The 839,632-nt window shown below is 42.1% G+C and overlaps 1 protein-coding gene, 5 long non-coding RNA genes and 1 pseudogene across 28 annotated transcripts; 3 read left to right on the top strand and 4 right to left on the bottom strand.

The window, feature by feature from the left end:
• The first annotated feature begins 134,453 nt into the window (after positions 1 to 134,453).
• Positions 134,454 to 158,922, top strand: LOC139364255 (uncharacterized). Its single transcript, XR_011625764.1, has 3 exons — positions 134,454 to 141,293; positions 141,561 to 141,914; positions 157,524 to 158,922. It is a non-coding gene; the product is annotated as an uncharacterized lncRNA (long non-coding RNA).
• Positions 158,923 to 180,787: 21,865 nt separating this feature from the next.
• On the top strand, positions 180,788 to 807,602 carry LOC105494330 (regulator of G protein signaling 6). Of its 22 annotated transcripts, none has more exons than XM_071099923.1 (19): positions 180,792 to 181,606; positions 214,879 to 214,982; positions 598,374 to 598,473; positions 695,283 to 695,333; positions 699,046 to 699,152; positions 700,399 to 700,450; positions 706,828 to 706,892; positions 711,060 to 711,136; positions 713,930 to 714,011; positions 715,412 to 715,486; positions 717,555 to 717,653; positions 719,082 to 719,143; positions 735,876 to 735,986; positions 750,745 to 750,870; positions 759,157 to 759,343; positions 776,921 to 777,010; positions 780,784 to 780,837; positions 794,465 to 794,531; positions 803,538 to 807,602. In XM_071099923.1, exons 2-19 carry the CDS (start codon positions 214,899 to 214,901, stop codon positions 803,708 to 803,710), a joined length of 1,662 nt encoding a protein of 553 aa, XP_070956024.1. In that variant the 5' UTR covers positions 180,792 to 181,606; positions 214,879 to 214,898; the 3' UTR covers positions 803,711 to 807,602. The 22 variants fall into 22 exon arrangements, 20 of the variants coding, with proteins under 20 accessions (XP_070956019.1, XP_070956024.1, XP_070956035.1 ...); XM_071099919.1 differs by lacking the exon at positions 180,792 to 181,606 and adding an exon at positions 181,770 to 182,300; XR_011625759.1 differs by lacking the exon at positions 180,792 to 181,606 and adding an exon at positions 181,775 to 182,300 and having other exon boundaries at positions 780,788 to 780,837; positions 803,538 to 803,581.
• LOC112428962 (uncharacterized) lies at positions 195,843 to 201,967 on the bottom strand. The gene is made up of 3 exons (XR_003021044.2): positions 201,834 to 201,967; positions 196,429 to 196,657; positions 195,843 to 195,976 (listed from the first exon to the last, which is right to left on the bottom strand). It is a non-coding gene; the product is annotated as an uncharacterized lncRNA (long non-coding RNA).
• Positions 349,139 to 366,543, top strand: LOC112428961 (uncharacterized). The gene is made up of 2 exons (XR_011625761.1): positions 349,139 to 349,997; positions 365,449 to 366,543. It is a non-coding gene; the product is annotated as an uncharacterized lncRNA (long non-coding RNA).
• On the bottom strand, positions 456,539 to 457,218 carry LOC105494304 (peptidyl-prolyl cis-trans isomerase A pseudogene; annotated as a pseudogene).
• Positions 523,361 to 531,802, bottom strand: LOC139364254 (uncharacterized). 2 transcript variants are annotated; one of them, XR_011625763.1, is made up of 3 exons: positions 531,769 to 531,802; positions 529,670 to 529,776; positions 523,361 to 523,451 (listed from the first exon to the last, which is right to left on the bottom strand). It is a non-coding gene; the product is annotated as an uncharacterized lncRNA (long non-coding RNA). The 2 variants fall into 2 exon arrangements; XR_011625762.1 differs by lacking the exon at positions 531,769 to 531,802 and adding an exon at positions 531,399 to 531,440.
• Positions 658,616 to 661,794, bottom strand: LOC139364253 (uncharacterized). Its single transcript, XR_011625757.1, has 4 exons — positions 661,655 to 661,794; positions 661,137 to 661,210; positions 659,724 to 659,937; positions 658,616 to 658,752 (listed from the first exon to the last, which is right to left on the bottom strand). It is a non-coding gene; the product is annotated as an uncharacterized lncRNA (long non-coding RNA).
• Positions 807,603 to 839,632: the final 32,030 nt, after the last annotated feature.

Raw genomic sequence — 839,632 nt, 5'->3', positions numbered from 1 at the left:
GGAGTAACCATTCGCTGGCCAAGTGGTGCCCCCCACCCCTGGGGAGGAGGAGCACAATTTCTTTCAAGGACTTTTCTGGGTACACGGGGTGGGGAGTACCCAGAAAGAGGCAGTCTCTGGAAGCAAAAGGGATCTTGAGAGGCTTGGGCAAATGACACTGGCTTTGCTTGAACCTGGAAGGCCAGGCGGAGGAAAAAGAACTTCTGTTGCTGGGCACGGTGCCTCACGCCTGTAATCCCAGCACTTTGGGAGGCTGAGGCAGGTGACTCACTTGAGGTCAGGAGTTCAAGACCAGCCTGGCCAACATGGCGACACTCCCTCTCTACTAAAACACAAAAATTAGCCTGGCGTGGTGGTGGGCGTCTGTAATCCTAGCTACTCGGGAAGTTGAGGCAGGAGAATCGTTTGAACCCAGAAGGCAGAGGTTGCAGTGAGCAGAGATTGCGCCACCGCACTCCAGCCTGGACTACAAAGTGAGACTCCATCTCAAAAAAAAAAAAAAAAAAAAAATTCTGTTGATGGTTCGCATTGTTTTCTGACCAGAATCCCCATTGTCCTCTCCTCAGACTGATGGCAAAACTTCTCCCACCCAGATGACCTCTCTCCACCAACACCTGAGAGGCCCTCAGGCGATCTGATGCAGGCCACTAGGGCCTCTGGCAGGGACAGTCCCCAGAAGCAGGAAGGCAGGTTGCAGAAGCAGCAGTGCTGTCCGGTAGGGAAGGCCCCGAGGTCCACACTTCCCCAGTCCAAGGGCTCCCCTCGCTTCCAGTGGTGGAGGAGAGAAGAGCTGGAGAAGTGTGTCAAGACTCAACCAAATTTACTTCCGTGGTGGATTCTGATTTTATTCAGCAAAATGAGGTGAGAAATGTCACATTTCTTTTCTTTCTTCCTGCTTCAAGTCAAGTGTAATCTGGCGAGGCTGGAATACAATTCTTTTCATGACAGAGGCTCTCTGCTCCGTCCCTCTCGGGGTCCTACCGCACCCGGGGTGCGGGTGCGGGCAGGAGAGGCCTCTGGTCTTCTGGTTGCCATTGGCAGGTTTACAGACCCCTCGTCCTCACACCCCTGGTCCTCGATGCCCTCCTGCTGAGCCAGGGCGCAGAGGTCACTGCACAGGCTGGGCCCGTCTCCCCTGCTGAGTTCAATCGGATGTTCCCCTGATCCCTGCCACATCTCTGGGACTGCTCAGAACCTGGAGACACCGGTCCCCTTTCTGAGTGTGGGAAGCTCTCACATTGCATTCTAGTCTTCCTGCCTCCGAGCCCAGCCCTAGGCAGGCTCATCCCAGAGAAATGGGCCCTCACAGTGCCATCCTTAAACCTGGGCAAAAGGGGCACCGTGTCCCTCTTATGGGGCCCACATATCCCCAGGTCGCACAATGTGTGAAAGAACGCCTAGCGCTTCTGTCACTCAGATGTGGCTACCCCAGGGTCACCTGTAACCCTGAACAGATGTTTTCCTCAGGAACACTGTTCAGGCCTCAGAGAAATTGCCTCCACCCCCCCCACCCCACCCCTTTTTTGAGAGAAAGGGTCTTACTCTGTTACCCAGGCTGGAGTGCAGTGGCATAATCACGACTCACTGCAGCCCTGACTTCCTGGGCTCAATCGATCCTCCTGCCTCAGCCCCACAAGTAGCTGAGACTACAGGCGCATACCACCACACCTGGCTAATTCTTGTATTTTTAGTAGAAATGGGGGTTTCATCATGTTAGCCAAGCTGGTCTTGAACTCCTGGTCTTAAGAGATCCAACCACCTTGGCCTCCCAAAGTGCTGGGACTACAGGCATGGGCCACAAAGCCTGGCCTGAAATTGCCTTTCTTATCTTTCACCCTGTGTCTTCCAAACAAAAGGAGGCTGTGACAGAGCAGCTTGAAAGTTTACAGGTTGTGCTGCTCAGAAACGTGGAAAGGATTTAAGTATTAGAAGTGCCTAGGGCGGAGGGAAGACAGATTAATTCACTTGTCAGATACTTTCTTCCAGCATCAAAGCACAACAAAGTGTTGCTTCTCAATAGTGCTGAGTCCTTTCTCTTGCTTCTCTTTGTGTTCTAATTCATGGTTTCCGTTCTTTGATATTCACAACAGGTATGCATGGTGGCTGAGGGGTGCTTTGTAATGTTAAACAATACATATTCCTCTTAAATGTGTGTATGTAAAGGCTAGAGGTAACATGTTTGAAGTGAAATGTTGATCCTTTATATTGTCAACTCTATAGAAAATGACCACTAGAATTTAAATAGTGCTATTTTTATAAAAATGTTTAAGATTTTATCTAAATTTGAAATATTAAAAATTTCAGCTTTTAAAAAAGCTTGATTTACTTTGTTATTTAAATTTTGTCTTTTATTTTCATTAAAAAAATCTTTTTAATTTTCTTTAATTTTAAATAGTAGAGGCAGAGTCTCACCATGTTGTCCAGGCTGGTCTTGAACTCCTGGACTCAAGTGATCCTCCCACCTCAGCTTTCCAAAGTGCTGGGAGTACAGATGTGAGCCACCTTGCCAGGTCTGTCTTTTAATTTAAAATGTGTGGCTGGGCACAGTGACTCACGCCTATAATCCCAGCACTTTGGGAGGCCAAGGTGGGAGGATAATTTGAGATCATGAGTTCAAGACCAGCCTGGCCCATATGGTGAAACCTCATCTCTACTAAAACTACAAAAATTAGCTGGGTATGGTGGCACATGCCTGTAATCTCAGCTCCTTTGAAGACTGAGTTCAAAGTCTTCTGCCTCCTAAAGAGGGAGAATCGCTTTAACCCGGGAGGTAGAGGTTGCAGTGAGCCAAGATCACACCACTGCACTCGCACTCCAGCCTGGGTGACAGAGCAAGACGCCATCTAAAATAAATAAATAAATAAATGAAATAAAATGTGTGACTACTCTAGAGAAAAAATTTTTTTGAAAACATAATTTTAATATTTTAATTTTTACATTCATGGCAATTCATGTTTTTGATTGGTACATTTTAAAGTTGTATGCATTCAGAATACAGTTGCATTGATTTTTTTTAGGTCCTGGATAATATGTGAATAAGTCAAAATAATAGAAAATATGGCAGCAGAGCTCTGAAAAGAAAAAAGATTGAAAAGAGAAAAGAAAGAGAAAATCTTCAGAAAAATGGACTGCATACTTTTTTTTTTTTTTTTTTTTTTTTTTGAGACGGAGTCTTGCTTTGTTGCCCAGGCTGGAGTGCGGTGGCATGATCTCAGCTCACTGCAACCTGCACTTCCCGGGTTCAAGCGATTCTCCTGCCTCAGCCTCCCGAGTAGCTGGGATTACAGGTGCCCGCCATCATGCCCAGCTATTTTTTTTTTTTTTTTTTGTATTTTTACTAGAGACCAGGTTTCACCATGTTGGCCAGGATAATCTTGAACTCCTTACCTTGTGATCTGTACACCTCAGCCTCCTAAAGTGCTGGGATTACAAGCATGAGCCACTGCGCCCAGCCGACTGCATACATATTTAACAAGGGGAAACACTAATAAAAGTGAGCAGGCTTGCATATCAAAAAAGCACTCACGCCATTACTACACTGACAAAGGAAGACTTGATAAACAGCCAAGGTCAAAGGTTTCAACAAAGACAAGGAAATAGGTGTGAAGGCCTGAAATAATATTATGTGTTCAGTGTTTAGCTAAGTAAGTGATGTTTTTGATGATAACCACAGATTATTTACACAATATTTACAGAAAGCAAGGAATAATCTTAAAACTTACTAGAAATAATTTTGAAATTTAATGCCAAAATGGCTGAAACTGGTCATCTGGATTACAGTTAAAGAAATAGTCCCTTTCCAGAATGGAGAATTCAAAATGAGATTGTTAGTTATGAGTAATAAAGTGGGAAAAGAAATCGTGCATATAATATATCCAAATCAACTAGATCGTTCTAGAGACAAAAGACACATTGAATCACTAACATGTATTATATATACATCACTGAACTACTGTTATGCCCAGACCGTTTATTCCCCGAAGAAGACCACCAGAGTCCAGAGTCAAAGCTAAGCAGCAAGGATCTTTATTACAGGTTCGAACCTGGAACTCTCCCTCGCTCGTGAAACGAGACGGGCAGGAGAGCTCCCCCACTCAGCTCCGAACAATGTTATATAGTCTAAGAAAAGTGGGCATAGAGTTATTATACAAATCAGATATATGATTGGCTAGTGTTTGAACAAGGCGATTTGGCTAACTATGATTGGTTCCTGCCATTTCTGATATTTTGGTTCAAACTTTGAGGCGGGAGAGCAGGTTTATGGCAGCAAGAGTTTATCTTACTTAAACACGTCTTGTGACCTTGCCTCAGAACTTACAAAATCTCTGGTATGTGCAAAACAAAATCTCTGGTACGTGCAGAAAACCAGGTACTCACAGAACTTACGAAATCTCTGGTATGTGCAAAGATTAGAGAGCAGAACAAGGGTGTAGCGGGTGGGGGGCGGGTACACATCTATCTTTGTGTCCTTTCACTACCAGAAGAAAACAAGGGCATTGAAAATAGTGAATATATTTAATTGGTTTTACAAATACTGTAAAAAATATTTTTGTTTTAAGTGAAGAACTAAAAAACATCTCAACTTTGGGCGTTGATTTAAAGCAGAGGTGTTTATGTAAAGGGCTAAATAGTAAGCATTTTGGTCTTCGCAAGCTGGAGTGAGCCTTCAGTCTTTCTGGCTATTTCAGGCATAAAGAAGAGGTCCCAGGATAATACCAGGGTCAGCCTGTTCCAGACAGAAAACTTCAGGAAATGCTGAAAAGATCACAGGATCCTTAGCCTGGGATGCTGGCAGGGTTCCTGTTTACAACAGTGCCATGCTAACGGACTTCTGTCAACTTAGAGACCCAGTCTCAATTTCTCAACATCCTGTTTACTGCCTGCCACTAAAAGAACAAATTAGACATGCCTGTGGCACATGACATTTTATAATCTGTTATTGGTGTTGCATATTTTCTTTGTGAATATTGTAATGTTTTTATGATTTAATTGAATTTCCATACCTTTTAAAAGATCCAGGCTATCTGACCAACCAAGCCGATGCTTTACATTGCAAATTTAGTATAGAATAATTTTTGGTTCTTTAATTATTTTTTAGGTTTCTTTCTGTGGTCCAACCCACCACCCTCATATTTCCAGAAGAAGAAACATGAAATGAAAAAGGAAAAAAGCCCTTACAACATCATAGGAGTTTCTCTACGAGCACATCATGCTGGCATCCTAAAGAAGCCAGACAGCAGAGTTAACGGGTACAAGTTTAAAAGTTGTCATCATATTTTATTCTGTGTTCAAAACCACTTTTGTGATTTCCCTAATAACACTTGCAAAGTCTCCTTTGAAGTTATGGAATGGGGAGTGGTGTGTGTGTTCTCTATTTTTCTTTTTCTAAATGTACCGATAGGCTGGCCTGGGCTGGGATTGGATAGAGAAGTTCAGAGAGAAAAGGCAGAAACCACCCATCTCTTGAAGTTTGCCTGCTGGTCTCCTAGCAACTGGTTTCTTGTTTGAGGCATATTTGAGCCATGTAGGGAAGACTCAGAACGCTGTAAAGGGGCACAGAATTGCTCTCCCACTGGATAATGAAGTTGTTTTTAATTACTTTAACATAAACACTACATTTAAGCAGCAGTGAAGGAAAGCAGGAAGTTTGCAGAATGAGCTTTTCCGGGTTACTGTATCTGCTGTTGTGACAAGAGGAGCAGGCATGTGCCAGGGGCCACCATTGACTTCTGGCTTGCAGGAGCCTGATTGCTCACTCAGCCTTGTCGGTGCCTGCAGGGACCAGGCAGGCTGCAGGCACAAGGCAGTTAAACAGGAGAGACACCGGAGAGCAGAGCTGGGCCTCAAGGGAGGTCGCTGCGTGAACTTGTAGGAGGCATTCGCTCCTGGAGGTGCAAAAGCCCATGATGTGCTTGCATGGCTCTGAGAGCAAGACCACGGGCATTTAGCACCTGGGTCCCCCACTTGCCTTGCCCCAGGCCCCGCCGGAGAGGGCATGTCCCACTGAGAGTGGCATTTGCAGCTGAATGCTGCCATATGAAACAGACCAGTTATTGGACCACTTGGTTTCTAAAGAAACCACAGAAATCTAGATTTTTTTTTCTGGGGGAGAGGTGAACTGAAATCTCCCATTAAAAAAATATTTCAGGCTGGGTGCAGTGGTTCACACCTGTCATTCCAGCACTTTGGGAGGCCGAGGCAGGTGAATCACCTGAGCTCAGAAGTTCGAGACCAGCCTGAGCAACGTGGTGAAACCTCGTCTCTACCAAAAATACAAAACATTATCCGGGTATGGTGGTGCATACCTGTAATCCCAGCTACTTGGGAGGCTGAGGTGGGAGGACTGCTTGAGCTTGGGAGGTGGAGGTTACAGTGAGCTAAGATCATGCTACTGTACTCCAGCCTTGGTGACAAAGTGAGACCCTATCTCAAAAAAAAGAAATATATATATATATATTTCACTCAAACCTTCTCATTCACTTGAGACACAAGGGCCAAAATTTGAACCACGAGTCTTTGCTTAAATCTTTTTTGTTGTTTGCTTTTTTGAGACAGGCTCTTGCTCCATCATCCAGGCTAGATAACAGTGGTGCAATCATGGCTTGCTTCAGCTTCAACCTTCCAGGCTCAAGCCTCCTGTATAGCTGGGATCATAGGTATGCACCACCACGCCTGGCTAGCTAATTTTTTTGTAGGGATATTGTCTCCTTATGTTACCCAGGCTTGTCTCCAACTCCTGGGCTCAAGTGATCCTCTTGCTTTGGCCTCCCAAAATGTTGGGATTGCAGGCATGAGCCACCATGCCTGGCCAACTCTTTACTTAAATCTTTTCCTAAACAGGCTGGCTAAAACCAAAACACTTTTCCTATTCCAGGTCTACAGTCACCCCCTTCAGGCAGGTGGGTGCACTTGGCATGTTCAGGGTGACAGAGGCTTTCCAGTCCTGCAGCGCAGGCAGTGAACCCTGTCCCACCAGACACAGGGGATCCAGCTCTTGAATGCCTGTCCCCCACTGAAGCACAGATTCCCCTGGGTGAGGGGACTGGCACAAACTGGATGATCAGGGAATACCATCAATGTTTAGATAAGTGAAGAATCCAGTGAGGGAAAATGTAGCAAAGTGGGGGAATAGACAGTGTGTATGCATTTTGGGGGTGGGCAGTGGTTTAGCCATGGGCATAGCCAAACCTGTGAATCCAGATGCTTTTGGATAGGTCATGGAAGGCCAACTCTTCCATTGAGAAAAAAATTAAAAAGCTGATACATTACAAAGCTCATATTTTTAATGGTACCAGAGAGTTACAGAAGCTATAATACAAGGATAAATGGACTAAATTTTCAGAAAGGGAAGAACTGTCTGGAGGCGAGTGGACAATTGCCTACCTGTCATTTCCCTCTAGGGCATTTTCTGATTCTGAGCTTGACTCCAGCAGAGGCCACCTGCTTGGGTGGGTATGGGGTATACAGTAAAATCAGCAAAAGTCTGAGTGGTCCTATGGGGTTGGGCTGACCACAGCAGGGATTTTCAGAGCCTCAAATACATGGCTAGGTTCCCCCATGAAACATTTTCTAAATTCTGAGGCTGTCTGGGGGATTAAAGAGTCAGGTAGCATTTTTTTTTTTGAGACAAAATCTCGCTCTGTCTCCCAGGCTGGAGTGCAGTGGCGTGATCTTGGCTCACTGCAGCCTCCGCCTCCTGGGCTCAAGTGATTCTCCTACCTCAACCTCCTGAATAGCTGAGATTACAGGAGCATGCCACCATGCCCACCTAATTTTTGTATTTTCAGTAGAGATAGGGTTTCACCATGATGGCCAGGCTGGTCTCGAACTCCTGACCTCAGGTGATCTGCCCACCTCAGCCTCCCAAAGGGCTGGTATTACAGGCGTGAGCCATGGCGCCCCACCATAAACAGTCACATAGCAAGTTTTATTTTATTTTATGTATTTTTTTTTTTTTTGAGACAGAGGCTCACTCTGTTGCCCAGGCTGGAGTGCAGTGGTGTGATCTCGGCTCACTGCAAGCTCCGCCTCCTGGGTTCATGCCATTCTCCTGCCTCAGCCTCCCGAGTAGCTGGGACTACAGGCCTCCACCACCATGCCCGGCTAATTTTTTTGTATTTTTAGTAGAGATGGGGTTTCACTGTGTTAGCCAGGATGGTCTCGATCTCCTGACCTCGTGATCCGCCCGCCTCGGCCTCCCAAAGTGCTGGGATTACAGGCATGAGCCACTGCGCCCGGCGTATTTTATTTTTTTGAGACAGAGTGTCGCTCTGTTGCCCAGGCTAGAGTGCAGTGACACAATCTTGGCTCACTGCAGCCTCCACCTCCCAGGTTCAAACAATTCTCCTGCCTTAGCCTCCCGAGTAGCTGGGATTACAGGCGTCTGACACCACGCCCAGCTAATTTTTTGTATTTTTTAGTAGAGATGGGTTTTCACCATGTTGGCCAAGTTGGTCTTGAATTCCTGACCTCAAGTGATTCACTCTCCTCAGCCTCCCAAAGTGCTGGGATTACAGGCACGAGTCACTGCACCCGGCCTTGAGCCACTGCACCCAGCCTGCACGTTTTAAAATTTAGAGTGAAATAGCCTATGATATGGAGGTGTTTAAGAAATGAAAATGACCAGGTGGAGTTGAACAGAAAACAAAAAGGCAACAGATGAAAACTACAGGATGCTTGGTATGTTGACACAGATTCTACCAGCTCTTTTACATGGGAGCTACTTCTGGGAGCTGCTACAGCATAAGAATCCAGGCTTGCCCCTAACCCTGCTGCTGGAAGGCAGCAAGATTCTAATATTTAGGAGAGACTAGGGTGATACCATTGAAGACTAGACAGGCCTCAAACAGCTCCCTCTAAAGAAATGTGCCAAAACTGGAATCTGTGGGAGGCTAAAAACCTAAGCTTTAAAACCCCTGAGCTGGGTGCAGCGGCTCACGCCTGTAATCCCAGCACTTTGGGAGGCTGAGGCCAAGGCAGGTGGATCACCTGAAGTCGGGAGTTCGAGACTGGCCTGACCAATATGGAGAAACCCCATCTCTACTAAAAATACAAAATTAGCTGAGCGTGGTGGCGCATGCCTGTAATCCCAGCTACTCCGGAGGCTGAGGCAGGAGAATCGCTTGAACCCAGGAAGCCGAGGTTGTGGTGAGCTGAGATTGTGCCATTGTACTCCAGCCTGGTCAACAAGAGCGAAACTCCATCTCTAAATAAATAAATAAATAAATAATAAAATAAAACCCCTGAAAGGCAGAACAGAATCTTTTGTAGTCTTTTAGGGCTAAGGACACAAGCACTTTCCAGATTCTCAATTGATAACCCAGGAAGATCACATCCTGGGAACAGGGGTAAATGAGGTAGGCTGAGTCTTACCAAAACTCTTACTAAATTGTATCAAAGCCCCAGTTCAGCTTTGTGTCTCATCAGATGTGCCGAACAGAGGAAAGGAGGAAGGTAGCACCATCTGGAGCCTTTATAGGTCTTTAAACAAAATGGCTGGCATAAAATAAGAAATTCCTAAACATGTAAAGAGCCAGATAATGTCATAGGTAACTAAGTTAAAAAAAAAAAATAGACAATAGAAATAGACTCACGGATGGTACAGATATTGTTGTTAACAGATAAGAGCTTCTAAATAACTATGATTAATATATTCAAGAAAATAGAAAAAAGATGCACAAAACAGATGACAGAATAGATAATTTCACCAGATATTTAGAATGGACTCTATAAAAATAAGAATCAAATGGATATTCTTTTTATTTTCCAATTCATTTTTTTTTCTTTGGGTAGTCTCTTGAGTCAGAGTAGGCTCAGAGACTCCCCAAATAGACCTTCTAGAAAAGTATAGTATCTAAAAGGCTCAGAGACTCCCCAAATGGACCTTCTAAAAGTATAACTAAAAATAAGCATTCAGTAAATTTGTTTAATGACAGATTGTGCATGTAGTTTTACTAAGTAACTAAAAGCTTATTAGAAAATATTCAAAACCAATGTAGAGACAAAATGGAAAGTAAACAATAACAGTGTAAGAGACATGGGATAACTAGAGTCTAGAGTCTTAGAGAGAGCAGGAAGGGGGAATGGATAGAAGTAATATTTAAGGAGATTATAACTGAAAGACATTAACCCACAGATTCGAAAGCCTTAGTGATCCCCAAATAAGAAAAAACTCGTGGAGTACAAACTCGTGGAGTAGAGCCCTTCTATGCTGTTTTTAGATCTAGACTTGGAGGAATAGAAATATATTTATTTAGGGGTATCAACCATCTTTAGTTAGAAATTCTTGATAAATGTCAAGAGACTCTATTCTCACCTTTTTCCCAAGGCACTTTGTACAGTGAAACCTTCCTATTTTGCCTTGCCTTTCCCTTTATATGGAATGATTCCTCTCATCTACCTGTTGAATCTCTTTTTATCCTTCAAGACCTATTGGCATGGGATGCTTATCACTGCTTCTTCTGTGTGGGTAGAGGGGAGGCCACTTCTACTATATTCACCAATTGGGAATAGTATTGCAGAAACACTTCTGATCTTTCTCTCGGCTTCATCCCCTTACGGAAAGAGGTATGACTTCTTTCACTGGAGAGCTGGAGAAGTCTGACACCCCCTCCCACATTTGTGCATCTCTATCAGGTGGGGCCAACATGCTCACATGTCTCCCATAAATGGTCTCCCCCTCTTTCCTGTTCTTGGGCTCTATCTGTCCACACTCCTGCCTGCCACTGACTGGGTAAAAGTCTGCCCTGCACAGCCGGTTTCCTCATGGCCTTCATATGTGTGTAGTTCCTCAGGTCTAGATGACGAGAGAAACGTGAGAAAGACTTCTTTTTTTTTTTTTTTTTTTTTTGCCCCTTGACCCAAGCCTTATCTTTGAATCCAGGTTCACATGCATGCACTGTTTTAATCTGCATTGTATTTCTTTCTTGGTTTCTCCCAAGGCAGTAAGAGTGAGGTTTATGATCACTCTTAAAACCCCCATAACTGAGGTGGGCAGATCACTTGAGGTCAGGAGTTCAAGATCAGCCTGGCCAACATGGTGAAACCTCATCTCTACTAAAAATACAAAATTTGCCGGGTGTGGTGGCACACGCCTGTAGTCCTAGCTACTCGGGAGGCTGAGGCAAGAGAGAATCACTTGAACCTGGGAAGCGAAGGTTGCAGTGAGCTGAGATCACGCCACGGCACTCCAGCCTGGGAGACAGAGTGAGACTCCATCTCAAAACAGACAAACAACAACTGCAAAACCCAATAAGACACATCTCAAAAGTTACATCTTCTAAGAATAATGTGCTTCTTTCTTTGTGGCTCTGGAGTCCTTTATGATGTCACCATAATGTGGGGTAATTATTTCATAATCTAGACATCTCACCCACTAGGCTCAGGCTCTTTGAGAACAGGTACCATGTCTTATTTTTGTTTCCTCACATGACCTAACATAGCACCCAGCACATCCTAGGTATTCAATATTTGTTTGAGCAAGGAATTCTGGAATTGTGCTGAATATCACTATGCGAGAATCACTAATGTTTGCAAATCATTCTGTGCTCTGTAGCTGTTTTCAATATCAGGTTCACCTTTGATAATTCAGAGTAACCAGGAACGGGCTGTTTAAAAGTTTAACTGTTACATAGCACAGTTGTCTTCTCTAAATGCCAATATTTTAAAATATTTTTACCTTTTCGAATGTAAAATTTCAAACATATAGAAGTATATAATGTTATGATGTATATATCTCTGCTCTTTGAAATAGAATATCTTGAGCATAATACAATCTTTCAAAGGACCATGACCCAAGACTGGAATTCGGTTTCTATAGAACAGAAAACCCGCAAATGGCTATTGAGATAGAAGTTGCTTTGCACCTGCATTAAGGGATTGCTGTGATTTTCAAATTCAGGGTTTTCTCTCTTTTCCCTTTCTGTTATCTGATACTCATCACATCTGCCAGGGGCTTACCTCCAACAACCAGTTAGCTACTTCTAGTTTCACATTGGCTAGGAAATCAGGTAGCTAGGACTGGCATAACTATGTGTTAAAAAAGAGTAAAAAAGATTCCGAGTGAGAAACTCAGAATGGCTGAGCTTTGAAGTGTAGATCTCCCAGCAGCCACACTGATTGTCTACTCAGCTGGGTGAGATCCGTGTCTGTCTCCCCCACACGGAGATCCCTCACAGGTGCTGGGGGCTGGGGGAGGCACATGAGAGAAAGAGAAAATCCTGGCTCTGAAGGAGGTGCAATTTTGTAAAGAGGTAACAAGCATGGGGGAGGGGGAGGAGAGAGGGTGAAAAGGCAGCTGTTAAAACCACTTATGGGAGACAAATCTGATTTGTTGTGCCGTATTTATAGATGAGCTCACACTTTGAAGCAACTCTGAGTTAATTTACTTTAAACATCTTAAATACAGTACGACACTATAGTTTAGCACCCTGAACTGAGCAGTCAGCCTTCCTAGATTGAGGCTTTCATGTGTGAGGCTGGCTTCAAAATGAAACTAGAGTCCTCTGGGGAATCTAACACAAAAGGAGCTTGGTTTATTTTTTAAAGCAACACAATTTTTAACGGCGCTTACAAGGGAAATGAATTATTACCTTGGAAATCATTTAGGTTGTTGTGGCCAATATTACATACATACAGATGTTGACTCTGCTCCCAAATGGGATCTGTATAGGCAGTTTCTGTCAACACTGTTATACACAAAGCAGGGAAAGTAAGGGAATAGTGTATGAATCTTTATTTCTCCCTTATATTTACATAGTAAAAGTTTTGTTTTATATAAAATTGACGTAGTTTCCTTTAAACTTTTCTTTGTAATTTACACTTGGTAAGTATAGCTAGGTGTGGTTTTACTGAATTCAGAGAAATTGCTCTGTTTGTCCTATGAAGGGTCACTCGCAAGTCTCAGTAAATATAAAGAAAGTTGGCCTCATTGGTCTAGAATTGAGAATAACAAGATTCTGGAGTGTTTTGGGGGACCTAGAAAACACTGCCTTTTCCCATGGTATGAAATGAATTGATGTACTAGTCTCTGTGATTTCCTCCCTCCCTCCTTCCTCCTCCCCTCCTTCCCTCCTCCCCTCCCTCCCTCCCTCCTTCCCTCTTCCCTCCCTCCTTCCTTCTCTCTTTCCCTCCCTCCCTCCTTTCCTCCCTCCCTCCTTCCCTCCTTCCTTCCTTCCTTCCCTCCCTCCCTTTCTCCTTTCCTCCCTCCCTCCCTTCCTCCTTTCCTTCCTCCCTCCCTCGCGCCCTCCTTTCCTCCCTCCCTCCCTCCCTTCCTCCCTCCTTCCCTCCCTCCCTTCCTTCCTTTTCTTCGATATTATTCACATACTATACAATTCACCCATTTAAAAAGTATTATGAGTCAATGGATGGTAGTATACTCACAGATATGTGCAGCCATCATCACCAGAGTAAGCTCTAAAATATTTTCATCACTTCAAAACAAACCAAGATCCCAAATCCTTTCCCTATTATCTCCTTATCCCTTTCCCCCTAAGCAGCCGCTAATCTATTTCCTCTATAGATTTGCCTATTCTGGATATTTCATGCGAATGGAATCTTATAATATATAGTCATGGGCAACTTAGATGGATGGTTCCGGTTGAGGGGCTCTTATGAAGTTGCAGTCAATATATTTTCTGGGGGGTACAGTTATCTGACAACTTACTTGGAGCTGGAGGGTTTACTTCCAAGATGACTCACTCACATGACTTTTGGCAAGAGACCTCAGTTCCTCACCGTATGGACCACTCTATAAGGCTACTTGAGTGTCCTCACAGTGTGGCAGGACATATTGTCCTGCCATAACTCTGCCCAAAGCAAGAGAATAAGAGGAAATGCATACATTTTATGACCTAGTTCAGAAGTCAGACATCATCACTTTCACCAGCCTATTCTATTTGTTAGACATAAGTCACTGCACCCATACTCAAGGGGAGAGGAATAGCCTCTACTCCTTGAAGGGAGGAGGACCAAAGAATATGTGGACCTTTTTAAAAACCACCACAGCAAGCTTGCTGGACTAAAGATCAATTTTAAAATGCCACTTCTTTATATCAGCAATGATTAACTAGAAAATAGAACAATAATAACACACTATTCACCATAGCATCAAAAAAAAAAAAAAAAGAATCTAAGAATTCACCAAGAATACCAAGTCCTCCATCAAGAATATGAAAAAGATCTGATCAATGGAGAGACACTCTGTGTTCTAGGATGGGACAACATCGTATTATGAACATGTCATTATCTCCTCACTCCAACTATCAAAACATTTAATGGTCTGACAACGGAGATCCAATTTGAACTTTTCGAGGATTTTGTGTTAACCTTTATGTTAACATTTACATGAAAAAAGCTCAGTCTAAAAACAGCTAAGAAAATTTTAATAAGTCAGTGTAAAGAGGGGCACCTGTCCTATCAAATATAAAGTACATCACAGAGCTATAATCAAAACAAAACAAAAACAGTGTGATAATGGTATAAGAATAGTCAAATGGGCTGATGAACAGAAGAAAAAGCTCAGAAAGAAAGATCCAAATATATATTTGAGAAATTACTATAAGATAACTGGGATAATACAAATTAAGGAGGACTCATTAGTTTTCCTGACAAATGGTGCTGGGAAAAATGACCCCACATGGTGAAAAACACAATTAGTTGCTTACCTAACATGACATCCAAATACGGATTCAAAATGGATAAAAGAGCTAAATAGGCCGGGTATGGTGGCTCATGCCTGTAATCCCAGCACTTTGGAAAACTGAGGGGGGTGGATCACCTGAGGTAAGGAGTTTGAGACCAGCCTGGCCAACATGGTGAAACGCTGTCTCTACTAAAAATACAAAAATTAGCTGGGTGTGGTGGTGGGTGCCTGTAATCCCAGCTATTCAGGAGGCTGAGGCAGGAGAATCGCTTGAATCCACGGGGTGGAGGTTGCAGTGAGCCGAGATTGCGCCATTGCACTCCAGCATGGGCAACAAGCGCAAAACTCCGTCTCAAAAAAAAAATTTAGAAAAAAACACTAAGTATAAAATATAAAGAACTAAATATTAAAAATAAATGAACAAAAATAACTATTAAAAAGTTTAATATGAAAGAACTAAATATAAAAGGTTAAACCATGTAGCTAATAGGAAAAATATAGATAATATTGTTTTGAACTAAGCATAAACCTTAAAACAAAAATTATATTTGTTAAAATCATAATTATTCCTTTTTAATAAAATAAAGCATGAGCACCTTTTGATAGAATGAAAGAAGGTGTTTGCAATGTTGAAAACTGAAAAGGAGATTGATATCTATAACAATGGTTCTCAAACTTCAACAGGCATTTGAAGATTTTGTTGTCCTCCTGATCTGATTCAATGGGTCTGGAAGGGAGCCATGGATTCTACATTTCTAAAAAACTCCCAGCTGAGTAGCAAGAATTTAGAATATACAACAAACTTCCCAAATCATTAGGAAACGACAGAAACTCCAATAGAAAAATGGACAAAGGTCATGAGCTCGTGAGTTATAGACAGGACAACTCAGAAGGCTGCCAAACATATGAAAAGATGCTCAAGTTCATTGATTATCAGATACAGAAAAATTAAAACACAACAAAATATTGTTTTACACATATCAGAGTGTCAAAGATGAGAAAGCTTGATAATTACAATTATTGGCATAGATTAGGGGAATACAGAAAACATTCATGAACTGCTTTTGGGAGAGTAGACTGGAATAGCCATTTTGCAGAGCAGTCCAGCACTGTTTGGCAAAAGTAAATATATTCATATCATATGTACAGCCATTCTAGACCTGGTTATATTTTCCAAAAAATTTCTCACCTGAATTCATAGGAGACATAATTATTTATAAAGATGTTTACTAGAGTATAATTTATGGTGCAAGGATTTAGAGGCTCTCTGGAGGTCCAAAGCTGAGAAAAATGGATAGATGTCTACCTTAGAATATGCTGCATGCTTTTGAATCAAAAGATTTAATGTTGTTAAGATAACAATACTCATCTAATTGACCTATGAATTCAACACAATCCCTATCAAAATCCCTTTTAACTACCTTTTCTGTAGAAATTGACAAACTAATCCTAAAATTCATATGGTGATACAAAGGGCTGAAAATAGCCAGTTGTGTTGGACGTGGGACTTTTGGTATAGTGGAGTGAGGAGCTTGGTAAATCTAACAGCTAATATCTTACTCAATGATGAAACACTGAATTTTTTTTTTTTTCCTAAGATGAGGAAGAAAACAAGGATTTTTTCACTTCTGTTCAACATTGTCCTAAAGGTTGTATACAGGGCAATCAGGCATGTAGAAGATGTAAATGACATCCATACTGGAAACGAAGAAATAAACCATCTCTATTTGCAGATGACATGATCTTATATAGAGAAAATCCTCAATAATCCACTTAAAAGTTACTAGAACTAATAAATAAGTTCTGCAAGATTGCAGGATATAAGGTCAACATAAAAAAACAATTGTATTTTTATGCACTTGCATTTACCATTCCCCAAACAAAATTAAGAATACAGTGCCATTTATAATAGCATCAAAAAGAATGAAATACTTCATTCTTTTATGAGAAATAAATTTCACAAAAGGAGTATAAAACTTATACTCTATAAACCACAAACCACTGTGGAAAGAAATTAAGAGACCCAAATAAATGGAAAGCCATTCCATGTTCATGGATGAGCAGATTTAATATTACTAAAATGCCCATACTCTTCAAATTGATCTACAGATTCAATTCAACCCCTATTAAAATTGCAGCTAGTTATTTTGCAGAAATTGACAAGTTGATTCTAAGATTTGTATAAAAAATCAAGAGACCCAAAATACCCAGTCTTGAAAAAGAAGAATGAAGTTGGTAAATTCCTGATTTTAAAACTTACTACAACGCTACAGTAATCAAGACAATGAAGTACTAATCAAGATAGACATGGATGGTGACAATATAATTGAGAGATAAACTGTCAAATTTATAGTCAATTGTTTTTTGATAAGAGTGCCAAGAAGTCAGCAGCCTTTTCAATAAAGCTTAAACTGGATATTCACATGTCCAAGAAATCAGTAGCCTTTTCAATAAAGACTAAACTAGATATTCACATGTAAAATAATAAAGGACCCCTGCCTCATACCATATACAAAACTCCAAATGGAATAAAGACCTGAATGGAAGAGCTAAAACTGTAAAATTCATACAAGAAAACACAGGCATAAATCTTTGTGTCCTAGGATTAGGCAATCATTTTTTAGATATGACACCCAAAACATAAGTAACAAAAGAAAAAACAAATATATTGAACCTCATCAAAATTCTACTTTTTTTTTTTTTTTTTTTTTTTTTTTTGAGGCAGTGTTTCACTCCCTCACCCAGGCTGAAGTGCAGTGGTACAATCTTGGCTCACTGCAACCTCTGCCTCCCAGGTTCAAGAGATTCTCCTGCCTCGGCCTCCTGAGCAGCTGGGATTACAGGTGTGCGCCACCATGCCCGGCTAATTTGTGTATTTTTAGTTATCGAAATAACTTTTGTTTTTGTATTTTGTATTTTTAGTAGAGACAGGGTTTCACCGTATTGGCCAGGCTGGTCTTGAACTCCTGACCTCAAATGATGTGCCTGCCTCAGCCTCCCAAATTGTTGGGATTACAGGCATGAGCCACCACGCCTAGCCTTCCCTATTCTTATTAATAGGTAAGTCCTTTATTCATCAGTATGAGGATTCAACATTATTCTTGGGCAGGTCCCTTACAGTTTTATATATACTGATAACTTCATAGAAGAGTCTGGCTTGTCATCTTAACTTCTTCCCCTGACTTGAGGAAGCTCAGCCAGCTACACTTCTCTCTTGCTGACCCCAGTTCTGGAAGAAAACAAGTTATTTTTAGCTTTCCTCCCTTTCTGAATGCAGTTTGGAAGTTGCTCCTTTTCTTAAACCTCCTCCCGCCTGGAACTGGTTTCTTTCTCAGATGCTTCTCGCCAAGCCTAGACTCTCATAAGTTTTCTTTCCCTTGCGCGCTTTATCTGAGGCCAGATCCACCTTTGGATTAATTCCAAGTACCTTCTGCTTAATAATTAGCCCTTACCATCTCTGACAGACAAGGGGAAGAATCTCACATTGGTCCAACCCTGCCCCAGATGTCTGGCTAGGGTCACATCTCCTGCCCCAGCCCAGAAGGGCCAACCTGTGCTTTCCAACACTGTTTAGTAGCCCATGAATACATTTCTTACCCATTAATAATTTGCAGACTCTCTCTCACCCCTCTTACTGTTTACATGGGTTTGTTCTTACCTGCAACTAGACATACATTTCTACCACCCCAGAACCAGAGGGTTGCTCATCACAGCAGGCTGAAAACCCCAGATCTGTTCTTGGAGCCACCACGCCCGGCCTCTGATTTTGCTTTTACCTTTTGGGGATGATTTGCCTGGGTGACAGGAGAGAGTAGGTTGATATCAATCACTTAGATGCAAAAACCAAACAAACCAACACAAAACCACTACTAACCTGAGGCACTGGAGAACTGTAATGAAAAATCTCTTCAAAGAGAATTATGAAAGGCAGTGATTATCTTGCTAAGTAATCCCTATTTAAATTGTCTTCCACAATAGAGTAAGTTTTCTCTGAATAGGTCAACATCCTTTACATTTCATTTGGATGAAAAAACATCAGAATATATAAGATAAATGAGTAAAAATGGTTCCTCCAATTCATTTATTTATTCGACACTGAGAATAATAGCTTCCAATGAAAATAATACTATGCGATGTCTTGAACCTATGGAGTTAGACATTTGGTTATATGATTATCAATGTTTATTTGCATTCCCCTTTGTGTGTTCAAATCTTAATTTTATAGATTATATTACATTTAGAGATTTATATCATATTATTTTTAATACAAATGTAAAGAAATACAATGTAATTAAACCATGAGGGATTCTTTATGGACCAACAACAATGGATCGTGCTCCAGGATCACAAAGCCCTGAAGACAAATGTTGGGGCTGAGCAGGTTAAGCCCTGTTAAAGACATGAACTCTCAGCTGGGGGGTGGTGGCTTATGCCTGTAATCCCAGCATTTTGGGAGGCTGAGGCAGGCAGATCAATTGAGGTCAGGAGTTCAAGACCAGCCTGGCCAACATGTTGAAACCCTGTCGCTACTAAAAATACAAAAAAATTAGCTGGGCGTGGTGGTGCATGCCTGTAATTCCAACTACTCAGGAGGCTGAGGCAGGAGAATCATTTGAACCCGGTGTTACCGGGGGGTCTTTGCTCCCAGAGCTCCCAAGATGGTGGTGGGCCACTTCCAAAATGGCAGCAGGCCGCTTCCAAGATAGTGGCAAGCCTCGTGTTCTCTGACCTGGGGTTCTTGGCCTCAGGGATTCCGAGGAATGGAATCTTGGGCCATGCGATGAGTGTTATAGCTCTATTAGAAGCCATGGGTCACAGAAGAGAACTGTGGAACTGAGTGACTAGTGTTCAGCTCGATTAGGACCAACCCAGGCACTTAGCTGTGCAGGAACAATGGCAAGCCTTTAGCCTGATAGGGAGCGGCAATGGGCGCCTCGCTGGATCAGGAGCACAGCAGACACCCAGCTGGATCCAGAGGGATGGAAGTCAGCCGCGGGTCTGCTACAGCGGCAAACAGCAACGGCGAGTGAAAGCTCACCTCGAGCCGTAACAAACACGAACCAGAAGAGAGGGCAACTGCAAGATTTAATAGAGTGAAATAGAGTGAAAACAGAGCTCCCATACAAAGGGAAGGGACCCAAAGAGGGTAGCCATTGCCAGCTTGAATGCCTGGGTTTATATCCTGATCCTTGTCCCTCCCGCTGTGCTCTCAGGCAATAGATGATTGGCTATTTCTTTACCTCCTGTTTTTTGCCTAATTAGCATTTTAGTGAGCTCTCTTTACTACCTGATTGGTAGGGTGTGAGCTAAGTTGCAAGCTCTGTGTATAAAGGTGGATGCAGTCCCCTTCCCAGCTAGGCTTAGGGATTCTCAGTTGGCCTAGAAAATCCAGCTAGTCGTGTCTCTCACCGGGAGGTGGAGATTGCAGTGAGCCAAGATTGCACCACCGCAGTCTAGCCTGGGCGACAGAGTGAGCTCCGTCTCAAAAAACAAACAAACAAAAAAAAGACTTGCACTCTTTTTCTACCTAAGGAAACTTTGGGGGCCACGTAGTAGCCTTGCAGCCAAATCAAACAACTTTGGATTTCTTCCTGTTCATGTCCTAAGCCTCCTAATTTTTTCTCAACCCAGGAAGGAAAGGGAAATTAGATGTTCCTCTCAGGAGGAAGCTGGAGTGCGATCTTCAGCCCAAGATAGCCGTGAGAAGGGGTTTCGCGGTGATTAGAAGAAGATAGGGAAGGGCAAGGCAGCCAGGCCAACAGCCCACCCTCAGCCTGGAGGCCACCTCAGGCCTGTGGCTCAGGGAGCTGATGACCGAAGAGAAGAGGTGGAGCGGGCTCCTGAAAGATCCAGACGTGGCTTGGAAACAGCAGCATCTCCTGTGGAGGACGGAAAGACAGCACATGTGGGGCCAGCTTTGAACCCAGCAGCCAGGACCCCAGAGAGCACAATAAAGAAGTGCTTTATTGGGTGCCTCGGAGATGGATGCAGGAAGTGAGGGGGCAGAGCAGATGCGGCTCCCCAGAGGAGGGGCTGGAGCTTTGCAAGCCTGCCGGCAGCAGGGAGGAACATCCTAGTCACAATAAAAAGCAGGTGGAGAGGCCCTTGACAAAAGGGCAGTGGAGCTGTATTTTTGGATTTCCAGAAGCTGCTTTGACATGCAAGGCCAGTGGGGTGTGATTTTGATGTTGACTCGTATGTTAGTTCCCAGGAACCCCTCTTTGTCCTGTCTTTTCTAAGAACATCGGCATCAGTCAGACATTTGTTCTCAGGGGAGAGATTTTGGAATACAGTACAAACGGCAAAATAAAAACACCACCTGTTTCTTGGCTTTTAAATTTCCAAACAGACTTTTACATTTCCAGCTGGGAGGAAAACTGGCTTCCATACCAAAGCCAAAGTCTGCGCCATACACAGCAGGCCTGGGAGGAACCTGGTGCTGTAACTGCCATGACTCCAGCCCTAAGTTTGTTCAGGATTCTCAGGAAGAGGAGAGCTGGGGGAAATGACAGCCCAGGTGCTGGCGTGTGGCCCTGTGTTCTCCTCCGTACCCCACCTCTCTGGGAGCTGAGGCTAGGGGACAGATCCTCTTTAAGTTCAGGGATCCAGGGGGAGAGGAGACATGTACTTCTGGTCCATCTGGTGCTCTGTGAGCCTCACAGATGTGGTGAGAAGGCAGGCCAGGGTGAGAAGGTGGCAGGGTAGGGAGGGCTTAATGCTGTCCAGCCCTGAGTCCCCTTGGCCCACAGAGGCCAGGGCAGGCAGCCAAACCTGCAGGATGCACCTGAGAAGGTACAGATGAGAAGGGAGAAAGGAAGAAACCAGACAGGCGGGCAGTTAGGGTGGGTCCTTGGCTGAGTTACTTCAAACAAAAGAACAGCCTGCAGGCACAGATAAGGGAACTTGCACAGGGGGGCTTGTCTAAGACATGCTCACAGCTGCACAGATAAGAAAGGCTACACTTGGCCAGGCACGGTGGCTCAAGCCTGTAATCCCAGCACTTTGGGAGGCCGAGACGGGTGGATCATGAGGTCAGGAGATCGAGACCATCCTGGCTAACACGGTGAAACCCCGTCTCTACTAAAAAAATACAAAAAACTAGCTGGGTGAGGTGGCGGGCGCCTGTAGTCCCAGCTACTCGGAGGCTGAGGCAGGAGAATGGTGTAAACCCGGGAGGCGGAGCTTTCAGTGAGCTGAGATCCGGCCACTGCACTCCAGCCTGGGCGACAGAGCGAGACTGCGTCTCAAAAAAAAAAAAAAAAAAAAAAAAAAAAGAAAGGCTACACTTGCCCAGACATGCCCGCAGTGAAAAATTCCATCCCCTGAGACATGTGCAGTAAGGGGAACAAAGCAATATGGAGTAACTCAAGCTAAGGGCCTGCACGGACACTAGGAGGATGGGGTGGAGCTACCAGAAATGTGTGCCTTTTGCAAATAAGATGCCCAGCCCTCATCAGTTTCTTATAAAGCCTTTGCATTCAACTGTAAAAACAGCAACCCTCTTCCAGGTCTCCTCTTTGCAGCGGAGAAATTTCTTGTTTTGCTTTGTAAACTTTGCTCCAACCTCACCCTTGGTGTCCATGCTCCTTAACTTTCTTGGTCGTGAGACAAAGAACTGTGGGAACTACCTCAGGCAATGAGAGACTGCTACATTGTGGCGCATTGGCGAGACTGTAACATGGACATGAGCTTCTTGGTGTGGGAGAGAAAGGTGGATTCACAGCTGGCAATAGAAATGGGAATGGTCAGACACCTGAAGTTGTTCATCTGTGCAGGACTCTGAGTGTGGAGGACAAAAGATGAAAACCCTTTGGGATTGATGGTTTTCCACCTGCTCCTCCTGGAATCCAAGTTCCAGATGTTTACTCGTTCACCTGTTTGTTAGTTGGCTTGGTTATTATTTCAATCATTCATTTCTATTGATTTCAGCACCTACTATATTTCTAGAGTTTAAATCTTCTATTTGCTACCAAGCTAGCTCTTTCTAGCTTTAAGAGACACTCCCTTGTCTCATCCTAGTGTGAAGGAAAATAAATCTTGAGGCCCCCACATCACTAAGCTAAAGAGAAAATTCAAGCTGGGAACCTGCCTTCCATTCTATTCAAAGTCACCCCTCTGCTCACTGAGATAAATGCGTATCTGATTGCCTTCTTTGGAGAGGCTAATCAGAAACTCAAAAGAATGCAACCATTTGTCTGTCATCTACCTATGACCTGGAAGCCCCCTTCCTGCTTTGAGTTGTCCCGCCTTTCCAGACTGAACCAATGTTCATCTTTCATACCTTGATTGATGTTTCATGTCTCCCTAAAATGTATAAAACCAAACTATGCTTTGACCACCTTGGGCACACGTCGTTAGGACCTCCTGAGGCTGTGTCACAGGTGCACATCCTCAACCTTGGCAAAATAAACTTTCTAAATTAACTGAGACCTGTCTTGGATATTTGGGGCTCACACTGGAAAGTGGGGATCCGGTCTGAGTGGTCCTGCCCATATGCTTCCCTGTTTTTGGATAACCTGGTCATACGCACTTTCAAATGGAAAGGTGAAGATTTGAGAAATTTCAAACCATGGAAAAAGAACCTTTGTGTGGACATTTTGACGAGAAGGGAAACAGATGGTATCTCTCTTTAGAGGTTTCTACAGCTGTGAAGTTACTTATGAAAAGATGTGAAGGTGCATCCGATTTTCTGAAGTCAAAGACATTTACATTCTTACCTTTCAGACAGATGGACATTGAACTCCTTTATGGACCTCAGGGTCACAAGGGCTCAGAGAAAAGTTCCAACTTCCTTTTAACTACAAGTTCCTTGACTTTATTAAGCTTCTTGATCCTGAGCCTTTTGAAGCAAATAAGGTAATGGCTGTGTCCCAAGCATTTCTAAGAAATAAAGACTTCACACACGGGGACTCAGGAAGAGCCACAGAAATGTAAACAAAGTATAACAGTTCCCTGAGGCTGTTAAGAGCTGCTTTCTTCAAGCTCCTTTTATTCTTAGGCTTCTCCAGGGGAGGGGTGGGCAGTAAACAGATTTGTAGACCATACCTTAGGTGGATAATCAACCTGACATTGTCAGAAAAATCTATTAACATAGCAGTAGACACTGCAGACATTTCTGCCTCTTACATGTAGAATACAATACAAGGTTATCTTCTACACATTCCCAAAGAAGAGTATATAATTTTCAATATTTCGTTTTTCTTTCTTTCTTTTTGTTTGTTTTTGAGACAGAGTCTCGCTGTGTCTCCCAAGTTAGAGTGCAGTGGCGCCATCTCAGCTCTCTGCAAACTCCGCCTCCCGGGTGAAAGCGATTCTTCTGCCTCAGTCTCCTGAGTAGCTGCAATTACTAGCATGTGCCACCATGCCCAACTAATGTTTATATTTTTAGTAGAGACAGGGTTTCACCATTTGGCCAGGCTAGTCTTGAACTCCTGACCTCAAATGATGTGCCCTCCTCGGCCTCCCAAAGTGCTGGGAGCCACCATGCCTGGCCTCAATGTTTATTTTCTTACTGTAAAGAAAAAGAGAAGTGACTGAGATATTTTGCCTGTGAAGTTGCATGGATGTCTGGGCTAGTCACTGTAGTGGTTGGAGCAACAGTAATGAAGCCAAGGGTTTAGTCTGTCCTTAAACCTGTTAGCTTCACTGTCTGGCCACAAATAATCCTCCTAATGTGACTTGCAAATGCCAAACATTGGTCCTGAGAACGGGTGGAGAAGTACAGATGGCTCAGTGTGTATCTGTCACCCCCAGTGGGGAAGTAATACTGAGTGCATGCTGATAGCTCATTCTCGGCATGGACAAATGGCTTCCTTTCTGGTTGTGTTGAAAGTCGAAGGTTTTTCTTATTATAAAAAGATGCTCTTTAAATTAATGTTTGCTTTTGCTCTGATGTGAGAAGAGGAAAAAAAAAGTGTGAATTGCAAAGACCCTTTCTAGCTGAGATGAAACAAGAAGGATAGGCGACAAGCCGAGAGGGCATCTGTGGTTTCTGTTTGGCCACAGATCCTGGGGTTACAGAAAGACACCTTCATTCCGTTACAGCAGTGATGGTGCAGATTCAGAAAGGAAGTGCAAACCTCCAAGGTCGTGGACTTTCTCTGAGAAGAAAAAAGATCTAATGAAGGAAGCCACAAAGAGATGGCAAGGGAACCAAGGCAGGAATGAGTCTGTCGATAGCAATTTCCATTGGCCTTTGTTATGTGCAAGACAAAGAGGCGACATCTAAGGCTGAGTCCTTCAAGGACAATGATAAACCAACAGAGCTTTCCCAAGCATCTGCAGTAGGTTCACAGATTAACTGGGTCAGCATCTCATTTGCAACTCAGCTGGTGAATGATTCTCCTGCCCTTCAGATATGTTTGACAGTTTGTTCTCTGTGCTTTGAGGAATCCATGAAGACAATTGGTAAGTTGAAGAGTGCTAATCAGGGAATAGTCAGTGTCAGCTGAGCGCGAATCTCTTTGGGAAGTGAGGCAGAGCCTGAGCCTCAGTCTGAGCAGGTCCATACATTTGATTTTGGTTTGTGTGTTCAGAGGTGAAGAGGCCCAAAGTGCTGACTCACACTAGTCAAACTGACAAGACACAAATGCAAAAGCCTAAGTAACAATTCACTAATTTGGAGCAAGAAACATAACAGTCAACATACTATATCAGCTAATTAGCACGTTGGCTCTCTGGAGGGATAGAAAACCGAAAATGCCTATGAAACCAGGTAGGTAAAGAAATGAATTGAGCAGGTGTGTGAGGTTAAAGGGAGTTGTTGGGAGTGGGCTGAACAGGGGACTCTATTCCCCTTCTAAAATACGCAGCCAATATAATCTCCGCCTAATTCTTGCTACTCAGGGTTTGATGTGGCCAGACCTTCTGATTTTTCAGATGTTGGAGATTCAGATTTATAGGAACCATTGCCTGATTTATAAATATTAGCAACCAATTTATAAAAGTTTTAAAAATCATTGTGTAAGATAAACCTGCCTGAACATTTCTCATTTGCAACCACAAATTACAAACAAAAGGCTGCTTGGGAGCCAATTTCAGGACAAGGCGGGGTAGTTGGTTGACTTCAGTGGTTACTGTCATCAAACTGACAGCCTGATGCATCTGCTTCCATACTGAAGACACATGAGACAGGAGGGGCGGAAGCCGCCTCTTCAGCAGTCACATTTGTCTCCAACCTCCTAGCTTTCATTAAAACCACCAATCCCTCTGCTAGCACAAGTTCTTTGTTTACATTGTGGAGTTTGCTAACTAAGCCGTGTCCACCTTTCTATACATCTTCTGGGACTGCATTCTCACTCCCGAATTAAGTTTTACAAATCCTTTGCTTTTTCCTAAGGATACTCCTAAAAACCCCGTATTGTGTCAGCACAGAAACACAGTCTTCTCCATTAAGGACTGATTTTTCTTGTTTAATTTCCCAACGGTAACAAGGATAATATTAATCATATATTCAACAAGTGATTATTGAGCAGCCACGTGGGACTATTTCTAATGCTAGATGTGTTAGCAAACAAGCCGGAACTCAAGGAACTTCTTTTTTTTTCTTTTTTTCTTTTTTTAGACAAGGTCTGGCTCTATCACCCAGTCTGAAGTGCAGTGGTATGATCTTGGCTCACTGCAACCTCTGCCTCCTGGGCTCAAGTGATCTTCCCACCTCAGCCTCCTGAATAGCTGGGACTATAGGCACACACTACCACGCCCAGATAATTTTTATATTTTCTTTTGTATAGAAATGGGGTTTCACCATGTTGCCCAGGCTGGTCTCGAACTCGTGAGCTCAAACGATCTGCCTGCCTCAGCCTCCCGAAGTACTGGGATTACAGGCATGAGCCACTGTGCTCGCCTGGAGCTTGCATTGTAATCATTGCTAACATTTATCAAGCTCTTCCAATGTGCCAGAGTCTTTTATGTAATTATCTCATTTAATATTCAGGCCAACTCTACAAAGTCAATATTATAATGATCTTTGTTTTATGGTTAAGAAAACTGTGGTTATTTGGGATGAAATGACCCCACCTCTGCTCTCCCAAGAGGCACCATGGTTCCCTATCTGTCAACCTCAGTATCTAACTAGGTAGTGATGACTCAGCTCCTTCCCACAGTGCTGCCATAGGAGCAGCCTTACTGGATGGTAAGTGACTTTTTTTCTGATGGAAATTCCACATATGTGTTGAAGATCTTTCAAATTTACGAGTTATTAATAATATTGAGATGCCATTTATTGAGTGCTTACTTTGTGCTAAGTTCTTTATATACTCTATCTAATTAGATTAAAGCTATCCTCAAAGCTATCAAGTGAAAGAGATATTACTACCCCTTTTTAGAAGAAACTGGAGCTCAGAGAAGTCAAGCTTGTCCAAGGTTACCCAAAGTGTCATTGCACATGCCTGGGGGGCAGTGACCTTGTGGTTCATGGAGTTAGGAAGTACTCGGTCTATTCAGTGGGTCATACAGTTAAAACATGGTGGCCGTGAGAACTGCCCCAGGGCAAAATCAATGAGATTGGAATACAACTGAAGGGACTGATGGAAGGGAAGAAAACTGCCAAGGAAAGATTTGAGAGAAACCCCCTAAGAAGTGGGAGATGCCATCAGCACATGGGAATAACCTCTCTGACATCATAGTTTTGCCCATGGTCAATACTACCTGCTGGAAGAGCTGCCTCAGCTAATAACCAGCCAAAAAGACAAGCAGCTGGTTGCTTCACCTGCAAGGTCATTAGAATCTTCTTGAACTGTTGGAATTGTTCAACTTCTTTGGTCTGACTGAGTTGAGAACTTTCTTGACCGGTATTTGGACATCGTGTGAACAAGGTGAAATAAATAATTGGTTTTCAGATTCAGAAAGTCTAGGTCAAGATAGGGCTCTTTTCTTGAACAAGATGGGCAAAGAAGAGTCAGAAAGTTATGCACATGAGGTTGCCCCTGTTTATGGTTTGTCCTATTGTCCTAGCTGGGTTTGGGGAAGGAAGCATTTTCTTAAGGCTTAAAAATAAACAAGTAAGTAGGATGCTATCAAAAGCCATAAACTAAAAGATTCCCTGGAGAACAGCCAAACAGGATTCTTATCAAGGTGGGGCAGCCTTCCTGAGCAACCTGTCAAATCAGCAGCATGTCAGAACTGATGGCAAATGGAACAGGCGGCCTGGGAATTCTGAAATGTTAGATCTGGAAGGTGTCTTAGGGACCAGCTAGGCCACTGCCTTTATTTTATAAATGAAGAGAAAACTTCAGGACCATAGAGATAGAGTCACTCAATCCCAGGTCACACAGCTCATGATAACAATTAGGGTGATGGTTTCCAGAAGCTCCTACTCTAAGCCAGAACAACATTATCTGTTATCCTTCAGAGTTATTTGGTACTAATTGGGGTTTTAAAATAAATAGTTGATTTATTAATGTTACAAATTCAGAAGCTTAGTTTTTCTCTAAACTTTTATGTTCAATTTATGTCTTATATTTTTATTTATCAAATAATCCTGTTTAACTCAGTTAATACAATTTTTTTAAATCTTTTAAACATTACTTATAAAGATGATATATCCCTTTTTATTTTAAAAGCTTTTAAAATGTCTAAACAAAGTAGCAATTTTCCCAAGTATTTAAACACTGCTAACAAATCTAATCTAACAGGATTATCAGTGATTATCAATCTCTAAAGTTTCAGTAAAGTTGTAAAATTCTGTCTCTCTCCTTTTTTTTTTTTTTTTTTCCAAGACAGGGTCTCACTCCGTCACTCAAGCTGGAGTGCTGTGGCGTGATCACAGCTCACTACAGCCTCTACCTTATTGCCTTATAAGATTCTGAGGCAACGCCCTGCTGTCCCCAGACAACTTGTCCACAGGTCATATACAACTAAACATGATGTCATTGTTCTTCCATGGAAAATCTTTTTAAAACAATGAGATTTCTGATTTTTTTTTCCTTTTTTGAGAAAGGGTCTTGCTCTGACACCTAGGCTGGAGTGCAGTGACATGATCATAGCTCACTGCAGCCTCCAACTCCTGGGCTCAAGAGATCTCCACGCCTCTGCCTCCCAAACAGCTAGGACTACAGGTGTGCGCTTCCGTGCCTGGCTAATTTTTAAATATTTCTGTAGAGATAGGGTCTCACCGTGTTTCCCAGGCTGATCTCAAACTTCTGGGGTGAAGTGATCCTCTGGCCTCTGCCTCCCTAAGCACTGGGATTACAGGTGTGAACCACTGTGCCTGACCTGATATATGATGTATCTGAACACTTCATACGAATATGAAGTTTGGAGGACATATTTGGATGGCCCAAAATAAAAGTTATGGCCAGGTGTGGTGGCTCACGCCTGTAATCCCAGCACTTGGGAAGGCCAGCCAGGGGAGTGGATCACCTGAGGTCAGGATTTTGAGACCATCCTGGCCAACATGGTGAAACCCCGTCTCTACTAAAAATACAAAAGTTTAGCTAGGTGTGGTGGTGGGCACCTGTAATCCGAGCTACTCAGGAGGCTGAGGCAGGAGAATCGCTTGAACCTGGGAGATGTAGGTTGCAGTGAATGGAGATCACGCTATTGTACTCCAGCCTGGGCAACAGAGCGAGACTCTGTCTCAAAAAAAAAAAAAAAGTTAGGTGATGTGCCTTTATTTAACTCTGGAAGGTCAATTTTACTTTTGAGGTCCTCAAATAGCTTTGCAATCACCCTTCAGAGAAGCAGAAACTCAAATATAACAGGAAGCCCAAGTGACTTCTGGCCAGGAGTAACATGTACTACATGTACTAGGAAGCTGTGAACAAAGAAAATAAGCAATGGGGCTGGATGCAGTGGCTCATACCTGTAATGCCAGCACTCTGGGAGGCCGAGGCAGGCAGATCACCTGACGTCAGGAGTTCGAGACCAGCCTGGCCAACATGGTGAAACTCCCTCTCTACTAAAAATACAAAAATCAGCTGGGCGTGGTGGCAGGTGCCTGTAGTCCCAGCTTCTTGGAAGGCTGAGGTAGGAGAATCGCTTGAACCCAGGAGGCAGAGGTTGCACTGAGCCGAGATAGCACCATTGCACCCACCCTGGGTGACGAGAGTGAAACTGTGTCTCAAAACAAAACAAAAAACAAGAAAGTAAACAATGGTTTCAAATATGAATCCCAAATCAAAACTCACTTTGAATTGCAGTTATTGATTTGTAACTGAGCTGCTTCTCTCATGAGTGTACCCCTGGGTGTGAGGCAGCTGGGGCTGAATGATTGAACCAGGCTTACTGAGTCTCCTGCCCAATATGGGGTTAGCCTGAATTTATTTTATATATACATGATGTCTGTATATATGTGTGTATATGTGGTTATATCTTTCAAATCAAAAGAGAATCAAATGGAAGATCCTTTAGGTACTTTATTCATGCAAATATTTAGCTGAACATGACAAAATTTCTGAGGGTGTATAGTAGATCTCACAAACTTTTACTACTCTGGTAAAATCCAACCTGTAGATCCTGTAGACAGGGTTATTTTAATCCATGAGTATGGGCCTGTAAAGTGTTTTTTAAAAAAGAAGAACCAACATTTAGGAGTGGATGGAAGACGTAAATATACGGATTCTTGGTAATAGAAATACTTGACTACAGAAGCCAATGTTCCCACACAGTAACGATGATATAGGAGCCAGAAAGAAATTATTTGGGCAGTGAGGGTAAAAGAGCCCCCAGCGGAATTTCCCTTTTTAACAAAAAAACCCCCAAATAATTTCCTTTCTGATAAAGAATAGCCTGAAAGATGGAGCTGCAGACATAAATAAGCTAGAGGCTTGTGTGAGTGAATGTCAGCAGCTGTGCCTATAGAAAAGGCCACCTGGGGGTGAGGTATGTTCAACATGGAGGATCTATCTTCCCTTTTGTCACCACGTGTACAGTAAAGAAACAGGCAACATAGCATTGGCCAGGCAGAGAGCCCATCTGCATAATAAAACATTAGGGTGTGGGGTGGCCAGATTTTCACATCCTATGCAAATGGCACACCTAGCCCTAACCAGTTTTTTGTGCCCTATGCAAATGGCACAGCTGGTCCAACCAATCTTTCATGCCCTATGTAAATCAGACACCACCTCCTCAAGCTCATCTATAAAACCCCTTGCATTCCACTGCCTTCTCCAGGACCCCTTTCTGCTGTAGAGTTCTTCTCTTTCTTTCACCTATTAAGCCTCCCTTCTTAATCTCACTCCTGTGTGTCCACGTCCTTGATTTCCTCAGCATGAGGCAGCAAACCTTGGGCATCACCCCAGACAAATGATATCACTTCAACAAGGCTGGTGCTGGGTGGCAGCTGCCCCACTGGATGCACTCTCCTGTCCTTCCTAGTCCTTATTATTCTCTATTTTCTACCTGACATTGTAAATTGCTGTTTATCATCACACTCACCTTGTTATTTTTCTTACAGAAGCATTAAGAGAAAGTAGCATAATCCTATCAAAAATGGAAAAAGACCAAAGGGGCTGCGTATTTCAAGAAGTAAGAGAGAGCATATTTTTATGTGAAAATAAAGGCCATTCCTATGTTTTTAACATTCTGAGCTTTCTTAGACCCAGCCAGCTTCATGCACTGACTTGGCCTCTGGGGTTCCTGTTGGCTTGTGAATATGCCATCCCTGGGTAAACTATGCTTGGGGTTAAAATCTTTCCATTGGCTTCCTGACAATAATGATTGTCAACATGCTATAGCCTATGGCAATACTCATGGCATAGAAGGTGAGTGAACTTTGCAAACTTCAGCAGCCACCCTTTTTAGTTTCTGTTTCTTAAACTCCCTAAGGACTAGAGTCAGCCCTCCTTTGTCACGAAACTTTCAAGCCAGTTACACTAACTCCACTTCACACAAACATAATTGTCTTCTCTGCTAGCTTTTCCTTTTCCAAGCTTCCTTGAAATAATTGGGTTATTGCACTAGAAGTGTTCCTGGTGAAGAGAGACTTAAAAGCTAGTAGAGATATGTAATACAGCAGACTTAGCATTCCCCTAGGAAATTACTGTGGAATATACTTGAAAGGGAAGATATTAAAACTAAGATAATGTTGAATGAGATTGAAAAGGAAACATCGTAATTGGGGAAGGGGAAAAGAAAGTAGCTGGAAGGATTTCTGGATTTTAAAATTCATTCTATTAGAGTGATATTGTCAGTTTAGAGAAGGCCCTATTCTTAGCTTTTGATTAAAAGGTCAGAAGAAGAAATGAATAGCTCAAACTTCAGTATGTGCAGAATAGCATTATGGATCCCTCATTGTAAAGGGGCAAAAAAATTAAATGTTTTATTGCAGTGGTGGAAATAGTGTTGAAAAATAGCACATCTTTCAGACAATGAGTCTGGTCTACCTAAATTCAGAGGTTTGAGAAGAATGAAAACATTATGTGCTAGAGAGTCACTGTGATCATATTCTTTGCTTTTACAGGACTGCTCTCTGGAGTGGGAACCTTATATACCCAACACAGTGAATTTAAAAAAAAAAATGACTTCTCAGGTGTAGCCCAAAGCAACGTATTGGTGGCCCCAATCCCAGCTCCGGGCTCAAATCTGCTCTGGGGAGCTACTTTCCTGACTCTTGGATAAAATCTAGGGCAGGCCTCAAATTTTTTGGTTACTCTCAGATAAGAAAAAAAATTTGGTGATATCAAGTCACAGAATCAGTTGCATCTTAGCAGTTAAGATGAAGTAGTCAAATCTCCAACTATGTTTCGGTAAAGCTTCTCTTCTTCTTTAGCTCAGACCTGTTCCAAGAAAAATGGTTTGTGATAGTTAATTTTATGTATCAGCTTGACTGGGCTAAGGGATGCCCAGCTATCTGGTAAAACATTATTTCTCAGCGTACCTGTGAGGATGTTACTGGAAGAGATTAGCATTTGAATCAGTAGACTGAGTAAAGAACACTGCCCTCACCAAGGCCAATAGGCATCATCCAATCTTTTGAGGGCCTACATAGAACAAAAAAGTAAAGGAATTTTACTCTCTTTGGAGGATGGAAGGGAAGGGTAGGGGAGTGGAGGGGAACTTTGCTTTCTTTTTGAGCTGGGACATCCGTCATACCCTGCTCCTGGACATTGGTGTTCTTGGAACTTTGGACTGGGACCTATACCCTTGGCTTTGCTGGTTCTCAGGCCTTTGGGCTTTGGAACTACACTGCTGGCTTTCTTGGGCCTCCAGCTTGCAGCCTGCAGATTGTGGGACTTCTTGTCCCCCATATCACATGAGCCAAACCCTTATAATCTATATCTGTATCTAGCACGTGTGTGTGTATATTTATAGGACATATAGATGTATACATAGGGTACATATGATATATATTAGATATATAAAGATATATAAAATTATTACATGGTATTGGCTCATGGGATTATAAAGGCTGAGAAGTTTCATTACATGTATATTTTATATATATATATACATCACACACACACACACACAGTCATGTCTCACATTATGATATATTGGTCAGTGACAGTGTGAAGTACAATGGCGGGTCCAAAAGATTATAATATGGTATTTTTACCATACCTTTTCTATGTATAGACATACAAATACTTGCCATTGTGTTCCAATTGCCCACAGTATTTAGTATAGTAATGAGCTGTGCAGGTTTGCAGCCTGGGAGCAATAGGCTGTACCATATAGCCTGGGTGTACAGTAGGCTATGCCATCTAGGTTTCTGTAAGTATACTCTGTGATGTTCGCACAATGATGAAATTGCCTAATGATTCATTTCTCAGAACCAACCTCATCATTAAGTGACACATGGCTGTGTGTGTGTATCTGTCTGTCTGCCTATCTGCCTACCTACCTACCTACGTACCTACCTGTCTACTATTGGTTCTGCTTCTCTGGAGAACTCTAACATAATACAGGAGCTAACAGAATTCTCCAAGATTTCTCAACTTAGCACTTACACCAATGCTTCCTATCCGCCTTCCTCAGTGTGATAACCAAGTTTCTGACCATTTCAGGAAAAGCAGGGAAGAGAGGGGAGAGTGCAGATATCAGGAGAGGTCTTACCTAACAAGTATGGACATGTCTAACATCAGAGCCAGGGTTAGGACATAAAATTTAAGGGGCCCCCAAAATTGTAAACAAAATAAATAACATTCTAATGCAAAATTTTAAAGAACTAAAATTAATGCAAAAATCCATGATGAACAGTATGTCAAAATTTTAAAGACAGAAAAAGTTGAAATTAATTTAAAAATTATTTTGCGTTATTGCTTAGTCAAGAGAAATTGTCAAGCACAACAATACTCTCAATTAAAAATGAGATGAGTGAAGAAGTTGATTTTGAAAATATTGATAAGTTTGTGTTCATTAAGCCTGGTGAATTAAAATGATAACTCTATTTGGGATATAAATAAAATATTTAAATTTAAAGTAGTGTGGTTTCAATAATTGTAATTTTTTCATATTTTTCAACAGGGTTAATGTTCTGGGAAAAAACATTAAAAACGTACATTAAACATATATACAGGCATACCTCATTTTATTGCCCTTTGCCTTATTATGCTTTAAAGATACCGTATTTTTTTTACAAATGGAAGGTTTGTGGCAACCCCGCATCAAGCAAGTGTGTTGGCACCATTTTTCCAACAGCATGTGGTCACTTCATGTTTTTGGGTCACGTTTCGGCAATTCTTGCAATATTTCAAACTTTTAGATGATTATTATATCTGTTATGATGATCTGTGATAAGTGATCCTTGATGTTACTATTGTCATTGTTTTGGGGCTCCATGAACTGTACCCACAGAAGACCAGTGAACTTAATAAATGTGTGTGTTCTGATTGTCCCACTGACTGTTCCCTGAGACAACAGCAATACCGAAATTAGGCCAGTTAATAACTCTACAATGTCTTTCAAGAGTTCCAGAGAAAGGAAGAGTCACACAACTCTCACTCGAAATAATAAGCTAGAAGTTATTAAGCTTAGTGAGAAAGGCAGTTTGAAAGCAGAAATAAGTGGAAAGCCAGGCCTCTTGCATCAGTTAGCCAAGTGGTAATCCATAGGAAAAGTTCTTGAAGGAAATTAAAAGTGCTACTCCAGTGAACACAATAAAACATTCTTATAGCTCATATGGAGGAAGTTTTAGTGGTCCAGATAGAAGATCAAATCAGCCACAACATTCCCTTAAGCCAAAGCCTCATCCAGAGTAAAGCTCTAACTCTCCTCAGTTCTATAAAGCCTGAAAGAGGTGAAGTTTGAAGCTGGTAGAAGTTGGCTATGAGATTTAAGGAAAGAAGCTATCTCTATAACATAGAAGTGCAAGGTGAAGCTGCAAACATTGATGTAGAAGCTGCAGCAAGTTATCCAGAAGATCTAGCTAAGATCATTGATGAAGATGGCCAAGCCTAAACAACAGATTTTCAGTGTAGACGAAACAACCTTCTATTGGAAGAAGATGTCTTCCAGGACTTTCATAGCTAGAGAGGGGAAGTCAATATGTGGCTTCAAATCTTCAAGGGACAGGCTGACCCTTGTTAGGGGCTAATGTAGCTGGTGACTGAAAGTTGAAAACAATGCTCACTTACCATTCCAAAAATTCTAAGGCCCTTAAAAATGATACTAAATCTCCTCTGCCTGTGCTCTAAAAATGGAACAACAAAACCTGGATCTGTTTACAGCAGGACTTACCGAATATTTTAAGCCCACAATGAGAACCTACTGCTCAGAAGAAAAGATTACTTTCAAAATATTACTGCTCATTGACAGCACACCTGGTCACCTGATAGCTCTGATGAAGATGTACAAGAAGTTCAAGGCACGTTGTTTTCACGCCTGCCAACACAATATCCATTCTACAGCCCATGAGTCAAAGAGTAATTTTGATTTCCAAGTCTTATTATTTAAGAAATACATTTTGTAAGGTTAATAGCTTCCAGAGATAGTGATTCCTCTGATGGATCTGGACAAAATAAATTGAAACCCTGCTGGAAAGGATTCGTCATTCTAGATGCCATTAAGAACATTCATGATTCATACAAGGAGGTCAAAATATCAACATTAGCAGGAGTTGGAAAGAAGTTGATTCCACCCCTCATGGGTGACATTGAGAGGTTGAAGACTTCATTGGAGGGAGTCACTGCAAGTGTCGTGAAAATAGTAAGTGAATTAGAATTTGAAGTTGGGCCTGATGATAATGATAGTGAATTTCTGCAATCCCTCTGTCAAACTTGAATGGATAAGGAGTTGCTTCTTATGGATGAGCAAAGAAAGTGGTTTCTTGAGATGGAATCTACTCCTGGTGAAGATGCTGAGAACATTATTGAAATGACAACAAAATATTTAGAATATTACATAAAATTAACTGATAAAGCAGCAGTAGGGTGTGAGAGAACTGACTTTAATTTTGAAAGAAGTTCTGTGAGTAAAATTCTATGAAACCACATATGCTACAGGGAAATCTTTTGTGAAAGGAAAAGTCAATGAATGTGGCAAATTTCACTGTCTTATTTTAAGAAATTGCCACAGCAACCCCACCCTTCGGCAACCACTACACAGATCAGTCAGCAGCCACCAGTGTTGAGGCAAGATCCTCCAACAGCAAAAAGATTATGACTCACTGAAGGCTCAGATGATTTTTAACATTTTTTAGCATAAAGCATTTTTAAAATTAAAGTATGCACATTGCTTTTTAGACATGAAGCTATTGCACACTTAGTAGACTAGTATAGTATATACTTAGAATATACTGAGGCTAGTGTATTACATGTATACATGAATAGCACATTACAGCATACTAGTCTATTAAGTGTAAACATAAATGTAATTTTTATATGCACTGCGAAACCAAAAACTGTATGTGACTTGCTTTATTGCAATATTTGCCCTATTGACGTGGCTGGAACTGAACCTGCAATCGTTTAGAGGTGTGCCTGTGTATAGGACACACATTTTTTTCTTTTGCCTCAGGTTCCATTACGGATTGGTGCAGCACCATTATTGATCCTACCTTTATTTAACATTTTGATATTTTGTTCATCATGGATGTTTTTACCTTAATTTTAATTTTTAAAATATTGTATCAAAATGTTATTTATCTTGATTACTGACTTTTTTCGTGTCCTCTTAAATTTTGTGCCCACCAGAACTGCTTCATCCTCTTGCTCTAATCCCAGCCGTGGCTGGCACCGTGTTTGAAGGTGGACGAGGTAGATGTCTAAAGTTGGCTTTCACCTGGGTAGTTCCCTTCCTGAAGGTGCATATATCCTCTCTCTATGCACTCATGGTTCCTCCCTCAGCCTTTGGATAGCCCATAGAACAATTCTGTCCCTCTATGCAGTCCTCAGGCAGGATCTAAGGCACTCCTAAATGACTCTTATGCACTGACAACCTTCCCAGAAAGCAGGGCCTTGGACCCATTGTTGGTAGAAGTGCAGGTTCATCCTAGCCTAGCTCTCCCTTGCTGCCTCCAGTTTCCTGCTTGTTAGATTTTTCAGGTCTATGCCACTGTACACCTCAGGGATTCATATCAAGCTTCTGAAGTGGTCTCTCACTGACCTTGAAGTGAAGGAAAGGTAGCCCCACCTTATACCCATGGGGGAAATTCTCTCATTTGATCTTCTTTTTTATCTCTAACATTTGTCTTGGTTTCTCCAGATTCTTAGAGACTGCAAGGTGGTTGGTCAGCTAAGACTTGCAAAACTTAAAATTTTATTGCAATGTAATTTGCATACAATATAATTCACCCTTTTAAAGTGTGCAATTCAGTGATTTTTAGGATATTCTTAGCATTGTACAACCGTCACCAAATAAATTTTAGAAGATTTTTAATCAGCTGAAAAACAGATTCCATACCCATTTGGAGAAACGCCTTATTCCCCTCACTAGCATGCCCAGCCCTAGACAAGCATTAGCCTACTTTCTGTCTATGGATTTGCCTATTCTGCATCTTCCATGTAAATGGAATCATACAATATGAAGACTTTATGACTGGCTTCTTATACATGACTTCTCAAGGTTCGTTCATGTAACATGAATCAGTACCTCACTCTTTTTTATTGCCAAATAATATTCCATTGTATGAGGAAATTTCTATTCATATTCTTTGCCCATATTTTATGAGTTTATTTCTCTACTTACAATTGTATTTTTTGAGCTTTTATTTATTATTTATTATTATTTTTTGAGGTGCAGTTTCACTCTTGTTGCCCAGGCTGGAGTACAATGGTGCGATCTCCATTCACTGCAACCTCCGCCTCCTGGGTTCAAGTGATTCTCCTGCCTCAGCCTTCCAAGTAGCTGGGATTACAGACATGTGTCACCACCCCCGGCTAATTTTTTTGTACTTTTAGTAGAGATGGGATTTCTCCATGGTGGTCAGGCTGGTCTCGAACTTCCAACCTCAGATGATCCGTCTGCCTCAGCCTCCCAAAGTGTTGGGATTACAGGTGTGAGCCACCGAGCCTGGCCTATTACTATTTTTTTTTTTTATTTCAATAGGTTTTATTGGGGGAACAGGTAATGTTTGATTACATGAATAAGTTCTTTAGGGGTGATTTCTGAGATTTTGGTGCACCCATCACCCAAGCAGTGTACACTGTACCCAATGTATACTTTTATCCCTCACTCCCCTCCCACCTTTCCCCCGAGTCCCTAAGTTCATTGTATCATTCTTATGTTTTTGCATCCTTATAGCTTAGCTCGCACTTGTAAGTGAGAACATACAATGTTTGATTTTCCATTTCTGACTTACCTCACATAGAATAATACTTTTCTTCACAGTTATTTTTGTTATTACTCAAGTAAAATGTCTTTACTCGCTATATTCTATTTAGATTTTCTATTTATTCTTGAGTCAGTTTTGGTAGTTTGTGTCTTTCTAAATATTTTTCCATTTTATCTATGGTATCTAATTTGTTCGCATATAGTTGATCATAGTGTTCTTTTATTTATTTATTTATTTAGAGACAGAGTTTTGCTCTTGTTGCCCAGGCTGGAGTGCAATGGCACAATCTTGGCTCACTGTAATAATCTCCACCTCCCAGGTTCAAGCGATTCTCCTGCCTCAGCCTCCCGAGTAGCTGGGATTACAGGCATGCACCACCATGCCCAGCTTATTTTTTCTATTTGTAGTAGAGACAGGGTTTCTCCATGTTGGTCAGGCTGGTCTTGAATTACCGACCTCAAGTGATCCACCCACCTCGGCCTCCCAAAGTGCTGGGATTACAGGTGTAAGCCACCACACCCGGCCTCATAGTGTTCTTTAATAATTATTTTTATTTCTGTAGGATTGGTATTAATATTCTCTCTTCATTCCTAGTTTTAGTAATTTGAGTTTTCTCTCTCTTTTTCTCTGCCAGTCAAGTTAAAAGTTTGAAACTTTAAAATCTTTTCAGGTAACTGACTTTTGTGTTAATTGATTTTTCTCTATTGTTTTTCTATTCTCTATTTCATTTATTTCTGCTTTAATCTTTATTATAACCTTCTATTTGTTTTGCATTTAAGTTGCTCTTCTTTTTCCATCATCTTAAGGTAGATTATTGATTTGCAATTAAATTTTTTTCATTTTTAGAATGGTTTTACGTTTTCATATGCTTTCACATCATTTAAAAATCAATAGCCTTTATTTAAATTTTTTTTAAAAATTTTATTGATGCATAATATTTATACATATTTATGGAGTACACGTGATATTTTATTACATGCATAGACTCTGTAATGATCTAGTCAGGGTAATTGAGGTGCCCAAAACCTTGCACTTTTTTTTTTTTTTTTTGGCAAAATACCTCTTGAAAATGAGCCTTGTATGTGGGTGCAGGATGGCTATAAGAAAGGCATACCTATAGGCTATAATATGAATTTTTAAAAAGTAAAGTCATTATATGACAACTTAAAGCAAAAGGAAGGTGAAAGATCTAATGCTGGGGAATTTAATGTCTACAAAAACTGGTTTGATAACTTTAGAAAGAGGTATGGCTTTAAAAAAGTGTCAATATAACAGGAGAAGCAGCTACCACTGACCAAGATGCAGCAGATGAGTTCCCAGATGCCATTAAGAAAATCATTGAGGAGAAAGTATATCTGCTTGAGCAGATTTTTAAATGTAGATGAAAGTGCCCTACTCTGGCTAAAAATGTTGTGAAGGACATTTATTAGTAAGGAAGATAAGTGAACACCAGGATTTAAGGCAGGAAGGAATAGGCTACACAACTGTTTCGTGCAAATGCAGTTGGGTTTATGGTCAGGATTGCCTTTATATATAAAGCTGCCAACCCCCAAGCCTTGAAGGGAAAAGATAAACACCAGTTGGCAGACTTTTGGTTGTGCAAGAAGGACTGGGCAATGAGAACCCTTTTCCTAGCTTGGCTCCATCGATGGTTTGTCACTGAAGTCAGAAGAGACCTTGACAGAAAGGGGCTTCCTTTTTCCCAAACACAACATCTTGAATTCAGCCTCTAAATCAAGGGTTCATAAGGACCCTTAAGGCAGATTAAACATGGTACTCTATAGAAAAGATTGTCAATGCTATGAAATAAACCCCTATAGAGAGAACATCATACATGTTTGGAAAGATTACACCCTTGAAGATGCCATTATTGTTGTAGAAAAAGCTGTGAAAGGCATCAAGCTCAAAACAATAAATGCCTGTGGAGAAAACTGTGTCCAGATGTTGTATGTGACTTCACAGGATTTATGACAGAGTCAATCAAGGAAATCATGTAAGAGATTGTGGATATGGCAAAAACAAGGTGGGGTGGGTGAAGGATTTCAAGATATAGATCCTGGGGAAATTCAGGAGCTGTTTGATATCACACCAGAGGAATTGACAAAAGATGACTTGACAGAGATGAGTGCTTCCAAACCAGTGTCAGATAAAGAGGAAGACATAGAAGAAGCAGTGCCAGAAAACAAGTTGGGCCGGGTGCGGTGGCTCATGCCTGTAATCCTAGCACTTTGGGAGGCCGAGGTGGGAGGATCACCTGAGGTCAGGAGTTCAAGATCAGCCTGGCCAACCTGGTGAAACCCCATCTCTACTAAAAATACAAAAAATTAGCCGGGCGTGGTAGCGTGTGCCTGTAATCCCAGCTACTCAGGAGGCTGAGGCAGGAGAACGGCCTGAACCCGGGAGGCGGGGCTTGCAGTGAGCCCAGATAGCACCACTGCACTCTAGCTTGGGTGACAGAGTGAGACTCTGTCTCAAAAGAAAACAAGAACAAAAACAAAACCAAACAAACAAACAAACAAACAAGGAAAGTCTAAGAAACTGTCACAGTCAAGAGGAGTCTAAGGAGACACGGCAAATATAGTGGGCCCTTGAACAATACCGGGGTTGGGGGCTCTGGCTTCCGCCACCCCCCGTGCAGTCAAAATTCCACATATAACTCTTGACTCCCGGAAAATGTAACTACTAGTAGCCTTCTGTCGATCAGAAGCTGTACCTATAACATAAACAGCCAATTAACACATACTTTGTATGTTATATGTGTTATACACTGTATTCTTACAAGAAAGTAAGCTAGAGGAAAGAAAATATTATTAAGAAAACCGTAAGGAAGAGAAACTGTACTTGCTATTCATTAAGTATAAATGGAGGGTCCTAAAGATCTTCATCCTTGTCGTCTTCACATTGAGTAGGCTGAGGAGGAGGAGGAAGAGGACAGGTTAGTCTTGCTGTCTCAGAGGTGGCAGAGGTGGCAGAGGTGGCAGAGGTGGCAGAGGTGGCAGAGGTGGAGGAGGTACCTGGGGAGGCAGGAGAAGCAGGCACACTCGCTGTAACTTTATGGAACTATATCATAGTTTCTGTCTTTTTGCATTTTCATTGTTCTGAAAACATTTCTATACTATACCAGTCTTTCTTCCACCATTTGCTTTAGTTTTGGTGCCCATCTCATAAAAGAGTCCATGTTGTAAAAGAAGTCAAAAGCAGTCTTGAATAATCAGAATCCTTCATCCAGATTGTGTAAAATCAACTTGTTTTGTTTTCTTCTTCTTCTTCTTCTTCTTTTTTTTTTTTTTTTTTGAGACAAAGTCTCACTCTGTCGCCCAGGCTGGAGTGCAGTGGCACGATCTCGGCTCACTGCAAGCTCCGCCTCCCAGGTTCAAGCAATTCTCCTGCCTCAGCCTCCTGAGTAGCTGGGACTACAGGCGTCCGCCACCACGCCTGGCTAATTTTTGTGTTTTTAGTAGAGACGGGGTTTCACCGTGTTAGCCAGGATGATCTCCATCTCCTGACCTCATGATCCACCAGCCTTGGCCTCCCAAAGTGCTGGGATTACAGGCGTGAGCCACCGTACCCGGCCGACTTTCCTTGTTTTTAATGACCTCAGCAGTTTTGAGGAATACTGATCAGATATATTGTACACGTCCCTCTGTTGAAACTTGCCTGATGTTTTTCTCAGTATTACAATGGGGCTATAGGGTTTTTAGGAGAAAATTCACAGAGGTAAAATGTCATTTTTATCACACCACATTAAGGGTACACATTATCAACACGATTTATGACTATAGATGTTGACCTTGATCATCTGGCTGAGGTAGTATTTGTCAGATTTCTCCACTGTAAAGTTATTCCTTTTTTTTTTCTTTAATCCTCTTTCCATACTGGACATTTTGGGAGGAAGTAATTATGTGCAGTCCACACTTAAGTGGTATGGAGTGATGCCCCCTCCTTTAGGGTGGAGTATCTACATAATTTATTTGTAATTTTTCTAGGCAGGATACGTCATTTATTAATTTATTAAATACTTTATATCAGTAGGACTCATGTATATTTCCTTTATTCTTTCTTCCTTTTAAATGCATTTATGGCTATGAAATTCCCTTTAAACACTGTTTAGCTGCATTCCATAAGTGCAAAACTAGTTTTTTTTGGCTTGTTTGTTTGTTTTTTGAGATGGAGTCTCACTCTGTCGCCCAGACTGGAGTGCAGTGGCGCCATCTCGGCTCAACGCAACCTCCGCCTGCCGGGTTCAAGCAATTCTCCTGCCTCAGCCTCCTGAGTAGCTGGGATTACAGGCGCACACCACCATGCCTGGCTAATTTTTGTATTTTTAGTAGAGATGGGTTTCACCATGTTGGTCAGGCAGGTCTCAAACTTCTGACCTTGTGATCGGCCTACCTCAGCCTCCTGAAGTGCTGGGATTACAGGCATGAGCCACCCCATCCAGTGCAAAACTAGTTTTTAACCAACTCCTGAGCAGGTCCTTTGAAGTGAATACTTGCTTGCCATGTGCTGGGGCTGATCCGCAACTTAGACTGAGTGCCATTGTAACATCCTGGTATCTTTATAACAAGATTCTTTGGCACTTTACCAATCCCACTTTAACGAGATCTGCAATAGATTTGCATTTATCTGAATTTTTTTTTTTTTTTGAGACCAAGTCTCGCTGGGTCAACCAGGCTGGAGTGCAGTGACACGATCTTGGCTCAACGCAACCTCCACCTCCTGGGGTCAAGTGATCCTCCCACCTCAGCCTCCTGAGTAGCTAGGACTACAGGCACATATCACTATGCCTGGCTAATTTTTGTATTTTTTTTTTGGTAGAGATGGGGTTTTGCCATGTTGCCCAGGCTAGTCTCAAACTCCTGGGCTGAAGCAATCCGCCCCCATTCAGCTCTCACAGTGCTGGGATTACAGACGTGAGACACCATGCTCCGTTTATTTGACATTCCTATGATATTAAGCAAAGTCTCAGGGCAAGAAGTATCAAGTGGTTGTGACATAGCCAGAAGTTAGATTTCTAATGTTTGTGATGGTTACTTTTAGTTTAATTTAGGCATATCCTGTGCCACTTGTATAGCCGCAATGTAAATTAAGCAGAGTAAACGTGTATTCCTTCTAGATTATCTGGTTAACTTGGACAAGCACGTGTTCCATGTGTGAGGAAGTGTGGAGAGAGGGGATGGGAAGTGGAGAGATGGAGACTGTAAATATTTGCAATAGCTGAGGGCCTGGCTCATGATCCAGAGAGGAGCCCAGACAGCAGCCCAAGGGCAGAACTCTCAGGAAGGCACATGATGTCAGGAGTATGACAGCTTGAACATTCTTCTTGCTGCAAACCCCACAAAAGTAGGGGTTTGAAGTAGGATGTGTCCTGGCCCACTTCCTGTTTCTTGGCTTTCAAGTAAACTAAAGTGGGGCTTTGGCTCTTGGAGGACTGACTGGCCAGCACTGACTCCTAGGGGAAGCTGGTATCCACTGTGCCTTTGAACCTCCCCAGGGATGTGATACCAGCCATGGATGCTCTACCAACTTGCTGTGTGACCTTGGGCAAGCTCCTTGACCTGTCTGAGCCTCAGCTTCCTTATCTGGAAAACGAGACTGGATGGGACTGAGTAAATGATCTCTAGAGTCTCTTCCAGCTCTAATCTCCTATGTCAGATTTCTTCATTGGTTTGAGCCCATTTTCCATTATAAAATGACCCCAAGAGAAACCTAGGGTGCTGTTTCTGTATAACTGCAATATAAGCTAAGCAGAGTAAATAGATGCATTTACTATTTTTGGTTCGGTATTTTTCTTCTTTCCTTTCCTTCTCTCCCTATCCTTGCCCATGCTATTCTTCCCTGTATTTTTTCAGAGACCAAAACCTCCCTTAATCTTTAAACTGGGATGACATTGAAAAAGACATAAGGCTTCCCATAAATACTTTAATGAAGTAGAATGATTGTTTTACTTAGTGAAGGAAACCTCTGCAAACCAGCATGAGAAACAGTTCCTGAGGGCATGCCTCAATTATGTTTTCATCCAGGGCATTTTCAGTGAACAAAACATAGTTCAATGAAAGAGCAGCAAAGAAAATTTATTTGTACCCATTTGCATTCTCTTCATAGAGTGATGAATAATTCTGGGAGCCATGCTAAAAATTACAACAAAGAATTCTGTCGTGACTCAGTTGGCAAACATCACACTTCAATTCTATTACATATGCAAAAGATTAGGGAAGTGGTCAAATGTTAGATTGCAAGAGTTTTGTTTGTCAAAAGCTCACTGAATTTTTCATCGATGTTCTACCTGCCCCGCCTGAAAACTGCTTCAATGTCTTTCCCGCTTCATATCAGAAAATGCATTAGGGGCGTTTTTTGAACAGGGGGAGAGGAAAAAGGAGAAATAATGTCAGAGATAGTAAATTAGTGCAAAAGTAACCTACCTAATAGGTTTGGCAGAGGCCTAGTGTCTGACATGTCTCAAGAATGGCAGTCTAGGCCAGGTGCAGTGGCTCACACCTGTAATCCCACCACTTTGGGAGGCCAAGGGGGGCAGATCATTCAAGGTCGGGAGTTCGAGACCAGACTGACCAACATGGTGAAACCGCATCTCTACTGAAAATACAAAAAAATTAGCCAGGCATGGTTGTGCATGCCTGTAGTCCCAGCTACTTGGGAGGCTGATGCAGGAGAATCACTTGAACCCGGGAGGTGGAGGTTGCAGTGAGCCGAGATCATACCGCTGCACTCCAGCCTAGGCAACAAGAGTGAGACTCCATCTCAAAAAGGGTGGTCTAGAGTGATAAGAGTACTGGATTTGGAGCCAAAGGCCAGAGGTCTCAATGTGATCCCACCTTCAGAACCTTAGCCCTTCCAACTACAGATCCACAACAGAACTACAAATGAGACTTACTTTATATGATTGTTGTGAATGTCAAAAAATAATTGTAAACATGCTTTGAAAACAGTAACTCATTTTGTCTACTGTCATGAAGAGGTCATGCTTCTTGGAAACAGATATACGTTTCCAACAAACAGGATTGTTGTGAGGGAGGCTGTATCTGGGGACGGTGAGGGCTTCTGTGATTTGTTCCCCCTTCTTTCCACAGGTGTCTCTTCCTGCAGCAACACGCTTGTAACCACTGAGGCAAGGTCCCAGGGAAATTGCCACAGGGGGATTTGCCCCAGGGGAATTGCCACAGGTGTGGAAACCAGCCTTGGGGACCCAGACTGGGGAGTTATTTGAGGACCTTGTGATGCACAAGGGAAGAGCTAACATACCACAGGGGCTCAGAAAATGACCACAGCCTACTTCCAAGTACCATATCATCCCTCCTTCCCAGCCAGAACATGTGTTCATCTTAGATGGATGGTTAAGCCCTTCCCTCTCTGAAAGTTCAAATAAACATCCTAAAGAACTACAGAGTGAGATTCGGAGGTCTAGGAGTCACTTATTTTAGTTAACTAATTTCCTTCTACTGTCTGGGGGTGAACATGGTCTTGTTCTTTAGGCGTCCAGAGTCCTCACTCCTCCCAGCTTTACTCCCTTCCTTCGATTTTCCATCCCCCACCCCACTCCACAGCCTTCCCTCCCTGGGAGTCCTACACCCCTCCTAGAGATCTTCATTCCTTCTTACGGAATAAAGAAATCTTAACCTCATGTTCCTGTTACGTTGCAAACTCTGGCTCCTTGGGTTTCCATAGGATGGTGATGGACAGTTTCCTTTGCTGACTGTAAGTGGTGTGTGGTGGGTGGGGGTGGCAGAGGGGTAAATTGGCTATGGAAGGAAAAGGAAATGTGGCATGTGAAGTGGTTTTCTGATTCAGTTCAGGTTAGGTGCTCTACCAGCCAAAATTGGGGTGAGTTTCCTCCTAAATTAACCGACAAGGAAACATACCTATGTGTCTCTGGGCAAAACAGACATCTGGAAAATTCTGTGTGTGTATGGGGGGGCGGGTAGAGACAGATAAAGAAGAGGAAGAGAAGAGGAGGAGAAGGAGTAAAAGGAGGAAGAAAGGGAACAGAAGGGAAAGGAATGGGAAAAGGGATCTTAATGCCACTCTATTTTTAAGTGGAATAATTTTAAATTCTAATTTAATGCCAGGCGCCATGGCTTACACCTGTAATCCCAGCACTTTGGGAGGCCGAGGCGGGTAGATCATGAGGTCAGGAGATCGACACCATCCTGGCCAACATGGTGAAACCCTGTTTCTACTAAAATATAAAAAATTAGCCGGGTGTGGTGGTGCACACCTGTAGTCCCAGCTACTTGGGAGGCTGAGGCAGGAGAATGGCTTGAACCCAAGAGGTGGAGGTTGCAGTTGCAGTGAGCCGAGATTGTGCCACTGCACTCCAGCCTGGCGATAGCGAGAGACTCCGGAAAAAAAAAAAAATTCTAATTTAAAAAATTTCAACTGAGAGCATAGACAGATGGTTGAAGGCCATTTGAAGTGTAAACTATAATATCCACGTGACGATGAGGGACATTCAGAACAAACTGAAGTACATAATAATTACAGCTGTCTGGGTGTGGTCTTGAGGGTCCATAGTGAATTTCCATAATGAATAGCAAAGATAGCACTATCAAATCTATAACAAGTGGATCACATATCTGATTGAATGTTTCTTATTTTATTTTTATTTTATTTTTATTTTATTTTATTTTATTTTTTTTTGAGGCGGAGTCTCGCTCTGTCGCCCAGGCTGGAGTGCAGTGGCGCGATCTCGGCTCACTGCAAGCTCCGCCTCCCGGGTTCCCGCCATTCTCCTGCCTCAGCCTCCCGAGTAGCTGGGACTACAGGCGCCGCCACCACGCCCGGCTAATTTTTTTGTATTTTTTTAGTGGAGACGGGGTTTCATTGTGTTAGCCAGGATGGTCTCGATCTCCTGACCTCGTGATCCGCCCGCCTCGGCCTCCCAAAGTGCTGGGATTACAGGCTTGAGCCACCGCGCCCGGCCTGAATGTTTCTTTAACTTGACCAAAAGGAGTTGTCAAATCAACACATTTTCACCCACACATCATTTAAAAATAAAGCAAACCAAGCACAGTCAAATGTCAAATTCATTAATGGCCTTTTAGTCCAAACAGAAGATGAAGACGCAGTTGACTTTAGTCTCTCACTCAGAGTTAAGGCATGTCTTTTGAAGTTGTAAAAATGCATCATTTGAGCTTGGCTGTCTCTTCCGGAGTCTAAACACATTCAGTCAGATCCATAGCATAGGGGTCAACCACGTTTTCACCTATTAAGTCTTTCTTAAAGTTTGAAAGAAGTTTCAAGCAATTTTTTTTTGCTTTCCATTGTATTATTTCTAGCCCATACAACTTTCTTGTTAGCCATAAGACTTTCTGAGACTCTCAAAATTTGTATAGTTGATTTTTAAATGTCACTGCAATAATGATTGTTCAATGATCAGTTTTACCATGCAAGAGACATAAATGTTTAGGCTCATTTGTGCTTCCATAACAGTAAAGCCCAGGTTTTAAATAAGCATCTAAGTATATCCTATACTTTTTAAATTGTTCATAGATTTTTACGCTGATTGACCTGTTATGGTTTTGAAGACTCACCTTATTTATTTATTTATTTGTTTGTTTGTTTGTTTGTTTATTTTGAGACAGAGTCTTGCTTTGTTACCCAGGCTGGAGTACAGTGGCGTGATTTCAGCTCACTGCAACCTCTGCCTCCTGGGTTCAAGTGATTCTCCTGCCTTAGCCTCCTGAGTAGCTGGGATTACAGGTGCCTGGCTAATTTTTGTATTTTTAGTAGAGACAAGATTTCACCATATTGACCAGGCTGGTCTCGAACTACTGACCTTGTAATTCATCCACCGTGGGCTCCCAAAGTGCTGGGATTACAGGCGTGAGCCACTGTGCCCGGCTGACTCACCTTATCTTTATATGAATGTACCTAAGAGGTAGTGAGCATGCATTCAGTTGGCATGAGCTGATGCTCATGTACACTAGCAGACAGAGCTCAGGAGAGGCAGCAGGTGCCAAAGCCATGCCATGGCTATATACCTTAGTCACACCCCAATTTATTTAGCTCATTTTGCCTCAAAGGGTCTGAGTCTTGATTTTCTCAGTAAGCATCAGTGTTCTCAGCTGGTCAGTGGTAAAAATAGCATCTAACCTGTGTAAAGAACTGTGGTTTGAATACTCGCCTTTTTAGAGAGAGTTGAAAGCTTGTGCGAGCTCATATCTGTATGTAATCTCAGCTAGGAGAAGGCGCTCATTAAAATTTTCAGGCAAAGGATCAAATGGTTGTTTGTTTTTGTGGAGAAAACTTAAGAGCTTGTGGCAAAAGTAAAGGCATAAATGGGGAATGATTTCATTGTTGACCTTGATCATAAAGAGTGACTCACTAAGTTGCTTTTCACAACAGCATTCTTTTCAAGACTGAATGCTCTCAACACAAAGGTAAAAATAAATATTTTGAAATTGCATTTGATTTTTTTTTTCTCAAGTAAAAAAAAAAAGTTTGAGAGTCAGATAAAGTCAGTCGATTATGGAGACCATGAGTCACTTAAAATTTTTTATCTACATCCAAAATTACATCATTGCTGGGAAAATAAGGAATAATTTGCTAGTCATCTTTTATCATGGAAAAAGCCACTTTACCTATGTTCTCTGAGATAGGAAAAGAGCCCAAAGAGGCTCCTTCAAATCATCATGTGATGTGAGCAACTTGACCTCTTCAGAGACACATTCGTTGAGTTTGCATTGACTGAATGTCAGTAGCCTGAAAACATTGTGTTACATTACCTCTTACATATAATTCTGGCATCTCCCCTGGGTAGTTATTGTGGTATTTGTTAGGCTGTCAAAACAAGAAATTGTAGCCATTATGTTAGTATAATCCATGTTTACAAATATTATGACAGAAGAGAAATTGCCTCTGTGGTGAATGTCTTCTAATACGTCCTCTTCATGCCCCAGCTGGCTTCTGAACCCAGGAGTCCCAGCTCTCTGTCCTGCTGACGCAGCCCACACTTTTCACTGCTCCATTTTCTCTGTCACTTTTCATGTGTTTTTCAGACTTGGATAAGCACGTCACACAGTGATCACCTCCTCCTTGCAGGGGAGTGAAAAGAGCTCTTCTTGACCCAGGAGTTCTTTGCAAAGTGCTCTTTAAAGTCATTTTTGGCCCTTTGACGCTATTCCAAGTTATATGGTAGGTACATGATAAAAGTTCCTGTTGAATGCTCTTCATTGCTTTGTTTTATGGGCTTTTCCATTCTGGGTAGTTGGGCTCTCAATCCAGTTTTTGAAAAGTCTTCTTTCATTGTGGCACTGTCTTTGCCTTTGCTGGTTTTGAGTGTCTGGTATTTTTGGTCTGTGGCACACTTTTTTTCCTGGGTTTTCAGTAGGTGGTCATTTAAATAATTTCTAGGCTTTCTGTGCTTTTCCCCCTCGTTCTCCCCTCTTTTTCTTTTTAAAAATATCTTGTAACTCTTCCTTTACATGTTTTTTGAACTAGTATCAAATTTCCCTTTTCTAAAATTGAATACCTAGGCAGTGGATATCCTTGGTTTTTCCCTCTCCCTGTGGAGAGTGGAGTCAGGGTAGGGATGGGGTTGAATTGTGGTTTGGTTTGTATGTTTGTCTCCTCCACAGCTTATGTTGAAACTTAATCCTCAATGTGGCAGTATTGAAAGGCAGGGCCTTTAAGGCAATTTAAATACTGAGAGCTGATTGAATCATGAGGACTCTGCCCTTATGAATGGAATGGATTAATGGGTTCATAGATTAATGGGTTATCATGGGGGTGGGACAGGTGACTTTAAAAGAAGAAGAGAGTTCAGAGCTAGCACACTCAGCCCCCTCACTGTGTGATCTCTGTGCTGCCTCAGGACTCTGCAGAGAGTCCCCACCAGCAAGAAGGCCCTCACCAGATGCAGCCCCTCAGCCTTGGACTTCTCAGTCTTTTTTTTTTTTTTTTTTTGAGACAGATTCTCGCTTTGTCTCCCAGGCTAGAGTGCAGTGGCATGATCTCGGCTCACTGCAGCCTCTGCCTCCTAGGTTGGGTTCAAGAGATTCTCCTATCTCAGCCTCCCGAGCAGCTGAGATTACTAGCATGCACACCACACCCAGCAACTTTTTGTATTTTTAGTAGAGACAGGGTTTTGCTATGTTGGCCAGGCTAGTCTTGAACTCCTGACCTCAGGTGATCTGCCCACCTCAGCCTACCACAGTGCTGGGATTACAGGCATGAGCCACTGTGCCTGGCCAGACTTTTCAGACTGTTTTTTTTTTTTTTTTGCGACGGAGTCTCACTCTTGTCACCAAAGCTGGAGTGCAGTAGTGTGAACTCAGCTCACTGCAACCTCCGCCTCCTGGGTTCAAGCTATTCTCCTGCCTCAGCCTACCAAGTAGCTGGGATTATAGGCACCCGCCACCATGCCCGGCTAATTTTCAGTCTTAATGATGGTAAGAAATATATTCCATTTCTTTATAAATTACCCAGTTTTAGGTATTCTGTTATAAGCAACAGAAAATGGATTAAGACAAATAGAACTAACATTTGTTATATAGACAATATAGACTTTATATGTGATTTTATTTTGACTCACAAATGCTTATGCCTGAGATTATAGTAATAGTCAGCATTTATTAAGCATTTACCACCTAACTAACGATCAGGTTTTTTGCTAAGTGACTTGTATGCACTATCTCATTTGAGTCTTATGACAATTATAGTAGGTGGACTATATTATTCCCCCATTTAAAATGTAAGGAAGCTGAAGTTCAGACAGGCCAAGTGACTTGCCAAAGTCGCACAGCTGGTAAGCAGCTGAAGTGAGCTTCACACTCAGTTGGAAGCTTTGGCAGCTATGCATGTGATCACACTGTTAAAAAGTGTCCATCAATGGATGAATGGATAAAGAAAAGTTGTAGATAGTATTTTATGGAATACTATTCAACCATAAAAAGAATGAAGTCCTGTTATTTGCAGAAACATAGATGAAACTGGGGATCATTATGTTGAGTGGAAGAAGCCAGACACAGACAAATATTGCATGTTCTGACTTACATGTGGGAGCTAAAAAAGTTCATCTCCTGGAGGTAGGGAGTAGAATGATGGTTACCAGAGGCTAGGGAGAGTGTATGAATGAAAGAGGGGGATAAAGATAGGTTGGTTAATGGGTACAAACATATAGTTAGATAGAAGGAATAAGTTCTAATAATTGATAGCAGAGTAGGGTTGTTATAGTTAACAACTAAGTATTGTGTGTTTCATAATAGTAGAGAGACTTGAAATGCTTCCAACTCATAGAAATGATAAATGCTGCAGGTGATGGGTATCCTAAATACCATGACTTGATCATTACACATTATTGTTACATGTGTAACACATTATTACGCATTAATGTTACATTCCCTACATTCCATGCATGTAACCAAGTATCACCTGTACCTATCAATATGTACAGATACTATGCATCAGTTAAAAAAGGAAGTAAATTCCTATATGTCCAAGATGGCCGAATAGGAACAGCTCCGGTCTGCAGTTCCCAGCGTGATAGATGCAGAGACGGGTGATTGCTGCATTTCCAACTGAGGTACCTGGTTCATCTCACTGGGAGTGGTTGGACAGTGGGTGCAGCCCACGGAGGGTGAGCCAAAGCAGGGCAGGGCATCGCCTCACCCGAGAAGCACAAGGGGTTGCGGGATTTCCCTTTCTTAGCCAAAGGAAGACATGACAAATGATACCTGGAAAATTGGGACACTCCCACCCTAATACTGCACTTTTCCAATGGTCTTAGCAAATGGCACACCAGGAGATTACATCCCGCGCCTGGCTCGGTGGGTCCCACACCCATGGAGCCTTGCTCACTTCTAGTGCAGCAGTCCATGATCCAACTGCAAGGTGTCAGCCTGGGCTGAGGGAGGGGCGTCTGCCATTGCTGAAGCTTGAGTAGGTAAACAAAGTGGCCAGGAAGCTCGAACTGGCTGGAGCCCACCGCAGCTCAAGGAGGCCTGCCTGCCTCTGTAGACTCCACCTCTGGGGACAGGGCATAGCTGAACAAAAGGCAACAGAAACTTCTGCAGACTTAAATGTCCCTGACAGCTCTGAAGAGAGCAGTGGTTCTCCCAGCATGGAGTCTGAGCTCTGAGAACAGACAGACTGCCTCCTCAAGTGGGTCTCTTACTCCCGTGTAGCCTAACTGGGAGACACCTGCCAGTAGGGGCCGACTGACACCTCCTACAGCTGAGTGCCCCTCTGAGATGAGGCTTCCAGAGGAAGGATCAGGCAGAAATATTTGCTGTTCTGTAGCCTCTACTGGTGATACCCAGGAAAACAGGGTCTGGAATGAACCTCCAGCAAACTCCAACAGACCTGCAGCTGAGGGTCCTGACTGTTAGAAGGAAAACTAACAAACAGAAAGGAATAGCATCAGCATCAACAAAAAGGACATCCACACCAAAACCCCATCTGTCGGTGACCATCATCAAAGACCAAAGGTAGATAAAACCACAAAGATGGGGAGAAACCAGAGAAGAAAAGCTGAAAATTCTAAAAACCGACACCTCTTCTCCTCCAAACGATCACAGCTCCTTGCCAGCAATGGAACAAAGCTGGACGAAGAATGACTTTGACAAGTTGACAGAAGTAGGCTTTAGAAGGTTGGTAATAACAAACTTCTGTGAGCTAAAGGAGGATGTTGAAACCCATTGCAAGGAAGCTAAAAACCTTGAAAAAAGATTAGACGAATGGCTAACTAGAATAAACAGCATAGAGAAAACCTTAAATGACCTGATGGAGCTGAAAACCATGGCACAAGAACTACGTGATGCATGCACAAGCTTCAGTAGTGGATTCAATCAAGTGGAAGAAAGGGTATCAGTGATTGAAGATCAAATAAATGAAATGAAGTGAGAAGAGAAGTTTAGAGAAAAAAAAAGTAAAGAGAAACGAACAAAACCTCCAACAAATATGGGATCATGTGAAAAGACCAAATCTATGTACCTGAAAGTGACGGGGAGAATGGAACCAAGCTGGACAACACTTCAGGATGTTATCCAGGAGAACTTCCCCAACCTAGCAAGGCAGGCCAACATTCAAATTCAGGAAATACAGAGAACGCCACAAAGATACTCCTCGAGAAGGGCAACTCCAAGACACATAATTGTCAGATTCACCAAGGTTGAAATGAAGGAAAAAATGTTAAGGGCAGCCAGAGGGAAAGGTCGGGTTACCAACAAAGGGAAGCCCATCAGACTAACAGCGCACCTCTTGGCAGAAACTCTACAAGCCAGAAGAGAGTAGGGGCCAATATTGAACATTCTTAAAGAAAAGAATTTTCAACCCAGAATTTCATATCCAGCCAAACTAAACTTCATAAGTGAAGGAGAAAAAAAAACCTTTACAGACAAGCAAATGCTGACAGATTTTGTCACCAGCAGGCCTGCACTATAAGAGCTCCTGAAGGAAGCACTAAACGGGGAAATGAACAACCAGTACCAGTCACTGCAAAAACATGCCAAATTGTAAAGACCATCGATGCTAGGAAGAAACTGCATCAACTAACAGTCAAAATAACCAGCTAACATCATAATGATGGATCAAATTCACACATAACAATATTAACCTTAAATGTAAATGGGCTAAATGCTCCAATTAAAAGACACAGACTGGCAAATTGGATAAAGAGTCAAGACCTATCAGTGTGCTATATTCAGGAGCCCCATCTCACGTGCAGAGACACACATCGGCTCAAAATAAAGGAATGGAGGAAGATCTACCAAGCAAATGGAGAGCAAAACAAACAAACAAACAAACAAACAAAAAGCAGGGGTTGCAATCCTATTCTCTGATAAAACAGACTTTAAACCAACAAAGATCAAAAGAGACAAAGAAGGCCATTACATAATGGTAAAGGGATCAATTCAACAAGAAGAGCTAACTATCCTAAATATATATGCACCCAAAACAGGAGCACCCAGATTCATAAGGCAAGTCCTTAGAGGCCTACAAAGAGACTTAGACTCCTACACAATAATAATGGGAGACTTTAACACCTCCCTGTCAGTATTAGACAGATCAACGAGACAGAAGGTTAACAAGGATATCCAGGACTTGAACTCAGCTCTGCACCAAGCAGACCTAACACACATCTAGAGAACTCCACATCCCAAATCAACAGAATATACATTCTTCTCAGCACCATATCTCACTTATTCCAAAATTGACCACATAGTTGGAAGGAAAGCACTCCTCAGCAAAAGTAAAAGAACGTAAATCACAACAAACTGTCTCTCAGACCACAGTGCAATCAAATTAGAACTCAGGATTAAGAAACTCACTCAAAACTGCACAACTACATGGAAACTGAACAACCTGCTCCTGAACGACTACTGGGTAAATAATGAAAAGAAGGCAGAAATAAAGATGTTCTTTGAAACCAATGAGAACAAAGATACAACATATCAGAATCTCTGATTTAAAGCAATGTGTAGAGGGAAATTTATAGCATTAAATGCCCACAAGAGAAAGCAGGAAAGATCTAAAACTGACACCCTAACATCACAATTAAAAGAACTAGAGAAGCAAGAGCAAACATATTCAAAAGCTAGCAGAAGGCAAGAAATAACTAACATTAGAGCAGAACTGAAGGAGATAGAGACACAAAAAACCCTTCAAAAAAATCAGTGAATCCAGGAGCTGGTTTTTTGAAAAGATCAACAAAATAGATACACTGCTAGTAAGATTAATAAAGAAGAAAAGAGAGAAGAATCAAATAGACACCACAAAAAATGATAAAGGGGATATTACCACTGATCCCACAGAAATACAAACTACCATCAGAGAATACTATAAACACCTCTATGCAATTAAACTAGATGATCTAGAAGAAATGGATAAATTCCTGGACACATACACGCTCCCAAGACTAACCCAGGAAGAAGTTGAATCCTTGAATAGACCAACAAAAGGCTCTGAAATTGAGGCAGTAATTAACAGCCTACCAACCAAAAAAAGTCCAGGACCAGACGGATTCACAGCTGAATTCTACCAGAGGTACAAAGAGGAGCTGGTACCATACCTTCTGAAACTATTCCAATCAATAGAAAAAGAGGGAAAGAGGGAATCCTCCCTAACTCATTTTATGAGGCCAGCATCATCCTGACACCAAAGCCTGGCAGAGACGCACACACAAAAAAGAGAATTTTAGATGAATATCCCTGATGAACATTGATGCGAAAATCCTCAATAAAATACTGGCATACCAAATCCAGCAGCACATCAAAAAGTGTATCCACTTTGATCAAGTTGGCTACATCCCTGGGATGCAAGGCTGGTTCAACATATGCAAATCAGTAAATGTAATCCATCATATAAACAGAACCAAAGACAAAAACCACATGATTATCTCAATAGGTGCAGAAAAGGCCTTTGACAAAATTCAACAGCTCTTTATGCTAAAAACTCTCAATAAATTAGATATTGATGGGACGTACCTCTAAATAATAAGAGCTATTTATGATAAACTCACAACCAATATCAAACTGATTAGGCAAAAACTGGAAGCATTCCCTTTGAAAACTGGCACAAGACAGGGATGCTCTCTCTCACCACTCCTATTCCACATAGTGTTGGAAGTTCTGGCCAGGGCAATCAGGAAGGAGAAAGAAACAAAGGGTATTCAATTAGGAAATGGGGAAGTCAAATTGTCCCTGTTGGCAGATGGCATGATTGTATATTTAGAAAACCCCATCATTTCAGCCCAAAATCTCCTTAAGCTGATAAGCAACTTCAGCAAAGTCTCAGGATACAAAATCAATGTGCAAAAATCACAAGTATTCCTTTACACCAACAACAGACAAACAGAGAGCCAAATCATGAATGAATTCCAATTCACAATTGCTTCAAAGAGAATAAAATACCTAGGAATCCAGTACAAGGGATGTGAAGGACCTCTTCAAAGAGAACTACAAACCACTGCTCAATGAAATAAAAGAGGACACAAACAAATGGAAGAATATTCCGTGCTCACGGATAGGAAGAATCAGTATCATGAAAATGGCCATACTGCCCAAGGTAATTTATAGATTCAATGCCATCCGCATCAAGCTACCAATGAGTTTCTTCACAGAATTGGAAAAAACTACCTTAAAGTTCATATGGAACCAAAAAACAGCCCACATGGCCAGGACAATCCTAAGCCAAAAGAACAAAGCTGGAGGCATCGTGCTACCTGACTTCAAACTATACTACAAGGCTACAGTAACCAAAACAGCATGGTACTGGTACCAAAACAGACATATAGACCAATGGAACAGAACAGAGGCCTCAGAAATAACACCACACATCTACAACCATCTGATCTTTGACAAACCTGACAAAAACAAGAAACGGTGAAAGGATTTCCTATTTAATAAACGGTGCAAGGAAAATTGGCTAGGTATATGTAGAAAGCTGAAATTGCATCCCTTCCTTACACCTTATACAAAAATTAATTCAAGATGGATTAAAGACTTAAATGTTAGACCTAAAACCATAAAAACCCTAGAAGAAAACCTAGGCAAAACCATTCAGGCCATAGGCACGGGCAAGGACTTTTGACTAAAACACCAAAAGCAATGGCAACAAAAGCCAAAATTGACAAATGGGATCTAATTAAACTAAAGAGCTTCTACACAGAAAAGAAACTACCATTAGAGTGAACAGGCAACCTACAGAATGGGAGAAAATTTTTGCAATCTACCCATCTGACAAAGGGCTAATATCCAGAATCCACAAAGAGCTTAAGTAAATTTACAAGAAAAAATCAAACAACATCATCAACAAGTGGGCAAAGGATATGAACAGACACTTCTCAAAATAAGACATTTATGCTGCCAACAGACACATGAAAAAATGCTCATCATCACTGCTTATCAGAGAAATGCAAACCAAAACCACAGTGAGATACCATCTCACACCAGTTAGAATGGTGATCATTAAAAAGTCAGGAAACCACAGGTGCTGGAGAGGATGTGGAGAAATAGGAATCCTTTTACACTGTTGGTGAGAGTGCAAATAGTTCAACCATTGTAGAAAACAGTGTGGTGATTCCTCAAGGATCTAGAACTAGAAATACCATTTGACCCAGCCATCCCATTACTGGGTATATACCCTAAGGATTATAAATCATGCTGCTATAAAGACACATGCACACGTATGTTTATTGCGGCACCATTCACAATAGCAAAGACTTGGAACCAACCCAAATGTCCATTAACGATAGACTGGATTAAGAAAATGTGGCACATGTACACCATGGAGTACTATGCAGCCATAAAAAAAGGATGAGCTCATGTCCTTTGTAGGGACATGGATGAAGCTGGAAACCATCATTCTGAGCAAACTATCACAAGGACAGAAAAACACCGCATGTTCTCACTCACAGGTGGGAATTGAACAATGAGAACACTTGGACACATGGCAAGGAACATTGCACACTGGGGCTTGCCGTGGGGTGGGAGGATGGGGGAGGGATAGCATTAAGAGAAATACCTAATGTAAATGACGAGTTAATAGGTGCAGCACGCCAACATGGCACATGTATACATAAGTAACAAACCTGCGTGTTGTGCACATGCACCCTAAAACTTAAAGTATTTTTTTTTAAAAAAGAAGCAAATTTAAAACATTTATTTTTTAAATTTAAAATTTAAAACAAATTTAAAACAAAACAAAACTAAAAAAAAAACAAAAACATGTTGTAACCGGGGTTCACAATCAGATTGGCCTGGCTGTGATGTCCGGGCTTCTTCCACTATAGCACCTCTGCCTCCCTCATTATCATATGCTATTACATTCAGCCTTAGGGTGTGTAATTGAATAGTCTTGTGACTAGTGGCCACAATGGAAAGGTAATATCCCTACATTCCCTCTAAAGATGTTTAAGCCATGATGTGGCTGAACAACTGTAGTCAAAAATGGGTATTAAAAAAGTCAAATGATCTAATGTATATTGAAGTTTGTATAACTTGCAACATGTTAAATATATTGAGAGGTTATTTCCATACTCGATGCAAAAGAATCATCAGCCCTGTTTGAGCCTGTTGACAACATTCCCTGTGGGCCAAATTGCCCACATTTTTTAAATAGACAAGTGTGAACTTGTGGAAGTCTTAAATTCATTAATTAATTCCCTCATTCATTAACCCATTTGTTCAATCCATTTTATATTTATTAAGTTCCAACAATGTGTCAGCTACTATTGCAGGTAATGTGGCTACAAAGACAGATGAAGCTGCTGTTTTCTCAGATTGTAGTCTGAGGTTTAAGCAGCGGCTCGTGAACTGGTCTCATGTATGTTTTTAAAAGATCACTCTGGCTGCTAGAAGGAGAATGGGGTAAGAGAGGAGGGAGGTGGACTAGTGGGGAGCATTTTGTTGTATTCTAGGCAAGGAATGATGGTAGCTTGGATCATCAAGGGTGAGAGAGGTGAAAGGGATATGAGGAGGTTGGGTTCAGGATACATTTTGAAGGAAAAGCCATTTGGCTTTTGCCAACAGACAGGTTGTAGGCAGTGAGAGAGAGCTGAAGACCATTCCCAGTTTTTCGGCCCAAGCAGCTGGATGAATGGAAACACCATTGTCCATGTGGGGGAGCCGTGTGGGAACAACAGGCTTGGGAAGGAATGCAGATCGGTGTTTTGGTTGCTTTATGTTTGAGATGTCCACCAGGCGTATTCCTGCGGCCGGGTCCAGGTGTGGAGGCTGGGTGGGTCTGGAGCTCAGAAAAGTTCAGGCACTCCGTGCAATTGACTACCCTGCCCCAGCTCACTCACAGGTAGATCAACTGGGACCAGAGTTAAGGTTTCTGGCCTCTTTCAGCCAGCAGTGGTTGACTATACCTCACGTGGACCTGGAGGAGACACACGTGGTTTCTCTAGTGTGTGCTCTGAGAGGCACCCAATCTCCTAGTGTCCCTCCCACAGAGGAAACCCTCCAGGTAGAGGACATGGCTCCTAGGGCTCCAAGAGGCAGCCCCAGTGGCCAACTAGAAGAGGTTTTGATCATCAGACAACCTATTAGGTTACTTAACTTCCCCACCCCAACTGCCTGCGTCTGTGGTTGATAATAAAAGTAAATACTTAGAACAGCCAGGCACTGTTCTAAGCACTTTAATGTATTATCTTGTTAATCTTCAGTCCCTCCCCTATGGAATGCGCTCTTACTATCCCCATTCGATACTGAGGCAGAGTTGAGTATGGAACACGTGGCCGCCAGGCTGGCCTGGCCTCTGACCTGCTGCTGCCAATGGGCTTCCCTTCCTCATCCCTGTTCCTGCTGCTCCTCTGAGGCCCCTTTCCCTTCCTGGCTAAGCCTGGCACAGTGATGGGGTTTCTACTTAGCCCTCAGGGCCTGCTTATTCTCCTCTGACGCCTGCAGAGCTGAGGGAGCACCAGCCTCGCTCTCTGCTTTGGGGTTTTTATTTTTTTGAGATGGAGTGTTGCTCTGTCACCCAGGCTGGAGTGTAGTGGCACCATCTCAGCTCATTGCAACCTCCACCTCCGAGGTTCAAGCGAATCTCTTGCCTCAACCTCCTGAGTAGCTGGGACTATAGGCACATGCTGCCACGCCCGGCTAATTTTTGTATTTTTAGTAGAGACAGGGTTTTGCATGTTGGCCAGGCTGGTCTTGAACTCCTGACCTCAGGTGATCCACTCACCTCAGCCTCCCAAAGTGCTGGGATTATAGGCATGAGCTACTGTGCCTAGCTAGTATTTTATCTTTTATGTTGCCACTTAAATATAAAAAAATTCTACTGTACCTGCTGACTGTTGGTTGTTTATATATATGAAAACCATAGGTTTTGTATACTTACTTTGCATCCAAGCAGGGTACTGAACTCTTTTATTGTAAACAGTGGATTTTCAGGGATGAAATAGATCTATCATATTGAGAAGTATTCATATACTCCTACTTTACTATGTGTTTTCATGAAGATTGGCTTATTGGTTTTGTCAAATGCTATTTCAGCATCTATGAACATGATTATATGATTTCCTCTTTACAGCTATAAGATAAATTATGTTAGTAGCTTTTCTAATATTGAATAGTCTGATCATTCTAGGAATAAACTCCACTTGGTCATGATGTATTAGTTTTATTTTTTATTTTTAAATTTTATTTATTTTTTGAGACAGAGTTTCTCTCTGTCACCCAGGCTGGAGTGCAGTGGCGCATTCTCGGCTCACTGCAACCTCTGCCTCCTGGGCTCAAGTGATTCTCCTGCGTCAGCCTCCCAAGTAACTAGGACTACAGGTGCACACCTGGCTAATTTTTGTATTTTTAGTAGAGACGGGGTTTCACCGTGTTGGTCAGGCTCGTCTCGAACTCCTGACTTCAAGTGATCCACCTGCCTCAGCCTCCCAAAGTGCTGGGATTACAGGTGTGAGCCGCTGTGTTCAGCCATGTATTAGTTTTAAATGAGTTGTTGAATTTAGAACTAATGCCCTTATATGAGACTGATTTATAGTTGGTTTGTTTTGTATACACTTAGACAGATTTTGTTTTTCATTATTATATTGGCTTTATAGAAAGAATTTGAAAAATTACCTCATTTTTTCATGCTCTGAAACAGTTTGCATTGTTAGAATTCTGTTATTTGAGAGTCTGATAGAATTCCTCTGCTTTCTGATGCTACTTTTTGGGGGGTCAATTCTCACAATTTTCTCTTTTTCCTACAGAATAGACCTGTCTCGATTTTTATCTTCCTTCTGAGTTACTTTTATTGTTATATTTTCCTAGAAAATTGTTCATTTCATTCATATTAATAAGCGTAGTTCTCTTAATTGCCTCTGTATCCATGGCTACTATCCTATAATTGGTTATTCTGTGTATACCTACTTTTGTCCTTTCTTTCCTCACTGGCTAGTTAGTGCTTTGTTGCATGTTGTGTTCCCCAGGGGAAAGGACTCCGAGGGGGAGCTGAGTGTACAAATATTTATCAGGGAATGCTGCTGGAATAAACACCTGTGAAAGGGAGGGGAAGGAAGCAGGAGAGAACAGGAGGTCTTGCTGTGATGCAGTTCCAATAAAACTCTGGTGATGTCCTGGACAGCTCTGGAACTAGAATAGCCCAGCTCTGGAACTAGAATAGCCCTTCCCTGTTGTTTCCCATTAGGCTGGGATGTCCAGGCTTCTGTTCCTGCTTTGAACAGCTAGTGGAGACACACCATTCCAGAAAGGGGTGCAACTTTGAGTGAGGGGCTATCTGCAGCACAGCGTAGGGGAGCGAAAATCAGCTTCCCTCCACCCTTCTTGGTGCCTTGGCTGGGCTATGAATTAAATGAACATAAAACAGATCAACAGGAGGAAATTGTATTTAATTATGTGCGCATGCTGGGGAGTCCCATAAAATATGAGGCTAGAAGGGTCAAGTGATTGAAGCTTAGACAATATCTTGAGCTACAGGATGGAGTGGGAAGCTTATGCAGCATATTAGTCCATCTTGCACTGCTATAAAGAAATACCTGAGACTAGGTATTTATAGAGAAAAGAGGTTTGATTTTATTGCTTTTATTTGTATTTATTTCTTCTGTTTTCTTTTGAGTCAGATACCTAATTCATATGTTCCTTTTTCTTTCATGTTTATTTTTATAAATATTTTTAAGGTTATTTATTTTCCTCTGAATGTGACTTTAGCTGTATTTCATAGGTTCTGACCCATCTTGGTTATTTGTTTCCTAGAAAGTCTGCAGTTTTTGTTTGTATTTTTTTAATCCTTAAACCTCTTAAGTTGTTTAAGAGTTTTTTAAAATTTGCAGATGAAAGGAACTTTTTGTTTTCCGATTGTTATTAATTTCTAATTTTGTTGCCTTTGACTAGAAAATGTTATATGTACTGTTTCTAGTGTAAACCAAAAATAAAATTCGAAGCCCCCTGATAGGGTTTGGATTTGTGTCCCTACTCTACAATAACCCAATCCAGTCAAATCTAGAAATGGCCCAGATCCTTCAGGAATTAAGGTTTGGGTCACCCTACTGTTGGTACCAATTTTCTATATTAGACTCTTCTCGCATTGCTATAAATAAATACCTGAGACTGGGTTATTTACAAAGAAAAGAGTATTAATTGGCTCATGGTTCTGCAGGCTTTACAGGAAGCATGGCACCAGCATCTGCTCAGCTTCTGACGAGGCCTCAGGGAGCTTTTGCTCATGGTGGGAAGCGAAGCAGGAGCAGGCACTTCACATGGCAAAAGCAGGAGCAAGGGGTAGGGGAAGGTGCCACAAGCTTTTAAACAACCAGCTCTCATGAGAACCCCCTCACTCATTGCCAAGGGGATGGGCTAAGCCCTTCATGAAGAATATGCTCCCATCATCCAAACACTTCCACCAGGAGGTGGGAATTACATCCCAACATGAGATTTGGTGGGAGCACAGATCCAAACACCCAACCAACTGAATGGACCCCACCCTCTTGGATAAGGGGATCCCAAAGAAACTTCACAAATTCGTTCAGACCATGATGGGAAAGAGGTTGGCTCTGCCTTGTTATACCCTCCTCCCTTCTGGAGTTTCAGCACAACTGACTAGCATTGATATTAGAGATAGTAAGACTGACAAAACCGACTCTTTGTAGCAATGAGATACCAAACTCCAAGCTGACTCTGGTACAGCATCACATGGCAGATAACAGGCCCTAAAGGAAATCAAAGTATTTACCCCAAAATATATTTCTTTACATATTTTAGAATGGTCCTGAAAAGCCATCTCTTGTGGGAGAAATTTGCATTCTGTAGAGTGTCTCTTTCCCTTACTAGATCTTTTCCAGAGTCTGACACTTTTTAAAGTCTGAAAAGAGACATTTACCATCTATTCTCTCTGAAGCTTGCTATGTGGAGCCTTCATTTACATAAAAAGAACCTTGGCTGCCACAACTGAAGCATTTCCTTCTGCTGACTTCAACTCTTTAGGCATATCTTAACTCTTTCAACTAATTGCCAGTTAGAAAAATCTTTGACTCCACTTGCTTATGATCTGTACGTCCCTGTGCTTCAAGATGTCCCACCTTTCCTGGCTGAATGAATGTATACTTTACATATATTGATTTTATTGATTTATTTCTTTTCCTGTAACTTCGGTCTCCCTAAAATTTATAAAAGTAAGCTGTAACCTGACCACCTTGGGCACATGGTCTCAGAACCTCTTGAGGCTGTGTCCTGGGCCATGATCACTCATATTTGGTTCAGAATTAACCTCTTCAGGCTGGGTGAGGTGGCTCACACCTGTAATCCCAGCACTTTGGGAGGCAGAGGCAGGTGGATCGCTTGAGCTCAGGAGTTCAAGACCAGCCTGGCTAACATGGCAAAACCCCATCTCTACAAAAAAATACAGAAATTAGCTGGGCTTGGTGGCACACTCCTGTAATCCCAGCTACTCAGGAGACTGAGGTGGGAGGACCACTTGAGCCTGGGAGGTTGAGGCTGTAGTGAGCCATGATCATGCCACTGAACTTCAGCCTGGGTGACAGAGTGAGGCCCTGTCTCAAAGAAAAAAAAAAGAATAAACTGCTTCAAATATTTTACAGAATTTGGCTTTTTTGGGTTAACACTAGTATTTGTAATTTTTGAGGTTTCCTTTGTGGACTTAATATATGATCAATTTTTGTGAAAGTACCATAGGCGCTTGGAGAGGCATATTTTTAATTTTTAGGATACACAGTTTCATGTATATTAATTCAAATGTACCTTATCAATTATTTAGGTATTCTATATCTTATTTATTCTTTGGTCCACTTAATGCTTTTTGGCTCTTATTCTAGCTTACTTTGTATTTAAGATGATGACCTCTGCTTTTTTTTTGTTTGTTTGCGTCTGCTTAGTATATCTTAGCACAAACTTCCATTTCCAACCTTGCTACATATATTTTTTCAGGTGTGTATTCTGATTGTTGCATAGAGGTAGATTTTGTTTAGTGATCCAATCTGAACATCTTTTTATTTTAATAAATAAATTAAGCCATTTATATTACTGATGTGACAGATATGTTGGGTTAGTTCTGACATTCTAATTTATGTAATATTTTCTATATTTAGAAAAGTCTTTTTGCTGTATGTTTTTTTTTTCTTTACATCAGTTCTCTGTCTAGTACTTCTGACATTTAGAAAGGTATCTATTTTTGTTTTGTTCATAAAAAATAATTCATAATTATAATTTTATGTAATGCCCTTAGTCCTTTATTTATTTCAAAAATACCTACTAATTCCTTAACATGAGAAGTGATAACATTACCATGCTTCCTTTTATTTCTCCTCCCCTTCCTTTTCCTTTTTTTTTTCCTCTGTTGCCCAGGCTGGAGTATAGTGGCATGACCGTGGCTCACTGCAGCCTCTACCTCCCAGCTCAAGTGATCCTTCCACCTCAGCATCCCAAGTAGCAGTAGCTAGCACCACAAGCATGCACCACCATGCCCGCTAATTTTTAAATTTTTTTTTGTAGAGCTGGGGTCTTGCTATGTCACCCAAGCTTTGGCATCCCAAAGTGCTGGGATTACAGGCATGAGCCACCACTTCTTTATCCCTTGACTTTTGTCGAGGTTCTCTTTCTTAACATTTCTTTTGAACTGTTACATATGCTTATATGTCTATTACTTGTTAAATTTTGAATAATATCTTTGAGTCCCTTTTTTACAGATGAAGCCATCTGTAAACCTAATTGTCCCCTTAACTGCTTTCCCTCTTTCTCATTCTCCATTGTGTAATTTTTACATTGTCAGGAATAATTACATTTAACATTCCATTCAGTAGCATTGTCTCTGACATAAGGTGTGCCATTTCAATACACAAATTTAAGATTCAGAAGTGATCTTCTGAATTTTACCTTTAAATGTTCTTCCATTTCATTCTCTTGGTTTTCTTTCTTTCCTTTTTTTTTTTTTTTGAGACGGAGTTTTTTTTTTTTGTTTTTTTCGCTCTCATTGCCCAGACTGGAGTGCAATGGTGTGATCTCAGCTCACTGCAACCTCCGCCTCCCGGGTTCAAGTGATTCTCCTGCCTCAGTCTCCTGAGTAGCTGGGATTACAGGCATGTGCCACCACGCCCAGCTAATTTTGTATTTTTAGTAGAGACAGGGTTTCTCCATGTTGGTCTCGAACTCCCGACCTCAGGTGATCTGCCCGCCTCAGCCTCCCAAAGTGCTAGGATTACAGGCATGAGCCACCGTGCCCACCCTCTTTCTCCTTTCTTAGTTTTTTATTTTTATTTATCTCATCCTAACTCTCATTTCTTCTTTCAATTAAAAGTATTTTGAATTTCTTCCATATGTTCTCTATGTCTATCATTGTTTTCTCTAATCCTTTTTAGTTATGCCTTTGTTTCCATTTTATCTTATTCTCTTTCAATTTTTATCTTTAGTGTCCTTATTATGATTTTTTAAAACTTTTATTTAGGTTCAGGGGTACATGTGCAGGTTTCTTATGTAGGCAAACTCGTGTCACAGGGGTTTGTTGTACAGATTATTTTATCATGCAGGTACTAAGCCTAGTACCCAAGAGTTTTTTTTTCTGGTCCTCTCCCTCCTTTCACCCTCTACCCCAGTGTCTGTCGTTTCCCTTTCTGTGTCCACATGTTCTCATCATTTAGCTCCCACTTAAACATGAAAACATGTGGTATTTGGTTTTCTGCTCCTGCGTTAGTTTACTAAGGATAATGGCCTCCAGCTCCATCCATGTTCCTGCAAAGGACATAAACTCATTATTTTTATGGCTACATAGTATTCCATGGCATATATGTACCACATTTTCTTTATCCAGTCTACCATTGATGGGCATTTAGGTTGATTCCGTGTCTTTGCTATTCTGAATACTGCTGCAGTGAACATTGCTTGCATGTGTCTTTATGGCAGAACGATTTATATTCCTTTGGGTATATACCCAGTGATAGGATTGCTGAGTCAAATGGTGGTTCTGTTTTTAACTCTTTGAGGAATCACCACACTGCTTTCCACAATGGTTGAACTAATTTACACTCTTACCAGTAGTGCATAAGCATTCCTTTTTCTCTGCAGCTTCGCCAGCATCTGCTACTTTTTGGCTTTTCACTAACAGCCATTCTGACTGGTTTAAGATGGTATCTCATTGTGGTTTGGGTTTACATTTCTCTAATGATCAGTGATTTTGAGCTTGATTTTCATATACTTGTTGGTTGTATGTATGCCTTCTTTTGAAAAGTGTCTCTTCATGTTCTTTGCCCGTTTTTTAATTGGGTTTTTTTTTTTCCTTGTAAATTTGTTTCTTTTAGATGCTGGATATTAGGCCTTTGTGAGATGCTTAGTTTGCAAATATTTTCTCCCATTCTGTAGGTTGTCTGTTTACTCTGTTGATAGTTTCTTTTGCAGTGCAGAAGCTCTTAAGTTTAATTAGATGCCATGTGTCAATTTTTGCTTTTGTCGTGAAGACGCTTTTGGCATCTTCCTCATGAAATCTTTGCCTATATCTATATCCAGAATGGTATTGCCTAGATTTTCTTCTAGGGTTTTCATAGTTTGGGGCTTTACATTTAAGTCTTTAATCCATCTTGACTTGATTTTTGTATGTGGTATAAGGAAGGGGCCCAGTTTTAATCTTCTGCATATGGCTGGTCAGTTATCTCAGCACTATTTATTGAACAGGGAGTCCTTTCCCCTATTATGTTTTTCTCAAATGCCTGTGTTCCCTGTGCTCCTTTCAAATTTTGCTTTTTTCCCTGCTGATATTTTCCCAAGTTTCACTAGCTCAAATTTTACCTGCCCCTGAAGTCTCTTCATCTCTATTTCTTATATTTGTTTTCTTTCTTCCTTCCTTCCTTTCTTCCTTCCTTCCTTCCTTCCTCCCTCCCTCCCTCCCTCCCTCCGTTTTCTTTCCTTTCCTTTCTTCTCCCCTCCTCTCCCCTCCCCTCCCCTCCCCCCCCTCCCCTCCCCTCCTCTCCCCTCCCCTCCCCTTCTCTTCCCTTCCCACAGGGTCTCACTCTGTCACCCAGATTGGAGTGTAGTGGTGTGATCTTGGTTCACTGCAGCCTCGCCATCCTGGGCTCAAGCAATTCTCCCACCTCAGCCTCCTGAGTGGCTGGGATTACAGGTGTGTACCATCACACCCGGCTAATTTTTAATTTTTCATTTTTTGTAGAGATGGGGTTTTGCTATGTTTCTGAGGCCGGTACTGAACTTCTGGACTCAAGTGATCCTCCTACATCAGCCTTCTGTTCTTTTCCGTTGTGGAAGCAGTTACTTCATTAGTTATTTTAATTCTTAACAAAATATTTTCTCATGATTTCCATCTATTTCATTGTAACATTTTCCCATAGTGATTTTACCTGTTGGCAAGTTTTACTGCTCTTTTTCATCTTTTTTTTTTTTTTCTTATGGTATCTTTGTATCAGTATTCTGTTAGTTTCTTTCTTTATTTTTGTTTTACTTTTTTTTGAGACAGAGTCTGGCTGTGTCGCCCAAGCTGCAGGACAATGGAGCAATCTCTGCTCACTACAACCTCCGCCTCCCAGGTTCAAGTGATTCTCCTGCCTCAGCCTCTCAAGTAGCTGGGACTACAGGTGTGTGCCACCACGCTGGCTCATTTTTTGTGTTTTTTGGTAGAGATGGGGTTTCACCATGTTGCTGGTCTCAAACTCCTGACTTCAGGTGATCTCCCTACCTCGGTCTCCCAAAGTGCTGGGATTACAGGTGTGAGCCACTGCACCTGGCTAGTTTCCTTATTATTACTTACCTTTGAATGATATGCATTTTTGTGGAAGCTGTTTGCAGGCGATTCCTCTGGGACAGAACAGCAGGAACTTTCAGGCTTTATAAACCAAAGGCGCTTTGCTATCTGCAAATATGGCTCATCTGGGTGATTCTTTGTGTCATCCATTTCCACTGTTTCTCTGACCAAACCAGACCTGGGAGGTCATCTCTAGCCTTGCTTATCCCAGTTTCTGTACAAAAATTAGCAATTATTGTTGTAAAATTACAATCATTATTGTAAACAAGAGATAGAGTTTTGCACTTTGGGTGAGCCCCTCCCTTGCAAGAAGAGCATTTTATGGCACTTAGATCTGACACCATTGAACTCTCTTGCAAATCTCTGTATTTCTTGTCTTTACTTTCTGCCTGTTGTTAACTGCTTTGTGGCACCTTTTAGCATATGTATATATGTATATATATTCACATATATATGTATATTTATATATACATATATGTATATTTATATATATGTGTAGATTATATATACACACTTTTTTAGCTTTTTTTTTTTTTGAGATGGAGTCTCACTCTGTTGCCCAGGTTGGAGTGCAGTGATGTGATCTTGGCTCACTACAACCTCTGCCTCCCTGGTTAAGGTGATTCTCCTGCCTTAGCCTCCCAAGTAACTGGGATTACAGGCACTTACCACCACACCCGGCTAATTTTTGTATTTTTAGTAGAGACGGGGTTTCACCATGTTGGCCAGGTTGGTCTCAAACTTCTGACCTCAGGTGATCTGCCCACCTCAGCCTACCAAAGTGCTGGGATTACAGGCGTGAGCCACTATACCTGACCCTTTTAGCTTATTTTGAAGCCTGTGAACTGTATTTATCTCCTAGTATAGCTGAAATTTGAGTTTGTGGTTTTTTAAAAAATTCTTTTTATTGCTTCTGTATAATTTTCAGGAGAAGGAAAAAGATGCTGATTTGTATAACAGTGTTTATATCAGACATTCTGAAGAATGACCTTCTTAAAATAAAAACCAGATCATGCCATTCCCAGCTTAAAATCCTTTGGTGACTTCATACTTAATATAGAATAAAATCTAAATTTCTTCCCAATACTAATAAGTCTCATGTGATGGTATAGTCTCTGTTTATCTCTCCAACCTCACCTTAAATCTATCCCATGTACAACATGCTCCAGCCACACTGGCTTTCTTGGGGCCTTTAGAATATTCCAGGGTCCTGCCTACTTTAGGGTCTTTATCCATTAAACATTACTTTTGTCCTGCCTGCTGTGGTCCCAGAATTCTTTACATTATTAGGTCTGTCTCATTCTATAGTACTGAGCTTAAATAACACATTTTCTTTTCTTTTTTTTTTTTTTTTTACAAGCGATACTTTATTTATTTATTTTCACTTTCAGTTGGAGGTCATTTTTTTTTGTTATTATACTTTAAGTTCTAGGGTACATGTGCACAACATGCAGGTTTGTTACATATGTATACATGTGCCATGTTGGTGTGCTGCACCTATTAACTCATCATTTACATTAGGTATATCTCCTAATGCTATCCCTCCCCCACCCCCAACCCCACAACAGGCCCCGGTGTGTCATGTTCCCCTTCCTGTGTCCAAGTGTTCTCATTGTTCAATTCCCACCGTTGAGTGAGAACATGCGGTGTTTGGTTTTCTGTTCTTGCAATAGTTTGCTGAGAATGATGATTTCTAGCTGCATCCATGTCCCTACAAAGGACATTAACTCATCCTTTTTTATGGCTGCATAGTATTCCATGGTGTATATGTGCCACATTTTCTTTATCCAGTCTGCCACTGATGGACATTTGGGTTGGTTCCAAGTCTTTGCTACTGTGAATAGTGCTGCAATAAACATATGTGTGCATGTGTCTTTATAGCAGCATGATTTATAATCCTTTGGGTATATACCCAGTAATGGGATGGCTGAGTCAAATGGTATTTCTAGTTCTAGATCCTTGAGGAATTGCCACACTGTCCTCCACAATGGTTGAACTAGTTTACAGTCCCACCAACAGTGTAAAAGTGTTCCTATTTCTCCACATCCTCTGCAGCACCTGTAAATAACATATTTTCTGAGATGCCTTCCCTGCCTACTCTCTCCTGAACCCTTGCTTGCTTCTTTCACAGCACTTAAAATTTATTTATCTTTCTCTTTCTCTTCTTCCCTCCTTCTCTCCCCCTTTCCTATATTTCCTCTTTTCTTTCCTTGTTACTCCCTCCCTCCCTCCTTCCTTCCCTTCTTTTTTCCTTCCCTCCTTCCCTCCCTCCTTCCTTCCCTTCTTCCTTCATTCCTTTCTTCCTTCCTTCCTCCCTCCTTCTTCTCTTTTCTTTCTTTCTTTTTATGTTTTAGAAGTACAGTGCAGGAACAGTGATTATGTTGTTCTTCCTTTAACTTCAATACCTAACACAATGCCTGTTCATAATAGGTACTAAGAGATGTGTGTTAAAACAATGAGCATATTGTTGAATGAATAAATGAAGATTGTTTTCACACATGGGAGTCATATTTTAACAGGGAACTTGATAGGGTCTGTTGTTTACAGTGGAGAACAAATATAGGTTGGAAAAGAATCTGGAGACCATTTCTTAGAAGGGTTGGATATAGGAACAAGAAATATTTTATTTTGAAAAAGGAAAAGTTTGGGGATGAATAGTAATAGCCTTCAAATGTAGGAAGATTAATCTTGCGGAAAAGCATTTTCACCACAAGAATCATCTAAGGAGCTTGTTTAAAATAGGGAATCCTGGCCAGGCGCCGTGGCTCATGCCTGTAATCGCAGCACTTTGGGAGGCCAAGGTGGGTGGATCACCTGAAGTGGGGAGTTTGAGACCAGGTTGGCCAACATGGTGAAACCCTATCTCTACTAAAAATACAAAAAAAAATTAGGCATGGTGGTGGGCTCTTGTAATCCTAGCTACTTGGGAGGCTGAGGCAGGCGGATCACTTGAACCCTGGAGGCAGAGGTTGCAGTGAGCTGAGATCACACCACTGCACTCCAGCGTGGGTGACAGAGTGAGACTCCATCTCAAAAAAAAAAAAAAAAAAAAAAAAAAAAAGAAGAAGAAGAAGAAGGAAAAGGAATCCCAGGCCTTTCCCTGTATTTGATTTGTTGGGCATGAAGTAGGACTAGAGAATATTTTGTTTGTTCTGTTTTTTAAACAAGCACCCAGGTAGTTCTTTTTAAAGAAAATGGTGAGAAATGCTATTTTGTAAGAGGCAGTGTTGTCACTGTGGGAAAAACTAGGACTCATGGGCTCAAATTATAGGGAGGCAGGCTTGGATTCAACAGGAGAATTTTTTCAAACTAGAAGGGCCGCCAAGTGGATGAGGCTGCCTTCCTGCCTGGATTCCAGGAGAGCCCTTCAACTTTCCAGGAGCTAATCCTATAGTAAGTGAATGAGATTCATGCTTAAATGGCTGAAATCTTGGGTTCAAGGAAGTGCAAAGTCTTTCAAATGCTTGGGGATAGCAGTTATTGCGAGAGTGGGAAAAGGTAGCAAACAACAAGTAAACAAAACACAAAAACCACACACACATAAAAATAGGGGAACCCTGGGGAAAAGGGAAACAAAATAGTGGATGTAATTAAACCCTCATACTTTACTGTGAAGCATGTTAAAAAAATTAAACCCTCGAAGGTCTTGAAGAGCAGAGGAAATCACATTTTTAATATACTTACACCATGGGATAAACAACAAGATTGATGAAGTGAACTGCAGTCTCTGTTATTAACTTGATTAACTTAAAGCGCAAGGGCCTTAGCAATTAGCATGCAGAATCATCTTGCGTTTGCAAGTAAAAAATTATGAGGAAATGGACTGTGAAGCGGAGGTCTCAGGGCTGCAGGAGATGAACTGGCCAGAGCAGATTCATCTGTAGTCAGTAATTCCCCCAGCAGCTTTGAAGGCGGAGGGAAGCTTGTGGCGGCTTCTGACCTCCAGGTGGCAAGTCAGATGCAAATCGTCTAATTTGTTTCTGGATCTCATTGGAGGCTGCTATAGAATTGGAGGCTGATTCTAGAAACTCGCTCTAGACAGGCCTGAGGGGGGTTCAGAAAGATAGGGGTAATCATTATTATTGTTTCTGAATATTTATTAAATCCCTTATATGTTATTTAATTCTCATAAAAATCCTGAAAGAAGGATTTAATCATCCCCCATTGTCTATTGAAGAAACAGAGGCTCTGAGAGATTGTATAACTTGCCACCCAAAACATAGTTATTCCCTTAATAAATGCTCATTGAGTATTTCCTAGGGGCTAACAGGTGAAAGACCTTAGATCTGAATCTTTACCTAACTCTAAAGTGCATGCCTTTTTTTTAACAAAGGATTAACTTTAATATGAACTAATATGCCATTACAAACCTGTAAGAAAAATTCCAGTAATTCAAAAGACATTGGCAAATGGCATGCATAGGGAGTTCACACAAAAAAATTAATATGATGAATGGGGTGTAAAATTTTAAAGACATCACAGTAAAAGGAATGCAAGAAACAAGCAATGGCATATTTGTTGAGGAATATGTAAGCTAGTGTATCCTCTTTGAAACTCATCTTGGCAATATCTATGAGAATTTTAAATGCCCATTCTATTTGGCCCAGAAATTTTATGCTTATGTATATATATACACATATATATATGTGTGTGTGTGTGTGTGTATGCATATATGGAAAAGTATATCTCTGAAGACACTCATTTTAGTGTTGTTTGTTAAGAGCAAAGGACTAGAAGCAACCCAAATGATCTTCAATTGGGGACTTCTTTTAAATAAGTCATAGTAAAACATAAAATGAAAAAAAATATTACAAAGCCCACATTTAATTACTGGATGAGCCCCCCTCTCAAAAATGATGGGGAGAGCCAGTGATAGTCATGGCACCTTATAAAGAGATGTAAAACTTTGTATTTCTTGATCATTTGCAAATATACTATTGATTTGGAGCCTTTCAGCAACTCTGAGAAGCAGGCAGAGCGGGTATTATTCCATCCTGTACATAGACAAGGAGTTGTCCACTATAATGGTGAGAAATGACAGAGGCTTAGAATGCAGCTTTGGGGACTCTGCCCAGTGCTCTTCACAACACCAGTATTGGGAAAATAGGCATCTGTGGAGGGAGTGTCACCTTCCTCTGGAGAAGGGACAAGCTCAAGGAATCATTGTTTAAGTTGATAGGGAGAGGGCCCCTTGGGATAGAGTGGCTTGCTCAGCTAGCAGAATAGTTTCTGTAGCTCCTGGTGAGCCTCCCCTTTCCTCCCACCGTGGGGAGCAGACAGCTCTGGGCAAAAGACACTGAACACTCTCACCACTGTTCCTGGATGACCAAAATAAAGGTAATTCTTCTAGCAGATACCCCCATTGTGGTACTTGTCCCTTTGGATACTCACAGAGGCTCAAACTTGACTTTTCTATCTTAAGACCAAATAGAAAGAGAGCAGGGGAGTAAAACTGAACCAGCCCTGAAGTGAGGAAGTCACGGATATCGTCCTGTGGTTTCAGGCCTCAAAGCGACAGAATCTCATCCTGTTTTCTTCTGTGGTAGGGTTTCAAGTCCTAGTGGCCCACTGGACTCATCTGGAAGAAGTGATATTTTAGAGCTGGTTCATATTATTAGCTCATGAAAACCATTCTGAAATTTTCAGAAATTTTGTGAACCAATGGTTGAACTCACCATTATTAAAAAGTATATACATGTATGATTAAATTATTTTAAAAACAAGTAATAAATACTCAAAACTCATTACTTCCTGATTATTTTAGGCTTATCTATGCTCTTGAGATTATGTACTTATATCTACTGTATGTGTGTGGTAGAAACACTATCTAATGGTATGCAACTGCTCATCTCTTCCCAGTTCCTGTGCTCAGTGATGTCACATCGTTAACTTAAAATTGACCATGGTGGGAGTATTTACACCATGGAAATGGGCAAATACTACAACTAAGGCCAGATTTATCATCTTGTTGATTGTCTGGGCTTAAGAAAGTTATGAAAAAATATAAATAATGCAGATTAAACTAAAAGTATGCCTTGCCTGTAACCATTACCTTGTGAAAAGCACAAAAAGTTGAGAAAATAGTCCTCTAGTATTCAAAATCATTATTTGCTTCAGCAAAGAGTTACTCCTGTTATTAATGATAAAAAATTCTAACATAGTTTTACATGTTTCACTTTCATTTTCCTCATTAACGCAAATGAAAATATCAGCCAACAGTTATGTCTGAACTACACTCACTTATTTGCAGACGTGCTTTATGGGTGTAAGAGTTTAGTAAAAATCAGTGATGGCATTCTGTGAGAATCTTTTGGCTAAATGGCATCTATAATAAAGAGTATTATATATTTTACTTTTTTTTTGAGATGGAGTCTCGCTCTGTCACACAAGCTGGGGTGCAGTGGTACAATTTCAGCTCACTGCAACCTTCGCCTCTGGGTTCAGGTGATTCTCCTTCCTCAGCCTCCCAAGTAGCTGGGACTACAGGTGTGCGCCACCATGCCTGGCTAATTTTTTTTTTTTTTGTATTTTTAGTAGAGACAGGGTTTCACCATGTTGGCCAGGATGGTCTTGATCTCTTGACCTCATGATCCGCCTGCCTTGGCCTCCCGAAATGCTGGGATTACAGATGTGAGCCAACACGCCCGGCCTATTTTACTTTTATAGGCAAATTGTGTGCAACACATCTTTTATATCACAAAAATTTATAATAAACATATATGTATGAGCATACAGATTTTTTTCTTTTGGAGAGCTAGCTATTAAACATTATCACTGCACCACTACTACCTAGGAACTTTACAAATCATTCATATCTGGATCCAACCCCCAAAGTTCCTGATGTAACAATTACATCAGCCTGAGTGATTTTAATGTGCAGCCAAGGCTGAGAACTAGTGCTCCAGGGATTTTTCAAAACTGAAGTCTAGAAATTCTAGGTTAGATAATTGGACTAAGACTGGCTTCACAGGAGATACTGATCTCCTTCCCAGGCACAGGTGGCTATGCGGAAGCTTTATCCTCTGACGTGCAGCCAGCCCAGTTTTGAATAGGGACATGCATACACCCTGCCTTCAAAAGGTTTCCAGCTTTCTGAGGCAAGGAGAGAAGATGGACATAAGTGAAATGTGATGAATAACGTAGAACTTAACAAAACTCAGGTCCAGATTACAGGAAAAGGTGGAAAGCGTGAGGATAGGTTTGTCACAGGCACCAAGTTAAGTACAGGTTGGCAATAGTAGACCATCAAAGATCTCATTGAAGGAGGCCAGAACTAGACCAGTGCCAAACTTAACATGGTTGTACTTCTAACAATTAATAACACACATTGCACTACCTACATACTGAGTCATTTTTTATTTTCCTTTAAAAATTACACACACACATATAACCCCATTCATGGATCCTAGAGGCAGAAGTATCGATCTTTTAGAGGGAATCTCTGCCTAAATAGGTAGTTTAATCTCTCTTATAAACAGTCTCTTATTTTTTTCTCCTGTGTCTTTCAATTATTCTTCTTGTACACTGTATTTCTTCCTATCAATTCCTTTCTCTGATCTTAATGGCCTCTTACTCATTGAAAAAAGAGTAACGGCTATTTCTTCGCAAGTCTCCTCAGAGCCAGCTGAATGCCAAAAATCTGGCCAATTATCCCAGATTGAGGGTCTCAGAAAGGTAGAAAACCAGAGAGAGAGGCTGCAAGGAGATATAAAGGAAAGAGAGTTGTTAAAGAGTCAGTATATGCCATGCTCTTCTAATCAAACTCGGATATAATTGAAAGATATCTACCAATAGATTAAAGCCTATGAGGGATAGTTGAGAGGGTGGTAAAAATTTTCCTATTCTCTGCTTCACAAATCTCATCTGCCTTGAAGTCCATCACAGGATACTGCAGGGAGATCAGTGGAAAATGCAAAGCAGCCTGGATTGTTCTATAATCATTCTCTATCTTCTATAATATATTTAGGTTGATTTCAGTTCTAGATAAACTTTGGGCATTTTAAGGGGTGAGGGTTAGAGCAAGAAATTGGAAAGATCTAAAACCACAAACCCTGTAATCCCAGCACTTCGTGAGGCTGAGGCGGGTGGATCACCTGAGGTCAGGAGTTCGAGACCAGCCTGGCCAACATGGTGAAACCTCATCTCTACTAAAAATACAAAAATTGCCGGGTGTGGTGTCACACACCTGTAGTCCAAGCTGCTCAGGTGGCTGAGGCAGGACAATCGCTTGAGCCGGGGAGAAAAAAAGCCGAGATCGTACCACTGCACTCCAGCCTGGGCAACAGAATGAGACTGTCTCAAAAATAAATAAACAAAAAGCCCCCAGAAACCTGTGACAGAGGCTACTACTTATTCCCCTATTTATTAATCCTCTTCTTCCTTAATGCAGCCAACATTTCTTTGTTTGTTTGTTTGTTTGCTTTTTTTATTATTATTATACTTTAAGTTCTAGGGTACATGTGCATAACATGCAGGTTTGTTACATACTTGTGCCATGTTGGTGTGCTGCACCCATCAACTCATCAGCACCCATCAACTCGTCCTTTACATCAGGTATAACTCCCAATGCAATCCCTCCCCCTCCTCTCCCCCATAATAGGCCCCGGTGTGTGATGTTCCCCTTCCCGAGTCCAAGTGATCTCATTGTTCAGTTCCCACCTATGAGTGAGAACATGCGGTGTTTGGTTTTCTGTTCTTGCGATAGTTTGCTGAGAATGATGGTTTCCAGCTGCATCCAGGTCCCTACAAAGGACACAAACTCATCCTTTTTTATGGCTGCATAGTATTCCATGGTATATATGTGCCACATTTTCTTATTCCAGTCTGTCACTGATGGACATTTGGGTTGATTCCAAGTCTTTACTATTGTAAATAGTGCTGCAGTGAACATACCTGTGCATGTGTCTTTATAGCAGCATGATTTATAATCCTTTGTGTATATACCCAGTAATGGGATGGCTGGGTCATATGGTACTTCTAGTTCTAGATCCTTGAGGAATCGCCATACTGTTTTCCATAATGGTTGAACTAGTTTACAATCCCACCAACAGTGTAAAAGTGTTCCTATTTCTCCACATCCTCTCTAGCACTTGTTGTTTTCTGACTTTTTTCTTTTTTTTTTTTTTTTTTTGAGACGGAGTCTCGCTCTGTCGCCGGGGCTGGAGCGCAGTGGCCGGATCTCAGCTCACTGCAAGCTCTGCCTCCCGGGTTTACGCCATTCTCCTGCCTCAGCCTCCTGTGTAGCTGGGACTACAGGCACCCGCCACCTCGCCCGGCTAGTTTTTTGTATTTTTTTAGTAGAGACGGGGTTTCACCGTGTTCGCCAGGATGGTCTCAATCTCCTGACCTCGTGATCCGCCCATCTCGGCCTCCCAAAGTGCTGGGATTACAGGCTTGAGCCACCGCGCCCGGCCTGTTTTCTGACTTTTTAATGATTGACATTCTAACTGGTGTGAGATGGTATCTCATTGTGGTTTTGATTTGCATTTCTCTGATGGCCAGTGATGACGAGCATTTTTTTGTGTCTGTTGGCTGTATGCATGTCTTCTTTTGAGAAATGTCTGTTCATATCCCTTGCCCACTTTTTGCTGGGGTTGTTTGTTTTTTTCTTGTAAATTTGTTTGAGTTCTTTGTAGATTCTGGATATTAGCCGTTTGTCAGTTGAGTAGATTGCAAAAATTTTCTCCCATTCTGTAGGTTGCCTGTTCACTCTGATGGTAGTTTCTTTTGCTGTGCAGAAGCTCTTTAGTTTAATTAGATCCCATTTGTCAATTTTGGCTTTTGTTGCCGTTGCTTTTGGTGTTTTAGACATGAAGTCCTTGCCCGTGCCTATGTCCTGAATGGTATTACCTAGGTTTTCTTCTAGGGTTTTATGGTATTAGGTCTAACATTTAAGTCTCTAATCCATCTTGAATTAATTTTCGTACAAGGAGTAGGGAAAGGATCCAGTTTCAGCTTTCTACTTATGGCTAGCCAATTTTCCCAGCACCATTTATTAAATAGGGAATCCTTTCCCCATTTCTTGTTTCTCTCAGGTTTGTCAAAGATCAGATGGCTGTAGATGTGTGGTATTATTTCTGAGGACTCTGTTCTGTTCCATTGGTCTATATCTCTGTTTTGGTACCAGTACCATGCTGTTTTGGTTACTGTAGCCTTGTAGTATAGTTTGAAGTCAGGTAGCGTGATGCCTCCAGCTTTGTTCTTTTGACTTAGGATTGTCTTGGCAATGCGGGCTCTTTTTTGGTTCCATATGAACTTTAAGGTAGTTTTTTCCAATTCTGTGAAGAAAGTCTTTGGTAGCTTGATGGGGATGGCATTGAATCTATAAATTACCTTGGGCAGTATGGCCATTTTCACGATATTGATTCTTCCTCTCCATGAGCATGGTATGTTCTTCCATTTGTTTGTGTCCTCTTTTATTTCACTGAGCAGTGGTTTGTAGTTCTCCTTGAAGAGGTCCTTCACATCCCTTGTAAGCTGGATTCCTAGGTATTTTATTCTCTTTGAAGCAATTGTGAATGCAGCCAGCATTTCTTAACTGGGCAAATCACTAGCTGGAATAAAGCTTGCTCTGCAGTTTGTTGAGAGCTTTTGATGAAATTCTGACTGATAAGAAATAAGTGGGAACATTATGTGAGAGTTCTAGGAAGTGTTTTTAAATGGAAAGGATGCTTTCTTTATCCCTTCCTCCTCCTTGTTGGCTGAAATACAGACCTAACTAGAATGTTGAAAATGATTTTGGACCACTGAGAATGGTGAAGAGCAAGTGAAAGCAGCCAGAGTTCCAGTTCTAGGTAAGATGGAGTAGACACATTGTACTTTGTCTCTCCCACTGAATGCTACTTGAAGACTTTCACAGAATAGTTGAAACTGATATGAGGACTCTGAAAAGTGAGTGATAGCAGGCAGATTAGGGAAAAAGACAAGACATTCAAAGCATCACATAATCACTGATGACTTTACACCCCTCTTTTACCTCTCTTATCCCCCAGCCTAGACTACTCAAGGCAGCCCAAACTGTAAGTGGGCAGCCATATGTGAAAACAAGCTTTAGGAGAAGCATTCTAGTATTGGCTTGAAGAGTAAGAATGGGGATTCCTAAAGTATTGAAACTCACCCCCTATTTCTCTTTGTTTTCTCCATTTTGTTGCACCTTGACCCCAAGACAATCCTGCAATGGTAACAGCAGCAATAGGGTAGCAGAGACATGCAAACACCTAAAACTCTGAGGGAGGGGAACTTTCCTTTCAGACTGACGGGGGGTGTGGTCCCAAAAGTGTAAGGTAAACCTCTATTTTGCTTTTTCTCTCCATCTTCCCACAGCTTGATCTCTGTCATAGGATTAGTTGTGGGAAATATTCAGCAGAGTGGAATAAAAAGCCCCAGTTTTCTGGCCAGAAGACCATAAAGGGGAACTCCAGGGAACCAAAAATATCAGAGATACCATGAGAACTCCTGCTTGGGAAAGAAACTGCCTAAAGCCCCTGGGTTCACCCTCAAGTTGTACGTATGTGGACCTGACCCTAAACAGCATACCACAGACTTGAGAAGTGAACCACTGGATAGGCCACTACCCAAGTCTCAGACTGGTCACTGGCACACATGTCAGACAGATATGAACAGTGCAGGAAAGGATTTGAAAATAGAACTGACACTGGAATTACATCCCACAGAAAGATAGTCAGAACTTGAGGCCTAAAGGCAATGAGGTCTATTGACTGGCAAAACAAAAATATAAATTTTTTTCCATGGGATTTAAACAAGACTTGGAGACTGATAACATAATAAGCAAAATGTCCAGAATACAATAAAAATCATTTGGCATACTAACCATCAGGCAATATATAAAAATTAGCTAGGCATGTTGGCTCATGCCTGTGGTCCCAGCTACTCGGGAGGCTGAGGTGGGAGGATCACTGGAGCCCAGGAGGTCGAGGCTGCAATGAACTGTGATGGTGCCACTTCACTCAGCCTGGGGGACAGAGCAAGAGACTGTTTCAAAACAAACAAACAAAACCAATCAGACAAATCTCAATTTCTATCGCAAAAGAATCAACAGACACTAATTCAAAAATGACACAGATGTTGAAATTATCTGACAAGAACTTTAAAGTAGCTATTACTTATTGGATCATATTATATGCTCCAAGAACTCAAGGAAAACATTTTTTTAATAAATGGAAAGATAGAATGTCTCCACAAATAAATAAAAAATATTTTTTTAAATTGATGTTTTAGAACTAAAAAATATTATAAGTAAAATGAAAACTTCACTGGGTAGATTTAACAGTAGACTCAAGATGACAAAAGAAAGAATCAGTGAACTTGCAGATAGAGAAATAGATGTTATCTAATATAAACTATATAGAGAAAAAAATTGACAGAGCGTCATAGTCCTGTGGGACAACACCAAAAAGTCTAACATTTGTGGTGTCAGAGTTCTAGAATATAAGAATGCAGAAAAAAATATTTGAAAAAATAATGTCTGAAAACTTCTTAAATTTGTCCAAAGACATAAACTTCAGATTCAAAAAGCTCAGTTAACCTCAAACAAAATTAACCAAAGAAACCTATGTCTGAATACGTCATAGTCAAACTGCTGAGAACTGAAGACAAGGGATAAAAATCTTAAAAGCGTCAAGAAAAACAGCATATTACTTATAGTGGGAAATAACTCAGATGGCTATGGATTTTTCATTAGAGAGCATAGGCGCAAGGAAGAAGTGGCACAACATTGTTAACGTGCTGAAAGAAAACAAGTGTCAACCCAGAATTGCATTTTTGGGATAAAACCAAACTTGTTTATGTGGTAGCCTTATTTTTCTACTTTTCTGGATTTGATTTTTCTAATATTTTGTTTATTTATTTTTTAAATCTTTGTTCATGAGAGAGATTCCCTTATAATTTTATTTTCTTGTATTTTCCCTGTCTGGTATTGATATTAAGATTACATTAGCCTTATATTACACATAGGGTAGTGTTCTGTTTTTTCTACATTTGGCTATAGCTTGCATAAGATTGTTTTTCTTTTTTCTTTTTTTCTTTTTGAGATGGAGTCTCGCTCTGTCACCCAGGCTGGAATGCAGTGGCACGATCTTGGCTCACTGCAACCACTGCTTCCTGGGTTCAAGCAATTCTCCTGCCTCAGCCTCCCTAGAAGTTGGGATTATAGGTGTGCACCACCATGCCTGACTAATTTTTGTATTTTTAGTAGAGATGGGGTTTTACCATGTTGGCTGGGCTGGTCTCGAACTCCTGACCTAAAATCATCTGCCTGCCTCAGCCTCCCAAAGTGCTGGGATTACAGATGTGAGTCAATGTGCCTGGCCAGTTTTTCAATTTGTATTTAAATTTATTTGGTAGAATAAATAAATATTAAAAGCTAGGAAGCCATATGGAGCTCAAGTTTTCTTTGTGGGATTTAAAAGATGGATTAAATTTCCTTAATTGTTTTAGGATATTCATATTTTTTATTTCTTCCTGAGTCAGTTTTGGTGTTATATTTTTCTAAGTATTTACTCATCTCATCTAAATTTTCAAGTGTATTGGTACAAAGTCGTTCATAATATTCTCTTTATCTTTTAAATGATTGCATCATCTAGATTAATATTTCCCTTTTTATTCCTAATATTGTTTATTTTGCATTTTCTTTTCCTAGGAATCTTTCTAGAGATTTTTCAATTTTATGAGCCATTAAGAAATCAGCTTCTGGTTTTAATTCTATACACAATTTCATCAGTTTCTGGTTTCTCTTTATTTTCTTTGTACTATTGCCTTTGAAATTATTTCAATAATGTGATTATTTGGGATTCTGGCTCCCATAAATATTAGGTGACATGGAGTCAGCTAAAAAATAACTCAGTCATAGACATGCTATGTTTGAGATTTTTAAGAGCTACCTAAGTACGAATGGAGATAAATTTTTGAGCCTTTTCTATATGACAAGGACAATTGCAAATACTTTACAATTGCAAATTGCTAACAGACTTAATGCTTGTAACAGCCCTATGAGGAGGGTACCATCATTGCTGTCTTTTATAGATGAGAAACTGAGGCTCAGAGAGGTTCGCTTACTTGCAGAGCTAATAGAGAAGAGAGGCAGAGTGTGAGCCGAGGCTACATAGCTCAGGATCCCCACTCTGAAACACCACAGCGAAATGATGACGCAGTGACTTCAAGTAAACTGCTGGATTCTGAATCTGAAATGCACATCTGATCACCATGCTTTGTTACTCAAATCTTTGCAATCTTGTCATGGTTCCTAGGTTAAAAGCCAAAATTATTTACCAGTTTTATAAAACCCTGCAAAATTTAGCTCCTGCTCACCTCCTCAGCCTCATGTTGAATTAGTTTCTCTCTTCTTGGTCTATCTTATTTGTACTGTTCATCTCTAAGATTTTCAAATATAACATGGGTTCTCCTTCTCCCTAAGCTTGAAACCCTCTTCTGCTTTCTCTTTGCTTGGTCATCTTTTAAGTCTCAAATATTATCTCCTCCAGGAAGCCTTCTCTGATGCTCCCGCCTGGGTTAGGTACCCACACCTAGATGGTCATGACAATCTCTAACACAACTTGGGACTGCTGTCGTAGGTGTGTCTTCTCGTCCAACTCTAAACTTACTAAGGCCAGGGAGGGTGACAGTCATTCACGGCTGTGTTCCCATCGCCTAACAAAGGGCTTGGCACATAACAGCCCTATGATAAATATATTTAAACTGTTTGTTGGCCAGGTGCCATGGCTCATGTCTGTAATTCCAACACTTTGGAAGGTCAAGGCGAGAGGATAGCTTGAACCTAGGAGTTTGAGACCAGCTTGGGCAACAGGGAGAGAACCCATCTCTAAGAAAACCCCCACAACTTAGCTGGGCTTGGTGGTGTGTACCTGTAGTCCCAGCTACTCGGGAGGCTGAGGTGGGAGGATTGCTTGAGCCTAAGAAGGTTGAGGCTGCAGTGAGCTATGATAGTGCTATTGCACTCTAGCCTGGGCAACACAGCGAGGCCCTGTCCCTACAAAATAATAACAACAATAATAATAACAACAATTAGCCAGGAAGGGTGGCATACACCTGTGGTCCCAGCTACTCAGGAGGCTAAGGTAGGAGGATCACTTGAGCCTGGGAGGTTGAGGCTGCAGTAAGCTATGTTCACACCACTGCATTCCAGTCTGGGCATCAGAGAGAGACCCTGTCTCAAAAAAACAAAAACAAAAACAAAAACAAAAAACAAAAACAAAAACAAAAAACTAAACCAAAAAATGAACAAAAAACAAAAACCAAAAACAAAAAACCAAAAACAAAACAAAAAAACCCTTAAACTGGTTGCTTAAGTCCTAGAAGTAAAATTGGCATCTTTGAACGATATCCCTCTCTCTGGGCCCATGGCCTCTGAGAATTTGGGGTGTCTTAGAAACACTTCGGATACTTTATAGAACTCATATCCAGGACTTAATTCACTGTCTGAAAATTAGGTTAGCATTCTCCTGGGACCAACCCGCAGGAGATGAGATTTTCAGAACTTTTTGCTTTGTAAAAGCTAGAGAGCCATTTCTTCTGGTATTTTGACCTTGTGGATTCCAGTCCCATCTGGAAACTAAAAATGCAAAGTCATGTATATTTATGAGGAAAAAAAAGTAGCCAAAGCTGTTAAATTCTCCTTTTTCAGATGCTGAATAAATTTATTCTAACCAATGGGAAGAGGACACACGGACTATTATTTAAACAAAGATTGATTTAAAGTATGAAGGAGATGCCAGCAAATTCCCTACGCCCCAAAGTACTTCCTTGGTGCTGCCTAAAATTCCACCTATAACATTTATTTTGGATAAAAGCAGTTGTGTCTTTCAAAATGCAAATCTCACCAGAGTTGAAGGGGACAGTGCTAAAAGAGATAACATGATGAGCTGCTTTCAGTGGTCATTTGTGTGTGTGCATGGTTTAAAAATTTCTGTGAATTCATAAATCATATCTTTTTCAAACTGACAGATCAGTTAAGAATGGATTCCATGAAGAAGAAAAGAGAGAAAAAGAGAAGAGAAGAAGTCACTGCCAGGATGATTCACGTTGGGAATAAGAGGCCAAACCCTGACTACCAGGTAAGCAGGAAACAGCATGGAATGCCAGGGAGGGAGGAAGGGGGTCTCCTGTAGGCAGGAAGGAAAGCTTCATAAAGAAATTGCATCTTGTTTACAATACTTCCAGGGACAGGTTTGCCTTTTCTTTCCATGTAGCTATGTTTGATGACCCGCACCTCTGTCCTACCTTAACCTATCCTATTGATTTGAAATAAGAGATTTTTTTGAAAAGACAGCTTTGTTGAAATAGAATGTGCATTTAGCAAACTGCAGATGTTTAAAGTATACAAGTAAATAAGTTAGATACCTGTGAGATGATCACCACCATCAAGATAACGAACATATCTGTCACCTGCAAAAGTTCCTTTGGCCTTTGTGTCAATCCTTTCTTCTGCCCCTTCCCATCCTCTCCCCCTCGGCAACTACTAATTTGGTTGCTGTCACTATAGGTTAATTTGTATTTTCTAAACATTTATATGAATAAAATCATATATTTAGATATATATTTTTTTCACTTGGCAATATTGTTTTGTATTATTATATTAACATGTATTTACAGTTCATTACTTTTTCATTGTTGAGTAGTATTCCACGGTGTGAATATGCCATCATTTGTTTAGTCATTCATCTGTTAATGGACATTTGGATTGTTTCCAGTTTTTGGCTATTACAAATAAAGCTGCTATGCACATTCATGTATGGACATACGTTTTTAGTTCTGTGTGGACTATGTTTTTAGTTCTTTTGGGTAAAAACCAACAACTAGAATGGTTGGGTCATATGGTAGGTGTATTTTAACTTCCTGAGAAATCATTTTTAGAAGTGATTGTACCATTTTACATTCCCAGGAGTGTATGAGAGTTCCAGTTTCTCTACATCTTTGCCAGTGCTTAGTAAGGCCACACTTTTAAACTTTAGCCATTCTAATAAGTATATAGTGGTATCTCCTTGTTGTTTTAACTTGCATTTCTCTAATTACTGATGATGTTGAGCACTTTTTTTCATGTGCTTGTTTGCCTTTGTATACCTTCTTTGGTAAAGTGCCTATTCAAATACTTTGCCCATTTTAAAAAATTGGATAATTGCATTGTTTTCTTATTTTTGAGTTGTGAGAGTTCTTAATTTTTTTCTTGATATATCCTTTATCAAATATATGCTTTGCTAACATTTTTCCTCAGTGTTTCAGTAGGCTTTTTGTTCTCTTAACAATGTCTTTCAAAAAGCAGAAGTTTTAAACTTTGATGAAGTGCAATTTATCGATGTTTTCTTTTATTGACTATGATTTTGATATAACGGTTAAGAAATCTTTGTCTAACTCAAATTTATGAAGATACTCTGCTGTGTTTACCTCTAAAAATTTTATAGTTTTAAGTTGTGTGTGCAAGTGTCTGATCCATTTTGAGTTAATTTTTGCATATGGTGTGAGGATTGGATCTAAGTTTATTATTTTGGCTTATGGAGATCAAATTGTTCCAGCACCATTTTCTGAAAAGACTGTGTTTTTTCCACTGAATTGTCTTTGCAACTATCCAAACATAGTTGTCCACATATGTGTTGGCCTATATCTGGACCCTCTATTCTGTGCCATTAGTCTGTTGGTTTATCTTTATGCCAATACCATATTGTCTTGATTACTGTAGCTTTATGATAAGTCTTGGAATTAGATAGTGTAAGCCTTTCAACTGTGTCTTTTTCAAGTTGTTTTGACTATTCTAGGTCGTTTGCATTTCCATATGAAGTTTAAAATCAGCTTGTGAATTTCTACAAGGGGAAAAAAAACCAAAACCCTGTAGGAATTTGGATAGGAATTGCATTGAATCTATAGAACAATTTGGTGAGACCTGACATCTTAAACATTTTTAGTCTTTCAACTCATAAACAAGTTTTTCAGATGTATTCCTAGATATTCCATATGTTTGGCATTATTATAAATAATCTTTTTTTTAAAATGTGAAATTTTTGGTTTATTGCTAGTAAGTAGAAATAATTTTATTTTTATTTTTTGAGACAGTCTCACTGGGTCACCCAGGCTGGAGTGCAAAGGTGCAATCATGGCTGGAGTGTAGAGGCGCTTCACTGATCCTCCCACCTCAATCTCCCAAGTAGTTGGGACCACAGGCATCTGCCACCATGCCTGGCTAATTTTTGTACTTTTGGTAGAGACCGGGTTTCACCATGTTGCCCAGGCTGGGCTCAAGCAATCTGCCCACCTCAGTCTCCCAAAGTGCTGGGACTATAGGCTTCAGCCACTGCACCTGGCCTGATAATATGTTTAAATATTGATCTTATAGACTGAAATCTTGCTAAATGTATTTACTAATATTAGTAGCTTTTTAATAGATTCCAGCAGATTGCCTACATTGACAATCATACCAAGTGTTGTTTATAAATAAAGACAAGTTTATTTCTTTCCAATCTGGATTCTTTTATTTCTTATCCTTCCCTTTTTGCACTGACTAGACCTTCAAATACAAAATTAATAGAAGTGATGAAAGCAGACATCCTTGTCTTATTCCAGATCTTAGGGAAAGACATTCAGTCTTTCACCATTGAGTATGATGTAAGCTGTAGGTTTTTCTAGGTGACCTTTTTATCTAGCTGAGAAAGTTCCCTTCCTTTCCCAGTTTGTTGAGGGTTTTTATTAGAAATGGATGTTAGATTTTGTCAGTGTATTTTCTGCAGCTATGAAAATGATCACATGGTTTTTACTTTTTAGCAAACTTTTAAAAATGTTTGCTAATAGGGGAATTACATTGGTTGATTTTTCACTGTTTAATCAAACTTTCATTCCTAGGATAAATCCTATTTGGTCATGATGTAGTATACTTTTCATATATTGTTGGATTCATTTTGTTAAAATTTTGTTTAGAATGTTTGCATTTATGTTCATTAGGTAGATTGGTCTGAATTTTTCTTTCTTTATAATATGTCTGGTTTTAGTATCAGGGTAATGATGACCTCATATAATGAGTTGAAACGTATTTCTTCACTTTTCTGAAAGACTTTGTGTACAATGGGTATTATTTTTTCCTTAAATATTTAGTAGAACTCATCAGTGTATCTATTTGGGGCTGAAGTTTCTTTGTGGGAAGGTTTTTAACTACAAAATCAAAGTCTCTGATCTATTTAGTTAACCTACTTCTTCCTAAGTGAGGTTTAGTATTAGTCCATTCAATCTAAATTATCACATTTATTGTCATAAAGTTGTTCATAATATTTCCTTATTATTTTTTTAACATCTGTAGATTGTATAAGGAACTAGCCACTCTCATTCTTATTGCTAATTAACATCCTTTTCTTTCAGACTGAAAAACTTCCTTTAGCATTTCTTGTAAGACAGGTCTGGTGCTGATGAAATTGCTCAGTTTTTGTTTGTTTAGGAAAGTATTTCTCCTTCGTGTTTGAAGGGTATTTTTGCTGGATATACTATTCTAGAATAACCTTTTTTTTTTCCCTTCAAATTTTTTTCCTTCAGTTGTTTCAGTCAGAAATGACTTTCTTAAAGTCATTTTATGACTTTAGATGTACCATGCCACTCTCTCTTGGCCTGTAAGGTGTCCACTGAAAAGTTCGCTGCCAGATGTATTGGAGTTCCATTGTATTTTACTTGTTTTTTTTTTTCTCTTGCTGCTTTTAGGATCCTTTCTTTATCCTTAACCTTTGGGAGTTTGATTATTAAATGTCTCCTTTGGGTTAAATCTACTTAGTGTTCTATAACCTTCTCCTACTTGGATACTGATATTTTTCTCTAGGTTTGGGAAGTTCTGTTATTATCCCTTTGGATAAACTGTCTACCTCTATCTCTTTCTCTACCTCTTCTTTAAGGCCAGTGACTCTTAGATTTTCCCCGTTTTTTTTTTTTTTTTTTTTTTTGAGGCAGAGTCTTGCTCTTGTCGCCTAGGCTGGAGTACAGTGGTGCGATCTCAGCTCACTGCAACCTCTGCCTTCCGCGCTCAAGTGATTCTCCTGCCTCAGCCTCCCAAGCAGCTGGGATTACAGGCGTCTGCCACCGCACCCAGCTAATTTTTGTATTTTTAGTAGAGACGGGGTTTCATCATGTTGGCCAGTCTGGTCTTGAACTCCTGACCTCAACTGATTCAACCACCTCGGACTCCCAAAATGTTGGGATTACAGGCATGAGCCACTGTGCCCAGCCAGATTTGGCCTTTTGAGGCTATTTTCTAGATCCTGCTTTTTATTATTTTTTCTTTTGTCTCCTCTGACTAGTCTTTTCAAGTAGCCTGTCTTTAAGCTTCTTTCTTCTGCTTGATCAATTCTGCTATTAAAGGACTGTGATGCATTCTTCAGTATGTTGATTGCACATTTTTTAGCTCCAGAATTTCTGCTTACTTCTTTTGAATTATTTCAATATCTTTGTCAAATTTGTCTGATAGGATTTTGAATTCCTTCTCTGTATTGCCTTGAATTTCACTGAGTTTCCTCCAAACGGCTATTTTAAATTCTCTGTCTGAGAGGTCACATACTTCTGTCTCTCCAGGATTGGTCACTGGTACCTTATTTAGCTCATTTGGTGAAGTCATGTTTTACTGCATGGTCTTGATGCTTGTGAATGTTTTTCGGTAAATGGGCATTGAAGAGTTAGATATTTATTGTAGTATTTCCAGTATGAATTTATTTGTTCTGATCCTTCTTGGGAAGGCTTTCCAGTATTCAAAGGGACTTGGGTGTTGTGATTTAAGACTTTGGTCACTGCAGTCATAGCTGCCTTAGGGGCCACTCGAAGCCCAGTAATGCTGTGGCTCTTGCAGACTTGCAGAAGTACTACCTTGATGGTCTCGGGTGAGACCTGGGAGAATTAGCTGAATTACCAGGCAGAAACTCCTGTTCTCTTCCCTTACTTCCCCCAAACAAAAAGAGCCTCTCTCTCTTTGTATTGAGCTGCCTGGAGCTGGGGGAACGAAGGACACAAGCACCCCTGTGGTCACCACTGCTAGGACTGTGCTGGGTCAGACACAAGGCCATCATAGCCCTGGGTTTCTCCCAAGCTCCCCAGTAACTACTGCCTGGCTGCCTCAAGGCCCAAGGGCTCTTTAGTCAGTGTGTGGGGAATGCTGCCAGCCTTGAGTCTCTCTCTTCAGGGCAGTGGGCTCCCCTGTGGCCTAGGGTGGGTCTAGAAACACTATCTAGGAACCAAGGCCTGGAACTGAGGACTCTAGAAGCCTACCTGGTATTCTACCCCACTGTGACTGACCTGGTACCCAAGCTGTAGAACAAAGTCCCCTTTATTCTTTCCTCTCTTTTCCTCGAGCAGAAGGATGGGCTGCATCACATCTGAGACTTCAGCATGGCTCTGAGTGTCACCCGTGGCCTGTGGTGAGTACTGCCTGGCTACCACTGCTGGTTATTCAGGGCCCAAGTGCTCTTTAGCCAGCAGGTTATGAATCCTGCTAGGACTGGGCCCTTTCCTTCACGGCAGTGGGTTCTCTTCTGGCCCAGGGTATGTCTAAAAATGTTTTCTGGGAGATACGGTCTGAAATGCGGGCCCTACGACTCTACTTGGTGCCCTATTCTACTGCGGCTGAGCTGTTATCCAAGTTGCAAGACAAAGTCCTTTCTCTATCCCCTTCTCCCCAAGCTTGAGGAAGGAGTTTCTCCCAGTGCTGCGAGCTGAGTTGCCTGGGGGTGGGGAAAGGAGTGGCACAAACACGCCCTTGACTTCCCCAGCTGGTGTCTCACCAGCTGGAGTGGGGAGTCAGGTGAATCAAGACCATCTTTCCTACCTACTTCAGTGCCTCTTTCTTTGACATACTAAAACCAGGTACCATGACTACTCACCTAATTTTATGAAGGTGTTTTTTGTGTGGATAGTGGTTCAGTTGGGTGTTCCTATTTCAGGGATGATTGTTGGAGGCTTCTGTTTGGCCATGTTGCCCCACCTCCTCTTCTCATTCCTGATATTGGCAATTTTTACTTTTTTTTTTTTTTCCTGATCAGTCTGGCTAGATGTCTATAAATTTTATTGATCTTTGCATAAAACTAGCTTTTAGTTTTACTGATTTTCTCTGTTGTTTTTCTATCTCTTCACTGATTTTTCTTTGTTATTATTTCATTTCTTCTGTTTATTTTGGGTTAATATGCTCCTCTTTTTCTAGCTTCTTAAGGCAAAAATTGAGTTCATTGTTATAATACTTTTTTCATTTTCTAATGTAAGCATTTAAAGCTGTAAATTTCCCCCTACATAATGCTTTTGTAGCATCCCCCAAATTTTGATATGTTGTCTTTTAATTTTTGTTCAGTTTAAAATACTTTCTAATTTTCCATTTGATTTCTTCTCTGACTCATGGATTATTTGGAAGTGTGTTACTTAATTTTCAGATAATGAGAAATTTTCCATAGATCTTGCTAATTGAATTCTACTGTGGTCAGAGATCGTATACTTTACATGATTTGAATCCTTTTATTTTATGGCCTAGAACATGGTCTATCATGGTAACTTTTCCTGTGCACTTGAAAAAAAAGGTAAATTCTGCTGTTGTGGGATGGAGTGTCAATTAGGTCAAGGTGGTTATTTGTGGTGTTCAAGTCTTTTCTAATTTTACTGATTTTATCTCCGTTTGTTCTATTAGTTACTGAGAGAGGCTATTAAAATCTCTGATTATAGTTATGGATTTGCCTATCCTTACAGTTCTATCAGTTTTTTTTTTTTTTTTTGGTTTTATTTTGTTTTGAGACAAGGTCTCACTGTTTTGCTTAGGCTGGAGTGCAGTGACATGATCATGGCTCACTGCTGCCTCTATTTGGGTTCAAGTTATCCTTTCACCTCAGCCTCTCAAGTAGCTGGTACTACAGGCATTTGCCACCACACCCAAAGTATTTAAAAATAATTTTTAAAGATTTTTTGTAGAGACAGGATCTTACTATGTTGCCCATGCTGGCCTCAAACTCCTGGGCTCAAGTGATCCTCCTGCCTCAGCCTTCCAAATTGTTGGGATTACAGATGTGAACCATTTGCCCAGTCTATCAGCTTTTATTGCATGTATTTTAAAGCTCTGTTATTAGATGCATAAACCTTTATTATTGTTATGTCCTCTTGATGAATTGATCCCTTCATCATTATGAAATGATTTCCTTTACCACTGGTAATATACTTTGCTGTGAATATTATTGATACTAATCTAGTCACTCCAGTTTCTTTCTCTTTTTTTTTTGAGGGTGGAGTTTTCTCTTGTCGCCCAGGCTGGAGTGCAATGGCGTAATCTCAGCTCACTGCAACCTCTACCTCCTGGGCTCAAGTGATTCTCTTGCCTTAGCCTCTCGGGTAGCTGGGATTAGGGGCGTGCACCACCACACCCAACTAATTTTTGTATTATTAGTAGAGACAGAGTTTTGCTGTGTTGGCCAGGCTGGTCTCGAATTACTGACCTCAGGTGATCCACCTGCCTTGGCCTCCCAAAGTGCAGAGATTATAGGCACGAGCCACTGCTCCCAGCCTCCAGCTTTCTTTTGATTAGTATAGCATGATATATCTTTTCCCATTCTTTTAACCTACTTGTGTCTTTAAAATGAGTATGTATTTCTTATAGATAGCATATAGCCATATCTCACTTTTTGCATTAATCTGACAATCTCTGCCTTTGACTCCAAATTACATGTTTATTAGGATGCTTAAAGTTGTTTTACAGCTTTTAAAAATGTATTATTTTTTCTGTTTCATTTGGTAGTTTCTACTATTATGTCTTTAAAGTTCCCTAATCTTTTCTTCTGAAATATCTAACCTGCCATTAATTCCATCCAATTTTTATTCACCTCAGACACTGCAGTTTTTATATATCCAAGTTTAACGTGGGTCATTCTTATTTCTTTCGTCTGTCTACCTAAGCTTTTGAACGTAAGAAATATAGTTATAATCACTATTTTTAATGCCCTTGTTGGCTAATTATAATATGAATCTTTTCTTGGTTGGTTTTGATTGATTGATTATTCTTCTCATTATGGGTCATATTTTCCTACTTCTTTGGATGCCTGGTAATTTTTGAATGAATGCCAGACATTGTGAATTTTACATTGTTCTTTAGGTATAGGACATTTATGTCTTCTTAACAATATTATTGAGCTTAGTTTTGGGATACAACTAGGTGACTTGAAGCAGTTTGATCCGTTCAAACTCTTTTGAGATTCTTTAGGTAGGACCTTGTCCCAAGACCCTTCTGAGTCATCTATCCAGTGCCCTGTCAATTCTGAGGTTTCCACTTTGCCAAGAATTCTTTCATTTGGTTCCTTCCCTGGCCTTGGGGAGTTTCCTTACGTAAATGTGATGATCAGTACATTCCCCAATTCTCAAGGCAGACCCTCTGCTGACTTCCATGTTCTCTCGTGCAGTTTTTTACTTTCTGGTCCTATGTCTTAACAGTTCTAACTGCCTTGGTCTCCCTCAGACTCTCAGGTCAGTCTCTTTAAATCAGGAGTCTGCTGAGCTCTGCTTAGGTCCCTGCTTCCTGCATCATGCCTTGGAAGCTCTTTCAGAACAATAAGCTGAGGGCAGCTGTGGGCTCACAGTCTCTTTGGGATTACTATGCTTCATTTTCTGATACACAGTGACTTGAATATGATGATTTCATATAATGTCTACTTTTTTGATTGATTTAAGCCAGAGAGTTAAGCCAGTCCCTGTTACTTAGTCTTGTATGAAAGCGGAGTCTACGGAGTTCTTTTTTAAACCGTAAAGTTAGGTAATCATGCTTACATTCTCTCTGAATTTCTAGAGAACAGACTGGTTGCAGTCAAGTTTGATCAAAAGGAGGCTCCTCAAGACTTCAACTGCTTTATTATCAAACCTTGAATTTCCGAATGAGATGAACATTTAGAGCCACAAACAGAATTCTCCACAAGGGCAGGGAAATGGTCTGTTCAAAGGGGATTTTTGACACTAGATGTCAGTGTTATTCTCCAGATTAAGAAGAGGGGTAACTCTTTTTTCCCCATGGAAGCCCCTTCAATGATGATAATCACTATGAGAGTTTCTGAAATATATATCCCAGTTTCTTTTTTCCATAAGATCCCAAAGCTCTTAACAAATAAAGTAATCAATATGCAGATTAGGATCATAATCAAAGAGTTTTGTGTTCCAGACTAATTTCTCACCACTGCTTCTGGGCTTGCTCAGTTGCTCTGGCAGGTTAGTATCTGCCTTATATGTGTTTTTCTCTTTTTCACCATTCCCTGTGTTTCTCTTTCTCTTTCATTATTTCTATCTGTCTTTGAACTTCTCTTTCTCACTATATTGGAACATAAGACATGTGCATTTCACTCCTAGAATTATAACTATTCCATGAAACACTGGCTGAGTCACTTTAGCCTTTGACTTTCAATAAAATAATAGTAAGACTGGGCACAGTGGCTCATACCTATAATCCCAGCACTTTGGGAGGCTGAGGCAGGAGGATTGCTGAAGCCCAGGAATTCAAGACCAGCCTGGGTAACATGGCTAAAACCCATCTCTATAAAAAATAAAAAAATTAGCTAGGTGTGGTGGGTCACACCTGTAGTCCCAGCTACTTGGGAGCCTGATGCTAGAGGATTGATTGAACCCAGGAGGTTGAGGCTGCTGTGAGCTGAGATCACACCACTGCTCAACAGAATGAGATGTGTCTCAAAATAACGATGATAATAATAGTACTACTAATAATAAAGGGTTAAACTAGTTGCCATCCTTCTCCCTATCTTCTGGGAACTGTGGTACTAGAAAATGAAGTAGCATATACGAGAAGTTTTCTCAAGTTTAACAGGTTTCACCTGCTTCGTTCTTCCACATAGGCTGTCTCTTATCAAGTGCCTACAGTGGCTTAAGGCTGAGCAAGGTGCTATACTGGGAGACAGTTTTTGGAGTATGCAGGGTGAAGAAAGAGCTTCCAAGGGAAAGAAGTCCCTAGGTAGTTTATAATCTTATAATTCTCTTAAGTATAGGTCATGCTTTGGACTCTTCAAAGAATGGCTGGGTCCACTGCAATTGGATAGTATTTACTACAGAGAAGGTGCTTTGATGTGTGTGTATGTTCGATTAACCTGGCATCTTTTGATTTAAACTGTAAGAATGTTTTAATTTTTTTGCCTAGTTCCATTGGTAGTAATTTTCACAGAGACAGTGACTCAGTCTGCCTCAAATGGGCCCAGGATAAACAGGTTTTGCTTACCTTTCCATGGGCAACTTTTCAACTGTTAAAGTATGCTAGAGTCAGATTACATGGGCTTGTGAGTCCTTTCAACACGAGTGGGAAAGGAACCTCTAAGCCTCTGTTTCTTTATCTGAAACATGAGAAACATCTTCCCCTGCATAGAGTTAGCAAGGAAATTAAATGAGATACTGCATATAAAGCATTTAGCATAATTCCTGGCATGTAGTAAGGGCTCACTTATTGTCAGTTATTCTCATTATTTATCACTCAGTAACTTACTTATTCAGTCCCTACTATGTGCAGGGTCTTTGACTTGGGTCTGAGATATTCGAATGAAAAAACTGTCTCCCAGCCGAGCACAGTGGCTCACACCTGTAATCCCAGCGCTTTGGGAGGCCGGGGCGGATTACCAGAGGTCAGGAGTTCAAGAGCATCCTGGCCAACATGGTGAAACCCCATCTCTACTAAAAACACAAAAATTAGCTGAGTGGGATGGCAGGCACCTATAATCCCAGCTATTCAGGAGACTAAGGCAGGAAAAAATCACCTGAACCCAGGAGACGGAGGTTGCGACGAGCCAGGATTGCACCACTGCACTCCATCCTGGGCCACAGAGCAAGACGCTGTCTCAAAAAAAAAAAAAAAAGAAAAGAAAAGAAAAAACTGTCTCCCTGCATTACAGTCTAAAGGAAGGGTTGGCAAACTTTTTCCATTAAGAGCCAGATGGTAAATATTTCAGACTTCGTGGGCCATATGGTCTCTCTTGCAACTGCTCAACTCTGATGTTATAGCTCAAAAGCAGTCACATACAAGACATTAACAAATGGGAATGGCTTTGTTCCAGTAGTTTACAAACCCCTGTTCTAGAGGGAAGACAGATATTCAAAGAAACCATTGCAATACAGTGTGGTAAGTGTTACGATAGAGGAAGTGGGGAATGATCTGTCACCACCCAATGTGCAGTCTTTAGAGAAGCTGCACTGGCATCACCAGGGAGCCTGTGAGGAATGCAGATCCTCACACCTCATCCCAGAACTGTGGAATCACAGTCTGCATTGAGCAGACTCTGAATTTTTTTGCCCAGTCCCATTGGTAGCCGTTTTCCATATGATGCAAAAATTCTTGACAAATATAGTAATCAATATGCAAACTAGGATCACAATCAAAGGGCTTAACAAAAGAAGCTCTGATAGAGGGCTATGTTATACAAGGAAGAATATCCCATTTGAAAGCTGAAGAACAAGCAGAAGATTTTGGGGTAATGTATGGGCCAGGGGACGTCTTTTAGGCAGAAAGCACAGCAAGCACAGAGATGTGGAGGTGAGAAAGAATGCAGTTGAAGAACTCAAGAAACTGGGGAACCTCGCTGGCAGTAAGATGGCAACACTACTCTAGGTTAGAAGAAATTTAAGCAACATAACAGTCAAATGCAGTGACCTGATTTTGTTTAGATCCTGTTTTGAAGAAACCAATTATAAAAAGACATTTTTGAAACAATTGAATTTTTTTTTTATTTTTATTTTTTTAGACAGAGTCTTACTCTGTCATCCAGGCTGGAGTGCAATGGCATGATCTTGGCTCACTGCAACCTCTGGCTCCCAGGTTCAAGTGATTTTCCTGCTGTAGCCTCCCAAGTAGCTGGGACTACTAGCTTCCACCACCATGCCCGGCTAATTTTTGTATTTTTAGTAGAGACAGAGTTTCACCATGTTAGCCAGGCTGGTCTCGAACTCCTGACCTCAAGTGATCCACCCGCCTCGGCCTCCCAAAGTGCTGGGATAACAGGCATGAGCCACCATGCCCAGCCAAAAATTTCAATATAGAGAGAGTGTTAATACCACTGATTGTGATAAAGGTTTTGTGTTTATACATAAAAAGTCTATCAGAGATATATGGAAGGACTTTGGGGTGAAATGGCCTGATGACAGGGACCTGCTTGAAGAAATATCCCCCAAAAAAGAAGGCTGACAAAAAGGAAGACATGAAGCAACAAGAGCAAAAAGTGAATAATCGTTGAATCCAAGGATGGGTGTATTGAGTTCTTTATACTATCCTCTCTTCTTTTGTGTACTTCTGAAAACTTTCTTAATAAAAAAGTTATAGAAGAATGTTGGACTGCATCAAGTCTCTTATCTCTGCTTTTATGTGAAATTCAGCTCATGATTAATCCATCCCAAGAGCTGTGTACAAAGCAGTATTTTCCATCTTTGAAGACAATTTAGAAGTCCTTGACAGGAGGTCACTGTGAGCCCAGTGGATCTACGTACATTTCCTTTTATTGGAATGAGCAGAAAAGCAGTGGCATCATGGAAGTTTTACTCCATTTCTTTTTTTCTTTCTTTTCTTTTTTTTTTTTTTTTTTGTTTTGAGACCGAGTCTTGCTCTGTTGCCAGGCTGGAGTGCAGTGGCGCGATCTCGGCTCACTGCAACCTCTGCCTCCCGGGTTCAACCAATTCTCCTGCCTTAGCCTTCCGAGTAGCTGGGGCTACAGGCATGCGCCACCATGCCCAGTTAATTTTTTTTTTTTGTATTTTTAGTAGAGACATGGTATCACCATGTAGGCCAGGATGGTCTCGATCTCTTGACCTCATGATCCGCCAGCCTCAGCCTCCCGAAGTGCTGGGATTACAGGCGTGAGCCATTTCTTAAAGCAGATGTGTCTGAGCTGGGGGATGAGGGCCTCTCATCCCAGCACAGACCCTCACCCAGGGCACCCGCTTCCACCGTGGTAAAGGTGCAGCTATGTCTGCAGCTTGCTGAACAATGTACTGCAATGGACATAAGAGGAGCGCGCATGTTTGTGCTCCTGGGTTGGAATCAAGTATATTCAGTAGTGGCCTTTGATGGTGAGGATTACAGAGTTTTTTCTTGAGGAACACATATTGCATCTCTGAAAGAATCAGTAATAAGGAAATTAGGACAATGAAGAGCAGGTCATTCTGGACCCACTATTTACTAGTTCTGTAGCCTTGAGAAAGTTACGAGGTCTCTTGAGGTCTCATTTCATCATCTGTAAAATTATTTAACCTACTCGATTGGGTTGCTGTGACCATTTAATGAGATAGCATGTATAGTCTTGATCTCATCGCAAGCTGTAAGAAGTGATACATAAATGTCAGTTGCATTTTTCTGAGCTGAACTTCTTAGTATTCTCTCCTATTTCATAGGTGGCTTTTTAAGCTTATCTTTCCTCTGAGCTAGACATTAGTTTGGTGCTGAATTAGAATTTCCATGTGGTTGTCCCTGAATTTTACTGCTCCCCCAGCACCCTGTCTTTGTCTCTCATGCTGAAAGTGGCCTTTTAACATTGCCTTTTAACCTGGATCTTCCTTCTTTTTGCCTGGAATGGTTGTTTTTTTTGTTTGTTTGTTTTTGAGATGGAGTCCCACTGCAACCTCTGCCTCCTGGGTTCAAGTGATTTTCCCTCCTCAGACTCCCAAGTGGCTGGGATTATAGGTGCCCACCACCAGGCCCAGCTAATTTTTGAATTTGTGGTAGAGATAGGATTTTACCATGTTGGCCAGGCTGATCTTGAACTCCTGATCTCAAGTGATCTGCCTACCTTGCTCTCCCAAAGTGCTGAGATTATAGGCGTGAGCCACTACACCCAGCTTTCTGCCTGAGATGTGGATGTGATTCCCAGAAGTGCAGCTGCCATCTTGCCACCATGAGGTAACCTAAGGGTGTCAGAGCGGAAGGATAAAAGGAGCCTCTGTCCTTGATGGCAGTGTGGGACTATACTAGAGCTTGACTACTCACCAAATCTCACATTTAAAGAACACACACTTTAAAATTTAAAACTCCAATTGTCTCTAAAATAAGAAAGAAAGAAAATAGGTTCAGGTGAGGAAGTATGGCAGAATGTTGATAAATGATGAATCTGGGGAATGGACATATTGGTTCACTATAGTTTTCTCTTCAATTCTGTGTGTGTGTGTGTTTGAAAATTTTCATGACAAAAATTTGAAAGCAAATTGACCTTCACCAAATTTCTTATCTTGATTATTATGTGAAGCTCTAGGTTCTAATCAAGCTCTTCGAAGGGCAGAGGACAATGATTTCCTGTTGGTCAACTTTTCTTTGGCTGCATCCCAATACCCCATGCTTGCCTCAATATTCCTGCTGCGCTGCTGCCCCCTGCTGGCCCCTGCCATTTTGTGTGCCTAAGGATAAGCTTCCCACCATGTCAGAGGGCTGTGAGTTCCCTCCACTGAAGAAGGTTTTTTTTGTTTTTGTTTTTGTTTTTGTTTTGAGGCGGAGTCTTCACTCTGTCGCCCAGGCTGGAGTGCAGTGGCACCATCTCGGCTCACTGCAAGCTCCGCCTCCCAGGTTCGCGCCATTCTCCTGCCTCAGCCTCCCGAGTAGCTGGGACTACAGGCGCCCACCACTGCGCCCGGCTAATTTTTTGTATTTTAGTAGAGACGGGGTTTCACCGTGTTAGCCAGGATGGTCTCGATCTCCTGACCTCGTGATCCGCCCGCCTTGGCCTCCCAAAGTGCAGGGATTACAGGCGTGAGCCACCGCGCCTGGCCAGAAGGTTTTTAGACTAGACTCTTGATTTTAGATGATGTTTAATAAATTAATGCCCCTTCTATTCTCAAATTCTTAATGCCTGATTTTTAAAAAGCATGATGGGCATGTGGGGAGATACAAGAGACACAGAAGCCTGTGCCTTTGTGGTTCATTTTGTAGGAATGAGAATTCATAAAATGTACCACCCCTCATTCTGTCTCAACTGATGCCCCATCCCTCCTTCCATTTTCATCCTTCTAATTTCTTCATTCTCTGTTTGATGGACATGTTATGGGAAATATGTTTCAGAAATACTATCTTTTTTGTTTTTATTTAATCTTAGATTTCCTGAGCGTGGTGCTGGTGAAGTATTTGTAAACAAAATAACTACTTCAGATGGACCAGAAGAGAGAAAGGACTGTTGCAGGTTGCTGAAGACAACCTTGACTGTGTTTTTTAAGGTATGCCCACGTCTGCTAACCCCAGGGAACTATTGGACACAACATATTTGACTGGTTTGCTGATTTCCAGAACAGCCAATAGTAGTGTAACTGAGCAGAGAAACAATGCTGTTAGAAGGGGCATGGTGGGAGTGAGACTGGCCCTTCAGTTTGCATGGGACCTGGGTGAAGCCTGTGACTGCTGGCTTTCCCCTGCTTCCCTGACAACCTGCATGACTCAGCAGAGGCAGCCATAATCCTGCTAGGTACACAATTCCATTGACCTTGCAACATCACCCGCATCCCCCAGAGCAGCCACAGCAAGACCTGCTCAAGGAGAGTCTGAGCTCAGACATGCTTAGCCTTGCCCCGACCTGATGGGCCTTTCCTATCCACCCTGGTAGCTGAAGACAAAGGGCATATACTCTTAGGAGTTCTAGGGCCCCACCCACTGCCATTTTCTCTCAGTACTACCACAGCTGATGTTCTCTGGAAAGAGCCACCTTCTGGCTGTAGGTCAACCAGCACAAACATAGAACATTAAGCCACCAAAGCTAAAAACCCTCATAGAGTCCATTTCAACACCCTGCCACCTCCACGGGAACAGGTACTTGTATCCACACTGAGAGACCCATAGATGGTTCACATCACAGGACTATGTGCAGACAATCGCCAGTACCAGCCTGGAGCCGGGTAGACTTGCTAGGTGGCTAGACCCAGAAGAGAGAAAACAATCACTGCAGCTTGGCTCACAGGAAGCCACATCCATAGGAAAAGAGGAAGAGTACTACATCAAGGGAACACCCCATGGGACAAAAGAATCTGAACAACAGCCCTCAGCCCTAAACTTTCCCTCTTACAGAGCCTACACAAATGAGAAGGAACCAGAAAACCAACTCTGGTAATATGACAAAACAAGGCTCTTTAACACCCCCTAAAAATCACTCTTGCTCACCAGCGGTGGACCCAAACCAAGAAGAAATCCCTGATCTACCTGAAAAAGAATTCAAGAGGTTAGTTATCAAGCTAATCAGGGACACACCAGAGAAATGCAAAGCCCAATGCAAGGAAATACAAAAAAAAAGATGCAAGAATTGAAGGGAGAAATATTCAAGGAAATAGATAGCATAAAGAAAAACAATGAAAACTTCAGGAAACATCGGACACACCTATAGAAATGCAAAATGCTCTGGAAAGTCTCAGCAGTAGAATTGATTAAGTAGAAGAAGAAATTCAGAGCTCGAAGAAAAGGTCTTCGAATTAACCCATCCGACAAAGACAAAGAAAAACAATAAGAAAATATGAACAAAGCCTTCAAGAAGTCTGGGATTATGTTAAGGGAACAAACCTAAGAATAATCAGTGTTCCAGAGGAAGAAGAGAAATCTAAAAGTTTTGAAAACATATTTGGAGGAATAATCAAGGAAAACTTCTCTGGCCTTGCTAGAGACCTAGACATGCAAATACAAGAAGCACAAAGAACACCTGTGAAATTCGTCACAAAAAGATCATCATCTAGGCACGTTGTCATCAGGTTATCTAAAGTTAAGACAAAGGAAATAATTTTAAGAGCTGTGAGACAAAAGCACTCAGGTAACCTATAAAGGAAACCTATCAGATTAACAGTAGATTTCTCAGCAGAAACCCTACAAAGCTAGAAGGGATTGGGGCCCTATCTTTAGCCTCCTCAAACAAAACAATTATCAGCCAAGAATTTTGTATCCAGCAAAACTAAGCATCATATATGAAGGAAAGATACAGTCTTTTTCAGACAAACAAATGCTGAGAGAATTCGCCACTACCAAGCCACTACTATAAGAACTGCTAAAAGGAGCTCTAAATATTCAAACAAATCCTAGAAACACATAAAAACAGAAACTCTTTAAAGCATGAATCACACAGGACCTATAAAACAAAAATGCAAGTTAAAAAGCAAAAATAAAAAAACAAACAAACAAAAAAACAAGGTGCACAAGCAACAACTAGCACAATGAATTCAAAGGTACCTCACATCTCAATACTAACATTGAATATAAATGGCCTAAATGTTCCCCTTAAAAGATACAGAACTGCAGAATGGATAAGAACTCACCAACTATCTGCTGCCTACAGGAGACTCACCTAACACATACAGACTCACATAAACTTAAAGGGGTGGAGATGAGGGCGGAGCAAGATGGCCAAATAGGAACAGCTCCAGTCTCCAACTCCCAGTGCGAGCGACACAGAAGACCGGTGATTTCTGCATTTTCAACTGAGGTACTGGGTTCATCTCACTGGGGAGTGCCGGACGATCGGTGCTGGTCAGCTGCTGCAGCCCGACCAGCGAGAGCTGAAGCAGGGCGAGGCATTGCCTCACCTGGGAAGCGCAAGGGGGAAGGGAATCCCTTTTCCTAGCCAGGGGAACTGAGACACACAACACCTGGAAAATCGGGTAACTCCCACCCCAATACTGCACTTTAAGCAAACAGGCACACCAGGAGATCATATCCCACACCTGGCCGGGAGGGTCCCACACCCACGGAGCCTCCCTCATTGCTAGCACAGCAGTCTGTGATCTACTGGCAAGGCAGCAGCGAGGCTGGGGGAGGGACGCTCACCATTGCTGAGGCTTAAGTAGGTAAACAAAGCTGCTGGGAAGCTCGAACTGGGTGGAGCTCACAGCAGCTCAAGGAAACCTGCCTGTCTCTGTAGACTCCACCTCTGGGGACAGGGCAATAACAAACACAGCTGAAACCTCTGCAGACGCAAACGACTCTGTCTGACAGCTTTGAAGAGAGCAGTGGATCTCCCAACACGGAGGTTGAGATCTGAGAAGGGACAGACTCCCTGCTCAAGTGGGTCCCTGACCCCTGAGTAGCCTAACTGGGAGACATCCCCCACTAGGGGCAGTCTGACACCCCACACCTCACAGGGTGGAGTACACCCCTGAGAGGAAGCTTCCAAAGCAAGAATCAGACAGGTACACTCGCTGTTCAGAAATATTCTATCTTCTGCTGCCTCTGCTGCTGATACCCAGGCAAACAGGGTCTGGAGTGGACCTCAAGCAATCTCCAACAGACCTACAGCTGAGGGTCCTGACTGTTAGAAGGAAAACTATCAAACAGGAAGGACACCTACACCAAAACCCCATCAGTACATCACCATCATCAAAGACCAGAGGCAGATAAAACCACAAAGATGGGGAAAAAGCAGGGCAGAAAAGCTGGAAATTCAAAAAATAAGAGCGCATCTCCCCCGGCAAAGGAGCGCAGCTCATCGCCAGCAACGGATCAAAGCTGGACGGAGAATGACTTTGACGAGATGAGAGAAGAAGGCTTCAGTCCATCAAATTTCTCAGAGCTAAAGGAGGAATTACGTACCCAGCGCAAAGAAACTAAAAATCTTGAAAAAAAAGTGGAAGAATTGATGGCTAGAGTAATTAATGCAGAGAAGGTCATAAACGAAATGAAAGAGATGAAAACCATGACACGAGAAATACGTGACAAATGCACAAGCTTCAGTAACCGACTCGATCAACTGGAAGAAAGAGTATCTGCGATTGAGGATCAAATGAATGAAATGAAGCGAGAAGAGAAACCAAAAGAAACAAGAACAAAAAGAAATGAACAAAGCCTGCAAGAAGTATGGGATTATGTAAAAAGACCAAATCTGCGTCTGATTGGGGTGCCTGAAAGTGAGGGGGAAAATGGAACCAAGTTGGAAAACACTCTACAGGATATCATCCAGGAGAACTTCCCCAACCTAGTAGGGCAGGCCAACATTCAAATCCAGGAAATACAGAGAACGCCACAAAGATACTCCTCGAGAAGAGCAACTCCAAGACACATAATTGCCAGATTCACCAAAGTTGAAATGAAGGAAAAAATGTTAAGGGCAGCCAGAGAGAAAGGTCGGGTTACCCACAAAGGGAAGCCCATCAGACTAACAGCAGATCTCTCGGCAGAAACTCTCCAAGCCAGAAGAGAGTGGGGGCCAATATTCAACATTCTTAAAGAAAAGAATTTTCAACCCAGAATTTCATATCCAGCCAAACTAAGTTTCATAAGTGAAGGGGAAATAAAATCCTTTACAGATAAGCAAATGCTTAGAGATTTTGTCACCACTAGGCCTGCCTTACAAGAGACCCTGAAGGAAGCACTAAACATGGAAAGGAACAACCGGTACCAGCCATTTCAAAAACATGCCAAAATGTAAAGACCATCGAGGCTAGGAAGAAACTGCATCAACTAACGAGCAAAATAACCAGTTAATATCACAATGGCAGGATCAAGTTCACACATAACAATCTTAACCTTAAATGTAAATGGACTAAATGCTCCAATTAAAAGACACAGACTGGCAAACTGGATAAAGAGTCAAGACCCATCAGTCTGCTGTATTCAGGAGACCCATCTCACACGCAGAGACATACATAGGCTCAAAATAAAGGGATGGAGGAAGATTTACCAAGCAAATGGAGAACAAAAAAAAGCGGGGGTTGCAATACTAGTCTCTGATAAAACAGACTTTAAACCATCAAAGATCAAAAGAGACAAAGAAGGCCATTACATAATGGTAAAGGGATCAATTCAACAGGAAGAGCTAACTATCCTAAATATATATGCACCCAATACAGGAGCACCCAGATTCATAAAGCAAGTCCTTAGAGACTTACAAAGAGACTTAGACTCCGATACAATAATAATGGGAGACTTCAACACTCCACTGTCAACATTAGACAGATCAACGAGACAGAAAGTTAACAAGGATATCCAGGAATTGAACTCATCTCTGCAGCAAGCAGACCTAATAGACATCTATAGAACTCTCCACCCCAAATCAACAGAATATACATTCTTCTCAGCACCACATCGTACTTACTCCAAAATCGACCACGTAATTGGAAGTAAAGCACTCTTCAGCAAATGTACAAGAACAGAAATTATAACAAACTGTCTCTCAGACCACAGTGCAATCAAACTAGAACTCAGGACTGAGAAACTCAATCAAAACCGCTCAACTACATGGAAACTGAACAACCTGCTCCTGAATGACTACTGGGTACAAAACGAAATGAAGGCAGAAATAAAGATGTTCTTTGAAACCAATGAGAACAAAGATACAACATACCAGAATCTCTGGGACACATTTAAAGCAGTGTGTAGAGGGAAATTTATAGCACTAAATGCCCACAAGAGAAAGCAGGAAAGATCTAAAATTGACACTCTGACATCACAATTAAAAGAACTAGAGAAGCAAGAGCAAACACATTCGAAAGCTAGCAGAAGGCTAGAAATAACTAAGATCAGAGCAGAACTGAAGGAGATAGAGACACAAAAAAACTCTCCAAAAAATCAATGAATCCAGGAGTTGGTTTTTTGAAAAGATCAACAAAATTGACAGACCACTAGCAAGACTAATAAAGAAGAAAAGAGAGAAGAATCAAATCGACGCAATTAAAAATGATAAAGGGGATATCACCACCGACCCCACAGAAATACAAACTACCATCAGAGAATACTATAAACACCTCTACGCAAATAAACTGGAAAATCTAGAAGAAATGGATAATTTCCTGGACACTTACACTCTTCCAAGACTAAACCAGGAAGAAGTTGAATCCCTGAATAGACCAATAGCAGGCTCTGAAATTGAGGCAATAATTAATAGCCTACCAACCAAAAAAAGTCCAGGACCAGATGGATTCACAGCTGAATTCTACCAGAGGTACAAGGAGGAGTTGGTACCATTCCTTCTGAAACTATTCCAATCAATAGAAAAAGAGGGAATCCTCCCTAACTCATTTTATGAGGCCAACATCATCCTGATACCAAAGCCTGGCAGAGATACAACAAAAAAAGAGAATTTTAGACCAATATCCCTGATGAACATCGATGCAAAAATCCTCAATAAAATACTGGCAAACCGGATTCAGCAACACATCAAAAAGCTTATCCACCATGATCAAGTGGGCTTCATCCCTGGGATGCAAGGCTGGTTCAACATTCACAAATCAATAAACATAATCCAGCATATAAACAGAACCAAAGACAAGAACCACATGATTATCTCAATAGATGCAGAAAAGGCTTTTGACAAAATTCAACAGCCCTTCATGCTAAAAACGCTCAATAAATTCGGTATTGATGGAACGTACCTCAAAATAATAACAGCTATTTATGACAAACCCACAGCCAATATCATACTGAATGGGCAAAAACTGGAAAAATTCCCTTTGAAAACTGGCACAAGACAGGGATGCCCTCTCTCATCACTCCTATTCAACATAGTGTTGGAAGTTCTGGCTAGGGCAATTAGGCAAGAGAAAGAAATCAAGGGTATTCAGTTAGGAAAAGAAGAAGTCAAACTGTCCCTGTTTGCAGATGACATGATTGTATATTTAGAAAACCCCATTGTCTCAGCCCAAAATCTCCTTAAGCTGATAAGCAACTTCAGCAAAGTCGCAGGATACAAAATTAATGTGCAAAAATCACAAGCATTCTTATACACCAGTAACAGACAAACAGAGAGCCAAATCAGGAATGAACTTCCATTCACAATTGCTTCAAAGAGAATAAAATACCTAGGAATCCAACTTACAAGGGATGTAAAGGACCTCTTCAAGGAGAACTACAAACCACTGCTCAGTGAAATCAAAGAGGACACAAACAAATGGAAGAACATACCATGCTCATGGATAGGAAGAATCAATATCGTGAAAATGGCCATACTGCCCAAGGTAATTTATAGATTCAATGCCATCCGCATCAAGCTACCAATGAGTTTCTTCACAGAATTGGAAAAAACTGCTTTAAAGTTCATATGGAACCAAAAAAGAGCCCGCATCTCCAAGACAATCCTAAGTCAAAAGAACAAAGCTGGAGGCATCACGCTACCTGACTTCAAACTATACTACAAGGCTACAGTAACCAAAACAGCATGGTACTGGTACCAAAACAGAGATATAGACCAATGGAACAGAACAGAGTCCTCAGAAATAATATCACACATCTACAGCCATCTGATCTTTGACAAACCTGAGAGAAACAAGAAATGGGGAAAGGATTCCCTATTTAATAAATGGTGCTGGGAAAATTGGCTAGCCATAAGTAGAAAGCTGAAACTGGATCCTTTCCTTACTCCTTATACGAAAATTAATTCAAGATGGATTAGAGACTTAAATGTTAGACCTAATACCATAAAAATCCTAGAGGAAAACCTAGGTAGTACCATTCAGGACATAGGCATGGGCAAAGACTTCATGTCTAAAACACCAAAAGCAACGGCAGCAAAAGCCAAAATTGACAAATGGGATCTCATTAAATTAAAGAGCTTCTGCACAGCAAAAGAAACTACCATCAGAGTGAACAGGCAACCTACAGAATGGGAGAAAATTTTTGCAATCTACTCATCTGACAAAGGGCTAATATCCAGAACCTACAAAGAACTCAAACAAATTTACAAGAAAAAAACAAACAACCCCATCAAAAAGTGGGCAAAGGATATGAACAGACATTTCTCAAAAGAAGACATTCATACAGCCAACAGACACATGAAAAAATGCTCATCATCACTGGCCATCAGAGAAATGCAAATCAAAACCACAATGAGATACCATCTCACACCAGTTAGAATGGCGATCATTAAAAAGTCAGGAAACAACAGGTGCTGGAGAGGATGTGGAGAAATAGGAACACTTTTACACTGTTGGTGGGATTGTAAACTAGTTCAACCATTATGGAAAACAGTATGGCGATTCCTCAAGGATCTAGAACTAGATGTACCATATGACCCAGCCATCCCATTACTGGGTATATACCCAAAGGATTATAAATTATGCTGCTATAAAGACACATGCACACGTATGTTTATTGCAGCACTATTCACAATAGCAAAGACTTGGAATCAACCCAAATGTCCATCAGTGACAGATTGGATTAGGAAAATGTGGCACATATACACCATGGAATACTATGCAGCCATCAAAAAGGATGAGTTTGCGTCCTTTGTAGGGACATGGATGCAGCTGGAAACCATCATTCTTAGCAAACTATCACAAGAACAGAAAACCAAACACCGCATGTCTCACTCATAGGTGGGAACTGAACAATGAGATCACTTGGACTCAGGAAGGGGAACATCACACACAGGGGCCTATCATGGGGAGGGGGGAGGGGGGAGGGATTGCATTGGGAGTTATACCTGATGTAAATGATGAGTTGATGGGTGCAGCACACCAACATGGCACAAGTATACATATGTAACAAACCTGCACGTTATGCACATGTACCCTACAACTTAAAGTACAATAATAATAAATTAATTAAAAAAAAAAAAAGGGGGTGGAAAAAGGTATTTCATGCAAATGGACACCAAAAGTGAGCAAGGGAAGCTATTCTTGTATCAGACAAAACAAACTCTAAAGCAACAGCAGTTAAAGGAGACAAAGAGGGACATTATATAATGGTAAATGGCCTTGTCCAGCAGGAAAATATCATAATCCTCAACGTAGGTACACCTAACATTGGAGCTCCCAAATTTATAAAACAATTACTAATAGACCTAAGAAATGAGATAGACAGTAACACAATAATACTGGGGGACTTCAGTACTCCACTGACAGCACTAGACAGCTTATTGAGACAGAAAGTCAACAAAGAAACAATGGATTTAAACTGTACATTGGAACAAATCGACTTAACAGATATAAACAGAACATTTCATCCAACAACTGCAGAATACACATTCTATTCAACAGTGCCTGGAAATTTTTCCGGGATAGACCATATGATAGGCCATAAAATAAGTCTCAATAGATTTAAGAAAGTTGAAATTATATCAAGCACTCTCTCAGACCACAGTGGAATAAAACTGGAAACCAACTCCAAAAGGAACCTTCAAAACCATGCAAATACATGGAAATTAAATAATCTGTTCCTGAATGAGCATTAGGTCAAAACCAAAATCCAGATGGAAATTAAAAAATTATTCAAACTGAATGACAATAATGACACAACCTATCAAAAGCTCCAGGGTACAGCAAAGGTGGTGCTAAGAGGAAAAGTTCATAGCCCTAAATGCCTACATCAAAAAGATTGAAAGAGCACAAACTGATATTCTAAGGTCACACCTAAAGGAACTAGAGAAACAAGAACAAACCAAATCCAAACTCAGCAGAAGAAAGGAAATAACCAAGAGCAGAGCAGAACTAAATCAAATTGAAACAAAAAAATACAAAAGATGCAACAAACAGCAAGTTCTTCGAAAAGTTTAATAAAATTGATAGACCATTAGCAAGATTAACCAAGAAAATAAGAGACAAAATCCAAATAACCTCATTAAGAAACAAAACAGGAGATACTACAACTGACACCAGTGAAATACAAAAGATAATTTAAGGCTACTATGAACACCTTTATGCAGATAAACTAGAAAACCTAGAAGAGATAGATAAATTCCTGGAAAAATACAACCCTCCTAGCTTAAATCAGGAAGAATTAGATACCCTGAACAGACTGATAACAAGCAGCAAGATTGAAATGGTAATTAAAAAATTACCAACAACAAAAAATGTCCAGGACCAGATGGATTCAGAGCAGAATTCTACCAGACATTCCAAGAAGAATTGGTACCAATTCTTTTGACACTATTCTACAAGATAGAGAAAGAGGGAACCCTTTCTAATTCATTCTATGAAGCCAGCATCACCCTAATACCAAAACCAGGAAAAGACATAACCAAAAAGGAAAACTATGGACCGATATCCTTGATGGATAGAGATGCTAAAATTCTTAACAAAATACTAGCTAACCAAATCCAACAGCATATCAAAAAGACAATCCACCATGATCAAGTGGGTTTCATACCAGGGATGCAGGGATGGTTGAACATACACAAGTCAGTAAATGTGATAGACCACATAAACAGAATTAAAAACCAGAATTACATGATCATCTAAATACATGCAGAAAAAGCATTCAACCAAATCCAGCATCCTTTTATGATTAAAACTTTCAGCAAAATCAACATACAAGGGACATACCTCAATGTAATAAAAGCCATCTATGACAAACCCACAGCCAACATCATACCGAATGGGGAAAAGTTGAAAGCATTCCCTCTGAGAACTGGAACAAGACAAAGATGCCCACTCTCACCACTCCTTTTCAGCATAGTACTGGAAGTCCTAGCCAGAGCAATCAGACAAGAGAAAGAAAGAAAGAGCATCAAAATCAACAAAGAGGAAGTCAAACTGTCACTGTTTGCTGACGATAAGATACTTTACCTCGAAAATCCTAAAGATTCCTCCAGAAAGCTTCTAGAACTGATGAAAGATTCAGCAAGCTTTAGGGATGTAAGATTAATGTGCACAAATTAGTAGCTCTTCTATACATTAAGAGTGACCAAGCAGAGACTCAAATCAAGAACTCAACTCCTTTTACAATAGCTGCAAAATAAATAAATAAATAAATAAACAGATAATACTTAGGAATATACCTAACAAAGGAGACGAAAGTCCTCTACAAGGAAAACTACAAAACACTGCTGAAAGAAATCACAGATGACCCATTCCATGCTCATGGATGGGTAGAATCAATATTGTGAAAATGACTATACTGCCAAAAAGCAATCTACATATTAAATGCAATCCCCATCAAAATACCACCATCATTCATCTCAGAAGTAGAAAAAATAATCCTAAATTTCATATGGAACTTAAAAAGAGCCCGCATAGCCAAAGAAAGACTAAGCAAAAGGAACAAATCTGGAGGTATCACGCTACCTGATTTCAAACTGTACTATAAGGTCATAGTCACCAAAACAGCATGGTACTGGTATAAAAATAGGCACATAGAACAATGGAACAGAATTGGGAACCTAGAAATAAACCCAAACACTTACAGCCAACTGATCTTTGACAAAGCAAACAAAAACATAAAAGTCGGGAAAGGACACCTTTTTCAACAAATGGTGCTAGGATAATTGGCTAGCCACGTGTGGGAGAATGAAACTGGATCTTCATCTCTCACCTTATACAAAAATCAACTCAAGATGGACTAAGCACTTAAATCTAAGACCTGAAGCTATAAAAATGCTAGAAGATAACATTGGAAGGAACCTTCTAGACATGGCTTAGGCAAGGATTTTATGATCAAGAACCCAAAAGCAAATGCAATAAACACAAAGATAAATAGTTGGGACTTACTTAAACTAAACAGCTTTTGCACAGCAAAAGGAACAGTCATCAAACAGACAACCCATAGTGGGAGAAAATCTTCACAATCTATACATCTGACAAAGGACTAATATCCAGAATCTATAACAAACTCAAACAAATCAGTAAGAAAAAACCAAACAATCCCATCAAAAAGTGGGCTAAGGACATGAATAGACAGTTCTCAAAAGAAGATATACAAATGGCCAACAAACATATGAAAAAATGCTCAACATCACTAATGACCAGGGAAATGCAAATCCAAACCACAATGTGATACCACCTTACTTCTGCAAGATTGGCTATAATCAAAAAATAAAAAATAGTAGATGTTGGCATGGATGCAGTGATCAGGGAACACTTTTACACTGTTGGTGGGAATGTAAACTAGTACAGCCTATAGAAAACAGTGTGAAGATTCCTTAAAGAACTAAAAGTAAAACTACCATTTTATCCAGCAATCCCACTACTGGGTATCTACCCAGAGGAAAATAAGTTATTATATGAAAAAGATACTTGCACACACATGTTTATAGCAACACAATTCACAACTGCAAAATTGTGGAACCAACTGAAATGCCCATCACTCAATGAGTAGATAAAGAAACTGTGGTATATAGATATGATGGAATACTACTCAGCCATAAAAAAAGAATGAATTAATGGCATTTGCAGTGACCTGGATGAGATTGGAGACTATTATTCTAAGTGAAGTAACTCAGGAACGGAAAACCAAACATCGTATGTTCTCACTGATATGCGGAAGCTAAGCTATGAGGACACAAAGGCATAAGAATGATACAATGAACTTTGGGAACTTGGGGGAAAGTGTGGAAGAGGGGAAGGGATAAAAGACTACAAATTGGGTGCAGTGTATACTGCTTGGGTGATGAGTGCACCAAAATCTCACAAATCACCACTAAAGAACTTACTTGTGTAATCAAATACCATCTATAACCCAATAACCTATGGAAAAATTAAAAAATTTAAAAAATTCCTTATCAGGAAGATAGTCTGACCGGAAGACCCTCTCCAACATGCCAAGATTCTAGAATAAAAAGTGTCTTCTGTGCTCAGAGAGATTTTTAGGGCAGTGGAAATACTCTGTATGATACTATAATGGTAGATACATCTCATACATTTGTCCAAATCCATAGAATGTATGACACCAAGAGTGAACCCTCATGTAAACACTGTGGACTCTGGCTGATAATGATGTGCCAGTGTAGGTTCATCAGTTGTAACAAATGTACCACTCTAGTGAAAAATGTTGATAATGGGGGAGCCTATGCATGTGTAGGGGCAGGGGATATATGAAAAATCTCTGTACCTTCCTCTCAATCTTCCTATGAACTTAACTACTCTAAACAAAACTGTCTTTTGTTTTCAAGTGTCTTCTCTTCCTGGAAACTTTCAGGAAGAACTACAGGTCATGGCTCTGTATTGACTAGGTCTTACCTGAGTTGAGGACAAATGTGGGAGCCTTCAGCCTAACAGATGAGATGGGACTATCCAATGGTTGGGGCTAAAGGCTAGGTTACTATGGGTTTGCAGAGACTGGAGTTAGTATAGGATTACAACACTCTTTTCCCTGACCCACTTCTGTGAGCCTGGAGCTCCTCTTACATTGCCTGTCCACTGCAGAGTTGTGGCTGGCCTTGGTCAGGTTGAGATCAAACTTTCCAGGCTCCAGCCATCCTCCCACCTCAGCCTCCCAAAGTGCTGGAATTACAGGCACAAGCCACTGTGCCTCGCCAGGAATACTATCTTAAAGCTCTTATTCAGCTGGGGTATCAGGGGACTACTAATAGGCACTGTAGGGGTATTAGCTGTTATACTATTTTAAGTTGTTTTTATTTTTGGCCATATATCTTAAAATTTATACCCGGACTGGATTCATGGCAAAAGATGGGACACATGAAGATTCCCACGTTGAAATACAACAAGCTATGAAAAACATCAGAAAGAACATTCTCTAAATTCTCTTCAGGATGACTTCATGAGATCTAGAAGTTGCAGTTACATAATAAAACTTCTTGTATAGCACTTCAAAATATTTCTATGTCAACAACAACAAAAATATCTCTGATACTTCAAGAAGCTAGTGGCTGTTGTATGTAATTGTGTCTCTAGTTTATTTGGTATAAAGACCATTAATACCTGTAGTGTGTTCTTTACTGGAGAGAACTGGGAGAGAGCAGCCTGAAACCCTTTTCTAATTTCATCATTTAGAAACAAACATGAACATTTCAAAAATAAACCACTCAGTTTTTTTTCTTAATGGCAAAGGCAAGCATTCCAACGTTAGGTCATGAAAGCAATTTTAATATATTTTTGCTACTGTAAAATGCAGTCAAAAGTATTCTATATTAAGTGTGTCCAATCTCAAAACACCCACAACACAAGATGTTAATGTTAAATGGATTGGTCAAGAAATAATGCCTTTCCTTACATAATTAATTAAGTTAAATTAAGGAGCATGTGTTGCTTATTAAGTGGAACAAAATATTTATATTTTAATATAATTATTAAATATGGCATTAAAAAGTGAAATGTAATGTAGTCTGAAATAATACTAATCTAAAAATATTTTTAATGCAAAACTATTTCTTTATCATGTACCACATATAAATGACATTTGATTCTTTTACATCCCCAAAGAGTGTCACGAGCTTATGTATTCCCTCTCTGTAAAAGGAGTTCAAGAGTCATATTTAGACCTTTCAGTATGACATACCAGCCTCTCTGAGACTTAGTCCAAATTCTTTCCATTCACCAGTGCACACTACCATCTGGCTAGCCCAAACTATTGGAAGTTCCTCTAAGCATGTCCTTCACAAGTCTGGGTTTTTGCATATGTTTCTTTCTGCCTGGAATGTTCTTCCATCATCTTCACTATTTTTGAACTGAAGCGTTTCTTCTTTAACTCTTGACATCAATTTCTCTCTAAGGATCTCCCTTTCTGAAAGTCAGGGAGAGTTAGATGTTACTTTCTGTGTTCCCAAACCATTCTTTTCACAATTCATTTAATTATCAGAAAGTTTTGTAACTAGTTGACTCATTCTCTGTCTCTCCTGCTAGATTGCAAATTCTCTGTCATGGGGTCTGTGACTTATTCATATTTGATTCCTTTAGCATAGCGCCTGAAACAAAACTTTTATCCCAATAAATGTTTAAAATGATGTTCCATAAGGTGATCTCCATCAACAAAAGGCTTAATTGCATTCAATATATTCCGTTGAAAAGCAAGAAAGTATGAAACAGATTTTGAAAAGATTGCCATCTTATGATCATTAAAAAGTCAGGAAACAACAGGTGCTGAAGAGGATGTGGAGAAATAGGAACACTTTTACACTGTTGGTGAGACTGTAAACTAGTACAACCATTGTGGAAGACAGTGTGCTGATTCCTCAAGGATCTAGAACTAGAAATACCTTTTGATCCAGCCATCCCATTACTGGATATATACCCAAAGGATTATAAATCATGCTGCTATAAAGACACATGCACACATATGTTTATTGCAGCACTATTCACAATAGCAAAGACTTGGAACCAACCCAGATGTCCATCAATGATAGACTGGATAAAGAAAATGTAGCACATATACACCATGGAATACTATGCAGTCATAAAAAAGGATGAGTTCATGTCCTTTGTAGGGACATGGATGAAGCTGGAAATCAACATTCTGAGCAAACTATTGCAAGGACAGGAAACCAAACACTGCATGTTCTCACTCATAGGTGGGAATTAAACAATGAGAACACTTGGACACAGGAAGGGGAACACCACACACCAGGGCCTGTCGTGGGGTGGGGGGAGCAGGGAGGGATAGCATTAGGAGATATACCTAATGTAAATGATGAGTTAATGGGTGTGGCACACCAACATGGCACATGTATACATATGTTACAAACCTGCACGTTGTGTACATGTACCCTAAAACTTAAAGTATAATAAAAAAATTAAAAACAGAGAAAAGATTGCCATCTTATATGAGTAAAATAAAATAAAAATATTGATGCTTAAAAGGTGCCTTCTCAGATCTCCACAACTTTCCTGCAGAACCTAGTCCCTAAGGGAATCTGGATAGATAGGCTGGCTTGGCTTAGAATTGCCCACGTGTTTCCCCTGAGCTCAGCTGCACCTACCTGATGGATAACACTCAGGTTGGTCTTCTTATCCCCACAAAAAGTAGGATTCCCTCATTACCTTTGCAGAGGGCCTGGTTGCTGGAGTTAATGAGATAAAGGCAGAAAAAAACAAAAAGAGCCAGGCAATTTCCCTAAGACATTATTTCAGTGCCTCACAAGGAAAGCGACTCTTGGAGAAATGAATCTGCAGCCATGAGTATGGTGATTAATTTAGCGTCAGAGAAATCCTGAGAAAAGCCAAGGGAAAGGAACAGTTCATTCTCTGTTTCTGGGATGGGAATCAAACGGAATAAAAGCCTCCTTGTTTCTAAGAACTCAAGGCTGGGTAGGTCTTCTGGGCATTCTCTCTTTATATCTGAGGTACGTCAGAAAATCTGATTGTATATTCTGAAGAGATGCTCCAAACTTTTCGGAATCCTATTTGAGCAAAACTTGAGGTCTGAGAAAATGAAAAGATGGGTCTTCAGTGTATACCTTCTCCTTTCTGATTGAAAGGGTAGGAGCACATCTTACAAATTTACCCTAACACTTCTCTAAGAAAAAGATGCAGGTTCAAATTGGGTGCCCTAAATACCTTCCAAGAGAGTTTGATCATTTAATTCAGCTTCAGGTGATGTGACTGAAAGCAATTTGAGCAAAAGCAACTCGGTCAAACATAAGTTGGCCAATGAGTTAATTTTGGTCAAAAATGAATGTCTTTCAGTCATGGATTTTTCATTTGTTAATCATTTTGGCTGATCACAAGGGAGGTTTTGCAATCATTAATGCGTGAGTTTGGCACTTTTTGTCTCCCCTCTCTACCTTTTTCAATGCAGTATTTTCTCTTATTGTTTTGATATTTTAAATTTGGAATTACATTTCAAACAATTATTCCGGCTCTACACTGCGTATAGTAATGAAAAACTGGAAACACCCTAAATGTTTGGCAAAAGAGAAATAGCTGAAATAACCCCATGTCCAACACTTGGTGGATTGCTGAAATAAATTACAGTATATTTCAAAGGAAATCCTCAGTTATCCCCTCAAATTAGCTATTTATCAACACCTAGACCTAAAGGTTACAGATGTGTAATCCTTTTTTTTTTTTTTTTTTTTTTTTTTGAGTTGGAGCCTTGCTTTGTCTCCCAAGCAGGAATGCAGTAGTGCGATCTTGTCTCACTGCAACCTCTGCCTCCTGGGTTCAAGTGATCTTCCTGTCTCAGCCTCCTGAATAGCTGGAACTACAGGTCCCCACCACCATGCCCGGCTAATTTTTGTGCTTTTAATGGAGATGGGGTTTCATTGTATTGGCCAGGCTATTCTCAAACGCCTGACCTCAAGTGATCCACCCACATTAGCCTCCCAAAGTGCTGGGATTGTAGGCATGAGCCACCCACGCCCAGCCATTCTTATAGAAAAGACATATATGCGCAGATAGAAAAATCTGGAAGATACATATCTTGATGATTATTTCTGATGGGTAGGTCTATAGGGGTACTTTATATTAGGCTGTGCAAAAGTAATGGCAAAAACAGGCAAAGCATGGTGGCTCACACCTGTAATCCCAGCACTTTGGGTGGCTGAGGCAGCCAGATTACCTGAGGTCAGGAGTTCGAGATCAGCCTGGCCAATATGATGAAACCTCCTGTCTCCTAAAAATACAAAAATTAGCCAGGCATGGTGGCATGTGCCAATAGTCCCAGCTATTCGGGAGGCTGAGGCAGGAGAATCACTTGGACCTGGGAGGCAGAGGATGCAGTGAGCCAAGATGGCGCCATTGCACCCCAGCCTGGGCAACAGAGTGAGACTCCATCTCAAAACAAAATAAAATAAAATAAAATAAAATAAGTAATGGCAAAAACCACAATTACTTTTGTATGAACCTATAGTTACATTTGCTTATTTTTTTTTCCTTTTAACAAATATTGATTGCTTTTTTAATAGGAATAATAATTTAGGAAACTTCCTTAATTAAATAAACCATAAAAGAGAATGATCTGGGATTTTCGTGCTCAGTGGATGCGGTAGAGACTCACATTTGCCTATGTTACTATCACGTTATTTGAGGCAGCAATGCGCTCAGCCAGAGGGCTGCCTTTCCCAGCCTTCCCGCTAGCTGGATGGGCTTTGGGACCGGGTTCTGACCTTAACAGAGGGGTTATGTGGTCCTTCCAGAACATCTCCTTAAAAGGGGTGGAGTGGGCTTTTCCCAGCTTCAAGTCCTGGTGCCTGCAGCTTGGATATGATGACTAGCACTTCCACAGAATAGGTCAGGGATCATTGGCTGGAAATGAACTAAACAGTAAAGGAACAAGCAGCAAACCTTCCTCACCCAGACATGAAAACGTTAAGAAAAACAGACAAAAGTTCATAGAGGCTGCAAAATCACCCCAAAAGGCACCAGAGTTGATAATACCTTTAAAAAGTTAGTGGCCAGCTACAGTGGTTCACACCTGTAATCCTAGCACTTTGGGGGCCAGAGGTGGGAGGATCACTTGAGGCCAGAAGTTTGAGGTCAGCCTCGGCAATATAGCAAGACCATGTCTTATAAAAACATTTAAACAGTTATCTGGGTGTGGTGGTGTTCACATGTAGTCTTTGCTACTTGAGTGGCTGAGGTGAGAGGATTATTTGAGACCAGGAGTTCGAGGTTGCGGTGAACTGTGATCATGCCACTGCACTCCAGCCTGGGTGACAGAGCAAGACTCTGTCTCTTAAAAAAAATGTGGAGATATTTATGCAACAAGATGAAGATAGGTGCCAAGTAGGAGTTGTTTCAACATTGGTTGGAACTGATAATTAACTTTACTGCTGAAAACAAAACCACTAGTTTCTCTACATCATAAATAAAGAGAATGGCCAGCTGTTGGGATAGCAACATTCCAAGCTCACTTGCTGAGAGGCAACACTTTCAGCAGGTCCCACACTAGCACCAACACCAAATCCCAGTACCCCTTGCATCCCCTCCTAGTCTCCCATCCCATCTTACATTCATATGAGGACTGTGAGGGAGTGAAATGGTTTTTTAAGTAGGAGAACAGTATGAAAAGCAGCTGTGTCTCACCTTTCTCTCCTCATGGAGATGGAGAGTAACTCCAAGACAAGTGGAAGGAGCTGGGCCTGGAGAGAATGATGTGTACAACGTGGGAATGTCTTCGAGACGGGTAGGCTGGTATCTCAACTGCTGATTGGGGCTAGAGAAAGAACTCTTGGAGAGATGATGAAGAGACATGACTAGATAAGGAGGAGGCAAAAACCATCCCTTCATACATCTAATTCCTAGAAGTACAGAGAATAGATTTCATGTATGCTGGCAAATTCCAGGATTATGGGCCTTTTTGGGTTGATGAGGTAGGAGATGTGGGCTCACTGGGGACCATCACCAAGGAACAAGGAGCCAAGGCCTCCCAGGGAGGGCAGCTTAGACTACCCGTAGTGGGGCCATCCTGAAGATGTGATCGCTCCTCTTAAGGGACTCCACATACCTCAGAACCAGTTTGAAAGTGAGTCTTATACCCATGAGGCCTGTTGAGACCATCATCCATCCATATCCAGATGAGAGAAAACAGGAAAGTAGTTACAACCAACCAAGGAAAGGGTCAAATGTCTACCAGCTTGTATGGAGCCAGAGCTATCTTCCTGCTCTCTCCTCCCGCCCCAACATCAGCAGGAAGAGCATAGCAAGTAAGGACAGGTGTGTTAGGGAGAGTTGACTCTGTCCCATAATGCTCCAGTCTAGTCTGGGCTTGGTATGGGTGGGCAGGATGGGGAGCTGTGCATTGAATTTGAAATTGAGAGGTTCCTATAAACAGGAACTGAACTTGATGGCCTAAAATGAGATTATTTTGATAACTGAAAGTGATTGAAGAGCTATGGGCTTAAACTGACATGTCTTTAAGGAATTTCACTCTTCCAGTGAGAAAAAGTATTAGACAGAGACCAGCATAAAGCAGGGACTGGAAAAGCAGAACCATATCATATTTACATACCTATATGGGATTCCTCTTATTAAACCAATTATATTTCTTTTCAAAAAATTGTCCAGTTAACCATACTGTTTTACATTAATAGTATGTTCTTCATGAAGGCTTGACAGGACCTGTAATGAGGTGGTCACATAGTACAGATATGGAAGAAAGTTCTAGAAAGCCAGTTTGTGGTACATTTTTGTGTTAAATGAATGAACCACTCGGTTTCTCTCAGTCTCACCTGTCCTTGGGACCTACGACCACTTGGGCTGCTCCAGTGGACATTTTCTCAAGGACTCCAGTCAAATTCAGAAGAGCAAAATTCCATAACCCCTTGGCCTCTTGTCCTACTGCACTTCTTCCACCCCCTGCCCTTGGGCATTCCTAATGATAGGAAACTACAACTCTACTGTGAGGTATTCTAGGATGCCCAGCATGGCCTCAATGTGTGGGTGTTCACGCCCCATGAGTGAATCTTTGACCAATGAGAGATACCCCCTTTCTTCCAGGGACAGACTGCCTTGGGATGCCATATACAGCACCCCTCTGAAGTTGAACCTTTGAGATTAAGCACTCGGCTGTGCTTGACACCAAGCATCCCCACTTTCCTGCTTCACCCCTCTCTTTGCTCACTCTTATTTCCCTGGGATTGTATTCCTTAATAAGGAGTAACACCTAAGCCTTTGCCTCAAGCTCTGCTTCTGAGGAAGTCAGGCTGGGCTGAGACAGGTGTAAAAACCTGCCTTGCATTTTCAAAATATTGCATTTTAGGTTCTGTGCCAGATTTGCCTTTAAAATTGGCTTAACCTTGTGAGTGTTAGCACTGAAGATGCTAGCAGCTAGAGATGAGCAAGTAGATTTATTATCTGCATTATACCAACAAGTGATCACTTGTCTGCCGGAAGAAAGTGAAATTAGAAAGGCTCTCAGCCCCCAACTCCAATGTGACTACCAGGACTGTGATTCCAGGGGACCTTTCCCAGGTGGAGGGAGACCATCTTTTGCCTTGCAAATGGAATTAAGTTGAAATGACAGTAATTGGGGAAACAAAATTACTCTCTAGACACTGTTGCTATAGTCACTGCTGAGCCTCAAACTGAACTTAACAAGCTTCCCCAACAAAGGAGAATGACTTATCCTTCATTGGGCTAAATTGAAAGTAAAATATCCATTTTGAAAGACAGAAAACCCATTATAGCTATAGAATTCCTGCCAACTAAATTAGACAACTTTTTTTGCTGAACTCTAAAACTTGATGGCATATCAAAACTTGACACAATATAGTTGCTATGGTTTGAATATTTGTCCCCTCAAAGCTTGTGTTGAAATTGAATTGCCGTTGTGACATTATTGAGAGGCATGACCTTCAAGATGCAATTAGGCCATGAGGACCCACCCTCATGAGTGGGATTGGTGCTGTTTTAAAAGGGGGAGTTTGACCCCCTTTTACTCTCTTGCCCTCTCTCGTTCTGCCCTGTGATGACATAGCAAGAAGTCGCTTGCTGGATGCCAACACCTTGATATTGGACTTCTCAGCCTCCAGAACTGTTGGCCAATAAACTTCTATTCATTATAAATTACCCAGTCACGGATATTCTGTTATAGCAGCACAAGATGGACTAAGACAGTAGTTTGCCAAAGGACTAAACTGCGTAACTCCAGGCCAAGGTATTTTGGGCATCACCCAATCAATTTCTTTTGTAATCACACAGTGGTCAATCCTGTATGACCAGAAATCAAAACCATCTCTACTGAGCTTTTGCTTTCTTTTTTCTTTTCTTTTTTTTTTTTTCATTTAATGATTAGCTCCTTTGCAATTTGGCTAAAGAAAACTGAGAATAGCCAGAATAACAATTACATGAGTCTGATTCACCTAGAAAGCAGGAGGAAAATAGAAAGGAAGAGTCTTCAGCCTTAGTTAGGCTAATTTACATTATTGCCTCCTTATGAGATACCCAGTGCTGTTGAAGGTGGGAAGGTGAAGAGGTGCGTGTGTTTTGGGGTGGGCGGGGGGTGATTTTGCATATGGCCCCTGGATGCTATTTAAGGAGTTGTTGCTAAGGAAGTCTGGGGAGTCTGAGAATTCATCCAGAGCTAGGAGAGTTTTAGTGGGCTTGTGCCTGCCTCTGTGAGTGAGGAATGAGGCATTTCCACAGTGATACTGGCTTGGTATCACGGGAAGCACACCAAGGCTGGGAAACGTTCCTGGGGAAATGATTTTCCTGAGGTCTGTGGTGCTCAACTACTGTCACTGTTTGGTTCTGGTGGTCACCCTGGAGGCCTGGCTTAGAACATCTGGAGGGAGGCCATTTGCGCCAGGGATGACAACCTGGTGCCTAGGGGCAGCTGCCAGGGTCTTTTCCCTGCCAGTGTGGGCCTAGGATTCCAGAACTGTCCACTGTGATCACCCAGCTGAGGACTCACTTGAAAAGTGAGCCTGATTAGGAGGCCTTGGGTCTCCCATCCCAGTCATTCTGAAAGGCATACAGAGGCTTGGACCTTTCTGGGGCTGGCAGAGATTGTGTACAAGTTCTCCTGGGAGGAGGAGAAAATTACATTAGTGAGGTGGGAACATGGAAGAAATGAAATCCTCTGACAGTTCAGCCAAAGCTTTCCCCAGCCCAGGGGTTCCAGCTGACTCGTGGCACAGAATGGAACAGCACAGGTAGAGCTTCTGGCACTGAGATCCTGTTCTCATAGACAGAGCTTCTTTGGGTCTGCTCTAGGCTCTACCTGCTATTTGTGGGGTGAGGACTATTTGGTGAGTTCAGGGTAGTTCAAATGGTTGAACAAAGCAATCAAAACAGTCAAAACAATGACTAAGGAAAGGGAATAGAGGGAAAATCCCAAACCAGGGCACTTTCCCCAGAATCTTCCACTCACAAAAAATAGAGGCCAACAGAGACTATAGACATGTGCTTGATAGAAGCCAAACTGCCTCCCAAGGTTACACAAATCTCCTTATCGTTATTCCCCAAATGACTTCCATGTTCTTTCCTCTCATCTCTGAGGACCCTTCCCTCCTCAGGACATGCACTGTGTATTCCCAAGTTTTGGTCTTTAGCTCTTTGATCTGATTTTTCCCCCTCTTTTGAAAGCTAATTCCCAAAAAGCCCACTCCCTAAATATTACCTTGTGGATTCCCCTAAACCAGCCTCCACTCCTGCCTGTAGATTTTTTCCATATGGATGCTCATGTTACCTAGGTGTTACCTGCAAGCCCAGTGCCTTGAGGTCCTCCCTGACCCCTTTGTCTCCACCCACCACATTGGCATGACCATCGAGTTCAGACTACTCCTCCTTCCTTTCCCTTTTTTTGCCGTTCCCATGTCTATCACCCTATCCAAGCTTTGTCATCTCATACCTGAGTTATTGTGTCAAGAAATCTAACCAACAGCATTCTTTTCCTCTCCAGCTCATTCTATATCCCCTACTGTCAAGTGAATTTTCCTTGGGCATCTGTACTGTGTCCTCTCATACACTTACATCTAAACCTCCAATATCAATTTCCGGGAGCACTGAATTTGAGCTCAATGTGTATGGGGGTGGAGGGGTGGTGGAGATGAGAAGGAAGGTGAGGAAGGAGCCAGGTGGGCTTCCCTGCTCCTTGACAACTTTTCAGGGAGCATGCTATGGGCAGCCACCCAGCAGGACTCTGGCCCTGGTTTAGACAGAGGTTGATTCAATTCTAACTACAAGTGAACACAATACCACCCCAACTCCTTAGCCACTAACTCATGTTGGTCTCACTAAGCGAAGCTGAAAAATTAGCAGTTTTCTACACTTCCATCCACAGCATCAGATAAAAGAATTGATTCAGTGACTCAGGGCTTCCTTCTCCTGTTGACAATCCTACCCTCTTGCCCATGGTACACAGTTTCCAGGACTAGGTTTGTCTGATATGTGTGGCACGGCTGGACTCTCTGATCAGGACAGAGAGGGGAGTGATTCATTTTCTTCTCAGCTTAACACAATGCTATCTTTTCTGCCCTTGGAACTTAACCCGGCTTGAGAGGTGCTCCCAAGCTGCTATGGATACTTGGGGTCTCTTGTCATCCCTTTCATGTAGAAACTCCTTAAAGAGAGTGTTAAACCTAATACTCCAATTGCATAGAACTCTAAAAATGGAAGAAGGGATATGTGTAAATAAAGACAGTATATTCCAAAACCAAATATCCATAAGTTTTTATAAAAATCCAGCAGTTTGTTTCATCCTCGCCATCGCTCCCTTTCTTTAGGGGTGCTGATGTAAAATTAGAGTCCCACCAAGCTTTTGCTTGTGTATGTGGTTTTATGTCATTGAGTCAGACACACTGGGCAGATATGTTCATGTTTCTGGATATTGATATCGTTCATTTCACAGTGTATTTTTTTTCTCCCCCCCACAGAGAACCCTTAACTCGGTTCTCAACCATGCAATATGCTGAGCCCGATGTTTACAAAAAGGGAGGAAAAACTCTCCAAGATTAGAAATTCTAAGCTGTAGGACCTCACCAGGAAAAAACTCAATACGATTTATAGGAAAAAATGATTTTCATTTGCCCTCTTTGAAAGCACAAAATGAAAGTGCTTGAAGGTGTAACAGTTAATTCTGAAATTTGCCGTATTTAGAAATGAAAGAAGATTTGGCTAGACATAAGAGTAGCAGTATAGAGGAATGGTTAAGAGCATAGCCTTTAAAGACAGAACTGGCTGTACTGTGTGGCTTAAGAGAGTTGACTTAACCTCTCTGAACAACTATAATATAAGCAAGATGACTACTCATAGTGTTGTGAATATTAAATGACAGGTGCTGATATGGTTTGGTTGTGTCCCCACCCAAATCTCATCTTGAATTGTAGCTCCCATAATTCCTGTGTGTTGTGGGAGGGACCTGGTGGGCGGTAAGTGACTCATGTGGGCAGGCCTTTCCCATGCTTTTCTCGTGGTAGTGAATAAGTCTCACAAGATCTGATGGTTTTATAAGGGGAAACCCCTTTCACTTGGCTCTCATTCTCTCTTGTCTACCGCCATGTAAAATGTACCTTTTGCCTTCCACTATGATTGTGAGGTCTCCCCAGCCATGTGGAACTGTGAGTATATTAAACTTCTTTTTCTTTATAAATTACCCAGTCTTGGGTATGTCTTTATCAGCAGTTTGAGACCCAACTAATACAGTCAATTGGTACTGGTAGAGTGGGGTGCTGCTGTAAAGATACCCGAAAATGTGGAAGCATCTTTGGAACTAGGTAACAGGCAGAGGTAGGAACAGTTTGGAGGACTCAGAAGAAGACAGGAAAATGGCAGAAAGTTTGGAACTTCCTAGAGACTTATTAAACGGCTTTGACCAAAATGCTGATAGTGATATGGACAATAAAGTCCAGGCTGAGGTGGTCTCAGATGGAGATGAGGAACTTACTGGGAATTGGAGCAAAAGTGACTCTTGTTATGTTCTAGCAAAGAGACTGGCGGCATTTTGCCCACCCCCCAGAGATCTGTGGAACTTTGAACTTGAGAGAGATGATTTAGGGTATCTGGCAGAAGAAATTTCTAAGCAGCAAAGCATTCAAGAGGTGACTGGGGAGCTGTTAAAGGCATTCTGTTTTATAAGGGAAGCAGAGCATAAAAGTTTGGAGAATTTGCAGCCTGACAATGCTGTAGAAAAGAAAATCCCATTTCTGAGGAGAAATTCAAACCAGCTGCAGAAATTTGCATTAGTAATGAGGAGCTGAAGATTAATCCCCAAGACAATGGGAAAAATGTCTCCGGGAATGTCAGAAGTCTTCACTGTAGCCCCTCCTATCACAGGCTCAGAGACCTAGGAGGACAAAGTGGTTTTGTGAGCCAGGCCTAGGATCCCTCTGCTGCTGTGCAAGTCTAGGAACTTGGTGTCTCTTGCCTCAACCACTCCAGCTATAGCTAAAAGGGCTCAGGCTGTGACTTCAGAGGATGTAAGCCCCAAGCCTTGGCTGCTTCCATGTGGTGTTGAGCCTGTGAATACACAGAAGTCAAGAATTGAGGTTTGGGAACCTCTGCCTTGATTTCAGAGGATGTATGGAAATGCCTGGATGTCCAGGAACAAGTTTGCTGCAGGGGCGGGGCCCTCATGGAGATCATCTGCTAGGGCTGTGCGGAAGGGAAATGTGGGGTTGGAGCCCCCATACAGAATCCCCACTGGGGTATTGCCTTGTGGAGCTGTGAGAAAAGGTCTACTGTCCTCCAGACCCCAGAATGGTAGATCCACCAACAGTTTGCAGCATGCACCTGGAAAAGCCATAGACACTCAATGCCAGCCTGTAACAGCAGCCAGGAGGGAGGGTGTACCCTGCAAAACCACAGGGGTGAAGCGGCCCAAGACCATGGGAGCCCACCTCTTGCATCAGTGTGACCTTTATGTGAGACATGGAGTCAAACGAGATCATTCTGGAGCTTTAAGATTTGACTGCCCTGCTGGATTTCAGACTTGCATGGGACCTTTGGCCCCTTCATTTTGGCCGATTTCTTCCATTTGGAATGGGTGTATTTACCCAATGCCTGTACCCCCATTGTATCTAGGAAGTAACTAACTTGCTTTTGATTTAATAGGCTCATAGGCAGAAGGAACTTGCCTTGCCTCAGATAAGACTTTGGACTGTGGACTTTTGAGTTAATGCTGAAATGAATTAAGACTTTGGGGGACTGTTGGAAAGGCATGTTTGGTTTTGAAATGTGAGAACATGAGATTTGGGAGGGACCAGGGTGAAATGATATGGTTTGTCTGTGTCCTCACCCAAATCTCATCTTGAATTGTAGCTCCCATAATTACCATATGTTGTGGGAGGGACCTGGTGGGAGATAATTGAATCATGGGGGCAGTTTCCCCCATACTGTTCTCATGGCAGTGAATAAGTCTCATGAGTTCTGATGGTTTTATAAGGGGAAACCCCATTCCCTCAGTTCTCATTCTGTCTTATCTGCCACCACGTGAGATATGCCTTACACCTTCCGCCATGATTGTGAGGCCTTCCTAGCCATTTGGAACTGTGAGTCCGTTAAAACTCTTTTTCTTTATAAATTACCAGTCTCAGGTATGTCTTTATCAGCAGCATGAGATTGGACTAATACAGGTGCTTAGTGTGGAGCCTGACACACAGTAGCAGACAAAAATCACAAATTCCCCAAACTAAAGATGTATCTGACAATTGGACAGTACATCTTTCTCCTTGTCTGTTTGTCTTTCTTCTCTTCCTCCCCCCTCCCTTCCTTTATTTTTATTGGAAGTCTATGCTCTGAAAGTTTTCTGTTATGTGTATGTAAAATATGCATAACATAAAGCTTACCATTTTAACCATTTAAGTGTGCAATTCAGTAGCATTAAGTACATTTACATTGTTCCACAACCATCTCTACCATATATTCCCAGAACTTTTACACCATCCCAGACCGAAATTCTGTACTCCTTAACTCTCCAGTAATTTCTCCTCTCAGCTTCTGGTAACCACTCTTCTACTTTCTGTCTCTATGAATCCACCTATTCTAGCTAACTCATATGTGTGGAATCATGTAATATCTGTCCTTTTGTGTCTGGCTTATTTCACTTAGCACAATGTCCTAAAGTTTTATCCATGCTGTATTGTGTGTCAGAATTTCATTTCTTTTTATGGCTGACTAATATTCCATTGTATGTGTATATGTATATATCACATTTGGTTTATCCATTCATGTGTTGATGCGGGCATTTAGGTTGCTTCCACCTTTTGGCAATCGTGACTAATGCTGCTATGAACGCTGGTATACGCATACCTGTTCAAGGCCCTGCTTTCTGCAAAGCACTTTTAAAATATGTGGTTCATTAAGAAAAATTATGCAGAACTTGGAACTAGGCAAAAGGCATTACTGGATGACCTTACAATGAAGTGCTAGGTGCTATTGAATGGAACACGTCTACCCTGCATGGGAATGATCTGATTTTCTAGGGATGCTTACCTTTGTCTCAGTTGCATTCATGACTGATAGCATTACAATAAATCTTGCCCAATAGCAATGCAAATGGCTTCTGCCCGGGAGAAAAGAAAGCTAATCCAAGGTTACAGTTAATTCCTTTCAGGATATTTAATAGATTTAAAAGAGTGAAAGAAAAATATCTGTTTAATGTTAATTAGGATGATTTTACATCTTGGTTTATATCTTGCTCTGCTTTCCAAAAAACTGCAACATGTGGACATGCTTATCCCTTCATCTACCAGATATTTCCCCTAAATTGCCTTTCCTTAGGCCAGAGCTGGTTCTGGGCCAAACAGCCAAGAAAGCTTTGTTTGGGTACTAATGACATATCCCAAAACTTCCTCCTGTGCCAGGCTTTTACCTGAGCCTTGACTTCCTAGAGAGGCTGAGTTCGAGTCAGTGTTTCCTTTTTCAGGGGCATTTCCATTTTAAGCCTCTTAACTGTGACCTAAGTAAACTCTGATAAAGGAATTTCAGGTTTTTTAAATCAATGTGATAACTCAGAAAATATTTATTAAGCACCTGTAATGTAGTTTTTGGTTTTTCTAAATGCTGTCTTCATCTAGTTTTGGGGCCTGGCTAGAAGTCGACCAGTTCCCCTTTTTGAGCAGTTGATTCAGTTCATACTGCCAGCATCTCTCAGACTCTGGACCTCTGTGCACCCACTGTAATTGCCCTAGAGCCAGGTACGGGACAGTTAGGGACAGCCTCTATGTCCTGGAGTCCACAAAATTATTCAGATTAGCCAAACCACAGAAAGTCCATGAAAGCTAGCTAACCCCACCCTGATTGTTATACTAAGCTGCCACTACAGCCCCAGTTCCAAATTACCTGTCCTTCGACAACCCTCAGTATGGCCCTGCCTTTGTCAGAGGCGTCTGAACCAGAGCGACTCCATCTTGAGTAGGGGCTGTGTAGTATAAGGCTGAGACCTACTGGTCTGCATTCCCAGGAGGTTAGGCGTTCTAAGTCACAGGGTGAGATAGGAGGTTGGCACAACATACAGGTCACAAAGACCTTGCTGATAAAACATGTTGAAGTAAAGAAGCTGGCCAAAACCCACTGAAACAAAGATGGCAACAAAAGTGACCTCTAGTCATCCTCACTGCTCATTACATGCTAATTATAATGCATTAGCATGCTAAAAGACACTCCCACCAGTGCCATGACAGTTTATAGATGCCTTGGCAATGTCAGGAAGTTACCCAATGTGGTCTAAAATGAGGAGGAACCCTCGGTTTTGGGAATTGCCCCCCCGCTTTCCTGGAAAACCCATGAATAATCCACTCCCTGTTTAGCATATCATCAAGAAATAACTATAAGTATCGTTAGTCCAGCAGCCCAAGCTGCTGCTCTGCCTATGGAGTAGCCATTCTTTATTCCTTTTCTTTCTTAATAAATTTGCTTTCACTTTAGTCTGTGGATTTGCCTCAAATTCTTTCTTGTGCGAGATCCAAGAACCCTGTCTTAGAGTCTGGATTGGGACCCCTTTCTAGTAACAGCTTTACCAGGAGTTCTGCCTTTCATCTCTCCTGGTGTCATTGTGTTGTGTTTCCCTGTCTGAAGAGCTTGAGATCTTGTACAACAACACCTCCTATGAGCCAGGGACTCCACGGTGTCATGATAGAATGTGGGCAAAGGAGAGATGGTCTCTGCCCTTGAGGCGCTGACAGTCCAGCCAGAGAAATACAAATCCTTACACGAAGAGGTAAAGAAAAAAGCACAAAGTGTCTTAAGCCTCAAGAGCTTGTCAGTGGAGTGCTGAGGAGGAAGTGAGGTTATCTGGAGTTGGTGGATGTGGAGGTTTTTCTAGCTCCCAACAAAGCTTTTTGGTTAACAACCTTGATTCCTTGATTGGAATCTTCATTTCTTATGAAGAATACTTCTCTCTCTTTAAAAGTTCAGACCTATTTTCCCTACTTCAGTTCATTTTAGAACTTGTTTATTATTTTAATTTGGTGGTGGGCTGGGTGTGGAAAAGGGAGAATAGCATGAGTAAGAGAGAGAAGAGTCAAGGGTGGATTTTTATAACTTGCAACTCTTTTTGCCCAGGGAAAGTGATCCTGTCTCTTCGAAGCCAAGACACACTTTGTTCTTCTTAGCCAGGAAAATGAGGTCTATTCCTTTTTAGTGGTAAATCTGTCAACTCTTCACCAATTCTGTTTTCCACCTTTGCATGCCCATTTGTCATGACTAAGGGAATTGGTGTCTGGATCCGCAGACTTTCTTGAAATCCTAATAGAACTCATTTCCCTGGGGCCAGAGCTAGGCACTAGGATGCAGTGAGAGAGGGCCCTGGGGCATAAAATTTAAGGAGGCCCTTTCTCTCCCTGTGGTATAAGGGCAGGCACCTGAGCACCTCCTTAAATTTTGTGCCTCCTGAAATTTTGTGCCCAGAATGCCTCCCTTGCCTCATGCTAGTCCTGGCCCCCACCATCCCCATTTTGTGGAAACTGACAGCACCGCACATGTAGCAGCTTTCTGTCCAATACTATCACCCTCCCTCAGTACATCCTTCAGCTTGGTTCAGAAGACCTTCACCCGCACTTCCTTTACCCTTGTGAACCCTGTCCATTCTTCCAACCCACCTACAGAAAGATACAAGGGTATTTAAATTATAAACAAATTTTCATTTAATCAGCACTGAAGAAAACAGACAAAACCCAAACATTTCTACTCCATCGACACTAAAGAAAGCAAACAATACTGAAGAAAACAAACAAAACCCAAACATTTCTACTCCATCGACATAGCCAAGTTAAAAACATTTTTTCCTTCCTAAGAATGTCCTTCCTAAAGTTGCCAAGCTAACTCAGGGTGTGAAGACATGTGACATTAATTTCTAGCATGCCTGAGCTGGGCAGCATTACAGCCCTCTCTGGATTTGAAAAATTAAAAGTATTCTTCACTTCAACTCTTAGGAGAGCCAATTCTCAAAGGGCAGCTTGCTTTGTTTGTGGAGCTCAACTGGTGGAGAGAGGTCAGAGCATGAAGGGAATGTCTCCATGGGTCTCCTAGGATGTGATGAGGGTTCACTTGGGAGCTCAGCAATCACATCAGAGAGCCCCAAGAGGATCTGAGGAATAATGATTGAGGCTGTTGGAGAGTCTAAAACATAAACAAGGGCTGCAAAATTAATAATACAGCGTTCAGTGCATTCTTTGGAACATAGGAAAGTTGGAAGGCTATTCTTGTGGATATTAGCAATTCTTTCCAATGCTGTCCACTTTTAGAGAAGATGTGGCCCTTTGGCCTTCTCTTTCACCCATATAGTGTCTCTCTCTCTTTAATACTAGTGGAAAGCTGTTTAATTCTAGTGGGATAAAATGCTTTCCTTCCTTCCTTCCTTCTTTCCTTCTTTCTTCTTTCCCTCCCTCCCACTCTCCTTCTCTCTCTCTCTTTTTTCTCTTTCTTTTTCTCCCTTCCTTCTCTCTCCTTCCCTTCCCCTCCATTCCCTTCTCTTTCCTTCTGTCCCTTGTTTCCCTTCCTTTTATTTTCTTCAGAAATGCATGTAATCCCAAATCCGAAGAAGGGAAATTGATCATATCATCCCTTGCTTATCATTAGAAAACAATTAGTTCTCAGAACTTAGCTTTTTGGACTGAAGTGATTAAGGTTGAAGCCATGTTGATAGGATTACAGTGAATTATGCCTAAATATTGCCTTTTTGGAACACTCCAGGTAAAGTAGCTTCATCCTTATCACACTTATCACTGTCTGAAACTCCTCCTGTTTAAAAGTTGATTGGCTGTCTCTCCCATTAAAAGGTAAGCTCACTGAGAGGAACATCTTTGTTTTATTCCTGGCAGGATCTTCAATTAATGTCATTGTGCACATTGTACAGTAGGCAATCAATTAATATGACTGACTGAATGAATGAATATATGAGTGAGTTGTGTTCTAATCATGAATAATCCAAGTAAGCAGTAATAAAGTATTTGAGTTTTTTCGTTTAGTAGTCTTCTGTCTAAGGTGTATTTGGATACATAGGCCAGGCAGTGTGTTAGGCACTGAGATTAAGGCAGTGGACAAGACCAACATAGCTCCCACCTTTGTAGAGGTTAGAGCCTAGTAGAAAATGAAAGCAATCAACATGTAATTTTGGTGAACTGCATGTTTGCAAGGTATATCTTTAATTTGGTTGGTTTGTTTTAGAGGAAAATAACATGAAGATATAGGTATAACTTGAAGGCTCCTAGGTATATCTTGCAAAGTTTTGAAAGAAATCCAGGGCTTATGGAAGGGCATATCAGTTAGAGACTGCTTTTCCTGCATATATTAGAATCCTGACTATAGAAGCTTAACCACATTGGATTTATTTTTCCTCCTGTAATAGGCAGGCTGGTGAGGGACTCAGGATGGTGCAGTGGTTCCATGCTGTTGTCAATATTCTAGGATCTTTCTATCCTCCTTCTCTGCCATCCCAGGCATCAGACCTTATAAAATATCTGTTCACGCTGGGCCCAGTGGCTCGCGCCTGTAATCCCAGCTCTTTGGGAGGCTGAGGTGGGCGGATCACCTGAGGTCAGGAGTTCGAGACCAGCCTGAGCAACATGGAGAAACCCCATTAGCTGGGTGTGGTGGCACATGCCTAGAATCCCAGCTACTAGGGAGGCTGAGGCAGGAGAATTGCTTGAACTTGAGAGGCGGAGATTGTGGTGAGCTGAGATCGTGCCATTGCACGCCAGCCTGGGCAACAAGAGTGAAACACCGTCTCAAAAAAAGAAAAAAAAAAAAAAAAAAGAAGAAAAGAAAATATATGTATCTGTTCCACTTCAGGCCTCCATATTCACTTTTTCTTTTTCTTTTTTTTTTTTTTTTTTTGAGATGGAGTCTTGCTCTGTCACCCAGGCTGGAGTGCAGTGGCGCGATCTTGGCTCACTGCAACCTCTGCCTTCTGGGTTCAAGCAATTCTCCTGCCTCAGCCTCCCAAGTAGCTGGGATTACAGGCGTCCCCCACCATACCTGGCTATCCACATTCACTTTCCATTCAAGAAGAAGGAAGTGATAAGGTCAAAGGGGAGGTGCCTATAGTAAAAAAATCAAAGTCTTTCTTTAAAATTTTTTTGAGATAGGGTCTCACTCTGTCACCTAGGCTGGAGTGCAATGGTACGATCATAACTCACTGCAGCTTTGAACTCTTGGGCTCAGATGATCCTCTCATCTTAGCCTCCCGAGTAGCTGGCATTGCAGGTGTGCTCCACCACACTCAGCTAATTTATTTTATTTTTTGTAGAGGCTAGGTATTGCTATGTTGCCCAGGCTTGTTTCAAACTCTTGACCTCAAATGATCCTCTGTCCCAGTCTCCAAATCTTTCTTGAACTCACTGTGAGACTTCTTCCAAACTGTGTTGCATGGTCACCCTCAAATGAAGGGAGGCTGGGAATATAGTATTTTTGCCCTGGGCAGTAGATACACTGTGGGGGTGGGATCAATAGCAAATGCTACACCATTACAAAATCAGGTTTCCATTAGCAAGGATAAAGAAGAGAATAAATATTGGGTAAACATCTAGTCACTTGCGGAGACTTCCACTGGGGGCTTATTTCCTCCCCAACTTGTTCAGATAGCCTGAGCTCGCCTGACTGTGGTTGGTGACTGGAAACAAGAACTTCATGAGTTACACGGGAGAACACACCTTCAAAATGCTGGGTTTTCTGCAGGCAGTGACAGAAGACTCTAGCATCAGCAGCCAAAGCAGTGACATTGTTCCTGGACCAAACTGAGGTTCAGGCTGCTTATTTATTCTCATGGCCCAGTAAGGAGATGCAGGCAAACTGGGAAAGAAGACAGTTGATTTCTATAACAGGGTACAGGAAGAAGGCTGGGAAAATATCACCAGATCAACTCAAAATTACAAAGTTTTCCAGTACTTATATAGCTTCTAAGCTATAAGTCTGCGTGTAAGTGTGCATTCATTTAAAGACATAAGTGATTAACTTCTAGTCTGTAAGTAAGGTCTGAGTCCTGAAGACCTTTCTCTGGAGCCTCAGTAAATTTACTTCACCTAGATGGCTCCAGGTGCAGGGATGATTACCCTTATCTTGTCCCCTGCTAAATTATGGAGGTTTGGGGAAGTTTCTTTAGACCCTCAATAAAAGTTGTTTGTGGAGGTCTGGGGAGTTTCTTCAGACCCCCAATAAAGCTTGTAAATGGGTCCCATTAAGAATTCCTTCATTATCTTGTCAAGTTTCAAGGCCCAGGAAAGGCCTAGGCAAGACTCTTGGTGGGCTTTTGTTACCTCCCAGCCTTTGTCTAAGGGCACTGGCTCTTTCAGCCTTTATTATTTAACCTAACCACTCAGTCAGTGCTGAAATGGTTGTCATGGAGGCCTGCCTGTTCAGCTTTTGTGAGACCTGGCCTGCCACAACATGGCCCCACAGAGGACTCTGTCACTTTGGTGACAGCAAGGTTCCAAAGGAACCAGGATTAGGTATGCATTATTTTAAACAGGCAACAGATTATGCTGATGTAATAAAAAAGACATCAAAATGCAGTGGCTTGAACAAGATGGAAATTTATTTCCTTCATATGTAACATTTCAGAGTTGAGCTGTCCAGGGCTGCGTGAGCAGCTCTCAACTTGCGATGTCCATCTCAGGGCAAGGAAGCTGCTCCCATTCTCTCTCTTTCTCTTACCCTAAGGGAAAGAGAAAAGGACCAGAGCTGTACCAATGCTTTTGACAGCAAGAGCTGGAAGTGGCTCACATATCGCTTCTGCTCATACCCTATTTACCAGAATGTAGTTCCGGGGACACCTCAGTACAAGAGATGCTGAGAACTGCCATCTTTAACTAGGCAGCCACGTGCCCCACTAAAACTATATGACTGTGTAAGAAGGGGGAATGGATCCTGGCAGACAACAACAATCTCTCAAACTTGACGTGAAGTCTGCCAGGGTCAAGGGGTTGTCCTGATTCCAGCAGTGATGCAAGAGTGTCCAGGTCTGGCTCTCTGTCCCTTAGGATTTGGAGTCTAAAAGAGGAAGAAGATCCCAGAAGGAAAGGCAGGTTTGCTATAAAAGGGGCAGATAAGAGGTCAAACATTGAACTTAAAGATACTACTGGAAGGCTGTTCTTTGTACTCTGTTCTGTGAAGTGGAACTCTGAGTCTCAATAATAAAATGTGGTGATTAATAAAGGAGAATATTTTAAATAGAGCCTGAGGCAAGGATTGAGGTACTCACCACTTTTTTGGGGGAGGCACAAACTCAAAGCAGGGAGGGGAATAGAAAAAGGGAAGTGAAGCAAGGAGGATGGGAAGCGAGGTAACGTCATGTACACCACCCTAGTCATCGCTTCACAGCAAGCTGCAGAGACAAGGGAACAGCAGGCTCTTCAGTAGGTGTGTTCGTTCAGCATGCAGGACTTCTCCCAGCAGGGACACAAGGAGACACCATACCCTGGAAGAGCTAAGAGGTGAAAAAGAGAAGGGAGCTGGGCACGGTGGCTCACACCTGTAATCCCAGCATTTTGGGAGGCTGAGGCAGGTAGATCACCTGAGGTCAAGAGTTTGAGGCCAGCCTGGCCAACATGGAGAAACCTTGCCTCTACTAAAAATACAAAAATTAGGGCCAGGCACAGTGGCTCATGCCTGTAATCCCAGCACTTTGGGTGGCTGAGGCGGGTGGATCACGAGGTCAGGAGTTCGAGACCAGCCTGGCCAACATGGTGAAACCCCATCTCTACTAAAAATACAAAAATTAGTCAGGCATGGTGGTTGGTGCCTGTAATCCCAGCTACTTGGGAGGCTGAGGCAGGAGAATCACTTGAAACCGGAAGGTGAAGGTTGCAGTGAGCTGAGATTGCACCACTGCACTCCAGCCTGGGCAAAAGAGCAAAACTCCATCTCAAAAATAAAACAAACAAAATACAAAAATTAGCCAGGCGTGGTGGTGGGCACCTGTAATGCCAGCTACTCAGGAGGCTGAGGCAGGAGAATTGCTTGAACCCAGGAGGTAGAGGTTGCAGGAGCCGAGATCACATCATCGCATCCAGCCTGGGCAACAGAGCAAAAACGCTGTCAAAAAAAAAAAAAAAAAAAAAAAAAAAGCGACAGCAGCAAAAGAGAAGGGGGACTTTATCTGCCTTGCTCCCTCCCGCTTCCTGTTGATTGAGGCTCATCCAACAGGAAGCAAACCTCTTTCCCCTTTCAGGTTGTGTCAGCTGGCCTGCTCGGGTTGGTCATATCCCATGCTCTGAGGTTGGGTGTTTTATCTAAGTCCATCAGTGGAGGGGTGACTTGGCATAGGTAGGATTTCATTCAAGAGAGAAAAAAAATAGGTGGTCAAGGGAATTTGAGAAAGTACGCAGGCTTCTGTCCTCATTACAGGCACATATAGACTATGATGGGAGCAGGTAGGTTCAAGAGGACCTATGTTGGTCTAAAGAGTCAGCTGAGCTGGCTCCAAATGTCTTCTCCATTTGGGTTGCTGAGGAGCTAAAAAATATATCCTTAGTGTTATTCTTAAGCATTATCACATTGTTGACAACTGCAATGAAACACTGAAATGTATTGGATCCCTGAAAAGAGCGTGAAGTCAGGAGTTTTTGATGTAGGGTGTCTCTTGACTGTAGCAATATTGTCATCTAACACAAGCTGAGGGTTAGGCATGGCTCACTGGAGATATCAAAGATGTAGGATATTGTCAAGGCCCTCCATTGAGAAAGAAAAATCCAAACAAATGAATAACAACACAGTGTGAGTAAGGGCCAAATGATTGATGGAGAATTCAGAGGTGGGCAGAATCTCTGTGGGGAGAGGAGAACATGCCATGGAGGTGGGCAGATTTGATCTGGGCCTTGAAAGAAAGGTGGACTTTGGTGTGTTTGAAGTAGGAGGAAGGGGGGTTCTGGGTTGGGGACAAGGCACAGACAAGAGATGTGATTGCAGGGAAGTACATGGTGACCAACAGCAACCGAGGAAGAAACGGTGAATATCTGCCTTTGTCTGGAGAAGAAAATAGTGAGAAATGTAGCTATAAGGATCTTAAATTGTGAATATTCTTAAATATTAAGAAATGGAGTCTGGATTTTTTTCTGTAAAGGCAATGGAGAGTCAGTGAAGGGGGATTTTAGGACTCACAGAATGGGAAACTGGAGGGTGGAGAAGGGGAGTTGGAAAAAGTCCTGTTATGGAAACTCTCCCTTAATAAGGACACTTAACTGAGTGGGTCACACCACTTGGTCAGAGGGGATAACCGAGTTGGGCGAGAGCTTGGGGCACTGCACTTGGCGGGGCATAGGGTACAGAAAGGAAAAGCAAGAGGCGGGTGATAACTTTTCTATGTTGTTGTTTTGCCAAGTGATATGGTTTGGATCGGTGTCCCCACAAAATCTCAGGTCGTATTATAATCCCCAGGGTTGGAGGTGGGGCCTGGTGGGAGGTGATTGGATCTTGGGGGCAGGTTTCTCACGAATGGTTTAGCACCATCCCCTTGGTGCTGTTCTAATAATGGTCAGTGAGTTCTCACAAGATCTAGTTGTTTAAAAGTGTGTAGCACCTCCTCTCTCTCTCTTTCTTGCTCCTTCTCCCGCCATGTATTACTTGGATGCCATTAAAAGTAATGGCGAAAACTGTGATTACTTGTACACTAACCTAAGATGGCCTGCTCCTACTTTGCCTTCTGCCATGATTGGAAGCTCGCTGAGACCTCCCCAGAAGCAGACGCCACCATTCTTCCTGTACAGCCTGCAGAACCGTGAGCCAGTTAAAACTCTTTTTTTTACAAATTACTCAGTCTCCAGTATTTCTTTACAGTGATGTGCGAACAGACTAATGCACCAAGTTTCTGCCCTGAGTAGACCAAAGATTTGGTCAGCCTGACTCATTTTGTGTCATTTTAATGCTACATGGAAGGTAAAATCAGTACAGGAGAGGTCCACCCTGAAGAATGACAGCCGGTAGGATGAGTCTTATTTTATAGCTCTCAGATAATTCGCTGTGTGCGTGCGTGCATGTGCATGAGACAGACAGAGACAGACAGAGAGACAGACAGAGAGAGACACACACACACACAGAGAAATCTTGTCTAGAGGCTGAGCTAGCATCTGCTTGTACTTCGGCTCTCCTGACCCCTCATTCTACGGCACCTGTCTTCCTGTTAGGCCAATTGTCAGATGCTTTTGATGAGCGTAGACTTTTGTTCCAACCCACTCTTCCAAAGGTTATTTTCCAGTTTGTTCCATTTCTAACCATGCACCTGCTGCTAATCCTCAGCACAGTTAATTCTAGGGCTGCCTGCAGATTCTGCCATGGATGTTTTATAACTGTTACAACTTATTTTTCAAAATGATTTGGGATGTTTCCCCTGTAGTAACTTACCCTTCTTGAAAGTCTTTAGTTGCTACCCACACATCGCATGAGTCACAACAGAATTTGATTCAGAGCTAGTGAAACCTTTAAGAATAAAACTATTATTAGTGAAAAAGATTTAGCTCAGGAGCAACTAAGAAGGACTCCATTCAGCTTGGGATTAAAAACAGCAAAATGCAGTACTTTTTAAATAAACATTTTCTTTTTACATCTCAAATTGACACTTTTTGATAAAGCATTTTAGTACTCAGTGGGACTTCTGGTAAAATGAAATGTGAGAAAACAGATTCCAGAGTTAAGGGGTAATTTAGTTCAGTTCTATTTGATGTCTGCGGGACAGGGGTATTTCTCTAGATCTGTAAAGAAAAGGCTCCACAGTTGTTAAGACCATTTGCCAGAACCTGCCAACAGTTTCCCAGTCTTATTTTTTTAAAGCTTGCTTAATGCAGTTCATAAAATATTGTAATTTGTAAAATTCTCACCCAGATCTCCTGTAGATCAATGAGTTGGTCCTTGTTCTGGTTAGCATTGATATAACACAATTACCCAAGGGCCAGGAATTGGGGAAGGGCTTGACTGGGTCGTTCTCACTGGGTGCCTCTCCTGTAGTTGCTGTCAGATGTCTGCGGGAGCTAGGTCATCTGAAGGTCCCCCTGGACTGCAAAACAAGGTGGCTCATCCCATAGCTGGCAGTTGATACTGGCTGTTGGCGAGGAGCTCAGCTGGGACTATTGACAAGAGCACCTACACTTGGCCTCTCCAGCAGGGTGGTCTTAGCCACGGTGGTCCAGCAGGTGGTATCCTGATTTTTTACATGGCAACTGGCTTCTCTGAGAACAAACATCCCAACAAAACTAGATGGAAGTGAATAGCTTCAGAAGTCACATGGATGGTGTTGGTTGAAGCAATCACAGGCCCACCCACCCTCAAGGGGAGGAGGGAGATGGGGGGGGAAGCATCAGATGATTTGCAGCTATTACCGCTACAGTCCTATATAGTCAGCCTTAAGATCTCTCTGAGCACTCTCTAGGGATTCTTACAAAGTGCATGTTTAACTCTGTTAGTACCTGGATATCCACTTAGCAGACTCTTCTCCAGCTTCTTCCCAGTGCCTCTTTGTATTTTCCCCCCTTTTCTTTCTATCTGCTTGGACAAATCACGTTAGGTATCTTTTCCACATTTTTAAGCACTTCGTAGCAGATTTAGCTCTAATCAGTTAATAGATTCCTAATGTGCATGTAGAATGTCTGTCATGAAATGTTATTTTTATATTTCTTACAAAGTAGAGATTTTAATATAATACCTCATTCTCTGAAATAGCTTTCACATGACTTCATTACACCTGAATCTCATTATAATACATATCATTTCAGTGAAGAGTCTGTGTTTTTCACCTTCATGGCACCTAATTGCCCTTCTCTTTCTAACAATACAATGAAATTCCTTCACAACAAAACAGTACAGGCAGTTTTTTGGAAGCAACTGTCATGGGTTGGGTCCACCTTAGAAGAGGAAATCTACTGGGAGGTGGTTCACTGCCTGAGAAATTGTATTTTTGTCTAACATTTTCAAGCAATTAGCCACCAGTAGGTAGGCCTCCTAAAAACAGATCCTTGCTTGTTTTAAAAATTGGATAATTGCCAATAATCTTCAGCAAGATGGATACAACCTTCCTACAGACATCTTAGGTTTTCCTTTCCAGGCTTCACAGGTCAGCCTCAACTGGATGCTCATATAAGCTGCTTAATAATGAATGAACTGAGACTGGCAGAATGGATGCCACCACCTCCTTGTACTTGAGTAAGGATGCAAGAGTTGTTTTGTCTCCTATGAGGCAGTTGTGCAGATCAAGAGCACAGGTCACAGTATAACCTTGGTGAGCATTTCACACCAAGCTCTTCCAAGGGTGTGGGCTTTGATTTGCAAACTACTTAAACTGTTATCCTGAGCAAAAGGAAATGGTAAATGTAGAAGGAATAGCATGCCACTGAGACTACAATGGGGTTATTTAATAAATGATGAATCGTTTCTTAAAATTAAATAGTTTATATAGTATAATGGATTATTAGGTAATTACAAATGTAATGTGTTTTCTATAAGTACAATGGCATTTTATGGTTTTTCATGGTGACTTTATATTAATGTTTTATATGTAGTTTTGCCTTACAGGAATAGTATAACAAGATAATCACGTGCTCTATATGTAAATGAAGAGATGACCCAAGCCAGCCTCATGGGACGGCAGTGATCTGCCTAAGGGCATTTAGCTGTTATAGTCTCTGTAATTTACTTTTAAAACGTTCAACTTTACAATATAGACATCGTAAAATCTTTATTAGTTGGTTTTTATCTGTACTTTAGAGGCAGTTAGTTAATATTTGTGTACTCTTGTGTCCAGAATTGGTGGGTTCTTGGTCTCACTGACTTCAAGAATGAAGCTGCAGACCGTCGCAGTGAGTGTTACAGTTCTTAAAGATGGTGTGTCCGGAGTTTGTTCTTTCAGATGTTCAGATGTGTCTGGAGCTTCTTCCTTCTGGTGGGTTCGTGGTCTTGCTGACAGGAGTGAAGCTGCAGATCTTCACCATGAGTGTTACAGCTCATAAAGGCAGCGTGGACCCAAAGAGTGAGCAGCAGCAAGATTTAGTGCAAAGAGCAAAAGAACAAAGCTACCACACTGTGAAAATGGACTTGAGAGGGTTGCCACTGGCTGGCTCCAGCCTGCTTTTATTCCCTTATCTGGCCCCACCCACATCCTGCTGATTGGTCCATTTTACAGTGAGCTGATTAGACCGTTTTGACAGGGTGCTGATTGGTGCGTTTATAATCCCTTAGCTAGACACACAGTGCTAGACATAACAGTTCTCCAAGTCCCCACTAGGCTAGCTAGATAGGGAGTAGCAGTTGGTGTATTTACAAACCTTGAGCTAGACACAGAATGCTGATTGGTGCATTTACAATCCTTTAGCTAGACATAAAGATTCTCCAAGTCCCCACTAGACTCAGAAGCCCAGTTGGCTTTACCTAGTGGATACTGCAGCGGGGCCGCAGGCAGAGCTGCCTGCCAGTCCCGAGTGGTGCCTGCACTCCTCAGCCCCTGGGCAGTTGATGGGACCATGGAGCAGGGGGCAGCGCTTGTCAGGAAAGCTCGGGTCACGTGGGACCCCACCGTCGGGGAGAGGGTTTGGGCAAGGCGGGCTGCAGGTCCCGAGCCCTGCCCCGCAGGGAGGCAGCTGAGGCTGGTGAGAACTCAAGTACAGCCCTGGCGGGACTGCACTGCTGGGGGACCCTGCGCACCAACTGCAGCTGCTGGCCCAGGTGCTAAGCTCCTCACTCCCTGGGCCGGCATGCCGGCCTGCACCCGCCAGAACTCACACTGGACTGTGAACGCCTGGCGCAGCCCTGGTTCCTGCCCGCGCCTCTCCCTCCACACCTCCCTGCAAGTGGAGTGAGCCGGCTCCGGCCTCGGCCGTCCCAGAGAGGGGCTCCCACAGTGCAGTGGCAGGCTGAAGGGCTCCTCAAGTGCCGCCAGAGTGGACGCAGAGGCCGTGGAGGTGCCCAGAGTGAGGGTTGCTAGCCATTGTCACCTCTCACTCTAATCAGGAATTATACACTAAAGGGATGGCTAGGTAGCATTTGAAAGTTCTAAACAAGGTCTGTACTCCAGAGGCAGGTACGACTAGAGGGACTTCAGGATTCCTCATCTCTGACTTACATTAGAGGATTTGATCAATAATTTTGTCACTGATGAAATGAGGGTCTTTAAATGTATGTGGATTTGCTTAAAATATTGTTTGAGTATTCTCACCTTTACATAAATGGGATATAAGGATTCTGCAGGGCCATTAGCTTCTCTAGGATTTTGATCCCAAACTTACCCTGTGCTCGCATGCTGATTGGAGGATATTTGTGACCTTGCTTTGGCTTGGTAGCTGAATCCTAACTCCAGAATACTACCACATTTGCTTTGTCATCAAAAGACCACCAGGCTAAATAGTAGAAAGGAGAGTTTTATTGGTGATACCAGTTTGCAAACTGGGAGGAGATATTATCTGGCATGGGCTGAAGGTACCCTCTTTTCAAGGAGGGAAGGGACAGTTTGGGTTTCATGCCTCACAGAGTTTGTATTACACAGTAGGATTTTGGGGAAAAGCTATACATGTTTATAAGGGGAGACAAGCACGTGTGCATTGGGTAAATACATATGTACCATACATCACATGTTCATTTTGGGGTGGGGTTTTAGCGTTAAAATGAGGGGGATTTGGCCCTTTAAGTCGAAAAGTGAACTATAGGACACAAAGACAATTTGCGCACAGTTGACTGAGATTGGCTTAAGGCATACAGTAGTTTATCAGAAAAGAATGTTTGTAAGGCTGGTTCTCTGTCCAGTCAGAGTTGTGGTCTGAGTAGTAAATCCATTTAGGAGGCGGGGTAGGGTGGGGGCTCTGAAAGCTCCTTTTGCTAGGAAGTTTAATAACAATATGTTTTTTCTTACTGCCATAGGAATTTAGAAATTTTTCATGTCAGCCAGCTCCTGGACCTTTTGAGAGACAAGACTAACTGGATTTCCTAGGCTAAGAATCCCTAAGCCTAGCTGGGAAGGTGACCGCATCCACCTTTAAACACGGGGCTTGCAACTTAGCTCACACCCTACCAATCAAGTAGGAAAGAGAGCTCACTAAAATGCTAATTAGGCATTGCCTGAGAGCACAGTGGGAGGGACAATGATCGGGATATAAACCCAGGCATTCGAGCCATCAATGGCTGCCCCCTTTGGGTCCCCTCCCTTTGTATGGGAGCTCTGTTTTCACTCTATTAATCTTGCAACTGCACTCCCGCTGCTGACTTCCATCCCTCTGGATCCAGCAGGGTGTCTGCTGTGCTTCTGATCCAGTGAGGCGCCCATTGCTGCTCCTGATTGGACTAAAGGCTTGCCATTGTTCCTGCATGGCTAAGTGCCTGGGTTCATCCTAATTGAGCTGAACACTAGTCACTGGGTTCCACGGTTCTCTTCCATGACCCATGGCTTCTAATAGAGCTATTAACACTCACCGCATAGACCAAGATTCCATTCCTTGGCATCTGTGAGGCCAAGAACCCCAGGTCAGAGGACACGAGGCTTGCCACCATCTTGGAAGCAGCTTGCTGCCATTTTGGAAGTGGCCCACCACCATCTTGGGAGCTCTGGGAGCAAGGACCCTCTGGTAACACTTTGACCCATCGGTAATTTTGTTTCTTTAATTTTTGGGTTCATCTTAGTTGACATAGAGGCATCTGTTTTGTCTCTCAGATTGTCAGAGGCGTTCAAACCAGAGTGACTCCATTTTGAGTGAGGGCTAGGAAAATGAGGCTGAGACTTGCTGGACTGTATTCTCAGAAAGTCAGGCTTCCTCACCTGTTGATGTTTATGAATAAGGGAACAAATTAATAATGGTTACTAAACAGACCCAGACTTGGGAGCGTCCAGATATCCCAATATCTGGAGAACAAAGACATTCCTAATTTAGCTTTAAAGATAATAATATCGATTCTTGCAAAATATAGTAATTAAGAAAATTCTTTATCACAAACCCTTGTAGCAGAGCACATCTCCGCATATATACAAGGATTGCACCTAGGGTGGATGCGTGCCTCTTCTTACTTTCGGGAACATCCTACTCTGTCTATGGAGTAACTAACCTTTCACCACTTTACTTTCTTAATAAACTTGCTTTTGCTTTGCACTAAGGACCCGCCCTGAATTCTTTCTTGCATGAGATCCAAGAACCCTCTCTTGGGATCTGCATTGGGACCCCTTTCCTGTGACAAGATCACAGTTTCGAGTGAACTTTTCGGGAAAGATACTATCCCAGTACCTAAAAGGACAGAAAACTGGGACTTCATTGAGTTTACAGAATAGAATATATGACTCTTTTTGTGTCTGTATTGTTAAAGTAACTTCTCAGGCAGATTAATTGCAAGCATATATCAAAGGTGTTTTCCTTTTTTTTTTGAGATGGAGTTTCACTCTTGTTGCCCAGGCTGGAGTGTAATGGTGCGATCTTGGCTGGCATTACAGGCATGAGCCACCACGCCTGGCTAATTTTGTATTTTAAGTAGAGACAGGGTTTCTCTATGTTGGTCAGGCTGGTCTTGAACTCCCGACCTCAGGTGATCTGTCTGCCTAGGCCTTCCAAAGTGCTAGGATTACAAGTGTGAGCCACCGCACCCAGCCCAAAGGTATTTTTCAAATTTGCTGCCAGGGAGGAGGATTATGGGCAAACTAACTTAGATATTTCTTACTTAATATAGATTTTTTAGGGGAAAAAGAGGTAGTTAGATAATCACTATTAGACTGTTTTTTGTTTGTTTGTTTTGAGATGGAGTCTCACTCTGTTGCGCAAGCTGGAGCGCAGTGGCATGATCTCAGTTCACTACAACCTCTGATCCCTAGGTTCAAGCGATTCTCCTGCCTCAGACTCCTGAGTAGCTGGGATTACAGGTGCCCACCACCACACTCAGCTAATTTTTTAATTTTTAGTAGAGATGGGGTTTCACCATGTTGGCCAGGCTGGTCTCGAATTCCTGACCTCAAGTGATCTGCCTGCCTCAGCCTCCCAAAGTGCTGGGATTACAGGCATGAGCCACCACACCCAGCCTAGACTGTATATTTTTTAAGAGAATGTTTAGGTAAAAATCATTAGACATCCTGGGAGACTGGTCAAAGGTTGTTAAGCAACTCCCAGTGTTGATGATCAGCTGCTTGATGTGTTAATCAGGATCCTGGTAGGGAGCAAATGGCTCACTCTTAGTGGACAATGAGAAGACAGTTGAATAAAGGGACTGCTTGTTATGCTGTGTGTAGAGTATGGGGATACTAACAAGGGGTAGTGCAGTCCTTAGGGCTAGCAACAGTGAGAGCCATTAGTATTCCTTGGCCTGAAGGGCAAGAGAAGGGAGCTGGTGCTAGAACCCAAAGAACAGGGCTCCATGGCAGGCACTCTCTGCCAGGAACTGAGTCTTGCAGTAGAGGGCTGTTACCAACCCATGGCATTTCTGCTCAGAGAGAGCCAGGAGATGCATACCCAACCTCACTCTCCTACTCTTTGATTTCCAGGCTCCTGCTGGTGCTTCTCATCTGGCCAAACCCAACATAAGCTGGAAGGCCAGGGAGTCCACGGGCGCAGTGCATGCAGGCCAGCTTCCAGCTCCTAGTGGGGTGGAGAAGGGTGGGGAGTGGAGCTGGAGGGGCAAATAGAAGATCCAGCACAGTAAAATTTTCTAGAAAGTGTTACAGGAAAGGGGTCCAGATCCAGACCCCAAGAAAGGGTTCTTGGACCTCATGCAAGAAATAATTCAGGTCGAGTCCACAGAGTAAAGTGAAAGCAAGTTTATCAGGAAAGTAAAGGAATGAAAGAATGGTTACTCCATAGACAGAGCAGCCCTGAGGGCTGCTGGTTGGCCATTTTTATGGTTATTTCTTGATTATATGCTAAATAAGGGGTGGATGATTTATGCCTCCCCCTTTTTAGACCATAAAGGGTAACTTCTTGACGTTTCCCGGGCATTTATAATCTGTCATGGCGCTGGTGGGAGTGTAGCAGTGAGGATGACCCGAGGTCACTCTTGTCACCATCTTGGTTTTGGTGGGTTTTGGCCGGCTTCTTTATCACAGGCTGTTTTATCAGCAAGGTCTTTATGACTCGTATCTTGTGCCAACCTCTTATTTCATCCCGTGTCTTAGAATGCCTTTGCTGTCTGGGAATGCAGTCCAGTACGTCTCAGCCTCATTTTACCCAGCCCCTATTCAAGATGGAGTTGCTCTGACAAATGCCTCTGACAAAAGGATTCTTGAACTCATTGAAGTCTATCAGAAAGCAGCATATGCAATTCATCAGGAATGCTAATACTGAGAGGTTACTCTCCAAAGGAGCAGCTAATCAAATCAGACCACAAAATTCCACTGATTAGGGATAATTTTCTTTCTCAGTATATATAACAGAAATTGGTCTGACCTTGCTATTATTATGAGTTACCATTGGGTAGGAGGCTTATTACTCCATCTACCTGTAAGTAGTGGCAGCTCTCAGAAATATTATCTTCTTGATTCCTCATACCCGTGTAGGGTTAGATTGACTTAGGTAAGCTTGCTACCATCTTTCTACTCAGCACCTGTTCTTCTCCCTTGTTGCACTTACTGTCATTCATAATTGCATATTTATTAGTTTGTAGGTTGGCTTATTGTCTCCCTGTCACTCTACCTAGTGAGTATAATCCATGAAGTCCAAGAGATATGTCTGTCTACACTGCCTAGTATAGTGCTAGGCACATAGTAGGTGGTGGATAATTATTTATTGAATCAATGAATAAATACTCTGGCTACCTGCCAGCAAGGCAGCATTAGTGAAGTGGAGAGAGTATGGGTTCCAGAATAAGGAAAGATTAGATTTAAATCTTGGCTCTAGCAAAGACATGTGGCCTTAGCAAATTGCTTAATCTCTCAAAGCTTTGATTTCCTGCTCTGTAGTATGGGGATTATACTTACTTCCATACTTATTGAAGTTTAAATCAGATATGCTGTCAAGTGCTATGCAGGGCTAGGAACATGAAGACAGTTGGGAGGTAGAGTGACACCTGCTGCTGGTCTCATGGTCTCATCACCCATTGTTAGATTTTTTTTTTTTTTTTTTTTTGAAATGGAGTCTTGCTCTGTCACCCAGGCTGGAGTGCAGTGACACGACCTCCGTTCACCACAACCTCCACTTCCTGGGTTCCAGCGATTCTCCTGCCTTAGCCTCCTGAGTAGCTGGGATTACAGGCGCCCACCACCACACCCAACTAATTTTTATATTTTTAGTAGAGATGGGGTTTCACCATCATGGCCAAGATGGTCTCGATCTCTTGACCTTGTGATCCACCCACCTAGGCTTCCCAAAGTGCTGGGATTAGGGGCGTGAACCACCGCGCCCGGGCCCATAGATTTTGTAAAAGAATGTTTACAGCGGCCGGGCGCGGTGGCTCACGCCTGTAATCCCAGCACTTTGGGAGGCCGAGGCGGGCGGATCACGAGGTCAGGAGATCGAGACCATCCTGGCTAACACGGTGAAACCCCGTCTCTACTAAAAATGCAAAAAATTAGCCGGGCGAGGCGGCGGGCGCCTGTAGTCCCAGCTACTCGGGAGGCTGAGGCAGGAGAATGGCGTGAACCCGGGAGGCGGAGCTTGCAGTGAGCCGAGATCGCGCCATTGCACTCCAGCCTGGGCGACTAAGCGAGACTCTGTCTCAAAAAAAAAAAAAAAAAAAAAAAAAAAAAGAATGTTTACAGCAAGGGAGGACTCCTTTCAAATGTTCAATGCTCACTTAAACATGCATATTGTTTTTTTCTTGAAGGAACACCTGGGGCTTAGAATACAATATAAAGGCTTTATTCTTTGAGGGTTTATTTTTTAATTTTCATTGAACAAACCTGTTTTTCTTTTTTATTTCCTTTTTTTTTGTTTTTGGTACAAAGTGATTTTTGCTATATGTATATGTGAAAATGATTAAATCAAACTAATTAACATGTCGATCACCTCACATACCTTTTTTTGTGGTGAGAACATTTTAGATCTACTCTCAGCAATTTTCAAGCATACAATATATTGTTATTAACTACTGTCACCATGCTGTACAGTAAATCTCCAGAACTTACTCACTCTGTCTAACTGAAATTTAATACCCTTTGACTAACCTCTCCTTATCCCTGACTTCTCCTCCAACCCTCCCCCTACCCCAACCACTATCTTACTCTTTTTGAGGGTTTACTGAATTACTCTTTAAATTGTTTGTTGGTCCTGGTGCTTAGTGAAATCTGGTAGAAATATATTCAGCCTAGTTGAAGCCTTTAGCATCTGTAGGACAGGATGTCCAATGGAATTGTCATGTGGCTATATGCAATAGAGATGTTCCTAAAATATGTGGGTATACTTTTTAAAAATTTTACTTTAAGTTCTGGGATACATATGCAGAACGTGCAGGTTTCTTACATAGGTATACATGTGCCATAGTGGTTTGCTGCACCCATCAACCCATCATCTAGGTTTTAAGCCCTGCATGCATTAGGTGTTTGGCCTAATGCTCTCCTTCCTGTTTCCTCCCACCCCCTGACAGGCCCTGGTGTGTGATGTTCCCCTCCTTGTGTCCATGTGTTCTCATTGTTCAACTCTCACTTATGAGTGAGAGCATGTGGTGTTTGCTTTTCTGTTCCTGTGTTAGTTTGCTGAGGATGATGGTTTCCAGCTTCATCCATGTCCCTGCAAAGGACATGAACTCATTCTTTTTTATGTCTGCATAGTATTCCATAGTGTATACGTGCCACATTTTCTTTATTGTAGGTACAATTTTATAAGTTAGAATATATTTAAAATGCATTCAAGGCATTAATCCTGTGGTGAACTCTCTTCTAAAGCTAAGAATAACTCCAATATTGTTTTTTAACTCCAGTTTTTTTTGTTTGTTTGTTTGTTTGTTTTTTAAGTGATGCTGTTATGGAAAAACCAATAGGTTGGTGATGTCCTCTGTGCTGGCTTTCCAAGTAGTAATCAATAATGTGCATCTTCCCCTTCCCCTGATTTTTTAAAGTGATGCTTAAAGATATTTTAAAACCACACAGGTTGACTATAGAAAAAATAAGAAATACAGGTAAGCAAAATCAACACCAAAATATAAAATCCACCCATAATTCCACTGTTCAAGAACTAGCTTGTATTTGCCTCTTGCTGTGTAGCCTTTGCCACAAAAATTCTTCATTAGAGCAACTTTCTCTTCCCTGGAGTATCAGCAGGGTTCCACCAATTTCAGCAAATATTTTTGTAAACTGAATTCCTTTTGCAAATTTCCCCCACTTTCCTACTTTAAGAAAAGAAAACATTGTTGAGGACATGTGGTTATCTCCCCAGCATTGACTTTACCTCTGCCACAATGAGTAACAACTATGTTGTTTAGGTACGGTACCCTCAACCCCTCAGTTTTAGGGATAGGTCCTGTGTGGCATAAACAAATCCAGGTAATTTCATTTTGCCTTGCTGAAGTGATTGGTTCAAATAACCCAGGCCTAAACCAATCAATATGTGCTATTCCTTTAGCCACAGGAATTGATACATAGATGATCTAATCAGCTGGTAACTTGAGACATACTAAGAATTCTGGAATACAAGATTTTCTCTTCTGGATGTAGACTGTAGAATCTGGAACTTGTATAGTTATTTAGTGTCCTCATACCAAAATCCAGTCTTTAACTCTCATTGGTCACCTTACAGTTTTGCCCATTCTGCTAATTAGCCTATCTAGAGGTATTTTAAATTTAACAGTTGTATTTATGTCCAAAAATCTGTGACCGATTCTTTTCCTGTTCTTGTTTTACAACCATCTGTTCTTGTTTTAAGGATGCAGTCTCCTCTCTTATATCTCAGAGGACATTAACTCAAATTACTTTTCTGGTTGTTCTATTAACTACTTCTGCAGGCATATGACTCCTCTGTAGCAGAGTTTATGACCTTTCTTTTGAGGTGTTGGCATTCTCCAAATGTTGGTGACTCTTTAAGTACATCTTAACAGTTGATATTCCTTGCTAGATTGCTTACTGCCTTTGTTTACACATTCCATTTGGGAAAAGGAGAGAAGAATCTTTGAAGCTTTTCCATACTCTGCTTTAAGAGAGAGTGAGGTATGGGCAGAATGTGCAGTTCAGTAGGGTACCTCACTGGCTGCTCTTCTAGGCTTCAGTGTTTTCTAGTTTTCTGGCTACCTCAGGCTCCTGGCTGTGACCACTTCTGAATGTGGAGCACACTTTGTATCATTTCTGCTTTTTTATCAATCATATTTGGCCATGAGCTACTTGTACATGTCTTGAGATGCCATTTCCCTGTTCTATCTGACCTACTGACTTTTGGTCTCCCAGATTCCTCACATTTTCAGGTCCGTGAAATCAATTCATCTTGTTTTTGTATGTGGCCACATATTGATTTAAAAATATTCTTCTGTAATTTTACTATTTCAGAGCAGGGAATGACTAGCATTCCCTGTGTACTTATTCTGCTATCTTGAAACTAAAACTATGACTATTCTTGGTATATTTGTCTATGTTAGAAAACTGAAAGTTTAATTTGGGCAAGGACTATATCTTACTAATATTTGGTTTCTTCACTTCCTCCATAACATTGAGAGCACACAGAACTGTGCCTTATTAGATGCTGTGTTAGGTTGTTTTGTGTTGCTATAAAGGAATACCTGAGACTGGGTAATTTAAAGAGAAAAGAGGTTTAGTTGGTTCATGGTTCTGCAGGCTATACAGGAAGCGTGGTGCTGGCATCTGCTTCTGATGAGGGCCTCAGGAAGCTTACAGTCATGGCAGAAGGCAAAGGGGGAGCAGACCTGTCATATGGCATGAGCAGGAGCAAGCAAGAGAGGAAAGGAGAGACCCTAGACTCTTAACAACCAGATCATGTATGAACTAACTGAATGAGAACTCACTTATCACCAAGGGGATGGTGCTAAGCTATTCATGAGAGATTTGCCCCCATGATCCAATCACCTCCCACCAGGCTCCACCTCCAACATTGGGAATCACATTTCAACATGAGACTTGGAAAGGATAAACATCCAAACCATATCAAAGGCATAATGTATCTTTCTCAAAGTGAGTAAAACTGAAGAAACTTATTTGAACTGGTTCTATGGTCCATAGGTTTCTAAACTCACGACTTTCCCAAATAAATTTGCTGAGAACAGCTCAGTCGTGGAGACCCTAACCCAGTGGCGCTAGAGGAATTAAAGACACACACACAGAAATACAGAGTGCAGAGTGGGAATCAGGGGGCTGACAGCCTTCATTGCTGAGAGCCACGAACAGAGTTTTACCCACATATTTATTGACAGCAAGCCAGCAATAAGTATTGTTTCTATAGATTATAGATTAACTAAAATGGGAAACAAAGGGATGGGCTCTGGCTAGTTATCTGCAGCAGGAACTTACCCTTAAGACACAGATCGCTCATGATATTGTTTGTGGTTCAGGAACGCCTTAAGCGGTTTTCCACCCTGGGTGGGCCAGGTGTTCCTTGCCCTAATTCTGGTAAACCAACAACCTTCAGCGCAGGCATTATAGCCATCATGAGCATGTCACAGTGCTGCAGATATTTTGTTTATGGCCAGATTTGGGGCCTGTTTATGGCCAGATTTTGGGGTCTGTTTCCAACATAAATTCAGGGATTAACTATCTATATCAAGAATATGAACTTCAGAGTCAGACTTTCTTAAATTCAAGTCTTGGCTCTGCCACAAACCAGTTGTATGAATATTGACAATTACTTAGTTTCTCTTAGCTTCAGTTTTCATTCTTGTAACATAAGCATTTTCTACAATGCTGGTACGTGGCAGGTATATAATAAATATTTAACACAATTATTCATGTTGTTATTTTCCAAAGTGGCTTATAGTTAATTTGATCAATAACTCCTTGCCCACATGTCAATGGACATGGTTACCTATTGGTCTTTCTTCCTTCCAATTAATATATTGACTAACTAATTAAGCCTTTTTTTTTTTTTTTTTTTTTGAGACAGAGTCTCGCTCTGTCACCCAGGCTGGAGTGCAGTGGCACGATCTTGGCTCACTGCAAGCTCCACTTCCCAGGTTGACGCCATTCTCCTGCCTCAGCCTCCTGAGTAGCTGGGACTACAGGCGCCTGTCATGACTCCCGGCTAATTTTTTGTATTTTTTAGTAGAGACAAGGTTTCACCATATTAGCCAGGATGGTCTTGATCTCCTGACCTCGTGATCGACCCGCCTTGGCCTCCCAAAGTGCTGGAATTACAGGTGTGAGCCACCACGCCCAGCCTTAACTAAGCCCTTTTAGAGACAATATACTCAGTTCAGATGACAAACGAATGGTTCCCCATTGACATCCCAGGCCAGTCATAAGGTGAGAGTTATATAACTCCTTCAAAACTGTTTCCTTTGGTCCATCCCCATTCCCACTCCCATCTCCCTGTTCTTGGGTTGGTCTTGGCCACAGAGGCTGTTTATTCCTAACATGATAACCATGTCTCCTTGCTAATAGAAATGTAATTTTGTATACTTGTTGGTCATGTGGGAGCTTTAGAGGATTGAATCTTGATTAATTTCAATTTCCATGCCAATGATTGGTTTAGAAACAGTTGTGTGATACAATTCTGGCCAGTGAAATGTGGGGAAAACCATTTGCAGGACTTCTGGAAAATAAAACTTCTTTTATCAGGCAAATAAAGATGGAATATTCTGTCTTCTAGCCTTCGAGTGTTGATATGTAAAGATGTGATGCTTGAGGTTGCAGTCATCTTTCTACCATAATGTGCCAAGCCTGAGATTAAGAGTCAACATTCTGAGGAGAAAAAGCCTGGAGAAAGAACCTGGTTTTTTGTTTTGTTTTGTTTTGTTTTGTTTTTGAGATGGAGTTTCACTGTGTCACCCAGGCTGGAGTGCAGTGGCGCGATCTCAGCTCACTGCAAGCTCCACCTCCAGGGTTCACGCCATTCTCCTGCCTCAGCTTCCCAAGTAGCTGGGACTACAGGCGTCCACCACCATGCCCGGCTCATTTTTTTTGTGTGTATTTTTAGTAGAGACAGGGTTTCACCGTGTTAGCCAGGATGGTCTCGATCTCCTGACCTCATGATCCGCCCGCCTCGGCCTCCCAAAGTGCTGGGATTACAGGTGTGAGATAACCTGGTTTTGATGACATTGTTGATCAACTGAAAACCAACCTGCTTCAGAACTCTTACTCTATGGTAGATTAAATCCCTTTTTTGTTTAAGTTATTTAGAGTTGAGTTTTCTGTTACTTGCATTAAAAAAAAAGTGATTCAGCTATGGGACATGATAATCTGGAAAAACATGAGTTGCTCCACTCATTTTGTACACAAAAAAATTAACAAAGATTATTTTGGTAACTCACTATTTTTATAGTCACTTGAATGATGTTAAATCTTATTAGGCTTAAAGAAAAAGCAAAACCTTTTTTTGAGGCTTCGGTACCATGGGTGGCAAGCCTTGTAGAGCCTTGGGTACCTCAAAGAGGCCTTCGAGTGTCTCTTGGGACATTTTATTTCATTGGTACAGGTTTAAAAAGTCTGAATGCTCACATATAATAGTTTTCTTGTAAAGTCTGTTTCTCAGGGAGACGTCCGTTTGGAAACGTAAGATTCATAGAGAAAAAATTTCCTTTCTTAGGGACAGTCAAGAGGAAAACTCCGAGAACTACAACTTTTGGCAAAATTGACATAGTTAGAGAAATAGAAAGAAGAATAGAAGTTGCTTCTGGGCCATGTTATAAAAAATAAATACGTAAACTTATTTGCCTTTTGAAAGTAAAAGATTGTGTGGTATTTATTTAAAGGCATATCAATCCTTCACCCAGACTAAATGAGGAAGAGATGAATTGAAATCTTAATGAAACATAAAATTGGGCATTGGCAATATTGCCTGCAACCATTGTAGATGAACAAATAATGGAGCCAGTCTGTTTACATTACTGGAATGAGCACTGGGCAGGTGACGCATCCGGTTTCTAAACCTGGAATCAAATCTTTACTCTTTAGTTTTTGTTGGGTGGTTTCCTGACTTACTGGATAAACCAGGTGCGTATCCAATTGTCTTTGTTTCTATCTACAGAAGAAATAATGACATTGGCTTAGGTATGGCAGGGTTAAGCCCAACACAGTGTTGAAAAGTACTGCAGGAACCTGGGATTCAGGAAGAGTTGGTCCTGTCTGTGGGGAGTAACAACAGTGCTCCCTTTAAAACTGCAGAGGAGAATGCCTTTTGAAGGAAGCATGTGTAATTCTTATCCTCCTCTCTGTGTGGCAGCCATCTGTCTAGTTATATGAGTTTTTTTCCTAACTGGTTGAGGTCCTTGAGAACAAGGCTCTTCCCTTATGAATCTCTTCTCCCTCTTCCTGGCACAGTACTCTGCACATGGTAAGTGTTTGATAAATCCTACTTGGTTAACTATTGAGGTCAGCCTGTTCTTCAATCCACATTTTGAAAGGGTGGGTTCCTTATTAGTGAGGCTCTGGATAAAGGTCATGAGAATTAACAGATTGTACTGCTAGTGTCTCATATCCAGTTTGCTGGGTTCAGAAAGAAGGTGGATCTCCCACTTGAATGAGGGTGGTTCTTGAGAGGTCCTGGAGTTAGTCAGACAGTCGTACTGTGAGGTAACGAGCCTGGATGGGACTGAGTGGGACGGAGATGGAGTAGAGGGTGGGAGGCCTGGAGCTGGAGGAACAAATTCGAGGAGGAATAAATTCAAAGAGGAATAGAGTTCACACGCATGCTTCTCTTGGGAGCCTTATTACCATTATCATGATGATATGACTTCTAAATATAGTGAAACTGTCATTGCCAGTGCATATATAATATACTAAATCTTAAAATAAAGCTTCCATTTGTCCTTGGAAAAAATAGGTAAGAGAAATAAATATAAATTCTACTGTTGTCTCCATGTACCTTCTTTTGGACATCCCACTTTGGAGACTACCTGTCTACACATGGACAAGCAAGATAAACACAGTCTCTGCCCTCTTGGGGGTTATAATCCACTGGGGAATATGAACAACAAAACAGGACATTTCAATCATATCATATCTATATGTAAATATAGAACTCCATGCTTATTAAAACAAGTGAATACTAACTGATAGAAACATTTTTATATAATTAAATACACAAGAAGAATAATTCTCAGTCATCGCAGCAGACAATTGTGACTTCTGCTATCGAGCATCTGTTTCCTCTTTTTCTGGGAAGGGCATCCTGATTTTTTTCTCAGGATAACATCTCCCTTTCCCCACTGTGCTTTGAATAAATGGAGTTTGGTTTTCCCTTTGCCTCGTCCCTCCCCCAAGATCTAAGAGTGGGAAGAAGATACAGATCTTAGCAAAAGTGTATTTTCATCCCTGACACAGGAATTGTTACAGAAGTGGTCCTGAGACCCAAATTAGTCCAATTAGAGGCAGCCCTGGATTTTTTCTTCTTTTCTTCCCCCTAGAATAATCAGGAAGGAGGAGTTCTCTTTTCTACAGACTTGGAATCAAATAGGAAAAAGTGGAACTTCAGAAAGATACCTTCCCCACAAGGGGAGAGCCTGTGGAAAAAGAACTAATGCAGAGGAAATATAACACTTAAGAAGCAAAGACAGATTGAGTTTAAATTATGTTGTTTGGGTCTCTGAGTTCCATGGAGACCAGCTCTACTGCTACACTTTCCATTTCCATGGGCCAAGAGATTCTTGATAATTTTTGCGTAAGTCAAAGTTGGGTTTTCTCTTACTTTGCAACCAAAATTTGGTGCCTCATTTATTACTTTGTAGTTATTTTCGATAACTGCTAAGCTTACCTTGGTCTTGTCTAATGTTTGCATGGAACTCAATGTTCTGATAACCCGAATATTTCTTGAATTTATACTTTTCCTGATATTTGGCTTTTACCCCTGGGCTTTTAACAACGATAGTGTATTCTGGACTCCATTATCTCTTTTTTTTTCTACTATGGTTTAACTTTCCTAGAGTAGTTTTTCCTCAAGCAACTTTGAAATCACATGAAATGCTCATCGGAAGTGCTGATTCCTGGGCCACATACCACAAGGGTCTGACGGTCTGCATTTTAATAACACTCTTAGGTGGTTCTGTTATGCTCTAAAGTTTGAAAACCAGAGTCCTAGCACTAGACCCTCATCTGGGATTGCTTTCTGCTGTTCCTCAAGAGACCTGAAGTCCCTGTCTGCCCTTGATCAGTTTCTTTTTCCATCTGTGGATAGAAGATGAATGAGAAACAATAAATAGAGCTACATGGACTTCTCATTGGCCACATGACCCTAAACTTTCCTATTCATTCACTTAGCTGGAAAAAATTTCCCAGATGAACGACCTTAAACCTCAGCTTTTTGCCCTTTGAAAATCTGAACTTAAATTTTTCAAGTAAGTGCATTGACATGTAGCTTTCTGTATTTTATGCAACTGTAGTTTTTGAAAGGGACATAGGATTACTAAAAGCCCAAATCAGAAACTGAAAATGTATGCTTAAATAGAACATTGCAAGATATTTAAACATTTCCCTTTTTCTCTCTGTTTCTTTTCTTTTTCTTTCTTTCTTTCTTTCTTTCTTTCTTTCTTTCTTTTTTTTCATATTTATTTTTATTTTTTATTTTTATTTTTTTGAGACAGTGTCTTACTCTGTCACCTAGGCTGGAGTGCAATCATGCAATCTGGGCTCGCTGCAAGCTCCACCTCCTGGGTTCAAGCAATCCTGTGCCTCAGCCTCCTGAGTAGCTGGGATTACAGGCACATGCCACGCTGACTGGATAAGTTTTGTGCTTTTATTAGAGACAGGGTTTCACCATGTTGCCCAGGCTGGTCTCAAACTCCTGAGCTCAGGGAGTCTGCCTGCCAAAGTGCTAGGATACAGGCATGAGCTACTGTACGCGGCCTCTGCTTCTATGAAAGGCAGGAGAGGCTTGAAGCTGCCTGCCCCCTTCTGTAGGGTGAGCCCATTTATCTTGTAGGCTTGTATGGCAGTACCACATCTGGGTCGTTAAACAAAGATATCAAAGGATTTCCTCAAATTTGATAGGCTTGTTGATAACTGTGGTACATGAGACCGAAGGAAAAGTTATGGGATGGGCACAGAAGCCAACTTTGAGCTATAAGACTTTCCCATGACCTGTGCCCCCAAAATAGTAGCTCCCTGCTGGTGACCATCTGAAATCACGATCTGACCCTGCCCCAAAACATTTGGCATGTGGAAGCTGGCCCAGCTGTGTCACAGAACAAGGAGATAAATACGTTTCCCAGTGTTTATAGATCTCTGCGTATCCTTGCAGTAATTACTGTTTTAAAACACCCGATCAAATTCAAGAATGTGCCAATAATAACTCTCTCAACACAGGCTGGGCTGAATTTCCAAAGCACCAGCTGCTGAATGCTGTCCCTGTAGAAAAGGTGGGCAGGATGCTGTCTGCACAGTTGGGGGCTCTGTTCACCTCCTCGCTGCAGATCCACCTTACCCCAAACCAAAGCACTGGTCTGACCTACTTTAGGTCAGGGGAACGGGGGCAGACTGGATAAGGAAGTGTCACAGCTCACCCTCTCTGTTAGCTTTCCTTAACCAACCTTCCTTTGCCTAGGAGGGCCCATTACTGGTCTCACTCTGCCCTTCCTCTTCCTCAGACAGATTCTTAAAGCTTCACATAGAAACCTTTGAGTCTCTTCCCTTGACACCATTCATTCTCCCCTTGCCTTTCCTTTCCTAAATCTCCTCCATGATACAAGAGAGTGCCCAAGACTTCATCTGGACTGGAATGTTAAAATATATGTCATTTAACTTAATGAGGAAGGGTATATACGAGGTGTTCCATTTGAGTCAAGAAATTAGAAGCAATACGGAGTTGATTTAGGCACTCGTGTCTCCAAAGGTCAGGCAGAGGTCAGATCAGTTTATGCCAAAAAGCATAATACTAATGTATTCCCCACATTTCAGGGAGATTCAGGGAAAAACTCTCCCCATTTATTATATACAGGCATTTCCCACCAAAATGGCTAAGGCAAGAACAGTAAGGGATGGGAAACAAGGACATTCTTGGGGCCAAACTGAGGTAGAGAAAATGCTGTACTTAGATGTGGAAATATTTTCCTTTCTGTTGGGAAGGACCTCTGTAAGAAAAGGGAGGCTTGGGTTCCCACCAAACCAGGAGATTAATTCCATTTTCTTCAACAAATATTGAACATCCCATATGTGCCAGACATAGTATTGGATGTGGAGGATATGATGGTGATGAAGCAGATGTGATTCCTGCCCTCATGAGGCTACAGTCCAGAGGGGTAATTCTGTTAATCAATTAATTAAATAAACCTGCAATTGCAGCAGAGGTAAGTGCTGCAAAGGAGAGGCTTCTGGGCTATGAGAGCCAATATGGGAGAGAATTTGACTTTGTCTACAGGGTTAGGATTGCTTTCCTGAAAAAGTGATTACTGGATTGAGATCTGAATGATGAGTAAGAATTAGGTAGATAAAAGAGGGGAAGACAGAACATGAGCTGAGGCCCTATGGGACTGGGGCATAGAAGGAAGAAGGCACTGGTATAAGGACCATGGCTTGGAGTAGGAAGAGCCAAGGGGAGAGGGGCAAGGCTGTAGAAAGTGGAGAGGCAGGGCTGGAGAGGGTCTAGGACACGGGTCAGGGAGGTCCTTGCTTGTAGACCATGTCAAGGATTTTAGTCTTTATCATACAAGAAATGGGGAGCCATTGATCAGTGGTGGTGGGGGATATGTTCAGATTTGTGTGGGGAGGTTGTTTTTAGCTACAGTATGAGGGCTAGGGTGGGAAAGGCAGATTCAAGGTGGGAAGAGCAGGCAGGAGGGTTTTGCAGTGGCCCATGCAAGAAATGATGGCAGCTTGGGACAAGTTGGTGGCAGTGATGGGAAGAGATTTAAGAGGTGAAATCAACAGGGCTTGATGTTTATGTTCGCCTTATCACCTGGAAGCTTCCTCAAGTGTAAATCTGACAGGAGCCTAAAGGTAGCATGCCCATTGGTGCACAAGAGAGCAGATCAAAGCTAACTTACATTTATCTGAACAAACAGCACCAAGGAACATTTCCATCTCTTCTGAATCTTCAGGATGAGCAGGCACTGAAAATGAAGCACAAGGGAAGGAAGCAGGCACCCGGGTTATTTTTAGCAAACTATAGGAAATAGCCAACATTCTAATTTGAATCCTCATTAAAACCCAGAGCCGATCCTCACACAGTTCTTGCTTCTAATGTCTGCAAACTTCTCTTTTTCCAGATAATTGACAATAGGCTCCCATGGAAGTCTTCTCTTCATTTCTGCAAAAATTTAGGAAACATTAGGTTTGACACCATCATCATGTTTCACAAGGCAGCAAAAATCCCAGCCGGCAAAGCTCCAAGTGTGATGAAGTGGAACAGCAAGGACAGCACGGAATGACTGATCATTTCCGAATGTCGGCTAGCGAGAGTTTCCAATGTGGGAGTTTTCCATTGTTTTTGAAGCAGGAGAAATAGGGACTGGCTGCTTTGGAAGAAACATGCTGTGGTGATGTCGGTAAGGTTTCCTCTTCTTTCTTTTCTACCTGTCCTTTCTGCTCTCAAGTGGTTCCTTGAAGATAAAATTATTTTGTAATACTTTCATTTATTACCAACAAAACTTTTTTATATTCAGTAAGTTGAAATTGTATAGAACAATCGATGTCTGATTTATTACTATTACTGATGTTCAGGGCACACTGTGGCCACAGGAGAGGTAGCGCCAATTCTATAGGAGAATCAGGCAAAGCTTCCTAGGTGATGTAACCTTTGAGCTGAGTCTTGACTTATACACAAGGATTAGTTGGATAAATGGGCAGCATAGGAGGGAATGCCCTTCTAGGGAGAATTAACATGTTAGAGGAACCCCTGCCTACCAGGCCTCTGGCTTAATACAACATAACCTGAATGATTCCATCTTGAAGTGAGTAGCGAGACACTCACAAGGTGAATACTTATGGTCTGAAAATAGCCACATTCTAAGCTGACCATCAATTATAATTACAGAATATTTATGGTCATACAGAACATCTCCCACCAAGTCTGCAGAATGTCCTAAGAATACAGCTCACTTTACTTAAGTAAAGTGTTAATGAGTGTTGCTGAGTTAATTACTGTTAATGGGTGGACTTAGGTTGAAGGATTAGTAGTCATCTATGACACCAATAGCCTCTACCTTTAAAGAGCACATCTGCATGTTCCAAGTTTAAATCTAGCCTCTTGTAGTTTCTAGTAAGTAGAGTCACTAACAAAGGATGGCGTGCTCCTCCTCCTGTTTTCTGAAGATGCCCTACTCTGTAATAGAGTAGTTTCCAATAAACACAATTCTTTTACTGTGCTCTGTGACTTGCCTTGAATTCTTTTCTGCATGAGATCCAAGAACCTGCTCTTGGGATCTGTATTGGGACCGTTTCTTCGGGCAACAGAGTTATGAAAGTATCTGCTATGTTCAGAAAACTAGATGCAATTTAGTAGAGGTTTAAATACAGTTTGCTCTATGTGTGTATGTGTGAGAGACAGACAGAAACACATACACCTGCACAGAGAGACAGAGAGACAGAGAAATAAGGACAGAGGGTGTAGGGAGAGAAAAAGAGGGAGAGAGAGAGAGAAATAAGAACAGAGAGAGAGAGGGAAAGAGAGAGAGAGAGGAGAGAAAGGAGGGGGGAAAGAGAGAGAGAGAGAGGAGAGAAAGGAGGGGGGGAAGAGAGAGAGGAGAGAAAGGAGAGGGGGGCGGGGGAAAGAGAGAGATTGAGATTGGACTCCAGTCTCTATTTAAGAAGGAGTTATTGAAGACTTGTAAGCAAAGGAGTGCTGTGTTCAGAGCTGCATTCTGAAAGCTCAGTCAAGCACCGGCTAGAGGATAATTGGGTAGGGAGGGGATCCCAAACTACAGGCAAGGAGACCAGTTAAAACACTTTCATAAGGGTGAAGAAAACCAGAATATGTCACCCCAAAATGTGCCTCTTTGACATAAGTATTTTTGAGCTAAAGGCAATTAAGAAACAGGAAGCAGGCCAGGCGTGGTGGATCACGCCTGTAATGCTACCACTTTGGGAGGCCAAGGTGGGCGGATTGCCTGAGCTCAGGAGTTTGAGACCAGCCTGGGCAACATAATGAAACACTGCCTCTACTAAAATACAAAAATAATTAGCCAGGCATGGTGGCATGTGCCTGTAATCCCAGCTACTTGGGAGGCTGAGGCAGGAGAATTGCTTAAACCCAGGAGGCGGAGTTTGCAGTGAGCTGAGATTGCGCCGCTGCACTCCAGCCTGAGTTACAGAGTGAGACTCTGTCTCAAAAACAACTAAAAAACCCCAAAAAACCAGCAAGTAGAGAAGAGCTCTCTCTGTGCTTCCCCTTTGCTGCCCAAAGACAGAATATAAAATCTTCTTTACTGGAGACAACTCCAGGAAAGAAATCTGCAAAAAAAGCCTTGCTCTGTTAGTTAATTTTCATCTGTTTACCTTCCCATAGTTTCCTACCTTTGAAAGCCTAAGACTGCTTCGCTTTGTCCTGTCATTTCTCTACAGATTTATTGTTTTTTGTTTCAGGTGCTACATAAGCCAGTGTTCCAAGTCACTGCGCTGAGTCACCTTTCATTGAAGTCTCTCTGGCATGCTGTGCGTTACACACATTAATAAACTTGCTTATTTTTTCCCTTGCTAATCTGTTTTTTGTTACAGGGGTCTGCCCCTACTACGAACTTATGAGGGTTGAGGATAAATTATGTTTTTCCCCTAGCAAGTGTTCAAATGAGAAATGGTGAGGACAGCAGCATTGGGTAAAGAGAGAGGGGCAGATTTGAGAGGTATCAAGAAGGAGGTGATGTTGAGGGAGGTGAGAAATGAGAGAGTGTGGGATGTTTCAGAAGATGCCCAAATTTCCAGCTTGGGTGATGGGGTAATGGTGCTATTCTCAGAGTGGAAACTCAAGAGGAAGGATGCAATTTGAAAACTTGAGATCCTTTTGGAACTACATTCCTTGAGGTCTGCGTGGACAGTGACAGGGTATGGATCAGTGACACCTGAATTTTTTTCCCAGCTCTGCTGGTATGACTTTATTTGACTTCCCTCTCTGAGTCTTGTCTTTTTTTCCATAAGATATATTATTGCCTTTCTTGGCTTGATTTCCGATTTCATAGAGAAGAGATCTGTGAAAGTGCTTTGTAAATGTCCTCACAAATGTAAATATTTATGTTTTCAGGGAAGTGAAGGTGTAAAAAGCAGAGTCAACAGTACATTTAACTTATTAATAGGCAGAGTATGTGCTTTATTTGCATGGTGACAGAGCATCAGGTGGAGATCTCACTGCAAAATGGCCGGTATCGCACCCTGTCTTCTGACCACAATGGCTTAATTCCTATGGGTCTAAAGGGTAACAGTTTGCTACTCAACACCTCAATTCAAGAACCATTATACTTCTTTATTTTTTCTAAACCGTATTAAATTACTTCTTCATTCCCATTTGCCGGGATGGGCAAGACATCCATTTTTAGTCAAAATTGGGATTCCCACTGGGTCACACAAGTATTCTGTTTTTCATAGGGGAAATGAGCGGGGTTTGAAATATGGAGAAATATGTTAGAAATATTACACAGTCACCTCACCCTTGCATGAACAAGGTAGACTAATCATCCTATCCTAGGCTTAGGCAAATCCGAACACCAGTGAATACAGATGCAGGCAATTCAGATTAATTGCCTATATAACTGAGGGAAAGGTGAGCCTGGGGTACTGATTAATCTGTGCTAGTGGTTAACATCCACTCAGCAGCATTACCATCCAGATCAAAGACTCTACTTGTCAGCTGAAGAATCATGAGGTTCATAAATTTGGAGTGAAGAGCTTTATTTCTTATAAAGGATTGTAGCCTGCAGGCTGGCCATCCCACAGGCTGGGAAGCATAGCCTCTGGTGGAAACCGAAAGCAGGCACTTGAGGGACAGAAGGGTGAGACAGGAATTAATGCTGAACAGGTTGGCTAAGCAAATATATTCAACAGATTATAGGAGGAGCTATGAATATTCATGAAGGGGGCATGCATGTGTAGAAGGCAACCATGCATGTTGCTTATGTCCCATATTCACTTTGGGGTGGAGACTTAACATCTAAATGCATTAAAACTAGGTTCTATCCATCAAAAGATGAAATGGAAGACACAGAGCGTCCCATAAGCAGCCTCTATAAACCTGCCAGAACCAGTCCATGGCGGTGGTCTCTTATGTTAGTCTCTTATTAGAAAGAAATGTTGGTAGGTGTTATGTCAAAGTGGCAAAGAGAGAAGAAGTCTGATAAGACTTTCAAAAGGGCTGGTTTTTGTGGAACTCTGAGGAAAGCGTCTAATCGTGATTAGCAAGGGCGAAGTATATAATAAGGCATATCCGATGTCCTGTCCTGTCCTGGCAGGGAACTCAATTTTTAAGGTTTCTTAGGGGTCCCCTTGACCAAGAGAAGGCCTGTTCAATTGGTTGGGCTTAGGATTTTATTTTTATTTCTCACACTAAAGGATCTATTTTTGGTGGCCATTGTGTTCACAATTTGCTGTAGAATCTTATTACTTACAAGTGAAGAGTGTTACAGTGTCACCAGTGTGGGGAGAGTCAAGACAGAAGGAAAACCCCAAAACTGAAGGAGGGAGGGAGCTGGGGAGGATGGCTGATGGCTGAGTATATATGATGGAGCTCAGGTCTACTGAAAAGTATTGCTGAAACAACTACAACTGGGAAATTTCCCAAATGACCCAGATAGACCACGTGGTACCAGTCCACCAACACTCCCACCCCTTTCTCAGCCTTGTGGTCTCACCACTCCAATTGGACAGAGGACTGGTCTTCTAAACATTCTTTCCTGATAAATAGCTGCAGATCCCAAGCCCCTTGGGTGAGCTTATAGAGACTGCACACAAACTGTCTTTGGTCCTACAGTTCACTTGTTGTTGTTGTTGTTTGAGATGGAGTCTCACTCTGTCGCCCAGGCTGGCGTGCAGTGATGTGATCTCGGCTCACTGCAACCTCCACCTCCAGGGTTCACGCCATTCTCCTGCCTCTGTCTCCCAAGTAGCTGGGACTACAGGCACCCACCACCACACCTGGCTCATTTTTTGTGTGTTTTTAGTAGAGACGGGGTTTCACCATGTTAGCCAGGATGGTCTCAATCTCTTGACATCGTGATCCGCCCGTCTTGGCCTCCCAAAGTGCTGGGATTACAGGTGTGAGCCACTGCGCCCAGCCTACAGTTCACTTTTTTATATGAAGAGCCAGATTTCACTTCATTTTAATGCTAAAACCCCACCCTGAAGTGAACATTGAATGTATGTTGCATACATGTTTACCCACTACATATGCACCTGACTTCCCTCATGAACATCCATAGTATCCCCCAAACTTGCTCAATATGTGTAAGGCTGGCCCTGCAAGGCATACATACCAGCTTCTCCCTCCCTTCTGCGGAGGCTGTACTTTCCATCTTCCCTGGAAGCTGCACTCCCCAGTCTGCGGATTGTTTCTCCCTCTGAAAATAAAGTTTTCTCCTTTCCTTCCTCCATGGCTCTCATGGTCTTAGGTTAACAGAGGAAAGTGGGCTGGGGATTTGGCTAAGGGAACTGGCTCTCATGTCCAGTAGTCATTCCCTCCCACATCCTCCTGCCTGGCAGAGCCAGCTCCATGAGAGAGGCTGGAAAGGCCATGTACTTGCTTGAAGAGAGGATGGCCATGTAACTTACTTTGTTCTGGCCAATGAGATTTACGAAGGAAGTGAGCTGAGGAACTTGGAAAAATTTTTTATTGCTGAAAGAAGGAGAGACATGCAAGAAGAAACTCCACACCTCTCTTCCTGCTCTTTGGTCATCTGAGGATCACAGATTTGGAGTCTAATGGGATACAGAGCCTAGAAATACTTTCCTCTCTGCTTCTTGTTAAGCAAGACAAATAAATATCCTTATTGCTTAAAAGGCTTTTAGTCATGTATTCTGCAATTTGCAACCAAAAGCTTCCTAACTGGTAATTAAAGTGGATTATCTAATTTACCTGCTAGAACTTAACTGTTAGAACTCATGGTCATCAAAATCCAGTGTAACTCTTAGGAAGCTTTCTGCTGCAAGGAATTCAAGATCCTGACTCCAACTGGCTCAGTATAGGGAAGTTTATTGCCTGATCACCAGACACACAGTGTTAGGGCAGGCTTTGGGCATTACATGTGCCATACACCCTGGCTTTGCTTCTCTGAGACTCTCCTGGTCCTGTCTCCCTGGAGGTGGGTTTTGTCCTTGGGCCAGCTGACTGCTAAGTTCTAGGCATCACACCCTAACAAGACCATGTCCAGTGGAAGAAGAGGCCTTGTGTATTCCTGTGTTTCTTTAGAGAAGTGAGGAAAACTCCTTTTTTGACCATGGTTCATTTCTTGTTCGCTCCTGAAAAATCAATCTCTGGCAGTGGAAATGAGGTTGCATTGGTTGTCCTTGGCTACATTTGGAGTAGAATACATTTGGGGAACCTACACCAGTGACCAACTCCAAGTTTCACTCTTCTCATCTTTCCTTTTCCTGGAGATTTTTCATGGACCCTGGTGAGCTTGTTTTCTACCCAGAATCTCTTTATGAACTAACGGATCTTAATTTTTTCTCCTCTCCAGCTTGGCTTTAAGTCTTAACTCATTCGGGTCCCTCCTTGCTGATGAGTATTTCATTTACCAGTAAATCATGATTTACCAGTTGGTTTCCTGTAAAAGGATCAGGCCCTTTTTGTTTTGGGTACTTACTCAGTCCTCCCCTGACCCCCAATGTACAACTAGTGTTTTTTAAAAAAAGACTGTGGTACCAACTTCTTTTGGGACAAAACGATAGACATGCACACTATTGTTTTTGTACATAAAAATGCTTTACTTCTATTTGTTCTTCTGCTTGAGCTTATTTTTATGCTCATGAAGAAAACAGGCACCACTCCCTTAAGAGAAGATATCTGTAGATTTTTAAATTGTTACAGAGTGACATAAGAAATGAATGCAATGAACGGATGTGATGTTCATCTAGGGAAGACTTCAGGATTCAACTTGGGGTGGTGGCTCACACTTGTAACCCCAGCACTTTGGGAGGCTGGGGCAGACAGATCACTTGAGGTCAGAAGTTTGAGACAAGCCTGGCCAATATGGTGAAACCCTGTGTCTAGTAAACATACAAAAAAAAAAAAAAAAAAATGCCGGGCGTGGTGGTGTGTGCCTACAGTCCCGGCTACTCAGGAGGTTGAGGCTGGAGAATTGCTTGAACCTGGAGGTGGAGGTTGCAGTGAGGCGAGATCGTGCCACTGCACTCTAACCTGGGTGACAGAGTGAGATTCCCTGTCAAAAAAAAAAAAAAAATTCAACTTGGAAGAGAGTAAGTAGAGGACAGAAAGTTGTCTGTCAGGTAAACCTTTCCCCATTTGATGGGAGTCCCACCCTTTCCATTATCCCCCACAGCTCCTTCACCTGTCTTCATGTGTAGCAGACAAATTTTGTGCCTTGTTTCTGGTGCTTGTAGTCAGAGAGATGCCTGTGAGTTCCCTGGGTGGATTTCGAGGCTGCAATAGCGATTCTGGCCATTGTTGTATGACTACCCAACATCTCATTCCTCCCTCCCTCCATCCCAGCAGGACGCACGCAGTAGGACCCAGTGTCCACTTCACCTCATACAGCGTATGTTAGTTATGGGAGACTCTCCTCCCACCCCTAGCTTCAGGGTGGGATTGTGGAAGTCAATCAGCATGTTCATTTGTGCTGAAGTGATTGGTTCAGCGTAGGTTTGTGTTATGGGCTGAATTTTGTGTCCCCCATTCTCCCTGCAAATTCATATATTGAAGCCTCAACCCCTAGTACCTCAGAATGTGACTGTGTTTGGAGAGAGGGCCTTTAAAGAGGGAATTAAGATAGAATGAGGTTGTTAGGATGGGCCTTAATCCACTTTGACTGGTGTCCTTATAAGCAGAGGAAATGTGGACACAGAGAAACACCAGGGATGCTCACACGCAGAGGACAGACCACGGGAGGGCACAGCAAGAAGGTGGCCATCTGCAAGCCAAGGAGAGAGGCGTCAGGAGAAACCAACCTGCCCTTGATCTTGGACTTCCACACTCCAGAACTGTAAGAAATAAGTGTTATTTAAGCCACACAGTCTGTTGTATTTTCTCATGGCAGCCCTAATAGACTAGCCCAGCATGTGACTAAAATGGTCTAATCAGGATTCTTTTAGCTGCTGTAGCAGACAGGTCCCCTCTGTTTTTGTGGTTTGTAGATGTGGAGCTGGGTGCTGCTTATGCCATGGAAGGCAAAATAGATTGAAAACAAAACAAAAAAGTAGATGGAAAGGAGCTGAATCAAACTGGACCTGGACCTGGCTGGACCTTCCAGCTACTTGGGCCAAGAATCTCTTTACTGTTGATTAAGTTTCCATGAGCAGCAATCTAAAGGCCCCCACTGATGGAATGGCTTATGCTTTGTGTTTACAGGCTGAGGAAGAAGCTGCCCCCAAGAAATTTTAGTAAATAGGTCTCTGTGCTTTATAAATCCAGATTCTTCAATGGAAATACTTTTTTTTTTTTTTTTTCCCAAGAAAGGGAGGGAAATGAATCCTCTGTGCTTTGAGGATTGATAAGAAAAGTAGCCTGATTTCAAGCATGAATTTGCAGTGTGGATCTGCAGGCCTGGGAGACTATAATGCTTTAGGAATTCTTCAGACGCTGAGCCAACCCCATTCAGAGATGGCACCACTGAGGCATGAGGTCTCTGAGAGGATCAGGCAACTAGGGCAACCACGCCTGGGATAAACTTGGCAGGGTGGCCCATGAAGGTACCTGCTGGCTTAGTGAGGAGCTGGTCCGTGTCTGGGTCAGCATTGTAGGGCAAAGGGTAAAGGACCAGTGGGGTTTGTTAAAATGCAGATTCCCAGGACACATGCCAAAGTCACTGCATCAGGATCCCTGGATGCATGGCCTGGGATATGCATTTCAAGAAGCTGCCCAGCTGATTCTTAGGTGAGGACCCTATGACAACCTTAGAGTGTACAGAGGGTTAAATTATGGAAATAGAATTCCCTAGCCAGGAAAGAGAATGGCTGAAAATAGGCGGTAAGCAAGCCAGGGTCAGTGCTCCATCAGATTCAGAAACAGGATGCCACAGTTCATCACTCTGGGACTGCACTCATGGGTCAGGCTGCTTTAAGATCCTGGGTCACGGATCTTAAAATAGTCTATAGAATTCATTACCACATGCTTCTGGTATTAGGACCACATTTAGTATTGGCAATGATCTTAGATACTTCTTTTAACTCACCGGACTGTCCTGCCAGCTGTGATGGTATGGAGATGTGGGGTGACGGTATATGGGTCCCCATATCAGAGATCCCCAGACCTATGTTGGGATTGCATGGTACACATGACAGACCTCATCACAGAGGCTGCTTGGTGGAGGTCACACTCCCTTTGCTGCTGCTGCTGTTAAAAGTATACACAAAGCAGTTGGGTAGGGAAAAGATTTTTACCGTAACTATTTACAAATAAAGCCTAAGTAATCAGAGCACAAAGTAATCAGACTTCTCCAATGTCAAGCAACAGGAGGTTTGGGGAGATGGGAAGTATCTGGTTTGTCTAGCTGTGACCTTGGGAGCTCTCTGGGTTGGTAGAAGTCACAGCTTAGGCTGCAGCCCTGCGTGTGGCCCACCTGCTCCTTCTCCTGTCATCATGTCAGTCTTGACTGCTTTTTAGCTAAAAAACAAACAAACAAACAAACAAAACACAAGTCAAACAACAGCAAAAACTTTGGAAAGTGTCATTAGGAAGAACGCAGGGCTGGAACTGGGAGATGTGAGTTCTGTTCCAGGGGTCATCTTTCTGTAGTGTGTCCCTGTGTCCCTGATCTTTTTTTTTTTTTTTTTTTTTTTTTTTTTTTTTTTTTTTTTGAGACGGAGTCTTGCTTTGTGCCCCAGGCTGGAGTGCAGTGGCCTGATCGGCTCACTGCAAGCTCTGCCTCCCGGGTTCACGCCATTCTCCTGCCTCAGTCTCCTGAGTAGCTGACTACAGGCGCCCGCCACCACGCCCGGCTAGTTTTTTTTTTGTATCTTTTAGTAGAGACGGGGTTTCACGGTGTTAGCCACGATGGTCTCAATCTCCTGACCTTGTGATCCGCCCACCTCAGCCTCCCAAAGTGCTGGGATTACAGGCTTGAGCCACCGCGCCCGGCCTGTCCCTGATCATTTAATGATTCTCCTTGGGCCTATTTTCTTATCTGTAAAATAAGTAGCAGAGACTAACTGCAAATGTTACCAGCTAGGACTTCTTAGCGGTGGGCTTTTCCTGTTAATTTAAGCTTCTCAAGTATAAGGTCAACTTGGAGAAACTCTTGAACTGTATGTTTTTAAACTGGTGGTTCTTAGATTTTTCAGCTTGAGTTTATCTCATTTAAAAAACACTTCTCATAGTTAACCGTCATAGTGAAATTAAAGGCTGCATTCACCATTTACAGGCTTGGTTTCACTTGCTACATTAAATCAGTTGCTAAAGCCTGATTCTGTGAAAGGATTAGCCAATGGATTCCTTCTCTTAATTTTGTCTAGTTTTAGAGACCTCTCAAAGAGAATGCAAATGCATAGTTTATTGGGATTGGAACTTGACCGCTGAAATGGTTTACTTCATTAATTGAGAGGAAAGAGATGCAAACAGAGATGTAGTTTACAGCAAAATAACTGTGTGTTTCCATTTGAGTTGATACAGTAGTTTAACGAAGCTCTCCTACTTTCTCAGCATAAATATTTATATGTGTATATTTTCTTAAATCTTGATCTTTTTCCATTACGTGAAATAGTTTTCATCCCTGGTATGCAAGTCTGTTAAACAATCTGAAGTCCTCAAGTTTAACCCCCTAACAATTTCCTTTGGGATTAGTTTTCAATCTTCATTTTAGTCAAGTGTTCTATTTTTTATGGGTAATATTATTTTACTGCCTTCTAAAAAGAAAAGCAAATATATATGGTAAGCAGGGTGTTGAGTTACAATGATAAAGTTTTGTGTGAAACACACCTGATAGTACAAACTCTTCTCTTCTTTCTGGTTAGAGAAAAGTTTTCCTTTTTTTCCAAGGAAGTGATGCTCCCAACAAAACCATATACTATCTACCCCAGTGCTGGGTAAAGAGAAAAGAGACAAGAGCTTACTTCCTTTGTGGTCATGTGCCCACAGGGGCTCCGGAAACTCCAAATAAGGAGTCAATTTTGTCATCCACAGCTCCCAACTTCCCCACGGCTTCTGGTAGGGACTCAGCCTCAGAAGGGGAGAAGAGCAGAGGCTGGTTCTGCCTTTGGCTTGTGCATAGTTTTCCACAGTAAGTGCCCGTGGGGGCGAGGGCAGGTCCCCCTACTCTTATTCTTTACAACAACCTTCCTCTAACTCTAGGGTGTCTCAGGATGACCTTAGTTATCCATAAAGCTAGTTATAGCACTGATATTAAGCTCCCAGTGACAGCATTTCTGACTTAGCAGATCTCCTCTCGGGATGAGAAAGCTGTATTTTAACCTGTATGTCAACAAGATATAGGGTGTGTGTGTGTGTGTGTGTGTGTGTGTGATGTGTATGTTAAGTCTAATGGACAGATAAATAGGAAGCTTATATTTGAAATTTCCTAGCCAGGAATGCCTATTCCAGGAGTAGTCTGAAAGTCCACAGAAACTCCTCTCTGAAGCCTACACATGTGTGTGTTGGGGGTGGGAGAAGGTTAATATATGCAGCTGCAACTATATCTCCAATCAACACCAGAGGATTTGTTAGTTAGCATAATGAATATTAGAAAGAATTTTTTAAGCTGGGCACGGTGGCTCAAGCCTGTAAGCCCAGCACTTTGGGAGGCCGAGGTGGGTGAATCACTTGAGGTCAGGAGTTTGAGACCAGCCTGGCCAACATGGCGAAACTCCATCTCTACTAAACATATAAAAATTAGCCAGGTATAGTCGCACATGCCTGTAATCCCAGCTACTTGGGAGTCTGAGGCAGGAGAATAGCTTGAACCCAGGAGGTGGAGGTTGCAGTGAGCAGAGATCATGCCACTGCACTCCAGCCTGGGCAACAGAGCAAGACTCTGTCTCAATAAAAAAAAAAAAAAAAAAAAAAAAAAAAGAAAGAATTTTTTATTGTTGATATGAGTGGTGTTCAAGATATGTAGGTAGGTTAGAAATATTACACAGGCAGCTCACCCTTGCATGAACAGGGTAAACTAATCATCCTACCCTAGGTTTAGGCAAATCCTAACACCTGTGAATGCAGATGCAGATCTTTGAGATGAATTACCCACAGGACTGAGGAAAAGGTGAGGCTGGGGTACTGATTAATCTGTGCTAGTGGTTAACACACCCAAGGCAGCTCAGCAGCTTTATCATCCAGACCAAAGAGTCTACTAAAGGCTCTACTTTTGGTCATCTTCGTGTTCACAATTTGCTATAGAATAATGACATCACATATAAAGGAGGAGAGTTGTGTTGTCCCCATTGAGGGGAGAGTAAAGATGGAAGGAAAACCCCACTGAACAAGTCAGCGATGGAGCTGGTGAGGAGGGCTGATGGTTGAGTGTATATGATGGAGTCGAGGTCTACTGAAGAGAAAGAGGTAGGAAATAAAGACTTTCTGAAAAAAGAGGTCAAAATGTGGAGAAATAGAAATAAAAAAATTTAGAGTTAATTGAAAAGAACTTAAAACCTTTAATTACTTCTTGCGCGCGCGCGCGCGCACACACACACACACACACACACACACACACACACACAGATCAACTTGGGGCAGTTATCCTAAGAAGAATAAGTATGTCTGGTTGGGGTATTTTAAATACTAACTGCCTGCTCATGTGTATATTAAATCTAATGGAAATACTTTCATCTTACTAGAATGTAGGTTAAAATACATCAGTTTCTGGGCAATGATTTTTTAATTATGACCCCAAAAGCATAGGCAACGAAAGCAAAAATAGACAAATGAGATTGCATCAAAGTAAAAAGCTTCTGCACAGCAAAGGAAACAGTCAACAGAGTAAAGAGACAACCTATGGAATGGGAGAAAATATTTACAATACTTTGCAAATTATCTGTTAAGGGGATAATGTCCACAATATATGAGAAACTCAATAGCAAGAAAATAACCTGATTAAAAAAGGGCAAATGACCTGAGTAGACATTTCTCAAAATAAGACATAAAAATAGCCAACTGGTATATGAAAAAATGCTCAACATCACTAATCATCAGAGAAATGCAAATCAAAACCACAATGAGATATCATCTCATGCCTATTAGAATGGCTATCATTGAAAAGACCAAAAATAAGTGTTAGCAAGGATGTGAAGAAAGGGAATTCTTGCACACTGTTGGTAGTAATGTAAATTAGTAAAGCCATTATGAAAAAAGTATGGGGGTTCCGCCAAAGATTAATAATAGAACTACCTTATCACCCAGCATTCCCACTACTGGATATATAACCAAAGGAAATGGAATTTGTATTTTGAAGAGATAGCTATGCTCCCATGTTTATTGCAACATCATACACAATACCCAAGATATGGAATCAACTTAAGTGTCTAAGTGTTTTATATATATACTCAATATACTTAATATATATATTAAACATAAGTGTTTCATATACAACCTAAGGTGTATATAAAAAAAGAAATATGCAATGGAATATTATCCAGCCCTAACAAAGGAGATCCTGTCATTTGTAACACAATGTGGACAATGTGGATGACCCTGGCAGACATTATACTAAATGAAATAAGGCAGACACAGAAAAATACTGCATGATCTCATGTATATGTGGGATCTAAAAAAGTCAAACTCAGAGAAGCAGAGAGAAGAACGGTGGTTGCCAGAGGGTGGGGAGATGGGAGAAATTGGAAGACATTGGTTAAAGGATACAAAGTTTCAGTTATGCAGATATAAAGGATTGTTTACAGCATCAGTTCCTGATGCCCCAGCTGAATGTCTCATAAGGGGGACTACAAAAGCGATTTTTGATAGGATGGAAGGGCCCGTGGGCTTGTATAAGGATATCTGTGTCTGTGTCCGTGTGTGTAATTTAACACACAGTATATGCTTGGCGGATTCTCCCAAGTTTTTTCACCCTGTTTTGCTCTCTGTAGACACTGTCACTGCCACAGGAATTTTTCTTAGTTCTGTGGCTTTAAATCCCACCTAATTTATATTCCTAGTCCTCATCTTTCCCAAAGCACTGAAATGAATATGCCACCTCCCAACAGATATGTCAGACCTGACAGGGTTCCAGACCAAGTGCTGTTCTCCAGCAAACCTGCTCCACCTCGTTGTTCTTGAGCTTGCTCAACGGCAGTATCATTTTCCCAAGTTATCAGGTTGGAATCATCTTTGACTCCTCTCTTCCTCTCACAATCCTCATTTAATTTATCAACAAGTTTTATCAGCGAAATGTTATTCTGAACTTGACAGTTTCTCATTACTTTCTCCTCTATCACTGCAACCCAAGACCAAACACCATCATCCCTTACCATGCTGGATTACCACAACAGCCACAATCCTTACTCTCCTCTCCCCTATGGTATACTCTAAACACAGCAGCTAGAATGGGAATAATACATATGGTTGTGTTAGTCTCTTGCTTAAACACCCCCAACAGCTTTCCCTTACACCTAAAAGAACATCCAAAGTCTTCATCATGGCCTGTGTTAACATCTTACATAACCATAGTACATTAGCCAAAATCTAAGAAATTGATACAGGTACAATATAGTTAACTAAACTACAGATTTCATTTAGATATTACTAGTTTTTCTATCAGGCCATTTTTCTGTTCCAGATTCAATCCAGGATAGCACATTGCATTTAGTTATCACATCTCCTTAGTCTCCTTCAGTCTGTGTTAATTTCTTAGTCTTTTAAAAAAATTACTATGTTCTTGACAGTTTTGAACAGTACTGGCCAGGTATTTTGTAGACTGTACCATGCTCTTTTTGTTTGTTTGCCACAGAAGCAAATGTGATGGGAAGACAAAAAACAAAAACAAAAACAAACAAACAAAAAAGGAACCTAGATGTTATAGTTCTCAAAATTCCATTTCAGAAAACCCATTGAAAATCTTGCTAGAGTTTAGCTTTTTGGGATTCCTATGTGAATAAGTTCCTGATCCCGGAATCAGGAGATGGCAGGACTAAAGAGAACAGGAGAGCAAGGACTAAAACTCAGAAGCCTTTTTCCAAAAGCCCCCAGCATATTTTTCTATCAATTTTTATGGGTCATAATTCTGTATCATGGCCACAGAAATGGAACGGCCATGATTAGCTTAGCCTAATGAAGATCCACTCTAGTGGAGGTGGGATTAGGTGTTCTCTGAGTCATGGCTTCTAGAAGGAGGATAAACCAGCAAAGGAGTGAGTAGAGAATTGTCCGGGATGGGGATGGGAAAGGGAATGGGTGTGGTAGACAACAAACAGTGGCTACTACAGAGTCTATATATTTTGTGTATAGGCAAAGTATAAATGGAGCATGGCCTCCTAGGCGTAGCACAAATCAGAGGTATGATAGTTATCAAAAGAAGCCAGGCAGGATTAAAAAAAATTGTGATAGAGCTGGCATGGTGCTGTACACCTGTAATCCCAGCTACTTGGGAGGCTGAGGTGAGAGGATTGATTGAGCCCAGGAGTTTGAGTCCAGCCTGGGAAACATAGCAAGACCCCACATCTATTTTTTTTTTTTAAGTTGTGATATATCTGTACAGGGAGCACTACTCAGCAATAAAAATGTATGAACTGCTGATACGTGTGACATCACGAGTGAATTTAAAAAGACATCATGTCAAGTAAAAGAAGCCTGACACAAAATACTGCATACTGTAGGATTCAATTTCCATGACAGTCTAGAAAAAGCAAAACCATAGTGACAGAAAACAGATCAGTAGTCACCAGGGGCCAGGGAGGAGGGAGGTGACTGGATCCAAAGGGGAATGAGGGAACTTTTTGGGGGAGCATTAAAATGTTCTACAGATTAAAGAGAAAACTACCTCTGGGTCTTGGGAGATGGTGGAAGAAGGGACAAAGGACATTGCAGGAAACCTTCATGATCCACACAGGGAATAGTTCTGTTGTCTTGAGAGACAGGGTAACCTGCCCAGGCTTTTGTTTGGAGAAATGGCAGAAATTTCTTCCTATTATTTATTTATTATTCATTCATCCATTCATTTATTTTTTGAGACAGTGCCTTGCTATGTTGCCCAGGCTGGAGTGCAGTGGTGCAATCATGGCTTACTGCAGCCTCGGCCTCCTGGGCTCAAGTGATTCTCCCACCTCAGCCTCCCCAGTAGCTGGGACAACAGGCTTGTGCCACTATGCCCAGCTAATTTTTAAAATTTTTGTAGAGATGGGGTCTTGCCATGTTGCCCAGGCTGGTAGTTTTGTAATTAAATTTTTTTTCTAGGTTTAAGGTGTACAACATGATGTTGTAATATGCATACATAAAGTATCATTACTACAGTCAAGCAAATTAACATTTCCATCACTTACCTAGTTACCTTTTTGGTGTGCTTGGTTAAAGCACCTAAAATCTGCTCTCGTAGCAAATTTCCAGTGCACAAGACAGTAATAGCCCTCATGCTGTACATTAGATTCCTAGATGTACTCATCCTACATAACTGCTATTTTGTCCCTTTTGACCTACATCCTCCCATTTCAATGCCCCCCACCTGCCCTTGGTAACCACTGTTATGCTCTCTGTTTCTATGTATTTGACTTTTTAAAGATTCCACATATAAGTGAGATCATGCAATATTTTCCTTTCTTAGAGTCTAGCTTATTTTACTTAGAATAAAGTCTTTCAGTTTCATTCATATAGTAGCAAATGACAGAATCTCCTTTTTTAAGGCTGAAAAATATTCCATGTATATGGAATGTATATGTCTGTATATCTAAATCTATATAATAACAGTTTCTTTATCCATTCATCCACTGATGGACACTTAAACATTTCCATAACCAGAATATTGTTAACAATGCTTCAATAAACATGGCACTGCAGATACCTCTTCAGCATCATGGATTTTATTTGTTTTCAGTAGATACCAAGTAGTGGGACTGCTGGGTCGTATGGCAGTCCTATTTTTAATTTTTAAGGGAACCTTCACATGTTTTCCATAATGGTTCTACTAGTTTACATTCCTACCAACAGTGTACCCTTTTTTCCACATCCTTGCCAACACTTGTTATGTTGTCTTTTTTTATGATAGCCATTCTAATAGGCAGGGAGTGATACTCATTGTGGTTTTAGTTTGCATTTCTCTGATGATTTAATGATGTTGAATATTCTTTTCATATACTGGTTGGCCATTTTTATGTCTTTTTAAAAAAATGTCTATTCAAGTTCTTTGCTCATTTTCTAATCAGATTGTTTTCTTGCTATTGAATTGTTTGAGTTCCTAATACATTTTGAATATTAACCCCTTATTAGACATAAGGTTTGCAGATGTTTCTTCCCATTCCATAGGTTGCCTGTTCACCCTGCTGATTGTTTCCTTTGCTTTACAGAAGCCTTTTAGTTTGATGTAGTCCCACTTGTTTATTTTTGCCTTTATTGCCTGAGCCTTTGGTATAATATCCAACAAGCTTATTGCTTAGGCCAATGTCAAGGAGCTTTCCCCTATGCTTTCTTCTATGAGTTTTACAGTTTCTGGTCTATGTTTAGGTCTTTAATCCATTTTGAGTTGACTTTCGTCTATGGTGTAAGGTAAGGGTCCAATTTCATTCTTTTCCATGTGGATATCCAGTTTTCCCAGTACCATTTATTTAAGAGGTTCTCCTTTTTCCCAGTGCATTTTCTTGGGGCCTTCGTCAAAAATTAGATGACTTTATATTATATTATATTATTAGGTTTATTTTCTGGGCTTCCTTTTCATTCCATTGGTCTTTGTGTCTGTTTTTATGACAGTATCATACTGTCTTGATTACTATAGCTTACAAAAATCACATAAAAATCAATTGCATTTCAATACACTAATGATGATCTATCAAAAAATAAATTAATGAAACAATCCCACTTATGATAGCATCAAAAAGAATAAAATGCTTACAAATAAATTTAACCAAGGAAGTAAAAGATCTGTACATAGAAAACTATAAAGCATTGATAAAAATAAATTAAAGAAGACACAAATAAATGGAAAGATATCTCGTGTTCATGAACTAGAAACATTAATATTGTCAAAATGTATATGCTACCCAAAGTGATATACAGATTCAGCACGATCACTATCAAAATTCCAATGGTATTTTTCACAGAAATAGAAAAACACAACTTAAAAACTCATACGGAAGCACAAAGATTCTAAATAGTCAAAGCAATCTTGAGGGAAAAAAGCAAAGTTGGAGGCATACTGATTTCAAATTATCTTATAAATTTCATTTCTATGTTCCTTAAAATATCAGTGAAGAGGCTAGGCGCTGTGGCCCCTGCCTGTAATCCTAGCACTTTGGGAGGCTGAGGTGGGTGGATCACCTGAGGTCAGGGGTTCGAGACCAGTCTGGCCAACATGGCGAAACCCTGTCTCTACTAAAAATACAAAAACTACCCAGACGTGGTGGTGCATGCCTGTAGTCTCAGCTACTTGGGAGGCTGAGGCAGGAGAATCGCTTGAACCCAGGAGGCAGAGGTCGCAGTGAGCCGAGATCGCGCCATTGCACTCCAGGCTGAGTGACAGAGTGAGACTCTGTCTCAAAAATGAAAAAGAAGAAAAATGAAAAAGAATATCAATGAAGAGCTGGAAAATATAGGACTTGTAAGAGGGCTGACAATACCATGTGAGTTGAACTCTGGTTCTTAAATACCAGCAAAAGGACTTCAATTAATTAGAATATAGTTCTCCTTAAGAAACAGGCTTTCTCTTGTTTTCCAGGGTATTATGCATTTAATTTTAGTGTCCTTAGCTTTTTGGGTTACCTGTGGTCATATATGACTAGGACTTTTTATAGGGTTTCAATGGACACATATTGACTCTATAAGGGATCCTTCTTATTGAAGTATATCCCCTGCCTATTTACCATGGTCCTAACCAAATACGCCTGTCACTGATTCTAATCAACTGTAGAAATCCCAGCATCTAGCAGGAAGGGGACAGAAGTCGGATATTTTTGGTTAAGGAGACCTGTCCACTTTTCAAGTCATATTACATGTGTACCTGCCTATTCTGTGATAATTCTGACTACAAGCTTCGGGAAGGCAGTGCATGAGAGTGTCTAGGAGATGCCTAGGTAAAGAAGCTCAGTCCAAACAATTGGCGTGAACAGCAGCCCATGGTTATTTTGGGCCTGGTGTAGGTTTTTAAAAACTTGTTATTGTTGATGTAGATTTTATCCTGTGTGTATTGGCTGTACATATACACATCCCTGCACTCTGATTATTAAGCATGGGACTCTGTAAATATGCATTGCACTCTGACATAACATTATTTCCAAGTCTGAAAACATAACTATTCTAGCACTGTGATATAAACACATTCATTCTCAGACACATGGTTTTCAAAACTGTAGATCAAGTGCTAATACTGGAAAGAGAAAAAATCCACTTCACATTGCAAAGAGAAAAAAAATCTACTTCACACTGTAATCAATTTGCTTGCCATCCACTCTTCTTGAGATGGGGATTATGCAATTAGTGGTAACAGAAATGCTGGGCATTCTATGAAGGAAGGACACCACAGGCTGTGATTCACAAATTCTTCAAAAGTAGATGCCCCAGTTCCATCACTAGAAATTGTGACTTATCAGGTCTGAGATGAAGTTCAAGAATCTTTTTGTTTTTAACCTCAGAAATAATTACCATCTATTTAAGAAACAGATCCAATTTGTTTATTTTTAATTTTTTAGAGACAGGGTATCACTGTGTTTCCTAGGCTGGATTCAAACTCCTGGACTCAAGCGATCCTCCCGCCTCAGCTTTCTGAGTTAGCTGGGATTGTAGGTGTGTGCCACTGCACCTGGTTGTTCAATAATCTTTATTGCTAAGTTTTAATAAGTAGCCCAGGTGTTACTAATTCTGTGCCCTTTGAGCCTTGCTCTGAAAGAACCAATTTCTAACATGTCTAATCAGGCATTTATTTTCTTTCAGGATTTAACATGAAGCAAAAGTGACCTGGAATCTTTTCTCCCTTTATTGCCAAAACACAAAGAAAAGAGTCCTTAGCTCTCAGAAGAAGACTACACTTAAGAGTGAAAATAAGAAAATGTGGGAGTTTGAGGAAAAGTATCATCAGCTGTCAAATGTCATGAATGTGCAGTCTTGGTCAATGGGCCATATGACCCAAAACTCATTATCCTCCACAAAGCCACCACTATCAATATATGCACCAAATGCATCAACACAATAGTTTTCTACCTTGGCCTGTCAATGAAGTTATTGAAACTAAATTGCCAACTCATTTCCATTCTTCTGTTCAATTTATCACCTGTTTTGAGAGCTATACCACAATCAATTCTATTACACACTTTCCTGCAACTCCTCACTTGATAATGAAGTAATCAAAATAATCAGGGTTTTACCTATAAATATTATTTCACTTGATACTTTAGATGAATTTCAGGATCCTTGCATGCAGTGTGTCCTTAATAAGTAATTGCTGAATGGATGAACAAAATTTTGGGCCGAATCACATTATTGTATATATTCACAAAGTAATAGATCAATTCATATTTTTAGTACATCCAGTCATGAGTTGATTCTTAAAATAAACCCATGGTGATCATTTTAGAAAAGGGAAGACAATTTTTTCTTTTTTTTTTTTGAGACGGAGTCTCACTCTGTCGCCCAGGCTGGAGTGCAGTGGCGCGATCTCGGCTCACTGCAAGCTCCGCCTCCCGGCCATTCTCCTGCCTCAGCCTCCCGAGTAGCTGGGACTACAGGCGCCCACAACCGCGCCCGGCTAATTTTTTGTATTTTTAGTAGAGACGGGGTTTCACCGTGGTCTCGATCTCCTGACCTTGTGATCCGCCCGCCTCAGCCTCCCAAAGTGCTGGGATTACAGGCGTGAGCCACCGCGCCTGGCCCAGGGAAGACAATTTTTTCAATTTGGTAAAAATAATTATACTTTAATGTATATTTTTAACCTTTCATTTTGAAATAATGTTATAATAAATTATAAAAGCTACAAAAATGATTCAAAGAGCTTCCTTACCATCTTCTGAGGGTAAGTTGCAGATGTGATACCCCTTTACCACTTCATATTTCAGTTTGTCCTTCCTAAAAACAAGAACACTCTACTACATACCTTGAGTACAACATCAGGAAAATAACAATGATCCAATTTAATCCATCGAATCCACAGAATCCACTGATTGTGCCACAAAAGTCATTTATAGGTTTTGGATCCCATTCAAGATCACGTGCTGCATTTAGTTGTCTCATCTCTTTAGCATCCTTCAATCTGGAACAATCTTTACTATCATAGTCTTGACATTTTTAAAGAATACAGGCCAGTTACTTGATTTTTCTTTCAATTTGCATTTGTCTGATGTTTTATCCTTATTTACGCATAAGAAGTGACACTACATTCTCAGCATATCATATCAGGATGCAGCACAAGGCTGATTTGTCCCATCATTGGTTTTCATTTATGTAAAAATTTACCAGCTGATTAAGATGATATCTCCCAAGTATTACAGCTGCATGTTAAGTAATAAGTATGCTGTACTTATTAATAATTAATGATGTATTAATGAACGTTTTTAGAGATATACTTTGAGACTATGTAAATATCCTGTTCCCCATCAAAATTTACCCACCAATTTTAGCATCTATTGATGATTCTGGCCTGAATCAATTATTAAGATGGTGGTTGCCAAATGGTGGTTTTCTGATTCTATCTTTTCTTCTTTTATTAGTTGCATTCTACTATAGAGTTCCCTTCAGTGTTTCTATCAGCATGGACTCATGGACTCTTATTTTACTCAAAGGGTTAAATTTGTCATTAACTATTTTACTCCTTAAATTATCCAAGATTTGGCCAACAGGAATCCCTTCAAGCTGACTTCGGTATTCTTTTGACCTGTCTCCATAATTCTTTAAGTACTTTTTCATTTCCTTGCACAACAAATTATTCTAGTTTCATCTACTATACCAAGGAACCATGGTTCCTTTTAGTGGAGGATGGTATTAAGAAACCAATGTCTGAGTGTTAGGTGTGTTCATTGCTACTGGGGTGCCGTTACTTTTAGGCCTTCTAAGGCGACAAACCTAGGAAATATATCACCATATACAGACACATATACACTTATATTTTTCTGTCTATCTATAATCTTTTGGATTCAAAATCATCTCCAATTTCAAGCCACATAACTAGATCTCTTGCCTTTCTATACTGGTAATTCCCTTCTCCAGCAGTGAGATGACCAGCTCCAATTTTCTTAATGTATCTACTTGTTGGCTCAATTCCCTAGCATGTAAACCAATCTCTTGGCCCTGTCAGCAAAAAAGTGTGTCCTGTCTCTATTACATACACATATATAAAATACCCCCACATATATACACATATATATGAAATGGGATATTTTATGTATAAGAAACCACACTACATAGATATATCAGGAATCCCATATAATACACAAAATGTATCAATATGAAAATACATATTTAACTCCTATAAATATCTGATTTCACATATTTTTTTTTAAAGAGAAGTACACAGTAAGACTTTCTTCTGATGAGCGTGGAGCCTGCTGTTCATACTTCCACAGAGTTATTCCTTTATGCTCTACTCAGCCCTCAAGGAGCTGCTAGCCTCAGAAATGCAGAGCTCCGGCTGGGTGTGGTGGCTCAAGTCTGTAATTCCAGCACTTTGGGTGGCCAAGGCAGGTGGATCACCTGAGGTCAGGAAGTCGAGACCAGCTTGGCCAACATGATGAAACCCCATCTCTATTAAAAACACACAAAAAATTAGCTGGCAGGCACCTGTAATCCCATCTACTTGGGAGGCTGAGGCAGGAGAATCGCTTCAATCTGGGAGGCGGAGGTTGCAGTGAGCCAAGATTGCACCACCACACTCCAGCCTGGGCAACAAGAGCAAAACTACATCTCAAAAAAAAAAAAAAAAAAAAAAAAAAAAAAGGCAGAATTCTTCAAAGCGGAAGTTTCCCTAGTCACTACCTTTCGCTCCATGCACGGCCTATTCTTTAACTGTGGCAAACTGCCACAGCCAGGTCCACAACCGGCTTGAGCCAAGTATTGAGCCTGAGGAAGGAAATGCTTTATATTTCAGCTTTAATAACTAACTGGGACATCTGTTACAATTCTATTTTCCTCACTAGGCTGGGTATGGCATCTCTTGGTTGTAGGTTTCCCCCACACAGTTTCTGTGGCTCTTCTCGTGGACTAAGCCTACCATAACACACATGTCTGCTTGTGTATTATCCCACTCGACACTAAGGCTTCAGGGCACAGGCTGTTTCCTTTATTATCCATTTCTAATGTTAGAAGAGGGTCTAATACAGAGCAGGTGCTATTTGTCTATTGAAGGACAGAATGAATACATCCATTAATCAATGTAGAATGGTGGGAAAAGATACAATTTGGGAAAGAGACTTTACTCTTTAACTTCTGGACCCATGTGAATGAGGAGTCCAGGTCATCTGTCCTTAAAGGCATTTAGGTATTTTATTTCAAGTATTTTCCCCCTTTTCTGGTGACACACTACAATTCAGGACTAAATCTCAAATTTATTCTTGATATTGATAGCATTGATATTGCACACAAATCCCATGGTTACCGTCCAGCACTAATGGTCGTGTCCTATTTCCACCTGCAGCTTCCTGAACCTAACTACACATCGCATTTCAAAACTCCCACGTTAAAAAAGGCAGCAGTTCAAGTTATTTTCTCATTTTCTGTCTTCAACTTTTTTCTTCTTCCCCCAAGAATATTTGAGAGTTAATTTTCTCGAAAGTTCTTTGTAGTGTTCCAGATAGGAATCATCCTATAATACTCCAAATGCAGCGTGTGGTGTGCATGTTGAATAAATAAAAATGACGAGATTAGGAACAATATCGCTGACGATCGCGGTGTCCCGTTTTAATTTAGAGGGCGCCAGCAACACGTCAGTGACGGAGATTCAGAAGCTGCCTCACCCCGGACCGGGAATCCCTCAGAGAATCTTGACGCCGCTGAAGTTTCCGGACGGGGCCAGTTTGGAATTGACTAAAGGAGTCTCCGCCCGGTCGAGCCAGTCTCTCGGTTTTCTCCACGGCTTCTCGAGGATGAGGAATTTCTAGGTTTTCTCCTCCTCCGGCAAATCACGGTCTGCGCCTTCCGCGGCTCTGGGAACAGGTGAGCCGGGCGGCGGCGCCCTCGGGACGCGCTCAGGTGCCGGTCCCCGCCCGCCGGCCCCTCCCTGCAGCACGCGGTCCGGGTCCAGGTGCCGGCGCCCAGGTGCGCGGGGCACTGGGCTGCAGCTCCGCTCGGCATCCGACAGCGGGCGCCGCTGCAGCAGCTCGCGGGCCGCGGAGCTGAACGGCTTCGCGAGTTGGGGCAGCTCCTAGCGCTCGGCCCTGCTCGGCGGCGAGAGCTCCGCCCGGGCGCCGCGTTCCTACAGCCGCCGGAGCCGCCGGGCGCCGAGGGGACGGACCGACCTCCGCACACCCTTGCCGGCCCGGGCGGGCAGAGGCGGGCGAGCGGCGAACGCCCGGGATCGCGGAGAGCCAGGCCAGCCCGGTGCGCGCCGGAGACACCCTGTGCGCCCCGCGTCCTGGCACCATGAGACGCGCCGCGCGTCCTCGCGGGCCCGGGGCTTCGCTTTCCTCTCGCTGAGCCCCTGCGCTCGCCACCACGGAAACTCGGAAAGAGGAGGCGAGGCTGTGGGGAGCGGCGCGGAGACGGACTAGACTTCCCCTCCGCCCCCAAGAGGCTGCCGGTCCCCGGTTTCCTGGGCTTCTCCAGCTTTATCATGAACCTGGCGCAAGGTTGGCTTTAGGAGAAATTCAGGAGCCGGAGGGAGAGTCAAGGCAATTCTTTGGTTGCTAAGGTAATTGTAGTTGTGACAAAAAATGGGCAAGAAACAAATGGGGGAAAACATGGTTTAAAACAGTATCCTCCCTCCCCACCCCATTAATATGTGTTGATTTCATTTCCTGGGTGTGGGTGCTTGTCCATTTCAGATGCGTGACAGGTGCCCGTGTGTGTGTGTCTGCAGTTTGGGACTGTGGAAGCACGAGCTTACATAAGTGGTTAGGCAAGCTGGCGTGTGGACTTGTGTGGGATGGGTGCAGGTCTGCATATAAATCATGTTCCTGGGTTTCTGCGTGTGAAGCGCACACCGACGGGGACGAGAGCGCAGAGGATGGCGCTTTTAGATACTTCCAGTCTTCCGATGTTGTGATCGCAGGTAGGGCAGCTTTGCCTCTAAATCAGGCATTCATTAACTTTTTCTCTGAGCAAGCTCGCCCATTTGTGGTTTGGAAGAAAAGAAAGCGAGTCTCCCCGGTGAGGTGTGGAGGGCAGGGGCGGGTGGGGAGGTTTGTTGTTTGGGAACTGCGCTAGCAAAGGACGCCGTGGCTATTCGCTTGGAGAGGATGACAACTGAACTGGTTGCGTGAGGAGTGAAGAGACTGTGTTTACAGTCACCGGCAGGCTGCGTAAAAAAGTGGCCCAGTGAGACAGGGAAAGTGACCCAGAAAATTTAATTTTGTTCAGAATGAAAGCTGCTGTATTTCTTTATTTTTTTTTTTCTTCTTAATTTGACGGAGTAGTATTTTCCTTCTCTGTCGTTGAGACCAGTGGCATTTCTATGTTACAAACTGAAGATATTTGGGGTCTCGTCGGCTCGGAATTATCAATGCTTGGGAGGTGAGTTCTGATCAATACCTTTAACCAAAGAAAAACTGCAAAAATAATCGAGATTAGGTAAAACCTACCACTGGACCCTTTTCTCTCCAGAGAAAGTGAGAGATGGAAGAACTGGGCTTGTAAGTATCAAAATGGAGTTAGAGAATGAGCTACAAGTTTGTGTGTGTATGGTCTGTCAAAAAGTGTAAGACTGAAAGGGAACTGTTAGGTTTAATGTGTTGACAACACGGCTCTTATAGATCAATTTTCATAGGCAAATAGGTAATTACATGGAGTGGGAACTGGGACGTTGGTGGGAAACTTTCTGTAAGATGAATATTCTTTATTAATTTATTACTTTTTCAATGGGTGGGACTACTCTGTGAAGGAAAGTAGAGGGCTGAGGGACATTTGGTGAGACTCTTGAGAGAGAAATCTTTGTAAGCCAAATCTTGCATGCTAAATTAGAGAAAGCCAAGATGATAGATTCTGAGTTTTTTGATCCTGTACCATTGTTAAGCTAAATTGTCCTGTAAATATGATCTCAGGCACCATAAACTATGTATATGTAGAGAGAATCTATTCCCAATAACTCGGCCTTTTCTGAAAGAGTCTGTGAGTTCTAGAAAAGTCAGCTGTTGGGAGGTATTGTGATGAAGGAGAGAGGTCACCGGTGTTTCCTTTTATATATTTATTCTGGCAGATCTTAACTTTACTTATGATTTTCTTTAAGGAATTTCAGTTAACATTCAGTGAATTTATATTGCTGAGAGTTTCAGTAAAACAAGACTAGATTTTCTTTGAAGCAATAAATTCATCTTATCAAGTGAAACATTACGACAATGCTTTTGTGGCAGAAATGTTTATTTAAATGAGTCCATTTTAATTATTTATTTATTTTGGATTTGCAGAATAAGATCTCCAACATAGATGTTTTTGAAGTGAATAGACCTTTCTTGAGAAAGAAAAATAAATTTAAGGTTATTGTGGACAATGAAATTTGCCAGTAATTTTGGATGTCTCATTGTCTACAGGGACATCATTTTATGTGAAAGTAGGATCATTCCATTTCTTATGTCTCTCATCTTCTCCCATGCATTTTATCCCCAACTCCTAAGACTTTGCCAGGAATTGCTGAACATTCTGTTTTGTGCCAGGGGTTAAATATCAGGGGGACGGGAATAAGGAGCTGTGTGTCACATAAACGTTTTTCAAAAGGATGCTCTCAGAGATCTCAATACTGGGATTAATTTTTCCTTTAGCTTCGCAGTTAGCTTAATTCATAGTGTTCTGAACCTAGGAATGCATTTAACCTCTTCATTTTCAGTACCAGCTGGAAGGAATATATTTACCAAATTTCATCTTCATTGTAACATATGGCATGATATAAATAATTACTATACACACACTATCCTGCTGTATGGAAAGAACTAGAATTACAAAATAAACTTTCATGTTGAGTGATATGGATATAATATTTCAAAAAACAATTTTAACTTTTCCCCTGATTCCAAAAGTAATATTTAGCTATTGAAAACAATTCAGGAAAATACAAAGAAAAAAATAAAGGTTATCCATAATCTGCTATGGAGGGGGAGCCACTATTAACATATCTTTAACTGTATATTCTTCCAAATATTATTCTAGTCATTTATTTCTATCCAGCACCCCTCCCCCACAAATTTTCATAAAATGTAACTTGTAAATATAACTTGGAAATGTATTAAAGGCTTGGGACTGCTTGTTTACAGAATGATTTTGATCAGATGTTAGTTTTTCCTGGTGGTCCTTATTTTCAAAGAGAGTAGGTTCTTTCTTTTTCTGCTCTTCGAAAACCGGTGTTTGCACTTTGGGCTGGTAATGCTTGGGACTTCCTATCAGATTTAGGGATTAAAGCATCAGAAAAGAAGTAGAAAGGTCATTGGCCATTGTGGACGGGAGACCTGAGTTCTGGTTGCAGTTACTCCACCAACTTCTCCTGTGACCTCTGGGCCTCTGTTTCCCTGAAGGGCAAAAGGTACTTTTAGATTTAACTCAATAAGCTAATGACGTATTTGTTGCTTTGACATGAGAATGATACTTGAAGAGAGCTTGTTCAAACACAGAAACACCTGGGGGTCATCCCCAGAGTCTCTGATTCTTTCTGTCTGGAGTGGGGCCCGAGAATGTACATATCTGACAAGTCCCTGGATGATGCTGACTCTGTTGGTTGGTGACAGTGAAAACTAGAGGGTAATGTATTAGGGCTGTCTTAGAGGGACAGAACTAATAGTGTGTGTATATATATGTACATATGTATGACATATATACATATATATACATATATGCTATATATGAGATATAGCTCATATATATGCTATATATGAGATATATATGAGATATATGGCATATATATGTATATATCTCATATATATCTATAAAGGGGAGTTTATTAAGTATTAACTTACATGGTCACAAGGTCCCACAATAGGCTGTCTGTAAACTGAGGAGCAAGGAGAGCCAGTCCAAGTCCCAAAACTGAAGAAATTGGAGTCGGATGTTTGAGGGCAGGAAGCATTCAGCATGGGAGAAAGATGTAGGCTGGGAGGCTAGGCTCGGCCCTCCTTTTTGTGTTTTTCTGCCTGCTTTATATTCGCCAGAAGCTGATTAGATTACGCCCACCAGATTAAGGATGGATCTGCCTTCCGCAGCCCACTGACTCAAATGTTTAATCTCTTTTGGGCAATGCTCACACAGACACACCCAGGATCAATACTCTGTATCCCTCAATGCAATCAAGATAACACTCAGTATTAACCATCAAAAAGCCTACCCCTTGTCAACTTGAACCCATATACATCTCCTGAGATCATACATAATCTTCAAATAAAGACAATAGTGAGGTCATAATTGTGCATAACAAAATACAACTATCCTTCGTACAACCAGAAATGCACCAATCCCCAACACAAATACTATTGCATAAAGTTAACAATACTTAAGGCTGATATGAAGTCAATAAATCTTATGTCACATGATAAAGGAAAAGGAAATAAAATGAAGATATTTTCTTAGCACAAGTGTATACGTACACAAACATGTTTTTAACAAAAGAAGGAGGAAATACTCATGACAATTACAGTCTCTGTTTCTGCAACTGGTCACATGGTCGTAGCTGGTATTGATGACTACCTTCTACCCATTCAGTATTCCTTTTGCCTACAGCAAGCACCTCAGCAGATCGTGATTTTTTTCCCTAGTGGAGTGACCCAAACCTTCATTCCTGAAGGGTCTGGACCATTTGTAGTCCTGCCTGGATTGGGCTGTTGTAGTTTCCCGTTGACCTTAATCACAGGGCATGGTAATGCTGAGAGATGCCGTAATGGGTCTCCTGTGTTCCATATGTAGTCTTCCTTACCTCTGCTGTGGAGTAGTAGACTGATTTCATCTTGATAGTCTGGGTCAATCACCCTAGCCAACACTGTAACTCCCTTCTTAGCCTGTTGACTTAAAGGTAAGAGGATCCCAAACTGTCCAGGTGGCAATCTTAACTTCCAGTTTAATGAAATCATTGTTGTGTTTCCTGGTGACAGCATTCCTCCCTCTGGAACTAAGACCTCTAGGCCAGCAGAATGTAATGTCGAGGGAACAGGAAGCAAAAATTTTGCTAATTCAGTAGGGGTGATGGTGAGTGGTGCCTCTTCCACTTCCGCCCCTTCATTCTTGGACCTGTGAATCCTGGCTATAGAAGAAACAGTACCATATATTGGATGCTGATTCAGAGCATACATGGCCCTCTGGAGAAATTTGCCCCAGTCCTGCAAAGTATTGTCACCTAGCTGGCATTGTAATTGTGACTTCAAAAGGCCATTCCACCATTCTGTCAATCCAACTGCTTCAGGAAGATGGGGAACATGGTAAGACCAGTAAATTCCATGAGCATGAGCCCACTGCCTCACTTCTTTAGCCATGAAGTGAGTGCCTTGGTCAGAGGCAATGCTGCATGGAATACCATGATGGTGAATAAGGCATTCCGTGAGTCCACAGATGGTTGTCTTGGCAGAAGCATTGCATGCAGGATAGGCAAACCCATATCTGGAGTAAATGTCTATTCCAGTGAGGACAAACCTCTGCCCTTTCCATGATGGAAGAGGTCCAATATAATCAACCTGCCACCAGGTAGCTGGCTGATCACCCTGAGGAATAGTGCCATATTGGGGGCTCAGTGCTGGTCTCTGCTGCTGGCAGTTTGGGCCCTCAGCAGTGATAGCCAGGTCAGCCTTGGTGAGTGGAAGTCCATGTTGCTGAGCCCATGCGTAACCTCCATCCCTGCCACCATGGCCACTTTGTTCATGGGACTATTGGGTGATGACAGGGGTGGCTGGGGAAAGACGCTGAGTGAGTCCACAGAACAGATCATCCTATTCATCTGATTATTAAACTCCTCCTCCGCTGAGGTCACCCGTTGGTGAGCACTTACATGGGATACAAATAGCTTCACCGTTTTTGACCACTCAGAAAAGTCCATCCACATACCTCTTTCCGAAATTTCTTTGTCAGCAATTTTCCAATCATGCTTCTTCCAAGTCCCTGACCATCTAGCCAAGCCATTGACTACAGCCCATGAATTGGTATATAATCACATATTGGGCCATTTCTCCTTCCATGCAAAGTGCACAACCAGCTGCACTGCTCGAAGTTCTGCCCACTAGGAAGATTTCCCTTCACCTCTGTCCTTCAGGGATGTCCTAGAAAGGGGCTGTAGTGCTACAGCTGTCCACTTTCTGGTGGTGCCTGCATACCATGCGGAACCATCTGTGAATAGGCCCTAGTCTTCTCCTCCTCTGTCAACTGATCATAGGGAACTCCCCATTAGGCCATGGGTGCAGGCTGGGGGAGAGAAGGCAGGGTGGCAGGAGTGGAGACCATGGGCATTTGAGCCACTTCCTTGTGTAACTTACTTGTGCCTTCAGTACCTGCTTGAGCCAGATCAAGTATATACCACTTCTGTTTCATGATGGAATGCTGCTGTGCACAACCCACCAATGGCTAGATTGGTCAGAAAGCACCCAGTTCATAATAGGAAGTTCAGGTTGCGTGGTGACTTGATGACCCACAGTTAAACGTTCATTTTCCACCAAAGCCCAGTAACAGACCAAGAGCTGTATCTCAAAAGGAGAGTAGTTATCTGCAGAAGATGGCAGGGTCTTGCTACAAAGTCCTAGAGGGCTCCACTGTGATTCACCTATGGGGGCCTGCCAAAGTCTCCAGACAGCATCCCTATCTGCCACTGACATCTCAACCACCACTGGATCTGCTGGGTCATATAGCCCAAGTGGGAGAGCAGCTTGCACGGAAGCCTGGACCTGTTGCAGAGCCTTCTCCTGTTCTGGACCCCACTCAAAACTGGCAGCTTTTCGAGTCACTCAATAAATGGACCAGAGTAACACACCCAAATAAGGAATGTGGTGCCTCCAAAATCCAAATAGGCCCACTAAGCATTGTGCCTCTTTCTTGGTTGTAGGAGGGGCCAAATGCAGCAACTTATCCTTCACCTCAGAAGGAATATCTTAAAGGCCCCACACCACTGGACCCCTAGAAATTTTACTGGGGTAAGAGGTCCCTGAATTTTAGTTGGATTTATTTCTTAACCTCTGGCTTGCACATGTCCCACCAATAAGTCTAGTGTGTTTGCTACTTCTTGTTCTCTGAATCCAATCAGCATTACATCAGTGTAATGGACCAGAGTGATATCTTGCAGAAGTGAAAAGCGATCAAGGTCTCTCTGAATAAGATTATGACACAAAGCCAGAGAGTTGATATACCCCTGAGATAGGACAGTAAAGGTATATTGCTGGCCTTGCCAGCTGAAGGCAAATTGCTTCCAGTGGGCCTTATGGACAGGAATGGAGAAAAAGGCATTTGCCAAGTCCATGGCTATATACCAAGTACCAGGAGATGTGTTAATTTGCTCAAGCAATGAAACCACATCTGGTACAGTAGCTGCAATTGGAGTCACCACTTGGTTAAGCTTACAATAATCCACTGCCATTCTCCAAGATCCATCTGTCTTCTGCACAGGCCAAATGGGAGAGTTAAATGGGAACGTGGTGGGAATCACCATCCCTGCGTCTTTCAAGTCCTTGATGGTGGCACTAATCTCTGCAGTCCCTCTAGGCATGTGATATTGTTTTTGATTTACTGTTTTTCTAGGTAGAGGCATCTCTAATGGCTTCTATTTGGGCTTTTCCCCCATAATAGCCCTCACCCTACTAGTCAGAGAGCCAATGTGGGGGTTCTGCCAGCTGCTAAGTGTGCCTATGCCAATTATGCTTTCTGGCACTGGGTCAATGACCACAGGTTAAGTCCAGGGACCTACTATAAGTTGGACCTGAGCCAAAACTCCATTAATTATCTGACCTCCATAACCCCCTAGCTTAACTGGAGGACCACAATGATGTTTTGGGTTTCCTGGAATCAATGTAAGCTCAGAGCCAGTGTCCAGTAGTCCCTGAAATGTCTGATCATTTTCCTTTCCCCAGTGCACAGTTACCCTGGTAAAAGGCCAGAGGTCTCCTTGGGGAAGGATGAGACAAAGATCCACTTCATAAATTTTCGGTAATGTAGTGGGGTCCTTCCTCAAGGGGACCCAGCCATCCCTTTATCCAAAGGGTTCTGGGTCTATAAACTGGCTCAAGTCTGGAAATTGATTGAGGAGCCATGATTCTCTGTTTTTATAATTCAAATTAGTCTTTTGTCCACTCAACCTAGAAGTTTTCTGTTTGTATAATTGAAGTAGGGATGCAGTAGGCTTCCTATCAATTTCACTTCTAGGAACACCACGATTAGCCAATGCCAGAGCTCTACATGAGTCAGACTATTCTGATTGGCACTTTGCCTCTGCTGTCCATTATGGTAGCTATGCTCACCTTGCCTTTGATGGTTGAGTGCTGCCACTTGGCCCCTGCCACCTGGCCCCTGCCACCTCTGGATCCAATTATTCCAATTATATTTAAATTTTGTAGTTGAGTGACTGTGGTTCCCACCATTAGATCTGACATACAGAGAAGAACAATTACAGGGCTCTTCAAAGATGCAGATGCTGCCCTCCCAAGTCTATTTTGCAAGGCAGTCAAGAGTATGTCTTCTGGACCCTCCCAGCTGGGATGAGTAGGTCTAAAGGGACTAATCCACTCCACCACCCCAATCTCCCTAAGCCTTTGGATTTCTTCCTCTACATTAAGCCAAGGGAGATCAGGCATTTCCAGCTCACTCACAGTGGGCTGCCTTTAAGAGCTTGTGTCTGTTTTTCCAATATTTTGGCTCGTTCTCTACAGGAGATAAGACTCTCACTTAGGGTAATCTTAGCAGATTTGAAGCTCAGTATCTGCTTCTGAAGCCGGAAGACAGAAACCATGAGTTAATCATTTTCTTTAATCACTTTGTCCATTGAACTTAGGAGCAACCAACCAGCTTCATTGTGTTCCTTGGTTCTCCACATATGGTCAAATGTACTATGTAGAGAGTCACTAAACTCCTTGCCTCTCACGAGCAGTGAGTCAGGAGTCTCAAATGCATTTATTTTGCATAACTCTCTAAACAATTTCTGCCAAGGACTATCAGTATTTTCTATATCATTAGAAGTAGAGTCCTTAGCATTTTTGGGTCTAATCATATTAAGCAGCCAACTCCAGAAACCCCAAAACCAACGAAAGAACTCCATTCTTAATATTCTGTTCCTCTAGAACCACTCCTGGTACCAAAATCTGTATTAGGGCTCTCTTAGAGGGATATAACTAATAAGACATATATATCTTAGGGAGTTTATTAAGTATTAACTTACACAATCACAAGGTCCCACAATAGGCTGTCTGTAAGCTGAGGAGCAAGGAGAGCCAGTCCAGGTCCCAAAACTGCAGAACTTGGAGTCAGATGTTTGAGGGCAAGAAGGATCCAGCATGGGAGAAAGATGTAGGCTGGGAGGCTTGTCTCCTCTCTCCTTTTCATGTTTATCTGCCTGCTTTATATTTGCCGGAAGCTAATTAGATTGTGCCCACCAGATTAAGGGTGGATCTGCCTTCCCCAGCCCACTGACTCACATATTTAATCTCTTTTGGGCAACACCCACACAGACACACCCAGGATCAATACTCTGTATCCCTCAATGCAATCAAGTTAACACTCAGTCACACATCACAGTAAGCTCCTTACAGGCCAAAATGCCTGTTTGACTTTTCACAGGCTTTCACAGTAAGCTCCTTACAGGCCAAAAAGACTGTTTGACTTTTCTTTGCATCCATCCATCCAGTGCCCCAAAATATACCTGCCAATAGGTGTTCAGTAAGCATTGGCTGAATCAATATTACTTTTCTCTTATGGGGGAGTATGTTTCTGGAGTAGTCAAGACAAAAGAATAATCGTCCAGAATTTGGAAACATTAAGCCTGTAATAAGAGTTATAATCATTCATGGACCACACTACTTCAAACTGCAAAAAATGCAAAAATGCTTATAAGTAGGCAGTTAAAATGAACATTAAACCTAATGAGTTACATTAAATAACAACTGGGAATACCTGCTTGAGATGTTCCAAACCACAAAGCCTACCAAATACTTCACCGTTGCCTCTCTGAGGCCTGGAAGAGGCCATTTATTTTCTACCACATACACATATTTCAAAAAATGGGAGGTTCACTGTTAATTACCCCAATTACCAAGGCAACAGATAAAGCAAGCAATCTCCCCACTCCTCTCCTCATCCCCCATCCCTCCCACTAAGAAAAAAGGCAGAGCAATGCCCATTAGAGCCCTACCACCACTCTGTAAGATAGGTCTCAATTTCATGAATGAAGAAATTTAAAACTTTAGAGAAATAAATTAACCTGCATAAATCCACAAAGTGAAGTAGCATCAGAAGTAAGATGCAGGCCTCCTGATTCCAAAGGGCGGTGTTCTTCACCACTTCCCTCTGGTGACATTGAATGTGTATATTTGATAGCTAGGAGATTCTAACTGGCTGAAATACCCCAGTTAGAACTTTTGATTATCCTTATGTGGTTACCTTTTTTTATAGAAAATTTGTCTTTTCCTTCTACTTAGGTGTTAGTAACATAGGGTGGTACAAAGAACCACCGTTTTTATGTGTGGTAACTTCAAAAAAAGTATAAATATTTGGATATGAACAAAATAGATCCTTGTTCATTAATAGCTCAGGCTATGCAAATGAATTGTCTTAAAGGCTAGCTGTCTTGGCATTTGACAGTAATTTGATTAGATTATCAAAGAGAAAGCCACCTTTAGATCTGTCCATGGTAGAGTTCACTCATTCACTAGTATCTGCTTGACCCAAGAGCCTATTTTCTTGCACACATGGAAGCATGCATTCTACAAAGCCAGCTGAGGTGAGGTCCCCTGCATGGATGGGAACTGGTTGTGGCACTCTCTTGGAAATACCCCAGGCACCTGTGTTGCTCTCATGAAGACCTGGCTAGCCTGGAGCCCGGACAGAGAACTGCTATTATTTGCTCTTAAAGGAGCACAACAGGCATTTAAAAATCCTGTTAATTGTGTTTCTGAACGTTAGTTTTCTCATCTGTGAAAGAATAATTTAAAAAATACCCTTTGAGTATGTGTGACCACGAGGAGAATGCAGGACCCTGTATGAAGTACGGGGCATAGAAAGCACAGACACTTAAGAAGATGGGACTGTCACAACACAGTTCCTGTTTTCTAATAATTTTTAGAGTGAGTCTGTTGAGAAATCAGTATTTCAGGATAATGGTTCCTTTTTATTTTCTGTTCCTGAGGACTTGCTGTGTTAGTCCAGCATTTGAGGGGCTCCCAAGTCTCTGAGAATTCTGCTCCATAGTTCTCACATTGAGATTTGAGGAGGCTTGTAGAAAGCAAGTGGCCCAGACATCTGAGTGGGAGAAGGCAGCATGGGCAAGATATCTGTGGTAGCCAAAGATGCCTCTGTTTCCTGGAGGGGAAAGGCCATTAATCACCAGCAGGAAGAGAAGTGAAAAAGGAGACTGCTGCTGCATTGATAGGGCTTATGACAGATACATCGAGCAAGCCCATGTTTTATTTTTTTCTCTGCATCCTTGGGGTTTCTCACAGTGCTTGGCACATAGTAGGAGTTTGGTAAATGTTTGCTGAGTTATTGAGTTGCAGAGTGACAGCTGTGGGTAGGGGAGGAAGGATGGGCTAGTATTGGTAGGAATTCATGGACTAATGTGGGTATATGGATTGGTATGAGTGTGGATGCAAGCTACACATGGTTATAGCCCTCATTCTTATTGCTTGCTTGATTTTACCTGGCAAGATCTACTTCATATTCATGATATAGTGAGACTGTCATCCTAGTTTCTAGTTCTACATTAATGTTTGTCCATTCCATTGGGCTTTGGTCTGTTTGGCTTTTTTTTGGTTTTATAATTTATGTTTATAATTTTATCTCCACCTCCAGCACAAGACCAATACACATAGTAAATGCTTGATAAAAAATGGTTGCCTAAACGAAAACTTGCTCAGCCTACAAAATTATGGGTCTGTCGTATGGTTGTGGGCTGATCTTACAAAATAACCATCAGCATTGTTAAGCTTTTTGCAAATCAAAGTCCTTTAAGAGGTGTTAGGTGGTATTATGCTTGTTTTATAGATGGGGAACCGAGTGGAAACGAGGTTCAGTTACTTGCCCTAAGTCATTGAGGAACCAAGATTTAAACTCAGATCTTTTCTGACCCCATAGTCCTTGTGCTCTTTTATATAGCACAAGCTGGGGAATAAACACAGACCCTTACCTTGAGATCATTTCACTTGTATTGGGGAGATGATAGGAATAAATAGAAAATTGGCAATAACAGATGTTAAAAGATAGTTTAGGAAAAAATGCAGGGGATTTTGTAAGTCAGATTTGGTAGCAAACAGATGATGAAGACAGTAAGTACATTATAGTTTAGTTCAGAGACAGCATTTTATCAGATCTAGAAGAGACAGGCTTTGGGAAACAGAAATAAATTTTATAGGTGCAAAAAGGGATAATGGCAAAGTTTTCAAATGAAAGGTCTTGATAATACAGTCATGTTTCACTTAATGACCAGGATACATTCGGAGAGATGTATCATTAGGTGATTTTGTTGTTGTGTGAACACCCTAGAATGTACTTACACAACCTGGATGGTATAGCCTACTATACACCTAGGCCGTATGTTGTAGTGCTCCTAGGCTAAAACCTGTGCAGCATGTTACTGTACTGAATACTGTAGGCAATTGTAGCACAGTGGTATTTTGTACTTAATTATATCTAAACATGGGAAAGATACAGTAACAATATGGTGTTATAATCTCATGGGACCCCCTTCATATATGTGGTCCATCACTGACTCGTGGTGCATGACTGTAACTGGCTATTAAAACAATTGTTTGATTTCAGAGTAAGGGCTAATATGAACTCTTCATAGTTAAAGACATCTCAGACCACCCTAGCTAAAATAATAAACCCTGCCCCTTCTCATTGCTCTTCATTGTCTTAGTTGCCCTATTTTTGATCACAGCTTTATCAGCATGACATTGCATTATATGTATTTATATATTCTATCTCCCTCTGCTAGACTATACATTCCATACAAGCAGGGACTCTCTTATTTCCTGTTGTAGATTCAGCATCTATCACAGATTCTGATTCATACTAATTGTTTAAGAACTATTTGTGAAATGAAGGAAGGAAGAAAATGCATTTTGAAAATGAGTTGCAAACTCAAACACTCAAAAGACCAGTTAGGTAAAGAAAATGAGGGAAACAAGTGAGGTTTCTTCCGCAATAGTAACAAGTTGTAATCTTTGGAAATCAAAAGCATGTTTTGTTTGTACATTACACAAATAGAAAGTTTTTACTCCCAGAAAGAAATACATTTATATCTATTTTTCTTGAAATATGGGGTCCTCTGACTCGTTGTCAAGAGAGACCCGGATGCCAAATAACATTTCCTTTTCTCTAAAAGCAAAACAGCCATCCATGTGTGATGGTGAATGGCACCTGACCCTGGGGGCCTCAGGGTTGGGGTTGCATTAGGGACAGTGGAGACTGTGTTTAAGTGAGAAGTATGTGCTGCTCAGAAAGCCCTGTTGTCGCCAAGTTTTAATTCATTTAAAAATTATTAACTAATTTCAGTTAGAAAAATATTATGTATATCTACACTGCCTAATCCAAGAGAAACACCTTTCGAGCTGGCTGCATTTTGTGGTGTGACCTCTCTAGAAAAAAAGATAACTCTAAATAACATGTCCCATATATTTTCTCCTTAAACTTCTGTGGAAGTACTACAGTGTTTAGATTCCAAACCAAGCAGGAAGATGCCATTATATTATTTTGCTGACCATACATCTTAATACAAAGACTGATTCAGCAGCTGGTCAAAATAGAAAGGACGCATTCACGAAGAATAAATTTATTGATTACATTGTAGACTTTTTTTTTTTTTTTTTTTTTTTTAAAGGGAAGGCACTTTCGTTTTCAGGACAGCAGGTGGTTTAGGGCTTGGCTGTTGGTTTCTGCCGATAGCCAGGGGTATGTGACAGGAGGCAAAGTAGTAGAACTCTCCTGATCTGCATTCTTCCCATTTGCAGAATAGGGCTGAGAAATTGTGATTGCTTTGAGATGGTTACTGAAAGAGAGTGTGTACCTGGAAACAATCTCTGGTTTAGTCTACTATTAATGGGGTCGCGGGGGCGGGATGTTCCATACCTCAGGTCACAGCTGGTGTGGGGTCTCTGCTGCTCCTCCCCGCTCCTTGTCCTGCTGGTCCGTGTCAGACAGTGCATCTGTCTTCCTACCAAGGACCCGTTTCCAGATAATGATTAATCGGATATGGCTCCTGTGTTCAAGAAACTTAAAATTCTGAAGAAGGAAAACAAATGGAGAGATGGAATGTGGTAAGCAAGGCCTATATATGGAAAGTTAGGGAGAGATGACTTCCCACTGAGAGATTTCACTGAAGAGGCTAAGTAGATGAATTGAACCTTGGGGGAATGAGGGGTCTGGGGCCTGCAGAAATGGGGCCAGGGGACAGAGATGGCAAGAATGTGCTTGGGCATTTCAATGTAAACAAAAGTATTCAGGTGATCAAATGCAAAGAATGTGCAAAGAATACTTAATACTCCCCATACAGAGAGTGAGGTCCTTAAAAACCTGTCTGTCAGGAGGAGTCCATGTTGATGAACTTAAAACTTTAATGAAAACAAGGATAGGGGAAATCTAGGTTTAAGCAAAACTGTTCAGTAAGTATTTGTCATGTTTACTGAAAGTAAAATGAGAAAACAAAAGTAGATTATGAGTGACATTTTACTCACCTTATGTTGGTAAGAGCAGTGTGTCACAGTGAATTTCCAGTTACTTCTTGCTGTTTTGCCGGCTGTCACCCCCGCTTACAGTGAAATTGCTTACAGGTGGTTTTGCTTTATTACAGTCAGTGCACAATTCTCATGCACAAGGACACTCCTCCATGCCAGGCTCTGTATACAAGCGTTTAGTGCCTTTCAGTCAGAGAGGCTGACTGCTGACTCCTGGGTCTCCCTGTGGCTAAAGGGTAAAGTAGATAGATACATCTTGGGATAAACTTTATTTAACTTAGTTGACATGACTGACTAGGAAGTCCTCAGATACCTCACCCCCGTGCACAGGGTATTTAGTGTCATGCCAAAGCATATGCTGCCAATTCCAGGTTTTCATTTTTTGGCTTCCTTTAGCTTTCAAAACTTCTCTGCAAAAGCCACTTCCCCTGCCTGCCATCTGCCTTAAGACCCCCTCCCCCACTTAAAAAATATCTGTTTCTAATCCCAGAAGTCTTTTTTTGTTGTTTTCGAGACAGGGTCTCACTCCGTTGCCCAGGCTGGATTGCAGTGTGCAGTCTTGGCTCGCTGCAGCCTTGACCTCCCAGGCTCAAGTGATCCTCCCACCTCAGCCTCCCGAGTAGCTGGGACTACAGGCGTGTGCCACCACTCTGAGCTAATTTTGTATTTATTGTAGAGGCAGGGTTTCGTCACGTTGCCTAGACTGGCGCGAGATTCTTATATTTTCTAATTATTCTTAACAAGATGACCAATTGATTATCAAAAATGTATTTGGAAATAGGTATAAGTTGAACTTTGCTTGTTAGAAATTCTTGGTTGGAGGAGTTTTCTGTAGTTAAGATTACCATGTTATTGGGTATATAAAGATGAACAGCGACGGATAAAACTAGAAGTACAAGTTGGGGCCAGTGTGAGAAGGAACTTGAATGCCATATAATAGTGATGATAGTGATGGGGAGTCAGTCTTCTCTCTGATGCAGACTAAACAAAAAAATACAAATACGCCAACTGAACTGAAGCAAAATCCAAGTATCTCAAGCAAAAATAAATTTATCTGGCTGCATAATCAGAGAATTCAGGCCTAGCTGGATCCAGGGACTTAAATGACATTGTCAGCACTCTTACCTTGTCTTCTTGACTTCCTCCTTCTATGACACAAGAGAAAAAGAAGATGGTCACTAATATTTCTATCCTCACATCTTTTCAACAGTCACCTCACAGGGGAGGAATCTTCTTTCTTCCAGCGTCCTTATCTCAGTCTCAGGGAGGGACTTCGGTCCTGATTAGTCACATGTCTCCGTTGGTTGGATCTGTGTGTCCGATAGTGAGGCATATTCTGGCCAGGACAGTCCACAGTGGTAACAGACACAACCTCTGGCTCCTTCATCATCCCTGCAGTTATAACCCTGCCATGATGTCACTTTTTGCATCACTGTATGTGAGAGGGCTGCAATGCCACCTTGAGAACCCAATATGCTGCATCCTTCCTCCAGATCTGCATTTATTTGCACTATTCTTTTTCAAACATAAAATTCTACTGAAGTATAACATATTTATGTTATATGAAAAGTATTTATGTTATATGTAAAGTATTCAAATCATTGTTCAATAAATTTTCAAACAGTAAACACATCTATGTTATCTCTCTGAGATCGAGAAGGAGAATATTACCATTCTTCCAGAAACTACCTCATGGGTCCTCCCAGTAAGTACATATTTCTTTTTTCCCATTGGTAACCAGCTGATTTCCTTTCTCTCTCTCTCCTTCTCTTTTTTAAAGAGATGAGGTCTCGCTATGTTGCCCAGGATGGCCATGAACTCCTAGGCTTAAACAATCCTCCCACTTCAGCCTCCCAAGTAGCTACCACTAACCTGATTTCTAACACTGTAGCTTTCTCTTTTTTGAAACAAATGAAATAAGTATGTAATCATACATATATGCCTGTACTCTTTCTTTCTAGATCCTTATGCACAACATTGTTTGTGAAATTCATCTATGTTGCAGTGTGTAGCAGTAAACTATTTTTATTGCTGTGTAGTATTCTATTTTGTGATATTCCACAAACTATTCATCTTCTGTTGAGGGACGTTTGGGATATTTCTAGGTTAGACATATTATGAATAGCGCTGCTATGAATATTTTTGTATGTGTTTTGTGGCACACATATGAATGTATTTCTGTTTGGTATACACACCTGAGCCTGGATTGCTGGGTAATGGGGTGTGCATATGTTCAGCTTTATTCGATCCCTACAAAGGGTTTTCTTAAGTGGCTTTACCAACTTATATTCCTATCATCACTTCATGAGTGTTTCAGTTTCTTTATATCATTGGCAAGACTTGAGATTGTTAAATGTTTGAATTTTAGCCATTCTGGGGGGTGCGTAGTGGTGTCTTATGGCTTCAGTTTGCATTTTTCTGGTGACTGATGATGTGCCTTTTTAATTTTTTTGCCACTTTTGTTTGTCTTTTGCAGTGCCTGTTCAAGCTTATTGCCTATTTTTAAATTAGATTTTTAATCTTTTTCTTATTGAGTTATAGAAGTCTTCTTTTAAAAACAAATTTTTAATACAAATACTTTTACCTGTCATATGTATTTAAACTATCTTTTCCCAGCTCTAGTGGTTTGCCTTTTACTCTCTTTTGATGAATTGGAGATCTTACTTTGAATATAATCCAATTTATCAGTCTCTTCCTTTATGGTTATTGTTTCCTGTGCCTACTTAATAAATTGTTGCTTACCCTAAGGTTATGAAGCTACTCTATTTTAGTTTATAGAAGCTCTATTTTTTTTTTTTTTTTTTTTTTTTGCATTTTAGCCTTTATCTTTAGGTTGTAAAAGTCTACCTGTGGCTGATTGTTGTTTATGGTGTGAGAAAGGCATCCATATTTATTTTGTTTTACTTACGGACATCCAGTAAACCCAGCACCACTTATTGAAAAATCTCTTCATTTCTACTGCTCTGAAATGTCACCTTTGTTATCAGTCACATTTGTGGTCTGTCTCTGTGTTTTCTAGTCCATTCCATTTTTCTATTTTTCTAATATAATATTGATAACACACTGTCTTAATTACATGAGCTTTATAAGAGGTCTTGATATTCAGTAGTGTGCACCCTCTAGTTTGTTCTTATTTAAGAATGACTTCTAAAGAACAAAGCTGGAGGCATCACACTACCCAACTTCAAACTATACTACAAAGCGAGCATCACCAAAACAGCATGGTATTGGTACAAAAACAGACACATAGACCAATGGAACAGAATAGAGATCTCAGAAATAAGACTGCACATCTACAACCATCTGATCTTCCACAAACATGACAAAAATAAGCAATGGGGAAAGGATTCCAGTTTTAATAAATAGTGCTGGGAGAAATGGCTAGCTATATGCAGCAAATTGAAACTGGACCTCTTCCTTACACCTTATCCAAAGATTAACTCAAGATGGATTAAAGACATAAAGTGAAACCAAAAACTATAAAAACCCTAGAAGAAAATCTATGCAATACCATTCAGGACATAGGCATAGGCAAAGATTTCATGATGAAAACATCAAAAGCAATTGCAACAAAAGCAAAAATTTACAGATGGGATCTAATTAAAACAAAGAGCTTCTGCACAGCAAAACAAACTATCATCAGAGCGAACAGGCAGCCTACAGAATGGGAGATAATTTTTGCAACCTATCCATCTGACAAAGGTCTAATATCCAGAGTCTACAAGGATCTTAAACAAATTTACGAGCAAAAAACAACCCAATTAAAAAGAGTGGGCAAAAGACAAGAACAGACACTTCTCAAAAGAAGACATTTATGTGGCCAAAAACCATGAAAAAAAGCTTAACATCACTGATCATTAGAGAAATGCAAATCAAAACCACAGTTAGATACCATCTCACACCAGTCAGAATGGTGATTATTAAAAATTCAAGAAACAACATGCTGGTGAGGCTGCGGAGAGATAGAAATGCTTTTACATTGTTGGTGGGAGTATAAATTGGGTCAACCATTGTGGAAGACAGTGTGGTGATTCCTTAAGACCTAGAGGCGAATATCATTCGATTCAGCAATCCTATTACAGGGTATCAACCTAAAGGAATATAAATCATTCTATGATAAAGATACATGCATGTATATGTTCACTGCAGCACTTTTCATGATAGCAAATACATGGAATCAACCCAAATACTCATCGATAATAGACTGGATAAAGAAAATATGGTAATATACACCATAGAATACTATGCGGCCATAAAAAGGAATGAGATCATGTCCTTTGCAGGGACATGGATGGAACTGAAATCCATTGTCCCCAGCAAACTAATGCAGGAGCAGAAAACCAAACACTGCATGTTCTCACTCATAAGTGGGAACTGAACATTGAGAACCTGTGGACACAGGGAGGGGGAGGGGAACGACACCTGAGGACTGTTGGGGATGGGGGCGATGGGGAGAGGGAGAGCATCAGAAAAAATAGCTAATGCATGCTGGGCTTAATACTTAGGCAATGGGTTGGTAGGTGCAGCAAACCAGCATGGCACACGTTTACCTGTTTAACAAACCTGCACATCCTGCACATGTACCCCAGAACTTAACATAAAATATAATTAAAAAGAATAGCTTCATGATTTCTAACCATTTGATTACTGTATAAATTTTAAAATCATCTTTTGATGGAATTTTGATTGGGATTGCATTAAATCTCTAGCCTAAATTGGGAATAAATTAATGTTTTTACAGTGTTGACTATTTTAATCCATTAATGTGGAATATCCCTCCATTTATTTAGATCTGTCTCTCACTTCTGTCAGCAATTTTCTATCCCTCTATATTGTAAAATTATTGCACATCTTTTAAATATATATTCCTAGTATTTGACGCTATTATAAATGATACCTTTAAAAATATATCATTTCCTGATTGTTGCTGATATACAAAAAATACAATTGAGTTTTATATATTGACCTGTATTCATTGACTTTGCTAAAGTCACTGATTAATCCTAATAGTTCTGTGTATTAGGTTGGTGCAAAAGTAATTGCATTCATAAATTATTATGAATTTCCATGTACACAGTTAAATTACCTGTAAAAGAGTTTTTACTTTTTCCTTTCTAATTATTGCGACTTGTATTTGTTTTTCTTGCCGGTTGTATTGGCTAAGACCTCAAATATAATGGCGAATAGAAGTGGTGATAGTGAGCATTCTTGTCTAATTTCCAATCTCAGTGGGAAAGTTTTACTATTAAATATTATTAAATATTTCTGTAAGTGTTTTGCAAATACCATTTATCAGATCAAGCGAGTCCCCTTGCATTTAAAATTGGCTAAGAGTATTTTCATGAAGAGGTGTTGAATTTGATTAAATGCCTTAAAGCCATAATTACACAGAATAGCGGGCTCACCTCTATACTTCCTTTTTCTCTTGGATCATGATCCCATGTGTCCTCATTGCCTTGGGAGTTCTTCTCTTTATACCTTATCTGCCTTTCTCGTTGTTCTTGAGGGCTGGACTGTTACAAGTTAGATCATCATTGGAGGAATTGGTACTGTAAATTCAAATTGTACTATTTTTGTCTGCCATCTACATGGTATGAGTAAAACTGTAAAACCCCCAAGAACCTATTCAATTGTTATTTCTTTGATCTATATTGCTTTTGCTTGGTGAACTTTATGAAAAGATTTTCTTTTGTTAAATTTTGCTATCTTAAGAAGTGGAAAAGGCTACCATTGCTGCTGCCAATGGAGGCATTACGGAGTCATTGAAGAGGTGCACCTTATATTACATTTAAATGCCTCATTTTACATATAAACATACTGATTTTACATGTTCTTTTTTGAAAAAGAAAACAATGAAATCCTAAGGAATAAAACTGACATTCTTTAAAAAAGAAAAAGCCAATAGGAGTGCTTTTCTTCTTAGGTCCCCTGGGAACATGTCATCCTCTTCATCTCTTAGTCATCCACTTCTTGTGTATAAAAATTGGCAAAGCTTCTCTGTCACTCCCACTTCTTCTCTAGCAGTGATACAATCTTTCATGCGAAATAAGAGAATAATAAAATGTTATTTCTGCAGTCCCAATAGTCAGTAGTATTAGAAACTATAATCTTGGGACCCATACTTACAAAATATAAGTCCTCTCATGTGAGAAGAGAGGGAAGACCCAAGCTCTAAATGCTGACTCTTATTGCTAACCAGCGGGGTGACATTAGAATGCAACTTGACGCTCCCAGGCCTTAGTGCCGTCCTCTGAAAACCAAAGGCTTGGGCTTGTTCAAGGGATAGGAAAAATTATGATGTAAAAGGCTAAATAGTAAATATTTTGAATTCTGGGGCCCATACAGTCCCTGTTGCAACAACTCAACTCTGCTGTTGTGGCGTAAAAGTGATCATAGACAGTAAACAAATGGGCGTTTATTTCTAAAAGTGTATTTATGGAGACACTCAAATGTCATACAGTTTTCATGTGTCATAAAATATTGTTCTTTCCACTTTTTTTCAAGCATCTAAAAATGTAAAAACCATTCTTAGCAAACAGATCATATAAAAACAGGCAACAGGCTTAGATTTGTCCCATGGGCCCAGGTTTACCAGCCTTTGAGCCGGTTAATTGTCAAGGGCTATTCCAGAGCTCTGTGTTAGCTTTTGATATGCTAGCCTTTTAAAAAAGATGTTTTTTGTCCTATGAACATAATTCAAAGGGTCTATTTCTTTCTTTTAGACCAATTATGAATAAGAAAAATACGGTATGTTGTTTTTACCTTTATTCCTTCATCAATGCTTGTTCTTTCTTTTTATAGAGCCACGTTTCTGACCTGTATAATTTTCCTTTGCCTGAAGAACTTCTTTTTGCATTTCTTGCATAGCAGGTTTGCTGGTGATAAATTTCCTCAGTTTTTGCTTGTCTGTGAAAGTCTTTATTTTTTCTCCACTTTTGAAGGATAATTGCGCTAGATGTAGAATTCTAAGTGGGCGTTTTTTTTTTTTTCCTTCTCTTCAACATTTTAAGAATTTCACTCCACGTTCTTGCTTGCATGGATTCTGTAATTCTTATCCTTGTTCTTCTATAGGTAAGGATCTGGCTTCTTTTAAGATTTCCTCTTTGTCTTTGGTTTTCTGCAGTTTGAATATGATATTCCTAGGCATAGTTTTTGTTTTTTTGGGTGTTTGTCCTGATTGGTGTGTTCTGACTTTTCTGGATCTGTGGTTTATTGTATGTCATTAATTTTGGAAAGTTCTCTGTCATTATTCCTTCTAATATTTATTCTCCTTTCTTTTTTCTCTTCTTGGGATTCTGATTACATTTATGTTACAGCTTTTGATATTGTTCTAGAGTTCCTGAATATTTTCCTCTGTTTTTTTTTCTCCCTTAATTCTTTCTCTTTTTAGTTTGGAAATTCATGATTGACCTTCAAGCTCATGGATTCTTTTAAAAAACTTTTTAATTTTTTAATTTTTGTGGGTACATAGTAGGCGTGTATACTTATGGGGTACATGAGATGTTTTGATACAGGTATGCAATGCATAGTAATCACATCATGGAGAATGGGGTATCCATCCCCTCAAGCATTTATCCTTTGTGTTACAATCCAGTTACACTCTTTTAGTTATTTTAAAATGTACAATTAAGTTGTTATTGACATTAGTTCCCCTCTTGTCCTATCAAATGGTAGTTCTTACTCTTTTTGGCCATTTGAGTCAGCTGATGAGCCCATGGAAAACCTTCTTCAATTGTTACAGTGTTTTTGATTTTTAGCATTTCCTTTTCAAAGGAGTTTTTAAACAGTGTTTCTGTCTCTCTGATTTCATTACCATTTACTTTCTCCATTAGAATCCTTAACATTTTTCATCGTAGTTATTTTAAATTTCCTGTCTGTTAATGACACAGATAATTCCAACATCCGTGACATATCTGAGTCTGATTCTGATGATTGCTTGTCTCTTCAGAATGTGTTTTTCTTGCCTTTCATCATGTCTTGTAATTTTTTGTTGAAAGCCAGACATGATGTATTGGGTCATAGGAACTGAGGTAGGTAGGCACTTAGTGTGAGGTTTTACTTAATCTGGCTAGGTGTTGGGCTGTGTTTAGTGTTTGCTGAGCTGTAGGTACTAGAGGCTTCAAATCCCCCGCAAGGGTCCTTGTTTTTGTCTCCTCTCTTGACTTTAGGTTTCCCCAACTACTGTTCCTCAGGGACACTGTGTCTTGGAAGTCTTTTATTTGTAATCCACTGTTATACCTGAGCCCGGTTGGTGTGGTGGTAGGGTGTACGTGAGCAGTAATGTTCTATTAACCATCTAATTAAGAGCAAAGATGGAAGAACTTCCCTTTGGTACAGGGTAATGTTACAGGAAAGGGGTCCCAATCCAGACCCCAAGAGAGGGTTCTTGGATCTCACACAAGAAAGAATTCAGGGCAAGTCCACAGAGTAAACTGAAAGCAAGTTTATTAAGAAAGTAGAGGAATGAAAGAATGGCTACTCCATAGATAGAGCAGCACTGAGGGCTTCTGGTTGCCCGTTTTTATGACTGTTTCTTGATCATATGCTAAACAAGGTTGGATTATTCTTGACTCCCCTTTTTAGGCCATATAGGGTAACTTCCCGACATTGCCATGGCATTTATAAACTGTCATGGCGCTAGTGGGAGTGTAGCAGTGAGGACAACCAGAGGTCACTCTCGTCACCATCTTGGTTTTGGTGGGTTTCAGCCAGCTTCTCTACTACAGCCTGTTTTATTAGCAATGTCTTTATGACCTGTATCTTGTGCTGACCTCCTATCTCATCCTGTGACGTAGAGTGCTTAACTGTCTGGGGATGCAGCCCAGTAGGTCTCAGCCTCATTTTACCCAGCCCCTATTCAAGATGGAGTTGCTCTGGTTCAAATTCCTCTGACAGCAAAACTTTTCCCCAGAAGAGAAAGGAAGATGGAGAACATGGTGGCTTCAATGAGGGCGTCTAAAGATGAGGGACTTGCCTTCTGCTAGCTTTCATTTCTTCCATGAATTTTGAAATGAGCTCATCAGCTAAGACTATGTGTTAAATATGAACTGGGAAAAGATATGACAGCCGTTTCAGAAAGGGAGAAACAAGCTTGGTAGGAAAACATTTTGGGTTTGGCAGGCAGTGTTGACTCTTCATTTAATGTTTGTGGTCATGAATTTAATGCAGCTAGTCAGCCTGATTGTGTGACTTCCTCTCCACCCCAAAGTGTTTGTCGGTTTGGATGGGAGCTTGGGGTTGATGGATAGTTGGGTTCCATCAGTGCTGGAGTTTTGCAAGGATAGTATGACACAGAAAGGGGGTGTATTAGAGTTCCCTAGAGGGACAGAACTAATACTATATATATAGTATATATATAAAATAGAATATATGTATTCTTATATATTATATGAATATATACAATAGAATTATATATAATAGAATATATAATAGTGTGTGTGTATATATTGGAGTTTATTAAGTATTAACTTACATGATCACAGGGTCCCACAATAGGCTGTCTGCAAGTTTGAGGAGCAAGGAGAGCCAGTCCGAGTCTCAAAACTGAAGAACTTGGAGTCCGATGTTCAAGGGCAGGAAGCATCCAGCACGGGAGAAAGATGTAGGCTGGGAGGCTAGGCCAGTGTTGCCTTTTCATGTTTCTCTGACTGCTTTATATTTGCTGTCAGCTGATTAGATTGTGCCCACCACATTAAGGGTGGGTCTGTCTTCCCCAGCTCACTGACTCAAATGATAATCTCCTTTGGCAACACCCTCACAGACACACCCAGGATCGATACTTTGCATCCTTCAATCCAATCAAGTTGACACTCTGTATTAACCATCACAAGGGGAGATGCAGGAGTAGAGGGTATGTGCAAGGGAGTGATTATGAGTGAGTATAATGATGGAGCCAGTGTGGATGGTGAAGGGGAAGTGAAGGGTAGTAATGGGTAGTAAAAATGCTGCGTGTTCAATGGATTAAATGTCTAAACAAGTTTGAAGATTGTTTGCAGTGAATGCAGAGTAAGTGAGCTGAAAAGAGGAAGGGTGGACAGAGTGGAGGATGCTTGTAGTGGGATTTGGGGTGATGACAAAGTTTAGGATGTGGCCATGTGAGATAGTGACTCAGAAGGAAAAAGCGTCAGGTGAGGAAATAAGGAACTGAGAATCTGGCTTTTCTGGTAGGTCTTTGAGTCTGATGTTAAAGTGACTGAAAGTGGTGAAGGTGTTAGGGAAGCAGAAGCAACCCTCTGAGAGGCGGAAGCTGGAGTCTTCAGGGAATGAGAAGGCATAAGCAGGAGGGAGGTGGAAGACAGCAGTGAGGATGAGCAGAAAGTGGCAGAGCCAGATGGCCTGAGTGCCACAGAGCAGGGATTTGTGTTGGAGGGAGGGAGAGAAATCATTTGAAGCAGCAGTGGAGAGCCAGGAGGCTGCCTGCTCCACTCTCTGGTCTTGAGATATATGGCGTGAGGACAGAGGGCTGCAGGAGAGGAGAAGGCAAGTTTCTATTAAGGTCACAAGTTTAAAGTTCAGAGAGAAGATGGAAGGACATAGTGGGCATACTATTTACAGAAGTGTTCAAAGGGTGGTATGAGTCTGTGGGGAGCTGGAGGGGTTGGGGTTTCCAGAGCAGTGTGGAGTTCAGAGCCTTGGTGAGAGAGGATGCCTGGGTAGACCTGGTTTTCCAGCAGAGATTGCAGTAACAGGACTCCCAGGGCCAGCATGCCCTGTTATGTGGCGATCTTTCCACTTCTCCCTCCTAGCTTAATTTTTAGAAACTTTAACAGATGGAATGCAAAATTTTTTTTATTTTTACTTCAGAGATCAGTCCTCACCCTGTCGCCCTGGCTGGAGTGCAGTGGTATGATCATAACTCACTGTAGCCTCCAACTCCTGAGCTCAAGTGATCCTCCCACATCAGCCTCCCAAGTAGCTGAGACTACAGGCATGCACCACCATGCCTGGCTAATTTTTGTATTTTTTGAAGAGATTGGGTCTTGCTGTGTTGCCCAGGCTGGTCTTGAACTCCCAGGTTTAAGTAATCCTCCTGCATATGTGTATATGTGTGTGTGTGTATGTGTGTGTATATATATATACATACACACACACATAGACATACACATACAGCTTTGGTAGTTTAATTAGTTTAGCCTGTCAGGGCAGCTGTGGTAGCTTAGAGACCATTGTATTTATTTGTAAGTCTTAAGGTAGGATTGGAGTGGAGAAGTCAACTTCATTGAAAACTAGCAAGTAGAATGAAGGAAACACAGATTAGTTGAGGACCTACTATGTTTCAGGCTTTGCGCTAAACATCTACTTTATGTAGGTGATTTCACAAGATGGACATGTTGGAAAAACCGTGGGCATTGGAGTCAGTCCTGGGTTTGAATTTTAGTTGCTTGGCTGACAAACTGTGTCACTTTGGGCAGGTCACCTATGTTCTTCAGTCTTACTTTTCTCATTCATAGAGTGGGAATAATAACATCCACCTGTTGAGGTTGCTGTGACGAGCTGTCCAAGAAATTCTAATGAGCAGGCCAGGCTGAGAACCACTGCTGCAGAGTGATTAGCATTTGTTCCATTTTATAGGCGAGGAAACTAAGGCCCAGGGGGGCTAAATATGTTGCTTATGGCCACACAGCACTTAAGTGACATAGCCAGGATTGAAAGCCAGTTTTTTGGACCCCAGAACCTTGTTGCATCCATTTCATTGAGTTTTTGCCTTAATACATGGGAAGCTAAAGGAGCCCCCCATCAGCATGTCTGCCCAAACATCAGGCAGCATGGGATGGGAGGAAGGGATCAAGTGAAGGGAAGGCGGGCCCTATGGAATCTAGGTCAGTGGTTTCCAAACCTGGCTATACTTACAAATCATTTGGAAAATGATTAATCTGTAAATCTCCAGGGACCACCCTAGGCCTACTGGATCAGAACTTCTGGAGCATGGGAACCAGGAGTATGTATATTTAGAATATCTTCCAGGTGATTCTGAGACTGCTAGCCTAGTTCTGGTCCTTGGGCAAGTTTTTGGGAACCACTGAATTCGAATCGATGTCCTAAAATGATCAAGCGATTATATCCTAGTAAAATACTGGGTGCCTTCCAGTGCCACCAAAATTGGCCTTTAGGGGTTGAGTGCTATTGCCGTACTTTAAGATCTTGGTGCATTACCTGAAACGGACACTCTGTCTGTCATTGAGCCTTTGAACTTCGAATATATAGGAAATGTCAAGTTGGCAGACTCTGCTATAACAGAAAGAGTGATTTGTTATTTAGAGCTGTTGTTCTTCCTCCTTTCCCCTTGGGATTCCTGCCCACTCAGTCAGATTAGAGCTATATAAACAAGCTCGTACTACTGAGCTAGCACACATATTGTAATTTTTTTTTCCTGAAGTGCTTAACAGTGCTGATGTCAGAAAAAAAATCCTTTGGGTTTTAATGGGCTGAGGCAAACAATGAGAATTTGATATAATATGGAGGAGAGGAAATAACATCAACAGAAATTCTTATTTGGCAGCATAAATATTCAAACTATATTACAGTCAGGGTTTGATTACTTCTCCTACATGACATTTCGCTGAATAGGGTTTTGAGGTCTGGGCACTAAGAGTGGCAGGCATGATGTTTAAAGCTTTTAGCTGCAAGCCATGGTAATTTCAGTGACATTGTAGGGTAATTGTAGTCGGTTCTCCTCTTAGCTCTGTATCAGGATCACCTGAGGAGGTCATTGGACCGCTGAAGGCTTCATCTCTGATGCATGAGTCAGAACATCTGAGGGTGGGGGTTGGGGTGGGATTCTCCATTGAATCTGATGCCAGTGGCCTGGGAATTTCACTTGGCCAAACTTAGAACAAGGTCACTGGTCAGTTTCTACATTCATTCTGTGCTGGGGCATTTCCATGGCTTATTCTCTTCCCTCTTCAAAAGCAACTCTGTATGATGGAGGAGTCTCATCTTCCAGGCAAGGAGCTGGAAATTTAGGGTGGGAGAGTCCATTGTCAAAGGTCACATAGTAGCCTTAGTGAGGCTAGAGCTGAGATGTGATTCCCAGTCTGACTTCAAAGCCCTTTCTTTTCCTATACCGTCGAGGCCCTTCCTTCCTGCTCTGCTCAACATGGTTAGCTGCTAGGCTTTGCTTATTCCAGAGGGGCTGGCATTATAAAGTAAACAGCAGGAATTTATTGTAACTGCAAGTTACAGATGCAATGTAAGTCTGGAGTAGACTGCAGGCACAATCCTGACTTTCAAGGATTCATGAATCTGTTTGTGTCACAGGTGCTCAATTGTCCTGTTATGCCTAGAGCATCCCCCTCACTATGTTTTCTACCCTCCCCACATATTCCTTCTTACCTAAATTGCTTGTGAATTCCAGAAGTGGATTGCTGAGTCCAGGCTGGTTCATATCAATAAACCTTGGGGAAAATCTTTATGTATGATGCTATACATGGGTCTTTGTTGATCAAGAGCCTTCTTTATTGGCCACTTTTAATGGCTTGTTATCCAGATGAATCTTCTGGAAGGAGGACACTGCATCCTGGTAGAATTTTCTCAGTCCCATCATTCATTCAAACATATTTAAGTACCTTCTGTGTGCCAGGTTCTGCTCTAAGTGCCAGGGAGAGAGGGGTGAACCCCAACAATAAAGTCCTTGCTATGAAGAACTGGCTTTCTAGCAGAGGAAGTCCCTGATAGACAAGTAAACAGAGTCCCACAAATTCAGATAGATGTAAATCCCTGTTATCTCACTCTCCACACTTGGCTGTCTCCCACTTAATCTTTCTGGGATCAGATTATCTTTGTGGCTTTTTTCTCTTGACTGTCTAGCACAGAGCTGAGCCACTTCTGGGGCTTCAGATTTCTATGCCTGTGTGTGTGCATAGCCTTGGCTGGAATGGCAAACTTTGCCTCTCCCAGGCTTCTGCTCATCTGTCACCTCCTCCTACTCTGTGCCATCATAATTGAGCAACCACATATAACAGTGTCCTTTCTGTGAACACATCTGTTATTCCTACCAGTCTCTGAACATTTTAAGGAGAGGATCTGTGTCTGACTTATCCGTATATCCCCAGGGCCTAGCATGGAACCTTACAAAAGTAGATGCTCAGTATATTTGCTCAAAGAATAAATGTTGAGTCCCAAAGAACCTCAGGGTGGGTGGTGTGGTATAGGAATTCTGTCATGGGGAGGGATGCTGAGTCAGACAGGGGATGCTCCACTGCAGTGGTTTTGTGATTTATTCTTTGAGACATTGAGCGCTGTCATGAATAGAGGAAATGGGCTGGGATATACGCAGTAATGACAGAGACAGGTGGCATGGAACATTCTGGTGAGAGTCTTTGAAGGAAAGTTAGAAATGTGAGGTTCTGAGGGCCTAGCTCAGAGCTGGAAGGAACTCTAAGGATGCTGGATTTTATAGCCAATGCCCAACTGAGGTCCAGGGAAGCTGTGTGTCCTCGTTCTGATAGCTGGTTAGTTGCAAAGGAGTGAGGGGTGGGGCGATACCAGGACTCCTAGTTCAGAGGGCTTTTCATTATGCTGGGGCTGTGGTGTGTGACAGGTAAGGGATTAAAAGCACAGAGAAGAGAAGGAACTTGCCTAAGATCACACACCTAGGAAGTGGTGGAGCCTAGATTCAGACATGGATCTGTCTGATGAGAGGCAGCTTGTAACCACCAAGCTGTATTGTCTCTTCTTGGAGATTTTGAAATGTAAGGTCCTAGCCCATTTTCAATTTTCCTCTTGGGTTAGCTGTGAGTCCATATAGGAAAATAATATTAACATGCTTTCTTTTGATATGCAGTTATATGTTTTCACAAAAATGTTCACATTCTTCAAATGTTAATATAGAAGCCCCTGGGTTGTTTACTGTGTGTATGTATATGTATATGTAAGTACAATGAAGAACACTCTGTTTTTCTCTACCACTAAATTTAAACACTCCATTTCTATTGTACTCCATTTAAAAGAAGTATTTTACATCATACTATAATGAATGAAAACCTAGTCCTTTAATTTCACAAGCCTCAACTTTAATAGTCAATGAATTTAATTAGAAAATCTTTACCTATGTAGGTTTCACATCCAGTTCTCTCTAACATCTGTTGACATGTGGACTAGAAAGTATATTATTATTTTAGAAATGATTCTTTCTAGATACAGGAAAGCTAAATAGCTTGTCTGAGTTTCAAAACGAGTTAATAGAGGAACCAAAAATAGAAGCATTTGTACTGAATACGAGGCTTACTAAAATTCTTAACACAGAGACTATCTGCATTCACTTAGTAGTTTCAAGTCTAGACTCTGGAACATCAGCCTGTTTTAACACACAGAAATGGTTCTGTTGGTGGGAGGGGAGAGGGAGGCCTGACACGTTTGTTTCTAGGTCATTTCTAACCTTGCTATTATAATACAGTTTTCTAGGTAGAAGAGAATATGCTCATTAAAGTGAAAGTGTTCATTTTAAAATAAAGCAACAGAAACCTAAAACGTCTCTATTACATAGATACATGAGTATATATAAATGAACTCAATTTTTGTTTTCGTGCTCTGTCATATTCTGTATTAAGGCAAAGGAGTAGGCAACTAAGTAGTCGTTTAAAAATAAAACTGTGTTCATTTAATTTTAAAAGCCATTGATGAGGATAATCAGTGTTTCCATGTAGTACTATATTCATAGAAATCCTGATATTGGGCCAGGCATGGTGGCTCAGGCCTGTAATCCCAACACTTTGGGAGGCTGAGGCAGGCAGATCACAAGGTCAGGAGATCGAGACCATTCTGGCTAACACAGTGAAACCCCATCTCTACTGAAAATACAAAAAAATTAGCCCGGTGTGGTGGCGGGTGCCTGTAGTCCTAGCTACTCGGGAGGCTGAGGCAGGAGAATGGCGTGAACCCGGGGGGGCAGAGCTTGCAGTGAGCCGAGAAAGCACCACTGCACTCCAGCCTGGGCGACAGAGTGAGACAAAAAAAAAAAAAAAAAAAAAGAAATCCTGATATTACAATGTATAGAGATAATATTATAGAATGATGCTCTTTACCTCTTTATGTAATCTAATTTTAAAAACCATTGTAATTTATAAATAGTGAAGAAAGCAGATAGTGTTATTCGAATGGGATATTTTGGGCAATTAAATTCTTAGCATAAATTACAAATTCCTCTCTCTCTCCCATTTTCCATCCAAATTTGTTTTTATGGAATGACCTTTGGTAGCAACTTGTTTTATAATAAAATGTTTCCCAAGTTTTTATTTTAAATTGAAATAGCCTTTTCTGTCACGTATGGTTATTTATAAGAGTTTCTTTGATGAAAAGCCTATGAATTTTGTGCAAGTAACCCAGGCAGCCTCTTAGATTAGGGATAACATTTGTATAGAACTTTTATGGCTTTATACTCTGCTCTCACACTCAGCTTATTTGACCCTTACCTGCGGGAACTTGGTGGAATTCACATTTTACTGCTGAGGGCAGTGTAGAGGAAGGTGCCTTAGCATGACTTGGAGCATATAGCAGGTGTTCAATATATTTGTTTTAAAGGGAAATTAATAAAAGAAACCCAACAGATTCTTGCACTTGCTCAAGGTCACACAATAAATATAATGTCACACCAAGGATTGAACTTCCTTCTTCACTCAAAAATTCCATATACTTGTTCTTATTTCACTGTTACCTTTTCAGGCTTTTCAAAAAGGCCAAATTCAATGTATTTATTTTTCTGAATTGAGGTGAAATTCACTTAACATAAAATTAGCCATGTTAAAGTGTATAATTCAGTGGCATTTCTTGCTTTCACAGTGTTCTACAGCCATCACCTCTATCAAGGCCCCTGAAGGAGACCCCGTATCCATTAAGCAGTCATCCATTCCATCCTTCCTGCAGCTACTGGCAACTACCAATCTGTTTCTTGTCTCTACGGATTTACCTATTCTGGATATTTCGTAAAAATAGACTCAAACAATATGTGACGTTTTGTGTCTGGCTTTTTTCACTTAGCGTGTTTTCACTTAGCATGTTTTCAAGGTTCATCCACGTTGCAGCATATAGCACATTGTAGTACTTTATTCCTTTTTATTGCTCAATGATATCCCATTGTATGGATACGCACGTTTTATTTATCCATTCATCCACTAATGGACATTTGGGTTGCTTCTACCTTTTAGCTATTGTGAATAGCGCTGCTATGAACATTTGTGTACAAGTATTTGGTATTCGTTTTCAGTTATTTTGTGTATGCACTTAGAAGTGGAACTGCTAGATCATGTGGTAATTCTGTGTTCAACTGTTTTTGAGGAACCACTAAGCTGTTTTCTTTCTTTTTTTTTTTTTTTTGAGATGGAGTCTCGCTCTGTCGCCCAGGCTGGAGTGCAGTGGCCGGATCTCAGCTCACTGCAAGCTTCGCCTCCCGGGTTTATGCCATTCTCCTGCCTCAGCCTCCCAAGTAGCTGGAGTAGCTGGGACTACAGGCGCCCGCCACCGCGCCCCGCAAGTTTTTTTTTGTATTTTTTAGTAGAGACGGGGTTTCACCGTGTTAGCCAGGATGGTCTCGATCTCCTGACCTCATAATCAGCCCGTCTCGGCCTCCCAAAGTGCTGGGATTACAGGCTTGAGCCACAGCGCCCGGCCCCACTAAGCTGTTTTCAACAGTGACTGTATCATTTTACATTCCTACCAGCAATGTTTGAGGATTCTGATTTCCCTATATCCTTGCCAAGACTTACTTGAGGGTTTTTTTTTTTTTAATTATAATAATCTTAATGGGTATGAAGTGGTATCTCCTTGTGGTCTGGATTTTGATTTCCCTAATAAAATATTCATATTTTAATGCATAGAATTAATCAGAAAATGAGCTTTGGCAAGGTGAGCTCAACAGCAAAATGATTGGCTTCATTTGTCCTCAGGAGGTTATTTAAGACTGCCGCAGCTGGGTGCAGTGGCTCATGCCTGTAATCCCAGCAGTTTGGGAGGCTGAGGCTGGTGCATCACCTGAGGTCAGGAGTTTGTGACCAGCCTGACCAACATGGAGAAACCCCGTCTCTACTAAAAATACAAAAATAGCTGGGCGTGGTGGCACATGCCTGTAATCCCAGCTACTCGGGAGCCTGAGGCAGGAGAATCTCTTGAACCCAGGAGGCGGAGGTTTCAGAGAGCCGGGATCGCACCACTGCACTCCAGCCCTGGCAACAAGAGCAAAACTCCGTCTCAAAAAAAAAAACAACAACAACAAAGACTGCCGTATATTCACTCCTGAGGTGTGCGATTCTGAGCTGAAAATCAACAACATGTTGTTTGGGGATTAGAAGAATATTTGTGGATAGTAAGACTACAATCATTCCCTAACTTAAAAAAAAAAATCACGTAATATGTTTTGTGTTCATGGCATCTGCCAAAAGTTTCTTAATTCTTTACATTTCAAAGCCCTCTTTATATAATTCCTTCGTGACTTAATGGTCTATTCATTTATTTTTGCAGTGTGAGTGAAGAGACTCAGGATGGCTCAGGGACCCGGGGATCAAAGAGCGGTGGGGATTGCTGACCCAGAGGAGAGTTCTCCAAACATGATCGTCTACTGCAAAGTAAGGCATCTGGTCAAGTGCCGTGCATGCTGCCCCTGTGGACTGTTGTGTTCTGTGTAGGGTTGACAAAAAGACAAATGTTTTTTTCTGCCTAAACTGCCTTACTGATAGATGCATATTTTCTTCTCACATCCTCTGGTTCTCTAGTTCTAAAATTCAAGGAAGTTCATACTTGAGCACTTGGCATTTAACACTTGAAAAATATTATGCCATTTAGTTTTCTTTAAACCCAAAGGTTGCCTAAGCAATGCAGATGGGGAAGACACATTCTCCTTCAGTGGAAAGGCCTTAGTGTAAGATGTATGAACTGAAAGTTCTTCAAACTCATAGTATGTACAAAATCTGGGCTGAATGCTGTAGGAGATACAGAGGTATATTTGTATGAGATGATTACAGTTGGTAGGAGACATAAGATGCACACAAATAACTGTTGTAGAGTCTAAATGTTAATTTCCAAAATAGACGTGCAAGTAGTGTGTTATATAATTTCAGAGCAGGAGGCCAGTTCTCCCAGCCTCAGAGGTGAGAATGGGCTTGTGGAAGAATGGTCTTTGAACTCAGTTTTAAAATATGTGCACGATTGCTTTATGTGGAAAGCAGAGAGGAAGAATGTACCAGGTGATAAGATGTTTCAGCAAGGGCACAGAACTGAGGAAAGTAACAGCAACCAGAACTGGTTAGCTTGGGCATAGGATGCATTACAAGGAGTAAACGAAGATAGAATTTTGGGAAGAGAGGCTGGCTGGAGCCAGATGTTAGTGTTGAATTAGGCAATTTAATCGTGAAAAACTTTTGTGCCAAGAGTTGCAAGATTGAGATCTCTTTGGGATGACGACTCTTGCCCCAGTGTGCTGAATGGATGGTTATCAAGATAGAGCGGAGGCTCTAGGAGAGAGAGATTTCTGTGTCTGTGTGAAAGGTAAGGAGGGAAAGGAGAGACTAATTCAACTTGTGAAATCACCTTCAGAATTGAGAGAAACTGATAAGAGGAATTAAAGTCCGGATTAAAAATGACTTGGAAACTGAAGGAATATAGGCGGCAAGTAGGGAGTCAAAGATGACTAGGTTTTTGACCTTGGGTGAATGAAAATCATTAGTGCTATTAATTCAAATTGAGATATTTGGAAAAAGAATACATTTTAAAGGAAGAAAATGGCACTTAAGTTTATTTTAGTACCTGCTGAATTTGACACAATTGCTTCTTATTGTACACCTTTTTAATGTTTGCACGTTTGTGAAAATTTAACCTAACTATCTTGTATGTTAATAAGGAAATAAGTTAATGTTCATTTCACTAACTACTTGAATTTCTGCTCAGTTCTGTGCATTCTGAGAGGCTCTGTGTATTACTTGTATGGGCAATGTGGAACTAGATATTCCTGGATGATCAATATGGTGAATTTTTCTCTTTTCCTTGTAAAAATAGAGTTCTCAAATTATTCTTGCTTTGAGTGTAAAATTCTGTAATTCTTTGCTTTGCAAGAGAATGTCTAGATAACCCATCTATAAGAATGATGCTTATTAAATTGCAGTAAAGAAAAAAATAGATTAATGGGGCTGAGCAATTAGTGAAACATACAGAATAATAGACATTGAGTCATTGTTACTTTCTTAACCCACCCCCATACTGGGAGACCCTGTGCCAGGCTGGTAGGAACATGGGCTTTGGAGTGAGACTTAGGTTAAAATTCCAACTTTACCACTCTTTAGCAATGTGACTGTAAGTTAGTTCTTTAACTTCCATGAGCCATAGTGTTTTCATCTGTAAAAAGAAAAAAAAAAAAAAGTAGGAGGAAGGTAATTATGAAGATCACTTTATATAAATTGAATGAGGCATCTTATATCCTATTTAGACCACAGTGTGGTCCATAATGAATATCTCTTTTTCTTTTCATGTTTAGGTCTTGTAGAGATAGTGACACTTAGAGAGAAAATAAATGATAAAATCTCTAAATGTTGGTGCTGTTAATAAGTTGTCTAGAGCAAATTTATACAGTGAGTTTTTTTAAGACACAGGAAAACAACAAAAATATTTTTATATTCTTCAGAGGATTACAAATTCATGGATTATTAAAGAATAAGAAATGCAAAGGTCATGTAACCCAACCACCTTTCTACTAGAATGTTTGTATTATGTTTACAGGAAAAAAAAAACTTCCTGCAGGTTTATGAGAACTTGGTTTTTACTTTTTGGGTGGTAGTAAGGGGCTCTTTTCTGGTTTAATTTAGTAACAAACACGTCAACTGCTGTAGTTCTTTAGAGAAATGACAACTAGTAATGAAAATATATCTTTCATGTGACAAACTTGTATAGAGAGTATATATATGTTCATGTGTATTTGCTATATTAATTACCATAAAAGGGACATTGAATTGGTTCAGTCTGTTAGAAAGAAAGACACACTTATTGCACAGTGTGAGCTCAGACCCTGACACCATTTTAAACCTAGTTAACCTGACTGACTTAAACCATGCTTGTACTTGAACTATGGGATTTTCATATAGTTTTCTTCTCCTGATGCTGTAGGCTGCCCTTTGGCTACAACCAAGAATTTACCTGCTGTAGGACGTTGTCCTCAAGGTATCATCGGTAAAGGTTGGATTTTGAAGCCAGTGGCAATTCAAAGCATTTTCTTTGGAAGTCCTTTAGTGTAATCATTTATTCAAAGTCGTAGCCATAAACCCAAACCTTTCCTTAGATACCCACGACTAAAATTTACATTTAAAAAATTGTGCTTTCATTTTTGTTTTCTTTCTCTTGTTTGTTTGTTTTTTTCTCTTGTTGTCAGACACTTTCAGTGTGAAATTTTTGCTTGGACTGCATTGTGTTGATTCAGATGCTGACATTTAAAAAGCCAAATCTAGAGAAATGAAGCTTTTGGGTAAACTTTCGAGTAATAAGTGGATGATTATGTCTATAATGTTGTTGTGACTTTTAAATGACATTTAGGATGGTAACCTCTTGATATATGAGTAATCATGGGTGGGTTTTTAAAGCCCATGCTTTTCAGAACACTCTTCATTTCCTTTTCATGTTTTCATGTCATTAACTGTGACAAGTTGTACTTTCCCAAGGCATGACTTATTTATTGACTTGAACAGACTTTCTAATTTAGTTTTTCATCCTTCATATTCACAGTTTGGATTGGAGGTGTGTATGAAAAATGTATTGGTCACATTAAAAATCTATTTAAAAGAAAACCTTAATTATTCATGAAGACACCCAGACCTGTTAACCTTTTTTATATTCCTGTATCCTTAGGATCCTGAGTTATTGAATTGCCCAGTGTAATGATGATATTTGAACCTAGCTATACATCACATCATTTAGGGTGCTTTATAAAAATGTTAATCCTCAAAGGACCCCCTCTACAAGGTATTTCTATTTAATCGGTCTGAGCTGGGTCCTAGGAATCTGAGTTTCAAGATGTTCTCAGGAGAATCTGATGCCCAACAAAGTTTGAAAAGCACTGACTTAGTCTTTCACAATATCCAGGCATAGTATGTGTTGCAAAGTGATGAGAGAGTTGGTGTTTTGCATTAGATTTTTGATTTCATAATTATTTGTAGATCTCTCAAGACATGGAAGAACCAAGCTCTTGTCATAGGGATTTTAGGAGCTTTTCCTTAGAGATTTTCTCGTCTTATTTTATAGATGAAAGAACTAAAAGTATAGAGAGGGTGAGTAACTTAAGGTTCCTCAGCACTTTCCCATGGAAGCCGTGATGGTGTCCAGGGAGCCTGGCCCCTCCAGTCAGTTGCCTTTCTAGCACCCTATGCGACTACCATGTTTTCAATGACAGACTACTGTTACCACATTGTTGGAGCTGAGTAGCAATGGGGCACGTTAAATTAATGAAAATAATATGTGACAGGTCTTTGGCTTTCATGCTTATTCTGGGAGAGTTGACTTGGATTAATGTCTCATATTTTTAATGCTGAAGTTTCATTCTACTCCAGTGCTTTTGCTTCTCGGGTAAAGATTTTCTAAAATGTTTACCCTCTTTTATAGGTAAGATGGCTTTTGAGTAAGAGCAAGTTGCTTTCTGATCTTGTTTGGATCTTTGGTGTTAACAATGCCTCTTGACAAAGTTCTTCTAACTAGACTGGTAATTTGATTTGTTTGGGTCAGGAGGCATGGAAGATGTCACACAGAGAGCTGGAGGCTCTGCCTGTCTGGTCCCAGCTCTGTGTGGAGAACTTCATTTTCCCGATTCTACTTCTTGTTTTGTTTTCTACCTTCTTCATTCTTTTCCTCCTTCCTTCTCAATTATGAGATACTTCTAACACAAAAAGAATATATTCAGTGTCCATGTAAGGTAGAAAGAAGAATTAAAAAATGAATTATATGCACTTACCGTTAGCTTAGTAAGTAAAATATAATACTTTGGCCTCATTTCCTCTTCTGTAAAGGGAGGAAATTGGTCTAAAAATGTGCCAAATACCTTTCTGCCATGATTTCAAAGTTCCATTCTATAACTTTTTGATTGTTCATAAGTCAGTACACTTCCCTGATATCAAAACAATGTTGTGAGACTATATGCACTTTTAAAGGTCTTTTGAGCTTTTAAAGAAATATTTTAGATAGTTCTAGATAATCTAAATTGGATTGAGATAAAGCCCAATTAAGTCAGGCATTAGAAGAAAAAGTTTTAATTGTAATGATTTAATATTCAACAGTGAAAGTTAGATGACATCTTCTTGGTGGCAACCTGTTTCTTTGTCTTGCTAATAACATTTAAGACATTAATAAAATTATTTTGTAGTACTAATTACATGTTATATACGTAACAGAAGTGGTGTTTAAGTAGCAACACTGTACATTGCCAGTAGCATATAGTGTCATAGATGAAATAGGAGTTTTAGGAAGACAAAAAAAGCCAATGTTCTTGTATATCAAAGTGTTAGTTACATAGCCTCCTCATTGATGGCTTCCTTCACCCATTCATTTCTAGTTATCGACTCCTTTTCTGCTGGAATTTGAGTCTAGCCTTTATGTTGCTCTGATACCCCAAGGTCACTCTGCCTAATGATTTAGGGCCCTTGAAGTCCTGGGCAGTAGTTGGTTTATGTATACATCCAGAAAGTAAATGTTACACTATTTTAGTTACATTGGCTGTGGTATGCAGCAAGAAGGGAAAGATCTAGCCTGGAGGAATCCAGTGCTATGGAGGAAGCTAGGGACAGGGTGTGGTTTGGAATTCATAGGAGGCAGTGGTAGAAGCCAGCACAGTTGAGAGTCTGGGGACCTGCAGGTCCTGGTGACTAAGGCATGATGAGGATTAGAAACTGTCAAATCAGGAAATACATATTGAGTGTCATTTGTGTGCCAGACACTATTAGATGCTAGGAATGCAAGATGAGGACTGAGCCCTGAAGGAGCCCACAGGCCAGCTGGGGAGAGGTGGGGAACTAGACAATTACAGTGTTGGTAGAAGCAACTGAGGGTGTGGGAGGAGGTAGAGGGGTCATGTAGTCCATCCCAGGAGAGGGGATGATGATGTAGAAGACATCCAGAGGATTTGGCACCTTCTTCGATTCTTGAAAGATGACTAGGAATTAACCAGATGGAAAAGGAGAGAGAAGGTGTAGGAGGCAGGACTAGTGCCTGTAAAAGAGCAGATTTGTGATGTCATTCAGGAGACTTTAAGTGGTTGTTATGAAGCCAGGTTTCTGTGATGAAAGTTTGAGGAATAAGGCTAGATAGGTAGATTAGGGCCAGATCACAAAAGACCTTATGTATCCATGCCAAGAGTTTAGACATTGTAAAAATATCTTCCCTTTGCACCTCCATACCCATGTTCAACTCCTTTGCATGCTGCTCTCTGCCCCAGAGGCTGAGCTGTGAGGACTACATTTACAGGGCTCCTGTGACCTTTGGGTTTCAGTTGGGTTTGGTTAGTAAAAGTCTGGAAAGAGATGGAAGGAAAGGAGAAGAGCAATGTCAGAGAATTTCTTCTCCTGGGTCTCACTCTGCAGAACCTTGCACTGCCATATCCCTCTACTGAAGTTTGTTGATTTTCGCAAGGCAGACTACTCTCCTCTTCTGGGTCTGAATCCTTTTTATCTACTCATCCTTTTGGGTCTTGGGGTGGTTCCAGTTTGTATTTGTTATCTGTTGCTGTGTAACGGATTATCTCAAAACTCAATGGCTTAAAAACATTTATTATGTCACAGTTTCTGTGGGTTAGTAATCCAATTGCAGATTTTGTGAGTTCTCCAGCACAGTGTCTTTTAAAAGACTGTAATCAAGATGTTGACTGGGATTGTGGTTTCATCTGAAGTCTCAGCTGGGGAAAAGCCTACTCCCAAACTTACTTGTGTGACTGTTGGCTGGATTCAGTTCCTTAAGGGCTGTTGGAATGGTGGACTCAGTTCTTCGTTGGCTGTTTGCCAGAGGCCAGTCTTAGTTATTTATTACATGTGTCTCTCCATAGTGCAGCTCATAACATGGCATTATTATTATTTTTTTCATCAGAGTGACAACAGGCAGAGAGGGAAGGTGAGTGGTAGGAGTCTTAGTGTTTTATAACCTAATTTTGGACACTTTTTTCTTTTTTTTAAATTATATTTTAAGTTCTAGGGTACATGTGCACAATGTGCAGGTTTGTTACATAGGTATACATGTGCCATGTTGCTTTGCTACACCCATCAACTCGTCATTTACATTAGGTATTTCTCCTAGTGCTGTCCCTCCCCCAGCCCAATTTTGGACATATTATCCCATCCCTTTTGAGAGTAAGAAGTCACTAGGTCCACCCCTAACCCAAGGTGAGGGATTTACACAAGGATGTGAATACCAAGATCCAGAATTCAGAAAATCTTTGTGGGCTATTTTGGAAACCATCTACCACACAGCTCTACTTCTGCTAGCCAGGGGTTTCTAAGTGTTTTTTTTTGTTTGTTTTTTTGTGTTTTTATTTGTTTTGTGTTTTTTTGTTGTTGTTGTTTTTTAAATAATTTCCCTGTACCCTGGAACTCCTTTAAACTCGGTCCTTTTGGAAATACATTTTTCTTCAATTGTCCTATGTATATCTTCCATTTACCAGTAAGACCCTAACGAATGCAGGTATTATTGCACAAGCAAAGGGAAGCCATTGAGACTCTGCGTTTCTTGTTAAGGGAATTCTTCATGAAATGATTTGAAGCAGGGGAGTCATTTGTTCAAAGTGGAGAATGGGATTTGAAATGGGGAAGTCAATGTGGAGAAGATTCAGTGTGGAGATCGATGGGTGATCGATGTGGAGGGGTTCGGTGTGGAGGGAGAGTGTTGGAGAAGTGGTAGGATTGGAGGTAGGAGGACACTTTAGAGATTATACAGGAATCCAGGTGAGGAAAAATAATGTCCAAATCAGTGGCAGTGGTAATACAGATGGGAAGATGTGTCTGAGAGGTGTTTAGGTGGTTCAAGCAACAGGATTTGGTGACTGAGAAGACGTAGGGAGAATTTGAGAACAATGAGGAGGAATGAGAAGGAGTCTTTTCCCTAGGCTCTATCTGTGAGCTCTCAGAAAGTCTCCCGGGATAAAGTTTTGAAGCAAATACCTGTAGAACTGGATTGCCTTCCCCTCTCTTCCCCATATGTAGATAAATTGAGAGAGCCCAGGAAAGAGTCTATAAATGGACGAGGATATTTGGGTATTTGTTCTGGTTGCCCCACTAGCTCACGTCTGGCCATGCATAAGTTGTTTCTACTTTTTGTTAAGTCTAGCTCTTTAATTTGTGAAGTGAGGGGTTAGCTGTGCTAGGTGATCTCTAAAGCATTTTTTAGTTCTAACATTCTAGGTCTTTCGTAATCTAAAATAGAGAAACCCACCTTTTATTATTTGTATTATTTCATAGCCTCCTTCACTTTATTTTTAATTTTCTTTAAAAAGTGAACCCAGCCAAAATTTTAAAAACAGGTAAGTCAGAATGTTTAAAACAAATGGCTTTTGGTCTTCAGCACTTAGGGCTTGTTTTTTGTTGTTTTTTTTTTCTTCACTCTTTTTTTTTTTTTTTTAACATTAAATAAAATTCCTGGCCAGGTGCAGGGGCTCATGCCTGTAATCCCAACACTTTGGAAGGCCAAGGCAGGCCGATCACCTGAGGTCAGGAGTTCAAGATCAGGTTAGTCAACATGGTGAAACCCTGTCTCTACTAAAAATACAAAAATTAGCCAGGCGTGGTGGCGCATGCCTGTAATCCCAGCTACTTGGGTGGCTGAGGCAGGAGAATCACTTGAGCCTGGGAGGCGGAAGCTACAGTGAGCAGAGATGGCACCACTGCACTCCAGCCTGGGTGACAGAGTAAGACTCTGTCTCAAAATACAATAAAATACAATAAAATATGATACAGTAAAATAAATTCTCAAGGACTAACTTAAGAAAGTGTTCAGGGTAACTAATTTAATTGTTCAGTCTGCATTTTAAGATTCCTTTCATTAAATTTTTTGAAACTTTTTTTATTGCCTTAGGAAAAAACTGTTCTGTTTTCCTTTTCCCCAGGATTAGACTTGCTGGAAGAAAAGCTCCCCCATCACATTTTCTTGGTTGGCAGGAGACAGGCGTGCAGGCAAGTCCCAGACCAGTGGTATCAGTGTCCACAGATGAAAGGGATGGTATTTTTAGTGTGAGGAATAGCTCAGTGTGGTTTAGTATGATGCATTTCGATGAGTATAACTTTCTAATTTGAAAAGCCTTTGGTGTGTTTAAGTCTTCGTTTCATCTTTCCAATTTTTCCCCCTCATTTCTTTTCAAGGAGTCTAAGATTTTTCATTTTGGCAGGCAGTTGATCACTCTTGTTATTGATACTCCTTTTCAGTATTCTTACACTATGGAGAACCTGAATGGCTGTAAATTCCCTATTGGCAGGATTTTGAACAAGAAAAAATAAAAGCAAATAGATATCTGTGAAGGAAAAATATATACATTTTAAAATTATTGGAGGATAGAAGGATTACTTTTAAAAATTCTGTTAGTTTGCCAATTCAGATCAAAACAGAAAATGGACACTTTTTTTGATCAGCATTCTCTTTTCTAAAAACTTATTTCAATAAAGTAAAGAATATGCAAAGATATATATATAGATATAGATATAGACATACACCCACTCCAAAAGAATAGTGATATCTTTCTGGTAAATAATATCCAAAGTTTGGAAAGAAATCAAATATCCATTGAAAGGAAACTAATTTTAGGGGGATAGGATTCACATTTGGAATGATCTCAGAGTTAGTTAACTGGATTTCTGTTCTGGTCAACCTAATAATTGTCTTGAAAGGGAGATGGCTACTGACATTCTGGGATATGGTTAGGGAGAATGTTCTTTATTTTTAAAACCCTACAAGATTTTTTGATTTTTTAAAAATAAAATGTTTTGTCTTGTTTGTTAAATATGATGGTTATGTAGGTTTACTCAAAAGTGATTTTTTTCATTGTTCTTTGTTGTTTTCTGCATCTCTGTGCTTACATCTGAAATAATTTTTAGTATTTTCTTTAGTGCAGGTCTGCTGAAGATAAATTCTCTCAGTTTTTGTTTGTCTAAAATATTTTTGGGTCAGGCACTTTGGCTTATGCCTGTAATCCCAGCACTTGGGAGGCCAAGGCAGGAAGATCACTTGGCCCAAGAATTTGAGGCCAGTCTGTGCAACATAGGGAGACAACGTCTCTACAAAAAGAAAGAAAGAAAAAAAATTAGCTATGCATGTTAGTGCATGCCTGTAGTCCCAGCTACTCAGGAGGTGGAGGTGGGAGAATCACTTGAGCCTGGGAGGTCAAGGCTGCAGTGAGCCATGATTGTGCCACCTCACTCTAGCCTGGGCAACAGAGTGAGGCATGGTTTCAAAGAAAAAAAGAAAGTCTTTGTTTCATCTTCATTTTGTGAAGGGTGTTTTTTCTAGATTTAGAATTCTAGATTGTCAGTTATTTTATTTATCATAACTGTCATTGTCTCTTGGCTTTCATTGTTTCTCTTGGGCAGTTAGCTGTAAGTTTTATTATTCCTCCTTCAAATGTAATCTGTTTTTTCCTTTGGCTGCTTTTAAGATTTATTTCACTTTGGTTTTAGCAGTTTTATTATGAGGTGTGATTTTCTTTTTAATTTATTCTTGTTAGAGCTTATAAGACTTCTTTTTTATTTGATTGGTGCTTGGGGATTCTGTTTTTTTTTCTTTTTTTGATGGAGTCTTGCTCTGTCACCCAGGCTGGAGTACAGTGGCATGATCTCAGCTCACTGCAACCTCTGCCTCCTGGGTTCAGGTGATTCTTCTGCTTCAGCCTCCCGGTAGCTGGGACTACAGGTGTGCACCACCACACCCAGCTAATTTTTGTATTTTTAGTACAGTCGAGGTTTCACCATGTTGGCCAGGATGGTCTTGATCTCTTGAACTTGTGATCCACCTGCCTCGGCCTCCCAAAGTGCTGGGATTACAGGTGTGAGCCACCACGCCCAGCTGTGCTTGGGAGTTCTTAACCATTAACTTTTCAAATATTGTTTACGCCTAGTTTTCTCTTTTCTCTCTTCTTGGGATTGTGTTCATATGTTATGACATTTTTTTCCTCTATATATAGAAATATATTTCTTGATATATTTCTTATGCTCTTTTCTGTATTTTTTATTCCTTTGCCATTTTGTGCTTCAACATGGATATTTTCTACTGACTTATCCTCCAGTTCACTAATTCTCTCTTCACTATATTAGTAATCTGTGGTTAAAGCCATCCCATTGAATTTGTAACCTTAGTTATTGATTTTTAAGTTCTGAAATTTTCATTTAATTTCTTTTTATAGTTTCTAGTTTTCTGATAAACTTCTCTATTTTGTCATTTAATTCCTAAACATATTAATCATAATTGTTTCAAAGTCCATATCCGATACTTTAAAGTCTTTATCACTTGCTGAACTGTTTCTGCTAACCTTTTATTTATTTCTTTTTTTTTCTGTTTATTTTTTATTAAGTTCTGGGCATTATACAAATAATATAGAAGTCATTTATGGCTCTAGGACAATGTTATGTTACTTCTGAGAGAACTGAACTATTTTTTTCTTTTATGTCAGTCAAAATAGGAATGGATTACCTTAATCAAGTCAGACACAAAGATTACTTGTAGCTGGACTTCAGTTCTTGTTAGGGCTAGATATATTTCTAGATCACCTTTACTCTCTGTAGGGAGCCCTTCTGGTTCCAACCAAAACCCTGGGTGCCCTCCTCCTTGGAGGACTCTGACCTCTAATTTTTGTCCTTTAAACTCTGTGACACTGCTAAAAGCTCTGTTCAGCTTCTTGATCATGCCTTTTGTTTAAGGAATTGACAATGCCCTTGAGAGACACAGGCAGCTCCAATTGCTGGGCTCATCTTCTTAGTTTTCTTCTTTCAGGTCATGGCCTCACAAATTCTTACTGTGTTGATTGCTTTCTAATGCCTTCAAACATGTTTGACAGAATGTTTTTCAGCATTTCCAGTTGCTGTCAGCAGGAGGGTGATCCTGAAATATCTAGTTAGCCATTGCCAGAAGTAGAACCCCATAACATTAGCCCTGAGAGAAGACGGATCCATCTTTTATAGTCTTGGTTTGCTCTTAAAATGTTTTAGAAAAGACATATCCTGAGTGTCTTAGTGGGCTGGGGTGATGGTGGTAGAGGTGAAGAAAAGTGAAACTTCCAGTATATTTAAAAAGTAGAATTAACCTGTGATTAGTTTTCGATGGAGATGAGAGAGGAGGATTGAAGGCTAATGGTCAGGATCTGGCCTGGGCATCTGGATGTTCAGTCACTAGGATCAGTGGTTGGGGGAGTGACACTGGAGCCTAAAGTCATCACAGTAGCAGAATGACATTCACCACAACCTAGTTATGTAAAACTCTAGACAGAGGGAATAAATGCAGGCAAATACCGCTAAATATGAAGTGAACCCAAAAAGAAGCTTTACCTGGAGGAAACCTTACCTGACTCCAGAAACCTTTTTGGTTTAGAAAACAGGAAGCAGCTTGTATCTGTCAGTATGACACTTTTGAACATTTCTGTATTAGTTTCCTAAGGTGCTGTAACAAAGCCCCACAAACTGTGTGGCTTAAGACAACAGGAATCTATTCTGTCACAGTTCAGGAGGATGGAACTCTGAAATTAAGGCATGGGCAGGGCTATGCTCCATTTGAAGGCTTAAGGGAGGTCCCCTTTCTTGCCTCTTCCTGGCTTTCTGTGGCTGCTGGAGATCCTTGGTGTTCCTTGGCTTGCAGCGGCATCACCTTGGTCTTCGCCTTTGTCCCACCTCACCTTCCTCATGTGCCTACCTCTGTGTTTCACATGGCTTTATAAGGACACTAGTTGTGGGATTTAGGCCTACATCCCCCTACACCCAATTGATTGTGACCTCATCTTAATGAATTACATCCGAAAGACCCTAATTTCCAAATGAACTTACATACACAAGTCCCAGGGTTTAGGACTACAAAATATCTTTTTGACAGACACCACTCAGTCCACAACAATTTCTAGTTTATCATTGCGTGAAGCTTAGGACTCTTTGCAAAGATCAAATGAACAAGTAGTGTACTTACTGAGTTGTTGCTTCTGACAAAGCACTGTGTGGGGAATAAAAAGTAGCATAGCACACAGTCTCTGTCCTAGACAACTTTACCATCCAACTGGGGAGACCAAGAGTGATGCAGAACTCAGGAGGAAAATAAGCTTTGGTTGGCCACCTACTATGTACCAGATACTGCAGTGGGTGCTGTACATATATTGAGCCATTTAATCATCAGAATAGCTTACTGGGTAAGTGGTGTTCACCCTATATTACAGATAAGGGAACTGAGTGTCAGAAGGAGTAAATAACTAGTCTTAAGTGGTGCTATCAGGATTTGAATCTAGATTTGCTGTATTCTGAAGTCTGTGGTTTGGGGGAAGAAACTGAATTATGTTTTTTTAAAAAAAAGACTTAAAGCTGTTTGAAATTAACCATAAGAGAGTTATTGTGAGAGCTGGGTATGGTGGCATGCATCTGTAGTCCCAGCTACTGAGGAGGCTGAGATGGGAGGACTCCTTAAGCCCAGGAGTTTGAGACCAGCCCGTGCAATACAGTGAGATCCTGTCTCAAAACAAACAAACAAACAAACAAGCAAACAAACGAAAAAGTGGGTGTGGACAAGGAAGGCTTATTGAGGAAGAAGAAATTTGAAGAGAAATAATCTGAACTGTATTTGTAAGACAGGGTAGGAGTTGGCCGGTGGAAAAGAGCCAAAAACTGATTCCAGGTAATGGGAGCTACGTGAACCAAGGCAAGGTGATAGAAAATATCAGATGTATTTAGGAGAAAACATATTTTATAATACTACATATAAGATATGTGCTTTATGTAATTATAGCCTCATTCTTCATATGGAGACCTTGAAGCAAGAAAACAAACATTTTTAGCTCTGTAGCTCACATGGTAAGGTACTGGCAAAGCTGAACCTTCTGCCAATTCATTTTTTTTCCATTCCTCTTCAGAAATAATCATTTTCCATTTAAAAAGTAATAATTCAATTTCGAAAGAATCAAAGCATAAAGTAGAGAAAAAAACTCACATATTCCTATCATGCAAATATGACTAAAGTTAACATTTTGGTCTGTTCCTCCCAGTCTCTGAATTTGTATCAGTAGTATACATAACACATTAACCTAGAGGGTAATCATAGTGTATGTGCTATTTTATGCTTCTCTACCATAGCCTAAGCACTAATCTGTGCCGTAACATGTCATCATTATCATAGTTTTATTTATTTATTTATTTATTTATTTATTTATTTATTTATTTATTTTTGAGATGGAGTCTTGCTCTGTCACCAGGCTGGAGTACAGTGGTGCAATCATGGCTCACTGCAACCACCGCCTCCTGGGTTCAAGTGATTCTCCTGCCTCAGCTTCCCGAGTACCTAGGACTACAGGCATGCACCACCATGCCCAGCTAATTTTTGTATTTTTAGTAGAGACGGGGTTTCAGCATGTTGGCCAGAATGGTCTTGATCTCTTGACCTCGTGATCCGCCCACCTTGGCCTCCCAAAGTGCGGGGATTACAGACGTGAGCCACCGTACCTGGCTATCATAGTTTTAAAGGTTGAATAATATTCTAAGTAGATAATGTACAATAATTCACTTATTTAGAGTTTGTTATTAATAGCAAATTAAAAAATTCCTAGGTCAAAATGTGTGACCTGTGTTACAACTCCTATTATATATATGATTTTCTGGAAGGTCAATATTGATTTCAGCATTATATATAGACTGGGTTTCTCTGGGTGGTTGTAAAAGGTCTATGTCATTGAACTACAGAAAGAGGGTGAGGGGATTTCTAACAATTAGAGCCAGTGTTTTCTTCACCTCTAAACCACACCCCCATCCTAGTGTCTGCCTGGCTTTGCAACACCACCCTTATCCTGAGAGCTTCATTGACGCCGGGGGATATTTAGAAATTTTCAACTTGGAACCCTTCCAAGACATTTGCTATTTTATTCTCTATTTGTTTTTCTTAAGCAACTGACTAAATAAGAATAACATTTCAACCTCTTTCCACTCCCCCCAGCATTTTTTCCTGCCTGTACCACCTCTGCCTACAGTTTAACCATGGGGGTGCTTCTTATATTTTAAAGCTAAATACAAAAGCACAGTTCTGAGAAGCAGCCAAGTTCTGCAGCCAAGTTTGAAGAATAAAACTTTAAAACAGCTCTTCTGTCACACACTTGAGAGGGGAGGCAGGCTTTGCTATAAATAAGTCACATTCCATTTCTATCTCATCCTTTGCAGTCCTCTTGGGTAATGCTTTTTGTATATGACTACAGTGTTCTCGAACTGCCCACTCACCCCTTTCAACCTTCCATTTTATGCCTCACTTTATTTAAATGTTCAGTAGTTTTGGAGTTTAGGGGCCCTGCATGAAAGAGGAGTAGACCTTTCCTTTCATTCTTCAGGCTTAGATGTAATGAGGTTCAGTGGCTAACTTATTAGAAACTGCACTTTCTCTTTGTCTGTAACATTTTCAGCAGCTGCCTGGATTAGTTTCCTATTGCTGCCATAACAAATTGCCACAAATGTAATGGCTTAAAACAGGGCCAGGCATAGTGGTGCATGCCTGTAATTCTAGCACTTTGGGAGGCTGAGATGGGCAGATTGCTTAAGCTCAGGAGTTCAAGACTGCCTGGCCAACATGGCGAGACCCCATCTCTATTAAAAAAAAAAATACAAAAATTTTCTGGGTGTGGTGGCACGCACCTGTAATCTCAACTACTCAGGAGGCTGAGGTGGGAGGATCACCTGAGCCTGGGGAGGTCAAGGCTGCAGTGAACCATGATCATGCCACTGCACTCCAGCCTGGGTGACAGAGTGAGACCCTGTCTCAAAAACCAAAAAACCCAGAAACCCCACAGATGCATTTTCTTATAGTTCTGGAGATCAGGAGTGTAAAATGATCTGGCAGAGCTGCATGCCCTCAGGGGGCTGTAGGAGAATTCATTTCCTCCCCTTTTCCAGCTTTTAGAGGCTACATTCCCTAAGTCATAGCCCCACATCACTCCCACTTCTGCTCTTGGCATCATATTTCCTTCTCCGACTCTGACCCTCTTTTCTCTCTCTTATAGGACCCCCTGTGATTACGTAGAGCCCACACACATAATCCAGGGGTACCTCCCAATCTCAGAGTCCTTAACTTAGTCCCACCTGCAGAGTCTCTTTTGCCAAGTCAAGTAACAGGTTTGTGGGATTAGGGTGTGGACATCTTTGGAGGGCTGTTATTCTACTTATCACACTGTCTTAGAAAAGGAAAGGAAAGCAATTTTGGAATTTTTGTCTTTTTCATAGCTAGGGAGGGGGTACGCTGAAGTTTTGTTTTTCCTTTCTGTATTCGTGATGGTTGATATGTGGCAATCTACACTAAGTCTGAGATGTCTGCTTGTATTGGCCGAAGTTCATTGGAGGGCAGAAAAGAGGAGAGTTTCAGAGACTGGCAGTGAAGATGGGAGGGTGGCTTAGTTAAAGACCTTCACGCCTTGCTCACTGGGTGCTCCCGTTAGACCCCACTCGGGGCACAAACAAGCCCGTGCCATCGAGAAGTGACTGAGCAGATACATTCAAAATGAATAAAGGAATATCTCATTCACTGTAGTCCCATCCAGTGTGAATTCCTTATAGGACTATTTGTCTCCGATCACTTAATATATTTTTTTATTTTTTGAGACAGAATCTCACTCTGTTCCCCAGGCTGGAGTATAGTGGTGTGATCTCGGCTCACTCAGCCTTGACCACTGGGGCTTGATCCTCCCATCTCAGCCTCCCCATAGCTGGGACTACAGGCATGCACCACCATACCTGGCTAATTTTTAAACTTTTTTTGTAGAGACAGGGTCTCACTGTGCTGCCCTGGCTGGGCTTGAACTCCTGGGCTCAAGTATATCTGCCCACCTCAGCATCCCAACATGCTGAGATTACAGGTGTGAGCCACCACGTTTGTCTATATTTTTAAAAATATTAATTACGATACTAAATAATACAGTGAATAAATAACCTTCTCATGGCTGTCCAGCTGGCACAGTAGAAGACTTTATGTGTTTTTTTCAAACGATGAAAGTGCTGGCAAAGCGCACTTCCCTGAGCTTGAGAGACATGTGCCAATCTGCTTGTTGACTCTGCCAAGGCCTCTCTTTCCATCATTTTCCATGTTCTGGTCAGGAGTTGTGATATATAGTGGCTGACAAAAGGTGCACAAGTGATAGTTGGTGGCCAGTCTGCCAGGGAAGAGTCTGACCCTGGGTAGTAATGTGATTCAAGGTAGATGGGCCCCTTGGAGGAGCTAGTCAAGGAAACAGATGATAAAGTGTAACTGTTAGTGAGTGAGCACGGAGTGAGCATTTTCTTTCTGAAGGGAGTTATTACTTCATTGCGTTGCTGGGAAGGAGGGGTCAGCAGTTGAAACAAAAGCCTCCCGTGGCTGATGACATGTTACAACTTTAGGATCCTTGTCAGCAAACAGCTTGCCCTTGGGCCTGATCTGTCCCCAGCCTTTGATCCCTTGACCCTCAGGATGGTTTCTACATTTTGCAATGGTTGAAAAACTTTAAAAGAGAAGCCATATTTTGTGATATGTGAACGTTATGTGAAATTCAAATTTCAGTGTCTGTATATCAAGTTTTATTGAAACACAGCCACATCATTTGTTTATGAATTATCTATGGCTTTTTTTTGAGCTACCACGGAGGAGTTGAGTGGTTGTGACAGAGACTGTCCGTATGACCGGTGAAGCCTAAAATATTTACTAACTAGCTTTTTACAGAGAAGTTTGCAGCTTCTGTTTTAGGAGATTTGAAAGAGACTGAAAAAGCATCCGCAAATGTCCTTGTTGGGACAATATTTCCATAGGAACCAAGACCCAGTGATTCCATGTGGTGCTGATTTATTTCCAGGAACCCATGGAGGGTCTAACTGGGGAGGGGGTATACAAGATAAGTTAGAAACCAGTGCACATTCCTGTACTACAAAAAACATACGAGATCTGCCATTCACCCCTCAAATAATATGATTTCTTTACTGAGGGGTCACATAATTTATGCCAGTACATAATTGATGAGATTTTTGTTTGTTTTCTAAATAAAAAACGGGCATATTGAGCTGCTGGAAGTGTTGAGTTGGGTGTTCTGAAATATCCCACTAGGATATTCCACTTATGGCTGGCTACCTCCATCTCAGATGCAATGTCCAAATGGCTGTCATTTCTGCAGGACCCACTTTGTGCCAGGCATTGGGCCAGTGCTTTGGGCACGTGAATTGCTCACACTTACAGCACTGCTGTAAAGTCATTGTGATTCCCATGCTGCATGTGAAGAAAGGAGCTTACACTGGGTAAACCCATGCCTGGGGCTCCCCCGTAAGTGGGAATCCCGAGTTGCAGGTCAGTCTATCTCTTCTTCACAGAGCATGCTCTCTTCACAAGACCTGGAAGGAACAAGACAACCACCTGGGGAGCTGCTTACTTCTGATCTTTCCTCTGGGATGCCAGGGCTATCACAACCTCATAGGCAAGATGCTCTAATCACTGAGTTATGGTGTTCAGTGATAATATCGACTTCCATTTTTATAATTTCTTCTAGCACTCTGCATCCTGCATGTTATATTTGTCAAAGGCCTCTGAAAAACATAAGGCAGACATATCTATCTCTGCTTTGTAAATGAGGAAACTGAAACTCAGAGGTAAGGAGGCCTGTCTAGGCTCAACCAGCTTTTAGTGGTAGAGCCAGACCTCCTGACCTGGGGTCTGGTGCCTGTACACTACTTCCCATGGGCCAGGCCTACAGGAATAGAGCTGCATCACTCACACTTACCTTAGCAGAGGCTGTGATAGACTGTAAGCCATATGGTTAGTAAGTTTATCAGTGAACCTCAGGTCATCAGCTGACCTCCAGAGACCAATTTCACATTGTAGTCTCTGTAAATTGTTTCACAATTTACAGTCGTGACTCTGCTGAATGCAGTGTACCTTTCTCTTCCCTATTACCACATCCATTGCTTGAGTTTCAGTCCCATCTTAGTCCATTTTGTGTTGCTATAAAGGAGTACCAGACACTGGGTATAAAGAAAAGAGGGTTTATAAAGAAAAGAGATTTTTTTTTTTTTTTTTTTTTTTTTGAGACGGAGTCTCACGCTGTTGCCCAGGCTGGAGTGCAGTGGCGCGATCTCGGCTCACTGCAAGCTCCGCCTCCCGGGTTCCCGCCATTCTCCTGCCTCAGCCTCCTGAGTAGCTGGGACTACAGGCGCCCGCCACCGCGCCCGGCTAAGTTTTTGTATTTTCAGTAGAGACGGGGTTTCACTGTGGTCTCGATCTCCTGACCTTGTGATCCGCCCGCCTCGGCCTCCCAAAGTGCTGAGATTACAGGCTTGAGCCACCGCGCCCGGCCGAAAAGAGATTATTTAGCTCACAGTTCTGCAGGTGTATAAGAAGCATGGCACCAGCATCAACATGTCAGAGAAGGTCAAAGGAGAAGTAAGTACGTGTGAAGAGACACCATACCCAAAGGGCATCCTGGCTTTATATAGTAATAAACCAACCTCATCCCATCTCGCCTGAGTGAGAACAGCAGCACAGCACTAAGTCATTCATGAGGGATCTACGCCCATAACTCAAACGTTTCCACCTAGGCCCCACCTTCTGACACCACCACAGTGGGGAGCAAATTTCAACATGAGATTTGGTGGGGACCAAAAAACCCCATATCCAAACCATAGCAAGCCCCAAACCAAACCAAAAGCAGATCCCCATTCATGGTTCCCCTTCCCACATGGTACCGAATGAGAAAGGGCTGAAGTCATGTGTTCTGCTCAGAAAAAGGCTGAGAAGTTATTGGGAAACACATCTTCAAGTGTTTGTCTCCTTTGGGACATGGGAATATGTTATTAACCAGGACAGCTGCTCACAGCTGCACAGGGATGTATTAAAACAGCTCGTTTAAGGCAAATTTTAAGTAATGGAGAGGATCATTCCTGGACACAATTTCACAAGCATTCTGTCTTGGTTTTACCCCAATCTCTGCATGTTCCTTCTTAGTCTTCATTCCTGGGGCAGCTTCCTCTGCCCACCTCATGAAACTTTCGCTCCTTCTCTTCTGTATGCTGTTCAAGGGCCATGTTCTCCTCTCTGCATGCCGAGTTGAGGATCCCCAAATTGCTATCCTCTCTCCAAACTCCAAATGCCTATATCCAGCTGCCAAAAAGGCATCTCATTTGAATCTGCCTCACTTACCACAAACATAACAGATAGAACATAGCTTATTTCTTGCCCTCCCAAAACTGTTTTCCCTTTGAGCTTCAGTGCTTGGTGTAGCATCCTCCACACAGTTAGCATCTGAGGCAAAACCTGAACCTGATTCTCCTTGACAGGCATTATCACTCACCACTCTATGCCCTATGAAAATGACAGGCCATGTGAATCCAATGCCATGTAAATCCAATGCCATGTAAAAAAAGATAACATTTTCTGTTTGTCTCCCTAGGGTATTATAAATGCTTGGCACCAAGTAGGTGATAAATAAATGTGAAGGACAGACCTGTTGATTAAGCATTTCTGAGACATACCCTTTATCTGTCTCAGATGAGATTCTCTGCCACATAGCTTATCCTTATATTAGGTGGATTGTGTAACTCTGAGGTTCAAACATTGGTTATTGCCTCTAAACCTTGCATAGTTATTTATCTCGGAACTATTGAGTTTGGTGGCTGTCCCCATCATGTAACAATTCTGCTATTACATTCCCTTGCTTGTTTTCTTCCTTCCCTCTCTCCTCATCTTCCGCATTCCTATCTGTGAGAGAGGATGAGAAAAACAGACAAGAAGACAAATCCATATTTCTCTCACCAATGAAAAATACCTTTCCATTCTGCTTTTAGCATTAAATGTGGTATTTGCCCTCTGTGTCTCAATTAAAACAGGTTATTTCCTTCTTAGTTCATTCCTTTTATATATTTTTTCTTGTTTCAGAAACGGTTCAAGTTAATTGTAAAAGAAAAATTCAGAAATTATAGATAAGCCCAAAGAAATAAATAAAATATGTAACAACCCTCTGCTCAGAGAGTTGTGGTTAACTTTTGAAGTACCTACTTCCATACTTTTTAAAAATGTACATATTTTAACAGAAATAGAGACTTACTGTACTTGCTGTTGGGAAACTTCTTGTCATTTAATAGATTAAGAATATTTTCTTGTGACAGTCAGTATTCCTCTAGACCAGCAATTGGATCACTTTGTTTAAAGGGCCACATAGTAACTGTTTTAGGCTTTGTGGGACTTACTATCTCTTTCAACTAATCAACTCTGCTGTTATAAGTGCAGAAGCATTCACAGAAAGTGTGTAAATGAATGGACATGGCTGTGTTCTAATAAAACTTTATGAAAACAGGCAATGAGCTAGATTTGGCCCATGGGCTGGGCTGTAGTTTGTCTATGCTCTGTGCTTGTCTAGAATATGTTTTCTCGCTCTGTCACCCAGGCTGGAGTGCAGTGGCGTGATCTAGGCTTACTGCAACCTCTACCTCCTGGGTTCAAGGGATTCTCCTGCCTTAGCCTCCTGAATAGCTGGGACTATAGGACTGCACCGCCATGCTTGGCTAATTTTTTTGTATTTTTAGTATAGACAGAGTTTCGCCATGTCGGCCAGACTGGTCTCAAACTCCTGACCTCAAATGATCCTACCACCTTGGCCTCCCAAAGTGTTGGGATTACAGGCGTGAGCCATCACACTCCACTAGAATGTCATTTTTAATGCCTAAATAGTGTTCTATTTTATTGATATATCATTATTTACTTAACCAGTCAGAGTAATAGCTAACATTGTTTGAGGCCTTACTGTGTGCTTGCAACATTGCTGCGTTTGTTCTATTTGCATTCTCACTTATACCTGCCCACAGCGCTGTGCAGTGTAGGTATTATTCTTTCTATTTAACAGATGAGGGAACTTGGATAAAGAACAGGTAGGTAATTTGCCTAAGGTTAGATGGTTAGTAAATAGAAAACTCAAAATTTAAATTTGTTTGATTTTTAGAGGCCATGCTCTTAACTACTCATTATGTTTTTATACACATTAGTAATTATTTGCTTGGATAAATTCCTAGCTTTAGAATAACACATGCATTTTAAGGTTTTGATATTGGTTGTCAGGTTGATATATATGGCCAAGTCATATTTCTCGAGTAGTATATAGCAGGGCTGTGTTTCTACACCCTTATCTATAACAAGGACTCTTTTGACTCTTTGCTGCTTTAATAGGTAAAACAAGCTTCATCTTTTTTTTATCTTAGGCATATTGTCCTCTATATTTCTTCTAAGGTGAGTGTCTCGTGCATATTCTTTCCCCATTGTTCAATGAGAGCATTTGTCTTCTCTATTAATTTGTTGGAGCCTTTTATGTAAGGGACTTCTGTGGTTTTTAAGTTGATGCTACATGATGTGTTATGAACATGACCTTTTACTTTAAGGAGATGTTGTCTTTACAATTGAAGAGAATTAAACGGAAAAGTATTTAGTTTTAACACAGCATTAGTTAGACTCCTGGAATTGAAAAAATTCCCAGAAACTGTAAGGTAAGAGAGAACTTATTCCTGTTGGGGAACTTGTCCCTTTAGTTTCTATCTCTTAAGTACTGGAATTTGTGTTCTTTCATTGGAACTATTGCTTTGCGGTGGCCATGGCAACATGTCTTAGCTGCCATGAACAGCACACACTTTGACAAAATATTTTTTTAGAGAGTGGCTTTTAGATGGAATTCATTATCCAAAGTATTCATGGAGTCTAGATGAATTAATGGATGGTAGACCCATATTTTTATAATAATGACAGTAATAATAATGAAATGAATAGTTACTATCTATTGATCCCTTACTGTATTCCAGCCACAATGCTGTGTTTTATATTATTTCATTTGATCTTCATGATAATCTTATGTCGTAGATATTGTTGTTATTCCTACTTTACACATAAAGAAATTAACAGAAAAGTTCAGTGGCTTGCTCTGGCTTACACAGCTGGCGAGTAGTGGAGTTTGACCTTGACCTTAACCTTGATTTTCTACTGCCTGAGTCTTACAGGTTTATTATAGCCTTTAGGGTATATACTGAATTCAACAGCGGTAGCATGAATGGCAAATCTTGATGCCATCTAGAGTCTAAGATGGTGCTAGCATCCATGGGCCACAGTGAGTCTGACCCAGAATTTCATAACTCATATTATTATGAAATCAGAGTTCTGAAGCTTATTGGATTAGAAGAGCACGAGGGGGTAGATGCCCCAATATATTCTAATTTCTCTTGAGGACCACCAAATTGGCAGAGCGTCTCTGATGGGGAAAAGGAAGAGTCAGAAGGCATCTTAGCCTCTAGGACAGAAGAGTCATTTTTATTGGCCACAAAAGTTACCCCTAGTTGCCTACAAATTTATATCTGAACTCCTTATCCTGCCAATTCAGGGTTCTACAAACTGACGCCAAACTGTAGTTTAGTCTTCTATCACATGACTACATTATACATACCTGATTATCTGGGCAAACAGACCTGATCCAAACACAGTTTGTACTTTCCTTTCCTTTCCTTTCCTTTCCTTTGTTTAGCCTGTTCCGTCTACTTGGGGTGTCTTTGATTTCTCCAACCCCAGTCTCCTGCTGTTAGAATTCAGGGCCTCCCTCAATACCAGAGTTAAGTACTACCTAACGAAGAATTTTTTATTTTTACAGACAAAAGCAATTTCTCTCCTTCTATTTGATTCTTATGGTTATTTACGTTACTCTCAAGTCGATCATAACCTTTTTATTTGTGGGATAGTTTCTCCCTGTAGGACTTGCCTGATTCCTCGAATACAGTACTTTTCCAAAGCTAAACGATGACATGCCTTAATCTTGTTCTTAGGGATTCTGACTCTGAGAGACATGAAACCACTGTTTAGAGTCTTGTTGTGGATTGAATTGTGTCCCCCTCCACCCAGTCCATATGTTGACATCCTATCCCCCTGTGTCTCAGAATGTGACCTTATTTTGAAATATGATTGTTGCAGATGTAATTAGTGAAGATGAGGTCGTACAGAAGTAGGGTGGACTCCTAATCCAGTTTGACCATCACACGGAACTATGGGTGTGCACACACGGAGAACATTGTGTAAAGATTGGAGTGATGCTGTCAGAAGCCAAGGAACTACCAGAAGCTAGAAGAGAGGCCTGAACACACCCTTCCCCAGAGCCTTCAGAGGGAGCATGGCCCTGCCAACACCTAGGTCCCAGACTTCCAGCCTCCAAAACTGTGGGACAATACATTTCTTTTGTTGAAGCCACTCAGTTGGTGGTACTTTGTTGCTGTGGCCCCAGGAAAGTACCACAAGCCTGAGGTTTTCACCATCCTTACAACTAGCAAGACGTGATGTTTTAGACGACCCTGTCCTATGTGGAATTGGGGCTGAGGTGGGGTGGCCTGATCACAGAGTCACCAAAGAGCCACCTCTCTTATCTGTACTCCTGAGTTCTCACAGCCCCTGGGCGCCTTCAGCACCAGCAGCTCAGCATGTCAAAACTGAACATCCTTCCTCTCCAAACCCCTTCTCCCTCATAAGCCCGTCTAAATTATGGTTACCGTGTTCCTCTCAGTCCCTCTGGAATTCTTCCCTTTTCTCATCCCCAAGTTTTAAAAAATCTGGAATTCTACCTTCTTCTGGAAAATAAGGAAGATCTGGCAACACCAGGCCTTTGTTACTGCATGGCCATAATTGGCCAGACGGATGGGCTACCCCTGAACATAGAGAATGTGTCCTGGGTCCTCTTTGACATCACATGCCAGGCCCTGTGGGCATTGGAGCCTGGCCCCTGGCAGGGTGGAAGTGATTGCCTCTCCCTCACAGGGACATAAGTGGAAAGCTTCAGATCATTCTCTGAGTCAAGCTGCCTGGTTTATGTCCTGCTGTGTCGCTTACTGGCTGGGGCAGCCACGGGGAGTTTCCTTAATCTCCCTGTGCTTCCGCTTCCCAGTCTGTAAATGGAGATAATAATGGCGCTTGCCTCATGGGGGTATTGAGAGAATTAAATGATTCAGTGCACATCAAGAGATTGGAACCTGACACATAGCAGGTGCACCAGAAATGTTCACTTGTATTCTTATGCAGTCAAGAAAATCTTGTCACCCTTTATCTAAACTGCTCTATTATTTTTCACAAAGCAGGGCATATTTACTTCTTGGTTTTACTTTGCTGCTCTCCATCCCCCACCAGCTTCACACACATTAAGAAAATGTGGCCGTAGTTTATACACAAAGATTCAGGGCTGGCCTAGCAGGGAGTTTGGATAAAGCTCCCAGGATCTCACTTGGTGGAGCTCCTGGGCCCCTCCTGGCTGCCGAGTCCTCTGTGCTTTCTGCCTTCTGTGTTGTTTTGGTTCCAGTGGCCAAGGGCACAGCTTGGGGACTGGCCTCCCGAGGCCTTCCGAGTCACCGGGGGATCCTTCTAATTAGATACACTGTTGGGCATGCAGGTATATATCCTGCAGGCAAGAAGGGCTGCTGGAATAGTTGCTTAACATGAAATCTAGGCAGCAAGTCAGGTGTTCTTTAGAAGTGTGTTTTCTGTGTGTGATTTGGGACGCTGACAAAGCCCAGACAAACCTCCCCACACCAATTGTTTCCCCCAGCTGTATTCCCCTTATTGGGCCACTCCTAAGCAGTGCTGATGACTTATTTAGCTAATATTTGTTGACTGAATTTTTATTAATCAATAGAGATTTATTAAGTAAATGGAGCATCATTCAGACATGATGGCATCAGATCCATTACTAGACGTCAGTGATAAATTGGTAGGTAAGACACAGTCCTGCCTGTAAGACATGTGCAGTCTAGTCATTGGGAGAGACCTATGGCCAACAGTGGGTGGAGCTGGGGGATTACAGTTATTGTTTATGGGATCCCAGAGAGGAAGAATCCTGACTCAGCCAGAGGTTGGGACTGGGAGCTACTGGGGGATCATCAGACTTGTCATTATTGATCTAATGTCCCAGTAAAATTGGGCATTTTAAGGACAGGGACTGTGACTGTCTTTTTTTATTGCTCTATGTCCGGTCCTAGCCCAGTGGTTGACATACAAGAGGGTCAGTAAACATTTGATGAGTAAAGGAATTAAGTGACATCTAAGCTGAGAACTGAAGGATGAGGAGTCTGCCAGGAGGAAAGTGTGGGAGGTAGGGGAGGAAGGGGGTGGCAGGAGGAAGTAAAATGATGACGAAGGATGGTATAGGAGGGAGGAGCATGTACTCCTTGAGGGTGACAAGGACTGCAGTTCTGGGAACTGTTAGCTTGTATGGTGGGTGGCATGGAGCCATTTCAAGGTGGGGACCTAGGCGGAGCTGAATGGTGAGAATAACATAGAGTTCTTAGTTTTTACATGATGAGGTTTGATAAGCATGGTCCATGTTGCAGGAAACGGATTGGAGAGGGCAGGGTGGAAGAGAAGAGGCCACTCGATGGCTACTGCAGCAATCTTCATGAGAGATGGTGGTGGCAGGACAAATTACTGACACCTGAGATGGAGAGTGACTAGATTCAGAAGCGACTAGGGATGTAGAGTCGTCAGAACCTGGCAATTAAGTGTCTGTGGGGAAGGAAGGAGAGATGTCTGAATGATGCCCAGGCCTCCAGGGGATGTGGGCACCAGTTACTTATGATAAATCAGATGAGAAGAGGAGCTGTGGGAAGGTTAAATTCACACTTGGACACGGTGAGTTTGAGATACCTGTGGGAAGTCCAGAGGGCAGTTATGTGCAGCAGGCTTCACCTCTGGAGAGTGATCAGGTTTGAGATATAGGTTTGAACACTCATTGGCATAGAGGGTCGGGACTTCATAGCCTAGAAGGACATAGATAAAATTAAGAAGACCTATGAACTTCAGAAATTATATTAAAATCATAATGCATATGCATTGTTCTGAAGAGCCAGCTTTGTATCAACTTTTCAAAATGCCTGTGTCCTCAAATAGGTTAACCCTTGGTGCATATGGTTAATGAAGCCAGAAGGAGAGATGAGATTTTTCAGGCAGCGAGAAGGGGAGAGAGCCAGGGTTTGTGCTGTGGAAAACATCAACATTTCAGGGGTGGGAGGCACTGTGCTGAGTCAGAGGCCCGGAGTTGGGGGGGTGGGGGTCAGAGTACCAGGAATGAGATAAAGACTTACAGATAGCAATAGTTTTACTGTTCATAAAGCACTTTTACATACGATGCCATTTTATCTCAGGAACTCAACTAGATATTTATAATTTTGACTCTGTATCAGTTAGGGTTCAGTATAAGACATGAAAACTTGGCTATAAATTTTGAAGAAGGGATTTCCTAGAGGGAATTAGGTGCTTACGGTGGACCCAGAAAGTCTGAGACAGGTCTCAGTTAATTTACAAAATCTGTTTTGCCAGGGTTGAGGATGTGCACCCATGACAGCCTCAGGAAGGCCTGATGACATGCTCAAGCTGGTTGGAACGCAGCTTGGTTTCACACAGTTTAGGGAGACATGAGACATCAATCAATGTATGTAAGAAGTACATTGGTTCAGTGTGGAAAGTTGGGACGACTGGAAGCAAAGGCAGGAAGACTCAGAGCTGGGTGGGGGCTTTCAGGTCACAGATAGGTGAGAGACAAACAGTTGCATTCTTTTGAGTTTCTGATTAGCCTTTCCAAAAGAGGCAATCAGATATGCATCTATCTCAGTGAGCCCAGCGATGACTTTGACTAGAATGGGAGGCAGGCTTGCCCTAAGCAGTTCCCAGCTTGACTTTTCCCTTTCCCTTAGTGACTTTGGGGGCCCAAAAGATATTTTCCTTTCACATTACAAAAATCCCTGGAAGGGCAGTCCCAGGGAAAGATTCCCAGAACAATATAGAACCAAGGTCAGAGTACATCCCTGTAGCTGCCACCCTGGCATTGAAAAGGTGGGATTGGAAAGCCACCATGGCTGCAGCTCTGTCTCAGCCTTCATGGAGCTGAAGAAAGGATGCTGGACACTACCGTATTAAGAAATCTGTTTCCGTGACCTGCCTTGACAGCAGTGAACAGTCAAGTAGAAGCCAAAGCATGGCCCTCATCTCACTTCCACCTTCTAGAACTCCTTGCCTGAGTACATTTAGTGGAATCCAGTTCAGTCCTGAATCTCTAGATGCAGAGAAGTCTGGAAGGTATCCTTAACTATACCACCTCTCCTCCTAAAAAGAGCATGAAATGGAGCTAGAGAGGGGGTCTTCTTTTGTAAGGGTCAAGTTAAGAACTATTTCAGTCTTAGTGAGTCATGTGGTCTCTGCAGCTTTGCCATTGAAGTGTGGAAGCAGCCAGAGACCATATAGAAGTGAGTGAGCATATTGTGTTCCAATAAAACTTTATTTGTAAAATCAGGCCTGGCACAGTGTTTCACATCTATAATCCCAGCACTTTGGGAGGCTGAGGCAGGAGTGAGCTTGATTGTGCCACAGTGCTCCAGCCTGAGCACAGAGTGTGAGACCCTATCTCTAAATAATAATAAAGTTAATTAATTCAATTAAAATGAATGATGGGACCTGCGAGCCATAGTTTATTGACCTCTGAGGTAAGCAAATAAATTCACAATAATTACCGTAGGTTCGTTTTTACAGATGAGGGAATTAAAACCAGAGAGAGTCAGTCATATAGCCAGTCAAAGTGAAAACATGGTTGTTTAGGTTTCAAAGTTCATGTTCTTCAGGAAATCATGATGCTCTGCCTCTCTTCTTACAAGGCTTGTGATCTAAAGAGGAGATAAAATATGTGCTTTGTTGGTGCAGACTATGGTAAATGCTCCAAAAATGGCACAGAATGCTTTTGCATACAAGGCATTTTTGACAGGAGAAATCAGAAGTGTCATGGTGAAAGTAGTTTAAGCTAGATGTTGAAGAAAGGTACAATTCTAACAGGTGGAGATGGGGCGGGGAGGAGTCCAAAGAGCTGATAGGGTTTGGCTCTGTGTCCTCACTCAAATCTCATGTCAAATTGTAACCCCAGTGTTGGAGGTGGGGCCTGGTGGGAGGTGATCAGAGTGTGGGGGTGGATCCTTTATGAACCATTTAGCACCATCCCCTTGGTGCCATCCCCACAGTAGAGTTCTCATGAGATCTGGTTGTTTAAAAGTGTGTAGCACTTCGCCTCTTTCTTTCTCATGCTCTGGACATGTGAATTGTCTGGCTCCCCCTTTGCCTTCCGCCATAATTGTAAGCTTCCTGAGGCCTCCCCAGAAGCTGAGCAGATACTAGCATCATGCTTCCTGTACAGCCTGCAGTACCTGAGCGAATGAAAACCTCTTTTCTTTATAAATTACCCAGTATCAAGTATTTCTTTATAGCAGTGTGAAAACTGAGTAATAGAGAATTTTTGATGGAGTCAAAAACTGCAAGGGAAGTTTAGGAAAACAGCTAGAAATGGAAACTAATCTGAACATTGTGACCTTCTAGGATGCTAATGGCGATAAGACTGGATCAGGGAGAACCTTAGATAGTAGGATTAGGAATCTGAACTTGAAAAAGGGGAAGCACTGATAGTCTTTGAGCAGGTCTGTGATACACACATTACTTCCGGAAGAATCATCTGGTTTTGTTCTGCAGAATTTTACGTGAGTCAGAAGATACGGCGTGCAAGAATTTGCTCAAGAGGTGATTGTAATATCTTTGCATGAGGATGCAAAGGAAGAAGTGGACATGAGTCTTGGGCCATTCATGGGACAGGGTAACTTGTAAATGTAGGTGGAATAGAAGGATGGCTTTGATGGGAAGAGATGATGAAATTAATAACAATACTTGGGAAATGAGGAATAGGAGCTTGTTTTGTGGGTAGAGTAATGGGGTCCATCTTGGGTATGAGGTGCTGAGGGGCAGAAATGGAAATATGGAGTAGGTGATTGGAAATGTTGTCTTCATCTTCAAGATGGGATTGGTTGGGAGTCATCCCATACAGGTGGATAGAGAGCCATGTAAGAGCTCAGCTCTCTGAGGGAGTGTTTACAGTGGAGGATGCCAGAAGGAGAACCCAGGAGACAAAGGTGTTCCAGAACTGGGAGAGGCACAAGAGAGAGGAAAATGCAGTAGGCAGGGTAGTCAGAGTGGCAGGATGGACATTGTACCAGAGGAGTCAAGTTGGGGAGCTGTTTCCAGAAAAAGAAACAGCCAGGAGTGTTGCATGCTACAGAAAGGTCAAGAAATACTCGGAGAACCACTGGATTTGGCGAGCACATCTCAAGGTCATGGATGACCCTGAGAGAGCTATTTAGTGTGTGTTCTTCTCTTGAGGAGTTTCATATTGAAAGAAAAGAGGAGAGGAAATCGGAGATTGAAAGTTGTGCTTGTTTTAAAGTTGATTCATTCTTCAGTGCCAGAAGACCACAAAGAACTCGGTCTCAGAATATATCCTGATTTCTCCCCAAGACTTTTCTTAAGAAAAAGAAGTTGAAAGAGGAACACGCTTTAGTTTCGTTCTCTCTCGATTTCAGGATTTATTTTTTGGTCAGTTGTTTGTGTCTGACTCTGCTTTTGGCCCTGCCGGGGGACCTCTCCTGGCAACCTGGGAGGTCACGCACAAGTTTGTGCAGTTGTTAAGCAACTGCTCGCAGTCGCTGTGGCCCTGCTAAATTGGGAACATGTATTTGTCCCTGTCTGAGTCTTCATTCAGTGGGAAACAATGAGTCCCTGACTTTGAAATCTCAGAGGTTACACATTTGTGGAATATGAAATCAGTGTGTTGATGACTTTTCCTACCTCATAGAATTTGTTAAAAATACATTACAGAATCCATTGCTACGCAATTCTGTGAAAATTTAGTTCTCTCTAGGGCCTTTTCTAGAAAAAACGTTATGCCCAAATCCCAAAAGGAACTGACCATTTTATGTCAGTGCTTTCTAAGATAAATAAAAACAGAACACACACACACACACACACACACACACACACACACACACACAAAACACAGCAACAACAGCAAAAGTCAGCAAAACAGCACACCAAACTAACTCTAGAGTTTCAGATAGAAATGATTTTATCAGTCCAAATTAAAGACGTATTCTCTTACTTTCTTTCACACCTTGGTTTGTGGCTTCCACAACACAATGATCTGAGTCTCAAATGGTTTGTGAAATGGATGCTATAAGAGATAACTTGAGTGAATACTTTGCCCCTGGTGGAATTCTCTTCCTCACTCATATTTAAACAGTTATTTTGCATCCAAAGGGCCCTAAGCTATGTTTCTCTGGTGATATTTAGAGATAAGAAGTGTTGTAAGTACTCTTTCACATTTGTACAGAACTGTAGTCTTTGAAGTGTTTTTTTGTTTGTTTTTGTTGTTGTTGTTGTTGTTGTTTTTTGAGACAGGGTCTCACTCTGCTGCCCAGACTGGAATTCAGTAGTTCAGTCTCAGCTCACTGCAACCTTTATGTCCTGGGTTCAAGTGATCCTCCCTCCTCAGCCTCCCAAGTAGCTAGTAGTGCAGGCCTGCACCACCACACCTGGTTCATTTTTGTATTTTTTGTAGAGACAGGGTTTTGCCATGCCACACAGTCTGGTTTCAAACTCCTAGACTCAATCTACCTACCCACCCTTGCCTCCCAAAGTGCTGAGATTACAGGTGTGAGCCACTGTGCCCGGCATCCTTAATCTCATTCTACCTCACTTTCTGCCTATCTGAGAGCTAGGCACCCCAAGTATGAAGTCCAAATGCTGATAAAGAAACTGCAATTCAGAGTGACTTATTAACTAGCCCCAGATCACACAGCTTATTAGAGGCAGATTCAGGGCTAAAGGTCAGATTTTCCAGCTGCAGATTTGTTTGACTTTGAGTGGCATTTTTGATATTGGTGTTTTCTTTAATCCTTACACGTTTCAGTGTCTAAGGTTTGTATAACATCAGGTTGATTTCTGGTAGTACATTGATTGTGGAGGGCCCAGAAGCAGCAACCACGGTCTTTAAATGACAGTTACTGTTATCTGAGGTTTGGCCTTTATTGAATGGAAGTCTCTTGTTAAAGAAGGGTATGCGTTGAGACAAGAGGCTTGCCAACCTTTCAAAAAAATGGGAACCCCTGGGCTCCTTGGGGATGGCTAATGACAATGGTTATGGAGGAGGTTGCAAATGTGAAGTACTTTATAAATCCTGGAGGTGTGGCAGTAGACCGTGTATTTCTGGGGAGACAGATTTTTGCATACATTATCCTCTGGACACTGCTGCCTTTGGTGCATGCTTGTTTTTATAAACAAGCTTGTGTTGTTCCTCCTGTAGAAATGAGCCTGTCATCTAGAGTCATGGTGGTTTTCTGTACGTGTGAGCTTGTGCTTCATTTACAGCAAGCACCCGTACTACTGCAAAATCGAATTCAGTGACATTGCCAATATCTTCACCCTCAGTAGTTTTTAAATATTCTTAGCCCTGGGAGCTGGCCCAAGAAACTGCTTATTCTTTTCCCTGCATTGCTCAATATATAAATCCTGAATTACTGCTGACCGAAGATACATAAAGTACAAATCAATAAGTATTTTGTTTCTCTATTTTGGGGGATGAGACAATGAGTGAAAGAGAACCCCTCAATGAGGGCTTGAAAATATTGCCATTGTTCTATGGGTTCATAGAGCTGCGGCTACTATTTTACTTATCCACTGACCACCATGTACTCACACTGCAGTGAAAGGATTTCTAAAAACATCTTTATTGAGATATAATTCACGTACTATACAATCTACCCATGCAAAGTTTACTATTTTTTTGGTATATTATTACTTTGTAAAAATCGTGGCCCTATGTATAACATACAACTTGCCACTTTAATCATTCTTAAAGTACAGTTCAGTGGCATTAATTGTGCTCATAGTTTTGTGCAACCATCACTGCTACCTATTTCTGAAACTTTTTCATCATCCCAAACAGAAACTCTGTACTCATTAAACAACACCTCCTTGTGAAAGAATTTTTAAACATACCTTGATTATTAGCTTTGGATGTATGTAAACCTTTTGAGGAAGATTTTGTTTGGTCTGGTTTTTTTTTCAGGGAAAGTTTATTTTTTAAGGGGCAGTTCCATATAGGAGGTGACACAGATTAGGTTCCTCCAGAAAGCAGCCTCTGAGAGTAGCATGAGGGGCATTGCCAGAGTCTGTCTCAGGAGCAGCACTTCTAGGGGATGGGGGAAGGGAAGAAGGCAGGACTGGGTAAAAGGAGCAGATGTACTGTGTTGTCATTGGAAGGCCTCACCCTACCCAGTGGAACTCTAGAACTGGCATTTCCTGAGTTGGGGCAACAGAGATGGATCTTTATACCATATCATTCAGTCATAGGGTTCAGCCCCCAGGAAGGTGCATGAGCTTGGGCAAATTCTCTCCAACCAAGGGTCAGAGAAGGTTGACAGCTGAGAGCTAAGAGCCAGTAGCTGGGGGGTGAAATGCTCAGTTCATACCTCACCAAACTTTACTCTCCATTGGAATCACCTTTGCCTCCTCAAAAATACTATGCCCGATTTAATTGGTATGAGGTAAGAGACAAGTGAAATGCTTCCAAAGCTCCCCAGGAGGTCTGAATGTGAAACATAGACAGGGAATGGCTGCTTTCAGCCTTGAAGGGGCATCAGCGTAGTATACACCATCATGGGAAATGCTTGGACTTTGGATTCAAAAACAGTTGAACTTAGCTCAACCATTTACTAACTTTGTAGTTCTTATGCATGTTCTGTTAAGATTTCGTTACTAGGCTTTAAAAAATATGAATGGATGGTGCACCTGGGTGACTGGGAGTACACTCACAAATTAATACAAAAACAGTGAACACCTCCAGAATTTGATAGAACTTGAGAACGCTTAATTCACAAAGAAGAAATTCAAATGCTTTTTAACATGTGAAAATATAGTCTTAATAGCAACTGAAAGAATGAAAGTTAAAACTGTATTTTGCTTATGAGCAAAGATGAAAAAGAATTGCTATTGCTCAGTAATGGTGAAGGTAGTGGCAGAAGGCATTCTTGAGCTGGGCACAGTGGTTCACTCCTGTAATCCCAACATTTTGGGAGGCCAAGGTGGGTGGATTGCTTGAGCTCAGAAGTTCAAGACCAGCCTGGGCAACATGGTAAAACCCCATCTCTACAAAAATTAGCCAGGTGTGGTTGCATACACCTCTGGTCCCAGCTACTCAGGTGGCTGAGGTGGGAGAATCACTTGATCCCCAGGAGGTAGAGCTTGTAGTGAGCTGAGATCATGCCACTGCATTCCAGCCTGGGTGACAGTGTAAAACCCTGTCTCAAAAATAAATAAATAAATAAATAAATAAAACATAAAAGAAGGCATTCTGATCCTCTTGGTATGTCCATTGGTGTAACATGAATGGCGGATCATGTGGCCGCCATTCATGTGTCTACCAATGCAATGTACATAAAAATTCATAAAAAGCAAATGTCTTTTGACATAACAAATCGAATTCTAGAAGTTTATCCTGAGTATGTAAAATGTGAATGTATGCAAAAAGTATGACAGATGAGTATGTAAAAATGTGTGTATAAGTTGTAATTGCCTGGGTCTTGCTGGCAATTAGGAGAAGCACAAATGCTCATTAATAAAATGTTTGTTAAATAAGTTCTGGTACATACCTATGTACTTCTAATGAGAGAAGCCATTAATAAAATAGTGTGAGCCTATTTTTGCATTAAAACATTTGCATTGGAAAATGACTTTGAGAAAAATATCAGATACTAACAGTAAACAGTGTTTTTCCCCTGAGTATAAGAATTATGGGTGAATTTTATTGTCTAACTCATATCTCCTTATAATATTTATACTTAGAAAGTATTACATGTTATTTAATTATGTGTTAATTTTATATTCATAAAGAACATAGAGCTATTTCCAAAAATTACATATTTCCAAAATTACATACCTGCATAGCTCCCTCTCTCTCTCTCTCTATATATATACATATACATATACATATATATATATTTCCCTACCTATTCATTCAGTAGCCTAAAATGGAACAGCCTATAATCCAATTAGTAGTTATCCCTGGAATTTGAGGTCATGGGTGATTTTTATTTTCTTTCTTGTGCTTATTTACACTTTACAGATTTTTATAATGAGGTCGTATCACTCTTATAATGAGAAATGTTTTTAAAAAGCTTTTAATATCTCAGTGCACTTGCCTGACCTATTTTCTATCCATTCTTGCGTTTGTTTCATTGGAAGGGTCCTTTGGATAGCATTTCTTTCTCCGTGTCTTTCTTCCTGCTGTCCTATTTAAATAATCACAATTCTGTGTTGAAATTTTTGCAAGCTTTACCTAATTAGGACAGTTATTCTGACTCTTGCATTTGTTATCAAGATGTAAATTTTTACTTTATTCATTATTGTTTTTTTTTTCTTAAGCAACGTTTGACCTTTAGATGATGCATTCCAAGCCTAGCATCCATCATCTACCATTATGCTTTTGACTCATCTATCAAATAGTAATAGGTTCTCCAAAAATATTGATGTTAAATTAAATCACTCTGTATTTGTCCTTGGAAAAAGCTTTGAGGCTACAAAATTTACCAAGCAGGTAGGACATGCAAAAACAGAAATGCATGCAAATGCTTCCTAAAGGCAGGAGCTCTTCAATGTGTCTGACAAATCTCATTTATCTTTTAGGTCCTAAATTAAACATCACTTCTCTGTGATGCCCACCTTGACTTTCCCAGGGTAAGCTGGTGCTGACTTCTCCTTATGTCTGTTATGCCTCTTATTAAATCTTATTTTAAGTAGTTGTTGATGTCTACCGGTGTGTTAGACCTCCAGATACGAAATATGGTTTCCATCCACCAACACTCTTCCAACAATCCCTACCTCCTCATATTCAAGCCCCTGACAAATAGATGATGACAGACAAGATCATACGTCACTTCCAAGATTAGGTTATGAAAGACTGAGGTTTCTGTGTTGGGCTGTTTCTCTTGGCCCACTGACATATGGAAAGCTAGCTATTGTGACAAATGGCAGTGTACACAGAGAGGCTCATGTGGCAACAGCTAATAAAAAATGGAAGCTGGCCACAGACATGTGAGTGAGCTTTGAAGCAGATCCTCCCCCTTGTCAAACCTTCAGGTATTACAGGCTGTGCCATCAGCTTGATGGCAAACTCATAAGCAACTCTGAGTCAAAACCATCTGTCTAAATGGCTCCCAATTCCTGACCTTCAGAAAATACGTGAGACAATAAATTCTTGTTGTTTTCAGTTTTGAGTTTTGGGATAGTTTATTATGCATCAGTAGATAACTAATCCACGTTGGTACTAGAAGTGCAGTGCTGATGTAACACGAAACTAAAATGTGATAGGGCTTTGAACTAGGCAGTGGGCTGTGGAAAAGCTGGGAGGATTAAGGACCATGTTAGTAACAGTGTGAAATGCCTTGAACATGCTCTTCACAGAATTTTGGACTTTGAGGAGGCTGCCAGTGAAGGCTTCAAGGAAAATGGGAAAAGTCCTATTGGAAACTGGAAAACAGAGAATCCTTGTTATGGTGGCAAAAAAGAAAAAAAAATAACAACACTGTCATCTGTAGTAATGTAGAAAGTAGAAAATGTACCTGATAAACTGGCAATATAGTTAAGGAGATTTCTAACCAGAGTGCTGAAAGTGCTTTCTGATATTTTTTTTCTGTTACCTAGAGTAAAACTGAAAAAAAGAGAGAGGGAGAAACTGAAGGCAAAACTATTAAATAAAAAAGAGCCAGGACTTGCTGGTTTTAAACATTCCCAGCCTCCCCACATGGCACATGATGCTAACATTAAGAAATGACATCTGAGCAAAGACCAAATCCAGGGCACTTTTAGGAAAACAAGGTCCAAACATTAAGCCGAGGATGTGACTGTAAAATCTTTTCTTAACATCCCAGTAAACAAAGATGGTGTCTCATAATACTGTTTAGTCAGACAAACCGAAAGATGACTAAACCAAGCTTGTCCAGCCCTTGGACTGCCAGTTGCATTCAACCCAGGATGGCTTTGAATGTGGCCCAACACAAATTTGTAAACTTTCTCAAAACGTTATGCATGTACCTTTACTTTTATTTTTTAATTTTTATTTTTTAGCTCATCAGCTATTGTGAGTGTATTTTATGTGCAGACCAAGACAATTCTTCTTCCTATGTGTCTCAGGGAAGCCAAAAGATTAGACACCCCTGGACTAAGGGCTTGCCTTACAGATTCTCTCTATCAACCAGTAGGGTTCCCTGGAAGCTCACAGACATTGTGCCTCAGTCCAAGCTCAAGAAGGACCTGTTTCAAAGAGACTTGTGGGTGTGGCTTTTGTGTAGTGGAATTAAATCTAAAGGGATTCCCAGAAGACCCATGGAGTTGAAAGGGAGTTATGCCTGAAGAAACACCATCAGCTGGAAAGAAAAGAGACATAAAGAGTACAAAATGCAAAGAGGCCTTTGGACCACCAAGTATCAGCAAATAAAAAGCAGACTGAGGAAACTAACTCCACAAGCACATGTTACCTTTCATGAAAATGAAAGGATGCCTGAGAGGGCAGACTCAAGAGTCCAGAGGTGAGACTAAAGCCATAGAGAACTATTCCTAGGCCTTAATTAGAGACCAGATCAAGGAACTTCCATCATTCGCTTGCCTGGATTTCAGAACTGCTATCTTTGCATACTTCCCATTTTCCCCTTTGTGAGTTGGAAGGTCTGTAGCAGTTATCCTCTCCTTATCCTGCCCCTGGATGTAGGGTGCATGGGGCCAGATAACTTGTTTCTTTATTTGCACATGCCTCTATATCACGAAGAACCACATTCAGGAGCTGTATGTCAGAGACTATACCCAAGAAGGCTGATTTAGATAATCAGGGTCTGGACTTGGAACTGATACTCTGTTGAGATGAGACTTTTGGGGACAGTAGGAGGGGTGGTGTATATTGTGTGTAGGAGAGATGGGAGTCCTTGGGAGCCAAAGGGTGTCCTGTGTTAGGCAGCCTCCAAGACAGCTCCCTTTGATCTGACTCCTGGACTCACAGAGTTGTTAATCCCCTCCCCTTCCCATATTGTACTAGGGTTGGCCTGTGTGACTAATTGCAAATGGCATAAGTGATGTTATGTCACTCTCAATATTAGTTTATTAAAGACTGCGGCTTCCATTTTGGGCATGCTCTAATCCCGTGCTCTCCTGGATCCCTCACGGCGGGGAAAGCCAGCTGCCATAAGTTGAGGACATTCAGGCAGTCTGGTGGAGGCCCACGTGGTGAAGAACTTCCAGCCAATAACCATGCGAGTGAGCTTTCTTGTAAGTGGACCCTCTAGTTCCAGTCAAGGCTTCAGATGATGCAGACCAGATTGACAGTAATCTCATGAGATACTGTGTAGAAAAAAACTGCTGTAGGAGGCCTCAGACTGCTGTACTTACAAAGGCTTCTTGCAAAATCGACTTGGCTGGCATCCAGGAATTTGGATTTAGGGAAGGCCTGACACGATTCCCTAATGGATAAGGTTGGTTCACTGTGCCTAAACTGTAAACGATATTATTTATGCTGAGCACCTGTTTTCCATATGGGAGTCTGGGGTTTTGTTTTGTTTTGTTTTGTGTGTGTGTGTTTTTTTTTCTTTTGGAGACCAAGTCTCGCTCTGTCGCCCAGGCTGGAGTGCAGTGGCACAATCTGCGCTCACAGCAAGCTCTGCCTCCCAGGTTCACGCCATTCTCCTGCCTCAACCTCCCGAGTAGCTGGGACTAGAGGCGCCTGCCACCACGCCCGGCTAATTTTTTTGTATTTTTGTAGAGACGGGGTTTCACCGCGTTAGCCAGGATGGTCTCGATCTCCTGACCTCATGATCTGCCCACCTCAGCCTCCCAAAGTGCTGGGATTACAGGCATGAGCCACCACGCCCGGCTGGGAGTCTGGGATTTTTATATGTGGTAGGCAGAGGGTGTGTAATGAGCAACCCCCAGTAAAAACCTTGGGCCAGGAGTGCTGGCTTATGCCTGTAATCCCAGTGACTCAGGAGGCTGAGGCAGGAGGATAGCTTGAGGCCAGGAGTTCAAGACCAACCTGGGCAACAGAGCAAGATGCCGTCTCTTAGAAACGTCAGTTAGAAAATTAGCCAGGCATGGTAGTGTGCACCTGTAGTCCTAGATACTTGGGAAACTGAAGTGGGAAGATTGCTTGAACCCAGGAAGTCAAGGCTGCAGTGAGCCATTAACTGTGCCACTGAACTCCCGCCTGGGTGACAGAGTGAGACCCCCCTGCCCTCCAAACTCTAAAAAAACAGACAGACAAAAACATTGAGCACTAAGTCTGTGATAAGCTTCCCTGGTAGACAGCATTTTCCACTTGTCACAATATGATGCTGGAGGAATTAAGCCCATTCTGTGTGATTCCACAGTGAGAGAACTCTTGGAAGCTTGCATCTGGTTCCCTGTCTGGCAAAGGGAAAAGGTGCTGATTTTGCTTTATATTCTTTTGCTATAATAAATCCTAGTATGAATAATTTTATGTGAGTCCTGTGAATCCTCTTAGCCATCACTGAAACTGGGGGTGGTCTTGAGGTCCTCCAACCCAGAGCTCCTGGGCTAGGAGCACCTAGATCTTCCCAGATCCTCAGAAACCGTAGGATACTAAATATTTATTATTTTGAGCCACTGAGTTTTGGAGTAGTTTGCTTCACAGCAATAGGTAACTAATTCTGGAAGCCAGTCTTTTCTCTCTCCCCAGCATTTAGTTTAGTGTCTTGGAACATAGGTGTTAAAGAAATATTTGTTGAGTGACTTGACACTATTTCTGCCTTTGAAGAATTTCATAGTCCATTTGGTTCCTTTGCTGGAGAAATCTAAATCCTGGCTTGGCATTATGAAGCAGGCTTACTCTCTTTTCACTTTGGCCTAGAAGAATCAATTGCAGTGGCAGCAGCCTGCCTTAACATTGTCAGGTTCTGCCATCTTTCCTGTTGAATGAGATCCATGGGTATAAGAATTAGCGTATGACCATGCCTCTTCTCTTTTACTGCCTTCTTCTTAGGCCCTTTGATTTTTATTTTCTCTCTCTCCTATGTCATGGCAGTGGTAGCTATTCTTACCATTGAAATAAAAACTTCTTTCTGCTGAAAAATTAATTACCAAATGTTTCAGGGCCTTATAAGATATTAATATTTCCATATCGAGTCTTGCCTCTTACTCTATCATATGATTGCCTTGAGAAAGGTTCAGACAAATTAGCTTTCCATTTTACATTGCACCCCACTTTCCCAGCTTCTGCAAACTGTCTTGAAATAGACTTATATAGAAAGATAAGAACGATTTCCACTAAAATGACTTTAATGTAGGGAAAAAACTCGAAGTATACACTGAAAGTAGACTTCTTTGAGTCATTTACAGTTAAAAATTATTTTAATCCAAAGGTGTATTTGAGTGTGTGCACAGGTATACACATACACCGCCCCCCACCCGATACTCATTCCTGTGGCACACTTCTTGGTAGTTGCTGGAACTGTTAAATAAAAATTACAGGAGGCCATCATTTTGGACTAAGCTTCTGCACTTGGCCCCAACAAACCAGATTGAAAATCAAAATGAAGTCGCTCATGCTAAAGTTGCATGTCACCTTCCAATAAATCAGGGGAAGGAGATAACAATTTAATTTTCCAAACAGGAGAGTTTCAGTCTTCAATCAGCCTGATGAAGTTCTCTCTGCTTTAATCCTTACAACAAAAAATAACCTGAAGGAACGTGATGTTAACTAGATTTTTTTTCCCCTATTGTTCTGTTTCCCTGTTCCTGGCTTACAAAGAAAGTAACTATGCAATGACCAGTTGCTTTTGTTCTGTGTTTCTGCTTTCTCTAGCCCTTTTCTGCTTACAAAGCCAACCATCTCTGCCCACTAATTGCAGCACTTATTAATGGCAAAACCGCAATTACTTTTGCACCAAAATACTTAATGGAATGAAATGTTGTTCTATTCTAAAATTGCAAATAAAGCTACTTGAGCTTTTTAAACTAAATTTGTTGTAATTTTGTCCTTTGACAGATCCTTTTCCTCCTCTTTGAGTCTCCTTCTAGTTCAGCAGATGACTTTGATTATGAGTTTCCTGAAAATCCCAGGGTGATCTAATGGAAGCTCTCTCATTTATCTTCTTTCCATCTAATTTTTTTTTTTTTTTTTACAATTTTTATTGTTTTTCTTGTGTCAGAGAACCATCTATCTTTGTTTCAAACGGTTCTAGTCCTGCTTTCAATCCCATATACTTGGGCCTGATGGATCTTTCGAAAGTGAAATTCTGGCCCCATGATGGCATCATTTGAAAGCTTCTGATGACTGTTTCCTGAAGAGGGTGAACTTTCTCTCCTTACCTGCTGTTGCTTTCCTGCCTCCATTTTGCTCATGGCATTCCCTTGAATTAGGTTCTATGAGTGGAATACAGCTTTGAAGGCAATTCCAGAGATCCAACAAAAACCCAGGAGATTGGAAGGAATTCATATTTGTCAAAAAACATGTAGCTCGAAAACATAAAAAAAAAAGAATAATGCAAATAAAACCCAATACAGTGTAACAACTATTTACATAACATTTACAGTGTATTAGGTATTATAACTGATCTAGAGATGATTTAAAGTATAGAGGAGGGTGGCATAGGTTATATGAAAATACTACACCACTTGATATTAATATAAGAGACTTGAGCATCTACAGATTTTGGTATCCTCTGGTTGGGTACTGGAGGCAGTCCTCCTGGGATACCGAGGGATGACTGTAATTTATTTTCAGTACCTTGGTAATAGTGTATTTATGGTCTGTTGTTTCTCAGGGTTTGTGGATGACAGTCTATTAGGATCTGAAAATAAGATATTCAAATTTCTATTTTTTTTGTTTTTATGAAATTTTAAGTGTATATGAAATTAGGGAATATATGTAATTTTGAAATAATGAAATATTCATGTTTGGAAATCCATGTTCAAATTTTTGGGTGGCTGGGAACACAACCAAAAAGATATGAAAACCAATAACAATTATATATCAGTAGGCATTTTATAAAGTCTTTGATATTATTTTGGATATAAGTGATTTGATTGACACTTCTCATTTAATTGCTTATTAGATGGGTTTCTGCTTTGTAGAGAACATTTTAAAAAAATTTAGACAAGCAACAGTTAATGAAATCACTTGTGATATTACCACTCAGAGGTAAGTATAATGAACGTTTTATTGTATCTTCTTTGCAACTAGTTTTCTATAAACAAGACATGATTTTCTTTAAAAAAGGAAGGATCATGATGTGTTTATAATTTGTAAAACTGTTGTCCCTTGCTCTTTGAACTTTAAAGAATGTCATGAACATTTCCTTAGATACTAAACTCTTTCCCCATATATTTTAATGGCCTTATTATATGAATATATACAAATAATTTATTTCAATACCTTAATTCATGTGCTGTTGGATTTGTAGGCTCTTGCAGCATTTCCCCCGCTTCTCTTCTTGCTATTATAAACAGTTCTGAAAAACAGATGCTGTTAGCCATGCCTTACACATCTGTGATGTTTCCTGACAAGACTCCTAAACGTAGCACCTTCCTTTCATAGGTGAGGTTTTACCTCTACCTTTGTTGTCTGTCTCTGAGGCAATTTTGTATAATGGTGAAGAGCTCAGGACAGAATTTGAATTGTGGTTCAACCAGTTACTACTGTGTGACTCTGGGCTAGTTGTGAACCTCTCTCTTCCTCATTTTCCCTCATCTGTAAACTGGGGGAAACACTAATACCAACATTGCTGGCTGGTTGCGAACAAACAATAAACAAATAATAAATAGTGTAAGCAAGCAATAAATGTTAGCAATTGCTTATAAGGTATTTCTCTTGTCAAGTAAGCACAGTTAATCATCCAATGGCTCCTATAAAATAAAGCATAGGGCCAGGTGCAGTGGCTCATGCTTGTAATCCCAGCACTTTGCGGGGCTGAGGTGGGCAGATCACCTGAAGTCAGGAGTTTGAGACCAGCCTGACCAACATGGTGAAACCCCATTTCTACTAAAAATACAAAAATTAGCTGGGCGTGGTGGTACGTGCCTGTAATGCCAACTACTCGGGAGGCTGAGGCAGGAGAATCTCCTGAACCCAGGAGGTAGTGGTTGCAGTGAGCCAAGATCACGCCATTGCACTCCAGCCTGGGTGATAGAACAAGACTCCATCTCAAAAAAAAAAACCAAAAAAACCAAAAACCCATAAAATAAAAATAAAGCATAGTTACAGTATTCAGTAAGGTGAATGACACATTAATGACTCCATTTGACCAGTTCTTACATCCGGGAACCATGAACACAGCTATCTCAACATATGGTAGTTTACAGGGATAGTCTGTAATCTTGCAAATTTAAAAGGTAAATAGGAGTCCTTCGGTAGGCAGATTCATATATTAACAAATGAAGGAAGAATTAGTCTTGTTAGAAGAAACTTGCCATTTAGTTTGTGAACAATGTAGTTAATTTATCACAAGCTCAGTGAGGGCAAGGATGGAGCTATTTCACTTTACTATTTGCGTACAGATCCAGCTCTTGGGCCACGGTAGGCACTCAGTGAATATTTGTGAAATACATAAATATTCATGAGCAAATATATCTATGCTTTGTTGAATGTATTGCAATGTATGTTGTAAACATAATGAAGGCTTTGTGTGATGAACTGACAATTGACCATGAAATTATTGTCTGCAAGGTAGGCTGGGGCCTTTCAGGCTTTTCCCCTGATTATAGATTCAGAAATAATGCAAGAGGCTGTTGCTCAAAGTGAATCCCTTACTCCGTGCTGGTCGTGTTCTTTAATTCGTCTGCTGTTCCCTTGTGTGTGCTCAGTCCTTATTGCAGCTGCTGGCTCTGAGCTCACTGTGAAAATCGTGTTTCCTTTCTGCTGACCCATAGGGCTCAGTGTTTGATTAACAAGTTTCCCATTTTCTGAGAAAAATACCTAGGTAAATCCCCCTTGGACGACGCAAGGATCTGCAGTAATTTACAACCACCGCGTGAGCCTTGTGTTGAATGACATGCTCTTTGTAAGGATGTGGTGTAATTTATAATGCTGGCCCCAACGTCCACTCCTAGGGCGTTCTCAGTGCGGTGCCTTGACTCTGATACTGGATAACGTTGACAGTTCAGAGAGGAATGACTTTAGTTGCTGCTGCTGAATTTAAAAAAAAAAAATCAGACTTACAGTGTAAATGGATTTTGCTCTCTTCAAAGTAGTGACCTTGGGATAGATATAACTCTTTGATGCTTCCATTGATGTTGCTATTGCCCCAAACATTTCCGGAATCCTTTAAAAATTACCTTTAAAGCATGTGGCGCATTCTTGTGAATATTTTTGAGTCTAACAAATACTCTTTCTTTGTATGAGGCTTTGATTTTTGGAAAGAATGAACAGTCACTGGCATCAAGTACAGCAACTGAGGTGGCTGATGAGGGCAGAGAGTGCTGGTTTTGTTTAGGGCAACATATGGTTTTAGAGGCCTTTTAATAATGTGATGAAACTTGTACATTTGTTCCAAACGTGATTTCCTTTTAAAATAATGTTTGAAATGATGAAATAGTCCAGGCCTACAGAATACTACATTAAATGACAGACAGGCACGTTCCCAACATGGATGTTAAACAGATGCTAAGGTACTGTGTTTGTTTGCATGTGTTCTTCCATCTTGCTCTCCTTCCCTGTTTTTTCTTTGAAAGAAAATGTTTCAGATATTCCTAAACACCCCTTGCTTCCCTCCATACCCTTCTCCCTTCTCCCCCTTTCCCCTTTCTCCATCAATATTCATACTTCTGCCAACATTGCCATGTTTCATTCCCAGATGTGTTTGTGCCTTTTGAGGAAATGTTTAGAAATTTATGGGAATTATCTTGTATGTTTCTTTCTGACATTGTGTTTGAGGTTTATCCATGTTGATTTGTTTTAACTGCTGTCTTAGTCCATTTATGTTGCTATAAAGGAATACCCGAGGCTGGGTAATTAATAAAGAAAAGAAGTTCATTTGGTTTCTGGTTCTTCAGGCTGTACAGGAAGCATGGTGCCAGCATCTGCTGCTGCTGAGGGCTACCAGCTGCTTCCACTCATGGGGGAAGGTGAGGGGAAACCAGTGTGTGCAGATCACATTTCAGAAGGGGAGAGGGGAGAGAGAGAGAGAGAGAGAGAGAGAGACAGAGAGAGAGAGAGAGAGAGAGAGAGAAAGGGAGGTGTCAGGCTGCTTTCAACAACCAGCTCTTGAGGGAACTAATGAAGTGAATTTGCTCATTATTGCAAGGGCAGCACCAAGCCATTCATGAGGAATCTACCATTATGGCCCAAACACCTCCCATCAGTTCCAGCCTCCAACATTGGGGATCATATTTCAACGTGAGCTTTGGAGAGGACAAGCAAACCAAACTATAGCAACTGCTCCATAGGATTCCAGTATGTATGAATAAATCAGAGTCTTCATCTGTTCACCTGAGAGAAAGTTTAGATGCTTTCACCTTTTTTGTTATTACAAATAGTGATACAGTAGTAACTGTGTGCATATCTATTTAGAAATATGTACTAGAGGTTTTCTAGAGCCAGTGCTCAGGAAAAATGGCTAGGTTCTAGAACGTGCACATTTTTAACTTAGTGGACATTACCAAATTGCTCTCCAAAGCAGTTGTAATTATGCTTCCCTTGGTAGTTTCCCCATATCCTCTTAGTTGTCAGATTTTTAATTTTTGCTAATCTGATTGGCACAGAATTGTATCTCATTGTTTTAAATTGCATTTCTCTGCATTCTGGTGTGATTGAGCGTCTCTTCTGTACTCAGTGGCCATCTGAGTTTCGTCTTTTGTGAATTGCCCATTTATATTCCTTGCTAGTCCTTCTATTGCCGTTGGCCTTTTTCTTAATGATTTATAAGAATCATTTATAGTCTAGTATCAATTCTTTGTCAGTTTAATGGGCCCCAAATATCTGTACTAGTCTGTGGCTTATGTTTTCACTTTTTATGATGTCTCTAATTAAACAGCAGTGCTAAATTTTAATGTAGTCATATTTATCCATTTCTCCTTTGTGGTTTGTACTTTTTTATGTGTTTCTTTAAAGAAATCCTTCTCTATCCCAATGTCATAATTTCCTATACATTATTTTAAAGTTTTCAAATGTAGTGTTTCACAGACACTGAGAATTGATTTTTGTGTATATGTCATTGGAATCCACTTTTATCTTTTTCCATATGGATGTCCATTTGTCTCAGTTGCATGTATCGAATCTTTTCCCACTGTCATACACCACATTCCCAAACACGTGTGGCTGTGTGTGGCTTCTGTTCTTTGTTAATGGTGTGTTTGCTTACTCTGGCTCTACCCTATTTTAATTACCTTGGCCTTATAGGTTTGGGTAGTTTAAGTTTTACTTCAGTTTTCTTCTTTGGAATTGTTTTGGCTATTCTAAGCTCATTGTACTTTCAAATGTATTTTAGGAATGTGGAAGCCCTATTGGGCTTTTGTTAGAATTACTCAGATGATTTACAGATAAATCGTAAGAATTTGCTCTCTTATCCTGGGTCGTCTCATCTACAACAATGGTATAGCTATGTTTATTTAGTTCTTTTTTTAGGTCTTTCAATATAATTTTGTGATTTTTGCCATACTTTTCTTACATGTCTTTGTTAAATGTCTTCGTAAGTACCTCATATTTCTTTCTTTCGTTTGTTCCTTTTTTTGAGATGAGATCTCCCAGGCTGGAGTGCAGTGGTGCAACCATAGCTCACTGCAGCCTCAACCCTCCTGGGCTCAAGTGACCCTCGTGCCACAGCTTCTTTCTGAGTAGCTATGACTATTGGCGCTCACTACCACATTAAATTTTAAAAAATTTAGATTTTTTTATCCCACATTTTTTGTTTTGAGGCATCTTTTTGTTATATCTTTTCCTATTGTTGCTGGTATATAGGAATGTTATTTTTTATATCTTGCTGAACTCATTAATTTTCATGGTTTAGATACTCCTGCATTATGCAGACAGATAAAATCTTTTAATAATAATGACAAGTCTTTTCTTTTTCATGTTATGTGATGTTCACTTATTTGTCTTGTCTCGATGGACTGACTTGGACTTTCATGATAGCACCTGTTTTTGTTAATAAAGTTTTATTGAAACACAGCCACATCCATCTTGTCTGTGGTACCATTGCATTATAACATCAGAGTTGAATAGTTGCAACAGAGACTACCTAGTTTACAAAGCCTAAATATCTGTCTTCAGGCTCTTTACAGAAAGTTTGCCGACCTTCACGAAACAGTGTTGAACAGAGGCGGTGATAGTAACCTTTCCTGTCTCATCCCTGGCTTTAAAAGGAGAGCTTGTGCCACCCAGAATAATGCTGCTTCTGGGTTGCTGGATATGTGCCTTTTATTGGGTTATGAAAATGTCTTCTTTTTTTTTTTTCTTCAACTTTTAAGTTCCAGGGTACGTGTGCAGGATGTGCAGGTTTGTTATATAGGTAAACGTGTGCCGTGGTGGTTTGCTGCACAGATCATCCTATTGCCTCGGTGTTATGCCCAGCATCCATTAGCTGTTCTTCCTGATGCTCCTCCACACCTCACAGGCCCCAGTATGTGTTGCTTCCTCCCATGTGTCCATGTGTTCTCATTGTTCAGCTCCCACTTAGGAGTGAGAACATCCGGTGTTTGGTTTTCTGTTCCTGTGTTAGTTTGCTGAGGATGACGGCTTCCAGCTTCATCCATGTCCCTGCCAAGGACATGATCTCATTCCTTTTTATGGCTGCATAGTATTTCATGGTGTATATGTACCACATAAGAAAATGTCTTTCTTAGATTTATAAGAAGTCTTTTCTTGTTTGTTCTGTTTTGTTATTAAAAAAATTCGTGATTGAATGTTGAATTTTATCAAATGTAGTTTTGGCATCTGATTAGTTTTTCTCTCATTTTAAGCATACGCAATTTTATTCTTTTGAATTTTTCTATTATTTCTAGTCCTTGGGGCTAGAATCCTCCCCTTTGATGTGCTTTTGTAACTTGTGAGCTCAGTGGGTCTCATTTTTCTGTAGGAATTGTTTGCAGCACGGATTGTGGGGATTTTGCTCTAGCTTTTCCCCTGCCCATTCATTAGTCCGGGACGAATTTTTGTGTGAATTTCTCAGATTGGGCATTTCCGGACCATATAGGAAGCCTAAATTTGTACCACCAAAATGTTCCAGAGGCGGTGGTCTGGAGTTGAAACTTTGCAAGGGAAGGCTTTTATTCTCCTCCCCTGGAGACAGGTGGAAACATACGAGTCTCTTTGTGATTACAGCTCTTTGAGGGGCCTCACGCAGGGCAGCAGCTTTCTACCTTGGGCAGACCCCACAGACTTGGCCTGTTTCTCCTCTGTGCTGGTAGAAATCTAAATGCCTGCTCCCCTTGGACCAATACTTGTTTCTCTCCTTCTCCCTCACCATGATCCTGTCACTCGCTAAGGGAGTGAATTTATGCTTGCTTCTGGTTTTAGTTGTTGCTTTGTTTCTGGCACCTGGTAATTTCTTCTTTCTTATTGCAGGTTCAGCTATGAATTTAAAAATATATTATATACAGTATTTCCAGGTGCTTGTAGGAGGTGAGTGTGAATGTGTGTCTTCTTACCCTCTTGCTGAAATGAGAGGCTGCCCTCTAAATGAAATTTCAAGATTGAAAAGATAAACAAAACCCCAATAAAACAAAAAGCCCCCTAAATCAGCTCCCTAACCATGAGCCAGGCAGCACGTGAAGTCCTTTGGGATTAGCTCATGCCATTCTTATAGAAACTCTGTAACTCTTTTGAAGTAGAGAAGTTAAGAAACTGGCCCAATCCCACATCAGGGCAGAGCCAGGCCAAAAACCCCTCTATTTTATTGGCTATTACCTCATTTTACGTGTCTGAACAGTAATAACAGTGGGTGTTAAGTGTACCCTTCCTAAAGGAACTACTACAAAGGTCAACACTATTTTCCATCTAACATTCCTAATATATTTTTATACATTAGTCTCACCTGGTAATTCTAAGATAGAATAATGATCATGCTTGTCTGTGAGAATTAGCAATATTTTCATGGATTTAAATTCAAGAAAAATCAGAACGTAGCAGCTCAGGAGTTTTCAACATTTGTAAAAAGACAGATGGGGTAGGAACCCATTGTTTTCCATGTTGGCAAGATATTAGAGAAATATGTCTTACTCTCGGGTTTACTAAGACATGTTTTAAAGATATATTGTCATGCATGTGACTTGTGGAAAGCTGTAGGGACGTGGATTTTTTATATTCTCTCTAGACTTATTTGCCCATACTCTGAAATCAAGGCAGATGGTAAAGATGGAGTCAGTGGTCATTCTGTTTTTTTGATTAGGGGTTTAACTGACATTTTAATCTCAGTTAATGACTGAGGATGGACTCCAGGGTGCTTCACCACAGCTCACCCTTGTTTGTGATCTAATTTAGCAGCATCTTGATTTGAATCGAAAGACAGCCCTGGGAATGTTAGCTTGGCCCTTGTGAGAGCATTCTGGAATGCTGCATGTTGCCTGATACTACCTGAGATGTAGGTGCTTGGGCAGTTACGGCCTGTCTGAGCTCTGACCTATGGGGGAGAGGTTGAGAAGTGGCAAAACTTTGATTCTACCAGCTGCAAAGACCGATGTCACTGTGAAGTTATATTAACGACTTTGACAAGAATTTTCTCAGTGCACAGTAGGCATATTTGCTGAACGAGCTGATCTTGCAATCCCAGTATATCTGGAGCAGTCAATTATGAATTTTCTAATTAGCTTGATGTTTGGTCTCCCAGCTCAGTGAGCTCTTGTGAACTCTGCCAGAATCTGGATTTCCAAATGATCTGACAGGAGGAAAGGAAAGGATTGGGCCAAAGTGGCCATTGCAAGTCAGTTTCTTATAAGTCAAAAATTTACTCAGACCAAGTGCCTTTATTTTCTGCTGTCAGAAAGTACCCATTCTTTGTTTCTCACAGCTGTTAACCTGTCCTAGGATGAACCGATCCTGCCTCCTTTTGCTGCTTTCTGCATTAGTACTTGGAAAAGCCTGTGGCTCCATGGTCTGAGGTGTGACCTTCATGGTGGGCATGCCTTGCCTCTCTTCTCTGCCCGAAAGGAGGCCACAGTTTTCTAATCTCTGCAACTGCTCTGTGAATTCTTCTTCTTCCTGATGACTAAGTGTGACTTTTCTCCAAGGTCTTTATCTTTTTGCAAGTTTTCTGAGATATTCACCATTAAGCACGAATACTTACTGAATATGTTTTGTGTGCCAGGCACTTTTTAAAGCACTTTAATAATAATAACCAATGTTTATTAAGCATCTACTGCGTGCCAGGCACTGCTTTTGGTACAGAAGATGTGAAATAAACCACACGAAGACCATCCCTCTTGGAACCTATGTTTTACTGGGATCCAGCCAGATGATAGAACACATCAGGGAACAAACATAGACTTCAGCAGGTGGTGACATGTGCTCTGAAGGAGAAATGGAGTTGGAGTAGAGAGTGACTATGCATGATGAGCTGGTCAGGGAAAGTCTGTCTGATAAGGGGATATTTGAGAAGGGCACTTCTCCAATGAAGTGAAGGAGCGAGCCCAGTTTGCTTCCAATTTCCTCCTCCTCGTGTCTTGCCAACTGGGACCAAGCATGCCTGGCATGGAATGAACTCTTCCTGTTCTCTGCTGAGGGAGCCACTTTCTCCCGGAACCCAGGCTGCAGGTCTGAACCCTGATCCTTCTCTTTACTTTTCTTTTCTAATGGCCAGATGTCTTGTCTTCGTCCTTCCTTTGAAATAGAAGTGACGGCAAAATCTTCTTTTCCACAGCCATCGTGGATAGGAACCTCTGCCTGGCTGAGCACTTTGCCATTTTATGTCTGAATTCCTGTGCCAGCCTCCTCAATGATCTTGGCTGCTAGTCTTGCTCTTCTCACCCATCTGTGACCACCAAAGTACTAGAACACGTAAACCACCGTGTGAGTGCTTACTCCATACCACACACCGGATCCTCACAAGAACTTGATGATGCTGTTACAATATATGTTTTTTCTTTTTTCCTTTTTCTAACTTTTTTTTTTTGAGATGGAGTTTCACTCTTGTCACCTGGGCTGGAGTGCAGTGGCACGATGTCAGCTCACTGCAACCTCTGCCTCCCGGGTTCAAGCAATTCTCCTGCCTCAGCCTCCTGAGTAGCTGGAATCACAGGCACCTGCCACTATACCCAGCTTATTTTTTTGTATTTTTATAGAGACAGGGTTTCACCATGTTGGCCAGGCTGGTCTCGAACTCCTGACCTCAAATGATTCACCCTCCTCAGCCTCCCAAAGTGCTAGGATTACAGGCGTGAGCCACCACACCCGGCCTTTCTTTAAAGTTTTATTTAGGTTCAGGGGCGCATGTGAAGGTTTGTTATGTAGGTAAACTCATGACACAGGGGTTTGTTGTACAGATTATTTCATCAGCCAGGTATTAAGCCTAGTACCCAATAATTATTTTTTCTGCTCCTTTCCTCCTGCCACTCCCCACCCTCAAGTAGACCCCAGTGTCTGTTGTTTCTTTGTGTTCATAAGTTCTTATCATTTAGCTTATAAGAGAGAACATGCGGTATTTGGTTTTCTGTTCCTGTGTTAGTTTGCTAAGGAAAATAGCCTCCAGCTCCATACATGTTCCCATGAAAGACACGATCTTGTTATTTTTTATAACTGCATAGTATTTCATGATGTATACGTACCACATTTTCCTTATCCAGTCTGTCATTAATGGGCATTTAGGTTGACTCCATGTCTTTGCTATTGTGAATAGTGCTGCAGTGAACATTCATGTGCATGTGTCTTTATGGCAGAATGATTTACATTCCTCTGGGTATATACCCAGCAGTGGGATTGCTGGGTCAAATGGTAGTTCTGCTTTTAGCAATTTGAGGAATTGCCATACTGCTTTCCACAATGGTTGAACTAACTTGTTTTTCTTTTACAAAGTTTTTTTCAAGACTAGTCAAGTATAGTAGTAAGAAGGGAGAAAAAAGTAGAACAAGGAGTTTAATCTGTAACTGACTGAATAATCAATGGAGCTAACTCTTACCTTTGGACCAGTTGCTATTACAATTATTATTCCCATTTTGCAGAGAAGGAAACAGACTTTCCTATGGTCACTTGCTAATCCAGGAGGTGGCTAAGCCAGGATTTGAACTCAGGTCCAATGGAATCCACAGGCTCCTTCTAGCCAACAGCCCAAGCTGCACATACCCTGCTGTGTAGCACCATGGAGACCCTGCTTTGCTCTTTTACTCTTCAGCTCAGGATTCTTTCATGCTTCCTATTATCTGTGGGAGAAAAGTCCAAATGTTCTGGAATAATATTTGAGGTCTTTCATGCCTGGACCATACTTCACCTGTCTTCTGGTTTTGTATCTGAGCTCCCTCCTGTAACAACCTTTGCTGAACACACTCAAATGTGTCATGGAGGTAAACACAGCGATGCCTATGTTTATACCATGAGCGCTTTTTCATTCCCTTTACCTAAACTCACTCTTTCTTCATGCCCCATCTCAGACTCCACCTCCTCTCTTACCTTCGTCTGTGTTCATCTTTACTTCCAGCCTCCTCTCTCAGTTAGAAGGCATGTCCTCCTGTTTCATGCCAGTCCTAACATCAGAGGACATAGCTCCTATAGTTCTTATTACCAACTTGCCGTTCCCATGAATTTCCTTAGCCCTTGATCCTAAACTATTGAGAAAGTTTAGATATCCAAAATGATTCTAACTTTTCTAAGCAATGGTCTTGGAAGATGTACATATTTCACTAGGGCTTCCTGGGACTCGAAATATATTTGGTGGAGCTCCTTTTTCTAAATTGCCTTCTGGCTACCCAAGAAAGTCAATTTCCTTCCTTAATAGCTGTGACTCCTTTTTGGACTGATGGATGGCACGATTCCAGTTTAGTCACCTATCTGAGTCATCAGTAGGGACTCCATTTAAAATTTGACTCTTTCCCTAAATTGAATCAATTCTCAAGGGATTAAAACTAGCTATTCACTAGAACATTCCACAGGAAAATTTAGAAATAAGAGCTCTGAAAATGTTTGCCCAAAATGTCAAGGGGTGAAACTGAGAGAAGGCAACTGGAACATTTCTCTTGACCTGCTGTCCCTCACTTACCTGCTTCTTAGCAGAAAGAAGGGGAGGGAAGGAAAACATTAGAATAAAAAGAGAAACGTTCCGAGGCAGCTTGAGTCATGAGGAAACGGCTAAAACTTTCAAAGTAGAAGCTGAATGACATCCTCTTCCTAATTCAAGCCTTCCTCAGGGGAAAATTGAACAGAACATTTCACTTGAAAAATGGAATGAGACCTTGTCCTGGCGTATTTGGAAAGATGAATGACAGAGGCCGGAGGAATACAGTGGGAGGGAATGCCATTTATTTACAAATGCTTCTCCTCAGGTAAGGGAGGGGATTTCACAGAGAGAGGGAGGTGGAACCGCAGAGGGCTTGGTCCAAGTTAGAGCATGAACTTGCTCCTTGCTCTCGTTTCTGGGGAGAAAGCCATGTACACCTCCAGCACTCAGAAGTGCTCTCGACAGTGAGCTCATTGAGATTTGCTACTCAGTTGGATTCTACTTTTTACATACAGCACTTAGCACTGTGTCTAGCACATAACAAGGACCCAGTAAATATTTGTTGAATGAATGAAAAATTATTGCTGGCTGGGAGAAGTTGAGAGACTTTGTAATTCTGCACTGTCATTTCTGGTAGTGACCACCAGGTGGTGCCTTCTTAAGACCAGGAGGAAATGAAATCACTCCAGTAAACACAGAAGCCTCGGGGTTGACTCGGAACCCTTGCCCTTGTGCACACCGTCTAACAGTACATCACAGTTTCTTGTTCCTAATGTTGAATGTGCACACAGGATTCAGATATGTGGCTGGCACTGACTTTCTTTACTTGAGTCAAGGTCAAGTAAGGTTTTCACCGTTGACTGAGCTCTGGGATTTAAAACCAGTTATATCCCAGGCCAAGTGGATTTCTCTTCCTGCTTATCCCCTGCCCTCCGGGAGAACACATGCTGCCCTTGCTTCCATATTTTCTCAGAAATTCGTCCCCAGCATCACTAACGGATTCATACCCAGCTCTTGCACTCATGGGTTGATGAACTGGGTACCCCTGTGTATTTTAAGCAGCTACCTGATGAGGACCTTTGTTGAAATAGGTTTCTGTGGTCGAAATTCTCAGAAAAGTCCCCCAAGATGGGCATAAATGAAGAAACCAGCTCAGCAGGCTTAGGTGGCTTTCCCAAAGTAACACAGATAAATGAGTTGGCAGAGAGGATTCCAGACCAGACCGTCTGCCCTTAGGTCGTGCTGTGATCTCTATTCTGTTTTATGTGGAGTGAGTTTAATGTATCTGCATTAACAAGATCCAGGGACAAAAATATAACAAAATTCAAGGAATGTGAAGTAATGTCCTATAGAAGGAGGACAGTTCACTATCAGTGTGAGCCAACACATTCAGCTCTTGGCAGTTTTCAGACAGTTGCAAAGAAATACTTAGCCTGAGGCTTCTTTGTGCCCATAAACCTAATTAAGGGTACTAGACATTCTAATTCGCAAGAGCTAGGGATGGAGAGGCTGAGTGAGACTATGTGTGTCCCTATGTTTCTGGATATAAAGAGAGACAGAAAGAGGGAGTTTGAGAGAGCGAGTGAGTTAAATCCTAAGTAGACCTGGAAAATTATCATTTTGCCAGGACTGGACTTAAGCAAAACAGCAGAGCAAAGTTCAGAGGTAAGCCAGAATTTTGCCTCGAACCTCAGGCCTATAGAGCCCTCTGCTCCAACAGGGCCAAATCAGCATCTGATACTTCCCTTCAAGTTGTATCTGTCTCGTGTCTTGGTGTTTCTGGTTTCTGTTATTTAGTAGGTCACAACTAATTATACAGGGTTAACAAAAATAGATTAACATAATGTACTTGCCGAATAGTGTTTCTTTGGGAGAAAATGACTTAACTCACCTAAAATATTTCCAGTCATAAAAGATATTAATGTTGGAATTATCAGGAGTGATTAACCTCTGAGAGAGGTTGAAGGGAAGCAAAATTGGATAGGAAGGATAGGAGGAAAGGAGATAGGGGATTTTGGGTGGGGAGTGCCTGTTAGAGTCTTTTATTTCAGATCTTACTCTGTGCCTTTCCATAGAGCCAAGTCTGATCATCCTGTTTTTATGGTCTGAAATATCTTTGAGCCCTTCAGAAATTTTCAAAGTAGTAATATACATGATTAATATTTGTGGACACTTACATGTTAGGAACTAGACATTATTTCAGTAATCCTCAGAGGGGCCTTGAGAGGTAGATGCTGCTATTCTTTCTTCCCCCTTTCTTTTAAATAATGAAATGGAGGCTTAGGAAGGCCCAAAGCTAGTTGATGGCAGAGCCAAGGTCCAAAGCCCATGTGTGGTTATAAAGCCATGCTTTTACCACTATATTATGCTGTAAGAATAAAGTGGCAAACCTCAAAATAAAAGCTCTCATTATCAGTAACACAGCAACAAACAATTATTCATTCAATAATGAGTAGGATGAATGAAACAGACAAACCTCATCACATGAAGTTGAACTTCAGAGAACAGTCGAATAAAAAGTTCCCTCAAACTTAGGAGAAACCTGATTGTTTCATAGCCTTGGTAATAAGTAGCCATCGGGGCTGGGCGCAGTGGCTCATATCTGTAATCCCAGCACTTTGGGAGGCCAAGGCAGGTGGATCACCTGAGGTCAGGATTTCGAGACCAGCCTGGCTAACATGGAGAAACCCTGTCTCTACTAAAAATACAAAAATTAGCTGGGTTTCGTGGCACATGTGTGTAATCCTAGCTACTGAGGAGGCTGAGGCAGAAGAATCGCTTGAACCCAGGAGGCAGAGGTTGCAGTGAGCTGAGATGGTGCCACTGCACTCCAGCCTGGGTGACAGAGCGAGACTCTGTCTCAAAAAGAAAGAGAAAAACCCCATCAGAACCCATTTAAAATCTGTTCATTTGGTCAACAACAACTTGTCTTAGTGAATGTTGGTTTTAAAACTGACAGAACTGACCAGTGTCAAATCCTTACTTCAGCCCATCAGAGATGGACACTTTCCAGTAAACATCTCTCTGAGTACCAGCCAATCAACGAATCAATTACAGCTTCAGCTGAGCACCCACGTGCTGTCAACCCACATGTGCCTCTGAACATCTCACAAGCCACAGAGCTCCATGCTTTTCAAAACCCTCTATGCCATCAGCCATCTGTCCTGCTCACAGACACTGTTTGGCCAGCATAGCTCTCTTCTATGATGAGCAATGTATTCAGCCTTGGAGTTCTGTGTCAGATACTAAGTGGTGATCTCATTGTTATTTGAAAAAAACAAGCACACACGAGGTAGTGTATGGCTACAGAGCAAATAGCACAGGTAAGAGGTTGGGTAGAGCAGGTGGTGGGGGGCTACTTTGAATGGGAAACTCAGGAGAGCCTCTTTGTAGGTGGAAGGTTTATAGAGAGACCCATATGATTTGAGAAGGATCCAGACATTCACAGATCTAGACCTGGGGCTTCCAAAGAGAAGGAAAGGTCTTAAGGTAGAAGAGGATGCCTGCGTGTCTGGGGAAGGAGTAGAAGATGAGGCTAGAGAGGAAATGGGTGGAGGCTTCAGGGCCTTGTGGGCCACGGCATGGTCAGGATTTGGGATTTCGCTTCAAGTCCAATGGGGAGGCAGGAAACCACCCAGGGAAGGACCATGTCCTCTGCTTTGGGGTGGGGGGGAGGGAGAGAGAGAGAGAGAGAGAGAGTGTATAATATACACTTGCACATATGTGCATATTGAAAGAAAGGGGATGGGGGCTTAGGGTCAGCAGTGCCTCTTAGAGTCTCTTACTTTATACCTTACTGTATATATATAAATGCACATATATACATATATACACACACGTTTTGCAGTTAGGTTCAAAGATCCTGTAGATCTAGAAAAATGTTGATGACATTGAAAATGTGAGTCAGTACACCCTCCACTGTGTGCTACCAAACCTGCCAAAACCTGCCACCCTCTTCCACTGGGAGTCCCATAAATGAAGTGATTTTACTACCCCTGTTGTAGCGCAGTGACAGATGACCAGTGATGTCAAAAGCATGATTCTGGAGAGGTTGGTCACTTTGTTGCAAAGCTGCTGTGTCATTTCAGGTACATAGTCTGGGAGGTACATAGTCTAGGGTGAGAGTAGAGTCTTAAGCCATTGTGCATGCCTGCCTAAGACAGAGTGGAGTTGGTCTACTCCTAAATATATTAACCATTTTTTCCCTTAGTCATTACATGTAAAGCTTCACATCTGCATTTGTCAGTTATGATTTATCCAGATCACCTTTCTTACCAAAAGGGGTAGATGCCAATCAGAAGATTGGAATATGCTTCCTTTTCTCTCTCTTGCACAGTTGTGTCTTCGGTGAGATGACTTGACTCTCTGATGTCGGGAGTGTTTTTGTTACTTTTTGAAGCATGATCTCAGTTAGTTTAGGATATGAATGCTGTACATGCTCATTGTTTTAGTTTGGGGACTGCTGCTGTGCTGGGTGACTGCATGTTTATGCTGCTGGCCCTTGCTGACGCTGACATTGGATTTACAAAGCCAACCTTGCAGTTTTGTGTGGGCAGGTAGGCTACCTTTAATTTGTGGTTGCTTTGCCCTTCCAAAGCATGAACTTCTATCTGGTTGGAAGTCATTTTCTTTTTCATCAGTCTCAACTACTGAACCCGTTTCTTCAGGCACACCTCCAGACTGCCTTGGATATTTCGAGGATATGTTTTGCGTGTTCACATTTGAACTGCAGCTGAGTTTGCAGACACCCTCTCCTTAGATTGGCAGCTGTTTGCCGAATTCCTGAGTACCAGTTACATCCAGTAGTAGGAAATAAAAGACAAACAAGGAACTAGTAGAGCTCAAAGGGTATTCCTTCATCCTTCCTCCTTCTTAGCTAATACATCTTATAGTGAGCTCTGGAAGGAGAATTTATTTAAACATACTAAACACTGTGCATAGTGACTCTTATATCTTTTGTGGTAATAGCAGGCTAATGCTATACTTCAAAGTGCAGTGAATAAGCCCTGTAGAGAAATATCCTCATAATATGGTTTCAAAGGACAGGCATCCTTCTGGAACATATTGTTATCTTAGGTTTTTGTTTTAAATGTCAGCACATGGAGACCTTATTCTAAGGCTGCATCTGTGCTCCACTAGTGAGTGTGGAAGTCTTAGGTGACTCATTGTGGGAAGTTGAAGTAACTAGAGAAGACTTGCTGCTTGTTTGGCTTTGGTGAAATTTTTAGAAGCTATAGTTGAAAAACCAACACAGATTGGCCCTCTGTTTGTTGCTTTTGGTTGTCTAGGGACTGCAAAGTAAAAAATGATGTCTTCTGATGTCCTGATGGTTTCTCATCTATAGGTCAAGTCATAATTGAAATATGACATAAATATTTGGAGTTATAAAAGCAGAATCTCCGTACCACATTAGGCAGTTTCTGGAGTAATGCTCACTTTTATTGCTTGGGTTGCGTTGATGAGTTAGGCAGGGCTATATTTTGTTAAGAATTTTCTTACATCAGGAAGAGTCAACAGAGGATGGATAACATATTTTGAACGTGGACATTGCTTGTAAGTTGCAGGACACTTGTAAACACTATTGAGTGTCACCTATAGCAGGAACCAGTTTTTCTTTATCCCTCTTTCTGTGACAGCTACCGGGGTTCTATGTTGGAGTCCTGTAGTATAGTTTCAAATGCAATAGCCACTGCATAATCCTTGTCACCCAAAGACTGCAGATCTTGACAGAACTTGTACAACAGTGGCCTTGCTGAGTAGTGATGTACATTTCTTTTGTCATTTGGCCATATAAGAAAACTGCAGCCATTGCTGTATTTTGATACATTAGACTCTGTGTCCTCTGAGGGTGATTCAGCTGTTGGATTTCTTGGTTATGAAGGTATCTACAGTACTGGATGTTCAGTGATGTGAACTGCTATGAAAGTTCCCTCCGTGTATTCTGCTGGATTTCTTAAGTTATATCTTCACAGAGAGGTCTTGCCTCTTACACAGTCGGCATCCAGCACCCATAAGTACTTTCCTTTGCTGCAGGAGCAGGAACTGAACCCAACTGTGGATGGGGTGGGAATGTGTGCTCTGATTCCTGCTAATTAGCGGTAGGATGTGATTAAATAGGTTCCAAAGCAATGCCTGGTAGAAGTGTTCCTCTACCTGCACGTGACAAAAAGCATTTTCCTCCCTTCTCTTTGGATAGAGGAAGGGCTTTGGATAAGGAAAAAAAAAATAAAGATGACCTTGGACCTTAAGCTGGAGAGAGGAAGGTCAAGTGCTTTATTTTTTCTGTGATGAGAACCAGCTCATTTGAGAACTGAAGGTGAATGCTGAGTGTCGTATTTAATAAGTAGTGATGGAATTTGCATGTCTTACTTGAGGTCAGTAGTCTGCTTTCATAGATAGAACTGGAGTTTGAATTCTGAGCAAAATATGCAATCTTTTCTCTTTCTTTGATTCTTATCCTGTCAATTATCTCATCATTCTACAGAGGGCTAAAAGGTAAAGAGTTCTAAGATCTTCGCATTGTCTGGGAAGAAGTGGAAATGTTAATATTAGTCTTTAATAAGTTAATGATACGTGTTGTAATTGTTAGGATAACTCCTAAAAGGATAGTAAAGAGCATATAACTTCCATATTAATGGTTAAAGGTGTGCCAAACAATAGCAACAAAGGAAGAGGAAAATTTGAACATTGGGATAAAAGCACTGTACACAGTGGTAGATGTAAACACAAATATTTCAGCAATTACATTACATGTAAATGGACTAAATGATGCAATTAAAAGATAAAGACAGATGATGAAAAAACTCTTCAGGAGATATATTTAAAAGATAAGGAAATAAAAGTTTGAAAAAATAAAAGGATAGAAAAATATTATGCAAATACTGAAGGAAAGCAGCTGTAGGTTGGCTGGTATCAGTGTTGACCATATCATGGACATGGTTGATTATCGTATGAGTTTGTGCCTTATATTGTAAGTTTTCACAATCAGAGTTTCTTATAGTTAGAAAAAATTAGATGATCAAATTGTATAATTACTAGAAAGATTTCATAATTGTTGCTGATTTCTTTTTCTGTTAGGTAAAGGTGTAGGTTTTTTACTGCACCTGAAGAGGCCTTTCAGCCATGATGTGAATTATGTACCTTTATGTAAGATAAACGGAGTGTAAATACTTTGTTCAAACAATTGTAATTTAATTGGAAACCTCTTATGTTAACAATATCATTATCTTAATGGTGAAAGGGGTGGGAAGAATGCGGTAGAAATCAAGTTCCCTGGGGAATAGGCTTTATAGCCAAAAGTAAAGTCATTTTTTCCTGACCAGTGACTTAGCTTAAAACAGGTCAATGATATTCTTTAAATAAAGCAAAATTTAATTGGATTCATTTGCAGCTGATATGGATTGTGGGGCTTGATAGCACTTACATATTAAACTGGAAATCTAGAAATAAGAACTTTAGCAACAATTTATTTTTAGGATTTGAGATTAGTTATTAATAACACAAGATGCAAGATACTTAGGTTGTAATTGTGGGTAAGCATAAATATATACTGAATAGATTCAGACATTGGCCAAGTAGACTCCGTTTTTTTTTCAGGAGATCATGTTCATGCAAAGGGATAATCTCTTCTTTCTGAAAAACTTCTATTTTGAAAATATTAAATAATAGAACTCACCCTGAAATTTTTTATTGTGCTGTTTAAAGAGTGGTATTTTACCCATTAGTGATAATTCATGAAGGCATGCTATGAATGGATACTTAGGAAACATTTCCTGCATGTCCATGGAAAGATAATTATTTTTAATATTTGAGTGTATGGATTGTTAGGCTTTTTTCTATGAATAAGATGTTTATAATGTAGAGGTGGACTTATAGAGTATATGATTTTTATTGTATTCTTTTAAATGGACTATTTAATATAACTGACGTATTTCCCATTTAGTAAAAACACTATTTAGATGCTTGTGGTAACATAACTCCTCAAATCTTAGTGACTTAAGACAACAAAGGTTTATTACATGGCTAACGTAGATCAACAGGAAAACTGCTCATTGGAATTGAAGACTCCATGCTAACACTGATGGGAGGCTCCATCCATGCACAGGCACTCACAGTCACCAAAGCAGCATAGGAAAATACGGTAATCCTTGCACTGGCTCTTAAAGCCTTTCTGGAAGAGAAATAACATTTGCTTATATGTCATTGACCAAAGCAAGTCATGTGGCCATGCTAACTTCAGAGAAGGTGGGCAAGCACAATCCTGTATGTTCAGGACTGGACTATTTAGGAACAGCCTAATTGACTACCCCAGATTGCCACTAGAAACACTTTTTAAAATGATTGGGATAATACTCCAATAAATGCCTATGCCATAGTCTACAGAGTTAGCCCATTTTAATGTTTGCAGTGCTAATACTTTATTAATAATGTTGAAATGGACATTTTGGTATAGTCACCATTCCTCCACACTGCTCCTTTTTTGGGGTACTTAAACTAATCCTAGATTAAGTCCCCTGTTGTATAGTTTAATGGCCTGCTGTATGTCTACTTTGTAGCAATTATTTTCTGCCAACACGCTATAAGTTTCAAATAGAGACCATACCTTTTTTTCAGCGCTCTCTGCTGTTACATAATAGATATTAAATAAACATTAATGAAGGAATTAATTAATTGGGAAAGTGGGAGTGGTAAATTAGTAAAAGTATTATTAAGCCTTTTTCTATATGTTTCCAAATTGCTTTCCAAAAGAATTATAGCAAATGTACATGTGAGTCAGCAATGGTTTATCAGTTTACCACCCATCGCCACCACTGGTTATTTTCCTTTGCTAAATGGAAAGTCAAAATAAATAATATTTCAATATTTTTAGCATTGTAATTGACATATCTTTGATTATAAGACTGGGTATTTATCATACATTTGGTTTTTGTTATTGTGATAAAAATGTAACAAAATTTACCAGAGTAACCATTTTTTAAGTGTACAGTAAAATATAGCTATATGTACATTGTTATGCCACAGATCTCTGGAAACTTCATTTTGCAAACCTGAAACTCTGTAACCATTGAACAGTAACTTGTCTTCCACCCTCCTCCAACACTTGGCACCCACCATTCTACTTTTTATTTCTAAAATTTCAACTACTTAAGTATACCTTATATAACGAGAGTTATGCAGTATTTGTCTTTTTGTGACTGGCTAATTTTACTTAGCATAATGTTCTCAAGGTTCATCTATTTTGTAGCATATTGCCAGATTTCCTTCTTTTTAAGACTGAATAATATTTTATTGTGTGTGTGTGTGTGTGTGTGTGTGTGTATGTGTGTGTGTATATATATATATCTCAAATTTAAAATCTGTTAATCCGTTGACATTTAGATTTCTTCTACGACTTGGCTATTGTGAATAATGCTGTAATGTACGTGGTGTGCACATACCTCTTCATGATTCTATTTTTGATTCTTTTGAATATACAGATGCTTGACTTACAGTGAAGTTATGTCCTGATAAACTCATCATCAGTTGAAACTATCATAAAGTGAAAATGCATTCAATGCAACTAACCAATTAAACACAATAGCTGAGCCTAGCCTACCTTAAACATGCTAAGAACACTTACATTAGTCTACGGTTGGGCAACATCTTCCAATACAAAGTCAATTTTGTAGCAAAGTGTTAAAATTGTCATGTAATTTATTAAATACTGTACCAATAGTAAAAAACAAAATGGTTGCATTGGTGGGTTTTTGATGTTGTTGTTTATCGTGACAAGGTCTCTGCCACCCAGGCTGGAATGCAGTGGTGCGATCACAGCTTGCTGCAGCCTCACCCGCCTGGGCTTAGGTAATCCTCCTACCTCAACCTCCCGAGTAGCTGGGACTACAGGCATGAGCTACCACATCTGGCTAATTTTTTTATTATCATTTATAGAGATGGGGTCTCACTATGTTGCCCCAGCTGGTCTGGAACTCCTGGGCTCAAGTGATCCTCCTCCCTTAGCCTCTCAAAGTGCTGGGATTACAGGCATGAGTCAATTCCAGCTGATGCATTGGTTATTTGCCCTTATGATCGTGTGGCTGACTGGGAACTGTGGCTCTCTGCCACTGCCCCGAATCTTAAGTGAGTATGTCACTGCATATTGCTAGCCTGGGAAAAGATCAAAATTTAAAGTATGGTTTCTACTGAATACATATCACATTCACACCATTGTAAAGTTGAAAATAGTAAGTCAAACTGTTGTAAGTTGAGGACTGTCTGTATATCTAAGGGTAGGATTGCGGAATAATATGGCAATTCTACTTTTACTTTTTTTCAGAACCGCTGTACTGTTTTCCACAGCAGTGGCATGATTTTATATTCTCAACAGCAGTGTACAAGGGTTCCAATTTCTTCACATCTTCACCAATACTTGGTTTTTTTTTTTTGTTTTGTTTTGTTTGTTTGTTTGTTTGTTTGTTTTTGATAGTGGCCGTCCTAACAGGTGTGAATTGATTATGGTTTTTGATTAGCATTTTCTTGATGATTAGTCATGTTGGATATATTTTCATAACGCTTGTTAACTATTTATAGTATATCTTCTTTACATAAATGTCTCTATTCTTCAAGTCCTTTGCCCAATTTTAAGATTGGTTTATTTGTTTTGTTGTGAGAAGAGAGGTAATTCTACTTCAATTTGGATGCCATTTATTTATTGCCTAATTGCTTGGGCTAGGACTTCTAGTACTATGTTGACAAGAAGTGGCAGGAGTGGGCTTCTTTGTCTTGTTCCTGAACTTAGAGGAAAAGCTTTCATTTTTTCACCATTAAGTTTGGTGTTAGCTGTGGGATTTTCATATATGGTCTCTGTTATCTTGAGGTAATTTCTTTCTATTAATGAATTTTTTTGTGTGTTGTTTTTGTCATGAAAGAGTGCTGAATTCTTTTCAATGCTTCTTTTTTTGGGCATCAATTCAATCATGTGGTTTTTAGCCCTTGTTAATGTGGTATATCACATTGATTGATTTTTGTATGTTGAGTCATCCTATCATTTCAGAAATATATCCCACTTGGTCATGATGTATAATTATTTTAATGTGCTATTGAATTTGGTTTGCTAGTATTTTGTTAAGAATGTTTGCATCAGTATTTATCAGGGATATTTGTGGTTTTCTTGTAGTATCTTTGCTTTTGGTATCAGAGTAATGCTGGCCTCAAAAAAATGAGTTTGAAAAATTTCCATCTTTTTCAATTTTTTTGGATGAGTTTGAGAAGAAGTGGTGCCAATTCTTCTTTAAATGTTTGATATAATTCTCCAGTGAAACCATCTGGTCCCGGGCTTTTCTATATTGGGTGGTTTTTGATTACTTACTTAGTTTCCTTACTAGTTAACATATTCCCCTATTATCTGAGAGTTCACTTTCTGTAGTTTGAGGTACCGGCAGTCAACTGCAATCTGAAAATATTAAGTGGAAAATTCCAGAAATAAACAGTATGTTTAAAATTGCATGTCATTCTGAGTAACATGATAAAATCTCCCACTGTTTTGTTTCATCCTACCTAGAACTTAAATCATCCCTTTGTCCAGCGTATCTGCGCTGTATACACTATTCCCCCATTACTGTATAGGAAAATACATGGTATATAGAGGGCTCAGTACTATTCAGGGTTTCAGGCATTCACTGGGGACCTTGGAATGTATTCCCCATGTATAAGGGGGGGTTATGTTCAGATTGTTTATTACTTTATGATTCAGTCTTGGTAGATGGTATGTTTGTAGGAATTTATTCCTTTTAGATTATCCAATTTATTGGCATATACTTATTCATAGCAATATATTATAATTCTTTTTATTTGGATATCAGGTATAATATCTCCTCCTTCATTTTGATTTTTGTTATGTGAATCCTCTCTATTTTTAGTCTAGATAAGGATTTCTCAATTCTTTTGATCTTAAAAAAAACTCAATTTTTGTTGTTTTTTTCCTATTATTTTTCTAATCTCTAATTTGTTTATTTTTACTCATATCTTTATTATTTCCCTCTTTCTTGCAACTTTGGGTTTAGTTTTTCTAGTTCCTTGAGGTGTAAAGTTAGGTTGTTAATTTCTTTCTTCCTTGTTGATGTAGGTATTTACTGCTATAAAATTCCTTCCTAGTATTGCTTTTGCTGCATCCTGTATGTTTTGCAATGTGACAGGGATCTCAATTGATAGATGTTTATTTAGCCAAAGTTTGAGGACATGCCCAAGAAAAACACGGGTCACAGTAACATTGTGCCCTGTGCTTTTCCAAAGAGTGTTTTGGGAACTTCAGTATTTAAAGGGGAAATAAGCAAAAATGAGGGTCTGATTAGTGCTCAGCACATCTACATTTTATTTATTTGTTTTAACTTCTTAAAATTTTACTTTTTAAATAAACATACAGTAAAATTGACATCATATGTGGGTACAGTTCTATGAATTTTAACACATGTATACATTTATGTAACCACTGCCATAATCAGCATACAAAATAGTTCCATCACCCCAGAGAACTCCCTCATGTCATCCTTTTGTAGTCAATACCCCCAGCCCCACCCACAACACTAACCCTCAGTGAGCACTACCCTGTTCCCCATCACCAAAGGTTTGTCTTTTCCACAAGGTCACATAAATGAAATCATACCGTATGTAATCTTTTGAGACTGGCATCTTTCACTCCACATGATGCCTTGAAGACTTATCCAAGTTGTTGCATGTAAACATAGTCTTATTATTATTATTATGCCTGAGCAGAATTCCACTGGGTGAACATAACCCGTTTTGTTTTGTTTTTCACCCATTGTAGAGCATTTGGCTATTTCCACTTTTTGATAATTATGAAGTGAGCTTCTGTAATCATTCTTATACAGGTTTTGGGGAACAGATAAATTTTCATATTGTAATACTTAGGTAATTCCTAGAAGTAAGGCTGCTGAGTCAACTGGTAGATGTGCCTGTAACTTTAGGAGAAACTGCTACACTGTTTGCCAGAGAATTTTCAAATTTCAGCCATTCTAATATGTATATAGGGTATCTCAGCATGATTTTAATTTGCATTTTTCAAATGGCCAGTGATGCTGAACATCTTTTCATGTGCTTATTTGCCGATCCTGCGTCTTCTTTGGTGAAGTGTCTGTTCAGGTCTTTTGCTCATTTTAAAAATTGGACTGCTTGGCCGGGCGCGGTGGCTCATGCCTGTAATTCCAGAACTTCGGGAGGCCGAGACGGGCGGATCACGAGGTCAGGAGATCGAGACCATTCTGGCTAACATGGTGAAACCCCGTCTCTACTAAAAATTAGCCGGTTGCGGTGGTGGGCGCCTGTAGTCCCAGCTACTCGGGAGGCTGAGGCAGGAGAAAGGCGTAAACCCGGGAGGCGGAGCTTGCAGTGAGCCGAGATCCGGCCACGGCACTCCAGCCTGGGAGACAGCGAGACTCCGTTTCAAAAAAAAAAAAAAAAAAAATTGGACCGCTTGTTCTCTCAATGTTGAGTTTTGAGAGTCCTTAATATATTCCGAATACAAGTATTGTGCTGGATATGTGATCTGTAAATATTTTCTCTCAGTCTATAGTTTGCATTTTTATTCTTCAATAGTGTCTCTATAAAAACAAGTTTTTAATTATGATGAAGTGTGACTTATTTATTTTTTCTGTTATAGATCGTGATTTTCCCCTTTAATTATAAAATTTTATAATTTTTTCTTTTACATTTAAATGTATAACTTAGTTTGAGTTAATTTTGGTATAAGGTATGATATTTAGGTCAAGGTTCATTTTCTTGCATTTGGATGTTCAAATGCTTCAAACACTGTTTATTCAGAAGACTGTCCTTTCTCTGATGAATTGCATCTGCACATTTATCAAAACTCAGTTGGTAAAACTGTAGTTGCCCATGGGTGTAGGCAGAACTTTCTGAAGTAATGGAAATGGGAATACACATTACAGGGTGTGTTACATGGGCATATGCATTTATCAAAACACATTAATTTACACACTTTAAGTCAGTGAATTTTACTGTATGTGAGTTATACTTCTATTAAAATATCAGTTGGCCATATTTGTGTAGGTCTGTTTCTGGAAGTCTATTCTGTGCTGTTAATCTACATGTTTATCTTTTTGCCAATACCATGCTATCTTTATGTTTTACTATTTTATTTTATTTTTGAGATGGAGTCTCCCTCTTGCCCAGGCTGGAGTGCAATGGTGCAGTCTCACTCACTGCAACCTCTGCCTCCCAGGTTCAAGCGATTCTCCTGCCTCGGTCTCCCAAGTAGCTGGGACTACAGGTGCATGCCACCATACCTGGCTAATTTTTGTATTTTTAATATAGATGAGGTTTCACCATATTGGCCAGTCTGGTCTTGAACTCCTGGCCTCAAGTGATCCGCCTGCCTCAGCCTTCCGAAGTGCTGGGATTACAAGCATGAGCCACTGCCAGCCAACCATATTATCTTGATCTCAATTACTATAGCTTTATAGAGGCCTTGATTAAGTGGAAAAGTATGCTTCCTCCAACTCTATTCTTTTTCAAAATTGTTTTGGCTATTCTTGTTCTTTGCCTTTCCATATACATTTAGAATCACCTTATTTCTGCCTACAAAAATCTTGTTGGGATTTTGATTGGGTTTGTGCTAAATCCGTAGATGAATTAGGGGAAGATTCACATCTTCACAATATTATCTTCCAATTTGGAACACAGTACTTTTTTTCATTTATTTAGGTCCTCTTTATTTCATTAGCATTTTATAGTTTTCAGCATACCCTCCAATCGTTTACATAAATATTTATTAGATTTATATGTAAGTATTTCAATTTTTTTAGAATTGTTTTAAATATTTTGGGGGTTATTTTAAACAGCATTTAAAAAAATTGGTTTCCAACTCCTTATTGCTAATATATAAAAATATGATCCATTTTTTTACATGTACTCTGCCACTTTGCTAAATTAATTAGTTCTAGGAGGGGTGTGTGTGTGTGTGTGTGTGTGTGTGTGTGTGTGTATTTCTTGGGATTTTTCATGTAAACAGTAATTTGTGAACAGGGACAGTTTTATTTCTTCTTTTCCAATCAGGATATCTTTATTTCTTTTCCTTGCCTGATTGCTCTGGCTCGGAGTTCCAGTATGGTGTGAAATAGGAATGGAGACAGAAGTTTGCCTTGTTTTCATTCACAGGAGAAAATCATTCAATCTTTCATCATTGGGTGTGATCCTTGTTGGTTTTCCAATGATATGCCCTTTATTAGGTTGACAAAAGTCTCTTTTTGTAGCAAATCTACATTTTACATGTGAAAAAAGGGAGTAGAAGAAAAAAGTAAATTATGTATTCGTCTCATACTCAGTGAATCTACATTTTACTAAATAAGTTGAAGGAAACATAAAAAGAGGAAGTAGAGGAAAAGTCAATTATGGATTAGTCTCAGGGTAGGTGAAGAGATAATTTCTGGTCTTGTCCTTGTCCTGTACCCTCAAAGATAAGCTGGTAGTTGAGATTGTGAGGGTGAGAGTCAACAGAACTCAGTTGTAGGTCTAATTTATAGGAGGGATATATATCCTGAAAGGCTTAGGGGCTTATGTTTATACTTACTGCATCTTCCCTATGAATTGGCCCTTTTATCATTGTATAATGTCCTTTTTTGTTTCTTCTGACAATTCTGACTTAAAATCCATTTTGTCTGATATTGGTATAACTACCTTTGTTCTCTTTTGGTTACTATGTGCATGGAATATCTTTTTCCTTTCTTTCGTTTCAGCTTATGTGTGCCATTACATCTAAAGGGAATCTCTTCTATACAGCAGATAGTGAGGTCTTGTTTTTTAATTCCTTCAGCCATTCTGTTTTTTGATTGAGGAGTTTAATCCATTTACACTGAAGTAATTACTGATTGGCAAGGACTTACTGTTGTCATTTTGTTAACTGTATTCTGTAGGTGTTGTGTCTGTCTATTCCTCTTTTCCTGTTTATTTGCTGCCTTCATTTGTGTTTCATTGTTTTTTTTTTTTTTTTTTTTTTTTTTTTTTTTTTTGTGGTGACATGCTTTAATTCCTTTCTCATTTTCTTTTGTATGTCTTCTATAGGTATTTTCTTTGCAGTTGCCGTGGAGATTACAAAAAACATCTTATAGTTATAACAATCTATTTTAAACTGTTAACTAGCTAACTTTGATCACATGTAAAATCCCTTTACATCCCCCCTCCTATTTTGTTATCAGTCTTTCAAACTATATCTTTTTATATTGCATATCCAATCAATCTTTCAAACTATCTTTTTATACTGCATTTAAATTCTATACCAGAATTTAAAATGACATACAACCTACCAGTATAGTATTACAGGATTCTATATTAGTCTATATATTTACTTTTACCAGGGAGCTTACATTTTCATATGCTTTCATATTGATATATAGGATCCTTTCATTTGAAGGACTCCCATTAGCATTTCCTGTAAGGCAGATCTAGTGGGGATGAACTCTCCCAGCCTTTGTTTATTTCTCCTTCATTTTTGAGCGACAGCTTTTTTGGCCATGGTATTTTGTGTTGGCTTTTTTTTTTCTTTTAGCATGTTGAATATATTATCTCACTTCCTTCTGGCCTATAAAATTTCTGCTGAAAAATCTGCTAATGATCTTATGGAAGATTTCATGTACATGATGACTCACTTTTCTCTTGCTGTTTTCAAGATTCTCTTTTTGTTTTTGATTTTGACAGTTTGATTATAATGTGCCTCAGTTTAGGCTTTTTAGGTTCATCCTAGTTGGAGTCTATTGACTTTCTTGAATTGAGATGTTCATTTTTCCCCCCTAGATTTGGGAAGTTTTCAATCATTATTTTCTCCTTTCTCTCACTGTTCTCTTTCAGGGACTCTCATAATGTGTATATTGATCTGATCAATGGTGTTTCTTTCTTTGTTTCTTTTTTGACTTTGACTAGAAAATTTTAAATGACCTGTCTTCAAATTCAAGATTCTTTCTTGCTCTTGATCAAGCGTGCTGTTAAACTTCTCTGGTAAATTTTCCATTTCAATTATTGTATTCTTCAGCTCAAGAATTTCAGTTAGGTTCTTTTTAAAAATAGTTTCTATCTATTTATATTCTCATTTTATTCATTCTTCATTTTTGGGGGGGTTTATTTTTTATTGTTGGTTGCCTGTACACCCATTTAGATCTTTAAACTTTTTTAAGATGGTTACTTTGAAGCCTTTGTCAGGTAATTTATAGATGTCTGTTTTTCTGGTCCACTTTTGGAGATTTATTTTATTCCTTTGATTGGCCATGTTCCCCTGATTCTTCATATCCATTGATTTTTGCTGGGATTTGGGCATTTGAAAAACACCACCACCACCAACAACCAGCTCTTCCAGTCTTAATGGACTGGCTTTGTATAGGGGAAGACCTTTACCAGTCAGCCTGGCTAGAGATTCTGAGGGTCTCTGCAACCTTCTCTGGAGATGTGTCTTGTCTGGGTTTGTGTGTAATTTCCCAATTAGAGAAGTTTGCTAATTTCTTTTTCAAGAGTTTGTGATTACTGCTCTTTCTGGTGACACTCTACAGTACTATAGGTTCTCCGGTACAGCAAGAAAACATCAAATTCTTTTGTTCTCTGTAACCCCAGTTGTCGAAAGTATGCCAGTTTCCCATTAGAGCCTGTGTTAAGCAAAACAGAAACTAGTCTCTCAGGCAGCCCTCTGAAAAACTGGAACACTGGATATGCATTCACTCTTCTCTTTCCCTCCCAAAGGAGAAGCTCTGAGTAGGTCGTTTTCTCCCAATTCATTGAGCTGTGCCAGCCTGGGGAAAGGCTAAGAACAGCAAAATAAAATGACTTTTCTTACCTGTTTTAATTCTGCTGTTCTTCACTTTGCATTTGCCTAGGGGTACTGTGGTTTTTTAACTGGTTTCTGGAGGTCTCATGAAGGCTTTTTGCACCATATATTGTTGGTAAGTCTGTGGGGGGTGGGCAGGGAATGAGGTCTGGGGCTTCCTATTTTGTAATCTTACTTATATCACCTCCTAGGAAGATCAAATTTTATACTTATCAGTGTATGACAGTAGAAATGTCTAGAAATGTCATTGTATTGGGGGGGTTCAGTAGACAAGGTGCCATATCTGTTTCTATCACTAATGATATAACTGCTAAATTATAAAAACGTAAAGTGGTGCTAGAATAGAGATTGTAGTAGCATATTTTTGAAACTTTAAAATCTGTAGGAATTTATTGCTTAGCTTCTGCCTACTTTCAGGGTATTAATACTAGAGAAATTTCCTCTAATACTTTCCTTTTACTTTTTTTTTTTTTTTTTTTTTTTTTTTTGAGATGGAGTCTTATTCTTCGCCCAGGATAGAGGGCAGAGGGCAGTGATGCAGTCTCAGCTTACCACAACCTCTGCCTCCCAGGTTCAAGCAATTCTCCTGTCTCAGCCTCCTGAGTAGTTGGGATTACAGGTGCCTGCCACCATGCCTGGTTAATTTTTTGTATTTTTAGTGGAGATGGGGTTTCACCATGTTGGCCAGGCCGGTCTCAAACTCCTGACCCCAGATGATCCTCCTGCCTTGGCCTCCCAAAGTGCTGGGATTATGGGCATGAGCCACTGCACCCAGCCTCTAATACTTTTCTGATTATGAACCTGATGAATGCTTAGTACAATATATATGTAAATCATCTGTAATTCATTCAGCATGAGTAATTACTGTTAACATTTTAGAGTATTTTCTTTACATTTTGTATGTATCTGTATAATGTATTCAAAATTATGTATGTTTAAATGTTCCCTATACACAGATCTGTTTTCTGTCTGATTACCAGGCTTTATATAATAAACCTTTTTTCATGTTAAGCATTCACTGGTTTTTCAATATCTACATATTTTCCTAATATATTGCTGTAACGTGCCACATTTGACGATGTAACCATATCTCATATTTCTGTTTTGGGAGGTTATTATAAATATGGGGCCATGAAAATGTTTGTAGAAATATTCTATATGCTTTTAAAATATCCTGTTTTCTTCAAATAGATTGCTGGAGATGGAATTTCTAGGTCAAAGAAGAGTATGGACATAAATGATTTTAGAACTTTTTCTGCCTTTGCCAGTTACTTTTGAAAAAGTGTGAGAGTTACATTGCTTTTGTTTCTCATGAATGCTATCTTTTAAAAATTTTAGCTAACTTGATAGGTAAAATTTTATTTGTATTTCTTTGAACATTAATTCTGCTTCTGTGGCTTGTTTATTCTTATCCCCTTTGCCCTTTTCGTTATTGTGATATTGGAAATGTTCCTTTCCATTAGTTTTTACTCTTTATTTATTAAGAGTGTTAATACTTTTTTAGATTTGTGGTAAATATTTTCCCCTGATTCGTAGTCTGTATAGCTTTTAATTGTCTTATGTTCTTGTGGGTTGAAACTTGTATTTAGTCAAATTTGTACAACTTTCTTTAGTAACTTTTTCCCTTTGCTGTTGTGCCTGCAGTCACACACCATCCAGATATTAGATAAATCACCTAGATTTTAAATTTTCTATATATGTACAAGTTTCTGACTACATTGTTTTCCTTCTCTGTGAATAACCTCTTTTAACATTTTTTTGAAGGGCAAATTTACTGGCAATGAATTCCCTCAGTTTTTGTTTGCATGAAAAAGTCTTTATTTTTTCTTCACTTTTGAAGGATAACTTTGCTGAATGTAGAAATCTAAGTTGGTGGGTTCCCCCCCATTTAACACATTAAATATTTTTCTCCATTCTCTTCTTGCATGGTTTCTAACAAAATGTCTGCTGCAACTTTCATCCTGTAGGTAAGATGTTTCCTTCCTTTTGGCTTCTTTCAAAATTTCTTATTTGACTTTGGTTTTCAGCAGTATAAATATGATGGCCTAGGTGTAGGTATTTTTGACATTTATTCTGCTTAGTGGTGGTCTCTAAGCTTCCTAGATTGGTATTTTGGTGTCTGTCATTTATTTTGGAAAATTCTTGGTCATTATTACTTCAACATTTCTTTTGCTTCATTCTTTCTTCCCCTTCTGGTATTCAGTTACATACATGTTGCACCTTTGCAATGATTCCACAGTTCTTGGAAGGTCACTGCTGCCGCTCCTTCCTATTCCTCCTCTTCCTTGTTCTCCTCCTCCTCCTCCTCTCCTTTTCTTCTCCTCATCCTTCTTTGCCCACCTCCCACTCTTTTCTTCTCACTCTTTGCATTTTTATTTGGAAAGTGTCTATTGAGCTATCTTCAAGTTCTCAGATTCTTTCTTCAGCCATGAGTAGTCTCCTTATGAGTCCATCAAAAACATTCTTCATTTCCATTTGTCTTTTTGATTTCTAGCAATTCCTTTAGATCCTCTCTTACAGTTTCCATTTCCCTGTTGATGTTACCTATCTGTTCTTGCATATTGTCTACTTTGCCCATCAGTGTTCTTAACATATTGTGATGCTTAATTTCAGGTGTCAACTTGACTGGAGAAGGGATACCCAGATAGCTAGAAAAGCATTATTTTTGGTGTTCCAAAATGTCTATGAGGGTGTTCCTGGAAGAGACTGGCATTTGAATCAGCAGACTGAGTAAGAAAAATCTGCCCTGCCCCAATATTGACAGGCACCATTCAATCAGCTGAGGTCCCAGATACAACCAAATTAGAGAGGAAAGACGAATTCATATTCTTTCTTTCTCTCCCCTTCTCTCTCTTCTTTCCTCCCTCTCCCTCTCTTTTTCCCTCTCTCCCTCTCTTCTAGAGCTGAGACATTCATCTGCTTCTAATCTTGAACATCAAAACTCCAGGTTCTTGGCTGGGTGTGGTGGCTCATGCCTGTAATCCCAGCACTTTGGGAGGCCGAGGCACGCAGATCACTTTAGGTCAGGAGTTTGAAACCAGCCTGACCAACATGGTAAAACTCCGTCTCTACTAAAAATACAAAAAATTAAGCCAGGTGTGGTGGTGGGCGCCTGTAATCCCAGCTACTTGTAATCCCAGCTACTTGGGAGGCTGAGACAGGAGAATCGCTTGAACCCGGGAGGTGGAGGTTGCAGTGAGCTGAGATCACACCACTGCACTCCAGCCTGGGCAACACAGTAAGACTCCATCTCAAAAAAAAAAAAACCCAAAAAACAAAAAACTCCAGGTTCTCCATCCTAGAAATTCTGGGTCTTGTACCTGCAGTCCCCCAGTTTCTTAGGCCTTTGGCCTTGGACTGAGAGTTACATTTTTGGCTCTTCTGATTCTCAGGCTTTTGAACTTGGACTGAGCCATGCTACTAGCTTCCCTGGTTCTCCAGCTTGCAGACTGGGACTTCCCAGTCTCCATAATCCGATTTAATTCCCTTGATGAATCCCCTCTTGTCCATCTATTTATCCTATTGGTTCTGTTTCTCAGGAGAACCCTAATATACATATTAATCATAGTTATTTTAAATTTCCTATCTGATAAGTCCAATATTTATCTGGTTCTGTTATTACTTTGCCTCTTCAAACGGTTTTCTCTTGCCTTTTAGCATGCCTTGTAATTTTCATTGAAAGCTGAAAATAATGGTTTGGGTAATAGACCTTTAGTGTAAGGTTTTATGTTAATCTAGACTTGATTAATCACAGACTACAGTTGGCCTGTGTTTAGTGTTTGCTGTAGCTGTAGGTGCCAGAGGCTTCAAATTCCTCTGGCGTCATTGTTTTAGTCTCCCCTGTTCTCTATCTGAGACCTCCTCAGATAGAGTTTGCATCTTGTAGCTCTGTTAGATATAATCTAATGTAATCTGTTATTTTACTGGTGAGATAGGGTGCTAAGGTGTAGGGAAGGGGAAGCATTCTATAATCTTATGAGTAAATACCAGTTTCTTAGTGGGCTTGCATTCATGGCCTATGATCTTCACAAGTTTTTGTTAGCTTTTATTTTCTTAAAAAAAAAAAAACCAAAAAAACAAACAAAAAAAAACACACACACAAAAAAAAAAAAAAAAAAAAAACCTCCCATAAATGAGATAGGAAGGCTAGAGGGGCTAGAGTAGGAGAAATGTCCTTCCCTCAGGTGGATAAGGCTCTGGTAAAGTGTTTTTGGATTCCACCCTGGAGAGTAGGCCTTTATTTTTGAAACTCCTCTGGGCATATTTCCTAATAGTTACCATTAGGGATGAAATAGTTGTGTCCTCCCCCGACACCCCACCAAATTTATATGTAGAAGCCCCAATACCCAGTATGAGTGTGTATGGTAGGATGTGTGCAGAGGTATTGGAAAATTCAGGTTCCCAAAAGTTGGGTCTTAGCGAAGTCCTCAGAGGTCTTCTTGAGTCTCTCCTTTTCTTCACCGAAGGCTCCATGACGTCATCCATCCTCCTAATGGAGGTCAAAGCATTAACGTCATTTTTCTCCCTAGGAGTGTCTCCCCCATTGCTAAATTGCCAGGCTAGTATTAGAGAGAAATGTGCTCCCAGAATTTCATTGTTGTGGTTTTTTTTAAACCTTATTATGACTTTAATGTTGAAATTTCTGTTTTGGACTTTTTAGCATGACACATACACACACCTCCCATTTTATTTTATTTTCATTGCTTTTTAAACTCCCATGTCCAATGTCTCAATGTCTATTTTAATCTTATGTTTGGCAGCCTGAAACATTTTATTTCTAAAATTGATTCTCTAATTATACAACATCTACATGGCTTGTAATGACATCAGTAGAGCAGAATCTAGAATCCAACTCAAGGTTTTCGTTTTGTTTTTTAAGAGTAAGTAACTTATTTTAATCAATGTAGTAAGAGGAGATTGAAAGGTACCAGGGTGTGTGAAAGTGAATGGTTTCTCCTTCTCCCCATCTCCTCCTCTTCCTCCCACTCCTCTCCTCTTCTTCCTCCCCCTCCTTTCCTCTTCCTCCTCCCCCAACCCTTCTTCCTTCTACTCTTCCTCCTCTGCTTACTCCTTCATCTTATCTCATCCCTCACTAAAAAGAGTTATACTAGCATTGGAAGTATTCCTTAATGGCTATATTTTTCAGATATTATAACTTCAGAATTTTCTAGCTGATAACAGGATTCTAGGGCAAATGTCATATAGGATATGGCTCTTTGAGTACCAACATGGCAAGAAATGTATTTCCTCTATTGAAGACATGTTGATTTTCAGCTGTACTGAAAAACTCACAGTCTTCCAGTATTGATAAATAGCAAAAATTGACTTCACATAATAACACTTTTATTTACCTAGCCTTGTGGCCCTCTGATTTTGTTAGATGATCCTATGGCTGAAGAATGCACCAGGACTAATGCTTGGACAAATAGTAAGTCTCCGTTTTCTTTATAGTAGATGCTTCTACATAAAACTCCAGTTTGGGCAGTAACTTGAGTAGGCAGCTGTTCACGTGACACAGCGTAACGCACACTAAGCACAGTGACAGCTCCAGACGATAGTCTACTCAGGAGTTTCCAAGTGGACTGATAATCTACTGGATACTCTCATCTGGAATTGTCTCCTAAGCTGAATGGTTAAGCTATAGAGGCCCATGATTAAACAATGTTGTTTCTGGAAAGAATAACAGAAATTGTTATTATTTAGTGAGTACTTACTGTCTGCCAGGCCCTGCACTAAGGGCTTTTTGTGTGTTATTTTTGTTTAATCGCCGCAGCATATCTAAAGGGTATTATCCTCCTTTTCCCATGAAGACACTGAAGGTCCAACAGCTAATAAGTGAAGCTGGTGATATGTCCTGTTGTAGCTACTAATATCTATCAGCTCCATAATACAGACACACTTTATCAGATTGGGTAGCCAGGCAAGTGACCACTGAGAGAATGGTGCATAGGGGAAGTAAGTAGTGACTGAGAACACAGGCTGGACAAAGATCACTTTCTTATATGAGTCTGCAGTTCTTGAAATAACACCTAACAGATATGGCACTAAAAGTGATTGGTAGCCTTACCCAAACGTGATATTTTGCTTTTGCCTTTATATCATGGTTTGAATTTACAAACTTCATTTCTTTTTCTTTTTTTTTGAGATGGAGTCTCGCTTTTGTCACCCAGACTGGAGTGCAGTGGCATGATCTCAGTTCACTGCAACCTCTGCCTCCCGAGTTCAAGTGATTCTCATGCCTCAGCCTCCCAAGTAGCTGGGATTACAGGCACGTGCCACCACGCCCGGCTTATTTTTGTATTTCTTTTTTTAGTAGAGACAGAGTTTCACCATGTTGACTGGGAAGGTCTTGAACTCCTGACAAACTTCAGATGGGGGCATTGCCTGAAGCGTATGATGCCCACTATTGAGGTAAACTACCACATGGTACCTGGATGAGGATCTGATGTTTCACCAAACCAGAAATTTCCCAGGCAAAGTGAATGGAACCAGAGAGACTGTGGATTCAGACGTTTCCTATGTAGTCATACTTCTGAACAGGTAGTCACAGTGTGTTCAAGGGCAAATGATAGCTAAATTATCAACCGTCTTTAAATGTTTTCACTTTAACAGGGTTACCAAATCGTGCTTTAAACTTGAATTTCTCTCAAGCTTCAGAACCACAAATGTTTTCTTAGAATTTTTCCAAGATTATCTGAATCAGTGAGTCCTTTAACTCACTTCTCCCGGTATCAAAACTCTTTTAAGTCTTTTTCTGCCAAAGGTGAGAGGCTATGCTATCGCCTTCTAGTGCTGATTCTCCTTTCCATTTTCCCATGCACCCTACTGTTTTCTGTCTCCCTTTGCAATTCAACAGAAAGAGAAATCATGAGGCAGTATGAAATGAAGGACTTTTCTGGGCTGATTTTCCTTTCGAATCAGAATGGAAATTTATGGTCATAGTGCTTTCCATGAGGTATTTAGAAGTTTCCAGTCAATCATTGCTCTTATCAGGGGTTCTTAAAGGCTTTGGGAAATACTAGGTTAGCTCTCTTACAATATAGACTGCCCTTTGTTACAGGGACATTTTCTTTTTGCAGATTTTTTTTTTTCTTAAACAGAGAAAATAGAGATATGAAATTATTTCCTTAATCTCTACAATAATAAACCAAACCATAATTATTTCTATTCTATATTTTAAACTTCTAAATTTCACTGACAATGCATAGCAATTGCAGTAATTTTTTAAAAAATAGAGAAGAGCTTACAAATAACAAAAACCTCTGTAATCCCATCACCCAGAGATGAGTTCTAGCCCCATTCATCTCACAAGTTCTGTGCCACTATTGCATTTCATGTTGCCTATTCATATTAAGAGAATAGCATTACTTTTATTATGATGATGATTTATAAACAATTTCCCTGAGTTAATTCCCAGACATTTTACAATTTTGGCCATAATTGGAAGTCAGAATTTTATCTTCTCAGTTGGAAAGTAGAGAGAAGAGAAAGGTATAACAGTGAAAAAATTTTTCTTAGATGTGTATTTGTGTTGCATTGTTCTAATTTCAAAACAGAGGAAGTCTTGAACTCCCGCTTTCATGGTGCTTTCTTGGAAATAAATAGAATTGTTTTCCCAAGAAAACCTTGGAAAACTTTCTAGTAATAGCAGGAGGAATATGGGAGTAGGAAATGGAAAGTTGAAGGATTTTAATTTGGAAACTGCCACCCTTTGGAACACAGAAGAGCTGGTCATGGGATTGGCCCCAGGCTTTGCTTGTCCTCAACAGGGGCATTGATAAGGGGAAAACAAAGCGAGGTCTTGGAGCCACAAGTCAATGTCTTGGGAAAGCTCGGCAACATGGTGTAAGTCTCTTGTGATAGCTACCTTTATGCTTACTGCTTTCTATTGGCAAACATCTCTCATCTTTTGCTGATGCACTGAGATCCCATCAGTAGACAGAGAAAGAACGGGTGAGTCAGAAGCCATCAGCCAGAAGCACACAAATGGGTGTGGACATGTCACCACCAACAACCCACACAGAGTGGCTGGCTACAGCGTTCACCCTTAGGATCTCCTAATGAACACAGTTAACAGTAGTTGGAGCTTTGTCTCTGGCGTCGTCTTGCAGTCATCTGCCTTATTTGCTGATTGATTTCTGTTCTTGAAACTCTGAACAGGAAGCCTTCTGTTGACTCATCCCTGCTTTTCAGACTGAAAGCACTTGTAATTTTATCTACCATGTATAGTCTCTAAAAATTTATTTTGACGCTATGCTGTATCAAAAGCAATTTAAGAAAGTAGGAAAGTAGGAAATATAACAACCAAAACCAAACAAAACAGTGACACTAAATATATACATATATAGCTGTACACTAGACTTATCCTAGATTGACCAGCTAGATGATCTTGATTCTTAACTTGTCTTTACTGTCAACAAGATGGTAAACTTGTCTTTATGTCAACAAGAAAAAAGGCAATTAGAAATTCTTGGAAAAACAGAAATTTGCAAATGAAGTCCCAATTTAATATGAGGTAAACTGAAATGTGACAGAATTCTGCATAATTGATGGCATATAAGAAAAAAGAATACATTGGAACTTGACGCTTACAGCTAGTATGGTGATTACAGACTATATCTCCTTTAACTGATTTAGTTTCACTATCTGGAATTGCACTGAATAAAATATTTACCTCATTGTAATACTGAAAGTATTTTATTAGTTTTCATTTTTCATAATTAACCTGTATGCAAAGCATGGAAGATAAATTATATTTACTGAAAAAAATGGAAATATTCTAAAACTTGATGTTGTAAAATAATGCTTATAATAGGTGATAAAATATGAGAGAGGGGGCTGGAGGTGGAATGGAGTACAAGAGCATATGTTTTCTTCTGTTTCATAGTGGATAGTTGAAATGGTACTCTTTAGTCTTGATACATAGAGAAGTAGAGATTTAGGAATATGATTACATGATTAAGGTGACAAAGATTATATATCTGAAGAGGACAAAGGGGAAAGGAGATGCTGTGTCTCAAAATTGTTTTCTCCTCTAGCAGGGAATCAATATACAGTTGACCCTTGAACAATATGGGTTTGAATTCAGGAGTCCACTTATATCCCAGTCTTTTTTAAACCAAACATGAATTGAAAATACAGTATTCCCAGGATGCAAAGCCTGTGTGTAGGGAGGGCTGACTTTGCACATATGCAGGTTCTGCAGGTGGACTGCGGGACTTGAGTATGCCTGGATTTTGGTATATGCAAGAGGTCCTGGAACCAATCCCCCAAGTAAGTATACTGAGGGGCTACTGTGGATTGTTTAAAGTTTGTAGAGGTATATGGGAGTTAGGCAGGCTTGTACTTTCATACTATGTTATTGTTTAATTTCTGTTTTGTTTTTTTTTTAAATCCATGTACATCTTTTGAAACTGGAAAAAAAAAGTGGTCAGATGATTTACAAGAAACTTTGATTAACAATTATACTAGCAAAACTTTGTTAAATTTCCCTAGGAGAAGACACAGTCTCAAATGCAGTGGAAAAAGCAAGAAGCAAAATCTGCCTGCTTCCACGTTGTTTTCAAGGAGAGTGCCTGAACAAAATGGTACCATTTGGACAATAAATAGATGGGCACCGATTGTAGACAAGCACAAGCAAAAAGAAAACAGGACTGGCACTATTCGCATGAGGGCAATTTCAAGGCAAAAAGTATTAAGTGGACAAAAGGTGATATTTTGTAATGGTAAGGGTTAGACTCCACCAAAAATTTATACAGCCATGGTTCTTTAGATATGGAAAATTAGCATCGAAATTGGTAAAGCAACAACTGTTAGGAGATAAAAGAATTAAAGAATAAAGCAAAAAATATTAGTACTTAGAAAATTAGAATAGCCAATGGTATAATTTAAGGTATAAAAATAAAACATATTTAAACAAAAGTCTGCACCTGCAAAGGAAACTTGAAAGGCAGGGCTCTTGAGGATGGGGGGTGTGTGGAGGTGAAAGGGGTACAGATGGTTTATCCTAATTGTAGGTTTTAATCACTTTCTTATAGAAGGAAGGAAAAGTTTTCTTTCTGTGACACCATCTCATTGTAAAATCCTGTCAAATTGAAAACTTTGAGATAAAAGTATTATCAGGAGTTACTGCCATGACTTTTAGTATATGAGCTATAAATCTGTTCTTACCACTAAGTCACTGAGAACTAAGGCTGCTGATTTTCCCAGCTTAGTAAAACAGAGCGACCTGACCAAAAAATGAAAAACATTTTTATGGACTTTCATTCTCCTTTGTGCAACCCTAATGTCCTTCCTGCCTCTATACTTTCTAGTCTATCTAAGAAATTCTAGACGGATGATTTACTTTCTCTGAGGGAAGCTAAGATTGAGGGCAAAAGGAGATCCGCTAGGTACCTGTGCAAACGTCGGGTGGGACAGTGATAGAAAGGAGGCGTGCAGGGGACCGAGAAAGATGCTTTGGGCATCACAAACCGCTTTTCCAGCTCTAGAGACTTGGTAAAAGTCTTTGGAGTTACATCTAAGTCAGAAGAGTACATTTTGTTTATCCCCCCAAAAAACCTCCTGGTGTATATCTTTTAATCAAATAGCATTGTGATCTTGTCACAATATATGGACAACAGATATTTTCAGTTCATTTGATACTTAACATAGAACATGTTAATGTGCTGTTTTAGCAAAAACCTGTAAAGGAGTTTAATAATGGATAATTAGAATGAACGTAAGTGGTAGCAGGTCCTTACTGTCATCCCCCCTCCCACTATTCATAATGTACTGATTTGAAATGTTCGTGAAATCAATACAGACAAATTAACTCAGTGAGCAGCTTCTCCCCAATCTCTTGCTGCAGTGATGAGAAGCCTCATTCTGGATCTACTTGTTCCCAGATGGTAGACAAGGCTTATTCTAACCCATGGACTGAAAACAAGGCAGACCAGCAGTCGGAATCTTCCCTGCTTAGTGTAAGAGCTCAAAGAATTAGATTCCCTAGCATGAGGAATTTTTCTTCCTGGATTTTTTAAATGCCACTATTCGGCAGTGATTAAATAGCAAGTTCAAGTGATTAAATCTGGTCCAACACTATACTTTTCCTTTAAAATTGCTATCAGGTTTTGTAAGTAAGGAAGTGGAGGCATTTTTGTAAGTGCATTAACTCTCAAAGCCCACAAAAGTATGTTTTTAAACTTATGGCTCAAGTTGTGTGGATACGATTTCAGACCCACAGAGGTTCTTCCAATGTGTCTAATGTCCAGGACAGTGCACATGTTCAGAGTTTCATTCTATTTTTCTTTCCTTCCTTCCTTCCTTCCTTCCTTCCTTCCTTCCTTCCTTCCTTCCTTCCTTTCCCTTTCTTTCCTTCCTTCCTTCCTTCCTTCCTTCCTTCCTTCCTTCCTTCCTTCCTTCCTTTCCCTTTCTTTCCTTCCTTCCTTCCTTCCTTCCTTCCTTCCTTCCTTCCTTCCTTCCTTCCTTCCTTCCTTCCTTCCTTCCTTCCTTCCTTCCTTCCTTCCTTCCTTCCTTCCTTCCTTCCTTCTTTCTTTCTTTCTTTCTTTCTTTCTTTCTTTCTTTCTTTCTTTCTTTCTTTCTTTCTTTCTTTCTTTCTTTCTCTCTCCCTCCCTTCCTTCCTTCCTTCCTTCCTTCCTCTCTCTCTTTCTTTCTTTCTTTCTTTCTTTCTTTTTCCCTCCCTCCCTCCCTCCCTCCCTCCCTCCCTCCCTCCCTCCCTCCCTCCCTCCCTCCCTCCCTCCCTTCCTTCCTTCCTTCCTTCCTTCCTTCCTTCCTTCCTTCCTTCTCTCTCTCTCTCTCTCTTTCTCTCTTAGATGGAGTCTCACTCTGTCACCCAGGCTGGAGTGCAGTGGCATGATCTCGGCTCACTGCAACCTCTGCCTCCTGGGTTCAAGTAATTCCCCTGCCTCAGCCTCCCGAGTGGCTGGGACTGCAGGTGCCCACGACCACGCCTGGCTAATTTTTGTATTTGTAGTAGAGAGGGGGTTTCACCATGTTGGCCAGGCTGGTCTCGATCTCTTGGCTTGTGATCCACCCGCCTCAGCCTCCCGAAGTGCTGGATTACAGGCGTGAGCCACCGCGCCCGGCCGGCACCATGTTTTCTTTGGAGTGTTGTTCAGGGGTCTCTTGCATCAGAATGTCCTGAACTGCTTGTTAGGAATGCAGTGTCCTGATCCTGCCCTCCAGATTCTGATTCAGTTAGTCTGGAGTGAGCCTTGGAAATCTGCATTTTATTTAACATTATCTCCTGGGGGCTTGGGGGCTCCCCAAAGTTTGAGAACCACCGCTAAGGGCTATTGTGTTTCTACAGGCAAACCTATTTTTCTGCTTTTGTTTGATGTCATTCAAAGTAGGAGCTTAAGAATTTATTTTTGGTGAAACTAGAACACTGTCTTCAAATTAATAAGAGCCTTGTTGTGTAGGAGAAATATTCTCTTCAAAATCCCTCCACGAAATTGATCTCAAAAAGACTGGCCGAGTCAAATGCTAAACAGATCTGTCCTGTACCTGGCTGCCACCTGTCAAAATTGCTGACCTTACGCTTATATATTCAAATGCTTCCTGGAAGTCAAAACATATTTTCAAAAGTTTCTAGTGGAAAAGAACTAAGCCTGTCGCTTGGTTTTAAAAGGTGGAAATTGAGATAAGACAGAATGGTTGAGATTAATTTCACCTCAAAAGAATAGAGGTGAGAAGAGAATAGCAATTTCCATAACTTCTATCATTTATCTTTTAGGTTGAGGATGAAATAATCCTTCCCTTCCCAACCAACATGAAGATGACTGATACACCCATCCTACTGAAGGATTCCTACTGTGTCAGAGATTACATTATATTAATTCCTTATAGAAATATAAAGAGTATAACCTTTAAAAAACTGGGAATTGTTAAATTAGACATTGGATTTGGGGGGCTATTGTTTGGGAGGGTTTGTTTTGTTTTTCCTTCTTTCATAACAGTTCACTCGATTAGCTGTACCAGGGACATCTTTGGCTGGAAAGGTGGAGGAGTCACTGTACTTGAAGATGAGGGTTCTACACCTTGGCCTGACCATTTTGAGATTCTTGCTTCTAAAATAAGATGGAACCTGAAAGATGGGATGATTCTGGCATACTAAGTATTTGACTTTGATTGGAATAATTGAACGTCCCTTGAATTTTTTTTCTCATTGGTATTGGATTCTGTTGTCTTTACTTATAGAAATTTATTTTACTTCCATTCTTGGTTCAAAGAATGAACCACAGTTGGTGGTCACAGTTGGTGGTTGGACAAACCAAACCGCCAACTGTCCATGCATGGTCTTCTTTCATTTTACTTGTATTTGAAATGAAAACCTGTGGGCGCAATGCCTAATCTAAGAATCGGAACATTATTCTCTTATACCTCTATCTCTGTAATTCTCCTTTATCTTACTCCTTCGCCTCCCTATCCCTCTGCCACCAGAGGTAACCAGCATTCTGAACATTGTTTATCATTCTCTTGCTTCACCCCTAGGTATCTACATGTATGCTTAAGCAATACATTGTTTCATTTTGCCTGGCTTTGAACTTTATGAAGAGGTATCATCCCTGGCTTATATGGTCTCTTGAGACTTGCTTTTTCACTCAGCCTTATGTTACTAAGATTCATCCATGCTGTCATTGCTATGTAGTATTTTTATTTGTGCTTATACTGCAGTTTTCTATAAATATTAGTATAGCTTATACTATGATTTATCAATACTTGTGTCATTGGGCATTCAGGGTGTTTCCTGTTTTTGTATCTATGAGCAGAGCTGTTTGTAAGCATTTGCGTCTCCTGGCTTGCATGTGCCGAGGTTTCCGTTGTGTATATACTTAAAGGAAGAACGGCAACCACTGCTGTGTTGTGGTGTATGAAATCATTCAACTTTACAAAAGAATGTGAAAGGGCTTCCAGGGTCGCTGTATCCATTTCCACTCCCACCAGACGTGCAGAAAAGATCTTATCAGTTCACATCTTCGCCAACTCTTTATATTTTCAGACATCAATTTTTTTTTTTGCCAATTTTGTGTTTATAAATCTGATATACTTCTTAAGTATTTTATCTATCACTTAGAAAAAAAGGTAGGAAATAGGATGTGGTTGCCTTCACATACAGAGGCTGGAAAACAAAGTTGCATGCCTGCTGAGTTTGATGGCAATCACATTTTCCGCCCAGTGATCTCACTGCATAGTAGTTGACACTCTTTTCTTACCCTCGCTAGAAACATGAAAACCTTGCCTCTGCACAGTGGAATCCCTTGGAACATTTAAAAAATGCTCATGTCTGGACCCCACCTCCAGAGACTGATTTCTTTGTCTGGAGCCCAGCCTTGAATATAGGGATTTTTTTTTTTTTAAATAAAAGCTTTGCAGGTGATTCTAATGTGCAGTCTAAGTTGAGAATTACTGCTTTAAAATATAGAAATCTTGATAAGCGTAAGCTCAGGGTAGCCTGATATTGTTAATTAATCTTTTTCTCATTTGTAAAGTACAAAATTGGCATAATTTTGGAGAATCCACTTGCCTGTAATTTCAAGCTGAGCAGCCTTTGAGAGTTTTTTGGTTTTTGTTTTGGTGTTTGTTGTTGGTAGAAGTAAGTAGTAGAAATTCAATAAAAGTATGGGCTAGAAATGTGCTCGACATTTATTTTATTCTTCTAACTGTGGATCTCAAACTTTAGTGTGCATAAGAAACACCTGGGAAGCATTTTGTTTTGTTTTACAAAGCGGACTTTGATTACTTTGATTCAATAAATCTCAGCGTGATCCCAGGAATCTGTGTTCCAACAAAGTGATTATGATGTAGGTGGTTCTAGAGACGTCTTTTGATAAAAACTGCCTCATAATAATCCTACAGTGTAAGCAGTATTCTCATTTACAGATGGGGGGATGTGAAGCCCAGATAAAAAACCGGCACCAGGTCACACAGCTCCCTAGCGGACTAGCCTTTGCTCTGTAAGCTCTCAGCCCTGCTTATGGTGTGCCTCCAACAAGGCTCCCAGAATTTAGGAACGTCTGCCAGGATTTGGAACATGTGTTATCTTCTCTATTCTTACATTCTTTCTTAATCTGACATGACTTTCTCTCTCCCCATCAAAAAACCACCTTTAATCTTCTACCCAAATCCGCCTCATTCCCGTGAGCTTTCAGGTGGTTGCACTCTGACATGGTCCCGTGAGCTTTCAGGTGGTTGCACTCTGACATGGTCCCGTGAGCTTTCAGGTGGGTTGCACTCTGAACACGGTCTCGTGAGCTTTCAGGTGGGTTGCACTCTGACATGGTCCTGTGAGCTTTCAGGTGGGTTACACTCTGAACATGGTCTCATGAGCTTTCAGGTAGGTTGCACTCTGAACATGGTCCCGTGAGCTTTCAGGCGGTTGCACTCTGAACATGGTCTCATGAGCTTTCAGGTGGGTTACACTCTGGACATGGTCTCGTGAGCTTTCAGGTGGGTTGCACTCTGAACATTGTCTCATGAGCTTTCTGGTGGGTTGCACTCTGAACATGGTCCGAGGCTGCCTAGTATTTTGTACAGTATCCTTCATTCCACAGATTTATAATCAAAAGCCAATGTTTTCTTTTAGACACACATGCATGAGTTCCATTTACCTATGGGGTTTGATTATTTGGGACACTTTGGGAGAACACCAATCCAAGCAAGCAAAGGGGAACTTACTGGTTTATGTCACACAGAACAGGGAAGGATACAGCTGATATGCAAGGACCTCCCTCCATTCAAGATCTCATGCCTCTGTCCATCTCTGCACTGCGGTGTCCTCTTCTGCCCTCTGCTTAGTAGCAGATGTGGCTTTTGGCAGGATGACTGCCCTGTCCTTTACAGATTCACTATTGGAAAGTGAGTGTGTTGCCCATCCCAGCTCCAAGGTAGAAGGTTCTGGCTTGGTTTTGGTTACATGCCTAACCCAGGATCAGTTAACTGTGGACAGAAGGTGGGGCACTGTGCTTGCCAGCCTCATGGTGGGAGTGGAGAAAAGAGTAGTTTTCCTGTAAAATGGGGGAGTGTGTCCTAGATACAGGGTTAAGGGACTGCTGGACAGAGCAATAGATGGTTTATTTAGTGTGTCTTCTTAATTTGGGTGGAGCATAGCGACTTCGTGTATTTGGCTTTCTGTATAGTTAAAGGGTTGAACTTATGTATAACATAAGTCACTTTCTTTTTTTTTTTTTTTGAGACATAGTTTCGTTCTTGTTGCCCAGGCTGGAGTGCAATGGCACAATCTCGGCTCACCACAACCTCCACCTCCCGGGTTCAAGTGATTCTCCTGCCTCAGCTTCCCGAGTAGCTGGGATTACAGGCATGCGCCATCACACCCAGCTAATTTTGTATTTTTAGTAGAGATAGGGTTTCTCCATGTTGGTCAGGCTGGTCTTGAACTCCCAACCTCAGGTGATCTGCCCACCTCGGCCTCCCAAAGTGCTGGGATTACAGGCGTGAGCTACCACGCCTGGCCAACATAAGTCACTTTCTATGGTGTGCCCATCCCCATAGATAACCAAAGGCAAGCTAAAAATGCCTACTTGCCTGCCACTGGCTCAATACTTTAATTTTGATTTTGAGGTGGATTAATTTTTTTCTGAGAAAATTGTACATAGAGAATTTCTTATTAAAAATTGGGCTTGCAAAAATCGAATGTGTTGTACTATTGTTCTTATTTCACCCTAAAACAATGACTTTAGTTGACAGTGACTTTTATGCAGCCTTAATACTTGTTTCTAAACTCATGTACAAGTGGATGGAACTATTTCTGTGCACATTATAAAACTTATATTCATTGCATGTTTCCGTCCCCTGCCACCCCACTGAGTGAGGGCTTTACCATGAAATCTGGGCCTTTGGCCTGTATATTTTTAATGACATTCATATTGTACTATATCTGCAACCATCTGTAATACAGCTGTATATGTTTACATGAAACACAATATACTTTTAAGTTTAATTCCATTTGTGAGCAGATGATAGCTTGTCAAGGAAACATTTGATCATGTTTATGTCTGTATTTGGCCACAAAAACCTCATAATTACTCTCTTTAATTACATATCCTTTTCATGTTACCTGTAATAAATGCAAAGGTATCATATGTGTTGGCCTTGTGATATGTATTTTTGTATGTAAAGACAGTCCTCTTAAGAATGTTTGTGGCCTGGAGCAGTGGCTCATACTTGTAATCCCAGCACTTTGGGAGGCTGAGGCAGATGGATTACTTGAGGTCAGGAGTTCAAGACCAGCCTGGGCCACATGGTGAAATCCTGTCTCTACTAAAAATACAAAAATTAGCTGGGCGTGGTGGCAGGCGCCTATAATTCCACCTTCTCGGGAGGCTGAGAGAGGTGAATTGCTTGAGGCAGAGGTTGCAGTGAGCTAAGATCTCACCATTGCACTCCAGCCTGGGTGACAGAGTGAGACTGTATCTAAAAAAAAAAAAAAAAACAATGTTTGCTTCTGAAGGCACATTTATGTCTACCTAGTGTGATGTCAAGGGGGTATTCCAGTTTGTATCTGTAGCTGCTACAAGAAGGGTGTCATGGGATCTGTGGTTACTCTCTTACTTTTCCCATCTGGGTATTTCTGAGTGTGTTTGCTCGAAGAGAGCCACTGGTTCTGTTGGCTACATGCAAAGTGTACCTGTCTGTCTGTTAATGCTGTTTCCCTTGAAGATACTCGCTGCTGAGATACTTCCTGGGAAGTTTTGCTTTCCTGTCACCTCCCTTAAGTGCTTTCCTTTGAGTGTTCTCATTGTAACTCATTATTAAACTAGCAGACTTCGTTGCAGTGAATTTTTCTTAAATAACTTAATTGCAGGGCCTTTCGCAGGTCATTTTGTGCTCCTACTTACTGCTTGGAGGTGGTACAAAGTTAGCAGCTCAAGAGACAGACCTGCCACCCATGTTCTCTCCTCCAAGTTCTCAGGATGTTCAGAAAGTTAAAATTTCACTCTATCAGATTTCCATCTGGCTTGGCAATCAATGCCGGATTAGCTCCAAATACTCTTTCCAAGTCTCTTGAAGGATGTGCTAGCCTCTGTATTGAGTTCTACTTCGGGATCACACCATGTCTGCGTGCAAGAATGACATATCTGAGTGACTGCCATTAAACCCACATGGTGGAAGTGTTTGCTTATCCTGCTATGTGACGCTGGCTATCTTATCGCCAGTTTATGAGTTTTTTTTTTTTTTTCTTTTGCTTTTCTTCCATGTAAGTATTTCCAAAGCAGAGGCATTGGCTTGCAGAAGGTGTGTCTGCAATCAGTCCAGCTTCCCCAGATGTGCTGAGGCTTCAACAAGGGTTTTTAAAACTTGTGCTAGAATACTCATCTTCAGAAAATTTTTTAAGTTGATGCAATATAATAGCTGCCAATTGAGCATACATTTTGAGGTAGTTTTCTTTAATGGGAGTATATGCTCATCCACACTCTTTCCAGTGTTAAATATTTTAAGACAGCTGGTTAGAGTTGAGGGTGCCTTTTTTTGGTTATAAAATGATGACAGAACTCTAAAATCACGTGATTATTTATCAGCATTAAAAACATTCTTTTATATCCTGTGGAATAGGTATATAAAGGGTTTTTTTGTTTGGTTTTTGTCTACTGTTATTTAAGAGTATCATAAAACCTGAGAAAGAAAAACTTAATTAGTGGTCATCTAGTCTAATTCTCTCGTTTGACAGATAAAGAAATTGAGGTTCAGAGAGATTAAGTCACTCACTTATGGACCTATAGCTAGTGAATGGCCCTGAAATTGTTTCCCAGTCATGGTTAGAGGAACAACTTTGTCGGAGACCTGACTGGTACTTTGGACTATATGATGTTGTGCCAATTATCTAACACTTCTGTACCTCAGTTTCTTTACTTGTATTATGGATTATTGTGAATATTATATTTGACTACATCCAGCAATGCTATTAACCCAGTGCCTACTATCAAATAAGTAGTTAATTTATGTTAGCCAGTTCACAGCTGCACTTATTTTTATCTTTTTTTTTTTTTTTTGAGACAAAGTCTCACTCTGTTGCCCAGGCTGGAGTGCAGTGGCGTGATCTTGGCTCACTGCAACTTCTACCTCCTGGGCTCAATGGATTCTTGTGCCTCAGCCTCCCAAGTAACCAGGACTACAGATGCCACCATGCCCGGCTAATTTTTGTATTTTTAGTAGAGATGGGGTTTTGTCATGTTGGCCAGGTTGGTCTTGAACTCCTGATCTCAAGTGATCCGCCTGCCTTAGCCTCCGACAGTACTGGGATTACAGGCGTGAGCCACCGCACCCTGCCGCTGTGCTTATTTTCAGGGATCTTAGTAACCAGAGCAGAACGGCAGTTTTTCAGCTTTTACAATGCCTTTGTTTAGAAGTCTTGTATATGTAAATCTGCTCCATCATTTAAAAGTTCTCCTAATGCAATTTGGAAGGGTTTAATATGGAAGAAGAGCAGGGACTTTGGGAGGGAGTCCAATGATAACTTGTCACATGTTGTTTTAGAAGCCGAATAGGTGGTTTTTACCTTACTGGTGCACCCTCATTTAACTGTGAGGTATCCTGGCACTTCAAACAGGTACCATATAGTACCTGTTTTGTGTTTTAAACCTGGTACTGTTTAGAACACATGCTTCAGAGAGTGGTCTGTGTTTCGCTGCCACCCAGTTAAGGCATGTGTTACTTCTTGTTGTGGATGGAATGCCTGTGAGCCCTAGGTTCCTATGTTGAAGCCCTAACCCCCAGTGTGGTGGTATTTGGAGATGAGGCCTTTGGGAGGTGGGTAGGGTTAGGTTAGATCATGATGGCGGGGCCCTCATGTTGGGATTCACGGCCTTATAATAAGGAAGAGTGCGCACTCCCTCTCCATGTGAACACAGAGGAAAGGCCATGTAAGGACTTGGCAGAAATGTGGCCATCTGCAAGCCCAGAAGAGAGGCCTCCCTAGAAGCCAAACACTGCCTGATCTTGATCTTGGACTTCCCAGGCTTGAGAACTATGTTCTGTTGTTTAAGCCACTCAGTCTATGATATTTTGTTATGGTAGCTGGACTGGAACAGACCAAGAGACCTCTGGAGGAGTGTGTGTTGTTCAATGATTTACTTCCTTGTTTGCCTGTATTATACACTTTACCATGTCTCCACGATGAAAGAGGCATGACTGTTCAGATGCATCGAGGTTCTTCTCTACCTACCAAGGTCCAGTGCCATGAGGGGATGTTGGGCCAGGGACTCAAACAGGAGCAGTCATCTAACCCCTTTCTATTAGGTCTTTGGTGATTAAAAATCTCATATGAATCAAGAGCTGGTAGAGTGCTAATGTTCACAGGTTTTTATAGAACATAAAAGCTCTGTAATACAGTTATTTTGTATGTTATATAAATAATTTCCCTGCAAGTATTTATTCATTTACTCTTCATTTACATAATTGCTTATAATCTTTTTTTAATATATTCCTGTCCCCTGCGCCACCCCTCCCACCTTTTTTTTTTTTTTTTTTTTTTTTTTTTTGCCGTGGTTCATATGCTTTTATGTAACCTGAACTATAAAAGACTAGAATACTGCAGATATTCTATCTGCCATATCTGTCATTTTCTTGTGACAGGTACTTAGTCTATCATATACAAATCTCTGTATAGTTACCAATGTCTTTTTAGCTATTTATTAATCTTATCTTGTTTCTTTGGCTTCTGAATCACTTTGCTGAAGTTGAAATAATCTGAGGTCAGAGCCAGTTTTTATTTAAATAGATTGAGTGCAGCTAAACCTGAATTATAGCCAAGAAAGATCTTACACCAAGTGCCTACAAAATTAGAAGCATTGCCAGGGACGCATCAGGGGAGTGTTTTGCTTACTGAAGTCTTATTCTGAAATAAATTTTAGGCCCTGGTGATGGGAGCTTTTGGTTGTTATTGGTAGAACTCCTAAAAAATGTAATGTAGTTTAATTTTGCTTTTAATTTTTTTAGCATGAACTTTCTCCATCATTTCTTCTTTCCAGAGATTTTGGGTCTATCCATTGGTTGCCATCTATGTGTTCAAATATGTGACTAGGTAGAAGAGAGGTAAACAGGAGTATATTCACCTGTCATCATGGAAAAGTTATTATTCAAGACTGTGTAAGGGGAATGCGGCAGTCCTAAAGGCTGCAAATATTCTGGCAGCATTGTAGGATTGCACTTTCTCTCCTCCTCTGAAGGTAGATGGGAGCCATGTGTCTTGCTGTGGCTAATGAAATGTGAGCAAAGTGTTGGAAGCTTTAAGAGCCGGTGCATGATTCATCATGTTTCCATCCCACTGCCACAGTGATTGTGAAAACGAGTGTTGAGATGGACCCTCTGTTTTCTGGGTCCTTAATTGACTGCGATAAGACAGATTATTGCCAATCTGTACTACACATATATCTTTAGCAGAATGCTTTAGTTGGGATTTTGTTGGGATGAGGGTCCATGATTTGGCATACTCAGTGTAACCTAACCTATTCTGATTGTTATAGGGAATCAGAGAAGTGTCCTTACACTCAGGGAGCTTGTGATTTAATATAGCAGAGAAGATGTGTTTGCATAATGAAGAAGGAACCAGCTGCTTAACTGTCCTCTTTATTTAGCCACATTACTGAACAAGAGACAGACTGATTATAGCATAATATTGAGATTTTGAGTGTATTCCTGAGACCCTGGTTTCAACTGGGAAAAGTAACTTTTTTTTGCTTGAGACTTTCAGATCACAATTGATCAAAACACCTATGCAAGGAATTAAACCTGCTACAAATTAGCCACTACATGCATGATACCTTTAAAAAAAGACCAATTTTGAGTTATCTCTTATTGTTCTTTTTATATTAAAAATCTGCATAGGAAATGAGATGAGAATATTGATAACAGTACAGATTTGCTTTGATGGTGTCTATTAATCAAAATTGTTCTTTATTTTTTAGTATGTGGGGATGACACATACTCATGGCTAATATTGGTGAAATTGCTAATTCATTCATTCTTTATTTGGTAATTCATTCCACAAACATATTTATCTGGTATAAACCAGGCATAGCTCTCAATGCTGCTGGTACAGCAAGAAACAAGACAGAGTCTCTGACTTTGTGTCTTACATTTTAGTGAGAGAATTGGGTAATAAACAAACAAATAAAGGTACAGTGTAGTATCAGTGATAAGAGTTATAAAGACAAAGCAGAGAAATGAGACAGACAGTGCAAGGTGCCTGATTTCACCTACAGTGGTTAGGAAAGGCTGCTTTGAGAAGGTGACATTTGAACAAGAAATTGAAGAAAGCAGGGAGAAAAGCCATGTGACTACCCCAGGGAAGAATCCTTCAAGTGGCATAAATAGCCATTTCAGAGACCCTGAGGCAGGGATGTAGTCGGATGTTTGAAGTACAGCAGAGAGACCAGTGCGGCTGGAAGAAGAGTGAGCAAGTGAGGAGAGATGGGTAGGAGATGAAGCCAGAGACGTGGTCAGGAGCCACAGAACCAGGGCCTGCCCTACATCTGATGAGAAGCCATTGAGATTTTGAATGTGGGAGAACCATGACCTGCTTTATGTTGGAAACTGATGTAGTCTGTCGAGGGCAAGAGAACAAACAGACTAGCAAGGAGACTTGTGCATGAGTCCAAATGGGAGATGATGGGGTTTGAACACAGTTGGCAAGTGTGGTGGTTGTGAGATGTGTTGGGTTCAGGATATCTTTTGAAAATATTGCTATTAGGACTTTGCGATTTGATGTGGACTTTGGCCTGAGCATCTGATTGACTGATGACACTATTTTCTCAGATGAGGAGAATGTTCAAGATGCTGTTTGCCTATTCAAGAGAAGGTGGCCATTGCATATTGCATATGTGAGCCTGGACTTCAAGGGTAATGTTAGGACTGGAGATATGAGGTTGGTCATTCAATGGATAGGTGGATTTGAATCCATGAGATTGGATGAGATGCTTTGTTTTTGGCGTGGGGGGGGTGCTCTGTCACCTAGGCTGGAGTGCAGTGGCACCATCTCAACTCTCTGCAACATCTGCCACCCAGGTTCAAGCAATTCTCGTGCCTCAGCCTCCGAGTAGCTGGGATTTACAGATGTGCACCACCACGCCCAGATAATTTCTGTACTTTTAGCAGATACAGGGTTTCACCATGTTTGCCAGGCTGGTCTCGAACTCCTGGCCTCGAGTGATCTGCCTGCCTCGGCCTCCAAAGTGCCGAGATTACAAACATGAGCCACCACTCCTGGCCTGGATGAAATTCTTAAGGAAAGGAGTGTACTGAGAGGAGAAGAGATGTTGAAGAACTAAATCTGGGGTGCTCCCAACAGTTAGAGGTTGAAGAGCTGAAGAGGAACCAGTGAAGAGGACCGAAAAGGAGCAGCCATTGAGGAGAGAGGACAGTCGGACAAGTGAAGTGATCCACAGCTACATGAAGACAGTGCCAAGGAGGAAGGAGAAATGAGAACCATGAAAATACTACTGAGAGGTTGAGGACCTGGGCTGAGACTGGAACATAGGATATAGCAGCATGGAGATCATGGTGACATTGACAATATCATATCATTGGGTGGTGGCATAAGCTTGACTGAAGCTGGTTCAGGTGAGAATAAGAGATGAGGAAATAAAGATAGAATATACATTTCTGAGAGACTTTTGCTATGGGGTGAGAGGTAAGGGAGAATAGCTATGTAGGATGTGAAGTCAGAAAAATTTACTTTTTAAAGATAGGAGTTATATTACACTTGAAAGCTGATCATTATTTAGTAGAGATAAAGAAATTGACAGAAGGATCTCCTTAAGTAGGCAAGAGGGGATGGGACCTAGTGTAAGTGGTGGGTTGGCTGCATTAGCTGGAGTTAAGGCATTGCATATTCTAGATTTGTACAGAGACATATAGGCGAATGCACATGGTTATGGGAAGATGCTGTGATTATCTTCTGCTTGCCTTTGTTTTCTAAGAAAAATAAGAATCAAGATCAGATGGGTGTGAGGAAGGGGTCATTTCTAGGAGGAGGAGTATAAGTTGACCAAGACAGTGTAATAAGATTGCTGAGCAGAACTGAAAGCACATTGAGATTACTATCATATCTTTAAAGCAAAATCAGTCAGTATAGTTCTTTATTTTTCTCTAGATTGTGTCATTTGCTGTGGTGTAGGGAGAGAGTCTAAGGGTTCTCTTGTAGGTAATCATGGTCATAGGTTTGCCATCTGAGTAACATGGAAGTGGAGATGGGCAGGCGTGGACTGGGGCACATGCAAGGGAACAATTTTTGGGGGTGCCAAAGGCCAGGCTGGAAGAGGTGAAGGAGGAGGGAATGATTTTTGGATGGTGCCATAGACCAGGCTGAAGGGGGTGAAGGAGGAGGGTGAAGACATTAAGCGGGGAATGGACCATGGAGAGGTGGTCAAGTCAATGGATCCAGAGGACACTGATGCCAAATTGTTGAGAGGCATGAGAGGGAATGAGCTGGAAATTCCTTTGAAATAAAAAGTTAGCAGCTTTCCTCAAAAGAGACGTTTGAAATTAATCTCAAAAGAGACATTTAAAAATTACTTACTTTTGCTGCATGGTTGGGGAAAAATATATTTTTCAAGCATGACTTCAACTCATTTTGTACCAGGGTATTCACACTGATATTCTCGGGTAAGTCATTAAAATTAGTCAACTATTTCTGTGTCTTCACCCATAAAAGGAGACATGTGAGAAAGCAGAACTGAATACTTAGTGATTGTTAGATTCCACTGAATTTCACTGCTTTGTTGCAGTTTAACGAGCAGGCTAGGATTGCAGCGCTGTCATTTTAGTTGGGCCACCAAGCCTTGAATAAGGAGATAAAACTGGAAGATAAAGTCTTAATAGGTACAACAAAAGAAGCTTTTGAGAGATCATTGGATAGATGTCATCTATTTGGTTGCTAAATTATTAACACACAAACAAATCTCTCTACTGTTTATCACGTGTATTTATCTTGAAGCATTAGTGATAAAAAAAAAAAAAAACCTGCTTTGAAAACATAAAAATGGTGAAGTGTGGCAATGGTATCATATGGCAATGGTAAAATGTGTTTACCTATGTAAATATGATGTCACAAATGAATCTTGTCATTGTATTTTGTAGTATCTTGGAGGTTACTGGCCAGAACTATTATAATAGTCACATTCATTTCTTATTTATTTAAAATGCACTGTGTTTTCACACACATTGTGTTTTAGAGGGAATTTTACTGATGATGAACATATATTGTCTAGAAGCAGAGCCATCTGAATTGAAACTCAAATATAAGTGCCACTTTTATTAAATATACAACTGGCACACTTTGAAAATGTTATCTCAGCATCTAGTATTGGCTTCATTTTGGTTTCTCATTTTCCTATTTTATTTTGTTCAATTTAACAGTGGGGAACAGGGTTACAAATTGTGTTTTTTCCTTCATTATTGGTTTTTGTCAAGTGGTTTACAGGTCAAAGTTTGTGGATCTGCCAGAGGCTTTATCTCAAAACTATAGGCAGCAGCTATTTCTTGAAATAATTTTAGATAGATTTCTTCATTAATTTATGTTTTGGGGTATGTGATGCACAATCCTTTAAGTCTTAATATGACTGTTGGTTTAATATGGCAGAGTTAGAATCAGTTTCACTCATTGTTTATTATAATTAGCCATGCTTGACTACCCAATAAAATGTCTTCCCTTTACAATGAACTTTTTCTATTGCCATATTCTTCTTGTCCTTAAAACAATGATAACAGATCCTCAAAAGTCATTGGGGTTAATAAAAGATGTTTCTTTATTTTCAAATCTTTAACAAAGCTTCTCCTTAACTCAGAGGGTTTTCAGAGGAGTAAAGAGTGGAAGTCATTTGTACATGAGTTGGCTTTTGAAAGTGGCCCTCATTATTAAACCATGTCTCTGCCTGTTGATTGATGTTAACTATCTGCTTATGGTCTGAGATCAGTGTCTACTGCAAACGTTTGGGAAGATATCGTCTTTCTGTGGAGGTGAAGCTTAAATATCTTCTATAAAATATGCCTCGATTTCAGAAGTACCAATTGTAGCAATGCCTTATGTGACCACTATATTACTGCCTTAGAAGTACTTTTGTGGTTTGACTGTGGGGAGGGAACGAGTCACTGGAGATTTTGCTGTCTCTCCAGGTTTCATGCTTTGGGAATCAAAGGTAGGTAATAGTTTGGAAAAACTCTGTAGGGGCTAAAGCTATTTCTAAAGGGTTTTACGTCTATATATAGTTCTGTATGTTACTGCTTCAAGCCCAGCAACTAGCAATTTTAGTTTCACTGAAGTTGTGTTTTCTTTAAATACACAAGATAATAGAACTGTAACTGGAATTTACATGTTGTATATAAAGATATATTTTATTTAATCTTGTCAGAAGGTTTTTTTTTGTTTTTGTTTTTGTTTTCTTTCTGGTGCTTTTAAGCTAATGTGGCATCTTTCTCTTTTCAAAGAGTGGCATCTCCAAGGAATAGCTCTGCCTGGAAGGTGCTTGTGGCTGTCCACTTAAAAGCTGAAATTAGGTCAGTGTTATTTTGTCTTAAGATAACAAAAATAAGACCCCAAGGAGTAATGACTTGGGATTTCATTTAAGTACTTAATTTACAGGAAAAAAAAAACCCAGTTTTTGATACTGAATGATTATTACACTACTGAATAATTATATATTTTTTCTTCTCCCAGTGTTCTTATACTTTAGAGGCAATTTTTTTTTTTTTTTTAAAGATCACAAAAGGTCTGATTAGTCAAAGAATGAAAGAAATGCACTGTGGCTCCAAAGTCCCTTATCCAAAACCTCTGGGACAGAGGTGTTTTGGAATTTAAGATTTTTTTTTTTTGCTGAGAATGATGGTTTCCAGCTTTATCCATGTCCCTGCAAAGAACATGAACTCATTCTTTTTATGACTACATAGTATTCCATGGTGTATATGTGCCACATTTTCTTTATCCAGTCTATCATTGATGGACATTTGGGTTGGTTCCATGACTTTGCTATTGTAAATAGTGCTGCAATAAACATATGTGTGCATGTGTCTTTATAGCAGTGTGATTTATAATCCTTTGGGTATATAGCCAGTAATGCATCATTCCCAGCAAAGTAACACAGGAACAGAAAGCCAAACACCGCATGTTCTCACTCATAAGTGGGAGTTGAACAATGAGAACACATGGATACAGGGAGGGGAACATCATACACCAAGGCCTGTCAAGGGGTGGAGGGCAAGGGGAGGGAGAGCATTAGGAAAAATACCTGATGCATGCGGGGCTTAAAACCTAGATAATGGGTTGATAGGTGCAGCAAATCACCATGGCACATGTATACCTATGTAACAAACCTGCACATTCTGCATGTATATCCCAGAACTTAAAGTAAAATTTAAAAAATATATTTTTTAGAGTTTAGAAAAATAATACATTTGGATTTAGCAGGGTTTAGTGCAGCACTTTTTAATCATGCACACTAATATTTCTGTAGTGAAACTGAGTATTCACACTGAGATAAAGACCATGAATAACTTCACATCAGTTCAGGTAAAGTTTTGCCTCCTATTAAGTCTTGATAACAAACTTTAAAAAAACAAAATTAAAAAAAAGTTTATTTTCAAAACTTTTGAAGTTTGGGCTTACAGCTAGATTATAGGTCTGGCCTTGCTTTTCTTTAGATTACATTTCCCTTATTAGTCTTTTAAACAAATTAAATCCATGTTTACCAGCGCCGTAGTATTTTGCCACCGTGGGGATGGTCTAGAGGCCAGCACCATCAGCATCCCTTGGGAGCTGGCTAGAAATGCAGAATCACAGGTGCTGCCACAGAGCTGCTGAATCACAGTCTGCATTTTGATAGAATCCCCAGGTGATTCATGCGTGCATTAAAGATCAAGAAGCACTGCTGTAGTATTATATTGGCTTTAATTTAGATTCCAAGTCTTAGAGGGAAAGGCTAATGGGGGGATACTTTAGTTGTTTAAATCCTGGGAAAGTGAGCCCAGATTACACTAATTTCATTTATTTAATTATGTATGTATTTATTTTTAATGTTTAATTTTTTTGTTTGTTTTTTGAGACAAGGTCTGTCTGTATCATCCAGGCTGGAGTGCAGTGGCACAGTCTCGGCTCACTGCAACCTCTGCCTTGCGGGCTCAAGCCATCCTCCCACCTCAGCCTCCAGAGTAGCTGGGACTATAGGCGTGCACCACTACACCTAGCTAATTTTTATATTTTTTGCAGAGATGGGGTTTTGCCATGTTGGCCAGGCTGGTCTTGAACTCATGAGCTCAAGCCAACCTCCCGCCTCAGGCTCCCAAAGTGCTGAGATTACAGGCGTGAGCCACTGCATCTGGCCTAATATCAGTTCTTTTTAATTTTTTTATTCAATATTTCCTCCCTCTCTCCCTTCCACTCTTCCTTTTTTTTTTTTTTTTTTTTTTTGAGAGGAGTCTGGCTGGAGTGCAGTGGCACAATCTTGGCTCACTGTAACCTCTGCCTCCCAGGTTCAAGCAATTCTCTGCCTCAGCCTCCTGAGTAGCTGGGATTACAGGCACCCACCACTATGCCTGGCTAATTTTTGTATTTTTAGTAGAGACGGGTTTTCACCATCTTGGCTAGGCTGGTCTTGAACTCTCAACCTGGTGATACAACTGCCTTGGCCTCCCAAAGTGCTAAGATTAAGGTGTGAGCCACCGCGCCTGGCCCTCTCTTCCTTTCCCTCCTCCTTCCTTTTCTTTTTCTTTCTTTTTAAAAATAAGTCTCATAATACTTGATTTTAAATGGATCATTTAGTCCATTTATTTACATTTATTATATTGATATATTTGGATTTTTTCTCTTTTGTACTTTCTGTTCTGATTTTGTTTCTTTCTCTTTTATTTTATTTATTTTTTTGAGATGGAGTCTCGCTCTGTCGCTCAGGCTGGAGTGCAGTGGTGCGATCTTGGCTCACTGCAACCTCTGGCCTCCTGGCTTCAAGTGATTTCCCACCTCAGCCTCCCGAGTAGCTGGGATTACAGGTGCACACCACCACATCTGGCTAATTTTTTGTATTGTTAGTAGAGATGGAGTTTCACCATGTTGGCCATGCTGGTCTTGAACTCCTGACCTCAAATGATCCACCTGCCTTGGCCTCCCAAAGTGCTAGGATTACAGGCGTGAGCCACTGTACCTGACTCTTCTTTTAGGTTAATATTCTTTTCTCATCCTATTCCTTCGTCTGCTAGTTTTTTATATATTCTATATCTCTATTTTAGCAGTAATCCTAGAAATTTTTGCATGCATACTTTATTTATAAAAGTCTAAATTCAGTCAATATCTTTTCTTCCTCCTAAACAATAGCTCAGAATGTTTTAACTCCCATTTTCCTCTCTTGTGCTGTATACTATTCTTATTGTGTGTTTAGTCTATTTTTAAAAATTATTAATCATAGATGATTTTTTTAAAATTTATTTTTTTCAAGACAGGGTCACATTCTATAACCCAGGCTGGAGTGCAGTAGTGCAGTCAAAATGATTGCAGCTTCGACCTCCCTGGGCTCAGATGATCCTCCTACCTCAGCCTCCAGAGTAACTGGAACTACAGGCATGCACCACCATGCCCAGCTAATTTTTGTATTTTTAGTAGAGATGGGATTGCACCATGTTGGCCAGGCTGGTCTTGAACTCCTGGGCTCCAGCAATCTGCCTGCCTTGGCCTCCCAAAGTGCTGGGATTACAGGGGTCAAGCATTGCACGCAGCCAATCACATACGATTTTGTTGTTTAATAGTGGATGTTTGCCTACATTTATTCACATGTTTGCCACATTTGTTGCTTACTACTCATTTTTGAATTTTAGACCTTCTACTTGGAATCACCTTCTTCAACTTGGATTCTTTAGACCTCCCTTAACTGAGAGTCTCTTCATGGCAAACTGTCTTGGATTTTGTCTAAAAATGTCTTCATTTTGCCCTTATTCTAGTCTGTTATTAAACTATACATTTTGTTTTTTGTTTATATTGCAGTATTTTTTACTTCTAGTATCTGAAGTATTGCCAGTATCTAAGATATCTGTGTGTCCGATTTGCTGGCTATCTCTATTGTGCTTTATTTCTCTCTCTCTCTCTCTGTGTGTGTGTGTGTGTGTGTGTGTGTGTGTGTGTAAGGGAGAGAGACAATTTGCTACTTAGTTGACTAATTTTCCACTGTGAGCTGCTCATTTTTCTTATAACTTTGTTATGAGGATTCTTCCAGGTCTGAGTTACAGAAGAATTCTCCTAGAAAGTATTTAAGGTTGCTTCTGCTATGTGCCTGGGTTATTACCAACTACGACTCTTCACATTAATTTTTTTGCTTCAGGGGTTTGGGACTCTAAGAGTTGTATGAACTTGCACTGCAAACTAATATGAGTTTTGACTTATTATGGTAAATTCTCAGGTTTGATTTTTTTCTTCCTCTTCCATCCATGGCCAAGATTTGAGACAGGCAAGTTTCCTTGCACTCAAGGAATGTAGCTTGACTTACTGTTCCTGGTGGTGGTGCTGCTGCTGCTGGAGAGGAGATCCTCTTAGCCATCCTATCTTTGTCAGGCCCTGGGCTTTGTTTCACCCTGAACTCTGAACCCTGAACCCTGAACCCTGTGGGCAGCACTTCTGCTAGCGCACGTGGCTCCACTCTAAATGGGTGCAGGCACTCAGCTTGCTAAAGGGAGCTCAACTGGATTTCAGCAAGCTTCCTGTTTGTTATGGTTCTGCCTGGTAGGCCTTAAACCTAGGCTCAAGTACTCTGGAGTTAAACAAGTGGCCCAAGGCAAAAGCCAGCTTCAGTTCTTAATTTACCTCACAGGGATTGTATGTAAGTATGCATGTGTATGTATATATGTTTACATATGTATGTTTTGTGTGTATGTATTTCACCATTGAGTGTTAATTACTCCCTTGTTACAACTCATTGATGCATTTAAATAAAATATTTAAAATATTTTATTCATCTCGTGGTTTTCAGCAGAAATGTAGGTCAGGGTAAATTACCAGATATATTGGACCAGCTGGATGTGGTCTCCTTTGCTTTTTTTAGTTTTACCATCTATGTATGTATCAATAAACTGTATTATTTAGTGCTTACTTATTTTTAAATATGTGAATTTAATAACTTTATGTAATCTTTTGCAATTTGGTTTCCCTCAACATTTCTTTATGGAATATGGTTCATTCATATTTACTTTATACCAACATATGAATTTCTTTAGCTATTCAACACAATTTGATTATTCAGATTCCACTGTTGATGGACTTTTGGATTATTTCCAATTTTTGCTATTGGATTTTTCCAGTTTTGCTGCTAAGAATACTCTCGTAATGTCTTCTGGCGCATTGTCCAGGATTTTTCTCTAGAATATATTCCTGGGGGTAGCGTTGATGATTCATTGGGTAAGCATGTGTTCTACCTTACCAGGTAATTACAAACGGTTTTCCAAAGTGGTTGTACCAAAGTATGCTTCCATTAGCGGCACACAAGAGTTCCTGTGGCTCCATGTCCCTACCAGTTCTTAGTATTGTCAGGTTTCTTAATTCTTGCCTATTAGGTGGGTGGACTTAATACTTCTTAATTTAGTTGTTATAACTTGTTTCTTAAAATTAACATATCTATATACATATAGTCATACATGTTTGTCTTGTCATTTAGGTACTTATGCAGTACTCTGGTAGACTCAGAATAGAAATTAGCCATGGCAGCATATATATTACAGTCTTCGTATGGCTACATTTGAAAAAAATCATAATTATTTTATTTGGATAAATATGAACAGAATAGATAGAATTAAATGTTTTCACGATGTCTTGTATTATCCTTCATGTTTCATAGAAATCTCTGTGTTATGGGCCACATCAACTGCTTGTGCATTGTTCTGACTTACAGGAATTGCAGATTTATTGTTCTGAGTGCCATATTTAAGTTCCTTCTCTGTAACAATCAGATGTAATACTTGTTGTAAATTTTTTTTAACCTTAGTAATACAAATTTAAAAAGCAGAAATTTATTTTGCAGCTTCCTGTGTTTCAGGCCCAGTGCTAAGCACATGGCAAGCATTGTCTCATTTAATTCTCTCCACCATCCTTGAGGCAGGTGCCTTTGTTAACCCCCTTTCATGGCGGAGTGAATTAAAATGTGGAGAGGTTAAGGGTCTTGATCAAGGTCCCACAATCTTATTCTCAATGGACCTTCTCCTTCTCTAATCTAAAACCCCCATTTTATTTTGAGAAGTGGATGTAGGTCTGGGAAGCTTGTGTGTGTGTGTGTGTGTGTGTGTGTGTGTGTGTGTGTGTGTTTGAGAGGGAATCTCGCTCTGTCGCCAGGCAGAAGTGCAGTGGCGTGATCTCGGCTCACTGCAAGCTCCGCCTCCCGGGTTCACACCATTTTCCTGCCTCAGCCTCCCGAGTAGCTGGGACTACAGGCGCCCGCCACCACACCTGGCTAATTTTTTCTGTTTTTAGTAGAGTTGGGATATCGCCATGTTAGTCAGGATGATCTCGATCTCCTGACCTCAGGTGATCCCCGCCTTGGCCTCCCAAAGTGCTGGGATTACAGGTGTGAGCCACCACGCCCGGCCGTTTGTGTTTTATATTAGGAGGCAGAGAGCACTTAGGGGAAGCAGAAGCTCTGGTCAGAGGAGGCAGTGGTTTGCTTATTAGTTCACAGGCCTTTTAGGTAATCACCAGTCCTCTACTTAATTGGCAACTTAATGTATGTCTTACAGATTAAGTTAATTTTAAATCAATATTAATTTTTATGTCAAAATATATTAAGCAGCATCACATTAAAGTCAAAGATAGTCTTGTGATTATGAGAGCAATATGGTGTCGTGCTGTCGTTCTCCAATTTGGCTACACATTGGACAACCTGAGGAGCTTTAAAAAATACTGCTGCCTGGGTATCACTCCCATAAGTTCTCATTTATCTGGTCTGGGGCACCAGGAGTTTTAAAATCTCTCCAGGAGATCTAGTGTGTAGCCAAGCTTGAAGATTACTCGCTACTCATTATGTGACTGAATATGGATGCCACATTCAGATTGGTGGGGTTCAAATCCTGCTTCTGTCACTCACTAGATGTGTGGCCTTAGGCAAGTTTTGTTAATGTTTCTTTATGTCTTCATCTGTAAAATGGGGATGAATGATAAAAATAGTGTCTACATCTCAGAGCATTGTTATGAGGATTAAAGGGGTACAGTAAATCCTTATTTAACGTCATCTATAGGTTATTGGAAACTGAAACTTTAAGTGAAACAATGTATAACGAAACCAGTATTACCATAGGTTAACTGATATAAATGAGAGTTAAGTGCCTACAGCATATTTTTGGTCCTACAAGTATCATCAAACTTCTACAAAAAGACCAAAACGTTTCTAATATTAAACATTGAGAGAAATGTAAGTTATACATACATTTAAGAAAGATCAATTCAATCATTTACCAAATTATTTGACTCCAGAATAGTGGGTGGTCCAAGCCTGTCCTGGCAGCTCAAGGTGCAAGATGGGACCAGCCAAGGACAGGACACCATCCCATCACAGCGCATACTCACGCTCATCCACACTTACACTGAGACCATGTAGGCATGCTGATTCACCTAATGGGCACAGCTTTGGGAAGTGGAGGATGTGGAGAAAATTCATGCAGATGTGGTGAGAACATGCAGCCTCCACACAGACAATGGCCTTGGCTGGAATAATTTTTTTTTTCTCACCAATTTTATAATGAAGCAATGTTACTGTAGGACCTGCTGTATAATATGTACATATTAATAAAATGCTTTGAATAGTGACTGACACAAAATAATCCTTTACTCTGAGCTATTTTAAGTATACTAAGAAAAAAATATTACTATTATTAGATATTCTCTCAAAAGCATCATGGGAGCTAAGATTTTAAATCAAATTTTGCATAGTACTAACCCCACTTTGGTGTTTTCTTGGCTTTGTTCAATTTTCTTCCCCATGGTTTTATTTGAAAGTTATTTCTAATCACCCTGTCAACTTAGCAGATATCTATTGGAATCATTTAAGATGTTTGTTTCCAAGAGACTGCAGAAATTAAATCAAGATATTTGCAGACGAATGACTGACAGCTTGCAGGTAGACTGGAGAAAGCGCTTCCTACCATAACAGACAGAAAAAAATGGTAGTACAAAAGTCAGCATTTCTTATTTACTTTTTTAAGAAGCAGGGTCTCACTCTGCCGCTCAGACTGGAATGCAGTGGTGTGATCATAGCGCACTACAGCCTCAAACTTCTAGACTCAAGGGATCTCCTGCCTCAGCTTCCTGAGTAACTGGGACTATAGGTGCTTGCTACCATACCTAGCTGATTTTTGTGGGGGTGTGTTGCGGGAAGTGAGGGACCCCAAACAGAGGGACCAGCTGAAGCCATGGCAAAAGAACATAAATTGTGAAGATTTCATGGACTTTTATAGTTTCCAAAATTAATACTTTTATAATTTCTTACACTTGTCTTTACTGCAATCTCTGAACATAAATTGTGAAGATTTCATGGACACTTATCACTTCCCCAGTCAATACCCTTGGGATTTCCTATGCCTGTCTTTACGTTAATCTCTTAATCCCATCATCTTCTTCGTAAACTGAGGAGGATATACATTGCCTCAGGACCCTGTGATGACTGCGTTAACTGCACAAATTGTTTGTAGAGCATGTGTGTTTGAGCAATATGAAATCTGGGCATCTTAAAAAAAAGAACAGGATAACAACGATGTTCAGGCAACAAGGGAGGTAACCTTGCACTAGCCGCTGGTAAGCCAGATGGAACAGAGCCATATTTCTCCTCTTTCAAAAGCAAATAGGAGAAATATCACTGAATTCTTTTTCTCAGCAAGGAACATCCCTGAGAAAGAGAATGTGCCCTGAGGGTAGGTTTATAGACGGCCCCCTTATGGTGTGCCATCTTTTATGGTCAAAGCCGAAGAGATGAAATAACCCCCGTCTCCTGTAGCGCTCCCAGGCTTATTAGGACGAGGAAATTCCCGCCTAATACATTTTGGTCAGACAGGTTGTCTATTCTCAAACCCTGTTTCCTGATAAGATGTTATCAATGACAATATGTGCCCAAAACTTCATTAGTAATTTTAATTTCGCCTCATCTGGTGGTCGTGTGATCTCGCCCTGCCTCCATTTGCTTTGTAATCTTTTATTACCTTGTGAAGTATGTGATCTCTGTGACCCACACCCTATTCGTGCACTCCCTCCCCTTTTGAAAATTGCTAATAAAAACTTGCTGGTTTTACGGCTCAGGGAACATCACGGATCCTGCCAACATGTGATGTCTTCCCCGGACACCCAGCTTTAAATTTCTCTCTCTTGTACTCTTTCCCTTTATTTCTCAAACCAGCCAAGATGCATAAGAAATAGAAAAGAACTCACGTTAACCATTGGGAGCAGGTTCTCTCGATAGGGGTGGGTAGAGACAGGGTCTTGCTCTGTTGCTCAGGCTGGTCTTGAACTCCTGGCCTCAACCAATTCTCTTGCCTTGACCTCCCAAAATATTGGGATTACAGGCATGAGTCAACATGCCTGGTCAGTTGAGCATTTCTTTAAACTGGAATAGCACCTTTATAATAATTTCACACATACCATTATTGTTGAAAATAGATTTTCAGAGGAAATCTCTATTAACCTAAGTTGTATAACCTTTTGAGTTTGTACCAGTGTAGAGCCTGTTTTTCCCAGCATCTACATGCTCAATGCTTTTTTTTCAGTTTTCCAGCATCCCCTCACTTGTTTCTATCCTATCTCATATGCAAGAGGGTGTAAATGTTTCTGTGCCTTGCTTTTACATTTTTATTTCTCTCTCAAGTGAGCAAGTAAGACAGTCATCAACAGAGGTTGCATTTGGAGATCATATTCTGTTTTTTCTTTAAACTATTTGATCGTTTCAGAGAAACTTTGTTCTCAGTTGTGATTTGTCTTCAGCTGTCAATATCCCTGACTCCAGGTCCTTTATTTAGCTTCCATTCCTACTGATGTGGAAACATACTTTTAAATGAACTGCCTTTTAAAAGAAATATTTTAGTAAAGTGAAGGATCTTTTTGTAATGCAAATAATGTTTTGTTCAGGATTTTCTTGAGAAATCTGGCATGTTCTTCTAAGCCTTTGCCTCCATACTGCATGTGGCTTTGCCTTTTTTATTGTGTTGAAAGGCATGTGCAAATATAGTTTCTGATTATTTTTTGGAGTCTGGTTTCTTCAATTAGACATATTATCATTAGAAAACTCGCCAATTTTCCCATGATGTTTAAAAGTAAACCAGGACTTGTGGCACCATGCTACTCAGCATTTATGAAATATAATTTGATTACTTTGTTTCCATTGTAAAGACTCAGTTTCATTGTTTCCTGTATTCATTTATTTATTCATTATTGGTATACTCAACAAGATAAGTAAATATGATACAGCCTTGCATTTGACAATTTTATGGTGTGTATGTATTTATCATGTCTGAACTATGACTAGACTTCAGATGAAGATGGGATCTAAATCAAGCTCTTATACATTTTGTCTTTCCCATAATCTAGTCTGTCTTTTCTTTCCCACAAAATAGAATGGGATACTTTTTATTATCAATGTATGACATATTCACTATAAAAGAGAGGCAATAAAGGAAGAGAGAAAATGACCTGTGATCCCACCACCTAGAAGCAGTCACTATTGTTAACATTTTGTTATTTACTTTTTTTTTTTATACTTTAAGTTCTAGGGTACATGTGCACAACGTGCAGGTTTGTTACATATGTATACATGTGCCATGTTGGTGTGCTACACCCATTAACTTGTCATTTACATTAGGTGTATCTCCTAATGCTATCCCTTCTCCGTACCCCCACCCCACGACAGGCCCCAGTGTGTGATGTTCCCCTTCCTGTGTCCAAGTGTTCTCATTGTTCAATTCCCACCTATGAGTGAGAACATGCAGTGTTTGGTTTTTTGTCCTTGCGACAGTTTGCTGAGAATGATGGTTTTCAGCTTCATCCATGTCCCTACAAAGGACATGAACTCATCCTTTTTTATGGCTGCATAGTATTCCACGGTGTATATGTCCCACATTTTCTTAATCCAGTCTATCATTGATGGCATCTGGGTTGGTTCCAAGTCTTTGCTACCGTGAACAGTGCCACAGTAAACATACATGTGCATGTGTCTTTATAGCAGCATGATTTATAATCCTTTGGGTATATACCCAGTGATGGGATGGCTGGGTCAAATGGTATTTCTAGTTCTAGATCCTTGAGGAATCGCCACACTGTCTTCCACAATGGTTGAACTAGTTTACAGTCCCACCAACAGTGTAAAAGTGTTCCTGTTTCTCCACATCCTCTCCAGCACCTGTTGTTTCCTGACTTTTTAATGATCGCCATTCTAAGTGGTGTGAGATGGTATCTCATTGTGGTTTTGATTTGCATTTCTCTGATGGTCAGTGATGATGAGCATTTTTTCATGTGTCTGTTGGCTGCATAAATGTCTTCTTTTGGGAAGTGTCTATTCATATCCTTCGCCCACTTTTTGATGGGGTTGTTTGTCTTTTTTCTTGTAAATTTGAGTTCTTTGTAGATTTTGGGTGTTAGCCCTTTGTCAGATGAGTAGATTGCAAAAATTTTCTCCCATTCTGTAGGTTGCCTGTTCACTCTGATGGTAGTTTCTTTTGCTGTGCAGAAACTCTTTAGTTTAATTAGATCCCATTTGTCAATTTTGACTTTTGTTGCCATTGTTTTTGGTGTTTTAGACATGAAGTTCTTGCCCATGCCTATGTCCTGAATGGTATTGCCTAGGTTTTGTTCAGGGTTTTTATGGTTTTAGCTCTAACATTAAGTCCATTTAATCCATTTGAATAATTTTTGCATAATGTGTAAGGAAGGGATCCAGTTTTAGCTTTCTACATATGGCTAGCCAGTTTTCCCAGCACCATTTATTAAATAGGGAAGCCTTTCCCCATGTCTTGTTTCTGTCAGGTTTGTCAAAGATCAGATGTTTGTAGATGTGTGGTGTTATTTCTGAGGCCTCTGTTCTGTTCCATTGGTCTACATCTCTGCTTTGGTACCAGTACCATGCTGTTTTGGTTACTGTAGCCTTGTGGTATAGTTTGAAGTCAGGTACTGTGATGCCTCCAGCTTTGTTCTTTTGTCTTAGTATTGTCTTGGCAATGCGTGCTCTTTTTTGGTTCCATATGAACTTTAAAGTAGTTTTTTCCAATTCTGTGAAGAAAGTCATTGGTAGCTTGATGAGGATGGCGTTGAATCTATAAATTACCTTGGGCAGTATGGACATTTTCATGATATTGATTCTTGCTATCCATGAGCATGGAATGTTCTTCCATTTGTTTGTGTCCTCTTTTATTTCGTTGAGCAGTGGTTTGTAGTTCTCTTTGAAGAGGTCCTTCACATCCCTTGTAAGTTGGATTCCTAGGTATTTTATTTTCTTTGAAGCAATTGTGAATGGGAGTTCACTTATGATTTGGCTCTCTGTTTGTCTGTTACTGGTGTATAGGAATGCTTGTGATTTTTGCACATTGATTTTGTATTCTGAGACTTTGCTTAAGTTGCTTATCTGCTTAAGGAGATTTTGGGCTGAGATGATGGGGTTTTCTAAATATACAATCATGTCATCTGCAAACAGGGACAATTTGACTTCCTCTCTTCATATTTAAATACCCTCTATTTCTTTCTCCTGCCTGATTGCCCTGCCAGAACTTCCAACACTATGTTGCATAGGAGTGGTGAGAGAGGACATCCTTGTCTTGTGCCAGTTTTCAAAGGGAATGCTTCCAGTTTTTGCCCATTCAGTATGATATTCGCTGTGGGTTTGTCATAAATAGCTCTGATTATTTTGAGATATGTCCCATCAATACCTAATTTATTGAGAGTTTTTAGCATGAAGGGCTGTTGAATTTTGTTGAAGGACTTTTCTGCATCTATTGAGATAATCATGTGGTTTTTGTCTTTGATTATGTTTATATGCTGGATTACATTTATTGATTTGTGTATGTTGAACCAGCCTTGCATCGCAGGGATGAAGCCCACTTGATCATGGTGGATAAATTTTTGATGTGCTGCTGGATTCAGTTTGCCAGTATTTTATTGAGGATTTTTGCATTGATGTTCATCAGGGATATTGGTCTAAAATGCTCTTTTTTTGTTGTGTCTCTGCCAGACTTTGGTATCAGGATGATGCTGGCCTCATAAAATGAGTTAGGGAGGATTCCCTCTTTTTCTATTGATTGGAATAGTTTAGGAAGAAATGGTACTAGCTCCTCCTTGTACCTCTGATAGAATTCAGCTGTGAATCCATTTGATCCTGGACTTTTCTTGGTTGTTAGGCTATTAATTATTGCCTCAATTTCAGAGCCTGTTATTGGTCTCTTCAGGGATTCAACTTCTTCCTGGTTTAGTCTTGGGAGGGTGTGTGTGTCCAGGAATTTATCCATTTCTTCTAGATTTTCTAGTTTATTTGCATAGAGGTGTTTAGAGAATTCTCTGATGGTAGTTTGTATTTCTGTGGGCATAGGCTGACATTTTTCCTTGCAGATGTTCTCTCTATATACTCATACAAAGCTGCAGTTGTTCAAGTCCCACCCCAGCCTCTGGCGGTCCAGGATGAATGCCTCCCTCTTTCTGTCCTGGTACCTTAGTTGACCTCCAGACGGCAGTGTCAGTGTTGGAAATGGCAGGCTGCTGGGAATATGCTAAAACCTGATCAGTTGTCTCTATTCGTCTGACCAAAGTCCATGGGAAGAGCAAGATGCTGGTGATATCCTGGAGCTCTTCTGACACAAGGCTCTGGCTAGCCCTGATGCATTCCTCAAATTCTTCCTTCCAATTCGGAAACCTTTTGTTTTCCAGACAATGAAACCCTCCCAAACCCCTGCCTAGACCTTCTCTCTAAGCAATCCTGGGAGACCACATGTGACTTGACTTCTAACTATCTTTACAGCATTTACATTTTGCTCCTTTTTGTCATGCCATTACTAGAGGGATGATGGGCCATCCAGAGCAGCATGCGCCCTCCACAGGCACCTTAGCTTGTTCTTCACTCTACCATGATTGAAAAAGGAGAAAATATTCCGTAGCTGTTCCTTTTCTGTTCATGGCTTTTTCACTCTTACTGACCTTACAAGTTTTATTTTACCATTTCTGAATCTCAGTTATTTTCATTTCTCCTGTTCAGTATAGTTTTTAATAGATAACATTGCATTATATGGATGTCCCTTCACTTATTTAATAACTGTTTGGTATTTATTTTCTGTTTTTCAAAATCTAATGAACACTCAAGTGAATATTCTTTTGTTTGGGATTTATTTCCAGAAGGAAGGTCGCTGGCTAAAAATATATGAACATTTAACATTTATATACATATCTATACACACTTTGTTTTTTTGAGACAAGGTCTCACTCTGTCACCCAGACTGAAATGCAGTGGCATGATCATTGTTCACTGCAGCCTCTACCTCCTGGGCTCAAGCAATCCTCCCACCTAAACCTCCCTACTAGCTGTGACTATAGACATGTGCTATCATGCCAGCTGAGTTTAAAATTTTGTTTTGTAGAGACATGGTCTTACTATGTTGCCCAGGCTAGTTTCAAACTCCTTGGGCTCAAGTAATGCTCCCACCTCAGCCTCCCAAAGTATTGGGATTACAGGTGTGAACCACTGGGCCTGGCCTATGTATGCATAATTTGGCTATACTGTCTATAAAATTTGGCTATCTATAGTCAAATTATTTTATATACATATATACAAATATACCTGTAAATTTGACTATCGATAGCCAAATTATACATATACAGCCAAATTTTATATATATATATATATATATAAAGGTTATATATATATATAGCCAAATTATATAAAGCTGTATATATAGTCACATTATCCTACAGGAAATAATGTAAATGTACCAATTTACATTCTTATAACAGGGCATTAGAATTCCGTTTTCCCAGAGCCTTGCTAACACTGGTTATTTATAATCCTTTCAAACTTTGTATGAAAATTGTGTGTATTGTAAGGTAGATGAAAACTTACATTGATTTGTAATTGTTTATTGGCATAATTGAACATCTTTCCATATCTTTATTGATATGAATTCCATCTTAATAGTTTTGCTGACTTTTCCATTGAGGGGTTTCCTACTGATTTGTAATGGCTCTATATGTAGAAAGGATGTTAATTTTTGCATATTTTTACAGTAATAGTACAGATATTTTCTCATGTTTTCCATTAGTCTTTTAACCTTTGGTTTTTTTTTTCCTTCCTTCATAAATGCTAAATTTTATGTCATCATATCTTTCAGTCTTTTTCTGTATTATTTCTGGCTTTGATGGCATGCATTGAAAGCCCTTTTCCACCCCAGAGTTATCAACTCATTGGAAAATGATGTTGAAATGTCACTTTTAATATTTACTAAACACTCTTGCATAATTTGTTCTATTTTGAAGTCCTTTAATTCTGTTCCTTTAATCTGCTTGTCTTTTCTTGTGCCTGTTCCTTACTGTCTTGACTACTGCAGGCTATATACTTACATCTAAAGAATAAGCACACTTGTTCTGCCCTTTTGCTAAACAAATTTTCAGCCTCTTTTTCAATGATTATTTTTTTAAATCAATGTTAAACATCATGTAAAGTTTCAAGAAAACCCCTAGGGGTATTCGTATTTAGAGTGCATTAAATTTTTAGCTAATTCATGGGAGAATTTGAGGTATTATATCTTCCAATTTAAGTTAGAGTACAGAAATTGTCTATCTTTATCCCTCTAAGTACATTCAAATTCTCAAGAATAGTACCAAAATTCTCAAATTCCCTTTACCAGTATTTCTCTCCCACTGATGGCTCTCCAACCCAAAATATCTTAGTGGCATAGTTTGGATCTGTGTCCCCACCAAATCTCATGTTCGGTTGTGGTCCCCACTATTGGTGGTAGGGACTGGTGGGAGGTGATTAGATCATAGGGCATTTTCTTATGAATGGCTTAGCACCACCCGCTTTGTGCTGTTCTCATGATAGCGAGTTCTCATGGGATCTGGTTGTTAAACAGTCTGAGGCACCTCCCTAAACCTCTTGCTCTTGCACCGGACATGTGAGATGGGGATGCTTCCCCTTTGTCTTCTGCCATAATTCTAAGTTTCCCGAGGCCTCCCCAGAAGCAGAAGCCACCATCCTTCCTATACAGCCTGCAGAACCATTAGTCAATTAAGTCTTTCTTTGTAAATTACCCAGTCTCAGGTATTTCTTTTCTTTTCTCTCTCTCTCTTTTTTTTTTTTTTTTAGAAATGGAGTCTTGCTCTGTAGTCCAGGCTAGAGTGCAGTGGCATCTCAGCTCACTGCAACCTCCGCCTCCCAGGTTCAAGTGATTCTCCTGCCTCTGCTTCCCAAGTAGCTGGGATTACAGGTGCCCCTCACCACACCCAGCTAATTTTTGTATTTTTTCAGTAGAGACAGGGTTTCACTAGATGTTAGCCAGGCTGGTCTTGAATTCCTGACCTCACGTGATCCACCTGCCTCCGCCTCCGCAAGTGCTGGGATTACAGGTGTGAGCTACCATGCCCGGCCAGGTATTTCTTTATAGCAGTGTGAGAATGGCCTAATACACCTACCTGATGTTACACTTAGGATCCTCTTCATTATTCTTCTGAATCCAAGTCTCCAACTTTATCCATCATGCTTTTCTCCTATATTTTGATTTTATTTCTTCTATCTTCCCTCACATTTATTATTTTAATATTTTGTTTCTGTTTTCTCCTTCTGTACTTGTACTAGATTTATCAGAATTTGTAAATCTCCTTTAACCCTAGTAATTTGTTAATTCAATTAAATATGTCTATTTTTCCAATGCTCATCTTCCTGTTTTTTAACAATCATATATAAAACTGTATTTCTCAACTGATGTACCAAAATTAAAGGACACCTAGATGCCCTCCCCCAACTAAAGCATATACTACTGCGTCCAAACCCATGAATTCTCCCTAATTGAGGCAGGATATTTAGAAGGCTTTTGTGCCTTTGTTTTTTCCCCCTATTTCTTCCTTGAAAATTCTGGAGCTTTTTGAAATAATTTAGAATTTTACTTTTAAGATATTATTAAATTTTTTTTACAGCATGCCTCTGTTTAAAGAATCAAAGCTTTTTAAATGTATCACTAGTCACATATATATGTAGACTTAGCTATATTATCATATATTTATTTTTATAAAAATATTGTTCAGCACTAGCTCTTCTTTTACAGTTTTATTTATCTTAACTGACAAATAAAAATTGTACATATTTGTGTATACCACATGATGCTTTGATATATGTAGGCATTGTGCAATGGCTAAGTCAAGCTAATTAACATATGCATTACCTCACAGGATTATCATTTTTTTGTGAGAACACCTAGAATTCACCCACCCAGCAACTTTCAAGTACATTGTTATTAACTGTAGTCACCATGGTGTATAACAGATCTCTTAACTCATTCTTCCTACCTCACTGACATTTTTTGTCCTTTGCTCAACAACATCTCTTCAATCCCCTTACCTCCTCTAGACTCTGGCAACCACTCTTTGAACTCTGTTTCTGTGAGTTCAACTTTTTTGATTCTACATGAGTGAAATCATGTGATATTTATCTTTCTGTGCCTGGTTCGTTTTTCACTTAACATTAATGTCCTCCAGGTTGACCATGTTGTCATAAATGACAGATATCCTTCTTTTTTAAGGCTGAGTAGTATTCTGTTGTATACACATACCACATTTCCTTTATCCATTGGTTTGCTTTTGAAGACTTAGGTGGGTTCTATACTTTGATTACTGTGACTAATGCTGCAATGAACACGGGAGTGCAGCTAACTCTTCAGCACACTGATTTCAATTCCTTTGGATATACTCAGGGATTGGATTGCTGGATCATATGGTGATTCTGTTTCTCATTTTTTGAAGGACCTTCAGACCATTTCCATAATAGCTGTACTAATGTGCATTTACACCAGCAATGTACAAAGATTCCCTTTTCTCTACATCCTAGCCCCACATGATCTTTCGTCTTTTCGATAACAGCCATTCGAACAGGTGTGAGGTGATATCTCATCGTGGTCTTAATTTGCATTTTCCTGGTTAGTGTTGTTATTTTTTTTCCATATACTTGTTGGCCATTCATATATCTTCTTTTGAGAAATGTCTATTGAGGTCCTTTGCCTATTTAAACAATTGTTATTTATTTTCTGGCTATTAAGTTGTTTGCATTCCTTATATATTTTGGGTATTAATCCCCATCAGATTATGATTTGCAAATACATTCTCCCATTCTGTAGATTGTCTACTTTGTTATTTCTTTTGCTGGGCAGAAGCTTTTTAGTTTGATGTAATCCCACTTATCTATATTTTGCTTTTGTTGCCTGTGCTTTTAGAATCTGATCAAAAAAATTATTGCCCAGACCAGTGTCTTGGAGCTTTTCTCCTATGTTTTCTTCTAGTAATTTTACAGTTTCGAATCTTAGATTTAAGTCTTTAATACACTTTGAGTTGGTTCTTGTATATGGTATGAGATGAGGGTCCAATTCATTTTTCTGTATGTGGATATCCAGTTTTCCCAACACCATTTATTTAAGAGACAGTCTTTTCCCCATGTGTGTTCTTGGCACCTTTGTAAAAAAAAATCTATTGACCATAGACCATGTGGATTTATTTCTGGGCTTTCTACCTTGTTCCGTTGGCCTATGTGTCTGTTTTTATGGCAGTACCATGCACTTTGATTACTGTAGCTTTGTAGTAGATTTTGAAATCAGGTAGTGTGATGCCTCCACCTTTGTTTTTTTTGCTCAAGATTGCTTTGGCTCTTTGGGGTCTTTTGTGGTTCCATATGAACTTTAGGATTGCTTTTTCTATTTCTGTGAAAATGTCATTGGAATTTTGATAGGGGTTACTTTGAATCTATAGATTGCTTTAGGTAGTATGGACATTTTACCAATGTTAATCATTCTAATCCATGAGTACAGGATATCTTTCCATACATGTGTGTCTTCAGGTTCATTCATCAATGTCATATAGTTTTCAGTGTACGGATCTTTCAACTCCTGGTTAAATTTACCCCTAAGTACTTTATTTATTTATTTTTTTGCTATTTTGAATGGGATTGTTTTATTAATTTCTTTTTCAGATCGCTCCTTGTGATGGAAATGCTGCACCAGCACTAATTCTTACATGTTTTACCTTCCCCTTGAGATCTTTTCTGTTCAATTTTTATTTATTTGAGTGAGATGCTTTCTTAGATACCAGTATTGGTATACTTTCTTGAATTTGTTTCTAAATTATCTTTTCCTCTTCAACTATGTATTTCTGTTGTGCAGTCTTGGATTGCAGTCTCTTTATTCAGATGTGTGTGAACACTGTTGTTATCTGTGGTCAATTGTTGACTGTTCTATTGTTCAATTGGTCACTGTTCTATTGTTATCATTGCAGACGAGAAGTCTGATGGTAGACTAATTATTTTTCCTTTTTAACTTACTTCTCTTGTCTGGATGGAAGGCTGTAGAATTTTTCTCTTTGTTCTTGAAGAAATTTCTCTAGAATATGTCCAGATGTCTTTTTTATTTAGCCTGACTAGAATGTCTGAGCCTTTTTATGCTAAAAATGAAAGTCTATCTTCAACTTAGCATAAACTTCAAATTGAAAACTGAAGTTTTAAAACCAGTGAAGCTTTCTTCTGCTTTTAAATGTTATTACCACACCTGCTTTTTCTTCTTGTAATTTTTTACTTTTTTTTCTAAAAAATACAGGAAGTACAGAAAATAATGCAGAAAGTTCTCATTTAGCCCAAGCAGAGAGTTTAAAAGATAATCTTTTGTCATATTTGTTTTAGATCTTTTTTTAACAGTATGGTTATATTTTGAAGTATCTAGAAGACTGGAGTTAAAGTCATTCAGTTGTTTCTTAGTAGTACTTAGAGAGTTGTTCGTGAATTGGAGGATAATGAAATATGAGATATGCCAGAGCAGCAGAACGAAGTTCTAGGGGCTATTTGGGGTCTTTTGTGTTTCCATATGAATTTTAGGATTTAAAAAAAAATTTCTGTGAAGCATGTCATTGGTATTGTGATAGAGATTAATTTAGATCACTTTGGGTAGTATGGACATTTTGACAATATTTTTCTAATTTGTGAATATGGGATATCTTTTCATTTCCTGTATCTTCTTCAATTTATTTCATCCATGTTTTATAGTTTTCATTGTAGAGTTCTTTCACCTCTTTGGTTAAATTTATTCTTAGGTATTTTTTTATTTGTAGCTATTGAAAAAAGATTACTTTCTTGATTTCTTTTTCAGGTAATTTGCTACTGGTGTATAGAAACACCTCTGAGTTTTGTATGTTGATTTTGTCTCCTGCGACTTTACTGAATTTGTTTATTACACTATTAGGTAATAATTTAATGATAAATATTTAAGGTGGCAGATAATACTAATTACCCTGATTTGATAATTACACAATTTATATAAGTATTGAATCATCATATTGTACCCCATACATATATATAGTTATTATGTGTCAATTATAGATAAAAAATTATATACTACATTGCTTTTCAAAATTAAAGTAATAATTGAAATTCACAAATGATGGAAAAAAACCCAGAAGTTCTTGGGGGAAATAAGCGTATTTCACAGTATTATGGAAATTGAATCCTGAATGTCAATATTGTTTCATAAATATTTGTAATGTACAATGCAATAGGGATACTGTATCAGGATGCTTTTGGCTGCAAGTTACAAAAAACCCCAACTCACATTGGCTTAAAGAGTGAAGGCATTTCCTCATCTCACACAAAAGGCTACTCAGCTCTGCCTCAGTCCAAGCCATCATGTAGTCATATGGTGGATACAGAAATTCGAGGTGTACTTACACCTGTGTACGCACCTCTAGATGTATCAGTGTCCTCAAGAATGAGAAATGCCATTTGCCTTTTGTGTTTCTTATTTAGAAATGAGAAAATCTTTTCCAGGATCTCCCTAGAAAACTTCCCTATAGGGTCTCAGTAGTCACAGTTCACTCATATATGCTCATTCTTGTACCAATTGGTGGAAAGAAAGAATAGAATTCATAGGAATTCTAATGAATCTGACATAGATTAATCTGACATAGATCAATGGTTCCCAACCAGGTGGAGTTTTACCTCTAGAGGACATTTTGCCAAGTCTAGAAACATCTTTGTGCTTGCTGGGGACCCCTACTACTGGTATCTAGTGGGTAGAGGCCACAGACACTGCTAAGCCTTACACAGTGCTTGGGATGCTCCCCACAATAAAGAATGATCCGATTCAGATGTGAATAGTGTCAAGGCTGAGAAACCTTAACATAGACCAGTTAGGATCTCACCCTTCAGGGCCATGGAAAGGGCTGTTTTTCACTGAAGCACAGGGCTAAGGAGGGGCTATGTGGATGCTGTGTAGCCCACTGGGAGTGCCCACTGCCATGACGTCCCTTGGATGGAGCTGGTCTTCTGAGCTGCTCAGAAAGAGAAGCTCAAATTTATGGGTTTTAGGCTACTAAAAATTAACCAACCACATTGAATTTCATGTTTTTCTAATTCATTCCTAGTCTTCTTGCTTGTTAAGCTTTCTGCTAAAGATAATTCTAATGAATTAGAGAAGGTATTTAAGAAAGAATATCTGTGAGCCTGTGTGTTGCTTGACTGGCAGCCAACAGAAGTGTTGCATGGGGAAAATGGCAAGAATTAAACATGATTGCCCATCAGTCTTTTACTTGGGGTCCGGGGTAGTCTGGAATACAGGTAGGGAGGTCATTCAAGCTTCACAGAGAGGTTCACTAGTACTTATAACTTCAAGCACTGGGAGTTGAGAATTGCCAGAAATAGTCATGTAATGAAATTCCATGTTGTATACGTGTTTGCATTTCTTTCCTCCTAAAAACACAGTGGTTTTGGAATTAATAATATCCTAGAACAGTGGTCCTCAGCTTTTTTGGCACTAGGGACCAGTTTTGTGGAAGGCAATTTTTTCCATGGACCTTGAGGGGAGGGGAAGATGGTTTCAGGATGAAACTGTTCCCCTCAGATCATCAGGCATTAGAGTCTCATAAGGAACATGCAACCTAGATCCCTCGCATGTGCAGTTCACAATACGGTTTGCGTTTCTATGAGAATCCAGTGCCCCCGCTGATCTGACGGGAGGTGAGACGCAAGTGGTAATGCTCGCTCACCCACTGCTCACCTCTTGCTATGCAGCCCAGTTCCTAACAGGCCACAGACTGGTAGCAGTACATGACCTGGAGGTTCGGGACCCCTTAGATTAAGCAGTTAAGGATCTCTGCAAATCCTAGCTCAATTGCTCAACTTTGGAAAGTTGTTGGACTGTTTTCAGCTTTGGGTATCTTATCTGTAAAATAAAGAAATTGAATTACAGGCACTTACAGGTCCTGCAATTCCCCTTACCTCAGATAAAACAATAGATCCCTTTTTCGTTTCAGGAGAACTCATGATTTTGGTGGCAGCTCTAGTTAGCATTTGCTCATGCTTTTATTGTTTTTAGCAATCAATGGGAAGTGCATCAGGTGAAATCTCTCAGGCCTGCATCTATCTGGCCAAAGCTCATTCATTGATTTTTTTTTTCCTGCTGAAACTTGCACATATATAAAAAACGAAGAAACCAAATTTAATTTTCACCAGCTCAGGGTATAGTATTGTGGCTGCTCATGTTCCTGCAGGCTGAGTTGTTCTCAAATAATAAACTAAGCTGTATAATCTTTAAAATATTTGACCAGGTGGGAAGCCTTTCTGGGAGGACAATATATTTGTGCATTTGGTGCTTAAGTTTCAATCGCCTGGCCACACCTTGGACGTATTTGCAGGGGAAATCTGCTACGTAAGAAGCCAACCACTTTGGGCAACATTATCTTCATCATCAGCATGCACATGTGGTAATGACCTGTTATGAGCCTGACTTGGAATAACTTTCTTCCTCACAGAGTGGTGGGTACTCCATATGTGTAGAATTACTGAGAGTAATTATCTTTGCAACAGTAAGGCAGGAGGGTAAGAAATCAATAAAGCAGAAGGGAAAGATGTTAACACTTATCGACCACTTTTTGTGTCACAGCAGAAGGCGGTCAATAAATGACATATTTTATTATATTAGGTGATTATTGCAGTGTTACCTTAACTTATGTGTGAGGAAATTGTGGTCCAGTGAGGTTAAGTCACTTGCTCAGTGTCCCTCAGTATTAAGTGATAAAGCAGAGGTATCAACCTAGGACACTCTATGAGGTTTGGTTTCAGTCTGAAAGCACCGAGTACCTGGGCCCAGGTATGAGACAGAGTCCCAGCCCAGAGGCTTGTTGGTCTATCATTCCTTCAGCAAACACAGCTTACTTCCAAGAGTGTAGAAATTGGGGCTGTGCTTAATAGCAAGATAATAAGCATCAGAAGGGCCAGGTGTGGTGGCTCACGCCTGTAATCCCAGCACGTTGGGAGGCCAAGGTGATCAGATCACTTGAGGTCAGGAGTTCAAAGACCAGCCTGGCCAACACGGTGAACCCTTGTCTCTACTGAAAATACAAAAATTAGCCGGGAGTGGTGGTGCACACCTGTAATTCCAGCTACTTGGGAGGCTGAGGCAGGAGAATTGCTTGAAGCTGGGAGGCGGAGGTTGTAGTGAGCTCAGATTGCCCCACTGTACTCCAGCCTAGGAGACACAGTGAGACCCTATCTCAAAAAAAAAAAAAAAAAAATAAGCATCAGAGGAGCCACAGTGATGCTGATGAGGGAGACATTTTCTGACTCATAACAGGTTACCTTTGTTTCCTCATTATCATAAATGAGAAAAAGTTGCCTTCCCTGGACTTCCTCCTATTCATCTTATTTTCCTCTCCTCTTCTTGCTTAGGATGCCAAGGCTGTGATATTTATTTCTGCTCTCTTCCCTTATAGACATGCTAAAGTCATTTAAAAAAAACGTCAGGAATAAAATACACTAAATGATGACTGTCTTAGAGAAGACTCCACTTAAGCTGTGTGCATCCAGAAATGCAACTGTGCTGACCCGTTCCTGCCTCCCTTGCCCTACTGATAACGTGATGGGAGATGAAGCTGTTTTTCAAAAGTGTTCTGGGTCCAGAGACATTTGCTCGACACCTGTGCCCTCCATTGGTCTAAAGGCATTAGAGTTTTTCTCCCACAATATTTGGCTTTGTGATTTTGAATTTATGACACCCTGGTTGTTGGTGTTTTTCTCTGCATTCATACCTGACTCTTGACCTCCAAAAGAACTGGTACATACATTTTACTTTAAGCTGGACATTTCTATAATACTATGCAACCTTGAAAATAATCGCAGTGACATTTTGCTTTTTTATAAGGCCTTCTATTGTTCTTCTTTGCTCTTGCATCTCTCTTTCCCTCTTATGACACTATATCAACATATTTCAGTCTTCCCGGAGCCCTCTGCAGAGGAATTTTGTAACTGATTTGAGCCATGTTTTTGATGGAGTATCTGCTCTCTGGACCTTCCCGTCTCCTGGTTGCCACTGTGAACCACCCCCCCTCCAATAATCTATATCCAAAATGCTGAGCAGGAGATTTATGGTATTTGTTTGAAGATATGCCCTGAACTATCCGAAGTCAACTAGTTCCTTTGCAAGTAAGTGGCTGGAAACCTAAAGGTCGTGTGAACTGGATTCTAGAAGCATGGGATAATAAATGTAAGATTTCAAACTGGAGGTTAAAAACAAGTTTTCCTCTTGATTAGTTTCTAATCAGTCAGCTAAATGGTCTCTGAATAGTTGTAGCTAATGAGCAACATCTCTCAAAGAGTTAATTGTCCTGACTACTAAATACTTAAATCCATATATTTTCACTGAAGTGTTTATTACTATGTGTTCTTAGGACCATAATTATAAAATGTTGAGTTAGGAAGACACAATGTTTTTCTCTGAGTATTGTTGCCTCTGTTATCAGATAAGACGAAGTGTATATTTATTTTATTTTTACATTATTATGATTATTATTTTGAGACAGAGTCTTGTTCTGTTGCCCAGGCTGGAGTGCAGTGCCATGATCTTGGCTCAATGCAACCTCTGCCTCCTGGGTTCAAGCGATTCTCTTGCCTCAGCCTCCCAAGTAGCTAGGACTACAGGCACATGCTGTCATGCCCGGCTAATTTTTGTATTTTTAGTAGAGACAGAGTTTTGCCCTGTTGGCCACGCTGGTCTTGAACTCCTAACCTCAAGTGATCTGCCTTGCCTTGGCCTCCCAAAGTGCTGGAATTACAGGTATGAGTCACTGCACCTGGCTGAAATGCATATAATATATATTATTTTTTTAATGGAATATTATGAAGTAGTAAAACATGAGTAAACTATAGATACATACAGTGTGAGTGAATCTTACTAATGACTGTGAGTGAAAAAGGAAGTTCCAGAGAAATACACGTATGATAGCCTGTTTATAAAATTTGGAAACATGCAAACTTCAACAATATACTTTTTTTTTTTTTAAGGAAGAAAACAGACAAAATTCAGAATAGTGGTTATGGTTGGGGTGAGGTGAGCACAGCACATAAGTAAATACTGGTAATGTTGTAATTTTTGGACTAAGTCATGGGTTCACAATTCTTCATTATATTATTAAAACTAAGTTTTAAAAGACCCACAAATGGGCCAGTGATGATAGTATCTCCAGAATTGATAGCCATCAATTCTGATCATCCAGGATCCTTGGAAATAAATTGCATGGATGAGCTCATTCATTCCAAATCTGGGGTCTTTAAAGTTTCTGCTCTTCCCAGTTCTTTGGATTCATAGCTATGATCCTTAGAGGGCAACAGGTCTCTCCCTCCTCATGACAGAAATAAAGGTCAGATGAGAATGGGAGACCAGTGAGGAGGAGTTTGTGCTTTGGGCTGAGCAAAGAGACCAGAATCTTTTGGCACGATCTCCTTCTGCATTTGAGATGAAACTTAGTCTTTTAAAATACAAACAGCCACAGTCTCCTGTGTTGCCAGTCACCTGAGCTACCTTTGGCGGTAGGGTTTTGATTAAATGGCACGCTTTGCTTGTGAGTAACCTTCAGGGCACGTTTTGTTCATAAGAAATAAATGTATCACTCATTTGAATCAGAGCTGCAAGTGCCATCTGTGAGGTACTCCTCCTTCCCATTATTACACAAATGTGTTTCTGTGTGACTGGCTCCTGGATTTCGCAGGCTCTCTTGCCTGCGCCGATTGCTGGCTGAGAGGTCTCAGCTCAGCATTCACAGTGTATGACTATATTTCTATTTTTTTTTTTTTTTTTTTTTTTTTTTGAGACGGAGTCTTGCTCTGTAGCCCGGGCTGGAGTGCAGTGGCCGGATCTCAGCTCACTGCAAGCTCCGCCTCCCGGGTTTGCCATTCTCCTGCCTCAGCCTCCCGAGTAGCTGGGACTACAGGCGCCCGCCACCTCGCCCGGCTAGTTTTTTGTATTTTTAGTAGAGACGGGGTTTCACGGTGTTAGCCAGGATGGTCTCGATCTCCTGACCTCGTGATCCGCCCGTCTCGGCCTCCCAAAGTGCTGGGATTACAGGCTTGAGCCACCGCGCCCGGCCGCGACTATATTTCTATTAAGACTTCTGCTCTTCTTGGCAAAACGGAAGTGGGGTTTCATTTGAAATGATGGGCTGGGGAGAGGGGAAGGGAACCATCTCACTCATGGTTATTGACATCAAGCTACCATCATCTCTTGTCCAGACAACTGAGATTTTTCTGCTCCCTTTATGCCCCTGCCCCACCCCTTCCCAGCCCCTTTCTGTCCTCTGCCAGAGTGATCTTGTGAAGGCTTAAATCAGACCAGATCATTCTCCTGCTTAAAAATCCCCCAGTCATTTCCCATTGCTCTCAGAACAACATCCACACTTTTTATCCCGCAGTAGGGAGCTCTCCATGCTGTAGCCCCTGCCTGTTTTCCCCTCCTTCTCATCTTGCCCTTTTGCACCTTGTTCACTATATTCTAGTCACCCTGGCCTTCTTTCTGCTCCTCAGTCACTCCAAGCTCATTCCCTCTGTAAGACCTTGGCATATGCCATTTCCCCTGCCAAGAACGTTCCTGCTCTAGGTCTTCGCAAAACTTACGTGTTCTCATTGTTCACCGAACGGTCTTCCCTGGCCACCCAATGTAAAGTAGTCCAGCCCCACTTCAAAGGACACTGTCTCATGGCACCTTTTATTATCTTCAGTGCATTTACCTCTCTCTGAAATTATTCTGTTCACTTGTGTGTTTATGGCTGTCCTGATTAGAATTAATTTTCATAAAGAGAACAATAATCTTGACTGGTTTATCCTTCAATTCCTTATGCCCACAACAGTGACTGGCACATGGAAAGCATTCAGGAAATAAAAGTACAATGGAAAATTAAAACACACTCACTGCATGCCTGCCACATATAGAACCAAATTAAATTACTGCCAATACACATGGGGAAAATCTTCCCATTTTTCTGGAATAATATTACGAAGGATGGAAAATAAGTGCACATTGCCTGGATGGCATTTAATAAACACTGTGACCCAGTAGTGTACATTTCAATGAATATTGCCAAAGGAAGTAGGCCAAATCAGGTGATCTGAGTTAACTTTCCTGTACATTGTGTATTAGTTTCCTGATGATCAAAACTGGATTAGTCTACAATGTATCTTTCCTGTTAGACATGAAGATTATCTACTCTATCCAATTTGTGTTTTCTTAGCTGAGAAATCACTGTTGAATTTTAAAAGCGGCTTGCCCGGGCCTCCTTTCCTGGTCTTTTGATGGAAATGGTTTATGGAAAAAAAAATATTTACTAGAGTCAGATAATTAGAACATTTTATGTATTTTGCATATGCTAATACGTTTGAGTTCCTTTGAGGGAGAGCCGCATGGCATAAAGCAGAATGGAAAGGATGATTCAAATTTCTTCTCCCAGCCTCCTCCCCTGGCCAGATTTAGCACTTCCTATATACCACCACCTCACAGCTTAGCTTGGCTGGGAGCTCCTCAGGTTTCCAAAGGACAGTCCTTCCTTCTCCCTCCCCCAGTTGCCATCCCCACACCGGGGTGCCAACTCCCAAGTAGGCTGACAGGAAGTGAGATTGGAAACAGCTTTATAGTAGATTGGTACTGTTATAAGACACATTGTAAGACATCAGGTAAATATAGCACATCAGATTTTATTAATTATAAAAATTCTTTAAAAGCCTTCAACAGAGCCGAGATCATGCCCCTGCACTCCAGCCTGGCAACAGAGTGCGACTCCATCTCAAAAAAAAAAAGCCTTCAACAGTGGCTAAACACAAAACCAGAATCCCTTTAGATTTCTTAAAGTGCCTTTGTAGTTCTTTTGTACTATGGGTCCTTGTTGGACAAAGTTCATTATTTGTTTTTTATACCCTTTACATTAGGGGTTCCTAACCCCCAGGCCATGGACCAGTACTGGTTCCTGGCCTGTGAGGAACCGAGTGGCACAGCAGCAGGTGAGCAGCAGTTGAGCGAGCATTACTGCCTGAGCTCCATCCGCCTCCTGTCAGACCAGCAGCAGCACTGGATTCTCACAGGAGCACGAACCCTACTGTGAACTGCACATGCGAGGGATCTAGGTTGCCCGCTCCTTATGAGAATCCAATGCCTGATGGTCTATCCCTGTCTCCCATCACCCCCAGTTGGGACTGTCTAGTTGCAGGAAAACAAGCTCAGGGCTCCCACTCATTCTACATTATGGTGAGTTGTAGAATTATTTAATCATATATTACAATATAATAATCATAGAAATAAAGTTTCTATGATTGCAATAAATGTAACACACTTGAATTATTCATCCCAAAATGATCTCCCCCCACTCCCCATTATCCATGGACAAATTGTATTCCATAAATCCGGTCCCTGGTGCCAAAAAGGCTGGGGGCTGCTGCTTTTAATGATCATGTTCACATATGGACAGTGAAAAGGTAGGTCTTCCTAGAGAAGGTTAAAGGGAAAGTAGGACAGTTGCCACAAACTCCCTTTTTGGAGAGTGCCCAGCCAGGGAGTGTTACCAGGGCCGACCCTGGCCTTGCTGATGTCTTCAGTGGCATCCTTGAAGTCAACATGGGATTGGTGCAGGCTCCTGTTGCAGCACTCAGTGAAGGTCCTCCCTCCTCCCCAGTAGCTCTCATTTCCAAGGCCCTTATTTTCTGTGGCCATCTGGGCACTGAAGTCCTTCTCCTGGTGGGCTATCTCTGTTGCCCTATGACCTTCAGTGATTTCTACTAAATAAACCCCTCTTTTAAGCATTTAGGGGTAAAGGGAGTGGCATGAATGTTTACTGTGCACTGGGGTGAGAAAATCAGTACCAGTTTCATCGTGCCCTCCAGCTGCCTTCCTCCAGGGAGGGGACTTCACACTAGCTGTCTCTCCGCGGATCTACAGCACCCTTGCCATAGCTCCAGCTCCTGGCCTTCTCCCCCTCCCTGCTGCCTGCTGGCACATAGAGCCCTTGGGCCATTCTCTGTGTGGTATTGGCCCCAGCCTTTGCTTCTGCTGTCTACTGTAAGCAGCTAGGCTTAGACTTCCCTAAGAGGAGTCCCGGACACCACTGAGGATGCATTTTCCTTTCCTCATATGAGGAGGGCGTTAGGTGCCCTTAGCTTTGGAGGGAGTGGAGCTTTGGAGCCTGGAGACAGGGGACCAGGACCAGATTGCCCAACTTCCCTAGAGTCTGCTGAACTCATCTTTCAGTAAAGAGGCCGGATGAGCTGAGCTCCACTTCTCTCTGGCTCCATGTTCCTGTGACTTTTGACTCATCTGAGGTTGACTTTGAGAAGGCAATCCCTTTTAAATATGTTGGAATCCATGTAGTATGACCCTATCTACCATGGAATCTTACTCCATTTTACTTTAAAGAGAATGTAAATGGTTTGGCTGCACATCACTATTAAAATGGCCTAAGTAAGCAGGACGGAGAAGCTGCCAGGAGAGCAGAGGTGGAGAGTGGAAGGGGCCAAGCCGGTTCTAAGTCATTTGCTGCAGACTCCTGTCCTCAGATATACTCACTTCATGGGAACCAAATTACATTTGACTGCTCTTCAGCTCTTAAAACAGGATAACTTGAGCCATCTGATACTCCAGAGGAATACAGCAACCCAGAAGATGTATTAATACTCTATTCTCTAATTTTCTAGAATAAGTCAGATCATTGACAAATGACATACTTGGACTGTATTAACTTCCTACAGAAAGACTTTCACTAGGTTTAGTAATTGGCTATAGCTTCAGCCTTTTTTTTTCTTTTTTCTTTTTCTTTCTTTCTCTCTTTCTTTCTCTTTTTTTTTTTTTTTTTTTTTTTTTTTTTTTTTTTTTTTTTTTTTTTTTTGAGCCAAGAGTCTTTCTCTGTTGCCCAGGCTGGAGTGTGAAGGTGCAATCTTGGCTCACTGCAACCTCCGCCTCCTGAATTCAGTCAATTCTCCTGCCTCAGCCTCCCAAGTAGCTGGCATTACAGGTGCATGCCACCACACCCAGCTAATTTTTGTATTTTTAATAGATATGGGGTTTCACCATGTTGGCAAGGCTGGTCTCAAACTCCTGACCTCAAGTGATCCACCCACTTCGGCCTCCCAAAGTGAGCTTATGTCTTTTTGAAGGATGGCTATGGGAAAGGTACACTTGAAGGATGTTTTTGTGTCATTTATTAACTTACTGATTAATTAAGATGGGGAGGTCTTGCTATATTGCCTAGGCTGGTCTCTCGCTCTGTCGCCCAGGCTGGAGTGCAGTGGTGCAATCTCAGCTCACTGCAACCTCCGCCTCCTGGGTTCAAGCGATTCTTATGCCTCAGCCTCCCAAGTAGCTGGAATTACCTGTGCCTGCCACCATGCCCAGCTAATTTTTGTATTTTTTAGTAGAAATGGGGTTTCACCAGGTTGGCCAGGCTGGTATCAAACTCCTGACCTCAGGTAATTCACCTGCCTCAGCCTCCCAAAGTGCTGGGATTACAGGCGTGAGCCATTGCACCGGGCCTTAGCTCCCTTTACTTTTTAAAGATAGACTTCCTATCTTATAACAGTTTGATTTATAGAGCAGTCGCAAAGATAGTTCAAGGAGTTCCCGTATTCTCCGCATCCAGTTTCCCCTATTATTGGCACCTTAAAATAGAATAGTACTTTGTTACAATGAACAAATCGATGTTGATAAAGTGTATCAACTAAAGTCCATATGTTTTTCATTTTTCCTTAGTTTTTACCTAGTGTCCTTTTCCTATTCCAAGATCTCATACCATATTACTTATAGTTGTTGGGTCTCTGGATCCTCCACAGCAATTTCTCAGACTTTCCTTGTTTCCATTATGAAACACTTTAGACATACCAAAAGTGTGTGTGTGTGTATGTGTATAAAGAATACCAGTATAACCAGGATTCAGCCCTGGAAGCAGAACATGACCAACATGATTGAAGCCTCATGTATATCCCTCTTGATCTCTTTCTCCTCTCTTCAAGGACAACCAATATCTTAAATTTGGTGCTTTTGTCCCAGGCGTGTTTTGAAACAACTATACGTAGTGTTGCTTTGCATATTTTATTTTATCGAGACAGGATCTCACTGTCACCCAGGCTGGAATGCAGTGGTGTGATCGTGGCTCACTGTAGCCTCTACCTCCCTGGGCTCAGGAGATCCTTCAACCTCAGCCTCTTGAGTAGCTGGGACTAAAGGTGCGTGCCACCACGCCCACCTAATTTTGGAAAAAAATTTTATAGATATGATGTTTCACATGTTGACCAGGGTGGTCTTGAACTCTTGGGTTCAAGCGATCCTCCCTCCTTGGCCTCCTGAAGGGCTGGGACTATAGCAGTGAGCCACTGCCCTCAGCCTGCTTTGCATCTATTAAAGCAATATAAGTATTATAAGCATTGCTCTACAGTTTGCTTTTTTTTTTCCTCCACATAACGTGTTTTAATCTGCATTACTGTCATGTATCTAGTTTCTAAGTCAGACTCTATTGTGTGAATCCCCTCTCTTGTTGATGGTTATCTAGCTGTTTTCCTTTCTATTACTGTCATGGCCATTGCAAAGAGTGCTGAACAGACACCCTTTACAAGTCACCTTATGCACGTGAGCAAGCATTTCTACCTTGGGGCTTGGGGAGAGGGATTTTGGGGTTTCAAATTTTATCCGTAAGAAAGCAGTGTATTCATTCATTCAATAAATATTGATTGACCATGTAAAAACTGAGCCAGGTTCTAGAGGTAAACAGAATAGAAATAATCCTTCACTCATCATGAGTTTACAATCTACTTGGGAAAATGAACATTAAAGAAGTAATTAAAGATATGTATGTACTATACAGCTGTATCATAAAAATAAAGAACAATATATTGTGTGCTGTGAGAAAAAGATAAGGCTTATTAAAGGATGTTTCTTAATGTTTCTTGTATCATAAATTACCTAAAGAATTTCCGGACAGGAAAATACTACTCTCCTACTGAATTTATGTGCTTTCTTTATCTAACAATGGAAGCAATGTAAAGCAAAGTGTTTCTTTTTTTGCCTTAGCTACTGGGAGTGTCTCATGTAAATGCTGTGCCCAGCTGCAGTTCCTGGAACACCCCAGCTACATGTAGTGTTTATCTTTTGGCTTTTTAAATAAATGGTTTTCACATTGTTCTGTGTCTTGTTTTGCATGCTGAATCATTTTGAATGTAATGAGGTATAGATCTCGGAGAGAGGACAAGATATTGTTGATAAGTGGTTGGTGACCCCCACTTTTCTTTTCAGAGACAAATGACCTTGCTTTTACTTGGTTTTGATGTGTTTATGTAGGGATCTTACTGTATTTGCATGCTTGCTTAATTTCAATATAAATTTATGAAATTTATTATCCATCAAGAGTCAATTTGTTCTCTAAATATTCCACTTAGATGATTATTATTTTTTTTAATCACCACCAACACATACACAAACAGAACTCCTTGGCAATTCCATTTGGCTGTACTGCTATCTTTAGGAACATTTATCTTGCTTTAACTCCTCTCTTTTTTTACAGACATTTAGTTTTCTGTGACATTGTTTACTTTCATTATACCTTAATTATGGGATTCTGATAACCATGGAGGAGTAGGAGAAACAATAAATGGGGTTTTGTGGGTGATTAATTGCTAAAGCAAAGCTGAGATCTTTGATAAGCACAACAGTTGTTTCTGCCAGTATACTCCAAAGGCAAGAATATTGTTGCAATTACACAACAAGCAAGGGGGGAGAAACACCTCCCACAAATCACTCTGATATTTTTCTTAACCACTGTGCTTTTGAAAGCCTAATGCTCTTTCTTCTGATGTTTTTTTGACTGTCAGCCTGAGTAGTTGGCTCTTCCTTGGTACAATGCTATTTAAATGACAGGTCCTTTCTCAGTGTGAATGTGTCAGCTATCTAAATGAGTGGTTGAAAATGTACCTGTGCATCAGCCATGTGGACCACGGTATGGTCTGAAGAAAATTATGTTTGAGCAGCTATGATTGAGCTCAATCTTGCAAAAGCTTATTGAGTTTTAACAAATAATTTAGCCCTATCAAGCAGAAGTGCATTTGGCTGCAGGTAATAGAAAACTCAATCATTGGTGGTTTTAACAAGTAGGTTTTCTTTTTCTCACGTGACACAGATTGGTAATACTGTCAGAAACCCAGTTTCTTTTGTGTTTTCTGCTCTGCTTTTTGGAGTCTTTCAGCCTTTATTCTTGGGCTTATTGTCTCAGGGTTACAAAATGACTAGTCTTACTGCAGATTTTCTAGGTGGGAGGTGCAAAGTGGTGGTGCTGGCCACAGCTTTCCTTCTTTGTCAGGACAGCAAAAGTTTCATCAGAACTCCCCAGTGGACTTGCTCTCTTAATTCGAAATGGCTGTAACAGTGTCATGTTGGCTGCACCTCTTTCAAAGAAAGTTCGGAAAGTTGGATGTTTCACAGACACATTAAGATTTCAAACAAAGGCGAGGGCATTCACAAGGAACAGAGAGAATGTGTGTGGATGGGGCGAGTAACTGCCAGTCATCAGCCTATTATGTACTGTACACATACATAGAGTTTTGCTGTGCAGCAGCAAATATAAAAATGAATGTCATCACTGTGAAAGTGGAAAACCATATTTCAGTGTCATGCAAATGCCATAATTGAAATGAAAAGATAGGAAATGCTGGTGCGTTGTCTACATCAATGTATTCGGTTGTTGATTTTATTGCATAAAAGGTATCAGTGGGGACGAGATAGTTTTGTTTTGTTTCAGAAGATTTTGCTTTTGTTTTTCCCAGCTAAAAAGGGAAGCTGAAAAATAATGAGGAGGGCTGGGTGCAGTGGCTCACACCTGTAATCCCAGCACTTTGGGAGGCCGAGGCAGGTGGATCACTTGAGATTAGGAATTCAAGACCAGCCTGGCCAATATGGTGAAACCCCATCTCTACTAAAAAATACAAAAAAATTAGCCAGATGCGGTGGCATGCACCGGTAATCCTAGCTACTTGGGAGGCTGAGGGAGGAAGAATTGCTTGAACCTGGGAGGTGGAGGCTGCAGTGAGCTGAGATGGCACCACTGCACTCTGCACTCCAGTCTGGGTGACAGAGTAAGACTCTGTCTCAAAAAAAAAAAAAAAAAAAAAGAAAAGAAAAGAAAAAGAAAAAAGGAAAAACACAGACATATGAAATAGAGCTTATTAATTCTATATATATTCACAGAAAATGCATACTTTTATGCCTTGATTATCTTTAGGTGATCACGAGGAACAGGAGCTCAAAGATAATTAGCAACTGTCCTAAAAAAACCTCAATTGGGCTACAAACTTCAATATCATGTACACAGGTAGAAAAGACTCTTCTTTGATTTCAGGTTTTCCTTTTATTTCCTTGGCATCCCTCTTCTGATTGTGTCTTGCTGTGTACTCAAGATGTAGGTTCTGTGGGTTGACTGAGCTCAGCTGGGTGAGTCTCACTAGGGTCTCTTATGCCCTGGCTCTCAAATGGCAGCTGGGGCTCCTACACATGGCATCTCCATATGGCTTAGGCTTGTCACAGTCTGGTGGCTGGGTTCGGAGGCTGAAGTTTCCGAGAGACCAGGGGGGATGCTGCAAAGCTTTTAACCTGAACTTGCAAGTCATGAAGCATCCACCTTCTGTTGGTTGTGCTGGACAGCCCAGATGAAGGGGCAAGTTCCCAAGGGCATGGATGCCTAGAGGCATGGTTCATTAGGGACCATCTTTGGAGACAAACAACCACAGTCTCCTTCCTTCTCTTCCCTTGGGGATTGAAAGGGTTATCAAAAGCTGGTCAGAAAGAGAAGCAAAGGGTGAGGATACTGCTGCTGCAGCACGTATGTAATAGGGAATAAACCCAGAATGTGAAGAGTTGCCATCCTAGTACCCCTTGAGTGTCCTTTTCATGCCATTGGAAACTCGACAGTAGTAATTGGGAGTGAGTTGAAATCTTCAGCTTTCTACATTTGTATTGTCCTTTTCAGAGCAAAAAGAAGTAAAGATTAACCTAAAAAATGCTTTTGATATTAATAGTTACAAATGAAAAAACATGCAACAATTCCAAGCTCAAATCAAAACCAATACTGAGCTTTGAGGTACAATTTCTATTCTCTATGTGTGGCTATCTCCTCTTATGTTAGTGGCTGAGCAGAGAATGCTCCGCTCCAAAACAAATAGAATCAGAATTTATTTTATTAACAGCATCTTTCTTTGTGCCAAGAACACAGGGATATGGTAAGCACATCTGAATGTACCATCGGCAGGTTAAATCATTCTCTTTACTTTGGTCTTTGGTGGGTTTTTATATTTGTTGCTTTTAATCTGAATGAATGGCAATAGAACAAGTTTTAAAAATCTGTAGAGATCTCCAGAGATTCCTGTCTTGCTAAGAAATAGGAAGGCCGCAATTAGCAGAGACCAAGAATGAAGAGGTGGAAAAGAGGGTGGGTGTCTCTGTTGCTGTAAACTACTAGTTTTCACCATTCTGCGCCTTCGTCTGTGTTGCTGCTGCTACCTGGAACACCCTTCCTCCCCCTCCTCTGCCTGGAAGACTGCTGCTTACCCCAGATGCAGCCCAGCTGCAGGCTTCTGCATGCAGCCCACCTCTTCTCTCCGGACAGGGTGCCTTCTTGTCCCCCACACCCACAATTCCTTTGCCTATCAGTTTGTCTCTGTATTTCTTCCTCAGATTATAGCTCCTTAGGGGCAGGGACCAGCTCTTAGCCTGATACCATCAGCCAAGCAACGTGTAGCATGCAGAGGTTTGGCAAAACTTTGAAAGCGGGAATATATAGTCAACTACATTGATGTCTGGGTCATTTTTCTGATGTCTGGTAGCAACTGTGTTAGGTGGCTTATACCTCTCCTGGACCCACACAAAGCAAATTCTAAAAATAACGAACTGGACCATACAAACTTTTCCAAAAGCCCGGGGTGGGGGAGATGTTATAATATCCTGATATAGCTGTGCTGTTGTTTATTTCACCTCTGTCACCTAGAGCAACCCCCTCCATGGTTTCCAAAACCTCCTCCATCCTCGGGGTCTGGTCTGGGACCCCTGTCCTCCTGGAGGTCCTCTTTGAACCCTCTGGACCCTTCCCCCGGAGGCCTCTGGTACTTCGATGTCACAGCATTTGCTGTCATTTCATTTGCCTGGCCTCTTGGCTAAGATAAATAAACTCCTGTCCTTGCTTTTTCTCTATCCCTGACAGGGGTGAAGTCATGTGGACACGTGGCAGGCGCCACTATTGGTTATCTGCTGAACACTAGCACTCCCCATGCCTTCACGCCATCAGGCAGGGGCATTTGTTCTTTTGACGGTGTGGACAGGGGCAGAGTTTAGTGGCATTGTTCTTCTTTAGCTTAATGAGCACAAACTGTCAGAGTTTGGATCAAATTTTTCTTGCAGATATATTTTGATTGACATGCACAGGATTTTTGGAGATAATTGAAAGAGTTGCCAACATTTATCAGGAGACTGTAGGTAAAAATACAGAGTTCCAGTTTCTCTCAAATACTTGGAAGTTTTGGCAAAATTGGGCCCCAATTACCAAAAATTGCTTCTAACCAAGCAGTAACTATTCCCTTCACACAGAATGAGCCTCCTTTCCCGCATTCCCTGTAAAATTGTACTGCATGTTCTCCTCTTTCATTTGTGTTACCTGCCTCATTTGTGGATAAAGTGTTGTAGAAAATGTCTATCACATGTACTGCTGTACTGCTAAGTGTGTAGAGCCCTAGTACCCACAGGGCTCACAGAAACAAACCTGGGATAAAAAGAACTTATGTGCGGATTTCTTTCTTATTGTGCACATTTTAAGAGGCATCAGTCTCCATGCATCCTTAGAATTGTATGGCTTTTTTTTTTTTTTTTTTTTTTTTTAGATGGAGTCTCGCTCTGTTGCCCAGGCTGGAGTGCAGCGGCGTGATCTCCGCTCGGCTCACTACAAGCTCCGCCTCCTGGGTTCACGTCATTCTCCTGCTTCAGCCCTCCAAGTAGCTGGACTACAGGCGCCCCGCCACTGTGCCTGGCTAATTTTTTGTATTTTTTTTTAGTAGAGACGGGATTTCACCATGTTAGCCAGGATGGTCTTGATCTCCTGACCTCGTGATCCACCCGCCACGGACTCCCAAAGTGCTGGGATTACAGGCATGAGCCACTGCACCCGGCCGGCTTTTTCATGATTTGATTTATTCAAAAAGGATCAAATAGTCTGTTTTTATTGAATATTTACTATATATTACCAGCTTTTTTTTTTTTTTTTTTTTTTTTTTTGAGACGGAGTCTCGCTCTGTCGCCCAGGCTGGAGTGCAGTGGCCGGATCTCAGCTCACTGCAAGCTCCGCCTCTCAGGTTCACACCATTCTCCTGCCTCAGCCTCCCCAGTAGCTGGGACTACAGGCGCCCACCACCTCTCCCGGCTAGTTTTTTGTAATTTTAGTAGAGACGGGGTTTCACCGTGTTAGCCAGGATGGTCTCGATCTCCTGACCTCGTGATCCGCCCGTCTCGGCCTCCCAAAGTGCTGGGATTACAGGCGTGAGCCGCCGCGCCCGGCCGAGAAGCAGCTTTAATAGCAGGTCACACAGGAAGTAGACTAGCTAATGTTTGAACTCAGGCACAGGTGGAGGGAGTCACACATCTTTAAGATTTATTCCCAGGACAATATCATTTTCTTTAAATGCCTGTTTTGGGGGCACTTAAATGAGCTCTCAGATAGAAACACGCATTTCCAGGGAGCTCCCTTGCCCTAGAGAAAGCTTGGGGCAGTTGCATTCAGACAGCTCTGCCATTGACCATGTGAGGAACTCTCCGCCACTCTTCCTCGTCGCTTTGGCGGGGATTATTTGTCTTTGGACTTGCTCGTTTTTGTGAAAGTGACAGTAGTGATAGTCATAGTAGTTAGTAGTCATGGTTACTTTTGTTGAGCACTTACAGTGCCAAATGTAGTAAGCCCTTTCAAACTATGTTACTCTCCCTATTTCCACTTGGGAAACTGAGTATTACCCTGTGAGTGATGGGGACTTCTTGAAGGAACCTAAACATGGGAATGTGGTAATCAGGTTGGAGTTTCATGGATTTGGTTCCAAAAGCCAAGCAGAGAGTGGGTCACCAGCACAGCGGTAAGAGTCAGGAAAATTGGTTGACACTGTTGTGTACAGGGGAGAGTTGCTTGGGGCTTGAACTAAAGGGATGGTGAAGAGAGGGGTAGGTTTGAGAGAGACTTAGAAGGTAGTAATGGCAAGGCCTGGTAAAAGACGGGAATGATTTCCAGTTTTAGTTTGGACAGCAGCATGGATAAGAAAGAATATAAGGGGCTGGGTGCAGTGGCTCAGGTCTGTAATCCCAGCACACTGGGAGGCTTCGGTGGCCGGATCACTTGAGGTTAGGAGTTTGAGACCAGCCTGGCCAACATGGCAAAACCTCATCTTTACTAAATTAGCCAGGTGTGGTGGCGCACACCTGTAATCCCAGCTGCTTGGGAGGCTGAGGCAGGAGAATCACTTGAACCCGGGAGGTGGAGGTTACAGTGAGCCGAGATCACATGACTGTACTCCAGTCTGGGCAATAGAGCGAGACTCTCAAAAACAAAACCAAAAAAAGTAGAAAGAAAGAATATAAGAAGGCTAAGAAGGCATCGTGGGGACAAGGGAGTGAAGAGTCACAAATTCAGTTTTGAATGTCAGTTTGATGTACTCTGTGACTTTCAGTTGGAGATGTCACAAGATTACTACAAGGAGCTCCCAGTGTCTTCACGTAGTTTTCCCAGCTTACTCAGTAAATATTTGTTCCCTAAATGAATTCATGATTTCCATAGTTACTCAGTAAATATTTGTTTTCTAAATGAATCTATCTGTAAGCAACTCAAGCAATATCCTCTCCTACCATTTATCTTAGTGTTTGAATTTCATCTCCAACCACTTAAATCAAAGTCTCTGGGAGATGGGAGCTAGGCATTGACATTTAAAAATGTATGTTCGGCCAGGCACAGTAACTCATGCCTGTAATTCCAATACTTTGGGAGGCCAAGGCAGGTGGATTGTTTGAGTCCGGGAGTTCGAGACCAGCCTGGGCAACATGACAAAACCCTGTCTCTAGCAAAAATACAAACATTAGCTGGGCTTAGTTGTGTGCATCTGTAATCCCAGCTACCTGGGAGGCTGAGGTGGGAGGATCACCTGAGCCCCAGAGGATAATCTGAGCCCAGGAGGTTGAGGCTACAGTGAGCCATGATTGCGCTACTGCACTCTAACCTGGGCAACAGAGTGAGACCCTGTCTCAAAAACATACAAAAACCTTTGTGTCCACAGATATTCTAATTTGTGGCCAGATCTGACAGCCACTGCTTCAGTTTTAATGAAACAACAGATGAAACAGGTCTATGGAGATGTTCTTTTACTCATCCATCAATTTCGTTTTTGAGTGTCTGCCACTGTTTTGAGCTCCATGAAACTTAAAAGTAAATATTGATGTGTTCACCTCTGTGTTCCTAGTGTCAGAACAGTGCCTGGCACAGAATAGTTGCTCAGTAAATAGTTGTAGAATAAACGAATGTTTTATGATTCCGAGCACTTAGAGAACACTGTGCTCTGGTAACGTACCACCATCAGTGTCTGTAGCTGCAGCAGGAGGCTTCTGAGGCCTCTGTGTCTGGACTGTTGTGCTAACATCCTCTCGTTTCTTCAAGGCAGAGGGGTTGCTGTCTGGGAAAGGTGTACGCTTTGGAGCGTGAAGTCGGACTTTGCTAAGTGAACACTTGGATGTGTCGTGCATCTCTGTTCACAAGTACATTCTCTGCTATGGACTGAATTGTATATCTCCAAAACTTGCATGTTGAATCTCCACCCCCAGTGTGATGTTATTTGGAAATGGGGCTTTTGGAAGATAATCAGGCTTAGATGGGACCACAAGGGTAAGGTCCTCATGGAGGAATTACTGCTTTTAAAAGACTAGTACATTCTCTGATCCCTTGGAAATGTATAACCTTTCCATCCTCTTCTTTATTACCTGCCTTCTACCTGCATTGCTGGAGTTGGCTTCTTGGTGTTGACAAACCTTACAATACTCAGGTTGAAGACAAGAGCAGCCGACAAGGGGCTTTTGTAGGGAGTGGTTGTCAGTGTCTGGTGCTTTAGTATTTCCTTCCATCGGGGTTTTGAAAAGGTAGTCCCGCATAGAAAATGGTTCCGGCCAAGGAACAGCAAGTCTGTCTGTTAATCTCTGGGTATATTCAAGACATCTCTCTGACTGTATTCCATACGTACTCACCAGTGACGTACTGCTTCTCTAGAAGGTTCCCTTTGGAAGCTGAAAAAGATTCTAATTCCTAACACAGTAGCTTCTGCTATTTTCCTATGTATGTTTTTTCCTCACTTTTGTTTATCTTCTGCTTCACCAAAATACATTTACATAAACAATATTAGTCTGTGTACAGAAAATATGAATAAAGAAATACATATTTAAAACCTTAGAAGAAATGAAAATAAAAACTTAAGAATTGGAAAAGAATTCCAAAACCTCAAGGTTGACCAAGCTGGAGGGTGTTTTTGTACATATTTATTGTAGTTCTACCGTGTGCCAGGTTTTGGATACTTTCTTTTAATCACAGAACTTTACAAGATAAGTATTGTCTCCATTTTATAGATTAGACCATTTAGGCTCTGAAACTCAAGGGCATGTAGCTGCTACATGGTAGAGTCAAGATTTTAATTTAGCGTGCCTGACTGTAAAGCACCTTTCCTTGGTCTAAAGGCCAGCGACAGTTTCTAATGAAAGTTTTCACACGTACACAATGAAGCAAGAAAATGAAGACAGTGTAGAAGATTTTTGATAAAGCAAAATACAATTAACTTTAAGAAACTTGTTCATTATTTTAAAATACCTATATTGGCTAAAGGTTGACAATCTAACGTCAGTCCCCTAATCATTTTTTAATATATATATAAAATATTATATATATATAATATATATTTAATATATATAAATATATAAATATATATATATATATTTTCTTAAAAGCCTACTCGTTCATGAAATCACAAGTTCAGACTCAGGGTCCGTGATTTAACAGTGGAACAGAACAGAATATTTAAAGTTTGGAATGTTCCAGAAAAGCCAGATTTACGAGACTGTCTTAAGGCCCCAAAGAAGAAACAAAGATTTGGCTTGCTGCTCAGAGTTAAACACTGTGTACAAAATACCTTAGGAGGAATTTGAGAGCTCCATTACTTCAGACTTAGGAAATAGCCCTTTCTTATCTCTCATATAACGGTACCTGTCTCTCAGGAAGCTAGGCCTTCCTTGCAGTGATAATAGCTGGCCTGTGGAGCCCCTTCACTTTGCATTACAGCAATTCTGGTGCCTTCCTTTCCCATTAGGAATCTAAGCTTGCACTACCTTTTAAAATGTCTTCAAGAGTCAACATGTGGACATCTGAGTGTCAAATGTGGTATGCACTGTATTTAAGTATCACTTAGGAAGAAAAGCAAAACTCTCAGCCCCTTGAAATGGTTTTTAAAGTAATGTTTTGGTGGAAAAGTCCCATTTTATCTGTGCAACTTAATACCCTTTGTGCAATTTTAGCCAACTTCTTGAAAACACAGGAGGAATACAACAACTTTCATTATCTCTTTTGCTCTGAATAGCACCAATCATCAAACCAACATTCACCACCTTCTTGTTCTCTTGAACTTAATGTATTTTTGTATATGTAACAATTTAGGGGAAAACATAAGGACAGAAAAAAAAAAAACTTTTCCCCTAAGTAAGAAAAATTACAGAAAATCATTAATGTGCTAATTAAGGAATGAAAATCAAATTGCGAAAGGTTTCTTACCCAGATTGAAATAAATAGGCCTGGGCTTGGTCCCATGGTGGAGATAGGGCCCCTGGAAGTATGCTGGAAGCATGCAAGGCCACTTGCAGCCTAGACTCAGAAATGACACATCATCACTTCCGCCATGTTCCATTGGTCAAAGAAAGCCATTCAGGCCAGCCCAGATTCAAAGGGTGGAGGAAACAGAGGTTGCCTATGACAGAAGGATTTTGACCATTTTTACAATTTACCAAAGGAGTGACTTGGTCCAGGATATTAATTAATTTAAAGGAGTTAATGTAGGTAAAGTTCTCAGAATGCCTAAGTGCATGACAATTGTTGTTTTGCTATTTATTATTATTATTGCATTATTCTCTCTAGGCTTTTGCCCCAGGAGCTTATTGAACGTTCTTTAATATTTTGTTTTGTTTTTTAAAATGATGCAGGAGGAACAACGGTGACTTTTCAGGCCCTGGAAATGCTACATATGGGCTGGTATCTTAGAGATGTTTCTTTGGCTCCCATGGGTGCTCCCGCTTTTGCTCTCTCCCCATCTAGGTGGCGCCATCAGGGATCCCCAGCTGTCCCATGTTGTCGTGCTTTTCCTTCCCTCTCTGTCAAAACGAATTCTCACTCTTGATTCTTACCACTGCAGTGTTTACCAACTTTGAGTGATATATTTCCCTCTTAAAGAAAAGCAGTCTTGTGAATTTAGTTGTTGATTTATATTTTTATTATGTTACTTAAATATGTACAAACATAAAGCTATGTATAAACTAATTATGCTTGCTCATAGCTTTTATGCATTTATAAAATAAAAGAAATGAAACTTGAACAGAACAGATTTAAAAATTAAAACTTTAGAATTTCAAAATAGCAGCATTAACCTAACATGACAGATGATATTTTTACTAAAACTACATCCAGACACAAAGCCACCGTGGCCTTTGATGCCTTAGTTCCCCCATACCTTCTCTGTTTGGACTCCTGCAAGCTCTTTGAATACAGTGCACTGTGAAATTATTATCGAGTTGATTATGAACACGAATATGAGAACTGAAGTTACCCGACAGTGCTTTGTTGTAAGATGGCTGTTTAGCTTAGTGCCTCTCAAATTTTAATGTGCAGATAACTCACCAGGGGTCTTGTTAAATTGCTCACTTTGGTACAGAGGGGCAGGGGTAGGGTACAGAATTCTGTGTTTTAAATAAGCTCTCAGGTTATGCCTGTTGGTTGATCTGGGAATGACACTTTGAGTACAAGGATCTGACTATGGTTCTATCGTTTGTTTAGATTGTTACTTAAACACACAAATATTTAAGAATCAGTAGAAAATTAACATGTTTATGGTTAGGTCCTTGGTCTCTAGTGTAAGATTCACTGCACTAAAACATACAAGCAGTTAGGCTATTAGAGCATTATACTGGCCCTATGGGAATCAGATCCAGACACCAAGTGTGAAGTTGCATGTATTGAGTATCAGGCATCAGCCAGTAATATAGGGAGGGAATGACGATTATATGAAGACCTCCCTGGACACTCCAGATGCAACTCACAGATGATGACTCCTCGAGCAGTGGGACAGGCCTAATGTGGTTTTGCCTCTAATAAATCAAATCTCTCCATTTTTACCCAAGTAACATATTATTTGTACTTTCCTTATATCACCACTCACATTTTGCCTGGTCTTACAGTTTAAAATGTGGTACAGCTTTCTTTTCCGATGTTAATATTCTGAGGGCAAGGATCATGTTCTATTCATTTTTGTACTTTTCATACAGCAGGCATACAAACATTTGTGGAATTGAATGTATTAGCTAGATAAATCTTGAGAGTGCCCTCTGCTATTTGCATAACCAAGGTTTTCTGAAAATTCCAGGAATTTTGCTCTTTCTGTTATATTTCAGACTCGTTTTTTTATTTACTACTAGTGCTTTTTTTTCCTTCTAGGAAAGATTCCTAAGATTTAAATGACTAGCTTAGTCTCTGATATTTGAACATACACCACATTTTTATTGCTCTTGGCTCTCAGATGCGCTTTGCTTTTAATTTTCATCTGAGAATAAATGTTGAGAAGATTAGAAACACTTATTTAGTTGATAATCTGTGTGACCAGAATTTATCTTTTCTAAATAGTTCCGTAGCAATCTTCTAGAGAGAAGTTCTGGTAGAAGAAGCAGTAGAGTGAGTTGTTCTTTAAAAAAGAAATGCAAGTTTGTAGAGAGATACCCAGGTGTGGGTTTTATGCATAAAATATTTTTCTTATGAGAAAAAGGAAAACAGTGCCTGACCTTATCAATAAACCATTATAAGGTATCTTCAGTGTAGGTCCCTAGGACATTCCAACTCTTCTCTTGGACTGAGAAACTCTCAGATAGTGGTTGGGAGAAAAAGATCCAGAGGTCACAGTGAGATATTTAACAAACATGTGAATCAGCTGTATAGCACATCAGAGAACAGAGACCAGATATATATGCATAGTAAGGCAATATTCTCATGATACTGATAAGAACATTTTTCCAAGTTCTAGTGATCTATCTGTCCACCCATTCAATCTTTCATTTAACATTTTATTGAAAAATTAAAAGCAGACTCAAACTTCACAAAATAAGTATAGTTTAACGCAAAGATTCCCAAAATATGATCTCCAGATCAGCATTGCCTTAGAAGTTGTGAAAGAAGCAAATGTTTGCACTCCAGTGGAGATTTACTAAATCAGAAACTATGGAGGTGGGGTGTTTATTTTAACAGGCCCTTCTGAAGCTTACCATGCATGCTTGAGTTTGAGAATCAATGACTTAGCATGAACTAGTATGAGGTGGACACTTCGAACCCACCACCTAGCTAAAGAAATAGATCGACCAGTCTCTTCAGAAGCCCCTCCATGTGTCCCTTCCCAGCCACAGTTCCTTTCTCCTTCCAAATTACCCACTCTCTTGAGTTTTCCAGTAATTATTCCCTTGCCTGTTTATAGTTTTGTCACTGGATTGCATATCCCTAGCCACAATCATTTAGTCTTTTCCATGGATATTAACTTATCTTTCAGTCTATACATTCCCCCATTGTCCCCTCCTTTTCCATACAATGTGTCTGATGAAGAACTTGGACTGTTAGACCTGTTGGGGGTTCCCAGGGTGGACTTTGCTGGTTGTGTACTCATGGTGCGGTGTAACATGTTCCTCTGAACTTCCTGAATATCAGCAGATGGATACAGGGGTTTCGTCAAGCGCAAGTCCTATCCTTTTGCTGAGACTATAGATGGGAATGAGTTTTTTTTTTCCATCAGGAGGCACAGGACATCTAGTTCTCACTGTATTTTGATGTGAACAGGCCATAGGTACTCAATACTTAGATCGATTGAGAGAAGCATAATGGTGATATTCTGTCATTTCATTTTCACTTACTAGCTGGAAAATCTTAGATGGAATAAATTTAAATTACTGTGTGGCTACCTTGTGATAGATTTCACGTATGAAAAGCCAGTTGAATGCTCATTTTTCCTTTTATTTACCTAGTTTTCAAGATACAGAATTGCTTCCCTGTCATGTTCAGAAGGTGACCAATTAAAGAAAACAACAACAACATGAACTACTAGGTTTAAACGTCCTGGAAGAGTATCAAACTGTAGCAAATCTTATCCCTATTGAAGCTCAGATTGTCCCATTTTTGGCCAGTGGAAGCCTCTTCAACTTGGCTCTGGATTCCTTTTGATACAGCTCTAGCACTATTTGCTTCCTTCCTTTTTTATTACAGGCTCACCTTGTGTATTTCCTGCCCCAGACCAAGAGTCAGCCATTTCTCTGAGAATGCACCCTGCTCCCCTAGTTCTTTTTGATAGGAAAAAAATGTCAAAACCACAAACCAGATACTCATGACTACTGACTTGATTCTGTTTTACTGAGTCTTTTCAATGGACAAAGCTGGGAAATATCCACATCTATATCTATATAGCTCTTTCTATACCTATACATAGATGTTATATGTATTTAAATATATTTAAAGGTAAAATACCTCATGAGTTTATACTGATATTTCCAATTCAGGACTACAGGGTTTTTATCTTCTTTTTCCTGCCCAAACAATCTTGGTTCTCAAGGACATAGAGTATGCTAGATTAGAATATCTCGTAATTACTCATTTGCATGCTTCCACATTACACACACAATATTAATACTACCAGCACCAATTATGATTACTAAAAAGAGTTAAAACATTTTTGTGCATATGCTATTCTCATTTTCCTCTATTATTTTATAGTTATACCTAATCTATTTTATCAGATAATAGTTATTAATACTATACTCTCTTCCATTTAACCCCCATTTAATGTTAGTTCTTAGTTTCATATATTTGATGATCATCACCATCTTCACGTCAATGATATGACATTTGGTTGTCCAAAGCTCATTCTGTAGTAGTTGCCTTAAGAAGAAGTTATGGGAACAGTATACCTTGAGTTCTTGCATGTTGAAAAGAATGTTTTCTCTACTTAATGTTCATTTTTGCTTGGATATAAAATCCTTGGCTTATATTTTATTTCATTGAGTGCCCTAAATGCATTAGATCATATCCTGGCATAAAACACTGTCAAATTCTAGTGATAATCCAGTTTTCATTTTTTCTTACAAGTCACATTCTCTTTTTGCCAAGAAGCCCATAGAGATTTTTTTTTTTTTCTTTAAAGTCTTGTCATTTTACTAGCATATGTCTTGATGTTGATAGTTATGGGTTGTTATTCTCACATAAGTAGTTTCTTTTTTTGTATCTTAGGAAAGTTTTTCTTGAATTATAGTTTTAAAATTTGTTACGTTTTCTTGTTTTACTGTTTCTGCCTTCTTTAGAGACTCCCATTGTCCTTCTGTTGCATCTTACTTGTCTGTCTTCAAAATTTATCACATTCTTGAAGCCTTCTTACCTTTCTTCAGTTCTTTTGACTTTTTAAAAAAAATTCATTTCCCCCTTCAACTTCTGAAGAGTTATTTGATTTTATTATTCCCTCTTAAGTTTCTTCTAGTTAAACCTTCTTAAGAAAATGTCTAATTCTTTTCTAAGCTCTGTCACCTTATTTCTGAACTTTTTCTAGTTCCAATTTATATCGCTCCTTCATGTCTAGCATGTTTTCTTAGTGTCTTTTGGCAAATTTGGAAATTGTATTTTAGAATTGTGATCTGATTTTGGAGCCAGCTTTCTTGGTGTGCTTTCAATATCTGTGGGGATGTTGTTTTATTCTTTTTTCTCTTTTATCCTTATAGCAATATTATGTGGAATTTTGTCTCCGTGCCTTTCTCTTGCTCATTTCCTCACGTTTTAGAAAGAGACTTTGTTCAGGTAGATTTTTCTAACTTCACAGAGCTCTGTCTTCTATTGTTTTTTTATGTAGTGTTTAAAAAAAACTTGCTTTGTAAATTTTTTTGGTGTTTTTTTCCTTTTCCATTGTTACCTGAATCTTCTCTCTTTTTCTTTCTTTCTGTTTTGCTCAACTTTAATTTTTTTTCCCCAGCAGTTTCTCTCCAGTGTGGGACCTTGTTCTGAGAGCAGGTGCTGGCTAGTTGTGTAGCTATTTGTGATTTATCCTTACTTATTTTTGTATCTTGATGTTTGTGAGGATACCTTGTCTCTTAGTTTTGTTGTAAATGTCCATTAATTTTTGGTTTTTCGATTTCATTGCTCTGTCTCTTTACATGTAGGGGTTCTGGGAGATCCAAAACTGTGTCACTGCTACCACTGCCATCTCCTCAGGAATTCCTCAGTTTTTAAAATGATGATTTTTGAGATTTTAAGCTCTATAATTTGAGAGAGAGAGCATTTTTGGAGCTGGGACAAAAAAGTTTTTAATTTAATTATGGGAAGTAATGAAAAGAATTGGCTTCTAAAATGCAATGCAGAGATGCGTAAATGTATTCTTGCCCAATTACAGAGCAAAATAGATGACAATACAGAAATAAACATGGTCTGGAGTAGAAGTAGGTTAATCTGCATGCTTTAGACTTATTAGACAGTATATACACTTTATTTCTTCATTAAGTGAAGAAATTTATATTGTGCCTTACAATGGACAGATACCATATTAAGTGCTTAAAAAATATGTTGACCCTTGCCTGTCTGGCCTACCTCGCAATGCTGTGTGTAACAAAATTACACACAGAAGACCTGAGATATGGCAAAGTAAAGTGAGAGGGAAGTGACTTTCCCAATACCACACAGTACTTTGAGAATTACACCACAAGCCTGGATATCTGTAACTCCCAATCCAAGATTCCTTCCATCCCAATATTCAGTCTCATTGCTAAGTATCAAGATTTGTTACCACCTCAAAAGAAAACATTCTGACATTGAGTGTGTGCTATTTTTTGAAGAATGTTGTGAATTATCTGTTCTTAAAAAGTCAGTAGTGCAGCTTTCACTGTAGAGTTCTTTTGTTCAGGCTTACACAGCTATCACTATTTACCAGGTGACTTGCTGTATTCCAGACATCCTTGGCTGCTTTGTATACATATTCTTATTTAACCCTCACCACCTGGCAAAGCATTGTCCTCATCTCTGGTTTACACATGAAGAGACTTATTTTAACTCAGAGTATGTTGTCCAAAATTACCCTGCTAATAGACTGGTGGTTCTATGGAAACAGACACTTTCTTCTTTTATATGTAAAGCGTTCTGGGCAGCAAGTAATAGACTCTTCTCATCACTATGGGCACCATGGTCTGGGTGCCTCATTGGCCTCTTTAGCCCCTCCCAACACATATACACGAAAGAGAGGAGAAGAGAGAAGAAGAGGAGAAGAGAGAAGAGTCAATGATTGACTCTCCTGGCAGAAAGTCTACCATGTCTAATGGTCTTGTAAGAGGGAGGCAGCGACATCTGTCTCCCTGCCTTCTTTCTTTCCATTCCCCTCGCTACTAAATTAGTTCACTGAGCATCAGAGTGTAAATGCAGTTTCTCTTTCTTGTGCCAACATGGACATTCATATGCCACTTTGTGTGTAAAATTTCTACATGAAGTCTATAACCTGTTTCTTTGGTATGTAAGGCCGTAGAGTGAGCAATAATGAAAACCAGAAATGTTTGGGGGAAAAGAACTTTTTGTCTGATCTTTTATATTCATTGACCCAGACAAGTGTCACAAGGACCATGTGAGACTGGGGAGCCTGGGACATCGCCCACGCTCTGCTGATGAAGAAACTGAACCAGGCCTACATCTTTTGTCTAGTCACACCCAGCATCCTCTGACCTTGCTCCTTGCCTCACTCTGATCCCTCTAGAATCCATTGCACACACCAACCAACTCAGGCCCTGAAACTCTTCTTTTGTGAGGTTACTTTCCAGTCTTATACCTGTTGGCTTTTTCTCTTTGTTCCCCAAATCAAATCTGAACACGTCTGCCTGCAAGACTCTCCTTCTGCTCTTTTTTTCCTGATCACCTTGGCTGACAGCTCTTTGAGAAGAGGGCTTAGATTGATAATAATCTGTGATCCTTTCCTTCCACCTTTCCTGGCTCTGCCAGTTCGTGGAGTAACATTTTCTTTTCCACAGTTACTGTAAAAAGAAATCGATTCTTTTTAGCTAAAGTAAATGACATCCAACTCTCCTTACATGGAAAAAAGGCACTAAAGTGCTGACAGATACCATCTCAGGAATGGATGGATATTCTTGCTGTTTTCCTTCCAGGACAATCAGAAACAAATTTAACTGGTGAATGGCCATTCCACATGGAAGGGAAGTGGTAGCCTAGTGCGCTAGATCAACCTCGTGCACCTCTCAGTAGGATTCAGGGTATGTCTATATAATTTCCACTTACACATTACACATCTAATAGAATCTTAGAAGACAAGGATGAGTCACATGCCCAATCCACATTTATGTCTTCAAAATACACTTTGAACAACAAAGCCACATATACATATTAAAAGGCCTAGGAAACTTCTAGAACACTTGACAATCCTGATTGCCAGGATCTGTTAGTCACTCCACTCCAAACAGGGTTTTGACAAAATGCATTTTCCCAGCAGAGGTTACCACTTCCACAAGAAGACCACATTTCTATATATGTGGCCAGCAGCATTCACCAGGGTACGTACTTCAAGGACACTTCAAATGGCCCTTCAGTGTGCACTCAAAAGGGATCCTCAGAGGAGCATTCAGACCATTTGCTTAAATCATTGTATGCTCATTAAGAGGGGCAGATCTGCAGCCTCAACTAGAGATCTGGTAGTTAATCTGGGTCCAGGATGTTTCTTAACTAAACATGTTAAAGGAGCCAGATAGGTTGCTCTCTACTGCCAATTTATCAGTTTAACTTTCCTCCTTGGCTACAGAGCTATTTGGCTCTTTGGTTTAATCCCCTTGAGAAGCCAGAATCCACTGGCATGCAGAGCTCTTGGTCTTAGAGCAATATGGCTCTAAAATATACGAGGTTTATGCTGATGGTCCCTGTCACATTAGCAGATGGTGGCATTTACCATGTTGATAGGAGAGGAGTCCTTGTGCTCTCAGCCGCAGATGGCCTGGGAGACTGTCCCAGCAGCAGCACCTCACCCTCTCCAACACAAACCATGTAGTTAGTTCTTCTCTCTCTTTGTTCCTATACCACTTACGTTTGCATTTCTTTCATGCAGTTCATTGGTGGTGGTTATAGGAATCTGTTTTGATGTGTGCTCCCCTTACCAGGCTGCCAGAGTTTTAGGGGCAGGGACCTGGCTTCTCCGGGAATTAAGAGATACAACACTATGCTCAAGGTCACAAAGGTGCTGAGTGGCAGCAGAGTAGGATTCTAAGCCTCATTCATCAGTCTTCAGAGTTCAGGCTTTTAATTAGAAGGCCTGTCGTATCATAGAAATCACAATGGTCCTCTTAGGGTGAAATAATGGGTGTGAAATCGTGGATTGTCCAATGATAATTACAGTAAGAATCATTTATTGGTTTCCTAGAAACTGAACTAATCATTTTACAGGCATCATTTCAGTTAGTCCTTCTAATAGTCCTATGCATGAGGAATGTCATCACCATTTTCAGATGAGAAAATTGAGTGTCATTGACGCTAAATGACTTGCCAACCAGGTCACCCACCTAGTAAGTAACTCCAAGTCTAACCCAGATTGGTGTGATTCCAAAATCCTGGTCTTGTCATCTGACTGAGACCCGCCTCCCATCTATGGGTGCCTTGCTTTATCTAGGCTCAGACCCTGGAGGTCATTTCTTGTTACCTTGAACATAAGAAACACACAGGGGGACAAACAGACTCTGGAAATATAAAGTTCATTCCCCTGAATCAAATGCAGAAAACAATTCTCTTATGGGTTGTCCCACTTTTCATTTGAACTTAGTGGGGACCACGGGAGGGGCTGTTGAAAATGACCAGCTCTTTCCCCTGCCAGGCTTCCTACACTTACACACACATGCACACACACACACACACACACACACACCCCACTTCATGCTTAGACAGTGATAAAGGGAGTAGCTGGGGCAAGCCCCCCAACATGTGGATGACCATGGTGGTGGTGATGGTGGGAACAGTGCCTTATATTAGTGTACCTTATATGTTTACACATATTTATTTGATCACCTCAAGGTAGGTGACCGAGTACTATCAGTCCCTTTTTCCTCATGTAGGAAGAAACTGAGTGTCAGAGTAATTGAGATGGAGCAGATTCAGACTCAGGACTCCTGTTTCCTGATGGAGTGCACTTTCTGCTAGAGTAATAGCTTTCAAACTGGTGGGTTGAGGTACCCCAGAAGCCATCATAATGAGCGAGGACCAGGGGACTTAAAGACCTAAATCCTGCTTCAGCTGGACCAGCTCTGTTTTTATCTGACTGGTATAGAGGGTTCTGCATGTGGTTTTATTTTGTAGACGGGTCTGATGTTTTAACAGTTTGCTATTGCTATGTAACAAACCACTACCAAAAGTTAGTTAATTATTATTGCCCATGCCTGTGTGGTTTGGAGGGGCTCTGTCAGACTGCTCTACTGCAGGTGCTGGCTGGGACGCAGCTGGGATGGCTCTGTTCTTCGGGGTCACTCTCCTTGGACAGGGGGATAGATGGGGCATGCTCTGCACATCTTTCAGGCTGTCTTGGAACTGGTGTACTGTCACTTCTAAAGCAAGTCGCATGGCCATGCCCAAAGTCAAGGGGTAGGGAAGTACGTTGCTCATAATGAGGCTATGGCAAGGGAATGGACGCAGAGAGCGGTGAAGAATTGGGGACAATAATGCAATCTACAAGTCCATGAACAAATTGTATTATCGCTGCTCTGTTTAAGTTAGGCTATTAAAGTCCTTCAAGCCTTATGTATCCATAAAATCAAGAGGAAGTGGCTGTTGTATTGTAAAAGACAAAGGACTTCTACCCAGAGATAATCAGGCCTGAGGACTGTTGCTTCTGAATGGCTGCCAGTTTGGGTTGTGGTCAGTGTTCTCATCTTTTCATCAGCTTTACTCAGGTAGGGTGGGTGTATAAGTGTGTGTGTCAGACACAGAGAGAGGTGCAAAATAGAAGCACGCCTCTATCAGCCTTGTCAACTTCCATCATTGTTTAGTCTGTGCTTTATTTTCTCTCTCTGTCAGTGCTGTCCCCCAGCATTTACTGCAGGCTGGTCTATAGATCCAGTCTCTCCCCTGCCACTCTCTTCTTGTTTGTTGCCCTGGTGTCACTGCACCTCTGAGCTCTAAGTCTTTACCTTCTAAAAGCCATTCCTAGGACAATCATTAAAATCTATGGTAGTTTATAATTTCTGACCCTGGGCTGGCTAATTTGCCTTTATAAACTGTCAGATTCTGCTAAGGTCATTGAATGCTGTCATCTTTGTAGTGTGGTTCAAGCAAAATGGATAAGAGACCAAACAAGGAGAATTCTCCCTAGAACACAGTATGCCAGCATTGCTCTATCTCAACAATTAAAAAATGGTGCAGGAGTTACCCAGTAGAATATTTAGTGAGGTATACTCTATGCGGAGTTCATAAATACAAATGCAAAATATTTAATGCACAGAATCAGAGTTGCAAAATAAGATTTAATTCTAGAGAATTAAGGAGACAGAACTGACTTAAGGCTGTTTTTTTCCAGTAAGCTTAATTACTTGGATGACAATCATTAAACATTGCAAGTCACGTATCCCAAGTGATCGAAGGGCTTTTCACCAAATGTCTGAGAAAGTGATTATCTTATAGAACAAGCAAGTATGATAAAGGGAAACAATCAAACAAGTAATTATGATAAAGAAAAACAAGGAAAATGGCACATCCAGCCTGTTTTGTGGGAAGAATCACAGTCAGAGGCACTATATAAGTATGGCGACTTTATCTAACAGATCATTTACTAACTATCTGGAGTCAAAGTCAAGTTTATTTACATGCTGAAATCTATTTCCTTCTAATAAGATTTCATCCACTTGGATCTCAGTTATGTGGCAATCTTGACATGGAACATGTCTCAGAATATGGAAGGGCATGAGAAGGCACCAAATCTTCAACCCTAGTGTCTCACTCAGGGTTCGATTAGAGAAACAGAATCACAGGATTATTTTACAGGATTTCTTCTCTGGATTTGACTTATGCAGTTGTGGGCTCTCATTAAGCAGACAGTGGGAAGTTGCTGTGTCTCTCTCTGATTCTGGGACCTGAGGCCAGCAGGGTAGGCAGTTCGGAAGGGAAAATGGACGTGACGCTGGGGAAGCAAAGACAAATTAGAACCCGTGGGGATAAGCTGGAATCCATCAAGATGGACTGAAACCCACATTGGTCTCTTGCTGCCTTTCAAGGAACTTCCATGATGGAGGCGACTTCCAGGAGAAGCCGACTGCCCTTCACCATGGAACTCAGCCTGCATCTGCCCAGGAGTCAGAGGAGGTGAGGAAGGAGATCTGGAAAGGGCTGGACAGGCCCACCTGCTTCCTGCCCCCTCAATCTGCTGGTGAGCCAGCAGATAACCCACAAAAGCCGCAACAGCCCCTGGCCGCACATCAACTTTCAAAGACACCAGTGCAAAAGACTACAGCTACTGCTTCAGTTCCTCCTTCCAGATGTCACATGAAATGCCTCTTGGGGGTCTATGCTAACCCAGGACCGTGCAGGAGAGAGAAATCTGGGAAACACAGTTCCAGCTTAGCGAGGTTGACTTGCTCTAAATCAACCACACCTGGTCTCACTAAGCCCATTTGTCATGTGTGGCCCACTCAGTCTGGAATAATCTTTGTTGCTTCGCTGTTTTATAAGGGCCAACCTTTACCTGTTTGTCCACCTAGAGCACTGATACAGACATCAGTTCTGTATTCCCTGTTAAGGATCTGCTTCCTTAATAGGAATCTTTAAACTCCTGAATTTCTAATGACACATTCAAAAGCATTATTTGAGACTAACCAGTAATAGTGTGTGGCAAGCTGGACTTATAGTCCTGTATGATGTAGAGATACCTAAACATGAATGGATATGGATATTGTACATACATATGTGATGAAAATAATATACAAATATTGATGTAGGATGATCTAGTGTTGATACCAGACAGTCCTCATCAGTGCATTGGAGAAACCCTAGAAGAAGAGAGGCTTAGCCAGCCAGTTAACACATGTTGATGAGCATCTGCTATGTGGCAGGTAGCTTCTAGAGGTGCAGGGGATATGGCAGTTAATGGTACAGTGTCGGCCCTGAGGATCTTACATTGTTTTCCAGGTTTTCCCAACCGTGGCATCATTGGCATTTTCACTTGGGTAATTCTCTGTTGTACGGATCTGTCCTGGGCATTTTAGGATGTTTAACAGTGTTGCTGGCCTTTGCCTACTAGATGCCGGTATTCCTCCCTCTCTTCATCCCCATCCCCACTGCAGTTCAGATAATAAAAAATGTCATTAATCATTGCCAAGTGTCACATGGGGACAAAATCATCCTCAGTTGAGAACCAGTGTTTCAGAAGAGGCAGAAAAATACCACGGAGATACTTTCAGGTGCTAATAGGTGCTCTAAAGAATGTAAAGTAGGCTGGGTGCAGTGGCTCACACCTGTAATCCTAGCACTTTGGGAGGCTGAGATCACTTGAGGTCAGGAGTTCGAAACCAGCCTGGCCATCATGGTGAAACCCCGTCTCTACTAAAAATACAAAAATTAGCCAGGTGTCATGATGGGCACCTGTCATCCCAGCTACTCGGGAGGCTGAGGCAAGAGAATCACTTGAACCTGGGAGGTGGAGGTTGCAGTGAGCCGAAATCATGCCACTACACTCTAGCCTGTGTGGCAGAACGAGACTCCATCTCAAAAAAAAAAAAAAAAAAAAAAGAGTGTAAAGTAGGATGATATGGTTACATGACTACCAAGGTGGTTGAGGAAGCTCTTGCCAAAGAAGGGCCTTTGATTTGACATGCAGGCAACCCGTCAGAGATCTGGGGACAAAATGCATCCAGCAAAATGAAGAGCCAGTGCCCAGGTCCTAGAGGGGAACAAATGTGGCATGTTGAAATAGCAAAAGTGCTGGGAGACTTGGACCATGGATGATATGGTTTGGATATTTGTCCCCTCCAAATCTCATGTTGAAATGTGATTCCCAACATTGGAGGTGGGTGGGAGGTGTTTGGATCATGAGGGGAGATCCCTCATGAATGTTTCTTGGTGACCTCCCTGAGGTCATGAGTTCACACAGGATCTGGTTGTCTAAAAGGGCTGGGACCTCCCATTATCTTTCTTGTCTCTGCTCTCCCCATGTGATATTTTGGCCCCCCTTCACCTTTCACTGTGATTATAGCTTCCTGAGGCCTCACCAGAAGCAGATATTGGCACCATGCTTCATGTACAGCCTGCAGAACTGTGATCCAAATAAGCCTCTTTTCTTTATAAACGACCCAGTCTCAGGAATTCCTTTATAGCACTGCAAAAGGACTAACACAGCAGGTGAGGAAGGGAAGAGAGGACGGCATGGTGCAGGGAAGGAGGAAGGACAGCCACAACATGGGGGACCTTGTGCATGGGTCGTGGTGTAGGATCTACATTTAACTGTGGTTACTCAGGGCAGTCATGGGAGAGATGTGGTCGGGGAGTGATGCCATCTGATTTATGCCTTAGAAGGACCACGCTGGCTACTGTGTGGTGGATGCACAAACAGCTCTTCCCCTTCTACCTCCTTTGCCTTGTGACCCACAGGTACCCATGACACCCACCTGCAGCTGGCTCTTTCCATCTATCCAAAGTTGTCAACCCATAGTAGTCTCTGTGCCTACAAATGATTACATTTGGGCTTGAAAGTATGGCACCATTTTCATCAGCATTTCTTGAGTACTGGTCACTTGTTTCTGGTCCTCGTGTGTGTATACGAACATCCTTGCTATGAGTGCTGGGCCCCACCCTCACTGCCATTTTTAAAAAAACTGGTGTCCACAGCCTCTGGTGAACATCAGCTTCTCCATAAGGCTACAGTGGGAGGCACCTTCATGGATTTTGAGTTTGGCTAAAATACCTTCCTGTCCAGTTACTACCTATAATATTCCTTTCCCTTTGGTCAGAAAGCCTTTTCTCTGTGGGTTATTTCCTTCCATCTGTACCCCACACCTCTACCTCGTGCCTTCATAAGGTTTTACTCTTTACTGGCATTATGCCCATTTATATTTGAATTATACAAACATGATCATTCATGCTCTTTACTCATAGAAGGGCACCCTGTCCTTTCTGGAAAAATGGTTTATTTTCATATTGGATACCATTTGAATATACCTGGTTGTCTGAGTAGAAGCAGAGAAGTAGATGGAAAGAAGAATCCTGCTACAGCCTGGGAGCAGAACAATAGACCCAGGATTCCAAAATGTCCTTCTGAGGTCATTACAGGGTCATAGCCCTGGACAGCACCATCCCTAAGTCATCCTGCGGCATTCTTTGTGTGACAGGCCAGCATGCCGTGGCAATGCATTTCCTAATGAAAATAATGAAACATTGAGATAAAAAGCTAATTTCTTCCTAGAAGAGTCTATTTGATAATGCAGGACAATGTTACACTTTTTAGTTATACTTAATTATAAAATGCTTTAAAAAAAGTGATTTTGGTATTGAAAGAGTTATTTATCTGAGAGAACTATGAATTATCTAGAATGCTTTCTAAAGTTTCCTTTTTCCCAAAATTTTATTATTTGGCATAATTTCAGTGGAATCTTCCAGAAGACATTAGTCCATTCTTTTGCTTCAGTGCATGTTTTTTTGGATAGATATTATCTATTTTTGCGTAATGTTGTAAGGTTTCCAGGATACGCAAAAGTTGGAGGATATATGGTTGGAGTAAAGTAATTCTGTAGAGTAATGAGATTGATTTGGAGGAGGTGGTTTAAGGAATACAAATTCAGTTTACCTAAATAGATGTAGAAAGAAAGGGAAGGAATAGCATCTGAAGCTAAGGAAGGAAATGTTTGGGCTGGAGCATGACGAGATAGGAGTCGGATAGAGCTTTTTAACCCATTTGAAGATAGCTGTTGACTTAGATCATGGGCAAAACTGGTAATGCAAGGATTTAGGAAGCATGTTTTTAAGCTACTGTTGGGTTTCATAGGAAACCATACCCCAGTGGTCATAAGAGACAGTCACCAATAGTTTTCCATGGGCCTTTTGTGCTAGTGGTAGTTTTGTTGGGGGCAGGATTTACAAAAATGACCATGTGTTTGAAAGGTCAATGCTGAAGGTAAGTTTGAGGATGAATTTTCCATGGATGTCCTACAAGTTTTATTGTTTCTGTGAACAGCTTGGATTTTCATTTGGTTTGAGAATTAGGAAAATAACAGTCACATATACTCACAGATCAAATTCAAGTACTGATTTTAGCCATCTATGAGCAAAGGCTATTCTTGGTGTTAGACATGAAACAAACGAGAGAGAGAGAGAAGGAAGATGTGATGGACTGCCTTGGTTCTTGTAATTTAGAAGTGAGACTATAGGTACATGCACAAGGAGCTCTGATGTGAAACATGGATATCACGTATGTCCTAATGGAAATGCACAAATATCCTAATGGGCTTAGGAAGGTTTCTAGAAGGATATGGATTCCAATCTGGTTTAAAAGAAAAGCCTGAAACTTTGGCAGATGAAGTCAGCAAGGACACTCTGGTAGCAGAATGAACCTGGACAAAGGTGAGGAGTGGGGTGTTGCCAATTTTGTTTTGTGAGGACAATAGATTCCTATAACTGGAACTGCGGAGGAAGTAGATGTATTGGAGATTGTCCTTGAAAGTATCCAGACTGACTCAGAGAGCAATTGTGAAGGTTTTGCTGATAGATTTGTACTGTATTTTTCCATGCAATGCAAGATTCACTAGAGGGATTTGAGTAGGAGATTGTCATGGAATATTTAGAGGATATAATTCAGATTTAAACCATGGAATATTTTCCTTGACACTATTAAGGAATCATAGATTCTTTGAGCTAAAAGGAACACTAGAGATTATCTATTGAGGTGGTTTCCAAATATTGTTTTAACACAGTGGAAACCTTCTTTCAAATGACATCTTACACAAATGCCTCAGCTATAAAACAGAAGAGCAGTTCTGGTGGAAGCATGATGGAAAGAGTCTTGCATTTGCTGCTTTCTGTTTCTTCATTCCTATAGCAATCCCCGAGGTACCTCTGTAGAAAGCACAAAATCATGGAACAACGTGCCATTTTAAAGACGAAGTAACTAAAAAAAAAAAAAAAAGAAAGAAAACATATGCTTGTGAAACCACACCTACCATAACATCACCAGCAGCCTTATTCAAAATAACTGAAAAGCAGGATGCCACCCAAATGTTCATCAACAGGAGAACAGATAAACTGCCTTGTGTTCATGCAAGGGAATAGTTCTCAGACGTGCAAAGAACAACTTACAGATTCATGCAACAGTGTACATGAATCTCAGAAACATTAGGTAAAAGAAGCATGACCCTTGGATTTGGTTTGTATGGTACACAGGAATATGTAAAACGAATCTAGGGGGAAAGAAATTAGGAAGTGATGGCCTGGGTGACAGGGAGGAGAACTGATTCAAAGGGAGCAAAAGAGAACTTTCTGGGGCGTTGGAAATCTTCTCTATCTTATTTTGCAGGATGGTTACATTTGTGTATTCCATTGTCAAAACTCATCATATGGAACACCTAAGGTGTGTATTTTATTGTATGTTAATTATATCTTAATTAATAAAGAGTGAGTTTGAAGATTCTTAGAGGGGGATTTGCTCAGTTCCCATAGACAGTTGTGATTATGACCAGCGGGTAGAGCATAGGTTTCCAGGATTCCTGGTCCAGCTGTTTTTACCACATCCCTCTCCCTCAGAATCATTTTCCTCTTCACCAACACAGCATCAAGGCTGGCTCCTCCCTCCCTGCACATCCCCTTCCCTGCTGAAACCCCAAAGTGGCTGTGAAGCATTAACTTGATGGCACTGTGCTGTTTCGGACTCAGTTTTTAAACTTTCCTCCAGTGAAACCAGAACTGGCAAACACAACCACATTTTTCCTGTACCATGCTTTACCTGTATTGTCAACCTGCTGATAAATGGCTCTATCCCATAGCCTTGAGGATCTTAATAGCTTAACCATTTATAGCTCCATGGGAATGGGACAGGGGAGAAGACACCAGTGGCTGCCATTTAGGCCTGTCTACACTGAAGGAATGCCAACTGCCTAGGCACACTTGTTAGATGGCCTGGAGGCTCACCTGCCCAGATGCGCAGTTTAACCCCATTCGGGATCACAGAGTACCACATACTGTGCTGTGCTCTTTGACATATATATTAAAAGCGTCGCTCTAAGAGAATGGGGGAGGTGGTGAGAGTTTATTGCTGCCTTCTTTCTCATGGAAGCATTGGATAGCAGAGCAGCCCTAGTGAATTGCTGACTGCTCCATAGAATATCTTGTTCCTTTAACCTCTTCTGTACTAGGTCTCCTGACTGGAGAGTCCTGGGTTATACTCCCCATCCCCAGTATCCCATGTATTCATGTCAGACTCTTGCAGCCTCCTGAGGACGTTTCAAGGACTGGAATTGCATCTTCACCACCTTTGTGTTCCCGATGTCTGCAACGGTGCCTTAGTCTAGAAAAGTGCATCTTAACTGGGAACTGTTTTGCCAGGACCATCATCAAAAATGTCTGGAGATGTTTTGGATTGTCAAAACCGGGGACAGGGTGCTACTGACATCTGGTGGATAGAGGCCAGGGATATCTTATCTTCCTACAGTGTAGAAGACAGTTCCCCATAACAAAAAATTACGCCGCCCCAAATGTCAGTAGTGCCAAGGTTGAAAAGCCCTTCTCTAGATTATACTTTGTCGTATGGACGATGATAGATCAACCACATCCTCAAGGCTAGGACCCATGCTTTGTGTTAGGATGGGTGTCTCAGTTTCTGTTATTTCCACTCTTGATTCTCTAAGCATCATATTCAAACTCTGACATGAGGTGTATCTGACTTAGTCAGGTTACCACTGAGCAAACTGGAATAAGCCTTTCTGCAGAGTTTGAACCCAAGTCAGTGTTGCCTTGACTCAAGCTCAGATACCTCGTCTGATCATCAGTAGCCATAGTAGTAGCCCTTAGCACGAACCGCTGACGACTGCTTAGGAGGGGTTTGTGGGGTAGAAAATGAGGTTATATTAGCTTTAGTTGTGCAAAGTCACACAGCCAGTATGTTTTGGAGCCAGATTCAAACCCAGGTTGTCTGAAGGCTCCAAAAGTCATCATTTATCACTATATATTTTCCTCTTAGCTTTCTTGCATTTCCTTTAATGTTCCCATCTCTCCCCAGTAAAACTGATTTCCCTTATCAGGAGGTTGTCTAGGAATTTTGGTCCAGGGCTTAGATTCTTAAATAAGTGCAAGGACATCACCATGTTTGTTATACACTTCATTTCACCTCCTCTGTTCTGAATCAGAATGAGGCCAGCACTCCAGGTTCTAATTTATCTCTCTTTTTATTTTTCACTCTATATACTCCCTAAGAATCTTTCCTATGCTTAAGGTACAAGTTTAAATGTGGGGGTTGGGGGGTAAACTAGATTGAAATGAAAAGCCAGACATTTCCTAGTTATATCACTAATTAACTGTGTTACTAGTGATAAGCTGCTTATAAATCTGTCATCATTAAGGTAAGATTACCTTCTAGATCTTAAAATTTACAATCATAGGGATAAGTTTTTTGTTGTTTTATTTTGTTTGGTTTTGTTTGAGACCGAGTCTCACTCTGCCACCCAGGCTGGAGTGCAGTGTCACAATCTCAGCTCACTTCAACCTCTGCCTCCCGGGTTTGAGCGATTCTCATGCCTCAGCCTCCCAGGTAGCTGGAATTATAGGTATGCGCCACCACACCTGGCTAATTTTGTATTTTTTAGTAGAGATGGGGTTTTGCCCTGTTAGCCAGGCTGGTCTCGAATTCCTCCTGCATCTCCCTCCCAAAGTGCTGGGATTACAGGTGTGAGTCATAGCGTCCAGCCAGGATAGTTCCTTTTTATTTTAACATGTCCATTTTTTCTTGGTTTATACCTCCAGTATCCAACAACTTAGGAGGCAGGAATTAAGAAAGAATCGTCCTAAAGCAGGAAAGGCAAAGTTTGATGAAGTTGGTAGAAATCAAGAAGCACAGTTTTATAAACTTTGCTCGGGTGTGGATTGGGAAGCTGTTTATTTCTCCAAGAGTGTTTAGCTTCTCAGACAATCTCTGTCTCAGTTTCCCCAAATTTTAATGCGGGGACCAAACATAGACTATGGTCATGACTTGTGACCGTAATGAAAGTGTGACTAGCACATTGGAAACCTGGTGTGGCAGAAATCAAACTTAGAATCAGGTCAATTAGGAGTCACCTGAGTTTTTCTGTTGAAAATTATGTGTAATGCTGAAAAATTAATAAGAGAGTTCCTTAAAATAAGAGACTGAATTTTGAAGTTTAGGTGATATTATTTTCCAAAGTCTGACCTGCCCAGAACCTTGTATAAGCACATTATGGAAAGCAAGAGTGGAATATCTTTACAAAGAAATAAGGATTTCTCCAAACTTTGAGACACATTCTGAAGCTTCAGATTAAAAATATGTAAATGGAAATACCCTCCGCTTGACTGTATCACAGCTGTTCTCTGTCCCTCATTTGCTCAAGGACTGGGTACACCCCAGACTGGTCAGAGCATGATGACTTTCAGTAATGACCTAAATGACCTTAAAATTTCAGTAGGTGACAGAGTATTCAAAGTCGCGGTCTATAGCATTCGCTTAGAATTTCCCCTTAAGCTGCTGGCTGAAGCACTAATTAAGATCTGAAATGGAAGGTAGGTGACAGATGCTTTGTGTCCTGCAGCAGAGGCACGGAATGCAGTTCTTTCACTTACTGTTTAATAATAATAATAACAGCCATTTAATCTGTTTGCTGATACAGTCTCCTTGGCTTTATTATGTTGTTTATTTTGTGTGAGCTTTAGATATTAGTTATAAAAATGTCACTGTGTCTGCAGCTGCATTTTTCATTTCATAAACTCCCAGAGATCTCATCAATTTAATCTGCCTTGCACGGTTCACAGGAAACCACTACAGGCAAAGATAGGCTTAATCAAGGTTTTTTCTTAATAATGAACACAATACACAGGAAAGCAGGGCAACGAATGAGCCTTTGATTCCAGGTAAAGACTTATTACATGAAAATCTATATTTAAATTAGGGGCTTTTTGCTAGGATTCTTAACTGCACAAGACAAATCACCGCAGGATGTCTTTAGACAGCAAGTGTGTCTTAGGCATTTGAAATATAATTTAATCTATTAACAGTTTACCCTAGGTTTTAAGCCATTCATTGCTGGCGAACAAAATCTGGATTCTTTAAAATAAAAATAGAAAAGCATCTGCAGTAACTGGCCATTATTACAGCATAGAAATAAAAGGTATTTTTTGTATAAATTTTGAATTATATATTGTTTATCTCTCCTTAATAACTTTCACTATAGAAAGAGCTCTCTTTCTTGCTCGATTTACATAAAAGTATCTGGAACAGTTCAGTGACAACAGTGTTGAAATTAAGGACTGACTTGAGACTGAAGCTCCCTCTGTAACTCCCATGCCCTTCTCCAATACTAAGCAGTATAAAGGCCAAAAGTCAGATAAACATAAGAGGTGGTGGCAGCACGAGAGATGAGGATGAGGCTGTTTCATATAATAGAAGGACACCAGTTGACATTTTCCAAAGATTTTCAATTATAATCTTTTGCAAAGGTTCTCTTTTACTAGTTAACAAATATAAAGGATGCCAACTTCCATCAGACTATAGATGCTTGTGATAGAATTAGACGGCCCTCCAACCTTTCTTTCCAGGTGTCCTGAGGGGGAACTCTTTGTTGGCACCCCAAGCCTGATTCACTCCAAGCACCTCAGGAAAGCATGTGTTGTGTGGCTTCAAGGATGGGCATCCTAGGAGATTTTACCACCTATCCAGGTGCCCTGGCTAGGTGAAAACTGTGCTTCCTCGGTAATGCTGTAAGAATGCTGCACTGCCAGTTTGAGGTATCAGGTTTGAGTTTTCAGGACTGCAAGACTGCTGTGCTGTGTGTGTACTGGTGGGTTGGCTCCCTGCCTTTCTCAGCACCCCCATGCCTCCTTCTTCATACCCCCTTTCAAGTAGAATAGGGAACCAATAACCCAACCAGGCCCCTTATGCCCATCACATAGCATGCTAATCACTGAGACAACAAGCTTTGCTGTAGAGAAAAGATTTTATTCACCAGGCAGCCAAGCAAGGAGACAGGAGAATAGATCTCAAATCTGCCTCCTCAAAGATGAGGTTTAGGAATATTTATGGAATAAAGAAGCAGCATGGTCTAATGTGGGGGGAAAGGTGATTGGAGGTAGGGGAAAGGTGATTGGAGGTAAGGAAAAGGGAGGTAATTGGTGATCTGCACAGACATAGTCAAAATTCATAGCTCTTCATAGGATGTATGTTCATGAAATGGCATTGTTAGCATGATCTGAGGGTGGAGTTTTTGGTCCTCTGATGTCAGAAGTCACCCATCGGACATTCATACAGGCCTAGTTGATGAGTTGGTGGTCTCAGCCAGTTTGAACTGGATAAGAACTGACCTCAAATTCCTGTAAAACAATGTAAGCAACTGTTACCATGATGACCTATATATTAGAGATGTTACCTATGAGGAAGCTAGTGAGAGTTTAGATACTTTTAGGTATATAGGTTTTAGATTAACTAGAAGTAAGCAACTAAAAGCAAACGAGGCAGGTTAAGTTTGGCAGGCCTAATCAGATTAGCCCTCACTTTCAGAGTCATCTGCCCAAGTACGGTAAACAGATAGATCCAGCTACTACTTAGATACTTTTAGAAGTTTGGGGTTGGGCTCTTTCTTCTTCTTAGCTTTCCCCTTCATAGAGGAAAGTCCTCATTCACTTCACTTGCTAACTTGTTTGCCATTAGTAGAGATCTGTGGGAAGTTTGGCAGAGATAGGTTGTCTTTGGGGATTGGCCAACCAGCTGGCAGGGACCTCTGCTGTGAGTGGCCTATGCTGTCTGGGCAGCTCTGTTAGGTGAATGAGAAAGCCATGTGGCCGTGTAGACTGCAGCTCTGCAGGAACCTCTCCTACATCTCTAGCCACCACCTCCAGAGTACAGTAAATTGTAGACTTAGATTGGCTGTTTCCAGCATAGATGTCTTACACTTTCTAGATGGTTCCCTCTGCTCACATACAGCCTTTGGTTAAGTGGTGGTGCTCATTTTCCATGCCCTGCTGGCTAGTCCTTGGACATTGTGAGCATTTTTGTCTCCAGTACCACTGAATTCCTTAAGCCCTTTTGGAAGGGTGCTAAATATTTAAGCAATTCTTACTAAGAAAATAGAAAATACTCGAGCTCTCTGTTTTACAAGTGGCTATCTTTACATCAAGGCCTTGGAAGTGGCCAACTGGATGTAGCCAATTTCATGAGGCTGTTTTAACCAGGAGGACATTGTTACCTGGCTGGGCTTATATAGCTGAGTCAATAAGGAAAACACAGCTTATGTTAGCTTGCTTACCTTTTAAATGGGTGAGTAATGCACAAAATGGATCCCTCACCACCATTACTTCCTTTAAACCCCATCCCCGACTCCACATCCTATTATCTCTCATCTCATCTCTCAGCTTTAGCCGATCCCATGGAGGGGAACTGGGGAGGCATGAGGTTGGAGGTTTGCGTGTGTATCATATATTACTTGGGAGAAAAAAAATTGTTTTTAGGTTTTGTTACAAAGCACCCAAGTTAAAAGAGCAGTGTTAAAATTGTCTTATCAAAATGTCTGGTACCATTGCATTTTCCCATTTAAAGAGACTGACATAAACTCTAGGGGCTTCCCAAGTGAGGAGATGAGATTACGATTAACCATCAAAGTGATAGGGAAAGTTATAAAAATAGGAAAAAATATTTAGATATAAAGTCACTGACCTGTGAAACCACCTTGCACATGGTAGGCAAAAGAAGTAATATTACTGAAAAAGTATGAATTGTTACGTTTACTCTGAAATTAGTATGTAAAGGAGCAGTTTGTTTGCTGCACCAAATCTTTGTCTCCAATTTTTAAATATAAGGTTTATATTGCCTAAGTATAGCCTGAATACATTTTAATATTTAATTGTTTTTTTCTCAAACTATGGTTTGAAAACAAGATAATTCTTAAGCTGGGTTTCACTGCTTTGAAAACTGTGTTTTCTAGGAGAAAACATTACTGATTTTAAAATGTAAAGTAATAAAAAATAGTATTCACATAAAGTTTCAGCAGAGTTTTAGCACAGAACACAATTAACCAGGGCTTAAAAAAGTACCATTTGATTTTGAGGCAACTGTAGATTCACATGCAGTTGCAAGAAATATCACAGAGTTCTAGTGTTACCATTTACCCCGTTCCCCCAATGGTACCATCTTGTAAAGCTATAGTACAATATCCCAACCAGAATATTGACATTTTATAGTCAAGATACAGGACAGTTCCATTAACACAAAGATCCTCTGTTACCCCTTTATAACTACACCCCCTCATTCCCATCCCAGACCCCTGGTAACTACTAATTTGTTCTCTGTTTCTATAACTTATCACTTCAAGAATGCCACATAAATGGGATCATATAGTATGTAACCTTCGAGATTTTTTTCCCTCAGCATAATTGCCCAAGATTCATCCAAGTTGTTGCATGTATCAAGAGCTTGTTTCTTCTTATTACTGAGTAGCATGTTCTGTCATATGGATGGACCACAGTTAAACATTTGAATGACATCTGTGCTGTTTCCAAATTTTTGCTTATTATAAAAAAGCAAGCAGGACTTTAAAAAGCACACTTACAGAAATGCTTATGGCTGTGTCTTATTACAGAATATTTATGAGGAGAATAAGATTAAAGACTTAAAGTCACTTGGGATTAAAACAAATGTTATAAACTATGACAATCTAGCTCAAAGTAGCTTGATTTCATAAATATATTCTCTTTATGGTATATCATAAATGCTATAAATCAAAGTAGCTTGATTTCATAAATGTATTCTCTTTTGATTAAATAATCAAAGCTAAGTAAATTATTGGCCAATGTCCACAATAGAATTTGTAAATAGTTACATTGTGTTCATGTTTTCATTTCTGCTCTTAACCTGAATGACTGCTCAATATACTACACTATATTCACTTTTATTAAGCACTGCTCTCACATCTCACTGTGTTTGTTGAACCTCGCAATGTGATAGCATTTGATTGTGTTGATTTTTTTTTTAGCTGCCAAGCCCAATTGTTAGATGTTTTTAAAACATTACATACCCTTATGCCCATGGTATCTCTGATGAAGCAAATTCATTAAATAAACACTCGCTTATAAACAGCAGAGCCAGCACAGGCATAGTGGGTGAAGTTTATAGGTTATTGATGGATGGTAGGAAATCAGTTGAAGGATGCCCGGAAACATGTGGTCATATTGGTAGGAAGTAGAAAAAGCCTGTCTGGAGTCCCTCGGATCCCACAACGTATGTGCGTGCATCTTCTCAGGCTCCATATTAGCCCTGGTACGCATAGAGACACACAATGACCAGCCTGTTTGTTGCCTGGCAGATGTTCTCAGTACTGGTCATTTGTGAATGCTTTTAATATGATTCACAGAATTTCTGTAGTCAGTCACATTTTAGAACTGACAGTAAAATGTCACCTCTTCAGCAGTTTTTTTTTTTTTTTTTTAAAGGTATAAAGCCTCTTAACAATTTCTGCTTTAACCTCTTATCTATCTTTTAGAAATCTTATTAGCTTGCTTTGGGCTTTATTTTAGGGTTGGAGAAATTGAAATTTAGAGACCAGGCTGGGCTGAGAAAACTGCATGGAGAAGGGGAACTTGGGTTAAATCTTGCCTACCCCAGACAGTAGGGACACAAAAGAAGGAAATGCTGCTGGAAGATAAAAGTTGATAGCTTTATGAAAGAAGGAAACAAGTGAATGAGATAATGTGGCTGGGAGCTCCCAGAAAGCAAGAATTCTTTTTCATCTGTGCCCTCAGTCCCTAGTTGGAGCACAGCCCAAAGTAAGGTTCAATAAATATTTGTTTAATGCATAAACAAATGGATGAACAAACTGAAATGAGTGTTGATATTTGTTATGAAATATGCCTTTCTCAGACTGTTCCACACACCTCAGACTGGCTGTGCTGTTGGTGCCAAGTTTATATGGCTGCACAACAAACTACTCCAACACTTAGTGGCTTATAACAGCAAATGGAGGTTCACTGGCTTCCACTGGACAATTCTCCTGGTTCTCCTCGACGTTCGTTCTACAGTCAGAAGGCAGCCGGGACTGAGGTTTCCGGAGGCTCCGCTTGACTACGGGGATGTTGGGCTGTCTCCTCCTCAGGGCCTCTGCTCTTTGTGTGGCTTTTCCAGCACAGCGGTTGAACTTCTAACGTACTGTGGCTCAGGGCTTCCAAAAAAACACAAAGGGAGAAGCTTCCAGGCCTCCCAAAGGCTGAGGCCTGGAACTGTCACTGTGTTGCTCACTCTTTTATTTAAGCAGACATGGGGGCCAGACCAGATTCAAAGGGAAGGAAAAGAAACCCCACCTCATGATGAGGCGCCACTGTTTTCCCAGCAATTACTTTTATCAACCCAGCATCCTACAACTCAATTTAATTCTGACACTCACCATCCAGAGATAGTACAGACCCTACAGGTTAAGGGCTCAATCCCCTTAGACTGCTCCCACTTCAGATGCCAGCTGAAAGTGGAATATGCCCAAGTTACCCACACTTCTTCCTGGCTGACTAAAAATTTAGGGGTTGGGAGAACCCCCAGGTTTGGCAATTCACTAGAGCGACTCACAGAACTAAGGAAAGTGCTATACTTACAGTTTATTATAAATGATATACATGAACAACCAGCTGAGAATGTATGTAGGGTGAGGGCCAGAAGGGTCTTGAGTGCAGGAACATCTGTCCCCATGAATGGGACATATCACTGTTCTGGTACATCATATATTCACCAACCAGAAAGTTCCTGAACCCCACTGTTCAAGAGTGAACAATGCAGGCTTCATTGCATAGGCATGATTGAGAAAATCATTGGCCATTGGGGGTTAACTCAATCTCTAGTCCCTGCCATTTCCCCAGAGGTCAGGGACAAGGTTGAAAGTTCCTCTAATTATGTACCCACGTGGCTGGCACTTTCCTGGAAACTATCTAGGGGTACACCTTGAGTCACCTTGATAACATGAAGATATAGCTCAAAGGGGTTCATTATGAACAACAAAAGATGTTACTGTCGCTCAGGTATTTCCAGTGGTTTTTGAAGCTCTGTGCCTGGGGAACTAGGGACAAAGACAAAATAGATTTTGCTATTGTATCACAGGGTTGATGACAAAGAATGTGTGGCCATCTTTAATCTACGACACTGGTCCTCTGCAGACTCAAGCAAAATAGATGAAATTTTACAAAGGACTGTTTTCCTATCATTTGCTTAGAAGATGACCCTACATGTTTATCCCACTTTCCCCTAGAGCAGGTCTCTGGAAAGCTAATGCTGTGTCTTATGCATACGTAAATGGATGAATAAGAAAAAGTTTGGTGCGTTGGTATGTGTGTTGGGGGGACAGGAGTGTGATGGGAGAGCCTCCTGGAATAGCCTTAGAGTTGGACGCTGTTTCCCATTGTGACTCCTTTTGCAGCTACTGCCTTGATCCCCTCTTGTGCCTGCTAGGCTCTGCCTTGGGGAGAGCTCAACTCTTCTGTTTCCCTACACTTGACCGACTGTCTCCATCATTGCCTTGCCCACCTTGTGTTCTGTTCACCCAAACCTGACTCAGATCTGCTAGTTTTCATCTTTTGCTCACAGACTATTCTCTTGAGCCAGATTCCTAGTCCCCTAATTCAATCATCTTATTCTGGCTTCTCCAATGTTCTTTCAACCCAGTCTTGCTAAAAAGCTATTTTAGTGCCTGACTGTGGATTTTTGGCATCGTTATCTCAACAGGCCTAGCTTGGAGGTTCCTCTGGGATTTCCTGCTGGAGTCTTCTTTTTAGGATTTCCCAGTCTACGTCGGAAACATAAGGAAAATTATCACCTTGTCTTAGAAAGAATCTTATTATCTCAAATCAAATATTTGAAATGGCAATGCTCCCTTATCTGGAGTTTTATTTTGTAAGGGACATTTTCTGATAAGCTACCAATGACAATGTATGATATGAAATTCTATATGTCCCTTTGGGTTCAACAGTAACCTTTATGAGCTAGTTTGGTCTCCCTGTCTCACCCAAGGTTACCATGTAACTGAAATTCTCAAGTGCAAAGAAACTTTTGTATCCTTCCCACATCCAGAGCTAGCTTGGAGTTTGGCCTTAGGCAACAACCAACTAACTGTGCCTTGAAGATGACTCTCTGGGGAGTTAATTAGGATAGAATGAATAATTTAAGGGGCAGTTTTGGTGAATTAAATTGGGAAGAGATTTTTGAGTGTTAAAGGTTGAAGCATTCCCTCCCTATTATTTCAGTTCTTACTTCTACTTTCTCAATATACGTTAAAGAAAAGCAAACCTGTTCAATAGATTTGAGATCATCTATTAATTTAGAGTGCTTACTAGAAGCCCACCATGGGGCTAGGCTCCATGAAGTTTGAATTGTGGTTATACAGTAAGTTGTTTTTAAAAAATGTACAGCAAAATCCTAGGCAATCTTCATGAACCACTCCAGAGACCACCATCCTAGAAATCTAAACTCAGTTCTCCTTTAAGATTAGTCATTTTCTTATCCAAATACCACAGAGCTTTTTACATAGCTACATTACAATGCTTCAGATATTGTCTTGTAATTATTTGTTTCTCAACCTGTCTTACCTATTGGACCTGATCAATTTAGAGGTGGGAGGCTGTTGGCTTCATTTCCTTATCCAGTCATTTAAATTAAGTATCTGACAAGTACCAGGCATTGTATTTGGTTCTAGTGTTCCAAAGGAAGAAGACAATCCTCATTTTGTATGTATTCTTTTTTTTTTTTTTTTTTTAAGATAGAGTCTCACTCTGTTGCCCAGGCTGGAGTGCAGTGATGTGATCTCAGCTCACTGCAACCTCCACCTCCCGGGTTCAAGCAATTCTCCTTGAACTCAGCCTCCCATGTAGCTGGGACTACAGGCATGCGCCACCATGCCCGGCTAGTTTTTGTATTTTTAGTGGAGACAGGGTTTCGCCATGTTGGCCAGGCTGGTTTCAAACTCCTGACCTCAAGTGATCCACCCGCCTTGGCCTCCCAAAGTGCTGGGATTACAGACGTGAGCCACTGCGCCTGACCCCATTTTGTATACATTCTGTATGTTTGTTGCATGTGTCAATCATTTTGAAGTTGCATTTCCACTTCACACTCTCTTTTTTTAAAATGGATAATTAGGAAATTCGGCCATTTTGAAGTTACTTGACTCTGATTATGGTTAAGTGTTCTGTAAGCTCTGTGAACACACCTGGTCAAAAGTTTGGAAGCCAGACATGTTTCGTTTGTTGTTTTTTCTCTGTCTGACATGGCCCGCATCATAAGCTTCTGAAAAACTCTTTGAGGCCAGAGACTTGGCTTCATCGATCTTAGTATCTTTGGCAATGTTTTGCTCATAGGGAAGATTCAGTAAAAGGATGTTTGGCATCAGACTAAAGGAAATGTGCTCCATTTGACTTTTCAATTGCGGCGGTTTATTTTCAAAGCCATAGTTTTGTGGTGTTTCTTTAGTACGTGATTGAATTTAAATGCACTGGGATGACTTCCTCTGAGAAGAAGGAACCCTGGGGGCCGAGAAGGTGTGGCAAAAGCAGAAACATGTCCATCTCTCATGGGGTAGAGACATCATTCATTTATTTGTTCCTGTATCATTTTGCAGATTCCTTTTCAACGCATACATGGCTGTCTTTCTCTCATCCCCAAGTTTCAAGATCTCTGGTGGTATTTATTTTCCATACCCTTTACCTACCTTGCCTTGCTCCTCCACATTCCCAATTCCTTCAATTTTTTTGTCCTCTCTAATCTGCTGTTTTATGTTTGTCAAGATATACTCTAGTTACTCAGCTTTTACCTTAGAATTGAGACTTCAGAGTTTCCCCCTAAGTTCCCTTTGCTATACACGGGAAAGGGGACATTAAGAGGAGCACACTGAGAGTTTATGCAGGAAAATCAGTCAATGTGGACCATGCTGAACAATTAAGTCTACTGTTACTTACTGGTTTTCTCCTTCAGAGCATAAGCCAGGCTTCCCTTTCCCCAGACTTGGCTACTGTCCCCTGGCTTGCAATAACCCCTGGCTCCTCAAAACTCTATGCTTTATACGTATGCCTTTTCCAAGTACTCCTGCCATTTTTGGAGGATGGGAAGATACTATGTCAGAGAATCCCAGGATCTGATTGGATGGATGTAATTGAGACTGCCTCTTTCTCCACTGTCAGGTAAGTCTCTGAATGTGCCTGGCTCCTCTGCTTTTTCCGACTGCCTTCTGCCATGAGCCAAGCTTTTCTGTCACCGTAAGCAATCCACTCGTCTCTTCAAGCAAGGGACACACATCTACGTGATGGGTGGCCAAATCAAATTTCTGCCTTCTAGAAGGCATCTTTCATATCCAGTCTTTCACCCTTACCCATAAGGTTATGGTCTAGACTTCATTGACATGGTTCTTCCATGGAAGATCATAATGCTGTTTCCCAACACAGATGTCGCATCTCTCTCAACACAGAACTCTAGGCAACTGCTTTCGTTGATTGGAGTTGTCATTCAAAATGAAGCCTACTTGGCATCCCTAGCAGCCAGTTTTCCGTTGCCTAGATCATTCCTCTTCATTTATTTCTAATCACTTGCATCAACCCCCTCGAGTTTAACCATTGTCAGTTTTGATTGGAAAACTTATTGATTGAACATCTCTGGTGATTTTTCTGCTGCACCCAATTACCTCTGAATGTGTTGCCCATCTCTTGAAGAAGAGGTATTCCTATATACACACCCCACATTCACTGAGGGTTTCTCTGTAGCTAGTCCGTAACTCTCTTTCATATGTGGTAGCCAATGCTCCATTCATTAGAAATGATGATGACCATTCTTTCTTCTAAAGTCTGCACATAGTCTTCCTGGAGTTGTCTGTCATGATAGTGTCACACTTCAACAATGTTGAGGCTCCTGGTAAATTCTACAGAAACATTTCCATTTTCCTTTGTTTTATGTACAGAAATACAGTTATTAATTAGGTCCTTGGGCACAAAAATGGAGGCAGGAATGTGCCATTTAACATGTGTGTTAGGGTTCTCCAGAGAAACAGAGCTAGTAGGAGAGAGAAAGAGATAGATAGGTAAGAGGAGACTTGTTATGGGATTTGGCTCATGTGATGATGAAGGCTGAGAAACTCCATAATCTGCAGTCTGCAAGCTGGAGAACCAGAATAGCTCATGGTGTAACTCAGTCTGAAGGCCTGAGAACTAGGGGAGTTGACGGTGTAACTAACTCCCAAGAACCAGGAGCTCCGATATCCCAGGGAGGATAAGGTGGATGTCCTTACTGAAGAAGAGAGAGAGTGAATTCCTCCTTTCCCCATCTTTTTGTTGTATTCACCTTTTCATTGTATTCAGGCAGGCCCTTAACAGATTGGGTGGTGCCCATCCACATTGGTGAGGGCAGATGTACTTGACTCAGTCTACCGATTCAAGTGTCAGTCTCTTCTGAATATACCCTGACAGACTCATCCAGAAATAAAGTTTTAATAGATGTTTGGGTATCCCTTAACCCAGTCCAACTGACACATAAAATTAACTATCACAATATGCTTCACATATGTTTTTAAAATAGCTTAATTTTTTGTCTGTAATTCTTGTACATGGGTAGTGGTTGAGTTAATATCTTATCACTTGAGTTTGCCAACCACTTGGGTAGGGGCAGTGTCTTGGGGTTCTCTGAATGACATTTACACATGGTCACAAAAACCTTGGCCTTAAGAACTTTATAATGATAAAGTTCAAGGTATTTTGGTGTCTTGAAGAACTCCCTGGACTGTGAGATACAGATTCACTCGGCTGTAGTCCTTGTGCTGGATCTAACTGGCTGCCATTGTGGGGCTCCCCTTAAGACAAAGGAACTCAGTTTCCTCATCTGTGAAGTGTGAGGATGGAATTCATCACCGTGTTCCCTCCCAGCTCTAAACTTCTCTCAGTCTTGTTTTTTGCTGCTCTGTATCCTCCACTTTCTGGCATTTTTAAAATATTTAATATTATAAATGTGTCTCAATGTTTAAGTTATAGCATGAGAGGGAGGTGAGGAATAGTTAACACAATTGTATTCTGAGTAGCCTAATATTTTTTTTTTTCCTGCCAAACTTCTTTTTCCTCACCTTCTCCCAACATTTTTGTGGGGGTGGGTTGACTGGTGGGTGGTTGTAGTGATATTGATATTCAGAGAGAAGTGAAAAATGCAGAATTGCAAGGTTAACAACAGATGGTTATATGGTGCCATTTTAGGAGTGTTATTAAAAGAACAAATCTATTTTCCTGAATAGTAGGATGTCTTAAGTGTTTAGGCTTAAATCTACTGTTGAAATAGAAAAAGAAAGAGGAGGAAGAGGAGGAGGAGAGGAGGAAGGGAAGGAGGAGGAAGGGGAAGAAAAGTCAAGGAAACACTTAGAACATTTTTGCATGATCTCAATTTTCTTCTTGTTCCAAGGTTTTTAATTTGGACAGTGGTTTGTACTTCAGATTGAATGCAAGGAAATTTGTTGCACCATTTGCCTGACAGTTATCATTTTCCTTGACAAAAAGTTTTTCTGAATCTTGCTTTGCTGGAGTTACCTCTTCCCTTGCATGAATAACCTCACTTGCTTAAGTCATCAATGCAGTGGACTGACACCGCCTTTCTCTTAAGGAATTACACTGTTCTCTGGGTAGGTCTAATTGACACTCCCACTATCACCCAAAGAAGAGACACTCTCTGTATCGATAACTAGAAAGACGGAACTGAGACTGTGGTCCAAGCATGTCTTATCTTCAGCATAGAGTGAATATGTGGTTTATGGTAGGTGTTCAACAAACTTTAAAAAAAACTTACATTAGTCTGTTCTCATGCTGCTAATAAAAGACATATCCAAGACTGGGTAATTGATAAAGGAAAGAAGTTTAATGTACTCACAGTTCTACATGGCAGGGGAGGCCTCACAATCACGGCAGAAGGCAAAAGTCACATCTTATATGGTGGCAGGCAAGAGAGAATGAGAGCCAAGCAAAAGGGGAAACTCCTATAAAACCATAAGATTTCATGAGACTTATTCATTTCCATGAGAACAGTATTGGGGAAATCACTACCCCTGACTCAGTTACCTCCCACCAGGTCCCTCCCACAAGATATGGGAATTATGAGAGCTACAATTCAAGATGAGATTTGGGTAGGGACACAGCCAAACCATATCAAAACTTAATCTAAAATAATTGAAATATCGAGAAATAGAAAAACTTATTGAGCTTTTTTAGGGAAGCAGTATTTGAACCTGTTTTGCTGTGCCCACTGGAGGATCCTATCCATCAAATTGTTAGTTCAATGAATCATGGTGCAAACACTCAGTTACATTAATATGACTATTTTCTTGTATGCTAACTTGAGAACCTACTCCCTAGAGATATATTATCCCATGTAATTACCAAGAGAAATGGAGAGAGGATGCCTTAGACTGTTACTTCTCATGTTTTTCATTCTAATCTTCCTCAGTGCTCCTCTCTATAATCCCAATCCCATACATTTTTAAACAAAGGAAAGCCACTCAGATCACAGTAGCTCTTGGACATTGGTGAGAAACATGAGGAAACGTAGAGGATCCCCAAATTCTCAAACATAAACTGAGATGCAGCCACTGGGTGTCAAGCAAGGTTTCCTCACTGGTTTAATGACTCCAGTTTTCCACATTCACATTTGTGCTGTGAGCCTTACATATATTATTTTGTAAAAACCCTTTCTGTAGCCCTTCATGGTAGGTAGCAGAATATTTAAGAGATAGGAGAAACCAAACTGCTTTTTCTATTCTCACCCGCCATTCTACACAGTTATCCAGTGAAATCCCACTGGATGTCCTATAGTTTGGTCTGGTTCTAACACTGTCTACCTGGAGATAGCCTCAGATCTCACAGGTAAAGGGCTTAGTCCCGCAAGACTGCCCTTGACTTAAAATGACAATCGCAAGTCCCAGATTGCAGCCTGTACTTCTGAGCAACTGGCCATAAATTGGGGGTTCCCACAGGCTCTTTATCGGGTTTGATTAATTTGCTAGACTGGCTCACAGAAGTCAAGGAAATGCTTTACTTGCTACTGCCCATTTATTACAAAGGATTTTTTAAAGATACAAATGAACAGCTAGAAGAAGAGATAGATGCATAGAACGTGGTTTGGAAGCATCCTGAGTGCAGGAGCTTTTGTCCCCATGGGAAGCTCCCCATGGGAGCTTCTGTTCCCCAGGGAACAGTACCCTCTGGGCACATGGATGACATGCATGTGTTTTTGTTCACCAGCTGGAAAGCTCTCTGAACCCAGTCCTTTTGGGTTCTTATGGAGGCTTCATCACGTAGGCACCATTGTTTAAATCATTTACATAGATATGATTGATCAACTCTCCCCTCTCAGATGTTAAGGGTGGGACTGAAAGTCCCAGCCCTCTAATCATATGGTTGGTTCCCCTGGAAACCAGCCCCCATCCTGAGGCTATCCAGGAGCCCCCAGCCACCAGTTACCCTAATACTATACAAAAGGACACTTACCATTTTGGAGATTCCAAGGGTTTTAGGAGTTGTGTGCCAGGAATGAAGACCAAATATATCTTATTATAAATCACAATATCACACCTATTATAAAGCACTACATATAAAGTTTACACTCCAAGAATAAAAGGTACAAATATGGAATCTTCAAATGCCAAGGGCCTGCTGGATACTGTGAATGACAATATAAGCTACCTCATCTGTTATTGAAAACCAGAATGCAAGTGTAAACTTGATCAGGGAACCTGCAGAGAGCACACGGAGGGGAAGGGTTAATGTCTTCATCACTCTTCCTCTGGTAGAATTATATTTGCATCCTTCCTGGTGGAAACTTGATACTTCACTGCACCTTTACCTGTTTTTTTTTTAATTTGGTTTTTTTTTTTTTTACTTTCTTGGAGGGAGAGTTATTCTATCTCAGAAGATAGAAGAAATAGCTGGAGACTCTCTATTCCTGTGCCCTAGCACGGGAGACCAGGGGTCTCCAACTGGTCTGTGGCCTTTTAGGAACCGGACCACACAGCAGGAGGTGAGCAGTGGGCGAGTAAGCAAAGCTTCATCTGTATTTACAGCGACTCCCCATCACTCATATTTCCACCTGAGTTCCGCCTCCTATCAGATCAGCAGCAGCATTAGATTCTCATTGGAGCACAAGCCGTATTGTGAACTGCATATGTGAGGAATCTAGGTTGTGTGCTCCTTATGAGCATCTAATGCCTAAAGATCTGTCACTGTCTCCCATCACCCCCAGAAGGGACTGTCTAGTTGCAGAAAAACAAGCTCAGGGCTGCCGCTGATTCTAAACTATGGTGAGTATGTAATAATAATAAAGTGTACAGTAAATGTCATGTACTTGAATCATCCCAAAGTCACCCCCACCAACCGACCCAGTCCATGGAAAAATTGTCTTCCATGAAACCAGTCCCTGGTGCCAAAAAGTTGGGGACTGTTGCCCTAGCAGGTAGAGCAAGGGTACTTCACTTAGGCTTGACCAATCGAATGCTTTCATTCTGGATTTTGGATGTGGGAGAAGTCTTGCAGAGACCAAGCAACACTTGAGAAAGCTTTGAAAGCTAGCTTGAGTTTAGTGTGCTGGTGCTGGCTGCCATGTCTTGAGCAGATAGTTCCTGTGGTAAGACCTGCTGCCCTAGCCACCCTTGGTTTCTGCCTGTTTTTCTAACACTTCTGTCAATTCTCCATTCTTGAATAGTTCTCCAGTATAGGCCTTTTCTGCTTTAGGTAGCCAGACAGAACTGTTGCTTGCAATCAGTGACTGTCTAATTCAGTCACTTAATGTTTTGTAGCTTTGTTCAGTTACTGGGGACCTTCTGCTCAGGTGGCTTGGAGACAGCCAAGGGCCATATGAATCACTGTTATTTAACTTTCATAGTAAAAACTTGCTCCATGTGGGAAAGCATAATTATTTTGGTTTCTGAGTTTAATAAGCAGAAAGCAAAGAAGAAAAAAAAATACTGTTGCACTGAGCATTAAAATATAAGGAAGTATAGTTGTTTATAGATAGAGTTTCAACTAAGCACCAAAGGTTTATTTATATATTTTGCCATTTATATTTTCTGCCTAGTTCTGCCTAGGAACTAGGGAAATCCATGGCAAGGAGAAAATAAAGCATCAAAGAAGATGAAAATGTTGAATAAAGTATTAGAACCCGGAACACTTAAATCTTTAACATTGATAGTGAGAGTCCTTCAGATTTCTCAGGCAGACACAAGGCCATCCAGACTCCTGGACTCACAGTGATTTCTTGTCCTCTCCAAAGATGCCTTTCCCGGGTGCACTCTTTAATAGCCCATCACTTCTTACTGGCTGTGTCCCCAGTAGAGTTCCTCCAGGATATGGCATCAACTCTGAACACATCTCTGTATATTCCCTCTTAGGACCATCAGATTCATGTTAAATTTAGTGCCAGAGATAAACTCGGGTAGCCATGTTCCTTATGGTCCCTTAGATTACATTCATAGATTACACATTTTACATTAAAAAAAACACAAAACCCAAAGTACCTAGAACCGTGCTGGATTCTTGATAAATGCTTGCATCCATTAAATACATATTGAAGTAACTTATTCTACTCCGGTGACCCCTCTCTTGATACTTACTGTTCACGTCCTGACTTTGGGGAGCTACCCAGCCAGGATCTTCTGAGAGAGAAAAGTGGTATATTTAGTAGTCACCAGATAGTTACTGTTAATGGTGCTGAGTTTTAAAAAACCTTTTAATTGTACTAGCTTGAAAGAGTATATGTTCCTCTCTTCATAGAGTGATGATGATGGTTTTATAAATAGTGGTTGGATAGCACTGTAATGGTCACCAGCTTCTATTTTGGTAACAATTTATTCTTATATTGCATTTAAGAGGTTTCTCTTTCCTGTGGTCATAAAATGATTTAAAAAAAGAGAGGGAGAGAGATGACATCCTTTTTAATAAGGCATCCCAAGCAGTCTAAGTACCTATGAATTATAAATGAAAACTTTTCAGTGATTAAAATAAATATACCAACGCAGTCCCCTTCCCTGCGTCATTGCTTCACCAGGCCTGCATGAAAATCACTCAGAGGAAATCCCACGGAGCCCTGAGATCATTTGCATCTGTTCCATGTGTTTCTCTGATGTAAATCAGAGTACATCAAGGGCAGTGGCCTCCCAGCTGGTTTGGGAAGGGGGCTTTTATCCAGAGGAGCCATCAGCTGATGGTCAGTTAGGGCTCCTTGGAACAACTAGCCTTTATAGTAATGGCCTTATAATATAACCTAGTCCATGTTTTGTTCCCTCAAGAACCAATTTGCAACATGTAATGTTCAAGAATGGTTCCATTCCTTTCTTTGTTTACACAGGTGAGGCTTTATTTAGTAGTAGCAAATGAAGGGCAGATGGTTTAAGGAGTTCTTAATGCTGCAAGAGAGGTCCATAAACTGAAGAATCCAAGAAAATCCATTCTAAATAAGAGGCAAACATCATCTCAGATGGATATAAATTGGTATTATTGTTAGGAATCCTTCCTTCCCATTTCTCGGACGTATTGCAGAGCTCTTACTGATATCAGTGGCCATTGTGCAAGAAGCGTAGCAGGGAAATCACTCTCAAAGACCAAATGGAAGTACATGAGGAAAAAGATGGAGAATCCTGGATAAAGAAGACAACTGGCTGGGCTCCATGGCTCACATCTGTAATCCCAGCACTTTGGGAGGCTGAGGCAGGTGGATCACTTGATGTCAGGCGTTTGAGACCAGCCTGGCCAACATGGTGAAACCCCATCTCTACTAAAAATATGAAAATTAGTCAGGCATGGCTGTGGGCGCCTGTAATCCCAGCTACTTGGGAGGCTGACATAGGAGAATTGCTTGAACCCGGAGGCAGAGGTTGTGGTGAGCCAAGATTGTGCCACTGCACTCCAGCCTGGGTGACAGAGACTCCATCTCAAAAAACAACAACAACAACAAAAACAAACAAAAACAAACTTTTTCTAGCCCTATTTCTTTCACACTACCCTCCATTTGCCTTTTATTTGTTGTTGATTAAATAACATTAATTTTTGTTGTAGGATTGTACATAAGAGACTACTGGCCTGGCCTTTTGCTGTTTGAGCTGGAAATTTAAAGTTGTAGGGATTGTGGGCCATTGTTCTAAAATGGCTCATTTTGCCAAACGCGATTAATGGCTTTTGGGGAGCAGTTTATGTCAAGGCAAAATTAATGGACACTTCAGCAAACTGGAATATGGTTCTGAGCTAAGGGGATATTCACTTAGCCATTCCTAGACCTTTCTTCTGTCAGAACATGTCATTAAGGTTCAATGTCTAATATTTTTCAACATTTTAGTCTAAATTTCTACCTTTAGGGTATAATTGATGGTCTGATTAGAGAAATTTTCTCTCAGCAATGTCTATAATAAAACACAATGCAGGGAAGATAGCATTTAATAAAATCTTTGTTTAATGTTAATAACATTTATTACCGTCAGATTAGAACCAAGTTAACATCAAATTAATAAGAGATATCTCAGTCACAGGACTTTTAGGGATGTGAGGTAAGTAAAGACCACCAGAGAAATTGAAGAAACAACTGGAATCATCTTTGAAGAATTTCAAACTCATCATTGAGACATTGGCAAGACTGGGAAAATTATTTCTGAATCTTGAAAGAATGATGCCCTAAGAGCAGATCATTTGACCATTATGTGTCTGGAGAGCCATCATGCTTCCTGGTATATTTACACTGGAAAACCCTGACTCTCAAAAATTAAAGGAAATGACAACCGTAATAAATTGGCCTGAATTGCATGGATTTGTAAGACCACTCTCTTTCCATTTCTTCCTATTTAATGTTGTTTTCACATAGTGACCACTTAACAAAGTTTGGGAATCATAACTGGCAAGAAGCTAAAATTCTTAGGCCCTAAAGGAAAAGTTTGCAAACTTGTATTTAATGTTTTGACATCCCTTGCCCCCGATGAACATTACCATGTCTCTAAGAGAACCTTCTCTTTCATGAGTTCATAGATCAACAGTGGAAAGATGATTGTATTTTTGAGCCTTGAGGTTCAACTTTTTCTCTTCTAAGTCTTTTATTCTGCAAGAGCCCTTTTGAGTGATTTAAAATGGCATTCTCCATTTATTCGTATGTATTGAAAATCTATTTGGAGCAAGGTGTTACATTTAAAGACGGAGAAGAAATGGTTCATCCACTCAGCTAATATTTATTGTGCACACACTATGTAGCTACAAGCTGGGAACAGAGTGGAGAGCAAAAGAAGACACCATTCCTGCCCTTCTACAGTTGAGTCTGGTAGAGGAGACATTCATGATTCGTTTTTTTTTTTTAAGCGGTGTAACCACCCAATGGGTTCACATTGCCCACTGCCTTCACAGAGCCAATTTATCGAGAGAGGGGAATTGCAATGGAGAAAGAGTAATTCACACAGAGCCAGCTGTGCAGGAGATGAGAGTTTTATTATTACTGAAATTAGTCTCCCCAAGCGTTTGGGGATCAGAGTTTTTAAAGATAATTTGGCAGGTAGGGGCTCAGGAAGCGAGGAGTGATGATTGGTCAGGTTGGAGATGGAATCATAGGGGGTTTAAAGCGAGGTTTTCTTGCTGTCTCTGTTCCTGGGTGGGATGGCAGAACTGGTTGAGCCAGATTACTGGTCTGGGTGGTATCAGCTGATCCATGGAGTGCAGAGTCTGCAAAGTATCTCAAGAACTGTTGTTAGGTTTTACAATAGTGATGTTATCCCCAGGAGCAATTTGGGGAGGTTCAGACTCTTGGAGCCAGAGGCTGCATGACCCCTAAACTGTAATTTTTAATCTTGGAGCTAATTAGTCCTGCAAAGGCAGACTGGTTCCCAGGCAAGAGGGGGTCTACTTGGGAAAGGGCTGTTACCAATTTTGCTTCAGAGTCAAACCATGAACAGAATTCCTTCCCAAAGTTAGTTCAGTCTATGCCCAGGAATGAACAAGGACAGCTTAAAGGATAGAAATAAGATGGAGTGGGTTAGGTCTGATTTCTTTCACCATCATAATTTCCTCAGTTAAAATTTTGTAAAGGTGGTTTCAATGGAGCCTTACTCTGTTGCCCAGGTTGGAGCGTAATGGTTCCATCTCAGCTTACTGCAACCTCCACCTCCTGGGTTCAAGTGATTCTTGTGTCTCAGCCTCCCAAGTAGGTAGGATTACAGGCATCTGCCACCACACTGGGCTAATTTTTTGTGGATTTTTAGTAGAGATGGGGTTTCACCATGTTGGCTAGGCTGATTTCAAAATTCTGACCTCAAGTGATCCACCTGCCTTGGCCTCCCAAAATGCTGGGATTACAGGTGTGAGCCACCACGCTCAGCCATGAATCTTTTGATTACTCAAGTAAATGTAAAATTATAAGTGTAGTGAATGACATGAGATGTATAATAGAAGAATCTCATCTGTCTAGGGATAAAGGGCTCCCCAATAGAAGTGATATTTAAGGGAAGAATAAAGGATTAAGAGCAACTAATTTGGGGAGGGATGTTGTCTTAGTCTGTTTTCTGTTACTCGAGACTAGGTAATTGATTTTAAAAGCTCAGAAATTTATTTTTTACAGTTCCAGAGGCTAGAAAGTCCAAAGTTAAGGGGCTGTCATTTGGCAAGAACCTTCTTGCTCTATCGTCTCATGGTGGAAGGCAGAAAAGCCAGAGAGCAATGTGCCACAGAGAGTGAGCAACAGAGGGCCAAACTCACTTTTATAACAAGCCCAGTCTTGTGATAACAAACCTATTCTCACAATAATGACATCAATCCATTCATGAGGGCAGAGCCCTCATGACCTAACCACTTCTAAGTTCTACCTCTCAACACTCTTGCATTGGGGATTAAGTTTCCAACTCATGAACTTCAGAGGACACATTCAAGTCATAGCATTCTGCCTCTGGTATTCAAAATTCACATTCTTCTCACATGTGAAATATATTTATTTCATACCAATTGCTCTGAAAATCTTAACTCATTCCAACATCAGCTCAAAAGTCCAAAGTCCATAGTCTCATCTAAATCAGATATGTGTGAGGCTCAAGGCATGATTCACCCTGAGGCAAATTCTCCTCCAGCTGTGAGCCTGTGAAATTAAACAATTTATCTATTTTCGATACAATGATGAGACAGGCGTAGGATAGCCATTCTTATTCCAAAATGGAGAAATAGGCAAGAAGAAAAGAGTAACTAGTCCCAAGTAAGTTCAAAACCCAATAGGAAAAATAACATAAAGTCATAAATCTGGAGAATGATCTCCACACCCTTAATATTGTCTCCCAAACATGCTGTTTTCATTCTTTACATGGCCTGGCTAAAAGTTTTCAAAACTTTTACTTTCTTCTTCCCTTTTAATTACAAATTTGTCTTTAAATCATTTCCTTCTTCTCATATTTTACTGTAAGTGGCTAAAAGAAGCCATGCAGCACCTTCAACACTTTGCTACTTAGGCATTTGCTACTTAGCCTAGTTCATCACTCTTAAGTTCTGTCTTCCATAAAGTCCTAGGACATAGACACAATTCCACCAAGTTTGTAACTGTATCACAAGGATGGCCTTTACTGTAGTTTCCACTACATTGTTCCTCAGATTCATCTGAGACTTCATCAGGATGGCCATTACTGTCCATGTTTCTACCAACATACTGATCATGACCTCTTAAGTAACCTCTAGGAGATCCCAGTTTCCCTGCAGTTCTTTTCTTCTTCTGGTTCTCACCAGAATCATCCTTAATGCCCCATTCATGACAATCTATGCTTCTTAAAATCCTGCTCCTCCAAATTCTTCCAGCCTCTACCTATTACTAAATTCCAAAGTTTCTCCCATGTTTTCAGGTATTTGTTATAGTAATAAGCCCTCTTATTGATACCAATTTTCTGTCTTCGTTTATTTTGTGCTGTTTATAACAGAATACCAGAGACTGGGTAATTTATAAAGAAAAGAAATTTATTTCTTACAGTTATGGAGGCTGTAAAGTCCAAGATCTAGGGGTTAGCATCTGGCAAGAACCTTCTTGCTCCATGATCCTGTGGCAGAAGGCAAAAGGGCAAGAGAACACGTGCATAAGAGAGAACAAAAGAGGGCCGAACTCACTTTTATAACCACTCTTGCAATAACGACATTAATCTATTCATGAGCCCTCATGACCCAATTACCTGTTAAAGGTCCCACTTCCCAACACTGTTGCATGGGGTTTAGGTTTCCAGCACATAAACTTTGGAGAACACATTCAAATAATAGCACATGAAGTACAGAATTGTATTGCAGATAGAGGCAGCAGCTCATGCCAATGCTGTGTGGTGAGAGAGAGCACAGGGCAATTGAAGGAATGAACAAAGGTAAGGGCACTGGCACCCAGAGAGCAAGGAAGAGCACAGGTGAGATGAATCCAAAGTGGGAGGTGGAGACCACCACCAGGCTATGCAGGACCTTATAACCACTTTAAAAATTTGAGAGGGCCAGGTGCGTTGGCTCAGCCATATTCAGGGGAAGAAGAATTAGAGTTCATCCTTCAATAGGAGGAGTGTTGAAGAGTTTGAGAACATGTTTTAATGTTACAGGTGTGAGCTGAGGTGGCTCACACCTGAAATCCCAGCACTTTGGGAGGCCGAGGTGGGCAGATCACAAAGTCAGGAGACCGAGACCATCCTGGCTAACATGGTGAAACCCCATCTCTACTAAAAATACAAAAAATTAGCTGGGCATGGTGGCAGGTGCCTGTAGTCCCAGCTATTCAGGAGGCTGAGAGGCAGGACAATGGCATGAATCTGGGAGGCAGAGCTTGCAGTGAGCCGAGATCGGACCACTGCACTCCAGCCTGGGCGACAGAGCAAGACTCCATCTAAAAAAAAAAAAAAATTGAGAGATGGGAGGATCACTTGAGGGCCAGGAGTTCAAGACCAGCCTGGGTAACATGGCAATAATCCATCTCTACAAAAAAATAGAAAAAATAATATTTGGATATGGTGATGTGATGCACACCTGTAGTCTCAGCTACTCAGGAGGCTAAGGGTGGGAGAATCACTTGTGTCCATGAGTTCGAGGCTGCTAGTATTGTGCCACTGCACTCCAGCCTGGGCAACAGAGCGAGACCCTGTCTTTTAAAAAATGAGGGTTTTATTCAAAGAACAGTGGAAAATCATTGATGGGTTTTAGGCAGTAAACATGAAGGGAACACATTTGTGGTTTGCAAAGATTGCTCTAGTGCCATTGGAGAGGAGTGGTAGTAAGATCATCCAGGGTGCTATTGCTCCCAAGTGAAAGATGCAGTAATTCAGGTGGACCTCATGAAGAAAGAGAGACATGGATGAGTTCTAGAGATATGGAAGAGGCAGAATCAATAGAACTTGGTATTGATTGAATATGGTGTTGGGGCAGGGTTATTAGCATGGCCCCTAGATTTCTAGCTTGCTGAGTAGATGAATGGTCTCACCATTCACTGAGATAGAAAGCTGAGATAAAACAAAATTTAGGAGGAAAGTTGACTTTACTTTGGACAGGCTGAATTCAAAGTATAGTATGGTGTCATAAAGTAGACTGCTGTTACATAGCCTAAAAATGAGCGGATTTTTAAAAGGTCAAGATGGGCAGAAGTCTCTGTGAGCATTCCAGTTATCTAACATTGCATAATAAACTCCCAACAGTTATGACTTAAAACAACATTTACTGTGCTCATTAATCTGAATTTTGGCAAGGCTTGGTGGATAGCTTATTTCTGCACCACTTGGTGTCAGCTGGGGGAGCCCGAGGCTGGGGTTGGAATCATGAGACAGCTTGCTCACTCAAATATGTGGCAGCTGATGCTGGCTGTTGGCCGAACTTGAGCAGGGGTTGTGGCTGGAGCACCTACTCGTGTCCTTTACATGTGGCTGCTTAGCTTCTTCAGAGCTTGGTCTGCTGGGTTTCAAGGTGAGTGTCACAAGAATAAAGTGAGAACCAGACAGAGACTCTATCACCTTTCATGACCTAACCTCAGAAGTCATCCAGCATTACTTCCATGGCATTTTGTTCATTAGACATGAGTCATTAGGCCCAGTCATATTCAGGGGAAGAGGAATTAGAGTTCACCCTTCAATGGGAGGAGTGTTGAAGAATTTGAGAACATGTTTTAAAACCACCACATGGCCAGGGAGAGAAGAAATCAATTATCATTCCAGTTGGAAGGAACAGGTTGAAACAGGAAGGTAGAAATTAAACTCAATAGAAGTGGAGTGGTTGCTGTTGGCTGGCCTGGAAGATGTATGAAGGATTATGAACAGTGGGAAATATAGATTAAAGGAATGTTTGGGACCAAATTACGGCAGAGCCCAAATTTCCTGAAATCCATTATTTTTAATCTGGAAACAAATTGTCAGAGAGGAATACAAATCAGATTTATTAAATAAAGATAAAAAGTAGAAGCAAACAGTGACTGGCATGGGATAGGAATAATTCTACTTGCTGATAAAATAATTCATGCCAATTTTGGGGGGTCTAGTCTACAGATTTGGGGTCATATATCTCCAAACTTAAACCGTAGACATGTTCAAATGTCTTTAGTTGGGCTTTGCACCTTATGCCAGTCAAAAACGTGAGTCAAAATAAATCATGCCTGGATGGTTCCCTTCGGAGGTATCTCTCCTTTATCCCTTAGTAGATTAAGATAAGAATCTTGGTCTTTCTGATCCTGGCTGTGGCTTCAAATTTTTCCCATCTTACTATGGGCTACCCCAAAAGGACTGCATCAGAGGAGACTGGTGAGTTGAATAGTGTTCCTCCCAAATTCATGTCTACCTGGAACCTCAGAATGTTACTTTATATGGAAATAGGAACTTTGTAGATGTAATTAGTTAAGGTTCTTGAGATGAAATCATTCTGGATTTAGGGTGGGCCCTGAATCCAATTATTGTTGTCATTAAGAAAATGAGAAGGCACAGAGACAAAGCAAAGAAGCCTATGGGGAGATGCAGATGCTGACCTTGGAGTTATACGTCTAAAACCAAGGAATGCCAGGAGCCACCGGAAGCTGGAAGAGGCAAGAAAGGATTCTTCCCTAGAGCCTTCAGAGGGAGCGTGACCCTGTCAATGCCTTGATTCCATACTTCTGGCCTCTAAAACTCTGAGAGAATAAATTTCTGTTGTTTTAAGCCACCTAGTTTGTGGCAACTTCTTATGGCAGTCCTAGGAAATTATACACGAAGTTAGAGCCAGGCATGATGTATGAGTCCATTCTCACACTGCTATAAGAAACTACCTGAGACTGGGTAATTTGTAAAGAAAAGAGGTTCCTCAGGCTCTATAGAAAGCATGCCTGGGGAGACCTCAGGAAACTTACAATCATGGCAGAAGGTGAAGGGGAACAGGCACGTCTTACATGGCCCAAGCAGAAGGAAGAGAAACAGTTGCGAGGTGCTACACACTTTTAAACAACCAGATCTCATGAGAACTCACTCACTATTACGAGAACAGCAAGGGGGAAATCCACCCCTACCACCCAGTCACCTCCCACCAGGGCCCTCCTCTGCATTGATCCAATCACCTCCTACCAGGCCCCTCTTACAACCTTGGGGATTACAATTTGACATGAGATTTGGGTAGGGACGCAAATCCAAACCATATCACGTGGAAAATATGGGTGTTGGTTTGCCAGATGCCAAACAGAAACAACATTTGATCTGTTGATAATTGTGTATCATCTTTATCAGGTCTACCTTAAGGAAATCAGAGAGTAGAGCATATTTTCTTCATGGAATGGTGAGACACATATTAGCCTGAGACAGGAGCTAAGGAGAGTGACTAAGGAAGGCACTCCACCAAAGTGCCTTCATATAACTACACTGGTAAGTGATCAGAACAAAGGGACACTTAGAACGAAGACCCACATATGTAACCCAAATGCCTAACAAAGTCCATTCAGTGTACGAGGTGTTGCTGCTGTGTACTGAAGAAGGAAACCTGGGTCTCAGTGTCTGTTGTGGTAAATAGAGAAGAAATCAAGCCTTCCTATGGCAATAGGGGATTTTTAATGAAGTAAAGGAGACAGAAGAAATGTCCCAAAGGAGAATGAAGTATGTCAAAAACAGATTGCGCATGTAATTACTTTCTCAGACCTTCCTGACATTATCAGCAGGACTTGTGTTTTGATGAAAAAACTTAATTAAAACTTAATTTTTTTAAGTGGAAAATATTCAGCATGGTTACAGGAGGATTGAAATCAGGGCACTGTGTAATTTTAATTGCCTTCGAGAGATGCACTTCATGTGAAGACGAGTATGGGGGGAAAAAGATAGAGACACAAAGTCTGAGGGGAATGGCCACACTGAATCCCTAGCCATGTGCTTGGGTGCTGTTTTCCCCACTCTCACAGGTGGCGGGATGGCATCTCAGGTTCCACGTGTCGGGGAGGAGAGTGGATCTGTTCTGGAGTGTGACTGTCAGGCCACACTTGGCATACACATTGTAGGAAGTGTCTTGATTTTTATTCTCCTAAAAAGGAAAAAAAGAGATTAAGGAGATTACATATCCCATGAGGCAGCAGTTTTAAAATGCCAATTTCTGGATAAGTTCTATCAGAACCATCTGGTTCTGATTCATTTAATCTGTTTTAGGACCTGTGCACAGTATTTCTATTTTAAAAATAAACCTGTCCTACTCATTCTGGGAGTCAGGTGTGGGAACTACAGGTTTTTAATGGAAGAAACATGAACTTGAAAATGAGTAAATATGGGCTACATCCTTTACTTCCCAAGGAGATTTGGGTTGACTGCTTAGTTTCCTCCATCAAATGGGAATAATCTGCTTATTTGATGGGGTTTTGTGAAAATAAAAGATAACACAGATAAAGTGACTGACACACACAGTTAAGTGGTCTAAAAATGATAAAACTGTAGAAGAAGAGTTGGATCAGGCTGCTTGCTAAATTGGGGAGGGATAAGGTAGTGTTCTTCAGATATTTCAAGGGCAGCTGCATGGAGAGAGAGAGAGAGAGTGAGAGAGAGAGAGAGAGAGAGAGAGAGAGAGAGAGAGAGAGAGAGAGAGAGAGTGTGTGTGTGCAGCCTCTAGAGGTCAGACTCAAGTCCAGCAGGTAGAAGTTATAGGGAGATAAATTTCAATGCATCAGAAAGTGAAACTGTCTGGTGAATGGTCCAGGGATGTCATCAGCTTGCTCCAGAGGGTAGTACGTTCCAAATCACTGGAGCAATTAAAGCAGCTGCCATATTTTGAAGATGTACAGGGCTCTGGGGCAGCAACTGAATGAGACCACTTGGTTCAGCTCTGTATAGGGTTCCTGGCTTCCTGTGGGGCAGTGGCTGACATACAGTTGTTTTGTAAACTGACAACACTTATTTGAAGAAGGTTTTAGCAGAAAGCATTTACAAGTAAGACATGTCAGGTCAGGTACGCTGTTTCAGGTGTTCTTTACCGGGGACATTAGTGTGATCTTCATCCCAGGCCTTTCAGAAAAGGGATGGGTGTATTTAGAAGTTATTAATGACTGAGAAGTTCCTCTGGCACTTCAGGGGAGGGGACTAGAGCTATAAAATGTCCTGTGATTGTTCTAGGGCTTTTTCCTTAGTTTAGCTAACATCTGGGTCCTTGTCACATGGCCATGAAATATTTGGCTCACAGACACTTTGAAGGGTGAGAATAATGGAATTTATTGGGTAAAAAGGCAAAAAGGGAAACAGGGATGCCCTGCAAAGCCAGATTCCTGCTAGTGTGCTTCCTGCCTCACGGACTGAATCCCAGGTACCACCCAGGAAGAGGAAAGGCCAGGCTCCTCCCCACTGCAAATGGCATGAACTTCCCAAAACCCCTCCCCCAGTGTGCAGGCCACTTGGAGGTTCTCTGGTGACCCCTTTATATTTGGCTGTCTCATTATGAATGGGACAGGAGTGGGAAATTATCCCACTTCAAATGTCAGTTGCTCTCTGTTGGGAATCCCTGTACTTCACTGAAGCCCAGATGGTCTCCCTGAACCAGCCTTTGAGGGTCCTTTTTAGAGCCCTTTGGAAACCTGGTATTGGATGGGTTGGGTTACAGGGCTGCTCAGCCTGACAGCCTCGCATTATCTGGTGACCACAGAGTTTAAAGCAGAACATATGGGAAGAAGGTAGACTGGGCCGGTTGCACAAAGCAGAGTGTGAAGAGTGGTGGGAGATGAAGGCTCTTTGCCTCCTTTTCACTGGGGACCATATTTGGATGGATGCTGGTCCAGTATGAGTGACACAGTTAACTTATCGAGATCCCTCATTCTTCTTATCAATGAGATAGCTGGGTATTGGGGGAACCCACCCCCAATATTTCAACATAGGTTGTTTCTATTTTCCATAAGTGTTGGCTGGCTGAGAAATAAAGAGAGACAGTACAAAGAGAGGAATTTTACAGCTGGGCCGCCGGGGGTGACATCACATATCAGTAGGACTGTGATGCCTGCTTGAGCCTTGAAACCAGCAAGTTTTTATTAAGGATTTCAAAAGGGGGAGGGGGTCTATGAACAGGGAGTAGATACAAGGATCACATGCTTCAAAGGGCAAAAGGTAGAACAAAGATCACATGCTTCTGAGGAAACAGGACAAAGGGCAAAAGGCAGAACTCCTGATAAACGCTAGGTGCAGTGGTACACATATTGTCTTGATAAACATCTTAAACAACAGAAAACAGGGTTCGAGAGCAGAGAACCGGTCTGACCACAAATTTCCCAGGGTGAAGTTTCCCAATCCTAGTAAGCCTGAGGGTACTGCAGGAGACCAGGGCGTATCTCAGTCCTTAACTCAACTGCACCAGGACAGATATTCCCAGAGAGGCCACTTGTAGACCTCACCCCAAGAATGCATTCTTTCTCAGAGTATTAATATTAATATTCCTTGCTAAGAAAAGAATTTAGTGATCTCTCTCTTACTTGCACATCTGTTTATATGCTCTCTGCAAGAAGAAAAATACGACTCCTTTTGGCCGACTCCACAGGCAGTCAGACCTTATGATTGTCTTCCCTTGTTCCCTAAAAGTCGCTGTTATTCTGCTCTTTTTCAAGGTACACTGATTGCATATTGTTCAAACACACGTTTTGCAATCAATTTGTGCAGTTAACACAATTATTACAGTGGTCCTGAGGTGATGTACCTCCTCAGCTTACAAAGATAACAGGATTAAGAGATGAAAGTAAAGACAGGTATAAGAAATTATAAAAGCATTAATTTGGGAACTGATAAATGTCTATATTAAAATGAAATCTTCACAATTTGTGTTCCACTGTTGCGGCTCCAGCCTGTCCCTCTGTTCGGGGTCCCTGACTTCCCACAACAGCTGGGGACCACTTAATCAGGGTAAGGGCAGTAGTTTGTGTTCATAGTTTGATCTCCCTGCATGGTGCTAACCAGGCTGCATGGGGATCTGACGTCTGACTTTGGCCACGGTATCAGGCTCCAGGCTCCAGCCAACTGACATGAAAGCAAGTTTCCAAATCGTCTCTTTCTAAATAGATAAATGATACTCAGTGTTCCTTTAGCCTTCCTTATTTTTTTTGTAAATAGCTGTCCCCAATGGTTCTGTTGTTTGCTGTGGCTGCTGTTTTCCCCAGTCAGTGGGAAAACCCCACATCTTTTCCCCATCAGTATTCCCTAATGAGGGTGGTTCCCTCAAGGGGACCTTGATGAGTTACAACAGCATGAGCATGTTCCCAAGCAGCATGCTAAGAAAAACAATCCCCGGTGGGGCCCTGCAGGCACCATTTAGGAGTGGGCGGTAATGAATCCCTGAGAGAATTTGGTCCTCTGTATGAAGGTGATCCAGAGTGAAGTAAACAATTTCACCATTAGGTGGTTCACCCTGCAGGCCTCATTGCTGGCTTTCTGGAAAGTCAGTAAACAAGGCAGAAAAATGTATCATTCCCTCCAGAGTGCAGGGGCCCCTGTCACCCACACAGGACTACTGCCTGTCACTTTGAGTCACAGCTGGGCTTTCTGGAACCGGGATTCTTGTCTCTAGTTAGCTCAGGTCTCACAGCCATGCCAAATTCAAACTGTGACATTGTCTGAACAGCAGGGCATCCTGTTCCCTGGTTTGGCTGAGCTCTGCGGAGCAGAACAGTGGAACAGTGGCCGAGGCTAACATCAGATGATTTCCTCCACCATTCTTGAGAACGCTGAGGGCTTGTTACCTGGAATCAAAGACTTGTCAGAACTAAAGATGACCTTAAAGGCCAGCTTATTCAACCTCCCACCCGGGATATGACTTCCAGAACTAACCACTCACATTGCAGATTGGTAATATCATACGTGGTTACTCAATGCAATTGTGTCATTTCAGGAGAAATGACCTATTCCCACGGTGTCATGAAACCCACATTAATGAGCTGGGCTGTGATGGAGGTTTACTTGGATTTCTGACCTTAATTATTAGTGGTTTGGATTCCTTACATTTATGATGGATTTTCTGATTACCAATTATGATTCTGTAGTTTTTAAAAATATCACATGAAGCTCTGACCCACTTTTAACAACACAGTGGCAAATGCCCAACAATTGGCAATTTCCCCTTCTAATATCAGCCGTTTGAATAATCACATCTACTGTGGTGGCTGGGGACCACTTTATCTTCGTTCTCTGGCTTCAGTATTCTTTTCTGGTATTGTCATTACTGACCTAGGTGCATACCTGTACTAGGCTGGGACCTCGGCTCTATGCCAGTGAGAAAATGTGGTTGAACTGGGAAAAGGGCCTGGAGCAGTTGTTCTCAGGCTTGTCTGCATATTAAAATCACCTGCAGACCTTTAAAATATACTGGCACTTGGGTTCTACTCTTGGAAATTCTAATTGATCCGGGATGCAGCCTGGGTATCTGGAATTTTACAGTCTCCCTGAGTAATTCCAATGAGCAGGTGGGTGGCCTTGCATACTGGTGTCTGAAGGGGCTGGTCAACAAGGAGGATGGGCAAAATAGTGGTGTCCGGCCAGGTGCAGTGGCTCATGCCTGTAATCCCAGCACTTTGGGAGGCTGAGGCAGGAGGATCATGAGGTCAGGAGTTCAAGACCAGCCTGGTCAACATGGTGAAACCTCGTCTCTACTAAAGATACAAAAAATTAGCCAGGCGTGGTGGCGCATGCCTGTAATCCCAGCTACTCGGGAGGCTGAGGCAAGAGAATCACTTGAGCCCAGGAGGCAGAGGTTGCAGTGAGCCAGAATCCCACTTGGCTACCACTGCACTCCAGCCTGGGTGATAGGGTAAGACTCCGTCTCAAAAAAAAAAAAAAAAAAAAATAGTGGTGGCCTAGGGGTGTTTATAAAACAGGGATGTGGTACATGTTCATACATTCACCTTTGAGGTCTGAGTTGGTGGTAGCAGGAGTTTCGGGGGAATGTTTACTGATCAGGTTGATGAGTATCCAGGGACAAGATGTGGTTGCTAAGGGTTAGATTGATGGCAAAGATTGGGCAGATTGATAGTTCTGTGGCAAATAAGATGAGATCTGCTATTTCAGCAGGAAACAGTCAAGTAAGGAAGTTGAACAAAAAAACGGTGGTATGGGCCACATCCGCAAGCTGCAGTTAAAGGCAAAGGCTGCAGCCTGATTAGTGTGCCCACACTGGGCTGACCACTGTCAGGGGCCACCAGGCTGACTGCCTTCTGGTTGGCTTCTCCTGGCTTAAGTCTGACTCTGCAGGAAAACCAACTGGAATTTTCATGCCGACCAAGCCTGAGACAATCAGAGACTGGCAGGTTTGGAACCAGGAGGTCTGGATGGGGAGACTGGTTCTGAATCTGTTGTCATTATCAGGTGAGTCATTAGGACCACCTGGAAAATTGAAACTGTTCTTCACCTTCTCTTCTTGTGAAAGTGATTCAGTCTCCCAAACCCAGGTTGATCGTACCCTTCAGGTGTAATATAGGAAGTGTTGAATTAGGTAATGTCTCTAAAGAACTCTCTGGGTTCCTTAGAGAAGAATACCATTTGAACATTGTGCATCAGCAGGAAAGAAAATGCAATTTAAGTCCTGCACCGAGGCATTCAGGGCTCACCTCAATGTGGACTCCTAGGAACAAGAAGCAAATGATTCCATGGAGAGGGTTACATGTCTGGCCAATGGAAATGAGGATGTAGTTCAGGTTTTCTAGCCCCAGAAGTTCAGAACCTTTGAGTTCCTCAGTGGACATGTCTGTTACTCACTTGAAACTAGGGAAAGTCTCTTGGGTAGAAAACCTGCTGCATGTCCCTCGACTACCAATAGCAGCAGAGGTGCTATGTGTCGCTGAAGAATTTTCCTCCTTGTGAGATGATTTCCCAGGTTTCTTTGTCCACAATTCTGTGGGTGTGTACTGCTGTGATAAGATGTTTGTTCTCTGGCTTATAAATTACAAGATATTTTCAGGACCACTTGGGAGAAATTGGAACATTTTCCTGGAGGCAGTGGGGGAGCTGCTGGAGGTTTTTGGACAGGCAGGCCACATGCTGAAAGAGGTATTTGGAAAATGCACTTGGCAGTCATGTGTGGGTGAGGTTAATAATATTAATACTTAGCCACTGGCTTGTTGGGAAGAGTAAGGGGAATGATGGAAGTGAATGTAAAGATGCGGGACCACCATTCCTTTGTTCATTCTTTGTTTTTTCTTTTTTTATACTTTACGTTCTGGGATATATGTGCAGAACGTGCAGGTTTGTTACATAGGTATACACATGCCATTTGGTTTGCTGCACCCATCAACCCTCTATCTAAATTAGGTATTTCTCCTAATGCTATCCCTCCGCTAGCCCCCCACTTTGTCCATTCTTTTAGTTTCTCTGAGACCTGGTGCCCCAAGGATACCATCTTCTCCTGACCAGTGTATCAGTTTATGAGAGTTGCCATAACAAGATAGCACAGACTGAGTGGCTTCAACAACAGAAATAGATTTTCTCATAGTTCTGTAGGCGGGAAGCCTTAGAATGAAAGGCATTGGGGTGCTGGTTCCTCCTCAGGGCTGTGAGGGCAGGGGTCTGTTCCAGGCCTTCCTCCTTGGCTTGTAGATGGTCACCCTCTTCCCTGTCTCTTCATGTCATCTTCTCTCTTTGTGTCCAAATTTCTTCTTCTCGTGAGGACACCGGTCATATTGGATTAGGGCCCACCCTAATGACTGCATTTTAACTTAATTACCTCTGAAAAGATCCTGTCTCCAAAGATGGTCATATATGAGATACTGGGGTTGGGACTTCCACATGTAATTTTTTGAGGGAATGCAATTCTGTCCATAACAGCCAGTCTTTTTGAAGACTTTCTCTTTTGGGGGCTTTACACTTAGGTAATTACAAGATATTTTAAGGGGTATTTCAAGACCCAGCAACCCCTCCTCTACCCACCATCTGCCCCAAATTATGTTCGTCATCTCCTGGTACCTGTTATATCATCACTAGAATCACCTGGTTGAATCAAGTAATGTTTTAAGATAATTTCCGTAAACATGCACTCTTTTTATGTAAGAGGGGTAATAATAGAGCCAGTGAACTACTAGATGAATTAATTTACCAAACTACATAAAAGTACTAATATATGACAGCTACTTAGGGAACCTAAGATTTGGGACATGGAGCAGCCTATTTAGAATATTCGGTCTAACATTGAGGGGGAATAGCAAGGGCTCTAGAGTTTTCGGCCTGGGTTCAAATCTCAGCTCCACCCCTTTCTTTCTGCGTAGCCTTTGGCAAGTTACTTAACCCACCTGTGATTCTTCCTTCATCTGAACAAGCAGCATAACAATAGCATTTACCTTATGGTTCTTTAGAAGGTGAATGAGCTAATACCTAATATAGTGCTTAGAATAGTGTCTTCCCTGTGGTTGGCTTTCTATAAACATTAATTGCTATTGTTGTTGTTAAACTTTAACAAACTACAAAGCACATTCCTATCTGCTTTCTTCTCTGCCCTTATAACAGCCCTATGGAGTAGAAGGAGTTAGTTACATTTTACAGAAGAAGAGACGGAGGCTCTAAGACATTATGTGAACCATCTCAGGGCATATGGCAGTGTTATTCAGAACATCTATCGGTAAAGAACAAGAACTCCAAAAATATATAGGATTTTTCCCAGGAAGGAGGGCCAGAGTGTGGGCTACCGTGGGATGGCCTCAGCACAGAGTAAGGGTAGGCGCTCCAAAGAGTAAGGCATCCGAAGAAGAGAAGCAATGAAGGAGGCAAACTCTGGATGAGAAGGACCTCAAAGCAGACCTCTGCCTCTCTGTCTCTCAGTCAGTGCATCCAGGTTGTGATCTTATTCAGGTGGCTGAACTTTGAACCCTCCTTGGCTATTTGATGCTAAAGGCAATCTTTGAATGTGATGGTTTCCTAGATCGGACTGGTGGAATTTAGTTGCCTCAGATTTCCCAGTCATGTGCCAGCTCTGCCAAGTGATCTCCGTGTGTGGGTTTTGTGATGTGTTTCCAGTGCTCCACATACGGCCTGTGATTTTTTTTTCCCCCATAGGGCTCCTAATGAAACACTGATAACACTGTACTGAATACAAGTTCTCCCTATTCTCCAAAGTGGGGATCCTTATTGTATCCTCAAGCATGGAGACCAAAAACAAATGGGGAGAAATCTCTATTCTCTCAGTGATGAGGCGCTCTTGGAGGAAGATATTATTAACGTGACTAGGTCTTGCCAACTTGAAACTTTGCAAATTTCTGTAAGGTTGACCGGTCTTGATAATTTCAAGATTTTAATTTCAACTTAAGATGCTTTACAAAATTATTTTTATCATATTGAATTACAGTTCTTTATGCATGTGTCTTTTACCAGTGAGGCCAAGAGCCACTTTATGGGTGAGCACCAGTATTTACTTAACTTTGTACTAAACGGCTCAATATTGCCTGGAAACTAGTAGGTGCCCAATAAATAGTAACTGTTGTTCAATCAAATCATAAACATAGATATAATCTAAACCTCTTCCCTGGGCAACTGGAAATGCCCATGTTATGTCTTAAAATGCATTGAATTCAGGTGGGAGAATAAAAATGATTTTAACAAATCCAGTGTGCTTTTTGAAGGCAGAACTATAACTATTTTTTCCCCTCATAGTCAAATCAACCTGTGAAATTGGAAGCCAATAAATATGTAAAAGAGTCATCGAATACCATAGGAGAGGACTACTGTTTTGATTCACACATGATCCTTGTCGTTTAATTGCATGTGGCAAGAATGAATGAAGTAGTATTAGGTGGAGAGAAATTCAGTCCCATTGGTGAGTTATTTACCTTGACCACTGTGATGGGCTGAACTGTGTTCCCCTAAAAGTCCTGTGTTGAAGTCCTAACCCTCAGTGTCTCAGAATGTGACTGTATTTGGAGATACAGTCTTTTAAAGGATGATTAAGTTAAAGTGAAAATGAGGCCCTTGGGATGGGTCCTAATCGCATATGGCTGTTGTCCTTACAAGAAGAAAAAATTTGGCCACACGGAGAGACACAAAGGAAACACATGCATGGAGGAAGGAACTTGTGAGGACACTTACAAGCCATAAAAAGAGCCCTTTCAGAGACCAAGCATGCTGACACCTTGACTTTGAACTTCCAGCCCTCCAGGACTGTGAGAAAATAAATTTCTGTTGGTTAAGTCACACTGTCTGTGGTATTTTATTATGATAGCCCTACCAAACTAATACAACCACCTACTTTTTAGAATTTGTAGAATCCAAGCACGTAAGATTATAAAAAGACATGTTTATTGTGGCACTATTCACAATAGCAGAGACTTGGAACCAAACCAAATGCCCATCAATGACAGACTGGATAAAGAAAATGTGGCACATATACACCATGGAATACTGTGCAGCCATAAAAAAGGATGAGTTCATGTCTTTTGCAGGGACTTGGATGAAGCTGGTAAATCATCATTCTCAGTAAACTAACACAAGAACAGAAAACCAAACACCGCATGTTCTCACTCATAAGTTGGAGTGGAACAATGAGAACACATGGACACAGGGAGGGGAACATCACACACTGGGGCCTGTCGGGGACTGGGGGTCTAGTGGAGGGATAGCATTAGAAGAAATACCTAACGTAGATGACAGGTTGATGGGTGCACCAAACCACCATGGCATGTGTATACCTATGTAACAAACCTGCATGTTCTGCACATGTAGCCCAGAACTTTAAAGTATAATAATAAAGAAAGGTAATAAAGGGGAGGCAATGGCAATAGGTACAGACTTTTGCTTGCATTGAGGAAGTATTCTAAGTTTCACAACGGGGTATGAAAGAATCTGTGTGAATCTCCTTCTGACCTCTCGTGGTACCAGTTCCTCATTCCTCAAGGATGACCCCAGAGCCAGTCTTGGATGAGGCGGGGTGGAATTTTCCACACAGGTGCCATGAGCTAGGGGGCTCAAAACAGACACTGTGGCGAGGTTATTACTGAAATATTCTGAAGTTTCTGAATGTATTTCTGGGCCCTCTTTCTACAACCTTAGCAAGTTGCTGAACTACAGGAGTGCTGAATAACAGTGCCTTTCATGTCAATTCTGTTTACAGCCAGACTTGCTTGCATTAAACTGAACACATCCATCAACTACAGTGACGGATAACAGATGAGAAAAAACTAAGTTTGAGTTGTTTTTTGTATTGTGTAATGGTGCTTCTATTTTCTTTGTTTCCTTCTTGTTCTTAAGTTCTGTGGGAAACCCACGGGAAGAGGGAGTCTATCCAGGGTATTTGACTTCAAATCATTTCATCTCTTCTGTTCTTCCTCTCATCTAGTCCTCTGTGTTTTTGTAATATACTCAAGGGCAAGGTTAATAGCAGAGCAGAATTCTACGAAATTTGAGTGATGTGAATTCTTTCTCAAAATTCCAAGAATGAAAACCTAGACTATGACGTAGCCAATAATTTGCACTTGTATGTATTTGACATTGTTCACCTAACTAGCATAAAATACCTAATTAGTACAGCAGGAAAAAAAACTATATGAGGAAAAAAAGAAATGATTGCTCTTTTACTCACTGGAGGGAAAGGTTGGATTTATTTCTACCCTTAGTTTAGAAAAATACCTTTGCTGGGCTTCTTGGAGTGTGAAAAGTGTGGACCCTGACCCACCTTTATTCCCTGCTGGGCTATCTGGAAGGATGTTTTACAGCAAAGATAAGGCTAAACCATCTGCAAAATGAAACCAGAGGAATTTCATGAGTTCTGGGGAGTAGAAAAAGGTAGGGTAAGCTCTGACAAGGATGATGGGCTTGGGCATGTGATGTCTGGAGTAGGGGCTAAGGAGGCCAGCCCAGGAGATGGTCCCTGAGGTAGGACAGGAGTGGGGCCAGGCAACTGTAAGACAGTGATGTCTCCTGTTATTGAGCTTTGCTATTTCATAACCTCTGTCTGCCACACTTTCTAAAACCTTCACATGACTACTGGATATCTACCCAGAGGAAAAGAAGTCTTTATACGAAAAAGATACTTGCATGTGCATATTTATGGCAGCACAGTTCGCAAATGCAAAAATATGGAACCAGTCCAAATGCCCATTAATCAATGAGTGGATAAAGACACTGTGATACACACACACACACATACACACACACACACATATACACATATACACATGTATATGTATATATGATGGAACACTATATAGCCATAAAAAGGAATGAATAATGGCATTTGCAGTAACCTGGATGTAACTGGAGACCATTATTCTAAGTGAAGTAACTCAGGAATGGAAACCCAAACATCATGTATGGGAGCTAAGCTATGAGGATCCAAAGTGTAAGAATAATACAATGGACTTCAGGGACTTGGGAGAAAGAATGGGAGGAGGGTGAGGAATAAAAGACCACAAACTGGGTTCGGTGTATACTGCTCGGGGGATGGGTGCACCACGATCTCACAGATCACCACTAAAATACTTACTCATGTAACCAAATACCACCTGTTTCCCAAAAACCTATGGAAATAAAAAATTAAAAAATAATGAAAATAAAATAAAATCTTTATAAGGCTACTGCACCTATTAGAGCCTTCTTTTTGGGAAATTAAAAATCTAATTGTTTCCACATTAGCTTATGAGGTGGTTGGTAAAAGAGAATTACTACAGGAGATGAAATGCCAGTGAGGTTGATAATTCAGTGGGTTCACCAAGTCACAGTCAACCAATGTTGGAGCATGTAAACCTATTAGGAATTCACAGAAATTTTGAGGCAGGTACTGGACTCTCAAGAGTATGTGAGATTGGTAAGGCTTTGGCTTGAGCCCCTGAAAATAAATGCATAAATAGCAACACTTAGCAGGCCGGAAAACATGGGGGAAAACCCAGACAAGAGACACTCGGGATTTGTCAGTAAAATATGCAGTTATGAGGCCGGGTGTGGTGGCTCATGTCTGTAATCCCAGCACTTTGGGAGGCCTAGGTGGGTGGATCATGAGGTGAGGTGTTTGAGACCAGCCTGGCCAACATGGTGAAACCCCATCTCTACTAAAAATACAAAAATTAGCCAGGTGTGGTGGCACTCACCTGTAATCCCAGCTACTCAGGAGGCTGAGGTAGGAGAATCCCTTGAATCTGGGAGGTGGTGGTTGCAGTGAGCCAAGATTGTGCCACTGCACTCCAACCTGGGCAACAGAGCAAGACTCCATCTCAAAAAAAAAAAAAAAAAAAAGCAGTTGTGGAAGCTTTGAAATCCCTGCTGTGAGGTTATGGAAAGAGAACGTTTCTGTTCAAGTATGAATCTTTGTTGCGTGAGGTGGCAAGAGGAAGGCATGCAAAGGTAATGGTGAATAAAATGAAAAGGTTCAACTTTTTGCTGGTTAGTCACCTAAGAAGGTTTTGTGGGGGAAATGATGTGTTTTAGCCAGCAAGGGGATTGTTTAACCTGCCCTCTACCAGTCTGCTGTGCCTCACTCCCTTGTCTACAGCTGTCCTATTAGTTGTAGTATTTTGTTTTCTTTTATGCAAAGAGATTTTCTTATGAGAGTCAAGGAGAGCCCAGCAGAGGGAAGGAATCTCTGCTTTCCAGGCACAAAGTTTCAGAACTGTACTGCTCTACAGTGGTAAAACGACAACAAAGTCTTTGATCTGCAGGTTGTTTGTTTCACTCACCCTATCAAGTGGAGCTCAGATGGAATATTTCATCCGGCCACTCTTTAGATGTTCACGGCAGCCCTGCCTGACCAGCCATGAGGTTGGGCGGAGAAAGGAAGCAAGGACAAGTGAGGAGGGAGAGAAAGGGACCTGGAGTTTGTTGTGGGAGATCTCTGTGTCAAACATCTTAAGGAAATCACCTCATTGGATCTTCAGCACAACCCATTGATACGGGAATTATTTTCCATTTTATAATGAGGAACTGAAACCTTAGAATAACAGAGCAAGAAGCTCACAACTATGAAGTGTCAGGGTGCAGTTAAGTGACTCAAAACCAGTGTTATTTTCAGAAGTGGAAAATGTCATGACTTTGCCCTCCCCTCCACTCCCCTCCCCTTCCCTCTCTTCCTTTTTGTTGGCTATCTTGAGTTGAATGGTGATAATGCTTAACTAGTGGAGGTACATTTTGAATAAACAGCAACTGACTTAAATTTATAATCATAATTTTATTCTAGAGTTTTAACAAATGGTAAAACATTTAGAGTTATTTTTCAGCAGACTTGACAAAGGTGATGCCTGACTGTGCCTGCCGTCATTTTTTTTTTTCTATTTATAAAATCAGGGTAAATTTGCAAACTTCTAAAGCAGACATGGCTTCAGCAACCAGTCAGGATGGAGGTGAGACCAGGAAGGTTGGAGCTCTTGAAGGCCCTCCTCTTCTGTCTAAGGGGCACTTACTTCAGTGGTAGCTCAGCTGATACTTTGGGAATTCCAACAAGGAGCCAGGAACCCTGCTAGGAATAGAGAAGCAAAGAATCCAGGGCTCTCACTTTGAATTGCTCACCATGTCTAGAACATGAGTCAGGCACAGACACAGAAAAGTCAGCATAATGTGTATGTGCAGTGATTATGAGATGCCCATGCAGCGTCTTTATACCAGCCAGGGATGCAAGGAAGAATCTCTGGAGAACATCTACCCAACAGGTGGATTTGCTTGTGGGGAACAGAGTCTGTAAAGGAGAAACAAAGCAGTGCAGTAGTTGCATCATTATGAGGAAGGATGATGTGCAGTGTGAGTTTCCTAAGTGACGTCACCTGTAATGAGCAGTGTGTTCTCCTATCACCTTAGCTGCGAGTAGTTATACTGTACAGCCAATATCTTTCTCCTAGCTCACAATTCAAAAGTGCATTGCTGGGATTCCTTGGGGGCTTTGCGTTTATTCGTTGTGGTCTAGTGGTTTGTTCTGGCAAAATACGCTGCATGGATTTTTACAGTTTGCTTTGTGCTTGGACATCTTTCCACCCAAGCAACATGTTTACAAATGCCAGCACATCGTTTTCTGAAAATATTGCTGAAAAGAACAAATGTGTTGTGATGTGCCATGTGTTTGAAGAGACCAGGCAACCAAACACTAAGATTGCCTCTTCCTGTCAATGTTTTTGCTCAGAATCATTCTTTATTGTGCCTGTTTCTCCAGAACTCTGTAATCCGAAATGGTTCTGTTCTCTGTTGACATGTGTTTATCTTGCAAGTTAAAACCCTTTCAGGCAATTCCTGCTATGTTGAATGTGATAATGCACTGATAAAATTCTGTCACACATTCTAGAAAATACCTTTTTATAAAGTACTCATATTACTGAATTTACCAAAACAGCATAGGTAACAGATTCTAAGATATCTTAGAGTTAATTGATAAATTTTAGAAGATCCAGATAGATATTATCTTTCCTATGCACATCCCTTCAAACCCTCCCTTCTAGTCCCATTTTGGAGACACACACACACACACGCAGACTGACTTTGTTATTCCTTACTGGTTTTTACTGATGGTCATAGAATTCCTTCGTCTCTGCTACTTCCATTATCTTCCTGCCTTCAAAATCTCCACTTTAGTTGCAGTTTTGTTTTACCAGATTTCTTATTTTTAAAAATATATAGGTAAATAGAAATTGAAGAGCTATCATTTTTTGTTATATTTGTGAATTCCTTTATGTAATTATTTTTCCAAAATTAATCCTGAATACAGACTAGTAAATTTATATGACAAAGAAAATTTCTATGACAAAGCAAAATGAATGCTGAATACAGACTAGAACATTTATATGGCAAAGAAAATAGGGAATTATGTTGTTTCACATACTCAGGAGCTTCCAAATTCAGGAGTTTTCTAGATGGGGAAGATCTCATTATATGGTGACACTAGCTAGCCAAGTGTACTGCTGAGGTCTGTCTGTGTTAGACTTTAGAAATAGACGAAGAGTGGAGGCAGGTTTGAGAAATCTAAGGAAGCATAGCAGACCTTCTTGTTTGAGGTCAAAGAATAATTGGAAGGAGTGGTTCCATCTCACAATTTGAAAATGCTCTAAGGAACAAAATGTACTTTTTTATAGACCTATTGATCACAGAAGATATAACATAGCTGGTGGAGGGTAATGATCAGTCTCTAGACTACCACCATTCTATTTTCTTCTTTGTCAAATGTACTCATATATTGTGAATGTTTTCACTACCTAATTTTTCATGGCAATTTTCGAGGACTGGTAGCTGGACTAATTTAATTCTCATTCTCTCACTTGTTCACCGAATCATTTCGTGTGTGTTTTTGCCAGGCGCTGTTTTAAATATTGGGCACTGTTTTAGGTTCAGTAATTGAACCTATTTCAATCCCTTATTAGCCCAGTTGTAAATTTCAAATAAGTCATTTTTTAAATACCAGGTATTTTTTCTTTAAGGGGGAATGCTTATTTAGTTATTAGGTCTAGTGGTCTAAAGGAAAAGATAGTAATGGCCCTGACTGCTCCTCTCCCTGAGTTCCCAGTCCTGGCATTCTGCTTTGAGCTAGTGGGGCAGGTGACAGACCCTGAGTTGGTGTCCCTTCCTGGTCTAGCTCCCTCATTTTTTTATCTTTTCCTTCTTCAATGGCCTCCTTCACTTTTCAGTAGCAGCAAGATTAAGAGGTGAAAACTGCCATTGCTCCAGTGAATAGGTGAGGTGACTGATTTGCACAATCCCTATGAGCCCAATTAAAAGAAGATACAGAGATAAGCATGTAAGTTTCATCTCTCTTAACTCCATTATCTTATTGTCATTTGGCTATGATTTATTTAGGTCAACATTGATTTCTATGGCTTATTTAGATAGCTAGAATGATAAAAATATCTTTTTGTTATCACAAGGAGTACAATGATTTACATATTTACCTATTCATCCATTCATTCGTAGTATACAGAACAGTCCAATCAGGAACAATCTGTAGTACCTGTGATAGGTACAGAAAAGCCCTTAAAGATCAGCCTCTAAGGTGTTAACAGGAGAGATTTACTGATTTATGTTTTTCCCTATGGATCTGGAGATATAGGGTACTAATAAGATGGACGGGTTATTGGGTGTGCATTTGTATGTCTCAGGGTACATGCCGTCTCCAATAATTGCTGTCTGTGTTGGATTGGGCAGATCCAGTATCTTAAAAGCTTCACCAGAATGTCCTATATTGAGACATTTAAAGTTAAGAAATCTAGGTAATTTTTGCTTATTGGTTTAAATTGTGCATAGAACTAAATTATTAAATAACCAGTATGTCTAAGCCTCACCCTTTTCTTTAATTACACACATATCCATGCATTCTCACACATACATGCCCACATGCTGAAGAGGAAAAAAGAAAAGCTGAAGGGATTTTGTCTGTGCATGCATGTGTACATATGCACACACACACACACGATGCACATATACATATGTGTGGACCTGTGCATGAACACACAGATCCCATCAACTTCTTTTTTTCAGCCAGTCATTGTAGAGAGGAGTGACAACTTTCACTTGCTGCAAAAATTCAAGTGGAAGAATGTCCTGTACGAGAACTGCCAGCCTAGTGGTAGAGAAAAGAGGATTCTTTGAAGCTCTTTTTAGTCAGTCTATACTAGCAACAGTCCAGTGTTTCCCAACTTGAGGGTGCCCTCAAGGCACTGAAAAGATGAAGTACCACTGTGATAGAGGTTTTACCAAATGTTAACTTTCCTTCACTTCTCACCTAAAATATCTTGAGGGTGATCTGTGCTCAGATTTGTTTTAAGGGTGGGGGGAATATTCACCTTCTGAAGTAAAAGGAGAAGGAACAATTTGTCCTCTCTGACTTCTATCATGAAACTTCATAGCCCAAGAGCACATCTTGACTTCAGCTTTGTTATCTTTAGTGGTAGAGGAGAGGAAACAGTAATCTGCAAAGTGTGAGTTCAATTAGCCTGACCTTTCATATTGAAATCTGAATTATTAGTAAGTGTTTTATATGCATTTTATCATTCAACCCTTACAACAACCCATGAGATAGGTAGTGAGATTATACCGCTTTGCTGAGGAGATAACCAAGACACAGAAATTAAGTAACTTGCCTGGCATTTCTGGGGATTCTCACCTAGGCCATCTGGCTCCAGAAGCTAAACTCTTAACCACACTGCTCTCCTGCAGGGTCGATGAGCTTGCCGTGCCTCATGGTCATTCCCTAAGGTGTGGCATTTTGTGATTCGGGATCTGGCTAACTCATTTAAAGATGGAAGTTTCACAAAGATTCAGGCTGCTCAGGGATACAAAAATGGCTCGTTGGCAGGGTGGGGCTTCCAAGGAAATCAATTTCATTCCCTTCCTAATGGGCTGCGCTAGTTTGCAAAAATCAAAAACTGTGATGATTTAAGATGCATCTGAACTCTTTTAGATTTCCATACAACCTCACTCAGCAGTCCTTTTGAGATGATGTCATATTTCTTTTGTGTAATCTAGTAATGCCTTTTAGAGGAGGAAGCCAGTGTATTTTACAAATGTTATCCTCACAACACCCTTGAGGCTTAGTAAGTGGTATGAGTTACTGTTTGGGAGATTACAAAAATTAGGTTGTGTTTTTTAATGTTTATTTTTATAGCAATGAGAAGTGGTACACACACACATATACTTATATGCATATTTGTAAACATGTGTTATGTATATTATTGTATACACATAGACATCCTCCCCCCAGCATTGATGGGTGTAATTCAGGTGGTATTTTGTTGACTCCCTCCTAATATTTTGCAATTACCACTAATTGTGATGGTTATTGCACTTTAAAATGTTAAACTTTTAGAATATGTGAGAAGTGAGCAATTTGGCATTAGATCTAGCACTGTGTCCTCAAGTCCCTTTCACGTGCTTAGTGGATTTTTATTGAGTGCCAACTGTGTGCCAGGCACTGGCATTACAACAGTGACTGAAACAAAGTCACTCCACTTGAGGACCTGAATGTCTAGTCAAGGAGCCAGAGAGAAAACAAATATATCCTCTGTCAGGTGGAGGTAAGCGCTTCTGATGACAAATAATGTCGGCTGAGCTATGGTGACATTTCAGCAGAGAACTGCATGAGCTCTCCCAGGCTTTTCTGGCTCTAAAGCAGTAGTTCTGAACCAGGGGTGAGTTTGCAGTAACTGGAGATATTTTTTCTGCCCTACCTGGGACAGGGCTGCTGCCAGGATTTCCCATTCAGAGTGATTTGAGAGGATGCTCGGGCTACCTGTAAAGAGGAAAATACTGTCTTAGATTTGTGGGACCACAGCCTCTTATGCTGTGCCTGGAACATACTGGCAGACATGTTTCCTGCTGGGGATTTTGCAAAATCTGGGGACATTTTTGGTGGTCATGCTTCGGGGAAGGGTGCTGCTAGCATCTCGTGTGTGAGACTGGGAGTGCTGCTAACATCCTACAATATACAGGGCAGCTGCCCACAACAGAATGATCTGGCTCAGAATGTCAGTAGTGCCAAAGTGGAGAAACCTCTAGAACCACATTCCCCTGGGTGAGCATGGAAAAGTAAACTCAACTCCCTTTCTGCATGGCCCCTTTTTCTAACCCAGGAGAGCCTGTGCTGTGGCCAGTCGTGGTGACAGAATGGTTTTCTGCAGGACATCCATGATCACGGCAGGATCAGATGCCATCTTCATGCTTTGACTTGCCAAGAACATTCACCAATAAAATGCGCATTCAGGGAGACAGCTGTCATGACACGACACGTTTTTCCCATGACACACATTTCTTCCATCCCTCTCCTATAACTTCGTCTCTTGAATGGGTGAGGGACATTTCCACAAGAGCTGTCTATCTGGGCTTTGGGACTGTCTCGTGAATTTTATTTAAAAACACTCAATGTCCCTGAGATCTTTGGATCAAAATAACGTACTGGAACCTTCCTGTCCTCTCCTCTCCTTAGGGCTATGGTGCCAACAGAAGATGAAAGCTTTATTTCTTTTTCAAAAGTATTTTATATTTCTTTATTTTGTATCCTCTTGATAATTGATCCTCAGCTTGCCAGGATTTCCCATTCAGAGTGATTCGAGAGGATGCCCAGGCCACCTGTAAAGAGGAGAATACCCTCTTAGATTTGTAGGGCCACAGCCTCTTATGCTGTGCCTGGAGCACACTGGCAGACCCCGTTTCTGCTCTGAGTATGGGGTGAGGGGGCAAGGAGCAGCATGGTGGCTTCTCCCTGCAGAAGCAGCTTCAGTCCCTTATGCTCCTGCACTCCTGTGCTTTATGGGGTGAGAACACATGGGATTTTTTTTTTTTTTTTTTTTTTTTTTTTTGAGATGGAGTTTCGCTTTTGTTGCCCAGGCTCGAGTGCAATGGCATGATCTCAGCTCACCGCAACCTCTGCCTCCTGGGTTCAAGCAATTCTCCTGCCTCAGCCTCCTGAGTAGGTGGGATTACAGGTATATGCCGCCACGCCTGGCTAATTTTGTATTTTTAGTAGAGACAGCATTTCTCCATGTTGGTCAGGCTGGTCTTGAACTCCCGACCTCAGGTGATCCACCTGCCTCGGCCTCCCAAAGTGCTGGGATTACAGTCATGAGCCACCACGCCCGGTGACCACATGGGATTTTAAGACATCTGATGCTGAACCAAATGCAGTTCTTGGGAGGTGGCTCTGAGCCCCCCAGCCACAAGGGAGGGGAGCTCAAGGATGTTTTAGGAGTAAACTTGACAAGAGGGTATCAGAAAAGATTGTTTTTCTTTGAATCTCCCCAGAATATATCATGTAATTCACCTCTTAAGTGGTCTTAGAAAGACCACTTGCCATCCCAGTATCTAGCCAGTCCTGAAGTGGACCCAGTCAGAGTGCATGAACTGTGATACAAGGCTTATGTCTTGGTTTTTTTCACCTCCTGCAAGCCAGGAGCCTCCCAACTACCCACAGATTGGAAGGGATTTGGTGCCAGGATATGGCTTCTGGTGACCCACCCACCTATCAGAGCTAGTCAACCATTGAACAGCATGGCTGTCAGTCTGAGGTCTCAGTGATGTCAGGAGGTGGCAGTTTTGGCAGCTGGCAGCCCTCACAGATGCCCTTATGCAGAATGAACCTATCAAGCGTTTTCCCTACTGGCTATGAAATGGAAAGGGATGCAAACATTCAATTGCTGCACAGGAAGGAAAGCAGTCAGGGTGGTTGCCTGAGCCTCCAGGTCCCAGACAGCTCTGTTCTCCATGGCATACATTAAGGGATCGATTTACCTGTCTTGGAGCTGCTCCACATTGCAGTAGAGGGATGGTGCCGAATGTCATGCAATGGCCAGTCATCTTGCAGAACTTCTTTGTTTCTGCAATTATTAAAAGTTTTCCTGGCAATTTTTCTGTTTTGACCTAGAGTCTTTCCTCCAAAAATCATTCTCTCCATCCTCACAGAACCCGGAATAATTCTCTCCTTTTGTTTGCCATTTGCATACCATGTACCTGGAACTCTTATGTTCTGGTTAAGTATTCTAGCGTAGGAGAGAGGAAGCAAAAGAAAGCAACAGAGGATACGCCTCAGCACACTGTGATTTTTAGAATTTTCAGTTAGTGATACTAATGTTTCATAGCCTGTGCCAATAATCAACTTTTCTTTCCACCGAAGACAAAGTAGCACGGTTGTGACCTATCTATACTGACTCACTTCCTTCATGCATGCATTCAATAAACCTTAGTTGAGTGCATGTTATGTTCTAGGCGTGGGGCTGGGCTGACCCTCTGGGAAATTCCAAGATGAAATGAGATGCATTCCTCCTCTCAAGTAAGTTTGTGTGGAATGGAGAAGACCATTCATTGGCTTAGGAGAAAGTAAACTATCCTGGAACACAGTGGTTTAGGATGAAACAAAGAAGTGCACAAATGAGCACTCTAGTTAGTGAGACTCCATTAGAGATTCCTCAAGGGTGGGGGCTGTGTTGAGTGTCACGAGACTCCTAGGGTCAGCACAGCGCCCAGCGGCTTGTATGTGCTTTCTAAGTATCAGCTGAAATGCTAGGGCAGCACTACCGACTGGGGAGGGAGCGGGGAAGGGAGGGAGAGAGGGGAAGGGATTGAGGAAACTGACCCAGAATATGGGCAGTGCTCACCCCCTACTCTCGGCCCGTGTGGCTTGGGAGAATGAGCCTGTCTCTTGATGCTATGAACTATCACCAAGAGATACCCTTCCTTGCTCCCCCAGTTCACCACCAGGCTCCTCTCCATCTCAGAGCTTATTGGAAGGACATGGAATCCTCTGGAAGAAGTTCTCCATTGAAAACAAAGACAATACATTCCAAGTGGCAAATCTCATAGGTGGCCCTGAGTCCCTGTGGAGATCCTTCCAGTCCACGCCTTAGTTGGAGTAAGGCAAAATTTGTTTTGGGGTCTCATAACAGTGAGATAAGTCCATTGCTTGGAAGCAGTTTTTGAGGGAGGGGGGAAAGCGTGAGTTTTGGAGAACTACATTTATGGAACCCAAGGAAGTGATACATCATCCCTCCTCCCACCCCTTATAGGGAGAGATGACATGGGGCACACTTCCCCGTGTGCTTTAGGGAGTCTCTACAGGAAGGGGAGAATGGGATTTTGCTCCTTGAGTTTGCTAAGGGTGGGACCTGCAGACCTGTTCTGGTGCCTTGGGAGCAAGGGGGAAAGACCACAGAAATAGATACCACCAAAAGGTATGAGGATTTCAGATGGCACGCAGAGCCGGCTGAGGGTATGGCCATGCACCGCTGTGCTGTGCCGTTTCCTCCTGACATCCCTTTGCCCACATATGATAGAGACACTCCCCTTTCAAAGAGCCAAGAGCAAGCCTGAAGCCTTCTGGGAGTCCAGGCTGCTTGGAAGTGAGGGAGGAAGCTGGGAAAGAGTGAACTTAGGTCTGTGAACAGTGATGAGTTCATGAAAATATTTGAATCTGCCTGAATAGAAAGATTATTTTAAACCAGGAAAGATTTATTTTAAACTGGAAGAGGCTGAAAATATAAATTCCACTGCTCTTATCTGTCTCCATGAACTTTTACACATACGCACATGTGCACACACACACTCGCCCATGTAACGTTCACTTAGGTCAAGATACAGACCAACCCACCACCCCAGAAGGATCTCTTGTGCCCTTTTCCAGTTTCTCCCCAAGATAACCATTATTCTGGCTTCCATCACCATCAATCAATTTTGCCTATTCTTTAACTTCACATAAATGAAATGATATATGTACCTTTTTGTGTCTGACTTTCTTCTCCTCAATGTAACATTTATGAAATTTATCTAAGATTTTGCATGTATCAGTTATTTTTTAATGCTGTGTATAATTCCACAGCATGAATAAACCACAATTTGTTTATCCATTCACCTGTTGATGGAAATTTGAGTTATTTCTAATTTTTTTTTAAATGAAACCGCTGTGAACATCTTGTGCTTGTCTTTTGGTGGACATAGGCACCCATGTCTCTCAGATGGATAAGATTCGAATTACAGGTTCCAGAGGCCACATATAGGTAGGCCTATTTGTATCTTTTTACTTGATTTGTTCTATTCTTCTGCCCATGACAAAGGTAGTAAACAGGGTGTCTGACAGCAGGGAGGCTGAAAATGCTCTCTTGTGAGCAGGGTAAGTAGATGGCTTGTGCTGGGGCAGAAAGGAAGGATGCTGGAGAAATCCCAGGGGAAGCATTGTGCCATTCCAATTAGAGACTAGGGAAGACTCATTAAGAATAACTTTTTACTTCATATAGGTCCAGGGAAAGCTGACATGGGAATAATGATCAAAAGGACTCAAGTAAAGGGGCACGGAGGTAGATTTAAGTAACGGAAAGGTTTTTGGTCTGCTTTCTAGTTTTGTCTTCTAGCACAATACAAAATAATTAGCTGTGGGTATATTACAGGATCCCTTAGATCTTATTGTCTCATTTATAAAATATAAGGGCTTGTATAGGGTAATTTCTAAATGGCCTTTGAGATTTCATCATCTCATAATTGCATCAATAATGGCTTAGTTGTGAATGACCAATTCTAGTAATAGGAGAAAATCACATGGAAATTACTAAGAAATGCCCAGTTTACTTCATGCTGTTATCTTAACATCCACAACTACATGTTGAAAGAATATGAAAATGTGTTCTTAGGCTTTTCATTATCTGACCAGCCTAGCCATGTACCACTGGTTCTTCAAGGGCAGTGGCTGAGCCTGTTTTCTTCCTCCCCCACTTTTTGCTGCCTACCAGACAACCTTTTCCCATAGGTGCTAGTCTGTTTCCTCCCTGACTCACACTCCTGCAGCCAAAGCACCTGCTGGTCTGCTGGCTGTTCTTTCTCACTTACTGAGAACCAGATCTCAGGATGGACATAGGTTGGTGGACCATTTTCATTCATTCATTCACTCACTCACTCACTTACAGATTAACTCCAGTTGCAGTCACTAGCCAGCATCACATACACTAAGCTATCTCTGATACTCTTCCTGACATTGCCTAAAGCTGTGGCCACCCAGCCCCTGCCCTACTAGGTGGAGCCCACACTTGTGGTATCTCAGAGTGCTTCCTCCAACCAAAGAACCCAGCCTCCTGCAGGAGGGACATCCCTTTCCCCCTCAGACAGTCCTGGTCCTGACATATTACCAGAGGCCAGTCTTTCCTGACCTCCTTCTATCCTGAGACGTTCTAGGCCTCCTTGAGTTCCAATTAGCTCATTCAAGAGCTGCACCAAAACATCTTTACAACTTGTGTTTATTATATGCTGAAGTGTAACTATTTTGATAAAGAATTATACTTGTGACGAAGTCAGGGCCAGGTCGGTTTGTCTTTCTATTCTTGGTTCTTAGCTTGTTATCTGGTATATACAAAATGTTTCATGAAAATTCTTCGTATTGAAGAGAGAGAAAGGTTTTGCCAAAAGCACTACTCAAGGATGGGAGGTGCTGATACATTACTGCCACCTAGGGATAGGCTACCTAAATTGCAGGGTCACGGACTGTAACAAAACAGAGTGTTAGTAGTGAACATCTCAGGTAATACCACAGAACTTTTTAAAGGGGAAAGGTCTTCCTAATTTCGATAAATAGTTCAAACTTTCAGACTTAGAATAGTCCTGCACTTGTGGCAATGCCCTCATAGATCCAGAAAGAACTGATGTTATCTGATCTTGGGGAAAGTCCCCACCTTGGGTTTGTTAATATCTGTACTGATGGTTTCTAGACATTTATGCACCACGTTTTGTCATGTGGGATCCAGAACATACTTCTGACCTGGCAAAAACTAAGAATATCTCAATTATAAAAGTAACCAGAAAATCATAAAACAGAAATCTGGCCCAAGACTTTCTCTGGAAAAGTAAGAAGCTGCTTTGAAAAGTGAAAATAGAACAAATGAGCCCCAGCATTGGAACAGATTATTCCGAAAATTGTGAGCAAAGGTCTTTTTCTCTATTATGCAAGTTAATCACCTTTGCCCCTTTTTGTGGCTGAAATGCATGCCTAATCTGCATATGAGTGCCAGCCCCAGGTGTGACAGAGCATGCTGGGATTCCTAAAATTCAGCTGGCTTGCTTGAAGAGGGCTATCAGTCTAGATTTCATGTCTCGACAATTTCTAGCCAGTCACCCTGAGCTGGCAAGCACTGCTCAGTTTATAATAGTGCCTGGCACATGGTAGGTCCAGTGTTTATTAAACTAATAGATATTCCCAACAGGTCCAACAGGTGTGGGCAGCAGTGCTACTAATTAGCAGTAACATAGCCCCACGGCAGGGACAGGAAAGGGGAGCCTTTTGTGAGTCCCTACTATGTGCAAAGTATGACTCCAATCCCAAAAGAAGCAGAGAATACTCAGCCAAATATTTGCACTGATTCCTGCCAACACCAATATTTTGTGACTTGTATGTTCCCTTCCCCACCCCCCACCGCCTGCACTGTTAACTTCATATTTGAAGGGGGTTATACTTTTAGGTTATTTGTGAATCGAGTCAGCTCATGGAACAGTGATTCTCAAAATGTAGTCCCCATACCAGTGCGATGGGCATCACCTGGGAACTTTTTAGAAATGCAGATTATTGGGTCCCACCCCAGACCTACTGAATCAAAAATCCTGGAAGTGTGTCCAGTGATCAGTGTTATAATGAGCCTACCAGATGATTCTAATGCACATTGAAGTTTGAAAACCACCGTTGTTTAAGGATCACAACAAATTCAACAGCACTGTCAGAAGAACAACTCTTTATTCTGATGGGTCAGGTGCTTTCTGTGTTGGCTCTCCTGCAGAGCATCTCTAGTGATAGTTGCATTTTCAGGATTAGAGGTGCAAAACTAACGGGGTTTAAGAAGGAAGTCTGAGCCTTTACTGCTGGGAGAATCACAAGCCAAGTTTATTTCTCTTCCATTATTTGTATGGTGGCTAAAACTGCCAAGAACTACTGTGATCCATTGAAACATCAGTGTATCACATCTCTACTTATATCTGAGCTGGCATTTTGGGTGTAGTGCTTCAGTAACAGATGTATCCCCAAGAAAATGAAATCTCAGCCACCAGAAATCTTAAGTTGGACTAAACAAAGGCACCTCTCCAGATAGCAGCTGTTGTTGAAATTGAATATAAGAGATGCTCAATCAATGTTTGTGTAATTGAATAGAATGGGAAATGAATGGCTCACCCCAAACTTTATACAAGATAGATGAAGGCAACTTCGATCTTAACCTTTATGATACATAGCTTTTTGTACTTTCCTTGAGAAAATCTTGGTCTCAGGTAATCATAGACTCAATTGGCTATCATAGGAAATTCTGTCTCAGTGATGCTCCACATCTATTTAATTGAGGTTTATTTTGGTTCATTATCAATTTCAAAAATGGAAAAGTCGCCTCACGTATTTTAATAACCAAGGTAGCCAGAGTGTATGTTGTGGTTTGAATGTGTCCCCAAGAGTTCTTGTGTTGGGAGCTTGGTTGCCATTGCAGTAATGTTGAGAGGTAGGGCCCTTGGGAGGTGATTGAGTTGATGCTGTTATCATGGGAATGGGTTTGCTGTCTTGGGAGTGGGGTCCTGATAAAAGGATACATTTGGCTGCCATTTTCTCTTGTTTCATGTGCTTGCCTCCACCTTCCCCCTTCCACCATGGGACAGTCCTCTCCAGATGCCCATGCCATGCTCTTGGACTTCCCAGCCTCCAGAAGTGTGAGAAATAAATATCTTTTCTGTATAAATTACTAAGCATTCTATTATAGCAGCACAAACTAAGACAGTGTAAGAAAGCTCCTATATTATAACTCTCCTATTTGTATTCAAGTTTTCTCTTAATTCTGGAAAGTTTGGGCAGCGGCTGGGAATGGGAATTTATTATAAGACATCCCGCCGGGCGCGGTGGCTCAAGCCTGTAATCCCAGCACTTTGGGAGGCCGAGACCGGCGGATCACGAGGTCAGGAGATCGAGACCATCCTGGCTAACCCAGTGAAACCCTGTCTCTACTAAAAAATACAAAAAACTAGCCGGGCGAGGCTACTCGGGAGGCTGAGGCAGGAGAATGACGTGAACCCGGGAGGCGGAGCTTACAGTGAGCTGAGATCCGGCCACTGCACTCCAGCCTGGGCGACAGACCGAGACTCCGTCTCAAAAAAAAAAAAAAAAAAAAAAAAGACATCCCTTCAGTGTCTCTACAGAATTGCTTTAATTAAAGTACTTTGCTTTATTTGTCCCCATTTAATTATAATTCACATCAGAGAAAGCTATTGTTAAAATTTTTTGGTTAGTTCAGTGTGGGAAATGGGATTTTCCATCCCTTGACCTTCATGACTCAGTAAGGAGAAGATAAAATAATCTTCTTTGCTGGGTGATTATTATGCCTCAGGGACAAGTAATATTTAAGACCTGATAGTTTGATTCAAGCTCTCATAATTGCTGTGCAGACAGTGTTCAAAGCCATAGTCTTCCTGACTGTAAGGTGCGGAGAGGACTTTCATTTTTTGCCATCATTCAGAGCTCTGCAAGAGAGCAAATTGCTTGTTACTTAAATGTGTTACCTTTGAAGAATAAAAATCTGAATTGACACTGCTGGTATTTGAACCTCCACATGTAGGGACTTGGAGAATCTATGTTTACCATGGAATATGACTTAACAGGACTAAACTCATTCCTTCTGCATAATGTGCTTTATACTGATTTACATTGCATGGAGTAAAACCTCTTCAACCATATTTGAAAGATTGATATTTTCTTTAAAATGCCTATACCTTGATGATATGGTAAAATAATCAGGTTCTCTACAGTCTTGAATACTAGTAAGCTGGTTCTTTGCCTTCCTAATAACATGAGGGTTTTTTGTTTTTGTTTTTTTTTAACCAGCATTTGAGTACCTTCTATGTGCCTAATAGAGTCAGAGTAACTCACATTAAAATTAACTAGAGTTACCAAAAATTTGTCATTCTTATACAAATATGCAATGACAACAGAATGATTATCAGTAATAAATGCATATGTACTTGCAGATTACTAAGAGACTGATTTACCACAGAAAAGGAAAGGAACATTACCTAGATTTGTTGCTGTCTGCTCATTGTTTTGCATTATGGTTCAGTTTGGATTTTCACCACAATTCAGACATGAAAACTGTTCTTTCCATAATGAAATCAGGTGTGAGATTTTTTTCTCATTCTTTTCTTTAGAAAATGTATAGCTTAGGCCAGGCATGGTGGCTCAAGCCTGTAATCCCAGCACTTTGGGAGGCCAAGGCAGCGAATCACGAGGTCAGGAGATCGAGACCATCGTGGCTAACACGGTGAAACCCCGTCTCTGCTAAAAATACAACATTAGCCGGGACTGGTGGCACATGCCTAAAGTCCCAGCTACTTGGTGGTACATGCCTGTAGTCCCAGCTACTCAGGAGGCTGAGGCAGGAGAATTGCTTGAACCCGGGAGGCGGAGGTTGCTGTGAGTCGAGATCGTGCCACTGCACTCCAACCTGGGCAACAGAGCAAGACTCCCTCTCAAAAAAAAAAAAAAAAAAAAAGGAAATATAGCTTATATTTTCTATGAACTCCAACCAAACAAATTTTAAAATGCTCGGTTGCACTCCTTACATTCCTTAGTGCAACCCAGTGGCACCATGGCTTTTTAATTCCCTGAGAAGCAAGAGATGGTGGACAGGGTGTTCCGGGAAACTGCTGACAGTAATATCTGTCCATACCAAAAGTCAAGTGAAAACTTGGTTCACATGAGAGCAAATGAAAATATGATGTCTTTAAAGAAGCTGGGAAAAAGTCAGAGAAGTGCTCACACTATTTTAGGTGAGCTCAGCAGCAAGTTTCTAGTACATAAGAGGGAAAAATTCATTGTGGGGAAATGTGCCAATGACTGTTTTTGGTTAAAGGTTTGAATGGTCACGATTTAGCAGAACTTTACAAACTGTGTCTTGAAGCACTTTGGAAAAACATTTAGTGTTGTTGTCATTGATGATTTTTTTTCATACTGTCTGTTGTTCAGGTTTTATGTGATTGAAAGAAAGGATGATATCATTTCAGTTACTTCCATGACCCACCCTGGGCTAGCACCTCCTTCAGCCACATGGTAAGGTCCCAGAAACATTTGATAGAGACCACACGAAAGTAGATGCTTATGCAGATGTGATTTTTGAAATATATTCTTCCTGGCTTTCAGATGTGCTATTAATTAGAGGTTTAAAGGCCCCTTTTTGTTTGATCTGATAAGGTAGGCTTACTTTATGTCACCTTAAAATGAGGTCAAGCCAAGCACTGCAAGATATAAAGCATTCAGTGGCTGCTCTCCATTTCTGCTGGGAAAAAGACCATCTGGTTTAGGTAATTGCATTGTAATACTCAAACCTGGCTGAATTGCTTCTGTCCCTGCAAACGTCTCTTCTGTCTTTTACATTCACAGTCTTATATCTCTCCTGCATGTAGATCCAAGACCCAGTGTAGCCTCTTGTATAATTTGTAGGATTAATAGACTCTGGGTCCAGCCTAGTACTTATATTGTAGGTCTATGTATTATCATAACAACATAGGTATAATTGCAGGTAGAGTTTTATATCTGTCTGGTTCTGCAGTGGTTTGATCATTCACTCACAGAGAACAATTATTAATCTTCAACTCCAAGGCAGGACACACAGTTCCAATTGGTACATAAATAGTACATACATTTACAATACGGCAGGGGGGCATTGTCATTGAAAGAACATGAATAATATGTTAAACCTGGAAGCTAGGAAGGGGACATACAGTAAGTGGGAAGAGAGATATTGCAGAAATTTTAAAAACAGAGAAGAAGAAAATAAAATAAATACCAAAGCAAGCATGCTGACATCTTAAATTAGGTGCAAGGAATTCTTTTTCCTTCTGTGCCTCAGAGCTGCCTCTGTGTGGCCATGTGTGCCTTGAGAGGGAAGGAGTATAGTAAGCTCTGGGAATGACGATTCTTCATCTTGCAGGATGTGGTTGCTTGTTTTGGCTCAACTCAGGGTAAATATTCTAGATGATTGATGTATGAAATCCTAATAGTATGCCATGTAGGAGATTGTTTACCAGTAGTCTCCATGTTCAAAGTTTTTCTCGTGGGTTTGAACTTTCTGTAGTTTCTGTAATATTGAATTCAAAGTTTTGCTTTTGATTGGACTTTCCTAATTGAAAGCAAATTTATTGTCCCTACACCTTGCCTCTACTCAGCCCAATCTCACATACCCTGTGAGGCTTTTTCCTAGATGTTATTTCTCCTTCATGAAGCTTCTTACAGGCAGAAATGACCTCAAACATCTTTTTATCTTTTACAGTGCTCTCACAAATATTTATTGAATAAATAAATGACATAACTTATACAGTCTGTGAGGCTTACAAATACCTACTTTAAGCTGTTAGTAAAACAGTAAAAGTACTGGCACACAGTGATTTCTTGTTCATAGAACAGAAGTATTTTACTTTCACACACACACACACGCACACACACACACACACACACACACACACAGAGGGAGAGAAAGAGAGAAGCCCAACCCAACAAACCACTTAAGGGAAACCGTGAAAATGGTATCTTTGTTGAAAGTTGCTGAATTTATAGTTAATTTATGCTTTCCCTGGAATACATATTATACTCATTATGTACAAGTAAACTATGACTGTTTTTACACCTATCACAGATATTCCAGATCTTAAAATGCTCTGTTTGAAACGAAAGGCAGCAGGGGGGACTTGGGCATATTCCTGTATAGTTATTCTTGTGTCTCTTATGGAATAGATGCAGAGAAGTCTAATTTGCCTTTCTGTTACTTGGCAAAGTTTATTATTTGCTTAAGCACAAGAAGATAAATGTTTTTATCCTACTGGCAAAAAGTATTGTTTGCACAAATGTAAAATTCAGTTAAATGTATTTATATGTATTGTCTTAGGGTTCTCTAGAGGGACAGGACTAATAGGATAGACGTACATATGAAAGGGAGTTTATTAAGGAGTGTTGACTCACATGATCACAAGGTGAAGTCCCACAATAGGCCATCTGCAAGCTGAGGAGCAAGGAAGCCAGTCCAAGTCCCCAAACCTCAAAAGTAGGGAAGCCAACAGTGCAGCCTTCAGTCTGTGGCCAAAGGCCTGAGAGTCCCTGGCAAACCACTGGTGTAAGTCCAAGAGTCCAAAAGCGAAGAACTTAGAGTCCAATGTTCAAGGGCAGGAAGCATCCAGCATGGGAGAAAAATGAAGACTAGAAGACTCGGCAAGTCTAGTCCTTCCACGTTCTTCTGCCTGCTTTATTCTAGCTGCTCTGGCAGCTGATTAGATGGTGCCTACCCAGACTGAGGGTGGGTCTGCCTCTCCCAGTCCACTGACTCAAATGTTAATCTCCTTTGGCAACAGCCTCACAGACACACCCAGTAACAATACTTTGCATTCTTCAATCTAATCAAGGTGACACTCAGTATTAACCATCACATGTATATTTCTGAATGTTTCTGTAAATGACATGCTTTAGTTTTTGACAAGTCAAATCCTACCAAAATGCCCTCATAGAAAACTCTTGATGAGAGTAATGATTATATCCAAGTCCTCTCAATAACAAATTTATTTCAATCAATATTTAATATCACAAAATAACAGTATGACAAATGAAGGATAGAATGTGGTTAACTAGCGTAGAGTATGAATTATTTGGACTGGATTGTGAAGTAGATGTAACTGATACCCATGGATGAATTTGCAGTAATTGTAGATAATAAAAAATTACCAGCCAAGTGCTGTGGCTTACACCTGTAATCCCAACATTTTAGGAGGCTGAGGTGAGTGGATTACTGAGCCCAGGAGTTCAAAACCAGCCTGGGCAACATGGGGAGACCCCATCTCTACAAAAAATTTTAAAAGCCAGATATGGCAGCATGCACTTTGTATGTAGTCCCAGCTGCTCAGCAGGTTGAAGTTGGAGGATTGCTTGAGCCCAAGGAGGTCAAGGCTGCGGTGAGCTCAGGCCACTGTACTTCAGCCTGGGTGATAAAGACCCTGTCTCAAAAAAAGAATTATAATTCGTACATAGTTTTTTCATACATCAACCACTTTCCTAACAAGTCATTGATCCTCAAAATAATCCTGTGAATATTATTCTCTTCTATGTAAAGGGAGGAACTGAGTATCTAATGGGTGATTGGTGTTCCCACATTTAGGCAGCTAGAGTGGAGGGTGTTGAAGATTTGAGGCCAGTGCCTTTGACCCCAAAGCCTATGGCCGGAGATGCCTGCCAAGGGAAAACTGCCCTTACCAAAGCAAATTATATCAATTGATCCCGTTTCTCTCTCACTAAACCAGATAGAGTCCACGAATCCTTCTCAGTGTAGACAAAATCTATCTGCTATCCTGACCTGTGTTATTTCTAAGTGTGTTTTGCTGGGCATTAATGCAGATGGAATACAGCCGAGTTTGCGTAAGTTCTGTATAGTACATCACCAAGCACCTTAACGCCTGCAAATTGCCCTTGAAGGAGGTAACTTTTAGCATCCGAGGCTTTGATGTGTTTATCTTCTCCAGGAATTTTGTTTTGCCTCCTTTGGGAGGGGAGAGGTCTTCTGCTAAGCATCTACTTCCTATATTTCTTACTGCACAAGAACTTCCGTCTAATTGGCCAAGTGCCAAGGTGACCTATTTCTGTCTGGGGTAATGAAAACATCCCGGATGACTGACGCCTTTTACTGGGGACAATTTGACCTGATTCTAACCCTCCTGCTCCGCCTGCCAAGGAAGATGATTACTACAGGCCTTAATACCGACCTCTTTTTACTTCATCTACATTGTTTCTTCATTTTCTTGCAAAAATAGCAGGCTTGTCCAAGTGCCTAGCTACTATGGCAATAAGTGCTATTTAAATAGATGCCGAATACATGTGTCCCAGCTTAAATGAGTCAGTGGAAGCAGTTGTGGGATCTGATTGCATAAACGCATGGGAATAATGTCTGTCTCTGGGGCAACAGAACTTCTTTTGAGCCCTTGAGAGGACCATGTTCAGTTGCAGAAAGGTTGATGTAATGATCACACACCTTCACCTGAAAGGGTCAGTTTCTCCCTGAATGGGAAGTGTCAGAAAATGGCCATTTAGACTTTCTGCTTTGTAACTAGAGCAAACGCCTCAAGAAAGAGAGAATGAACTGGAAAACCCTCAAAAGCTTGGAAGGGCTTAGAAAATGTAAAGCCATTATTGTTGGTTATTCAAATATCTTGCTGATTCAAATAGACGCATTGATTTTTTTTTTTTTTTTAAATCTACGGTTGACATCAAGAAACTTGAGCCTCAGTAAATAAGCACTGCCTTATGGAATATTGCTGCATATGTTGTGAATAAGTTGAGAAAGCACTCGGCTGTGTATAACCACTCATGTAAAAGGCTATTGGCACAAAGATGACTGGTTTTTCAAAAATGTCTCTATCATGTGGCTACAAGTAGATTGTGCTGACTCTATTCCCCTACAAAGCTCAGGGGTCACAGGTGGTCTATTAGTAGTAGTTGGTTGTTAGCTCTGCCATAAGAAGATGGCATGGTTCCTTAGGTTAGATGCCTTCAGAGTTGGCAGTGGACTTGAGTGTCTACATAGAGGCAGAGATTTTCAGTCTTTTATTTCCATTTTGACAGTAGGCAGAGAAGGAGGGGACAGGCTTGAAATTTCAGTCAAATATCAATCCAGCATGGAGGAGGACACCCTGATTTTAAACACCCACTAATATTTCCTTGGAAAAAAAAAAAGCCTAACAAATCTCTGGCTCCAGCTCTTCCCTCTTCCCCTCCCCTCCCTTCCCTCAGCCCCCAATTCTTTTCTTTTCCTTTCTTCGGAATATGTGAAATGGGGGAAATAATAAAACAGTCAATCTTCATTATTCACAGATTCCGTATTTGTGAATTCACTACTTGCTGAAATGTATTCATAACGGCAAAATCTATGCTCACTATGCTTTTGCGTTTATTTGCAGACATGTGCAGGTCAGTGAAAAATTGGAGTTGTTCCCCATGCATGTTTCTAGTTGAAGTTAAACCAGGTGACAGCCCTTTTTGTTTCAGCCCTCATACTGTAAACAGATGTCTTTTTTGTGGTCAGCTTGGTGCCACATTTTAAAACATTTTTCTGCTTTTTTGTTTTTGTTGTCGTTGTTGTTTTGGTTTTTTGTTTTTGTTTTTGTTTTTGGTGATTTTACTATTTGCAATGGTCCAAGGATAGTGCCAGCCTCCTGTCCAGTGTTCCTAAGTGCAAGAAGGCTGTGATGTGCCTTGGGAGGAAATGTGAGTGTTAGATAAGCTTCATCCAGGCCTGAGTTGTAGTGCTGTTGCTGTGAGTCTAATGTTAGTGAATCAACAATATATACTAAATAAGCTGTCTTTAAGCAGAAACACATGTTAAACAAAGTTACGCATTTATCAGTTGATGAAAATGTGGCCAGAGACTCACAGACACCTAGCCCTGTATCTCTCCCTGGAGCAATGTTTCAGTATTTGCTAAGAACCACCACAGAACCACCACAAGTAACGAGAACAGGCTATACGTACCCCTTGGAGTTGACTGAGGATCTCATGAGCTAATGCCCATAAAATGCATGGTGTCTTACAGTGTGCCCCGTAGGTGCTAACTGTAGCAGCTGTCATCATCATCATCATCATCATCATCAATTAAAATATGGGAGAAGAAAAAATTACCCATATTCCCACTATTGTATCTCAACAACTCTCTTCCTTTTGGATATTCCCTTCAGTCATTGTTTCATTGCATTCACATTTTTAAATAACTGCATTAAAATATATAAAATTTTGAATATTTCTTCGCTACCATTCTGTCACGTGCATCATCCTGTGTTGCAACACAGCCTCCATCTCTGTGGTCTTCTTGACAGAAAGCGGTAAAAACTTCCTGGGCTGAGGTTAAGAGCAGCTCTCTTCAAGCATAAGGATGACTTCATTGCTCATGACACCAATGTGCCTTAAAATTCTGTGATTAATTGTAAAAAAAAGAACTTTCTCTGAACAGTAGAGAGAAAACTCTTACAGAGCAGAGAAATTTATTATGTGATCTCCTTCTCTCCAGAGGAAAATGGTGTGTTTTAAGTCAGAGGGTTTGGGTCACCATTCAATAGAACAAGGTGCTCGAGGGACTACAAAAGAAGAGTAACTCTAATCTTTGTGAGAGTGATGGTCTAATACAGGTGTTAGCAAACATCTTCTGTACAGGCTCAGATAGTAAATGTGTTAGACCTTGTGGGCCGTATGATCTCCGTTGCAGCCACTCAACTCTGCCATTATAGCCAAAACTATGGATATTACTAAACAATTGAGTGTGGCTGTGTTCCTATAAAACCTTATTTACAAATAAGGCAGAATTCCAAACAGAATATATCCGAACACCAAAGTGGGCGGTTTGTTACTTTATTCTTGCACAAAACTTCTAGTATGTTCGGCCTTGTCCTGGTTGGCAGAAACATCAGCAAGAGTAGCAAAACATTTTTCTATGCCTCATGAAGTTTATAGTCTGAAGGGGGAGAGGGGGATCTTAATAAAATAATTGTATAAATGAATATATAATTGCACGTGTTGAAAAATACTGCAAAGGAAGAGAACAGTCGGAAATAGGACCGTGTCAGAGATTCAGGCACGAAGTTTAGGGAAGGGGCTGCACTTTGGGGTGGCCGCCAGACACTCATTGAAATAAGAGGGCCTTGATCATTGTGCAGCAAGTGATTTTTATTTACAAGAACTTAGTCTTTACATACTTAGCTGTAAATAGATGCCAGCTCTGAAGAATAGGTTTTCAGTGGTCAGTTGGGCATTCAACCAGGAGCAAGAGAGAATCCCCACATTTGCTAACTTGGGGCTGGATTTATTAGTGTCATCACTCCCTTTGTATTTTTTTTTTTTGTGGTCTTATTGGTCTCTTTGGGAGAAATGAATATCATATGGTTGAGACAGGCATAAGATTCAGGTCCATCCTTAGTCTTGAGCATCTTTCTGGTAACTTAAACATAAGCCAGGATCCACATATCTAAAGGCTACATGGGATATAGGGTCTCATTCATAAAAATGCATACCTGCACTTCTTAATATGCCCTTGCCTGTTCCTCTTTAGTTCTCTCATCCCCTGCAAATGTTCTTCCTCTTCAAACCCTCAACTTCTTCACCAAACTTTCCCAGACAACCTATCCCCAAGGACTTTCTTTATCCCCCTTTCCCAGCCAACCTGTGTACCTCTTTTCTTCTGGAGGTGCACTGAGGACTTTCCCCTCCTGCCTGATCATCACCCTGGGCCTCTCTGGGCTACCCGGGTCTTGCAGCCTCATGGTTCCTCCCTGAGCCTCTCTCCCTAGGGAGGGAAGCACAAGGAACTCACTGGAGTGGGCAGTTCTGTTCACACCCTAAATAAAATGCTTTGCCTCATTACACTCTGCAGACAATTTCAGCATCTAGTCATGCTTATTTCTTGAAGGAAAAGGACTATTTTTCCATCATTTGGGTCTATGACTCCACTGGGGATTAAGGAAAGAGACAACATTGTGGAATGTGTGTGTGTGTTTTTGGAGACAGCTTTTGCTTGGGCTGGTATCATGTCTACTCCAGGATTTTCTGAAGTGACTGTGGGACAGGAAGAGGCGCATTGGTGGCTACTCAGCAACACCAAGCCCGTCATGGGCAGTGGAAAGTCACTGGGGTAATGCTCCCAGACCCTCACCCTCCACAGGCTACACCTGGACAGGGACAGGGCACCCTTATGGGGCTTTCAGGGATGAGATGTGTTCATGAACAAATAAGGGAGAAGCACAGAGACTTCTACAAGTAAATTGAGGAGAATCTAGGAGATGCAGTGCAAGGGCTGAGAATTTGGGATATACACTTATTACTGTTAGTGTGGTCCTAGCCTTGCAACAAGTTGTGCAGCCCACCAAAGCATGGATTACAGTGTTAATCTGCAGAAATTCCTGATTGTACCTCTTTTCCAGCTGTTCAATCCTACAGGAGTCCTTTTAAAACCCCTGTAAATTCTTGTGATTGGAGATGTTGGCTGTCCCATCTAGTAAATTTGTCAAACCACTACTGGGTATCAGGTAGAAATAGATTTCCCTCTTATTACTAGCAATATGTTTCTTTTCTCAATGGTTTGCTCTCCTTTGCTCATTTTCCATGGAAGGTCTTCATCCCTCCTGTATTTTAAAAACTATCTCGTCAGTACTATTCCAAGTGAATTTCTCAGTATATTTTAAAAGGGAAAACTAATAACGTGATCCTCTTGCTTAAAACCCTTTACAGCTTCCCAAGAGTGTTAGAATTAATGGGGCTGGTACTAGCATGCAAAATTTAAGGGAATGTCAAAAAAGTCAGTAGGCACGATAAATAATATTTAATGCACCATTTAAAAATTTTTCTTGGCAAACTGTGGCCCATATCTGCATTTGTAAATGAGGTTTCAGCTCACACCATGCATATGACTGAGAGGCCACTGCAGCACAGCCAGACCTCAGCACACTCTCTGGCCTTAACGCAACTCGCTTGACCTTCCATGTTGTATTAGTCCGTTCTCATGCTGCTAATAAAGACATACCCCAGACTGGGTAATTTATAAAGGAAAAGCGTTTAATGGACTCACAGTTCCACATGGCTGGGGAGGCCTCACAATCATGGTGGAAGATGAAGGAAGAGCAAAGGGACATTTACATGGCAGCAGGCATGTGCGGGGGAACTGCTCTTTATGAAACCATCAGATCTCATGAGACTTAGTCACTATCGTGAGAACAGCATGGGCAAGACCTGCCTCCATGATTAAATTACTTCCCACTGGGTGCCTCCCACAGCACATGGGAATTATGGGAACTACAATTCAAAATGAGATTTGGGTGGGGACACAAGTCAAACCATGTCATGTAACCAAACATGTTAACCTCCATCCATGCTGACTTTGGTGGTCATGTCCATCCCAGGCCTTTATATGGGTTGTCCCCTTTCTTCACACCTCTGCTGAGCTGACCCTTGCTCATCCTTCAGAACTCCATCAAGTGCCCCTTCCCTCTTGTTGGCTGCCCTGAGCCCTGAGGTGGGATCAGGCTCCTCTGCTAAGCGTCCTTGGAGCAGTGGATGGGGGCAGTGAGTGTTTGTCCTTAGAACACTTGGCAAGCAGACATGCACGTGGGTCATTTTGTTTATTAATACCAAACTCCTCCAGTTGATTATAAGCTCCACAAGGGCAGGGCTGAATTTATCATTCTTATTGCACAGTGGGGCTCACATGTCAGTCATCACTGAACAGTTAATGGACATTTGATCTGATATGCTTCTGGTATAATTTCGTGATATCGGATCTGGAGACGTGAAGTCATTGTTTTCCTGGTGGGGAGCGTGACACCACCACCTTGTTCACCGTTTGCAGAGTTCTTTCCTGTCTTCTGGCAGGTAGATTCGGTTGTATCATTATCTCCATTTATAGCTGTCTCAAACAAATCCTTTAGAAGAGGGAGTAAGATGGTCCAAAGAAAAATGAAGCCAGAGGAGGAAAGTGAATCTCAAGGAAGCTAATGACTTGCCCAGGAAGGCTGTCACACAGCAAGAACTCAGACGTGGGTTTTACAACTCTGAAACTCATCCAGTCCTAGGCCCCAGCCTCACTCTCTCAGGAGAAAGTCCTGGAGGAGATTCCCCTCTCACTTTCCAGAAAAAGGACAAAGGGAATTAGGAATCTTTTCTTAACATTAACACTTTGCCAATTTCTAGACCTCCTCTCCTGCTCCTCCCTTAAGACATCCTATTTGCACGTCTCTGCTATTAGAGGCTATTGGGTTTAAGCACCACAATAAATAAAAGGCAATAAAATAAATAAAGGCAATAAAAGATATCTCCTAGTAGGATATAATTTTCTTTCTTTTGTTCACTGTCTCAGAGTTATTTTATCTTTTCACCGTGAGGGACTCAATTGGAACTGGCTCTCTTATTAGCCTTCGGGTTCAACAGGCTTCCATGGAGGCATTGTCTCCTGGTAGACCTGGTCACTTGACAGACCTTCACAGAAGTTTCATCAGTCTAAGGACCCAAAACACCATCTAAATGGCTTCACCCAGCCATGGCAGATGCCCTTAGCTGCTGGGTTGGTTTTTTGTTTGTTTGTTTTGAGACGGAGTCTCACTCTTCACCCAGGCTGGAGTGCAGTGGCACAATCTCAGCTCATTACAACCTCCACCTCCTGGGTTCAAGTGATTCTCCTGCCTCAGCCTCCCAAGTAGCTGGGACTGCAGACACACGCCACCACACCTGGCTAATTTTTGTATTTTTAGTAGAGATGGGAATTCGCCATATTGGCCAGGCTGTTCTCGAACTCCTGACCTCAGGAGTTCCACCTGCGTTGGCCTCCCAAAGTTCTGGGATTTCAGGCATGAGCCACCATGCCTGGCCCTGCCGTTTTTACTTCTGCCTGAAACCCACTGGGGTAAAAGGACAGGCCTTGGAAATGTCCCATTAGTAGCAACTGCTCCTTCTAAGGGGAGGGCACATCCCTTCCCCATATTCAGTGCGGGCATCACAGAAGCTTTAGCACTACCTCAGGAATGGGCTTCCATTCATTCATTCAACCCATATTTACCGAGCCCCAGTATGTGCCAGGTACTTCTGGACCCTTGGGATATGAGGTGAACAGCTCACAGATCCCTGTCCTGGAGTTTACATTCTCATGAGAGAAACGGTCAGTGAATGAGTAGTCAAACAAGTTTTACTTCCAGTAATATGTGGTATGGAGAAAAATAAATGAAGGAGAACACAGATAATGTTTGGTGATGGTGGAAGGTGGCAGACAGGGTAGCCAAGGAAAGCTTTGCAAACGAGGTGACATTTGAACAGAGACATGACATGAAGCTCTGGGAGAAAAGTTTACCAGGCAAGGTATATGGCTGGCAGAAAGCTCTGGGTCCAAGGCAAAAGTGACTGTCCACAATCAGCCAGAGGTCACCATGGCTGGGAAGCATGGCAGGAAGTGGGACCAGGGATGCACGCAAGGGCTGAAACAGGAGGGAGTTCCTGCTGCTCATATCTGTTGTGGAAAGACACTGGAGAAATGTGTGGGAAGAGGAACATGAACTGACTTACGCTTTAAATAGAACATTCTGACCATCATGTGCAATGAATGGAGATAAGTGGGGCTAGTCAGGAGTGGGGCAGAGAGATAAGGAGAGATGCTCCTGGAATAATCCAAGAAAAAGATGGAGGTGACCGGATTGGGGTGTTGGCAGTGGAGGTTTTGAGGAGCAGTCAGATCCTCATATGTTTTGAAGGCAGAGCTCATTCACCGTTGTTGCTGTACCAGTTGTGGGCTAGGAAAGAAAGCAATGTGGGTCAAGCATCACTCATTCATTATAAATACTTGTTGAATACCTATTATGAACCTGCTCTTGTTCTGGGTGATGGCTATACAGGTAAACAGAATAGTCAAAGCTTCCTGCCCTTGTGGAACTTATACTTTATTTTATTATTTTATTTTTATTTATGTTGTTGAAAGGAGGCCTTGCTCTGTTGCCCAGGCTGGAGTGCGGTAGTGCAATAGTACCTTACTGCAGTCTCAAACTCCTGGGCTCAAGTGATCCTCTGGTTCCAGCCTCCCAAGTAGCTGGAACTACAGGTGACGCCACCACACCTGGCTAGTTTTTGTAGAGACAGGATCTCACTGTGTTGCCCAGGCTGATCTTGATCTCCTGGCCTCAAGTGATCCTCCCACCTTGGCCTCCCAAAGTGTGGTATTACAGGCGTGAGCTACTGTGCCCTGCCTAGTTTACATTTTAGAAAAAGAAACAGAAAATAAAGATAAAAAAACAGTAAGTGAATTATTGTACATGTTCATAAGAGGATATTTGTTATGGTAAAAAGAAAAAAATAGAGCAGAAGAGGGACCGTGGGGCAGGGGAGCAGCTGAAATTTTAACTAGGGCAACCAAGGTGGGTCTCCTTAAAAGGTCACCAAGTGTTGGGCCCTTAGTAGTTAGATAGATGCTCATACTACTATTTAATGAGAGGTCTATAAAGAATACATAAATAGGCTGGGTACAGTGGCTCACACCTGTAAATCTCAGCACTTTGGGAGGCTGAGGTGGGTGGATCGCTTGAGGTCAGGAGTTCAAGACCAGCCTGGCCAACATAGTAAAACCCTGTCTCTGCTAAAAATACAAAAATTAGCTAGGTGTGGTGGCACACACTGTAATCACAGTTACTCAGGAGGCTGAGGCAGGAGAATCACTTGAGCCCAGAAGGCAGAAGTTGCAGTGAGCCGAGATCGCACCACTGCACTCCAACCTGGGCGACAGAGTGAAACTCCTTCTCAAAAAAAGAATAAATAAATCAAAGTGGGAAGAGGAGCTGGCTGGAGGTTAGGGTGGGGTAAACAAGCTGTTGTCATACTTGAGTCCTTGAGTATTGAGTTTGAGCTGCCTCTTAGTGATAATACCAAGTAAATAGTTGGATATTCAAATCCGGGGCTTAGGCAGAGGCCAGGGCTGTTTATATACATTTCAAAGTATCAGAGTCTAGAAGGTCTTTAAAGCCATAAGACCAGATGAGGTCTCCAAGGATGAGAGTGGAGAGAGAAAAAAGAGGGCCCAGGGCCAGAGGCTGCTGGGTCCTCAGAGTGGAGAGAAGAAAAGAGGAATTAGCAGAGGAGATGTGGAAGGAATAGCCAGGAAGGTGGGAGAAAAATAAGTCGTTTGAATGAAGAGTTGAAGAGGTAGAAAGCAAGTCACAGCGCTCAAAGCAGCAGGTGAGATGGTGAGTGGGTTGGGGAAGTCACTAGGAGAACTTTTTATAAGCGACTTGCTGAGCAGTAAGCGATCAGGTTACCCTGTTGTTAGCTATTTGACAGTGCTGTGTAGAGTTCCAGAAAGGTGGCCTCTCCCTGTGTGCCCACGGAAACACCAGGGCTGAGCCCTTTGTGTTTGCCAGTGTTCATGTGTTTGCTTAAGAATTAATATTAGGCTGGGCGCGGTGGCTCAAGCCTGTAATCCCAGCACTTTGGGAGGCCGAGACGGGCGGATCACGAGGTCAGGAGATCGAGACCATCCTGGCTAACACGGTGAAACCCCGTCTCTACTAAAAAAAATACAAAAAACTAGCCGGGCGAGGTGGTGGGCGCCTGTAGTCCCAGCTACTCGGGAGGCTGAGGCAGGAGAATGGCGTAAACCTGGGAGGCGGAGCTTGCAGTGAGCTGAGGTCGCGCCACTGCACTCCAGCCTGGGTGACAAAGCGAGACTCCGTCTCAAAAAAAAAAAAAAAAAAAAAAAAAATTAATATTATTCTCCAAGGCCGGGCAGTGGGTACAGATCGCAGAAGAGTCAGTACCACGCACAAGATTTTGAACTTAAATTTATAGGCAATGGGGATTTAGGTAAAGTTTTTCAGCAGGAGAGTGACATATGTAACCTGTTCCATGTAAATAGTTTGGAGAACAGAAGGGAAGATGAGTTGGAGGAAAGAGAGGTGATAGGGAGGCCATTTTAGTAGTTGAGCCATGAAATGGGGGAGGTGGGGACTGAACCAAAGGAGAAGCAGCAAGAATTCGAAAGGAGAGATGCGAGAGACACGGAGAAGGTGGACAGCCAGCCTCTGGTACGTGATTGTGGGAAGGTAGGTTGAGAGGAAGATTGAAGACCGCTTTTGTGGGTTCTATCTTGTGTGACTGGGGGATAGAGCCCACTGTGGGTTAGTGCTGGGAGATGGAGAGGAGAGGCTGTCAGATTAACCAGTTTATGGATTAATTATTAAGAAACAGCAGGAACCTGGGAGCACCCCTTCTCACTAATTACTTAGCTGGTAATTAGGCAGAGGCTGAGAACGCTACTGCCTGTCCCCCATCGGGTGGGAGGAGCGGAGCTGAGCCTCCCCACAGTTGCTGTGGTGCATAGAGCGGGGACCTAGAATCACGGCCATCACGTGACATGCCCCCTGTGGCTGCTGGGAACCCGACTCTGAAGGGGTCTCTTTAACATCTGATTTTCTCTGCCAGAGCTCTTCTGAAGTTCTTGCCTAATGAAGAAAAAGCAGAGAAAAGGGAAAGTATGTGTACTACAGAATTTTCCTTCTCTCTAGTGGTGTTTTGCAAAAATGCCATGGCAACTTTCCTCTTCAAATACTTGGGATTCGTTTCTCTTGCATCTGTCAAGTGCACATCAAAGTTGAATTTTCCACTTTGGAATTACGATTTGTATTCTGCTTCTCCCATCTGGGCTTCTGTTCTCCTGAAAACTGCCTGTTCTACTATGAAATGAGCATTTCCCAAGGCTGATGTAGCCGCTTCTTGCTAAGTGTTGATGGGAAACCCAAAGCTGAGTTGGGCAAATATTTTTGAGATCTGTAAGTTCCCCAGAGAGCTTTAATTCTTAAGGGACATTCTGACCTCTTGTTGGACCAATGAGAATGAAAGAAAAGATTGTTTAAGTAGAAGAAATGTTCAGAATGCCCCTTAGCCCCCAAAATCCAAATATTTTCTTTTCTTTTTCTTTTTGTTTCTTTTGAGACAGAGTCTTGCTCTGTTGCCCAGGCTGGAGTGCAGTGGCACAATCTTGGCTCACTTCTACCTCTGCCTCCTGGGTTCAAGCCATTCTCCTGCCTCAGTCTCCTGAGTAGCTGCGATTACAGGTGCCCGCCACCATGCCTGGCTGCTTTTTGTATTTTTAGTAGAGACGGGGTTTTACTATGTTGGCCAGGCTGGCCTCAAATTCCTGACATAAAGTGATCTGCCTGCCTCAGCCTCTCAAAGTGCTGGAATTACAGGCATGAGCCACCACACCCGGCCATATGTTTTCTAGTTAAGATCAAATACCCATGCCAGCGTGCCTAGCTCACACTTAATTATAAATGTCTGCCTCGAACAGAAGTCCTGGGTCCATGTTTCCACCGTCCTGCAAGGGACACACAAGAACACTTGGCAAACGAAGAAGGGAAGGTCTAGGGCTACAGTGGGTAGGGAGTACCAGAGACCCAGGGGACAATGTATGGGTTGAATGAGGACTTTATTTAATAGTATTTTTAAAAATTAAAATTGTGACAAAATTTAGGAATCAGTAATTATTTAAAAATCCAAATATTCTGCTTCTCTTGAAAAATCAGAAGACATGGCATCTCGGGGCCCAAATTTCTATTTGGCAGTTTTCAGCTGGAGGTCAGCTGGTGTCTCCCTAAACTCAAGGCATGTGGTCCCCTGTGGGTCATACCCACAAGAATCCTCTGCTGTCTTGATAGCTCTGAGGCCCTTCAGGGAATCACTGGGGAATGATGTTCTCCTAGAAGACTTTCTTGATCCTCCAGGTCCAGGTTAGATGCTAACCAATGCTCTTAAAGTAGCTATAGCAACTTTTGCTAATATATATAATATTTTATATTTTTCGTTATTATATACTTTTTGTTATTATATTTTAATCACTTCCTGACTTATCTCAATCCTCTTCAGTGTAATTTAGTCTCCAAAAGAATAAGTACTTGTTGTGTTTGTTATTAATCTCCAACATCTTGGCTGGGCTCAGTGGCTCACACCTGTAATCCCAGGATTTTGAGAGGCTGAGGTGGGTGGATCCCTTGAGCTCAGGAGTTTGAGACCAGCCTGGGCAACATGGCGAAACCTCATCTCCACAGAAAATTAGCTGAGTGTGATGCTGTGTACCTGTACTCCCAGCTACTCAGGAGGCTGAGGTGGGAGGCTCACTTGAGCCTCGGAAGTGGAAGCTGCAGTGAGCCAAAATTACGCCACTGCACTCCAGCCTGGGCGACAAAGCAAAACCTTGTCTAAATATAAAAAATTAACAAATCTCCAACATCTTGCTTAAGGCCCAGGCCATAAGCAGACATTGAAATAAATTAATTTACTAAATAAGGACAATAGACTAAATAATACCTGGGGTCGATTTTAGTTGTACTATTCTGTTGCTTTGATGTTTGTTTTTAAAGAAACAGATTCATCAGATTCATGGGGTTTCTATTAGAGTAAGACACTGTATTTGTCTCTGCACATACCTGAGTAAGAACGCTTTGGGGTAGCTCCCTCTTTTTTGGTTCACAGAACTAGAGAAGAGAAGAGATGGAAAAGACCTTAAAGTTCAGCTTCCTAATTTGCAGGTGGAAAAACAGGCTCAGAGAAGATAAGTGGATCCTTTGAGTCATATAGTTGTAACCCAGGTTAGAACATTTGCCTCCAGGGCAGAGTCCACCTGCTTTGGTCTCTAGTCTGAAGTGTGGTAGATAAGAACAAAGTATATTCAAAGCCTATAAAAGAAAAGAGAGAGGCAGAGAGTGGAAAGTGGTACTAGCTGACAGATGTCACCTTAGTGGCAAAAACAGTAAATAATGTAGAGGTTTATAGGACAGAAATTACTTCAGAAACGTAACAAGGTTTAAGCAATCCAGTGTTTATCAGTAATGGTTCTCCGACTGGGGTGCCCAAATGCATTCTCAGGGGACTTTGAGTTCCCTTTCAAAACAGCAAATGTACAATTTCAGGGTTTTTCATCATTTCTGTGAGTGAGTATGACACTTTCCTGGTCACTGAAGGGGAGAAGGGAATTGATTTGTAAATGATGTGTGTACACTAAGTGAAGGCCCAGTGATGGAATGGTGATGTTTTGCAGTAGTTTGGGGCTGTGGTAATTAGTGACATTTTGTTTTTACATTATAAACAATGATGTAATTGGAGTGAAATGCCATTATCCACTGTATCATTTTAATGCAGTCAATTGTTACTGGCTTCATATTTAGCTTTTACACTTATGCTAGTGTCAGAATTATAGAAGAGTTGTAAGCAAAAGCACTTTGCATCTAGTTGTGTTAGTTTTGTATACATTGAAGCAACATTGCAATGAAAGTAATCTAAAACAATGCCAACAGTCCAAGAGATTTTATCTTTCTTCTAGAAAGAGTGTATGTGTTATTCAAACTTGTTGTGAACGCTGACTTCCTATAGCACTTGCATTTAAGTTATGAGAAGTTATTGGCATGAGAGATAATTTAAGTGGCATGAGCTCATCTGCTGTCACTGCATGAATTACTTGGGAGGAACTTGGTGTGGGAGATGTGATATACTCTCCCCTCAGTAGGTGGCTGTTCCCACAGGCAATTCTAGATTCTAAGATAATTCTGACTATTGTTTTGTTGACTTTAGAACCAGATCCTTTGTAAGATGTTATGAGGTACAGGGTCTAAGTGGTGGAAGGATGTGTCTTCCCTTTAATGTGATGTAAGCCAGAGTTCAGCAAACTATGGCCTATGGACCAAACACAGCCCACAGTCTTTTTGTTAATAAAATTGTATTGGAATTTAGGCACACTCATTTATATATAGACTGTCTGTGGCTGCTTTCATACTATAATGCCCTATCCGATCATTGCGATAGAGACCCTATGGCTCGCAGAGTCCAAAATCTTTATTATCTGGCAGTGCCCTAGGACCCATGGCCTAAATATAACCATTTCTGCGCTGTGCTTTCAGCTTCTGTATATTTTATTTGTTTGATTCTCTAAAGTGACCTAATTAATCTGTCCTGTTGGGATAATTAGGGAATTCTAGATGGTTGTTGCTTTGTGGAAGATTCCTAGATTTCTCTAATGAGGGAATCTAGTCTATTCGCAACATGGATTCCTACTTTCTTAAAACAGGATGCTGGAGGCCAGCAAGATGCTGTTTGATTCAGGAGCCCCACCTGCCGGAGCTGGCCTCAGGCCGCACTGTGAATGAGCTGCTTGTGTTTCCACCCATCCGCCCTGCTTTTCGGAACCCCCGTCCTTCATCATGTCTTTGTGTCACTGCCTTTTCACTCTGTCCTGCCTCTCAGTCACGTCAGTGAAGGCTCTGATATCTCACTTTTACCTCCATTTAAATTCACTTCATTTGTCCACTTCTTGCTCCTTCCAAGGGTGTTGGCACTTGAGGTTTTTTGCCCCCTCTATGTATAGGAAGCTTTGCCTTCCCTGAAAGGTTTGACCAACTCAGAGGAGTGGAGGGAGAAGGGATGAGGGGGCAGCACAAGGAAGGAGGTGGTAGGGACAGGGCTGTCCCTGGAAACACACAGTCCTCCTCAGTGCACGGCTCATTGCACCTCATTCCTGAGTTGCTATACAGATCAGAGTCTACCTCACCTCAAAAGCCCCACGGTGTTTGTTAAATGTCTGGGGGATTCCAGGCACTTAACAAATAATCTCTCAATGTGGTTGACTTATTTAGGGAACAAACACAAAAAGACTAACGCAAGAAGCACAGGAGTCAAATGCTCTTTGGGGCATTTGGCTGGAGAGGGCTTTCTACATAGACTTGCCTAGGAAAATCGTCAAAGGGTCGGAGGGGAGGAGTTGTATGATGTAGGGACAGTTCCTAGAGGAGATACTTACTCCTGAATGTCCTCTGCTTAAAAAAGAAGAAGAAGAAAGAAGGAAGAAGAAGGAAGAAGAAGGAAGAAGAAGGAAGAAAGAAGAAGAAGAAGAAGAAGAAGAAGAAGAAGAAGAAGAAGAAGAAGAAGAAGAAGAAGAAGAAGAAGAAGAAGAAGACGACGACGACGACGACGACGACGACGAGGAGGAGGAGGAGGAGGAAGAGGAGGAGGAGGAGAAGAAGAAGAGGAAGAGGAAGAGGAAGAAAGACGAAGAAGAAGAAGAACAAGAAGAAGAAGAAGAGGAAAGGAGAAGGAGAAGAGAAGAGAAAAGAAAAGAAGTAACCACAATACTGAGCCTTCTTAGCCAGCCTGAGTTGGCATTGCTCACCCTCTGAGGATTAGGTCAGCCACAGTGAGCTTACTCAAGGAAGTGGTGCCTTGGGGAGTCCACATTGGAAAGCAGTAGCAGATGGCCGCCGTGGGACTTATATGGTCCTGCTTTTTTAATATGTGGAGAAAAAAGTCCAGCACTCTCTTTATGTTCACATATATCAGGATCATTATATGTTAATTGCTTATTATGGCAACTAATGATTCGCCTCCTGTTTCTTATGTGTTCTGTCAGCGAACATTTATTGGACACCTGCTGTGTGTCAATAGAATCTGCACAACGGCAGGTAAAGTTTTCCCTTTCTTTAAAGAGTTCAAGTCTGATAAGAATGACAACTCACGAATAATTGCAGTCTAGGCTGGAAAAACTGGGAAATTCTCCCTTAGAATTGTATCCCCCTCATTCACTCCACACGAAATTTGACTTTTTTTTTTTTTTTTGAGACGGAGTCTCGCTCTGTCGCCCAGGCTGGAGGGCAGTGGCGCGATCTCAGCTCACTGCAAGCTCCGCCTTCCGGGTTCACGCCGTTCTGCCTCAGCCTCCCGAGTAGCTGGGACTACAGGTGCCTGCCACCATGCACAGCTAATTTTTTTGTATTTTTAGTAGAGATGGGGTTTCACCCTGTTAGCCAGGATGCTCTCCATCTCCTGACCTCGTGATCCGCCCATCTCAGCCTCCCAAAGTGCTGGGATTATGGGTGTGAGCCACCGTGCTTGGTCTAAATTTGACTTTTTAAATTCAACAGTGATTATCTAAAGCCTGAGCTGTTCAGATTGTTAAATAAGAGTACTCTAAGTTAATCTACAAGAATCTTAATTAAAGAAGTGAATTTGGATATGTTCAAATTATAACTCAGCTGAAAAGCAGTTTCTCTACTATGCATCCCCCTCACTAATCCCACTTCCCAAATAAACTGACTGAGGTATGATAAAAGGGCCCAGACTAGAGGATGGCAAACAGCAGCCCCAAGGTCAAATTCCACCTGCCACCTGTTTCTATAAATAGTTCTGCTGAAACACAGAAATGCCCGCTCATTTACATAATGTCTATTGTCTGTGGCTGCTTTCAAGCTACAAGGCAGAGGTGAGCAGCTGGGACAGAGACAGTGTGCGGCCAGCAAAGGCTGAAATATTTATTTCTTGTATCACAGGAAAAAAAAAATTGCCAACCCTTGGTCTAGAGTAAACTGAACACCCATAAAAAGTAAAATCAACTTTATTCACCACCTCTGACTGGCAAAATGACTTAAGAACCAGCACACTGCTACATTTTAATAGTGGTTAAAAATCTAGACACATTTGGATTTAAATTGAAATCCAATATCCTCTTCTTCATGATGAAGTATTAATGTGATTAGCTAGCTAAGAAACATTTGACTCTCACATACTTAAAATATGTGTTTTGGTGTTTGTGTACACAAATGAGGGAATACAAAATACGTTTATGAAGTAAGTCATCTTCACTAATGGATAGAAATATTCCCCAAATTGCTGAGACCATGCATCAACCCCACTGCACAGTTAGAAGAAGGGCCACACTAATTACCCGAGGATACAAAATCTCTTAGGAAGAGGAGTGGCCACAGAGAACAAGAGCATATATAGTGCATTTCAGGGAAGTTTCTCCTGCCCTCCAGATTTCCCTGTGGACCTACTCTGAGTCCATTCTGTAAAGGGGCATTTCTGCATTTGAGCAGCTCCTGTTCTTACCCATTACCCATCCCTGTGTATAGGGGGCTTCAGGAAGAACTTGCACAACCAATCGATGCCCTCAGTTTAATATAACATTTCAAAATATCTGGCTCTCCTGATTCCGTAGCCAAACTCAGAATCATCAGGGCCGCTTCCTCTCCCAGGAGAGTAAGCAAACTTACTGCCCAGATGTCCCACAAAGTGTCTTTGCTTTCAACTTGGCTGCAGGCTGGAAAGGCTGTTTCTCTACAAGGACTGGAGATGCAAACCCTTGGAGGGGAGGGGTCTGGGGAGGGCAGGCACGTGTTAAAAAGGGCAGTGGATGAAAGCAAATATGGCTGCAATTGTCCACTTCTGCTTGAACAGCAAGTCTGTCCCATGCTATGACAGTCAGGGATTCTGTAGGATGGATCCTGTTTTTTAGAGAAAGTACATTGTTAATCCGTCACTTTATGTGTTATCTCTAAGATAGCATCTATCATGCATATAGGCACAAATGCATACTGGAGTGAATTCATAAATTAATAGATGAATTAAGACCTCAGACTCTGGCGACAAGCAAAATTGAGTTTAAATTCCATCTTTGCTAGTTAATAGCTATTAGTTATCTATCGCTGTATAACAAATTATCCCAAATTTAGTGGCTTAAGTTATTATCTCACAGCACTGTGGGTAAAGGATCTGGGTTTGACTTTGCTGGGTACCAAGGCTGCAGTCATCTCATAGCTTGGCCAGGTGGGGAAGGACCTGCTTTCAAGCTCACGCATGTGGTGGTTGGCCGGCCTCAAATCCGTCATGGTTGTTGGCTAGAGACATCAGTTCCTTGCCACCTCGTCAAAGGGCTGCTCACAGCTTGGCGGCTGCTTCCCCCAGAGAGGGGAATCTGAGAGAAAGATCCAAGATGGAAGCTACAGTGTTTTTGTTTTCCCTGGGAATGTGGGGGAGGCATTGAAAATGATTTTTGTGTGAGTGATAAAATATATACAACATTATTTGTTATTGTAACCTTTCTTTTTTTTTTTTTGAGACAGAGTCTTGCTGTGTCACCCAGGCTGGAGTGCAGTGGTAGGATCTTGGCTCACTGCAACCTCCGTCTCTCGATTTCAAGAGATTCTCCTGCCTCAGCCTCCCAAGTAGCTGGGACTATAAGTGTGTGCCACCACGCCTGGCTAATTTTTTGTATTTTTAGTAGATGGAGTTTTGCCATGTTGGCCAGGCTGGTCTCAAAGTCCTGACCTCCAGTGATCTGCCCACCTTGGCCTCCCAAAGTGCTGGGGTTACAGGTGTCAGCCACCACACCTGGCCTATTGTAACCATTTTTAGGTGTGCAATTCAGTGGCATTAAGTATATTCACTATGTTTTACAACCATCACCACTCTTTCTAAAACTTTTCATCACTCCAAACAGAAACTTGAAGCTACAGTGTTTTTGTAACTTCATCTCAGAAGCAACATACCACCATTCTGTGATATTCTGTTTCTTGGAATCAAGTCACCAAGTATAACTCACACTTCCACGGGGAGGGGATCCTGAAGGGCAAGAAGACCCAGGAGGAAGACATCCTAGAAGGCAATCCCAGAAGCTGCCTACCATACAAGCTATGTGACCTTAGGCAGGTTACTTCACCTCGCAAAGCCTCAGTTTCAGCCTCTGTAAAACAAGGATGATATCTTGGTCTGTTCAGGCCGCTATAACAAAATACCATAAACTGGGTGGCTTATAGACAACAGGATTTTTATTTCTCACAGCTCTAGAGGGTGAAAGGCCAAACACAAGGCAGAGTCTGTCTGGTGAGGGCCTGCTTCCTCACAGGTGGCACCTTCTTGCTGTGTCTTCACATGATGAAAGGGGCAAGGGGTCTCTCTCAGGCATCTTTTTAAAGGCACTTATTTCATTCATGAGGGCTCTGTTCCCGTGATCTCATCACCTCCCAAAAGCCCCACCTCCTCATACCATCACCTTGGGGTTAGGATTTCAACATATGAATTTTGGAGGGACCCAAACATTCAGACTTAGCAGATGATTTTGCCGACCTCATAGTGCTGTACCTATATCCAGGGGGAGCACTCCCAAGTGTCTACTCTTCAGTATGAGATGAAATGGATGGTGCTGAACCATGATGTTTGGCCACCTTGGACTCCAGGCAGTGTTTTCCTGCACGGCTTCTCAGATCTCTGTGGTGCTTCAGCAGAGATCACGTCTTTAGATCTCTGACAGCATGAGCAGATAGAGAGCAGAGCAGAGGCAGAACTGCGGCAATACAGAATATGATTCCTACATCTTCTTCCCAGTACAATCTTTATGGGGAGCAGAGCTTCCTGTAAGGAAGGAGAAGCCTGCCCTGGACAGTGTTGAGCTCCCATGTCCTCATCGTACCTCCTCTGGGAATGGATCCATCCCTCCCTCAGTTGCTCACATTCACCACTAAGATACTATCCTTGCACCCATCATGGTTTATTCTCTTTCTTCCATGCACATTCCCAGTATCACTTTAATGTGTCCTCCGTCTTTCCTGGTGAGCTGTCCTGTGCAGTGAATAAGAAACAGTTACTTCCTCTGGAGGGCTTGCATATGATTATGCAATGTGCAAGCAGGCTGCTTTTAAAACTGGTATTTAAAAATTTTCAAAATAGTAATATCGCTTTCCATCCTTGTCCCCTCTCACAGGTCAGCCCTAAACAAGTCAGGGTCTCATTCCAAACACCAGCTCATGGATGTGTTCTGAGCCATCATATATTCCAGCCATATCTTTATACTTCTGTGGTCCTGTGGAATAGTACCAATCCAGATCCTTAATTAGCTGAAAATTAATTCAGATGATTGCACATTTAAGCCAAAGAAATAAATTCATATTGTGTACAAAGGTTTCTGGTGATGAGTATTTTGGAAAGACTATTAAAAACGTTTGAAATAAAAATAGTTTCCTGGCTAATGCTCAGAAAAAAACAAAAATAATTACTGATCAGTGTTTTCTAAAGTGTGTTTTGCAGACTGAAATGCTGTTTGCCCACTGACCAAAATTACATTGATAATCTCCAGGGTTGATAAGAATGTGGTAAAACAGTCATGGACTGTTTTCTGCTGGGAGTATAAATTGGACATGCCTCTAGGCAACCAATTTTGTAGTATTTATCAGAATTTAAAATGTATATGCCCTTTGACTAGCAATTCTACTTCTAGAAGTTAATCTTACATCATTCTTGCACATATATCCAAGGGGCTTTATTGCAGTACTGTTTATAGTAAGAAAACGTTGGAAACAACTTAAATGTATGTCTATAATAGACCAGGTAAATCAATTACAATGTGCCTCTACTCTTGAATATTGTACAACAGTTAAAATAATGAGCAGGCTTGGTACAGTGGCTTATGCCTGTCATCCCAGAACTTTGGGAGGCCAAGATAGGAGGATCTTTTGAGGCCAGGAGTTCAAGACCAACCTGGTCAATATAGTGAGACACCCATCTCTAAAAAAAATAAACAGCCGACCTGTATGTATTCACATGGAAAGATGGACATAGTATTTCGTTACCTGGAAGAAGCAAGTCCTAGAGCAATATTTTAGTATAATTACTTCTGTAGGAAAACATGTATATATATGGTATTATATATATAATTTCTATGTATATGCACAATATTGTGTGTGTGTGTGTGTGTATTAGTTTGTTTTCATGCTGCTGATAAAGACATACCTGAGACTGGGCAATTTACAAAAGAAAGAGGTTTAATTGAACTCACAGTTCCACATCGCTGGGGAGGCCTCACAATCATGGCGGAAGGAAAGGAGGAGCAAGTCACATCTTACATGGATGGCAGCAGGCAAAAAAAGAGAGTTTGTGCAGGGGAACGCCCATATTTTTTTCTATTTATTTATTTTTTTTAATTATACTTTAAGTTCTAGGGTGCATGTGCACAATGTGCAGGTTTGTTACATGTGTATACATGTGTCATGTTGGTGTGCTGCACCCATTAACTCATCATTTACATTAGGTATATCTCCTAATGCTATCCCTCCCTCCTCCCCACACCCGACAACAGGCTCCACTGTGTGATGTTCCCCACCCTTTGTCCAAGTGTTCTCATTGTTCAGTTCCCACCTATGAGTGAGAACGTGCGGCGTTTGGTTTTCTGTCCTTCAATGGTTTGCTCAGAATGGTGGTTTCCAGCTTCATCCATGTCCTTACAAAGGACATGAACTCATCTTTTTTATGGCTGCATAGTATTCCATGGTGTATATGTCCCACATTTTCTTTTTTTCTTTCTTTCTTTTTTTTTTTTTTTTTTGAGACGGAGTCTTGCTGTGTCTCCCAGGCTGGAGTGCAGTGGCGCAATCTCGGCTCACTGCAAGCTCCGCCTCCCCGGTTCACGCCATTCTCCCGCCTCAGCCTCCCAAGTAGCTGGGACTACAGACGCCCACCACCACGCCCGTGTCCCACATTTTCTTAATCCAGTCTATCATTGATGGACATTTGGGTTGGTTCCAAGTCTTTGCTATTGTGAACAGTGCCGTAATAAACATACGTGTGTATGTGTCTTTATAGCAGCATGATTTATAATCCTTTGGATATATACCCAGTGATGGGATGGCTGGGTCAAATGGTATTTCTAGTTCTAGATCCTTGAGGAATCGCCACACTGTCTTCCACAATGGTTGAACTAGTTTACAGTCCCACAAACAGTGTAAAAGTGTTCCTATTTCTCCATATCCCCTCCAGCACCTGTTGTTTCCTGACTTTTTAATGATCGCCATTCTACCTGGTATGAGATGGTATCTCATTATGGTTTTGATTTGCATTTCTCTGATGACCAGTGATGACGAACATTTTTTTCATGTGTCTGTTAGCTGCATAAATGTCTTCTTTAGAGAAGTGTCTGTTCATATCCTTCACACACTTTTGGATGGGGTTGTTTGATTTTTTCTTGTAAATTTGTTTAAGTTCTTTGTAGATTCTGTATATTAGCCCTTTGTCAGATGGGTAGATTACAAAAATTTTCTCCCATTCTGTAGGTTGCCTGTTCACTCTGATGGTAGTTTCTTTTGCTGTGCAGAAGCTCTTTAGTTTAATTAGATCCCATTTCTCAATTTTGGCTTTTGTTGCCATTGCTTTTGGTGTTTTAGACATGAAGTCCTTGGCCATGTCTATGTCCTGAATGGTATTGCCTAGGTTTTCTTCTAGGGTTTTTATGGTTTTAGGTCTGACATTTAAGTCTTTAATCCATCTCGAATTAATTTTTGTATAAGGTGTAAGGAAGGGATCCAGTTTCAGCTTTCTACATATGGCTAGCCAGTTTTCCCAGCACCATTTATTAAATAGGGAATCCTTTCCCCATTTCTTGTTTCTGTCAGGTTTTTCAAAGATCAGATGGTTGTAGATGTGTGGTATTATTTCTGAGGCCTCTGTTCTGTTCCATTGGTCTATATCTCTGTTTTGGTACCAGTACCATGCTGTTGTGGTTACTGTAGCCTCGTAGTATAGTTTGAAGTCAGGTACTGTGATGCCTCCAGCTTTGTTCTTCTGTCTTAGGATTGTCTTGGCAATGCAGGCTCTTTTTTGGTTCCATATGAACTTTAAAGTAGTTTTTTCCAATTCTGTGAAGAAAGTCGTTGGTAACTTGATGGGGATGGCATTGAATCTATAAATTACCTTGGGCAGTATGGCCATTTTCACAATATTGATTCTTCCTAACCATGGGCATGGAATGTTCTTCCATTTGTTTGTGTCCTCTTTTATTTCATTGAGCAGTGGTTTGTAGTTCTCCTTGAAGAGGTCATTCACATCCCTTGTAAGTTGGATTCCAAGGTATTTTATTCTCTTTGAGGCAGTTGTGAATGGGAGTTCACTCATGATTTGGCTCTCTGTTTGTTTGTTATTGGTGTATAGGAATGCTTGTGATTTTTGCACATTGATTTTGTGTCCTGAGACTTTGCTGAAGTTGCTTATCAGCTTAAGGAGGTTTTGGGCTGAGATGATGGGGTTTTCTAAATATACAATCATGTCGCCTGCAAACAGGGACAATTTGACTTCCTCTTTTCCTAATTGAATACCCTTTATTTCTTTCTCCTGCCTGATTGCCCTGGCCAGAAGTTCCAACTCTGTGTTGAATAGGAGTGGTGAGAGAGGGTATCCCTGTCTTGTGCCAGTTTTCAAAGGGAATGCTTCCAGTTTTTGCCCATTCAGTATGATATTGGCTGTGGGTGTGTCATAAATAGCTCTGATTATTTTGAGATACATCCCATCAATACCTAATTTATTGACAGTTTGTAACATGAAGGGCTGTTGAATTTTGTCAAAGGCCTTTTCTGCATCTATTGAGATAATCATGTGGTTTTTGTCTTTGGTTCTGTTTATATGATGGATTATGTTTATTGATTTGTGTATGTTGAACCAGCCTTGCATCCCAGGGATGAAGCCCACTTGATCATGGTGGATAAGCTTTGTGATGTGCTGCTGGATTTGGTTTGCCAGTTTTTTATTGAGGATTTTTGCATCGATGTTCATCAGGGATATTGGTCTAAAATGCTCTTTTTTTGTTGTATCTCTGCCAGACCTTGGTATCAGGATGATGCTGGCCTCATAAAATGAGTTAGGAAGGATTCCCTCTTTTTCTATTGATTGGAATAGTTTCAGAAGGAATGGTACCAGCTCCTCCTTGTATCTCCGGTAGAATTCGGCTGTGAATCCATCTGGTCCTGGACCTTTTTTGCTTGTTAGGCTATTAATTATTGCCTCAATTTCAGAGCCTGTTATTGGTGTCTTCAGGGATTCAGCTTCTTCCTGGGTTAGTCTTGGGAGGGTGTATGTGTCCAGGAATTTATCCATTTCTTCTAGATTTTCTAGTTTATTTATGTAGGGGTGTTTATAGTATTCTCTGATGGCAGTTTGTATATCTGTGGGATCAGTGGTGATATCCCCTTTATCATTTTTTATTGTATCTATTTAATTCTTCTCTCTTTTCTTCTTTATTAGTCTTGCTAGCGGTCTATCAATTTTGTTGATCTTTTCAAAAAACCAGCTCCTGGATTCATTGATTTTTTTGAGGGGTTTTTTGTGTCTCTGTCTCCTTCAGTTCTGCTCTGACCTTAGTTATTTCTTGCCTTCTGCTAGCTTTTGAATGTATTTGCTCTTGCTTCTCTAGTTCTTTTAATTGTGATGTTAGGGTGTCAATTTTAGATCTTTCCTGCTTTCTCTTGTGGGCATTTAGTGCTATAAATTTCCCTCTACAGACTGCTTTAAATGTGTCCCAGCGATTCTGGTATGTTGTATCTTTGTTCTCACTGGTTTCAGAGAACATCTTTATTTCTGCCTTCATTTCATTATGTACCCAGTAGTCATTCAGGAGCAGGTTGTTCAGGGGAAATGCCCATTTTTAAAACCATCAGATCTCATGAGACTCATTCACTATCATGAGAACAGTGCAGGAAAGACCCATCCCATAATTCAATCACCTCCCACCAGGTCCGGGTTCCTCCCATGACACGTGGGAATTGTGGGAGTTACAATTCAAGATGAGATTTGAGTGGGGGCACAGCCAAACCATATCATGTATGTGTGTATGTAATACATGTACAGTCACACAGATTTGTTTGGAAGGATACACACCAAACTGTTAATAGTGGTTATTCTTCCTCTTGAGAAAGAAATCGAATTTGCTAGAGGGTAGGAGGGTTGCTTCCTGCTTTACTGTGTATACTTGCATATTGTTTGAATTTTTTATAATTAGTATACATTGCCTCTGTAATTTATTATTAAATTATTAAATTGAAGCAACTTAAACATTACCTCTTAAACTTATAGAAATAACCTATTTATTTTTAAGCAAATTAAGAAAAAAACCCTATAATCTCTCTGCCCAAATATAATTACTATTAATCTTCCATACCTTTTTCTTTTTTTTGACAATTGTTACTTAGTTTTTATTTCATAATCATAAACTTAACTCTGCAATCCAGCTAGACATGGGAGAGAACAAGGAAAACATGGAACCCAAAGGGAACTGCAGCGAGAGCACAAAGATTCTAGGATACTGCGAGCAAATGGGGTGGAGGGGTGCTCTCCTGAGCTACAGAAGGAATGGTCTGGTAGTTAAGATAAAACACAAGTCAAACTTATTCGAGTTGTCCACAATCAGCAATGGTGATCTTCTTGCTGGTCTTGCCATTCCTGGACCCAAAGCGCTCCATGGCCTCCACAATATTCATGCCTTCTTTCACTTTGCCAAAGACCACATGCTTGCCATCCAACCACTCAGTCTTGGCAGTGCAGATGAAAAACTGGGAACCATTTGTGTTGGGTCCAGCATTTGCCATGGACAAGATGCCAGGACCTGTATGCTTTAGGATGAAGTTCTCATCTTCAAATTTCTCCCCATAGATGGACTTGCCACCAGTGCCATTATGGCGTGTGAAGTCACCACCCTGACACATAAACCCTGGAATAATTCTGTGAAAGCAGGAACCCTTATAACCAAATCCTTTCTCTCCAGTGCTCAGAGCATGAAAATTTTCTGCTGTCTTTGGAACCTTGTCTGCAAACAGCTCGAAGGAGACGCGGCCCAAGGGCTCGCCGTCGATGGCAATGTCGAAGAACACGGTAGGGTTGACCATGGCTAGTAGTACAGGACTTTCCTCGGCGGCAGCGTCTGCAAAGCGGGGCCATACCTTTTTCTATAGATGTATTGTTTGTTTTTACAAATGTAATTATTCCATTTAGACCATTTTGTAAGCTGCTTCTTTTATTTCACAATATGGGATAAATGTGATTATTCCCTGAAGAGTTGGATAATAAACACATTTATGTGCCAGTAGATATTCAATTATATTTCTGATGATTTCAATGTTATGGTTTTTAGGTACATGAGATTACTGGAAACTAGGCATTTGAAATGGGGGAGGTAAATTCCTAGTGCGATATCCTATTACCTGGCTTCTTGCTTTCATCTTGTTCATCCGTATATCTAGATGGTCCACCCTTTATGCCTAATCTCTGTCAGTGTCTTGAATAAAGTTTTCCATGGCTGCCCATTGCCCTCAAGATAAATTTCTAGTTTCCTTAGATGGATTGCAAGGCCCCTCACTTTCCAGCTCACGTTTCCTCTGGCACATCTTTGGCTAACACCTTTATCTTCAACTCCCATCAATGGCTCACCTCACCCAGGCTTATTCTTACTCCACCTTCAGATTTCAGCTCCAGTGACTCCATTTCTGATTCAGTTACTTCTGTCTTTCTCAGAGCATCTTCCTCTTCGTCCATCTCTTGTTTTTGCCACCCAATAGGTATTCTCCCTTTTCGTGACAAAATAGTTCATTGTGTGTGAGAGACTTCAGGCAAGGTTATTAAGCTCTCCACGCTTCAGGCTTATCATGGTTTATCATCTATTAATGGGATAATAATAGTACCGACCTCCTGAGACTGTTACTTGGAGGAAGTGAATGAATATCTCTCAGTGGATTAGAAGTGCCTGTGACATGATACAGGCTCTATGTGTTTGAGGCTGCAGTTGCTGTAATTGGGATCATCTCTCTTTTACTCAGTCCACCTAGTTTGGTTGAAATTGGTTCTACCCTCTGCTCTAGGGGTTGCTGAGGTAATCAGTAAATCTAATCCTTCTAGATCCTGTGATGGGTTCAGAAGAGAACACAAAACCCGATTTGAGCCAACGAGAGTCACTATGAATACTTTACTTTCTGAGGGAGAGAAACTCTTTATCTCTAGGCATGTGCATAATGCATGCTAGGCTTACTGCTGTTGCAGCTGAGAGATTGCAGATGGGAGCCCGTCAGAGCATGGAACCAACACAGAGGCAAACAACACAGAGGCAAAAAGGCTTAGCAAAGAGAGAGAAGTCCTGTCCTGGTGATACTGGGTCGAGCCTTTTGTGAAGTGATGCCTGACCAAGCTCTTCCTCCAACTCCTCAGTCATTTGAGCCAAATTGTTGCTTAAACCACTAAGGTTTAGGTTTTCTGTCACTTACAACCCAGAGTTTCCAGAAATATATACCATGTCTTGCCAACATTATACCTTGTTATAATGGTCTTTCTATTGGTCTCTCTGCTGCATGAGACCTTAAGGTCTGTGAGGACAGGTCTGGGTCCTATTTCCCTTTGTATCTCCAGCTTCCAACATAGTGCTTGACTGTATTAGATGCTAAGTATTTGTTGAATGAAAAAATGTCTCAGAGACTACCTTGACTATTTCAGCATAACTTGTTCAATGCTGCTGGTTTATCCAGGCCTAAAATTCTGCTAATCCTATCAGCAAGGCATAATAGGATGGAAAAAGAATTAATATTACTGAATGCCTGTCAGTAACTAGGTAATGTATATGATACTTTACATTATGTCATTTAATCAGAAAGCATAATTGCTCTTTCTCCCTTCCTGCTCTCTCATGATAGGTCTATTACTCTACTTCCAAGTCAGTAAAATAAGAACAATGAAATAAAAATATCAGTGAAATAAGAACAAAGGTCAGCTGTGGTGGCACACACCTGTAATCCCAGAACTTTGGGAGGCTAAGGCAGGTGGATTGCTTGAGCTCAGGAGTTTAAGACCAGCCTGGACAAAGGTGAAACCCTATTTCTGCAAAAATTAGCGGGCTATGGTGGCACACAACTGTGGTCCCAGATACTTGAGAGGCCGAGGTGGGAAGATTACTTGAGCCTAAAAGGTCGAGGCTGCAGTGAGCTGTGATTGTGCCACTGCACTCCAGCCTGGGTGACAGAGTGAGACCCTATCTCAAAAAAAAAAAAAAAAAATATATATATATATATATATATATGAAAATATGTATACCTTTAGTATCTTACGAGAAAAATGAAAGGCAGATAAAAAGTATACATATTCTATTCTTTAAAAGGCAATAATCATTTGAATCTTTTGAGTTCAAAATGCTATATTTTATAAATTTTTCTTCTATTTCTTCTTAGCATTCAAGTGAGTGATTTTATTAAAATATGCCATTTTGGTAGTAAAACATTTAAATTCAAAGTCACCTTAAGTGAGTGATGTGCTTGTACCCAGCCACTTAATTAGCTGGGGGAAGTGACACAGTTGTGTATATGCAGGACAATTTCGAGGTCACTGGAAGCCCTCTCACCTCCCCATGGTGCCAACTTATTGTCCCATGCTGAATGGTAACATTCAGATTTAGGACTAGATGGCCAGGAGAAAAGCACTAAGCAGCCTTCACTCCAGAAGGATTTTTTGTGCTTGACTCCCTGACTTCTCCTTTTGTTCAGGGAGCATGCAGTAGTGAGAACACCTAAATCGTGATCCTTGTCCTCCGTCTATAAACAATTGGTATTGTTGTAGGTTAGTTTCTCAGAGCATAAGAATGAAGACTGTAGTATGGCCCGGCTCTTTCTTATGAAAGCACTCTTGATAAAACAATCTACATAAGTAGACTGACCAGTTAAATGTGGTTATTAGTCATTTAGTTTTATCTGTATAATGGTCTTATCAAGACTAATTATTGCTATATTCAGTAAATATTTAGAGAGCACCCTTTTATGGACCAAACTCTTTGCAGAATACAAAGATACCCAGGAAGTGGATCTCTTGTCTTGAAGGAGCTGAAAATTGAGTTGCGTTATCCTGGAATCACTTTTTTCCTTTAGAGTTGGAATTTTGACAGATGGAGAAAATCATCTAATAAGGTGTTCAAAAACTTGGTTGGCCCGTGTGTGGGTTGAGGATTAATTCGTTAGTGAGAGCCACAGGCAGATTGAGCACACTATTCTTAGCTCAGTAGAAGCAAGTTATTCAGAGAAGGATGAGAGATGGCAAACTCCCCCTAGTGCCTTTTTGCTGCTAGAGAGGTGAGCTTCCAGGGGCTCCTAGTTCAACTTGCTTGTATTTTTTTCACTTATATTTGGTCTCCACAAGCCTTCCTTTCATCTTCAGATTTGTCCAAAGTTTAACACCTGTGTGTGTCCAATCAAGGAAGGACATGTTATCACATATGAGTATATTTAGGTGGGAAGTCTTTGAGGAAACTAAATTTTGTCATTTGAAAGAAAGAAGAGTGTTTTATTTTTGAGTCACTTCAGGTCTTTGTCCTGACCTTTGTTAAACTCTTGTTTAAACTTGTCTCAGTGAGAATGTTTGCGGGGATGGGAGATAGCAGTTCCCATTGCATCTAATCATCTAGAAAACGAGAGACTACACCTTAACGGTGCAAATCCTTTTAGAATTGATCTGCCTGGTCTTCTGCTTTTTCCTTTCTCCACTCTGCTTTGTCTTGAATTCCCAGAAATGCCATCTTAAAACTCTTTCAAAACTGCTAACTACTCTTTCCCCTCTTTTTTCCCTACCAGTTTCTTTTTTTAACCATCATATAAAGAGACAGCTTCCAAATAGTGCTCTATAATTGAGCAATAAACAACAAACTTTTGTCTGTATGTATCCATACTACCAATCAAAATACTTAACAACAAAATATCAATAAAAAATGGCCAGTGTCACATTTTTCATCTTCTGTCAAAATCAGAACCCTCTATTTTACCATTTACTTTTAAATCTGGGGTACATAAATTCCTAAGAAAATACTAAGCATATCAAAGAAGTTCGGACAAATATATGTGAACAGAACAGTTCACTGACACTAATCTTGGCCAAAACCTAGAGTTATTCAGAAAAGATGTCCAGAGACAAATATTGGAGGTTTTGAAGAATTAGAAAAATAAGAGGAAAACCTGGATACAGAGGTATCTCAGAAGCTGAGGAAAGTGTTTTAAAAAGGAAGAAGAGGCCAACAGTGTCAGGTGCAGCTAAAATATTTAGTATAAGGAGGACTGAAAAATATATCTTGAGTTTAGAGACTTGAGGGTTATTAGTGACCTTAACAAGCATTGTTTTTGGGGAGTTATGGAGCTAGAAGTGAAATTGGTAGGTTGAGGAATGAGTGGAGGCTAACTAAGGCAGTTGAGCTGTGGGTATGGACGCTTCCTTCAAATTAGCTGTAGAGAGAGTAATAGAACAGTGGCTGTAGGAGTGGGGACTGAGGACTAGGAAATAATTTATTTTAAATGGGAGACATTTGAATAGGTTCAAAGCTTATGGGAAGGATTCAGCTGAAGACAGAGGTCCAGTAACAAGAGAGAAAACAGAATAGATGATGTTAAGTTCCCAAGATCCACAATGACTGTCAAACCCAAGAATCATCTTAGAATAGACTTGGGATACAAAGTTCAACTGCAAAAGACCCTATTTTTAGACAGCCTCTGAACTTAAGAAACAATGTCCAGCCTGGAGGAAAAAAGAAGAGGACTGAGTTACTATTTTCTCCATGTTTGATTCTAAGGAATGTAGTGTTATGTTGGATATTACATCAAGCCTTGGAAAATAAGGGAAGGGGCAGGCCATGAAGATATGTGCAATTAAAATTAGAAACTACACATAGCCAGTAAATTGATTACCAGTTAATCTAGCTTTGCCATCACCTGAGAGAGGTGATGTAGTCAGGTAGTTAGGTTTTATCTCAGGTCGGATTTCTAAATATTGAAAGCCATCACCAAAGAAGCTAACGTGGAACCAGTACATTACCTGGGGGAGAGTACCTGGAGCCATAGATGTTGGTGTGCCTGAGAAAGGTCAGAATTTTAAAAATAAAATTAGAATAGCTGTGACCAGCTGTACCCTCCAGACTCCTCAATTGCACACAGCTCCCTTTGTGTCCATTTTGAGGACTCAGCACCAAGACTTCTAAGGCATGAAGCACTGGGCAATGCTTTGGGGTTGCGACAATGCAATTATGCTAAATACTCATGTTGTCTAGTCTTATATTGATATTGATAACCTAATCAAAGATTCACTTGAGCTAAGCTGACCTTGCTGAATTGCCTGTGTTAGCCGCCAACAGTGTCAACAGAGAGGAGAGTAATGGTCAAAGTGGAGGCAGATAGTGTTATGATTTATGTGGTGCCATGAAGGCAGTGTTTTTGTCCATGGGAGCTGTGAATAGATGCTATGGGTAGCTGAATACGGTTGAGATTTTTCAAAAATTGGCAGGCATGTTACTTTGGAGGTTCTCCAGTGACACATCAGAGATTTAATAAATTATTACAGTTTTGTATTCTTGCTTTCTGTGACATCTCTCCCCTTTGTGCTTAATCATTGTTTGTTTCCCAGTATGTGTTTGTCACTATTATTAATTTTGGGAGATACAAGGAAATCCCCAAATCAGTAAATGCCCTCTAGGAGTGATTCTCTAGTCTTGTAGTTGGACAGAAACCCACAACATAACCCCCTTTGTAGGCTCATGCAAGAGGAAAGGAATTCAGCTTCCTTAGTGGTGGAGTAGGCCCAGTTCCAAGGATGTCACTGGGTATCCTGTGCATCCAGAGAGGAACAGGGCAACCTCCCGACTCTTTTACATCACTTTCTGAAAGGAAAGGGAATGTTTCAAAGCAGGACCATGCACAGATACCTGACCACCTATCCCTTTTGAAAGTCCCACCTGTCATGTCTCCACACCAGTTGTATTGCATTACCTGGGTAAAGGAGTCTAGTGGGAAGGGGTGGAGGGTAGTCCCAAGCTAGTGAGACCAGCATTCCCCTGGGTTATTTTATAGTTTCTCTTATTAATCCTAGAAGCATGGCTATGAGGCTTGTGTTAAGGAGTTTTCTCCTTGGGGAAAGATAATCTTACCAGCGTCTTCGGGCTGTTTTCCTAATTATTAACACTACTCCTATATATTCCCCACTGGGAGCTATGACGTAGACAGGTTTGCCTCTCAAGACTTTCTATGAAAGCTTTTTTGATGTTACTCCTGGGAGCTTCTGAAAGGCCAGGAAAGAGGCCTCAAGGCCACACTGTATACTAGGCTATGTCACACACCCTTTTCTTTCCCGTGTCAAATTGCAGTCTACCCAATGCCATCCACTCAAGCAGAAGGTCCTATGGAGCACCCAGGTAACAGCACTATTTGACGGGGAGAGACGTCCCTCTTCCCAAAGACATTTACCTCATCATCACATTCTCATGAACAACATCTTGAGAGACAGTGTGTGAGGGGCAGACATTTAGATTATCATCAAGGCCATGACAGATTGGCGGCTACAGTTGTCTAAAGTTAGATAGCAAACCATTCCAGGTAGATGCAGGTTTATTCCTAAAGATCAGCAGTTTTTGGTTTTGGTGGGAATCTTTCTTAACTACAGACAGTGTTGAACCTCAGCTGAGCTCTATGCTCCTGGAAAACAGCAACAATTAAGAAATACGTCCATACTTTTGTTCTGGGAAATAGCTCACTGCAAAGAATCACCATCCCCACATGACGACGTATGTAAGATTCACAGAGGATCCTCTTGTTTACCTATGACGAGGCCAGTCACAGGCCCTCCAAACTCCCTATCTCTGTCTCATAAATGATTAGCTGAACGTTTGCCCCCTGTGATCAGTCTGGACAAAATACTTACTAATTTGATTTGACCACTTTAATGAAGCTTCTCTCATCCCCCCACCGCCTGTAAACTTTGACTTATTCCTGAGACTAAGCAAGTGTTGGAACTGGGAACAACCCCTCCTCAATGGCCCTTCCTGAGATCCTCCATCAGCTGCAGACAAATCTTTCCTGTTCAGCTGTCACATCATCCCATGTGTGCATCCCCCAGGCCTGGTTCCTTCTAGCCTTGTTTACTCCTATTCATTAAAAAAGAAGCCCTTTCAGCCTGATCATCTGGATGTTTATAGACCTTATGGTCAGAGCCTTTTCCCTATTGCAAGAATCATCCTCCCCTTTTGGCATATTCTTTAAAAGTAAAGTCTCTTCTTAATTTAGTCTGGGTTTGTTTTTATTTGACACTACTCTCTATATTTTGGTATTTAATACTGTGTACGCTGAATATGATCTTTTCTTGATGACCTACCTTCATCTTTAAGACTGTTATCACATTGTGCTGAAGAGGTAGTTGTCAGTGAGGCCAGTTCTGGGTGGGATATTGGCTGACCTGGCACTAATGCTGGAGCCAACTTATTTCTGGGATAGAGCAGCTACTTTTGTTTTATGCATTTCTGAGTTACATTAAACTCATTTGGATAGAGTATAATGGTGATCTTTCACTAGAAAAAAAAAACTACATTGTTTATTTTCTTATTTTTTGATTTTTTTTTTTTATTGAGACGGGGTCTCACTCTGTCACCCAGGCTGGAGTGCAGTGTGTGCAATCTCAGCTCACTGCAGCCTCCACCTCCTGGGCTCAAGTGATCCTCCCACCTCAGCCCCTTGAGTAGCTGGGACCACAGGCATGTGCCACCATGCCCAGCTGATTTTTTGTATTTTTGATGGAGATGGGGTTTCACCATACTGACACTGTTTTAAAAATAATTCTAGAATTCACAACTTTCTATCTAGCATGTGTATGTATAAATTACAATCTCTTATGTTTAGAAATTAACAAGAATCAAATAATGTAAGCTAATTTTCCAAAAAGTGATTGAGCTACAATGCAGGCATCTGACTATCTTATTTTTAGCCCCCAAGACATGCAAATGTTAGAAGAAAAAGAATCTTTAAAATTGCAATTGATAGTAAAGTTGCTTAACTGTATGTCTAATATGTGGAAGAATATGTATATACAGCCCTTTATCAAAAAAGAGGTCAGGAAAGTTGGATGCAGCGTCACACACTTGTGGTCTCAGCTACTTGGGAGGCTGAGGTAGGAGAACTGCTTGAGCCCAGGAGTTTGAGTCCAGCCTGAGCAACATAGTGAGATACTGTCTTTTGTTTTGTTTTTGTTTTTGTTTTTGTTTGTTTTGTTTTTGAGACGAAGTCTCGCTCTGTCACCCAGGCTGGAGTGCAGTGGCACAATCTTGGCTCACTGCAAGCTCCACCTCCCAGGTTCATCCCATTCTCCTGCCTCAGCCTCCCAAGTAGTTGGGACTACAGGTACCCACCACCACACCCGTCTAATTTTTTGTATTTTTTGTAGAGACGAGGTTTCACCATGTTAGCCAGGATGGTCTCGATCTCCTGACCTTGTGATCTGCCCGCCTCAGCCTGTCTCTTAACAAAACAGGGGGAGTAGGATAAGGAAAGAACCAGGTAAGGATAGAAAAAAAGCATCCAGCCATGAGGCCTTACAGAGCAATATGATATAGAAATTATTCTCATTTATTAATACAAGTGAGAACAATTAGATTTGAAAATTTGTGATTTGCATAAATTTACCTGACTTGTAAGTGCCAGAACCAGGGTTAGAACTCCATTATTCTATTTTCTGGTCTATGACTGTCATCAGGACACTGTGAAGCCTTTCCTTTAGTGAGTTTCAGGTAATACAGACCAGAAAACAGTTCTAACTGTATTCCTTGTTGTTCATGTCACTGTCAGACTCTACAACTTGTTGCTTCCATTACTGATTTCAACACCAGGGACTGCTGTCCGCTCCTCTCTCCCTCCTTTTCTAGGAAGCCTTACTATTCAAATGTGTAACAACTCATTCTTGACTTCCAGCCAATCAGCCAGAGACATGACCTTCATGCAGACCATCATCTTTTTGAGGCTGTGTCTATTTCTGAGTACTTGGGGGCTGCTGCTTTGCTGATAGGGATAGAGATAGAAAGAAAAGAACTGTTTCTCTGTTTCGCCCTGTTAGAAATGCTTGTTCCCCGGTGCCATAAAGAAATAGCACTTGAACATAAATTTAATTTCCTCAGCAAGGCCATTTTTTTACTTTCTGCAGAAAGGGTACACATGTCAGCAGTTTTGCCATGAGAGTACACCGAACAAAGGAGACAGGGTCATTTATAACCTGATGCATCCACCCTACTGCTGTGTCCGGTTTCCATTGGCTGGAACGGGACATCACATTCTGTATTTGTCCTGATTGGCTAGCAACTTAGAACTTTTTAAAAGAGGCAAAGGCAGAGGAGAACAAAGGAAAGAGGAAGTAACTTGTGGAATGCTGAGAAAGGTAAAAATGCCTTCAAATAAGGAAGAGGAACAGGTTAAGACCTCATGCTTGCTTGCACCAGTATAAGCTTGCCAGGGCAAATATTTAGGCTAAATTGTGGGAGCTAAGAACATAAAGTACATTGATTTCTTTATTACAGCTAGCAGATATTTAAGAATATTGGCACATTGAATAATGTTTGAATAAATTTTGCTTCTAAGAGAAGTTACTATTTATTCCTAATTAGATGGGGAGGGAAGTCTTTGAAGAGGAACCTCTACTTTATATTCTATGCTCCCTCACCTTGCTACATCATCTGAAGGTCTTCCTGAGTTTCTGGAAAACAGAAAGTATCCTAAATACTTATATAGTATTATATGCTACCAATTAATTGTCCACTCTATCATCTAAAGATCTCATGACACACAGTATATGGAAGTATATGTTTTACCTTATTCTGTAGGTCCAAATTCTCTGTTGAGAATTATGTGGACTTCAGAGCTAATTTGTTTCATTGACATGCTCCATACCTCACTTGGTAAGGCTCAGGCCTCGCCCAGAGCAGGGTATAGCCTTTGGTCTAGCCAACCTTGCTGGATGTTATAAAGTATTTTAGCTGTTGGATTATGCTTTCTATAAATGTAAAGATGTCATGGGACCTCAGGTGTATTCATGCAGGCTTTGCCATTTATCCTAACTCCAATTAGTTACCACAGGGACAGCAAAACAAATGTAAGGCATCACATCAACACAAGGAATTATCAATCTTGTTACTAAGAGGACAGAGGAATCCCTACCAAATAGGGTAAATTTCTTTTTAGGTCCTTTAAATGTGAAATGTAATAAGGTAATTTAAAGATCATTTCACTAACATGTAAAGGAAAATACAAACATGTGCACATCAAATTGCAGGTCTTACAATTTTGGTTCTAAGGAAACAATAATTAACATAAGCTCAAAATGACACTTGCTGTCTGGGAACAGTTCTAGTGAAATAATGAACCTGTAGAAATAAAATTGAAGAGCTAATCAGCCTTGAACGGTGCTGAGGTGTTTCTCTCTCTCTGGTTGCTGTTCATCTCGTGCTTGTCTCTTTGCTTTCCTCTACGTCTTTGATGAGACACATAATTTTTATGTGGGGCGATAAGGTCCCGGTTCTCTTTGATAATTACATAGATGAGAATATGTTTGGTTTTGGAGGAAAAAAACATTTACTTTACAAATGTATATAAAGAAATAACTTTGACCTTCTGGTAAAGATAACCAAGTACTTCCTCAGCAACAGAAAAATAGGCACGGCCGGGCGCGGTGGCTCAAGCCTGTAATCCCAGCACTTTGGGAGGCCGAGACGGGCGGATCACGAGGTCAGGAGATCGAGACCATCCTGGCTAGCACGGTGAAACCCCGTCTCTACTAAAAAATACAAAAAACTAGCCGGGCGAGGTGGCGGGCGCCTGTAGTCCCAGCTACTCGGGAGGCTGAGGCAGGAGAATGGCATAAACCTGGGAGGCGGAGCTTGCAGTGAGCTGAGATCCGGCCACTGCACTCCAGCCTGGGCGACAGAGCGAGACTCCGTCTCAAAAAAAAAAAAAAAAAGAAAAAAGAAAAACAGGCACATTCGTGGGTGTGAGTTTCCTTTTATAGTGATAGCTCCTCCTAATAAAAACCTTTGTAAGGAAAAGGACAAAGTTGTTGGTTCAGGGGGCTAGCAGTAGACCCCTTCCCCTAACAGCTCAAAGATAAGGTAAATCAAAGTGTCCCCCAAGAGTTAAATGAGGGAAAACCCACATGCAGTGGATGGCATTAGCCATCTGTGGTGGGAAAGGAACAGATTGTCAATCGATGCGTGGTTAAAGAGTTTGAGAACACCCGAAACCTTAATCAGGGTCACATGGGAGCAATCTCATGAAGGTAGAATGGGAGGATGGTTGCATTTAGCTGTTACAACCTCATCAGTTGCATTCCCACAGGAAGACTGCCTGGATATTGAGACGATGTCATCACAGAGCTGGGATTCTCACAGTGTGGTAAGAAGACCTCTAGCCTAAGCATCTCCTGAGGTCCCTGTGAAAATGCACATCCTAGGGCTTTACTGCACAGAGACCAAAAATATTTGGAGTGGGCTCAAAGAATCTGCATTTTGTTTACATTCAACTGAATTTTCTTTTTTAAAGTTTTTCTCTAATTTAAAAAAAAAAATTAACACAATATGGGCTCATTGTAACCACGAATGCAAATATGAGGAAAGGAAAAGTAAATCTCAGTTGATCCCTCTTTCTCTCTTACCCTGTGGTAACAATCCTAGTAGCAATTGTTACTAGTAACAATACTGGTGAGCATGAGCATCCTTCCATCCCATTTTTCGCACTTGCAAACATATATACATTTTTAAGAGGTTTTATTTTTTGCTTCTCTTGTTTGTTTTTATAAACTAGGTCATATTGTAAATAATATTTTGAGATTTACTTTTCTCAAGTCATAATGCCAAACACTCTAGGTTTTTTTTAAAAAGTATGTACATCTATATACGCATTCACACACATTTACACATATACATACAAACACATACATATGTGTGTCGGGTTGCTTGAAAATGCAGCTTAAAATGGATGCTAAATTCCATTTAGGGCTAAATACTGGCACAATAGTCCAGTGTAATAAGGAAAAGTTGAAAACAACTTTGAAGAATGACATTCTTTTAAGTTCTATAGTTTTCTATGGTATGGATTATTAAGATATTCAAGCATGTCCCATAGATGAACATTCAGGTTGTTTTCTATTGTTGCTGCATGTGTTTTACTTCATTGCCATTACAAATGCCTTTATTTTGGGGATGATAGATGAACAGAAATGGGATTTCTTAGTCAAAGGCTATGTTCATTTTAAATTCTATTAGTATTATAATGACTTTCTCAAAGCTTGAGGTAAATTACAGTCGATTATCATGATTCCACTTAGTTATATCCTCTAAAATCACCTTGAGCACTGAAATAGCAGACACTGACTCACTGTATTAATGTATTAATATGTTGTATCAATATATTAATATTAATGATTAACTCTGGAGGAAATACAGAGTTAGGTTTCTGCAAGCTCCTGGTCACGCTTTTGTCAACCCATCAATACATAACCTTGTTTTACATGTGTTTCTGTTTAAATACAGCTTATTTATTTATTTATTTATTTATTTATTTATTTATTTTGAGACGGAGTCTCTCTCTGTCGCCAGGCTGTAGTGCAGTGGCACAATCTCAGCTCACTGCAGCCTCCACCTCCCAGATTCAAGTGATTCTTCTGTGTCAGCCTCCCAAGTAGCTGGGACTACAGGTGCCCACCACCATGCCCAGCTCATTTTTGTATTTTTAGTAGAGATGGTGTTTCACTATGTTGTTCAGGATAACCTTGATCTCTTGACCTCACGATCCACCCACCTCAGCCTCCCAAAGTGCTGGGATTACAGGCATGAGCCACTGCGCCCGGCCAGCTTATTTATTATCTATTATCGATAACCTAGCATTGAACTCATGGCCAGCAATATGTCTCATGCCTGAACAATGCTTATCTAACACATGGACTTTCTCTACAAGGCACTTTACAGACTAAAGTGCCTTTACTAAAGTCTGTAAAGTGCATTATGGGGAAAGTCCATGTGTTAGATAAACATTCAGCCCTGTGCAGAAAATGTGGCATTAAATTCACCACCAAAAGGATACTAGTTTACATTATGAGGGTGAAACAAGGAAGGAGAATGTCACTTTGTTCTACCTGGACTGGGAACATGTATGCTGGGTGACCACACTGCACGTGACCATGAATGACCACAAATGATCTCCAGAGTGCCACAAGTACTGGCTTTGGGGTTACAAATACATTTGAGAGTGTAGGCAAATTTGTGAATACAGAATCCACAAATAATAAGGATTGACTGTATATTCCCACCAGCAATGTGTTTGTCACGTTCATTATTCTTCATCTTCACTGTTTCTCTTTTTTTAATATTTGTGAAATTTTAGGGGAAAACTGTTTCCTTGTTGCCAACTAACTGGTGAGGTTAAGCCTATTTTCTTAATTTATTGCACATTTAAATTCTATTATTGATCACTTACCTGTTCATATACTTTGCCCTTTTTGCAACCAAGTGACTTAATTTTTTTTCTCATCAGTTCTTAGAAACTGTATATTAGGGATATCAATCCTTTGTTATATGTTATGTAAATACTTTTTTATTCTATTGCTTGTCTTACTTTTGTTTTGGGTATCTTTGCTATATGTTTTAATACTCAAATATATCTGCCTTCCTTTTGTGATTTAAGGTCTCCTGTCTTATTGTATCTCCAAGACTACATCAAGTTTTAAATTTTTATCCCAATATTTTTATTGTTACATATTTTACATTTAAATCTTGACTCTATCCAGAATGTTTTTGTATCTGGTGTTAGGCAGGGGTCTATGTTCGTTTTTTTCTTCCAGACGAACATTCCTCAGTTGTTCCAAATAGGAAGAGAGGAAATCAAACTCTCCCTGTTTGCAGACAGTATGATCCTCTACCTAGAAAATCCCATTGTCTCTGCCCAAAAGCTCCCTTATCTGATACACAACTTCAGCAAAGTTTCAGGACACAAAATTAGTGAACAAAAATCAGTAACATTCCTATATAACGATAACATTCAAGCTAAGAGCAAAATCAAGAGTGCAATCCCATTCATAATCACTACAAAAGAATAAAATAAGAATACAGCTAACCAAGGAGGTGAAAGACCTTTGCAATGAGAATTATAAAACACTGCTAAAAGAAGTCAGAGATGACAAAAACAAACTGAAAAACATTCCACATGAATTTTTTTTTTTCCCATCTGAGTTGTTCCGATCTACATTATCCATGCCTGGTTTCCAGGGCCTCCCAGAGATTCTGTGAACTACTTATATCCTTTATTGATCCTTTTCTACTTAGCCCAGATAAAGTAGATTATGATTTTGCAACTAAGAGTAGTAACTGGTGCTGGAAATATTTGTACCTAATGGACTGTCAAGTAAATGGGAATCTGGGATTAGCTATTTAACCTAGTTGAGTTTGAAGGCATGTGGAGTGAAACATTTCCTTAAATATTGGCTATGGTTAATGGGAGTGAAGTGCCTACTGAAGGCAGCATTTTGGAAACTCAAGTGGCTGCTTCCCTATAATATTTTAAGAAATGTGGCTGTACTGGCTACATGGAATTGTGCTAAAAATCTTAAAGAAAAATAAAACAGACTCAAGGTTTTAAATTATTGCCTCAATGTAGTCTCAGAAAACAAGAAAATTTTTGACTGGCCTAAAATATTATAGTCTCTTATAGCAACAGGGTTGATGAAGTTGAACATCAAACATATGCTCTGATTCTGTGACTTATTGAATTATAGGCTAATTTAAAGACTGGCTGTGTTTCTTAAGTGAAATTTAGGACATTGGGAAGAAAAGAATGGGACCCTGAGAATTGGAGTGGAGACATTTGAGAGGATTCAGATGACTCACACTCCCAACCTCGCTAAATCCTCCTTATCAGCAGGAGCAACCCTTATCCTCTGAAGGACACAAACCTGTCTGAGGACCTCACAAAGACCTTGCCTAGCTTCTAAGAGGATTCCAGTTCCTCATCACTTACTCCTATCTTACTACCTTTACTTACCTATTTGAAGTCAGATCCCAGTGTGTCTCAGAGATTTAATCATAAAGTCATACCTTGGGAGAAATATATTTCCCCTACTACTGCCACTGCTGTTACAATTTTTTACATACCAAAAAATCACAAGATTTTGCAATTTATGTCTACAAAATTTGCATAAAGTTATCCATTACCCATCCTAATTTTCTTCCTAACTAAAAAGAACATCTGTTTTTGCAATGACTGTACTAGAATACTACATTTCCCAAACTTCCTAATATCTAGGGGTGGCCATAGGACCTAGTCAATGAGACATAAGTTTAATTGTACTGATTATTCCTAAAAAAGTTTTGGCATTCTAAGAACTGCTCTTCCTTCTTGTATGTTCCTCCTTACTGCATGGGCTTGGTCATAATCTCTGGAACTATAGAGGTCATCTTGCACTCATGAGGGAAAGGCCAGGAGAATTGCTAGAACTTCCAATCTGACATTTGTAAGCTCCTGAACAAGTGACGACAATCACTTTTACTCTTTTTTTGTTTTGTTTTTGTAATTAATGGAGGGGAAACAAACGTAATTGATACATTCAGTCAAACACAATCATCAGCAGTGATGATGCAAAAATGTAGCAAAGACATAGAAAGCAGCTATTTTCCCCTTGAAAAAGTGAAAATTCTTGAGCTTCACTGATTTTACTAATTTAGATCCCATACCGACACTTGATTCAATTAGTTTGGCTGGAGAGTCACTGTTTGCTAGTTGGCTTAGGCCAATAGGGCCCTCCCTGGGAACTGGGGTCAATCCCATTAAACGCACTTGTTTGCAACTCCCTGGGGAGAAGTGCTAAGAAGGAAAAAGGAGACGATTGGATGTGAAATAGGTGAGTAACATGTCCACTTCATCCCTACTGTGAATATGTCATTAAAATTTATTACTCTTATTCCACTTTCATGGTCACTGAACAGTCTGCTTGTTGGATTTGACTTCTCGTGTAATTTATAATAGGGATAGGAACTAATCCACTCATATTAGCATTGTGATCTGATTGCCAGTTTAGTTAATACACTTACATAGAAGATTTCATGAATCAGCATCTCTGTCTCAGTTTAGTTAACATAAGTACACTCCCACCTCCAAGAGATCTGCCGTGCCTGTGATGACAAGCCAGGTCTTGAGTCTGTAAGGATGCTCAGGGCCAAATCCCAGAGCAGGGAATTCTCCAAGTAAGGGCATCCTGCCCACTCACCACCTGGGAAACTCCCTTTGCTGTACCTTTTAGCATCTCCTTGAACCCTTGAAACCGTTGTAGATGTCATGAGTGTTATTTTTCTTTGTGTAAGATTTCAGCAGTAACATGTGCCCTGTCTCTAAGTGTACCAAAGATGCCGTGCAGGGTGGGACAGAGCCAGTTCCCATCTTCCTGGAGTCAACATGATCCCAGAGCCTTCACCACTATAGATAGTTATCACTTTGATTCCATTTAAGGGTGCTGTGACAGATGTAACTAGAATGATACCAATTGCAGAAATGTAGGGTGAGCTTGCAAAACAAAAAGTCGTTGATTCTGTAACCCATAGGCTACCAAGTGTCATGCAAAACATCTGGGGTAGTTAACTTGACAATATTTATTGAGTACAATAAGTTATACATCTGACTAATGGAGATGTTATCAGTAATAATCAATAGGATAAAGAGAGTTCTGGATGGGAAGACAGAAGCTACAGTGCTAAGTGCTAATTTTCTTTACTATGGATGCATCCATGAGCAAATCACTTCAATTGAATGGCCTTCAAGTTTTTCACCTCCAAAACTGAGTTTTCTTCTCACAACAGTTAAATATTTCCTGGGCAGTTTTGTTTATCTCATTAATTTACTTTAAAAGGCCTTTCTTCATATCACAAACTCCAACTTGATTGTGGTTTCTGAGCAAATAATAACAAATTTTGTGTTTGTGGAAGCCAAATTAATGAGTTTTAACTGCATGCTAATTAAAACTCCTTAGAATTCTGTAAAGACTTTCAAGAGTTCAAATTTGTTGATTAAATTTTCTCGTTAGACTTCACAATGAGTGTGGAAAACAAATGATCAGTCTATCAGCCCTAAAAAAAGAAAAACTCTAAGATTTTCTTCCCAGTTTTTATTATGGAAGGCAGCAATGGAATAGCCTCACAAACCTGGCCTTAAGGTTATCTTGCAGGTTAACTCACTGTCTTAAAGATATTCTTGTAGTGATTTAAAACCAAATGGCAATGTATGATTGAGGTTCAATTAGCAGATTCCTTAGTTGGGTCTTGATCACACCTCTGATTGTCACCTCTAATAGGGTGTATTAAAATTTCCATTCATTATAGTCATTAGTCCCTGCCAGTGATGAAGTTGTGAAGATATCTGTTGGTGTTCAACTTCTAATTTGTGTGATAATTTGTGTTTATGCTTAGAACACTTATTGGTTGTGGATGGAAAGGGTGTGACCCATTTAGAAACTATTCATGTAGATAAATCTGGAAAGTTTGCCTGGAATGGTTAAAGCAAGGTGATGCCACCTAGTCTAGTAATAGACAAGGGCCACTTAGAAGGTCAGATGAGTCTTATTCCATAGTCAGGAAGAGAAGTGGTTTACCCAGAGATGCAGTGGGATTGCTTCAAATGATCCAGAAGGGGGTTTTTGCATGGAAAGAAAGGTTCCATTAGGTCAGTGTTACTCTACAAATGGGGAGAAAAGCACCTGAATCAGAATCATCTGAGAAGGTTATTAAAAAGGTAAGCTCTTGGGCTACACTCCAGACCTCTGGGGCTAGGGCCCAGGAATCTGTGTGGTTAGTGAGCACCCCAAATTACACCTAGGCTTGCTAAAATTGAGAACCACCGCAGGAGACACCTGAGAGAAGAGACACAGAGACAAATTAGGTATAGCAAAGACATCAAAACATTTTGTAGTAAAGTATTGAGAAAACATTCAACTTGTATTTATTATTGGGATTTTTGCCGTCAACAGCTGAAATACAATATTTAAGAGGAAGAAAATTTCAAATTTGCAACATGCAATAAGAAATGGGGCTTGGCAAAGTGGCTCGCTCCTGTAATCCCAGCACGTTGGGAGGCCAAGGTGGGCAGATCGCTTGAGCTCAGGAGTTCAAAACCAGCCTGGGCAACATGGTGAAACCCCATCTCTACAAAAAAGTGCAAAAATTAGCCAGGTGTGGTGGCATGCACCTAGTCTCAGCTACTCAAGAGGTTGAGGTGGGAGGATGGCTTGAGCCCTGGAGAGAAAGGTTCTAGTGGGCCAAGATTGTGCCACTCTACTCCAGCCTGGGTGACACAGCCAGACCCTATCTCAAAAAAAAATAAGAAAAAGAAATGTTTTGGGTGTGTGTGTGAGGTGGGGGTGGGGGGTTGTACTTCAGAGGCTCCAGGTTTTTTTCTTGCTCTGCGTGGTCTTATTTATTTATTTATATTTGAGTTTGGTGCATAAAATAATTTTAGTGCTTATATATACAAGAATCATGGATATGCTCAAATTTATGTCTCCTATGCCTGAAAAGTTGTGTGCCAATAACTTGTAATTTTTTTAGGACAGTGTACACTTTGTGAATCTGATGAAAGGCGTGGAACTTGATTCCCACAAATGCATGTGCATCAGTATATGAAGCATTACATTTAATCTCTGGGGATTTATAGATCTGTGCTCTCTCTGGACTACATCAAGAGCCTCTGACCTGAGCCTAAACCACACGGTCTGCTGCTTCACAAAGTCAAGTGGCTCCACCTATGACTCAGCCATAGAAGGAAGGGAAAGGGCATGGTATGAGTGGGAAAAATGGATGAAAGCAAAACTGAGGAATTCAGCAGTCCTTAAAGCCTTGATTCACACCTTTAAATCTGTCAGAAATGCCACAAAAATATTTGTTTTCCTACAAGAATATTAGAGGTTTACCCGTCCTAGATGCCCCCGTTCACTCATCAAGGCCTGGTGCCATACTTAGCAAAAGAGCCGTAACTGAAGATGCGTTTGATGAATTTAATAGGATTATGTCTTACTAATAACATTAGGCTCCTGGGTCAGGCTTAGCCTTTATGTTTTATCACTGCAAATGAAGATGATATTCTCGGGCATACGGGTTTTGCAACCTCAGAGTTAGTCTTGCGATATGTGAAGTGGCCCTTGGCTTGGTTTGGGCCCATTATAAATTAGATTTTTTAAAAAACATTGCCTGTGTTTATTTTTATTTTATTTTATTTTATTTTATTTTATTTTATTTTTTGAGAAGGGGCCTCATGCTGTCGCCCAGGTGAGTGCAGTGATGTGCTCACAGCTCTCTGCAGACTCAACCTCCCTGGGCTCAGGTGATCCTCCCACCTCAGCCTCCTGGGTAGCTGGGGCTGCAGGCATACGTCACCATGCCTGGATAATTTTTTTGGTATTATTTTTGTAGAAATGGGTTTTCATCATGTTGCCCAGGCTGGTCTTGAGCTCCTGGGCTCAAGTAATCTGCCTGCCTCGAACTCCCAAATTGTTAGGATTACAGGCATGAGCCACCACGCCCAGCCAAAAACCATTCGCTTTGGAAAAAAGAAAAATCAAACTTCCTATAATGCTACCACCAAAGACACCTAATGTTAATAATATAGCATGTGTTCCTCTAGCAAAAATTCTATGCTTTTTGCAAAAATAGGATCATACTAAGTGTAATGAAATCTGACTCCTTCACTTATATTTTAATATATATTTCAATAAGTTCCATTTATCATGTTCACTGGCTGCTAATATTCTGTATTATTTATGTATACTTTATTTAAGTGTCAATTAATGGATGCTTAGGCTCATTCCATAAATGAGATTTTTCTAACATCTTTCTATGCTTATCGCCATTAACATTTGGGATTTTTGCTGCTGTTATGGTTAATTTTGGAGTCTGAAGAAACAGGTGCTTTGTAGTATCCAGTTTTCTTGCTTAAAAGGAAATTCCTCAGAGTTTAAGGGTGTTTAGATGTAATTTTCACTTTTCACTTTGTTCTGAAAAACTAAGAATAAATAAAAATCCAAATCTATAGCTCATGTCCACCCCCTCCTTTTAAAGTAATCAACCTCAGTCTCTGAAATTTCAAAGGCAAAAACTGAAAATACCACTGAAATCATTTTTAATTAGACATTTAGCAGTTCCTAAAGCAAGTTATAATTTGGCCTTCAAAAGCAGCATTTTTAAAGAGGGAGCATTTTAATTGGTATGTTCTTGCTTAGCATATTTTCTCAGACATTAAAATTTTAAAATCTAGATGTCATATCAAAGTATATGAGATGAAGAATATGATTTCTTCTGTCTAGCTAAACTGTGGCACATAACTGGATGTGTCTCTATGGATGGATCTCTGGGAGAAAAGAAAATCTTTTCTATTAGCTATGGCTTGATATGTTTTGGGGGGCCCAGAGCTGCCAATTTTATATCATGCATACACTGTGTAGCATCTACTACTCAAAGTGTGGTCCACGGACCGGTGGCATCAATATCAACCGGGAATTTGTCAGATAATTAGAACCATGAATCCCAGCCCACACATCCTGGATCAGAATCTTCATTTTAACAAGATCCCCAGGTGATTCTTATAAACTTTACTTATTGATTGATTTGATTGATTGATTGAGACAGAATCATACTCTGTCACCCAGGCTTGAGTGCAGTGGCGCAATCTTGGCTCACTGCAACCTCCACCTCCTGGGTTCAAGCGATTCTCCTGCCTCAGACTCCAGGTGCGTTCCACCATGCCTGGCTAATTTTTTTTTTGTATTTTTAGTAGAGATGGTGTTTTGCCATGTTGGCCAGGCTGGTCTTGAGCTCCTGGCTTCAAGTAATCTGCCCACCTTGACCTCCCAAAGTGCAGGGATTACAGGCGTGAGCCACTGCGCCCATGCATGCTGTTAAGGACACCAAACAAATCAGACCAACCAGATATATACACAACATCCATGTACTTCTCCCCACTAGATATGCAACATTTCTTTCAAAGAACCTGATTCTTGCAGGTGTATGTAAAGTGATTTAAATAAAATATGAAGATGTTGTATGTGTCTTAATATAGGAATGCCTGTGTTCAATCAATTTGACATAAAGAGTTACATATAGTGAAACTTTTCACTTTATTTTGATAATAGGAAGTTTGGTGAGGACCTTCATTCCTTCTTTTCATTTTAATATTGCATATTGTGCAGTTTTTAAAAATTTGTTTTAGACACAAGATCTCACTGTGTTGCCCAGGCTGGACTTGAACTACTGGGCTCCAGCAATCCTTTCCCCTCAACCTCCTGAGTAGCTGGGACTACAGGCAAGCACCACTTCTCTGGGCTTGGAACATTTTCTTAATCTGGAGACATCTAAATTAAGACTGCAGGCCGGGCGCGGTGGCTCAAGCCTGTAATCCCAGCACTTTGGGAGGCCGAGATGGGCGGATCACAAGGTCAGGAGATCGAGACCATCCTGGCTAACATGATGAAACCCCGTCTCTACTAAAAATACAAAAAACTAGCCGGGCAGGGTGGCGGGCGCCTGTAGTCCCAGCTACTCTGGAGGCTGAGGCAGGAGAATGACGTAAACCCGGGAGGCAGAGCTTGCAGTGAGCTGAGATCTGGCCACTGCACTCCAGCCTGGGCGACAGAGCGAGACTCCATCTCAAAAAAAAAAAAAAAAGACTGCAATATTAAAATGATGAAAAAATTGAATAAAGGTGTTCACCAAACCCCTAGTGTTTTGGGCAATAATGATTTTAAGGCTTTGAAGCCCCTTCCCAATGCCAGTCATTCTACAAATTGTTCATAAGCACAAGCAAAATCATAAGTTGTAATTTGGCCTTCAAATACAGTATTTTTAAAGAAGGGAGCATTTTAATTGGTATGTCCTTGTTTAGCATATTTTATCAGATGTTAAAGTTTTAGAATCTAGGTGTCATATTAAAGTATATGAGATAAAGAATGTGATTTCTTCTGTTTAGCTAAACTGTGGCATCTAACTGGATGTGTCTGTACAGAGGGAACTCTGGGAGAAAAGAGAAACTTCTGTTAGCTGTGGCTTGGTTATGTTTGGGGGTTCCAGAGCAAGCCAGCCACTTGACTGGGGAGAGGGGAAGAGCAATTTATGTGTCAGTAATTATAATTACAAACACATGAGTGTCCTGGGATTAGAGAGCCTGTTCAGTATGAGGGTACCAGGAGATCTTAACAGTGGAAGAACATTTAAACTGAATCTTGATGAATAAGTAGGATTCCCTAAGGGGAACCAGGAGGAACCAGCACCTCAGGTAACTAGAAGAATGAATACAAAAATACAAAAATGGGCCAGGCACGGTGTCTCACACCTGTAATCCCAGCACTTTGGGAGGCCGAGATGGGTAGATCACTTGAGGCCAGGAGTTCGAGCTCAGCCTAGCCAACATGGCGAAACCCCATATCCACTAAAAATACAAAAAAAAATTAGCCATGCACGGTGGCAGGCGCCTGTAGTCCCAGCTACTTGGGAGGCCGAGGCAGGAGAATTGCTCAAACCCACGAGGTGGAGATTGCAGTGAGCCAAGATTGCACCACTGCCCTCCAGCCTGGGCAACACAGTGAGACTGTCTCAAAAAATAATAATAAAAATATATATATATAAATGCAGAAGTAGGTTACCATGTTCACAAATACGTTCATCATCTTGTTAGTAGGGACCCACTGGAGGTAGGGACCCACTGGAGGGTTTTAATCAAGGAATGCCATTAGATTTGTATTTGAGAAATATAATTCTGGTGGTTCAGTAGAAATAGAGCAAGGTGAGGTCAGAGGCAGGGAGATCAACTAGGAAGCCGCTGCAACCATCTGAGTGATAGAAGAACTTGAATCGAACATTGAATGTAGCAATAGTAGTGTGGGACTGAGCAGCCTGGTTAGGGACTGAGCAAAGAGGTAGTGTGGGGAGAGTAGAAAGACAAGAAACACTTTGAAGATTCTAGTTAGGAGGTGGGCACGGTGGCTCATGCCTATAATCCCTGCACTTTGGGAGGCCGAGGCGGGCAGATCACCTGAGGTCAGGAGTTCAAGACCAGCCTGGCCAGCCGGCCAAGATGGTAAAACTCCATCTCTACTAAAAATATAAAAAATTAGCCAGGCGTGGCGGCGGGCACCTGTAATCCCAGCTACTCAGGAGGCTGAGGTAGGAGAATCGCTTGAACCTGGGAAGCGGAGGTTGCAGTGAGCCGAGATCGTGCCACTGTACTCTAGCCTGGGCAACAAGAGTGAAACTCCTTGTTTCTGTCTTCCCTTCCTTGTGAAATCATTGTAGATTCATTTGTGGAAAATAACACAAAGAGATTCCACTGTCCCCCAATGGCAACATCTTGCAAATCTATAATAAAATAAACCCTTCTAAAAATTGTGTGATTTATGAGCAATTTTAAGTTAAAATATCAGTATACTTTCATGCTGATTTCTAACTAGTCATTTCTCTGACCTCCTGCCCTTCCCCTCACCCCGTGGCCCCTACCACCCTCCCACACACATACCTAATGGCTCACCATTACCAGGCCCTGTGCCCATGCTCCCTTGATTAAGCAAATCTTGACCCTTGTGGGGAAAATCACGTCTCTGGTGGTCATTGGAGGCCTGGTGTCCATCCTGACCCTCTAAAGCTAGGATGTCCCATTGTGGGCTGGTAACCCTTACATGTACCCTCCATGTTCACTTGTAGGGACCCCAGCTTCAGTAGTGCTCTTTACCATATTGTTAAATATATGGCAGGTTGGGGGTTGATTCTGGCCACAGCTCTCCCCAGATAACTGAGAGAGTCATTTAGGGCCTTTGTCCCACATTTCTGGGAAATTTGTTTCTATAATAGTTAGGACGTTGGTATGCTAGTGACAGATGCACAGATCAAATTAACTTAAGAAACATAAATATACTGGCTTACTGAGCTGGGAAGTCCAGGGATAAAGCTCCCTTCAGAGATTCTGGGACTCAAACGGTATGATCAAGATTCTCTCTCCCTTGCACTTTTGCTGATTTGTTGACCTCATGCTCTTCCTGGTGTGGTTTATATGGCCATTGGCAGGTCTGGAGATACATCCTTATAGCTCAGAGTGGCACATGAGGAATAAGACTCGCTTCTCCACCATCAGTGCAAAACCCTACTGGAAAAGGGCTCTGTTTGGCCTCATTTATATCCTGTGCCAATCCCATAGGCCAATCACTTGTGTGGGGGGTTGTAGTATATTTTGGATGAATCAACCAATGACTCAGTCTGAGCTCCTTATCATCTGATAGACTTGGAATTAGGGTATCAAGTTGTCTGGCTTAGTAGAACCAGATGGAAAGGGAAGAAAGAGTTTTTCAAAGGAAGAGATATTGACAGGCTGGGCTGGGCAGAACAGCTAATGTCCATTTTAGTTCTGCTTGGATCTGACAACTTCTGTGGTGAGGAGAGAGGAGGAATGTCACATGGCATCTATGGTTGTCCCTTGGGAGTTATGGTCAGTGTTGACAGAAGGCGGCAAGGATGGCTGTAAGCACCAAGATGTTCATATGTGTGAAGTTGGAATTTAAAGGTGTTCAGAACTAATAGCCTTAATTGTCTTTGTGAAATTGAAAACAAAGGCACTTGCGAAAAGACAGGAGGGCAGGGGGTAGGGGAGCTTAAAAAGCTAGTTGAGGGTTTGAAGAATGAGAGATCCCAAAGACAATGTAGAGGACTGCTAAGAGATATTGAGGATCCAACTAAGATGGGAAACTGTAGCACTCAGGATTCTCCAGAGACCCAGTAGGATGGATATATGCATATGTACACACACACAGGAATTTATTTCAAGGAATTGGCTTATGCAACTGTGGGGGTTGCACGTCTGAAATCTCCAGGACAGGACTGCAGGCTGGAAACTTTCAGGCAGGAGCTGATGCTGCAGTCTCAAGGCAGGATTTCTTCTTCCTCAGGGAAACCTCAGTTTTGCTTTAAAGGCCGTCCAGCTGAAGAGATGAGGCTCACCTGCATGATCAGGGGTTCTCTCCTTACTGTCAGTCAGCTGATTGTAGCTGCTAACCACATCAACCAAATATTTCTGCATCAATACCTAAATTAGTGTTTGATGGGATAACTGGGTACCATAGCCTTGCCAAGTTAATACATACAATGGAGTGTCACAGAGTTCTAAACTCTAAGAGCCAGTCTGCATAACGTTGGATGACCTATTTTTCCTCTTCAGTTCCACAGAGAGAAATCCCTAGCAAATAGAAGCCAAGAGAATGAATTGTTAAACTGATTGATGATTGTTGGAATCTTCAGGATGGGGACACTGGAGTTTCAAGGGGAGATCTTGATGTTGCTATTGAGAGAATGGTGGACGAAGTCCCTCGGGGTTGTGGCTGGACTGAGAAGTTAGTTCCCCAAGTGTAAAGTGGTGACAAGAGTACCAACCCCACCAGTTAAAATGAATAACGCATGAAAAATACTTACGTTGGGCACTGAACTAAGTACCACATTAAATTATTATCGTCGTTATGATTTCATTTAACTGTCAAGGAACTGACACTTTACATAAAGTCAAAGAGTGGATTTAGTGGGAGTAAGAGGATGAGCTCAGTGTGGTATATTGGAGTTTATTTATTTACTCAACCACCAGTTATTTAATAAGCATTGGTTATGAGCCAGGAACTGTTTTAGGTGCTAGAGATACAGTGGTAAACAGAACAGACAAAGTCTCTGCCCTCGTGGGGCTTACATTCTGTTGGTGGGAGGAGGTATCTGCTAATAAGCAGACAACTTCAGCAGGCAAAACTAGCCACAGGTCCAGTGGTAGGCGTGTTATGAAGAATAGTAAAGCCAAGTTAGGCAATAGAGAGTGATGGGGCCAGACAGGGTTGGGGTAGGATGCTAGACTTATAAGAGAAACCCTTTCTGATAAAGTGACATTGAAACAGGACCCTGAAGGCATGAAGGGAGAGCGTGGGCTATGAATATATGGGGAAGAGCGTGTTCCAGGGAAAGAACACAGTGTGTGCAAAGGTGCTGAGAGGCTGGAGCCTGCTTCTCCCTGTAAGTGAGGAGGAGAGGGGTGGGGGATGAACCGGAATAGGTGGCAAGGGGCCATGTTGGGTGTGCTGGGTCATTATAAGTTCTCTGGAGTTGGTGCTGAGTGAGGTGTCAAGACAATGGAGAGTTTTGAACACAGAAGTGACAAGATTCTTCTCTAAGGGCCACTTTGGAGGCTGTGTGAGGACGGGATACTGGGAGGACAAGGGCAGAAGAAGGAGACCAGTGGGAAACTGTTACAGTAATCCAGGCAAGAAGAATTTGTGGTCTGAAAGTCATGCTAGATATTAGCATGGCCGGGACATGGCCATGGGGATGCATTACTGAAGCAATCTGCCAGCAAAGACCAAGATGGCCCAGGACCCTAGAGCGGCATGTATGGGGGGTTCTGCTGTGTTGACATGGAACTTCTTCAAGATGGAGACAGGATGGGTAGGGGTGGGGAGGAGAACTCTGACCCAGATTCTAAAGTCCTCCAGGAGAGAGAGGATGGTGGAGGAAAGCAGCAAAGGGGTAGAAAGAGGAGCATTAGCTGCATGCAGGCAGATGCTTGAGGCTCCTGCCTCAGGGTCTTTGCATGCAGTGCTTTCTTTACTGGAATGTTCTCTTCCTAATATCCACGTGAGTCAGTCTCTTCCTTCCCACCCCAGGTCTTTATTTAAATAGATAGGAAGACTGCCGTCAGGAAATAGTTCATGTAAGAATGAAGAGAACATTCTCTTGCCTCCATCCTTATGTCACCTGGCATGGGGTGGCATGAGCAGCCACTGCCTGGAAGTTCTACATGGAAGTGGTGTCCTCAAGCGAGAGGCGGGTCTGGCTTGAGGCTGGGAGGTGACGGGACTCTCCTGTGAAAGGGGTAAGAATGCTGGGGACCTTATTGACCATGGGCTAGGGTTTTCAACAGGCACTGTGGGGAGTGTCTGAAGGGAAGTCAGGAAAGGAGGGTAGAATCAATGGGGATGAAGTAATGAGAGGACCAGAGGGAAGAGGTGCTGGGATGGGAGCTAAGGATGCCAGAAGGTGGGATCGACTGCCTTGGGAGGACCTGGCAAGCCTGAGGCTGGCGTGTGTGCAGCCTGTACACTTCCTGGGGCACCAAGCAGAGCATGGGTGGCCACAGGAGACGTAAGGGAGCATTGTCTGAGGGGAGGTGAGGAATGACCAGGCGCTACCCACCTACAGAGCTCTCAGGATGCTTAACTCCTGAATGAGCTGTAGCCTGGAATGGCTTGTAGACCTGAATGCAAACCAGGTGTGACTGGCAGAGAGGGAGCAGGCCCCATAAGGTCCTTGTTCATCCTCGTCAGGTCCTTCATCCTGTCCCACTTCAGGGCCCAAAGTGCTCTGATTCCAATGCCAGCCTCCTTGGCCTTTTATTTGTAGAGAAGTGAGTTCCCTATCGTTGGAGGTGTCTAAGCAATGAAGTGGACAGCCACTTAGAAGGAGTGTGCAGGATGGAGGCTTGGGTATTTCTTGGGGGCTGGACTCGATGACCTTTATTTTCCACTTGGCCTGGAGCATCTGTGAGTCCTTGTCAAATACTGCCTGGTACTTACCTCCGTTGGGACAGAGTGCAGGCATGGCATGGGTGGGTAAATTGTTCATGGAATGCAAACCTTGTGGGACTTATAAATGGCTTATCAATGTGGAAACCGTATTAAAAATAAGTTGAGATCAGCACCTTCCACAGCCTCTGCATATGAAATGTCACTTAAATTTAAACCCACATCAAAGGTTCTGGTTTGATTCTTTGTATACTTGCTAGAAGTGCAATGCTTAGGACACCATTTTCAGGTAGCTGTTTTTTAGTGTGTGTTTGGCAGGCAGGGCTGGTTCTATATAAACGTTCACAGTGAGCAGAGGAGCAGCATGATGTCTCCTGCCATGGTTTCACAATTAGCTGGAAGAGAGAGGGTTGCAGGCTCACTGGGCCGGACCAGACACTAGAGGCTGTATTCAGCAGGTGGGGCAGTCGCATGAACCTCTCTGCCCATGATGTGGACATCATGGCAGATGGACTCTTTGGAGAGCAAGCCATGGTTTTAGGACCCTGGCTGTTTGTGGTGATGGGATGAAGGACCGAATACTTGGAGTTCTTTCTGAGTGTCTGTGTTGCAGGGAGATTCCAGTCACATCATTTACAGGTGGCGGCTGTGCTTAGGGATGGTTAAGGGAATGAACAGGCATAGTTGTGCTATGAGTATGCTTGTGAGTATGCTCACTTCCTGGAGGTGGGGAGAGTCAAATTCTTATAGTGTTGTGTGGCTTATATCTTTTATTAAGCATCTGTGTTCTATGTCTGATAAGCACTTTGCATACACTGCCTTTGATTTTTCCAATCATTCCATTTTGCTCGTTGAGGAAGGCAAGCAGTTAAGACAGGCTCATCCCTCGACATGACCCCACATAGTGACTGTACCTCAGAGGGGTAACCATTTTCTGAGAGCTGGGTCTCAACTGTGTTAGGGTCAAAATTCTGATTTGCTTAACCAGAGGTGAATGGAGACCTAGGAAACTGACACATACTATCTTGACTTATAAGAGACTAATGTATAAAAACAGAAATGATGCCCGCTGCTTATTTTGTGAGAAGAAAAAAAAAAAAATCCTGTGAACCAGATACATATGTTCTCTCATCAGTGCATTCAATATGAAGGCAAATTTATATGAGAACATAAATTAAGACCGGAAGGTTGCTTATCAGCATGAAACAGCGTAGGCTGAGTGAGGATAGGGCATCTTACTGACAGGGCTACAGAGCTGTGATCATCTCGGCTCCAGTGCCGCCCTGTCCACTGCAGAGCTGGATGGTAAGGTCGCCTCACAGTAACAGGGACGCCACCGCCAGTCCCGGCCACTCAGTCTCTACTTGCAGTGCCTCTAACACCGATCATCAGCCCACTGGGCTGATTCATCCTTTCTTTAGACATTTTCCTATTGGACCCTCAGTAAGTTGTCGTCTTCCTTTGAGAGCAAGTTTTCTCGTTGTGGTATCTTTGCATCTCATCACTTCAGTTTGTTATTTTTGTTGTGTGGCTATACGCTCTACAGAGAAGTTGTATTGTTCCATTTCCAAATTTGTGGGAAAGGGGAAGAAAAGAGGAGAGGCACTGTATTGTCAGCCTGATTTCCCACCTCAGAGAAGGTATTATTGTCCTCATTTTACAGTTGAGTCAATTAGGTGGCATGGCTTTTTTTCCTAGCTCCCATTGCCATCTGACGTGGCATTTCGTTGTTTGTTTATGGTCTATTTCTCCTGTTAGAATGTAAACTTGAGAAGAGCAGTTCTTTGCTGTATTCCCTGCACCTGGAACATAAGTGACCCGAGGTAGGTATGGGCAGGTAGGAGTATGCGTGGATGGAAGAAGGATGAGGCAGGCCCTCAATCCCAGTCTCTCCCACACCCCACCTTCAGTTTGGCGAGGTGATGGAAGGGAGAAAAATATGAGAAGATCTCAGCCAAAATGAAAATCAGGTGAAAACTCAGGGCATGTTCTGGGGGTCCTTGTGTCCCTACGTTGTCTTAAAGAACCAGCCTGGGACAGTGGGGACTGGAGCTGGTGACACACAGGGACACAAGGATATGGAAGGCCTTTCTCTGGCATAATTGAAATAAACTTTGATGAACAATTTGTCCTGTTTTAAATATCTTTATAAATAATATCTGGAGCTGGACGAATCGTGAATAATCTACTTCCTTTATCATTTTTGTTTCAATTATATCCATCTGTAATATCTCAGCCAAAGGGAACACCATTTACTTGGTAGCAGTCACCTGAATTTTAGGCATTGATATCTAAGAGAAAATAAGTGGCTCAATGGTTGCTTTTTTGTAACACCAAACCTAGGCCTTGACTATATGGTTCTGATAGAGTCCAACAACGTGCTAGTTGTTAACAGCTTGTATATGGACATATATGTATTCTGCATATTTTGTTTGGTGAATAACCCACAACATTCTAACTCAAGTGTCCGGTATTGCTTATCAAATAAGGCTTTGACATAGAAATACATAAATTCTAGAAATTATCTTGCACTTATTGTATTAGAAAGTGAAATTGCTTTCTTTACATCTTTTTAAGGGCCATTAACATATCTTGTTCCAAATCAAATGGAGCTACTTACTACTAAAGACTTTTGTACCTTCTTCAATAATTAAAGCAAGCAAGATTTGTAGACAATGCAATTTTCATGATGCGTTGAAAAATGTGTTCTTACAGTAGCTGTGTTCATCACACACTTTCATTTTCTTGATATCTTAAAATTGCTTGGCAAAATGAAAGGGAAGAGGGTGGTCAGGGATATTCCCAACTTTCTCTTAGGATCATTTTCACACAAACAGAAAATCTGAAGTAATTGTTCAGTGGGTCCTCTGCACCCATCACCTACTTTTCACAATTAATGTTTTGCTTTGTTTGCTTCATCACTGGCTATCCATATATTCATCCCTCTCTTCATCTTATTTTTGGTGTATTTTAAATTAAATTGCAGAAATCAGTACACTTCACCACTGAACAGTTCAGCATGCGTATTATTGAGTTCAATGTTTATATATATTTCAGGTAAAATTTACACACAGCAACATAAACACATTTTAAACTTTCCATTCAATGAGTTTTGACAAATGTATACACTGGTGTAATGCCAATCCCAAGCTAAGGTACAGGCATTCTTTTTTTTCCTCCTATTTAAAACTTTTAATTAAAAAGTAAACTTTAATGTCGAAAATGAAAACTTGGGGAAGGCAGAAAGATCACACACAAGGCTGTCACTTCACACTTGGAAGGTTGCACAGCGGCCAGGCAGAGGCGCTCCTCACTTCCCAGATGGTGGAGGGGCCCAGCAGAGGCCCTCATCACTTCCCACAAGATGGCGGGGCCGGACAGAGGCGCTCCTCACATCCCAGATGGGGTGGCAGCTTCGCAGAGGTGCTCCTCACATCCCAGATGGTTGCAGGGTGCTGGGCAGAGGTGCTCCTAACTTCCCAGACGGGGCGGCAGCTTCGCAGAGGCGCTCCTCACATCCCAGACTGGCAGCGGCCGGCAGAGGCCCTCCTCGCTTCCCAGACGGGGCGGCGGCATTCTTATCACCCAGATCACCCAGAATGATGATGCTAGTGCCTCTTTCCAGTCAGTTTCCACCCTACCTGCACACAGAGGGAACCCATGTTCTCGTTTTTTTCTCAGCGTGGATTACTTTAGTCTTCCCTAAAACTGCATCCAGTTCTAGAATCATCTAGTATGTACTATTTGGGATAAGTGCATACAATACATACTGCTTTGCATGAGCCTTCTTTCACGCAGCATATTTTTGAAGTTCATCTATTTTTGTTTGCATATGTCAGTAATCTGTACCCATTTTAGTGCTGAGTCATATTTCATTGTGTGAATATCCCACAATTTTTTAATCTACTTATTGATGGTTACCTGGGCTGTTTGCAGCTATTATGAAGAAAATTGCTGTGTACGTTCTTATGCAAGTCTTTTTGTAGGCATAAGCTTTCTGCTTACTTTTGAAACTCCTGGAATATGTAGCCTTAGCATAGAGTCTACATATAGTAGGTACTCAATGAATATATATGTTGCCCTGGCACAAAACCCACATGACATATTGGGTTTTACAGTACACCTGACGTTTTCTTCCTCATCTGTTCTCAGATGAGCTTTGTAACGACCTGATGAAGAGGCAGAGGCAATCCACACAATGGAAGCTGAGACGTTAGGTACTTGTTAATTGTTGGAGCTAAACTAGAACCCAGATTTCCTAACTCCTAGTCCTGTGCTGTCTGACTGCTTGCTATTGAGACAGGAGAGTTCCCTTGACCCCTTTGCAGGACTCACAAAAGGGGCGTGGCTCACTTATTGATGGCCACCATGCTCAAACCCCCTGCCTGAGGGGGAGCATGCAGGTGAGCAGGTACAGGAGCTGGGGCGAGTGTGGCTGGAATGAACCCCATACCGGTCAACGGCAGCATCCAGGGTTGTCTGCGACCTCTGGAGCCGTCAAGGGCATGTGTTACAAACAACGCTCTTAGCAGTTACTGTCTGCAGATAGCTAAGTGTTAACCAGCTCAGTGGAGAGTCAGGGTGACAGGCCTTTACACCTTGCCCTCTGGGTACCTGGGTTTCTGTCTGGTATCCAGGAAGAATCAGGTCACATAGACTTGAAGGATGGTGAATATGGAGATTTTATTAAGCAGTGGAAGTGGCTCTCCTTGGAAAGGGAGCTGGAAAGGGAATGGTGCAGGAAGAAGGTGATCTGTCTGAAGCTTGGCGTTCTCCAAAGTTGTTTTGTCTGAAGTTAAGCCACATTTGTTTGTAGTTTCTGACACTCAGTTGCTTCTTCTCATTTTGATGTTCAGCTGCTTGTCTCTCTGCCAGCTAAGGTCTGAGGTTTATATGGGCACAGGAGAGGGGGAGCCGGGTGGACCAAAAAAGTAACATTTGGGTGGGAAAACAGGGGTAACTGTTCTAATTTAGGGCCGTGGTTTCCAGGCTTGAGGGTGGGGCCTTTGCCAGGAAACTGCCCTCTTCTACCCAGTATTTCCCTGTCTCCTGTCTGTATCACTATCTCAGGGCCAAACTGAAGGTATGTGTACTGTACATCCTCCCCTCCCCTCAAGCATTGCTCTGTGCCACAGTTACAGTCTTTGAGAGTCTTGGGTTTGTACTTTAGCTCTATTTAAGCTCCTGATCACCAGAATTTATGTATATTTTCCCTTTTTATATCTTGTTTCCTCAGTGTGTATATATTGGGGTGAGGGGAGTGGCACCAGGGAGGGCTTGTAGAGGGAGTTATTGAAAAGTGACCTAAGCCAATCTCATAGTTTTGATTGGTGGCTCTCAGTTACTTCCAATCAGAGAAGTCAGCCATGAGGTTCCTGAGTCTCTCTTTCTCTACTGTCACTCCAAACTGCTCTGGGATCATGAAAACCAACCTCCAGCCTGATTCTGCAACACATAGAAACTTTTATTAACAAGGAGATTCATACACCATGCCCAAAACACTCATACAACCTGTTCTGTAAACTCAAGTAGTCCCGCATCCGTGGTTTAGGCAGTCCAGTTGTTGGCATCCGTGGTTTAGGCAGTCCGGTTGTTGGCATCCGTGGTTTAGGCAGTCCGGTTGTTGGCATCCGTGGTTTAGGCAGTCCGGTTGTTGGCATCCGTGGTTTAGACAGTCCGGTTGTTGGCATCCGTGGTTTAGGCAGTCCGGTTGTTGGCATCCGTGGTTTAGGCCGTCCGGTTGTTGGCATCCGTGGTTTAGGCCGTCCGGTTGTTGGCATCCGTGGTTTAGGCAGTCCAATTGTTACCAGTGGAAGGTGTCCGAGTTACTGGCAGCAAATCCATGTGGATCTGCAGCAACTTCAGTTCTTGCCTCCTCAGAAGAAAGAATTCAATGGAGGGGCACAACAAGAAAAAGAGACTGAAGTAAGTTTCAGAGCAGGAGTGGAAGTGTATTTTAAAAGGCTTTAGAACAGTCAAGAAAGGAAAATTCACTTGGAAGAGACCCAAGTGAGCATCTGAAGGTCAAGAGCCCCGATTAACGGTGATGCTAGGACTTTCTAGGATTCCCGTGATTCCTCCCGCAGGGTGAGCTGCCTGCATGCACAGTGCCCTCCTTACCTTTGGGAATTGTGCACACACAGTGTGTTTAGGAAGTTGTATGCGTGCCCATCTGCGGCTTTCTTCCCTTTTCTGGTGGTGTGCCCCTGGAGGTCATACTTTGCCATTTTGTCTCTCAATGCACCTGCCCAGGAAGTTGCTTCTCCCTGGCACCTGCATTCAATTAACACTTTAATGTTAACAGATGTGCATCATCAGGAGCTTGTCTCTCCCTGGCGCCCTTGCACTGGCTGCTGAATTATCATTTTTAGAGAGGCAGTGTGATAATTGTCAGACCATCACCTGACATTCCTAGTGGGTGGGGGAGAAGAGCCCTCTCCTGCCCCGCTCATGCCTAAGTACCTGTAACATAATGAGCACCTCTCCTGACACAGTGATCTGACAGCAGGATCAGGAAGCTGCTTCTTGAGGACAGAGTCTTTTCGGAAGCGGTGGGACAATGGTGTAAATGAAGTTCTGGGCCTCCACCCTTCTCTGAAAGTGTTTGTTAGGCTGGCTAAGCCCAGCACCCTTTTCATGGAAACTTTGAGGTTTCTAGCCAACCCACACATCTCTCATAGCTTTCATTTGACCATTGAAAATAATTTCTAATATCCCTTTACACTAATTAATGAACTCTGTTGCAGATTCAGGTAGGAGAGTTAGAAGCTTTTGTAAGGCCACCTCTGGGAATATAAATACCATTTGGGATCTTTCAAATGCTCACTAACACTACCGTGTTGGTACTTCCTGCTTAGGGTGCTTCATATATTAACTAGTAACTGTTGAGGGTGTCCTAACATGAATCTACACACACACACATAAAGCTCACTATGGATGGTGAAGGTTTCAACATAAAACCCAGATCACATTAGAGAGGTACAAGAGTCCATGTGTCCTTCCCCTAACCCCCACCCTGTAACGATGGCATTTCCACCGGACTCTTGAGTTTTCAGTTTGAGGGCATCCTTTGAATAAATATGATTTGCTGCCTCCACACTTATGTGGTTAGAGCTCCAGCCTTGATCCTAATCTCCCTGATCTCTCATCCTCATTGATAGTAAACCAGTGAGTAGGCAAGTCAACTGTGAGTTAATCGGATGGGGGGATTTTTAAATGCAAGTCTGATGTTTAAATGCAGCTCTGATTATGCCTCTTGGCTATCAGCAGTGACTTTCATTTGGATGGAGAGTCATGTTACTCAGGGCACACAGCACAGAAGCTGAGCCGCAGTGTAAAGCTTTCAAGTGACTCTTGGAGCTATTAAAGTGCCACTCATTTGGTAACTGTTGCTGTTAATTAAGTTTATAGCCTCATTATTAATTCTTGGCTCTACTATTGTTAGTAATTATGCTTCTATAAATTTATAGGAGTAGGCAGTACCTCAGGGAATTTTTCAAATTGTATATTAAAATTAGAGATAAATAAACATTTAAGCTTCCTTCGCAATATACGAAGAGTTTGGGGTTTTTATTTCCAGTACTAGGTACATTTGAAAAGTATCTGATGGTTATTTTCTCTCCTTACTGAGACATTTTCTACGTGGTTTGCAGCAGAAATTTCTATAACGTATTTAACAATGTGGTTTAGTATTTAAATATTTAACCCATTCACTGATAACTTGTGACTAATTCCTACAATTAAACTTATGCCTTTGGCCAGGCGCCGAGGCAGGCAGATCACGAGGTCAGGAGATCGAGACCATCCTGGCCAACATGGTGAAACCCCGTCTCTACTAAAGATACAAAAATTAGCTGAGCATGGTGGCGTGCACCTGTAATCCCAATACTCGGGAGACTGAGGCAGGAGAATTGCTTGAACCAGGGAGTCGGAGGCTGCCGTGAGCTGAGATCATACCACTGCATTCCAGCCTGGGTGACACAGTGAGACTCTCTCAAAAAAAAAAAAAAAAAAAAAAACTTATGCCTTTTATGAGAGCAAGCAGACAGAGAAGGAAAAGAAAAAACCTGGCATTTTGTGTATAAAAAATGGAAACTCAAATAATGTTGGTCAAATATAGGTGTAAACAAGTCCATGTGCATATTAACAACCCCTTCCACTGTGTGTTTTATTTCTGAAAATACTTTAAATCCTTTTCTGTCTTCTGATGCAACTCTCCAGACAATAGTTGCTAAATGGTTTCATAGGTAATTATGGTGCATTTTGGTTCTTTTACCTACAGTTTGGTCTTTCTTTCTCACTCTTTTTTTAATTCCTTTTTTTTTTTCTCTTATTCTGAGATGGAACAAAAATGGCCCATAATTCTCCAGGTTATAGAAAACATCTATTGGCATTTTGATGTAGTTCCTTTCAGATGCCTTTCCAAGCATATATCAAACATAGTTTAGATCACACAGTTTTATAGTTTGATTTTGCCCCTTAACATTTTATAAAATGATTATTATTGGACATTTAAGTTATTTATAATTTTTGTCCTTGCAAATAATAGATATTGGTATGCTAGATAGCTCTTTCAATAAATATTTGAGAGCATCTCTAATTACCTATTTAATGCCTAGCAATGTAAATTTTATGCCTAAAGGCATGAACATTGTTCAAATTATTGATATATACTGAAAAATTGCTTTCCAGGAAATGATGCCAATTTCCAGTCCACTAGAAACATTCCAGAGTGTCTCTCTTACTGCAGCCATGCCATTTACTATATCTAATACGATTATAATAATATTAACTTGCTAACTTTATAGTTTTTGAATTCGGAAACTTGAATGAGATAATGCTGGAACATCAAATAGTGACTTATTTTATCTCAACACTTCATTTTGCTCTTTGGAGCTGAAAGAGTTCTTTTTCAACTTGGATTCAGTAGTTGAGGGGCTACACATTGACTGACAGTAGCCATATTACCAAGAGAAAAGACAACATTTATTTACCCATGCATGGGAGAGCTGCTCAGTAATGAGTAACCCACCAACTAGCCAGAGATTAGGGTTTATATACCAACTTAACAAAGGTGAAGGGGGCAATTAGGGATTCAGGGGGAAGGCATGAGGATGCTCTTGGGCTTTTCAGTGATAATGGGAATAGGAAATATGTCTTCATGGTGGCTAAATTAGGAGGAAACTGCCTTTGAGGGGAGTTGATGGCAGCTGTATTTTTGGGAGGCTCTGCTATAGTCAGATAAGGGAAGTTCAGATAAGATTTCTTTCTGCGTCTTCTGCAGCTCAAATGTTTTCACTTTAAAATAACCTTTCTAAAGACTCTGAGGGTCCAAGTGCATCCCCATACTTTCTATTTATCTTAACGTCACAAATAAATGTGCTCAATAATAGATACATTTTTCATCATGAAATGTATTGAATATTAGTAATAACAGTGTTTTCTGCCATTTTTGACAGATAAATTACCAGTAAGGGATGATACAGGAGGAGAAAAGGAGAAGATAAAGAACTGTCACAAGGATAATTTTTATTACAGATATGAATATATTTGTTTGGAACTGACAACTATTTTTAGAAGACAAATTAGGCAGAAGTGGTCACTACTGTATGGGCAAGGGTGAATAGTAGTGGTTTTCAAAAATTATTTAAACATATCTCTTGATACAGTATTTTTCCAGCTTCATTTCTTTTTTTTTTTTTTTTTTTTTTTTGAGACGGGGTCTCGCTCTGTCATCCAGGCTGGAGTACAGTGGTGCAATCTCAACTCACTGTAACCTCTGCCTCCCGGGTCCAAGCAATTCTCCTGCCTCAGCCTCCTGAGTAGCTGGGATTACAGGCGTGCGCCTCCATACCTGGCTATTTTTCTGTGTATTTTTAATAGAGACAGGGTTTCACCATGTGGGTCAGGCTGGTCTTGAACTCCTGACTTGATGATCCACCCATCTCGGCCTCCCAAAGTGCTGGGATTACAGGCGTGAGCCACTGCACCCAGCCTTCCAACTTCACTTCTTTCAAGCCACAGTCATGGAACATGTTTAAAACTTCTGAGTTACACTATTTGGGATAAATAGTCATAAATATCAGGAATGGAAAATTAGATTAATTCCTCCATATTTTGATATTCACCTTGGAAATAGTTTTCTACAGATATTATTCAGACAAATTTCAGTTCCTTGAATCTCAGTTCCTTGAATCTTTACTTTTGTAGCCACCCTTGATTTAAACATCCCTTGGCAGCTTTGTGGATAATACAGTGTGAGAGACATAATTGAAAAGCATGACAAGTGAGAAAATGGGTTACATACCTCAAAACAAAGGCTCATTATACATAACAAAGCAATTCATTTGGGTCTCTCCATTGCATATTTGCTACAGATATTTATTGCCTTCCAACTCTTCCCACAGTCTTTTGCTAGTCTTAAAGGCATAAATCATTTGGTAAAAGGATATTTCTATTTCAACCAGATAAACTCTTTCCTTTTTATTTAGATTTAATATGAAGGTGAAATGCACTGCTCTCAGTGAACAGCCTTGTTTCCTTTTATTTAATGGGGATGGGGGCACTGAAACATTTCCTACGTTCTCTAGGAAAAGCATCCTTTTTTTTTCTCTCTGCCTTCATAACCCTGTATCTCTTGTCACTGATTCAGCTATTCGGTCTGGGACAAAGCGACTTTTAAGTTCTAGAGCTATAAGGAAGCTATAAAGGGAATACAGTTCCCTCTGTTAGAGAAATAACAGCCTGGGAAATCAGGGACCAGAAATGTTACTCTCCAAAGGTTTGCTAGAGCTTTACTTTGAATTTTATTCCTCAATATTTTTGTTGGCCGGGATCAGTGACTCTAATTATATACAGAAGATAGAAACAGCAGTTATATTTAGCAAGCTGGAAAAGTCCCTGCAGTCTACCCTCAGAACAGCTAGACATACAGAGTTAACCTGAGATCCCGAAGGCTCTGTTTACTCCCTGAGAGAGAATGATGACCAAAGAGTGATAACGCAGGGAACAGAGTAAAGCTAGAGTGGGAGGCAAGGAAAGTTATCAGTCAGGCCTCTGGGAGAAGTCCCAGCCCCTGCCCCATGCTTTTGTTTTTTATTTGTCTAACTTTTTTTGTGTGTGGAGATTTTCCATTTCAGACTTTTGTTGCTTTTCTCAAATGTCAACCCCGTCTACCTCTCTCTGAACAAACAGCCCATACTTTCTACTTCACCAAAAAAATGGCTACCACGGGGATGATATCATAGCCCACTACTTTATGATGCTATCTATACCTTAGCCTGGGCTTTCAACATTTCCCTGTCTCCCAGGGAGAATGGATGTGGCTGCACCTGATCTTAGTGTCATCCTTTCTGCCTCCCAGTGGAGACTGTGAAGTTATTCCAAGGACAGTTGTTCCCCCTACCATAGCTGCTAGCTCCTTCCCTCATGCCAGGAGCCACTTATTCACAGGATAAATGAAGAGAAAAAAGAGAGAGACCTATTGCTGAGCCTAGAGCAAGCTCCCCTATCCCTGCACCCGACATTTATAACAAAAGCTTGCCTTCTCTTCCATTCCCAAGTCTTTGGTGGGGACCAAGCTAAGACCATGTATGCCATTGGCCCCCGATACAGGCAATAAGAGGTGCATTGTCTGCAAAAGTCTTAAAACAATATTAAAATCAACTAAAAATTGGTCTTTTTTTTTTTTTTTTTTTTTTGAGACAGAGTCTCACTCTATTGCCTAAGCTGAAGTGCAGTGGCATGATCTCAGCTCACTGCAGTATGCACCTCCCGGGTTCAAGTGATTCTCCTGCCTCAGCCTCCTGAGTAGCTGGGATTACAGGCACCCACCACCACTGCCCACTAATTTTTGTATTTTTAGTAGAGACGGGGTTTCACCATGTTGGCCAGGCTAGTCTTGTTTTTATTATCACCATGTTCCAACAATTCTAAATGATGTCAGCGCTGGGGAGGAAAAACATCTCTTTCTACCCATCTTAAGTTCATTGGCTGGGGCCCCTATAACAAAAGACAGAGTAACAAGAGAAAATCACAGATGTTTGTTGAATGCCAGTTTTATGTGGCATGGGAATCTTCACAGGGAAATGAAGACCTGAAGAAGCAGGTAAACTGGGAGTTTTTATGCTAGCTTTGCTGAAGAGTGGAGTCATGGAGAAATGCATTGGGACAGAAAAAGTATGAGCCGAAGATCGTCAACTGGGAGAAACAACAAGGTCTGTATGTTCGCATTCCTCTTGCCATCCCTTTGTGTTTGGAGAGAAAGATGTTGTTTTCCTCCAGGCATAGCGAGGGCACCTTTCACGCGATCTGCTTCAGGGAAAGATCAGACAATCTTTGCTATACATGCTGTTTTCCAAATGCCTTCAACTTAAAATATTCAATATTCCAAGTCACCATATTTTGAGGTAGTATGTCTTGAACCTTATTAAGGGAGGAGACCACCCCTCATATCGTCTTATGCCCAATTTCTGCCTCCAAAGAAAGAAATAAAAAGTAAAAGGCAGACATGAAATCCACAGGCAGACAGCCCGGCGCCACACCCTGGGCCTGGTAGTTAAAGATCGACCCCTGACCTAATCAGTTATGTTATCTATAGATTACAGACATTGTATAGAAATGCACTGTGAAAATCCCTATCCTGTTTTGTTCCGATCTAATTACCAGTGCATGCAGCCCCCAGTCACGTACCCACTGCTTGCTCAATCAATCATGACCCTCTCACACGCACCCCCTTAGAGTTGTGAGCCCTTAAAAGGGACAGGAATTGCTCACTCAGGGGGCTCGGCTCTTGAGACAGGAGTCTTGCCGATGCCCCTGGTCGAATAAACCCCTTCCTTCTTTAACTCGGTGTCTGAGGAGTTTTGTCTGCGGCTCGTCCTGCTACGTTATCATCAGTGATACAATATTCCTCCCCAGAAAATCCTTTTGGTGGTAAGTTATAAACAGTCGCTATAATGATTGTTGACCCATTGGCTTCCTACAGGCAACTCAGCTATACTCAGCTGAGTGTCAGTTCATAAGGGTTGGAATCATTTGAGTTTGCTGCCAGCACAGTTTGTGTCTCTAAGCCCTGTGATACTACCTAGTCCTATGTTTAAAGAGTGGGTTCAAAATAAACAATGGTAATACAACAATTCTGAGGATAAAGTGGCAGAGCTTGCCTTATTGCAGTTTCGTGTGCAGATCTTTCTCTAACCTTGTGGCCTTTAATCCTTTGGAAGTGTTTTTTTTATGTTCTTCTTCTCCCTTAAGAGAAATACTTTAATGTAATTAAAAATTATTAATCCATTACTTTGTTACCTTTTTTGTACTGTAATAATTTTCTAACTGACTTGAATGTATATACAAAATTTAATAAAAGACTATGTTTTATGTTTGCCATTATTTTTTGGCTTTTATTACTATTATTTTAAGAATATTGTTGAAGGCTGGGTGCAGTGGCTCACGCCTGTAATCCCAACACTTTGGGAGGCCAAGGCAGGCACATCACCTGAGGTCAGGAGTTCGAGACCAGCCTGGCCAACCTGGCAAAACCCCATCTCTACTAAAAATACAAAACTTAGCTGAGCATGCTGGCACCTGTAGTCCCAGCTACTTGGAAGGCTGAGAAAAGAGAATCGCTTGAACCTGAGAGGCAGAAATTGCAGCGAGCCAAGATCATGCCACTGCACTCTAGCCTAGGCGACAAAGCAAGACTCCATCTCAAAAAAAAAAAAAAAAAAAATTATTGAAGACAATTTTGTTGTGCAGAGCTTAAATGATCCTCTCTGGCTGACAGATATACTGGGGACTCCCTCTGTTCCTGCACACCTGCCCAGGCTCTTTCCTCTCCTTCCTCCCTCATTCCTGCACCTAGAATGTTTTCAAAAGTTATTCTAAAAGCCTAAAATAACTTCTGTGAAGACTTGCTATGATAATTCCAGCTCCTTTCTTTCTTCTCTGAATTCTTCTAACACATTATAGTTTTCCATACAATGTAGCACATGATGGTATGCCAGCTTAGACTTTTTCTAATATTTGTTTTCCCCAAGATAGAATGTAAGCTCCCTGAAAGTTGGGGTTATGCCTTATATTTCTTCTTTTGTGTCTTCCCAAACACAACTAATGGAAGTATCCCATTAAAATGTATACTCTGTAGTAACCAGCTCAAATCCTTCAAAAACATCTCCTCTACTCCTACAGACTTCATTATCCTTTCATAACTTTATGTGCTCATTTGAAATCAGGTTTTTCTAGAACTTTGGTCTGAGTGACCAAATGCAATTGCTTTTCTTCAAGGAAATAGTGTTTGCTCTAGGCATTCACTCCAAAGGCACACAAGGAGAGATAGGTGAAATCAACACGAGCAGTTAATTTCTGGTTTCACCATAAAATACTGATTTCTGTGGTTTGAATGTGTCCCTCGAAGTTGATGCGTTGAAAATGTAATATCAGTGCAACAGTGTTGGGAGGTGGGGTCTTTAAAGAGTAATTCAGTCAAGAGGGATCTGTCCTTAAAAATGGGTTAATGCCATTATCTTGGGAGTGGGTTAGTTATCCAGAGAGTGGGTTGCTAATGAAAAGGATGAGTTTGGTCCATTTCCTCTCACTCTCTTGTGCACTGTTTTACTCTTCTGCCTTTCGTTGTGGGATAACACAACACAAAGGCCCTCACCAGATGCCAGCCCCTCAACCTTGGACTTCCCAGTCTCCAGAACTGTGAGAAATAAATCTCTGTTTTTAATTAATTATCCAGTCTGTGGTATTCTGTTATGGCAACACAAAACAGACTAAAACAGTGACTCTACAACCCTAAAGAGGTACTCACTGAAGAGCTATTAAGCATTCTCTCAGTTGTGTCAATGAAAGCCATCTCTATTGTGTTCCCTATCTTAGGCCAACAGTTCTCAAAATATTATCCAGAGGCTCCCAGGAGTCCTAGAGACCTTTCCAGGGCATCTGTAAGGTCAAATTATTTTTGTAACATGACCCAGACATTATTCGCCTTTTTCTCTCTCCTAAGTGTATCAAGGCATTTTCCAGATACTATGTGGCATGTAATATCGTTATAGATTGAGTGTGGAAGCAGATATGAGAAGCCAGCTGTGGTCCATTAAGCCAGAGAGTAAAGAGATTTGCAAAGAATGTAAAAAGAATGTCTTCTCACAGAGTTTTTTGTTTGGGAAAATAGAGTAATAATTCATAAAAATTTCCTATTTATGTTAACATATGAGTTTATTGCCAATTTTAAATAAATTCATAAACACATATTTTTAAATTTTTCAGTTTTGATTTTGTATACAGCAAATACACTCTATGTAACCCACATAAACAAAAGGTCCTTCAGGCCCTCAATAAGAGTATAAAGACCAAAAAAGTTTGAGAACGTCTATCTTAGGCCAAGGCAGAGATTTTTAGAAACATATTCTTACAATTCTTTCTTTGATTACTTACCTCCAAATCAAATCAATGTGCTGCAACTGAATCCAGTGGAAAAATTAATTAGCTCTATGTTAATTATTTGGACTTGCTATGAAAATCCTGATCTTTGGGCCATTGACATCTGTTAGAAATTTAAACTCTTGGACCCTGACCCAGACCTACTGAATCAGATTCTGCATTTTAATAAGATCACTGGGTAATTTTAACCTACAGGTTGAGAGTTAATGAGCACTGCTCAACTTTGCCTTTCTGAATCTGGCTGGGATCTTTTTCCAACTTTACTGACCATGTTAATTAACTCCCTCTTCCTTTGATTCTCTCCTAATAAGGCTTGAAGCTATAACTGCAGTTTATCCTGATAAAACTTATTTCTGTAGGGCAAAAAAAATAATTTTCTCCTTCACTCTTCATGAATTTTTAGCTGGGACTCCCTGTAACAAAAGATGGATTAACAAGAGAAAGGAAACAGAAGCTCAATAACATGTATACTTCCTGTACACATGGGAGATAATGCAGAGAAATGAGTAAACCTCTAGAGTAGATCTAAAAAAGTTGTCTTAGTCTTCAGGCTTAAATACCATCCTTTGCTGAAACAGAAGAAAGTTATAAGGAAAGGCCTGGTTAAGAAGAGGTGGCCAGGAAAAGCATCATAAACAAAACCAAGGTTTGTTACGCAGATTTAAGTAATGTCTTCTGCATTGATAAGAGTCTGTACTGAGTTAGACATTTTCCTCTTCCTGGTGCAGAGAAGGAGACATTTTTACTAATGGAGATGTCCTGTATAGATGTAAATTTATGTTACAGAAGGGTAACTTTTCAATGCTTCTTCTGTATGTGCAGTTTCTCAAAATAACCCGTTCAAAATAATCCCATGCCAAAGAGGCCTATTTGGATGGGCATATTCTGGTTTCCTACCGTTGTATGTTGGGGTGACATGTCCTGAACGCCGTCACTTCCTAATTAAATCTGATAAAGGACTGACTTGTCTGACATTTATATTCATCCTACAATGTGAATGCAGTGAAGAATCAATTTACAATTGTATTTTTTATGGCCTTTTGAATTTGTGCCGTAGAGAAGGGGTGAAGCTGATACGTTGATTCAAGTGAGGAGTAAGAGGGGTGAGAAACTGTGGAAAAAAAAAAAAGTACCTGTGTTTCCTTCTGTTTAATGATTGTTGCACTCTCCTACAAATTCTCTTTAAGGAAATTTTCCTAGAAGCCTTCTACCTTGAATTTGTAAGAAAGTGACCTTTCAGTGGGTTGACCTCTTGGCTTTTACATGTAAAACCACTGGGAAAAAAAAATCCCAAGAGATGTAAAAACATTGAGAAGTTTCTCAAAAAAAGAAAGAAAAAAAAAAGAAGTTCATTTAGTCTGGTATAACTATGAGGTAAAAGAAATCATAGGATCTGAGAAAGAAGGGGAAAATATTCAGTTGTCAAAATTAAACTGTCTCATTTATTTAGCCTTGGAAAATAATAGTCACTGATATAGACCAATGGGTTTCAATCTTGAATAAACAGAGGATCACCTATAAAATCAAAAAAAAAAAAAAAAAAGAAAAAGAGGAAAGAAAAAACCCTTGTCTGAGAGATTGACTCAGAATTTGATAGGTACTTACCTTTAAAATTTTGACAAGGCAATTGTGAAACACAATGAGAATTAAGAACATATGGCACAGTCAAATACATGAGCAGATGGGACACAAAGACCATAGTCTTTAAGTGTGTGGATTCAATCATTTATTCATTTTTCTTTACCCAGGGTTAGATCCTGTAGGGGCAAAGAGAATTTTCCCTTCCCCCTCTGAAGGTTCAAGTCTGCTGAAATGAACTGATGAGAGAAATTAACAGGGCAAAGGCATACACATTTATTAATGTGCATAAGCAAGGAAGCCATACAATAAAGGAGGCTCACAGAAAGGCCAGATAGCTGAAGCTTAAAAAGCACTGTCTTTGTAGAGGAGCCAGAGATGGTGGATGCCTGAAATTGAGGGTTTGTAAATGATTTTTAAGAGAGCTTAATGGACCCAAAGAGCAAACAATAGTTTGTAAATTATTCTTTTTGGAAGCTGAATTTATGGGAGGGTAAGGGGCAGAACTACAAAGCAAACAAAGGTTGTCTTTTTATGCAGATAAAGTTTCTTAGGCAATTTCCTGAAGGGGTCCTCAGAGGGGTAGATGAAAAGTTTGTCTGGATATGGTCAGAATTTTACTTGCTTTTCTTCTCTAGTGGTTAATCTTTCTTGTTAATTTAATGAAATTCCTAGGGAGGGGGTTTAAGACTATTGCATTTCTTTTAGAAAAAGTTTTCTTAATCAGATAGGGAAATTCCAGAGAGAGGTCCTCCCTGCACTTCAAAGCAAGGAAAACAGAAGGTTAGAAAGTCCTTGGTTCTGAAGCAACTTCTAAGGTATTCCAATTTCTTTTAATTCAAAAGTGGTCAGTATGCCAAAGCACTGTACTTTGGAGTATCATTTTTCTGAGCCACAACAGGCCTGTCCAGAGGTTTGAATTAAGCAAATTAACACAGGAATAGAACAACAAATGCCACATCTTCTTATGAGTGAGAGCTAAATATTGAGAATAGGTGGACATAAATATGGGAACAACTGACACCAGGGACTACTAGAGGGAGCATGGAAGGGGGAGCAAGGGTTGAAACACTACCTATTGGTTGCTATGCTCACTACCTGGGCAATGGGATTATTTATTACCCCAAACCTTAGCATCACACAATATACCCATGTAACAAATCTGCACATGAACCCCTTGAACTTAAGATAAAAGTTGAAAAGAAAAATAAATCCTGTTTAACACAGGAATCTTATGGCCTTATACATTTTCTAATGACTATTAGCCCAGTGGGAAACTTGAAAGTGTAGAGAACTAAGTTCAATTCCTCATTTATTCCCTAGATGAGCAATGCCATTGGAGTGAAGACTCTGAACTGAATTAAAAAGAATGTATTAGACTAGTTTTTGTACCATAGATAAGATGGATGTGCTTGTGCTTTTTAGGTACAGGAATTCAGACCTATAGAAGATCCCTGGAAGGTTAAGGAATGCAAATCTGCATTATCTGTAAGCCAAACATGTAATATGATTCACGCATATGCCCACCATTCTTTGTCAAATGTATGTGTGGGCTTGATTGACAGAAAAGATTTTTAAAAATCATTCAGAAGCACCACTGAACAATGATTCCTTTTATTAGTTAGTTTAGAAATTATTAATGACCATCGACTATGTATCAATTACATGTACCCTGGGATACAATAGTGAATCTGACAGCCACAAATCAGAGAATCATACAGATTAACAGATGATTACCACCTAGTGAATTTAGTACTGATCCCATTATATCTATCTGCAGTATACATTTAGGTGTCTGTAATTCTAGAAATACTGCTTTAAAGCCAGCATGTCTGCTCCCATCTCCCTGTTAGCCTGTACAAATCTGCTCAAGTGTTAATTAGTAACCCCAGGAGAGAAGTGCTGTCATTCACAATTTTCTCAAAATTACCTCTACAAATAGTAAACAATGGCTTGCAACTGATGGATATGATGGTTTTAGCCAAAACGTATTCTCACTCTATGTCTACTCAAAGTAGGGCAATAGTCATGATGGGGGGAGGGATGATAGTGAAAATGCATTAACATGAAAAGGTTGAAAACAATGATGCAGTCCGATTACCTCTTTATAGAGGAGGACTCTATAAAATTTTGAGAGAGATACAATGACATGTTCTAGATTCATGGTCTATTAACTCTTGATCCTAGGTTTCTCAAAGGACTGAACTGACTCAAATATACTGGGGACTGCCTCTGCTCCCGCACACCTGCCCAGGAGGGTTACTTCTCAAGGTCTTGTGGCAGCCATTAGTGTTGTTCACCCAAACTGCTCAGGAATTGTGATAAGCATGGTCAATTGTGTCACCATTTGCACAAAGTCAGTGACTTACAGTGCTTCCTTGTGGAGGAGTTCTCTTCTCTATCAAATGGTGCCAGGCTTGGCCATGTGACTTTCTTTGGTCAATAAAATGTGAGCAGATGTGATATGACTATCCACATCCGTGCTTAGGCTATAAGAGCCATCATGTGACTCAGCCATGCTCTTCTCTCTGCCATGAGAATGGCATATTACCATAGGAAATAGTCCTTCAGCCTGTGGAGATAGACCAAAGCAGAGCCATGGCCCACCTGCCACTGGCATGTAATGTGAATAGGAAATAAACCTTTCTTTATTGTGTACACCTCTGTGATTGGAAGGTTATTTGTTATTGCTGCATAACTTAGTGAAAGACAACTTAGACAGTAGGCCAGAGAGACCTGCCAACTTTTTCTTAAAGACCAGATGGTAAATATTATAGGCTTGTGGGCCATATACAGTCTGTGTCATAACTACTCAATCCTATGGCAAAAGCAGCTATAGACGATATATAAACAAATAGGTATGGCTATGTGCCAATAAAACTTTATTTACAAACACAGGTCTTTGGCTTGTGGGCTGTTTGCCCACCCCTGACATAGGATTTTGCTTCCTCACCTCCTTGAATTTGGATGTGGCCAGTGAAGTTGGGTGTGGCACTTGCTTTGCCTAGTGGAATGCAAGCCATTTAAAGAACTGGTGTAAGTAGTGGCTACTCTGTTAGTCTGAGTCTTGAGAGATACCATTAGAGAGCTGAGCATCGGCCAACCTATGCTGGACATGCAACGTAACTAAGAAATAAACCTTATTGTTTAAAACCACTAAGATGTATGGGGTGTTTGTTATCGCAGCATATATAACTGAGCCTACCTCTACTGATACAGGTCTATCTGGCATTACGTTTTAGGGCACCACCTCTGCTCACTGCCATCCCAGGGCACCTCATGGTATTCTGTGTTATTGACTTCTTTATAATGTTTGCATTGTAGACCACGATAACAGAATTTACTTAAAGATGGTGTTTTGATTATCATATAAGTGTGGGGGAGGATTGTTCTAGTGAAACAGCGTGACTGCAAATATTTTACAAATAGATCAATGAACTTCGTGAGCTCTTGAATATTTTCAAAGGTATGAAATCACCTGAAATAATTTTTTAGTTTATTTTTTTAGTGGCTAAAATCTGTTAATAGTTTGATTCACAAGCCTGGCCTTTGAAAAAGTAAAAATTGCCTAATGCTGCACGAGCCATGTTCTCCCTGGTGTGTAAGGGTTAGTTATAGGACTCTTGCTTGATGGTGACAGTGCAAGTTCATTGAAGTCATCACTTTATATCACCAGCCTGTCTGCAGCACGGTTGGGGCCACGCAATGGTTGGCTCAGACCCGCAGCTTCCTTTGCCTTATCCCCTTTCACGTGTGAAGCCTCATCTGCTGCTTGACAGTGCATGCCTGAGAGTTGCCTTTCCACAGTCCCTGTTCTCCTAGGTCTGGTTAATTGCTTCTCTGTGTAACATGTTGAACAGCAGCCTTAAATTATTGTCCAATTTTAGCCTACCAGGAACCCCTCTGCAGCTACTCTGATTTTCACTGATATTTCTATAAAGTTCCTATCCACAGGGGACTCTTTTCTCCCTTCTTTATGCTCAAGGGAGAATAAATCACAGGAGCAGCAATCCCTCCATGTGTCAAACTATCAATCCTAGGTGGAGCTACAAAACAAAAGGCAGGATCCCTTTGTTGCCAGAGAACATCCAGTCCCTGTACAAGTCTGCGTCTCAGGGGCCCAGGCTCATTAGCACCAAAAGAGTGGTTCATACTTTCCATACATTTTTCTCTACCAACACCTAGTCCCGAAGTTTTCCTTTATCATGAAAGATTACAGACCAGTGTTTTAATCATATTACCTTGACTGAGGTATGGTGAGGCCAGATGCAGATCAAGAGAGAGAAACAGGGATGGATTTTATAGTTTTGAGGCTCTCAGTTCCCTGGGGAGACACAGCAGCCTGTGCCGGGCCACTCAGTGGAAGCACAGAGTGAGGCATGAGGCAGAGGGAGATGGGGGATGGTAGGGAAGCAGATTTATTGTGGTTTCCAGGGAAAGGAAAGGGAAAGGCAGGGTATGCAGGTTTAGGATTGGCTAATCTGAAAATGTTCTTAGGGCTCTGGGGCATAAAGGCTGTCCCTGGGTGTCTTGTACCTGGCCCCAGGGCAATGAGGGTAGGTGCACAGTGGCCCAGGGTGCAAGAGCCACTTAAGGGAAGTGGTGGGAGTTTAAACTTGATTGACTGCTCAGGAAGGGGGACTGACTGGCCTCTAGCTAGGGCCTCAAAACAGGGTGAAGACAGCGTAGAATAAAAGATGCATTACAACTGGGACAGATGCCAACATACTGGGGGTTTGTACCTACCACAATTATTCCTTACACTGATGTTTCATTTTGTCTAGTAAGAGTGAAATGAATGGAGTTCTAGACTGAAGTCTCTGTTTAGGCAGACTCTGAATTTGTTTTCTCATTGGTTCCCAGAGATGGACTGAGACCTGTGGATACCTCAGGCAGGCTTAAAATGTGGCACAAATTCTCTTTATTCAGTTGATACTTTTTCATGAGGGCTTCAAAGAGGCTGATTTTCTATTGCTAAAAATTGCATACCTCTCTATGTTCATAGAAAATACCATTTACTTTATATATGAAAGAGCATTTGCTAATTTGGAAAACTTTTATATGCATTTCACATTTTTTATCACTTCTTACTAAATAGAAGTTTCTCACATTCTCTAGGGATTGAACTAAGTGATAACTTACAAAGAAAGTATTGTTCAAATACTCGTTTTTTGCTTTTTAGGTTAGTAAAGTGTTTCCCCTTTTTCTAGCTTTTCTTTATGATTTCTTTTGTGATTTTGGGAACGTGCAACTTCTTTGAACACATATTAAATGTTTTTAAATTTAAATAATGAAATGAACCACTTGCTTTTGTTACAGCCCAGTGGTTCTTCTTGCCTGCTGCACAGACAAAGCCAATGCACTGTGACAGTAGCGTTGCAGCAGAAAAGATGTAATTATTGCTAGGCAGTCAAGTGACAGAATGGGAGACGTTTCTCAAATCCACTGCCCCAAGAGCTCAGAGGCTAGGGTTTTTAAGGATAATATGGCATGCAGGGGGCTAGGGAATAGGTGCTGCTGATTGGTTAAAGATGAAATCATGGAGGTCTTCATGCACTGAGTCAGTTTCTGGGTAGGGGGCACAGGACCAGTTGAGTCAGTTCCTTGGTGTGAGTCATGGGTCCAGGTAGAGTCAGTCAGCAGTGGTCAGAATGCAAAAGTCTGAAAAATATCTCAAAGACCAATCTTAGGTTTTACAATAGTGATGTTATCTATAGGAACAATATGGGGGCGTTACCAATCATGTGACCTCTGGCTACATGACTCCTGAGCAGTAAGAAATTATAGAAAGGCAAGCCAGGGGACAATGGCTGGTTATCATTTAGTTACTCCTACCTTTTAGCACAATTCAGGCCCCTCCCATAATTCTAACCTTATAGCTTTTCATTAGTTTTACAAGGGTGGTTTTCAGTCCCTAAACAAGGAGGGGGTTAGTTTTGGGAAAGGGCCATTATCATCCTTGTTTAATATTAAACTATAAACTAAATTCCTCCCATAGTTAGGTTGGCCTATACCCAGAAGAGTTAGCTTGGGAGGTTAGAAGCAGAATGGAGTGAGCTACTTTTGCTGACTAGCTTTCTCTCACTGTCATAATTTTTGGAAAGGTAGTCTCACTCTTAGTAAAGAATAATATGCTATGCTTTATTCAGTTTTATAATTTCATTTGAATTTAACAAATAACTACAGACAGCTGTCAACTTAGTGATGTTGAGATTGGGGCGAGGCATGCGGTAATCCTCTGAAATATATATGTGCACCCCAAAAATATGTCATTGACATGGGTAGGCACCTGCAAGAGGGGTGCTTTTAAAACATTTTTACATGAAGATGCTTTCTACTTCAATGAGACTTTTGCCAATGGTGTTAGAAGTTGCTGTGAAAACCAGGATAAGGGGCCACTATGTTTTCAATTTGTCTAGGGGTGTAACATCCCTCATAGTTAATCACTCAGGCAATTACTGGTTGGCAATATGTCCCGAAGAAGAGTAGCTTTTGAGCCATGTTCTTTGGATCACTAAGGTTCTTCAAAATTGCTTTAGAGGTTCCCATGAACATTTGGGTCACATTAAAGCAGGCTCATTATTTCCATTTTCATGTCCATGTAAATGAGGTTGAGTTCTTCACTTGGTTCTCAGCTTTAGTGTTGTTAGTATATAGAAATGCACTTGATTTTTTATGTTAATTTTGTATCCTGAAGCTTCCCTGAAGTGGTTCATCAGGTCTAGGAGACTTTGGAGGAAGCTTTTGGGTTTTCTAAGTATAAGATCATGTCACTGGGGACCCCAAAAGTGAGGAAGGTAGGAGAGAAGTGAGGGTTAAAAAATTCCCTATTGGATACAGTGTTCACTGTTTATGTGATGTGTTCACTAGAAGCCCAAACTTTACCATTATGCAATATACCCATGTAACCAACCTGCACACATACCTCCTGAATCTAATATAAAATAACAAAAACATAGCAAAAAATAGGCTCATTAGTAAGACAATAGCTGAGGAGCCCCGAGGATTGGTCACCTTCTAGGAGAGAGAGGAAGAGCCAAGCTGATTTACAACAATCCTGATCAAAGAAGGACGACCTGTCCAGGGCAAGTCCACAAACCTTCCTCTCTGTATCACCAGGCCACAGAGCACTGGACTGCCATGAAGTCAGTGGAAAAGAAGAGTTCTACTGCTTAAACAAGTTCCAAACCACTGCTCTAGGATTGTTTATAAGAAAGGAAACTAAGAATAAGGACAATACTGAATTCAAACAGCTAATTCCTTAAGACCTGGGAACATTCTGTGTTCTTATACAGTTATAATTTAATCCACATACATTGGAACCACACCATAATTGAATTCTAGGTCAAGAGCAGAGTTTTGTATATAGCAGATTCAGTTTGGAGCACTCTCTGGGGATTTGGTTACAGAAAAATCCAGAGGATTTATCTGGGCTGTCTTACCCATAAAACTGCACAATGGCCTAGATTTTGGAGATGACATTACAGTGAGGGCCCCTCCAGGACATGCAATGGTATACACCACTATACACCACTTAATCTTTAGAAGGCTCATTTGAGTCACATTCTTTATGTAGTGTGTCCACATGTTAGATTTGGCCAGATTCTGTAGCCTGATACTCCAACCGGGGTGTCAGTTCCACATCTAGCCCATTAATTTGTTGCCATTATGAATACAGTAGACTTTAATGCCTTCAGAAGGAGCATGCTGTACTGCACAACTGCGAGGGGCCTCATTCCTATTGTGATCACACTGTGTTTTAGGGAATTGTGCCCCTTTATAATGCCATGACTTTGGGTGACACTCTCTCGCTTCTATAGTACCCAAGTCTGGATTGCATCTGAATTTGAAATCTCTACTATGAGACTGTATTGTTTGTTTTTAAAGTCAATGGAGCACTTGACTTGGAGCCAGAAGAGAAAGCTTGGGTCTTCATACTTCTTGATTAATTATCAAACCGTTAATGCATTCGTCAAATGGGACAAATAATGTCTATTTCACAGGGCTTGTTTTGAAGATTATTTATACTCTGCTTTGTTATAGAGGTTTAAAGTGGACCTATGGGTTTGTATGAAATACAGCAAGATAACATAAATTAAAAGTAGATGAGGGATAAAAGGGGGTAAAGGGTCTAAAATGGGGTCAGTAAGTTGTACCTTTTGTGCAGATCTATATGCTTGCTAGGAATGAGCCACAAATTTGCTTCTGTGCCCTCTAGTAGCCAAGGAGAAAATGGAAACTTTATTTTCTTTAATCATGGTGTCTACGAGATCAGGAACACAGTAGGAAGTCAGGAAAAATATTCCTTTTCCTAGTAGCTTAACAGAGAGAGACTGCCCTCAGGGGTCTGCAAAAGAGGACATTGCATGGTACAGCCTATAGTGTCTGCTACACAGAGAGGGTGCAAACTGGCAGTCCACCAATGTTACCATTTGTTGGGATTTTTGTTTTGTTTTGGCTTGATGTCTAAAAAGTTTGATACAACATTTAAAAGAATCAGATTTTGCAAAAGTTATATCTTTAAGTTTTCTTTTAAAATCAGATGATCAGTTAATATTATAACTATATATCAAAATTAATTGACACTGCATAGCAGCTTTTTTTTAATGTAGCAATGATTTCAGGTTTGCCACAGTCTCCACCATTCCCTACTGCCTTACTTACTACATTTTATTTCCTACTTGGCATTTAGGCATCTGATTTAGTGACTCCTATTCTACAACATCCTTGTAGTAGGCTCAGCAATACCTTTCATAAGGCTGAGAATCCCTGAGAGGATTGATTGATATTGGAAAATGCTGGTACTGTGTACAACATTGTTCTACAATGAAAGTGTAGAATTAGAATATTGAAGTTACTGTTAGAACTTTGAAATCATGACTGAGGGTTAAAAAATGCTTAATGAACAAGAGTCTCAAATAGCTAATTAAAACAACCTCAGAAAAGTAGTGAATCTTCCAAACTAATCTCCTAGCAAGTAGTTTACCAGAGTATCCATTCCAATTGCTCTTTAATCAAACAAAAATTTCAAAATATTTTATTTAAATATTTACATAGCTATATATTTTCATCAGAAAACAGTATCACAGGAAAGACATGTTTTAAGTATGCTTTTAAATGTATAAAGTATGATGGTTAGACTGTATGATTTGGTGACAAGAGTCATTACTGTTAGAGGTGAATCCTTGTAAAACTGATATTTTTGTCAAGGTCCACTTTGGCTTCTAGACTTGTTGAGTTTGGTAAGATGTTTTGAGCACTGAGTTGCTAATTTTCCAGAAATGTAATTTGCAATGAAGATGTTGGACGGGTCTTTCCCAATTATCAGAGGAATTCTCCAAAGTTGAAACTGAGTGATAATTATCTAATATTCTAAAACATGCTGCTAGACATGGATATAGAATGTTTAATGAAAGATGTCAAAGTTGGCTTGTGACCACCAGCCCCATCACAGCTCTAGCCAATATTAGAGATGCCTGGTGATTTAGGAGGAGATTGTGGAGGGTTAGCTCAGTGAAGAGCCTCATAAAGAGTATTGGGGTGTTTTGCCTCCCACTGCCATGGAGAAGAGAAGAGAGGTCTTACCCTTACCCCAAGCCAAGAGAGAAGGGCTCTGATCTAGAGATTGGGGTTATAGCAACCATGGGAGATTGGCATTATGGCAACTGTGGGAAATTGACATCTCACTTCCCAGTTGGATGCCTGCAGAGCTCCCTGTAGGTTCATCAGAATGGAGCACAGACATGATTTTAGGGATCTGCACGCATATATACGGATGCTTCCAACATACAGTATTTGGTAGATGCAAAGCTGCTAGAGCAGCCTGTGAAAGTGAGGCAAAGAAAAAGATGTTCAGTGGTTGGCAAGCTCAACTTTCACCATTTGGCAGAGAAAGATGTGTACATTTTTTGGGGGCCAAGCAACATCAGGAAAGGAAGAGTTTGAGCAGTTGTTGCTGGTTCCTTGTCCAGAGGTGGCCTTTGGGTTGAGGCAACCCAGACTGTGAGAACCCTGACATGTATGTTGAGATAGAAGATGTGTGTTTTGGGGGAGGGGCTCACAAAAGGCTGGTCAAATGGTTCTCCAACCATGCTAGGGAACTTGGTATGGAGGATCCACGTGGGCCTCTGAAGAATACAAATGCACCCTGTGAAGATCCCAGGATGTGACTGCCTGCCTTGCACAGATGACTTTGGTAGCCAAGAGAATTGAAAACAGCAGGACCTGATGTAAAAGGTGTTCAGCTTCCTCACCACTGATGTCACTTCCCTGTGTTGACCTGAGAAGAGCTACAGCAGCAGAGTGATGGAGCAGAGAAGGAAAGAGGAAGAGGAGGGTAAAAGGAAAGGCTACAGTCCCCTCCCCACTACAGGTCATACAAAAGGAGGAGGGAAAACTTTGATTTGGATATGAGATTGAAGTTTTGATATGAAATCACTAGACTTTTAGTAAATGAGTGAGTCTTAGTTTCCATAAATAAGTGAAAGTGATGGAAAATGACGGGGTCTTCCTGAGATGTCCAGCTGCAGGGAATGGAGATCCACCGGAACATGTCAAAGATAATAATAAGAAAAAAAAATTGCTTCTTAAATTCCCACCATTCAATGAACCAGTTACCAAACCCATACAATACAGAGACATTGAGATTCTAATATGAATCTTTCCACAGAAGGAGGCACCTTCTCTTGCCGTCTTCTGTATATTATAACCATTTTTTGGAGGGTTTGGTGCTTCTTGTTCAAAATTGAAGTCTTGTAGCCAAAAGTCAAAATCATATTCTCCTAAAATTCACTTGAAAAATATTTCCTTTTACAGTTGAATTAAAGCAAATTACTTGGTTAATTAATGTCAAAGGTGACTCTGTTATAGAGATAATTTCTGAGTCATGATACTTAATACTTAAAAATTATATTTTGATTTTTATCTTTAGTCATGGTGATTTCAAATGAGGTTATTAAATCACTGTAACTCATGATTTATATAAAATATGAAGACATTAACCTGCAGCATCTTGGATTGCTTTTTTTTTTTTAATTGTATTAGTCACTAATATCTTCTAGCAGTTCCAGTTTTTGGAAGGCAGCCTCTAGTTTCCTATTCAGCCTCATCATAGCTGTTCCTTTTGGAGAGTGGTGGAGAATACAGGATTGAAGGTGACCCTCACGGCATGACAAATTGTCAAGCTGGCTCCCTCAGAAACCTTATGGGGAATGTATTAGTCAGCTTTGGCTGTCATAAACAAATACCACAGATTGGGTGGCTTAAACAGCAGAAGTTTATTTTCTCACAGTTCTGGAGGCTGGAAAGTCCAAGATCAAGGTGAAGGCCTCTCTTCCTGACTTGTAGAATCCCACCTTTTCACTGTGTCCTCACGTGGCCTCTGTTCTGTGCACTTAAGGGAGGGAGAGAGACAGCTGTCTGGCATCTCTTCCTCTTCTTCTAAAGACACCAGTGCTACCTATTAGGACCCATCTCTTATGACCACATTTAACCTCCCTAAAGGGCCTATGTCTATGTATAGTCACATTGGGGATTAAGGTTTCAACATATAAATTTGGGGGCATGGGGAGAACACAGTTCAGTCCATAACAGAGCGGAAGAAAGAGATTCTTAAAAAGTGTTCTCTTCTGCAAGTTGACATTTCTGAAAAATATGTTTATTCTCCAAATTTAAGAGACATTTAGAACCACTTGCCTGTGAAATTTTCTTTCCCAAATGACCAAAACTCAACTCAAACTAGCTGAAGCAAAAGTGGATATTTTTTAGCTCACATAGCAGATGACCAAGGGTCAGATATGTCAGCCACAGCTGGATCCAGGGTCCGTGTCATCAGGTCTCTGTCCTCCCCTTGAGCTCTGTGTCCCCCCCAATGTTGGCTCCTCCTCAGGAGGAGCCACCTCTTCCGTGGTGGCATTGATGACCTGGGGCAGCTCCACACTGACCTGGCCCTTAGAATTTGCAGCTTTAAATGGAGAGAAACTGCCTCCCAAGAGTCAACTCTGACTGCCCCTGCCTGGGTTAGGGATATGTGTTAGCAGCCTGGACCCAGGGCCTACCTGGGTGGTTATGGGCTGGCAGTCCCAACAGCTGGGAGAGGACCAAATGAAAGACTCCAGGCAGATCAAATTGTAAGGCATGTCCACAGTCTTCTCCTTCTAGATTTCTGAGCTAAAACAACTTATTTGTACTTTGTGACTTGTATAATTGTAAAATTGATAGTCCAGAGAAGGTATAAATTAGTTCATCTTTATATGTGTAAGAGATTCTATCTGAAGGTCATTAGAACCTTTTTGAAAGTCAACTGATGTCATATTGGCCTTTGCAGTTGTTGCTCTGCAGACTCTCCAGACGACCCAGCCTTGTCACCACCTGGAGATTTGACTCCAACCTGGCTAACCACAGGCTGTTGAAATGATGGCTGTGGTCTCTGCACACCTCTTCCAACCTCCCCCTTCTCTATCCTCTTATGCGTACCTATTGTTGTGGTCTAAATGTTTGTGTCCCCCCAAGTTCATATGTTGAAGTCATAACCCCCAAGGTGATAGTATTAGAAAGTGGGTCTTTTGGGAGCTGATTAGGTCATAGAGGCAGAGCCCTCATGACTGGGATTAGTGCCCTTATCGAAGAGGCTTGAGAGAGACCTCTCACCCCTTTTCCCATGTGAGGGACACAGAAGATACCATCATCTGTGAACCAAGAAGTGAGCCCTCACCAGACCCTGAATCTGCCAGCATCTTGATCTTGGACTTTCCAGTCTCCAAAACTGTGAGAAACGCATGTCTGTTGTTTATCAGCCACCCAGTTGGTGGTATTTTGTTATAGCAGCCCAAATGGACTAATACAGCTAATGTCACCCATCTCCTGTGAATGTAGGTGCTCAATCTCTTGCCTGAAATTCTTGGGGTCAAGTGTGTTCTGGAACTCCGTTTCTAATTTCAGAAAGGACACATTATGTACACACTGTTTACTGACACCCTTAGCAGAGTCTGGGACTGCACCCAGAAATCCATCTCATTAACATTTCTGCAGAGAAACATATGAACATTTACACTATGTAGGATAAAGAAAATCAATAGTAGCCTTATATCAGTTCAGGTCAGGTTTTTTCACCAAACACATTAGGAGAAAGATTTGTTTTCAGGGCTTTTCATAGTTTCAGAATTATAAACAAGGAATTCTGAATTTACATTTTCTTGTTATGTATTAAGTGCTCATGACTACCTTTGTTGGACTCTCAGCAGCTGGGACTGGTATCCAAAAAATTTAAAACTTAAGAAACATTTTAACTTAAAGTACTTGAAGCAGCACTTTCCAATGTTTAAAGTATGTAACTAAATCTATGTGAATAGATAACTATACAGAACAAACTTTTAGCCAATATCTTCACTTCGAGTGGTTACTGGGGGGCAATGAATTAGAAAGCCACTATATATAAAATTAAACATTATTGTTTGTTCATTTCTTTAAAGTACAACTTACTATCCAGGGGAGAGGAAAGTACTCTCACCAAAGAAGATTTTTACAGAGAGAAATTAGGTCAACATGAAACTTGTTGGCAACCCTCTATTTGTAACAACCTTTGTGGGGTTTTCAGAAAAGGATTTTCCATGTCTTTTGTCTTCAAGAATGTAAATTGGAGAACACTCTTACCAGGAGTATGTGCAGTGCAAGTACCCAAAAATAAGTTTTTACCCCTTAGAATCATGGAGTTCAAGAGAATTTTCAAGTTTGCAATCCTGGGTCTCTCCCAGAGAGACTGAGAGGGCAGAATCAATTCCAGTTTTGCAAATAAGCCTGCTAACTTGTGTCACCATTTACCATCACGATATCTCAGTTATCCCATCTGTCAGCTCTAAGAGTCTTTGATGTATTTCAACATACCATGCTTTCAGGAACTTCTCAGTACTATGTTCTGATGCTTGGCAACTGTCGAGGATGAATTGGATGCACCTCTCCCTGACGCCTGCCAGGAGGCAGTTGGAGGAGGGGCTTAAAGCATTTTCTGGTAAATCCAAACGATCATATATAAGCTGCTATCAATGTGGGAGAACGGAATTAGGGGAGAGTCATCTCATTAGAATTGTGAAAATTCAGAATGGTGGAAATACTCAGTATGAAGATTTTCAGGTTGGCTAAGTGCATGTGAAATGTACTAATTTGAAAAACACCTTGGAATTGATTGAATTAGTGGTGTTCAATTAGTGGGGCGTGGTGGGCATGGTGACATGGGACTGGGCATCCTCGCATATATGAGGGATCAGAAAACTGGCAATCCAGGCAACTGTGTGGCCAATGCAGCATTTTGGGTCCAAGCCCCTTGACCCTGTGTCTCTCTCCTTGCTTCATGGGAAATCCTGCCACCTGGCGCAGATACAGGTCTGGGGGTTAAGTGGAGCATGTGCTGCCAGCTACTGGTCAATGCCTTCAAGGGTGGAGAAGATCTCTTGGGAACCACCAACAGGCTCTAGGGTTGTCGTGTTTGTCTGTTTTTAAGTGACAGGCTACTTGATCTCATCCCATTAGTAGTGATGTTGCCAGAGGTAGAGCTTGCAGCCACCCCCTTCCCGTTAACTCTACCATCATCACCTGCCACTAACTACTGAAGGCTACCGAGTGGCCACAAGGCACATGATATTCACTGAGAGCCAAAGTGGCTTGCCTGCATCATTATAGTAGCTCTCCTTGTTAAGAGTCTCTTAACTATTTCCCTCCTTCCCACACCCCACTCTTCACACATACATGTACACCCCTACCTGAGCTAGAGCCCTGCTCCCGTCTACTCTCCTGGCCGTCCCCAAGCTGCCTGTACAAAGCATCCTTTTTCTGCTCCCTCAGCCTCCAGTATCTTCCTTTTTCCATACCTTTCACCAACAACTCCAGCCGTTATTAACCTTTTCCTTCTCTAAATATCAGTCCTACCACTTTTTTGGGGGGATGGAGGAGGCAGGGGGGAGGTGTATAGCTCCTCATACTTGCTGTTCTGTTTATCTATGGTCTATAGTAAACCATCCCCAAATTTAATGGCTTAATGCAGTAAAGCGTTTCCCTATCATCGCTCATGTTTTTGTGGATCGGGAATTCTGGCTGGGCTCAGCTGGGAAATTCTTTTGCTCCTTGCCGTATTGAAGGGGATTGCTGGATACTTTCACTTGGCAGATGGGTGACACTGGAGGTGATTAAGATGGCTTCGCATGCCTGGTGCCTTGGTGGGATGACTGGAAGGCATGTTCAGCTGGCTATGTCCACTGGGGCTCCCACACATGGTGGTCTCAAAGTAGTCAGACCTCTCTCAGGTAGCTAGCTTCCACAAGAGTGAGCATTTCAAGAGAAAGGAAGTGTAAGTGGCCAAGCCTCCTAAGCCTGGGCCCAAGATCCTCTCTGCTGTATTCTGTGGTTGCACAGTTATGCAGTCCTCCTAGTTTTCACCTAGACCCCACCTCTCTCTGTGTGTTATAACAAAGTCTGCTGCCACTGTTAATCTTCCACACGTGCCTCCTCTGTTCTCGAATGTTCTTGAAGATTGTATTGCTTTCTCCAAACCTAAACTGTCTCATAAGTTTTGGGTGCTTAAGACAAGTTTCAAGAAATGTAAATTGAAATGAAAAGTATTGGAGGAAAGAAAGTTTCCATCTCTAACCACTTTCTCAGAAGGGCATCAGGGTTTTTGCAGCAATTTGGGGATACCTCTTCTGATCTCATAGCTTAGGGCTCTGAACTAAACTCATGGCCTTTTCTAGATTTATTCCTAGGGGTGTCGGGTTGAAAGCACTGAGGGACTGCCCTTTCTCCCCAGGGCTCAGCTGTGTCAAAGCTAAGCCCAGGAGTGGTTCCCACAGCCAGGCCGGGTGAGGGCGAGTTTATCCTGCTGTGCAGCACCTCAGACCAGGGTCTAGCCACTGGCGGCCTGCAGGCTGACCCCAGTCCACCACCTGTGAGCAGCCGCCACCACCTGTGTTTATGCCACCTATGAGCTAAGCACGATTGCTATATTGTTTGTTTGTTTGTGAGACAGAGTCTCGCACTGTTGCACAGGCTGGAACGCAGTGGCACGATCTCGGCTCACTGCAACCTCCACCTCACTAGTTCAAATGATTTCTGGGTAATTTTTTGTAATTTTAGTAGAGATGGGGTTTCACTATGTTGGCCAGGTTGGTCTCGAACTCCTGACCTCAAGTGATCCACCCATCTCGGTCTCCCAAAGTGCTAGGAGTATAGGCCTGAGCGACTACACCCAGCTGATTTTTTTTTTTTTTTTTTTTTTTTTTTTTTTTGAGATGGAGTCTCACTCTGTCACCCAGGCTGGAGTGCAGTGGTGCGATCTTGGCTCACTGCAAGCTCTGCCTCTTAGGTTCACGCCATTCTCCTGCCTCAGCCTCCTGAGTAGCTAGGACTACAGGCGCCTGCCACCACACCCGGCTAATTTTTTGTACTTTTAGTAGAGACAGAGTTTCACCGTGTTAGCCAGGATGGTCTCGATCTCCTGACCTCATAATCTGCCCGCCTCGGCCTCCCAAAGTGCTGGGATTACAGGCGTGAGCCACTGCGCCCGGCCCCAGCCGATTTTTATATGTTTAGATGATTGAGAAATAGATTTTAAAAAGAATAATATTTCATGATACGTAAAAATTATAATGACATTCAAATTTCAGTGTCCACAAATAAAGTTTCTTTGGAACACAGTCGTGCTCATTCACGTACGTGGTAGCTGTGGCTGCTTTCACACTGTGAGAGCTGGGTCTGGTAGTTGTGACAGCGATTATTAGATGACCTGCAAAGCCAAAACTATTTGCTATCTTGCTCTTTACAGACAAGTAACTTTTTTGCTGTTCTTGCCTAAGACCAAACGCATTTTTCAAAGCTGGATTCCAGGCTCAGAGTTACAGCAAGGAGAACAGAAAGTATAGCTCATGATTGGGTGCTGACGGGACAAGGGGGAGAGATGAAAACCATTAAGAGCGTTAGCAACAAATATATTTTTTGCCATTCCTCCATGGAACAAATGACTTCCTAAAAACCAGCAGAGAAACTAATTACCTAAACCGGGAGAAGAATGAAAGACTCATTGTTAGAATATTCCTCACAGCTGAATTCTTTTTTTCAGTCTACTGTATTTTAGTGATTCCTAATAAAAGAAAAAAAAAATGTATTTTTGGCCTCACAGCCAATTAATTTCTGCCCCGAAGCATAGAATATGATTATTTCTGTCATTATTTTAGTTTCCAGAGTCATTGATGATGCAGGGAATGACACGTACCTATTAACACACTCGCACACTCACTCACACACTCGTGTGGGTGCATGCAGTTCCCTAGAAGATGTACTGGAAGGATCTGACTTCACTTTCAGGTGCCATCATGTCCTCCCAATTATTCTACAAGTGGCTTTTAAGATATTTCTATTGTATTTGTTGAAATTTTCCTGACATTTTGACTTGTCTAGACAATTATTCTGGCATCCAGCACCTTGTAGGAAACATTCATTTGAAATACCCCACTGTGCTTCCGGGGGAGCTCATCTTTCTGAAGCATGGCGGGTCCCTCATGAGGCCCTCTTTCGTAACCGAAGAACAAGCTGCAGTCTGAATGTGAGTCGTTAAAGGTATAGTATTGGGAGTTTTCTGTCTCCTGTTTTCCTGTTTTGTACTGTTTTTTTTTTTTTCTTTCTTTAATTTCATAGCAACTTTTGAATGAAAACCTCCCCACAGGGTTTGACAGGCAATGAAACTTCCTCCCTTGGGAGGTGTCTCAGCCTGAGGGAAATGGAACAGCACCCCACAGAGGATTTTCCTCACTTCCTCCCTCTCTCCTTTACAAATCAATGTTAAAGAGCCTGCATGGATGTGGTTAGCACCATCTCTGCAGCATGTGACTTTTCAGTCATTTTCACCCGAAATAGGATTTCATTCACCAGTTACTGTAAGCTACTCGTGCCTTCTAATGGACTTTGCAGCAGTGATTCATCCACCCTGTGCTGGGAGAGAGAAAGAGACTTTAAGTGAGAAAGAATGGTTGGGAGAGGGGAGACAGGTAGGCAGAACAGCTGTGGCACCATCCTGCCCTATAAGACAATAATAATATTCAGTGTTAATCACTTTATGCCAAGAAATATTCCACCTGACGCATTATCCTGGTTGAATGTTATGACAAATCTGTAAATAGACATTACCAAATACAGAGGGGGAATTTCAGGTTCAGAGAGGTTAAGTGACTTGCCCGGATAACACACCGCTGGTAATTCGACCTGACCTCCCTGCCCTTCTTCCACCTTTTCCATTTCAGTCAGTGGCAGTGCCATCTTTCCACCTGCTCCTGTCAAATGTGTTGGTGTGATTTGATTTCTTTTCTATTTCTCTCGTGTCCTACTTTGAATCCAGCAATAAATCCCTGCTGGCTTTACTTATAAGGTATACCCAGAATCTATCACCTCCGCCACCCGCCCCCCCTTGCCCCAAGCCTCCATCATCTGTCTCCTGGAGCACTGTGATACCCTTCTTCTTGGTCATCCTGCCCCTGCCCTGACTTCCCTAAAGCTGATGCCCAACACACAGGCAGATAAACCAGATCAGACTTGTGACTGTTTTCCCATGCTTTGGGCAATCCCATTGCATTCCAAATCAAAGCGGAAGTCCTTACAGTACTGCAGTTTCCTCCTAGCCCACGTTATCTCTGGCCTTCCCCTCTCACTTTCTCCCTCCACTCCGGTCACATTGGCTTCCCTGCTGTCTCTTGAATAGTCAGGGCCTTTGCCCTTGCTACTCACTCTGCTTGAAACACTCTTATCCCAGGAGACTGCATGATTGACACCCTTACCTCCTTCATGTCTTTACTGAAATGTTTTTGCAGTGAAACCTACCTCACAGTTTGTTTGTTTTTTTGTTTTTGTTTTTGTTTTCGTTTTGAGACAGAGTCTCTCTCTGGAGCACAGTGGCACAATCTCAGCTCAATGCAACCTCTGCCTCCGGGGCTTAAGGGATTCTCTTGCCTCAGCCTCCCAAATAGTTGGGACTACAGGCACCCACCACCATGCCTGGCTAATTTTTGTATTTTTAGTAGACACAGGGTTTTACCATGCTGGCCAGGCTGGTCTTGAACTCCTGACCTCCAGTGATCTGACCACCTTGGCCTCCCAAAGTGCTGGGATTACAGGTGTGAGCCACTGCACCCAGCCTTTGTATAGCTTTAATGCATCAAACATGGGCTTAGTTCCTCATGCAAACTATTCTCCCGGGAAATTAGAGGATAAAAAGATAAAATAGCATATATGTCCTGCCCTCAGGAAGTTTACATTTTGAAGGGGGATACAACAGAAAGCTATAATTTGTAGCAGCATACAACACATGCCAATAAAACTTGCAACTCAAGCCCTGTGCACAGAGAACCATTTGGCAGAAATTCTAGAGAGGCTTCCGGGAGGAGATGCTAGTAGAGGAGACCTTGACAAATGGGGACGGATCTAGACCAAATTCCCCTATGCCACGTGCTCCTTTTTGCATTCAAAATGCTCTTGTTTGCAAGATTTCAGCCATTTACAACTCTTCTGGCACTCAGCCATGGACTAAAACGAGGTTCATGCCCACAGTATTGGTCTGCAGAAAAGCAAGAGACTGGATGGCAATCAGAACAAATGGAATCCTCTAGGGTAGGGAGAAGAGAAAGAAAGAAGAAATGAAACAGCATAATCCCAGAAACTGCCAGTAGGAAAGGATGGGAGAAAGGACAACTGGCAAAGACTCTGACGTGGTGTCCAGCCTTTCAGGTGTCACCTGAGGACATTGCTACAATTAACATGCAGCCAGACACACACAGTGACTACACATTTTGGCTTGGTTGGCGGCATTAGTTGAGTCTTAAACAAAAGCAGTTTCAGTTGCAAATCTTGTGCCAGGCTTTCAGAGAAAGAGAATAAATTATGCTGCTGTGACAAGCTGTTCCACTGTGGCAACAATAGTTTGGACTTCCAACGCTGCCTGTCAACCAGGACTGAAAATACATCTTCATTTGTTGTTGGGCAGCTGGGAAGATGAGTCATTAAAGAATTTTATAATACATCAAAGGCCATGATTTTCTACCTTTCATGCAGTTACACCTTTTCCCAAGTCCTCATTCTGCCACAAAAAACTTTTGAATGCACCAAAAGTTAGGTAGAAGTCCTTTTAAAAATTTCTGTTCTGTGCACATATCTCTAGGGGAAGTGCAGAAGGCACAGGCCATTCCCTTTTGTCATGCATTTCAGCTCCATAAAGATTTACTGACCACCTACTGTATGCCAAGCATTATGTTAGTCTATGGGGTTAAAAAGATGCACAAATTGTGGTCTTAAAACCCGTGCCTTTTGTTCAGATTATTACAGTACAAGAGAAGCAGCATCAGCCATGTGTTTGAGAGGCTAGAGGAAGGAGAGAGAGAGGAAATAGTGTACCTCGTTAATATTGTTCCTCTCATTTCACTACTATATTAATCTGTCCTCATGCTGCTAATAAAGACATACCCAAGATTGGGTAATTTAAAAGGAAAGAGGCTTAATGGACTCACAGTTCCACATGGCTAAGGAGGCCTCACAATCATGGCAGAAGTTGAGGGAAAAGCAAAGGGCTGTCTTACATGGCGGCAGGCAAGAGACCTTGTGCAGGGAAACTCCCATTTATAAAACCATCAGATCTTGTGAGACTTATTTACTACCATGAGAACAGTATGGGGAAAACCATCCCCATGATTAACTTACCTCCCACTGAGTCCCTCCGTGACGCATGGGAATTATGGGAGCTACCATTCAAGATGAGATTTGGTGGGCACGCAGCCAAACCATGTCAACCACTGTAGACAAGACCAGGTTCAGACCTGGTCAGTAGTCAGATGAGCCTGTGAGAGAATGGTGCCACATCTTCCCTGTAACAGCACAGCATTTTAACCTGTGATGGATTTGTGAGCAGTCATTTCAACTCTGTATTAGTTTTCTACAGTTGCTGTAACAAATTACCACAAGCTTAATGGCTTAAAACCATGTAAATATATTATCCCCCAGTTCTGAAGTCAGAAATCTGAAATAGATAGACTAAAAGCAAGGGGTGACAAGCTGCATTCCTTTCCGGAGGCTCTAGGGGAGAATCTGTTTCTTTGCCTTTCCTTGCCTTTTCCAGCTTCTAGAGGCTGCTGGCATTCCTTGGCTCTTTGCCCCTTCCCCTCTTCAAAGCCAGAAGCAATAGTTGAGTCCTCCTTACACAGCATCACCTTTTTTTTTTTTTTTTTTTTTTTTTTTTTGCCTTCTTCTTCCACTTTTAAGGACTCTGTGATGGCAATGGGGCCCCGGGATAATCGAGGATAATCTTCCTATTTTGAGAACAGCTGATTGGCAACCTTAATTCTAAGCAATCTTAATTCCCTTTTGCCATGTAGCTGAACATATCCAGGTTCTGGGGATTAGGATGTGGATGTATTGCGGGGGGGAGAATTATTCCTCCTACCACCAACTCTTATCCATCTCTAAAGCCACTGAGTTTTTGATAAATCAGATAAGTACTGGGGATATGTACTCTGGGCTCAGGAATGAGGAGAGTTACCTGGCCTTTGCCAAGAGTGACTTCATATCACCATACTCAATGCAATTGAGGTGACTCAGTCAAGGGGAAAAGATAGACAGCATGTTATATGGAAATAGCACTTGCCTGGTAATCAGGAGACTTCGATTTTTAGCTTCTCTCTTTCAAACAGACTACTGAGTGTCAGTAGGCAAGTTGTTGAACTGCTCTGGGCCTCTGTAAAAAATCAAGGTTGTGGTTAGATGTTCTCAAATCCTCTTTCGCTCTCAATTTCTACAGGAAATGTTCGGGAAATGGAGAAAGGCTGGCCTGTGGAAATGCAGTGCCATTATTTCAGCATCAAAATCCTGAAATAATATACAGAATGTTGCATAATATACAACTCAGTGTCTGTGCCCTTTTATTTCTCTCTTGGGCCCAGCCCCATCATCCTGTCCTTGATCATTGTAATGCAGTATTCACTACCAGTCTTCTTTCCCCCTACATTGGAAATTATGCCAAAAGAGTAATGCATGAATTAGGTAAATGAATCAGGTGAATTAGAGATAAAATTACGGCTCTACAGTTGAAATATCAGCTTTAAGAGAATTGACTTGGAGACTGGGTGCAACGGCTCACTACTGTAATCCCAGCACTTAGGGAGGCCAAGGCGGGTGGATCACCTGAGGTCAGGAGTTCGAGACCAGCCTGGCCAACATGGCAAAACCCCATCTCTACTAAAAATACAAAAAATTACCCGGGCATGGTGGCGGGTGCCTATAATCCCAGCTACTCAGGAGGCTGAGGCAGGAGAATCTCTTGGACCTGGGAGGCAGAGGTTGCAGTGAGTGGAGGTTGCAGTGAGCCAAGATCACACCATTGCAATCCAGCCTGGGCAACAAAGGCAAAACTCCATCTCAAAAAAAAAAAAAAAGAAAAAAAGAAAAGAAAATCGACTTTGAGATGTATGGGGTCACATATACTTGAAAGTGGGCATTCCACAGTGACTTGAGAAAGTTGATTCCGGCTTTCAAAGCTTGCGTTATGGGTAAGAAACTTGAGCCTAAAAAGAACTCATATGTATGTGGGTCATTAGACAATCTCCTCCTTCACCACCTTTTTTTCTTTAATCAAAGAATTATACATATGCAAGTAACTGAATCACCATCTTCTTTCATTTTTTTCCCTCTTTAATCACAGCTGTGAAGAAAGTTTCCAGCTAGGCATTAAATTGGGTCAACAGCTAACACAGCATAAGTGTGGACAGCAGGGGCAATCGGTGGTAGATACACGGGAAATAAATGACACTGTGCCGCTGGCATTGATAAGCTGTTGAATAGTGCAAGGGCCCTATTAAGATTTAAAGTAATAAAAGATGGGAGGAAATATGGTTGCCAGCAGCTGATAAACATTCTTGCCTTATGAAGGCATTACTTTCACTTAAGGGCTTCTAGTGCCTGGAGTATAAGCTCTTGTGGTAACCTTTTTCCCCCAGAGCAGACCTAAAGAACACCTAGGAATTGTCATCTTTGTAGTTCCTCAAAAAAGATCTTTGGGTGGCTGCGAGCAGATCTGAACGTATTAGGTATGGCAGGTACCTGGAGCTGCATCCATTTGCAAAGCTATCAATAAAGAAAGGTATAGAAAGGATGCCCTTGACCCCGGTATGTGCAGATAGAAATAGGATTTCCTCTGGAATGTGCATGTGAATGTGCCTAGCTGCAAAAGAAGAGGCATTCCCTGCTCAGGTGTGTAGACTGATTTAGAGCCATTTGTTTCTACTCAACAGCAGTATTTCCTCACCAGTAAACAGTACTAATTCCAGGCTAGGACAGTCCACGGAGTTGGTGGCTATGCCCAGATCGTTCCTGGAAATCTGAGGGAGTCATTTCTTCCCATGCCACAGCCAGTAAGGGGTACACTAGATAGTCTTTTCCTCTGGCAAACCTGCAGTGACCAGGACCATGTACTAGAAGTTCTAGCACTATTCATCATTGGCTCCAGAAATGGCTTTCCCCTCTGAGCTCAAAGGTAGGCTCATCCTCTGCTATTAGTCTATTAGTCTATTAGTCCAGTGGGATTGGAACTCAGGTGCACACCCCTGGGCTCTCCAACCACTGGTGCTGCATCCAGAGCTTGGGGTTCTGCTTTGTGCCATCAGGTCATCAGTGACACGACTAGGGCAGTTCAACCCGCACCTCTGGCATCACTCCCTTCCTCCCATGGGCTCCTAGCATGAACCCAAAGACCACAGGGCCAGTTCTCACCTTTAGGCCCAAGGCTGGGCCTCCAAATAATGGCCTCCCAAAGATGCCCACGTTCACATGCCCAGAACCTGTGCATATGTTACCTTACGTGGCAAAAGAGACTTTGAAAATTGGAGTGAATTATGATATGGAGATTGGCCTGGGTTATCTAGGTGGACTCAATGTAATCAATAAGAGGGTGACAGGAGGGTCAGAGTCAGAGAAGTTGTAATGATCAGGAAGCCATGAACCAAACAGTGTGGACAGCCTCTAGAGACGGGAACAAGCAAGGAAGCGTATTCTCTTCCAGAGACTTCAGAAGGACCTCACCCCTGCCAACTCATTCCCGGACTTCTGACCTCCAAAAGTATAAAATAATACATCTGTGCTGCTTTAAGTCACCGAGTTTGTGATAATTTGTTACAACAGCAGATGGAAACTAATACAGTTTATCTTATTCCTTTACTCATGATTAACTACTTTGGGGTTAATGAACAATAGTACATCCACTTCCTTAAACGAAACACTTACCTTCACCCACCAGAGTGGAAGTTTGTCACCCTGGTTCCAACAAATGCCACAAACCACTGTATGATCATCTTTGGGTAGGTCAGTGTCTGCTATGGTATTTTTCTTTTATATTGCAATTTACAAAGTGCTCATTTGTCTTATATGATAGTTATATATGAAAGGTAGCATTACTATTTCACTTTTCTGATTTTCTAAAAATAATCTTTAATGAACACATATTAATTTTGTGATTAAATGACACAATAATTAGAAATTTTAAAAGGAGATGGCAGTTTTAGTCACTTTATAACCATAATACTAACAAATTCAGGCCACATGCTATCTCAGTGGATAGTCCCCAAAGCCAAGTGAGGCTGGTTCATGAGGCATTTTAGACAGCTGAAGGGACTAAGTATACACTGGAAGATTGGGTACGGGGATCAAAAGACAACTCTACAACAAAGCTTCATGGGCCATTGGTTTCACAGTCGGGGAACTGAAATCCAGGCTACGGATTCAAAAGCTTACAACCTGGCAATTTATGTAGCATAGGGAATCAATGTCTATAGTGTCAATTACATAGAGGCTAAAGCCTCAATTATTCTATTTCTGTAGGCGGGATTCCTACATAATCTATAGCATCTATTGGCATAAAACATTCTTAGTGGCCATACTGGGTACAAGCATCCCATTTCTCTTTCTGTCCTTCCACACACTACCAGTGTCTCTCGCTTATTTCTCCCTCACTCTAATGTTCATGTGTGGGTTATTTGAGCTTCTGAGTTAATTCCTTGTGTATATGTAAGGAACATATTAGAAAATTATAACTAAAGTGTAGTATATATTACAGAGTCTCTACTTCCCATGAGCAGCTATGGAGGGCACCTCACAGGAGAGGGTTAACTGGCAGTAGGTGGACAGATGGGTAATGGGCATCTTTCCATTAGGAAGCCAGCATCAGCACAAGGGGAAACCCTGTCTCCAAGGTCTAGACCTCTCTGTCCCATGAGACTTCGGGGACTGGGACCGGGTAGTAGGGCAGAATTGGGGGAAGGAGGCACTTAAGAGCTTTGGGCAGCTGCTATCTAATATATAGATTTTATTTCAATATTCTAACCATTAGTGATGGTGTGCTGCTGGGTACATGTCTGCCCATAAATAAACATGGACTGTTGGTTGACACTTGCATTTTTATATAGAAAAGCTCGTGCTACCTTATCACTTTTTGCACAAAAGTTGAGACATTATGAATATTTTTTTTAAAAAATTGTATCTTACTCCTGTACATTGAACATATCTTTCCTCATCTGAAACTATCCAAGCAGCCAACTTTTAAAAATTAATGGAAGGAGAGGGTCTATAGCATGCATTCTCAATGGGGGCAATGTAGCCCCCCAAGGGAGCCAAAATTGGTTCTGGGTTGGGAGTGGTAAAAAAAAAGTCTTTAAGAAAAATAAATCGCAGAATATACATACAACACATAGATTGATATATATCTGTGATATTAAAATTTCATATGGAGGCAGTTGGGAAAAAATGTCTAAAAAGCCTCCTTAGGGTGATATTTGATATGGTTTGGCTGTGTCCCCACCCAAATCCCATCTCAAACTGTAGTTTCCATAATTCCCATGTGTTGTGGGAAGGACCTGGTGGGAGATAATTGAATCACGGGGGTGGTTTCCCCCATACTGTTCTCGTGATAGTGAATAAGTCTCATGAGATCTGATGGTTTTATAAGGGATTTCTGCTTTCACTTCTCATTTTCCTTCTTGCCTATTGCCATGTAAGACATTCCTTGCCCTTCCACCATGATTTTGAGGCCTCTCCAGCCATGTGGAACTGCAAGTCAATTAAAACTCTTTTTTCTTTAATAAATTACCCAGTCTCAGGTATGTCTTTATTAGCAACAAGAGAAGAAACTAATACAATATTGAAAAAAAAAAGTTGAGAAACACTGATCTATAGTAAAATTTCAATATCCAACATCTACTATTTTTTTGACTGTCCATTCCTAGTAGAATGAAAGTTCCATGAAGGTAGGGATATTTGTCTGTTTTGTTCACTGATTTCTCCTAAGTGCCCAGAATGATGCCTGGGATGTAGGAGGTATTCAATCCATACACATTGAATCGAATGCATGAATGAACAATTTCCCTCAGTGTCCCAGAGTCCACTTTCTCTCAACACCACAGCTGGCAAATTGGAAGGTTTGTGAGCAGTGCTGGAGCTGGGCTCTTCCAGGTGCATGCACAGTAGTTTAAGATAGCAGGTGCATCAGAGGAGGCCTCTTTATTCCTGGTACTATGCACTTTGATCTTGACTATGAGCCCCTTGCAGACTCAAGCATCCATTGTTTGCCTTTTAAATATCTCTACTGGCCAGGTGCGGTGGCTCACACCTGTAATCCCAGCACTTTGGGAGGCCGAGATGGGCAGATCACGAGGTCACGAGATCGAGACCATCCTGGCCAACATGGTGAAAACTCGTCTCTACTAAAAATACAAAAATTAGCTGGGAGTGGTGGCACGTGCCTGTAATGCCAGCTACTCAGGAGGCTGAGGCAGGAGAATTGCTTGAACCAAGGCACTGGAAGTTGCAGTGAGCTGAGATAGCACCATTGCATTCCAGCATGGTGACAGAGACTCCATCTAAAAAATAAAATTTAAAAATTTAAAAATTTAAAAATCTCTACTGTCCAGGGAAGGTGCAGTGGTTCATGCCTATAATCCTAGCACTTTGGGAGGCCGAGGCAGGCAGATTGCTTGAGTTCAGGAGTTTGAGACCAGCCTGGTTGACATGGTGAAACCCTGTCTGTACCAAAAATTTAAAAATTAGCCGGGCTTGGTGGTGTGCGCCTGTACTCCTGGCTATTTGGGAGGCTGAGGCAGGAGAATCTCTTGAACCCAGAAAGTAGAAGTTACAGTGAGTCGAGATCGTGCCACTACACTCCAACCTGCATGACAACAAGACTCTGTCTCAAGATAATTAAATAAAATAAAATCCTCTACTGTCTACTTCCCCCACCCCTGATATCCTAACTATGTGGCCCAAGTATTTCTTTAGCCCAGTTCATGAAAGTAAGGGACAGTGGACAGTGTCCTTTGATAGGAGGGTGGGGAAGAATGGGAAAAGAAAACAGTAGTGTCTGGAGGTGCAAGTGGCGGCCAGAGGGAGGGGCTTTACAGATTACAGAGGGAGGGGCTTTACAGATTATTTGGGTGTTTGAAAGTCAGTTGGTGTTACCTTTAACATACAAACATGTATTAGGAATCTCTGAGCATCGTTTAACAATTCCTAAATTTTCAAAACAGTTGTGTCCAAATGAAACACCTTGTCCAGAAACAATTTGGTTTTAATAGAAAAAGAAGCAAAGTAAAAATACTGATTTACAGGCTCGTGGTAAGGGGTTTGGGGAGGCAGATGAGAAGAGAACCTAGAAAGGATGTCAAGAGCAGACTTAGCTGGCTTCACTTTGCCTTGGGCTTGCTTTCCTACAGATGTTTACAGAGTTGTTTTTGCCCACCACACTGGGAATATGTATTGCTTAGAAGACACATGGCAGTTAAGGCACACGGCACATGCCAACAATATATTGCATGATTTGATGCCTGTTTTCAAGGAACTTCACTAGGAAGTGTGTGTGTGGGTTTATATAGCCACATACATACATATGCATTTATATATGTTCTATATACTTACAAATAAATACAGAATTTGTTACAGGAACGTGGCCTTACACAATTGTGGGAGTTGGTCCCACCATCTCCATGAAGCCGTTGTCTGGGACAGATGCTGGAGTTTGAAGCCTGTAGAACAGGAAATCAGATGTTGTCTCAGTTGGCACCCACACAGTACTATAGACTGAGTGGCTTAAACAACACACGTTTATTCTCTCACACTTCTAGAGACTGGAAGTCCAAAATCAGTGTCTCGCAGGGTTCGGTTTCTGGTGATTCCCCCCTTCCTGGCTGTGGGCAATGCCTCTTGTTGTGTGCTCACATGACCTCTTCTTTGTGCACATGTGGAGAGAATAGGACCGCTGGTGTCTTCTCTTATAAAGGACACTCATCCTATCTGATTGAAACCCTACCTTATCCTCGCTTAACCTTAATTACTTCTGTAAAGAGTGCTATCTCCAAGGACAGTTATATTGGGGTTAGGGCTTTAACATATGAATTTTGCAGGGACATGAATTGCAGTCCATGATAGATGTAAACTTGAGAAACAGGAAAAAGCTGGAACCTACAAGCAGAATTGGGAACCTGTGAGGTTGGACTGAAACCCAGATCAGTTCTTGCTGCCTCTGACCTTGATGTGTGTGTCCTGGAGGAGATGCTGGCATCTCTCATCATGGAGCTAATTGCAGGACAGGCCCAGAAGTGGAAGAAGCTGGAAGAGAGTCTAGAGGAAGGTGGGGCAGTGTGGGCCCAGTTGCTGTTGCCCGCCAAAGAGGTGAGCAGCAGATAAGTGACGAGGTATGTGAGCTCACGCACCCGGTCCACTGTGGCACTTCTGCCCTCCAGATCCTCCATATGAAGGTCTCTTTGGCCTGCTCTGCTCAGAAACATACAAGGCAGGAGATTCTGGGAAATCTAGCTGAGTCCAGCCACGTTGACATGCTACAAAGCCACCACAGTCTCTAAGGAGAAATTATGTCCAGGGTTGGGGGAGATGGGAGCCATTAGCTGTACTTGGATGAACAGTTAATGGCCCAGAAACTGATCTAGAAAGGGATCTCCGTTGATGAAAAAAGACAGTGGTATAAATAAGGGAAGAGTGGTTTGGTGATAGGGTGTTGGTTCAGAATTAAAAACATGAGAATGACAAAGAAAGGGTGAGGGAGGCAACTGAGATGCCTTTATTAAGTATAGGGTAGAGAAGTGTAGAATAGAGAAGGCAAAGAAAAGCAAAAGAACTCAATAGCTAGAATGTATTAATGCAGAGCATCAGGCATGTGGAGCCAGCTAAAAAGTGAGAGGTCAGAAAAGATTCTTAGAGCAATAGCCACATTTATTTCATGGACTCAATGATACTGAGTTTCTACTACTACAAGGTACTGTGTTTGATGCCCATAAAAATTATTAACATGTGATTCCTGCCCAACATTATTGGAGGCAGGGGTTGTGAAGTCAATGTGGTCCCCACCGCCGTGCCCCCATCCCAAGACAAACTCTAAAGGTATTTACCTGGGTTTTCTTTTGAAAAAGGAACAGGTCTTATTTTTTTATGGGAGCTGAGGGCAGTGGATAAATTTGGAACCAGACAGTTGAAGTATTACAATAAGCATCAGAAAAAATGAATAGGTTTCTTAAATAATAGGGAATAGAGATAGAAAGCAATCAACAAGGCTCATTTTAGAATTAAAACTCTACAAAGTAAAAGATGTAGCCTGAATGACCCTTGAAATCACATGTATAATTTATAGCACCTGATTCCCTCCAAGTCATTGTACAGAAAATGTATGTCTCAGCTGTGCCATACTGGTCAATCTGGTCTAGCCTCAGTCTTGTCACATGTGGTGATGACATATTTACATCACAAAACAATTGTGAAAAACAACTGCTAATGTAGTTACTCAACAAATGTAGTGTGCACTAACCTTATGCCAGGCACTACTCCCAGCACTGGGGACCCAGAAATGAAGAGAGAAACAATGTCCTCGTTCTCATGGAACTTGCAATGTAGTGAGAAGAGACATACAAAAGCAAATGAGGAAATCATTTATTATTTAATCTCTGACTCTCTAATATCATAGAAATCATACTTTTACATTCATCCAGAGAAGTAGTTATTATTACCTTTTTCAAATGCTGAAACAGAGGTTACTTGTCTGAGACCTCTTGCTATCAAGTGTCAAAGGTGAGACTGAGTCCAGGTCTTCTGACTCCATATGCCCAGCACTCTTCAAACAGCCAAATGCCTCGTCCCACAGAAAATAGAAGCCCATAGTCCTCATATACTATAAAACTTAAATAGAATACATTATCTCATGTGGACAGATGGTTATGACTTTACAAACTAGGAAATCCTATGTAGGCAGATGTTTAGTTGATGAAAAGAAGCATAAACATGACCCTAATGAATGCGTGTTCTGCAAGTTATTGGTTGCTATTAATACAGAGGTAGTTATGCTGTGTTTACGGACAAATAAGGCATATGTAGCAAGCTAAAAAGTGAGAAGTGAAACAAGATTCTTTTTTTTTTTTTTTTTGAGACAGAGTCTCACTCTGTCGCCCAGGCTGGAGTGCAATGTTGCGATCTCAGCTGGCTGTAGCCTCCACCTCCCAGGTTCAAGTGATTCTCCTGCCTCAGCCTCCTGAGTAGCTGGGATTACAGGCACCCACCACCATGCCCAGCTAATTTTTGTATTTTTAGTAGAGCTGGGGTTTCTCCATGTTGGCTAGGCTGGTGTTGAACTCCTGACCTCAGGTGATCCGCCCACCTCAGCCTCCCACAGTGCTGGGATTACAGGCGTGAGGACCGCACCTGGCCTGAAACAAGTTTCTTAAGGCAAGAGAAACCACTGGGAACTAGCCACCTGTATTTCATGACTTCAAATGATACCAAGTTTCTACTACTAGAGCGATACATGCAATAGAGGAAATAAAAGGTGGTGATGGGGGAGGCGATCTCTTTAGACTGGTTGGTGAGGGAAGGCCTCTGTAAGGAGACTATTGAGATACGCCTGAGGAATGGGAAGGAGGCAGATCTCTGAAAACCTGGAAGAAGCCCTTTCTAGAAGGAACACACGTGCAAAGGCCCTAAGGCAAGAATGAGCTTGGTGTCCTTGGGGAACAAAATGAAGACCAGAGTGGCTGGAGATTGCTGAGCAAATGGGACGTGATTAATTCATGCATCCAGAAAAATAGAAAGGAGCTAGATCCTGCAGGTCCTTGTAACCCACAGTAAGGAATCTGAATTTTGTTAATAAATAAGGCACGAGTTATTGGAAGACACAAAGTCGTTGGAAGATTTTAAGCAAGAGTGGCAGGCCATTGGTATTTTTTTTTTTTAAAAATCACTGTGACTCCTATAAAACCATCACTTATGGAGCAACTGTAGGCTTTTTGCTCTTTTTAAAGATTATTGCGCATTGGATCATTCACGGATTCCAGACTTGAAATGAACAAGATGGGGAATAATGGGGAACTTCTGAACATCAGTAAAAATAAAGAAGCTGCTAGGATCCTGGCTACAGTGTAGACCCTTGAGCTATGGCAGCCACGAGAGATGGACATGATGGCTGTGTGATCTTGTTAGCCACTTCTGTCTAGCAAATACACTTGACCTACATGTGAACCTTTCCACCTCTTTGTGACCAAGTACCAAGTGATAAGCATTAATTAATTTTTGGGTCACTGTGACAGATCATCAGTGTGCTACCCTTTTCAGGTAACAGATTTCCTTGAACCATTTGAAATGCCCAAATTATAAGAAATCCCTTAGTATCTGACTGTAACAGAGATGCAGTTTCCAAGTCTGTAGCATCCCACTAACAGACGGGCTGGAAGACAAGATAGAGCCACAAAGGTAGCAGTGGCCACCTGTTCACCCATGCCTGTGCTACTCCTGGTTTAAGACATGAGCCCAATTTCTCTTTAGCTGGTAGGGTAACAGAAAAAGTTTTAATAGCTTTTTGAGGCATCATTGATATAAAAAAGGACACGTATTTCATGTGTACATTTTGATGAGTTTGGGCATATGCAAATACCTGTGAAACTATCATCACAATCCAGGGAATACACATGCCTGTCACCTCCAAAAGTTTCCTTGTGCCCCTTTGTGGTTTTTGTTTGTTTGTGTGGTAGAACACTTAACATGATATCCACCTTCTTAACACATTTTTTAAGGGCACAATACAGTATTGTTAATTATAGGGACTGTTGTACAACAGATCTGTAGAACTCATTCACCTTTCATAACTGAAACTTTCTACCTGTTCAGTAATAACTCCCTATCTCTCCCTCCCCCCGGCCCCTGGCAACCACCATTCTACTCTCTGCTTCTACGATTTTGACTGTTTTAGAATCCTCGTATAAGTGTGACCATGTAGTATTTGTCCATCTGTGACTGGCTTATTTCACTTAGCATAGTGTCCTCCAGGCTTATCTATATTGTCACATATTTCAGAATTTCCTTTTTTAAGGCTGAATAATATTCCACTGTGTGTATAGACTACGTTTTCTTTATTCTTTCATCCATCGATGGACACTTGGGTTGTTTCTATATCTTGACTATTGTGAAGAATGCGGCAATGAACTTGGGAGTGCAAATATCTCTTCAAGATCTTGGTTTCAGTTCTTTTGGCTATGTACCCAGAAGTGGGATCACTGGATCATATGATAGCTTGATAGATATGTTTTTAAGAATCTCTGATATGGTTTGACTGTGTCCCCACCCAAACCTCATCTTGAATTGTAGCTCCCACAATTCCTACAAATTGTGGGAGGGAACCAGTGGGAGATAATTGAATCACGAGGGTGGTTTCCCCATACTGTTCTCATGGTAGTGAATAAATTTCATAAGATCTGATGGTTTTATAAGAGGTTTTCCCTTTCCTTTGGCTCTCATTCTCCCTTGTCTGCCACCATGTAAGACATGCCTTTTGCCTTTCACCATGATTGTGAGGCCCCTCCAAGCCATGTGGAACTGTGAGTCCATTAAACCTCTTTTTCTTTATAAATTACTCAGTCTCAGATATGTCTTTATCAGCAGGATGAGAATGGACTAATACAGTAAACTGGCACTGCTAGGGTAGGGAGCTATTGTAAAGATACCTGAAAATGTAAAAGCAATTTTGGAACCGAGTAACAGGGAGAGTTTGGAAGAGTTTGGAGGGCTCAGAAGAAGACAGGAAAATGTGGGAGAGTTTGGAACTTCCTAGAGTCTTGTTGAATGGCTTTGGCCAAAATGCTGATAGTGATATGAACAATGAAGCCCAGATTTAGGTGTTCTCAGATGGAGATAAGGTACTTGTTTGGAACTGGAGTAAAGGTGACTCTTGCTATGTTTTAGCAAAGAAACTGGTGGCATTTTGTCCCTGCCCTAGAGATTTGTGGAATTTTGAACTTGAGGGAGATGATTTAGGGTAACTGGCAGAAGAAATTGCTAAGCAGCAAACCATTCAAGATGTGAGTTTGGTGCTGTTAAAAGCATTCAGTTTTGAAAGGGAAACAGAGCATAGAAGTTAGAAAAATTTGCAACCTGATAACACAGTAGAAAAACCCATTTTCTGAGGAGAAATTCAAGTCGGCTACAGAAATTTGCAAAAGTAACAAGGAACCAATTGTTAATCATCAAGACTATGGGGAAAATGTCTCCAGGGCATGTCAGAGAACTTTGCTGTAGCCCCTCCCATTACAGACCCAGAGGCCTAGAAGGAAAAAATGGCCTAGGGCCCCGTGCTATGTGCAGCTTAGGGAATTGGTGCCCCGCATCCTAGCCAATTTAGCCATGGCTAAAAGGGGCCAAGGTATAGCTGGGACCATGGCTTCAAAGGGTGTAACCCCAAGCCTTGGCAGCTTCCACAGGGCACACAGAAGTCAAGAATTGAGTTTTGGGAACCTCTGCCTACATTTCAGAGGATATATGGAAACTCCTGGATGTCCAGGCAGAAGCTTTCTGTAGGGGTGGGGCCCTCATGGAGAACCCTCTGTTAGGGCAGTGCAGAAGGAAAATGTGGGATTGAAGCCCCCACACAGAGTCTCCACTGGGGCACTGCCTAGGGAAGTTGTGAGAAGAGGGCCAACATCTTCCAGGCCCCAGAATGGTAGATCCACTAACAGTTTTTACTGTGTGCCTGGAAAAGCCACAAACACTCAAAGCCAGCCCTGAAAGGAGCTGGGAAGGAGGCTGTACCCTCCAAAGCCACAAGGGTGGGGCTGCCCATAGGAACTCACCTCTTGCATCAGCATGACCTAAATGTGAGACACAGAGTCAAAGGAGATCATTTTCAAGCTTTAAGATTTCACTTCCCTGCTGGATTTTGGACTTGCATGGGGCCTTTTGCCCCCTTGTTTTGGCCAATTTCTCCCATTTGGGATGGGTGTATTTATCCAATGCCTGTATCCCCATTGTATCTAGGAAGTAACTAACTTGCTTTTGATTTTACAGGCTCATAGGCAGAAGGGACTTGCCTTGTCTCAGATGAGACTTTGTACTGTGGACTTTTGAGTTAATCCTGAAATGAGTTAAGACTTTGGGAGACTATTGCAAAGGCATGATTGGCTTTGAAATGTAAGGACATGAGATTTGGGAGGGGTCAGGGCAGAATGATACAGTTTGGCTGTGTCCCCACCCAAATCTCATCTTGAATTGTAGCTCCCATAGTTCCCACACGTTGTGGGAAGGACCCGGTGGGAGATAATTGAATCATTTGGGTAGTTCCCCCATACTGTTCTCATGGTAGTGAATAAGTCTCATGAGATCTGACGGTTTTATACAAGGTTTTCTCTTTCACTTGGCTCTCATTTGCTCTTGTCTGCCACCATGAAAGATGTGCTTTTTGCCTTCCACCATTATCACATGGAACTGTGAATCCATTAAACCTCTTTTTCCTTATAAATTACCCAGTCTTGGGTATGTCTTTATCAGCAGCATGAAAACGGACTAATCTAATCTCCATACTACTTTCCATAGCAGCTACAACATTTTACATTTTACATTTCCACTAACAGTGTACAAGGATTCCAATTTCTTCACATCCTTGCCAGCACTTCTCTTTTTGATAATAGCCATCCTAACAGGTGTGAGGTGATATCTCATTGTGGTTTCGATGTGCATTTCTGTCATGATTGGCAATGTTGACCAACTTTTCATATACCTATTGGTCATTTTTATGTCCTTTTTTGAGAAATGCCTATTCAAGTCATTTGCCCATTTTTAAATTTGTTTATTTTCTTGCCATTGAGTTGCAGGAGTTCCTTATATCTCTTAGATATTAAACCCTTGTCAGATATGTGGTTTGTGAATATTTTATCCCATTTCATAGGCTGTCTTTTCACTCTGCTGATTGTTTCCTTTGCTGTACAGAGCTCTTTAATTTGATGTAGTCCCACTTGCCTATTTTTGCTTTTGTTGCTTATGTTTTTGGTGTCACATCCAAGAAATCATTGCAGAGACCAATATCATAAAGCTTTGCCCCATGTTTTATTCCAGAAATTTTATAGTTTCAGGTCTTACATTTAAGTCTTTAAGTTACTTTGAGTTGATTTTTATATGGTATAAAGTAAGCATTCAATTTCATTCTTTTGCATATAAGTATTCATTTTTCCCAGCATAATTTATCAAGGGGCTAACCTTTCTCCATTGTATATTCTTGGCACCCTTGTTGAAGATCAGTTGACTGGATATGCATGAATTTATTTATCCACTGTCTCTTCTGTTCCATTGATCTATATGTCTGTCTTTATGCCAGTAACATACTATTTTGATTACTCTAGGTTCATTATATATTTTGAAATCAGGAAGTGTGATGCTTCTGCTTTTGTTCTTTCTCAAGATTGCTTTGGCTTTTTTGGGGTCTTTTGTGGTTCCATGTGAATTTTAAGATTTTTTTCTATTTCTGTAAAAAATCCCCTTGGGATTTTGATGGGGAAAGCATTGAGCCTGTAGATGACTTTGGGTAGTATAGACATTTTAGCAATATTGTCTTCTAGTCCACAAACACAGGATATCTTTCCATTTTTTGTGTTTTCTTTATTTCATTGATATTTCCTCAGTTTCAGTGAATAATCTTAAGCCTTCTTGGTTAAGTTTATCCTAGGTATTTTATTCTTTCTGCTGCTATTGGAAATAGAATTACTTTCCTCCCCTCCCCTCCCTTCCCCTCCCTTCCCCTTCCTTTTCCCCTTCTCCTTCCCCTTCCCCCTCCCTTTCCCCTTCCCCTTGCCCCTCCCTTTCCCCTTTCCCCTTCCCTTCCCCTTCCCTCCCCCCTTCCCCTTCCCTCCCCCCTTCCCCTTCCCTTCCCCCTTCCCTTCCCCCTTCCCCTTCCCTTCCCCCTTCCCCTTCCCTTCCCCCTTCCCCTTTCCTTCCCCTTCCCTTCCCCCTCCCCCTTCCCTTCCCCCTCCCCCTTCCCTTCCCCCTTCCCCTTCCCTTCCCCCTTCCCCTTCCCTTCCCTTCCCTTCTGTTGCCCAGGCTGGAGTGCAGTGACATGATCTTGGCTCACTGCAACCTCCACCTTCTGGGTCCAAGTGACTATCCTGCCTCAGCCTCCCATGTAGCTGGGATTATAGGCATGCGCCACCACACCCGCCTAATTTTTGTGTTTTTAGTAGAGATGAGGTTTCACCATGTTGACCAGGCTGGTCTCAAACTCCTGACCTCAGGTGACCCACCTTGGCCTCCCAAACTGCCGAGATTATAGATGCGAGCCACCGCACCTGGCCAGGATTGTTTTCTTAATTTCTTTTTCAGATAGTTCATTCTTAGTACAGGGAAATGCAACTAATTTTTGTATGTTGATTTTGTTTCCTGATACTTCACTGAATTTATTAGTTCTGACAGTTTTTGTGTTGAGTCTTTTGGGTTTACTGCATATAATATCATGTCATCTGCAAACAGAGATATTTTTACTTCTTTCCTGTTTGGATTTCTTTTTCTTTCTTAATTGCTCTGGTTAGGACTTTCAATAGTATGTTGAAAAGAAGTGGTGACAGTGGGCATCCTTATCTTATTCTTGATCTTAGAAGAAAAGCTTCTATTTTTCATTAGTATGATGTTAACTGCAGGATTGTCATATGTGACCTTTTTTATTTTTATTTATTTTTTTGAGACAGAGTCTCACTCTGTCACCCAGGCTGGAGTGCAGTGGCATGATCTAGACTCACTGCAGCCTCCGCCTCCCCAGTTCAAGTGATTCCCCTGCCTCAGCCTCCCGAGTAGCTGGGACTACAGGCATGTGCCACCTACGCCTGGCTAATTTTTTGTATTTTTAGTAGAGACAGGGTTTCACCATGTTGGCCAGGCTGGTTGTGAACTCCTGACCTTAGGCGATCTGCCCACTTCGGCCTCCCAAAGTGTTGGGATTACAGGCATGAGCCACCTCACCCAGCCAACTTTTTTATATTGAGGTAAATTCCTTCTATACCTAGTTTGTTGAGAGTTTTATCATGAAAGGTCAAATGCTTTCTCTGCATCTATTGAGATGATTGTGTGATTTTTGTCCTTCGTTCTGTTAATGTGGTGTATTACATCAATTGATTTGCGTATGTCAGACTATCATCACATCCCAGAAATAAATCCCACTTGGTCATGGTGTATGGTTCTTTTAATGTGCTGTAGAATTCTGTTTTCTAGATAGCTGAGAATTTTTACATCTATGTTCATCAGGGATATTGGCCTATAGTTTTCTTTTCTTGTTTGGCTTTGGTATCAGGGTAATATGGTCTTGTAAAATGAGTTTGGAAGTGCTTTCTCTTCTTCAGTTTTTTTTTAAGACTTTGGGAAGAATTGGCGTTTTAAAAAAATATTTGGTAGAATTTGCCAGTGAAGCCGTAATGGAAATATTATATATATGTAATGTAGTAAGTCAAGAATTGTCCCTCAAAAGGTAATAGAAAACTCAGTTCTTACTTTTAAGACTCTTCTAATTATCCTGGTGGAATGGTTTCTGGAGTATCACCATAATACTGAAATTTACTCCATAGTACTATTGAATGGAAGGGATCCACTGCTGGAAACTTTACATTTGACCAGCTGCAGCCCTTGATACTAGGACAGTTTGGCTAGGGGGCTGCCCCCACAGGTAGCAGGGAAGAAGGCTGCATTGGTTTGATTGGGATGGAAGAAGAATAAGCTAAGTAGTCTGTCAGAGTTCACCAGGTTAAAGAGGAAAGATGACAGCACAGGCTGGAGGGAGGTCAAAGTCACAGTCTGGGGAAACTAGATGTATGTTGACCAGTAGGGGCAAGCCTAGTATGAAATGGTGGGTGACAGTGAACGTTGCAGGCCAATGAGATTTAGAGAATGAAGTGAGGAGTGAGGCTTAGGGGAAAGAAGGCCGGGCACATTAGAAGGCTCAGAGGTCTAAGAAACATGAGGAAGATGGTCCCCCAGAGAGCTGTCCCCTTGAAGGGGGTGCATTGGCATGATCTTGTCATGAATTTCTCACCCTGTCAGAAACATCTTATGTAGAATTTTTAAAGGGCAACCGTTTTCCTGCTCACCCTCAGTACCTGAACCTTGATTCTAAGACTTAGATAAGGTTCACTTGACCTGGATGTTTGTAAATGCCAGTACCAAGGGGAGTCCTTGAAATGGCATGGAAGATGGTAAAGGGCTCTGCAGAGCCAAGAAACCCAAATATAGAAATGAGAATTACAAACAGTGTATATACAATATGTCTACAATCAACTAGAAAGGATTATATAGTTTCTGATAACAGTCTTTAAACTTTCCCTACCTAAGACTTGGTATTAAACCTTAATCAGCAGCTCAGGGAATAGTCCAGGGTAGATCCTCATCTTTGTATTTCCTTTATTGTCTGGTTAGTTTCTGAAAAGTGGTAGCTGAGGCCATATCTCTTAACCTGCATGCTCTCCCTCTCTCTCTCTCTCTCTCTCCCCGCCCCCCCCCGCCCCCCGCCTCCCTCCCTCTCTCTCTCCCCTCTTTTCCTGTGGAATTGAAAGCTTGTTGTCAGGATGAGACCTTTATTGCTTGGAACCCAATCTATGTCAATGAATTACCCATTTCACAGAATCATGAATGCCACGCTGCTTCCTGAGCAACACAGCTCAGTGGCATTCCCCACCTCTACTCTTAGCAAAAGTTCCTCAGGACGTTATTGTTGAATTCTCAATGCCTATTACAGAACCTCATGTTCACGCTGGGAGGTAATTATTACTACCTTTTTCAAATGCTGAAACACAGGTTACCTGCCCAATACCTCTTTGCTATCAAATGTCAAAGGTGACATTCAGCCCAGGTCTTCTGACTCTACATCCAGCATTCTTTATACAGCTAAATCTCTCTTCCCACAGGAGACAGAAGCCCACAGTTCTCACATACTTATAAAACTTAAATACAGTACATTATCGTATGTGGACACGTGGTTATGACTTTATAAACTAAGAAAACTATTTAGGCAGATGTTTAGTCAATGACAAGAAGTGTAAACATGACCCTAATTAATGGATTTGCTGAAAGTTCTTGGTCGCTGCTTGTCAGAACTGTTGTTTTCCCTGTCACTCCTCAGATTGGATTAGAAAAAATTAAGCATGAAGAAAATTGGCATTTAAAATGTGTTTATTCTTCACTGTCAAGACAGATAGAACTTTCCATTCAAAAGAGAATGAAAAGTTCATTTTGGCATGGTGAATCATAAATAAGAAAAACGGAATAGAGAAATCCTAGGAAGATCAATCTCTCATAAAATGAAGAAATAGAGATTTTATTGCAAAGAATTCTGCAGCACACAAAGGCCCTTAGGACTGGACTGATCTCCGAGTTCAAGCATGACACCCGCTATGCCGCATAAACCCTATTCAGTGTTTAGGCTCATTCTCAAGAGATTGACATCCTTCCCATTTTCATATCCCCTCCCTGGTCCACCTTTTGCCAGGTCCCAAGCTTTTCAGGCAATGCGTGTTCTGCTCTCCCTACTCTCAAAAGACTTCCTGGCATGCTCTCGATAGCTTCACACCTAGCAGGTGGCTGTTTTCCTTCTGACCTTCTGCCAGCCCTCTTCCTTCCTCAGCTTCCTTCCTCTCCTCAGCTTCCATTTAAGGTATTCTGGAAGTCCCTTGAAATGGGTCCTTGGTGAGTAAACCCCTTTATTGAGTCTCAGACTTTAAGAAGTTCTTGGCTTCCTGGGACCCCCCTCTTCTAGTTGACACCTTTGGGGATTGATTTGAAGAATCATCTGTTGCTGATAAATCAGTGTGGCTTCTGGTGCTGCAGAAGCAAGGAAGAAACTGGGCATATAGTGGAAGAAAATGCGCTTAATTAGAAATTGGTCCTCATTAGGGATTCTTAAAGGAAGTGCTCAATTTGCACCTATGTTAGCAGAGCCTCACACAGATTAATTCAAAGCTGCTACTCTCACCAGCGACACCTTTCATGGCTGGGTTGAATTGTTTGCAACTGTCAACTATGTGCCAAGGGGAGCAAGGTTTGAATCTCAGCTCTTTGAAATGCAGAAGGTTCTTTCCCTCACTGTGCAGAATCTAGGGAGCCCAACTCTCAAGGGGCAAGGCTCTGGAAGAGCATGTGGAGTGAGTATCCCTCTGGCTTCTGCTCCCACCAGATGATCACCATACCTCTCAACTCCACACTCTTTTCCCTGCCTGTGCTCCAGCTCACACTCTCCGCACCCCCGGGGCCAGGCTATACCTAGATCCTTCTTCTTGATCTCCCAGGCTCCAATTTGTCAACTCATCATTCCCTAGACTATTAACTTCAAGCCCTTAGATGGCATTTGAGCTCCTCGGTTACTTCTCTGTGTCCATCTCCATCCCCATCTGCTTCCGTGAGCTTCATAGGGAAGCCACTCTTCATAGTTCTTTGTCCCTCAAACACCCTGCATCCCCATGCCATCATTTCAACCAGACTGCGCTTCTTTTCTTCCTGTCTAAGGAAATTCTATTAGTTCTTCATGGCTGGGTTCAAATCTGCCTCCTTCAGTCTCCGGGAAGACTACGTTATTCTTTTCCTAACACTCCTGAAGTGCTTGTCCTCTACAGCACTGCTGCACATATTTTGTTCTGCTCTTTATTACAGTAGTCCATATGGCTTTACTCCCTGCTGAATTTAAACTCTTCAAGGGCTTGGTCTGTGTCTTATTCATCTCTGTAACCTCACAATACCTAATCAAGTTCTTTGTACAAAGCCAGTGTTGAAAAGTGTTTGTTGAATTGAGAACAGCAAGCCAGCCTTTCTGATGGGCTAGAAAGATATACCTAGAAAGACAGAGCAGAGTAGCATTTCTAAAGATGGAAAGGACAAGGCTAGCTAAAATCATGCTCAAAGAAAGGTTTTCTTTTAGGGTCCTCATCACATCACAAGAGCAGATTTGTTTTAATCTATTTTAAATCTACAGAGACTATATGGTTTGCAAAGCTTAAATATTTATTATATATTTATATATTTAATAATATATATTATTTATATTATTAATAATTATATATTATAATATATAATTTATATATTAAATATTTTATATTATAAAAATTATATTTATTTTATATTATATTTATATAATATTTTATTTATATATAAATATATATTTATATAATATATTTTATATAATTTATATATTTTATATTATATTTATATATTTTATTTATATATAAATATATATTTATGTATCTTATTTATATATATTTATGTATCTTATTTATATGTAAATATATATTTATATATAAATTTATATATTAAATATTTTATGTTATTAAAAATATTGTTTATATAAATATATTAAATATTTTATATTATAAAATATTTATCATATGAATATTATATAAACATAATATATTTTTTTAAAGTAAGTGAGGGCTGAGCACGTCAGTATAGTTACTGAGTATTCTTGTGTACTGGGCAAAGTACTGAGCGCAATAGAAAGTTACTAAAGCAAAGAACAGGTGCTTTTCCTACTTTAGAGCTGATCCCTTTTCACGATTAAGGCCTCAAAGTGCATCCCATGATTAACCTTGAAATAGTGAGACATAAACGTCCAGACAGATACATGCATGCCAGTGTGTTGAAAAATCTGGCGTCACGTAGCACACTCCAGTGGAAGCCAAGTCTAAGAGACATGAACACAGTAACTCACTGGTAGGGAGCCGTGTGATCCAGACTGCCCTAAGGAGAAGAGACCCAGGGTGGAGAATTCTCACACTGACAGCTGCAGAGCCTGCCTTCCCCAGTATACTGGTTTTCCCAGGACATCAAACATTTTATTTAGTAAGCTGCATGTTCGAGTCACAAGCGTAGACTTGACACCCCTGTATGGTCAACTCCAGCTGTCGTTTGTTCTCCTCCTCTCTCTTCCAGCACAGTGGCTGGAACCTGTATCTAGTGTACCACAACACTCCATTTCCCTGATCACACACAGCCAGAAGTGACAGTCGCTTCTCCCACTGCCAAGAACAGAGGAGACTGGCTGGACAGGAGAAATTCAGGTGGAGCCAAGGCAAGTGAACGATGGAATTAAAAACAGCTGAGAAATCCCATAGACTTAGAATTACTCATAGCTGCAGACTAGGGGGAAATGAGTTGGTCCTGATGATAAAACAACCCTTTCTTTTCTCTTGTCTGTTCAGTTAACTTCTATTTTCCCATCAGACTGTTTTAACAGTGCCCTCTACTGGGTATTTTCAAAACTACAGGGTTCTGCAGGCCTGACCTGCTCTTGTTCTCCTTCAGCAATTCTTTCTGCAAGATGAACTGAACCCAAAGTTTTCTTAGTTTCTTAAGAGCATAAAAAGTGGACCAGTCCATCCACTGGAAGGAGGGACTCTGCCCTCTTGAGAGATTTCTTTATAAAGGTACATGAGGAGTTGAAATCTTACCACCTCCTGAACTGGCCCAGAGCTGTCCTGGCATAGATGACACAGGGACCTTGACATGGGCTGATGGATTAAGAACAATGTTGCATTTTCTGAATGCATCACTCTTCCAGCAACCCTTGGTCTCACATGCGAGGCTCTTTCTCATCCCTGAAAGCTACTGACTTTTCCCTGGATATATTTGTATTGTGATTATTCTGCATATCTAAGAATTTCATCCCTTTCTAACTGCTCCTCTGCCAAAACAGAAACCAAAAAGAGCCAAAACATCACTCTGTGCTAGTTAGTTTCTTTGACCCCTCTTAGAGAAACTCTAAACACAAATCTGCTTCCAGTTATATCCAAGGGGGTGTCCTACTGGGTATTCCCATCAGAACCTCCCATCCATCTATTTTGGTTCATTCTTTGCCATTATCATGTAACAAGTTCAAGATAATTGTGTTTCATCTCCAATTATTATTCGTAGTCTCTCTGCATGTTGAAGATCGCTGAGACAGCACAGAAAAATAGTAAAGCAACAGATGAGGTCTGTTTGCAAAAAACGTAGAACAATTTGAGGTGCACGATGTTCTTCAAATTGTGATTGGAGTGAGGTTTTGAAAATTTCTTCCGAAGGGCTAGTGTTTGTTTTCTCTCTCCCTCTCCCTCTTTTCCCCCCTCCCTTTCCCTCTTTCCCACTTCCTCTCTCCTCCTTCCTTCTTCCCCATCCATTTCCCTTAAATAGAAACAAAATTCTATATATTCTTAGAATCCATAGGATCCATATATTCTTAGAATCCATAGGATCCAGCATTGCATTTTATTTAAAAGCAAATGCCGACCAAGTAGTTAGTAGCACCCTTTCAGCTCCAATAGTTGGTGGTATATTCGGTACTCAGCAGTAGACTCATTTCATTATTTTGGAGTATGGACCTGAAGAAAATGAATATCAGACATGGGCTAAGCCAAGGCCAGATAATAAATATTTTAGATTTTGCAAACCATATAGTCTCTGTAGCAACTACTCAGCTCTGCTCTTATAGCACTAAAGTAGCCACAAATAATAGTAAACAAATGGGCATGGCTCTGTTCCAGTAAACTTATGTGTGGAAACGGGACAGGCTGGATTTGGCCCACAGACCCTCGTTTGCCAGTCCCTGGGCTACGCTATTGCAGAGGTACTGCTGATGAATACGCAGGCTGTGTCCTGTGTGACAGTGCCTAGCCAAGGGGGCAAGTGGGACCTGAAATACAGCCCATGCTCTGCTTCTCCTGCCTTCCGCCACAAGAGGTCCTTTTTGTAATTCAGACAGAGGTACCATTTGTTCACAGGCTGTCTCCAACCAGAATAAGCACCTTTCCTAATGGATTAGGGTACTTAACATGGTCTAGGTAAGTGGGAGGAAGAGGGACCTGATTTTCCTGTATTAGGATAAGGGTTAACCTTTGATCCAATTGGATGTTATTGAAATGAGTAGAGCCACATGGTTCAAACATAGCTGCCTTAGCCCACATCTACAGACTGGGGGTGGGTGGTGGGAGCAATTCCAACAGAGATGTAGACTGGGAAAGTGCCCCAGGTAAGAGGAACCCCAGAGAAGGTGAGTTTATTGGTCAGGGGGCTTGTTGGGTATTATTACCAAAGCCATAGTCCATTTACGAAGTTTGTTCTGTCCAAAATTGTGATGAGTCCATTCTCACATTGCTGTAAAGAAATACCTGATACTGGATAATTTATAAAGAAACAAGGTTTTATTGGCTCATGTTGCTGGAGGCTGTGCAGGAAGCATGGTGGCATCTTCTTGGCTTCTGAGGAGGCCTCAGGAAAACTTAGAATTGTGGCTGAAGGTGAAAGGGGGAGCAGCACTTCACATGGCCAGGGCAGGAGGTGGGGGGGAGATATCACACACTGTTAAAGAACCAGATCTCATGAGAACTCTGTCACGAGAACAGCACCAAAGGGGTGGTGCTAAACCATTCATGAAGGATCCACCCCTACGATCCAATCACCTCTCACCAGGTCCTACCTCCAACATGGGGGATTATAACTGAACATGAGATTTGGGTGGGGACACTGATCCAAACCATATCGGCCACCAATCTCCATCTTAGAATGGTAGGATAATAAAATTAGGAGGAAACTTGGCATACTTTTACATACATTTTAACATCAGAACCCTTTGTTCAAATAAAATCTTATCTAGAACTCCAGTATACGCAACTGTGAAAAAGGGAGAGTGCTCTGGCGCAGCTGGAGAGGAAAAACAAGGAGTGTCCCACTAATGCCTCCCCAGATCCGGCTGGCCCAGAGAGAGCTGCTGAGACTCCCCCAGGACCCAGTTTGGAGAGTCACTGATTTCATCACTGAAAGTGAAACAACGGAGGCACAAAGAAATAAAATAATTTTAGGTGACAACATTTTTTACCAGGTTTTGTTGGTATAAAACACCCTTTCCTTTTCAGTTCCCCTACTTTAAAGTCTTTGGTTGCTTATATATATTTAGGATGTTTTTATGTAGGGTAATATAGAATTGTATGGCTTAATATAATATTAGTATTTGACATTCTATTGGATTTAAGCAGCCAGTGGGAAGAGAGTAAATAAAAATAAATACAAAAAGGAAACTGCTATTAGCATTTGTTACCATGTGAATGAAATAGCACATCAGCTGTGCATTTAAAGATCTCGATAGAAGTTTGTTTCAGTTATTTGTTTGTATGGAGGTATATTTACATACAGTAAAATACATAGCTTTTAAGTGCACAGTTTGATCTGTATTGACTATACTTATGTAACCCACAGCTCTACCAAAATCTACAACATTTCCATCATGCCGGAAAGTTCTCTTATTCCCCTTCCCAATAAATCTTTCCCATCCAGAAGCAATCACAGATGTGATGTCTATCACCCTACTTGGTTCTATTCTAGAACTTTGTATAAATGGCATCATACCATATGTACTCTTTTGTGTCTACTTTCTTTGACTTAGCATAATATTTTTTAGATTTATCCATGTTGCAGCATATGGCCATACCTTGTTCCTTTTTATGCCTGAGTAGTGTTCCATTGTGTGAATGAATATGCCAGTTTATCCATTCTCCTGTTGATGGACACTTGGAATGTCTAAAAGCTGCTATGAAAAGCCTTGTTCAAGGTTTTTTGTGGACATATATTTTCATTTCTCTAGGATAAATGCCTAGGAGTAGAATTGCTGAGTGATAAGAGTGATGTATATCTTTTAAGAAAACAACTATCAGAGTTTTCACAACAATTTTCCGTTTTACATATCCATGCAATGTATGAGCTTTCTGGTTGTTCCACATCCTTGTCAACACTTAATATTATCAGCCTTTAAAATTTTAGCTATTCTATTGGGTGTGTTTCTCATGTAGTTTTAATTTGCATTTCTCTGTAATAATGTTGATTGCCTTTTCTAGTACTTACTGGCTATTCACCTATCTTTTGTCAAACATCTATTCAGATGTTTGCCCTTTAAAAAATTGTGTTGTCTTTTTATTGTTAAATTGTAGGAGTTCTTTGTAAGATATAGGTCTGGGAAATATTTTCTCCCAATCTGTAGTTTGCTTATTTTCTTGAGATTGTCTTTTGATAATCAGTTTTAAATTTTGAAGTTAAATTTAGGGATATTTTTCTCTTATGGTTATTGCTTTCTGTGTTTGAAGAAATCTTGCCTTCCTCAAAGTCATAAAGATTTCTCTTATATTTTCTTCTAGAATATTTATACTTTTAAGTTATACATTTATGTCTGTGATTCATCTTGAGTTAATTTTTACATATGATATGAGGTAAGATTCAAAGTTCTTTTCTTTTTCCACATGGCTATCTAGTCATTCCAGCTCAATTTCTTGAAAATATGTTTCTTTTTCAATTGAATTGCTTTGGTATCTTTGTTGAAATGGATTTGGCCATATATATGTGGGGCTACTTTTAGGCTTTCAATTTTATTTCATTGTTCTTTTTCTATTTTCTTTCACCAAAACCACACTCTTGATTTGTATGTTTATAGTTAATCATGAAATTAGATAGAGTAAGTCCTTCAACTTTGTTCTTCTATTTCAAGAATGTTTGGGATATTCTAGGTCCTTTGCATTTCTGTATAAATTTTAGAATCAGTTTATCGATTTCTACAAAACATCTTCAGAAATTTTAATTGAGATCTATTAAGTCATTAGATAAATTTGAAAAGAACCAACATCTTAAGAATATTGAGTTTTCTAATCCTTAAACATGGTATATCTTACTTATTTAGATCTTCTTTAACTTCCCTCAACAGTATTTTGATGTTTTCCATATATGTGTCACATACCTTTCATTAAAGTTATTCCTAATTACTTTCTGGTTGGGGATGCTATTATAAATAGTATTTTAACATATTACATTGATTAATTCTTTATGTAGAAGGTTTTTTTTGAAGATTATAGAATTTTATTTATCTACCATGTTTGCTAATTTGTTTTGGTTTGTTTATATCTTTGATTAATTATAGCCTTGTAAAATATTACTTAGTATTATATACTGATCATTTCCTGCTCTGTCTTGCAGACGATTTATAGCTGACATCGTCAAGAATTACATTATGGTGGGATAAAATTTTAATTTACTAGAGTATTATAGTGAGAGAAGTTTTTTCTTTCTTATAGAGAGTTTTTATTATGAATGCTTTTTAAAATGCTTTTTCTGCATCTATTTAGATGGCCATTTGATTTTTCTCCTTTTAATCTATTAATGTGTTGAATTATATTGACTAATTTTAGGATGTTAACCAGACTTTCATTCCAGGGTTAAACTTCACTTGGCCATGATATGTTATTATTATTGTTTATGTATTGATACATTTAAGTTTTTAATGTTTCGCTAATGATTTTTGTGTTTGTGTTTATGAGAGATATTGTCATTAATGTTCTTTTTTTTTTTTTTCTGAGACAGAGTCTCGCTCTGTCACCCAGTCTGGAGTGCAGTGGCACAATCTCAGTTCACTGCAAGCTCCGCCTCCCAGGTTCACACCATTCTCCTGCCTCAGCCTCCCAAGTAGCTGGGACTACAGGTGCCCACCACCACGCCTGACTAATTTTTTGTATTTTTAGTAGAGACTGGGTTTCACCATGTTAGCCAGGATAGTCTCGAGCTCCTGACCTCATGATGTGCCCGCCTTGGCCTCCCAAAGTGCTGGGATTACAGGTGTGAGCCACCGCGCCCAGTCCTAATGTTCTTATAACTTGTTTTAGTGTCTGGGCAACACTGGCCTTTTAAATAATTCGAAATGTTCTCTCCTCTGCTTCTCAAAGAATTTGTGGAGGATTTTATTATTTTCTTCCTCAAACATTTAGTAGAATTTGCCAGGAAACCTATCCAGGCTGGGAGGGTTCTTTGTGGGAAGCTTGTATTTATGAGTGAAGTTTCTTTAATTGACACAGGGCTATTCAATTTTTCTCTTTCTTCTTGGGTAATTTTGTTCATTTCAGCCTTTGAAGGAATTTGTTCATTTCCTGTAAGTTGTTAAATTTATTGGCATAAATTTGTTCATACAATTTCCATATTACCTTTTATTATGTTTTTGTAGGTTTTTATGGTAGCATCTTTATAGAGGTATAACTCACATATAACACAATTTACCATTTAATGTATACAATTCAATGTTTTTAGAGACATTTAGCTATACAGCTAATTTTGGAACATTGTTTATCACCCTAGCAAGAAACCGTGTTCCCATACCAGTCCTCCCCAGCCTATTTACCCAGCCTTAGGCTACCACTCCTCTCTTTTCTGTCTCTGTAGATTTGCCTATTCTAGACTTTTTATATAAATGAGATAATGTAATATGTGGTCTTTTGCGACTGGCTTCTTTCACTTAGAATAATGTTTTTAAGGTTTATGCTGCTATGAACATTCATGTACAAATGTTTGTGTGAACATACATTTTTATTTCTCTTGGGAATACACCTAGGGGAAGAATTTCTGGATCATAAGGTAACTCTATATTTAAACTTCTGAGGAACTGATGGACTGTTTTCCAAAATCACTGCACCATTTTAGACTTTCACCGGCAGTTCAGGAGGATTTCAGTTTCTCTACATCCTTGCTAACACTTGTTATTATCTGTCTTTTTTATTACAGCCATCCTAGTGGGTGTAAAGTAGAAACTCATTGTGCTTTGGATTTGCATTTCCCTAATGGCTAATGATGTTGAGCGTCTTCCCATGTGCTTGATGGCCATGTGTATGTATCTTCCTTGGGGAAATATCCATTCAGCCTTGTTATCCTTTAATGATTGTAGAATCTGTAGTGAGTCCCTTCTCACTTTCCTGATATCAGTAATCTTCATTTCTCTCATTTTTTTCTTAATGAGTCTAAACAAGAGTTTATAAATTTCGTTGGTTTTTTAAAGTGCCAACTTTTGGTTTTAGTCATTTTTCTCTATTGTTTATAAATTTTCTATTTCATTTCTCCTCTTTACTACTTCGTTCTTTTACTTACCCTGAGTTTAATTTGCTCCTCAGATTATTTAAATCAATGATCTAAATTTCCGCCTTAAGAAACTAGCTTTTTCTAGCGTATGATCTATCCTAGTCAACATACCATGTGAACTTGAAGAGATCAAAGTATTGATAGTGGCTTTCACATTTTCTCTATCTTTATTTTTCTTTCTGATACTATCAATTGTTTAGAAAAACTACTTTAACGTAGATTTCTGTATTCTATACCCATAAAACTTGAATAGGTTATACTACACCCAATTTATAAATTAAAAAATGAAACGTGAGGCTCAGAAGGTGAAATAGATTGCTGGTCTGAAACTCACCTAGAAATGAAAGTTAGGTAGACTCCATTGCTTGAGTTGGAAGAATATGCAGACACCAATGGGAAGGTGACAGTACAATGTACCTGCAGACCTGATTATTCCAGTATAACAAAAGCATTCCATCTCAGCTTGTCACACTTTGATAAGATATATTTGGGGGAATATCATGAGTTTTTGGTTTATTTGTTAAACACCTGGATTTTTATGGTCTAACTTTAGTTGTTGACTAAGCAAAGTATTTGTTGACTAATATGACTGAGTTGTGAGACGTCTCGAAATGACATTTCAATTGTCAGTGAAGGGAGTGGCATAGACAGACGATTCCTTCATATCCACTCATCTGAGTCTGGCGTCTCCTTGAAGGCAGGCATGCGGAATGTCCATGTGCCTGGCATCTTGGCAGTGGTCAGTAAATGTTTGTCAAATGGAGTTGATGTGTATACCGTTTCTTTGACCTTTTCTGTGAGTCAAGCATCAGGTTCATCTGAGTGAAAAAATGCAACACAGATGAGACTGCGATGTGTCCTGTACACTGAAAGAGATCTTGATCATTACTAAATGGGTGTTAAATGAGGCAGTGTGGCCATGACAGAAATATGCAAGAATAAAATAAATGTTATAGTTCACAGAACTTTAGAGGGGGAAAATATGATTTATGTATTACTTGTGGAATACATAAATTTGATATACTGATTTGATATACTGGTGGAACACAGCATTATATTCAAAGCAGCAGCGATAGCTCAGCTTGTGTAAAATGAAGGTAGGATTTGTGATACCATCCAATATTCTCCAAGTTTTCAGATTCAGAAAGAACAGTGTCAACATGTACCGAGCAGGGGAAACAATTTGGAGAAGATATAAAAGAAATAAAAGATGCCATCCTTGACCAATGTAAATAAATGGGAACTTTTGATTTATTTGTCACGTACTCAGATTGATGGGTTTCATAGCGAAGTAAATGTGTGTGCATCCCTGATTCAGGAGAGAGTGTTTTGTGTATCATTCTAGACTACTCCAGACTGACATTTCAAATCAACGTATCATCAGTGAAGTATTTATCATTAGCCCTTGAAGGATTTTTTTTTTTAATTCATAGAGTCATGTCTTAGTTTCTCAGTGTGGAGAAGCTAAAACTGTGATCCTGTTTCTCATTTTCTCTCTTACCGCATAGGAAACTATGCCGGTCAGAAGCTACTCCCTGGTTATATCAGTTTGCTAGGGCTGTCACAACGAAGTATCACAAACTGAGTGACTTAAACAGAAATTTGTGGTCTCAGTTCTGGAGGCCAGAAGTCCAATATTGGGATGTTGGCAGTGTTGGCTCCTACTGAGTGCTGCCAAGAAGAATCTGTGCCACACCTCTTCCTTAGTTTATGTTGTTGGCTGAGAAGCTTTGGTGTTCCTTGGCTTGTAGAAGCATCTCTCCCACTTCTGCCCTCATCTTCACATGATGTTCTCCCTGTATGTCTCCAGGTTTTCCCTTTATATAAGGGCACCACTCACACTGGATTAGGGACCCATCCTACCCCAAGACAACCTTAATTAATTACATTTGCAGAAGCCCTACTTCAAATAAGGTCACATTCTGAAGCACTGAGGATGGGGACTTCAACATATGAATTTTGGGGGACATGATAAAACTTATAATACTGCTTATAGGTGGAAAATAAATTATATATATTTATTAATAAGGAACTTCTAAGAGGAACAGATTTGGAAGTCTAGTTTAACTTCAGTTGGTTCTAAGCATCTGTGTGACCTGGAATAAATTACTTCATTATCCCAACCTCAGCTTCTTCATCTGCAAAGTGGAAGAGGTGATACTTGCTCTCCTATGTTATAGAGTCATAGTCAATTATAACAATAGCTGCTGCCATTTATTGAGTGGTAATAACAGTAGGTACTATAACAAGAGTAGACACATTTTACAGGGTAGGAAACAGTGGCACAGAGAAATGAAATAATTTGCCCATAGCCAATAAAGTGGCAGAGCCAAAATTCAAACCCAAGAAGAATGGCTACAGTGCCACCTCTTTCAACCAGGGAACCGGGAGAGCATCACTATATAAATTCTGTGTAAAGTGCAAGACACAATGCAAAAGTTCGTTGTCACTAAAAGAACTCAGGGCAAAGTCTTGTCCTTCCCACTTCTAATTCTTTTTTCTCTACCCCAATGTTTATCAAACTTTCCTCCCTTTTAGAATACTTATTGGAAACCCATACAAAACCCATATCTCCTCTAATGTTTTTGAAATTTCAGAACCTGCATCATTACTGAAGTAAATCCAAGCAATCATAATTTTAAAATCTACCTTTCCAAACAGCCTTGGAGGCCCCCAACACATACACGCACAGACACATGCACACATACACACACACTGTGTTTACTCAGTCCTTCCTGCCCTCAGTTTCTATGGTACAGCCATGATATGGCTTGGCTATCCCTACCCAGATCTCATCTTGAATTATAGCTCCCATAATTCCCACATGTGGGAGGGACCCAGTGGGAGGTAACTGAATCATGGGGACAGATTTTTCCCATGCTGTTCTTGTGATAGTGAATAAGTCTCACAAGATCTGATAGTTTTATAAAGGGCTGTTCCCCTGTACATGCTCTCTTCCCTGCCTCCATGTAAGACATGCCCTTGCTCCTCCTTGGCCTTCTGCCATGATTGTGAGGCCTCCCCAGCTATGTGGAACGGTGAGTCCATTAAACCTCTTTTTATATCTTTATTGGCAGCATGAGAACAGACTAATACAAGCCATTAAAGCCCAAGATACCTTTCCTTTACCTACATCCTTTTTTTTGTTATTTACCCTTGCTTTTTGTCATGCACCACATCATTGATGTAACTAAAAATACCAACTTCCAGACCAGGTGTGGTGGCTCACACCTGTAATCCCAGCACTTTGGGAGGTGGATGTGGGTGGATCACCTGAGGTCAGGAGTTCAAGACCAGCCTGGCCAACATGGTGAAATCTCACCTCTACTAAAAATGCAGAAATTAGCCAGGCATGGTGGCATGTGCCTATAATCCCAGCTACTCAGGAGGCTGAGACAGGAGAATTGCTTGAACCCAGGAGGTGGAGGTTGCAGTAAGCCAAGATTGTGCTATTGCACTCCAGCCTGGGAGATACAGTGAGACTCTGTCTCAAAGCAAAACAAAAAACAAACAAACAAAAAACCGGCTTCCCTTATATTCCCCCATGAGTTTCTGACTCCACTAGCTAATTCAATAAAGGCATTTTTAAGAAATCATATTTATTCATGGGTATATGCACATGATACAAAACATTTTGCAGCAAAAATGGACTCCTTCTCACCCCATCCTCAATCAACTAATTTCCTTCCCTATAAAAATCTATTATTATTTGTTTTGTGTTGTGTGTTTCAGCCAGAGATACTCTATGCGTGACGTAAGCATATTAGCATCCATATGCTACTTTCATCTAAAAAGTAGCATACTCTCCACAGCATTGTAAACCTCTTCCTTCACCTATTAAGATATCATTTCTGTATTGTAAGACTTAAAATTTAATGTGCTGCCTTTGATCCCAAAAGTCCTGAGTTTCCCTACTTCTACCAGATATTTCCCCCAACCTTCCCAAAGAGAGAGGCTCCCTACCTACACGGTTCCTCTATCATGTAGGCCTGCTGGGCCCTACCCATTTTTCAACCTAACAGGTTTCACCTCCCAGCCAGCCCATGACATTGGTCACATCCTCCTGTAGGAACCTGAAGTCACCTCTCCTCCTTGTTACTACATAGCCGGCCTCCCACAGCCCCTGTAGTTTGCTCTGCTCTGGATCTGGACTGTAGCCCCTGTGTGGCCCTACATGGTGAACAGTGTCCTCCTCCCCCAGGCTGCAAGTGTATGTGACTAATAAACTACCATCTGTCTCTTGTCTGGTGTGGGGTGTTGTGTGTCTGACCGTCTCATATTATTTAGAGCAGAGGATCCACCTTTACCAAGTGGGTGAATAGGAGGTGATTAGAGCCAGTCCACATTACTGCATACAGCAATCCCTTGCTCTTCCTTGTAGCTGCACAGAACTCTATAGTATGAATACGAACCAATTTACTTATCTTGTTCCCTGTTGGTAGACACTGGGTTTTTACTCTTTGGTTCCACAGCAATGCTGTAGTGAATTTTCTGTTCCACATTTTGCATCTGAAGTCATCTTGCATCTGAAGGAGTAAATTCTTACAATTAAAGTATGCGTCAAAGGCTATGCACATTACATTTTAATAAACATTGGTCAGGCGCATTGGCTCACACCTGTAATTCCAGCACTTCGGGAGGCTGAGGCAGGGGTGGATCACCTGAGGGTCAGGAGTTCGAGACCAGCCTGACCAATATGGTAAAACCCCATCTCTACTGAAAATACAAAAGTTAGTTGGGCCTGGTGGCATGTGCCTGTAGTCCCAGCTACTCCGGAGGTTGAGACAAGAGAATTGCTTGAACCCAGGAGGTAGAGGTTGCAGTGAGCTGAGAACGTGCCATTGCACTCCAGGCTGGGCAACAGAGCGAGACTCTGTCTCAAAAAAAAAAAAAAATTAATAAACATTGCCAATTGCTGTTCATAGAATGTGTACCAATTTAGACCCCCACAGGCAGCTCAATAGTCTATTCCCCACATCCTCGTCAACCCAGGACATTACCAAACTTTCTGATCTTGGCCAAGAAGAGAGGTGAAAAATGTCAAGTCCTTGTGGTTTTAGTTTACATTTTTATGAGAAGTGAGGGCAACTGTCTTTTCATATGGTTACGAGTCATTTGTGTTTCTGGCCTTTTTCTTATTGACTCGAGGAAGCCTTTTCTTTATTGAATAAATTACCCCTTTTTCTGCGATATGAAGTTGAAATGTTGTTTATCGTTTGTCTTTGTTTATAGTAGGTTTTGCTGCCTAGATTTGTATTTTGTGTTGTCAAATTTACCTTATTTTGTGGATTCTGGTGTTTGGGTTACATACAGACGCATCTTCTCCACTCTGTGTAGGAGAACCTCATTTTATTGTCATTGCTTTGTTGTGATTCACAGATATTACTTTTTTACAAATTGAAGGTTTATGGCAGCTCTCCATTAAGCAAGTCTATCAGCGCCATTTTCCCAAAAGCATGCCCTTACTCCACGTCTTTGTGTCACATTTTGGTAATTCTCAAAATATTTCAAACTTTTTCATTATCATTTTTTCTTTTATGGTGATCTGTGATCAGTGTTGTTTATGTTGCTATTATAATTGCTTTGGGTCACCACGAACCACACCTATAAAGTATGGAAAACTTAATAAATGCTGTGTGTGTGCTGAGTGCTCCACCAACTGGCCGTTCCACATCTCTCTCCCTCTCTTCAGGCTTCTTTATTCTCTGAGACACAACAATATTGAAATTGGACCAATTCATAACCCTACAATGGCTTCTAAGTGTTCAAGTGAGAGGAAGAGTCATACATCTCTCACTTTAAATTAAAAGCTTGAGGCCGTGCGCGGTGGCTCACGCCTGTAATCCCAGCACTTTGGGCGGATCACGAGGTCAGGGGATTGAGACCATCCTGGCTAACACGGTGAAATGCCATCTCTACTAAAAATACAAAAAATTAGCCAGGGGTGGTGGCGGGTGCCTGTAGTCCCAGCTACTCGGGAGGGAGGCTGAGGCAGGAGAATGGTGTGAACCTGGGAGGCGGAGCTTGCAGTGAGCCAAGATTGCGCCACTGTACTCCAGCCTGGGTGATAGAACGAGACTCCATCTCAAACAAAAACAAAAACAACAACAACAACAAAAAAAGCAAAACTAGAAATGACTAAGCTTGGTGAGGAAAGCATGTCAAAAGCCAAGATAGGCCAAAAGCTAGACGTCTTGGGCAAAATAATTAGACAAGTTGTGAATGAAAAGGAAAAGTTATTGAAGAAAATTAAAAGTGCTACTCCAGTGAAAACAGGAATGATAAGAAAGCAAAACAGCCTTATTGCTGATATGGAGAACATTTTATAAAGTCAATGCCTGGCTTCAAAAGACAGGCTGACTCTCTTGTTAGGGGATAGTGCAGCTGGTGAAGCCAATACTCATTTACCATTCCAGAAATCATAGAGCCTCTAAGAATGATGCTAAATCTACTCTGCCTGTGCCCTAAAAATGGAACAACGAAGCCCAGATCTGTTTACGGCAGGATTTATTGAATATTTTAAGACCACTGTTGAGACCTACTGCTCAAAAACAAAGATTGCTCTCAAAATATTGATGCTCATTGACAATGCTCCTCGTCACACAAGAGCCTTATGAAGATGTACAAGAATGTGTAATATACAAGGCATGTTGTTTTCATGCCTGCTAACACAACATCCATTCTATAGCCCTGGAACAAAGAGTAACTTTGATTTCCAAGTCTTATTATTTAAGAAATATACTTTGTGAGGCTATAGCTCCCACAGATAGGGATTCCTCTTGGATCTGAGCAAAGTAAATTGCAACACTCCTGGAAAGGATTCACAATTCTAGATGCCATTAAGAACAGTTTTGATTTCTGGGAGGAGGCTAAAATTTCAACATTAACTGTAGTTTAGAAGCAATTGATTCCAACCTTCATGGATGACTTTGAGGGGTTCAAAACTTCAGTGGAAGAAGTCACTGCAAATGTGGTGGAAATAGCAAGATAACTAGAATTAGAAGTGGAGCCTGAAGATGTGACTGAACTGCAGCAATCTCATGATAAACCTTAAACAAATGAAAAGTTGTTTCTCGTGGATGAGTAAAGAAAGTGGTTTCTTGAGATGGAATCTGCTCCTGGTGAAAATGCTGTGAATGTTGTTGAAATGACAACAAAGTATTTAGAATATTACATAAAGTTAGTTGATAAAGTAGCAGCAGGGTTTGAGAGATTGACTCCAATTTTGAAAGAATTTTTATGTGTTGGGGGGGCGTAAAATGCTATCAAACAGCATTGCATGCTACAGAGGCTTATTTCGTGAAAGGAAGAATCAATTGATGTAGCAAATGTCATTGTGGTCTTATTTTAAGAAATTGTCACAGCCACCCCAACCTTCAGCAACCATTATCCTCATCAGTCAGCAGCCATCAACATCAAGGCAAAACCTCCCACCAGCAAAAAGATTACAACTTGCTGAAGGCTCCGATGATCCTTAGCATTTTTTAGCCATAAAGTATTTTAAAATTAAGGTACATACATTGTTTTTTAGACATAATGCCATTGCACACTCAATCAACTACAATATAAACATAACTTTTATATGCACTGGGAAACCAAAAAATTCATGTGACTTGCTTTATTTTGGCAGTCTGAAACTGAATGCACAATATTTCTGAGGTATGCCTATAGTTACATTAAAAAAATTCTCCTGATGTTATTGTCAAGATTTTAATGGCTTCACTTTTACATTAAAATATTTGATTCATCTGGAATCTATGCTGATATAAGGTATGAGATAAAGATCTATAACTTTGTTTTTACAGTTGATTATTTGACAATAATTCTTTTTTCCATTAACATACAGTGTCATATTTATCAAATATTGAGAGACTGTTTCTGGATCTCTGCCTTCATAAAACCAAGAATGTTTTAATTATTATATATTTAAAATATTTTAATATTCATTATTATGTATATATCTTTTCCTTATTCTTGTTTATTTTGTTTTCCAAATGAACTTTAAAATCATCTTGCCTATGACTCTCTGAAAAAATTCTATTGCTGTTTTTGGATTATTGAAAATTCATATACTAAAGTAAGAAGAATTGAATCTTTAAGATGCCAAATTTTCCATTCAAAGACTGTGATGTGCATGTTATTTCTTTAACGGTCTTCATGCCCTGATAGTGTTTTAGAGTTTAGTTTATACAGCTCTTCCACATGTCTCATTACATTTATTCCTAGGTATTTAAATAGTAGTCTTTTCTTCCTTTGAGACTTTCTAACTGGTGGTAACTTACAAATATTAAGGCTGTTGATTTCTAGATATGAGCTTCCCCAACCATCTAATTAAATGTTTTATTATTTATACTAGTTGCCCAGGTGTACAGTGTTATCATCTTTAAATATGATGATTTTGTTTTAATTTAATTTAATGTAACTTAATCTAGGAGAGCTAAGTAATTAAACATGAGGCCAAAGTACGTAAGAAAGTGGCAGTCTTTTATTGCAAATATGCATACACTCTCGCACGAGGTTCTATGGTCCTCAGGTGTGGGGGGCCAGGGAAGTCGCGCCGGCGCTCTCGGGTGATGTTCTGTGGTCCACGAATGTGGGGGGCCGAAGAAGTCACCCCGGCTCCGGCCGGCAGCGGACTTTTATGCCTGGGAGCTGGAAGGGGAGGAGTTTGGGGCGTTTGTGTAGGAGTGGCTTCTTGAATTTCGGTGTCCCCGGCTTGACGTCATTCTGCGCATGCTCAGTTGATTTGGTTCTTTTCCCGGGCGCGGGAAAATCTGTGATGAACCCGGAAACAACAGGGACTGCTCCATCTTGTTCACCTTCCTCCATCTTGTCCCTTTTCCTTCACCCAAACAGTCCAACCTCTTATTGATTATAAGAATTTAGGGCGCCGTGGTCTGTCTGGCTGCTTCCTGCTGTTAAGGGGCGTAGTTAGGGTCTGAGGTTGGCAGTTGGGTGTAGGGATGCAGGAGCATTTGGTTGAAGGTGACTCGGGTGATCTCTTGGACCTTGGCTGGGAGAAATTTTATTAGAATGGGAGCAAGACATAACATAAGGCAGAGGATTAGTATGGGAATTAGGAATGGAAGCATCTGCTGTACTACAGGCAGTAGCCATACCGGTGGTCCGGGGGTTAAGGGGGCGTTAAATTGTTGAAGCTAGGGAAACCCCAATAATTAAGGGAAGAAAAACAGCCCACTTTTGGATGTTATTGCTGGAGCTGAGCTGGGAAGCTAGTTCAGACAATTCTCCTTCGCTATATAGGGTTAAGCTAGGCACTAAAGATACCGGAATGCAAAGGGACTGGGTGATGGAGGTATGGTTAAGAGTTTTAGATAGAGTTTGGTTACACCAAAAGTAGCCTCCAACAGGGGCCGTCTGGGTCCTGCTGGGAGCTTATGTGCAATTACACCATGAAGAGTTTGGCGTAGAGTTGCAAAAAGGAATCTCTGTCTCACTCTGTCTCTCTTCATCTCTGTCTCTGTTCATCTCTGTATCTGTTCATCTATCTCTCTCTGTCTCTCTTCATCTCTGTCTCTCCTCATCTCTGTCTCTATCTCTGTCTCCATCTCTGTCTCACTCTGTCTCTCTTCATCTCTGTCTCTCCCCATCTCTGTCTTTGTCTCTCTCCACCTCTGTCTCTCTCTCTGTCTCTCTCCATCTCTGTCTCTCCCCATCTCTGTCTTTCTCCATCTCTATCTCTTCATCTCTGTCTCTGTCCGTCTCTGCCTCTCTCTGTCTCTGTCTGTATCTCTTTGTCATCATTATTATGGTTCACTCTAATTCCCCTAGTTACTCCTACTAATCCTAACTTTGTATGGGGATTCTAAACCTGGTCTACAGACAACCAGATACACTCAGTCATGCAGGGCACTGCAGATTGTCCCCCCCCCCACCCAGGGTTGTCACTCTGCCCTCTCCCTAAATAAAATGTGGACTCATTAGGCCAGGATGAAGGACAGATACAGGGAAGGAGAGGCTGTAACCAGAAGGCAGTAGAAAGCCCAGACCTCCCCAAGGGCCTCTGCGGCACTCAGTCCCTGTTGAGTCAGAGATAGGGAGAAGCCAGGAGGTAGGGGAGTTGGTGAGGGGAGCAGCCTTGGTGAGCGGGAGGTGGAGAGACGGAGACGGAGATGGAGATGGAGACAAAGCCTTGCACACCATTTGGCACATGCTTGGCTCTTACATGTCCATTCAGTGCATGAATGACTAAGTGGATAAGTGCATGAGTGGATATACATGTGTCTTATCGGGAGGCGGCCCATGAACTGACATTCACTATGGGCTTTTCTAAGTTTTTCAGTGGGATCGATGTTGGTAGTTTGTATATTTGCACTTGGTTTGGAAAACTTTCCTTAACCTAATTCTCAGGCAATACTGTGAACTTTGGGCTGCTTACTTGATAAATAGAGTTTTATTATTAATTCATGCATTTGAATGAACACATGCATTGAAAGCAGCAGCAAATCCTTTTAAACTGTGTGTTCTTTTAAAGAGGGTCTTTCTGTCATGCTCAGGAAAAAAAATCAGTGGAGATGATGGCGACAGACTGGTCCCTCAAATCTCTGGCCATAGCCCAAGGAGGAGAGAACCCACAATCGCAGGCCATAGGGATTGCCTTCTGCGATCAGTATTAAACTCGAAGAATGTCTTTGTAACTAGAGACGTATTCTGGGTAGTGTGGCTGTTAGTTTGTCCCAATCTTTATTTTAAGGCACTATCCTCATCTCTTTCTCTTTTTCTTTGCCCTGACATTGATATCAACTGAGTTTTCAGGGTGCCAGCTGCCCGTGTCAGCTCTTTCAGAGAGCAGCCTCTCTCCTCCTTCTGCCTCCCAATCCTTTCCTCTCTGCCAGCTCTTCTCGGCAGGTTGGTCATTCATTATTGATGACCCTCCAGCACCTTCTCCACCGTGGTGTTCCCACAGCCCTGTGCACCGCTGAGCAGAGCCAGGTACAGGATCTAGTCGGGGTCCAGGACTGCTGCTCCAAAGCCACCAGGACTCTTTCCCTTCCTGGCTGTCAGAGAGGATGCCTGGGACTAGAGATACAGCAGCAGCGATGTCAGCAGCTGTTCTTGAGGAGGGTTTGTTTCTCTCCTCTGTCTTCTAGGAAGCAAAAGGTTAAACTGTTCATTTTAAGAGCCCCCGCTGGGTATAAAATACTGAGCTTTGTCTTTCTGGAGTGAGCTGATTCCTAGGCCCCTTGACCTTTACTCCAACACATCCGCTGCCCATCCCCTAGAGTGGTTTTCTTTGCTTTCTATTGAGTCAGAAGGAATGAGGCTAGTGTGTGCCGTTAGCTTAATTATTAGGGAAAAGCAATGGAAGAGAAGAAACTGATTCTCTCCATTTATCTTATTGTTACTTAACCAAGTCTTGGCAAGATACAATTTGGTGGCTAATTTGCATGGAGTGCCCTTTCTGAAGGCAGAGGCTCTGCTTGTGGATTCTGCAGTGAAGGCTGGAGTCACACCTTGGAAATGACTGTCCACTTTCACATTTGCATACATCACTTACACATGTGGAGCTCCTTCCCCCACCAGCCTCCCCTGAGCCTTCATAAGACACAGGCTGTTGCTTTAAGGAACGTTAACAATCCAGACCCCTCCAGGGACCCATGTGACTCCAGCTTCTCCCACAATAGTCAGAAATCATAATTGAGAGTTCAGAATTCACAAGTACAAGGATAATATTGGAGAAAGATAATCAGGCCCCTACTTCCCAGTTCCCTGAAATTAAAACAGGTATTCATCTTGTCAGAATAAGAAAGCGGGTCCTGCTGTGTTCCAGCCACCTGGCAACCTTGTTCTTAGAATACAGAAAGGGAGGGAAGCAATGTGTGTGATCACTCTAGCTAAAGAAATGAAGAGAGAAGCGAAGCCCTTTTTTTAGTCCTGATTTCCTACAAGGGACAATGCACCTAAGGTTTTCAAGCCTTGCTCGGAATCATCTCACAAAAGGAAAGGCCCTTTGCTTCACAAAATAATTTAATGAAAGCAAAACAGTGACTAAGAGCCTCACGTACTGCTGGTTCTGCCTGTTTCAAATCTTCAAAGGCCTTTAATAACCTCCATTATGTGACTATGTGATTTTTATCACACAATCTCAGATTCTTACACTTTTAAAATAATTCACCAGCAAGAACCAGTGTCAGAACTAAATGCTAATAAGATTTGGCCTGGGAGAGTAACATAGTAAGATTGTTAATGTTTAATGCACTCTCATCAAAGTGGGATAATCCTACTGCTGAAGGTCAAGTGAGCCTTTTCTAAATAAATAAATAAATAAATAAATAGGGAAGAAAACATTATTGTAGCTTTTCCATTTTACTCAGTCAAATGAATTCAGCATAAACTTGTTATAGCCAAGTCCAGGCTAGACATTTCCTGGCGATCTGGCAATTTCCCTTGTATTGTTCCTGTGGTTTGTCTCTTTCCTCTTCCTCTTTGTTTCTAATGATGATGATGAACAGCATCTCTGCAGTAGGCCACATTCTCAAAGTGCTCCATTCATTGTCACTAGAAAAGACCACTGTTGGGTTTTATTGCCATCATTGATATACATGGGTAATTTACATACAAAATTGTGGTTTGGTTTTGGAGCCATGGCACCCAGAGTATCACTTCTGATGGGCAAAGGAAGAATGGCCTTCAGTGACGAATAGGCAATTGCAAAGAGTTCTGCTCCCAGTTCTCTTGCTAAATCAAAAGATTGCAAGGGTCAAGATTGATTTCTTCATTTTCTTTAGGCAGCAATCTGAAGAGGCCCCAGCAGAAAACTCCAGCCCCAGGATTTCTAGTAATCGAAAAAAGAAGCAAGTGTTCTTGGGTAACATGTGGTGCCCATAAAAGGGCATCAGCTCTTGGGGACAGCCTGAGGTTACCAAGTTCACCTTTGCTCATTTTGCACAAGGATTGCTCCCCTCAGAGTTTCTGCAGGGGAATGTGTACTCTGCACACAGAGTTCAGTATTAAAGCCTCCACATGAATTTATAGAGTTGCTTACATTGACTGAGAAATTTTTTTTTTTTTTTTTTTGGTACTCAACCCTAATTTTCCCTGGAAAATATTGTTCTGTAACTTTGAGATGAATGTACCCATCAAAAACTCCGGAATAAATTCTCATGCAGTTCTATTACTGCTCATCATTTTGCCAAGGAACGTTAGTAAAGAGAGCTATAAAGTGGCTAAATAAGTTGTGTTTTTTGTGTGTGTGTTTTTCCTTTTCATCGTTTTATGTTTTAGTAGGAGAAGAATCCAAGATGAAAAGGCCAGGCTCTGGTTTTAGCTGTGCCACTAATTTCATGTGTTTATGCAAGTGTCCAGATCTTTTTGGGAATTAATTTCTTTATTTGTCAAAAAGAGTTAATAATACCTGGCCCGGCCAACCTGTAACATAGTTATGCATAGGAGTAAAATCACAGATGTGAAGTTTGCAAAATTCTAAGATCCTTAGGTAGCACTTCCTCATGTGTCGACAGGAGTAATGAATTATACACCTACTGCAAAAGGTGACTGTGAAGATCCAATGTCAAAGGGCTTAGGAGAGAGCGTGACACATAAGTAGCATTCAGGGGATGGTAGCTGGAAGACCAAGCAACAAGGGTGTTACCACCAAATCCTTCCCATAACCCCTCTCCCATATAAAACAAAAGAGTCTAAATAGCCCCAGTGCTCACTTCAATGCTACTCATATTATTTGGCTTTGGAGACTTTGCTTTTTTGGAGCCCCTCATTCCTACTTTCCGGACAGTTGCAGAATTCAGCTGTGTTTTCTAAGGATTTCTCTGGCATTAACTCAGAATGACCTTGCAGTGGGAATGACCTTGGAGCTGTAGCAACTTGAGTTTAAATTCTAGCTCTGCCCCTTACTAGCTGGGTGCGGTTGATTCCAGGCAACTGTCAATACCTTGTGTCTCAACATTTTCAGTTGGGGGTATCGTCATATCATCTCCCTCATAGAGGAGTTAACGAGTTGAAATGACACTGATGCTACAGTCAGGAGATGCTACCTAATTTTCTGGGTCCAGTGCAAAATGAAAATTCAGGGCCCTTTGTTCAAGCATATGAAGCACTTCAAGATGGCAACAGCAGAGCATGAAACCAAGCCCTAGGCCTTCTGAGCTCAGGGTCTTGTGTAACTGCATAGGTCACATGCCCTTGAAGCCCGCCCTGGCCTCAGTTCCCATAGTGGCAGCCTGCCACCTAGTGGGTACTCAGTAAAGACCGCTTGCTTTTCTTCCTCTTTCTTCCCTTGATAGCCTTAAATCCCTGGGGGGACTTGCATTTACTCTTAAACTTCCTGCCACAGTTTCTCCCCTTATGATGGTTCCTTCTGCTGGTTAAATTGCCACTTCTCTTTTGCCCCTGAAATCAGGGAGCCAAGTGATTAAGAGAAGATAGCTTATCTACACAACCCTCCCATCTCTATGTCTGTACTTCCCAAGTTCTTTAAAAGATAACCCAATAAAATAACTAACAGCATCATGATGCATACAAAGGGACTATGGTATATGTGTGGCAGGCTGGGGAGTAAGGATAGAGAAGGTATTTGAGGCAAAGAAGAAAGAACAAAGGAAAACGAAGGTATTAGAAGATAAAAGCTTGCACTTCACAGAGGATATTATTTTGCTGCCATGTATCTGAGCACAATTGAGGCAGATTAGTTGTAACATCACCTCATGTACTTTTCCCAGCTTTTTTCAGCCACTTTCACTATGTAAAACAAACAAACCTTTTCTGTGCACTTACGTCCCTTGTCTCTGAACTTCATCAACAAAATATTTGTTATGCATTATTTTATTCAGGATTCACAGTATCTGTGGGTTTGGGTATGCTACTTCTTTCTTCATTTTGTAGAGGAGAAGATGATAGAGTAACATAAATAGTTACTGTGTTAGTTGGAAATGTTTTGTCTCCAAGTATCAGAAAGCCCAGCTTACAGTGTCTGTGTTGGGGGTTGGAAGCTGGGGAGAGGTTCCTCCTAACGAGATGCTTGGAGGCAGACCACCGCCTTAGGGGTTAGACAGCCCACTGACATCATGGCTCCTGTCTGCTGCTGTCTTGGCTTTTCCCTCATAATCACAAGATGGCTGCTGTGGGTCCAGGCATCACAACATGGTCAAGAGAAGAAGAAATGTGGGAAGAAACCGTATCCGCCATATTGTTTTCTTTTCTTGGGAAAGTTACACTTTCTCAGGTGTCCACTGGCTTACAGACTTCTACTTATGTCTCATTGGCCAGAACGGTGGGAGTTTCTAGCTATAGGCATGGCTGAGAAGGTGAGTGTTTAGCTTTTCCCACCTTTTTACTGGTGGGGGGAGGCAGCTCTAGGATGAAGCACACAACAGTGTATACTTTATAGTGACAGAGGTAGCAAGGGGCAAAGACAGAGCCTGAATCCAGGTCCTCTAATCTTGAGTTTAGAGATTTTGCCCTTCTGCCATATTGCTCTTCTTTTAAAAATACATTCAGCAGCATCCAGCTTGTCCACTTCCTGCTGAGACAAGCCAACAGGTATCACTCCACATTATGGAAATTGAAAACAGGAAATATATTTACTATGCCTTCCCTGAAGGTTCCTGAGAGAGAACTTTCTCCAAGTTATGTAAAACAGAGATAAGGTGGCTTATAGAAAATTTATTCCTCACCTGATAAATTCTGTGCATGTGTAGTTTCATAGAACTCATTGTAGCGCATTTAGAAACACACGACCAGAAATTGTGTGAAACATTGCTTTGGGATGGATGGTGCCCGTCTGGCTTTAAGCTATCCTTCCCCCCACTGCTGCTGTTCAAACTATAGCCAGTGTATTTTTTGGTAGAAACTATTTACATATGAAGATCATATTTAGATGCCTTTGGTAATTTATTAAACTCACTTTCCTGAAGCAAGACCAGAGTTTAAAACTTAAGTAAATACCAGCCTGAGAGATTAGAAACAAAAGCCAGGAAGGAATTTCTCCACTGCAATTACCACATGCAGTTACCACAGCAGGGAAGCTGTGCTGGATAATTCAGTCCAAGGTAGAGAAATAACAGAGTCTGGAAATGTAAATATGTTTCTGTTAGAGATACTTGAAACAACGTTTACACTGTCTTCTTCCTTTTTAGCTATGGGATATTGCGCAAGACTTTTTTGTTGTGTTTTCTTTAAATGCTCCGGGCAGTACATTGGAAGTATATAGCACCTGCTAAATGTTTAGTCAGTAGTCGAAACATTGAATAAATCATGAAATCTGTAGGTGAACTGAATAATAGCTGCCCTGGAGAGAACTGTAATTCAGTGTTGACAAAATAAATCCCCCTGCATTTTTCTGGGGAATCTTTTATTTTTAGCAAGAGTGTTTTGATACTCCTAAGTTAATTAATAGTTTTAACAGAGTGGAATGTTATTGAACCTACCAGTGTTGTTTAAGAGCTAATGTTTATGTGCCAGGCGCCAGGTTAGGTAATTTTATAAGCATAGATCATTACATTCTCGCCCAGCCCTGTTGGATTCCTAGCTCTGCTTTTCCAGATGAATAGCCAAGACCCTGAGAGGCTGTAACTAGTCCAGAACCACATGGGCGAGGAGGAAAGGAAGACCTTCCACCACTTATTCACACAAGTAAGTTCTTCCCGGGCAGTGTGGCAGAGTCAACAGACTGGCCCACTTAACTCTTGTTCCACCCCCGCTCTGCCTTGTCTACTTCTACCACAGAGACCAGAAACGACAAATCCCCAGCCTCCTGTGGCTTGGCTTAGGGTAGTCCAAAGGCACAGTTCTGCCCAACCATACATAGGCAGAATTCCCTGGGGAACATTTCTCTCTCCCCAGATAGGTAAAGCTTCTTTGCCCTTTAACCTTTGTTGTTCCTCCTCTTCCTTCATGAGAAGAAGATTCACTTTTGAGACATGCAGCAGCCACTTCTAACAATCAGAAGGAAATACATGGTTAAGGTTGTTGAAACAAGAAGTAAAAGAAGTCTAGTTGCTCGATGATATTCTCTTTTGTCTTTTTTTTTTTTTATTTTTTAAATTATACTTTAAGTTCTAGGGTACATGTGCACAACGTGCAGGTTTGGTACATATGTATACATGTGCCATGTTGGTGTGCTGCACCCATTAACTCGTCATTTACATTAGGTATATCTCCTAATGCTATCCCTCCCCCCACCCCCACCCCACGACAGGCCCCAGTGTGTGATGTTCCCCACCCTGTGTCCAAGTGTTCTCATTGTTCAGTTCCCACCTATGAGTGAGAACATGCAGTGTTTAGTTTTCTGTCCTTGCAATAGTTTGCTCAGAATGATGGTTTCCAGCTTCATCCATGTCCCTACAAAGGACATGAACTCATCCTTTTTTATGGCTGCATAGTATTCCATGGTGTATACGTGCCACATTTTCTTAATCCAGTCTATCATTGATGGACATTTGGGTTAGTTCCACAAGCGTGATGATATTCTCAAATAGATGCCCTAGCCCTAGGCTGCCTGCCATTACATTCCTTATTACACAAGAATAATTAATCTTTTATTGTATTCCAATCATTGATGGGCATTTCTTTTTTTGCTGCATAGCCAAATACATGGCCAAATCAGTAAACTTGAACTTCTCAAAGTGGCCATCTGCTAGCTACAAACTTATAAACTGTTCCGTAGGTATAAAGAATTGAAAGCAGGTGAAGTGCATGTGTGTGTGTATTTCACATATCACTCAGGTCAACGTTCCTTTGAAAATGGAGAATGCAATTCTATTAAGATAATAGTGTCAATGTGGTAACTGATCATTTACAGCAATTAGAGCAAAAGATACAAAAGTCAGGCAGAACTGGATTCTAATGCTGGCCATAGCACTGGTTGGTTATGTGACCTTCAGCTCGTTAGTTAGCCTTGCATATATTTCCTCATGTTTGATTGAGGATAAGAGTAGTTTTATCTCATAGAGATTTGAGGGGCATTTGGCACAGGATCAGGCACAAAGTAAGCACTCAGTGATATTGTTGCCAATAATAATAATAATAATAGAATTATTTAAGACTTACAGATTGAGGGAATTTGATGAAATATATAACAACTGAGGTTAAAGTGTTCTAATTTTCTCTGTCTAGATTCATCTTTCATGGTCCCTTTTTAATCTCACACCAGTGTCCTTCCAGAATTAAAAGGTCAATGATTTTGCTGCCTAGAGAAGCTTCCTTAGGGGCTTGTGAACGGTGAAAATGTGCATGTTTGCCTCGACTCTCTATTTCCATTGTCAAAGGCCTTCACAACTTTACCTAATGATTCTAGCCACTATATCACTATAGTGATCAAAATACTATAAAGTAAGACCAAACCTGTTTCTCATATCAACAAATAAAAGTGAGCTAAACTCACATATTAAAAGTAAAAGATTCTCAAATCGAGTAATAAAGTAAAACTTAACCATATGCTGTACCCCATATATACCTAAAGCAAAGTGTCTCAGAAACTTGAAAATAGAAGGATGAGCAAAGGAATATTGTCAAATGCCAACAAAAAGGAAAGTAGAGGCCAGTTATCTTAGAATAAAACAAGGCTGAATTTAGAAAAAAAGCATTAAACAAGAAAAATAAAGACAATTGTGTGATAAGGTGTATCATTCACAAGGAAGATCAAATAGTTATCAGTGTTTCTGTATCAATGTAGCCCGAAAAGTTAAGCAAAAACTACCAAACAGATAAGGAAAAATAGAAAGACTTTAATTATAGGAGGCTTAACAGATAAAATAGACCCAAAAGATGACGTAGATGGCCTAAATAATATAAGTAGCAAAGTTACATATATCAAACTCTATCCCTGAAAACTAAAAATATGTCATCCTTTTAGATGTCCATAAAACATTTTCAAGAAATGACTATCCTTTAGACCACACAGAAAACCTAAATAAACTCCCCCAATCAGAAATCACACAGATATTGTCCTCTAATCACTCTGAGTCAAAAGTGAATCCATGTGAATACATGGAATATTTAAAATTAATGATAATGACTCTAACCACATTACATATCCTATGGGCTCAACTAAAGCATTTGCTCAAAAGAAAATTTGTATATATAAGTACTTAAATTAATGAACAAAAAATAAGGGAAATCAGTGCATATGTCTTCTGCTCATGAAATTAAATATAAGAAGAATAAAGTTAACCTCGGGAAAATGTAAGATAGTCATGATAATAAAAGCAGAAAACAGGAAAAAAGAATAAATAATCTTTAAGTTAGCTCTTTATGAAAAATCAATAAATCATTAGTAAACAAACCAAAATGGATGCCAATAAACTATATTCCAGGAAAATATAAAATTACCAGGCATGACCCCAGATGGAGAGAAAACAACAATCTAAGGAAATGAATTAGTACAGAAGAAATACAGAATGTGGAGACAAAGCAAACCTCTTGAAAGAAAACACCAGTCCCAGAATGTTTCACAGATTACTTCTACCAAACCTATAAGGAAAAGATAGGCCCAACATTATTTAAACCAAGTGAAAGCTTCAGGTTGTTTTTCTGAAGCTAACATGCATCATGCATGTTCTGATAAATAGAGCACACAAAAAAGCAAACTAAGGATCAATATTGCTTATGAATATTAGTGTAAAAAACCCTAATTAAAATATTAGAAAACAAATCTAAGCGCTCACAAAGACAAGAATTTACTATGATCAAATGGGATTTAGTCTCAAAAAATGTAAGACTATTTCAAAATTCACAACTGTATTAATTTAATTCATGAAATATTGTCAAAATTAAGAATCATTTTATCATCTCCATAAATAATTGAACAGGCATTTGATAAAATTCTCTAATCTTGATGAAAAACTCAAAATATTATTTTATTATACAGACAGAGACATCCACACATACACATACCAACACATACTTAGTAACATGTCCCCAAAGCTACTGGTATAACTGCTGAAGAAAGTGTCATTAAGGTTTGCTGCAAGAAAAGATACCTTAATCAATAGCGTTAATTAACATTATGGCTCCAGAGAGTCTAGCTAGCGTAAGTAAACAAAAGAAAAAAATAAGCAGAGTAATTTTAACCAGGAGTTAAAATTATCATATATGCAGATGTATAATTATATACTGTAAAACACAAAGAATCACATGGAAAAAATAGTATAAACAATAAGGAAATACACGTAGGTGATTGAGTACAAAAATACTACTCCTGGTAACCTTTCCACAAACAGCAACTGGTTAGAAAATATAACTGAAGAGATCCTATTTACAATAAGAATAAATTTAACAAGAAATGTGCCTGAATTACACAAATAAAATTTTTAAATGCTACTGAGAAACATGAAAAATGATTTAAACAAATGGAAAGGCCTACTCCATTTAACATAAAGATGTCTTATCTAAATCAAGTTATACATGTAATGCAACGCAATAAAAAAAAATAGGTCTTCTTAGAAGTACAGGGGTAGATTCTAAAGTTCAAGAACAAGTAAGCCCAACCCAAAAGTTTCAGGCAAAATTAAGAAAGGGGGATTAGCCCTATCAAATATTAAAATGTATTATAGTCCAGGTACCTGAGGTCAGGAGTTCAAGACCTGCCTGGCCAATATGGTGAAACCCTATCTGTACTAAAAATACAAAAATTAGCTGGGCATGGTGGTGGGCACCTGTAATCCCAGCTACTTGGGAGGCTGAGGCAGGAGAATTGCTTGAACCTGGGAGGCAGAGGTTGCAGTGAGCCAAGTTGACGCCATCGCACTCCAGCCTGCATGACAGAGTGAGACTCCATCTCAAAAGGAAAAAAAAAAAAAACTACAGAACCTCTTTAAAATATATATATGTCTCCATATCTTTATTTTTAATTTTTATGGCCACATAGTAGGTGTATATATTTGTGGGGTACTTGAGATATTTTGATATAGACATACAATGTGTAATCATCACATTAGGGTAAATAGGGTATCCATCACTTCAAGCACTCATTACCTCTTCGTATTACAAACATTCCAACTGTACACTCATTATTCTAAAATGTATTACAAATTATTGCTGACTGCAGTCACCCTGTTGTGCTGTCAAATACTAGATCTTATTCATTTGTATCTCTATATCCTAACAACCAGGAAGCTCTATGTAAGTGTCTAGAAATAGACCAAACTACATATGACAAATTTATTATTTATATATCAATGAAAAATATCAGTCTGTTCCAAAATGCTATTGAAAGAACTGAATACCTCTTTGAAAAAAAATTAACAAGCAGAAACACCATAAACAAAATCAGAAAATGATATACTGAGAAAAATCATTTACAAAGGACTATTCTTCTTAGCATGTTAGAAAAATCTCTTGAATAAAATTTAAAAACAGCCCAATGGAATAAAAAGGGCAAATAATATACATAGTTACTTCCCAAAAAGAAATAAACATGGTGCAAACCATTGAAAAAATGCCCATTCTCACTCACAAAAAATGTATATTAAGACTACTGAGAGATGCTGATTAAAAAAAAAAAAAAATCCTGCCAGATTTCACATTGACAAGGATCAAAAAGTGTAAAAGTTTAATTACACATTGTTGGCAACACTGCAGGGAAATAAGGTACCCTCATACATCTTTGGTGGAACCATGAATTGGTACAATGTTGATTAGGAACAAATTGCCAGTATTTATCATGCAACTTGCATGTATCTTGTGATTCAGAAATTTCACTTCTAGGAATTCATCCTACATTACACTTGTGCAATTGTGTGTACTTGAACTTGTGTGAATGATGGAGGTACATGAATATGCTTTGTCATATTGTTTGTGAGAACCAAAGGTTACAAACCACCAAATGCTGGCCAATATACACTCATTACCACAAAGGTCTGGTCAATTTAGAGAAAGAAATCCTATGTTCACAAAGGATATAATCTCTAAGAAAACAAACTGCTGACAGCATCATAGGGTATGTTACCATTATTGTAAAATGGCAATAGTAATAATTATTATATAAATGTATGCTTGTGTATGAATAAAATGCCCTAAAAGCATACTGATAGAGTTTGGACATTTGTCCCTCCCCAAATCACATGTTGAAATGTAATCCCCAGTGTTGGAGGTGGGATCTGCTGGGAGGTATTTGGGTCATGGGGGCAGACCTCTTATATCTTGGTGCTGTCCTTGCAATGGTGAGTGAGTACTCACAAGGTCTGGTTGTTAAGTGTGTGGTACCCCTCCCTGCTTCTGCTCCTACCACATGACATGCCTGCTACCCCTTTGCCTTCTGCCATGATTGTAAGCTTCCTGAGGCCTCCCCAGAAGCAGATGCCAGCACTGTGCTTCCTATACAGCCTGGAGAACCATGAGCCAGTTAAACCTCTTTTCTTATAAATCACCCAGTCTCAGGTTTTTTTGTTTGTTTGTTTTTTGAAACGGAGTCTCGCTCTGTCACCCAGGCTAGAGTGCAGTGACGCGATCTCAGCTCAGCTCACTACAAGCTCCGCCTCCCGGGTTCACACCATTCTCCTGCCTCAGCCTCCCCAGTAGCTGGGACTACAGGTGCCCACTACCACACCCGGCTAATTTTTCTGTATTTTTAGTAGAAACAGGGTTTCACTGTATTAGCCAGGATGGTCTCGATCTCCTGACCTCATGATCCGCCCACCTCGGACTCCCAAAGTGCTAGGATTACAGGCGTGAGCCACCGTGCCTAGCCAGGTATTTCCTTATAGCAACGAAAGAATGGCCTAACATATACATTAGAACCTGATTACAATAGATGTTTCTTGGGAGGGGACTTCAGTGGCCAGGGTTGATGATAAAAAGTATTTTTTAATGTATCCCCTTTTTTATCTGTCAGTTTTTGTATGTGCATATATACTACCTATTCAAAAAGTTAATTTTCAATTAACTTAGATCCCAATTCAAACTCCACATCTGCTACCTCCAGCTTTGTGACCTAGAGCAAACTGCAGGCCAGCTGCCTTCTCTGTGGAGCAGGGACTGTCAGAATCTCCCATCCCAGGGTGTGATCAGAGCTACATGAGATAATCATGGAAAAGTACCTGGCAATTACACGTAATTGCTTAGTAAATGCCCTCCGCTTCTTTCCCCCCAGGATTAAAGTAAGCTGCATTTAACTATTACAACTTAATAAGGTGCATGATTGTGCTTTGCTGTGTTCTTAATTTTCTTGTCATACCTGGATGGTTTAAACATCTGGCTTCCGTTGGCATAATTAAGTAAAAGACAGAGCAGCGTACATCACCAGTCAGGCGTACTTCTTTTGCTGTGGTAAAAGTGATACTTTTTATTCAGAGCCAAGTCTAGATATTCACCAGTCCCTGGCATGACTAGAAGAAGATTTAACGGACCAAAGCTGCTAGAGCACACTTATGTGTTGGCTGTGGACTTGAGATGCCTGCGTTCTGTCCCTCCTGACTGTAACTTAGCAGCTGTTTGTCACTGGAGATGTTTGATAACTTCTGCAGACTTCCATAGTATCACTTGTGAAATGGGAATAACTATTTAATACCTCAGAGAAGTGCTATATTAGCTTCTCCAGAGGAACAGAATAGGATTTACATTATAGATAACAATAGGATATAGCCTATATAGATATAGATATATAGATATATGGATTTATTGTGGGAATTTGTTCATGTGATTGTAGAGGCTTAGAAGTGCCACATATGCCGTCTCCAAGCTGGAGAAGCAGGAAAGCCAGTGGTAAAATTCAGTATGAGTCCACAGGCCCAAGAACCAGCAGCTCTGATGTCCCAAGGCAGGAGAAGGTGGATGTCCCAGGTCAAGGGGAGGAGGGAATTTACCCCTCCTCCATCTGAATCCTCAATGGATTGCATGATGCTTGCCCACACCAGTGAGGGTCATCTTTACTCAGTCTACTGATTCAAACACTATTCTCTTTCAGAAACACACTCACAGTCATACCCAGAAATAATGTTTTACCAACTATCTGGGCACCCCATAACCCAGTCAAGTTGACACATAAAATTAACCATCACAGATGCTGTCTAGAATGCATAAAGTCTGTCTGGAAAAGCACCCAGTACATAATAAGCACTCAGCAAATATTTTTGGAAAAGTATCAAACACTCTGTGCAAGGAGCAAGACATAGTTCCTACCTTCACGGTCTACACAAATTAACAGGGAGATGAAGCAATGGCCCAAATCACTAGAGCACCAAGCCATTTAGGGGAGAAACTGAAGTGAAGGGGGCAGGCATGACTCATAGAGTAATTTCCTTTCCCTCTCTAAGGCCCCACCAGTGAACCGGTGGTCACGCTGACTAACTGGAGACAGGATACCAAGGAGAACAAACATCGTTGTGAGGCCAATCCTATACATCCCAAACCAACAGAGTCCTCAGGAAGGCCTGAGAGCTGTTAGGAACAAGATGAAATGGGTGTGAGATTCAAGAAGTCACAAAAGGTAGACATTTTAAGCTCTTCTCCCGATACACATTAAAAATCTCACTGAGAAAAATGTGAAATATATACAATACTCACATGCATATACTATTTCTTACTTATTTGTTTTCTTGAGACAGAGTTTCACTGTTGTTGCCCAGGCTGTAGTGCAATGGCACGATCTCGGCTCACTGCAATCTCCGCCACCCCGGTTCAAGCGATTTTCCTGCCTCAGCTTCCCGAGTTGCTGGGATTACAGGCACCCGCCACCACACCTGGCTAATTTTTTTGTATTTTTAGTAGAGATGGGGTTTCACCAGGCTGGTCTCAAACTCTTTACCTCAGGTGATCCACCAACCTCAGCCTCCCAAAGTGCTGGGATTACAGGTGTGAGCCACTGCGCCTGAGCAACACTATTTGTTATTTTAGATGTTGGGAAGTTTTCATGAAAATTCTCTTGTCCACTCTCATTTACATGCACACACACACACATGCATATGCATATGCATGAACACACACATGCTTCATAGCACTTCTTATCATATAATCCTTATTGAGTAAAATCTTATTGAGGAGCAATAAACCAGATAAAATCTCCAACCCCTCCCTGGTGCCAAGTCTCTTGAGCCCCTCACACTCAGGTGGGCAAGGCAGCATGCCAGCGGACACAGTATCACCTACTCAGAGGGAGTGGTTGTGGAAAACACAGAGGCAGGCGGCCTGGTGGCCAAGGTCCACATCACATCCTCCCAGGTGGGCACTGTCCTGAGTAGGCTTAAACTGGCATTGTCTGTCCAGTAAGTCCTTTCTTTTCTAAGGAAGGCAAGTGTCATCTAATGAGCAACATGCAAGTGTTTTCATTTTAGGAAAAGAGAAGAACCCTGGAATTATGGGGCCTGGTAAATGTTCATTTAAGTGTCAAGATGAAGTTGGCGAAACCCATAGTGTGGAAGCACTCTTTGCAGAGGGTGGGCCAGGCGGAGCAGCTATGTGGCAGATCCTGGAGGCAGCCTAAGGGCAATGAGCACCTGGAGAACAAAGAGGGAGGGGCTGCCCACCTGAGGAGGAAAGGGCATGTGGAACTGTCCCCTAGATGTGGTCCTGAGAACTGCTGGGAGACATCACAGGGCAACCCTTCTCCCCACCTCTGGCTTCACAACCTGCTGCCCTTCTGTACACAGTGAATTCTGAGGTCAAAGGCCACTGTGCCACACTTTCAAGTGGAGTGAAACCTCCTCCGTGGTGAACTATACACTTGGATGGCATCATGTCCACTTTTTGTGTTCCCCACAGCACCCCGCAGCAGGTTCACAGTCAACGTTAGTGAGGGACTGAGATCGTAGATGCAAATATCTCTCAGCATTGGGGACCTTGCCTTACTAGGATCTACCACTGGAATCCCAACCCAGGACGACAGTTTGAACCCTTCCAGTCCAGTTCTGCCCCAGTTGTCCGTCTTTGTCCTTGACAATTAACGCTGTAAATGCGTGTATTAAATGCCCCTGAGTGTGTGTAACACACAAGCCGGTGATGTCAGAGTGGTACCAGACAGGGAGCAACACTTCTGCAAAGGAGCAGGTATTCCAAGCCCTTCTCATCTTTCCTGAGCATTTGTCATTTGGGTGGACCTTGCTGCACCCTTCAGCTGTTAGCAGTGACTATAAATGGAAAGGAAGTTCTCAAGAACCATCAGCACCCTGAACACTCATTAACAGGAAAAATCGGGGACCCAAGGAGGCCCAATACCCTCTTACTGTATACCCACCTTCCTTGTGCCAGGGAGGTCATAGGGAGGTTGAAAAATCAGGGTTTTGCCATGTGTCTGAGTTTGATTCCTCCAAAAGGGCATTAACTTCTCATATTACCTCTGCAGAGCGGGATTTAAAATCTGTGTTAGTGACAGGGTATTTCATTTCAGATCCACAGGGCCCACATCTAAAGTTAATATTGCATGCTTGTCAGAATGAATTCCAAACCCTCTCACAGCAGGCCCTGTATGGGATCTAGAGACTCCTGGCCAGAGGGGCGTGACTAGGGTTCTGTCCCAGCTTCCAACTGACACCTGCAGATTTTTTTTTTTTTCTGAGATGACATTTTAAGTTTTTGGTGTGCCCCATCTTCCCAGACAAGCTGCAAGTTTCTGTCACTCTGTGCTCTTTCCAAAGCCCAGTGGTTTGCAGGGTACCTTTGAGAGGCCTCCTCTGATCCAGTTAATCAGTTAATCATTGACAACATAGACAGGGCATCTGGCCCAGGCCAGAGAGGGCTTTCGGCCAAGTCCCTCTGGAGGGTCAGTCTGTAGAGGGATGTGATTAAGGCAGCAGATTCCCCCAGGATTCTGTTAGACACAGAGGACACAAGGTCACCTGGCCAAAAGTGGAAGTCAGGAAGACTCAAGATTCTGGGTCTACCTGTTTTGCTTTCCCATAGCACCTGCCCTGGCCTGCTGTCGTATATCATCATCACCGAGCTTAAAACCACCTTGTCGTTCAGAAAAAAAAGAGAGCTATTTGGTGTTTGAACACTTTCCTTACAGAGCATAGCAGTTTGTTAGAGAGGTAAGCAGGCATTAGGATTTCGTTTATAATCTTGGAATAAACATAAGCCAACAGACTGTATTCTTGCAGGGTTAGTGTCCCCTGCTTTACAGTATGGGAATGCCCGACGACATTTTTATTATAGAGGGTTGAATATGGTGCAGTATTTAGTGGTGACAATTGCCCTGGGAGTGCAGCCCAGAAAGCTACAGCTGCATCTCCACTTGGTGTCGGTCAGGAGCTGCCTCACCTGGGGCTCCAGGGTCCCTTTGAGACCTCAGTTCCACAGCCTGTGGATACTGTTCTTGTGTCGTCATCATTCTCTCTCCCTCTCTCTCTCTCCATTCCACTCATTCACTTTCCCCCGCTCTTTTTCTCTGACTGCCTCCAGGCACTTTCTTCAGCACAGGGCTTGGGTGGTGCCTCCCACTGGCCTTGGGCACCCTTCTTCGAGGCCACTCACCCTGCACGGAGGAGAGGACGGGAAAGAGTGGCCAATTCATTATCGTAACCAACACCCAATTTTGTTTTTCTCCATGGGATACGCAGATGCATGCTTCTTTTACAGTTCATGTTTGTGATACTTTGTCCCTTAGAGAAAAAAGCTGTTTACAAATGTGAAATTATTCCAATTATCTCATCTCTGTTGCATTCCTCAGCCCTGCAAAGAGTTAAATGATGCGTAAAATCACCTGTCAGCCCGCATTAGACAGGGCTGTATTTACACACCCAGAGGTGGCCTGTGAATTATTTAACCAAAGGGACTCTTGGCTCGGTGTCTGGCTAGACACTGTTGAGCCCGAGTTCCTTTGGAGGTGCAGCCTGTGGCCCCAGAGCTTCCTCTTGGCTGGGGAAACCGTCTAACAGACACGGTGGGCTGCTGCCAGAACCAGGTCTCCTTGAGAACAACTTGAACTAAGCTCCTCCTGACTCCAGATGGCTCACAAACTAGAGAGGAGTTTTGCAGAGTCCTGAACACTTTGCCGAAAAAGAGAGTTGGCAATCTTCCAGTCCAGGCGATAGGTTTGCCTGCATGCTGTGAATGCCAGGATTACTGTTGGGGTTTTAGAGAGTCCATTTAATAACACCCCCAGTTCCCATCTGAATTTGGAACCAATGAGAGAAAAAGGGAAAGCAGTGAGGTAGATGGAGATCAAAACATCACCTTTGTTACCGACTGACCTCTCAGAGAACAGGGGGACAGTGACACTGGATGTCCCAATTAGGAACCCCAGAGTAGAGACACACTTCCACACCCAGTGCTGGAAACCCATCTGCCTCATCCCAGGAGGCAGGATCCTGGGTCCCTGTACCCTGGGGCAGGGAACGGAAAGGAGCCAGACCTTCCGCAAGCACCCAGCTCCTCACAGGAAGAAGCCAGGGCCAATTCCTCCGCCTCTCCTTGTCTCATCTCACTTTTCAGGTGAGCTTCCTTTTCTCTCCTACCAAGGAGAGGGTGGAGGCTGTGGCAAGAGATGGAGGCATCTGGGGAAAAGCCCTCCTTGGGGAAAACAGCATTCCATATATCTCCCAGGGAGATGGGACCTGCATATATTTGGAGGAAGAAGTCATAGCGATTGCAAGAGCTGGAGAGGATTTTAGAAATCATTGGAATCCTCTCATTTTACAGAAGGAAACAGAGGCACAGGGGTGGAGGCATGCCCTCATGGTTGTACAGCTAGTCAGGGGCAAGGCTGAATTTGTGTGGCACTTTGCAGGGTAAAGCCTGCCTCTCATGGTATGAACACAGCAGTGGGCATTTCACACGCATAATCTCATCACGGGGCGCCAGGCTGACTCTTGGTCTACGGGACTCCACCCCACTGTGGGCCTCAGGGCAGGTTCCCACTCCTACCTCATCTATCCCTCCTTGGGAATGCGAGATGCTTAGAGGATGAGCAGTAATCGAACAGCTATTCATGGCAAATGATTATTTCCGGGGGAAAATGTAAATATGAAATTAAGTCAAATAAAGCTGTTTTGTTGAGGCTTTCTTCTTGAGCTTTTTAGACTCTGAGAGACAGTTGGGAAGGCAGTCAGCTCCTGCCTGAGTCATTGGGCAGGACAGCCAGCCAGAGAGAGACGAGGGCAGTGGGAGACCTGCATTGGCACGTCACTGGGAGGATGCTGTGGCCTCCCCATTCGATGGAGATCCTCGTCAGGCCTGCTTCTGCGAATGCTCAGAACTCCAGGCAGCCCTCTGGCCTCTTCTTCCTGTCCTCTCCACGCAGCTCCCACTGCTGTATTTACTCAGATGGCACTTTCCACTGTCGGAATCACATTTCGCCCAGCCACTCACTGTGTCGCAGAATCTGTGCACTCTCTTTTCTTCAGCTGGTGTTTGGGGCTCGAGCCCTGACATGCTTTGGTCTGGGCCCCACTACGGCACCCATATTGTGTGCTAGAGAAAGCAGGGAAGGGCCCTCGCCATCATGCCCATGACCTTGTGGAGGCCAGCACCTTTGTTGTCATACTTCCCAAAACCCCCCATCCCCTCCCTGGCAGAGGAGCTAGCACAATCTAGATGCCCACCGGCTGAGGTTTATTTCCAGCACTGCAAGGTAACAGGTACATACACACACCAGATTCCCATTCCCATTAAATCTCTGTATCCCCAAATGACCTACCTGTTGGCAAAGGTTTTTTATCTGTCAGAAGTTATCAAATGGAAGTTGTCTCTCTCTCTGCTGCATTGTGTGTTACCACAAATGCAGGTTGTGCAGGCCTTTCTCCATCTCATCCACAACCTCCCCTTAAACCTCCACCTCCAACACCCCTGAGTCTTCAATGCCCCGGGAGAATGTCTGAAGCCAGCATGTAATTGCTGTCCAGAAAGAGGACCAGTGGGGATGGAAAGGATTTTGTGTGTGCTCACCCCTTTAATGGGGTTTAATGGGGCCATCCTTCCCTATAAGGCCAATGCTGCAAAGCCAGGACCCCACCCCCAAGGCTCATGCCAAACCCCACTTCTTTGGAGGGTAAGTGGCCCTGGGAGCTGGGCCAAGCACAGCCCCTCCCAGCTCCTGAAAGAGCCTTCCTATATGTCTTGTTTGATGCCTACAAAAACCTGGGGAAGCTGGCAGGGCAGGCAGTGGGGAGGTTAAGTCCACAGGGTGTACAAGCCACAGGACTCTGCTCCCTCCTTCCCCCTCACTTCTTCACCCCTCCCCCATGAAACCATCAATCACCTTGATGGCAGGAGGAAGGGGTGCTTGGCTGAATTGACTTGAAAACACTGAGAAACCCAAATTGTACCCACAGAGGCACTCAGAATTCAGGGAGATGCAGGATGTCCATCTGAAACACTTTTTTTGCAGTAATGTGTTCCATGACGGAACTCATCTAATTCATTCATGAGAAGACTGAGACCTCAGGGGAAAGTGATGTCCTTGAACCTAGCAAGGATCAGAACCACTTGCAGAGAAGTCACTAGGAAGGCTTTCTGGATAAGACTCTCCTGCTACTCCCACTAACACTGGAGGGACTCCCCTCCTCCCAGCATCTCCCCACAGGGTCTGGCTGCCTCAGGCTTCCCTTGGCTCTAAAAGATGCCCTTCCACCCAACTGCTGCCCACATGCTTCTACCTGCTCCCCACACCCTTTCTACCTACAGCCTCTGATATGGTTTGGCTGTGTCCACACCCAAATCTCATCTTGAATTGTAGCTCCCATAATTCCCTTGTGTCATGAGAGGGACCTGGCAGGAGATAAGTGAATCACGGAGGGTGGGTCTTTCCTGTACTGTTCTCGTGATAGTGAATAAGTCTTAGGAGGTCTGATGGTTTTATAAAGGGGAGTTCTTCTACACAAGCTCTCTCTTACCTGCCGCCATGTGACTTTGCTCCTCATTCGCCTTCCGCCATAGTTGTGAGGCCTCCCCAGCCATGCGGAACTGTGAGTCAATTAAACCTCTTTCTTTTGTAAATTATCCAGTCTCAGGTATATCTTTCTTAGCAGCGTGAGAACAGACTAATACAACCCCTCACCTAGGCTTTCCCTCCTTAAAGTTCATGTTGCAGAGCACCCTTCCTTCCTCCTCCGCTACTGACTGCCCCCATCCCGGTTTGTTCAGGGTGCTCCTGTTTTCTGGGTTCCCTGATGAGAGTTAGCTCCTCTGAGGGACTAATTCATCCTAGGGAGGACTAGATTAATAGGCTACCAAGTCCCCCTTCCAAACTGACTTGCATTTTAAGATGGAAAAGTGACTCCCAGGGACCAGGGCATTGGCTCAACAGGTGCTTCTACAGTTTGGCCATGACAGAACCTGTCTCTACATAGAAAGGGCCAAGGGCTGCAGTCTTTGCTTGGAGCTGTGTTTGTAGAACAAGCACACTCTTTTTAACATGGTTTATGGTTTTGTTTAAATCAGGAGTGTCAAATCTTTTGTATTCCCTGGGCCACACTGGAAGAAGAAGAATTGTCTCAGGCCACACATAAAATACACTAACACTAACGACAGCTGATGAGCTTAATGTTTTAAGAATGTTTACAGATTTGTATTGGGTTACATGTGGCCTGTGGGCCACTGGCTAGACAAGCTCGGTTTAAATTGATAAGATATTCGGGAAGAAGATCTAATCACTGTCCTGCCAACCTCTACCCTGCTGCTAAAATGCTTTCACAGGATCTAGGTCACTGGCTTTGATAATCATCACAGCTTGTGGATGTCCTCCTAAGTCTAGTGCCAGAAGGGAACTCGGTATTCCTCAGTGTGAACTCAAAGCAGATGAAGGAACTCTACTTCTCACTCAAGTCACTGTGTTTTTGTTAATGCATCCTGAGATCAAATTCACCTTTTTCTTTTGCTCCCATATTATATTCTAATGTTTCAGTTGACTCGATTGCAAAGTATCTTCTATTTGGACTACTAAATCACTTATCTCTCAAATTGTGTGTTGTTCTAACTATATATCTATGCCATAAGTGTAAGGGTTTACATTTATTCCTTACTTTATATCATCTTAAAACAAATGAAAGACCACTCTAATCGTGACACTTCTCAATCCTGATTCTAGAAAACACTGTCTTTCTTGACCATCCATCCTAGTCTTAAATCTGGTCTATGAATCTGGCATTCATTCCTATCCCCTAACATTAGAGAGAGTGTTGGCTTTCAGAAATCCAAGCTTTGAAGTACTATATGCTGTGTGGCTTACTGGGGATCAGACAATATGCAAGAAGTCAAATTAGTCAGTTTGGCTCACAGAAAGCTGTCTAATTAGGAAATAATTAGGTAGCATCTCCTGAGAGAGAGAGAGAGAGAGAGAGAGAGAGAGAGAGAGAGAGAGAGTAGGGAGAGGCAGTGGGGAAGGGGAAGAGAGAGAGGACAGAAAGGGAGGATGAGAGGAAATAGTTTTCATTACATGTTAGGCAGAAAGTTGGAAGAAAATAATTTCTATGATCTGCACAGTCATTTCAGGAGTATATTAGCTTGCTGGTGCTGCCATAATTAAGTATCACAAAGCAGGTGGGCTAAATGACACTTATTAACTACAGTTCAGGAGACCAGAAGTCTAAGATCAAGACAAGGTTGGTTCCTTCCCAGGGCTGCGAGGAAAGGATCTGCTCCCGGCCTGTCTCCCCGGCGTGTGGATGACTTTGTCCCCTGTGTTTCTTCACAGTATCTTCCCTCTGTGTGTGCCTGTCTGTGTCTAAATTTCCCCTTTTTATAAGGACATCAGTCATTCTGGATTAGGGTCCACACTAACAACCTCATTTTAATTCGATTACCTCTGTAAAGGCCCTATTTCCAAATGAGATCACGTTCTGAGGTGCTGGAAGTTAGGACTTCAGTGTCTAGATTTGGAGTGGGGCACAATTCACTCCATAACAAGGGGATTCCCAAAGAGTTGTCATAGGAATATCGCTCATCAGGCAAAGCTCCTGGAAGCAGGCAGAGCCACCATTAGGAAAGTTGCCCATGAGACCGTGGTGCTTCTGATATGGCTCAGCTCTGGAACTGACTCGCACCCCCGTCACCCATTTCAACCTCTTTAACCCCCACCGCCTAACCAACACCCCCTTCCCTGCAAAAGCCTTTCTTCTTAGGTCAGGGATAAACTTTCCACATTATTATGGTCCATGTTTCCAATGCAGAGGTTTCTCAGATCTGCATCCCTTCTCTTCACCTCCTGGTTCCCTGCAACTCCTTCACCCACAAGTAGAGAAAGGAGAAGAGAAGGACCCTATTGTTTAGAGCAGAGGTGCTGGGTGCTCTCTCTGCTTACAACCTGGCCCTCTCTCATTTCTCCTGATGACCGGGTAGGGCAGACAGCAACATCCCCATCCAAACACGAGCGGTGAGGTGACCTGACCAGCTCGATGAGTAGTAGGCAGCATAGCCTCAGGCCATCTCCCTCCTAAATGGGGCTGGGCCCAGGGGTTTTCCTAGGGCCTGCCTGACTATGCTGCAGGCTCCGCCTCACACTTGCTCACCCTCCTGTTGTAGAAGAGCTACAGGGAGACAAGCTACAAAAAACCTTTTAGTCTGTATGATTAACAGAAGTAATTGGCAAATGACCCTGCTGCTCTCCCAAGGGGAATGAGGGGTTTCTTTTCAGATGCTGGTATTTATCCCACTGAATTTCAATGTGCAGCCTACAGTCCATCAAATGCTTCCCAGAGTCACCCGGGGTTCCTTCTTAGATTAAAATCAGAATTAAATCAGACAGATACAGGCTTTATCAAATCTCATTTTCCTGGGGATGAAAAATAAGTTTCTCTTTCAGTCTGTGATTTCAGGAACAGGAAGCAAAGAATTTGGAAGTTTGAAAACACCTTAGCCTGCATAGCATATTTTTTATCCAGGCAGATGTGGGCCTCCCCTTGACAAGGTGCTACCTGTAGGCAGGAAAGTCCTGCTGCTTGTCCTGCCAGGTAATGGAACTTGGGACATAAGGTGGATAAAGATAAGGCTCCTCTGAGAAGCTGTATTGATCAGTTTTCACAATGCTGATAAAGACATACCCAAGACTAGCTAATTTATAAAGAAAAAGAGGTTTAATGGACTCACAGTTCCACGTGGCTGGGGAGGCCTCACAATCATGGCAGAAGGTGAAAGGCACATCTTACATGGTGGCAAGCAAGAGAGAATGAGAGCCAGGAAAGTGAGAGCCAAGCAAAAGGGAAACTCCTTTAAAATTATCAGATCTCGTGAGACTTATTCACTACCACGAAAACAGTATGGGGGAAACTGTCCCCATGATTCAATTCTCTCTCCACTGGGTCCTCCCATAACATGTGGGAAATGAGGGAGATATAATTCAAGATGAGATTTGGGTGCGGATACAGCCAAACCATATCAGAAGCACAGAGTTAGTACGGAGTTGGTTAAAGGAATGATCATTTTCTACATAGTTGGAAACCTATCCAAACTGGGGCTTGTTATGTGAGAAGTGACTTTGGTGATACCTGCTTGGAAAGCATGGGTCTCCAATCCCAGCTGCTGTCCTCTGGGGCTTTGTCAGGGAGCTGCACAAAAGAAGGTCCAATCACATGCTTCTGAAGGGAGCCATAGAAGCTTCTGTGGTTATTCATTTGCTACAGATACAAGAAGAAATTAAAATCAATTGTGAAGAAAAGGGAAATGAACATTATTGAGGAGTAACTGTGTGGCAGGCACTGCCCTGAGAGATTTTGCCTACATGCTCACTTAAGTTTTAGAAATAGGACTAGCTTTAAAAAAATAAAAAATAAATTTGAGAAATAAACTATTATCCTTTAGAATTGATAAAAAGTAGTTCATGTATATTAGAGATATTTTGGTAAATATCACTGTAAAGCATAAAGAAGAGAATAAAAAGTACCCATTTGCTATGATCAGACTGTTGTGTCCCACCAAAATTCATATGTTGAAACCCAGCCCCCAAGGTGATAATATTAAGGGATGGGGCCCTTGGAGGTGATTAGGTCATTAGTGTTCTATCTCCATGAATGAGATTAGGTTTGAGGCAGTTTGTTTGGCTCTTCGGCACATCAGGACACATGGAAAGTGCCATTTGTGAAAGCAGAACAAGCCCTCACCAGACACCAAATCTGTTGGTGACTTGATCTTGGACTTCCCAGCCTCCAGAGCTGTGAGTAATAAATTTCTATTGTTCATAGGTTACCCAGGCAAAGATATTTTGCTGTAGTAGTCCAAAAGAACTAAAGAACTAAAATGCCATTGTACCTTAGCCCATTCCATTGAATCCTTTGGTGACTGGATTGAGGAACTGGGCGGTGGAGAGACCAGCCAATTTAGAAAGACAAGGGGGTACCTGGTCATGCTTCCTTCTACGTAAGAGAGTGGGAAGTGGGGCAATGCAGAGGACATTTTATGGTGCAGGAACACCAGGAGGGGAAGGACCCCAAGTCTTCAGATGAGATGATGGTCTCTGGGCAGTCAGTTACAGAGCAGGAAGAGCCCTCTGGTGTCACTTGGAAAGGCACTCCTGAAAGCAGCAGAGCCTGAGCTGGTGTGTTTGGAGGCACCATTAAAAATCAACAGGAAAGGCATGAAACATGAAACCAAAAAGGGGATTTTTGCTGCTGGGTCTCAGGCAGCACAAGGAAGGGGGTTGTCCTGGGACCCCCTGTGAGATTCTAGGACCTCAGGTACTGTTGGGATAAGGCAGGAATTTCCGAAGTCAGCCTTGTGGTTGCACCTCCTTCTATGTGGCCCTTTTCGGGACTGTTCTACTTCTTTTTTAGACTCATTTAAAATCCTCAAGGGGCCCCTCTGCTATAAGTAAGCACCAAGGGAAGGGCCCTACCTGTCTAGTTTCCCAGCACCTAGCATGCAGTGAGTGCTCAAATAGCGCTCACATTTATATTTGGAATAAGTGATGATTCTCCTCTGCTTCCCCTTCAGGACTGACCTTCATGCTCATTTCTACCTGATTTTGCTTATCAATTGCAGGGAGGGTTCTCTACACCATAATTTATCTCAGTATCCCTCCCCAAGGGGTGGCTCTCATGTGCTCACTGGAGCAGCTTGGGACATCAAACATGAAGAATGACATAGTGAAGGAAGCAAATGCCCAGGGAAGAGAATGGCACTATCTGGAGCAGGGAGGCTACCATCTAAGGAAATGGTAAAAAGAAGGAGGCTTCTTAGGGTAAGTTCCAAGGGACCAGAGGAAGCCCCAAATGCATAGAATCACAGCCGGGTGCTCAGGAGGGGCAGCAGAAGCAGCCCTCAGGAGGAAGGGTAGTGGTCATTGTGCAAGGCAGGCAAGGGCCCTAGGGTGCAGGCAGGCTGGGAAGATCTCCAGAGAATGAGGTGGGCCATCTGGGGGCACCACTTTGACCTGTAGACAACGTGAAGGGAGAGGGGAGGGGCTGGTGATGACAGCCTCAGATGTGGGCTCTTTAAGCCTTCTCAAGGCTTTCCAGTTTTTGCAGCTGCTGAGGAAACTTCGTTCTCACCCTTCTTGTTCCATCTGGAAGTGCACTTCTCTCCAGAGCTCAGGGAGACTGAACGGCTCTCTCATTGCCTTGAAATATTTTTTTTAAGGAATGAGTATGATCTTTTCTATTCTCGACTTCTATTTCATGCAGACCAGATGTAGAGGACTAGGGGCACTTCAGAGATGAGAACTGTCTCTTTCCTGCAGAAAGTTATGTTCCAGAGGGAAAGAAGCAGAACTTCAGTAACAGAGAAAATGAAATTGGTCCTAAGTAGGGGTATGTGGCCCTTGTGATTGGAGCAGAGGGAGAAACACTTGATTCAGGTTCTTGCCTCGCAGCTTAGGAATGGGAAAAGGTAATACAAAATATAGACATGAGTATTAGTTTGTTATTGCACTACTATAAACACATACCTGAGAATGGGTAATTTATAAAGAAAAGAGGTTTAACTGACTTGCAGTTCCACAGGCTGTATAGGAAGCATGGCTGGGGAGGCCTCAGGAAACTTACACTCACAGTGGAAGGCGAAGAGGATGAAGTCATGTATTATATGTCTTCAGAAGGAGGAAAAGAGCACAAAGACGGAAGTGCTACACACTTTTATACAACCAGATTTCATGGGAACTCACTCGCTTTCATGAGAACAGAAAAGGGGAGGTCTGCCTTCATGATTCACTTACCTCCCACCAAGCCCCTCCTCCAACACTGGGGATTACAATTCAACATGAGATTTGGGTGGGGACACAGGGCCAAACCATAATAACATGTATAATACATACGGATGCAGGTACTGGAATGTCAAGGAGGAGTTTCCTGGAGGAAGTAGGTTTTGAGCAGGGCCTAGAAGCATGACAAGGATTTGGATGTGTGTGTTGTGGGTGAATGAAGTTCATGACCAGCAAGGGCAGATGCAGGAGGGTTTTGCAGATAAGTGTGTCCAGAAGCAAAATGGGCTGGGAGGAGTGGTGGTGCTGGAAAGGTGGTGGATGCCAAATGATGGAGGACCTTGAATTCCATAGCAGGGAACTTGGCATTTATTTTGTAGCTGTAGGAAGCCATAGCAGTTTTTCACTGAACAGATAATTTACATCAATTATTCCAAGCCCTCAGATTCGCTCCAGTTGCTAGTTCAGTTGCTTGGTTCGAAGAAGGGTCGGAAAGGAAGTGAACCAGAAAGGATGAGTGATCCTAGAGTCCAGGGTGTCCTTGGGATCAGAGGGAGGACAAGGCCTTGCATCCCTTGCTCTTTTCCAGGAGGAAGAAATTGTAGTAATATTCCAGGACACTGGATGGACCTGTTTTTCTTTGGAAACAAGGTTATTGACCTCTCTGCAGCAGTGAGGGAAAAATGATATATATGTTAGAACTTGAATATTTTTGTAGAAACTTAATATTAAAGGCCTTATGTTCAAATGTGCAGCATTTCACAGTGCTGGTTGAATTATTTGGGCTAGGTTGCCACATGGTATTCCATGTACAATTCTCCTTGGTGGGCTGGGTTTAAAAATGTGGCTAGGTAAAATGTGAGATGAGAAATAAAAAAGGATCTTTGTTTTTTCATGCTTATGATGCTTAAATAGGCTACTGTGACCCAATTAAGAAGCTCCCAGAGACCAGTTATGGTGGCTTGTGCGTGTAATCCCAGCACTTTGGGAGGCCGAGGCAGGCAGATCACTTGAGGTCAGGAGTTCGAGACCAGCCTGGCCAACATGGAGAAACTCCGTATCTCCCCAAAATACAAAACAGTCGGGCATGGTGACACACACCTGTAACCCCAGCTACTTGGAAAGCTGCGGCAGGAGAATCGCTTGAACCCGGGAGGTTGCAGTGAGCCAAGATCAGGCCATTGCACTCCAGCCTGGGTGACAAAGTGAGACTGAGACTCTGTCCTAAAAAAAAAAAAAAATTATCCAGGCATGGTGGTGGATGCCTGTAATCCCAGCTACTTGGGGTGCTGAGGTGGGAGAATCGCTTGTACTTGGAAGGTGAAAGTTGCAGTGAGCCAAGGTCACGCCACTGCACTCTAGCCTGGGCAACAGAGACTCTGTCTAAAAAAAAAAAAAAAAAAAAAAAGTTCCCGGAAATAACCTCTAAGCCACCATCTAATTGGTCCCAGATAGACCAAACAAATGCAGCATTGAAAATGGCATCCAGGCAATGACTTAGGGTCTATAGACAAGCATCTTCCCTGTCGTCATCCCTGACATCTTCCCCAAGTGTGCTGCCACAGGTCCTGGGTGATGATTGGTTTGGCCATGAAGCTGTTCAGAGGGACAGAGAGCTGCAGAGTTTGGGGAAATCCACCTCCTATCTGCCCAGAAGGAGAAGATGCATACTAATCTGTTTTGGAAACAATGCAGAACACTGATTAGTCAAAGATTTGCTGGTGGGTGGGGATCACTGTGTGTATTCGTTTTCTGTTGCTACTATAACAAACTACCATATGCTTAATGGTTTAGAACAACATGAATCCATTATCTTACAGTTCTGAAGGTCAGGAATCTGAAAAGATCTCACCGGGCTAAAATCAAGGTGCTAGCAGGACTGCGTTTCTTTCTGGAGGCTCTAAGAGAGAATCTGTTTTCTTGCCTTTTCCAGCTTCCAGGAGCTGCCTGCATTCCTTGGCTTGTGGCCCCTTCCTCTATCTTCAAAATCAGTGAAGTCCCATCTGTCTGACCCTTTTCCATCATCACATCTGTCTCTAACTGACTATAGCTGGGAAAGGTCTTCTGCTTTCAAGAACTCATGTGACTCACTGAGCATAGCTAGATAACCAGGGTCATCTCCCATCTTAAGATCCTTAGCCTTAATCACATCTACAAAGTCCCTTTTGCCATATGAGGTCACATATTCACAGATTCCAGGTATTAGGACATGGATCTCTTTTGGGGGAACATTTTTCTGCCTTCTATAGTGTGTATTAAACTTTGATGCTTATGGCATGGCCCTGTTTTCTGCATCTTTTTCTACTCAGCTAAAGCCTTAGGTGAGCCGAGGCCTCCCTGGCAGCTGCCCTGGCCAGCTGGTGCAGTGATCCAGAGAGCCAGCTCTGGTTCATGCCAATAATCTCATTTATCCGACAGTCTCACTTGGCCTTGAACAATTTACTCTTCCCAAATATCAGCATGTTTTTCTGTAAAGGAGGGATGGTTCCCAACAAGAAGAGGTTGACACACTCGAATTCACGTAATTTGAGGAGACTAGAATAAAAGGATTTTAGGTCTTCTGCAGTTGCTAGAATATTTCATTGGCCAGTATCTATTGTCCTCATCTGCATTGTTGCTGGCCGTCTGCAGTCAGAGATTCCTCAGTCTGGGGCCTGACCAAACGGACTTGCTCCACTTACTTTGCAAAGCAAACAACAGATTCTTAAGAAAGATGATGCCTTCTAAGGTTTGGCTATTCCAGCCACGCTCAGGGGAAAGACATTTTCCCTAAAGTATCAACAAGCCACTTGATCTCAGACTTAGAAGGTCATTCTTGTCTGCTTTTCTCTGCAATTAAATGAAAGAAAATGAAATGTTTTCCATAAAAGTAATTTATGAATCACTCCATATGGCAATATTAAAACTGTAAAAGTAAGCCTCCAGGGGACAAAACAAATAATGCTGTATCATCCTTCTGCCCTGGTACTGCCCCTGGATAATGTCAGGCACAGTACGTTGGGGAACTGGCTCGCCACTCAACTGCTACTTGGATGCCTTTGGAGCTTTTCCTTGAATGTTGTTGCTAAGGTTCATGAAATCTTGAGATTTTTGTTTATGGAACCCATTCCCAAAGCAAAATGATCTTAAGTGTAAATATTAAATTTACTGTAAATTATAGACATCACTATCCCTAAGACTCTTTTAATATATTGAGTCCCACTGAATGCTGTAATCCAAGATAAAGTTCTTTAAGAATATAGCGCTCATGTCATTCATTTATTCATTCATTCATTGATATAGTCATTCAAGAAATATTTACTGAGTACCTATTATTAGGATTCAGTGGTGAGCAAACCACTCTAACGGGTGATACAAATGCAAATTAGAGCGATTGTTGATATGGAGAAAAGATAGAGGGTTTAATAAGAGCTTATAACAGGATAAGCACTGGGACACCATGGACAGATTTTTGGTAGGGGAGTTAAATGATCAAATGTTCCCTTTTAAGAGTATCGTATAGGCTACGATGTGGGAAAGAGATCAGAGATGCTTCAGGGCCTGCCCAACCATCCTTTACAAGTGTTCTTTAACACAAGGTCTCGTGGCAGACAGTGTTACATGGTTAACCCCATTTCCATTCTCCTCTTGCCCTGCTTCCATGTGGTATAGAGGCTAGAAAAGTTAAATACCTTCTTCCCCACCTCCTGTGCAGCTCAATGTAGTCATGTGACCCTGCTCTAGCCTGAGACTTGAGCAACGATCTGTTGAGGTCTTCTGGGAAGGAATATGCTTTTCCTGATAAAAGGAATGAGTGCAGCTGTTCCCCCACCCCCTCCTTCCCACCTTTCACAGAGAAGGGATGGCTAGAGCTGGGCAGCCATCAGGCAACCACAAGGGAAAGACCAAGATGGTGGCGTTCATAGAAGAGAGCCTTTGCAGCAATGTCAGTACCACCCACATATGGACTGCTTATTATGTGGAAAATATCAGCCCCCATCTTTGGAGGTTGGATTTTTTGCCATTGTTACTTTCCACGAAAAGCGTTCTAAACACATACAGTGATTCAAACATAGGCTTAGCTGAAAACAAATTAGTAGGCATTTTGATCATTGTCATCGTTAGCAGGTGGAATCCCCAAATTCCCCATGTGCCATTGAAATTGCAGCCTTTGAATGGGATGATAAAAGAGGGAGGGAAAGAAGAAGGGAGCCGTGATGATTTTCTTCCATGGGCCTATGGTGGCATTCCTCAGTGTTTCACTTCCAGCCTCCTTGGAACCCATGCTTAGCTCTTCAGCCTCCAACACAGTCACTGTAAGCCTAGATCCCTGAGTCACTCTGAAATGTATTAATCCATGAGTAAGGAGAACGAATTCTGTCTTCTATCTGTTTTCATAACTGTAGAAATGAACACAGTGTGTGGCACTTGGTAGGTGCTCAGTGCATGTCCGCTAAGCCAGTACATACACATGAATACATGCAGAAGTTGAGAATAGCAACGCATTGTGTCTTTAAAAATAAAAAAGAGAAATGGCCTGATCTTTTGGAACACATATGGGGCAGAGCCTACTCAATGAAGCATGCACATTTTGGATTAAGAAATATGATTATCATTTGTCAGCTCTCATTTCTGCCTCTGGGTTGATAAGATGGTGTCTGAGGAGTCATTTTCACTCCTTCACAGATACCCAAACAGAAGGGGTCTTTGCTAAAACGTAGACTCTGACATGACAGTCATTAGTAGCTAGAAACAGACAACTGATTGCAAAGTCAAGATGAAATGCTTCAGTAAAAAGAACCTTCATGCTTGAGGCATGCTCTTTGCTTCTTTGTCGATGTTGTGATGGATTTTTTTTTTAATAATAATACAGTGTGCTATACTTTAAGTTTAACTTTAATAATACAGTTTGCTATACTTTAAGTTTTTAAAATCCCCACTGGGGAAAAATTGAAGGAGCTAAGTAAATTAGCTCATTGCATCATGAATTTATAGAAACAAAACTAATATTGCCCTTTGTCATTTCTGTTAGGAGTGTCACGGGTCAAAGCAGAGACAAGAGGCATGGGCTGATGGAGAAGGAGCAGTGTGAGGGCCTCTCCGGGTCATATCTCTGTCTGGCTTCTGATGCTATCTGCTCAACACAGTTTCTGAAAACATCAGAAACTCCCAAGTTCTGCCCAACATGCTTCCCCCAACTTGTACCTCTTAGTGCAGGGACATATTCTGTGTGAATCCACCTGGTAAAACAGGCAACCTGGAGAGAAGAGCTCAGAGACCTGGCTTCCTGTCCTGCCCTTCCCTCTCAGACAGAGTTTTACATTATCAAGTCTCCAGTTTCTGAATGAGAAACCTCAGTTTAGCAACCAGGCCTATCTCTGTAGGGATGAGAAAAGTGAAGTCCAGATAGGCGAATCAACTTGTCCCAGGTCAACAAAGCACATCATAGAAGCTGAGGCCAGCCAATCTCCTGGGTTCTCCTCCACGTTCTTCCTACTGCCCCTCTGCGGCTTCAGTTTGTAAGGAGAGGATTGCTTCTCCTCACTCCTCTTGCACACTCTTGGGGCTATTTCAGTGAATTGTGTCTGCCTTTTAATATTTCTCACTTAAAAGAAAACCCACTCCATGGCATAATGGTTTCCAGTGTCCTGCTGTTTGGAAGAATGTTTTACCTGCCTGTCAGTGCTGAGCTTTGAGCTCCTTGGAGAAGGACATTCCCGTGGCTGTGGCCCATCCAGGCGGAACCAGCCTAGCTGGCCAAGTGGTTTCTCTGCATCGTTTGTCTGTCAGATAAGGGCCACCTGCTTATTGATTTGCACAGTGATGCTTAAGTCCAAACATCCTCCCTAATGACACAGAACTTCATATTAAAGGATGTCAGGGAATTGATTTTGCTCTTCTTTAAGAACAAAAGGTGTCAGAAGTTAGAAGGAACTGAACATTCAGGAAAACATAAGTCTCGATACCTTCCCCTCACCCCATCCCTGACCCAGAAGCCATGATCTGCCAGTGGAAGATAAATCTAACCAATCCCGTGGGACAAAGGGAGAGAGCCCTGCACAGCAAGACAGCAGCAGTCATTGGGCAGAAATAAATCATGAGATGGTTGAGAATCTGATTATCTGGATCAATTTCTCTGCATCCTCCTCTGCCCTTTTAGGCCTGCGCTAAACTTTCCCTTCGATGCAAATGGTATTAAGTGCCTTGTGTCTGAAAAGGTTGTTGGCAGGCTTTGGCTGAGAACACAAAGATGAATCTTCGTTCCCTTGTCTATAAAATGGGGATATAATAATCTACCTCCTGTGAGAATTCAATGAGTTTATAAGATAAAGCTCTTAGAGCAGTGAGTGACCCAAAGTGAATACTCAACTCATGTTAACTAAGAAAATGAAAATGAAAACCTAGGAGTAGTCTCTGCCTGCAAAACGTTTTGAATCTAAGGGAGATGAGAGGCTGTGTATATATGCCTCTGTTCTGTATTTTTAATCAACTACTGAGGCCATAGAGAACAAAGAGTGGCCCCTTTTGTTAGGTAAAATAAATTACACTCATTGTTGAGCAAGGAAGTAATGAATTGAAAATACTAGAGGCAGAAAAGTTAAGAGTTTGGAGTCTACCAGGTGGCACTGAGACTAAAAACTTTCTTTGCCATGTTTAGCTCAAGATTTAATGGGTTATATAGTGTAAGGGACCAACTCCAGGCTCCGCTGGAACTCACCCTGGGATCCACAGCAAACAAAGCACTAACTTTGGCATATGGCACTGCCAGAAGTAAGTTTCCTAGGATCAGCCAGGCTCTGGGCCACTCACTGGGTTCGTGCCTCTGAACATTACCTTCCAGGAGCTGTCCCATTGCTGAACCTAATACTCACTCTACTCAGAGAAGGGTTGTAACCAAGTTTTTCTAAATGTCTGAGAAATAGAAGATGAATTTTAGATTTGATAAATGGCTGTACATTGGAGTCAGGAAGAGGTGAGTAGGAATCCTGGCCTTGCCACTTACTAGCTGTTTGACCTTGGATAAATTGCTTAACCTTTCTGAGCCTCAATTTCAGTGTCTTTATTAAATAACTTTTATGACTGGGGAATCAATTAAATAATTTATTTAAAATACTTAGGGCAGTATTGATCATAAAATAGATGTTCCAAAAATACTTGTAATTATTTTTATCAGTTCCTGAGAGCCCACTTGTAATTTTCACTGGGTCTGTACTCTTGGGAATTCTCCAGAAACCATGACAAGGAATTTCAGAGAGTATTATCTGATATTGTAGTGGACTGTGCACAAGAATCAAATACAACAATGTCAAAAATTTGTCTGACACAACAAAGGAACGGACTACCAGAAATAGTATATATAGTCTCTAGGAGTTTTTAAATAGATGGTAGATAGATAAATCAATAGATAAATTGAATGTCTGCATTCTTAGGGTGATTCAGAGATACCCCAATTCTAAGATTCACTAACTCTGATTGTCAGGTATTTTTTGTGGCTTCAGAAATTTCTACTAAATGCATTTTTTCAGAGCCTTGTTGTATCATAATTTTTCTGTAAGGCAAACCACTTCAAACTTAGTGATATACAAAAATAAACATTTATTTCTTGCTCATGAGTCTAAGGGCCAGCTGAGGTTTGGCTGATCTAGCAATGAGTTCAGTACCATTTGCTCCAGATGTCTCTCATCTTCCTTGGAATAACAACTATCTGAGGTGTGTTCTTCTCGTGGTAAGAGGGCAAGAGAAGAAAGTAACCGCAGCCATGCAGGTACATGGCAAGTCCCTGTTCATATCACACTGAATAACACCCCAGTAGCCAGGCAAATCATGTGGCCAAACCCGAAAGGGAAAAGGTAGACACTGCTCACCATGAGGCCAAGGCAAGGATTCAGGTGTATATTAATACCACGGGGGAGCCAGGAATTGGGGGGCAATAATTCCTTCTTCCACACCTGTGATGTTGCAGACTATTGCTGGAGTGTAGTCTCCTTTCTGTTAGTTGAGGGGACTGTTTTTTTTGATCTAGCTGTAACCCCTGATGAGTGATATACCTCTTAGTACATTGTGGGCCAACATAAGGAGATAGGACCTCCTTAGTAAATGAGCCTTCTAAGATTCAGTCCTGTGGTGAAATAACTAAACTGAATGGAGGAAAAAGAAGTCACAGAGCCAGTCCTTCAAATGCAGCCTGCAGCAGCAGAGGCATAAGTCATTACTATCTAATGTCCACTCAGGGGTCTACCCGAATTGAGTTGTTGGTTTCCTTCCAATTCCCAATGATTTTCTGGCCATTTTCATAGAAACCATCAATGTAACTGATACTTCTGGTTTCAAATAATATGCTAGATCAAAAGCATAAATTACCTTGAAAATGTGACCATTTTTCTAGCTCTCCTTGGCTATCAATAAGTAATACTCAAATTGCTCTAAATTGTTGGGTTGAGTTTAGGAGACAAAGGCCAGCAGTAAGTGAGATTATTAACATGAATTAGAATAAAACTCCCTCTTCAGTTTTCATCTAACAGAATGCAGGTCTTCAGAGAATGACTCTCTTTTCTAGGTTAACACTCATCTACCTCCTGAAGGGCTGGGAGCTTAGGATTCTTTCTCACTCTCAGTACTTCTTAGAGAAACCCAGAAGAATCCAGTGAGAATGGTTTCCTTGTTTGACTGATTTTCTGGGAATCTTATTGGGAGGCAGAATGGCTCAGGGGTTAGATACCATTCTGGGATCTATGGCTGGATTCAAACTTGGCTGCACACCTGGGTAGCTGTGTGACCCTGCGAAGTTTGCAAAGGTTGCTTAACTTCTGCAGTTTTCACTGATGTTGACCATAGATCTTCAGTTCCCCTATCCTCCTGGCATCCAGAGGATTGAGTCCCTGGCTCCTTTGTGACTGGGTGGTGCTACGTGACCAGTTCTGGCCAAGGATTTTGAGCAAACATGTTCTATTTAACTTCTGGATTATACTATTTAATACTCAGTGAGAGACTCTCCAGAATTCTCTTTTGTCCGCCTGGCACATTGACCAGCAACAGGCAAGGTGACGTAACTGCAGTGAGCAGAGTTCCCCTGTTGACCTGCACTAGACATGTAGCATGAGAAAGAAATAACCTTTGTGCTATGCCACTGACATTTGGGGGGTTATTCGCTGCCATAAGTTAATCTACCCTACCCTGATTGATGCACCTCACTAAATCTTTGTTTCTTTATGTCAAAAAATGATGATAATAGTAGAATCTATTTCATCAAGTAATTATGAGAACTAAACAGGATAATGTGTGTATAATACTTAGAATACTACCTAGCACATAATAAATTTTAATATATTGTGGCTGTTTATGATGATGATGATGTTGTTATGCCATGCCCTAACTTTGCCTCTAACAAGTTATCTATCAAGCAAGTTATTAGTCATGTGTCTTCAAGAAAATCACTTATAATCAAGTTGCAATAGTAGTATGTTAGAATAAATGAGCTGTAAGACTTCTAGCCTTATGATATGAGCCTCTATTAAGAACTCACTCAGAGACTCCATCCTGGTGTTTCAAAGATATTTCTATTGGTTAGGAAAATAAAACATGATAATACTAAACATTATTTTCTATCCTTCAGTTGCTCTCCCTTCTCCAAACAAAAAGATGTATCCTCATTACAGAATTTTTTCTGTATCCTATTCTTAAGATTTCTGCTCGGGAAATTATTCCGGCTCATAAATTATTAGCTACAAATTGGTTTCCCAATTTAGGCACCTATACCCTCATCAATCCATCCCCATTCTCTGTTCGGTTTTCACCAGTAAGATGTCACAGCCCACTATGATCTTTTCTCCTGATAGCATGGTCTTACCAAAAGAAGAAGATCCTGTCCTTGACCACCTTAGTCCAGGTTCAAATAGCTATCCACACACCACCACTCGTGACCACTGAGACTTGTTTTCCAGCTTCTTCAGACCAGAGCTTTCCATGTCTTATTTTTCTCTCATGTGACTTTAGAGGTATCCTTCTCTAGTCCCAAAGGTAGCCCTCCCTGCAATTCCCAATAGCAGCATGTTAATCTATGTTAACATATTAGATTGAACCATAAGAAATTGCCTTTGTGGAAGGGGTAGGGGTTGAATATAGAAATTTCATATGTTTCAATCTATATGTAAACCAAATTTGGAAAAGAAGGAGATTGTGATCACATACCTATTAAATTACATGTTGGATCCCATCAAGAATCCTAATGTATTTCTTCTTCCATACCTTGTTGAACTGGGAGCTTGTTCCAGAATATGACTTATGCTCTATGTATAACCTTTGGACCTCCTTCTACCCAGCAGTTGGTAGACAGCATATACAGATGCTGGATTTATTGACCGACTAGATGGGAACTTTTTCTGATATCTATTGTTGACACCCATGTTTACACATTTGGGCTGTTTAAAAAGGTACCATTTATGACTACATTATGGGAGAAAATAACACTTCTTTAACCTCTTTCAGATTGAAGACATCATTACAAAGATGCAAGATGACAAGACAGGGGGCGTGCCCATCAGAACAGTCAAGAGCTTTCTCTCCAAAATCCCCAGTGTCGTCACAGGTAACACCCTCCTTGCAAGGTGTTGGTAACAATCAGAACTACGAAAGAGTCATAAGTCTAGATGGTGGCCTGAGGGGTGTCTGAAAATCTGTGAATAGTAAAAATGAAACATTCAGTGTGTTTCTTGACTCGGGTCCCATCCTAGTCTGAGTTTCTAGGAAGAAGCTACTTGTTGCCTATCATTAAGAATGACCTTACCATGACCAGCCGTTCACGTGCATGTAGATTGAGGCCTCTGGGAATAAATAAACCCATTAATAAAGTGGCCCATCAGCAACTTTGCCTGTGGGATATACACAAGCACAGGAATATTAAAGAAATTAAGTTTAAACAGGTTTTTAAGACAGTGTTATATTCAAATTCTACAAAATGCTTGTGTTTTTTAACTCACTGTACTTGAACTCCTGAAAGAGAGGTTTTAAAATATTTTTCTTCATTCCTAGTATTGTGTTTTGTGTGCTCATCTTTCTTTTGCAATGCTTTATTGTGAAATATATTAAAACACATGGGTAGTTCAAAAATAATAAAACACATTACATGTACCTACCATCCTGCCTTATAAAGAACATATTATCAAATCTTAGAGCCCCCTTGGGTACCTACTGTATTGCATCCACTTCCTTCAACACTATCTGCTCATATACTAATCAATTCATTGTTTTTCTTTGTAGTTTCACTACCTAGGTATGTATTTTTTGCTATCCAAACAAGTAACCAAATAAATTAAGATAACATTTTAGATGATTCTCTTAATCTGCCTATATGCTTTTCAAAATTCAGGAACCAAAGGACTTAATTTTCACTATATACCTTTTAGAATGGCTAAAAATAAAAATATTGACAGTACCAAGTGGTGGTGAGGATGTAAAGCAACTGGAACTCTCACGTATTGGTGATAGGAATGGAAACTTGTGCAGCTACTTTGGGAACTAGTTCGGCAGTTTCTTACACAGTTAAACAATGCTTACCATATGAGCCAGCAATCCCACTCCTGGGTATTCACCCAAGAAAATGAAAACTTGTGTTTGTACAAAAACTTGTATGTAAGTGTTTATAGCAACTTTTTTTGAAGTATACTGAAGAATATAGCAACTTTATTCATAATCTCCAAAGACTGGAAGCAACCCAAATGTCCTTCAATGAATGGGTAAATGGATAAACAAACTGTAGTCTCTCCATACTGAGCAACAAAAACCAGGGAACTATTGATACTGGCAGCAACTTGTTTTAATCTCTAGGTCATTTTTCTGGGTGAAAGAAGCCAGTCTCAAAGGTTACATGCTTTGTGGTTTCATGTATACAACATTCTGTACATCACAAAACCATAGTGATAGAGATTAAATCAGTGATTTCCAGCAACTGGCAGTTGCAGGGCGAGTGTGACTACAAAGGACAGCAGGAGAGAGTTTTATGAGATGATGATGATGAACAGATGAACAGTTCTGTATACTGATTGTCGTGATGGTAACACGACTCTATATGTAGGCCAAAATTCATGGAACAGGCCCGGTATGATGGCTCATGCCTGTAATCCCAGCACTTTAGGAGGCTGAGGCAGGGAGATCACCTGAGGTCAGGAGATTGAGACCACCTTGACCAACGTGGCAAAACCCCATCTTTACTAAAAAATACAAAAATTAGCCAGGCGTAGTGATGCGCACCTGTAGTCCCAGCTACTTGGGAGGCTGAGGCAGGAGAATCACTTGAACCTGGGAGGTAGAGGTTACAGTGAGCCGAGATCACGCCACTGCACTCCAGCCTGGGCGACAAGAGCAAGACTCTGTCTCAACAACAACAACAACAAAATTCATGGAACAGCACGTACACACACACACACACACACACACACACACACACACAGAGTCAATATTACTGAATATTAGCTTAAAAAATAAATAGACCCAGTTGAAGTAAGTATCCCAACTCATTGTCGAGATTGTTACTGTTTGAACTCAGGCACTGTCTTACTCAGCTCAGGCTGCTAGAACAAAGCACCCTATATTGGGTGGCTTATAAAGAACAGAAATTTGTGTCTCACAGTTCTGGAGTCTGGAAGTGTGAGATCGGATACCATCATGGGTTCTGGTAAGAGCCCATTCCAGGTTGTAGACTGCTGACTTCTTGTTGTATCCTCATTTGGTGGAGAGAAAGCTAGATAGGGGGCCGGGCACTATGACTCACGCATGTAATCCCAGCACTTTGGGGGGCTGAGGCGGGTGGATCACCTGAGGTCAGGCATTTGAGAGCAGCCTGGCCCACATGGCGAAACCCCATCTCTACTAAAAATACAAAAAGAAAGTAGCTGGGTGTGGTGGCATGTGCCTGTAGTCCCAGCTACTCGGGAGGCTGAAGCAGGAGAATCACTTGAACTGCGGAGGTTGCAGTGAGCAGAGGTCACGCCACTGCACTCCAGCATGAGTGACAGAGTGAGACTCCGTCTCAAAAAAAAAGTAAACTAAATAGCTCTCTGGCCTCTCTGTAAAGGGTAATAATTCCATTCGTGAGAGGCCCTCCTTCATAAACTCCCCAAAGACCCCCTAATGCCATCACTTTGGGGATTAGATTTCAACGTATGAATTTGGAGGATACACATTCAGTCCAAAATAGAGCTCAAATAGATTTGGGTAATGAAGGATACTTGTATTGTTAGTGTTTTCTAATTTTAAAAATTATATAAATAGAATTTCACTATATATATTATTCATGTATAATATATAGTATAATATAGACTACAGGTGATTTTACTATATGATTTTTCACATTCCTGGATTTTGTTCAATAATGTTGTTTAAGACTTTTCTATCTATTTCACGGGCCACATTGATCTGTTGTTTTTCTTACCATTGTTGCTGGTTTGGGTATCAAGTTTATGCTAGCCTCATAAATGAGCCTTGAAGTATCTCTTTTTTATTGATATTCTGCTTTTCTTTGAAAAATAATTGTCCCTTTAATCCAGGTTTTTAAGTACGTAATTTCAATTATTTTTTATTTCTAAAATTTCCTCTGGTTCTTTTTTTTTTTCTTTTTTCTTTTTTCTTTTTAGACAGAATCTCACTCTTGTCACCCAGGCTGGAGTGCAATGGCGTGATCTCACTGCAACCTCCACCTCCTTGGTTCAAGTGATTCTCCTGCCTCAGTCTCCTGAGCAGCTGGGATTATGAGTGCCTGCCACGACACCCGGCTAATTTTTTGTATTTTTAGTAGAGATGGGGTTTCACCATGTTGCCCAGGCTGGTCTTGAACTCCTGACCTCAGGTGATCTGCTTGCCTCGGCCTCCCAAAGTGCTCTAGTTCTTTTTACAATATGCTTGGTCTTTCATTTTTTTATTTATTCATTTAGATATTTATTGAGTGTACACTGTTTTCTAAGCATTGTTAAGGACTTGAGATTCAGAAGTAAATTAAACAGATAAAAAGTTCTACCCTCATGGAATTTATATTCTAGTAGAGGAAGAAATAAGTAAGGAAAACTTACAGAATTTTAGGTGGTGATAAAGGCCAAGAAGAAAAATAAAATACACAAAAGGATGGGAAGTGTTAGAGTGTTGCAATTTTGGAATAGGTGCTCAAGAAAGAGCTCTTTGAGAAGATGACATTTGAGTAAATATGGAAAGGAGATGAGGGATTGAATCATATGTATATTGAGGGAATGAGCATTCCAAACAGCCAGAGCTCAGTGCCCAAGGCAGGTTCATGGAGCATTGAGGATCTGTGAGGAGGAGCCAGGGCAGCTAAAGTAGAGTCAAAAAAATAAGGAGAGTGGGGATGAAGCCACATGAGAATGGTGAGCTAGATCACTTAGCCTCTTACCACTGCAGGATTTTGCACATGGCCTGACCTGCTCTGACTTACCTTTCAATGAGATCACTCTATTATGTTCAGAAACCCCTGGGGGATTGACGATTTAGGTGCCAGATAGGAGGCTATTATTAAAATGGTGACTCGGACTAGATGATATAGTTTCGCTCTGGGTCCCTACCCAAATCGCATCTCAAATTATAATCCCCACATGGCAAGGGAGGGACCTGGTAGTAGGTGATTAGATCATGGAGGAGGTTCCCCCCCCGCCGGCTGTTCTCATGATAGTGAATGAGTTCTCACAAGATCTGATGATTTAAAAGTGTGGCACTTCTCCTTGCTCTCTTTCTGTCCTGCTGCCATGTAAGACATGCTTTGTTTCCCCTTTACCTTCTGCCAGGATTGTAAGTTTCCTGAGGCCTCGCCAGCCATGTAATTGACTGTGAGTCAATTAAGTTTCTTTCCTTTATAAATTACCCAGTCTCAGAAAGTTCTTTATGACAGTGTGAAAATGGCCTAATACACTAAGCTATCGGCACTGTAGATGTGTGAAGTAGTCAGATTCGGATTCAAGTCTGAAGGTAGATGATATGGTTTGGCTGAGTCCCCACCTAAATCTCTTCTTGAATTGTATAACAGTTCCTAGAATCCCCACATATCCTGGAAGGGACCTGGTGGGAGGTAATTGAATCATGGGGGCAATTACCTCTATGCTGTTCTCATGATAGTGAGTGAGTTCTAATGAGATCTGGTGATATCATAAGGGGCTTTCCCCTGTCTTTGCTCTGCACTTCTCCTTGCTGCTTCCATGCGAAGAAGATGTATTTGCTTTACTTTCCGCCGTGATTGTAAGTTTCCTGAGGCCTCCCTAGCCATGCTGAACAGTGAGTCAATTAAACATCTGTCCTTTATAAATTACCCAGTCTTGTGTATGTCTTTATTAGCAGCATGAGAATGGACTCATACAGTACGTTGGTACCAGGTAGTGGGGCACTGCTGTTAAGATACTTGAAAATGTGGAAGTGGCCAGGTGCAGTGGCTCATGTCTGTAATCTCAGCACTTTGGGAGGCCATGGCAGGTGGATCATTTGAGGTCAGGAGTTCAAGACCAGTCTGGTCAACATGGTGAAACCCCATCTCTACTAAAAATGCAAAAATTAGCTGGGTGGTAGTGGCACACACCTGTAATCCCAGCTACTTGAGAGGCTGAGGCAGGAGAATCACTTGAGCCCAGGCAGCAGAGGTTGTGGTGAGCTGAGATTGCACCACTGCGTTCTAGTCTGTGAGACCCTGTCTCAGAAAAAAAAGAAAAGAAAGAAACTGTGAAAGCGACTTTGGCACTGGGTGACAGGCAGAGGTAGGAACAGTTTGAAGGGCTCAGAAGAAGAGAAGAAAATGTGGGAAAGTTTGGAACTTCCTAGAGACTTGTAGGGCCCAGAAGACAGGAAGATGTGGGAAAGTTTAGAACTTTCTAGAGACTTGTTGAATGGCTTTGATCAAAATACTGATAGTGATATGGACAATAAACTCCAGGCTGAGGTAGTCTCAGATGGAGATGAGAAACTTGTTAGGAACTGGAGCAAAGGTAATTCTCGTTATGCTGTAGCAAAGAGTCTGGTGGCATTTTGGTCCGGCCCTAGAGATTTGTGAAACTTTGAACTTGAGAGAGATGATTTAGAGTATCTGGCAGAAAAAAATTTCTAAGTGCAAAGTGTTCAAGAGGTGACATTTGACACCTCTGGACACAAGAGAGCGTAAAAGTTTGGAAAATTTGCAGCCTGACGAACCAGTAGAAAAGAAAAACCCATTTTCTGGGGAGAAATTCAAGCTGGCTGCAGAAATTTGCATAAGTAAGGAGGAACCAAATGTTAAATGCCAAGACAGTGGGGAAAATGTCTACAGGGCATGTCCCAGACCTTCAAGGCAGCCCCTCCCATCACAGACCCAGAGGCTTAAGAGGAAAAAATGATTTTTTTCCTCTTAGGTCCAGGGCCCCACTCTGTGTGCAGCCTAGGGACTTAGTGCTCTGTGTCCCAGCTGCTCCAGCTGTAGTTAAAAGGGGCCAAGGTACAGCTCAGGCCATGGCTTCAGAGGGTGCAAGCCTCCAGCCTTGGCAGCTTCCATATGGTGTTTGTCTTGTGGGTGTGCAGAAGACAAGAACTGAGGTTTGGGAACCTCTACCTAGATTTTAGAGGATGTATAGAAACACCTGGGTGTCCAGACAGAGGTGTGCTGCAGGGGTGGAGCCCTCATGGAGAACCTCTGCTAAGGCAGTGCAGAAGGGAAATGTGGGGTTGGAGCCCCCACACAGAGTCCCTATTGGGGAACTGCCTAGAGGAGCTATAAGAAGAGGGTCACTGTCTTCCAGATCCCAGAATGGTAGGTCCACCCACAGCTTGCACTGTGCAACAGGAAAAACTGCAGACACTCAGCACCAGCTGTGAAAGCAGCCAGGAATGGGGCTGTACCCTGCAAAACTACGGGGGCAGAGCTGCCTAAGGTAGTGGGATCCCACATCTTGCATCAGCATAACATGGATGTGAGACATGAAGTAAAAGGAGATTATTTCGTAACTTTAAGATTTAATTAGTGACCTATTGGATTTCAGACTTTCATGGGGGCCTGTAGCCCCTTTGTTTTGGCCAATTTCTCCCATCTGGAACAGGTATATTTACCCAATGCCTGTACTCACATTGCATGTAGGAAGTAACTAGCTTGCTTTTGATTTTACAGGCTCATAGGCAGAATGGACTTGCTTTGTCTCAGATGAGATTTTGGACTTGGACTTTTGGGTTAATGTTGGAATGAGTTAAGACTTTGGGGGACTGTTGGGAAGGCATGATTGTGTTTTGAAATGTGAGGACCTGAGATTTGGGAGGGGCCAGAGATGGAATGATATGGTTTGGACATGTCCCCACCCAAATCTCGTCTTGAATTGTGATTCCAATAGTCCACATGTGTCTTGAGAGGAACCCAGTGGGAGGTAATTGAATCATGGGTTGGTTACCTCCATGCTGTTCTCATGATAGAGAGTGAGTTCTCATGAGATCTGATAGCTTTATAAGGGGTTTTTCCCCCCCACCTTACTCCTCACATCTTCTTGCTACTGCCATGTGAAGAAGGACGTGTTTGCTTTCCTTTCTGCCATGAAGTTTCCTGAGGCCTTCCTAGCCACGCTGAAATGTCAGTCAATTAAACCTCTTTTATTTATTTACCAGTCTCGAGTATGTCTTTATTAGCAGTGTGAGAACAGACTAATACAGTAGAATAGACAGTATTAAGGGATAGATCAGATACAGAATGTGAGAGGAAAAATAGGAATTAGCCATAATCCACACTTTTTGGCTTCAGCAACTGGAAAAAAAGGAGTTGCTATTAATTTCAATTGGGAATACTATGATAGGGGTACCAGGGGTCAGGGTGGGGGGAGTTGTTAGCTAAAGGGTAAGAAATCAAAAGATAAATTTTAGACAGGTCAAGTTATAGTGACCTATTAGACATTCAGTTGGAGATGACAAGTAGGTATTTGAGTATGTGGATTTGCATTTTAAGGGAGTGTCTGAGCTGGGTTCATAAGCCATCAGCATGTAGACAGTATTTAGAGTCATGGGAATAATGAGGTCATCAAGGGAGTGAGTGTAGATAGAACACACAGTCCAATTCCTAAAACATGGGGTACTCCAATATATAGATGTGAGGGAGAGAAGAAAACAGCAAAAAAATTGAGAACAAGTGGCTGGAGACAAGGGGGAAAAATCAAGGCGATATAATTTCTTAGACACCAAATCTTCTAGAAAGTGTTTTAAGGAAGAATGGAGTGACCTACTATATCTATGCTGATAAGCTAAGGGCTGAGAGTTTATCATTACATTTAGCAACACTGAATTCATTGCTGACCTCGGTAAGTGCACATTCTGTGAAACATTGGGAGCAAAAATCCTTATGGGAGTGTGTTCCAATCTGAGTATGAGGAGAGTGATTCAAGATGCTAAGACAGTTAATCTTGGAAGGAGTTTCCCTTGTAAAATGAAGAAATGCAGTCATATCTAGAGGGGTACATTAGGTCAGAACAGATAGATTTTTAATTTAATAAAAAGGTAATATGTTTGTATTATAGAAATGACTTAGTAGAGAGGGGGAAATGATGCAGGAGAATGGAAAAACTTCAAGGAGTGATATCAATGAATAGATAAGAGAGGACTGAATCTAACATGCATATAGGTGAGTAGTTGCAGCTAGAAACGCATGCAATTTATTCACAGAAAGAAGAAAGGCACAATAGATGCACAGAGGTATAAATAAGTGGGCAGATGTGATGGGAGGTGGTGGAAGCTTATAGAACTTCTCATTGTCTCTATGTTCCTAGTAATCTGGAAAGCAGAAGTGGCAGAGACTTTGAAAGTTTGAGGAGAGATCATAAATTATAAATTAGTCAACTAGGAGAGTAGAGATTGACTGGACTAGGGAAATAGAACTTTGATTGTGATTGATATGGTTCAGCTCTGTCGCCTCACTCAGATCTCATCTCAGATTGTAATCCCCATAATCCCCATATGTTGAGGGAGACACTTGGTGAGAGGTGATTGGATCATGGTGGTTGTTTCCTCCATGCTGCTCTCATGATAGTGTGCAAGCTCTCACGAGATCTGGTGGTTTTTGTAAGTGTTTGACAGTTCCTTCTTCACACACTCTCTTTGCCTGCTGCCATGTAAGACATACCTGCTTCCCTTTTCGCCACGATTGTAAGTTTCCTGAGGTCTCCCCAGCCATGTGGAACTGTGAGTCAATCAAATCTCTTTTTTTTAATAAATTACCCAGTCTTGGGCAGTTCTTTATAGCAGTGTGAGAATGTACTAATACAGTGACCTTCTTAGGATGATTAATATTTTTTAATTTAAAGACAGACAATTATTTCCCCATCCACATTTAGCTCTGTGGATTTGGGCATGCCTCAGGTAGAAAGTGGACTTAGTTGATGTTATAGCAAGTTTGAGGGTATAATAGATAAAGATAGAGGAAGAGTGACTAAAATGATTGGCCATTACATTTAATTGAATAAGGATGAAAACAACATGAGATGGATGAGGAACCATGAAGAGTAGTTATTGCAATAAATTGTAAGTCAAGTGGCAAAGAAATTTTGGAGTTTTTAGAGGCAAGAGTAAGAGAGTTGAAAATTTGGGGGTGGTGATGGATAGTGGCATGTTTGAAATTGAGATTCTGGAAAGATTGTGATTATTGGCAGGGACAAAAATGTAAAGTATAACCGTAGGAACAAGGGATTAAAATGAGATAGAGGGTAAGATTATTGGAGGAGAGGAGGTTAAGAAACTGAGAGGCCATGATACTGGAAGACTGAACTGTGTGAATATTGAAATCACTACTGGGGGAGTGTTAGAGAAGGTGGTTATGAGTTAAAATCTTTATAGAATGAGAAGCAAAGGACCAGGGATCAGTAGATGACTTTCACAATAAGAGGTACAGGTGGTTTAATCAGATGGTATGGAAGTGAAAGCTGAGTGTGTTTTAGGGAAGAGGGAGGGGATGAAGGTAGTCTGAAAGTAGCCATTAGAAGCATGACAGTCACTTCTCTACCTGTAAACCCCATGGTATATAAAGTGTGGGAGGGAAAATAGCCACCACCTAAGAGGGCTGCAAGGAAGCAGGGCCATTGGGGAAGAAATAGAAGATGAAAGGAATGTTAACTGATTTTACTTATGATTCATCATGAGTCCAAGAGGGCAAGTGAAAGGGTTGCAAGAGGAGATGGTGAGTTTATGACTTGAGTAATAAATACCTGCTGTTTCTGTGTGCCAGGCTCTAGAGTAGTCAAAGACGATATAAAGACGAACAAAGACTTGAACCCTGCTCTTAAAAAGCTATTAATCTAGTCAGAGAAATAGACGCAGGCAGACCAATGATTATGTGAGCTGTGTGCCATAATAGAAGAATGGACAAACTGCCATTTGAGTCCAGGAGAGAGAATCATGAATTTTTATTGGATATGTCTAGAATATTTCTCTGAGAAGGTATATCAGTTATGTATTGCTGCATAACCACCACAAACTATAATTGCTTACAACTACAGTGATTTTTGGTTTCTTATGATTATGATTCCATGAACTGGCAATCTGGGCAGTTCTGCTGGTCTCAGCCATGAGGCCATAGTCATCTGATGGCTTAATTGAGGCTGGAGGGTCTACAGTGGCCTCACTCATTTGTTTGGCTTTGGTGCTAACCTTAACTGGGGTCTCAGTTCTTCTCCATGTCACCTTATATCTGCCAATAGGTTAGATTGGGCTTCTTCACAGCCTCTTGGTGTTAGGGTTCCAAGCAGGAGAAGATAACAACTTCTAGACCTCATAGGGCCTAGGCTCCAGAACTCATACAATGTCAAGTCCACCATGTCTTGTTCTTCAAGGCAAATCACAAGGCAAAGTCTGGATTGAAGAGGATGGAGAAACCAAGTCCACCTCCTGGTGTAGGAGTGGCAACATCATGTTGACATTGGGAGACATGATTCATTGGAGGGCATTACCATAACAATCCACCATAGACAGTAATTTAGAACTGGGCTTTAAACATAAGTATAAACCCATGGGAAGTCATTCCATGTAGAGAAAATAGAATTTTCATAGGCCCGAATACATGAAAAATATGCCAGGTTTCAGTAAACATAAGCTTGCTTGGGTGGTTGGAGTTTAAAACATATTTATGTGTGTATGTGTTTGAGATGAGGAGCATGTTGCCAGAACAGCCACAGGAGTGAAAAAGATACAAGAATTATACCTAATAACAGATTATAAAGGAACGCTGACTTGTAGACTTTGTCTCAAAGGTGGGGCTACTTTTATCTCAAAGGTAACCCATCTACCCTGTTCAGATGGACTGCCATCAGCAGTTTTAAATATGAGAGAAATCACATCCATGAAGTGGATGGAAGTTTAAGCAGGAAGAAATGAGGAGTATGGAGACTAGTTATGGAGTCTAGATAAGGGAATGTATGTGTGAAATAAGGAAGGCCATATTAACAACAACCACAGTATCAACTGAAACCATGGCTATACAGCCACGCATCATTAAATCCTTATAAAAACCCCATGAGATAGAAACTGTTATTATCTCTACTATGCAATGGAGGAAACTGCTAATTCAAGAGTAACTTTTCCAAGGCCACACAGCTAGTAAATAGCAGGATCTGTTTCTCTGGGCCACCTGTGTAAGGACGGTAGCAGTAGGGTTCAAGACATCAGAGGAAAAAGTAGAAGGTATGATTGGCATAACCTGCTGACTCGAAATAGAGCACAAGGTAACTCATCCAAAATGGATACACCTTAATACCATGGATTGAATACATTCATTTAACTTTTTCTCTTCTGAAACTCCACAAAAATTATAGTAAAAGACTTTTATTTTAAAAGCATAATCTAAAAGTTGGAGGCCTCTATTACAGTGATCTACCATAGGAAATAAACATCCTTAAAAATCTTGAAAAGATGAGTCCAGTACAAATGGCAGTTAGTGCCTCACTCTCAAGATAAGCAGATGTGTGAAAGACTCATGGAGAACAGTCTCCCAACACAGGAGACAATAGCAACAAAACTCAAGAATCTTAAAAACAAATGGATGAGTGGTAACTGACAATAGCCCTGAAATAACCTAACCATCACTTGTCAGTGGACAAAGCTAAAACAACAACAACAACAACAAAACCCTCTATTTATATGATGGAGTTCTCAATGGGCTCAGAAACTGGTAGCATCAGCAGACTTTTCTATCTAATTAGAATGTGTTTTGCCAACACTCTCACCTACTTAACTACTGTGCAGACCAATCACTAGCTCGGTGTCTATTGTTTAGCAATATCAGGTCCTGCAATTGGCCAGCACAGCTCAGACTGGTGTTGAGGTGGTTCCTAAGACCAGTCAAGCCCCAGGACAGAAGACAAATCTCATGCTTATCTCTAGTTGCTGGCACTGGAGTAGAGAACTACATAGAGAAAAAATCCAGGTCACCGAGACCCATGGGTACCAAACCTAAAGTGGAAACACATTAATATATGGCCACCCTGTTACTGTGGCAAGAGAGGCTGTATCTACATGGGACAGTAATCAGCCCACACTTCAGCCTTTCCACCAGCTCAGCAACCTCCATCAGACTTTCTAGCCATTTGAGAAATAGCCAGCTTCCCATCACAAACCAGCAGATACCAGCAGATACTCCAACACCAGAGCTTCCATTTCAAGAGCAACTGCTGGGGGAATAACTTTTTCTCTTCTGTATTAGACCCCAGTTCTTTAATAAAAATTGAAAGTAAAGGTGAAAGAATAATGGACATTATAAGGCTGGTTAATCAGCAGTGTCTTTATTTCTTGCACTGCTACATAACACACTGTCCATACCTACATGTGACTTTGCTGAATAAACAGCAAGTAATTTCAATGGAAGAAGGCAAGAAGATGGAGACCAATGGCATGATGATGACAGTCTGCTGGTGAAAGCTTCTTTCCAAAGATGATGAGGATGTCCCACTGCATCCAAGACTCTGTTACTCTCAGAAGCTCTGGGAAGCTGCTTGTCACCACTTTCTCAGCAACATGGTGAAAGTCAGAGAATAATGTTGATAAAAAGTAGTATCTTGCTGGAAGGCCCATCTCTATGCTGTCAAGTTCCTACACTGAGTTGAAAATTTCGAAGATGGCCTAATAGGAACAGCTCCAGTCTCCAGCTCCCAGCACGAGCGACACAGAAGACAGGTGATTTCTGCATTTTCAACTGAGGTACCAGGTTCATCTCACTAGGGAGTGCTGGACAATCGGTGCTGGTCAGCTGCTGCAGCCCGACCAGCAAGAGCTGAAGCAGGGTGAGGCATCGCCTCACCTGGGAAGCACAAGGGGGAAGGGAATCCCTTTTCCCAGCCAGGGGAACTGAGACACACAACACCTGGAAAATCGGGTAACTCCCACCCAAATACTGTGCTTTACCAAGGGTCTTAGCAAACAGCACACCAGGAGATTATATCCCACTCCTGGCTGGGAGGGTCCCACACCCGCGGAGCCTCCCTCATTGCTAGCACAGCAGTCTGCGATCTAACAGCAAGGCAGCAGCGAGGCTGGGGGAGGGGCGCCCACCATTGCTGAGGCTTAAGTAGGTAAAGCCTCTGGGAAGCTCGAACTGGGTAGAGCCCACAGCAGCTCAAGGAGGCCTGCCTGTCTCTGTAGACTCCACCTCTGGGGACAGGGCTCAGCTAAACAAAAAAAAAAAAGCAGCAGAAACCTCTGCAGATGCAAACGACCCTGTCTGACAGCTTTGAAGAGAGCAGTGGATCTCCCAACACAGAGGTTGAGATCTGAGAATGGACAGACTGCCTGCTCAAGTGGGTCCCTGACCCCTGAGTAGCCTAACTGGGAGACATCCCCCACTAGGGGCAGACCGACACCCCATACCTCACACAGCGGGGTACACCCCAGAGACAAAGCTTCCAAAGCAAGAATCAGACAGGTACACTCACTGTTCAGCAATATTCTATCTTCTGCAGCCTCTACTGCTGATACCCAGGCAAACGGTGTCTGGAGTGGACCTCAAGCAATCTCCAACAGACCTACAGCTGAGGGTCCTGACTGTTAGAAGGAAAAATAACAAACAGGAAGGACACCCACACCAAAACCCCATCAGTACGTCATCATCATCAAAGACCAAAGGCAGATAAAACCGCAAAGATGGGGAAAAAGCAGGGCAGAAAAGCTGGAAATTCAAAAAATAAGAGCACATCTCCCCCTCCAAAGGAATGCAACTCATTGCCAGCAATGGATAAAAGCTGGACGGAGAATGACTTTGACGAGTTGAGAGAAGAAGGCTTCAGTCCATCAAAGTTCTCAAAGCTAAAGCAGGAATTATGTACCCAGCGTAAAGAAACTAAAAATCTTGAAAAAAGAATGGAAGAATGGATAACTAGAATAATCAATGCAGAGAAGGCCATAAACGAACTGACAGAGATAAAAACCATGACACGAGAAATACGTGACAAATGCACAAGCTTCAGTAACCGACTCGATCAACTGGAAGAAAGAGTATCAGCGATTGAGGATCAAATGAATGAAATGAAGCGAGAAGAGAAGTCTAAAGAAAAAAGAGGAAAAAGAAATGAACAAAGCCTTCAAGAAGTATGGGATTATGTGAAAAGACCAAATCTACGTCTGATTAGGGTGCCTAAAAGTGAGGGGGAAAATGGAACCAAGTTGGAAAACACTCTTCAGGATATCATCCAGGAGAACTTCCCCAACCTAGTAAGGCAGGACAACAATCAAATTCAGGAAATACAGAGAACGCCACAAAGATACTCCTCGAGAAGAGCAACTCCAAGACACATAATTGTCAGATTCACCAAAGTTGAAATGAAGGAAAAACTGTTAAGGGCAGCCAGAGAGAAAGGTCGGGTTACCCACAAAGGGAAGCCCATCAGACTAACAACAGCTCTCTCGGCAGAAACTCTACAAGCCAGAAGAGAGTGGGGGCCAATATTCAACATTCTTAAAGAAAAGAATTTTCAACCCAGAATTTCATATTCAGCCAAACTAAGTTTCATAAGTGAAGGAGAAATAAAATCCTTTACAGATAAGCAAATGCTTAGAGATTTTGTCACCACCAGGCCTGCCTTACAAGAGATCCTGAAGGAAGCACTAAACATGGAAAGGAACAACTGGTACTAGCCATTGCAAAAACATGCCAAAATGTAAAGACCATTGATGCTAGGAAGAAACTGCATCAACTAACGAGCAAAATAACCAGTTAATATCATAATGACAGGATCAAGTTCATACATAACAATATTAACTTTAAATGTAAATGGACTAAATGCTCCAATTAAAAGACACAGACTGGCAAACTGGATAAAGAGTCAAGACCCATCAGTTTGCTGTATTCAGGAGACCCATCTCACATGCAGAGACACACATAGGCTCAAAATAAAGGGATGGAGGAAGATCTACCAAGCAAATGAAGAACCAAAAAAGCAGGGGTTGCAATCCTAGTCTCCAATAAAACAGACTTTAAACCATCAAAGATCAAAAGAGACAAAGAAGGCCATTACATAATGGTAAAGGGATCAATTCGACAGGAAGAGCTAACTATCCTAAATATATATGCACCCAATACAGGAGCACCCAGATTCATAAATCAAGTCCTTAGAGACTTACAAAGAGACTTAGACTCCCATACAATAATAATGGGAGACTTCAACACCCCACTGTCAACATTAGACAGATCAATGAGACAGAAAGTTAACAAGGATATCCAGGAATTGAACTCATCTCTGCACCAAGTGGACCTAATAGACATCTACAGAACTCTCTACCCCAAATCAACAGAATATACATTCTTCTCAGCGCCACATAACACTTATTCCAAAATTGACCACATAATTGGAAGTAAAGCACTCCTCAGCAAATGTACAAGAACAGAAATTATAACAAACTGTCTCTCAGACCACAGTGCAATCAAACTAGAACTCAGGACTAAGAAACTCAATCAAAACTGCTCAACTACATGGAAACTGAACAACCTGCTCCTGAATGACTACTGGGTACATAACGAAATGAAGGCAGAAATAAACATGTTCTTTGAAACCAATGAGAACAAAGATACAACATACCAGAATCTCTGGGAGACATTTAAAGCAGTGTGTAGAGGGAAATTTATAGCACTAAATGCCCACAAGAGAAAGCTGGAAAGATCTAAAATTGACACGCTAACATCACAATTAAAAGAACGAGAGAAGCAAGAGCAAACACATTCAAAAGCTAGCAGAAGGCAAGAAATAACTAAGATCAGAGCAGAACTGAAGGAGATAGAGACACAAAAAACCCTCCAAAAAAATCAATGAATCCAGGAGTTGGTTTTTTGAAAAGATCAACAAAATTGATAGACCACTAGCAAGACTCATAAAGAAGGGAGAGAAGAATCAAATAGACGCAATAAAAAATGATAAAGGGGATATCACCACCGACCCCACAGAAATACAAACTACCATCAGAGAATACTATAAACACCTCTACACAAATAAACTAGAAAATCTAGAAGAAATGAATAATTTCCTGGACACTCACACTCTCCCAAGACTAAACCAGGAAGAAGTTGAATCCCTGAATAGACCAATAACAGGCTCTGAAATTGAGGCAATAATTAATAGCCTACCAACCAAAAAAATTCCAGGACCAGATGGATTCACAGCTGAATTCTGCCAGAGGTACAAGAAGGAGCTGGTACCATTCCTTCTGAAACTATTCCAATCAATAGAAAAAGAGGGAATCCTCCCTAACTCATTTTGTGAGGCCAACATCATCCTGATACCAAAGCCTGGCAGAGACACAACAAAAAAAGAGAATTTTAGACCAATATCCCTGATGAACATCGATGCAGAAATCCTCAATAAAATACTGGCAAACCGAATCCAGCAGCACATCAAAAAGCTTATCCACCATGATCAAGTGGGCTTCATCCCTGGGATGCAAGACTGGTTCAACATACGCAAATCAATAAACATAATCCAGCATATAAACAGAACCAAAGACAAAAACCACATGATTATCTCAATAGATGCAGAAAAGGCCTTTGACAAAATTCAACAGCCCTTCATGCTAAAAACTCTCAATAAATTCGGTACTAATGGAACGTATCTCAAAATAATAAGAGCTATTTATGACAAACCCACAGCCAATATCATACTGAATGGGCAAAAACTGGAAGCATTCCCTTTGAAAACTGGCACAAGACAGGAATGCCCTCTCTCACCACTCCTATTCAACATAGTGTTGGAAGTTCTGGCTAGGGCAATCAGGCAAGGGAACGAAATAAAGGGTATTCAGTTAGGAAAAGAAGAAGTCAAATTGTCCCTGTTTGCAGATGACATGATTGCATATTTAGAAAACCCCATCATCTCAGCCCAAAATCTCCTTAAGCTGATAAGCAACTTCAGCACAGTCTCAGGATACAAAATTACTGTGCAAAAATCAAAGCATTCTTATACACCAGTAACAGACAAACAGAGAGCCAAATCATGAATGAACTCCCATTCACAATTGCTTCAAAGAGAATAAAATACCTAGGAATCCAACTTACAACGGATGTAAAGGACCTTTTCAAGGAGAACTACAAACCACTGCTCAGTGAAATAAAAGAGGACACAAACAAATGGAAGAACATTCCATGCTCATGGATAGGAAGAATCAATATCATGAAAATGGTCACACTGCCCAAGGTAATTTATAGATTCAATGCCATCCCCATCAAGCTACCAATGAATTTCTTCACAGAATTGGAAAAAACTGCTTTAAAGTTCATATGGAACCAAAAAAGAGCCTACATTGCCAAGACAATCTTAAGTCAAAAGAACAAAGCTGGAGGCATCATGCTACCTGACTTCAAACTATACTACAAGGCTACAGTAACCAAAACAGCATAGTACTGGTACCAAAACAGAGATATAGACCAATGGAACAGAACAGAGTCCTCAGAAATAATACCACACATCTACAGTCATCTGATCTTTGACAAACCTGAGAAAAACAAGAAATGGGGAAAGCATTCCCTGTTTAATAAATGGTGCTGGGAAAATTGGCTAGCCATAAGTAGAAAGCTGAAACTGGATCCTTTCCTTACTCCTTGTATGAAAATTAATTCAAGATGGATTAGAGACTTAAATGTTAGACCTAATACCATAAAAACCCTAGAAGAAAACCTAGGTAATACTATTCAGGACATAGGCATGGGCAAGGACTTCATGTCTAAAACACCAAAAGCAATGGCAACAAAAGCCAAAATTGACAAATGGGATCTAATCAAATTAAAGAGGTTCTGCACAGCAAAAGAAACTACCATCAGAGTGAGCAGACAACCTACAGAATGGGAGAAAAATTTTGCAATCTACTCATCTGACAAAGGGCTAATATCCAGAACCTACAAAGAACTCAAACAAATTTACAAGAAAAAAACAAACAACCCCATCAAAAAGTGGGCAAAGGATATGAACAGACATTTCTCAAAAGAAGACATGCATATAGCCGACAGACACATGAAAAAATGCTCGTCATCACTGGCCATCAGAGAAATGCAAATCAAAACCACAAGGAGATACCATCTCACACCAGTTAGAATGGCAATCATTAAAAAGTCAGGAAACAACAGGTGCTGGAGAGGATGTGGAGAAATAGGAACACTTTTACACTGTTAGTGGGATTGTAAACTAGTTCAACCATTATGGAAAACAGTATGGCGATTCCTCAAGGATCTAGAACTAGAAGTACCATATGACCCAGCCATCCCATTACTGGGTATATACCCAAAGGATTATAAATCATGCTGCTATAAAGACACATGCACACGTATGTTCATTGTGGCATTATTCACAATAGCAAAGACTTGGAATCAACCCAAATGTCCATCAGTGACAGACTGGATTAAGAAAATGTGGCACATATACACTATGGAATACTATGCAGCCATAAAAAGGTATGAGTTTGTATCCTTTGTAGGGACATGGATGCAGCTGGAAACCATCATTCTCAGCAAACTATCGCAAGAACAGAAAACCAAACACCGCATGTTCTCACTCATGGGTGGGAACTGAACAATGAGATCACTTGGACTCGGGAAGGGGAACATCACACACCGGGGCCTATTATGGGGAGGGGGGAGGGGAGAGGGATTGCACTGGGAGTTATACCTGATGTAAATGACGAGTTGATGGGTGCTGACGAGTTGATGGGTGCAGCACACCAACATGGCACAAGTATACATATGTAACAAACCTGCATGTTATGCACATGTACCCTAGAACTTAAAGTATAATAATTAAAAAAAAAAAAAGAAAAAAAGAAAAAAAATTAAAAAAAATAAAAGAAAAAAAAAAAACTTCACCAACGTATCCAGATCATCCCAAAGGCAAAAAGAGAAGCAACGGTTAATATCCTACACCAATAAATCAACAAACACATAGAAATATGCAGATGTGTACCTTTATGGTGGATCAAATGAGCCTGGACAAGAAACTCTAAATGGAAAGTTTTAGAGCATAAAGAGAACATTCTAGAAAAAGAATGTACTTGCCAAAAAGGTCAAAACTGAAATAAAGGAAAAAATGTAGACCTGGGGAATATGAATTTGGAAAAAGAATTTATGGGTAATGAGGATAGAGATAAGGAGAGAGGTATAGTTATAAGCAGAGCAGAAAATTGATATACAGTTTTCCAGAATTCACAGGTCACATAGAAGGGAACCATTGTGGCCGGGCGCGGTGGCTCAAGCCTGTAATCCCAGCACTTTGGGAGGCCGAGACGGGCGGATCACAAGGTCAGGAGATCGAGACCATCCTGGCTAACACGGCGAAACCCCGTCTCTACTAAAAACACAAAAAATTAGCTGGGCGAGGTGGCGGCGCCTGTGGTCCCAGCTACTCGGGAGGCTGAGGCAGGAGAATGACGTAAACCCGGGAGGCGGAGCTTGCAGTGAGCTGAGATCCGGCCACTGCACTCCAGCCTGGGCGACAGAGCGAGACTCCGTCTCAAAAAAAAAAAAAAAAAAGAAGGGAACCATTGTACCAAGTGACACAAAAAAGATCAGAGTTGAAGGGATGTGATTTCGTCCACATGAGTCCCTTGAAAGCAGGCTTTGTGGTGTGTTTGTTTACAACCTTCCTAACGTGTTGGTGTCTACCAGTTGGAACAGTGACACAAGAGGTAGTAGGCATTTCTTGACCTTCCATCTCACAAATTAAATTTGGTGAATTCCTGCAGGACCCATACAGAGCCTGGACTGAAAGCACCTGTTTGGATCATCTGTGCTGAAAGTAAAACCTTTTCTCATCAAACGTTTCTCTTCTTTGTCTTTCTGGCTTTCATATGTCTGATCTAACTTCATTGGTTACATCTTTATTAATAATAAATATCTAATAAAAATGTTAATAAATTTAAATAAATACATTGAATTAAAAATAGCCTATATTGATCTAACCTGTTTTGGGTAAAGGAGGTTCCTGTACCCAATATAAGGACTTGAGGAAGTTATGGGTTTGGGAGAGAAGACACAAGATCAGTCTTGATTATGCTAAGCTTGAGGTTTTGAGGGGGAATTCGGATAGCACTGTTTAGGAGAAGCTTGGAAGTGAGGAGTCAAAGTCCTGGAGAACATTTTATGTAAGAGATATGTATGGATTTGGGAGTCATCAGAGCCTGAGTGACAGGGGACTCTAGGGCCATGACTGGGAACTACAATTTTCACATCTTCTTCTATAAGCCATGTATCAGTCTATCTACTACCAAGCCTTGAGATAACATGCTCACCCACCCCACATCTTCTATGATTTTGAATTTGAAATTTCCCCGCCAATATGTAAGGGAAATTATCTTCCCTGCTCAGATCAGGACAGACTCATAGGTGAATTCACAGGTATTGCTGGGATGAAGAGGGAGAAGGAATGCCCATTGGTTCACCTGTGGGTTAGAAATGTTGGGATTGGGAAGGCTGGCCCAGAGAGTAAATGCCCTGAGATAGGGTATGGATATGTTTGGGACAAGGCCAAACACAAGAGATAGCCATTAGAATACAATCCCTCTCTTGGAAAGTGAAAAATTAAGAGCTATAAGGTGTGAGGTTTAGCAAATAAATATTCCCTGAGCAAAAATAGAGAATTGGAGAGAGAAGGAAATACGGAAGAAAGAAGAACCCAACATTAGATCAAAGTCCAAGGCTCGTTGGGTTTTGCAGGTGAAGTCACATACAAACTATCTTATCTTCCAGAAGCTTAAGATTTCTGAGCAAGGTGTCCACAGAAAGGGTACTTCAGAGCCACCCTGCCAATCCCTTTTCAGGATCACAGACCAACCTCCTCAGACTCTCTTTGAATAGTAAGTAGGTAACAAAGATGATCACCGGAGCCAAGATGGTGAGGCTTCGGAGTTTCCAACTTCAGCATGCCAGCTCTATCCATGCCCCACCTGCCCTGCAGGTGATAGACATATCCTGGGCAGAATGCCTGCCAGGCCCAGGAAAGCAGCCAGATTGTGCAGCTTTGCCCAGCTGTCATAGACAGTCGTTCCAGGATAATTCTCCATCACCTGAATGTCATGAAGAATTTTACAGGGACTTTGGAGATTTATTTCTTCCAGACCACCCTCAGAAACACAAATTCCTAGCATGTAAGAGCCATAAGATACATCTAGTCTCACTTATTCTTGCAGTCAGGAAAATTGAGTCCCAGAGACATGATGTAATGTGCTCAAAATCACACAGCTTGTTAGGGACAGAACCAAGACTGGAATCTGGATTTCTCATTACCATTGCAAACTGTTTCCATGACCTCATGCACAAAATTATAGACTCTTGGATTGCAACAGTTTCTTAAAGGTGTTTGATGCATTCTCCCTGAACATGAGAATCACTTGCATAACTTGTTAAAAATAGATTCCCAGGACATCCCCATGGGTCTGGACTCAGGATCCTCTATTTTCAGCAGCTTCTCATGTTTATCTCCTACAACCTGTAAGAATTTGGGGATGTGTAAGACCCCTACAGAGTGCTCTCTAGCCTCTGTTTTAACAATCTGCAATGATGGATGTCATCTCTCATTCCATCTTCGGACCACTTTGACTTTGAGAAACTTTTTTTTTTTTTTTTTTTTTTGTAATGAACCTACCAGCCTACCTCTTGCTTCACTGCATTAGTCCCAATTCTACCTCTGTCTCAAAAAGAATGGAGGAATGGATTTGATTAAAATTATGCCCACCTAGCTCTTCCTTATGAAATTTTCTTGCACAAATAATTTTCGGAAAATATCCGAGGTATATATATCCATTTTTACTTTACTTAACACATTTTTTCATGAATACGTTTCTGTCTTTTCATTATCCCCAAATTTACTTTTAATAGCTTTATGTTGACCTAAACATTTAAAAGTATTTTTCTTACCGTTTTTTGGCAATACATTTTTGAATCTAGGGCTCCAAACAGCCTATGTGACCTCAGTTGGTCACTGTGTGACCTTGAGCTAGTCGCCAACCTCTTTGGGCCTCAGTTTTCTCATCTGTTAATTGATAGGTTTGGATTAAATGATATTTGTAGTCCATTCTGGCTCTGATCTGTGATTCTTCACAGGATATGTATAAAGGCCTGTCTGAAGTTAATGCTTTCCACTTTTTCTCAAGATGTTCTTACCAAATCTACCTCTGAGTTAATCCAGGCCACCGGTTTTGTTTTAAGATGTGTGTCTCAGTCTGTTTTCTGCTGCTATAACAGAATGCCACAGACTGGGAAAAGAATAGACATGTATTTCTCACAGTTCTAGGGTCTGGGAAGTCCAAGAGCATAGTGCCAGCATCTAATGAGGGATATCCCATGGCGGAAGGCGGAAAGTGGAAGGTGGAAGCATGTGTGTGAACTGGGGATGGGGGGCGTGAACTCAGCCTTTTTATCAGGAACCCACTCCTTGGATAGCTAACCCACTCCTAGGATAGTTGCATTAATTCATTCTGAAGTTAATGCTTTTCACTTTTTCTCCAGATGTTCTAACTGAATCTACCTCATGGAACTCTCATGATCTAGTCACTCATTAATGATCCCATCTGTTAATGTTGTTACTGTGGTAATTAAATTTCAGGATGAGTTTTGGAGGGGACATCCAAACCATTGCAGTGTGGTACTTCCAGATTAGAAAACCAAAGAACAAGAAATAGCCTGTTTTAGCAACTTGCAATGATGGATGGCATCGTCACTCATTCCATCTTTGGGCAACTTTGACTTTTAGAAACTTCTTTTATTATAAGAAACTTCCCTGTCTCCCTCTTGCTTCAGTTCGTTCGTCCCAATTCTATCTCTTTCTCACAAACAGAGAAATAGATTGCCCAAATTAGTAATTCCCTGATAATTGCCCAAAGTTAATCAGCATTCTTAGTCTTTGTTACTCTTCTGCTTCTGTATCATTGGAAGGAAAAACTTTTAAAATGCCTCAAAATAGAGATAATTTGTTGGATGCATGTAGTGGGCGAAATAATGGCCCCCCAAAATATCAGCTTCCAGTTCTTTACGTATGTAAACATTTGTTGATAAAGGGTCTTTGCAGGTGTGGTTACATTAAGTATCTTGATATGGGTAGGTTATTCTAGATCGGGGTGTCTAATCTTTTGACTTCCCTGGGCCACACTGGAAGAAGAATTGTCTTGGGCCACACATAAAATGCACTGACACTAATGATAGCTGATGAGCTAGAAAAAAAAATCACACAGACACACACACAAATCTCATAATGTTTTGAGAAAATTTACGAATTTGTGTTAGGCTATATTCAAAGCCATCCTGAGCCACATGTGACCCATGGGCCACGGGTTGGACAAGCTTGTCCTAGATTATCTGGGTGTGCCCTAAATGCAATGACATGTATCCTTGTAAATGAGAGTCTGAGGAAAATTTAGTATAGAAGAGGAGAAGGCTGTATGGCCTCAGAGGCAGAGATTAGAGTGATGTGGCCAGAAGCCAAGGATGCTGGCAGCCACCAGAAGCTTCCTTAGCGCCTCCAGAGAAAGTATGGCCCTGCCAACACATTGATTGTGGCCCAGTGAAACCAATTGTGGACTTCTGGCCTCCAGAACTGTGAGATAATAAATTTCTCTTGTTTTAAGCCACAAAGTTTGTGGTGATTTGTTGCAGCAGCCATAGAAAACTAATACAGTGCCAAAATTACACTAAACGCAGTATAGTTTAAAGTAAATGACACAGTGTTTTTTTTTTTTTAAGAAACATTGAGATTTATTAACTGAAAAAAGAAACAAAAGTTTAGTTTTCTTCTGAAGTTTTATTGGAAAAAATATAAATAATATTAATTTTGAAAGCAAATTATACTAACATGAACTTATGTAGTAGAATTATTTAATAAGCATTCAGCTTAAATTGCTTAATAAAGTTATAAATTGTATTTGTCCAGGTCTAATTTAGTTTAAAATATATTTCGGATATCATAACTAATCATATTATTTCCACATTTGTGATGGAATTAAATCAATTAGTTATAAAATAAAATGTATTCTTAATTAACATGCCAGAATTTATACCTATATAAAATAATCTCTTCAAATATTCACTTTGAGAAGTGGTATATTTATTTCAATAATGCTTCCATTGCTTTGATTTTTCAGATTTTTTTCTCCAGTAAGAGCTTTTAGAACTTGTTTAAATATCCTCAACAAAAGCAAAGCCATGAATTCATAACTGTATATACATTTATATAATCAAAATTGATTTGGAGATTCTGCTTTGGAGAATAGTAGACTAGCCTACTCAGACCAATTGTCTGAATGAGAGCAATTATAAAATCTGGTAAAAAAAAAAAAAAATTCACTTGATGTCACTGGAGAGTTAACAAGAGACTAAAGAGTTACTGGGCCAAGATTCATGCTAACATAAACATCCATAGATATGATGGTGGCTTTGGGTGCTTGTTTTTGCCCTGGGGACATTTGGCAATCCAAGAGAGCACCTGTCAGACGATGCCTTTATTAAGGCCCATGGACGTTATCCCCTATGCCATGGGGGTTATGGATTTGCTAGTTTAAATAAAACACATGCAAAGATGAGAGCTTATTTACCTGACTTTCGTGTTGACCATTAGGTTCTACCATGGTCAGCAGCTGTGGACTGTGTCAGGTTTGGGTCAGGGAGATGAGGAACAAGGAGGCTACATCTCAACCGCATGGGGAGGGGAAGTTTTAAACAGGCCAAAGGTGATGAGGTACACCTGGGTTAACTTGTGTTAGGCCTAAAAATGGATGCCAATGTAACAACTATATTAAACAAATTTGTGATGGGCAGTGGCTACTGTTTACCTCTAAGGGGCAGGGAGTATGTTGTAATTGGGACAGTACCTGCAAGAGACTACCAGAGTGCTGAAAAAAAATTTGTTTAACATCAGTCATGGTAGCATGATTTTTAAAAAATAATGTAAACTGTTCCCACAGTATTTCTTCTTAGCACTTTTCTGTTTGTATAATATTTCACAATAAAAATAGCTTTCCTTTTCCTTTTTCCTTTTGTTTTATAAAAAGTAATTGGAAGTCAGTTTGGTGAATAAAGTCTGCAATGAAACAGGGAAATGCCAATTGTGGTTTAAATAAGGTGTGACTCTAGGTAAATGAAGTCAGTTTTCTTGTTGTCCTTAAAAGCTGTTTCATAAGTTTATTTCCAAAGAGGATTTCCAAAAACGTTTGTAGCACAGCCAATACTGATGGAAAGAAGGGTGTGGCTTTTGTAGGGCCAACTCTGAAAATGACAATGCTTAATTAAATATTGATTATGCTGTGGTTGCCTTAAATATAACTTCACTGTAGCATGTTTTATTTAAATATATGAATTTTTCTCCTTACAAGAATCATCTTAGTAACAACCTCTTGAAATCCTGTCAACTTATAACTGTGAAAGCAAAGGCATATCTCTGATGTTCCTGGCCTTTGTGTCATTAAAATCTTACTCTAAATGTCACATTAATTCATCTTTTCTTTTTTTTTTTTTTTTCTTTGAGACGGAGTCTCGCTCTGTCGCCCAGGCTGGAGTGCAGTGGCCGGATCTCAGCTCACTGCAAGCTCCGCCTCCCGGGTTTACGCCATTCTCCTGCCTCAGCCTCCCGAGTAGCTGGGACTCCAGGCGCCCGCCACCTCGCCCGGCTAGTTTTTTGTATTTTTTAGTAGAGACGGGGTTTCACCGTGTTAGCCAGGATGGTCTCGATCTTCTGACCTCGTGATCCGCCCGTCTCGGCCTCCCAAAGTGCTGGGATTACAGGCTTGAGCCACCGCGCCCGGCCAGTTCATCTTTTCAATATTTTTCCTTGTTTGATTTTTTTCTCCTGGAAGAAGAAATACTAAGTGGAATGAAGGAAGGAAAAGACAGGCAGTTATTAAAAGTCAAAATACACCATACAAACCCCTCATTGTACTCTAAAATTTCTTTTTAAATGTTTCTATTAAAAAAAAAAAACCTGGGCCAGGCACGGTGGCTCACACCTGTAATCCCAGCACTTTGGGAGGCCAAGGCGGGTGGATCACCTGAGGTTGGGAATTGGAGACCAGCCTGACTGACATGGAGAAACCCCGTCTCTACTAAAGATACAAAATTAGCCAGGCATGGTGGCGCATGTCTGTAATCCCAGCTTCTCAGGGTGCTGAGGCAGGTGAATTGCTTGAACCCCAGAGGCGGAGGTTGCGGTGAGCCGAGATCACGCCATTGCACTCCAGCCTGGGCAACAGGAGCAAAACTCCATCTCAAAAAAAATTAATTAAATAAAAAGTCATGTTTCTGGTAAGATAAAATTTGAGAAGAGAATGAAATCCAGATTTAGTGTAGCTCACCCAGGATCATTGACTCTTTTTTGGAGAAAGAATTGGGAAACTGCAGTGGACATCACGCTCTGGAGCAACAATGACTATGGATTTCACTGCATCATCGGTTGCAGCACTGAATTCTATACACTAAAATGGCTGGAGGAAGTGCTGGTGGGAAGAGCCTAACAAAATCATATTTCTGACAGAAAGTCTGTACACATTGTGAGGATGGAGAACATTAGTTTTCAGCTTAGCTCCTTGTGCAGTTGATTTTGTTACTCTGTTCTACTGAAGACAGTGGTGCCAGATAAAAGCTTTAAACACAAAACATTGTTGTTACTGGCATGTTAAAATAATTATGCCACATATTATATATACACAAATTTAAAAGCTAAATTTAGAAGTTATTGTTGTGTCATTTATATAGGCTTTGTTCTCCTTAAACACATTGACTTTAATAAGGCATGTTTTTAACAAATAAATTCTAATTCTACCATCGGTTGCGGCCACAGGAAATTTGAAGTCATTTTTATATAAAATTTGAATTCCAACACTTAATTCAAGTTCTACGACATCATTTTTCTAGATCCAAGAACAATATCATTGGCTCAGGATTTTCTACAGCGATCTATCCTATATATTCCTCAGATAATATGCCCCTAGAATATTATTTTTTGTGAGAATTAATAATAACAGAAACTTTGGTTGAGCTGATCATTGATGACATTTGTTGACTATCAAAATTGTCTAAAACCTCCACGTTTATCCAGGTATAAAAGTAAACTTCTAGGTTGGGTGGAGGGTGGGTTGGGAGTCTAAAGAGGACACTCTATAGAGTCACAGTTTACAGGTATTCCTAAAGAACACTTTCTAAATCTAACTTTTTCCTCCCACTAAGCCAAATGAGGAGGGCTCCAGGGGAATCACTGGTGATGAATGGGGGTCCCACAAGAAGCAGGGTGTTAACCTTCTCCCTGACTGGATTCTTGCTGAGCTGTTGAACCCATAGCTCATCCTTGCTTCTGCTGCCAGAGAGGAAAATATGGAAAAGTTCATGGGCCATTTGCAGGTCCCTCTTAGAGTTCGTGGATGTATATGAACTGAGACTGGTGTCTGCTTCTTGAGGCTAAGAGGCTGCATAGGGCAGCCCACACCAAAAGGCAAATAGGGCCCATATTATAGTGTGATGCTTAAGGAGAAATACATGGAGCAGTGACCTCACCACCCCCAGGATCCCTGTGACCCTTGGAGGGTAAAGGGAGCATCATTGTGGAGACTGAAGAAGAGAGAGGAAAGGAGGGAGCCGAGCCCACCCTGTTCCTGTCTAGGTCCTCTAGACAAAGCTGGTAGAAGGGAAAAAAAAGATAAATGGGGCCGGGCGCGGTGGCTCAAGCCTGTAATCCCAGCACTTTGGGAGGCCGAGACGGGCGGATCACGAGGCCAGGAGATCGAGAGACGATCCCGGCTAACACGGTGAAACCCCGTCTCTACTAAAAAATACAAAAAAACTAGCCGGGCGAGGTGGCGGGCGCCTATAGTCCCAGCTACTCGGGAGGCTGAGGCAGGAGAACGGCGTAAACCCGGGAGGCGGAACTTGCAGTGAGCTGAGATCCGGCCACTGCACTCCAGCCTGGGTGACAGAGCAAGACTCCGTCTCAAAAAAAAAAAAAAAAGATAAATGGGATTTAAATTTTAAACTGGACTGAATTGCAAGTGACCAGAAAGCTAAAGGGTTTGCCCAAGATGTCATAAGGGAAAAGTAAAATTATTTCTCATTAGTACCTCATTGAGTTCATATTGTTCAAGAAACTGGATATAATACCTAGTGACAAAGAGACTAGGACTTCTGTTTTGTTCTTGTCATATAGCCAAATATTGCTCTGGTCGTACAACCAGAACAATACCCTTTGGGGCAGAACACTAAACTGGTGAGAAAGTAAGGGAAACTTTTAGAGCCCTTAAAATAGGAAATAAGAATTCAAGAAAGTAGACTAGTTTTAGATTAGTCTTTTCTCAGAGGACATCTGTCCATCTTGGGTAGCCTCGGGCATGAATTTTAAAAGCCTATGTATATGAGTATCAAGTAAAAAATTGAGTAGCGTGGCAGTCAGTTCAGAGACTCCTGAAGAGCAATTCCATTATTAGATGAGTAGGGGGAAAAGGCATTGGAGAAGGAGATGATGGAAATAATCATTTTGTCTTTGGCTATTAAGAGAGTGAAAGAAAGGAGAAAAAGTCTCCCTAGAAAATTCCTAATTCCAAATTCTAAGTCTACTCTTGCTGGTGTGTCTCACCAAACCCCATGTGGCCCAAAAATCCAAGCAAACAATTTAAACTTTCTCTATTTCAGTACTGCCCCCAGCTACCAGGAAGAAGCAAACACATCTCCTCTCTGGAGAAACACACATTAAATACAGACTACAAACATTTCCAGATACAAACAAAAGTCACTGGAAACATAAGAAAACAAAACAACATGAGGATAAATCAGCAAAGAGCACAAATGGCAGAATCCAACACATAAAGATTGCAGACATTGTGATTATATTCAGATTATAGAATAATTATTAGATCATATGAAATTGCCAGTTTTATAGGTCAAATCTGGTAACGATCTGCAGTTTCATATGCTTAACATAATGTTTTTTAAGAAATAAGAGAGTACTGCAAGTATGTTGAAGAAAAGAGGATGAAGGATTCTCAAAAAGGACTAGAAGCTTTGATAAGTAGCCAAATGGAATCTCTGCAAATGAAAAATATAATTGAAATTAGAGACTTAATAGAAATATTAAACAGCAGATTTGACACAGTTAAACAGTTGATAAACTAGAAGATAAAGCACATGAAAGTACGCAGAATGTATCATGGAAAGGCAGAAACATAAATAATATAAAAGAAAGGTTAAAAGACTTGAAGAAAAGAGATAAATTCTAACATCTAATCAAATTTTGAGAAGTAAGTAACAGAGAAAATGGGAAGAGTAATTCTTCCCCGTTGTCTTTATTATTTCCTTCCAAATTTAAAGATCTAATAGTTGACAGTTTTTCAGAGTTGATTAAAAGTATCAGGTTCCAAAAGCCAAACAAAATTCCCAGCAGGATAAAATGAAAACAAATCTATATCTAGCTACACTGATGTCAAATTTCAGAACACTAAACACAAAAAGAATCTTCAAAATGACTAGAGAGGGTCAGCGGCCTAAGAAACAGCACCATGGGCCACCCCTGGCAGACACATCCCTAGGCTGGCTAAGCAGCTGTGAACCCATGTCCTGGGCCTGAGAAATAGCCACACAGACTGCCCCTGGCACGTATGCCCCCAGGCCAGCTGAGAAACCATTTGCCCCTAGACAGAGAAACAGCCCTGTGGTCCCAACCCCAGTGAGCCAGACTCCAAGTAGGCTGACCCACTGTGTGCAGGCATATGCCACCAATCTGAGGAACAGCTCAGCAAGCCCACCTCTGGGAAAGCTGCACCACTACCACCACAAACTGTCTAAGCCTAGGCCACTGAGACATTCATAAATGTCGCTAGTATGGATTACAGCTTAAGAAACTACTGGAGACTGTACTACAGTGACTACCCAGAACCAAAACCAATGCACTGCATTGAACCCATACTCCAAGACCCACATAAATGAGTAAGTCTTTTCCTATTAAACCTACTCCATAAAATTGGAAGAGGTGACTGTTTCATCAGATGTGTAGAAATCAATGAGACACAATAAACATGAAAAAGCAAGGAAACAGACCTCTAAAGGAACACAATAATTCTCTAGTAATAAACCCCAATCATGAAATGACAGAAAAAGAATTCAAAATAATAATTCTAAAGAAATTCAGTGAAATATAAGAAAATATATTCAATTCAATGAAATCATGAAAACAATAATTCATTATTTGAGAAATTCAACAGAGATAGATATCATTTAAAATTAAAATGAACCAAATTCTACAGCTGAAGAACCCAATGAATGAAATAAAAAATACAATTGAGAACTTCAACACCAGAACAGACCAAGCAGAAGAAAGAATTTCTTTCTTCTGTGTTTTGAAATAATGCAGGCAAAAAAACAGATGAAATTAAATAAATAATAAAAAGGAATTAAGTCAAAGAATTTATGGGATATCAATAAGTGAACAAATATTTGCATTGTGGACATTCTGGAAGAAGAGAAGGGAAAAGGTGCAGAAAACATATTTAATGTGAAAATTTTCCAAGTCTTGGGAGAAAGATCCAGGAAGCTCAAAGAACCCCAAATAGATATAACCCCCACAGGTCCTCTCTGAGGCACATTTTAGTCAAATTGTCAAAAGTTAAAGACAAACAGCAAAAGAAAAGCTTCAAGTCACATAAAAGGTAATCTCCGTCAGATTAACAGCAGATTTCTCATCAGAAATCATGTAGGCCAGGAAAGAATAGAATGATAAAGTCAAAGTAGTGAAAGAAAAAAAATAAAACCTGCCATTCAATATTATACCCAGCAAAGCTATTCTTTAGAAATGAAGGAGAAATAAAATTTTTCACAGACAAGCAAAAATTAAGAAAGTTCATCACCATTAAACCAACCTTACAAGAATCACTCAAGAGAGTCTTACATCTAGAAGTGAAAAGACAGTAACCACTGTCATGAAAACATGCAGAACTATAAAACTTATTGGTGGAGCTAATACACAAAGGAGAAAGAAAAAGGAATCACTACAGAAAAACACCCAACTGCAAAAATAAGAGAGGAAGTAAGGAACAAAGGATATACAAAACAAGTAAAAAAAAAATCAATAGGATGATAAAAGTCCTCACCTATCAATAATAACCTTGAATGTAAGTGGATTAAAATCTCCATTTAGATACAGACTGACTGAATGGATTAAAAATACAAGATACAACATACAGCCCACAAGAAACTCACCTCACCTATAAAGACACACATAGACTGAAAGTGAAGTCATGGAAAAAGATACTCTATGCAAACAGAAACCAAAAGCAAGCAAAGTAGCTGTACTTATATCAGACAAAACAGACTTCAAGACAAAAGCTACAAAAAGAGACAATGGCATTATATGATGACGAAGAGATTAATTCAGCAAGATAATATAACAATTGTAAATGTATGCACCTAACATTAGGACACCTAGATATATAAAGCAAATATTATTAAATCTAAAGGGAGAGATAGATTACAATACAATAATAGTTGGGACTTTAACACCCCACTCTCAGCCTTGGACAGATCATCTACACAGAAAGTCAAAAAAGAAACATCAGATTTAAACTGCGCTATAGACCAAATGAAACAAACCTAATGACATTTACAGAATATTTCACCCAATAGCTGCAGAATATGCATTTTTTTCATCAGCACATGGAACATTCTCCAGGCTTGACCATATATTAGGACACAAAACAAATCTCAAAAAGCTTTTCAAAATCAAAATTATGGCCAGGCATGGTGTAATCCCAGCACTTTGGGAGGACAATGCAGGAGGATTGTTTGAGCCCAGCCTGGACAACAGAGAGAGCCTTTGTCTCTACAAAAAATTAAAAAATTAGCCACCTGTGGTGCTACACACCTGTGGTCCCAGCTACTCAGGAGACTGAGGTGGGAGGATCTCTTGAGCCCAAGAGGATTGTAGTAAGGATACAGTGAGCCATGGTCATGCCTCTGCACTCCAGCCTGGGCAATAGAGTGAGACTCTGTTTCAAAATAAAAAAATGAAAAAAAATGAAATTATATCAAGTATTTAATCTGACCACAATGGAATAAAGCTGGATATCAATAACAAGAGGAATATTTGAAACTATACAAATACACAAAAATTAACCTGCTCCTGAGTGACCAATGAGTGAAGGAAAAAATTTAAAGTGAAATTTAAAAATTCCTTGAAACAAATGTAAACAGAAACACAACATACCAAAACATATGAGACACAGTGAAAGCTATATTAGAGGCAAGTTTATAGCAATAAATTCCTAGGTTGAAAAACTAGAAAGATTTCAAATCATCAACTTGAGATGCATCTCCAGAAACTTGAAAAGTGAGAACAAACCACATCCAAAGTTAGTAGGAAAGAAATGATAAAGATCAGAGCAGAAATGAATAATATTGAGACTAAAGAAAAAAATACAAAAGATTAATGAAATAAAAAGTCAATTTTTGAAAAGATAAACAAAATTTTAAAAACGTTTAGCTACACCATGAAAAAAAGAGAGAAGACCCAAATAAATCAGAAATGAAAAAGGAAACATCACAACAAATACCACAGAAATACAAAGGATCATTAGAGACTATAATGAACATCTATATGCCAGTAAATTTAAAAACCTAGAGGAAGTAGATAAATTCCTGAACACATACAACCTCTCAAGATTGAACCAAAAAGAAATAGAAAACCCAAATAGATCAATAACAATTAATAAGATTAAATCAGTAATAAAAAGTTTCCCAAAAAAGAAAAGCCCAGGATTGGATGGTTTCACTGCTGAAATCTACCAAACCCTTGAAGATAATTATGCTAATTCTTCTTAAACTATTCCAAAAAATTGAAGTAGAAGAAATTTTTCCTAACTCATTCTATGAGGCCAGTGTAACTAACTAGACAAGGACACAATCAAAAAATGAGAAAGGCTATACAGTCTAATATCCTTAATGAACATAGACACAAAAATCCTCAATGAAATACTAACCAAATCCAACAACACATCAAAAAGATAATACACCATGATCAAGTATGATTTATCTCATGAATGCAAGGATGATTCAACATATGCAAATCAATAAATATAATACATCACATCAATAGAATGAAACAAAAAAATTGTATGATTGTCTCCAAAGATGTAGAAAAAGCATTTTTTACAATTCAATATCCCATCACGATAAAAACTCTCAATTAAGATGTTACAGAAGGAAAGTACCTCAGCATAATAAAGGCCACATATGATAAACCCACAGCTAACATCATACTGAATGGGGAAATCTTGAAAGCTTTTTCACTAAAAACTGGAAAAAGACAAGGATGTCCACTCTCACCATTCGTATTCAACATAGTAATGGAAGCCCTAGCCAGAGCAATTGGCAAATAAAGGACATCCAAATTGGAAAGGAGGAAATCAAATTGTCCCAGTTTGCAGACACATTAACTTATATATATAAAAACCTAAAGGCTATATCAAAAAACTCTTAGAACTGATAAGTGAATTCAGTAAAGTTGCAGGTTACAAAATCAACATGCAAAAATCAGTATTGTTTCTGTACCTGAACAATGAACTAATGAAAAAGAAATAAAAAAGGCAATCCTACTTACAATAGCTACATTTTAAAAAACCTAGGAATAAACTTAACCACAGAGATGAAAGACCTTTGTAAGGAAAACTACAAAACGCTGATGAAAGAAGTTGAAGAGGATACAAATGGAAACACATCTCATGCTTATGGATAAGAAGAACTAACATTGTTAAAATGACCATACTACCCAAAGCAAACTATGGATTCAATGCAATCTCTATCAAAATAATAATGATATTCTTCACAGAAATAGAAAGAATCATAAAAATGTATATGGAACCACAAAAGACCAAGAATAGCCAACGCAATCCTCAGCAAAAAGAACATAGCTAGAGGTATCACACTACTAGACTTCAAAATATGCTACAAAGCTGTAGTAACCAAAACAGCATGGTACTGTTATAAGAACAGATACAGAGACCAATAGAGCAGAAGAGAGAACCCAGAAATTAATCCACATATCTATAGCCAACTGATTTTTGACAGAGGTGTGAAGAACACTCACTGGAGCAAAACAAAACAGTGTCTTAAATAAATGGTCCTGAAAAAATCGGATATCCGCATACAGAAGAATGAAACTAGACTCTCATCTCTCATCCTATACAAAAGCCAACTCAAAATGGATCAAAGACCTAAATGTAAAATCTAAAAACATAAAACTAGTACAAGAAAACATAGGAGAAATGCTGCAGGACATTGGTCTGGGAAAAGATTTTGTGAATAAGACCCCAACGGCACAGACTACAAAAGCAAAAATAAACAAAGGGGATTATATCAAACTAAAAAGCTTCTGTACAGTAAAGGAAACAATCAAGAGTGGGAAGACAACTTACAGAATGGAAGAAAATATATTCAAACTTTTCATCTGACAGGAGATTAATATCCAGAATGTACAAGGAACTCAAATATCTCAATAGCAAAAAAAAAAAAAGAAAGAAAGAAAATTAAATGGACAAATGATCTAAACAGACATTTCTCAAAAGAAGACATACAAATGACCAAAAAATACGTTAAACAAGTGTTCAGCATCATGAATCATCAGGGAAATGCCAATCAAAACCACAGTGAGGTATCATTTCACCCCAGTCAGGATGGCTATTATCATAAAGACAAAAATAACAAATGCTGGCAGGAATGCAGAGAAAAGGGAACTTACGCACTGTTGATAGGATGTAAACTAGTACAGCCGCTGTGGAGAACAGTATGGAAGTTCCTCAAAAAACTAAAAATAGAACTACTAATAGCATCCAGCAATCCCACTACTGGGCATTTATGCAAAGGGCAGGAAATCAATATTTCAAAGAGACATCTGCACCCCCATGCTTATTGCAGCACTATTTATATAGCCAAGATATGGAATCAACCTAGGTGTCCAACAATAGATGAATGAACAAAGAAAATGTGATATTAATATGTAGATATATGTGATGGAATACTATTAGGCTAAGGAAAAGAATAAAATCCTGTCATTTGTGGCAACATGGATGGAACTGGAGAATATTATGCTAAGTGAAATAAGGCAGATACCACATGTTGTCACTCATATGTGAAAGCTAAAAAATATTGATCTCATAGAAGTAGAAAGTAGAGCAGTGGACACTAAAGATTGAGAAGGGCAGAGACGGGGAGAGAGTTGTTAAAGGATACAAAATTACAGATAGGAGTAAGTTCTGGTGTTCTATAGCACTGTAGAATAACTCTAATTAACAATAATATATAGTTTCAAATAGCTAGAAGAATATTGAATGTTTTCAACACAAAAAAGATAAATGTTTGAGATGATAGACTATGCTAATTACTCTGTTCTGATCACTATACATTGTATGTATCAAAACATCACTATGTACCCCATAAATATGTACAATTTTTATATGTCAATTTTTTGAATAAAATAACTGGAAATAAAAGACAGATTGCCTATCAAAAAATGACTGACAGATAACTTCTATGTAAAAATGGAAGCTACAAGGCTGTAGAAGACAATGTTTCATGTGCTCTGATAAAATAACAATTAGAATTCTACATGTAATGAAACTATCTTTCAACAAGAGCAAAATTATCATGCAAAAAAGTGAAAGGAATGTATCACTACCCTATCTTTACCAAAGAAATGTCTACAAAATATATTTTAGGAAGAAGAAAAATTATCTCAGGATGAAAGTTTGAGATATCAAAAGGATTGATAAATAATGAATGTGGTAAGTGTGGCTTAATCTAAACAATCATGAACTATATAAAGCAAAAGCAATAATGTCCACTATGAGGAGTTAATAAAAACCCAAATGACTTTTAACTACTGGAAAATAAGACCATGCAAATTGAGAAAGGGCATAAAAGTCCTCTATTATTTGAAAAATTGGTAAAGTTACTTAGTAGTTTTAGACTGATAAGAACACTCATTGGGGCCAAAAAACAGTGTCTTAAAATAAATGCTGCTGGGAAAACTGGATATCCATATGCAGAAGAATGGCTTCTTAAAAAGCCATTAAGCAACCATTCTTCTGCATGGCTTTTTAAGTTGAAATTAATTAAAGTCATGTAAAATATTAAAATTTAGATCACCTGCATTAATAAAATTTAAAACTTCTGCTCATCAAAAGATACTATTAAAGTAAAAAGTAGCCACCAACTGGAAGAAGATATTTGCAGCACCCACCAACAAAGCATTAGAATCATGAATATATAAAAGACTTCTAAAAATTGAGAAAACAACAAACAATGCCATAGAAAAATGAGCAAAACCATGAACAAACATTTCATAGAAGAGAAAATATACATGACCAATAAGCATATAACAGTTCCTCGATGTCATTAATAATCATGAAAATGCAAATTAATTAGAACTACAGTGAGATATCATTTTAATTAACCAAACTGGAAAAAAATCAAAGACTCTGACCATGCCAAGTATGCACAAGTGTGTGGAACACAGGGAATGCTAATCTAATGCTGGTGGAAGTGTGCATTCGCAAACCACATTGGAAAACGTTGTGGTGATGTCTATTGAAGTTGAACTCTTACATATTTATGACTTGGCATCTCTACTCCAGCGAATATATTATAGACCAGAGAAGCAACTGTGCAAGTGATCAAGGACACTCATCTTAGCAGCATTGTTCATATTAGCAAAATTCTGGAATAATCCAGGCATGGCATTTGGCTCTAGAATGGAAAGAGAAAGCACGTTATAGTCATATGGTAGAATTATACAAATGAATCAGTAAAAGGCTTTAACGAGGATACAATTCAAAAACAATATTCATGAAAATAAGCACAGGATATCTCATGATCCCAGTTATATAAAGTTTAAAATCAGGCAAAAGTAAGCATTGTATTATTCGGTGATTCACGCATATTTGGTTAAATGATAAAAATATAACCTTGAAGAGAAGGACTAACTTTTGTGGGGATAGTGGAGAACAAGAGATGTTTAGGCGTGGAGGTACTCGGTATCAATCTCAAAGGATACTCACGATGTTTTCTTCTTTTTACTGGGTGGTGGGTACTTTTATTACCATTTTAGAATACATCTTTATACTTTTACATGTATGCTTATGATGCATTTCACAATGAAAATGTTTTCAAGAGGTTACAGTTATATAAATATATATACTCTATTTACAGCCATGAAAAAATTGTATGTATATATACACTAGTATGTGTGTGGATGGGTGAGGCAGAAAGAAAGATTGATTGTAAAGGAATATAAAATAAAGGTGTATCATGAGGTGGGACTAAATGAACACATTTACTTGTAGAAGACGTATTTGACTGTACTGTGCTTTTTTGGACTGTGCCGACTCATAAATCTAACTGGGCTTTTAGTAGACAGGAGACGATTGAACACTATTCCATCTTAGGTATTTTCAAACAGACTGTATTATTTTGGGTGTTGGGTATCCCACCCACACTGTCAAGATTCTGTAAACCTGCAACATGATCCATCCGGCTGCGCTCTAGTTATTATCCAATTAATATCCATTCTGCCTATTAACAGCCATAAACAGGCAGTATCTCTGCACGGAGCTGATACCCTCCCTTATGGGTCACCGGTCCAATTCTGAAGTAGGATTGTGAGGGAAAAAAGCAGAGAACTTCATCTTCAGTACTAATTTCTCTCACTTAATTCCTTCTGTTTTACTATTTCCCAAGAATGGGTATTTATCCTCTACTGGTGAAGAGAAGGCAGAGTTGTAGGACCACCTACGGCAAATGCAGGCTTTCAAAGGGCGGGGGGGAGGGGGCGATAGAGAATTTAAACATAATAATAAAACTGAACAAAATTTGATCTGCTATATGTTATCACTATGCAATTCTAAACAATGTTAGCATGAAAATATTCCTCCCCTAGAAATTATTTTGTTGATCTAAGAGTTCTGAATTGCTATGGTTACTTTTGCGGTATAATAATATATATGTAAGCTTCAAATTAGCATATTTTAATTATATTCTACATGGACGTTAACTCAGAGAACCAAGAGTTGCACAGAGACTGCCAGCACACTCAGTGACACACGTACATTTTGATCATATAATAAGTGCCTAACGGGGTGGAACTGGGCACAGGGCATGTCTCAGACCTGTATGGTACTTTTAAAAAAGTAAGTTAAACACTGGGGCATGGTGATGAAAAAGATGAAAAAACAGAATGTAAGTTGTTTCAGTGTTGTCACTCTGTGTGGCCACTTGGAGTTTATATTTGCATTTTACTATTGCATTTGAAAATTGTTAAAGTGAAAGTGACAAGTGCAAGACACACTCTTTTTGTTTGATAATTATACATTTCAGTCCACACATGAGAACAGTTATTGAATGTTAGAAGTATCTTTTAAAATGAAATGTATACTTTTTCCTATCTTTTGGTTTTAAAAGTGAAAAAAAAAGAAATTTCAGAAAATGATACCTAATGTTACTTACTAGTATAATTTAGTGGTTGCCTAAACTGTACTGTTTGCAGACATTTCAGTTGTATTAAAGATCACTTATTGGCTGTTGTCAGTAAAGAGGGGATGTTAAAAATGATGTGTTCTGAGTGTCAAATCCATAGGTGTACTCTGTGATCCTCTTTTCCGATCAGCTCCCCGGGTGTCAGTAGGAAATCTAAACAGCTAAGGACCAAGCACAGGAGGAGATATAACTAATGGACTTTTAACTGAGGGGACATGGTTTGCTTTTTTTTTTTTTTTTTTTGAGATGGAGTCTCACTCTGTCACCCAGGCTGGAGTGCAATGGTGCAATCTCAACTCACTGCAGCCTCCGCCTCCTAGGTTCAAGCGATTCTCCTGCCTCAGCCTCCCGAGTAGCTGGGATAACAGGCCCCCGCCACCACGCCCAGCTCATTTTTGTATTTTTTAGTAGAGACAGGGTTTCACTATCTTGGCCAGGCTGGTCTCGAACTCCTGACCTCATGATCCACCCATCTTGACCTCCCAAAGTGCTGGGATTACAGGCATGAGCCACTGCACCCAGCCGGTTTGCACATTTGTAACGGTGTCTTTAGCTTCTGCACATCATCTTTCCTAAACTTAGTCTGCTTGAGAACACACCTTGCTTACCATGTAGTTTATAGGATAATTTTCCACGAATGGAATTATTTGAATCTCAAAGATTTTGTCAAAAAATATATTCAGAGTTTGGGTGTAATAGACATCACACCTGAAATTACATCCTTTGCGGTTATCTCAACGTACTTTAAAATGTTTAGACGTTATGCTAAAAATATGTTAAGAGTGGGCGTCATTTTTTCAATTTCTCTCAGGGATCACACAAGGAAGAAAAGTTTTTCAAGACTGCTGCTGTAAAATAATGTCATCAGACAGTGTGCACACTTGGAGGGATTGTTGGTAGCCAAGTCTCCTTGGTGTTGTGAAAGAATTCTTGAGAAAGAAATGTCAGGCAATTGGGGTATATTCCTAAAACATATAGTAGGGAATGGGGCTGGTGAATCACTTCTGAATGCCTGTTTTCTTCTTTAAAACTCCAGACAATGATGTGAAGCCCAGGTATGTGGGGGCCTTTTGATAACGATGTGGGTGAGACTAAGGAAGCTGACCTGCTCTGCCCAGGGACACAAGGCTGGCTAGCAGCAGAGCCAGGACATTAGTTAGTATGTCTGGCTCTGAAGCCCCCATGGGGGACACTGTCTCCCATCTCTCTTCTCCTGTGTTTAGCCCTGGCTTTCACCTTCAATGTCATGCCAGACAAAGAGTTGCTATGGGACAAGTTGGAAAGGCAAAACTTTTCCTGAACTACTCTTTAATTTGTAAATAGAGCCCAAATCTAGTTTCAATCTGGTACACTTTTAGTCATGAACAAGGGTGGGAGAAAGCTAATGTCACATGTTGACTTTTCATTTTGCCACCAAGAAGCTCTCCTTGAATGTTCTGAAGGAGAACACGTTCTTGCTGGGGGCTGGATAAACCTTAAAAATGTCATGCTCCTGATGAGCTTTTCCCCTCATCACAGACTTGTCCCTGGGGCTTTCTTAGGCATGGGCAGGATGTGGATTGAAGGAAGAAACCCAATGTCGTGGGCAGCAAGGGTTGCCTGTCTTCTGTGTCCAGTCCTAACACTCACTTGGAGCCCATTCCTCATCACTTTATCTTACTTTCTCCCATCTGAAAATATTTACAAAATCATGTCTGATGTCAAAATAGTAAATACTATTTGGGGGGCCGGGCATGGTGGCTCACATCTGTAATCCTAGCACTTTGGGAGGCTGAGGCGGACAGACTGCCAGAGCTCAGGAGTTCGAGACCAGCCTGGGCAACACAGTGAAACCCCCTCTCTACTAAAATACAAAAAATTAGCCAGACATGGTGGTGCATGCTTGTAGTCCCAGCTACTCAGGAGGCTGAGGCAGGAGAATCACTTGAACCCTGAAGGTGGAGGTTACAGTGAGCCGAGATTGTGCCACTGCACTCCAGCCTGGGTGACAGAGCGAGACTCCATCTCAAAATAATAATAATAATATTTGGGGGATTTTCCCAGAGCATTTGGGAAGCATTTGTACACAAATGAGTCTGTGAGCAAAGGGCCAAGGCAAGGGGCAGGAGCTCAGATGCAGGCTGTGTTGATAGGGCTCAGATCCAGAGCCCCATGATCCCTATCCCATGCGCTCTCCACTGCACCATCCTATTATCCTATTTTGCGTTTTATTTTTACATTCCTATAAATAAAAAGTGCAATTGAATAACTTGAAGTGCAGTATTGCTTTTGTGCCTAAAAGTAATCTCAGAAATACAGCAAACATTCCATTCACTTGAAATTCTCAAAAAGGGCAAAACTGTGTTGACAGAAAACAGATCAATGGTTTCCTGGGATTCTGGGGGTAGTGTTGGGTAGGAAGAGAATTAGCTGTGAACGGGCACTTGGAAACGTTTTTGGGTGAGAGAACTGCCGTATCCTGATGGTGAGGGTGGTTACACAGCTGTACACAGTTACCAACGCTCATCAAACTGTGCGCTTAAAACACTATGCAATACCTTTATGCATATTATCTTTTTATAATTTAAAGAAAATAGGGAGAAAAAGAAAAAATATGTATTTTGTAATATACATATTAATATACATAAGATATATATTATATTAATAAATAATACCTTATTTGGAAATAGGGTTTTTGCAGATGTATATAATTAGGCCCACCCTAAATCCAGTGGCTAGTTTCCTTATAAAAAAGGGAGAGGGGGCCGAGCACGGGGGCTCACGCCCGTAATCCCAGCACTTTGGGAGGCCAAGGCGGGCGGATCACCAGGTCAGGAGATGGAGACCAACCGCCTGGCTAACACAGCGAAACCCCGTCTCTTCTAAAAATACAAAAAATTAGCCCGGGCGTGGTGGCAGGCTACTGTAGACCCAGCTACTTGGGAGGCTGAGGCAGGAGAATGGCGTGAACCCAGGAGGCGGAGCTTGCAGTGAGCTGAGATCCGGCCACTGCACTCCAGCCGGGGCGACAGAACGAGACTCCGTCTCAAAAAAAAAAAAAAAAAGGAGAGGGATATTTGAGATGCACAGACACAGAGGTATATATTATACATTTTGCAAAGAAAAAAATACACATATATATGTGTACATATATATGTATGACATCCCTTTCTATTCTGTCTTCCACAAACGTGAGTATGAGGAAAGTCTGCACAATTGAAAGCTTGGGAAGTAGGAATGGTCAGAGGCGGTGTATTAGTTTGCCAACACTGCCGTAACAAAGTCCCACAGACCGGATGGTTTAAACAAAGGGAATTTATTATTTCACAGTTCTGGAGGCTCAGAATCCGAGATCACGGTGGGAGCAGGGTTGGTTTCTTCTGAGACTGCTCTCCTTGGCTTGTAGATGGCCGCCTTCTCACTGAGCCTGCACATCCCCTTCCTTCTGTGTGTGTCTGCATCCAAACTTCCTCTTCTTGTGGGGACACCAGTCCTGCTGGATTCAGGCATACCCTGATGGCCTAATTTTTTTTTTTTTTTTTTTTTTTTTTTTTAATGAGACGGAGTCTCGCTCTGTCACCCGGGCTGGAGTGCAGTGGCCGGATCTCAGCTCACTGCAAGCTCCGCCTCCCGGGTTCACGCCATTCTCCTGCCTCAGCCTCCCGAGTAGCTGGGACTGCAGGTGCCTGCCACCTCGCCCGGGCTAATTTTTTGTATTTTTAGAAAAGACGGGGTTTCGCTGTGTTAGCCAGGCGGTTGGTCTCCATCTCCTGACCTGGTGATCCGCCCGCCTTGGCATCCCAAAGTGCTGGGATTATGGGCGTGAGCCACCGCGCCCAGCTGACCTCATTTTAACTTAGTTTCCTCTTTGAGGACCCTGTCTCTAAATCCAGTCACATTCTGAGGTAGGTGGGATTAGGACTCCATATATGAATTTTTGGAGGGAACACAATTCCTCCCATAAAAGATGGAAAATAGCATTTGAGGTTTTTACTAATTTCCTCACCTTGGTTCTGTTTGAGGTTTTGTACCAGGAGCAGGTATTTTATAATTTAAATAATACATATGGGAAAACACACACACACACATATATACACATATGCATACATGTATATTCACACATATGTGCGAGAGTTATTGTATTCTTCCGTGACTGAACTTCTGTTTTGAGTCCCCCTTTTCTCAGAGTCGCATCTCCGTTCGTGGGGCTGGGGGTGTCTGTGATCTCAGCCCGGGAAGGCAGGTAGCTCTTCTGGACCTGGCCAGAGTACGTGGTCTTTTCTCCAGAATGGTCTCCCTTAGACAGCCTCATTCCTACCTGGCCACTCACATGTGTCATTGCTGCACCCTCTGTCCTGACCCCCAGGCCTCTTAAGTTTGACTCTGGCGCCGCACTCTCTGGGTTTGAATCCCAGCTCTGCTCATTACCGGCTCTGTACCTTGGCCACTTCACTTCACTTCTTTGTGCTTTGATTACCTCATCTATAAATTAGAGCTATTCATAACAGTATCTACTTCATGTGGCTCTTGGGAGGATTAAATGAGTTAGTATGTAAAAACATTTAAAATCGTGTCTGCCCCATAGTAAAAGCTGTATACTGTGAGTGATTCCCATTATTAGTATTAGTAGTAGTTTTGTTACTGTGATGTCACTTGCCTCATTGGTGTTTTATTTTGGGGAGCACATAAGGTACTCCATTTGCCTCTCTTAGCTGTGAGAGAGCAATTCTCCTGGGTTGTCTCAGGCCCGTGTGCTAGACCCATATTTCTGCTCCTGCATCAGGCTGGGAATACAGATTGTAGGGCTGGGAAGCAGGGAGGTGTATGACTTTGCCGGCTTCTTGTATTTCCCTTGCGAAGTGGAGCGGTGCTAATTGTCTCTGTCCCGGATGTTCTATCAACTGTGTGGTCCCATACCAACCCCTCAGGGGTGTCTGCCCAACCCCCACCCCAGCTTTCTTTCCTTCTTTACTTAGCAGCTACTCCTCAGGAGACTGCTTTGCCCAGGATGCCCTAAGATAATAAATGACCTTCTGAGAGTCAAATGCCAGGACTGACTCTTGGTCTGTTGGTTCTGCTGGGTCACTCCTCACTTGGCTGCTCCCTGGGGGGAAGGCCAGGACACGCACTGGATGAGCAGTGTGATGGAGGAAAATTATCTGAGTTAATTTATCAAAATACATTATTCCCCAGTGACACTAGGGAAACCTTACAAAGGCCCTGCCAGCATCAGAGAGCGAGGTTCTGTTTCCCATGTTCCATTACCCGATCCCCCAGGCCTGACACATGGTCCAGGGAGTATTTGGAAACTAATCGTCATGAGTGGTAGCATCCTAAGCGGTACCATTGTTTACCTCCTAAGATCCCCCAATAATTGTGGTTGGCTATTTGTTTTCTAGTCATTTAGACACCCACAAAAAACTGTTTTACAAGAATGAGGAGGGGAATCCACAATAAAAAACTGTGGCTAGCTTATTTTCGAGTTTGAATGCTTTGTGTAAATTAATAAAGTTGAAGTATATCCCATGTGTATAAAAAATCTTAGAGTTATGTTAATTAATGAGTCTATTGAATTAGTTTTCATAAATTCTTCTGATTCAATTGCATATTCTTAAATTAACAACAAAAGTCCAACTTGCATCATTAAAGACTCAAAACAGATGGTGGGAACAGTAAAGTGTAGGAAAGTGGGAAAAATCCTTAAAAAATAAATGGGTCTTTAAAATAAATGAATACCAAATAAAACAGAAAAGTATAAAGAGCCATAGTTATTTTTTTTTTTTTTCTGAGACAGAGTCTCTTGTTGTCGCCCAGGATGGAGTGCAACCTCTGCTTCCCGGGTTCAAGCGATTCTCCTGCCTCAGCCTCCTGAATAGCTGGGATTACGGTTGCACACCACCATGCCCAGCTAATTTTTGTATTTTCAGTAGAGACGGGGTTTCGCCATGCTGGCCAGGCTGGACTTGAACTCCTGACCTCAGGTGATCTGCCCACCTTGGCCTCCCAAAGTTCTGGGATTACAGGTATGAGCCACTGCACCCAGCCGGGAGCCATAGTTCTTAGTGGAAAGCAAAGTTTTTCGCATCAGCTAGTGCAGTGTCTGGAAAAGTCCTCATTATAGATGGGACAAAAAGATTTAGTGGGAAGAAGAAAGAGAACATTGAGACAGTTATGAGAAGTTTTAAGTATAAATTTTAATTCTCATGTGAAATAGAAGTTATACTTTCACACACACAGACACATACACACACAAATGTTATCTTCAGATTAAAATATTTATATGGGAAATGTTCAGAGGTAAAATGTTTAGAGGGGAAAAAACTACTTACCATGATTGCTGCCAGAAAGGGTAAACTTTAGAATCATAATATTGCAGAGTTTAATGATCCTTTGTGAGCTTCTGGTTCAACACTCATTTTACAAGCAAAGAAATGGAGGCTCAGAGAGATTAGTTAGGTGAGCCCTGCAAGGACTCATGGCTAAATAATGGTGAAATCAGAAGCTAATGCCAAGTTTCCTGGCTTTTATTCCAGGGCTGAGATGTAGTGACCTGACTTTCACAGGTTGCTGGCTTCTTCCTTTTGGAGGCACAGATAAGCACCAGTCTAGAACTTTTCACTCAGACTTTATGCGCCAGGGTTGTGTCCAGAGCTTACAAGGGTGTTGTCCTGGGCTGGAAGCAGAGACTGTGAAATTCAAATATACTCAGGCAAATGCAAGCACATGAATTAATCAACCAAAATCAGGACAAACAGCTCTTCTTAGATAAATTGCCCTTGGAAAGAAAGGTGAAAACTAAGCCATAATGCATGAATGTGTTAATTGTTTTTCTCTTCTACAGACACTCACTAATTTATTCTGAAGGGAATGCTTCATTTCCAAATTCTACTTCTACTTTAAAGAAATTTTAACTTCAAGAAAAAAAATTAAACACCATCTTGTGATTGCTTCAGTAGTTAAGAATTTCGGCTGTCACGACTGAAAAAAATCATTAGCAAAAACTGGCCATGGAAAAGGGAAGTCTGTCTAGTTCACGACAAGCATCCATCATCATATGTGAGTTAGTAATGTCTCACCTTTCAAGGCACTTGTGTGTCATTGGGATGGGCTTTCCCCACAGTGGCAGATCCGGATAGATCACCAGGCCTGGCTGGGCTCCCAGCCTTAAATTCCTTTACATCTCACCCCCGGGCCATTTCTGTCACTCTTCCTCCATCTCCTTCATCCATTTAACATCTTATATATATATACTTTAAGTTCTAGGGCACATGTGCACAACATGCAGGTTTGTTACATAGGTTTACATGTGCCATGTTGGTTTGCTGCACCCGTCAACTCGTCATTTACATTAGTTATTTCTCTTAATGCTATCCCTCCCCCAGGTCCCCACCCCCGCAACAGGCCCTGGTGTGTGATGTTCCGCTCCCTGTGTCCATGTGTTCTCATTGTTCAACTCCCACTTATGAGTGAGAACATGCGGTGTTTGGTTTTCAGTCCTTGAGATAGTTTGCTGAGAATGATGGTTTCCAGCTTCATCCATGTCCCTGCAAAGGACATGAACTCATCCTTTTTTATGGCTGCATAGTATTCCATGGTGTATATGTGCCACATTTTCTTCATCCGGTCTATTATTGACATTTAACATCTTTTATTTATTTTTATCTTTTACTTTTTGAGACAGGGTCTCTGTCATCCAGACTGGAGTGCAGTGGTGCGATCTTGGCTCACTGTAGCCTTTGTCTCCCAGGTTCCAGTGATTCTCGTGCCTCAGCCTCTCCAGTGGCTGGGGTTACATGCATGTGCCACCATGTCCAGGCTGATTTTTATATTTTTTGTAGAGATGGGGTTTTACCATGTTGGCCAGGCTACATATTTTATTTATTCACTCACTCAACTCACATTTCTTATGCCAAGAAGAAAGTTAATTGCCTACCAAGGAAGGTCCTAGAGGTAGAAAAAACACAATGAAGAATAAGAATAGCCAGCCCTCCCTGCCCTCCTGGAGCTTACAGTCCAGTAGAAGAAAGAAACATTAGGCAAGAAATCACACAAGGAAGTTTGCAGTCAAGCCTGTGCTTGGATTCAGAGGAGAGGCACGCAGTGACAGAAGAGATCACCAGAGGAGACTTTGACTCAGCTGACCTAGGAGCTGAGATAGGAAGGCTGAATTGTTGTTAAGCAGCTGAAGGTGGCTGGAAAGAAAGATCCAGGCAGAGGGAACAGCATCTGCAAAACCCTAGTGTGGAAGAGATGATGGCAAGAGCAGGGATTAAAAGATGATCGTGGTGACTGAGGCAAGAAAGAAGGCAGAGTAACACGGTGTGGTGTGAGGCTGGAGGGGTGGAGAGGACTTTGGTTTGGGGAACCATGGGAAACCACTGAAGGTTTTAAATGGGGATGACATGTCAGATATGAATTTTGAAAAGGCCACTAACACTCAGGGCTCAATCAGAAAAGCAGAACCACTAGGATATAGCATTATGTGTATGTGTGCATATATTCATATATGTGAATGCCATTATAAGTGCGTGTGCATGTGTGTGTATATATACAATATACGTGTGTGTGTGTGTGTGTGTGTGTATATATTCATCACAAGGATTTGAACTTGTACAATTATGTTTGCTGATTAAGCAGCTTCTGTAAGGCTGTTGTCTTTACATCCGACCATGAGATGTTGGAGCTTGAAGTCCAAGAGGCAGGCAGTCAGCAGAGGAAGATGGATATGAAGTCAGGAGAGCAGGGGTGGGCTGGGACCCCCAGGCACACACACAGAACCCATGAAGACCCACTGGAACTCAGGTCAGTTATCACTGCCTCCCTGGATGCTGTAGTTGTCCTGCAGGATATGCTGGCTCCCATCATCACAGAGATACACATGCACCTGGCCCAAGAGTCACAGAAGCTGAAGGAAAATTCAGGGAAGGTAGAGCAGTTATGACTTGGCTGCTGCTCCACCCAGCAACATGAGCCACAGATAAAAGAGGTGTGAGCTACAGAATGGCTGCCGCTTCCCTTCCTCCTCTGAATCTCACATGTAAGCATCTGTTGTGGCCCACTCTAACCAGAAACATTCGGGAAAGGAGATCTGGGTGAGGGGGAGCCTCTCCAAGCTGACACTTTACAAGCCACACAGGCTGCAATGTGGAGAATGGTTGCAAAGCCTTCCACATTCCTTCCTGCCAATCCTCACCCTGGTCTGCAGGGTCAAGTGTGCACTTTCTGGGGATGCAGCCTCTCCACCCCACACACCAGTTGTACCGGGAATAACTGGAATTTCCAGCAGGCAGAGATTGAGAAGCAACAGCTAATAACATTACAAGGCCATTTGGCAGCAGTGCAAACCTTCACCATTACAATTAGAGCAAGTGGAGGTAAAAGAGACTCTTTTAATGGCCAAATCAAATAAAAAGTGACAGGCTTCTGAAGATAATGCTGAACCCTACATGCCATATTAATGAAACAAAGGGCCTGGTGTCATTTTATCTGTGGCTTATCTGCTTAGATAGAAGGGATGTTTTTCTGCCTAGTCCTACCTAAGGATTTCCAAGCCACCCCTACACATGAAGATCTGACATTTTTGTCCCCACTTTTCTCAGAGTGTTGGGGAACCAGGACTGGGCCAGCAGTGAAATATTCTGTGATGTAAGGTGGAATTTAGAATAAAGGTATTTTGGTGATCAAGAAGCTCAATGGTCCTTAACCTTGACTGTTACATGGGAATCACACGCAAAGCTTTACAGCCTTTCTGATGTCCAAGCTCCCCAGAGATTTTAAGGGTGCACCCAAGGCATCACCAGTTAGTAAAGCATCCCAGGTGATTCCAAGGTACAACCAGAGTCTAGAACCAGGAATCTAGTCTAATCCTTTTTCAGATAATGAAGCTAAGTCATAGAGAAGTTAGGTGTGTCGGCCAGTAGTAAATGCAAAGAATAGAACCCAAGTCTCCCAACTCTTAAACTTATCACCTTCCGCTATATGCCCTGCCATATCTGCTGTTGAGAAGAGTGAGAAACACACATTAAGACTGCATTGTCTACTGTGTCCCGAGAATAGGATGACTTTGAAATGCACGCTATTTGTAGAATATAGGTAGTGAGACGGATGCCTGGTCATTCACCTACAGCCTTAACACTTCCTGGAAGTCTGATTCTTTCAGTTTACCTTGTCCGTAGTGTGAGACAGAGAAGGAAAACAGAAGAGTCTCGGAATGCACTGTTCAGTGGAACGCATTTTGGAATGATCCTATAAATTACAGGGAAGCTTTAATCACCAATAATTAGGTGTCTTAAAAATGGAGTTGCCAAAAAATTAGCCGGGCGCAGTGGCGGGCGCCTGTAGTCCTAGCTACTCAGGAGGCTGAGGCAGGAGAATGGCGTGAACCCAGGAGGCGGAGCTTGCAGTGAGCCGAGATCGCGCCACTGCACTCCAGCCTGGGCAACAGCGTGAGACTCCGTCTCAAAAAAAAAAAAAAAAATGGAGTTGCCTTCTAGTATATGCTGACATTATCAGTCCAAGATAGACTTGAGCCAGGAATCTCTGTGACAGTATGCTTTAGAAAGAGTGAGAGAGGGAGCATGTGTGAGCTAAGAAAACCTTTGTAAATAAGCAAAGTCTTATTCAACCTATGGTCTGTCCTCAGAGCTATCATTAATCATTTATTTTAAAAGAAAATCAAATTATTAGACATTTCAATCTGTGGCAGTAACATGATACACCAGCATCTACTTTCATTATCACCTTTATTAAAATAAATTTAAAGAAAAAATGGCAGCATGTTTCTGTGAAGACCACGAGTGCTCATTTTAAAGAACTCAAGAGTTGCAGAAAAAAAGAAAAAAGTAAAATAATTTTCTAAATCTCACTTTCCAAAAATAACGATGTTGAGCATTAAGTGGACATCATTTCATACTCTTTCAAAGATTATGTAGGCATATATATGTGTGTGTATATACATATATACATCCTTAGAGAAGCTGGCTGGCTAGAGAGACACACTATAAAAATGGAATCATACTCTAATGCCATTTTTAATTTAAAAAATACATATTCAGATCCACTGTACTTATATACAGAAGTAAATGAAACTAAAGTAACATGGGAGGAATTCTGACCCTCATATACATTTTTTTTACTATCCAACATACTGATTTTTTACAGATGCTTTATCAAAAAAGATTATAAAAGCTATTGGAGTTGTAATACTTTTATTAATTCATGGTTCACTTTTATATAGTATCAGTCAACTTCCAGCAATGAAAGAAGATGATTTTAATGCTTCTTCATTTTTCTGTCATCCACCTCCTGATTTTTATAGTTCATTCTCATTCGTTCATTCAACCAGTGTTTATTTAGAGAATACTTTGTGCAAGGCACCTTCAAGGTGCTGGGTCTAGAGCTATAAGCTATCAATGGAACAGACAAGATTCTCACGCAAAATGGGACTTGCATTTTAATAGAAAGAAAAAATAAATCACTATTTTGACATTGCACTGATTCTGTTCACTAACCGTAAGCCTCATAATTGTTCAGTATTGTTTCTATATTTGAATTCTTTCTATGCATATACATAAGTAGAAGTCTGGCAGACTAGAGATATAGCCAGACTCACTTTTATAAAAATGGGATGATACTATAAATTCACTTCCATCACTGACAGCCCATCCTCCACCTACCTTCTTATCTCCTATCCTCTCCAGCAGACCTCTCCAAGTTTCCCTCGTTAGAAGGAGAATCTCCGTCTTTTCCAGATTCACAGGGAAAGGTTAGCAAGCATGAGGAGTGAGGAGAGGCCAGGTGGTAGGGCCAGGCCAGGCCAGGCCAAGCCTCTCTCCCCTGCTTCTCTGCAGAATTTCCTTAGCTGCCGGTTTTGGAAATGTGTGACATTAGTTTATGCCCCTTTCCTTGGTTGGTGGCTGCTGATAAAAATTTTGGCTGGTTTCACTATTTTGATGCTATAATTCTTCATTTTTTTTAGGCATTGCTAAGTTAGGTAAATCTTATGATCAGTCTTTTCTATCTTATCTTTACCCCAAGTCTAACTCCTTAAAATACTTTTATGAGCACTAATCCCTGATGTGAAATCAAGCCATAATGTGTTTCCTGGAGTAGGGGCGGACAAATATGTTAACTAAAATTTTTTTTTGCATGCTTCATGTTGGATCAATTCTTAAGGAACAATTTTGACTGAGCCTCTTTTAAGCTCTTCCAGGCCTGGCTTGCTTTCCTGAAAAGCTTCAAAGCAGAGAGGAGAATCTTTGTCAATTAGCTGGGTGAGTGGTTCACAAGCCTCACTGTTGTGACATACTCCATCATTTGTGAGGGCATCACAACCACTTTGTTACTAGAAATACAGAGACAAAAGCCAAACATGATTTTATATATGTGAGATGTTTCCCGAGGGAAAGGGCATAGAATGAGAAGAGCTGGACTGGGTAACTCTCATGTGACCCCAGGTCCCTTTCAAACTTGAGTTTCTCTAGCAAGTTTGGGATTTCCAAATGTTTCTACTGAGGAAAAAAACAAAAAACGGCAACATGTGCAATTAAATTAGAAAGCTACATAGCTCTTTCTGAAGAGCTGAAATTTTAAAAAGATGCACAAAATGAAGCAAGAAAGATAAGGAGAAAGAAACATAAAGCATCCAAAACTGAAAGAATAACACTTAGAAAAGATTGGACTCTTGCAAAACATCCTGAGGTCAGCCGCCACCACAGCAAAAAGACCATTTGATTTGGAGTGACAAGAAAGATGATGTGATCTCAGAGGAAGCAGATGGCTCACTGAAGATATTTGAGGATATTTTAATAAAAAGAAGATTTTAAAAGGTGTGGGTAGGATACAGGGAAAGTGACAAGAGATGGGGCAAGCTGGAAGCTGATGGAAGTAGTCTGGAGGGAAGGGACCCATAGCAGAAGCAGTGGCTCTCAGTGGTGGAGCCAGCCAACCCGTGGGACTGGGCAGGAAGGGAACTGAGCCACTGTCTGCCCCACCACCTCCCGGTGCTGCCTCCCCTTGGCTGAACCCAGCCAGAAGGCAAAGAGAGATCCATTGATCCAGTTCATCCGAGATCCCTCTCAGGGCTCAGAGCAGCATACAGAAAGGTAGTGTTTCTGGAGGAACAAATAAAAGATATCCAGCAGTAAGGTCAAGGAGGCACAGAAGTACTTCCTGCTTCAAGGGGTTGAGTGGCTATGGTAGTTGATGTTGAGAAGGCGGATGAAGTAAAAGCAACTTCACATTTATCTTTCCTATCAAAGACAATGGTCTAACTGGAAAGAAAACAATAAACAGGGTTGCGATTGAAAACTGGGCAAATCAGCTGAACAGACATTTCTCAAAAGAAGACATACAAATGGCCAACACGTATATGAAAAAAAAAATTTCAACATCACCATCATCAGGGAAATGCAAATAAAAACCACAGTGAGATATTATCTCACCCCAGTTAGAATGGCTATGATCAAAAAGACAAAAAATAACAAATGCTAACAAGGATGCAAAAAACACTTATACAGTGTTGGTAGGAATGTAAATTAGTACAGCCACTATGGAGAATAGTATGGAGGTTCCTCCAAAAAAACTAAAAATAGAACTACCATAAAACCCAGCAATCCCACTACTAGGTTTCTGTTTTGTTTTATGTTTTTTGTTTTTGGGTTTTTTTGTTTTGTTTTGTTTTTTGAGATGGAGTCTTGCTCTGTTGCCCAGACTAGAGTGCACTGGCATGATCTTGGCTCACTGCAACCTCCACCTCATGGGTTCAAGTGATTCTCCTGCCTCAGCCTCCCCAGTAGCTGGGATTACAGGTGCGTGCCACCATGCCCAGCTAACCTTTGTATTTTTAGTTGAAACAGGGTTTCCCCATGTTAGCCAGGCTGGCCTTGAACTCCTGATCTCAAGTCATCTGCCCACCTTGGCCACCCAAAGTGCTGGGATTACAGGCGTGAGCTACCATGCCCAGCCCCCATTACTAGGCATTTATCCAAAGGAAACCTGTATATCAGAGGGATACCTGCACCCCATGTTTATCACAGCACTATTCACAATCACTAATATGGAGTCAACCTAAGTGTCCATCAACAGATGAATGGATAAATAAAGTGTGGTATATTTACACAGTGGAATACTATTCAGCCACATAGATGAGCCTGGAGGACATTATGTTAAGTGAAATAACCCAGGCACAGAAAGACAAATACCATATGATCTCGTTCACATACAGAGTCTGAAAAACAGTGATCTCATAGAAGTAGAGAGTACAATTGTAGTTATTGGAAACTGAAAAGGGTAGGAGGGGAGGAGATGGAGAGGTTGGTTCAAGGATACAAAATTATAGCCAAATCAGAGGAATATGTTCTAGTGTTCTATAGCACTGTCGGGTGACTACAGTTAACAATAATTTTTGTATATTTTCAAATAGCTAGAATAGAAGATTTTGAATGTTCCCAACATAGAGAAATGAAAACTCTTTGAGGTGATGGATATGTTAATTACCATGATTTATCGTTACACATTGTATCTATCGAAATACCACTCTGTACCCTATAAAGATGTACAATTATTATATTCAAATAAAAATAACATAAGGAATAAACAATATGGAAAGAAAAAGAAAAAAGCCCAAAATGGTCAAAACGATAAGCCAATACTTAACTCCTTTAAGCCCGTCTGCAGACCTAAATAAATCTTACCGGAGAGTGCTGAAAGAAAATTATGTTTAATTTCCAGAAAGGGCCAAAATAGTACGATATTGAACCTATAATAAAGTTACTGAAATTAAAAGGAATGTTAAAGATCTCAGGTTTCTTGATTTCAGGAAGCTATGTGATGGAACCTGTCAAAATTTGGTTGGTAATGAATATGCTGGAGAAACATTGGCTGTATAAGAAGATTGCACTGACCTGGGATGGACAGTCATGCACAAGTGTTTATTAGTGATGCTCGCATGGTGTGAGGAAGAAAGGGCACAGGACCCTTCTTTTTGACCCACTCCTATTCAAGTTTCTATGAAGATCTTGAATGAAGACAGGAGGTGTAGGTCAAAGTCATGGTTATGACTGATTCTGAGTTAGAAAGGGAAGTCCGTTCTGTGGATCTGAGAAGCTCCCTTAAGATGCCTCAGGCTATGAAGCTATGGGAAAGCTGGAAATTCTGGGTGGATGGGAGAATATTTCCTGAAGCTTTAGGGAAGTTGTTTGCTGAAGTTTGTCTGATGTGCTCTGTATGAAGCCAGAACCCGACGTCCCGTCTGCCTTGTTCCAGCACTGCTTCTGATTCCAGATCCTGAGAGCCACCCTTTCCCCCAGGGAAACCCTTGATGCCAGCTCCTCTGCTGCCAACCATGATGCAATGTGAGCTGTCCCCAGGATGCAAGTCCCTGCCAGAAGCCCTGCATGCTTCAAGACTCTCTGTGTGGCCCCATAGGGCAAGCACAACAAAGAAGTCAAATGACAGAATTTCAAAAGATTTCAACTGATGAACCAAATTGAAGGACATGTTAGGTATTGGAATTTTCCGGTTTGCAGAGCTAGTTCGTCTAAGCATTGGCCAGAACGAAGGCTGAAAGAGTGGCAGAGCTGCCACCGTGGTTACTGCCACGGGTGGAATTCGAATGCCTGAATTGAGGGAAGTGGGGGTCCTCCTGCATCCCTACAGATCTAGGGCACCTCGGAAGTGCTGGCTTACATGGAGGCACCCACTGTAAGAGAACGATGACAAATCTCAGTTTCTCCCTGGGAGAGTGTCCAGCAGGGTGATAAGCCAGGAAGATCTGTCAGGATGAAGAGTAGTGAGAGGAAGGGGGGGACCCTGGAGAAGAGAAGAACTTAAAGGGATTCACAAGAAGTTGAGGAGGGTTAGAGCTGAATGAGACCAGGTTGCAGGGAAACAGACTTTTTAAGATCAGTGTAAGGGAAAAACATCCTTGACAATCAGTGATGTTTCAAAACAGAATCAGCAGCTTCTTGAGATTGGGTGGCTGTAGTAAGAATGTAAAGGGGAGAGCTGGGTGGCACAGGCAAAGCGGCAGGAATGTATCCCCGCAGGGTCTTCGCTGCCTTCCAAATCCACTCCTTTGTGATCCCGTAACTTGTGAGTGAGCCTGGAGGGTAGCATGGAAAAGAGAGAGGAGAGGATCTCACAGCAGTATTTCCTTCTTTTCCCCTAACAATTGACTAGGTGGTCTACTCTCAGCAGGGAAGCAAACTAGCCACTAAGTTATAATAATTATCCCCTACATTTCCTTAATCATTTAAACTTCTGAAAGGACATCAACACAGCAAAGTAAAGAGTAAATGACTTGCTTTCAAAAGTGGGGGGTTCAAAGTGTAACCCCACCAATAACAGCATCACCTTGGGCAGTCACATATGCCTTAACATCCTTCTTTGTAAAGCACTTTCATCTACCCAGGTGGATTGTTGAGAGCTTAGACATGATGACATATACAATCTTTATATATGTATATATACAAGTATATGTTTATGGAGAAATGATGGCTGCCTCTAACCCATGTGGCCTTGTGTCATCACACATAAATTCACTGCAGCTCCCAACAACCAGACTTTTGGGGAAGTACAAACCTCCACATTAGCACTAGGTCTCCTTGCCCGCCCCTCTGCTGGAAGAATCCCTGGCAGGGGCCTGCTTTGGTGATGGTATTGAATTTTCTATTTCCTGAAATGTAATAAGCTTTCAGTATCAATGGTGGTCACCCCCTTGTACCTTCTTTTAAAGATTGGAATGCTATGTTGGTTTCTCAGGGCTGCTGTGGTCTCGGGGCTGCTATGGTCTCAGGGCTGCTATGGTTTCTCAGGGCTGCTATGGTCAGGGATTGCTGGGGCTGTTTGCATCCAAATGTTAATGTTACTGTAGACAATAAATGGGAGAGGGTGGGGGAAGGAGGATGTTTAGAGAAAATTATCCAGTCACCTGGAGGAAAAGCTCTTTACTACAAACAAGGAAATAAGGGCCAGGAGCGGTGGCTCATCACGCCTGTAATCCCAGCACTTTGGGAGGCTGAGGCGGGCAGACCACGAGGTCAGGAGATCAAGACCATCCTGGCCAACATGGTGAAACCCCGTCTCTACTAAAAATACAACAATCAGCCGGGCGCAGTGGCGCACACCTGTATTCCCAGCTACTCGGGAGGCTGAGGCAGGAGAATTGCTTGAACCCGGGAGGAGGAGGTTGCAGTGAGACGAGATCGCGCCACTGCACTCCAGCCTGAGTGACAGAGCAAGACTCCATCTCAAAAAAAAAAAAAAAAAAGAAAGAGAGAGAGAAAGAGGAAATAAGAAACTGCTATTTAGCAAAACATCAAATAAGCAGTTTGCTGCTTATGTCTGAGCACTACGGTGAAAACTGAGGCAAAAGTTCACAGTGTCGGTTCTAGTGACCAGGAACTGGGGCTGCACAGAGTTGTAGAGGCTCCCAAAGCTCGTCGGTTGTTTATGAAGGGAGTAGAGGCTGGAGGTCAGGGGGTGGGTGTTAATTTCTGCCACTAGCTACCAGATTTCTCCTAAAGATGGGAAAACTCCCTTTATAGAGACAGAGTGCAATTTTGTGTTTTCTCTGTGTTGGCAATGTCTGTTATTGCCTTGCAATAGATATGCAACAATATGGGTATGTTCATCTGAGTATTTCGGGGACAAAACTCCCAAACCAGCCACCACACAAAGGTGGTTACAGGTACCAATAGACACCTTTGGACTCAGACGGGTGTCGGCCTCCTTAAAGCCGTATTCAGTAAGGAGAATGAAGGGTAGGCATGGCTGCAGCTTTGGTTGTGCCACTGTGTGGATATCCAGCCAAGATCTCAATAGTCAGGTTGGTCCACATTGTCCAGATATCTCCAAGTAACATTAAGACTTTATGAAAATAACCAGTGAGAATCACCAAAGCCACATGGGGTAATGAAAACTGTATGTACAATTTTCTTTAGTTACATTGATGTTGTTACATACTGTTCATAATTAATGATATTGGTTTGTAATGTATCATGTCCTATTGTATTGTAGGTTCTAATACCAAGACCCTAGGTGTTCCTCTCTTAAAAGCTGGTGACCACCTTTAACTCCTGTGGTAAAAGAATGATAGTTCTGGGAGGATCTGTGTTCTCTCTGTGTGTCCATGCAGCATTGCCCCACACTGCCTATGCTGAGCTGCTCACTTTATTTTACTACATGACCCTGGTAGCTACGTCTTAGTCTTTGCTTATATGCTTGTTGTTTGGCGAACCGCCTTGTAGTATGCAGTCTTTATTGGTTGATGTCAATGGAAAGCTCTGCTTCCCTCTGGATGTCCTGTGGTATTGCTGCTCCTACTGTCTTTCTAATGAGTGCTGCGTGTCTGTATGTGCGTATAAAGAGATTTATGTAAAGAATTAGCTCATGTGATTATGGAGGCTGAGAAGCCCCAAGATCTGCATTTGCCATTAGGTACTCAGATATTTGATCCAACATTATTGTGAGTGCTGTATTTTTTAACTGCCATGTAATCCCCTCAAGGTCTGTGTTATTCTAGACAGAAAGCTGGGAGAGCTTCTCAAGCCCCCTTTGTCAGGAAATGTTACTTTTCTTTAGAATCTGACCTTGTGTGAAACACAGATGCTAGTGCAATGACATTAAAAGCCTCCGCCAGTAGTTGAAGTGTAAGGGAAATAGCTCATTGCTGTTATGGCTGGATCTTCTCATGGGCTCTCAACAGATCAAGAGCACCGTTACTACTGCTGCTTTCTTAACTTGTGCTTTACTCTTATTGTACCATTTGTTGCAGTCTGTGTTAAATAGGGAGGTAGCCCCAACTATGAGAAGGAGCCCTATATTGGAAACTGTATAGCCAACTATGAAACCTCCAGGCTTACTTTGCTTTCTCATTACAGGCAGCCTTCCCCTGTGCTCCACTGGAGAGAGCTAGAGTCATTAGCTCTCGCTTTATGTGAGGGATATGCTCCCCAAAAAGTTGTATCTAAATCAAGTTTTAACAAACTGACTCATGCTTGTTAATCCACTTAGAACACTTACTATTTAAAGGAAATGATAAAGAGTCCTTTTCTGTTGTTGACAGGGTAGTTGGCAAAGCCATATCTTCTGAAGACTGACTTGCACTCAGCAGTTTTAGATCGACTCGAGTCTATTTATACTAAGATCCACAGACCCCGGTGGTTCTCAGATGACTTGCAAATTCTACCAGTTTTTCAAATTGTGTGTTTTTTGATGATAACTTAAAAAAATTTATGCTAATCTTTTCAATGTTTAGTATAATAATGTGTAGATATACCCTAGATGACCACCTTATAATTCAGCACTGTCATGAGATTTCAGTGCCTTTGTTCCCAGTCCTGTAGTTAACCAAGACATCATCTAAAATCACATCACTTGACTTTAAATGTTTGCAAGGCATATCTGGCTGTCATTGGGTTGATAAAATCTGTCTTGTCCTCATTTTGTACTGTGTGGGGCTTTATCATCAGGTACAAAAGCAAAACTCCTTTGCTGTGATAGTTCACAGTTGAATGACATTTTTATAGACCATGAGTTTAGTTTCTTAGAGTAGATATTGAATCAGTTTGGCATCATGGAAATGGCATAGTACATTAGAGGTACATACTATGATAAGTGTCACAATCTAATAAAGAACAGAAAAGAGCATATTAGATAATTGGTGCATTTCTGTTAAAGTCACAGCAAGCTTAATGAACCAGTTTTATAGCTATTTGGAAGGATAAAAATGATGGGAGGGTTGAGTCATCATAGAGTGCCTGCCCTGTAGCATGGACCCCTGGGACACCTTACTGGACAGGGTCTTCTCTGGGTTTCATCTTAGTACATAACAGCTTGGAATAATTCTGTAGCAGAAAGTAGAGTGTAAAATGCAAAATGACTCTTATTTTGATGAGTCAAAGTTTTTAAGTCATGTATGTTGGAGTACACTTGGATTACTTCTGTAAAAACTAGCACATTATTTTAAAATCATAACAAAAACAGAGACTCCAGTAAGGGGTCCCTGTTGTTCAGAGTCAAAAGATTCAAGTCAACAAAAATGGAACATGTAAGTTAGTCTTTTTGCCACTGTTAAAAGAAAAACTGTGGATACAATACATGTAACAGAGTTTATGTGAGCATTAAAGGATTCATGAATCGGGCAGCACTTAGAACCAGAAGAGGTTCAGAGAGCTCTACCCAGCAGTGTGGGTAGTGCCTTTAATAGGATGAACATGGAAGTAAGACAAAGTAAACATATTTGATTTGTTAGAGTAGAAAGTCCCTAGTTAGAGGTTAGTTGGGGGTTTCTGATTGGTAACTTCTCTAGTTTCATTTTACTGTTCACATTGGGCTTTGGTTTGCTTGCATAGGAACTTAAAATGCTAGAATTACTTCAGCTTAATGACCTCCCAATTAAAATTGTTTTAACATCTCTTTTATTTATGATCTACAAAAGTGGCAACTGCCTACGGTTTGACCTGATAGGCACAACACTGGCGATTAGTGTTACCAAAGCAACATCCATCACAAGAATTAATGCTTCTTGATTTGAATTTTACTCATCTGTGTCTCTGTGTTTACGTGCATTCATTTGGTTGTACACTTGTATAAGAATTAAAAGCCTAAAAAGTTTATTCCTATGCCGGGTGCAGTGACTCATGCCTGTAATCCCAGCACTTTGGGAGGCTAAGGCGAGTGGATCACGAGGTCAGGAGTTCGAGACCAGCCTGACCAGCATGGTGAAACCCTGGCTCTACTAAAAGTACAAAAATTAGCCTGGTGTGGTGGCACGTGCCTGTAATCCCAACTACTCAGGAGGCTAAGACAGGAGAAACGCTTGAACACAGGAGGCAGAGGTCGCAGTGAGCTGAGATCAGGCCATTGCACTCCAGCCTGGGTGACAGAGTAAGACTCTGTCTCCAAAAAAAAAAAAAAAAAAAAGTTTATTCCTAGTTTTACATTTGTAGCATTGAAATTAAAAGAATGTGAATGAATACCAGAGCACTGTAAGAATTTGTTCTTTAACAGAGCTCTATATGCATTACACAATTTCGAGAAACATTGATCTGAATATTCCTGTCAGATCCTTGTCCCCTGTTCTCAGCTCTGAATGAGAAAAGTTTTGCAAATATGCCAATATTTTATATTAAGCCTAAAACTTATAAAGTATCAGATTTGTAAGTTGACTGTCTTAACCTGAATTTCTCAAAGTGTTCTCAGTTAATTACATTAACCTAAAACTAAAACTGTAAAGTGACTCCTCCCCTACCAAAAAAAAAAAAAACATTCAGCTGAAGTCCTCTGTTTAGAGCTTCAGGCCTTTGGGTTAAAGTCCACAACTCTTCTCAGGAAGTAGCAGTCAACACCTGACCTTAGGCTGTAGTGCTAATATAATCTGTGTCAGTAGCTGCCCATTGCAAACAAGGAAATGATCACCTGAAGTCAAACTCAGGAAGGAACAAGAACCTCTCTCTTTGAGCTCTCTGAAGAGTGCGGTTAAGATTGTGAGCATTGACAGCAGACAGCCTGTGTTCAGATACCACCTCTGATGTCAGTTATGTGACTTTGGGCCAGTTTATTAATCTCTCAATGTCTCAATAACATGAGTCTAATAATAGCGTATATACCCCTGCAACCACGGCATGAGGATTAGACAGGTTGATTGGTGTGTATAAAACACGTGGAACAGGGCCTGGCACAGGGTACGCCTTAGTAGATGTTAGCACTGCATCACGACTGCCACTGTGACTACTGCCCCTGCCACTGTTGCTGCTGCCACCACAGCAGGGCAGTGGAACTTCATCCTTCAGGCATTTATCAGCGTCACTCCCTGAGCGTGCCACCTGCATGAAGGGCAGACATGAAATTGTGCAGCCGGCATTCTGGTTTCCGCAATGCTCCCTGCCAACTGAGCTGTGTGAGAAGCACTAGGCTCTGAAAGAATGAGAAAGGTTGATTGAAATGTTGGTGAGGTCATTGTCAAATGACAATGTAACAATACAATTTGTCAAATGACAAATTGTAACAAGAAGCAACTGGACCACATAATTTCACATCCTTTTACACCCAAGTTTTTGATCAACAGAGCTCAGGCTGTACTTTAAGCTTAATGTGGCTGTGATTTATAGCATAGCTTGGGGGCGATCTGAACACTTGGAGGGAGAAAAACAAGTTAGGCTATTCCTGTTTCCATCATTCTCCCACCTTTCCTCCATCTGCCTGTCCCTACCTGGATATACATGCGAAAAGCCACGGCCCATTTTTCTAGATCTAGGTACTATGGGAAAAGACCATGAGGCAGACAGACAGCATCTGTACTGCCAGTGTCTCACTTCAAAATAAACTTCTTTTTTTTTTTTTTTTTTTTTTTTGAGACTGAGTCTCGCTCTGTTGCCCAGGCTGGAATACAATGGTGCAATCTCAGCACACTGCAACCTCCACCTCCCGGGTTCAAGCAATTCTCCTGCCTCAGCTTCCCAAGTAGCTGGGATTACAGGCACCTGCCTCTACAGCTGGCTAATTTTTGTATTTTTAGTAGAGATGGGGTTTCACCATGCTAGCCAGGCTGGTCTCGAACTCCCGACCTCAGGCAATCCACCCACCTTGGCCTCCCAAAGTGCTGGGATTACAGGCATGAGCCACCGTGCCCAGCCTACTTCAAAATAAACTTCTTTACCAGGAAATAGGCTTAAGAGGAGGCAGAAGGAAATTAGAGTAGGATCAGAAAGATAGAAAAAGGAGTTTTCTCTGAAATAATACTGCAGCCAGATACAGGCTGAGCAGGCCCAGTGATGGATAGAGAGGCTCATCCACTGCTGAGCTCCAACCTGGAGAGAGAATGTCTCGAAACTCCTTGCATGGAAGGTGCCTTGAAACGTATTTTTTCTCCTGTTGTTTATTCTCACCTCTCTTCATTCCTTTTTCTTTCTTCTGTCCTTGAATCGCAGCAAATAAAAGGACAAATCTGCTGAGAGGATGCATGGCACAAGTGGTCAGATGAATTACAGCCATAGCACCATATAGATAAGAGGCAAGGCTGGCGCCTGGGCAGGTCTGAGAGGGGCCAGGAGGACACACATCATATCAAATTGTGCAATTTAGCAAATGGCTGGTGGCAGGCTGAAATGATAGCGAGTTAATCTGTTTTCCATGCACTCAAGGCTTTTGCCAAACTAAGATTCACTGTGAAGACCCAGAACTGAAGCCCACCCAGGGAGCGGGCTGACTTGGATGCATTTCTCAGCCTTCTACAGTGGATGCCAGTAAAACTCACTAGAGACATGAATAGGCACCGGGATAAACGCAAGGGGACATTTTGTTCTTACCATGAGAGAAAGATACTGCTAACTGGCAAGAAGTCCCAAGGTGGTTATCTTTTGATTAGTAGTAGTAAAAATACTATTTAAAGCTAGCAGCATTTACTGAGAGCTTGCTTTGCATTGGGTGCTTTTTCAAGTGTATTACAAGTATTAGCTCATTTTATCTGCACGGCAGCTGTATAAAGAGAATACTGTCATTAACTTCACCGCATAGGTGAGCAATGGAGGCACAGAGAAGTTCAGCAGCTTGTCCAAGCGCTCATAGCTGGGAAGTGGCAGAGCCAGGCTTTGAACTCAGGCAGTCTGATTCAGAGTCCAAGAATGCTAACCACTGGGGAAGCCTGCCTGAATTGTAGGAGAGAGACAGTGCGGGTATACCAGGGACAAAATCCTGTCGGCTGAACATCAGTGTTTAAGTTGAGCCCAGATGCTCTGCACAAAATACAATGTGTCTGTGAGCATGTGACTGTTAACTCAATCAGCCATTTCCTTGGTTCCTGCTGTGTGCTGGCCACTGAGCCGGACCCTGTGGGATGGATAAATCAACGTCAGTCATGCCCCTGGAGACCTGGCTGTTGCAAAGAGGCTCCTGAAATCATCATAACCCAAAAGAGAAAAGGGTAGGTGCTAAAGAGAAGTATAGGTAAAGAGCAGCAAAATCATAAAGGAGGGGAGACTCTCTGCCTCTGTGGCATCAGCGAATGCTTCTCAGAGCAGGTGACTTTTGCCCTGAGACCTGAAGTAGGAATTTAAAAACATAGAAATGCAGTGAAATGGGAAGAAGGACATTCTAGGTGGAGAGAAGTAGAGCAAAGTGGTCCAATCTGCCCCCCTAAGGGCGTGAGAGAAATGGACTGGAAGGCCAGGAAGGCTGTCACCATGCGGGCCGAACACGGGGAGGGGAGGCGTTTGTCAGAACCAGAATGGACTCAGAGGGAAGCTCAATTAAAAGCTTCAATCTACAGATGAAAGAAGGAAGAATTTGGATATGTGACTCACTCAGTGTACCAAGTTCGTGGCAGAAGTCAGTCTCAAACCCCAGGCTTGCCCCCAATTTTCTTCGCGTTGCTCTCCTGGCACAAACGTGTGGGTAACAAGGTCTCACAATGTCAGGAGGGTATTGTGTTTTTATAACCTGTTCTATTTGAGGGTCTCCAAAATTACATATTGGAAGTTAATATTAGCCAAATGCTAACTGTCTGCAGACAAGAATAAGCACGCACTTTACATTGGGAGAAGCTAGAGATTTGGGAATCAGGATTTGCTGCAGACACTTTGAGGAATCTAGGCCTCTAATCCACAATCTCATAAATTCTGGAACTGCTGGCTTCATTACACTTTTTAATAACCAGTCATCATTGCTGCATCATTTGTGAGGTCTGGTATAGTTCAGCTAACCCTGCCCCCACCTCTATCCTTTAATAAACCTAAAAGTTTTCTTTCCTGTGAATTCATTTTCTTCCCTTTTATCCTTTGGACCTCTGCAATTAACATGGTAATTATTTAACTCGTATTACCTGAAGGTCCAGGAACACTTTTAAACTCGTGAAAAACCTTCACCAGTAATTTAGCTGCGATCAAGGTATCCCTGAGCCCTCATTATTTGCCGCTGGAAAATGCCATAAACGACATCTAACAGGCTTCAACTCTGTACCTCTACAACTAAGAAATTAAGCAGTATGCAGAACGCCAATGATTATTAATTTAAAAGAAATAAAAAATCAGTATCACCCCCCTGGAACCTGGCAGTTTTTCTTAACTGAAGGCAGCTGCCTGCAGAAGCCGTGACTTTCCAGAGCAACAGCGCCCCTGCGTGGTGATAGTGTGAACTGCACCCCAGGCGTGATTGAAAATAGGGCAGAAAGGAATGCTGGCCTCAAGCAAGGACACCTGTTCATGCCCAGATCACTTCTGCTTTCAGCCAGCAGACTGTTTCTGCCAAAAGATGGACGCAGTTAGATTTTTTTTTTTGTACCTGTGATCTGTCTTAAAACTTGTAGAGAATCTCTTTTTCCCCTGTGAAGTCAGGAAAATGACAGCAAGCAGCATGGATTGGTTGGAATAATTTTCATCAGAAATATGGGGTGAGAGGAAGGGATGGGACTGGAGCCAAAGAAGTGGCGGGATGGGGTGATGAGCCATATGGAGATGAGGTGCGGCGCCACGGGCTGAGAGGCAGGGAGTAGAGTGAGGGTGGGGTAGGATTTTCCTGGTCATCAAAACTACGAGAAATTTGATTATTTATATTTTAAACGAAACCAAAGACTGTATTGAAATGTCTTACACCCAGAACAGAGAAGTACTATCACCAAAGCTCAGAATTCCCAGCTCTAACGTGATGCCTTTGGGGACTGCCTCCCCACCCCAGGCTGACCTAACACACCCCTTTGAGAAAAGAGGACTTAGTTTCTCCTGTGAATTGAATATGTGGGTTGTGCCCCTCCAGGAGCCTCTAAAATCACCTCTGCCTTGACCTTGAGGGGCCATGGTAGAGGGGAGACAACACCAGCTTAGAAACCCCATGGCTGGGCTCTAGTCCCAGCATCAGTGGAGCACCAAGCAGGGAAAGTATTCGTCACTGATGTATTTTGTGATACTTACATTGTTTCTGGGCAGTTACACCCCTTATTGCCTGCACCCTGTGTGCAGCTCCCCATGCCTCCTCCCTTGGAGGCCACTGTACTATGTAACTTGCTGTGGGCTGCAAGAAAGACTTGGCTCCCGTTTCCTCTTCTGAAAAGCAGGGATCATGCTCCCTGCTGACCTCACAGAATCATTCCATGGATTAAATGGCGATATGGCTTGTCTGTGTTCCCACTCAAATCCACAGGTTGTGGGAGGGACCTGGTGGGTGGTAATTGAATCATGGGGGCAGGTCTTTCCCATGCTGTTCTCATGATACCAAACAAGCCTCCTGAGATCTGGCGATGTTATAAGGAGGAGTTCCCCTGCACAACTCTCTCTTTGCCTGCTGCCATCCATGTAAGACATCACTTGCACCTCCTTGCCTTCTGCTGTGATTGTGAGGCCTCCCCAGTCATGTGGAACTGTAGGTCCATTAAACCTCTTTCTTTTGTAAATTACCCAGTCTTAGGTATATCTTTATCAGCAGCATGAAAATGGACTAATACAGATGGGATGTAAAAATAAAATTCCTATATCCTTAGAACTGCAATATGAGCTTTACATCTGAGTTATGCTATAATATCAATCAACATGTATAATAATATAAAGTATCTAGTATATTTATTGTAAGTTATAATAACAGAGTTATATATAACAAGTAATTTCTTGTTAGTGTCTACAGTCTTGGGAAAAACAAATCTAGAGAAATAAGTAGTCCAAACCGGAGCTGCAGAGTCAAGTGGGTGAGAGAAAGAAGTCTCGCTTTTTTGTTTTCCAGGAAAGCTCAGGTCCAGTTCAGCAGGCCAGCCCAGGAGACTGGGAGAGCCCTGTGTACTCAGGAGAGCAGCCTCACCCTTCGTCCTTGTCTGAGATTGGGGAGTGGGTGCCCACAGCTTGTGTGTGTGTCCCCATGAGAGTGGGTGGTGTCATGAGGAGCATCAAAGGGCCAAGCACACTGGTGACAGATGTGGGGGGATTTGCCATTCTGAGGGCAGAGGAAGTCAAACACAAGTGGACTCGCTTAATAATCCCAGGAAGAGGACTGGGAGAGGAAGGCCAAATGAGGATGGAGGCAGAGACCTGGGGCCCATCTGCAAGCCAAGGAGCACCGAGGATGCTCAGCAGCAGAACCAGGAGAGGGCATGGAGCGGACCTGCCCGCAGAGCCTCTAGAAAGAACCAACTCTGCTGACACTTTGATTTTGAACTTCTGGCCTTCAGAACTGGGAGAGAATAAATTTCCATTGTTTTAACCCACAAAGGAAGAAAAAGACTATGAAGAGTAGAAGGGCCTGACAGGTGGCCACATGGCAGGCGAGTCAGAGAGTTAAGTCACGTGGGAGTTAGTTTAGAAAAGGATTTGTGAAGAGGGCCATCCCCTAGCAGTGTGTTGAATATAGTGAGGAATATGAGATGGAAAAGAATCCTTAGAGAGCATGGGTGCCAGACATAGCCACAGACAAAGTTGTGAAATAGACAGAAATTTGTCCCATTTATGGAGATTGTGGTTTTCCACTCATATGTCCCCCCACCCCATGTCATGTTTACCTGGCCCTCAGGCTCACGCTGATGGCCCTGGGCTGCTTTTTTCCTCTCAAAAGCTGATGTCTGGTCTCTAATTATAAGATACAAGATGAGATGGAAGTAATTGTTAACAATGTATTCATTCAACAATGGATTGGGGAAAAAAACATGGTACACATACACCACGGAATACTACACAGCCATGAAAAGGATAAAATCATGTTCTTTGCAGCAACATGAATGGAGCTGGAGGCCATTATCCTAGGCAAATTAAAGCAGGGGCAGAAAACTCAATGCTATATGTTCTCCCTTATAAGTGGGAGCTAAACATTGGGTCCTCAGGGACACAAAGATGATAGTAACTGACACTGAAGACTATTAGAGGGGGTAGAGTGGGAGGGGGACGAGGGGTGAAAAACTACATAGCCGGTCCTTTGCTCACTACTTGAGTGACGGGATCGTATGTCTATCAAACCTCAGCAACACACAATTTACACATAAAACAAACCTGCACATGTACCCCCTGAGCCTAAAATAAAAGTTGAAAAAAATATTTTCATTCCAAAATCATTTACTACATACAAATCGTAAGTCAGGATCCCTGCTCTGACACTAGGGATTATAGACATGTTGAAAGCTTCATTCTCATCCAGTCATTCATTCAGTGCCTGGCTGGGGTTGTGATAAGCAAAAGCAAGCCCATCCCTCTCCACATGTAGCTTCCAGTCGCGTGGCGGCATTTCCTCAGAGGATGAAGCCATCCGGCTAGCGTAGCAGGCGTGAGGTGGTTCCAGTAAATGGAGGTGGGACAATCTCCTTAGGTTGCCAACCTGCTTGGGGCTATTCCTGGTAGGGCCTGGAGCTCTGCCTAGAGAAGCCCACATCCCCTCTCCTGGAGTCGCAAGGGGAGGCCAAGTATTCTGTCCTATTCCAGTCTTTGCTGGAATGTGTCAAGTGCTGTGGGCTTGAGTCCTTGGCAATTTTTGCATGGCACTTAGTTTGGGGGTAAGTTTTCTGGAAACTTGAAATGTTTCACTTAAAAAGAAAAATGCTGGATTCAAAGAAGTAAAGTGTAACAAATAAATAGAGGCTCGTTCAGTTCAGGGCTCAGCAAACTGAGGGCATTGCAGCTCTGCTGGAACTGATGTGCGTCCAGGCAAGGGTCAGTAATTCTGAGATGCCATTCTGTTGCTTTCAGGCCTTTCTTGGTGAAAACTCTTAAAGGAGGTATAATTCTTCCCTTGCTTGGAGTCTTTGCTTCAGAGAGATTGTAAAAAAGATTCCCAGAGGATAAATCATATCTGTGTTAACTTCCTAATGAAATGAAAAATTATATCATTGCTGATTACTCCTCCTTGGCTGATATGGGGGAAAAAATGCTATTAATACTTTTTAGTGTGATTTTAATCCTTTGCATTCATAGATATTTGCATTAGTATTTTCTGGACATCGTCTTGTTTATATGGATTTTATTCATTGTAAAATGCCATCAGATCTAGAAATCTGAGTTCTGGGGGGTGGCAATGCTATAATCCCTGCCCAGAACCAAAACTTTCCCTGTGCAGATGGTGTTTCAATAGAGTGGAATGTGTGTGGGGTTCCTGCGTAGGGTTCCTGCGTATTTCGGTTTACAAACCCTGCAGTGATGGTTGTTTTCATCCTGAGTTCGGCTCCATGCTTCAGAAGATGCAACAGTGCTGAGAGCGGGACCTGGCATGCAGGAGACATTCAGTAAGTGTTTGCTTAATGAATGAATAAATGAATTCAACAACAATTAATGAAAGCACATCCCTTAGAAAGTCTCGACAGTATTGCGAGCAAAGGCAGAAACCATAAAAGAAAGAATTGATGGATTGGAAGGGGAAAATCTTTTTTTTTTTTTTTTTTTGAGACAGAGTCTCACTCTGTCACCCAGGCTAGAGTGCAGTGGTACAATCTTGGCTCACTGCAACCTCCACCTCCTGAGTTCAGGCAATTCTCATGCCTCAGCCTCCCAAGTAGCTGGGACTACAGGTACACATTGCCACACCCAGCTAATTTTTGTAATTTTGGTAGAGGCAGGGTTTCACCATGTTGCCCAGGCTGGTCTCAAACTCCTGACCTCAAGTGATCTGTCCGCCTCAGCCTCCCAAAGTGCTGGGATTACAGGCGTGAGCCACCGCACCTGGCCAGAAGGGGAAAATCTTGTAACATGAATTTCAGATAAACCATTATATCCTTAATACTTAGCGAATTCCTATTACTCAGTATACAAATATGAGTACCCAAATAGAAGAAATACAAATGGCCGATAAGTGTATTTGAAACATCTGAATCTCACTTATAAAAACATAGTGATTTTCCTAAATGGGTACCATTTTTTCCCAATCAGATTGGCAAAAATAAAGAATACAAATCCAGCCTAGCACATATATGTACTTTCAAAGGGAGGATAATTTGGTTCAACATGTTTTGAAGGCTGGTTGTACAGTATGTTTCGAAACCTTGAAAATGACCCAGAAATTTCCCTTCTAGAGATCTATCTTAAGGAAATCATAGGAGGCATAAAAATTTGCACCTACTTGTTACTGTGTGGCTTACCATTGCAAAAAGAAAATGGCAAACTACTTCTTCAGCTAAAGGCAGTGATACGCTATAGTACTAGAATATTAAAAATAAAGAGGGTGGGGAGAAGAGAAAGAGAATCGAAGGAGGAAAATTGACCTTTATTTTCTTCTTTTTGCTTAGCTATATTTTCTAAAGCTTTTGTTAAAATAAACTCTTACTTTTAACAAAAAAATTCTAAAAAGTCATAGCTGCTTAGATGATAATATAATTCTAATATTTATGTTAATTTTTGTTGCGAACGTATGTTTATGTTGGACTTACCAAGTGATCTAACCTATATTACTACGTTCTTTTCATAAGCCTCTGAGTTAATGTATATTAAGCCCTTACCATAATTCTCAGAGTTAAGCAGAGCAAATGACGTTGTTCTTCCATGACCACACTGAGACTCAAAAAAGTTAAATGACTTATTCAATATCACATAGTTAATAAAGAGTAAGACTGGCCATAAAGTCCAGGGTACCACACCTACAGCTGAATGCTTCTTCCTCTGTCATCTCTTGCTTCAAAACAAAATCTGAATGACCATTAGACGGTTGTTGGCCTGCAAAGGTGTAGAGCAAACTATTTTATGGTATTGAGAGCACTTACCTTGGCATTACTCCATCTGATTGGTTGTGTCAAGTAGGAAAGATACATTTGTTATTCCCATTTCATAGATGGAGAAGCTGAGGCTAAGAGAGGTTAAGTGACATGGCCAAGGTTTTACACAGTAAGTGGTAAAGTTAGGATTTAAACACTTTTAGTCTGAATCCCTTGTTCTGTCTACTTCAGTTTGGCATAATAAATTCTTAACTTCATTAACAGTTTGTCTCATTATATTCCTAAAGGTTTGTGATTTGGTGAAGTCTCTCTTAAGCTCCTTTTCCACATGGGTGGCATGGGTTAACAAGACTTTGAGGGCTGATCTTGTGTGACAGATTGTATTTCCAAAGATGTCTGGAATAATATCGTGTGTCCCACATACTGTTGTAGAACTATCACCTCTCCGTCCCAAAAGGTAGAACAGAAGCAACACTATGAAACTGCCAAAGCTAAATTGTAAACATTCCATGCACTTCTGCCTTGCTCTCTTGGGATGTGTGTGCTTAGAATCCAGCTGCCATGCTGTGAGGAAGCCCTAGCAACTCTGTGGAAAGGACCACATGGAAAGGAACAGAAGCGCCCAGCTCACATCCCTGGTTGAGCTCCTGGCCGTCTGCCTAATTTGCCGGCCATGTGAGTCATCTTGAAAGTACTGTAGGTTCAAGGTTTCACTTTCTAAGGTTTTAGTTACCCATGGTCAACTGTGGCTCAAAAATAGGTGAATATAGCACAATAAGATATTTTGAGAGAGAGACTATATTTACATAACTTTTATTATAGTATATTGCTGTGATTGTTCTATTATTAGTTGTTGTTAATCTCTTATGACTAATTTATAAATAAAACTTTATCATAGGTATGTATATATAGAAAAAAAACATAGTATATGTAGGATTCAGTACTATCTGCTGTTGCAGGTATCCACTGGGGGTCTTGGAACATATCTCTTGTGGATAAACGGGGACTACTGTAGATCCTCCTATTCCTAATTAGCCTACCCTAACTGATGTTGTATTGAGCAAAGTGAGGTGAGCCCACCAACCTCTGCCCAAATTACAGATTTCTGTGTAAGATAAGTGATTATTTTGTTGGGGGTAGTTTGTTATACTCATTTTCCCTCCTAACCCCAAATTAGGTGGCAGGGATGGGGGAGTCTTGCCTGAATCTCTCTATTTTTGTTAACTCCTCCTCATTTAGGGCAGACTTTGGCACCTGGATCACAACCTTATTCTCCACCCCAAACCTGCCATTATCCTTGGTGACACCATTATCCATGAAGGGGACCCATTTGATATGTTAGCTTCTCAGTTCCCTGTCCTCTACCCCAATGTCCTTCAAATTCAAACTATCTTACTCTTTCTGTTTGAAAATTGCTTGGAGGAGTAGAGAGGAACCTAGTGGAATATACAAGCCCACACAATCAGGAATTTTTACATGAGAGAAAGGAGGAATGTCATGAAGGGCATCAAAAAGCAAGAAACATGCTCATTTTCCCTTCCAACCCCAATTTAGGTGGCAGAGGTGGGAGAAGGTGAAAAGAACAAAGGGCATTGGAAAAGACTGCATGGAAGTCAGTGAAGACCAAGCAGTAAAGGGATCCTTCTGTGCTTAGGTGAAGGCTAGATGGAGACTTATCTCACCAGTGGAGCCAGAGAACAGATGTTCCAGATGTGTGTGTGGAAAGTGGGAAGGGGACTGATTAAGGAAAGAGGAAGCTCAAAGCAATATAGAGATGAGACAGAGAAATAACAGGGTTCCAGAGGCACTTGGATTTTATTCACCAAGGATGAGGGGAAATTAGTTGGTCTCAACATTTCTAACGGCAAAGTTACAGGTAACCTAATACATATGTGTGTGTGGATGGATGGATGGGTGAGTGGGTGGGTGGACGGTAGATGGCGGCCGATGAACAGATGGATAAGTGAATGAATAGATGTGAGGATGTCTCTGTGGGAGATTCAGCTCGCTCAGGAGTGATGGTGTTTCTGAGAGAGCCCGAGCAGCATTTGTTATCTCCTAGGTTCTCTCTGAATGTTCAAAGCAGTGGGTGGCACAGAGGAGGCTCAGCCCTCTCTGGATTGATCTGTTACTGGGGTGTACAGGCATTCAGTGCAGAGTTCTCTTCATCAATGGTCAAATAACTTCTGTTACCTGCTTGTGATGGCTCCCGTAGCCACTGGTTCAACTCCATGTAACAACTGAAGAGCAGCCTTGCTGCAACAGATAGACTTCCTGAGGCCTCTGAAGTCTAACTTAAGAATAGAAAGCCCAGTAGACACAACCTGTAGCACTTTAAGTCCTGTAGAAATATAGATAGTGATGCTGTTGGTAAAAAGGAACCCACCCTTTCCAAACTTTTTCCTAAGTCAGTGGTTGTCAACAGGATGAGGTCTTGTTCAAGCACAAGTGGCTGGACCCCTCCTCTAGAAGGTGTGATTCTGCAGGACTGAGCAAGCTTGAGAATGTGCATTTCTCACCTGTAATCCTAGCACTTTGGGAGGCCAAGGTAGGTGGATTGCCTGAGCTCAGGAGTTCAAGACCAGCCTGGGCAACATGGTGAAACCCTGTCTCTACTAAAATACAAAAAATTATCCAGGTGTAGTGGCACACATCTATAGTCCCAGCTACTCGGGAGGCTGAGGCACAAGAATTGCTTGAACCCAGGAGGCAGAGGTTGTAGTGAGCCAAGATCATGCCACTGCTCTCTAGCCTGGGTGGCAGAGCAAGACTCTGTCTCAAAAAAAAAAAGAAAGGAAAATACATTTCTAATAAATTCCCAGGTATACTGATACTGCTCCTGCTCTAGGACCACACTTTGGGAATCACTTCCATCCTGCATGGTTAGGTTTAAATTAGGCATTCTTAACTTCATATGTGGCAGGGTGAGTGGATGTTGAGGGCCCCAGGTATATTCTTGAAAAACAAAAAGAAGTCAGTGATCAGTTAATTCATTCTAGTCTCCTGCTGAGGCTGTTGCCTGGCTTATGAAGGCCAGGATTTTTGCCACCTGAGGCATTTGGAGAAGTCTGTGAAGGAGAGTACAGGAGAGGTTGAGGACAACAAAATGAAGCCAGCCTGAAAAAGAGACTGGGCATGAGGGAAGGGGAATTTGAGGAAAAACATCTTATATCATTCATCAGAACTTAAATCTACATTTTTAGAGAAGATATTATAATGTACTCATGTGGCCTCCAGATGTGCGCAGGTGCCATAGGATAGAAGTAGCCCAGGTGAGCCTTGTCATAGATGGGCTCCATAAATAGGAAGGCTTGCAGCAGTGTTAAAAGACCACTGATATGGTTGGGCTTTTTGTCCCCACCCAAATCTCATCTTGACTTATAATCCCTGTAATCCCATTGTGACAAGGGAGAGACCAGGAGGTAACTGAATCTTGGGAGCGGTTTCCTCCATGCTGTTCTCATGAAAGTGAGTTCTCATGAGATCTGATAGTTTTACAAAGGGCTCTTCCCCCACTTTGCTCAGCACTTCTCCTTCCTGCCGCCTTGTGAAGAAAGTACCTTGCTTCTCTTTCACCTTCTGCCATGATTGTAAGTTTCCTGAGGCCTCTGAAGTCATGCTGAAGTGTGAGTCAATTAAACCTCTTTCCTTTATAAATTTTTTAAATTACCCAGTCTCTGGAAGTTCTTTACAGTAGTATGGAGACTAATACAACACCCTCCATGCAACCTGGAGAAAATGCCAAGTACATATAGCGCTCAAACTTCAGGAAGGGGATCTATATATGTAGACAGCCATTCTTTAAAATAACCTTTCCATTCTCCCATCCACTTCACTCACACATGATAGCTAGTCTGTATATCTCATCTCTAACGTCTCCACCCAAAACTAAACAAAACCCTCCAGTCATTATTTAAACTTGCCTCTTTCTTCACCCCGCTTCCAGTTTCTCCCCAATTCGCATTCACAAAAGCCCAAGAATGTTATGGCTGATCAAGGACTCTCCTTTGAGGGTGGGAAGAAACTGCAGGGGTCAGGCCAGAATTCTCTTCTGCAGACGGAGGAGGGGGAAAGACAGGAAATAAGCATGTACACGTTCACCTTTGTTTGGATGTGCACCCAGCCCAAGGTCTCCAGCTGAGATGCCCTCAGTTGTACTCAGCAAAATTGCCACCTTTTCTGAGTTATGAAACCCTTCTCTCCTAGAGCCCCAGTGTGTGTCTGGCACCTGCAGGCTTTTGGGTTTTGGTTTTGGAATTTTTTGTGTATCTTCTTGTTGTTGTTGTTGTTGTTGTGTTTCCTCACCAGGATGTGAGTAGGCAGATCCTATGCAGGCACTTTCTTTGTGATCTTTGGCATCATCTGTTTTATCTTGCCTCCCAAATGCTGATCACCCATGGGCATGCTTCTTGAGGGCTGCAGCCATGGCTTTAAAACCCACAACAGCTGCTGTCTGTGGTCTGCAGGGCCCAGACAATATTATTTAATCCAGAAAACATTCCTTTGTTCTGCTCTGCTTCATTCAGACCTCTCCTGGGTCTTTTCCTTCCCCTGCTGGCTATCCATTTCCATCCAGCTGAAGGGGTGAAGTTCAGAAGCCCCGGAGACAGCCTGAATAATGGGTATGCAAGTGTTACATCATGCATGCAGCAAACATTTATTAAGTATGCACACTATACAGGGCTATAAAAGTTCATATATACTAGGATCTGACAGTCCAGTTGGAAACAACAAGGAATCTGGGTGTGAGGATTCTTTAGGTGGACCAGATGCCTGCTCTGTGTAGCAGCAGAAGTCTTCAATATGGACCGTAGACCACCTGCTCCAAAATTGCCCTGGGGAATTATGGAAAAAAAATGCAGACTTCAAGGCTCTTCCTATACTTGATGGGATAGGACCCTGAAATCTGCTATTTTAACAAGCACCCAGTTGTTTTTGCTCTTTTTTTTATTTTTGAGACAGAGTCTCATTCTGTTGTCCAGGCTGGTCAGCCTCCCAAGTAGCTGGGATTGCAGGCATGCACCACCACACTTAGCTGATTTCTTTTTTTGTTTTTTGGTAGACACAGGGTTTCACCATGTTTCCTGGGGTCTCATCTCTTGGCCTCAAGTGAAGTACCCACCTCAGGGACAGATACTGTATGGTACTGTAGAGTGCTTTGTACTTATCTTTCTCCTAACCAGATGTTAGCTCTTAGAATCTCATCCTCCTGCTTTCCAAGGTCCCTGCAGCCATCACCAGGTCCCCAAGGGATATGTACAGGGAGAGCCTTCTGGCCAAATGCTTGCTGGATCTCCCAGTGGCCATTCAGCTTGGATTGCCTTTTCTCCTCTTATTCCAGTGATAATCCAGGATATCTTTTTGCCTTTTTTCCCTTAAGACTTTCCTGGTCTTGGCATTTAGGATTTTCTCATTTTGAATCTGCGGGTGAGGAGGGGAATTTAGGGGATATTGGTCACTTGTCTTCTGAGTCCAAATGTGAATGTCTTGCTTTGGATTAGGAAACCCCCAACTAATGAATGTTGTTAGGGGCAAAGACCACTCCCAATGATAGAAGCTAGAAATATTAGATACTACCTTGCCCATCTCTGGGTGCAGCCAGGACACTGAACGTGATTCAGGCTCTGCTGATCAGATGTGTCCCTGTTAGACATTGACTCAGGAGCAGGATTGTAAGGGATAGGAATCCTTTGTCCTCTGGCAAGAGTAATTTCCTCCTCAGAACCAGTCCTGGGCCATGTTGGTGGGCGTGGCCCAGTTGCCTTGTACCAAGTCAGTTTTCTAGTTCTCATCAATGGCAGGCTTTGTTCTGGCAGCTAACAATTGTACATCATCCAAGAAAGTGAGGGATGTCATTTAAAGAGAGAAGGAGACAGCCTCTACCTTGACGTCTCACCTTCCAGGAGTAAAGACATGTCCCAAGTAATGGGCGGCTCCACGCACAAGAGAAGAGACAGTGGGGAAGATAAGACACGCAAGAGGAAGGATCATGGAAGACAGACCCAGAATATTTGCTTAACCAGATCTATTTATAAGTTTTAGTCCTTAATCTGAAAGCACTGTATCTTTCTTAGTACGGTAACTTCATAATGCATTCCTGAGGAGCCCAGTCAGTCCTCGCCCCTGTCCACCCCACCTCCTTCAGGCAGTAGAACAGAAGAAGGGTCTTCGTCTCACCCCAGCTAAAGCATCTTTGTTCCCAGAAAGCGTGGACGAGTGGGAGCCATAAACCTGGGAAATAAGCCACATGCTACCCTTTTGGTTGTTACTTATTTTAACAAAACTCTGTGACTCCAGGACCACGCTTCTAAAAGGAGCCACTTGAAGCAGAAGGAAATATTTAGCCAAATTCTACAATCACAACCAAATACAGTCTAACGGCAGCCAGCAGACACTGTGGAAAGGGAGTGTCACGCACCATTCCAATGCGGGGATTAAGGATGATGAAGAATCATTTATAGGTCCCTGTTGTAGCACCATCTAGGGAGTGGAACTTACGGGTATAAGTGATTATTTCTTATTCATTTCCTTAGCTCTGAACCGTCCAAATGACCACACACGACTTGACTGGCAAGAGGTGTTTAGAAGGTTGAGACATGGTCAGATGTGATTGGTGGTTTCCTATGATGCAAAGAATTTCCCATACTCCGCCTGTTTTCTGGATCACCTGTCCCCAGAAATTGCCTGAAAACAAATCATAGGTTGAGCTAGAAACAACTTCCCTCTCCTAGGCAGCTTGGAGACTGGCCACCCTCTTTCTTAGTTTAGTAAGAATGGTCCAGACACAGGGAGGGGAGCAACACACACTGGGGCCTGTCGGGGGATGGGGTATGGGGAAGAAAAGCATTAGGAAAAATAGCTAATGCATGCTGGGCTTAATCCCTAGGTGATGGGTTGATAGGTGCAGCAAACCACCATGGCACACATTTCCCTATGTAACAAACCTGCACATCCTGCACGCATACCCCAGAACTTAAAATGAAAATAAAAATTAAAAAGAAAGAAGAAAGAATAGTCTAGAAAGTCAAGAAGAGCCTACCTAAAAAAGTATTTTTAGGCAAGAGGGCATCGTAAGTAGGATCTAGAGGAAGCTCCCCTGCTTAAAACCTGTTAATGGTCTTCTGTAGCTTTCAAGTTCTACCTTCTCTTGCCTCCATGACTCAACTCCCCAACCCTCCTCCGGAGTGTACAAGATGACTCACCCTAAGTACTGAGTCCAGAGCCAAACTCTGGGTTTGCATCCCAGCCCTTTGCCACTTACTACAGACCACGTGACCTTGGGCAAGTCACCTAACCTCTCTGCCTCACTTTCTTGATCTGAAAAGAGGGGGGATGACCACCCATTTCATCAGGTTGCTGTGCATACAAATGGGCAAATATGTGTAAACTGCTGAGAATAGTGCCTAGCTAATAGTAAGCCCTATGTAAATGTTTGCTGGTGTTGTGTTCCATGATTCTGTGGCTTTGAAGATGCTACTCTCTCATCCTGCAATGCCACCCTACCTTACCTAGCAAATTCCAACATGTCCATTAAGATTCAGCTCAAGGTTGGACACAGTGACTGACATCTATCATCCCCAAACTTTGGGAACCTAAGGCAGGAGGATCTCTTGAGCCCAGGAGTTTGAGATCAGCATGGGCAAGATAGAAAGCTCTCATCTCCACAAAAAAAAATTTAAAAATTAGCCAGAGATGGTGGTGGCATGCACCTATAGTCTCAGCTACTCCAAAGGCTGAGGCAGGAGGATCACTTGACCCCAGGAATTTGAGGCTACGGTGAGCTCTGCTCTCACCTCTGCACTCCAGCCTGGGTGACACAGCGAGTTCCTGTCTCTAAAAATTTTAAATTTTTAATTTAAAAAAGTTTTAATGTATCTTAAGCCATACCTCCTGCAACAAAGTGTTCTGGGCACCCAGGTCCAATGTAGGACCTTGTCCGTGCTTCCTGAAAATGTATCTTCTGTAGCACTCAGTGCACTGAGGTGCAGTCATCGGTTTACTCGTCTGTCTTCTCCCTGGTTTCAAGCCCCTACAGTGTAGGGACCACATCTCACTTGGTGTTGTATCCAGCAGTCAACATAGTCCTAGAATATAGAAGGCCCTCATGTTGAATGAATAGAGAAACCCTACTGAAATCCATTAAATTCGTATGATATTTACTCACTCATTCTCTTCCTTTGTTCAAAAAACATCTGTTGAGCCTCTGTGATGTAAACCAAGTGCTATTTTACCAGCAGCTTCTCTCTGATGATCTATCTGTAATCTCTGTGTCAGTCCTCACATTTAACTAGGACAAAGAGAACGTAGATTCTGGGTAACTTTGCTCGTGGCCTGACTTTAACAAGAAAAATTTTAGAGACCAAAACTCTGACTGATAGCTGAGTGAGTTCTTTCTTTCAAACTCAAAGTCCTGTTTGGGCCTCTAAACTTCACAGCTGCGCTCGCAAATCCTCCAGGCCACCGCATTTGTGATCAGTAACTTTCAGCTAACATAGGCATTCCAGAAAATGTTCTGCCCTAAACACAGTTGGAATCCTTTTTGAATCAGTTGCCACAGTACTTGTAAAGTTTTTTAGGCTAACTTCTTAGTTATATTTCCCCAAGATGGATTCAAGATGTGGCCGATTCTCTTTTGAGAAGAATACATTTCTGTTGTCCTAAGTGTAGAGACCCTCCAGTTCATGTAATAACCATGCAAAGCAATCTGCTATTACCAGCCCCAGCATCCATTTCTCCTTCCCTCCTTAGTCATAAAGCCCCATTTTTGGCTGAGCACCTTGTTGCCCAGAATTAAACACGGTTTTACCAGCTTTCCTGACAGGTGTGGTCAGGTTACTAAGATCTGACCAAAGATGTGTGTATGAGTTTTCTATGCTGCTGCAAATTACTACAAACTGAGTGATTTAACACATATTTATCTTATAGTTCTGGAGGCCAGAAGTCTGAAATGGATCTTAGAGGCTAAAATCCAGGTATTGGCAACAGAGCTGTATTCCTCCTGGAAGTTATTGCTTTCTCTAGCTTCTCGAGGTCACCTGAATTTCTTGTCTCATGACCCTTTCCTCTGTCTTCAAAGTCAGCAGCTCTCTGGCATGTTCGTGCTCTCATTGTCATTCTCTCTCTCCCCCTCCTCTGCTGTGTTATCACTGTTATCATGTCTCCTCTCTCTGATCCTTCTACCTCTCTTTCATAAGGACCCTTGTGATTAGATAGAACTCACATGGATAATCTCTCTATCTTGAGGTCCTTAATCACATCTTCAAAGTCCCTTTTGCCATGTAAGGTATCATATTCACAGTTCTGGGGATGAGGATGCGGACATCGGCCAGGGGGCATTATTCTATCATCATGTGCAAGTAGAGTATGGGATTTTCAGAAATGTGCCGAAAGGGAGTGTCTCAACTGGGAAGGACCCTCTTAGACCCTTCTGCCTTTCCTCCTTTCCTTTCTAAAGCTGGGATGTGATGGCTGATGCTTTAGCAGCCATTGTGAACCATGAGGTGGCCTTGGGGATGGAAGTCAAGCACTAGGATGGTGGAAAAAAAACATTAAGACATGAATTCCTGATGACGCCATGGAGCCACCTTTTACCAAATACATTTCTATCTTGTTTAAGCTACTGTTATCTTATTTGTGTTTTGTTTTTCTGGAGCATACAGCTGGACCTAATCTCAATCCCTTAAAACTATACATGACTCTCTTCTTAATAAAGTGCAAGGCTGGTTCTCTCCGCCTGCTACCCTGCCTGAGGAATAGACAGGTAGTCAGCATGGATATGACCATTGCTCAGAAAATGTGTTCCAAAAACAGACACTGTGTTTATCATTTATTGATCAGTTCAGCCTCTAGCTCTGCCTATGCACTGAGCCATACAACTTCAGTATTAATCTGGGCTGTTAACATTCTTTCAGAGCTTTGATCGTGGTCTACATCACACTCCCCGGAGAATCCGGTGGGCAGGAATAGGCTACTGACCTGTCAATTTATATTCCTGATTAGCTCAAAATGTGGTCATTTCCTCTTCTTTAACATAAATGTATTTAACAACCTGAAATAGCAAATAGCAAGGTAACTTTCCACTGACCTGTCTTACTATTAATATCGAGAGTCAGAGGTGGACCTAAAAAGTAAGCAAACACATCAAAACCAATGTCTGTAAGGAAAAGCAGCGTCATTACTGACACCGAGATGCAAGTCATTGATTTAGCAACACTCCTTAGTGTATTCATGTGCTGCTTTTCATATTCATTTGCTGCTTCAAATCTAATCCATTTTGCAAGTAACCAGCACCTGGGGGCACGGGTACTGATGAGAAAACAGGACTAAAAGGAATAAATTCACGATGAGTTTTATATTTACACCATCCTTTTCCCATTTACAGGGTTTTCCCATTTGAGAACATTCTTAGTGTGTTCTCTGAACAGAAGACCGTCTCTCTTGGTCTGGAGTTGATCAATGTGAGAGGAAGATGGCACATTAGAAAGACGCCTGGCTCTGGTGACATTCCACCCCACAGTCTTCCAGCACACTGGAATCTGGGGCTTGAAGTCACTTGTCTGGCTGTGTGACTGTGTCCACTTGCAAGCAGCATCCACAGCTCCTAAGTTGCACAAGATACTTCAGGGAGTCTGCTGTGATTTAGTGATAGACAAGTCAGAAAACAAGTTCAAACTTGTTATTAATCAGAAGAGAACACAGACATTTTTAGCTGTCTGTCTGACTTGGTCATAGGGCAGAGCCATCAGATGCCATCAGTGGTGTTCAGTGTAGATATTTTTGTGAATCAAGACAAGAGCAGGAAAAAGGGGGATGGAAATAACAGACATGTGCCGGGAGGGCCTGGTGGAGGGTTCAGCTGTTAGAGCTCATTTTTCTTGCTTTCTCTCTCGAGAGGGGAATGGACTGCCACGGTCACAGGTTAAGTCACAGAAGAGTGACAGGAGGCATTCCAAATTGAGAACAGACAGGCCAGGGGTCCCTGTTGCCATCTGCTCACAAGCCGAGGCCTTGGCTCCAAGACCCTCTTTTCTCCGTGGGTGACCTCATCCAGCCTTGCTGCCTGAAGTGCATTCCTACACACCAATGACTCTCAAATACTATCTCCAGCCAGCCCTCTCCCCACAAATCCAGATTCATAGGTCCAACGGCCACTCGACATCCCTACCCAGATGGATCCTACAGACCTCAGGCAAAACAAGGCTAGCACGCAAGCCCAGGTATCCTCCCCACCCTGTTTTCTCATCTCAGTTGATGTAAGCGCCACCGTGCACCCAACTAGTTAAGCTAGAAACCTGGGGTCACTCGAGACTCATCTTTTTCTCATGGGCAAGCCCCATCCATCAGAGAGGACCAGGAGACCTGCCTCCAAATCCATTTGCTTCCCTTGATTTCACCATATCACCTGTGCCCAACCAGCCTTCCATTTCTCTAACCCAGTGGACACAGCTCCAAACTGATCTCCTTGCTTCTACTCCTGTCCCTTGACAATCCATTCTGCACTCAGCAGCCAACATCTTCTAAAAACATAAACTGGATCCCTTCCCACTTGAAGCCTTCCAGGACTTCCTGTTTCTTTTAAAACCCAACACAGCCCCTGCCTTCCTGGTCTCCTCTCCGCTGTGTTCATACGAGCCTGCCTCTTGGCCTCTGGATGGATCAAGCTTGCATCCTGTCTTGGAGGTTTGGCCTTGGCTGTTCCTCTGATGGGGAGGCTCTTCCTCCAAAGAGTCAGGCGACCATCTCCTTCTTGTCCCTGAGCTCTTTATTCTCAATGAATGAAGTTTATTACACCCCCCTCCCCAATCTCAGTAGTCCCCAGTGACCCTCTCTCCCAACTCCTATTCTAGCTTCATTATTGAGCTGTTTTTCCTTGGTTTCATGCAGTTTCCTTGTTCATTGACTTCTGCTTTACAGAGTAAGCTTAGAGAGCACAGGGACCACATCCGTTTCTGTCTCATTCCCTGCTTCAGCACAGAGAACGATATGGGGCACAGTAGGAACTTGATAAATGCTTTAGTAAATGCATAAACAAAGTAAGAAACCAGGAGGTGACCCAAGCCTCAGTTTCTTCAACTGTAAAATGGGCACATGGGTGCAAAGGCTCAGGTGTATTGTGAGGGTGAAGTGAGAGGCGATGCACGTGAGACCTTTGTGAGCTCTAGATCTCCTTATCAGTGTAGATTGCAGTAACCAGGACATCAGAGCAAAACCCTGCTCTGCGGAAGCAAAGTGTGCCAAATAACAAAGCTCGCCTCTACAACGCTATCTCTAAGACTGTACAATAAATACTTTCTCTCCTCCACGTCTGAGCTGGAAATTGTCCACTTGTCCCTCCAGAGCCACTCTCTGCCCTTCTTACCTGCCTCTGTGCCTCACGGGCTGTCACTAGAGCTGCTTCAGTAAGCTCCCTTGCCCTCTGGGTACAATGGCTTCAACTGATGGGTGACACTAACAGGAAATCAGAGGGCAGGAGAGGGAGACCACGTGACTTACTCCCTGGCAGACCTTCATCAGAGAGTAGCTGTGTTCTGCTGAAGGCTGTGGCTCCTGTCTGTCCACCTTCTAGAAAGACCACATCCAGTAGGTTCCTGTAACTGTTCCTTCTTGCTACCCCATTCAACCTAAGGTTGGAAACTTCCTCTAGTTGTTGCTCTAGCTGCAGGCTGCTCCACGATCCCTAACCCACCCAAACCTTTGTCTAAAGCACCTTCATTACACCCTCCCCAGCTGTGGCATCTCGGGGCCCTGCTAGCATCCATGCGATGCTGCTTTCTACCGGTGTGTCTGTTTGTGATGACAGCACTTGTGCTTTACTTTCTTCTCTTTCTTTTCCTACCTGATATCCCAGCCTTCTGCCCCTCAGCTACGGGAAGATCACTCCATAACTATAGAGGACCAAAATCACCTAGGAGCTTGAGGGAGAAAATGTATTTGACATCTTGAAAATAATGCCGTGTGCTCAGGGGATTTGTATCTCCCTCCCCTGGGCTCTGCACTCAGACCCTCTTTGCTTCTCTCCAACTACTGCAGGCAGGCAGTTAAGATTATTTCTAGCAAATGGACTCAGAGAAGCTGAGCTTGTGAGTGATGTTGAAATTTAACCTACACTTCTTTCTTTTCTTTTCTTTTCTTTCCTTTTTTTTTTTTTTTTTTTTTTTTTTTTTTTTTTTTTTTTGAGATAGAGTCACTCTTTCACCCAGGTTGGAGTACAGTGGCATGATCTCGGCTCACTGCAACCTCCACCTCCCAGGTTCAAACGATTCTCCTGCCTCAGCCTCCCACGTAGCTGGGATTACAGGCACATGCCACCACGCCCGGCTAATTTTTGTATTTTTGGTGCAGACAGGATTTCACCATGTTGGCCAGGCTGGTCTCAAACTCCTGACTTCAGGTGATCTGCCTGCCTCAGCCTCCCAAAGTGCTGGGATTATAAGTGTGAACCACCACCGTGCCTGGCGAGCTATGCTTATTACTTAGATTTCTAGCAGATAACATATAGTTATTTCCTAAAACTTTGTTCTTCACCTGAGCTGTTTTTGTCACTTTTCAGGGTTTTAGGGGGTGGGAACATATTACAGAAGCTATTAGGTGTATGAGTATAAGTTGCGGGCATACATAAGTGCTGTGTGTCTTGAGCCATGCACGTGCGCAGGTGTGTATGAGTGAGTGTGAATGTGTGTGAGCATTGCATGCATGCATGAGTTGTATGTGTGTTGCATCTGTGCATGTGTGCAGGTGGGTATGAGTTAGTGTGAGTGTTGCCTGCATGTGAGTTGGGCATCCGTTGCATCTGTGCATGCGTCCAGGTATGTATGACTATGTGAGTGTGTGCAGGTACAGCATCTGTGTTAATAAGAGACAGGCAATCACTGCACACTGATATTGAGGGGTAGGGATTAGAGGGCACCTTGTCTATTTTGGAGGTGAAGGAGGGCTGGAATGAGAGGCTGAAGGAGTACAGAAGAGGAAGGCAGGCCCCTGTAGGCCTCGGGGACCTAGTCTTCCTCCCCTCAGTGCCGCTTCCTCTCCCTGCAGGAACCAGAAAAGGCAGGTGTGGAGGTCTGAATTGCAGTCTCTGAAATCTCCCCTCAGTGTCACATAGCTGGCTTCAGTTTTCTCACCAGTCCTCCAAAGCCAGGCCTTATCTAAGTGTCCAAAGAACAAACTGGAATTAGGGATTTTAGAAGGAAAGAGTGGGGCAGGAAATGCACTCCAGGGCAGTGCAACTTGGTCACTGCCAGCTCCCCTCATGGGCAGAGGGCTGGCCTCTTGCAATTGACCAGGCACTGAGCACCATCCCAGGGCCCTTGCCAGCCCTCAGCAGGGCCAGGACACACAAGCCTTTGACCTCCTCCTGTCACTGCTGCTGCCATTCCTGTGTTGTGGTCATCACTCCTTCCGTGTCCTCAGACCGCCCAGCACTCGAGGATGTCCTGTGAAGACATCAGAGCAGAGGGCCCCGGAGAGGAGTGAGTTGGGGGTCTTTTGCAGCACCCAAAGCAGCTAGCTCTCCCCTGAAAGATGGCGAGTGGGGACTAACGATGGTGCACCATCGTTCTGCATACCAAGCCCTTCTGGATGAGAGGCCCCCGGCAGTGGAGGGATGGGGGCTGCCCAACTGGCATGGCCCAGAGGCCCAGCTCCTGGTCACATAGACTGGCCTAGCAGTGCACCAGCTACCCGAGGCAGCCTGCGGGAAAGGTTTACTCATAGCAATGCTGGAATGCCATGAGGCCCAGCCATGAGGTTGAGAACTGGAATGGAGGGAAATGTTTGCATCCTGATGCTGGGAAACAGGAAATCAGTCCTCACCAACACTGAGATGATTTCCCTCTAGTTCTTAAGCTTGGTTCTCTTTCTGCTTGATGTTTGACTCTCTGGTGTCTGGCAGAGTCTGATGTCTGGCAAAGTGCTTTGCCTATAGGTCATGCCCGAGCATGCTGGTGACTTCACCTTTCTAGGACTCTTTTCCATTTCATAGGGACTTGCTGTGAAACCCCATTTGACCTGGATATAAATGTTAGATGTCACAGAGTCCCGTTAGCATGGTGAGCTGCAGGCTGTTCTGCGTGAGTCCTCCTTGAGCCTACATCCAATACCCACTGCTCAATCAATCTCTTTTCACTGTTTCCCGTTGATCCCAAGTGTGTCCTCCATGACCTTTTTCCTGACACTGGGTCAGCCAGAATGACTCCCCTGTCTGCGTCCCCATCGCACCCCACAAATACTTCAGTCATAGCCCTTGTAACATTCTGGTACACCAGTTTGTTTAAGGACAGAGCCCTGTCTTATTCATCATTGCAGGTAAATGAATAAAAATGTTCAAGTCGTAATAATGGCAATAACAACAATAAACTCAACACTTACCATTGGCTATGTGCCACAGGACATAGGACTGAACATCTTACAGGTGTTATCCTCATGTCCACTCTCTCAGACTGCACGTCTATCATATTCTACAGAAACTGAAGGATAGAAGGTGACAGAGCTGGTGGGAGGGAAGCCTGGACTCATACCCAAGCCATGTGCCTCCTGGCCACTCCTATGGGAGAAGGAAAGCAAAGGGCTTAGCTGTAGCTGGGATGGAGATGGAGGAATCTCAGGCTTCTTCTGATATTTTGCCTCAAGATTTTGCCTCAAGAACTGGAATCTGACCTGGGAGTAGATCCCACACTGAGGGAGAAGCCCCTAGACCGAGAAAGGATGGGCTCATCCATTTGAATGAAACAGAGAAGCTTGAAAGAGCCAAGGCAGAGCAATTCCTGAGCTGTCCAGGACTAGAAAACCTGCAGCGAAGGCCTGGGGAGCAGGGGCAGAAAGGCTAGATTGTAAATTAGGAATCTCCACTAGGAGATCAGCTCCCAGACAGCTTCCGGTTTCGGCAGATGGAAGGGATACTTGATGGAAGAGGAGGGAGGGTAAGTGCCAGAGACTGTGCTAAATGTCTTTGCCTGCATGTCCTCATTTCAAACCCTCATATAACAAAGTCTGACGTAGATTCTAGGGCTGGCCCCATTTTGCAGATGGGTAAACTGAGGTTCAGAGCACTATACCCATAAGATCTTTGCTCAATAACTTGTGTGTCCCAGACCACACTTGAAACCTGGTTTACTCACACACCCTGCTGTGCAGACCTCTTCTGTTCCAAGGTGGTGGCAGACTTCAGTGCGCTTTGCAAACTTTCAATCTCAGCGCATGCTGTGGAAGTGCTAGCAGTGTTACTGCACTAACCCTGTGGTTAGGCTGATCACATTCCTGGTGAGTAACTATGGCCTGCAGCCCTGGCATCTGAAAAATGACCCCTTGCCTCTCCTCTCCTCAAGAAAGTCTTAGCCCCCTAGATTATTTTCAATATAAAATGTTCATAAACTACTTTTCAGATTCAAATTTGCACAAATGAAGCGACCGTTAGACACCACTGGAAGGTAATAAAGCCCCCAAGCCTGCCAGCCCTCCCAGAAATATGCTCAGCTGCCCTCGAAACATCCGTCATGCTCTCTGGTGGGTGCTACTGGGCACCTGACATTAGATCACTTCTCTCCCAAAGCTGCAGCTCTGCTTATTTGATTTTCATTTCTGCCTTTGGATTGAGTGAAAGGCAGTCATCAGTGACAGCCACCCTCGGGGAACAGAAACGAGGTCCACAGTGGCAATGATCCTCCGTCTTCCTGCACTGAGGCCTAATCAATGTTGCCCATACCCAGCCTCCGTTTAATAAGCCGATTGTTGAGCTAAATCCCGCACGCTCTCCCCTTGCCCCGGACGCTTTTGATTGACAAAACTAATCTCTCCTCCACCCCCACGTCTGCTGCTGCCCGCATCCTCTTGCAAATCATGTACTCGGCTGCTGACAATTAGATACAAGGCTTGGGATTCGGATGCGGGAGGGTTATGAGGTTGTGAATCAATCGTGGGGGCTCAGGTGAGATAACAAACCAAGGGAACCCATCTCAGATACCTCGCCACAGCCCTCAGAGCCTCCTGGTTGATTTATGAGTTGGTAATAACCTCGCTGGGTCTCCTGGCCCCTATTATTTTTCATAATGCACAGGGAAGCTTTAAATATCAGAGAATGGGGAAGTGCACAGTCTGAGTGGGAGGGAGGTGGGCGGGGGATGGGGCTTGGGGGAGAACAGTGGCCAAGGGCTTCCACGCAGCTGATTGTCTCTCCTGCCCCATCTCCCCAGGCCTTCGCTGCAGGTTTTGTAGTCCTGGACAGCTCAGGAATTGCTCTGCCTTGGCTCTTTCAAGCTTCTCTGTTTCATTCAAATAGATGAACCCATCCTTTCTTAGTCTAGGGGCTTCTCCCTCAGCGTGGGATCTACTCCCAGGTCAGTTTCCAGTTCTTGAGGCAAAATATCAGGAGAAGCCTGAGATTCCTCCTCCTCCATCCCAGCTACAGCTAAGCCCCTCGCTTTCCTTCTGTGGGTCACCACGGGGTGCCGTTGTCATATACCCATGGAGGCCAGCAAACTGATTTGGCCAACCTGGGAGAAGACCCCAGGGAGGTGGCCCTGGTGACCCCTGGTTTAGGACTGCATATGGCAGGATGCTTGAGGGATCACTGGGCCCAAAATCGTATTTGCTGTGTCTGGATGTAATGCCTCCCACCTGTTCAAGACCATGTCAGAATGACTCAGAGGCCTGCCTGTTAAGAAGGGAAAATCACCCACTGGACAAAAGCCAGTCAAAAAGTGGGCTCACCCTGCAGTCTGGAAGCCAGCTGAGCAGCGAGGACAGGCCAAAGAGGTGGGAGGGGAGCAGCAAGTGTCTCTTTATCCAGAGGTAAAGAGCTCAAGACTTTACCTTTCCTTCTGCCTGCTGTCCTCTTCCCAGTGACAGCCAGTGTTAATAAGGAAAAGGAGGAGGCTTTGAATTGCTACCTAAGTAGTAATTGTTTAAGTAGTAATTTGTTGAGTTTGTTGTTGTTGTTGTTGTTGTTGTTGTTGTTGTTGTTGTTTTGAGACAGAGTCTCGCTCTGTCGCCCAGGCTGGAGTGTAGTGGCACGATCGGCTTACTACAACCTCCGCCTCCCAGGTTCAAGTAATTCTCCTGCCTTAGTCACCCAAGTAGCTGGGACCACAGGCACCCGCCACCACGCCCAGCTAATTTTTGTATTTTTAGTAGAGACGGGGTTTCACCATGCTGGTCAGGCTAGTCTGGAACTCCTGACCTCAGGGGATCCACCCGCCTTGGCCTCCCAAAGTGCTGGGATTATAGGCAAAAAGATATGATTTCTTTTTTAAAATAGTATCAATGAATCAAAGGCCCTGAACCTTTCCTCTAAAGCAGTGTTTGCAAACTGCCTGTATGATGTCTGGTACTAGATTGTATGGTGTTTTCAAGGGCCACAAAAAAATTGAGGAAAAATTTAAAACATATTGAATATACATTTGTGGGTGTTTATGTATTATGATGTATATTTGAATACAACTATCAATGAATAAGCATTCATCAGACCCCAACTCCGTACCAGATGTTTACTCCATGCCAAGGATAGAACTAACAGGGTCCCCAATCCCTTGGAGCTATACTTTAGTGGGCATTATGGGTTTAATTATGTCCTCTCAAAAATTCATATATTGAAGTTCTAAACACTAAAACTCCAAAACGTGACCTTATTTGGAAACAGAGTCATTGCAGTTGTAATGAGTTAAGGTGAGGTAATCAGGGTGGGCCCTAATCCAGCATGGCTGGTAGTCTTATTAAAAGGGGAAATTTGGGGGCCAGGCACGGTGGCTCACACCTGTAATCCCAGCACTTTGGGAGGCCGAGACGGGCCGATCACGAGGTCAGGAGATCGAGACCAGCCTGGCTAACATGGTGAAACCCCGTCTCGACTAAAAATACAAAAAAGTAGCCGGGCGTGGTGGCAGGCGCCTGTAGTCCCAGCTACTCGGGAGGCTGAGGCAGGAGAATGGCGTGAACCCGGGAGGCAGAGCTTGCAGTGAGCCAAGATCGCGCCACTGCACTCCAGCCTGGGCAGCAGAGCAAGACTCCGTCTCAAAAAAAAAAAAAAAAAGGCCGGGCGCGGTGGCTCAAGCCTGTAATCCCAGCACTTTGGGAGGCCGAGGCGGGCGGATCACAAGGTCAGGAGATCGAGACCACAGTGAAACCCCGTCTCTACTAAAAATACAAAAAATTAGCTGGGCGCGGTGGCGGGCGCCTGTAGTCCTAGCTACTCAGGAGGCCGAGGCAGGAGAATGGCGTGAACCCAGGAGGCGGAGCTTGCAGTGAGCTGAGATCGCGCCACTGCACTCCAGCCTGGGCAACAGCATGAGACTCCGTCTCAAAAAAAAAAAAAAAAAAAAAAAAAAAAGGGGGATGGGGAGGGGAAATTTGGGCCAGGCATCATGGTTCACGTCTGTAATAGCAGCACTTTGGGAAGCCGAGGCAGGAGGATCGCTTCAGTCCAGAAGTTAGAGACTGGCCTGAGTAACATAAGGAGACCCTGTCTCTACAAAAAATTTAAAAATTAGCCAGCATGGTGGTACATGCCTGTGGTCCCAGCCACTTGGGAGGCTGAAGTGGGAGGATCAGGAGAGGCCTGGGACAGATTCTCCCTCACGGCCCTCAGAAAGAACCAACCCGTTCGACACCTGGATCTTAGCTGTCTGGCCTCCAGAACCATAGACAATAAATTTCTGTTGTCTAAGCCACCCAGTTTGTGATACCTTGTCATGGAAGTCATAGCATACTAACATAGAAGAAGAAATAGACATTGATCACATAATTACACTGTGGCTAATTCCAAACTGAGACAAATGCCCCAAAGAGAAAGAACCTTGTCCTCTTGAGGTTGAGAGCCAAGGGACCTTGAGCCAGTCTGGAGGGCAATGAAGGCCTTCCCGAGGGAGTTAGGGCTGAAGGATGTGTCAGAAGCAGCTAAAGCTGTGTTCCCCAGCCTTTTTGGCACCAGGGACCAGTTTCACGGAAGACAATTTTTCCATGGACTAGGGTCGGGGGGAATGGTTTTGGGATAATTCAAGTGCATAACATTTATTGTGCACTTTATTTCTATTATTATTGCATTATAACATATAAGGAAATAATTATACAACTCGCCACAATGCAGAATTAGTGGAAGACCTGAGCTTGTTTTCCTGTAACTAGATGGTCCCATGTGGGGGTGACAGGAGACAGGAATGGATCATCAGGCATTAGATTCTCATAAGAAGCACACAACCTACCTTGCATGCACAGTTCACAATAGGGTGCACGCTCCTGTGAGAATCTAATGTCACTGCTGATCTGACAGGAGGTGGAGCTCGGGCAGTAATGCGAGTGACGGGGAGGGGCTGTAAATACAGATGAAGCTTCACTTGCTCACCCGCCATCACCTCCTGCTGTGAGGCCTGGTTCCTAACAGGCCAGGGACCATTGCCTTTTGGGAGGCTGAGGACCCCTGAGCTAGAGGAAGAGATAGGAGGAGAAAGGGAAGGCATGACAGGCCCAGGGAGTAGCAGATGCAAAGGCCCTGTGGTGCGATGGAGACTGTTGCATTCTGGGAAGGGAAAGGTGGTCCCAAGGCAGGAGAGGTGGGGGAAGAAGAAGAGGGTGTTGGGATGGACGCAACCAGAGCGCCCCAAACCAGAAAGATGTTGACTCCGTTACCTTCAACTGAATTACAGTGTGGTGAGGGCACCTGTTTTGCTTTCTGCCCTCACTTCCAGGAAATGTGCATCCTGGATCAGGGTCAGAAAAGCGGCCAGGCGGGGGTCCCAGTCTCTCAGTGAGGCCTCACCAGGCTAGTAGAGTTGTCCAGCCACAATGCCCTCCTCGTTTCCCCTTCTGTCCAGCTAGCTGTCTATCGGAAGATCCCAGCCTAAAAGCACCAGAAGACATTTTGAGATTCTCTAAGGCCTAAAATTTAAAAGCTGGTAAGTAACACAAGGATTCCAAGTTACTGCTGTCTCTCCCAACCATGCAGATGACTGGGTTAGACACTTGGCTGGTATGAGGTCCCTGAACATGGACTCTATGAGTAGTCAATGTGTATTAATATTAATGCTTATGACATGCCAGGCACTCTGCACGGGTTCATTATCCCTCACAGTCAAGGTGATGGGTCCCATTATTACTGTCCTCTTTTCTTTATTTTTGAGACGGAGTTTCGCTCTTGTTTCCCAGGCTGGAGCTCAATCTCGGCTCACTGCAACCTCCACCTCCCGGGTTGAAGCAATTCTCCCTGCCTCAGCCTCCCAAGTAGCTGGGATTACACGTGCCCGCCACCACACCAAGCTAATTTGTGTATTTTTAGTAGATTTAGGGTTTCACCATGTTAGCCAGGCTGGTCTCAAAATCATGACCTCAGGTGATCCACCCACCTCGGCCTCCCAAAGCGTACTGTCTTCTTTTCACATGAGGGAATAAACACACAGGGCCAGCAGATGACTTGCTAACAACCAGCTTGTTTCAGCAAAACCATGAAACAGGCATTGTAAAGAGAGTTTCGTATACCTGGCCTTATTCTTTTTTTTTTTTTTTTGAGGCGGAGTCTCGCTCTGTTGCCCGCCCGGTCTGGAGTGCAGTGGCGTGATCTCAGCTCACTGCAAACCCCGCCTCCCAGATTCATGCCATTCTCCTGTCTCAGCCTCCCGAGTAGCTGGGACTACAGGCGCCCGCCACCACGCCTGGCTAATTTTTTGTATTTTTAGTAGAGACGGGGTTTCACCATGTTAGCCAGGATGGTCTTGATCTCCTGACCTCATGATCCGCCCGCCTCAGCCTCCCAAAGTGCTGGGATTACAGGCATGAACCACCGCACCTGGCCACCTGGTCTTATTCTTAACTAGACAGCACTTCTCCCTAGCTGACATATGAAGAAATGGAGATCAGGGCAGGTGGTGGGTAAGGGACCTGCCCAGGTTCCCACAGTTTGTAAGTGATACCCCATGATTTGTTCTCAAGTGTGTCTGACTTTATAAATGCCACACCTTATTGTTTCCTATGCTTGGTAAGCAAGTGAGTGTGAAATTTGCCACACTTTTTCTTGGAAAAACTCAAGCCCATTGACCAAATAATACTACTTGAAAATGACACTGAACTTTTCATGACTGTGTTTCTCCCACCTGTGTTCCCTTCTGTCTTACTGCCAGCTACTCATTGTGCTCACCTTCCAAACCCAATGTAACATTTCCTCTTAGTTAAGCTTTCTCTGCCAGTTGATTGTTGCATTTTTTTTTTCAACTAAGGCATAAAAGAAAAAAAAGAAGATCTAAGACTGGAAGGATTGCCCTACTTAGAATATCCTTCCATTCATTTGCAAAATGGAGATAATAATAAGCTATTTACAACATAGGATTAGTATAGTAGGATTATTCCAAAGCCTGGAATATAGAAAGTGCTCAATAAATTATTAGTTCAATAGCTAATAATACCAATTATTATTATCACTAAATGCCTCTGTTTCAGGAAAAAACTGAATACATACAGATTATCAGTTTTCTAATTGTTTTTTCTTTACAATACTTGGAAAGTTATTCAGAGTTAAGAGACACAGAATGGTATAGTGGAAATAATACTCGGCATGAAATTGCCTGGATTCCAACCTTGGCTCTAAATCTATAGTAGCCTGTGGTCTTGAGCCTCTCTGGGCCTAATCTTTAAAATGGATATAATAATTATTGTATCGGACACAATTATTGTCAAGATGGCATGTGGTAACAGGGTCAAGTGCCCAGTTCTGGCCTGGTACACCATGGGCACTCGGGAAATGTCACACCCCCTTCATAAGCATTGGCCTGCGTGTGACATCTGTGTGATAAGGTGGCCTGAAGCTGCCCTCCCCACCCAGAGGCCCAGCAGAGGCCTGGCAAGAATGTGAAAATCCAATGGACCGAGTCATAACCTTGACTGAGGAGTATGGCTAGTTCACTCATGGCAGGAACCATCTGATCATTCATATGGCTCCAGAAATGTTTTACTCAAAAGAAAGTGTCTTTCCCCAGCAGTCAAGATTGATAATTAGTTTATGAATTGCTTCATTTATCAGTACTATGATGTACTGTATAATCCACCAGGTTTCAAGTTACTGGAAATTTGCAGGTGATGGGAACCAGTCTTTTTATCAACTTTGCATAATCTGATCTGGGTTCGGATTGATAGAATGCTTTGGGAAGAATTGGAGGAGTGTTTCATACTAGGATCTCCCGGGGTTCTGATGCATTAATGGGAGGAAAGTATCTCTGTCAAATGCTACAGTTTTTGAGGAGCTTAAAACATCTGAAGACAAAGCCTTGAATTTTACGAGTGTCTGCCTGAAACCAGAAACAGAAACCCCTTACCAGCTAACTCAATAGAGTTAATTCAGCATGGAAAGGCACCAGGAAAAGATCACTATGTCTTACTGTCCCCCGAGTAAATAAGCTAACAAACACAGAGGAGAGGTGCAGGTTGTCACCCTTAGGCCAAGACTCTGGGTGGACAGCCCTGTCAGAGTCTATAAAGGTCACTCTGAGGCTCCAGGAGTGGCAGATGGCCAGAGAGTGGCCAATTGGAGGCACACTATTGAGCCTCAGGATTGAGCCACTGTTAACCCCTCAGGAAAAAGACAGCTTTGAGTCTCCTGACCCTCTCCCCAGAGAGCAGGAAATGACCAGAGCTTGAGGATAGCCAGAGGCCGTCCAGAGTTACCCACAGCATCTCCACTTTGGCCTCAGAGGCCACCTCTTTCTTCTCTCTATGCTCTTTAAAATAAAATTATTTTTCTAGTGTAAAAGTATTATCTGAATGTTCTATGAACTACAGATAATACAGACATGTAAAGAATAGAAATTTCCCATTATTTGATGCCTCCCCCTCCCCAAAGTAACCTAAAGTTAACAATTTAAATCTATATCCAGAATTTTTCTTCTCCCTATTTATAGATATCTACACATATATAATTAATACAACATAAATATTTTATAGTACACCCTGTTCTCAAGATGCTTTTCCACTGTAGTTGTTTAATAAATATTTATTGCATGAATGAGCCATAATGTATTTATTCAATCGCCTATTAGAGGCCTTTTGGTTTGGTCCCAGTCATCTAATAAACATGATTTTAAATATAGAAGACATAATTGAAATACATATAACACATATAGAAACATAACCCATAACTGCATATCATAAATACATCCTTAAATATACTAATAAAATATGCATGCAATGGAGAGGTGTTTTGGGTGCCCTCTGGTGTATTTCGTGGATATCCCTGGAATATATATTGATAAATCAGCCTCAGAAAGAAAGCTTCCAGACCGTGTTTTAGGATCTGTAGGAATAAAGGGTGGCCGTCCTGCATTTGTTATGTTGTTTCAACATAGCATTTGTTATGTTGTTTTATTGACTTTACGTCCTTGGCAAAGCGGCTTGACTAAGATAAGATCCAAAACCGATCTTGGTAACAAGGCAACAATTAATTTTAGACAGAACAGAAAAGGAATCTGCTTCAGATTCTCTTTAGAACAGGAAGGAAAGGGTGATTGTGGGTTAGTGGGAAGGAAGGAAAGAGGCAAGAAAGGAAAGTGAAAAACGAAGAATGGAAATGCTTTCTCGTGCTGGGGATTTGGATGTTTGGACTACTCTTGTCAGATGCTACAGCGTAATCACTAAATGTTTTAAAGGATGCAACATTATGACAGATTTCCCTTTCTCACTTGTTCCTGGGGGTGAACACACAATGGTTTACTCCCTGCCACAGGCTGGAGGCTTGGCCGCTCCTGGGTTGGTCCAAGGAAGCCTGAAATATCCAACGCCCTTGAGAGTGAGCGTGTCCCCTGTCTCTAGGTGTTGCCTCTTGTGCTGAGATGAAGCCTAGCAAGCACTGCCATGTGGCAGAGTGGATGCCACTGCAGATGGAGTGCAGTGTCCCAGGCAGCCGGGACAGCCTCTCAGCCCTTGCCTGGGCCTGAGGACTGTTGCATCAGCCCCCAGATGAGATAGCAGCTGTCCTGGTGGCTGAACCAGGGAAAAGAAACTCCACTCGGTGGTCTCCACGGAGCTAGGGAAAAAGGAAATGGGTTTTTGTGATTTTCCCTTCTTTAGAAACAAAAGTGCTTAAATGTGATCCTTTAGCTCTGTCAATGCAAACCAGGGCCTGGTGGACCGGGGAGAACAATTAGGCCAAAGACTGAGCACAGGAAGCCAAAAGGGGGTAGAAACCCAGACAATGGTGCTGAGCCGGGGATTGGGGTGGTGGGGGGAGCGGATATGATAGCAAGGAAGGAGTTTCAATGTGAATGAATACTAATTAGTGACATGGATATTAATGATGACAGTAATTAACAGGGGAAAGGAAGGGCTGTCATTGTCCCAGGGTGAGTAATCAATCTTGGCAGGTGATAAATAATGGTTCGGCAAGCTCAGCAGAAAGATAATCCGCAGGCCTGGGGGAGAGCTCGGCTAATGCAGGAAACCTCGCAGTTTCTAGGCAACCCACTAAAAAGAACTTTTTTTTTTCTTTTTTGAGACGGAGTCTCACTCTGTGGCCAGGCTGAAGTGCAGAGGCATGATCTCGTCTCACTGCAACCTCCTCCTCCCCTGTACAAGCAATTCCCCTGCCTGAGCCTCCCAAGAAGCTGGGACTACAGGCACATGGCACTACGCCTGGCTAATTTTCTGTATTTTAGTAGAGACGGGGTTTCACCATATTGGCCAGGATGGTCTCGAACTCCTGACCCTGTGATCTGCCTGCCTCGGTCTCCCAAAGTGCTGGGATTACAGGCATGAGCCACTGCACCCAGCCAGAACTATTTTTCTTTTGAGGAAAAAACAGGTTAGAATCTCTCTCCCACCCCCAGCTTGGGGCTACAGTTCTTATTTGATTTCTGCTTTGTTCTTCATTTCCTGGGACAAATGTTGAACTTGTAGAATTTGGAGGAAAGGGACACACAGGCACATGTACACACGCCTATTCATTCTCTCTAAATACAAATGAATAGGAATGTTTTTGATCTAAAGTTTAACTCACAGATGCCGTCCAGGAGCAGTAAGAGTGAGGAGAAGCCTAGAAGTGCTGCCTTTGAGGTTGATGCAGGGAAACTGCAAAATTGCAAGGCTGTGTCAGTGGAACTGGGGCACACAGGAGGACCAGGATGGCCCTGGGGGTCCCACTGTGCAGGGTTACTTCACCTGCCATGGACCCAGAGAGAAACAAAATGTCTAGGCTCCCTGTCCCGTTCCAGTCCCACTTCTGGCCACCAGTCACACATCTAAGAAATCTGCTTTCTGGGAAGAGGGCAATCCTCATGAAGCCCCTCGGCTGGATCCCCAGGCCTTCAGCCAGGAATCCAGCCCAGGAGAGTCCTTGGCACATCCCCTCCCTCGCACCAAAGCCTCAGACCCACGGTAGGACTCTGATGTCTAGAAATGTCTTCCCTTGCAGGCTGTGTTCCATCAAACAATTCAGAGGTGACAACGTCACACCTTCAATGGTCTGCACTGGTTTAAAATGAGATCTTTGGGTGGCAAAGGTAGGTTGACCAGAAATTCAGAACCTTCCAGAAAACTGGACTCCTCTACTCCCATGTACGCAGTGCTGCTCTCAGAACATCGTTTGTGGGTCACATTTTCAAAGAGGGGCAGACAGAAGAGAACATATTCAGAGGATCGGGAACATATGGTGAGGAACTCCAGTCCAGGCCATGCAAGGAAGCAGCTGAGGGACCGGGCCTGTTGCACTTGGAGGGAGGACGTCGCTGGTATGCTGCAGGACTGTCCGAATAGCTGAAGGGCTGTCCCACAGAGTGGTTAAGTTGGGGTTTGTGTTTCTATCATCAAAGGGCAAAACTGAGGCCAAAGGGAGGAAGTCAGAGAGGGGCAAGTTTCTTTTCAGATAAATCAAGGCTGATTTAACTGGGTCAGGCTGGGTAGGGGGAAGTTTGTGAGTTCCCAGGTACTAGGCATTCTAAACACAGGTTACAGCATCTCTTGTCCAGGGTGTTGTGAATGGGACTTGTGTATTGGCTAGGGTTGGAGTAGACAAGCTTTAAAAGTTACTTCAGACTGTTAAGATTTATATTCATTAAGGTAATACTAGTTACCAAAATAGCTAAGTCCCACATTTCAGGGGCTGAACACAACAAAGTTTATTCCTCATCAAGTCAGAGCCCCACATGGGCATAATGTCCATGGCTGGAACCATGACTCCCTCCCTACTGTGGCTCTGCGTTCCCCCAGGTCTTCACATCCAGCCAGCAGATGGGATTGAAAGGGCCAGAGCTGTGGAGAGCCACGTAGGAGTTTTTATGGTCCAGGTCTGGAAGTGGCATATGCCGTTTCTACCCACATTCTATGGGTAGAACTCAGTCCATATCTAAGTGCGGGGAAGTCTGGAAATGTAATCTAGCTATGGCACAGTGAGGAGAGGAAAGAGGTCTTGGTGAATACATAGACGTTTCTGCCACAAATGCAGGGGCACATTCATTCAGGATAGGCCTGTGCCAAAAGAGATGAGAGTTTTGCAAGAACCTATGAGGTCACCTGTGTCGGTCAGCCCTTGTAATTGACGGTAGGGAGCTGAAGAGGCCTCCTTCTTCGAGAAATGGTCTGGGGGCCAGGCATGATAAAGCTTCACCTAGCATGTCTCGGGCAGTCCTCTATAGACACTGCCTAGAAATGTGACTATAAGCTCATCCTGCATCATCAGAAGTGAGTGTTTTTTGGACGAGAACGGAATTGTAACTATGGAAGTGTACTGAAGAATGGAAAGGGTTGGTTAGGACAAAAAAAAAGTGTCCATATTATCCTGCTCTACAGTGTGGACGGATTGGAATTAGGATTCTCTTAGGTAAACATGTTTCTTCTGCCACCGTGTTAAACACCCAGGAGGTCTTCAGCTGAAACTGCTTTGTCATTGCAGGTACTGACGTTGTGCAGTGGCTCATGAAGAACCTTTCCATTGAGGACCCAGGTACTTGACCTTTGACCCTGCCCTTCTCTCCCCTGGTATCAGTAAACATCCCATAACCAAGTTCCGGACTAGATTCTCCCACCCTCCTGAGAGCCGGTCTTGTAAATGTGAGTCCCAAGATGTGGAATCACTCTATTTACAAACAAAATGAATTTATTTTCTCCTGAATATTTGTCTGTAAATTGAAATCACGCCTTGAGGAAATGAGCAACTATTTAGAATGCCAAAGAGCCCAGTACAATAATGTGTGTGAAATGAGTTGAATTCTCGTTAGCTGCAGCAATTAAAGATAAGTTGTAGCACTGTCACTGAACAGCCTTCTAGAGCCAGCTCTTAAAATTAGATTGCCTGATCCACAATTAAGATGTTTAATTATTTGCTAAGACTCCCTCTGTTTTCTGCTTCTGCAAGAAGTGAAGGAATGATGTTTTTTTCAACTTTAATTGTGCATTTCAATTAGGAAGTCCTTACCAGGAAAACGACAACAAAACCCTGGCCAATAAAACAATTTCCAAATCTGTCCTCCCACCAGAAAATAGGCAGTAAAATTTATTTTCACAGCGTAATTAGGAAATGGGGGGGGGTGTTCCAGAAAAATTAAAATTCAAGATAAGTAAAGCTTATTCCCCTGTGCTATTAGTTAATACTTTTCTGAATTTATTACATACTCCTTCGCCTTGATTTAAGTGAGTATTCTTGATGCCTGAAGGTCACATTTATAAAGATCCACTAATACACTCTGATGTTCTTAATGGACATTGGCGTGATTAAACTTATCTGCCCCAAATTAAATGGCCCCGAACCACAATGCTTTTTGAAGATTTTTTTCAAGTACCCATTCTGGATCTGTGACCTTCAGCTGTGATTTCCTGCGGGAATCAGTGTGTCAGCTTGGCACTCCTGTGTTTTAACCCAACATGTCTAATCTACTGTTGACTGCAAAACAATACAGTTTCTATGCAGTTTAATTATATACAGTTGTTAGAACTCTAAGTGCCAGAAAAGCAGATCATTCATAGAAGTGACCTGAGTCTTTTCACCCGCTTCATTAGTGGCTACGCTCACAACTAGCGAAAATTCTTAACTGTAGTCAAGTTCTTGATTCACGGGGGAAAAACTATAAATGCTAACCCTATGTAAGGGATAGAACCCAAAGCAACTCCCTATATGTTGTCCCTAATGCAGCCTGGACCTCTGAGTCCTCTGGAAAGCCTGGACTGGATCAGCATCTACCTGTTTAGTTACATGTATTTAAAGTCAGTATTTCCTGTGATTATAATGCTAAACTAAGGAATGTATTTCCTCATGGCCGCCTTTTCTCTTCCAAGAGCACTGGCTTCTTTGCCTCCTAAAATAATCATTGTGTTCCTGACATATATTTTATTATTACTATAATGAGAATCCTAAATTGGCTAGCAGTATGTGAGAATGAGCTTCAGGAATCCTCCAGCCCTGGCGTGAGAAGCTTCTGTGAAGGATCCTGAATGATGAGAGTTATTTCTATGAAAATCTGTTATACTCTGATGCCCTTGGGAAGACACTATGGTATTGGGGCCTGTTTGGGCTTCTGAGAAGTGGCTGAGGAGGAGCGGAGCTAAGAACAATTTGTCAACTGGGAATAGAAGCGGGGAGATGAGGCAAACCAAGGCCTTGGGAAACAGCCAGATCCAGCGTCTGCCCCTCTCTCGTTTCTTCTTCCCATCAGCCAGTTTCCTGTGGTTATTTTTTGTTTTTTGAGGCAGGGTCTCACTCTGTCACCCAGGCTAGAGTGCAGTGGCATGAGCATAGCTCACTGCAGCCTTGACCTCCCTGGCTATCTTCCAGCTCAGTCTCCCGAGTAGCTGGGACTACAGGCTCGTACCATCACACCCAGCTAATTTTTTGTTTTATTTTTTGTAGAGATGGGGATCTCACTGTGTTATCCAGGCTGGTCTTGAACTCCTGACCTCAAACAATTCTTCTGCTTTGGCCTCCCAAAGTGCTTGGATTACAGGTGTGAGACACCGCACCTGGCCCCATTGCCAATGTCTAAGCAAAAACATTTTTGCTCAGAGAATGAAGGTAGAGTCTTAGCTCCAAGACTGGTGGCATGAAAGTCACCTTCCTACAGGATTTTGTTCTTTCTCCTATGGGGAAGGAGCAGCTGCTGATGATGAAACTTCTGTTCTAGCTGGACTCATGGTTCTTGAAGCTTATAGACTTTAAAAAGCAAACTGGCCAGACATGGTAGCTCATGCCTGTAATCCCAGCTCTTTGGGAGGCTGAGCTGGGAGGATTCCTTGAGCCCAGGAGTTCAAGACCAGCCTGAGAAAGATGGCAAGACCCTACCTCTACAAAAAAATGTAAAAATAAAAGACATTAGACAGATGTGGTGGCATGTGCCTGTGGTTCCAGCTACCTGGGAGGCTGGGGCAGAAGTATCACTTGAACCCAGGAGTTCAAGGCTGCGATGAGCTGTGATCGTGCCACTGCACTCCAGCCTTGGTGACAGAGTGAGACCTGTCTCTGAAAAAAAAAATAATAATAATAGCAAATTTGTCATCACTAAGTAAGTAAAATAAAACTCCATTCATTCTAATTCCACCAGTTACATGTATGTTTCTTTCAAAGGAGAATAGGTGGTTCTTAATAAGCAAAACATTGCATTGTATTCAACTTCTTGGAAAAGTTTGCAAGTAAAGCCAAAACAAACTACTTTAAAAAGTCAGAGCTCATGAAATTAATAATTGCTAGAGACTCCCTGAGCACATTAACAATTTCCATGTCCAAAAATTAGTCTTAACCTGTAACACTACTTTTGGATTTGTGAAAGATTACTTTTTGTGGTAGAAGCATTGAGGTTTGTTATTTTTTCTTAGCTCTGCTCAGGATAAATCTAAATTCTTAACCTTTTTTTAAAAAATTTCTTAATTGAGACAGGGTCTTGCTATGTTGCTCAGGCTGTTCTCAAACTCCTGAGCTCAAGCAATCCGCCTACCTCGGCTTCCCAGAGTGCTGGGATTACAGGCCTGAGCTACCATGCCCAACCTATATTCTCAACTTTCTATGTGCATCTATTTATGGCTGGTGCTAAAGGAACAAAGGAACAGATTGATTGTGGCAAAAATATAAGTATTTCTATCAGGTTGGCCTCTCTCTGTCACTGCCCACACAGTGTCCCTCCTCTAATTTTCAAAGGAAGTGAGGTTTTCCTCTCCGTCCATAAGAGAAGGGTAACACCCCTCTCATCCCTGATGGGACTGTCATACTGGGGAACGCAGTGGGAGTCCTATGTCTCTATGGGTAGTGAGGCTGCATTCTTACTGCTGGGGATGATGAAACTGATATGAATCAGAGCTGCCAGCACTTATGGAGTATTTGACCTGTACCAGACACTGCTAATAACTTCAAGTGAAATATCTCACTTGGTTAAATACAGGTTCATCTATGCCAGAATTTATGCCCTTGACCCTGAAGCCAGACTTTCTTCTGAAGGTCAGGGTGGAGAGAGGTGAAGCAATGTCAGACTCTCAGAGGTGGGATTCACACAAGTCCCAGACACACAGTGGCCCTTTCCAGCCATTGGCATCTCCCCTCCTCACCCCCACACTGAGCAAGGGCAATCATGTCATCAACACAGTCATCTGGGGGTTAAATTCTGGTCTCCCAGCTTAATTTTCAGCCAAATAACCTGCTTCCTAATTCCTTCTCTCTATATGCACTGTTCTTACAGTTGAAGCAATACACTTGGGAAGCCTTATTGCTGCCCAGGGCTACATCTTTCCAATCTCGGACCATGTTCTCACCATGAAGGATGATGGTACCTTTTATCGTTTCCAGGTAAGCCTGCTAGCTCCTCCTCCTGAAGAACCTTTTCTTCTCAACATCATCTGATCTCAGCTTAGAACTACAAAGAAACCTAGAGATATTTGAGGGAGTAACCCTCACTCCTCATCAGCACTGGGAAAGCCAAGAGAACTTTCGTCTGGACCATTGGGTGACCCACTTAGAGAATAGTAAAAGGCTGTCATTGAGAGCCTACCATGCCCTGGGCCTTAGTCCCTTTGGGCTGCTACAACAAAATACCATAAACTGGGTATCTTATAAACAAAAATATTTTACTACTCATGGTTCTGGAGGTTGGCAAGTCCAAGACCAAGGTGCCGGCAGATTTGGTGTCTGGTGAGGGCCTGCTGTCTGGCTCATAGAAGGTACCTTCTAGCTGCATCCCCACAGGGCAGACAGGACCTGGAGCTTATATCAGGCCTCTTTTATAAGGGCACTAATCTCATCTGTGAGGGCTTCAAAGGCCCCACCTCCCAGTACCATCACCTTGGGGATTAGGATTTCGACATGTGAATTTGAGGGGGACGCAGACATTCAGACCATCGTAGACACTTTGTACAGATTTCCTCATTTATTCTGAAAAGCACACTTTAGGGGGTAAATATCACCCATTTTACAGATAAGAAAACTGAAGTGCTCACAGAATTAAAGTGTCATTTAGTAAATCCAGGAGCACCCTTAATTTGAACCTAAGTGAGCCTGATAGCACAGACCTTGATCTTTCTACTGTCTCATGCTGCCTTCTCCGGAGTGAAGTTTCTATTTGCTACCTAATCACCCTCCCCACCCATTTTACATTCCTTCTCCCAGATCCTTCCCTAGAGGTAATGAGGGCAGAGGATACGGGGTTGAGTGAAGGTCTAACCAAAGGGTTTGGGAGAAGAGTTCTTCAGACTAGGTTAAAGGGAGAAAAGGAACATGGGCTTAGGTGCCCAGTAAGTAGTGCCAGCCTGACTTTTGTACTTAGACCTCTATTGTCTCAGGATAAGAATATATTTCCCTGTAAACAAAACTTCTCATTTTTGCATTTGTTTTGCTTACCTTACATTTTATTTGTCAATGCCTAGATTAAAATGTTGACTCACTTCAGCTGCATTAGAGAAGAGGAGAGCATTGTGGGGAAGCATCAGCAAGAAGGAGTTGGGGGAGAGCCTGCCATCAGGGAGGCTCCTCCCTGGATGTGGGAGGGAAGTGCAGGCAAGGCACACCTATGAGCCCTGACACCCATGCTCCTTTGCAGGCTCCGTACTTCTGGCCTTCGAACTGCTGGGAACCTGAAAACACTGACTATGGTGAGAACTGAAGCCACAGCCCACACTGTGTGTCACTTCTGGGTGTGCAGAAGACAAATGCTTGGTGTGGGCAACTGTGGTACATGGGCAGGAGGGTCCTTTCTGCTTAGTGCTTTCTCATATTGTTGCTTTATAACAAATTTTCTATTCCACATAACAGAGGAAGGCCCAGCTCACTGAAAGGTGTAGTCCTTGGAGGGGAAGCAGGAGAGGGAAGAAAAATCTTATCAAGGGTGGTCAGTATGTTCATCTTGGGGCCATGGAGAACCAGGATCCACAGCAACACTATGGGATGGTGACTTTTAATTGTTCTTTCCAGGGATAGGGCTTCAGGGAGGGCTGGATCAAGGGGCTACCTCTTCCTGGCCCTTTCTGTTCTCACAGACTTGTCAAAACTTACTAAGAACCTTTTGGTGTTCTTGATAGTTGCAATGTAGAAAAAGGAGAGAGACCAGAGACAGGTATACAGAAGTCATCCTGGACTAGGAAAATAAAGAGTGAGTGAAGCTGGGAGTTCTCTCTCTCCAGACGGGGATCTACAAGACTTCTTCTGCCACATACTCTCAATGGAGATTATTTAATATTCCTATATGCCAGTTCTCTGCAGAAGTTATATTATCACTGTGCTTAAGAGAAAGAACCTGAGGCCCAGAGAGGCCACACCCTCACACTACCACATTGTCTGAATGCTCCCTTGATTGTAAGCCTCAAGGGCAGAGGCTGGTCCAGCTTGTGCATTCTCATATCTCCAGTGCATAGCCCATGTCTGAGGCAGAGTTAGTGCTCAGTAAATATCCACTGACAGTTCTGGTTCTTTATTGAAGGTGATCAACAGACACTCACTAGAGGGAGCAGAACTCAAACTCAGATCTGAGTGGCTCCAAAACCCATGCTTCTTTCACGGTCCTGTACGTGACATGCCTGAAGGTTGTAGCAGCAGCACTGCCCCTTTGCATGCATCATTGCTGCTGACTCAGCTGCTGTGGCAGTCTGGTCTGTGGCTCTCCTGGGGACTGGGACACTCAATGAGTCCTGCAGCTTCTTTGCAGAATTGTTTAAGACAGGAAGGCAGATGCAGCTGTGATGAGCGGGAGGGAGATGTGCAGCTAGGTGGTGATCAGGGGAGCCTGTCTGGGAGACCACTGGGTTAAGATACAACCTTGGAGTCACATGTTCAAGCAAGAGGAAACTGACAACAGGGAGCCAACCTGAGGATGAAATACCAGTGAGCTGTTACCTACTAAGGCTGGAGTTGTTCCATGGCCAAGTGTGGAGGACATCAGTCATGCAGAAGGGCAGGCCCTGGGGCTGTCTGCTTGGCTATCCACAGGCCACCGTGGGCCCTCTGACACTGTGCTGCACCCTGACCAATGTGATAAGTGGATCCAGGAAGGCTTCCGGCTGCAAGCAAGAGCTGCATTTGACTGCTCATGAAACTAGTGCTTCTGAGGCTGAAAAGACTGCTCATGAAAGCCCAACTTGGAATTTGACTAATTATAGCTCAGTTCCATGCAGCAACGTGTGCCCTTGTAAATGTGAAAACCACTATTTTTCCAGGCAGTGGAGAGGGTGGGAGGATGGTCAGACCAGATACCTGGGCCCAAGTAAGATTAAAATATTTTCTTCCACAAAGCTTAGGCCATCTTATGCTGAGTACTAAAGGGCATCAGCGCCCTGTGTCTACAGGTGTTCTTCATTTCATAATTTTAATTGTGCATCATGAACAGGGAGAGAAATGACAGTTTGTTTCAGGCTCTCACTAAAGAAAAATTATTTTAAATTCCTGTGCCTCAATTATGGCAAATCAGAGGGAGAAATCAAGGTTCAGGATGCAGAAGTGTTCAGCAGGGGCCAGGCATGGTGGTACATACCTGTAATCCCAGGGACTCGGGAGGCTGAGATGGGAGGATCACTTGAACCCAGGAGTTCAAGTCTGCAGTGAGCCATGATTGTGCCACTGCACTCCAGCCTGGGTGACAGAGGAAGACCCTGTCTCCAAAACAAAGAAAAACCAGTACTCCCCAGGGTTTCCAAAGCAGTTTAGTTACAAAATCAGGATGTATTTACCAAGAGAGAATCCAGCACAGTGAGCCCCCAGGATCAACCAGTTCCACTAGCTGGGTGATCTTGGCAAATGACTTAACCTCTCTGTGCCTCAGAGACCTCATGTTAAGATTAAAGTAGTAACAGCACTTGTCTCCTAGTGTTGTTTTGTTAGGATTAAATGAAACACATGTAAGGTTCTCTGAGTTAATACGGGGTGGTGGTTGGTATCACTACTGGGGTGAGGTTAGTATTATTGCCACTGGGATGCTGGTTGATGTTATTATGACTGAGGTGACCCTCTCACCAGGAAGCATGTGAAACTGAAGCTAAGAATTCAATATAGTATGATTTAGACTGATGAAGTACCGGACACTTTCATTCAATCGACAAATATTTACTGGTCCCCACTCTGTCAAATTCTATGTCGGAGATTTGAATAAGTCACAGCCTTTCCCTGCAAGCATCCCAGGCTGGGAGAGGCAGCATGATGCAGGGAAGAAAGGCATGGTGAGGATCTGGCTTGAGTATTCAGAGGTTTTATGTGATGAATGATTGAGAAGGCTGAATAGCTTGGGAGGGGTGGGTTTATAAAAAGGCCCTGGCCGTCAAGGAGAGACGTTTAGAATGGAGTCAGCAGTTTGGGGAAGCTATTGTGGGTCCCCAACAATGAACACACTTTCCCAAGTTTTTTCCCAACTTGGGAAGAAATTGGTTCATCTATAAGATGGGGGTAATAACAGAACCCACCTCGTAGATTTGTTATGAGGATTAAGTAAGCGGACTGTGGGGGATCAAGCAAGCGGACTGTGGGGGATCAAGCAAGCGGACTGTGGGGGATCAAGCGAGTGGACTGTGGGGATCAAGCGAGTGGACTGTGGGGATCAAGCGAGTGGACTGTGGGGGATCAAGCAAGGGGACTGTGGGGGATCAAGCGAGTGGACTGTGGGGGATCAAGCGAGTGGACTGTGGGGGATCAAGTGAGTGGAGTGTGGGGTATCAAGCAAGGGGACTGTGGGGGATCAAGCTGCTACAATGGTGACCCTCTCACCAGGAAGCATGTGAAACTGAAGCTAAGAATTCAATATAGTATGATTTAGACTGATGAAGTACCGGACACTTTCATTCAATCGACAACCATTTACTGGTCCCCACTCTGTCAAATTCTATGTCAGAGATTGAAAAATCACCATTGTACTGTGGGGGATCAAGCAAGGGGACTGTGGGGGATCAAGCGAGTAGACTGTGGAGGATGAAGTAAGGGCTGTGACTTAGTCAAATAGTCCCTGATATTCCATGGGCTCAATGGAAGCAGTAGCTGCTACAATGGTGATTTTTCCAGCACCTAAAACAATACTTGGCCCATAGGAGACACTCAGTACATTTTTGAATGAGTGACTGAGTAAATGGATTGGTGAATATCATAGAGAAAACTCTGCACTGGGCCTCAATTCTAATTCCATCTCCATCACTAACTAGCCCTTGAGTCCATCACTTCACTTCTCTGGGCCTCTAGTTTCCCCATCTGTAAATGAGGGGCCTGTACTTCATGGTTGCCAAGGTTACCTCCAGTGCTAAAATGCTGTAATTCTAAAAAGTCATCAGAGAGTATGAAGAAAATAGAGAAATAAGTGAGTTATAGGTTCCCTAGTTTAGGAGATTGAGGTACATAATGATGTTGCTAGTAAAGGCAGAAAGTACAGAAAGGAGTCAGTTTCTTCAGTACATTGAAATTCGATAAGCTCAATTTTTTTAAAGAAATTCAATAGCACATATAATGCATGAATCTGTTCCCTTTATACAATTTTTAAATATGTTCCACTTTTGTTTGGTGACACATGGTGAACTTGAGATGGCAGTGGATTTGTCTAAGTGAGATATGAGATATAGGTAAGGGTGCAATGCCAGATGTAAGGACAAGGAAATATAAATTTTTTGGTAAGAAATTAAATATCCAAGAGAAACCAGTATCTGAGCTTAAGACAGTTCCTCCAGATGCCCTCTTGTAGGGCTGACTGTTGTCACCAGTAGTCACTAGAGTTGGTTGGAAGTTAGAGCAAGCCCTGGTGAAGGCACTCTGGGATGCAGACAAGCCCCAGGGAGTTCTGTGCCAAGAACAGCCACATCCCACCTTCCTTGTTGTGGTGAAAAGATTTCTTGTGTGACTTTAGGCACAGGGACATTAGCTAGTAGCGTGTGACCCTGTGACTCATGGCCATCAGGAGTGACCCCAGCTCTGCATTCCATGTATAATACCTCACTTCACAACCCCCCTGCCCCATTTTGACCCAGCTGTCCCCTTTGGACATTTCTTGGGATGACTCTGCCTGCATAAAACCCATAGTCAAATCCGGGTTAGCCTTTTCTGAGTTTTACATTCGGCAAATGCAAAATACTGTCCAGGGCAGCATTGTCAAAGCAGCTGCCACCTCCAGTGACCTGTACTGCTCAAAGGTAATCAAGACCTGGCCCAGTGGGGCTGGTGACATGTCAAGCTTCCTGCCTGAGGTTGTCCCTAATTCTGCCAGGACTCCAAGAGACTGAAGGAGGTACTTTGTGATAGATCAGACACCCCTTTATCAGACCCAGTGAAGCACTATAGCTGCTTCGTTCATTGGAAAAGTTGGTAAGTAGAAAATAATTTTTAAAATGACATATGTACACCTTAAAGCACCTCATGGAAGGGTAAGATATACAAAGGAACACTCATCTGACAGCCTTGTGAGGTAGGACCACAGTGTCCTCTTTGATTATGAGCTGAATGATTTTAGTTTCTTAAATCAACCACACTCAAAATAAACTACACTGTTTTGGTGTCTTTAAAGTGCATCAAGAATGTAAAGACATTTTTGTAGTCTTTTGTACATTGGCCCCTCCTAGATTTTTATTATTTTTCTTCCTTTTTCCAGTTATCTCACCTGTATCAAATTCACCAGCGACTGTCTTAGCTGACTCTCCTTCATTAAATTGTTCCAGATCATTCAACTGAGTTTTCATAGAAGCAACACTCTCTCTCTTTGCACATTAGTTTCATTGACACATGTAATACTTAGTGAACTTGTGTGATTAAAATAACAGATGTGCCTGACATAAGCAGATTTGGGAACAACCACAACTGACTCTTATGAGCATACAATTTGCCAGAAGTGTGGGCATGCCAGAGGGTAGGCTGCCAGCTTCCAGGCTCCAAAATGTCATAGGTATCAGTAAATTTTTCAGAACAAATGAAAGAAGTAGGTTGATCCAGCAAAGAGTTGACTAGAGATCTCTTAGTAAAGAGATCTTGTTGTCCAACAACAAAATGATCACAGGTTCTCTCTGGCACTCCCTCTTGATCATTCTGTTGTTCATTTATTTATGCCATTCATCTACTGGTTTCCCTGGATTGTTCCACTTGGCTCTGGAGAAGGAGGAAGACATTGAAGAAGGAAAGGTAGGGAGAAGTGATGATGAAGGCCACGTTTGAGGACGAAACAGGGAAACCACGGGCCAAAAACCTTTCCTTAGCCTGGGTTGAGAGACCTAAATTGTCTTCCCTTTCCATAGCCTTTTTACTGTACTTGGCAAGACAGGCTCTGGTGCTAGGGACAGGGATGAAAGCTGAGCAGGACATAGCCTCTGCCTTTAAAGAGACTTCAGCCTAGAGCAGGGGACAGTCTAGTAAATACAGGATTTCAGTGCAATGGAATTTAGTTCCATGGTCGAGGATGTGTAGATGCTATCTGAAACACCAACCTGGGTCTTCAAAGATTAGTAGGAGGTTGCCAGATAGACAGAGGGAAGGAGAGAAGAGAGAAAGACCTTCCACAAAAAGGACGCATATACAAAGGAATGAATCTAAAAGAGTTTGGTGGCCTCCCAGTGCCTGCATGAGGGAGAAGAAGTTGACGAGATAAGCAGTGAGCGGATCATAAAGAACCATATTTGCCACCCTAATGAACCCAGCCTTATTTCTGAGGCCATTGAGGATTCAAGGCAAAGCTTATAGGCACAGGAGTAATGTGGTCATGTTTGTGAAATATCACTCCAAGTGAAGGATGTTCAGGGTGAAGCAGAGTAAGGAGGAAGAAGGGGAGTTGTCAGGATTGGAATATGGAGGAGTCTTCATCTGATCATGACTACAAAAAGATTTCTAGAGGTCAGGGGTCATGATGTCCACTTAGAAAACATATTTTTCCCAGGACAGTGCTGGGCACACAGCAAGGGTGGGCGGGCGGGATGGCTGGCTGGATGGATGGATGAATGGGTGAATGGATGGACAGATGGATGGATGCGCTTATAATTCCATTGTGCTGCTGGTTTTGTACATGTTGTCATTTCTTTTCTTCCCTTAGCCATCTATCTCTGTAAGAGGACAATGCAGAATAAAGCGAGGCTGGAACTGGCAGATTACGAAGCAGTAAGTATGATTATTTTCCAGGATATGAGAAGAGAGTAAAATCATATCTGTAGCTCCATCTAAGCTTATTTTTTTTCTTCTGTCCCGCTTTCATCCCTTTCAGACAGTGGAAAGGAAGGATCTATTTCTCCTCCTTTGTTCTCACCTCCTCTGACCATCACAATAAGATTGTATTTTTACATAAATAACTCTTAAAATTCAACAATAAAAAAATAAGCAGTTCAACTTAAAAATAGGCAAATGACTTAACAGATATTTTACCGAAGAGGACACAAGGATGATAAATAAGCCCATTAAAAGATGTTCAATATTATTAGCCATTTAGGAAATGCAGATTAAATCCATGGTGAGATACCATTATATACCTATTAGAATGGCCAAAATAAAAAATACTGATGATACCAAGTGATGGTGAGGATGTTGAACAACTGTAACTCTCCTGCATTGCTAAGGAGATAGCAATGGTACAACCACTCTAGAAAATTGTTTGGCAGCTTCTTATAAAGTTGAACAACACTTACCATATAACCAAGTAATCCCACTTCTATATACATACCCTAGAGAAATCAGAACTCATGTTCACACAAACACCTATAAACTAATGTTCACACAAGCTTAATCTGTGATAACCAAAAACTGAAAACAACCCAAATGCACTTTAACAGTTGAATGGTTAAGCTAACTGTGGTACATCCATACAATAGAATACTACTCTGCAGTAAAAAAGAATGAACTATTGATACACACAACCAGTTGAATGAGTACCAAGAACATTATGTTGGGTGAAAGAAACCAATCTCAAGCCAGCCATTCCATTTGTTGGACATTCTTGAAAAGATAAAACTATCATGATGAAAAGCAGATCAACGATTGCTAGGGCTTATGGATGGGGTAGGGGATTTTTGGAAGGTGATGGAACTGTTCTGTATCCTGATTGTGGTGGTGGTTGTATGAATCTATACATGTGTTAAAATTTAGATAATTGTACAGAAGGAAAAAAGTCAAATTTACTACATAATAATATTTTAAATCAAAATTTTAAATTGCATCTTTATACCCACTCCCCTCTCCTTAGTAACAGAGGCAGAATCTAAGGGTAAAATTCAATTGAGAAAGTAAGACAAGATGTATGTCACATGAGGTATCTACTTCCCAGCTTTCTTACCTTCCCCCTCTATCGTCCTTCATAAGATGGGACTTCTTGCAAAAATTAGAGGCCCCACCATCAAACTTGGGTCCATTCCCATTTGACAGAGCCCAGAAACCAAAGCACTTGAAAACTCATAGATCATTTACATTTTTTTTAAACTTTTGGTTGCAAAATTTTCCCCCAAAACTGAACTTTATGTAGGTCACAGAGAATGGGAGAAATTGCCTGAACTTTCTTGTACCTTCTACTTCCCTCTCCCTGTACGTCTTCCGAAGGATGTGCTGCTGAGCCGTGAATGACTGAAGGGCCAGCAGCTGTGGGAGGAGGGGCAACATTAAGGGCAGCAGAGAATCCTTCCCTGCATAGTCTAGCATTAACAGCATCTTCAGACCCACCCACCTCCAAAACTCCTCCTGCTTTCACTGCCTCAGTCTTTCAAAATGAGTGTGAGGCCCCACTCTGCCAGGCCTTACCTCTCCTTGGTTCATGTTCCCAAGCCTACCAAGTCAGCTGGGCCATCGCTCCCCTCTCTGCAGCCCAAGTATGAATGTACATGCCATTGGGGAGCAGGACCTGTGCGTGGCCCTTCACCTCTTTGATCCCACTGGCATTGTGGACCTGTGAATGGGGTGCAGGGGGCAGAAGAGGAAGAAGCAGTGCAGCAGTTTGTCCAGAGCCTCAGGACCTGGATAGAGTTTGCATTATCAGATGATCATATGCTGGAACATTATAATCTCCCCAGATAAACCTTGGCCTGTTTGTTCTGTGGCTCTGGACACGCTGGGAGCCTGGTTGTGCCCCTGTCTGCCCCAATGTCCAGCAGTCACATCACCCTCCTTCAAAAGACTGCTGTTGTACTCTTTGTGCACCCAGTGCAAGTAGCTTTGACATGATGACGTTATTTCCTTAACACAACCTCAAGGAAAGGCCCAGACTGTAGAAGCCTGGGGCCCCTCCCTCCCATGTGTCTCTTCCCCATATTTTCAATGTTTTAGAGACAGGTCCCATACAGAAATCAGACAGCATCAACTCCTGCTGTATTTGATTCAATTTCTCTTATCTTGTCCCTTAATGTTCTGCTGTGGTATTTGTAAAGAATATGGCATTGAGGCCAGGTGTGGTGGCTCATGCCTATAATCCCCAAGGTGGGCAGATCACGAGGTCAGGAGATCGAGACCATCCTGGCTAACATGCTGAAACCCGTCTCTACTAAAAATACAAAAAATTAGCCAGGTGTGGCGGCACACGCCTGTAGTCCCAGCTACTCAGGAGGCTGAGGCAGGAGAATCCCTTGAACCTGGGAGGCAGAGGTTGTGAGCCAAGATCACGCCACTGCACTGCAGCCTGGGCAACAGAGCAAGACTCCGTCTCAAAAAAAAAAAAAAAAAAACAAGGAATATGGCATTGAGATGTGCTCTCAGGTTGAAGTTCTGCACAAAAATGATTCAAAACCAAAACATTTTGCTCCCAGAATGCAATAATTTTTTATAAATTTTCTGATTACATATTCTTTTTATAAAAACAAAAATTCAAACAGCAAAGAAAGGAGAGAATATAACCCGTGACTTCCCCCCACCTAAGTTTTTTCTATGCATACATTTTTTTCTTTACAAAACTATATTAGAATCGTACCATAAACATTATTGTGGCAGCTGCTTCTCTTTCCCCAGTCATTATACTGTAGGTATCTCAGGGTCCTTACCATGTCAGTAACTATAATCTACATTACTGTGTTTAATGGCTGCCTAGAATTCTATACTACGACTGTGTCACAGTTGATTGACATTGAGGCACTACCAATTTTGCTTCCTGTGAGCAGTGGAAGAGTCAAAAAGACAGTTTTTTAGAACTACTTGTGCACCAAGCCTAGGTAATAACTGTGAGCTCATGTGTGGTACTCTCCAACTGAAGCTCCTTTTATATTAATAATCCATTAATGAGGGTAATCAATTAGTGTTGGCATGAGCTCTATGAAAATACATAGCATAATATGGGCTCCAGCCTTGCATTCATCAGAATTAGGAGGATCATTAGGGTGCCTGTCAAACTCCCCTCCTCACCGCCCATCCTCTTGTTCTATTAGGTAACTCTACAGACTTAGAGAAAATACTTTTATTTTTCTCTAATGCCAACCCTCAATGACTTTTCTTTCTGTTTTTGGCTTTTTCTTTCATGAACATCACAAACATAGACACTCTCTTTGCGCCACTTTTTTTTTTTTTAGACGGAGTTTCACTCTTGTTGCCCAGGCTGCAGTGCAGTGGCCGGATCTCGGCTCACTGCAACCTCCCCGCCTCCCGGGTTCAAATGATTCTCCTCTCTCAGTCTCCCAAGTAGCTGGGATTACAGGCACCTGCCACTACGCTGAACTAATTTTTGTAATTTTAGTAGAGACGGGGTTTCACCTTCAACGTTGACCAGGCTGGTCTCGAACTCCTGACCTCAGGTGATCCACCTGCTTCGGCCTTCCAAAGTGCTGGGATTACAGGTGTGAGCCTGTGGCGCACCCAGCCTCAGCCACTTTTGAATCCTGACATTAGAAAAAGCATGAAAGTCGGGTCCCCTTGGTTCTCCTTTCCTGTGACCTTCCCAGCTCCCCACTGGAAGACGAGTCCTGAGAAATCCAGCCTTGGTTTTGTGCCTAGAGATACCAACAGGTGGCAAAGACTCGTTGTTAATTCCCCAATAGCCACAGACAATTTTCCCTATCTTCAGCAACCTTTGAAACAAGTGCTGTGTGAGTTGCATTCTTGTAAAACACATAAGAAGAGAGGAATCAGGTGAACCACAGAGACTTCAGACTTAATGGGTGTGTAAATGAATATTAATAGTTCAGCTCTGTACATCAGGGTCTGGTGCAAAATCAAATTGGATACATGTCCAGGGGATTTAAAGCAGGTCTTGCTATTCTGTTGGAAGTGACCAGAATGGATGGCTGCCTTATGATAAGCACAGGTGTCGATGTGCTAATTTACGATGATTAATGCCTCTTCTTGTTGATTTTCATTTCTCATTAGGAAAACTTAGCAAGACTCCAGAGGGCCTTTGCAAGGAAGTGGGAATTCATCTTTATGCAAGCAGAAGCGCAAGTAAAGTAGGTGAACTTCATAGAGACCATTTCAGAGAGGAACAGACTCTGGAATTTGGAAATGGTGTGAAGGTGGGATTGTCAAAGTGAAGTTTCCAGATGGCGTTAGTATTTCTAATCTGGCATGAGGGCAACTGAGTAGAAATTAAGGTCAGGATGGATAAGTTTCACTTTCATAACCAACATTACCGTAAAACAATTTCAGAAATGTGTGTTTCCGCCGACAAGGGGGATCCTCCCAAAGGTAGAACTCTGGTTATAAGAAGGTGTATCTGTTTCCCCGAGAGATTTCCAGTTATTTTCTGTGCTCAAAGGCTGAAAGCCCGTTTTACCTGTTGGACTGGAGATTTTGTCTTCATAGGAAAACAAGTTGGAGTTTCAGGAAGAACAACAAGTAGCCCGTGTCTTCTTCTCCCTGACAGGAGAGGAGTTAGAACCAATAGAAAAATAAGGCACAGAAGTCAGACAGTTGGAGTCCAAAATATCAGATTATTACATTAATTAAAAGCAAGAGTAAGGCTGGGTACAGTGGCTAATGCCTGCAATCCCAGCACTTTGGGAAGCTGAGGCAGGCGAATCACCTGAGGTCAGGAGATGGAGACCAGCCTGACCAACATGGTGAAACCCCGTCTCTACTAAAAATACAGAATTAGCTAGGCATGGTGATACATCCCTGTAATCCCAGCTACTCAGGAGGCTGAGACAGGAGAATTGCTTGAACCAGGGAGGTGGAGGTTGCAGTGAGTTGAGATTATGCCATTGCATTCCAGCCTGGGCAATAAAAGCAAAACTCCATCTCAAAACAAAACAAAACAAAAACAAAAAAACAAGATTATAAGGCATGACATTGGATATGTGGCCACAAGTGCAAATTAAACCTGCCCTTCCTGGACAAAGGTGTGTATCTATAGGCCTCCTCTCCCCAGCGTCTCCACCCCACCCCACCAGGGCAGAGGTGACCCCTGTAAGTTTTCTGCACGCAGAGAGCAGCTATTCTGAGCACAGGCTGACCCAGATGGGGGCCGAGAGAGGGAGAGTCTGAACTTTCTCAATTTCTTCTTTCAAGTCTACCAATTAGTTAAGTCATTTTTCCTCCCCAAAGGACAAGAGATGAAAGGAAGAAAATAGTTGGAAGGGTTTTTCCCAGAATTTTTTCTCCTGGATACATAGCGGACATTTCTTCCTCTCTAAGGAAACATGAGGAATGGGTACTCTGCGTTCCTTACCCCACAAACATGGTTGTCAACCAGATCCATTTAATGCTGGGAAACAGAATGATTGGATCTGGATCTCCCCTGTCCTTCCCAGGGGTGATGTCTAGGTTAGCCAGGATGGTTAACAGGAGAAGTAGGACAGGAGCAGGAAAGGGATGCTGAGCTGGGAGACTAGGACTATGTTTCCTCTGGGTACCACTTGTATGTGAGCAGCTGCTGAGTCTTCAGAGCAACCCTCTCACATTCCTGAGTGGTGTTGCAGCCCATGGCCTGGAGCCGGGTCTCAGGCTGTGTGGGTGTAGACTCATCACAGCTATGGTCACAGTTGGAAGTGACCTGAGGCCATCTGGTGTAGTGGCCTGTACACTGCCATTGTTGTGACCCTACCCCGACAGTCTCTGCCTTTCTCCTGTCCATGATGCCAGCCACCTCCTGACCACCCAGCAGCCCCCGGGGTAGGTGGGTACCAGGCATTGGGTGCCCCCGAAGAGGTGAAGGTGGGAGAGTAGGTGAGATGGAGGCTGAGATTCAACTGGACTAAGGCGGAATTGCGCCTGTGTACTCAGAAGCCACTGGAAAGCAAAGAGGAATGCTAATTCTTCCAGAATCAAACAGCATCACAAGTTATAAACAGAGGGGAAATTGTTACTTCATAAATATATGCTATTTCTCGATTAACTTTTTTGATTAACTCTGTGATTACATTATAATTGTGGGCCACCTAAGTACACAGTAATTATCACAAAAATCACAGGGTGATTATGGGTTTATTTCAGTCCGGTAAACTAAAGGGTTCCCAAGAGAGCCGAGAACCAGGAGTTACACGGCAATTAATCTGAGTTGCTTTTTACTTGAAGAAATAAAATGAAGTAATACATGCTTTAAAAAAAAAAAAAGAAGAAGAAGAAAGAAAAAGAAAAAACCTCTTATCTATGCTGCAGATCAGAACAATAAGTCTTTGTCACCTGCAATTTCCCTCTTGCAATTTGTGCCTCCCCCAGCTGAGGCAGGGATATTTGCCTCCTGGATCTTGTCTCATGCGAGGGCCATTATTCTGCCTTTAGAAAGCCAGATGGTGTAAGTGACTTATAAAACACTTAATTGCAGCATTTTAAAGACATTTCTTTCTACTGATTCTAAATCTAAAGCAAACTTTCAAATTTGAACATGGAACACTGGTGAGACAGTGGTTATATTCCATCTTATAATTTGTATATGCAGTATTCTTTTTGATGAGGGGGCATATCAATGGATAATTCAGTTTTTAATAATCCAAATCTTAATACTTCAGATGAACAGCTGCATTCTTATTCTTCCCTTAGGCCACCATGTTCATTACACATATATGGCAATCTGTAATCTAGCCTAAAACAAGTTGTCTTACCATGTGTGGAATTTCAGGGGTTTTCAGGGAGGGGAATTATACACCCCTATTTCACAGCTCTGCAGAGAGCAGGCACCATGTGGGTACCAATGGTCTTGTGTTCACTTAGCTCCTAGAAACAGGAGCAAATGCTGGAGCAAGTGTCAGCAGGGAAAACAGAATACAGAGCCTCTTATTTCCTTCCTCTCTTTACTCTTTCAGGATTGACCGGAAAAAGGACAAGACAGAAAGGAAAATTTTGGATAGTCAAGAACGAGCCTTTTGGGATGTCCACAGGCCTGTGGTGAGAAAGCTCTACTCAGTTCTCTAGATCTTTTTTCTTAATTTTTCATTTTTATCTCTATAGGGAAAAGACCCTCTTTAGCCACCAGGTGTCTCATTCTTAAGAAAATCGCCGAGCTTTGTGGAACTGGTTTTGCCATTCATTTATATGATCTCAGTAAATTTCCTGGAATATATGTAAGTTCCACCTTTTAAAAAATTATTCATTCATGAAAATATGGAATTGCAAAAAGAGAAGCTATGGGAATTCCACCAAAAGACCTTTGGGTCCCAAAGGTTTACATTCCCCAAATTAACAATTTCCATTTCCACTGCTATTCAACTCTAAATCTTGAACTATTCTCTGTCGAATACAGTTAATTCTTGTTATCCATGGCAGCTATGTTCTATAAAGTCTTTGCAAACACTGAACTAGCGCACATTGAAGCATCACTCCCATGGGAACTACCAAGCTAGGTCCCTGTGAGCCTGTGGCCACAACATTTTTATCGGCTGATCAATACATAACCTTTTCAATGTGTTTCTGTGTAAAGACACCTTACGTAATATATATCATTGATGCATTAACATTAAACTCATGGACAACAGCACTATTGTTCATGCCTGCACAAAGCTTCGCTAACACGTTTATTTCCTCCTAAGGCACATTAGACTCTTGCTTGGGAACGGTGGACAGCACTTCAGCACTGTCCTTGGGGCCATCTTAAACAGCAAAATCACCAACAAAAAGCACAAAAATGCAGAAAAGTTGCCACTAAATTAGCCCTAAATAGACGGGCCTGAAACAAAAAGGCGGGACATCACCTTGTTCGATTTCAGTGGGAAACACGCACATCAGTCTACTCAAGGTGCAACTACTGATGAGGTGGTTATAAAAGAAATTGAGGAAGTAGGCAAATTCACAAATGCAAAAATGTGTAAATAATGAGGTTTGACTGTATTTCTGATTTCATGTTATTAAAACAAATCTTGCATTTTCCTTATGGAAATGGAACTAAAAAGAATAAACTGTTGGTCTTCTTAAAATTTAATTAAAAGCAAAAATAAATAAATAGCTACTCATCCTGATATCATGGAGTCTTTTTCAAATGGTTAAGTATGTTAAAAAAAATTTTTTTAAAGGGCTGTACCTGATGCAATCTTGCCACTTGAATAGCTAATTTGCTCTTAAAAACTGTGCACTATACCCTCTACATGTCATCCTTAGATTATGAGGTGAGCTTTTCTAGATCATATGAGAACTCCACAGAGGAACACATATTATGGCAAAATGGAAAAAAATCATGCATTGTCTGTAATGGAAAAAGATAAAGATTGATCCTGTTGGTGTGACATGGGCTAAATTGGAAGTGTAATTTTCACATAGTAATTTATGTGATGTGTGTGTTTTTTTTTTCTCAGCCAGGCTGTGTGAACACAACAGAAATGGACATCCGAAAATGTCGACGTTTGAAGAATCCACAAAAGGTTAAAAAGGTTCGCTAGTTTAGCTGAGTTAAAAATTCCTGATGTAAATAGCCCTTCCAGTTCTAGTACTATTCAAATAGTAATTTGCTACTTGTAATTCCGCCACCTTTTGTCTTTTGAAACTGTAACCATTTCACAAATATTGATTGAGCAGCTGATGCATGCTTGGCACTATGCTGGTGCTAGGATACAGTGGCAGGTCCTCACGGAGCCCAAAGCATGGCAGGGAGTAAAACCAGCCAACAGGCAACAGGGCCATGAATGCTGTGTTAGGAGATGTACGAGACAGTTGAGGAGCCCAGGAGGGGCAGCTAAGCCAGACCTGGAGGGGACGGGGGTAAGGGGCTTCCCAAGGACTTCCTGAAAGAGGGTCAGCTGTTCTAAAGGGTTAAGTTCTAGTTGTCTCTGGGGAGGTGGCAGGGAAGGCAGGAAACAAAAGGAACAAGAAGTGGCAAAGCTCACAGGTGAAAGCAAGCTTTGTACTTAGAAGCAAATGAAAGTCTCTTTTATGTTTTATTTTATTTTATTTTATTTTATTTTATTTTTTGATAGAGCTGGATCACCCAAACTCAAACCACCATCTTGCCCAACAGTGAATGACCCAGTGGTCTCTTGTGTTTCACTTTACTGAAAGGAGTAGTGGCCACAGCATATCTGAGGGTACCATGGTCAGACTCCTCCACAATTTGTACATGCCACCCTCTCTACAGCACCAGGGACAATATTGCAGGAGAGCATGACCAGACTCCATAATATTAATTTCCAAAGAGTGGGCCGGGTGCATTGGCTCACACCTGTTATCCCAACACTTTGGGAGGCTGAGGCGGGTGGATCACCTGAGGTTGGGAGTTCAAGACCAGCTTGACCAAGAAAGAATAGAGAAACCCCGTCTCTACTAAAAATACAAAATTAGCTGGGCACAGTGGTGCATACCTGTAATTCCAGCTTCTTGGGAGGCTGAGGCAGAAGAATCACTTGAACCCGGGAGGCAGAGGTTGCAGTGAGCCAAGGTCGTGCCATTGCACTCCAGCCTGGGCGACAAGAGCGAGACTCCGTCTCAAAAAACAAAAAAAATATCCAAAGAATGGAGATGCATCCCCAAGCATTTATATTTCTTGTGATGATCAATTAGCTCTCTTTCATGTATGTATCAAAACACACACACACACACACACACACACACACACACTAGACATGGCATATGTATATAAACTTCTTTAATCTACTTACATATTTTGTTCTTCACTGAGATAATAATACCCACTGTATTATATTTTAAAATGTTATTCCTAAAATGTCCTCATTTCATCTTCAAGAGCCCCATAATTCTAACATTACAGAAGTTCATGGAGTCTCATCCACCTTATCTGAGCCCTTTTTCATTTTGATGATGTTGACTACACATTGCTTGCCCTTCAGGGTTTCGTTTCTTTCCCATTGTGAAGATTGTGTTTAGTCTGTCCATAATACCAGGAACAGCTTTAAACGTAGCTATAGCTACAGACATGTGGAGAAACAGAGGCCAGAAAAGTGTTTAACTTGAACGGGAAACCCTGAAAGGCTGCCATCCCAGTTTTGTACCAGATGGGCATCTGCTGACCAACAGAAATGTAGAGGGGATCTTTTGTGCATACTCTTCGGCAGTGGTTCTTGAACTTTCTTTATTCAGAATCTTTTGGGGCATTTGATAAAAATGCAGATTTCCAAACCCACCCAGAAAGATTCTGATGCAGTAAGTCCAGGGGGTGAGGGGATACTCAGCAACATGTCTTTTCCAACCACACCCAGGTGATTCTTTGTAGATGGTCTATTAATCATATCTGGAGAAACACTGAGATACAAGGAGGCTATTTTCAGCCCAGTAAAAGGCAGGATTTGGGTCATAGTGGTACCCCAAAGATGAGATGGCATGCCTTAAGAGGCAGCATTCTCATCATTGAAGAAATAAAAGCAGAGACCAATCTCGTATTGTCATGAGGGGATTCAGGAAATTGGATGAGTCATTGAACTAGCTGACCCCTAAGCCACCCTCCGACTCTGCAGGTGGATGACACTCTGTGCTTGCTTCTTCTCCTAGTCCGTGTATGGCGTGACTGAAGAGTCCCAGGCACAGAGCCCAGTGCATGTACTCAGCCAACCAATCAGGAAAACAACAAAAGAGGACATCCGGAAACAGGTGAATGAATTGACGGCTCGCATTCCCAGGAGGAGACGGGGCCAGTTTAAAAACCCTTCCAAATGTTCACCTCTGAAGATTGAGCAAGCTTTGAGTTCCTGGAAACCACAGTGGAACCCAGCTGTGGGTGATTGAACCTTTAAGTGCTGTGTGTGAATGAGCCACGGAAGCTTGAGAGAGAATTGTCTACCCAGTTCCTCCAGCAGTTATTAGAAAAGGGTGTAAATGAGTCATCCCGTGCCTTGGGGTAACTGCTGTAGTGGGGTTTCCCACAGTCCGCTGTGGGAGCTGGAGGAAGGAGGGGGCTCATGTCACACAGTCCTTATAATTGGAATGCACTTCCAGACTAAACCAGCTCAGGATGATGTACTTTATTGCTGTGATTTGAAAGGAAAGCTTAAGAATAAATAAAGCCCTACTCCCAATGCCTTTTCAGCATTACTTGGTTGAATGTTATTTTCTTTCATGCTGAGGAGCCCAGGTCAACAGACAATGGCTAATTATATTACTTCCTTCTGATATTTACTGGTAACAAAGCAACCCACTGTTTGTATTATGTCTTGCTGGTTTCTAGAGGGCAAAACCCAAAGGAGAAAACTTTTAGGTGCTTGCCCTTGACAAATGTATTATCTGAGGATAAGAGGTAATGGATTTATGAAAAAAAGCTATTTGGCCAGGCTCAGTGGCTCATGCCTGTAATCCCAGCACTTTGTGAGGCCGAGGCAGGTGGATCATCTGAGGTAAGGAGTTCGAGACCAGGCTGACCAATATGATGAAACCCCATCTCTACTAAAAATACAAAAAAGTTAGCCAGGCGTGGTGGCTTGTGACTGTAGTCCCAGCTACTCAGGAGGCCAAGACAGGAGAATCGCTTGAACCTGGGAGGCAGAGGTTGCAGTGAGCCGAGATCATGCCACTGCACTCCAGCCTGGGCAACAGAATGAGACTATCAAAAAAAAAAAAAAAAAAAACAAAGACAAAAACAAAAAAAAACAGAAAAAAAGCTCTTTGATGATTCCAGTCAAGCATGCCAAGGACATGGGCGTGACGTGCATGTGAAAGGTGGGCAGAGGAGGGGTCACTGGGGATTATTCAAAACAGGTATTTATGGTGCACATTTCACCTGTCCGTGCCATTGTTAAGTTTTGTAGAATATATATTGCCTTTAAGTTTTGGAAAGCAAGACTTAAATCACACCACAGTAGAGGAGGAGAGGAGACACGGGCTAAATTGTAGAATGTGAATCTTGTATGATAGGGATGTCCAGAGGCACAAGTAAGTTGCTGGAGGGCAGAGCTGAGGGAGTTGGAGATGTCTGGCCAGAGGAGCTATTTGGATCTTGGTGGAAATGCAGGATTTGGGTTTGTGGAGCAAGGGGAAAAAATAATTGTAGTTTGGTCTTAATGTCCGTGTTCTCTATTTTCCCAGATAACATTTTTGAACACACAGATCGACAGACATTGTTTGAAAATGTCCAAAGTGGCTGAAAGGTATGTTTTCCTTCAATAATATTACTGCTTTCTTCTAATTTAACAGGGAAGAAATGTTACAGGGTTATGGTTAACAAATGTGTTCAACGCCAAGGGTGAGACTGCAGTTATTCCTTAGACTGGGGTGCAAAAAAACCCACAGGCTCCATGTGAGTATAACTAAGATAACAGACCTCCCTTGAGTGATGTCAAGAAATGTTCCATTGCTAAGGCTTTACAGGGGGTGGCCACGGGACCTTGTCAATCAAGGAAGAATGTCCTTTAAAGCTACATAATGCACCTTTGCCTTCAGCCTCTTGATTAATTCAAATGGAAATTGCTCCCTTTTCAGCTATAAAATGCCCAGATTCACTTTATAGGGGAAAAGAAATTATGCGTGTCCTTTGAGACGCTGGCCGCATAGACAGGAGGGGACTGCATCATCGGGAAAAGTTCCGCCTCCACACGCCATCAACCACTGAACTGCATCGAATCAACTGTAAAGAAAATATTTGGCCCCTCCAGCCTGGCTTCCACAGCTATGTGTGTGCTTCAGTCTGCACCAGTAGCTGGTTCCACTCTGTTAACTCGTGGGAGACTCAATAGACTCAATTTTATCAACTAAATGGTCTGTTTTTTTAACTCTTCCGTGAAGACGGGAGACCACATGGGGAATCTATATGGAATAAATCTAACCAGGCAGCTCAGTAGTGAACATTTATTCATCCATATGCTGCCATTAAAGCAATGACCAATTGCTGAAGGAATCAAGAGCTTAAGTTGGGTCTTGGTATTTATGGGATGTCAGATAAACTGAGTCTTTTAAGCCCAGCTCCTACAGGGGGCTGGCAGTGTGAGCTCCCTGTAAGCCTATAAGCCTTTCTCTGCTGGCCCCTGGGTTGATTCACATCTTTTTTTCTAGATAAATTACAACAAATGGAAGGTATAAAAACTCCAACCCCAAACAAAGAGTCTGATTGAATACCCTACCTTCAGGGGCTAAGGACACCCCTGGACTTGGGCTCACATCTTTATTCCAGGGTTTCTCAATCATGGTGCTAGTGACATTCTGAGCCAGATAATTCTTTGTTGTGTTCTTAATGTCCTATGAATTATAGGATATTTAGCAGCATTCCTGACCTCTCCCCATTAGAGGCCAGTAGTCCCCCTACCACAATTGTGAGAATCAAAAATGTCTCCAGACATTGCCAAATGTCCCCCGGTGGGGTGAAAGTCACTCCCATTGAGAATCACTGATATTCCTGCTTTTTCTATGCAAATATTCTGGAAAGTTGCCGTGGCTGGAGCTCAGCTTACAGTCAGGTAGTGATCACTCTGGAGCTGCCGTTTCAGCTAGCTGTGTATGCTGCAGAATCACCTCATACCTCCTCTCTCATCATGTGTGGCTTCTGGCCAGAGTACCAGGCTTTGAAAATGCTTTTTAGGTCTCACTGTGGTTCCTTTGCCCCAGAAAGGTGGCTGTGAGTGAAACAGCAGCATGGTCTCAACTCTCTTGGTGTCATCCATGGCCTGTGAGGAACCACGAGCTTTTTTCTCTGTGAACTAGGGACAGAAATGGCTGTCCTAGTATACTTTGAGGGTCGGTGTGCTAGCAATGCTCATATCTGGCTTTGAAAGGTGGAAGGGCTCTTTAGGGTTTGCAGTTTAGAAGAGCATATATATGGGAGCATCTTTCTTTGGATCTATTTGCTCAGGTCCAGTGGTTCTAAGTACCATAATCCAGGTGAGGGAGGGGGTTAAAAAATGGAAATTCTCAAGCCTCAGCCCTAGGGATTCAGATTCAGTGGTTCCAGGGTAGAGCCAAGAAATTCACATTTTGGATAATCATTAAGTGGACTGATCTGGTCTTTCAGGATCCAGTGAAGCCATTGCCTGCTACTCAGGCTGACCTGAGAGCTCACATACAATTTGTTGTATCTTTGGGATGCAGAGAAAGAGCCTGAACCCATCAGCATGAGGTAGGCAGACTCCAGGGCAGGTGTGCCGGGAGACCAAGGAATGGAGGAAACCAAGGTGGCGGCAGGGAACCTGGCCCATCCTATTGTTTGTTTGTTTCCTTGCTGTCAGGGAGGGGCCCCACCTGGTACCACCTAATTACGCTTGAGAGGCTGCTCATATTGAAGGATTATTCCAACTGGCTACTCCTCGGTGCTCAGCTAGAAGCTTTCATGAGTCTCTGCCCGGCAGAGGCTGGATTTTATTCCCAGCAGCAATAACTGGCAACTTTTCAATGTGACACGAGGGTTTTTCATTAGAGCCGCAAGGAAACCCCCAGATAAGGAGGAGGAGGGAAAGGAGATGCATGTTAGCTGGAGATAAAGCAGCTGGGAGCCGGGCCTGTCAGTGGCTCTGTGAGGATGGGGCCAGGGAGGAGGTGCTGGCAGCTAGTGAGAAGCTGCCAGAGATCAAGCTGAGCTCTCTCAGGTGGACACATACATCCCCATCCCGATCTGGCTTCCCTGGGCCTGCTCCAGGTGATAAGTGGCAATTCATCAGAACCACATCCCCCAGGAAAGGACTTCATTGTTTTTCACTCAGTTCTGTGAGAACTAATAGTGGGGAGAGGCAGGAGGGTTGGGGTCAGCGAGTCTGGGCTCTGGGATGTCTACAGTCAGGGTTGGACTAAAGGGTGCATCCAGACCATCAGGGAGGGAAAAAGGGAACTTTGCAAACTAAAGGGGCAGAACAGATAGTTTAGGGGATGGGTCTGGAACCCACCATCGAGGTTTGAATCCTGCCCCTGCCATTTCCTGTTTTCTAACTGATGAAACCAGTGGCTTCTTCTCTCAGTGCCTGTTTTCACCTCTTTAGAGGGGAGATAGTAGTTGTATTTAAATTATAGGGTTAATGAGTTCATGCATGGCAGAAGCAGGGTCCAGTCCTTGGGACTCAGTCTGTACTAGGAATGTGAATAATTATTATTTTCCAGCATGACACTTAACTGTGCTTTGGAAGAGAGCAGAATTCAAGTGTGTGAGACGGAATGAACTGGATATATGGTACTTAAAGGAGCAAAAAAGGGCAGGCCAAGGAGGGAGGCTGCTAATGCAATTCTTTTCTGCACCCTCTGTCTCCCCTCAGTCTCCCACACAGAGATCTCTGCAGTCTGCCTAAGGCTGACCTTACGTTGCATGTCTCCTTCCACTGCCTCACACGCCGTCACTAATCTGGGGCTTTGGAGGAGAAAAGACGTGCTCTTCTGCACAGAATTTCTCAGATCATCCCAATTCCAAATATTCTGTCCATTATCTTCCTGGGTGCTTAAGTGTCCCCAAAATGCCAGCATCATGGCAACCAAACTACATTTCCTAGGCTGCCTTTTGCACCTGGAAGCAACACAAAGGCTTTCTGAGCTGTTACCCAATTTTTGTTGCAGAATGTATTGTCCCTGCACACACACATGAGTGTCTCAGATAAATGACACTTAACACCCTGAGCTTTTTATTTTAACTATTTTTTAATGACAGTCTTTCTTAAATATGGTTCATCCACCTGCCTTCCTAACAAAAGGACACTACATTTCAGTTAATTTTTCTAGATGACTCAGAGTCAGTAGTCTTCTATTATGCTTTAAAACTGTCGGTGGTCAGGATCTTATAAGGTGCCACAAACTGCTTCTCCATCCCTAAATGGCCCCAGATGATAATATTCTTTGAATTCCTGTTTCTGCCTTTTAGTTTTCTGTTTGTCTGCTTGTCTCTACTGGCCCTTCCCCCTCTCTACCGAACCCCTGTTTCCAATCTGCAGCAGACCATGTGTATCAGTTAGCTGTTGCTGAGTAACAAAACACCCCAAAACTCAGTGGCTTAAAAAATAGGCTTTCACTATTGCTCACATGTCTATGTGCCACCTGGCTCCACTGGTCTCAGCCATGTTTCTCTATGTGGCTATGGGTTGGCTGGCAGCTCTGCTGCTCTTGGCTGGGCTCTCTCACATGTTTGGCTTCTGCTGGTTTAGGATGGCCTCAGCTGGGACAGTTGAGCGCTCCTTAACATGGTCTCTTACCCTCCAGCAGGCTAGTTTGACCTTTTCCACACGGGGATAGTGGGATTCCAAGAGAGAGAACAGAAGCATGCAAAACTCTTGCAGATTAGAACTGGCATTCTGTCACTTCTGTTGCCTTTTATCGGCTAAAACAAGTCACTAAGCTGGACTAGATTCAAGGGTTGACGAAATAGACTCCTTTTTTGAAACTGAACTACCACACCAGGAAATCAAATAACAAAATTGATTAGCTTTGATCCTAAAGCAAGTGTGAAAAGTCTTTTTTGTGAGGTATGTTGTTCCCAATAACAATGAACCTTGAGGCATGGTGTTTATTTCATCATGTTCAGAGGCTCTTATGCTCACTTTTCTCATTTGTGTTCTCTGGACAATTGAAGCTGCCAGATAAATGAGGTCTTACTCTTCTTCGCAAGCATCCCCAAGGGAGTCCCTTTTTTTACTTCACCTAAGCCTTATAGCACTTGACAAACCAACTTTGAGAAGCAACAGTCCATGCATTTTAGTCCCAAACTATCTAGAGTCTCCATGTTTGGCTGCGATTCCCCAGAGACTTCTCCCCACCCATAGCAAGCTACACTGCAATCACTGCAGCTATCCCAATGCACTGCTGCACATGGAGGGATCAAAATGTTTCATTCCGTACCTGCATCTGTATTTGGCTCATCCTCACCCTATTACTGGGAGCCATTTGTGTGTCACAGCTGACTGCTGAATTGATTTTTTTTAGCATCATCTTGCTTGCCCGTATCTGAGATTGCCGCTGCTCCCTGAAATTGGATGCTGGTTCTTCCTCCACCTCCTGACCCCCAGTAATCATGAAATGTAATTAATGAAATGAGATAAGACAGCAAGGGACTGGATACCATAAGGGTCTGTTTAAAACCTGCTAGGGTGATAGAGGTTTGTCAACTTAATGTCTAATGATAGTTTCAGGGGAGGAAAAACGAGGGTCACAGAAGTCATTACAACTTTGCTTTTATGGGATTCCAGAAACCATGAGGTCTTTGCTCCTCCTTTCTCCTAGCCTGTTCTAGGTGACAGGAAAAAAAGACCAGAGGTATCATTATAGCCAGGGTGACCATATCCAGACCAAGATCTGGAATCTGTAGCATGTAGGAAAGAAGGGGCCTCCATACCTGGCCTGGTGTAAGCTCTTCTTGCTGCAGGGCTAAATTCGCCTTCCTGCTCCTTCACTCATCTGAAGTTTCTCTATTGAATGTGTTTTCTCTGGGTCACCTGCAATTAAGGATTTCTTTTTTAATATTCTCTCTACTTCCCACCTTCTCCAAGTGAAAAAAAAGCTAGATTAATTAATTAATTGCTAGGAATCAACTTACTTCTTTCCTCTCCACAGTGCTGCTCTGCTTCTCATTTTCCTTTCTAATCAGATCCTTCCTGTCCTGGTTCCCTGTTGTGCATCACAGTTCAGAAACTGCATGTAGCAAAGCGAGGCATGCCAGCATGCACTCCTCTTCACCCCCTTTCACATTCCGTTTTCAGGTCTTCTCATGTGGAGGCTCTGATTTCAAAATGAATGCTTTAGTACGTTTGTATTATATTTCTAAAGTAGGACTAATGGTCATATCCCATAATGCTTTAGATTCCAGACCTCGTTTTTGTTTTTTGTTTGTTTGTTTTCCTGAATAATAGTTTCCCATGGCTGCATGCCATACTTCACTGTCCCTTTTTCCTGGAGCCTAGCCATTTCAATATCTCTTCATCTTCTCCCACCTGCTCCATATATGTGTCCTTAACTCTAGGGATTCCTCCTAGGCATTGCTTAACTCAGGATGGACAGCATTTCTTCTTCCTCCAACTCGACATAGTTTTATGGTTTGTTTTTTTTTTTTTTTTTTTTTTTTGGTCACATCTATACAGTTTGTAGCAAAATTGTAAGTTGTTTTTTGTTAAGAGGGAAAGGATAAAATCTAAAACTTTTATTTTTTTCATATTTTCTCAAGTGGTTGGACTGTATGCTTACTAAATTCTCTTTCATTATTTCCTTCCCCTCCAAGTTTATCAAAGGTAGACCCTAATTAGCAATCTAAATTGGGAAGGTTCTGCATTAATAACTGTCCTTCTACCAGGATTGGTTACTATTATTAGAAGCTGTGACTTTGCTGTTAGCTCAGCTCTAACAGCTCTCTGAGATCCAGAGAGCTGTTTGCTATTTAATGGCATAGTAGGCACTGAATAATGTCTACTAAATGACTGACCACAGAGTGTACCTCTGGTAGCCATCTGGTAGATTTTTGCCACTTACTAAAGGGTCATGGGGCAGGAGTATGTGAACAAATCAGCCAGTTCCACATTTCCACCCAAGACCCAGTTCAAAGCCCACGACGATGGTGGGTAGCACATTTGCTAAAGGTTGACAGATCAGCATCTTCTAGTGATGTGAGAATGTGTCATTTGAAAATAACAAAAACATATAACAATCAGGAGTCAGTGACAAAGGGACAAGAATGCTAAAATTGCTCAATGAGAAATATTATTCCTAATGGATTTCTGAATTTCCTATATTTATTTTCTTTCTTCCATCTCATCCCAATTCTGCTTTTCTGCCACTCACACCCAGCAGTTGGGAGACCATTGCTGCTGTGTACTGTTATATGCTGGACATGGTACAAAGCTCTTTACATACCTTTATTTTCTTCTCTCTTTTTGCTTTTCCTGTCCTCCCTCTAGTCTTTCTCTGGCCATTGGTATTGACTTTGGACAGAAATGGTACTGTGTGTTGGCCATTGCTGCCTCCTTCATTGCTTGCCTGGCCTTCTCGTTGTCTTGTGTGTCCCAAGCAGACTCTGTTCATCTTGTCATCTGTACACTACCAGGAAGCATATGTTCTGAAAGAGACAACCTCTCTGGCTCATTCTACAAAGGGCTGCCTTGATGAACTTGCCTTCACATTCCCATCACCTTCATTCCCTTTTCAACTGTATTGGTTTGATTCCCAGCAATAAAACCCCAGCTTGAACCTGGTTCTGCAAAATAGGAGCGTACGTTGGCTCCCAGAATACAAGGCGGGGCTGTGGAATTGAACCCTGGGAAAGGCAGCAATGCCACCAAGCTCAGGAAGAGCTGGAGCCAGGGCCATCAGTGCCTCCGAGACCCGTTTTTCCTCTCTGGTCCTGCCCACTTTCCACACTGGCCTTATTCTCTTTCATGACAGACATGTGTTAGGAAACATGACACCACCAGCCCTTGAACTTTGTGACTATACAACTTTGATATGGTTTGGCTGTGTCCCCACTCAGATCTCATCTTGAATTGTAGTTCCCATAATCCCCACATGTGGTGGGAGGGACCCAGTGGGAGGTAATTGAATCATGGGGGTGTTTTCCCCCATGCTATGCTCGTGATAGTAAATTCTCATGAGACCTGATGGCTTTATAAGGGGCTTCCCCCTTCATTCAGTTCTCATTCTCCTTCCTGTCACCATGTGAAGAAGGACATGTTTGCTTCCCCTTCCCCCATGACTGTAAGTTTCCTAGGCCTCCCCAGCCATGCTGAACCATGAGTCAATTAAACCTCTTTCCTTTATAAATTACCCAGTCTTGGGTATTTCTTCATAGCAGCGGGAGAATGGACTAATACAAGCTTCTACTGCTGAAGCTGGGGAAAGAAGATATGAACCTCACTTGTGTCAGGTATCTGTTCCTGGACAAATCAGCCATGGCCAGGAGCAGGGTTTATAAATAAATACATGGCAGCTTCTGAAGTAGCCTTGTGTACGTGTCAGAGTACAATTCTCAGGAGACAAGCAGAACTGAGCAGAAACCCAGATAGGCCCTCTATGCCTGCTCACCCATTTTGGAGGACTCACCATGCAGAATCCCTATCTGCTTCACTCAGATTCCCAAGAGACCCAGCATAAGGGTTAACACAACCAAGTACACTCACTGTATTCCTAGGCAGCACTTCTCTCTCCATTTGGATCTCCTTTCATGCCTAAGAAATGGCACTGGACAGCCTAGGCACAAACCTAAAAGCCTTTTAACTCTCTGCATTAAGCTTAGATGTTATCCTATGGGGCCAACCTTCATTTCTTTCCTGTGTCCCACCTTAGAAGCTCTAGCTACCAGGCATAAAGCATCTCCAGCCTAGATTAAAGAGACAGGAGAGCAAGGAAAAGGCAAGGAGTCCTTGCTTTCATTTCTTGTACTGTTTCTGCACAGTCCGATGATGTTGAGAAACATAAGGGAAGAGGAGACCACCTTCCCTCTCTGCCCAGCTTGGGGTGTTCTTTCACCTCCTCTCAGTCTTTGGCTACCCCAACTGTGTTAACCCTCTCTGCAACTCTCTCTGGAAAGGATCACCCTCCCCTGCCCACAAGAAGCTAGGAGAGCGGTTGAGGCAGCAGACTGCTAAATGTCCAAGTCAACCGTGGGAACCTGCAAAATGCACTTTGCTGTCTCCTGTATTTTCCATGCAATGATGATGGCAAATAGGACAAATGAGGGTGTATAGATTCACGAATACTGGGTTTATTTGCAAGGATTGTGATAGTGGCAGTGAAATAAAACATGGTAGTGCCATTATGCACCTTTTATCTACTGCCACACTCCTCCAGGTGACTTTATTTTCTACATAAGTAAATGTAGAAAGAAATAATACATTTTTTTCACATAAATCGCTCTCAAACTACAACTGTGGTAGGCAGAATAATGATCTCTCAAAGATGTCCATGTTCTAATCCCCAGAACCTGTGAATAGGTTATGTTACATGACAAGGAGAATTCAGGTTGCGGGTGGACTTAAAGTTGCTAATCAGTTGACCTTAAAATACAGAGATTATCCTGGATTGCCCAGATGGGCCCAGCATAATCACAGGTGCCCTGAAATGTGGCAGAGAGAGGCAGAAGAGTCGGTGTCAGAGTGATGCAGCATGAGAAAACCATAGCTGGCTTTGCAGATGGAAGAGGGGGCCATGAGCCAAGGAATGAGGAGAGCCTCTAGAAGCTGGAAAAAGGCAAGCAAATGAATTCTTCCCTAGAGCCTCCAGAAGGAACATCACCCTGCTGACACCTTGATTTTAGCTCAGTGAGACCCATTTCAGATTTCTGACTCTTAGAATTATAAGACAACCCATTTGTATTGTTTTCAGCTACTAAATATGAGATGATCTGTTCCAGCAGCCCTTAGAAACAAATATAAAACCCCAATCTCTCCCCTTCTCTTAGAATCTGAAGACCAAATTGTTCATCCTCTTTGTCTTTAATATACCAGCATCTCCAAGCACCCTGCTGACTAGGGTCCTCTTATAGCCCCAATACGTGTATATCTAATTCTGATTATTCAATACTTCCTTTTTCTATCAATAAAATACAACACTCAAAATACATATGCCCATATAATTTTACTGTTTCCTTTACAAAGCCTCTGACTTCATTTATGTAACTTAACAAACTAGATTTCCCTCTTCTTCTTTTATTTTGAGACAATGTCTCGCTTGGCTGCCCAGGCTGGAGTGCAGTGGCACGATCTCGGCTCACTGCAAGCTCCGCCTCCCGGGTTCACGCCATTCCCCTGCCTCAGCCTCCCAAGCATCTGGGACTACAGACACCCGCCACCATGCGTGGCTAATTTTTTATATTTTCATTAGAGACAGGGTTTCACCGTGTTAGCTAGAATGGTCTCGATCTCCTGACCTCATGATCCACCCACCTTGGCCTCCCAAAGTGCTGGGATTAGGGGCATGAGCCACCACGCCCAGCCTAGATTTCCCTCTTCTAATACATTTCCCTTCCGACCAATACCACTCATCACTGACACTGGCCAACAGATGAGTTGTTCATAATGACTGGCTTTGTTGCCTGGTTCAGATCGTCAGGACTTTTTGTGTTCCTTCTCCACGTGTTCCTCTACAGCATGTCCTGATGCCGCTTGCCTAGACCTTTTTTGGAGAAGGCGCGACATGGCACAAGCTCACAGGAACAATTTCGTTCTTGCTTAATGCCTGTTACAAAGTCATATCTTGTGCTCTTATGTTGGGTGATCACAAAAATTTCACCCTGGACTCTCAACCACATTCTCCTAAACTAACATCACCATTAGCTCTCACCACCTCTCATCCACCCACTTCTCTAATGATATTCCAGGATTTTTCTTAAAGAGATCTGGCTATGAGTCTGTATTTTATTACTACTTAAATAATCATATTATTTCCCATTTTCTTAGTTGCTCTCTGGACTTTTAAGATTCTACTGCCTTAGGCTGGTCAGCGGACAGCTGCCTTCATTGCCATGCATACAGTAATAGGCAGCCGGAGCCTGCAGGCTCCTCTAGGGACCAGGTGCTGGCTGAATTCTCACCGCGGCCCCTCCTGAGCCTTCCCTGTTGTCCCCTCACTCCAGCACTCACTCAGGGCTCCATGTGGGGACTTGTCCACAGGACCTGACCTGGCTGGTTGGACCCCTCCTTCCCAGGTTGGAGATGTGACCACATCGAGGATCTACTACAACACATTCGGGAGGGGTCTGATAAAAACCCCAGCCTGTCTCATTGAAATCTAAGGAAGCGAGAGGGAGGAGGGGAGGAAATTTCATTTTTCAATCCCTATGTTCTACTTCAGGGAAATCTATTTCCATTCTTTAAAAAAATTCCCCAATAACATAATTAACTAATTAAAAGAGGCCCTACCTTTTGCCTTGGGCTGCCAAGTGGATGTCTTTTATTTGAGATTCAAAGCTAACTAAGGCGGAGATTATTGGAATGGCCAGGGTAGATGTCCTGAGAGGACAAAGGGGGGCCCCCGGGCTGTGTGCTCATCTCAGATTTTGAGAATGCCATGGATGCTCAAATGCCTCATAATTGGGAGAACCCCCCAATATGTCATCATGACTCATCCTCTGGGGAACCTCAGCACAACTCATCACCCCCTGAACAGGATTTCAGTTTCCTGCTGCTGGCTTGTCTTTGTGCTGATCTGAGCAAAGGAGACAGGTGACCCAGTGTCCTCTCTATATCCCCACATCCAGCTTGCTGTCTCACAATCCCTGTAGTAGGTTGAATAGTGGAGCCCCAAAAGATAGGTCCTAGGCCTTACCCATGAAACCTGTGAATGTGACCTCCTTTGGGAAAAGAGTCTTTGCAGATGTAACTCAGTTAAGGATATCTAGATAAATCATCATGGATTATCCAGAAAGACTCCAAATCCAATAACAAGTGCCCTTATAAGCTAAAAAAGAGAGCAGATGACACAGGCACAGAAGAAGGCCATGTGAAGACAAAGACAGAGATGAAAGTGATGCAGCCACAAGCCAAGGTGTGCCTGAAGCCACCAGAAACTGGAAGGAAAAGAAAGGAGAGGTGAGGCAGGGCAAGGTGAGATTCTCCCCTAGAGCCTTCGGAGGGAGCACGGCCCTGCCAACACCTTGATTTCAGACTTCTGGCCTCCAAAACTGAGTATAAACTTCTGTTGTTTTAATCATTTGTGGTCATTTGTTATAGCAGTCCTAGAAAACTAACATATTCCTCAACATGCAATGTCATTTCTTTTATAAAGAATTCAGTCAGCCCAAGTAGCTAACGAGTGGCTCCCAAGTGCAGAACCAACTTGTAGCCTGATCCTTCCTGCCACAGTGCTTTCTTAGAGCTCCCTTGCCCACGTTCATTCTGCCTGAGATGTCATAAAGCTCTTGATATGGTTTGTTTGTGTTCCCACCCAGATCTCATCTTGAATTCCCATGTGTTGTGGGAGGGACCAAGTAAGAGGTAATTGAATCATGGGGGTGGGATTTCCTGTGCTGTTCCTATGATAGTGAATAAGTCTCATGAGATCTGATGACTTTAAAAATGGGAGTTTCCCTGCACAAGCTCTCTTCCTTTGCCTGCCGCCATCCATGTAAGACGTGACTTGCTCCTCCTTGCCTCCCAGCATGATTGTGAGGCCTCCCCAGCCACATGGAACTGTATGTCCATTAAACATCTTTCTCTTGTAAATTGCCCAGTCTCAGGTATGTCTTTATCACCAGCATGAAAACAAACTAATACAGCTCTTATTGGTGAAGGCTGGCCCCGGGGAAGATGCATACCTTGCAGGAGATTTATAGGACAGAGGATGTGCCTCTAGTCTGCCACATGGTTTTGCTTGTCTATTTTATATTTGTGGAGGATTGTCAAGATTCTTTAGAGATGCTTTCCCATTTTCTATCACAATGGTCCTGAGTGCTCAACAAGGCTGTTACATAACATGATGAACTTGACAAGATCAGTTAAATGACTCAACCAAGAACTCAAACCAAGGCTTTTCAACTGGGACCACTGCTTCTTCTACCCCACTGGGTCATGGTAAACACCTGGGACAGCGAGGAGGCTCTGAGGTTTCAGAAAATTTACATCCATCTTCAAAACCAAAATTACCAGGGACTCCTTCATTTTGATTTGATTAATAAAACATCTTGTGTCCTGAACCCTTTGGAAAATTGAGGAATGAGATGTGGTTCTTCTCAAACTTGAATGTGCATATGAATCACCTGGGGGAGCCTATTAAAATGCAGATGCTGAATCAGGAGGCCTGGGCTGGGATATGAGATCCTGCATTGCTAACAGGCTCCCAGGTGATGCCAGTGCTGCTGCTGGTTCATGGATCACACTTCCAGTAGCATGAGATGGAGCCTCTGACTAATTTCTCTGCGTGGTCAGCATTAAGCTAATTGGCCATTATTGCCCTTTGCAATTCAGTAGTAGGAATTGTGGCTCTGACTTTGCTGTTGTGGGAGAAGTTGCTGACACACAAGCTGGCAATGCTTAAGGAAACGTTTTATTGTGGATCAATAACCACAAAAATATTCAAACCTTTTGGTTAAATAATTCTGCTTATGGATGTGAATTCTAAAGAAATAACCCAGAAGATGAAAAAAAAAATCTGTGTGAACAATGGTGTTCTACCACAGCACTACATATATTTAAAAAGAAATATTTAAAGTCTGTGTCTAATATAAAGGAAATGATTAAGTAAATTGTAATAAAGTAACTCAATGCAACCAAGACAATATTGTAGACATATGTTCATCTTCTCCCTTTCCTCAAATACAACATGTCACTAAAGGAACAAAAATGGCATGAACTCACAAGATTAACAAACTATTAATAATTTCAACACATTTGTCCAAGATACAAAGTCTTTGTAATTGGGGAACATAACCACAGGCCCCCATGTCTCTATTTGTAATGTTTTATTTTTTTGATTGGTCAGTGAGTACAAGGGTGATTTCTTACAATTTTTATACCTTTCTGCATGCCTGAAATATTTCAAAATTCAATAAAAAAGAAAGTGCACAGGGATAGAGTGAAGAACATTCTAAATTACATGTTGGGGACAGAAGTAATGTGACAAAGTGAGCCAGTTTTTGCAACAAAGCCTGGCCTTGGCTCTTGAAGGCACCAGGGACCACGGAAGGCAGGAATGAGGCATGGGGCTAACAGCATCGGAATGGTCAAGTCTGTCCCAGGAGACCTTGTACCCCTAGATCTCCTGCCCCACTAGGAAACAATCCTTCCCAACTACCATGACTGAAGGATATGGGCAGTTTTTTCTTGAGAGAAATTGAGCCACATACACTCAGAACTCAGACACATCAGATATCAGAAGAGGCCAACTGAAAACAAGAGAATTAATGGAAACTCTACACACTGAACTGTGAGGCCTGTAGGGATGGAAATTGTGATACCTTTCCTCATCTATAAGGATTATGGCCAACACTGCTATAACAAAAGAGGTTAACAAGAGAAAAGCATAAATGCATTTATTTCATCAGTTTTATGTGACACCAAAGCCTTCAGAAATGAAGACTCAAAGACACAGGGAAAACTGTCTGTATTTGTACTTAGGTTCCATGAAGAATGGGCAGCCTTATAGAAATGTGATTGGACAAAAGGGTGTGATCTACTGGTAACAGACTGAGGGGAGGAAACCCAGCAAGGCCTGTCTGTTTAGATTCTTTTTAGTCTCTCTGAGTAGCATTCCTACCTCCCGGGTAGGACCTCTCTGGAATGAGGGTTTTCAAGGGAGAAGGGAGTGACCTTTCTAGGTTTTGTGGCTTGCTTTAAGGGAGAGACATTCTAGTTTCTATGACCCACCCTGGGGAAAAAGAATTCTTGTTTCTGTGACTTACGTCAGGAGAGAAAAAGGGATGGAAGGCAGGGGCAGGAGAGAAGGTGAAAGCCTTGGCTTCTGAGGCCCTTCCAATCTCCTTTAGTTCAAAGTACTCAGCATGCCAACATGCTATACTTTGGAGTATCATGTTCTGAGCCCCAACAGACACTCAGCCCCATCCCGACCCTGCTCTCAGGCCTCCAGGAGCCAGACATATATACCCATAGGCAAGAGACTGACAAACTACAACCCATACTCCAAACCATACTCCATGTCATTCTGTTTTTGCAAATAAAGTTTTATTAGAACACAATCACACGCATTCATTTGTAAGTTGCCTATGGCTGCTTTTATGCCACAGCAGTAGAGCTAAGTAGTGGCAACAGACACCATCTGGCCCACAAAGCCTAAAATATTTACTATTTAGGCCGCACAGAAAAAACTTGCCAATGCCCGCTCTAGAGAAAAATAGATGTCCCAGAGGAAAGACTCCAGATCCCTCATTTGGAGCTCCCATGAAAATACTGGTAACCTTCCCTATGACAATAAAGCCCATCAGTGACAAGCCCCATCCACACGCCCACCGAGCTGCCAAGCAGGCTTCAGTACCTCACTCTTAAGCGCAAATGGATGTGCAAAGATTTTCCAGACACTCAAGCCTCAGCGTGAAAGAGTATAATCAAAATAAACAGACAGAAAAAAGGAACTTGGAAGAACCAAAATAATTCAACAAGTAGAAGAAACTTACAATGAAAGTATGGAGTTCATATTATCGGAGAAATGAGAAGATATTTCATCCATAAAACAAGAACTAGACACTGTGATAACCAAAAGTGAACTCTGGAAATTTAAGAAAGTAATGGTTCAAATTTTTTTTAAAAATCAATAGGAAAGTTGAAAGAGAGTTTAACAAAAAGACAAGGAAATGAAAAATGGGAGGGAAGGTAGATTAACAATTCAGGATGTCCAATATTGAACTGGAAAAAAATATAGGACAAGCAAACAAAGGAAACAAAGGGTATAAAATTAGTGATGAATACTATAAAATTCCTGATAAATATTTTCTCATCTATTGCACACTGTGCCCCGCATAGTAAATAACAACAACCAGCAAGGGCCGTTATGAAATTTCAGAACACTCTAGCAATAAAGAGGTGATTCTAAGTTGACAGAGAGAAAAGAAACAGAACCAAATAATGAGAATCAAAATGGATTCAGGCTTCTCAATAGTAACACTGCATGCCAGGAAAAAAAAAAAAAAAAAACATGGAGTGATGCCTTCAAAATTCTGAAGGAAAGAGATTTTTCACCTAGTGTTCTATGTCTAGCACTATCAGTCAAGGATGGAGATAAGAGCATTTTTATACTTGCAAGGATTTTCATGCATCCTTTATTAAGAAACTACTAAAGGATATGCTTCAACACAATCAGGGAGTAAAAACAAGAGATAGACATGGAATCCAGGAAACATGGGATTTTCAACACAGAAGCAAAGGAAGTCCTAAAATGATCATTTTCCATCAAGTCTATAGAGCAAATGATCCGGTTTCGAGCAAGAAGACTAAAGACTTCAGGAGAGAGGATCTCTGGGAAACAAGAGGACAGAACTGCTCAATTATTTGATGTGTTTAAGATGTAAAAAAAGGATTGCTAGATATTTTACAGATTTGTTAAAACACTTGCTCGGAAAAAGTAGTATGATATTTAGCTGAATAGCAAATAATTTTTATCTAGTTTAATAATGTTACACTGACCATTGATTTAACAAAAATTGTTATACAAGTCTATTTGGAGGATCATGTAAGAAAAGATGGGAGTGGGAGTTGAGGACTGGTGAATAGAAAGATAAATTCTTGTCTAAAATAAAAACAGGAATAGATATAAAAGCATATAATTTAGAAATATATAGGTAACTTTTAGAAAAAACAGAAGGTGGAAAGTAGATGCCTCTCTGAGAAGGGATGGGAGGAAAAAATAATTGCTTTTGCTTTTTTATATATATAATAATTTGGTACTATTTTATTATTCTAACTGTTCACATACATTTTGATAAAAATAAAAGTCTAAAATATGTCCATCTATAAGATCAACATATCTATTAGATCGTAATTATAACTAGAAAAACTAAGTTGCTTTTTTTGGAAAAAATGCTTATGTTAACTCCTTGTGGTCTGCTGGTATTTAAAAGTCTTTACCTTCCACTGGGAATGCTGAGCTGGCAGTCTGGGGGAGCCGTAGTGTCTTTTGTGTGTTCCAGATGCCTTGAGAATCAGTCTTTGTGGGAGAGTGGAACACAAACATGTTTGACCAGTGTGTTAATATCAGTAAGGCTAGCATAACCAGGGAGAGATGCACCAAGGTTCAGGTAAAGAGTCAAGCGGGGGAAAGATATATAAAATGCATGTGTATATCATGACTGCAACAACACAAAAATGGTGTGTTCATAATGAGAAGGAAATAAGGACAAATGGAAACAGTTTGATGTGTCAGAAGTGGGAGCGGAAATACATTTTTTCCTTTAATTTAGAATTATGTGTAGACTGCTATAATGTTTGCATAAAATAGAATAAAGTTTTTTTTTTTTTTAAGGAAATCAGTGACATTCTTTGCTCTGCCTCCCTCCTGCAGCTTAATTGCCTACACGGAACAATATATGGAATATGACCCTTTGATAACACCAGCTGAGCCATCCAACCCTTGGATCAGCGACGACGTCGCTTTGTGGGACATAGAGATGAGGTAAAAAATGTTTTAAGGTTTGGGAGTGGGATGAATGTAGACAAAAATCCATGAGATCATGAGATTACCTTATATTCTATCTTAATTTGACGGTTTTTTTCGCTAGAACAGAAACCCCTCAATTAGCCTCCCAGCTGAGTTCTACTTACAGTTTCTACCTCCCTACAACTTTGATTTGTGCATGGATCCCTTGTGGCTTCCCTCTGACTCTTTGGATATCATGATAACTGGGACAGTCCCCCACCATTCCCTAATTCTGATAGCGGGAAGAAAAGAATCTGTTGCTCCAAAGTTTTTTCCTGTTAGATAGTGACCACAATGATAATAGCTGGCATGTATTCTGCACTGGCCACATCCTGCAGTAAATGTCTCTCACTGAATCCCCTCAACGGGTACACATTACTGTTCTCACCATTGAGCAGGTATGGAAACTGAGGCACAGAGGAGTTAATGAACTTGCCCAAGGTCATAGTGCTAGTAGGGCAGGGTTAGAACTAGAACTCAGGCAGAGGGCTCCAGAACCATGATTTCATCACTCTTTTCTTCTGGAGTAACTGCCAGCAGCGATTCCAGCCAGTTTCTCCTTCCCTATGAGGGAAGCCAGTGTGTTTACTTAAGAGGGGAGGAACCAAAGCCCAGAGGGACTTGGACCACTTTCAGAATTACAGAAGGAAACACACAGACAAAGCTAGTGTGGTGTGCTTTCGCACCCCCGTACCACGGCTGGATGAATTTTTATTTCCGTTTTCACGTCTCTATCACTCTCCATTGTCTTTCACTTTTGCTCCTTTTCTGGCTTCTTTTCTTGAAATGGGAAAAAGCTTATGAAAAGTAATATAAGTCACAGATGCTCATTCTAAAACGTTCCAATTATCCAGATGTGCATAAAGAAGAAAATACTCTCTTCCTTCAACCTGATTTCACCTTCCAAAAAGAACCTTTGTTTATAGTCTAATGCTGTGGTTCCAAGAGTGGATCAGAGCACCCTGGGCACTGTGGGGAACTCACAGAGTTACCACAGGATAGTCCAAATTTTTTTAGGGAAACAGTGATAGTTGACACATGCCAGATACTGCACTAACTACTAGCTTAAGATGGTTCAGTTTCAACATTAGAGCACATTACATCTCTTATGAGGATACGCATCTTTGCAAATCTGGTTTTTCGGAGCAGTCACTGTGATAAAAAGCAAGAACTGTGCAAAAATTAACATGGAATAGGAAATAGGGATGGTAAGGTTCAATCTAATTTCAAAATTTAAGAAAATGTGTAGTGCCCAATAGGTGCATATTGTAGTTATTTAAGAATGAAAAAAAATTTTTCAATTTATGTATCTTTCAAACAGCTACTAAGTGTTAGGATACAAATACATATTAAGTTGATTGGTCCTAGCCATAATAAATGACACTGTTAAGTATTTCTTTTGGCCCAGGGGCACTGTGAAAAACTTACTGAGACACTAAGGGTACCATGAGCTCAGCAAGTTTGGCAACATCTGATTTAGCATCTATTACTTTGGATTTGTATGCATATATAACATTCTATCCTTTTGTATAATTGAGTTCAATATATATACCCAAATATATACATATATGTATACAGTCCAATAATTTTTAAATTAACAATATGTTGTGGCAGTGTTTCCATGTAAACACATATAGATCCATCTTACTCTTTTTTTTTTTTGAGACAGAGTCTCTCTCTGTCGCCCAGACTGGAGTGCAGTGGAGCAATCTGGGCTCACTGCAAGCTCCGCCTCCCAGGTTCTCGCCATTCTCCTGCCTCAGCCTGCTGAGTAGCTGGGACTACAGATGCCCGCCACCACACCCAGCTAATTTTTTGTATTTTTAGTAGAGATGGGGTTTCACCGTGTTAGCCAGGATGGTCTCGATCTCCTGACCTCGTGACCCACCCGCCTCGACCTCCCAAAGTGCTGGGATTACAGGCGTAAGCCACTGTGCCCGGCCCACCTTACTCTTTTTAATAGCTACATGGTATCCCCTGGCATGGGTGAAATAAAATTTATTTTACCAATCCCTGGATCATAAATATTTAGTTTATGTCCTCCTTTTTTGCCACCATAAACAATGATTCCAGGAACATCTTTCTACACAAGTTCAATTATTTCCTTAGTATAAATTTTCTAGGCATAGAATTCCTAGAAATGGTATTCATATTTTAATTTTAGTTCATATGTCCAGATTCCTCTTGAACAAAACTGTAACACATCTTTGTCATTCCCTTAGCTAAAAGTGCTCATTTTCCCACATTCTTACCATCCCAAGCATCATCAATCTTTTTATCTTTGCAAGTCCAAAAGTTTAAAATAATTCTCGTTTTACTCTTTTGTTTCTTTGTTAATATACTTGAGAATCTTTTCACATGGTTATTAGACAGATTCTAGCAATATGTTTTGCTTTGGATATTGGGATATAAAACAGTCACATTTACTTGAATCATATATTTTGTCTTTTTCCTGATATATTTCTGAATCTCGTTCTATGTTCTTCTTTTTCTCTTCCCTGACTTTTACTTTATTAATCAAATTTTATATTAACTTTGTAAAAACCCTAATTTCTATTCTAGTTGTATTTACTTTTAAATGTTTTAATTAAAAACATCGATTTAAACAAACAAGAGTGAATCATATAAAATAGTGAAGTTGCCTTTGCCTCCTTTAAATCCCATTCTTCCCAGAGGTATGTTAACTTGATATATTTTAAACCAACATTTTTGAACTTGTATTTCTATGAACATTTAAAAAACAACTAGTATATAGTATGTATCTTCTTTCTAATATTTCTGATGAGCCCTAGGTAGTTCCTTCTGTTCTAAGTCAAGAACTTAACTCTTTCTTTCACTCAGGATTTTTTTTCTCTTTTTAAAAAATCGTTGCTGCTTTTTTTTCCATTCTATCCTCACTTTTCAGGAAATCCTTTTTTAAGAATTCTGGGCCTCTGGGATGGAGTTGCTACATCTCTTATATTTTCTCTGTTATAATTTCCATCTTTAGTCTTTTTATTCTGTATTCAAAGGATGCAATTTCCTGAATTGCTCTTCAGAATCACTGCTTTGATTTTTCAGTGGTGTCCATTCTGTGGTTTTATATTTTAATGAGTTTTTCTTTTCCCACTGAGTGTTGGGAGGGTAGTTGATAATCACGCTTTTCATTTCTAAGACTTCTTAATACTTCCTGGACTGTTGTTTTCCTAGTAGCCTGCTCTGTTCTATTGGTGTTTATCATCTTAATCCCCCTGGAGATGTGATATAGATTTTTTTGATAGTTTATATTTTTTCCACATTTTCATATCTCCTCTCTATTTCTGCCACTTAGTTTTATTCCGGGTTGTTTATTAGAGAATCATCATTTCTGGTCATTGTTTCATTCCTCTGGTCACTGCTCAGAGCAGATCATTCTTTTCGTATGCCCAGCTATTTGGAAGACTGCTCATTTTTATAAATGAAGGTATTAACTTTCAATCCTGCCATACATTAGAACCACATGGAAGTTTCTAAAAAATACGAATGCCTGGTCCTCACACACGGCCAATTAATTCAGAATTTCTGGTAATTGGGCATTTTTTTTTAATCTCCCCACACTCAGGGAGATTTAAAAAGTCGAATGTGTGGCCGTGGCCTAGGACTCCATCAGTAGCTGGTGAGGGTGCCCTCAGTGATGGTGTGGGCCAACAGTTCTAAGCCATGCTGTGCATCGGAATCACCTGGGCTCCTCTTGAAAAATACGCACATACTGGGGTGGCTCTGGGCGTCTGCATCTTGAGCAAGCACCCAAGGCATTCTGAGGCACGCCAGAGTTTAAGAAGTCCTGGTTTGGTTCCTGGAGTTGCCCTGGCAGGCTTTCCCCTGAGCAGTTCACACAGGAGCAGGGCTGCAGCTGAACATGTGAATGGATGGGCATAGGTCAATCGCCAAGGTTCCCCTCTGGGTCCTGGGTATGTGGCCCAAGAACAGATTGAAAGATTAAAAACCCTCTCTTCCAGTGAGACGGGCAGCAATGGGAATCTTGGGGAGGTAGATCCCCATCCTCCCTAGTGTGACATCCCTGCAGCCAAGTGTTCTGCTCTGTGGGTCAAGCCCTGATGGAGTTTCTGATGTCTTTCTGTTTCCTCGCCACGGTACTCCCCAACAAGTCTACTCTTCTCCCTCCTCTGCTGGGCCTTAGGGGAATCCACTTGGAGCCGCGAAAGCCAGTGAGAGGTGGGAAGAAAGTTAGCGTGTCTTTAAAGTCTCCCTGGTTCCCAGGATGTTTTTTCTCTGTGTGTGTGCTTTGCTGACAGGAGCACAATCCTCTGACCTTACTGTCCATATGAGAAGCTGGCCGGGAAACATCTCCCTTAACTTAGTAAACGCTTTCTGCCATGTGGAGCCTATTCCGTGCTCCTGAGTTGCTTCCATTGTCTGATGCCCACCCCCTGCCTCCACTTCCAATCCTGCTGCTCAGAGCTTGGTGTTTTCCAAGGATTCTGTTGGGGACGCTCAGCTATTTCTTCTCTGATGCCTCCAGTGGAATCGTAGGCTGCTGTCAATCCGTTATGCCACAAGTTCAGTCTATCTGCTTCGTGCCTTTCTGAAATTTCTCAAAGCTCTCATCTGCTGATAGGAAATTTCTTTGCCTCTATAGACTATGTTTAGTTTTTTTGTTTTGGGTTTTTTTATTTACTTAACTGAGCACTGGGCTCTTGCCTGTTCCCTCCTCCTCGGTCACTTGTCCCCCATATCCTCACATGGCTGGCTTCACTTCTCATTCAAGTCTCACTCAGCATTGGTGTCCCTTCCTCAGAAAGGCTTTCTGTGACCACCAATCTAGAGTGGCCACCTCATCCCTCCAGCTGTTCTATGTCACATCCTCCTCCTGGTTCCCTTTCCAAATAGAACTTAGAATGATTTCAGCGCCTAGGCCTATCTGGCGCACAGTGGGCACCGTGTGGGCTGGAGGGAGGATGGAGGAATAAGTCATTCTTTATTTGATTGTTTCATTGGTATTTGGGAAAGGAGGAGAGGCAAGTGTGTGAACTGAATTCACAAAGATAAAATGAACTTCCTCTTTTGTTCTTGAAAGTCAGCAAAGAAGTATGTAATCATTTAGGAAAACGGGGTCGCCTGGCCTGTTGGTTTATTCCAACCTATTCAGCACTTTTTCCCCAAGGAAGTGCTACCTGCCCCCTACTACTCATGCCCTGGTTCTACTCCTATTGTTCTAGCTTCGACTCCAAACTTCATGCCTAACCTAAGACAGCTACAGTGTTCTGTCCACTTACAGGCAGAATTAAGTGTTCAGATACAAGTGAAAACGAAACCCTGTTTCTTCTCCCGACAGACTACTCCTACCCACTTAGTTGCTGGCAGTGATGTTAGGAAAAAACGGAGTGTGGAATCAGTGCCAACATCACACTTCAGCCAAGGGATGGTTTCTGTCCACAAAACGAAGGCTGAAGATGACCAATAAAATAATTGAGTCACTTTCTCTCAGTTTCAGTTTAATTCAATATATATGTATAGAAGCCGACTATGTGCTGTGTTCTGAACAAGAAGGGCTCTCAAGATACAAATGTAGCAAGGTAAATAAAACATGCTATCTTACCATCTGGCACCAGAACTCCTCCTTGCTTGGCAAAGGACATTAAGCCACTTGGGGCAGAAAGTAAGGCCCTAAGGGCAGAGGGGTTGGCAGAGACTCAAACAACAAAGGGAGAGGGTTGTGCTGTCCTGCTGAGAAAATGAGACAAATGTATTCTCTGTTCCTGAGAGGGGAGAGCTAAGGGGAGGGGAAAGCCAGGGGAGGGAGAGAAGCCAGAGGCCAACAAAAACTAGGTCTCTGTGCAAGGCCAAGGAAATGCCTAGCATTGAGGTGACCAGGGACTTTTCAAAAGCAGGAATGCCTAGTGTGTGATTTTTTAAATAGTAGACTGCCAGGAGGTGCAATATGTACCCCCTTTTCAAGACCCTCAAATTCCAGTAAGGCCCCCACCCTCCCGAACACTTCATGAGAGGAGGGGTTTGCTGAGTGTGGGTGAAGGTTTGTGGGAAAGGAGAGACAGTGAGAATGAAGGGCTCCCTTAGGAATTCATGTCAATCTCAGGTGGACTTTGGACTTTACTGGGCTCGGTGAAGGGGTCCAGGCGGGCTCATTATGATTTCCAGGGCCCAGGATGTCACAGACACTGTCTAAATTCTGCAAGGTGGAGAATATACTGTGTCTGCCGTGGGAAGGTTACAGACAGCCAAATGGAGGATGGCCATAGCAGTTGAACAGAATCATGGACAAAATGACATAAGATATACCATAAATAGCAGAAAACTGTGCTTTAATTCTTTCTCCTTCTCAGACAAGCTATTCGATCTGCAAGTCCAAGGATAAGAAAGTTATATTCAGAGGGGAAAAAAAGGCAACTGTTTTAAAGGATGGTCAAACTACACCTCAAGTTTATGCAACATAGTGAGCTGTAATTGCACCACTCCACTCCCGCCTGGGTGACAGAACAAGATCCCTAAAGAAAAAGAGTAAATTCTGAGAAGTAAAGTTTAATTAAAGAAAATAGTGATTGCCAGGGCCTCTCATTGAGGAGAAGTCAGCCAAAGGTTACCAGATGACATAGTTCTTTATGTCATCTGAAAACCACCAGGAGAGTGTCCCAGGGATGCATATGGAAAGTATTTCTGGTGGTGCCACTAACCAGATGCTGGGGTCTAATGAAACCTGGTGTTGTCAGCAGAATGTGGTTTGTGATTTGCTCTCTCCACATGACTTTGGTTTAGCTCTCCCTCTCTGCTGGCTATCAGGCACGTGAGCAAAGAGCTACAAGGAACCTGGCTTGTCCAGCTTGGCCGTAGGCATTCACTCCCAGCCAACCCGACCTGCTGAGAGGCAGAGATCATCCCTGAGCCCAGGCACAGTGAGTTTGACAGAACTATTAATCCAGGATATTAGTCCAGTTCCTTTCCTATGGTGGTGGATCTCCAAATATGGCCCCATTGGTGCCTTCCCTCTTTACATCAAGTAGGACACCAAGACCAAGGCCAGATGAAAAGAGAGGGAACACCATTTTCCCTCTCTGGAACTGTTTGAGTACCAGTAATCCAGAACCCCTGTGGTGGCTTCCACGTTGGTATTTTGAAATATTTGCTCTTGAGACATTCCTTCTTGGAATCCATCTGCGATGCTTGGAGAAGCCCAAGCCATTGGAGAGGCCATGTGCAGACAGTCTGGTCAACAGCCTCAGCTGAGCTCCTGGTCAGCAACTAGCATCAGCTGTTAGGTGATGAGCCCTCTTGGATGCACAGCCCAGTCAAACCTCCAAATGACCCCACCTCCAGCTATAACCATGTGAGCCCCAAGTGAGAACCACCCAGTGGAGCCTAGTCAACCCACAGGAGAGTGAGAGAGACTAATAAATTGCTTTTTTAAGCACCTGGATTTTAGGATGGTTTGTTATACAGCGTAAATAACTGGGCCAGGCGCAGTGGCTTACACCTGTAATCCCAGCACTTTGGGAGGCTGAGGAGAGTGGATCACAAGGTCAGGAGTTTGAGACCAGCCTGGCAAACATGGTCAAACCCTGTCTCTACTAAAAATACAAAAATTAGCTGGGCATGGTGGCGGGCAGCTGTAATCCCAGCTACTCGGGAGGCTGAGGCAGGAGAATAGTTTGAACCTGGGAGGCGGAAGTTGCAGTGAGCTGAGATCATGCCATTGCACTCTAGCCTGGGCGACAGGGTGTGACTCCATCTCAAAAAAAGAAAACAGAAAAGAAAAAGAAATAACTGGACCACTCTTCACTGGAGTATTCAGGACCCTCAGGTTGTTCTTGAGGTATTAAATAAAATTATGGTTGTTTCTTTAGTAACCTTGGCTCTGAGATGGGGACATTGAATTATTTTCTTTTTAAGGAACTGCCTTATTATTTCATAATTTTTCTAATAACTTGTCTTACTCTGTTCAGGCTGCTAAAGCAAAAATGCCATATACTATGTGGCTTAAAAGCAATAGAATTTTTTTTTTCCGCAGTACTGGAGGCTGGGAAGTTCAAGGTCGAGATGCCACAGGTTGGGTGTCTGGTGAGGGCCTCCTTCCTGGTTCATACATGGCTGGGTCCTCACATGGCAGAAAGGCAAGAGAGCTCTGGGGTATCCTTTTATAGGGACACTAATTCCATTCCACATGACCTAATTATCTCCCAAAGGCTTCACCTCCCAAAACCATCACATTGGGGGTCAGGATTTCAACATGTAAATTTGAAGGGGAACACAGACATTCAGTCCACAACATTCTACCTCAAGATCTCCAGAATTTTTGTCCTCTTGCGTGCAAAATACTTTCATTCCATCTCAATAGTCCTCAAAGTCTTAACTTGTTCTAGCATCAATTCTAAAGTCCAAAGTCTTATCTACATATCATCTAAATCAGATATGAATGGGATTAAAGATATCATTCATCCTGAGCAAATTCCTCTCCAGCTGTGAACCTGTGAAGCCAAACAAGTTATGTGCTTCCAAACTGCAATGGTGGGACAGGTATAGGATAGACATTTTCGTTCAAATAAAAAAAAAAAGAGAGAGAGAAATAGGAAAGAAGAAAGGGGTAATGGGTTCCAAGTAAGTCCAAAATATAACAGGGCAAAAAACATTAAACCTTAAGGCTCTAGAATAATCCTCTTTGGCTCGATGCTCTGTTTTTTAGACCCACTGGGGCAGCAACCCTACCTCCATAGCTCTCCTGGGCTGGAGTCATACACCCATGGCTTTCCTGGACTGATGCTCTGTCTTCCAGGCCCATTTGGGTGGCAGCATCATCCCCACAGCTTGGTGGGATGGTCCCACAGAAGCTTTCTCCTGGGGTCCCTGTGGCTTTTCCAGGCTGGGGTTCCTTGCGTGCAGCTCTTCTGGGCAGCCCAGTCCACCATGGCTCTGCTGGGTGCAGCCCATATTGCTGTCTGTGGGGACCCCATCCCAAGGCACTGGGCAGGAGCATCCTGGCCTACCTAAATTGAAGAGATGAATTGATCCTTTAAAACTGTTCTGCTCTCCCACCACATGTCCCTTGCACTCTGGGCCTATGGTGCAAGTGGCAGCCCTGATGAACTCTGAATTGCTTTTGAGTAATTCTTCCATTGTCTTGAAGAATATAGTTCCTAGATTCTGTTGAGATGACTCATCCATACTAATATCCTTATCATACAGTCACTTGGCCACACTATTAATGGTCTCACTTTTTGCAATATGGATAGACAAAGAATTTTCTAAATCTTCAGGTTCTGGTTTCTTTGTGTGCTTAACAATTCTGTCTTTAAGTCACGTTTTACTATAAGTAGTCAGGAAGGGCCAACCTGCACCTTCAACACATTGCTCAGAAATTTCCTCAGCTAAATATTTAATTTCATTGCCTGCAATTTTTACCTTTCACAAAATACTAGAACCAAACAAAACTCAGCCAAATTCTTTGCCACTTTATAACAAGGATCAACTTTTCTCCAGTTTCCAGTGATATATGTCTCATTTATGTCTAAAACTCATCAGAATGGCCTTTACCATCTATATTTCTACCAATATTCTGTTCAGGATTATTTAGGTATTATCTAGGAAGATTGAGGCTTTCTTTACAGCTCTCCTCTTTTCTTTCTAAGCCCTCACCAGAATATCCTTTAAAGGCCTGGTTACAGCAGTTTAGGCTCCCCTTCCCTCCCCTCCCCTCTCCTTTCCTTTCTTTTCCTTCCTTTCCTTTCAAGATGGAGTCTCACTCTGTCATCCAAGCTGGAGTGCAGTGGCATGATCTCGGCTCACTGCAACCTCCGCCTCCCAGGTTCAAGTAATTATCCTGCCTTAGCCTCCCGAGTAGCTGGGATTATAGGTGCCCGCCACCACGGCCAGCTAATATATATATATATATATATATTTGTATTTTTAGTAAAGATGGTGTTTTGCCATGTTGGCCAGGCTGGTCGTAAACTCCTGACCTTGTGATCCTCACAAAGTGCCCCGGCCTCACAAAGTGCTGGGATTACAGATGTGAGCCACCACACCCAGCCAATTTAGGCTTTTTCTAACATATATCTCAAAACCTTCCAGCTTCTATTCATTACCCTGTAAGCCACGTTCACATTTTTGGTTGTTCATTACAGCAGCATCCCACTCGCAGTACGAATTTCTGTCTTAGTCTGTTAGGGCTGCTATTACAAAAATACTACAGACTGTGTGGCTTATAAACAACATAAATTTATTTCTCACAGTTCTGGAGCTAGAAAATCCAAGATCAGGGTGCTGGCAAATTCAATATCTGGTAAGGATCTGCTTTCTAGTTCATAGATGGCTGTCTTCCTGCTGTGTCTTCACATGACAGAAGGGAAAGAGAGCTCTCTCTGGTTCTCTTATAGAGTACTAATCCCAGTCATGACCAGATTGCCTCCCAAATATCCTGCCTCCTAATACCATTGCATTGTGGATCAAGATTTCAACATATTAATTTGGAGAGGGACACAAACATTTAGTCCTTAACATAATTCTCAACTGTTTTGAAGATAGCTCATATCTTCCCCAAGTCTTTGTTTAGATGTTGAATGAGGCAAATGCAGTAGAAGGCAAGGTAACAGAGTAGAAACAAAGAATAGGCTTTGGAGACAGGCAGTCCTGGGATCCACTTCCAGACTGCCACCTACCAGCTGTGTAGCCTTGGACAATCTGACCTCTTTTGAACTCTGGATGCTTAAATATCATTGTCAGTCTCCCTGCCTTATATTAAGATTTAAATGGGGCACTGTAAGGAAAGCTCCTTACACCATGCCTAGCACTATGAAGCTCCTGCAGAAATGAGCATTGATATAGACTGTTGCTCCCTTTGAATCTGGCTTTCTTGTCCTCAGTTTGGCAGCTTTCCTCCATCTCTAGCTGGCGGATCAGCAGGAATGAAAGACAGATACTCTTGGAGAGCCACCTGTCTTTGCTATGTGTTGGTTTGGGTTGTCCAGTGGGAGGCAGGAACTTGGTGAGAATGACGAGACACAGAGGACAAGTAAGAGTTAGAAAAAGGCATCCAGCTAGCGATTAGAAAACACTGTCAGGATAAGGACACTTCACCCACATCACTATACACCTTTCTAAATTGATTTCATTTTAGGGCTGAACACTTGCCATGTGAAAAGTCCTATGCTCAGTACAAAGACACATGAGATATGGTCCCTGACCTCAAAGAGCTAAGAAGATAGCTGGAAAGACAGTGCAAACTCTTGAAAACCCAATGCTGACACAAAACTCTACTAGAGAATTTGTCCCAAGGACATATCTCTGCATAATGGTTGTAAAGAGGCTGTGCTTCTGTGGATTGTTGGCTTGAATTTGGCTAAGAGACAGTATTGTACCACTCACCTGGAGTTGGATGTTGAAAGATATTTTAATTTGCAGAATTATGTTATAACCACAAGAGACCATTCAGTGGTAGCAACAAGTTCAAGTCTTTTCTTAAACCTTAAAGTAGATGATACTGGGAATGCTCAAGCGATACAGAAGAGATATGTATAGGGAAGTTGTATCCAGGAAGCTTTTAATAGAACAGACTCCCAATGGTGAAATCGTACTAGGAAAACAAGGAAGAAATGTGGATCATCCGTTGTAGAAATACGATTGTGAATAATGGATAGTTGAGGGAAGCCAAGGATACGTGGTTACATTGTATCATCTAAAAATTCATGTCTTTCCCAGAACCTCAGAATCTGACTTATTTGGAAATTGAGTTGTTGCAGATGCAGGTAGTTAAGATGAGGTCATACTTGAATAGGGTGGGCCTCTAATCCAATACGACTTATGACTTTGTAAGAAGAGAAAGCAGAGACACAGACACATACAGAGCAAACACCATGGGGAGACACAGAAACACAGGAGGAGAGAGTGCAGTGATGCATCTGCAAGCTGAAGAATGCCGACATCAGAGGCTAAGGAAAAGTCATGAAGCTGGTTCTCCCCTAAAGCCTTCCAAGAGAGCATGGCCCTGTCAACACCTTGATTTTGGACGTCTGGCCTCCAGAACTGTGAGAGAATGAATTTCTGCTCTTTTAAGCCACCCAGTTTGTTAGTCCTTTGTTATGGCAATCCTAAGAAACTAATACATCAGGGTACCCTGGCTCTCTAGACCCACTTATTTCTGCTGAATTGTGACCTTGCAATTTTCCAGATACCCCCAACTTCTGTCCTAAGCCTCCCTCTGATTCTACATCTACAGTGACACCCCAAGATTTCTGGCCCACTCCAAAAATTGCCTTTCTCCCACTCTTGCCACCACCAAGGAATCTAGTGGAATGAATGTGGACTCACCACCTGGGTACCAGAAAGGGGTGACACTGGTGGTGAGTGTGCATCCATGAGGCAGTCACTACAAAGTCTGAGTAAATTTCTACAGCTGCTACTATGGGCACAGCCCTCAGTCCAGGTACAGCTGCCACTAGTACCAACCCTGGAGAAGACTGGTAAAGAGTAAATGGTTAGGTCCATCCTTTACAGCATGACCTTGGCAGAAAGAGACAATATCCTGCAATCTCTGGACATTTGCTTAAATTTGCTGCTAGCCTCAACCCCAGGGGAATTCTTCCATAAACAGTATTTTTGGTTCCCTTGAAAGTTATTGAGTTTGATTAGGTCTGTGACTTGCTTTTGAGAGAATCCAGGATTTGTCTTCATGCCTAGCCTGGTGCTTTGGAAGAGATCTTGCATGGAATCTCCCATTGTTTGACCTGATAGGGTTAGTCTACCACCAGGACCCTATTGGACTATGTCTGGAAATGCAGAGTTGCAAGCCAGAGGCTCCCTGACCCCCAAGCTCATGATCTATTGGTCGTCATCGTTGTAATTAGGAGATACTGCTGTTGCTGATTATGTGTGTTGGTGCAGAAGTAGTTGGGTATGGATGGGGTATATCTAGAGCTGCATACCAATATAGTAGCCAGTAGCCACATGTAGCTATTTAAATTTAAATTTGAATTATTTAAAATTAAATGCAATTTGAAATTCAGTTCATCAGTCACACTAGCCACTTTTCAACTGCCCAATAGCCACATGGGGCTAGTGGCTGCCATACTGGAGAACACAATTATGAAATATTTTCATCATCACAGGAAATTATACTGGACAGTGCCAGTCTACAGTTATTTGCTTTTCCAAGCTTTCCCACACACAGCTCTCTCTCTTTTTTTTACTAAGTGCAGTTTTCTAAGTATTGAGAATATGTCAGCTCCATAATAGGAGGAAACATGATTTAATCTCTTACTGTCTGTTAGAAATAATAAAATATATGCGTCTATTTTTTAAAAGAGGAAAAATGAGTATTGCCAGACCAATGTTTCCCAAGTTGTAATGTGGATGTAAATCACCTGGGCTCTTGTTGAACTGTAGGTTATGATTTAGCAGGTGCAGGTGGGGCCTATGGTTCTTCTTCTGGTTCACAGACCACAGCTTGAATAGGGAAGAGTTGCAGCGTGTGACTTGTGAGTTAGGACCTTACTGCTGTTTCAAGGGCCAACAAAATAAATACAGCAAGTGGGCTTTAAATGGAAAGACAGAAGCTGAAGGAAATATTCTTATTGCCCAACACCAGAAGAATTGGACCAATGCCCATACTTTAGTCTGAATGTGAGACAGCATAGCAAAGATGAGCTATGCAGCATAGCAGAATTAAGAACTGGGGCTGGGTGCAGTGGCTCACACCTGTAATCCCAGCACTTTGGGAGGCTGAGACGGGTGGTCACGAGGTCAGGAGATCAAGACCATCCTGGCTAACACAGTGAAACCCTGTCTCTACTAAAAATACAAAAAAATTAGCCAGACGTGGTGGTATGCGCCTGTAGTCCCAGCCACTCGGGAGGCTGAGGCAGGAGAATTGCTCGAACCCAGGGGATGGAGGTTGCAGCGAGCCGCGATTACGCCACTGCACTCCAGCCTGGGCGACAGAGTGAGACTCCATCTCAAAAAAGAAAAAGAAAAAAAAACAAAACAAAACTGGATGCCCTCTGGAGCCTTGCTGTCTAGATTTGATTCTGGACTTCATGACTTCCTGGCTGTGTGTCCTTAGGCAGACTATCGTGAGGCCTTACTTTCCCTATCTGGAAAATGGGAATAATACTAGTACATTTTTCACAGAGTAGTTGTGAGGACTCAGTGAGTTAACAGATTTCAAATGCTTGAGACAGTGTCTAGCACACAGTAAGCACCGTACATGGTTGGTAATAAATGCATGTAACATTCTGCTTCTGACAAGAGAATATGCTTTATTCTGGATGTGTCAATACATTTCTGACCAGTTGTACATCACTTGGCTCGAAACAGGACCCTAATTTCTCCCCTGAGGATTGAGGAAGGGATGGGAGGTGGAGGATAATGTGTTCTGATGAAAGATTGGGTCCATGAAGCATCCTGGTTATAGTACTAGTGAAAAAATTACAGAGTCAAAAGGTGGGTCCATAATTGCTAGGAACAGTCCAGGGAGCTTAATCAATGGCATGGTAGACAGCAGCCGTTTGAAGGTAATGCCGGTGATCATCACTTAACATGCCTCCTTAAAGAAACTGTTCACCATTGGTTACTGTTGGTGTACCAAGGTCTGCATTTGAAATTTGTGCAGCTTTTGTAGAATCTGCCCCTTAAATATGAGATGTTTCCTTTTGGTGAGTGACTGCAAAACAGATTTGAGTCACTGAAGAGAATATGACACAAGCTTTTCTCTGGTATTGATCTTTTTTAAACCTTCTTCCTTCACCCAAAGCAAAGAGCCCAGCCAACAGCGAGTAAAAAGATGGGGCTTCTCTTTCGATGAGATATTGAAGGACCAGGTGGGGCGGGACCAGTTTCTACGATTCCTGGAGTCCGAATTCAGTTCAGAAAACCTCAGGTAAATCTCTCTAAGTTTGAACTGTGTGCGGAACGTGTGTGAAGAAATTTGCATAATCCGTCTCTCCATCTCTCTTTCTCAATGAAACATTATCAGGGTTCAAATTCAAATGCCAGCTAATCTGGCTGAGGTTGAAATAGAGAAGAACAAATTAAAATATGCAACTCTGTCACCACCATAATAGCACCTACTAACACCAGCATACTTCAGTTCAAGTCTATGTGACCTTTGTTCAACTAATTGGAAATAAGTCTGCAATAATAATTAAATAGTTGAACGGATTTGACAACATCATTCGTTAAGTACAGCCATAGAACCAGGGAGCTTCAGAGTACAGAGGCACCTCAGAGGCTCTCTCCTCAAAACTCCCCAGTCTTGGGGTCCTGAATATCTGAGAAGCTAAACAGCAGAGGGAGGAGTCAGTGGGCTCATTTCAGAATTTCAAAGAGCAAAGTAAATATCACTCGATAACTGGAGACGTAACTGTAGCAGCTAATAAAAACATGTTTTTTTCTTTGAGAATGACTTCTGTCAACTCCAAATAGTGGTTACTCTGATCATCTGATGCCAGTGAGAACACCTGATTGTTCCTATTGGTCTATAATACCTGATGAGGGAAATGTATTAATAATTACTGTTTAATAGGAGAAAAAAATAAGATATTCAAAACCTCAGGTCCTATATGAGAGGAAGAAAAGGGGGTAAATTAAAAGGAAAAGTCTCCTTGATCATGAAAAATTTGGGAACTTGTTTATTTAGACTTTTATGGTATTAGATGAAGAATCAGAAATCTGCAGAAAATGTGACTTATCTGAGACTTACCTAGTGATCTTAGCAAACTGGTGACTTCTTAATGGGTAAGATGGAATCTCTCTCTTTCTTTATTCTTTGTACCAGATTCTGGTTTATAGAGCAGGGCAACACCCGTCTTCCAGTGCTGTTTTCTTTAACGATGTCTTAATAATGTTTAAATATTGTATTACTTTAAAAACTCACCGTCTCTACTAAAAAATACAAAAACCTAGCTGGGTGAAGTGGTATGCGCCTGTAGTCCCAGCTACTTGGGAGGCTGAGGCAGGAGAATGGCCTAAACCCGGGAGGCGGAGCTTGCAGTGAGCCAAGATCCAGCCACTGCACTACAGCCTGGGCAATAGAGCAAGACTCCATCTAAAAAAAAAAAAAACAAAAAAAAACTCAAAGCATGTACTGCGGGCAAAGGACTACCCCTCCAAAGTTAATGTGCAATATCCATGCACTTATTTCAAGTGAGACCATCTCGGTCCCATATGTCAATCAAGTGATATTTATGCTACACCTGTGCTGTATCAAGCCCTGTGAGAGTCTGCTGAGAGACACAAGTCAAGATGTGTGATCTATGCCTGCAACGACCTTGTAGGTCCTTGAGGAAAAAACACAAGAAATTATTGAATCATTGAATGTCTATAAATGAGTGTAAACTCTAAGAACCATTTTGAAAGCATTTAAAGGAGAAGAATCAAAGCTGAAGTGGTTAAATCATAAGCTGGACTTTGAAGAATGCACAGGATAATAGTAGACAAAGAAGAAGGAGAGAGAATATTCCAAGCTGGAGGACCAAATGAGGAAAGGGGTGGCCGATGGGCCTCTCCCACTCCATAAGGTCCTGGGAGGACAGGTAGATGCCGACTAGCTGTACAGAGCGTGCTGTTCTAGGCATCCACGTGTCTGTTATAAACCAGATAAGGCTAAGTATCTTATTTTGGGTTATTATACAAGAGCCTTTCCTTATGCTGAGGCATGATTCCAAACACATCTCAGAGCTTCACTTCAATGCCTAATGAAGTATTTGTAACATAAGGTTTGATTTCCAATACTCTTCACTAGGGTGGTGCTCAGACTAGCCTCCCGGGTATAGGAAGGAAAGCTCTCTGTGGCCAGCTTGATGGACCCAGGTGGCCTCTGTGTAGCCAGCTCAGTCCCAGTTTCCACCCCCTCCATGATCCCTATGAGCCACCCCTGGGAGTCCTTCTCATCTCCCTTTCTTACCTGTTCCCCTTGGGTCTGCAAGATGGAGTGGTATAGAGGCTCCCTTTACCTAACTACCTCTAAGCCCACAAGTAGCCTCAGCACCCTCTGCTGCATGCACTATTGCAGAGAGCTTGAAGAATGAACCAGAGTTTGGTCATTGTGAGGGTCCCAGGAGCATCCACTGGCTCAGCTGCCACCTTGCCTGGTCAGAGCATTCATTCCGGAAAGCCCTGCATGTAGCCAGAACCACATATCAGTTCAGACTCGTTTCACAAATTATGCATCACACTTAAAACCCAGAGTGCACCAAGGAGTGTGTCCCTGGCAGGTGTTCAGTGCTTCTTCCTGCCATCACCTCCTGCGCCTCTGCCAGCTCCTTTCCCCGTGCCAGGAGGGCTACATTTAATCTTGGGTGAAAGCATGCGTGTGAGCATGTGTTCATGTACCAGAGCCTAAGCCACACCCCCAGCATGCAGAAATCCAGACTTCAGAGGGTCACCCCTGCTCCATGACAGGAAAGGGAGTAAGAAAAATAGAATAGCAGGGAGGAAGAGGATAGCCAAGAGCCTCTAAAATCCTCTCTGGATGCCCAAATTCCATTTTTATGATATTCAGCATAACTGGATACATGATGGGTGGGAGAGAAGCTCAGCTGTAAATCACATAACTGTAGGACTCTTCTGTCACCCGTCATGGGGCAGCCTCTTCCCTTTTCCTTTGTGTTCATTCCTTCAGCTGCAGATATCAGCTTGGCACCAACCGTGGCACAGGGCCTGCGGATTCAGAGCTGACTGAATAAATATCAGGGCAGCCAGGCACGGCCGTACAGATGCACCTCCACTGTGGCCCATGCCATGGAGGCCCCTGGGAGTTGTGCAATATGGCACAACTTGAGGATCCTGCCAACCTGCCATGTTGGCCGTGCTGGAGTCGTTCCTTCTCTGCAAGATTGGTGAGGGGCCCAGGCCACTGGCATTGGAGCATGGCAGGAAAAAGCCTGACCAGAACTCACCTGGGTAGATTACAAAGTGCTTCTCCACTTCCTCTGTCCTCCTGTGCTCCCTCTCATCTCTCCAGTGAAAGGGCTGCTTAGATCATAACATTTTTGCACAACCCATGGGGTGCCAGTTAAGTAGCCAAGCAGCTGAATTGGTATCAGAGCTTCAGAATGTGGAATGGAGGAGCCCCGAAGTGTCACCCTGGATCCTTTAAGGAATGATTTCTATGATGATGTAATAGAAGTTGGCGTCCCCTTTGATCAATTTCTTCTGGTTGGGTCTGTGAGATGAGGATGGGGGCGTCATCTCCGTGGACTGGGTGAGGTATGACCAGCAGTGCATTTTGCTGAAGCTGTGAGCTCTCTGTGGCAGGGTCTACCTCTTTTCCTCCTTTTCTGACCCACCCTGAGCTAGGTGCAGGCTCCCTTTGGACCCACAGACAGCTGTTTGCTGAGCACCTTGGGAATGCACATGGCTTCTGTCCACAAGGCAGGGGCCTCACAGCTCTGATGCAGGGAGCTCCACTCCGTTTCTTGGCCTCATCCTTCTGCCTGCTTTGTGCATTTTCCCAGAATAATGACAGTCTCTCCTTGCCATCTTTTCACCCTCTCTCACATCTCTCCTACACAAATCTTTGTCCTCCCTGGCTTGACACCCTCTGCTGCATGGCACAGAATGAGTTAAAAATCAAAACCCACAGCAAAGAGTGTCCCCCGTACATTTTTTATGAGCTGTAACATCTCCTGAGAGAAGGTAGTTGTTCTTCTAACCTGCAGATTGATGATCCGAGTTCCACACAGTGTCGGCTGAAGGGAGAAGCAATTAAAAGAGAACACAGTGGGGTGCCAGGTTCGTCTAGAGAGCTCTCGTCTCTGGCAGTTGCCCTGAGTCCTAGGAAGACCTCAGAAGGTTCACTAGGCCCAGCAGGATCCACCACTTACCAAACCCATGATTAATAGGAACAGAGGTGACTTCCACGACACCACAACCATCTGCAGTGTTTCAGCCACTGCCCAGTGAACAGAACTCAGCTTCAGTGGTGCTGGGGGTGGTTACTTACTTATGTAGGCACCCGGGAATTTCAGCCCTGCCGGGAACTAAACCAAGTTTAAGCCCTGCTTCCTACATCTCCGGTTGACCAGCAGAGGGCACAGAAACACTTTCTTCTCTCCTGGAGTTTGCTTTTTCTCTGGGAACGAACCAAAAGCTGTATTTTCTAACCCATGAAAATTCTAGTTTATGAAAAGTTAACTGGTGACTAAGGGACTGCCCAGACCTCCTGGTAGGATGGAGAATGATCAAGGGCCAAATGGTTTGTCTTACCCAGCCAGCCTTGAGAAAATCCTCTTCTTTGAAAGCCTCTAAGGAGAAAGGAGGCTCTCACTGGGGCAGCCCCTAGATGGTCCTCCAGTCCTGTTCTCCACGGCTTCGCCCCAGTGGTATCTGAGCCCAGGCTGTCTCACTCCAAAAGCTAGTTTCCCCGCCAGCATTTCTAAGTCATGAACACAGATCAAATGCCTGCACAGGGGCTGCCTCCCCACTGCTGCTATGACAATTGGCAGGGACCAGGGACGAGGCAGGACAGGTGGTCTCCCAGATACCAGTCCTTGTGTCCTGCCAGTCACAACGGCCCTTCTGCTGCAAGCCGTGGAGGCTTAGTACAGGATGGGTGGATTTCATGCGGCTACTGGCATTTCACTCCCTGCCACTGCCCTCGAGGAGGAGCGGTACCTGCAGGTTTTTGATAAGAGCAGAAGCTTCCAAAGCCTCAGTGGGCCTCCCATGGACAGCAGATGTGCAGAGAGGAGCTGCTATGGCTCTCTGCAGGGGGAAGTGTGGCCTGGGCAGCCTGGGTTCCGATTTCCCGGCTCAGGCCTGTGGGGCTCGAAGATGGCCAACACTAACCAAAGCCTGTTCTGAATTTCAAATTGACACAAAGGTTCCTTGAAACCAGCGATGGTAAACACATACGGGACGTCAGCATGCTGTTGTGACAGCAGTTTTGCTGTTGCCTGAGAGACACAAGGCAGGTCAACTCCAAAGCAGACAGAAGGCAGGGGAGAGTCCACAGTGTGTGCAGGGGAGAAAACTGCTGTCTAAGAAATGTTACCCCATACCCTCCCCCTTCGTCTTCCTCCAGCATGCCTGTTGTTTTCACTTGTACTTAAAAAAATTCTTGGTTTTATGTGACAAAGAAAACCGTTTTATTTTTACATAAAAGTTTATTAAATTTGATTCTGGGACCTGGTGCAATGGCTCACGCCTATCATCCCAGCATTTTGGGAGGCTGAGGCAGGCAGATTACTTGAGGCCGGGAGTTCAAGACCAGACCAGCCAACATGGTGAAACCCCGTTTCCGTTAAAAATGCAAAAATTAGCTGAGCATGGTGACATGCCCCTGTAATCCCAGCTACTCAGGAGGCTGAGACAGGAGAATTGCTTGAACCTGAGAGGCGGAGGTTGCAGTGAGCCAAGATGGAGCCACTGCACTCCAGTTTGGGCAGCAAAGTAAGATCCTGTCTCCCCACCAAAAAAAATGATGCTGAAATTTGTATTTCCTTCAGCTCCGGGACCTCTCTGTATCCAGCTGAGTGATGTGCATTTTCATGTGGCCCCCAAACCATCCTGCAAAAAGGACCCTGAGTCCTCAGGAACCGCAGAGAGTGTGCAGAGCTCCCGGGGTCCTCAGGGCCTTCCCAGAGGGGCTCACAGCTCCTCCTCAGTGCTGACAGAGATGACAGAAGGTGACCTCCCATGTGGCATTGATTGAGGGGGCAGGAAATCACCCAGGTGTCATCCATTTGTGTGAGGAGTTGCAGGGGCCGGGGGCATGGGAAGACGCTGACCCAGAAGGTTACTTCCAGCCGGGGATTCAGCCCAGGCGGCCTCCCTGTGTGAACCTGGTTCCCCTGTCTGCCCAGCATGGGGCTGAGGAGCACTCACTGACTTCGTCTCTGGACACTTGACCCCTTCTGGTCCTTGGAAAAACCAGCACTGGCTTCTTCCTTTAGAGCCAGGTTCCCGCATCGTTCACCTACTGGTCAGACGTGGCCTTCCAGGCAGAGAAAGCCTTGTAGGTGCTCTTGTCAGCAGATGGCCGTTTTCACCTGCAAGCCTCCCAGCCACTTCCTTCTTTTCACGGCAGGCCTGAGAGAGTGGACAGAGGGCCCTACGGAACCTAGGGCAGGCAAGGGAGATGGAGGCAAGGGAGATGGAGGAGACCAGTGCCCCAGCTCGAGAGTCAAGGGCCCACCTGAACAATGAGGCAGGGGAACAGCTCCTTTCAAGCCCTTCCTTCCCCACCGTCTCTGGACTCGGGATAAAGGAACACGACTACTTTCCTCTCACCCAGAAGCCAGAAGGACCTGAGCACCCAGGACTTGCGGCTGTCAGAGAGCTGCAGAAGGGCAGGGGACGCCAGATGGCAGCAGCAAGAGCTGGGCAGTAGTATCTGCCCAGGCCACCTGCAGAGAGAGGGCTGGAATCCGAGGGATCACGTTGGGCCAGCACTGAGCCTGTGGCCGCCACACTGACCCTTCCTCAGTTCCCCCTCACAGGACCTGAAAGCATTTCTGAGTTAAGTCTGGATAGCAGGTTTTCCAGAGCCGTGCCACATATCCCTCCATCCACTCGGTGCCCGTTTCAGAGATGAAGTGAGAGGCACCCGGAAAGGCACACCAAGGCAAAATACGGCATAGACAGGACGAGGGCAGAGCCTGCTTCCCGATCTGATGGAAGCCGTGAAGCCTTCTCTGCCTTACGCTTGGCTCTACAGGGTCACTGAGGGGTCGCTGTAAGGATATCATCAGAATCCTAAATGGCAAAAAATGGCAAATCAGGGGAAGAGTTGGAGCCCAGCATTTGGGGACACACACACAGACACACATACACTCACACACACATACACACACACACAGTCTGCTTGCCTTGCAGAAATGGGGTTGCATTACTCCAGTCTGCCACTGAGTGGCACCTTTGGGCCATGCACTTGGCTCCAAAGACATTTCTCTGAACAGCAACTGAAAAACATGTTTAACCACCGCCCCCGCACCCCCCCTCGCACACACGCACACACACAAAAAACCCAAGTACATCTTACTTTGGATGAAATTTGATGACAGATTGAATGCACTGTCCGCACTTTCCACCATGTCGTGGTTCAACTTTGCTTGTCCCTCCCTTTCTGTTGACTAGACTACCTGTGATTCCCACTGCTGTAGGAACCAGCACAGGACCTACTCTCTTACTCACTGATCGGGGAGCTGGCCTGTCCGTTCACAGGGCAAAGGATATGACAACCAGACCTGGATCCTGCTGCAAGGCTGCCTTGGGAACCATCCTCAAGACCCAGTAGCTGTTGTCCAAGCTTTGGCTCTGGCTGCTGCTGCTCTCAGCAGAAAAGCGCTCCCTGCTCCCATGTGGATGCTGAGGGATTAAACAGAGGCAAATATGGAAGTGAGCAGATTTTTCTCTCTTTCCCTCTGCAGAAGGAGAACCATTCTGCAGAGAAATTTTCATGGTATGCCTCTTCAGCATTGTTCCAGATGCGCCCATCTTCACTCTGAAACCCACGTATTGAGCGCCTACTATTTGCCAAGCACCATGCTGAGCACTGATGTGCACTGGCTCAGTTTCTCCATCTATAATAGGAATGGCTGGTTTATTCTTACACAGATAGTCTTTATGATTCCAGGATCCTGCCTCTTCTGTGATCTTTCCTCCATGTTGATGCCATCAGTTGATCCCAACTAGATTTGACAAAGGGACTCACACTGTCTGCATGGTGGCATGTATGTAGCACAGGTATTCTCAACCAGGAGTGAGTTCATCTCCCAGGGGACATGGGGCAATGTTTTGAAACATTTTTAGTTGTCAAAACTTGGGAAGGGGGGTTGCTATTGGCATCTAGTGGGTAGAGGCCAAGGTTGCTGCTAAACATCGTACATTACACAGAATAGCCTCAACAACAAAGAATTATCCAGCCTGAAGCGGCAATAGTGCTGAGGTTGAGAAATCTTCACGTAGAGGGAGAGAAATCTCATTTTGATAACGAGAAGCACATTGATCTTTTAATATGCAATTCTTTTCTGTTCTGCACAATAGGAACACCTTTGATATTTTCAGCAATCTCCATGGTCTTTGCAGCCCCACACAGTGGCATCAGGGGAGGCTGAGAGATGCAGCAGAATGGATTTCATGGGACATCAGCTCTGGGGCCATCTCCAGCAACATCCCGATACTGAGCCCTCTGGAACTGACTGTGTTTCTGCTCCCACTTCAGGTTCTGGCTGGCTGTCCAAGATCTTAAGAAACAACCCCTACAGGATGTGGCCAAGAGGGTAGAAGAAATCTGGCAAGAGTTTCTGGCTCCAGGGGCTCCAAGTGCAATCAACCTGGATTCTCACAGCTATGAGATTACCAGTCAAAATGTCAAAGATGGAGGGAGATATACATTTGAAGACGCCCAGGTTTGCTTATCTACTCAAGTGGTTGTCATAAGGTGTTCATTTGTCCACTTCATTGCCTGACCTATTAACATGAGTTCAAGGCATTGTGGGTAGTTAAAATTTCATATTTGGTTATTTTTAAGTTCATCAGTGGAAATCATTTCAGAGAGGTGCACAGCAAAATCCCAGGATCATTTTCCCAGAGGAGTTACGATATTACCTAGAAACCAAAATGTGCAGTTATATGCTTTATTTGTTCCAGGAAAGCCTCAAAGTGTTTTACAAAATCTGAAACCTTGTAATAAGTCAGTGGTAGAATCTGGAAACCAGAACACAGCATTGGGGAAGTGGGTGTAGTGAGTTGGCAAGGCCGTGAGTCAAACCCACATCTGTCTACCTCTGAAGCCCACACTGATAACCACCTCTCTACACTGCTTCCGCAGTGATCTCCAGCTCTGCAGTGAATAGTTTTTACGCACATCTATATTCCAGGCTCTGCACTATGTGATAAGATACCACAAAGAACAGGCAAAAGCCCGTTCTCAGCGAGGTTACCAGCAAGTGTGGGAGACAGACAAGTAAATGGGCAACTTCAACAGTGCGAAAAGTGCCCCGAATGGGTGAACCCTGGGTTAAAGCAAGCCTGCAGGAGGGACTCCCAACCCTGTAGGACACAATTAGGATGCTCACAGATGCTGATGATGCTGGCTAAAGAAACAGGAACCACCCTAACCAGCAGACTAAATTTTGACGGCTGGGAGGTGCCATTTCTAAAAATAAGCATTGGGTTGGTTTCTTACTTCCTGGCCCCTAATTTCTATTTCCTGTCACCATCCCACACCCAGTGACAGGGCTTAAGATTTTGCTTATCTCCTTGACCCCACTTACGTCTCTCACGTCTAGGGCCCCCGGTAAAGAATTTGGGTAGTTTGCTCTCTTGCAGACATTATTGTCCGATTTAGGAAACTCAGTGTAGCTGCACCAATGCAAATAATGGGGTGAGAACACAGTGTCGCTTGTCATCCGGATTTGCCTTGTCATTTGCTCAGAACTTCAAGATGAAAACACCTACCAGCCTCAACACCATAACTATCTTCTTCTCTCCCCTGGTCACGAGCTCCATCGAATGCCTGTGCCAATCATGAAATCATGACTCCTTCATATACCCCTTGCAGCTTGAAAGCAGAATGTTTGAGTCATGAGAGCGCTTTGCTGAGATATTTTTGCTTATGTGTATGTACGTATACTTTGAAGCACCATATTGACATGGTCAGAGAGGAGAGTGACAGGGAAGTTCCATGGGGGTTTCCTGCATGAACGAGCTGAAGCTCAAAGCTCCAATATTTATGAAACACAAGAGGAGTGATACTGGTGAGAACCTTGATGCATCTAGCACAGTGTTACCACTCCAAGCATGACATAGGAGGGATTTATTTTAATTTTCTATTATGAAAACTTTTAAACACTTGGAAAAGTGGAAACAGCAAAACAGCAAACCTTTATAGACCCTCATCCAGCCGTAAAAATCATCAGTACACGTCTGATCTTGCTTTATCTCTAACCCCACCTACTTTTTCACCTGCCACCAAGTTACTTTAAAACAAATCCAAGATATTGCAGCATTTCATCTGTAAACTTAGATATGTATCTCTTACAAAAAGGATCCTTTTGTTTTAACATTGCCACAATATCCTTTATCTCCCTCCCCTTCTCACATCCCCTTGCAATGTATTTGATGAAGGAATTAGATCCTTTGTCCTATAAAGAGTTCCAAGCTCTGGATTTTTCTGATTGCAGCTCTGCGGTACTATTTAGAATGTTCTTCTATCATCTCTCTTTCCTATAAATTAGTTTTTTTAGATATTTAATCAGATTTAGTCTTGATTTTTATGGACAAAACTACTTCATAGATTGTGTGGTGCTCTCCTATCAGAAGGCACATGTCTAGCCACCTCTCTTTTTGCCCTTTTTGCAGATATTGATGTCCATCACTTATATCCATTAGTTAATTAGAGGTTACAAAATGATGACATACTAATTTTATTCTTTCTTCACTTATTAGCTGGAATACTTTCATAAAGAGAAACTTCCCTCCACCACTATGGGATTAACTAGCAGTACAATTCACATAAGAAAAGCAGGATAAATGTTTGATTCTCTCCCTTCGTTTTCCAGTTTTCAAAATGAGTGGTTTACTGTTATCTTCCTATGGTAAACATTAGGGTCTACTGTTTTGATTTTACTATCTTTGTGAACTCATGGGTTTCAACATATGTGCTCGGTTTTAATCTGTTTGCTTATTATTTTTATTGATGCTTGGATTTTGCCATCTCTGGCCAGTTGGCTCTTTCTGGCACAGCCCTAGTGATCTTTGATGTCATCCAAATAGCAAGGAAGCTAAGATATTCCAGTCTTTGCCCTTACCCAGAATAAGCCATTTCTCCAAGGACCCCTGATTCCTCTTAGTGGCAAATGGTATTTAGAGACTAAAATCTAGGCACTTAAGAGTGTTTCATTGTTCCTAGATAGTTTATCATGTCTAGCCCTTTTCAGTTGACAGAGCTAGGAAATGTGTTTTTGTTTATAATAAAAATACATCATGAGTTCATACTGATACTTTTAATTCAAATTCTGACCTACAGGGGATTTTATTTAACCACTCGTTTCTTACATCTGTGCCTCTTTTCTCTACCCTGAGAATCCTGACTTTCAAGGGCACTGTGGATGATAGCATAATTACTCATTTGCTTTATACTACACAGAACAGCCTCTAAACCACAACGCTAAAAATACAGCAACAGGGTGATTATCGCCTGGTTCTTTAATTGTTGCATACTATTCCGTTGTGTGGAGGCACCATAGTTTAGTCAACCAGTCCTCTCTTCTTGGACATTTATGTTGTTTCTACTTCAAGAAAGGTTTGATGGAAGAAGTGGGGAAGTCAGCCTAATGAAAGTGAGATATTGACAAGTTTCTCAACATCCAACCTCCATTAGTACAGTGCTCTACCATTTTCCAGGTACTTCTAAATGCATTCTATCTCATTTCCACAGCAATCTGGTGAGGTAGATTAGACATGAGGATATCTTAAGCATCCCATCATCTTCATTATCTGCTAGGATTAGTCTCCCATGAATTCAAATAAAACTCTTCCAAAGCCAATCCCTATTTTTAGCCCAATTTCCTATCACTTCTGAAGTGTATTTCCACCATAAATATACAAAGTGTTCCTTTCTAGCAGAGTGACCTGGACAAGTTACTTAAATTCCCTGAGTCTTCCTTTCTTCATCTGTAGAACAGGGTTTCAGTGGAGCCTGTGCATAGGGGTGGAATGGGGACCAGGTGAAAGGAAGCATGTCAACCACTAACAGTGTCTGGCCTACAGTAAGACAGAGTAAATACTACCATCTTATTTTTCTAATGTCACTAATATTCTCTTTTTAAGCTTTTATGTTTAATGTATTTGGTGAAAATTTTAAAATAATTTTGTGTAACCTTAATGCCCAGAGATAACCCCTATTTTGGTGTATTTTCTTCCTTGATTTGTGTGTGTAGCTATGTGTAAGTTCTGCTCAGGCTGCTACAACAAAGTAGCACAGACTGGGTGGCTTAAACTACAGAAATGTGTTTATCACAGTTCTCAAGACTGAGAAATCCAAAATTAAGGTGTCAGCAGATTTGGCTGCTGGTGAGGGCTCTCTTCCTGGCTTGCAGGTGGCCCCTTCTTGCTGTGTCCTTGCAGCACGATGTGCACTCTAGTCTCTCTTCCTCTTCTTACAAGAACACTAATCCCATCATAAGGGCCTCTCTCATGACCTCATCTAAACCTAATTACCTCCCAAAAGACCCACCTCCAAGTACCACCACACTGGGATCAGGGCTTCAACAATATGAAATTTAGGAAGACACAACATTCATTCCACAACAGGGTGATTTTGCAAATAATGTGATCCTGTAACCTGCCCTTTACCTAAAACAGGGGTCAGTTAAAAAACTAAATTTTTCCTAAACAGTGCCAGATAGTAGACATTGCAGGCTGTGTGAGTCATGTGATCTATGTCACAACTATTCGATTCTGCCATACAGAAGCAGCTACAGTGCAACACCATAGCAATGTAAACGACACGAGGACCTATGGCCGTGTTTATTTATGAACCGTGAAATCCAATTTCATATAATTTTTCACAAAATACAATTCTTCTTTTAGTTTTTTTTTTCAGCCACTCAAAAACATAAATACTGTTCTTCACTCATGGGATGTAAAGATCTAGATCACAGGTCTGTATCTGCAGATTGGAATCCCAGGCTGTAGTTTCTGACCCTGTGCTAAACAAAATAATTTAGCACCTGTAATGAAAATTATTGAAATGCTTCAAGAAATCCAGAAAGCTACAGGATAGAGGATTGGGCATGATGGATCTTCAGTTTCGGGGAGAGAGTAAGTTAGAGGAGACTTTGTTTTGGTGCAGCCATGGCAACACAGCAATCTGAATTGTGAATGTTTCTATATCAGGATTGAGTGTTGTGGTGCAAAGGTCAGCAGGTGCCTCCTAAACTATTGGGATTACAGGCGTGAGTCACCATGTGACTTTTTTATAATTAATCTACTTTTCAAAAATCTGACTAAAGAGAATACCAGAGAGAAATTTTAAATTTCTCTCATTTAACTTTCTGGAAAATCAAGTCATTTAGGCATCTGTCCCCACCGTCTTCTGTTGTCTAATCCCATGGTTTGTCCCTAGACATCACTCAACACTGCCTTACCTTCCTGGCCAGTGCAGGCTGCCTGCCCCAGCAAAGTAGCCGCAGTTGAGAAGTTCCCAGGTATAAAAAGGAGGTTAAAATCCTTAGCAGCCCATGACCAGCCAGGACTTGCACTCAGATAGATGTCCTCACTTGCTGGCTAAGGTTCTGCTCAGACCACACTGTCTCTGGATTGTTAGTGCTGAGGGCTTGGTGGTTGCACTGAGACCTGGAGAAGTTCTAGTCCCTAGAGAAAGGCCAAGAGTCTAGCAGTTCCTTCTAGAATTATACATTTAAATTATTAAAACTTTCTCTTCTCAGTGTGCCCCTCTGTTAAATGGGGATGTTAACACCTCAACCCATGGGGCTCAGGGTCTCTGGGCAGCTTCCTCAGCTGGTCATGATGGTTCTCATAAACCCCCTGCGGTGGTCATATGCTTTAACGTTAGCGCTCAGTAGCCTGAGTGAAAGTACAGCCAGATTTATGGATGCACCCGAAGCAGGGAGTGGGGTGCAGCCTCTCGCCAAGGGTTTTGTTTCTTATTTGACCACACGCATTGTTAGAGCCAAGTTAATTGCCTGTATTTGCTTCCTGTGGAAATATTTCACAAGACACCCTGTCAGCCTGGGCCCAGCATTTGCACTTGTGTTTTGCTGATCCATTTAGCTTTTCTGAAAATTTGGGCCAAGACCAAATCTTTCATAAAGGTCTGTGGGCTGTGACCATAGCCCTCAGCTGTTTGCTGTGTTGTTCCAATTTCATAGATTTAGCCTTGTGAGAGGAGAAAAAAATATGGACCATGATTATTTTTTTTAAAGGACTCGGTTCTTTATGCTATGGATTGAATTATCTGTTCCCAACCATGGGGCCTCAAAGGACTTACATTGTCACCTACTTGCTATGTGGTCTGAGGCAAGGGCCTTGACCTTTTGTGCCTTAGTTTCCTCATCTGGGTGATGGGGGTGATGTCTTCTCTACAGCCCGCTAAGGATTTTAGAGAAATCAGATGAGGTAATAGCCCTGAAAAATCTTTGAAAAAGTAAAAAGTGCTGTATATTTGTAAGTGTGAACTCACAAAAATTAATGACTTTAGTACTGTCTGGGTCTCATAATTCCAAGATGGATCCAAAAGAAATTCTCTCAAAATATCTGCCCTTAGATGGGAAAAAACGCCAGAAAAGGATATAAAAACGGAATTTTCAGGTCCTGGGGTGCATCCTAAGGAATCTGAGCTTCTCATCCTGAAGACAGTAGCAAGGCATTGAAGGCTCTTACCTGGAAGAGGGTGAATCCCATGGTGATGGGCAGTGTAGGCTGGAGCCAGGAGAGAGATCCGAATCCTGGGGCATGTCATTTAAAGCTCTGCTGGCAGTTGTTGGTGGAGAGAATTAAACCACAGGAAGTATTGAGAACCTTCAGCTGCCTTGTAGGGCATTTGCCTCTTTCCAAAGCCTTCACAGGCTCTAGAAGAGGTAGGAATCAGCTGCCAGCACAGTGGCTGCTTGGTTTCCCTTTAACAAGTCTCAGAGTACCAAGGATGTTCCAAGGACGATATCCCTGGATCCATTCAATCATGTATCCATCTGCCCATCCACCCATGTCGTGAACATCCATTCTCCCATTCAAGTTGGGAGACCCTGACCTGTGCGGCCTGATGTTCTGTGCAGAGGGAAATAACGTGGGAAATAGGAGGCCCAGATGGCTTTTTTCACCATCAGGCAGAGCTTATCTAAAAGCACATCATTCATTACAAACAAAACCAACCAGACCTAAGAAAGCACTTCATTGAGATAGGATTGGATTGGAAATCTGTCCTTTAAGTGGACTGATAGTGGAGTAGGATGAGCCAGCCCAGCCCCATTGGCTTTGGTCCTTGCAGTTCCCCACCTCACCTTCCTATTTGTCCCAACCCCACTGCTTTTCTGACCTGTGGTACCTGCTGAGATACCCCACCCTGCCCTGTACCTGGAGTGTCTGGGTCTTCTAGACCTCTGGATTTGAAAGTTCTTTCATGGGAGCAGAAATTCTATCTTCTTTACCTTTTATAAGTTCCTACATCACAAAGGTAATGCTGAATGCTGAATGTCAGCTAAATGCTGACAATTCATTCCAGAATTACAACATTTTCAGCTGTGCCTATCATCAATGAAGCAGGGGACAATTTGTCTCTTAGCTTTCAACTTTGGAGAGACAACCTTGGGGAGTACACCTAGTAGGTAGTCAAGAAAGGCAGGTTAAATTAAATTCCTACAATGTGCCAATTCAGCAAAACTTAGAAAACCCACTAAGTGTCAGATGTTCTAGGCGCTGTGAATATACAAATGCATAGGTGGGTTCCTTTCCTTAAGTGGCCCTTGGTCTGACTTACCACAGCTCTACTTGGCCATGATGAACTCACAAAAGGATCAAAGAGCATGCTCAAGGCCAGAATGAGGTCTGGGTGATAAAAGACCTGAGAAAGATACCGTCAAGTCCACACCCACCATGAGCAGACAAGAAGTCTCTAGCAAAGAGTTTATATTATTACCTAAGTGTAGACGTTTAAATGCAACTTGATTAAGGAATGCAAGGTTTCTACCATTTGCTTTATTTAAAAGCCAAAGCCCAGTGGAGTATGATTTCAGGTTTGCCCAGATTACTCAGAAGGAGAAGTCTTCCCAGCTGTTCATCTTTGCTCCAGTGGTGGAGGTGGTGGCATTGCGTGCCGGTATCACAAGACCACACCAAGTTTCCTGGTATTAATCCTCTATTGGAGGCCATTTCCTGTTAGACTCTCATGCCAGACATATTTTAATAAGGAATTCTGTGACACTGCTTGCTCCAAGAGTTGCTCATTTTATCCTGTGGGTGGTTTTATTTTTGGGAGATGAACAGCAGAGGGAGGGATGCATTTTGCAAAGAATAAATCAGTCGTTTGTGATCAGTTCTGTTTATTACCACACAGACTAGTAGTTCCTGACAGCTACTGAGAGAAGACATCAAAGAGTTCAATTCCAAAATTTCTTGGTTGCTACTTCTGAGCCTAGGTTCCTTACACCAAACCCCATGACCTCCTTGAGGAGGAAAAGGAAAACAGTTTTCTAAGTTAATATCCCTGGCATTTGGGTAGGTGAAAGACAATATGCAAAGCTGTCTTTGAAGCTACCCTTATCTAAGAATAGGGATTGAACAGCATGAAAATACTGTGCCCTTTGGCTAGTTAAATTAAATCTGTTTTTATAGATGCTTTGCAGAGTAAAAGCAAATGATCATTTACTCTCACATCCTCTTATGACCTGGAATGATGCCTTATGTGGAAACAAGGGGCTCCCATGTCCTACTTAGGAGGCTAAGGAAATCCAAAGGGGGTGCTTCTCATTTTAGATCCACATGGTCCCAGGTTGTTCATCCAAAGATGCATCCAGAAGGAGCAACAGCTTCCTATCTTTCACTTATGTGGATGTCCGTATTGCAGTATCTTTTCTGTTGCCTCTTCTATGTTTGTTAAGCAGATACGGATTTGTGATCCACTTCAAGTCCTCACCGCCATGCTGTCCTGCAAGAACCATGCTGAAGAAAAGCTCATTTTCCCTAGGCTTCAGCTAACCATGCCTAAGGTCTGAGGACATTTGGTCAAACATATTCAAATATCTTGAAAGGTGAGGCTCGAGGATACAGACTTATGACTTCCAAAGGGCCCATCAGCCCTCAACACTTTACCAGGTTGGCACCTTGCTTCCAAAGATGTTCACAGCTCCCTTCAAGTATAGATGGCAAGTTGTGCATGGACTGCCTGTTAAGTGAGAAACCAGAGCCTGGGCCATCCCTTGTGTCTTGGCCATTACCATTGCTCACAGCAGTGATAGTGAATGGTACCCGAAAGGGAATCGTAAGCAGTGGTCATACCTACTAGGATGACTCAGATTTAGGACTCAAGAGGAGGCTCCTAACTTTCCTGCACCCACACATGGAGGGACTTTGTCTCAGCCAACCAGTACTGACTCCCCTTTGGATCCAAGTGAAGGACAATGAAAAGCAGCACATCAATGTGAGAAGAGCATGAGCTTGGGGGTCACACAGCTCTGGGTTCAAATTCTGGCTCCATACTTACCTTGGGTAAGCCACCTGACCTGTTAGAGTTTCAGTATCTTCATTTGTAAAATGGGGGTGTTTAAACCTAAACACTGCTTCAGAGTAAACATCACCAACAACTAAAATAGTACAGCTAGACTCTGCTCCCAAATCCTCTTTGCTTCTTTCTCCAGAATCTCTCTCATCCCACAAATCATCCCTTGCAAGGACAGTCACAGCATGAAATTATTATTGCCACTTGACATGTATAATCATTTTTGTAGTGCTTCCACTTCTACTTCCACATTTAATTGTGTGATTGACAGGACTAGAAAGGTGAGCCTTTGGCTACCAGTCCAGTTCCTTCTCCATCACCCCACACAGCAACACCACATTCTGTCCACACAGCCTCATTTTCCTTCAAGAGACTACATGGGACCCAAAAGCTCCCAAAGTCTGGATGTGATTCTAGGCAGCTTAGGTATGGAGGGCAGAAATGAGGCACACACACCTGTGAAAAGAAAAATAGGATACTTGAAAATCACAAGAAGAGCTCTTGGCCGCTGTGCAATGCTCCAGCCGAGTGGTTCTCCACTCCAGGAGGACGTTCTGAAGCTGGGAAATGATATCTGTGCTGTCTTAGGAGCCCACAGCAAAGGAGAGGACATAAGGGTCTTCTTGAGGAGTTCAGCTGCGTGCTTGCAGCCCAGGGCCCCAGTCATTTGTCTGATTACCTTCCCCACCTCTTGAGAGAGTCACTGTGTTTTGTCAAAAAGAAAGGAGATTTCCAAATGAGGACTCTCATAGCAAAATATTGATTTTCAGCAGGTGTGGTTTTGAGACAGTTTGTACTGCATGCTCTCTCCAGCTCTCACTGTGCCTCGGACTCTATTGATTCTAGTTGGTTTTGATCCTGCTTTAGCATCCCAGGCAAGCAGAGGTCCCCTGGCCCAAGAAGAGAAAATGAAGGTGGAGTGGCTCATCGGGGTAACATCCCTGCACTACAGCCGTCAACCACTCCAGGGATATGATGCCTCCCACTGCTGAGGACTCTAGCTAAGACACCAGTGTGATTTAGAGCCCTGAAGCATTGGTTTATCATCATATAGAGAACCACCCTCATCCTCTTTGGAGGAGGTGCCTCTCCACTGCATCCCAAGATGGGAGTGACCTCTGGTAGTTCTGCTTATTCATAGTCAACTCGGTCATCTCTGTTGCATAAAGAGAGAGAGAGAGAGGGCAAGAAAGAGACTAAGAGGGAGGGAGAGATGAAGGAAGTGGGAAGGGAAGGAAGAAGATAAGGCAAGACAAAATAAAACAAGACAAGACAAAGCAAGAAAGAGAGAGAGCACGCGAGCAAGTGAGCGCGCTTTTTCTCCATCCCCTTAGGAATTTACTCTCAGCAGGGGCTTGGCTTGGCTGGTTTTGCCAGTGACTCCCTTGCACTTTGCAGATTCTGAATATACATTTCCCTTAAGACTGGTTGTCTGCAGAATAGGGGAAACAAATCAGCACCCCCATAAATCAGCAGAGGTCACTGCCAAGAGCTTTGTACACTTGCTGTCCCTGGCAGAGATAAACTCATTGCATTTGGGAAATGGCCAAAGACCCTGAGTCCAATCTTAATTCTCATTCCCAGAAAAATCTCAGTTCTCTGTTCACCCACTCCCTGTTTACTGTCTTTGTGTTTCCTAGACAAAGCTGGCAAGGAGGAAAGAACACAGTTCCATAACTGGATCATCAAAGGCTGCATTTTGTTGCTTGGGGGAGGAGTTGCAGGGCAGGAAAGAGTCACAGATCCCTAGGCTGTGGAAAAGAGAGGCCCAGGCCAGAGGGAGGCTGAAGCTATGAGGTCTGTACAGGGTGTGAGAGATCCGCAGAGGTTCTCAGATTCTGTTTTTCTCAGACCGGCACCTTGGAGCTGCTATTATTGCTGTGGTTGGTTGCTCCCTTGAAGGGTGGTTGAGGCTGTTATAATGGTGGGCAAGGGCTAGCAATGGGTTTGGCACGGTAAGACCACCTCACAGGATTCATCCTCCAATAGGTTGTGTTCTTATCCTCTCATGTTTCCCCCCACATCCTCACCTTGGTATCTGGCTTTGGAGTTGGCCATATGCCATGGAGAAGATGGGAGTGGTGCCTAAACTGCTCCTCTGACCACATGGGCCTCCTGAGAATGGACCACCTCTCTCTGCTGCCCTTTCCTCCTTGCCCCTTGATTGTCTTTCTCCTCTGATAGATCAGACTGTGAAGCTGCAAGACCAGACCCTCCCTCCCGGCAATTCCCACAGAATTAGGAGACATAATTCTGTCTGTCTACTCAGATCTTTCCACTTTGATGAGAATCTTTCTGGTTGGTAGACCACCATTCCCCACTTGTAGCAGGATATGTCATCCCCGGGTACACCCATTCATACCCTGTGCCTGTACTTCATCTCTGCAGCCCTTAGCAGAATTGGCTAAATGCATCTCTGGGCAAAGTCTATCTTGCCTAGTTGGATCTATGCTTTATGACATTGGGGACCTATTTGTCTTATTCAGGCTGTTATCTCAGTGTCTGACACAGTGTCCTGGCACCTAGTAAATGCTCAATAACTATTTGCTGAATATTATTTTGATTCAATGTTTAGGCATCTGCTTTATCCTGCTCTATTTTGATTGGCAAGTTCTTTCTCTTCATGAACCAGGCTTTTCCTTCCTACAGTGAGTCTATAGGAATTAGCTGGATCAGAGGGGAAATTTGTTGCTGAGCCAGAAGAGCTGGCTAGGAGAGGCTTCCTCACTGCTCACGGGGCAGCAGAGGGGTATTGTGAGATATTGATTGGGGATTTCAATTCCTTTGAGAAGTCAGAACAAGAAGCAGGGAATTGTTGTTTTGGAGAAGGGTCTGGAGAGGGTCCAGGCACTATGATAGGCTTTTCCAGATGACTCAGGAGCCACCTGGCTCTGTCAGCCAGAAAGAAGCGATGCCTGATACAAGGAGGCAATGTGTCATTTTTACTCTGGACTAACATTTGTACCTAAGCTTTAAGTGTTAGAATAATTTGGCCAGGTGTGGTGGCTCATGGCTGTAATCCCAGCACTTTGGGAGGCCGAGGCAGGTGAATCACTTGAGGCCAGAGGCTTGAGACCAGCCTGGCCAACGTGGTGAAACACTGTCTCTACTAAAAAATATATTAAAATTAGCCAGGCATGGTGGTTCATGCTTGTAATCCCAGCTACTTGGGAGGCTTAGGCAGGAGAATTGCTTGAACCCGTGAGGTGAAGGTTGCCATGAGTCAAGATCACACCACTGCACTCCAGCCTGGGCAACAGAGCAAAGACTCCATCTCAAAAAAAAAAAAAAAAAAAAAAAAAAACAGAACAATTTGAAGAGATGATAAATGAAAGCAAAGACCAATGATACCCCTCAGCCTGGGCTCCGAGACCATTAGGGATGGCTGAGCCAAGATACTCATGCTCCTCTGAGCTGAGTGTAATCCTCATTCTCCTTCTGTGCAGAGAGCAGGAATTTGATGTAGTCATAAACCCAAACAAGTATGGAGCCAGTAAACTCGCTGAACATTAAATTCCAACAGACATTTCAGTGAACATGTATATTCGACTAACATCTGACCCTGTGCTAGACACTATGCATCTGTAAAAGATAAACACATACTGTTCCTCAAGGCACTTAAGAGTGAGCTGGATTTTTGACTAAAATTTTCAGAAAAACACTGAGTGAAGTATGTTCACACTAAGTTTGTTAAATCAGAATACGTCTGAACTATCCAAGTAGTATCAGAACCAGGCCACTATTTGAGGCCGGGCGTAGTGGCTCACGCCTGTAATCCCAGCACTTTGGGAGGCTCAGATGGGCAGATCACTTAAGGCCAGGAGTTTGAGACCAGCCTGGCCAACATGATGAAACCCCATCTCTACTAAAAATACAAAAATTAGCTGGGTGTGGTGGTGTGCAACTGTAGTCCCAGCTATTCAGGAGGCTGAGGCACGAGAATCACTTGAACCCAGGAGGCAGAAGTTGCAGTGAACTGAGATCGCACCACTGCCTGAGTGACAGAGCGAGACTTTGTCTCAAAAAAAAAAAAAGAACCAAGCCACTGTTTAATTTCATTTGAGTCCTTCCAGTGGGTTTATTCCCATTAGTTGGGTAACTCCCCTGCTTTTGTAAATATGAGGGTATCTCAGGAAGAATAAGTCCCAAAACAAGATTCCTTGGGTTCCAACCAAAGATGAAACCAAGAGGTCCTCACATGTGACCAAGACATTTTCTGCTTTCTACTTTCACTTTCTTTTTGTTTATTTTTTAAATTGAGATGTAAAAGTTATATGTAGTTATGGTATACAGCAGGAAATTTTGATATATGTATACATTGTGGAATGTTTAAATCAAGCCATTTAACATATGCATGGCCTCACACACTTATTGTTTATAGTGAGAACACTTAAAATCTACTCTCTTAGCAATTTTCAAGTATGTAATATATTGATTCTAACTTCAGTCTCTAGTCACCATGATGTTTAAGAGAACTCTTGAACTTATTCTCTCTCTCTAATTAAAATGTGGTGTCCTTTGACCAATGTCTCCCCAGTCGTTCCCACTCCCCACCAGCCCCTGGTAGAACTGCCATTCTGCTCTCTGCTTCTGTGAGTGTGATTGTCTTCCATTCCATATACAGGCACACCTCGTTTTATTGCACTTCCCTTTACTATGCCTTATAGATACTGTGTTTTTTACAAATTGAAGGTTCGCGGCAACCTCGCATCAAGTGAGTCTATCAGCACCATTTTTCCAATAACGTGTGCTCACTTTGTGTCTGTGTCACAATTTGGTAATTCTTGCAACATTAAGCTTTTTTATTATGATTATATTTTCATGGTGTTCTGTGGTTGGTGATCTTCAATGTTACTGTTGTAATTGCTCTGGGGGTGCCCAACTGCACCCGTATGAGACAATGAACTTAATCAATACATGTTGTGTGTGTTTGTTTTCTGACTGCTTTACCAACCAGCCATTCCCCCCATCTCTTTCCCTCTCCTTGGGCCTCTCTATTCCCTGAAATGACAGCTATATTGAAATTGGGCTAGTTAATAACTCTGCAGTGGTCTCTAAGTGTTCAAGCAAAAGTAACAGTCACATGTCTCTAACTTTAAATCAAAAACTAGAAATGATTAAGCTTAGTGAGGAAGGCATGTTGAAAGCCAAGGTACACTGAAAGCTAGGCCGCTTGTGCCAAACAGCCAAGGTGTGAATACAAAGTAAAGGTTATTGAAGATTAAACATGCTACTCCAGAGAACACACAAATGATAAGAAAGCAAAACAACCTTATTGCTGATGTGGAGACAATTTCGGTGGTCTGAATAGAAGATCCAATCAGACACAACATTCCCTTAAGCCAAAGCCTAATCCAGAGCAAGGACCTACCTTGCTTCAAGTCTGTGAAGGCTGAAAGAGGTGAGGAAGCTGCAGTAGAAAAGTTTGAAGCTAGCAGAGGTTGGTTCAAGTCCATAACATAGAAGTGCAAAGGGAAATAGCAAGTACTGATATAGAAGCTGCAGCACGTTATCCAGAAGATCTAGCTAAGATCATTGATGAAGGCAGCTGCACTAAACAACAGATTTTCAGTGTAAACACCCTTATATTGGAAGAAGATAAATCTAGGGTTTTCATAGCTAGAGAAGAGAAGTCAATGCCTGGCTTCAAAGCTTCAAAGGACAGGCTGACTCTCTTGCTAGGGGTAATGCAGCTGGTGACTATAAGTTGACACCAATGCTCATTTACTATTCTGAAAATCCTAAGGCCTTTAAGAATGATGCTAAATCTATTCTGCCTGTGTTCTATAAATGGAACAACAAAGTCTGGATGGCAGCACATCTGTTTGCAGCATGATTTACTGAATACTTTAAGGCCACTGTTGAGACCTACTGCTGAGGAAAAAAAAAAATATTTCTTTCCAAATATTACTGTTCATTGACAATGCACCAAGCCATCCAAGAGCTCTGATGGAGATGTACAAGGAGATTAATGTTGTTTTCATGACTGCTAACACAACATCCATGCTGTAGCCTATGGATCAAGAAGTAATTTCAACTTTTCAGGTCTTATCATTTAAGAAATACATTTCCTAAAGCTATACCTGTCACAGAGAGTGATTCCTCTGATGGATTTGGGCAAAGTAAATCAAAACCCTTCTAGAAAGGATTCACCCTTCTGGTTGCCATTAAGAACATTCGTGTTTCATGGAAAGAAGTAAACATATCAACATTAATGGGAGTTTGGAAGAAGTTGATTCCAGCCCTCATGGATGACTTTGAGAAGTTCAAGATCCCAGTGTAGAAAGTAACTGCAGATGTGGTGGAAATAGCAAGAGAACTAGATTTAGAAAAAGAGCCTGAACATGTGACTGAATTGCTACAACCTTATGATAAAACTTTAGTGAATGAGGAGTTGCTTCCTATGGAAGAGTAAAGAAAGTGGTTTCTTGAGAATGGAATCTACTCCTAATGAAGATGCTGTGGACACTGTCGAGATGACAGCAAAGAATTTAGAATATTACATCAACATAGTTGATAAAGCAGCAGCAGAATTTGACAGGATTGACTGTAATTTTGAAAGAAGTTCAACTGTGGGTAAAATGCCATCAAACAGCATCACACCCTACAGAGAAATCCTTTGCGAAAGGAAGAGTCAATGGATGTAACAAACTTCATTGTCTTATTTTTAAGAAATTGCCATAGTCACCCCAGTCTTCAACAATCACCACCCTAACCAGTCAGCATCCAACAATATCAGGAGAAGACCCTCCTCCAGCAAAAAGATTAGGACTCACTGAAGGCTCAGATGATCCTTAGTATTTTAACAATAAAGTAATTTTTAATTAAGGTATGTACCTTGTTTTTTTAGTCATAATGTTATTGCACACATCATTGACTCCATATAGTGTAAACATAATTTTTATGTGTACTGGGAAACCAAATATTTCTTATGACTTGCTTTATTGTGGTGGTCTAGAACCAAACCCACAATATCTCCAAGTTCTCCCTACTTAAGTGAAGACACGTGGTATTTTGTCTTTCTGTACCTGGCTTATTTCACTTAACATAATGTTCTCCAGGTTTGTTCATGTTGTCACAAATGATAGGATTTCCTTCTTTGCTAATGCCAAATAGTATTCCATTATGCCCATATACTGCATTTCCTTTACCCATTTATCTATTCATTGATGGACGCATAGGTTGACTCCATATCTTGGCTACTGTGCTCTCCCTTTCTTTTGTGCTGGGTAAGGAGTGAGTCTTGGTGAATCCTTGTCATTGCTCTGGGTTTTTCTGGCCAGACATCTCTAAAATGTGTCCCCCAGCTGATGGGAGGTCTCTGCCTCCTCCTTCCGTCCCTTCCCTGGAAAGAGCACCAAGGAAGAGGTCCTTAATGACCAGTCCTGCCTCTCAGCTGAGCACTCTCCTCCTCCCTGACCAGCTCTCCATTCCCCTCACCACTAGGGCCTTTGTCTGGCTTCGTGGGAAGAACAATGAGCATACATGGGAGAAGGTGCTTCTTCCATCAGGACAGCCACTAACTAACGAGCCCACCATCCCCAGTGAAGGCCAACCTCCCTCCTAACACATTCTGTCTTGGAACAGCCAAGCTTTCCTATGCAGCTGAGCTGAATTCCACTTCAATGGATAAATAATATTTTGTCCACTGACAAGTCCTCTTTTCTAATGGACCAGGATTTTCCTACCCTTGATGGGGACAGATCTGTTTGGAAGGGACCGCAAGTTTCTGGGAATTAGCTGGAAATCAGGGGTGAAATTATTGGCCAAGGCCAGAATGTGTAACAGATGCCCCTGGGAGCCGAGGAGAAGAGGTGGCACCTTGCTGCAGTACCTACGCCTCCTGGGTGTTAGTTACATATCCTGTGATGTGGTTGCCAAGAACTCCTTCCAGGACGAGGTTGTGGCCCTGAAATGCACAAACTGACCCAATTGCATTATTGCCTGTTTTTTTAAATTAAACTTTTTATTTTGAGATACGCATCAATTCTGATGCAGTTGTAGGAAATAATGTGCTGTTTACCCAGTTTGCCCCAAAGGGAACATCTTGCAAAACTATAGTGCAATATCACAGCTGTGATATTGACATGGCTACAATCCCCTGATTTTATTCATATTTCCCAATTTTACTTGTGCCCCATGTATGTATGTGTGCATTTAGTTCTATACAACTTTATCACATGTGTTAAGATGTGTCAAAATACGGAACCATTCTGTCACCATGAAGATCCTTCCTGTTGCCTTTTATTACCACACCTCCCTCGTTCCCTCTCCTCCATCTTTAAGCCCAGCAACTACTAATCTGTTCTTTGTCTCTATAATTTGTCATTTCAAGACTGTTACATAAATGAAATAATATGGTTTATAATCTGGAGCTTGGCTTTTTCACTCATCCTAATTCCCCTGAGATTCATCCAAGTTGTTAGGTGGAAGAATAGTTTGTTCCTCCTCATTGCCGTGTCTGGTTTTAATCATTAAGCACACCAACATGGCACTCAAGCCCAGTTACAAATCCTTTGGGACATGATCCTCAGGGATCTTTTATTCTAATAGAGCCCATATGTTTTGTTTGGTGCTTCTGAGTTTGGTGGGGGAGGGGGTGGGACATATTGCAAGTTCTTCCAGGTACACGCAAACATACCTAGGTTCCTTCATCTCTTTCCCCAAAACAGTGATCAATTGGATTGTAATATTCTTTAGCACTGGTTGACAGCCCTTCCTTGTGTCTCCTTGTCACCTTTCTCCCCAGGAGCACATCTACAAGCTGATGAAGAGTGACAGCTATGCCCGCTTCCTCCGGTCAAATGCTTATCAGGACTTGCTGCTGGCCAAGAAGAAGGTATCTTTGGGAAGGGCAAGCTTGCTCTTCTTAGCACTGTTGACTCTTGCCTGCTGCTTGCTGCTGGTTTGAAATGAGAATATCATCCCTTGGGTTTTATTTTTTCCTTTTTTCTTCTTTCCCTTCTCTATCTGCTCCCATTCTAATGGAAAACAGTTAGAATTGTCACCACCCCAGCCCCACTGCAAGGTCCAGGATGGGGCATCCTGCCTCATCCCTATTGCCTCTCGCTGCATGTCCTGCCCATGGTGGGGTAGGGGGTGGGTACATAGGGTGACAAAACGGCAAGGCCACAGTGGCTCAGCATAGGAGGGCAGGGCTGGCAGTAACACGTGTAAAACCCTTAGGACACCGGAGAGAGCCCCTCACTGCAAAGTCCAGCCCCCTCACCTCAGACTTCTCTCCCTGACCAGCCCAGAGAGGAGTATGAGGCCAGGGTTGGGGCAGTTCCCTCACTGGACAGAAAGCCTTGTTGGTTTCAAGAGCACGATCAAGTACCTGAAGTCATCCTGGGGTTTCTCCCTCCTTGACACCCCTTTCCTCTCCCTCACCTGCCCCACGGTGTTGCCTTTCTCTCTTAACCAAGAAGTAACTGCACCCAGCTCCTTCCTCCTTCTCCTTAGAACTCGGCCATGGTTCCTTGCAGCCCATAGAGTCACGGATTTGGGGCGCAGGGGCCCTCAGCATGCAGGTGAGGGGTGACAGAAGCAGGGATGAACTCAGCTAGAGTCCTGGGAAGAGTGGAGGAAGAGCAGGCAGGAGAATAGGGTCCAGGAAGGGAATGGAGGGCAAGAGAGAGGGCTCCTGGTTTCAGTACACCTGCCCACCCTTTGTGCTTTTCAGTTCTGATCTGAGGCCCATGTGTGGTTAAGTGTGGCTCAACTTGCACCACACCCCATGACTTCTGTGCCATGGCACTTAGGAGCACATGCAACCCTTTCTTCTCCCTCCTGGCCTCCCGGCCCCAGGTCCTAAGCACGTGGTTGCCCATCACACGCTCTCCGTTGGGCTGCCTCTCAGCCACGCAAGCCTTCTCTCTGTGTGCTGTCACCCTCATGTGCCAGGATCCTGTCTGCGTATCTGGTTGGGACCACACAACTCCAGAGTCCTGGAGAGCGTTTATACCCTGCTCTCCTGCCCTTGCGTAGCCCTGGGAAGAGGCCATAGAGTCTGAGAAAGGGAAGAGGACTTCTGGGGCGTCCCGATTGTCAGCAGCCCAGCTCTCTGGGTTTCCTGCATCCCTCCCCTCAGGTGTGGCTACTGTGATGGGCAGTGTGGAGCCTGGCCTCCTGTCGACTCCCCTGATGGAGGATGTCAGTGGAGGGGCTCCTTTGGAGGAGGCTGACGCCCTCACGCATGGCTCTAATGCCCATTTTTTCTAAGAACTAGAGGAAAGAAAAGTTACAGGAACTTTTGATAACTCCAGCCCAGATCTCATGGGTGAAGGTCAAAGTAAGTTTTTCTTATTTTCTGTGGCTCAAGACACCTGACCTGATCACAATTTGGTGACTTTCTAAGGCTCTGTCAGTTTGACCAATCTGGGCCTGTCTACACAGCTTGAAGAAGAGAAGCTAGAGGCCATTCATTCTCCTTGTGGGTTTGAACACAAAGGAAAAATGCACCCCAAACCCTGCAGATCTGTGTGCAGACCCTGTGGTTGCAGATCCTCCCTTCCAAGAAGAAAGCCTCTCAGAGGAGGTCATTCGAGTGAGGAAGGAACTGGCAACCTGTCTGGGAAAAGTTCCTTAGAATTATCCTCCCAGCTCCCGGAGTAAGGGATGTTCTTGAGACAGAAAGCCCTTGCAGATACCAACAACATCTCAACACCGAGTTGTTTCCCAAAACAGTGACAAAATGTGCTTCCTCCTTCTATTTCTTCCTGAGAGTCTCCACGTGTGGATCTGATTTGTAACTCGGCACTTTCAGGTAGGCCTAGAGTATTCTTCCAATTTCAGGGACGGGTTCACCGTATCCAGGTCGTAAAAGGTATGTGAGATTCACAGCCTCCAGTGGAGAGAGGGAATATGAATCGGCCTCACTTTTCTGCTGAGAACTGACCTGGACGGAGTCTTGAGGCATAGCCTTCTGATCCTTTATCCCTAATTCAGCCTCTTTTCTAATATTTTCAAAATAAATGGTAGTCACACCGAAGAACCAGGTTCTCAGGGCGTAGGTGAGCTGAGTCCTGAGGGCTACTCTAGGAAACTTCAGTACCAATGATGATGGTTTTCCAGGCAGCTCAATGGCCAGTGCAAGGCAGAGGAGCCCAAGTGAGCCAGACCAGGGGCCACCCTCTGTGAGCCAGAGGACAAGAATGATAGGCCGAGAATGACAGCTGCAGGGCCCAGGACTGGCCTGACTTGAGCCGAGTGTATGCCACCCAGGCTGGCCACAGGGTTCAAGCTGAGTCCTGCCATCCCCAGAATAGACTTGGTACCCGGGGCCAAGCATGAGTCCTTCCATTTCTAGTGCAAGAAGAAAGCCCAGCCCAACTCTGTGGTGGCGTGTCATTTGTGTTTATTTTCCTTCTGCAACCTCCTGTCTGTCTTCCGGCAGCCAGCTGAGCTGACAAGGGGCCCAGCTGCCAAGGAAGCCCCCCGACTTCATCCACACAGGCGGCTGCCTTTGGTCTGTCCCCTCTGCTTTCAGCACAGTCCGCACACCCACAGACACCAGGCTGCCTCTTCAGCTCCCTCATTTCAGTTATTTGCTGGGTGTATGTGTGTGTCTATGTGAGTGTGTGCACTCTCTGAACTTCTCAGCCTCGGGCTCAGGACCCTGGAATGGGCTCCAGGATATACTAGCAGGTATTTGGGCGGTCATTCTACTCTCCCGGAACCCCTGCAGGTAGGAAATGTGGGGTGAAGGGAAGGTCAGGAGCACCCCATACCTCTCTTCCTCCTGTAGTAGAAGGAGGCTAGGCCTGGAAGGACATTCGAGGGCTTTGCCTCTCCTCACCCCTGTTCTGGGCACCCCAGCTAAGAGTTCCCCACGATGGTTTCTGAGCTTCCTCTAGCCTGTTGTATGTACATCTTGGCAGGTGTTAGGTCACCTTTTGGATACTGAGAAAACATTTTCTGTTTCTCAGAACAATCCCCATGTTATTGTCTTCTGAGACCCTAGTCCATGGCAAAGGCTATGAATAGACCCTCCTTGCTCTAAGGACACAGAACGATGGTCACTAGGAAGCCACTGAAGTTAGCAATCTTTCTGGCCGCCTCTGGGCAGGGGAATCTCGAGAGAGAAAACAGTCCTAAGGCAGATTCATGGATGAGTAGATGACTTCACTTCCCCAGAAGCCACTTCCTGACGTCCCTCCCACATCCCGCTGGCCCTCAGAGCTAGTCTGTTCTGTGTCAGGACTTGGGGCCCCCACCCCCAGGACTCCTGCCTGTGGGCACAGCAGGTTGAAAGCAGCAAGCAAGCTGCTCAAACCCACCGACTGTGGTCCTGTGCAAAGTCGTGATGGTTCTGATCCAAGCCCCGCAAGCACAATTCACGGCCCCTGGAGAAGCAAAGCCCCGTCTCTGCTCGCTGCTCCAAGGAGGTGGCACCATTTCCCGTGGGCTTCTGTCTTCTGTCTCTCCCACTGACTCTTCCAACAGCTCTGGCTGCTTCTCTTTTCCCACTTTTCACCCCATTTTGCTTTGGTTTTTGTTATTCTTTAGCTGCGGCTGCTGCTGTTTGGAAACCACGTGTAAGCTGAAGATTTTTTTTTTCTGTATTTTTCTCCCTACCTTTTTTTTTTGTTTTTGTTTTTGTTTTTCCTAAAGCCAGAAAGTGAGCAAGGTCGTAGAACTTCCCTAGAAAAGTTCACTCGCAGTGTGGTAAGTTCAGTCGGTTTTCTTCCCTCAACTTTTCTTTTGATTTTGGTTTTGGTTTTTTCTTTCTTCTTTCTTTTTTTCCCCCTTTGGTTGTTGTTTCCTTTGGGGTGGGAGGGAGTCCAGTGCTTTCTCCCTTGACTCAGCCCTTTTCTTTTCTTTTGCGAGTGTCTGCAGCTTCTCTTCTAGGGATGAAAATGCAAAAAGAGCAAGCGGCTCCCTCTGCAGAAGGTGCACACTTGATTGCCCAGCCTCAGGCCTGGGCATTTGATCTTCTGTTTAGGGCTTTGAGGAGGAGGGACTCTGCTGCCCTCGGGGCTGTGCGGTTTGTGCATCTTCTGCAGCAGCCCAGGGAGAAGCCATCGAACTATACCGTGAAATAAATTGGCTCAGAACCGTAGCTCATCGAAAAAAAAAAAAAAAAGCCAAATTTCCCTCTGTGAACCCTGGCAGTCACGCCGGTGTAGGTCGTGAGCTAATGTTGCTGTGTAGGTGGCTTTTGCTGTGTGCAGAAAGCGGCCGTGCTGCATGGGTCCTGGTGATGTGGCCTAGCTGGCGTGTGTGTTAGTTGCCTCTGCATGAATCCCTTCCAGCCCCCATCAGCCTCATGTGCACAGTGTGACAGGGAGAGGAGGGAAGTAGCTGAATCCCTGCGGCGTCCTGGGTACTCCCCTGGGCAGGGTGGGGAGGGGGGCAAGGTCCTACCGGCCTCCTCAGGCCTTGATTCTGACAGGCTGGGTAAAGATGGGCTTCAGATTCCTACAGGTTCATGGTATGCCCCATCTTAGAGAGTGGTAGAGCTCCCCACAGTGGCACATAAAGACAGCCGTGGCAACAGGCGGGAGTGGGGAGTCCGTGGCTCTTCCCTGGGGTGCATGGCTGAGACTCTCGACCATGGTTTGTAGAACAACACAGGCCAATCCCCTCTTTCGATGCTGGTCACCCCAAGATTTGAATGTCGAGCTCAGTGCACAGGAAATACTCAATCCCACTGAATCGTGGGGCCGTCCTATCACATGAACATCAAACCAGAGGGAACCAAGATAGCAACCAGGGAGCAGGGGTCCCACGCAGGAAACAGGCCACATTCCCTTCCCAAAGGGTGGCAGCCCATTGATACTGACTTGCCTTTGTTCCACCTCTATTGAAGAGGAAAATCCTTGTAAAACCTGACTACTGTGTGACTGGTATACATATTTCATCCTTTCAAGGAAAAGTCTAAGGATCCTGGGTTGAAAGCAACCTAGTCATTTACCTGTCATAGCTAGATGCATTTTAAGTGCATTTAAACATTATCTTGAATTTGCTACATGTAAACATCAAATAACTCTAGTAGGTGGCAATTAAACATCGGTATTCGCCCCTTCCGTTCCTCAGTCTTCCCTCTCTGTGGGCTTTCCTCATGAGAAATCAGAACGTGCAGAACACAAGGCCCGTGGGTGCCTCGTCTGTCTTCATGGCTGGTTTGCCATGGCCATGTGGCTCCGCACACCAAGAAGCTGTCAAGGGCTGTCAGAGGCAAGGCCTCTGGGACTTCCTTTGCTCCACGAGGGCCTGAGAGAAGGTAGTGGGATCCCATCTCTCTCTGTCTCTTTTGAGGCCTGGTTACTATGCGGGTAGAGGATGTTTAGGGATTTTGCTGACAAGCCAAGAGTGCTTGTGGCTCTCAGGTACAAACTGTAAGCAGAGCCTTGACAGCCCCCCGGAAGCTCTTCAGGGTGACCGTGCAGGCCGCGGGTGCGAGAGAGGAAGCCTGGTACTTGGACAAAACGTCCAGACATCTGCAGGCTGTTTTTCCAGAGAAGTGAGTATCAGGAAAGGCAAGAATGGTCTCGCCGAAGCTCTGTGAGGAGCGTTTATTGATTTCCCTTCATCCCAGAAGTGGTGTTGGCTTGGGGGTTCTCCAAGGTCTGTCAGCAAAGCATTTGGAACAAGAAACCACCACGACACCCCTAAGTGTCTGAAGTGCACACATGGGAGAGCTTCCAGAGAGAGTTTCAGGGCGAGCTGAAGGAGAAAAGTATCCGAAGCTCCTGAGGGTATGGATAAAAGGCCCAAACTGGAAAAAAAAAAAAAAAAAAAACCTGAGTTCCTAAATTCTTTGCTGTTCTGTTATGAACAAGAGACTGTAATAGGTGATGCATTCAGAATTTGGGGTTCCAGTGGTGGAGATGTATTGCCATCCATCCATGTTCCTCGTGCTCTTGGGGTGACACTATACCCCCACAAGATGTGGCTAAGTTTGGGGATATGGCCCATGGCTATAGAAGTTTGGGGATATGACCCATGTGTTGGCTCTCAGATTACTTAAGGCTGGAACCCAGGAATCTGGTCTCAACAGCCCAGTGGTCTCATCAAACAGAACTAACTGACCAACCACTATGCCTTGCAATTTGATAGCCATTCTCTGAATACCATATGCATTAAGTACTTGATTTCTCTAAGAGAAGATCTACGTGAATGTTTTATCTGCTGTATACTGCAAACTATAAAACTAAATGGAGGGCTAGTTCAATAGCATTCCCGTGTTGCTGGAAAAGACGTGTGGAACATGACCCACGTCATGGGGCTAATAATGGAAATTGGGGAGTGAAGCGGGGCAGCTCACGGACCAAGGACCAAAGACATGAGGCCAATTGCCATTTAGGATTAATTGATGGCAAAAAAAAAAAAAAAGTTGATCCAGGTGATTGGATAGCTCATTCAGCTGGAGGCTTGTCAAGACTGAATGTGAATTCAGAATTTCTCCCCAGAACATGCCAATGTCCTTTCTTTTCTTGGTAGAAGAGAAGCACTTGGAAAAAACAAATTGTTCTTTCCAAGTCTTATGTCATGCCATGACATAGAGGGATTATCTGTTAGGACCACACATGCCCCCTTTTCCATGAGATCCTAAGGAGACATTTAATATGGTTCATGGAAGCTTTTAGGGCCATGTTAGTCTGGGTGCCAAAGGGGCCTGGCACTCCCCAGTCAATAGAGAAAGTGCTGTGTGAGCTTCTGTTTCCAATGCAAGCTTCATTCCAGGTCACTCAGGACTTGGCTATACAAAGCAAATGTCTGGGGATGCTGTACTAAGCATTCTGTCATTTTGCAGACTGAGACCACAAACCCTGCTTATTTGATAAGGTAGGCCCAGGTTCTGAACTAAACATGACTAAAGTCCACAGCAGGATGCAACTAGCCTACAATGCACGTTCATCCAAAATGGAAAACAAGACTCCCTCTGGTAGGCCCAGCCCCACAGACGCCCAGCTGGCCAGGCAAAACACAGGCTGGGTTTCAGCCCCTGTTGATCCTCACCTGCCCTTGTGCAGTGAATAACCCACACCACTGTACATGACCGCCCTTGTCCAAGGAGCCTCAGTTTCAGAAAGAGCTATAACACATAGCAGCTTCTCCAGGGCACCCCATACATGGCCTCAGGTCATATGATTTGGAGCCTGTCTCTGCCTAATCCTGCTCACAGGGAAGCTTCCTCTCACAGTGGCTGTCACATATGAAAACCACAGTAGGAGAACTCTGGCTAGTCACTGTGGGTTGCCTTTGCTTCACCTTCCAGCTCTTCTTCAGATTCTTTGATGGGAAGTCTCAATCGTTACTGACCAAGGAGAGGAGGTGCCTTCTCTCACTGAAGGCTCTTTCCTGTTGCTTGGTGATGACCAGCCTGCCACTCTCTGCTGTCTTCCTGGTTTTGCAGTTGACAGAGGACAATGGGAGCATGAAGGTGGCCAGAGCTAAAACGTTCACCCTCCCACTGCTTCTTGATACAGAGTCTCACTCTCCCAGGTTGGAGTGCAGTGGCGCAATGTTGGCTCACTGCAACCTCCGCCTCCTGGGTTAAAGCAATTCTCCTGCCTCAGCCTCCTGAGTAGCTGGGATTACAGGCACGCGCCACCACGCCCAGCGAATTTTTGTACTTTTAGTAGAGACGGGATTTCACCATATTGGTCAGGCTGGTCTCAAACTCCTGACCTCAAGTGATCCACCTGCCTCGGCCTCCCAAAGTGCTAGGATTACAGGCGTGAACCACCACGCCCGACCCCCTGCTCTCTCTTAAGTGTGCTTGTTCCTTCAGCTTCCACAGAGTCTACCACAGTGGGGTGGGGGCCTCACCACAGACGGCCTGGCTCTGACACAGAGGACCAGGAGCATGCGTGGCAGGGAGAGGGGGAGAGAGGAAATGGGGCACTTAGCTAAGCCACAGGAGCAGCTCCTTTTTTGAGATACTGGCTGAAGCCATCTGGTGAGAACTCCAACCTGGAGAGGAGAAGCTGGAGAAAGTCCTTTGCTCCTCATGTCTAGTTCCACAGAAAAAGCCACAGAGGGTGATAGCACTGAAGTTAGGAGAAAATGGCAACCCCAAGTGAGGCTGGTGTCGGCCGCCCTGGGTACCTTTGGGCACTCAGTTGAAACCTCACCTGCCCTCTTAAGAGCTTCATCAGCTCCAGCCTTGGGCTCCAAAGATAGAAAATGGGGTTGCTGGTGCCAGAGCAAGCACTGGAGGCTACGGAGGAGAGGGGAGAGGAGGACCAGGCGTTCATCCACCTCCTAAGAGAGCATCGAAGTTTAGCTTTGCCAAGGTGCTCCTTGGAATTGCAGCAGGAAGGGCCGGAAGCTGCAGAAGGCTTGGCACGTGATGGGTGGCATCTCTGCGACAGGCTTTCCTGTCCTGCCTGCCAAGGAATGCAGCAGGCAAGTCAGATGGGGAGCGGGAAGCTCTGGGAGCCAGCTGCCACTCAGCCTCCCTCGCCCCCTCCTTCCCTCCCCCTCTTCCTTCCCCTGCCAAAAGCCAAGGAGAGCTAATGAGAGCCAAGAAGTCAACAACTCAACCACCCGGCTCCAGGCAGCTCTGCAGAGAGAAACCCCCAGCTCCAGGCCCAGGTGCTGACCGGAAGTGGAGGGCTGAGGCTCTTGGCAGGGGAGGGAGAAGGCAGACAACCAGGGCAGTCAGCCAAGCAGCAGGAGCAGCTCCTGCCCCCGGGAGGACAATGCTGTTTCCCCTCCTCCTCCAGGTTTCATGGGGAACAGCCTTGCACCCTGGTGGAATGAGTTCCCAAATACCTAGACTCAGCAGAGTCCCCAGAGGGCTTTGACCTCAGTTGAAATCTTTCCATGCCTCTGGCAAAGGCCAGTTGGCTAAAAATCTTTCCAAAGGGTTAGTTTTTATTGCAAACAGTCCTTGGACTCCTTTGGGACCACTGGGTCACAAACGTTAGTGCCAGCCTCTCCCATCTCAGAGCGCTGAGATCCAGCTGCAGTGAAACCCTGGCCCCGGCTAGAGCTGGAGGGAGACTTCCATCGAAGTGTTTGGGAAGGAAAGCACGGAAACCTGCCTCTCTCGAGCAGCAAGTGCATGTCCTGGGACTCTGAGACACCTCAGCAGCCCCCCTGCAGACTGGCTCCTGCTTCCAGCCTCAGCTTGCTAGCTATGTGACCTCAAGCAAATCACTAGCCCTCTCTGAGCCCTGGTTTTCTCCTCTGAAGTGACCTGGACTAGGTCATCTCAATGGTCCCTTCCAGCTAGGGGTGTTCTCCGGGTCTGTGCTTCCCTCTGTCCTGAGATTTCTGAGTTATGTGACTCATTCCTTAGAATGGGAGAGGAGCTGCCTTCCTGCCCAGTTAGTTACCTGATTCAGAAGTGCCTGCCAGCCTGTGAAGCTGGGAAATAAACCGTGGATAGCGTTGAGTTGGGTGTATTTACAAAGCCTGGACATGCACTGGCAGGAGAACTGAGTGCCCTGAGCTCCCCACACCTACACCATAGGCCCTGCTCAGTTATTCAGGGTTCACTCATCCATGGTGAGTCGCTGGAGGGTCAGGGAGGACTCACAGAGAACAGGGTGAGTGCCCTACACCCTTCAGGCTTGCTAGTTCTGCAGTCCCCGCCCTTCTGGTTTGGATGCCCAGTTGTGTGTGTGTCAGGTGGGGTCAGCTGGACAGAAAGGTGGATACCAGGGTCGGTGTTGCCACATCACTGCATGCACTGTGGGGTCTCAGGGGCCCGATGGGTATAGAAAGGGATGAAATGTGAGCACTTGGGAATCTCAGCACACTCTGCTGCTCACCTGCTACCAGGCTTTCCGGTTCCCTGGGGAACCCCGGATCAGCTTGTCACTGTCCTCTTTTAGAGATGGGAAATAAGAGTATGAGAGACAGTGTTATCCTGTTTACAACCAGTGGTGAAGTCTGTGGTTAAGACCAGGTTACAACTCCTCTATGCTTCGCTTTTTATCTTGGCTCTGTGTGAAATTAGGAAAAGCGTATTTACTGTTATAGTTTTGTAGCTGGAAAATGAAAATATAAAAGTATTTTTTATAAACTATAAAATGTAAAACAACAGGCTCAGCATGGCTGGTGGGTGCAGAGAAGACAGTGACAAAGTGGCTCCTCATGGGGTTGACAGGAAGGAGTCTTGAGACTTTTATCAAAAAGGGCCACAAGTTGGTTGTCAGTTTTGAGACACTGGGCGCTAGACCCCGACATTTCCCTTGGAAGGAGGAACCCCCAGCTGTTCCCGCTGATGGTCCAACCTGTCCGCCAAAAGCAGCCAAAATGCCCTCCCCACGGAGTGCCCGCTTGGAGAAAAACCCCACTAGTGACTCACCTTATGGACATGTGGGGCAATCAGGGCCCGGTGGGGGCAGCTGCTCCTGGCTCTCCCTGGCCGGCCCTCCCTCGCCCCCCGCCCAGGCCCTCTCCTGCCTTCCCCAGACCCCAATGTGCCAAGCAGTCAAGTGAAAATCAAATCCTCTGAGGCAGAAAGACACAGCTGTGTGTTTACAGCCACTGATTCAGATCCAAATCGCGTACCCTGCCAGTCTCTAGCAAGGCAGGCTGGGGGCAAAGTGTGTGGATGCCAAGCAGGGATCTATTTTGGGAGGTGACCTGCAGGCGTTCTCCATGGCGGTGCCTTCCTCCCACCCCCTCTCAGGAAAGGCGTTCTCGCTTTACGAGCGGCTGATGGGGTTGTGGGGTTTTGGCATGCTGCTTGTCACTTGTGCAGTCAGACCCCAGTGCCATCCTCGCGCAGCCACATGGGAACTGTGTGGGCTCCCACCTGCCTGGTGAGAAGGCAGAGAGTGGAGTGCAGGGCCCCCCACAGGATAAACAGCGGGAAGGCCGACCACTTAGAAGACAGGATGCCTGCCTCTGCCTAGGACAGAGTCTGCCTCAGTCCTGTCCAGGGAGCAGCGGCACTGCAGCAGAAGGGCCCAGAGAGAGAGCATCCAATGGCAGGTGTCTGACAAGGGGACAGCACTGCCAATGTCAAGGTCAAGGAGAGGAGACCCAACTCTGCCTGTGGTCCAGACTGGAAAGTTCAAAGAGAAGTCAGAGAGCTTCAAATCTGAGAACCTCACAGGCTAAGAAGTAAGAACCCCCCACAACCCGCCACCATGGAAGTCCCCCCAAAACGAACTCCTGGTGGAAGCAACTGGGGATGCTTCGCCTTTATAAAATAGTGAATGAGTGTCCCTGGTTTGAGTTATTAGGAAAGCGTGGCATTTTGGAAGGAGGCCAGGATACCTGTCCATAGGTAGGAATAACCTGTAAGATGTTGCCCTCCCGGCCAGGTGCGGTGGCTCACGCCTGTATTCCCAGCACTTTGGGAGGCTGAGGCGGGCAGATCACGAGGTCAGGAGATCAAGACCATCCTGGCTAATACAGTGAAACCCCATCTCTACTAAAAGTACGAAAAATTAACCTGGCGTGGTGGCAGGTGCCTGTAGTCCCAGCTACTCAGGAGGCTAAGGCAGGAGATTGGTGTGAACCCCAGAGGCAGAGCTTGCAGTGAGCTGAGATCCCGCCACTGCACTCCAGCCTGGGCGACAGAGCGAGACTCTGTCTCAAAAAAAAAAAACAAAAACAAAATGTCCTCCTGCAGTGTGGCTAAATGGGACACTGTAGCGGGCGGGGAGGGGTGCTTAGAAGGACTGAGAGCAGTGGGACGTTTAGTTTTGTCATGTTTGCTCAAAGGTGGATGAGAGAAAGACCCTTGGGTGTTTGCTTAGTGGCTTCCCAATGCGTGGGAAGGTGAGACGGGGTTGGAAGCATGGAGCCACCAGCGGTTCTTCCATGCCCCCAATCATGGCCACATCCTCTCAGCCTGAGCAACAGCACCATGGCCACAAATGGGAATGGGCTTCGTTGGTGTAATATTTGGCAGATTCTCTCCACACACCCCCCCCGCCATGGCAGTCTGGCTTACCGTAGAAGGGTAACCTTAAAAAATACATTCCCCACTCAGAAAATACTCATATGTGGCCTGTTAGCAGCACAATAAGGTTGAAAGCAAAGTCCATTCCTTCCTCCCTCCCCCTGCTCACCTCCACTTCCCTGTTTGCCCCTAGGTAGGTGAAGTGAGTATATTCAGCACCTTCATGGCAGGTGAGAGGGTGTATTAATCCGTCTACGTCCTCTGGAAAGGCAGTCTTTGAGGGGGCCACAAGGGTTCAGCCATGGCCCATCCAATATCCTTTTTGATGACTTGGATGAAGAGACAAACATTCCAACCACACTCAAAGATCCAGACCTGCAAAGTGTGGCTCATCTGGTAGATAACGGAATTATATTTGGAAAGCATTTCCTGCAGGATGATGGGTCAAAAACAGATAGCATTTTACCAGATCATATTTGTGTGTGTGTTTTTTTTTTTAATTCGGTTTCCCAACTACAGGATGGCATTTGTAGCCTTTCCTAAAAATCAAGTGGGGAAAAAAAAAAAAAAAAAAAAAAAAAAGTTCTTGGGTTGTAATTGACTCCAAGCCTCGTGTAAGCAAGTGCAGAAGGCAGCTGCTTTCCAAAGGCAGCTTTAGGCTCTGTAACAAAAGTGGGATGGTCAGAGAAAGGAAAAGTGTTCCATTGCTTTTTGTTGCTCTAAGCAATATGAAGTCTTGGTTCTAAGCCCCCACATTATCTGCAACTTTAACATCTAGAGACAATTCAGAGAGAAGAACCTAGAGAGAGAAGGTGACCCTGGAAGCCATGTCGGAAGAGGCTGGAGTAAAAATGTCTAGCCTTCCAGCACACTTGACGGCCACCTGAGCTCTCTTTGCATTTGTCTTCAAGAGTGGACATTTCTGGATTGCTCCAGAGAGCAAGGCTAGAACAAATGGCTAGAAGATAGAAAGAAGATATTAAAAACATTCTAACAATAACAAAATATTCCAACAATAGACTATGTCCCCTCCAAGGGCAACGAGCTCCCTGCCTAGGCGTTTAGAAGCTGAATGGCCAAGGACAGTGCAGAGTAGGTTTCTACAGCGGATCCCATGATCTTTTGCAACCGGAATTCTATGCTACCCCAAATACTTGTTAAATGGACCTGACTGCATTTCATTCTGTGGTTTATAAATAAGTCGTGGAAAAGGAGAATGAATTATAGGGAGGGAGTTTGCTGAGCTCGGAGGAGAGGGATCCAAAAGACTCAGACTAGATTCTACCTTGAGGGAGAAAAAGCCACAGGATGACACACTCAAAGCAAGAGAAACTGTCAGGAAGGTGAATTACTGCCCTTCACATGTCATCCTTGCCTTTTTTTTTTTTTTTTTTTTTTTTTGTCATTTGCTGCCACAGCAGCTGGGCTCTGGGCAACAGGGCTCTCTTCCCCTGAATGTCTGAAAGGAGGTCAGCAAGTGGAGGACATAGGCACTCGCTGGCACAGGGCACTGGCGGCCATCGTGCAGTGAGCCCCAGCACAGCCAGGGTGGCCATGTGCGTGGGATGTCCTGGCCTGAGGTTGAAGAAAGCTCGTCCTGTCATAGTTCCCATCCGGAAAGGGTGTTGTGTTGAAAGCAAAAAGGATCATAAAGTCACTTGCCTTTTACCCAATGCCAGTTCCAGATTCCAGGAAAATGAGCTGACATCAAAAACACCTCAGCTGGCCGGGCATGGTGGCTCACATCTGTAATCCCAGCACTTTGGGAGGCTGAGACAGGCAGATCACCTGAGGTCAAGAGTTCAAGACCAGCCTGGCCAGCATGGTGAAACCCCGTGTCTACTAAAACTACAAAAACGAGCCGGGTATGGTGGTGCATGCCTGTAGTCCCAGCTACTCAGGAGGCTGAGGCAGGAGAATCACTAGAACCAGGGAGGTGGAGGTTGCAGTAAGTCAAGCTTGTACCACCTCACTCCAGCCTGGGCGACAGAGCAAAACTCCATCCCCCCCGCAAAAAAACAAAAATCCACCTCAGCCTGGCCAAGAGCAGGGCATACCCCCAGAGGTCTCAGACTGAGGAGAAACTGTGCCCCCACCCTGGCTTCCCTCCTCTGGGGCGCTGCCGAGGGGACTTGTCCTCAGCCTAGCTCAGGGAAAGGGAAGGGTTCCCATGTCACATTCTTTCCAGCTGTCCTAAGAACCACCCCGATTGCCAAGGACTCTCCCTCCTCTCTTGGGCTTCACCAGGGCTGCTTTCAACTCATCGTGGGATTGTGTAATTATGGTGATTACAGCTTGTGACTTTTTTCCTCTGTTCATCTTTTGCTTTCAAATTCTTTGAGGCCTCTCATTAAACATGGCGATCCTGGTAAAGTCAGCAAAGTTTTAATAAGACACTTTTTACAGCTAAAGAAAGCCCAGTCAGGGTTGATTGCTACTATGTTCTCTCAGATACTCCATTAAAACTCTATCAGGCGCAGTTGGTGCCTGGGTATAAGAGGTGGGGGAGAAGGAGGGCAGGGAGGCAGAGCGGACCTGTACTTAGTGACAGGGCTGGAGAACCATTCCACACCATGCCCCTGGCCTTTTTCGTTTGCACCAAGCACCAAGTGCATCTGAGCCCCCATGCCTAATAGGAAAAGGCAGACTGTCAAGCAAGGACCGAAAGCCTGGCCTTAACATCATAGCACATTACACTGGGAAATGGAGATGGAGCATCCAAGACAACACTCAACCCAACCTTGTAATCTGCAGCAAAAGTAGTGGGGGAATTCTGATACATGCTCTGTCCTGGTTAATACTGGAAGGTTCTGAGGCATCCATAATGCTAAATAATTAACGGAGACAATCACTAGCCTTCGTGAGTCATCACGATCCGGTGATCTTACACCTGGTGGAGGTTTCCTTGGTAATGATTCAGCTTCACATCTCATTCTTGGCTAGCCTTTAATCATGGCTTGCTTGCTTTCTTTTTGTTGTTGTTTTGATTTGGTTTGGTTTTTGGTGGGGTTTTTTTGTTTGTTTGTTTGTTTTTGAGACAGAGCCTCACTTTGTTGCCCAGGCTGAGTGCAGTGGCACGATCTCAGCTCACTGCAACCTCCACCTCCCAGGTTTAAGCGATTCTCCTGCCTCAGCCTCCTGAGTAGCTGGAATTACAGGCCTGCACCATCACATTCAGCTAATTTTTGTACTCCTAGTAGAGACGGAGTTTCACCATGTTGGCCAGGCTAGTCTCGAACTCCTGGCCTCAAGTGATCTGCCCACCTCGGCCTTCCAAAGTGTGGAGTTACAGGTGTGAGCCACTGTGCCCAGCTTGTAGCTTTCTTGAATAGTTATCAGAGCTGTAGGACTTCATGAGAAGGACTATCAAGGAGTGTGGGTTGTGTGTGTGAGCCCCGTGACCCACCCTTCAGCAGATTCATCCAGGTTCCCCTCATTTCTATATTCCCTGGGGACTGCACAGATGACCACATAGTGAAGTGCATCTTGCTCCAGCAGGACTGTGTTTCTGAGAGGCCCCCGATTGGCTGCTCGTGGCTGACAGGCCCGCACCAGCCAGACTGCCTTTTACCCCGCAGGTAGCCAGTTACCTCACTACCTGTGTCTCAAAAGAGCAAGGAGCTGGACTGTGACTGAGCAGCACCAGCCACCTGGAGTTACATGTCAAAAACCTGGCAGGGACATTTCCCCCAACTGCATTCCCATCCACTACTGAAGGTGACCTGCTTGTGTGACCCCTTGAGAACAATGTCCCTTTAGTACCCACCAAAATGCAGAGAAGCAAGCTAAGTTCGAGACAGGCAACTCCAGCTGAATCCCTTTTTCTCCACCTGACTTTATACGACCCTGTCATTATACATTATACGACATTATACAACGCAAGTCACTTGCGTGTCCGATGGGTACAACAAAGCCCACTGCACAGGGTAGATGTTGGCATTCAGTGAGGATGTGATAGCAAGAGCTGCCATTTATTAGGAGCTCACACTCATAGTGTTGTACTGTGTCATGCTGGCTTTGCCTGGGGTGGACTTTGGTTCTACTTCAGCTCCATCACTTAGCTGTTTGAATTGCACAGCTTCTCTAAGCCTCAGTTTCCTCATCCATAAAACGGAGATAAGAGTACATAATTAAGAGTAAAATGCATAACATCCTTAGCACACTGTGTGCAGTGCGTGTGCTTAACAGGTATAGTTCTTAGAATTAGTTTCATCATTATGATATTATTTGCAGTTCATATTTAGCTCTGCACCTATTTAATTTCCAACAATATTCTGCAAGATAGACATCATTATATGTATTTTGTGGTTGAGGGTGGGTACATGGGTATCTCCTATATGACAGTCTGTACAAAGTGCATTTATTACAGAGATCAGCTCATGGTAACCACTCAATAAATGGCAGCTATTATTGTTGGCTTATTTTTAAAGTCAACTCAGAGAGTTAGTTTTTCTGCATTTCCTGGAAATGAAGGGACTGTGGTGCCCAGAAGGCCAGCTTCTGTTCTGTGGTTGATTTCCTGGGGCCCCTAAGCACTTCCCAGGAAGCTGTGGGAGCTGGGGGGCTTGTCAGCCTGTGAGGTGCTGGGAAGTGGGGAGGGCCACCAGGCAAATGGTGCACGTGTTGTGGGGATCTGGCATTTGGCACCCTGCTGAGGTGCAGGACCCAAAGATGCCTCCCGCTACCAGACAGGATGAGGAATGGGTCTACCCATGATAAGAAGATGAAATCCACTCCTCCAAATGTAGCCCTCCACGTGACAGAAACACTCACCTCTCAGCTGTCTGCTTGCCTGGAGCCACCCTGAGCAATGCAACCTCAACAAGTCCAGTTGCTCCATCAGTCCGAGAAACAGTTTCTATTTTTAATCACTTATTCCAAAGCTAGGTAGTGGAGGAGTCAGAAGCACGTGGCAGGGGATGATTTGAAATTCCTTGATAAACCGGACCCCTGGGGTTCGCACTCCTACTGCCTGTAGTACCAACAGAAACAGAAGTGGAGAAGTTATTTCCACTGAGGTCAATAAATGGTTTTTTCATGGGGGAGAACTCCGTTTCTATACATGTATTTTAAGGTGAATGCTTTAAGTTTGCAGTATTTGTCAGAGTGGCATCTTAGGAGCTGATATAAAACTCCACAGCCAAACAAGCGATTGCCTCTGCACCTTGCATGAGATGCTTCTGTAAGTGCCTGTGGTCTAAACATGCACATGAACGCATGCACAGGTGTATGCACATGTGCACAGGTGTAGACACAGGTGCATGTGCTGCCTGCCTGATGTTCGCCTCCGTGTTCAGTGTATGGTATGCATATAACCATAAGCTGCAAACCTGCAAGTGTGTCTGTCGCATGGATTGCATGCCCTCTGCAGCTGTGTGTGTGTCTGGGCAGGGGCTCCTCTAAAGCCACAGGTCTTCACAGTTTCAGCTGGATAAGTTATTCTTCACTTCCCTTCCTAAAAACACAATTGCCTAGTGCTGCTGGCGCAGAGTCAGAATGGCCGCTGCGTTTCACCCCCGAGGTGGCTTCCTTCCAGCAGTGGGTGAGTGATCCCGGCGTTCGCACGCTCTCTAACCTGTGGGATCCTTCTGCACAGAAGGTGGTCCAAAATCCAAAAGAGATGATCTGTTTGTCCATGACCTCGTCTCTGCCCGCCACTCCTGTTCTCATGCCCCGGTTCCAGGGACAGTTGGCAGCACCCATTTCTTGGTGTCTCTGTTTTTTCTGCCCATTTTTTGTACCCATAGTTTTTCTCTCCTAAGAAACAAGGAGCTGAGGGGTCCAGAAATGATGATGAGATGAGTCCCTTGTCCCAGAGGCCATGTGCAGATAACATCCTTAGGTACTGACCCAGTAACTCTCTTCTCCTGGTCCCATTCCCTAGCAGAACAGGGAATACCCACTACCTTTGAAGATGCTTCTAAATCAAATAGCAGCATCCTTAGGTTTCATTTCCTGGTGAAAGCTTCCATAACTCTTCCTCTATGGGCCCGGGGCCAAAGCCTGCAGGAAATATAGCAATCTCACATTTCTACACACTACACCATCAGGGGAGAAGAAAGCTGGGAAACCGCCCATCCCCTGTCCCATGGAGACCAAAAGCATCTCAGCAATACATGAAAAGAGCCTGTGGGGAAATAAGGTTCTCTGTAGCTAAGAATTCCAATGACCTAAGTTTCTGTCCAGGTATCTCCTGGAAACGCTGCTTAGTCTGTTCCCTGCTGTACTTTTTCGGGTTAGGAATGCATGTCTGATAAGTGCCTGCTGAACTGCATTCCTGATAGTGGAGAAGAAAGAGAAATGAGTCGGCCCTCTTTGCATCTGCATCCAAATGGACATGGACATTCAACGAAGTGTTTTGCTTTTGTGGGGGGATAAGAGGTCAGCAATTCTAGGCTCTGCCTTTTCAGCTGGCTAAACCAAGGACCCCAACACAAGTACATGTTTTGGGTGAACACATTTGCAAGAGATGATAAGTGTCCTTAGGAAGATAGAGTCAGAGTCTTCATAGATCCTCAGGAGAATCACATACTGCCAAGCAAATAACTTTCTCTTGCCGCTTTGTCCACAATATCAAGTAACTAAGCTCCAGCTTCACTGTCTCCCACAGTCATAGTCAAGAGTTATTTGAATTTCCTAGTTGGAAAAAAGTAGCATCAACTTGTTGCCAATAGCAACACAGCCATGTCCCTGTTTCCTAGAGCCTTTTGGTCTTTGCCTAATTTGGAGTGAAGCAGAGCTTAGATGCCAGAGTCCATTTGGGAAGGAGGAGGAGAAGAGGAACAGGCGGGCATTAAGTGGGTCACAGGAAGGCATGCCACCGAGAGGCCTTATAGGCAGAATGGCCCCCTATTCCACTCCTGAAGCCACCAAGAGTTTCCTGCAAGCTGAGAGTAGAAAGAGCAGCAGGTTGCTCAGTCAGATGAGAGGAGGGAGAGGAGGGAGAGAAGAGAGAGCTAGTATGAAAAGGGGGCATTTCCACCACACAGGGATGCAGACAAGCAGGAAAAATGGAAATGCACAACTTGGACGCAAGACCGGGGAGTCCGGGCCTGGCATTCTGCCACTCATGTAGGGCTCAGCTGCTGAGTCCTTTTCTCTCCCACCGTCCCTGCCCAGCTCCGGATTTGTCTCTGCACAGCTGGGGGACCATGGAGAAAGGTCCCCCATCACTCAGCAAAACTGACAGGCAGAAGTAAGTGATGAGCATGGTGGGGCCAGGGTCAGAGGTGCCAGGACCACCAGCAGAGAGGGCTTCCCCCACCTGGCTGGGCACCCCGAATTAGAATGGCCTAGAATGATTTGAAGTGGGGTTGGTTCTCATTAGAGTAAGGCCACCCTGCCTGTCCCACCTTAGAAAGGGAAACATCACACCTGCTTCTGTCCTCCCTGGGGCATTTGCCATGTGTGTTCCTAGAGGCATCAGCATCAGTAACACAGGGCCACACACAGAATGGTGGCTTCACCTGGCGTGTCCAGCAGCCACCGCCTGAAATCTACATGCACCAAGCCATGGTAACCTGCGCCCTGGCTCTGCAGTAACCAAAAGCCCCTTTTGCCAGGCTTGTCCACCAGCAGATGGCACCTCCTTTCTCAGGATTCCCAAATGGAATGAGGGGAAGCCCCTTCGCAGGGTAGAACCTGCCTGAGATGTGTTCAAGCATGCTCAAGAGCTTAAGTTCTTTTCTCAGGGAAGTTAAGAAAATCACCCTGCATTGCCCAGAGAGGTTGCCCAGTGCGGATGGGCACAGGGGACTCCTTCATCCCTGAGTATTTCCATCTGCCTCCTTCCTTGAGAGTGACAGTCACGTGCAAAGTAAGAGGGGCATGGGTCGTGAAGGCCCACCAACTCAGCTCTGCCATTGACTAGCCGTGCACTCCCAGGCAAGTTACTCAAGCTCTGTTTGAGTCCGTTTCCTCATTCATTTAGTGGAGTTTATAGGAATGCCTAACTTGCAAGCATGTTGTGGACATACGTGCGGGTATTTGTAAAATGCCTCGCATGCTTGATACACAATAGTTGCTCAATGGTCCACCAGTAGGTGACTGTTAGTAACTGTCCTCACAGCTACCTGTGTTTCTAGTGGGGGACCATTCCCACCATGCCACTGTCAAGGCCTGGGTGATTTGAAGAGCAAGGCACTTGAGGAGGGAGGGTACATGAGCTACCCATGCCATTCCATCAGACAGGCCCATGGGAGAGCAGGGGATAGGTGGGTCCTTTTACATTTAATCCAGATAGGAGAACTGGCAACTCTTCTTTTGTAAATTCAAAAACTTTAAAATTTTTCTAAAGCACTGGTAGTTGCCAATTATATTAGTCTATTTTCACATTACTGTAAAGAAACACCTGAGACTGGGTAATTTCTAATGAAAAGAAGTTCAATTGACTCACAGTTCCACATGGCTGGGGAAGCCTCAGGAAACTTACAATCACGGTGGAAAGGGAAGCAGACAAGTCTTACATGGCAGCAGACAAGAGAGAGCGAGTGTGTATGAACACTTACAAAACCATCGGATCTCATGAAAACTCACTCCCTATCACAAGAACAGCATGGGGAAAACCACCCACAGGATCCAATCACCTCCCACGGGTTTCTGCCCTTAACATATGGGGATTATAGGGATTACAATTCAAGGTGAGATTTGGGTGCAGACCCAGAGCCAAACCATATCACCAATAGATAGAGTAAGGTGTCTGAGCCTACTAGTGGTTCTGGTGACATTCTGTGGGAATTTATTTCAGGTGACATGACTGCTGGGTACATCCCCTATCCCCACTGTTTACCAGGCAGAGCCTGAGTGTTTATACCACTGTACATAAGATAGGGGGCTGTTGCAAGAAAAAAATCCGTTATGTTTATTTCGATCAAATTTTCTTATTTTTTAAACAGGTTCAGTTTTAAGTATTCATGAATGTACCATTTATTAATTCTTCAACCAGTGAACCTCTCTTTTTTGATTAATTCACTTTTCATCTATCCCTTGACTTTTTTAAAAAATTGGGGTATTGTTTTATGTTTGTGATATAGCTTCCTATTTTAAAAGGGTCAAATAAAAAGAATATTTTAAAACCATATAAAATGCCCTTCAGCCCCTGAGAGAGATCAGGAAGCTTACCAAGGCCCTACAAGTAACACAGACCCCAGGAATGGGTCAGCCACAGGCTCCTGCCCCTCCTCACTGCAGAAGGGTGAGAAAGAGAGGAATGGCCTCTTCCTTCCCATGCTGCTCTGACCTACCTCTGTTGTGGAGGAATCATAACAGGTTCCATAGCCTGGTTTTTCCATTTCATCTGCCCCACCTTGTTCCACAGAGTTGAATAGAGGGTGATAAGAAACAGAGAATTTTAAAAGTGTTTTGAAGTTATTCTATGTTAAGTGTGGATTTTCCCACCATTCCCTGTAAGCGTTTCTCAGACATCTCAGACTGCTCGCACTCTCTCTCCCCAGTTTTAGACATCATTGAGGAAGAAGATGCCACAGAATTCTTTGCATTCCCTTTTAAAATCATTTCTTTTGCTTTGCTCAGTGGAGAAGGAGCACCAGGGCAACAACCTTCCAGGAGTCACCCGATGAAGTCAGGCAGGCCTTTGGTTTCTCCCATCCTGCTGAACCCAAGCCAGGATCCCTTACCTTTCCACCTGTCTCTTGGGTTCCTGACCCTTGTCCTCAGCAAGTCTCCCCCAACCCCACCCCAGGCCTCTAATTCCACACATATACATCCTTTATGAACTTGAGCACCGTCTATTCAAAGGTGACCTTCAGGCTCCTTGAGAGCATGACTCATCCCTGGGGCCTCCACTTCTTGCCTGCTAAGGTTGCTTGGTGAGCTGTATTCAACAAAACACCATTTTTCATGAGTAGGGATGAAAAATGCCTGTATGTCACACCAAAGGGATCCGTTTGCATCAATGGAGGCTAGAAATAGTGCTCCACTTTAGTTCTGTTGGAAGTTCGAATTCCCCTAACAGAGGAATCCAGGTTCCTCCCATACTGGAGAGGGGAAGCATTGAATTTCTCCAAACCCAGGGATGGGCCCAGCAACTGAAGAAGAGTAAGGAGTAGACGTCATAGCTGGGACTTTTTTTTTCCCTAATTTTTTTTCTTTTGAGATATAATTATATATGGTAAAATGAACAGATCTGAAGTATATGGCTCAATGAATTTGACAAGTGTATGCACCCGTGTAACGCATACCCCCTCACCCTAGAAGGCTCCTGCATGTCCCTTTCCAATCAATTTCATCCTTCTCCCCCACGGGCAACTGTGGTTGATTTCTTTCCCCCATAATAGCCTGGATTTTGATTTGGCAGACTTGAGATCTGTAACTTTGGTCTTAGTTCATCTGAGCAGATGAGCAAAAAAATCTCATCAGAAGCTCAGATGTCTTTACTCTCTTAGCATTGAAAAAGGTCCTCCCTGAGCCGCTAGTGCTTGGCTCTGCTGTCCCCCAGTATGCTCCAATCTGACCCCCAGGGCTACTCTCTGAGCCACAGCCCTCCTCCCAGCCAAAGAAAGAGTTTAGCATCAGTCTCCCAGGTAAGTAAGTGGCAAAAGCTCTTGGTAACCCAGATAATGCATGCTTTGTTGATTAATATGTGGAAGTGCAATGCACAGAGCCACAGCATGTCAAGCAGCATGTTGATTTTTCTCACTGCACAAAAGGGGGCCATTCCTTTTGTGTGTTTCCTTTCAGAAACAAAGGATTTCATGACCACCTTCTTCCAGGCTCCTAGCCACCAGGATGGCCACAGAGCTGAAATGATTAATCAGAGTGGAGGGTGGGAATTGAATGCGTGGGTGTTAGTGAACCCAGCACTGAGCCCATGGTCCATGAAATTGAAGGATCCCAAAATCTATTGGATTACACTTTGCCAAATGTCTCAAAGGTGAAAAGCACTTTGTCGGTATGCAAAGCTTTGATGTCTCTGGAATGTACCTTCTGCAGCTCAGTTCTTAATCACTGTATATTTTTTCACTTGGACAAAGGCTGCCTGCTAATAGCATTTTCAACCATCCTCAGCTGCTTCGCTCAGCTACGCCAAGGCCTCGGGCTGAGCTGGCTGCAGTTTCCTGGCACCATGATCCATTCCCAACTGACCAGCACTGAGGAACATTACACATTCACACCCTGAAAAAAAACTGCTTCCTCTGTAACTATGCAAATGCCAGACACGGGCAGGCAGAATTACCATTCCCCTTCCAAAGTGGTTCCTTCAGGATCATCCAAACTGGAGGCAGGGATGAGCGTAAAGAGAGGGGCGTAGTGCCCTGGAGGGCACAGGCAGGAGCTCCCCTCTCTCTGGGCAGAGCGGGCTCCTCAGGAGCGTCCTGCAAGCCTAGAGGGGCATGCACTTTGGGGCAGCTCATCTCTGAACACAGGTAGCCTCTACTATCAGATTTTACTTTGATCACTGAAAACTACAGGAGCCTCAGCTCTTCAGAAGGGAAGCAGCTGCAGAGCAAGTGTGATTGCAGTATTTCTTCCCCAAAGCCCAGGGCCAGGCATCTAGCCATGCCTGCATCCTGCATGATTAACCGCCTTCCAGCCTGAGCCTGCCCTCACTCACCCGGGAGGGCGCTGGGCAGCGGGTAGATTGCAGCTGGGCTGAGCTGCTTCTCCAGCCGACCTGAACCCTCATGACCTCCATCTTTAGCAGCAGAGCTGGCATTTGGTAAATGCGCGAAAGCAGGAGTGGAGAGAGGGAGACGAAAATGCCAAACAGCACCGCCTGGGTTGCTGAGAGGTTGGGAACAATCCCAAGGGTGGCCCCTAAGCTGGTCAGCTGCACCATCCTACCCTGAAATCCTGGGAAATAAAAGCAGTTGGGGGAAGCGAAGGAGTGGGCAGTGACAGACTGGCCATAGGTCCTTGGAGTCAGAGCTGTGAGGCTGCGCTCCAGGATTTAGGCAGAAAAAGATTAATTAGCGCCTTCAAGCCCAGCCCAGCCCATTCTGTAGAACGGGGAAGGGTTGAGGGTGAGGAAGCCTCAGGGCCAAATTCACCTAAAACAAATAGACACATAATCCTCCAGAAATAGAATCTCCAACCTCCCTCAACCCACAGTCCCCTCTCCAGCCAAAATAACCTTGCTAATAAGAATGAAGCTGCAGTGTAGGTTTGGGCAACTGGTAAACCTCACCTCCTTTGTCTCTGGGCTTTGAATGTACACATTGGCAACAGACTCTTATTCAGCAGCTTGAGTGATTTTTTTCCCCCATTCACCAGCTAAATGAGAGCCCCAAACGCTGTGGATAGCAAACTCAGAACATATATTTTTGGGTACACATTGTGTGATTTGTGGCCCTGGTGGAGGAGGGATGGGAGGAGGAGGAGGAGCCGATACTGGTGTGTGGTCGTTATCACAGCAATAAGCAGCACCTAAGAGGAAAACAAACTTCCTTTGTGCCTTTCATAGGGTAGGGATGGACATGGGTAACAGGGGGTAGGGGAGGTTTGTAAGAGCTCACACAAGGAGTCCCCTAGACTCAGCAGCCCCATGTTTCCCCAGAGAGGATGCCCCACGCCCCCATCCTTCCTGCCTTCGGGCCTGCACTGGGAAGACACACTCCCAAGTGACAAATGCCTCACACTCTATGTAAGAAAGGGCACTCGAGAGTCACAGCTGGGTGTGTGCCACAGAACCCGGGGCTGGGGGAGCCCTTGAAGGTCACCCTCTGCCTTCTAAGAGCTATTGTTATACCTAACCTGGTCTAGACAAAGGAGTAGCCATTCTGTCTTAGTGATTTTTCAAAGTCTGACACCATAACGCTCTCGGATTTTTACAAAATCTGATTAAAAACTCCTTAGCCGAGTATAAATGTATCCTGCTGCAGCCTAAGTTGAGTGTATTTGAAGATTCAGATAAGGTTGCTGATGGGGAAATTTTTGTAGACGTGTGTGTGAGTGTGTGTGTGTGTGTGTGTGTGTGTGTGTGTGTGTGTGTGTATGTGTGTTTTAAGATGGGGAGAAAAAAATGAAAAGTTTTGTCTCACTAGTGAAAATGGGGAGTGAAAGAAATGGGGAGAAAAAAGGTCAAGGAAAGGTAGGGAAAGGCAGACTTTCTGACAGCTCCTGAGGGCAATTTCATTTCTGGACAAACTCCCATCTATAGCACCAGAATTCTCAAAGTCAGGCTGGCCATGCCCCTTCATGGAGATCTAAGCCAGATGCCACATTGTCCTGTATCCAGCAAATCCACAGCCCGTGGTGTTCGTTTATTAGATAAACCCGTTATCCATCAATTCATCAATCAGCAGGTTTATTGAGGACCCTACCAGGGTTCACAAACCTGATCAATTTTTTTAATTACATCTAGCTTATACGCAGCCAAGCCCAGTAAACAAGATGAGCCCTCACACCCCACTTGGAAATGAACACGAGGAATCGCTGGCCCCTGCAATCTCACGGCCAAACACTGCAGCCCATGCTGACGAGCTCTCATGTGCTGCCCTTCACAGATGGCAGTGGTGTCGCTGACCCGCTGTCAATAATAGGATGGGTTTGGAGTGCTTTCCCAGACACAGTGATCAATCTGCCTAGGTCCAGCCACACTCTCCTCTAAAACCCTGTGCAATGACATGGATTTCTAAAGAGGGTGAGCTGAAGAACGGGCACACACTATGTAAGGGCAATAAGCAAAGCGACGGACCCTCACTCATCCCCCTCACCTTCCTCCTGGTGCCCAGTCACAACTCCCCTCCTAGATCAGGGGCTTCTCCGCCACCTCTCAGGGCACATGGACAATGGGACTCTCCTGGCACCTCTATGGCTGATGCACCAGGCCTCATGATCCAGTTCATTATTTTAGTTTTTGAGAAGAACTGCCACATGGATATAGTTGGAGGGCTTGTAGGCTTTCCTGGTATGGGGTCATCAAACTCTGCCCCTAGGTGCCACAGACGGGAAGCCAAGAACATAGGAGACAGCAGGAGTGCACTGCCCTGGGACCTACAGTGGCTCTGAGCCCCAGCAAATGCCCCCCACTTTCACAGTCCCAGAACTGGTCATCAAGAGGACTCAAGGTCTTTGTGTCTACCCTGCATTCCAAACAGGACTGTGCCTTCTTAAGACTAGTTAATTCATTAGCTTCTAGTCAGCCAGATCGTTAGCCACCCTCTATTTGAATCAAGCCCCCGTCCCTGACCTCAGTATGCCCCAGTCCACCTTTTCCTCCCCACGTGAACAAAATCAATTTCAGGGCAGCCCACCAGCATTAAAAATTGCTCTACCTGAAGGTTTAAATACCTGGTGTTTGGTAAGTAAACTTCCCACACCCCAAAAAGAGTCCCAGCAACACACCCTCATAAGGGGACCCTCCAGGACTCCCTGAACCTTCCCTGGAGCCCTGGTTTCTCCAGCTGTCCCAAGTTAAGGCTCCCGTATACCTAGAGATCAAATATCAAGGTAGTCAGTCGGGTTGGTTGGTCGTTTGGCCTCCATGGCTCATGCAACAATTAATTCACCTGTCTGGCTCTCTGTCTCTGTCCCTGTGTGTGTGTGTGCGCGCGCCTGTGCGTGCCTCTCTGTCGCTGTCTCTCTGCAGGGAAAGTCGCTGGCGGGCAAGCGCCTCACGGGCCTGATGCAGTCCTCCTGACCGTTCCCACCGCAGGTCCAGGGCCCGGGCCCGCGGACCCCACGGGCAGGCGGCGGCGCTCCACATCTGCAGACAGAGTTTCCTTACGGGGAGACTTGGTCACTGTGAAGGAGAAAGAGTGAGGGCAACGAAGGGCGATGGTGGGGAGACTCGGTGGGTGAACGGGGAGACCAGAAAGAAAGAGTCCACAGAGCCTGGGCTGGGCCCAGCGGAGGCTCCTGTTCACAGCCCCTCTCTTCTTTGTACAGTTGTATTCCAACACTCCACTCGCTGAGAGGCCCTGATCCCAGCTCATTCAGGGGAGAACACGTCGTGGGGTTCCTGTCACGACTACCACTTAAGATTCTATTATTATCCTCACTCCCCTGCTATCTGTGGGGTCACACCTTCTGGCAAATTCAAGAGGAATGAGTGGACCAAGAGCACATCCAGTATTTTCATCACCTCCCTGGCACCTCCCATAGTTACAGCCACTACATCCCCATCGCCGCCTGTCATCCCTCACATCTCTGTGGCCACCCGAGTGTCACCGCCAGCACCAGGCACCGCTTTCACGTCAAATGTCCAAATCACGTCTTCAGCGAGAAAGCAACCTCATGGATTGCCCCACCTCAAGTTCTTTCCACCCTCTTTGAGATCAGCGTTCGGAGAGGTCCCCGCCAGCCTGGTGGCTGCCCTCAGGTCCCATCACATGTCTCAAGGGTCCAGCGTTCACGGAAGCACTGGTGTAGATGACAGAGCTTGTTTCACAGCTGCGGGAATTCGGCTGACCATCTTTTAGAAAATTATTTCATAATTTATTCTGGTTTGCCCCCTTGCTCCTTGATTTATTCCCTCATGTTTTACTCAAAATAAAACATGGCCATGAACTCAGGGGCCATTGGGATTCTCCCCTCTGGCAGCCCCAGGTGGGAGCTGGGAGGGTCCCCAGCCCAGGAGGTGGCTGGACTAGAGGGCTGGCAGCCCCCACGTGGTAGTGTCCTGACAGGCATGGTGAGAACTTTGCTGGGTCAAGTCTCCTGTGTGTGTGAAGCTGGAGCAGAGTATGCTGCGAAGGGACCAGGCCAGGCCGCAGGGTTCTCCTCCCAGTCTTTATCTGAAGGGCCAGCCAAAGCACCCCTCTAAACCGGTCGCCTAGGGGAAATGCAAAAATCTGCAAAAGATCCACCTGTATTCCCTCTGTGTGTGTGTCAAAATGACCGTTTGCCAACCTGGCTGTGAGGTAATGTATGTAAAGCACCGAGTCAGGTGCCTGATACGTAGTAGGTGCTTAGCAAACTAATACTATCATCATTGTCATTATTATTGTGACACCCATGAGCCCACAGACAGAGCTGTACTAAGTAACCTGTTTTTGAATCCAGACATTCACTCCCCCACTTGCTATGACTATCCATTCCTTTGATCTATTTTTGGCCATAGGTAAAAAATTCTCTCGTGGGAGCATATAAACAAAAAACATAGAAGCAATAAAGCGATCACTGGTATTTCTTTTCTCATGTAGCCAAATTCACCAGCCGGTGACCGAAGGCTCAGATGCTTGCTTATTTGCAGACCCGGCCTCCTGGGTGCTCCCCGATGACCCATCCTTCCACCCCACCACCTCCGAGTCCTGTCTATGTCTGCTTCCACACAGCCCTGTCCCCAGGGCACCAGCCTTCTGTCCCTCACAGCAGTGCCGCCACAGGCATTAGGAGTCTTCCTTATGTTGTATCCTTGTGAGTTCTTGATGGCCATGCCCCAGTTTCCCTCTCTCGGAGGCACAGTGGAAACTGGAGAGATGACAGATGTGGAGTCCTCAGTGTCTCCAGACGTGGCAATTCTTGCTGGACACCACATGCTCAGCACAGAGGCTGGTACTTTGGAGGCAGTAACCACTTGATGAGTGCATGAATGACATGAAGCCCCATTATGGGGTCTTTTGACAGGCCCCTTTCAACCCCTTTCTCTTTGTATAAACCTCCTGTTTCAGAACAAAATTGTAGTCTAAGTTCATTTGCAGCCTTGCCCAAGGATCCCCAGGCTGTGCTGACCCCCAGGAATAGGGCAAAGGGTGTTCCCAAACAGCAGGCACCTCAGTGCCCTCAGTTATCCTGGGCAAGGGGCTTGGCTGCCCCCTGCTTCTCCCCGTGGTGCAGGGGCATTCTAAGCTAGGCTGCAGACCGGGCAGGGTTGGCTTCTTGGCCATTCCTTCTGCGCCCCCTTCTTCTGACTGGTGTCTCCCTGGAGATCCCCAGAGGATCTGCCCAGAGCCGGGTGGTCTCTGGCCCTGAGATAGAGCTGGCTGCAGGCTTACAGGCACTTCTGGGGACATCCAGAGGGGAGGGGCAGTAAGCACAACGGAGCTAAGGAGACTTCAGATGGACTCAAACCCAGAACAATAACCCTCTCACACCACCCCGCAGCTAAGGCACCCGTGTTCCCCAGTAGATCAAGCCAGAGGCTTGCAAGAAGGGAGTGGAATGAGGCTGCCTATCCAAAGTCCATCTACCACACAGACCTTGGTCATGTAAGTACATTTGGAAGATCTGTTCTTGGCCCGTTCCCGATTGGCCTGGTCTACACAGCCAAAAATTCAGGCTAGATTAGATGTTTGCAGGCAATTCTGTAGCAAAGCAGGTTCCCCTACCCTGTCCTGCCCGCTAGAAGCTGCCTTAGCCTCCCTGAATGGGTGTGGTCTCTGGGCCTAGGACTCCTCCCTAAGAGGAAAAGCGCTCTCCAGCCACATCTTAGCAGCCCCACAGCCACAGAATCAGGGCAGCTGCAGCAAGTGACCAGCCACCCATCGGGTTAGATACACAAGGCACCAGGCACTGGCATCTGACTAAAATAACCTTTCCCTACATGGGAAGAAGAAAGCTTGTAGGTTGGCACATATAAATGTCCAGCCACAACCAGATGGCCTGACCTAAGCAGCAGGAACTCTCTTGGGAGGAGCCTCCTGCCCTTCCAGAAAGTGATGTGTCAGCTTTGTTCTCCTGGGAAGGTGTTGCTATACCCCAGGAACAAAGCAAGGCCCAACTGCCAGTGCAGTCAGCCGGACCTGCGCTCCAGGCTCACCGCCGCTGAGTGGCCGTGAGGGGGCCCCGGCCAGCACCCTGGGAGGGACCTCTTGCGACTCTGAGTTGCAGCTTGGACTAGCTGAACACATGGGGACATGCTTCAGGGGCTTCTTCCCTGGCAGGATTCCTGGGATGTTCTAACTACCTCACCAACAGGACGCTGAGCCGGGAGCCTGCCACCCTACTGGCTCCCTTGGTGATTACGGAAGGTGATGTTTTTCCTAAAATGCATCCCTCCTGTTCTGCTCCAAATACATGAGCTTCAAAAACCGCCACCAGGAAAGCCTTCCCAGAAGAGGGAAAGGATTGAGGGCTCTCCTCCTTTGGGCTCTGCAAAATGTATTGGAGGGAGGTGTTGCTGCAAGGTCCAGGAGCTGGGAAGCTCTGGGCTCGGGGGGAGATAATGCACCACCAGCCTCGAAAAGGAGCTGCCCAAGTTGAATATGTAGCAAAGACCATGGGATAAGTTGAATAGTGGCCAAATGAATCACTAATAACTCACCATGGGACCCTCTGAAGACAGGCCTGTGCTCGTGTAACCATAGCAACAGCAGATGCCAGCAACCTACTCATTAGTACCACCCAGTGATAAGGCATCCCCTGGGCTAGACCCAGGGGCCATAAAGTAGCAAAGTAGCAAATGTAGCAATAAGGGGCCCGGGTCTATGTGGCGACAGGGTCCAAATGACCAGGGCTCGGCCCTCTCCCCAGCCCCGATGAGGGCTCAGAGCCAGCTGCTGTCAGCTATCTGGGGAGGGAAGGCCCTGCTCCACACCGGGGACCCCTGTTCTATACTCTAAGCCCACTCACCGCATGATCACGGACACGTCGGAATGGCCTCCTCTTAGTGCATGTGGTTCTCATTAGTTTATTTTTCTGGAATTTGGGGATTGGACCCCAGAACCAAACATGCTGGTACGGTCTAAAAATAAATGACTTGAACCCACTTCAATCCAGCTAACTCTGTGTGGCTCCTTGGTTTGGGGGTTTGTTGGGCAGAATGTGCCTCTAGAAAAATCGAACACCTCTCCGCACACCCCATCCTTCCCCATTATCTCACACATACACACACACACACACACACACACACACACACACACACACGTCTGTTTCCTTCTCCCAACCAGGCTGCCAAGCAGCACAGAAAAGCCAGAGCTCTGGGGCATTGGACTCATTCTGTTAGGTAGGGACAGTGGTGTCACCAGAAGGCCAAAGTCCCTGACTCTGCCAGGGTCTCCTTGACTGGGGGGTTCTCCAGGCCCCACTGTCTGTACTCAGGTATAAAACCCTATGGCTGCTCTGACACCCTCTTGAATAAGATCCCAGGGTCGAAGTCTGCTGCATACAAACGGTGCTTCTTACACGGAGTCTGTTTCCTGAGTGACAGACAGTTGCATTTCCCACTAACACCAAAGCAGCCGGACTCTGAGAGCCAGAGCATCAGGCTGACAAGAGGAGGACGAGCGCAAGGTAAAAAGGCGGTGCTAGTGTACTGCAATCCCTCTATGAATGACAAGGCCAACACCTAGCTGCATACTTCAGTGGCAGAAATTTTGCTCCTAAAGGTAGAAATGAGTTCAGAGGCATGAGAATGGGATCCCAGTCACAGCTACAAGGGAACCAACTCGTCTCTCAACCCCTGGGCCACCTGCTTGTGTAGGATTTTCTGCCCCACAGAGTCAAGATCAAGGTCACATCTGCCTCAGGTCCATAACATGTCCCACCTCACGTCCTGGTCCACCCCCAAAAGAGCCATGCTTTCCTGTCCTCTTTGACCATGGCCACCACCTCCAGGGAACCCAGAGCTGCGCCTGCCTTCTCAGCTGGACCATCTGGCTTAGTTCCAGAATCTTTGCTTATCAGGCTGTTGCTGTGCATGTACACTACCTTACTGACCGCCAAGAGCAGAGCTCTGCTTTCAGGTCCAGAATCAAGGTGGAGATTTGGGGCTACCAACTATAACACAAAAAGCTGTGCCCACCCAAGAATGAGATCCATCCTGACAGCTGCCTCTCTCCCTATACCCTTCTGGGGACTTGTGGCATAGCAGGCATGAAGCTGTCATTTCCTTTGCTGCTAGCCTCCAATTGTCCGTTGATCCCAGCCTCCGAGGAACCACCGGGGCCTCTGATGAGTGTCTCTGGTCCTAAAACCTTTCCTGAGATGTGGCAGCCTCCAAAGCCAAGTAGTTCTCTGAGACGCGTATCCCCTCCTGGGCCCACAGAGCTGTGCCCAGCAGGCTCTCCCTCCGCCACCCTTCCTTTGCAGAAACACCCATAGGAACCCCTGGCCCCCGCTGTGGGACTTCTGATACCAGTAGCTGGGCCCCTTTCCCTGTACCCAGTCCTTCAGCACCCACAGTGGGGGTTACTGGATCTGCACCAGACCCCGTACACAGAGGGGTATGGCCCCCTGTCCAAAAAGAGGCTGCGGGATCTGGCTAATTTTAAAGGGGCCTGGGTTGTGGGGTGTAGCCACGTGAGCTCCATCTGTCACAGAGCTCTCTGGTATGCTCTTGCTCACTTACAGTGTGGGCTCAGTTCTCCTCAGAGCCCGGAGGTGTCCTGGCCAGGTCTGGCTTATCTCAGCAGACAAAATAAAGAAACAGCCTGTGAGTGCAGAGCCCCAGAGCCACCCTCATTCTGAGCCTTAGTGTCCTCATTTGTGAAACAAGAATGAGAGTTTCAAAATCTTTGGGTGGCTGTGAATTAATCCAGAGGGCTTAGCCGGGGCCTGTCACATGGTAAATGTTCACAGAATGGGTGCTGGTGTTAGCTGGAGCCATGTCTGAGACAGGCATTGAAAGGCAGTGAAGGCCGGGTATGTCTGCAAATCCCTGCCAGATAGATAACCTCCCCAGCAGCCTAGCCCCTGAGAGCCGCCCTTCCCGCCAGCCTCGAGGCTGTGGGCTTTGTTTGCCTGTGTAGGCAGCGGCCTCTCTCTGCCTCTCACAATCCCCTGACTCCCTTCTTCCCAGCGAGGGCCTGGTTCCCTGTGTGTCACTTGGGTGGCCTCAATCAATAGCCCTGCATTATGCCTGAGAAACAGCCGAGTGGCAGGCCAGGGGCCTCCTCCCCAGACCCCGCATGGAAAATGGAAACAGTACAGATTCCCACTGCCCATCTAGATTCCCGTTTGTCCGATGGGCCTCATGGCTACTTCCATGAGATTTGGACTCTGAGCTCTTGTTCCAAAATACTCCATTACAGGCCAGTGACTCTGCCTTCTGACCTAGGACAAGGACCTGCCTCCATTCTCTGAGAACACCTGGCGTCCAAGGGAACACATGGACCTCCACGGGAGGGGCAGCCTCGTCCCTACAGTTTCCAACCAAGAAAATAAAGCCTGGTTCTTCTCTTTCTCCCATTACATCACAGGATGGCTTTGGGTTGGGAAGGGGCAGGAGGGATCAGGGAGGGGACATTTAAAACATGAGACAAGTCCCTGGATATCTCTTCCTGTGGCCTTGCCTGTGATCGCACCCTCAGTAGAGAACAGTGAATATTAACACAGGGAGGAACCTGTGAGATTCTCTGGTTCTCTGGTGTGTGTGTGTGTGTGTGTGTGTGTGTGTGTGTGTGTGTGTGTGTGTGTGTCTGTCTGTTAGTTTATTAAGCTATAATTTACCTACATTAAAATTCACTGTTTTATATTACAACACTGTTATCAGTTTTGACAAACATATACAATGATATAACCACCACTGAAAATCAAAATAGGGAATAATTTCATACCCCAAAATGTTCCCGTGCCCCTTTATAGTTAATTCCATCCACCTACCCCTCTGTTCCCGGAAGCTGCTGGTTTGTTTTCTCACCCTGTAGTTCTGCCTTTCTTAGAAAGCCACATACAGGCCAGGCTGACACCTGTAATCGCCGCATTTTGAGAGGCTGAGGTGGCTGGGTCACCTGAGGCCAGGAGTTTGAGACCAGCCTGGCCAACATGGTGAAACCCCATCTCTACTAAAAATACAAAAATTAGCTGGGCATGATGGCAAGCACCTGTAATCCCAGCTACCCGGGAGGCTGAGGCACAAGAATCACTTGAACCCAGGAGGTGGAGGTTGCAGTGAGCCGAGATCACACAATTGCTGGCAGGCAACAGAGTGAGACTGTCAAAAAGGAAGGAAGGGAGGAAGGGAGGGAGGGAGGGAGGGAGGGAGGGAGGGAGGGAGAGAATGAACAAGGAGTTATACACTATGTGACCTTAGCTTGTCTTCCCTCACTTAGCTCAGTGCACACTGTTGCACATCTAGGTAGCACGTTCCTCAGCCTTTTGTTTTATCCATAAAGAAACTGAGGCCCTCAGTGGGAAGAGCAGAGAGAGTTGGAGGAGCAGGGCTTAGCGTCTAGGTCATGACTACCACCCAGCCCCTCAGGTTGGTGGGCCATACTTCTTCACTAAAAAGTCACCTTTTTAACCCCTCAAAATATGTGAGCCCCTGTTTGAGAAAGCATATGATCACATAACCTACACATTGAAGAGAACGCACGCTTTCTTCTAACAGAAGCTACTTAAAGTCAGTCCTCTGTATCCAGTTTCCATAGATTCAACAATCATGGATGAAAAATATTTTTAAAAATTAAAAAATAACAATACAACAGTAAAAATACAAATTAAAAAACAATATAGCATTAAAGTGATTTACACAGCATTTACATTATATTAAGTATTATAAGTAATCTAGAGAGAATGTAAAGTATATAGGAGGATGTGCTTTGGTTACAGACAAATACTACACCATTGTATAAAAGGGACTTGAGCCTCCTTGGATTTTGGTATCCATGGGAAGAGGGGGCAGTCCTGGAACTAACCCCCCAATGAATATTGAGGGACAACTGTACCTGGAAACAAAGGGAAGTAATGGTACTTATCAGAGTGTGAAATGGAATTATAAAGGGGCACAAAGGGGTAATGGAATTATTCTCCATCTTGATTTTTGGTGGTGGTTACAGCATAGTATAAGCAATAGTGAATATCAGAGTGAAGCATTATCTATTAAGTTAGCAGGCAGAGCTTGACCGGCTCCTACCAATAACTCTGGAGTTCTCCCATGCCTTCTCCAAATAGATTAACACAGATTTAGCAAAGTGATAAAAGCTAACTGTAAACACAGTGCTGGAACAGAACCCAGGGACATGGGGATCCAGGGTAGAGTGAGACAGCCATGAAAACCAGGTCAACTGGAGGAGATGACCCAGGGGTCCCCTCAGTGAGAGATCTAAAAATTCACAAATTCCAAATAATTGGAGTTTTGCTAAGCAACATTATGAACTCATGAATTTAAATATATTTAATATATTTTGATCCATTGCATTTATTGTGTTTTTTGATATCCAAAGTGTCCCATCTTTGGCCAGTGAGAACCTGAGTCTTTAGACATGACCTTGATAATGTTTGGGAATTTCATTGCTATCTGGTATGAGAGCATAATCCAGATCTGTCTTGTACAGTTCCTCTCCCATACCTAAGTTTCAAGTAAGTGAAAGTCTATGAATGCTTAGCTATAAAATTAGAGGGTCCTGTGATGGACTTTTCTTACGTAAACTGAATCCCCCACGCCTCCAGATTATTAGAATTGAAAATTCCTTTAACAGTCAACCAACTCAGAGCCTTCATTCTACATAACAGGAAACAGAGGCCCAGAAACATCAAGTGACTTACATAAGGTTATACAGGCTTATGGCAGGGCGAGGATTAAAGACTAGGGTCCCTGACTCCCAGTCTCATGCTTACCATGGCCTTTCCTCTCCTTATATGTCCTCAGCCCATCAAGTCAGATCTTCCACTGAACCTACACCCAGCCTTGCTCTGTGTGCTGAAAGGTGGACACAAAAAGTAGAAATATCCTGATTTCAAAACTCATGACAAGGCTACAGTAATCAAGACAGGACAGTGTAATACTGGTAAGAGGAGAGACATATAGATACATGGAATCGAATTGAGAGTCTAGAAATAAACCCATGCATTTATAGCCAACTGATTTTTAACAAGAGTGCCAAAACAATTCATTAGGGGAAAGAATCATCTTTTCAACAAATGGTGCTGGGATAACTAAATGAAACAGAAGTAGAAAAATGAAATTTGATTCCCTACCTCACACCATATACAAAAGTTAACTGAAAATGGATAGAAGAGCTAATACTATCACACTGTTAGAAGAAAACATAGAAGTAAATCTTCCTGATCTTGGATTGGGCAATGGTTTCTTAGATAAAACACTAAAAATAAAAACAACAAAATAAAAAATAGATAAATTGAACTTTAACAAAATTTTAAACTGTTGTGGCTCAAAGAACACCATCAATAAAGTGAAAAGATATCCCAGATTAGGAGAAAATATCTGGCTATCAAGGTATTTATATTTAGAATATACACAGAACTTTTAAAATTCAGTAATAAGATGAATAAATAATGCAATTAATTGATGGGTGAAGGATCTGTACAGATATTTCTCTAAAGAAGATACACAAATAGCCAACAAGCACAGGAAAGGATGCTGAACATCATTAGCCACTAGAGAAATGTAAATAAATTCCATGATGAGATACCACTTCACAACCACTGGGATGGCTATAATAAAAAAGGCAGATTTTAACAAGTGTCAGTGAGAATGTAAAGAGTTCTGGAATATAAAATGGTGGTAATGTAAAATGCTGCAGCCACTTTGGAAAACAGTCTGAAATTTCCTCAAAATCATAAAAATAGAGTTACTCTATGATGCAGCAATTCCATTCATAAGTATACACCCAGGAGAAATAAAAACATACAGCCATACAAAAATTTGAACACAAATGTCCTTAGCAGCATTATTCATAATAACCAAAAAATGGAAACAACTCAAATGTCTGTCAACCGGTAAATGGGTTAAACAAAATGTGACATATTCATACTATGGAATATTATTTGGCAATAAAAAGGAATGAAGTATGGATACACATCACAACATGGATGAAACCTGAAAACATTATGCTAAGTGAAAGAAGCCAGTCACAAAAGACTATAGATTGTATGACTCCATTTACAAAGAATGTCCAATAGGCAAATTGATAGAGACAGAAAGTAGACTAGTTGTTGTCTAGAGACAACAACTCTCTAGGAGATTGGCAGGATGGAAATGAAAAATCACTACTGATAGGTATAGAGTTTCTTTGACGAGTGATGAAAATGTTCTAAAATTTATTGTAGTGATGTGCACAGATTGTGCAAAATTCTGTGGATATAATTAAAAGCATTGACTTATATACTTTAAACAAATAAATTGTATGGTATGTGAATTACATTTCAGTAAAGCTGTTAAAAAAAAAACAACAACAAACAAAGAAAGAGAAGGTAAGAAGGAGGGAGAGAGGGAGGGAAACAGGAAAGGAGAGAGGGAGGAGAGAAAGAAAAAGAGCGGGAGGGAAGGAGAGAGAAGTCCAGAATACATAAATAGCTCCTATTCACCTCTTCTCCAACCAAAGATGCCCACCTCTATCTACCCTAGTCTGTGAGTTGTGGCCCGGCTGCGCTCAGAATTTCTCTAAGCCAGCTCCATCCTCTTCTGCTGGCTCTCTGCTTGCCACCCTTACAAAGCTGTTCTGCAGCAACCAATCCTGGGTTCCCTTCCTGGGAGGGAGGCCCTCACTTAGGGGTTAAGGAAGCTGCACACACACACTCACACACACACACACACACACAAAACTGTGAGCTGATCTATTGAGTTAAATGCTCCTATTCATGCAAGACTTTGCCAAGGTGAATTCACTGAGCCCTCAGATAAATGCATCAAGCCAGAAACAAAGGGAAAACATTGGGAGCAAACCAAAAGATAAATTACAAATTGGATTAGTGGATCTTCCTCTCTGTCCGCCACGGAAGCATGCTATTAGCTATCCAGACATGCCCAGTGGTTTGCAACACCCACACACACATACAACATCCACGATGCCCCTCCCTGGTCAGGCACAAAGCAGAGGTGACCTTGACACTTCTCACTCCTAAGCCTTTAGCACTCAGACTCATGGCTGCTCTCAGGATTCTGAGCTTTGGGCAGGAAAAAACGAACTTTCTCTTTGGCTCTCTCCCAGGGTGCCAGCTGGTGAGCCCACAGAAGTTCTGCCAGTTCACTCACACAGTGTTCTGTGACTTTCCCCAGTCCCTGCTGCCTCCTCCCACCCCCTCCACGGCCCAGCCTCATGTTATGGCAGAACAGGAGTGACCACCCCAGCAACTGGCATTGCAAAGAGGAAGGCAGGAGTGTGTCTCCTCCCAGAAAAAATATAGGAGTGAGGCTGGGCTTGGTGGCTGCCCTGATAATGACCCAGGGGGAAGATCTGATGGAAGGTATATCTGAGGACATTTAAGTCGAGGAGTGCTTATTGAGAGTGGCCATGTGGCAGGTGTTATACCACCTACTAAGCTCAGAGAGTTGAGAGAAAGTGGTTCTTGTCCTCAAAGACCACATCTTCTGGTAGAAGTTACAGATATGTAACCAACCTACTGTGATGTGAGCAAGAGGGGCATAGGTACAAATAGAATGCACATGGCGAGGGGCAACTCATTTGCCCTAGGAGGAAGTGGAGAAGGAGGTAGCGTGAAAAGCCCCCACCTGTTGAGGGTGCAGTGGGTGGACTCCATGAGCAGAGTGTGCAGTGTGGGCCACTGGAGTGGGCACAAAGGCTGAAAAAGGTCAGACCTAGATACCAATGACAGGTCATGATGGCTCCAACAGGTTAGGGCCTAGCAGTAAGGGTGCAGAGAGGGAAAGATTCATAAGATGCTGCAGTAGGATGTAAAGCCTCTGGTGACTCATTGAATATGGGGTTAGAAAGGGAGAGGTGGGCGTTGAGGATTTCAGAGGATTCAAATCAGGGTGGAGAAACTGTATGGAGCCAGTAGATACCAGAGCTGGTTCCAAAGTGGGTGAGGATAGAGCTGGCAGCCTAGGAGTGAGTTATCTGGAAATATAGGCTGTAAGGTAGGTAAATGGTAGGAGGTAGCATTCAGAGTTTATTGTTTCAGAGGTAGAGCAATTGTGAAGTAACCACGGTGTGCCATGGGGTAGCTGGACTGGAGAGGCATACAAGGGTCATGATGGAGAAGATGAGGATTGTGTAGGTCATCAGGGGACATTGGAGTTACTCAGAATGACAGCAGGAGGTGAAATGGAGGAAGAGCCTGGAAGCCGGGGACTGGTGCCCTTGTCCTGGGGGAATATGGAAATGTGACCTGGAGGTTCATAGGTGAGGGCATTGAGGGTGAGGAGAGGATAGAATAAACAACCCGTGTTCCTTCAGAAGGAGATGGGCTCTTGGACAGACTTCATAGGTTGGTGGCCTGAAGGCAGCAAGGACAGGAAAGGGATGGGCATGCTTCCAGCTCCAGCCAGATTGCCTGCAGAAGGACATCTGGAACAAACCTTTCTCCACCACCTCCATCAGTTCTGCAAATAACGTATTATATATTTCAAAATAGCTAAAAGAGAAGGTTTCGAATACTCCTACCACAAAGAAATGATAAATGTTTGAGGTGATGAATGTTCAGATTACTCTGATTTGATCATTACACAATGTACACAGGTGTCAAAATATCCATAATGTACACCATAAATATGTGCAATTATTATGTGTCAATTTAAAATAAAATAAATATATTTAAAAGCAGTTCCATTTTCAAGCCAGCCTATCTGAGCCCCAGATTGGCTTGCTTTGGGCTCCCTGCCCTTGTTCTGGCCAGGCATCCCACCCGTCCTTCCTGAACTGCTCTGGGAATGTCTCCTCAGACGGCCAGAGCCAGAGGCTCCCGTTCCTGTCTTCACGGGCCATCTTGTAGAACTGCCTCACAAGCAAGGCAGTCTGAGGCCGACAGCACTTTGGTTTTTCAGTCATTCGACCTTCCATAGATTCTAGGTGAACTGCCTCACACCAAATTCAAGTCTCCTTGAATACAATTGAGGAAAGCTCTCTTGTGACATTTTACTTTCCTTTCCTTGAAAGTACAAATTTTATTCTCCCAGTTTTTCTATATAGGATATTTTCTCCAGTTCCTATAAAACCAGTTTAGACATGTCTCTGTTTGGCCATGTAAGGGGGCGTATATTACACACACATATGGAGTTCCCAACAACAAAACAAGATTGTATTTTTCTCCTCCCAAAAAGTACATACAGAGTCTTCATTGAATAACATTATCCTATCTGTAGTAGAAATAAAATAAATGGTGATAATATGTAGCAAAGGGATCCAGGTTTCCAACACAATGATGTCATTCCTTTCATATACTGTTGGCAGCAGACAGATTGCAACACATCTGTAATCTCATAGAATACTTTCAACACCTTGAAACATAAACCCTTTTCTCTGTTCATTTTAGCTGTGTGGAACAGAATTATTGGCAAAAACATCATCAAAATGAGTATCCGTTACAATATCGTTTTGTGATAACAGACATGTGATACTTGTTCTTTGAGCCATGCTGTGGTCCCACGATGCAGACAGATTTGGGGAGCTAAAATCTGACTCTCTTCTTCCTCACTGTCAATCAGGGCTTCTCAGCATGATGGATCCAACTGCCCCTTTCCAGTCCCTCAGTGCTTCTAACTTGCTGCCCACTATACCTTGGCAAGAACTGATGATTTTCAGAGAAGATCCAAAATATTAGCAATATTAATTTACAACAAATTCTGAATCTGGGCTCCAGTTTGAGAGTCTAAGGCTCTGAGACGTCCTGTGCCTTTCAGGTGAAGTAAACACATGGGCTTTGTGGAAGCATTTGCCTCTGTTCAGAGAACTACTTCCTTTTATTTCTGGAACATCAGTGCAATCTGTATGGTGAGGCTGCGGGAAGAGGGCCCCAGGCACCTGAGGCTGCACCCCATTTTATCTGCTAAAGTCATCTTCATGCATATCTACACTGAAGTTCCCAACAGGGGGCTGTAACAGGCAGGTATATTATTTGACAATAACAATGATGCCTGAACTGCCTTCATTATAATCAGTAACTCCTGAGTGATACAATGTTACCAATCATTTCTCTTTGCCCAGAATTCTCTATTCATAGCCATGTGTAATTCATATCTATATGAAAATTTTCTGAGAAACTAAGTTGAAAGTTTGAAATGTGATCTACTAAGGGTGGTCCACTATGGCTGAATTCTGGACATCAAAGAAGAAACAGGGCATTCTCTCATTTAAACATGGCCAGGGTTCCACATTCCTGCAGCATTCACCAGCTTAGTGCTGACCATTTACTCTTTCTCTCCTGCCTTTTCTACCTCTGTATTGGGTCCTTTTTACCCCCCCTCTAAAAAACACCCATCCTGAGTCCAGTTCCAGTTCTTACCATCCTGCCCGGGGAATAGCTCAAATGTCACCAGGGAAACATCAAGACACATATAATTTAAAGAAAGCTGGGTTAAGTTTTGTCCATGCACATAATGAAAATGCCCGTAGTGCTCCAGGTACACATGATGCTGGAAGCACTGCCTACCTATCGGGCAACTCAAGACTGCATGGTGACTTCAGTGTCATATGTCCTTGGAAGGAGTCCAGCACAGCCCTCACAGGAGAAAGCCACTTCTTTATGCCACTGAGCTGCTATTTCCACATCTGAGGGACACAGGAAGAGCAAGATTAGTGGTGATCTAACCTGAGCCGTTGGCCCCAGTAACAGATGGGCTTGTTGCTTTCAAAACCCAGAATACATCTCTCTTTAAACACAAAAAGAAGTCAGAGGTAAGACTCCCAGCATGAGCTACCTTGAGGCAGAGTGCAGAGGCTGCATGAGTGGCTGGGGAATTGGTACAGGATAAAAAGCTTTTCCTCTCCCTCCTTGACCTCTAAAGGCTCCAGCCCTTAGAGTAAGTGGCTGAAATGAACTGACCTTCCCTTATGCCTGGATTCTCTCTCTTTAACCAAGAATGCAAACAGCCCAATCTACCTGCTCTGACCATTAGATCTTAGATTTCCTCATGTGAAAGATACTTCTTTTACTAGTTTTAGGAAAGGAATGCTCTTAAACTTTTTCTTTGGCTTTGGAGAAACTTCATTATTTTCTGGGACATGTTCCCATCCTCCTCCTCCCATAGGACATGCCTCCCTTAATGGCACCCCCTGGGTCCCACCTCCTCACGTAATAGCCTAGGAGGCAACCGCTAACCCTCCTTCTCCTTCAGCCTCTCTGCCCCACCTGCCATCAAATCCTGTGAAATCTGTGTTTACTCCATCCCTTCCTACATCCTCTTAGCTGAGGTCCAGAACTTGACCTTCACTATTTGCAATAACATCCCCGTCCCCAGTCAAAATCTCCAGCACTAGAAAAATATATCTGTTTCCTGCTTAAAAACATCTAAATGGCTCCCTATTCCCATTGAAATTCACTCAGTGCAATTTCACTAACATGAATTGAGCACCGATGATGCGTCAGGCACTGGGGTAGTGTTGGGATGCAAAGGCGAATGAGGCATAGTCTGAGTCCTTCAAGAGTTCACAGTGAGACAGGCACACAGCGGGGTATGGCTTCCTAGGAAAAGTGCCAAAGTAAAAGAGAACTGTAAAAACATTTTGGAATTCTGGGGGCCAAGAATACTACAGAATACGGGAGATAGTTGAGCGAAGGCTTAATGGGTGAGTAGGCATTTGTCAAATGGACACTGATGAAAGGGATGCTGAGGGGTCTTTCAGGGAAAGGAAATGGCTTGGGCGAAGCTGTAGAATTATGGTCATCTACGGTATTTGGGGAATAAGCAAGTGGGGTGGCGTGAGAGCCTAGAGAATGGGACCCAAGATGAGATCAAGTCTGCAATCCTTAGGAAAAAGCACCAGCCTGTGTATCAACCACCTGCATCAGCCTATGTTCTTGTCTCACCTCTAGCTACTCCTTCCACTCTACTGCAGTCCCAAAGTCAGTCAGTCTGTCTCTGTCCGTTTGTCTCTCTCTCTCTCTCTCTCTCTTCCCCATGCCTCAGATCTAACTGACTGGGTACTTGATCAATGGCCTACCCTAAGGAGAAGGGATGACCCCAGTGTGACCCCCACAAGAACTCAGAGGGAACAAGCGCAGGTCCTCCATGATCACCATCTGGAAGCCCCTGAATGGTTCAGGGTCTCTAAATAGGTAATAATTGTCCCTGGCCATCACTGTCATGTGCCACATGCACCATCTTTAGTAAAAGGCCATCTAAATCAGGCCAGAGCACAGCACTCTGTCTTGGCTGCTGCACCAGACAAAAAAATAGTCAGCCAAATAATAAAGCCGATCAGAATGCATCCCTCTTCCATGGCTCTATCAAGGGGCTATGGAAGAGCAGAAAGGGGAAGAAATGTCCAGTCCTGTTTTCCTGAGACACTAAAGGGAAGCCTGTGGACCTGAAATCAGGGGCATCTCTCTTGGGGTGAGGCATTCCACAGCCCAGGGATGACATCTAGTGACAATGCCCAGGCTCTCTGAGCATCCTGGAGACTTATCCCTTAGAACGCTGGCTGCTCAACACTCACTAATTTGGCATAGGAAACTAGGAATGGACAGCAAAGCGTGTTGGCCCTGATCACAAGGTAATTCATAATCTCGCCGGGTAGATAAGGCCCAGGAATAGCAACAAGTAAACATGGCAGCATATAATAAGGTGCCCATCTGGAGGCCATTGCAGTAACTAAGATCTTCAGACAGTAAAAGTCATGTTAGTGTGGACTGGGGCCATCAGGGATGGATTCAAAGAATAAGTGGATGGGGCATGAATTGAACCATAGAGATTGGGTGAGATTTGGACAATAGGAAAGAGGGACAAAGTGCAACCCAAGGGGAATAATATCAGCTAAGGCACAAATGAGGACACCTAGCCTCTTAAATTGGGAGACACCTTGATGTTCATCCATCCAAATTCTTAGCTACTGCAAAAATCCTTCTCAGCACCTTGACCATCCAACTTCTTAATTCAGTGCTGTAAGAGTAAGAGGCAATAATTAATGGAGGGACTGTATGACAGACACAAATTCCTCTCTGTGCTGCCTCTCCTGGTAGTGACACCTTTCTCCCAGTGACCAGCATCCTAAATCTTAAAATGTCCTGCCTTGTGACTCAGAGGACAACACTTCCCTAGACCCTGTATCTCAGCAAAAATGTACTCCCCACCCAGGGCGACAGCTTTGCCCTGCAGGAGAGAAGCAATCAGTTCCCATCCTTGGCATCCATATTCATGGAGAATTGTTCTTGCTCTGACCTGTAGCCCTGATTGGGAACTGAGGCTGATGGTCCCCAGAAGTGCACTTTAGGAATTAGCCCACAGCCATCTGCCTTTCCTCCAAGCAATTCAGGCCCTGGGAGGAATGCACAGCTGTTTTCATTGCAGTCACAGAGAAGCATGAGATCGGGCAAGGAGAAAGGGAGGCGACACCTTTCAGAGCCAAGGCTACTCCCAAGAATGTTTGAAGGTTATTAGTGTGGTTGTAATCAGGCTATTAGCCAAATGCAGATGGAGAATGAAGTGGCTTTGAAATTGCTTTTCAGAGAAAGCAGAGTCTGTGTTGGTGTACTATGCACATGATCTCTTTCAAGCAGCTCTTCAGCTTCCTACAGGGCCAAGATAGGACTCAGGTCTCCAGCTAACCACAGTCAGAGGTATTCACTTCCCTGGGCCTCAGGAGTGAGCAGGATCTGCCAGGAAAAGCCCTGCCTTCAACGTGGTCTGCCTGCCTTATGGGAGCAAGTGCAAGCCACGAGCCACCTTCTCATATTCAGTCAGGGTCCAGAGTCCCTGCAAGGGTGGTTGGCTCGGGAACACTTCTCTTTAGTTCACAGGCAAGTAGCCTCATTCTACACTCCAGGGTTGGCAGTGTCCAGTGCCCAATGCCACGCATGACCATCCCATCCCCTTCAGGCTGTTAAAGGGGAATCAGTAGCAGTCTCATGTCTAGGGGCAGCCTCTTGAGGAGAGAGGGATCCTCAGAGTTCCCAGTAGATGAAGCCCCCTGCCCAGCTCCTTCTGGGCCACTTAGTGGATCCAGGCCTTCTTCTTCAGAGGCTACAGGAAGAGGAAAGTATGTTTGTACCTGCTGCTGCTTGGGGTTCCTTGTCTTAGTTCATGGCACCCCATCTATCCATACCTCCAGGGCTAAGGTTTGGCTCTTATCTTTTCCCTCATCTGCCTCCATATCCAATCAGTTGCAAATTCTATTTTTATATCTTTCAGACTGACTACATTCCTCCTTCCTGACTGCCACTCAGGTTGATTCCAGCTCCCATCACGACAGCTCAGCAGGGCCTTCTGCATGCAATCCAGCCCTTTTCAATCCATTTTCCACACTGCAGCCAGAATCATCAGAAATTTCAGGTCTGATCCTGTAATGCCTCTGATCAATCCTTCAGTAGCTCTTGTTGCCCTTAGGATGTGTGTCCAAATGCCTCTCTGATCCCTTGCACATGCTTGAACCTAGCTGCTGCCACACTGAAACTACCTGTGGTGTCCCAGGGGTTCTTCTACTCTCACTAGCAGCCTATGCACATGCTGCCACCTTTGCCTGGCACACTTACCCTTCTCCCCCTACAAAACCAAATCCCATTCTTCCTCTAGAACTTGACCCCAAGAGCCTTCTCTCTCTAAAAACCTTCTCTGATTCCTCTTCCCTCCAAACTTGGAATAAGGGTCTGTCTTAGTCTGTTTTGTGTTGCTATAACAGAATATGTGGGGCTGCATAATTAACCAATAAGAGTTTTATTTAGCTCATGGTTCTGCAGGCTGGGAAGTTCAAGGGCATAGCCCTGGTTTCTGGTGAGAGCTTTCCTGCTGATCACAACATGGCAGATCAAAGGGAAATGGACACATGCGAAGACACAAAACCCAGAGGTATCCTGGCTTTATATCGACCTACTTTCATGGGAACTAATTTGTTTCCCAGGGAAAGCAATCCAGTCTTGCCAGAGGGAGAACTCACTACCAGGAGAAAGTGCCGAGCCATTCATGAAGGATCTGCCCCCAAGACCTAAACACCTACGATAGGCCCTACCTCCCAATGCCACCATATTGGGGATCAAATTTCAACATGAGTTTTGGTGGAAACAAACCATAGCAAAGCACAGCAGGGTCCCCTCCATGAGCTATTTCAGTGTATTAATCTGTAATACTTATCTCCCCCACCTGCCTGTGGGCTCTTACAGGGCAAGAATGCTGTTGTACTCAACTTTATATCCCCTGTATCTATTACAGCATGTAGCAATAACCATTTCAAAGGTATTATATGATTAAATTCATGGAAAAAAATGGAAAAGGCTGTAAATTGCCCAATGGGGCAATAGCTTGAGGTGAGCATAACTGAAGGTTAGGATGGCAGAATCACACATGCAAAATAGATGGCAAAATCACATATGAAAACCAAATATGCAAAACTGAGATATGTTTTCAAATGGAGTACCTGTAGCTCAGGGTTTCCCTTACAGTTTTGGCTGGTGTGTTCCACCCAGACCCATACAATCAAATGTGTTGACTCTTGGTTCTGTGAGTCTTATCACCGACCCAAAGAACAACATCTGTTCATTAGCATGTAGTGTAGCCTGACTAGGTATTGGATGAATGACATGGCTATGATGCAATGACTAGGGGAATAATCACACCCTCCACCCTGTCTGGTTCATCATGGTGTGGTGATTTTAGGTGTCAACTTGACTGGATTAAGGGAAACCCAGAGAGCTGGTAAAGCATTATTTCTGAGTATGTCTGTGAGGGTGGTTTCTAAAGAGATTGGCATTTGAATCAGTGGACTGAGTAAAAAAAAAATAGCCCTTACTTTTTGTGGGAAGATACTGTCTAATCAGCTGAGGGCCCAGGTACAAAAAAGGGGCAGAGGAAGGGCAAATTCATTCCCTTCTGGAACTGGGACACTCTTCTCCTCTTTTGGACGTTAGAACTCCAGGATCTCCAGCATTCAGACTCTGAGACTTGCACCAGCAGTCCACCGGGGTCTCAGGCCTTCAGCCTCAAACTGAGAGTGACACCACCAGCTCTCCTGCTTCTCAGACCTTTGGACTTGAATACAGCCATGCTACTAGGTTCCCTGGTTCTCCCGCTCTCAGAAACCTGTCATGGGAACTCCTTGGCCTCCATAATGGTATGAGCCAATTCCCCTAATAAATCCTCTCTCATATATCTATATCTCGATCTAGATCAATGATAGTTGGCTGGCTAGATAGATAGATAGATAGATAGATGATAGATGGATAACAGATCCTATTGGTTCTGTTTCTCTGGAGAATCTTGACTAGCACACATAGGAACATTGCTGTGTCAAGATGTGCTTTGGGCTAGAGTAAAATAATCTTTGACACATTTTTCCACTCTCCCAGAGTGTTGATCTCAGAGTGGATCAATGGGAGTGATGCAAGAACACAGTCTTCTGAGCTGGTGTTTGCTGGTTCCATGAAAAAGTGAAGGAAGGCTGATTAAATCACAACCAAGTCACAAAGTGGAAACTGCTTCCCTCTGGCTCAGCCTTCTTCTTGGGTCAGCTTTTCTGCCAATCCTTCTTGATGCCCCAGGCCTCACCAGGTCTCTTTTATAAGCTGGCAGATGTGTTCAATGCAATGCTGGCAAAATGTCATACAGGTGGCCGCCCATATGGTGCCAATTTGGATCTGACTCCTGGAAAAAATTCTGGAAGCCCACTCAGTCATGAAGGACACCCGCCGACTTCCTGCACTGGGTCCAGAGCTGTCTGCTCATGGGGACACAGGTGGGAAGCAGGTGTTTCACATAAATGAACCACCCTCTGCTAATCACCACCAATCAAGCCAGTGGTGCAGGAGAAAACAAAATGAGAAAGAATCATCATCCAAGAGGTGAAATGAACTGGTGGCCAAGGAAGCAGGGGGTGCATCTGGATTTCCATAACATAAATGGTCATATTTCAGACAGGTTTTGCTTTAGAGCAAGCCAGAAACTCGGAGACAGGAAATGTGGGCTTCAGATTTCATTCCAGTGGGTACACTGTCTGGGGTGTTCAATCTAATAAATTTAATCTAATAAAGACCCACAATAGCCAAATAACAGATTCACTTAGCCAGTCATTCAATGTATATTGAACACTCATGTCCCAGGCATCACTCTGGGAGCTGGGGACAGATAGAATGGTGAACAATTTTCACAAGATCTCCCTTTTTACAGATTTATATTTCAGACAGGGGAAGACAGAGAGATAAACACATACAAAAATGTCAGGTAGTAATAAGTACTATGCAGAAAAGTAAAAATGGGTGATGCAATAGGGACTGGATGGCTACTTTAGATTGGATGGTCAAGGAAGTCCTCTCTGCAAAGCTGACATTTGAAGCTAATGACAATCTGAATGACAAGGAGGGACCAGCTAACCATGCAGGGGTTGGGAGAAGAGCCAGTGAAAAGGCCCAAGGCGAGTCAGGTTGATGCTCAAAGGCAGTTGGGGATAGCAGCAACCTGACAGTGGGTGATCCTACAGAGAGTAAAGCGCCAGCCTCTGCCATGGGATGAAGTCATCACCACCTGCAGCTGAGAGAGACTGGGGAAAGCAGGGATTGACAGTGACTAGCTCAACAATATTTACCATCAGGATACTTAGAATTATCAGAGGGATTCACACCAAGACTGTGCTTAATATTGCATCATGGAGTCAGATAGGAAAGCCAGGTTTTTGGAAGTTGGGAGGTTGAGTCAAGGTTAAAAATGAAGTAGGCAAATATAAGAGAGGCTGGAGCTGAGCTATGTCTGGAGGATTGCATTGAACCAAGCCCAGGGTGAGCAGTGCTAGTGGCCATAATAACCCAATGGACCAGGAACCCAAGATGCAGTCAGGAGCCAGATGCAAAGACAAAGACCAAGAGACCCAAGCATTATGTTGTCTTCATTTCCAAAAAATTTGATACATGCTTCTGATTGGAATAAGGGCCAATTTAAGACAACCAACCCCAGAACACTAATGACTCCCAAATCTATACTTTCAGTCTACACATTTCTCTTGAACTTTAGTCTCAACTCTCTGAAAGTCTCAGGAAGTTCAAACTCAACTTTTCTAAAGTTGAACTCACAATCTCCCTCCCATTCACTCCAAATTACCTCCTCTTTCTCTGTTCTGCAAATCAGTGAATGACACCACCATCTACACTCTTCTCAAGCAAGGAGGATAGACATTGCAGGCATGAGTTTCCTGAGAAGCAGACTCCAAGATGGATGTGAGCATAATGAGGTGTATTAGAAAGAGCTCTTCAGATCCCACCTGTAGAAGGGAAGGGAAAAAAGTAGGTTGGAAAGAAGAGGAAGTTGAGCTGCAACAAAGTCTCAACCAAGGCCTCATCCAACCCCTCTGGGAGCTCTGAAGCAGGGATGGCTCTTCAAAGTTGTCTTGAGTTGGGTTGAGGAGTCTGGAATATAGATTTTACACCCAAATGTTAACCAGACCTTGGATGTGGGCTATCCAGGAGGGCAGTGTGATCTTGGACAAGATGCTGTCTTCAGCCAAGGGCAGTTCTCCCAGGAGCTAGAGGAATAAGTCCTTTGGTCTTGAGGAGTTCTGAATAGCACATCAAAGCCTCCACTCAATCAACCTTAACTTCTTTTCCTGTTGTCTCATCCTCATTATCCCATGAGGTATGAGTCCTGAGGGGCTACCTTCTATATACTTCTCCTATCCATCCTGTTCTCTCCTTCCAAAATTGCCACTGGTTCAGGTCTCAAAACTTCTCACCTGGACAGAGTCTTCAATCTGCTCTCTCTAGTCCTCTCCAGTCTATACTCCATATGACTGTCGGAATTATCTTTCAAAGACACAATCTGAACACAGTATTCTACTGTTTAAAACTCTTCCTTGGCTGTCTTCAGAATAAAATCTGAATTCCCCTCTAGATAAAATCTGAATTTCAGATCACAGAATTACAGATCCTTCATGGCCTGGCCCCCGCTAATTCCTCTGTCCTGATCTATCCCCACTCCTATCTCTGCACTCAGCCTTTTTGCACAGCTTTGTGTTCCCTGATTGCTATGACTTGGATATGGTCTGTTTGGCTTCACCAAGTCTCATGTTGAAATTTGATCCCCAGTGTTGGTGGAGGTGCAGCATGGTGGCAGGCATTTGGGTTGTAGGAGGGAAGACCTCAGCAATGGCTTGTTACCATTCCCACAGGTTTGAGTGAGCCCTCACTCTTAGTTCCTGAGAAAACTGGTTACTGAAAAATGCCTGGCACCTCCTCCTCTCTCTCTTGCTTCCTCTCCTTCCCCTTCCACCGTGAGTGGAGGCAGCCTCAAGTTCTTGCCAGAAGCAGATGCTGGTGTCATGCTTCTTGTACAGCCCACAGAACCGTGGGCCAAATAAACCTCTTTTCTTTATAAATTATCCAGTTTCAGGGATTTCTTTATAGCAACACGAATGGACTAAGATACTGATCCTTTCGACACAGGGCACTTTGGTCAGAAAGGCCTCTTTAATCTCCACCCTTTCTGACCTTTCGTGCAGAGCTTATTCTATCCTGAAACAATATACACAACACAACCCATCCCTACTCCATCCCAAACATCTTGGTCTCCAGCATCTCAAATGGCCCGATGCTTTGTCTACCTTACCCATGACACAGTAAGATTTTTGAGAAGAGAGACAGTATCTTATTCTTTTTAATATTCCCAACTACTACTTTGCAGTGCCTGGTGCATAATAGCTGCTCAGTAAATATTTGATGAATAAATCAATCAGTCAACCAATGAGAATAAGAGGCATTAGTAATATTATCTGAATATTTAATACTAAAACAAGATACTCGCATGAACTCATCTACTGAATAGGAATATAATCCCCACAAAGAATGGACAGACTGAATCATCATACCAGGGTAACAGCCCCCGGAGAGTGTAGGACTGTGCCCAGCCGTAATAGCCTTTTGTCTCCAAGCATGGTTTTCACCTATGCTGAGGGTCAGCCATGTATGTGTGCTTCTGGTAGCTCATGGGACATGTTCATGAATGCCCCATGATGGCTTATCTAACTCGTGCCAAGCCCCTCTAGCATGCCTTCCTGGACTTAGAGACTGAGAACTGAAAACCACATCCATTTCCAGCCCCTACATGACTACTCTCCACATCCATGGGAGAATTGGAAAACGGGACTGAGTAGTGTGAGATGGCAGCCATATAAGGGGAGAACAGAACTGGTAACTGAGGTGTTTAGTTATTGGGGGAAGCTGTGATGGTTCTATCACCTCACCCCTCATCTCAGAGACAATGAGGTGGGTCCAGGGGGTCACAGCAGTGGGTTTCTGCTCCAATAGTCATTGGGCATTTCTCCTGTCCCATTTCCTGATGCAGGTGAAATCCACCCGATAACTTATAATAAATTCCTTTATCCTTAAACTAGCAAATAATTAATATACCCACTTACAAGGAGGCCTGAAGAGTCTCCTTGGAAAAGGTCCAACCTCAGGGGTAGTAGGAGTCAGATGTGATCAACTTAAGCCAGCAGCAAAGCCTCCATGATCAGCAGGAAAATTCTGCCCCTCAGATTCAACCCCTGACCCAGCCCATGTGAGTCCTATCCAAATCTCATTCAGAACAGGAGAACTGTCAGTAAAGTACAAAGAACTGTCTATTAACACTTCGTAAAACCTTGGGGCACAACCAGCCCTGCTTGGCCACCCTGAGACCCTGCTTGGCCACAGAGAAAGATGGATTCTACTCCACTTTGCCTCACACATCCTGCAGCTTTGACATCCCGAAAGCTTCCAACAACAGGGAGACATCATCAGCCAGTAAGAGATGGCAGTGCTTGACCAGATGTCTGGGGGAGGCTCCAGAACCTGGGGAGCCTCTAGCTAGAGCAGCGGCTGCAGCAGAAAGAGGCGGCCCTTCCAGGGAACTTGGGTACAGCTCTCCCTGGGGACTCCCAGGAACACATGGGCACAGAAACATGTTAGGGTACAGATATAAGACATTACCTAGGGACCCCTATAATATTGGGATGAGCTCTTATCTGGAAGCCTTTGTGAGATAGCCCCCGAGGGTTCCCAGAAATACTTGAGAAGACTTGTTTGTGAGCTCACCTGTGGGACTCCTTGGGGACTATCATAAATATTGTAAAAGGGTCTTTCATTTGTGAGCATATCTGAGACATGCCCTAGAGATTCCCAGAGAGACTTGGGAGAAACTGTCACTCCTGAGCTCATGAGAGACGCCTCTGAGGACTCCCACCTCCGTATGCAAGGACTCGGTGTGAGAGTATGAGCTTAAAATACTGGGGTGGGGGGGCCTTTGCAGGAATTAGATGTTCTGCATGATCCATTTGAGGCAAATTCTAGTGAAATTTGAGGATTATAATTCTTGTGACCTTCTTTTGCCCATGGGCCTGGGGCATTTATACACTTGTCTTAATGACTGAGAGCCTCACCCCTTCCCCCTTCTGAGTTATGAGTATTATTTAGGTCTGGCAATTCTTTTGTTGAGGTTGCTATCAAAACTTGCTGGCCTGGAGCCATTTTGACCCTGTCTGGTGACCTCGCATGTCACTGTTATGCTCCATTAGGTAACAAAGTTACAGTTGAACTCTCAGAAGGCAAGTTTCTGTTCTTTCTTTGGGGCACCCCCTCTTTGTTGTCCCCTTGTTGTTTACAGAAAGAAATGGGAACTTCCACAAACTGGTTGGCTTGGGTGAAGAAAGGAGTGTGCAGGGGAGATGGATGGTCATGTGCAGGGCCCCTGGGTGTCCCAGGTGCCCGTCAAGCCAGAACCCCCTTTCTCTGATCAGCTGCCAGCACCCCCCACCTCTGTTCCAACACCAAACACTTCTACCTGCTGCAGCTCCTTCGAAGAGTTGGGAAGCGTGCCTCAGAAATCCATTTGAGAACAAAAGACATGAATAAACCATTCATAGAAGAGGGAAAATAAATGCTGAACACTTGGAAGGATGTCCAACTACACTAATAATTTAAGAAATACAGTTTAAAACCAACTGCCATTTCCACCCATTAAATCAGTATTTAAAAAAATAAAATAAAGATATCCAGAGCTAGCAGTTGGAGTGGAAAGTGAGGTTCTCACCTGCTGCTGGGGGCACTTAAAATTGCTGCAAACTTCAGCTGGGCACCATGGCTCATGCCTGTAATCCCAACACTTTGGGAGCCCGAGGAAGGTATATCACTTGAGCCCAGGAGTTCGAGTACAGCCTGGGCAACAGGTGAAACCTCGTCTCTACAAAAAATACAAATATTAGCTGGGCATGGTGGCACACACCTGTAATCCCAGCTACTCAGGAGGCTGAGGCAGGAGAATCACTTGAACCCAGGAGGCGGAGGTTGTAGTGAGCTGAGATAGCACCACTGCACTCCAACCTGGATGACGGAATGAGACACTGCCTCAAAAGAAAAAAAAATTGATGTAAACTTCTTGGGAAGCAATATGTCACTATATATATATCAAAAGCCCTTAAAATGTTCTGCCCTTTGACCTTGTTATTCTGCTTCTCTGTTATTCTATGCTAAGGAACAAACCAGATTTCTGTGAGAGGAGATGCATTATTAGAGCAGTCACAAAAATGGAAACATTAATGTCCAAAAAAGATGAAACTATTAAAATAATAATACATCTATACGCTATAATGTTAACAAACTCTAAATATCACATTTCCAAACCAAGTCACTATACAAAGAATTGCTTACCATACAGTATTAAGTGGGGGAAACACAGGGTTCAAAAACACACAAAGGGACTATCTGACTAAAGACTCAACTCCAAAATATAAAACAATCTCACGAGTAAATAAGAGGATAACCTAATTAAAAAGTGGCAAAAGATTTGAACAGGCACCTCGCAAAAGAAGATATGCAAATGACCAGTAAGCACATGAAAAGAGGCTCAACATTAGTAGTCATCAGAGAAATGTAAATTAAACCGATGAGATCCCACTGCACATCCACTAGAATGTCTAAAATTAAAAAGGCCAACAATACCAAGCATTGAAAGATGTGGAGCAACTAGAACTCCCATTAATTGCTGGTGGGAGGTTAAAGTAATCCAATGACTTTGGAGAAGAGTTTGGTAAGTTTTCATAAAGTGAAACAACCTCTTACCACGTAACCCAGCAATCCTGTCCTAGGTATTCAACCAAAAAATAAAAATATATGTTCACAAAAAATGCTTGAATATGAATAGGCATCACAGCTTTATTCATAATAGCCTCAAACTTGCAACAACCCAAATGTTCACCAACAGGTGAATGAATAAACAAATTGTGGCTCATTCATACAATGCGATGTTACTCAGCAATAACAGGAACAATACAACAACCTAGAAGAATCTCAAAAACATTACACTGAGGGAAAAAAAAAAGCCATAAAGACGTACCCATCATAAGTTCCCTTTATATAAAATTCTGGAACAGACAAAAATAGTAGTCACCTGGGGGTAGGTGAAGAAGGAGAGGCAAGGGTCAAAATAACTGTAGAGTTGATAGAACAAGATTAAAAAGATAAACGTTTGTTGCTTGCAGCAAAAAGTAACCAATAAAGGAATTATAACCATTTGGGAGGTGGGGATAGAGGAGCCTATAATGAGAGCAGGAAGTCTAGCGGATAAGGTCCAACACTGATAAGCAGGAAATGGTGGTAAACCCATGTCAGGTGGAAAATACAGAAAGACATAACCACCAGAAGAAAAGACCAGAAGGGCTAGAAGACCAGCTGTCTCTGAGGATCAGGACTGGGGAAGGGAGACAGGAGGCAACAGGATTGCTTTTCATCCTAACCCCCCTGTCATTTTTATTAACTATACCATTTTCATTTACTATGTGCACTTATTATTTTACCAAACATTAAAAAATACATTTAAAACAACTGTGCATGGTGTATGGGTACCAATACTGTAAAACATATACAAATAAATTCATACAAAAAAATACTTGAAGGAAATACAGTCATTGTCTGGGTGAAAGTTTTATGATGCTATTTTGCCCCTTCTTTATACTCATCCTTTTTTCCAAATTTCCTGCAATGGGCATGCATTATTTTTATAAACAGGAAAAACTATTATATAAAGAAGCAAAATTATGTCAAGAAATACATTTTAAATGATATTGGAAATGAAGTGAAGGAAACAAAATTGAACATAAAAGTAAATTCAATTATGTAAAACAACATACATGAAACTAGAGACATTTAAGAAAATATTAACAATAATTATCTTGGAGGTGGAATTATGGCTGATTTTTTTCATCTTATCTTTCCTTTTTTCTAATTTTTTTCCATAATAACTATTATTAAATCAGGATTGGCTGGAGAACTAAATTTGATCTCTCTATTGGCTTCAGACCAAAATAATAATGTAATGTCTTCGCGTGGTACCAGGCACCTAGAAAGCCCTCCACGAACACTTGTGGCATTAAGGGAACTGACTGTAAATGAGGTTTACTGGTGACTGCTTCTAATTGAGCCCGTTCAGCTTCAGTCACTCAATCACAGCATTTGCTTGGTGCCTACTGTGTCCAGTGACCTGCACAAGAGACTGTGTGGGTGTTGGAAGCAGAGGATGCAGGTACTCTGACCTTGTTGTGTGGCAGACCAGTTTGCAGAAGAGAATAAACAACCACACATAAAAACAGTTGGAAAACATGCCCAGAGACAACAAATGGATACATCTAGCCTGAAGGGTTGGGTATCCTGTCCCGGCCAGCCCCACCGTGGACATCCTTGGTGGAACCAAGACGGCAGCCTCTTCTCTCTACTCCCTCTTCTCCCATCTCAGTAGCCACTACCCCTTCTGTGACGCTAAAACCAACAGAGGCCCTGGAAAGTCAGTTCAGTTCCTCTCCAGTCCCAGGAGGGGAGAGTCCTCCAAAATGTCCAAGACAAAGATGAATAGCAACAAACACCTGGGATTCTTTACCATTTGACCACACTCAACTCCAGGAGGGCTGGGCTTCATCAGTCATTCCATGGGAACAAAGAAGCCAATAAGGAGGAGAAAGGGAAAGAGCATCCTGAGATCTCTCTGGAAATGCTCTCTACGGGAACTCTGAGAAATCACCAGTGTGTTCTCTGGCCACAAGGGTCCATCTCTCCACCATTGGACAACAGGCAGAGGGAGAAGTCACAAAATTTTCCGATGGTCCAGCCAAATTCACCAGTTCCCAAGAAACTCTCAACAAGAAATACATGGAATGCACATGGGTGCATAGTATGATCCGTATTTCAAGCGTTAGAACATTCCATGGCTGTTCCTATCTCCACCTGCAATTCCATTAAGACCAAAGGAAGTGTAACAAGGTGTTAAGCTGAAGGTTTGCCTGAGAAACCATGATACAATAGACATGACATTCCAATGTGCCAGATGATGCACATTTTCAAGGAAAGAGCTAAAAACTTATTACAGAACTCAAGCTTATCACCCACACCTACATTGAGGGTATAAAGTGGTCTGGCTTTTCAAGATTAAGGGAGAAGATTTGTGAAGAAAATTCATCTGGAAAAAAATTATTGATGTGCTGTGGGCCTCACCCTTTCCAAGAAGGAGAGTGAGAGGTACCTGTCACTCTTCTCAAATCTTGTGAAAGGGGCTTCAGGGAGACCACTCAGAAAGCTTGGTACATGTCTGCTGTGATGGGTGGACACAGTAGACTGTCAGGGAGAGATAAGTTGCCTGGCTTCTCCCACTGTGGAAGAAAGGAGATGTTTCTGCAGCCTTAGGACTGACCTACAAACTCTCAGAATGTGGCTGGGCAGGGATACCTGAGAGTGTCCCTTGGACCAGTTGTAAGCCAATGGTACAAGGGAGGGCAGATGTGGTCACAATGGGCCCTGTCCAAGAGGGGCCACTTCAAGGGGTGAGCAATCCTCAGCAAAGAAAAGCTGAGATGATTTCCAATACCTATGAGTTGTGGGCATGATGGAGGGGTGGCTACCCTGGGTAAGGAAGCTGCAGTAGAGGGCAGAAGGAAGGACTCCTAAGGACCCACAGTCATACCTAAGAAAGAACATCAGTTGCCCAGAGGCCATCTTTCCATGCTGCCAGTCAAGTAAGGCTTCAGATCTGTGCATCTTAGCTGAACATCCGCTCTGAGCAGAACTATTCATAAACTTTGACTCTAAGATTAATGAGACTCATGTTTGCCAAACAAAACTGATCATACGAGTTGCAAGAAATGCAGCTTTCTATGTCTCCCTTGCTAAAGATCCTGGAAGTCTATGTTTTTTTGTTTTTTGTTCTGTTTTTTGAGATGGAGTCTTGCTCTGTTGCCCAGGCTGGAGTACAGTGGTGCGCTCTCAGCTCACTGCAACCTCTGCCTCCCAGGTTCAAGCGATTCTCCTGCCTCAGCCTCCTGAGTAGCTGAGATTACAGGCACATGCCACCATGCCCAGCTAATTTTTTTGTATTTTTGGTAGAGATGGGGTTTCACCATATTGGCCAGGCTGGTCTTAAACTCCTGACCTCAAGTGATCTGTCTGCCTCAGCCTCCCAAAATGCTGGGATTATAGGCATGAGCCACCACGCCCGACAAAAGTCTGTGTTTTTATATCCACTGTATAACCCTTATGATCTGCTGTACCTAGAAGACAAGAATCCAATCTAGTGTTTCCCAAACATCTCCAGTGATTTCTTTAAAAAAAAAAAAAATTGGGGGCCACCCCACCTCTTCTTAGAATGTCCAGAAGCTGACATGTTCAGGAAGCTGAACCCCCCATGTGATACTTTTCAACAGCAAAGTGTAGTTCATTTTGTGCACCCCCTCATCCTGTGAGAGGAAACTGAGGGTTCACCAGAGGGGTAGGGGGGTGGGTGATTTTCCTAAAGCCTCACAATGGGTTGGTGGTGGGAGCGGGACAAGAACCAAGATCTCTTAACTCCCAGGACAGTCATTTCTATCTCCCCACAAGCCCCAAAAGGTAGTGTGGGCTTATGAAACATCCTTTAATCTTCATAAAAGGCAAGTCTTCTATGAGGTAAGTATTTTGACCCTTACTTTACAGAGGAGCCCAGAGCAGGTAAAACGGCTTCTCCAGGGTCCAACAACTCAAACATAGTGGAGCTAAGATTCAAAGCAGAGCCCTCCTGCCCCACACTCCGCATCCACTGCCTCCTCCACCACAGGACCTCTCCCAGTTCCCAGCAGGCGGCCTCATGGAACTCAAACTCACCTGTGGGGAAGCTCGTCCACTTTCCTTTAGTTATAGACTGCAAAAGAAATAAAAAGTCTAGGTTAAAGTGTTCCCTGGGGCAAACTCCTGCACAAATCTTTAGCTAGCTGATTGCTTCCCCAGCCTTCTAGAAAGATCTTAACAAATTATATTTATAGTTGACTCAGAGAGCGCCAATTCTCTCCTTCTTTGGGCTCCAGCACCTCTATCATTAGACTATCACCATCATATTCTGACTGTGGGCAGAGTGGGAATTTTAAAACTTTTTGCTGGTTACCCAAAAGCCTTGATACCATTACACCATCTTTCACTGGCTGTGCAAAGAGAAAACCACTTCCTCGCTCTCCTCAACGGCTTGCATATTTAAAAGTTAGTTGCCAAACCTCAGTTGTGTTGAATTAATTGCCTCTTCAGCTGACCTCTCTTCCTCTCATTCATGGCGGGAACAAGAAAATGTAACCAGAGTCATCCTGTGCAGAAAAAGCTGCCGTCTCGGGTGAGGACGCCTCACAGTACGGACACCACCACAGGGTGACTTCTGAAGGCCACTCCCCTGGACTCAGTCTCTGCCCACACATTTTCCTTTTCATCCTGAAGGCCTAAATTATTCTAATGTGTCCAGGCCCAGTCCTGTAGCTAGTGGTCATGCTTGAAAGTCATCCAGAAAGAGTGCCTGAGTTGCCCTTAACAGCCATATTTTCATAGTCTTTGCTAAGCATGGTGTCTCCCATAAATGATTCATGGGGGACTCTAAGTGCATTCTATTTTCTAATAACCATCTCTGTCTGCCAGTTCATTATAGATGAACTAAGATACGGACGAGTGGTAAACTCTTATGAAAGATTACCCGCTGTGTGCCCAAAATGACCACCCTGACCTTAGCAATATTAATCCCTGGCCCGATTTTGCTGAATGTGTCATACGCATCCTCAGGTCACTGGAACTAAATACACTGATTCAGTGTATTTTTCTATCTATATTAAGCAACCTGTATGTATAGTTTAATCATGAGCATGAACCTTTGTATCCTGGAACTCAAACGTAAGATGAACTGTCCAAAGATCATCTAATCCACACCCTGCCTCTCCAAAGGCACTGACTAAATCATTTCCAGCAAATTCCTGCAACCTCTTGGTTAAAAAAAAAAAAAAGAAAAGAAAGAAACACCTTAACTCCAGGAATACAATGCCAAACCTTTTTCTGTAATCTATGTCGGTGCTTAGCAGGTTTTATAAAGGTCCTCATGCTGTTGTGATGGATTTCCTCCTTTTACTTTAGGATGAACAGAGAACAGCCCACCAAGTGAATAAGGCTGATTTACCATCAGTAAATCATGAGATGGTGCCTGTGTTTACACTTATACTCTCCACCAAGGATCTGTTTATTTAATTGATGGCCTCTGCCTTCTTTAAAGGTTACTCTGGTATTTAGCATGGTGTTGAGAGAGCCTGAGAAGTGATAAATTATACTTACATTTACCCTTTTCCACACCACCACCATCATACGGTTGCAAACCCCTACAGTATAGACTCCGCCCATTTGTGCTGCTTAAATCACTTACCTCTACGGAAAGCCACAGGTGACCCCCACTCATCGCCAAACTTAATGATCTCATCTTGATTCTGATAGGGCTTGAGCTCTTTAAAACATTCATGTGAGGAGCACTTGAAGGAACCAGTGTTGTACAGCCTAAGAAGACACTCAGGGGAACAGAATACCAGTGTTCTGATTTGCTTAGAATGACCCTGTAGTCATTTTTCTATTGCTGCTGTAACAAATGTAGTGGCTTAAAACAACACAAATTTATTATCTTTCAGTTCTGAGGCTCCAAAGCCCCTAAAGTCAAGGCGTCGGGAGGGCTGCATTCCTTTCGGGCTCTAGGGAAAAGCCACTTTCTTGCCTTTTGCATTTTCTAGAGGCTCCCCACATTTCTTGGCTTCTCACTCCCTTCCATCTCCAAAGTCAGGTCTTTCTCACATCCCATTACCCTGATACTGACTCTTCTGCCTCCTTCTTCCATCATTTAGGAGCCCTTGTGATTATGTTGGACCCACCTGTATAATCCAGGCTACTCTTCCTACCTTAAGGTCAGCTGATTTAGCAACCTTAGTTCCACCTGCAACCTTAATTTCCCCTCATCATGAAACATTACATGTTCTGAGGATTAGAACATGAACATTTTTGCAAGGCCATGACTGCAGCCCCTAACTAGTAGAGTTAGGGCCAGTAGACGGGAGTTACTGAAAGTCCAATTTCAGTCCAGCAAAAAAAGTTCAGGAAATGAAGAACTTGTTAATGGAGCTGCCCAGAGGAAGAATTGACTGCCTTTGAAGATACCCAATCCCTAATTCTTAGAGGGTTTCAGGAAAAGAGCCACTTCATCATAACTAAGTGGTTACTACATGCCAAACACTCTGATAAGCACTCATCCTATCTTACATCTCCAGCTTCATGAGAGTCCTGTTAAACAGCAGTTATTATTTTAGACAGGATAAACATGGTGCTCAGAGAGGCTCAGGTGAGCTGCCCAGCTCTGCCTGGTATTCACTGTGTAAACTTAGACAAGTTACTTAACCTCACCAGTCCTCAGGTTCCTTATCTGTAAAATGGGTAGAATAATGAAACCCATCTCAAGAGACAAAGGCCCCATCTCTACTAAAAATACAAAAAATTAGCCAGGCGAGGTGGCGGGTGTCTGTAGTCCCAGCTACTCAGGAGGCTGAGGCAGGAGAATGGCGTGAACCCGGGAGGCAGAGCTTGTAGTGAGCTGAGATTGCGCCACTGCACTCAGCCTGGGCGACAGAGCAAGACTCCGTCTCAAAAAAAAAAGAGAGAGATAGAGGCCGGGTGCAGTGGCTCACGCCTGTAATCCCAACACTTTGGAATGCCGAAGTAGGTGGATCACTGGAGGTCAGGAGTTTGAGACCAGCCTGACCAACATGGTGAAACCCCGTCTCTACTAAAAATACAAAAATTAGCTGGATGTGGTGGCGTACACATGTAATCCCAGGTACTCAGGTAGCTGAGTCAAGAGAAGCACTTGAACCCAGGAGGTGGAGGTTGCAGTGAGCCAAGATCATGCCACTGCACTTCAGCCTGAGTGACAGAGTGAGACTCCATCTCAAAAAAGAGAGAGAGAGAGAGAGATAATTGTGAGAATTAAATGTGATAATAATAGCATAGAATGCATTTGTTTATTGAATATTATATGAAATATGTTTAGCATGGCATCTGGCTCATTGCAAAGGCTCAGTAGCTCTCACTGTAATTCAGCCTAGTAGGGTGTAATGAACTCCTTGGGCATTTGCCCAGCACCTGGAAACCCCCAGGAGCCAGGGCTGTGGGCCTCAGACAGCCACGTTTCTCCTATGTGTCTCTGACCTCTCAGCCATGACTGGTTGGACCAGGAGTGAATCTTTTCATTCAAGCTGAATTAATAGCTGTTTTGTCCATGTAATTTGGAATCAGGCTCCTGACAGACATTTTCAAATTGACACATAATTGTCCATATTTTGGGGGTACATAGTGAAGCTTTGATATGTACGATGCACAGTGATTAGATCAGGGTCATCCATCATCTCAAACATTTATCATTTCTTTGTGCTGGGCCCCGCCGGACATTGGACTCAGGGTTTGTGTGTTATTTTTCCTGGACTTGGGTGCTGTGGGACATTCATTTTTCACTATGTGCACTGAGAAGCAGAGAAAAATCAGCCCCCAGAGAGAGAGGATGGAGGCGGTTGCCCAGAAAGGAGCTGAGAAGAGAGACGGAGGGAGCCAGCAGCTCTCCACAACCTCCTTTCCTCCCCTCCTGAACCCACCCCATTCCTACTCAAGGGTGTTGAGACACCTGTGGCCTCCTAAAATGGCCCTCTTTCAATTTCGTGGCCTTGAGTGGGTGTCTGTTATTTACAACAAAAGAGCCCCAGTGCACAGGTGTTCACAAACATTTGCAGACCAAGGGAGCTGGAAGGAAACCTGCAACCCCTCTCTTCTTTTGCCCCTCAGAGGCATTGTGGGGAGAAGTTAGGGAGCTCTTCCAGGTAACACTGAACCATGACAGGGCCAGGGCCAGCACCTAGAACCTCCTGGCTGCTGGAGTTGAGCTCTGCCCTCCACCCCTGGCTGTCTCTAAATCTGTTTCTTCAGCTCTATTTCCAAGAGTTTGAGAGGTTGACATGACTGAAAGGGGGAGTGGAATTGGGGACTAGGAAGGGTCCCAGGGTCTTGGAAAGATTTCAAAGGAATTTTCTCATTGAGAGACCAAAAAGCCCATTCAAGAGGCTAATTTTGATGCAAGATCTGGAGCTCTTCCAGCAGCACCTGGATCTGCCTGAATGATGCAGGGAGAGAGAAGACAGGCATCTATTTGCATATATGCAAACAAGGCCTTCCACAGCTGTCCAGAAGCCACCTCTGCTCAAAGCGCCCCACTCGGCGGCTGGGGACTTCTTTCATCTGTCTGCTCAGCCTCGGAAGACAGAGAGACAGGCTTGCCACAGCTTCCCACCAAGCTGACAAGGGCACAAGAGTCATCCTGACACCCAAGGGCTGGAGGAGCAAAGAGCTTACACCTCCCCAAAGCCCTGGCAGGAGCAGGCAGCCAGACCCGTGGTCCACGGTTCTCTTTGGGAGGACTTCTCTGTGCTATGCCAGCAGGAGAGCCACCACCCTTCTAGGGGGCTTTCTATATCTTCCTGTCCCTGGCCCATTCCTTCTCCCCTGCTAGGACTTTGGTCTCCTCTTCCCTCAGACTGAGCCCATTCTGGGGAGACGGAAGAGACCAGGCAATTGGTCTGGGCACTGGGAGACCCAGCGCAGCCACGGGATTCTCTATTACCCTAAGCAAGCCTCCACCTCAGTTGTCCTCTCCCATAAAAT

Source organism: Macaca nemestrina, chromosome 7 (genome assembly GCF_043159975.1).
Source record: "Macaca nemestrina isolate mMacNem1 chromosome 7, mMacNem.hap1, whole genome shotgun sequence".
Lineage (NCBI taxonomy): Eukaryota > Metazoa > Chordata > Mammalia > Primates > Cercopithecidae > Macaca > Macaca nemestrina.
Note: the sequence above shows the minus strand (reverse complement) of the source record. Positions and strands in the feature narration are given on the sequence as shown.

Bases quoted from the DNA above. Each gene is read 5' to 3' on its own strand.
- LOC105494330 (XM_071099918.1), top strand. From the start codon at position 214,899: ATGGCTCAGGGACCCGGGGATCAAAGAGCGGTGGGGATTGCTGACCCA. The intron at 699,153-700,398 runs GTAAGCCTGCTA...GCTCCTTTGCAG, and splicing joins GTACCTTTTATCGTTTCCAG to GCTCCGTACTTCTGGCCTTC. The intron at 750,871-759,156 runs GTAAATCTCTCT...CTCCCACTTCAG, and splicing joins TTCAGTTCAGAAAACCTCAG to GTTCTGGCTGGCTGTCCAAG.